Here is a 1,153,433-nt window from a genome sequence, read left to right as displayed (position 1 = left end):
TTTATTCCCCAGTTGGCACGTTGCTTTAGTTTTGTTTTCCAGTTTGTGCTTTAGTTAGTTTTGTTCTGGTATATATAATTTTAGGTTTACTTTGTTCACTGTATCAATCTATTATAGTTTATATTTGTTGGACTGTTTTGCCTTTGCTTATGGGTGTGTATCATTGGAGAAGGAAATGGCAACCCACTCCAGTGTTCTTGCCTGGAGAATCCCAGGGACAGTGGAGCCTGGTCGGCTGCCGTCCATGGGGTCGCACAGAGTCGGACACGACTGAAGCGACTTAGCAGCAGTAGCATGGGTGTGTAAATATTGGTGCATATTTAGTCACACTTTTTATTATTGTTATAAACCTATGCATCTACATTGGGCTCTTGCAGTTCTGTGGAGTTTTCCTTTTATTTCCTTTTTTCTTTCTTCTTCATTTTTTTAAAAATCTTTTCTCTTTTTTATAATTTTAACTTTTTAAAAAAATCTTATATTTTTTCTACATTTATTCCTTTGTTTGCCTTTCCTACTGTTCTTTTCCCCTTGCAGTTAATCTTTTATATATAAATCTTCTTCATCTACCTCTATTTAACTTTGTATATCTATTCTTCCTTTCTTTTCTTTCTTTCCTTTCCATTCAACATATTTGTTAGTTTTGTTTTCATTGCTTTATTCCCAGTTTGGCACCTTACTTTAGTTTTGCTTTCCAGTTTTCTGCTTTAGTTAGTTTTGTTCTTAACAGTTAAATATAATTTTTTATTTCCTTTATTTGCCAGATCAATCTATTGTACTTTATTTTGGTTGGACTGTTTTGACTTTGCTCATGGGTATATATGTATATGTGTATATTCCATTATTTTAATTATTATTTTCCTGATTTTGTAACCCCATTTCTCTGGGGTTTATCATCGGTTTGTTTTTCGATATTTGTTTCAGTCTCACTTGATGTCATAACAAACCACTTGTGGAATTTTCATTTCTGACCAGAGATCAAGCCCTAAGCCTTTGGCGTGGAAGCAATGACTCCAAGACCCTAGACTACCAGAGAAGTAATCCAAGGGGGTGTCAAATAGTGAGAACTCACACAAAGGGAACCACTGTAAAACAAGACCCTGCATCACCCAACCACCAATAGCTCCCTGTGCAGGACGCCTGATCTAAAGAACAAACAAAACAAAAATAAAAACCCAATCATCAGCAGACAGGATTACCATCTCACTTGGCCTTGCCCATCAGAGGAAAGGCAAACAAACAAAAAAACAAAACTCAACACAAATCTCACGTAAACCACTGGACTAACCTTCAGTTCAGTTCAGTACAGTCGCTCAGTCGTGTCCAACTCTTTGTGACCCCATGAATCACAGCACGCCAGGCCTCCCTGTCCATCACCAACTCCCAGAGTTCACTCAAACTCATGTCCATCGAGTCGGTGATGTCATCCAGCCATCTCATTCTCTGTTGTCCCCGTCTCCTCCCGCCCCCAATCCCTCCCAGCATCAGACTCTTTTCCAGTGAGTCAACTCATTGCATGAGGTGACCAAAGTATTGCAGTTTCAGCTTTAGCAACAGTCCTTCCAATGAACACACAGGACTGATCTCCTTTAGAATGGACTGGTTGGATCTCCTTGCAGTCCAAGGGACTCTCAAGAGTCTTCTCCACACCACAGTTCAAAATCATCAATTCTTTGGCAATCAGCTTTCTTCACAGTCCAACTCTCACATCCATACATGACCACTGGAAAAACCATAGCCTTGACTAGACGGACCTTTGTTGGCAAAGTAACGTGCCTGCTTTTTAATATGCTATCTAGGTTGGTCATGTGTAGAGTCTTCTCTTGTGTTGTTGGAAGAGGGTGTTTGCTATGACCAGTGCGTTCTCTTGGCAAAACTCTATTAGCCTTTGCCCTGCTTCATTCCGTGCTCCAAGGCCAAATTTGCCTGTTACTCCAGGTGTTTCTTGACTTCCTACTTTTGCATTCCAGTCCCCTATAATGAAAAGGACACCTTTTTTGGGTGTTAGTTTTAAAAGGTCTTGTAGATCTTCATAGAACCGTTCAACTTCGGCTTCTTCAGCATTACTGGTTGGGGTGTAGGCTTGGATTGCTGTAATATTGAATGGTTTGCCTTGGAAACAAACAGAGATCATTCTGTTTTTTTTTTTGAGATTGCATCCAAGTACAGCTTTTCAGACTCTTTTGTTGACCATGATGGCTACTCCATTTCTTCTAAGGGCTTCCTGCCCACAGTAGTAGATATAATGGTCATCTGAGTTAAATTCACCCATTCCAGTCCATTTTAGTTCACTGATTCCTAGAATGTCAACATTCACTCTTGCCATCTCCTATTTGGCCACTTCCAGTTGGGCTCCAAGCGTGCAGACACTACACCAGGCTCCACGACCAATCACATGCAGAAGCATGGCTGAGAGGAGCTAACCCACGCCCGAGGCCAGGGGCAGCAGCCGAGAGGAGCTATCCCACGTCCAAGTGGCGGTGGCTGCATGGGAACAGGAGGGCCAAGAGGAGCTACTCCACGTTCAAGATCAGGAGGGATGGCCATGAGGAGATACCCCTCGTCCAAGGTAAGATGCAGTGGCTGCACTTTGCTGGAGCAGCTGTGAAGAGATACCCCATGACCTAGGTAAGAGAAACCCAAATAAGACAGTAGGTATTGCGAGAGGGCATCAGAGGGCAGACACACTGAAACTGTAATCACAGAAAACTAGTCGATCTGATCACACAGACCACAGCCTTGTCTAACTCAATGAAACTAAGCCATGCTTTGTGGGGCCACCCAAGACAGGCGGGTCATGGTGGAGAGGTCTGACAGAATGTGGTCCACTGGAGAAGGGAATGGCAAACCACTTCAGTATACTTGCCTTGAGAACCCCATGAACAGTATGAAAAGGCAAAATGATAGGATACTGAATGAGGAACTCCCCAGGTCGGTAGGTGCCCAATATGCTACTGGAGATCAGTGGAGAAATAACTCCAGAAAGAATGAAGGGATGGAGCCAAAGCAAAAACAATACCCAGTTGTGGATGTGACTGGTGATAGAAGCAAGCCCGATGCTGCAAAGAGCAATATTGCATAGGAACCTGGAATGTTAGGTCCGTGAATCAAGGCAAATTGAAAGTGGACCAACCTTAGAGGGAAGAAACCAAAGGAAGAAAGAATTCAACCAAGAAGCCTGGGAAAAGGAGACTTCAAACACAAAAAGTTTAAAAAATAATAATAATAATGAAAAGGCAGAGAAATACTACACAAGTGAAGGAACAAACTAGAAACATGGAAATCCAAACAAATGAAGAGGAAATAGGCAATTTACCTGAAAAAGAATTCAGAATAATAGGAGTAAAGATGATCAAAAACCTTGAAAACAAAATAGATAAAATGCAAGAATCAATTTTAAAAGACCTAGAAGAATTAAAGAATAAACATACAGAGAGAACATAATTACTGAAATTAAAAATACTCTGGAAGGAATCAATAGCAGAATATCTGAAGCAGAAGAACAAATCGGTAAGTTGGAAGATAAAATGGTGGAAGTAACTTCTGAAGGGCAAAAATAAAAATAAATAAAAAGAATGAAAAGAACTGAGGATAGTCTCAGAGACCTCTGGGACAATATCAAACGCACCAATATTTGAATTATAGGGGTCCCAGAAGAAGAAAGAGAAAAAGAAAGGGTATGAAAAAATTTTTGAAGAGATTATAGTTGAAAATTTCCCCAACATGGAAAAGGAAATAGTCAATCAAGTCCAAGAAGCACACAGAGTCCCATACAGGGTAAACCCAAGGAGAAACATGCCAAGACACACACTAACCAAACTAATAAACACTAAACACAAAGAAAGAATAGTAAAAGCAGCAAGGGAGAAGCAACAAGCAACATACAAGGGAAACCCCATACGCTTAACAGCTGATCTTTCAGCAGAAACTCTTCAGGCCAGAAAGGAATGGAAGATATATTTAAAGAACTGAAAGGGAAAAATCTACAACCAAGATTACTGTACCTGGCAAGGATCTCATTCAAAATTGATGGAGAAATAAAAAGCTGTCAGACAAGCAAAAGTTAAGAGAATTCGTACCATGAAACCAGCTTTACAACAAATGTTAAAGGGACTTACATAGTCATGAAATACGAGAAGCAAAAAGACGTACAAAATCAACTCCAAACAAGAAAATGGCAGTAGGAACATATATATCAATAATTACTTAAAATGTACATGGATCAAATGCTCCAACCAAAAGACGGATTGGCTGAATGGATACAAAAACAAGACCCATATACATGCTGTCTACAAGAAACCCACTTCAGACCTCAAGACACATATAGACTGAAAGTGAGAGGATGGAATAATACATTCCTTGCAAATGGGAAGCAAAAGAAAGCTGGAGTAGCAATCCTCATATCATACAAAATAGACCTTAAAATAAAGAAGATTACAAGAGATAAGGAAGGACACTACATAATGATCAAGGGAACAACCCAAGAGGAAGACATAACAATTGTAAATATCTATGAACCCAACATTACTTTGCCAACCAAGGTCCATCTAGTCGAGGCTATGGTTTTTGAGAGTTGGACTGTGAAGAAAGCTGATTGCCGAAGAATTGATGCTTTTGAACTGTGGTGCTGGAGAAGACTCTTGAGAGTCCCTTGGACTGCAAGGAGATCCAACCAGTTCATTCTAAAGGAGATCAATCCTGGGTGTTCATTGGAAGGACTGATGCTGAAGCTGAAACTCCAATACTTTGGCCACCTCATGCGACAAGTTGACTCACTGGAAAAGAGTCTGATGCTGGGAGGGATTGGGGGTGGGAGGAGACGGGGACAACAGAGAATGAGATGGCTGGATGGCATCACCAACTCGATGGACATGAGTTTGAGTGAACTCCGGAAGTTGGTGATGGACGGGGAGGCCTGGCGTGCTGTGATTCATGGGGTCGCAAAGAGTTGGACACAACTGAGCGACTGAACTGAACTGAATGAACCCAACATAGGAGCAACTCTTACATAAGAAAAACACTAACAGACATAAAAGGAGAAATTAACACCCCACTCATACCAATGGACAGATCACCAAAACAGAAAATTAATAAGGAAATACAAGTCTTAAATGATACATTAGGTGAGATGGATCTCATTGATATTTTCAGAACATTCCATCCAAAGGCAGAAGAATATACGTTCTTCTCAAGTGCACATGGAATATTCTCCAGGATTGACCACATCTTTGGACACAAATCAAACCTCAGTAAATTTAAGAAAATTGAAATCATATCAAGCATCTTCTCCAACCACAACACTATGAGACTAGATATCAAGTACAAGAAGAAAAAAACTGTAAGAACACAAACACATGGAGATTAAGCAACATGTTTCTAAATAACCAACAGGTTACTGAAGAAATCAAAAGGGAAAACAAGGAATTTCTAGAAACAAATGACAATGAAAACCCGACAACTCAATACCTATGGGGTACAGCAAAAGCAGTCCTAAGAGGGAAGTTTATAGCAATACAGTCCTACCTGAAGAAACAATAAAAACATCAAATAGACAGCCTAACTTTACACATAAGACAACTGGAGAAAGAAAAAAACAAAAAAACAAAATTAGTAGAAGGAAAGAAATGATAAAATCCAAGCAGAAATAAATGAAAAGGAAATGAAAGAAACAATATTAAAGCTTAATAAAACTAAAAGCTAGTTCTTCGAGAAGATAAACAAAATTAAAAAAATATTTAGCCCAGACTCATCAAGAAAAAAAGAAAAAGAATCAAATCAACAAAATTAGAAATGAAAAAGAAGAGGTTACAACAGACAAAGCAGAAATACAAAGGATTATAAGAGACTATTATGAACAACTATATGGCAATAAAAAGGATAACCTGGAAGAATTGGACAGATTCTTAGGAAAGTTCAATCTTCCAAGACTGAACCAGTAAGAAACAGAAATTATGAGCAAGCCAGTAACAAGCACTGAAATTGAAGCTGTGATCAAAAATCTTCCCCAAGACAAAAGCTCAGGACCAGATGGCTTCACAGGAGAATTCTACCAAACATTTAGAGAAGAGCTAATGCCTATCCTTCTAAAACTCTTTCAAAAATTTGCAGAGGAAGGAGCACTTCCAATCTAATTCTTCAAGGCCACCATCACCCTGATACCAAAACCAGACAAAGAGACACAAAAAATAAAACTACAAGCCAACATCACTGATGAACACAGATGCAAAAATCCTCAACACAATTTAGCAAACAGAATTCAGCAACACATCAAAAAGCACATACCCCATGATCAAGTTTGGTTTATTCCAGGGATGCTTCAATATATACAAATCAATCATTGTGATACACCATATTAACAAATTGAAAGATAAAAACCATATGATAATCTCAATAGATTCAGAAAAAGTCTTTGACAAAATTCAGTACCCACTTATGATGAAAACTCTTCAAAAAATTGGTATACAAGGAACCTACCTCAACATAGTAAAGGCCATATATGATAAGCCTACAGCAAACATTATTCTCAATGGTAAAAAACTGAGATTTCCCCTAAGATCAGGGACAAGACAAGGGTGTCCACTTTCATCTCTATTATTCAACATAGTTCTGGAAGTCCTAGCTACAGCAATCAGAGAAGAAAAAATAAAAGGAATCCAGATCAGAAAAGAAAAAGTAAACCTCTCACTCTTTGCAGATGACATGATACTGTACATAGAAAACCCTAAAGATAGTATCAGAAAATCACTAGAGCTAATCAGTGAATTTAGCAAAGCTTCAGGATACAAAATCAATACACAGAAATCACTTGCATTTCTATACACTAACAATGAAAAATCAGAAAGAGAAATTAAGCAATCAATCCCATTCACCATTGCAACAAAAATAATCAAATATCTAGGAATAAACCTACCTAAGGATATGAAAGAACTGTACACAGAAAATTATAAGACACTAATGAAAGAAATCAAAGGCGACATAAACAGATGGAGAGATATTCCATGTTCCTAGGTAGGAAGAATAAATATTGTGAAAATGACTATACTACCAAATGCAATCTACAGATTCAATGCGATCCCTATCAAATTACCAGTGGCATTTTTCATAGAACTAGAACAAAAAATTTCACAGTTCATATGGAAATACAAAAGACCCAGAATAGCCAAAGCAGGCTTGAAGAAGAATGGAGCTGGAGGAATCAACCTTCCTGACTTCAGGTTATACTACAAAGCTACAGTCATCAAGACAGTATGGTATTGGCACAAAAACAGAAATATAGACCAATGGAACAAGATAGAAAGCCTGGAAATAAACCCATGCACCCATGGGTACCTATTTTTGACAAAGGAGGCAAGAATATACAATGAGGCAGACAGCCTCTTCAATAAATGGTGCTGGGAAAACTGGACAGCTACATTAAAAGAATGAAATTAGAATACTTCCTAACACTATACACAAAGATAAACTCAAAATGGGTTAAAGACCTAAATGTAAGACCAGAAACTATAAAACTCTTAGAGAAAAACATAGGCAGAACACTTGATGACATAAATCAAAGCAAGATCTTCTATGACCCACCTCCTAGAGTAATGGAAATAAAAACAAAAGTAAATACGTGGGACCTACTTAAACTTAAAAGCTTTTGTACAACCAAGGTGACTATAAGCAAGGTGAAAAGACAACCCTCAGAATGGGAGAAAATCATAGCAAATGGAACAACTGACAAAGGATCAATTTCCAAAATATTCAAGCAGCTCATACAACTCAATACCAGAAAAACAAACAGCCTAATCAAAAAGTAGGGAAAAGACCTAAACAGACATTTCTCCAAAGAAGACATACAGCTGGCTAACAAAAACATGAAAAAATGCTCAACATTGCTCATTATTAAGAAATGCAAATCAAAACCACAATGAGATATCACCTCACACCAGTCAGAATGGCCATCATCAAAAAGTCTACAAACAACAAATGCTGGAGAGGGTATGGAGAAACGGGAATGCTCTTGCACTGCTGGTGGGAATGTAAATTGATACAGCCACTATGGAAGACAGTATGCTGCTGCTGCTGCCCCTAAGTCACTTCAGTCGTGCCCGACTCTGTGTGACCCCATAGACGGAAGCCCACCAGGCTCCCCCGTCCCTGGGATTCTCCAGGCAAGAACACTGGAGTGGGTTGCCATTTCCTTCTCCAATGTGTGAAAGTGAAAAGTGAAAGTGAAGTTGCTCAGTGGTGTTCATGACCCCACGGACTGCAGCCTACTGGGCTCCTCCATCCATGGGATTTTCTAGGCAAGAGTACTTGAGTGGCTTGCCATTGCCCTCTCCGGAAGACAGTATGAAGACTCCTTAAAAAACTAAGAATAAAACCACCATATGACACAGCAATGCCACTCCTAGGCATTTACCATGAGGAAACCAGGGTTGAAAAAGACACCTGTATCCCATTGTTCATCGCAGCACTACTTACAATAGCTAGAACATGGAAGCAACCTAGATGCCCATCGACAGATGAATGGATAAAGAAGTTGTGGTACATACACACAATAGAATATTACTCAGCCATAAAAAGAAATGCATTTGAGTCAGTTCTGATGATGTGGATGAACCTAGTACAGAATGAAGTGAGTCAGAAAGAGAAAGATAAATATTGTATTCTAGTGCACATATATGGAATCTAGAAAAATGCTTCTGAAGAATTTACTTACAGGGCAGCAGTGGAGAAACAGACATAGAAAATAGACTTATGGACATGGGGAGAGGGGAGGAGAGGGTGAGATGTGTGGAAAGAGTAACATGGAAACTTGCATTACCATATGTAAAATAGATGGCCAACAGGAATTTGCTGTATGGCTCAGGAAACTCAAACAGGGGCTCTGTATCAACCTAGAGGGGTGGGATGGGGTTGGAGATGGGAGGGAGGTTCAAAAGGGAGGGGATGTATGTATACCTATGGCTGATTCATGTTGAGGTTTGACAGAAGACAACAAAATTCTGTAAAGCAATTATCCTTCAATGAAAAAATAAATTTAAAAAAAAGAAAAGAAAAAATTTAGTAAAAAAAATGGAAGAGGAAAGAGGCAGGGCAAGTTTGAAATAAAGATTATGTTAGGGTTTGTTACTTTGCCATGGAAGCCATGAATGAAGGTATTGTCTGCAAAAACTAACAAACAAAGGTGAGGAACTAGAGGGAAAGTTGGGGTCAGTGACAAAGATTCACAAAGGTGAAAGTTAATGCCCTGACATTCCCCAAGCATAGAATGTGGTTAGATCAGGTCCTTGTGGAATATTTAAGTGGTGGGGGGGAGAAGAATTGAACAAGAGAAGGGTTAAAAACCAGCATTCGACAAAGGGAACAAGCCTGGAGACCCTATGTTATGACATCTAAAGAAAAAAGTGATTCCAGGAGAGAACAAAGGGAGATGTTAGTGCAATTAGGGAGGAGAGAGCAATGGGTGAAGCCATCTAGAAGACCTTTTCTAGTGAGTTTAATATTTCATAGTGACCCCACAGAAGCAACATCATTTCCACAGGGAAATGATCAAGGACACAGAGAAAGTGTGATTCATTACTGAATGTAATGCGTTCTAAAAAAAAAAAAGGCATAAATGCACAAATAATTACCTAGTTTCTGATTCTTTTCAGGGAGCCACTGCTTTAAAAATAAATAAAATATATAAAATAAACATTTTCAACTTAGCTATACCACTTGCTCAACTCTTCAGAAATGCATACATCACGACATGATCAGCTCCTCAGTGAGACGGCGATGCCATGATCTCACTGACCTCTCAGTCTTGCCCACCACTGCACGTGCTCTTGTTCCCCAGATGAAATATGTGCGAAATTCATTTTCGAATTTAGTGAGCGAAAGAGTTCCCACCCCCAGCGCCATTGTGTGTTGGCTGATTTTGCCACGGGAAGGTGTGTGGCTTTTTGCCAGGTGAGCCAAGGATGTGGACTCAACAACTGCCTCCTCCCAAATTTCCCTGACCAGTCAAGCTGACTCAGCCCTAGTCCTCTCAGCTTTCGGCCACAAGACCCGACTTAAGCTGAACTAGTGATTAGGAATGACGTGTCCTCAGAGAAGGACACAGCACTGGAGTCTATATTAAAGGAATGTAGAACTTTATTTACAAGGACAATTTTCTCTAATTCTCAGAGGTAACCCTGACGCTTCATGAACAGTCAGTGATACCCGTAACAACCTATCTGCATTCTGTATTTACACTACTACTTCATCATTTTCTCTTTTGTTCACTTTATTAGTTTTGTTTGTTTGGGCGTCAAGAACAATGCTTATGAAGACAATGACATAAGCAACATAAAATGTTGGAAGGAAGGAGAAATGTCAATGATTAAAAGTCAAAGAGATTCGTATTTAGAAGCTGAAACAAATGCCAGTTACATAATTCCAAAGAACGGGCCCTTGATGTAAAGGCAGCCCACTTCACATCCAGAGCCTCCATTCCCTTCAGCCCTCTGTGTCTGTCCTCTGGCTGGCAGAATTCAGTGTGGGAGAAAGCATAGCTGCCATTTGACAAAACATATTTAATTTTCAGTGGGGAAAATTAACGGTCTTTACAATATGGTTCTTGATGTAAATATGTTATATATTTAATAACAAACCATGTGCTAATTTGCTTTAAATAGGCCTAATAACAACTATTGCTTAAAATTACAGCAGTGAAATAGCTTCTGCTTTTTGAAAAGCTAATTTTGACAGCAGGTGCTTTCATGCCGCCATAATTTTTCCTATAAAGATTGTTATCACTTAATTGTAAATGGCAGTTGCTTTGAGGGTATTTTGGTTCATGATGATGGTTTGATTTATTGTTGGATTTCCAATTTCACTATGTTAATAATGCTAGTCTGTTGAATTTCCAAAAGGCATCATAAAAATTCTTAATATCAGCTCACATGGGTTTACTCTGTCACAAACTGTCAGCTATGAGGTAACGTGTTCTCTTTGCAAAGCACAAAGACAATTATCTTTTCCTTTTGGTCAAGAAATTTAAAAAATAAACAAAACATTTGTGTGTGGCTTAAAATAATATGTTTCTTTAGCTTCTGATTCAACTAAATATGCTTTGAAGAAAACTAATTTAGACCAAGTGTTTTGTTTGAAGGATATTATTATATTTAAAGAAGAACAGAAGTTCTCTAGGTTTCAAGAAAACAAATATGATGATGGCAATACATCCAAGACTTTTTATGTTTTAAAAAGCAATACCTATTGTCTTTAGAAAACCAATTTTGCTATTTTCTCCCAACTGCATGATAAACATAAAAATGAGCCAGTGTGGTTACTTATCCTGGAAACTATGCAGTCCTCCGCTCAAAGGTTCTGTAGATACGTGTCAATCTACATTTGTTTTCCATCAGAGAGAGGGATGTTGAATACATCAAGTGCAGGGACATTATGTCCTATTTTGGAGTCTAACCCAAGAGAGGAAGAACGTATACAACTGCCTCTGTCCCAGTCCAACTTCTTTTCTAACTTCTTAAAGATTTGCAGCTGCATAATCTTTGGCAAGGCCCTCAGTATCCCCATGCCATGACTGCCTCATCAATAAAATGCTGCTGACAATATGATTTGATTTGGTGCAAACCAAATGATAGAACCTACCCTGAATTCTTAGGAGAATTACTGTCACAGATGAAGAATTCAAATATTATGGGATAATCTAATGTTCATTATTAAAGAGCCACCCATTTTTATCAACATCCTTCTCAAGGTCAGGCACTCTACTGGGTGACAGAATGAAATACAATCTCCCTCCTCTATGGGTAATGCCAGCAGACTGCAGCCTGTAGCAGCATGTTTTTTCTTGACTGCCTCCGACAACCAGAGAATCCGTTTTATATGTTCAAAGGATTGTAAAGAGAAATAAGTCATAATATGCAACAAAGACTTGTAAGGCCCTCAGACTCTAAAATATTTACTACCTGGCCCTTTAGAGAATAAATTTGCTAAGTGATGCTCTGGAAAGGCTCTCAGTTTAGTGAGGGTGTTAATAAGTACTATGGTAAGAGTTCCATAAGGAACAGAAATATTCTGGCAATGAAACTGCAGGCTATTAATCTCGCCAGGAACAGTGAAGACAACAGAATGCTTTACAGAAGGGGCTATATATGAACCAGGATATATGGACTTACAAAGTAAGTAAGATCTCATCAGCCCAAGAAGGTACACAAAAAACACGATCCAAACCCTAGGATGGTGTATTTTAGAAACTGTGGTTAATGGAATGTAGTAAATTATAGGGTGTCTATATGTGCAGAAGGTAGGGTAGGGAAAGGAAGAATTAACACACCAGGATGAGTGTGGAAAGAGGCATACTGTGAGGGGCCTTAGATGCTCTGTTAAGGGTTAGAACATTGATTTGAAGGTAGAAAGTTATCACTAAAGATTTTAAAGTAGGAGAATAATAAAATTAGACCAGAGACTCAAAACACTAATTCAGGCAATAGTTTAAAAAATTATTATGAAGAAACTCTGGCCTTGGGTCCAGATAGAATAACAGGAACCAGATTTAACCTTGTGCCTGAAACAACTGAAAAAACTAGACAAGATATAGGAAACAAGATTTTCAGAACTGAAAGAGACACATGTACCCCATTCATCGCAGCACTGTTTACAATAGCTAGGACATGGAAGCAACCTAAATGTCAATTGGCAGATGAATGGATAAGGAAGTTGTGGTACATATACACAATAGAATATTACTCCTATAAAAAAAAGAATGTATTTGAGTTAGTTCTAATGAGGTGGATGAAACTGGAGCCTTTTATAGTGAAGTAAGTCAGAAAGAGAAACACCAACACAGTATATTAACGCATATATATGGAATTTAGAAAGATGGTAACAACAATCCTATATGCAAGGAAGCAAAAGAAACACAGATGTAAAAAACAGAATTTTGGACTATGTGGGAGAAGGTGAGGGTGGAATGATTTGAGAGAAAACCGTTGAATACCCTTTATAAAATAGATGACCAATGCAAGTTTGATGAATGAAGCAGGGCATTCAAAGCCCGTGCTCTGAGGCAACCCAGAGGGATGGGGTGGGGAGGGAGGTGGGAAGGGGGTTCAGGATGGGGGGACACAGGTGCACTCATGGCTGATTCATGTTGATGTATGGCAAAAACCACCACAATATTATAAAGTAATTATCCTCCAATTAAAATAAATTAATTAATTTTAAAGAATGACACATGAAACAAGGTTTTCAGACATTGTCAACAAGTAGTGTCAGACATTGACTCTTGAGAAGGGGGAAAATTAGCTGAGTTTAGCTATGATTAGCTATGATTTCCAAGATTCCTGTGTGGAGAGAGATTTCTGGCTTCAGCATAGCTGGGGGGAAATACAGTCCATGATGAGTAGAGAAAATAATCAACAGAATTAAACTGAGGAATGACAGATTAAAGAACTGGCAGACGAGTACATTAAAAGTTATAACTGTATTCCAAATGTCAAAGTAACGTTTGAGCCTGTTAAGTAAAGATTTAAAAGATATATTTAAAACATCTAAATTGAACTCTAGAGACAAAACAAGTCTAAGATGAAAAATAAACTGGGTAGGATTAACAGAAGAGAAGATTAGACACTACCAAAAAAAAGTAGCAATGAATCTGAAACACAGTCTTAGAAACTATGCAGAATAACACACAGAGAGAAAAAATAATACCCTTCCCCAAAAGTAAATGAGTATTAGTGAGTCACTGGAGAACTACAGACTTCCTAATATGCATGCACTGAGTTCCTGAAGGAAAGAAAAAAGAGGCTGGACAGAAAAATTTTGAAGGGATAATGTATCAAATTACCCCACGTGGATATAAACTATAAACTCACAAATTCAAAGAGACAAACGAACCCCAAAGCATAAGAAACATGCATATAATAATACCAAGTTTCATCATAATCCAGTCAGTTAAAAACCAGTGATAAATAGAAAATCATAAACAAAGTTGAGGTCAGGGGGAAATATTACATAAAGAGAAATAAAGATAAGAACAACAGCAAGGTTTATATTGGACATAAACGTAAAGCAGAAGGCATCGAGCAACATCTTTAAAATACTGAAGGAAGAGACAAACTGGAATTTGTCAACTTAGAATTTTATACCCAGATAAAATTTCTTGCAAAACCATATTAAATACAGGCTCATAACATACAAAAATTGAAGGATTCATAGACTTAAAAAAAATTAAAGGAGGTCCTATGGGTGGAAGAGAAGTAATTCTATATGGAAATATGAATCTACCAAAAGAATGAAGAGCAATGGAAATAACTTTTTCTTTCAGTTTTTAAAATTTAGTTAAAAGAGAATTGACTAAGTCAAAAACAATAATAATATACTGTAGGGTTTATAACATATATAGAAGTAAAATGTATGTAAACAACAGCAAACTAGAAGTAGAGAATTCTTCAACCTGAATAAAGACAGCTATGCAAAACCTACAGTTAACATTATATTTGACAATCAAAGACTGGCATCAAGAACAAGACAAAGACATCCTTTCTCACCTGCTGTATTCAACACTGAACTGGAACTGCAGGAAAAGGCAATAAAGCAAGATAAATAAAAGGAATCTTAATTAGAAAGGAAGAAATAATTATGCTGGGTGAAGGAAGTCAGAAAAAGAGAGGACCTTCCACTTACATCAAATTCTAGGAAATGCAGACATCTGTAACAACAGAAAGCAGATCAGTAACTGACTTGGAATAGACTTATGTTGGTGGGGGAATGAGGGCGAGATTACAAGGGAACATAGGGAATGTTTTGAAGATGACTGTATGTTCATTATTTTCAAGCAGTGATAGTTTCCAAAGTTCTCAAATTGTATACTTTATATATGAGAAATTTATTGCCTGCCAATAATATCTCAGAAAAAAAAAAAAAAAGATGTTCCTAATAATGAGATTAGCCTTTGCCCTGCTTCATTCTGTGCTCCAAGGCCAAATTTGCCTGTTACTCCAGGTGTATCTTGACTTCCTACTTTTGCATTTCAGTCCCCTATAACGAAAAGGACATCTTTTTTGGGTGTTAGTTCTAAAACGTCTTGTAGGTCTTCATAGAACTGATCAACTTCGGATTCTTCAGCGTTACTGGTTGGGGCATAAGCTTGGATTGCTGTGATATTGAATGGTTTGCCTTGGAAACGAACAGAGATCATTCTGTCATTTTTGAGATTGCATCCAAGTACTGCATTTCAGACTCTTTTGTTGACCGTGATGGCTACTCCATTTCTTCTAAGGGATTCCTGCCCACAGTAGTAGATATAATGGTCATCTGAGTTAAATTCACCCATTCCAGTACATTTTAGTTTGCTGATTCCTAGAATGTCTATGTTCACTCTTGCCATCTCCTGTTTGACCACTTCCAATTTGCCTTGATTCATGGACCTAACATTCCATGTTCCTATGCAATATTGCTCTTTACAGCATCAGACCTTGCTTCTATCACCAGTCACACCCACAACTGGGTACTGTTTTTGATTTGGCTCCATCCCTACATTCTTTCTGGAGTTATTTCTCCACTGATCTCCAGTAGCATATTGGGCACCTACCGACCTGGGGAATTCCTCATTCAGTATCCTATCATTTTGCCATTTGATATTGTTCATGGGTTCTTAAGGCAAGTATACTGAAGTGGTTTGCCATTCCCTTCTCCAGTGGACCACATTCTGTCAGACTCTACACATGGACATCACCAGATGGTCAACACCAAAATCAGATTGATTATATTCTTTGCAGGCAAAGATGGAGAAGCTCTAAACAGTTAGCAAAAACAAGACCAGGAGCTGACTGTAGCTCAGATCATGAACTCCTTATTGCCAAATTCAGACTTAAATTGAAGAAAGTAGGGAAAACCACTAGACCATTCAGATATGACCTAAATCAAATCCCTTATGATTATACAGTGGAAATGAGAAATAGATTTAAGGGACTAGATCTGATAGACAGAGTGCCTGATGAATTATGGATGGAGGTTCGTGACATTGTACAGGAGACAGGGACCAAGACCATTCCCATGGAAAAGAAATGCAAAAAAGCAAAATGGCTGTCTGAGAGCCCTTACAAATAGCTGTGAAAAGAAGAGAAGCGAAAAGCAAAGGAGAAAAGGAAAGATATAAGCATCTGAATTCAGAGTTCCAAAGAATAGCAAGGAGAGATAAGAAAGACTTCCTCAGCAATCAATGCAAAGAAATAGAGGAAAACAACAGAATATGAATAACAAGAGATCTTTTCAAGAAAATTGGAGATATCAAGGGAACATTTCATGCAAAGATGGGCTCGATAAAGGACAAAAATGGTATGGACCTAACAGAAGCAGAAGATATTAAGAAGAGGTGACAAGAATACACACAAGAACTGAACAAAAAAGATCTTCATGACCAAGATAATCACAATGGTGTGATCACTCACCTAGAGCCAGACATCTTAGAATGTGAAGTCAAGTGGGCCTTAGAAAGCATCACTACAAACAAAGCTAGTGGAGGTGATGAAATTCCAGTGGAGCTATTTCAAATCCTGAATGATGATACTGTGAAAGTGTTGCACTCAATATGCCAGCAAAATTGGAAAACTCAGCAGTGGCCACAGGACTGGAAAAGGTCAGTCTTCATTCCAATCCCAAAGAAAGGGAATGCCAAAGAATGCTCAAACTACCGCACAATTGCACTCATCTCACACGCCTACTCAAAATTCTTCAAGCCAGGCTTCAGCAATATGTGAACCGTGAAATTCCAGATGTTCAAGCAGGTTTTAGAAAAGGCAGAGGAACCAGAGATCAAATTGCCAACATCCGCTGGATCATGGGAAAAGCAAGGGAGTTCCAGAAAAACATCTATTTCTGCTTCATTGACTATGTCAAAGCCTTTGACTGTGTGGATCACAATAAACTGTGGAAAATTCTGAAAGAGATGGGAATACTAGACCACCTGACCTGCCTCTTGAGAAACCTGTATGCAGGTCAGGAAGCAACAGTTGGAACTGGACATGGAACAACAGACTGGTTCCAAATAGGAAAAGGAGTACTTCCAGGCTGTATATTGTCACCTTGCTTATTTAACTTATATGCAGAGTACATCATGAGAAACAGTGGGCTGGAAGAAGCACAAGCTGAGATCAAGCTTGCTGGGAGAAATATCAATAACCTCAGATAAGAAGATGACACCACCCTTACGGCAGAAAGTAAAGAGGAACTAAAAAGCCTCTTGATGAAAGTGAAAGAGGAGAGTGAAAAAGTTGGCTTGAAGCTCAACACTCAGAAAACAAAGATCATGGCATCTGGTCCCATCACTTCATGGGAAATAGATAACGAAGCAGTGGAAACAGTGGCAGACTTCATTTTTTGGGCTCCAAAATCACTGCGGATGCTGATTGCAGCCATGAAATAAAAGACGCTTACTCCTTGGAAGGAAAGTTATGATCAAGCTAGATAGCATATTAAAAAGCAGAGACATTACTTTGCCAACAAGGACCATCTAGTCAAGGCTATGGTTTTTTCAGTGGTCATGTATGGATGTGAGATTTGGACTGTGAAGAAAGCTGATCGCCGAAGAATTGATGCTTTTGAACTGTAGTGTTGGAGAAGACTCTTGAGAGTCCCTTGGACTGCAAGGAAATCCAACCAGTCCATTCTAAAGGAGATCAGTCCTGGGTGTTCATTGGAAGGACTGATGCTAAAGCTGAAACTCCAATACTTTGGCCTCCTCATGTGAAAAATTGACTCACTGGAAAAGATTCTGATGCTGGGAGGGATTGGGGGCAGGAGGAGAAGGGGACGACAGAGAATAAGATGGCTGGATGGCATCACCGACTCGATGGACATGAGTTTGAGTGAACTCCGGGAGTTGGTGATGGACAGGGAGGCCTGGCGTGCTGTGATTCATGGGGTCGCAAAGAGTCGACACGACTGAGCGACTGAACTGGACTGAACTGAATAATGAGATGCAAGGGAAAGGATTACCTAGGGGATAATGACAATAGACAAGCAGAGAAAGGACTAAGATCAGAGCTAGAGAGGTGGTTTCAGGAAGGAAGAGAATAAGCAAATATGAGGTAATCTTCTGAGTTTGACTAAACAATTGAATATTTGAGTATATGCTGTAAATGTCAACAGTATAAAGGAAAACTGAAGGAGCAATCGGTTGAAGCTGAAAGGTTATGACTTGAGTCCTAGACATGTCCTATGAGGCATCTAATTACTAACTGAAGAAATATTAATAGTTGCATAGATAGTACTTGGTTTCAGGAGAGAGATCTTGGTTGCAGATACAGATTTGGGAAAAATAAGCAGATACAGTAGAAACCTGAGGCCATGGGAGTGGTTGAGAATGCCCAAGGAGAGTCCTTAGGCTAAGAGAGAAGTGATGAAGTGGAGCCTTGGGGAATAACAGTATCAAGAGGAACAACATGCTTTGCGCTCTGAGTGTCTCAGTCCTCTTTGTATCATCTTATACTCTAATCTGAATTTCTAATCAGGGCAGATTAAAAAAAAATCAGCATCTTCAGCAACAGAGAAGTATTTCTCTCGAAGAACTGATAAGATGGATGCTTAAAATTTCAGCTCAATCTTGGGCTAAATTAAAAACTATTTCTTCAGGTTTTTAAGTGCCATACAAAATACACCCCTAACACTTGTCAGGGTATACATGGTACCTACATTTTTCTATGCTTGGTAAGAGACAGTAGAGAATTGGAATACATAGGAATGAAAGAAAGCCTGGAGTGAGTTTTGGAAGACAAGGGTTCTTATCCTGCCAAGTACATCTCTAGATCCCATCACAGGTACTAAAATAAAATTTCAATAAAAAAGAAAAATAACATTTAATTATCTTTAAGATAAAGAAAAAGACATTTCCACTCTAAGTTCCTCTGTGGTTATCAGGATAAAAACAAAAGTTATTGAATTGAAAGCTGTTCTTTATTGACTAAGCAGATAGACATTATCTCCCTTCAGGTAAAATATAAGCTTTGGGCAAGAATATTAAGAAGAACTATACAAAAAGATATTCAAGACCCAGATAATCATGATGGTGTGATCACTCATTTAGAACCAGACATCCTGGAATGTGAAGTCAAGTGGGCCTTAGGAAGCATCACTATGAACAAAGCTAGTGGAGGTGATGAAATTCCAGTTGAGCTATTTAAAATCCTAAAAAAATGATGCTCTGAAAGTGCTGCACTCAATATGCCAGCAAATTTGGAAAACTCAGCAGAGGCCACAGGACTGGAAAAGGTCAGTTTTCATTCCAATCCCAAAGAAAGGCAATGCCAAGGAATGCTCAAACTACCGCACAATTGCACTCATCTCATATGCTGGCAAAATAATGCTCAAAATTCTCCAAGCCAGGCTTCAAAGGTACATGAACCATGAACTTCCAGATGTTCAAGCTGGTTTTAAAAAGGCAGAGGAACCAGAGATCAAATTACCCACATTGGTTGGATCATCAAAAAAGCAAGAGAGTTCCAGAAAAAAAACAACTATTTCTGCTTTATTGACTATGCCAAAACCTTTGACTGTGTGGATCACAACAAACTGTGGAAATTTTTTTAAGAGATGGGAATACCAGACCACCTGACCTGCCTCCTGAGAAATCTGTATGCAGGTCAGGAAGCAACAGTTAGAACCGGACATGGAACCACAGACTGGTTCCAAATTGGGAAATGAATATGTCAAGGCTGTATATTGTCACCCTGCTTATTTAACTTATATGCAGTGTACATCATGAGAAACGCTGGGCTGGAAGAAGCACAAGCTGGAATCAAGATTGCCGGGAGAAATATCAATAACCTCAGATAAGAAGATGACACCACCCTTATGGCAGAAAGTGAAGAGGAACTCAAAAGCCTCTTGATGAAAGTGAAAGAGGAGAGTGAAAAAGTTGGCTTAAAACTCAACATTCAGAAGGAGTACTTCAAGGTTGTATATTGTCACCCTGCTTATTTAACTTATATGCAGAGTACATCATGAGGAACGCTGGGCTGGAAGAAGCACAAGCTGGAATCAAGATTGCCAGGAGAAATATCAATAACCTCAGATATGCAGATGACACCACCCTTATGGCAGAAAGTGAAGAGGAACTCAAAGGCCTTTTGATGAAAGTGAAAGAGGAGAGTGAAAAGGTTGGCTTGAAGCTCAACATTCAGAAAACGAAGATCATGGCATCTGGTCCCATCACTTCTTGGGAAATAGATGGGGAAACAGTGGAAACCGTGTCAGACTTTATTTTTTTGGTCTCCAAAATCACTGCAGATGCTGATTGCAGCCATGAAATTAAAAGACGCTTGCTCCTTGGAAGGAAAGTTATGACCAACCTAGATAGCATATTAAAAAGCAGAGATATTACTTTGCCAACAAAGGTCTGTCTAGTCAAGGCTATGGTTTTTCCCGTGGTCATGTATGGATGTGAGAGTTGGACTGTGAAGAAAGCTGATCTCAGAAGAATTGATGTTTTTGAACTGTGGTGCTGGAAAAGACTCTTGAGAGTCCCTTGGACTGCAAGGAAATCCAACCAGTCCATTCTAAAGGAGATCAGTCCTGGGTGTTCATTGGAAGGACTTCTGCTAAAACTGAAACTCCAGTACTTTGGCCACCTCATGAGACGAGTTGACTCACTGGAAAAGACTGTGATGCTAGGAGGGATTGGGGGTAGGAGGAGACGGGGATGGCAGAGAATGAGATGGCTGGATGGCATCACCAATTCGATGGACATGAGTTTGAGTGAACTCCAGGAGTTGGTGATGGACAGGGAGGCCTGGCGTGCTGTGGTTCATGGGGTCGCAAAGAGTCGGACACGACTGAGCGACTGAACTGAACTGAACTGAAGATCATGGCATCTGGTCCCATCACTTCATGACAAATAGATGGGGAAACAATGGAAACTGTGACGGACTTTGTTTTGGGGCTCCAAAATCACTGCAGATGGTGACTGCAACCATGAAATTAAAAGAATTTTTAATTTTAACTTGCTCCTTGGAAGGAAAGTTTTGACCAACCTAGACAGCAAATTAAAAAGCAGAGACATTACTTTGCCAACAAAGGTCCATCTAGTTAAAGCTATGGTTTTTTGAGTAGTCATGTATGGATGTGAGAGTTGGACTATAAAGAAAACTGAGTGCCGAAGAACTGACGGTTTTGAACTGTGGTGTTGGAAAAGACTCTAGAGTCCCTTGGATTGCAAGGAGATCCAAGAAGTTCATCCTAAAAGAAATCAGTCCTGAATATTCACTGGAAGGACTGACGCTGAAGCTGAAACTCCAATACTTTGGCCACCTGATGCAAAGAACAGACTCATTTGAAAAGACCCTGATGCTTAGAAAGAAGGAAGGCAGGAGGAGAAGGTGATGACAGAGAATGAGATGGTTGGATGGCATCATCAACTCAATGGGCATGAGTTTGGGTAAACTCCAGGAGTTGGTGATGGACAGGGAGGCCTGGTGTGCTGCGGTTCATGGGGTTACAAAGAGTCGGACACGACTGAGTGACTGAACTGAACTGAACTTGGGCTACCACCACTTCCTTCCCCTTCCATCTCAGCCTCAGTTACTGCATGTGCTGAGGGAAAACAACACTGTTCACATAACCACCATCCATAATGGCAAAAAGTTCATATTTTGATTTCTAAGAAAAAAAATTCAAAGAGCCAAAGCCTCTTTATTCTTTGTACTATTCAATTAATACAAACCTCTCAGCTCTGGAGACATCAAAAATGAAATGTTCATAGCAGCACTATTAACAATTTCCAAGTTATGGGAGCAACCTAAGTATCCACCAACAGATGAATGGATAAAAGATGTGTTATATACATATAGAAACAAATATATACTTAGCCACAAAAATGAATGGTATTTTGCCTTTTGCAACAACATAGATGGACGTGGAGGGACTTATGCTAAGTGAAATAAGTCAGACAGAGAAAGACAAATACTGCATGATATCACTTATATGTGGAATCTAAAATATACAACTAATGAAAATAACAAAAAAAGTAGACTTACCAACACAGAAAACAAACTAGTGATTAACACTTGGTGGTGGGGAAGGCCAAATAAGGGGCAGAGGAGTGGAAGGTATAAACTACTGGGTGTAAGGCTACAAGGATGTATTGCAGAACATGGAATATAGAGCAAATATTATGTAATAACTGTAAATGGAGTATAACCTTTAAAAAATTGAAAATTAATTTTTTAAAAAAGAGGAAATTCGAAAACAGGGCCACATACACAAGAATAATGGGATGTGAAGGTGAAGGCAGGGATCAGGGACCACCGAGGATTGCCAGCAAACCTCCAGAAGCTAGGAGAGAGTCCTTGAAACAGATCCTCACAGCCTTCCGAGGGAACAACCCTGATGACACCTTGCTCTCAGCCTTCCAGACTCCAGGCCTGTGAGACAGTCAATTACTTAAGCAAAACAAGCAAGCAGAAACAACTGGAAGACAAGGAGCTACAGCAGAAGTACCCTTTCCTGAATATCCTTACAGAGTTTTTCGACTTCAGAAGAGAAAATAGATTGAAGGCAGACAAGGCTGTCTCTTGCTCTATGGCATTAAGTTGATCCTCTTTTTATCCCCCCACCTTCCTCCATATGTAGACCAAATTCCAACTGATTAAACTCTCAATTTATCAGATTCGTCTGTATACTTATGCATGGAGTTACCTGTTGGATAACATTGGAGGTTTTGTTTTTGTATCTGTGTTCTTGACCCACACCCTGGACCACAAAGTATCCTTTCTATGTGGTCAACTCAGAAATGTGTTTCTAGAGGAGATACAAGCAGAGATGACAATAATAAAGCTTCAGATAGGTGAAAAAGAAAAAGATCCAAGTCTTACTGCATGGAACTATAGACAGGACTCCCACAAGGACTTCCTCCCATAGCAAGATAAACAGTTGTTCTCAAGGAATTCCTCCTGTGGTGGTTGTGGCTGGTCTTACAGTAACTGTCGACTGTAATTTTGCAGGTCACAGACACAAGACATGGCATGGTAAAATCATCATCCTCATAAAAGGATATGTTTGTTACTTGCTAACACAAGCAGATACCAACGGCATTTACTTTATTTTAATCATCTGAGATACACTGTATCCAATAAAAACAATTTAACTCAACACCTTATTAACAAAGGTAGATGAAAAGAGATGAACAAGAGCAGTTAAAGGCTCGGGTCCAACCCTGAGTGCAGAAGAAATAAGTGAGTTAACCTCAAATCTCTTAAAGATTTGTTGGTCAAGGTCTTAATGTTTATCAGATCTTTCATTCAAGCAGGCTTTTTTGAGTTTTAAAGTTTTAATAGCTTTCTTTCATTGCCTCTGGCATCAAGTTATCTTTCTTATGTATCCCCTTTCCTTACGTCTAGCCTTTTATCTGTTGCTAAAGAACTAATAGTACTTAGACCTCCTACACAACAGTCCTCAAAGAGATTCTGCACAGAGTTCATTAAAAATATAATATGAAGGAGAAACAGAAGTCTAGAATAACTACTATTGTATATATGCATATAAAATATTATTTGTGTGTGTGTCAGCGCATGCTAAAAAACTATACGAGACACCAGCAGTTTTCTAAAAACCAGTGATGCCAATTCAAATAAATAATATCTTCATTTTGTTTGACTCATTCACCGCACAAAAAGACTTTGCATGTTAGTTGCATTGAAGAAAAGGAAAGATGTCATGGTGGGGAATGGAGCAAGATTTGGAATATTATACAATTTATCAATTAATGAGGAAAATATTTCTGAAAGTATTGGTACACCACTTAAAATATGTCAAGCATAAGTACTAGAGTTAACACTGGTCTTATTTGTAAAATCTTTAGTTAAAATAAATTTATCTTAAACTTAGAATCAAGTCCCATAGCTATCCAAGCAATTTTTCTCTTCTCTTTGCATAGATACCTATTACAGATACAGAAATGGGTTTTAATAGTCCACCCTGTGCCTCTGTTTAGCAATTCAAACCTAATTCTTAGAGAAAGTTCAAGTCATCATGCTTACTGGCTCCCTACAGCTTGTTTTATAATTAGCATAATTAGTCAAAGGTGGCTAAATGAGGAAATCATATCATTTGCTTCCCAGGAACAAACCCTGGGATGCCTTGCCAGTGTTTTCCATTAATGGAGAGAGCAGAGATTGTGCAAACCCTGCTCCTCAACTGGACTCAAAACAGAGAGTTAATTTCCAACATCCAAATTACTTACTCTTTAAAACTAACTCAAAGTTGATTCCTTGTTCACCAATATGTTTAATTAAGGCACACAAAATAAAACTACTGTCTAGGTGATATCTTGCCTAAGTATAAATTCTTAATAACCAGATTTAATTCAATAAACAAAGTATTCAGTGATTATTTGAAGAACAAACAATGTGTTGACTTATAAAAGTGAATCCTGCTCACAAAGAAATCAAGAAATAATAAAATAAATAATAATATTAAAATAATAAAATTTAAAAAATCACCTGAATCTCCCTAATTACCATTGATGTTTGGTTCAGTTCAGTTCAGTTCAGTTCAGTCGCTCAGTCGTGTCCGACTCTCCGCGACCCCATGAATCACAGCACGCCAGGCCTCCCTGTCCATCACCAACTCCCGGAGTTCACTCAAACTCATGTCCATCGAGTCGGTGATGCCATCCAGCCATCTCATTCTCCGTCGTCCCCTTCTCCTCCCGCCCCCAACCTTTCCCAGCATCAGAGTCTTTTCCAGTGAGTCAACTCGTCGCATGAGGTGGCCAAAGTATTGCAGTTTCAGCTTTAGCATCAGTCCCTCCAATGAACATCCAGGATTGATCTCCTCTAGAATGGACTGGTTGGATCTCCTTGCAGTATAAGGGACTCTCGATGTTTGGTAGACAACTCTATAGACATCTCTCAATGTATATGGACAAATAAAACATGGGCAGACAGATTTATGAATGCATTGCAATAATTTCATTAAAATAGATCCACATGATATATTCTACTTTTGAATAAAAATCTTCAGTTTAATTTTACCTAAATTTAACAGAAGAAAATAAAGTGAAATTAAAGTAAATTGTAAAGTGAAATTAAAGAAAGTGAAATAGCTAATTTTAGACAGACTCTTGGAAGAAAATCAATGACAAACCTAGACAGTGTATTAAAAAACAGAGACATTACATTGCCTACAAATGTCCATTTTTCCAGTAGTCATGTATGGATGTGGGACCTGGACAATGAAAAAGATTGAGGACTGAAGAATTGATGCCTTTGAACTGTGGCACTGGAGAAAACTCTTGAGGGTCCCTTGGGCTGCAAGGAGATCAAACCAGTCAATCCTAAAGGAAATCAGTCTTAAATATTCATTGGAAGGACTGGTGTGAAGGACTGACCACCTGATGTGAAGAACTGGCTCATTGGAAAAGACCCTGATGCTGGGAAAGATTGAAGGCAGGAGGAGAATGGGATGACAGAGGATGAGATGGTCAGATGGCATCCCTGATTCAATGGACATGAGTTTGAGCAAACTTTGGGAGATGGTAAAGGACAGGAAAGCCTGGTGTGCTGCAGTCCATGGGGTCACAAGAGTCAGACACAACTGAATAACAAGGACAGATTCTTCCCATATTAAAAATACAATATACAATACAATGGAATATTACTCGGCCATTAAAAAGAATGAAATAATACCATTTGCAGCAACACTAATGGACCTAGAGATTGTCATAGATTGAAATAAATCAGAGAAGGAGAAATACCATATGACATCCCATATAGGTAGAGTCTAAAAAGAAATGATACTGACAAAACAGAAAGAGATTCACAGACTTTGAGAACAAAGTTATGGTTGCTGGGGATGGGGGAAGTAAGGATGGGGAGAAGGGATAGTTAGGGAGTTTGGGATGGACATGTACGCACTGTTATATTTTAAATGGGTAACCAACAAGGACCTACCGTATAGCACATGGAACTCTTCTCAATGTTACGTAGAGTCTGGATGGGAGGGGAGTTTTGGGGAGAATGGATATATGTATATGTATGGCTGGGTCCCTTCACTGTTCACCTGAAACTATCACAGCATTGTTAATCAATTATACCTTAATATTAAATAGAAAGTTTAAAAATATACAAAACCTTTAAGAAATAAGAATAATTTTAATTTTAGGCAATATCCACTGATACCTTGTAAGAGATAAAGTATTAATCTTACATATCTTCCTACTTAACCTTCCTTCACATCTTTTTTTGTTAATCATTTTCATATGCTTGATGCTTATAATATTTAAATTTAGTTCTACAATCACAATTCTCATAGTGACTTCACGTTTTAAACTCAAAAGGATTCAAAGAGTCATATCAATTTTTTACAAGTTTTTTTCTATTTATTCATTATTTTGATTCACCTCTTGGCTGGGCTGGATTTCATAATATAATAGGTTATTCAAAAAGAAACTTATTTTCAGTCTGTTGACATTACACCTGAGAGGCAATCTGAGCTTGTTACACAGCTTTTAGCTCATATTTCCCTTAAACTTCCTAGATAATATTCAACTGTCTTATATTATTTGTTGTTGCTATGGGGAAGTTATTAAGAGTTAGGGTTCTAAGAAAACATAAAGATGTCTTACAATTTAAAAACATTTAAAACATAAAATTAACATCCTAGATGTTGCAATAATAAATAACCAGACCTTATTTATTATTAAAGAGAATAGAAAAAGGATAAGCAATGTTTCTTTTGCAGGCTTATCTTTACCAAGTTATTCTTTCAACTATATAAAATTATTTAATATTTATTAAGATTTCTCTGATGGACAGGAAAGAATCTGCTGGCAATGCAGGAGATTCAGGAGACATGGATTAGATCCTTCAGTTGGGAAGATCCCCTGGAGGACATAGCAAAAGACTCCAATATTCTTGCCAGGAAAATCCCATGGACAGAGGAACCTGGCAGGCTATAGTCCATGGGGTCACAAAGAGTCAGGCATGACTGAAGCCACTGAGCGTGAGAATGAATATTTAGTAAGTGGTAAACATGATGCATGTATGCTACATGCGATGAGAATCTGGCATTTGCAAAGCTAAGTGGAAAATAACTAAAATGAGGATAAAAATATCTATGATGTAATTATTATATTAAGTGAGATAAGTCTTAAAACAGGAAGGTGACTAACACAAGGGGTCAGTAAAAATTATATGTATGCGGATGCTGATTGCAGCCATGAAATTAAAAGACGCTTACTCCTTGGAAGTAAAGTTATGACCAACCTAGATAGTATATTAAAAAGCAGAGACATTACTTTGCCAACAAAGGTCTGTCTAGTCAAGGCTATGGTTTTTCCCGTGGTCATGTATGGTTGTGAGAGTTGAACTGTGAAGAAAGCTGATCGCCGAAGAATTGGTGCTTTTGAACTGTAGTGTTGGAGAAGACTCTTGAGAGTCCCTTGGACTGCAAGGAGATCCAACCAGTTCATTCTAAAGGAGATCAATCCTGGGTGTTCATTGGAAGGACTGATGCTAAAGCTGAAACTCCAATACTTCGGTCACCTCATGTGACGAGTTGACTCACTGGAAAAGAGTCTGATGCTGGGAGGGATTGGGGGCGGGAGGAGAAGGGGACGACAGAGAATGAGATGGCTGGATGGCATCACCGACTCTGTGGACATGAGTTTGAGTGAACTCCCGGAGTTGGTGATGGACAGGGAGGCCTGGCGTGCTGTGATTCATGGCAAAGAGGTGGACACGACTGAGCGACTGAACTGAACTGATAGATATGTGCAGTAGTTTGATGATAAATGTTTAAGAATTTGTTAGGAGGAGGGGCACCTGATTTATAACAAGTACCCATTTCCATGGGTTGCATACTATCTCATCACAACTGATTTCAAGCTACCAACATGATTTCACTAACCAGGGAGCTTGGAAGAGATGGGCATGACCCGAGCATCATCGTGTTTGTATAAACATTGGGAAAACAAAAAACAAAATCTAGAATGAGTGAAAGAAAAAATGTCAGGGCTTCAGGGATTCAGGTTTCCTGGGGAGTGTGAAATGAGAGAGATAACCTCTCAAATAAATGCAGGACAATTTCTACAGGGGAAAAATAAAGTGATTAATGACAGGTTATAACAGGGGGGGCCTGGTTAAAGAAAATTCTTGACAAGGTGATTTTAAGGCTGATTACTGAAGAATTAGTAGGTACTGCCAGGCAGAGTTGGGGGACAGTGCTCCAGGAAATGGAATGCAAAGTCAGTGAGATGAAGAAAGTCTATTTCAATAACTAGAAAGGAATGTTCCTCTAATACTCCCTGTGAGAATCTGGCTGAGATACTGGAGACACAGGGGTGGATGCTGACAGACAGGCCTTTTCAGCTGCTTACGAGCCCCTGACTCTTGTCGCTGGCCTGCCCTGTGGGGCTCAGCTGCTGCTCGCTCCTCCACTGTGCACCTGCATCTCATAGGCCCAGCTCTCCTCACCAAACACAAGTGGTGAGAGCCTACAGCCACAGGACTGCACGCTGACAAGCAGGGCTCCTGCAGCTGCGAGTGCACTGGAGCTGGCCCCTGCCACCATCTGCGTGTCCGCAACGGCCCCTGTCACTACACAGGCACCTTCCTTCCCTCTAAGATCAGGAACGGGAGAAGACAGCCCAGTCTCAACACTCCTTTTCAACATTGTCCTGTGAGCCCTAGCCAGACTAATAAAAACCAGAAATAAAGAACTTCCAGATTGGAAAGGAAGAAGTGAAATTGTGTCACGCTGATGACACGATCTTGTATATAGAAAATTATTATAAAGACCAACAGAAATGTTAGAATAAATGAATTCAGTAAAGTTTCAGGATACCAAATTGACAGACAAAAATTCGTTGTGTTTCTAGATACTAACAGTGAACTATCTGAAAAAGAAATTTAAAAACCCATACTATTTACGGGCTTCCCTGGTGTCTCAGACAGTAAATAATCCACCTGCAATGTGGGAGACCTGGGTTCGATCCCTGGGTTGGGAAAATTCCCCTGGAGGAGGGCATGGCAACCCACTCCAGTATTCCTGCCTGGAGAATCCCCATGGACAGAGGAGCCTGGCGGACTACAGTCCATGGGGTCACAAAGAGTCGTATATGACTGAGAGACTGAGCACATGCTATTTACAATAGCATCAAAGACAATAGAATAATTAGGAATAAAGTTATTCCAAAAAGTGAATGATATATACAACGAATCTATAAAATATTGATGAAAGAAACTAAAGAAAACACGCATAAATGGAAACATATTCAGTGTTAATGGACAGGGATTAGTATTGTTAAAATTTCCACATTATCCAAAGCTATCAGTATAATCTCTATCAAAATTCTAATGGCATTTTCCACAGAAATACAAAAAACAATCCTAAAATTTGTAAGGACCACAAAAGGTCCTAAATGGTCAAAGCAATTTTGAGAAAGTAAAACAAAACTGGAGGCATCATATTTCCTTGTCTCAAACTGTATTACAAAGCTATGGCATGGCACTGGCATAAAAACAGACACATGGGTCAGTGGAACAGAACCGAGAGCCTGGAAAGAATCCCATGCATATGAGATCAACTAATATTTGACAAAGGAGCCAAGAATACTCAAAGGGGAAAAGACAGTCTCTTCAATAAACTGTGCTCAGAAAAACCAGATATTCAACATGTAAAAGAATGAATTCAAACTACTATCTTCGATCATTCACAAAATAACCTCAAGATAGATTATGAACCTAAACATAAAACACGCAACCATAAAGCTCCTAGGAGAAAACATAGGGGGAAAGCTCCTAGACATTGGCAATGACACCAAAAGCACAAGCAACAAAACCAGAAAGCTTCTGCTCAGCAAAGGAAACAATCAACAAGATGAAAAAGCACCTTGGAGAATGGAAGAAAATCACATAGCTGAGAAGGTGTTAATATCCAAAACATATAAAGAACTCATACAACTCAAAAGGGGAAAAGGCAAATTATCCAATTAAAAAGTGTACAAAGGACCTGAATGAGTATTTTTCCAAAGAAGACATACAAATGCCCAACAAGTACATGAAAAGGTACTCACGTCACTAATGACCACGGAGATGCAAGTCAAAACCATAATGATAGTTTTGACCTCACCCCCGTTAGAGTGGTTATCCACAAAAACACAAGACAAATGATTATTGCCATTATTTGCCATTAACTAAAAATTATCTTTTAAATATTCACAATTGCTGGTAAGAATGTAGAGAAAAGGGAAACCTAACGCACTGTCAGTGGGTATGTAAATTCACACAGCTACTATGGAAAATAGTAAGTAGTTTCCTCAAAAAATTAAAAATAGGACTACCATATAATCAACAAACCCACTTCTTGGTATATATCCAATGAAAATTAAATCACTGTCTCAAAAAGCTATCTGCTCTCCAGTGTTCACAGCAGCGTTATTCACAACAGCCAAGACAAACAACTTAGGTATCCATACAGAGAAGAATGGATAAAGAAAATGTGAGAGATAAATATCTCACTCTTATGTTTACATATATACAATACATATTATCCAGTCATAGAAAAAGGAAATCCTACCATTTATATCAACATGAATGGACCCTGAAGGCATTATGCTGAGCAAAATAAGTCACACAGAGGAAAACAAATACTGCAAACACTGCACGATCTCATTTAACTGTGGACTCTTAAAACATTAATCTCATAGAAACAGAAAGTAAGTTGAGAGTTACCAGGAACTGAGGTGGGTGCGGGGGCAGTGGGAAATAGGGAGGGATAATAGTCGTAGGGTACAGACTTTCAGTTATAAGCTGAATAAATCCCAGGGGTTTATTTAATGTATAGCATAGTGACTATTATTGACAATACTGTATTGTATTTTTGAAAGCTGCTGTGAACGAAGATCTTAACTGTTCTCACTATAATAGGTACCAAAAAAATAATAATTATGTGATGTGAAGGATATGTTAACTGACATTATCGTGATAAACATTTCACAATATATATATATATGCATTTATCAAATCATCACACTGTACACCTTAAATGTACATGTTATATGTCAATTATACCTCAATTAAACTGGGGCAAAATGTTAACAACAAAAAAATAATAATAAATATCAATTATTTAAAAAATGCACAGCATGAGAGTTGCAAGTTAAGTTTTATTTGGGGCAAAATGAGGACTGCAGCCCAGAAGATAGCACCTCAGATAGCTCTCAGAAACTGCTCCAAAGAGGCAGGGAGGAAGGCTAATAATATATATGTGATTCTGGAATAAGTGTAATCAAGAACATACTTTTCCAGAAGGTTTCTACAAGTCTTGTAAAGTTTTGCTAGTCACGAGGAACAGCTGTCACCATGAAGGATTTTAGTGTTTTTCTAGGTAAGGGGGAGATATAAGAATTGGGCTTATAAAATTAGCTCCTGAAAATCTCTAACTATGTGAACATCCATCCTGGCAGTTTTTCCCTGAGTCCAGAATGCCTCATTTCTGCTCTCCACCCTGAACTCGTCTCGGGGGTGTTGAAAATCAGCAACAATGATTTAATCCTGTAGAGGCAGATTGCAAGTGCTAACAGCAAGAGTCAATTTTTAGTGACACAGAAAAAGAACTTATCCTAAACAAAGAAGAAAGAAGCACAACATGAGGCCAGAGAAGGAAGTGGGCAAGGGTCAGGTCCCACAGTGCCCTGTGCACCAGTCCTACTGAAAACCTTGTGTTTTATTCTAAGTTTAATAAAAAGTCAGTGTAAAGCTTCAAATGAGGGAGTAAAATTCAATTTAAAGTGTAAACCATCAATTTGGATGCAGCATGGGAAAAGGATCGTAAGGGGACAAAAGTCTGAAATCTGAAGAGTTATTAGGAAGACGAGGAAAAATTAGGAAGCTCAAGGCAGGAAGTTGTGAAAGCACTTGCAGGAAAAAAATGTGACTTTGAGTTGATCCAGGGTAGGGAAGGCAAAGATGGAGAGATGGAGATTCAAGATAGGCTAGGAAAAGGAGTCATTAAGAGGTGTGGGTAGTGAAACAGAGGCAGAAATCAAAGATGGCTTCCAGTTTCTAGCTCATACTAGTGGGCTGGTTAGAAGCACCATGCACTGAGAGGAGAAAAATTGAGGAAGAGCACCTTTGGGGAAAGACTGTTGAGACATCAATGGTGTATCAGAGTGATTTTTGGAATATCCTTTCGAATATGTGGTTCTGGTCTTCATGTGAGTCTGACACTGAAATTTTGGATTTGTCTTTTTAAAGCTAGAATTTAAACAGAAGGATGAAAATGCCAAGAAGAAGAGTGTAGAGTAAGACCAGAAAAGATCCAGGACACTTACTGGCTGGAAAGAGAAAGAATGATGGATGAATCACAAGCTGGAATAAAGATTGCCAGGAGAAATATCAATAATCTCAGATACGCAGATCAGTTCAGTTCAGTTCAGTTCAGTCGCTCAGTCGTGTCCGACTCTCCGCGAACCCATGAATCACAGCACGCCAGGCCTCCCTGTCCATCACCAAATCCCGGAGTTCACTCAAACTCATGTCCACAGAGTCGGTGATGCCATCCAGCCATCTCATTCTCCGTCGTCCCCTTCTCCTCCCGCCCCCAACCTTTCCCAGCATCAGAGTCTTTTCCAGTGAGTCAACTCGTCGCATGAGGTGGCCAAAGTATTGCAGTTTCAGCTTTAGCATCAGTCCTTCCAATGAACATCGAGGATTGATCTCCTCTAGAATGGACTGGTTGGATCTCCTTGCAGTATAAGGGACTCTCAAGAGTCTTCTCCAACACCACAGTTCAAAAGCATCGATTCTTCGGCGGTCAGCCTTCTTCACAGTCCAACTCTCACATCCATACATGACCACGGGAAAAACCATTGCCTTGACTAGACGGACCTTGGTTGGCAAAGTAATGTCTCTGCTTTTTAATATACTATCAAGGTTGGTCATAACTTTCCTTCCAAGGAGCAAGCGTCTTTTAATTTCATGGCTGCAATCAGCATCTGCAGTGATTTTAGAGCCCAAAAAAACAAAGTCTGACACTGTTTCCACTGTTTTTCCATCTATTTCCCATGAAGTGATGGGACCAGATGCCATGATCTTTGTTTTCTGAATGTTGAGCTTCAAGCCAACCTTTTCACTCTCCTCTTTCACTTTCATCAAGAGGCTTTTGAGTTCCTCTTCACTTTCTGCCATAAGGGTAGTGTCATCTGCATATCTGAGGTTATTGATATTTCTCCCAGCAATCTTGATTCCAGCTTGTGCTTCTTCCAGCCCAGCGTTCCTCATGATGTACTCTGCATATAAGTTAAATAAGCAAGGTGACAATATACAACCTTGACGTACACCTTTTCCTATTTGGAACCAGTCTGTTGTTCCATGTCCAGTTCTAACAGTTGCTTCCTGACCTGCATACAGGTTTCTCAAGAGGCAGGTCAGGTGGTCTGGGATTCCCATCTCTTTCAGAATGTTCCACAGTTTATCGTGATCGACACAGTCAAAGGCTTTGGCATAGTCAATAAAGCAGAAATAGATGTTTTTCTGAAACTCTCTTGCTTTCTCCATGATCCAGCGGATGTTGGCAATTTGATCTCTGGTGCCTCTGCCTTTTCTAAAACCTGCTTGAACATCTCGGAGTTCACGGTTTACATACTGCTGAAGCCTGGCTTGGAGAATTTTGAGCATGACTTTACTAGCGTGTGAGATGAGTGCAATTGTGCGGTAGTTTGAGCATTCTTTGGCATTGCCTTTCTTTGGGATTGGAATGAAGACTGACCTCTTCCAGTCCTGTGGCCACTGCTGAGTTTTCCAAATCTGCTGGCATATTGAGTGCAGCACTTTCACAGCATCATCTTTCAAGACTTGAAATAGCTCAACTGGAATTCCATCACCTCCACTAGCTTTGTTCGTAGTCATGCTTTCTAAGGCCCACTTGACTTCACATTCCAAGATGTCTGGCTCTAGGTCAGTGATCACATTATCGTTACTATCTTGGTCGTGAAGATCTTTTTTGTACAGTTCTTCTGTGTATTCCTGCCACCTCTTCTTAATATCTTCTGCTTCTGTTAGGTCCATACCATTTCTGTCCTTTATCGAGCCCATCTTTGCATGAAATGTTCCCTTGGAATCTCTAATTTTCTTGAAGAGCTCTCTTGTTTTTCCTATTCTGTTGTTTTCCTCTATTTCTTTGCATTGATCACTGTGGAAGTCTTTCTTATCTCTCCTTGCTATTCTTTGGAACTCTGCATTCAGATGCTTATATCTTTCCTTTTCTCCTTTGCTTTTTGCCTCTCTTCTTTTCACAGCTATTTGTAAGGCCTCCTCAGACAGCCATTTCGCTCTTTTGCATTTCTTTTCCATGGGGATGGTCTTGGTCCCTGTCTCCTGTACAATGTCACGAACCTCCGTCCAGAGTTCATCAGGCACTCTATCAATCAGATCTAGTCCCTTAAATCTATTTCTCACTTCCACTGTATAATCATAAGGGATTTGATTGAGGTCATATCTGAATGGTCTAGTGGTTTTCCCTACTTTCTTCAATTTAAGTCTGAACTTCGCAATAAGGAGTTCATGATCTGAGCCACAGTCAGCTCCTGGTCTTGTTTTCGCTAACTGTATACAGCTTCTCCATCTTTGGTTGCAAAGAATATAATCAATCTGATTTCGGTGTTGACCATCTGGTGATGTCCATGTGTAGAGTCTTCTCTTGTGCTGTTGGAAGAGGGTGTTTGCTATGACCAGTGCATTCTCTTGACAAAACTCTATTAGCCTTTGCCCTGCTTCATTCCGTGCTCCAAGGCCAAATTTGCCAGTTACTCCAGGTGTTTCTTGACTTCCTACTTTTGCATTCCAGTCCCCTAGAATGAAAAGGAACAGTAACAAAGGGCAAAATGATAGGATACTGAATGAGGAATTCCCCAGGTCAGTAGGTGCCCAGTATGCTACTGGAGCTCAGTGGAGAAATAACTATAGAAGGAATAAAGGGATGGAGCAAAAGCAAAACCAATACCCAGTTGTGGATGTGACCAGTGATAGAAGCAAGGTCCGGTGCTGTAAAGAGCAGTATTGCATAGGAACCTGGAATGTTAGGTCCATGAATCAAGGCAAATTGGAAGTGGTCAAACAGGAGATGGCAAGAGTGAACGTTGACATTCTAGGAATCAGTGAATTAAAATGGACTGAAATGGGTGAATTTAACTCAGACGACCATTATATCTACTACTGTGGGCAGGAATCCCTTAGAAGAAATGGAGTAGCCATCATGGTCAACAAAAGAGTCCGAAATGCAGTACTTGGATGCAATCTTAAAAATGACAGGATGATTTCTGTTCGTTTCCAAGGCAAACCATTCAATATTACAGTAATCCAGGCCTATGCCCCAACGAGTAATGCTGAAGAAGCCGAAGTTAATCGGTTCTATGAAGACCTACAAGACCTTTTTAGATACGCAGATAACATCACTCTAATGGCAGAAAGTGAAGAGGAACTAAAGAACCTCTTGATGAGGATGAAAGAGGAGAGTGGAAAAGCTAGCTTAAAACTCAGCTTTCAAAAAACCAAGATCATGGCTTCCAATCCCATCACTCCATGGCAAATAGTAGGGGGAAAAAATGAAAGCACTGACAGATTTTCTTTTCTCAGGCTCCAAAATTGCTGCAGATGGTAGCTGCAGCCACAAATTCAAAAACTTGCTCCTTGGAAGGAAAGCTATGATAAACCTAGACAACATGTTATAAAGCAGAGACATGACTTGCCGACAAAGGTCCATATAGTCAAAGCTATGGTTTTTTCAGTAGTCATACACAGATGTGAGAGCTGGACCATAAAAAGTGCTAAAGAATTGATGCTTTTGAACTGTGGTGTTGGAGAAGACTCTTGAGAGTCCCTTGGACTGCAAGGAGATCCAACCAGTCTGGCCTAAAGGAAATCCATCCTGAATGTTCATTGGAAGGAATGATGCTGAAGCTGAAGTTCCAATACTTTATCCACCTGATGCAAAGAGACAACTCATTGAAAAAGACTCTGATACTGGGAAAGATTGAAGGCAAAAAGAGAAAGGGGTGGCAGAGGATGAGATGATTAGTTAACATCACTGATTTAATGGACATGAATGGGAACAAACTCCAGGAGACAGTGAAGGACAGGACAGCCTGGCGTGCTGTCATCCATGGGGCTGCAAAGAGTCAGATGTGACTTCAGTGATTGAACAACAAGAGAAAAACACATCTTCAAAGGAACCTGAGAAAGAGACATCAGAGGAGAAAGAAAAATTCAAAAGAACACGGTGTCATGAAAACCAAGAGATAAAATTTTTCAAAGAAAGGGGACAGTTAACCAGGTCCTATGAGCAAAATATAAGGTGAACCCTTTGGAGGTAGCAACTTGGGAAGTCATTGGTAAAGTTACTGAAAATTATTTCTGCAGAGGAACTGGTATACAACCTAGGCAAAAGTGACTTATAGAAAAAATGATTCTACCACATGATTCCTCTGATTTTGAATGTAAATTCAGGCCACCTCAATGGCCCAGATTTCTTAAGGATTTGCTCAGTTATGTGATTCAAAGGGCCATGTGTGATATCCACTATAAAGACACAGGAATTTGCCTTCCTAGAGTAACATGAAAAATTCACAAATTCTGCATAGAAGAAGCAAATAAAATTTCCACAGGGTAAAAAAAGTAAATAATGAATCATTTTTGAAGACATATGTCCTGGAGCCTTCCCAGGGCTCCTTTCACAATGGGTGATACATGCATACAAGAGTTGGATGAAGAAAATAAGTTAGCTAAAATATAAGATGGCGTTAACTTCCCCTTTCCAGCAGCACTTGAAAACACTGGATCCAAGTTACTGTAAAAAAGGTACAGCATTTCTTGTTTGCTTGTGTGGAGTTGATGATGGGTTAAGATGTTTTGTTACTGTTCTCATTATTTGCTATTAAATAAAATGATGTTTGAAACTAAGTCTGTCTATAACTGTGTCATAGAAAAATTGTACCATTTTCTTCCCAAAGCATAAGTATCATATTTCTAGGCAAATATTTTAAAAGATACATGTGCTCTATTCCCAAATTCTTTACACTGAGAAGAGAAAGGTTAAATAAATTATGATTCTTTCCTCAGAGTAAATGACTTGAATTCTACCATGACTAAGAACCACCATTGGTCAACTTCAGGTGTTCCTGCTTTGATTTCTTTAAAAGACCATTTGGCTGACTAAATTATTTCGTTTTGAGTTTAAATATTTGCTTAAAATGGATATTTCAAAAGTCTATCTATCCTCTTTTACAGCTGAAGGTACAACTATAAATTAGAAATCTTTCAGCTACTAGGAAGATAAAGATTTTCTTACTCAGTTAAAATCTTTTTTCAAATAAAAATGTGTATTAGCAGCCCAAATTATGTTTTTTTCACATTGTGCTGCACGTGTGAAACCTGCTTATACTATCATTATCATGGAAAGAAATTGAGAAAAACCATAGAGACCCTCTTAGCCAACCAATAATCCCAGAAAATGAACACATCTGCATAACACTTTTAATGAAATCTGCACAATGTTGAAGTTCAAATTTCTAACCAGACACATATGGCAAATATTAGAAATGACCTTTTGTCCTTTCGAGAAACCAAACAAAACAGAATTTGAATGCGGTATTATGGAAATTTCTGTTCTGGGAATACAAGAGGTCTAAGGTATAGTCCCATCCTTTATGTACATATTAATCAGATGTGAAAAGAGAAAAGATAAGTGAGTGGAGGCAAAAGGGGAAATTAGTCCAGCAGTCTTCGCTACAATCCAGGCATGAGGAGAGTAGGGTTAAGGTTGGGGTGCTGGTGGTGGGAAATAACAAGTCAAAGAGGAGAAGGCTGTAGAATGGAAGAGCCAATGGGATCATCCCAAATGACTGCTACATAGGTTCGGGCTGGGAGGGAAAGGAAGACCCCAAGACAGACTAAAGTTTTCAGTTGCAGTGAGAATGGAGGTGCATTGAAAGAAATATGGAAACCTAGCGTGGGACTTAAGAGAAAGTAGAGCTTTCTCAAAAGTGGAGCTCAGTTTTAGATGTACTGACTGAAGTCAGGGTAGGACTGCCGTGTTATCAGGAAGAGAGGGAAATGGAACTGGAGCTCAGGAGAGAAGTCAGGCCCAGAGAAGTAGATCTGAGTCATCTACATAAACATGACTGTCCCATCAAAAACACATGAGCAGGGTGAGGGCAGGAATGAAGAGGAGGGAGAGCAAAGGGGTCCCCCTGATGCTCCCGAGGCAGCACGGCATTCAAGGGCAGCAAATAAAGGTTAACTGGACATAGGGACCCCTTGTCAGAGGACAGAGTCATTTGTTCTTTTCAGTACAGGTAGAAATGCTTAAATCTCCTAACTTTTTATTGAAAAGGATCTAGAAACAGATTCGACCAGGACTTTAAAAACAAAGGAGCAAAAAATGAAAATAAGTGAGACAAATTTTATTTAATTGCAAAATAAAATTTGAAAGTAATATCAGTAAATAAAAAAGGAAAGTTTGTAAAAAAAAAAAACTTTGAAGTATGGAAATAAGTGGGGGAATTAGGGATTTTGTTTTCTTAAAAGAGTTCTCCTTGTCTTTTGATTTCTATTATCCATAATACAATTTGTTGAGTTTGAATATGAGATTCGCTATGCTGACCATTTTCTCTTTCTAGAAATATTAGTTTTCCTTTTTAAGAAAACATCTAAGAGATTCTAAAATTAATTTCATATTTTAAAAGACTTACTAAATAGTGTGAGTGTGTGAGAGAGAGAGAGAGAAAGAGAGTGTGTGTGTGTGTGTGTGTGTGTGTGTGTGTAAAGTGCTTTAACCCTTTGAGACTGTTGGGTCAGCCACAGGAAAGACTGAGAGTCATTGATGGGGTAATTTCCCATGTAGCCATCTGTGGGAGAAGCGGTAAGGGTGAAAGCCACTTCCTCCCACCGCTTTCCCTAACCTAAATTAGATTTACTTTATCCTCAGGACTTTATCTGTAATTAAAAGAACTAAAATTGAATAAATATATCTTTCTCCTTTTGCAAAGTGAAGGCAGAAAATCCACCAGTTGTTAACTTCTTCTGATTTCAAAAATCCAAAAATGTGATGTAGTTAAAAAAAAAAAAAAAGGATGCTTATTAAAATGAGGTAGAAAAGAAGTAGAATGAGTAAACAGCTTAAATGCAACTGGCAACCTTGGAGTACTTCTTCAAGAAGGTACAGTATATGCTCACAATGCCAAATAGAGTTGACAGGCTATTTCTCTCCCACCATCTTTCTCAATGTAAAAGATTTCAAGAGCCCCATCCAGCATATGGGCTAGGGCCTTCTGGAGCAGACAGGTCCAAGGAGCTGGGGGAAAGGAGCCTTGGGGGAAACTCAAACTGTTTGAAAGGAAGAAGTGCAAATTAAAAAAACAGAAAGAAAAAGAATTCTTCCGAGGTGGTTGAAATTTTTTGGGTTTGCTGACTGACACATGACCCTCAGCCTCACTCTCCAGCCCTGCCCAGTTCTGGCTGCCTGCCACTGCTCAGAGTGACAGATATTTAGCCTCCTGGGGTACTCTGTCACCTGCCCCATGTTGGTCATTCATTCCAGCTAACTTACATTCACACGCTATTAATATATCAGGAAATGGAGCTGACAGTGAATATTTCAGGGCATCCAAAATACACTGTGGGTATCATTTCCCTTAAACAGAGCAAAGGCCGTGGCACTGACAACTAACATAGTGAGCTTGTGTGTGTGTGTTCTTACTTGCTCAGTCGTGTCCGACTCTGCGACCCCACGGAACGTAGCCCACCAGGCTCCTCTGTCCGTGGGGTTTTTCCAGGCAAGAATACTGGAGTGGGTTGCCATTTCCTCCTCCAGGGGATCTTCCTGACCCAGGGATCAAACCGTCATTTCTCATGCATCGCCGGTGGATTCTTTACCCGCTGAGCCATCAGGGGGAGTCCGATAGTGAGCCTATCGGTTTGCAAATGTCATCCCTCAAAGTAGCTCACTCTGGGATCGCATTAAAATTTCAGTCCATACTGCTTTCCTCTAGCTTTGCTCTCCACCGAGAGAGAGAGAGAGAAAGGAGACAAACAAGTGCAATGCTGATCTTCTGTGTGGGTGTCACCTCAACCAGAATGTGACTTCAGTGAGGACAGGTATTTCTGTTCCTGTTGCGTATTGCTGCACCCCCAAAAGTTGCAACTGTTCCTGCCTTAGAGAGGCATTAGTAGATATTTGTTAAATGAATATATTATTTTAGATAATTAGATGTATATATTTAGTTGATGGTCTTAAATGAAGTTTCTATGAGCTGAAAGAAGCCAAGGTCATCTTTTTTTCTTACCAATTACTGCTTATTATTTTGAAGGTGCAAGTTTTCTTGCTAAATGAAGAATTGTTAAACATTTATACAATTATGTCAATATTCAACATGTATAATTAAACAATAGATATTTTGGAGGGGTGGGTAAGTTCAAGATGCATTTGACTCTAAATTCCCTATTGAAGAATAAAAGATATAATTTTAATCTTCCAAATATACCCAATATAGACATGAAAGCCTCTCAAGCAGTGCTCTAAAAGTTGCTAACTTTAATAAATGCAGCCAGTGACAGGCTCTGCTCAGTGAGAAGCAGGAGGTCACTCACCTCTAGACGTTGATCCCATCTGAGATCACGGCGATGTTGGTGAGAAGAACTACAGAGACCACACCCATAACCAGCAGCTGCCAACATTTATGGTATCCTTTTTATGCACTTGTTTATTCCCCTTCTTAATAATTCTATGTCTGTGAAATTGCTCTCATTCATGATAACTAAATGAAGCAATCTGTGTAAAGAATTTACAACCATATCTCACACCAAGTAATTGCTTTAAACTCATTGGATGTCATTTAGACTATCATCTTAAAGACAAGAAAATTCAGTTAAGCAGCCATCTCCAAAATCACAGGGACAGTTAAGTGGTATAACTGGGATCTGAATCTAGAAATAAACTCTATCCTTAGAACTGAGGCCTTAGCCTCTAGACAATTCTGTCTCCCCCTGGTTCTGTGCCTCCATCCCTAATCTCATTCCTTCATGTTCCAAAACCCTGCACCTGTATATAACTTAAAAGGCTAAGTCCGAGTAATACAATCAGTTAATACTGTTTATCAAAATTACTTACTCAAAGAAAATTCAAATACTTCTGAATTCACTGCTTTTGTAAGGCGAGCACTAATTTGCAAATGCTCATATATAGAACTTTTCTCCTCAAACTCATTGTCACTGGACACAAATGAAACTGTCATCAATTCAACTGAAAATGTGAAAAACTCATCTCTTCCATGTTAGATAACCAGCTGTGTTTTAATTGCATATGGTAAAGAGAGTAGCCTCAACCTAATATTGTGAACACAACTCTGAAAAACTTTTCTAAACCCAGTTTTCATTGCAGAAGTATTTTGTTCTTATTGGATTTTATGCAAATTACATTTTATCTTCTCCTGGGGAAAAAAGTGGGTTTCTAATTGAAATAAAGTCATGTGCATACAAAATATATGTTGTCAAATCACATGAAGATGATAGTATCTATAAAAAGCTACCCATTTGAATTAGTTAAGGGACAAAATATTACTAACAAGTCCACGCTCCAAGTCATAACATGGATAAACCATACTTGCATAAACCTGCATCTGAAGGTGCAGGCTGGTTGGCCCACTGTCTGCCTAATCTGCTTTGAGAGCAGCAGGAATCTGAGTTAAACAGTATTTCTGTCCTTTTCTATTTCCCTTCTGGAATCTTCAGATAATAGCACAAAGATATAATAAGTAATTCATTTATTTATACATTTCCTACCGAGTATTTTTTATCCCTAATCCACTTTAATGAACAGCTCTTCTAGAGAAAAGAAAGCTGACCATCTGGCAGACACAACCCAAATACTTATTTTAGTCAGAGTAATTGAATATGAGGATGTGATGAGCAGAATGAGATTTTGCTGAACAGAGCTGATCCTAGTCAGCAGTTCCTAGCTAATCAGTAGCTAATCCCACTTCGGCTGCATGAAACCTGAAGCTAGGAAAAACTCTAAGCTTCTTTCAAGCACCCAAGAGTCACCTTCTAGAAATAATGACTTCAGCTAAGAGGCAACCTATGCTCTTTTTGCACCTTCCACGCCTTCTGGGTCTGTAAATTTAGTCCTAGTTTGGCTTCCCTCCCTGAGATCCCAGCCTTCTTTGCAATGCCCTTGTATGTAGCTTATATTTGCCTACCAGCAGGCCTATCTCCCACATTCCTGCAAACGTTACTTTCCACCAGACATAAATGATTTTTAAGTCCTATTTCTACAAGGATTTTTAAGTCCTATTTCTACAAGAGAATAAATCCTTTGAGAACACAGGCTGTATCTAATTCTTTTAAATGCTTTTAGAGCAAATGCATGCTTGATTGACAAAATACAGCTGACCTTTGAACAACGTGGAGGTTAGGGACTCTGACCCTTTGAACAATTAAAAATCTACATATAACTTATAGTCAGCCCTCTGAATACATGATTTCTCTATATCCATGGTTCCAACCAACTGTGGATCACGTACTACTGCAGTATTGACTACTGAAAAATAATCTGTGTATAAGTGGATGCACGCAGTCCAAATCCATGTTGCTCAAGGGTTAGCTATAATTGTTTATATGGGGTACTCACTCTGAGCTAGCACCATGCTCCAGAAATATCAACTGCCTATTAAGCCATTTCTCTAGCCTGGTTTGAAAAGTGTTTTAAATTTAAGATAGACTTGAGAAATAAATAGAATCTTCTTTTTTTTAATAGGATGAACTGATGCAGAACTAAAAAACAACACCATTTCCTTTGCTTTCCATGATGAGGACCAAGTCCAGTTATCTATTTCTAGGCTTTTTTTTTTTTTCACACTCTATTGTGCCTTTTATTTTTTATTTATTTTTATTTTTATTGGAGGCTAATTATTTTACAATATTATATTGATTGGTTTTGCCATACACTGACATGAATCCACCCTGGGTGTACATGAGTTCCCCCTCCCGAACCCCCCTCCCACCTCCGTCCTCCCCTTATCCTCCCTCTGGGTCATACCCGCACACCAGCCCCGAGCATCCTGTAACATGCATCAACCCTGAACTGGTGATTCGTTTCACATATGGTAACATACATGTTTCAATGTCATTCTCCCAAACCATCCCACCCTCACCCTCTCCCACAGAGTCCCAAAGACTGTTCTATACCTCTGTGTCTCTCTTGCTGTCTCGTATACAGGGTTATCATTTGCATCTTTCTAAATTCCATATATATGCGTTAGTATGTTGTATTGGTGTTTTTCTTTCTGGCTTACTTCACTCTGTATAATAGGCTCCAGTTTCATCCACCTCATTAGAACTGGTTCAAATGCATTCTTTTTAATGGCTGAGTAATACTCCATTGTGTATATGTACCAAGGTTTTCTTATCCATTCATCTGCAGATGGACATCTAGGTTGCTTCCATGTCCTGGCTATTATAAACAGTGCTGCAATGAACATTGGAGTACATGTGTCTCTTTCAATTCTGGTTTCCTCGGTGTGTATGCCCAGGAGTGCGATTGCTGGATCATATGGCAGTTCTATTTCCAGTTTTTTGAGGAATCTCCACACTGTTCTCCATAGTGGCTGTACTAGTTTGCATTCCCACCAACAGTGTAAGAGGGTTCCCTTCTCTCCACACCCTCTCCAGCATTTATTGCATGTAGACTTTTGGATAGCAGCCATTCTGACTGGTGTGAAATGGTATCTCATTGTGGTTTTGATTTGCATTTCTCTGATTATGAGGGATGTTGAGCATTTTTTCATGTGTTTGTTAGCCATCTTTATGTCTTCTTTGGAGAAGTGTCTCTTTAGTTCTTTGGCCCATTTTTTGATTGGGTCATTTATTTTTCTGGAATTGAGCTGCAGGAGCTGCTTGTATATTTTGGAGATTAATCCTTTATCAGTTGTTTCATTTGCTATTATTTTCTCCCATTCTGAAGGCTGTCTTTTCACCTTGCTTATAGTTTCCTTTGCTGTGCAGAACCTTTTGATTTTAATTAGGTCCCATTTGTTTATTTTTGCTTTTATTTCCAATATTCTGGGAGGTGGGTCTTGGAGGATCCTGCTGTGATTTATGTCAGAGAGTGTTTTACCTACATTCTCCTCTAGGAGTTTTATAGTTTCTGGTCTTACATTTAGCTCTCTAATCCATTTTGAGTTTATTTTTGTGTTTGGTGTTAGGAAGTGTTCTAGTTTTAAACCCTCCTACTGAAAGTGTGGTCCTTGGATTGGTCCATGGCATTGACACCACCTGGGATCTTGTAGCAGCTACAGCAAGAGAGACTCCACCCCAGAACCAGTGAATCAAAATGTGCAGTTTAACAATCCATAGGTGAACTATACACACATTCAATCTTAGACACTGATTTAGTTTGTAACTTTTCCTTTATAATACTGTATTTTGTCTTTTGTTTCATTTGATTGGATTTTTTAAAAAGTACTATGTGCCTCGTGTAACAAGTTAAACAATATAAAATTGTACCTGTAAAAAGTTAATAAACACTCCCATCCTAACCCCCCATGATTATCAGTGTTAAACATTGACTGTGTATCCTACATTTTAGTCCAGGTTCTTATATAATTGCACACACAAAAAATATATGCATGGAGGAGATGGGACAAATTTATTTCCAATCAGCTCTAGAATGTGGACATTGACACAAGGAGGTTATTAACCCAAATCAACATCAGCCACCTACATTTGCTTAAGCCATTTCTCAGATTCCCTAGGTATGAATGGGCCTTTTCACAGTAATGTGTGCATAATTGCCAACCTCTGAGCAGTCAAAAAAAAAAAAAAGATGAGTAAAGTAAACATGCAGAGTAAACCCTCAGGATACAAAGATCCAAGCCTTTGTATATGATATATTCATATAATGGCACGCACATGATGTGAACAGAACCAAATGTTTATGTTGTCAACTCAGCACAGTGTGGTATTTTCTTTATCCACTTAGTTGGAGCAGCATGGACAAGTGATGAAAATTACATGGCTTGATTAAGGGAACAAAAGACGCAAGTACAATTTACCCCTAAAGTCAAATGGCAAAGTTATTATACAAAACCAGAAAATGGCTCTGTTAAATATTCACAAGTTTTTTTTCTAGGCAAACAGCACAGATTGCTTAGGCATTCATATGGTGGATTATATAAGTAAAATGGACTATTTTGTATGAAATAAAGTTATAGATTATCCTAGGACAACTGGTAGCTGAAATCATCAAAATAAGACAAACTTGAAGAAAAATGAAGACTAATATTAACAGTAATGAAAGGCAGGGTATGAATCAAGCTATGAGCTCACCAACTCTGCTGACAGATGACTTCCTTAATGTGGGACAAGTCTAACTTGAGCCACTAATATGTACAGTTGTTAGACATAAATGTAACATAAACTAGCTCATAAAGTGTTTGGCCTGAAAGTTAGTCATACCTTTTTTTTCTACAGACAGAAGGTTTGATGGGTTCATCTAAGGCTCCATCAAAGGGTGGATCAATGAAGGGCTAAAGCCCTTTCTGATGGAGCCATTCTCTCTGATGGCACAACCCCCAGCATAGGGCACAGAGTCTGTCATCAGCAGCAGAATCAGTCCTTTTAAGTTATCCTTGAGATCTCATCCCACAGATTAGCTCTCCAAATACCCAAATACTAAAACTACAGGGTTTTCACCTTTGAACTGAGCCCTAGGGTTGGGTCTACAAAAAAATGGGAACAGAAAGAATCCTTAAGTTAATGAATAATGACTGCTGCTGCTGCTGCTGCTAAGTTGCTTCAGTCGTGTCCAACTCTGTGTGACCCCATAGATGGCAGCCCACCCGGCTTCCCCGTCCCTGGGATTCTCCAGGCAAGAACACTGGAGTGGGTTGCCATTTCCTTCTCCAATGCATGAAAGTGAAAAGTGAAAGTGAAGTTGCTCACTCGTGTCCAACTCTTAGCGATCCCATGGACAGCAGCATACCAGGCTCCTCCGTCCACGGGATTTTCCAGGCAAGAGTACTGGAGTAGGGTGCATTGCCTTCTCCAGAATAAAGACTAGGTAGGTAAGCTCAAATGGCACTATAATACACGACCACTAATCAAGCCCCTGTGCCCTCTAGTTAGTGGATACTCATCAGGATTCAACCAGCCTGGGTACAAAGAATAAAGGATCGACTTTGTTTCTCTTTTCTGTCTTGTGTATAACAGAACTTCATTACAAGAGAAAAATGCAGTAAAAACATAAGGGGGTTTGAAACATATTTTCAAAAGGGTGGTGTTTCTAAAAATTATTCCCCATGAGTTACTCTACCAAGAACATCCAAAAGTTTGACTTAAAACAGGAAACACACACAAAAAAAAGCTTGAAATCAGTACTACATAACAGAGCTAGCTATGTGCCCGGCAACATGCTAAATGTTTTACCTGATGTAATCCCTAAAACAACTCAGTCTGTTAAAAATTATCACCATGTTACAGATAAGGAAATAGAGGATTAGAGACATTAAGTGGCTTCCAAGGGTCACACAACTATAGTAGCCACAGAGATGCCTTTTGATTGCAGGTTTTCCTGCTGCCAGAGCCTATGGTCTTTTACCCTTAAAGTGAAAGTGAAAGTCGCTCAGTTGCATCCAACTCTTTGTTACTCCATGGAGTACACAGTCCACGGAATTCCCCAGGCCGAATACTGGAGTGGGTAGCCATTCCCTTCTCCAGGGGATCTTCCCAACCCAGGGACTAAATCCAGGTCTCCCGCATTGCAGGTGAATTCTTTACTAGCTGAGCCACTAGGGAAGTCTAAGAATACTGGAGTGGGTAGCCTATCCCTTCTCCAGCAGATCTTCCCAACTCAGGAACTGCACCGGGATCTCCTGCTTTGCAGGCAGATTCTTTACCAGCTGAGTTACCAGGGAAGTCCTTATCCATGGATAAATAAATTACATATAGTGGGAATAAAGCACTAGACTTAGAGTCACAATATGTGAGCCTAAAAGCTGGCTCTGCCACCTGCTGCAGGCAAGTTACTTCAATATCGTTGAGTGGCAGAATCCTCATTATTTTAACATAGGTTGCTTTAAGAATTAAATAGGTTTACACAGAAAACAGAGTGCCTGGTATGTAGTAAAACTTTACAGATAAGAAGTTCCCCAAAGTGATCTTCATACTTCCGTTCCGTTCCGTTGCTCAGTTGTGTCCGACTCTATGCGACCCGTGGACTGTAGCCTACCAGGCTTCTCCATCCATGGGATTCTCCAGGCAAGAATACTGGAGTGGGTTACTGTTTCCTTCTCCAGGGGATCTTCATACTTAGCTATTTAAAAAAAACTGTAGCGACTTATCCTTGATGTAGTACAGCCACTGTGGAGAACAGTGTGGAGATTCCTCAAAAAACTGGAAATAAAACTGCCATATGATCCAGCAATCACACTCCTGGGCATACACACTGAGGAAACCAGAATTGAAAGAGACACATGTACTCCAATGTTCATTGCAGCACTGTTTATAATAGCCAGGACATGGAGGCAACCTAGATGTCCATCTGCAGACGAATGGATAAGAAAGCCTTGGTACATATACACAATGGAGTATTACTCAGCCATTAAAAAGAATGCATTTGAACCAGTTCTAATGAGGTGGATGAAACTGGAGCCTATTATACAGAGTGAAGTAAGCCAGAAAGAAAAAAACCAATACAGTATATTAACGCATATATATGGAATTTAGAAAGATGCAAATGATAACCCTGTATACGAGACAGCAAAAGAGACACAGATGTATAGAACAGTCTTTGGGACTCTGTGGGAGAGCGTGAGGGTGGGATGATTTGAGAGCATGACATTGAAACATGTATGCTGTCATATGTGAAACGAATCACCAGTTCAGGGTCGATGCATGTTACAGGTTGCTCGGGGCTGGTGTGCGGGGATGACCCAGAGGGAGGATAAAGGGAGGAGGGAGGTGGGAGGGGGGTTCAGGAAGGGGAACTCATGTACACCCGGGGCAGATTCATGTCAATGTATGGCAAAACCAACCAATATAATATTGTAAAATAATTAGCCTCCAATAAAAAATAAAAAAATAAATTAAAAAAAAATTTAAAGGTCTTGCTGCTTGTTAGACAATGGACAAACAAGGGCCAGCAGGGTCTAAATGATTTTGTTGAAAGAAAGATGACATCATCCCTACTTAAACTGAAAAACAAAGTTGGAGAAAATGCCTGTGGTGTTTCACCTTTCTCATTAATGCATGGCTTGAAACATAAATTGACAAAGATTTTTAATCCTCCTAATATCAATCCAATCAATTCAAACAGAATTTGAAATTAACATATAGATTTCAACTCAGGGGCATTATTACTTTTAACTGGCTGTGTACATCTGGGTTAATATTTATGAAACGGTACAAATCTTATTTAGCAAAAAGTCTGCTTCTAAGCCAGGAGACGTGCAGGGCTCACTAAATCTCATCAGCACAAAAGCCGAAAAAGGTTAATCCTGATTTAGCCGCCTAGACATTAAAAGCTGATCATTTGTTTCTGTCCTTTTGTTCTACCCTACCTGCACAAATCCTCCAGGCTTTATCTAACTCTGCTCCAACTCTAACTCTGCTGGGTGTCAGGAGCGCCCCAGGCTGGTGACAAGCAGACTTTACTGAGAATGTTCCCCAGCCCATCCCTGCCCTCCCCACACGTGCCACTGGCAGAGGACTCCCGTGGTGTCCAGAAACTCTGAGGAGAAAATCATGTCTGTCCCAGCTTTGTATCATGCAGAATCTCACAACGGTTTGTATATTCTCTTTATTTTTGATTAAAAACAAACAATGAAAAAGAAAGCAATCAGATCTTTGCAGTCTCCGGGGTTATAGGTTGGGGCTGGTACATCTGCAAACTGAGACTGTCCAGGAGCTGTGGTGCTGTAGGTGCCAACCCAAGAAGGTCCAAGCACAGACAAGGTAAGAAAGACTGAGTAGAGCATTCGGCAACTCACTGAGTCTTTTTTTATCATCACCCAAACAAACAAGCAAGAAAGTGATAAGAAAGAACAGGAAATCATTTGGTCCAACACATGCTTTTTGCTGATCAAAAAAAAACAAGTGCAAAAAATGGGAAAAGAGGGAGGAACTCAAGTCTGTTTTATTAAAAAACAAAAGAAAAATCAAAGCAGGTCTTCCTTTGACCCAACCTCCTCCTCTAATTATGATCTCCTTGCTCTCCCTCTCATGCAACATTAGTTCAAATCCTGCTTTGAGAAGATTTACTATTAATACCTGTTCATGAGCAAATTATTTAAATGACCTGTACCTTACTTCCTTTTCTGGTAAGAAGAGGATACCAAAGCTCCACACCTGATGGGGCTGTTGTAAGGAATGACTGAATACCTGGAAAGAGTGCTCAGCTTATGAGGGACACTATGAATCAAGATTGCCAGGAGAAATATCAATAACCTCAGATATGCAGATGACACCACCCTTATGGCAGAAAGTGAAGAAGAACTCAAAAGCCTCTTGATGAAAGTGAAAGAGGAGAGTGAAAACGTTGGCTTGAAGCTCAACATTCAGAAAACTAAGATCATGGCATCTGGTCCCATCACTTCATGGGAAATAGATGGGGAAACAGTGGAAACAGTGTCAGACTTTATTTTGGGGGGCTCCAAAATCACTGCGGATGCTGATTGCAGCCATGAAATTACAAGACGCTTACTCCTTGGAAGGAAAGTTATGACCAACCTAGATAGCATATTAAAAAGCAGAGACATTACTTTGCCAACAAAGGTCCGTCTAGTCAAGGCTATGGTTTTTCCCGTGGTCATGTATGGATGTGAGAGTTGGACTGTGAAGAAAGCTGATCGCCGAAGAATTGATGCTTTTGAACTGTGTTGGAGAAGACTCTTGAGAGTCCCTTGGACTGCATGGAGATCCAACCAGTCCATTCTAAAGGAGATCAATCCTCGATGTTCATTGGAAGGACTGTTGCTAAAGCTGAAACTGCAATACTTTGGCCACCTCATGCGACGAGTTGACTCACTGGAAAAGACTCTGATGCTGGAAGGGATTGGGGGCGGGAGGAGAAGGGGACGACAGAGAATGAGATGGCTGGATGGCATTAGCGACTCGATGGACATGAGTTTGAGTGAACTCTGGGAGTTGGTGATGGACAGGGAGGCCTGGCGTGCTGTGATTCATGGGGTCGCAAAGAGTCGGACACGACTAAGCAACTGAACTGAACTGAACTGATGAGACCATGGCAAGTTCGAGTCTGCAAGAAAGGAGTGATCACTATGCTCAGACAATGTCCCTCAGAATGTGGAGTCCCTGAGAAGCTGAGTTCTAGAGCAGACATTTCAAGTAAGGAGATGAGGTAGTATGTAGTCTTCTGAGGAGCATGCATAGACTTTAACTCAAGGTCTGGGACATAAAAGTCTGTGCAGGGCGAGTAGGTGGTGGCAGAAAGTAAGGGAAACCAAAGGGTCTTCGTGATGTGTCCACTCCATGGAGAAGAAATGTTAGGTTGGGAGAACCGATAAGTGTTGCAGGAGGAGAGGAGGAAGATGAAGGTCAGAAGGTAGCTCACACCCAGAGCAAGTGACCAGAAACTCAGGCAGAAGGTGAGGATCACCACTGTGTTAGCTCAGGGCTTCCAAGAGGCAGAAACCAAAGCAGGTTTATACATGTAGGCCATTCACTGGAGGGGATGCCTGTGAAGGGAACAGGGAAAGGGCCCAGAGAAGGGTGGGAAGAACCTGTAGGCCATGATGCAGGTCTGCGTTCTGGGAAAGAGAGCAGGCAAGAAGGAAGATGGACAGGAAGAGTCCCAGAATGCAGTGCAGTTCCAGCAACGTCCTGGCTGGCCCAATGGGATGTCCTCAAGCCAAAGTAACCAATCAGAGGCAGGGAAGGGCCTGCATAAGCCCCATTCTGTGCCCAGTCATTGGCCAAGAGAAGCCTGTGGGAAGTGAGGCCCCAGTGGGAAATGGTGGCGGATCCAGAAGGACAGCATCTGGGGCCATCAGCCAACTAGGCCCCCACAGTATGCGATCTGAGAGTGCATCAGGGCCACCCACACTCCCCTTGTGCTGCACGGGGGTGGGTTTCTGTATGCGGGCTTAGGAGCAGCTCCTTCATCCCTTCTGGTCGGTCTGCTACTGAAGGAGGGTAGCAGGTCTCAGGCCACCACTGCTCCTCACCCTTTCCCTCCTCCACTGTCCATTCCACATTCCCGCATCCCCTGCTATCACCTCGGCAAATCTTGGTGGCTTATCTAGCAGTGGGACCCACACTTTCATTCCTTCTAGGAAATCACACCTTTCTGGGCCTCAAGTTGCTACACTTACTCATTCTCGGCTCCATAGGGGTAGGGAGTACCAGCAGATATCAAAGTGGATCAGAAAGTTTCCAGGTACATCTCTCCCCATGGCCCCCACTGTGCGAATGCAGACCTATTGCTCCCGCTGGTCAGAATGTGTTACCACTGACAGGAAGTTAATTTTTCTTCTTGGCTGCTGGGCTCTGGACACAATCTCTCCAAAACGTTTTGCCAGCAGGGGTAACCTGGACTTCACAGGACCTGATTGTGTCCTCTTCAACCCTGTGAGCATAGAATTTCAGGGAGAGGAAAATCTCCAGTAGGTCACTGGGAGTGAAGCAAATGGAGCTGCCCCTGCACCCACCCATTTCTTCCCTTACAGACTTTCCTACTGGGACACAGCATCGTAGAGAGGTCTCTGTATTAATGCATACACTGCATCTTGAAGGATGGCACTCCATCCTTTCATAATGTTGCTTCTGAGCCAGTGTTTCAGGCATGCCTTCAGATGGTCATTTGAGGGCCTTCTGAGGTCATTTCCTATAGGATAGTGGGCAGTGCACTATGTGATAGATCCTATCTTCATGCCCCACTCCCACTGCCCCTGTGCAAAGTCAGATCCCTAGTTGGATCCATGTCTGTGGATCAGGCCTTCTGCAGGTCCCTGGATAGTTGTATTGGCTGAGATTATGCAGACAGAACAGTCTAGCACATACCCAGAGCAGGATTTCTATCTCTGTGAAGATGAACCATGGACTTTCTGGGATAGACCCAACTTAGACACTTTACCATCAGTGGGACTTCCCTGTTGGTCCAGTGGTTAAGAATCCACCTGCCAATGCACAGGATCAATCCCTGGTCTGGGAAGATTTCACATGCCATAGGGCAACTAAGCGCATGTGCCACAACTATTTAGACCGTGCCCCTAGATCCTGTCCTCCACAACAAGAAAAGCCACTGCAGTGAGAAGCAAGTGCATCACAACTAGAGAAGAACCCCTGCACACTGCAAATAGAGAAAGCCCATGTGCAGCAATGAAGACCCAGCACAGCCAAAAAGAATTATTTTTAGAAAAGGGAATATGGTATATTAGGGGCTCAGACTGGCTCTTTGGAAGATAGGTAGAACACTGCACAGCAGAGGGGACTGTATCCAAGTGCTGCACCATTCATGGCCACCACTCTATCTACGCTGCCCAATGTATTGTGTAACCTTGAGCAAATCACATGGCCTTTCTGCATCTTAGTTTCCTTTTATGAATAAGGGAGGTTGGCCTAAATGCTCCCTGAAATTTCTTCTATGATCAACCCTATGAAATACTATGATAAGATATTAATAAACTGGGATGGAGGTGTTCCTCTAATCCCCAAATCCTTGAACAACAGTAAGCCCTTCCTTGAATTACTTGAATGACTATTTTCTGTAGAGAAATGTATTGGCAGAAATTCACAACAATCTGGATCGTGAAATATTTGAAGCTTTGTTCCTTTCAAGTAAACTAGGCTAATGCCTAGTAAAGAATCTACTTTAATGAAAAGAAAACACTATGTGGTTTTTATTTTCATTTCACTAATTTGCATGTGAGTGGACAGCTAAAAAAAAGAAAACCTCTCTGTCTCTTCCTCCTTCCTCAAATTCACTACACAATCAGGTTTTTAATCCCAACTCCATCAGGTTTATAATTACCACCAGCAGGGCCCTCAGTTAAAAGTACCTAGGATAAGGATATCACCAGGGTGACAGCTGTAATCAAGGCGGTAAAATCCAGATGTTTCATTATCAAGATTGAGCTTTCAGGGCGTCAACCAGGCATCTGTTTTCCTGGCTATTTTGTCGCTGCTGCTTTTCTTCCTGAGAAGTTCCGGTTACTCTGGTGCAGGCAGACCTTATACAAGATGCTTAACTTCTCTGTGAGCCTGCTCAGTTTCTTTCTCTATGAAATGGAGATCATTAGGTTTACCTCATAATGCAGTTGTGACGATTTAATGAGATAATGTACATGAAGTGATTAGCTGAGATCTTGAGTGTGGTTAAGTGTTGCATACACGATTACTTTCATTATTTTGACTTGATAATGTACTTGCCCCAGTCTTTTCTGCACCGTTGCCAACTGATAACCTCTCCACTGTTTGGTAGGTGTGGGTCTCCTTTCATCTTTCTCAGCTCTCAGAAAGACGTTATCTAAATTTCCGCTGTTCCCCTCTCTCAGACACTGGCATTTCACCTGTGTCTTGGTCTTAATACTTCTCCAACTCTCAGGACGCTGTGTTATCTTCAGAATTTCAAAATGAGGCACTTAAAAGGAGTTTGATTTCAAATATTTTAAATAGCTTCCCCTTTCTACATTCAGAAATACAGTCACCTTTCTGCTCATGATAATTGGCACAATCTGGGAAGGAAGACTTCATGTGCTCAACAACGATAAGTCACATCTCAGCCTTGACCCGTAGTACCAAGGTCTGATATTTGGGAGCATTGTCCAATATGTGCTCAAAGCAAATAATCTGATGAAAAGTGTAGTCTCCCAAATAAAGTTGCGACAAGATAAGTCCATCATTTTCCCTCCCCAAATTTAAAAGCAGTTCCATTGAAATTCTTATTTTTCAATGGAGAGAGGCCGCATGGTTTTAGATGGTACTACCTATGAATGTCTAGTTGTGTGGAATGTCTGAAAGCTTTTCAGATTTTCCCCCAATTTTCTTTTATTTGTGAGGCTGTCAGGTATAATTGGGGCTTCCCAGGTGGCTAAGTGGGTAAAGAATCTGCCTGCAGTGAAGGAGATATGGGTTCAATCCCAGGGTCAGGAAGATCCCCTAGAGAAGAGAATGGCAACCCATTCCAGTGTTCTTGCTTGGAAAATCCCATGAACAGAGGACCTGGTAGACTACAGTACATGCGGTCTCAAAGAGTCAGACACAGCTGAAGTGACTGAGCATGAATGCATGCAGGTTTAATCATCCTAAAGTCATGGACAAGGGAATAGGCCCAGAGAAGACATGCCATTTACCAGGGGTCACAGAGATGATGGATTAGCTCTAGACTTTCTTCAGTTCAGTTGCCCAGTCATGTCTGACTCTTTGCAACCCTGTGAAGCCTGCATGCCAGGCTTCCCTGTCCATCACCAACTCTTAGAGCTTGCTCAAACTCATGTCCATTGAGTCAGTGATGCCATCCAACCATTTCATCCTATGTTGTTCCCTTCTCCTCCTGCCTTCAATCTTTCCCAGCATCAGGGTCCTTTCCAGTGAGTCAGTTCTTTGCATCAGGTGGTCAAAATATTAGAGTTTCAGCATCAGTCCTTCCAATGAATATTCAGGACTGATTTCCTTTAGGATTGACTGGTTGGATCTCCTTGCAGTCCAAGGGACTCTCAAGAGTCTTCTCCAGCACTACAGTTCAAAAGCATCAATTCTTCGGTGCTTAGCTTTCTTTACAGTCCAACTCTCACATCCATACATGACCATTGGAAAAACCATAGCTTTGACTAGATGGGACTTTGTTGGCAAAGTATTGTCTCTGCTTTTTAATGTGCTATCTAGGTTTGTCACAGCTTTTCTTTCAAGGAGCAAGCACCTTTCAATTTCATGGCTGAAGTCACCATCTTCAGTGACTTTGGAGCCCAAGAAAATAAAGTCTCTCAGTGTTTCTACTGTTGCCCCATCCATTTGTCATGAAATGATGGGACCAGATGCCATGATCTTCGTTTTTTGAATGTTGAGTTTTAAGCCAGCTTTTTCACTCTCCTCTTTCACTTTCATCAAGAGGCTCTTTAGTTCCTCTTCACTCTCTGTGATAATGTTAGTATCATCTGCATATCTGAGGTTATTGATATTTCTCCCTGCAATCTTGATTCCAGCTTGTGCTTCATCCAGTCCAGCATTTTGCATAATGTACTCTGTACATCATGCAAAGTAAGTAAGACTCTTTCTTACTTAGACTATATCAGAGTTATCAAACTTTTTCTTAAAAGAGATAGTAAATATTTCAGGTTTCATGGGCAACATATGGCTAATTTTGCATATTCTTGTTATATTTAAGAATGTAAAAATCTCAGCTCACATGCTATATTAAAACAGGTGGTGGACTGATTTGACACTGCAAGCCATAATTTGTTAACCTCTGTACTAGAACAGTTTTGCATTCACAATCTGTCCCATGAACCAGATAAAATTCAAGATGCCTTAAGGTTTTGCTGCTGCTGCTGAGTCACTTCAGTCGTGTCTGACTCTGTGTGACCCCATAGACGGAAGCCCACCAGGCTCCCCCGTCCCTGGGATCCTCCAGGCCTTAAGGTTTTACACTAGTTTTTATTTTTGTTTGGGGGAGACAGTGGTGTTTGTTTGTTCCATAGCAATTATAGCGTTTTTTATTTTCTTTTCATAGTTAATTCTCTTCCAAAAGATTTTAAAAATAAATTTGGAACTTATAGATCTGTAAATGATTTTTCTGCCTAAAAGAGCTAAATAATTTGACTATATTTCTATGCAGGGTAAAAAATGTCAGTCTAAACCCTTTGATTTAAAAATACCTTATGTATTCTAAATTTGCAAGGATTTCTACATGGTGTCCTTTATTTCTAAAAATTTCTAGATATAAAAAAAGAAAATGGGGCTTCTGAGCTTCTTAGGCTAAACTTTACAATTTGTCAGCACTTTGAATTTAACCAGAGTCTTTTAGAATCTCTCTGAAAAATCTGTCAGCCCACATGAATAGCACACAAAGAAGTCAAAATGAACACAAAGAATTAAGTTCTTTCAGCAATATTCACTCGTCTGAATATTTAGTTCTCATAACATTTTTAGGGGTTAAAGATCATTTGCCATGTTGACTCAGAAAAAGCAAACAGGAAATCAATAGCATGTTAATAAACACAAAGGTTATCCCAGGTGAAAATAAGTAATTCTTCAAATGTTATTGGCCTTAATCTGTTACAGGAATTGCTTTTCTTATGACCTAGAGTTATAGGAAATGTGGAGTTGCAGTAAGCCAGATGCTAAGATGACCTTCTTCATAATCTATTCCATATGCCAGTTGTTTCACAAACCCACTCATCTCTACAACCAGGTGGGTCAAAATCTTTTTGGCATAATGTTGATGAGAAACATATCCCATATGTTATGTATTAAGCAATTGCATCTATACAATAGAGACAGAGTCCATCCTGCTTCTCCTTTCCCCCACCTTCCTTCAGGGAATTAGGGACCAGCTACAGCCAGAAGCTGACTGTTTCCTGTGCTCTATCAATTCCTGTGGGAGCACTTCTAAACCAAGCCCCGGGTTACCATCAGTCTCTGCCTGCTGCTTTATGTAACCACCTGTTTATTCTTCACAGGCCTCAGTGTCACCTTCCATTCTCCTTTGCATCTTTGTACATTCTCTTAATGTTTTCCCCATCCCTTTAAATAATTACACTTTGGGGCTTTTTCTGTGATGTTTCAAACTTGAATCTCTCATATAACTCCATTCAATGACAGTAACTAGATTGTCATTTAAAAGAAATATATAATCTACCCATAATTCATATTTTTTTATATATCTTTTATTTTGGGGGGCTCCAAATTCACTGCAGATGGTGATTGCAGCCATGAAATTAAAAGATGCTTACTCTTTGGAACGGAGAAGGCAATGGCAAGCCACTCCAGTACTCTTGCCTAGAAAATCCCATGGATGGAGGAGCCTGGTAGGCTGCAGTCCATGGAGTCGCTAAGGGTTGGACACGACTGAGCGACTTCACTTTCACTTTTCAGCTTCACACATTGGAGAAGGAAATGGCAACCCACTCCAGTGTTCTTGCCTGGAGAATCCCAGGGATGGGGGAGCCTGGTGGGCTTCCGTCTATGGGGTCACACAGAGTCGGACACAACTGAAGTGACTTAGCAGCAGCAGCAGCAGCACTCTTTGGAAAGAAAGTTATGACCAACCTAGACAGCATATTAAAAAGCAGAGGCATTACTTTGCCAACAAAAGTCTGTCTAGTCAAGGCTATGGTTTTTCAAGTAGTCATGTATGGATGTGAGAGTTGGATGATAAAGAAAGCTGAGCACCGAAGAACTGATGCTTTTGAAGTGTGGTGTTGGAGAAGACTCTTGAGAGTCCCTTGGACTGCAAGGAGATCCAACCAGTCCATCCTAAAGGAGATCAGTCCTGGGTGTTCATTGGAAGGACTGATGCTGAAACTCCAATACTTTGGCCAGCTGATGCGAAGAACTGACTCATTAGAAAAGACCCTGATGCTGGGCAAGATTGAAGGCAGGAGGTGAAGGGGACGACAGAGGTTGGATGGCATCACCAACTCAATGGACATGAGTTTGAGTAAACTCTGGGAGTTGGTGATGAACAGGGAGGCCTGGAGTGCTGCAGTCCATGGTGTTGCAAAGAGTAGGACATGACTAAGCGACTGAACTGAGTTCATATTTTAAAGAAAATGAATAGTCCATATAGAGTTTATCATCTACCATTTTCCTCACTGCTGAATCCTTCTCCAGTTACTAGTTTTGGTCTTAATTTTAATAGTCTCAGCTCCAGCAATTTCACTGTCCAAGCAAATTTAAAAACAAATACCATAGAAATCAGTTTTCATGTGCACAAGAATCCGAAGAACTAGTTAAATAAACAGACACCAAGTTCCACTCAAAGAGATTCTGATTCAATGTGCCTGAGGTGGAGCCTGGAAATGTGAATTTTAGCAAAGCTTCCTCATGACTCTGAAATAAAAAGTTCATTGGACAGGTACATAGTTTAACAAGTGAGGATTCTTTGGGCAATATTCTGAAAATCATTGGTCTGAGTTTGCTCAATGATGCCATAGGAGAAAAGTAACATACTAATAATTTATAAAATTATAGATCTTATAGGTCTGTGCATTCATCAGGGTTCTCCAGATATACAGAAACATTCATATTTCATACATATGTATACATACATACACACAGTGTGTGTGTGTGTATTCTTGCATATTTTCAAAGTCTGTTGTGGGACTCTAGCAGGATAGTAACTCAGGAAAGAGTTGCAGTTCAAGTCCCAGAGTAGTCTGCTATAGAACTAGGAAGAGCCGATTTACAGATGAAGTCTAAAGACAATCTGCTAGAGAACTAGCTGTTGCTCTGGAGAGATCATTCTTTTGTTCTATTCAAGCCTTCAGCTGATTTAATGAGGCTTGACTAGAGGGAGAGCAATCTGGTTTACTCAACGGCCACCAGTCTAAATAGAAATCTCACCCAAACATTCTCAAAGAAACATCCAGAATAATGTTTGACCTGTGCAGGAAGATCCAGCCAAGTTAACACAAAATTAAACATTATAGGGAATTCAGTACAAGGGGTTGAGATTTGGAAGTCATGAGTTATAATCCTGTAACTCTCTGATTATAAGATTCATCCATTTTCCGGTGTTAATGTTGTCTCTAAGATATAACTTCTAACATAAAAGTCCTACCTTTAATAGGCAAGCATACCTATTGACTATTTATAATGGTTTGGGGCTAATCATAACCCTCCTTTTCCTCACTTGCTCTCTCTCATCCAAATTGCCAGGAGATTGATGGCAAATAATTCTTTGTGACTGAAAATTCTGTCAGTGACATTGGGAAGTTTTTCACTTAGGAGTCAAAGATCTCAACTTCCTTAGTATCAGGCTCTAACCATTGAATAACCTGATGATTAAGGGGAAAAAGGCCTAAGAAATGGGTGTGAGGTTTTCTCACTACTTTAAATGTGTGGTTTGTAAGATGAGATGTCAGGAGGCTCTTTCACTTTCTCTGATATTTCACCATTTATTTCAAAGTGATATTTCAATCACTTTGCAATTCATACATTCAATCACTTAACCTCTCTTCAGTTGCTACCCTGCTCTAGGGTTTTGATGTGCGATCCCTGGGTCGGGAAGATCCCCTGGAGAAGGAAACGGTAACCCACTCCAGTATTCTTGCCTGGAGAATCCCATAGACGGAGAAGCCTGGTAGGCTACAGTCCACGGGGTCGCATAGAGTCGGACACGACCGAGCGACGGAACAGAACAGAACGGAGGGTTTTACTGTAAGACAGTTTCTAACCTCAAGTAGGTCAAAGCACAACGAGAAGCAAGCATACGTACAACAACAGCAATCATAACTATCTACTAAGGGTCTACCATATGATAGGAAACCACGTGTGTGTATGTTATTTAGCTACTCTCAGACACAGTTTTTTCAAAGTGGGGTGAACTACTTTGAGACCTCACAAATTTGCTGAAGTGGAGTTAATCCCACTTTGAGAAAACTGTGTCTGAGAGTGGCTAAATAACTTGTCTAATGTCATAGCCAGTTTCTAAGAGACTGAACTGTCAATCCTTTACTGCATACGTGTGACTCCAACATCCAAAATCTCACTCTACTGTAGAATTATCACACAACAGAGGCCCAATAATTGTCAATAACTGCCATGCCATAGTCACCACGGCGTCAAGAAAGAAACACAAGAATGTGTTTGGAGAACATGACACTCAAACTAGCTCAAGTGAGCAAAATTTTGCCACTGTGAAATGATAGGAAAGGGGATTCTAAATAAACACTCTAGCCCCACATGCCACAACTAGAGTCCCACACGGCAGCTCAGACCTGGTACAGCCCCCAAAGAAGATTTAAAAATGCATAGATGAGACTCAGGACCTATAAATCCTTACACACAACTTTTCCTTGCAGGTATGGGGTGCTTTAAATTCAGAGTTTGCCATCATCACAGGGATGGCTCTCCTGTCATAATGATACCACAATAGGCACAGCAGGAACTCAACTGTATTTGAATACAACAATGTGGTTGAATACAACCAAATTATTAAACTTTTCCCATCTAATCAAGGGGATTTATAAAGCTGTTAATTTTTTACAAGGGAATATATAAAACTCTTAATTTTAAAAATATAATAACATTAAAATCAACCTGTTTGTTAGTAATATGTACTTCTAATTTTAAAAACATTAGGTTATCAAACAATGTTTAAAATAATACCTGTTCCAACGGAAGAAAATCTATGAGAAACAAGAAAATTTACATTTGCATAATAAAGTGGGTTTTTTTCTTTTAGGTCTCCAATTATGAAAACAATTTTATTGTATAAATATTTTTTGTTATTGTAAGCTAAAAATAGTTGGTTGAACAAAGGCATAAATGTTTTCTTGTTAGCCCTTCAGTTCTCACACCCAGGAACTCCTCATCGCCTCTGTCATCTTTGCCTTAAACAATGTTGCTGGCAATTCCACCACTAACACCAGCAAGTAGAAAAACAAAGGCCAGCTATTCAAATAAAGCACTTCCAACTTTTGCTTTGGTTGACTTTTGTGGTGCTAATTACCAATTCCAAACAATAGGTTCACACCATTCAAATTGTGTCCTTTAATTAATTAGCATTATATTTGAATTGCAGTTTAATAACTGGCATTACAGAAACTTGAGAGAAATGCCTGTATAATACATTAAAAAAATTATTTCTAAAAGTTTAAAATAACTATCTGTATTCAATTCAAAAGTTTACTGACATCTATTTAATCTTCAGGTCTTTAAGGTGAGAAATCATTAGTTCTTTTCCATCATTTACTGAATTGAGATTCAAAACACCCAGACTTTTGGAGGGTAGAGTTCTAGAGACCTCATTTATAGTTCCACCTTTTGATCTCAACTTCCTTCATAATTTCAGTTGTAAAATTCTACCAAATGATTGTTATATATTTCCTTAATTATTAGAAGAATCATAGGTCTTTGATATTTCCTTTCAAAAGATAGTTCCATAAATTAAAACTCTGATTTCTAAATTCAATGCCAATCAAACTGAGTTCCAAAGACCTCCAAGGGAACCTTGAATTATTTTCTTTTGCTTTTAAAAGGAGCTGATATGGTTTCTTAGCTTGAGAAATACTATTTGCTTTCCAATGGCTTAGACAGTAAAGAATCTGCCCACAATGTGGGAGACCCAGGTTCAATTCATAGGTCAGGAAGACCCCCTGGAGAAGGGAATGGCTACCCACTCCAGTATTCTTGCCTGGTGAATTCCATACATAGAGGAGCCTGGCAGACTAGACTCCATGGAGTCGCAAAGAGTGGGACACGGCTGAGCGAGTAACACTTTCTCTTTTCACTTTAACTTTCCAAAGATGATAGACAGCAAAATAAATGTCCTTGGTGTCTGGGGGGGGCATGCTTTGTACCGACAGTTCAAATTTTCTTGGTATATATACATACGTTCTAATAATGAAACCTCTGCAAGGATAGAAGGAGGAGGATATCCAAATGCCAATATAACTATCATCAAAGCTATTGTTTTGGGAAACATTGCCTACAAAAGACGTTATCCTACCCTAGAGCACTAATAGTTTAAAAATTGATGAGAAAATTACAAGTCAAAAAACAGAATGACAAGCTCCATGGTCCATGTTTTTCACTTGCCCAGGAATTTTGCAGTATCAAACACTGATACAGGCAATTTAGCTATTACCTACGGAGGAGGCAATGGCAAGCCACTCCAGTACTCTTGCCTAGAGAATCCCATGGATGGAGGAGCCTGGTAGGCTGCAGTCAGTGGGGCCACTAAGGGTTGGACACGACTGAGCGACTTCACTTTCAGGGTTGAGAGGAGCATTTACTTTGTTTAGCATGGCATCAGACATCATCAGGTATCACTGAGTAAAATGCATGCATGTTTCCCCACAGAAATAGTCAGGGACCTCAGGTTTAGAAATCAGGTGTGACATAAAAAAATACACAGAACTCTATTTGGATATGCAAATTGAATCAAAAGAAGTCATTCGATCAATTAGATTTATTTTTCATAGAATGTTACAGGAGCTTGCCCCTCCGTAGGGTCTTCTGAAATAAGTTAGTTCTGTACAAATCTTGGCCCCATGTGTTCCCTCTTTTCCTACAGTTCAGTTCAGTTCAGTCGCTCAGTCATGTCCGACTCTTTGCGACCCCATGAATCACAGCACGCCAGGCCTCCCTGTCCATCACCAACTCCTGGAGTTCACTCAAACTCATGTCCATCGAGTCGGTGATGCCATCCAGCCATCTCATTCTCTGTCGTCCCCTTCTCCTCCCGCCCCCAATCCCTTCCAGCATCAGACTCTTTTCCATTGAGTGAACTCTTCGCATGAGGGGGCCAAAGTATTGGAGTTTCAGCTTTAGCATCAGTCCTTCCAATGAACACCCAGGATTGATCTCCTCTAGAATGGACTGGTTGGATCTCCTTGCAGTACAAGGGACTCTCAGGAGTCTTCTCCAGCACCACAGTTCAAAAGCATCAATTCTTCGGAGATCAGCTTTCTTCACAGTCGAACTCTCACATCCATACATGACCACAGGAAAAACCATAGCCTTGACTAGACGGCTTTTCCTTAGCATACAGCAAACTTATTACAGCATCCCCACAAACTTTTGTGGGTCTCTCAAACATGCATGTGTGTGATTTGGTTTATGTGTACATTTTCTTTCTTTCAAAATGCTAAGAGATTCAGTTTGCTCCCTTAAAAGTCTGAATAAATTCTTGGATTAAGAATTGCCAGTTCCAAGTGCTGGCTAGAACACCAGAGCAAACACATCTGTGCTTGTGGAAGTTATCCTGGGGGTTACAGGTCAGACATGTATTGGGCGTTGGCTTGGTTTGTCACATAGCACCTTGAGAAAAGGTACTTCTTATGAAAAAAAAATCCTCTTCCAAGCCATCAATTCTTGAAAAAGTTGAGCTTCATTTATATTCAGGAAATGAGTGATTGGTTTGCTAAGCATGCTGCTGCTGCTGCTAAGTTGCTTCAGTCGTGTCCGACTCTGTGACCCCATAGACGGAAGCCCACCAGTCTCCCCTGTCCCTGGGATTCTCCAGGCAAGAACACTGGAGTGGGTTGGCATAAAGTTAAAGCCTTTGTCCATCGAAATCCTCCTTGAACATCTGTGCTTAGTGATGGAGATAAACAGATGAAATGGATATATTTTCTCTCCTCTCCATGCTAAGATCTACTGGAAAAGGCAGATACATAAACAGATAATTAGATTAAGTGCTCTAAGGATATGCGAGGGGAAGACTTGCGTGTGTGTATGGGTACGTGTGTGTACGTGTGTGTTGTTATTTTTCCCCTTCCCTGGAATCTCTTTCAAGAAGCCACATGAGTCGGCAGTCAAGCAAAGACATTCGGAACGTGCATCTGGGAATATCACACAGGGATGAGGGCGTCACTGTACCACGACTGAATTAGGTGCTGATTATATAAGCATCATTACCTGCCTGTGTTGAGCTCCGACTATTTCTAGCACGTTGCTAAGAACGGAGGCTTCTCAGCGGTGGTGCCAAGGAAACTGTTGGAGGTTGCCAGTCATTTTAGAGAAATGCCACAGAACACTGCATGCCAGATGGCTACTGATGAAAGTGATGAAGGTTCACGCTTGGAAATGAAGGCCAACTCCATATTTGGTCCTTCTTTCCTTCTTTCTATTTTGAATGCATAAGAGCACAAACAGCCTTATTCTACTCTTGCCTCACAAAATCCCCATTATCCTTTCTTCTTTTAATAAGGTCCTGGAGAGATGGAGTCAAGTTAAATCTGCCTTATTCCCAAAGCCTCGGAGGCCCCAGAATCCTGTCTCTTCCTCAGCCAGGTCTTCTCTTTTTTACCTCTTCTTATCTATGACTGCCAGAAATGAATGTCAGTGGAACCCACTCAGGGTGGGCCTGCCAGGGACTAAAGTTTCTGTGAGGTAAGTTTTTCCCGTCTCAACCCCTCATGGAAGTGGGGAGGGGGGAAGAAATGCCCCACAGGCTTTCTAATGGTTCTGCTTTGGGGAAGACGTTCACCTCGTCTCTACTGGGGACATTCCCCACAACCACAGCCCCAGCAACCTTGTCTTTCTTTGACCAGTGCATAATATTAGGAATAACTGCTTCTTCCTAACTCCTTATGGCCCAGGCGGAGGGCGATCCCCCAGGATAACAGTCCTGTTCTCTATCCTCTCCTTTCTTCATCTGACCACAGGAGAGCAAAGTGGTAAAGGGAAAAATAATCTGAGCCTGCTTCTCCCAGCATCTGCCACACCGGGGCCAGGACACCACCATCCCTCCATGCTGGCTTAGGTGGCCACATCTGCTTAGTCTGGGCTCAGCATCATAGGCTGTCTTGCCTAGAGTTGTACAACCACCATCCGAACTAAGTTTTATCATAGTAAGGGTGACATTTTGGTTCTCTAGCCATTATTAGATCCTCTCAAAGACCTTCTGCAGGTGAGAAACAGTGACATGAATTCTAAGAAAACAGACTTCACTCTAATCGGATTTTTAATGGACAAAAGCATTATGTCGTTTTCTGTTCTTTGGCCTGGAGGTTGAGGATGGCTTTGTAGAAGAAATGGAAATGGTGGCAGATTTCTCAATCCATATTGAGGGGTATAAGAAAGCCCTAAGATGGCACAGAACAAGTTAGGAAAATTTTACTCTGATGACTTTAACTTGATTCTTGTCCTTTAGGGCAGGTGGGGAAAAAAAGAAACATTCAGATATTCTGGGCAGGTAACTGCCTGAGGTCTCCCCCTTCCTCCTACTATCATAACCTCATAACCATATCTCCAAAAATCCCTTCTAAAGCTTTCTAAGAAGTGTTCTCTAGTCTTTCTCTTCTAGCTTTCCACTGTACTTGCTCTAACAGCATTTGGATGAATGAATAGGTAATGATTTTCAAAAAAACATAATGGAATAGCCCTTGCTTGCCCATCTGTATGAGAGATGGAATCTTCTCTGGTCTTCTTTGGGGTTACTTTTCCTCTGTCACCGAGCCACATTGAAATGCTTTGGGAACAACAGAAGCTCAAAAGCTTTTCACCCAATAGCCAAGTATGAAGATCAAACTCAGAATATGCAACTTGATTTTCATCACACTGGACTTCACTCTGCGCTGCCTTGGACACTGGGGTCAGCATTAGGTCGTTAACATTTAGGCCTGAAGTCTTTTCATTTGGGCCAGAGAGCCAGACCGCCCAGCCTGAGACCAGGTCTCCACCAGCACGGGATGGTGAGGTAAGGGCAGTGTTCCAGGCCATTTGGAGGAACAGAGGCTGAGCTTGGCTAGAAAAGACCTGAGGAAAGCAATTTTGATGCCAGGATAATTGCCCCCATTGCTTGCAAAGCATGCCAGTGGAAACCTGTCCCAGGGGTTCCAAGCTTAGAAAGTAAAGTGATTGAAGCTCAATCCAGCATGAGGGTTAGTGAGGCAATTAAGCAGGGGAGCAAGTGGAGCCTTTGCCTGGAGCAACTTCTGTTCCATCAATTGAGAGAATTTACTTGCCCTCAAAGGGAGGTTATTTCAGCACCTAGCACCAGAATTCTCAGTATACGAGCTATGCCGTCTCCTTTGATCTGCACTTACTAGTTCCTGTATTATCAGGCAGTAACCAGGGGAAGAAACATGTTCTCCAGTTGCACTTGGCCCATGGGCTGTGACCAGTTCTGAGGGCTGAAGTCCCCACATAGCTAGCCTACTTTGTATATAAGTTTACTCACCAGAGCTCTTTTCCAAAAACCCAGTTGAGCAGAATTCAGCCACCTCTAAGGTCAGCTTACATCTATACCTGTGCCGTAGGTTACTTTTAGCTTCTCACCTTTCCATTTCCTAGCCCTACACTGATGACTACAGTGATATGATGCCATCCACAGAGGTTCAGGGCCTTTTTTTTTTTGAGGGAGAGGGCCTTTGTGTTCACTCAGTCCTAAATTCAAACCTCAGTTGAGTGACTCAGAAAATAATTGACTTCTCAATTTCCTCACCTTAAAAAAAAAAAGGAAATAGAAAAATACAATCTCATAGATTTGTTACTAGGACAAAATTAAATATTTTATGTCAAGAACCAAAACAGTGACCTGCACATACTAATTATAAAATAAGTGATCACTCCTTTCCTTAACCCTCTTCTCTAAGCAGGCTCTGGAGAACTGTCCTAAATGAGTGGTTCCATTCCAAGGGTGTGCTTCTGAGAGGCGATTGTTAAAATTTTAGGAATTTTGTGAGCCAACTGATATAGGGCTGAGAAGTTAAAATTGGCTGAGGTGGGGGTATTCACATCAGAGAAAGCAGCAGATACTTTATTCAGGCATTCCACCCGCTCTCTCAGGTATCTGATTTATCAGCACACCACCAGTGGTTTTCAAGGTGTTGTCCTGCAACACCAGCAACAAAGTCACCTGGAAACTTTCAGAAATGCAAATTAACCAATCACTACCCAGCCCTGATGAATCACAAACTCCGGAGGTGGGGCCTGGAAACCCATGTCTTAACAAACTCTCTTAGTGTGAATTGTACCTGGCATAGTCAGGACTCTCAGAGAAATAAACCAGTGTGGCTGAAGGGAAGGGAGTAACAAGAGGAGATGGGGGTCGTGGGACGCAAGCAGCAGGGAGCATTACAGACCATAGGGATTTTGACTTTTACTCCAGGAGATAAGGAAACCACCGGAGGGATTTGAGCAGAAGAACATAATGTCTTTAAACCTCATTTAGAAAGATTCCTCTGACTGCGGAGTTAGGAAAGATAGTGGAGACAAGAGTGATGGAGGAGACAGTAGTTTGAACCCAGGGGGACAGAGACAGATATGGTAAGAAGTGGTTAGCTTTTCCCAGCTATGTTTTGGACATATAGCCAAGAGCATTGTGTTGATTGTATACTTTTTTTTTTGCCCCTCTCCCCCAGTGCAGCTTACAGAATATTAGTTCCCCCAACAAAGGACCCAGACCCCCTGCAGTGGAATCACAGAGTCCTAACCACTGGACCACCAGGGAAGTCCCTGTTGATGGTTTACATGTAGAGAAGGAGAGAGAGGAGTCAAGGATGACTCAAAAGCTCTTTAGCTTAAGCAACAGGAAAGATGGAATTTCACTAAGATACAGAAAGGATGTGCTGATGGAAGATAGAAGGCTGGTGATTAGGAGATCAGTCCATTTTGGATGTAATGAGTTTAGGAAATTTATTAGACATCAAGAGGAAATGTCGAGGAGATGATTCAAAATGAGTTTGGAGTCTGGGAAGAGGTTGGGCTGACGATTTAACTTTGGAACTCATTACCTTTCAGGTGGTACTTGATGAATTCAGATAATATGGTAAATGCAGTTAGAGAAAAAATAGGACCTGGCTCTGGGAGGTAAAGAGATCTGGAAGATGCAAAGGAACCAGCAAAGGACACAGAGGAGGAACCATCAGTGGACATGATTTCTATACAAGTTATAGAAGCACTTTGTTGAAATATTACATTGCAAGTAGCTATACAACTTTAGCTGGTGTATCCCAAGGCCTCGCACATGTCCTTTCTTAACCATCAATGTGTAACATGCCTGACCTCCTAAGTTAAGGCACTGGCCTCTGAAGGTAAAGTGTGAGCTGCATGTGAAGTGTGACCCTACTAAGCCAGTCTACTCTTTCTTTACCACCACCCCTCACCATCCTGTTCGGCTGGCTTCTCCCCAGGGAGAAGAACAGTTGTTACCACAAGTTAATCATATCTGGCAACAGGCTCAGCAGACCAGTCTGAAACTACATCTGTGTTTGTGAATGTTTTTGGTTTATCAAAAGGAACATGTAATTATCTTAAAAACATAATTTTCCATCTTTAACATAAGCTGGAATGGTCAAACCTCCTTAAACCCAGAGTGCTTTTACAAGGACAGTGTTTCAATTACCTTTTTAAGCTTTTAAAAGTCTCTGACTCATTTGAGTGAGTGGGGGAAAAAAGACAAAACATCAGTATCGTGCTGGAAAAATATTGTGGTTATTGGCCCTGAAACAAAAACAATGCTATGATAAGGGCATTGTGTTCCCCAAATCAAGTGTACACCTCATCTTTTTCTTAAGAAGTCTGCCTACACTAAGGACTTCATGAACCAAGAATGTTTACAATCTACACGATGTGCCCTTGGATAAGTTCATCTCTCTAAACGTTAGTTCCATTCTGGGTAAAATGGGGATAACAGCACCTACACAAGAATATATAAGTGGGAAGCAGCCAACACAATGTCTGATACTCAGTAACTCATTTTCCAGTGGCCTTAAAACAAATATGACACATGTGGCTGGAACAAGCACTCCATACTTGAGAGAACTGCTGCTCCTGCCGTCTGTCTAGCCCACGCCTGTCCCAGAGTCCCTCTCTAAAGTCTCCAGCAATACAACATGTACTTGGGATCATCTTTGCTAGAAAGGGACACTGTTGTTTGTAGAGAATATCAGAACATGGACTCATCAAAACATTGGTGAACAGAATGTGAAATGTCTTTTTAAAAAAATTACAGTGATGTGCAAAACAGATAATCAGCTGATCTATTTCAACCATGACCTTCATCTTAAACTGAAGCCTTTGTTCAAGAGTTAGGTTCAGTTCAGTCTCTCAGTCGTGTCCAACTCTCTGCAACCCCATGAATCACAGCACGCCAGGCCTCCCTGTCCATCACCAACTCCCGGAGTTCACTCAAACTCATGTCCATCGAGGCGCTGATGTCATCCAGCCATCTCATTCTCGGTCGTCCCCTTCTCCTCCCGCCCCCAACCTTTCCCAGCATCAGAGTCTTTTCCAGTGAGTCAACTCGTCGCATGAGGTGGCCGAAGTATTGGAGTTTCAGCTTTAGCATCAGTCCTTCCAATGAACACCCAGGATTGATCTCCTTTAGAATGGACTGGTTGGATCTCCTTGCAGTCCAAGGGACTCTCAAGAGTCTTCTCCAGCACCACAGTTCAAAAGCATCAATTCTTCGGCGATCAGCTTTCTTCACAGTCCAACTCTCACATCCATACATGACCACGGGAAAAACCATAGCCTTGACTAGACGGACCTTTGTTGGCAAAGTAATGTCTCTGCTTTTTAATATACTATCATGGTTGGTCATAACTTTCCTTCCAAGGAGTAAGCGTCTTTTAATTTCATGGCTGCAGGGTTGTATATCTCCCGCATTGAGCTTTTCTGAACTAAAATTTTAGTGCTTATTTTTGCAACCTAATCAAAACCTGTTGTTCAAAAGATACATTGTTGTGTGTGTGTGTGCCCACTAAGTCACTTCAATCCTGTCTGACTTTTTTTGATCCTTTGGACTGTAGCCCAGCAGGCTCTTCTGTCCATGGGATTCTCCAGGCAAAAATCCTGGAGTGGGTTGCCATGCCCTCCTCCAGGGGATTTTCCCAACCCAAGGATCAAACCCATGTCTCTTGTGTCTCCTGCATCGGCAGGCGGATTCTTACCACTAGCACCACCTGACACATGCTAATATCATTACACAATGATCCAGTGGGGCTTCCCTAGTGGCTCAGACAGTAAAGAATCTGCCTGCAATGCCAGAGATATGGGTTTGATCCCCAAATCAGGAAGGTCCTCTAGAGATGGGACTGGCTATCCACTCCAGTATTCTGAGCTGGAGAATTCCAAGGACAGAAGAGCCTGGCAGGTTACAGTCTATGGGATCACAAAAAGTCAGACAGACAGAGCAATTAACATTTTCACTCCTTTTATAGGATGTATAACACCAAGAGTGAATCCTGATGTAAACGATGGCTTTGGGGTGATAAAGGATGTGTCAGGGCTCATCAGTTCTAACAAATGTAGCATTGTAGTGGGAGATGTTGATAACGAAGGAGACTATGCATGAACAGGGCATATGGGGAACCTCTGGAGCTTCCTCTTAATTTTGTCGAGAACACAAAACTGCTTGAAAATTTTTTTTTTTTTTATTACAGAGAAGTTTTACTAAATGTTCAAGAAACAGATTATTCTAAATGTCCAGAATGTTTTCCAGATAAATGAAAAGAAAGGAGTATTCTTCCAAAGGATGAATGTAACTTAGAATCAAAATCAAAGACTGTATAGAAAAAAATCATAGGTCAGTCTCACTCATAAACATAGATTTAAAAAAATCACAACAAAATTTTGACAGATTTAACAATGAATTTTTAAAAAAAGCATAGTATATACTTATCCCAGAAATGTAAGTTTGGCTCATCACAAATAAATAGAACCAAAAATAGCCAAGATAATTTACCACATAAATTATAGGAGAAACACCTATAGATTATAGGAGAAACATCTCAAAAGATACAGAGAAAGCATTTGATAAATTTCAATACTCATTTGTGGTAAAAAATCTCTAACAAACTAGGTATAGAAAATAAATTTCTTTATCTAATACAGAGATCAAAAATCTATAATAAAAACACATCCAAAGCTTTTGTTTGAATCACATATAAGATGTATCTGAACTGAACTGAAGGTAGGATATTTAAAGAATCAATTCAAATAATCATTTCTCTGATACCAGTAGGTGAGACCCTTTGAGATGCTGTGGAAACTCTGAATTCTGTGTCTTCAAGGGCAGTTAAGCATTTGCCATGACCTGATATTTTAGTTTCCCAGAATGTTAGAGCAGTAGTCTGAAACCTCGGTGTACCTTGGCCTGGTAGTCTGGGAGGCTTGATGGAGATGACATGACTGTTTGCACATGGTGGGGGGAAGGAACTCATTTAAGTCTATCTCCTTTCCTCAAGGTCCCCTTAGACGTCACCTTCCTGCTGTATAATACAGTGCACTTCTACTCCACACATTTCCATTTTAGCAGCTCTGCTCCATACTGTATTTGCCCTGTCCTTGTTCTAACTATGGAGGCGGGTGACAATATTTGTGAACACTATTAGTTGTCACCCGTGTTAGCCTATCTCTCATAACACAGCTGATGAACTGTCACTCAATAAGCCAATGCACTGTTTTGTTTTTTTTTTTTTAGACCTGAGCATTTCTTTTTTTTTTTTTTTGAACAGAGGAAAATTTATGCGTCGAACCTGGACTGGTCACTTATGATAATATACATGCTACAATTCCATTCTCCCCAATCATTCCACCTTCACCCTCTCCCACAGAGTCCCAAAGACTGTTCTAAATGCCTATGTCTCTTTTGCAGTTTCTTATACAGGGTTCAGGTTACCATTTTTCTAAATTCCATATATATGCGTTAATATACAGTATTGATGTTCTTCTTTCTGGCTTACTTCACTCTGTATAATTGGCTCCAATTTCATCCACCTCATCAAAACTGATTCAAATGCATTCTTTTTGATGGCTGAGAAATACTCCATTGTGTATATGTACCAAAGCTTTCTTATCCATTCATCTGCAGATGGACATCTAGGTTGCGTCCATGTCCTGGCTATTATAAACAGTGCTGCAATGAACATTGGAGTACATGTGTCTCTTTCAATTCTGGTTTCCTCGGTGTGTATGCCCAGGAGTGCGATCGCTGGATCATATGGCAGTTCTATTTCCAGTTTTCTGAGGAATCTCCACACTGTTCTCCATAGTGGCTGTACTAGTTTGCATTCCCACCAACAGTGTAAGAGGGTTCCCTTCTCTCCACACCCTCTCCAGCATTTATTGCATGTAGACTTTTGGATAGCAGCCCAAAACCTGGTAAATCCCAAAACCTGGTAAAGACCCCACAAAAAAAGAAAACTACAGGCCAATATCACTGATGAACATGGATGCAAAAATCCTTAACAAAATTCTAGCAATCAGAATCCAACAACACATTAAGAAGATCATACATCATGACCAAGTGGGCTTTATCCCGGAATGCAAGGATTCTTCAATATCCGCAAATCAATCAATGTAATACACCACATTAACAAACTGAAAAATAAAAATCATATGATTATCTCAATAGATGCAGAGAAAGCCTTCGATAAAATTCAACATCCATTTTTGATAAAAACCCTCCAGAAAGTGGGAATTGAAGGGTCATACCTCAACATAATAAAAGCTATATATGACAAACCCACAACAAACATTATCCTCAATGGTGAAAAACTGAAAGCATTTCCCCTAAAGTCAGGAACAAGACAAGGGTGCCCACTCTCACCACTACTATTCAACATAGTTCTGGAAGTTTTGGCCACAGCAATCAGAGCAGAAAAAGACATAAAAGGAATACAAATTGGAAAAGAAGAAGTAAAGCTTTCACTGTTCGCTGATGACATGATCCTCTACACAGAAAACCCTAAAGACTCTACCAGAAAACTACTAGAGCTAGTCAATGATTACAGTAAAGTTGCAGGATATAAAATCAACACACAGAAATCCCTTGCATTCCTATACAGTAATAATGAGAAAATAGAAAGAGAAATTAAGGAAACTATTCCATTCACTGTTGCAACGAAAACAATTAAATACTTAGGAATATATCTACCTAAGGAAACAAAAGACTTGTACATAGAAAACTATAAAACACTAGTGAAAGTAATCAAAGAGGACACGAATAGATGGAGAAATATACCGTGTTCGTGGATTGGAAGAATAAATATTGTAAAAATGAGTATACTACCCAAAGTAATTTATACATTCAATGCAATCCCTATCAAGCTACCAACAATATTTTTCACAGAACTAGAACAAATAATCTCACAATTTGTATGGAAATACAAAAAACCTCGAATAGCCAAAGCAATTTTGAGGAAGAAGAATGGAACTGGGGGAATTAACCTGCCGGACTTCAGGCTCTATTACAAAGCCACAGTCATCAAGACAATATGGTACTGGCATAAAGACAGAAATATAGATCAATGGAACAAAATAGAAAGCCCAGAGATAAACCCACGCTCCTATGGACACCTTATCTTCGACAAAGGAGGCAAGAATATAAAATGGAGAAAAGACAGTCTCTTTAACAAGTGGTGCTGGGAAAACTGGTCAGCCACTTGTAAAAGAATGAAACTAGAACACTTCCTAACACCATACACAAAAATAAACTCAAAATGGATTAAAGATCTAAATGTAAGACCAGAAACTATAAAGCTCCTAGAGGAGAACGTAGGCAAAACACTCTCTGACATGAATCACAGCAGGATCCTCCAAGACCCACCTCCCAGAATATTGGAAATAAAAGCAAAAATAAACAAATGGGACCTAATTAAAATCAAAAGCTTCTGCACAGCAAAGGAAACTCTAAGCAAGGTGAAAAGACAGCCTTCAGAATGGGAGAAAATAATAGCAAATGAAGCAACTGATAAAGGATTAATCTCCAAATTATACAAGCAGCTCCTGCAGCTTAATTCCAGAAAACTAAGTGACCCAATCAAAAAATGGGCCAAAGAACTAAACAGACATTTCTCCAAAGAAGACATAAAGATGGCTAACAAACACATGAAAAAATGCTCAACATCCCTCATCATCAGAGAAATGCAAATCAAAACCACAATGAGATACCATTTCACACCAGTCAGAATGAAAAATTATTTTAAAATTTTTAAAGCAAAACAAATTTTTAAAATTTAATCCTGAAGTGGCACATATCCATCCTTGTGGTCAACAGATATGAGATAGCTTCCTAAGGATGAGGGTCTGAGTCAGAGCTGGCTGAGCTTCCTGACAACAGACCGGACTTGGTATGTGACTCATTTTATATTTTCTTTCTTTTTTTTTGGCTGCACCACATGGCATGTGTGATCTTGGTTCCCTGACCAGGGATCGACCCTGTGCTCCCTGCCATGGATGCACAGGATCTTAACCACTGGACCACCAGGGAAGTCCCATATGTGACTCACTTTAAATGTAGTTTCTCGAATTAGTTTTTTGCCCTGTGAAAAAATATCATAGGAAGTAGCATGCAGTAGGGCAATTATGGTCACCATCTTGGAGAATGTATCCAAGGCAACCTGGATTTCACCAGCACTGGAGAAAATTCAGATAAGTGGTTCCTTGACCTCTGGTTCATGAAGCTCTCCTGACTTAACTTCTGTGACTGGTGTTCTCCTGGGGTTCCCTCCTGCTTTTCTGACAGATGCGTGAGTCCCCAGTGAGGTCCTCTGTCTCCACCTAACTCTGAAATGCGGGGACACCACTACTTTTCCCACTCTTCATGTTCTCACGCTAACGTTCCTTCTCCTGGATACAAAGAGTCACTTGGGTTTCCCTGAGATTGCTGGGATTTCAGAAGACAGTGCTGGAACGGGGAAGACCTAGTGGGGGAATTTGTAGTAAACGTACCAAGTGTAAGTGGGAGAGCCTTGCCTGAACTATAAGTGCAGAGAAAATGATAAGTCTTCCCATTGCACTGATTTCAGGTACTATGTATACGGTAAGGAATTCGCCAAATCTATTATCTCTAGCATAATACTCACAAGCTTCACAGCCTTGTATCTCTACCTGGATATCTTCCAGAGAACTCAAACTAAAACTGTCTAAAACCACAGTATTCACCTTCTACCTTCAAACCTACTTCTCATTCTATTTTCTACACTTTTTGTGGGACCACCATCTATCCAGTGGGCTTCCCAGATGGCACCAGTGGTAAAAATCCACCTGCCAATCCAGGAGAAAAAAGCAACACCAGGTTCAATCCCTGGGTTGGGAAGATCCCCTGAAGTAGGAAATGGCAACCCCTTCTGCACCAATATTCTTGCCCGGAAAGTTCCACTCACAGAGGAGGGCCATGGGAACACAAGAGTCAGGCACAACTGAGCACACGCGTGTACACACACACACGTCTATCCAGTTATCCAAGTTAGAAACCTACTTCCACTCTCTTTTACTCCCATTCCCAAATCCAATCAAAAACCTTATATATTCACATTTCAAATATTTTGTGGATCCATCATACCTCTTAATCCATCATTAAGTCAAAGCATCAAGGATTTCTAGGAGCTGCCTGGATCCAGCCCCACAGGCTAGCCCTAGTGACTAAATCCAAGATACACAGGTTTCTTGTAAGGAGAGCTCTAGAGACATATTATTCTTCTAGCCAAATACATTTTCTGCTGCCAGTAATACATTTTTACTTCTATAGTAAAGTCTTGTGCCTTTTTTACTTTCTTTGGCATTTTATATTCTTCTAATGCTCCCAATTTCTCTTTTGGCACGTAATTAGTTCTTAGGAATTCTAGAATTCAGGTCTCTTCTAGGCCAATGCCATCATTGTCTACTAGCTGCAGCCTTATGACTTTCCTAAGCTGCAATGCAGAGGTTTCCAACACCAAGGGTGGACACTACTTTGGCCCCTCGGAGCCCTGGAAGGACATCACAGACCAGACATGCATATAAATTAGAGCAAATGCTGGAAAAGGTTATTAGACATTTCCCAACTCCACAAAGAATCTAGAAATACAGTCCCTATTTGAGAATTTAAAAAAATAAAAATAAACAACTTGGGGATAAGCAGAGATTGGGAGAAAGGACTAACATAGCACATGGACATCTCCCTCCCAATCAACAAAGTGATAATTGGGAAAGGGCTGTCAGTTCTCTTGAAGTTAAGACAACATTTGATGATGCTGTCCCTCTGGCCAGGTGGTAGGGACAGAGATGCAAATAAGAAAACTGTTTTTTCAGCAGGTCTATAGTACAGAGGGAAAAGTGAAAGTGAAAGTGTTAGTTGCTCAATCATGTCTACTCTTTTGACCCCATGGACTGTAGCCCACCAGGTTCTTCTGTCCATGGAATTCTCCAGGCGAGAATACTGGAGTGGGTTGCCATTTCCTTCTCCAGGGGATCTTTCCAACCCAGGGATCAAACCCGGGCCTCCCGCATTGCAGGTAGATTTTTTACCATCTGAACCACCAGGGAAGTCCACAGTATAGAGGGAGGGCAGATGAAAATAATTGAAAAAAAATTGTAATGAGTGTGATGGGGGATAGACTCTTACTAGCTTTATGAAGAAATTTAGACTTTGTCTTATTTTGTGTCTTAGAAATACGACTTTTTGGTGAGGAGAATATAGGACTACAGGAAGAGTTATTTATAAAGAAGCTTATTGTAATACTTTAGATGAGAAATTTGGTGGCTTATATGAGGAGAATAACAATCGGATGTAAATAAGTGATTGTGTTTAAGAAAACATTTAGGAGTTAAAAAAGACTTGATGATTACACATGAAGATAAAGGACACAGAGCAATGAATGACAACTCCAGCTATCTGACATCAGCAACTTGGGTAAGACAGCAGTCACTACAGTTGGAAATTAGAGATAAGAAGCAGGGTTGGAAAATGAGAAGAGAGAAGAAACATAAGCTGAGTTCCTGATATGTTACATTCCACATTTCTGCAGTCTATTCAAGATGAAGCATATGATAGGCAATCAAGTATGGAAGTTAGAAAAGTGATCTTGCCAGGAGGTAAAGCTTAGAGTAAAAGAGCATACAGTAGTGAGTGGGGTTTGATGGTCTCTGCCATGGAGACAGTGGGAGCTGAGATTCAGAGACCCAAGAACAGGACTCAGGCACTGGTCCTTGCGGAGGAGACTAGAAGATGCTTACAGAGAGGAGGAGGAGCACTGTTGTGGTCTGGTGAGCAGGGTCTTTTCTGAAGGAGAGAGTTTACAACAATGTGCTGATATGTGAAAATGTTTAACACACATTACATGAAAACAGGTCACTGAAGAATGATATGTGTGGCATGATCTTGTATTTTTTCCATATTGAATCTGAATTGAATATTTCTGGAAAGACATACAAGAGACTGTCAAAAAAAGAAAAAGGTCCTTAAGAAAGTAAGGCTGGAGAGTCATAGACAAGAGAAGGGGCCTGTAAATTACCATATGGTGTACCTCCAGGATTGATATCATATTTCACCTTGAGTGTGAACTATATTTGTATATATTTTAAGTTAATTTAAAAAGGTGAAAGTGATCAATGGTTATCAATAGCACAGAGAAATAAAGTCAAAATGGAAAATATTCATTAACTTTACAACTAGAAGGTCATTAGGGAATTGATGGAAGGCTTTTCATAGGAGTGAAGACGATGCATTTGTAGGTCGCTGTTTTGAAATGGGAGAAAAATAGGAGGAAATCTGTGTAGATAACTCATTCTGAAAGATTAGTTATCTACAAGAGACCAGGAGAGAGATAAAAAGAGACAGGGCCATTACAGGAATGGGCATGAAGTTCAGGAAGGGGATTTTTTTTTATTCTGTTGTGTTTAGACTACTTTGACATCTTGATAGACTTCACCTCATTATTAAGGGAGCTTCTACAAAACCAAGAATTGGAACAGGGACTTGAGATAAATATCTTAGAGAGGTAGGAAGGGATGGGACTTGAAGAAAAGGTTTAAGAATTAACATTGCACTGGAAGAGATATCCCTCTCACTGCCCAAAAAAAAGTAGGAGAGGGGGTAGAAAAAGTAAGAAGAAAAGAGTGAAGGCAATGCAGATAAGTATGGAGTGGCTGCTAGCAGGGACATTCACCAATATCTGGGACTTTTGAAATTTCCCTCAATGCGATAAAAATATCATTAAATCCCATGTTTCAGGCCTGTAGCAGAGTAATTTAAGAATTTGAATGTTGATACCTATGATAAAAACGTATTACTCTTTAATATCTTCACCATGCAAAGCAAGTACATATGCCAATAAAAGATCTTACATACAATTGGGGGTGGGGGGTGGGGTTGTTTTTGTTGGTTTGTTTTTTCAGTTTTTATTTTATATTGGAGCACAGTTTGTATTTTTTTTTTTTTTACTGCAGTATAGTTACTTTACAATGTTATGTTATTTTCTGCTATATAGCGAAGTGAATCAGCTACATGCATACATATATCCCCTCTTTTTTGGATTTTCTTCTCATTTAGGTCACCCCAGAGTACTGAGTAGAGTTGCCTGTGCTGTATGATTGGTTCTCATTAGTGATCTATTTTATACTTATTGTGCCATTTGCAGAGACATGGATCGACCTGCTGCTGCTGCTGCTGCTAAGTCGCTTCAGTCGTGTCCAACTCTGTGCGACTCCACAGACAGCAGCCTACCAGGCTCCCCCAACCCTGGGATTCTCCAAGCAAGAACACTGGAGTGGGTTGCCATTTCCTTCTCCAATGCATGAAAGTGAAAAGTGAAAGTGAAGTCGCTCAGTCGTGTCCGACTCTTAGCGACCCCATGGACTGCAGCCTACCAGGCTCCTCCAACCATGGGATTTTCCAGGCAAGATTACTGGAGTAGGGTGGATGGACCTAGAGACTGTCATATAGAGTCAAAAAGAGAAAAACTAATATTGTCTATTAACTCATATATGTGGAATCTACAAAAATGGTACAGATGAACTTATCTGCAAAACAGAAATAGAGACACAGACACAGAAAATAAATGTATGGATACCAAGAGGGGAAGTGGAGGGAGGGGTGGGTGGATTGAGAGACTGGGATTGATGTATATATTTTGAAGGGTTATCATTTATATCTGAATACGTTTAATGAATTATAAGTTGTCTAATCATTCTTTTTTTTTTTTTTTCGGGTTTACATAAGTTCCCCCTCCTGAACCCCCCCCCACCTCCCTCCTTCCTTTATCCTCCCTCTGGGTCATCCCCGCATGCCAGCCCCGAGCATCCTATAACATGCATCGACCCTGAACTAGTGATTCGTTTCACATATGACAACATACGTGTTTCAATGCCATTCTCCCAAATCATCCCACCCTCACCCTCTCCCATAGAGTCCCAAAGACTGTTCTATACATCTGTGTCTCTTTTGCTGTCTCGTATACAGGGTTATCATTTGCATCTTTCTAAATTCCATATATATGTGTTAGTATACTGTATTGGTGTTTTTCTTTCTGGCTTACTTCACTCTGTATAATAGGCTCCAGTTTCATCCACCTCATTAGAACTGATTCAAATGTATTCTTTTTAATGGCTGAATAATACTCCATTGTGTATATGTACCAAAGCTTTCTTATCCATTCGTCTGCAGATGGACATATAGGTTGCTTCCATGTCCTGGCTATTATAAACAGTGCTGCAACGAACATTGGAGTACACGTGTCTCTTTCAATTCTGGTTTCCTCGGTGTGTATGCCCAGGAGTGCGATTGCTGGATCATATGGCAGTTCTATTTCCAGTTTTTTGATGAATCTCCACACTGTTCTCCATAGTGGCTGTACTAGTTTGCATTCCCACCAACAGTGTAAGAGGGTTCCTTTCTCTCCACATCCTCTCCAGCATTTATTGCATGTAGACTTTTGGATAGCAGCCATTCTGACTGGTGTGAAATGGTATCTCATTGTGGTTTTGATTTGCATCTCTCTGATTATGAGGGATGTTGAGCATTTTTTCATGTGTTTGTTAGCCATCTTTATGTCTTCTTTGGAGAAATGTCTGTTTAGTTCTTTGGCCCATTTTTTGATTGGGTCATTTATTTTTCTGGAATTGAGCTGCAGGAGCTGCTTGTATAATTTGGAGATTAATCCTTTATCAGTTGCTTCATTTGCTATTATTTTCTCCCATTCTGAAGGCTGTCTTTTCACCTTACTTATAGTTTCCTTTGCTGTGCAGAAGCTTTTGATTTTAATTAGGTCCCATTTGTTTATTTTTGCTTTTATTTCCAATATTCTGGGAGGTGGGTCATGGAGGATCCTGCTGTGATTTATGTCGGAGAGTGTTTTGCCTACGTTCTCCTCTAGGAGTTTTATAGTTTCTGGTCTTACATTTAGCTCTCTAATCCATTTTGAGTTTATTTTTGTGTATGGTGTTAGGAAGTGTTCTAGTTTCATTCTTTTACAAGTGGCTGACCAGTTTTCCCAGCACCACTTGTTAAAGAGACTGTCTTTTCTCCATTTTATATTCTTGCCTCCTTTGTCAAAGATGAGGTGTCCATAGATGCGTGGATTTATCTCTGGGCTTTCTATTTTGTTCCATTGATCTATATTTCTGTCTTTATGCCAGTACCATACCGTCTTGATGACTGTGGCTTTGTAGTAGAGCCTGAAGTCCGGCAGGTTAATTCCCCCAGTTCCATTTTTCTTCCTCAAGATTGCTTTGGCTATTCGAGGTTTTTTGTATTTCCATACAAATTGTGAGATTATTTGTTCTAGTTCTGTGAAAAATATCTTTGGTAGCTTGATAGGGATTGCATTGAATGTATAAATTACTTTGGGTAGTATACTCATTTTTACAATATTTATTCTTCCAATCCATGAACATGGTATATTTCTCCATCTATTAGTGTCCTCTTTGATTGCTTTCAGTAGTGTTTTATAGTTTTCTATGTACAAGTCTTTTGTTTCCTTAGGTAGATATATCCCTAAGTATTTAATTCTTTTCGTTGCAACAGTGAATGGAATAGTTTCCTTAATTTCTCTTTCTATTTTCTCATTATTAGTGTATAGGTGTCTAATCATTCTTGACTGACACCCAAGTAGTCATGCAATGAACATGGGGCCACTGATTTATTTTATGAATATTGCTGTGAGTTTCTTGAGGGCAGGGTTTATGTCTTCATCTTTATGTCCTTGTATTTAGTCAGGACCCAGCACAGAGTCACGGATCAATTAATATTTAATGAATAAATAAATCTAATTCTGGGAAAAAAGTTGATGCTTTATTCTGATCTATACCACCAACAAAAATGCTTAGTGTGTGTGTGTGTACCTCTATAAATTACTGCTAAGTTGCTAAGTCACTTCAGTCGTGTCCGACTCTGTGCGACCCCACAGACGGCAGCCAACCAGGCTCTGTCATCCCTGGGATTCTCCAGGCAAGAACACTGGAGTGGGTTGCCATTTCCTTCTCCAAATTATTATATAGATTTTATTATTTACAGCCTAAAAAGGTACTTTTATTTATTTATTTTAGCGATTGCAAGGGTGCTAACAGGAATGGAAAGGAGAGAAAGTTATAAAAACCCTTAACAGTGCTGCGTCACCTGTGGATATTTACTCCATATTGCTCACTCCAGCGTTGGTCGTGACTTCAAAATGATACCGTAAGTTAATGCATTTTCACACCTCAAAGGAAGGGCACACTCTTCATGCCAGCCTGCTGTGAACAGTCATGAAAGAGAAACCACGGGGAGTAACAAGCTGTTAACAAGCTCCTGCGGAACATCGGAGGATTTTCAGCCACACATCCCCTCACCCAAGCTGCCCAGCACAAATTCAATCAGACCTTTCATTTAGAAATTATGATTCTGAAAGCAGCCTCTTCTGAAGGACCAGATTGTTCCAAGGGATTGCAGGGAGTGGAGCTTTGCATTCCTTTTTTCCTCCTCCTTGGCTACAATTAGAATTCATTACCATCTGAGGGCTATTTACCAGGCTGTATAAAAGGAGTTAAATGTTGAGCTAACAGATTGGAAATATGTCCTTGTAATACAGTTTGCTTTCCCCACTGGTGCTTATAATGGCAGCCTAGAAAGAGGGCCAAGAATGGAAAACACATCATGTCTATTAATATTAATACTTAGCTGCATCCCTAGGTAGGTTTGCTCCAGCAGGGTTAAGGCAGACTGAGCAGAAAGCCATTAGCAATCTGCACTGTGATTTTGCACAATAGGAAGAAGAACTTTCAGAAGTACTAAACTTATTTTTTAAAGTAAATTGAGAAGCTGGCCTTCTACACAGAGCACCCCCCCATCCAAATTGTAGAGACTGCCTCACCACAGCCACACAGCAAGATGAGCCATGTTTGACGGGGGCCTCCCTTGTCAAACACCTTGTATCTTTCTGCTCTCATTTCCTACCACACAGCTAGTAACCTCCAGCAAATTTTCTTTCTTCTGCCAGGCTCAAGCGATTTGAGAGGTAAAAAAATAAAAAGGCAGGGGGAGGAAGAGGAAGAGAGCTGGGCAATGTTGCAAAATTAAGGACCAGCCAGAGGAGACAGAGCTCTGCATGTGTGTATGTGGCATCTATCTTCTGAATAGTTTAAGGCAGAATCCCGCAAACCCGACCTAAGACTTCAAGTCTTAGACATAAGCATTCATCATCTTATAACAGCAAAGAAGCATCTGAAACCATCTGATGACCATCTTATAATCTGTCCCAACTTTTAAGCCTCAACTTCTGTAGCTGCTAAATGGGAATAATGCATATATCACAAGGAAGTCATGAGAGGTAACGAGATTGCATAGCAATGTGCTTAGCACAGTCCCTATTACTGTGGAAGCACTCAATCCATTATGACCATAATTGTGATTAAGCAGAGTCAGAATCTCACCTTTGGATGACAAGATAAACTGCCAAATTTTCCCTGTTTCATTGCTTCTTTCTGAGGTTATATCTTGTTCTTCTGTTTGGAACATGCTCCTCTGTTTCCTCATTTTGCTTGACCCTCTGTGGTTGATTCTGTATATTAGAGGAAACAATTCCCTCTCTCAGTCTTGAAGGAGTGGCCTTTTATAGGAAGTGAACCTTATTGTTCAATCTTGCCCTGGCTCTTGGTTGCTTCTCAAACATTTTTGAGTGTCCAAGCAGCCTATTTCATTTTTTAATCACTCCCAGGGATTGAGGGTGTGCCAAGACCTGTCACTGTCCCAAGGAAGGGGAGGAGGGATTTCGGTCAGCACCTAGACAGAGATTGATTGGAAGCCAGACTCTCAGGAAGCAGGTTTTAAAATATGCAAATACATTCCACCCTTTATTATGCATGCAAAAGTCCCTCTGGCCAGATGATCTAGAGGGGTCGCCAGGGTGAAAGTCACAAGACTCAGAGCTCCAGACAAGTGTCTAAGTGCCTTTCTGGACAATATCAGTGAGCTGGAACCCAGCAGAGGGAGGGTGCAAAGATGGCATCCCCCACCTCTGTTCTGAGAGCCCCTAGGAAGAGGGTGCCAGCCCAGAAGCCTGCCTTTGAACCGACGCTCCAGAACAAGCGAACAGGCCCCTTTCTTGGAAAGACTGCGAGTGTCTCAGTCCACCATCTATGCAGTCCCCTGAGGGTGGCATGTTACCATCCCAGGGACCCAGGAACTCAAGGTCCCCACCTCCAGAGTCAGACCATCAGGGGTGTCCCCCGGGCAGCTGCTGCAGAAACCAAGGCACCCAATGACGTTCGCGAGTGCTCCCCCATGAGAACGCCTGACGCTGGGGAACTGGCAATGGGAGAATGGGCAAGTGGTGCCCACCGAGTGTATTTTTTTAAAGTCTAAACTAAAAATAAGAGCCCACGGGGTTTAACAAGATTCAAAATGCTGCTGGCCCTAGATCAAGATCAGCAGGTGCAGCTCTTTGACAGAAAGTCCAGGACTTTTCAAACAGTGCCTCTGAGCATGCCGTTAGCCACTTAGTCTGCACCAGCCCGTCCCCAGCTCGTTACAACCCTTTTGGTCCTGTGGACACAAGCCCTGTTGCTTTTCAAAGCCAGGTGTTTGCAGACTTGTCCTCAGGTTCAGGTCTTAAAAGCTGGGGCACCTGATAGGGCCTAAACCATTTACTCCTCAGGGAGAAACTTTAGGTGTGGAGTTCCCTCCCAGGGTGGGTTGTCATGCCAGGGGTAGTGTTTCGGGCAGGACTGCATCTCAGCCTCTCCTATCATTTGCTTCCTTGCAGACATGAAGGGGTTGCTCAGCTAGCTTTCAGGCCTCTTCCAGAGGAAATTGTTCCACACGTAGATTTGCTATGAATCAGGTGTGGCCATGGGAGGAGATGACTGCTGAATCCTCCTATGTCAGCATCGTGAAAGACCTTCCACTGGATTATACTGACCCATGAGGTACAGGGTCTCTCAGCACATCGATCTTTATTTTAGGAAAAACAAAATCCTTGGGCATTGATTCACAGCAATCACCAAAGGGATCTGGTTGTTATTAAACACAGCAAATGACTAAATTAGTCTCTAATGAACAGAGTGGAAGTAGAGCTATAAAAAGAAGATGGGCCTTCGTCACCCCCCTGGGCTTCACCCTCAGACCACAAGGGAAGGTCTGTGCCTTGGGTGAGGCCACCCAGTGGAGCAGAAGCCATTCTATGAGAACCTCACCTATACTCTCAGCACAAGCCAACTTTTCAGCGGCTTCCACCCTCATGCACCTATGGCTCTTTGCCAGGTGGCTTTCCCTGGCCCACTGAGCCAGAAGCGGGAGTGGCAGAGTACCAGGGAGTTAATAGGCTCTGGAGCCAACTTCTACCCATAACTGGTGGCAGCTGGCGGATGGCTAGCTCTTCAGGTGGGATAACCTGAGCTATTTCCACACTGTCTCCAGAATCGCCCAGCCGACCGTGTCCCACTGCACACAGCAGTCCTCTGCTTGAGAGGTTGGTTTCCTTCCCTTCTCTCACTTCTCCACTTCCTATCAGTGGTTCCTGGACCACCTCCCATTTTCTTGCCTTCAAGTTCTTCTTCTGGAAATATCCAACCTAATAAGACACCCAAGAGAGTCCTTTCTTTAGGCTCCATGAGGAGCTCCCCCAGTTCCTCATCACAGAGTTCCAATGCCATCACTGGCATTATAGCAATTGCCATTTCTGTTTGTGGATTCTAATTCAGGGACATCCAGTACAGCTTCCAAAACAACTTTTATCTTGTGGGAAACTATACCAGCCAACATTTCTTGCAAGCTCACCTTGCTGCAACCATGATAAGAATCAACTTTTGTGTATTATCATCTGTAACGATCACAAGGTATTACAGTCCCCACTTGATAGATGTGGAAATCCAAGTTCAGGGAAGTTATGTCACTTCCTAAAGTCTTACAGCAAGTGAGAGGGAGAGCTGGGTTGGAGCCATGTTGGTTTAGCATAAATGGCCGTGAAATTCTTTTTGCTCCCTGTAAGACCTGCAAGGGGCTTCCCTGGTGGCTCAGACAGTAAATAATCTGCCTGCAATGCAGGAGTCTGGGTTCAATCCCTGGGTCAGGAAGATTTGTGGAGAAGGGAATGGAAATGCACTCCAGGATTCTTGCCTGGAGAATTCCATGGACAGAGGAGCCTGGTAGTCTAGAGTCCATGGGGTCGCAAAGAGTCAGACACGACTGAGGGACTAACACTTTCACTTTTCACAACAACTGCTGAGGGGTGCTCTAGGGTCTGTATATTTATAGGGCATGATTGGGGGACGAATATATTTGGACTTACTGGAGTAGTTGAACATTTTTTCCTTCTTCTTTTCCATTAGCTACTTTGAATCTAATCTGCTTTATCATAACCCTCTTTCATTTTCCAACATGTAATTCAACAGCATGAGTGGTATTTGTCCCTTCACATCATTCTCTGCTTTCTCCTTTTGATAACAGAACCCCTTGGTTTTAGCGGAATGCTTGGCCACCAGCTAGAGACTTCCTCTCCCAATCTGTCTTGTAGCCACGATGCCAAAAGATGTAGTCAAAAGCATGTAGGTGGAAGTACTGAGGACAATTCCCAGGACCGACCAGGTGGTGCTGCATCCCTATATATTCCCTCTCCCTCTGCCTAGGTGTGAATTCAGATGTGAGGGTCGCAGAACATCAACGATGGAGAACCCAGGTAACTCCCAGGCAAGAGGGTGGGACAAGCCAGAATGAGCCCAGGTCCCTGTGATCAGCGACCAGCACATATTTTCATGTGAGATTCAAACGTTCATTAGTTTGAATCACTGTTATTTGCTCTGCTTTGAAGCAGCCAAACTCAAATCCTAACTAGTCCAAAGAGGAAAGAGGAGAAACTGAGAAGAAAGCCAGCAGGGAAAGGGTGTAGGACCATGGGGGCAGGGCAGTTGGTGCCCGGGAGACCAGGAAGGAAAGCAAAGCTCAGAAGGGACTGAGTTCTATTTTATTTGTTTGCTTGTTTTACCATTTTCTGAAACACAGAGGAGGAATAGAAAATCAAAGTCAGAGAAGAAAGGAAAAGCAACAACACTCTCTTTTATCCTGCCTCTCGGGAGGCTGTGGGTGGCAGGAAAACAGGGGGAGAGGAATCCCCAGCTGTTATCAGGGCCCATAAAAAGTTCAAGCTCAACCTTCTGCTGGGGAGCAGAAGATGTCATCAGCTCTGAAGCAGAGGGGGTTCTTGGGATTAACTGGGCATCCACAGGGTCCTTTGCATGGGCGGGGACCTCCCTCCTCCTGAAACAGAGCAAACGTCCTCATGTGAAGGCAAGGGAGCAGGTCAGTCACCAGGTTTTCACTTGATAACCACACAATGCAAATGTGTGCAAGCTTCCAGTCATTTTTCTAAGAGGACACATGACTTGAAACATTTATTTCCAGAGTCCACCCAATAGGACATTGTCAGTTATTAACAAAAAACAAATACAGCCACTCTGAATTAAGGAACACTTTTTAAAAAATCACACGCCAATGATTCTCCCATGCAATGCCTGGCCACAGCCAGCACTTTTGTGAGTGAACATCACTGCCTTTCAGGACTTGGCATAGCCCCAGTTCCACACAGGCCCCACACACAGCATTGCTCAGACTGGCTGCCAGGTTCAGCAGCTCAACCATACTCTGTCAGGGCAGTGGTGGTGATGTGGTACTTTATAAGCAAGACACAGATCAACTGAAAATTCACCATGGACACTAAATAACAATAAGAGAGAAAAATATATAACAGCAGCAGACTGCTTCCATCAGGACATATCAAAAGTTAAAAGCCAACAACTCTGGATGAAAATAAATTAGAGTGTACAATCCAGGTTTCCCATCTCCTCAACTGTCACAAATCAATGTTACCTTTAACACTCAGCAGCTTGAAAACCCATTCTGCAGAACTTTAAGAAGCCTAGTTTAGTTTGGGGAGGAATTTTCCTACCTCAAGTATTTCTGAATCTTTCTGGAGATACCTGCACATCACACAGAAATTCATCCTGACTGTCACTGCATTTCAGTCTGCCTCCTGTTTGTCAACAACTCAAGTCATCATTTGCACAGGTCATTACTTGCCAACTCACTACTGGTTGTCCAGACTGTTGCCTTTCTCCTTGAAATACTACTCCCTGAGCTGAGCTTTAATGCCCTCAAGAATGGCTGAGACCAAGATATAATATCTAACTATAGGCAGGCTGGGGGATGGATACTCAAAGGAACAACAACACAGAAAGAAAATCTTCAACAGGCTATTGGACATCGCCCATCCAAAGATCCACAGAGCGGGACCTTGCTTAGGGGGTAGCCAGCTTGTGTCTCAGTGCCCCCACAAGATGTTAGGGGAAAAGGGAAGGAGATGATGCTCTACTCTGATTGGACTTCAAGTAGTATGGCATCCCTGGTGTCTCCACCAGAACACATTTTCCTTTTTGCCTTTTCTGGTCAGTAGCCCTCAGAGATGCCATTCTGGCTAAAGAAAGGTCAATTCCATGTCATGAGGCAGGGCCTCTCCATTCCTCAGTGTCTTGAAGCTGCTTCTGGCTTTATCTTGCATGATCCAAGTTACAGACACGAGAAATCTACTTAAACCTCTAGCAGACACTGCCAACAGCTTAGAGATACTGAGGTTCCCTAAGGGCTGGATTAAACCCATTGGAGAGTGCTGAGAATATTCTAGTGCCTCCAGCATACATGAAATTCAAAAGGAAACTTAAATTACAGTATAATGAAATCCAAGTACATTCTCATTTTTCTCATCATGATGATTCTGATACTTTTTCAAAACATTTTTAAATTTGAATACTTCTTCAAGATGCTCCCATTTTCCTTGGAACCTTTCCCTGCTGGTGAACCCAGGTCATTCACTTTCCTGAGAAGCACAGCACTGGGTCCAGTGTCAGAACCCCCAATTCCATGCGAGGAACTTAATCCCAGAGCCCTGCGAATGTCACAATGGCCCCTACCTAGAAACCCACCAAGCTTTCGTAGGGAAAAAATGAAGTCTTTTCTCCAGTGTCTTTCTACTGGAGTATTCCTGAGAACACTGGGCTTTTGTCCTCAGCAGATAACATTGAACTGTCTCCTAGACTGTTTAGAATCACAGGTAGCCCCTCTGTTTCTCTCTGTCCACTCTTTCCTCTGTGACTTACACCTGAAGGTCAGTGGAAACCTCCCATGACTCATTTATTCAACAACATTTGCAGAGCACCTGTAGAGTTGAACAGTGTCCCTCAAAAATCAGTGTCTACACAGAACTTCAGAATGTGACTTTATTTGGAAAGACTGTCTTTTGTGGTTGCTCACTTGCTAAGTTGTGTCTGATTGTTTTCCACCCCATGGACTGCAGCATGCCAGGCCTCCCTGTCCTTCATGACCTTCCAGAGTCGGTGACGCTACCCAACCATCTCATCCTCTGCCACTCTTCTCCTTTTGCCTCTTTGTGGATATAATTAGTGAAGACGCAGTCATTCTGGAGAAAGGCGGAACCTAAATCCAATGACTGATGTCCTGATGAGAAGAGGAGAGGACACACATAGATACATGAGGAAGAGACCACGTGAGCATGGAGGCGGGCATCGGAGTGAGCATGCAGCTCCAAGCCAAGGAACTAGTCCCACTGGCTGCCAGCAACCCCCGGAGGCTAGAAGACAGGCAGGGAACAAGCTGTGCCTTAGAGCCTTCAGAGGGAACCAACACTGCCAACACCTTGATTTCTGATTTCTGGCCTCCTGAACCAGGAGAGTAAATTTCTGCTGTTTGAAACCACCCAGGTTGTGGTAACTTCTTATGGCAGCCACAGGAAATTAATACAGCTCCTAATGGCCTCTAGTCACACTGAACGAAGCAATGGGCAAGGCAAATAAGATCCCTGTTCTCAGGTGGCTAAAACTCCAGTGGGAAGGAAAAACAGTAAGTAATCAAATAAATAAATAGGGTTAATTCAGAGTGTGATAAATCTCATGAAGAAACACACGGCAGTTACAGGATGGAGCAGGACCACGGTGGAAGGTAGGGCAGGAGTGCCTTTTAGAGCGGGCTGTCTCCGGGATATCGTGAAGGGCAGACTGACTGCCATCCGGCCGGGACACTCCAAGGAGTGTGTGTCCGTCCACTCGCGCGTGCTTCCTCATCCCCACCACAGAGACCCGGCCTCTCCTCTCTTCCCAACCCAACGCCGCTGAGTTCCAGCAGCAATTCTGCTTCTGACATAGCCCTCTGTTTTCACTCCACACAGATTTCTCTTCCTTTACACATTCCCGAGCTTGAACATGTACAAAACTGACAAGAATTGTTTTTGTTCCCTCCCAACATCCAGCCTGTACATAATGGATGTCAGTCTATTTCCTCACCATACTAAGAGAGCAGATCCAATTTGATTTAATTACTGCCGGAGCTCTGTAAACAGCCGCGAGTTACTGCCGAGCCCTGTGGTTTATGAAGAGAACACCACAAATGACAGGAAGCTGCAGGGAGAAAAATAGCCTGAGCTGACTCTGGCGTGTTCATTTTCAAGCACAGATACTTCCATTCATCAATGGGGACATTTATGAAATCTGGGATGTCAAGACGATATTCTAGAAAGGAGTAACAGAAACCCAGAGTGTTAGCTGCTCAGTCGCATCTGACTCTTTGCGACCCCATGGGCTGTAGCCCGCCAGGCTTCTATGTCCACGGAATTCTCCAGGCAAGAATACTGGAGTGGGTATCCATTCCCTTCTCCAGGGGATCTTCCCTACCCAGGAATTGAACCCAGGTCTTTTGCATTGCAGACAGATTCTTTACTGTCTGAGCCACAAATGGGAACTCAAGGTGTTGTGGTTATGAGGCCATCCATCTCTGAGCAGAAGCCCTGTAACTAAAATGCAAGATGCCCCATGATAACCAAAATCAGCCAGACACAGAGAACCCATCCACCTGACAGTGAATTTCAGTGAATGCCCCTTGCCCCCAACCAAGCCTGGCATTAAAGAAATCAGCACAAACCCAAAAGGAAATTCATCTAACCAGAAACTTGACTTCTTAAGGGAAAGATTTAAACCCTACAAGTGCAATATTTCAAAAGATGAAAGATGCTGCACCGTCATCTCATAGACTTAAAAATACAGAATGGGCCCAGAGGGAAGAGCTGGTGAAAGGAAAGCATACATCTTCATTTTCCCAGTGGCACACAGGTGCCCTGAGCCCTGGTGGCTCATAGCAAGGAGCAGACAAAGGCAGTACTCAGAGAGGGAGTACTCAAGCATGTAAGTGGGGATCCTATTAAAATGCAGGTTCTAGTTCCTTAGGTCTGAAACAGGGGCCTAGAATCCTGCATCCAGAATAAGCTCAGGGTGATTCCAACAGGCTCTCTAGAACCTAAATTAGCAGCAGCAATGGGAGGCTGTTGTGAGGTCCAAAGGGTCCAAGAGACAAGCTCTGCCACCTTGCTTCTCATGGAGCATCCAAATTTGGACACAGACAAACTCTGGTACATATTAGATGCAGTTGATCATCAACAAAAAAATCATTTATTAATTTAATTGCATATAATAAATCTATGTGTTGAATTAAGACAATCTCAGTAAGTAGTTCTTAAAAGATGATTAATTAGCATCTCTCAAATCCATCTGCATGTGAGAGTCATCTGAGGAGCCAATCATCTGGTTAAAAATCCCAGTGCCCAGGCTCCAGCCCACAGCCACTGAATCAGGATCCCCTGGCCAAGTGTGTATACAGGGGGTTACAAGCACAGAAAGGAGGGGTAAAGAGCCATGAAGGGAGAAAAGAGACGAATCCAAAACAAGAGGGATTGGAGAGGAGACTGAATCCGTACATTTCTTACTTTTATTCTCACTTCTTTCTATTTCACTTCTCTCTCCCATGATGGACTCTTTCTCCCCAGCAGTCTTCTGATCAAAGGATGTTCCACAGATCAGCCTCACCTGGGAGCTTATTAGAAACAGACTCCGAAGCTCCTCCCCAGACCTACTGAATCAGAATCTGCATTTTAACAAGATCCCCAGGTAATTAGAGGGCACAGTACGTCTGCAAGCATTGGCTCTACATAGACGTGAGCCCAGGCTTCCTCCACAGACACACGCTAGGTACAAAGGCAGTCATTAAGCTGCTCGGGCACTGCAACTGGGGATCAGCTGCTGCCTGTACCTTGCCAGGCAACTGTAGGAGAGGGTGCCTGCAAATGTGTAATTGATTTACAACATCATCTGGCTGTAAACCAGCAAAAGCCAAGTTGTCTTTTTCTCTATATTGATATAATTACCGACTTGAGAGGAAGCAGGTTTTCTTCAGACCAAGTAACCTTGTTATTTATCAGTCTGCGCTAGCTTCGCTTCTGATGAGCAATTCATTCTGGGTAGTTACTAACTGACCCCACTTGGCTCTCCGTATTCATCCTGTCCCCACTGGCAACAATTATTCAGCTCTCGGGGTGATGGCAACATCAATGCAGTTACATATATTTGCATTTTCTGTACATTTTCCTATTTTTCTTGCCTGCTTTAATAAACAGAATACTACTTAAGGACCATAATGGCTATTTTAACTCCTCACAATATCTAGCAAAGCAGCACTTACTGAAAAACGTAATGGACGCTGCTGGGTGGTGCCAGGAACTACTCTTAACACTGTTCCTCTCAACTCTCCATCTCATGTGCTAGAAACAAAATTGGTTTAAAGCCACATTGGAACACCCTCACTTTGACAAATCTCACTTCCAGGCTCTACACACTGACTCTGTGCTGTCAGTCAGTCATAAAAAGCAGATGCTGTCACCAGCTTAGCATGAACTCTGTTTCCCAAGAGTTCATTTCAAAGTTATTTATTGGAACTTCGAGTGTATGATCCCCAAACAGTCCCTTTGGTTCTCACTGTTTCCAGGCTGGATCTCAAAAGTGGGAAGCCACACTCTTAGAAAACTACTAATCAATAGCAACAATGTTAAATTAAATCCAAATGGGTTTTTATTCAACCTAATTTTGGTGCTTAACGAATAGTTTACATCAGACCACAATCAGGAGGCAGCGACAGATGATATTGCAGAGATGGACTTTTGTATATTTTTAAGAGCTTTCCACATGGGTAGCATTGATTCTTCATGATAGTTTATTAAAACTTCTCATTTTCCCTTCTACTACAAAACATGTAGGGGTCCCTTCATTTTTGTTTATTTTCCACATGTATCACCATTCTGTGGCTCACAGATGAATTTAGAATAGGGAGAAAAAAGAAAGAGGAAAATAAAAGAGAGGAAGAAAAATGAAAATGATCTTAAGTCTCAGTTCAGTTCAGTCGCTCAGTCGTGTCCGACTCTTTGCGACCCCATGAATCACAGCACGCCAGGCCTCCCTGTCCATCACCAACTCCCGGAGTTCACTCAAACTCATATTCACAGAGTCGGTGATGCCATCCAGCCATCTCATTCTCGGTCGTCCCCTTCTCCTCCCGCCCCCAACCTTTCCCAGCATCAGAGTCTTTTCCAGGTCTAGAGAGCCTAAAATACTAGGAGGAATCAAAAAGGCTCAGTATATGCATAAGTAAAGGACAACGTACAGTAGATATCGAATAATTGAATTTTAGAACTGGCAGTAGCCTCAGTCAGAATTACATTTTCCCTTCTTGCAGTGTTTTATAAAAGGGGGGTTAGGGGCAGTTTTCCCCATGGGGAGCATCAGGCAATGTCTGGAGACACTTTTGGTTTTCACACCTAGCAGAGACATAGTGCTGCTGCTGCTAAGTCGTTTCCGCTGTGTCTGACTCTGTGTGACCCCATAGACGGCAGCCCACCAGGCTCCCCCGTCCCTGGGATTCTCCAGGCAAGAACACTGGAGTGGGTTGCCATTTCCTTCTCCATTGCGTGAAAGTGAAAAGTGAAAGTGAAGTCGCTCACTCGGGTCCGACTCCTAGCGACCCCACCGACTGCAGCCTACCAGGCTCCTCCGTCCATGGGATGTTCCAGGTGAGAGTACTGGAGTGGGGTGCCATTGCCTTCCCCAGGGACATACTACTGACATCTGATGTTTAAGGACCGGGGAACATGCTTAACATCCGACAATGCCCGAGGCAGCTCCCCATAATAAAAACTCAAAATGCTGCCCCAAATGTTAATAGTGCTGAGACTGAGAAACTGCCTTGGAGGAAAGGATCAGCGTACAAGAAGGCCACAGGCTGGCTGACTAGAGTGAGTCATTTCAGGTTGTTCTACAAGATACGGAGGTGGAGAACAGCAGTGTGATAACCCAAGGCTTAGTGCACTTGAGAAGATGGTCTGCTCCATCAGATACTCAGAGTAAGGCAAAGCAGAAAAAGAGTCAGTGGTTGGGAAAGCCATGGGCTGGGAAAGCAAGGTGCAAAGAATGAGCAAAGGAGAACAGTTCAGGGTTCCAGGCTGAGCACCCCCGATGCTGTGGAAGTAGACACTGGGAGAGCTTAGAAGAGTTGCCTCGAGCAACTCCCTTCCACTAGTCTGTCGCCTGGGCTGAGCCTCTGGGTTGGTAAACATGGAGACTGGGCCAACCTCTGTGTATTAGTCACTACTATGAACATTTGATGTTTGTAAGGAAGATCCCTGTAACTTGGAGGGCGTGCATGCATGCTAAGTCATGTCTGACTTCAGACGTGTCTGACTCTTTACAACCCTGTGGACCATAGCCTGCCAGGCTCCTTTATCCTTGAGATTCTCCAGACAAGAATACTGAAGTGGGTTGCCATACCCTCCTTGAGGGTATCTTCCTGACCCAGGGATCTAACCTAGATCTCTTACATTTCCTGCATTGGCAACCAGGTTCTTTATCTCTAGCACCACCTGGGAAGCCCAACTTGGAGGGCATCAGTATATAAAATGGTCTCTCACCTCCAGGAATTACCAATCTCATTAAGATAAAAGTTACATGTATAAGCTGATGGTTCTGCAATTTTTAACTTTAGCCAGACCTCCTCTCCTGGACTCCTAAATCATTTATCAAATGCCAATTCACCTTCTCACCTTAGATATCCAACAGACATCTCAAATTAGCATGTCTAAAAATAAACTCGTGATAATCCCCCAAACCTGTACTTCCTACCGTTTTCCTCATCTCAGCTGCTCAAAAAACAAAAAACAACTAGTCAGCAAATTCTCTCAGAGTTACTATCAAAATATATCCAGGTTGAAAACATTGTTACGTGAAAGAAGCCAGCCATAACAAAGAACTACAGATTGCTTAACTCCATGTGTATGCAATGTGTAGATGGGCCAGTCCATAGAGACAGAACATGATTGGGGTTGCTAGGGCTGAGGGCAGATTGAGGGATGATGGCTAAGGGGTGCAGAATTTCTTCTAGGAATGATGGAAAGGTTTTAAAATCAAAAGTGGTGATGGTTGCATAAATCTTTGTCTATACTAAAAGCCTTTGAGTTGTAGACTTTAAATGAATGAACTGCATGGGATATCTCAGTAAACTGCTTAGTATGAAGCACATATATACACACATGTACAATTACGTCTCTAGAATCTGCCCTCTTCTCGTCATCTGCGTCATAACCACACTGGCCCGAGTCCCCATGACCCCTCACCTGACTGCTGCAACAGCCTCCTGAACTGACTGGCCATTGGCTTCTCTTCCTGCTCTACCTGGGCCCTTCCGCACAAGCATCCAGAGCAACCCTTTGAAACATAAGTCACGTCTTAACATTCCTCTTCTCAAACCCTTCTGGCAGCTCCCATCTCACCAGAGTGGAAGCCGGCACAAGCCCCCACACAAACTGGCACTTGGGAGGGACTGGTTTTGTGGAAGAATTTTTCCATGGACCAGGGTGGGAGTGGAGGGGTGGGGAGAATGATTTGGGGATAATTTAAAACATTACACTTATTGTGCACTTTATTTCTATTATTATTACATCAGTTCCACCTCAGATCATCAAGCATTAGATCCTGGAGGTTGGGGACCCCTGCTATAGAATTTTTATGATGAAATCATTTCACATCTTTGTTTTAAAACCTTGATTTCTTTTTCTGCTCCTTTAAGTATGTTCTTTTATAGACATGGCGACCTAATTTTCAAAAGCAACAATTAGAAACATGGAAAAAATATATTATCTTTAGAGAAGGAAAACTGTAAAAAAAAAAAAAAATTTAGGAAGAATAGTATTCCTTTAATACTTTATAATGTTAGAAGGAACCCAAAAGGAGGACAACTTCTTTCCAACCTGGACATCATTCTCTAGTTCACTTGCCTTCTGTGGATTTTGGCTTCATCCCAACATGAAAAGCAGTTCTTTTATAGGTACTTAAAAAAAAAAAAAACAGACTATAAAGAAAAAAAAAAAAAACAGATTATAAGAAAGAGGAGAACTGAGGTGCCACGCATGGTTGGAAAAGAAAAGTGACCTCCAAGAGCAAATAAATCTCTTTGAGTAGACAATGGCTGCAGGGCTCTTGCACCTCCTAGGGTTACTGGAAATCCTAGAGCTTCTCATCTTTTCCTCAAAGAGCTTTTGCATCAGATAAGTGACTGCAGATGAATTACAGAAAATATTCTAATAAACCTAGCAGAAAACCATGATTCGATGAACAAATCAATAATGATTACTGAGTAACCATCTATTTCCACTTCTCTTAAGCATTTCTCTCAGCCCTGCTCTAATATACATCTTATTTAAATAGACTCTGAAAATACAATGTACTTAGCACATAGAGTGTAAAACCATGCTGAGTCCTCAGTTAAAACTTGGGGGACCCTAGAGCTGAGGACACGCAGACCCCTCATCCAGGAGCTACTGCTCATTCAAACCTGACAGTCTCGTGTTAGAACTCACTCAGAGTTCCCAGAGGAAAGGGGCAGTGACCTGAGGAAACCCACAAATCAGTAGCAATATCATATTTTTGAAGAAGGCATTTGTGGAATCAAGGAAATCTTCATGGAAAACAGTAGAAATTTAGAAAATATAGTGCTGGATAGGTGAGGAAGAGTGAGAGTCAGATGCCGGTGGATAAAGGGGATTTTAGGCAGATGAAAGCAAAGACAAGTCCTCTGTGACGACAGCAGAGAAGCCTCTCCACTCATGCCTCTCAAAGAAGTTAAACTGTGTCCTAAGGGAAGACCCCAGAGGCCCAATGCTAGCCATTTTCTGGAAGGCATGGTATTCCAGACTGCTGGAGCTGGGGAGCAGATTATAGCCAATAGCACCAACATTTTCTCATATGCAACTTTGTGCATAAGCAGGTATGCCTCAAATATTTTCAGAGCCTAGAGCAAGAGTATAAATAGAGGATCACATGCCATATATTTGAATTATCACTCACACAAGCAAGCTATTAGATATGTTCTAGTCACTACCTTAACAGATACTCTTTTTCAACAACTTGGATGGCCAGATTTCAAAGTAGAATTCTCAGAATTTGTACCAAAACATGACATCGGAGGATGGCATCTAGGGGAGAACCAACTTCAGCCTCTAACCTGTGGACTGCCCTCTTCCCAAACTCAGTCGCTCCAAATCCAGCTCTGTCTTCTATCTCTGTCCACACATGTGGACATCCAGGCTGCAAAGCCAGGCTCCATCCACAGCAGTCATTTGACCATCCTTCAGGCCTGGAAGTTTCTGCATCAGTGATCCAGGATGACTTCTGGATTCAGACGTGGAAAAGGAAGACCAAGGAAGGTCATTTGAGCAGAAAAGTCCAGGGTCCTGGGTACCAGGGGCATGATCTTAAAGGGTAATGCAGGTTTGAAGTGGGCATATGGTGAAAACATGCTTGGGAAAATGCCAAAAAAGCATTTTCCTAAAGCATGTGGTCCTATTGTCTGGGTTATGTAGAAATAACTGCCTGAGCAAACTTCTCACATATCCTAATGCTTTCAAGGAAACAGGTGGGAAGATCAAAGGTTACATTCTCCCAGACATCCAGCACTAGACCCCTCACCGTTTCAGAAGACTTCCATTACACTGACATCTCCGAAAACCATTCAGGAGAGAGGGGACAGTGCTTCATCACAGAAGAACTTCAACAGCCATGAGTAGATCAGTTCCATTCAGTTCAGTTCAGTTCAGTCGCTCAGTCGTGTCCGACTCTCTGCGAACCCATGAATCACAGCACGCCAGGCCTCCCTGTCCATCACCAACTCCCGGAGTTCACTCAAACTCATGTCCACAGAGTCGGTGATGCCATCCAGCCATCTCATTCTCAGTCGTCCCCTTCTCCTCCCGCCCCCAACCTTTCCCAGCATCAGAGTCTTTTCCAGTGAGTCAACTCGTTGCATGAGGTGGCCATGAGTAGATACCCCTCTAGAAATGGAGCATAAACCCCTCCCACTTTGAGCATGGGTTGGACTTAGTGATTTGCATCCAAAGAACAGAGTTTAGAGCATAGAAAAGGAGAACAATAACTTTACAGTGGAAGAACCTGGCTAACACTACCTTAGCCAAATCGTCAGGGTTAACCTCATCAGCGAAAACTCATGTTGATAACGTGTACCCCCAGTAACATGCACATTGGTGAGGGGGTACCTTCTCTGTGGTTTTCTTTCCAAAATCCCTTAACCGCAGTCTAACTAATGAGAAAACATCAGACATGTCCAAAACGAGAGACACTGGTACAACACCTGGCTGGATCTTTTCAAAAGACTGTCAAGATCCTAAAAAGCAAAGAGAGACTGAGAACTCACAGACAAGAGATTAAGGAGATGAAAACTGAATGCAACGTGGTGCCCTGGATTGGATCCTGGCACAGAACAAGGACATTAATGTGGAAACTTGTGAAATACAAATACAAATAAAATCTGGAATTTACTTAATAGTACTGTAACAATGTTGGCTTGTTAGTTTTGACAAATGTACTGCGGTAGTGTAAGATGTTAACAATAGGAAAAACTGGATGAGGAGTGTATGGAAGCTCTCTGTATTACTTTGGCAACTTCTCTATAAATCTAACATTGTTCCCAAATAAAAAGTTACTCAAAAAATATTCATCCACATCATCAAAGAATCACAGAATATGCCTCATTCTGTCATCGAGTGAGTGGCCCACACTCACTCGATGGGGCAATGGGATGGCATTTTCCAGGTCTGGAATGTTCATGGAGAGCCCTTTCTCATGAGATCTCCAAGATGCCAATTCTCACGGTCAAAGCCAGTGTGATCCCAGAGAGGCACGTTAAGTGACAGCTCCTCAGAACATCAAGATGTGTTTGTAAGCATTCCAAAGAAAATAAACAAGGTTTTGAAGAAGAAAAAGGGAAATTACTTGTGGCATGTTTACAATTTGGAACAGCATAAAACAGGAAACAAATGACATATATGAAACTCCTGTAATAAACTGAAGGAGGAGTCCTAAAACAGGCCACAGAGACCACAATGCTTCGGGATAGAATTTAAGCTGTAAAACCTCATATGGCAAGCACACAGTAGGATGATTTCCCACTGAGCCACGGGAGAAGCCCACAGATTTAACTCAAACTGGAATGAACTATAAACACATACCATTGCATGCACCTACTGGTTATAGAGGGGGAATGAAATTTGCATTGAACTCGATAGATCAACTATTTTTAAGAACAGCACTTGGTTTTTCCATGAGTAAACAGCACAGGACCTAGATCTTGCCAGGGACCGGGCCCCATTCAATCAAACGTCCAGAAGAAAATGTGTTGAGTCTTCTACACATAAATGTCTAGGATTTGAGACTGAAAAAAAAAAAAAAAAAACACAGGACTTCAAGTATTTCCTGTATCTTCAAGTATTTTCTCATCAAAAATAGTAATTTCTTTCCTAATTAATTTAGTTATCTTTCAATCAGTCCCACCAGGTTTAAGAGGGACAAAGCCGTGTAACTGTACCATAACCACTCCAATTTAAAAGAGAAATGTCAGGAAACCCATCAGTATCTATTTCAAAGGCCATATCTGCTCTCTCATTGAGATTCTTATTGTTGAAAAGTTGTTTTGAAAGTGATTAAATAATTATATGAAACTCTAGGCCTTATAAAATTTGGCAGCAACATCATTTACATTAGAAACATCTCTTGCATTTATATAGATTTAGTTACTTTTGAATAGATGCTTCAACATTCATCTATGACTTAATCATTAAGCCTTCCTTTGTCAGACCACCAAAGCAAGAGAAAAATTCATGAGTACCGAGCACAGACTGTGTACATAAGTTGCATGTGCTAATTTCTTCATCCCTCCCCTATCCCTGTGAAGCAGGTACTATATTTCTTTACACGCAAGGTAACCAAGTGTGTGGGGGCTTAAGTTCTAGGTAAAGTCACATTTCTGGGTGTGCTGGAAAATATGTTGCCATTCACCCACAATGACCCCAGAAATACTCTGGAAAACAGAAAGAGATTGAGAGACAGACAGACAGACAACTGGGATCAAGATTCGCTGCTGGCAAATTCTGAAGTAGAGAAAGCTTTTGTTTGGCCACACTCTGTTTGCTTTACCTTCCTCCTTTTCTCCCCTCATCCAAACTTTCCTGCCTTGGAAATCATCCTTGCAGGTTTACAATTACTTTAGTTTCATTAACAGAAACCACAGCTCAAAATGTCTTGAAACCATAGCAGAAGAAAATTTTTAGATCAATTACTAGAAAATCTAGAAACAACGTAGGTTTCAAACCCTCTCTACCCTAGGCTCTCACAAGGGGGCTGGGACCTATTTGGTCTCTCACTTCTTTTTTCCACATCTCAGAGTTATCTCCATTCACAGAGTGGCCTTTTCCAATACAGCTCCCAAGGAAAAATGTTTCCTAATTTGCATCCAAAGAGAACTATGTTAGAAATTGAGAGAAGATAGTGAAACGGAAATATGAGACAATGATACAGAAAGGTCCAAATTCTGTCTTGGCTTAGTAAGCACTGCCCCCCATCCTCCTCACCAGCATCCGCATCCCTCACCTCCAGCTTTGCGGTTTCCTGTGGGACGTGTATACATAGGACAGTGGGAACTGAGACATAAAACTCCACCTTACCACTCACCAGGTACACAGTACCCACAAAGCAGAGGTCCCTGGTAAATTTGTCAAGAATCCTTGATGAAGCGTTATGGTCACTCTTTTCCTGCCACCAAGTTAAATGCAAAGAGAATTCCCAAATACCTAAACGTTTCTGCACAAAAAGGAGAGAGATCCTACCTAGATGACAGCATGGTAATAGAAGAGAAAGAGAAAACAAATCCAGGGCCAATTTCTTGTTCTAAACATTATTCAGATGGAAGCAGAAACAAACAGCCATGCCTGCAGGTGGGGCTCCTCCCACTAGAAAATGTGACTTCATCAGTGTGTCCTGAAATCTGACCAAGTCACTTCAGTATTAATTCCTCTTAAAAGAGGAATACATTTGTCATTAGGCATTGCCTCCAAGGCTCAGAAGATATTTCTTCCTAGAAGGAGCTTTCTAGCTTCTTGGGTGAGATGAGTGATGTTTTTTATAACACAGCTAGGACAGGTAAAGTAATCCAAGGATGACCTGGGGACATTGTTTTGCATCACTGTTCTGAGCAAATGTGACCTTAAGCAGAAGACAACTCTACTTGATTTTTCCAAAGTGAAATGACAAACTCCACATAGATTTGTGGTACAGAAAGTTGCTGAAAAATGTCTGCAAGATAATCAAGACTTCATGCCCAGGTTTTTCAGCACTTAGAGACCGTCACTTACTTATTGGGTAACTAAGGAAATCACTTTCCTTCTCTCTGCTTTAGTTTTCTCATTTACGCATTTGGAGAAGGTGGGGGTTAGCCAAATCCTCGAATTTCTTCACACAGTCTCAAATATCGGGAAAAAATGGTTCAGTTCAGTTCAGTTGCTCAGTCGTGTTCGACTCTCCGCGACCCCATGAATCACAGCACGCCAGGCCTCCCTGTCCATCACCAACTCCTGGAGTACACTCAAACTCATGTCCACAGAGTCGGTGATGCCATCCAGCCATCTCATTCTCCGTCGTCCCCTTCTCCTCCCGCCCCCAACCATATATAAATGTGGATTCTAGTATTGGTTGCTAAGAAGTAACACTTATTTGTACCCTGCCTTGTTTTACAATAGACATAAGCCTATTGTAACTTTTCAAGCTTAATAGAGAAAATACTACATCTCAAAAATGTATATAGCACCGGAAGATGCTCAGATCTTGGGTGAACTGTTAGCAAGGATACCAACGAAGATAGAGTCATTCTCACTCAAGGGTCCAGTAAAGAAATAAGATCTCAGTCCCCAAATCAGATATGTAATTTATTCCTATACTGGTATAACTTAATAGACCCAAACTACAAAGTAGGTTACAAAAATTAATATATTTAAGTCTACAGAAATATTTTAATACTGTTACGCTCACCTTAGCTTTCGGCTTACCATGTAGGTGAAAATGTTCTTTCTTACTCATTTTCTCTTTCCTCAAAGAGCATATTACTCTATGGACCCTCAGTAAAAGCCAAATATTGAATTTTGTCCTTGCTTTGAGTGTTTTTTTTCTCCTTTGTTCAGTTCAGTTCAGTTCAGTTCAGTCACTCAGTCGTGTCCGAGTCTTTGCGACCCCATGAATCACAGCACGCTAGGCCTCCCTGTCCATCACCAACTCCCAGAGTTCACTCAAACTCATGTCCACAGGGTCGGTGATACCATCCAGCCACCTCATTCTCTGTCGTCCCCTTCTCCTCCTGCCCCCAACCTTTCCCTTTGTTAGTATTTTTTAAATACACCATGCAATGCAAGTGAAATAAACATGAGATCAAAAGAGCTAAGCTGAGGTTTCCGCTCTTCTACATTATAGAGGGGTGGCCTAAGCAAGTGACTTCTCTCATATAAAGAGAACAATCACACTTACAGGATTATTGCGAAAATTACTTTTATTTGACACCTTGTGCTCTTTCAGAAAAGAGTTAAGACAGCCTCCATGAATATATAAGAATATAAGATGCTCCCCCCCACCCCGAAATGGGACTAAGACAGAAAAAAAAACAACACTTGGGATATAAAATGAAGCTGGGAATAAAATTAAAACAACCCGTTACGTACGGACCTAAACATTTGCTGCAGATAAGCCAGAAATGGGAGCGCAGAGGACGGTGAGGGACATCACCAACAGAAGGGGGCTGAGGAAGGTCTCGGGTGCTACGGGACGGCTCCTTGTTCCTGTGAGAAAAGCCTGGGTTTGGTATCCTGCCAATCCCATCAGGACCACTGGCTCTGAGTGCCACTGCTACACCCTCTAAGACCTCGAATTTTCAACGAGGAGAATAAATCGTACTTTGCAGGGTTGTGGAGCTATTGGGGGGGGGCGCACAAAACGCTTGTTCAGGTTTTTCTGTAAGATGGTATGGAAAAATTCAAACAAACTTTCTGGCCAACCCTCTCCAAAGCATCCTGTGTGTGTTGGCAGCCAACGCAGAGCAGGTCCCTGCCGCTTCTTTCTCCCCTCTCCTCCCTCACGCTGGCCTCTGCTTTCCACTGAGCCCACGCAGTCAACACTCCCGTGAGATATCTTTTGTAGGTCACTAAATTACCCTCTGTTTGTCATCGTTTCATTTTTAATAATCATTAACAGCAATATGATACCCATATCTGCCTCAGAGAGTTACATGCATCTGTATTTGATAGAAAACGGTTTCCTCTCAAGGTGTTGACAGTAACAAAACAGCAAAGTACCTTTAAGAACTTGCCCTGAAATGCACAGAGCCATTAATGTTGCATGCAATACAGCAGGGCTGATTTCTTGACAGAAGGTTAATTAGTTCTCTCCCATAGGATGGCATCGCCATAATTAAACCAATAACAACAAGGAAAAAATACACTCCTGGGCAACTGAAGACATTCTTACAATAATGAGAAACGGCAACGGGCGCTGAGTACAAAGGCTACTTTCTAGTTGCTGCTGTTTAACCATCACTGGCACAAAAAGACAGTCCTCCCTATGCCAGATAGTGTCTGTTCCTGAGAGAGCCCTGGCATTACAGCTTTACAGCTTTATACTAGCTCTATACAATCCCTTGATAAATGTAAGTAGGAAGCTCCAAATGTGGAGAAAATCCCGTACCTGTGGTTATGTGGTACCATATATCATTTCCCCTAGTAATGATATGATTAATAGCATCTGCTCTGTGACCTAATTATAGCCAAATTTGTGCATATTCTTGATGGGGAGGGGAGGAGAGGGTGCTTGTTTCCCTAAGGGAGGATCCTAAATAAGACCCCTGCAGAGACTGCTGTTCTGAGCACTCAGGCACACCCGCTGCATGGCTGCCATCTTTCTTTCCTCCATCCAGGCATGGTGGACAGGCACAGTTTCCCTGGACACCCTTCTAAGAACTCAGGAGAGAGTCCAGGGAAGTGTTATACAGCAGCTTGGATTCACTGGGATGCCCCTCACAAAGGTTTGAGGGGTTCCAAATTCAAAAGAAGAAAAGCAGTACATTGTGGTTTCACATATCCCTACACCACCGCCACCCCCATGAAGGTTGACTATCTTAGAGATAATGCAGCCATCCAACCCCTGTACATCCAAGACTCCAAAGGACTGAGAGGTGACCATTGGGGTCCAATGTGAACTTGATTCAAATACACACCACTATCAAGGCTCAGCTGAGTACCTGGGCACTCATGGCTGAAAGCAACCAGGAAAAATACAACCAAATAAAGATGACTGCTCAGAATATATAAAAACTGCTCCAAAAGCCCTCAGTCAGAGATCCAAAGCACTGTCAGTCTGCTAAGCCTTGTCTCTTGGCATGATATTGGAGGGTCATGAGCATTCACAGTTTCTGGGACCTTTACCATGATCTGCCAACAGAAACTCAGGCACTGAATATGCAGGACCAAATGAATAGTAATATTTCTCAATATAAAACTTGGCTCCATGGGAATTTGGACACCTTGGTTTTCTATCCAGAAGCATCTCCGCATCCTCTCTATTTCCTGGGCTCAGTTTAGTTTTCAGAGTAGCATGAGAACCAATGTTTGCCAAGCAAATAGAGTCTTCTCCAAGGAAGCAGATATGTAGATGGTTATTATTTCTTCAAAGATCTAGGGCATTAGCAGACATAATCAACGTGATTTGCAATCAGAACACACACACACACACACACACATCCTTGGAATATATCTTCAGTGTCACTGAAAATTCATATATTGATGCTGCTCCTAGATGGTTCCTCACACATGACAGTCAAAAAAGTTCACCTGCTTGTAAATAATTTATAAGAATCCTTACTGAGATGTAAATAAATTAAAAGATGCTTAATGTAAAAGATGTAAAGAAATTAAAAGATGCTTGCTCCTTGGAAGAAAAGATATGATCAACCTAGACAGCATACTGAAAAGCAGAGAATTACTTTGCCAACAAAGTTCCATCTAGTCAAAGCTATGGTTTTTCCAGTGGTCGTGTATGGATGTGAGAGTTGGTAAAAGAAAGCTGAGCACCAAAGAATCAATGCTTTTGAACTGTGGTGTTGGAGAAGACACTGGAAAGTCCCTTGGACTGCAAGGAGATCCAACCAGTCAATCCTAAAGGAAATCAGTCCTGAATATTCATTGAAAGGACTGATGCTGAAGCTGAAACTCTAATACTTTGGCCACCTGATGTGAAGAGCTGACTCACTGGAAAAGACCCTGATGCTGGGAGGGATTGAAGGCAGGAGAAGAAGGGGATGAGAAGAAGGAGGAGAAGGGGATGACAGAGGATGAGATGGTTGGATGGCATCACCAGATCGATGGACATGAGTTTGAGCTAGCTTCAGGAGTTAGTGATGGACAGGGAAGCCTGACATGCTGCAGTCCATGGGGTCACAAAGAGTTGGACATGACTGAGTGACTGAACTGAACTGAACTTACTGAGATGTGGTTCCAGGCAACGTATCAGAATATTTCTGAAAAGCTTCAGAGTTCTCCAGCAACTGAAACACACTCTAACCTAATTTTGAATAATTTAATAGAAATTTCAGTCCTTACATCAAGACACATGAATTACTAAATTAAAACCCAATGAGGTATGCAATAGAAATTAAGATACACCCACTGACCTCTAGGAGCTTAAAACCTAAGTGGCAAAAAGTAAATGATGTAAAGGAATAGCCTTCATATGAAGGAGGATGTGAAAAATGTCATTGTATACCAACAAAAAATAGATGGTGATCCTGTCCAAGCACAGAAAAATAGGAAATCAAACTAAACTAGAAGACTGTTATTCCATCTCCATATAATGGGAAACTCCTTCTCTGCTTACAGAAACATAAATTTTCTTATTTTTCGTTGATTAGGTCCTAATTGATACTCATGTCAAATCAATTATTCATTTTGTGGCCTAATGCTATTGCCTTCTGAAGTAGTCACAACTGTAGCTCACCAAGATGATGAGGCCACTTAAACAGATTACAAATGAGATGTTCTGGTGGCATCATAAACCCAGAGGCAAACCAAGTCCTCAAGATGGAAAGCGTTTGACATATTAGAATTTAATCTTGCTATCTTATACTTAACAGATGGTGCTCCTGGGAGAAATGCCAAACACTCTAAATGGAAAGTTCATTGATTGAATCTAACCTCAAAGTTTAAAAATACATAACATCAAGGCAAAACCCCTAGTCTGAACCTAAACCAAAGCCATTTAAAACACAATTTAGTGCTTAGTAAATATTTATTGGTAACCAACTGAAAGAATACAATTGCCATTCACACTGTGTGATATTTTATTATTTGAATTTTCCATGGCCAATTATTATATGCTCCCCAGATGAGCAGGGCACATATGAACCAAGACATTAAAATGGAAGGGTATGAATCCCAGTGTTCTTGATACAGGTGTTTTTCATATGCTGCTGAAAGTTGAACAATCGGAATGCATGTGTTTCAAACACGTGCTGAGCCCTCCCAACTTAAAACATCTATTTGCATTGATTTAAGCAAAGTACTATGAAGAAAGATTTAATAATAAGTCCCCTCTCTTACTGTTCCACTATCAGCCTTCTGTCTTTGTACCTTGGCAAAGAAATTCATTCATAACTAGGTATTTGATCAAGTGGTGTGGATGACTGTAGACCTTGGATGGTTCCCTTTTCACTCAGTTGGGATATAAAAATGAGATCACTTATCTTTAAATATTCTAATTAACTGACTTCTAGTTTCCTTACCATGAATGACTGACTGTTTTCCCTTCTTGTGATAAGTCCAAGACCCCAAGATGCTGCCTCAGCAGGGAATCAGTCTTAATGATGATCACCTCATGGAAAGAGAAGCACAAAATCAAATCTTAGCATCCCCCATGGAACAGCCACCTTTTCTGCTGCTGTCACTGCCAGAACCATTACCTAGTGTTGTTGAAAATAGCAGCTCAACATAGTCCTTGCAACTGCTGCAACAGTGCAGTGAACTAGACCTGCCCCTTCCTCAACTGAGACACCCAACTGCTTGATGCTACAGACAGGCCTCAAGGGGCTGCAACCATCCAAGCCTCTGTCCACCTCTTCTGATCTAAGTTTGTGCCGCTGTGTCTTAGGTTTTACACGCACGCTTTGTCCTTTGATTCCTAGCTACAGAACTCCTACAACAGCTCCAGATGTTCCCATGGATGGAACATCTGTTGCTGGTGCTACTCCATCACCACGCCACCACTGACAAGGAGAGGCCTGTGCACAGGCTGGCGGGGTCCACAGAGGCAGTGACAGCTCCAGCTGATTCCCAGAGTGACCAGCCTCTCAGCCCAAGAGTGAGAGGGTGTGAGTGGTTCTGAGACCTCTCTTCAGAAGGCTCTGTGAGCACACCTCCCATGACTGAACACGAAGCTACACCCTGCTCTGCTCCCTTGCCTCTTTTCTCCCCTCCCATTGGTTTCCCTGACATGACACCTTCTCCATAAAGCACAGGGAAGCATATAAGCTTTTCCCTCAAGCTATTTTCTAGTAAATCTGGGCTAAGATTCCACCCCCACTGAATCAACTGGAAACTCTCTGGTTCTCAGCAAATGGAGCAAACTCTCCATGTATGTCACGTGCAACACTATTTACTCTACATCATGGCAGCCTGGGTTCCTCGTGTTACTATAGTTTGAAGCAGTGTACTTTTAGTATTATACATTCTCTCTCACTTGATCGCCAAGAACCTATCACACCTCTATCCCAGGGTCAGGGTAGGTGGGACAGAAGAGGCTTAAATTCTTAACCACAGCGTGTTCAGAAAACCATTCCTCTTGCATCCCAACCCTATGACCGTGGCGCCACCTTGGAGAGCAGAAGAGAAAGCATCTCCCTCTTCTAGTCTTAAGAGACACTTTATTTCCTGCCTTAAAAGGACTGGCTTTTTCAAGGAAAATTTCAGCTTACTATAAGAGGTTACAAGAACATCATGATCATTCAGAAAGCTACTTTGGTAAGACCCCTTGTGCAACTCTCTATTCCCCTGGTGGGAGAGGGGGGTCGCAAAAGGACATCACAATGCTAATCATGACAAGGAAAATCCATTGTTCTCTCATTATTTAGCTAGGACAAGGTCTACTGGGTGACATTTATTCAGCTACCTTTACTCTTTAGTTTGAATGGCAAATAAAGGAATTTCTCACCAATCCCTTTTCCCCTTCCTGATACATTCTTTTTAATTCCTGGCATTGAATTTCTTCAGAAACCTCTGGATACATGTGAATCTCACCTGGATAAAACCATTAAGGGGCAAGGCAGAGAGGGGAATGGTTTAATATTAACTAGTCAATACAACTTGCACAGCTCAACTGGCAGGAAGCCTTGTCCTAATGCAATTGGATGTCATTCAACAACTTTCAACCAATGTACAATGAGCCCTTGTGATGTGCCAAGCATTGTACCAGGCCCAGGGGAAAAAGAAGGCAAAACTCCCTCTCTCTGTCCCAGAGGGACACGCTGGAAAATGGTTGAGGCTTGTTTTACTTGCTTTGTTATCATCAACTTTATCATGAAACTTCACATTTTACATTAAATAAATATTGAAAGAAATCTATATCATTGTCCATCACTCTGAGTGCATTTTAGAGCATCATACAGACATATAAATGCCTTTTTACACAGAATAATTATTTACAAAACATTTTTCATTAAATATTATGTCATATGTATCATATTCATATTCTTGCATAAACCTAAATGTTAACAATAATTATATAATTCAATAACTGTATATAACATTTCAGTAATATTTTTTAATGGAAAAAAAAATTATATTCAGGGACTGGAAAACTTAGTATTGCTAAAATATCAATACTGCCCAAAGAAATCTACAGATTCAATGCTGTAGGCATCACACTACCTGATTTCAAAGTGTATAACAAAGCTACAATAACCAAAACAGTATAGTACTTGTATAAGAACAGATACATAAAACAATGGAACTTGGCCATTACCTTCTACCATACACACACCAAAAAAAAAGAAAAATCCAAAGTGAATTAAAGTCTTAAATGTAGACCTGAAACTATGAAACTACTAGAAGAAAATAAACCCAACAGTGTATAAAAACATACACCAAGACATTATGGACTGTATCCCAGTGCGCAAGGCTGGCTCACTATTCAGAAACCAACTAATGTAATGTATCACATCAACACACTAAAAAGGAAAATCACATGATCTTACCAACAGATGCAGAAACAACATTTGACAAAACCTAATACTCATTTATGAGAAAAAAAAAACTTTTAGTAAAATAACAATAGAGAGAAATTCCCTCAACTTAGAGGAAAACTGGAGAAGGAAATGGCAACCCACTCCAGTGTTCTTGCCTAGAGAATCCCAGGGACAGGGGAGCCTGGTGGGCTGCCATCTATGGGGTCTCACAGAGTCAGACACGACTGAAGCAATTTAGCAGCAGCAGCAGCAGAGGATAATATCAACAAAAACATTGATAATACAGTGGAGCAAAGATACCTTTTTCAACAAAGGTGCTGGAACAACTACTACATGCACCATTGGTGTGAATGCAAAATGGTACAGCTTTGATAGAAAACATTTTGTTTTAATTTTCAAAAAATTAACAATGGAATTACTATTTGATACAGTCATCACTCATCTGGGTAATTTAAATCAGGTTCTCAAGGAGATATGAGGACTCCCATGTCCAGTGAAGCACTATTCACAGTTGCCAAGGCGTTTTGCCAAAAGTCTTTACTTCTGTTTTAGGTTTGAAGTATTTGTTAACAAAAGAAACTATTCATGACACGCAATGTCAATTTTTTACAGAAGACTACTTGACTTAATCTCAACATACAGTCATTAAAATAAAAGAGACAGAAACATTAGAGGGAAGTAACACATCGCCAAACTGGACCAACAAGCTACCTCCAGACTGGGACAGCACTGGGAAGTACCTCATTAACAACAATCTAGAATCCCAACTGGGAAAGAGCGCTAGGCAGTCCATCTACCTCAAGGGTGAGACTTCAAATCACAACTTCGGGAGCTCCTGCGTATAATCCCAGGTCACAAACAGATATTATCATCAGTTTGCACGCAAAAGTGCAGCTCTGGTTTTTCTTTAAATTTTATAATGCTGTTTGTTTCACCTTGAATTATAAGATTTCATCAGACACTGAGTGGGGGAGGGTGTTGGCCAGGCCCCAAAGGGCTTAAGAAATCCCAAGACCCATTCCCTTTCTTATCTAAAGTGCTGCTTGACTTGCAGATAACAACTGGTGTGTTTGCAAACAGGCTTGTAGTCCAGGCAAGGTTGGAAGTTAGTTAGAGGCCTACTCCCCTACTTGAAGTCTGAATGAGGCTACCTCCGTTTTAATTTCCCTAACACTGTGTAAGAAATAAACCTAAAAGTCCACCAGTAGAAGAACGGATAAACAAAATACATTAATACATATTTATATATATTCTTTCTATTCCAATGTCCTTTATGAAGGTGATAATCACCTACCAATGGCTTGTTAGAATAGTAACAATGGCTTGTTACAAGAGTGGTCAAGGAGCCCCCTCAGTCCTAACCCCTATTCTGATCTTCACCAAAATATAACATTTCACGGTGATGAAGAACCAGAGTTTACTAAAGCATTACTCTACTGATCATCATTTTTGTGATTGTTCTCTTTCATATCTATTTATTGGTATAGCTCACTGCTGTGGACATTTTTTAATACGTCATTCTTTCTTTCTTTGGGGGGTATATTCCTCAATGAAGTGTGTAACTTTTACTGTACCATGTGAAGTCACGGTTTATAAAGGCTAGAATAATAGAGAGCCACTAATAACACAATTAATGTGTGTGTGTGCCCTGAGTCCATTAGGCTGGATCAGTTGCAATTATTTCTGCTAACTCGAGTTGTCATTTTCATTTTCTCAGTCATTTTCAAAGCTACGTATTTATCCTATGTGGTGTTTCACTTACTCTGTTTTCCTTCTGTGTAAACCATCTGTTCAAATCCTTGAACTCTTAGAAGTGAATTTTTACGTGAAATAGGAGGAGTTTCTAGAAAATTGGGACAAAGTAGGGTTTATAAGCTTTGACTGCCTGGGGTAGCATCCCAAACACGAGGTCCAGGTCCTGAGATGAAAGAGATGAGATCAGAGGAATTCTGATTACCCTTAACCTTCTGCACAGAACAACATAGACCTCCACCCAAGAAAGAGAAGTTCCCCTGACCCTGGTGCCAGTTTCCAAACCATAGATATAGCCCGTCATTCTACATGAGCAGGGATTTTCAAAGGTCTTTCAAAAATGCCTTACAGCTCTCAAATTAATCTGACCACCCCCAATTTGCAAAGAAAGGAGCTGAGTCATAGAGGGTTTGGCTGACCAACTCGGAAGGCCAAAGGGGCCAGGGCCTGTCAGTGGGAGAGTTTTAGGCAAGAGGCAAAGCTCCTGAATTCCTGTCCTGGGCTAGGAGAAAAGAGGCCGCCTTGCCTCTTTACTGTGTCCATCAAGGAACAGACAACCAATTGTGGATTCCCCAGTGCCCACAAAAGAGCAATTTGTGGCTTTGCCAACAGTAGGACCTGAATAAACTGGCTTTATGCTAAAAGTCTGCTGAGCCCAGCTCTCTGCTCCAAGCCAAGAACAGTCCTAGCTTGCTCTCTGGCCCTATCATCTGCAGGCTGAATTCCAGGGTGGTGGGAAGACCTCTCATGAAGCTACAGATAGTTTGAATATGAAAGAGGGAATCATTCTTTTCATTTTCAGGAAGAAGAAAACGAAAAATGAGTAATACATAAAAGCCAATTTTTTTTTCCAAAAAAAGGTAAATTAATCCTAATTTTTAAGTTAGACATTCAGATTCATTGACTCTCCAGAGATTTAAAGATAGTACCAATGCACCTAATCAGTTTAATTGATCCTGCCCCCTCCCTCCAAGTTGCTTAACCAGCATTTTGCCTAACATCCAGGTAGGTTGTAGGACCACTTTGATGGTACCCAATGAACCAGATGTTTGGCAATGAATAAACACTTTCTAAAAAAGTCTAGAACTCCAAAAACCAGTTTTTCAATGATCTGACTTTATATTTTGCATCACTTGGAAGTGACAGAAGAGACTTGTCTGCTTCCAAATAAGCCCTTTCTACCTTATTGCAAGGCAATTCACATGCTCCTTTAAGAGCTAGTCCCTTCTCCCATACAAAGCCAAGTGAGATTCTATTGTCAGGATTTCACTTCACTTTCTGGCTATTACTGAGTAGACATATTTATTTTTTTAAGGGAAAGTAGATCATGAAAAGAAGACCAAGATTTTATAAACCAGTGTTCAAGCACCCCCTTGGAAATTCACTACCAAGAACATACAGTGGGAGTCTCAGGAATGGAGACATCACTTTAAAAAGCTTTTCCTTCAAAGTGCTCTAATCATTCTAAGCAAATAAATAAAGCAGCATTTATGGACTCGTTTGTAACCAGAGGCAGAGAACCACAAAGCCTGCCAGTGCTCCCAGGGTCCTAGGCCTACTCTGCCTCTCTCTCCTGCTTGCTGCCCCACTAGGCACAGGCAGACAGACTGTGCAACAATTTGTTGCTGGCAAATCCTCAAATTTTACCTGGGCAGTAAAGGATCCCGTGAGTTTCATTCTCCAGTTGTAGGGGAAATGCCTCTGTTTACATTAGGCTCCCAGTAAACCAGCTCTTGCGTGCACACTCTGCCCAGAAGGGCAAGTGCATGGGCAGCAGATTGCTTCATGTGAAACCAGGGACTGCTTACATATGGCACAGGCCTCTGTTCTCTTTTGCTTCCACAGTCCCTAGCATAGAAGGCCAGAATTCAACCAATAGTTCTTAGGGTCTCGTGTCAGACTCAGTTTTAGGCTCGGAGGATACAGAAATGAACAAAATTAACGAGGTCCTTGCTCCAAAGTAGTTTACTTTCTGAAAGGGGAGACAGACAAAAAATAATTTATTTAAATATTAATAATAATTAGATGTGACCACTGCAAGCACTGCTAGCATTTTGGTGAAAATGTAATTGGGTGACATGAGACTAACATGTGTGATAGTGAGTTTCAAGGAAGTCCTCTCTGGGAGATAACAGCTGAGCTCCTTGTGGTTGAGTGATGAAAGCAGAAGGAATAAAACCCACAAAGACCTTGTAGATGGACTGGGCAGAAGCATTTGTGGTCTCTCAGAAAGATTTGTGAACGCCAAGCCCATTTTAGGCAGTCAGCCTAGCCAGAATATGTGCCTAGGAGACCAATTTACCATTGAAACATATCAGAGAGCCAACTGTGGCCATGGAGGTCATCTCATCCAGTCCCACACCTTAAAGCCAGAGAACAAAGGCTCAGACAGAGTGATTTGCCCTAAGTCACATGACTTCAGGTATGTCAAGCTCAAGGGCAGGATGGAAGGGGGTGCAGGTATGAGAAGGTGTTGATATGCTGAGGTAGAACAGTCTTTCTAGAACCAATAAATCACAGCAGACTTACTTCACAACAGGGAAAGAAGACCGTGAGTTTTCATCAGACACACACCTGCCTAAAAATCAGTCAGGATAGGCCAGGTTATGTTGCTATGACAAATAATTCCAAAATCTTAATGACTTAAAAGCAATGCAGGTTGTTTATCATGGATCAGCAGAGAGGGCATCTTTTTCAAAGTCAAGTCAACATCATGGGCATTCCCCAGAGGGAAGGGAGAGTCCTGGGAGGTGTCACATTGGCAATGAGATATTCCAACTCAGAGGTGATGACTCTCACTCTGCTCACAACTCATTTGCCGGATTTACTCAAATGATCCCTACCAACCAAGAGGTGGCTAGGACATGCAGCTTAAACATATTCCCATGGGAAGGAAGAGCTAGATATATCTGAAAATTGAACTTAAGACTCCATACCTTGTTCTTCTAAACTCTACAAGCTGCACCAGCAAATAGAAAACTCCTCCCTAGGACTAAACAATAGGCCTTTTATTTTCCACCCTAGAAAAGCCAAAGTACCACCAGGGATAAAGTAACCAGAGAGAGTGGTGAGTAGGGAAATACCCACCAGGCAGTCAGCAGGAGAAAGGGGGAAAGGATGGTTGGCTGAGGAGAAAGAATGGCATGCTGAAAGTTGATGGTCAGTTCCTTGGGCAACCTGGATCTAAGAGGTCCTATCCTATCAGGAATAGAAACCTTCAAGTATATCTTAATACCCACTTGTGACCCCATGGACTGCAGCCTACCAGGCTCCTCTGTCTGTGGGGATTCTCTAGGCAAGAATACTGGAGTGCGTTGCCATGCCCTCCTCCAGGGGATCGTCCCAACCCAGGGATCAAACCCAGGTCTCCCGTATTGCAGGCGTATTCTTTAGACTGAGCCACCAGGGAAGAGTTAGTAGGAAGTCTTAACATTATTTTAAAAGACAGCTTCAATGGTAGACTGGCTCCAGAAAAAGTCTTGGGTCTGACACAGAATCTGCTCATTTCCAATCTTGTACAGCTGTTCTCTTGAAAGGTAAGGCTGTCTAAACAGGTTAACTCAGTTCTACACATCCCCTGGGACAATAAACACTGAAATAAGACCCATTTCCATGCTCAGACCAACTAGATCTTGCCTTCAAACTAGGCATATACAGATTTATGACCTGCCTGAAGCTTGGGCATCTGCAGCTTACCTCAAGTTTTCATCTACTGCCTCTCCTGGCCTCAGTGAGCTCGTGCAACTGATGACTCTTGTATTACTGCTGCATCTTGTGTAAGACATGATCACCACAAACATACACACATGTCCACATGCTCTCAAGTGAGGGCTCACTGTTTCTAATCCGAACACAGTGTGAATTCTGAGAAACGGAATTACCTTCCGTCCTCTCTTGCCCCAGCACAAACCACGGCTGGGGTTTAGTGCTCTGTTCCCAAAGGCCACAGTGAGAGATGAGTTTGAAAATTCAGTCAAAAGACCCAGTGCTTCAAAGAAACCGCACAATAGAGCACTAGTCACATGAACCCCAAGAATGCATTTGTTATTTTTAAGTCTTCAAAATCTGCCCACTTTTCCCACATACATCACTCTCTTAGAATCTTCTTTACCAAAGCCCCCCTGCCAGAAGGAGAAGCATTCCAAAATCACATAGACTTAAAGGCTACAGAATTCTTCACCACTTTTCCATGGAAATTGTGCAAAAAGCTGGCTTTACAGCAGGATGTCAAAATTGTCTCAGCCTACCGGCCTCTCTGTATGAAACACTGGAATCCTTCTTAAGGAAATTCCACCCAATGACCTTTTTTCAGCACATAATTAAGAGTGTGAGGTTTTCTTAAGCCCCGTGCTAAGATGTTTCTGGAATAAATCCATTGGTGATCTGAAATCTCCTGTGATTACTGGAGATTGCTGTGCCACTTCTCAGAGTTCAAAAGCCAAGCAGACAAATACCACTGGGCTTTGGGGACACACAGTGCCAATGTGTTCGCCAAACTTCAATGCTTCCTCATTAGAACTACACGAAATCTGCAATTACTGGCCTGCCAAGGCTTTTGAGAGAATTCCTATACATTTTCTACACCTCACAATGAATCTGCAGGATTTCAGAAACCGCCTCGCCCCCACCCTCATCTGGCTCAACTTTGTCAAGGCTTGTTTTAATCATATTAAAATGCCACATCTGGGGGATAAACTTTTTCATGGGACTTCACATATGGTCTTTACGAGAGACTTTTACTGCTGATTCACGAGCTGTCTCCCGTCTGAGTTGAAGTTCTGGTTCAGTTCCTAGCCAATGGTTCTCTCTCCCAACACCCATCTCCTTTTTCCTCCCTCCATCGTCACCTTCACTGCTGGCACTTGGTCTGCAGTTTCATTAGTGCCACAGCTGGGAATAAAATTCCCTCCCGTCACCCACTGTGCAGCTCACATCCTCCACTGAGTCACCCAAGAGCGTTGGTTTCACCAGCTGAGAGTAATTTTTCAGGCATGGTACACCCTCCCTCCTCCAGGCAACCCACCAACACACACTCTTTATAGGGTTAATCATCACCAAAACCTGCCTACCCAGTGTCACCTCCCAGATTAGGCTGAGAAATGTGAAAATGGGAAGCAGTGGGTTACTGGTGTCAACTGTGGGGACATTATCACCATTGTGGTTGCAGCTAATATTTTTGAGGGATTACTCTATGTCAGGCACTAATCTATTGCTCTCCCTTTATCATCTCATTCAATCCTAAAAACAAATGCATGAGGGGACAACTCATTAGCTTATTTTAGAGTCTCAAGGAAAGTAAGTAACTTGTCCAAGGCCATTTGTCTGCTTAGTGACAGAGCCAGGATAAAACTTAGACCTTCTAACTCTGGAACTCCTTCTATTCTCAGCCGTCTTTCTAAGTGATATAAAGAAAAGCACCAAAAGTTCCCCAGAAAAGGGTGCTCTCATCACCTGTGACCTACCAATTTTCTTCTTTCTCCTTCTCTCCTGCTAAGGAACAAAAGAACCCATCCGCCTTGCGGGGCGGCAGGGATCTTGGTGAGGGAGAAGGCGGCCCAACCTCCTGCCCAGCACACCTCTCCTCCACTCACTGCCTGGTCGTTCACCAGGCCGTGTGAAAGGAAGGCAGACACAACCCCAGCTTTCTCACAGTCTTGAGCTCCTCTGGGGCCTGAGGGTCTCCGTTTACATCTATATAATGGATGTACCTGAAGGAAACACCAGCCAACAGTTCCTGTTCATCCAGGATGAAAATCAAAATTTCCTCCACAAGGCCAGCTCCACCTCAGTTCCCAGATGGCCCCTAAATGGACCTGAGACCAGATCCTCGCCCCAACACTGGCAGAGTCAGGATGTGTGATTTGGTGTGAGTAACCCAACCTCTCTGAGGCAGTTCCCTGGCGACAGGGCTGTTGCAGGCCTGCAACCAGCCAACGGGTGTGGAGCCTGGCACCCACTTCCAGGCCCACACGTGTTGCCCTCTCTCTGGAGATGAGTGGTCTGCCCTGATGTCCTGGCCCTGGTGAGTTCCACTTATGGACATCCAAATCCCACAAACGCCTCAGCGCCTGACCGATTCTGTGACCTTTGACCTCCTCTCTGCTTCCAGGTTTGTTTATAACCTCACCCCTGCCTGGCCTCTTCTTTGCCTCCCTCATTCTTGGAAGCTGATTGTCTCCTTGCCCTTTGCTCAGCCTTGCCAGCCCGCCATGTGGGTGTGGGGTTCCCACACGGACACCAGGGTGGGGACCACCACGTCTTTGAGGAGCAGCAAACTCATGCCAGGTCCAAGGCAAAATTACTAAGTAGGTGATATGTCTCAACACGCCCACCAAATGTGCCTGGTCTGTCCCTCTCCTGGCTTATCTCCTAGATAAATCCTGGCGGTGGCTCCCTCGCTCTCAGACTCAGAATTTGAGAATGATTTTATGGCCCACAGGATCAAGCACAAATTCTTGCTGAGGCATTCCAAACCCACCACCATCCTTTCCTTTGGCCAGCTTTCAGCTTTATTCTCACTAGACCCCTCCACGAGGCCAGCTTCAGCCAAACAGAACCATCGCCAGCCTCTGTAGAGCCAATGACCTTTAGTAAGTTCATTCCTCTCTCAGGACTTCAGATTCAACTGCACAATGCAGAGGCTCTCCAAATCCCTTCCCCTAAATTACTCAACTCTCAGACATGAGCAAATGAAGGCTCATTTGACAGCAACAGAGCTAGGAAGCCACTATATATATATATATATATATATATATATATTTTAACCTTGGCAGGAGTTGAGTCCACACTACCTTAAAAAATAAATAAATAAATAAAACCTGCCCCTTCATTGTGTCTGGCATCACCTTGACCTCTGCTGCAGGATGACCCGTCTACCTCTGGTCCCTGGAGTGGCCCCTGGAGTGTGGAATGACAAGCATCCTCAAAGGCCACCAGACCATGCCAAAAAGATGCATCAGGGTCTGGAATGATGCAGTAATAAAAACCTATGAAAGTTAAAGTTGCTACAAGTGAGGGAACTTTTATGAATGAGATTTTTCTCACTGTACTAACATCAGGAAGTGAATCATTCAACCGCCAGAAATTCCTCCCTTTAGATCAGCAGGATTCACCATCCAACAGTTTTTACATCCAGTGGGGGAACAGGAAGGCAGGTCCCCCTATGGTGGATGTTAAAATAAACAGGCTCTGGCAGCGTGAAGAACCTCCTGTTTCTCTAAGCAGGATCTGAGACAGAAGAGGAAGTGTATGGACACAACATGCAAGTTTTTATAAACTGCCCCAGTGTATAAGTCAAATTCAATTTACAAATGATGACGTGAATGCTAATATCCATTTCTAGATAAAGTCACAAACCCTTGTTTGTTTTTTTAAGAGTTTATGCCACTAATCACTACAGCCAAGAGGATAGGAACTGAGAAAAATAAAACATCTTGGAAGTTACAGATGCTTCAGAAACCTCCCAAGTTCTGTTATTAAGAGTTACATGTATTTTTGGCTCAAGGGCAAATATTAATAGGTGCTGGGCCACACCTAGCTGCTCTCAGGGACTGCTTTTCTACATGTCTCACTCTTCATTCCTGGAGGTGGACCTCAAAGGACTCATGAACCCCCCAAAACAGTATCCACATCCTCGCATTTATGTGTGTATGTGCATTCCTTTAGGAAGAAAACATAAACTTAATTGAACACCAACAGGTTTTGAAACTCCACAAAGGTCAGGGACATAATTTGAAAAGAGGTCCTTATCCATTTTTTTTTTTAATTTGAGTACAATTACTTCACAATGTTGTATTAGCTTCTGCTGTACCATGAAGTGAATCAGCTGTATGTATACATATATCCCCTCTCTCTTGGGCTCCTCTCCCACCCTCTCCCCCTCCACAAATTCCACCCATCTAAGTCATTACATAGCACTGAGCTGAGCTCCCTGTGCTTTAAAGCAGGTTCCCACTATCTATTTTACACATGGTAGTGTATATATTGGCAACCCACTCCAGCATTCTTGCCTGGGGAATCCCATGGAAAGGGGAGTTTGGTGGGCTATAGTCCGTGGGGTCGCAAAGAGTCAGACATGACTGAAGGCGACTTGCACAGCACAGCACAGCACAGCAGAGTCTATATGTCAATCCTAATCTTCCAACTCATTCCATCTTCCGCTTCCTCCTGACCCCACCAAGTGTCCACATGTCCATTCTCTACATGTGCATCTCTATTTCTGCCCTGGGAGTAGGTGCATCTGTTTCCTAGATTTCATATATACGTATTAATATATGATATTTGTTCTTCTCTGACTTAGTTCACTCTGTATGACAGACTCTAGGTCCACCCATATCTCTGCAAAAGACCCAATTTTGTTCCTTTTTATGACTGAGAAGTATTCTACTGTGTGTATGCACCATATTTTCTTCATCCATTCATCTGTCAATGGACACTTAGGTTGCTTCCATGTATGCAGTGAACATTGGGGTATATCTATCCTTTTGAATGGGTTTTCTCTGATTCATGGGGTCGCGGAGAGTCAGACACGACTGAGTGACTGAACTGAACTGAACTGAACTGAAGCCCAGTAATGGGATTTCTGGGTCATATGGTAGTTCTATTGAAACTTCATACTGTTCTCCACAGTGGATGTATCAATTTACATTGCCACCAACAGTGCAAGATTTTCCCTTTTCTCCACACCCTCTCCAGCATTTACTGTTAATAGATTATTTTGATGATGGACATTCTGACTGGTATGAGGTGATATCTCATTATAGTTCTGACTTACATTTCTCTAATAATTAGTGATGTTGACCATCTTTTCATGTGCCTCTTGGCCATCTGTATGTCTTCTTTGGAGAGATGTCTATTTAGGTCTTCCACTCACTTTTTGATTGGATTGTTTGCTTTTTTAATATTGCATTCCATGCACTGTTTGTATATTTTTTTGGAGATTAATCCTTTGTCCCTTGATTCATTAGCAAATATTTTCTCCCATTCTGAGGGTTGTCTTTTCATCTTGTTTATGGTTTCCTTTGCTGTGCAAAAGCTTTTAAGTTTGATTAGGTCCTGTCTGTTTTTGTTTTTATTTTCATTACTCTAGGAGGTGGGTCAAAAAAGAACTTGCTGTGGTTTATGTCAAAGACTGTTTTTCCTATGTTTTCTTCCAAGGGTTTTATAGTGTCCGGTCTTACATTTAGGTCTTTAATCCATTTTGAGTTTATTTTTGTGTACAGTGTTAGGTAATATTTTAGGGCAAAGAAGTAGATCAAATGGAGCCCACATGGATGTCTCTAGGTTCTGTGGACTATTTAAACTAAGAAGAACTTAAAACAGATGTCTGTAATTTGTAACCTCAAAGTTTAGTCAGGACCCTTAGTATATTATATTCAAATTACCTGTTTACAACTCAAAAAAAATTATGGGACAACTACTGTGCCATCATTGTTCTAAGCATTAGTGATACAATTGGATTACACCACTACAACTGTGTGGGCTGTCAGAATACTCGAGTTCTTCTGTACTGGCCCAGCCAGTTCCTCTCCATTTGGAATCCCTCAGCTGAGGGGCAAACACCCGGAAATGCAGAAGGTATCCAGGCCCCTACTCAGAACTTCAGTCAGCGTCCCCATACACTGGTCAGTCCCAGGGTTATAACATCTATTAAATGGTAACCCACTCCAGTATTCTTGCCTGGAAAATCCCATGGACGGAGCCTGGTAGGCTACAGCCCACGGGGTCGCAGAGAGTCGGACACGACTGAGCGACGGAACGGAACAGTTTGAATACCACCCCTCGATATAATCATGAACAAAAAAACCGGACTGGTCCTTACCCTGTTTTTACTTACACTCTGTATTAATCAGAGTAGTTAACAAAAGCCACTGTGAGAAACAACACCCCAAATCTCAACTACTTATTACAATAACATCTAGTTCTCATAGTCCCATACAGGCTGTCCAGTCTAAACGCAAGGAAAGTTGGGAAATGTAGTCTTCCTGGGTGCCCAGAAGAGTACACAAGCATCTAGCCATTACTGGCACACAGTCTGGACTTACAGCTCAGAGTGGGGTGCATGCTATTAGTCAAATAAGCATATTCGTAAATGTAAAATGGCACCTGTGATAAGCTTCTCTCTCTCTGCTACCAGAGGTCACCTGGATGGCTCTATATGTCTCAGTGCCAATCCTTCTTTGTGCAGTGCTTCTCAAAGATGCTGTGTGTTCAAAACCTGGACAGTTTGCTAAATCCTGGCTTGCTGAGCCCCACTCCAGCATTTCTGAATCAGTAGGTCTAGGAAGAAGCCTGAGCTTCTGAGTTCTAAGAAGTCCCCTAGCGATGATGATACCAAGACTGCACTTGACACCCAAGCATCCTAGCATTCCTAGGCCAGCAAAGAGGGCCTGAGCCCCGAGCAACTGTCTTCTTTCCCCTGTTTGGCTTCTCTGAAGCCCTTTCCTCCTCTCTCTGGGGTTTTCATTTCTCCCTCTGAAATATTTGTCTTTGGGTGGTGGTATCTTTTTGATGGAGGGGAGAACGGCCCTGAGTCCCTTCCAGGCTCACCGCATCTTGTTAATGGCTGCCTTTAGTGCTCCTCCCCTGTCTCGACCCAGAGTCCCTGCCCCAGATCAGACGTCTACAAACAGGGCCAGCAAGGGAAGGTCCTCTTCAATCACCCTCCTTTCCTTTCACACTCCTTTTCTTCCCCCACTCATGGGAAAACCTACTTGCAACAACCCTCAGAAGCTCTTTCAGAAGATTAACTCTGGCCAGAAGGGAAACACATACTAACAAGCTTATCGTAACCAGGAACTAGCAAACCAAACTTGATCTGAAATGTTTACTCTTCAATTTCTCTCAGAATTCTAACTCCCCAGATGTCAATGAACCCACTGCCCACTGTATCTATTAATACTTCACATTCAGATATCTTTGTTTTCATACGTTCCACAGGCAGCTGATATAGTGGACTCAGATCAGAGTTTAATCACTATCACTATCTCTACCAGCTCTGTGACCCTGAATTTTTGTTTTCCAACTTGTGAAGTAGGGATAACAATGCCAACCTCATAAAGCTCTAGTGGTGGTGAAATGAGACAAGTCTGTGGCCCAAGGTATGTTTTTCAAGTACTCCATACACAAAAATTATCAGTCACTTGAAATGCATTATCAATGTCATGGGAAGGCAGCATTAAACAGTGAGTAAGCAAATATATATATTTTTTTATGTTTCTGTACCAGATCCCATCCCTCTCTGTGTAACCCTAGGCAAATCACTTGATGTCTCTGTAATTCTAAGCCATTTGCCATATGATAGAAGGGAAATGTAGTTACTATCTTGTTTCTCCTGAGGGTATTCTGCAAATAAATAGGAGAGAGGATTAAATTCTTTGAGCTCCTTGAAAAGGAGTATACTATAAATCCAAACATACAATTAGGCTGTGTGTGTGTGTCAGTGTGTGTCTGTGTGTGTCTGTGACTCTGTGTGTCTGTGTGTTAGTTGCTTAGTCGTGTGTGAGTTCTTGTGACCCCACGGACCTAGCCCACTAGGCTCCTCTGTCCACAGGGGAGGAGCACTAAAGGCAGCCATTAAAAAGATGCGGTGAGCCTGGAAGGGACTCAGGGCCGTCCTCCCCTCCATCAAAAAGATACCACCACCCAAAGACAAATATTTCAGAGGGAGAAATGAAAATACTGGAGTGGGTTGCCATGACCTTCTCCAACATAGTATCGATAAGTGAACTATTTAGTCTATTTAGACTATTTGATGCAAACTCAAAGGAGAAAGCAAAGGAGAAAAGGAAAGATATAAGCATCTGAATGCAGAGTTCCAAAGAATAGCAAGGAGAGATAAGAAAGCCTTCCTCAGAGATCAATGCAAAGAAATAGAGGAAAAAAACAGAATGGGAAAGACTAGAGATCTCTTCAAGAAAATTAGAGATTCCAAGGGAACATTTCATGCAAAGATGGGCTCGATAAAGGACAGAAATGGTATGGACCTAACAGAAGCAGAAGATATTAAGATATTAAGCAGAAGATATTAAGAAGAGGTGGCAACAATACACAGAAGAACTGTACAAAAAAGATCTTCACGATGAAGATAATTACAATGGCATGATCACTCACCTGGAACCAGACATCTTGGAATGTGAAGTCAAGTGGGCCTTAGAGAACATCACTATGAACAAAGCTAGTGGAGGTGATGGAATTCCAATTGAGCTATTTCAAATCCTGAAAGATGATGCTGTGAAAGTGCTGCACTCAATATGCCAGCAAAATTGCAAAACTCAGCAGTGGCCACGGGACTGGAAAAGGTCAGTCTTCATGCCAATCCCAAAGAAAGGCAATGCCAAAGAATGCTCAAACTACCGCACAATTGCACTCATCTCACACGCTAGTAAAGTCATGCTCAAAATTCTCCAAGCCAGGCTTCAGCAATACATGAACTATGAACTTCCAGATGTTCAAGCAGGTTTTAGAAAAGGCAGAGGAACCAGAGATCAAACTGCCAACATCCGCTGGATCATGGAGAAAGCAAGAGAGTTCCAGAAAAACATCTATTTCTGCTTCATTGACTATGCCAAAGCCTTTGACTGTGTGGATCACAATAAACTGTGGAACATTCTGAAAGAGATGGGAATCCCAGACCACCTGACCTGCCTCTTGAGAAACCTGTATGCAGGTCAGGAAGCAACAGTCAGAACTGTACATGGAACAACAGACTGGCTCCAAATAGGAAAAGGAGTACATCAAGGTTGTATATTGTCACCCTGCTTATTTAACTTATATGAAGAGGACATCATGAGGAATGTTGGGCTGGAAGAAGCAGAAGCTGGAATCAAGATTGCTGGGAAAAATATCAATAACCTTAAATATGCAGATGACACCACCCTTATGGCAGAAACTGAAGAAGAACTCAAAAGCCTCTTGATGAAAGTGAAAGAGGAGAGTGAAAAAGTTGGCTTGAAGCTCAACATTCAGAAAACAAAGATCATGGCATCTGGTCCCATCACTTCATGGGAAATAGATGGAAAAACAGTGGAAACAGTGTCAGACTTTATTTTTGGGGGTTCCAAAATCACTGCGGATGCTGATTGCAGCCATGAAATTAAAAGACGCTTACTCCTTGGAAGGAAAGTTATGACCAACTTAGTATATTAAAAAGCAGAGACATTACTTTGCCAACCAAGGTCCGTCTAGTCAAGGCTATGGTTTTTCCAGTGGTCATGTATGGATGTGAGAGTTGGACTGTGAAGAAAGCTGATCACCGAAGAATTGATGCTTTTGAACTATGGTGTTGGAGAAGACTCTTGAGAGTCCCTTGGACTGCAAGGAGATCCAACCAGTCCATCCTAAAGGAGATCAATCTTGGATGTTCATTGGAAGAACTGATGCTAAAGCTGAAACTCCAATACTTTGGCCACCTCATGCGATGAGTTGACTCACTGGAAAAGGCTCTGATGCTGGGAAGGATTGAGGGTGGGAGAAGAAGGGGACGACAGAGAATGAGATGGCTGGATGGCATCACCGCCTCGATGGACATGAGTTTGAGTGAACGCTGGGAGTTGGTGATGGACAGGGAGGCCTGGCGTGCTGTGATTCATGGGGTCGCAAAGAGTCGGACACAACTGAGCGACTGAACTGAACTGAACTGATGCAAACTCATTTTTCTAAGAAGGGATTTCCTACAAATAATACCCACTAAGAATTGAAGTGGGAGGTTGGGTTTTGGTTTGCTTGTTTTGTTTTGACTGATTTATGCCCACATGAGCCTGAACATGAAAGTTTTAACCTGAGATCCTATACCTAAATATTTAGAAAGGTTCTACAGCAACTTGAGGATTAAACACCCATGTATCATTCAGAAGAAAGCAGGAGTCACTGTTTTAACCCAGGGCTGAGTTAGTGTCATCTCTTCTCTCCTCCACTACTTAGCACATGTTCCAACAGCGCCCAGAATCTAGAAACATCCATGAGCAGGGCTGCTGCAGAAAGGAAATTAGGAAAGCTGATGCCATCTACCAGGAAATTGAGTATTTAGGATAATGTGCTTTTCCAGCTTAAAGAACTCTGTGAAATACATCTTTCTCACTCTGTTAATGATAGGAAATGAATCATTCCCTGCTTCAGTGGGCCAGCCAATTTCCACTTTCCAGTCTTAGGGAGTTAGCCCATTAGGGAGGATGTTTCTCTCCTGACGGCAGCACTGAAAAGGTCCTCCAACACTCAGAATCTCATGAAGGACCTACACCAGGTAGAGAAGGTTGATGCAACTCAGCATGTGAGGAACACATGTCCACCAGGCTGGGAATTCAAAACCTTTGTGCCCCTCCCCTGGCATGTTCCAGAGAACAGAAAACCATCAGGGTTTTGTGCGTGTGTGGCTTCTGTTTGCCCCCTGTCCCTCTCCACCTTGCATAGACAAAATGACCTTAGGTATACCAAAATCAATCAAGATGTCTAGTAAAATGAGAGCTTGCCAGCTTAAAATCCAGCAAACAATACTACAATATTATAAGTGGATTCTAATGAGTTTGAGGCAAAACATTTTGTAATCTATCTTTTTCCCTGTGGCACTCCAAAGCACACCTTTTACCAGGGAAGCATGAGCAGGTCTTAAAATGTTTGGGAAGAAAAATGTTCAGTTCAGTTCAGTTCAGTCGCTCAGTCGTGTCCGACTCTCCGCGACCCCATGAATTACAGCACGCCAGGCCTCCCTGTCCATCACCAACTCCCGGAGTTCACTCAAACTCATGTCCACAGAGTCGGTGATGCCATCCAGCCATCTCATTCTCCGTCGTCCCCTTCTCCTCCCGCCCCCAACCTTTCCCAGCATCAGAGTCTTTTCCAGTGAGTCAACTCGTCGCATGAGGTGGCCAAAGTATTGGAGTTTCAGCTTTAGCATCAGTCCCTCCAATGAACATCCAGGATTGATCTCCTTTAGAATGGACTGGTTGGATCTCCTTGCAGTATAAGGGACTCTCAAGAGTCTTCTCCAACACCACAGTTCAAAAGCATCGATTCTTCGGCGATCAGCTTTCTTCACATCCAACTCTCACATCCATACATGACCACAGGAAAACCATTGCCTTGACTAGACGGACCTTGGTTGGCAAAGTAATGTCTCTGCTTTTTAATATACTATCAAGGTTGGTCATAACTTTCCTTCCAAGGAGTAAGCGTCTTTTAATTTCATGGCTGCAATCAGCATCTGCAGTGATTTTGGAGCCCAAAAAAATAAAGTCTGACACTGTTTCCACTTAAAAAGGGAGAGATCACTGGTTAGCGCCTAATATCCCAAAGTCTCTTCTAAGTGCTCCTTGGGGTTTCTTTCAGGTAATCTGAGCAAATCAGGCCCAGGGATGATCCAGCCTTACACATTCATGGTTTTTTTCCATCTGTGCCTTCTCCTGCTTCTCGGAAGCAGCCATCACCATAGCGTCATGGATTTTAAGCAGGGACACTTGATAGCAGGCAGAAATGCAAACCCACAGAACAAGAAAGGGCATGGGCACCCCTGAACAGAAGAAGAACCCTGAAGGGCTGTTACCACAAGCGTGCTATCGCAAGTGGGAAAACAGGACTTCCCCATCCGCAGAGAAAGCCTGTCCTCGCCAGTGCCCTGCATGCATGTCAGATGAAACCCTGCACTCTAAACGGGTCGTGTGGAGAGAAAACAAGTGGAGGCTAAGACGAAGCGGGGCCTTCCAGGTGAGGAGAAACCACACAAAAGCACATAATGCTCCAGAACAAATGCAAAAGAACAGCAAACTGATTCTTCAACAGCACTGACTAGGAAAGAATAGCAGGTCAGTTACATGTAAACAGAGGGAAGGAGTGAGGGAAGGAGTGAGGGAGGGAGGGCGAACAGAGAGGAGAGAAAAGGAGCAGAGAGAGACAAAGTAGAAGGGTAACAAAGACCTCCTCTGGGGCAGCTTATGCTATGTTTAGAGTGACATGATCCTTATTCTTCCCTCCAAAGTATAAGCAAAAGGATGGCTAACCTTGACACTGAAAGTGGATTTTATTCTTTTCCCGAACACTGCCTGCCCCTCCCCCACCCGCATATATGCACACACACACACACACACACACACACACACAGAGCAGAAAGTTCGGCAGTTTTCAGCCTGAGGGTTTGAAATGCTCACACTCCCTGGAACCACAGGTTCAAATTCTAGCCGAGAAATTAGAGCCCTCTTCCTTCAGTGGCTGCTGATTTGAGGGATGGGGCGGTGTGTGTTGGGGGGTAAGCAACAGGATTATTCACTTTATTTGCTTCTTCAAGGTCCAATACCACAAATTTCCAGTGTGTACTAACATTATCTGTTATTCATCAGGGTTTGGAGGACAAAGATAAGCGTGTTATCACAAGTGTAAAAGAGGAAAAGATCTGGTGTATAATGGGGGAACATTTTGACAAATTAATGACTCAGATTGCTTATTGCTCATCCTTGTGCGGAATAATCACTTGTTAATTGGGGTGAGTGTGAGAGGAACATCTTGATTCCAAGCACCAGTAGAAGAATGTGTTGATGAGAAAAGAGTCCCAGTTAAAAGAAGCCAGAAGCAGGAAAATCAAATATTCATATTTGCCCCTGACCATTCATGATGTTAATCAAAGTGTTATATCTTTGGTAAAACAAATAATTAACTGAGACTATAAGATGGAGATGGGTCATTGCCAGCGGTTCCAGATCATCAGTGGTCCAGATCACTTGGCTCTGGAACAAGACAGTCTGCGTTCTCTTCCTGCTTGATCGCTGATTAAGTGGTATGATCTTGGGCAAGGTGGGACTTCTCAGGTGGCTCAGTGGTAAAGAATCCATCTGAAAATGCAGGAGACAAAGGAGACCCGGGTTCGATCCCTACATCAGGAAGATCCCCGGGACGAAGAAATGGCAACTGGCTTCAGGATTCTCACCTGGAAAATTCCATGGACAGAGGAGCCTGGCGGGCTACAATTCCTGGGGTTGCAAAGAGTGGAACATGACTGAGCACGCATGCATGACAATGACTTGGGCAAGTTATTTAACCTCTCTGTGCTTTAGCATTCCTGTCTGTAAGTTGGGGAAATGGTAGTACCAAGATCACTGTTTAAATAATTAAATAAATGACTTAATACATATATACCAAAGAGGAACAAGGCCTGGCACAAAGTATTAATTTGAAACTTATAGCTTTCATCATGTCAAACATTCTGTAAGGGGACACAGCAGTATTTTTAAGGAATACCATCCCCTACCCCATAGTTTAAGAGTGAGAGTCACTACCCAAGGGATTCCCAGGTGGCGCTAGTGCTAAGAACCCTCCTGTCAATGCAGGAGCTATAAGAGACATGGGTTCCACCCCTGGGTCAGAAAGATCCCCTGGAGGAGGGCACGGCAATCCACTTCAGTATTCTTGCCTGGAGAGTCCCACGGACACAGGAGCCTGGCAGGCTACAGTCTCCATAGGGGCGTAAAGAGTCAGCCACGACTGAAGCAACTTAGCATACCTTTAAAGAAAAGTTGGTGCATGCATGTCACTCCAAAATAAGAGTTATTACAAGGAGTACATGGTGCCTATGTGAATGAAGTAAAGGTTAAAAAAAAAAACAAAACTGATACACAAGCATTCGTTAGTTTAGTATTTAACCACAAACATTCACCATGTGTAGATATATAGCTCAAAGCAGTTATTTCATTTTCAACAAAATTTATCTTGCAGGCCCTCCTAGCTGAATGGAAGCTATAAATACAAAGAAAACCATGATTCTCACAGTTTAGAGGGGCACAGCCTACAAAAGAAAAGCTGTATTACAATGCAATGCTACAAGTACTGTGTCACAGCATGTGCCATGTGCTGGAGGAGCACTGAAGAATAAATTATTCTCTCTTGGGAACCCAAGAGGAATATGTGTGCTGAGTCTTGAAAGATATACTTTAATTCTCTATGGGATAGGAAGTCCTCTGGGGACAAACTGGTTCAAGACTATGAAGAGCCTTATGTGATATTCTGAAGAGGATGGATTTTACCCTTTTCAGACTTATCAAGAGTTTGCTCAGTGAAGTGGTGTGACTTTGTCTATGTTTTGGGGGGGTACCTCCAGTAGTAGGAGGATGGGTTTCATGTGGAAGAGGGAGAATAGGCAAAGACTACTGAAACAGCCAAAGCAGGAAAGGATGAAAGCCTGATCTAGAACAGAGTCAGTAAGGATGGGGAGCAGGACAGAACTGGAGAGGGGACATATAAATAGCAGGACATAGTATACTGAAATATCAGGAGTCAAAAGTCAAAATAATCCCAAGGACTCCATGTTGCACTATGGGTTAGGTGGTCATGTCCAATTCAAAAGACTGGGATAGAAACAAATGTTCTTGTTTTGGTTCTGGTGAGCACGGGAAGATACAAATGTATGGACATGTTGAGTTTGAGGAGCCTCTGAGATGATTAGATAAAGGCATCCATTGGTAGAGGCAATAAAGTCCTAGAGTTTAGGCAAAAGACAGGAGTCTGAAACATAGGCCTAAACATCACTGGCACTCAGGCTGTCTTTCAGGATAGTCAAGGAGAGCATGTAAATTGAGGGAAAGGTCAAGGATGGACTCCAAGGGCACACAAAGGGAAGGGCAGCTCATGGAGCTGTCAGAGGGGAATGTGGCTGGAGCACTGGTCATGGATAAACGCAGGTTTTAACTTTGTGACCGCAAGTGAAATTCTGACTCCTCAAGATTTATTTTCTCGTCATATATATGAGAAGGATTTTACCTCTATTTGATCTCATGATGAAGTAAATGTTTGTGAAGAATACAGAGTCTGGGAGCTGGCATTGGATGCACCAATGATGTATGGTGGGGACGCTTTCTGTATCACTGTCCTCTTGACAGCATGGACTCTGGCACAAGACTGCACATGTTTTTTGTATGACTTGTCACTGCTGCAGGATTAGCCTTTTCACCTCCACTGCTTCTCAAGAGGCCCCATCCTACTCCTGGCCATGTACCAAATCACGTTGGCTCCACACAGCATTCTCAGCATTCCACAATGCTAAGTGTGAGACTTCGGTTGCTCTACCAGGTTTTACAATCTCCTAAAAGAATCTTACTTCAGGTGCACCCTCATGATCTGAGTATTTGCAAAAGACACAGGGAAGCTATATATTTACCTGTTTTAAGGATGTGTAATCACAGGAGTCAGATGAACCATGCATTATAATTTTTATCTCTGCACCTTGCTAGCTATAGGACATCAGACACGTTACTTAAGCTTTATGATTCCCAGTTTCCTCATCGGAAAAATAGGGATGGTCTTTAACTGGATGCTATTGGGTTCCAACCCTGCATCCATTTTCCCTTCTTAACAAGACCCCAGTTTTGCCAGGAATCCACCTCTTTCTTTGGAGGCATGACCCTCGGGACAGCTAATCCCACCCATACTCCAGGAGTAGACCTAATTGACCTAAGAATAATTACATTTGCTTTTCTAAAGACTGATTCAGAAACAGGCAAAATTCTGAACGCAGGAGGAGAAGGGGACAACAGAGAATAAGATGGCTGGATGGCATCACTGACTAGATGGACATGAGTTTGAGTGAACTCCAGGAGTTGGTGATGGACAGGGAGGCCTGGCATGCTGTCATTCATGGGGTCGCAAAGAGTGACTGAACGGAACTGAAAGTTTAATAGAAAATCTACAGCAGATAAATGAGGAAATTGTTCTCACTTTTAAGAGAGAGCCATGCAAAGAAATAATCTTACTCTGGACTTTGCTGTGTTTGGCTGTGATACCTGAAACTGCTGCCACCATCTTGCTTCTAGCTCAAGAATGAGGCCAATGTAGGGATGGCAGAAGAGAGAGAGAGAAAATAAGCTTGCACTTGACAATTTAAATCACTGAATCAACCAACTCTGCAGACTGCTCTAATTCCGGACTTCTTGTCCTGAGGGAGAATGAATTTTTCTCATCATTTAGGCTGACTTCTTTTGGAATTTCAAATATTGTAATGGACAAAGTAGTGGTATCCACTTCTTAGGATTGCAGAGAAAATTAAATGAAACCTGTGAAGGGCTTGGAATGTAGGAAGTTCTCAAGTAGCTACTGCTACAATTGTATTGCTCCATTACTTCCATTTCAACTCAACTTCCATGTCAGTTACTCTTTGGAGGAAAGTTCCACCTTGTATGGCTCACCTTGGGACAATGTCACTTGAATTCTACATATCATTTTGTTCTACAGTCTTGGAGTTGGTGAACCATGATATCCACAAATTGAGGACTCCTCGTGTGTATGGGACTACGCATATTTCCTGAGTTATCTCACTGAACCCTTAAATTAATCCAGAATCAAATGTTTACTTTTAATATCTCACTTTACAGAGGCTAAAACTTTGTCTAGAGAAATGGACCTGAATCTAGGTTTATACCTGCAAGTCTGAAGTTTATACCTACTGTTTTGCTTTTAATGCGGAAATGATCCATTTCACAGACACCTGTGAAGGAACAGGTGTCTCCTGCAGCTCAGCCATGTATAAAAACTTTTGCAAAGGGGTCCTCCTGTCTGTGATGGAACAGGAAGGCTAGGTGGGGCCAGCAGAGGTACAGAGGATTGAAGCTATTTAGATTTAATCAAAAGGTCAAGAAAGCATGCTACAAGAGGATGGGCAGAAATGAGAACGCTGAGAAGCATGTGACCGAGCTGAGCAGATTAAATGATGAGCTCACTGGAGAGGAGCACAGACGCTAAGAACACTGTAAAGATCAGAGAAGGCCATTGAATAAGTTCCCTGTGTCAGGCAAAAAAAACCACACTGATTCTAATTTAGCATAAATAGAGTTATCTATAATGAGCTGGCAGAAGGTCATTTCTGATCTGAAATATGTTACATGTGCAGCATATATGTTGGCATACAAAGACAAGTGGAAAGAAACACAGCAATCAGAGCAATGTTCTGCAGAGATTTCTCTGGATGGTGAAATTGTGGCTGTTTTTATTTATCTGCTTTGGGTTTTTTCCATATTTTCCAAATCTCCTAACCAAAATTATTTTATATGCAGTAATTATATAGTTACGAAAATAATGGCATACACATTTATGTGCGCATGTATGCATGCACACTCACACACATCTACTTCCCATTAACCACACTTCTGCTGGGCCAGCCCAGCTTCGGTCATGTCCTCTCCTCTGCCCAGGCTTTCCTCTCCTATAGCCACTCACCACCTTCTGGCTTGTCTCCCTGAGGAAGTGAGCTCCTCCCTTGAGGGGAGGGGGATGATCTAGAGCTGCACCCTGACCCTAACCAGCTGTCTTTCCCCAGAGACCACAGAGCCAGGATGGGAGACGGCACGCTGGGAAAAGCAGAGGGGACAGCATGCTTGATAACAGCTCCCCAGGGGCTCCTCGCTCCATCTGTGAGAGTGAGGAGGCGAGCGTGACCGATGAACTCTTCTAAGAGGTAATTAGGAGAAAAAGGAAGGATTCTCTGAAAATTCAGTAAACCTGGAAAGGGACAAAAGTAGCATTTCAACACACACATTGTTCTTGATATTAGAAAATACCTAACCAGTGAATTCAGTCTTTTTCCTAGATTTAGGAACAGGGGTGTTGTGCAGGCAGTGGGGAGAAAGGGAAGCTGGGGCTGGGGGGGAAGGGAGAAAAAAAGAAGAACATCATCAACCAGCAAAAAAGGCTTCTCTCCCTTAATGATTTTTAAGTCAAATGTCAGAGTCAAAAAAGAAATTACCTTAACAGTCAGCTCCAGGATTCTCTTTAGAAAACTGTTTCATCTTCATACAGTAAGTAGCATGTGAGGCTATGAGAACAGGAATTAGCAGGAGACACGGCAATAAAAGCTATGATGTGGACAACGTGGACTCTTAAGAAAAAGCGCACCCAATATTCCACTGAGATGATATGCCTTTCAATATGGAAATTCCCCTCTGAGTCCCTCGAAGCCCGTGGTAAAACCTACTTAAACACATATTCAAGGGTCTGGAGAAGTAGTGGGTTTACGGAAATCGAGAGGACTGAGTTCTATGATGAGGTTGATGCGGGAGTAAAATCCGGGAAACCAGGATGAATCCTCAGTAGACTGAATGTATTGAGCAGGAGGATCCCGAGTCCAAAAGTCACACCCATGGTAATCATCAGACCTGCGGTGTCACTGTGTGCGAGCATGAGTGGACTAGTTTAACCCTCACACTCACCTTGCGAAGGGGAGACCATTCTTATCTCCATGTTATGAATGAGGGAGGAGAGGCACAGAGGGGTCTACCGTACCTTCTCTACCCCTGCTCCTAATCGCAAAGCTGAACTGCCCCTCCCAAAAAAAGCCTACATCCCCAGGAACTCACAAGAGGCGACTGGACTCGCCTAGCATTTTTGGATGGCGGTGAGTTTCTTGTTTATTCATATTTGAACCAGCAGGAGGGGCCCAACTGACATTTGGGCCAAAGGGGTATAACGTAATAATCATTTATAGTCAGACACCCCAGTTTTCCTTTCTAATTTCTAAGTTTGTGACCTTGGAAAAGTCATGGATCTCCTCTGATCTGAAGTTTTATCTTCAATAAAGTAGTAGGCTAGTGAGAAGACCCACTTCATAAGGTCATCTAAGTAATAAAGCAGCTAATGAGCCTGAAGCACGGAACACAGGGAATAGCATATAAGTTACCAATAAATGGAGCCTTTCATTTGTTCTCTGCAGTTAAAATGCACACTGATGCTGAGAACAGCAGCTAACAGCTGGCAGCCAGCAAACCTGCTAAGGCCGTATCAGGTGCACCTTCTGGAAATGGAAAACATCTGGCTCACTTCATACAGGCCACTGGGGTTTCAGTCAAATAAAATAAATATAGGCCTGAAGAAAATTTAGGGAAAATATGCACTCAAAAGTTCACTTTAATGCACGATTGTATGAACTGAATATTAAAATGGGAAATAAAATGTTCCTGCCACTGTCTGAATATACTGCAATTAGTTGCAATCTGCAATTGACACAACGCTGTTTTTCCAAGGATTAAAGTTTCTTATTCCAAGTTCAACACATATGTTGAGGCTTTCGGTTCTTTCTCCCACCAGGGTTTTTATAGAGGAGCCTGAATTAAGACTAAATAAACATATAACAAACTCATATCACATTTTTGGTTGGAAAAAAAAAAAAATGAAAGCCTGAATCAGTCAACCCACCTCTCTCCTTCCAGCTGGGCCATAAATGTCAGTTGTTCTACTTAAACAGAAACAGAGGGCCTGTCTCATGTCTCCATGGGAGCCAAGTAAGATAGAAACCAGAGAAAAGAGACGATTGTTTCAGAAACTGCAATGCTGGGTGTACTTGGAGTTCTCAAAAAGCAGTAATTGCTGAGCATCAGATTTTGAGCTATCAAAAGACTTCTGTTCAAGAGTCAAACCTCATCCCACAGCAGGGCTTTAATGACATGTGATGTGAATAGAAAAGTTTCTATACAATTTCTTTCTTAAAACATTCTAGGGAAAATACCAAAGCTGGTAGAAGAGAATCATTTAATGGAAGGAAAATGATAAAACTCTTCCAGCTTTCAAAAACCTCTGAAAGCCATCCCGCACAGTGAGCTGAGTGGGGAGGTCACATGGATTCACATTAAGGATAACAAGTGTAAAACTGAATATCCAGAAAATAACTTTCCTTTTAAAAAGTTGTATATGGAGTATGTCTTAAATGAAGAAGAACTTCTGTTTAAAAAAAAAGAAAGAAGAAATTTGATGATTTTCAGAATTCCAAATGTCTTGGACTGAATTTATCCTCTGGAAACAAGATCAAAACACTCATGAAACACACGAAGGTCCCACTGGTACTTTCCCAAGTCGTCCAGAGCAGATACAAGCTAACCTTTAACAGCAGTGCCCTAGCAACTTCTCTGTCAGCTTTTTCAGCCTTTGTCTGAGAAATGGACAATCCCAGGTGCCATTTCTAGGATTCCCGTGTACTCCGGGAGTTGGTGATGGACAGGGAGGCCTGGCGTGCTGTGATTCACGGGGTCGCGGAGAGTCGGACACGACTGAGCGACGGAGCGGAACGAACGGAAAGCTGCTAGTGATGTCTGTTGAGTAGCTCAGTAATAAAGGCAGAAGTGTACCCCTCAACAGCCCTAAGCCCCACTCCTGTTACGATGCCCATGCTCAGTCTGTGACCACCCTTGTGTCATGTATCACACTGAGGTCACACTCAGGACAGGAGACACAGTTCTCAGAATATTCAGCAATCCCATGCTGGGCGGGGCGAAATTCTTGGAACAAGAAATCTAACAAAACAGAAATCACGTTGAAAGTGTTTTGAAACAGTGAATTTTGTGTATGTCAAACAGAGGATCTTTTGATTTCATTTTTTTTTTTAAAGCTTGTGGGCAGAATGGTCTGATGTGCCATTTCTGTGGGTGTCCTCGGCAAGTTCACCCAGTACGAAATTCCTCTGTCTCTGCCTCCTTCTGCACATGCAGAGCTTAATAATTCAGCAGAGATGTTCTTCTACCAGAGGGAGAGGGTATTCAGAGGGCACTGAAAGGTTCACCCACCCAGAGATCACTCCCCAGCAAGCTTTTCAATTAGAATCAACTGCTGGAAGGCAGGGTTGTCACATGGGCATGTCTGGGTAGAGGGCTGCGTCGAGGGTGGCAGGGACAAGATGGAGAGCAGAAAACCTGCTTGGGCTTCACAATGGGGCTGTCTGAGACCCTCAGGGGTGGGATGAACAGGCACAATCAGGAACTGGAGTGATGAGAGAAGCCAAAGACTCATATTTCTTACTTCTTAGTTACTTGTCCCCAGAAAGCCCAGCCAAGACCAGGAAACAAGACTGTACCAGAGCATGGACCTCCATTGTAACACATGTTCTCATGTTACAGTGAAACATAATAGATGGAGGGAATCATAGCCCCCTCACCTAAATAACTTTAGAATCACAGAAGTGGAACAGCATATTCAAAGAGCGTTAGTGTATTTAAGGATCCAGTTCAGGAGCTGGTAACATTTGAGAAGCCATGGACCACTTGAGGGAATAGGACCAAAGTAATGAACCTTTCCCAGAAAATTGCCCACGTGCACCAAGATATAACACGCTGCCAACTATCCTATCTTGGAGGGGTCACAAGATTCTGAAGCCCTCTGGATCATAAGCAAAAGACATCTAATCCAGCCACCTCCCACTTTTCCTACCCCATTATAAAATGAGACAGCAGAGGGCCAATGGGTAAGATAACCTCTGTTTTGAATAGCCAGAGCTGCAGCAGAGCCAAAGCTAGTTCCATCTTCCTCGACTCCTAAAGCAGAATTTTTCCACTGCTTTGTAAATCATTCAAAGATTTTTTATCCTTTATATTCTTTTATATCTCAGTTCTAAGACACTTACATAAAAATCAGTGTCTTCCACTGCCACGCAACTCTAAAGGGGCCGCAGGGCGATATGGAAGAGAAAGACAATTAAACAAGCACATCCTTCTTTTATATGCAATTTTTTTTAAAACCCTGGGAAAAGAGTGTTCTGATGAGAGCTACCTGGATAGTCTTAATTTAAGTACCCATTTTTCCCTGACAAGTCCCTCCTGGGTGTGACCTTTCATACTCAAACCATCCACCACATAACCGGCAGGATGGACATCTTTCTGAAGCACTTTCATCTCATTCTCATTAGTGTTCAGCTCAGAACTCTGTCCCTTTACTCTCTATTCAGAACGTGCGCTATCGTTCTTTCCAGATCAATGGCAAATGTTCCAAGTTGTCATGGAGCCAAATTCCCTGCTTGCCCCTGACTAATAAATCCTCTTGAAATTCAGGCCTGAAATGTCAGCTATTTTATTGTGAAGGGCCCCTTTAGATAATGAAGCAGGAGTTTGGGTGGGCTCTCACAGAACTTCAGAGCATTTGGCTAACGATGCTAACTGAAAGTTACTGTGGACCAATATTTTTTGGATCCCTTTCTCCCTTCACTTTGCAAGAGCAAGGACTAGTCCCTTAGAGAGGCAAAGATTCTAGGAAAAAGTAGAACACCAGTTGCCTAAAAAAAATTTTTAACCAAGTATGCAGAATGTAAATCTCTCCAAGACTGGTCATTATCTGCGGGTGCTATCATCATTGCTTAATGGGAGAGGCAGCATAGAGCAAAAATGCAGGTCCTTGGGGTACTGGCTGGGCCTGTCCCAGGGAGGGAAGGCCCTGGTGCCAGGTCAGATCATTCCAGGCCATCAAAGGTGACCATCCTAAGCTTTGCCGTGACCTCCTACTTGTGCTCATTTCATCTGTCCTCTCCCCTAAAGGCTTTTCACGGTCCAGAGGGTACACACAGCCAAGCTAACTTCGGGGGCCCCCACATTTGGGAAACCATATGTTAAACCCCAAAGTCTGATTTGGCTTCCAAGGGTCATTTGAATGCGTGAATCTGCAGGAAATACACCTATCCTAACCACCCCAGAACAGTTTGGAGCCCAGAACACCCTGGATCATCCCATTTCTCACATGGGAGAACCTGCAGACATCTTGGTGCTGAACATCACTGGACACAGGGCAGAGCTGCCAATGGGAGGGCCTCACCAGCAGAGAAGGGAGAAAGGCTGGCATGGTTCCTCTGTGTGCATGCCTGACGGTGTGCACTCAAGTGGCTCCTGGAGGTGCTGGCCCTGGCTTAGCTTTCCACAGCTCACTCTAAGCCGCCTACAACCTCACCAAGAAGAAGAACCTCTCAAGATCCAATTCTCAATTCGCCAATAGCTCAATCTTCTTTAAGACCAAACCCACCCTCTCACCTTCCCCTCCTTGCTGGGTGACTGCTTCCATCAATCCCACTAGGTTCAGTGTTCTGGGTCATTTACCACAGCCCCTTTTCCTCGAGTGTGTCAGTAGTGTAATTCATATGACTGCAGACTCCCCTCAGCATCTTTCCTTTCCATTTTTAAGAGTGCATTTTGGCAATTCCACTTCTGGATATATAACCCCAAACAGCTGAAAGCAGGGACTAGAACACCGATGTTTAAAGCAGCATTATTCACAAGAGCCAAAATGTAGAGGCAATCCCAGTTTGTCCACAGATGAATGGATAAACGAAGTGTGATATATATATTAATGCATACAATAGTGTATTATTTACGTATAAAAAGGGATAAAATTCTGACACATGCTACAACATGGATGACCCCGAAGACATTTTGCTAAGTGAAGTAAGCCAGTCACAAAAGGACAAATACTGTATGCTTCCACTTATGTGGGTTATCTCGAGTATAAAAATTCATACAGATAAAAGATAGAACAGTGGTTGTCAGGGACTGGGAGGAATTTCAGTTTGGAAAGATGAAAAAGATGGATGATAACGGTGGCAGAACACAGAAAGCGAACTTAATGTCTTTGAATTATACACTTTAAAAGGATAAATTTTATGTTCTATATATTTCACCACAATTATTTTTAATAAGTTTGAAGAGTCTGTATTTGGAAGCAAAGTAACACTAACAAAAAATAACTCAAAATGTCACCACTTTGGATCATATGGACTGAATGAAGTGGGCTTCCCCTCACATTTCACTTCCCCATTGTGCCTTGGCAGCTGCCCTCAAGTTGCCAGTGGCCCCTGGAGGCCTCGGAGGCATGACATGGCTCTGGGCGTGCAAATATCCCCTCCAGCCCTGGAAGATGCCATCTTTCCCATGTGTTTCTGCTGAGATGATAAGAATTCACAGTGTGACATTCTGAGAAAGAATTACATAAAAGCAATTTTCCTCAGTACTATTTCTGGAACGTGTCTGAGTCACTCCCTGCCTTCTGAAGTGCTTACATCGCTAATGAAGGCTTTCAATGCACAATACAGCAAGAATCCTTCAAAATTCTATTGAGATGGAGAATAAAAAATCTGCTGTTTCATTTTTATGTTCATCCTGAAGGGTTAGAAACAACTAGATGAAAGAATCAAACGCTTATTCACTGGGTGCTTTACTACAAAGGCAACCACCTGGGAAGTACTACCTCAATGTATCCAACCACCCCTCCCCCAGTAACAGTTAATGATTCTAAGAGCTTATTATGTCAGTAATGAGAAAAAGAGTGACTTGCTCCTTAGAGGTAGGGCCAGTTTCTGTTTTGGGCAGAACTGGAAACTGGTATTGACCATGACGTTTACAATGACCACTACTTTAACTGTTCTAAGTTTGGAGGACCTCAAAGTTGAAGGTCTCCTAAAACCTCAATTGGAAAGACACTTTACATAGACTAGAGCTCTAGCCCAAAAGCTTCTCATGGATGGACTATTCAGAGGATAGTCCATTATCAAAGGATTTGTTCAAATTAAGACCTGCTTTCCTATCTAGCTCTCCGGAGGAAAGAAATAAGCATGCATATGAGGCTATTTGGAAAAGTGTAACTCATTACCCACACAGAAAGAATTCTATCAGCCCCCTTTGTAGAGAGGAAACTGACACATGAAGACATCAAAGACACACCAAGACATCAAAGACACACCAAGACATCAAAGCAAGGCTGCTTTTAGTGGCTTCAAGAACTTCACTTTTCCTCAACTCCTCTCACATTCTAAATCCCCAAAACTCAAGAGACACCGATTCCTCAATCTGTTCAGTAAAGAAACACAGACCAAGGCAATTAGCCACAGAGAACTTCCTCCTCCCCCGGCTACAAATGACCCATGTGACAGGTAAGCTCCCTTACTTGGAAGGCAGCAATGATCCCTTTTTGAAGGGGAATCTGACTTGTAATGAACTCCCCTGACAGGGCCCTGCCTGCTTCCTCCCTGTGTCCAGGTGGTTGCTGTCTGGGTTACTGTTGCCTTACTTGTCCCTCTGGACAGCACTGTCACCAAACAGAACATCATTTCAGGAGTCCTTTCTGCCACTGATGCCTAAGCTAGCTATTCATTTCCTTCCCCCAATTTTATTGACTTCTTGAACTGTCAGAGAAAGGGCCAATACGAGAGATGCAGCCCAGGCCCTGAGAACTTTAGTGACAGGTCCAAGGTCACACAGCTATTTAGTGACATGATTAGTGGCATAGTGTTTTTCTTCTCATCACTCTTTTATCTCTAACTCAGTACCAGGCATATAGTTTGCAGTCAAGCTTTATTTGATATAATCAGTGAATGATTTTCATATCTTCCATGGAAGTGATCATTCTATTTCTTGACAGGAGGTGGGACAGGGAAGAGAAATGAAAACCACCTTTATTACTCTTCATTTGGCCAGCAGATGAGAAGACCAGGCACTTGGAGCTGAAGGATCCGAGGGTGCCCTCACTATTCTGAAGGTCACTTTTCCTGTCTTTTGCACATCGAGATGTGGTCACACTTTGTGTAGTTTGTGAATAAGCACCATGCCTTGCCCTTTGTCTTGTGTGGGAAATTATGAAATTGTGTGTGTGTGTACACACACACGTGCAATGTGTTGGAGAGAGATAGGGCAGAGGCAAAAACATAACTGCCTCTCACAGGTAGGGATGGCTGGTGGTGAAAAAGACCAGGAGTGTGAGCCGAGGGCTGCAATTCCTGAGCCACCAGGTCCCTGTGGCAGTTGTTGCAGAAGCCATCCTTCCACATTTGCTCATGAAAATGAAATTGAAGAAGAGCAAACTCTCAGTTACTGCTATGAAATTCCAAACCCAGTACATGCTTCATCAAGGCAGGGAAAAACTGTGTTGCCCTCCAGCACAGTGCTTCCCAGCCCCGAGGGCGGGCTCCGCCTGTGAATGGAGCACAGAAAAGCTGCTTCCCTTGTGTGGAGAATGGCCCTGAACAACCTTCAGCAGTAAAGACCACTCAGGGCAGGAATCTCTCTGGAGCCACTGAAGTTGCAGGCAACTCTGTTTGGCCTTGGACTCTGCTTCAATGTCTGAACTTGACAGGGTGACAGATATGGACTTGGTGGCTTGCTAAAGTTCTGTATGTGGCTGGCAAAGCTTTTGACCATTTCAGAGGCCATGTGCCATTTGAGTGAAGAATGACACTGTGATTTTCAATATAATTTACTATAAACTATACTTCAAAATCCTTTCCAAACCTTAGCCCATTTAAACGAATAAAATTATTGCCTTCTGTCTTCCTTTGCCAAAGAAAATTACAGAGGGGCCAGTTCTGGTGTGGTCCTACTCTTTCTCTGCCAGATGACAAAGTGTTGTAAGCTTGTCACCCAGCTCTTCTGTAAAGGCAGAATCAATGCAGACAGAGGGGAAAGGAGGCCATTGTGACCACTGTCACTTTTCTTATCTCTATATATTGACTTTTTATTTGAGGTCAGGGGGTCTGAAATCCTCTAAGAGGAGGTGGCAAAATTAAAAGTATGGTAAAAACTTGTTCAGACTTAAAGAAAGCAAAATTACAAGTTGTGGTTTAAATTCTTATCAGGAATGGTATCCGAAGAGCTTATTATATTTTCAAGATAGAGTCAAGTCTGACACATAGATATTCAAAAGCATTTCTTTCATCTAAAGCTTTACAAACGCAATGTATCAGAGTTAAAACAAAAAGACATCTGAGGAAAGGTTTTCTTCTACTCAGAGAAAGGGACAAGACAAAGCTTTTAAAGTGGGCTCTACTGGGTGCTCAGCCTGGCTGAAACAGCACCAGCAGAGCCTCCACAGCCTCATCAGCATGTTGATATTCAGGGGCTTTTCACACTTCAAAATCTAAGTGACAAGCTTATCTCATCAAAACTACTGCCATCCTCAAAACTAAAAGACCCCTGGCACAGGTGGCTAAGAAGGAAGAAAATGTTTCAAAACCACGATGAACATGAGAAACGATGGAAATCAAAATAAAAAGGATGTCTGAACTTGAATCCATGATTCTTTACAGGCTTTTCCATCATTCATTCATTCCTACATCAGGCTGCTAGGGGGTTTGGGGCAGCACCAGGGAGCAGATGAGAAAACCGAGGTTGAGATACCCCAGGGCAAGTCTAGGGTTTTGGACCAAATGCCAGACCTTATGGCTGAAAGGAGCACCAGAGCTGCCTTCCCTTCAGAATTCTGAGTGGCATCTGAAGATGCTCTGAGACAAGATTCAACACCCCGAGCTGTGGGCCAACTCTAGCTATGATACTGGAAAAGACTTGAGAGTCCCTTGGACTGCAAGGAGATCAAACCAGTCCATCCTAAAGGAAATCAATCCTGAATATTCATTAGAAGGACTGATGCTGAAACTCCAATATCTTCGCCACCTGATGTAAAGAGCCAACTCATTAGAAAAGTCCCTGATGCTGGGAAAGATTGAAGGCAGGAAGAGAAGGGGACGACAGAGGATGAGATGGTTCGATGGCATCACTGACTCAATGGACGTGAGTTTGAGCAAGCTCCGGGAGTTGGTGATGGACAAGGTCACAAAGAGTTGGACATAACTGAGTGACTGAACAACAAGCCAAGAATAGTTTTCATATATTTAAATCAAAAGAATATTTTACCACATGCAAAAATCACATGAAAATTAAAATGCTTTGGTGTCCATAAATAAAGTTTCATTGGAACATGGCCCCACTTGTTCCTTTACATACTGTCTGTGGCTGAGTTTTAAAACTACAACAGCAGAGTTGAGTAGATGCAACAGAGACTTTACAGCCCCCCGTGTCTAAGATATTTACTATCTGGCCCTTTGAAAAAAAAGGCTTCGCAGGTGGCATTACTGGTAAAAAACACACCTGCCAACGCAGGAGACATAAGAGACCCAGGTTCAATCTCTGGGTTAGGAAGGTCCCCTGGAGGAAGGCATGGCAACTCACTCCAGTATTCTTGCTAGGAGAACTCCATGGATAGAGGAGCCTGGCAAGCTACAGTCCAAGGGGTCACAAAGAGTCAGACACAACGAAGCGACTTAGCGTGCCTTTAAAGAAAAGTTGCCTCTCTCTCTCTAAGGTCCCTGAGGGAGACAGTAAAGGGCAGAGAGTGTTCTGGGCGCTTCTGTCTGGGATCAGGAGGAAAGAGGCTCTTTTCCCCATTAAAGATTCCTTCACCAAAGAGGAGAGCCCAGAGGCCAAACTGCTCTCGGGTGCTGAGGCCTGAGAGAAACTGCTCTGTCACGGGATTCTGATACCTCTGGCTGTGTAGCCATTAAAGTCAATGATCTGTGCATTTTCAGCTCCTGCAATCAAGTTCCTTGGGCCCCCCTATTACCTCATGGTAAACAGCAGACTGTAATCATATAAATGTGTAATTACATCAGCTAAACACTGAGGAGGGAAAAAGAGGCCAACGTGGCCCCATTTTGTGGTGGTGGACTGTGTAAGCCGTCAGACATTCCAAACACACACCCTGGGGGCCAGAACTCTGGACTTGCCTCGTTGATAAAAGGATCTGCCCTAGGTGAGCATCACTGGGATTGAAGGATTTAACGCTGTCCTATTCTTACAATGCTCAGGCTGAGTGTCGGGCAATCTGGGATCTTGGGGTAGTTGGCGTTTCTCCACTGACTGTCCCACAGAGCTTCGCACCAAAGCATGCAGTGCTTCCCAGAGCTCACAGAATGTTGCCCCACTTGCGGGAGAGAGAGAGGGAAGACAATGCAGGATTGTTTGCCAACAACAAGTTTGACTCATCCCTTTGTTAAACTGAATCTACAAAGCTGCCGCATCTGTGTAGGCTCTGGAGTCAGCACAATTGGCATTGTTCACGGCCCCATTTGTTGTGGCTGCTTCATGTGCATGGATTTAGCAGGGGTAGAGATTTCCATATTAAAGTCACTCTTCGAGTGCCTGGTGGTTGGTTCTCCAGTTCCAGAGATTTTTGCCTACCCTGCTCCTGGACTGGACAGCCCAGCCTGGGATAATCTGAGGACAGGGTAGCACACAGGACAGCCGTGTCTTGAGTCTGAGAATGAACAGGCATCTTGAGATGGAGGGAAGAAGCCAAAGAAGCACGCTGACACAGTGGACACGTGCTGACATAGTTAGCTCACAGGATTAATTTTCCAACAAAAAACATTCTAAAAATCTAAACTGCACCGTGGAAATGCTTGCATTCTAAGTCCCAAAGAGTTCTGGAACTCTTTAGAAAGGAAGGAAGGGAGGGAGGTCGGGAAGGGAGGGAAGGAAGGGTGTGATGGGTTTCGGGATGTCAGACTGACTGGGTTAAACTACAAGGTTGGAAGGAGTGGCAACAGCCATTTTGCAGTAAACACGTACCTCCGTCCAGTTACGCACACACTAGTCTAGGCACTGCTATGAAGGGGCTTTATGGCTCAAATTAAGGTCCTTAATTAACTGCCTCTAAACAAAATTGTGTTGATAGACCTGACAACCAGCGTATGCCTTTTGAATAGAGCATGGCACCCCGTGAGTCACACACCGACAGCATCTGGGTGTTCAGCTGCTCTCCCCTAACTGGCACTTCTGTCCAACAGCTTCAGCCTGTGCCTGTGGGCACCAACTTGCTCTTGATCTTCACTTCTTAGATCTATCTGCCCATGGATTCCAGCTTCAACAGTCATGCAAGCCAGTTCCTTGTAGTATCTATCTCCGACTTGTTCTGGGTCTCTGGTTGAACTTGACTCAGAGAGAGAACAAGTAAGGCTATCCATGCAAATCAGGACAAGATCACATGATGTCATCAAGTCCACCAACAAAACTGTTCTTGATTTTTTTCCGGCTGCACCCCCACCCTTACCTAAGGGATGTGACACTTTTCTGTCTAAACCACGGCTCACTTGGGCCCTGATTTTCGATAAGGGGATTAGTAGGAGACTACAGCAGAAGACTTAAGAGAGTGTCATTCACAAAGCCTCTAGAGAGTTCTGTTCCCCTCCTCCCACACCTAGGATGAGAATCTCTGCAGCCAAGAGCATCTGCGAGGTAGGCAAGGGAACTTTGGTTTCTTTTCTTTCCTAGATAATCTGTTCCTTCAAAGGTATATCCAGTTGGAAGAAAGCTAGAACCTGGCAATGACAGAGCACATACCACTAGATCTAGATTCAGCACAAGTTTTTGTCTGTTCTCCCCACTTCCAGTATCAGAGCAGGAATGATTAGGCCTAACCAGGGTGGTTTTTGGTAGTTGGCATATTCCTCACCTACTCAGTAAATCATCAAGAAAGAACACTTTGGTGATCTGGGTCCTACCACTACTACTGGCCTTAGGGCAGGGTCAGAGAAGTGTATGGTTTTGCGTGGTGGGGTAGGGGGTGTGTGGCCTTCAATACTGGCCCATCCTGGGATCCTCGGATTTCCTAGGAAAGGATGCAGAGCACCCCTCAGTGGCAGAAGAGAAAAAAGATGGGGAGGGGTGAGCAGGCATGGGCAAGAGCCCGATTTCTCTCAGCTCCCCCATTCAATTTCCAGACTGGTATTCAGGGAGTCCTCAGAATCCAGGTGGAAGTCCCTGAGGCTAGAAACTCCTGTGTTTGATTTTATGTTTATGTTGGGCACAGACATATCAACAGGCTCTTAGAAACACAACTTAGGCGGTCTCTGCTTGTTTACCTCTGAAATGACCAAGGAGAGGTTGACATGCAAGCAGTATGTTTTGAATGATGTGCTCATTTAAAATCTTATGTATGAGAAGCCACGGTATGCACAGCTCCTATCACAGTTCCTGTGGTTTGGCAGCAGAGGCCCTCGGCTGAAGTCAGCATCACCGCGCAGAGGGTCTGCTCCTCTTTCCACCATCCCTGCATGGTCGGACCTCAATGGGCTGCACTTGCTCAGTCACCGTGCAGAAATAGTATTTTCATGCTTTCTTTATGAACATGCTTTCTTTTCTAAGGAAAAGAAAATACTAGTTCTTGCTAAAGATAAAGATCTAACAAAGGTTCTGTATCTTCAGCAGGAACTATTTCTTAGTTCTTGGAATTGGACTATAGGATAATATCAATTTGGGAACAAATTTTTGGCTAAGACTCTTGTTTGGCTGGATCAAGTTTCTGGAAAGTAAAAAAAAAAAAATTAAAAAGAAACAAAAAACATTTCAGACAAAGCATTCCCTTGTGTTTAGTTGATTCAAAATCAACTTTATATCAAATGAGGGGAGAATGAAACTGATCATGTGAATACTATTCCTGAAAAGAAAGGTTTAATTTTTTACCAATTAAAAATATATTGGTTAACATATAAACACCCACATACACATACCCCTCAGGCTCATCAAAAGCCAAAGGAGTCATACACTCACACAACAAATCTTTTGCCTTTTTGAAAACTAAAACAATTATAATTATTACAGAAGTAATCCCAAATCCTGGTAGTTTCCATGAGGTTTATGAACTTTCCTGTAAGACAGGCTTTGTGTCTGTGATTAGTATATTTCTGAACCAAAAACTGAGACACAATGTCTGACACAGAATTTACAGGGGGAAGAAAGGATGGTTCCAGGAAATGCTAGACACATCGTTGCTGTAGTGATGCCATGCATATTGATAGAATAGCACCAATTTTTATAGTTCTGCAGTTATAAGAATTATATTCTATATATTCCTTACATCCCTCTTCCTCCAAAGGCCTAGAAGATTACTGGTCATGCAGCAAGGCTCAATATGCTTGGATTCTATTTTATATTTTATAAGATATTTTTACCTTTTTTTTCATTTAAAAATCATCAAAAGTATCAACATGAAAGCAAAGAAGCAATTATGACTGCACCTATTTTACTGAAAGGACTATTATAAGGACCTACCTACAGAAAACTCTACTGAATACTTGGTAATGACCTAAATGGGAAAAGTTTTAAAAAAAAGAGTAGATATATATATATATATATGTATAACTGATACACTTTGCAGTACAGCAGAAACTAAAATAATATTGTAAAATCAACTATATGCTAATAAAAAATGTTTTAAAGTATTATTAAATTCCTCATTCTGCTTTATAGTCAAAGTGACAGGATGCCAAAGGTCAAACAAATGGGAAATGGCAGAGCCAAGACTCATAAACACTCACTGATTAATGAATTGATTGATTCAAGAAAATGCTCTTTATTACCTATGTAACTGGCAAAGACAAGAACCAAACTGTATGCTTAGCTGATGTAGTTAGCTATGCATTCCCAGGTAGCTCTGCAAAGAGCATACAAGCTGGAATCCAGCAAAATTTAAAATTGCTGCCACTTCAAAGACAGCTGTGAAAATGAAACGAGAATGCATACTTTGAGAAAATATGCACAAAATGCATATCTGATAATGGACTGATACCCAGAATACATAAAGAACTCTCAAAGCTTAATAAGAAAACAAACCACCTTAATTAAAAATGGGCAAAGGATTTGAAGAAACACTTCATCAAAGAGATATGAATGGCAAACAGGAACATAAAAAAGATTCTCAAAACTATTAGTCATTAGGGAAATGTACATTAAAATTGCACTGAGATACCACAATAAACCTATTAGAATGTAAACAGACAAACAAAAAAGGTGGCATTACCATGGACTAGTGAGGATGCGGAGCACCGGGAACTTGCATACACTGCCAGTGGGCATAAAATGGTCCACTTTGGGAAACTCTTCAGCAATTTCTCAGAAAGTTAAACATAAATTTCCACACAACCCAACAATACCCATTCATCGGTACCCTTGCAAAGGAAATTAGAATTGATATTCACATTAAAAACTACAAAAAATGTTTATAGCATCTTTAATCCGGAGAAGGCAATGGCAAGCCACTCCAGTACTCTTGCCTAGAAAATCCCATGGATGGAGGAGCCTGGTAGGCTGCAGTCCATGGGATCGCTAAGGGTCGGACACGACTGAGCGACTTCACTTTCACTTTTCACTTTCACACATTGGAGAAGGAAATGGCAACCCACTCCAGTGTTCTTGCCTGGAGAATCCCAGGGACGGGGGAGCCTGGTGGGCTTCCATCTAGGGGGTCACACAGAGTCGGACACGACTGAAGTGACTCAGCAGCAGCAGCAGCAGCAGCAGCATCTTTAATCATTGTCAAAAACTGGAAACAATCCAACTAGGAGAGAGAGAAATTATGGTACGTCTATAAATTGGACTACTACTCAGAAGGAAAAAGGAACAAACTACTGACACACACAACAACACAGATGAATCTCAGTGTTTTAAGTGAAAGAAGTGAGATACAAAAGGCTAAATACTGCAGGATTCCATTTTTATGACACTGTTGACAAGAAAATGATCAATGCAAAATTTATTATAAAGAGGCATGATGGAACTTTTCCTAAGGGCTTTGAAAATATCTATAACTTGACTTTTGTGGAATTACATGACTATATATGCTTTTTAAAACTTACAGAACTATATACTTAAACTGGGAGAGTTTTTCTGTATGTAAATGATACCTCAATAAACCTTACTTTTTTAAAAAATGAGAAAAAGTATTCTTTTTTGCACCAAAAAGCAGAAAGAAAACAAAAACACAAAGTCCTATTAAGTGACAAGTCAGTTTAACATTAGTTGATGTCTGTAAAATACAAAGAAGGTAAATATCTGGCTCTTTGTATGATTTTGATCATATTTATATAAGTTTTCATATATCTGGAAGGAAACCAACTATCCTAAACTGGATTATCAACAAAGAAAATATTTATATAGATGCCAGAGAAGGTGATTTAGGATATAAACTATATATAGTGAGGCTTTCCTCGTAGGTCAGTTGGTGAAGAATCTGCCTGCAATGCAGAGACCCAGGTTTAATTCCTAGGTCAGGAAGATCTTCCAGAGAAGGAAATGGCAACCCGCTTCAGTATTCTTGCCTGGAGAATTCCATGGACAGAGGATCCTGGCGGGCTACCATCCATGAGATTGCAAGAGTTGGACACGACTGGGCGACTAAACCACCACCACCACCAGAGTAGGCTGAATGGTCACCCAACAAGATGCATCCACATCCTGATCCTCAAAACCTATGAATGTTGCCTAAGATACAAAAGAAGGAACATTACCTCATATGGGAGCAGGTGTGATTAAGTTAATCTTGAGAGGAGGATTATCTGGGTCTGCCTTAAACACAATCGCATGTGCCTTTCTAAGGAAGGAACTGTGCCACACACACAGGAGAGGCCATGTGAAGACGGAGGCCGTGTGGCGCCTGGAGCGACATAGCCGCCAGCAGCTGCAGAGGCAAGAAGTGGGTTCTCCCCATGAGCCGCTGGAAGGAACACAGCCCTGTCACCGTGATTTCAGCTTGGTGACACTGATCTTGGACTCTGGCCTCCCAAATTATAAGAGAATAAATTTCTGTTGCTTTAAGCCACCGAGTTTACTGGCTTCTTCTTTTGTTACAGGGGCTATAGGAAAAGAAAGTAAACATCATAATGATATGGTAATGTAAGGACAGGACACGAATTTGACAAACTATGGGTGATTGTAGAGTACAGAGGAGCCTGGTGTGCTGTAGTCCATAGGGTCACAAAGAGTCAGACACAGCTTACTAACTGAATGACAGCAGTATAAGGACATGAGTACATATGCCTAACTCAGCCACAAGAAGCAGGCCCGACATGAATTTTTCTTGGATTGTACTGACCAAGGTACCCTCTTCGATTGTTCCCTACCCCTCACCATCACGCCTGGCGGTGAGCATGCCCAGAGAAAGAAGTAGAACCGCAGGGACTACAGTAGAAGCTGCTGCTTGCACACCCAATGTCCATTCTCCCTCTGTCCTTAGTAAGAGACGCCTGCACAGTTAGACTCTGCAATAGACAAGCCACATTTTCAAACATCTCTTTTAGATACAGGCGGCCAATGAGATTTAAGTAGACGTTATTGGCAAAAGCTGCAGAGAAAGGTCTTCAAAAGAAGTTGATTCAGTTGAAATGCAAGTAACTTTACTCACCCTGCTTTCCTTCTTCCTGTTGACTGCAAGGCAGAAGTGATAGAATAGAGCTCCAAACAGCCATCTCTTGACGGTGAGGTGACCTTGAACATAGAAGGCATGCACTAAGGATAGAAAAGCAAAAAAGATAAAAGGAGCCTGAGTTCCTAAGGACCACGGAGCTGCTGTACTGCTTCTAGGCTGCTTGCTTCTATTTCACGTGAAAGAAATGCAAAAGGGCCTTATTTTGTAAAGCCATTGTTATTTTGAGTCTTTATTAGTAGAAGCCAGAAGCAATTCCTAACTGATTGGAATTAAATAAGGATCTAATTAGCTTTATTAAATACTAAAAAGTAGAAAGTTAAAAATGAAAAGTTGTGGATAGCTTGATTTTTCTCCCCTGATTTAGCTCTCTTGAGGACAAATGTGTCAATCTCATAAAAAAATCCCTGTTATTTTAATCTGCTAATCTTTGCTTTTTTCTTTTTCAGTTAAACTGAAAATAAATGGAAATGTACAAAAGACTTATAAGTCACATCACTCTATGTCCCCAAAACTGCATGAAGAAAGTACCCAGCCCTGTTACTTGTTCCAAATCAGGAAAAAATTACCTTAGGAGCCAAACTACTAATTCCCATCTTCTTATATTAGTACCCAGTGTGTGCAAAGAGGCTTCCCAGGTGGCACTAGTGGTAAAGAACCCACCTGCCAATGCACAAGGCATAAGAGATGCAAGTTTGACCCCTGGATGGGGAAGATCCCCTGGAGAAGGGTATAGCAACTCACTCCAGTATTCTTGCCTGGAGAATCCCATGGACAGAGGAGCTTGGCAGGCTACAGTCCGTAGGGTTGCAAAGAGTTGAACACGACAGAAGTGACTTAACACACACATAGCGTACTCAAAGAACACCAAAACACTTTCTTACTAAACAATGTAATTTTGCATTATTTAGAGGCTGGCTGACTTATATGGATTCTAAAAACTTCAGACAACTTTCTTCTGATCATTAAAAACAATAAAATCTGCAAAACAGGTAGAGAGATGTAAATTTTAAAATCTTTTAAAAAAAGTAAACTCCCAAATAAGGAGAATAGGGAAAATTGCTGAGTGAAGTGATTACAAGCAAATTTATAAAAAAAAGATACCTAGAATTAAAAAATGATTTGAATAAGAATGTTTTATAACCTCAGGAGGTTCTTTTATAAGAGGACCAGCAGCCTGTAGGACTGATCACCTGTGGGCCTGAACCTCCTCGGCCTTAGTTGTGTTTACAAGAGCCCAAGTCATACCACCTTACAAACCCTCCATTTACACCACCTCCCAAGCTGTCCTGGGGGAGCAGTTTGGGGAAACAAGGACTATAAACAGAAAGCATAATAAACAAGATCACAAGTCCTGCCAGGTACAGGACAGAAGGCAGAGCCGTTCGTCTACACTGGGCTCCTAATCTAATTTTGTGTTTCCTTCACCCCCTTTTCTTAAAAGGGAAGTTTAAACCAGTTCAGGGGAAATCAAGACTGCGAAGTTCTTTCTGGGTGCACTTCCCAATTGAAAGGAAGCCACTGTACACACACAGGGAGAAGCTCCATTGTGCACCATCCAGTGTCCAGGGGCACTTCTATTGTAACCATAAAAGCATCTGTTCTGGGTAACAAAATTGAGAGGAACAAGAAGTCACTTCAATTGCACTCTAATTTCAGCTTCCTTATCCGAGGAAAACTGCAAGATCATTCACAGCGTGGAGAGTGCTGACTTTAGTTTGATGGTGTGGAAAGAATGGAGACTTAGTCATCCACAGCCTTGCACACGCACCTGACACAATTTTGTTAAATGATCTCAGCTTTATGGTTAAATGAACTTAGCCTCCATGAGCTTCCATGTCCTCATCAGGAAAGTGAGGTTGATACTACATTTATCCCAGGATCAGGTGAAAAACAGCAGCCACAGATGTTCAGTAAATGTCAATTCATTTTCCCCTTCTTCGACACAATATCACAACCCCAGACCGGCAGCCTACAAGCCAAAGCTGGCCTATAGACATGATTTTGCTGCAAATTGTGGGTTGCTTTCATTCTGATTCTTTTTTAATTTTAAGAAGACATTACAATTAAATATTTTTCTAAAACTGCAATTTCAGTTTATCTTGAAAAACTCGGATGGCAACCAGTGGGCCTGCATTTCTGCATGGCCATATGATTGTTAGAGCTGATTGTTTAGACAAGGCATGTGCTATCCAGCTCATCATCTTCCTAACCCAGCCATATTCATTCCCTTGAGTTAAATGCCTGACATTATAGGCATCTGAATTTGCCAAATCTGCGAGCAATCACGTGGGGGGCCACTCAAATCACCATCTTTTCTTCCCTCCACCACATCACATCTTCCAGTACTAAAGCTAAACATGCCATTTGGGATAATTCTAATGTTGGAGCAAGAGACTGAAAGCGAAATTGAAAGGTTAATCAACAAGTTACAGGAAATCAAGTCATGGGGGAGGGAGGTTGGAAAGACACACATAGACACATACAAACAAACAAACAGATACACACGTACATTGAGTAAGCCCATGATTGATTGACTGTATTCAGTTAGGTTCATTTGTTTCCCTTTGAGAATTCAGTGAAATGAGTTTATGGGAATAAACAAAGTATAAATCATGCACTTTAATTTTACAAGTGTTAATGTTTAAATGTACTTTTTAATTCTAATTTGAGTCAGCTTACAGTTACACATATAATCAAACATTAATTTAATTATCAAAAAAACATAATTAGAACAAACTGTTAGGAGAGCATGGAGGAATAAGCACTCTTATATTACAGATGGGAGTATGAAATGCTACAATCCCTATAAAGGAGAATTTGGAAATATCTAACACAAGTCTAGATGAATTTACCATTTAGACCTCAAAAAAATCTACTTCCAGGAATATATACTGAAGATGCAAAATTGTATTAAGTATCTATTGCTGCATCACAAATACGCATCGTGGTTTGTCCAGGACTGGATTTTACGGAAACTCATGATTTTCAGTACTCAGACTAGAACAAGCCCAGGCAAACTCAGACTATTGGTCATCCTAGTAACAAACTGCCCTAAAATTTAGAGAACACATTCAGTAAGCTTGTCAGTGGTCTTGGCAATGATTTATCTGACACCAAAAGCAAAAATAAACAAGTGGTACTACATCAAAAAGTTTCTGCACAGCAAAGGAAATCATCGACAAAATGAAAAGACAACCTACTGAATAAGAGAAAACATCGGCAAATTATATGTCTGATGCTGCTGCTGCTGCTGCTGCTGCTAAGTCACTTCAGTCGTGTCCAACTCTGTGTGACCCCATAGACGGAAGCCCACCAGGCTCCCCCGTCCCTGGGATTCTCCAGGCAAGAACACTGGAGTGGGTTGCTATGTCTGATAAGAGGTTAATATTCAAGATATTGTATATTCAAAATATCCTCATACAATATTCAATATACTGTATGAGAAATTCATACAATTCAAAAGCAGAAAAACAATCCAATTTTAAAATAAGTAGACGATCCAAATATTAATAGATATTTTTCCAAAGATGAAATACAGATGGCCAACAGGTACATAAAAAGATACTCAACATCACTAACTATCAGGAAAATGCACGTCAAAACCTCAGTAAAATATCTATCACCTTAAACTTGTTAGAATGGTTATTATCAAAAAGACAAAAAATAATAAGTGCTGATGAGAACGCAGGAAAAAGGGAACCCTTGTGTACTGTTGGTGGGAATATAAATTGGTCGAGCCTTTTGGGGAAACAGTATGGAAATCACCAAAAAACTTAAAAATAGAAGTAGCATATGACCCAGCAATTCCACTTCTGGGTATTTATCTGAAGAAAACAAAAACACTAACTTGAAAAGATATATGCATCCTCATGTTCATTGCAACATTATTTAAAATAGGAAACAACCTAAGTGTCCATCAGTGAATAAAGGGATAAAGAAAATGTCACACACACAGAAATATTATTCAACCACAAAGAAAGAATGAAGTTTTGCTATTTGCAACGAAATGGATGGGCCTCAGGGGTATTATGCTATTTCTTTGTGAAATAAGTCAGACAAAGAAAGACAAATATTGTAAAAGCTCACTAACACATAGAATCTAGTAAACAAACATAAACCAAGCTCATAGATATAGATTGGCAACAGACTGGTGGTTGCCAGAGGTGGGAGACTGGGAAGAAGGGAGAAATGGGTAAGGGGAGCTAAAATATGCAAATTCTCAACTATAAAAATATAAGTGAGGGGATGTAAAGTCCAGCAGAGTGAATATAGTTAATAATACTGTACTGCATATTTGCAAGTTGCTAAGAGAAAAGATCTTAAAAGTCCTCGTTATGAGAATAATGACTAGGTTACCAAAACTGTTGCATTCCAATAGCCCCATGGAACTGCCTCCTGCAACAACCTTGTTACACAGAGTGATTCACTTACATGCCTATCTACTCTTTGTCAAATTCTTTTCCCATTTATGTGGTTACATGATACTGCTCAGAGTTCCCTGTACTATACAGCAGGTCCCTGTTGGTTCTTCATTTTAATATAGGAGTGTGTACCTGTTGTTACTGGGATGACAATCTGGGTTTGCCTGTTCTAGTTTTGCCCTTTTAAGATTTTAAAATTTTTTTTAGAATTGATAAATAATTGGTATATAACATTATATTAGTTTCAGGTGTGCAACATGATTTGTTATTTGTCTACATTGCCAAATAATAACCACAATAAGTCTAGTTAACATCCACTGCCACGGTCCGTCTAGTCAAGGCTATTGTTTTTCCCGTGGTCATGTATGGATGTGAGAGTTGGACTGTGAAGAAAGCTGATCGCCGAAGAATTGATGCTTTTGAACTGTGGTGCTGGAGAAGACTCTTGAGAGTCCCTTGGACTGCAAGGAGATCCAACCAGTCCATTCTAAAGGAGATCAATCCTGGGTGTTCATTGGAAGGACTGATGCTAAAGCTGAAACTCCAATACTTTGGCCGCCTCATGCGAAGAGTTGACTCACTGGAAAAGACTCTGATGCTGGGAGGGTTTGGAGGCAGGAGGAGAAGGAGAAGACAGAGAATGAGATGGCTGGATGGCATCACCGACTCGATGGACATGAGTTTGAGTGAACTCCGGGAGTTGGTGATGGACAGGGAGGCCTGGTGTGCTGTGATACATGGGGTCACAAAGAGTCAGACACGACTGAGCGACTGAACTGACCTGAACTGAGCCACACATAGTGTGTAAACCTGAAACTAATACAGCATTGTCAGTCAGCTATAGTCCAGTATAAAATAAGAGTTAAAAAATGCTGTAAAATTTGACAGCTTAAAATAATACACATTTGTTTAGCTCACAACTTCTGTGAGCCAGGAGTCCAGGCAAGGCCCCACTGAACTTGTGCTTCACAGCCTCTCACGAGGCTGCGTTCAAGTGTCAAAGAGGGCTAGGGCTTCACGTGAAAGCTCAACCAAGGGAGGCGCTGCATCCAAGCTTACTTACAAGGTTGTTGCAGGAGGCAGTTCCATGGGGCTGTTGGAACGCAACCTTCGGTTATTCTCTGTCTGTAGGTTGGAGGTCACCCTCAGTTCTTGCCATATGGGTCTCCCCAACATAGCAACTTGCTTCATCAAAGCCAAAAGAGAGAACTTTCCAGCAAGGCAGAAGTAACACTTTTGGTAACCTAGTCAAAGGAGTGATAGCCTTTCCATATCGCCATCTTCTTTGGTTAGAAGTAACTTACGCCAACCTCTGCAGAATTGCACTCATCTCACACGCTAGCAAAGTAATGCTCAAAATTTTCCAAGTCAGGCTTCAACAGTACGTGAACCGTGAACTTCTAGATGTTCATGCTGAATTTAGAAAAGGCAGAGGAACCAGATCAAACTGCCAACATCTGATGGGTCATCGAAAAAGCAAGAGAGTTCCAGAAAATCATCTACTTCTGTTTTATTGACTACACCAAAGCCTTTGACTGTGTGGATCACAACAAACTGTGGAAAATTCTTCAAGAGATGGGAATACCAGACCACCTGACCTGCCTCCTGAGAAATCTGTATACAGGTCAAGAAGCAACAGTTAGAACTGGACAAGAAACAACAGACTTGCTCCAAATCAGGAAAGAAGTACATCAAGGCTGTATATTGTCACCCTGCTTACTTAACTGATATTCAGAGTACATCATGGGAAATGCCAGGCTGGATGAAGAACCAGTTGGAATTAGATTGCCAGGAGAAATATCAATAATCTCAGATATGCAGATATGAGAGTTAGACTATAAAGAAAGCTGAGCACCAAAGAATTGATGCTTTTGGACTGTAGTGTTGGAGAAGACTCTTAAGAGTCCCCTGGACTGCAAGGAGATCCAACCAGTCCATCCTAAAGGAAATTAGTCCTGAATATTCATTGGAAGGACTGATGCTGAAGCTGAAACTCCAATATTTTGGCCACCTGATTGGAAGAACTGACTCACTGGGAAAGACCTTGACACTGGGAAAGATTGAAGGCGGGAGGAGAAGAGGACAAAAGAGGATGAGATAGTTGGATGGCATCACTGACCTGATGGACATGCGTTTCAGCAAGCTCCAGGAGTTGGTAATGGACAGGGAAGTCTGGTGTGCTGCAGTCCATGGGGTCGCAAAGAGTCAGACATGACTGAGCAATTGAACTGAACACAGCGCCAGAAGGTAGAAATCACCTGGGGCCTGCAAAGATTCTGTCTGAGCCCAGGCCTGGGCTCATCAGACACATGTATGTCCTATTTCAAATCCTCTCAACCCCCACCTCTTACACAAGCCACTGCTGCAGCAAAGCTTCAAGTCTTGATTAGCCTTACACAGGTGCCACCTGGCAGGGCTTTGCTCCTGTGATGATGTCTGATACAGACTATGGTATTCCAAGGGGTAGCATGGATGGATAGCAGTAGAGTGTTTCTTGAGCTCTATTTATAAGAAAAAATAAAAGCTTAAGAGCTAGAGGAAATAAAGCTGAAATTAGATGCTAGAATGGAAAAAAATAAGGCCCTCTGCCAGGCTCCCAGGTAAGTTCATTCATAGGCCCAGAGCCCCCTGACTGAAGGGGAGGTTGCATCTCCTTGAAGAGGAACCCTGGCAGTCCATCACAAGTATAAACAATGAGTTTTCCCTCAGTCTTTCTCCAACATGACCTAGGGACACTTACCAGAGTACTGTGTACTGGGGAAAGGGGAGCACAGAGCTGCTTCGACCTTAGGCTGCTATAAGAAATTGTAAATGCCAGTTACTACCGTTTGTCTGATTAGAGAAGAAAGTGCAGAGGACCGGTGATAAATGAAAGTCCCACTCTGGTCCAAGTCCCAGTGAAACCCGTACTTATTTCTCCAGTAACTGAGTCTATAATTGGGACAGGTAAACTTAGACAATGGAAACCCCTCATATCAGCTCCCTGAATTTTGACGTTAGAGCCTTTAGGGTCATGTAGAAGGCCAGTGTGACTTTTCACAGTTCTAACAGCTCTAGGTGATAGGCACACGCAAAGCAAAATTGATACCACCCATTTTCTTCCCAGGAGAAGGCAATGGCACCCCATTCCAGTACTCTCACCGGGAAAATCCCATGGACAGAGGAGCCTGGTAGGCTGCAGTCCATGGGGTTGCTAAGAGTTGGACACAACTGAGCGACTCCACTTTCACTTTTCACTTTCATGCATTGGAGAAGGAAATGGCAACCCACTTCTGTGTTCTTGCCTGGAGAATCCCAGGGACAGCAGAGCCTGGTGGGCTGCCATCTATGGGGTCGCACAGAGTTGGACACGACTGAAGTGATTTAGCAACAGCAGCAGCAGTATTTTCTTCCCAGGTATTATTTGAGGGGGGATGAAAAGTGCTGAAGCCAGAATGAGCCCCAGGGGGGTGATGTGTGGCACACTGGGCACCCCAGGTATGCTCTCCACCCACTAGTTTACTTTTGTAAAAGGTAATTACCCCTGAGGGGAGTCACACATTAACAGGAAGTCAGTTACACTATCTTTATCACCCATCAGAGGACCTTCTTGGCCTTCCCTGGACACTGACATGATAATCACAGGCCGTCACTGGTCTGCTCAGAGCAATGTAGGGCGGAACACAGGTTGCCAGCAGGGCAGCACCAAGGGTCTCCCTCGGTGGAAGTCTGTGCATCAGCCTGCACAGCCCTTCCACACTAACTTTTGCTCAGGTGCGAGGGTGAGAGCCACACTGGCAGGTGTGGGAGCTAACGTGGCTGAATATCCTCACTCCTGAAAGGAGCCTCTCCTGTAAAAACTCCCTCGACATGGCTTTCATTCCCTCCAGGGATACCTATAAAAGTCACCACACCCAGGGAAGGCCTCCAGAACCGCGTCCTTAGCAAGAATGCACGGTCTTTCATAGCTCCTCCCAGCCCAGATATAACTCACCAGCCACAGTCATTTTCATCATCCGCAGTGTTACTTGGAAACACAGTTTGCATTTTACCGTTAAGAGGTTGCCAGAGTAATGGCAGTGTGTGTATGTGTGTGTGTGAGCGTGCACACACACGCTCAGTCATGTCCAGCTGTTTGTGACCCTGTGACTGTGGCCCGCCAGGCTCCTCTGTAAATGGGATTTTCCAGGCAAGAATACAGGAGTGGGTTGCCATTTCCTTCTCCAGGGGATCTTCCTGACCCAGTGATCGAACCAGAGTCTCCTGAATTGGAGGTATTCTTTACCACTGAGCCACCTGGGAAGCCCAACATAGCTGTACAGCTACCCAAAGGACAAGTTCTCATGTAGAAGGGAAAGCTTTGTTTACCCCTTACTTTAGCTAGAAAGCAGACTCTACAGATTCTGTCCTTTCTTCAGGACAGAGCTACCGTAGCTGCAGGGGTGTTTCAACGTCTTTGAGGAGCTGCAGAGAAAGGCATGGGTGGACGGAGAGGAATTCCAGAACCAGCTTTATCTCCTCCTTTGTTGTTGTTTTTTTTTTTTTTAAACAAGCCCTATTTGAAGTTATGAGGCTGATGTTCTTGTCTGTTTAAAATAGGGAGGCCGTGGTGGCAACAATGCAGACAAACCCCTTAGGGTGTCATCTGATACCAGAGACTGAGGTGCTTGGACCCACTAAAGCAGAGTGTAAAGACCGCCCTCTCCACTGGGTTCTTCAAATCAGGCAGGACAGCCTTACCCAGGTGGATCAGACTATCTTCCTAGTGAAGAGTGCGGGCCTCAGGAACAAGATTCTGTTCAACTTTGCTAAAAGGGTTGCTGACTCTTTTCTCCCACTTTGAGTTACATTAAGAATAGGTCTTTTCTCCTCTTGTTTGATGGGTGCCATCCCCCAGGAGATGAGAGGAGGCCAGGAATTCACTCTGCACATACAAACTTCCAACTTTACAGGAGCCTGCCTTGTTGATTTCAAGAGACTGAATGTCCACAAGAAAAGTTTTGCCCAGAAAGAAGACCTCACCTCTTCCCCAGGCTGTGCAGCAAGCGAACTCTCAGGGGAGACTCGCGTGTTCATCTCCAGGGCCTGCTCTGTCCTCCTCATGGCCAAACTCACCCTTACAGCTTGTGGACTGGCACTAGCCCCATGGAGAAAACTCAGTTCTTTTCTCCCTCCGCAAGTCCGATATGCCTCTTTAATGAGTCTGGTGGTGCTTTGGTCAACTCTCCAGAGAGACAGACTTGGAGGGGGTCGGGGGGATGGAGAGATGAGGACAGATGAGCTGGCATCTGTGGGAGAAGGAGAGCTGTGCAGTGATTCCTTAATGAATTTATTTAAGGGTGGAGGTGCAGGGGGAGATGAAATATAGGGCAGCCTGAGAGGACAGAGGGGGCAAACGAGAGAAAGAGAGCAGATGTTGTGAAAGAGAGTCTTTCATGTTTCCTGCGCACTGGCAATCTGCAGATGTATGTTGGCAGGGCTACAGTCAGAGAACAGAGGGAGGCTGGAGTTTACACATCTGGAAATCATTTGGCAGGGGGCAGAGTTCAAGCGCTTTCTGCCTCAGCCGCTCGCAGACCTTCCTTGCCGCGTGGGCTCTGGCTGGATGACGGGCCACCGGGCACAGGGTCCCTCCAGCCTCGCTCTGGGCGGAAGCCCCACCTAAGCCGGGGGGGTTTGCCTCTGTATGGGTTCAGTCACGCGGAAAAGTTGAAATGCTGATAAAAAGAGAGATCGGGCCGGGGGGGAAGGACAGGAGCACAGCGGAGAACGCACCACAGCGGACAGCAGCCTGGCTGGAAATCAAGAAACAAAGTGTACTTGGACCAAATCCAGAGCGTGAGTTAACTGGGGAGCAAAGAACACCACTCAGTGGAGGGGAAGAAAAAAAAAGACTCCTCCGCTGCAGAGTAACACCCAGGGATCATGCTCACGCCACATTTACTTTTCTCAGAAATCCCTGTCCATGTTGCCTTCATTGGTTTCAGGAATGCGGAGGGCCCTCTTGATCCTGAGGGAATTACTCCCTTTGGAAGGATTTATGGGGTTCTGCAAGGAGACAGCAGGGTCTCCCAGGACCGGGTCATCACCCCACTGACCCAAAGCCTCTACTGCCACTGGGAGACGGGGTCCTCCCTCCCAAAGGGGGCAAGGTCAGCCCGGGTGTTTAGCTTCCCTCTGAGGAGAAACACATCCCTGGTGAACTTGTGTCCCAGCTCAAAGATCCTGCCACGCTCAACTGAGCAGACATGCTGGCTGCAGCTGCTGGCGGGCGAGGCGCGGGGAGCCACATGGCCTGTGTGGGAGGTGAACGCACAGGGAGTGGTCGTGAGTTAAAGGCACATGGGCTCACCCAGGTGGGGTGATAAGGTCCAGGAGCTCAGAAAGGTCAGAGTCCACCTGGGGAGAGAACACAGCACATGCAAAGGTGAATTACAAAATACAGCCGAACAGAATAAAAGGCCAAACGTGAGCTCACACACACTCTGATGGATCGCTTCATGACCCCACTCCATCCCAAATCTGCTTAACTTCCTGTCCCCTCCACCTTACTGGAAGCCTCTGCCTTCCCTGAGGCTGCCTGTGCCAGAAATGGTCGTTACTCCCCCTCAGCTCATGTCTGGTGTGGCCGAAGGTCCTGCTGATTTATGCCTTCACATCTTTTGCACGCGTCCATCACCCTCAGCATCTCTAGCCTGAATCACTGCTGCCACGTCTGAATCAGTCTCGCTGCTGCTGATCTGATCCCCTGAGTCTGCGCTCGGAGTTCTTGGTCTGAAGGGAAATCTGAGTGTGTCACTCCTCTAAATGGTTCAGCAGTCTTCCACAGCTTTCAGGATAAAGCTCAGCCTGTGAAGTATGACACACAAAATCATCATGACCTGGCTTTTGTCCAGGTTCCGAACCTCATCTTCAGCGGTGCGCTCAGAAGTGTTTAACACCCAAGGCCTCCAGACACACCATCTGTCACCTCACAAGACACACTCCTCCTGAGCAATGACGTCCGTCCAACCCTGGGTCATAACCACGTCTCTCCCTCACGTGGGCCTCTGCACATCTTTCTCTCTGCCCAGAGAGACCTTCCTCCTGCCTCTCCCCCATGCTCACACCCCACAACCCATCCCTGCCAACCATCATCCTTTCAGACCTGGTTTCCACCAGGAAGTCAGCCCTGAGCAGTCGTGTCCGACTCTTTGCCACCCCGTGGACTATACAGTCCATGGGATTCTCCAGGCTGGAATACTGGAGTTGGTAGCCTTTCCCTTCTCCAGGGGATCTTCCCGTCCCAGGGATCAAACCCAGGTCTCCTGCATTGCAGGTGGATTCTTTACCACCTGAGCCAAAAGGGAAGCCCCTTAGCAAGCACTGCTGCTGCTGCTAAGTCACTTCAGTCGTGTCCGACTCTGTGCGACCCCATAGACGGTAGCCCACCAGGCTCCCCCGTCCCTGGGATTCTCCGGACAAGAACACTGGAGTGGGTTGCCATTTCCTTCTCCAATGCATGAAAGGGAAAAGTGAAAGTGAAGTCGCTCAGTCGTGTCCGACTCTTAGCGACCCCATAGCAGCCCACCAGGCTCTTCCATCCATGGGATTTTCCAGGCAAGAGTACTGGAGTGGGGTGGCATTGCTTTCTCCACTTAGCAAGCACAGGGGCCACCAAATGTTGCCTTGTAACTGTGCTGGCGGGGCTGTTGCTATATCAGGCACCTTTGAGGACAGAACTATTTTTGCATCCACATTGCCTCCCACACGTTCTAGCACATAGTAGGTTTTCAGTAGTCACTGAAATACAGAATATAAACACAGATAGTTTTTAACTTACTACTTACACTCTACCCTCTATAAAAAGATTCAAGGTTGTGAACAAATGCTATAAGCCTTTTCCACAAACACAGAGCTCTGGGAAGTACAGAAGTCAGAGTGGCCAGAGAAGACTTCTTGGAGTAGGACTGCCATAATCAGCAAATTAAAATACAGGATGCCCAGTGAAATTTGACTTTTAGGTAAGCAATGATTTTTTTTTTTAGTAAGTAGTTCCTATACCACATTTGTGAAATACTTATAGTGAACAAATATTCATTCACCTGAAATGCATATTGAACTGGGCGTCCTGTATTTTATCTGGTAACCCGATCTTTGAAGAGGCTGCATTTGAGCAAGAGCTTGATGGATGACTCAGATTTAGAAAGGGCAAGAGAAGGGGGACTGGTTTTTCTCCCTGGGGACTGGTGGGAGGGGAGATGAGCCCAGTGCATGGACTCCAGGACCTGCAAGGAGTTTTCAGATCGGTCTTGTTAGAGCATGAAGCTGGCACTCACAAACGACCAGAGGCTGAGAAGGAGTAGAATGTTGAAATTGAATGGAAATGGAAGTGATCAGAGAGAGAGGACCACTGCCATTATTTAGACATTCGTTCAGTTTAAAAGTCCTGAACTGGCCCAGAGGCAATTGGAAAAAAGAACAGGAAGAAAGGGCAGATGTCTAAGTATGTTGGGGGATGGGAAGGAGATCTAGGGAATCCACAAAGACTTACGACTCAAGAGGAAAAGCCAAATGAGAAGAGGCAGGCAAAGGAGGATGAGCTTCATTTAGACCAAATGACCCTGATGTGAAAGCAGGCCCCACAAGGAGGACTGGATACCAAGTAGGAGATGAGATGCTAGGGCCTTGGTGTGACAGTGGTCATGGAGTGTCCCTGCATACCTGACAGGGGTGGTCTGCAAGGGTTCTCAGTCCCTTACATGCTCCACATACATGACAGTGGAGAATCTGTGGGACTATCATCACAAATAGCCAAGGCAGTGTGACAGACCACTAATACGCTCCTGTGTCCGATGACTCCTCCTCATTCCAGGCCTTCTCAAGAGTCCACCAGGCCACTCAAGAGACGTCTCACTCTTCCGTTTCATGAAGGAATGATCGATGCAGTACACTGCAAGACATTCAAAGATGGAAAAGGGCATTGCCCACTAAGTTACCAAAATGTATTGTAAAGTCCAAATTTAATACACTTCAAATATTTGCCTGACCAAAGCAAAGTGTTTATCTATGTGAAATTGGCAAAGGGCCAGTCTACGGATATGAAAATACTTTGAGAATTATACTGTACTATACAAACCTAAGGATATTATTCACATAAATGGAGTATCTAAAAGATAACAGACAGCAATCACCCAGATATCCAAAATTATGTTTGCGTATTGCTAGATGTTTGGATATTTCAAGATGTCAAATTCAGCCCTTTCCCTAATATTACCCATGTCCTTCTTGTCTTATTTTTACATAGTACTTAACACCATCTTTTCCAGTCCTGTGGCCACTGCTGAGTTCTCCAAATTAGCTGGCATATTGAATGCAACACTTTCACAGCATCATCTTTCAGGATTAGAAATAGCTCAACTGGAATTCCATCACCTCCACCAGCTTTGTTCATAGTGATGCTTTCTAACGCCCACTTGACTTCACATCCAAGATGTCTGGCTCTAGGTGAGTGATCACACCATCGTGATTATCTTGGTCCTGAAGATCTTTTTTGTACAGTTCTTCTGTGTATTCTTGCCACCTCTTCTTAATATCTTCTGCTTCTGTTAGGTCCATACCATTTCTGTCCTTTATCGAGCCCATCTTTGCATGAAATGTTCCCTTGCAATCTCTAATTTTCTTGAAGAGATTTCTTATTTTTCCTATTCTGTTGTTTTCCTCTATTTCTTTGCATTGATGGCTGAGGAAGGCTTTCTTATCTCTCCTTGCTATTCTTTGGAACTCTGCATTCAGATGCTTATATCTTTCCTTTTCTCCTTTGCTTTTCGCTTCTCTTCTTTTCACAGCTATTGGTAAGGCCTCAGACAGTCATTTTGCTTTTTTGAATTTCTTTTCCATGGGGATGGTCTTGGTCCCTGTCTCGTGTACAATGTCACAAACCTCCGTCCATAGTTCATCAGGCACTCTAGCTATCAGATCTAGTCCCTTAAATCTATTTCTCACTTCCACTGTATAATCATAGGGATTTGATTTAGGTCATATCTGAATGGTCTAGTGGTTTTCCCTTCTTTCTTCAATTTCAGTCTGAATTTGGCAATAAGGAGTTCATGATCTGAGCCACAGTCAGCTCCTGGTCTTGTTTTTTCTAACTGTATAGAGCTTCTCCATCTTAGGCAATGCCAAAGAATGCTCAAACTACCGCACAATTGCACTCATCTTACATGCTAGTAAAGTGATGCTCAAAATTCTCCAAGCCAGGCTTCCTCAATATGTGAACTGTGAACTTCCAGATGTTCAAGCTGGTTTTAGAAAAGGCAGAGGCACCAGAGATCAAATTGCCAACATCCGCTGGATCATGGAGAAAGCAAGAGAGTTCCAGAAAAACATCTATTTCTGCTTCATTGACTATGCCAAAGCCTTTGACTGTGTGGATCACAATAAACTGTGGAACATTCTGAAAGAGATGGGAATACCAGACCACCTGACCTGCCTCTTGAGAAACCTGTATGCAGGTCAGGAAGCAACAGTCAGAACTGTACATGGAACAACGGACTGGTTCCAAATAGGAAAAGGAGTACGTCAAGGTTGTATATTGTCACCCTGCTTATTTAATTTATATGCAGAGTACATCATGAGGAACGTTGGGCTGGAAGAAGCACAAGCTGGAATCAAGATTGCTGGGAGAAATATCAATAACTTCAGATATGCAGATGACACCACCCTTATGGCAGAAAGTGAAGAGGAACTCAAAAGCCTCTTGATGAAAGTGAAAGAGGAGAGTGAAAAGGTTGGCTTGAAGCTCAACATTCAGAAAACTAAGATCATGGCATCTGGTTCCATCACTTCATGGGAAATAGATGGGGAAACAGTGGAAACAGTGTCAGACTTTATTTTTTTGGGCTCCAAAATCACTGTGGATGCTGATTGCAGCCATGAAATTAAAAGACGCTTACTCCTTGGAAGGAATGTTATGACCAACCTAGATAGCATATTAAAAAGCAGAGACATTACTTTGCCAACAAAGGTTCGTCTAGTCAAGGCTATGGTTTTTCCCGTGGTCATGTATGGATGTGAGAGTTGGACTGTGAAGAAAGCTGATCGCCGAAGAATTGATGCTTTTGAACTGTGGTGCTGGAGAAGACTCTTGAGAGTCCCTTGGACTCAAAGGAGATCCAACTAGTCCATTCTAAGGGAGATCAATCCTGGGTGTTCATTGGAAGGACTGATGCTAAAGCCGAAACTGCAATACTTTGGCCACCTCATGCGACGAGTTGACTCACTGGAAAAGACTCTGACGCTGGGATGGTTTGGAGGCGGGAGGAGAAGGGGACGACCGAGAATGAGATGGCTGGATGGTATCACTGACTCGATGGACATGCGTTTGGGTGAACTCCAGGAAGTTGGTGATGGACAGGGAGGCCTGGCGTGCTGTGATTCATGGGGTCGCGGAGAGTCAGACACGACTGATCAACTGAACTGAACTATCACCATCTATCATACCCTATATCCAGTTCAGTTCAGATGCTCAGTCATGTCTGCCTCTTTGCGACCCCATGAACTGCACCACACCAGGCTTCCCTGTCCATCATCAACTACTGGAGCTTGCTCAAACTCATGTCTGTTGAATTAGTGATGCCATCCAACCATCTCATTGTCTGTCGTCCCCTTCTCCTCCTGCCTTTAATCTTTCCCAGCATCAGGGTCTTTTCAAATGAGTCAGTTCTTCGCATCAGGTGGCCAAAGTATTGGAGTTTCAGCTTCAGCATCAGTCCTTCCAATGAATATTCAGGAATGATTTCTTTTAGGATTGACTGGTTTGGTCTCCTTGCTGTCCAAGGGACTCTCAAGAGTTTTCTCCAACACTGCAGTTCAAAAGCATCAATTCTTTGGCTCTCAGCTTTCTTTATGGTCCAACTCTTACATCCATACATGACCACGGGAAAAACCATAGCTTTGACTACACCTGTTCCCTGTTTGGAACACCTTATTTTGTGTTTTCCCTGATTACCCACAAGACTGCGTGAGCATTAAGGGCAAGAGTTTGTATCCCTTTGTTGATGGCGACACTTCTCCACGCCCAGAGCAAAGCTTATTTCCAACTGAGTGAATTCACTTCAGTTTTCTAAGGGGTGATTAAGCTTACGTAAATACATGTTGATTGCTAGGAAGTATCCTAAAGACAAACATGAAAGAAATACCCAAAGTACAATATCCATTGTTCTACACTGGGCACTAAACAGTCATGAGAAGTCAGTAGGACACACGGCCATGCAAACTTGACTGTCCAGGAAATAAGACACAGGCAGACCAGTGCTAAGTTCTTCCTGGCAGGAGACACTACAGGCGTCTCAGGTGCCCCACAGGAGTCAACTTCCCGTAGTGTGGATCTCGCTAAGCTCAGCTCTTTGACAGCTCTTCTCATGTCCCTAGAAGCCTCAGGTCCTCGCCACACCCCTGCTGAGGACTGATTCAACAAAGGCCCCATGTGGACTGTGCCGTCCCCTCTCTTTCTAGGACAGTGTGTTTGTCTCAATCTGGAGAAGACAGCCACATTTTAATTCCAGTTCCAGAGCTCTGCATGTCTGTTTGGGCCCATGGTTCTTCTTGCACAGTTCATTCCCCTGTGTTGGCAGCAATCCTAGCTGTCTTAGAGTGATGACTGACACCACCTTGCACATGGTGTCCTTCAGAGTAAATGCAAGAAAAGCTTCCCAGCATGAACTGGCATCCCTGAAGTAGACAAACACACAAAAAAGTACACCGCAGCCGAGGCTCAGATGAGCCTTGAAAGGCATCCAGCTGCACCCTTAAACCCAGCTGGTATGTGTCCTGGTTAAATAACAGAACAGACTGGCAAGTCTCAGAGAACTCAGTGCTGAAGTCCAGAAGGCTGTCATGTCTGTGTGTGTTTGGCATCCCTGGGAGGCAGGAGGATGGCGGGGAGAAAGATTCAGTAGCAAGATGTTAAGGAAGCTGGAGGTGTCATAACTAAGAAAGACCCTACTGAATAGCTGACTCCTTCTTGGAGTCTAGTTTTAAGGAGACGGGTGGAAATCAGCAGTGAGAGGTAGGCCATGAGGCCTACAGGGGGCATACTGGAGAATCATGGATGGGGATGTCTGAATCCCAACAGGTCATGGAGGAGACCTCACGCATCGCTCACCACTCCCTCCACCCACTACTCTGTCTGCTCTCGTGTGTCCAGCAACTGACCACCCACGAAGAGACAAAGAGGAGGCACTCCTGCTGTTTCCTCCGAGCTTGGGGGACTGTCACCTGCAAGCTCTCCTCTTCCTCGGGAAAGTCATGCGCCCCACAGAGCCCAAGAACCCTCTCTCCTTTCCTCCCGTCCTCGGCAGATTCATGCAGTGTTCCTTTGGCCTCCTAATTACTGCCAGACGCGAAGCTGATGGGCCGGCCTTTATAGACACGATTACTGCCAGATCCTCTTCCCTTCACTGTCTGGAAGCCTGTCTCTATTTAAGCCCTAATCCTTTTTGCCATTTTTGACCTAGTTCCCATTATTTTATATTTTTCCATATTAAGTTAAATAAGCCACTTGTCAGCCTGCATATATCTTATTGAATCCAGCTCTTCTTTTGTGACTCAAATGAATGCCTAATGGAAAAAAAAAAAAAAAAAAACCCTGCACTGTCCAGTTCCTGGGATTTATCCACTTTCTTAACTTCCAGCATAAAGGACTAGATGGAAAGTCCCTTTAAAATGCTGGTGATATTCCTTAACTAGGCAAAGAGAGACTGTAACTCACTACCATCCTAGTGCCTGCAGTCTTCAGATGGACGAATATGTTAAAATATATCAAAAATATGTAATGAGCATGGATGAAGCACTCCTTACAACTGGGATGTCTACCCATTCCTCGATGCAAACCTGAGAGCAGTGGGTGAATGTGTTTCACGGACAAGGAGGAAGAGGAGACTGAGCAAGAGAAGCACAGGACAGTAAGGAATCCAAAGCACAACGGACAGCTGGCCGGAGGCATCGCCGATCCTCCCCCCGCATCCCGAGCCCCACGCGTGTGAAGCCCAACAAAAGCCGAAAAGGCTCCACTTTAGAAAATACTATTTCTTGAAACACGCACGCCATGACCACAGGTCTGAACACAGACACCTTTCCTCTCATGATAAACAATCCACAGACTGCCGCCCGCCCTCTTCCTAGCACGTTTCAGAAGGAATTATACACACTGTGTTTGTATCACAAACTCTTTGCACCAAACCAAGCTTTTCAAGGCTCTCTCTGTTGCTTGAATATGCTCTATCTTGTTTGTCCATCATTTAGGGAAACATTAAGACTACTTAGTGGTGTTTTCATGTGCTATTCTTAGTCTATTTTTCTCCTCCAACATCAAGGACTTTCACAGCTGACCAGCTGAAACTGAAGAGCACGTGGAACCCTGAAAGATGGCACCCAGAAACAGGAATGTCAAGCTGGTTTTATAATCTTGGCAAGGAGTGCTGACTGCCTTGCCCTGGCTGGTGGCAACCCGCCTTGCACAATCCAGAGACCTTGTCAGGGACAGGTGAAAAGTAAGAAATAAAATTCATTGGTTTTGACCCTCCAAGAAGAGGAGCTGATGCTTATTTTTTTCAATTCTCACTGAATTGTAGAATCAATCCTTTCTATTTTGAAAGAGCAGTTTTCATTATTGATAAAATACCAACTGTAAAAAATAAAGTATATTAACTCTGACAAAAATATGGTATGAACTTTTCAATGCATTACTTTAACACAATCATCTTTCAGCTTGGTATTATGATGTACATTTTATAAGAGAAAGCCTGAGATTTAATTAGCTAACCAGTATCAGTGGACACTTAGTGGATATGCACAGGTTCAATTGAACTCACAGAACATGATCTTGGCTACAGTGCTTCAAAATACTTTCATGATGGAAATGTTTTTAAATTAGATATGTAAAAAGGAGAGCAAAAACAATTTTCACCACACTCAGAGACAACTTGATAACACCTCTTGTACAAACTTTGTACATACACCCCCAATTTTAAAAAAAAATAATACAGAGATCATACTTAACATACTGCTATAAAAGCTTTATATTTTCACTTGAAATATATTGTGGAGGTCTTTTTATGTCAATAAATACACTTTGACCCTATCATATTTAACGACTGTTTTCCACTGTTATTCCTACACCATAATGTATGTAATCAATCTTCCTTTTGGACATTTTGGTTCTTATACAGAATGCTGTGATAAATAATCTAATAGATGACTTCTTCACACATCTTTAGATCTCTGAGATAAATTCTTAGACACAAGATATACAGTTTTTACATATTGCCAAACTGCCTTGGGAAATGTATGAATTTTCATTCCTGTCAAAAATGTATTAAATCATCCTCTTCCCCCACCATTACCAGCACTGAATATTTTATCATCTTCGCCAGTTTAAAAAGGGAAATAATAAGATCTCATTGATGTTTTAGTTGCTCTTCTTTAATTGGTTCTGCCAATGGAACACTCTTCTTTTTTGGTATTTGTATTAGTCCTTTTGTGAAATCTCTACTTATGTGAATAGCTAATTTTTACTTCACAGCTCACTAGATAGTAACCACTTGCCAAAATAATGTGTCAAATATATTTTCCCAATTTTTTAATTTGTCATTAATTTTTTTAGTTTTTTAATAAAAAATGTTCACAATTTTTCTTTTCTTTTTCAGTTTCTGTCATTGACATCATCCTTACAAAGAATCTCCCCCTCCTTCAAGATTATTTAAAAACTTAAATTTCCTTATTGTACTTTCAAAGGATTTTTTCACATTTAAGTGTCTAATATCTAGCATTTCTTGGTATAAAATATAGCTTATTTCTTATCATTTTTAAATCAAATGTCTAAAACACCTTTTACTAAATGATCTATAAAATCATACCTCATTTGTAATTTTTTATTTTATACCAAAACTTCATATATTTAAGTTTATGTCTAGAATTATTGTTCTACTCCATAGATTTTTTTCTTCTGATTCCTATGCCATTATTATCTGTTCTAGTCATTACAGCTTTATAAGTCACATCAATGTCTCAGAGGGCAATTTTCCCTTCATTATTACCAACTGTTTATTCATTCAAATGCATTTAAAAGGTATCCCTTCAGTTTCAGAAAAATGGGGGACTGTGGTTAGAACTGTGTTATAGCATTAGAATAACTGGAAAGAACTGAAGCCTTACAATTTGATTAAACTGTCCTTCCTGGAACAAGCAAAACATGTCTATTTAATTCAAGTTTTCTTAATCATGCATTTATTTTCTTCATATATTATAATGTATCCTATTAGATGAATGGAATCTTCTCCCAATTACATTTAACAATTGGCTATCGTGAAACTTAGACTTATACAACTGAACTCCAAGCCGTTCTCATTCTTTTAAGGGTAAAGTTGATGCCAAAAAATGCTAATTGTCATTTTTTTTAATTTATTTATTTTTTATTGGAGGCAAATTATTTTACAATTGGTTGGTTTTGCCAAACATTGAGATGAATTTGCCCTGGGTGTACATAAGTTCCCCCTCCTGACCCCCCTCCCACCTCCCTCCTCCCTTTATCCTCCCTCTGGGTCATCCCCACACGCCAGCCCCGAGCATCCTATAACATGCATCGACCCTGAACTGGTGATTCGTTTCACATATGACAACATACGTGTTTCAATGCCATTCTCCCAAATCATCCCACCCTCACCCTCTCCCACAGAGTCCCAAAGACTGTTCTATACATCTGTGTCTCTTTTGCTGTCTCGTATACAGGGTTATCATTTGCATCTTTCTAAATTCCATATACATGCGTTAGTATACTGTATTGGTGTTTTTCTTTCTGGCTTACTTCACTCTGTATAATAGGCTCCAGTTTCCAGTTAATAATTGTCATTTAAAAGTCATTCATTTCAGTGAAGGTGGTGAAAAATACAAACTTACAGCTACAAGATAAACAATTTGGGGAGACTTTGGAAGGACTGATGCTAAAGCTGAAACTCCAATACTTTGGCCGCCTCATGCGAAGAGTTGACTCACTAGAAAAGACTCTGATGCTAGGAGGGATTGGGGGCAGGAGGAAAAGGGGACGACAGAGAATGAGATGGCTGGATGACATCACCAACTAGATGGACATGAGTTTGAGTGAACTCTGGGAGTTGGTGATGGACAGGGAGGCCTGGCGTGCTGTGATTCATGGGGTCGCAAAGAGACATGACTGAGCGACTGAACTGAACTGAATGTACAGTGTGGTGACTGTAGTTAATAATATTGTATTGTATATTTGAAATTTACTAAAAGTAGATCTTAAAAGTTCTTATCACGAGAAAAAAGACACTTGTCACTATGTGTGGTGGAGACGGATATTAACTATACTGTGGTGATCGTTTCAGATCATCATGTTGTACATCTGAAAATAATGTAATTTTATGTGATCAGGATACCTGAATTTTTCTTAAGTCACCTATTTTATTTCTAACTCAACTTAGTATATAAAGGCATCAGATAGTTCCAAAGACCCTGTCTCCAGGATGCATCCCTGAACGGTCCACTTCTCCCCATCTCCACCACCACTGGTCAAGGCACCAGCAAACTTTGCCTGGGCTATTGTTATTATAAGTTTGTCACTGGCACTCCACAGTTCCTGTTCGAATTCATTCTTTGTATCTCACAAATGAACAAATCATTTCACATGCCTGCTTAAACTCACTCCTCCCACCGTACTCCGGCCCAGGCATCTTTAATCTAAGCACCTTACTGGGACCCACAAGGTCTATAGGATTTGGGCCCCGCATCCCTTTCCAACCGCACTTCCTACCTGTTCTCCTTTCTCAGCACACTCTACCACCCTTGCCTTCTTTCAGCTTCCCACGACACCATCTCCTCCTTAGGGCCTTTCTGCAAGCTCTTCCTCTGCCTGGGAGCTCTTCTTCTAGATGAACATTTCTGCTGACCATTTGAAGCTCACATTAAGTGTCAAGCTCAACAAGGTCCTCCCTGTCCATTCAATTTATTATTTTTTTTAATCATATGATATCACGTTACATGTGGAATGTGATTTTAAAAATGATACAAACGAACTTACATACAAGACAGAAACAGACTTACAGATTCTGAAAACAAATGGATGGGTTTAAGGAGAAATGTAGTTCAGTTCAGTTCAGTCACTCAGTCGTGTCCGACTCTTTGTGACCCCATGAATCACAGCACGCCAGACCTCCCTGTCCATCACCAACTCCCAGAGTTCACTCACACTCATGTCCATCGAGTCGGTGATGCCATCCAGCCATCTCATTCTTTGTCGTCCCCTTCTCCTCCCACCCCCAATCCTTCCCAGCATCAGAGTCTTTTCCAGTGAGTCAACTCTTCGCATGAGGCGGCCAAAGTATTGGAGTTTCAGCTTTAGCATCAGTCCTTCCAATGAACACCCAGGATTGATCTCCTTTAGAATGGACCGGTTGGATCTCCTTGCAGTCCAAGGGACTCTCAAGAGTCTTCTCCAGCACCACAGTTCAAAAGCATCAATTCTTCAGCGATCAGCTTTCTTCACAGTCCAACTCTTACTGTCCATTCAATTTAAAGTAGACTCCTTCACTCTCCTATCGCATCCTCCTGTTTTATTTTTCTAAAACAATTTACCATGAAATGTTGACTTATTTATTTGTGTAGTATGTATCTTCTCCCCTCAATTTGTCTCCCCACATTCCCAGCTTGAAGGCAAAGTTTCAGAAGAGTCACATCTCCTATCTTAACCACTACTGCATCTCGAAGGACTAGATGAAAACCTGGCACAGAGCAGGTGCTCAGTAAAAATGTGTGAAATGAATGAATAAATGAATAACCTAAGGCCTTGTGAATCACGGTGAACAGTTTGGTGCAAGCAACATGCACTTTATAAGCAGACAGACCTATGTTTGATTCTCAGTCTCAGTCCTTAGCTAATTTGAGACCTTGGGAAAAATACCCAAAGTCTTAGAATATTGCTTTCTTTCGTTATAAAAATGGAGTGATTAGTTACTGCCTCATATGACTGGTTTGAGAATTAAATGAGAAAATGTATACACACTAGCACAATTCCTGGTACACAAAACTCAAGATATGTCAGTTCTTTGCCCATTCCTGAGCTACTTCCACTCACCAACTAGTACCTTTATCTATGTTTCAGCAGGGGAGCTATGGACTTTAGTGCTCAGAGAGCCTTAATATTAAACAAGACTTGAAAATTGGGTAAAAAAAAAAAAAAAAGAAAGAAAGAAAGTGAATGCTACAATCTGGGATGGGTCTTTGTTCCAACTAGCTTTGTGGGATTCAGAAGCAATAGACTGTTCAGCAAATTATTCCCTGCCCTAAATTGGAACATGGAGTTAAAGACAAGGATAATTGAACAAGTCAACAAAAACTTTTATTTTGCTACAAATCAACATAGTTTGGGTCTCTAATATTACTGCCACATTAGGGGAAAATACAGTCATGAAATTAAAAGATGCTTACTCCTTGGAAGGAAAGTAATGACCAATATAGACAGTATATTAAAAAGCAGAGACCTTACTTTGCCAACAAAGGTCTGTTTAGTCAAGGCTATGGTTTTTCCCGTGGTCATGTATGGGTGTGAGAGTTGGACTGTGAAGAAAGCTGATCACCGAAGAATTGATGCTTTTGAACTGTGGTGTTGGAGAAGACTCTTGAGAGTCCCTTGGACTGCAAGGAGATCCAACCAGTCCATTCTAAAGGAGATCAGTCCTGGGTGTTCATTGGAAGTTCTGATGCTGAAGCTGAAACTCCAATACTTTGGCTACCTCATGCGAAGAGTTGACCCACTGGAAAAGACTCTGATGCTGGGAGGGATTGGGGGCAGGAAGAGAAGGGGACGACAGAGAATGAGATGGCTGGACGGCATCACCGACTCGATGGACATGAGGTTGGGTGAACTCCGGAAGCTGGTGATAGACAGGGAGGCCTGGCGTGCTGTGATTCATGGGGTCACAGAGTCGGACACGACTGAGCGACTGAACTGAACTGAACTCATTAGTAAGATGTTGCATAGTACACTGGAATTACAAAAGGAGCGTTAAACATAATCCCCAATGGAGGATCCAAAATTCAAATAAACTGGTGATTATGATTTCCTAGCGCAAGTTCACTAAGTTTCCAAGTGCCTCCAACATCAAAGGAGTACATAAATTATACAAGGCTATAAAGTCTGACACAGTAAAAGTGGTTCATTCTGAAAAAGGAAATAAATTCTTTGACCATGACTATCTAAACACCATCACTGATTTTTCTATACTTTCCTTTGGCGTTTACAATTGAAAAGTCACTTCATTTTGTTTCTCTTTCATTTATATTTTGAGGGATTAAGCCCATGGATACAAGTTTCCTAACTTAGAAAGGGTCAGCAAAAATGCCAATAATCTGTTTCTGGCACCTTCCGAATCATGAGGGCCCTGCTGAGGATTAGGGCTCACTCTACCTGAAATACTACCTGGAAAGTAATGGACCAAAATTACACATAATCTGCTATTACAAAGAGATTGTATGAGCCTGTTGTTTTGTAGTTTGGTTTCTGTTGTTTTGGGGATACGTTTTCCCAAGAGAAGGGCCAGCCAGAACCAGACAGGAGTACAAGTGAAGCTCAGGGACCCAAAACATCCACTTTGGAGCATATTACTGAGTTTGAGTCCCTATTCCACATGGAATGAAGACCCCAAAGACCCGAAAGAAAGCAATATTCTGAGACTTTGAGTATTTTTTCACATCTTGCTAGCTGTGAAACCTCAGACAAATTATTTAGCCTTTCTGTGCCTCTGTGTTCTTGTCTGTAAAACAGAATGATAAAAACATCCGCGTTGTAGGGTTGTAATGAGGAGTAACTCAGAATTTGTAAGAAACTCAGTACAGCTTGCTAAAGCCTTTATTAATTCAATCATAACTCAAAAAAGATTTTCAGTGCTTCTGTTCTGTGAATATGTGTCTTCAGTGGGAAGGGAAGGGATAATCACCCCACCATGAGTGGGGTGATGAATAGGGACTCTCCTCACCTTCTCCCACCTTGTTCCAGAAGGTTTAAGAGTAAATATGAGTTGCCACAGTTTTATTAAATGAAAAACTGATATAAATGAAATGAATTAAAAAAGCCAATCCCATGCACTTTAAAAATCAAAGGAGGGTACAGAAATGGAGCCCTAGTTCTTGGGTCTCTAGGTCTCCCTGCCTTTTTCTACAGACATCGATACAAATCATGGTCTGTTCCCAGGGCACAGATCCTGAAGGTAAGGATTGGCAAGTACAGGATATCAAAATCTCCACCTTCTGAGGCCACCATGGAGTTGAAAGAAGTCAAATAAGACAACATTATTCTAATACTCCTGAGAATATAAAGCTTCAGCATGAAAAGAACCCTTTAAACTCTTTAGAGTGTCAGTCTGACGTACCCTGCTCCTCATCGCTCACTGCCTTGCTGTGTCTTACCTTTGCCCACTAAGTGCTGGGTGGTCTCTTTGAAATCTGAAAATAATTTTCAGTATGTTCCCTGAGAGCAGCCCATCTGCTAAGAGAAAGTTTAAATAAAACTTCTGAATAGCTTTCCTTACCATGAGACGGGGATGGCTTTAAGACTAAAGTTTCTGAGGGGGAAGAAGAAGTGTAATTTGTGAACCCAACCTGGGTAACGACCACAGAGGGCTCTTCACAGATTTCGGGCCAGTCCAGATGAGCTATGGCTCTCTGGCACCCAAGGCAGGCTCTCTTAACCAGAGGATAATTCTAGAAAGTGAGAACAAAGACAAGCTCCCCCCATTCATCACGATTGTAACAATGAAGAACCATAATGACAATGGCAGGAGAAAGCAGAGAAAATAAAATGTTACCAGACAGAGAGGCAGTTCGGAAAACTGCATACTGATCGTTTTTCTTCAGGACACACCATTGAGAAAAATTAAGTCTTTAACCTCTGATGGCTTCCTGTGGCAAAGCCACAGAAATCTAATTGAGAGACTCAGGTCCACAGAAATCTGCTGTCTGGGCTGGCTATAGAATCATATTATGATAAGCCTTTGACTTGATTACTGTAAGAAACAAAGGATTGTTGCTACGACATCATTATGTAGACTGCACACCCAAACGATACTTCTCTAATCTTTATTCACTGGTCTCTCCCCCCATTATCTCTAACAAGCAGATGAAGGCAGAAACCTCAAGAGACTTTGTATTCTGTTTGATTCTGGGGGACTTCCAAATACACTTTGTATTTCCATTGTAGAAAAGACACAGAATTGAGTGGTGTGTAAAAGATAGAAGGGCAATGACTTCTGGGCCAGCACTGTAATGTTACTGGCATTGCAATACACTTTCTATCTGCGGGGTTAGTAAAGCTGTTAGAACCACAAAGACCTCTCACGATTATATGCCTGCTGCTCTTTCTATCTGCCCATTGCAGATTCTGAGACAGTTAGAAGAATATCTTTCCGTTTGCCCACAAAATGTAGCTCCAGCAGCATCCTACAGAATAAATCCTAGCCAAGGGATGGGGTCTCGGCACAATTTCATACTTTTTCTTTCTCTGGCTGTGAGCAGGTGTAAACAATTTGACAAGACCTGCAGGTTTTAAGAGAAACAAGAGGCGCCTAAGAAGTTGTCTCAAGTCTCCCTCCTGTTCTCCATTAGAGTTACTTCATTCACTGTTGCATAAACCTCCACTTCTCTTCATCCAAAAGCCTCTCCATATGAAAAATGAGCTGCTCGGGCATTCCCCAACCCTTCCAGGACACACAGCACAGCCCTCGTCCTCTTGACCAAACACAGCCTCTGTCAGAAGTATCACTTCCTGTTACAGTGTCTCTTTGCACCTCTGTCTCCCCAACTTGGCAGCTGAAACCCTAGAGGCAAACTCAGTTCTCAGCTCTCGAGAAATGATCTCCAAATAAATGAATGGATGAAGAAATGAATCAACTAAAGATGGGAACTAAACTGTTAGGAAGCCTAGGAACGTGGGATGTTGACACCTGCCAGGAGTACAATTCTCTCATTAAGTATGAAGTTGAGGTTGCAGCTGAAAACAGAGGACCCCCAGAGAAGCATGATAGCATTTGACAGATCAAAAGGATACAGATTTGGTTGCACTAGCTTAATCCTCTATGACATGCAGTTTACATAGTCTGTGGGTATAAAACTGAATAGCCAATATAGTTCTAAAATGTGTCTGCAAGTGTTGCTTAGCTCAAGAAAATTATAAGTATGATAATAATAATGAAAGCAACCAATAAAGGCAATACAGGCTACTTTACTATAAAGAGTAACCATATGAGCAGATGTTATTTGCAGGTATGTCCTTGTTCAGGGAATGGGCACTGGGTTCCTGGATGTTCATCTTATTTAAAAATATTGAACCACACATGTCTTAAACCTAAGACTATAATCAATGGTCAATAAAATTCTATGCAGCTAGGGATTAAAAAAAAACTAAAAAAAGCAAATCATCCTATAATGTATAATCCTTATTCTATTATTAGAATTATTATGTCTTTGTATGGCTCTTCAACTTAACTAGCACTCAGTGTTTTATCTTAATATGTTTGTCTAAAGCTTAATAAAATCCTTTGTTAATACTGAAAATGGTAGACAGACAGTGCTCAATATCTATAAGTGAGCTAAACACATAATTGAGCCTTTGATTTTAAGCAGATGTTCTGTTTGCAGGACATTATGGACTCATGACCTATTTGAATCTACACAATAAACTATATTAATAAAAATGAAAACAAAAACAACAGGTTCTGCTATATTCAGGCACAAAGCTTAAAAGAAAGACTTGAGAAAAACCAATTCAATCCCTATTTTCCCTCATTCATAAGCAATGTCTTTCACTGTCATAAAAACTAATCCTAGTTAAAATTCAATTCAGAGGACAGAATTGAATTAACTAATGTTCTAACAACAATAACAACAATAAAAAGAAAAATAATTGAGTGATGACTTTCCACTTGTATAAGACTTTGCTGTTTCCACAACATTAGAACCCATATTTGTTACCAACACTAGGACCCACTCAGCACACAGCCAGTGGAGCAGAGCGCCCGGGCTGAGATGGATAAATAATCATCAGTGATGGTGGCTGCATTGACGAGGCCACCCACAGTGTTCAGCATCTTTCATTCAGGAGTTAGTATGAAATCTGATCATAAACACTTCATTTTATGGCCTGCTCAGTACTTACCTACAGAGAGCAACACATTAACAGGGCTGAGATTAGAATTTAAATACAGGAAGCATTTTACCCTGTAAGGCTGTAATGATGCCTAAGAAGAGCCAGGTTGAGAGCTCACTCTGCACTTAAGAGGATTTTCAATCATGAAGTAAATGCCGTTTTGTTGCAAGTTTTTGGAAGGACCTCTGAGTCATGATTTAAACCTAGAATATGAGGACTGTCACTCATTACCTTCATGACAGCTGTCCTAAACATGGATCTCATGGATGGTGATCTGTCTGTAAGGACCTAGGAGAGAAGGGCAATGTCACAGAATATAAGCTAAAGCAAGGGCTTTGCTGAGGGAAGTGGAGGCTTGCACAGTTAGGCTCACAACACAAGAGGTGGTGTGGTCACCCTCAGTCTCCACGGAGCGGGGCCAGGGCATCCTACTAGACAAGCACTGTGGCCTACGTCCCAGTCAAGGAACCCGAGCCCCTTTCCTCTCTGCCTCTGATAAGGACACACAGAACAAGATGACACTGTTATAGGAAGAGCAGACAGATTCCTGGTGCTAGGCGGGGCAGCTTTAGATGCCAGCTGTCTACTAGAATTGTCGGGGCAAGCCAGCACCCAGCATCCAGAGATCTGAGATCCATGTAGGACTGCAGGCCACCCCACTCAGGAGAAAGGCCATGCTTCAGGTAAGAACCTGAGCAGACCTACAGCCCCTCTCCCTGGCAAGGGCAGCCCCCGGGGGCCGGTTGAATCACTGCCAAGGCCACCCAGAGAGGGCACCTAAGGTCATCTGCAGACATAAATGCCTTGCATCACAATATGACCCATGAAAGTTTGCAAAAGACTGTGAAATAAAGTCAGGCTAGCCTAAATTCTTTGCTTCCACATGCCTTGGTTTGGCTTCATTAGAATGACCCTGTTATAACTAAAGTCCAACAAATTACTCTGCAGAAAGAAGGTGTCCCTTGCCAGCTTTCTTTCTTTCCTTAGGACTAAGTGTACATATTTCTCTACCAAGCAATCCTTTGCCTCCATTTATTTTGTAATTTATTACACTAGGACCAATACTAGGAAAAAAACAAAACGAACTGTGGTGCAGGCCACAGTTGTCATGGGAGCCCCCATTCGCACACTGCTGTCACCCTCCCTGGGCCAAGATCCTTGCTTCACCCACTCTGGTCTCAGCCTCAGGGCGCTAACCTCCCAACCTGACCTCCTTTCACCAACAAAGCTGCCTGCTTCGAGCCCCATCCTCTAACAATAAATGCTGGTTTCCTACGCAGGGAAATTAACTCTATTAAGTTGTTTCACTTTCTAGGGTGCAGTGAATTGAGTGGTGATGAATATTCTATGCACTCAGAGAGGATATTTTTATCAGGGGAAGCTGCTTCTTTTCTGTCTGTGGTCCTTTCACACTTGAATTCAGCTTGGCTTGCTGCCACAGAGGAAAACAGACTGTAGCAACCAATGAGCCCTCACGTAACACGCTTGAAGTCCTTTGGTTCAGTTTGCATCAGTCTTTTGTCCTCATCGAGATCTTCCAGCTCCTCCAGTTTACTTTGTGCCATTATTTATTGTACATGTCATTGTTGCAGAACACTTAATTCCCTTTATGGAATAAGGTTGTGCATACGTAAGCTAGTGATAAATGTGCCCTCAGATGTTGCTCCCTAGTTTTTGGTGCATGTGAATCTCAAAAATGAAGCCAGAACTGCCATATGCCCCAGCAATCCCACTGCTGGGCACACACACTGAGGGAACGAGAATTGAAAGAGAAACAGCTATCTCAATGTTCATCAGAGCACTGATTACAAGAGCCAGGACATGGAAGCAACCTAGATGTCCATCAGCAGACGAATGGATAAGGAAGTTGTGGTACATATGCACAAAGGAATATTACTCAGCAATTAAAAAGAATGCATTTGAGTCAGTTCTGATGAGATGAATGAGACTAGAGCCTATTATACAGAGTGAGGTAAGTCAGAAAGAGAAACACCAATACAGTATATTAATGCATGTATATGGAATTTAGAAAGACGGTAATGACAATCCTATACGCAAGACAGCAAAAGAGACACAGATGTAAATAACAGACTTTTGGACTATGTGGGAGAGGTAAGGGTGGGATGATTTTACCATATGTGAAATAGATGAGCAGTGCAAATTCGATGCATGAAGCAGGGCACTCAAAGACAGTGCTTTGGGACAATCTGGAGGGCTGGGGTGGGGAGGAATATGGGGGAGGATTCAGGATGGGGGGAACACATGTGTACCCGTGGCTGATTCATGTCTATGTATGGCAAAAACACCACAATGCTGCTGCTACTGCTGCTAAGTCGCTTCAGTCGTGTCCGACTCTGTGCGACCCCATAGACGGCAGCCCACCAGGCTCCGCCGTCCCTGGGATTCTCCAGGCAAAAACACTGGAGTGGGCTGCCATTTCTTACCCTCCAATTAAAATAAATTAATTAATTTAAAAAAATGAAGCCACAATCTCAGGTCCTCATTGATTAACTATTCAATACTTGGTTGACTATTCATAATGCTATAACAGTGCACTGAACTTGGAATCCAAATATCTCAGTTTGACTTCTGACGCTGAATGTATTTATCCTAGATTGCCCTTTCTCCTCTGCTGTTTCTCCATACTGAGGAGAGATGGGACATCATAATAAAAGAAAAGCAGAAGGCATATTCCAGGAATTCACTGAAGACTACATTCTGCCAATGCTTTACTGTCAGGGACAAATTTTTTTTTAAGAAGAAAGGAAATATCATGTTGAAAATAATTGATTAAGTAATTAAATAGCAAGACAAGATATGCTTCTGAAGTCACATTAACAAACAAACTGCAAGCCAACCCTCTAAACATCCTTTGTGAGCCCTTTTAGCATTCCTTAAGCTAAGTTTCCTAAAGTCTAAAACAGATCACTTGACCTTGAGCCCAAATCATCGACAAAGCTTTCCCAAGATTCCCTGCAGCCCTCCAGGTGCGGGCCCAATGGCTGGGTGTGGGATGGCCCAGGAAGTTCAGCGTGTGCTGCACAACACACGCCAAGGAATGTCTGCAGCCTTGGAGAGCCAAGCAGGTACCTGCCTGTGTTTGCTGTGGTCTCCGGAGCTGGGAACCAGACCAAGTCACACCACGTTTCAACTGCAGCAAATCATTAGCAAAACAGGCAAATGGCAACAGTGCAATTGCAACAACAAGCAGGTGGCCCTTTTACCGAAGATGTTATCCTGAAAATACAACTAATCGGCTAGAATGTAAACAGCACACCTTTCTCATAAACAAAGAAGGCTGGCACCTGGCAGCTGATCTGAGTCTTCTGATTTGCATCCCTACAGTGGGCATTTGAGATCCCTTCGTAACGTATACTTGTGAACAAACGAGCAAAGAAACAATGAAATATACGGTACTCCTGTCAATGCTTCAGACCACCAGAGGACACATCAAAAACTTCAGCATAAACCCAGGTCTGCTGCTTCCATCAGAAGACTTCTTAGTTGCTCTTACTTCTATGATAATTAGCCTCCAGCTGGTTCAAGATTTGTCATCACAGAGTGAGATTCTTTGCTTTTTATATGTATAAAATTAGGAACTTGATTCCTTTGCGATGCATCTCTTTAAAATCTACAATGACTTTTCTTCTCAAATATTATGTCACATCCAATATTGATAGCCATAGGACACAGGGGATATTATCTCATTTTTAAAAAAGCATCAAAATATCTGAATATTTTAAGTAAGTCTGCATGAAAAACTGTCCTAAATAAATCTCTTAGATCCTTGATATATCATGGGACTTGACGTCAAAATCGAATATTCCACATGTACAAAAGCACTGTATATGTCAGAAATAGCCCAGCTGCTTCAAAATAAACTGAAGTGAGTGACTAAAACCCATATCTTCTACTACACTCCCTCTGCACACACCATCAGCACCTTCACACATAATATTTCCCTCCATACAACTTCCTGGATGGACCCAGAGGCACCTATGCTCAATAAAAGCTATACATTACTACCCTATAGTTCAATCATGAAATCTAATAATTGATATGCAGTTCTTCCATACACTTCAAAATAATAAGAAGCTTTTTAAAAAATATTTCTGCAGGCTAACATTCCACCAGCATGATGAGCATGTAGTATATATCACTGTCCTTGGAGTTATATATTCTCATTAACATATTTTTTCCTAAGCAGGAACCAGTTGATTTTTATATGATGAACTGAATTTCCAGTTAGGTCGATGCCTCTGTAGTAGGAATTATCTGGGAGACACCACAGCTACAATTTCCACAATCAACTTATACTATTTTCCCCAGTTATAGCAAAAATTCAGCTTCTCCAGGCCTCCTGCTTTGTGAATGGTGGAAAATATCATAGTTGTGTTGACATAGAAGTTGATGAAAATTTATATAAAAGAATCAGAAAAAATGTGTGTGTGTTACGATATATGTAATGTGTACGCATTATGATATATATACCCCTCATCTGGTTGTATGGGAAGCAGGCATTAGAACAGAATAGGTTTGCTCCTTTCAGAGAGACCTATGTCACTTTCCCAGGTTTTATCTAAACACAAATTGCAAGACAATGCAGACCCTTTTTCCCTTTCACATCCTTGCACTGTTCTCCCATGAATAATTTCTGGGCTTACCTCTAGATTCTGCCACACAGTAGCTTTGTGACTGTTGACAGGTTATTTAACTTCTTAGAGCCTCTCCTTGAGAATGAAGATATTAACATCATCTGATTCAGAGGGTTGCTGTGGAGACACAATAAAGGAGCATCAGTGTAAAGTTTTGGGTGCTTCTACTCACTTACATTAGATCACTGGCCACGCCTGCCTTTCTTCAAGAAAGATTATCTGTACCATTATATCAATACCGCACCTTCAATGTACAAACGTGAAAAACATCCGCCTTTTATCTCTCTGTCCATCAGTAAATGGATACTCCAAGCATACACTGAACATGCAAACACAAAAACGCTCACTTTTAATGACAATGGTACTGGCACCAAGGGAGTCACCTAACAGACAACATGTTCTAAAGTGAAGAATTATTTTCCGAGTATTCATTTACCGACTTTCCACACGCCAAGTTCCCAAAGCAGTCAGGAACATTTGAGACCCTGCAGGCTTCGTGTTTCCCCTAATGGGGCACTAGTTGCTTTCAAATAAATGCCTTTAGCGCGCAAGCTCTGTGTAGAATGAAAACGGATTACAGAATGGGAACTATAACCGACCATTCTGCTGTCCACAGTGCCACAGTTCAGAAGTTTCCAGGAAAGATCTGATTGGAATTAAATGTATTGGATATCTAATAAAAATATTTAATATTTGAATTACAAGAGTTCAGCTGTGAAACACTTCCCTCAAAAAAAACAAACACAATTCTATCACTGCTCCTCATAACATTTAGTCTCCCTCAAATGATTACAGCTTTAATACACACACATATACACACAAATATGCATCACATACACACTTTGCTCCTTTGATACTAAGTATTTTCTATGTGAAAGGCTCCGTGATGTCCTTTATTTGCAGCCTTCTTAGGACTTTAAAATGAGGCGTTTCAATAGCGCCACCTTGTGGTGATAAGCCATTTCACAGTCATCCCCTTCCCTCACCTTGTCTCGCTTCTGTTTTGTGAGCTGTTTTTTCATTTGTATTCATTTATCATTCCTCAGCATTTGTTACTAAGGATGAAAAAGATTTTCCCAAAACAAAGCAGGCCATTAAAGAAACTAACAAAATAGCAATAATGTGAGGAGAACAGTAGAACTTGTACCTTTAATAACAGGCCACTCTTCAGAGGAAAGGAGTGTAACGAAAAAGCAACCAGAGATTTAGTAAGAATTTCAAAGTGGGTTATAAAGGAAAAAGTAATGTGATTTAAAGCATTTTGGTTGGAGTTATCCTTTCATATCAACCACATTTTCTGCCCTGTTGCCAGTCTGAGATCCAGGCCGCTCCGCGCAGTAAGCAAATGCTTCCCAGAAACAATGGGATATTGAAGCCATTGGTATTCTCCTCACAGCAGTACGAACCAGAGCCAGGTGCGAAAGGAATTGGCTGTTTATGAATTATTCCTTCCTTTCCTCCTTCCTCTCCGTTTCTGCTTCCTCTCACAGAACTATCAGAGACCCGTTCCCCGGGGGCCAGAGCGCTACTTGGACAACTGCTAATAATACCCATTGTTTTCCTAAGTCATTTCAGGCCCAAGGATTTAGACATTCATTAGGAGCTTATGCCCAGCAGCAGTTCTGACCAGCTGATCATCAAAACAAGTGATGCATATACTCTTTTCAGGATGAGATTATTAAATCCATTGGAAGCGTCATCCCGCCTGTAAGACCACTGTATGGATTCACAGGATGAAACCTGAGAGAGAAGGAGCAAAGACAAGAATGATGGCTGGGGAACACCCACTCATGAGTCCAGCCAAGAGTACCGAAGCTACCAAAGGATCTTTCCTGCTCAGAGAGGCCCAAAGGGAAGCTGAGCTCCTGATTAAAAGGCCAAACTCAGATACACACACACAGTCACACACATGCACACGTATTAATGCACACAAACTGAAATAGTCTTCCAGTCTGCTGACAAAAGCATGGGGTTTAATCCATGCTTCTTTCATCAACCTTCTCTGGAAAGACATTTGTCCTGTAGGTCCTCAGACCTGGGACTCACAAGTCAAGCTGTCGAGTTCTGTGGAAGATGAAACCGAGAAGAGACAATCTTTGTCTATTGGAGATTTTGATGAATAGGCAGAAAAGTTTAGCACTGGCAGACAGTAAGTGTGGGAGATGGGGTGAAACAGTGGGGGGAATTATATACCGACTGTGAAGAGGACGGGGTCACTGGAGCAGTCAAAGGAAGCCGCACAGAAATCAGCCAAGCACAGTGTTTCACTGCATGAGTGCAGAGCCCTGGAGGCCTGCCGAAACCCGACGTGCATCTCACTGACCTTTCCAAGTCTGAGTGACTCCCAACCCAGACAGAGGGCTGTGACCAAGGAGTGAATTCCTTTTCCTTCCTGGTGGCCCTGTGTTACTTTCCAGTAAGTTCTCTTGTGGTACAATTGTTCCTTTATCTGCACAGGAAGGGGATTTGTGATTCCTTCTGGAAACCAGAGTGCTGCGGGTGCCAGGCTCACTCTCTCAGCTGCTGGCTCAGAGTCTGACCAGACCCTGACCTGGAAGGAAGCCCAGTCGTGTGTGGGCGCTGATGCAACAGCCCAGCTCACCAACAGGCTGGGGGGTGGCTTTAATTCTCTAGGACTCAGTATCCTTTTGGTGACCATCAGGCAGAAACCACCATGACACCAATGGTGTAAAACAGGGGACAAATCAGGCCTAGCACTGGGATTGTAACTAAAGCTGCCCTGGAACCCAGCCATGCTCATTTACGGCAGTATCCTCTACGGCTGCTCTCACATAAAAATTGAGCAGCTGTGACAGCAACCTACAAGACCTAAATTACCTACTATCTGGACCTTTACAGAAAAAGTCTGCCAACCTCCGGTTTAAAAGAAGGATCATCAAGAGAAGGCAGTGTGGTGTAACAGAAGGACCATGAGAAGGCGGCTCCCCAGGCCTAGGTTCTAGCCTGGGTTCTGATACTAACCATCTGCCCTGAGTGACTATGTTTTTTGTTGTTGTTGTAGCCGTAAAAGATCCTAAAATTCTGTGATTTAAACCTTCGAAATACACAGGGTTCTAGATGCCAATTTCACTGCCCAATACTTTTCATTTTCAAAGCATGTCATTTTTTAATATGTAATCCAAGGATTGTAATATTTAAGATCATTAGACTGGAACCCATTTGTGTGCTTTAAAAAAGAAACAAATACACATACATACATGTGTGCGTGCGCACACACACAGTCACACACATCAGAGCAAGCCATCTGGCCCGCTGGTGTAGGATTTCACACCCAGGCTCCTTGCACTGACCTTTTATGGGAAAGACATGAGTCTTCTAGGGCCTCACCACTTGCTCAGTGAAAGCTGCTGTGTCAGGGCCTCACCATCTATAAAGCAATGATCAAAACGTCACTACTCAGTTACAACCTAAGACACAGCTGTAAAATTATGGAGAATGATTTTTATAAAACTGAGCAATTGTCTGAGTCCATCTTCTGACTGATGGAATAAAAATGCCTCATTCACAAACCAGTTCATTCATTGTAGCATTATTATGTAGTGGATGTTATCCTGTTTACTTGTATTCTGTATCATCTTTATTTAGGGGCTACTTTTGGAGACTTACAAATAGTTTCCAAACACCTCTCAATCTAGAAAAATGTAAAGTGAAGCTGGTTGTAAATGAGGGCTCTGTCTCAGTTCAGTTCAGTTCATTTCAGTCGCTCAGTCGTGTCCGACTCTCTGCGACCCCATGAATCACAGCACACCAGGCCTCCCTGTCCATCAGGCTCTCCCCAAAAGCAGAGCCTGAGACAAGATCATCTACCCTGGGATGTGACTCCAAGGAACAGGAATAGAGGACCGGGCAGATTTAAACAGGGAAAGAAGGGAAGCTGAGCTGATCCAAAGCCACTTCACTGAACTAGTCACTCAAATGGGCAGCCACAGCTCCACAGCCCTGAGATGCTTTGAACCGCCTAGTAGAATGAGACCCTGATGTCCCCCTGAATAGTACGGGGTGCGGGCATTATTTATCCTCCGACTCCCATCATTGCCCCGAGGGGTTTTAGTTCACTCCCACTTCCAGTGTGTGCATGAGGCAGAATGGTAACTTGGCCTCTGGAAACCACAGCCTCAGGAAAGCCCCAGGTCAGAAAGCAAGAATTGTGTGGGGCAGCTGAAGCAAGGACCCAGTGGGTCACAACTGCACAGAACGGTCACGGCAGCGACTGGAGTCAGAAGGTCGTGGAGGAGGCTATGCGGAAGGACAGCGAAGACGCTGTCCTTGTGTTCAAGCAGAACTCCATTTTAAAGAAGGATACAGTTCTGTAAATAAACCATGTTCATGCATTCAGATCAGCATCACCGGTTAATATGTGAACACAGACAGATTCTGCTACTCGGTCAGATGGGTGGCAATGAATGGAGGCCAGCATAAAGGAAGTCTTCAGAGGGAGGGTGATACCCGAGAGATTTCAAAGGGCCACTGGGAGTTTTCCAGGAAGGAAAGCAAGATAAGTGAACAAATCACCTATGCAAAGCCATGGAAGTTGGACAAGTCAGAATGCATGCAGGAAAACACAGGGACTTCAGAAAGGTTAAAATAGAGATAACGTCTGGGGCAATGGTCAACCATGAAGAGAGAGCAGAGCCCAGACCATGAAACACTGGATCCCATCCCAGGGACCTTGAAATCCTATCTACTGACAATAAAGGAACATAGAAAGATTGTTTTACAAAAAAAAAAAACAAGGAAGAAGGGAGTTATTCAACTTGCTTTTAAGAATGATAACTCTAATAACATCAGGGAAGGGAATTCATATTATCTCAAAGGAATTTCAGAGGTAGATTAAAGTTTATGTATATTGATGATCCCAAGATTAAAATAATTCAGATCTGTCAAACATTTCAAATTATAGAATATACAATAACCTATGTTTCTGTAAATGTACAGAACATTATAACTAAATTAAACACAAGACTAAATGAAAATCATTATAAGGTTTCAACAGATTTTTGTGACAGTGCAAGTCTGTTATTTATTATTTAGCGTTCACAGCACTTTACAATCGGGTCTGGAAATAATTTAAACCCACTGGTCATTCCCCTAGCCCTTTACCTCAGGAAGACTACTGCTAGGACTCCATTCAGAAGTGTAGCTTTTTCCCACCACACCGAGAAGAAAATGAGTCATTTGGGTTTTTTATTGAGATGATGAATAATGGGCATCCAATACACAAAACTGCCTTTCTCAATTTACTAATGTGCTAAGTTGCTTGAGTCGTGCCCAGCGCTTTGCCTGCCAGGCCCCTCTGTCCATGGGATTCTCCAGGCAAGAATACTGGAGTGGGTTGCCATGCCCTCTTCCAGAGGATCTTCCCAACCCAGGAGTTGAACCCATGTCTCTTATGTCTCCTGCATTGGCAGGTAGGTTCAGTCAGTTCAGTTCAGTCGCTCAGTCGTGTCCAACTCTCCACGACCCCATGAATCACAGCACGCCAGGCCTCCTTGTCCATCACCAACTCCCAGAGTTCCTCATTCAATATCCTATCATTTTGCCCTTTGATATTGTTCATGGGGTTCTCAAGGCAAGTATACTGAAGTGGTTTGCCATTCCCTTCTCCAGTGGCAGGTTAGTGCCACCTTAATAAATTTGCCAAAATAGCAATTCTAAGGCTCCTTACATGAATTTGTGTGCCAAATACAAGAGGGGGGCTCCTGTCCATGGAGGAAGAAGAAGCTAAAGGTGTGACACTAAACATGAAGGGACAGACACAGTGACAAGAGAGACTTCAAGGAGCAACCAACCCACTGGGCCTCAGTTCCGCATCACCTAGAATGCGGAACACCCCATTTGTCCCTTTGCCAGACCATTCACAAAAACTGAAATTGATTCTGGGTGACGAGGCTGACCCATTTATGGAGAGGTAATCCAGAGCCCCTCAGCTTGTGTTCAAGCCCCTCTCCGTCATGGAGACAAGTCTGCCATCAATTTTGAGCCGTGGTCCACGCTGGCAGTCTGGTGAGACCTGGCTACCTAGAGACCTGGCTTGCTAGGAATGTAATGGACTAGCATTTTCAGTATATCCCCCAGAGGGACCAGAACCATGGAGAAAGGTAAAAACAAAAATATACCTCTAAAAAGTAGGATAGAATTGGGAATTCACTGGTGATCCAATGGATAGGACTTCATGCTTTCACTGCAGGGGGCATGGGTTTGATTCCTGGTCAGGGAACTAAGATTTTGCAAAAGAAAATAGGATCAAATTTTATTTAGCTCACTTCAAGAGATGCTTGAATACTAACGGTAACTGCTGGTCATCTGACTTCACACAAGCTATTTAACTTCTCTGGCCCTCAGCTCCCTAAATTTAACATAATAGTAGTAGCTACTTCATAGGTTTGTCACAGAATTAAATTAAGTTTCAAAAGTGCTAACTGTACCTGGCATATGGTACATGTTCAAAAATATTAACTGTTGCTACAGTTGCTATTATTATTACTACTGTACCGAGAACAGACAAATCTACAAATAGTGACCAATTTTCTACTTCCTCCCTTAGTTTCAAATAATTTTTGTCTCATTTTAATTTCTGCAGCAAAACAAAAGACTTTTTTAAAACCAAATAATAGACTGCAAACGACTTTTTCTTTAGGAAGTCCTTTATATATTATCACCTATATTTGGCTTTTCTCTGAGCTCTAAAGAGCTCTATTCTTAATAATAATAATAAGGCGTTATTTATTTGTTCTGTATATGGCTGGCAGAGGTTGTGTGTACATAAATGCTCACATCCTAACTATACACTGAAATTTAATCAGGAGATCCATAGGTGCTAAGCCCAACTTTCTGGATGCACTATTTCTTGCTTCTACATGGAAAATACCACATGGAATCAATGTGACCCATGCAAAGGCGGGGGGCTGAGCTTTCTGATATTCACAGACATATTGGCCCCTGGATTAAATCTGAGATTTAATACACCAGAACTCAATCCTCTGACAGAGCCTGGTAACCACCAGACTGGAAATAGACTTTCTGGATGACTGCTGAGTTTCTAAATCACATTAGCCTTTTGTCAACTCACACAGCAGGTAAAGAGTGGACTAATTTAGAAACTCGACATCAGGGGGAAAGTACACACTCCAGAGAGGAAATAACCTCTGCAAGGCTGCATTTCTTGTCTTCCTCTTGCCCTACAGAGTGGCTCTTAAAATTATCAGGCGTCTGCCTACCTTGCTTTGACTATGGGCCTGTTCTGTTGGGGTCTGCCAGCCCAAACGGGGTAGATGTCACCCCTCTGACATCTCACCTGAATCCCTGCGCTCTGTGTCTAAGTCTCCAGAGACAAACATTTCTGACCCAAAGCAAATAAACTGCCTGGGGGGCTGGGCAGAATCTCAAGAAAATAAATAACAGCAGCCAAAGGCAGAGTCAAAAGAAATGGTCCATAGCAGAGGGGATTTCCCCCAACTTTTTAACATGAACATTTTCTAAAATGAAAGTTGATAGTCTAGTATAACTAGTAGCTGCATACCCACCACCAAGATGGAGCAGCTGTTCATATTTTGGCATTCTGTCTGTATGTAGTATCCATTTCATTGTGGCTGTGTGTGTATGCTGAGCCATTTGAAAGTAAATTGCTGTTCTCAAAGACTCTGCACCCCTAAACAGTTCAGTATGTGTCTTTTCAGAATGAAGACATTCTCCTCTGTAACCTTAGTAGAAAAATCACACCTAAGCAAATCAAGAGCAACTGATATCACCTGATACTAGTCCACATTCCAATCATCCTCCGTATCCTAAGAATAAAAGCACGGTGTTTGATTACTGTAGCTCTTCGGGCCCTTAAACTAGAGCAGTCCTCCTACCTCTCATTTCAGCGGCATTGGCTCCTGCCTGTGTCTGCGCCAGCTGTCTATAAGACGAGCACTGGTGAGTAGTGATCGTGAGGGCAAGGGGAAGGAGGGGAGAAAGGTACACAGCACGGGAGAAACAGCAGGACTTCCCACCTCCCTGGAGTAAGGACAATGGCAGCCCTGCCAGCACACCCCTGCCCTCACCCACTTCTCCACCTCGCAGACCTCGCTGTGGCCAGGCTGGCCTCCTTGGGGCTTTCCAACAAACTAAGCACACACCCAGTTCCACACTCTGGCCCTCTCTCCTCTTCCCAGAATGCTTGTCTCCCACAGTTCCAAAGGGGTACTCCCCACCTCCAGGTCTTTGCTTCAGTTCAGTTCAGTCACTTAGTCATGTCCGACTCTTTGCGACCCCATGAATCACAGCTCGCCAGGCCTCCCTGTACATCACCAACTCCCGGAGTTCACTCAAACTCATGTCCATAGAGTCGGTGATGCCATCCAGCCATCTCATTCTCTGTCGTCCCCTTCTCCTCCTGCCCCCAATCCCTCCCAGCATCAGAGTCTTTTCCAGTGAGTCAACTCGTCACATGAGGTGGCCAAAGCATTGCAGTTTCAGCATCAGTCCTTCCAATGAACACCCAGGACTGATCTCCTTTAGAATGGACTGGTTGGATCTCCTTGCAGTCCAAGGGACTCTCAAGAGTCTTCTCCAACACCACAGTTCAAAAGCATCAATTCTTCAGCGATCAGCTTTCTTCACAGTCCAACTCTCACATGACCACTGGAAAAACCATAGCCTTGACTAGACGGACCTTGGTTGGCAAAGTCTCTCCTCTTCCTGGAATGCTTGTCTCCCACAGATCCAGAGGGGTATTACCCACCACCAGGTCTTCGCTTACCTTATTTAAAATCACACACCACATTCTCCGCCTTATTATTTCTTTACGGTGTATTTCACCGTCTAGCTTTCTATGCATTTTGTTTCTTCTGTTAATTGCTTCTCTCACCACCTGGATGGAGTTTTGGCACCCCAGCTCCTCTATTAGTACCAATATCATCAATTTGGTTCAATCACCAAGTATTAATTAAGACCCACTGCTGTGCTCCAGACACTTGCAGCGAAGCAGAACCTCAGAGGCACTCCGCGGAGCTGACACAAATCCAGGTCAGTAGTGACACTATGTCTCAGCATTGAGAATGGCCCTCAAAAGGCAGATGAGACCCTGGAGGCCCTCAGAGCCATTCCTGAGCCCTGGAGTTTGCCTGGAGCTAGAGCTGACCATACAGCCCGCTCCTGCCATCCCACCGTCCCCCTCATGAGTCCCGCCACTATCTGTGTGGGTCTCAGTTTACCTGGGCCTGGCAACTGCTCAGTGTGTCCATTCAGAACTTCCACCGCAAAAGTGCCCTCCCTTCCCCTCACAGGACCACTTCGTCCCTCCAGCCACCCCCTCCCACCTGTACCCCTCAGGGCCAAGGCCAAGACACAAATGAGGCCAAGCCAGCTCAAAAGATATCCCCAGCCTCACATACACACGAGACCCTTCTTAACCTGACTACCACCCTCCCCACCCCTTCTCCTGACCCTCCTCACATTGGACAACACCAAGTTATTCTTGGTGATTTCTGGAATAACCCAGGCTCCTCATGCCTTACTAACCTTCTCTCTAGCACGTACCTCGGCTCCTACCCCATCACACCTCCAGGCAGTCCTGAGAAACTTCTACTCTCCCTGCTCATTTCAATTCAAGTGCTATCTCTCTGGGCCCCTTTTCTGACCTGTGAGAACGTGGGCTCTCCCTTCTGTTCTTCTCACACAGGGAGTTTTGTCTAAAATGAAACTCACGTTAACAGTGCCACCTCACCGTAATCTGGGTCTGCCTGCCAGCTAGACGTCAGTGTGGTCCTGGCCCTATGAAGGGACTGGGGTCTTCCATCTTCCTATTCAGAGTCTTGGGCAAAAGACTAGGTGTTTAATAAATTTGGACCCCCTGGTCTAAGGAGCTACTTTGCCCTGGGCAGAGCTCTTTGCTGAGGGCCTTAAAGAGCAGAGTTAGTAACCCTCATCTTTCCCATTCTGAGTTCATGGCTCAGGCCTTGAGTTAATGGTAAGCGTCCTCATTGTTTCGGTTTGCTGAAACATTATGTAAACCCAGCATCAGGCGGCTGTTTGACTGGCGACAAACAACTCTGCATTCCAGAGCATGCTGACCCCGCGGCCAGTTTGTTTTGTTTGCTTTTCACTAACAAAGAGCGACTCGTTTAAACTTCTGAAAGTTAAACCACATTCTATGTTCCATTTTGCCCTCCCTCATACAAATGTCAGTGTGTGTTTGAGAGACAGAGAAGGAGAAGCCGTGGAATCAGCTAGCTGCTATGCTTCAGACTACTGCTCATGCCCTGACCCAAAAGCGGCCTGCAGAGTGCACAAGGGATTAGACACTCAGTCCAAAGAGCCACGTGCGGTGCTGCTCGACCCAGTGGGCCACCTGCTTCCGAAGCATTAACAAACATGGACAACATCCTTGCCACTGCCCCACTCCATTCTAGTTCCCTCCTGGGCTTCCCTAGTGGTCCAGACGGGAAGAATCTGTCTGCAATGCAAGAGACCCAGGTTCAATTCTTAGGTCAGGAAGATCCCCTGGAGAAGAGAATGGCTACCCACTCCAGTGTTCTTGACTGGACAGAGGAGCCTAACAGCTTATAGTCCACGGGGTCACAAAGAGTCAGACTCTTAGAGACATTATCTTTTCCACCCAAAGATTTGAGACAATTGGGTGGGCCTCACAATCTGGGCCTGGTCAACACTCAGTAAACAGCAGCATTAGGAGTTTTCCAAGGAGTTCTCTAATTTTCTACAACTAAAAATGTGAACAAGTTTCTGTTGTTTCTACCTATGACATATTGACATGGGTGCACTATCACTTAGTATAATTATTGAGAAATCTTCAGCCGTTATCCATCTCCATGAAAGCTCTTCATTTGTGGTTCTGTGCGGGGTGAGTTGGGGGGAATACAAAAGGACACTCGGGCTGCTAGAAGGCTCATGCTAAGAATACACAAACTTCAGGCTAAAGGTGAAGGAGCATTTCTTGCAAGGTCTAGACTCCTTCCCCTTACTGCTGGTATTGTTTTAGTTTGTCTGGTTTGAACCAAAGCCAGCTGAATCTCCTCCAAGTTCTAGTCATGGTCGGATCTCAGGAGACAGCCTGTCTGTTCGTTCAAAAAAAAAAATCTGCCTGGACATCCACCCCAGCCTGGAGTCATGACAGATCACTGATGCCTTGTGACCCCAGCAAGTGTCCCCATTCCATTCACGGTGAAAGGAAAGGGCAACAACATTAAGTGCTGTAATCTCCACATCTGAGGTTACTGGAGCCTGAATAAGAAGCCCTACAAGCAGACATGAGGCTGCAGGGCCAGTTTCCATCTGGCATGGTCGGTCTCTCCTGCCAGGCATCTCTGTCTTCGTTTTTCCCCTCTGTTTACTCATGGGCGCCTCCTCTCGGGGCCTCAAGGCACTTTTAATTGTCCGCCACTAATTAGTGAGCATATAATGGGCCTGACCCTGACCAACTCCCTGAAAAGATAGGAGAGAACCAGAAGAGGGGTCTCCACTCAGAAGGAGCTTATAATCTAGAGGTGGAGATAAAAATGGCAACATTAAAAATGGAATATAAATATGAAATATACTGGATGCATGTATTTGGGACTTCCCAGGAGGCGCTAGAGGTTAAAAAATTGCCACCTGCCAATGCAAGGGACATATGGGTTCAATCCCTGGGTCAGGAAGATCCCCTGGAAGAGGGCATGGCAACCCACTCTTGGCTGGAGAATCCCATGGACTGAGAAGCCTGGTGGGCTACTGTCCATAGGATCACACAGAGTCGGACACAGCTGAAGCAGCTTAGCACACACACGCAAGCACATGCTTGGGGCCTTTTGACCAATAAGCTTTTCTACAAATGGCTGAGATCATCTTCAGATCAGCATTTAAGACCTATTCTTGAGAGGGCAGAGGTGGGGTGGGATATGACTCAGTACTTTAAATAATCTACTTTTAAACACTATGGAATTGAATTATAGTGATTTCAACTAGTTTTCATTTAACTACAATCTGACTTTTTAATTTAGTGAAAAAATCCTCACCAAATTTACCATATTAAATTTGTTCAAATGTGTAAGAATATACATATTTTATTAACATAGATTTTACTTCCTCTCCCTATAGCTGTCTATATATATTATACCTGTATATACATATATACATGTTTTTCTTTTCTACCAAGAAAACTCAGAGAAAATTTTAATGTTAATCGCTACGCACTAATGTAACAGAGATATATGGTAATTAATATTATAAACAGCTTAATAGGGACTTCCCTAGCTGTCCAGTGGTTAAGATTTTGCCTTCCAATGCAGGGGGTGTGGGTTCAATCCCTGGCCAGGGTAACTAAGATCCCAAATGCCTCAAGGCCAAAAACCCAAAGCATAAAAAACAGAAGCAATATTGTAAAAAATGCAATAGACTTTAACAAGGGTCCCCACCAAAAAATCTTAAAAAAAAAAATAAACTGAGTAGTGAAAAAGAAGCTAAGTACAGCAGAAAGAGCTTAGATATTGGAGAAAAGAAGCATGAATTTAACCTGTTCCTTTCTCATGATATGAACTTGAAAGAATAATAATTCTTATCTCATGAGGTGTTATTATGGGGGGAAAGAATTAATGTACATAAAGTGTCTAGCACATAATTAAATATGCTGTTTTATATTGTCATCCTGCTTATTAAACTTATACGCAGAGTACATCATGAGGAACGCTGGGCCGGAAGAAGCACAAGCTGGAATCAAGATTGCCAGGAGAAATATCAATAACCTTAGATATGCAGATGACACCACCCTTATGGCAGAAAGTGAAGAGGAACTCAAAAGCCTCTTGATGAAAGTGAAAGAGGAGAGTGAAAAAGTTGGCTTGAAGCTCAACATTTAGAAAACTAAGATCACGGCATCTGTTCCCATCACTTCATGGGAAATAGATGGGGAAACAGTGGAAACAGTGTCAGACTTTATTTTTTTGGTCTCCAAAATCACTGCAGATGCTGATTGCAGCCATGAAATTACAAGATGCTTACTCCTTGGAAGGAAAGTTATGACCAGCCTAGATAGCATATTAAAAAGCAGAGACATTACTTTGCCAACAAAGGTCCGTCTAGTCAAGGATATGGTTTTTCCCGTGGTCATGTATGGATGTGAGAGTTGGACTGTGAAGAAAGCTGAGCGCTGAAGAATTGATGCTTTTGAACTGTGGTGCTGGAGAAGACTCTTGAGAGTCCCTTGGACTGCAAGGAGATCCAACCGGTCCATTCTAAAGGAGATCAATCCTGGGTGTTCATTGGAAGGACTGATGCTAAAGCTGAAACTGCAATACTTTGGCCACCTCATGCGACGAGTTGACTCACTGGAAAAGAATCTGATGCTGGGAGGGATTGGGGGCGGGAGGAGAAGGGGACGACAGAGAATGAGATGGCTGGATGGCATCGCCAACTCGATGGACATGAGTTTGAGTGAACTCCAGGAGTTGGTGATGGACAGGGAGGCCTGGTGTGCTGTGATTCATGGGATCGCAAAGAGTCGGACACGACTGAGCGACTGAACTGAACTGACTAAAGCTGCCTAGTATATCTTTGGCAATTATATAAACCATTAAAAACTATGATAAGTTAATTTTGTTAACAAAAATTATCCTTGTAGCCTAGAAACATCAACCAAGAAAAAAAATAGAAAGGAAAATAATAGTATAAAAAAATGTTTCAATGTATCAAAAAGAATGAGGTTTTTAGAAGGCCTGGTAGCTAAATATTAGGAAACAAGAGTTCATCAGTCACAACTTACCACTTTTAGCAATTGCAGCCACATTCCAGTGCAGAGTTGCTCAGATGGAACCATATAGAAAGAAAGCTTGGCTAAGAAGCTAGAATTACAGACAGCTGATCAAGAAATTCAGTAGGTACCTGATAGAGAGGCCCCAGATGATACCCTTTCTGTGGAGAAGACTAATACTGATTTGGGAAATGGGATTCTGGCTGCTGGAATGGGGAGGTGGAGTCAGAGATGTGTTCTTTTTGGCAGAGCTCCCCACGATGGCCTGCAGTACAACAGTTATCAACAGAAGGTCAGCAGCACTTAGAGGCTGACTGCTCCCAAACAACACGGGAAACAGGTCAAACCACCATGATGGGGGCCCGCAAAATGCCTTAAGAATGTCCCTGCAAAATTTCAGTTCTTGCAGGCGTCAGAATGGAATCATTTCAGGAAAGAGAATCTTGTTCATGGGCCTGGATGCCAGATCCTGAACAGCGCTGGCATCCCAGAACACAGGAAACAGAGGCAAAAACCATAAGCCCCAGAATCAACCAAAGTAGTAACACCATCTGGAGAAGGCAATGGCAAGCCACTCCAGTACTCTTGCCTAGAAAATCCCATGGATGGAGGAGGCTGGTAGGCTGCAGTACGTGGGGTCGCTAAGGGTCGGACACGACTGAGCGACTTCACTTTCACTTTTCACTTTCACACATTGGAGAAGGAAATGGCAACCCACTCCAGTGTTCTTGCCTGGAGAATCCCAGGGATGGGGGACTCTGATGGGCTTCTGTCTATGGGGTCACACAGAGTCGAACACGACTGAAGTGACGCAGCAGCAGCAGCAGCAGTAACACCATCTCCTAAATCCTACAAAATAAGAATACATGTATTATATGCACTGATTATACAAGGCCTCCCGGTGTTCTCTAAACAGCTCTACCATGTAGCCAAAAAATGTATATTTTATAAGGAGCTTTAAACATGTAACTGACCAATCTTAAAAAAGACAGAATGAATTCTGTTGGTTTCCAAGGCAAACCATTCAATATTACAGTAATCCAAGCCTATGCCCCAACCAGTAATGCTAAGAAGCCGAAGTTGAAAGGTTCTATGAAGACCTACAAGACCTTTTAGAACACCCAAAAAAGATGTCCTTTTCATTATAGGGGGCTGGAATGCAAAAGTAGGAAGTCAAGAAACACCTGGGTTAACAGGCAAATTTGGCCTTGGAGCACGGAATGAAGCAGGGCAAAGGCTAATAGAGTTTTGCCAAGAGAATACACTGGTCATAGCAAACACCCTCTTCCAACAACACAAGAGAAGACTCTACACATGGACATCACTAGATGGTCGACACCGAAATCAGATTGATTATATTCTTTGCAGCCAAAGATGGAGAAGCTCTAAACAGTTAGCAAAAACAAGACCAGGAGCTGACTGTGGCTCAGATCATGAACTCCTTATTGCCAAATTCAGACTGAAATTGAAGAAAGTAGGGAAAACCACTAGACCATTCAGATATCACCTAAATCAAATCCCTTATGATTACACAGTGGAAGTGAGAAATAGATTTAAGGGACTACATCTGATAGATAAAATGCCTGATGAACTCTGGACGGAGGTTCGTGACACTGTACAGGAGACAGGGACCAAGACTATCCCCATGGAAAAGAAATGCAAAAAAGCAAAATGACTGTCTGAGGAGGCCTTACAAATAGCTGTGAAAAGAAGAAAAGCAAAGGAGAAAAGGAAAGATATAAGCATCTGAATGCAGAGTTCCAAAGAATAGCAAGGAGAGACAAGAAAGCCTTCCTCAGCAATCAATGCAAAGAAATAGAGGAAAACAACAACAGGAAAAACAAGAGATCTCTTCAAGAAAATTAGAGATACCAAGGGAACATTTCATGCAAAGATAGGCTTGATAAAGGACAGAAATAGGATGGACCTAACAGAAGCAGAAGATATTAAGAAGAGGTGGCAAGAATACCCAGAAGAACTTTACAAAAAAGATCTTCAGGACCAAGATAATCACGATGGTGTGATCACTCACCTAGAGCAGAAACATCTTGGAATGTGAAGTCAAGTGGGCCTTAGAAAGCACACTACGAACAAAGCTAGTGGAGGTGATGGAATTCCAGTTGAGCTATTTCAAAACCTGAAAGATGAAGCTGTGAAAGTGCTGCACTCAATATGCCAGCAAATTTGGAAAACTCAGCAGTGGCCAAAGGACTGGAAAAGGTCAGTCTTCATTCCAATCCCAAAGAAAGGCAATGTCAAAGAATGCTCAAACTACCGCACAATTGCACTCATCTCACACGCTAGTAAAGTCATGCTCAAAATTCTCCAAGCCAGGCTTCAGCAATATGTGAACCGTGAACTCCCAGATGTTCAAGCAGGTTTTAGAAAAGGCAGAGGAACCAGAGATCAAATTGCCAACATCCGCTGGATCATGGAGAAAGCAAGAGAGTTCCAGAAAAACATCTATTTCTGCTTCATTGACTATGCCAAAGCCTTTGACTGTGTCGATCACAATAAACTGTGGAACATTCTGAAAGAGATGGGAATACCAGACCACCTGACCTGCCTCTTGAGAAACCTATATGCAGGTCAGGAAGCAACAGTTAGAACTGGACATGGAACAACGGATTGGTTCCAAATAGGAAAAGGAGTACATCAAGGTTGTATATTGTCACCCTGCTTATTTAACTTATATGCAGAGTACATCATGAGGAACACTGGGCTGGAAGAAGCACAAGCTGGAATCAAGATTGACGGGAGAAATATCAATAACCTCAGATATGCAGATGACAGCACCCTTATGGCAGAAAGTGAAAAGGAACTCAAAAGCCTCTTGATGAAAGTGAAAGAGGAGAGTGAAAAGGTTGGCTTGAAGCTCAACATTCAGAAAACTAAGATCATGGCATCTGGTCCCATCACTTCAAGGGAAATAGATGGGGAAACAGTGGAAACAGTGTCAGACTTTATTTTTGGGGGCTCCAAAATCACTTCGGATGCTGATTGCAGCCATGAAATTAAAAGATGCTTACTCCTTGGAAGGAAAGTTATGACCAACCTAGATAGCATATTAAAAAGCAGAGACATTACTTTGCCAACCAAGGTCTGTCTAGTCAAGGCTATGGTTTTTCCCGTGGTCATGTATGGATGTGAGAGTTGGACTGTGAAGAAAGCTGATCACCGAAGAATTGATGCTTTTGAACTGTGGTGTTGGAGAAGACTCTTGAGAGTCCCTTGGACTGCAAGGAGATCCAACCAGTCCATTCTAAAGGAGATCAATCCTGGGTGTTCATTGGAAGGACTGATGCTAAAGCTGAAACTCCAATATTTTGGCCGCCTCATGCGAAGAGTTGACTCACTGGAAAAGAGTCTGATGCTGGGAGAGATTGGGGGCAGGAGGAGAAGGGGACGACAGAGAATGAGATGGCTGGATGGCATCACCGACTCTGTGGACATGAGTTTGAGTGAACTCCGGGAATTGGTGATGGACAGGGAGGCCTGGCGTGCTGTGATTCATGGGGTCGCGGAGAGTCAGACACGACTGAGCGACTGAACTGAACTGACCATAACTGTCTTCTTAGAATTCAGAAGGGATTTTGAGGTAATGCTACAAACGACCTAGTTCTCCTAACGAAACTGAGACATTCATGCCACCGCCCTCTCCCTCTCATCACATTCTTTAAACTAGGTCAGCGAGGAGGCCTTTAGACTGAGGTGATCGAATGTTTGAATGCAGTGTTAATGTTTGGCACCTACAACCAAAATCTAAGCCTCACGTTCAAGAAATCGAAACCGAACAGAACCAATCACAACCAACCAACTAGACTTTCCTGCGTGAGGCAACAGTCTAAGTTATAGCCAATCATATAATTTCCTTGCTCTCCTTCCAAGTCTCTTCTGCCAAAGTCTTGCTTCTAACTCTTAACTACCTCTGGCCTGTCTCTGCCTGATCAGAGCCCATATTCGCTCAAATGAACTTTAAAACATTTTAATATGCCTCGGTTTGTCTTTCAGCATTCAAACTACCATCCTAGCTCATTGTCATGTTCTCTGACATTTAAAAGGGAAAGTGTTTTAGAGATTATCTGGCCCGTTCCACCCCCACACCCCCACTGCAGCTTAAAAGAAAGGAACCGAGACTCAGGTAGATTGAGAAACAGTCACAATCATAATGATGCCGGTGTTTACCCCTTCATGAACGCTCACCAAATCATTTTAACAACACCTAATTATATCCACACAAGTCGCCAGTGCTCAGCAATATGACTAGCGTAACTCAGCTGAGTGACAGAAAAACTAAAATGAAAAATAAAGTGATGTATCACATGCAGTCACGTAAGAAATCTATTATTTTGAAGACTGCCACAAATGCACTGCAATTTGGATTCCCAAAGACAACTGGGAAACAGAAAGTGTTCTTAGTCACACAAAGCTTATAGTGACAGTCAACTCTCCAAGCAATTCACACATCATGGAAATGAATTTTTAATTATACTTTTATAGGGCTGTATTTTTAAAAGCAACTTAAGGATACTCCAATACTTTGGCCACCTCATGCGACAAGCTGACTCACTGGAAAAGACTCTGATGCTGGGAGAGATTGGGGGCGGGAGGAGACGGGGACGACAGAGAATGAGATGGCTGGATGGCATCACCGACTCGATGGACATGAGTTTGAGTGAACTCCGGGAGTTGGTGATGGACAGGGAGGCCTGGCGTGCTGTGAGTCATGGGGTCGCAGAGAGTCGGACACAACCGAGCGACTGAACTGAACTGAAGGAGATTTCATTAAAATAAGCATTTCACTAAAATGACTAGACTTCTGAAATCCAGTTACAGTTTCCTTCACTTCCTCTGCTTCCCCACTCCCTCCAAGCCACCATCAGTCCACACTCAATGCTGACCCCACGGGCCCAACGTAAGCCCACAGGAACCATCACTGCAACCCCGCCGGCCTCCAGAAAATCACTCTGGCCTCTTTTATCTCTCAGCCACAAATTGGCAAGTCCCTCCCTAAGTCTGGGTGGTCCTTTTGTTTGCCTTGAATAGATCCACTTTCACATCCTCTATAACACTCCCCACAAACTGATTCCATATTGCAGCCTAACTCCTACCCAAATCCACAAGAAGAACCAAGGGCCTCTTACAGGTACCAATTCATCAGGAAAGTGCACTGAAGCAAAAGAAGAAGTCTGCAACACGATGCCAGTGAATTCAGCTTTCTGCATGAAACTTTTCACGTAACTGGCCAGACAGAAGCCCCCTCCTGACTCTCACCAACATACTGCTGTTGCTGTTTAATTGCTTAGTCGTGTCCGACTCCTTGCAACCCCATGGACTATAGCCTGCCAGGCTCCCACCAGGTGACCAACGGAATGCTGAAACTGCAGGATGCAAGATTGTAGCGTTTATCAGTAACAAGTGATTCACATGGTTATCTCAGTTTGAAGCACTGACCTAAGACTTCTATGAAGTTGACTGGCTCAGGAAAAAAAAAAAAATCTCAAAAGCAGGACAGAGTGAAAGAGAACTAAAGAAAAATGAGATGTGTTTTACCATCATGTAAGTCAGAAAAAGGAACCTCTATATCCATTGTGAACAATGTTTTCCTACTATTCATGTAGTTTTTCCTGTACTTAGTAAATAAAAGTACCTATCACTACAGAAAATATGTGAAGTGAGAGACAATTTCCACCAAGTGTAAATGTTATGGTACATATGGGCCTGTAATGAAATCCAATTTCTAAACATAAACATAGGCATGTAATTTTAAAAGAGAAAATCAGCTTCTCTTTGCCATTTCAAAAACATGACTACTGGACAAATATTTAAGGAATAACCACTTGAAGACTGCCGAACTGTTTCCCTGCCCTGAGAATCACCCCTCTCTGCCCCTCCAGTCCCACCCACTTGCTGGTCTGGCCCTGAACTCAGCCCAGTTTTATTAGCCCACCCACACATAATGTGAATCCCAGCTCTTCTTCCAGATTCCCTCCTCTCCTCCTTGCTATTTCTGTATGTGGCTTCTCCTATTTCAATAGTAGAGAGGTTCCTTTTCCTTCAAATCTTGCTTGTTCCTCAGTTCCCACATATAATTTTGGTTTTATCAATCACTTCCTCTCCCATCTCTTCAGTCTCTTATTCTTTACTTCAATTTCTCCTTTTCAGTTCAGTTCAGTTCAGTTCAGTAGCTCAGTCGTGTCCGACTCTCCGCGACCCCATGAATCACAGAACGCCAGGCCTCCCTGTCCATCACCAACTCCCGGAGTACACTCAAACTCTTGTCCACAGAGTCGGTGATGCCATCCAGCCATCTCATTCTCTGTCGTCCCCTTCTCCTCCCGCCCCCAACCTTTCCCAGCATCAGAGTCTTTTCCAGTGAGTCAACTTGTTGCATGAGGTGGCCAAAGTATTGCAGTTTCAGCTTCAGCATCAGTCCCTCCGATGAACATCCAGGATTGATCTCCTTTAGAATGGACTGGTTGGATCTCCTTGCAGTATAAGGGACTCTCAAGAGTCTTCTCCAACACCACAGTTCAAAAGCATCAATTCTTCGGCGATCAGCTTTCTTCACAGTCCACAGACCACCTGACCTGCCTCTTGAGAAACCTGTATGCAGGTCAGGAAGCAACAGTTAGAACTGGACATGGAACAACAGACTGGTTCCAAATAGGAAAAGGTGTACGTCAAGGTTGTATATTGTCACCTTGCTTATTTAACTTCTATGCAGAGTACATCATGAGGAACGCTGGGCTGGAAGAAGCACAAGCTGGAATCAAGATTGCTGGGAGAAATATCAATAACCTCAGATATGCAGATGACACTACCATTATGGCAGAAAGTGAAGAGGAACTCAAAAGCCTCTTGATGAAAGTGAAAGAGGAGAGTGAAAAGGTTGGCTTGAAGCTCAACATTCAGAAAACAAAGATCATGGTATCTGGTCCCATCACTTCATGGGAAATGGATGGAAAAACAGTGGAAACAGTGTCAGACTTTATTTTTGGGGGCTCCAAAATCACTGCAGATGCTGATTGCAGCCATGAAATTTCTCCTTTTGGGTAACACCAAATGGAGCATGAATCTCCATCACCCTAACACAACCATTCTTCTCCTCCTGACTACCCTGATTAACCATCCTTTCTCTTCAGCATGTCATCCCCAAGCTTTCGAAGGAGTGGTCTACTTGAAAGAGTGCTACTGCTAAGTCACTTCAGTCGTGTCCGACTCTGTGTGACTCCATAGACAGAAGCCCACCAGGCTCCCCCTTCCCTAGGATTCTCCAGGCAAGAACACTGGAGTGGGTTGCCATTTCCTTCTCCGATGTGTGAAAGTGAAAAGTGAAAGTGAAGTTGCTCAGTCGTGTCTGACCCTTAGCAACCCCACGGACTGCAGTCTACCAGGCTCCTCCATCCATGGGATTTTCTAGGCAAGAGTACTGGAGTGGCTTGCCATTGCCTAAAGAGTAAATGACACCTATTTCCTCATCAGTTTCACGTGCCTTGCATGCTAAGTCACTTCAGTCGTGTATAACTCTTTGTGACCCGATGGACTGTAGCCTGCCAGGCTCTTCTGTTCATGGGGATCCTCCATGAATCCTGGAGTTGCCATGCCCTCCTCCAGGGGATCTTCCTGACCCAAGGATCACACTTGAGTCTCTTACATCTCCTGCATTGGCAGTCTGGTTCTTTACTACCAGTGCCGTCTGGGAAGCTTTGCACACGCCTTAACCAAGTGCCAACACACTGACAGCAGAAATGTCAGAATGACCTTGGGCATAGCTGGGGCAACCTAGAGATTGCCTGGAGATTCCCACCACCCCACGGCCACCTCTCACACTCCCCATTCCACATTTCCAGACACAGGGTCAACATCCAGCCATCATCCAACCAAGAGGCATGAGGGCTCTGGTTGGCTAGATCATGTAGGTTTGGAATTTGGGATTTTTAAATGAACTTGAACAATTTCTAAATACTAGCCATTAATTTGATTTTTTAAACACTGAGAATGCAATAAAATACCTCTTCTGGATTCAACATATAGCCATGAAATTTGCAAACTATGCTTTAAATCACTGGTGGCCACAGTAAAGAATCTGCCCACAATGCAGGAGTCTTGGGTTCAATCCCTGGGTCGGGAAGATCCCCTGCAGAAGGGAATGGCAACCCACTCTGGTATTCTTGTTGGGAGAATTCCGTGGACAGAGGAGCCTGGCGGGCCCCAGTCCATGGGGTTTCAAAGAGTCAGACACGACTGAGCAACTAACAACACACACACCTTATATCTCTCTAAGAACAGTTCTCTTAAAAAGTCATCAGAGGCCACATAGCTGCTATAAACAATGGCCTTTATCATCTAATTTTCTTCACCTTTCTGTGTGTGTGTGTGTTGTTGGGGGGAGTTGGTATCACAAACCCCTGCGTTAAACTGTAATAATCAAAATTCAGTGACTCCACTCTTTTCTTATTGTTCCGCTATCACCTTTCTTTAGCTTATTTGGCTTGATCATTTTCTTCTCCTTCAAAAACCCCTAATTGCAAGATCATCTAATATCTGGGATTCAACCACTTCCACTACAAAGCTCACTCCCCACAAAAATCTCCAGCTTCCCTCCTGAGCTCCAGCCTCAGGCTCTGCACACGGGTAAAGTACCCAGAATATGCTGCGCTGACTCATCCTCTTCCTTAGCATCAGTGCCTCCAATTCCACTTATTCTATCCCTTTCCTCTTACCCAATCAGCCTCAGAACTCCACCAGTTGGGCTCCCCAATCAATCATCACTTCTTTTCTGTGTCCTTTTCAAATCGGTCATGAATGGCTCCACTTCTTCTTTCTTTCTCCTTGACTCTCATTAGCTCTCAGCTGAAGGACTAATCCCAGAGCCTACAAACCCATCTCCCAGACCTAGGTCCTTCATCTCTTTACCTTCACTCTGCTACCAGGTTCATCCTCCTGAAGGACTCAAGTTCTGGCTAATCCTGTGCTCAGAACTAAATTGGTACCTGTTGCTTACTCAGAATGAACCTCAGGACCCTCCCTGATACTTTCAGCCTGCTTCTCCTCCACTTCCTTCCCTCTACGAATATCCTAAGTGCCAAGCAAAGTCCTTTATAATTGTTGGGACTACCTCCTGGCTACTGTCATCCTCTTCCCTGAAATCCTGTAACCCTGGATCTATTCCTCTGATGGTCTTTACACAACGGAGCCTCTATTTAAGGTTCATGGGTCATGCCTTATCTCCGTAAGATGCAGGATTCCTTGGCATGGCAGGTTTGGGGTCTCATTTGTCTTGGACCCCTCACCATGATAGCAGTGACTTCTGTCTCCCTGTTTGAGGACCAGATGACTGGGCCAGTTTCCTGACTGCCTGTGAGAGTAACAACAACCACATTATCATTTCTCACCAGCTGGGAAGGAGCCTAGTAGTATGACAGGGAGGACTGCTTGTCTATCTGGCTGAGGTAACCTGGGGACTAGAATGATAATATAGTAGCATCGAGGGCAAGTTACAGATGCAACATCATATATCTTACTTTAGTTTGATACTGGTTCACGTCAGGTGAACTTTAACTGCCATTTCCAGTTCTTTCAATTTGAGATTAGAGCTGTTGTTCAGTCACCAAGATAGCAGGCTCACTTGAGCAAAATAGATCTCCTCAAAGGCCCCCTCCACCCTGTCCCTGGGCCCTCTGACCACTGTTACTCTGGACTTGTCCTCTAGGATTCAGCCCAAGGCAGTTGTCCTGGGCTACAGTGTTTTCATTTTATTCTCTTAAAAAAATATATTGTAAAAATTGAAACAGGAATATATCCCACATGGTTAAAAGAATTCAAACAGAACAAAAGTGTACTAACTGAAAAATATCTCTCCCACATCATACTTCCCGAGTTGAGGCTTCTCCCAGTCTCCTAAAGAAAACTGCTATATCATTTCTCTGGGCACCCGTTTAGAAGTTTTCTCTTGCTTGCAAATATATACAAAAGACAATCACTTTTGTACAGGAACAAAAGAACTCAATGCACACTAGTAGGCCACTTGGTTTTGTTCTTAACAATATTCGGTAATTGTAAATATACAGTAACTTGTAAGCCTCATACATGGAAAGGCTTTGGAACTGTACTTGGCCCACAGTCAATGCTAAGTAAATGACCCTTCACATGGTATCTAGCAGAGGACATTCCAAGATTCTCAAGTTCATACCAATTAGACCCTAGGAGCACACGCGCACAAAAAAGCTGCAGTTCTGCAGGAGGAGGGATCAGAAGTGCCTCTTTCCGCTCACCTTCCAAAGACAGGCTCCAGCAGCCTTGGCTGTCACCCCTCATGCTGCCGCCAGAGCTCACGCTCCCCTTAGCGAAGTCACACCCCGCTTCCTCTGATCCCACCTAGTCCAAACAACCCGTGCAAGAGTGAAGGCTTCCTAAGGTGTTTTGTTGCAACCCCTTTCAGAAAACTGAGAAAAAGCAGCTTCTTGCCCTTTCATTTGATTACATGGCAATGAAAGATAAATTCCCCCGTGTACTATGAGCTGTGTTGAATCAGCACCCCCAAGTTTTGCCCAAGCTGATTTAGTTCCGCACCTCATCACGAGGTGTTTCTAGAAGGTAACGCGGAGTCTTCGGCCTTCAGCTCCTGCCCCCAACCTCGCTTACTGAGTCCTCTAATTAGAACAGATCTCACAGGAGGTGCATATTAAGAAAATAACAGGTCCAGGGCTCGGCTGCGAGTTGGAGGGGCCTTAGGAGACCACCAGAGAAGTCTTTGCTCCCCTAGAAGCAGTTGTCGGTTTGGACAACCTTGTCGAAAAGTTCTGCTGAAACCACAGCCACCCCACCGCCCGCATTTACACCGTTTTCAGTTCCCCACGGGGAGGCCTGCAGCACTTCTGCTGTTTTGTTCCCATACTGGGGAGCCTTTCACTTCTGCCGCTGACAGCCAGCCTACCCAGCATGCACCGCGGTGGACCAGCCACCCAGCGGGGAAGGGCCGTGCGAGGGGAAGGCAGGGCCGCGAGAGGGGAAGGGCCCTGAGAGGAGAGGGAAGGGCCGCGAGAGGAGAGGGAAGGGCCGCGAGAGGGGAAGGGCCGCGAGAGGAGAGGGAAGGGCCGCGAGAGGGGAAGGGCAAGACCACTAGGATCTCCAGTTTATGTAGGCGTCTGGGGAATTTAGAGAGCTGGCTTTTAGGGAGAAGCTGGTGACTGCAACTCCTGAAGAAAGAGCTGAGAGTTCATTTACGTTCCATCCCCCAAGAAACTTTGCTTTCCAAGTACACGTAGGTTTATGGACTGGAGGGCACAATGCGCACACACGAAGCAGGTCTCCCAGCAACGGACGGCGGGGAGAAATGCCATCACCCTGGGACCCTGACTCTCAACAAGGGAAGAAACATGAGATGCCTGACCCTTTCCTGTTACTCGCTGGCAGGCTTATGTGGGGTGAGAGACTGGGTCAGAGCAGGCCAGCCGGAGACAACTGTTCTGCCACTGACTTTCCAGACATTCCCCAAAGCCCTGTAGCACCCGATACCCGTGCCGGCATAACCGCGCATGCAAGGGAGGGCGAGCCTTCTTTCATAACAGCTACAGCTTCTTGACGGAATGGCCTTTCCACTGAACCAGTCATATAGTCCAGCCCAAAGCCCCTGGCAACTAGAATATTAAAAATTCAGGAAGAAGTTGAATAAACAGCACCGTTACCTAAAGTGGCCCTTGGCCAGGCCCCCGTGGCCAAGAGAGATCCAGGGGATACTGAATGACCTCAACTTCTCTGGACTAGAATGACGAGAAATTTCTGTGAGAAAAAATAATAACCAGCCCAACTCGAGTCCGGAGTGTGAACCAAAGGCTAGGGTCGGAAGGATACCCCAAACAGCGTGCCAAGGCTCAGCCTGATCTCTAGAGGAAGGACCAGGACGTGCTGGGACTGCGGGTCATGGATGGAGTAAAGGCTGAGGGCTGACATCGAGCTGAGGGCACAGTGAGCACGTTCACAGATGTGAGAGAAAAGGCGGCGGCCATCGAGGGGAGGGATCAGACACTCTACAGGGAAGGCTGGATGACAACTCTGAGCAGCTGTCTGCAAAGTTCAGGGCTGCTGGGCCGTTCCAGCGACTTTAGGGAATTAAGATGTTTGGGGTAGGAGTCCCAGACAAAACTGAATTTAGTCTGGCTTCCAGTTGCTCTGGCCAAAAACCTGGGCATCATTCTTGACCTCTCTCTCTCTCTGGCCCCCACCCCATACCCAACCTATCAGGAAATCCTATTGGTCCTACTTTCAAAATTCCGCCCAGTTCTTACCACCTCTGCTACTATCTAGCACTCTGGTCCAAGCCACACCATGTAACACTTCAATTACTGTAACAACTTTCCCAGGGTTCTTGCTTCCGCCCTTGCTCCTGCCGTCCACACAGCAGCCAGAGAGACACTTTTAATCTGTAAGTCAGAAAGGTCCCTCCCCATCTGGAAACCCTCCCCATCTTACTCAGAGGAAAGGCCAAAGTCCTCTCACAGTCTTAGAAGATCCTGTGCGGTCTGTTTCCATGGTTCTTTAGCCCTCATCTCCTGCTCTCAGCCTCACTCACTCGCTCCAGCCACACTGGCCTCTTCATCCTCCTTGAACTGACCAAGACCACCCCTGCCTCAGAGACCTCCTTAAATGCACTTCCCTAAGTCTGGGAAGGTGTTTCCCCAGATACAGTCATGACTCACCTCTCAGCTCACTCAGATCTTTTCTCAAATGTGAAATTCTCAGAAAGCTCTACCCCGTCTAAAATCACAAAGGTGGACAAATCCCCTTTGAACTGCTCTATTTTTTTTTTCATGTCATTTAACACTGTCTAATGTGATATACAGGCACATATACATATACAGAATTCATTTGTTTTACATATATTATGCTTTCTATTTGTCTCCTCACACTAAAATGTGAAGGTCCTTAAGAGCAAGGAGTTTTATGTAGTTTGTTAATGGGTAATAATGTTAGTTCTTTGAGCCTCCTAGAACATCTGTCTTATAGATGGCTCTCAATACAAATAGCTTAAATGAGCAAGTGAAATGATTTACAGTCAAAGCCACTGAATGGCCCCTTTACCAGACTAGTAGTTCGCCATGGCAGGATAGGTACCATCCATCCATCATACATGGGATACATGTTTACTGAGCAGCTAATCAATGGGGCTTCCCTGGTGCTCAGTGGTAAACAGTTTACCTGATAATGCAGGAGACACGGGTTTGATCCCTGGGTGAGGAATATCCCCTGAAGAAGGAAATGGCAACCCACTCCAGTGTACTTGCCAGAATAATCCCATGGACAGAGAAGCCTGGCGGGCTAGAATCCATGGGGTAGCAAAGAGTAGGACACGACTGAGTGTACGCACACACATATACACACACATGCACACACACAGTGAATCTATACAAACAAAGCACTGTGCTGGGGTCTAAAATATCATGGTGATCAAAACATATATGGTCCTACCTTCAAGGATCTTTCAACTTAGTGCCTGGAGATAGATATTCAACAAATAACTCCACAATAAAGAGATAATTATAATTGACATAAGTGTACTATTAAAAGAGTTCAGAAAAGACATTCTATTTGGGATTAGGTTGGTAAAGAAGAAATGGAAAGAGCTGAACTGATTCAAGATTATTTAGAAGATGGAAAATATAGGTGTTGTCAATGGATTAAATGGGGTTGGGGAGAATTTTATTGACAAAGGTGAGTCCTGAATTTTTGGTTTAATTTCTGGAGTAAGGTGCCCTTTGCATGAGTTAGTGTAGTAGACTTAATAATGTACCCTCTAAAGACATCCATGTTTTAAACTCTGGAACCCATAAATGCTACTTTATCTGGAAAATGCATTTATGGGAATGATTATTTTAAGGATCTTGAGAACAGGAGATTATTCTGGACTGTCTGGATGGGCCCTAAATGCAATCATGTGTATCTTTAAAAGAGGGAAAAGGGAGATGAAAACATATGCACACATTTGAAGGCAATGTGAAGATGGGACAAGGGACTTGAAGATGCTGGCCTTGAAAGCTGGAATGATGTGGCCACAGCCAAGTGTGATAATTTCATGTGTCAATTTGACTGGGCCACGGGATGTCCAGACATTCAGTCGAATATCATTCTGGGTGTGTCTGTGAGGGTGTTTCCTGATGAGATTTGTTTGAATCAGTGGACTTGAGTAAAGCAGACTGTCCTCCCTAATGTGGATGTTCCTCATCCAATAAATTGGAGACCTGAATAGAACAAAAAGTCTGAGAGAGGGGAAACATCTCCTGCCTAACTGTTTGAACCGAAACAGTCATCTTCTCCTGCCCCTAGACTGGAAATTATAGCATGGACCCTCCTGAGCCTCTAGCTTGATGGCTGCAGAACTTCTCACCCTCCAATGCTACTCAAGCCAGTTCCTTATAATAAAACTACATGCACACACACAGAAACACACACACACCATTGTTTCTCTAGAGGTTGTGAGGTTGTGAAAGTCACTCAGTCGTGTCCAACTATTTGCGACCCCATGGACTATACGGTCCATGGAATTCTCCAGGCCAGAATACTGGAGGGGGTAGCCTTTCCCTTCTCCAGGGGATCTTCCCAACCCAGGGATCAAACTCCAGTCTCTTACATTGCAGGCAGATTCTTTACCAATTGAACCACAAGGGAAGCCCGTTTCTCTAGAAAACCTCATTAATATGCCAAGAAATGCTGGCAGTCACCAGAAATAGGAAGAATCAAGAAACAGATTCATCTCTGAAGCCTCCAGAGAAAGTATAGACCTGCTGACACCTTGATTCAGCCCAGAGGAACTAATTTTAGATTTCTGGCCTTCCCATTGTGAGAGTTTAAGTATGTGCTGTTCTAAGCTAATCCATTTGTAGAAATTCATTACAGAAGTCACGGGAAACTAACACAACTAGAAGCAGTGTAAGAGGATCATCTGAGGGTAGGGGGACATCAAGATTCAGTTTGGAACATGAGCTCTGAGATATCTATCACACACCTAATGGAGAGGAAGACCAAACAGGGATTTGGATGTGCTGGTAGGAGACTGATGAAATGGTCTGAGCAGGTGTTATCAGCCCCAAGGTCCCAGAGCCCGGAAAGCATCAGAAGTAGAGTAAAAAGGAAAGATGCCAAATACCATGTCCTGAGGAACTCTCAACACTGAGAGATCAGGGAGAAAGACACCCTGGCAGGGGGAGGCAGGGAGGAAACAACAGAAGAACACGGGGTCTTTGAGGCCAAGAGATGTGAATGTTTTTGAACAACAGAGTGACCAATTCTGGAGCAGAACCCAGTCTGGAGTAGATTTAAGATTGAATAGTTGATGAGAAAGCAGAGACAGCCTGTGTGGGCACCTTGTTCTTGAATTTTGTTTGACTTGGAACGTACATAAACAGAGCAAATAGTTGCTATGGATTGTGGATCCAGGGAGGATTTTTCACTCTTATTTTCAGATAGAAGAGTTTGGGGCATTGTATATGAGTTGGAAATAATCCAAAAGAATGAAAACAAATGGAAATAATATGTGAGGGTGAGGTTACCTTTGAATAAAGTTTGAGAAGGCTGAAAGGGGGAGCATGCTGCAATCAGGTCTCAAGCCTGGCTATAGGTTAGGTGTCCCTGGGGGCACTTTAAAAATCCTGATTCCCAGCTTGCACTCAAGACCAAAAGACATCAGATTTTCTCCTAGGCATCAGTCAACATTAAAGCTTCCTAGTCGATTCCTATGAGTGGTGTGGGATTCAGCACACATCTGGAAGGAGTGGCATTGGGTCCAAGGAGGATCAGATATGGATGAAAGTAAGTCTGGAGATTTAGTGGGTGTAAGTTAGAAAGTCCTTAACTTCATCTTTATAATTCTAAAATTCAAGACAAGCTCAAGTGCTAAGCATATGTGGAGTATATAAGGAGTAAGGGGGAGACTGAGAGCTGAAGAAAAAAAATGACATAGTTCATACTGAGAGTGGAAAGGGGAAGAGGCCTCAACTGGAAAAACGTGGGAAGGGTGTGGAAAGGGCTATTAATTCATAGCTATGTGTGAGTGTTAGTCGCTCAGTCTTTTCTGACTCTTTGCGACTCCATGGTCTATAGCCCGCCAGACTCCTCTGTCAATGGAATTCTCCAGGCAAGAATACTGGAGTGGGTTGCCATTCCCTTCTCCAGGGGATCTTACCAACCTAGGAATCAAGCCCAGATCTCCTGCACTGCAGGCAGATTCTTTACCGTCTGAGCCACCACGGAAGCCCTAATTTACAGCTGTACCTTCCATCCACTCACTCAAATGGCATTCATCAAACAGACTCCAAACCAGGCTGTGGGGATAAAATGCAAGCAAGACATTGTCCCCAGCCTTACAGATTTCATAATTCAATGGAGGAGAGGAGCACAGGAGTAAACAGAAGATTCAAGAGCTGCAACAGAATCAAGCACAAGGGATAGTGGGACTTGGACCTCTGTAGGGACAGAAGTCACCTCCTCCCATCACAGGACTGGGCACAGAGGACGTTCTTGAGACATTCGAGAGCACCTTATCATTGTGAGGAAGCAGAGCAGAAAACGAAGCTCAGCTCTTATTCTGCAGGTCTGACTACAGCAGCCCTAAAACAGCAATGACGAGTCAGCGGCTCAGCGCCACCCAGGGTCTCTAAGCAGGAGAAAGTCTCAGCTGTCAGGAAGGGTGGTTGCTGAGCTGAGGTGCACACAGGATGTTCCAGGTGGCAACCTCCATGTGACATTCAGAAAGTGGTCACTAGGTGGCAGGGTTAACATTTGCAAAATTACCAGCAGCAGTTAACTACTAGCTGGATTCTAGCTGGAAGCATTTTTTGTTTCTGTCCCAAAGGGAGAGTGGAGCCAAGTCCTAGGGACACAGGATAACTGGGTAGTTTCTCAAATCTGGCCCAGAGCTTCCTCTGCATACAATCCCTCATTTCTAAAGCTGGATCCATCTCTGCTCTAGGGGCACTGGGCTCAGTACACACTCTGTCCTAAGGAGCAGGTTCAGAGTGAGGTTTGGGGCGGGGAGGAGGAGGGGAAAGGCTGCCAAGTATTCTTCAAAGTTTTCAGGACAACAAGTGGCTCTTACGCTTTTTACATCTTCAACTTTCCCTGCCACTGTCCTGTTTTAGCTGGCATCACACTCCCTAGGTTCAAGCCCTACCTTTGCCACAGAACCAAATGACCTTGAGCAAATTATTTAGCTTCCTTGTGTTTCTTTACCCAGAGATGACAGAGTATAATCAAACAGATTAAATGAGTTCAAGTCTCTAACTTACATAGAATAGTACCTGGCAATAAACAGTAAGCACTATGTGCTAAATATTATTATTATTATTTTCTCTAAGTAAAAAAGAGAACTTTTTACTCTCAAAAAGAATATTTTTTTCTCAATTTCTTATGAAGATGGTTAGTTGGAATTCTAAGTTGTAATTTTAAAACAAAGACAAAAAACAACTTTGAGTTCCAAATTTTCAGATGAAATTATAAAGAAAAAAGTGACCACTCAACAAAAGGTATTTACACATCCATTCTAGAATGATGAACCATGGTCAGGCTCTTTTCCTGGTAGAATTCTGGATTGGAAATGGGCCACCTCCTGACAAGGACGCATCTAATCCTCCAAGTATCTAGCTTCCCATTCCCTTCCCTACAGAAACCCAGAGCCTGAGACCCAGAGCCAGCAGATGCTTTATGACCCATCTGTGGCCTTGATTGTGGCGGTGGTTCTCTCATTTCCCGTATGAGAAGAGAATTCTGACATCACAGCCAACTTCTCCAGACAATCCAAAACTGCACTGTCCCACCAAGGCTGAATTTTTTCCCCAAAAAAACTCATACACACACCTTCAGGTAGCTCAACTTCAACCTTGATTAGGATCTTACCAACTTATATAAAGCAAACTTTTTTCTCATTTGTTTAGTTTCTCATTGGCTCTTGAATAGTGAGTGTGCATGTATTTAAAAGCTACAGATCAGCCTCATTTTTCATAGTAGATATATGTGTAATTACATTTTGAAAAATCTGATCATAGACTGCATAAGACTTGGTTGCAGGAATTCTACAACACAGAGCAGTCACAAACTGACTTCTTGGATGAAATAAATGGTTGTATTTTTATCAGTCCTACATGGGGTTGCAAAGAGTCGGACACGACTGAGCGACTGAACTGAACTGAAAATGTAAATCTTTATGCTTGATTTGCTTAAAGTGGATTCAACCATATTTAGGAAGTAGAAAGGAAGTTTCAGAATTTCCCCTTTCTTCTCCTTCTTCGTTTTGTTCGGTATTACAGAGTACAACAGGAACATATTGGGGGCGGGAGGAGAAGGGGACAACAGAGAATGAGATGGCTGGATGGCATCACCGACTCGATGGACATGAGTTCGAGTGAACTCCGGGAGTTGGTGATGGACAGGGAGGCCTGGCGTGCTGTGATTCATGGGGTCGCAAAGAGTCGGAGATGACTGAGCGACTGAACTGAACTGATCTGAACCAGTAGTAACCAATAGTAGGTGGTTCACTTCTGAGATGGTACCAATCTAGCTTTTGCTTTTTTTTTTTGAATGAGATGCAAATATGTGGATTCCTTGGGGGAAGACAACAGGGAGCCAAGAACTGGGGTATCTTGAGATTTTCAACAAGGGAGAGAAAATCCATTTTGTATTGCTGAATATGTTATGACAAGTCTCACCATAGATTAGCGTGAAGTTAAGAGCAAAGTCTCTACACGGAGAGTCAGTGAATAGTGGCTCCGTGTGGGAACTTTTCAGATTGAAGTTACCCACAAAACAAAGTTCTAAGGGGAAAGGACAAATGCATGTTGCTTGGGCCCTTACAGAGACCAAGAAATACACTGATCCTACAGAAAACAAGTTTTGACAAGTGTGGGACAAAGGGCATGGTAAGATTATGACCAGTCATTGCTAAAGGTGAGGCTCAAAATAAAATATGAAAAGCAGAGGAGAGAAACCTTACGCAGAGACACAACTGAAGCAAGAACCAAATGCCAGCAAAAGAAAGAGACCTGACAAGAAAAAGCTTTTCAGAAAGGAAATGCAACAGAAGTGAAATGCAAGACAAGCAAGAAAAGACATGCAGCCTACAAGAGAGCAAAGAAGAAAGAAGAGGATTTTTCCTCAGCAAGGAGGCCAGTGAGATAATAAGGTTTGGACCACTTCTCCAGCTATCTCCATCTGAACAGATACATTCCTACCGCTGGGGTTGGTTTGATTTGGTGTTTAAGTCAGAAACAATAGTAACTTGGCAAACATTTATAAACACAATATTTTTACGATTTTTAAATTCAGTTCAGTTCAGTCGCTCAGTCGTGTCCGACTCTCCGCGACCCCATGAATCGCAGCACGCCAGGCCTCCCTGTCCATCACCAACTCCCGGAGTTCACTCAAACTCATGTCCACAGAGTTGGTGATGCCATCCAGCCATCTCATTCTCTGTCATCCCCTTCTCCTCCCGCCCCCAACCTTTCCCAGCATCAGAGTCTTTTCCAGTGAGTCAACTTGTCGCATGAGGTGGCCAAAGTATTGCAGTTTCAGCTTTAGCATCAGTCCTTCCAATGAACAGCCAGGACCGATCTCCTTTAGAATGGACTGGTTGGATCTCCTTGCAGTCCAAGGGACTCTCAAGAGTCTTCTCCAACACCACAGTTCAAAAGCATCAATTCTTCGGTGATCAGCTTTCTTCACAGTCCAACTCTCACATCCATACATGACCAAGGGAAAAACCATAGCCTTGACTAGACGGACCTTGGTTGGCAAAGTAATGTCTCTGCTTTTTAATATACTATCAAGGTTGGTCTCAACTTTCCTTCCAAGGAGGAAGCGTCTTTTAATTTCATGGCTGCAATCAGCATCTGCAGTGATTTTGGAGCCCAAAAAATAAAGTCTGACACTGTTTCCACTGTTTGTCCATCTATTTCCCATGAAGTGATGGGACCAGATGCCATGATCTTAGTTTTCTGAATGTTGAGCTTCAAGCCAACCTTTTCACTCTCCTCTTTCAGTTTCATCAAGAGGCTTTTTAGTTCCTCTTCACTTTCTGCCATAAGGGTGGTGTCATCTGCATATCTGAGGTTATTGATATTTCTCCCAGCAATCTTGATTCCAGCTTGTGCTTCTTCCAGCCCAGTGTTCCTCATGATGTACTCTGCATATAAATTAAATATCAGCCTTGACGTACTCCTTTTCCTATTTGGAACCAGTCTGTTATTAAAAACTCTCAAATGTCAGTTGCACCCTGACTAGCAAATCTTCCCTCCAATCCCCAAAGATTTCAGTATGTTCCAACTATATGGAGCTAAGAGAAGTATTTGGAGTAGGTTTTATTACTGCCGTTTTTGGGCATTGGGATTTCAGGAGTCTACTTGGGGCAAATGGCACCTCTATGGGGGAAGAGGAGGGAGAAGAGTTTGGTTCCAGCTGTGCTAAATTCAGCAGCTTATTGAGAGAATTGCTTCACTTTAAAACAGACATAAGCTGGTGTGTGAGAGTCAAGCTATTTCTAGAAATGTGTTTAGAAAACGTGTCCAGAGGTTGCTACATTAAAAGCTCTCTGTGCAGAACCTTAGCATTTTACTCCTTGTTCCTCAGCTCTTCCCCAAAGCCCTCTGTCCTCCACAGGTTGTTTCCAGAACTCCCAGGACTGGAGAGAGCCTCCCTCACAGGAGGAAGCAGCCTAGATGGGTATGCAAACCCAGTAAGCCACCTTAATTAGCTTCTTTGTATGTACAAACATTTCCTCTCAGCCCTGCTTAACAATCAGTGGTCATGATGGGCTCTAATTACAATGACAAATTGGGCCTGGAGCAGCCACCTCCTGCTCCATCATTAAAGGGGACTATTTACCGGGGCCTTTGCAGTCAGTCCATCTCCTTAGCACTAGAAAGACACCACGGCTCACAGGGGTTACTGGAGGTGAACAGGAGCACCCAGGGTGGCCGAGAGCATCAGGCACTGGGTGGCGCCAGCAGCAGCTCAGAGTTGTGCATTCTGCACAATTAAGAAAACATCTGCGCAACATGAGGAGTGGACCATGGGCCTGGGGACCAAGTCAGCACGTCCTTAGCGTTTACTCAGTCCAGATGTCTTTATCTTCTGGGCAGGAAGTCAGAGTCTGTCCAGATGGCATCTTGATTGCTTTCAGCTCAGCTGATTAAATTTCTAAGGCTGACATCTCTTCCAAATACCCTCTCCATTCTATGAAAATGGGGTTGTTAAACAGTGCCAGAAAGAATCCCTGAAGATGACAGACTGAGAGGGCCCGATTGCAAACCTGAGTGCCTGGGACAGAGTGCCAGGCAAATTTCCTGCCATGTGGCTGGGGCTCTGGGATTTTTTTCACTACAGCAACAGAACTTCTGGAGAGGAAGTGTTGAGGGGCGAGATCGTGACTGGACCCAAGATCTAGGTAGGAGACCTGGCTCCTCCTCTTTCTGACCTGTGACCTTGTGAATATCCTTAAGCCACTCTGACCTCAGAGTATGAACCTATAAGTCTGGGATAACAAAAAGACCTACTGCAACAAGTTGCTTTGAATATTTATGAGATCATGCACATCAAGTGCTTACAAAAGTACCAAGCACATGGTAAATGTTCTCTGTGCATGCTTAGTGACTCAGTCATGTCTGACTATTTGCGACCCCATGGACTGTAACCCACCAGGCTCCTCTGTCCATGGAATTCTCCAGACAATACTGGAGTGGGTTGCCATTCCCTTCTCCAGGGGATCTCCCCAACCCAGGGATTGAAACCCAGTCTCCTGCATTGCAGGTGGATTCTTTACCATAAAGATACCCCACCACCACCACCCAGCCCAGTATCCACAGGTATTGTATTCATGGATTCAACCAACCATGCATGGATGGAAAATATTTGGGAAAAAATTCTAGAAAGGTCCAGAAAGCAAAACTTGAATTTGCCACACACCAGCAATTGTTTACACAACATTTACGTGGAAAATTCAGCAGTAGCCACAGGACTGGAAAAAGTCAGTTTTCATCCCAATCCCAAAGAAGGGCAATGCCAAAGAATGTTCAAACTAGTGCACAATTGTACTCATTTCACATGCCAGCAAGAGAGTGAGTGAAAGTTGCTCAGTTGTGTCCAACTCTTTGCAACCCCATGGCCTGTAAACTGCCAGACTCCACTGTCCATGGAATTCTCCAGGCCTGAATACTAGAGTGGGTAGCAAGTCCCTTCTCTAGGGGATCTTCCCAAACCAGGGATCGAACCCAGGTCTCTCACATTGCAGGTGGATTCTTTACCATCTGAGTCACCAAGGTAATGTTCAAAATCCTTCAAGCTATGCTCCAACAGTATGTGAACCAAGAACTTCCAGATGTACAAGCTGGATTTAGAAAAGGAACAGGAACCAGAGATCAAATTGCCATTATCCATTGGGTCAGAGAAAAAGCAAGGGAATTCCAGAAAAACATCTTCTGCTTAATTAACTATGCTAAAGCCTTTGACTGTGTGGATCACAACAAATGATGGAAAAATCTTAAAGAGATGGGAATACCAGACCACTTTACCTGCCTCCTGAGAAACCTGTATGCATATCAAGAAGAAACAGTTAGAACCAGACTTGGAACAATGGACTAGTTCCAAATTGGGAAGGGAGTACGTCGAGGTTGTATACAGTCACCCTGCTTATTTAACTTTTATGTAGAGTACATCATGCAAAATGCCAGGCTGGATGAAGCTCAAGCTGCAATCAAGATTGCCAGGAGAAGTATCAATAACCTCAGATATGCTGACAGTACCACCCTAATAGCAGAAAGTGAAGAGGAACTAAAGAGCCTCTTGATGAAGGTGAAAGAGGAGAGTGAAAACCTGGCCTAAAACTCTACATTCAAAAAACTAAGATCATGGCATCTTGTCCCATCACTTCATGACAAATAGATGGGGAAACAATGGAAATAGTGACAAACTTTATTTTCTTGGACTCCAAAATCACTGGGGACAGTGAGTGCAGCCATGAAATTTAAAAAATGTTTGCTCCTTGGAAGAAAAGCTGACAAACATAGAGTATTAAGAAGCAGACACATCACTTTGTTGACAAAGGTCCAAATGGTCAAAGCTATGGTTAGTCATGTAAAGATGTAAGAGTTGGACCATAAAGAAGGCTGAGCACTGAAGAATTGATGCTTTCAAAGTATGGTGCTGGAAAGGACTCTTGAGAGTCCCTTGGACAGCAAGGAGATCAAACCTGTCAATACTAGAGGAAATCAACCCTGAATGTTCACTGTTAGAACTGATGCTGATGTTAAAACTTCAATACTTTGGCTACCTGATATGAAGAGCCAACTCACTGGAAAAGACCCTGATGCTGGGAAAGATTGAGGGCAGGAGGAGAAGGGGGTGACAGAGGGTGAGAGGGATTGAATGGCATCATTGACTCAATGGACATGAGTTTGAGTAAACTCCAGGACATAGTGAAGGACAGGTAGGCATGGGGTTGTAAAGAGTCAGACATGACTGAGCCACTGAGCTGAACTGACAGGCATTATAATTAATCTAGAGATGATTTAAAGTATACAGGAGGATGTCACAGGTTCTATGCAAATCTGACACCATTCTACGTGAGACTTGAGTATCTGCAGATGTTGCTTTCCCTTCGGGTCCTGGAACGAGTGACTCACAGATATTTGAGATGACTGTAGTCTTGCTAGTTTTTGTTCCTAGTTTTACTTTGCCTTCTGCGGAGGTGCTTCTTAAAAACACAAACTTTCATGAGGGCAAGGGACCATGCATAAGGTTTATATCAGAAATAATAAGTAATCCTTTATAGTCCTTTATGGGTTGCCTTTCTTTCACAAGAATTCCTTGAGAGAGAAGCAGGGCAGACAGTATTTCTCTGTTACAGAAGCTGAGGGGGGCAATGGCTGGTCCAAGGTCACATCAGGAGCTGTGTCTGAGGACAAAAAAGGCTGTCGAACTCCCCTGTGCTGCACACACTCCCACGTGCTCCTGATCCTGTGCTCACATGAGGAAGTCAGGGCCACACATGGAGCAGAGGAATGAGCACGCTCCCCTCCGACCACTGTCATCTCGCCCCCAACAAACGCTTCTGGTCAGGCTGACAGGACCTGCCGAGGACCGCCATGATGAAGAAAGGAGGCCTCAGCACTAATTTACAGAAATTGTGGCCTATCTCTTGCTGTTTTACAAACTCCTTTCCTCCCAAGCTTCACTCTAAAGGGCTGTGGGAGCTTCAACTAATTCTACACTCACAGTAAAAAGCGTCTCAAGGGACAGGATGTGGAAAATGTTCCAGAAGGCCTAAAAGTCAATGACTTAATAACAATGTGAATAATCTCAACTCTTGAGAATGCTAGACTCATGTTTTCTTTTACATTCTTAAAAGAAAAAGAAAATGGCATGGTTGGATTAAGTTATTTTAAAGCTTATTTTTAGCTTTAAATTTTTTGATGTTAATGGACCACTATTAGGACCACTTTTATTTCAGAGTGTTTATCTGAGAATTCCAATTCCCAGACCTGTGCTCTAGTCCCCACATTTCACTGACTATTAATATAATATTCATTTAAAACTTAAGAGAAAAGCTGTAAATATGCCTTTAAAATTCCTGCCTTTATAAAATACACCAGGTGAAAGAGAAGTTAGTAAATGGCACTCACTGTTAATTAGAAGTTAAAGCTGAACAGATATTCTACTATGTTACACATATTTCCAGAACTACTTGTGCATAACAGGGTGGCCACAGAACAGTGAAATCTAGTTTTAGAGAAATGTACCAAATCAGAGAGTTTTTAAATTGTTATACCGTCCCCGGGAGTAGGTATTTCCAATATTGATCATCTCTGGGAGAGAGAAATTCTGGGGCAAGAACACCCCATTTCCCTAAGTGCAAAGCCAAGAAGCCTTGGGCTCTGAGATGTGAAAAGTCTTAGAGTATTTTTTGTGATGGAGGGGAGTTAGCAATGCCATGGGAAGACACTATGCCTGCTTTCATGGTGGTGGCAATGGTAACATCAGTTTACAAGGCAGAGAAAGAGCCTGGAACAGCAGGATCAAGGCTGGCATATTGAAGCCACCAACACAACTGAGCTTGGAGTCAAGAAAGACATAAGAAGAGCCATGTCACCTCTCCGGGTGGAAGAGGCCCACGAGCATTGCCTGCTCTGTCTGGTCTGGGGACCTCCCAAGAGCCATCAACTGCAAAGGTGGCAGCCAAGCCACATGATGCACAGGCTTGCAGGCTCCGTTCACACGCTCAGAGGCAAGGGGGGCAACTTACAACCATTATGACTCTGAACCGTGTGTCCGAAGAACTCGGCAACACAAATAAATATAGAGAAATAAAACAATAAGGAGTAAAACTGACCATAAAATGCATTTAAATAGTCAAGTTAAAGGAGAATTTTATATGCAAGTAGATTTAACCATCTGGAGACAGGGGAAAGCAGGCGTGACCCAAAAAGCAGAACAAAACTAAATGTACAAGAAGGGGAAAAAAAACACAGTTTAACACCAACTGGTAGCCATAAGCTGAAACGGACATTAAACATCTAGTTCTGGGCTAAAACTGAATCACAAAAGCATATTCTGGTTTGCACACCCTTGTAAAAAAGCCCTAGTCATCACTAAGAAAGGGTAGAAAGAGCCAGACAAGGTATAGAAGAACTCCACATGGCTTCCCAGACTATAATTGCCTTGAAACACACAAAAGTGAGTACACAGGCCTCCCAGACATAAAAGTGGGGAGTCACCCATAGGGTGACAGCTGACCCAAGGGATGAACTTCATGGAAACCAGGTGGGAAACAAGACACAATACAATAACAACAAAGAATGGCTTGGGGTGTACCTGTAAATATGTAATATAAGGGTGCTTGAATTTTATGAAAATTTCTACAGTCCACAGGTCTGCTGTTTCTGCACTGACATGGGTACGAATCTGTAGAAATAAATGAGTTACCTGTGCCTGTTTTCATCTTCTCATATCGCTCGCCATGTCTCTGCAAGAGGCGGTCCTTATGACAGGTGATGGCAGTCCGTCCCTCAAAGGCACTGTGAATAAACTGAGTTTGCAGCAGTCATGATGTGCATAGCTCCAGCCAAACCTCTCTGTTTTTTATATTTTCTCACAAGGGCTAAGACCACCTACCTACATTAGTAAAGAAAGAGCAATTGTCAACAAAAAGCCAGTGTAACTCTGTTTTATTGGCTCAAGCCAATGACTGTTAAATAAGGAAAATGAAATCTTTGTTTGGAAATAGAATGATAGGATTTTTCAGATGGAGAAATGCCTTGTAAATAGTCCAGCCCCATCATTTTACTGATAAGGAAATTAAGATAGAGAGACTTTCCCAAATGCATAACTGGTTAATGGCAAAGCTAGGACCAGAATTCAAGTTAGTGCCTTTCTTGGGAGCTTTGGAAAATATTAATACATACAAACCGTTAGGCACTATAATGCATGAACTTGTGATACAGCTGAAGGAATGATATTTTTAACCCAGAAAGGGGACAGTTCAGGGACATAATGACTATATTCAAATACTTGAAGGACAGGCAAATAGTAAAAGGCCTTGAACTTGTCTTCCCCACCTGAGGAAACAAGGTCAATTATGGGAAGATAAGAGGAAAGACTTCAGGAGATCAGTATAAGATAAAATCTTACAAGCAGTCAAAATATGCCAAAACAATTTGTTGGGGGATAGTAAGCTTTCTGACACCAGAGAAACTTCAAAAAAGACAGGAAGATACTGTAGTGTGTATGTTTTGTCCAAAGAAAGGGGTGGGGTAAGGGGTGTGGAGGAGAAAATACAGGCATGAAGATCATTTGGATAGGGTGACCTTTAAGAGTGTGTGGTTCTTTACAACCTGGGACCAAATAAGGGTTTCATTCTTGCCTCCAAGCTCTAAAACCTATCTTCCCATCTGTTTGCAATAGTTTAAATTTTAATCTATTTCATATTTCAGGGTATTATGCCCTGAATATTTGATTTGAATGCTGTGGCAGAAGGTCACTCGTATTCATTTATTTTCTTTTATACGCTTGCAGAGAGTCTTTGGAATCCATTACGCAAACACATGCAAATCATATCCAAACAGCGTGGCCTCAGAAAATGATAAAATCTTATGGTCTTAACTGAGCCATCAAACCTTTCTTTAAGAAGGCAAGTATAATATGCCTTTTGAATGTCTCTGGGGCGGGAGACAATTTCCTGAGAGTGATATTTACATGATGTTGGAATTGGTTACTCAGAGGAGGTTTTGCCTCACATTCTTCACATTTATGTAGAACTTTGAGGTTAAGAAAGCATTTTCACGTAAATCGTCCCATTTGATCCTCATAATTACCCCTGTGATATTGGCAGAACAGGAATTGGAATTCTTGTTCTATTATTCAGATGGGAAATAGACTCATAAAAGTTAAACGACTTGCCCAGCTTTGCTCCACTGATGAACGATGGATCCGAGACTTTGAAGTAGACCTTCTTTCAGTCTAAGACCTCTTCATGACACGAAGATGCATATCTTCTTTAAAGCAAGGTGCTTGTCATCAGTCTGGGTTTGCTTTGTCTGCATTTTGCCAGAACCATCTTTGAAGGTGCTTCTGTTGATGAAGATGGCATTTTACAGGTGGCCAGAAAAGCCTAATTATTTGTAATAGCGCTAGCACAGAGCCAAGTGCATAGTGTCTCCAACCCTCCTCCCTTGCTTTATATTCACATCTGCTCTGAAATCTCTGGATGAAGAACTTTCCTTAACATGTCCACTTTTCAGCTTTTTCAGGAGAGAAAATTTTTTCTTAAACTATGCAGAGTAACAGCACGGTCTCTGCAATGAGCCTGTCTGGATCTGAAAGATCCACCACTGTCAATGTGTGTGTGTGTGTGTGTAGTCGCTCAGTCATGTCTGACTCTTGTGGCCCCATGGACTATAGCCCGCCAGGTGCCTCTGTCCATGGAATTTCCCAATCAAGAATACTGGAATGGGTTGCCATTTCCTCCCCTAGGGGATCTTCCCCACCCAGGGATTGAACCTGAGTCTCCTATGTCTCCTGCACTGCAGGCAGATTCTTTCCCATTGAGCCATCAGGGAAGCTCATGTGGCCTTGGAGAGGTCATTTATTCCTCTAAGTATCACTTTCTACATCTATAAAATGGGGGAAATAGCACCTCTTTGACAGAATATGTGATGAGGAGATATACACAAAAGAAAACCTGCTTAGAGTCTGACACATGTGTTCAATAAACAGTAGCTACTGTAATTATATTGGTGGTGGTAACGCAGTAACGGTGGTACCTCAAGGCGTTGTGAACTCCAGTGCTAAGGATTGGCTCTTGGAAATGGAATGGGAGGACAGTAATGCCAAGCATCTCTTATATGCCAAAGGACTGAAAACAGACAATGTTTGAGGCAGCTGAATTCAACCCAGTGAGGAACGAATGAACTTCAACTTTCTTTATTCACTGTTGTATCTTGCTTCATAATGAGGGTAGTTGCAATCCTATTTCAAGGCTATTTCTAAGAAGAAATAGAGCCAAGGCTGACATCCTTAACTCTGAGCCGGACTGCTGTGTATATGGCAGTGACCTTTACTTCCCTGGGTCACCTTGGGAGGGGATTTCAGGGCAGCCGCTTCAGCAAGCCTGAATCACTGGGTCATGGGATGGATTTGTCTTTCTCCTATACCGAGACCAGATGTGGGGACTGCGGACGAGGCTGAGGCGGCAGCTGCACCCTCTTTCTGGGATGACCCTGCTCCCTCTTGCCCTAGTTCCCAGCTCCAGCAGGTGCCACTGCAGGGCACCTCCCCTCCACCCCCACAGAGCGCTCTGCCCTTCCGGTGCACACCAGTCCCTCTCCTGGTCACTCAACCAGGCTAACTAACAAGGTGGCCTCCTCCATGAGGCCAGCTTGCTCCCACAAGCTTCTTTCATGGAGAGAGACTGGAAGCTTGCTGAGGGTCACTAGGAACCGTGGCCCTGAGTGTCCATGTGACCAGAGCAAGGGGACTGCACAACTGCTTCCTGTTTGCCAGAAGTGCCCTGGGTCATTCTGAGGTTGGGTGTTCAGCTATTTTTGGCAAGAATGAGTCCTATGCAAAAGGGACTTCCCCTTTTTTTGCAGTGCACAGCCACCAAATGCTGAGCAGTCAAGAGCATTTCTTATTTCCAGATTACCCTCTGAGCACCTCTCTGGCTGCCAGATTACCAAGGTTGTCATAGCTTGTTCGATTTCTCAGCTCTAGGCTTCAGCTAACCATACCAGGCTGGGTGGCCTCGGTCCTGGGAATGGCTCCCTGTGTCAGCTGCTTCCTGTTGGCGGTGCTGATTTCTGCCAGCTGTAAAGCCATCCCCTCCTCAGATCTGAAGTGCACTGGGGTGAGTCCAACCTATTTGTCTTTGTCCAGATTCAACTGCCTGGAAATGTTGAGATTCAGCATGCAGTCATATTTGAGCCTTGGCATTGCAATATCCATTGTCTTTAAAAGGGCAATGGGGTGTGTAGAACTTTTTCTTTGCTGTGAAAAAGGAGCCAAAGAGCTCTGCTGGGGAGGTGCACTCACCAATTGCTAGTAGGAAGAGGTGAGAGTTGTTCTCCTCTGCACACAATTTCCCCCAAATAATCCCAGTTGGGACATAAAATGTCAACAGGGTCCAAATGCAAACAGCAGAGCTCCAAACCTGCTTCCTAGCATAAAGGAGCTGTTTGTTCAACCTCCCACCACATGGCCACTTCCCCAAAGAGTCCATTAGTTTCCTGGCATTCAGGGTGGAGGTAAGTGAAGACCACCTGTAACAGGCTTTAGAGAATAGAAAGATCACTCTGAATGAACCTGGCTTTCTCCTCAAGTCAGACAGCCCTCCATCTGTTTCACTAATCCACAGGAGTAACATCTGAGAATAGAGCCAAATTGTACCTTCTGTTTTGGACCATAGCAAAGTTTATCGAACTGTGGGAAGTTCTTGGGGTTTCCCAAGTGGCTCAATGATAGAGAACCTGTCTGCCAATGCAGGAGACATAAGAGATGTGGGTTCGATCCTTGGGTTGGGAAGATCCTCTGGAGGAGGGTATGGCAACCCACTCCAGTATTCTTGCCTGGAGAAGCCCACAGACAGAGAAGCCTGCAGGCTACAGTCCATGGGTTTGCAAGAGTCGGACATGACTGGAAGTGACTTAGCAATCACACACGCATGGGAAGTTCTAGGGCAGGGTGATGAGATAGAGAAAGAAAAAGGGACCATTCTCTTACCATCTTCCTCCCTATTTACCTCTGATCCCATCAGGTATCCAGCACCATGTGGTCTGTCAGACAAGGGCTGTGGACAGGAAGGACCATCAGTCTCGGTGGCTGAGTGGGCTGCTTTCCTAATTTGGAGGTGAATGACAGCAAAGAGGCAGGAGTAGCTCAGTGGAGAAGGGCAGAGCTTAAGACCCAGGGTCAGGAGAATCAGGGAAAGTAGGGCAAGGACCTGCCAGACAAGAGCAAGAACAGAAGCCAGGACTTTAATAAGGCCTAGGAGCAGAAAGCAATATGACCTTGTTAGTCTGGTGCATGTATGATCAGAAGGTAAGTCATGTCCAACTCTTTACAACAGCATGGACTACCAACCTCCTCTGTCCGTGGAATTTTCCAGGAAAGAATACTGGAGTGGGTTGCCATTTCCTTCTCCAGGGGATATCCCTGACCCAGGGATCAAACCTACGTCTCCTGCATCGGCAGGTGGATTCTTTACCCCTGAGCCACCTGGGAAGCTTTGTTAATCTGATATTGGGATGGAATCAGGATGCACACTCGGACCAGAAGGAAGTACAGTGCCCAGGGGAAATTGTTCCATCTGCTACAACAGTGTACCACAGACCAGATGGCTCCAACAACAGAAACCTACTTTGATACAACTCTGCAGGCTAGAAGTCCAAGATCAAGATGTCAGCAAGGTTGGCTTCTTCTGAGGCCCCTTTCCTTGGCTTATTGATGGCCTTCTTCTCAGGCCCTATCCTGAAAACAAGGGTTTGGTTCTGTTCTGAGTTCAGTAAACTTTTTATTGAAGTAAAATTTACATACAGAAAAGTCTACCAGCCCTAAGGGCAGAGCTCAATGAGTTTTCACCAAGTGAACACATCCATGTGAGCAGCCTGCAGAACAAAAAGCAGAACCTTCTCAGCACCTAAGAAGCCCTCTCGTGTCTCCTCTAGATCACCAGCCCCTCACACCCTCCAGTATTCTCACTTCTATCACCAAAAATGGATTTTGCCTCTTTTTTGAGTTTTGTATACATGAGACCAGTGTATACTCTTCTGTAGCTGGTGATTTTGCTCAATATCAAGCATATGAGATTTATTGATAACGTTGTGTGCAGCCACCATGGGCTCATTTCCATCACTGAATGGTATTCTGTTGCATTGTCATTGTTGTTTGCTAGGCCAGGTCTGACTCTCTTGTGACCCCATGGGACTGTAGCCAGGCTCCTCCGTCCATGGGATTCTCCAGGCAAGCACACTGAAGTGGGTTGCCACGCCCTCCTCCAGCGGATCTTCCCAACCCAGGGACAGAACCCGCCTCCTGCATTTCCTGCACTGGCAGGCAGATTCTTTGGAAGCTCCACATTGTTATCTAGGTCTTCAGCAAACAAATGAACAAATATTTATTAGGTGTATGTCAGGGAGTAGATGTATTTAATCAATGGGGGAACATATGTTTAACTTTAGTAAATATCACCAGTTTTCAGCATCTTGGTATCCATCTATTCTCCCCAGCAGTGAATATGAGTTCTGATCGCCCCACTGCCTCACTAACATTTGCTATTGTTTGTTGAAGAACATTAGCTATTCTGATGGATGAGTAGGGGCATTTCACTGTGCCCGTGATGATTAAACTGAGTATATCTGTGTATTTCTGTGTGTGTGTGTGTAAGTGCCTTTTCCGGTCTTTGGCCCCTTTTCTCCTAGACTGTTCATGGGTTTTTGGTTGTTGCTTTTTTGTTTTTTTTGGTAGTGATTCTTTATGTATTCTGGATACAGTTGCTTTATCAGATTGCAAATATCTTCTCCTACTCTGTGGCTTGCCTTTTCATTCTAAATATTTTTTGAAGAACTGAAGTCCTTAATTTTAATAGAGCTTGATTTATCATTTTTCTTTTATTTATTTTAAGTGAATGTCTATTTTGTTTAAGCAATTTTTGCCAGCCCAAAGCAATGAAGATATTATCCTATATCTTCTTTTGGGAGTTTTATCATTTATCATTTCGTATTTATTTCTAAGTTTCACATGTAAATTTACAGTCCGTCTGGAATTGTTTTTTTTTTTTTTTGCATGTGATGTAGAGGAGGAGTGAAGATGAATTTTCAAATAAAACTTTTGTTTGAAAAAAATGTCAAACCTTGAAAAATTCTGAAATAGTCTCAAAATATTATAATGAATGCCGATAAATACTCCACACAGAATCTTCTGTGTTTAAATGGAATGTATGTATGCATGTGTGTGTATCGTAAGTAACAAAATTAGATCTATGACCAAGTTTTTGAAGGTTAATAAATATGCAAACAGTAGCTGGAATTCAGCCTTCTGTGATTTGGATTCAGGTGATATTTTAGATGTGCTCTTGAATCATTGCTTGTGAATACAGGCATGCCTCCTCCTTTCAGATGACTATTTGTCATTGTACAGTCACTAAGTCATATCCAACTTTTTGCAACACCATGTACTGCAGCACACCAAGCTTCCTGTCCTGCACTGTCTCCCAGAGTTTTCTCAAACTCATATCCATTGAGTTGGTGATGCCATCCAAACCATCTCATCCTCTGTCATCCCCTTCTCCTCCTGCCCTCAATCTTTCCCAGAATCAGGGTCTTTTCCAATGAGTCACCTCTTGGAATGAGGTGGCCAAAGTATTGGAGCTCTAGAATCAGTCCTTCCAATGAACATTCAGGGTTGATTTCTCAGATGACTATTCAGTCCCCTCAAATCCATGGTAGGAGACAATACTTCATGTCCAGGTATGGGGGAAAGTGCTTAGTAAAGCTCTGTTTTAAGAGAATTCCAAGTTCATGATACAGGGGCTTCCCAATAACACTAGACAATGACAATGATGTTTCAATGATCCAGTGACTTTACTTGTGAGCGCTTGATGTATATTACCTTGTTAATCCTCAGAGCTGGTCTACCAGGAGAGGTTATTGTCCTCAATCCATAGCTGAGCAAAACAGGAGGCTCACAGAACACAGCTTGGTAGTTGAGAGCTGGGATGTGAACCCAAGCAGTCTGCCTCAAGACACACAGAAAGTGAACTGCTTTTAATCTGAGTGCCCTTTGCCTGGAGTCAGATTGACAACAGAGTTTTAGGGATGTGACCCCTTCGGAGTCTTTTGTTTTATTTTCAAAGAGTAACTGTTACTCTGGGATTTGACTCAGTCAAACTGCTGTCTCTGGATAGAGAGAAGTGATTAGCAAGGGAAGGTTGGAGTTCAGTGTCCCAGATTCCCCATGCCTGGGGGAGCTGGCTGCTGCTGCAGGTGCCAAGAGCAGAGGAGACATCCAAACAGGTGGGAATCAGTGCGTGTGTGAAACTCAGAGAATCTGAAGTCAGAAAATGCTCTCAACACTTGTGAGGAGAGAAGTACTGTGGGGTGCGAGGGAGTCAGAGATACAGCAGGAAGAAACATAATAAGATCTTGATTGAAAAATGCAAACGAATACCTGGAGGGAAAAGGGATTGCAGACACAGACGGAGCACTTGGGAGCCCGCTCAGTGTGATGGCACCGCTCTGAGGCGGAGCTGGAGACAAAGGGACGGGCATGGGTCCCATCACAAATGCCCCTGATGGGAATAGAGGTGGGCATGGCTCAGTTGTCCTGAATACCAGGGGGCTTTGCCTCAGCCCTGCATAAATTCACATCCAGAAGGCTCCAGACTGCAGTGGAATGGCCAAAGCAGAAGAGTGAGAAAGTGACTTTGGAAACTGACCCCAGACTGAGGTCTAGCAACGAAGTCTGGGTTTATAGGAAGTGGTCACGTGGGGCTCAAAGAAACCACAGGGGCTGCAAAAGCATCTGCCTAGAAAAGCAACTGAGCATGTGGTCCTCGCAGCTGACCCAGCCCTAAGCACAGTGGCAGTGACCGCATAGCTGGACACAGGATTTCTCTTCTGCACCCCACCCTTCCAGGCTCCTTTCTATTATCTATTATCTGCTGCCCAGGAACCCTGTGCTATGCTATGGGAGCTCACTCTTGGGAAGTTTCCCTGTGAAAACTGTCAATGAGAAAGACACATCTCACTGACACAGTTTTACGAAAAGTGTATAACCTGAATCAAATCATGAGGAAACAAACCACAGAGAAGGAAAATTCTGCAAACTAGGAGCCAGGATTCCTAAAAAAATTAATCAGTGTCAGCAGAGATCAGGAAAGGCTGAAGAATCTGCTCAGATTAAAGGAGACAGAAGAGATGTGGAAACGAGAGACAATGATTGAACGGAAATGTGATGTAAAAGCCATGGCAAGGAGCCCAGAATAGTCTCTGAAATGTGCTTGGTTTTCAAATTTTCTTATGAGTTCTTATCATTTGCCTCATTCCTTAGGAATCAAGGGCAGATAATTCATTGCAGTTTACCTAACTAGAGATTATTGAATGTTACAAGCCAGGCTCCCAGTGAGCTTCTCAGTCCTCCTGGGAAGGGTTGTAGCCTGGTTCTCAGGTTTTCACTGGGTTGAAACTGAGCTATTGCTTTCCATTTGCTAGGCCAGTGGTTCAGGAGAGCTCATACTCACTTTCAACTTTTGGAATCACATTAACGCAGTGAAGTGCTTAGTGAAGCATACAAGAGGAGTAATTTAGTTGTCACAGAAATGCATATATTCTGGAAAAGGAGGGAATTGCCAATGCCGAGCCTTTTACTGAAGGGCCAGAATAGAGCAAGACAAACTGAGGAAAGGCCCCATTTCTCCATATATTTATGACGTCAGTGATGCCAGAGATCAGAAAGGAAAAGTGGGTCTCCTCAAAGCTAATCTGAACCTCAGAAGGTGCACATACATCTTCTCCCTGGGTCTTCTCTCTTCACGGGGACCAAGAGGGATCTCACAGCATGTGTTTTCCCTCACCAGTCAGTCAAATATATTTTAAAGGCCAAGTGTGCATTTCAAGGGCGTTCTGTGGATTTGTGGCAGTGCCTAAAGGACTTTGGGTCTATGAAACAATTATGGATGACAAGGGATTATAAATATGGCATTTTCATTGGTGACTTTGTAACACTGTCACAATATAGAAGAAAACTGGACTTCTCTGGTAGCTCAGACCTTAAAGAATCTGGCTGCAATGCAGGAGACCTGGGTTTGACCCCTGGGTCAGGAAGATCTCCTGCAGAAAGGTATGGCAACCCACTCCACTATTCTTGCCTCAAAACTTCCATGGACAGAGGAACCTGGTTGGCTACAGTCCATGCGGTCACAAAGAGTCAGACATGACTGAGCGACTAACACTTTCATGTAGAAGAAAACCAATGACTTCCCGTAAATGAGCGTGCTCAGTGTTGCTACAAAAAAGGGCCTGGCTAAGCAGAAGTTGGAGAGTGAGTAAGGCAAAAAGCAATTAAAATGGCGACACCTCTAAATCAAAACACTTCAGGGTAAAGGCAGATGTGTGCCATCTTCTGTGTGCAGTGAAGCAGGCCCGTTTGCAACTCAGCATGAGGAGAGCTGCTGATGCAGATTTCAATGGGGCAGACCATTCCTGATCCGGGGCAGTCTCAGCAGGGCCTCTGGTCAGGACACCACGTGGCCTGGAGAGAGCAGGGCCTGAAAGGTGCGAGGAAACCATGTGGAGCCTGAGATGAGATGAGAGATAGTCTGTGGTTCTGGGATGTCTATCTTCTTTGTGTCTCCAAGTTGTACTTCTCTTGGAGAAGCATTTCTTTTTTTCCCTGGAGCCTCCCCATGCAATATATACCCCACCAGACCTTCAGACCTGTCCCACCACCCTTTATACTAAGGCATCAGCCAGATAAATTTCAGTTCAGTTCAGTTCAGTCGCTCAGTCGTGTCCAACTCTCCGCAACCCCATGAATCACAGCACGCCAGGCCTCCCTGTCCATCACCAACTCCTGGAGTTCATGCAAACTCATGTCCACAGAGTCGGTGATGCCATCCAGCCATCTCATTCTCTGTCGTCCCCTTCTCCTCCCGCCCCCAAACTTTCCTAGCATCAGAGTCTTTTCCAATGAGTCAACTCTTCGCATGGGGTGGCCAAAGTATTGCAGTTTCAGCTTTAGCATCAGTCCTTCCAATGAACACCCAGGATTGATCTCCTTTAGAATGGACTAGTTGGATCTCCTTGCAATACAAGGGACTCTCAAGAGTCTTCTCCAACACCACAGTTCAAAAGCATCAATTCTTCGGCGATCAGCTTTCTTCACAGTCCAACTCTCACATCCATACATGACCACGGGAAAAACCATAGCCTTGACTAGACGGACCTTTGTTGGCAAAGTAATGTCTCTGCTTTTTAATATACTGTCAAGGTTGGTCATAATTTTCCTTATGAGCCCATAATTCTAAGGGCCGCTAATGAACCCCTTCACATTTTTACCTGCTTAGTCCAAGATCTGTAACTTGAGTTAGCACATCTAGCAAGCAGTAAGCAGCAGATGTCAGAACACTTGACTCTCACATCAGCATGTGGGACCCAGCACAAGGAAGTCCTCTGAATTTATGTGCAGAGCTGTGCCCTATGCTGGTATCAGCAGCCTGCAGTTTCAGAGATCCTTAACTGAGTCATACTTCAAGATTATAAGACCTTATGACCTAAGGTCTGTGCCATGCTGCTAGTTCTTTTCTTTTTTAAACATTAAGAAAATTTCTAAATATATACAAAAACGGTTAGTTATAGGGAACCTTGTGCGGATCACCCCACATTCAGCAACCACCAAAATTTTGGCCTCTAATTTCCGCCATCCACTCTCTCATTTTTTGCCAAAGTATTTCAAAGCAAATCTCCACCATCATGTCATTTGACCTCTAAAACCTTCAAAAAGTAACTCAAAATAAGAACATCTCTCCTACATAATTACAAGGTCATTATCATTAACAAAATTCTCAGTTCTTTAATATTCTATAATATCCTGTCCTCATTTGAAGTTTCCTGACACTTTCCCAAATGTCTTATTTGAATCAGAATCTAAAGAAGTGCCAGAAGTGAAGAAAGTGTTACTCAATCGTGTCATTTTAGCTCCATAGACTGTAGCCTGTCAGGCTCCTCGGTCCAGGGATTCTCCAGGCAAGAATACAGCAATGGGTTGCCAATTCCTTTTCCAGGAGATCTTCCCCACCCAGGGATTGAACCCACATCTCTTATGTCTTCTGCATTTGCAATGGGTTCTTTACCACTAGTGCCACCTGGGAGGCTCCATACTTCAAACTGCATCACATCACAAAGTATGCAATATCTGATTGTCTTCTTTTGTTGACACTAGAGTTGGTGTGTTTGTTTCAAAATGAAAAAAAAATTTTTTTTATGCACCCAAAATCAAAACTATAAAACAAATTGCGTTCAGAAAAGGCTTGGTTTTATCACCACACCTCAATCGGCTTCCTTCCCTTCCCTTAAATAAAGCCAGTTTAGGGTTCACCTCCACTGTTTCTTTTTGTAAATGCAAGAAAATGCGCACATGCTTTCCCTAGGTACCATGCAGTATACTATAGGTATACTACACATTATATGCCACAGATACTAACATGTCTACATCCTGATGTTTTCCCCTTACGATTAACCTGTAGATCATTCCATTATCAGTATATGGAGATTGTACTTAGTCCTTTTTAGCTACACAGGGTTCCATTTTGTGAATGTACATATTTCAGCTGGCCTACATGGACAGATAATCTGGTTATTGCCAATCTTTTGCTATTGTAAAAAATAGTACAATGAATAATGTTGTGCATAGTCATTTTGTGCTTTTCCAAGTATTTTATTTGGTGAAGATTCCTAGAAGTGAGACCTCTGCCCAAAGGATAAAACATGTAATTTTACTAGAGAGCCAATAAATATACTGTCTGATATTAGCTCACACTGTTTCTCTTATCAGAAAGACGACAACAGGACATACAACTGTGAAAATTTAGGTCTCAGAGAAATTCCTGACACTCTGCCAAACACAACAGAAGTTTTGGAATTCAGCTTCAACTTCTTGCCTACAATTCAAAATACAACCTTCAGCAGACTCATAAATCTTATCTTTTTGGATTTGACCAGGTTTGTATCCGAGTTTTTTGTGTGTGCTTGATGTTTTACTTACACAATGTGTATTCAAACTGTTTACAGGACCTTCCTTTGGGGAGCAGGGACAACCTGCTTATTCTGCATGTTTACCCCTTCCCATGAAATATTTTTACACAGGTAAAATATAATTTAAATAAGCACCAATCAATGGAGAGGAAAGTGGCTTATTCTCAAAATAGACTGTGTCTGCAGTGCTGTTTAAGAAGTTCAAAGGGATATCAATAACACAACTGAAAATAATCTTGTACTAAATCAGATGTCACATCATACTATATTTTAGCAGAGTTGATTATGAATGGGTGTGACATTTTAAGAAAAAACTTAGAGGAGACATATACACTATCTACTAACTTTTTTCCTGAAAATTGGTTTTAGAGGCAGCATGGAGATTCTAAATGCTGACCCAGGGCTTCTGAGCCAGCGGGCAGAAGTGCCAGAAGAAAATTAAGGGATAGAGCAAGAGACAAATGCAGCTGGTGTGTGTGTGTGTGTGTGTGTGTGTGTAAATTGGGGGAGGGCTCTGTATGTGGATGGAGACTGCTCCTCTTGCAGAAGTTCCATTTCTTCCACCTTGGTCCTTCAACTTAAGCTTCTACAGAGCAGGAGAGTATCCTTTGTTGTTGTTTAGTCACTAAGTTATGTCCAACTCTTTTGTGACCCCGTGGACTATAGCCCACCAGGCTCCTCTGTCCATGGGATTTCCCAGGCAAGAATACTGGAGTGGGTTGCCATTTCTTCCTCCAGGGGATCTTCCCCACCCAGGGATCCAAACCGTGTCTCCTGCCTCTTTTGCATTGCAGGTGGGTTCTTTACCACTCACCCACCAGGAAAGTCCTTTCACATCCATAAGACTACACAGTCACATCTGCATGACCACCACGGGGAGGCATGGTAAATACTGCCATTCCACCCTGTTGGATGGGAAAACAGGCTCAAGGAGATTTTGCGAGCTTGCTTAAATTCACACAGGAAGGAAACTGGGACTTTAGCTCTCCTGACTCCTAGTCCAGAATTTACTTTCTCTTTTAACATTTCTCATCCTCTCATGAGAAGAGTTTGACTTTTTAAGAAGTATTAGGCCAGGGAGCTTTCATAACTGGCCGACTCTCAGTTTCCTCTTCTGCTATTTTCAGAAAGTGATAGAAACAGGACCTCACACTTCTAAAGTCCTCCTCCCTCTGCTCCCCTCCCCACCCTGTATCTGGCTACAAATGAGGCACTCTTTTCATGACCTTACACAGTTGCTGTTTCCTGAGGTTTACCAGTTGGCTTTCTTTGCCCTTTGCTGATTCTTCTGTCTTGCTTTTCAGAACTTCCTCTCTGGAATTCTTTTCCTTTTTAGACATTTCATTTCTTTGGTTACTGTCTGTTAGCAGTCAACTTCCTCGGTTTTTTATTTTCTGAAAATATTGTTATTTCATTCTGATTCTTGCAAGATAACATTTTCTGGTGTATGTCATCACTTTCTGGCAAATGTCTAGGCTGACAGTTTTTTTCTCAGTCCTTCAAGACTATCATTCCAGTCTCCCATTGTTGTCACTGTTCATATGTTGAATATCTATCTTTTCTTCTCTGGATATTTTCAATAGCTTCTCTCTGTCCGTGGAATTCTATAATATCACAGTGACTCATTGTGTAGATGGTCAGGCTCCTTGAATCTGAGTTTGGTGTCTTTCATCAGTTCTAAAATACTCTAGCCACTATCCGTTTGAACTCTGGTTGGCTCCCACTCACCCTTGTATCATCTCTGGATCTCTGATTAGACTTATATTGCATCATCTTAACTGTCCTTTATATATCTTAACTTCTCTTTATTGTTTTCCAACTCATTTTTTTTTTAATTTTGGCTACATTCTAGGTAATTTCCTCATATTTACTTCTAGTCCATTAATATCCTCTTCAGCTGTGTTTAATCTCTTGTGTAAGCTATCCATTGGTTTTCTAATTTCAATTATTAACTTTTCCCATTTTAATATCATGTATTTTTTATTTTACAAATATATGAGGTCAGTTTCAATATCTTTTCTTTAATCATACTTTTGGTTCTTACTATTTCCTTTAAGCATATCAAGCATGTTTGACATAGTGTATTTATAATGATATAATACATATAAGCTTTATCATCTATTCTTCACACATCTTATACATATATTGCATACACACATACATATATATGTATACTTTATCAGATATATCTGATAACTCTGGCTTCTGCTGCCTTTTTAAATCTGATTCTGTAGAGCTTTTTTTGAGGGGGGCTGACTTTGCCTAATGTGTTTTCCTTATGTGTTCAGTTAATTTTTATTTTGAGAATTTACCATGTAGAACTTTGTATAAATCTTTGTTTAAAATGTTTCCTTGAACTAGATGACACCAATGAAAGATTGATCTTGGTATGTGTGACAATGGCATCATGGCTGTAGAAAATAAGCCTGTATTTTTTTTTTGAGATGCATACTGAAATATGTATAGACACCTAGGATTTGACTTAATTTGAAAGAGAGAAGTAGGTATAGAAGAAGAAATGACTGGCAAAATGGGGAGAAACGCTGCATCTGTGTGATATATACATGGAAATTCACTGCACTGTTCTCCTTACTTTTATGTAAATTGGAATGGTTTTTATGTAAATCTTTTCACCTGCTAGTTACCTGAAATCACTACCATTCTGGAACTGTTTCAAGCTAAGTTGTCCATTTGGGTTTCTTTGGGGAAGTCCACAGAGGCAGTGTAAACTCAGGCTGCAGTTCTCATAGGTGGAAGCTGGTGGTGGTTAGAGAGTCTCAGAGGATATTTTTCTTGTTGTTCTTCTTGTTTTTCTACCCAGAAGCAAGGTCAAGATAAACACATATCCTCAAATTCTCCCTCGGTGAGTTTTCTTTTTTTAGGTTCACCCACTGAAAGGATCCCCTGAGGGTATTGGTAGTTTGCAGGTTTTTGAAAAGATCTCCTATTCTATCCCCAAAGCTTGGTCTCCTGCCACTGGGCTGTGTGGCTCATTAAAATCTGGACTGTAGGCCAGGATCAGCAGATATTGACAGATATGGCACAACTAGCTCCAGAATTTGGCCCTATGGTTTCAAGCTTCCTTTTGACACTACATCTCTAAGCCATTCGCTTATTGACCTCCAGGGGAGCTCTGTGTGTGTTTGTGTGTGGATGTATAGTCCAGTATTTTGAGGTATAATATCAGGATGACTTTTCTCTGAACCTCTAGTTTCATATTTCTATGGAGTATTTGCATATATATCATTTGAATCACAACCATCCTACAAAGCAATTATTGTTTGCTGTACTTAATAGAAGAAAAAACAGAGGTTGAGAAAAGTTGTGACTTGCCCAGGATGGCATAGATAACATATTTTATATATCATACTATACATTATGTATTTTATGACCCATTTTATATTGCTTGTAACAGTAAATAATAGTTTGATTTTGTCTACAAACTACTAATTGTTCCAAACACACATCTCTGAGAGTTCAACTTAAAATATATAGAAAAAAATTCTAAGTCAGAGTGTTCAGATGTGAGGCCAGTCATTAACTCCACAGGCCATCTGTGGGTAGTGAATAAAGTTTATTGTCTTTCACTTTGGATAATAATGTACACTGTTTTTACTATACACAAAAGATGGCCTTGTTATTATAAGTCACTGTAATAGAATTTTTTTCTTTTCCTTAATTACTTCTTCTTAAATACTATTATCTTTTTAAGGTGCCAGATTAACTGGGTACATGAAGACACTTTTCAAAGCCATCATCAACTGAACACCATTGTGTTAACTGGAAATCCCCTGATATTCATGGCAGAAACATCACTTACTGGGCCCAAGTTGCTGAAGCATCTTTTCTTAACCCAAACAGGAATATCCAGTCTTGAGTTTATCCCAGTGCACAACCTGGAAAATTTGGAAAGTTTGCATCTTGGAAGCAACCATATTTCCTCCATTAATCTCCCAGAAAACTTCCCAACACAGAATCTGAAAGTCCTGGATTTTCAGAATAATGCTATACACTACATCTCTAGAAAAGACACCAATGCTCTGGAACAGGCTACCAACCTAAGCCTTAACTTCAACGGCAATGACATTAAAGGCATTGAACCTGGGGCTTTCCATTCAAAGATCTTTCAAAGCTTGAAATTTGGAGGGTCTTTCAACTTATCTATTATATTTAAAGGTCTACAGAACTCTACTATTCAGTCTCTTTGGCTGGGGACATTTGAGGACACTGATGACCAAGATCTCACTTCAGCCACATTTGAGGGGCTTTGTGACATGTCTGTTGAGAGCATCAACTTACAAAAGCACCGTTTCCATGACTTATCATCGTCCACATTTCGGTGCTTCACTCAACTCCAGGAGTTGGATCTAACAGCAGCTCACTTGAATGGATTGCCTTCTGGGATTGATGGTATGAACTCTCTCAAGAAATTAGTTCTCAATGCAAATAATTTTGATCAATTGTGTCAAATCAATGCTGCCAGTTTCCCGTCCCTTAGGGACCTTTATATCAAAGGCAACATGAGGAAACTTGACCTTGGCACTAGGTGTTTAGAAAAACTAGAAAATCTTCAGAAACTTGATTTAAGCCACAGTGATATCGAGGCTTCTGACTGTTGCAATCTGCAACTCAAAAACCTGCGCCACCTGCAGTACTTAAACCTCAGCTACAATGAGCCCCTTGGTCTCGAGGATCAGGCGTTCAAAGAATGCCCTCAGCTAGAACTCCTGGATTTGGCATTTACCCACCTAAGTGTTAAGGCTCCACACAGCCCTTTCCAAAACCTCCATCTCCTAAGGGTTCTGAATCTCTCTCACTGCCTCCTTGATACCAGCAATCAGCACCTTCTAGCAGGCCTGCGGGATCTCCGGCATCTGAATTTACAAGGGAATTCCTTTCAAGATGGGAGCATCTCAAAGACTAACCTACTTCAGACAGTAGGCAGCTTGGAGATTCTGATCTTATCCTCCTGCAATCTCCTCTCCATAGACCAGCAAGCGTTCCACGGCCTTGGGAATGTGAACCACTTGGACTTGAGCCACAACAGCCTGACAGGAGATAGCATGGATGCTCTTAACCATCTTAAGGGGATCTACCTCAATCTGGCCTCCAATAACATTCGCATCATCCCACCCCATCTCCTCCCTGTCTTGTCTCAGCAGAGCACAATTAATTTAAGTCACAATCCCCTGGACTGCACTTGCTCAAATATTCATTTCATAACATGGTACAAAGAAAATCTACATAAAGTTGAGCACTTGGAGGAGACTACGTGTACAAATCCCCCATCTTTAAGAGGAGTGAAACTGTCCGACGTCAAACTGCACTGTGGGATTACAGGCGTGGGCATTTTCTTTATTGTAGTATTTGTATTCTTGCTCATCCTTCTGCTCATTTTTTCAGTTAAATTTATTCTTAGGTGGAAATACCAGCACATTTAGTGCTGAAGGTTTCTGGAAATGGAAAATAAATATGCTTAGCAAAATTGCCCTTGGTAAAGGAACTGTTGTCTGTTAGTGACCAGATTTTTCTGACTAGTTTCTGGAATTGGGTAGGGAGTCACTGTACTTTTCTGAGTCCCAGAACTGATGAACCTCCCAGGAAGGTAAACTGACTAGGGCCAGAGGGTCAGATGCAGCTAGCTATGAGAGACACAGAGCCTTCTGCTCATATGGAAGCTGGGTAAAGTTGAGGGGGACCAGTGGTAGGGAGGTAGGAAAGGCCAGGAGACTATTAGGAGGTTGTCACTTCCACTCAAGAGCATCCCTGGAGGCACCTCCTCCCTTGTCCCTCCCACATCTCTCTCTCTCCTACAGCTCTGGTATCATGCTTGGGTCTGAGTTCTCAGGAATATAGGCATTTGGGAAACAAGTTGGGGATAAAGTCTCAAAGTATATTTTAAATGAAAAAGAGAAAACACAATGAATTTAAACGAAGAGACTGAGAAATGAATCTTACCATCAAATTGACTTCATTAACCTCCTTAATCCTTAAATCTGCAAGGATTCTACAGTGCTGCCATGGTACAGATAGCTCTAAGGAAAAAGAAAACAGACACTCTCACCAAGATGCCCCTGCCCCAAGGCTGAGGTGTTTTGCACAGTGACTACCCTCATTTCAGAACCAAAGAGGCTTTTTTTTTTTAACCTATCTGGTGTTCTCACTCTTATTATGTTACAGATCCTAACTTACAGGTGGGCTGTGTATTTTTCAAAAGAAAAATACTCTTTTCATTTGAATGTCTGGTCCTTGGAAGCTTCTTTCTCATAGGAACCATGAGATAAATGGTGGTTTGGTTCCCAAGACAGCTCTCAAAAGCCTACTCACCTGGGACAGCAACTGAGACAGCACATTTACAATGAAAACCAGTGGAAGAAAGCAAGCATTCAGGCACCCTCAGCACTCAGGAACTCAACAAGCTGCCTCAGTGAGTAGCAGTTTCTGTTGAGGCTCGAGAGAGCGCAAAGATGGTGCCAGCAAGAGAGAGTGGACAGGGCCAGTGACTGCAGACAGAGAGCTGGGAAGCCAGCAGTGTTACACTCAGGGCTTCCTCCCAAGGCCCAAAGGGCGACACCCACGCAGGGCTGGATCTTCTGAAGCCTGCACTGGCAGAGAAGAGAGCTGAGCTCTCGTACTCAGGTGTTGCATTTATAAGGCCTGGATTAAGTAGAATAACCAATTTTAGGTTAGAGATAGCAGAGTTATTAAATATTGATTGGATATCAAAGTAAAAATTAGTAAACTGTCGATCAGAATTGATTAACCTTGGGTTGGGGGCATAATATTGGAACAGAGTAGAAACTTGGGGACCAGCTCTTCTTTATCTCTGTACCTCCAGAAAAGTAGGAAAGACAAGGGAATAGTGAAGGAAAGCCATAAACATACACTGCAAATGCTTTACCCGTCTTAGGGTATTTGTGTGTGTGTGTGTGTGTAATGCTACACAGGAGCCTAAGTATTCCTAGAAATTCTTGGTTAAGGACACAAGACAGTGGCCAGGGAATGGGGGGTGGGGGCGGGGTGGGGAGTGAGGCATTTGCTTTGAGTGCAAAATTTAAGGGGGAACGAAAAAACTCAGTAATCAAGGCAAAAAAAAAATTCTTACTTTTTAAACTCTAAATTAACGCCAAAAATCCACAATAAGTACAAAAAATTTTTAAATATAGTCAGGATCTACACCAGTGCCATGCTGAAATGTATTAGAGCCTGAGGCAAAAGGAAAATTGCTAGTAACCATGCTGCCTTTGTTTAAAACTTTGATATTTTGTTCATTGTGGATATTTTACATTAGTTTTGATTCTTTTAATGTTGCATTAAAATAATATTTATCTTCGTTACTGAGTTTTTTTGTGCCCCCTTAAATTTGGCACCCAGGGTAGGTGCCTCACTCACCTCACCCTGTCCCTCCCCTGAGGACTGGTCAGAAGTGGGGACTCCCATCTAACTCCCAGGCCACCGTCTACTGGAGGCCTATTAGCAGGCACCGTATCTCAGTTTTCCTCCAAAATGTCCCATCTCCTTCCCTTTGGTTTCTGGAAACAGGGAGAAGTATTCAAGATCTTATACCTTGTTCTCATCCTCAGCTGTCTCCCAACTCTTGGGTGCAAAGATTTGCATCCTTCCTTTAAAACCAAGAGAGGTGGCAGAGACGAATAGGTACCAAAACCCTGTGAGGGCAAGCAGGGCACCATCCTGCTAATGAAGTGAAACCTCACATAGTTCACTGCTTTGATCATCTGAAACACCAGCGTTTGGGAAGACAGGTGTGTGGGAAAGGAATTTTCCTCAGCTTTCCTGAGGGAGTGTGGGCAAGGAAGTCATTTAAGGATACAGGTTAAAGGAGAAAGAAAGTGCCTGGAACTATGAGGGCCTGGTGACACCCCTCCTCAGCCACCATCATTCCTTCCCTGGGCCTGCAATGGTGGGGCAGCCCCCGGAGAAGGCCTGTCTGAGCCACTGCTGCACTGTTACTGTCCTGAGTCTGGCAGTGACCAAGGCCTTTTCCCCTTGAGTTTCGGGCTCAGAGGCGACCTAACGCAGAAGTGGGCATGACTACTCCAGCCTGTGCTGAGAGGGTGCTCTTCCAGGAAGCCTCCTAGCTGTGGCCACAGGAAAGGCCCCTCATTCTAGGGACCTGAAGCTGGCCAGGCAGCCAACCCTCCCAAGTCAGAGAGCAAGCCTCCCTCTGACCACCACCCACACCTCCCACTCTCGTGGGGGCAGGAAGCATTCACCTCGGGATATGGCTGGACACACAGTTATTTTGTCTTGTTGATTTTGTTCATGTGTTTGCAGCAAATTCGATGATCAGTTCTGGAAAGTTGGAGGGACATTCCTGCTGGTGACCTGAAGACGCCAAAACCACGCCCCCTGCTCCCTCCCTCCTCTCTCTTTTTCTTTCCTTGTTGCTTCTTCCCCTCCTTCATTCCTAACTCTTTCTCTCCCTCCGTACTTCCTTTCATTACTTATCTCCTGCTTTCCTTCGTCTCCTTTCCTTCTTCCTTCAGTCCTATCAGGGAGGATGAAAGTCTACACTCTAAAGAATTCAGACTGAGAGCACCAACCCACCACGCTCCCTGTGTATCCTAGCAAACTTCAGCTCCTTCCTGCCTTAAGGATTTAAGCTTCCGATAGGGCTTCCCTGAAAGCCCAGTTGGTAGAGAATCCGCCTGCAATGCAGGAGACCCTGGTTCGATTCCTGGGTTGGGAAGATCCGCTGGAGAAGGGATAGGCTACCCACTCCAGTATTCTGGCCTGGAGAAGTCCATGGACTGTATCAACCATGGGGTTGCAAAGAGTTGGACACGACTGAGTGACTTTCACTTTCAGGAAATACTACCTGCTGACCTAACCACTTCCTTGCCACACTGTCCTCCGTAACATGTACCTTGGAAAAACAAAAACATTCTGTACAGCAGGGGGTCCCCAACCTTTGAGCTCTAATGCCTGATGATCTGAGGTGGAGCTGATGCAGTAATAATTACACATATAATAAGAATTAAAGTGCACAACAAATGTAATGTCCTTGGATCATCCCCAAACCACCCCCCCCAACCCCCAATCTGTGGATAATCTTTCTCAGGAACCTGGTCCTTGGTGCCAGAAAGGTTGGGAACCACTACTGCGAACTACATCCCCTCAAAGACTGTAGGGACCCGAGCCCTAACAATCTGCAATGGCCCGGCTTTGCCGTATCAGGCCCTTCTATGCGAAGCCACGAGCTACTCTATAACTGGGCACTGATTGAGGGTTTTGTGACAGCGCCTCTGTTTTAAGCAATAGTAAATTCACCCTACAAAGTCAGAAAGGGAGCTTTTTGATGGCTGCTGTCAACTTCATTGCTTTACCCTAGTTACTAGGATAGACTCTGCAGCCGCAGTGTTTATTGGTTTTATGTATTGCATGTTGTTGCTGCTCTGACAAGCTACTCCTATAAAAATGTGTTATTATTGCATGTTGTAGCTCAGTGAGCTGACCATGCATTTCAAAGTGTACTGAAGCAAATAGTGATGAAGTCCATAAAAACTGACTGGTCTCCATCACAGAGGATGCTCTAAGTGAACTGCACTCCCACAATCTGGAAGCAAATTATACCGTTTCCCCTTGCTGGCGGCCCTGACTGCTAACTGAACACAGCACAGACCCAAATGTAGGCATTATCTATGTGTCCATGTAAAAGTTCAGGACAGGAAACTGTCATTTTACTTCTACTCATCTAATTCCCCAATAAGCGATGCTTGCAATTTTGAAGTTTGTAAAAGTATGAAATAAAAGTATGAAATAAAAAGTATGAAATAAATAAATTTCATATATTACTATAGGATGCAAGTGGGGTGGCTGACATTGCTTTCCATCTGTTGTGAATGTTGAAGAGAAAATTAACTTGAATTATAGCAAGAGAGGATGTGGTTAGTTCTAAGCAAGTCATGACTGACGGGGGTCCTGGGTGTTGAGCCAGAATCAATTGCCTGAGACATTAAGAATTAGGATGCCTAATACGATGGGAGTTAGTCTGGCTGCAGAGGAGTCAACAGCCCAGTGTGACTCCCAGAGCTCTCAGACACTGGTTTATCACCAGAATCGTTGGGGAAATTCTTTGCAGAACAGATTTCCAGGCCCCACCCTGTAGATATTGGGATTCTGTTAGATTAGGGTTGGCCTTGGACTTTTAGCCAAATTATTTCATGTAAAATCCTTCCCTTAACTTTATCAAACAGTAACAGAAATACGTGTCAGATTCCATGAGCTAAAAAATTATGCCATACCCTGTAAGAGGAAACGTCCCAACAAAATGGGAAGAAAAGGTTAAGGAGGCTTCTAGTCCAAGAGTGAGGCACCGGGCAAGCAGCTCATTAGTCTCTTCCGCCATCACCGCCAGGCCACAAGCCTCTGTTCCTCAGCTACCCTGTTCTGCCACCTATCCATCCCCACTCCATTCCAGCTACTGACAACTGGAAATCACTTATTGAATACTATGGGTCTTGAATAATGAATCTGGAATTTGGAAAACTCAGCAGTGGCCACAGGACTGGAAAAGGTCAGTTTTCATTCCAGTCCCCAAAAAGGGCAATGCCAAAGAATGTTCAAACCACCGCAAAACTGCACTCACTTCACACACTAGCAAAGCAATGCTCAAAATACTCCAAGGTAGGAGGCTGCGATCCCGGAGGTCCCGGCGCGCATGCCCGTGCCTTCCGGCGGAACCTGGTGTGAGCAGAGCCACAGCTCCGGGGCGTCCCGCGAGAGGCGGGTCTGCGGGCCTCACGCGCGCTCCCCCCGGCTTGCCTTCTCCGGGGAGGGGGCCGCGGCTGTCCGGGCCCAGGGGCGTCGTGCCGCGCCCCCCGCCGCCGGGTCTCCCGGTCCTTCTAGTTCGGCGACCAGAAGCTCGGGCCTGGGGCCGGCCCGCCCGACGCTCCTCTCCGAGTTATTCCTTTGTTCAGTGGGGCCTGAACCTCCCGCCTCGCGGAGACCGGGAGGTGAAGCGTTCGCGGGATTTGAAACCCAGACTCGAGCGGAAGGGCCCGCAGGCTGGCAGCCTGAGCAGTCCTAGGGCAGAAGATGGCCAAGGAAATATGCCTCAAAAAAGTCTTTTCAAGATAGTCTTGAAGACATAATGAAACAAACGAGAAAAGGAGTACAAATTTGACAGAGATTAAACAAAAGTCTTTGATCATGCCACGCCAAAGAATCACCAACACTTCGAAAGTGCTAAACTATGAAGACAACATTAGCCTTAGCTTTGGAAAATGAGAAGTCCAAATTGAAAGAAGCCCACGATGTCAACTTAAAGCTGAGGAGAGAATGTTACTTCCTCAGCTATCAACTATACACACTGAAAAATAAACTTATGTCACAAAATAAAGAAGAACCTGCTCAGAACCTAGAATTATGTCCCTCGAATGGACTCCAAAAGTAGAATGGACTCCAATAGTGACAACAACTCCAGAGATATATTTGTGAAGCATTTACCACAAGTTCTTGAGGATGCTGACTGTCCAGGACAAGAAGAGTCATTCCAAGTAGAAGAGCCAATACCTATTATTTCTCAAGACAGACCAGGATTTGATTTGGATTCAAGTGAAGGTGCACTACCTGAAACTCACCAGTCACCTCATTTTAGCCTGAAGGATATCACGAATGTCCCTTTGTATCCTGAGGTGGAAACCAGAAAGCTTTCTCTTTCTCCAAAAAAGAAAGCCCACCAGTGTCTCTACGTAAACGTAGGTGCAAAGCTGCCATCATGAGCTATAAGGAACCCTCTCTCGCTTAGAAATTGAGAAGAGGGGACCCTTTTACAGATTTGCGTTTCTTGAATTCACCTATTTTCAAGCAGAAATAAGATTCCATACACTGTTCTAAAAAAAAAAAAGTGTGAAGCAAGTACAATGAAGCCTGTGTTAGATGCTATTGAAATTCATCCTATACCTGCTTCTGTGGCGCCAAGAGGGAATCTGTAAAATAGTATTCAAATGGTTGAACTATTGCTGTAGAATATTCTCTTGATAAGACTGTAGATCATGAACATGTCTTCAAAACTATACTTCAAAAGTGATGTGTCGTCTTAAACCTTTGATACATTTTGTTTTTCTTCTAGCTATAAATAATTGGACTGAAGCACTATCATAGTTTAGATTTTTTTATATTGCCTAAAACAATTGATGTATCTTATACCAACATTGGGAAATTAATCATGTTTCTTCAAATTAAGATATTTTCATTATAAGGCGTCTTTTTTTCACTTAAGTGGGTAGTACTATGATTGAATGAATTTTTGAAGACAGACTGAAGATCTTTTGAAACTCTTTGTACAGTTTTTGAATAAAATGAATCCTTGTCATTCACAGTAGAGTATACGCTCAGCTGTTTGTGGGTTCCTTATCAGTTCAGTTCAGTTCAGTCGCTCAGTCGTGTCCGACTCTCCGCGACCCCATGAACCACAGCACGCCAGGCCTCCCTGTCCATCACCAACTCCCGGAGTACACTCAAACTCATGTCCACAGAGTCGGTGATGCCATCCAGCCATCTCATTCTCCGTCGTCCCCTTCTCCTCCTGCCCCCAACCTTTCCCAGCATCAGAGTCTTTTCCAGTGAGTCAACTCGTCTCATGAGGTGGCCAAAGTATTGGAGTTTCAGCTTTAGCATCAGTCCCTCCAATGAACATCCAGGATTGATCTCCTTTAGAATGGACTGGTTGGATCTCCTTGCAGTATAAGGGACTCTCAAGAGTCTTCTCCAACACCACAGTTCAAAAGCATCGATTCTTCGGCGATCAGCTTTCTTCACAGTCCAACTCTTTATACCATCGCTGTATTTGATTTTTTCAGACAAAATGTGTATGAGATCATGATTAGAGAACTGATGGTTGCTTAGGCTCAGGGACTGGGTAAGTGACTACCTCTAAACCCACAGCTCCACATGCCCGTTGTTGAAAGTGATATGTTCGCAAAATCACAAATTATTGCATCATGGCCTGTCAGAATAGTTCCTTGTTTAGTCAAAAATGCCAAATGTTAAATGTGTGAAAGCCAAGGCCTCTTTCTGTGCATTTGATCAAATTCCTAAGTCCATGGCCGAGGGACACTCCAGTGGCAGAAGTGAGGTGTGCTCAAACCTGAAGCCACAAATTCACTCGAGTCAGGTCCTCAGGTGGCATGAAGCCAGTTTGCGACCCAGCCAACCTGGGACCCCGATGTGAAGAGTAGATGGTGGCCCAAGCTGGAGTGGGTCTGGCCTGCTTTAACTGCTCCAGCCTGCCCGGGGAGGACCAGCTGATTTGGGGTCTCTGCCTCTGCCTGTAAATCCTGGTGTGACTTCATTTCCTCAAGGTTCCTAATTAAAGAATAGAATCTACCTTTCTAATAAAAAAGTAAATTCAATGAGAGTTCAGCTCTGAGAGTTTGAAGCCTGTACTTTTATATATTTCTATAAATTTTGATTCGTGTTTAGAGAGCAATAAAGTTTGTATAAGATAAAAAAATAAAAAAAAAATACTCCAAGGTAGACTTCAACAGTACATGAACCAAGAACTTCTAGATGCACAAGCTGGATTTAGAAAAGGCAGAGGAACCAGAGATCAAATTGACAACATCTGTTGGATCATAGAAAATGCAAGAGAATTTCAGAAAAACATCTACTTCTGCTTCATTGATTATGCTAAAGCCTTTGACTGTGTGGATCACAACAAACTGTGGAAAATTCTTAAAGAGATGGGAATACCAGACCACTTTATGTGCCACCTGAGAAACCTGTATGCAGGTCAAGAGGCAACAGTTAGAACCGGATGTAGAACAATGGACTGGTTCCAAATTGGGAAAGGAGTACATCAAGGCTATATATGGTCACCCCGGTTATTTAACTTATATGCAGAGTACATCATGCAAAATGCCAGGCTGGATGAAGCTCAAGCTGGAATCAAGATTGCCAGGAGAAATATGAATAACCTCAGATACGCAGATGACACCACTCTTATGGCAGAAAGCAAAGAGGAACTAAAGTGTCTCTTGATGAAAGTGGAAGAGGAGAGTGAAAAAGCTGGCTTAAAACTCAACATTCAAAAAACTAAGATCATGGCTTTTGGTCCCATCACTTCATGGCAAATAGATGGGGAAACAGCAGAAACAGTGACAGACTTTATTTTCTTGGGCTCCAAAATCATTGCAGATGGTGAGTGCAGCCATGAAATTAAAAGACGCTTGCTCCTTAGAAGAAAAGCTATGACCAACCTCGACAGCCTATTAAAAAGCAGAGACATTACTTTGCCAACAAAGGTCTGTATAGTCAAAGCTATGGTTTTTCCAGTAGTCATGTATGGATGTGAGAGCTGGACAATAAAGAAAGCTGAGCATGAATAACTGATGCTTTTGAACTGTGGTGTTGGAGAAGACTCGAGAGTCCCTTGGATGGCAAGAAGATCAAACCAGTCAATCTTAGAGGAAATCAGTCCTGACTATCCAATGGAAGGACTGATGCTGACGCTGAAACTCCAATACTTTGACCACCTGATGCGAAGAACTGACTCATTTGAAAGACCCTGATGCTGGGAAAGATTGAAGGCAGGAGGAGAAGGGGACGACAGAGGATGAGATGGTTGGATGGTATCACCAACTTGATGGATGAGTTTGAGCAAGCTCCAGGAGTTGGTGATGTGCAGGGAAGCCTGGCGTGCTGCCACCCATGGGGTCATAAAGAGTTAGACACTGAGCAACTGAACTGAATCTACCATTTTAAAATTTGGTTTTAAAAAGCCATTATTGCTCATGAAAAATTAAACAGTGAACTGCACTGAACATTCACCTCTTCCTCCATTTTTATATAATATTCTCTAAACACTTGGCTGTCCAAGACTTGATATTAGATCCTGCAAAGGGACGCAGAGGACAGGGAACCACCTGAGCATTCATCCATCTCCCCCTTCTCCATTCATGTCAGTTCATGGGCTTTCTAAACAGCTTGGGGCATTTTCTTTTCTCTTTCTACTCTTCTTGGAAACGATCTAAATATCCAAAAAGAGATAAAGGATTAAATAAGGTAAGGAAAGACATTCTATGTTCTTGGGTGGGATAAAAGCATAAGCTTGCTGATACTACCAGAAATTAAGAAACACAGATTAAAATAAGATAAGGTTTATATCTAGCAGTCTGTCAACAAAAGGAGACTGGATACTAGTGTAGGTGGGATGTGAGCTTATAGGAAACGCACACACAGCTTAGAGGTGTAGACTGGTGTAGCTATTGGAGCACCACGAGGCAAAAATTCATCAAATTAAACACATCAGCCACCAATCCAGTGCTGGGTGTGTATGACAAGAAAATTGCACAATTCCACAATGGTATTCAGTGCAGCATTGTTTCTTTAGGGGCGAGTTCAAAGCCATTTGAGGGGCCATCACTAGGGAAATGGGCTTTGAAAACATCTAAGATGCACACCATGAGGCATCATCCAGCAACTAGAAGTGGTGAGTTAGACACAGCTACAGCAGTGCAGCTGAATCTTAAGCATAGTGTTGGAGGAGGTCATGGACAGGACGTGATCACCAGTTGACCTGAAGTTGGACCCATCGATTGGAGTCTCCTCATTCCCTCCCCTCCCCTCATAAAGTGTGTGTGGTGTTCCCACAGGAGGAGTCGTTTTCAAGGACTTGGCCTTGAGAACAAGGTGCCGAGACCATCTGCATGTTGTTATACATGCCTGAATCCTGTTTAAAGCCTCTATGTTAACTTTTAAGACCCTGGCAGGTGGGTGCAGAGATCCCCTTGTCCTGCGGCCACCAAAGAGAAGCCTGGTCGGTGAGTTCCCCTGCTTATAAACCTGCCACCTACCACTCTGGGGCTGCTGTCTCTTCGGTCTCTCCTTGTCTTCCATGTATGAGAGCCAGTTTGTGAACCAACATATAGACCTTAATGGAAAAAAAAAACAAAAGCACCCAAATGACTTATTAACATGAGTTTCATAAATTAAAAATACATGTATACAGAAAAATGATACATATTTTTTTAAGAACACAAACAATTAACATAGTTGCCTATGGAGCAGGAGAGGAGGCTGGATGGGAGTGTAGTGGTGTGAATCCTGGCTCCAAGGTCGATGAGCCAAGACCTTAGAGCAGGATGACCTCAAACATCCAAGTCTGAGCTTCTCTATTTGTGCTTGTGTATGTGAGTCCAGTACTATTGCCTAGAAAATCCCATGGATGGAGGAGCCTGGTAGGCTGCAGTCCGTGGGGTCGCTAAGGGTCGGACACGACTGAGCGACTTCACTTTCACTTTTCACTTTCACACATTGGAGAAGGAAATGGCAACCCACTCCAGTGTTCTTGCCTGGAGAATCCCAGGGACGGGGGAGCCTGGTGGGCTTCCGTCTAAGGGGTCACACAGAGTCGGACACGACTGAAGTGACTTAGCAGCAGCAGCAGCAGCAGCATGTGAGTGAAATACCGTGTCACGTCTTTAACATGAAACACCATGTGGTCATTACGGAGTATTGCAGGATACTTGAAGTTGCTCAGTCGTGTCCGACTCTTTGCAACCCCATGGACTGTAGCCTACCCGGCTCCTCCATCCGTGGGATTTTCCAGGCATGAATATTGGAGTGGGTTGCCATTTCTGAAATGTATTTTTGATTTAATACTAAGCAAAAGAAGTTACCCAACATCATGCCGACTATTACTTTTTTGTTGTTGTTGTTAAAATAAAATTCCATATAAAATGAAGAACAAAAGTGTCTGGGGAAGGGCAGTGACTTAATTTTTTTTTTGCTTTTCTATATTTGTAATTTGCCTTCACTTGACCATGTATTGCACAATAAAGAAAAATAAGAATTTTTAAAGACTTTTTTGGTTTTCACAACAGCGCAAGAATAAAGAGATGGTGAGGATTTCCAGTACTGAAAAAGAAGGCGGGCTTTTTCTAAAGCTTTACAATTTCAAAGGCAAAAGCTTAAGCCCAAGTTTCCTGGATTGCTCTTTCCTTTCCCTTGAGAACAGAAGGAGCCATGGGTGTCTTAAGGGTCCCTCTGGAAAGGGACAGCAGGCCAAGGGGCTGAGAATCATCTTACCAGGTGGCACTGAGCTGACAGACATGGGAGGCCATCCACAGGAGCTGCCCTCAGTTCCCTGCACGAGAAAATCTGCCTCCAGCTGAGGAAAGTCACTTCAGCACAACACTTTTTCACACAATGTTTGTATTCCAAAGAGACAGAACTTTCAGGCAAAGGATATTTATTTAGACAGGCTACAGCAGGAGATGGCGATGCCAGCGAACATATGAAGGCTGGGTAGTGGCAACATGCTTGCTTTAGGCCTTGCAAACAGCTTCTTTCTTCACCTCCAGGTTCTGACAGCCATCTCTTCAGTGCTTCAGTGAAACAGCCGATGACTCTGGGAGATGCTTTCAGCTTTATAATATTAAGAGCCTTTTTGTAAAGCTCTGTGAAGCAGTTCCTAGAAACCCATATGCAATGGATCTTCTTCCTTTTCCCCTACATCTGAACAGACTCGATGACATGTCACAAAACATACAGGGAACTTCGGTCTTGGGAATGGAGTCCCTTTTTGATGTGTTTGCCTGCATCCAAGTATTGGGATTGACAGCCCCATCGCAGCCTATGACGTCATGAGATGGCGATCTTGTCTTTTGGAATGCATGGTCCCAGCAATTCATGAGATGCTACTGCATGTTTGTTTGTTTTTTAATGAATGGTGTTAAAGCCTCCAGTCCAGGGTCTGAGGTGTATGAACTGCCAGAGAACCTGAATCTGGGCCAAATGATTGATTTTCAGTATAAAAAAAGTAATGAAACCAAAGTTCAACAAAGCTGCGGTGATTTCCAGCTTTCCTAGATACATGAGATGCATACAATACTGAGGCAGAAGGCAGAAAGAGAGAGGAATACACAAAATGATGACACTGAGGAAAGCGCTAAGAACATACTGGTAGGAAGGAAATTAAATTGAGTGAACTGCCCTACCATTGAGTTGCTTAATGTCCAGCCTATACTGAAGCAAGCAAATTTCCACAGTGAATACAGCTATACTTTTTCATGTAACATTTGTGTTGTGAACCAAAAATCTAGAAGGGAAATTGCCTACTGATTAATTACCACTAATAAAGGACCCCTATTACAGAGAACGATTAGCTTCCTTGGCTCATGGCTTCCTACTAATCATCAAGTTTGTAATTTTGCATGATATGATTTTTCTGCATATAAACTTTAAAAGAGAAAATGAGGTGACTTAGATCATTCAGAGGGACCTGGATCTGAATCCAAGTGCATGATACCTGGTAATGTTTAGAATGGTCAAGAGCTTTAGAACCAGAAAAATCGACATCCTAAAGTAAGCTGTCTTTTACAGGGTGTGTGTTAAGCAAACCACAGAGCCTGCCCGGGCCTGTTTGCTCCTCAGTAAAATGGGGATGCCATCACCATCTGGTTTGAGGCTGGTGCTGGGGCTCAGAGAAGATGGCAGATAAAACCCATGCTGCCCAGCACTGCGTGTGCACACAGAGCCAGGCAATAAATGTAAGGTTGCTTCCGTCCAGCCTGATGTCTCACTGGTTTTTAATTATAGGAGATTGGATGGAAGGAAAAGAAAGATGAGAGGACACAGTGGGTACGGATGGGAGAACTGAAAGGAACACTGTTTCAGTTTTAAACAAATTAGCAAACCTTTCCGCTTTCCACTCACCAAAAGGGAGCTACAGAAAACCGCCCTTTCCACAACAGAGTTCTACTCAGTCATGTTTTGTAGATGCTATGCATGTGTGTAGATGGGGGAAATAAAAAACCAAAAACAACAGCCATTATCTTTTCATGCTAAATTTTTATTTCAGTGTTATGCAACTGCATAAGTATAAATATTTGTTCAATATACAACAATTATGACATCCATAGGGAATTCCTTAGAGAAAATAAGACTGCAAACACTTTATTGCACAGATCCTAACAAACTTTAAGCTGGTAAATCTACAGCTGGGAGTACTAGCGAGGAGCACATCTTACAATCACAGGAGACTGACCAAACAGAACACGAGAATCTCCACCATCCGACGGGAGAGGTTCACAGCAACAAACAGGCATTACACGGACGCGATCTCAGGGACTCTGCAGCCATCCACAACGCAAAAACATATCTGGCAAAAATGATGATACACTATACAAACTATACATTTCAAAATATCATTTGTAAACAAGCAGCTAGTTGTGCTTTAAAGAAAACTGGACAGTTAAAAAGCAAAGGCTGTAAACCATACACTGCCTCCCCGACAGACCTGCCTAGATGTCTGGGTGCAGAAGGGCTGGGTTATGACATCCGCCGAATGCAGGGATGAGTGACAAATGTTGAGGCCATTGCTGAAACCCATTCAAGTTCTTTCAAAATATTTGTTTCTTCTACAATTCACAACATAGTGACGGGGAATGGCTAAAACCGCATGGGAAAAAAATTAGGGGCAGGGAAGAGAGTTTTTCCACCACTGTCAACTCATTTTACAGTGAAGGACAACCAAGCAATTGGTTAAGTTATGCCTTTGTGTTTGGAGTGGAGTTTACAGCCTCACTAAATGATTTATAATCCACAGGGATGTGAGATGATGCTGTGCTTAGGTGAACAACTTTATAGCCTGAAGATACTAACACATCCCTGCGGGGGAGGGGGATTGGGTGCTGGACTAGTATTTACTGGAGATTTTTTTCTCTCACAAAACAAAACAAAAATGCTGCTACGGATCCCAAGCATCTTATAAACACTGATCTGTGTGTATTTTCCCTTAGCGCCTTAGTACTTATGTCAGCAAGTGCCGTCTTACGATACAAAACAAGCCACCAGGAAAACTGCAACAAAAAGCACAAAGACCCCCTCAGCACTAAAATGACTGGACAAACCCTACAGATTCCATGGTATACAAAAGTTAAATAAGGCTTAGCAAAAGTAAAAAGGACAGTCACATTCAAACACCAAATAGCTCCAGCAAGTCTTTTTGTTACAAAAATGCTGCTCTTTATTAATACAGTATATATTTATTTGCATACAAATAAAGAGACCATGTTATGAAATATATGGAGCTACTTGATGCACCAGAAATGAATGTGAAACCCAGGAACTTGCTAAAAACAGCAAGCTTCATCTACAACATAAGGCCCCAGCTATGTATTAAAATGTATCTGATGTCCTGATTATTCCTTAAAATATATGCTATGATGCCAAAATCCATACCCCCTCCACTTTTCCTTAAAAAAGCAAAGTGAAAACCTCTTCCAATGCCTAGTGCTTATTCATCAACCTAAATACGAGCAGATTTGTGTGCGGCCAGTTATTTTCTTTTTTGTTCAACAGCAGGGCAGGCGCAGAACTACTACAAAACGTGTGCTTCTTGGACTAGCGACTCATAGCATAAAGGCCTGAGTTTATTTAAGAGCATGAGAAGGAGGGAAAGCAGAACAGAAATAAAAGTCAACGAGTGTTTATAGCCCTCGCTCTACCTGTGGTGAAGAGCTGACACACATACCCACAGACAAGGACAAATGGCCTTTGAGACAGTGGGCCCAGGATCAAAATGGCCATCAGTGAAATGACAATGGCTAGCTCCATCTGTTGTGGCCATTCCTGATGGAGGAGCATTCCAGATGCAGTGATTCGAGTCATTCTTGCTTTACATCTGGAAATATAGGTAGCCAGATACAGTGCTATCAAAATTTCTGTTTAAAAATACACATACAAACTCACAATCTAGTGTATTTCAGGCTTTCTTTCACCATCAACTCTACTCAGAATGTTTTAACTTAGAAAAAAATGTAGCCTTGCAAGAGTCTTTTCAACCACAGACCAAAACACGTGGGTGGATGTGTATATACATGAATATGGGTGCATCTATATTTTAGCAAACGCCCAGTTTTAGCCATTTCGCTTCATGACTGCATCGTGATCAATGGTAGAGCAAAAATCCTACTAAAAAAAACCCAAAAGTTGTAGTAAACGACGCCATCAGCAGCAAGGTGTCGACTCTACACCCCAAACCAAACACATTGCTGGATATTTACAGAGAAAATCTTTTCCCTCAACAACCCTCAGCCTCAACCAGAAAGAAACTTTTTGTTTGTTTTTTGTTTTATTTTGTACAAACACTATCTGGTAACAGTTTACCGGTTCCAATTTGGGAAGGCATTTGGAAGAAGGTCCCCTCTTTCCTGTCTCTCGTCTCCTCGCTTCTTCAGTGAGGCTCCAGGCTCTACAGATAGCAGGGGCGGGTGCTGTCCCACGATGCTGGTTTCCAAGGTAGTCAAGACGCAGTTACACACGCAGGCTGGGTTTCCCCAGTACCGCCCAGGCCTGCCCCATCACAAGGCCTTTTTGTGGGGGCTGCCGCGCAAACTCTCTTTCCCCCGCCTCTGTCGCAGCCCGGTGTCCTTCTCAGAAGGAAGAACGATGGGGCGCTCAGTGCTTGGAGCCGGGGACGGCTTGGCCGCCTCTCTGCTCACATTCTGGTTCCTGGTCTGAGCTGGCTGGGTGGGGGCTGGCTCTTTCCCTTTGGTTTCTCCCACGGCGGCGGTTACTGAGAGGGCCCTGTCCCGGTGGCCGGTGCCCACCACCGGGCCAGGGTTGGGGTGCTGGGACTCCAGAGTGACGGCTGAGCTGCGGAAGGATGGCAAGGAGTCGCTCTTGGTCATTTGGGTTCTGCCAACCCCGCCAGGCAGGGGTTTCCGCTGGTCCCTGCTGCTGGAGGCTGGGGGTTCTGCTGCAGGCCCGCCGGCCTTGGCAGAGGAGGTGTCGCTGGAGGTGGCAGAAGTCTCTGGAACTGCTGGTCTGGCCTCGGGAAAGCCACAGGAGTAGCTCAGAGACTTCTCTGGGAGGGTGGCACAGTGCAGAGAGCTCTGCACCGTGGCTGAGGGTGACCGCTTCATGCCGCTGGGCTTGCTCACCTCGGTCAGTGGCTTCTGGGGACTGAGCCCTTTGCCCTTGGCCTCCGGCCAGCCCTTCCCAGCGGCTGCTGCCAGCTTTTCCGCGTCCTCGGGCCAGGCCTCGCTGTACCCCGAGGACAAGCCGGCCCCCGGCTTCTCACCATCTGCAGGGGTGTAAAGTGCTTCAGTGCATTTCTTGCCTTCAGATTTGCCGGCATCGGCGCTGGTGGCCAGCGGACTCAGGCTCCTGTCTGTCTGTTTGCACAGAGGGGGACAGTCTTTCACAGTGGATGGTATGGGGGCCTTTGGAGACGGGTTTTGCCTTTCCCTGATGGTGGGAAGTTTCTGGTCCACTGACTCACTGGCCCAGAGGAGCCCTCGCTCTGGTGGATGTCCGAGCATCTCCAGTGCCTCTGGGGGACACCCAGCGCTGGTGGGTCTCAGCTTTGTGTCTAGAGGACCCCCTTCTGTGGGCAGGGGGACTGAGCGCCCACTGGCTCCCTGGCCAATCACTTCACGGGCTGTGTTCTGGGGACCTGGGAGGACAGGGAACTTCTCTGACACACCCTTACCACTCCCCACCCCTGCTCTGCTGAGGGTCTGAGCACCAGGCTCTTTGCTCACTGCAGCCTCAGCACTTGGCTTCTGGGAGGAGACAGGCCAGTCTGGGAACTTGGACTTTGGAGGGCCCAGGTCGGGGTCAGCCCTGGGCTTGTGGCTGCTGCTGTCCCTGTGCACAGCAGCGGGCCTGAGAGCGTCCTGGAAGCTGGAGTCTGTGGTACAGGGCTTGCTCCCCAGCAGAGAGGTGGCAGGGTGGCTGGGCAGAATGCAGTGCTGACAAGCCAGGCCAGGGAGCTCTTTGGTAGGGGGTGGGGGCTGACAGCTACTGGCGAGGTGCTTTTGTGGGGGCTGTTCTTTCCTTTCTGGTTCCCTGGGACCCGGCTGAGAACTACTGGTGAGGTGCTTTTGTGGGGGCTGTTCTTTCCTTTCTGGTTCCCTGGGACCCGGCTGAGAACTACTGGTGAGGTGCTTTTGTGGGGGCTGTTCTTTCCTTTCTGGTTCCCTGGGACCTGGCTGAGAACTACTGGTGAGGTGCTTTTGCAGAGGCTGTTCTTTCCTTTCTGGTTCCCTGGGACCCGGCTGAGAACTACTGGTGAGGTGCTTTTGTGGGGGCTGTTCTTTCCTTTCTGGTTCCCTGGGACCCGGCTGAGAACTACTGGTGAGGTGCTTTTGCAGAGGCTGTTCTTTCCTTTCTGGTTCCCTGGGACCCAGCTGACAGCTACTGGTGACATGCTTTTGTGGAGCTTGTTCTTTCCTTTCCAGTTCCTTGGGACCCGGCTGAGAACTACTGGTGAGGTGCTTTTGCAGAGGCTGTTCTTTCCTTTCTGGTTCCCTGGGACCCAGCTGACAGCTACTGGTGACATGCTTTTGTGGAGCTTGTTCTTTCCTTTCCAGTTCCTTGGGACCCGGCTGAGAACTACTGGTGAGGTGCTTTTGCAGAGGCTGTTCTTTTGTTTCTGATTCCTTGGGACCCAGCTGAGAGCTACTGGTGAGGTGCTTCTGCAAACACTGTTCTTTCCTTTCCAGTTCCTTGGGACCCAGCTGAGAGTTACTGGTGAGGTGCTTTTGTGGGGGCTGTTCTTTCCTTTCTAGTCCCTTGGGCCCCAGCTGAGAACTATTGGTGAGGTGCTTCTGCAGAGGCTGTTCTTTCCTTTCCAGTTCCTTGGGACCCAGCTGACAGCTACTGGTGATGTGCTTTTGTGGGGGCTGTTCTTTCCTTTCTGGTTCCTTGGGACCCGGCTGAGAACTACTGGTGATGTGCTTTTGTGGGGGCTGTTCTTTCCTTTCTGGTTCCTTGGGACCCGGCTGAGAACTATTGGTGAGGTGCTTTTGCAGGGGCTGTTCTTTCCTTTCTGGTTCCTTGGGACTGTCTTTCTGTACAGATTGGAAACCAGAAGGCCTTTCACTCTTCTCACTTTCTGGCCTGGGCAGCTCCAGAGACCACCTGGTAGAAGCAGGTTCCATCTTGGATTCCAGACCATTCTCTGCGCCCAGCTCTCTCTTACAAGGAGCCCCCGCAGAGCACAAAGAGGAGTCCTCTCTGGCCAGCAACCTCACCTCCTCTCGGCCATCTCTGGGGTTTGCTCTCCTGCAAGGCCCACATGCTTTCTCCAAGGCCTGGGTCTGAGTGGAGACATCTGGGCAGGTCCTCCCCACCACAGGGAGAGTTTGGGAGCTGTCGCTGGGTTTAGCAGCTTCTGGAGGACACAGCTCCTTGGAGGGGTCTCTGCGGATGTCGGGCCTCACAGCTGACCGCTCGCTCCTGACTATGGAAGGGCCCCTTTCGGACAACTCTCTCCCACCTGGCTTCTCCCTGGGGGGAACACTTTCAGGTGAGAGTGGGCTGCGGGATCTAGATATGTTGGCACCTTGGAGGTTCTGCCCTGGGAAGGGAAGGAGCTTAACGTCGGGGCTGCGGTCTTGGTGTTGGCTGGGGTGGCCCTCTCCCCGCTGGGGATGGTTCTCTATGATGGTCGCTGGGGGTCGGGCTGCCTGGGAGACCTTCTTGTCCAGCTTCAGCTCTGGGTCAGGCGGGGCAGCCACCGGTGAACTCTGCAGACCCCGGCTGGACGGTGGGAACCGGGGCTCAAGCAGGTAGGATTTGTTCACCTTGAAGCCGGCAGGGGAGGACTCTCTCTGACCTGCAGTGTCAGCCTTCCTCCCTGTGCTGTTGGGGAGAGCCAGGGGCACGGGGGACCCTGCATCACTGCCTGGGCTGGGGCTCTGGGCAGGCTCTGGGGAAGGCAGCTCTGTCTTGGAGGCCTGCGGTCCCGACAGGAGAGCGATGTCCAAGGTGCCTTCAATGGGTTTCAGGCACGACACAGACCTCCCTTCCAGCTTATACTCAGAGGGGCTTTTCCGGACAGGCGACTCCGGGGCAGCCAAGCCTGACTTCTCTGCTCCACTGTCCACCCGGCCAGAAAGGGCCTTGAGAGGGACAAAGGAGACGGCGCTGAGCTGAGCAGCGTGGGTGCTGCTGATGAATGGTGTACGGCCCTCGGAGGCTGGCGGGGCCTCCTGCTGCCCTCCCACGGGCCGGCCCAGGCTCCCGGGCAGGCACTCCTGGGCACCAGCCGTCACCTTGGGCTTGAGCACAGAGCAGAGGCTCTCGTCTTTGTCTTCGAGGGACATCTTTTTTCGGAGGTAATCGATATTTGCCAACTTGCCGTCTAACTTCTCACACCGCAGACCCTCCTTGGCCTGGGGGGCCTTCTCCGTGGTGTCCCCCTTCCCGGAGGTGGGCCTGTGGGTGGCGTGACAGAGGCCGTCTTGGAGGGTGCTGTGAGTCGAGGCTCGTTTGAGGTCACAGGTGCCCTGGCCATGGTCCCCAGCTGCCGTTGCCCCCTCAGAAGTGACACCCTCGCTGGCCCGCACATTGGCTTGCTTGTGGAGAGCATCTTTCAGAAGGCTGCACAGGGGCTGGGCCTCCTGCACAGCTGCTTTGCTTTCAAAATGATTTGACCTCTCTGAAGTTTTCGGATAGATTTTCTTGTCTCTCTCTTCGAGCCTAAAAGCACAGAGGTTTTCCAAGTCACTGCTGAGTCCGTGTGGCTTCAGGCGCGATTCCTGTTTTTCTGGGAGCCCGTCAGGTTTCTTCACCACCACCTTGGCCTTCAGCTTCTCTCGGTCCAGCTCGTCCACAGACTCCTGGCGGCCCAGCTTCCGGGACACGGGGCGTTTCAGGCAGCCTTGTTCCACGGGCCTGGCCCGGCTGAGGGCAGGCGCGTCGCACACATTCTCCTCCAGGCTCTGCAAGGTCACCTCCCGCTGTTGCTGCTCCCGGGGCACCTCCTCCTGGGTGACCTCCAGGCTGTGCTTGCGGGAGCACAGGTGCTTCTTGTCGCCTCCATAGGAGGGCGAGAGCTTCTCCTCTGACTGCACGCGCTTGAGCAGTGGGGACCGAGGGGGTTCCGCACTCTTGGGCCTCACGACGTGCCTGACGATGGTGGGTGGGGAGTGCATTTTGCTGGGAAAGGCTTGAGCCATCTTGGAATTGCCAAGTGAGTGCCCCAGCAGAGGGGATGGGGACCGCTGTGGGGAGGTGGGCTGTGGGGTGGGAGAGGGTGTCCGGGCCAGCGGAGACAGGGGGATGCTGCCGGCTGACTTCCGCCTTCCTGACCGGTAGCGCTGCCCGCTGAGTTTGGGGGCCAGACCATGGAGTGTGCTGGGCCGGATGTGTCCTGACCCCGCTGGGGAGTTGGGAGCACTGGAGCTTGGGGAGCTGCTCTGGGAGGAGTTAGTACCTGTGGGTGGGAAACAGGACACTGTGAGCAAGAGCCACCTTCCCCTTTCTTTCCAGGCTTTCCGACCTGAGCTGTTTTAGATAAGGGCAGAGAACTGTCTCAGCATCTCAGTCTAGTGAATAAATACTTTCCAGATAAGCCTCCCCAAAGGTTAAACCAGTACTTCCTGTCTTTTCTAAGGGACCGAACAGCTATATCTTCTGACCTTCCTGTCAATCCTGTTCTCTGTAAATTACGTTCCCACCTTCTCTCTTTAAGCTGGAATAAGCTTGTCTTCCAGGATCTCAGCTGGTGGCCCCTCAACTCTTGCTAGGAGAGGAGGTTCACTCACCAGATGGGAAGTCGGGGGTGGAACGGTAGCTGGGTGTAGGGGATCGGGGAGACAAGCTGTGAGTGGGGGACCCTGGGAGGCTCTCTCCTGATGACAGGGATCGGTTCAAGCAGGAGAAACTTCGGCTGGTGTGAAGTAAAGGAGAAGGCTGCTTGGCTAGTTTTTTGAAAAGGGATCTCCTCCTAGAGTGAAAACAGGATAAAACTGATCAGATTCTACATTCAGAACCACTCCCGCCTCCCCAAAACACCAGTGTGCTGACTCAGTATACCCAGAGACAGCAACATGATGGCAGGTCCTCTTAAAGAGAAGGGTTCCACTTTTATATTAAAACTTTTCTGTGACTTAAAGAGGAAGGGGCTTTGAGGATACACAATGGAAACCCTCTTAATTTCAAGCACTTTAAGAAAAGTTGTGAAAATACGAAAATATATCTGGTGACTCAGAATCTGCCTGCAATGCAGAAGACCCAGGTTCGATCCCTGGGTCGGGAAGATCCCGAGCAGAAAATGGCAACCCACTCCAGTCTTCTTGTCTGGAAAATTTCAGGCAGAGAGGAGCCTTGCAGGGTACAGTCCATGGGGTTGCAAAGAGCTGGACAGGACTGAGCAACTAAGAATAAATGCATATTCATTTATGTGTATGTCAGGTTTTAGAGGATACTGATTTTTTCCTGAAAGCTTCCAATTATAGCTCCAATCACAATGACACAATTAAAGAGACAGTACAAAGTAAATCCCTGGAAGAAAAATTGTCATTTGGAATATCGTATTCTTTAATGGTGATCTTCTGGGTAGAGGCTTTCATCTCTGAGGGGCTGTTTGCTGTGCTTATTCCATCGTGAACTCCTGAATATTCCTATGGACAATGGAGGCTGTACATTTACACAGAAAAACTGAGGGAGGAGAACTGAAGCTTATCATATCAGCAGGGAAGCAGACACCATGCTTCAGCAGAGAGCAAATGTGTGGTGAGTGCAAACAAGCACATCTTAAAGTTAAAAGCACAGCTTCAGGTGGCTTTGAAAAGCAGGTGGCAGTATAGGGTTCCTTCACCTCCAGGGGCTGAGTCACACACTTTCCACTCTACTATCCCTTGAAGCAGTGTGTTTTATATGACCCAACACACACTCAAAATATAAAGCTCACATTTAAAAAAAAAAAAAGGATATCAATGTATGTGTGTGTGTGCATGTGTACTTTTAATCACAGTAATAAATGTACTTGGGTCAAAAAGTCAAATAGCTTTATAAGCTTATAATGAAAAACAGCTCTGTTCTGCCTTTTTCCCACTCCCCAGTGAAACTCTTTCTACTCTTTTAGCTGTCTGCAAATTGCTACGTAATGTACTTATGCTCTTTTTTCAGTTTTTCAATCCTAGAAATTATCTGTTGATTTCCTACCACAGAAGATGAAAATTTAGCCCTTATAACAACCTATCCCCCCTCTAAACAAACACATTTCCTCCCAGTTGAACTAAATTTTTTGGTTAGGAAAAAAAGGTTGATACTTTCTTTATTTTACACAATAAATACTGTTTATAGTTTGGCCATGAAAAGCATAATTCTATTTTCCTTTCTTATACAAATTTGTCTTTCTTGGAGTTAACAATCATTGCTTTTTTCGTTTGCATATTTTTCTTTTCTAGCATTGAAATCCTTATACTGTGATCCAACACACCAAATTCAAGTGGGCAGAGTCAAGATGCTGTCGCATCGTGCAGGGAGCACATCTAGACAATTGTCTGGAAGAAACATCCCCACCAGACACACACACACGCACACACACAGACACACCCCTCACCAGTGTCTGCACAGGGCACTAAATGAAAGTGCCTTTCATAGTGCAAACGTGTAACAGACTTTCAGGCAGTAAAACAGAGTCTTTTTATTTCTAGGCTTATTTGGATGCTTTGAAGATCTGGTTATCTTAGAATATCTGGCATTCAAAAATAGCAACTATATGTTTTTGGATTATTTATTATTACTCTTGTTTAGTTGCTAAGTCATATCCAACTCTTTCCTGACTCCATGGACTATAGCCCACCAGGCTCCTCTGTCCATGGGATTCTCCAGGCAGCCCAACTGGAGTGGGGTGTCATGCCCTCCTCCAGGGGATCTTCCCAACCCAGGGATCAAACCTTCATCTCCTGCATTGCAGGTAGATTCTTTACCACTGAGCTACCACAGCTTCCCTGGTGTTTTTAGATGGACAGTATTAAATATAGATTTAATGCTAAAAGCTACCTGAAGTTTTAGTTCCTCAAATCCAACTGAACTGAAGTCTGGAAACTTAAGAAAAAGCAGAGATTTTCATGGTTCTCACACATGAGAAAAAGTAATCTAAATTCTACAGTGTAACTACAAAGATCTTTTCATTATGAAACATAATGCTGTTGTGAATGAATATAAACTCTTGTGTATAAATACATGTGAACCATAGGGCAACATTTCTTACAGAGAAATAGATCTTCCTCACATGCAAGCATTTAAATTACGTGAGGAGTAATTTTTGTTCAGTGTGGGAACACACCAAACCCACGAAGAGGACAGCTCTAACTCACCTTTCCAGACTTTCCTTCTTCTTAGATTTCTTGCTCCGCCTCACCATCCGGCTCTTATAGCTGTTTTTCCTGGCTGGTCCCGTTTTGATTGATGTGTTTTCAAACGGGGTGGTCGTGATTGATACCTTATTTCCACTCTATCAAAAAAATGAGGTGGTATTAAAGGGAAATGCTGTGATGAAACAAGGCCAGAAAAGATATAGGCGATCCAAAGACAAACATCCAAAAGGACGGACATGACCACGTGTCAATGACCCTTCAGGTAGTGAAGTCCTGATAAACTCGGGGGGAAGAAAAACGTGAGGCTTCCTTACGGTGGTGGGATGTGTTGGTGTGCTCAGTTGCATCCAACTCCTCGCGAAAATCCCCATGGAATTTTCCAGGCAAGAATACTGGAGTGGTTTGTAATTTCCTACTCCAGGGGATCTTCCTGACCCAGGGATTGAACCTGTATCTTCTGTGTTTCCTGCATTGGTAGGTGGATTATTTACCACTGAGCCAACTGGGAAGCCCAGCAGAGGTGAGTTTAAATCTGGGTCTGTGACCTGAGCAGCTCTTTTCCTCTGGACCATCTTACAGCAGAGTCACACCTGTCTCCTAGGGCTTATCTGAGGATCAAGGGGAAAGAGTGTGTAAAGCTGTTAGCACCCAGAGTGACAGGGCTCTATTAATAACAGTTACACTCATGCATATGTATTAAGCGTAAACATGACCAGAGACGCTATGCTCTTGATTTATTTTTCTTCTCTCTCCTTTTTGTGTTTTCCCTTTGACCTAGAAATCATAAAGCAGCACAAATGAATGAGACTTTTATCTTTAATTATTTTTAGTTTCCTTTTCTACCACCAGAAAACCTGCCAGCCCAGCAGAGCTGGAAAGTTTATGACAGCAGGTGTAAAACAGCCTCTGCTTTGTCAGGTCAGGAGTGGTAAGGTCATTCCTGGGGGTTCTGTGCCCCTCGACCTGAACCTGGGACTGGGGCTTGCTGGACAGGCCCTAGGGATGGATTTGAGAGCAGTCAGGGTCCAGGGCGAGGGGGTGCCCCAGACAGGTGGGCAGAATCCTTCCCCTTCACTTCAGTCTCAGTGATCTCTTCCTGAATTTCTTAATAACCAAGGGATAATCATATCCTTTCAAAGTCATAGATGGTCCTGATTACCTTAAAAAGACAAGAAGTATACACAGAAGAGCTTTTAAAAGGCCTATGCCTGGAAGATGCCTAGCAACTCAGATCCAAGTGATGTAAGAGATGGGGAGTTGAGTATGGTTCGGCAGGGGACTGACAAAACAGACTGTTTAAATATCAACATCCATGCCTCCACCCAACTTGGAAAGCAATACATGCCATTATTAGAAGAAAACAATAATGTATATATATTTAAAAAAATCATTGAGAATGCTACCACTCAGCTAATGCTGGTAATACTTCTGTATATTTCGTGCTGGTCTTCTATCAGGCATGTAAAAATTTTGCATATATATACATATATATAGAGAGAGACATAATTTATAAGTAATTTTAATCTAAATCTAATAGATTTTTTTTCACTTCACATTTCATAACTTTGAAAAACTTGAACTTTAACACTGAATATTCCTTCATATAATTTTTACTGGCTATTTAAAAATGTTTCATGAGATAGGTAAATCACAATTTAACTATTTCCTTATAGCTCTTGTTCTCTATTTTCCAATTCTTGTAAAAGTTGAAATAAGTATCTTTATCTATAAATTAGTGTCCTACCTCTGAGATTTTCCTTAGATTATCTAACTAGACTCAATACACTGATTGGAGGGTCTAGCTGAACTTCTTAAAGACTGCTGGTACACACTAATGCGCTAATTTCCAGAAAGCTCATGCCAATTTAAACTCTTCCTAGCAGCACGAGTACCCATGTTAGCACACGCCTGTCAGAAATGAATACTAATATTAAATAAATTACCAATTTTATAGGAAAAAGTTACATCAAGTTTTAATCTTTGTTCTTTGGGTATTAACAAAACTGGATTTCGTCTCTTTTCATTGTTTTTATTTCTTTAGATAATGATTTGTTCACGTCTTACATCCAAAATTGTATCTAAAAATCAATAATCAACTGAAAATTAATGATTTTTGAGTTCTTTATATATTTAAGAACACAACCTTTTAGAACTAACACCCAAAAAAGATGTCCTTTTCATTATAGGAGACTGGAATGCAAAAGTAGGAAGTCAAGAAACACCTGGAGTAATAGGCAAATTTGGCCTTGGAGCATGGAATGAAGCAGGGCAAAGGCTAATAGAGTTTTGCCAAGAGAACGCACTGGTCATAGCAAACACCCTCTTCCAACAACACAAGAGAAGACTCTACACATGGACATCACTAGATGGTCGACACCAAAATCAGATAGATTATATTCTTTGCAGCCAAAGATGGAGAAGCTCTAAACAGTTAGCGAAAACAAGACCAGGAGCTGACTGTGGCTCAGATCATGAACTCCTTATTGCCAAATTCAGACTGAAATTGAAGAAAGTAGGGAAAACCATTAGACCATTCAGATATGACCTAAATCAAATCCCTTATGATTATACAGTGGAAGTGAGAAATAGATTTAAGGGACTAGATCTGATAGATAGAGTGCCTGATGAACTCTGGACGGAGGTTTGTGACATTGTACAGGAGACAGGGACCAAGACCATCCCTATGGAAAAGAAATGCAAAAAAGCAAAATGGCTGTCTGAGGAGGCCTTACAAATAGCTGTGAAAAGAAGAGAAGTGCAAAGCAAAGGAGAAAAGGAAAGATATAAGCATCTGAATGCAGAGTTCCAAAGAATAGCAAGGAGAGATAAGAAAGGCTTCCTCAGCGATCAATGCAAAGTAATAGAGGAAAACAACAACAGGAAAAACAAGAGATCTCTTCAAGAAAATTAGAGCTACCAAGGGAACATTTCATGCAAAGATGGGCTTGATAAAGGACAGAAATGGTGTGGACCTAACAGAAGAAGAAGATATTAAGAAGAGGTGGCAAGAATACACAGAAGAACTGTACAAAAAAGATCTTCACGACCAAGATAATCACGATGGCGTGATCACTCATCTAGAGCCAGACATCTAGGAATGTGAAGTCAAGTGGGCCTTAGAAAGCATCACTACGAACAAAGCTAGTGGAGGGGATGGAATTCCAGTTGAGCTATTTCTAATCCTGAAAGATGATGCTGTGAAAGTGCTGCACTCAATACGCCAGCAAATTTGGAAAACTCAGCAGTGGCCACAGGACTGGAAAAGGTCAGTCTTCATTCCAATCCCAAAGAAAGGCAATGCCAAAGAATGCTCAAACTACCACACAATTGCACTCATCTCACACGCTAGTAAAGTCATGCTCAAAATTCTCCAAGTCAGGCTTCAGCAATATGTGAACCATGAACTTCCAGATGTTCAAGCAAGTTTTAGAAAAGGCAGAGGCACCAGAGATCAAATTGCCAACATCCGCTGGATCGTGGAAAAATCAAGAGAGTTCCAGAAAAACATCTATTTCTGCTTCATTGACTATGCCAAAGCCTTTGACTGTGTGGATCACAATAAACTGTGGAACATTCTGAAAGAGATGGGAATACCAGACTACCTGACCTGCCTCTTGAGAAACCTGTATGCAGGTCAGGAAGCAACAGTTAGAACTGGACATGGAACAACAGACTGGTTCCAAATAGGAAAAGGAGTACATCAAGGTTGTATATTGTCACCCTGCTTATTTAACTTCTATGCAGAGTACATCATGAGGAACGCTGGGCTGGAAGAAGCCCAAGCTGAAATCAAGATTGCTGGGAGAAATATCAATAACCTCAGATATGCAGATGACACCACCCTTATGGCAGAAAGTGAAGAGGAACTCAAAAGCCTCTTGATGAAAGGGAAAGAGGAGAGTGAAAGGGTTGGCTTGAAGCTCAACATTCAGAAAACAAAGATCATGGCATCTGGTCCCATCACTTCATGGGAAATAGATGGCGAAACAGTGGAAACAGTGTCAGACTTTATTTTTTTGGGGCTCCAAAATCACTGCAGATGCTGAGTGCAGCCATGAAATTAAAAGACGCTTATTCCTTTGAAGGAAAGTTATGACCAACCTAGATAGTATATTAAAAAGCAGAGACATTACTTTGCCAACCAAGGTCCGTCTAGTCAAGGCTATGGTTTTCCCATGGTCATGTATGGATGTGAGAGTTGGACTGTGAAGAAAGCTGATCGCCGAAGAATTGATGCTTTTGAACTGTGGTGTTGGAGAAGACTCTTGAGAGTCCCTTGGACTGCAAGGAGATCCAACCAGTCCATTCTAAAGGAGATCAATCCTGGGTTTTCATTGGAAGGACTGATGCTAAAGCTGAAACTCCAATACTTTGGCCACCTCATGCGAAGAGCTGACTCACTGGAAAAGAGTCTGATGCTGGGAGGGATTGGGGGTGGGAGGAGAAGGGAAAGACAGAGAATGAGATGGCTGGATGGCATCACCGACTCGATGGACTTGAGTTTGAGTGAACTCCGGGAGTTGGTGATGGACAGGGAGGCCTGGCCTGCTGTTATTCATGGGGTTGCAAAGAGTCGGTCACGACTGAGCGACTGAACTGAACTGAATCCCATAATTAGTGCCATAACTGAGAAAAAAAAATATTTTAGGGAAATGGGATTTGAATTTGAACAAGGGAAAAAAAGTTTTTCGTTCTGAAAAAATAAATTACTTGTCTTATATTTATGTGCAGATGCCAAAATTTTCCAAGTAAACCTTTATCTGGTAGTAGAGAGTGGCATTCAGTTTATTCTTTAAACTGAAAACTCCACTTTTAAGTATGAAAGGGCTACCCAAATTTGTTTGGAAAGGGGTTTGTTCTTTACAGTCTGACTGAGGCCAGCCTAAAGTTTTGGTTTTTCCTATATGCCTTAGGCGGAGGAAAGGGGCAATAAGCATGACGGGAGTTCATCCGTTCCTGGGATTCTTTCCATCCTTTACTGTATTACATCAGAGAGGACACAGAGCCACAGTGATACTGGGGCTGCTGGAGCCCGTGAGGCGTCTAAGCATGAACCACTGCTATCCCCCCTAAGACAATTCAACTTTAAAAATAGAAAAATATCATAAACATTGTATGAGATAAATATTATAAAATGCTTAACATTTTGCATTACAAAAGTTATGGCTAGAGTTTGTTGAATCAGAGCGTATCATTAAGCTTTGAACAAATGTCCCTTTCCACAAGTAGTACTGACATATATAGACTGCTGCTGCTACTGCTTCTGCCAGGTCGCTTCAGTCGTGTCCAACTCTCTATGACCCCACAGACGGCAGCCCACCAGGCTCCCCCGTCCCTGGGATTCTCCAGGCAAGAACACTGGAGTGGGTTGCCACTTCCTTCTCCAATGCAGGAAAGTGAAAAGTGAAAGAAAGTGAAGTCGCTCAGTCGTCTGACCCTTAGCGATCCCACGGACTGCAGCCTACCAGGCTCCTCCATCCAAAGGCAAAAGTACTGGAGTGGGGTGCCACTTCCTTCTCAGATATATAGACTACCATGTGTAAAATACTTAGGGGGAAGTTGCTAAAGAACACAGGAAGCCCAGCCTGGCACTCTGTGATGACCTGAAGGGGTTGTGTGGGGAGGAGCGGAGGGAGGCTCAGGAGGAAAAGAACACATATATAATTATTCACATTGTTGTACGGCAGACCAATACAAGACTGTGAAGCAATTTTCCACCAATTAAAATATAAACAAAATTTTTTAAAATTTAAAGAAAAAACTCAAAAAAAACAAACCTAGTTTTGTGTTTGTTTCTACACAGGGCTGTTTCAGCGGACAGTTCAGTTGACTTATGGAAATACACAAAGAGATAACTTCCCTAAGACGAAATACAGACAGAAAAAAAATGCACAGTGCAAACATTTGGTTGACAAAGTTAATGACAAAACTGGTAAGTAAATGACTGAAAAATAATTTTCTGGGGAACAGGTGAGAATTGTGAAGCCTGCCACCTGGTGGATACAGCAGCGATAGCAAGGGCTGCCAGAACTGGCAATTTCTGTTACTGGGTCCTTTGACCTCAACAAACTCTTTTGAAGAAGGCACAATCGCTTATTAGAGAGATTCTGTGGCGCTATTTCAAAAAATAACCACAATAAAATGGGGCCAGAAGACTATCAAATGTTCTATTAAGTATTACTTTAAACTGCTTGTGTGATTAGTGCATGGTGGGGAGCAAATTATTTTAAGCTGGCTGAACTGAATACAAAAGCAGAAGTCAGGCTCCCCAGCCTCTTCTCTCAATCTGACCCCACATCAGTTTATCATTTGGCCTTGGGTATCTCCCTGAGCTACACTGCTTTCACATTTCTTCCTCTGCAAAATACCCACGGGGAATGCATTCTTCCCATACCTGTGTCCTTGCCCCATTCATACGCTCCACGATCCAGCCCTAGTCACCTTTCACACTGCATCCCAGATGCCGTGAACTCAGGCTCCAGCCACACTGGTTTACTCATGCACCTCAAGTACTTTGAGCTTCCTGTTTTTGTGGTTTAAAGCATCATTTTATTGTGCCTCTTACACTAACATCCACCCACCCTTCACAGCCCTGCACAGGAAACCCCCAACTCTCTGCCTGTCCTCCGTGGTAGAAAGTTCTGGCTCCTTCAGCGCTTGGGCCCTATTTTCAGACTGTTCCTTTGGCTTGACACCCTGCTCATAGCCTAGCACTGCCACCGTTTCTCCTGCGAGCACTGGCCTTTAAGTTTCTGGCAGTCACACCTCATGTCCGGAGCACGGTGGTATGCTAGCTGAAAACTCAGGCTCTAGAGCCGCACGGCCGGTATGCAAAGCCTCGTCTGCTCTTTTCTAGCACAGAACCTTGGCTGCTTTGCTAGCTTCTGCTTGCTTTAATGTCTTCATCTGTAGCATGGGGACATCTCTATGTATAGCACCTGTGTGCAGGCTGTGAGGATGACCTGACTTTATTCATGTAAAGTGCTCTTGACCACCTGCTCTTCATGCGCCATCTGCTATGTGACCCTTCGGCACCTTACACAACTCTGCACATTCTGGGGACCCAGTTAATATGTAAAACTGGTAACAAAGATGCTCTTTTAGCCCCCTTTTTAGTATCCAGAGGTTCCCAGAGTTTAGGGAAAGGAAATACTAAGGCAGTGGCTGGTGTTATTTCAGCTTCTCTTATGACTGGGCATTTAAACTAATGCTGTCCTAAGAAAGCAACCTGGCTGAATAGGGGGTTTCCTGCATTTGAGAGGCTCCACTAGGCAGGTAATCATGTGAGCAGGGGGTACTACTGGGTTCACGTGGCCTCCACATTCCACCATAGTGGGGAGCGAGAGATTTCGGTGCTGTGGGAAAGTTCTTTTAGCAAGCTACTTGTAGTCTGGATGGAGGTGATTAACTCTCTGTGGCGGGAGAGGTTTGAGGCAACACTGAGGAAGCGCATTTTCAGGGATTCACAGAGCCGATGGGGAACTGAACCGAGTAACTATGGCCTTGCTTCTTTGTGCACTTAAGTTAGTACTTTCACAGCAGGCTCACTTTGAAGCTGTGAGGGTAAGTGAGACCAAAAGTGAAGCCATGACACAGGGCATATGCTTAATATGTTCACAACCCAAAAGATAAATAAGTATCACACACAGTGTTAGTCGCTTAGTTGTGTCTCTCTGTGATCCCATGGACTGGAGCTTGCCAGGCTCCTCTGTCCATGGAATTCTCCAGGCAAGAATACTGGGGTGGGTTGCCCCTCCCTTCTCCAGGGGATCTTTGCCACCCAGGGATTGAACTGGGGTCTCCTGCACTGTAGGCTGGATTCTTTACCATCTGAGCCATCAGGGCAGCCCAGGATCGCACATGGATTTCTAAATATATATATAGCCCTATGTGATGGCTCTTCTACCTTTTTCTAAGGATGCCATGAGATTTTGTGAAGTAGTTTGCAAGTATAAAGCATCAGGTAAACAGCATGTGAGAATACGAAAATATAGCTACTACCCTAATGGTCTGCCACTGATGGCACAAGGGAGTGTAGGACTGGTACTAGTCACTTGATCCTTTGTCCAAGAATCAATATTCACATTTAGGAGTTGGATGCATGACAACACAGTTCCTTGGAAAGATAATTAAATCCCCTGTATCCACTCTGTTTCCTTACATGGGTTGCTCTTTTGAGAGCTTCCTTTGTGAGCCAGAGGCAGGATCCTCTGCTTAGATGTGAGACAGCACGCCACGGCCCAGGAGGATGCCAAAGCTCTCCGTTACAGCATGTTCGTGGCATTTCAGGGACATAGGTCAACCAGATCCAGGAATGCAGGCACTCCGCAACCAGATGAGGACAAATGTTATAAATGGAATTGACTGACTCTTCAGAGACCTTGCCAGAGACGTTCAGGAGAAACGTACATTCGAATTTCACAGAAGTAGCAAGAGACGTTTTAAAATCCAGAATCATACGAAAATGTTTTACAAAATAAATTATGAAAGAGATCAAATACGTCTCAGCAAAATAAACAGAAGACATATTTCCTAAAGATATGTATATTTCAGCTTATTAGTTCTTCTGATTTTATGAGCAAACGCAAGAAATAATATAAAGATATACTGTGCCATGACCCAAGATGCATGTTGCGTAATGTTGCTGCAAAGAACGGAAGCTGCTGCTGCTGCTGCTGCTGCTAAGTCACTTCAGTCGTGTCCGACTCTGTGTGACCCCATAGACGGAAGCCCACCAGGCTCCCCCTTCCCTGGGATTCTCCAGGCAAGAACACTGGAGTGGGTTGCCATTTCCTTCTCCAATGTATGAAAGTGGAAAGTGAAAAGTGAAAGTGAAGTCGCTCAGTCGTGTCCAACCCTTAGCGACTCCACAGACTGCAGCCCACCAGGTTCCTCCATCCATGGGATTGTCTAGGCAAGAGTACTGGAGTGGCTTGCCATTGCCTTCTCCGAGAGAACGGAAGAGGTCAAACCTATTACCATTTAAAATCCATCTGACCATCTTTGAACTGCTGATGCCAAAACTTGGAAAACTTCTAGTCAGGTGAGTTGACAACGAAAAGAAACTCACATATAAAACATAGCTTTATTATCTAAACAAAAGGGAGGTCCTAGGAAAGCTCAAGGAGCAGTTGAGAGAGAGAAGTACCTCTCTGCCTACCTTTGTAGCCCCTACACCACTGGAAAGACAAACAGGCTACAGTAGATAAAGCCTGGGCCCTGACTCACAAAGGGTAGATGTGAGCCAGCAATGGGGTATCCCTGGACCACTGGACCGGGTACTATGAGAGAAGAGGCTGGTCAGACTCATGAATCTTTGCTCTCTTCTTGAATTTTGTCTTGGGAAGTCTGAGGTCATTTCAGGGTACTTTCACAGCCAAGGACGCTCAGAGTCCACAATCCTGCTCTGCCTCCCATTTTGGGGGCACTTACTAGGAGACAGTTGTTCCCTGGCAGTTGGACAAGTAATATTATCAGAAACAGATGGTGAATGAAAAGAAAAAAACTCAAGTCTTACCCATGTAGGTGCCAGAAATGCTACCTGTTTTGAAATGGCAACCCACTCCAGGATTCTTGCCTGAAAAACCCCAAGGATGGAGGAGCCTGGCGGGCTATAGTCTGAAGGGTTGCAAAGAGTCGGACACAACTGAGCAGATAAGCACACATGCACTACTCAGTACGCATACTGCAAAGTGTAGAGAGACTCCAGCCATCTCGAGGTTTTACTCCCAAACTGAACAGCATGTACATGAAGACATAACACAAGTAGCTGTATGGTGCTTGGCTCCTCCCATGGTGACTTTTGAACATTAAGCGAGGGATAACCCTACTATTCACCTCAATTCTACAAACATTTTCTGAGTACCCAGATGCAAACCAGGCACTGTGTAAACGCTGGGATGGCGTGGGGAGCTTTAATAGTAGCTTCATGTCTCTCCTGCAGGGCTGTCAGTAGATCTGCCATGTTTTCAGCACGGCCATGGCTGGCTTCCCATACTGCCTATGGCTCTGCAGTGTCCTCTCAATATTTATCCTGTTCCTCCAGTGAGCAATACTATGCATTTGTGAGAAAGTTGACTAGAGTTAAGGGAACCACCCGCAGGTATGGAGGATAGCAAAGACAGTCACCTAGTCCCATGGGGCCTGAAGTCAAGACCAAAATTTCATTAATGCTGTGGACTGATCAATGGCAATAACTTCCCTACAGTCTGCTACTTCACAACGGACCTTTGAATGTACATACTATTACTACTCTCAGAACGTGGGCCAGACCCTGAATCTTTTGAAGAATACACTTGTGTTGGCTGGGGGATGACAAAAAGAAGGATAAAAGTCATTTATCAAAGGCTTACTTACTTATCAAAGGCTTTGTACACCCACCTACTTGCACTAATTCCAAATTCCCAAGTTTCTTTCAAGTTTCAGTTCAGTGTCACTTCTCGGTGACGACTCTCCCGATTCACAGAATATTCTCTGCAAAAGTATGGCATTCTTCCCCCCTGCTATGGCCCTGGCTAATCAAGCAGAACGTCATCCGCCTGCATGCATCTCCTATATCTCTCCCAGTCCTCAAGGTAAGAACTGTACCTTAATTTCCAATGTCTACCGTGTCGAGACATGTCACCACTGTCTACCATGGTACCTGCCTAGCAAGCACTCTAGAAACGATCTGAATGGATGTTGTTTAAATGACACACATGCGTTTATGTTTTGTTTCTCAATAGGCTGCAGGCTATCTGAGGCGATGGCTCACGCCTCTCTGATATCCCTTAGTAATCCCTCCCTGTGTTCACACACTGAGAAGTTATCTATACATCTGCTGGCATGTAAAATAACCCTACATACAATTGACTATTTTTTTTAAATCACAGAATTTTCTTCCTTGAAAAAAAAAATGAGACTTGGATTCATCCTTGTTTTAACCAGATCCATATCTGGAGCTATAACTTGATATTCTTTAGTTAGCAGTGGCAAAGCAAACAGCCCAACAGAAATGAGAGAATGAGTGCAGACCATCTCTCTTCACCACACTCATGCTCTTTATGATCTTCCTACTCCACTGGCTTGAATCAGCTTAATTCTAAGTACAGACTGATCTACATTCAGATCTTCTTCCATTACCACCTATTTATATCATTTATAGTTTATAGTATATAGTCACATCTCTAGCTTCCAAAGAAACTCTCAAATCAACCTTCAAATCTGACCGCACAGTTTAATACCACTGTCTTCTGCCATAACAGAATAAAATGTACTGAGAGTTGCTAAAGAAAATCGCACTGAGGATAGATGATTTCCAAACAGGTTTGACTATGCGTGATGCATAAAACAAAGAGAACTCTATTTGTAATTTAGGGTAAGAAGCGAAATTAAATTAGGACGTGACCGTGCAGATACATGAAAGTGGATTTCATGATATAAAACCAAACAATTCATGCTGTTCTTGGCTTTACCTTAAACAGGCCACTGAACACTTTCTCAACACAGAGACTCAGTGTGTATGGACAGCCCATATAGAAGAACACGAGAGTGAACACTAAAGTTCTTGAGCAAAGAACTTTTGGTGCTAGTTCTTTCTGGCTGCCGGCTTCATCTAGACGGCCCTGACATAAAAAAGACAGTACCTTTAGCAGGAGCTCTATAACTTCTGTGTGGACAAGTCCATGCACCGGTTCTCCATTGATGTGCGTGATCAGATCCCCAGCCTTCAGTCCTGCCTGGCAAGCTGGACTTCCTTCTTCTACATTCTAAAATTCAAGAGGAGAAGACATATTAGTAAGCAAACAAATGACAACCCTGACACCTACTGTTCTCTTGCAGCACAATATTCTTGAGTCCATCAACAAATGATCCTGTGATTCTAAGAGGAAACCAGTAAAATATGGTTCAGTATTTTTGTTCTGCCATCCTCCGAAAATAGGGTAATTTTTATGGCTCCTTAAGCAATATTTCAGGTGACCTGAGAAAGTATTTTAGAAAAAGAGAAGGCCAGGTGGAAAAAACTAAGAAAAGAAGGACAAAAATGGATTATTTTGTACTATTTCTACAAGCTTGGTATAAAGAGTGGATAATCAGATTTGAAGACTAACAAAATTATTGAAAAGTATTAACTTTTGCTAAATTCAGTCCTACCACAAAGATAAAGGGCAAGTGTATGAAGCAGGTCCCAAATGCCAGCTTAACAGGAAACATATTTGCTGTTAACTATGCCTCAGCTGATGTATTCATTTTCTAGTTTGCTGGGAATGAAAACTGGCCAGAAAGAGAGTCTTACCCAAACGATATGATGCACTGTGTAAATGTCGCTGTCTCCCACGTACACCCGGATGGCTCGAATGGTGAAACCATAGTTCTTCCCTAAACTGTGGATCACAATGGGCTGGTGTGGACTGGCAGAAGCTCCTGAAGAATCTCGGCTGGGAGAGGAATCCCTTGACGAAGAAGGGTCCGAGGACAGGGAATGGGGAGACATTGGACTTCCCAGTGGAGAAACAGCAAACATATCTGCAACAAAAAGGCCAGTCATCAAAGCTTTACCAACTGAGCCACCAGGGAAGCCTTACTGAGCGAGTACTGACTAAATAATCTGAATCAGGAAAACACTGTAATGTTAACTTTCCTACAAAAGAATCATTCCTTATGACTACGATTAGAACTGATTCTCTTCATATATTACTTGCAGTTCTAGCAAGGTTTCTGAGAGGATAATGCAGGTGGATAGAGAAATTTTAAGAAAATCTCACTTCATATTCTTCAACACCAATTCTCTCCTGTTTTCCTTGTTTTATGAACACACTTTTTATTTATAGTTCTTCTGTTTCATCTATGTGAATCTAAATAAATCCTAACTGGTCATATGAAATTGTGCATGCACACCTTTGTGTTGTGTATCAAAAAGAATAATCTACAAAAAGATGCTGTGGTTTAAATGGGAGCTCAGCAAGGGCCAGGCTATAAAAGGCCAGTACCAGTGAAGACTCCCAGGGTGCAGTGAGTAACACCACGGCCACAGCAAGCTGAAAGGATCCAGACTATCTTCTGCTGTAATTCTTGGGATGTGTGTGTGTTCAGTCGTGTCCGACTGTTTCCGACCCCATGAACTGCAGTCTGCCAGGCTCCTCTGTCCACAGGATTATCCAGGCAAGAATCTTACATCTGTCCAAAGGAGAACAATTAGCTACATGTGTCACTGTCCAGGCTCTTTCACTCTGACTTCATGTGGCATCCTGACACTTTTTTCCTGGCTACCTCTGTCTCATCCAAAGGCCAGGTGAACAGATCCAGGCTGATGCGCATGAAACTTCAAAACATGCAAGGGCAGACACACAGACCCAAACTGCTAAGAAAGCCATGCCCCTGACTCTTTTCCTCAGTACATCTTTCCTTATCTCCCCAAACAATAACTGACCCATGATCACCAAGATGTGGGCTATCTCACCAGCTTTCAAAGTAGACTGGACCACATTCCACTTACCGACCACACTGGAGCCATTGCCTTTTGGTTGTGAATAGTCATTAGACTAGGGTGTTTGTTTTAAGGTGCTATAAGAACATCTCCCAGAAAACAGAACATGCTACAGTGAGCACTACCCCTTCAATGAACATTTCTTTCTGCACAAATATGAATTTCAAAAATGTAAACAATCCCTTTTATACATGTTCTATATTCTTCCAACTGCAAGCCATCTGCAATATAATTTGACTGCCACTTCCATTCTCTTACTGTCTGTCATCTGAGCGATAAGTCACAACCACCAGGGTGCATATTTTCATCTCAGCCAGTGAAATTACACCAGACTCTGTGATCAGCAGAGGCAAAACTAGGTTGTCGAAAAATACTGCAATTCAACAAAATCATAATTAAGCCCAGTTTCTTAAATATAAGGCAGAAAATGACTGTGCTACCAGTAGGAGGAAGCATAACCCAACAGACAAGGCTGGCAAAACTTGTAATTTCAGTGCTGTCTGTGATATACTCTGCATCCCCAGAAATGAAAAACGTACGTTCTCTGTATTGATTTCCTCATTAATTAGAGGAGAAAAACTATACTTAGCTTTCTGACACAGATGCTGTAAACAGCTCTGTAAAGGATATAAATGATGCATGATCTAGGGAAGAAAAATTATTCAGAAGAGGGAAATTTATCACTTAACTTGGGGAGGGGAGAAAGGAAAAAGAAAGAAAACAAAAGAAATAAGCCTTTGTGGGAAGGGAGCCTGCCTCATCTCCTGCTGCCCAAAGAAGTGCAAAGGAGTAAGTCACGTTTGTCTTCTGGGAGCCCTGGAGGCCCTCCAGGGAGTCACTCAGAAGGGCTGTGCCAGGGCACCACCCGTTACTGGTTCAAGCAGTCTTGCATCTCAGCCAGCATGCCACATTGGGGGCGGGGGGGGGCACATGCACAAGTCACACAATTTCATGCGAATCGATGTCTCTCTACCTCCTGGGATCATGAGGGACAGAGCACTGGCAGAAAGGGACTTTGTGACTTTCCCCGAGATTTTCTTTTTCTCTGTGCTTTCTAATCGCTGCCGAGCCATGTGAGAAGCGGGTTCACTGGAGGGCTTTGAGGCATTATCTGTACTGTCCACACACTCGCTTCGTCCATTTATCTGATCCAAGTGCTCTGAAAAACTGCCAACTGAACAAAGAAGAAGGGAGAAACATTTCAGGAAAATTTGGGATAGGAGAAACGGGGAGGGGGGAAGAGAGAGAGGGAAGGACGAACACTGGGAAACAGAGGCCTGTGTGGTGCATGAGTCCACGCAGTGTCAGGCAAACGCGGAAATCACGCTACTGGTTCGAGAAAGGTGAGTCAGAGGAGGGAGAATGAAAGAACTGTCCATGCAGATTTCATTCTCCTTGTACACAGCCCCACTAATTCTTAGTCGACTCCATTTAACTAGAAGAACAATTGCATTTTAGAATCAATTACAACTCTAATAGAGACAATTCTTCCTCCTGACCCCACTGTGAAAGGCCATGAACCAAACATCACCTTACGAACCCCATGACTGCCCACAGCATACTGTGATCATGCTATGATACTACTGATCAGCATGAGCAAGGCAGTTGATACTGGTTTTTGCTAAGTGGACATCATTTAGTCACTTCATAGAGACTTATGCCCTTGTCATCTCCTACCATCTCTCCAAGACACACCTCACGCTAGGCTCAGGATGTAACTTACATAAAAGCGCCTAAAGTGTCACCTTTGACCTCCCACACCTCCTTTCCCTCTAAGCTCCTTGTAAATTTCACAAGCCAAGGCCAAGAGTTTCTTTCGCCACAGGCTGCATTACCCAATGGCTCGCTCTGTCTTCTTGGCTTTAGTCCTGACACAGCCATACGCTGACCTCTCCTGAAATTCTTGGACCAGTGAGAAGATCTGTCCCCTCTAAGTCAGCCACATGTCTTCTTTATCCTTAATTTTATTACCTTGAATATAAACTGGAAGGGTTTTTTTAAGTTAAAAAATTAGGACTTCGCTCAGCAGAGTAATGTTAGAGAATATGTCCCATATAGAACAATATAGAAATGGAATACCACCGATACCAGGCTGGGAAGTGCACATGCCCGGTGTGAAGACAGTTCTCTCTTGTCAGAAGTGACATAGTGAAAAACACAAGTCACATGAGCATCTCTTCCCGTTTCTCCTATTCTTTTCTTTCACGGTCTATCAGCTTTTTGGTTTTTTTTTTTTTTTCCTTTCTTTTTTATCACGGATAATACACATTTCTGTCCAGAAAAAACAATGCTTATCTCCCTTTTCTTTCTAAATATTAGAAGCCCCCTGCGCTTTAAAAATCATCAACACTACCATCACAAGAAGATATGAAATCCACAGAGAGAATTTAATACCATTATAAATGATCCTTTGGAAGACCAGCCAGCACATTTTAAAGTGCTGACCATTACATTCTTTGCCTAGAAAAGAGGCTTAATTGGATTTAACTAACATCTCTGTTACAGAGCTAGACTCACAACGGCACAGCTGGGGTTCGGTCCTAGTTCACAGAGGTGGCATGGCTCCACAGGCATGGTCCATAGCAAGGGAAGTCTAGAACCCAGGACAGCGGGGCTTGAGAACAGCACAGCTCATGGCCACACAGGCACTGGAGGCACAGAAGATTCCCAGTCTTCTGTGTGACACCCACCTGACCTACTAAAGAAGATAATCTCAAGGCAAATAACAACCCTCTTTCCACTTGTATATGCTAAACTCAACCCCATTTAACAGTGTATCTATTCTATTCACTCTAAATAAAGAAATCAACTGCTGAGGGACTAGACAAAAATTGCTTCACAAATCAAATCTCACCTCAAAAACCTTCAGCTTGCTCTGAGATAAGTTACACGCTCACTTCTTTCTAGTTTGGCTTGGATGGGATCATTGACACGTATGAACTGGAAAGCTGAATCTCTTCACAATGAATAATTTGTCGGATGCATTCAAGCACTACACCTAAATTTTCAAGACTTTTGTTTCTCACTGATTCAAATACATTGTAGTCGAGAGAAGGAAACAATACAAAGCTGGACTTCCCTAAATGCTGGAGTGTGTGTCTTTTACCATCCCCCCTGCTTGCCTCTGCCATCTCATTTCATAGCACTGTATATAAACGTGTGAGTCTTTCCTGCCAAGGGTGGATAATGTCACTTTAATGTTCTATAAATGTCAAGGGTTCTTTCTTTTTGATGGTGGAGCAATATAAAAATCAACAAATTTAATTTTACTACAGTCACGGTTTTCAGATTTCCTAATTACCCTTGGCTATGAGCAAATCAGCTCATCTCTCTATTCTGTACGGCCCCCAAGGTCTTTGATTATTTTTAGTGTGTGTCTGAGGGAGACAGACAGAAAGGTGGTTTGAATCTATTAATCAAAATGCATGGCAGGACAGAGACAGATTTTGTTTTTAATTATGAAAGTAATCAATCAAATGCTTAGACACCATTCCCCTCCCTCTACCTTGTAACTTTCTGATAGTCAGTAGGCAGAAGAGTCCAAGAGATCATAAACAATTCATCGTATTAAGAATAAATGTGAAATAGAGGCAGCTCTATTCAGAGCAAATAATACACTAAGAAACATATGAGAATTTAGTAACCAGAAATATAAAGCAATTGACATATCCACATTTGATTCGATACCAAGATGAACAGGAATCTTAGGCTACTAGCTTGTTTTTATGCACTTCTTCATTGCTATTATCTTGGCTCTATCAAGTTAGGACATGTGGAATTATCCCACATGGAAAAAGAACTGAGAGGAAAAGAGAGAAGGGAAAGAGCCAACATTATTTTTCCCCATGACCAACTACCAGATCACATGAAGCTCCACAGAACCAGACTTTTTAGTGAGGTGGAAATAAACTGTAAAATTTGTTATTTTGAAATGATTCAAAACAAAACAAAATTATACACTGAATATTCAGTTAGTTAAAAAAAATGTTCATGATAATCATTCATGGTTATCAGTATAGCATACTGGATATGGCGTAATGAAAACATTTATTATAGACCTTAAGCCATACCCATATTTTTATGTTTTGAAAGCATAAATGCACATTGCTCTGTGGAAGGATGTGCTATGCATAACATTTTTATAAACGAAATAATATCTGAAATGCGCCTCAAGGGCTTGCTCTGAGGGAAGTGCAAGTCCAATCATTTAATGAGGACACCTCTGTGATTAAGGGCTGCAAGTATCCACGATACATTGCTGCTGCTGCCGCTAAGTCGCTTCAGTCGTGTCTGACTCTGTGCGACCCCACAGACGGCAGCCCACCAGGCTCCCCCGTCCCTGGGATTCTCCAGGCAAGAACACTGGAGTGGGTTGCCATTTCCTTCTCCAATGCAGGAAAGTGAAAAGTGAAAGTGAAGTCACTTAGTTGTGTCCGACTCTTAGTGAATCCATGGACTGCAGCCCACCAGGCTCCTTAGTCCATGGGATTTTCCAGGTAAGAGTACTGGAGTGGGGTGTCATTGCCTTCTCTGCCACGATACATTAGGTATTCTAAAAACCTATGGAGACACTGCTCTTCTGGTCAGGAAGGTTTACTTCACACAAAAGTAACATCAAGAAGAGTTCTCCCAGGAAAGGCCTAAGCCCCTGGACTGCCTCCCACACACCAAACTATGTCTCAGAAGTGTCTTCACCAGTTACCCAGAGGCTGGAAACTTGTGTGCAGTGGAGTGGTTTCATAGCCACATGAGATATCAGTTTGAACTGTGTCGGTATTTCTGACTCCCCTCTCCCCTCAATCCGTGAACCTCATGGCATGAAAATTTTGCTGCGCTGACTGAGGGTTTGGAGTGGAGACTATTTGGTGACTTGGCATAATGTGGCCCCCCAACAAAAACCAGCTCCTTCAAGGAAACAACTACCCATTTGAACACCAGAGGGAAAACTGGCTTACATTATATAGGTGGTGATTTAAGACATTATTGAGGGTCCTGTTGACCATCTGACAGGGTTGCTTACTCATTACTTTGAGTTAGATGCAACTCCACAAGACCTTTGCTGTGCCTTTGCCTCCACAATGAAGAACAAGCTCCCGTACTTCTACTTCTGAAGACCATCCAAGGGCACCGCTGAAACCCATCAGAGGACGTGAAGGCTTCAGGTGAAGCAAGAAAGATTGGCCATACAGCCAATCCCCAAGGAGAGGGCTGAGATGTCAGATCTCAGCTCTGAGGAGTCCATCGCCCAAGCCTAAGGAGTGGGGCTGTGAGAGAGTCTAGCAACACGAAACGCCCATCATCACTACCTGGTCCAAAGCCAGGCCTGGGACTCCGAGCACTGCAGTCACTTGTCAACTTGGCGGGCGATGCTGGTTTGCAGGGGCCAGCCCACAGCCTTACCTTACCTGACAGAGTGGAGCTGCTGATGGTGCTGGCCGGGGTGGTAACCTCGGGCTCTTCCTGAGCACTCTCTGCAGGGGGGAGGGCTGGCTTTTCCGGCTCCTCGTGCAGCTCTCTGGGGTGGGGAGCAGCCCCATCATGTTCTGCCTCTGCTGAAATAGCCAGCTTGGGAAGCAGTCCAGAACTGAGTCTCTGTCTGTTGCTTTCAGTATCCGAAGAGTTGGATGTGGATAACTGTTGCCTTAATTAAACACAAAAACAAAGTCATATATCTATAGACACTAGGAAATTGTGTGCAAGGTGAATTTTAGGAAAAAAAAAACAGGTAAAAATGGAACTGTGATAGCCTAATCAACACATGTTGAGGGCAGTGACTTCTAAACTGTGCCAGACCAGAGGTATCCCCAGGAACTGGTCAGAAATGCACACTCTTGGGGCTTCCCTTGTGGTCCAGTGGTAAGAATCCACCTGCCAATGCGGGGGAAATGGGTTTGACCCCTGGGAAGATCTGATATGCTGTGGAGCAACTGAGCCCACGCACCACAAGTACCGAGCCCACGCAGAGCCCACGAGTCTCAGTGAGTGAGCCCACGCATGGCAACCGGAGCGCAGCCCCCTCTCAGGGCAACTAGAGGCAGCCTGTGCAGCAACAAAGACCCAGCTCAGTTAAAAACAAATAACTGACAAAAATGGAAAAGGACATAAAATTGTACTTTTAAAAAAAAAGAAAAGAAAAATATACATTCTCAGCCCTCATCTCAGACCTCCTGGATCAGCACTTTGCTTCCACAGGCCCTCCAGGAGATTCGGATGCATGCTCGCCTTTAAGAACCACTGCTCTAGTAGCTACTGTTTACAATGCTTCTTAACAAGCATTTCACATACATTTCAGAATACTCTGAACTCCAGCTTAACGTTTCTGTGGATGGCAAAGTTGTGCTTTTAGTTTTGTCCCCAGGGTCTTCCTTTTCTTCTCCTGAATTCTGAGTACCTCGATCCATACTGCTAAAAACCTGCAAGGCAAAGAATCAGTGCTTATTAATATCTTCCTGAAAGGGATTGTCAGAAGAAAAAAAAAAAAGTCCTTGGAGAACCACCTGAGCATATGACTAAGGTTGAATTGGGCCATGCATTCAGAAGGTACTTTCCAATGCTGTTTACATGAGTCCTGAGGTGAGTGGCCAATTGTACAATTTTATTTCCTTTTGGAGTGGGGAGCTATGAATTCATCACATTCTCACCATATCTCACTATAGACTTTGTATCTGCAAACAAAATCCATAGACGCGTTGGGGTTTCCAGGCCTGGGATCAATGCACGCATTAGATTACATTTAACCATGAAGTCAATCAGAAAAAGAAAATCACAGAGAAAAAGACTTAATGGCCCCCAGTCAGGTGCAGGAAATAGAAAAATGAATTGGAATTGAGAGGGAAGAGAAAAATAAATTACCTGTTTCAAGACCCGTTGTGGGGAGATGCAGTGTGTACTTGGTGAGGAGTCAAGAGGTATTTGTTTGGGTTATAAAACACATATACCAACAGGCAGCCTCATGTATTGATACTGGGATTTCTGAAGGGGATCATAGCTTAAGCAAACTGAGGTCTCTGCTGTACCACCGGCAAGATGGAAACAAAAACAGAGCTGAGAGCCAACCCAGGAAGCACTTGCTACACCCAAGCCAGCCAACTGCTGTTCTCATGGGAATGGCCATTATAGCTCCCATAATCTCCTGGGATTAGGAGGAAGGTAGCGAAAGAACCAGAGAAGACAATGGCAAGCCACTCCAGTACTCTTGCCTAGAAAATCCCATGGATGGAGGAGCCTGGTAGGCTGCAGTCCGTGGGGTCGCTAAGGGTCAGACACAACTGAGCGATTTTACTTTCAATTTTCACTTTCACACATTGGAGAAGGAAATGGCAACCCACTCCAGTGTTCTTGCCTGGAGAATCCCAGGGACGGGGGAGCCTGCTGGGCTTCCGTCTATGGGGTCACAGAGAGTCAGACACGACTGAAGTGACTTAGCAGCAGCAGCAACAAAAGAACAGAAGACAGCGAGGAAGCAGTTTAGGGGATGGCTTTGATGGGCCAGAGATCAGGTACCAGGAAAGCCTGAACTCTGTCATCAGCTTCTTTACTGGCTCTGGTCTAGACCTGGACCTCCCCTCCAGGGAAATCCCTACCTCTCTGTATCATTCCTATAACCGGGGAGGGCTGTGTCAGCCAATCTGCAGAGAGCTCTGGGTAGTCACTTAGAAAAAGCTACGGAACACTTTCAAATCACTCACTGCTATAGAAAAGCTACACAATAATGATGCAAAATGCCATGGCAACAGAAAATACATCTTGAGTGAAAATAGCAAAATGAAGGTAGGGTGCCTGGTAGGTTCATTTCTGTCTTCCGAGGGCCCTGCTCATCTCAGGACTATCGGGTGTATCTTTGGGTTGTCTTTTAAATCTTCCCACTACCGGTCAAAAAGCGCCTTTCTCCAACATTGATTTTATCTTCTACTATTTCCAAAGTTCTAGCTTGGCTGGCCTACTGCCCCTTTAATATATCTTACACTTCCTATCATTGATTAAGAGACTGTCTCATTTCACAGTCAATTGTCTCCAAGTGTCTGGGCTTATATCAAGGACTAAGCCTTCTTTGTGTTGTATCCGTGGGATACTAGCAGAGGGCTCTGCACACAGTGAGCTCAAATTCTTCTTATAAAAGCAATGGGAGGATGCCTCCATGGCCCAGCAAGAGCTAGACCAGAGTCAACACGGAGATGGTATCAGACAGTTCCCAAAGAAAAACCGTCAGTGCAAGTCTCTGCCTCCAAGAAAAAGGATATTAATCGTGGAGCTGGAAACAGAGAAATATACCACTGCATGGGGGTAGGATCGCTGGTTTATCAAAATGATGGGGTCACTCTTTACTCCCTCTAAGAGAGACTCCAAGCCCCGAAACACCACAGGTTGTTTTCACAATCTTGTAAAGGTATTTAAGGTATCAACTATCTGACCCATGGGCTTTCCTGGTGGCTCAATGGTAAAGAATCCTCCTGCCAGGGCAAGAGACGTGGGCTCGATCCCTGGGTTGGGAAGATCCCCTGGAGGAGGAAATAGTAACCCACTCCAGTATTCTTGCCTGGGAAATTCCATGGATAGAGGAGCCTCGTGGGCTACAGTTTACGAGGTCACAAAGAATTTGACACAATTTAGCAAATAAACAACAACAACAAATCTGACCAGTAGGAAATTCTCTAAGAGAGACCCTCTATGTTTATGCCATATTTCACTAACCTTAGAAAACCTATGTGAACATGAGGAAAACTGCCTTATTTCCACATTAAAGTCTTCATCATTCGTGTCATCTTCTTCCTCGGTCTCCATATGATGGTACTTCTCTGACCGAGCTGCAGGGAAAGGTTTGGAAAGCAGTTTCAATTATTCAGAATTTCAGTTTTTAACTTAGCTATTTTAATTATGAGTTTCTCTATCAAAGCAACATTATGTTTCAGAACTCATGGGTTCAGGACTGGAAGGTACCTATCAAAAACAGAGCTGATTTTCCACAAAGAAAAGGCCAAATAATGTTTTATGTCAGATAATGCACGTACTATCAAAATAACTTGTGTCGTCCTCAGATTCCAGCTGGGGAATGAATTCTGCCTTCTGTCTCAGCAAACTGTTCCAGTCTAAGCAACGGAAGAATCGATGCTGTTTGACTTCGTATGCACCACCTTAGGGTGGAGGGAAAGAACAGAGGGAAAAGTGTTCAGTTATCCTCCCAACAAAAGTAAGAATCAGTTTTTAAGAACAACAGAAAAAAAAATGTTCCATCAAGAGATAATTAAAGAAATCAGGGAAATCTTTCTCATGCTACAACCCAAAGCTCCAAAAATTTTCCCATAATTTATCAGCGGGGAACTTGATTTTACTAACAGCAGTTGCTATGGCACAGTTTTTCTTTGTTAATTTTTCCATGACTTCCTCCATTTTTCAAAGGTTAATGACATGGCCACTTAAAATCCCATTATGCTGAACCTGGGGATGTGGACACACATTGGCCCAAAGCAGACTTGCTGCTGACAACCCCCCTGAAATTCTAAGGCATAAAATGTGCTCATGACAGTAATTCCTCTGGAGGTAAGTTTTATTTTTTGGGGGGTGGGGTACCTACCACAATCAATTTCTCTTTTAAAAAAATTATATCAGTTCAGTTCAGTCGCTCAGTCATGTCTGACTCTTTGTGACCCCACGAATCACAGCACGCCAGGCCTCCCTGTCCATCACCAACTCCCGGAGTTCACTCAAACTCATGTCCACAGAGTCGGTGATGCCATCCAGCATGTCATTCTCTGTTGTCCCCGTCTCCTCCCGTCCCCAATCCCTCCCAGCATCAGAGTCTTTTCCAGTGAGTCAACACGTCGCATGGGGTGGCCAAAGTACTGGAGTTTCAGCTTTAGCATCAGTCCTTCCAATGAACGCCCAGGATTGATCTCCTTTAGAATGGACTGGTTGGATCTCCTTGCAGTACAAGGGACTCTCAAGAGTCTTCTCCAGCACCACAGTTCAAAAGCATCAATTCTTTGGCGATCAGCTTTCTTCACAGTCCAACTCTCACATCCATACATGACCACGGGAAAAACCATAGCCTCGACTAGACAGACCTTTGTTGGCAAAGTAACGTCTCTGCTTTCTAATATACTATCTAGGTTGGTCATAACTTTTCTTCCAAGGAGTAAGCGTCTTTTAATTTCCTGGCTGCAATCAGCATCCGCAGTGATTTTGGAGCCCCAAAAAAGTCTGACACTGTTTCCACTGTTTCCCCATCTATCTCCCATGAAGTGATGGGACCAGATGCCATGATCTTTGTTTTCTGAATGTTAAGCTTCAAGCCAAACTTTTCACTCTCCTCTTTCACTTTCATCAAGAGGCCTTTGAATTCCTCTTCACTTTCTGCCATAAGGATGGTGTCATCTGCATATCTGAGGTTATTGATATTTCTCCCAGCAATCTTGATTCCAGCTTGGGCTTCTTCCAGGCCAGCGTTCCTCATGATGTACTCTGCATATAAGTTAAATAAGCAGGGTGACAATATACAATCTTGATGTACTCCTTTTCCTATTTGGAACCAGTCTGTTGTTCTATGTCCAGTTCTAACTGTTGCTAATACAGGTTTCTCAAGAGGCAGGTCAGGGGTCTGGTATTTCCATCTCTTTCAGAATCTTCCACAGTTTATTGTGATCCACACAGTCAAAGGCTTTGGCATAGTCAATGAAGCAGAAATAGATGTTTTTCTGGAACTCTCTTGCTTTCTCCATGATCCAGCGGATGTTGGCAATTTGATCTCTGGTGCCTCTGCCTTTTCTAAAACCTGCTTGAACATCTGGAAGTTCACGGTTCACATATTGCTGAAGCCTGGCTTGGAGAATTTTGAGCATGACCTTACTAGCGTGTGAGATGAGTGCAACTGTGTGGTAGTTTGAGCATTCTTTGGCATTGCCTTTCTTTGGGATTGGAATGAAGACTGACCTTTTCCAGGCCTGTGGCCACTGCTGAGTTTTCCAAATTTGCTGGCATATTGAGTGCAGCACTTTCACAGCATCATCTTTCAGGGTTAGAAATAGCTCAACTGGAATTCCATCACCTCCACTAGCTTTGTTCGTCGTGATGCTTTCTAAGGCCCACTTGACTTCACATTCCAAGATGTCTGGCTCTAGGTGAGTGATCACGTTATCGTGACTATCTTGGTCGTGAAGATCTTTTTTGTACAGTTCTTCTGTGTATTCTTGCCACCTCTTCTTAATATCTTCTGCTTCTGTTAGGTCCATACCATTTCTGTCCTTTATCGAGCCCATCTTTGCATGAAATGTTCCCTTGGTATCTCTAATTTTCTTGAAGAGATCTCTTGTTTTTCCTATTCTGTTGTTTTCCTCTATTTCTTTGCATTGATTGCTGAGGAAGGCTTTCTTATCTCTCCTTGCTATTCTCTGGAACTCTGCATTCAGATGCTAATATCTTTCCTTTTCTCCTTTGCTTTTCGCTTCTCTTCTTTTCACAGCTGTTTGTAAGGCCTCCTCAGACAACCATTTCGCTTTACATAGGTTATGCTGGGTCTTTGTTGTTGCACACAGGCTTTCTCTAGTTGCAGAGAGTGGGGTTTACTCTCTAGTTGTGGCCTGTGGCCTCAAGGACATGCAGGTTCAGTTGTTGTCCCAGGCATGTGAAATATTTCCAGACCAGGAATCAAAGCCATGTGCCCTGCATTGGCAGGCAGATTCTTAACCACTGGAACTTCAAATAAGTCCAAAAATTTTATTTTTAATTGGAGAATAATTGCTTTACAATATTGTGTTGGTTTCTGCCATATATCAAGATGAATCAGCCATAGGTATATGTATGAAGGTAAGATTTTAATAAAGATGATAATATAATGGTTATCATTCAATTTTATTGGATTGTTCATTAACATTGGTAGGAATTAGATTCTATGGCTTACAGAGTCTTAAATAAGAAATTGGCAAACTTGTTTGATAGATTTATAACACATGTGATGAAAAGCAACCACAATCCTAAGTTTTAGGTTTCTTTTTGCGAAGTGAGCCTGATAGGACAATTCAGTGAATTGAATTAATATTTGTAATTCAGTTTAAGATTTTAAAGAGAGATTTTGAAGGGCAGACCCCATCAAAGTATTACACTGTCCCCCATGTAAAGGGACTTCCCTTGTGGCTCAGCTGGTAAAGAATCCACCTACAAAGTGCGAGACCTGGGTTCGATATCTGGGTTGGGAAGATCCTCTGGAGTAGGGAAAGGCCACTCACTCTAGTATTCTGGCTTGGAGAAGTCCATGGACTGTACAGTATACTTTCTTCCCTGATAGCTCAGTTGGTAAAGAATTCGCCTGCAAATCAGGAGACGCCAGTTCGATTCTTGTGTTGGGAAGATCCTCTGGAGAAGGGATAGGGTATCCACTCCAGTATTCTTGGGCTTCCTTTGTGGTTCAGCTTGTAAAGAATCTGCCTGCAGTGTGGGAGACCTGGATTCAATCCTTGGGTTGGGAAGGTCCCTCAGAGAAGGGTAAGGCTACCCACTCCAGTATTCTGCCCTAGAGAATTTCATGGACAGTAGAGTCCATGGGGTTGCACAGAGTCAGACACGACTGAGCGACTTTCACTTTCCCATGTAAAGAGAAGGTACACACGTTATAAAAATCTCACCATGAGAATCACACCCCCATCCTACCACCGACATACACACTGTTGATGGGGGAGATAAGGAAACTTCAATCTTGAAACAATTTCAGGAAGAGATCCTTCTCGCAAGACTAGTGCCAGGCTCTAACCCGTCTCCCAACCAGGAGACGCCACTTGACGTGGGCTGCAAATGCCCCTTTAATGCAGCTGTCACCCATGCTTCTCATCCTGTCCTCGCTGGGGTACGAAAGGAATAGGATGAGAGATGCAAGCTGAGTGAGAAAGTTTGGGACAGGGGAGGTATCTGTAAAGTTCCAAGTCATCGTTCTGTCCTCACTGGGCCTCCCTTGAGCACAAGGAGCAGGTTGGCAAGGGCTCCAAACCAGCCAAGGGAAACCACTGTTTTGAAAATGATGGAACGAAGAGAAAAGTGCCAAGTGAAGAAAATCACCCCCCAAAAGGGAGAATGGGTTCTTTACAAAGTGTTTAATTAGAATCTTCATCTAGAATTCAGTAAGATTTTTTCCTTGTTTATAGTCTGTATACTCAAGTCTGATGTTGAGCCCAACAGGTACAGCATCAGCAGCTGGGACTTGAGGGCCAACTTTGACAAGTATTACACTAGAGACAAGAGGCAACTTGCTTCTTTTAAACAAACCACTGAAAGTAATGCCTCATAGCAGCCACTGTCAACTCCATTTTTTGGATGGGTAAAGCAAATAAGCAGTAAACCATAATGGGTCAAGATCATCCAGTGAGTAAGGGTTAGAGGGGCTGAGCTGAGGTCTGTCTAAAAACCACCAGTCCATCCTCAGTGCCACAGCACCGCATGCCATGTAAGGGGGAGGCCTGGTATAGTTTGGATCCTACCCTGCCCTCTCTCTCGCATCAACTTTCAAATGGATTCACAATTGTGGATATTGGGGAAGGGAGCCATACACCCAGCTCCCTAGCATCTCTACCTAGTTCAACTCCAGCCCTCTGGGCATCTTGCTTCTCATCTACCCCAACAAACATCCCCAAACACAGCTGCCAGGGACATTTTCTTCCAGTGATCTTTGCTTGGAGACGATCAAAGGGCTAAAATATGTGTCAATTCAATTCCCTCACTGAGCCAGTGACACTGAGGTCCAAAGAGTCAGGCCCTACGTAGTGGCCTACCAAGCACTGTACAGCAATGATTATGACTTCAGCTGCCACTCTTAGGGCCTCATCAAATGATAGCTCTGGAACAGCCAGGTCACTCAACTTTACCCAGCAAAGCATAGTTCTCTGGACCTGAAGGCTCAAAAGACACTTCCAGACCATATCCAGAGTGTTTGCTCCCTGACCTGCACCTTGGGACACATATTGGTGAGAGCCTTCACTTGCTCTCTATAGAGAATGACAAATGGGTCCTCCCCAGGGAGCCCAGCCCACTGCTGACCCAGTGCCCAGGTCTCACCCATTGGCCTCTGTGCCCCACTGAGAAGTAGCTGCTTATCACTGAGCCCTGTTCTTTAGGCACTTTTGGAGAGAGGGGGAACAAAAGAATCAAAAGGACATACCAGAGAAAAATTAACCCTGGGCTAACAATCTCAAACCTGGGGCTTCCCGGGTAGCTCAGCTGGTAAAGAATCCACCTGCAATGCAGGAGACATTCAATTCCTGAGTTTAATTCCCCAGTTCAATTTCTGAGTCAGGAAGTTGGGAAGTCATCCCTAGAGAGGGAATGGACTACCTACTCCAGTTCTTGAGCTTCCCTGGTGGCTCAGACAAAGAATCCACCTGCAATGCGGGAGACCTGAGCGTGATCCCTGGTCTGGGAAGATCCTCTGGAAGAGGACATGGCAACCCACTCCAGTATTCTTGCTTGGAAAATCCCCATGGACATAGGAGTCTGGCAGGTTACAGTCCATGGGGTTGCAGAGTTGGCCAAATTGAGCGACTAAGCACATGGCACAACCTCAAACCTAGAGAGTGTGTTGAAAAGCAGAGACATTACTCTGTCGACGACATTACTCTGTCCCTGTAGTCAAGGCTATGGTCTTCTCAGTGGTCACATAGAGTTGCGAGAGCTGGACCATAAAGAAGGCAGAATGCCAACGAATTGATGCCTTTGAACTGTGATGCTGGAGAAGACTCCTGAAAGTCCCTTGGACAGCAAGGAGATCAAACCAGTCAATCTTAAAGGAGATCAACCATGAATATTCACTGGAAGGACTTGATGCTGAAGCTCCAGTATTTTGGTCACGTGATGAGAAAAGATGATTCATTGGAAAAGTCCCTGATGCTGGGAAAGATTGAGAGAAGGAAAAGAGGGCATCAGAGTATGAGATGGCTGGATGGCATCACCGATGCAATGAACATGAACTTGGGCAAACTCTGGGAGATGGTGAGGGACAGGGAGGCCTGGCACACTACAGTCCATGAGATCGCAAAGACACAGAGATGACTGGGTGACTGAACAACAACTTCTTGGGATAATGTAGATGGCAGCTTTATGAGCCAAATACAAATCATCAGACACAGGAACTCATGCAAATGTCACTCTCACCATAAGAATTCACCAGAAAGGGAAAGGAAGGGAAAGTGACCGTTTCTCGAGCTCCTGTTATGCACCAGGTTAATGTAACCACATATCTCCTCCAACGTGCCCGCACTCAATCCTACAATAATCCCGTGAGGTGTGTAACATGCTTATTTCCATAGATGAGACTCCGGGCAATGAAGAAATGACTTACGACCTCCCAGCTGGCTCATGGGTGGGAGTCAGTCACATCTGAGCAGGTCTCAAGTTCAATGAGCCCAGCTGCTCTCAGTATTCTACAAGTTCAAAAGTCAAGTTCAAGTATGACAAGGTCCCAAATTGCAAGTTAGGGTTTGGCACTAGTGTTCTCCCTTGAGCCTTTCTCTCCTTTCACAGAATTTTCTTAAATATCCATTATGTTCTTCACACTCCTCAGCCTCTCTAGTCTCTCGGGCAAATGTGCATTTCCACATTTCCATGGTGCATTATTTTGCCCTCTTAATATGCATCAAACCAAAACACTGTCATTGGAAGCAGCATGGCAGACTTGTGGGATTCTCAGACTCGCTCTCTGGGCCCTACTGGGACCCGTCACATTGGACCTGCCTGTTTGGCAAGCTCCCCTTGACAATGCTGAGAGCTCGGGCAGGGTCTTTTAAAATCTCTTTCAGGCTTCTGCTAGAAGATTTGTTTCTCAATCTGTCAAACCCTGGAAAGACTGAAATCAGCAGTCAAGGAGAAAACGTGCAAAGAAAACTTGCAGCATATAACGTACAGACGCGGATGTTCTGACCACCATCCATAGCCCTGTCTTGCTAAGTAAAGTCCAATTGAGAGCCCACACATTCCTAGGAGAGGGAAATGGGCAGAGTAAATAGGAAAACTCTCCAAAGTGACGTGCGAACACTGAGGAGAACTCTTTAGCGGGAGTGCTGATATGATTCCTATACACTGTTAGCTCTACCTTAGAACAATACTTCCCTGGGACAGTTGCTTAGACTATACAAACAGATATTTGTATTGTTGCAGGGCGATCTTAAAATGCCTCTGCTTCTCATATTTGACTCAAGTGAGTAAAACCACCTCTCAAACCTCTGCACCACGCAGAGCCTTGAATCCCATTCTTGGACAGCTGTGCTTATCTCTTGAACCATAAAGCAAATTCGACTGTAGATCACAGACAGAGGGAAATAACCAGTTTGCTAGTCACTTCAGACAAAAGGAAATCCAAAAAGGGTGACAAGAAAGACAAAGAATTCTGCTCAAAGAGTTCAATCAGCTAGGAGGTGGGGGCACCACCACCATTCCTAAATCTCATATGCCAAAGGGTAAAGCATGGGATTACACAGGCAGAAAAACACAAAATGACACCACCAGCAGCAGTGTCACATCTGGGCCCAACAGACAGAGCTGATGATCGTTTGTCCTCACAGCAGTCCCGGGATGTAGACCTTCTATCAGCTCCACTTTAAAGATGCGGGAGAGAGGTACAGAAAGGCAACCAGCATGCCCGTGACCACACAGTTCAGATGTAAACCCAGGCAACCTGACAACCGACTTTATGCCTTTGGCTTCTATTATACCACCTTTCCTAGTGAAAGGCCCACTTATCCACGGAAGAAAGCAAAAAGCACATGGTACTCTAGCATAAAGGCTTCCCAGGTGGCACCAGTGGTAAAGAACCTGCCCGCCAATGCAGGAGATGGAAGAAACGCAGTTCGATTCCTGGGTCGGGAAGGTCCCCTGGAGAAAGGCCTGGCAACCCACTCCAGTTGGGTTGCCTGGAGAATCCCATGGACAGAGGAGCCTGGCGGGCTACAGTCCATATGGTCACAAAGTCAGACATGACTGAAGTGACTCAGCATGCAGGCAGGCACTCTAGTACAAAACTCAACTCAAATTAGTTGAGTTCTGATTTTAAAACTTCTTGGGAATTCCCTGGTGGTAAAGTGGTTAGGACACTGGCTTTTGGTGTCATTGACCTGGGTTCAATCCCTGGTGGGGGAACTGAGATCCCACAAGCCTCGTAGTCTGGCCAAAAAAAAAAAAAAAACCCCATCAATGAAAGCTTCTTGAATTCTCTAAGGCTGGGTCTTCAAGGTTTTTCTGCCAAGAGCCAGCCAGTAAATGTTTTAGGCCTTGTGGGCCATGCAGTTCGTCATGATCACTCAACTCAACCAAGCAGCATGAAGACAGCCACAGATAATGTGCAAGTGAACAACAGCACCGCTATGATTCAATACAACTTTATTTACAAAATAAAGATTGGGTCCAGGGGTTTTAATGCATCATCAGAAACTCTGGGTAGCACAGCATTCCATACTTAAGCAGGAAAAGAGCTCTCCAACTGAGGAAGCTCTGAGCAAAAATGAAGAACAATATAAGATATATATATATTGTGTTTTTGCAAATGATTTCTGTCTAGAAAAATCTGGGTGAGAGAATGATTTCATCAGCATTGTCTTATCTTTCTAGTAAAATGGGGTAGGATGAAACAGCTCAGAATAAACAACCCAGCAAGTCAACAATTGTCATTGATGAAAATTTTCATCAATTCAGTGTGTATGTGTGATGCGTGCTGTATGTGTATATGCATATGTGTATGTTATGTGTACTTAATATTTAGTCTCATCTAGGCAAATTCACATACTGGAGTTTGTTAGATTGTATTGCAATCTCTGTCTGTCTATTAAGAATATAAGGAAGAAAAGGAAAAGGAGTTTGGAAAAACAAAAAACTGGTAGAACAGTCAGAAAAAATAATCAGCAAGAAATAAATCTACTATCTCCTTTATCTTGAAAGTTAATGTTTTTTAATCCTCTTTCTTGGGCCATGGTGCTGATCACCATGGGAGGATAGCATGGCTCAACCCAAGGCATTCGTTTCTAGTAATTAGTTCAAGTACTGATATCCTGTTTCAAAACTTGTAGATAGTAACAGATGGGTCAAATCCTTCTAGGAGAAAAAAAACTCTCCATATTCCTAATCTTCTGTTTCAAATTTTTAAGATTCTTGCTTTTCGAGACAGAAGAGTTACATGTGCCCTTTGCCCTTAAAGTTTTCTTCCGAGAAATTTTATTGACTGAAACAAAGTAAGAAAAATTTCTGCTTTCCAAAAAAGAACAACAACAAAACAACAGCCACCAACCCTCATAGTGTACATACTGCTCTGAATCAGAAAAAAAATTAAATATTGTTATACTGTATTGTAGTCAGATTCTGCATCAATCAACAGATGTTTCCCATGCAAAAAACAAAAATACAAACCTCTGAGTTCTCCACACTGACATAATTTCCTGCATATTAGCAAAATTAAAACATATGTGCTCTAACCTGTTCCCAGTCTCTCCAGGGGATTCTGCCTGAGGAGCAAGGTAATCAGATCCTGGGCATCAGGGGGTGGTGCCTCATCCTTTTCAGGCCAGTTGATCTCATCTAGAAGGAAGAAAAGTAGTTGATAGACTGTATTGCTCAAATGGTGGTCCACGTCCCAATAGTATGGATAGCATCCAGCAGTCAGAAATGCAGAACTTCAAGTCCCACTCCACCAACTGAATCGGAATCCACAGCTGATTCCTTGGATCAGTCAAGTCTGAGAAGCGCTGTTGCACAAGATATGCATAGTATTGCTTTCAACAAGGCAGCGTGAGAACATTTCAAATGAGTATCTCTCATTTACCTTTTTAATTCATTTTTCCTTGGCAGAACTGACACTGCAAATTAGTCCTCTCGATATTAAGAGGCCTCAATATAGTGGAAACTCTAAACTCCTGTGTTTAAGGCAATCACCCACCCAGGGATCATGGGGAGTCAGATTTTCTATTCCACTATCATACTTAACTGAGACTCTGGCCACAGCTCTAGAGTTATTCTGCTTTGAGGAGTGAAAAATAATTTTGTGAAAATAACTATTTCCAGAGACAAAGGAAAGGTTAAAATTCTAAAACTGAAGAAGAAAAGAACCCAAAGAAATCGTAGTAATGGAAGTATTTAAAATCTACCATAAATATTAGAATAGGTTCTACATTCTCAAGGAGTTGGCCGGAAGATAGGTGTGCATGCTTGTATGTATGGAAATGCAATAAAAACATGAGTTATTTCTGTGTGTGCCTGCCTCTAGCTTCCTCTGCTGCAGTTTAAATCTGATTTGGAAAATAAAACATGAATATGCATCTGAGCCGCAAGGCATTGAGCAAACAAAGCCAGCATTTGCTGCTTGTGTTAATTAAACAGTTGATTCCTCTTGCCACTCAGGCCTTGGTATATCAGAAGACAGCCTAGTTATAAATCCATAAAGAGCTCAGATACTGTATAAAAGGGTTATACACTGCAGGCAACTCACAAATCTACTTTGTTCAAGTTTACAAAGATGCCTGGCTTGCAAAGTCAGTGACAGAAAATAACGCTGTGATTAAAAGGCTCCTTATACCAAAAGGAATTATACCCCTATATCCACCACTGGGCCTTCTAAGTACAGTCCAGAAGGGATCAGAGGTGGGTGAAGATATGAGTGATGACTAACAAACTTAGAGTAAGAGAGGCCTTTCTGATCTCTGCTTCAGGAAAATTTCTAAAAACAGCAGGTAGGGTAGTAATAGACCTATTTAATTATCATTTAGTTTTGCCACAAGCCACATAACAATAGTTAGGGTCAGCTTGCAGGTTAAGATCTAAAGGTTATTGAATTTAAATGAAAGATGAACAGCTGTTAAGAAATAACATTACACCGTAACAACTACCAATGAAATCATTAACAATCTGTGGATTAAATTTGCTTCCTCCCCATTCTCATTATTTATTATTCGGTAGACATTTGTTTTAGGGTTTATTACATTTTTGCTAATTTCTTCACTGTGCCAATAGCCATTTACCCCATTTATGCAAATGTTACCCACATTAACCTTTTCTTCCCTGGTGCAACTTTCCTATTATGGAAAGGAAGACTGGACAGCAGTGAAATCATTTGCAAATCCCACACCAATTTCTTTTGCAGATAAAGCACGCCATAAAAATCAGTTACATCGCTAGTACATTTCTAAATTCCACGTTAACGAAACTTCTTCAGATCAGTTTCCAACACAAATGGCTCCGTTGAGATTGTGAAAGTCAGTTTCACGCTATGATGAGTGAGTTCTTTTAATTTGTTGGCTAAACCATTTGATAAAGGTTAACATTTTAGTAGTAAAAACAGTAATACTCCCCAGAATTACATTAAAAAGCCGCTTCCCAATGGTAGCTTAGAGATAACTCCTGACAATATTTACCACTGATGACTTGTCCAAATAGCTCTTCTGGAGTGTCCCCAAAGAATGGCACGCATCCAACCAGAAATTCATAGAGGATAATCCCCATGGCCCACCAGTCCACTGGCTTCCCGTAGCCCTGCCTCAGAATCACTTCTGGTGCAATGTATTCAGGTGTGCCACAGACCTAAAAGATGATTGCAGTATTAGAATAATTGGAATATTAGACACAAATTAAAATGAGCAAGATGGCTCAATATCAATTATTTTGCCTAGAGTGCACCTGCTCAACCGCATGAACAAAGAACTTAAGACCAGCGATTCTAAATCATCATCTATCACACCAAAGGCAGTGCATTAAACACCAAAAAAGAACAAAGCGTAAAATGCTGCTTTAACAGAAAACTGTGTGTAATATCTACTTTCAAATTTGAATAGCTTTACTTACTTTGCAAAAACATTTGTAATCCCTAAAATTTAAAATGATACTGCATTTTTTTCATCTGTCACTCTCAGAGAGTTTTAGTATTTATACGACCGAAATGTATTCACATCCTGGTTACTTCATAAAAGCCTGATGGTTGAGACATGTTCACCTTAAGTAACTGTACAATGAACAGATTGTGGGCACATGGTAATGAGGCATGCTTAAAGAGAAATGGTCCATGGCTCGGAGTTTAGCACCCGAGATTGTACGATGCATCATGAGATTCATGAGGACTCTACTGAGACTCTCGAATTCCTTACAAAAACAGTTTTCCATTTGTCTCTCTCACACTCTCACTTGTGAGCAATTACATCGTTCGTCTTACTAATAGAGCATAATGCTGGGGGAGGAATGTGGAGGGACCTATAGTTCAAAGAGGTCCTGGGAGAAAAATGGGAGCAATTTGCACTTTATTAAATGTAAGGCTTATCAAGACATCTAAAGCCCCAGCGCTAATATGAAGACAGCCTAGGCAAGTTTTGATTCTGAATCTCATTGGCAATGCTGTACTTTGTATTAGAAATGATAACCCACTCCAGTATTCCTGCCTGGAGAATCCCGTGGACAGAGAAGCTTGGTGGGCTATAGTCCAAGGGTTCGCAAAGAGTCAGACCCGACCAAGGGACTAACACTTACTAGAACTGAGCAGCGTGCAACCTTACCTGCTTGTCCAGGAACTCTCGGGCATCCTTTTCAATATGACCCTCATAAAGATTGGTGGTCATGCTCATGAGTCCCACCTTGGATAATCCAAAATCTGTCAGCTTTATGTGCCCCATGGAGGTGACCAACAAACTGTGAAGCAGAAGAACATGTATGACAATACTCCTTTGAAGCTCATTTTTTTGTTTTTACTTTTCTCCCTTCCACTGACAGTTTTTAAGACTATGTAGTATATAGGTATCAATCTTATCATAAAATCCAGCCTGCAAAGAGATGAAGTCACACAAAGATGTTAAATATATTAATATGTATCTGGCAGCTGAGTGAAATCCACAACGGAGGGCTGGAGATCAGGACCCGCTCATCTTCCCTGGAGCAACTACATAACAGCATCACTTACAAAGTGCAACTCTGAAAAATTCAAGTATGGAACTCTGACATCTTTGCATTTTCAGAATAAAAAAATAACTGAGAAAGGGCTACCGATAATCCTATGTTACACATCAGCAACTAAGATAAGCTACCAATCTGTGATTCAAATAAGATAAAGAACTTGGAAGAAAAATGTAGTATTGTTTCAGATTTTAACTTCTGGCTCAAACTTAAGTTTCTACTCACGAAGGACAAGATGTACATCTCTTATACATGCAAAGAATGCACATTTGAAAGCTTTATGAATTTAGAGTTTAAATTTGTTTTCATTTTAAGTGGCATAGGAAATTTTAATAATTTAAAAAATTAAAGGAGGAGTCTAAAAAATAAAGCTATCAGAAGGATATATGGTGAAATTCTAATAGCTGTGTTTGGTAATTTTGTGAATGAATTTTTTTTTTTTGTATTTCCCAAATCTTCTGGAATTAGCATGAGTTAATTTTATCATAAAGTTTTTAGCACGCTGAAAAAATACTTCTAGAGGCATCTCAAGTTAGTGGAGAAAGCATGAAACATTTAATAAACGGTGTAAAGAAGAATACCTAAACTTTGGTGGGAAAACAGTGTATCTGTTTCTCAAATCAGACCCCAAAAGGAACTCCATATAGATTAAAAATTAAATAATAAACTATGAATAAAATAGAATAGATTCTACAAGAATATCATCTTGGAAGAGAAAAGAATTATCTAAATATGATTCTAAATGCAGAAACTATCCAGAAAACAACTCATGGGATTCTATGTACCTATTATTTACATAATAAAAAACTTAAATAAATTAACCCTGGCTTTATACTCTTTTGTTTGTTTCTTATAAGCTATCATTATAAACATGATAGCCTTTAAAAAGATTATACAAAAATTATAAATGCTGCTAAAAATAACTTCAGGGAACATTATGGGAGAATTTTAAAATGTGCAAAGCAGCGTTAAAAGAAAACATTTTTTAAAGACAAAAATTTGTATTATGTGAAAAATAGACATATTGCATCAGTGTACATACTTGTCTGGTTTCAAATCCCTATGTACAATTCCATAATTATGTAGATATTCCAAGGCCAGGACCGTCTCAGCAAAGTACATCCTGGCCATATCAACGGGGAGAGGACCCATGTTCTTCATTAAGGTAGCACAGTCACCCCCTATAAAACACAAGAAAAAGACTTAGCAAGTACTACATCAGCTGGGATTAAAGACCACCAGTTTAGACTGCAGAATTTCAAAACAGAATGGCCTCTAACCACAGACAAAGTCCATCAGGCTCATAAGTGGAGACTGTGTTAGGTAATCATGTTTCTACTTAAGATGTGCTGTGAAGAAAATACAGACTTCTATTTAAGAAGCACTGCTCATGAGGGAGCAGATTTGACCTGATGAAACAAAAAGTTGAAGAACTAATGATGTGTTTTAGGAACAGTGTGACAATTTAAACTATAATAAAACCCATGGCTGATTCATGTCATTGTATGGCAAAAACCACTACAATATTGTAAAGTAATTAGCCTCCAATTAAAATAAATCAATTAAAAGACATATAATAAACCATTTTAAAACATGGATTCTGGAATAAGGCTGCCTGAATTCAAATTCCAGCTTTGATTCTTACAGGTGGGGCCATCTTAGGCAAACAGGTCTTGGTCCTTTTGTCTGTTATGTCAGGATATGAATAACGTCATCCCTTTTATTGTGAGGATTAAATGAAGTAACCTATGTAAAGAATTCAGGATGCTGTCAACACATATTAAACATGTGATAAATATTAATGATTGTTGTTCAAATAACCACAGCAAAAGTTAATAAAGTACTGGTGTGGTGAGAACACTGGGTAGAAATCATGCAAGTTATGTTTTTTATCTTGTATCTACCACTAAATATCTAGTGAAACTTGGGTTTCAGTTCATTCATCTGCAAAATAAAAATGCTATTTAATGTTTCTTCAAATTGTAAAGTTTGGGGATTCTGTTCAAATAATTACAAGGGCTTAAATCAGATGCTTTGAAAAGTGTTTTGGCCCTTGCTTACCTATTCATTTTATAGTTTTATCTATGTTAATAAGTCATGGCTACTGAAACACTCAAACATTTCATGTAAAATTGATGGAAATAACATTACTTGGAGCATTTAAAAGACAGACCATGAACTTCCAAGAGAAAAACAAGCCTTTTAAAATTAAACTGTAGTTGATTTATAGGAGAAGGCAATGGCAACCCACTCCAGTGTTATTGTCTGAAAAATCCCATGGGCGGAAGAGCCTGGTGGGCTGCAGTCCATGGGGTCGCTAAGAGTTGGACACGACTGAGCGACTTCATTTTTCACTTTCATGCATTGGAGAAGGAAAAGGCAACCCATTCCAGTGTTCTTGCCTGGAGAATCCCAGGGATGGGGGAGCCTAGTGGGCTGCCGTCCATGGGGTCACACGGAGTCGGACACAACTGAAGCGACTTAGCAGCAGCAGCAGATGACTTATAATGGTGTTAGTTTCAGGTGTACAGCTTCTGCTTCTTTCCATTGATAGGTTATTAAAAGATACTGAACACAGTTCCATGTGCTATACACTAAATCCTTGTTATCTATTTTATATATAGTGGTATATATCTGTTAACCCCATAGTCCTAATTTATTCCCCCTCCCCTTTTCCCTTTGAAAACCAGAAATTTGTTTTCTATGTCTGTGAGTATATTTCGCTTTTGTGAATAAGTTGATTTGTACTTTTTTTCATGTTAGATTTTCTTGAATGTATCTTTCTTCTAACTAACTCACTTTTAATTTCATATCATAGGCTGAAAAGGACATATTTTTAACACATTCCTTAAGAGGATCCACTATAATGAATGATTTTATGATACATGATAAAAATAAGTAGGAAAAATCCCATCACCTATATTCTAACTTTAATGAGCCATTGAGAGGAGGTACTCAGGATGAAAGGCTGTTTAAAAAGGAAAACAACCTTCTTTTCAAATAGCACTAATTTTCCCCTTGTTATAATAGAGCTGGCACTTCACAGGCAATTATCAGAAGATAATGACTGGGAAGACAGCCATCTCAGTGCCCAGCCTCGGCTCCTCTGTGGACACAACCACTGAGGAGCACAAGTACAGAGACGGTCAGCCACACAGAGACAGTGGCCTTGGGCACCAGTGTCACGTTTTCTGTGTCAGAGGCTGACTCACCTTCCACATATTCCATGACCATGCACAAGTGGCGCCTGGTCTCAAAGGAGCAATACATGCTGACAACAAAAGGGTTTTCTGCAAAAGTCAGGATATCCCGTTCCACAAAGGCCTGCTGGATCTGGTTTCGGAGGATGAGGTTCTGTTTATTAATCTTCTTCATGGCAAACCTCTGCCGGGATTCCTTATGCCGAACGAAATAGACTGCCCTGAAAAGGAGCACAAGGAGTTGGGGTTCAAAGGAAGAGGGGATGTTTCTGGGTACATGTAGGTGGATGTCATCATCCACTTTTTTTTTTTTAAGTTCAGATGACAGCTGGGATTCAGCCCACATAAGCTATGCTGGCAACTATCAACATTCAATTTCAGGTCAAAGTCCTTCAGCTAGATTGATTTTTTTTTTTATCCTTTCAATAAAGGTTACAGGTCACACATAAGACATCAAATTCATTTCACTGCTGAAGGATATGGACAGTCTCCAGAGTGAGCTATTTTCCAATAGCTAGCTGTTCTTTTCAGTTTTTTCATAAATAGAACGAAATCCAATATATAAGTTAGAACAGGAAAACAATGAAAAAAGTACATACACATTCTGAGCTAAAGCCTTTCTAGCATTAGATATCTATTAGGCATTTTTTCACAACTGACTAAAGAAATAATTTTCTATACACACGCGATCTACAAAAAGAGACCATAGATTATAGCTTCTTAAAGTAACCAACTTCCAACTTGAGAGTATTTACTTCCCATTAACTTTCATAGGGCTTCTCAGGTGGCGCTAATGGTAAAGAACCTGCCTGCCAATGCAGGAGAGAGAAGAGATGCCGGTTCGATCTCTGGGCTGGGAAGATCCCCTGGAAGAGGGCATGCCAACCCACTCCAGTATTCTTGCCTGGAGAATCCCATGGACAGAGGAGCCTGGTGGGCTACAGTCCATAGGGCTGCAAAGAATTGGACATGACTGAAGTGACTTACCACACAGACATAAACTTTCTAGATAAATATGAAGTGTGTTGCAGGTCCTAGGGGGTTGCCCACCCTGCTACAAAGAGAAGCATATTTCTTCACTGCAGACCTCGGCATGAGTTACACCTGTGCCTGTTTCAATAGGAAATGCATTTCTCAACTGAAAAGGGGTCCAGAGTATATGGCATTTTTGGTGCATCTGACGCACAGGTGAGGTGTCCAGCAAGTTTACCCTAAAATGAGCAGGTTGCACGGAATTTCTGCCAGAAACCTCACCCAAATACTCTACAGAACCAGTTCTGTCTGCGAAAAGACAATGGACTCCTTGGAGCTTTAAATGATGTACAGAAAAGAAGTAATCAGGAGGAAGATCTTTCAAAACCCACCTGGAAATGATGAGCAACAAGGAAAATGTCTTGGACAGACTCCTTTTCTCTTAAGTTACTCCTCATTTATCTCATTATTGAGGGAGAACAGGTCTGAACTCAGTTGAGGTAATGTGCAAATACTTAATAATTTACCTAAAGAGCCATCATCATTTACCTAAGAAGCCATCATCATCAGTATCATAATAGGTTATATGAGGCTGTCCTGAAACAAACACAATGATAAACTAAGGAATAATTTACCTAGAGAGCTACCAGTCACAGTAAACTCTACCCAGCAGGATGCTTCCTAAACAAAGGGTTATCTGAGATTCATTTCCCACTAGTGATTTTCATTGTCCCTGAAAGAATGAACCCGAAGGGGACTAGGACACCCCACATGCCTGCTGAACCGAAACGTCAGAGTGATCCACTGATGTAAATCTTCAGTACATTCAATCTCGGTTTAATCAATGTTCACATCTTCCTCTTAAGTGCTCAACTAGGAATTCATCTATCAAATGTGCACATCTTATCTTTGTCTTCTCATTGTATCCATATTTTCCCTTGACTCACAAAATCACACAAGCTGTCTGAACCACACTCCACACAGCCAACTGGAGGACTAACCTGGTGTTCCTATTTCCACTGTACAATAACCTGGCATAGGGGCTGGCCAGCTGGGTGCTCCCTACTTTCCATGTGGGCTTGGTGTCCTCTTCAGGATGCCCAGACACTTGGGCTTCCACCAGCTGGGTTTATTTCTACACCTGTTCTCCTCACTAGGCTTGATACCATAACTGACTAATTTAAACAAATATTTAAGCTGATGGAAACTGAGTGTGAAAAGAGAAAACATCCTTGTTTATAAGAAAACTGAATGGAATACTTGGAAAAGTACTAATAACTGTGAGTTACTAATTAAAATTCTTATCAATTCAGTATAAGTGAAAAGATTCTAAATGTTAAGAAAATAATACAAATCTAGACACAGATTGATTTCAGTTTTTGCTTCACCTATAAAGAAGCTTAATATGGGAAACAAACAATGGTTTGTAGTATGGTCAGCCCTATGTATCCCTGTCTTCTGTATATCCTTAGATTCAACCAACTGAGGACTGAAAACATCAAAAAAAATTCCAGGAACTCGATAAAGCAAAACTTGAGTGTGCCACACTGTCAACTATTTACAAAACATTTACATTGTATTGGGCTTCCCTGGTGGCTCAGCTGGTAAAGAATCTGCCTGCAATGTGGGAGACTTGGGTTTGATCCCTGGGTTGGGAAGATCCCTTGGAGAAGGGAATGGCTACCCACTCCAATATTCTGGCCTGGAGAATTCCATGGACTATTCCATCGGGTTACAAAGAGACACAACTGAGCGACTTTCACTACATTGTATTAGGTACTATAAGCAGTCTACAGATGATTTAAACTATACACGAGGATGCCATTTTATGTAAGAGACTTGAGCATCTGTGGATTTTAGTATCCAAGGGAGGTAATACCAACGAATGACTATGTGACTATGGTTTATATTAGCTATCTTATAAAGGTTACATCAAAAGGCTGGTCAATTTACATATATTTAAGTTAAAATGTTTAAAGTACATATCATTTTTTGGCAATTTTCAACTTTGACTAACTTTCATTAACCAACTTAACTCATTCTTTCTGAATCAAACACTTTGACCATTTCCCCCCTTTTTCCAATTACTAACTGGATAGAGTAGAACAAAAGATTCAAAGTCACTTGAGCTTCTCCTAATCAGAAGCTGATAGTAGAATAGACATACTCAAAGGCAGCACAGAAAAGAACTTGGCCTCGGCTTAGATATGAGACAAGCATTGGCAGATATTGTCATGAAGAGGGATTTCTGAAATACAAAATCTGCTTTTTAAAATAAGTCTCAGAACTGAAAATGTTAAAAAGAAAAAGCCAGTATCTTTATATAAGCACTTGCCTATTCTTGAGAGTCAACTGGAGTATAGCTCAGTTACTATCTCTTCTTTCAATGTTTAATATTAAGCAGGTTTAGTGCTAGGATCTGCAGACATATGATACTGAGATTTTCACTTTTAGACTTCAGTAGGTTGCCTTTTTTTTTTTTTTCCTGTTATATCTTTCTTTTCTTTTTTGGCCATGCCACAAGGCATGTGGGATCTTAGTTCCCTGACCAGGGACTGAACTCATACCCTCTGCTGTGGAAGCACAGAACCCTAACCATTGGACTGCTAGGGAATTCTCTAGGTTGCCATTTTGATTTTCAACCAAAAACCACGGTTTCTTACATAAATAACTGCAAAAAAAATTCAATATGTGTGAAGACAACAGGAAGTGAAGGAAAAAAGAATAGGATTGCACATGACTTTATGAAAGAACAAAAGAGAAAGAAGCCTCAGGCTCAATTTGACCAGCGCTTACACTAGGTACAGCGTTAATAAAGGCCTTCAATCTTTATCCTCAGAATTTCAGTTCATAAAATTTGCTTTGACTTTCTGCTTCCCCTTGCTATTTTATTTAAAACAATCAGGTAATCCTTAGGAATTAATGGAAATTAATTTCAGTTGAAATGAATCCTATAGGTAGCTTGAGATACCATTTCCTGAGGACAAACATATCTCCTTCAAGTTGCAAAAGTCAACTTAAACTTAATTAGAATCCCCTGCAGCTGGGTTTGTTTATGTTCTTACATTTCGGTACTGCTTTGGGAATATTATTTCTAATGCTGAAATTTGCTCATTTAGTAATAAGTGTTCTCTCACATACTCCTTTCCTCCCTTCCTGTTAAGTCAGTGTTCAAAATCTACTCAAGTCAGCAGAGAGAGAGGAGAGAGAGAGAGGGAGGGAGAGGCTGAAAGAGAGAGAGAAACAGACAAGCAGCACGGGACAGACAGACACCCAACACTGCGAGGCAGCTGCACACCGCCCGAGTCTAGTTATAAAACTAGGCTGAACTGATTTTGCTCCCATGTCTCTGCTTTCTGTCCCCAGGGGATGCTTTCTTTGAAAAGGCTTCTGTGTCTCTTTTCCTATACTGACCCCTCTGTGAAGCAGGAAGACTCAAGGAGCGGAGGTGATGCCGCGGGAGGGGCAACCCGCTGTGCCCAGCATCGCTCCACTCAGGCGGAACTGCGGTGGGGGCGGGGAGAGGCAGAATGGCAAGCAGGCAGGATCTAGAGCAGAGTGAACCAGTCCTATGGGGAGTGTGAATGTCTCCTGCATATACAATTACGCATGAATCTGAGAGCCTGATACACGAATCCCCGTGGGCAGAGCCTCACGTGGGAAGGAGAGTGCACGTGTTGTCGAGATGCTGAGAGGAAAGGCTATCAAGAGGGGGCATCTGTCAGCTTGCACACCTGGTCTCTCAGGTAAATGACTGTCCTTTTGAGGGTAAAACAAACAAAAATAAAAAAGAAAGGGCAGCAAGGCAAGAAAGGAATGTGAAGTGGAGAAGAGCTGTGCCTCTCAGATCCAGTTTACTTCCTTTAAAAAATTTTAGATTAGTTTTATTCTTTCACTTTGAAAACATTCAAAATTGTTATCTAAAAATCTAGGTAGAGGGAACGTCCCAGCCGTCCAGTGATCAGGACTCCATGCTCTTACTGCCAAGGGCCCGGGTTTGATTCCTGGTCAAGGAACTAGGCTCTCACAAGCCTCGTGGCCAAAAATATTTAGAAAAAAATAAATAAAAACAAAATAGAGGTGGGTGTACTCAATGGAAGAAGGATTTCTACACCCCAATTGAGATGACTAAATGTTATAAACAAAATATAAAGGGAAACAAGAACTCTGCTTGCCATCAGTGTATGTGTGACCAGGCCTGGAAGCCTCTTTCCCCACATCAACACCTCAAAGGGTCTTGTGAGAAGAGAACATATATAGAGAGACTAGTCCAATGCCTGGCACACAGTAGGTGTTTGCTTCCTACAAAGTCATAAGTTTGGCTTGAAGGAAGTTTCAGCTTCCAGGCAGGGATCTGAAACCTACTAAACAGAGAAGGAAATTCAGTGCTTATCAAATTGGTAAAATGGCTTCATGCCACGTGAAAGTGAAAATGTGAGTCACTCAGTCTTGTCTGACTCTTTCCGACCCCATGGACCGTAGCCTGCCAGGCTCCTCTGTCCATCAGATTCTCCAGGCAGGAATACTGGAATGGGTAGCCACTGTCTTCTCCAGGGGATCTTCCTGACCTAGGGATCGAACCCGGGTCTCCTGCATTGCAGGCAGATTCTTTACCATCTAAGCCAAGCCACCAGGGAAGCCCCTTCATGCCATGAACTATCACTAAGTAGGGATGCTGAGAAAATCCTGACCTGTTACAGCTCTTTCTAAGGAAAGGGTTAGCTTCCAGCATAACCAGTTTTTGAAAAGTCAAAGAACAGGTCACTGATGTGACAGGGGATTCGGCTTCAGGGATGCCCAAGAGAGCCTCGAACGGCTTCAATTCATGGCCCACAAGGGGTCCATCTGTTCAGCCAGTTCACAGAAGCCCACCATAGCATCCTGATCGGGTGGGCCAATGGGTGTGGCTTGATTCAAACTTTAAGTTCAAAATCACTAAATCTTAGAGGAAATCTGTCAGAAACACAGCAAGAGATTATCAACTTGGAGAACAGTAAAAGAGAAAAAAAATTTTGGCTGATCAGCAGAGGCTCCCGCAAGCAGCTTGTAAGCCCATTAATGACTTGGCCTGCGTCCTGGGTGTTTACGGATTCACAGCTTGTTTAACTTCTTGTATATTCCCAACCATTCCCCAAAGTGTGATATACCTCATTTACTATACAGTGGTTTAATTGCACTGCAAATGAGTTTACTCAACCAATTAGAACTCCATATACAGCTAAGATATTTGCTTCAAATTTTATAAAAGTGGTGCTTCACCATCAATCCTATGCCAGAATTTCACTTCCAATAAAATCAAGCAGTGCTCACACCCACAGATCCCTTAAATCAAAGTTCAGTCTTCTTTCTAATCAAAGAAAAAATCCTCAGAGGATCCCCAGAATGAAAAAAGACTAAAGGCCAATAATATATGAACAAAACCCACAAACTACCACATGCTAAAATGATCTTCTTAGGCAGAAGAGTTTCAGTGAGGTCCTTGAAAAAAATAAAACATTGCAAAAAAAAAAACCAAACAAACAACCATCAGAAAGCATTTATAAGCCACATCAGGAAGTATGCCATTTGACATAATCCTGAAAACAAATCAGTGAAGCATAGAAAAGACTCACAAATATTTAAGTTCTTCACTAAGTTAATGGTGTGGAAAATATTAAAGGTGGAAAAAATCGTAAGAAGAAACATCCCTTGTGGCATAACAAAAATGGTTTCTATCTCATCTGCCTGTGTGTGTGATAAATGGCAATAAATGTCTATGGGATGGTTTATTGCCCTCCACCTACAGATGGAATTGGGATTAATACTTAATTAAACTAGAGTTCTGGGCTGTCTGAAGTGGATCAGGACACAGTTTGTGTATGAGTTATCCTTCCAAATTATTAGTAACTCAAGAAGGACCTTGTCAGTATTGACCTTATGCCATGAGAAAGAAACTCTGTGTCTATAAAACTGAGTCAAGGAAGGGACACCACTAATACGATCAGACTGTAGCATAGAGGCCCCAAGAAAACAAAATCCTGGTGTAACAGAAAGCCAAAGAATTGTATTACTCTAAATTTTCAATCAGCCTTCTTATTTAAGTTCTTCTCTTCCAAGGCTGACTGCCAGCCAGGCAGGAAATATTGGTTAATTCTCAAGAAGAAATGCTATAAATGAATCTATATATATTCAAATATATATATATATATATATAAATATACAGCCAGATGTGTATATGTACCTATATATCTATACAGAAACAGGCATATGCTAAAATGTTCCCTTACTTTAGAAATTTTTGCTTTCTAAAGTCTTCCTTTGCAACCCTCTACAATAACTCCCACCCATGTCACTTGAAATATTTTCTGATGAGGTACCCAATGAAAAACGATTTGGGCTTCACCTTATACCCATTAATGAAGGGGCAGTGATCTGAAAACTAAAGTCCCCAACAATATCTATTTGGCATAAGATCAATGTGAAGAATATACTTCTTAGATGTGTTAAAACACAATAGTTTCTTGAATTACTCACCCATAGGCTCCATTGCTGATCAATTTAATCGTTTCAAAATCACTTTCCCGAGGTTTCCTTCGAAGTTTGAGGGAAGCATTAGAGCTCTTGGAGACAAAATATGGATGTTAAAAAAAAACAGTGCAGAATTTAAGTAAATGATTTTAGTAGCAAAATAACTAATATCTGAATTATATGCTCTCTTGTTTAATATGTTAAAGTGCGGTATTACAGCCAAGGAACCTGGGGGACAACTTTAAAGATCAATCTTCCAAAGCAGAGCTGATAAACTATTCCTCATGACAGTGGCTCAGTTTCACTGATGTGAACCTCATTTCCGGGAGCTAGAGGCACCGAGGTTTTGAAAATTTCTGATTTTAATTTACCTCTGTAAAGTATTCGGGTAAACCTCATCCTAGTCTTTTAAAGTCTTTAAAGTCATCTTAAAGTTTTAAGATGTAAGTCCAAAATGCCAAAGCTTAACCCTGCTTTTAGTCAATCAGAATAGAATGGGCTGGAGTGGCGCTATGCAGGCTAGTGGATCATGTGACTTCTCTGCCCCTGACCCAGAGCATGTTTATTTCACTCCTATGGCAACCTTTCCTGTCTGGAGATGGTAGCTGGCAATGAATGGGATGACCAAGCAGAGCATGCCTGTCTTTCTTTACTTCCATTCACTGTAAGTCTTACCATGGTTTGAAAGTGAAGTCGCTCAGTCATGTCTGACTCTTTGCGACCCCATGGACTGCAGCCCACCAGGTTCCTCCATCCATGGGATTTTCTAGGCAAAAGTACTGGAATGGGTTGCCATTTCCCTCTCCAGGGGATCTTCCTGACCCAGAGATCGAACCCGGGTCTCCCGCATTGCAGGCAGACTCTTTACCGTCTGAGCCACCAGGGAAGTCCTTACCATGGTTTAGATACCAATTTTCAAAAAGACAGCCCTTTTAAAAGTTCAGCTTAAAGAATAAACAGTGTTTTGTTTTTCTACAAAATTGTCTCATACTCCATGTATCTTAGCACTGAGAGGGAGTTAACATTTTGCTTCCTCTGCAGAGACTAGAATCCCCTCCTCATAATTCTGGAAGAACCTCCATGACTCTGGGGAATCCTCCCCCGCTCAGAGATGGCACCCGCTGACCTGCTGCCCACCATCCTTGGAAGCCTTAGACTGACCTTCCCACCTTCCTCAACCTGGGGTTCTCTCACCATCCTGGGTGACTTCAGTATCTACACAGAGAGCTCACCAAACAGCCTGGTCCGGGTCTACCTGGCCTCCTCAACTCAAACAGCTCCCTTCCCTACTTCTCCCTGGCCTCTGGCCACAGGAGCTGGGTCTGCTTATCACCTGCCACCACTCTACCTCAGGAAACATAATCCAAGGCTGCGACCACTTACTCGTTCAGCCACCCCACTCTGACTGCTCTCCACAGCTTGGGCTGCGAAGACCCTGAGCCAATCTCTTGTCTCATTAATCCTTCTTCACCTACTCCCGTGAATGACTCCTATGCCACCTAGACCGTCCACTAGAAACTCTCCCTCTGAGGGCTGGAAGATCCCACATGTTACATGCAACTGCCTGCTTGACGGCTCTCCTTGGATGTCTCAAAGAACTTCAGCTTTAGTGCATTCAAAATTCAGGCAGTTATAATGAAACTAATTAAAAAGTTGCCTTTATTTAGCATTTACTAAGTGAGGCTGTCCTAACCATTTCACACAGACTACCTCAGTTAATTTTTCATATATATTTTATAGATGAGGAAACTGAGGTATAGAGAGATTCCCACAGCAGTGAGAAGTGAAGCCAGGCTTGAAATCTGGCAATCTCACTCCAGAATCTGAGCTTTTCATCCCCCAGGCTACACAGCTGCCCGCCTCTCCTCAGCGCCCCTGACACTTGGGGGTGGTCCATCCTGGTTCCTCTTCCTCTGTTTACAGATAGGAAGGACGGCGTCAGCACGAGAACCTCTCCCCTGTGCCACTGCTGCAGCCTTTCAGATGGCTTCCCCAGGGTCCCCCCTGCCTGCTCCCCTCACCCCATCTACTTCCTGCACTGCGATCAGTGTGACTTTCTTCCCGCTGTAACTCTATCAGGGTCGTCTCCTTATCTACTCCTCCCCAACCCACCCCCCCACGCCACAACACACACACCTTTCCTCCACAGCTTCCCACTGTTCTTCAAAAGAAATGATTTGACACAGATGAACAGCAAGGACGTCTGTGTCCAGTTTTAACCAGAGCTGGAGAGCTTTAACATGAAGCTGAAGGCTACACAGTCACCGTCACTCTAAAGCCCTCAGAAGCAGTCTCCTATCATGTGTCTCCTGATGTTTCCTTGGCCTGGAATGCTCCCTCTGCCCCTTCTCATTCTAGGAACTCCTCACATGTCAAGCATCCCTTCCTTAGGAGATCTTTCTGGACTGGCAAGATGAAGGTAAATCTCTTTATGTTATGTTCCAGGGACACATGGCCCTTTTTCTTCATCAATCTCATTCAAGTTTCTCATTTTAATTTTTCGTGCACGATTTCCTTATATTAATTTGTTTTTCTTTGAAGAGAGGGGCTAAAGTTGTACACCGAGTGCCTCACCTATAGAAGCACAATAAATATGTGTTGAACAAATAAAGTAATTAACACAGCCAAAATCTCCAGATGCTCACAAACAGAAAAACCAACATCATGTTTCATCAAGGAAGATACTTACACTCACTGATTCATCTGTCTCTGGCGTTTCTGCTGTCCCACTATCATAGTTTCCCAGTTGAGCCATTTCTAAATTGAAAAAAAAAAAAAAAGCAACATTTAAGAGAAATAGGACTATTGCAATTGGACAAGAGAAAGACCCTGATGCTGGGAGGGATTGGGGGCAGGAGGAGAAGAGGACGACAGAGGATGACATGGCTGGAGGCATCACCGACTCGATGGACATGAGTCTGAGTGAACTCCAGGAGTTGGTGATGGACAGGGAGGCCTGGTGTGCTGTGACTCATGGGGTCGCAAAGAGTTGGATACGACTGAGCGACTGAACTATGCTATTAATAAAACTAAAGAAAAACTATTTTCTTCAATATTAAAAACAAGAAAAATTTACTCTATACACCAAGGGACACATGGGGAAATCTTAAATCCAAAATGGCAAGAACCAACAATTGATATTTTGAAACTGTTCATTACACACCCTTTTCCCAAGAACCGCATTCTTTATGAACATTGAGATATAGTCCTACGCAGAGGTGGGCATCTGCTCATGCTGGCAGGATTCACAATCACCACCACGTGGAAAGGGTTTGGAGGGCTCAATGACTATGCCTGTAAACAGATACTCAAGAGAGGCAAGTTTCCTAGGCTCTGACGGGCATCAGAGATGTACTGACTATAGCTCAGAGACTGAGTCTCCAGTTGTGATGAGCCACCCTTTGCTCCCTTCCTTCACATGCACTGAGAGCAAGCACTCCTAGTACATAAGAGTTTGCAGTTTGTCAGAAAGGAAGCAACAGTAATGGTTAAGAGTTTGGAGTTGAAATGACTTGAGCCATCACTAGGAACGCTCACTAGTGAGTTTTTAACCTTGGGCTTTTTCTCTGTAGGATGGAAACAATACTGTTTATCTCAGTTTTTTATGAGTATGACAAGTGATATGCAATAAAGCTCTTAGCATGCTAACTAACAAAAATTAAGTGCTTATTGAATGTTGTTATTTATTACTATTAATTATATCATGTAAAGTAGTCAGTTCTGGGCTGCATGCCACATGCTTGACACCAGTCTAAATTCTACCCTAGTGGTCTAGTTAAGAGACAAAGCATTTAATTGCTCAACCAATACTGGAATGCATCCCTGAGTCTATATGAGTAAATGAGAAAACCTAACTCATTTTATGGTTTGATTTTTATACTTAAGAAGAAAAAAATGAAACATGTTTTATTAAAAAAAAAAAAAGAACATGAAAGAATTTTCTCCAAAACTTTGATAGGGGGTTATCTCTAAGTGGCTGCTGCTGCTGCTGCTAAGTCACTTCAGTCGTGTCCGACTCTGTGGCAGGATCATAAATAATTTGAATTTTCTAATTTTAAAAAATTAAACAAGTGTAATAAAAAGTTACAATATTTAGTTACATATTTTTGTGTGTATCTAATATTATTTCTTATGCTCTCAGAATTTCATGTAGTCATGTTCTTATAAATATAATCATCCTTTTCTTGGGAGAGATCACACATAAAAGATAGGAAGCAAAGCAACACTAGAGTGTTGCCTTTAGAGAAAAATTAACGCCAGAAGTTAAAATAACTGGGGATTGACACTACACCAGGTTACTTATAGAGGAAATTCAGGAATTAAAAATGAGCTCAGTCAAAACTGTGTGCTTTCTTTGTGCCATTCAAATGAGTCAACATCGTATGTGGCTGGCACTGTGAATTTATGTACTAGGAGTTAAATTACTATGTATTCAGTTGGAGGGGCTCAAAGTATGCATTTGTGTGTCAAGTCTGACTCTTTGCAATCCTATGGACTGTATGCCGCCAGGCTCCTCTATCCGTGGAATTCTCCAGGCAAGAATACTGGAGTGAGTAGCTATTCCCTTCTCCAGGGGATCTTCCCAACCCAGGGATCAAACCTGGGTCTCCCACACTGCAGGCAGATTCTTTATTGCCTGAGTCACCAGAGAAGCCCCAACACAGCAACAGCAGCTAACACTTATTAAGCATTATTATACATCTTGGGTGCAGAGGTGAACTCATACAATCCTAAAACAACTGTATGAAGAGGTGCCATTATTCAGTTTTTAGGGAAAGCACTGAGGCATAAGGAAGCTCCTCACAGTGTGATCAGGGTGACACACCTACAGTGCTGACACTCTGGGCAGTCCCATACCAGACCCTCACTCCTAACCCTCAAAAGTCAAGCTTTAGGTCTGCCAGTGTCCATGATGACAAGAAGGCAAACATACGTAGATCAGACTTTGCAGTAATCATGTTTTAAGTGACTATGGCAAACAGATTAAAAATTATCCTTGGGTCTGAATCCAAAAAATTAAAAAGTTAAAAACACAACTCCTAGTGATAAATTTGTATAATTAAACATGAAACTTGTCAAAAATCAGTGTTAAACATTTTTTAAGACTATAAATGTATATAAATGGGCCTCAGATTATTCCCCTACCAAGGGTTCAGTCTACAGCGATATTTCCTGCCAGGTAAGAAAACTGTGAAGAGCTCACTCGGTCTACAATTCAAGGGCTGACACAACCTTAACTCTACCAGCGTGAAGACTCACTATAATACACTTTGACAGCCTCCCCCACTCCAATTATTTTCATAAAAAAACAAATTAAAAGATGGTTCTGTTTTAAATAGGGTTGCTGCTAAATAACTATTATCTGGGAAATACATATTATTTGTAAGCAGTGGGTAGTAATGGAATGGAACCAAGAGTCAGCTTTTGAAGCAGGAAGCTAAGGCATCATTTTGTAATGCCTGAAGAGATTTTTAAAACTCATCTAAATACCATTAAACATCTGCCCTTTTTATTTCATTGATTTAAACCATTTCTGAAGACTCATGATTCAAAAAGGTAAAGATGGTAATTTAAAAGCCGTGGGGAAAAATCTCTCCCCAGGGAACTTTTCAGAAAAGCAGCCACCAGTCTCCGATAAGTGATGAATCTGTTGTGGTATTGCTTTCAGTACAGTATAAATTTATCTGGCATTATCTCCCCGTAATGCATGCATCATTTCACTGGAAGCAAAGATTCAATGGCCATAAGAGCAGACAAAACGGGGGAAATAGGAGAGCAGGTAGAGAGCAGCAGGTTCCCTGGCTGTAGACGGGAACATATCTGTGCCAACAGTTAGCATCATCACAAACAATTTAGCAAGATAAACACTCTTTGCAAATTCAATTTAATGAACCAGGAAGACAATTTTGAATAAAGGAGTCTATGATTGTTTTTGAGTCTTTTCAGGCAGTATATAACCTAAGTGTTTTAAATGACAATCCCAAACAATAACGAACAGGAAAAGGTGGTGACAGGGGTGGTTTGCCAATATCAGATTTGGAAAAAAATAACAAAAAACAACCCACTAACAGGGTGCTTCATCTTCTCTGCATTTAATAGCAGTAGACTTTTTTTTTTTAATCAAGCAGAAACCCTTGCTTAAGTTGTAGAAAGCCTTCTCTCTCCAGCTGGCTCCCCAGTATCTATATAATAATATATATATATATATTACTTTTTCATAGTTTTCTGAGACAAGTAAAAATAGATTTACAAACACTGCACCTTACTTAAAGTTAATCACCAGTGATCAGTTACGTTACTCCTCAGTTACATTGAAATATCACTTTTAAATTAAATGTTTACCAACATTTTTAAAATGTGCGCCCCTGAGAAGAATCAAGTAGCACTTTGCAGGAGAAAAAACACCTAGAGAAGATAGAAATCTCAACCTTCCTGGAAATAAGTTTCAGGCTGAGACCTTCAGGATTTCAAGGTCTCTTCCCCACTTTAGGTAAACACAAAATTCGATTTAGAGCTCTTTCCTTTGGATCACAATTGGCTCCCAGATTTGGCCTTTTCACCAGACAGAGCCAAAACAGGAAGAAAAAGGAAAGATTTGCCACTAAGTTCTTCAATGAGGCCATGATGCATAAGCAGGTAAAAGGTCAACACAACCAGGTACTACTCACCTTCCAGAGGATCTTTATTGAGGCCAAGCTGGCTAATGATGTACCTGGGAATGTCAGTTTTAATACCCTGTCCTTCTTTAGCATGGCCTTCTGCTGCTTCCAATAGGTAGTAAAATTCTTCAGGATCAAATTCCTAACAGAAGACAAACACAGATGTATACTTCTTTGAGCCAGAATTGTCTAATGTTTTATTACATAAACCCCATTCACAGTGAAATTGCTGAATACATATGGTTGTAAGTTATTTATACTGAAAGAAGGCAAAAGAATTACTTCATTTAAAAAGCATATAATTTTCAGGTCATACTCAAAGACTAATCATATTCTAAGACATTTAAATACTTGGTAACTTAAAGATAATTTCCATTTCCAATTTCCTTATAATGTGACTTTGAAGGTACCAGGCTCCATTTAAGCTATCTATCCTACTGAAAATGAACAGGTCTGAATTTTTAATTGTGCCATTTTAGAAAAGTTTTAAAAATCCATGAATCTCTTCCAAAAAGATTCAGTTTCTCTCTCTGCACAAAGAACCTAAGAAGAAGCAATATGAGAATGCATTTTTCTGAAAAGTTTTGAAGGAAACTCCTTTAGTGTAGAGGTTTCCAAAAATATTAGAAAGAAAAAGCTCAAAATTACCACTTTTGTCATTGAATTCTAAAATTATGCTTTTAATGTTCACATGATATGAATATTAAGAAAGAAAATTACAAAACTTGTACTTCCAGTTACTTCTTTGTAAAAATTTGGTAACATTCTCTTAAGTAGTTTACCTTTGGCTGGCTGTTGATTCCAAATGAAAAAGCATTCTACAAATGGAGTAAAGCCAAACCGACATACACACTCAGCACCCTTTACAGAAACCTAAAACCAGAGGCAAGGCAAGATGGGGACTACAGGCCTAAGATGAATGGTCGGGAGAAATATTCCCTAAAATTCTCAAACTCCAGTTTCATCTGAGCTTTAAACAACTCAAAAAGCAGCTCACTTGTTTCTATCTTTGATAGGCTACATGGACCTTTACTGCTTCTCTTCTGATTAAGATTGATTACTGTAAAAAAAGTCATTTCCTCTTTGAAGGCAACATCTCTCTTAGCATGTCTGCTGCTGTCCAGAGAAGCAAATTTCAATGCTAAATGGTATTTCCCCCAAAACTGAACAACTGCAGGAAGTACAAGCCTGTGGTGCATAATTCAAAAGGTACAACACAAAAAGCAGGGGAAAAAACCAGTCTTCCTTCTGCCGGTATCTGGCAGTCACATGGTTCTCCTCCCCACAGGCATCCGGAGTATTTTGCTTTCCCTTTATTCTTCCAGAGACACTCAAATGCTGAATGGTGCTGGAAAGACTTCCTCCACCATACGCCTACCTTTCTCCCCTAGACTTACCCTCTGCCACATCTCACTATGCACTAGTATAAGTTTATGAGAATGTAAACATTTCACTGGTATTAAAAAAAATACAAATCTTAATTACAATAAGAATAAAACCAAAATAATATCACCCAGCATGTATATGTGTATGTACATGTAAAATTCTGAAAAGCTGTATTGTACACAGTGTTATAAATATCAGTACTCTAATGGCTTGTGAACTTAAAAGTGAGTTTTGATACTACTTGAAGCCCCATGAAACTATTCTTTTGTTTGAACCCTCATCTTTGTTCACAGTGTTGACTGACATTTCAATCAAAACAACATAAAATAAAGCAAAGATTTTCAAACAGGAAAATGGTCACTGACTAAAGAAAGTATAATTGAGAAAATAAACCAATTGTGGAAAGTCTCATTCCTTGAGGTCTGGATAAGGCCCTACTGTATTCTCCAAATGGGCTGCTGATAAGGCCTTATTTCAAACATGCCACATTTCAAAAGTAAGAGTTATAACTACAGGTGACCATTTATCCTAGCTCTGATTTCCCTTTCTCTGCATCTTGGCATCTCCAGAAAAGTGAGGCACAGTGAATGTCTTGAATGAGCCCGAACACAGAAATTATGCTGAGATAAAGTCAAGTGCATTATTTCGTGATCAGTTTTTTAGGTTTGATCAGAATGTGGTAACAACCATCTCTTAATGCGACACAAGTCCTAGAACTTTACTGAAAACCAGAGAAGGAAAGCACGGGTGTTGTCAACATGCATGAGTTGCTGCTCCTCTTGACCCTTCTTGGGTGGCTCAGACTGTAAAGAGTATGCCTGCAATGTGGGAGACCTGGTTTAATCCCTGGGTTTGGAAGATCCCCTGGAGAAGGAAGTGGCAACCCACTCCAGGATTCTTGCCTGGAAAATCCATGGAAGGAGGAGCCTGGCAGGCTATAGTTCATGGTGTCTCAAAGAGTCAGATACGACTGAGTGACTTCACTTTCTCTTTCTTGACCCTTTCCATTTAGCTCTGTCTCTGAAGCCAAGTGCAACTGGTGCTTTCGGGTGGCCCCTGCTTTCCCACAGTTAACAATAAATAACAAAGTCACCTCGAGGGACAACTCACCAGGCACTCTAATAAGCGAGCAGGGCGGGCGATAACAATCAGGATCTTTCGAACTAGTTGTTTAATAAACGCCAGCTCTCCACTTTCTGAACGATTGTGAGCCTATGAGGAAGCAATTAAAAGAATGATGAGAGAGTTGCTCCATTAAATAGGAAAGAAAATCAGCAAAGCATGATAATTAGGTAACTGAAAATATTCAAGAACTAAGTGACTTAGAAAATACTTCTAAATGATTGATAAGCAGACATTATCTCTACATAAACGGACACTACTAAACGTCCAGATCTACAAAATGGCTCCATTAGCTACAGTTTAATTGCAAAACGTTGATTTATTCTCTGCATTAAAAATCAAACACTAGGGTTCTTAATGTGAGCTATGAATGAAAGAGGCATTAAAGGTTTATGACACATCACGTACATGATACAAGCAGAGTGGACAGCTGATGAGGAAACTTGATTCTCCAGATATAACTGGAGAAGCCATGTGCTGCTTATGTCAAATGCTAGGTGAATAATTAAATCAAAGGCAACTTTCCAAAATGTAGGCAGAGAAACTATATACAAGCAAAAACAAAACAGTTAACATTTAAAAGAAAAACCAGAGAAAATGGCCACTGGGGAATGATTACAAAATAAAATGTGTTTAAAGACAACCAACTGGCAACTATAACTACAGATCCTGATGATGCTCTTTATGTTACATGTATATATACTCCTCTGCCCAAGAGAAAAATTTCTCTAAAAGTCAACAGTTAATCTATTATATGGTTCATTCAGATGATTTTTTGAAACCCTAAGATTTTTTTCTAACTGCCATGAAACAGCTTTCCAAGTCTATCACATAGAAACAAAATTAAGTGGGTATTTCAAGGCAAATAGCTTCGGCTATGGATTCAAGCCTTCACACAGAACGCCTATGAGGGAATGAACCACAGAACCTAACTGCTAATTATAATAATATCCTGATACAGAACTGAGAAATTAAGGAAAAAAATATCTCACAGAGGTAAATACATTTTTATCGTAATTTACAGTAGAATTGGTCTATGACACATTGAAACTGACAATAAAACCCCAGAATACAGTGTTCACACAAAAACAGTCTGAGAAAAACTGCCTCTGTGGGCTACAAAAGGTTGAAATGTGAGAAATGGGGACAGAGCACAGAACTCTGTTGGGAGGTTTAGATGGGAAAGGGAAGAAAAATAGTGGCTGCTTGTCAGAGGACTGTCTCATCTTGCCACAACTAAATTCACTATGAGCAAGGACAGATGGATCCCTAGAAAACTAGGGTGCCAATATTTTCATTCAGTTCCATGCAATTATTTACATAATCATCCTTAGAGAAAACCACCTATGGTTTTATTTGCATGGGCAAAATGGATGCCGATAGGGTACAAAAATACAATATATCCAAATATACAGGCTAAATAGGCTTTACTTGGAGGCTGTGGATGATCAATTTCAATCAGGACAGCAATATTATGCACTAATTCCATCCCACCATGCACACTCCCTTCCTGTCTGGGGTGTTATCAGGAGCTAGGCATGCAAGTGTTAGGTCTGGAAGGGGCCTGTGTTTATCTGTCATTTTAGAAATTGAATATTTTGTGAGAAGAAATATTGACACCAATGAAGATGTAAGTTGCCATTTACTACCCAATACCACATGCAGGTTAATTAACAGGACACATGGCCTGATAGAAGCCAGCAATTTTCCATTTAGCTTTTCTAGATATTAGAACTAGATAGCATCATCAAATAATACACATACATTCAGGCAATTTATAACTTTATGGTGAAGGAGGGGGAAAAAAAAAATCACTGCTTCAGAATCCTTCACAATCCACTTATCCAACAGCCATAGATTGCTGGGTCCCAAGGTTCCTGTAAAGGTTATTACATTAACTTTCTATTACTCTAAATGTTGACCGGAATAAATTTATAGCAAGCAGCAATCAATTTTTTTCTTCTCCTTTGCTTCTCTGTAATATGAACCCGATCTCATGGTTGAAACTTGTTAGGCAAATGCACTCATAAAATTTGTCTTTTTTCTGGGTAAAAGCAAAACAAATCAAAAAACTTTATAAGGTCCATACCTCCTGTAGCAACTTATCTAATTTGTGCTGTAATTCAAGGAAGTATCGTGAGGTGATGAGACCCTGGTGGGATTTATCCAAACAATCGCGAGCCAGTTCAATAATCTGATGGTGAGTGAAGCTGAGCACTCCATCTGCAAGGGGGAGAACGTGGTCTGGAGAGTAGCTGGTGATGATTTCCTTTAGGCGCTCTTCCATCTGAGCTGTAGCCTGTTCACAGCAGACATGCCCACACAGACATAATACAAGGAAACACAAATAGGGAAACAGCACAATCATCACATTTATTCAGCATTTTTGGAGACCTCTACAAGTTATCAGATGGAATTCTGGAAATTAAATTTAAAAGAAGCCTTACTTCTGTATGATACTATAAAATGCTACATATATATACGTGTCAAAACCCACATGTGTCAAAACCCACAGAATATACAATACAGGAGTGAACCCTAATGTCAACTATGGACTTTGGGTGATTACAATGTGTCAGTATTGGTCTGTCAGTGATAACAAATGGACCACTCTGGGACCAGGGATGTGTGTAGGGGGATGTTGATAAGAGAGGGCTGTGTATGTATGGGGTCAGGGAGCATTTGGGAACTCTCCGTACTTTCTGTTCAACTTTGCCATGAATCTAAAACTGCTTTAAAAATATAAAGTCTATTTGAAAAAAAAAAGAAGAAGAAGAAGAAGCCTCACCAAGTGGAAAAAGAGGTATACACGAGAAACTGTATCTCCCAGGGTGATAATTACTTATTTTCTATGCCTTATCAAATGTAAAATGGTCCATGTAAGTTTCTCCAAATAACTCAGTATCTGTGAATTGCTGCGCTGTCATTTCAGATCTTGGCTCTTTCAGATAGTTTGCTGAAAATATCAAATACTTACAGCTCTGTTTTCACCTATTCAAAAATCAGAACTGAAGTTAGAGTTCCATAGGACGGGCCGACAGTTTGCTCTCCTGGCTGTATTTTAATGTACCAGGAACAAGCATCTCACACCATCAAGATCCTTTCCTCAAAAAGCTACAACTTGGGCAAAAGGTCAAAGGGATTCCCTTGACAAAGTAAGTCTAAAATTTCCTTCTCAGTTTTTATTTCATTTTTTGGGATCCCCGATTGCCTAATCAATATTCCTTGCTTGCATTTATTGTATATCCTGGGAGATTCCCTCTGTCTCCTGTTCCTTTCTAAAATCCTAACCAGTATTAATTAGTAAAGTCAGGATCTGTTTCCCTGGTGAACAAGTGACATGTGATAAATGGCTAAAACAACCGTAATCAATGACATCAATGTTGGGTTCATTACAAATAATAAGTACTCTACTCCTGATTTATGAAGCCGAGGATTTCCTTTTGCTCTCTTGCCTCGGGTTACAAAGGTGATAAGGGGAGGAACAGGGAGAGATGGAGCGACTGTTTCTCCCAAATGTGTAGAAACATGCTGGTGGAAAAGCCGTGGAGACGAGGTGATGGGGACCGGCAGACAGCAGCTCTTTGCAGCCAGGGAAACTGGCATCAACCTGTCTCCAAAGGCTCTCTGGTTCAGTCCAAATTCTACTGGCCCATCTAATGGGGAACACTGCAACTGGACTTTACTTCTGAATAAGAGGATTAGACTTATAATTGCTAAAGAGATTGGAAGCCACAGAAAAGAAAAATTAGGTGAAAAAAGTAAAAGACTTTTGTCACATATACCAATATACAGGCTTCTGAGGAGGCTGAACAGTCTCTGCTGGCCCAGAATGGGCAGGAGTCCCAGGGGAGCCCCAGAGTCTAGAGGCCTTTCAAAGCAGACACTCATGGAGCATCTCACCAGCAACCTCACCTCCAACTTGTCACAGTGGGCAGGTGAACCAATGGGATTTACTTTACAGCCATTTCAGCCCACAGAATGTGTGGCTAATTCTCAGCAGCTTTTTAAAATGCGTAGTGATTTTATCTTTCTAAAGAAGGCTACAGTGCTATTTTATGCGAGTCATGACTGGACTAGACCATTACTTCCCTCAACAAAACCACCTTACAGACGCTAAACCTATGCCGCCTGTTCGTTTAGATGCTAGACATCTTCAATTCAATTCATTACCTTTGGGAACCTTTCTTTGTAGACATGGTTCATCATAATTATTTCATGGTCACAGCAGGCGGGAGAACGTCCAGGGCTGCAAGCAAAGCAAATTACCCTTTTAAACTTGCCACAGCATGAAATGAAAATAAGTTTTTTATTTATAAACAATGGGTTGCAACAAAAGTACTATGCAGCCTTTGTAAGAAAAGTATATTAGGTAATAAACTACAAAATCAGTCATTAGCACACACACACAAACACACACACACACACACACACTCACAAACACAGAGAAACCCTGAATACCATTCAAAAAGAAAACTCCAGAAGTAGAATGCTGAAAATTAACTATAGGTACAATATAAAAGTTCATAAAACATTCTTAAATTGCAATTACATTTTGTAAGTAGCATGTACTTGTGTGGTTCCAGAAACCAAAGAATGAACTGGGATATAAAAGAGTACAAACAGCAATGTCCAGGGCACGCTACACTGTCTTATTTCACACTGTTATCATATATCTGCACTCTGCCACGGACCACTGAAGAGTTTTCCACAGCACAGGTGTCACCACCAAAATCCATTTTCTAGCTGGGGTTTGTATGCTGAGGCAGGCACCATGTGCAGTATGAAACAGAGGCACACAACTCTGAGGTTTTTTTTTTTATTTCAATAGTAGGCTTCTGCTCCTTCCTAGTGGTAACATGGTTGGGCAACTGCAGTGTGACTTTATGTATTGAGAAGATATAGCTGCTTGCACTAGCTATCCTGTGAACTCCTTTCATAATACCAAAAATGGCACCCATGTGGTAAAATACAACGGCTCTAAATGAATTCATAACATTTTATTCCATATCTCAAAATAATCTAACACAATTACACCACGTGGCTATGTTTACTATACGGCACTAAGAAGGTACAAAGGGAGAAAAAAAAAAAAACCCTTCTCAGCAAACTCTGATGTTCAGCTGAACACCTGAGAAACTATGTTTTATAATAAACCTTCCTATCAAAGCAGGCCAGTTCTATATACCATGGAGATCTCATATTCTAGAGGACCCAGAGATGGACTACCGTGCTCCCCCTACAGAGAAGGACTTGTTGTCCCAGCTGCAGGGGCTGTAGAAGCCGGCAGCTGTCAGTCCCCTTGGACATGGTCTCAGATGCAGAGTCCCCTCAGGCTTCCCCAGTGGGTCCATGGTAAAGAATCCACCTGCAAGGCAGGAGCCACAGCAGACAGGTTCGATCCCTGGGTCGGGAAGGTCCCCAGAAGAAGGGAATGACTACCCACTCCAGGATTCTGACCTGGAGAGTTCCATGGACGGAGGAGCCTAGTGGGCTACAGTCCATGGGGGTGCAAAGAGTCAGACACCACTAAAGCAACTTGGCATGCACACAGAGCCCCCTTACCCAAGGCCAAGTCCTTCCCAGGGTACCACATCCCAGGACTGAGTGGAGATAATGAAGGAGGTCCTTCCTTTGGTCCAGAGGGACAACTCTGATGGGTCATGTTATCCCCAGAACTCCCTACGGGGTTGACTGTCGCTGTCAGGCCTGCACTGCGGCTGGACTTCTCTCCTGCTCAATCTCACTACCCACTCCTTCCCCCTGACAGGTATAATTCTCAAGCACTCCTTAATAAATATCTTCGTTTCTCTGTTAGAGTCACTCTCAGAGGAACCAAACAGGGACATCTATTATTTTCTGAGACAAGGTCAAAATAAAACCAGCTCTGCTGCTGCTAAGTTGCTTCAGTCGTGTCCAACTCTGTGCGACCCCAGAGATGGCAGTCCACCAGGCTCCCCCGTCCCTGGGATTCTCCAGGCAAGAACACTGGAGTGGCTTGCCATTTCCTTCTCCAAAACCAGCTCTACTCAATGTCAAATGGACTACATTTGGCACTGACAAAATACAAGGGACATAAACTCTTAATGGCTCACTCATAATCCTGGAGAAATTAAGACTTGTGATGAGAAGGAAAAATCCAAGCCCTGGGTGGATTTTCGTAAAAAGGAATCTGAATTCCACATGTGAACCTGAACACGCTGCCCTTCCTTTTTAGCCAAGCTTCTTTGTAAAACAGTAATTGATGTAGCGCCATAATTAGACGGTTGAAATTTCCAATGGCTAGAAGTTCCTCAGGTGGTCCTTGCAGTCCACTATGGTTTCTGTTACCACAGCAATCAGCAACTTGTAAGAATTTAAAAGAAAAACAGTAAGAGGCCTTTCAATGGCAATTCACTATATCATGCGTAGATGCAAAAAAAAAAAAAAATCACACTACATTTATAGTAATTCATAAACCAATTAACACATATATGAATTAGAGGACCAAAAGTCTTTCCCTGAAATGGTTGAAAAGAGGTTATCCAACTAACAAAACATTTAATCAGGTCTACATACCTCAGACTTCGGGAACGGGGGCGCATGGGTGTGTTTCTGCATCTGTTCTCAGTGGTGATGCTTTCGGTGGTACAAAAATGTTTTGATAAGAAGTGTAATTCGTCTGGTGTCGGTTGATACGGCAACTGATGCAACTTCTCCTGGGAGGAACAGGATGACTACAACAAACCAAAGTGAGGTTTAATGACTATCACAAGGAGAAATGCTTTAAATGAATATTAGGTCATAGCACTAAATTTTGTTACATCACCATTTTATGCTGCATCCTTTCCATGTTACAATTACAAGAGCTGGTGCCTAAATGTATACCTGGATGTGGTCTCCAGAGGTCTACATGGCTACCATATTTTATCTCGCTTGTCTACAATTTCCTCAAAAATAGTTTACCCTCTGAAGAAAAACCAGGGTCTGAAAATGGATGTTCAGTTCAGTTCAGTTCAGTCGCTCAGTCGTGTCCGACTTTTTGCGACCCCATGAATCACAGCACGCCAGGCCTCCCTGTCCATCACCAACTCCCGGAGTTCACTCAAACTCATGTCCATTGAGGTGGTGATGCCATCCAGCCATCTCATTCTCTGTCATCCCCTTCTCCTCCTGCCCCCAATCCCTCCCAGCATCAGACTCTTTTCCAGTGAGTCAACTCGTCGCATGAGGTGGCCAAAGTATTGGAGTTTCAGCTTTAGCATCAGTCCTTCCAATGAACACCCAGGACTGATCTCCTTTAGAATGGACTGGTTGGACCTCCTTGCAGTCCAAGGGACTCTCAAGAGTCTTCTCCAGCACCACAGTTCAAAAGCATCAGTTCTTCGGTGATCAGCTTTCTTGGGACCCAGTCAAAACCAGAGCAAGAAAGTGACAACTGGAGTAAGAATTTGGGTGCGATAAATGACAGATTAGTTCTCAGCTGAGTGTGACATCCTCACTTCAAACACTTGTTATTAGGGTAAGTAACATAAAATTAATTCTATGATGTATAATCATAAATGAACTCTATGATGTATAATCATAAAGTAATAAGTTAATGAGATCTGTCTTTACAAAGCATGCTGTCCTTTCGTGCAATTATCACCGATATGAGTCCTGGGTAAAAAGGGTGTGGAAAAAGAAAATATTTGTCTCACTAATGCCATTGTTTTAAAAACTGGGAATTGGAAATTTTTTCTGTGTTCTCTGACTTAACGCTATTTTTTTTTAAACAGCTTCAGTGGTGTTAAGTTTTTTAATCCCTTGAACCTAGATGTGCTTTTTGAAAATCACTCAGCACTTACAGAAAAGTAAGGTAGAAAAGGTGAATGGCTAAACAACACTGCTTTTAATCAATCTGAGAAATATAACTATTAAACAATGTGACTGCTTTTTTGTTTTTATTGAGAGGTAAACTCTTTAAGTGATTCTAACAAAAGAAATGAGAAATGTTTGAGTAATGGAAACACAGGTAGAATAAACATATTTTGAAAGATACCACTCATTTGAATAATCCATTCAAGCAGGTTTTTTTTTAAAAAAAAAACTGCCACATCAAGAGCACACTTCCTAAACACTGCAGCAACACTGCAGTAATTAGAAATTAACAAACTAAAGCTTTAAAATAGCCTTATTCCTTGAAATTATAAAATGCTTTCTAAGTACATACTAAGACTAAGAGGAATTTTTACAATGTAATGAAATTATTTAATAAACTATAAAAATGAGAACACTACTAGAAAGACTTCTGAGGTAAACCAAAGCTCTAGTCAAAAAAAACATAAGCAAAATCGTAAATACTGTCACTACAAAAAAAGAAACAAAACACACAAAGTCAGTTCAAGAAATCAGTAAAAGAATAAGAAAAATCAACGCCAGCAGGACAGAAGCAGCAGCCATAAAAGCAAAGATGATGAAATTAGCAAACAGAAAACCGGAATTAAGAATTTGTATATATGTCTCAAAGGTAAATCAATGTACACAATTCTGTAGCCAAGATTCAAAAACCCAGATGTCTATTCATAAATTCCCAGTAATAACTTTTTGGTGGCAAACCATCAATTGGACTGATGGAAAGTCATTTAAAATATGCATTTAATCCACTTGAGATGAATGTTAATTCAGCTTTGCCATAGAAATATTAATGTATTTGATTCTGAGTTGCTGGCCCAGTTGCTGCTGGGTTGTTATGTACAGTACAGGGAGGATCATGTTAACTTTGTAAAATGTGAAAATTAATTTCAGAATCACACCAGACTTAAAGAGTTTCACATAAGGCATTATGAACCTGTGCTTGCATAAGAAGGACACAAGTGACTTTAGGGAGTGACTCCCTCTGAGAAGGAGGGAAGAGAAAAGGACTGTGCGGGAAGGGCTTGATTTCTACTATTTTATTTATTAATCAAAATAAAAGTTTATGTTAAAAATAGCTGTAGCAAATGTAATAAAATGTTTACAGGTGCTAACTCCAACAGGAAAATTTTGTGGTTATACCATATACATAACCATGTGACTGAACTCACAGCAATGTGCCCAGGGCTTACTGATGGGGCATGTTAAAACGAATGATGAGGTGGGAAAAGTATTAGCAAAGTGAGAGGCAAAGGGCTTCTCTGGGGAGACAGCATCCCTCCTCTCAGTGGGGACAAACGAGGTGTGAATGGGAAAAGGGTGACACGATCCAAGTGACACCCACCGGATGAGTTTATGGAACAGGGAACAACTGGGGGCTTTCCAAATGGCTAGGGAATTCAAAAGGTATCAAACAGGGCCCCCCAGAGTGAGTCACTAATGAACAGAGGCTCAGTCCAGGAGTCAGTTCCAGCAAAGATCAGGGACTCAGAGGAGAGCTTGTGACAGGGGCTGCAAGCGCTGTCCCTAGGACCTCGCAAGCTTCCTGAAAAGACACCTCTGCTGCTCAATGCATCCTTGGAACTGCACTTTTACTAGAGTTTCAAGAATTAGTTTGGAATTCCTCAATTAATTAAGTCCCATGACTTTATATTTCTAGCATGCTCTCTAAATGTGGTGCCAGTAAGTCTCATCAGCCAACTAGTTTGCATATATAACTTCTGACTACACCATAAATCAAATCCACTTTCAAAGAGTGAAGATTTACAAAAAGAACTGTGCTTCTAGTTCTCAAGGCAATTAGAAGAGTTCCCCAAGATGTTGTGAGTAATGATATCAATCAAATAAACTAGTTTCCCAAGATAAGCACTTTGCAAAGGACAGTATTCATATGCACGTGTAGTTTTCCACTCAGAGTCATATTATTTTATAGTCAGACCTCATATTAATAAGTATTTATATTCTTTCCCCCAGCAGAAAATAATTTATCTGTCAGAAATATATGGGAGATGTCTTCTGACTACTATAATTCCATATTACTTATTTTAAAATTAAAAATTATAATCTGAATATTACTTTGGAAAAGTTTCTCAAATTAATTTTTACTACAAAACTTGAAATTAAGAGAAGCAGCAATACTAAATATTCTGAGGAAGGACTGATTAACTTCATATGATCAAATCTTTTCAATTTCAGAATGAAGCATTTTAACACGGGAATTTTGCAGTTTCTATAATACCCAAAGGACATGGTATTTACATTTCAGCATTAGCAACTTTGGAACTCAGCTAACAACAAATATCTGTAAAACTTAAGCTGTATTTTCAAAGTGTTTGTGATTTTATCCATATATATTCTGTATTTTTATTTTAAAAATAACCAAAATCATTTCTAATCAACTTAATCACAACCAGTTAACCTAGAAAATGAGACTCTAAAAGTGATTCAGGTTAGACTTAGAAAAGAAAAAAATGCAACTCCTGAGCAGTTTTGCACAATTTTTTGTCCTAACATGTAAAGGGCAAGAACATAAAGAAACTGAAGAAAATGAGAAGCAGCCTTTCAAATTTTCAGTTATCATTTTTATCAATAGCCAATAAGGAGAAAAAAATAACTGAACTTGTTAGAGCACCTACATTTCAAAAATCTATTTCAAAAGTATTTTCAAAAATACATTTCAGAAATGACTGTCATTTTGAAAGTTACAATTTGATTTTGAAGGGGAAAAGAGGAATACAAGATCCACAAGAATATGATACCACCTTCTCCAGTAAAATAAATGCCTAAGAGAAAAGCCGCCTTATCTCTGGGCAGAAGCTGTTAGAAACGCATAGTGCATGTGTGTGACTAAAAACTCTCAGAAAGCTTCCTCTTCAGGCATATGTGTAAGTCAGGGACAGCAATGAAATCATGACAGATGGTCAGGTCAGATTTATTAATTATCAAGTTTGGTTTAAGCAATACCTTGTGAATTCCTTTTTTAAAAAGTCAAGTGCCCAAGGTTGAGAAACTTACTGTATTCTTATTGCTACAACACAGGGGTTAGTAAAGAGCCCCTCAGTTCATTCTCTGTGTCTCAGAGCTTTGAGCCATAAAATGATGAAAACAATGGCAACTACATTATAAAGCATGTTTTTACAAATAAATGAGACAATGAAACAAGTCAATTAAATTTTACAATGTATAATTTTTTCATTTTTTTCATAAATTTTCATTTACAATTAAATGAGCCAATGCATTGTAAACAGTAAGACTAGTACCTAGCACATAATAAGTGTTTATAAAATATTTCTAAAGTACTTTGTACCAAATGGGGTCCACATCTATGTAGCTCACCCTTGCTTTTTAGATTCACTTTTTAAAATGACATATGATTTACTAGCTAGAGACAGAAAGAGGGAAGATTCTGCATGCTCCCCTGTTTTTCTTGCAAAGGAGAAACTTCTATATCCAAACTATAATAAGACTTGACTGCAGGGCAAAGCAAGGTGATATAGCTAAAATAAAAAGGATTTGAAGTCAAGAAAGAAGATACAAATCTGGGGCATGGGGATGATTCAGCGAGAGAATGTAGGAGAACGGAACAAGTACTCTTGTTTACTGGTGGTTCGATTCTAACTGGAGATGCTCACAAGTCTAGGGAAGAATACCACTTAAAATTCTTACTCTTTTTTGCTTTCTGGTCAGTCAGTTTCAGCAATCACTTTCACACTGTGGTAGCCAATGCTTTCAAGATCTAAGACATGGGCTAATAATAAACAATGATGCTTAACTGATGCGCAAAAAACAAGGCTGACTTTGTTTACTGTTATTTAGTGACAATTCTATCCACTGAAGCCATTCAAGAGTTTTGAATATCCTTTCCTGGATGTGAGGCTAAAGTGCCACTGAAACTATTCAAGGTTGTCAGGATGTTTCACAAAAACAATCTAAATGGACAACTAACTCACATACCACAACATAATGGAATAATGCATAGGAAAATAAGTTATTGCTCCTCAATAAAATATTATAAGAAGATGGTAAAAATAATCCAACAGATTTTAACAGGCCCATGTTTTGCTCTGGAAAACCCATGTTACATAGCATCTGGAACTCTGGAAACATAAAATATAAGGCACTGGTGATATTGATTAAAGTTTATACATTTAATCACAGTTTCTTTTCAATTCACCGATATTAAGTGTGAACCTATATGCTTAGCACAGTGCTGGGGTTCATTGGGGTGGGGAGATAGATACCCCTTTGCAATAAACCATAGATTTTGACAAAATGGAGATGAGAATGACTCAGAAGCGGCTCTAAAACCATCAGGTTCACATTCCTGGCTGGTACGGCTCCATTAAGTATTTATTGATTGACCTACACCATATCCTAGGTCCTTCTAAATGACCACCAGCTTCTAAATCTCTGTAGAAGCTCTGGAGAAGGGAAGGGAGGTAGGGGAGAGATGGACAGGGAGTCTGGGGTTTAGCAGATGCAAACTATTATATAAAGAATGGATAAACAACAAGGTCCTACAGTATAGCACAGGAAACTACATTCAGTATTCTGGAATAAATCATAATGGAAAAGAATATAAAAAAGAATGTATATATGTGTATGTGTATCACTGAATCACTTTGCTCTACGGCAGAAATTAACACAATATCGTAAATCAACTCTACTTCAATAAAAAAAAGTAAACAAATAAAGCTCTGTAGAGACAAATATCCCACAATATCACTAATTTAAATGGAGAAGGCATGTATCTAAGCCACTGAATCACTTTCAGTAATTGCTAGAGCTCTTGTTGAAATGTTGTAGTTTGCGGCAACAGCATTCTTCTTCCTCTATTCTATTTCCATGGCTTCATCTTGTCTCTGTATTGATCTTAACCTACTGCTAAGTTCTTTTAATCTCTCCTTAAAAGAAAGTTTTTATCCAGAAGGTACAAATTTAAGGCTTGCCATTTTTTTTCCTTTGAAAGAGAAAAACTAAAAAACAAAACAAAACAGAACTCTACATCTAAGCCATACAAGAAAAAAACGACCCAGGCTATCAGAGTTTAATGGCATTTTCAGTACTAATATCACTGGCATGGAACCAAAGCAATAAAACCAGATTGTGTTCCCACCCCTACCCCCAAACACCAAATGGTATTAAAACAAAAGCTCCCAGTCTCCTCCCAACTTGTGATCTGGGGACTTGCTCAATTTGTGCACCATAATTTAAAAGCTTGTGTTTGTCAGCTCATCATTTGATGTGAAGCCTACTCGGAGGGGCAGACATGCAGAATTTATCCTCTCCTCCCTATCAGGGAACACCCAGAGAAAGTACTGCCCATGCAAGAGCTCTGGGGTGTAACAGAGAAAAACTGGGCACTTACAGAGACCGTAGAGCTGGGAGTGTTTGTCCCATAGCCAGAGGAGGGGAGGGAAGCCAAGGACCAGCGGCGTCCATCAGTCCTGGTGAGAAAGTGCGATTAGCTTAGGCCAACACTGGAGTAGGGTTACACGGGAACCCCAGGGAAACCGAGTATTCTTAGTCGAACAAATGACACAAACGCAGTCAATGAGGATGTGGAAATGTTCAGCAAGGGCCAGAGTAAACAAACATTATACAGCAGGTTGACTTTTATTTAAACTGAATCAATACACCCAAACAAGTAGAAAGTGAATGGGTTGATCCATATTATTGATCTCTCACTAATACACTTTGACAAAATGAATACCAGGGATAATTACATTGGTCGGACTCAGCAGATTCAGATGAATAAAAATAGAAAGGCAGGAGGAAAAAACACTCCTATGTGGATACTGATAACTGGGGCCACAGTCTTTGGCAGGGCCTCAATTCCAGCATGGTATGAGAGCCTCTAGGGACTTCCACCTCTTCCTAAAGACTTTCAGCTTATTACTTTCAAGAGAACAATCCTACTCATCACACCAAAGGAAGGGAGGATCAGAGGGCTCGTGGCTGGCTCAAGCCTTAAGTGGCAAATAACTTTAGCACTAAGAAAGTGACTGACCTTGTGCTCAGAATCTCTTAAGAGTTATTACCTTCTGACATGACCTGGCTTTATAAAGTGTTCCAGCAAATGCCTCTTTCAGAGTTTATGAGCGTGTGGCCCTGCTCTGGCCAGTGATAGGGAACAAAGAAAGAAAATTCTCCACTAGTGGTTGAAGCTAATGCAGAGTAGAGTGACCTGCGCTAGTCACAGAGGTGAAGCTGTCAGGAGTCTTAATAGAATATGCTTTTTATCTCCAAATGGCAACAGGATGGATAGCTTCTGGGTTGAACTCTATAGTTATTAATTGGGATCATTACAAGGGTCTCAGAGGAGCTGTCAAAGCAGTGAAGACAATCCTGTTGCTAAAGTAGGATTATTTTATTAGCAATTTTGAATAGGACTATGCCTTCAAAATCACATAACGTGGTGAAGACAAATATACACACATTTGCCATGGGGAGAAAAGGAAAAACACACTTTTCTAAAGAGCTATACTGCATTCTTTGACCATATGTAGCCTTTTTGCAACTCATGATTTATATTAATTTACCAAGTGAGAGATAAGACTAGATCAAATTGACCACAGACACATTCACTATAAGGGGACATCAGGGAATTCTTCAGAATTTGACTTGAATTAGAGAAATGTCACAATCACATGTTTATGTAGAAAACTGACATCCTAGCCTAAATTATAATCAAGGGAGAATATAATCATAGGCCACCATGGATGTTATTTTTACCTCCAATAAATGCGAATGGTCCACAAAGACAAAATGAGAAATTCAAGTGGATAAATCACAGAAGTAGTACAATGTTAAGATTTTAGTAAAATTTACCTGTCAATTCTGTGACCATGATTGGAGTACAATTGAATCAAGCATTTTTTTTTTATTTTAAAGAAGCAAATTAAGATGTTTGTAAATGTATCAAATAAAAGGAATGAAAAGAAATGCCACAAGTTCTCTAGAAATAATTTTATACAATTTAAAATGTTAAAAGATTTAAGAAGAAACTAATTCTAATAACACGTTTCCAAAGACTATTGACCATCAATTAAATGGACACAGGTTGGTCCTAGATTATTTGGCTAATTATCACAGACTTAAGAACCCATGCCTGGACTCTCTATTTTAAACACTTCCAATTTTTAAAAGAATATGGCTTTCAAAGAATTATTCAGTCCATTTAATAGCAATTATCAGAAACTAGTCTCTGGAAAGAGTGAAGGACACAATTTCCCCCACCATGATTCTACTTTGTGATTCATTAACTCTCCTTTCCCTCAGGTATCAATGAACATATTTCAGATGAATGAACAACTCCAAGAGGAGACATGTTCTTATTAGTTCTGAAGCATAAATTACATTTGCTTACTCTGGAAAACACACGACTAGAAAGATGTTTAAACAAGAATGTGCTCAGTACTCTGTACAGCCACGGACCAGAAATAATTTATGTCTCATAAAGTTCCCTAAGTTGTCTGTGTCTATTTATTCAAATAGAACACAAAGGACCACTGCATTTTCATTACCATGACAACTGCACCTGAGAACTTTCTATATATGCTATATATGTGCTCTAAGAGATAGCATGCCCTTTTTTGAAGAAAGCTATCCACACAAGTACAATTTGGATCCTACTAATAACGTTCTCTTTTCTTTGTAGCAGCTCCCAGTAAAATGTTACCTGAAAACAAAACTACATTCTCGCCAAAGCCACAAGGTTTTTTTTGAAAAGAGTGTTTCCTTTGTGGGTGGAAATTTCAAAGTTATACTAAATGAAAAAGTAACACGAGAAAAACATCTGATGGGAACACAGGCTACAAAGTGACTAGCAAAAACAACAACAAAAGCAGACAAACAAAAACTACCCGCTCAAAATCCACCCCTCCCCAGAAACCTCCATCATTTCAATACTAACCACAAAAAGTTAGATTAACATGGTGTACGACAAAGGAAGAAAGAAAAGTTCCAGTATCAATCTGGCTATTACAACTGTATAAAGAGGAAGCAGATTTCATATTTGCTTGCTATAGTCATCTGGCATGATACATTTTATGGTCTAGTTGATACTGGAACAAGATGAACTATGCCAATATAATGTAACCAGAGTAACTTCAGCCCACCTGTGCTCAATGAATGTCTCATGACCTGACCTCAGCGGGCAAATCTGTTCCAGTAATTTGTCTATGGAAATACATTCTGATATTTCACCTGATAAATAACAACTAGGCAGCCAGGAGACATCCCCAGCATTTATTCAGGGCTCTCTTAATATTTCTGATGAAAGTGAAAGCAATGTATGACACGTAAGCCTCTACATAACTTCTAGGGAAGGCAGGCCAATGTTATCACCTCCACTTTACCACCAAGGAAGGCAACACTAAGTAACTCCACAAGCAGGTGGATCGTAAATCAGTATCCCAGTTACTGGTTTGGGGTGCTGCAGTCAACGGGGTCACAAAGAGTCTGACACGACTCAGTAGCTGAATACCAACAATCACAGCTACGGGCAAAATACAAATATGTTTCCTTGTTCCAGACAAAACCCACTACACTATGACATGCATTTTCATCCTAGTATTTTAACCCAGTACTAAAAAAATTAACTTGATAATTTCACTCTCAGACACACGTTAGATAGTATGGAAAGCAAGTGTGTGTGGTCTTATTTCCCAGTCTTAATTGCAACTAGTACATTACCAGGAGATGAATACTGAGGGGAAATTCACACATGTGATAAGTAGGGTCAGAAAAGATTAGTAAGTCCGACCTTTATCCCTTTACCCAAGAATAATTTTTAAAACAGGGCAATCTGTTCCATCTGTTGGAATTAATGCACAAAATAATAAAATGTGGGACTCCCAAAATGGCATTACTTCCTAAGGTCTCAGAAAAGCATACCAAATGGTAGGGAATGGGAATTCAACCCATGAGTGGAATTTCCATGTTTCGTGAATGAAAGATCAACTTTAAAATGGAAGAGAAAGATGTCAGATGTTAAAAATAGGCCAATTTGAGTTTTCAGAGAAAACACAGGTTCTGTTTACTTGGATAAAAGTTTAAAAAGATGATCACTCAAGTCCTAATCAAAATTAATACTTTTTGAAGACTGTGCAGTGAGTTCCATCTGGAAATTCCTGCAAAATGAACCAGAGGTCTCCTGTGATAATTTTCTGTTACGGTTTACGGCTTATTTGTCAAAAATTAACATGCCTGGGGGTTTGTGTATTTTTTTTTTTTATAGCACAGAAACCAGAGTCATCTGTCCTCTAGTCAGCCACTTAATTATTAGGTTCTGTTCATTTTTATAAATCTGGCAGGATTAAAAGACTGATTTCGGTCACATTTAAAAACAGGCTATGAGATGTGTATTTTCTTTTTACTTAAAGTAATTAAATGCATTCCACCACCACCTCCCCCCCACCTTTGTTTTTTCTTTTTCAAAGAAACATATTTTAAGGAATATGCTGTGTTCTTTTTTAAACCAATTTTTATAGGATTTCCCTTTTCATTTAGAATAGTAGCACCATCGTGAATTAATATTCATTGGACAAACAAACACAGGCTTTGTGGAACCAATTAATTGTCACGTTTTCTTTACAGTGCTTACAGGCTGTAAGAGGACTAAAAGAATCAAAGCTGGAATTGGGGAAAACCAGGGTGTGGGTCTCAGAAAGTTCCTTGGAGATCACATCTCAATTACTTTTTGTCCTCCCTATGGGGAAGGCCTGGTACACATAGGCATTCACCATGTGGTGGGGAATGTGTGATTAGACAGGAGAATCTTAATTAACAGGAATTGCGAATACACTGTAAGCAGATCCTTTCCTCTGGACCTAGTAACAGAAAACACATTACATGATGACAAACGGCAGTGATGGCACTGCAGGTTTGCACGTACTGTGTTAAATCTATTTTTTTAACCTACCTGAATGTCTTAATTAAATGTTATTTTAATTCATTTCAAGGTATGATTAGCTCTCTGAAGAAAATTTAATAAATATGCAGGACATTCGGACCATAAAGGCAATTCATTCCGAATATTTAGGAACCTGGCTAAAGGGGCAATTTTGTCTTCCGTGTGGTTTCCCTGGCGGGAAAAGGAATGGAGGAAAGTGAAGATTTGAATGTGACAGGGGAAGTACACTAATTTCACACACAGAAGAGGCGGCTGTGCGACATCTCTGACTTGGAGAAACCACAGTAGGTGATCCCAAGATAAAAGCTTTGGTAACAGATCGTACGCCCACTACCCTCTGAGCAGCAATACTGTCTCGTGACTCATCGACCCAGATATGAGACATATAGTCTTGATACTTGGTGTCCTATTCTAACTAAGAAAGGAAGAGAAAATACTCAGGAAGGTCACTAAATTGCGGGTTTGGTGCTCTCAAGGAAAGAGGCATCTTAAGAGTTTATACCTTGTGATCCCAAGTAAGGTCATTTTAATTTATTTATTTATTTTTGAGAATTTCAGTGACAACGACAGCTGTGCCAGGACACATGGATGAATCAAGTCCTTATAATATAAGCTCAGATAAGTCAGTAAAAAATCTGAGACACGACACGAGGGATGGGAGAAAAGGTGAAATTGGTTTTTTCTGCCCTTAGTGGGAGCCCACCATCTAGGGAAGGACCAAGGACCATCTCTAACTCTAACGGGTAGTGGAGGAACTGGGGCAGGGGGCAGGGTTTCTCCACCAAACGCTTTATCATTCTACTCACAAAAAGTTCTTACCTCCGTGCAAATGAAAAATGGGCAGAGGCACTGGGGGAGAAATTTCTTGGACTATCTTGAGGGCTATTTCCTGTAGAGAGAAAGAAGGAAAAAGAATGACATTAAGATTTTATTCCTGTATCATTAGCTACATCCAGACGCTCTTCTCTTTAGTAGTAAGCTTCTGTACACCTTTTTAAAATGTCCATCTCCTCAAAAAATGCTTCAGTTTTATTTGGAGCAGAGGAAGGGATTGGCCTGAGTTCCAGCACAACTTTCCAAGGCTGTAATATATAAATAAACAAACCCATGTCACCAAGCAGCAGACTTCCATATATTTCATAATGTAAGTATTTCAGTCCCAGAGAATAATGAATACATACATATGTCTTGGTTCCTGCTCTTCCAGATGTTAACATTTCCACAGTAGGATAGATAGAGAAGATAAGCTTCAATTGGGAGGGTGAGGCTTTCCATTTTAGGAAGGCAGCCTCGGTATTTTTATTTACTGAAACAGAACAAAAGTCTGTGTTCTCAATAAATCCTCATTCTTCAAAGCACACATTTTAAAGGCAGAAATGTCAGAACAGGGCATAAAATACTGGGGAGAACCCCAGCAGTTCAGACCTCAAATGACCCAGCCTAGAGGCCCTGAAGTATCTTCTTCAATAGTCCCTCTGCTCCTAGGCAGCTGAGGGGGTGACTGGCCAGGCTGCCTGTAAAGCCATAGCCACCCAGCGGCTGGCAAAAGGTGTCTTCCCCAGGTTCTTCCATGGTGGGTGGCACACGGATGCTTATGTAAGGTGACAGCTCATCTGGAGGCTTGCTACTTTCCCCATCAGAACATGCAACCTGTTGCTGATCACTGGGCAAGCTTGGCAGGCAGCGGGCGAGGGGAGGCACAAGGCAGGCCAGACCACCCCACTTCCCTCTGCACGGTTAATTAGGCTGGCAAAATGGCCTGAGGACCGGATGGGACTGTAGCCGGTTTAAACAAGAGGTTAGGAAAGGCTGCAAACAAATGCTGCATGTTCTGGAAACACGGAAAATAAATCAAGAAGACATGTTTAATCCTTAACAGCAAGCCAGTGTTGCCACATTGGTTTTTTTCACACCAGAAGTGACAATTTGTAATTAGGTGGAAGGAGCACGAAACGGCACCTAGCCATAAAGGTAACCAATTTATTACCCGTGTGCAAAAAGAATAGATTAACACATTGAAGGGGATAATTTCAGTGTTACCTTTACTTTTGGACTGGCTGCGCCTCTACTGAAATTTTTCAGTTAACTTAAAGTTGCAGATTTTGTAGTGATGGCATCAACAGATGCCATTAAGTTTATGACAGACAGCACAATTAAAGCCATTTAACTGGGAAGTGCTGAAAAGCACCTTTCTTTATGGATAGAGTATCAAGAAACATTTTCCCCCTGCTGCAATGAAATTTATCACGCCTTTGCATCTGTTGTTTCTTGGGCCTCTAGAGAAATGGATTCTGCTTGTGCCATCCAGGGATCCAGGACCCTTTCTGTCCTTTATCTACACAGCTAAATTAAATTCTTTGAACTTCTCCCAACAACCTTCATTCCCCCAGCCCCTCCCCTAGTTAGTTTGCGCATTGCTCTTCATATTCCTTAAAAGGTCTTGATTTCAAGATGGCCAGAAATCTTGTTTCTAAAGGGAAAGAGGTCAAATGCCAGAAATCTCTGGGTTGATTTTGTTTTTATTTGGAAAAAAAAATTTGGTTTGCTCACACCCCACACAGAGCAAACTATCAGTAAATTATGAGAAACAAAACAACTGATTGAAGCCAAGGCATTTTGAGAACAATCCCTACTACTCTAATCGCTGAGAATAAATAATAAGGCCAATAAAACTTGGCACCAAATTCTTAGCCCTGTGTTCTTTGTAAAGAGAACATTATATCTGGAGATTATATGAGATCAACCAGAACAAGTAGAGGGAGCTTATTAAATATTTTGAAGAATCTGAAGGAGGCAGAAACAGGAATTATCTTAAGAACCTTTTCACTTTTAGAGATTTTAATGAGTGGGCTCCCAGGAAACCATGTAACATCTTATAATACATGGTGGCCCGTCATACTGAGGATGAATGGGCAGAGACAGAGATATAGAGGTAGGTTAATTTAACTCCGCTCTTTAAAAAAACAAGACAAAAAATCAGGGCTACCCTTAACCATTTCTTATCTTGGGTTTTGCCTTCTCATTCTATGTGGCCTTTCCAGGCCCATACACTGAAAACATCCCTCAGCTCCAAGTTATATAGCCATTTGTATTCTCCTACTAATCAGATCTTTCTTCTTGTTTCTGGTCACACTGAAGAGCTAGTTGAGATAGAAATACACACATCCCACATCATCACAACGGCCCTTACGTACAGTAGGCTACTGGAGAAAACAAGGGCAGTATGAACTAGAATACTTGGCAATTCCTTAAGGACAAGAGACTGCAGCTTAATTTGAGGGCAGTTCAACAAGCTCAGGATTAAGAGACAGAATGGAAGGACTTCAGGAAGGGGACAGAATCAATCCAAACACAGTTAGGCAATGCGGTAGAGAGACAGACCCTACTATCAGGGAATTCAGACTCGTCAAGTCAATGAATTGTGAACGACAAGTTTTGGTACTACCTAATGGAAGGCTTAAGAGAAATTTGAACACAAGAGAGGCGCTCGATATTTTAACCTGGAATGAGTACATTGAGTGGACAGAGGAGTCACCAAGGAGAAAGAGCTGGACTAGGATGTGGAAAGCCAACAGAAGGCATGTCTGGTGACCAAACCAAGTGTAACTGGCGATGGAGCAAAAATAAGTGATGAAAAAGATTACAGACTAACTGACACTTCCCAGGTTAGCAGACTGGGAGGATGGCTGCTCCACCAACAGGGAACTTTTAGAAAGAACTGGGCGGTAGTAATAAAGGATAGATGAGTGTTCTAGAGCGTTTTGTGTCATTTGTTACAGAGAATTCCTCAATTTTCCTCAGGGAGAAATTACAAGATGAGTAGATTAGATAGGCACAAATCAATCTTTGAGGCCTTTGTTCTTCTTTGAAACAAACACTGATTTGTGTGTTGTGTTTGAAGACTTAGGGACACTGTTCTGTGATGCACAACAACACTAATTTAGAACAGATTGAAATATAAAGCACACTTTATACATTCTTCACTTGGAGATGAGGACCAGACTGCTGTGGACACTTGTAGCACTTTCCCAGGACATGAAAACAAGATGGAGTGGAACCAGAGTCCTATACTTGACCTTCACTACCCACAGCACTGTTCTCAGAATTCATCCACTCATCTGCAAAGCAATACCTGAGAGACTCTCAAATGAAAACCAGTGCCAGTTAATTCTCTGCCCATATGTGCAGCACTTGCTTATAACTCAAATCCTGCTGTTCGAAGGGATTTGCTGGCTCTTGGATGTTTGAGTGCCAGGACACGTTACAGACTGCTGCCTCTGACCTGGTAAGGAAACCTTAGTGGTGGGTGGGCAGGCGCTGGATAGGTAATTAACTCCATGATTCCCAGGGGGAACTGGCATGGCGAACACACAGGCTGTACATCAAAACAGTACTTACCTAACATAGCTACACAGGGTGCCTCATTTTGGAGGCAGTTATTGTTAAGAAAGTGATTTCCAGATTAATTAAATTGTTTGATTGCTTTGTAATTAGGTTGGAGAAGTCCTCCGTCTTCACCGCAGAGAAACAAGCTACAAATCTTTTTAAAAGGCATATGCTATACCCACTATAGATTATTAACGTGTTTTTAATAGCTGCCTGTTTACAAAATGATAGTTTCTGGGTGCCTTGATTTTCTATCAGGACTAAGGGAATCCAAGAATTAATGATAATTGCCATTTGAAACTCCTGGTGGATCAAAGAGTAAGCCCCCACTTTAATCCTTGTTGTCATTACTTGATGATCGGCTTAAATGAGTTGTGACTTTTTTATACCCTAACAAACAGCACTGTGTTTCTCACTGCTCTGCAGGAGATTCTCAGCAATAAATAGGCAGTGCTGAAAACCCTGAAGTCCAAACTTCACAGGAACAAACCGAGGACTCCCTTGCAAAATGTAATGGCAACAGATGAAGGGACAATCGAACAGTTATTCAGGGACCGCAGGCTGAGTGGACTTTGAAAAAAAACAGTTCAAATTCACCCGAGAAGTTGACATCTATTGTATCAGATCCAGCTGACGCAAGAGGAGAGTTAAAAATCCTTCTCTCACTCAGCCATTTCAGAAACTGGCTACTCTCCAGATATAATTGTGGGATATTAATTAAACCTGGGCAGCTGTTTAGACTCTAAGTGGACAGAGAAAAACCTTGATTGGCCTTCAGTAGCACTCTCTTAGCGCAAGCTGTTAAGTGTTCACAGCAGGCCAATGTAACATAGTATAGCGTGTGCATGCTCAGTCATGTCGACTTTTTGCGACTCCATGGACTGTAGCCTGCCAGGGTCCTTTGTCCATGGAATTTTCCGGGTAAGAATATTGGAGTGGGTTGCCTTTTCCTTCTCCAGAGGATCTTCCCAACCCGGGGACTGAACTCATGTCTTTTTGCGTCTCCAGCTTGGCAGGCAGGTTCTTTACCACCTAAACTACCAGGGATGCCTGTACAGTGGCCGATAAACAGACTTTTATGCCTGGGTTTTCAAGTAAAGAAAGAATTATGAACAATAAATCAAGGCTTTCTTGAAACCTGGCTTCTCTGAACCTCTTCTGGTTTTTTCATCCTTGTCACATTGACTCTCCTCACCCAGTACCACTTCTCACTGTCATCTGATTAATTCAACAAATACTTATCAATCCTTTCCTAATAGAGAAGAGTGGTACAATTTGACTTACATTTTAGAAAGAGCCCTGATGTTGTTCCATGTCCAATGGGCTCTAAGCAGGCAATGAACAGAAGCAGGGAGATCAGAAAGGAGGCTATAGCACAGACAAGGTAAGAGGTGATGGTGGTTTGGAGAGAAAGGAAGTAGAGCTCAGGTATGTTCTGATGGTAGACCCAAAAGGATTTACTGGAAAACTAGATCAAGTGGAATAATGGGGGAAAGGGAGGAAGCAAGGGTGACTCCTAGGGAATTCCCTGGTGGTCCAGAGCCTTCACTGACGGTGCCTGGATTTGATCTTTGGTCAGGGGACCGTTAAGATCCCACAAGCCACAAAGTGAGAAAAAAAAAATATATATATATATAGGATGACTCCTAGATCTTAGGATCAAGCAAGATAGGTAGATGGTGACTTTAACTGAGATGGAGAAGACTGAAGGAGGACAGGGTTGGGAATGTGAGGAGAAATTAACAGTCACCAAGACATGGAAGCAACCCAAGTGCCTATCAACAGATGACTGGCTTAAGGAACGTGGTGCACATACACAATGGAATATGACCTGGCCGTAAAGAAGAACAAAAGACGGCCACCTGTAACAACATGGATGGAGCTGGAGGGCATTATGTTCAGTGAAGTAAGTCAGACAGAGAAAGACAAGTACCATATGAAGTCACTTACACATGGAATCTAAAAAGTAATACAAATGAATTTATATAAGAAATGAAACAGACTCACAGGTTTAGAAAACTAACTTATAGTTACCAAAGGGCAAAGAAAGGGGAGGAGGGACTAATTTGGGGTATGGGATTAATAGATACAAACTAGGTACTATCTGTAAAATAGAAAAGCAACAAAGGATTGACTGTACAACACAAAGAAGTATACCTAGTACCTTGTGATAACCTAAAATGGAAATAATCTGTAAAAACAAGCAAGCAAACAAACAAAAAACAAATCACTATGCTGTATACCTGAAACACAATCTTGTAAATCAATTATACTTAGTATAAAAAATGCAAAATAAAACCCTTGAAAATTTGAGTGGGCTTTATGCTCTTTTATTTATGGAGGCACCACCTCAAATAATTTTAAATATATTGAAATGTACTTTCCAGGGGGCGCCTGTGGTAAAGAATCCACCTGCCGATGCAAGAGATGCAGGTTTGATATCTGGGGTCGGGAAGGTCTCCTGGAGAAGGAAATTACACACCATGCCAGTATTCTTGCCTGAAATATTCCATGGGTAGAGGAGCCTGGCGGGCTACAGGCCATGGTGCCACAGAGTCGGATACAACTGAGCAACGGAATGCACACACACAAAATGTACTTATGTTCCATACTCTAAGAAATTAACACTAAGAAGTTACACTTCTTATACGTAGCATTTATACTACTCAATTAAACATTTAAAGATTCTATTACAGTTTTTTTATTGTACCTGAGAGCAAATAACATTGTTCCAGCTCACATTATTTAGTGCCTAATAGATTTGATAGCTTTGGTCTGTTTAATATGGCCAAACTAGACAACAGTGCTAGTTAAAGGTTTGCAGAGAAAGATAAGTTTACAGGCTAACCACTAAAGTCTGAATATTGATAATTTCAATCATTTTATGTCCCGTCACCATAGGTAAAATGGAATGGAATATAATGATGTGTACTATATTTCATTTCTACTTCTCACTAACTTATTCTAAATGCTGGTGAAGGATAAACTCTGGTTATACATATGTATAGACACACAAAAAGCATATTTTGAACTTTCAGTGCCTAACATAGTCTGTTATACAGTAAATGAGAATTGTACTGAATTTTTTCTAATTCAACAATTATGTATTAAGTTCTTATTATATACAGAGCTTTGAGCTACCTGCTGAACAGATTAAACAGGTAAACAAGACCCAAAGTACTAGAAATCTACTAATAGAAGATCTGTACATTACCAACTTTAGACACATCTCGTGAAATCAATTCTGGATCTCAAATGTATCAAAATTACTCACTAAAAACCAACTTTCAATGATGACACCACATGGAGGATGTAGCGTGTCACAACAGATACTTAACAAATGGACATACCCTGCTTTTTAAGGAATGACTGATGAGTTTATAGGATGAAAAACATGTAGGGAGTGAAAGAGAGATCCAATAACAGGTCAATTTCTATGTCATAAGACTCTCACAGATGCCTGTTGTCTCCACTTCACGAAGCCATTCCTCTGAAATTTGTGTAGTGTACTTGAAATGCTGTGGCATTGACACAAATCCCTTGGAGATGTGTTATAATGGGTTTTCAAGAATGTTTTAGCTTTTCATTGACCCTTCCTTATTACTCTGAATTGATGTCACATCTCAAGGTGATCTCGAGTAAAGACTAGCGAATGTCAAGAGTGATGAAGAAAGTTGATTTTCAGTTGTATGTTTTCCTCCCATCTACAGTAATTCATCTTCCCAGCAATAGAGAAGCGATTACTTTTAGCCTTTGTATAAAGTTACTGAGGAGTGTCTGTAAGGTCAAGAAAGGGGAGATAAGAACATAGCTACCATACAGATACTCCTAAGTTTCATGCAGCTTTATGAAATGTGATGCAGTCTATCAATTTTAGATAATTAATTAGTCTCTGAATGTAGATCAAAGACCAAGTCAGAGAATGTAACCTCAGGTGTGCATATTTTCTTCTTACATGAAGGGATTTCAATTCTTTAACATAATTAGATACAAAGAATTTGCATTTTTACCTAGAAAAGGGGTGGATGATATCAAGAAATTGGTTCCTCTCAGACTGTTTCCTTCAATTGCTGAATAATTTCTAGTCAAAGAGGAAGTATTTAAATGAAATGCTGCACGTCCTTATAACTTGCGAAATGTAATCTAGATGTATTCTCTATTATAAATCTCCTCCTTTCAGCTCCCCTTAAAAATATAAATACTAAATTTAAGGTGGTTTAATTTAACAAATGGAAAATGTTCTTTTGGCTTCTGATAAAAAGGCATTCCATCTGAATGTGGAAAATATGTGTTATGTATTTTTTAAATAGTTACTTAATTATGTTCCGTTTCTAACTCCAAAAATATCTCGAGATTTAAAAGGATCTAATACATTCAATTCTACTGGTTCATAATAAAATAATACGTAATGTGCCAAGTATCTAATAAATCAGAATTCTGGCTTTCAGATTCCATAAACCATACCATACAAGATCTTGGAAATACCCTGGCCCTGAGACTCTCCTTGAGTATCTTTTTTTTCCCCTCACTTTCCGCTTCCATGCCCTTGGATCAATAAACAGTTCTCAAGCTCACATGCACAGAAGAATTACTTGGGAGACTTTAAAAATGCTGATACCCAGGCCCTAGTCTACCCTTTTTAAATGAAGTGACTCTAGTAAGCTGCGAGAGCTGAGAACTTTAGAATTTCCATGTAGTCTGGTAAATCAAGCTCAAGACTTCACTAGCCATTTAGATCCCTCAAGTCTTGAAGATTTTACACTGCCCGCTTTCTATAACTTAACTTCCCTGCCTTTTATTTCAGCTATACTAATTCAATGTCCCTTTTATATATTCACTTCACTCTGACCTCCAAGTATTCTCAAAACAGGACTAAGGCTGGAAATTTCTTCCCCATCAGCCTAAACAAACAGCATCCCACCATGTCAATACTCTAGAAATCCCACCTGTCCACAGGTGTTGGCACAGGTCAATCAAGTAAGTTATTATGCTTCTTACTGATGTCCTATTGTTACTCTCCTCTAAACTCAAAAATTATTTCCACAATTTCTCCTCTCTTCTAAAAGAGAAACACCCCCACCCCAGTGTATCACTCCTCTGTTCCCGGGTTAAGATTAAAAGTCTCTGTATAAGGAAATCGTAGGGAAGAATACACTCATTAACCACAACTGTGTTTATACTTTTTCTATCAACTCTAATCATTTGACTGTTTAAAGCTGAAATGCCAGCTATCTTTAAAATCCATATCTAACAGTATATGAAGAAGATATTAGCCTTAAAACTATACATCTCATTCTTTCATTTTTTAAACAAGCAGAATGCCTAATATTTGGCCTAGGTAACATTAGAACACTCTTGAGAGTCCCTTGGACTGCAAGGAGATCCTACCAGTCCATTCTGAAGGAGATCAGTCCTGGGTGTTCATTGGAAGGACTGATGCTAAAGCTGAAGCTCCAATACTTTGGCCACCTCATGAGAAGAGGTGACTCACTGGAAAAGACTCTGATGCTGGGAAGGATTGGGGGCAGGAGGAGAAGGGGATGACAGAGAATGAGATGGCTGGATGGCGTCACCGACTCGATGGAGGTGAGTTTGAGTGAACTCCAGGAGTTGGTGAGGGACAGGGAGGCCTGGAGTGCTGTGATTCATGGGGTCGCAAAGAGTTGGACATGACTGAGCAATTGAACTGAACTGAACATTAGAACATGTAAAATTATTAGAAAGGTTAAAACCAAGGCATGAGGCGGGGGGGGGACTCAACTGAACCAGTGATTATCAGAAGCAAAACTAAAATCATTCTAATTATTCTAATCATTCCTTCTTGCAGAAAACATGATCCACCCTTATCCATAATAGGGATGTGTCCATTCAGGGCCTCACTCTATTTATGGTCTATACCTGTGTCCATCTTTTCAGCATACAATCCCAGGCAACTGACGGATGATGTGAGGGGCACTTGTTTGCAACCCTGAGATTCTGAATGCACAGGTATCAACCTTCAGTGAACCACTACCTTAAGGAGCCATAGCTATTAATTCTAAAGTGTTGAACCTTTCAGGCATACTGGGGTGTGTTGAGGCAGGGGGAAAAGTTGTGATTATTCTTTTAAAAAGCACAACAGAGTCTTTAAGTTCCTCTGAATGAAAAATTAGGTACATACTTTGGCATAATAAATCATTTAACAAATACTTATCTTACTAAATGTAAGAGCTGATACAATAAAACTAATGAAACAGAGGAAAAAACTCCTTAATATTGGTTTTGGTAACAATGTTTTTTAAATTTTATTGAAAGATAGTTGATTTACAATGATGTGTTAGTTTCAGGTATAAGTGAATCAGTTACCCATATATATAAATCCACTCTTTAAAATTCTTTTCCCACATGGGCCATTACAGAGTACTGAGTTCCCTGTGGTATGCAGTAGGTCTTTATTAGTTATCTGTTTTATAAATAATAGTGTGATGTGTCAATCCTAATCTTCCAATTTATCCTGCCTCCCTATTTTCATCCTGGTAACCATAAGTTTAACCATAAGGGCTTTCCTGGTGGCTCAGATGGTAAAGCATCTGCCTACAATTCAGGAGACCCGGGTTCAACCCCTGGGTCAGGAAGATCCTCTGGAGAAGGCAATGGCACCCCACTCCAGTACTCTTGCCTGGAAAATCCCATGGATGGAGGAGCCTAGTAGGCTACAGTCCATGGGGTCGCAACTTCACTTTCATGTTCAACCATAAGTTTGTTTTCTGTACCTGTAATTCTATTTTTCTTGTGTAGATAAGTTCATTTGTACCCCTTTATAAGATTCTTCATATAAGCGATAGCATATGATATTTGTTTTTCTCTGACTTATTTCACTCAGTATGACAATCTCTGCTGCTGTTGCTTCAGTCGTCTTCGACTCTGTGCGACCCCATAGAGGCAGCCCACCAGGCTCCCCCGTCCCTGGGGTTCTCCAGGCAAGAACACTGGAGTGGGTTGCATTTCCTTCTCCAATGCATGAAAGTGAAGTCTCTCAGTCGTGTCGGACTCTTAGCAACCCCATGGACTGCAGCCTACCAGGCTCCTCTGTCCATGGGATTTTCCAGGCAAGAGTACTGGAGTGGGGTGCCACTGTGTTCTCCATATTGCTGCAATGACATTATTTCATTCTTTTTATGGCTGAGTAGTGTTCTATTGTATACACAAACCACATCTTCTTTATCCATTTCTCTACTGATGGACATTCAGGTTGCTTCTATGTCCTGGCTATAGCAAGAAAACAGTGCTGCAATGAACACTGGGGTGCATGTATCTTTTCTAATTATGATTTTCTCCAGATATACGTCCACGACTGGGATTGCTGGATCATGTGATAGCTCTATTTTTCATTTGTTAAGGAACCTCCATACTGTTCTCTGTAATAGCTGTACCAATTTACAGTCCCTCTAACAGCGGAGGACCATTCCCTTTTCTCCACACCCCCTCCAGTATCTATTATTTATAGATGTTTTTACATTCTGACTGGTGTGAGGTGATACCTCATTATAGTTCTGATTTGCATTCCTCTAATAATTAGTGATGTTGAACATCTTTTCCTGTGCTTTTTATTGGCAATAATTTTTTGGCTATGACACCAAAAGAGCCAGCAACAAAAGCAAAAATAAACAAATGAGACTAAATCAAACTAAAAAGCTTTACAACAGAAGAAACAATCAGCAGAAGGAAAAGACAATTTACTGAATGAGATAAAATACATGTAAATTTTGTCTCTGATAAGGGGTTAATATTAAAAAATAATACAATTCAATAGCAGAACATCAATCTGATTTTAAAAGGGGAAATAACTTGAGTAGACATTTTCCCAAAGAAGACAAACAAATGGCCAACAGGCACAAGAAAAGGTGTTCACCATCCCTAAGCATCAGGGAAACGCAAACCAAAACCACAGTGAGATTTCATCTCATGACTGTCAGAAAGGTTATTATCAAAAAGACAAGAGATAATAACTGCTGGTGACGATGTGGAGAAGAGAGGATCTTGATTCATCGTTGGTGAGAATGTAAACTGCTGCAGCCACCGTGGAAAACACCGTGGAGACTCCTCAAAAAATTAACAACAGAAATGCTATTTGTTCCAGCAATTCCACTTCTGGGTGTTAATCTGAAGAAAATAACATCACTATCTCAAAAAGACATCTGTACTTCCATGCTCACTGCAGCATTATTTACAATAACCAAGACACAGTTGGTGATGGACAGGGAAGGAAGCCTGGTGTGCTGCAGTCCATGGGGACGCAAAAAGTTGGACACGACTGAGTTGAACTGAAAACACATTAGCAACCTAAGTGTCCCCTGATGGATGAATGGACATGCTCACACACAATGGGATGTTATTTGGTCATGAAAAAAAGATACTCTGCCTACTGTAACAACAAGGGCTGGACCTTGATGACATTAGAGTAAGCAAAATAAGACAGAGAAAGACAAATATTGTATATTCTTTTTATATGTGGAGTCTAAAAATCTCAAGAAATAGAGAGTAGAAATTTGGTTTCCAGTTGCTAGGGGTGGAAGAAATGGGGAGATGCTTAAAAGATACAGATTTCTAGTTACAAGGTAAACAAGTTTGGGGATTTAATGTACAGTATGGTGACTATAATTAACAATACTGTATTATATATTTAAAAGTTGTTAAGAGACTAAAGCTTTAAGGTTAACACCATACAAATAAAAATTGTAATTATGTAAGGAGATATAGGAGTTAACTAACTAAATTGTGGTAATAATTTCTCAATACATACACGTATCAAATCACCATGTCATATACCTTAAACTTGCATATGTTATCGTCATTAACATCTCAATAAAGCTTAAGAGAGAAAACAAGTCAATATTTGCTGGATACCTTTCTAGATCTAGTAAGTAATTGATACTGGGAGACTCCTTCAAGTGATGTTGGCAGAGATGCTGGATGAAATGGAATACTGGTATTCTGGAGACTGTTTAAGCTAGAGTTCTGTATCCTGAGAATACTCAAAGGGTCAAAAATGGACAATCACTTTGGGTGTCAGGTCAGCGTGAATGTAACACAGACCAGCACTTAGCAGTTGGACAGGAAAGTACTCACATACTTTCCTCTTTTTTGGCTACAATGTGGTAGACTCCTAGCAGCCTTTGGAGGAAGTTAGATGAATCACACCATCCCTGATAATGCTCTCACCCACCAGGCAGGAAAGAAAGACCCAACAGAACATGACGGGATACTGCACTTGCAGTGATATGTATCCAGTGTACATAAAATGAGGAAGCCACACATTCAGAAGAGAGAAGAATGGATGGCTGCACAGGGGCAACCTTTCATCTGACTCAAAGGAAAATTGCAGGAGAAAGGAAGTGATCCTTTGAAGCAGAGGAAACTGAGCAAACAAGGGGACAGTCTCAGAAGTGAATAGCACATTTTTACATGTCTTATTTTATTATAAAAACAATTATATACATTGTAAAAAAGTTCAAATAGTTAAAGGTGGTATTTTTAAAAAGGTGGTATAGAAAACAGTTAAAGGTGGTATGTAAAATTCTCTTCCAGCCTCTGATTCTCATTCATTGATTCAATCAAACACTTATTATGAACTCATTATGGGCCAGGTACTGCAACAAGCTGTGGGCTCCATGTTGTCTCCCCAGCCCCAGTTCCACTCTTCAGATGCACGGATTTATCCAGAAATACATATAGATATATAAGTATATACAATGTATATTTTTAAAAATTCCCAAATAATGCTGTGCCATACATGGTTTCCCTTGAGCAAGCAACACAGATTTGAAGTGTGCAGGTCCACTTACATGTGGACTTTTTTCTATAGTAAATACTCTACTACCACACGTGTTCAGCAGTTGGTTGACTCTGGATATGGATCACGAATACAGAGAAATTGCCAATCAGAAGAACCTCAGATATAGAGGGCCAATTCTAAGTTATACTCAGATTTTCAGCTGCACAGAGGGTGGGCACCTCTGTTGTGTTGTTCAAGGGTCAACTGTTTATATATATATATATATATATGTTCTAAGTTCAGCTGGTAAAGAATCCACCTGCAATGCAGGAGATCCCTGTTCGATTCCTGGGTCAGGAAGATCTCCTGGAGAAGGGTTAGGCTATGCACTCACTGGAATATTCTTGGGCTTCCTTGCTGGCTCAAATGGTAAAGAATACAGGAGACCTGGGTTTTAACCCTGGGTTGGGAAGATCCCCTGGAGGAAGGCATGGCAACCCACTCCAATATTCTTGCCTGAAGAATCCCCATGGATAAGAGGAGCCTGGGGGCCTACAGTCCATGGGTTTGCAGAGAGTCAGACACGACTAAGCACAGCACAACACAGCACATTCTATAATTGATGTTTTTTGTTAATAATCTAGCTACAGCTTTCTATATCAGTCCATCTAAATCTGTCATCTCTAGTATCAAATAAAATTTCAATATGTCATATACCATAACTTACTCAGTCTTACATTAACAGATATTTAGACTGATTTCAGTGCTTTGATTATTCAATGAATATCTTCTGCATACTCAGGTGATTATACCCAGGAGCTAAATTCCTAAAAGCAGGACTACACTGGCCCCCAAAGTCAGTTCACTTTTTACTTTGGTGCATATAGCTAAACTGCTCTCCAAAGACACTGCCCTAATTTACACTCGCCCTAGTGGCATCGGGAATATCATCTCCCCTCAATCTTGTCAACACCGCATTTTTTTCAGATTTTGGTGGTATCATATTGTTTTGATATGAATTTGTTTAGGATGAGCGAAACTGAACATTTTCTAAAATCTTACCTGACCGTTTGTTCCTTTTTGTCCAAATTACCTGCTTCATACTTGACTACTCTGAGTTATTATGTTAGTCTTTTTCTGAAATTAATTTGTAGTTTTTGTTTTTGTACACTGAGGAAATTCTTGGAACACACTAAAGACATTTCTTCCATTTGTGCTTATTTTTTAATATTGCTAATATAACTCTTCTGCAGAGAAATTTTTATTTAATCAGATTTAACAATCATTTTCCTTTATGGCTTATAAGGTTTTGTACCTTGTTCAGAAAGGTCTTCCCACCCTCCCAAATTATTTTCTAAATGCAACCATATTTTCTTCTAGTACTTAATTTTTGTGATACCCTCTGTATTTTATGGGATCTTAGTTCACCCACCAGAAAGTGAACCCATGACTCCTGCAGTGGAAGCATGCAGTTCTAACCACGGACAACCAGGGAATTCCCTACGGTTGTTCTTTAATTTTTTTTTTTTTTCTGTATCTACATGGGATTTATTCAAGGAGTAAGCTATAGAAATCCAGGTAACTTCTTTTCCAAATAGCTAAACAACTGATTCAAAACCACTGACTTTAATAATCTACATTTCCCCCAATGATTTAAGTAAGGTATATTCAGGGTATGCCAAGTATCACGATGCCACCGAGGGGGTGGTTGTAGGAAGTTAGGACAGGGCAATAAATGATGCAGAGCTTAGAGAATGCATCAAGATCAAACTAGAGAAATCTGAAAGCCAGCTGGAAAAATCTTTTAGTGCAATATTCCAGGTGATTCTTGACCTGGACAGGACCATGGGCGTCTCTACTTTTATTAAGTACTCCAGGTGATATTTAGGCACACTAGAGTTTCAGCGTAGCTTTAGAACATTCATTCTTAATATTGGTTTTACATTCAAATAGACTAGGGACCTTAAAAAAAAAACCAATGACCAAGTCACACTTCAGTCCAATTAAATCAGAATGGGAATTGAGGTGAGGGAAGCATCAGTCATTTTTAAAGCTTCCCAGGTGATTCCACTGTGCACTCAAGTTGGGAGAAGCACTGTTTTCGATTCTGCTAAAGAAAGTGAATTGTATAGATTAAGCTGTTCTCTAACCTTTCGACGTATCTAATTCCCCTGGGGAGCCCTTAAAAAGATATATACTGATGCCAGGTCAGACAGATGAAGTTTCTGATTTAATTGGTCTGAGACCTGGGTATTTCTTTTTTTTTTTCTTTTTCTTTAAGCTCCACAGGTTATTATAATACGCAGCAAGGCTTTAGGACCAGCAATGCAGTCATTCTCAAACTGCAGAGTGCATCAGAATTACGTTGAGGATTTACTGGACCACAGATTACTGGGCACTATCCCCATGGTTACTCAGTGAGGATGGCTGGGAGCCTGAGAGTCTGTATTTCTAACCAGTCTTCTGGTGCCGATGATCTGCAGATCACCTGTGGCTCATATGGTAAAAAACCCATCTGCAGTGCAGGAGACCTGAGCTCAATCCCTAGATGGGGAAGATCCTCTTGAGGAGGGAATGGCTACCCACTCCAGTATTCTTGCTTGGAGAATCCCCATGGACAGAGGAGCCTGGCAGACTACAGTCCACGGCATCGCAGAGTGAGACGTGACTGAGTGGCTAACATTTTTAAAAATTTCACACTCGTGTGTGTCATGACAAACCATGGGATGTTTTTCTTTAGTTAAAAGACATAATTAAGTTCATGTCTTAAAAAATAACAGCTTCAATTAGAAGAGAGATTTGAGAGGCAATAAGAGCATGCAAAAGATGGAGCCCAGTTCTCATTTCAGCGCAAAAGCCCTGAGCAACTGGGTGGGGAGAGAAGCCAGGTTTAAAACATATTTCAGGGAAGACTCAGCAGGGAGGGTTTAAAAAAGATGATGCCGAAGCTGCTAGCTTGGGTGGACCACATGGATGATGTTGCCAATATCTGAGAATAAACAGAATTGGTGATAAAAAACTTGGTATTGAATAACAGTTGGATTTAAGGTGCTGGTGGGACATATTCATAAGGACAAAGTGTTAGTAAGTACAAACAGGCATCTGTGCTCAGAGGAAAGGCCGAGATAAAAACTGCAGGAAAACTCATCACAAACATGAATCAAAAGACAGTGGGCAAGAAGTGACTGTCACAAGCAGAAGGATGACAAAGGATGCCACCCAAGGGATCCTAAGAGTTTTTTAAAATGAATGAGAAAACTAAAAGAGCCAACGGAAAGAAAGAAATATAGAAGGAAGTATCGTAGGAGTCAAGAGAAGATAAATAGTCAAGAGTTAGAAAGTGCTTCCTACTATCAAAACCTGCAAGGGTGCTCACACTGAGTAATATTATTTTCAGTTCAGTCGCTCAGTCGTGTCCGACTCTCCGCGACCCCATGAATCACAGCACGCCAGGCCTCCCTGTCCATCACCAACTCCCGGAGTTCACGCAAACTCATGTCCACAAAGTCGGTGATGCCATCCAGCCATCTCATTCTTGGTCGTCCCCTTCTCCTCCCGCCCCCAATCTTTCCCAGCATCAGAGACTTTTCCAGTGAGTCAACTCGTCGCATGAGGTGGCCAAAGTATTGCAGTTTCAGCTTTAGCATCAGTCCTTCCAATGAACACCCAGGATCGATCTCCCTTAGAACGGACTGATTGGATCTCCTTGTGGTACAAGGGACTCTCAAGAGTCTTCTCCAACTCATTATTTTAAAAAGATATTATTGCATTAGACCAGTAGGAGGTCATGATTTTAGCAGAGCAGTAGGACAGGAGTGGTGTCGTGCTTGGGTACATCCTCGGTGAATCTTGGTCAATATCGGACCTGAACTAGTTTTCCAAGGGTACTGGAGTAGGAATATTTGGCTTTGTTTTACTGTGACATGAAACAAATATAACATCTACATTTGGTTATTAATTTAATCAAGTTATAATTTTTAAGACACTTTAAATGTTGTCATAGTTCATAATTTCACAGAATGATTTAAAACCTAATATTAAAAATGTGCTATCAGGCAGAAAATCAAATTAGGGATTGGCTTTCACATTTTCTGAAAGGAAGCTATAGCAAACCAAAACGTTTTCTCTACAGGCTAGAATATCTAATTGTTGAACCTTAGCACAGGACAATGTTACTCAAGGTATCTTTAATGAACCACAGCTCTTTTACTAGAAAAAATATGAAAAAGTTCTCCTAAATAATTTTGCAATGTCCTCCAACAGCAATTAACTCAGACCAAAGGAAAAAAGAAAGAAAAGACATTTTTATTCTGCAATGTATGTCTTAAAAAACCACTCCACTCTTCACCCAGATCAAACATGACCCTCCAGCAGTAGCAAGCTTTTCTAGGCGATGTTAGGGTAGAAAACAGGAGCATACAGCAGCATATGCCCATTACCACCGTGGGGCTGATTAAGGATAAATCAGACTGAGGGGGTAACTTCAGTAATACTACTGATACTGGCAAACGCTAAACATAAAACTGTTTAACTGCTTTAAACTGGAGGCAGATGGTGAGGGTAGAAGCAATATGCACATAGGATCCTGCTGGTGGAACATTTAAAATCCATAGAAAAGGAACTGCTCATTTTTAAAGTAAATTACAAAAATCCAGTTCTAAAGCTAACACACACTCGTTGTCAAGGACTTGAAAATACCTAAAATTACAAGCATGAAATTAGTAATTCTAAAAGCGCAATGTGGGGTTTTTCTTTGGCCTATTTTGTGATAGTGTGTACATATATACACAAACATATTTTTAAACATGATTATAAACCACATTCAGTTTTTGTATCCTGCTCTTTGTAATTAGGTTGTGATTAAAATTTTCCTATGCCATTAAATATTTTTTAAAATATGATGATTTTTTAATGGCTGCAAATCATTCATTATACAGATGGACTACAAATTAAGCATCACTCTTCTTACTATTTAATGTTTAAGCTGTTTCTATTTTTGTGATATTATAAATAATGCTGCAATTAACATCCTGAAATATGGATTTCTGAGCATTTTTCGGAGGACTTCCTTAAATTATATTTCATGAAGAGCAAATGATAGTTCAAGTGATATGAATTATTTTTAGGGTTCTTGATATAAATATCACTCTGCTTTCTAAAAAGACTGTAAATGCATATCAATGTATTGAGAATATCCATTTCACTATACCATCAACAGGAAATTATTACCACACATGCTTTTTAATATTTGCAAATCAGGTGAAAACTGGCATTTCATTATCTTGATTTGCACTCATTTGATTAGTGAGTAACTGAACTTTGCATTTGTTTCCTTGTCATTTTCATTTATTCGTTTGTGAGCTGCCCATGTATTTTGCCTATTTATTTGGTGGGATATTAGAATTTTTTTCTTTTTTTCTTATTGGAGGCTAATTATTTTACAATATTATAATGGTTGGTTTTGCCATACATTGACATGAATCTGCCCCGGGTATACATGAGTTCCCCCTCCTGAACCCCCCTCCCACCTCCCTCCTCCCCTTTTTCTCCCTCTCCTCCCTCTGGGTCATCCCCGTACACCAGCACCGAGCATCCTGTATCAGAACGTCGAACCTGGACTGGTGATTTGTTTCACATATGATAAAACACATGTTTCAATGCCATTCTCCCAAATCATGCCACCCTTGCCCTCTTCCACAGAGTCCAAAAGACTATTCTATACACCTGTGTCTCTTTTGCTGTCTCATATACAGGGTTATCATTACCATCTTTCTAAATTCCATATATATGTGTTAGTATACTGTATTGGTGTTTTTCTTTCTGGCTTACTTTACTCTGTATAATAGGCTCCAGTTTCATCCACCTCATTAGAACTGATTCAAATGCATTCTTTAGAATTTTTTCTTAAATTATTTAGAAGAGCTCTTTACTAAACTTCTGCCCATTACATTTATTGCAGGTATTTTCTGTTGCTAATTAGTGTTTTCATTTTGTTTATGGTATCTAACTCACAGAATTTTAAATTCAATATATTTATATTATCAATATTTTCCTTAGCAATTTCTTCTACATTTTTATGCTCAGAAATTATTTCACCATTCTAAATATATTAAATAGTCAACTGCATATTAATTTTACTTTTGAGGGTGTAACACTTTACAGATAATTTAAGATACATACAGACCATTTTAGCATATAATATGGAGGAAGCTCACCTCACATATTTTCATACAGATAGCCAATTTCAAATCATTTGCCAATCGAACTTTTCTTTCTCAGTGGTGTGTGATTTTTCCCTCATCATATTATCTTCAAGCTCTGTCAATTTTTATTTCATGAGTGAACGGCTGCTCGCACTGCTATTACTTTATGATGTGTATTAATCTCAGGTAGTCAGGTCTGACTCACTGAATTTACTTGGCCAACCGTATTGACTCAGTCTTCCAAATGTACTTGAGAATCCTCATGCCAAGTACCACAGTGAGCATTTGTCATGTTTATGGTCACCCAGTATCTTCTGAACAGCCTCCTTACATAAGAAAAATTTCCTATATCATGAGACCTGTCTCCCCAAAGTTGGTGCCACCACCCACTTTTCCAGCTTTCCTTGTATCTAGAGCACAAGTGAAGTCTAAACTCAACTTTAGTTCAAAAGAAGGTAGAATGAGGACAGAGGTGCTGGAGGGATCAATTTTGGTGGCAAAGTTATCACTCTTTGGGGGCGACAGTGTCAGAGTTTCTGGAATCCAGAGATCAGCGGCAGCAGCAGCCACGACCAGTGCTGAGTGCCAGGATATGGTTGGGGACCGCGGCCTTCAGTGCTCACTTGCCAGCCCTACTGACAATTCTGTAAGCTACATAATACACCTTAAAATATTCCTCTGCATTAAACTAGATAAGAGTGAGTGTGGTGCTTGCAACAAAGGAAACAGTTACACACACACAAATACGAAGACATGAAGATTTTGATGGGAATTGTCTAAGAAGTGTAATATAATTTACATTATATAAATAATTTATATTATATAAATAATTTTTAGCCTTTTCTCCAACAAATATGTTCTTTTCATTATGCAAAAATAGTTCACATTTCAAATACAGTTTTGTTGCTTCTTCACAGAAATCTCTTTCAAATCTCTTTCTAGTTATTCAAAGGCATGATATTTTATGACGCTTTTGTGGGGAAAAGGGAGTATGAGAAAAGAGAGTGGAATGCTATCATGAATTGATGCCTTTCTTTCAATATCCTCAGTTCAGTTCAGTTCAGTCGCTCAGTCATGTCAGACTCTTTGCGACCCCATGAAACACAGCACGCCAGGCCTCCCTGTCCATCACCAACTCCTGGAGTCCACCCAAACCCATGTCCATTGTGTCAGCAATGCCATCCAACCATCTAATGCTCTGTTGTCCCCTTCTCCTCCTGCCCTCAACCTTTCCCAGCATCAGGGTCTTTTCAAATGAGTCAGCTCTCTGCATCAGGTGGCCAAAGTATTGGAGTTTCAGCTTTAGCATCAGTCCTTCCAATGAACCCCCAGGACTGATCTCGTTTAGGATGGACTGGTTGGATCTCCTTGCAGTATAAGGGACTCTCAAGAGTCTTCTCCAATACCACAGTTCAAAAGCATCAATTCGTCGATGCTCAGCTTTCTTTATAGTCCAACTCTCACATCCATACATGACCACTGGAAAAACCATAGCCTTGACTAGATGGACCTTTGCTGGCAAAGTAATGTCTCTGCTTTTTAATATGCTGTCTAGGTTGGTCATAATTTTACTTCCAAGGAGTAAGCGTCTTTTAATTTCATGGTTGCAATCACCATCCGCAGTGATTTTGGAGCCCAGAAAAATAAAGTCTGACACTGTTTGCACTGTTTCCCCATCTATTTCCCATGAAGTGATGGGACTAGATGCCATGATCTTCGTTTTCTGAATGTTGAGCTTTAAGCCAACTTTTTCACTCTCTTCTTTCACTTTCATCAAGAGGCTCTTTAGTTCTTCTTCACTTTCTGCCATAAGAGTTGTGTCATCTGCATATCTGAGGTTATTGGTATTTCTTCCAGCAATTTTGATTCTAGCTTGTGCTTCTTCCAACTCTTGAGAGTCCCTTGGACTGCAAGGAGATCCAACCAGTCCATTCTAAAGGAGATCAATCCTGGGTATTCACTGGAAGGACTGATGCTAAAGCTGAAACTCCAATACTTTGGCCATCTCATGCGACGAGTTGACTCACTGGAAAAGACTCTGATGCTGGGAAAGGTTGGGGGCGGGAGGAGAAGGGGACGACAGAGAATGAGATGGCTGGATGGCATCACCGACTCTGTGGACATGAGTTTGCGTGAACTCCGGGAGTTGGTGATGGACAGGGAGGCCTGGCGCGCTGTCGCGGAGAGTCGGACACGACTGAGCGACTGAACTGACTGACTGACTGTGCTTCTTCCAGCCCAGTGTTCCTCATGATGTACTCTGCATATAAGTTAAACAAGCAGGGTGACAATATCCAGCCTTGACGTACTCCTTTTCCTATTTGGAACCAGTCTGTTGTTCCATGTCCAGTTCTAACTGTTGCTTCCTGACCTGCGTATAGGTTTCTCAAGAGGCAGGTCAGGTGGTCTGGTATGCCCATCTCTTTCAGAATTTTCCACAGTTTATTGTGATCCACACAGTCAAAGGCTTTGGCATAGTCAATGAAGCAGAAATAGATGTTTTTCTGGAACTCTCTTGCTTTTTTGATGATCCAGTGGATGTTGGCAATTTGATCTCTGGTTCCTCTGCCTTTTCTAAAACCAGCTTGAACATCTGGAAGTTCACGGTTCATATATTGCTGAAGCCTGGCTTGGAGAATTTTGAGCATTACTTTACTAGCATGTGAGATGAGTACAATTGTGTGGTAGTTTCAGCATTCTTTGGCATTATCTTTCTTTGGGATTGGAATGAAAACTGACCTTTTCCATTCCTGTGTCCACTGCTGAGTTTTCCAAATTTGCTGATATATTGAGTGCAGCACTTTCACAGCATCACCTTTTAGAATTTGAAATAGCTCAACTGGAATTCCATTGCCTCCACTAGCTTTGTTCATAGTGATCCTTCCTAAGGTCCACCTGATTTCACATTCCAGGATGTCCAGCTCTAGGTGAGTGGGAGTGATCACACCTTCATGATTATCTGGGTCATGAAGATCTTTTTTGTACAGTTCTCCTGTGTATTTTTGCCACCTCTTAGTATCTTCTGCTTCTGTTAGGTTCATACCATTTCTGTCCTTTATTGAGCCCATCTTTGCATGAAATGTTCCCTTGGTATCTCTAATTTTCTTGAAGAGATGTCCAGTCTTTCCCATTCTATTGTTTTCCTCTATTTCTTTGCACTGATCGCTGAGGAAGGCTTTCTTATCTCTCCTTGCTATTCTTTGGAACTCTGAATTCAGATGGATATATCTTTCCTTTTCACTTCTCTCCTTTTCACAGCTATTTGTAAGGCCTCGTCAGACAGCCAATTTGCTTTTTTACATTTCTTTTTCTTGGGGATGGTCTTGATTCCTGTCTCCTGTACAGTGTCATGAACCTCCGTCCAGAGTTCATCAGGCACTCTGTCTATCAAATCTAGTCTCTTAAATCTATTTCTCACTTCCACTGTATAATCATAAGGGATTTGATTTGGTTACAACTGGCAATATACAGTAAGATTGATATCTGTATATTCATCATGCATACAATCTATTTAATGAATGCTTTCATTAATTTTAACATATACCTTATCCTGTTGGATAGTCTAGGTTATTTATATCATCTGAATTTAACAAATTTTACCATCTTCGAATTATAGATTTTGTCTCAGTTTTATGTTTCTGCTTGTCTGCAAAGAACCTCTAGAGTAAAGTTAAATATTAATGGGGAGAGATTTTCACAGAATGCCTCTAGTATTTCTAAAGTAAGACTAAATTAGGTATGTCTTACTACATTACAGAATTCTTTATTCATTCTCATTCTCTAAAGAATTTTTAGCTGAAATGGATGTTTAATTTTATAGAGTGTTCTTTCACCATCTATTCTGATGAACAGCTGACCCACTATTATGATGTCTTAGTTGTGTTCATACTATTAAAACAATCAGCATTCTTGGGATAAACCTCAGGAGTTTACAGTAAATGATTCTTACAGTGTTGTATTAAATTTTAACATTTACATTTAAAAAATGAATTTGTTGGTGGTTTTCTTATTTTGTGCTATATGAGTATTTTCTTAATGTACCAGGAAATTATTGTTTTTCATGCTATTAAAGTTATCTTTAAGTTTTAAGATAAATACCTGAATGCATATTTTACTGATTAATAAATTCAAAAGGGATGTAGTATAACTCTTGTTTCCTACCCTACTTTCCAAAATCAATCAAGGAGTTCAGGCGTATACAAACTTTTGCCACACCTTCATCTCTCATTTTAGTTGATATTAGTTCCAATCTATATTGCTATTGGTGAGTCATTATTTATATTTCTGCGTTTTTAAAAAACGTTTTCAAACTTTTATTTTTCTATTAACACTTACCATTGTACACTTTTACTCCATCCTTACAATTCTTTAGTTCTTCATTTTAAATTAACTCTCAGTCACTTTCTACTTATCTTTAAGTGAGTTTTTCAGGAAAGATACAGAAAGTATATTTTATATGACCTCAAACATATGATAATGCATTAATACAAATATATTTATATACACGAATATATATGTGTATAATATCTTAGCAAATAGAAGTCTTTGATTACAACACCATTACAAAGCAATTTGTAGAAAGTCGGAGGCCAGTATCAATTTTATTCCTTTGTAAACAGTTAGTTTCCACCCCACCCCCACCCCCCGTTCAGATGTTTTCCCTTCATTACTCAAAACTTTCAAAAATTTAAATCTTGGGACTACATAGGGCACAGTTTTATTTCTCCGTTTCTTTTTGTTGTTGTTTTCACTCAATTTTTCTTCCAACTTGGAAAGTCTTCCTTAATAGTATCTTTCATGACTGCTTTTGTGCCATTTTATCTGGTCTGCCACCAAGAGGAGATACTGCTATAAATTAATTAATGAATCCCCAATTTATCTGGCATAGATGTTAATACCAGAAAGTATAGTTTCTTAAATCTAACACAGAAAACAGGGAAAGACAAATATATGATATCATTCATATGTAGAATCTAAGTTTTAAAAAAATATATAAATGAACTCATTTACAAAACAGAAATATACAGATATTGAATAAACTTAAGTTTACCAAAAGGAAAACATGGGTGGGGGAGGGATAAATCAGGAGCTTGGGATGAACACACACTATATAAGATCAATAACCATATGGCACAGGAAACTCTACTCAATAGTCTGTGAAAACCTGTATGGGTTAAAGAATCCGAAAAAGAAAAATACAGGTATAACTGAGTCACTGTGCTGTACACCTGAAACTAGCACAAAATTTTAAATCAACTATACTCCAATTTTTTAAAAAATTTTTAATTAAAAAAAGAAAAAATTCTGACACAGAAATATGAGGCTGTTGGGGCAAAGTAGGCAGTAGATGTCTCTGGTTAGCTCAAAAAGCAGCTTTCCTATTGTGGGAAGTGTCTGTCAGATGCTTTGATTGTTGGCCCAGGAATGAAGACCCTGCTGTAGGGCTAAGCAGTGCAGGAGGCTGAAATTCACCTTTGCTTCTGCCTATTTAATTATCATACTGTTTCTGAGATCTAGCCATGAACTATTTTTGAATCGTGTTGTGTTTTCCCTAAAGATGTAACCAATCATTGATATAGTCTTAATCTCCAGTATTACTGCAGTTTCACAAATTGGGGTTGGTGGGCTGTTATAAATAGTCCAATGAAAAGCATGCTGCTGCTGCTGCTGCTAAGTTGCTTCAGTCATGTCCGACTCTGTGCGTGAATAACCACTAAACACCAAATGGGTTGACCAAATGTCAACCATTCACTCTGAGGTACGTTAAAGTCAGTGACTAAAATCAGGTTTTGTAACTTCTATTTTGCTAGTTCAAATAATAACTATTATCTTGCTATTTCAGGAAACAGAATGGTAAGTAGAAGCAGGTTAGACAGAACATATTCATGACAAAAGTGGTTAAAACCTCACATCACCGGAAGAAATAAGTATCCCTCATTTGTATCAACAGTAAGAATAGGAGGGATGAAATGAAAAGTTTCACAGAACTACTGACAAAGCAGACTGCTTCTGGTTATGTGAAATTCATTGTCAGGGAAGTTGTGTACATTTCTTGATGTTACAAGTCTTCTGGGTCTCCAGAGGAGGGAGAAGAATTTGCATTGGTCTTTTTCTTTTGAAATCAAAACTGTCAAATGAAATGACTAGTGATAAGCTTAAAAGACATTTCCTGAATTCCACTGAAATAATGGCACAAAAGAAAGAAATGTGAACTAAGTCACATATTTTTTTTTTCAATTTCAAGAATGCTAGAATATGTCCATTCCTGACCCAAGTTACTGATTTCACAAAGCAGCAGGCTATTTTTTTTTAACCAGTTAAGGAACTTGCTTCATTTCCTGCTTTGGGCCTATTTAATGATTTGCATCTCTTAACATTGAAGTGGGGCATGTTCTTTGCCTGAAGATCTCATACACACACATTCACTCACACTTCCCTCCCCGCCTCCATTCCCCACCTCTCCCTCTTTCAAAACCTCCAAAACTAAATTCATTCCTTTAATGACTGGTTGGTCACTCCGGTAACTATTGTAGAGTTCCAGAATATTCCCACATGTGCAAAAGGAGGTTTTCAAGCCCAAAAGTTCCAGTTTATAGATATATTTACCACTAACTGAGATGTAACACTATACAAATTAATCAAGGGAAAAGCCTTCAAGGTGGCCTGAGATGCCCAGGCAACAGGACAACCAGTTTTCCCATCAAAAGTCCAAATGGAGCATCCATTCTCAGATGATGATGAAAAAAAGTGACCGTATCTAGAAAACGCTTGTGGGGCATTCAGTCATGTCCCCCTGCCTCCATTTAGATCTGCAGAGGCCAACCTACTATCCCAACCAACATTTTTCTTAATATTTTAGATGCTGAGAGAACATTTTCCTTCAGATCCTAAAGCATGAACCCAATAAAGAACATAAGACTAATATGAATCAATACCAAAAACACAGGGTGAAAACAACCCCTTTAAAACAAACAAACAAACAAAAAATTTAGGAATGTGGAACTAAAGCCTTAAAAGAAATACTTTAAAAGATTATTAGAAAGAAAATACATGTAATTCAGTCTCCTCTTTTAAGAGAAATTAAAGCCAAAAAAAGAGACTTAACTGACAGCAGACTACCGTAAAACTTTAAGAAAATTAACCTGAAATATCACTTCTTTTTATTTAAGGAAAAAATATGAACATAGTGCTTCTTTATCTAAGGGAAAAATAGTGCAAATAATCACACGCTGGTTTTTAGTTTACTAACATCTGATACCTTAACAGATGAACCACTTTGGAACATTCATGCTTGAGGGGAAATCCTTTAGCATACCTGTATCAGAGATTCTCCACCAATGAGGAGGATGTCAGCATGAGATTCAGCAGCAGTATAATTAGGGGGTGTACAGTTTTCATTACAATGGTAGGGATTTTCTCTCTCAGCACACTTGTTTACTTGGTAGGTACAATTTCCAGCTGACCATCCTTGATGATGTTAGTATACCATTATCCTGCTCATCTCCTGACTACCAGTTACTTTTTTCATGTATCAGAGCAATAGTTCATTCCTAAAATAATCTGGCATTTTTCTCTATCCTTAAAACACAACATGAATAACTGTAACAACAAAATGCCTGTAAACCAATGTGTTTCTTTAAAAAAAAAAAAAATTGAGCTCCCCTCCTCCACTTCAGGCGTGGGACCAAGCTCTCTGAGAGAGTAGAAGAATCAGAAATGAAGCACTCATCTACACACTGTGCCTGGCCCTAGAAAACACTGAGTCAAAGCTTACTCTGGAAGGTAGCTATGCTCACCACCACTAGGGATTAACATATATATACTGCTATATATGAAACAGGTCCAAAATCACTGCAGATGCTGACTGCAGCCAGGAAATTAAAAGACGCTTACTCCTTGGAAGGAAAGTTATGACCAATCTAGATAGCATATTAAAAAGAAGAGACATTACTTTGCCAACAAAGGTCCGTCTAGTCAAGGCTATGGTTTTTCCCGTGGTCATGTATGGATGTGAGAGTTGGACTATGAAGAAAGTTGATCGCCGAAGAATTGATGCTTTTGAACTGTGGTGCTGGAGAAGACTCTCGAGAGTCCCTTGGACTGCAAGGAGATCCAACCAGTCCATTCTAAAGGAGATCAATCCTGGGTGTTCATTGGAAGGACTGATGCTAAAGCTGAAGCTCCAATACTTTGGCCACCTCATGCAACAAGTTGACTCACTGGAAAAGAGTCTGATGCTGGGAGGGATTGGCGGTGGGAGGAGACGGGGACGACAGAGAATGAGATGGCTGGATGGCATCACCAACTCGATGGACATGAGTTTGAGTGAGCTCCGGGAGTTGGTGATGGACAGAGAGGCCTGGCATGCTGTGATTCATGGGGTCGCAAAGAGGTGGACACGACTGAGCGACTGAACTGAACTGATATATATCAAACTGCTATATATATCCTATATATCTACAAGGACAAATAGTACAGCACAGAGAACTCACTCTATAATAACCGATATAGGAGAAGAATCTGAAAAGAATAGCTATATGTATAACCAAATCACTTTGCTGTACATCTGAAAGGAATTCAACATTATAAATCAAATATCCTCCAATAAAGAAACAACAGCAAAATGAAACATAGGATTTAAGGTTAAAATATTGGGTTAGCCAAAACGTTTATTTGGGCAACCAATAATAAATGAATGAACAAAGAAATGAAATGAATAAATAAATAAATCTGAAACTGGGGGCAAGAGAAAAAGCTCACAGGGGGAATGTCCCAGGTCTTCCCGAATCCCTCCAGAAGGTATTACATATTGAGGGCCAGCTTCCACAGTCTCACTGGGAGGAGTCCAAGAGGCAGAGGTGGTAGGCAGTGATCCAGACCCGGCTCTGACACCAACAAGCCATGTGATCCTCAACCCCTGGCCGCACTGCGTCTCAATGCCCGTAGAACCGTTCAAACCCGAATGCATGTGCAAACACGTGTACATGCTAAATCTTTCACTCAAGACAAAGACTACTTTGGAGCCCAAAATGTGACAGAGTTTGATCTTCTCTGGCTGAAGCAAAGGTGGAGTGGGGGACAGCGAACCCCACTTCCAAACATCCTTCCAACTCCGTAACCCCAGGGCAGCTCCACTGTAACTGCTGTGGTTCTGAACCACTGGAAGTGGCTTTAAAAAAAAAAATGCTGTTTATTTCCCAAGTCAGCTGTAAACCAGAGTACAGTACACAGGGGAGGGATCTCCAAAGGCTGGTATGCCAAAATGAAAATATCACAGACTACTACAAACGTGTGCCAACAGAGATTGTTACAAGGGGGCCACGTTCCACCAGCAGCAATCCACCTGGAGACTGCAACAAGACTGTTCTAATTCGATCTATCTTTACACACTATATAATATTAGCATTTTAACTACACGATGAATTCAGATTGGTTATCAGTACTTTGATAGTTTCCTAAAACTCCACACTGTTTGACTCTTTATAGTATCACAATACTGTCACATTTAAGCAGTCATTTGAAGCTGCAAGGGGAAAGTTCTACTCTTTCCATTTTATAGATAAGGACATTCAGATTTACACAGTGCTTTGCCCAAATCAACACTGCTGATACATGGCAGAGCTGAGGTCCAGTGTTTATTACATATACCATTTAGTACTTCTATTAATAGTTTGCGATCTCAAATTAAAGGGTACAGGGAGCAGGATTACTGAGTTACATAGTAGCTGGAGGTTTCTGCACTAGTCTAGTCCTCAACACCTGGGACATCAGGAACACAGTGTGAAGTGGGAACAACTCTCAGCTTTATGTAAGAGCTCCTTTTCCATTTATCTCACTATTACCAAGTCACCGTGATGTCAGTGGGTACAAAGTTCCTGGAAGTTTATAGAGCTAACTATTGTTCCACCTAGAGAACACTCTTGAGATGTACATGATGGATACATGAAAGATTATTTTGGTACCTACACAACACATTCTTGATGCTTATTAAATGTCAGCTGCAGCAAACATTAAATAGTATTTCCTGTGGACCTAATCTGTAATTCTTAAGGACTCAAAAATCTCAGTCAGACAACAATGGATGGCCCAACAACACAAATACAAGACAATAGAAGCCAGCACTTTAATGAAGACCTTCCCAGATTAGGCTGAGAAACTAATCAAAGTTGATCACAAACATTCATGTTACAATATTGTTCACCACAATATTACTCATAAGAAAAAAAAACTGGAGATAACCAAAATACTCATTACGGGGAGGTAACTATGGCACATTCAAGAAATGGAATATTTTTTACTCCTGAAAACCAAATATCTGAAACAAAGAAAAGTATTTAATGGTATGTAAAAATCTCAGTACCAGAAGAAAATAGACAAACTTTTATCTGACCCCATACTTATATATATACACATATACACACACACAAACACACAGACATATACACAAAGGTATGTGTACAAGTGCAGATTTAAGTTTATAGGTGAAGTAAAAGTCACTCAGTCATGTATGACTCTTTGCGACACTGTGGACTATGTAGTCTATGAATTCTCCAGGCCAGAATACTGGAGTGGGTACCTGTTCCCTTCTCCAGGGGATTTTCCCAACCCAGGGATTGAATTCAGGTCTCCCACATTGCAGGTGGATTCTTTACCAGCTGAGCCACCAGGGAAACACATGTCTGTATGTACAAATTTACATATACATAAATGTTATAAACATTATAATAGAGGCAGATGTGCAAAATCTACATATTTAAATAAATATCGAATTAAGTGGTTAATTTTGAGTGGTGAATAAGAATATAAATGATGATTATATTCTTCTTTATACTTTCCTATATTTTCCAAATGTTCCATAATAAACATGTACAGCTTTTGTGAACAGGAAAAAAAAGGTTTTTAAAGAACTTTTTTAAAAACCTAAAAATCTATTTTTTAAGCAAAACTGATCTCTTCTTCCTAAAAGTCTATGACTCTTCTTGTATGCATGCTTTCCTAAATTATCTCCACTCTCCCTTCCCTAGTCTATAGAAACCAAATCTGCTATCAACTCTACCATCAGCGTGTGGATGGGCTCCTGTTCCACAGCTGAACCTTCCAAACTTGTGATGATTACCCATGTATGTACACCTTAACATCCATGACAACCTCTGCAATTACCCACTGCGACTCCTAATATCGAAGCTTAGAGCTTAAAAAGCCTGCAATTTGCATGGCTTTGTGGAGAAGTACTCACACATTACTGCAGTAAATACAAAAATCTGCATTAAGGCGTCATTAGGGTAGAAGTCGTAATTATGCCAGACAAAGTTCAAAGACAGAGATGGCATTGCTATATGTGGTATTTAGGGAAATGTTCCTTAGTATAGGCACTTGAATTAAAATCACAGACTTTAACTCCCCTTTACAGGCTGCCTGAGAGGGCACCCACAGCCTTCCACCAAGGGCCTGAGTGTGTAATGAAGACAGCTGGCTGACCCCCAGGCTAACAGGACCCCCGCCGCACGCTCTTTTATCTCTGGGGAAGAGGTAGTTTTCCCGTGATATGAATCCACATACTGTCACCAGCTAACAGGTTGAAGAACACTGTCTGTATTTGCATATAGCTGAGAATTTCTCACTCAAGTTCAGAGATAATTTGGGAGGAAGCTAGTGAGGACGATGCCAGAAGCATCACAGTGCCAGAAAACTGACGTCACCGCGACGGTCGCCAAAGCAGACTGTCCCGTCTGAGACCATCAGGCTGGGAGAACCTCAAGAGTGAGGAGAGAAGTGATTCTGCAAGAATTTTAAATGTACCTTTTCACTTTCTAGGTCATCATTTACTGATCATGTATCTCAGAATAAAAGGGACCCTAGCAGGGAAGGGATAGTTAGGGTGATTGGGATGGACATGTACACGCTGCTCTATTAATAATGGATAACCAACAAGGACCCACTATATAGCACAGGGAACTCTGCTCAGTGTTACATGGCAGTGTAGATAATAGAGCAGTTGAAGGGAGAATGGATACATACATACATATGTATATATGGCTGAGTTGTTTTGCTATGTACCTGAAGCTATCACAACACCGCTAATCAGTTATATGCTAATACAAAATTAAAAGTTTTCTTTAAAAAAAACAACCCTAAACAGCAGGCAATCCAATATTTTTCAACTAGCAGATAAAAAGGCTTTCTTGGGTGGCCAATCTGAATACATAAGCTTCCCAGAGACTTAGAAGACATAATAATACATGTCATTTATATATTTTAAAACAGTGAAATACATAATCATCATAGTTAGGAAATTTAAATCTGAAAATGTCTAAACTCAGAGAAGACAAAGTTGATAAGCTAATTACTTTAATCTCCAAAATTTGAAATTAAGAAGATTCTACATCTCACTAACTTTCGAGAAATTGGGCTATTTGAGACTCGAGTTTTTTACCCATCTAAAATTTATAAGAATCTCTATTCTCATAAAAAAAATAGTAACTTCAAGAATCTCCAATGTCTATTCTCTATCAGACAGACAGTAGTTTAGATCGCCTTAATTTCAGTGAAATGCTGGCTTGTTTGACTGCTCTGTGGACTTGGGAAGGGGTAAAGCACCTTAGCATTGGAACTAATGAAGAGTAAAAAAAGCAATAGCTTGCTCGGGGCTGGCATGCGGGGATGACCCAGAGGGAGGATAAAGGGAGGAGGGAGGTGGGAGGGGGGTTCAGAGAGGGAACTTATGTAAACCCGGGGCGAATTCATGTCAATGTATGGCAAAACCAACCAATATAATATTGTAAAATAATTTGCCTCCAATAAAAAATAAATTAATTACCAAAAACAAACAAACAAACAAACAAAAAAAAGCAATAGCACCATCTCGGCTTTCAGCAATGGTAGAAACAGATTATATTATGGACAAGGTAAATGTAAGACCTACTAAAATGACTTTTAAATATGGTTATTAAAATAATGCACTGTAATGTGTAAGGCTTCGCAAGTATTCAGATTGATATTTAAGAGGATTTTTCTCTTTGGGCGGGAAACAAATTTTGTCTTTGATCAGAAGTTTGGTGCATTTTTGGTCAAAAAGGAACTCTGCATTTCTTTAAAAACAGTTCATTTATATTTCAACAAATCTTTGTTATGTGCCTGAGAGAGACTGCTGGCCTCATGCTAGCACTCACCCGCCCCTCTCTGGGAGCCCTTGTCTTCTCTTGGCACCTGTGACACTGGCTCCTCTTTTCCCGCTGTCTCTCAGGTGTCCGCTTCTCAGTTGCTTTCCGGTTTCTCGTCGTCTCAGAACATCTAAATGTTGGCCTTAGAGACTCAGTTCACTGTTTCATCTTAAACACTTCTAAAACTCTTTCCCTCAATGATTTTATCCCATCCCCAGGTTTTTAATACTATCTATAAATGCAAACTGAATCTCCAATACTTTGGCCACCTCATGGGACGAGTTGACTCACTGGAAAAAGACTCTGCTACTGGGAAGGATTGGGGGCGGGAGGAGACAGGGACGACAGAGAATGAGATGGCTGGATGGCACCACCAACCCGATGGTCATGAGTTTGAGTGAACTCCGGGAGTTGGTGATGGACAGGGAGGCCTGGCGTGCGGTGATTCATGGGGTCGCAAAGAGTCCCACATGACTGAGCGACTGAACTGAACTGAACTGAACCGATAAATGCACAGTCCAGGCTGTTCTCACCAGCACAGATTCTTGAGTTTCAGCCCCCATGTAACAACTGTTAGTTTACATCACTTCAATGTCTCATGGGCATCTTAAATCCAGTAACAGCAAAGTGAACTCTTAAGCGCTACCTCAAACCTGCGCTTGTCTCCTGAACCGTGGGAAGCCGCCCTTTCACTGACGCACATTCTCAGCAAGGCATCTGGAAGCCACCTTTGATTAACTGCATCTTACCCCACAAATCCATCAGTTTGTCAGTGATGGATATTGTCAATTCTAACTTGAAAAATATGTAATTAAGATCCAACTGGTACTTCAGAAACCAAGCAGAAGAAAATCCATAGTTCAGTTCAGTTCAGTCGCTCAGTCGTGTCCGACTCTCCGCGACCCCATGAATCACAGCACGCCAGGCCTCCCTGTCCATCACCAACTCCCGGAGTTCACTCAAACTCATGTCCATCGAGTCGGTGATGCCATCCAGCCATCTCATTCTCTGTCGTCCCCTTCTCCTCCTGCCCCCAACCCTTCCCAGCATCAGAGTCTTTTCCAGTGAATCAACTCTTCGCATAAGGTGGCCAAAGTATTGGAGTTTCAGCTTTAGCATCAGTCCTTCCAATGAACACCCAGGATCGATCTCCTTCAGGATGGACTGGTTGGACCTCCTTGCAGTCCAAGGGACTCTCAAGAGTCTTCTCCAGCACCACAGTTCAAAAGCATCAATTCTTTGGCGATCAGCTTTCTTCACAGTCCAACTCTCACATCCATACATGACCACGGGAAAAACCATAGCCTTGACTAGACGGACCTTGGTTGGCAAAGTAACGTCTCTGCTTTTTAATATACTATCTAGGTTGGTCATAACTTTCCTTCCAAGGAGTGTCTTATGCATAAACACAAAAAGATTTGGATTAAAAAAAAAAGAGGAAGAGCTCTTCCCAAAGGATGGAGGAGTAATATCTTCCTAAGTGCTGCCCAAGAGACCTATATTTACAAAGACAAAACTAGGCCACATTCATTAACAAAGGGGTGCATTAAATTTAGCAGTAAGCTTTCAAAAGCTTAAATTTGTAATAAAGGAGGAACCAAAAAGCTAAATCAATGACCATTTGGGTTAAATTCTACATTTAGATTTAGAAGACTATCTAGAGATTGGGGAAAGACTGGATTGGATTGAACTGTTGTTGCTCAATCATGTCTGATTCTTTGCGATCCCATGGACTATAAGGCTTCTCTGTACCTGAGATTCTCCAGGCAAGAATATTGGATTGCCAAGATGGGTTCCCATTTCCTTCTCCAGGGGATTTTCCCAACCCAGGGGTTAAATCTTCATCTCCTGCATTGGCAGGCTAATTCTTTACCACTGAGCCACGAGGGAAGCCCATGCCAGTCATTAAATTATTATTAAGAAAATAACATATAAACATTACACTCTTCTCAAAGAAACAAAATGATAAATGCAGGTCAGAGAGCAGATGGAGCTGCATGAAGTAAGTAACAAATTCTAATGATGTTGGTTTATACCCCTGATTAGTGACTCAACACAAAGCCATACCCCAAACTAGGAAAACACAATGACGTCAGTTCATCTGATTTTATCATCCTTTTCCTTAAGCAGGAAGGGCAAGATGGGTCATTACTCAAGCCAACAATTGGTATTTACACAAAGGCTAAGGTTTAAACAAAAAAGAAAAAAACAAAACTGTGGGTACAGTATGGAATAAAAAAGATGTATTCTCTATAATTCAGAGAAACTGATTTATGAAGTACTTGAAGTCACAAACAAATGTACCATGAAATCATACACTGTGGACACTCACACTAGATGAAGAAATCTGGTCTTGAGCCCATTTAAGGTTTTAATAAAAGCAGACAAGCATATGATTCCAAGGTAATGTCTACCCAAGGATTTAGCAATATGATTTGCTAATTTGACCTACATAAAATGAAACTGTGAGGAGGACACTACAGCACTCTCAACTGAACACAATGTTTCACAAGTTTAAGTTGATTTTGTTAAGATCTGCTTAGAATTAAAAAAAAAAATAATGGGTGGCCATATCAGCAATTGCTCTTGAGTAAAACAAGAAAGTTTCTATCACTTCAAAGAAAGAGTGGTTATATGGGGCATCAGCAAGCTTAATTTCCATTAAGGCTGGCCATCAATTTGCCAAGACTCTGAAGCAATCTTGCTTTGTCCTATTCTTCAAATATAAAGAGGCAAAGGAGCCATCTGTCTTATACCATCACATCTGTGTAGACAAAGGAGGTCACTGCCCTGCTGATCAAGCATTTTTATTAAAGATCTACAAAGCATATTTAAACAACTTGGCAAATAATATTTCAAGCACAGAAAACTTGCTGAAAGCGTGAAACTCAACAAAACAAAAAAGATTAAATAAAGGCACTCTTAACGCTCAGGGTGATGTCTCTAGTCTAACCTAATCTAAAGAGAAATCTTTCACTGATACCTAAAGATCATTCACCTCTATTTTGTTCCCACCAGCAAACTAAAATACATAGTAATAACTTTCCCTCTGTGGACTGCATGCAAACTTGATGGGGCCACAAATACCTGAGCAGAAATATATATGTGTACGGTCTCCTCGAGCTGACAGAAACTGACTTAATGCCGTTTTTGGTTTTGTTTTTTTTTTTTTACTGCTATCTCCTCCCTTCATAGGCTAGCCTATAAAGTTAGGAAGAATTCAGGAAAACTCTTGCTGCTCAAAAATTGATTCAGTGCTTGGCAAAACCATCACCCTAAATGGCAGGCTAAGAACACAAGGAGGTGAAGAAGCACTTCACTGATAGTAAGCTTGTCAAGCATGAAGAGGCAGGGGAAACAGAGAGGTCAAAATAGCCCTGTTAGATTCTTAGAGGAAAATCAGTCTTATTAAAAAAAAAAAGAAAGAAACTACAACAACTAGATAAAACAAAAAAATGGAAGAAATCAGAAAGAAAAAGACAAACTAGATGACAAAATTAAAAATAAGAAAAAACTTACATTAATCAAAAAGCAACATTAAAATCAACCGTGAATCAGAAAAGAAATTCAGTGAAATGACAAAAGATTAAGAAAACATGCACACGTTAAAATGACTATATATTTAGTTTACAAGTGCTAGCTATTATCAAAGCTATTGATACTAGAATATCAAAGCTATTGATCAAAGACTAGCTATTATCAAAGAAAAAAGATAACAGGCATTGGTGAAGATGTGGAGAAAAGGGAACCCTGTGCACCAGTGATGGGAATGTAAACTGGAGTATCCACTGTGGAAAATACTATGGAGGTTCCCTAAAAAATGGAACTACCATATGATCTAGCAATTCCAGTTTAGGGTACATACTGAAAGGAAAAACAATCAGTATCTTAAAAAGACATCTGCATGTGAACCGTGAACTTCCAGATGTTCAAGCAGGTTTTAGAAAAGGCAGAGGCACCAGAGATCAAATTGCCAACATCTGCTGGATCATGGAGAAAGCAAGAGAGTTCCAGAAAAACATCTATTTCTGCTTCATTGACTATGCCAAAGCCTTTGACTGTGTGGATCACAATAAACTGTGGAACATTCTGAAAGAGATGGGAATATCAGACCACCTGACCTGCCTCTTGAGGAACTTGTATGCAGGTCAGGAAGCAACAGTCAGAACTGTACATGGAACAACAGACTGGCTCCAAATAGGAAAAGAAGTACATCAAGGTTGTATACTGTCACCCTGCTTATTTAACTTATATGCAGAGTACATTATGAGGAACGCTGGGCTGGAAGAAGCACAAGCTGGAATCAAGATTGCCGGGAGAAATATCAATCACCTCATATATGCAGATGACATCACCCTTATGGCAGAAAGTGAGGAGGAACTAAGAAGTCTCTTGATGAAAGTGAAAGAGGAGAGTGAAAAGGTTGGCTTGAAGCTCAACATTCAGAAAACAAAGATCATGGCATCTGGTCCCATCACTTCATGGGAAATAGATGGGGAAACAGTGGAACAGTGTCAGACTTTATTTTTGGGGGCTCCAAAATCACTGCAGATGCTGACTGCAGCCATGAAATTAAAAGACGCTTACTCCTTGGAAGGAAAGTTATGACCAACCTTGATAGTATATTAAAAAGCAGAGACATTACTTTGCCAACCAAGGTCCATCTAGTCAAGGCCATGGTTTTTCCCATGGTCATGTATGGATGTGAAAGTTGGACTGTGAAGAAAGCTGATCGCTGAAGAATTGATGCTTTTGAACTGTGGTGCTGGAGAAGACTCTTGAGAGTCCCTTGGACTGCAAGGAGATCCAACCAGTCCATTCTAAAGGAGATCAATCCTGGGTGTTCATTGGAAGGACTGATGCTAAAGCTGAAGCTCCAATACTTTGGCCACCTCATGCGACAAGTTGACTCACTGAAAAAGACTGATGCTGGGAGGGGTTGAGAGCAGGAGGAGACAGGGACGACAGAGAATGAGATGGCTGGATGGCATCACCGACTCGATGGACATGAGTTTGAGTGAACTCCGGGAGTTGGTGATGGACAGGGAGGCCTGGCGTGCTGTGATTCATGGGGTTGCAAAGAGTTGGACACGACTGAGTGACTGAACTGAACTCCCATTATTTACAATAGCCAAGATACGGAAACAATCTAAGTATCTGTCAACAGATGGATGTATAAAGAAAATGGGGTATGCGTCTACAACAGAATATTCTCCAGCTATAAAAAAAGAAAGAAATTCTGCCATTTGCAACCATATGGATGAATCTTGAGGGCATTATGCTAAACGAAAAAAGTCAAAGAAACATAAATATTGTATGATCTCAGGAATATATAGAATCTAAAAACAAAACAAAACAAAAAACCCAAAACAAAAAACAAACTCAGAACAACAAAATGGAAGAAATGAAAAGCCACAAAAACAGTGGTTGCCAGAAGTGGGGGGTGGGTGAAATGGGTGAAGGTGATCAAACAGGGGATGACGGGATGAGGCAGTTGGACGGCATCACCGACTCAATGGACATGAGTTTGGGTGAACTCCGGGAGTTGGTGATGGACAGGGAGGCCTGGCGTGCTGCAGTCCATGGGGTCGCAAAGAGTCGGACACGACTGAGCGACTGAGCTGACTGAACTGATCAAAAAGCACAAACTTCTAGTTATATGATAAATAAATAAGTTCTGGGGATGCAATGTATAACATGGTGACTATAGTTAGCAATACTGTATTGAATATCCAAAAGTTGCTGAAAGAGTAAATCTTAAAGGCTCTCATAAGAAAAAAAAGGTGTAACTATGTGAGGTGATAGATATTAACTAGACTTACTGTGGCAGTCATTAAAAAAAGATATACAATCACTGTGTTGTATATCTTACATACAATGTTACATGCCAATTATATATTAATAAAACTGGTACTGTGGTATTATGTTTGGCCTGTATCAATGGAACCTGAAAAACTATAACAAGTATTGACAAGAGTGGAGTAAGGATAGTTTCAACATAGGCATTTCAGCCAGATGGACAAATATATAGAGACACATACACACAATACATATAGGAAAGAAAGACAAGAGATACAGAAAAATGTCAGCGGGGTTATTCTTGGATAGTGGGTTTAAGGGGGATTTATATTTCCACATAAATTTCTCATATTTTCTACAAACTATCTGCTTTGCTGTCACAATCAGAGTATCACATTTTATTTATTAACCATATCAGCCTTGAAGATCAGTCATGGGAACAGAGGATGCAAAATTTCTTGAGATTTTATCATACCTTAAAAATGGCACAGGGTCATATGAATGTTGGTAAGTGATTCAAGGACTTGGTTGGCACACAGGGCCAACATTTCAGGTTTTACTAAACACCTTACCCCCCAGCTACAAATCTTCAGAGTTTAGGGTTCAGATTCTCAGGGCAGCAGGTTACTATGAAGTTCCTCACCGACATCAGGGATGCTCTCATGTACGTCTCTGGCACCCTGGAATGTTGACAAACCTTGTTCTATCCCAGATGCTGTTCTTTGAATTTATTATTCTGCTCTGTGTATCATTCACTATCTCCATTTCCCTGCTAGTCTAGTGACTTTCAACTCCTCGCATCAGCATGCCCGTCTGCAAAACCAGTGCCTGGTTATCCCATCTATTCAGAGTCACATCTGGTGAATGAGTACAACTGATACAGCAGAAATACCAGGACAGCAAGTTTTAAAGTGGCAAGACCAATGTGTGGCTCAAAAAGAGACTCCAGCACAAGTTCAAAAAAGGAAGGTCCTCGTAGCTTTCTGAAATAATAAACGCTTTATTGAAAACATGTACACGGTGTCTCATAGTTTCTACTTGGAAACCACATTATACTCTGGGCTGTGTTTGTTAAGACAATGCTCCAAGGGTAGAGGTGAAGAGAAGGGAAAATAATGAAGAAATACACATCAAGATGTTCACAGCATGTTTTGAACAGTGAGATTTGGGGTGTTTCATTGCTTAACCTCATATGCCTACCCTAGCACTTTTCTGAGTTTTGCAAGTTTCTACTTGGAGTTGTATTGTTCACAAAATCTCTCCAGTTCTCTGGTTATTTTCACCTGTATGGGGCCTCCTTTAGCTGAGTTATATCTTTGAAGAGAGGCCTGGTGAGCAGAACAGAAAATAATGTGGTGACTAATCCTTCAGAAACGAGGTCCATATGTACAATAGACAGACAGACAGTAATTTATTAAAGTTTTCCCAAGTAGATACTAACTTAATAGGTTATGAAAACATAGAATAGATTAAGAATATTTCTTGTCTTTAATAATTCCAGAGTTGCAATAGAAAAGTGAGACTTTCTATCTTTCCTTCAAAAAACACTCATATAAATGAATCTAAGTAGCCAGCTGCAAATTCCCAGTAAGATAATCCTTGAAGACACAAAAGGTTAGGTATTTTGACCAGTGGGGCACCGTTTGATCTTGGGGCTCTGAAAGTCTAATCGGTCTCATTTACTTATCTACATCTAGTCTGTGGATCATCCTCTGTAATCTCTTAGAGATTATACTTAGCCGTTCAAATAAAAATAAAGTATTGAAGTGATGCTGTGGTAGCCAGAATTCTAAACATGGTCTTTTCAAGACACCTGTCCCCCAGTTATTCAAGCAAACACTCCTCTAAGTACCACTATGATGGGATTTTGCAGATGTAAAGTCCCGTATCAGTTGACTTTAATACACAGAGATTATATGACGCAGCCTGACCCTATCAGATAAGCCCTTTAAAACAATTTTCTTTGATTGATAGCAGAGTAAGTTACAGATATGAACCATGAGAATGACTGGATTGCCAATGCAACCTTGAAGACGGAGGAGGACAGCCTCCTGCTAACAGTCAGGATAAAATGGGGATATTAATTCTACAACCACAAGGATCTGAATCTGTCCACAACCTGTATGAGCTTGAAGTAGATTCTTTCTCAATCTACAGATAAGAGATCAGCCCAGTCTGAAAATAAACCTTGTTTTAAATGGAATGGGGAAGTCCTAAAGGGGGAGCTCTCACACACTGCCACTCAGACCCCAGCAAAGGGAGGTAAGAATTTCTCTTAGCCTAGCAACAGCTCAGCCACTAAGAAGCCACCAAGACTCTGGACTCTCCTCCCAACTTTTTCTTTTCCTCTGTAAAGGCAAAAGCCTCTCTTCTGATTTTTGGATCTACCTTTTAAGGTAAATTTGCTTGTGCCAAATTACAACTTTCTGCCATCCCAAAATAAACTCATTTTGCTGGTAAAATAACTTTTTAATTTTTTTTAAGGTCAACAACCAACACTGACTCTGGACAAATAAAACTCTGAACAGAAAAAAAAAAGGTGAGGGTTCCTACAGAACTAGGAACTTATCTTTTCTCTTTCTTTGATTTTGCCCTTGAGATACCCTGAGAACCCGTCTGAGGTCAAACAAGTCAAGCCTACCTAGACTTGTATAGAACTATAAGATCAATTAATGGATATTCTCTTAAGCCCCTAAATTTTTGGTAATTTATTGTATAGTAATAGAGAACCAGATCAGGCATTACTTTGTTTCATTTGTATTTACAGAAACTTCTTTTATTATAAAAGCACTACACACACACTAATTTCCATACCTTCCTATTCTCCAAAGATAAAAACTGTTAAATTTATCTCTCCAAAAACTCCTTATGAATATGCATGAATATACAAGTATTTATGCATGTCTGCATGCAATCAAACACACACACACTTATATAAAATTACACAATATATTTTTTCACTGAATAGTCTATCTTGGGCAGCGTTCATATATCAGAATATAAAAGCCCCCACCTCATTCTTTGTAACAAACATGAAGTCTTGGGTTATATACCTGTATTATTTTAAATAATAAATTAATAATGAATTATAATTTATTATTAAGTTAATATAATAAATAAATTATTTAAATAATAAATAATGATAAATTAAACCAGATGCTTAATAAACAAAAGGTACACTAAATAAGCGGTCCCCTTAATAAACAAAGGGTATACTAAATAAATAAAGGGTACAATAAAAAATAAAGTGGTAACAACTTAACTTTCCATTTGCTAGTTACAAGCAAGGCTAGACTTACTCTTTTCTGTTACCGTGTGAGACATCAGTAAGATAAATTCCTAGAGATGGATTTGCCAAAGGATAAATGGAGTTGCAGTTTTAACCAATATCACAAACTAACTAAAAGTGCTGTGCCAATTCACATCAACACCTAAGTAATATAAGAGGGGATGCTTCTCCACAACCTTGCTATCGTCAATTCTATCCGTGTTAGGAAATTTTTGACAGTATGCTAGGTGAACAATACCGTTTCATTATTCCGGTTCATATTTCTCTTATAACAGAAATGAATCATCATTTCACACAATTTTTTGGCCAATTTAATTTTTTGCCTGTGACACACCTTTTTACATCTTTTGATTATTTTTCTCCTGGTGCATTCACCACTTCCATATTAATTTACACAAGCTCTTCATATATTAAGGCAATCAGATGTCTGTCAATTACGGGCTTAAAAATATTTTTCACACTTTGTTTTCGTTATATAAAACTTTTCAATTCAGGAGAGACATACTAGTCTTTTCCTTTGAGGCGTCTGCATTAAATTTCACACTTATCATTAGAAACTTATGATTTTTACCTTTCTTTTTTCTTTTAATGGGACTGTCCTGATCATAGTTCTTTTAGGAATCCCTGTCTGTCAACGAACACTATTTTGTCTCCAGAGATAAGCTCCAAAACACGATGCCAGTATCTCTTCTTCCTCAGGGCATTACTGACACATCTACAAAAATAAATTAATGTTTTCACTTCTACCGATTCATCTGACAGACATAAATTCATGTGTAAGTGATGAGTGGCCTGACACATAATCCTCACCTAAGAAAAATAGAAAGTGTATCTGCTGGGTGACTAAGCAGTGAGAGGTGGCACTTGTTTTTTTTTCATTTTTCACGGGGACAACCAGGAACTGTCCCCTGGTGTCTGTGGACCATTCATAGTAGGGAATGTAGCAACAGGATGAGGTGAGAAGGCATTTCACACTACCAAGATGTGAGGACAGGTCCTTTATTTAACCTTTTCTTCTTTTTTATAAAGAAACAGGAACCTACCAGACTGTGATAAACACCATTTCTCACAAAAAGTCTGACAGATTTCTCTACAGTTTCTGAGTGAATGACAACCTGTTGCCTCTGTAACATAAAGAAAAAGTCTCTTGGAACCTGAAAAACAGGATTTTCTTTGCCCATTATTCCTCTGATTAGATACAAAACTATGCTTTGAAGGGGAAAAAATTCTCCATAGAGAAAAGAAAAATAATTAAAAGGATCATTAAAGTCTAACTGCATATTCTTTAATATCAATATCAGAACTGAAAAGAATCAATGCAATAAAAGCCTAATCAATGGGCACAACAGCATCATGCAATCAATACAGAACACTACAAAGAGGAGTAGGACTAAATGTTTTAAATCATAGCTCAACGATATAAAAGAAATGACATTTATCATATACTTAGAACCTAGTTTATACTGGTGGCACTCTGACAGAGGAACAAAAAAGATAAAACAAAAGGATAATTTCAGCCCCTAGGTAAAGTATTTGATCTTGCTTGACCCTCTGGTCAGCTTTCACTAAAATGACAATAATGCAATATATATCTCCAAAGTATAAAAGTAACAATATAAATAGTTGTGTACTCACCATTCAGCTTTGGAAACATATTAGCAACTGCTTCCTCCTCTCCACAATTATACCTCCTCACACATTCTCAGATGTAACTGCTACCATGAGATGGGTCTTTGAAATGACCGTATTTTCCTTTAGACTCTGACTACAAATGTGTATTTGTTGCTGTTGTTATTTAGTCGCTAAGTCATGTCCTATTCTTTGTGACCCGTGGACTGTAGCCTGCCAGGCTCCTCTGTCCGTGGGATCTTCCAGGTAAGAATACTGGAGTAGGTTGCCATTTCCTGCTTCAGGGGATCTTTCTGACCCAGGGATTGAACCCAGGTCTCCTGCACTGGCAGTCAGACTCTTAACCACTGAGCCGCCTGGGAAGCCCACAAATGTATATACACAGATACATATTTATGCGTGTATGTGTGTGCGTGTGTGTAACCCTAAAGAAAACATTGCATGTAGCGTCCTGGTAACCTTACAGGTATGGGTTAAGTATGATTCTCTGCAACTAGCTTTAATGCCCAACACCATCTTTGAGTGCTAATTCATTTGTTTACTATGTACACAATGCTTTGTGGATAGCTATGCCCCAGTTCATTTACCCATTTTCTAACTGATAGGCATTTGGGTCGCATTCCTTTAAATGTTTAGCTGCTACAAGTAACATTTCTATGAGTAGTCTAGGCATGTCTTCTTGTATATGTATGTAGGAGTTTCTATAAAGTTTTGTCTAGGGGTATCATCTCACATGCTAGTAAAGTCATGCTCAAAATTCTCCAAGCCAGGCTTCAGCAATATGTGAACCGTGAACTTCCAGATGTTCAAGCAGGTTTTAGAAAAGGCAGAGGAACCAGAGATCAAATTGCCAACACCCACTGGATCATCGAAAAAGCAAGAGAGTTCCAGAAAAACATCTATTTCTGCTTTATTGACTATGCCAAAGCCTTTGACTGTGTGGATCACAATAAACTGTGGAACATTCTGAAAGAGATGGGAATACCAGACCACCTGACCTGCCTCTTGAGAAACCTATATGCAGGTCAGGAAGCAACAGTTAGAACTGGACATGGAACAACAGACTGGTTCCAAACAGGAAAAGGAGTACATCAAGGCTGTATATTGTCACCCTGCTTATTTAACTTATATGCAGAGTACATCATGAGGAACGCGGGGCTGGAAGAAGCACAAGCTGGAATCAAGATTGCCGGAGAAATATCAATCACCTCATATATGCAGATGACATCACCCTTATGGCAGAAAGTGAAGAGGAACTAAAGAGCCTCTTGATGAAAGGGAAAGAGGAGAGTGAAAAGGTTGGCTTAAAGCTCAACATTCAGAAAACTAAGATCACGGCATCTGGTCCCATCACTTCATGGGAAATAGATGGGGAAACAGTGGAAACAGTGTCAGACTTTATTTTTTTGGGCTCCAAAATCACTGCAGATGCTGACTGCAGCCATGAAATTAAAAGACGCTTACTCCTTGGAAGGAAAGTTATGACCAACCTAGATAGCATATTAAAAAGCAGAGACATTACTTTGCCAACAAAGGTCCATCTAGTCAAGGCTATGGTTTTTCCAGTGGTCATGTATGGATGTGAGAGTTGGACTGTGAAGAAAACTGATCGCTGAAGAATTGACGTTTTTGAACTGTGGTGTTGGAGAAGACTCTTGAGAGTCCCTTGGACTGCAAGGAGATCCAACCAGTCCATCCTAAAGGAGACCAGTCCTGGGTGTTCATTGGAAGGACTGATGCTAAAGCTGAAACTCCAATACTTTGGCCACCTCATGTGAAGAGTTGACTCATTAGAAAAGACTCTGATGCTGGGAGGGATTGGGGGCGGGAGGAGAAGGGGACGACAGAGAATGAGATGGCTGGATGGCATCACCGACTCGATGGACATGAGTTTGAGTGAACTCCGGGAGTTGGTGATGGACAGGGAGGCCTGGCGTGCTGTGATTCATGGGGTCGCAAAGAGTCGGACACGACTGCGCGACTGAACTGAACTATTTCTGGACGTGAGTAGTTTTACTGCATACAGTATCATAATTTTATGAACTTATCTTTTTCTTTTTTAACTTTACCATCTTTTATTTATGAGGAAAATAAGACTTCATTCCAAAGGGCCATCTACCTCCCTCTTTCTCTCTCCTGTTTCATCCCCAAACATGTTTAGATAACTTCCACTCTCAACTGGAGATCCCCACTGAGCAAAAGGACCGCTTTCTAGGGGACACTCATACTCCAGTTTAAATATAAAATCAACACCATCCAAAAACCTATATGTGAGAGTTTCCACAAGAGTATATCAGAGGTAGGGCTTAATCACTTATTCTTTTAACCCAACATCCTCCATAATCCTGAGCACATCTTCCCACAGATCCTCCACAAAATCTCTGAAAGGCACTCAAAGTCAAAACTCATTCTCCTTTTCACCTTTACATTCCCATACAATCAAGCACACACATCCCACACTCTAGCCACACACTAGGAATTCCCCCAGTCTTGCTCACCTTTCAACAACATGTGCAAGTGGCTCTTTCAATAGCTCCCAAACTCTCCTGCTTGGAATTAACCCTTTTTTTTTACCACCTTGGACAGAATTTTTAAAAAAATAAAAAGCAGTCTTCATTTTATAGTTTTTGGAGTGTGGCTCTACCATCCTTCTAATTAGCTACTGAGGCCAAAAGTCTCATCTTTTGAATCTTCTTTGTGCCTGCAATGGGTCTAGATGTAAAGGTAAGTTTTATATACCACTGGCAGGTAAGACTTTAAACTCTTGCCCACATATAAGAGGAGACATGTTCTAGACTGCTCAGAGCATCATTCTTTGTGATAATTAATGTATATAACAAGTAAGTTCAACTTTAGGGTGAAAAATGCTGAATAGTTCTGACACACATTAGGACTTGAGACCCCAAAATACAGAACACTGGCACACTGAATATTTTAAGGTGAAGGGATATGAAGAACAACGTATGGAGGAAGGGCTTTCTGTCTCGCCCCATAAGCAGGTCATAAAACCTTCATGTGAAAGGCACACTCTCCACACCTGGAGGAAAGCAGCCTTCTTATCTCTGAAGACAAGGGACACAGAAGAATCTGAACGAACATGTCTTGCTGAATTTCCCCAGCTCACTAAGATTAGCCCACCTTTGTCCTATACATCTTTGCACGACTCCCCACTCTTGATCAAAACTGTAAAAACAATCTAATTTAACTGTTTCTTTGGATTTTCATTTCCTTATGAATGCTCCATAAAATATATATTAAATAAATGTGCATGCTTTTCTTTTGCAGTTTGTCTCTGGTTACCGGGGTTCCCAGTGGAGACTTAAGGAGGGGAGAGAGAAAGCTTTTTTTCTTTCCCTACAGTTCTTAACACTAATTCACTGCATGTGAATTATCACGGCTATATGTCCAAAAGGAAATCCTAACATAGAAGCATGACTTGCATCATCCACAAATTTAGACATGGGGGGAAAAAAAACCTGAAATAAGACCTCGTGAGGAATAAAAAGGAATTCTCCCTTTCAGAGTTCATGTGCTCAAAGAAAGGATGGGTTGACTTCTCAAAAAGAACAACCGAGTGATAAAGCAATAGAGAAACCAAGAAAACAAGGTGTGGAGACACATCTGAATTTCAACAAAACTAGCAAGAAAAAAAAAACTACAAGAATAAGTAAAACAGAACTCAAAGTAATTCATTACCTGCATGAGCAGAAAGAGGTGAGTGGGGCCGAGGCAATGCTGGGGACTGTCCATTGCCTATCAAGCTTTTCCGGTTGCTGGTTCGACAACTGCCAAAAGGAAAGGAAAAACGGTTTAAAAAACAAGAGAACCTAGCATCCATAATGTTCAAGTATGTTCAAGATAGACATAGCTTAGATTGAGCAATCTATCTGCTCATGTTACTTCTAAAATTTTTGCAATATGCAGTCACTAATATTTGAAAGGTGGTTGTTTCCTGAATAGTAGAAAACATAATATATTCATATCATATATAACACAATCAATATTCTTCACCACCAGTGAAGTTATAATCAAATGCCTTCTTTTGGCTCTTGACTGAAAATAGGTAACATGCCATACACACAAGTGATAAGGATTCAAATCAGCAAACCACAGGTAGCATCTTTGTTGACATGAAATTTCTAATACAAAATTACATGCAATGAAGCGCAATGACATTAATCTTACAATGATGCACTAATTAAAAATCTAATTATTTAGACAAATTTCATACTTGTGCCTTTTGTCAATAAAACAGCTAATGCCTAAGATACATGTAAAATATTTCACTACTCATTCATTTTTCATCTTCATACCGCACTCAAATTCCTTATTAAAATAAATATTTTTGGAATCATAAAAACAGATTCCAGTTTGTATTAAAATAACAACGAAGGGCTTTTCTCATAGGCACATTACCTACTGTTCTTTATCCTGGTATCCAGTGAGTGGAAATAAATTGCTACATATATGCACAGGGCAACAACTACAGGACAACTATTTTGTTCCTGCTTCTGCTACTAGAAAGTTAGACAATGGTTAATTTGACTCCAAAGTAACTTTCACAAGCCTTAAAGCATAACACAATGGTTGATTATCTTCCTTTGGTTTTCTGCAGCACAGACTACTACATCATAACCATGGTTGCTGCTGCTGCTGCTGCTAAGTCGCTTCAGTCTTGTCCAACTCTGTGCGACCCCATAGACGGCAGCCGACCAGGCTCCGCCGTCCCTGGGATTCTCCAGGCAAGAACACTGGAGTGGGTTGCCATTTCCTTCTCCAATGTGTGAAAGTGAAAAGTGAAAGTGAAGTCGCTCAGTCGTGTTTGACTAGTAGCGACCCATGGACTGCAGCCCACCAGGCTCCTCTGTCCATGCGATTTTCTAGGCACGAGTAGTGGAGTGGCTTGCCATTGCCTTCTCCACATAACCATGGTTAGAAAAGGATAATAAAAACCAGCAGGTTACCTCATTGAATTCACTTATAAGGTTCACTGTAATTCCATCCTCCTACACTAGAGCTGCCCTTAACCACCACTACAGATTTATTGTAATTTCTTCTTAATTCAGAATATATCTGTTACAGTACTCTTCAAACAGGAATTTTCACCTACTTCTAAGTAACATATGATGGACGTATTTGAGAGTTTGTATAAAATATATGAAAGGAACATAATAAATACTTTTGAATAACACATTTCAAAACCAAACCAAATTTCTTTCCACAATATTGACTTGGGAAACCAATCCTCTCTTTTAGATGTTTGTTACCTATTATCATTTGTCAAAATTCTCATATTTATAGTTTCTTAAGGTCAGGCTACATCATTTTACTTTCCTTACTGGAGTAATCAACATCCCTCAGCATTATCTAAGTGTTTAATTAAGATCATGTTTACTCAGCCTTAAAGAAGTTGTTGCATAAGAATAGACCCTTGATACTTAATTATGAAGGTGGAATGTGGTATTATCAACTCATCAAGAATCATTATTTGACCTATTAATAAATTCATAATCAAGTTGGATCATGTGCTTGTTTTTTACAGAAATATTTTGTACACTGTATTTTATGCTAATTCAAATTAATATCTTTCATTTTAATATAGGAATATTAAATATATAAATGACAGATCTATATCCTGGAACTCTCACCAAAGTTATTTGCTAATTTGAGCAAACTGGCTGAAACACAGGCTAACTTACATAAAAATGGATTTGTGTTATTTTTTACATTTAGTATTTTACCTAAATCATTCATGTAAATTGTCTATTGACATTCAATTATTGATTTATATACATATAAATTAAATGAATAAGAAATATCTATCAATTGATATCTACTGATATCAATATAACAATAGAAACAGTAATCTAATGAATATTTACATAGGGATATTAGTGAAGTATACTGACTTAAAATTTAGAAAATGATAATTCTTTAAAACATTTTAATTCAATTTTCCTAAGACATATATAGAATACAACTAGTCCAGTACCACATCAAGAAAGTAGCCAACAATTTGTATCTAAAACAAAGAAAAACACAAAAATTCTCACAATTATATCAGTTATTTAAAGACTACCAGAATAAATGGATATTGAAAAAGTACTGATTTCAAAAATGCGATTAAAAAAAAAAAATCTCAAAAAGAAATGTCTGACTAAAATGATGGCATCTACTTGTTTCTCCTCAAACCAGTCAATACTAAGGGAAATCAACCCTGAATATTCGTTGGAAGGACTGATGCGGAAGCTGAAGCTCCAGTACTTTGGCCATCTGATGCGAAGAGCTGACTCACTGGAAAAGACCCTGATGCCGGGAAAGATTGAAGGCAAATGAGCAGGGGGTGGCAGAGGATGAGATGGTCGGATGGCGTCACTGACTCAATGGACATGAGTTTGAGCAAGCTCTGGGAGGCAGTGGAGGGCAGAGGAGCCTGGTGTGCTGCACTCCTCGGGGTTGCAAAGAGTCAGACACAATGTAACAACTGAACAATAGCAACAGTCCACTTGTGTGGTCAGTATAACAATATAAAATGCAAAAATAAGAACAGAGTTTAAATTCATCCCATGTTTGCCCATTGTCTAAAATGATCTGTAGTCTTTACAAATTAATGATTATGAATGTAATTAAGGATGAATAAAAATAGGATTCTTTACCTAATAACACAAAAGCAAATTCAGTTCAGTTCAGTCGCTCAGTCATGTCCGACTCTTTGCGACCCCATGAATCACAGCACGCCAGGCCTCCCTGTCCATCACCAACTCCCAGAGTTCACCCAAATTCATGTCCATCGAGTTGGTGATACCATCCAGCCATCTCATTCTCTGTCGTCCCCTTCTCCTCCCGCCCCCAATCCTTCCCAGCATCAGAGTCTTTCCAGTGAGTCAACTCGTTGAGGAAGTTAAAAACAAGTTGCCTCAGAATTTGAACAGTTCACCATTAAGACACTGGTGTTGTGTTACATAAATCCTTAAACAGTTGAGGCATATCTTATTGACAAATGTGATGAACAATCAAAACTGAGGTTGTCTTCTCTAACCTCTATATTGATCTTTAGCATGAAGCTAGAGAGAAGTAAAATTTTTGAATCTCTCAAAATCAAACATGAAGCTTTTAAACATGAAAAGTTCCTCAGCATGGCAAAACTAGACTTTACAAAATATGGGTCAGGGCAGAAATTTAGATATGTGCACAAATCTCTAAACTCACAAAATAGGGTCTTGGCTTCTCAAATGAACTTATTTGTTGCTAATATTTTTAAGGGTAAAGAGGCATATTTTATATTATATTTAACCTCAAAGCACCTAGATCTGGAGATTATATATATATATGTATATATACACACACATATATACATGAAAGTATAGTCGCTCAGTCATGTCTGACTCTTTGAGATCTCATGGACTATAGCCCACCAGGTTTCTCTGCCCATGGAATTTTCCAGGCAAGGACACTGGAGTGGGTTGCCGTTTCCTTCTCCAGGAGATCTTCCTGACCCAGGAATCTAACCCAGGCCCCCAGCACTGCATGCAGATTTACATTCTAAGCCACTAGGGAAACCCATATATCTCAAGTATATGTATATATTAGATGTATTTGTATGGTGGTGGTTGTTTAGTCATGTCCGACTCTTGCGACCCCACAGACTGTAGCCTGCCAGGCTCCTCTGTCCATGGGATTCTCCAGGTGTGTGTGTGTGTGTCTGTGTGTTTCTGTGTCTGTGTGCGTGTGTACTTTAAAAATACTGGACCCTATTGAGATATTCTGTACCTAACTTTTCAAAGTTGGAGAGGAGAGTGGTCATCCAATCTCACTGCCACCTACTTCTGGTATCTCTGAGAGTCACTTATCATTCTAAGCACCTGATTCCCAATAAATGAATTAAAGTCTGCCTTTAACCCAAAACAAGAGCACTCCTAGTGGACAGGACCTGAGTATTTACTACCTAGATTGCCACAGCACTAATAATGACACAGGTGCACAATGCTGAACTGACCTCTGTTGTCATTATCTATTTATCCAGGCATCACACTCTTCTCCTGATAAAAGGGAGGAGCTCATGGCTAGCAAGTGTGAGGCAGGCTGCCCTGGAGCTGGTGACCACTCCATTCTCATTTAACCCATAAAGTGATGAAGCAGTGGAGACATCACCACTTGAGCAAAATCAAGGTCCCTTTCCTTTCAGCAGCACAACCAAGTTGAACCAGCCTCGCTTTTTCTCAAGCCCTGTCAGAAGGGAAAAACAGGTGCCATCCTACTGGGTAAAATAGGATCATCATTCTTACTGTAGCAGGAATAGCTTAGCTGAAAATTTACCCTCTTCTAACCGTTTAAGCTTGTAAAGTCCAGTTCAGCCTTAGGAATCTTAAAGGTATTTGATTGCAAAAGTAAAACTAAAGAGCCATTATGAATTCAAGGTCTAGTTATTCATTCCCCAAATACAATCTCTTTGTTTCATTTTTTAAGAAGAAATGGAAGTCAACCACCCTGACAGTACTTGGTTCTTAAAGCCAAATCCAGGCATAGCCACTGCCCACAAAGTACCTGCTTCTCCTCAGGACACCCAGCTGAAAAAAACGCATGGGGCACTGCCTACGGACAACATGATCAGTTTGTCCTCTCATCTGGCAAGGTGACATGATGGCACAGATTCTTTATTTGCAAAATCTGAATTTAGCAAAAGGAGACAACCCTGTACAAGTTGAGACAACAGTAAAGGTAAACAGTGGACTGGAACAGGGGCTGATGGTGCCAAGCAAGCATTCCTTATTGCCTCACTCCTCTGGCTCCTCCCTGGAAAGACCCACCTACTGACAGACCACCCACACCCACACACACACACACACCCCCAAGGTACGATCACTATTGACCATGAACCTGGGATTTGAGAAGAACAAAAGGTGTAAAGGTGATGGCAGTATACTTCCAAGTGAGTAGGACTGTCTAGCCCCTGCGGGGTGGGAGGCAAGTCGGGTGGGGACACAACCTCCGTGAGAAGACTGTCACAGCTGGATGAGCATTCAGGTGGAGACACTTGAGTGTGACGGGAAGTGTTTCCTTTGTCAGCCTGGTGTTTTGGCTCAGGCAGGTGACCTGAGGCTCACACAGGGTGCCATCTGCTCCCTGAGCTCACCAGGGCAGTTTCACAAGGAGCTCCTCAATCTTCCTGTGCCTGCCAACAGCGCCTTCGTTTGTCAGGAACATAAACAGACAAACCACACATTCTACTGTGTAAGTCAGGCCTAACTCAGCGTGAGGGACAAAGGACCATGCGCTACCACCTGAGGGAAGGGGAAAGCGCTGCATGGACTTTCGGTCCAGAGGACCCACATTCTGTTCCTGCCCATACTGTCCTTCTGCTCAGAGCTCCCTATGAAGGGTCTGGAGGGACCTGTACACATCTCACACCTGGATCGGTCACATCTCTCCTGGCAGAGGAACCAGTTAATTATCCTCTGACAGGGCTGTAAAAGCTGTGAGGCCCACCAGGCTGTGGCCTTCTGCAACAGCTCTGAGTGGCTGAAATGATGCTTAATTTTAAATTACAATCATCTGGGGACATGAATACTGATCGTGTCTAATGGTGGCGAGACAAGCTGAGAAAGCGAAATCCCAACAGGCAGTCATTTCTAACGGTCGCCGCTGACAAGAAAGGTCAACATTCAGTAGACAGTCATTCAGCAGACAGAGGACTGACCACGACCGTGGGGCAGGGCACTGACGAGGGAGAGCCCCAGGAATCCGAACAGCTAGGCTATAATTTATTAATTCATCTTGATGAAAAATTTGATAAATTTGCACAGGAGGCCAATTATAGACCAAAGTGTACTGAATGTGAACATCTGTTAACTCTATTCTGATACCTTAATAGAATCTGACACCGAATATTCTTTAAACAAAGAGGAAGGCAGAAGTAGAGGAAAACTGGGTGTGACCAGAAGGCAGGAATTATCCAGTTAGTGTGGTATTGCTGAGAACATGTTATAAAACAGGCAAGCTTCTGTTTCCTTATCATTACAATGAAGGGGCTGGACCAGATCAGAGGAGTCATTACCTATTTTTGTTTGGTTTATGAAATTTTTAAAATATCAAAAATACAAAACAAATAACCAAACACTTCCTACCACCTAGAATATCAATGCTATCATTCTGTGATAACTATTCCCAGGATTTAGTAAATATTACATATATATACTAAAGATACAGAAGGAAATGTACATTTTGCCATCCAAAACATCCAAACGAATAAACATTTTCCACTCCCCAACCAGGCAATTCTAAAAGAATTGTGGCTGGTAGCTTTCCCATCCATTCTTGATACTTTCATGTACATATACAAATACCTATACCTAACAACATTTGTGTATGCATCTTTATTTTCACTACTGGTGCCATGCATCAGGAAAAACTGACAAAGACTTGGAATTGTGCAAAAGAGATGAATGGCTTTCTTTTCAGTAGCTGGGAACCCCCAAGAGATTACCCAGTTCTATCAGGTACACCTTTCACTGTCTTTCTAGTGAATGCTGCTGCTGCTGCTGCTAAGTCGCTCCAGTCGTGTCCGACTCTGTGCGACCCCATAGATGGCAGCCCACCAGGCTCCGCCGTCCCTGGGAATCTCCAGGCAAGAACACTGGGGTAGGTTGCCATTTCCTTCTCCAATGCATGAAAGTGAAAAGTGAAAGTGAAGTCGCTCAGTCTTGTCTGACTCTTTGCGACCCCATGGACTGCAGCCTACCAGGCTCCTCCGTCAGTGGGATTTTCCAGGCAAGAGTACTGGAGTGGGGTGCCTAGGCTACCTTAAAACTCTGTAGGGGTTGGAGTTCAGTCGGAGAAAATGAGCAGTAACACAAGTGATTCTTGTCCACATTACTAGACCATAAAAAGTCTAGTAAATTCATTTACTACACATAAATGAACTTTGTCTAGTACAAATACAGTTAATATCCACCCATAAAAAGTAACTTCAAACATTCAATTTCTTTGTCTTATAAGATATTAACTAGCTTTGTATTTGCTGTCAAATTTTATTTCATCATTTTTATTTAATATAATGTCATATATACATTAACATATTTATTCACATATATATATGTGGTTTTCAAAATCTCTTACTGTTGTCCTCATTAATAAGCAAATTAAATCCTTGACACATTGATTTTATATTTGTATGACCATCACGTTTTTGACTTTTTGGATAAACTGTACTTTAGCACAAACTATATATTATAGATATTCTATAACTTAATTTTTTCACTCAACATTATATTTTTGATATTTACCCATGGCAACATAAAGATGGGTTTAATTCATGCTTTTTTTAGATTATTCATTTGAAGCAGATTTTAGGATTCTTAAGTACACTAAAATTATATATTTCATGGACATTTCTTTTTTTCTCTGTGCAATATTAAGTATCTAGGCCTCTATGTATTTGCAAATCTGATTGCAAAAAAACCTTGAAAAGTATCTTTGAGACTAAATTTGAAAGAAAAATCATACACGCAACAGAAAGTAAATCTTCCTACAATTTTCCTTGGACATGTCTCCCTCATATCCTTAATTCCCTCAGATCATCTGAAATAACTTTTTGTCTCTCATATGTAAATCAATGTGCCCTTCCTCTGGGCTGCTTCAAGTCTACAGCTCTATGCCTTTTCCTGGACAGCACAACAAGGCCACAGCTGGTAGCCAGCTCGATAAGCTCCAGTCCCCCTGAGAAGGCAACAGGGAACAAAGAACAAATATTCCTGACTCTGTGATAGACTCTGTTATTTAGGTAAAGTTAAGTGAAAGTCACACAGACGTGTCTGACTCTTTGTGACCCCATGGACTGTAGCCTGCCACGCTCCTCTGTCCATGGAATTCTCCAGGAAAGAATACTGGAGTGGGTAGCCATTCCCTTCTCCAGGGGATCTTCCCAACCCAGGGACTGAACCTGGGTTTCCTGCATTGCAGGTGTAATCTTTACAATCTGAGCCACAAAGGAAGCCCAAGAATACTGGAGTGGGTAGCCTATCCCTTCTCCAGGGGATCATCCCAACCCAGGGGTTAAACCAAGGTCTCCTGCATTGCAGGTAGATTCTTTAACAGCTAAGCTACCAGGGAAGCCCGAGGTAAAGTTAAGACACTGTTAACATCTTCCCTATGCCCTGTGAAATTAGGGCTCCAACCAAGCTTCCATGAATTCATCCTACAAATTACTTTTTTAGTCCCTAATACATGCTAGGTACTATTCTAAATTATTTTGGGCTCCAAAATCACTGCAGATGGTGACTGCAAACACAAAACTAAAAGACGCTTGCTCTCCTTGGAAGAAAAGCTATGCCAAACCTAGACAGCATATTAAAAAGCAGAGATATTTTTCCAAAAAAGGTCCATCTAGTCAAAGCTATGGTTTTCATCCAGTAGTCATGTACGAATGTGAGAGTTGGACTGTGAAGAAAGCTGAGAGCCGAAGAATTGATGCTTTTGAACTATGGTGTTGGGGAAGGCTCTAGAGAGTCTCTTGGACTGCAAGGAGATCCAACCAGTCAATCCTAAAAGAAATCAATCCTGAATATTCACTGGAAGGACTGATGCTGAAGCTGAAGCTCCAATACTTTGGCCACATGATGCAAAGGCCAACTCTCTGGAAAAGACCCTTATGCTGGGAAAGATTGAGGGCAGGAAAAGAAGGGGGATGAGATGAGAGGATGAGATGGTTGGATGGCATCACAGACTAAAGGAACATGAGTTTTAGGTAAATTCTGGGAGACAGTGAAGCACAGGGAAGCCTGGCGTGCTGCAGTTCATGGGGTCACAAAGAGTCGGCAAGACTTAGCGATTGAACAACATCTCTTCTAAACAAACAAATATCACTGCTGTCCTCTAGAGACCTGTATTCTAGAGGAGGAAGAAGATAATAAACTCAATAAATCAGCAAAATAGGATTGGAGACGATGATGATATTTGTAGTTTGAGAGATGGCGGTGGAGAAAAATGATGCAGAAAGTAGGACACGGACAGTGGATGTGGGAAATCACGGTTTTAAACAGGTGATTAGGAAAAGCTGCACTGGGAAGGTGGTATTCGAGGAAGACCAGGAGGATGAGGGAGCGAGCATTCAGGGAGAGCAAAGGCCCTGAGGCAGCAGGGCTCCAGGACCAGCTAGCAGGCCAGAGTGGAGGAGCGGAGCTGGCCAGAGACGAGCAGCGAAGAGGTCAATGGACCGAGGATAGGGCCCACTGTGGCAGCTTGCAGGCCACAGGACTGAGATGGGTTTTACTCTGGGTGAAAAGGGAAGCTGTTGGAAGGTTTTGAATCAGCTGATCTTTGTTTTCAGAGAGTCATTCTAACCAGAGGAGGAGGGAGGGAAACCGTGAGAAAGCAGGTGGGCAGGGGTAGTAGTACATTCTCATCTCTAACAGAGCGTTTCATTTTAAAAAGCCATGCCAAAAATCACCTCCAAGATTCAATGCAAGTATGAGAGTGAGCCATACTCTTTCATACAGCCTCCGAAATGCTGGAGAAAGAACAGGCAGCCAGGACTGTGCTGATGGCTGAGCAGATAGTGCCAGGCCTCTGCACACTGGCATCAGTGTAATAACCTAGTTTATCATTTCCTGGGGTATATTATTATGAACACTTAGTGCTGATGTTATCAGCTTGATACTTGAACTTAACTTTTCCATTAGTAGAAAAAGTCCTTTTTAAAGACATTAATTATTATGGAAATGAATGACTGCTCATACAGTTTTCAGGTAGGAGCAAAAAATTTAGGCTAATTACATACCCAGAGGAAAGTACAGGTCCTGAAACTTTCAAAAATTCTTAGGAAAATCAAGAGGAATATATATATATATTACTGCATATATATATATTATATTACTATATATATTATATACATATATATTACATATACACACACATATATATTACTATATATAACATACACATTACATGTATACTATATATACATATATATTATATACACACATATAATATATATTATATATACATATATTATATATATATTATATATACATATATATTATATATATATTACTGTATGCTTTGGAACTGTGGTGCTGGAGAAGACTCTTGCGAGTCCCTTGGACTGCAAGGAGATCCAAACAGTCCATCCTAAAGGAGACCAGTCCTGGGTGTTCACTGGAAGGACTGATGCTGAGGCTGAAACTCCAATACTTTGGCCACCTGATGCAAAGAGTTGACTCATTGGAAAAGACCCTGATGCTGGGAGGGTTTGGGCGCAGGAAGAGAAGGGAATGACAAAGCATGAGATGGCTGGATGGCATCACCAACTCGATGCACATGAGTTTGAGTGAACTCTGGGAGCTGATAATGGACAGGGAGGCCTGGCATACTGCAATTCATGGGGTCGCAGAGAGTCGGACACGACTGAACGACTGAACTGATACAGTATTTCTTAGAAATATATCTAATTCATTAAGATAAGCCCTTGGTGAGATCTAGCCCAACTTTCCGTCTTTGTAGGGGAAGAGAGATGGCTAAATATATAGATATTGGCAAGATGGTATTCAATGCAACAAACATTTATGGAATGTCTATTCCTGTATACCAAGTACTATGGGAAATAAGAAAATGAAGAAAACACTCTCAAAGCGTTTAAAGTGTAAAAGAAGAGCTAAGACTGATTCACAGATAACTGTAGTCTTAGGCAGAATCTGGCAGAGATGTACAAACAAAAATATGCTGCTATCTAACGTGTGAGATAAAACCTCCATCAGTTCAGGATTTTAGACTGTACACTCAATAGGGCAAACTGTCCCTCCCTTTCATAGGTCTTCCCTATACAACCCCTTAAACTCAGTGATCTGCCTGACACAAACTTTTTAAACCTATTTTGTCTTAATTATTCCATTTTGCGGCTCCTGCAAAGCAAGATACATGAACACAGCTAACTCTCTGTGGCTGACATGGTGAGCTCCGATGTTATGTAAGCACGTGGCGGGTGGGTGGGGCTGACATGCACCATGCTGCCCCAGTGACCCCAGCAAGCAGAGTATCCACTGCCGTCACTCATTCATTCAAGAAACATAACCAGGGATCCCACCTGGAGCTGACAGTCTAGGAGATGGGGGACAAGTTCTCTGAGGTCACAGACTGTATTTTATACATAGTAAATCTCTTTGGATACTCAGAAAAAATACCAAAAATAAAAATGATTTGAATACAGATTCAGTAAATGTTTTTGAATAACTAAATATAGTTCCTGCCTTTAAGAAGTTTCTAACTTACCTTGGAGGACACACATAGTCTAATCTATAAGACTAAACTGATCCAAGATGATATTACAGTTAATTCTACTAGTTTGATCAAGGCCATGTATAACTGAGAAAACACAAAGAACTGACAGCTTTATATGATATGAAACATCTTACTGAGAAAATCTACATACACGTCACTCTGAATAAAACAAAATGGGATAATCGGTGGAGTTAAGAGAAGGGCATAACACAATGGTCAAAGTCAGGCAGGAGCTGGTGATAATGTGGGATTTATGGTAGCAACATTAAGTCCAACTGCTGAAAATTTTAGAAGTAAAAAATAATTAAAGTGAGAAGACTCTCAATACCTGTTAATTTTTGGAGTGCAATTTATCTGCAGCACATGTCACAGGACATACCTAGGAATCCTGAGACAACAGGGCGGGTCATCTATTTGAACGAAGACCCTTAAAGGCTGAAACAGTCCGTGAAGAGATGAATGCTGGACTTTTGATTAGTCACATAGAGTGTAATAGCTTAAACCTCACGAAAGACACATACTAAAGACTGTACTTGAGATGAGGGTGTGGAGAAAATGCTGCAAAGGTAAGGTCAAGAGTCAAAGAGCATATGCTGTATCTTGGTAGACTGCTCCAAAGGTTGATCTGGCCAAACATTGTCTGGAGTCATTCAACATTATGGTCTAAGCTGTGCTGCTATCACCTGGCTGGGCTGACCTCTGACTGGGCTATCCAAGAGGCAATGAGAGTCAGCAACAGGAGGGACAGAGGTGGTGGCCCCAACTTTATAACTGGGTAAAGGGTCATAAAAACAAACAGCTATAAGACTGACACATAAGCCTTTGGTTGTTCTCAGGACAGCGTTGGTCAGGGACCAAAGATAAGTCTACAGACATGTTTGAGAGTTAAGGAAAAATAAACAAAATACAAACTAATGTTCCTTTAAACTTCTTGTGTTGTGGGGGTAGGGGATGTACATGACACATTTTTTTAAAAGTTTCCATGTTTCATATTCAGCATGGACAAAAGTCACAACTTGATACACTTTATTTACTAAGCAGCAGAAAGTAGGCTGCAGTCCGTGGGGTTGCTAAGGGTCGGACACGACTGAGCGACTTCACTTTCACTTTTCACTTTCACACATTGGAGAAGGAAATGGCAACCCACTTCAGTGTTATTGCCTGGAGAATCCCAGGGACGGGGGAGCCTGGTGGGCTTCCGTCTATGGGGTCACACAGAGTCGGACACGACTGAAGTGACTTAGCAGCAGCAGCAGCAGCAGAAAGCCAAGTACAAAAATTACTTTTAATGAATTTAATAGCATTGGATTTTTCTCAGTTGGCCAGTGTCATGCAAAGATATTAAAAAAAAAAAAGTGGTGGCAACACCAAACCAGAGAAAATACAACAGCTTAAATCTAAAGTTCCATTCTCCTTTCTGGAAATACTATAATAAAAGTTTACTATTAACTTCTTTCCTCTGTACCAAGTACCTCCTTTTTTTTTTTATTTTATTGGAGGCAAATTACCTTACATTAATATATTGGTTGGTTTTGCCATACATTGACACAGATCCATCCCGGGTGTACATGTGTTCCCTTTCTTGAACCCCCCTCCCACCTCCCTCTTCCCCATATCCTCCCTCTAGGTCATCCCCGTGCACCAGCCCCAAGCATCCTGCATCATGCATCAAACCTGGACTGGTGATTCATTTCACATATGATAATATATATGCTACAATGCCATTCTCCCAAATCATCCCACCCTCACCCTCTCCCACAGAGTCCCAAAGACTGTTCAATATACCTATGTCTCTTTTGCAGTCTCGTATAAAGGGTTAAGGTTACCATCTTTCTAAATTCCATATATATGCGTTAGTATACTGTATTGATGTTTTTCTTTCTTGCTTACTTCACTCTGTATAATAGGCTTCAATTTCATCCACCTCATTAGAATTGATTCAAATGCATTCTTTTTGATGGCTGAAAAATACTCCATTGTGTATATGTACCAAAGCTTTCTTATCCATTCATCTGCAGATGGACATCTAGGTTGCTTCCATGTCCTGGCTATTATAAACAGTGCTGCAATGAACATAAAACATAACTGCTTTATGGCTTTAAATAAATGGTCACCAATTCTATAAATCTGGATTGAAAGATTTTCCTATATTCAAATCTTATTTGAACATATATGTAGCCGCTGAACTGATACAATATTATTTTACCCACTCCAGGTTCTCCATATGTAAACTGAATCTGTTCAACTCGCTACATCTAGAAACACTGAATTTGGTGGATATGTTTCACTGCGAAAGTGTTGGTCACTCAGTAGCATCCAATTCTTTCCTATCCCATGAACTACCTGCCAGGCTTCTCTGTCCATGGAATTCTCCAGGCAAGCATACTGGAGTGGGTAGCTATTCCCTTCTCCAGGAGATCTTCCTGACCCAGGGATCAAACCCAGGTCTCCTGCATTGCCGGCAGATTCTTTACCATGTGAAAAGAATGAGGGAAGCCCATGCTTCACTCTCGTAGGGCAATTTAACCACAAAGCTAAACATGACCCATACAATCAGTTCCCCCTTTTTGGTTCAGAGGATTCTGGGGCCACTCCAATCTGACCCACAAAAAGGGAGGAGGAGTTGATTTCTGTAACCACTGTATTTCCTTTTATGACACTTGACAGAAATTTATGTTAAGCCCAGAATGAACAGCATGACTGTATAACGCCCTTCCAACTGGAAAGCATTTTGCACTTACAGCAATTTGGCATAATGCTTTGCTCACAAGTGAACTGTCTCTGACTGCTGTGCCTCCACAGTCAGAACACAAACAGACACACATGGAAAGCCCACATCTGAGCTCCACTTTGTGCTTTTCTGCAAGGAAACGTCAGGTGGCAAAAAGCCAGCCGCTTTCTGTTCAGTATGTTTTGTTGCTGGCTGTGCCCAACCCAGAATCTTGCAAAATGACATTCTGCTAATGACAGGAATGTCAAAGCTGTGATAATGGGCACAAGTGGAAGAAAATGTTTCCTAAATGGAAAAACAACAGGAAAACTGCCAAATGGATATTAAAATAAGTCGCATGTTCCTTCCATCCTTAAGTGTTGAGTGCCCTACTATTCACGGCCAACGTGAAAGGAAGAGCAGGTCTCTAAGGAGGAAAGAATAGCTCAACTTGATGAAAACCACAGGAAAAAAAAAAAAAACAAGAGGTCAAGGGAATGTTTTCCCTTAATTAACTTGACAGATGTCTTTTCTTTTCCTCATTTACATCCACTGATGTCTTCTTGGTTAGTCTCTCATCTTGCAAAGATGAAATTGGCCACAAGGAACCAATTCTGTATCTAAAGACAGGAGGGCTGGGGCGATACCAGAAGATGCTGGTCTTTAAACTGCTCAGTACTCAGTCTGGGTAATGAATGAAGTCTGCTTGCTCTTGCCATTTGTGGGCTGAGCCACAGAATGTTACCTCTGGAAGATGATGTAATGACTTCCAAGGCAGCACCACCAACTTGTGGCAAGTAAGGCTTAGGAAAGGAGGTCATGTGGGCTCCCACAACCAAGGCACATTCAAAGTTAGAAATATCTGCATTAGACACAGAAATACATTTAACTACATCTTATGTATTACACATTCCACAAAGGAAAAGGTAGTGCGGTTTTAGATTTCACTGATTGTCTATTTCTTAGGAGAGTACGGTTATAAAATACAAAGACTTGCCATTGATTGGTAGAGCTGGTTTTAAATTGAGGTCATTTACTGATCTGTAGACTAGGGGTAAAAATTTGAACTACCTCTGAGGGTTAAGTAGAAATGAAATGAGAGAACGCATGTGAAGAAAGTATCACAGTGCTTGGCAAAATGAGTACTTCATAAATATTAGCTGTCAAAAGAAAACATTTTGTGACATTTAAAGTGGATAACCAACAAGGTCCTACTGTATAACACAGGGAACTCTGCTCAATGTTATGTGACAGCCTGAATGGGAGGGGAGTTTGGGAGAGAATGGTTGCAAGTACAGCTATGGCTGAGTCCCACTGCTGCCCACCTGAAATATCACAGCATTGTTGATCGGCTACACTCCAATCTAAAATACAAAGTTTTAAAAGAAAAAAAAAGACAACATTTTGGTCTTTCTTTCTTCAATACATCCTTTCATGCATATATGCTTTCCTATATAGGATGTTACACTAAGGCTTTTCCCCCAAGGATTGGGGAACAAGACCCACAAGATTGCCCATAGAATTAACTTCTAAAATCAATACAATGAATTATGCAAGAGCTAAAGAGGCTGGTTGCAAGGCAGCAGACTTGACAATAAATGTAAATATTAACACAGTTATAGAAAGACTGTAACAATAAGAAGGGCGATTGATTAGCTTTAGAAGCAAAGAAAAACAAAAACTGCAGAACCACAAGTCAACTGTGCCTCCAAGGGCTTCAAATCGGCACTCTCAAGGTGAAGGGCATGCAAGGGACTGAACCCAAAACAGACTTCATTTCAGATCAACTCTCAAAATCACGTGCATCGATCCACCCCTGCCCGATGCCATGCATCTTGTAAGCCAGCTAACTTGCCCTGCTCTGCTACCATATCCCCGAGCCACCTTCTGACTACTTCAGGGAGAGGCCTGCACGAAAGTGACTAACAGGAACGACGATGACAACTGCTAGCTGAGACTAAGTGTCTTTTAATACCCTCCAAGCAACAGTCTCATCTGCATGAGAATCCTGAGGAAAGACTTAATTTCTCCACATCTTACAGACTTGAAAGCTGAAGAACTGAGAAGTTCAGAAATTCCTCGAAGATCACACAGCTGATAAGTGGTAGGACAGGTATCCAAACCCAGGCCGTGTGCCTTCAGAGCCTGTGCTTTTAGCCATTTTGTTAAAATGTCTATAAAGCAAAGAACAAGAACTTTGAAGAGCCTAAACCCCGTACCAGGTATCTGTCTTCCCTGTAAATTAATGTCTCAGCGTTTCTGGTCCTATACAGAAATCAGCAAGCCTAAGACATGGGGCTACTCTTGGGATACCAACAAACAAGGTTTTTGAGTCTGTAGCCTGGCAGTCAGATAGATGAGGTAGATCAAGTTAATAAGCTTCATACTCAGGTTGTGAAGTCTTTCTAGGAGCAGAAAGCCTGACCCAGGTGGACAGACACCCCAGTGTCACCAAGTGGGGCATGCATTTTATCCTGTGATATATCTGTACGTGGGGGTTTCCCAGGTGGCTCAGTGGAAAGGATCTGCCTGCAATACAGGAGACACAGGTTTGATTCCTGCATCGAGAAGATCCCCTAGAGAAGGAAATGGCAACCCACTCCAGTATTCTTGCCTGGAAAATCCCATGGACAGAGGAGCCTGGCAGCCTACAGCTCATGAGGTCAAAAAGAACTAGACACAACTGAGCACACACACACACACACACACACACACATATTTGTATAGAGTTATCAGCCTGGCAGCCTACAGCTCATGAGGTCAAAAAGAACTAGACACAACTGAGCACGCACACACACACACACACACACATATTTGTATACAGAGTTATCAGGTGTAGAGAAGACAGACAAGTAAGATGTCACAATTTGGACATTCCTTTCTCCGCAGTGTATTCTTGAGGATCCAAATGCAGATGAATGAACTGGCAGGTAGATTATCCATTTCAGCAGGCACTTCCTCCTTACCCCTTCTCAAACCAGCTGGTCTAGTCGACACAACCAGGAAAGAGACTTATGTTTAAGCATGAGTGATTCACATTCTTTTGTTAAACTGTTTCTTAGTTAAGACCTTAAAATTAAATCCAAGTTTCTGGATCATCTCCTCATTAACATGGCGTGGCCTTTTTCTTCTTTTTTCCAAGTCTAGATATCTGACTCTTTAAGGATTAGAGGACACAGAAATCAAGAGTTGTGGTGTGAAGCCTCTTTGTATGCACTGGTTTCAGAGGAAAGGAGGATAGTATAATATATGTTAGGAAGTGAATTTAGCCAGCAGAAGATCTAAAACATATATATATTGACCATATTGAGATACACTTTTTTAAAAAGAAGGATTTATAAATGATGTGTCTCAAAATACAACAAACTCAACATATAAAATGTACATATTTACGACTTCTATACACCTGTGATCCCCAATCTTAGATTCTTCTCTTGTACTTATTCTTTCAGGATGTCATTCCTTTGGTCTGGCATCTTCCCTTATTTTTTAAAAGTAAAGTGTGTTAACTTCAGGTGTACAACAAAGCGATTCAACCCTATAACATCTTGTGGAAATACCCGAATGAACTCTTTGGCCAACTTTATAAATATATATTTGTTCGGATTCTTTGCCCTAATAGGTTATTACAAGATACTGACTACTGGCGCCTGTGCTACACAGTAGGTCCTTGCTGTTTACCCATTGTATTGACAGCAGTGCGCATCTGTTAGTCCCGAACTCCTGACTGCACCTCACTCCACTCTTGCTTCCCAAAGACCTCCCAGACTCTGAGAGACCATGTATGAGAATGTGACTGTGGAACGAGGTTTCACTGAACTGTGTGAATTACATTAAAACTATGGCAGGAGTTCAGACAAGGCAGAGTGCCAGGAAAGCGTCATTTCCTAAGGAAAAGTTTACTGCTGGCTCACCTACCTTCAAATCACCAGCCTGCCTCTTATGGGCATGGCCACCTACTTCTCACAGGACCAGCCTTGTGTTCAAAGAGGTGACCTCATCGTCCCAGCCTGGAATTTGGCCCTTATTAGTAAGTACCCTGAGCTCCAGAACAACACAGGCACTCCGCCTCTTCACCACATTCACCAGCCATCCCACTTCAACTCATTCTGCATTCCCTGCACGCAGTGACTCAGAGAGATCCTCTTCATTGTGTTCCTGGACTCCAGTTTATTACAGTTATGGAATCCCTGACCTTCACAGGAAAACAATTCAAAGTAGAGAGAGATGGCATCCAACTGTGTAACATTTCCATATTGAAAAGGATCCAGTGTAACCTGCCCACCTGAAATTAAATTGTGTATCATGAGTAGAATTAAGACACTTCAACTTACTGAAAACAAATCATTGACACTAAGAAAGAAATGAATGTGAACTCTCCCACTGGCTACTTTTGCTTATCTTTTTTTCTAAACAGAGCCTCAATCCTATTGAAAGGGCAACATACATATGAAAACAACAAGCTAAATCGTCAGGAAAATAAAATCTGTCTATAGCTACCAAGTGAGTCATTTCTTTGGCTTTGTGGCCACCTCATATTTTCATTTACATTATAATCATAAAATTGTAGGGTTCACTTATATAACAAAGAGTGTTTTCTGCTTCAATGTCAGATATTAGCTACACTGTTTAGTACAGCAGTTCCGAAAGTTTATGAACTCACCTAATGATATGCGTGCATGTAAGTCAATTCAGATGAGTCTGACTCTTTGCGATCCTGTGGACTGTAACCCACCAGGCTCCCCGGTCCTTTGGATTCTCCAGGCATGAATACTGGAGTGGGTTGCCGTGCCTTTCTCCAGGGGATCTTCCCAACCCAGGGATTGAACCCTAGTCAAGATAACTTGCATTGGCAGGCGAGCTCTTTACCACTAGCACCACTTGGTAAGCCCACACAATTATAAAGTAAGGAGCAAAAACACTGTGCTATTAGCAAATCAGCCTCAAGGACAGTACCTCACATCTGTATATTTGGCAGAAATCAACACAATTCTGTAAGCAATTATCCTTCAATTAAAAAATAAATGAAAACTGTGATGTTCTTCAAATGACAAAAACCGTGTCTCATTTTACTTACAAAAAAATCACACATTGAGTTATGCCTTTTGCATCTGAAAGCATCACTACAGTAAAATAATATTTAAATGGCAGATGAGTGGTAAGCAATAGGTTCTGTCACCTTTCTACAAACTGGGGACTAGATCCTGGTGATCACCAGTTTCACAAGACAAAGTCACCTCCTTCCCCTCCTCCAACAACACCACCATCCACTTGATTTTTTTGTTTTAATTCAACTTGTTTTTCTGATGCGCAGTTCGATCACATCACCAAAAATCCTAAGAGTTTTTAGAGTCTCTGACCCAGGCTGAGGGAAGACAGTTACCAGGACCCCAAAGAAGATGTGCTTATGAGTTTGTGAGTTTGCAATCAGGAAATCTGGGGAGGGAGACATTTCCCTGAGTTTTTAAATAGCTCCATTGTTTAACAAGGAGACATTGTGCATTTGAAAGAACCAAAAAAAAAAAGCCTACTCAAGGTTAGACAGAAACTAGGCAGTCATGCTTAAAAACAAAAAGAATAAAGACCAAAAAATAAACGTAAAATCCCCTAAATTAGAAACGCAATTGTTAAAGAAAGCTTTCAGTTATCCAGGTAGGCAAATTATTACTTAGTTCAAGGCATTTTCTCAAGTAAGTAGAGACAGTAAAGATGATTAACATGGCAACAACTTTATCATTGAGAAATATGAAATAGGAAATGAGTGGGTAGGGGAGGTCCCAGGAAGATTATGTCATGTGTCCATAACACACTGTTAAACCAAAGCATAATTCCATTAAAAAAAAAAATCTTCATTATTTTATTGCAGTAAAGACCAGTAGAACCAATAATAATTATTTGCATTCTAGCTGAAAAAAATATACTGGCAATGAGGCTGGCCCCAAAGTTAGGAAGAGTTACTGGTATATTAATTATAAATAACTCCATCCCCCTAATCCTCATTGTTAACCGCCTTGCTTCAGAGATTAGTCATTTTTCAACTGTTAAAACTTCCTTTCAGAAAAAGAAATTTGATTAGTTTTCTACCTTTTCATGTAACATATGATTTTAGCCCAACAAGATTAATCTCTAACTCAACCATGTGAAAGAGTTAATCAATTTGTAGAGAAATGACGAAAACTACTCCCCTAACCTTTTAAAAATGTTTTTTAAAAATTGATAAGACTCAGAAACAGAAATAGGGTTGGCCGCTTTTCTTAGGACAGCTCATTTTGGGGTCATTCCATCCTCCAAACGCTTTTTATGTACTAAATGAAATATGTATTTTAAAGAATCTACACCTCACAATAAGGACCTACTTCTGCCCTAGTCACACTAGCCTGACATCGAAAGACAAAAAGTCCAGAATCGAGGGAAGACAAGCTGGCTCAAGAAGGTCCAAGGACTGAGGCTGACAGACGACTGGGGCCTGCAGCAAAGGCTCCCTGAGCACCCACTCACCTCTCTCTTGAGATCACTAACAATCATGGGGAATTAACTGCCTCCTCTCTGTGAAAGTTCCTTTTCGTTTCTAACCAAGCCAAGACACCGCCTCCCCTCCCCCACCCCAGACACATATGTCTTTTTAGACCTTTTCCTGAGCTGGCAGAGAACAAAGGATGATGCAGTCTTAATAAGACTGATGATCAGTCGTATTCTCCTAAAAACCCCGAATGAAGAAGCTAAATAAGCTATGCGACAACCGCAAGACGGGATATTTTTCCCAAAATGCTTGCTTACAATGGTGAAAGGTGGAGGGTTCAAAGCTTGACACCAAATATGCTTAAAATACACAGAAAGCAAAGAAAATGGACTGGAAGGAAATGTACACAAATAATAACGGTGAGTACTTCTCAGTGGCGGGAATAAGGGAAAACGTGTGTGTCCTTGCACTTTGGTTTACCAAAAAATTAACTATGAACCCTGTAACCTCTTAATGTGGAAAAAATATGTATGTCTTATAAACAGAAACAGAGCCTTTTAAACACACTGCTCACCACCGTTTCCAGGTGGCCGTTCCCTAAAGATGCGAGAGCCTGTGAGTGACGCTCCTACAGGGAGAGGGCAGGGAGGAGCTGCCCAAGCCTAGAAGATAGGGGTGTGCTTCCCTGAGGCCAAGGCAGGAATGCGAGAAGGCACATGTGTCTGGTGGTGTATCTGGCCATGTGAGTGGCCAGGCCCTGTGTCCACTCCTTTTCAAAGCAGGGCTTCAAGAGGCACGTGATGATAGAGTTAGGAACAGGAGCCACGTTTGCTTTGCCAGTGCCAGTTAGAGATGTTCTTACCCTGTATAGGCATCTCATGTACCCATATCCCAGCTCAGACCAGGTCTCACCATTTCATGTGGGCTTCAACTAGAAGTGACATAGGTGAGTAGGAAGTCCCTGCTGGTTTCCACTTGACCATTTCAGAAAGGCCAAGAAGCTACAGTATGACATTGTAGAAAGAAGTGAAAGTGTCAGTTGCTCAGTCATGTCCAACTTCTGTGAGCCCCATGGACTGTATAGCCTCTGGCTATACCCCCATGGCTCCTCTGTCCATGAAATTTTCCAGGCAAAAATACTGGAGTGGGTTGCCATGCCTCCAGGGGATTTTCCCAACCAAGGGATCGAATCCAGGTCTCCTGCATTGCAGGCAGATTCCTTATCATCTGAGCCACCAGGGAAGCCCCAGTAGAAAGAATACCACAAATTAGTATTCAGTGAATGACCCTGTCATAGGTACTTTGTCATCAACTCTCTACCACTCTCCTTTCCTCCTGGGAATCATGGTGAGCAGTAGTTTTCAAAAGCATCTGTTTTTCTTTATAACACACACATATTTTTTCCAGATTTAGAGGTTGCAGGATTCACCCCTAATTTTTTTGTGGTGATGATTTCATGGGTGCATAATTCTCCAAACCCATCAAACTGTATACATCAAATACGCACAGCTTTTTGTATGTCAACTGTACCTCAATAAATGACATAAAGAAAAAAGAAAGAAAAGAAACAACTCAACAGCTATAGTAGATAAAACAGCACACCAGATCCCCTTGGTTGGGAAGTACCAGCCAGTCCTAACTCACAGCAGCCCAAAATATCAGTAAGATCTCTCTTAGGAAATCATCAGTAAATGACATTTTATTGTTTTAGCAAAGGCTCAGCCCTCCTCAAAATGTGATTTAAAACATGAAGACAGAAACAAAGCACAGAATGTTGACCACACAGTTTTCTAAGGACAGGAACTGTTTATGCCCTTTTAATTACAATCCAATGGCTGCTGGCTGCATAGTCACAGTTGGTACTAATCAAAGCTGGGCTAGGCCCAACTTTAATAGTTATTAATGATGTGGGGAAGACACAGCTAAGACTTTGGCTGGCTTGGTTGGCTCAACAAATGGCAAAGACAAAAGGAATAAGGTCTCCTTGACTTAAAATGCCAATAACAGCCCCACATATAACTCAGGAGTTGCAGAGGTTTGAAAGTAAATGCAGGTCATCACAATGGTTCCATCAAAATCAGCAAACCTTCTGAGGAATCTTTCTTTTGTTAATAAATTCACACCCCTGGGCGTTAGAGGAATACACTCATTAATGAAGATTATAATATTCACAGTGTACATGATTTCTATAGTGGTAAACATAACCAGCTACTCTAAAACAACAAAGAACTCTATAGACATCATCTTTCCCCAGCATTTATCATTAAATCTATTCACTCCTCTTAGAGATTTAATTATTGAATTTATATTCAAGTGGAATTATTACATATCGCATTGTAATATTAAGTGTCTTACATTCAATTTGCAGAAAACCTGCAAAGCTGAAGCTGCAATGCTGAACTAACTAGAATCATACTGTCACATGTTAAGAAAGCATAAAGCTTCTAGGATTGGAGTTAGTGATGTGGAACATTTCACTGGTTACTACACAGCCTGAGATCTCAGGAAGGCCACCTAGTTCTCATTGCAGAACTCGTGGCCATAGAACCAATGGAATAAAAACCTAGATTAGGAATCCAGCACCACAGGGAGGGTGGAGGGACCTGTGGTTTTGCAATCACTGTTTCATAACCCTCGAGCCCCACCCAAATGCCCACAAGTGTCACTGGGCATGGACCCCATTCACTTCCCTCCTGAGTCTTCTCCAAAGATTGCAGAAATGTCATGCTTTTGTGGTGACAGGGATCATTTTAATCAGGTTAGGAGTTCAGGGCCCAGACAGGATAATTCAATTTTCAACATCTTACATAAAAAGCAGCTTAGCAGAAAATATCTGAGTAAGCTCCAAGGAACAATGCCAAATTCTCAGGTGTGGCTTCTGATGACACCACAACAAAAGATATAAGCCTTTCAGGTAAGTGGTTTTAAATGAAGAGATTGCACAAAGCCAGATAAGACATTGTACACTTAAGTCCCTGGCCAACTGAGGCTTATGTTCTAATCTCCATTGAAAAAGTGTTCTGGTGTGAAGAATAAAATACCATGAAGGGTCTGCTTCATTGAGAACCAAATAAATAAAGAGGGTGCACCTATAATGAATGGCAAAAGAGTGCAAAACCCTGTTCTTAGATGTCATCGTTCATGTGCATCTCCAGATGAATCTGTAGGTAGATGAGGATCCACCACGTCAAATTATTTGACAACAGATACTTTTCTTTGAAACAAACTTATTTTGCTTATCATAGAAAATGGCGGCAAAAGCAAAGATAAAGGTGACAACTGTAAGGAGAAAATGAAAACAAGCAAACTGTCTTTCCATAGTAGAGTCAAAGTTAATCAATTCATCCATAGAGCAAAATCTAGATCATTCTACCGTGAGAAAACTCTCAGGGCACCACACATCTTTGCTGCAGCTCTACAACTCTGCTTAACTGTCACTCACTTAACCAATACTTTAGAATTGACTGCTTCACTCAAAACTTTAACCAGAAGCTTCTATCTCTTGATGAAAAAACACAGAACATTTTCTAGCATATAACACCATGTCTAGGCTGCAATGTATCACAGCAAACTAGCTAAGTCTGATCTTGAGTTTCTTCTCTATGAGCTTTCCCCAAGAAGGAGCGGTATCTACAACAATCTGAAAAAAGCACAGAGAAATTAAGATCCAAACAAAGCAGTGCTCACAACTCCAACAGTTAGCAGAGAACAAAACTCTACTTTATTATTTTAATGTTAATAGCTGCCACTTTTTTAAAAGTGCTATCACATCAGCATGAATTTTGTTTTTTAAGGGTGAGTTGTTCACAGTAAAAACTAAATAACTGCCAAGAACAAGCCAGGTTTCAAAAACACTATTCTACTTGTCAAATGCTGGTTTCCATTTACTACTCCATATATTAACTTTAAGTAAGACTGTTCATTCCTAATCTGAGAATATGGTTCAGTTCAGTTCAGTCGCTCAGTCAAGTCTGACTCTTTGCGACCCCATGAACTGCAGCGTGCCAGGCCTCCCTGTCCATCGCCAACTCCCGGAGTTCACTCAAACTCATGTCCATCGAGTCGGTGATGCCACCCTGCCATCTCATCCTCTGTTGTCCCCTTCTCCTTCTGCCCCCAATCCCTCCCAGCATCAGGATCTTTTTCAATGTGTCAACTGTTTGCATGAGGTGGCCGAAGTAATGGAGTTTCAGCTTTAGCATCAGTCCTTCCAATGAAAACCCAGGATTGATCTCCTTTACAATGGACTGGTTGGATCTCCTTGCAGTCCAAGGGACTCTCAAGAGTCTTCTCCAGCACCACAGTTCAAAAGCATCAATTCTTCAGCGATCAGCTTTCTTCACAGTCCAACTCTCACATCCATACATGACCACGGGAAAAACCATAGCCTTGACTAGATGGACCTTGGCTGGCAAAGTAATGTCTCTGCCTTTTAATATGCTATCTAGGTTGGTCATAACTTTCCTTCCAAGGAGTAAGTGTCTTTTAATTCCGTGACTGCAATCAGCATCTGCAGTGATTTTGGAGCCCCCCAAAATAAAAACACTGTTTTCACTGTTTCCCCATCTATTTCCCTAGAAGTGATAGGACCAGATGCCATGATCTTCGTTTTCTGAATGTTGAGCTTTAAGCCAACTTTTTCACTCTCCTCTTTCACTTTCATCAAGAGGCTTTTTTGTTCCTCTTCACTTTCTGCCATAAGAGTGGTGTCATCTGCATATCTGAGGTTATTGAAATTTCTCCCGGCAATCTTGATTCCAGCTTGTGCTTCCTCCAGCCCAGCGTTCCTCATGATGTACTCTACATATAAGTTAAACAAGCAGGGTGACAATATACAGCCTTGACGTACTCCTTTAACCTATTTGGAAACAGTCTGTTGTTTCATGTCCAGTTCTAACTGTTGCTTCCTGACCTGAATATGGTTCAGTTCAGTTCAGTTCAGTCGCTCAGTCGTGTCCAACTCTCCGCGACCCCATGAATCACAGCACGCCAGGCCTCCCTGTCCATCACCAACTCCTGGAGCTCACTCAAACTCATGTCCACAGAGTCGGTGATGCCATCCAGCCATCTCATTCTCGGTCGTCCCCTTCTTCTCCCGCCCCCCAACCTTTCCCAGCATCAGTCTTTTCCAGTGAGTCAACTCATCGCATGAGGTGGCCAAAGTATCAGGCAAAAAATATTTATATACTAAGACATACAATGATTATCTTAGATAATGCTGGACTGAAATATATCATTTGAAATTGTACATATAGTCTGTCACTTTTAATGCTTTGAAGTCTGTGCAACAGTGGACATGAAGTCAACAGCAATGAATCCGAGCTACTATGTTATTTGCAGTTGCTACACATGTGTGTTTCTGTATCTATGTTTAATAAAATATATAAGACACATCACTTTCTTTTTCTGGAGTTTAGAATCGTATTATTCTCAATAAATTCTTTCATTATTTCCATGAAGTTCAACGGTAAATACCCTATTTCACATGCTGATATATATGACTGCATAAGTGAGAGCAGCAGACTAACGCTGAAAGCAACAAAGCTAGGGAAGAAGTAATCCTAACCTGGATGTTGGCAGGGAATGTTCTGCTTCCCTGGTGGCTCAGCTGGTAAAGAATCCACCTGCAATGCGGGAGACCTGGGTTCGATCCCTGAGTTGGGAAGATCCCGTGGAGAAGGGAATGGCAACCCATTCCAGTATTCTGGCCTGGAGAATTCCATGGACTGAATAGTTTGACATACAGTGGAATGTATTATACTTCCCCATAGTTAAAATGATGTTTAAACTCATTTACTGTAAAATGACTCCATGGAGTTCCTTTCCTAGGGATTTTAAGCTTCCTGCAGGCAAGCATCTTACTGTTTTTGTGACCCTAGTACAATACTTGACAGAAAAGCTGACTAAACCTTTTTAGATAAATGAGTAATCTCTAAGAATAAGCTAATAAAACTGAGAAAAGGAAAGTTTTGCTGAAAATGGGTGAGGAGGTTGATCCTAGCAAACCCTGGCATAATAAACCTTCCTTTCTTAAATTAGTAAAAGTTACCATTTTATAGTTTCTCCTCAAAAGCCAAGAACCTTCATTAGAAAGCAGAGATGGTGGGTCAGGATGTACTGAGAGCTATACAAAGTCAGATCCTATCCCTGGCCTCTAGGACTGAATCTAAGCTGACTGCATATACAACAGATTCATCAACATATTTAGGTAACTGTAAATATTATAAAAAGAATCTATAGGCTAAGGGGTTAAAGTTCCAATGAAGCAAAGGTTTCTGGAAGGGGGACAGATGGCTTTTGACAAATTAGCACAACTTCAACGCAAGAGACAGAAGTAGGTCACAATGAGTAAGTGAATTTTCCAATGACTCATTTCCACATGTATCATGGGCAGCAAAGGGTACCAGTGATCTGAGTCTCCACCTGGAAGAGCTGTACAAATCAGAACTCTAAGGATAGAAGTTAGAATTAACAGCGACTCAGCGGGGAGAACCACCATCATGACCTAGAAACAGGTCAGTAGGCAGGAAGGCCAATAGGCCTGACAAAAACTATAAACTTAATAAAAATCCTCATGTATTCAGAGAAGCTAACAACTTAGACTGTAGGCCCAGGACAATAACGTGATTCCTGTTGTTTCTCAGGCTAAAGATGGATTCAATCAGGTTGAATGGGGTTCCACCAATGGACATATTCAGCAAATCTTCACTACATCTGCATGCACTTTTCCAGGTTTTAACTTTGAATGCAAATAACCTCTATTTTAGGTTTGATAGGAAACCAGATTGGTCAATTATTTTTAAATACAAATTCATTTATTTTAGTGCAAATGGAGCATACCACTGTAAATGTTATATAGTCACCATCCATTATGATAATAGGGTCCAGTCAATCTTACCAACTTATTCAAAGTTCACTGCATGAATGATCAGAGCTCTCAGTCCCCAGACAGACCTTAAAATATGTCCTTATTAAAAAATTCAAAAGCAATAAATCTGGTTAAAGAGGTGACAAGAGATGACCCTCATCAGCCATCTATTCCAGGAAATGCCCAGTGTTTTCTGCTGGAGCAGCCACATGCTGACAGCTTCCCTCTCCATGAAGAGGATGTAGGATGGGATATAAGCACCAGGAGACTGGTGGCTCCATCCACCAGGAACTTACATCGAAATAAGTTTGCGGAAATCACACGTAGATTTTACTCTAGTGGGAGGTTACCCACAGATGAAAGGAAATGCTTTTCTTCACACAGGAAAAAACACTATCTCGGGACATTTGGAAAAATTCCACCCAATAGACATCAGTTTTATTTTTCTCCAATACAGTTAACGAGTTAGATAGCCTCATCTACACTTGAACAAAAGTTACCAAGTATTATCAGCCAATTCTGAAACACCAGTTGAAGCTACAGGAAAATTAATTTTCACTGTAAAAGCTGACTGGCGTGGGAATCAACACTCATGACTGTGGCCTCTTTAGCACAATACTCTACTGAACCAAGATACTAAATTAAAATAGAGCTACTGAGACATCCAAGGTTCTCCAAAATGAGACACTGCAAGCAAGTGACACAAACACTACGGACAGGAAAACACTTACACATTCAGTTCAGTTCAGTTCAGTTCAGTCGCTCAGTCGTGTCCGACTCTCCACGACCCCATGAATCACAGCATGCCAGGCCTCCCTGTCCATCACCACCTCCCGGAGTTCACTCAAACCCATGTCCACAGAGTCGGTGATGCCATCCAGCCATCTCATTCTCTGTCGTCCCCGTCTCCTCCCGCCCCCAATCCCTCCCAGCATCAGAGTCTTTTCCAGTGAGTCAACTCGTCCCATGAGGTGGCCAAAGTATTGGAGTTTCAGCTTTAGCATCAGTCCTTCCAGTGAACACCCAGGATCGACCTCCTTTAGAATGGACTGGTTGGATCTCCTTGCAGTCCAAGGGTCTCTCAAGAATCTTCTCCAGCACCACAGTTCAAAAGCATCAGTTCTTCGGTGATCAGCTTTCTTCACAGTCCAACTCTCACATCCATACATGACCACGGGAAAAACCATAGCCTTGACTAGGCGGACCTTGGTTGGCAAAGTAATGTCTCTGCTTTTTAATATGCTATCTAGGTTGGTCATAACTTTCCTTCCAAGGAGTAAGTGTTAGGTACTCCAAATATATAAAGACCGCATGGTTTCAATGTTTCAAATTAAGGTCACCTGAAACTCAGAACAAAGGAGTTGAAAACTACAATCTCATTACCATACACACAACAGGTCTTATTCTAAATACTGTCTCTGGGACTCTTATAAGACTACTCTGGAATGCAGATTTACAGAAAGTATCACGTATATTTTTTGAAGTAAAATGTCACTCAAATGATGTGCTTCTGCTCCCAAGGCTATGATTACCTCATCAAGAAGCAGATGGACAAATACGTCATTTTATAACAGCCATCCAAGAACCAGGTGGTCATCTCAGGGCTTTCAATCAGTACTAGCCTGGGTCAAGCCAAGATTCAAAAAGAAAAAATTGAAACCATCAGATATTGCTCCAAAGTTAATTGAGCTTTAATACTGAATTGCTCTGGAGAATTATTTGTGAAATGAAGAACTCTAAGTAAGTGAATGATCTTTATCCACATGTACACAAAACATTTAGATAAAAATACACAGTTGACCCTTGAACATCATAGGTTTGAACTGCACGAGCCCACTTACACGGGGGTTTTACTAAATAAATATTACAGTACCACATGATTCCGGTTGGCTAAATCCAGAGATGCAAAATCTTGGATACAAATGGTTGACTCTAAGTTACAGGTAGATTTTTGACTACTCCGAGGTGAAGCACCCCTACCCCCTACCCCCGCATGGTTCAAGGGTCAACTGTATACTTAATCTGAAATTTGGATTTACAATGCTTTACTATTCCTAAACATACACAGCATTTCATGATGAATTGTGAAACTGTCATAAATTCCACTTTAAAGGTGTCTACATTAATAAAAAAATGCAGTATGTAAATTAAAAAATCTCAAAATGTATAAAAATAATGTATGTCTTATTTTCAGATTGGTGCTGCTACTAAGTCATTTCAGTCATGTCCAACTCTTTGCAACCCTATGGATGATAGCTCGTCAGGCTCCTCTGTCCATGGATTCTCCAGGCAAGAATACTGGAGTGGGTTGCCATGCCCTTCTCCAGGGTATCTTCCTGGATTAATTTTCAGATTAATTAGGAACTTTGTACAGACCCATACACAACACAAACTGTAAGGCCATTTCAATGATGTGGTCAACACCAGATTTTAAACTTAATAAGAATAAACATGCTTTTCTTACTCCTACCCTTTTCCCCATACGAGGAAACATGCTTTCCTTCTAAAATTTCTCCCATTCTGTCCACCTCATTCTTGCTCTATGTGGACCCAAAAATCATTCTGCCAACAGAGCACTTTTCAATGAAAAATGCTTTTTGTTTCTGTCAAGAAAAATACAATGAAATAGCAAAGAAAAACTGAACAATAAAAAATCATTATCACTATGCCACAGCATTTTGCAACTTCAATTTCCTACTCAACTCCTATTATCTCTTTCCATACATTTCTTTTTTCCTTAGAGACAGAATATACAGGATGGTGAGATTCCCCAATGTAGTTTTTTTCTTCCAGTTTTATTGAGCTATAACTGACACACAGCTCTAAGTGTAATGTGTACAGCATCATGCTTTGAGTTAGACACATCATGAAGTGAGTATCACAATAAGCTTCAGTGAGCATGTGAATGTCCATCATCTCATACAGATACAAATTAAAGAAATAGAAAAAAGAATATTTTTCTTGTGAAGAGAACTTTCTTAGGATTTACTCTCTTAACAGCTTTCATATATAATAAACAGCAGTTAATTAATGTATCATGTTGTATGTTAAGTCCTGAGTACATTTTGACTGCCTTCACCCAAATCACCCTCCCCTTACTCTGCACCTCTGGTAACCACAAATCTCATCTCATTTTCTGAGTTTGCTTTTGAAGTACAATTGACCTACAATGCTATGTTAGTTTCTGTTATACAACATAGTGATTAGATATTTCTATACATTTCAAACTGATCACCATGATAACTTGATTTACTATGTGTCACCATACAAAGATCTTACATAGTTACTCATTGTATTTACCACACTGGATATTTTACACCCATGACTCATTTATTTTGTAACTGGAAGTTTCTACATCTTAATCTCCCTCACCTATTTCTTTCCTCCTGCTCCCCTCCTCTCCCGCAACCACCTGTTTGCTCTCTGTATGTATAACTGTTTCTTTTTGTTCTTTTGTATTTTAGATTCAACACAAAAGTGAAATCATACACTATTTGTCCTTTGTCTTTATCTGTCTGCTTTATTTCACTTAGCATAGGAAACTATCAAAAAAAACAAAAACAAAAAACCAAACAGTCACCTACTGAATAAGAGAAGATATTTGCAAATGATATATCTAATAAGGGATTTATATCCAACATACAGAAATAACTCACACAACTCAACACCAAAAAAAAAAAAAAAAGCTTGACTGAAAAGTGGGCAGAGGATCTGAAGAGATATTTTTGCAAGAAAGACATACAGATGGTCAACAGGCAAATGAAAAGGTGTTCAACGGCACCAATCACGAGGGAAATGCAAATCAAAACCACAATGAGACAACACCTTACACCTGTCAGAATAGCTATTATCAAAAAGAAAATAAGTAAATATTGGTGAGGACGTGGAGAAAAAGGGAACCTTCATGCACTGTTGGTAGGAAGGTAAATTGGTGCAACTGCCATGGAAAAGTATGGAGATTCTTCAAAAAATTTTAAAAAGAACTATTATACAATCCAGCAATTCTACTCCTGGATATTTATCCAAAGAAAACTGAAACATTAATTTGAAAAAAATACATGCATCTCTATGTTCACTGCAGCATTATTTACAACAAACAGTCAAAGAATCTGAAAAAGAACATATGTATATCTGAATCACTGTACTGAACACCTATAAAAGTAATATAATGTTGTAAATCAACTATACTTCAATGAAAGAAAAATATGTAGAAGCAACCTTAGTGCCCATCAATAGATGATAAAGAAGACATGATCATATATATATATACATACACACACACACACACACACATGTACATATATGGAGCTTCCCAGGTAGTGCTAGTGGTAAAGAACCTGCCTACCAATGCGGAAAAACGTAAAGAGATGTGGGTTTGATCTGGTTTGAGAAGATCCCCTGGTGAAGAGCATGGCAATCCACTCCAATATTCTTGCCTGGAGAATCCCATGGACAGAAGAGCCTGGTGGGCTACAGCCCATGCGGTGGCAAAGGGTTAGACACAACTGAAGTGACTTAGCAGGCACACATACACATATATACACCATATACTATACCCCATAAAGAAGAATGAAATCTTAGCATTTGAGACAACAGAAATTGTTCCCAACATACTTTTTAACTATATGGAAAACTCCAGAATTACCATGAAACTTCAGTAGCTATGGCTTTTCCATGACCAAAGATACCTAGATTTGCAAACACCATTTCAAAGTAAATGAAAGCACATGTCTATGTACAAGAAAAGTATATGTTTCTGCAGAGAAAACACTACCTAAACCATGTACAAATCATCTCCATTTCACTCGTGAAAAGAGAAGGTCCAAAACATTAGATTCAGTCCCCGGGTCTCAGTTCAGTTCAGTTCATGCAGTCCTAAATACTTGAGACTCCTGGAAGAAAAATACTCAACACTAAGTAACTTGAGTGCCTGTCATTAGTACTGGAGCTTCCCTGGTGGCTCAGTCGGTGAAGAATCTGCCTGCAAGGCAGGAGACTGCCTGCAAAGCAGGAAACCCAGGTTTGATCCCTGGGTCAGGAAGATGCCCTGGAGAAGGAAATAGCAACCCACTCCAGTATTCTTGCCTGGAGAATCTCATGGACAAAGGAGCCTGGAAGCCTGCAGTCCATGGGGTCACAAGAGTCGGAAACTACTTAGCAACTAAACCACCACCATTAGTCTTTGGGTGGATGACTCTTAATCCCCAACCCGGAATTCTTCCCAGGTTCCAGATGCTTGTTTCCAACAGTCAGCAGCACATTTCCATGAGGGTATCTAAGGAAGCACCAATTCAGTGACTCTCCAACTGAAATGATCATCTTTACCCAAGATGCCCTGCTTCCTGAGTCTCCAGTTTCAGGGACTGGTACCATTACCCAACAGCCTAAAGCGCTATAATCACTCAGTTGGTCATCTGGTCCTATGGATTTCATCTCCCTTCACCCTCACAGCCACAGCTCTGTCCTGGAAGCCTGTTGAAGCATGCTCTAACTGGAATCCTGGCTGCCCCCCTGTCCAATGTCAACTCATCCTCCACTACCAGAAATCTTCCAAATGGGCAAACATGATCTTACCACAGCCCTGTGTAAAACCCTTTACTGGTTCCTCCCACTCGCAGAGTAAATTTCAGGCTTCCGATGATCATTCTCATATTTTTCAACTCTCACTCCAGGTCTTTTTACAGGAACTCATCTCTTTGCCTGGAAGATTCTCTTCAATCTTAAACTGAAAAACCAACCTGCTTACATTTTCTGAAAGCCCACTTTCTGGTACAAATCCCTGGGACACTCTCAAAACGTTTTATGTTCCCCCCACCGTAACATGGCTAACAGTGGGTAAGCACAGACTATAATCACACACAGGCTTGTAAATTCTTGTTAATCCTTCGTGTCTTCCTCTCCCCGTCTCCCCCCACTGCACTCCCCAAGAAACTGCAAGCTTTCAAGAGGGCTAGAACTACCTGTCTCCTTCACCACTGCCTCCTCAGCACAATCCCTGACATGAAGAAGGTGCTCAACTAATACCAACTGAATTCATGAACCAAGAGATGCAGAGGATGGGGAGCAGACTGCCCCCACCACCACGGTCCAAGCCTCATCTCCCAAGTGAGATCTCCCTTGCTTTCAAGCACATTTTAAACTCAGAAGTGGCCATGACAACAGATCGATGCTAAGGAATGGCTTCCATGAAGTAAGGATGTATCTGAATTGTTTAAAACAAACCGGGAGTCAAACAACTCCTTCATCCAACTCTTCTCAGTGACAATCCACAAACCTTCTTTAGCCTGAAAAGTCTCGAGCAGAGAAGGCTTATCCTTCTTTGGGAGTGTACAGCTTCTACTTTCCATTTTGACAAGCCAAGTTTTTATTTGGAATGATCCAAAGAAAACTAGAAAAAGGTTCCCCATCTTTCAAATGCAGGTCCATAGGTAGAGGCAACTCTGCATCCAGGCACCATATCTGAAGGCTCTATAACAGGATACAGTTTCCTTTTGGAGTTGTATCCTCAGCCCAGCCAGACTGTGTTATGTACACAACACACCCGCATTCACCTGCGGGTACGTACAGGGACATGGTTACCGCTAAAGTTGACTTTACTTCTATGGCATAGTTGGAACTCGGATGAGACTGAAGCATACATGACATGCATGCGTTACTGGTCAAGACAGATACATTTTACTTTGCTTTTGTAATAACTATATATTTTAATGAGTTCAATACTGCAAATAAATGTAAGCAGTACAAGCTATCTATCTTAGTACAACATTAAAGTAAAAAAAGTTGCTGTCTTCTGCACTAATTATCTGAATTGTATCATTAAATATGTAGATAAATACCCTTATACATCTTCAGGCAATAATTCTGATAATTTACAATAATTACATAAACATGCCATCCTGATGAAGATAACGTTTAATAATCTTATGTACAAACATTAAAATAGGATATATTATAGTTATTCTGCCTTCCATATTTAACATGATGTATTTGCATTTTCACAAATAAAGATAATTGAAACCTGATTTCTTTTCACAGAGAGTTTCATTTGCACTGGCATTCAGAATTAAAATATAAAGTGAAGTCCAAATATAAGGACAGAATGAGTCCTTACCATCCACATCTGCGTCAACTTCATGAGTCACTGAAAAATGATGGATTGTTTTTCTCATCTCTTTTGAACATAATTCTGTGGTCTCAAGTATTACAGGAGAGAAAAATGTGCCTAAGGGTCTATGATTTACAATTATTCTGTTTCATGCTGATTAGCATAAATGACCATGATAGAAAATTGCATGGAAACCCTAGAAGAGTCAATAACAGATATTGATCCACAGCAGCACCTACAGGAGGAAAAATTGCTTACTGCCTATGCTTCAAGCTTCCAGTCTAATTTGGCGGAGGATCTTTTAACCTGAAAATGAGTCCACGTTTACAAAGTATTCTTATGGTTACATGAACTACCTTTCACAAGCAAAGGGACAAATCAAATCTCAACACTTCTCCACTCCCAGATTTATCAGACTAAGAGTTTGTACCCAGATTAACATGGAGGCATTTATAATGCAACTGCAAAACTAAAAGGAATTTTGCTTTCCATTTGCAATGAATATTGTGAAGTGATGCTGAATTAGGCAAGTGTGTGACACTTAAAAGTATTTACAGTTCTCTCCAAGAAAAAAATTTTTTTCTTTCCAAAATGCAAAGTTGAGGGGGTAGGAGGGTTATGAGAAGAAATGGCTTCCATTTTCTGAAAGAATTAGGATAAATTTAGCCTGCCACTCCTCTCACATAGAACATATTAAGACCTTCATAATTAAAACGCTTAGAAAGTATAGGAAAGAAAGCAACTTTAAGTAAATGAGAAGTGCTTTATCACTATTATTCCTTAACTTCTTTTTATTTCAAAGATCTTACTTTCCAGTGAGACAATACAATTCCAGTCTGGTAAGTAGGTAGGTGCAGCACAAGATCTCTGTGTAAAATGTGTGGTTATGACAAAGACGTGGCGATGCTCTGACGGGAAGATGCTGAAAGACGCAGGCTCCTCGAACGCAAGCAAAGGACATAGCTTAATACACATAGGACGGGGACACAGTCACATTCCCACTAGCTCTGATTTTTGGGTCCCTCCCAAGGGAAATGTTACTATTCCCTGAGCTTCCTGTGTGTGTGTGAAGTTGCTTCAATCGTGTCCAATTCTTTGTGACCCGTGACCATAGCCCTCCAGGCTCCTCTGTCCATGGGATTCTCCAGGCAAAAATACTGGAGTGGGTTGCCATTTCCTCCTCCAGGGACTCTTCCTGATCCAGGGATCAAAACCACATCCCTTATGTTGCTTGCATGGCAAACAAATTCTTTACCACCGGTGCCACCTAAGAAGCCCTAGTTACAACATGCTAAATAAAAGCAATAGATGAAACCCAGGGAATTTCTCACTACTGACTGCCCAAGTAACTTCCTAGGTGAATCAAATGCTACTTTCCTGGCAAAACAGTCCTTTAATTATGCCAGGGCCCCAAATCAGTGTTGCGACAAACTCAAGAGGCCATCCGGGTCAGCCTTTCTCTATACTACTAGAATCGGAGCTGCCAGGGATGGCAGTGAACTTCTGGATCCAGCTATTCCTGATTTCCATAGAGTCCAGAGACATGGAAGGAGTCTATGAATAGAATTTAATGAGTCTACACACTGGACTATTTCATGGTTTTCACTAACCATGAACTGAACAGTATCATTTCCTCCATGCACATTCACAGCATTAGCATTCCTTTTGATTTTGTCACCAATAGAAATCACATACATTTTCATATCATCGGATAGTTGCTGCATTAACAAGTCACTTTACTCATTATCACTTCCAAATTATGGAATTAATAGTTAACTAGACATACCTCTAACTCCTGATATCTGATGTACTAGTAAAGAATCACAAAAAAAAATCATCAATTTTTAGTGTTTTAATGATGATTTCAATATAACTGGCTTTCTTCATAATTTTATATGTTTATTTCATTTTATACACTTAAAAGATACTTTTCTGAAAAGTGGTTCATAGGTTTCACCATACTGTCAGTAGAATCCAGGAGTTTAAAAACTGGTTAGCAGTAGAGGGCCAAGGAAATCGTGCTAATGTCACACAGCTTGTTAGTGGCAGAAATGTGACTAAAAACAAGATCATCTGACTTCATTGCTCATAGAGTCCTTAACAGCTGTGGCTGGGAATGACCCAAGTGTGGTCACGTGCTCCCATGTAATTACTGGCTTCTCAGAGATCCTCCTACATATGTCTAACTAGATCAAGGCCCAGAGGCTCTAGTTTGCTGGGAAAGATGAGGGATATTCCCCGAAAGTCAGATCTAGCATACGGGAAGTTTTTCTAACTCCTTCATCTCATTCTCAGAGATTGAAGTCACAGGTCTGAGTATGAATGGATTGAATCTGAGCTGTAAGAGAATATATGCACAATGGAATAATGAACACAGAATATTCACAAATTATTTAAAATATCTGTTAAACCTTTGTACTTATATGAGAATCCTCAATCTAAACACAGGATATTTCTAATTGAACAATGCCCTTGGTATATTCAGGACTTCCCTGGTAGCTCAGCTAGTAAAGAATCCACCTGCAATGCAGGAAACCCTGGTTCAATTCCTGGGTTGGGAAGATCCCCTGGAGAAGGGAACAGCTACCCACTCCAGTATTCTTGGACTTCTTATGAGGCACAGCTGGTAAAGAATCCGCCTGCAATGCGGGGGACTTGGGTTCAATCCCAGGGTTGGGAAGATCCCCTGGAAAAGGGAATGGCTACCCACTCCAGTATTCTGGCCTGGAGAATTCCATGGACTGTGTATAGTCCTTGGGGTCGCAAAGACTGAGCAACTTTCACTTCACACTTGCTGTATTCAGCTTATCCCCCATAAACTTCATATGCCATCTATGAAGTGGCATGTAGGTGACTCCAGGCGTGCACCAATAGCATACTTGTACCAAAAGGTAGAGTGGCTATTTATCAGTGCTCATTTATGAGCCTGCCAAGTACTAGATGAGGAAGGGGAAATTCAAACTCAAAAAAAGCTAGCACTGTCCAAGGTCACAGCGTAGAGACTCAATCTTATTTCACACACACAAATCAGATCAATTGAAGATGGAAATGCATAATACATTAGACAAACAATTTCAAACCTTGATAAAAGCAGATCTTGGAATGTGCATTAATAGCACTTTGCATTTAGTAATGTTTCACTTTTGAACATTAAATGTGCTGAGGGTAAAAAACAAATAAAAGAAATAGCCAATTGCTTTCATGAAATATTGATGACAGTACAGTAAAAGTTCAGAGCAGCAGTAAAACTCCAGGAGTTATTTGCTCCTATAATAGTGTCCTTAACCCTGCATCTTGCCCCTACTGCTTGCTTCCCTCTATTTCCCACGTTCCACAGGAGGAATTTTCATTCTTTGAGAAGCTTTTCATCCTAAAGCATATGCAACATTCATTCCAGACTTGAATCTGGCAATGAGGTACCCTCCTGTCATTTTTTTTTTTTTCTGCTACGGAAAATATGGAACCACCAGACTGCCAATCTAGCAATAACATAACATGTGATATAAGAGTCACAAACTTGGAAGGAACCTCAAGTAGACACAAAAGCTACCCGGCATGATGTTTCAAAATTCATAAACATGTTCATGTCACTTTGGCCTAGAAATCTCTATACTGGGAATTTATCCTAACAAAATAGCTCTGAAAGACAGAAAAAGCTATATGCACAGATACGCTCACTGTGGAGTGCTTTCATTCAATAAACCTTTATTAAGTGCCTATTATGTGCCAGGCACTATGCTGGCAGAAAGGCTCCGCTTCAAGGCAGTCACAATCAGCTGGGAATTCAGAGAAGTATATACAGAATCACAGCACGTTGGGATAAATGCTAACAAGCCTGTGTAGAATCACCAGAAACACTAAAATGTACTGGAACAGAAAGGCAGAGAGTCGAGGAGGACTTTACAAAATTTTAGGTAATGCTTTTAATAATTTCTTCCCAGTTTTATTTTTAAAGACACAATGTAATGCTGAAATGTTTAAAAAAAACAAACCACCTTTATTACTCTCAAAAAAATTCCTCAATACATCCTTTAAAATAAAAAATGACAAGCAAGTGTAAATAGCCCTTAAGAGCTCTTCAAGGCCCTCCATCTTTCTCTCCACCACGTGTGGGAGGCGGAGTGTGGTCATGTATCACTAACTCCTCACAGGCGGGAGTGTGGTCATGTATCACTAACTCCTCACCGGCGCCCGGCAGTCTATTCCCGTCTCAGTTTCTACTACACGCCAGGGGGTCCCTCATCAAAACTGCGAAAGAACTCTGAGTTCATTTTGCTTAAAACCCAAAACAAAATAAACAAACCAAAAAATGTTACTGCTCCTTTGAGAACTTTCTCTTTCGAATGGCCCACACCTGCTGCAGAAAAATCCTGCTGTAAGATTTCAGAAGGTCCTTTACTAAAGACAGTATTTATTATGTGCTATGATTTTTTAGTGTAGAAATGAAAAAATTCTACAGTCTGAGGAGTTGTGTTGGGAAGCTTCTGGAGAAGTACAGGTTGGACCCTCCTACTAATTCACCATGAGAAATAATATGAACTAAACTGGACATGTTACAAAGAGCAGAGCCTTTATTTACACTCAGATTAGCGCAAACTCTATTCCTGTCACGTGAATGACACCCAGTGCAAGTTCAGTCGTGCTCCATCCATATCAGGGCTGTGGAAGCCATGGAGACACCTCTCTCAGCGTGTTCTGGCCTGCGTCATGGCTCAAGGCTTTGGTCATACTCCAGAAGTGGGCAGGGGTTTTAGAAGAATCACTAGGGAAGGCCGTCCCACACCATCTTTTTTTAAGAGTGCCTACAGGGAAAGACTGTGCTTGAAATAATCTATGGGAAGAAGGTAAAATTAATATTTACTGAGCATCTATATTTGTGAGGCATTGCCCTAGCTCCTGGTTTGGCAAAGATTTTCTGTAGAAGACCAGATAGTACATGTTTTTGACTTTGCAAACCAGAAGCTCATGTTACAACTACAGTAAGTACCCTACATGAGAACATTCAAGTAGTGAACTTTCCAAGATCTGAACGTGCCCTGTATGCCAGCTATTGTTCTGTATTGTAAGATTTAAAATGTTTTCTTTATCTTGAGTTTATTTTTAAAGTATTATCTGTGTGAAAAGTACTATAAACCTATTACAGTATAGTACCATACAGCTGATCACATTAGTTGGATATCTAAACTAACTCTGTTGGACATACAAGCAAACTGGACTTTTGAACATAGTCTCGGAACAAAACTAGTTCGTATGCAGATTTCTGCACTGGATTATGCTACTGTATTACCAGAAGCCATAAATAATACCTAACTGGACTGGTGTGGCTGAGTTCTAATAAACCTTTATGTATAAAAACAGGTAATAGAGTGGATTTGGTCTGTAGACTGTATCTTATCTGCCCCCGATCTAAATGGTTCACAATTTATCTTATTTAAGGCACAAAAAAGATTTGTTGGCTATTTTTCCTACTTAAGATGAGAAAACCAAGTATCAGAGGTAAGGTCACCTGCCAAAATCACATGTCTAGGTTGTCACTGAGTCAGGATTCCAACCAAGGTCTCCCTGCCCCAAAGTCTGGACATTTTCTACTATATGAAGAGAGTCTATTAGGTTAAACACAGATAAGGAAGAAGAGCCAACTTGAAAGAAAAAAATAAAAAGGCAAGTCTAAATCTTTTATTTCATCTAATGTTACCCAATCTATGCCCAACTATGACAGCAAAAGTGCTTGCAAACAGAGTTATGGGTAAAACATTCCTCCCAAGGGAAGCTTCTGGAATACCCAGTACTGAACACCTTCATAAACACAAGGAAAAAATAACCAAACTCTGTATTATAACATGCCAGATTATGGCAAAGCTCTAAGATGGTCATGCTCCTAGAATTCCAACACACCCTGAAAGGATTTTGTAAACTAACCCCACTGATATTCACATACTCAGTAATTCTTTCATTCCATGCCCGGATAGCACACTTTATAAGTGCTTTAAAAAAAAAAAAAGACATGGTACTCGGTTCTTCAGGAATTTTAACAGAGTTGGAGGGAACACACAGACACTAAATAGTTAATTACCTGTCGATATCAATTGCCACTCGTGTATGAAAAGACACTATAAGGGTAATGCACACAGCTCAGTGTCTAAAACTCAAGAAAAACTAGGCAACAGACATGAATGTGCTTCTTCTCCTGGCTGAATCTTATTCAAGGTTCTCTCTCCTTTTATTGCCCTTGAGAAATGAAAGATTTTGTTTTCAACATCACTGTCCTAATTTGGGAATCTGGAGATTAGCTTCAAACTTTGGTACCTAAGCATCAACTTCCTCATCTTACAATGAGGGGGTTTGACTAGATGCTTCCGAAGCTGCTTCCAAGTTAAGGATTCTATAAATTAGCTTTTAAATATATGATTCTGTAATGTCCAACTTATGAAAAGAAAGTACCCTGGATGAAATTTAAATGTCCAGATATTTTAATCCATGACATAGGGTTGTTACATCCTCACAGTAAGAAAAAGTTTCAATTCTTAAAACCATCTCCCTTAAAAAGCAGAAAGCATCACTTAGAGAGTTGCACAATTTATTTCTGAAAATTAAATGATGATTTCCCCCAAAGGACAGAGGGGAAAGGAAGATGTGGAGCAGATGGATTCATTGTTCCCCTATGGAGAAAAAACATTTCTACACCTTGCAAAAATATATTAATTGGCCTGCCATCTGGCAAGCCTGCTCACACACATAAGGGATAAAGTTTAGATCTTGAGGTTTAACATTTAAGCCTGTGGGGAGATGGTAATTGGAATCTTTCTGAGTTAGCAGGAGTATTTTTAAAGGGAACATTTCAAAAGAGAGCTGAATACAGGTGGAGAAAAACAGAAACTAAAATGTGAGACCATCCAAGGTGACATCACGGGCATCCATGGCCTCGCCCCACCTCTGCACACCAGTGAGCCGGCGTGGACACTCCCACATCAGGTGAGACTGACTGTTCATCAGTAGGCCAGCTTTCACAGCATGATTTTGAATGCTTCCCCTCAAGTTTACAGATAACCTCCTGCCCATGCCTTCTTGTACATTATAGTTTTCAATATTTTTGGAAATCTTACCACTGTAAAGGTGGCTGTTTAAAGGAACCTCTTTAAGAGGCGCGGGAAGTAGCTCATCAAACAGGAAGCTCAATAAAATATAAGTTTTGTGGTATGTGTGTGCACACACATGCCCAGAATAAATACATGGAGGATAATACCATATTCTTCACAGTGGTTATATCTGAGCACTCAAATTTGGGGTGATTTTAACAGCTGTTCATATTTTCTCCATTTTCTGTCTTAGGCATAAGTTTACATTTTCTTCTCAAAGTTACATAGATTCCACTGAAATTAAAATATAATAAAAATCATGAAGAGACATGGTATATTATTTTACAAGGCAAATAAAATATCTTGACTTTACCTTTCTCAAAATGTATGTGTTGGTCTGTGTTTACTGGCATGGAAAAACTCCATGCTTCCTTCTGGACTTCTTTATTTTCTAACAACCATAAGCTATTACATACCTCCCAATCTTCCACCTCATGGCTTTGTTTCCTTCCCCAATAAACACCACCAAATTATTTATAACCATTTTCTACTAGTAGACTGTGTTTATCTGGTTTCTTAAAACTTCCTCACCTATGTGGCATCAAAGGGCCTATTATACGCTAATAATGGACCACACAATTTAGGTTGTTTAAGCTTCTCTTTCGATTAGCTCATTCTGATGCATTTTCCGGGTATCCACTTGACATTACCAACCATGTAATCAAACTATGTTAAGTAATGTTAACCATCTTCTTCATCAAAATGATTGTTTAAAAGGATGACACGATGTAACACAGTATCCTCGCTGGGATTCTGGGATAGAAAAAGGACCCTGGAGCACAACTAGGCAAGACATAACGAAATATGGAGGTAACTTTTTTAAGGGAGTTGGGAAGGAAGAACCAAAAAAACCTGCTATTCTAAACCTCTATTAGCATCACCAAACAATTAAGGAGTACCTAAAACTTTCTGAGGTGATGGAAATATTCTGTATCTTCACTGTGATGATTACATGAATGTATTTGTCAAAACTCAAAGCGCTGCATACCTAAAAATGATAGTTGTACCACATGTAAATTCTGTCTCAATAAACAGTGTTAAAGCAAAGCACACCTAGCTGCCTAGACATTCTTTTTCTAGTGTGAGTACATTAGAGTCGTAAACCCTGTGTCAGTAGGAATCTGGATTGGTGGCAGTGAAAAACACCTTCTTTAACATTTAAAAAAATGTGCCTGAAGGAAAGACTTCTTTCCCCTCCATCCTTGGTAAGGGACAGCCATTTCTCAAAAGCATCTCACATACTGCACCGCTGAGAATGAAGACACGGCCAATTAAGGATTTCTGTGGTTCCAAGAACTCTGGACACAATATTTGTGCCTCTTGTATGTTGTAGATTGTTCATATTTTATTCTTACACAATTGTTTTAAGCACAGGAAAGCAGTTACATCCTAGTTCTCTAAATACAATGATTTTTCAAAGAGAAAAACATGCATTCAAGTGTCATCAATTTCTCTGCTTAAGAATGTAGTTAGCATTAGCATACTTAAGAGAAATTACCATGTTTTTAAAAAGTGAAGAAGAAGCCTGTAAGCAATTCATCTCTAAAACCCCAACAGATCTTTCCTGGCATTCACAACATATTGCCATGTAAGAGGTTAGAATTTTCATTCTTTCCATGAAATGAACTACACGCTCTATTACAAGATTGGCAAAGATTTTGAGATAAGTCTATAATATATACTCATGTGAATGCACAGGATTTTATAATGCCTAGAAATCTCAGCAAAACAAGCAGGGGTGTCGTAGAGTGTTATTCATTCAAAAGACCTGTAAGACAGCAGTTGTTCAGAGCTTCACTATAAAGTAAAACCTCAATTTCAAAAGCACAAGCCCACTCAAATACCATTATAAACTGTGATACTTTACGATGGGGAAATTACAGGAGAATACATATACAATTTTCATTAATGGGAAAGAGAATCAGCAGGTGGCATTTTAAAACAAAGTAAAAGCTACTTCTATTTTTTATTCTCTTCCCTTAGACAGCAGGTGGCATTTCTATAGCAAAGATCAAAATTATCAGCACTCAGTATTCCACAAATATCTTTGAATTACCAGGAGGATGCTGTACAACAAAAATTAAGTGACTAAAATCTTTCTTTACAAATACTATTTTCAATAATTAGAACATTGTTGGATCTGTATTTCCTTTGGAGTCAGGATAGCCAGTTATATTTTTATCCGGATTTACCCTGTACTATTAGTAATTTAGGGACAATTAATTAACTTTTATAAGCCTCAATTTTTTTTCATCTGTATAAGAGATATTACAGGGAGCATTAAAGGAGACAACATACATCAACAGATACCCTTCCTCTCCCTCCTCCCAAGCTGATGTTGGTGGATATCCTACTGGCTATTACAGGTTACCGTAATTATCTGTCCACATCACTTTCTAACCCCACTAGATTGAGCTACTTGAACAGAAGGACCATGACATGCATATCTTTGTTTCCCAGGTGATAAGCATAGTCCTGGTCATATGAAAGATATTCAATAAATATTTGGTACACAAATTAATAAATAAGACAATGCAATAAATCCTCAGACTTGCCCACAGAAGTCAGACAGAGTCAAACTAGGTTATTAGGGTATCAGCTTTCAGAAGGTGATTCAGCCTCATCCATGAGCTCCAAAGCAGAAAAAGGATCATACCGAGATACATAACTCATAAATAAGTCCCTCCAAGTATCTTTAAATGTAATTATCTCCCCATCTTTCAGAGGTTAATCCCCCTTGGCTTCTGATTTTTCTATTTTTTTTGACCCAGTTTACAACATGTGAGTTTTCTTTAGTGCTTTTAAGGCAGCCAAAGACAAGAAATTGACAGAGGAGCTACACGGCCGTAAGGATGGGGAGGTTGTTCCCTCCCAATCAAATCCCTAAGACTTCTTATGACTAGAAGGCAAAAACCAAACCAAACAAAGCAAGCCAAAATCATTTCAGTCTCACATGTCTTAACAGAGTTTAAGATATATACACACCTGGAACTTCCCAACAAAATCCATAAATGTTGGGCCATGAATCCCCTCCAAACATGTTAGTTTCTTATTAAATAGATTTGAAATCAAACCTGTTAAGAGGCTGAAGGAGCAGCTACAAGCCACTGCCTGTAGGACACGCCTAAAAGAATAGAAGGTTTGAAAAGTGAAGCTTGTTTTCTCGGCTGGGCATTTCATTTACATGGGAACTAGAAAACTGGCTTAGAGTGAGAACTATAATCTTTCTTGAACAATAGGTCATGACGAGCTTCCTTAATGCCAAAATAAGTGTTCAGAAGTGACTTCTCCTAACCGAAAGAAAGTGTAAAGGGCATATATGTTTACTCTGGCTTGAATACAACACTTCTGAATATGTCTATCCGTGCCAAGAGTCAGAACCCTATTCTTCATGGATTTCAAACCTGGGATCCATGAAATGAAATGTTTGTATGCCATCAAAAAGTTGCGGTATATCTAGCCAGTTCAAGTAACTTGTATCTTTTGATCCAAATATCACCCTAGGTCTGATGTGAGAAGGTAGAATAATTATAGCATTAAATCTCGAAAGGTAAAATAAACCACAATTTCTTCTGTTTAAGGAGGGTTTTTTTTTTTCCTTTTTTTTTAAAGAAGCCATCAAATGATCAGTAATCAGTAACAATTTCAGAGAAAACCTTAAGTCAACCTATCAGGAGGGCATTTTGGCCAGGGTAATGCTGGTAAAAAATAACATCCAAAAATCACTAAGGTCTAAGGACTACATTGAAGGAAGCAGAGATCTGATCTTAAGTTTGGATTACCATGTTAAGGAGGTTTATAAAAACCACTATTTTTCATTTGGTGAAATTTTAACTGTTAATGTTTTTGGCATTGTGCTTTGTACCATTTATTAAATAAAAATTAAAAAAAAAAACACTATTGACTTTTCACCTTAAAATTCCTAGATTTCCAAGGTTAGTTTTTTTTTTTTAATTGACATGAGAAAAGTCATCCATTGAGGAAAAACACTACATACAAAGTTTATAGGTCATATCATAAAAATGGGGCAACTTTTATTCCTTACTAGCTCTGTGGTCCAAACAGTTAACCCTAAACATCAAATCCTAAAGCACACAGGAAATTATAATTCATAAACATATTAGCTCATTTTGCAGAATCCTCACCAACAACTATGACCTTAAGCACTCCTGAACTATCCTATGTGCTACCTATCCCACCATGACCATTTGAATCATAAATTTAAAATTTCCTTTACTTAGGGACCCATCTTTTATGGGGGCTTCCCTTGTGACTCAGCTGGTAAAGAATCTGCCTGCAACGCAGGAGACCTGGATTCGATCCCTGGGTTGGGAAGATCCCCTGGAGAAGGGAAAGGCTACCCACTCCAGTATTCTGGCCTGGAGAATTCCATGGACTGTAGTGTCCATGGGGTCGCAAAGAGTCAGACACGACTGAGCGACTTTCACTTCACTATGTTTTATGGAAAATGCAAATTCATAGTCATCCATTCAACCTGCCAAGACAGGTGAGTGTGCCGATCAGTTGTCCTGCCACCTGTCTGCCCTTTGGAGCAGTTAAGCAAGAGTTGGCTAATTTTACTGTGAACTATTTTTTGGATTAGCAAATAATTTGTGTTTATCTAGATGGGTCTAGAATGGAGAATATGTAAGCCTGTGCATATGCTCAGTCATGTCCCACTTTTTGCGACCCCATGGACTAAAGCCCATCAAGCTCCCGTGCCCATGGGATTACTCCAGCCAGGGATCAAACTTGCATCTCCTGCGGGTCCTACATTGGCAGGCGGACTCTTTACCACTGAGCCACATGGGAAGCCCAGAATGGAGAGTACAAAGAGGATAAAACTAACCTTCACTTGGAAAAATAATGCATTTGACATGGCTTCTGTATCTTCATATTCAGTGCCTGATGTAGATAACCTACAGGGAAAAGTCTTCAATTTTGTTTGAAAAATCTTGAGATTAGCCAAGTGAAAGGAATATTTGTACAGGAACTCTATCCCAAGTTCCAAAAGCAACAAGTCATTCCAGATCAGACTTAAGAAATAACATTACATAATAGTCACTTAATGGCCATTGTTTTACAGTAACAAAGGTTTCCATTTACCGTATTTCCTAGAGTGTTTTATTCAACTAGCAGTTTTTCCCATGACAAACATACTTTTGTCCCCTTAACCCCTTCATCTACCTGTAAAAGTAAGACATTCAATAATTATAGCTTCTAATTAAAAGATATCCATCATATTGCACTTTAAAAGATAGGTATATTAAAGGGGCACAGGAGATTTTTATGCCAGCCACAGGTTCAGATTCTTCAGATCTAGTGGCTAAGAAATCTGACAGTGGCTAGATGTTATAATAGTTACTCTCAAGAGAAATGTCATAAGGTCAAAGTCAGGGTCCTGAGACATCAACACGCACTGTAATGTTTAAAATTAGACAGAATAAAGCATGGCAAAGACAGCTTCAGCAAACACTCATATGGCAAAATGAGCCTAGTGGATCCATCAGCTTTCCTCCCTTTCTGATTCTATGACCCTAGGAGACTTCACCAAGTCTCACTAGTTCCTTCTTCCCTTGAGCCAAGTGATTCACTCTAAAACTAATATATTATCTGAAAAAGCTATCTCTTATATGAATGTCCACGTTAGGTTAGAAAGTTTCCAGAGATATGTAGCTCATTCTTCCCTGTGAAGAGATAAAAGCGTACTTCGAGAAGTACACAGAAAGACATTTACTACTACTTCACTGACTACGCTAAAGCCTTTGACTGTGTGGATCACAACAAACTGTGGAAAATTCTTAAAAAGGTGGGAATACCAAACCATCTTATCTGCCTCCTGATAAATCTGTATACAGGTCAAGAAGCAACAGTTAGAATCAGACATGGAAAAACAGGCTGGTTCAAAATTGGGAAAGGAGTACTTCAAGGCTGTATATTGTCACCCTGATTATTTAACTTATATGCAAAGTATATCATATGAAATGCCAGGCTAGATGAAGCACAAGTTGAAATCAAGACTGCCGGGAGAAATATCAATAACCTCAGATATACAGATGACACCACCCTTATGGCAAGAAGCGAAGAGGAACTACAGAGCCTCTTGATGAAAGTGAAAGAGAGTGAAAAAGTTGGCTTAAAACTCAACTTTCAAAAAGTGAAGATCATGGCATCCGGTCCCATCACTTTATGGCAAATAGATGGGGAAACAACGGAAACAGTGTCAGACTTTATTTTGGAGGGCTCTAAAATCACCGCGGATGGTGACTGCAGCCATGAAATTAAAAGACGCTTGCTCCTTGGAAGAAAAGCTATGACAAACATAGACAATGTATTAAAAAGCAGAGATATTACGTTGACCACAAAGGTACATGTAGTTAAAGCTATGGTTTTTCCAGTAGTCACATATGGATGTGAGAGTTGGACCATAAAGAAGGCTGAAGGCCAATAAATTGTCGCTTTTGAACTGTGGTGTTGGAGAAGACTCTTGAGAGTCCCTTGGACTGCAAGGAGATCAAACCAGTCAATCCTAAAGGAAATCAATCCTGAATATTCATTAGAAGGGCTGATGCTGAAGCTCCAATACTTTGGCCACCTGATGCGAAGAGCTGACTCATTAGAAAAGACACCGATGCTGGGAAAGATTGAAGGCAGAAGGAGAAGGGGACGAGAGAGGACAAGGTGGCTGGATGGCATCACTGACTTAATGGACATGAGTTTGAGCAAGCTCCAGGAGATGGTGAAGGACAGGGAAGCCTGGCATTCTGTAGTCCATGGGGTCGCAAAGAGTCAGACACAACTAAGTGGCTGAACAATAATAATATATATGGGGTCCCCTGGTGGCTCAGACAGTAAAGAATCTGCCTGTAATGCAGGAGACCTGAGTTCGATCCCTGGGTGGTGAAGATCCCCTGGCAGAGGGCATGGCAACCCAGTCTAATATTCTTGCCTAGAGAATCCCCATGGACAGAGGAGCCTGGTGGGCTACAATCCATAGGGTCACAAAGAGGAGGACACGACTGATCAACTAAGCATAAATATATATGTATATATGTGTGTGTGTGAATTTTGCCTGCAGTTAGTTTCCCAAGAAACTCCAAACTCTAACAAAATAGAAATCACTGATAAATGTGAATACCAACATCAGCAGAATATATAAAGTCCTAAAATGGGCAATGAAGATGCTTAGGATAAGATAAACATTGACTGTCTATTCTTTTCACCAATCTATTTTACCTTCAAATGCTAATCAAAGCCTAAATTCTCTGCTTGAGACTTTTTTCTTTAAAACAAAACAACATGATGTTTCAGTTTGATATTGCTATAATTACCTCCCTAACAAGCATATCCAATAACCATTAGTGTAGCTAAAATTCCCACTGGTCTTCTCATGCTATTAATAAGATTTAAGGTCAATATTTTCAGAATTTATAACCAAGTTCACAAGGGAACTTCCCTAATTACCAAGATAGAGGAAAGAAAATAAAGTATCAGAACAAGTACTAATAACCACATGAACTTTTACTTAGAGATAGTCCTCTAGTTACAAAATGTGCCATGGGTCACAAAAACCCAGTGTGTTGCTAGATATCCAAGTTTTCTACCAATAGAGCTTGGGCTTGCTTTTAATAAATGGTTTTACACACACCCTGTACCTACTTTCATCCAAGTAGCCCCAGGACCATTCTATTATCTTGGATCTCTGATAAACTTTCAAAGGGATTACTCAGTTACCATGATGTCACTCCCAAATGACTAGGTTACATGTAGTGAAGACAGCTCCGATTAAAAATAGCTTGGTGCGTGCTTACTCACACTGAGAGATGGGAGTGCTGGGGAGGTGAGCTAGGGGTTCAGAGGCTCAAATCCTGAGCTCCCTGAGAAACCAGCCTACTTCCCTTTAACCAATACAAGGAGGACTCTCCCAAATTATTCAGAATAAAGCCCTACCCCAAGCCTTCTCCTCTATGAGTCATCTTCACACTGGTGTGAAGGGGCAATCTCTCAGCCCCAACATTTGTCGTTTTTTAGCCCAGAAGGCAGGTGGTCTCTGTCTTGAGGCTTATGATCCCCTGTTTTTAAGGTATCACTTGGCCTTCTGATAACAGGATATATATGTGAAGAGAAGCAAACAGAGCCATAAAAGCACGCAACGTTCTCTCTCCTCACTGTGAACTTACTGACACAAGTGTACTCCTTCCACAGTCGACTCGTTACAGCAACCAACAGCCCACACCTCCCCCGGGAACATACGCTCCACATCTAAAGCTTTGTTTTTAATGAACTTCTGAAGTCTCATACGCTGCTCCGCTCTCATTCCCCTCCTCCTCCCTCTTTCCCCTTCCCTCTCCCCTCACAAAAGACCTACACATTCAAGGGGGAAAACAAATGATCGGTCATCTCCTGCTGTAAAGGTCCCACTGGAAGTTTCAAGCAGTATTTCTGAGGTGTGTATATTTTGGCCCACAACCTTTGCGTCTGGTCAGCTCAAAGACCCGAGAACACGCTGCTCTGGTGTGGGGCAGCTGGCGCTGCACACAAGTCACTTCGAGGAGCTCCTGGCCTGGGCTCTCGGTGGTCCCTGCTTCCCCAGGGGGGCCCCTGATCAGGCTGGGGGAAGGGTGTGGGCGTGACTGCCTCGTAGACAGTGTCCATGTCAGAACTAGAGACGAGATGAGCGGATGGAAGGGCAAGCCCTGCAATGAGGGGCAGGCCTGTCCTGCCGGCGGAAAATGCCGTCAGGAGCATGAAGAAAGGAGGATGAAAGGAAGCAGTTATGAAACAGGCCTGGGCAAAGCAAGGAGTGGGAGGGAATGGGTGCAGAGACGCAGGGAGGGGCAGGGACCGCAGGTCAGGCGTGGAGAGGACGAAAGCACGGATGTGCGCACCAGCTTTCAGCCATCTGTGGAGCAGGCGGGGGGACGAGGCAGCATGTCCTCCATCCGTCTGTACCCTCAGCTCAGGTACAGGCTCTGGCAGAATCGATGAGGGGGCCGAGGTGGGCTAGAGAACAGCTCCAGCTGCAAACACATCAGAAAGGAGACAACGCGGGAGGCTGGGGAAAGAATTTGAGCTTCCAGAGGGGCGGGGAGAGGAAGCTGTCATTGCCTATTGGGGTGATGAAGCAGGCAGTAAAGTGAGCAACAGTGAGTAAGGGGATATGATTCAGGGAAGAGGACTGACAGGCCAGCTGTGAGCACGCAGAGGCTGGGGGGCGGGGATGTGTCCCCGCTGGACATGGCTTCCCACAGAGAGTGGCTGCCACCCACGGTCGCCGACGCCTCACTTCACTTCCGTGTCCGACCGCCAGCCCGTCCCTCTGCGGCCAGGGTTCAGGGTGAAGTCACGCAGGACTCTCCAGTCTTCAGACACACGCACACCTCGGTTCGCCTCTGTGGAGCAGCAGCTGGCCGCTCCCTTGGGATCTCTGTGAGAACACTCTGCTGGCTCCCTTCCCTCTGAGGGGACTCTCCTCGGCATCTCCTTTCCATTTCCTATCTCCATCTCTGCCCTTTCCTTCAATGGGACGTCTTCAGCTCTCCCACAGATTCATCTAGCACGTTTCTCATGGTCCTAATGAGGACTTCCAAGCCTATTATTTCTGGTCCAGCCTCCCCAAGAGCCCTGGACCTACAATCCAACTTGGCCCGCCTAGGGGCTCTGCCTTCTCAGCCGCCAAGCCTTGACTGTTCCCAGATGCCTACTCCTGAAGTCTTCCCGCCCACACCTCTTTCTCATCCTTTAGATCTTCTCTTAAATATTATCTCTCCAAAGGCCTTCCCTGACCACATTATCTACAGTGGCCTCTGCACTGTCACTCTCTTCTCAGCTCTTGCTTACAGCCTCCAGGACACAGTGACCACCACATGGCATTTGGCTTACTTAGATGTTGGTTTATTTCTGAGGCCCAAGCCCTCTGTCTGGTTCACCTCTCCATCCCTGGCCTGACACAGACCACTGGCTCTGACTCAATGAGCGAGTGGCTGTTCCACAGTACAGCACAGGACAGATGCTCACTCAATGTGGATGAACTGTCCCCTATGGGGACACAAGGGGAGGCTACAAGTCCCAGCTCTTGCGTCTTATATCTACAGGTGAGTCTCCATTTTCCTAGTTCCCCAGGTTAAACCCCCCTGGGCCATTGTGGTACCCTTCTTCATTCCTCAGAGCCAACAACTCATCAACTTCTCCCAACTTTATATCCTCAATAGCTCTCAGGGGGTAATCGCACCACATTCTTTGCTCAGGCCTGCAAAACCCTCTTAAAAGGCTACTGCAATAACTTATCCATTGGTTTCGAGGTCTCACTCTCCTTTCTCAGACCTTAAACTCCCCAGCTTTGATAGATGTGCCTCTCTCCCACTGGATAAAGGCCAAGCTCCCACAAATACCTACAGCCTCAACTCTCTTCTCGGTCATCACGCACTATTCATCCCCTCGTTGTAATGACAGTAACCATAACAAGAGTTGGGGTTTATTGAAAGTTTTCATATGTGAGTCACTGCAGTCAGCATTTTACATATATGATCATATTTTAATCTTACAACAATCCTATGAAATAAGTAATGTATTTATCCCTATTTTGTAGATAGAGCAACAGAATTCCAAATAAGTTAACTGATTCAACAGACAATATCACAGAATTAAGATTCAAACTCAGGTAAACTGGCTTCAGATCAACCCTCTTAACCACTGGGCTCTATTAGATAGCCTCTTTAAACTTTATGCTTCAGCAACACCAAGTTATGCTTCTGATTCTTTATGCTCCAGCAATACTGAGCTATGTCTAATCCCTCGAACTCCGTGTTGCTGAGGCTACCATGCCTTCATACACACCATTTCTCTTGCTCCTTGGGAAGGCCTTGTCTTTCTGTCTGATAAATGCCAACCTACCCTTCAAAACTTCCCCACCATTTTCTGAGTGGTACATCTCTCAGCTCCTATGTACACAGTAAATACTTCTTGATCGCCCTGGTTTGCAATGATTCACCTGCACCCCTTCACTGAAGGCATGCCTATGACTTTCAGCTTTGAGTCACAGCGCCCAGGCACACAATAGATGCACAGTAAATACGGATTAAACTGGGCTTTCTGAAAAAGGGGTAAGCACGGGGTAACCAAGACCTGACATGCCAGGGCAGGAAGGAAGCATATTCTATCCTTCTTAAAGACATATATGCATGCTCAAAACAGAAGAAAGGCTCACCAAACACCCCAGGTGTTTCTGGAGAGAAGACAGAGAGTGCATAAACGTTCAGTGCATTCTGACAACTGCAGCAGTTAGTTTAAGATCCCTGAATGTACCTGCTGTTCATTGCAACTGCTAAGCAATGGGAATTCAGCAAAAATAAGGCAAAACCGAAACAACCTTTTATCCCAAGGGTTCTCAGAAAAGTACATTTGGAGCCTCAGTCAAAAGGATGAACTGAGTCACAAACTACCCAATGGCCTGGGTGGGACTGTACGGACTGAGGTGTCACTGAGGCTTGGAGATGATCATTTAAGCCCGAAGAAGACAAGACAGATTTCTCACCATTATGGTTAAAATTCAAGCATCATCTAGAGTCACTAGACTTCAACAAAACTAAAGGTGCACTTTAAAACCAAGCAGCAACATTTATAAATAGATGGTGTGTGTTTTTTGCAGTGTGACATATAAAGGATAGAAGTTAAAGAGATGCTTGATCCCGCCTCCCTCAAAATTTTTAGTTCAACGAGAATGGAAAAGATGTTACAAACAAATAGCAACACAGGCGAGCAGGCAAAGTAATTCCCATTCTAAGCTGTAAGGGGAATCCTCCAGTGAATGGAGACTCCAAAGATCTATGAAATTCACAGGCTCTAAAAAGCGCAATCCTTACTTCAGTTTAAAACAACACATTTTGGTTGAAATACCCTGTTTATTCAGCCTAGATTTCTGTCCCTCAAAGAAGCAGGTGAATGGCTGTATTAAGACCACCTTGAGGAAATGAGGGAGGTGGACAGGTAGGCAAAGCCAGTCATTAAAAAGGAACCATTACCAATGGAAATGTGAGGTTTACAGCAAAACTGCAAACAAAATCAGCTTGCATCCAGAAAACTCAGTGTCTGCCACATGCCAGGCAAAAAGGAATGAAGCGAACAAAATATCATCACTGGGACATAGACCAGGGAAGTTAGGCTTTCAGTGCATCAGGACCCGTTCAAGAGTTCAGGCCTGAGGGTCAGTCTGTAAGTGCCTTTCCCCAAGAATTCAGGAGTTATGAGCCAGGCAGAGCTTTGAGCCGGAAGAGAAACCTTAAAAGCATTCCCATGAGAGCGCAAACCAACAAAGTAGAGCCATGCTGAATGGCAAAGCAGATGCAATCTGGCAAAACCCCGAAGGCCTCCATGATGACAATTTCTACCACCGTGTAAACTGAGGAGAAGAGTTGGAAACCATTTAGCTTCTCTTTCTTTTGTCTAAGTGGTCAACATTCTATCCTGAGGTGCTCCAAGATACTCATTCACAGGTTCAAAACTGGATTTTATTCTTTGATAGATAGAAGAGGCTGATACTGAAAAAAAGGTTATCATGAAGTCCTCTGGATTACAACGTAATCAGAAGAAACAGTGGAAATAAAATATGCAAGCAAATGTACAGAGAAGCAGCCAGGCTTGGGCAGGAGAGCTGTTTCAAGGGCTCAGGCACGTCCAGCTGAGGAGGAGGGTAAGGCATCCTCACCCGGACACTGGGCACTCCCTCAGCAAGGCTGGCGAAAGGGGCAGGCAATCTGGGAATGGAGAGGTCCTTTTCAAAGGGCAGACTTAGGGAAGCTGATCAGTGCGGTAAGAAACAGGACTAACATGGCACATAGAGGAGAAGGACTGAGAGCCGTTAAGGGTGGTCACAGAAGGGGAAGAGTCATCCCACAACCATAGGTTTCGTGTCCTTACAAAAGGAAAAAGGACACAGAGCTAGAATTGACTGCTGTATAATAAGAGAAGGCAACAGCCACATACACTGACCCAGAGAGAGGGACACTTGCCCTTCATCTTCCTGAACCTCATAGTAAAAGAAAGCGGCTGGGGCCCCGGGAAACCTGTAAGTAGATGTATCTAGAGATGATCTTCAGGATACAAATTTCCAAACTCTGTGAATCCTGGAAATCCCCAGTTAACAAACAGGTTGTGACAACCTCTATTCTGAGAAGGGAGGGAAGAAACTGAAGGTGCAGGCCCATGACTTGGGGAGTGGACATAGCCCTCCCACACTCTCATCTGGCTGGGAAGAACCCAAGTTTCTTTAGAACCGAGGCTCTCTGCCAGGGTGAGCTGTCTCAAATGGAGTGTTCCGGGCTGAGTAGGTACTGCCCTAAGGCCGAGGTCGGACCAGCCTGAGAATCCTTTACGTGTTGGCCTCAATAATATCATCAAACAGGTAGGTACAGGAAGGAAACACTCCAGTTGCTCCTCAGTTTCAGACACACAGGCATGATGCCAGAGCAGACTTCTCTCACCCAGAAGTGGCTCCAGGTAAGAGTAGCAGCTGCATCTCAGCCCAGGCTACATCCCTTAGACATGGTTAAGACTCCTGACACACAAGTCACAGGATTTACTGCCATGAGGAGCAGAGGCCTGGTTCCGGTACAGTAGGTATCTCTTCAACTGATCCATTCTTTGGGGGCGGTGCTCTGGTGTGTGGATGACACAGCCTGTACAAAAATGACCAATGCCGAAAGAGTCTCTCCCTCTCTGAACACTGTGGCAGGATGAGAAAAGCACAGCCATCCTATTTAAAAGGTACAGCTTTAGATCATCACATGGTTAAGTAGTACCAACATCGTTCAAGTGATGTGAAAAGGTGTGACTTACAAACTGATGCAATCCCTGTCTCTCGCGCACACACACACGTGTGCGTATTTTTCTGTATGTATATATGCATGTATATATGAACAGCATATGTCAGTGTATTCCAGGACACTTCTGAAATTTAAGAAATACCATGAGAGGTCAAAAAGAAAAACTGCTAAGTTTTCCAAAGTATCACGTATCTGTACTAACGCTGCAAAAAGTTACTGATACAACCAAACAGAATGAACCATTTTCCTGTGTTCTTTAAACACTGGAGCACAGAGATTATGAATCTCCAATCTGATAGCCAAGCATCCTGTTTATTTGACTGCACCGCGACCTCGTGTGTGTTCACGTGTATTTCAAGGCAAGTTCTGAAGAAAAACAAAGAATGTGTACTTACACAACTCAGAGGGTGTGCCCCTCTAAAACCACAATCATGCCACCTGCCTGTGCTGGATACAAATGCAGAGAGAGGAGGCACACCTCCTTTAAAATCATTTTCTTTCACTCAACTGTCAGCAACTGACTCTCAACTGCCTTTCACTTGTGGCTTGAGCTTCACCTTGATTTTTAAAATCTTTTTTCTTTTCACCTACTCTAATAGATATATGTTACAAAATGAAAAGGCCAGTCCTGTACTAGAAATGCATGTCAGCAAATCAATTAAAAAAATAAAGTGCAAAGTTATGCAGACTTATCTCTTTAAACAGACAATTTGAAAAAGGCAAACTTGAGCTATCTTTGCATTGGACATGTCCATTGTATAAAGGTTAAATATTTAATAGAGCGGAGGGAGCATCTGAAAGCCTCTACACAGAGAAGCAAAAGCTCCCACAATGGAGTGAATGAAATGGACAAGCGATCAGATCAAAGAGAGTGAGCAAGTATCTCTTCCCGCTTCCCTGCTCTCCCACCACTCACAACTCCAGGTCCCGAGTCTCCACATTTCAGAAAGAGAATTCCGAAAAATCACATAGATCAGGAAGAGCCTGGAAATCCGCAAAGAGGAGGGAACACCTGAGCCAGGGCGCCCCTGGCAGAGTATAAACTTCTCAAACTGCTACCCAATCAACAACACCCCAGTTGCTAAGGGGGGCCCAGGCCGCTGGGCAGCCTCTGAAGCTGAAGCATTCATTCCCTCTGCAAGGCAAAAAGGAACCCCCGCATTTTTACCTTTGTGTTCGCCGAAGCCTGTTCCCACTCCTCAAATGAGGCAAAGTAAAGTTTGAGAGCACAGTCCAAAAATTGGGGTCAGACATATCCATTTCTTTCTCGCTTCAATTCACTGCGGGTTCGAGGCCATAAGACCAAAACGGAGAGAAGGAGAGAAAAAGGAGAGGGGAGAAAAAAAAAAAAAAAAGACAAAAAGATCCCAATGATCTACTCACTCCCTCCAGAGGAAACGTGCTGCGCACTGTGATCTCAAGAACAACTTGGTGCGTGAGTGAGAAGTACCCGTCCTAGCCTTTAATTAACACACAGCCATTTCTCCAAGGTTCAGGAAACTTATTTCCTCTTGGGTTTGCCCTCTCCTGGTCAGCCTCGGCCAGCTATAAACAGTAATTACCCGAGTTTGGCCGTGCGTTCGGCGCAAAATGCTGTCTGTGTGTGATTCAGTCCAGGGTACTTTGTCATCTGCTTGGCAGATACCATTCGCAGCTCCTGGGGGGGGCGGGGTGTGACGACTATTTTAAGTCTTTGGTTCCGGGAGGGCTGGTTGCTTATCAGCAAACCATTCAACATCCGAACATGCCCAGTGCTGAGTTTCCTCTCGGTATCTACATACAAGGAAAGGAATGTAAATGGAAAAAACTCCTCTGCTTCGCCCCTCCTCAAAAAAAAAAAGGGGAAACTTAAAAGCACTTTGCGAAAGCGGGCCGGCGGCGGACTCCGGCCGACACCTTTGTGCAGCCTCCGCGGAGGGGGCCGGCGGCGGGCGTCCCGGCGCAGACACGCCCCCGAGGGGCGGGGCCTCACGGGGAAGGCGGTGGCGGGACGGGCGTGAGCCTCCCGCAGCTCCTGCCGCCCCGCGCCCCCGGCCACCCTCACCCATCGCGGCTCCTCCCCTCCGCGTACACAAGCCCAGCGCAATCCGGAGCCGGGTGGAGAATGCCGCGCACACCTGCAGGCTGGTCCGTGATTCACCGCAAGACCGGATCGTCAGGAAAACGCTCCGAGGAAGTCAGGGATGACTCTTTGCCCAGAGACGCTGTTGGCTGCGTAGAAAAAGCACGCCAAGGGGATGCCACACTCACCTAAAACCTCAGGAAACTGAATTTACGCGTTTACATCCATTTGATGAATTGCCACAATGCACATATGTGTGGCTTCACCCAGTCTCGGGACTGGTCAACTACTACCTGTGAAGACACTGCCTGGCATTCAGTAAACCAACGCTAGAATCATTTTCCTGCCAGGAATGTTAAGAGTTTGAAAGGAAGGAATGAAGGGGAGGTTGGATCACTGTTGTTATTCTTTTCCAAGAAAGCCACAGTATTCAAATTACTCCCCAAACTCACCAATGGTTATGATTTTCTGATATAAAGAAAACATTAGAATTTAAATTATCTGCCTCAAATCTGGTGTAATATGGCAAGAAATACCAATTTTTTTTAATGTCTAAGCAAAAATAACACTTAAAAAGATGGTTTACTTCATCCAGTAAATATTGAAACAAACTTGCTTACAGAAATATACGTTGTTGTTCAGTCCAGTCGCTAAGTCGTGTCCAACTCTTAGAAAGGTGAAGAAAAAGGCAATGGGGGTGGTTAGCTGACAAGGGAGCCAGGTAAACAAAACAGGAGGCTGGTTTAGGATGTATTCTTTATCTAATTCTGGTTACCCACAGATATATTATCAGCCCAAGAACTCTAAGAACTTCTGATAATTCTCGTCCAGGGCTTTCTTATGCATTATCTCCTCAAACTCTTAGGGCCTCCTCAGATTCTTGAAATCTATAAAAGTAGACAAAGACGACAATATTTTCTCAGTTTTATGTGGCAAAATACACTTCATCAGATACTTAGGTACTTGGTCCAATACTTTTTTGCCCCATACTAAGTCATATCTTCTTTTTAAAAAATGGTTTTAAATATTCAAAAAAGTATCTTTTAAAGGCTTACACAGAGATGGTACCATACCCCAGAGTAGGTTCCCAACCTCAGCACTACTGATGTTTTAGGCTAACTGTTTTGTCTGGGGGGCTGTCTTGTGCATTGGAGGACATTTAGCAGCCTCCTTGATTGCTGCCCACTAGATTGCAGCTGTGGTGTTCAATGATATCTGCAGACATTGCCATAACTTCCTTGGATGACAAAATGGCTCCTAGTTGAGAGCCACCACTCTAGATAAAAGCTTTCTCTAATAAAGTAGTATAGAATACTGGTTAAGAGCAAAATTCCTGGGTTTGAATTCTGGATCCAACACTTCCTATGACCGTAAGCAAGTCAGTTGATGTATGCCCACTTTCCCTATTTGTATGGGGTCCATGACAGGACCAACCTCTAAGAGGTTCACACACATAAATGAGATGACATACATAAAGCCCTTCATGCAGTGTCTAGAACACAGTGCACATAAATGTTGGCAATATGCAGAAGCTAAAAGAATACCATGCTGGAGAGATGCAAGCCTGGAGCAGAGGACATGCCACAGCATACTCTATGCTTTCAAGGTGCTCTGAACATGCTTCTGCGGGGGTGCTGGTCACACTGTATTACAATTGACTGTTTACTGCTGTCTTTCCTATTAGTCTGTGAGTGTCCTCAAGGCTAAAGTCATGTTTTATTGATCTCTGTATTTCTACAGTCTGACAGTTCCTGATTTATATAAGCATTCAAGACATGCTTTTTGAATGGGGATACTTCAGATGTTCAGGTATCTATTCTTTCTCTTAAGATGCCCTGAAATTTATCCGTTTTAGCAGGTCTATTGATTTACTCAAAGAATCGTGAATTTTAAAGAAGCCCATGAGGATATTTTTAAATTCTAAAGACTTTCTCTTATTGACTCATTTTTATCTATATTCTGTAACTGGAAACAGTAGATAGAGTAACATTCTTCGGGTCTTAACATGGCTCTAAGAAATGTCACAATCAAATCCAGGGTAAACTCTCTTTGAATCCTACCCCCTACCCGATCCCCAAAGATAAGCCCCCCAAATGTTTTGTGCTCACTTTTTAGGTATCCGGATAATTACATATCAGAGGCTGCCCAGGGAAGAACAATGAAGCTGGTGGAAGGGGACCTGAAACTGCTGTATAAATTATGGGGTTGAAGGACCCTGATGAATGTGGAAAAGACTTAAGAAAGTAGCAAGAGCTGTCCTTGAATACTGAAATAATTACCGTTTGGAAGGATCTTCAAGTGCAAAGATGAAAAAGGCTGACACAATAAGGACTTGCTCTGTGGGTGTTAGAGGAGAGGCAAACTGAAGGAGATGCAGTGGGTGAGAGTCAAATTCTGAATGACTTAATGCTGGGGCAACTCTCACATCCTCCATGGTCCTTCCAGAAAAGTCTATGCATGTGGGCACCACCACACGAATGACAGCAATAAGCTGGATAACTCAGTGATATGCAACCTTAATCTCTTCCCTTGACTGACACACTCTGGTCTGTGGGCAGCAGGTGTCGTAACTCTGTCCACCTTGTACATTCTGGGGACTCCACTGTGCAGATTCTCAAAGAACTAGGCAAAGACCTGAATATGTTTAATGTTTCCTTTAAATTTTAATGTATACTTTAATGTTTTTTGCACTTCAAAGTCTTTGAGAATTGGGGTTGTATCCAAGATGAAAAGTAAAAATTGGTAAAGTGTATGAAGAGCTGGAAATGAACTAGTTAATACAGTGAAAGTGGCTAATATATTCCCACACTCCTTTAAGAGTAGGAGTAGGTGTGACACTGAAGTGTAGCTTGTCTCCTAACCCGTTTGACTTGATTTGGGAACCTATGATTCAGAAGGTGATGCAGTCAGCAAATACAAGAATTAAAATCATCAGAACCACTGACATTTTTATTCAGATAAAATAATTACATGTGTAGAAACTAAAGTATATTTTAGTTGCAAAGACAGTCAAATTCTGGCTACAGAACTAAGAAGAAACTGAGATTACTGGAAGTTCTTAAGACTACAGCTGGTCTATGGTCACTATATAAATATTCAGTAAGATTTTCTACTTATTGCACAATAACTAAGCCTATACAGCAGTGGACAAGCTTTGTGATTCAGAATACTCATTCATTTAATCAGGTTGATATTATCAGTCATTGTTTTTATGAAAAAGGTGAATGAAATTGAAAAATAAGCTTGTCACCCTCCTGAAATGCTAGTTTAAGATGAAGTAAGTAAAGAAGGGTCAAATTCTTCACTATTGACCTCTTCTAATATAAAAAATTCCAGATCCTTTTCGCAGACTTAATTCTTCTGTCTAAATCCCACCCTCTGACCAATGTTCATTCAGTAGGGTTTCCACCACTTTATACAGAACAGCATTAAGGATAATATCCCTGGGACTTCACCTTGAACTTAGACCTTACAGGAGACTGAGTTTTCTAGTGGAGGTGTGAGGCTAGGAAGCTGTTAGCTCCCTGCACTGTCACCCTTGCCACAAGGCCATGTCCAGTAAAAAGACCCTAAGGCAAGTGGAGTTCCTAGTAAGTTTCCAATTGTATTCTGATCTTGGCCTGGTCTGGGAATTCTGCTGCACATTAACTTTGACCTCTGTCCAGCGTTATCATCTGAGTACCCAGGAGTGACTGCATTCCCAAGGCTGTCCATACCCACAGTGTACTTCGGTCATCTTCTAAATGCTGTCTTCAAGAGTTTGAGTCTAGGAGTATGAGGAGCAAATTGCCCATCCTGAATGAGCCATCCTTGCAATCACTGTACCTCCTAAGAAAAAAAATTAAAAACTGGGCCAGAAATGTGAAGAAAGTTGAATCAATGGGAATGAGTTTTAAGAAAGCTCTTCTAGAACTACTAAGCAAAGGTTTTTGCTTCCATTGCTAAAATATGAAGGAAGATAAAAGGATCAATGAAAATTAAGTTGTAAGGATAGATCTGAATGCTGCAAAGCCATAAGATGAATAATAATCAGGGATATATAGTGCCAGGAATATTTTAAAAAATGTTTAAACAATATCACAAGGTAAGAGAGATTCTGATTTCTAAAAGGAATAGATAAAACAACAGATAAACCAAATAAAACTGATTTCTCTTTTCTGATAGGTTAAGTAGAGAACTACATAATCCCCAAGGGCAGGTCAAAGGACAAGATCCAGGAGGGGAAAGACAGAAAGACAGGCAGATAGGGAAGAGAATGTGATACTTTCCTCAGGTATTCCCTGGATTCCAGAAGAATTAAAGGCTCAGAAAATGTGGTAAATAACCAATAACTTCACAAAATCAAAGAGGAGAAAACAAACAGACATAGGAAATGCACTTTTCTCCCAAATGAGTGACTCCTTGATTTGTGTGAAAGAGAAGGAGATTAGAACATGCAGGACCCAAATCACTGATGGTAAGCATGTTACTCCAGCACTCTATCTACCCTTTCATCCACTCTCAGGCCAGGGAAGGTTCTGGGAGAAGCCCCATTGCTTAATGTCCCACTGGGAGAGGAGTTAGGCTGCTGGAAAATGTGTCATCTTTACAGAGCTGGAGAGGTTCATCCTGTAGGGGGGAGACTACTGGGAGAAAACCAGAAAAGTGTGTGTCTCTCCACTCAAAATCACTGGCCTCTAACAGAGCTAAGCAACCCAATTATGGAACCGAGAGGAGCTAAGCAACCCAATTATGGAACCGAGAATAGTGCTTAGAGACCAAGGCCATCATCTGACAAATAGGAAGGCTAACTCCTTGACCGCTTTATGATCAAACTTCCTTGCCACCTACTCCAGACAACCTTCCTGTAAGCCTCCTTATCCCTACTGGGTTAGGTACCCCTCTTCTGGGCTCTGCTCCTGAGAGCTCGTGCAGAAAAAGTGTTCCCCACCGTATCAGTATCTGCATGTTTGCAGATGAGTTTCCCTTAGAGTAAGAACTCCATGAGGGCAGAGGCTGTATTGCTATCTTTTAATCCTCGATACAACCATTAGAATGAATGTTAAGGGAGAAAGGGGAGAAGGATTTGCTCAGGGTAAGAAAGATACTTGATAGCAACGTTAGGTCTGGAATGCTGATATTTTGAAGACTGACCCCATCTATGTTTTAAAAAGCTTTTTTTGTCTACTCAGTTCAGTTCAGTTGCTCAGTCATGTCTGACTCTTTGTAACCCCATGAATCACAGCATGCCAGGCCTCCCTGTCTATCACTAACTCCCAGAGTTCACTCAAACTCATGTCCATCAAGTCGGTGATGCCATCCAGCCATCTCATTCTCTGTTGTCCCCTTCTCCTCCTGCCCCGAATCCCTCCCAGCATCAGAGTCTTTTCCAGTGAGTCAAATCTTCGCATGAGGTGGCCAAAGTATTGGAGTTTCACCCTTAGCATCAGTCTTTCCAATGAACACCCAAGACTACTAGTCTTTGAATTTCATGAGCCCATAATATTATCCATATATGCTGTACCTGTTAAGAAGGTCTACTGTTTCAGATTTCAAAATCTCAGAAAAGAGACCATACATATGTAGTTGTGAGTTTCCCTGGTAGCTCAGGTGGTAAAAATTTGCCTGCAGTGCAGGAAACCTGGGTTTGATCCCTGGGTCAGGAAGATCCTCTAGAGAAGGGAATGGCTACCCACTCCAGTATTCTTGCCTAGAGAATTCTATGGACAGAGAAGCCTGGCTGGCTACACTCCATGGGGTCACAAAGAGCTGGACACGACCAGGTGACTAACATATATGTAGTTGTAAATATGTGTGTAACTAGTTTGTATGAAATGCAAAATGCTTTTTGAGTAACAGTGAACCTTAGATACTAATCATTGCATTAGACTGTCAATCTGGAGTTAACTTCAAGGACACAGTGTTTCTTGATCCAGAAGCTTGGTCTAAGGTACATCATTTCTCATCCAGCTCCTAAGCATGAATTACAGTGCAATTATAAGAAGTGTCAATTAAGTGGGTCACTGTGGTTATATTTAGCCCTTTAGTAGCTGACACTAAGACCTTTCTGTAATATAAGATTAAGGTTAATTTATCAGGTCTTCTTTACTTGAACATTTTTCCAGGTCAGACATCTGAAGTTATGGAAAATTATCACATTAAAATCAAAGATAAGAATTTCCCATTCAAGTAGCATATAGGGAGCATATACAATCAGAGATGGAAATCATGAACTTCTGCCTCAATCAGAATTTTGTCCCACTGGTAAAGTTGACTCTAATTATTCCACAAGTGAGAGGATAGTATGTCAGTGAAAATACAGAATTTTAAAGAAATACTAATTCATTAGAGAATAAATATGGTGTTAAGCATAAAAAGTGGTAACCTCTTCACTTTTCATAAATCATAGAAATGCAATTAAAACATCAATCAGATACTTTTTACCTGTTTAACTTATAAATCATAGAAATGCAATTAAAACAACAATCAGATACTTTTTACCTGTTAAACGGGAAAAGACTAAAAAAAAGATAATAGGGAATGCTGGTGAGAGCACAAGGAGATAAGTATGCTTTAGCAACTTTCTGGAAAGCAATCTGGAGAATGAAAACACACACACTACAGATATGCACGTGCATTTATATATGAGCACAGGTACACAGACACAGATAATGTATATATGTGCATGTAGACACATAAATGATATACACACATTTATTTGAACTACTTCCACATCTAGAAGTTATACAAATACAACTGAACACACAAAAATCTATGCATATGAAAATTAATCTTAGAATCCCTCATAATAGTATAACATTGGAAAAAACCCAAAGTTACAAGACAAGGGCAACTGTTAATAAATATTGAAACAGTCATAAAATGAAATACTATAAGCCAATAAAGACCACTGTGGTAGAAAGAGTAATGCCTTCCAAAGATAGACAGTTCTAATTCCTTAATCTGTGAATATGTTACCTTAATAGAAATCTTACAGATGTGATTAAATTAAGGATATTGCAACAAGGAGATTATCCTATATTATCCAGGTGGGCCCTAAATGTAATCACAAATGTCTTATAAAAGAGAGGCAGGAGATTTCATTACAGAAGAATATAATATGACACTGAAGCTAGATGACATGTTTATAGTTTTGAAGACAGAGGAAGGAGCAAAGAAAACAAGGAATTCAGTTCTAGTATCTGGAAAAGGCACAGAAACAAATTGACCTCCTTGTTTCTAGAGGGATCCTGCTAACACCTTGATTTCAGCCTAGTGAAAGTGATTTTAGACTTATGATCTACAGAATTCTAAGAGACTAAATATATGTTATCCTAAGCCACTTTGTTGGAATTTATCACAGTGGCCATAGGAAGCTAAAACAATGCTTTTTAAAAATATGTAACAAATGGGAAATGCTCTCGAAATAGGTCTATTTTAAAAAAGGAAAAAACAAGAGTTCTATGAGCTAAGTTATTTACAACATAGTAAGTATGAATGTACATGAATAAAAGAGATGGAAATAAACAAAGCATTTTTAGTGGACACTTATGAGTATGGGATTATAATTGATTTTATTACTCTTTATACTTTTTAGTAAAAAGGCATTTAGTAAAATTGCCATTTTTAATAGGAACTGAAAGTTCAAGTTACTGAGAATTTACAAATACTTTGAGGTTTTACAAATTTAAGAAACACACACTTTCACTCTGAAGTTTCATAAAATTTGATTGCTATTTTTGACAGACAAAATTAATGCATTATGTAAAAGCTCTACAAGGCCTATAAATAAATACCAAAATTGCTCTTAAAAAAAGAAGTCTACTCTCAGGAATTTTATAAATAAAAATGAAAAATATCTCTTTTCCAGATATAAATCCTTACCTGTCTATGGCAACTGGGCAAATGGGTATTTGCAAAGCTGACTGGGTTATAAATCCATACAGAGCTTTGTTTTGGGTTGAATATATATGTTATTACTTGCAGATTCGTCAGGCTGTGCATTTTATGTGAACAGTTTTGAATTCCAGACCTGCTTCACTCCACTGGGCTGTAGATAAAAGCTTTCTTCTTTCATGGCTCAGAAAAATCATATACTCTTGAAAGCAAGCTCAGTTTTAATATTAGTCAAATATGTGTGCCATAAAAAATGATGTTCATAATTTTGAAGAATTATATTAGCTATAATTTGGGATCACCTCTCACCAACACATACAAACATTATTTTTAATGAGGCTTAGATAATTCAGATTTTACTGTCTTTACTTAGCTAGAGTCTAAAGACTGAAAGGCTACGACCAAGTTTCTGATGCCAACTATGGAAATATTCTTTGAACCAATGTATTGTCATACATGTCATGGAAGACAACCATATTAATGTTCATAGGGATCAACAAACTTTCAAAAGTAAGTTATTCCGGTTAATAAGAGCTATGACAAAAACCCATCACATCATCCATTATAGTGACAGATGAGAGATGGATGAACATCTATCAACATGAAACAAGAATAATCTCTACCAGCGACTCTTAGAACGCAGACTTTTAAAGAATGTTAATATATCAAGGTTAAAGAAAAGTAAGGCCAGATGACATGTACATGGCAGAAATAGAAAATTAAAGAGAAAAGAGCAAGCCCCACTTAAAATGGCAGAAAAATACACTAGTTTGGAAAATTAGAAAATGGGGGGAAGTATGTATATAACTGGTTCATGTTGTTGCACAGCAGAAACACAGCATTGTAAAGCAAATATGCATATGTGTGTGCTCAGTCACTTCAGTCATGTCTAACTCTTTGCTACCCCATGGACTGCAGCCTGCCAGGCTCCTCTGTCCATGGGATTCTCCAGGCAAGAATACTGGAGTGGGTTGCCCTGCCCATCTCCAGGGGATCTTCCTGACTCAGGGATTGAACCTGTGTTTCCTGCCTCTCCTGCATTGCAGGTGGATTCTTTACTCACTGAGCCACCTGGAAACCTATAAAGCAATTATACTCCAACCAAAAAACTAATAAAAAAAAAAGAAAATGGGAGAAAAATTAATTGGGAAAGTTTTACTGTATATAAAGTGATGAAGAATAATGGATGTTCCTGTTTTCTCCCTACTGGCCACACCCTGGTCGTGCCCTCCGTTACTTCCTGCCTGGATTAATACCCTATTCTCCCTGCTCCCCCTCCAAATTATTCTTCCAAAGCTGCCCAGCTCCAATGGATGCACACAATCATTTCACTCCCTGTGTAACAAGGTTCAGTGGCTCCCCACTCATGTAGCAACATTTCTTCAAGTTTGGTTCCTGTGCAACCTACCATCCTTGAATTACCTAGAGAGCTTGTCAGAAATTCACATTCACGGAGGCATCTTCAAACCCACTGACTCAGGATTTCAGAGCATGAAGCCCAGGAATGTGCATCCTATCAAAGTGCCCAGGGGATTCTCACATACACTGAAGTTTTAGAGATTTTTCCTCAGAAAATCAAAACGTCTTTAAATGAAAGACTTTATGGTACAGTCCCTTGTCATCTCTTCTGCCTCATCCTTTGATGTGTTCCTCTTCATGGTTTATGCTCCAATAAGACTAAAATGTGTACCTGTCAGAAATACTGAATTACTTTAAGCTCTCCAGACACAGTAGCTCTGCCATACCTCATTGCCTTGGCACATCCTGTTCCCTATTTCTAGAATTTCCACCTCCTCTGCCTGGAAAACTTGTGCTCATCTTTCAAGTGTGAGCTATAAGGTCACCTCTCCAGCACAGCCTGCCTAACGTTCTCTCGCAGGCCTAAGTGTTTTTCCTCCAATCGCCAGTGAATTTTATGCATATACACACCTCTTTTACAGCATTCATTCTACTGGGCACCATTGTCTGTATACAGGTCCAACTCTCCACCAGGCTTTAAGCTCTCCAAGTACAAGGTCAGTTTCTATTTATCTGTGTATAACTCAAAGTACACAGCAGGTATTCAGAAGAATGCGTGAATCATATATATTATTTTCTAAAGTTAGCTTAAAAAAAGACTAAACTGATTATTTTTCTTTTTCCCTAATAGAAAGCCCATCGGCTTCTACCCACAAGTGCTAGAGGGATGCTTCTAAAACCATCTTTGTCTTTGTCAACTGGTTGGATGTTTTTTTAATTCACTGCCATTACTGACAGCCTTCATGATGATTAATGAAAAGAACAATATAAATTTAAATCTCTGATTTTTAGACATATTTTAATAACTCATTAAGAAATGAATCAAAAAACACTAGTAGCTTTTTCAGTTCAGTTAAGTTGCTCAGTCATGTCCAACTCTTTGCGACCCCATGAACCGCAGCATGCCAGGCCTCCCTGTCCATCACCAACTCCTGGAGTCCACCCAAACCCATGTCTATCGAGTCGGTGATACCATCCAGCCATCTCATCCTCTGTCGTCCCCTTCTCCTCCTGCCCTCAATCTTTCCCAGCATCAGGATCTTTTCAAATGAGTCAGCTCTCCACATCAGGGGGCCAAAGTATTGTAGTTTCAGCTTCAGCATCAGTCCTTCCAATGAACACCCAGGACTGATCTCCTTTAGAATGGACTGGTTGGATCTCCTTGCAGTCCAAGGGACTCTCAAGAGTTTTCTCCAACACCACAGTTCAAAAGCATTAATTCTTCAGCACTTGGCTTTCTTTATAGTCAACTTTCAGATCCATACATGACTATTGCAAAAACCATAGCTTTGACTAGACGGACCTTTGTTGGCAAAGTGATGTCTCTGCTCTTTAATATGCTGTCTAGGTTGGTCATAACTTTTCTTCCAAGGAGTAAGCGTCTTTTAATTTCATGGCTGCAGTCACCATCTGCAGTGATTTTGGAGCCCCCCAAATTAAAGTCTGTCCAACAAGTAAAAAGTAGCTTTTTACTTCACAACAAATATGCCTGAAGTAAAGAGTTACTTTGTCTTGCTTGAAAAAATTGATTACAAACTGGAACTTGGCCAGGGTGACCTTCACCTGAGGCTGGAAACTCAGTCTTACTGGGGACAAGATCAGCATAAACAACCCACCGCTGTGATCAGAGAAGAAGTGAGAGTGCCACAGCAGGAGTGAGCAGCCTGCCGATGACCACGCACAGCCTGGGACTCCCAGCTCAGCTATGTCAGCGTCCACAGCCAAACTGTCCGTCCTGTTTAGGAGGAGCTGGAGGGGTGAACGGACACATCTGTGCAACATCTGACCATCGGCCTCCTCCGCCCATCTCCTATTCTTGCGTCTCTCTTCCTTCCTCTTTGGCAAATACCCTACATCTCAGTCCTGCTCTTCTTCCACAGTCAACCAATCCCTTCTGAGAGTTTTGCAAAGATGAAATGTTTCAGTTGATGTTTCAGTGTTGGAGATGTGACTAGTTGGGTTTACATTTAGTTGGGTTTACAAGTATAGGCGATTTATAACATTTTAGGTGTATAGCAAAGTGAATCAGTTATACGGACATATGTATATATAAATATTCCTTTTCAGGTTCTTGTCCATTACAGGTTATTACAAGATATTCAATAAGTTCCCTGAGCTATAGAGTATGTCCTTGCTGTTTACCTAATTTACATATCATAGTATATATCTGTTAATCCCAAATTCTTACTTTATCCCTACCCCTGCCCCTTCCCTTGGGGTAACCATAAGTTTTTTTCCTATGTCTGAGGGTCTCTTTCTGTTTTTCACTTGTATCAATTTTCTTAGATTTCATATATAAGTGGGATCATACGATATTTGTCTTTCTCTGACTTACCTCACTTAGTATGATAATCTCTAGGTCCATCCATATTCCTACAAATGGCATTATTTCATTGTTTTTAATGACTTATATTCTATTGTTTGTATATGGAATTCCAGTTGAGCTATTTCAAATCCTGAAAGATGACGCTGTGTAAGTGCTGACTCAATATGCCAGCAAATTTGGAAAACTGAGCAGTGACCACAAGACTGGAAAAGGTCAGTTTTCATTCCAATCCCAATGAAAGGCAATGCCAAAGAATGCTCAAACTACTGCACAATAATTTTACACGCTAGTAAAGTCATGATTAAAATACTTCAAGCCAGGCTTCAGCAATACGTGAACCGTGAACTTCCAGATGTTCAAGCTGGTTTTAGAAAAGGCAGAGGAACCAGAGATCAAATTGCCAACATCTGCTGAATCATGGAAAAAGCAAGAGAGTTCCAGAAAAACATCTATTTCTGCTTCATTGACTATGCCAAAGCCTTTGACTGTGTGGATCATAATAAACTGGAAAAGTCTGAAAGAGATGGGAATACCAGACCACCTGACCTGCCTGTTGAGAAACCTACATGCAGGTCAGGAAGCAAGAGTTAGAACTGGACATGGAACAACAGACTGGCTCCAAATAGGAAAAGGAGTACATCAAGGCTGTATATTACTTATTTAACTTATATGAAGAGTACATCATGAGGAACGCTGGGCTGGAAGAAGCACAAGCTGGAATCAAGATTGGCGGGAGAAATATCAATAACCTCAGATATGCAGATGGCATCACCCTTATGGCAGAAAGTGAAGAACTAAAGAACCTCCTGATGAAAGTGAAAGAGGAGAGTGAAAAAGTTGGCTTAAAGCTCAGCATTCAGAAAACTAAGATCATGGCATCCAGTACCATCACTTCATGGCAAATAGATGGGGAAACAGTGGCTGACTTTATTTTTCTGGGCTCCAAAATCACTGCAGATGGTGACTGCGGCCATGAAATTAAAAGACGCTTACTCCTTGGAAGGAAAATTATGACCAACCTAGACAGCATATTAAAAAGCAGAGACATTACTTTGCCAACAAAGGTCCACCTAGTCAAGGCTATGGTTTTTCCAGTGGTCATGTATGGATTGAGAGTTGGACTATGAAGAAAGCTGAGCATCGAAGAATTGATGCTTTTGAACTGTGGTGCTGGAGAACTCTTGAGAGTCCCTTGGACTGCAAGGAGATCCAACCAGTCCATCCTAAAGGAGATCAGTCCTGGGTGTTCACTGGAAGGACTGATGTTGAAGCTGAAACTCCAATACTTTGGCCACCTGATGCGAAGAGCTGACTCATTTGATAAGACCGTGATGCTGGGAAAGATTGAAGGCAGGAGGAGAAGGGGATGACAGAAGATGAGATGTTTGGATGGCATCACTGACTCAATGGACATGGGTTTGGGTAAACTCTGGGAGTTGGTGATGGACAGGGAGGCCTGGTGTGCTGAGGTTCAAGGGTTTGCAAAGAGTCGGACACGACTGAGCAACTGAACTGATACATATATGTGTATGTACACATACACATATATGTCTGTGTGTATACATATGCATATATATATATGTATCTTACATATTCTTTATCCATTCTTCTGCTGATGAACATTTAAGTTGCTTCCATGTCTTGGCTATTGTACATAGTGCTTCTATGGACACTGGGGTGCGTATATCTTTTCGAATTAGAGTCTTCATTTTTTCTGTATGTATGCCCAGGAGTGGCACTGCTGGACCATAAAGAAAGTCTACTTTTAGTTTTTTAAAGAACCTCTGTACTGTTTTTCCACAGTGGCTATGCCAATTTACAGTCCTATCAACAGTGTAGCAGGGCTGCTTTTATTCCATATAGCTGGGTTTACATTTTAAAGAGGATTGAAATTTTCAGAGTAAGGAACAAGGAGAAGGTTTGGGTCAGTCCACCCCTCACTGCAGGGGTCTGAGTTCAGTGGATGATGCTACCAGTCAGAACCCAGAGAGAAGGATCCTAAAGAGCGGCAGCCATCATCCCATCTCCCCACTGCTTTTCATTACAGAAAACCAGACATGGGGATGCAAACCCTAGGCCTGAAAGGGCTAGAAATCTCTTACGTAGATTCTACTGTCTCTTAGTTTCCACACAAGCATCAGGGTTAGAAGACTTAAGTATAATAGTTATGCCACCACCAAAAATGGTCATTATAGATTATAGAAGAGTATGTTATACGCAAGTTTAAAAAGAGAAGAAGTTTAACTATGATTATAATCATATAAAATCATATATGTGTATAGAAAAAAAGGATTTATAGGCATCATAGAAAACTGAACATAGTTCATCCCAAGCAACTTCTCTTAGTTTTTTGTTTCTGCTGTTGTGGTTTTAATACATATGAAAGCACAGTGTAAATTTTAAGTTACTTCCTGGTCTTTAGTAACTTGCTCCATGACTATATCAATCTGCCTTGCTGCCAACTCATCTTGCCCAAAGCAACACCAACCACCTTTAAATAACACTGCCAGGTACAAAACACACAGAAAAAGCAGGAACACTTGGGCAGTCTCTGATGGGGGCTCAGGGAGGGACAACCTTCTGTTGTTCACAGATACTAAATGGGGCTAAAACTGAACTAAAACTAAACATCTAAAACTAACATCTAAAACATCTGATCATCTTGAGTGGCATTGACATTATCAAAGTCCTTCCTCTCCTGTTCGAAATAGTCTTTTCCTCCTATTTATCTTTTATTAGCATCTAGCACCACAGCTTTAAAAAAAATCACTGCAGAATTCATGGCTCTCAAAGATCCATCCATTGACTCTGTCCCAGATACAGCTAGCCCTCCGTAACCACTGTCTCCCCATCCATTGATACAGAGGGCCCACTGTCCTATGCCATTTAATACAAGGAACAAGAGTGTCTACACTTGTGGTACCCACAGGGGATCCTGGACCCAATGCCCTGTGGACACCGAGGAATGACTATATGTAACTCAGTGAGTGATCAGGTATCTGTAGAGTATATCAAACATGAGGTACTGTTTGTCACTTTCAGCTTTTCTGGGAAGCAAAGCCTGCTTCATGTAATTTTCATAAATGGAAATCTCTGGCCCAGCCACACAAATCACAAAGGGCTTCTGTGTTTTGAAAATACAAGTCAAGGAACGGAAGTTCTGTATGGATCAAATACCCACCCAACAGGTGATTCATGGGTTGAGCCCACTGGTTAACATAAGCATCCAAACAAGGACAGTTTTGGAAAGGAAGAGGGAAAGAAGACTGTGAGGTCGCATAGGTGAGTGCACGCCACAGACTGTTGAATTGTTCAGTGTGGTCCTTCCAAGGGAATCAAATGAAAGAACAAGTGGGAAACAACGAACAGATCCGAGTATGCAAACCAGACAGCCAGATTTTATAAATGTACCGCAAGAATGTGTCGTGCCTGCAGTCGGTAACAGCCCTTCTCCTGCGCCACTGGCTAACTCAGAGGAGATTAGGGTGTGACGGCGTTTTTGAGTGAAGTAGGAATTGAAAGTCCTATATTTTAGAGGCATTGTGCCTCCAGAAGCTTTCACTACAACAATTCTGAATCTTGTTTATTTTTACTTTTCATTCAAAGACTCACCATTTCTGAAGGGAATAACTAAAATCATAACATGCTATTTTCTTACAAATAGCCCAGTAAATAAAACAATGACACCTTTTTCCCCAGTGATATCACATCTAATCTACCTGTCAGATTCCTGGAACTTCTAGAATAGATTCGTATCTTGAAGTTTCCAAGAGCAGTTAAGTAACTTAAAAAAAAAAAATCTCATAGAGAAATATGACCAAATAAATTTATCATCACTTGAGAGATGAAGGAATATAGCATAGTTCTGGTCATATGGTTCTTTAAAGTTGAGGATGAAAACTGAATTCATAAATATAATACACTTCTAATTAAAGTTTATTATAATCTCAAAACAAAACTAATAGTGTTTCCAAGGTGATATAAAGCTTTATTTTTCTTTGATTAAACAGAATAAGCAAAACATGAGGAACAGAAACTAATGATCCATAAATTTCACCTTATGAAATTATTTTAATTTCTTGCCACGATGGACCTCCCAGAATGGCAACCCACTCCAGTATTCTTGCCTGGAGAATCACATGGACAGAGAAGCCTGGCAGGCTACAGTCCATGGGGTCACAAAAGTTGGACATGACTCAGCGACTAAACCACCACCACAGAATGGTCAGCAACTGGCACATTTGTGAAATTATTTTAACTTCTTGCCGCAATGGACCTTCCATAGAGTGGTCAGCAACTGGCAAACTCTAAGTCTGAACTTCACTTCTTCTGCTTCTCCCTATGAAACCTGTGTAGGCTTGCCGAAGAACAGAGAAATGCCCTAAGGTAGAGATCTAGAAAAAAGCAGTGAAAGCAAAATTCTCAGCTATTTTGTCTGTGTGTGTGTGTGTGTGAAAGAGAGAGAGAGTCAGTCAGTGTGACTGTTTTGACACAGACTACAGATTAAAAAAATTAATGAAAAGGAGACATGGAATACAATCATCATTTAAAACAGATTTAAGGTAAATGGTATAAAAGTTATTTTATGTTTTAAGTAAAAAATATTGATCATATTTTACTTATTCTAGAAAAACACTTCTTTCTTTCTTGGTTGAAAAAACTTCTACTTAGGGTGAATGTGTGTGTAATTACAGACTCTTGGGAACTCCCTTAAAAAAATAATCTGAAACTGTATTTTTTCCTTAAAGAAGCTGGTTTTAATATGTCAGTGGGGAAAACAAGTAACACTTCACCACACAGAACAGCATTTTCACAGGGATGTGCTTGTGTGCCAGTGAGTTTTAACCAAACCCACACACCTGCATCGCTATCATGTACCCATTCCAAAACATCAAAGGCTCTGCCCAGTTTACTCGAATAATTCTGGGCTGACACACACTTCAGTGGGGGTGGTGAGACCCTCAAGTGATCAGTGATGGCACAATCCCTCTGAAGACAAAGTCTCCCCAGACATTCTATACTATTACTGTTGTTGAAGCCGCGATGAGCTGGCTGCCTAAAGCAAAAGTAAGTAGACTTAACCAGACTGTGTACAAATAAGGGCGGAGAGAGAGACATGGTTAAAGGGTGCTTCTAAGAATCTAAGACGAGGTCAGGTTCAGGGCCATTTAAAAAACATCACGGTCCTAAGAACTCTTACCCTGGGAAGCTCCATCTGACATACTATCAAACATATTAAAATACACCCAAATCATGAATCGAATCTTTATTTTCTCCCCTGTGAGATATGTTTTAAGTATTTCACATTTTTGCTTCATAAGCTAAACAATCATCACACACTTGAGAATGCATGAAGTGCGAAGATCTAAAACAGAAATTACTTTCAAAACTTATACTTTTATGAATGTTAAATTTAACAATTAATAAAGTCGATATGCTATGTTGGCAAGTATTCCTCTAATAAAGCTGTAAGCCCAAGTTGACTTCAGATGTTAAAATATGAAAAAAAATCTATGTTTTCATAGATAAAATATGGTATAAATTTTTATTCTTCAGTTTTCTTTTTGTGCCCTTTGAACCAAAACACTTTCCCCTTCACAACAAACTTGGCCTAATTCTATAAATGTCTCTCTGTGCTCGGGAAACTGGGTATGTATAGAGAGGCGATCTCCCATAATGGTGGAGAATGCAGATTTTTGAGCCACTGTCTGGGTTTCTAATTACAACATCAATACTTACTAGCTCTGTGATGTTGGGTAAGTGCCTTGGTTTGCTATTCTATAATGAAAATAAGAGTACTTACCTTCCAGGATTATTGCCAGGATTATGTTAGTAATTTTTTGAGCAATGAGAACAGTGCCTGATATTCTAGAAGTATTAGTCATATTACTGTTATTTCAAACCTAATGCATGAAATGGTTCTGAAAGAATCACTCACTTTCCCCCAACAAAGCTGCTCATCTACAGGATGGAAGCATAGAAAGGAAGCGGATGGATCACAAACTTCAGGCAGATATATATATCCATATGCCAAGTCTTAGACCAATGTCTTTACCTTCCTTTTCCTTCCCAGAGATTCTGCTCTGGGTTAGGAACAGGGGTGATCCCAATAATAAGGATAATTCTTTCCAGGTTAAAGGTCAAGACACAGGCTCAGGATCAGAGAAGTTAAACACCTTGTCTCTACAGAATAAATACTAGAGTCAGCTCCCTCTAGCGGCTGAGATATTCAATTACAACTCCCTCCAGTCAAGTGTAGGGTCTGTTTTCAAGAAAATAATTGAGAAGATGGTAAACTTAAGTGAGGAGCTTCCCTGATGGCTCAGGGCGTAAAGAATCCACCTGCAATGGAGGAGACCCAGTTCTATCCCTGGGTCTGGGAGATCCCCTGGAGAAGGGAATGGCAACCCACTCCAGTATTCTTCCTTGGAAAGTCCCATGGACAGAGGAGCCTGGCGAGTGACTAAACAAGCATGCATGCAAACTTAACTGAAAAGTCCATTCTAAGCCATTAAAGAGCAAGGTGCAAAATAATTAACCAAGCTGTTTTCAAACAGAACTATTGAACATTTGTACAACGTCATAACTATTAACCTTAGCATTATGAAAAGAGCAACTTTAATTACATGTAACCCCATTGTAGGTATTTAAACCTACTTCAGGGTCCTCTAAGTATAGTCAGTGTAATCCACATGATAAATAGCTTTTTCTTTCCTAAGTATTTTTTAATAGACGGGGCTCATTAGTTTACATAATCATCCCTAAAACTAGGACAGTGCTCCCACTGTTGCTCTGTAGTAAAATATTAATCCTACCAAACCAAATATTTGACATGATCTGTTGGGGTTGGAGTGTTTTCCTTAAACCATTAACTTCTCAGGGGTGTGAGGAGGCAGGGAAAAAAAGAAAAATACCACATCTTTCACTACAGTTGTTTTACATAAGGAATATATAGCAAAAGGAACCAGATTTTCTTTAAAAGTAGTGAAATTCTTTTTTAGCAATTTATGTCCTAAACCATATCAGCCACTCAAACCAGCTCTTCTGAAAGGTTCTGATTTTAAAAACACATTGCATGTGGTTCATCAGCATATGCTACGTGCTATATACTGATGAAGGAAGGTTATAGCAAATAAAATACAAAAGTGTGACTACTTTTTCATTTATAAATTCACTTAAGAAGGCTAAAAATTGTCAAGCCGCCAAAGATCTTTCTAGAACAAAGCTCTCCTGTTTTTTCATATAAACTTTATAAAGACAGTTGATTTTTAAAAACCTTATATAAAATACACCCAATTAAAGAGTATATTATTTATTTTTGTTTCCTTCCATCTCCAGAAAGTATATTTTTTTCTTTCATGCTATTAAATACACCAACATCAAGGAATATTTTTAGTATGTAAAGTACCATGAAGAATCTAGTAAATCTACATAATTTCATACTCACTTAAAATAATGAGAAGTGTGTAAGAATACATACATGTGTGTGCAAATCTGTGTGAAGCAAAATACTGTGTTGAAGAAGGAAGTTACGATTTTTAGAAAATTTTATTTACTCTGTTGGCAATTCATCTAAGTAGCAATATTCTCTCAGCATTTGGACCCACACGGCTAGAAATGAGCTGTGGAAAAGAAAAACATATGCACATTTATGTATTCTCCTTCTTGCTATAATAAAGATCAATTATCTCTCTGATTAAAAACCAGTGATCCAGAATGTTTAGGACAATGCAAATGTCATACTCTGTATGATACGATCATTAGATGGCTACATGTCATTATACATTTGCTCAGATCCATAGACTGTACACCTCCAAGAGTCAATCATAATGCACACTGTGGACTAATGGTGAGAATGATGCATCCACAGAGGTCCATCTGTGGTAACGAATTCACCACTTTGGTGAGGGCAGTGATGCAATTCCTAAAAGATGATGCTGTGAAAGTGCTGCACTCAATATGCCAGCAGATTTGGAAAACTCAGCAGTGGCCACAGGACTGGAAAAGGTCAGTGCTCATTCCAATCCAAAGAATGTTCAAACTATCATACACTGGCGCTCATTTCACATGTTAGTAAGGTTATACTCAAAATCCTTCAAGCTAGGCTTCAGTAGTGTGTGAACCAAGAACTTCCAGATGTACAAGTTGGCTTTAGAAAAGGCAGAGGAACTAGAGATCAAATTGCCAACATTCGTTGGATCATTGAGAAAGACAGGGAATTCCAAAAAAACATCTACTTCTATACTAAAGCCTTTGACTGTGTGGATTACAACAAACTGTTTAAAATTCTTAAAGACACAGAAATACCAGACTGTCTTACCTGTCTTCAGGTCAAGAAGCAATAGTTAGAACAGGACATGGAAGAGCTGACTGGATCAGAATTGGGAAAGGAGTATGTCAGTGCTATATAGTCATCCTGTTTACTCAACTTTTATACAGAGTTCAGTTCAGTTCAGCTGCTCAGTCCTGTCTGACTCTTTGCGACCCCACGGACTACAGCACGCCAGGCTTCCCTGTCCATCACCAACTCGCAGAGCTTGCTCAAACTCATGTCCATTGAGCCAGTGATGCCATCCAACCATCTCATCCTCCATCACCCCCTTCTCCTCCTGCCTTCAATCTTTCCCAGCATCAGGGTCTTTTCCAATGAGTCAGCTCTTTGCATCAGGTGGCCAAAGTATTGGAATTTCAGCATCAGTCCTTCCAATGCATATTCAGGACTGGTTTCCTTTAGGATGGACTGGTTGGATCCCCTTGCAGTCCAAGGGACTCTCAAGAGTCTTCTCCAACGCCACAGTTCTAAAGCATCAGTTCTTCGGTGCTCAGCTTTCTTTATAGTCCAACTCTCACATCCATACATGACTACTGAAAAAACCATAGCTTTGACTAGATGGACCTTTGTTGGCAAAGTAATGTCTCTGGTTTTCAATATGCTGTCTAGGTTGGTCATAGCTTTTCTTCCAAAGAGAAAGCATCTCTTAATTTCATGGCTGCAGTCACCATCTGCAGTGATTTTGGAGCCCTTCCCCACATATTTGCCAAGAATTGATGGGACTGAATGCCATGATCTTAGTTTTCTGAATGTTGAGCTTTAAGCCAACCTTTTCACTCTCCTCTTTCACTTTCATCAAGAGGCTCTTTAGTTCTTCTTCACTTTGTGCCATAAGGGTGGTGTCATCTGCATATCTGAGGTTATTGATATTTCTCCTGGCAATCTTGATTCCAGCTTGTGCTTCCTCCAGACCAGCATTCCTCATGATGTACTCTGCATACAAGTTAAACAAGCAGGGTGACAATATACAGCCTTGATGTACTCCTTTTCCTATTTGGAACCAGTCTGTTGTTCCATGTCCAGTTTTAACTGTTGCTTCTTGACTTGCAAACAGATTTCTCAGGAGGCAGGTCAGGTGGTCTGGTATTCCCATTTCTTTAAGAATTTTCCACATGGATGTGAGAGTTGAACCATAAAGAAGGCTGAATACTAAAGAACTGATGCTTTCAAACTGTGGTGTTGGAGAAGATTCCTGAGAATCCCTTGGACAGCAAGGAGTTCACACCAGTCAATCCTAAAAGAAATCAACCCTGAATATTCACTGGAAGGACTGACGCTGAAGCACCAATACTTTGGCCACCTGATGCCATGAGCCAACTTATTGGGAAAGACCCTGATGCTTTAGAAAGATTAAAGGCAACAGGAGAAGGGAACAGCAGAGGATGAGATGGTTAGATAGCATCGCTGACTCAGTGACCATGAAATCTAAGCAAACAGTGGGAGAAGACAGGGAAGGACAGAGGAGCCTAGTGTGCTGCAGTCCATGGGGTCGCAAAGAGTCAGGCACCACTTAGCAACTGAACAACAATAATCCATGTATAGGGCAAGGGGCATATGGTATATGGGAAATATCTGTACTTTCTTAATTTTGCTGTGAGCTTAAAACTCTTCTGTTTTTTAAAAAAAGTCAAAAATTTAAAAAAAAAAAAATCTTGGCCTCTATTTTAGGCCAAAGGACTAAAATAACCACCCACTCCCCCAAAAACACCCTATAATCCCTACAGCCCAGAAAAATAAAGCCCAGCTTGGTCCAGTCTCTCTCCAGGCTCAGCACTTAACATGTCTTCTGTCTTGCCTTCCGTTTTGCTCCCGGCACTGTACTCACCAGGAACCATGCTGCCGGTGTTGTAACCACAACACAGGCTCTCATCCCACTCTGCCTGCCCCTGCCGTGCCCTCTGCCCAGGTGGGCCCCCCCCGCCAACTCCTCTTCTCTTCCTGATTGATATCTTTTCATCCTTTTACCGCCAAAGAGCGTCTCCCCTGGGAGCTTCCTGCTGATATCAAGTCAGACGGAATTAATCCTCTCTCCCGCGTCTGTTATTATTTGACAGTCAAGGGTTTTCATGTTGGTCTTCCCTGAGGGAAGGTCATGGGTCACCTATCTTGGTAGCCCAGCCTCTGTTGTGGGGTCATTACTGGCAATCAATACATGTTTGCAGGATGAATGACAGGTTCTACAATGTGTGTCTACACGCCGGTGGCTTCAAATCTCTTTGAGCAGCAGGAGGTACACAAGCAAAAAGTGAGGCTCACGCTCCCCTTCCTGCTGACTGACTACTGGAGTTTTCATTACCATGTGGATACAGTGCTGAGACTTTTTTACTACCTGGAGTGTTTCTACTCCCCTCCCCATCTGCCATACCCTTATTCCATCTACCCAGATCTTATCCTTCCTCCAAGACTGGCCTCCTATCTCACTCACCCTGAAGGCCTTTCTCAGTTACACAGACTTGCCCAGGCAGGCTCCAGGCTGAAGGAAAAGAAATAATTTTAAGTTGTAAAATCACTCCAGGCCCTACTGCTCATGTAAGGCTGGCCCTAAAGAAGCCCAATTTGATAACAGGGAAGGGAAAGGTCTCAAAACAGTGCTCAGGATCTTGCCTTGACCAAGAGTCTGATCTTGGAGACTCTAATGCCCCTTGTCAACTACAAATTGGCTGTTGCCAAGAGCATCGCCTACAACTAAACAACAAGGGCATTTGCCATCTGCCTCTGCAGAGACTGAGCCCTGAGCTATTGCAGCTGCTCACCTTCAACACCCCCTGGGGGAGTTCAGCGTGAAGTGCGGCACTCTGTGCTCCAGGAAATCTGGTGGGACAGGTCTTTAGGAACAGATTTTATGATTTCAATCCTTGCATCTCCTCATATCTAGAAAAGCACTAAATCCCTTCATGGTGACATCAGATCCTCCTGACAAGCAAAAGACCTTTTGTAAAATGAGTGCCTAATAGTACTGAGCTCCACCTTCACCAAAACCTTATATACTGACCTTCCTCCCATTGCCTCTTTGGAGCAGTCTCTCCGAGCTGTCTGAGGTGCTGCCTCCCTGGCTGCAGTCCTCATTTTGGCCCAAACAAAACTTAACTGGCAACTCTCAAGTTGTGCATCTCTTTTAGCCAACACCCTCAAGTTGCTGGAATCACAAGGCCTTTGACATTTGTCAAGTGTTTCTTCTGGCCCCTGTCTTCCACTTCCCATCCGTGTGCCCTCACCCCAGACCCCTTAATTCCATGGTCTCTGCCCAGATCAGTGTGGACCCACCAGCATGACTCTACACGGGGGACCGACCACTCTGCTGCTTGAAACTGTTTCGTTTTGCTGCTGTGAAACTGCTCACCTGGTTTTCCTCCTAATCCCTGGGCACATCCCCTCCAGCTCCTCTGCTTGATCTCAGGATCTGCAGCCTCACAGGGTCTGTCCTGGAGTCCTTTCTTGCTCTCTGAACTCATCACCTCCCATGGCCTTATGGAACGCCCCCTGGCCTAGAAGTCCCCAACTGGCTTCTCCAGACCAAACAGAACCTTTCTTTGGAATTCAGACCCCACACGGGTATCACACAGGCTTCTCAAATTTCACATAAAACCTAACCCTTGTTTTGCCATAAGCTGCCCCTCCTCAAGCCTTCCTTACCTTAGTAACCAGAACCACCTTCTACTCTCTTACTCCGGCCAACAGTCTAGAAGCTGTCCTTGATTTTCCCTTGACCTGCCTCTTCCAACTCATCTGCCAACAAGTCCTACACACCCTCCTGCAGAACACGGCCTGACTTCAATCACTTTTCTCCAACCTCACCACTCACACTCTGGGCCAGCCACCATCATCTCCCCCCATACCCTCCCTGCACCCTCTCCCACACCCTCCCCCCTACCTTCCCCCTCACCCTGCTGCCCCTCACCCATGTGGCTCTTCCTTAGGTTGCTCTTGCCCTAGCTGGAGGAGGCTCTCTCTACTTGGAATTCTGGTCATTCTAGTCCAGCTAGCATGTCACACCCGCAGAGAAAAAGGAGCCATCACATCACCCTATTTAATTTCTTGGCAAATCACTCATTATTCTCCAATGGCTTCTTGGCTTGTATGTTTATACTAAGTGTTCTTCCCTGCCCCCCACCACCCCTGTCCCCAGGTGCATGCATGCTCAGTTGCTTAGTTGTGTCAGATTCTATGTGATTCCACAGATTGTAGCCTGCTAGAAAACAAAACACAACAAAAAGTCCCATGGAGTTTTCCAGGTGAGAATACTGGAGTAGGTTGTCATTTCCTACTCCAGGGGATCTTCCTGACCCAGATATCAAAACTGAATCTCTCGCGTTTCCTGCACTGGCAGGTGGATTCTTCCCCACCACGCCACCTGGGAACCCTGTCCCCATTGTTAGCTCCGTGAGAGCAGAAACCTTCTCCACTCTGTTCCCTGATGTATCCTCAGAGCTAGAACACAGCCCGGTCAGCAACTGATGCTCAAACTGCACGAGTGCTGTAAGAATGAAGGTCAGTCCATTCCAGCACTCATGTCTCCCTTGTCACCTCTCAATATTTTTGGCCAAAAGACTTTGGGATGCATAGTCCAAGATGTCTCTGTCTCCTCTCCATTTACATTTAATGATAATCTAATCTATACTCTATGTTGGAGAAGGCAATGGCAACCCACTCCAGTACTCTTGCCTGGAAAATCCCATGGGTGGAGGAGCCTGGTAGGCTGTAGTCCGTGGGGTCGCGAAGAGTCGGACACGACTGAGCGACTTCACTTTCACTTTTCACTTTCATGCATTGGAGAAGGAAATGGCAGCCCACTCCAGTGTTCTTGCCTGGAGAATCCCAGAGACGGTGGAGCCTGGTGGGCTGCTGTCTATGGGGTCGCACAGAGTCGGACACGACTGAAGTGACTTAGCAGCAGCAGCATTCTCTATGTTCCATAATCTGATGCCATGAGTTAAGTTTTATACTTCTCCAGAATTTCTATCCTTAATAAGAGTTTGAGGAAGGTATGCCACTGGAATAGACCATCTGTCAATAAGTTGCCAGTTACATTAAAAATATTACTCTAAGCTAGCCTTCCCCTCATCAGCTCGGTAGCTATTATTTGCTAATCATCTTCTCTGTGCCTGGTACTTAATCATCCCCATCATTGAAAGATAAGCATTGACTTTTTTATTATACAGATGAAGAAACTGGGCTCAGAAATACTAAATAAGTAGAACAGAGCCCTTTAAAGCAAGTGACAAAGCTGCATGAGCCTTGAAAATGGTAGGTTAAAACATCTCAGAGGGACGTCTAGATATATTAAACAATGTGTGTGTGTTAGTCACTTAGTCGTGTCACTCTTTGCGACCCCATGAACTGTAGCCCACCAGGCTCCTCTGTCCTTGGGATTTTCCAGGCAAGAATACTGGAGTGGGTTGCCATTTCTTCCTCCAGGGGGGTCTTCCTGACCCAGGGATCAAACCCAGGTCCTCTTGCATTGCAGGTAGATTCCTTACCATCTAAATCACCATAGTAAACAAAATAATTATCTATGCACCTTTAAATCAGCATCCCAAATCCCAGCTTCTGTCAAAATCATGAGAATGATCAGATCCAGAGTCACACGTTCAGATTTCTGGAACAAAGCTAAGCGGGGGCCATCTGTGATCATGAAGCAGCAGCACCACAAAAAACAAGGAATGTTAACTCATGTCTCCAGAACTAAATCCATACACTGGCTTCACTTGGGGTCTCACCCACCAACGCTGCGGTTTGTGACTGCCCTGGGGATGTTTCACATCCTCCTAATGAAAAAGCTGCACAGAGCTGTCAAGAACACGGGAAGAAGGGCTCACTGGCAGCAAAAGGTTAGAACTTCAAACTGTGTCTCTCCCGCTCCTCTGAAATGAAGTCGGCTACACGGCCACAGCAATGCACACCACTGAACTCCCTAAATAAAAATGTTAAATCAGAGCCATAACTCGTTGATGAACGGGGGAGCATTCCTTGATACATATTCTAGTGTACTGCAGATTGACTGTAAAACTAAATCTAACTAGACAATGAGCCCTGTGTCGCTGGGGAAATTAATCACCAGCAAAAGGGCACTGCAGCCCAACAGTGGTCGTAGGCTGGCAACCTCCTTCCAGCAAATTGCACATAGGCACTTTAATGAGGGAGAAAATATGAGCTAAGAGAACTGTAGTCGAATCAGTTCCTGAGGGGGGGGAAGCACATGAACTGACATGGTGCTATCTGGCGCCAAAAGGTGAGCTGGGGACAGAAGGCCGTCAAAGCCGAGACAGCCCAGGGGGTGGGCTCAAGCTGCAATATCACATTCTCAAGGGGAGCACGAGTTTTGTTCCTAATGTCAGACCTTTTAGTGATTTTTATTCATGTCATTTTATTTTCGGGACTTGCTGGTTCTTCCTGACCAGCAACAGGAGATTCCAACAGAATGTCAGGATGTCATCAGAAACACACACTTTGATAAATAATAAAAATTTCCTGTCATCCTTAAATACTCTTTTTTAGGACATGATTTTCCTACCTCTGCAGGTAATGATGTCCAGACACATTCATATCACTCTATGGCCTCTCTAATTGACCCTCACACCAAAGGCTGTTTAGAATCAACTGGTTAGAATCAACTTCAGCCTCCTCAAGACAAATGGAGAGTCTTAAGGTGAGTACACATGGGGACATGCACACACAGACACACACACAGTGACGCCCTGGTATAGAATGGGGTAAAGAAGATGCTGTGAAGAGAGAAAGAACATTTCACCTGCAGAAAGGTGAGGTGTACTGGACCGTCTCGGAAAGAGAAATAGGCCCCAGACTTGGCCATTTTTTCCGTTTCAGACACGCTGGATGGTAACCTGAGTCCTATAAAGTTAGGGATGATCTCCTCACCAGTGAAGTGGGCATACCATCACCAAAGAATCCTACCTACTTTGCCTATTTCCCACAAAGTTGCAGCCTCAAACTTTACAAAGAAATAAATGATGGGATAAAGACAAATAAACAGTAAGAGTGACCTCACTGGGCTTTTATGAGGAACCAATTAGAGTTTGTATGTGAGAAGTGTCCTTAAATTGGAGAGCTCTGTACAATTACTGAGCCAAATTGATCTTGGCAGAGACACAGAGTTTTGAATGCTTCTCCAGAAGCAATATCGCAGTACAACCCTCAGACCCAAAGTGGGTCAGAGAGTCCCTTGAAAAATGGAATTCCAAAATTAACTGGGGCAAAAAATAAGGCTGCCCTAACCTCCATTATCCTTCAACAACCCAAATCAATTCATAGGGTGATGGAATGCATGTTCCCCTAAATACAAGTTAAGAATGTTGTTTTTGTTTTGTTTTTAAGAAGCATCCAAAACCTCTGGCCAATTTCTATCAAAATAAATCCAGTGCAACTATGCCAATTTCACAGCACAATCCCCGTTGGCAAGTGCTGCTGCCACAGTTGCTCCTACCATTTGACTGATTCCTTAGTGTTTAGCCACTAAGATCACAACTGATCCTCAGAATCCATCTTAACATGGAGTTTTGAGAGCCTCTTACACAAGAGTAGTGAAAAGTGTTTATTATTAGCCATCCCTAGAATAGCTAAATGAGCAAATAACTTACAAATGGCTTTCCAAAATTAAATTTTCTACTTTGGGCTGATAATTTCCAACAAATAAAAGTATTAATATGAAATAATAATTTCATTCATCTAAACCATCTGGTCAGCTATTTTAGGTAACATTTTGCAAATCCCTCACACTAGAAGGCTTGAAAATACATAGTGCTCCTTGAGTCACACATTGTGTTATTGTATTATGTGAAAAAGGCAGCAGGTTACAAAATTCTCCCTTTAAAGTTTCTGTCCCTAAATGACATCTCCCCTACAGAACTGTACAGAACTTCACAGTCCGACACTCATTTTTCATTAGTATAGTTCCTGTTCTTTCTTGAGAAAAGAACAGTGGCCAGGCTGACAGCCACCCCTACAGTCCCACTCCTTAAGTAAGAGGCAGAAAGAAAGAACGGCTTCTGCCACTGCCAGAATTTCTCAGGTCCTCACTGAATCACAAAAGGAGCTTTTCTGCCTGTCTTCTGGGGGATGTAGAGGGAGGCTGATGACCCAAATTCAGGATATTCAGGTGTTCCTCCATTCAGAGCATTAGGCTCACGATCCAGTTAGATGGACTCAAGAAATCTCCGCTGCAGGCTGCAGCTGAACACACTTCTCAAGGCCAGTCCCTGTACTCCGAGCTGCACACAAGTCACTGTATTTCTCTCATTAAGACCCAAACCACAGGAGCACAAGTCAAGGCGGACTCTGCAGAGCATCCCCTCCCACCAGCAGCCTAACAGAGAGGCCTCGGTGTCTCGGCTGCGCCTCCCACACCTCCGCCCCATCACATCAAAGTCCTGGGAACAACGCTGAGCTCCGGGACGCTGCGCCTCCAGCAGCAGGTGGGATGTCCCACTTGGCCGTTATGCCCTCATTTTCAGATCTGACATAACTAAACACAACTAAAAGTGATATTATTATCCCCCAACTGATTGCTCTCCCAGTTCCCTGTTCTTTCTGAGCGTCCTCAGGGCCTCCGGTCTGCATCCTGCTCCTGTCTCTCAGCTTGTCCTGCTGGCTTCTTCCATAGCACCTGTCACACGCTTCCTTCTCAGCCTCATCTTTCGAGACCTATTGTTTTTCTTCCTTTTCTGTACTTTGCTTCCTCCACTCAATACATACCATGTTCCTCCTGCGCAGAAATCTTACTGAAGATTTTCCTGGTTAAAAACCTCAGACATGCCCCACCCTGAGAAGATAAAACCCAAGGCTCATAGACTGGCATGTGAGAGACACTACAGTCTGTGCCCGACCACTCTTTCCACGAAGTGCCCTCGGCCCACACTCGAGGCTCCTCGAGCTCTCAGACAAGCCGGCTCATCTCCAGGTCTGATCACGTCTTTATCCGCCCTTTCACTCCCACTCCTGTGTTCGTCCCTGGTGACCTTCCTTTACTCACTTACCTCCCCCCAATCAACCTTCACGGTCTAGTTCCGGTCATGCTCCTACATTTCTAAATCCTCTGGCTGTGCTACTCGTGTGCCTCTGTAACATAACCCATTACATTTTACTTTTTCAGATGTCCAGGCTTAACTAAATTGCTACTCAAAACCAAAACAAGTTCCAGGAAAATCAGAACTGCTCTTCTTGATACGCCTTACAGTATCAGCAGAGCAAACCAACCAAAGTTGGTTCTATTTGCTTATTCACTGATATGCTACAACTTACAAATAGGGAGATGACTTCCTAAGGACTGATTTTAGAACACAGAAAATCTAGAATGGGTGCACTTTAGGTGTTGCCTTCCTTTAATAAACTTTATTCTCATTACCACAACTCACCCTATGGCTATCCAACCTTGGAAGCTCTTAAGAAACTTCCATTTGGGGAGGGAAGAAGAAAATAGATAAGTTTATTTTCGATAAAAACAAAAGGAAAAATTATGTCTGGTTTTAATAATGTGTTAAATTGATGACAGTTATTTCAAAGTATATCCTCTCTCATGTTCATTCATAACCACACTAACAAACTTCTACAGATCATACAATAACACAGTGTCTCAGAGTAAGCAAACAATAAAAATACGTGTACGCTTTTCAGCCACCTACATAGTGGACTCCAGAGTGAAAAATAAAATCACTCGGAAGCTCCAAAGAAGCAGGGAATAGAAGTGAAAATGTCTTTGGAGACAGGACAACCATAGAGTTCAAAGTGCTGAGTTCCAACCCACTGCAGTCACTGCCGCTTCATTGGAATACACACAATTAAGCAAAAATTGACCAAATGACTACACCACCCAAAGCAATCTACAGATTCAATGCAAGCCCTATCAAACTACCAATGGCATTTTTCACAGAACTAGAAAAATCACAATTTGTGTGAAAACACAAAGAACCTCAAATAGCCAAAGCAATCTTGAGAAAGAAAAACAGAGATGGGGGAATCAACCTTCCTGACTTCAGACTATACTACAAAGCTACAGTCATCAAGACGGTATGAACAAAACAATAAAATACATTTTCTGTCAAATTCTTTCAGTTCTGCTTTCACAAAAAATGTAACATCAAATGGAATCTTACTTATTTCAATAGCTGTAATAATTTATTATCTTTCTTCCTTTAGGAAAGAGACAATGGCCATTGTAAGCTTGCAGTATAACCTGATTGGTCATTAAGGTGGAGGGCAGTGACTCATGACTGTGAAGCTATTATGAGAGACTTACGAGTCCAAATATTGCCAACAGCCTGAAAAAACAAAGCCACGCACAGAGGCCCTAGTATTTTTCCCCCGCATGTCTATAACTGTTGTTGTGATCAATAAATTAGAAAATATTAAATGTCCTGAAATTCACAGTCACTTTCTGCTTTCTAACTTGATGCTTAATCAAGAGATAATGTTCAATCAGGGGATTGTATGGGATGTTCTACACAAAGCCTGACGTTGAAAAGGATCCCCAGAATGACAAAGGTGAGACCATCTATCCCAGATCCCTGATGCTGACCCCATATGTCACCCAATGCCACACAGATCTGAGGCTTTTCAAGCTCTCCAGCTGCTGCTGGGCTCCACACAATGCCTATAAAATTCAGGTCCTTTTATAACTCCCATCACTGATAAAAAGGCAATAAATACAAATGAGTTGAGGATGGTGGTCAGTGGATGCTGAAAAGATAAATAAGTCACTAATGTATCCATACTGTATCTCACACTGAGCTAAACTGAAAGCCCATACATTCAAGGTTTCAAGACCATGCTCTAAGTTACAGAAAGGAAACCGACAATGATAAACCAAAGCACATTATAAACCACCACACACAAAATATCTGGATCTTCACTGTGGGGATGTGAACCATCCAGATGCCCCTGCCGGATCCCCCTGTGAGGATTCCCTGGACTCAGGAGTGAGCCCACGGAGCCCTCTTTATTAAACACGTGGCAAATTTCCCTAGGAAGGGAGCAGGAGGAGCAGTGTGGGATTTTCATTGCCCCATAAGTGTCACGACACTTCAGTCAAGCTGTTTCCTTGCTTGTTTCATACACGGTGGAGAGCTCCCTGAGGGGAGGGATGGAATCCCATTTACTGTCTTCTCCTCCAGACCACACCTGGCTCTCAGAAGCAAAGTGACTGGTGAGTCAAGCAGGGCACACAGAGCCCCATCAGAGGGTAAGTGGCAGGAACAGCAGTGCATGCCAAGAGGCCTAGAGCACAGTCCACAGCAGGGCCGCCAACCAGAGAACTGTAAAAGCTGCCAGGGAGAAAAAGTGAGCCAAAGCAAGCACTCAGCAGTGGGCTGTAACTGCAAGTCATTCTGTGGCTTTTATCTGGAGCCTTGCTCAAGCTTGCCCAGATCCCACAGCCTGTACCATGTCAGGAAGCCATCACATACAGGAAAACTGAAGAGGCAAAGATTCCATGAGATTGGCTAAAACGTACCATCAACCAGACAGCAAGGGGTTCTCTCCTCCAAGCAGATACAGACAGATGGACACACACGCTCAAAGGCACCCAGAGTCTGGAAGGTTAAATCAGCACTTGCCGAGGGAGTAAGTCCCCTGGGTCACGGGAAAGAGGCTGGTCATCTTCCAACTCTTTTACCCTTAAGGATGCCCTTGGGCTTGTGCCTCTCTCCTGTCTGTCCCTGATGGCTCCAGCCACAGTGGTCAGTCTCTTTTACGAACTATCTTGATCAGTGGTCTGTGCTGTTCACGGGGTTTCGTTCCTAGGAGGAGGCAGGGTGCCGGGAGTGAATGGAGCACCAGATTAAGACGCAGAAAAGCTGGTTCGAGTCATATGACTCCTTCAGCCCTTGGTCCTTCTTCTATGAAACAGAGGTAAAGGGGCCCATGTACAGGGTCATTTGAGGATCACAATAAAAGTGGGAGAATACATACAATTTACCGTTCTATTTGGCTTCTATGGCTGCTGTACCATTAACACAGACTTGGTAGTTTTAATGAGTGGAAATGGATTCTCTCATAGTTCTGGTAGTCAGAAATCCAAAATCAGTATCAATTGGCCCCAATAAAGGTATCAACAGACCATGCTCCCTCGGGAGGCACCGGGAGAACCTGCTCCTTGTCTCTTCCAGTTTCTCTGTGTGTCAAACCTCCCTCTTAGCACATTTGCTGATAGGATTTATGACCCACAGGATAATCCAGCATGATCTCTTCATCTCAAAATTATTAAAATGAACCACAGCTGCCAAGGCTCTTTTTCCAAATTAGATAACATTTGTTGGTTCCAGGGATTAGGATCTGATATCTTTGGGGCCACCATTCAGGCCTCTCCACCCATCAACTATATTCAGTGTTAAAGTACAATTCTTGTCACATATTCTTTCATTTATTTATTTAAAATTAATTAATTTTAATTGGAGGATAATTACTTTACAATATTGTGATGGCTTTCGGCATACGTCAATATGAATTGGTCACAGGTACACATGTGTCCTCCCATCCTGAATCCCCCTTCCACCTCCCTCCCCACCCCATCCCTCTGGGTTGTCCTAGAGCACCAGCTTTGGGTGTCCAGCTCCATGCATCAAACGTGCACTGGTCATATATTTTACATATGGTAATGTACATGTTTCAATGCTATTCTCTCAATTCACCCCACCCTAACCTTCTCCCTTTGTCAACAAAGGTCCATCTAGTCAAGGCTATGGTTTTTCTAGTAGTCACCTAGGGATGTGAGAGTTGGACTATAAAGAAAGTTGAGCGCTGAAGAATTGATGCTTTTGAACTGTGGTGTTGGAGAAGACTCTTGAGAGTCCCTTGGACTGCAAGGAGATCCAACCAGTTCATCCTAAAGGAGATCAGTCCCGGGTGTTCACTGGAAGGACTGATGTTGAAGCTGAAACTCTGATACTTTGGCCACCTGATGCGAAGAGCTGACTCATTTGAAAAGACCCTGATGCTGGGAAAGATTGAAGGCAGGAAGAGAAGGGGACGACAGAGAATGAGATGGCTGGATGGCATCACCGACTCAAAGGACATGGGTTTGGGTGGACTCCGGGGGTTGGTGATGGACAGGGAGGCCTGGGGTGCTGTGGTTCATGGGGTCGCAAAGAGTCAGACACAACTCAGCGACTGAACTGAACGGAACCTTCTCCCATTGAGTCCAAAAGTCTGTTCTTTACATGTCTTTCCTGCCCTGCACATAGGATCATTGGTACTGTCTTTCTAAATTCCATATATAAGTGTTAATATACAGTATTTGTCTTTCTCTTTCTGACTTATTTCACTCTGTATAATAGGCTCCAGGTTTACCTTCCTCATCAGAACTGACTCAAGTACATTCTTTTTTTATATAGCTGAGTAATAAGAATTGATGCTTTTGAACTGTGGTGTTGGAGAAGACTCTTGAGAGTCCCTTGGACTGCAAGTGCCTTGCACTGAGGGTCATGTGATGCACTGTTAGTGAAAATCATTCCAAACTATCACCTAAATAAAACGCAGGAGAACTACTAGGAGTAAAATTGCCGTATATGCCAAACAAATGAGTATGAACTCCACGCAGCCTGATTCATCTCAATGCAAAGGAAAGAAAAGCAGCAGCTAATCTGGAAGAGCTTGATGAAGCCTTAAGATGGGGTGGTAAATCCATTCACTCAATTTTTTCTACAACTATTTGCTGAGGATACAATATGAGCCAGACGCTAGGGACCCAGTCGTGAGCAAAACAGGCGAATTGTTGTTAATTTAAAAATTTTGTGCTAGTTGGGAAAATAAACTATAAGTAAACAAACAAATATTGAATGGGGATACGCTTCCCCAGTGGCTCGGACCACGAAGAATCTGCCTGCCACGTGGGAGACCTGGGTTCGATCCCTGGGTTGAGAAGATCCCCGGGAGAAGGAAATGGCAACCCACTCCAGTATTCTTGCCTGGAGAATCCCATGGACAGAGGAGCCTGGCGGACTACAGTCCATGGCATCACAAAGAGTTGGATATGACTGAGCAACTAACACACGCCAAAGGAAACAGCACGGGGCAGGTTCGGATGGAGGGGGAGGGACACACTTCTCCTCGAGGGGCAGGGAAGGCCTCTCGGCTGCAGTGACCCTTAGTTTGGACACGGAGTGAAAGAGATCAGAGGCCTGAGGGACAGGCTCTTCTAGCTGTCCTGATCAGCTGGAATAATGTGATGCGCCAGAAAATGCAGTGCTCAAAGATAGTAAGATCACGTTAAAAGGACCCAGGAGTCAGCTGGAAAGACCTCCCTCTGATGGATTTTGGGACAACGTGACCAACAAAAAGAGGAATACTGGTCACGGATCCTTATGCACCAAATACAGGTTATCTATTTTATTCCTAAAAATAGGCATGAATCAATACTAACATTCCTAAAAATGGGGAGAGAGAAGGGAGGAATATTTCTTCTGTAACAGAAAACACTAGCTAGTAACAGAATTAGAAAACTGCCACTTGACAAATAGCAACAAAATAACTGATTCAAGCCAGGTCACCAATGAATGCAAAACCCACTGGGTAAGACTCTGTTGAGAAAAGGATATTCATATGACCTCAAAAAGGTGCTCTGGAGATTACTTAATAAAGCAAAAAGCATAAAACTGCAAGGGAAAAGTTTGGCAGGCACCAGATTTGGGGCTTTGCAGTATGATGCTATGAGTAAGACATCTTCACCTGTTCTTCTCAAGTATGTTTAACCCAACAGGGAGGCCTGGCAAGCTGTGATTCATGGGGTTGCAAAGAGACACAACTGAGTGACTGAACTGAATGACCAAGAAACCATCAGATAAATTGAGATTGTGGGATAGTCAACAAAACAGTTGTCCTATATTCCTGATAAATGTTAATGTTATGAAAAAATGAAAGAAAAAACTAAAACTGTTCTAAAGGAGACTAAAGAGACATGGCAACTAAACGAAATATGTAATTTTAAACTAGATTCTGGAGTTTTTAAAAATGCAACTCTAAAGAACTTTGGGGGGATAATTGGAGAAATCTGAGATGGACTGCATATCAGATATTACTATAATCAGGTTCAACTTGGGAGTATAATGATGATGTAATGATGCTACGGTTATGAAGGAGAAAGCTCATGTCCTCAGGAGATAAATGTTGGAGTATTTGGGGGTGAAATGTCTGAATGTTTGCAAATTGCTCTCAAATGGTTCAACAAACAAACAAAAACAGCCATTTAATATTTATACGGGCTAAAAAGGAAGGAGGCAGGAAGATAAAGCAAATGTGGAAAGTGTTAATCGGTGAATCAAGGTGAACATGGGTGTTGACTGTACTATTCTTTCAACTTTTTTTGTAGATTTGGAGTTGTTTGTTTTTTTTAAGTGAAAGGGTAGGTGAGAGTATTTCAGGAACAGGAGACAAGAAGGTTGCGACACAAACATTCTTGGAGTGGTCAAGAAAAATCAGAATCCAACGTGACCAGAAGGAAAGGAGGGAGAAACAGCAGGAGCGGGTCATGGACCATGGAGGGCAGCCACTGTCAGGCTCTGGGCGGAGGACAGACGGACACAGCAGAGACCACGTTGAGCGCTGGACCAAGAAGGAGAGCAGGAGGGCGGGGGCAGACAGGAAGTGAGGCTGGCGGGGGAGGGGAGATAAGTGAGGAGGCTGCTCAGAAGTCCAGGGATATGACTTTGGACTCTGAACTGAAGATAGAGCCAAGCTGATATTTTACATAAAGAGGAGAAGAAAAACAATTCCAGTACCACTGCAGGAAAATAAATGTCCTCTCACTTTGGAGTATCCCCATACTGTTTTGTTAAATGGGTCCAGTAATAGTTCACTTGAGCATACTGTCATGGAAATAGTAGTAGAAAAGCATACGAGTCCATGAAATTTAGCTCATTTTCTCTTCACCTGAGATCATGAGTACAGCTGTCCAATTTTCATAATATCTCATCATTGTCACGTTCCATTAGCATATGCAACATCTTTGATGACAAAGGTAGGGTTTTGCAGATCATTTTGAATGCTGGGTTTCCAAGAACAATACGAAGCTAATAATAATAATAAAACAGAATGCTCAGGTTGGAACTCTTCACAAATGGCATCTAATTAATTCTTATAACACCTCCAAAAGGTATTATTATCCCCATGTTACTGCTGGAGAAACCTGATCTCTTTTTTTTTTTTTTAATTCTGCATTTGTATCACTCCTCTTGCTGAGACACCCCTGAGCTTCACATTCTCATTGCATCTTTTGCTTTCAAAGAATATCACAACTTAATTCTCTTTTCAATAGGGTGCGGCGTGTTAATGGCTGTAGCCACATTTTAAGTGTAGGAAACAAGTTTTTAAAGTGATGTGAGCCGTTTTTTCCCTAGTCTCAAAGCGATGCAGTAACAAAATGGAATACACGGTAGAACCCCATGCCGCCCTACCCCACATACACACAGCAAAGTATTTTTTTTTCATTTGTTCCAAGATGATCTAATAACTAAGAGGTAACGCTAAACGTCTGGAAAAGACTCTGATGCTGGGAAAGGTTGGGGGCGGGAGGAGAAGGGGACGACCGAGAATGAGATGGCTGGATGGCATCACCGACTCTGTGGACATGAGTTTGAGTGAACTCCGGGAGTTGGTGATGGACAGGGAGGCCTGGTGTGCTGTGATTCATGGGGTCGTGGAGAGTCGGACACGACTGAGCGACTGAACTGAACTGAACGCTAAACGTTACACAGTATAATTTTAAGATATTCCAGAACCAAAAATCAAAATTTGGTTAAGTGAAGTCACAATATTTGGTACAGAAAAACTATTTAACAATAAATACTCCTGATTGATGAAAGCCAAATGAGCCTCTCAGTGTGGGTGGTACAAAGGAAGTTTCCAGGCTCCTTGCACTTTGGGTGGAGCTCCTACTTCAGGCCTGAAGAGGCAGGTCTTCTAATAGTGCTCAAAAAGTGTGAGACCATCACAGCAATGTTGAGACACTCTCACCCCAGGGCTACAGCAAGCCAGCCCTGGCTGAGGAAACTGGGTACAGACTGCTGAGGATAGAACAGCAGCAGCCATTAGTGCCTTGGGGGCCTATGGCCTGATTTCCAAATGAAATCAGTTTAACCTTCACTGTGTCACTTGGGCTCTGTCTAAAATAAAACTTTTTTGAAAAGAGAAATATAGGGCACCACAATTCAAAACACATTCCCCAGCCCCATAACCACACTCTCAACAGAGGACTAAAAAATTCACTTGTATGGTGACCCAAAACACCAGGGAAGCCCATGTTAGTTGCTCAGTCTTGTCTGACTCTTTGCAACCCTACAAACTTTAGGCCAGCCAGGCTCCTCTATCCATGGCATTCTCCAGGCAAGAATACTGGAGTGGGTAGACATTCCCTTTTCCAGGGGATCCTCCCTACCCAGGGATCAAACCCAGGTCTCCTACATTACAAGGCAGATTTTATTTTTTACCATTTGAGCCACCAGGGAAGCCCTGAGGTCCAGACAGCGTAACAAAATCACCTCCCTGTAAATATCACACTCTGTTTAGAACGCAAAATTTGAAATGACTACGAACTGAAGTGTGTACAAGTGTAGACACTTCAACTTTAGGCCCAAAGACCTGAGTTTTAACGGGATCAAGCCACTTTCCAGACGCTGTGGGTATAATTTACTGTTCAAGCTTGGGGGGTGTGAAAGCGAAAGGGGGGCCCTTTTACTAATGACAACAGGAGAGCAGGCATCACCTAGGCAGACCGAGACGTGTGGTCACTACAGATAAGTCTGTTTCTCTGAGTCTCAGTTTTCACTTCTGTCTGTCTTCCTGGCCTCACAGGCCTGCTGTGAGACTACAGGAGTTAATGCATGGGGAGCACCAAGAATAGCCGCGGGCAGGTAGCAAGCTCTCAGTGAGGTGAAGCCACCCCACATGCAGACATCTAAGTGATTTTAGCCTCCTGCTCAAAACAGTAAGCCAAAGAGAAAAGCTAGCATGAAAAAGTGAACGCATAACAAAAAAAGGAAAATCATTATGTCAGAAACCAAGGCCCCTGAAAGGCTCTCAGGCCTGGCCACAGGGGCACCTAAGCCTGCAGGAGCAAAGGCTCTGAGAGGATAACATGTTCCCAGGACCCAGAGGGATGTAAACGCTCTGTGCCATCTGACCTCCTAAAACCTCATCCCCTAGGCCCGGCAACTGCAATAAGTTTATTCCATTCCCTTTCCCCATCACGGTCTACGCTCTGCCCCTCACCCAGCCCTCACCTGGAGTGCCACACACATCCCCTCGCTCTCCCTGCTCACAGGAAACAGAAGCCGCCTGCCGGCAGCACCTGCAGAACCCACAGTAGCCAAGAGAAGCACCAACTGGCCTGTCCACGCCTCCCTCGCCTCCGCTGACACCTGAGACCCAGCCTTCCCACTTCTGCCCGGACCACACCCACAGGGCCAGCCAAGTGTTCAGAGTCATGCTCATCTCCGCTTCCCAGAGCCAATCCGTACAGAGCTTGTACTAAACAGACTTGGGCCTACACAGCAATTCAGAAATAAAACTCAGGGATGCATAAGGCAGTTCATTAAACCATCACATTCACAAAAGCACTGGAACTGGTGTCTGCAGACTATGAAAAAATTGCCATCTGGTACCAGCTTCTTCAGATTGTTTTCTTTCAATATTCTTCAGAAAGTGAAGTGGCGGGGGGTGGGGGGGCCAGGCGCAGAAGAAACAATGGAAAAGACAAATGGTCCCACTCGTCCTACAAAGGCAGTGAAACTGAACGGGTTTATCAGTCAGGTGACTTTCCCACACTTACAGGCATCCCATGAAAAGGAGACACAAATAAGTTCGTTGTATCCTATTTTAGATTCTACAAATTAGCGATTATCATACGATACTTGTCTTTCTCTGTCTGGTTTATTTCACTTGGTATGAAAATCTCTAGGTCTATCCATGTTGCTGCAAATGGTATTGACTCATTCTTTTTATAGCTTAGTAATATTCCATTCCATATATGTACCACATTTTCTTTAACCATCATCTACTGACGGACACTTAGGTCGCTTCCATACGTTGGCTATTGTAAATAGTGCTGCTGTGAACACTGGGGTGCATGTATCTGTTCAAATTATGTTTTTCTCCAGGTATATGTCCAGGAGTGGGATTACTAGATCATATGGCAGTTCTATTTGCAATTTTTTAAAGAACCTCCATGCTGTTCTCCAGGCTTCTCAGGTGGTGCGTGATAAAGAATCTGCCTGTCAATGCAGGAGACACGAGAGACACAGGTTAGATCACTGGGTCGGGAAGATCCTCTGGAGAGGAAATGGTACCCCTCTCTGGTATTCTTGCCAGGAAAATTCCACAGGCAGAAGAGCCTGGTGGGCCACAGTCCCTGGAGCTGCAAAGAGCTGGACACGACTGAGCGACTGAGCACACACATGCACACACATACTCTTCTCTATGGCAGCTACACTAATTTATATTCCCACCCACAGTGGAGGCAGGTTCCCTTTTCTTCACAGACATAGAAAACAAACAAAGGGAGGAAGGGGAGAGGGGTAAATTGGAAGTTTGGGATTAAAATATACAGACTACTATATATAAAATAGATAATCAAGGAAGATCTACAGTATAGCACAGGATATTAAGTATAGCACTATACTCAATATCTTGTAATAACCTATAATGGTAGAGAATGTAAAAAAAAAGAATATATATATATATATCCGAAGCATTTTACTATATATGTGAAACTAACACATTGTAAATCAATTATATTTCAATAAAAATTTAAAAAGAAGACATTTTAAAAAGGAGACATATTCACAGCATACTGCCATGTATTTAGTAAATGCTTATTATCCCTGCCCCTCACCATGGCAACAAGTGGAGTGATGGGGGATTCAGGGAGCTGTGGACACCTAGTCACCTTTCTAGCAGCAGCAGGACAAATGGACAAGCTCTTGGCAAAATTGCATTAAGTAACCATTGCCCCTGATGCCCTTTTCTGCTAAAGTACTGTCTACTTGGCCTTCCCATGGCCTTTAGGACTATCACAGGTCCTGTTCTTGCTAATAGAAATATATCTCCCTAAATACCTATAAGCTATTATTCTTGGGCGAGGTAGGTGAAGATAATGAGGGTCCATGAAGTTCATGATTTATGACTTGCCCAAAGTCTCAAAGCTTGTGCGTGGTGAGCACAGTGGCCAAGATCAGGCACCACGCTGCTAGTCTATTGGGTCCCAAATCCGACTCCTCCAGGGCTGGTCAGGTAATGGGAATGAAGGGAGCCAGGTGGGGTCTGCTGCACACCAGGGAATGGGAGCCCCATTGGAAACGGGCAGCAGGGGCCAGTCTCTAGGCTAGACTCACAACACGAGTGAGTACGAACTCACTAGAGGGCTTTCGAAAGCTGCCCCCAAAGTCCCCAGTTAGAACTCTTTTGCTGCTTCAAAGTACCTTCAATGACAAAAGCTAATTGATTTTAGGGCTTCCCTGGTGGCTCAGACAATAAAGAATCTGCCTGCAACACGGGAGAATCATGTTCGATCCCTGGGTCAAGAAGATACCCCAGAGAAGGGCATGGAACCCACACCAGTATTCTTGCCTGAAGAATCCCATGGACAGAGGAGCCTGGGTGGCCACAATCCCTGGGGTTGCAAGGAGTCAGACACGACTGAGCGACTAATACTTTCAACTAACACTCACACAAATTGATTTTATGAAGTATCTGCCCTATAATAAGTGCTCTTACAGGTGCCAGGGAGATGGCAGGAGCAAATCAGACAGGCCTCCATTCCACGGAGCTTACATTTAACTCCCTTTCATCAAAGTGACTTAGCCTCTTCAGTATGTCATCTGTTGTGACCTCTAGATCATTTTCTCTGCCCCTCACCAGAGTCAGGCGCTGTCACTAATATACTCCGACGTTAACTTTTCTGTAATAAGCCCTTTCTACTCCCTCCTTGAACCTTGCTTTATTTATCATTAATACCTGGTCAGTTATTAAATTTTGAAGGTTATAATTTAATATTTATGGAATCATCAAAATGCATGCCCTACCTCTCAAAGTGTCAGCACCAATTGCAAAGCACACATGAGTAAGAGTAAGAGTGTGCTCTGTTGTGAGCACAGGTGAAAACATCAGAACAGGCTGGATTCCCCAGGAGGAACATTCATTCCATCCAAACATATTTATAGAGTCTCTACTATATATGTCAGGCGCTATTTTAGGTTCCGTGGATACATCTGTGGGGGGAAAAAATCCTCATCCTCATGAAGTTGATGGCACACGGGCAATAGTTTTCTCTGAAACTAGCACTGAATCCTACCAGCCATGGGGCATGTGTGGCTTCAGTCCCAGTTGAAACAGGGAGTGAGATTTGGGAGAGATGAGAAGAACTGGAACAGCCACTCCATTGCCATCTCCAGCTTAGCTGTGTGTCCGCCACCACCATGAGACTCCAGGAACCAAATGGGGAGGTGAACAGAAGGATGGAAGAAGTGAAATAGGAGGGATGTAGAAAGTGCAGCAGATGCCCTAAGGGTTGCCATCCACTCAGAAGTTGGACCATGCAATTAAAATGCAAAACAACATTTTCCATATCGACAGCAATGTGGTTCCTGAGTTACGGTAGCCAGCCTCCAGCTATTTACTAGTCACTATTGAGGGTGAGGTCTACCAGGAGCCAGGAAAGATCCTGAAAATGTAAAATGAGGAAATCCTGGAATCCTGCTAGCTAATAATCATGGTCCAGATTATGAGCTGGCCTCGGTCACATTCACATTACTCGTGAGGCATTGGTGTTCTCATTATATCAACTGCCACTAAATTAAGGTAAGTGAGCTAAGTGTTGGGATTGCAGAAATTCTGAGCAGCTATAGTTGCCCCAGAAGAGGGAAAGTGAAGGTATATATAAATTCCACTTAAGATTTTTTAAATGTTTTCTATCACATTGTTATAGATAAACAGATATTTGGGCCTTTTTTTTTTTTAACTTGTGGACAAATTGTGTCCTTTGCCTATCTCTTTCTAGCCCTGTGTAAGACAATAAGAGCGTCAGAATTTCAAGATGAAAGGGCCTTTGGGAATAACACGCTTGAATTCTCTGTTCTACATCTTTCCAAGTAAGTGGGAACTTGGCCTTCTGGGAGATTTCCAGCAGCATGAAACTGATGGTCTGATGAGAGGATCCATTCTACACGCTGAAGCTTTCTTGGAAAATTCTTCCCCTTATAGGGAGCCAAAGTGTGCCATGCTATAGCCTCCTGCAGCAGTGCGAGGTTACATCCCCAAGACATACTCAGCTAAACTTACATTTCATTTAGCAGCTCAGCTGCCCCAGAAGCTGTGGTTCTCTCATTTTCAGGCAACTCTCAGGAAGCACATGGAGACTAAGTCTAACTCCCGTCCCAACATAGCCTGCCTCCAGGGCTTCACCATGAAAGGAACAGCATCTTCCACCACAGCATTTAGAAACTGTGTGTGTCAGCATCCCCAAAGGGCACAGAAACAGACAATGCTCACCACCACCGCTCTCCCTGGACCTCCGACGCCCACTCATTAAAAAGGAACAAAGAAGAAATCTGATCCCTCACAATCAAGGGAAGAAAAAACAATTCTATGCACAGATACAATAAATGCTTTTCTGTGTAATAGCATGAATCTATGTGGAATCTCAGGGATTTCAGTTCAGTTACTCTGTCATGTCCAGTTCTTCGTGACCCCATGGACTGTAGCACGACAGGCCAAGTCCTGGAGCTTGCTCAAACTCATGTCCACCAAGTTGGTGATGCCATCCAACTGTCTCATCCTCTGTCGTCCCCATCTCTTCCTGCCTTCAATCTTTCCCAGCATCAGGGTCTTTTCCAATGAGTCAGTTCTTCACATCAGGTGGCCAAAGTATTGTAACTTCAGCTTTAGCATCAGTCCCTCCAATGAATATTCAGGACTGATTTCCTTTAGGATGTACTGGCTGGATCTCCTTGCAGTCCAAGGGACTCTCAAGAGTCTTCTCCAGCACCACAGTTCAAAAGCATCAATTTTTCGGCACTCAGCTTTCTTTACGGTCCAATTCTCAAATCCATACATGACCACTGGAAAAATCACAGCTTTGACTAGACAGACTCTGTGATTTACATTAGATCATAATCTGGGGGCACATTATTAGAGACAGCCAACTCCAAGCAATCAACCAGAAATCTCTACTTAGAGATGACTCAGTGTGTTCAGGACCAAACTCAATCATGACTAATTTTCCTCCCTCTCCAACTCTGCTCTCTTGGCTTCTGCTCAATTAATGCTAAAAATCTCCATGTAAATTCATTCAAAACTATTTATTGAACACCTACTGTGGGCACCTTTCATTCATCACCTTCTGTGGCAAAGACCGCTATTTCCAAAACTCCTTTCCTGTTTTCTGGATGCATGGAAGCGGCATTTTCCAGTCACCCTTGTCATTAGGCAGAGTATAACTCCGAATTCTAGGCATGGAATGGGAGTGAGAGTAATGCCTGCCACTCTCAGGTCCAGCATTGCACCATCTCCTGTGATCGTTTCATTTTCCACCACCTGGAATGACACCCAGGGCAACTCTAAAGCCCATGTGTTGAAGAACCCTCTGGATTACTAAATGACTGTGTAGAGTGGATCCTCTCCACACTCTTGGTCTGTGAGTGAAAAATACAATTCCATTTTATCTAAACCAATTGCCTGGTGGTTGATTTGTGAGCAGCACCGTAACCAATACACCTTCTATTTCCAGTTCACTCATTCATTCTTTAATAAACAGTTTGCAAATGCTTACTACGTTCCATGAATTGAGAAAGCACTGGGGAAATAAAAATCACTAAAGGAGGTCACAAAGTCCACATAAACTGGATAATTAAAACCCCATATAAGTGAGCCCATGGCAATGTGTATGTCTTAAGTTAGTCACAGTGGAAAGATTTGAGACTTCATTTTCAATCCAAGGGTAGTTAAGCCACTTAAATATCTAAATGTGTTAGCATCTTCATCTGTAAACAGAAGCAATATTCCTTCCTGCCTAGTGTTAGGTAGATTAAATTGAAAAAGATAGAAAGCATTCTGTCAACTATCAAGTACTCTGCAAATTTTAATTTAATTTACTGCAATTGTCCTAATCCAGGATCTGTTATCATACCAGCACCCTCACTGGAGCTTCTAACTTAAGTCCTATGTATTCTTAAAGAATAGATTGGTAAACAGATTGGGAGATTGATAAAGGTAAATTTTCTCAGTCATTTTTTTATTCAGAAAAAATCTTCTAATACCCTGAAATGCTTGCAAAATGAAAGTCAAATGTTTCAGCTGGGTATTTAAGACCTTTACATAGCATGCTGCTGCTGCTGCTGCTGCTAAGTCACTTCAGTAGTGCCCGACTCTGTGCGACCCCAGAGATGGCAGCCCACCAGGCTCCCCCATCCCTGGGATTCTCCAGGCAAGAACACTGGAGTGGGTTGCCATTTCCTTCTCCAATTCATGAAAATGAAAAGCAAAAGTGAAGTCGCTTGGTCGTGTCCGACTCTTAGCGACCCCATAGACTTCAGCCCACCAGGCTCCTTCCTCCATGGGATTTTCCAGGCAAGAGTATAGTCCCAAATTAATGTTTAAATCCATATCAATCTCTGTACAAGTCCATGTTTTTTTTCTACTTCATCCACCCTATCTTCTAGCCATAAACCCATCTCTTCAATGTGCCACACTCTCTTACCTCCTTGCTGTTTTATTCTTTGCTTAGTTTTGACCTTTACTGCAAACTCTCCTCATTAAAACCCTCCAGTTTTTCATGATCCAGCTCAAATATCACCAGTTCCAAAGACATATCTACGTCTCTCTCCAAAAACAGTTTTCAGAACCTCATCCTCCTCTGTACTACCCAGTGTTTTATTCGTAATTCCTCTCCTCCACTATTGATAGCAACTTTATTTCAAGTAGCCTATTGTTTCTAGGAAGGAAAAGGACATGTGGGTATTTAATAAAGGCATGCTACATTGAGGGAAAAAAGTTCAGAAGACAGTCCAGTTACTTGCGGTTGGATCATCAAAATAGACAAATTACAAGAGGAATTCTTTGGATTGTGAGAAAATCATTCCTATACTTTAGGAGCTATTATATTCAGGGGATACTTTATAAAAGTTATTACATGAAACTTTCATATTGAACGTCACTTTGACAATAATAAATATAATCCCATCAGCAGAAGAGTAGAACCAGAGTTCAAAGTCTTTTACTCATTTCTTCAGCCAATTCTTCAAATTGTGGTTCAGTCTTATTTTAGAAAAATGGGAGAAACACATTAAATTGTTCCACTGATGGGTCTTCCCTGGTGGCTCAGAAGGTAAAGAATCTGCCCGCAGTGCAGGAGACCAGGGTTTGATTCCTGGGTCAGGAAGATCCCTTGAAGAAGGGAATGGCTACCCCCTCCAGTGTTCTTGCCTGGAGAATCCCATGGAGGAGCCTGGCAGGCTACAGTCCATGGGGTCACAAAGAGTAGTATTTTTAAGGAACTGGCCATGCATGGCAAATTTTTCATTCATTTGCATATAAGAAATTAAAAGTATTCATTAATAGAAAATAGTTTGAGTCACTCTTTGCATCAACTGAGTGTATGCTTCTACCTTCTACTTTAGGATTAAAAAAATGGGTGGCAGTGGAGGGGGGCGGGGGGACTTCTCTGGTGATCCAGTGGTTAAGACTTCACAATCCCAGTACAGCAGGCACAGGTTCAATACCCGGTCAGGGAACTAAGATCCCATATGCGGCATGGAAAGAAAATTATATATATATTAAAAAAGACAAATGGGTAAGGGGAAGTTGGGTTGTGATTAGATCCGGCGAGACGAATTCTATTCACAGACACTGAAGTCACGGAAGTCCTAATAGATTGTACGTGCCATACATACAATGCTAATGACATTTTCTATTATGTACTCTGGATAAGCTGGGCTAAAATGCAAGTAGACTTCCTTGAAGATGTTTCTCTCCAGAGAAGAAAAGAATGAATTTATATCAGCCTGTGAGTGAGAGGGTGGGGGTATATACATGAGGATTCTAAAAATTCAAAAATACTAATGGTTTTAGACAAGTCAAGTACTTTGTCCTGGAAATAACATGACATAAAATAATTTATAGCATACATAAAATAATTTTTAATGTGAGTTAGAAAATGTTTCCTAGAAACTGTAATAAATAGTATTATTATAAAAGATGAATCAAAATTCATGACTTTCCGTGCAGAGCATTTCCTAAGGAAAGCCACATGTAACATACACACAGGAGTCAAACAAACTACTAATCACTGGACAGTAAGTGAAACAGGAGTAAGACACGCTCAGTGGAATAAGCAAGGTACATTTTCTCGGTGCTCCTGTAAAGTCATCAGGTAAAGCGCTCAACCAGTTTCCTCATTTCATATGTTAATATGAAGACAACAGTGAAGGAAAAAACAAAACTGTATTGCATATTGTGGTCCACAGTGTTCAGATACTCGTGGTGAGATATGCGGGTGGGAAGGCGAGACAAAGCAGCCACGGGCAGGCACTGGAGCGCGCTTACCTCCAGAAGTGAAAAGCGAAGAGAGGACTACAGGGGCTGCCTGGGCTGGATGGGGTTGGACTCAGGCTCCTTGGAGTGAGACTGAAAGTTAAAATAACATCATTCCAAGTGGGAGAAATGATGGCAGTAAAAATAGCATAGCTCAGTGAAGGGACTTCTGTTCCCTTTAGACCAGAATCATCACGGCATGCCTATCAGTACCACTAGGTAATCACCTAACCACGCGCCCCTTCGCAGCTCTGAAACAGACAACAAGCACAATGCTGCCTGCCGAAATTTACAGTCTCCAAACTGCTGCTGCCATTTTTATTTGTGCCTTTTGTCACACAGCAACTTGGCAGATATGTTCGACATGTGATTTTTTGCAAAGAAAAGTCGGTGATGTTTTTTATATTGCGTGTATTCTATTTCCAAGTAAGAATTAATGGTAAATCTGTATCAAAACCATCGAGAAGTAGTCACCAGAATAGAAATGAAAATTCAGGCTAAATACTGTCATTTTTTAAAAAAACAAAGTAACAAATATTTCCATATAGGAAGTTATATTTTAAAGCACTTTTTAGTGAAAAATAGTCAGCAATATGTTGTCTAAGTCTCATGGTAAAAAGTGTTCTTATGCTTATGTCCATAATAAGGAACTTCAAAATTCTCATATATGGTTATAAAGTATTTTATTCTCCAAGAGGTTTTTTTTTTTTTTTCCTTCAAATTCATCTATCAATGGACCATCTTAACTCCTACTCTCATCAACCCATCCAAGCCCCCAAGCACACTCAGCAGCCAATTCTCAAATATTGAGTATGGGGGCCCAAGCTTAGAGTCCCTTTACCTTTTTTTTCTTTTAGCCTCATGGCTCTTCTCTTTTAGAGAGGAAAGGGAATAAATTGTTGCTCGTTTACTTGCAACAATTCTGCCAAGAGATCTATGAAGTAAATACTAGTCGATTTCCAATTACTTTCACATGGCAAAATCAAAATAAGAATTAGCTTAGTATTCTAATACCAACTCTTAAGCTGAAGTGAGCCCTGAAAACTCCTGCTACATTACAACGAGTTTCTTCAAGAACATTCTTCCGCCCGTCCTTTGGTCCATGACTCTACACTGTACATGATCTTACCTTAGGCAAAGAGTTCTTGGAACTGAGTTACATACTGGCTAATTCAAGCTGGTTGTGCTCTTCACTGAACAGAGAAGTGGCAGCTGTGGCTAACATCAGATTCAGGCTTACCAAATTCTTAACGCATCCTACTTTCCCATTATATGGATAATTGAGACTTGGCTGTATTTGATTCAAACCAAAATGTGAGTCATTGCTCACAATGCTCCAATTTGTTTAATAAAATGTTTCAAAGAAATAACATTTTATATCTTCTAAAACCACTCTTGGGCTTGGTGCCAATACTCAGTACACTAAGGAACTGATTTCCTTATACATTCAGAGCACATTCAGAATCTGCTGCTCTTCAACATACTGTACTCTAACTTAGCAGCTCACTGGAAAGCCCTCATGAGTGCCCACTGATAGAGCCGTCATCTAGTCTAAGTACAGTCTTATCTTTTTTTCTGGTCCTAAAATAGGCATGAAAGGACAATGGAGCCACTCAGTGCCTCCAAGCAGAGACATGTTATCATATGTGCTATAAAGTGTCTATGAACCTAATTCTAAACTAAAATTGAAAAAAAAAACCACTCAATTTCTCAGAAATCAGAAAGCTATGCATAGGCTCTCTACATATGAGAAATTTCTGAATAAATTAATAACCATTAATTTCTGAAATATTAATATATTTGCTGTCTCACATCCAGGATTTCAATTTCTGAAACAGGAATCAGAAACGCCTCATGTTATTGATAAATCAGATGGGAAAATTTTGAATTGCCTCTACAGTGTGTAAAATATGCTAGTGTAAGAGTCCATGCTGCAGTATCTATGGAATAAACTTTCCTGAAGAAAAACAGAAATGTCTTATGAGAGAACATTCAAAAGCTGTTCTGCACAGTTTGTCTGTTATAAGGTCCCCAAATAAATAAAATTATATACATTAAATGTGCCTTTAATAAAATCAATGATAAGACTTTTCATTATAACCATTCTCTGCAGTGCTAAGAAACTGAATTTACTCAAAGACTGCAGAACGAGCTTTCTCCATGAATGAATATGAAATCAGCTATGTCTGCCTAAGAGTAGTTTTACATTTCAAGGTAAACAAAATGTTCAAAGTGAATTTCTATTGTCATTGTCAATGACATTGAAGAGTGATCCTCTATTCTACTGCCTCAAGCTCCTCAGGTACAAAATAAGCTATTTCAGATCCACAGTGTCATGTACCAGGGTAGAGGCTAGACTGAGGGGTTATGACCCCGGGACCAAAACAAAATGCAGGGAACCCCCTGTGTTGAGCTGACCTGTATGTCATCATCACTACTGGCAATGTCCTAAAACTGGTGGCACAGCTCAGCCTTCCCAATTATAGATGGAATAGTAGATACAACTGAGTTTGAACTTTAGAAAGCAACTTGAAGTATCTCCTGTTAATGTGGATGAGATGTCAAAAATGAGAGAAAGAAAAACTGTAGTGTGAAATGATACGCGCCAAAGCCAAAGGAGACACCAAGGAAGCCGCACAGCCAGAACGAAATGTGACGGTGAAGTTGGGGGTTAAAGCCTAAGTTTCTGGGCCTGGAACACAGAGCCACAGGCATCTGAGCTGTGCAGTTCCAGAATGCTAGAGAGAGGAGGATTAAGTAGAAAATCGTGTGGATGCCACTAAAATATTCCACACAGAGGAGGGGGGCTGAATGCCAGGGTAGAGTTGGGGACAAATCAGTAGCATTGGGCAAATACTCTTTGTATCTCTGTTGTATAAAAAGCCATGTCTAGCAAGAAGGTTGTAGGAGCCCTCTAAGTTTTCTAAGTGAGCACTTGTTAGTTAAAAAATCAGTGTGTAATTTTAGAGCAAGAACTGATGGATAAAGCACTCAAATCGCTTCAGAAATGTCATGTTTTCATTCATTTATCAACTGAGGAACCAGTTCCCCTTGTGTGACGCATCTACAGGGTTCAAGGGGAAGAGTGACTCCTCGGAACTAGGCACAGGTCTCCCCTGCAGTATCCTCCTGGAAGGAGTCCAGCATGAATGAGATGACCAAGGTTGTGCAGATTTCAATGAAAATGCAATTTTATATCTGTATGGCAAGTGAGACAACATATTTATATTTTTCTAGCAGAAATCTATGGTGCTGTTTATTATTTTAAGTGCGCCAGCACAGACTAACTCACAGCTTCTGCATCTTTGACAAACAGATTTAAAATAAAAATTTGCTGACACTTCCTGCATCACAGATGTTTAACTTCTGCGCCACAAATTAGATGTGGGCATTTTACATGGCTGCATCAAATCAGAAGGCAAGTCAGATGTGTTAATGGGTTAAAAAAAAAAGGTAAGCAAACACAGAGCTCAACTAGGTAAACACACCGCATGAGGTGGCTGGAGACTCTGCAGAAGGACGCAAAATGTACTACAGTTCATTAATATTCTGCTGCACAGATAAAGCATGGATCACATCTAATAAGTGTGACAAATAACCCTTCTCTTCCACTCTTATCCATTGTAATGTCTTCTGTTATCCAAGCCAGACAGAGGCCCTTCTTTAGAACAAGACAGCATGGGGATAAACAAACAGTAAGAGAGAAGGAAAAAAAAAAAGACACACCACGGCCTGCTGATACATTCTTTCACAATGAGCTGCTAAGATGTTTCCAGCACTGAGGTTTAGTAACTTTAAATATGCAGCAGCGCTTGCTTTTCCTCTGCCTGCAATGCAAAACGCTGGGTCGGGGCTTCCACATAGGCTGAAATCAAATGCCATACATTTCAGACAGGTTCCTTCCAGCTCACACTGCAGTGCTCTGAGGCTGTCAGTACAAACAAATGCTAAAGAGCTATTGGTCGCAGGAAAGCGAGTGCCATGCAGAAAGCATTAAAATATTAAAGAGAGACAATACTTACTCCAAGGTCAGCCCCGGAATCTGTAGCCTTTCCCGCTGGGCTTTCATGGTTGTTATATGTTCACACACTCTATTGTAACCATGACACACATTCCCTGCCAGCGTCCCGGTGATGACAGAGAGCCGAAATGAACCTCTAGAAAGGGCTGGACTAACCTTCTCTCGAGGGGGAGGGGGATCCTGCAAGTTTCGGTCCTTCCACCTCCAGCAGTAATCAAGAGATGTCAGCCGCTTTCCTCAGGTTAACGGCCGTGCACACTGCCCTGATTTCGTTAAGGGAATGAGGCTTTTGGCTCTGCATATCAAGTAATTGGTTTCTGATTTTTTTTTTTTTTTCAAAGAAAGTCGCTCCTCTCACAGACCCAGTTTTCACCTCAGTGAAATGAAAAGTCCTCTTCACCATGCAGACTGGAAAAAATAATAACAAAGCAACAGCATCATACTTATAAAAGAGTTTATTTCAGCAAACCTCAACTATTCCCTGCCTCCTGGGGATGCTCCTGAATAGAATTTGGCCACCCGCAGGAAGTTCTGCTTATTCTTTCCCTGGTGGAGTTAACAAAATCAGTCATGTTCCACAAGAAAGACACGGGGAACGGTTGCCCAATCAAAATAATTAGATTTTTTTTTCTATATATGGCAATCATCAGAAAGAGGAATAAACTAACTGCCTTAATTTGGGGGAAGTTGAACTCTGCTGTGAGGCAAAGACTTGTGTGAACAGGCAAAACCCTACAATTGGGAAAATACCAACTGGAGACACAAGAGATTGGAGCCTGTATTTTCATTTTGGAAAACTGATTTTTAAGAACAGCTCAGTGCTAAGTACATTAACAAAAGCAATCAAATATGAAAAAGGAAGGAAACAGAGAACAGATATTCTGGAAGCCTGAAAGTTTCATCCTGTATTTATTCAAGGAGCACAATTTTTCACAGTATTCATAACTTGGGACTAAGTGTACCTCCATTGCTGTGCAGGAAGAACGTATCTCACTCACTTCCTCTAATGCAAATTTTAAAATGATTTACAAATTGGCAACCATTGGTTTATTGAGAAGAAATACGAGAACAAATCAGGATTTTACTTTAGCAAGTCTGGGTATTTTACTTTAGCAAGTCATGGCTGTTTCACCACAGCAACTGTGTTCAAGCGGTTACATTTTAAAGGCCATGAAGTCAAACTCATCTTTTAACAGAAGAGGAAGCTGAGGGCTCACAGTTGGTGGTGGAACCGGGATTAGATTCGGGTGTGTTTATTCCTGTCCCAGACCTTCAGAGTAGGAATGTTACGTGCAACTGATCAGGTTGTGCCCTGCACAAGGGTGCTGGGCAGGAAGGGACGGCAAGGCTGAAATCCAGCCTGCTTCTCACTTTGCCAAGCCGGCACTCAGGCTCTGGGCTGCTTCCACCTCTTTCTTCCCCTCGCTTTTACAACGTTACACTCGGCTATGCACCATCTAGAGGATCATCTGTCTGTGTGCCTACTAAGGTGTATATGGACTAGAGGAAGTCCACATGATCTTCCCTGAAACTTTACATCCTAATCTGCCAACTTGCTCTGTGGCATTTGTTAATGTTACTTCTCCTCCTTTGTGAGCTCACAGAATTAACCAACCCTGCACCCTGTTACAGGCAACATATCCACATAGAGAATACTCACTGGTTAGTACTGCAAGGAGGCACATAAAAGTGTAAACTAATGACCATAAGTAGCATAAAAGCATAAAACAACAAGAAATAATGAAAATACAAAGGAATACAAAAGAGGAAGGATCCACGTTGCTCCCCATTCTACCCCCAGGATACTTTTTTGCAATGTAAAATATCCAGAATCTCACCATTCTTTCCACCCAAAACACCTTGATTCAAGATATATTGTGTCCTGACTAGGTCACTGTCATTTCCTTCTAACTGAATTCTCTACTTTCTCCCTGCCACCCTCCTACACTTTGTTGGCCACACAGACTCCAAGATGCTCATTTTCAGAATGTGTCATTCCTCTGCTCAAAATTCTTCACTAGTTTCCTTCTTATTCCAAGTAAAAGCCAAAAACCTGGCAAACTTGGCCACAAAATGGGACAACTGAGCATCAATAGGAGTGACAGTAGCAATATGTTAAAATGTATCCAACGTTTGAAACTGTGAGTTCAAGGAGATAGGAGAGGAAAGAAAAAAGGAAGGAAGCCAGCCAGCCAGCCAGGGTCTTCTTTGGAAGATGTTAGAAAACGATCCCATTAATTTTAAAAACTGGTAAAGGGGGAAAATCGAGCACTTATCCTGCTTTCCCTATGAATAGAACCTCATAGATGCAAAATGATTCTCTTCATAGACATATTCCAAGTGGTAAATATGGAATGAATGGCAACATGAGATTACTGCCATTTTTAAACCCCAACAAATCAACAGATCTAGGTCATAATCCATGAGAACTGCTGACATTATGAAGAGATCACTGTGCTGCTTGAGATAACACATCTGAAGTCTTCTCATCAAACCAAGCCACGTCACTGTGGGATACAACCGAGCCTCTACATCAAAATGCCACTTTACAGGAAACATAGTGACAAAGGAACATATTAATACCACAGAAATATGATCGTGAAAGCCAGAACAAATGATCCGATCCCTTAAACATTTTCAAACCAATAGTGGAAAAAAAAAAGATAGGAAAAGAATCTCAACCTTAAAAAAGACTTGAGAAATATTGACTAATTGCAACATATAAACATTTTGGGGTCCTAATATCAAACATATAATCAAACATTTAGAAAACAATTACTGTAATAGACTCCCCCCACACCCAAATATGTGCACACATTGTGGGTATTTGTTAATACTAATAATTTATCTTTAAATACAATATTGGAATCAATCATTTTTAATTTCTCACCTTCCAGAGATATACCCCCAAATATTCACAGATAAAATGTCTAGGCTTAGCTTCAGGTTAATTAACCCAGAGAGAGACAGTAAGATATATGAGAGAAAAGTAGGAACTTCCCTGGTGGTCTAATGGTTAAGAACCTGCCTTCCAATACAGAGGACGTGGGTTCAATTCCTGGTCAGGAAACTAAGGTCCTACATGCTATGGGGCAACTAAGCCCGCATGCTACAACCCAGAACTGACACAGCCAAATAAATAAAGAAAGAAATATTTTTAAAAAAAGAAGAAGAAAGAAAAAAAGAAAAGTGGCCCTGAGTAAATATTTATTAGGCCTGGGTGATAGGTAGATGGGGGTTCATTACACTGTTCTGTTTAGCACATGCCTGAAATTTTCTGTAAAAAAAATTGAAGAAGAGTTCGTACGAGGACTGCAAAGATCCATGTGACATGTACAGGCCCATCTCCCTGGCCTCCTCTCCTACAACTCCCATGCTCATTCCTGGCTGTTCCTCACATGCACCAGGAACTCCTACCCCAGGGCCTTTGCACTAACTATTTCCACTGCCTGAACTCTTTCCTCTGAGATATCCAGATATCCTGCCTATTTGAAAGGAGAAGCCTTCCCCACACCTAGTGCTTCCTTATTATCCTGATGTCTTTTTCTCCTCTGTACTTATCACCATTTGATGTTATTGTTACTTATTGACTGATTGCCTGTCTTTCCCTATGCAGGGAGGCGCCAAGAAGGTAAGTAGGTCATGTGTATCTCCAGTGCCAAGAACAGCTCACACAGGTTTCCAACACCTATCTCCTGAAAGCTGAATAAATGTCTCTCCCTATATAGCTGCAACCGCCACCCAAAGAGACTTGGCCTCTTCTTTCTCATAATTATAGATTTCCACAGCATTAATTGTTGAAATTTACATGTCAGAACCATGACCTCAGAGAGTCGTCTTCAAGAGACTGGAGAACTGGGACTTGTTCATTTATCACGTGAACACCCAGAAAAGCCCCCGCTGACTGGAAGGAACACATCAAAGACCAGCTGCTCACATGCAGGTGTGGAGAAAACCAAGGTCACACGAGCCTAGTGTGTCGCGTTTTGACGGGAGGTGCGTAGGTGGGGAAACACTGGTTTAAACTACTTAGGGGTCACTGAGAAGTCATTCACAGAGGATGGAGTTAAGCAGCCTTCTCGTCTTACGAGACAAGATCACTGTGCAATCACATTGATGGTGGCAATACGGATTTGAACAAACCCAGTGGCATGGCTTAAGACAGGGTTCTTCTATGTATTCTCTAGAGTAATAGTTCTCAACCAGGGCCAGCAATGTCTGGAGACATTTTCAGTTGTCATACCTGGGCAGAGATCAGGGATATTGCTGAGCACCCTGCAACACACTAAACAGCTCCCACAACAAAGAACTTCAGTTCAGTTCAGTCGCTCAGTCGTGTCCGACTCTTTACGACCCCATGAATCACAGCACGCCAGGCCTCCCTGTCCATCACCAACTCCTGGATTTCATGCCAACAAAGAACTACCCACCCCAAATCAACAATGCTACTCTAGGAACCCTGCTGTAAAAGCAAGTATCAGTTTTTGCAGGACCCTCGGCCTCATTAATCAGTTTCAAATATTTTGCTTCTGATTTCATTGCACTAAGCTTAGGGGGGAAAAAAAAGAGAGCAGTCTTTTTATTCTGTTTCTCAGTCAATATTTCATCTCTCAGCAATATTACTAACCTAAGTGTATGTAATTCTTCCATCCTGCTTTCAGGGGGAAGGGTTTTTTACCAACAGAATCCTAGAAGTGTCTCTAGATCACAGAGACCTAATTACCAGGGTCTCCACGCATACCGGAGCAGTAGCCTAGACATCAAAATCTGCAAACAAGACAACCCAAACTACAGGCAAATGAGCCCTATGGTGACACCGCGGCCATGAGTGAAGGGGCGGCACACGCAGCCAGCCAGGCACATTGACCAGAGGCACACAGGCAGACAGGAGTTACACAGAAGGGTTTGACTTCTTAGATGAAATTCAAGGCGCAGATCTCCTCAATCCAGTATTTTCTCATTTTTTGTCTCTCTAGACTCAAGGCTTCCTTAAGAAAGATACAAAACCCCAAGGCAAGAGTGAAAATCAGCATCACTCTCCCTGAATGTTCAATTATTTATATATTCTTAAAAGGTGGGCATGGTTGAGGGAAATGTTCAAAAAAGGTGTGTGTGTGTGTGTCTGATCTCTTCTTTTATAACTCATAATCCAATAATAGACCACACTATTAACATTTTCACTCTCTCATTAGCTGATATCATTTATAATCACTTTACTGTATACCTGAAGCACTGTAAATCAACTACATTTCAATACAAAATAAAACTTAAAAACCTTAAAATTTTTTTTCAGCAGTCCTTGTTCTAGGTATGAGAGATGTAGGAGTGGATGAGACAGAAAGATTCATCTATGGAGTCCATTTAAGTTGGGGAAACTGAATAAGGATATAACTAAGATCATTTCTGATAAGAACGGGTACTGTGTAGGGGCCCTCACAGGTGACATGATGATCAGTGACTCAGGGAGCAGACACTGCTTTCAGATTGGGGCCAGGAAGACTCAGTGATATACAAGCTTCATCTGCAGGCTGAAAGGAACGAGCTCATGAGGAGTCAGGTAAAGAGTACCACAAGCAGAGAGAATAGCAATCGCAAAGTCTCTGAAGCTGGAACAGGCTGGCTCATTTAACGGCCTTAAAGAGGGCCATGTGCCTGATTGTAGTAACACCATAAACATTCGTTGAGCATTTATATAAAGCATGGCATTGTGTGGGATGTAAGGATGAATCATATTCAAGCTTGATTCTTAAGGATTTTATCATTTAGCAAAACAGGATGAAGGCTAGAATATAAGTTAAAGGAGGAATCAGTTTATGTTGCATACACCACGGAGATGAAGAACCAGGTTTTAATTGTAATGATATCTTTAATGATGAGTATTAGCTTTTCAAGCAGGCCTTTTTGAGAAGTCAGTAAATGATTTCAAAGCGATTCTCCATCACTTCATGAACCAGGTAACATGAACTGCCATGTGTCCATTCCCTGAAGGACATATATCAAGTGCTTCCTATGGGCAAGACATTAAAGAAGTAAGATGGCTAAGCTAGGACCCCTCCCAGTGGCACAAGATGAGGAAAGATGCAAGCAGAAGCATCTTCCACTCTTTCTCCCTTCTCTCTCGTGCCTTCCCCTGTTCCTCTTCCTTCCCCTTTCTTAACAGAGAAGGCTTACAGCCAACACCTACATAGTTTGCTAAAGATACCTTAAGACATTTAAGGTATCAAAGTAACCACCAGTACACCTTTTCTCAAGAAACTGCTAGGGGATATGCTCCACCTAAATAATGAAGTAAGAGGAATGCATGAGATCAAGGAAAGCACAGGACATGGAAAGAAGTAGAGTGAATTACCAGGAGGAGGGTAATGATGATAAAAGGGAATCCCAAGAAAACAACCATGCAGAAGACCTACAGAGCATACAGACCAGTCTGCAGCAGAAAGATGGAGGTGTCCATCAATGGATGAACAGGTAAGCCAGATGCGATAGATGAATGGAATGGAATGCTATTCAGTCTTAGAAGGATATTTTGATATAAACTATAATATGGATAAACCATGAAGATACGATGCTAAGTGGCATAAGCCAGTCACAAAAGGACAAAAAAGTTGCATCTCCTGTTAAAGCAAAAATCTTTCTCAGTTTTCTCACACACTTCTCTTCTGGGCTTCCCTGGTAGCTAAGTCGGTAAAGAATCTGCTTGCAGTGCAGGAGACCTGGGTTCGATCCCTGGGTCAGGAAGATCCCCTGGAGAAGAAAATGGCAACCCAAGCCAGTATTCTTGCCTCGAAAATCCTATGGACAGAGGAGCCTGGTTGGCTACAGCCTGTGGGGTTGCAAGAGACAGACACAACTTGTTAACTAAACCACCACCACCACACACTTCTTTAATATACTCCCTCTTTTTCAAAAAGTTATTCATACTCTTCATCATTCCAGGCAGGATTTGGGGCAATATATAAGAATATACTACTCACTATTTAGTAAATTACAAATGAAGCAAAGCAAAAAAGTAGACACACACAAGTAAAAGTACATTAAGTCAGAACCAAAGAAAATAGAAAATAGAATATAAGGACAAATCCATGGGAAAATATGAAACCAAATATTCAGAAAATACAGAATGATAAAGGGGCAAATTTGATGGCATTATCTGGAACCAAAATAATTAATTACTCACCCAACATTATATAGTTAGTAAGTGACTGAGTTAGAATTCTAAATTGGATTTTTCTGACTCCAACTACTTTGTTCTTTTTTACTAAATAAAGTACACTACACTTTTCCAGATCATAAAGTATAAATATTTTTGAGTCACTGGACAAAATAATTCCAGGAACATTTTTCTAGGTAAGATATTCAACATATTTAATTCATATAAAAATTTAATTTCAACAGAATTTTGGAAAATATATTGCATAAAATCAGATATACTCTGGATAGGTAACCCAAAAGGTAAGCTAATAAACTCTCCTTTTGGACAGATAAACTCTGTCAAAAATGGTCAGTAAAAAAAAATATTAAATGACACAAGGTTTGGGGAAAAGAGTCACAAAGTACTTTCTGGAGGTGGTAACTGACAAAAGACCTCTTCTGTCCCCACACTCAGCAGCGCCATGGTTATCTCCTGTTGGGACAGATCTTCAGGGGTATGGGGTGGACAGCAGAATCCTCACTATTTTCTATTTTTGTGAACTGCTTAATCACTTGTGGCCTGACCCACTGACAGCCACACCAACATCTTTCAAGAGCTCATCTCACGTTAGCAGAGTTCCTCATTAGAGAAAGGCCTTCTTTAATAGCTTACCCTAATGGTGTCTGATTTGTAATATTAAAAAAAAAATTTCACACTGTGAATTACACAACTGAGGTATTTTCCACAGCTGGAGCTTTGTGAAAACTTTTATAAACAATAGATGCAAAATCTAGAGAGACCTAAACGAGGTAACATGAAGACTGACGAATCAAAGAAAAATCTTGCTTTTTAAATAAAAGAGGCGGAATGGTAAATTCAAAACCGTTTAAAAGAAAGAAGTGAAAATTCAGATGGTGATCAGTAAATTCTAAAGACAATGGGTCATATATAATAGTTAAGCTCTTTTAGGGGAATGTTATCATCTATATTTATGGACTTCAGGTTCTGAAACCTGGGGAAGACAATGTATAGAGACACAAATGTTTGCATTGTCACTGAAGATTTACAGTCTTCTTTAAAAAGGCTCCTCTCTCTGAAATTTCTGCTCCCAACATATCTTGCATAATTCCAAGTCAAGCATATCCTTTAGTGATTATGAAATATTATGATGATCTGACAATGCGTAACAGATGACCCAAATGCATGTGTTGCTCTGCAGTTTGAAGTCATGGTAACAAAAACACCAAAATTACATGTCTCCATCACAGGGCATACAATGGAGACAAGCAGAGCAATGGAAAAACAAACGCCACTGCTTTATAGTGCATGCTTGATGGCTATCGTTCCTTTGACAAACATATACTGAATACCTATTATATGTGCAATACTGGAAATAATAAAGAAAATTAGTATTTCAGAGTTTTATCATAAAGTGTATACTTGGTTTAAAAACAGAATTTTATGGAAAAGGTTTTGCTGGCTACATTTCAGGGGAAGAAGGGAATGAGAAAGGAAGGGGGGAAGGTAGGACAAGCTGACTCAAACTTGCTTGCCCCAACAACAGCGGTTATACTGATTTTCATTCTGATATTCCAAGTTCTACTAAATAATACAACAGCTGAAATTAAAGCCTGGAAAGACTAATGTTGGCTTTGTGGTCAAAATATCTGCTTGGACTTCAAGCATCTTATTTGAGCAAGAGAGAAAATGTCTATTTCAATTGGGCAAGCAACATAAAGAGAATTACATGTTGTTAATGTGATACTTTCCATTCTCACCGATGTGCATTTTACAAAGTTTTTAAAAGAGTATATCCTATCTTATTTCCTTTACAGTCAGTTTTTCTTTTCTTTTTTTAGCTTGTAAGAGCTGTCCCCAGGGACAAATAAGCTGGGCCTGCATGGTATCATGAATCCAAAGAAGAAAACCAAACAGAGAATACAGGCTGAAAGACAAATATCACCTTTTTTTAATCTGAAAATCCTTCTCCAATTCCCATTTTTTCCATTGAAAATTATAATCTTTCAATGCAAATATGGCACCTGTTTTAGAAAACTAGGAATTGTTTAAATAAGCATCTTATAAAATCAAAGATTAATGTATTTGGCAAGAATATATTGCTGAGGTATATACATGAAGATGAATTTCCTGAAAACACAAAATACATTCTATAGAAATATACAGAGAAACAATTCAAACTATTGATTTTCTCTTGAGCAGAACTTGAATTTTTAAATTTGCAATAGTTTGGTTGATCATTACTATTATCCTGTAAAGAATTTCTAATTGCACTTTTTATGTTTTTCTTTTAGTCAAATTTTATTTGTTGTTGTTCAGTCTCTAAGTCATGTCCAACTCTTTGCAATCCCATGGACTGCGGCATACCAGGCTTCCCTGTCCTTCACCATCTCCCAGACTTTGCTCAAATTCATGTCCATTGAATCGGTGATGCTGTTCAGCCATCTCATTCTCTGTCATCCGCTTCTCCTCCTGCCCTCAATCTTTTCCAGAATCAGAGTTTTTTTCCACCGGCTCTTTACCTCAGGTGGCCAAAATATTGGAGCTTCAGCTTCAGCATCAGTCCTTCCAAAGAATATTCAGGATTAATTTCCTTTAGGATTGAATGGTTTGATCATCTTGCTGTCCAAAGGACTCTCAAGAGTCTTCTCCAGCACCAAAATTCAAAAGCATCAATGCTTTCAGTGCTGAGCCTTCTTTATGGTCCAACATCCATACATGACTACTGGAAAGACCATAGCTTTGACTATATGAACCTTTATCGTCAAAGTGATGTCTTCTCTGTTTAACATGAGGTTTGTCATAGCTTTCTTTCCAAGATGCAAGCGTCTTCTAATTTCGTGGCTGCAGTCACCATCTGCAGTGCTTTTAGAGCCCAAGAAGAGGAAATATGTCACTGCTTCCACTTTTTCCCTTTTATTTGCCATGAAGTGACAGGATCAAATGCCATGATCTTACTTTTTTGAATGCTAAGTTTTAAATTAGCTTTTCCACTCTCCTCTTTTCTTTAACTCTCATCTAGAGGCTCTTTAGTTCCTCTTAGCTTTCTGCCATTAGAGTGGTATCATCTGCATATCTGAGGTTATTGAATTTCTCCCTGCGATCTTAATTCTAGCTTGTGCTTCATCCAGTCTGGCATTTCACATGATGTACTCTGTATATACATTAAATAGCAAGGTGACAATATACAGCCTTGACATACTCCTTCCCCAATTTTGAACCAGTTTGTTCTAACTGTTGCTTCTTGACCTGTATACAGGTTTCTGAGGAGGCAGGTGAAGTAGTCTGGTATTTCCAACTCTTTAAGAATTTTCCGCAGTTCTTGAGGTGCTAGCCTACTATGTTCTTGTTGTGTTTGGCAAAGTAATAGAGCCGCTTTTTCCTTCTCTGAATTTTATTTTGGAGAACGTTATTCTCAAAACCTTTGAAAACTGTTGTGAATTTCTAATATTATACTATAAAGTTATCTAACATGTAGTGCTCGTGTCAATTTCATAAAGTTGAGCCTATAGGCATTCTTACCCTCATTTTATGAATGAAGAAAGGAGGCCAAGAAGTAATAATTAACTTGTCCAAGGTCACCCAGCTAGGAAGAGAAGGACCTTTAACAGTCCGCTTTGCATAATTTATTGCGATTGCTTTCTGTAGCCTAATGAAGGATCGATTTGATGAATGTTCCTTAAGTATTGCAGAGCACAGTGGGAAGACAGAGTCTACATTTATAGCATATAACACTTAACAGAGATCCATTCAAATCCTAATTAACTTTTTATTTTCTTGACCTAATATTAACAACATTGTGTTAAAACATCTGCTCCCTATCCAAAAGCAAGTGCCTCTTAGACCAGTGCACTGAACGTTTTTGGGTTTTAGGATTACTTTAGGACATTGTTTCTGAACTAAATGATTTACTTGTGAAGTTTGACAAAGTACTTGTCTCCCAGCGCACACTGTGACACATCATAGTTACTGAAATTTGTTGTATGGACTCAGACCTTTATTGCCACATTCAGCTATTTCATCGCAGTACTTATTGTTTGTCCCAATCATCTTTCCCTTCATATGGATTATTTATAAACATTTTATACATTTTGAATTATTTAATTTTTTTGTGTGACATCTTAAGTGTATTACTTGGTTAGTATTGTAAGTTTAAATATATATGAAGGATCTATGATTTTAACTGCTTTAAGAACCCTATGGTAAAAAAAAAAAAATTATCATAGAAAAAAATGCCTCTCTGCTAGTGTGCTAAGTTAAAATACTCACCTCAACTTAAACACTACTTGCTCTAAAAGGTCTCCCCGGCCCTTTTGATCTAAATTAGATCCACGATTATCTTCATCTAGGTCACCCTCTTCTTTTCCTTCATAACACTTATTACAGAGTAAAATTTAAATAATAAATATTAATATAAACCCCATAAGGGCAGGGGTCCTGCCTTTTCTGTCCACTATTTCATACTAAGTATTTATTTAGCACAGTGTTCACACATAGAAGGCAATAAATATTTGACAAAACAAAGAATAGTTAACAAAGATAACTGAAAGTATAGTCACAGGCATTAAGACAATTAATTCAACTGGGAAATTATTTCTAGAAGGCTTAGCTATCATTCTTGACTAGAAATGTCAGAATTACTGTGGGGCTATCTTGAGGGTCCAGCATGCTAACTCGAACTAACCATTCAAGTTCATCCAAGCCAGTGATACAGATGGCATCAACTGTAAACAGCAACAATAGTCATGTAACCTGGAACATGCACGGGAGCCTGAGGTGGCTAGTCTGGACAAGCAGCAGTGATGGACAGAGGGAACAAAAAGGACCTGGGTATCAGAAGGTGAGAAGGTGAAAGTCACTCAGTCGTGTCCAACTCTGCAACCTCATAGACTATACAGTCCATGGAATTCTCCAGGCCAGAATACTGCAGTGTGTAGCCTTTCCCTTCTCCAGGAGATCTTCCGAGCCCAGGAACTGAACCCAGGTCTCCCACATTGCAGGCAGATTCTTTACCAGCTGAGCCATCAGGGAAGCCCAAGAATACTGGAGTGGGTAAGGAAAAGTATAAAGCCACAAATTTTTGATAATTCTGTCATGCCAAACAGCAGAGAACTCTGCTCAAGAGGAATCTCTGATTATATGACAGAATTTTTATGTGACTACCACTAATGCCTTACCCCTTTCTAGATAACCCAGAACTTGGAATCAGATGACATACCTCTCTTATTAAGCTCACATTCTAACAGAACTCAGTCTTTGGTTCTCAGACAGATAATCCAAGTCAGAACCTGACATGGGTTTTCATCCTTACCTTTCCTTTTCTATCTGCTCAGTCAACTTGGGAATTCAGTCTCTGAGCAGGTGTAAGTTCTAGAAGCCAAAAGACCCCTTCCTCACCGCAGCCCCTTCTGTACAAACGTGGTGCTCAGAACGGATGACGCCTGTGACACCTGCCTTGTGGGTGAGAGGGACAGTCACTTCATATGAGAAGTCTGTCATCTAGATGCTCTATTTTCCTATATATCTTCCATGGGAGAAAAAAAATTTTAAGTCCCCAAATAGCACAACATGGACTTACCAGGTGGCACTAGTTGTAAAGAATCCACCTGCCAATGCAGGAGACGCAAAAGATCCCTGGGTCAGGAAGATCCCCTGGAGGAGGAAATGGCACCCACTCCAGTGTTCTTGACTGGAAAACTGCATGGGCAGAGGAGTCTAGCGGGCTACAGTCCACGGGGCCGCAAGGAGTGGGGCACAGCTGAGCCCACCGCGAGCGCAGCACAATGAAACGAATGCTAATGCATCTTTGCCAATTTCAGTCCGAGCGGCCTCCTCATGCCACAGGTTGCTGCCTCTCAAAGGGTTGAATTCTTGAGAACCAATGCTAAGACACAAAATGTACCCATGAGAGACTTCCCTGGTGGTTCAGTGGCTAAGACTCTACTCCCAATGCAGGGGGCCTGGGTTTGATCCCTGGTCAGGAGACTAGACCCTCCATGCCACAGCTGAGAGTCCACATGCCACAACGAAAGATTCTGCATGTGACAGATAAGACCTGGCCCAGCCAAATAAAGAAATATATATATTTTTTAAAAAACATACCCATCCCCTCAAATCCAAATGAAAATTCAATTTTCCTCTCCTGCGGGGTATGAGTCCGGTTGGCACAGTCTTTATGGGTTATTCTGTTTCCTGCCAGAGAAAACGCCTTGCAGAATGGACCAGCATTACAGGAGGGAGGAGACTGTCCCATTCTTCTAGCAAGAGAAGACTGCAGAGAAAATGATGCTGGGAGCAAAGTGAGACGGAGGTTTGCTTCCAGTAATCTGGATGGCAAAGCAGAAAACTTAAAATACTCGAAATCCCTAAGTAATCAGAGAACAGTGTTAACCCATTCCCTTGTGATGTCCATGAATGTATAGACTGAAATTTTGTGTGTTAAAAGGCAGAAAAAAGAATCGCTCATGCATTTTTTCCTCCTCACGTGGAGATGGAATATGGTACAGGAATTAAAAAGAAAAGCTGTGTTCCCTTATTTTAATGTTCCTTTGACAGATCAGGATCAGGCTGAAACTCAGGTCTGGTTTTCAAACCCTACAGAGACCATAATAAAAGTCATCCAGAAAAAAAAAAAATATCCATTTTCCAGGGTCCTACTTCTTCTAAGGCAGAAACAACAATAAAGAAATCAGAGGTGAAAAGAATTAGTACATCATAAAAAATAGGAAAGAAAAATACTCTCACGTTGACTGTCCCTGAGAGAATTTACTCACATACTTAAATTTACGCAGCAAGTTACCATACCAGCAGCCTCATAAATACTGGCCCCATAATCAAGCTGCAATCATTCATTTTATTTACATTTCATTAGGGGGCACTAAGGTAATGATCTGTGGAAGGTTTCACTACAGCCAAATGCAAAAGCAAGTGGACATCTTAAAGGGAGAGGGCATAAAAAGGGAATGTCATTTGTCCCAACGGCATGGAATTATTAAAGAAACAATCTGCTCAAAAAGTTACTGTGTGCTTTTATGTGTTTCCTACTTGTAATTGCATTCTAAATTATTTTTACTCCACACATTACATGTGAGACAAGACCTGAATCTAACTAAAGAATGTAGACTGAACTTTGAGTATTACATGAGAAACAAACAAACTTCCATAAAAGGGACGCCGCAACCATAATTTCCAATACACCTGGAACATTTGCCATATATATTATGACTTGTCATTTACCGCTGGCAAAATCCATGACAACCTTTCAGGCACTTCCGTAGCAATTTGAATAGCTGCACCAAAGGGCAGCGCAGCAATACACTGAATAAAACATCCAATGCCTGCATTATTCCTTTGAAGGCTGTCAGCCATACATTTTGAATAACCTGAAATGAAGATCAAAAGGGAACAGAATTCATTTATTTATTTATTTTACCTGAGGCAGTGAATGAAAAGAAAGCAAAATTTAGGATTAAAAAAAAATAAAAAGTTTAAATGTAGGCAAATATCAACACTTTGTTCTGAAGATCCATATAGTCCAATAATTTCCTCTAAGTCATGAAACATGACATTGAGCCATAAAACTAAAGGCAAGGCAACAAAAAGAATTATAGAAAAATAAAACCAGATACTCCTTCCTCTCACATCTCTTTTGAGTCACCTTTGAGCTGACCTTCACTAACACGGTTCCTCCTGTATTCTGGTCATGGGCATCACTTCAGTTCTCTTCAATAATTTCAGCCTGAGAATGGTTCCTCCTTCCTGTGGGGATTCCCTGGGAATCATTCATGTTTCTCTCTCTTTCCTCAAACATGTTTTAAAGACAGGAAGAACGTGATAGAACTCAAGATGGGAAGGAGAAAGAGAGGGTGCCTTATTTTGAAATGATTCTAACATGCAAATATCAGTTTAGCATCACTATCCTAAGCCATCTTTCTATACAGATCCAAAACAAGATGGCTAAAGAAAAACAAAGAGTAAAAATGACTGTCAAGCAGTTTCACACTTAAGCTATTGCACAAGTTTAATGGCCCCATTTAAAAACCTGACATCACTAAGTAACTGATTCTATACAAAAGATAATTCAACTAACAAGATTCTATAGAGAGAGTACAACATAATTGTGTGTGTGCAGTTGTGTCCAACTCTTTGCAAACCCACGGACTATAGCCTGCCAGGCTCCTCTGTCCATGGAATACTCCAGGCAAAAATACTGGAGTGGGTTGCCATTTCCTACACCAGGGGATCTTCCCCACCCAAGGATCAAACTCCCTTTTCTTTTGTCTCCTGCATTGGCAGGCAGATTCTTTACCTCCGAGCCACCTGGGAAGCTATAACATAATTACCAAATTGACAAGCTAAATATGACCCCAATACTCAGTACTGGAGGCTTTTCCTATGACAACAGAAGCAGCTGTTACTGCTGTCCCCACCTACCTGCCAGTAGACACAGAGAGAGCTGATGGACAGCATCGTCTCCTGCCCTACCATGGTGGTCCGGCCTTGGGGACCCTTGTCACGCAAGGTAGGGACACCAGCTGCACTGCGCCAGGACCTTGGGGCCCCACAGGACTTGGTGGCCTCCATGGGGCTCAAGGATTAGGACCCGAGGGGTTCTGGACTACTAAAACAATTTGCCTGAGAGTATGTGTTGGGTCAGATTGTGTGGAGCAGCCTAAGAACTCACCCACCATTTCTGGCATAGCTTCCCTGGGGAAGTTTGTTCAGAGGTCTCAAATGAGTGATCTGAACATGAACCGTTAAAAAAGAGCTCACTTGAAAACTTGTAGCTGCTGATGAAAAAGCAACTTAAAATGAAGATTCTGACTCTAAGGGTTTTTGTTTGGTCCTTTGAGTCAGTGAGTTTCTCGTAAGTCCAAGTTTCACTTGTTCGTAAAACGGAAGTAGTCATGTTCATGTATTTCTCTCTTCAGAGAAAAGTTTAAAACACCAAGGACATGGCAGCAGAATTCTCAGAGGCCAGTAACTTACACTCATGTACACTCCTCCTCCCCGGTTCACTGCGGCCAGACCTGTCAGGATGATGGAACGTCATCCCCATGATCTGATTAACCAACAGCTGGCTCTGAGTTCATCAAAAGGAAAAGATCCTGTGTGGGCCTGACCTAACCTGGTAAATCCTTCAAAAGAAAGTAAAGCAGCAGAGAACGGCTTCACTGGCCCAGCCCAAAGAAGATGGAAAACAGGGTGAGCTCGACAATTGTAAGGAGCTGAATTCTGCTGACGACATGAGCTGGGAGGAGAACAGAGCTGAGCCCTTTCCACACTTCTGATGTCCAGAGCTAGGAGATAATAAATAAGTGTTGTCTTAAGCCACTAAGTTTACGGTAATTTATTACACAACAATAGAAAACTGGCACGGAGCAGATCTATAAATTCATGTTTTTTTCCATAACTACTGGGAAAAGAGGCATCAGAAGTAACACAGGACACACACAATACACCCAATGAAAAAGGAAGAGAGAAGGGAGAGATCTGAGATATATTGGGCCAGACACTCTGGGAGGGGCTGTACAAATGTCTCTTGTAAATAAACAGTTTTATTTAGAAAGAAGTTCCAGTGTCTTCTATTACTCTAAAATAAAGTTTCAAATTAAAGCCAAATTACCACCAACTCAACACGTTTTGACTTTCTTATCACGATACAGATCTTTTAACTAGCAAGAGGATATAATCCAAAGTTGGCTTTGAACATTTTTATTTTAAAAACTCTCAGAGCAACCAATGGGTAGGTGATTGCAACCTTGAAAACAACTATACAAAATAAACTTATGCTTACCATATAGGTAATTCAAAAACAATTTCTCTCTTAATGGGCAAACTAATCCATTATTTTAGAAATAGATGCAACATAACATACACAGCAATACAAAAAACAATTAATTACACCAAAGCTATTCAAAATAAAACATGAATTGTGACCTTTTTTTAAATAGAAAAATCAGAAAATAACCTCACAATGTTTTGAGAATAGGAATCATGCACAACCACAGAGCAGAAACTAGGAAAAGGGCTGTCTGTACCTTAAAAAACTCAACATCTATGCAAGATATGTAACGTTAAAATCACCAGAACCCTTCAGGTTCCTTGAAAACGGAAACTGACTTATCAGACAAGACTGGTGAATGCAAAGCATACCTTTGCTGCTTCAGAATCATTTTTACATTCCTACCATTCATCATGCTCTAACTTTATTCTTTAAAAAGAAATAAAGGGATTTTCCTCATGGTCCAGTGGTGAAGACTTGGTGCTCCCAATGCAGAGGGCTCAGATTTGATTCCTGGTCAGGGAACTAGATCCCACATGCCCCAATTAAGAGTGTGCATGCCTCAACTAAAGATTCTGAGTGCCTCATTGGTGTGGCCAAATAAATAAATAAATATTAAAAAGAGAAAAAGAATAAAAACATAAGAATTAAGCATAGCCTCAAAATATTTCAGCAACCACAGGGAAAAGACAACACTGTTTTCAGTAAGCACATTGTTCTCTGTACTTTAATGGTACCCGAAGAAAAGAATGGAAATACTCAAACAAGTACTAAAAAGTTTTAAATACTATTAGTAGTTTCAGCTCAGTTCAGTCACTCAGTCGTGTCCGACTCTCTGCGACCCCATGAATCACAGCACGCCAGGCCTCCCTGTCCATCACCAACTCCCGGAGTTCACTCAAACTCATGTCCACAGAGTCGGTGATGCCATTCAGCCATCTCATTCTCTGTCGTCCCCTTCTCCTCCCGCCCCCAACCTTTCCCAGCATCAGAGTCTTTTCCAGTGAGTCAACTCGTCGCATGAGGTGGCCAAAGTATTGCAGTTTCAGCTTCAGCATCAGTCCTTCCAATGAACACCCAGGATTGATCTCCTTTAGAATGGACTGGTTGGAGTTTTGCTTAAAGACAGAACTTAACAAAGTGAATTCACCATAAGCCGATATGCTTCTCAGAATGTTACTATCTTAATTTTCAGTTCAGTCGCTCAGTGTGTCCAATTCTTTGCAGCCCCACAGACTGCAGCATGCCAGGCCTCCCTGTCCATCACCAACACCCGGAGTTTACTCAAACTCATGTCCGTTGAGTCGGTCATGCCATCCAACCATATCTTCTTTTGTCATCCCCTTAATTCTATATACAATTTATATAAAATTTAATTTTATAGAAATATATTTTAGCTGTTGTTTTACAGCTTCCATGAGATAATGACATCAAGAACTATTTGGACATGTGAAACTTCCCTGCAGTCACTGCTCATTTTTAGAAGTGGTAACAACTTTAGAACATAAAGAAGAACCTTTAAACATTCTTTAATCTCAGAGAGTGATTTTTATATATCAACCAAAAAGTGAACAGGCAGGTTTTACCAGAAATGCTAACTACAGTTTCCATTCATAAGTGCCTGCTCTGGGTAAGTTCTTGACATGCATGGTGTGTGTTAGTCGCTTAGTCATGTCCGACTCTTTGCAAGCCCATGAACTGTAGCCTGCTAGGCTCCTCTGTCCACTGAATTCTCCAGGTATCACTGGAGTGGGGTGCCATTTTCTTCTCCAGGGGAATCTTCCCAACCCAGCAATCAAACCCGAGTCTCCTGCATTGCAGATTATTTAAGTTCTGAGCCACTAGGGAAGCCTCTTGACATGCATTATCACATTTAATTCCATGAGGTGATACTTTCATCAACCTTATTTCATTGGTAATGAAATTAAGACCTGGAAAGGTTACTTAACTTATTTAAGGTTAAGTGGAGTGGTAAGTGGTAGAACTAGGATGGCCAGTCTGCACAGCCAAAATAAGCAAGCAATCCCCAGATGAACCATTTTTCATGACATGATTACCCTTAATTAAACAATACAGGTGTGACATCTATTGCAGCTACTTTACCAAGACAGGATAAATCAATGGAAAATTTTTCCATAATCAAACAATTTTAGATCTATATGAGAAAAACAACACACTTGCGCTCACCCCACTCTCACACAGACACACTTTCATGCTGGAATCAGTAACAGAGTGTCATCTCAAATTGCATGAAAGTTACTAGCTATTTAATTATACCCAAATAAATGTGTAATGTGCAAATTAGACAAATTGCATTAACTTCTAAACAAAGAGTAAGCTGATGTAATTAATCCAAAACCAAAAAGAAAATCATTAAGAAACTTAATTGAGAATATAAAGTTATCTCCAACAGCTTTTATCATACCAGCTAAATTATAAGGGCAGTTATAAAGTATGTACACACACAAACTTGTATCTATGACAGTCTGGAATATAGAAAATAACCACTCTATACTTAAGAATGTAGTATGGAATCATGTTGTGAAAGCTATTTTTAATTAAAAGTACAGTTGGTATACAATGTTGTGTTAGTTCCCAGTGTACAGCAAAGTGATTCAGATATATACATATATAGCATTCTCTTTCAGATTCTTTTCTGTTATAACTTATTACAAGATATTGAGTAGAGTTCCCTGTGCTATACAGTGGATCCTTGCTGTTTACCTGTGTTATATATAGCAGTGTGTATATGTTAATCCCAAACTCCAAATTAATCCCCAACCCCTCTTCTATCCCCTTTGGTAACCATAAGATTATTTTCTATGTCTGTGAAGCTATTTCTATTTTGTAAATAAGTTCATTTGTAAGTTCATTTGCCTCTAAAGAATTCAATTTTTTTAGATTCTACATATATGTGATATCATATGATATTTGTCTTTCTCTGATTTCACTGAAAAAGCTAATTTCTATCATGCTATATACTCTTTCAATATAATTGTCAGTATTCAAATCCAGAAGTTTTGCTGCAAATTAAAACACCATATTAATTTAAAATATTCTATATACATAAAAAATATGTTTGTAATGGAGACACTGAAAAGTTATATCTCATATACAATAAAATACACAAATTGATAAGACTAGTATACACTCTCAAGAGACATAATGGCAAATATATTAATAGATATTTCTCAGAAAATAACACATAAGCAAGAAAATAAAATTAAGCATAAAATGTTTTGTTAGTAAATTAAATGCAAATGAAAGTAACAATAAAATATTACTTTACATACAAAGTGGCAAAATATAAGCAGTATTAAGACACCTATTCCTGATTGGGATATAGAAAAAGATGGTTCTCATCAAATCACTACCTAGTAGAAATACATGTACATATTATTTCTTCTCTCTAGTTCAGTGTGGATATTTTCTATTAACCTGTTTTCTGCTTCACGAATACTGTCTTCTACTGTGTCTAATCTGCTTTCAAACCTATTCACAGAGTTCCTAACTTTGGTTACTGTATTTTTCAGTGATAACATTTTCTAATAGCCTTTATTACCACAAATTTCAATTTCCTAGTGAAACTTTCCAATTTTTCTTTTCTTAAAAAAAAAAACCAAATATTAGTCATGTTATTTTTAAGTCCCTACATTCTAACCTCAATCTCTGGGATAAAATTCCAAAATTATGTTCTCTTTATTTTCTCTTCTATTTTGGTCATATGGTTTGTCTCTTAGTATACCTATAACTTTTGATTATTAGGTTTTGTGTAAAAAAAATGAAGAATCTAAATCAGTGTTTCCCTCACCCCACCCAGGGTATTATAATGACACAGATAAACTGTATATCTTTTTTTTTTTTTAGCAACTAAAATTTTTATTTAATAAATGGTACAAAGCACAGTGCCAAAAACATTAACAGTTAAAATTTCACCAAAAGAAAAAATACTATAGAATACACAGTTGTAAAAAGCTACATTAAGTTATTTTACAACTGCCACAGGCTGTAAAAAGAAAAAAACCCGATGCCATACCTAAGCTATCCCTCTCTCAAAATAATGCCATTTATGTTATAAACCATGAGCACCCCATCAAAAGACGGGAACTGCTTTTGTTAATTCATATATATATATATGACTGTATCACTTTGCTATACACCTGAAACAAACACAACACTGTAAATGAAATATAGTACAATATAAAAATAAAAATAAGTAACAGACCTTTGGGGCTTTACACAGAGTTAGAGTTCCTATCAGAGGGATAACAGCACCACAGCCGTACTGAATCCTCATGAAGGAGGCACACGAATGACTGAATTACAAGAGTTACAGGAATGAGAGCTGCTCACTTTCCAGAAACTGCAGTTCACAGAAAGCCAACAAGGCATGAGATACAGACTATTTACTTATGAATGTGTAAAACTCAAGAAAGTCCACATTATTCCCACAACATGTTCAAAGTGCTTCAGAATTCAAACAATACTAATTTTCTTCTGGTTCTGGTTAAATTATATACACCAGTTTATCACAAATGGTAAAATCTGTAACTCTGTTCAAAGTTTTAAAAGATTACTTAAGAATGGTTTCTTGTATTTCTCTGCCACCTTTATAGCTGTGGTTTCTCATTTCTTAATTAGTAAATTCAGTGTGCAGGTTCTATCCCAGGCTAATTTATACACTTCCGGAAGGAACAGCCTCTTAAATCCACAGAGTGTTGACGTGGGGAGCACCCAACCACGTCAGATTCGTTTCACATATGATAATATACATGTTTCAGTTCCATTCTCCCAAATCATCCCAGCTTCGCCCTCTCTCACAGAGTCCAAAAGACTGTTCTATACACCTGTGTCTCTTTTGCTGTCTCGTATACAGGGTTATCGTTATCTTCTTGCTATATTCCATATATATGCATTAGTATACTGTATTGGTGTTTTTCTGTCTGGCTTACTTCACTATGTATAATAGGCTCCAGTTTCATCCACCTCATTAGAACTGATTCAAATGCATTCTTTTTAATTGCAGAGTAATACTCCATTGTGTATATGTACCACAGCTTTCTTATTCATTCATCTGCAGATGGACATCTAGGTTGCTTCCATGTCCTCACTATTATAAACAGTGCTGCGATGAACAGTGGAGTACATGTGTCTCTTTCAATTCTGGTTTCCTCGGTGTGTATGCCCAGGAGTGTGATTGCTGGGTCGTATGGCAGTTCTATTTCCGCGATGAACATTGGAGTACATGAGTCTCTTTCAATTCTGGTTTCCTCGGTGTGTATGCCCAGGAGTGCGATTGCTGGGTCGTATGGCAGTTCTATTTCCAGTTTTTTAAGGAATCTCCACACTGTTCTCCATAGTGGTTGTACTAGTTTGCATTCCCACCAACAGTTTAAGAGGGTTCCCTTTTCTCCACACCCTCTCCAGCATTTATTGCATGTAGATTTTTGGATAGCAGCCATTCTGACTGGCATGAAATGGTATTATAATGACACAGATAAACTGTATATCTTTTTAATATGTTATAACTGTACATGGAACAACAGACTGGTTCCAAATAGGAAAAGGAGTATGTCAAGACTGTATATTGTCACCTTGCTTATTTAACTTATATGCAGAGTACATCATGAGGAACGCTGGGCTGGATGAAGCACAAGCTGGAATCAAGATTGCTGGGAGAAATATCAATAACCTCAGAAATGCAGATGACACTACCCTTATGGCAGAAAGTGAAGAGGAACTCAAAAGCCTCTTGATGAAAGTGAAAGAGGAGAGTGAAAAGGTTGGCTTGAAGCTCAACATTCAGAAAACAAAGATCATGGTATCTGGTCCCATCACTTCATGGGAAATAGATGGAAAAACAGTGGAAACAGTGTCAGACTTTATTTTGGGGGGCTCCAAAGTCACTGCAGATACTGATTGCAGCCAGGAAATTAAAAGACGCTTACTCCTTGGAAGGAAAGTTATGACCAACCTTGATAGTATATTAAAAAGCAGAGACATTACTTTGCCAACAAAGGTCCGTCTAGTCAAGGCTATGGTTTTTCCCGTGGTCATGTATGGATGTGAGAGTTGGACTGTGAAGAAAGCTGATCGCTGAAGAATTGATGCTTTTGAACTGTGGTGTTGGAGAAGACTCTTGAGAGTCCCTTGTACTGCAAGGAGATCCAAACAGTCCATTCTAAAGGAGATCAATCCTGGGTGTTCATTGGAAGGACTGATGCTGAGGCTGAAACTGCAATACTTTGGCCACCTCATGCGACGAGTTGACTCACTGGGAAAGACTCTGATGCTGGGAAAGGTTGGGGGCGGGAGGAGAGGGGGACGACGGAGAATGAGATGGCTGGATGGCATCACCGACTCTGCGGACATGAGTTTGAGTGAACTCCGGGAGTTGGTGATGGACAGGGAGGCCTGGCGTGCTGTGATTCATGGGGTCGCAGAGAGTCGGACACGACTGAGCGACTGAACTGAATTGAACTGAACTGAACCTTTAAAAGCCCAAACGACTGCAATAGTCAATACTTTTTTTATCACTTAAAAACCAAGGTTTAACCCCTTGGGAGAGAGATTACCCACCTTAAGAACACATACTCTAAATAGTGTTATCTTCTACCAAAAAGGGTTATTCTTCCTCTTCCAGAGAAAGGATGAATCACAGCCTGAGCTAATTCAAAGTTGTTGCTCTTTCGGTATGACTTAGACTACTTCTGTCTTGCCTCTGTTCCTACATTGCAGGCCCTCTAGGGTATTCAACTGATAGTACAGTGGATTTTGATCCAACTCCTCTCTAAACTCATGACTAGAACTCAGAAATGAGCATCCTCACTGTAGAACCAAACAAGAAACAATTCTTCTGATTAAAAGGGATCAGTCTGCTAAATTCAGGCAACTTACTCATTTCTTGAAGTTCTTTTTCTTTCTGGATGTCAAGTAACTCTTAACTAAATATGAATAGAACACATAGAAAAATTCTATGCAACTTAAGAAAAACATTCAGTTTTATATCCCTTTTAATTGTAGTATTTCTTACACTAGAGGGTATATTTCACCCTAACAGTCTTTCACTTTAGAAGGCACTAGAAGCATTCCAGGAGCAAGCCATCTACCATGATTGCTATGTAATGCTGATTTGAGAATAGGGTTCATTATGATATGACAGTTAAAAAAGAGGTAAAGATACTGAAGAATAAAAATTATTTGTACATGATACAATGTTATGTCAAGAAAGCCAAACAGAATCAATTGAAAGACTATCAGAGTTAATAAAAGAGTTAAGTAACTTGGATAGATCCCATATAAATATACAAAATCCAACACTTTTGCTACCAATAACAGAGAGAAAATGTGATTTTAAAGGTTCTATCTAAACATAAAAATAGTTAAAAATACTTCAAGGTATCTTATTGAGAAAACTATGATCTGCAAGAAAAAGGAAAAAAAAAGCACTTTACAAAGAGAAACTATTATTATTGTTGTTAAGTTGAAAATAATAAATGTTACTAGAATGAAAAAAGATAGCATAAGATGACAATTCCTTCTAAGTGAAATATTTTTAATATTCCACTTAGGGAAAACTGACATGGTGACTGAACCACAACCAGAATTCTAACATTTACCTAGAAAAAAAGATAAATGAATGAAAAATGAATAGATTTTTTTTAAAAAAAGAAGAGATGAGCCTATCACATAAAAACCTGAAGAAAAATAGACATGAAAATACATGTCTACAGTTTTTAAACAGTATGGTACTGGTTAAAGAAAACACAGAGCACAGAAACAAGCAAGAAATCACAGGGCATATATTCAATATGATGAAGTATAACAAATCATCAGGGAGAGAATGACTTACTAATGGGAGAAGGGAACAACTGGTTGGCAAAATGGGAGGAAAATGTCATCCTACTATGTACAGAACAGATTACAAATCCATTTAAAGAAACATCTTGTGCCTGTTGGTATGAGACACGACAGTATTGGAGATTCAAAAATGAAGGCAGTCTAGGAGTACAGAAAATGAAGGAGTACACCCGAAAGTGCACTGAAGCCCCCCAGTCCCTTCTGGTGGGAAATATTACGCTAATTTGAGTAGGCACTGATCAAACTTGGCCGGGGCTAAGTGTGCCCTACTCACTGCATGTCTCAATGCCTTCTCACCCACACACACAGTCCTGACATACAGGAGATGCTCCAGTATTCATGGAATAACAAATTACAGTAAGTATTTTAAAATAATACGACTACTCTCGTATGTGTGGTTATCATAGAAAAGCCTGGGCTCTCCTCATTCTTCTGCTTCCAAAGAGGGAAAGTTCATTGCAATTTGTCACTGGTAAGATGATTACAGGGAAAGAGCAAGGGGGAGATTTTATTAAAGAAAGACATCTTTTAAGCTTTTGAGTTTATGCCAGGCACTATACTCAGAAGGAGAGAGAGATTTCAAGCAAAAGGATAAAAAAAAAAAAAAAGCCAGAAAGTATCTCAGAGCAGTGAAGAAGATATTGCTAAAGTTCACAAGCATAAGACCAAAGACCCAAACACTTCAGTTTGCCACTCCAGTACCCTTGCCTAGAAAATCCCATGGACAGAGGAGCCTGGTGGGCTGCAGTCCATGGGGTCGCTACGAGTCAGACATGACTGAGCGACTTCACTTTCTCTTTTCACTTTCACACATTGGAGAAGGAAATGGCAACCCACTCCAGTATTCTTGCCTGGAGAATCCCAGGGATGGGGGAGCCTGATGGGCTGCCGTTTATGGGGTCACACAGAGTCGGACCTGACTGAAGTGACTTAGCAGCAGCAAAAGCAAAGACAGGTAGCTTAAGAGCTCAGAGATGAAGATTACATAAGAAAAAGACATTTCTATGAAAAGAAAAAATCTTTTTCATTAGCTTATATGATGAAGTCATATTAATTTATTTGTTTAACACATTTACACCATGTTTCATATATACCAGAAATTCTTCTAGGTGTTTTTACAAATATTATTTCATTTCATACTTCACTATAAGGCACTGATAAAAGACAATGAAAACACCAACAACTGGAAAGATACACTGTACTCATAGACTGGAAGAATTAATATTGTTAAAATGACCATCCCACCTAAGACGATCAATAAAATCAGTTCAGTTCAGTTCAGTCGCTCAGTCGTGTCTGACTCTCCGTGGCCCCATGAATCACAGCACGCCAGGCCTCCCTGTCCATCACCAACTCCCGGAGCTCACTCAGACTCAAGTCCACAGAGTCGGTGATGCCATCCAGCCATCTCATCCTCGGTCGTCCCCTTCTCCTCCCACCCCCAACCCTTCCCAGCATCAGAGTCTTTTCCAGTGAGTCAACTCGTCGCATGAGGTGGCCAAAGTATTGCAGTCTCAGCTTTAGCATCAGTCCTTCCAATGAACACCCAGGATCGATCTCCCTTAGAATGGACTGGTTGGATCTCCTTGCGGTACAAGGAACTCTCAAGAGTCTTCTCCAACACCACAGTTCAAAAGCATCAATTCTTCGGCGATCAGCTTTCTTCACAGTCCAACTCTCACATCCATACATGACCACGGGAAAAACCATAGCCTTGACTAGACGTACCTTTGTTGGCAAAGTAATGTGTGGGCAGGAATCCCTTAGAAGAAATGGAGTAGCCATCATGGTCAACCAAAGTGTCCGAAAGGCAGTACTTGGATGCAATCTTAAAAGCGACAGAATGATTTCTGTTCATTTCCAAGGCAAACCATTCAATATTACAGTAATCCAGGCCTATGCCCCAACCAGTAACGCTGAAGAAGCCGAAGTTGAACGGTTCTATGAAGACCTACAAGACCTTTTAGAACTAACACCCAAAAAAGATGTCCTTTTCATTATAGGGGACTGGAATGCAAAAGTAGGAAGTCAAGAAACACTTGGAGTAACAGGCAAATTTGGCCTTGGAGCACGGAATGAAGCAGGGCAAAGGCTAATAGAGTTTTGTCAAGAGAACGCACTGGTCATAGCAAACACCCTCTTCCAACAACACAAGAGAAGACTCTACATATGGACATCACCAGATGGTCAACACCGAAATCAGATTGATTATATTCTTTGCAGCCAAAGATGAAGCAGCTGTATACAGTTAGCAAAAACAAGACCAGGAGCTGACTGTGGCTCAGATCATGAACTCCTTATTGCCAAATTCAGACTGAAATTGAAGAAAGTAGGGAAAACCACTAGACCATTCAGATATGACCTCAATCAAATCCATTATGATTACACAGTGGAAGTGAGAAATAGATTTAAGGGACTAGATCTGATAGAGTGCCTGATGAACTCTGGACGGAGATTCATGACATTGTACAGGAGACAGGGACCAAGACCATCCCCATGGAAAAGAAATGCAAAAAAGCAAAATGGCTGTCTGAGGAGGCCTTACAAATAGCTGTGAAAAGAAGAGAAGCGAAAAGCAAAGGAGAAAAGGAAAGATATAAGCATCTGAATGCAGAGTTCCAAAGAATAGCAAGGAGAGATAAGAAAGATTTCCTCAATGGTCAATGCAAAGAAATAGAAGAAAACAACAGAATAGGAAAAACAAGAGATCTCTTCAAGAAAATTAGAGATTCCAAGGGAACATTTCATGCAAAGATGGGCTCGATAAAGGACAGAAATGGTATGGACCTAACAGAAGAAGAAGATATTAAGAAGAGGTGGCAAGAATACACAGAAGAACTGTACTAAAAAGATCTTCACAACCAAGATAGTCACGATAACGTGATCACTGACCTAGAGCCAGACATCTTGGAAGTCAAGTGGGCCTTAGAAAGCATGACTACGAACAAAGCTAGTGGAGGTGATGGAATTCCAGTTGAGCTATTTCAAATCTTGAAAGATGATGCTGTGAAAGTGCTGCACTCAATATGCCAGCAGATTTGGAAAACTCAGCAATGGCCACAGGACTGGAAAAGGTCAGTCTTCATTCCAATCCCAAAGAAAGGCAATGCCAAAGAATACTCAAACTACCGTACAATTGCACTCATCTCACACACTAGCAAAGTGATGCTCAAAATTCTCCAAGCCAGGCTTCAGCAATATGTGAACCGTGAACTTCCAGATGTTCAAGCAGGTTTTAGAAAGGGCAGAGGCACCAGAGATCAAATTGCCAACATCTGCTGGATCATGGAGAAAGCAAGAGAGTTCCAGAAGAGCATCTATTTCTGCTTCATTGACTATGCCAAAGCATTTGACTGTGTGGATCACAGTAAACTGTGGAACATTCTGAAAGAGATGGGAATACCAGACCACCTGACCTGCCTCTTGAGAAACCTGTATGCAGGTCAGGAAGCAACAGTCAGAACTGGACATGGAACAACAGACTGGTTCCAAATAGGAAAAGGAGAGCGTCAAGGCTGTATATTGTCCCCTTGTTTATTTAACTTATATGCAGAGTACATCATGAGGAACGCTGGGCTGGAAGAAGCACAAGCTGGAATCAAGATTGCTGGGAGAAATATCAATAACCTCAGATATGCTGATGATACTACCCTTATGGCAGAAAGTGAAGAGGAACTCAAAAGCCTCTTGATGAAAGTGAAAGAGAAGAGTGAAAATGTTGGCTTGAAGCTCAACATTCAGAAAACAAAGATCATGGCATCTGGTCCCATCACTTCATGGGAAATAGATGGAAAAACAGTGGAAACAGTGTCAGACTTTATTTTTTTGGGCTCCAAAATCACTGCAGATGCTAATTGCAGCCATGAAATCAATAAAAATACCTACCCAAAAAAGCCAATGGCATTTTTCACAGAAGTAGGACAAACAATTCTAATTTTTTAGGGAAACTTGGAAGGCCTTTAGTAGCCAAAACAATCTGGAGAAAGAAGAACAAAGCTAGAGGTATCATGAGCCCTGGTTTCAAACTATATTACAAAGCTACAATAATCAAAACAGTTTGGTACTGGTGCACACACACACACACACACACGACAGATCAATAGAATAGAAAGATGAGAGAGACCAGAAATGAACACACTTATACGGTCAATTAATCTACAACAAAGGAGGCAAGAAAATACAATGGAAAAAAGGCAGCCTCCTTAATAAATGATGCTGTGAAAATGGATAGCTATACGCAAAAGAATCAAAATAGACTTTTTCACACCACATACAAAAGTAAACTCAAAATGCATTAAATACTTAAATGCAAGACTTGAAACCATAAAACTTCTAAAAGAAAACATAGGCAATATGCTTTCTGACATAGGTCTTAGCAATTTTTTTTTTAATGTATCTTCTTAGGCAAAGGAATCAAAAGCAAAAATAAACAAATGGGACTACTCACACTAAAAAGCTTTTGCACAGCAAAGAAAACCATAAACAAAACAAAAAGTTTGCCTACTATGACATCTGCAAGCAATATATTAAATAAGGGGTTACTATACAAAAATATATAAAGAATTCATAAAACTCAACATGAAGATAACCCAATCAATCAAATTAAAAACTGGGCAGAAGACTTGAAACAACATTTTCCAAATAAGACATACAGATGGTTAACAGGCACATGAAAATATGCTCAGCATCACTAATAATCAAGGGAATGTAGACCAAACTACAATGAGATATTACCTCTCACCTGTCAGAGTGGGTTTTATCAAAAAAAACAACAAATAATGTGTTGGCGAGTCTGTGGAGAAATGGGAACCCTCACACATTTGCTGGGAATGTAAACTGATACAGCTGCTTTGGAAAACAATATGGAGATTCCTCAAAAAATTGAAAATAAAACTATCATACAGTCCAGCAAATCCACTCTTGATTTGTTCAAAAGGAAAAAAAAAAACACTGATTTGAAAAAAAAAAAGTACACCCCTGTATATTCCTCACAGCATTATTTACAATAGCTAAGATATGAAAGCAACCTAAGCTTCCACTGGCAGATGAATGGGTAAAGAAATGTGGTATATATACACATTGGAATACTATTTAGCAGTAAAACAAAGAATGATATCTTGCCATTGATGACAACATGGACAGACCTACAGAGTATTACATTAAGTAAAACAAATCAGAAAAAGAGAAATACTCTATGAGTTTGCTTATATGTGGAATCTAAAAACTAAATGAACAGACATAAGAAAAACAGAAACAGAGCTGTAGGTACAGAGAAAAAAATAGGTGGTCGCTGCCATGGGAGGCAAGGAGTAAGGAGAAGTGAGGACAATTAAAATGTGCAAACTTCTAGTTACAGAATAAATGAGTCAAGGGTATAAAATGTACAGTGTGGGGAATGTAGTTGATAATAATGTTGTATGTTTATATGGCGACAGATGGCAAGTAAACCTATTGTGGTGATCATTTTGAAATGTATTGAAATGTACATAAATACTGAATCACTATGCTGTACACCAGGAACTAACATATTGCTGTAGGCCAATTATACTTCAAAAACAAGCAAACAACTCATCAAAATAAAGATTAGATATGTGGCTACCAGAGGTGAGAGGGGGGGGAGAGGGGGACTAGATGAGAGTAGCCAAAAGGCACAAACTTTCAGTTATAAAATAATGAATGTTCACTAAACTTATCATGGTAATCATTTCCTGAAGTATATAATGCAAATCACCATGCTGTACACCTTAAATTTATATAGTGCGGTATGTCAATTAAATCTTAATGAAACTGGAAGGAAACAAATAAAACATCTCTCAAAAAGAAAAAAAAAAAATTCTAGAGGATAAACACAGTAAAAAGTTTCACAAAAATGTAAGCTCATAAGATGCATTTAATTGAAGGACAGGACAATGTAATAATATAAAAACAAATTTCATTTATGCAACACACAAAAAAATCACTAAATATTATATAATTTAATCTTTATAGTAACTCATGATTTGGATGCCATTTTGACCATGTCTGCTCGACCAAGACTATGGACCTACTAAGTGGTAAAAACAGGATTTGAATTCAGGCTACTATTAATAACTTCCCACTGATAAAGTTTATCTGAAATGCATGATCCTCAAATGAACACTTTCTCCTTTTAAGATGAGAATAACAGAAAACAAGAAATAAAGGGAGCAGTCAAAGGACAGATGAAGACCAATATTTCAATCCTCTTTCTCTCAGTGACCAGACATGAAACCCTGGGCGAGTAAAAGAAACTTTCTGGGTCTTGATTTTCACGTCAGTTAAATGGAGATGATACAGTTTAGCTTCAGAATTAGGGACTGAGAAATGTCTATGGAGTAGCACTTGGCAACTAAGCAGCACAAAGTTGGCACAAGGGCGGCAAACACAGCTATGATTGCATCAGTATTGAGCATCATGCTAAGTAGGGAGGGGGCAAGGCATGCTGGGGCGGGGGTCCCCCAGGACAGAGCTGGGAAGAGAGGACAGAACTGACAGAAAGATGGCTCGGAGAACTTCAAGAAGTTGAGGGATAACTAGGTTGGAAAAGGGCAAAAGGGCAGATTCAATGGGCAGTAAAAAGGTTAAAAGGTTGCAATATAATTGGCTCCATAGTGCCTTGGAAGATGGCACTTCCCCTCATAAAAGAAATAATGAGAAGAGTACACCAACTTTGACTCCAAAAACACTGCAGAGGATTGGAATCTAAGGAGTAAGTTGAAAAATGGAGACGCCTCTTCTGACATTTACCTGTGTAAAATGAGTCAGAAATCAGCTAGTCTGAATACTTTCTTCTCATACTAGTCTTCTGTTGCTGCTGCTGCTGCTAAGTCACTTCAGTTGTCTGACTCTGTGTGACCCCATAGACGGCCTCCCCCGTCCCTGGGATTCTCCATTCATTGCTGTCTAGCACAAGCCACACTATGCAGAGTAGTTCTGATGCACTATTTCATTGAACCCTCAATTCCATCATTCCCATTTTAACAGAAGCAAAGTCACGTAGGTGTGAGATGACAGTACTATACTGGAAGATACACTTATGTCCTGAAAAAAGCATATGGTCTTAAATACAGCAGTTATTGCTTTCAAATGCAGACTTTGGGGGAAAATCTTTAGAGAAAACAGGAAATTGCCAAGGCAAGCATACCTTGCTTCCACTCACTATAGATGGCCACCACTTTTTAACTCATTAACTCCTGGTCTGCAGATATTTTTCCCTACCCCACCATTGGGACCCTCCTGAGCTGCCAGGTTAGTTTAACTATAGTACATGAGACAACTCAAAGCAAGGCTGCATTTTGAATAAGAGATGACCGAAGCCAAGTACAAAATACAACGTTAGAAACCACAAAGCTTCAAATAATTATTTCAGTAAAGCGCATAAAGACAAGGATTAATTAAACCTGGGCTCACCAATTATAAATATTCAATTAGACTACTAAATCAAGTTATATCCATTAATGTACTAAAAGTATTTTGTACCAATTCTGGTACATATATATCCCGACATATATTGCATGCCAGTGTTCCTCAAAGCACAATCTAAAAGTGATTCTTAGGGAAATATGAATATACACTACATTAAAAATTTTATTGACATTTCATTGATGCTATATAATGACTATCCTTTAATTTCAGACTGTTCAAAATTAATTAAATATGGTTTCAGTGCCATGTTTCCATTTGTGTTAAGGATCAAGTTGGCTAAATATTACTGTCTCAATTGCCCTGAGCTAATGAGAAAATAACAGAGGCCCAAGTACACAAGTGAAGTGAGGGCCAAATAATATCATGGAGTAACATGGAACCATCATTAAAGGGTTTTTATCAGAAAAGTCATAGAACTGAGCTTTACACTCCATATGACAAACATGTCAACTCAAAACACAAATGAAGGAAGCAGGTGTCACAGTAGTCAACAGCATATTGGTATTACTAAGACTGATTTAGTTTTGACAAATCATTATATCTTTATATCCTATACATTATATATCATGTAAATCATTAATATACAGTATTGATACTGTTACATTAAAGGTGCTCTGCAGTTTAGTCATATTTGTTTAAATATGTTTTAGTTGTAGTGATAAAAACCATTAAATACAAGTTTATACCTGATTTCTCTCTGCGTTCACAATTATCATTAAAATAAATATACTGAAGTTGATACTGTGGGTGTGAAAATGTTTCACTTTTTTTTTTCTTTTTTAGGGATGCAAGATTGGGTTTATTTTATTTTATTTTTACTTTAAAATATTGTATTGGTTTTGTCATACATTGACATGAATCTGCCCTGGGTGCACATGTGTTCCCCATCTTGAACCCCCCTCCCACCGACCTCCCCATACCATCCTTCTGGGTCATCCCAGGGCACCAGCCACAAGCATCCTGTATCATGCATCGAACCTGGACTGGCGATTCGTTTCACATATAATAATATACATGTTTCAATGCCATTCTCCCAAATCATCCCGCCCTCGCCCTCTCCTACAGAGTCCAAAAGACTGTTCTATACATCTGTGTCTCTTTTGCTGTCTCGTATACAGGGTTATCATTACCATATTTCTAAATTCCATATATATGCGTTAGTATACCGTATTGGTATTTTTCTTTCTGGCTTACCTCACTCTGTATAATAGGGTCCAGTTTCATCCATCTCATTAGAACTGATTCAAATGTATTCTTTTTAATTGCTGAGTAATACTTCATTGTGTATATGTACCACAGCTTTTAAAAAAGAAATTCATCCATCATTCAATTTAGAGGAACCCTTCTAAATGCATGGTCACAAATTACATTGGTCTGGGAAGGATTGAAGGAGTCAACATTCTCCACAAGCTGCCACTCTGCTGTCTGTACTCCTTATAGAACAAGTGAGAGAACAAGTGTAAGTGCCTTCCCACAGGAAACTTAAAATTTAGGTAGAGAAAAAAGGTCTCTTTGAGAAAAAAAAATAAACTAAGTCTTCTTTTTTTTTTTGACCATGCTGCATAGCGTGTAGGATTTTAGTTCCCTGACACGAAAGCACAGAGTCCTAACCATCGTACCACCAGGGAATTTCCAAAATAAGCCTTCTTAAGGAGGTTTCTGAGGCTCTGATGAAAGCTTTAGAAAACACACACACGCACACACGTTTGTATATAACTTCAGGGAGTTGATACATTCCACAACGCTGTTCACAGCCCCTAAGATGAGAACACCTAAATAATCAGAAGATAAGAATAATCTATAAAAGGCAAAATATTCCATTTAATAAGTGGAAAAGAGATGATGACATGCAACCAGAAAAGAAAATAAGTGTGGACCAAAAAAGTTGAAAACAATTTGCTAGATCAGTAAAATGATTAGGAAAAACTGTTAGTAGGTTTGGCGGGGGAAATTTTGCTCAAACACAAGTATATACAATTCCAAATCACATGATCTCACTTTCAAGAAGTCAAAATATATAAATCTCATCATCACTGAAATATTTTATCAGAAGTTTTACTACATAAGAGGGGCATATAAGTACTATATAGGCATAAGGAGTTACCAGAAATATAAGTACTTTGTTTACTCTAATTAAAGAACTATGGAAAGAATCTATGGATGGTTAAATGTGGTAATTGTTGTTTAGTTGCTAAGTCGTGTCTGACTCTTTGCAACCCCCATGGACTGTAGCCCTTCAGGCTCCTCTGTTCAAGAGATTATCCATTATACTGTAGTGTGGTGCCATTTCCTTCTCCAAAATGTAGTAATAAATGATAATAAATTTGAGATATGCAAAGGATTGATCATATTAAGCTCTGAAAGGCCAAAGAAATCTCTGGCTTCCCAATTTAAATGATTCCTGTTTAGATGAGAATTAAAGAATGAAACTATCAGATTAGAAATGATTATGAAAAGATACATTTTCTGGTGGCAAAAGAACCGCGAAGTAACATTTTGAAAACCCCAACACAAGGCTTTGTGGAAATTTATTTTAACTAAGTGCAGACTTTGAATAAATAAAAGGATTTAATTACTAAATTTCATGGTTTGTCATAGAGAAAACATCAAATTTCACTCCATCAAAGATTAACAGAAAAATCGTAATAAAAACTGTGCAAGTTATTTACATAGCTTAAGTAGATATCAAAGATTGCAGACATGCTCTGAGGAACAGAACTAATTGTCAACCCATGACCTGCACATAGCTAATTATCAACCCCAAAACAGAGAAAGCCTTCATCCCCTATTCAGTTTGTACGGCCACTTTCAGATCAAGGTTTCATCATTTCTGGTCATAAGTAAAAACCAGCCATGCAGAGAATTTAATTCAAAGTGCCAGCACAATTTCAACACAAGTTTATTTCCTTTTTTTTTTCCTCCACATTTTCATTTTTATTTTTATGAGAAAACAAACTATTATTTCTTGAAATACACAACCTACAGGGTGGCCTAGAGTGCTTGGTCACCTCCACTTTTGAAATCATACTATTCAATTACCAGAAGATAATAAAGTCTTCTATGAAAATGCATCTTATGAAATTACTGAGTGAGCAAACTAGAGGTTTTCATTTCTAGACTTGCACTCCTCTCTCGAGCCCAAGAATTCCCAGTGAAAAGGCCAATCTCTTACAAAACTGATGGTTTCATCATCTTTCCCAGTGAGGGTGACAGAGCTTCTCCCAATGAAGACTTCTTACTTACTCATCTCCAGAAACCTCTCAGATAATTCATATTGAAGTGTGACACAAGACCAACTATAAAAAACCCTCACTGATTAAGATTTTATGCACAGCAATTCAGAAGTGACAGTTAATGCACAGCTGTCAGTATGTTCTATTTCTCACCAGATAGGTTATTATTTGAAGATAGCATCCATACCATCACCACCACTGAAAAAAGAATGCTGGATACTAATCTCATTTTATAGTGTTTTCATAATTTTCTGAAGATACCATGGATTCATGGGTTCCCTCCAAAATGTCCTTTAAATACCGGTAATATCATCGAACAGGGTCACCAGGTGTCAGTATTCCCACACTGCTTGGAATTTCAGTGGGAAGTCATAGAGTCCTGAATTTGAGAAACTGGATGTGTCCCTTTTTAACAGTATCTTCATATATGCATGCCTTCTCAGCAGCAACACTGCCTTCAATATGATCTGAATATTTTTGGTGATGGAGGCCAAGGAAAATATGAATTTATAAAACACAAATAATTTTCATACTTTCTAGATTGCTTCAGATTGACAGCTAGAAGTTAATAAATGACATCCAACATAATGTCTATTTTATCTGCAAGTGATAACTATCACTTCACTGGTAATATGTTAGAGAAAACTGTATCAGAGTTAGTGGGGTTCCTTTCATGAACTTCATCATTTCCCCATCTTTACTAGCTAGCTAAAGAAATAAAAAAATAATAATACTTATTCAAAAACAAGACTGAAATTCATCTCTCACCTCAAGAATTAGGGTGCTGATAAACACTAAGAAAGGGAAACACACAAGTGATGAAATCAATAGTTTAGGGACAAATACTGCAATGGGAATTGAGGTTAGGAGTGAACCTTTAGAAGCCTTGGGAAGGTTTCGAAACCCCATAAAAATAAAATAAGGAAAAACATACTCCGTGAGAAAATACATTTTATACACTTAAAATAAGCCATAAATGGATGGCTTTAACTGCCTTCTAAGTTCCTCAAGCAGCAGATACTTTTTAGAATCTCACACCACTTTGACATTAAATGAGACACTTAGAGAACGATGCCCCCTTGTCAGAGATAAAGTGAGTCCTAGGAAACGATGTTTCCCCTAAGTCTGGACCTCCATGAAAATCTTCATCTCTAGAGGGTAGCTGTGAATTTGGAAATGCAGAGACACAAAATAATTCAAGATGGATAAAGAAACCTTTGGGCTGACTTTTCTTTATCCTACACAGCTGTGTGGAGTGGGCCCCCTGCTCAACATAAAATATATAACCTCAGTCCAGCCCCAGAAGTTTTATAAATCTCAGCTTCTCCTTCCTTCAGGTCCACAAGTACAGTTCCAAAGTAAGCCCACTCATCCCCCTTTCCTCCCAATTCCCTGAATCATATCAGAGAATCAATGCAGATAGTGGATCCAGGTAAAAAGGCAATTTTCTTTCCTGCCTCATACATTCCTGAAAACATGCTACAGAGTCAAATATATAATCAGGGCATTTTTAAAATCCAAATTTCTTAATGATTCTTCATCAATACATGTTAAATCTGTCCACATTCTTTAATTTTGTTCTTTTCACTCACAAATACATACCTCATTGGCCAAAGAACAATGGGTGTCTGATGGAAGCTAAGTATTAGTCCCTTTGGGAGAGAAATAATTTCCTTCTGGTGTTAGCTGCATTAAATCTATGAGCGCTATACATCTTATCACTGATATCCGCATGTTCCTTGCTCTATTTTCTAGTCAACTTTCTGAAACAATGGTAAAAAGCAATGAAGCACTCAAAACAGTGTCTTGCGACCATGATGGTGATGCTGCTGAAACTACAAGCTAGTCGGTAGAAAATGGTACTGACTGACACTATCTATGGTATTAGAAAAGTGAGCTGGGAATGAATAAGGGCGCAGTTAGAAGGCATAGTTTCCGAATCTTCTCCTCCCATTCACATAAAAAATGCTTTGAGGAAAAGATGTCATGGGGCCCAGCAGACTAGTTCTTCTTAAAGTCTGAGGAGGAAATTCTCCTGTCTTCATTCTCCTTGGACCAACCTTTCCTTTCTGATACACTCTAAAGAGCAGTGATGGGGGTTCCTGGGAGAGGATTTCTGTCTCACTCAGGATTAGGGGTCATAGCCTCAGCTGCACCAATATGTGGTTTAAGCAAAAGAGCTTATTGCTTTCTCACATGAAAACAGTTCCAAAGCAGGAAATCCATGGTTGATGTGGTGACTGCCAAATCATCTGATTAAACTACTTTCACCTTTCAGTTCTATCATCCTTCTGGTAATCTACCCTCATGTTCTACCTCAGGGACCAGTGTGGCTGCCTGATCTCCAGTCAACACAAATGCATTATACACAGAAAGACAAAAACAGAAGAAAAGAAAAAGGATCCTCACCAGCTGTCTATTCCCCAAGAAATGTCTGCTTAGCTCTCATTGGCCAAAACACAATACCATAACTACATCCAGCTGTGAGGGAAAGCAGCTCTTTGGCATAGTCTTTTAATTGAGCACATTACCCTGCCCTAACAAAAATCAGTTATATCCATAAAGCAGAAGGGACCATGGATGTTGGGGATACAGCTGAAAGTCTCTGCAGGTGTCCCCAGCGGTGTTAGCTCTGGGCGTGAGCCCAGCTCCCAGGGGCACATGAAGGTCCAACCTTATTCACCAAAGTGACACCAAGTAGGTGCTAACTTTCCAGGAGGGAAGAGCAACATTGCTCAGAGTGCCCTTCTGCATCCCCCAAGCACCCTGACGTGGGAGGGAGAAAGCTGCCATGACTTCTCAACCTGGGCAGCCCTATCTCCCCAGCTCATCTCAACAATACGCCGGGCTATGCTCTGTAGGTGCATCTGTCAGGCTAAGGCGTCAGACTGCATTCTCAGAAAAACAACATTATAAACAGCGGGGGAGGTTTCCAGGCTTATCCACAAAGGCCTGTTTCACAGGTAACGTAGTAGAAACCATATTCATTGGCCGTCATCTAAAGTGGAATTGATTGGATTTTGATAGATTAGTCTTTGCTCTAATGAGGTGTGCAGAAGAGTCTGGATAGAAGGAAAAAGGAAACAGTAGCAAGGAGTAATTCATATTTCTTCCTGGCTTTGTGCTCTTGCAAATGCTCCTCTCAACTTCTCTCTCCCTAACAGGTATCTTGTCTTATCTCTGTGTTTTCCCAGTCCTTTCTCTCTCTATCAGCAGGATGATGGAGTCCATTCAGAGGAAACAAGAAGACGTTTCATAGACCACTACAAGCTTAAGCTGACAAATAGAATCTCCCTTTCAGATGTAAGCAGTGAGGATGAGAAATGGAGAGGGTGCTATGGAGTAAACTGCACCCTTCAAAACACGCTTAGGTCCACACGCCCAGCCCCTGTGAATGCGATCTGAAAACAGAATTTTTGTTGATGATCAAGTAAAAACGCGGTCATTGTGGGGTCCTATTCTGCATGACTGTGTCCGCACAGAAGGGAGAGATGTGGATGCAGGAGGGGGCATGCACACAGGGGAATGTGCGGGTGCAGGCAGATACGGGAGCCACACGTGTGCAAGTCAAGCTCGGCAACTGGTCAGCAAACCGCAGAAGCTAGCTCAGAGGCCTGGGACAGATCCTCCCTCACAGCTCTTGTGAGAAGCCAGCCCTGTCAACACCCTGGTCTTGGACTCCTAGCTTCCAAACCTAGAAGTTCCTGCTGTTTAAACCACCCAGAGCTTGTGGCACTTTGTTACAGCAGCCTTGGCAGACTAGTTTCGTGGGGTGAGCGGAGCCTCTTCACCCGCCTTCCCAGGCTGGGCACGATGCTTGTTTTCTCTCCAGTGTCCACCTCCTCTGTGGACTTCGAGTGGCCTCTCGAGGCTCTTGGTGTCTCAGACACCATCATTACATACTTGGGGCTCCAGCCCTGTGGGTTCCAGGAATACTCACTAATGGCCGGGGTGAGGGTGCGTGCTTCCCTCTAACAGGGCCTCCCCCATTAACAAGGATCATCCATCACTAAGTAAGATAAGGAGAAATCAGGCTTGTCAAACGGGGTACCTACGTTTCAGAGTCTGTACACAGAATGGAACTGCATGCATTTGCAGCTGCCCCAGGCTTACGCAGAAACAACTGAGTAAAAGCGGAGGAAGAGTAAAGGATCATGCAGAAAGAGGCACTCCACTCACTCATTTCTGAGCGTTCAACTAAGCGTCCTCTGCTTGTCAGTATCTTGTCAATATTGCTCACACACATTTCCCTGTGTCCACAACACCTTCCCGTTTTTTCGCTCTCCTGGCCTTTTTAGCCACAGGATGTGCCTGCAAGAGGCTGAGAATGGCAACGGCTGAAAAAGCTGTTAAAGAAAGCTAAATCTTTCAAAGACACAAGTGGCCTGGGGGGGATCTCCCTTCCATGCACAGCCACTCTCCATCTTTTATTGTTTTTAATTAAAAAAACTAGAAAAGGAATAATGGAATGATCATCTATAACTGAATATCAGCTACTCACTCTGATAAATCACACACTGTTGAACCCCCAGCACCCATCCTGATCTCAGCTCCCCTCTCTCCTCCCAGAGGTAATCACCAACATGAATCTGGGGTTTTACTCTCATGCAAGTCTTTTTTAAAAAATCTTTATTTATTTGGTTGTGGTACATGGGATCTTTAGTTGTAGCATGTGGGATCTTAGTTCCCTGACCAGGGATGAAACCTGTGTCCCCTGCATTGGGAGCACACAGTCTCAACCACTGGACCACCAGGGAAGTTCCCTTCATGCAAGCCATTATACCTTGACTTAAAAAAAAAAAAACCACAACGCACCTAAAGTCAGAGTGCTCCTAGGTCACAGTTCAATTGATTACTTTTGTTTTTTAACTGTCTCTTTTCCTTTCTTTCCTTCATCCAGCAAAAGAATGATTATCAGATAAATGTATTCAAACCATGGGAACTGTAACTGCAGAAAGTTTAATCTGATTCCAATCAACTAAAATCCATTTCATGTACTGCATTACCTGATCCCTCTCCTTAGTGAAACTGTGATATAGGAAATTCAAGCCAGACCAAGAGGAAATATGCTTTGAATAGTTATCTATGTCTGGCACTCCTCAATGCCAGTTGGTAAATGAAAGCCTCCATCACCTATGCTTAAAATTCTCTGACAATAAACCAAGACAAATAAATTAGAATTTAGGATAAGGTTAAATTTAAATTACACTTCTTTATACAGAGGACTGGAAAAACATAAAAACATTAATCAGTAATGAATCCATCACTGTTGCCTGTTTTCATAAAAGATATAAATGCAAACAATAAGATAAAATTGCACTAGACTCAAATACATCAAGGGGAGGGCCCAACATCTACATTCATATTTGAAGCACAGCATATTCCTATTGGAAGCTGGAATAACTTAAAAAAACAGTAAGGGAGGTACATGATTTTAAAGCACACACAGACCACATGTATAAAACAACTGTTATATGATCTAGACACAGGGGACATGGCAGGGAATGAAACTCCCTGGCTCTAGGGAACCTCTCCTCCAGCATGTGCAAAGTTACACTCATGACACATCCTGAGGAACTCTGGGAAACCCTCCCTGATCGATAAATCACTCTGCAAATCACAACTTGGCTAAGAATGGCTGCAGCGCTGGTTTCTGGGGAAATCTTACAAAGCCCCAAGTGTTAAAGCCAAACAAAGGAAAATCTGTTCTATTCCCTAAATGAATATAGCATCTCTCTGCTGACCAGTGGAACCTATTAAAATGTGTTGTTCAGAGTGATTTCCCACACATAAAAAGTAACAGCTTTTCTGAATCTAAACAAATATTGCCAACAGCTGTAGAAAAAAAAGTTATCATTTGGAACTTTCTAAAATGAGTTACTGAAAGTAAGGAAACGGGTCAGGAACCTAAACGATGATACGTGATCACTAGAAACAGCCCAAAACTCTGCTCTCCTGGTTGTTTCTGTTGGAAGACACAGCAAATTCTATGGGTAAGTAGGTCACTCAGCTCATATATGACTGGTGGGCTTCAGAAAGTACTTCCCAGCTGGAAAGAAAATGGACTCCAAGAATCGATAAGCATCAAAGAACGAGGATTTAGAAGAAAACCTGAAAAGTAATACACTAAAATGCTAGTGGGGACTGTCTCTACAAGATGGGATTATGGATGAAAACATTTCTTTATACGTCTCCATTTTTCTACAATGGAAGTAATTGTGAAAAATGATCAATGCTTTATGATCTAAGAATTTTCAAAGCAAAATAAAATGTTACCCCATTTCTTAAAAGCTATATGACTACAACACCAAAAATAACCAAAGGAGAAATTATCTAATGCATCAAAAGACACAAGTAAAAAGTAAATGCTCTGCTTTTTAAACTATCTTTTCTTCAAGTGGTAAGATATAGGGAAAATTTGAATGCATTTTTCCTGTTTCCTAGCTCTATAATGACCCCCTGTGTGACTTATAGAAGTATTGTTTAAATGATTATTTTCTACAAAGACCAATTAGTCCTAACCTACTAAGATGCTATAAATTCTACAATATTACTAAAAAAAATAGACCACAATAAGAGACCACGTATCAGTTCATTCTCTGATAACAAGTCTTGAAAATGCCTCTAGGATTGAATTATTTTCTTCTTTGAAAGGATTCTTATAAATTCAGAGAGAAAGAAAGTACAAACTTTTTGGAAGTGAGCTATTTCAAAGGGACACAGGTCCCTGGTTCTCCACTGCTGCTAATCAGCACTACAGCTGATCAATCAGTAAGAGGACACAGCCACAGGGAGAAAAGGAAGAGTGAGGGGGTTTGGCTTTCAAACGCTGCCTATGACGAACACTACAGGACTAACATATTTCCTGGTGACAGGAACTGAACTGAACCCAGGGCCAGCTACCTCTTTTACAACAGGGTTTTAAAGCTTGTCTTAAGATGAGCTTTTCCTTCCTCTGCCCCAAACACCATTTCCCAATAATCAAATGGTAGGTTATATAGCCAGAGAACAATTTGTTACATCTATGAATTCCTCTACCTGAAGGCCAGTTTCATCAGCACCCCTTCCTTTCCCCCCGTCCCTAAACAACTTGAAATATCTGACTGTGTTCTTACGGGCTGAATGATTTCTATATGGGCAACAACAAGAGCAAGAGCTTGAGTATCCTCAAAAGAGTCATGTACACTCTACAGAGAAGATGAATGAGTGAGGGTCACCCCTAGGTGAGAGGCGTTGGAAGCTTTGGGGTGCTCAGGAGGATGCAGATGTAGGACCACAACCAAAAGAAGTCAAGAATGAGAGGATAACTTGAAATATAAGAGTCACAACTTCAGGAAGTACCTACAACCCTCAAAGCACTTATTCCCCTCAGCTGGTGTTGTTCAGTCACTCGGTCGTGTTTGACTCTTTGCAACCCCATGGGCTCCAGCATGTCAGGCTTCCCTGTCCTTCACTATCTCCCAGAGCGTGCTAAAATTCATGTTCATTCAGTCGGTGATGCCATCTGACTATCTCATCCTTTGTCGCCCCCTTTTCTTTCTAAGCTCAATCTTTCCCAGCATCGAGGTCTTTTCCAATGAGTCAGCTCTCCACATCAGGTGGCCAGAGTACTGGAGCTTCAGCATCAGTCCTTCCAATGAATATTCAGGGTTGATTTCCTTTTAGGATTGACTGGTTTGATTATCTTGCTGTCCAAGGGGCTCTCAAGAGTCTTCTCTAGCACCACAATCTGAAAGCATCAATTCTTTAGCACTCAGCCTTCTTTATAGTCCAACTCTCATATCCATACATGACTACTGGGAAAGTCACAGCTTTGATTAGATGGACCTTTGTCGGCAAAATGATGTCTCTGCTTTTTAATACACTGTCTAGGTTTGTCATAGCTTTTTTCCCAAGAAGCAAGCATTTTTTAATTTCATGGCTGCAATCACCATCCATAGTGATTTTGGAGGCCAAGAAAATACAATCTGCCACTCCCATCAGTGGCCAGCTTCATTTCTTTTCGAGGAAGGTCTCCTGGTGGCTGGCTAGAGAGACTTTTTCAGCCTTCATCTGGGAGGCTTCTGCTGCCAACACCTGCCTCAGTTGTCACTGGTTGACCCCTAAAGATGGAGAGTGCGATTCCCAATATTAATGGACCGCCAGAGAACAATTCTATCTGCAAGGCTCACAATGGATAGGAAAGCCTTCAACGACACGGCATTTCTTTTAATCAGTTATACTGCTAGGGGCTCATTTTACAAAGCCATCTGGCTTTGCAGACATCAATGCAAGGATCATGAAAAACCCCACTTTTTACTATGGTCCCACAAAGCAGAGAAATTTACTTCAAAGTGTGTTATGCTCCCAGGGTTCTGGTGTAGAAATTTCTTGCTCCGATTCTTCATTGTTCAGACATCCAAAGAGCCTAGCCATCTAGGACATAAAAGGATTCTTCTGAAAGCACCATGTAAAAGAAAGCATTTGTTCAGCCCCAGTGTCCCTACACACATGATCTCATGCTACATGATGGGGTGTCTAAGAAGATGAAAATGAAGGGGCCTCAACAGAGCTGTTGGGAATCTGGTCGGATAAATGGGAGGTTGGGGGTCATGAGCCGTCCTAAATTGGAGAACGCCGAGGTGCCCTCCTTCCTGTGAATATTCTACTCATTCTCACAAAATGTTCCATGCCTCAGTGTGGCATTAAGGAGAAATGCTTTGACTCTTTTTTTCTCACTACTGAATAAAACTGCAATTATATGTAAAATATTTTTACTTTGTATTTCTTTGACAGGTTTGCTTTTGAAGTTTTCTATTCATACATTTCAATAATCCTATCCCTTGCTAAGAGACAGTGAGCTGGCTTTTAACAAATTCAATACTAGAAGAAGGGACCAATGGTATTTTTTTTTCTTTTTTTGCAAAGAGCCCTTTCATTCATCAGAATCTGAATGTTAGAAGATATTACAAAACTCAAGAAGACTGACAGATTGACATTTAGGTGTATAAAAATACTATAGGGATTAATAACTGGTCCCCACATTTAATGTACCATTTTAAAAAGCCGTCCTCTGACATTAACTAATCTGGAAATTAAATGCAGCCAGAGGCTCGTGTGACCAGCTCACAATAGATTTCTCAAAAGAGTGGTTATTCCTCTTTAAGGCACCCAGTATAAGGATCATTGACTACTGACCCAGTGGCTTCATGGAAACAAATGGAGCCGTCTCAACACATTTCTTAATGGGCAGGAGACCTGGCAGCAGAAAGGACAAGTGCTTAGGTCATAATTATAGCTGATTCATAATTCCTGCAAGGAGCCCAGGGCCAGGGTTGGACCGTCACTCTAAAGGAACCTTATCTTCCCTGGTGATAATACACTTGAACTTCTGATGCATGCTCGCTCAGGTGCTTTGGTTATGTCCAACTCTTTGCGACTCTACGGACTCTCCATGGGATTCTCTAGGCAAGAATACTGGGGTGGGTTGCCACTTTCTCCTCCAGGGGATCTTCCCAAGCCAGGGATGGAACCAGCATCTCTAACGTCTCCTGCATAGGCAGGCGAGTTCTGTACCACTAGTGTCACCAGGTCTCTACGTGAAGCAATATGGAAACCTCATCCCTGCCTTGGATCTGCTGCATCAGTATTTTGTACTCTTTCCTATGTATATGAGGCTTAACATTTCTAACAGTGGATAAAGGCAAAATAAAGATGGGAAGCTGGTAATATTTTACAGATGACCATTATATCTACTACTGAGGGCAAGAATCCCTTAGAAGAAATGGAGTAGCTATCATAGTCAACAAGAGTCCAAAATGCAGTACTTGGATGCAATCTCAAAAATGACAGAATGATCTCTGTTTCCAAGGAAAAACATTCAATATCACAGTAATTCAAGTCTATGCCCCAGTAATGCTGAAGAAGCTGAAGTTGAATGGTTCTATGAAGACCTACAAGAACTTCTAGAACTAACACCCAAAAGAGATGTCCTCTTCATTATATGGGACTGGAATGCAAAAGTAGGAAGTCAAGAAACACCTAGAGTAACTGGCAAATTTGGCGTTGGAGAAGAAAATGAAGCATGTCAAGGGCTAATAGAGTTTTGCCAAGAGAACACACTGGTCATAGCAAACACCCTCTTCCAACAACACAAGAGAAGATTCTACACATGGACATCACCAGATGGCCAATACTGAAAGCAGATTGATTATATTATTTACAGCCAAAGATGGAGAAGCTCTATACAGCAAGCAAAAACAGAACTGGGAGCTGACTATGGCTCAGATCATGAACTCCTTATTGCCAAATTCAGACTTAAATTGAAGAAAGTAGGGAAAACCACTAGACCATTCAGATATGACCTAAATCAAATCCCTTATGATTATACAGTGGAAGTGAGAAATAGATTTAAGGGACTAGATCTGATAGACAGAGTGCCTAATGAACTATGGATGGAGGTTCGTGACACTGTACAGGAGGCAGTGATCAAGACCATCTGCAAGAAAAATAAATGCAAAAAGGCAAAATGGTCGTCTGAGGAGGGCTTATTTGTAATAGCTGTGAAAAGAAGAGAAGCTAAAGGCAAAGGAGAAAAGGAAAGATATAAGCATCTGAATGCAGAGTTCCAAAGAATAGCAAGGAGAGATAAGAAAGCCTTCTTCAGTGATCACTGCAAAGAAATAGAGGAAAACAATAGAATGGGAAAGACTAGAGATCTCTTCAAGAAAATTAGAGATACCAAGGGAACATTTCATGCAAAGATGGGCCCAATAAAGCACAGAAATGGTATGGACCTAACAGAAGCAGAAGATATTAAAAAGAGGCAGCAAGAATACACAGAAAAACTATACAAAAAAGATCTTCATGACCCAGATAACCACAATGGTGTGATCACTCACTTAGAACCAGATATCCTGGAATGTAAAGTCAAGCGGGCCTTAGGAAGCATCACTACAAACAAATGTAGTGGAAGTGATGGAATCCAGTTGAGCTATTTCAAATCCAGAAAGATGATGCTGTGAAAGTGCTGCACTCAATATGCCAGCAAATCTGGAAAACTCATCAGTGGCCACAGGATTGGAAAAAGTCAGTTTTCATTCCAATCCCAAAGAAAATCAATGCCAAAGAATGCTCTAACTCCCGGACAATTGCACTCATCTCACACGCTAGCAAAGTAACGCTCAAAATTCTCCAAGATAGGTTTCAACAGTACGTGAACTGTGAACTTCCAGATGTTCAAGCTGGATTTAGAAAAGGCAGAGGAACCAGAGATCAAATTGCCAACATCCATTGGATCATCGAAAAGCAAGAGAGTTTCAGAAAAACATCTACTTTATTAACTATGTCAAAGCCTTTGACTGTGTGGGTCACAACAAACTGTGGAAAATATTTACAGAGATGGGAATACCAGACCACCTGATCTGCCTCCTGAGAAATCTGTATGCAGGTCAAGAAGCAACAACAGGACATGGAACAACAGACTGGTTCCAAATTGGGAAAAGAGTACGTCAAGGCTCTATTGTCACCCTGCTGATTTAACTTATATGCAGAGTACACCAAGTGAAATGCCGAGCTGCATGAAGCACAAGCTGGAATCAAGATTGCCAGGAGAAATATCAATAATCTCAGATATGCAGACAACACCACCCTTCTCATAGAAAGTGAAGAAGAACTAAAGAGCCTCTTGATGAAAGTGAAACAGGAGAGTGGAAAAAGTTGGCTTAAAACTCAATATTCAGAAAACTAAGATCATGGCATTCAGTCCCATAACTTCATGGAAACGGGGAAACAATGGAAACAGTGACAGACTTTATTTTTTGGTGCTCCAAAATCACTGCAGATGGTGACTGCAGCCATGAAATTAAAAGACACTTGCTCCTTGGAAGAAAAGCTATGACCAACACAAACAGCATATTAAAAAACAGACATCACTGTGCCAAAAAAGGTCCATCTAGTCAAAGCTATGGTTTTTCCGGTAGTCATATATAAAGAAAGCTGAGCACCAAAGAACTGATGCTTTTGAACTGTGGTGTTGAAGAAAACTCTTGAAAGTCCCTTGGATTACAAGGAGATCCCACATGTCAATCCTAAAGAAAATCAGTCCTTAATATTCATTAGAAGGACTGATTGCTGAAGCTGAAATTCCAATACTTTGGCCACCTGATGCAAAGAACCGACTCAATGGAAAAGACCCTAATGCTGGGAAATATTGAAGGCAGGAGGAGAAGGGGACGACAGAGGATGAGATGGCTGGATGGCATCACTGATGCAATGGACATGAGTTTGAGTAGGCTCCAGGAGTTGGTGATGGACAGCGAAGCCTGGCCTGCTCAAGTCCATGGAGTCTCAAAGAGTCAGACATGACTGAGCGACTGAACCTAACTGAAGATAGTACCAAACACATGAAGGCAGTATTTAACGAAGGTAATTTAAACAAGAACAAGAGAATAGTATTGAATTAGAACAGTGTTACTGCTCAAATTTACTGTGATCATTTGTGATCGTTTGTAGTCTTAAATTGATAACTTATGTGAGCAAAATATTTACCTTGATTCAGTTTTAATTTTTAGTTGTAAGATTTTTTTCGTCTCTTAAAAGCACAATGGTGGCTCAGAGGTTAAAGCGTCTGCCTCCAATGCGGGAGACCGGGGTTCGATCCCTGGGTCGGGAAGATCCCCTGGAGAAGGAAACGGTAACCCACTCCAGTATTCTTGCCTGGAGAATCCCATGGACGGAGAAGCCTGGTAGGCTACAGTCCACGGGGTCGCATAGAGTTGGACACGACTGAGCGATGGAATGGAACGGAACGGAAAAGCACAATGCCACATAAGTTGTTGTTGTTGTTACTTCAATTTGCTCTAGATTAAGAACACCTATGAATTAAGGAGGGTTCTGGCCCTGAGGAACATTGCTTTGAACATAATACCTGAAATATTTTTGGAGGTACATCATTGTTTTTTGGTCAACACTGTAATATCACCTGCTTTTTATCTTCACGTAAGGCAGAGACACTGAACATAACCTGAAATGATTAATTTAAATCAATATATGTGACTATTTGTACCCAAGGTTGCAGTTTTGGGGGCATTTCTTTCCTTACTCTTTAGGTTCTGTGAGCACTATTTTAATTATTCTAGTGCTTATACCTTTCTAGTCTATCACTTCACGTCCTCTAAATCACAGTTTTGGGGGGTTTTTTGGGCTATGATGGCACACTTGCAGCAGCTAGCGTTCTCCTAGCTTCAAACACAAACAACTCTGTTTCTTGCCCATGGAATCTACTACAGCCATTCCAACACTTAGTCACAAATGATTATGTATATTGGTTCTACAAAGAAAGATAGGTTCTCCATCCTAATTTAAGAATTCTATCTCAGAATCTAAGCTTAGGTAGCCCTAGAGCAAATTAAAGTCTTGGTATATTATAAAAGAAACATTCCTTTATTATTAATCTTATGATATGCTTATTCATTGCTTATTTACTGTGATTTTAAGATCCTGTGATAGTCTACATACACTTAAAAATAAGTTTATAATTAACAATAAAGAATTTACACACATGCATAATTATATTTAAAATTTATTCTTTTCTAAAAACTTGAAGTATAGTTTATCAGTTTTGATTATCTTCTCAAAGAACCAACTTTTTTTTTTAAATTAATCTTTACTATTGTTTCTTTCATTTATTTTTCATTTATTTCTGCTTGGATCTTTATGATTGTTTCCTTCTACTCATTTTGGGTTTTTTTGTTGTTCTTCTTCTTTTTCCATTTTGGTTGTCTATTCAATGCTTTCCTTGTTTCTTGAGGTAGGATTGTATTGCTATAAACTTCCCTCTTAGAACTGCTTTTTCTGTATTCCATAGGTTTTGAGTTGTCATATTTTCATTGTCATTTATTTCTATAGTTTTTTTATTTCTTCAGTAACCTGTTGTTTACTTAGAAACCTGTTGTTTAGTCTCCATGTGTTTGTGTTCTTACAGTTTTTTTCTTGTAATTGATACCTAGTCTCATAGCCTTGTGGTCAGAGAAGATTCTTGATATGATTTCAATTTTCTTAAATTTTCTGAGGTTTGATTTGTGACCCAAGATGTGGTCTATCCTGGAGAATGTTCCATGTGTACTTGAGAAGAAGGTGTATTCTTCTGCATTTGGATGGAATGTACTGAAGATATCAATGAGATCCATCTCATCTAACGTATCATTTAAGACTTATGTTTCCTTATTAATTTTCTGTTTTGATGCTCTGTCCATTGGTGTGAGTGGGTGTTAAAGTCTTCTACTATTATTTGTTATTGTCAATTTCTCCTTTTACATCTGTTAGTGTTTGTCTTATGTATTGAGGTGCTCCTACGTTGGATGCATAGATATTTACAATTGTTATGTCTTCCTCTTGGATTGGTCCCTTGATCATTATGTAGTGTCCTTCCTTATCTCTTGTAATACTCTTCAAGGTCTATTTTGTCTGATAACGAGGATTGCTACTCCAGCTTTCTTTTGCTTCCCATTTGCATGGAAAATATGTTTCCATCCTCTCACTTTCAATCTGTATGTGTTTTTAGGTCTGAAGTGGGTTTCTTTTAGACAGTATATATGGGTCTTGTTTCTGTATCCATTCAGCCAGTCTGGTCTTTTGGTTGGAGCATTTAATCCATTTACATTTAAAGTAATTATTGATATATATGTTCCTATTGCCATTTTCTTAATTGTTTGGGGTTGATTTTGTAGATCTTTTCTCTTCTCTTGTATTTCTTGACTATATAAGTCCCTTTAGCATTTGTTGTAAAGCTGGTTTGGTAGTACTGAATTCTCTTAACTTTTGTTTTTCTGAAAAGCTTTTTATTTCTCCATCAATTTTGGACTTTTATGTTTCTAGTTTGTTCCTTCATTTGTGTAGTATTTCTCTCCCTTTTCATTATTTTATTAACTTACTGTGTTTGAGGCCTCCTTTTCCCAGGCTTCAAGGTTGAATTCTTTCTTCTTTTTGGTTTCTGCTCTCCTAAGTTTGGTCCAGTGGTTTCTGTAAGCTTCATATAGGGGGAGATTTTTGCTGAATTTTTGTATGTTTGTTCGCTTTTCCTCTGATGGGCAAGGCTGAGTGAGGTGGTAATCCTGTCTGCTGATGATAGGGTTTGTCTTTTTGTTTGTTGTTTAGATGAGGCGACCTGCACAGGGTGCTACTGGTGGCTGGGTGATGCCAGGTCTTGTATTCAAGTGTTTCCTTTGCGTGAGTTCTCACTATTTGATACTCCCTAGCTTTATCCGTCTGGGAGTCTAGGGTTTTGGAGTCAGTGTTCCCACTCCAAAGGCTCAAGGCTTGATCTCTTGTCTCTCGGTCACCTTCCTGGATGAACATACCATGTCACTGCTTGACTGTTAACTTGTAAGACACGATATGGAACACACAAGCCACATCGACACCCTGGAAGTCATTCTCTACATCAGAGACAGCAGATGTCTCCTGGTATAAATTGGATGCCTTCTGGAATGGTCTGAGCAGGGTGGTTGATGTCAAACAGAACCACAAGGACTCCCTTCTGGTTCAGAGCACAGCCAAGGCTCCTCCCGTAATGAGGACCATTTCCTTTGGAGATCTGTGGGAACCCATATGTGGCAGTCAAAGACAACTGGACAGTGGCAGAAGATGATGATGCTGGGACTGCTCAAGGTGGGCAACCCATGCCCCTCCCATGAAGTAAAGTTTATTTATGATACTGTGTTAGTTTCAGGTGATTCAGTACAGTGATTCAGTATCACACATATACGAGTATATGTGTATTATATATACGTAAATTCGTTTTCAGATCCTTTTCCATTATATGTTACTATAAGATATCAAATATAGTTCCCTGTGCTATACAGTAAATCTTTGTTGATTTACATATTGTAGTATATATCTGTTAATCTCATACTCCTACTTTATCCCTCCCCTTTTCCCCTTTGGTAATCATAATTTTGTTTTCTATGTCTGTGAGTCTATTTCTGTTTTTAAAATAAGCTCATTTGTATTATTATTTAGATCCCACATAAAAGTGATATTATATTTGATAACACAAATAGGTTTTTATATTTATGGTTATCATCTTTGTCTGTTTTGATGATGATTAAAACTTAAGTGCCATAAAGAAGGCTGAAAGTGAAAGGGAAAGTCGCTTAGTCCTGTCCAACTCTTTGTGACTAGGCCAGAATATTGGAGTGGGTAGCCTTTCCCTTCTCCAGGTGATTTTCCTAACCTAGGGATTGAACCCAGGTCTCCTGCATTGTGGGCTGATTCTTTACCAGCTGAGTCACAAAGGAAGCCCAAGAATATTGGAGTGGGTAGTCTGTCCCTTCTCCAGCAGATCTTCCTGACACAGGAATTGAACCAGGGTCTCCTGCATTGCAGGTAGTAAAGAAGGCTGAGCACTGAAGAACTGATGCTTTTAAATTGTGGTGCTGGAGAAGACTCTTGAGAGTCCCTTGGATGGCAAGGAGATCAAAACATTGAATCCTAAAGGAAATCAACCCTGAATATTCATTGGAAGGACTGGTGCGAAGGACTGGCCACCTGATGCAAAGAAATGACTCATTGGAAAAGATCCTGATGCTGGGAAAGATTGAGCACAGGAGAAGAAGGGGACAGCAGAGGATGAGATGGTTGGATGGCATCACTGACTCAATGGACATGAGTCTGAGCAAACTCTGGGAGACAGTGAAGGACAGGGAAGTGTGGCTTGCTGCAGTCCATGGGGTTGCAGAGTCAGACATGACTTAGCAACTAAACAACAACAACAACACGTAAGTGCAGGAAACACAATTTGAGCCAGTTAAAATACAGCTTATTAGGAAATCTGAGAAATGTGATGCATCTTTAATACAGTACAGTTTATATCATTTGTCACCCTTTGATAAAACATGACTGCTCTCGGCTCTCGGTAGGCTCAGCTTGTTCAATGGCTTATAATTACCATTTGCTCTGTCACCTAAATTTTTACTGTTGGCCAGCAGAAGTTGCTTCAGTTGGGTTAATCTTTTTATAGCTCCACACACTACTGAAAGCATTCCTGCTCTTTGGCTAAAAAAAAAAAAAAGCTGTTCTGAAACCAACAAAATGTTCCCTTATCCCAGCTGTAGCATCCAGATATGTTTCAGAGTCTTGACATAGCAGAAAGTAGTTTTAATGATAAAACTGGGGTCCATGGGGTGCCTACTAGCTGATTTCATATGAGTAGTGGGTGGAAGCCAGACAGTGATTATTAATTACCTAATTTAGAACAAAGCAGGAAAATTATATTTGATTTTGACCCAATAAAATTATAAATTCATTTAGAAAGTTCAAAGTGAACTCTTAACTTCACTAAGTACTTTTTGGTTTTCATGTAAACAATTTAAATTAGTTTCCTTCTCTAAATTATCATCTTTAATATTTATACACATGTAAAAAATTGCCTTGCCAATCTATTTATTTGAATTATATTTTCAGTGAAAGTACTAAAAATATCATTTTTAAAAACACAATTATAATTTGTCAAGTATTTATATCATTCAATAATAATCACAATGTGTTACTTCATCATTTCCTTTTTTGGCTATAGAAGAAACTAATGTTTTTTTCCTAATTAACCAAATAAAAATGGGCAGGGACCAACATGAGGACTTCTCTTCACTTTCATAAGCAAAATACGGATCTCATGTGTATCTGCATATGTGTTCAATTTGTAAGAAAATGTAACCATTATTTTAAATCACAGGCAGCTTTATAATTTCACATGCTTTCAGAGAAATGCAGAAGTATTTATTACCTTAATACTATAACTAAAGTTTCCAAAAAAACTATCAAGAATTTCAGTGAACAAAATTAATATCACATTAGTAAAAACTTAATGTAAGAATTGTCAAAAACATAAAATATTAAAAACAACTTTACCTCAAACTTCAAATGTGATAACTTCTTAAGTCAACATTTAAATTTTAGAGAAAACAAAAGCAAAAAGATTGAAAACCCATAGTTTATTATAAACTTCAGCTACAGGTCTTTGTCATATTATCATATTTACACACCCCTCAACCAATCCAGGTATGGATATAACTTCTAGTTTGTTATATAAATAGAAATACAAATTATTTACAAGGTCACTTTAGCTTTATTATAATCTAATTTTTAGACAGGTTAAAATATATCATGCCTGCATCCCCATTTTTGCATCTTAGGATAATTGTACAATTATCACAGGAACAAAGTCATATTTAAAGAAATAAAATTCACAGACAATCCTTTAAGTTATCAGTAAATATTTTCAAATTAGTAACATCAAGTAAAGAGATTCCAAACTGCAAAGTAATTTTGCAGTTTTATTTATCATATATTATTATATTAAATTTTAAAACTTAAAAGTGGAGAATTTTATCTTAAATGTTTTAAATATAAAATTCCCCACTTTTAAGTTTTAAAATTTAATATAGCTAGATCAATATGAAACAAAAAATAAATGGCTAAAAACAACCATGAAAATATGAAAACAGACCAGTGACAGAGAACTTACCAGAGGTCACAACTCACTAGAAAGCCACTGTATTCAAAACAAATGGTGTTGGCACAGAAACAGACAGACAGGGGTCAGAATGAAGAGGCCAGAAACTGATACAAGGGTATATGGCATCTTTACATGTGACAAGGGTAACATTTCCATCCCATGAAAAATAAAGTTTCTTAGAATAACTATATTGGGGAGAAAAAAGAAAGATAGCATCCTACTTCACATCATGTACAAAATACAAAACTGGAGTAGGATTTGAATATTTTTAAAAATAGGGAAGAATATTTCTAAGAATATTTATTTGACCATGGGATGGACAACGCCATCCTGAGTAAAACAGATAACTCAGAAGCAATAAAGAAAATGATAGATCGTTGGATTAAATAATAACTAATAATTTTCTTTTAGTAAAAGACATCCTACACATAGACAAGAATCATAAAGCTATATTTGCACATATATAACATTGGTATAACACTGGATTAACATTTCTAAAACAATACATAGCTCCCAGAAATTGTGACAGAAAAACACTAGAAAAATGGGTAGTGGAAATGAATAGGAAATGAAGAAAAGAGAAATTCAAATGGATAATAAACATATGAAAATATATTCCATATCAGTGACAGTCAGTGAAGAAATGTAAATTAATGCTCAGAGGTTTAAGACTGGAAAGAATGAAAAGAAACAGTGGCATCCAATGCTGGTGAAAATGTAGAAAATGGGCATTCTTATGTGCAAATGTGATTTGCTATTTCTTTGGGGAAAGAATCTAGAAATATCTATTAAAATTAAAAATACACATACCGTTTGACCAAGCAATTCCACTTCTGGGAATCTATCCTATAGGGAAAAAAAAGGACCAGTACGTAAGGACACAGGTACAATGATATTTATTGCAGCATTGTTTGTTGTGGGGCACAGGAAGAGGGGAGTGGAAATAACATTAATGTCCATTAGTGAGGAAAGGGTTAAATGAAATGTGGAATATCCATAAGATAGAATATTATGTATTATTCAAAAGAATGGGATAAAGTTGTAGAGTGTGACTTGGTAAGGTGAGAGAAGCAAATTGAAAAGCTGTAATTCCATCATGACTAGCAACGAACACAACAAAACAATGGCCATGCAGGCACTCCCGTGTACATGGAATAAGGAATGGAAGAACGCAGACCAGACTAACAAGGGCCCCCAGGGTTAGGAGTGAAAACAAGGACTGTTAGGAATGGGGACTATTTCCTTCCTCCTAGTGTTTCTCTGTGCTGTTTCACTAGTTACTACGAGCCACATGTTTGCTCTAGAAGTTTCAAAAATATATTTAAGAAAAACTATTAACTTTTTAGTGGTAGTAGAGCAGAAGTATTTTCAAACATTCACCTGCAATAAAATAGCAGCAATTCAACAAATATTCTCTTCTCTGCTTATGCCAGTCACTGCAGTGTTCATTTCTGATTGCTTGCCCAATATCCATTCCGTCTCTCTCCCATTAAGTGTATCAGCCACGGGATTTGGATGGAGTTGACTCCAGTCTATTTGAAGGGACTCCTGAGTGGTCTTAGCCAGTTTGGCCCACCAAAAATGCAATTTGGAGCCACTAATACAATTTTAAATTTTCTAGTAGTCACATTAAAAACAAATTTAAAAGAAACAAGTGAAAGCAATTTTAATAATGGTTTTGTATTCTAACCCAATATATCCCCAAATATTACCCTTTCACCATGTAATTAGTACACAAATTATTAAATATTTCACATTTGTTTTTCACCTCTCAATTTGGACTAGTTACATTTCAAGAGCTCAACAGCCACATGTGGCCAGTGGTTACCATACTGAACAGTCTAAGCTAGTGAGGGAAATGCTATAAATATTGTCATATTCAAGGATGGATACATAATTTAAGATGGCCCAATCAAAGAGAAACCCATAATGGCAGGAGAAGAAAAATCCACTCCTGGTGAGGACAGATTTAAAGAAAACAAACCATGAGAACTGGTGGCAGTCATCTGTGAGGTAGGCAGGAAGCATGCCCTGGGATGAAGGAGAAACTGGGTCCCTGGGTCAACACTGAAACTCGTGGTTAGCCCTTGCCAGAAGTCAGGACTTTTTAGTTACATTAACTGGTAGATTTCCTTTATTTTTTTCAGTCATTTTCAGTTAGGTTTTCTTCTACTACTTGCAATCAAAAATATCCCAATTGATAAACTCATCTGTGGACAATGCCATGTCTAAACAAATACTTTCTTCTTTAGTGAATTAACTCAGATGTTCAACATTCCTTCCCTTGTAGTTAAGGCATGCTTTTTTAAACTATCCTTATTTGATAACACTTTCAGACATCTTCCGAAAACACTCCCATAAAACATTTCCAGAGACTTAATTTCTGAGCAAGCAGGGTAACTTGGCATGGTCACCACACAAGAGAGTATTTCTCCTCAAGACAATATAGACAGTAGGCATCAGAGCAATCAATTGCTCCATTCTCACTTCACCCTCTTGTCTGGCCTTCCTCTCCAGATCAGTGGTCCCCACCTCTAGCACTAGGAACGTATTGGGTTGACAAGTCTTTGTTGAGGGGGGTGTTTTCCCATACACTGCAGAATGTTTGGCAAAACTCTGTCCTCTCTATACCCACTAAATGAGAGGAGAAATCCACCTCCCAGTAATTGTGACAATCAAAAATCTCTCTAGACACTGTCACATGTCCCCGAAGGAACCTCTGGTTGAGAACCACTGTTCTAGACCAATAGTTAGTTCTAATGTACAGCTGACCTTCATTGTTTTATGACAAAGGCCTCCCCTCTCTGTTTTCTGAATCATCATCTTTACAGGCCTTGTGGCCCTCTCCTAGACCAGACATGACCGTGTAAACCTTGTCTGGTCATGCTGTATTCTCTGCCTATGCTGAGCTTGAGCTCTCCACTTCAGGTCTTCTTTCCAGAAGAAATGCACCTAGTCCTCTCTGACTTCAGCTTGAATCATTACCTGAGCTGCTCCCTGAACCACCCAACCAATCATTTCTCTTGGGCTTCTCTGAGGGGATGCTTGCTTGTCTGTGGTCACTTATTCCACAGCTCAGTCTGCCACAGCTGGGTTACTCGTCTCCTCCATCAACGTATCATGGGTGACAATTCCATCCCAGTCTCTCCACACTGCATTGACTGACTCACTATTCTCCCTAATCTATCCTTAAGACTTATAACCACTGGAAATTTGTTCATATCTTCTCAAACTGCTCTAAAGATTTAATGTATTTCAATAAAAATCTCAGCTGGCTTTTGGGGGCAGAAAATGATGACCTGATTCCAAAACTAAAGAATTTAGAATGGTCCAAACAATTAAAAAAAAAAAAGAACATAGCTGGATGACTAACACTATCTGATATCTGAACTTACTATAAAGCTACAATAATCCAATCAGTGGAGACATTGATAAAACACAAACAAGACATGAAACAGAATAGAAAGTCTGTAGATAGACACCCATATATGGACAACCAATTTTCAACCAAACTACAAAGAAATTCAGTGGAGAGGGGACAGAGAACACTCTGTTTAACAAATGGTGCTGGAACAGTTAGATACCTGTATGCAAAACTTAAAACTTCAATCCATACTTCACCCATACACAAAAATTATCTCAAAATGGGTCATAGACATAAACATCTAAAATTATAAATTTTATGGAAAAAGAGGAAAAAACTTTTGTGACCCTGAAACAGGGAAAGATGGCTTAGATGCAACACCAAAACTATAACCACTTAAAGAACAAACTGATAAATTTGACTTCATGAAAACTAAAAACTTTTGTTCTTTACTAGATGCTGTAAAGCAACTGAAACCATAAGCCAGGAGAAGATCTACCAATCATGTATAGCAGCTTTATTTTTAGTGGCCCAAAACTATACATGACCCAAATGTCTATCAGCAAGTGGATGGATAATCAAACTATGCTGTACCCACCAAAGGATATTACTTAGGAAAAAAAAAAAGCAATGAACTATTAACATACACTGCAAAAGAACTGAACTCAAAATAATTACACTGAGTGAAAGAAACCAGACAATAAAAACAGTATTGTTCCATTTATTTAAAATTTTAGGAAATGCAAACTAATCTTTAGGAATGGAAAACATTAGTAACCATCTGATTAGGCATGTTGGGGGAGGGGGAGGGAGCAATTACAAACCTGTAAGAGGAAACTTCTGGAGGAGATGGATATTTCATTACTTTGACTGTGGAGCTGGTTTCACAGGAGTGTCTGTATATATGTGTGCATGTCAATTTATGAGATTATGTACTTTAGGTATAATTTATGATATGTCAATTATGGGTCAATGAAGCTTTATTTTTAAGGGGAGGGGGAAGCACTGTTAGCTGTTAAGGAAATATTAACCCACAATTATGGGTCAATGAAGCTTTTTTTTTTTTTTTTTTTAAGGGGAGGGGGAAGCATGCTACATACTGTGAGCATGTAGGGTTATGCGGCTTTTGTTGTTGCTTAGTCACTAAGTCATGTCTGACTCTCTTGTAACCTCATGGACTGTAGCCCGCTGGGCTCATTCTGTCCAGGGGATTTCCCAGGTAAGTATACTGGAGTGGGTTGCCATTTCCTTCTCCAGGGGATCTTCCTGATCCAGGGATCAAACCCATGTCTCTTCCTTGACCATGGATTCTTCACCACTGAGCCACCGGGGAAGCCAGAGAAGCCTAAATTGGTTCATGCTACAAGGGATTTCATGACAGGAAGTGGTTTTGTCTCATTGTGGTTGCTTTAAATTCTGTTGTGGTTTAATACAATTAGAATTTACAATTCCTGGTACTTAACATAAAACAGCCACTGTGATGTTACACAGTAAATAAAAGGTCCATGGATGAAAAGACACTACACAGAGCCTTGAGGAGTAAGAATCTAAACCATGTTTGTTTTAATTCTCCTTTTAAGTATTTTCCCAGATCACCTCCATCATCACCACCCCCTGCTATGGTCTTAAGGATGTGATCTAACCAACATCTTCCAGCAAAAAAAAAAAAAAAGTGGGATAGAGCTAAGTGACTTGAATTCTCAAAGATAAAAATTAAGTAACATACTTTTTGATGACAGTATTTTTCCCTGTGATTCTACCAGAATCAACTTCATTTACATACAAATTGGTAATACCTTGGAATCTCACTAAAAAAACCACCAATGTTCCCTTCAGACATAAAACCATATACTGATCTATTAATTTCATTTCAGTATATGATGTCAAGTGCATTTAAAAAATATACTCCAGGGCTTCCAAAGGCTTCTTTAATCCACTAGGACTGGTCTTAGCATTTAATTTATCCTAGACCTAAAAAACCTTCTGCTTAATCTCCCAGATATTCGATTCTTGATTTGTTAAGATACTAAACACTATGCTTTACAACCTGAAATATCAAACCCCTGGTGAACTCACTCATGTGCCCTGCACAGAGCAAATCTTCTCAGCAAGAGGCCAAGGGGAGCCCAGGAGAGCAGACCATGCCTTCCCCTAGACCCGATGTCAGCCCAGGGGGGACGGGCCACACTGACCCTTCAGTAAACAACATTTGTCCCACATCAGTGACACAAGGATGCAGAGGATGCCATGAAAACGCCCTCCTCAGTTTTTGAAAAACATAAATAAATGCAAAAGACAACCTCTTCCTGAGTAAAAGCACATACACCACCACCAGTAACAGTAGAATGAGCGTTGAAAAATCAGGGTTTAGTAAGAGCTCAGCAATCAGGGCTAATGTCACCCCAAGGTTAATCTCACTGATGTGTAGGACACAGCAGAAGTTAAAAATCATTTCTTTCTGCACAATGCCTAGGACAAATGAATACTTTCTAACAGAGTAAGAACATTTTCACCTAAGAATCTATAAAATAGGCAAATATTTCTTGAAAGATTATAGTTCTAGGAAAGAGGCATTTAAAAATCCTTTCCTTCAATATATTAGGCCTATTTAAATTTATTATCATTAGAATTTTTATGCTTTAAAAAAACATCAAAATTTACCCTTCCAGACTAGGCACCCATTTCCACATGCCAATAAAATTTACAGAATATGCTTAATAAATCTTTCCTCTCATGCAATTGCTTTTGCAGAACTCTCTGCATACAATTTCCTTATGGTAAGAATCAAAAGCTACCTGGGTGACGTCAGAGGTAAAGCAGAGCCCAGAAGGCCACTGGAAAGAGCGATGTACAGGTCCTGGCATGTTCTGTGGGCATGTCTTAGGTTCCAAAACAGAAGCATGGAAAAGTCCTCATCCTTATCCCAGAAGAGATGGCTTTATATAAAAACATGTTGAAAGACAAGGCCTGTGTATTCAGATGAAAGAGATGACCCCCAGAAGGCTCAGAGGTTGAGGCCTTTACTGCAGAAAAGCAGAGAGGGAAATCCTAAGCCATTTCTCACCCAGCCGCTTAGGTCTGACAGTCACTTGCCACAGAGAGTCAAAGAGCAGGAAGTCTAATTCCCAGGAGTCAGAATGGCAGAGGAAAATGCAGTGACTCTAAAGAGAAATGCTATCGGAGCAAATGGATACGACCAATGGTTCCCCACAGAGGGCCCGACTTACTACAGCAACGGGGTCACGAGGACAATACAGAATCCAGCCGCCCCATCCACACAGCTCCCTGCATGATGGGCCTTCGGGGACTGCATGCCCCACCAGTGTCGCGTCACTAGTCCCATCACTAGTCTGAGTTCACTCAGTATCCTGGTAGTGCTGGTATGTGACTTAACATTTTCCCTTCGGTTGCAGTTTTAAGTATAAACGCTCTTCCTTTTAATGGAGTATAACTGCTTTACCATTTTGTGTTAGGGTCTGCTGATTCAACAAAGTGAATCAGCCATATGCACGCATATTTAAGAAGAGTTTGAGGCTACATTTTCCAAAATGTTCAAAGAAACCATGACAAGCACAGTGAAGTCAAGTGTACGCAGTCAAAAATCTGCCTTTGATGTGACGCGCACTGTGTATGAAGATGCTGTAATTCACATCTTTACAGAACAGAGTGCATCCACACCCTTGCTCGACATCTCTTTCTAACTCAAATGTTATTTCCCTAAAGAAGGAAAGGTCGCTTTCCAGTCCTGGGTGTGTGGGAACCCTAAATTCTGGCCATGGTCATGAAGCAATCTCACATGCAAATCTCATGCCTTCTGAGTTGCTGGTTCTTAGCTTATCAAACAATGGTATTTAAAACCAGTTTTCTGTTAAGGTTTCTTCCAGTTTCAAAATCCTATGATTAAACTTTTCTGCATGTACATCTATAATATCCCACTCCATTTTCCTCAATATCTGTCTCAAAACACAGGAGAAGTAACCGGTGTACCTGAGAAGGATGGGCAGGTGTCAAGTGATAGATTATTCTAGAAGATAGGCCACTCCCTGAGCACACAGCATTCCCTCACAGCTTGATGCACAGGGCCAGAACATGTGTGGTGACTGTCTCCTTCACACACCTAGAAATCTCCTGATATGAGGGGTTAACCATGGAGGGAAACAAGGAAAAAAAATCTACCCAAGAGTACAGGGCCAGCGGCCCTCTCTAATACCCTCTGTTGACAGAAGCGTTGGTATACACTGTCACCTTCTAGAAAGTTCTACTCAAATGATCTGGCTTTAAAAGAACTTCTTCAGTTTACTTGGCAGTCCTTTGCTTAACTTGACAGGACAGAAAGAAATGATGGGAGGGCTGGGGTAGAAGGTTTCATTCCCTTTATATTTTATTTAATGAAACACACAGAGCCTACTGTGTGTCAGGTACTGTTATGAACGTTTTACAAATATTTATTAATTTAATCCTCAAAACATTCCAGGATAGAATAGTATACATGCTTTTACAGATGAGGAAATAAAGACACACAGAGACGAAATAACCTTCTGCAGGTCTTAGGCTGGTTAAATGGCAGAGGTAGGATTGAATCCAGGCAGTATGGCTCTGAAATGCCTATTGAGTAACAGACCCAAGAAGGTGACTTTTAGGAAGACAGCACAGGAACCCGTACCTGCCAGTGGGCCATCTTCCGTAAGGCTTGCTGAAAAGTAAAGTGAAGTGAAAGTCACTCAGTCGTATCTGACTCTTTGCAACCCCATGGACTATATAGTCCATGGTATTCTCCAGGCCAGCATACTGGAGTGGGTAGTCTTTCCCTTCTCCAGGGGATCTTTCCAACCCAGGGATCGAACCTAGGTCTCTTGTATTGCAGGAGGATCCTTTTACCAGCTGAGCCACAAGGGAAGCCCACGCTGAAAAGAAATTGTTCCCCAAAAAAGTCTCCAAATTCCTGTCTGATTCAGGCTTGCTAAAAAATCATCCTAGTAAATTTGAAAGAGAACTCACCCTCATGCCTTTGGACATCCAGAAGCTCACTTTGCATGCCGCATACCCTGCAGCTCCCCTAAGAACAGCAGTTCTCAGCCAAGGGAGGCATTTTAGATTGACCCAGAGAATGGGCTGAAAGGTCACAAGCACCCGGCGCGCCCTTTGTCAGCGCCCAACACACACACACACAGGTCTCGATCTGCACCCCAAGTGTGTTTAGAAATGTGCACATGTATTTTGATAAACCTCCCTAGGTGACCCAACTCTCCCCCACCGGAGCAAAGCTAAGGTTTTCCTAATAATTTTGCAAAGGTGGGAAGATCAATCCTGCATTGTTTCTATTTCCCAAGTCTCCTCCCCAACCCCCTCACAGAAGATAAATGCAGGCGTGATAAAGGATGCTGCAAATACATACCAAATACCAAACTGGCTATTCGATGAATACATAAATGCAATTGACATTCTTTCACAGTCTGAAATCCTCTCTGTACTCTCAGGATATATTACACCATTCTCTTTTTATATAAACATGCCACTTTAAATGCTAATTCAGATGCAACACTCAATTTTTTCTTCATTTTGTTTCTTGGTTTCTAACATTCAAAATGACACTGGACTTCCAATCGGCTTCAACAATAGTTATTTTGAATTTTTGCTTCCATATTTGTGGGGGTGGAAGGGAAGAAAGTACTACGAGGAAAACTAAATTCATTTTAAAACTTATCCAAATACTGTTTACATGCCCTTTATTTTGCTTGAATTAAGCCCTTTTCCACTCTTTCAGAAAATCTTCCCTTCACCTTGCTGAAAATCTCATAAATCTAATTCGACTCAGTTGTAAAACCAGGGTGATTCCCTCTCCTTGCATTCTAGAAACAACCTCATTTTACTCAAACTACTTTTCCTAACAGCTCGTCAAGGCAGTATGTTCTGGCTGAAATACAACTGGCCTGAATATAAGTCTTCTTTTTAAAAAATACAGAGACCTACATATGCCAATGACATCAACCTGAGTCTATCCAATTATATAGAAGGCCACTTCCTTTCTTGTATCAAAATAAGGAATTTCAATCTAAGAAATAAAGCAAATGCCCTAAATATGAACCTTCAATTTGTGAACTTTCAGAAATGTGAAAGTGCCCCAGTGTGCCAGCTGTTGCACTACTGTACTTTTCAAGGTAGTGCACTGTAAAATTCAAAATGTACTCTTTATTTTTTGTGTTTGTTTTTTCATGTATTATTTGTGTGAAAACTATTATAAACCTATCACAGTGTGGTTCTATACAGCCAATTATGTTGGTTGGGTACCTAGGCTAACTCTGTTGGACTTAGGAACAAACTGGACTTATGAACATGCTCTCAGACTAGAATTCATTCATACACAGTGGACTTACTGTGTCCTAATCCAGTGCACCCAGTTCAACCTATCTACTGTGAGACAAGCTGTCTTCTAAGTCCAATAGGCCCAGCTCCACCCAGAGGCTTCCAGTAACTTTCAGGGTCTTTTGCCTCGGTTGTCCTCTCTCTCTGCTGCTCACTCTGGTCTTCTATCTCATACCTAAACATCCTTTCCTGCCCCTGCCCAAGAGATACAACATGGGAAAGACGTGAAATAAGCTTATCACCGTTTTCATGCACTTTTAAACACGTTGCAGAATGGCTCCTGACAGCACCTCCTCTGTCTAGTTTTGTCCCTTGTCAGTCCACCAGAAGCACCCCATTAACAACTCATCTTCTGCTGTGCTAAACGCAGCTCAGAGACACCTGCCCAAAGGTATGTGCATTTCAGTGAGACCCCTCCAGAGAAAAAACACCTTTAAGATCCAACTGAATGAATTTCAGTTCTTTCAGATCCAACTGGATGGATGTCTGGCACTATGATAAGTGCGTTTAGTACGCCTGTCTTCTTTGTGGACAGGAAAATGAATTTCCTAGCAGACCTGAAACTATATTATGCCAGGAGCACCTTGCCCTATTTACTCCATGACCAATCCTACTAGACTTCAACCATCTCAGAATAACAATGAAAGGAAAGGAGGAACGGAGAAGGGACAAAACTCTACGGAGAGAATAGTGTTGTTGCTAGATCGAGAAATTACAACTAAGCCAAGAAGACACTTAAGTTGTTTTCAGTAATTTCAATACTCCCAGCAATTCCTCAGCATGCAGGAAACATACTTTTCCAGGTCTTGTGTGCACAGGAGGAGCTGCTTTCTGCTTTGAGTTTGTCCTGCTAGATGTGTGGGGGCGAAAAGAACATAAAGCCAAGAAACTAACTCAACAAGTGTCACTTGCTGTTTCAACTAAAATAAAGTGGTAACTACAGAGAGCCTGCTCCTCTCCCCAGGGAATTACATGAAAAAAGAAGCCCTTTATCCTGTAGGGCTATTTATTTGATCAATTAACAAAACATGATGGGGTCCTTTACAATTAAAGGGGACCGTGGTTTTGCTCTGAACCATCCATCAGCTCACACCTTGGGCTTTTACCCTTTTCCCACCCTCCCTGTCTGAAAACAAACACCACACAGGGAGTTTTATCACTCAGCATTGTCGTTTTAGGACTCACATTCAAAAGACTAGTTAAGGGACCCACCAGACCTTTTATTAACCTTTAAATAAATATGGACAGTTCAGATTCGCTGTTACTGGAAATTTTACAACTTAAATGCTATTAACATCTTGAATCTGGAATTTGCTCTAGTTTAGTCATCCTGTTGGGTGTATAGTATTTCACTGAATGACTATCTCATGATAGGATATATAGCTTTTGACAAATAGTTAAAAGGAAGGGGAGCAGAGAGTACAGCAACTTCTGTTCCAAGGACAAAGAGAAGGAACGATCTAGAAGAATCTGGGAAAATGGCTACTCTTTGTAAGAAGAAAACAACTAGCTAAAATCTACCCTACAGGGAGCCAGAACAGAGATGGGATTTGGGGTCTTGAAGTCAGTGAAGGGCTGGAAGAACTTCTGGAAAACTGATCTGGGGTCCCTTGGTTAGTAAGTAACATCAGGTCTAGAAACAATTTCCCTTAACCTCTCTTTCTGATAACATTTGCACTGTTAAAAACAGAAAAATCACAATCATTGTCTTCACAATCTTTTAAAACACATGAGAAACACAGACCTCAAGTTAGTCCTGGAGAAAATGATCATGAATTACACATTATTGGCAATTTGTATTCCTTTTTTTCTAGACAGAATATAGTTTGCTTTTTTGTCCTTTTCAATTAGTAATAAAAAGAAAAGCCTACTTTCTATGTTCTTTTATTTGTAAAAGCTTTAACTTTTATATAATATATACATATGTTTTATATCACACATATGTTTTGATCACTTGATTCCAGACAAGCAATATCTATAAGCTTACTTAAAACAATACTAAACTTTTAAAAATCTGATAAATCTATGTGTCTGAATGATGAAAATGCATTTTAAAAATATTATCCTTCCAAGCACACAAATTAGAAGTTGCAGATATAACAAAACCAGGTGCCTTCTTTCAAAAGTACCGCTTTTCTGAAGGTACATCCCCTCTGAAAAGTTCAATCATATGCCCAGGCATCACAAGACAACATGGAATACATCCCGTTGCATAGTTGCTCGCTGTTGACACAGAAAGACACCTCAACAGAAGAGCAGGATGAAATCCTCAGTCTTTCTGGGAGAAGCAATAAAAGGCTTGAAAGCATTTGTGCAGTAAATAAACTGAGGAAATGTTTACAGGTGTAACGATCAGGTACCATGATGTGGGCTAGCACCAATACCCATAAAAAACACATGTGTGCTTGTCTTCATTAGATTTGTGTTGAAAACTCAGAGTGGCATTACATCCCAGAACATCGATGTCATAAGTCATTAATTCTTTGAGTTGTATTTAATAGAAAATAAAAAAATAGAATGTCTATTTCTTATTTGCTTTACTTGCAATGATTAATTTTTTCAAAGTTCATTAAAAATTGTAGATTTATGTCGAGATATATATGATGCTCTATTCACATAGTTTGATCAATAGATCAGCTGATTTTTATTAGGAGGGGATTTTTAATTGACTTATATATAATTGTATCTTTTTCTTACTAAGTATTCAAAGCATGTAATCCAAACAAACTGTCATCATTCTTTTTTTTTTTCTGTTAAAGATTCCGTTCTCTCAAGTAAAGAAATTTAAATATTTTCCTATGTATTTCTCCCACCAACTGATGGCTATCAGCTAATATAATCAGATTTGAGATTTAAACAAGTGCAAATTTGTTAATTAACATTATCATAATAATATACAGGAAACATACTAACAGAAAAAAGTACCACCTTTATAAAGGCTAAAAGGAAGATCTGACTAGATTTCTAAAGTTCTTAAATAAAGTATAAAAGACAAGCCTAAGATACTTTAAGGATTAAAAAAATTATGAGGGAAAAGAGATTTTTATCTATAAGTATATTTTATGTAGATATTTCTGTTTTTCTTGTTCCTTATTTATCATCGTGATGGGAAATATCAAAAAATTTGAACAAAAAAAAATTTGAACTTCTACCAGTCTAGACAGAAGAGTCCTAATCATTATGCAGAAGAATGGAGGTTTTTGACTCTAAGGGTATTTTCTATCATAAACTATTAGGCCATCAACCTGCAGCATTCAGAGATATAAGCTGGGAGTCAGTGAAAATTTATTCAGGCATATTCTCCAAGAATAATGATCCAGCATCCTCCTGGCAACTAAAAAAGTAGAGATCAAAATGGATAGTATTGAAATGTTCCTGGCTGATGAAACTTTGGTTCCTAGATGCAAAGACTGAAATTTTCAAAACTTAGTCAAAAGAATGAATTCTTTCAATAGTTACTACATACTTTTCTAATTCTCCAAGTTGGGATTTGTATAAAGTTATCTTAAATGTTATACTTTTTTTTAAAAAAAGGACATTGCCCCATCCACTAAATTCAACATAAACCAGACACCAAATCCAAATATTTCTAGACCAGCCCTTACACAGTACTGCTGCTGCTACTGCTGCTAAGTTGCTTCAGTCGTGTCCGACTCTGTGCGACCCCATAGACGGCAGCCCACCAGGCTCCGCCGCCCCTGGGATTCTCCAGGCAAGAACACTGGAGTGGGTTGCCATTTCCTTCTCCACTAGTTGAGAGTAAATTGACTTTAGTGCATTATTAAAGGCAGTTAATTTTATTCCACAACTTGATAATGAAAAAAACTATGATTTGTGCAAATATACTATTAGCTTTAAAAATAAAAGGTTGAAACACACAATAAAGAAGTCAAGTCAATGTTTGCGTATTTGCTATTTTAAATATAAGAGCATTACACGAATCAACTCAGTAAGGTCTAGATCCAGTAGAAAGGTTAGCGGATGCAAAGTGGTCATCAATTCAAAGGCAAAAGTATATTACTCTGCAAAAATTCACGGTATAAAGGACAATCACGGAATTCTAGACCATGTAGAAAAGCGTTAATTCTCTAGTCAGATCAGTTTAAACTATCTGCAGACCAAATAACATTTTTGCTTGATTACACAATAGAATTTTAAAATTCAAGATTATCCCATATCATTTTGGCTGACAGTATGGGTGAGGAACAAACCCTGGAAATTTTCTTCAAGTTATTTTGAAATCATTAATTCTGACATTTATAAATAAGTGCAAAGCTTTGTCTTTTCTTAATTCAGTTGATTATCATTAATCTTTTGATTGCCATTGAAAATCTAACAAGTCAGAGAATAATGACATTAGACACTGTATCCCAAAATACAAATGAACCAATAAGGAAACTAAATTATTCTACTTACAGACTTCCTCTTCTGGGGAGACTCAGCTCCTTCTGCAAAAGAAAAACCAAAACATGTTTATGAGATGCTGCTTTAACCTTAGACTACCAGGACACCAAACAGGTAACATAAAATGTATCTTCCTTGTTATGCTTGATTTGGCATTTTCTATACTGAAAAGATTTTAGTGCAATTATTTTATACTGAATCCCTTCTTACATTGCTCCTTTTATACACTGTGTTTAAGGTTCAAACACAGATTACCTAAATTCCAGAGCAGAAAAGACATCAATCCTTCCAAAGCAATGACAGTCAAATACTGAGTTGAGCTAGCTACATGACACTGTAATTGAGGGTAAGGGAAATCTGAGCAAACAAAGAACTTAACCAAAGAGGAAATAGAAGGAGGAGGGGAAATTCTGCAGGGTTATAATTAAGAGAAAGGTGAAATGAAAAGGGAGTTAAATCAGACTATTTGCCCCCAACAGAAATAAACTCACGCAAAACGTTGTATCTACATAATTTTAAAAAGAAACACAGCAAAAGGTTTCCTTCTGGTGTTATTTCTTAAAGCAAATGTGATTTATGATTTAGGGTATTTTTTAAAGTAGGTTAATGAACCTCTCAAAAGGTAACCAGACAGCAAAAATTAATAGATTGCTTTATAGTTTCAAAGGATGCTCTCACACTTATCTCAAATTAAGATCATTATCTACCTTTCTATGGAGTGTCTATGGGAAAACAAAACAAAACAACCCAGCAAACAAGCCAAACAAACCAATAAAAAGGGATACAGAAATACTTCCACCCACTAATGGAGCTTTCAGAAGCCTGGGCATTCGAGAATGATTACTTGATGACAATAACTAAGGAATAGGAAGCAATGAGTCATCTGGCTATTTTAACTCAAAATTTGAAAGGCTTGCCTAAATTTGGGCCTTCATTCCCATAATTATCATTTATTTTTTTTGCCTGCCTGGAGTTCAAGCATCATTTTCTGAAAGGTGCTTCCCCTTCAGCTTCAAACTCACCTTTCCTGCTCCCTGTTTTTATTGGATCCTTAAATGTTTGTCATGGCCTGTGGCCTCCCATCTTACTTCTAAACCATGCAATTTACTTCAGCACAGCTTACCAAAAAAAAAGAAAAAACGGACTTGAGAGTAGCAGCCTAGAGGAGGATCCTGCCTTAAACAGAACTTAAAGTTATTACTTTACTCTCTTATTAATGGGAAAATATATTTTGATATAGAGTTATAATAATCAGATGATTAATTGCAACAACAACAAAAAAAAAACAGTTTTAGAGACAGAGTATTTTCTTCCTTTTCCCAATAGCTAACCATTTTCTTTTCAAGGGCTGCAGGGTTCAGTGGCAGAATGTTTTTTGTTGTTTTGAGTTTTTCTTTAATCCTTCATTAGCCCGCCAAAATTATAGTGTTTGCTGAACTTATCCCCCTGATACTAAAACATAAATACACTTTTATTTACTAAAACCTCTAATGAGGAGAGAAGAGTCTCTAAGATAGTTTTCTTTGGAAACTGAAATGTAAATAGAAAAACCAATGAATAATTTTCTATACATGTGTCTTGGGTTATGACAAGCACTGAGATATCTATTTTTTATTTAGGTTAAAAAGAAAAAGAAAAAAGGACTCCCTAGAAGTAATCATTCACCAGAGAGTTTCTTTTAAAAAGAAATTACTGATCTGAAAAGGAATACATGCATATAACTGAGTCTCTGTGCTATACACCTGAAATTGACACACTATGGCAAAGCAATTATGCTGTCATAAATAAAGAGAAAGAAATCCCTGAGACCTACTATACAGCAAAAGGCCTAGAGCTTAATTAAACAAATAAATACTTCTGTTTAGTAAGCTCATCTGACAGCAGCTTTAAAAGAAAAGGAGGGGTACCTGAGGTGTTATCATTAATAACAGAAAAGAAGTCAGATGTTGTTTCAAGTCTGTAGATAAACAGGTAACTCAGAAGATAAGAGGAGAAGGGTCAAATAAATGATCCCCAAATAGTTCAATCAATCATATTCCACCAAATGACCCAACCGAAAGCTGGCTGCATTGCTCTGAGGAAAAAAAAAAAAAAAAAACTGCTGAAATGGCAAGATAAGGGATAAAAAGCCAACTCTGTTTTTAATCAGAAAGTCTTTCTAATAGCTCTAGAATTATGAGTTCTAAACAAGAAGAAAGGTCACAGTGGGAAACCCCGCACTGCTGCTCCCGGGACGGCGGCCGAGGTTGCAGGCAGAGGGGCAGGGGACATTTAATAGGCCACTGTCAACTGACCTGCAGGGTCCACGCTAACCAAGCTGAGGAGCTAATCCACCTGACGGCTTGAATGTCAGGCGTGGAACTGGAAACTCAATTTGGTAGCAAATTGGAATCAGATGTGACGGTAATAAAGTGAGAGAAATGAATGTGCTGTGGCCAAGACCTTGTGAACAATGGCTGCAAAAGCCTGCAAATACCAGGAAGCCTGAGATAGTGCAGATGGAGCCGGGAGGGTCTGTGGCCCGGCCTCATGGGACCACACACTGATGAACCTGAACTGGCTGGATGCAAATGAGCAACATTAGGCACTTACTGCCCCAACCAAAGTGATATTGTGTGTGTGTCCTCATCTTATTCTCTCAGTGTCAGGACAAGGTCACTAACACACACTTATACAATTAGGTAAGGCATATGGTATTGGGCTTCTCTGGTGCCTCAGACAGTAAAGAATCTGCCTGCAATGCAGGAGACCCAGGTGGATCCCTGGGCTGGGAAGATCCCCTTGGAGAATGAAACGGCAACCCACTCCAGTATTCTTGCCTGGAGAATTATGGTATGAGTGCCATGCACGTGTATGCATGCTCAGTCATTTCTGACTTCACGACTCCGTGGACAGTAGCCCACCAGGCTCCTCTGTCCATGGAATTTTTCGGGCATGAATACTGGAGTGGGTAGCCATTTCCTACTCCAGGGGATCTTCTAAGCCTAGGGATGGAAACTGCATCTCTTGAATCTCCTGCAGTGGCAGGCAGATTCTTTACCATTGTGCCACCTTTTAGCGCCAATCATAAACCAAAGCTTGTGCTGAGTATATGTGGAACACGTGCTAAAAATTTAGCATAAGAACAGAGAAGGGAAGAGGGCAGAGAGAGAAAAAAGGGCAAGAAACATCCATCTGAACTAAGAAGTGTGATTATTAACCATCATAGGTTAAAGAAATGCATATGAGTATATTTAAGAATATTAGAATTTTAAAATTATTTTCAACAATGTTGATTTTTCAGTGACTTCTAATATTTTTAGAATCACTTTATATCATTATTTGCTTAATATTATGATCTTCTTTGCCTCCTTTTCTATAAATTCTAACTGGCAAAAATATTTTCAGTGTACATACACTAAAAATAAAGATGAAGAAAAGTTAATCTGCCAAAGTACTTTGTTTTTCATCTTCTGATCTCTTGATAAGACTGAGGACATACGGGTTCCTCAAGTTCATGAGGAGAATTTCTGTGAGTCCAGAAAGAAGAGAAAGCATAACAGGTGATTCTTTTCCTTTCCTTTTCCTTTTGGCCAACCCTGGCCTCAGACAGAGAAAGTAACTTGTCTTATTCATAAAGACAACTGAGAAACAGCTGCAATGTTTACTATGTATGCGATATCCACAATGGCAACTTTAAAAGTATATACTATTTCTGAAGTATTTAATAGCTCTTCATACACAAATGAAATAACATGGTTATAACTGCCATGAAATCTTTGAACTATTCTTAACTGATAGGCCAGTTATGATTTAAAAAAGAAAGGAGATGTCCATCGATTGTGCTACAAATAAGATATCCCCTCCTTCAAGAGGTGGGGCTTAATTCTCTTCCCCTGGAAAGGGGCTGTGCTTAGTGCATGGGTGCTACGTGTCGTAGTCATGTTCAACGCTTTGTGACCCCATGGACTGCAGCCCTCCAGGTTCCTCTGTCCACGGGGATTCTCCAGGCAAGAATACTGGAGTGGGTTGCTATGCCCTCCTCCAGGGGATCGAACTAGTGTTAGTGTCTCTTACATCTCCTGCATTGGCAGGTGGGTTCTTTTACCACCACTAGCACCACCTAGGAAGCCCCTGGACTTAGTGATTCCCTTTCAAAAAGAAAGGAGGGAAAGGGAAAAGCAGCAATTTATCAGTGAATAAACCTGCCAAACACCATCTGAACCAACCAATGTTAATGATACCAATGATAAGCATAGATATCATGTGCCCCTGATAAGATGTGATGGCAAGGAATTCACCTCTGTGGCATTCTCTCCCCCAAATCCTTAGCTCCCGTTTCATTCTGGAAAAAAAAAGAAACAAAACACCAGGGAAACCAAAACTTAGGGTCATTGTATAGAACATCTTCAAAACTGTCAGGGTTGTGAAAAACGAGGAACAACCGGGAAACTGTCATAGATCAGAGAAGACTTAGGATAAACGATGACTAAATGCAATGTTGGATCCTAGACTGGATTTTGACTCATTAAAAAGGACATTAGTGGAAAACCGGGTGATAGCCAAATAAAGTGTGTAGTGAACTGAACTGAATGTATAAATGTCAATTTCATAATTTTGACAACTGTCGTAAGGTTACATAAGATGTTAACACTAGTGGAACCTGGGGGAAGGGCATGCAAAAATTCAACTATCTTGCAACTTTTCTACAAATCTCAAAGGATTTTAAAAAAGTTTTTAAAGTTCTCTAAAAGGAGGAGAGAGAAGTAGGCAGAAAGAAAAACTGTGTGTGTGTATTTTAGAGCAGTTGTCCCTAACCTTTTTGGCACCAGCAACTGATTTTGTGGAAGATAATTTTTCCATGGACTGGGTGTCGGGGGGGGATGGTTCTGGATAATCCAAGTGCATTACATTTACTGTGCACTTTATTTCTAATCTAATGCTGCTGCTTATTTAACAGGAGGTGCCAGTCTCTGGAAGTGAGGGACATCTAAGTTAGAGCATGGAATTATGAACTAATAAATACCAAAGTATTCTAAGCTTACTATAAGGTCATATTTAATCCAGTAATTTAGAAGGTTATAGAACAGTCTAGATGAGAGAAGATTGTGATTTGGATCATCAGTGAAGACGGTCAGAGTCAGGTTTGAGATATGTTTTAACAGAGGTTACGAAAGAACTGGATGTGGAAGATGGAAGAGAAAGCCAGAAAGAGTCAAAGTTCTTGGCCTGATCAAGTGGAGCTTGAGGGAAGAATTTTAGTCTGGATATGTCACATTCAAGACGTCTGTGAGAATAACAAAGAGAAACTTCCAAATAGGTGGTCAGACAAATGAACCTGGGGTTCAGGAAAGAGATCAGGGCTGGAAATAGACCTTGAAATCATTAATGTATAAGATGGTATGTAAAACCATGGCCTGGAGAGATAGGAGAAGAGAGGACAGACAGATAAAGGAGAAGTGGCACACACACATATAAGTATTCATACAGGGCCCCTTCAAGTCTACAAGTGGGGAGAAGTTTGCTACGTGGTACCTGCTGTTAAATGATGTGCTAAACTATGCAAACCCTCAAACCACACAAACTGAAAGAGGCTAGCAAGCAAAAATACTACTGGGTAGATAGCGGCTCTCACACAAGACGGCTTCACAGACAAGGTCCGAAAATGGGCAGGAACTAGGAAATGAACCCCCAGAGAACATGACCACCTCTGGGGAACAGCCCTGTTAGGACACCTCTGCTGCTCAAAGCTCAGCTCAGCTTCCCTCTGGGAAGGACCTTCCACAGGTCCCAGCACCTTCCCTTAGGCACTCCCCATGAGTGTCCCGTTCCTGGTGGGTGTCCGTGTGATACACCTGGGGCCCTGCCCTAACTGCCCAGGGAGCAGGAACAAGGAAACACTGGCTCTCTTCCTGAGCATAGTAGAAGGTGGGGCTAGCTCCACCAGGCTCCACACCCCAGGAGGTCCTCTGAAAGAAAGGGAAGAGGATTTGGAATTCGGTAACCCACCCTCCCCCACACCCCTAACAGAAAAGCAAAATCCTGCAAACAAATAGAACGCTGGTAGCCAGCAGGCACCACTTCCTCACTATTTTCCAGAAAACATTAGATTTAAAGTTCCCATAGTCCTCCACATCATCATCCCTTAATTGGTCATCAGTGGCCTCACCCCGTCATCAGGGGTGACTAAGACTGCTCTGCACTGACAGACAAACCATTAATTTAGGGAGAGAGTTTAAAGAGCCAAGATGTGCGAGGCAGCGTGTTGGGCGCTGTTAGGGACACATAAGGAGAAAACAAAACAGATTTAAAAGCTACTTGGGGAAACACACATGCACAGGACAAAAGAGATATCACCAGGTGCAAGAGTATGCAGTATAATTTGAATGAGTAAATGGTAACAGGGGAGAGAAATAAAAGGGGATGAGATAATTCAGCTCAAGCAGTGGTTCTGAATGCAGCCTGGCTACCCATCAGTGTCACCCAGGGAGCTTTGACAAATATCGATGTCGGAACACCACCCTGGAGATGGAGAGAGAGTTGTTTGTATATGTTGTTTCATGAGGCTGGCACTTCCAAGTACCCTTAAGGGCACGTTAGTTGGATTTTTTTTTTTTTTTTTAATGGAATACTACTCTTCTAGCTGTCATTATAGTTGTGAAGTTTGAGGGTTCTATTGTTATTTCCTTTCCAAGTGGGAAGCATGGTAGGGCAAGGAAGGGTGCCCCAAGTGGAACTCTTCCTACCCAGTGGGGTGAAAATTTAACTAAGGGTATAGGCTCAGCCAGGGATTGGCTCTTTTAAAGCAAGGTTTACAGCCCCATTTTCCTGACCTCCATTTTAACTTGTGAAGGCAGAAACAGAGGACAGAAGAATACACACACCACACCACAGAACCAGATCTTACAGGAAAGGTTGGTTCTGAAACTGAGTTATACTCAAAAGTGGCTCACGTTCAAACCACCCTTGAAAAATCCAGTGAACTGCCCATAAAGTACACAGCTCTCTGCATACAAACTGTAGAATAAAGCTGGAAAAGCAGCAGGTAGAAATCTACAGAGATGCCTGGACTTTTAAACCATGCAACCTGTAAAATACCACTGAAATCTCTCTCACAGTGAGAATGTGAGTTGGGTGGAGAATCTTAAAGGATTTCCCTTTCTTGCAGGTTTCATTTCATTATATTTCTGTCTGTAACCATAGTGCACTTTGACATATTTATCTGTGGCAGTAAAGTTCAATAAAATAAACCATAAAAGGCACACTAAAATGCTTGCTTGGTTTTCGTGTAAATTTTACTTGATCACAACCACATGCTTACTTTCTCTGACAAAACACAAGTAGTTACTGCCTTCCTTTCTGAGTTAGCTTTTTCTGCCTTGAACTGAAGTCAACAGTCATGGTTCTCAAGATTTGGCACTGACCTCCTATGCCTTTCCATACACAAGTTCCTCATTCACGATATGCGTGTCTGTCTCTCTGGGTTTTGTAAGATCCTATAAAAAATGGAGTCTACGAATTTCCTAACAAATTCACTTGGCTGCTTGGTGCCAACACTCCAGCCTTCCCATGAAGTGTCCAGAGGTGAGCAATTGCCCAGGGCTGCAAAGCCAGGAGATGGTGGACGCAAAATCTGAACCTGCATTATTCAGCCCCAATTTTTGCCTACATTCCAAGGGGAAAGTGCCAGAAAGCAGGTCAAAATGGTGATGTAAGCAACAGGGAGGGGGGGAGGGGTTTGACTGAGTACATAAGCAGAGAGGGTTGGCTTCAATAAAAAATAAATATTTTTTAAAAAGAAGGCAGCTTTTCCTTTTAAAAGGAAGAAAAGTATAGATAAGAACAGATACCTTTAAACAACGAAGGAAAGATGAAGTAATTTACTTAGAGTCCTGTAATTTCAGAAAGAAGGCAAAATCTTCTGTCAAAGGTGAAAACAAGGGACACATGTGGGGATTAAAGCAAGCAAAATGTTTTTTTGGTTTGTTAATCCATTGAACACTTTTTAGTAAAGGCTGATGAGGCAAGTGCTGGGGTTAAAACTTGGCGTGCTTTAGAATATAATGTGGGAAAGCCTGGAATAGAGTTTTTTCCAAAATATGCAGCAGTACAAGGGCGGGAGGCGGTCAGTTTTCTTTAAGGAGAGTCAAGATGGTTTCTTGCCCAGTGATGTTTCCCATCATTAATAAAAACAAAATCTGGTGGAACGGACACTGTTCTCGGCCAGGCTTAGCTCAGGTTAGGTTAAACTGATGACAAAGTTCAGCATTTGGGCCAAAGTAATTGGTTCAAAGATAGCATCTGATTCAATCTGGGAAAATAAAATGCGAAATAATGTGTGTTCTGGGCTCCTGAGAAAGAACTCCTTCCCTTTTCCAAGAGAGCTAGCAAGAAAGGAAGAGCGTTAATCCCAAGACACTAACAACAGCTGCAGGGTAGAAGGTGACAGAGAAGAAAGACAGGTAGAAACTGGGTCTTGGGTGATTTCTTTGAATTAATGGATCCAGTCTTGCCTCTACCTGAATTTCTCGGTTATGGGAGCCCATCAAGTCCCTTCACTGTTTAAACCAGTTTAACTTGCTGTTTCTGCTCCTGGCAAATCAAATATTCCCAAGTGATGCAATACTTAAGCCTGGCCTTTCTTCAGAGGCATCTGGGAGTTGGCTAGGCAGCCTCAGGAGTGGGCGAGGAAAGAGGCATTCCAGAAGAGGGAATGGATGCAGCAAATAGGGTGGGGTGAAACAGCATATAGCTCTTAGTGAACTTGGAAAGGACAGAACAGAAGGTAGAAAGAAAAAAACAACAGGACAGGAGTATGGAGGCAGGCACAGGGAAAGCCATAGGATTTTAGGAGAGTCTGTCTTTATCCTATAGGCAATGAGGAATTCAGAGAACATTTTAAGTAGAATAAGATGGTTAAATTTACATGTCTAAAAGGATCACTCTGGTAACAGGGTGTAAATGAGTTACACAGGAAAGTAACTCAGAGGCTTATTAATTTATCCAGGAAGCATGGCTCAGTGACAGGACCAAGAAAGAGACAGTGGGGTCAGAGAGGAGGGGCAGATTCAAGAGAGAAATGCGTGTCTAGGAGTCACGGGAGCTGAAAAGAAGTGCTTAACTTCTGGGAAAGTTCAGAACATTTAGGAGCTAAGTCAGTAAAGAATCCACCTTCAGTATTAGGAGACGCAGGAGATGTGGGTTCGATCTGTGGGTAGAAAAGATACCTTGGAGTAGGAAATGGCAACCCACTCCAGTATTCTTGCCTGGGAAATGTCATGCACAGAGAAACCTGATGGGCTACAGTCCATGGGGCCTCAAAGGGTCAGATACGTCTGGCAACTAAACCACCACCCAGGGCGCGGCACCACCCAGAGAGGAAAGAAGAGGGCCATTCAAAAGGCAAATCATGAAATCTGAATGTGGATAAGGGGATGCAAAACCACTTAATTTAGACCAGAGGGGCCCAGATGGGAGAGAATGTGAGATTTGCAAAGGTCAGGTCTTCAGAACTGTTTTTTTTTTTTTTCAAAGTGGACCATTTTTTAAGTCTTTATTGAGTTTGTTACAATATAGCTTCTGTATTCAGTTCAGTCACTCAGTCGTGTCTGACTCTTTGCAACCCCGTGAATCACAGCACGCCAGGCCTCCCTGTCCATCACCAACTCCCGGAGTTCACTCAAACTCATGTCCATCGAGTCGGTGATGCCATCCAGCCATCTCATTCTCTGTCGTCCCTGTCTCCTCCTGCCCCCAATCCCTCCCAGCATCAGAGTCTTTTCCAGTGAGTCAACTCTTCGCATGAGATGGCCAAAGTACTGGAGTTTCAGCTTCTGTATTATGCTTTGACTTTTTGGCCAAGAGGCATGTGGCATCTTAGTTTGAACCTGCAGCCCCTGCATTGGAAGAAAAGTCTTAACCACTGGACTACGAAGGCAGTCCCCCAAGTCTTTCTTGCATGAAAGTTAAATATCATTAATCACAAGCCCCTTTTCCACTTTAAATTTTTACACAATTGGTGGGAATTGTATTTCTTTCCTAAGTCCACCTTTATCCATCAAGTCACAGTTCCTAATGTGGACTGCGTGGTGATATACATTATCTTCTTTAATTATTATTTTCATTTTGCACAACTGAGGCACAGAGCAATAAGTAGTGACACAGGTCACAGAGCTGGTAAATGGCTAAGCTTGTCTTTGAATCCACATCAGTCTGAGTCCAGAACAGTTTTAATTACTTTTCATCATCAAGTAAGATTTGGTGTATTTGTACTAGCGACGCCCCCTCCCGCCAGGGACAACACTCCCCCGCCCCCAAGTAGGCTATATTGAGTTGCATTCATATTTGATAACACAGTGGCAATTACTCTTAGAAAGGAGTATTACAACACAGCTTTGCTGCTCTTTCTAAGCAAATTTCACACTTAAAGTATTTTTATAGACTCTGGTTTTATTTGAAGCAAAGCTTTGCAAATACATTACTTTTAACACAGACCTTTTAAAATAGAAAAAGCATAACAAGTCAAATTATTGGTTAACCCCAAGTAAATGAGAAAATGAAACAAGCTTCCTTTCCAGCCAATTACTAGGGTTTTGATGCTTCCTAACATGTTACACCCTTGATATCAAAAAGTCAAGCTTGAGAATCTCACATTTATATACATACCTCCTTCCAATTCAGTATGATATAAGGGAAATCTGCCTCTTGAGTTTCCACATTTCTGCAAAGTTTCCTGAGTAGCAAGGATCGAATCCTAGTAGTAGCTAGTATTAATAATATCTCCAGTTGATTGAGTGCTTACTATATACTAAGTGAGGTGAACTTATTTCCTCAAGGTTAGGAGCTTTCAGCCCACAGTCATACAGTATTTCCTGTGCTCATTTTCTTCTTAAAGAACAAAATATTGTCTCTTTCAAGCAAAAGTGTGCCATCTTTGAAATTAAAGAAATTTGTTTTGATCAAATTAGAGGAGCCACAGCCCTTTGCAACAAAAGTGAAACAAGAAAACGGATATTAGATCAACCAAACTTTGTGTTAAACAAATTCTTATTTAAGCTTATTGTATACTTCACAGTAAGTAAATGAACAGGATCTAGATTCAGATATATCTATGTTCTAATATAAGTCAATGCTGGAAAACATCCTTGAAAAACCTCTTAAACATCTCTAAGACTCAATCTTCTAAGTTATAAAATGAGGCTATTATAACTTATGTCAGTGTTCTTGCCTGGAGAATCCCAGGGAAGGGGGAGCCCAGTGGGCTTCCGTCTATGGGGTCACACAGAGTCAGACACGACTGAAGTGACGCAGCAGCAGCAGCAGCATAAGGTGCTGAGAAGACTGACCACACACATGATGCCCGTAGCACAGTTCTGAACACACCAGCATCGTAGATGTCAGCCACAACTAGTGGCTGGAGTGTGACACTCACATCAGATGTGCCACCTGGGGCACAAGTGAGAAACGGGTAAAGCCAAGGAGCAAGTGCTCAGGATGCTTATCTCCTCTCTGACTGTAGAAGCTGGGCACAGTTCTGTCAAACAACTGGAAGATTCCAGGCAAAGCAGGCTTCGGTGAAAACACACACCCTGTTACTAATCAGGACAAAAAAATTCCTTTAGCAGAAGGAGGTCACACACAAATATTGGATATTTAATATCTGAATTGCTTTAAGTCAGTACACTTCAGAGGTCCTTCAGGACTAGAAAATTAAGGACACTGTGGACAAGTTTTGTGATTCTCCTTTTTCCTTCCAAAGAGACTTATGAAGGCTTGTGATAAATACATGCATCGGCCCTGCCACTTAACTATGTTTCTTGTTACTTGGGAAGGCCCGTGACCTACAGTGAGCTTAGATAAAAAGTCAACACTGCACAGCTGTGCCCTGCAAGGCTCCACAATTTTTTCAGGTCTTCCATCCATTACCAGAAAATTACAGTAAATTCAAAATATTGATCTGCACACCCCTATATGGGAAGAAAGTTACCATCGACTTTTATTGCTTATTGTTGGGTACAATTCCCTGGAATCAATAAAAGCTACAATGTTCATAAGCTTCTAAAAGGCTAGTTAATATAGTGGATATGAGACACATCTTAGGATCACTATAAATCTATAGTATTCTTCAAGAGAATAGTGCAAACACCTTCACTGTTCAAAAGCCTTATTTGATTTTAGAATCTTCTCATTACCCAGGAAAACACCCTGGGAAAGAAATGAATATCAATGGCAGGCAATAAAAATTAAGCAACTAGGAAGGACTGTGCTTAACAGTTTTTCTCTTTTACCTGTTGGTTTCCCCTGCATTTCCAAACCAACGTTACTGTCCAATCCAGAGATGGTCTCTAAGAGTTATGATTTTTTTTTAAAGGGTGTCTTTACACAGATTTAAGATGAGTTTTCTTGACCAAGGATTCCAGGTTCCAGCAAAGGAGACTTCTTGCCCATAAACAACATTCCAACCACTCCTAATTTAAAGAATCAATATCCTTTTATGAACCAATTTTTAAAAATCAGATAATAACTCAAAGGTTCCATTAAAATTACAGACAACTTTAACACAAAAAGAAAAAGGCTTTTTATAGAACGAGGAAACGGAATTGGATGAGACTATCTGGCCTGTGATAGTGAATTTATTCAGCTGAGATTAATCATTTTTATTTACTAAAGACACTCCATAGTTTATCTAACAGTCACTATTCTGAAAGCCCATCTTAGTGTAGAAATTTACAGGCAAAACAGCTCAAGCAAGCTCTTGAAGTGCTATATGAAGCTAATACCCACAAGTCTGCTTTCTTCTAAACCACTCTTCTCCATCTAAATGCAAAAGACTACACTTAAAATGTACATATAAAATGTATGAGAGCAAGGGAAGATTAATGACACACATATTCAAATAATCAATAATGTGTCTTAAGCCTTTAATGGTATTGAAATTTATTGTAAAGAGGTCAGAGAATAAAATAAACAATTGCCTTATAAAGGATATATTTTACTTAGTAAGTAATAGGTCCTATTTGTTAAAGGGATACTGGATCTTTTCTGAAGTTAATTTGTCCAATGTGTTATTTCAAATAACATCAGTTGAAAGAACGCTGGAATAGGGAACCCTAAGACGGAACATAGAGAAGGTAGGATCCCCTATTTCCTGCTTAACACCTTCCCCTCCATCACACTATGAAAGCTAGTGCTTGGGGCTGAAGCTGTGGTACAAGTAATCAAGTGGGCGCCAGGCTTGTGCTACACATATTTTCCTACAGGATTTCATTTGAGCCTTACCCTACCCTGCAATTACAGGAAGGGTGACTGCGATTTTTTTCTGCTGGGGAAATTGAACCCTGGAAAAGTAACCCTGTGATTTTGCCAAGGTCAGATGTCTCAGGTTAAGGATAGCAGAGCAAAGACAACATAGCCTTGATGACCCCTTCCCATCCTGCACCAGCCCTGGACACCCAAACACCAACCTTTTTACATGAGAAATAATAAATCCTTATTTATTTAAGCTGCAATTTGTTGTGTTTTTGGTCGTTGGCAGCTAATGTTCCTGATATGCTCCAAAAATAGTAGTGAACTTTGCAAGTCAGCTTTGGCTCAGTGTACCCAAAAGCATCCCGGCGTTAAGACAACCCTGACACCATCTCTGAGCATCAGAAGGGCCCGTGCTTGTTACCCAGTTTAGTCCAGTTCAGTTCAGTCGCTCAGTCGTGTCCGACTCTCCGCAACCCCATGAATCACAGCACGCCAGGCCTCCCTGTCCATCACCAACTCCCGGAGTTCACTCAGACTCATCTCCATCACGTCAGTGATGCCATCCAGCGAGAATGAGATGATTCTCTGTTGTCCCCTTCTCCTCCCGCCCCCAATCCCTCCCAGCATCAGAGTCTTTTGCAGTGAGTCAACTCGTCGCATGAGGTGGCCAAAGTATTGGAGTTTCAGCTTTAGCATCAGTCCTTCCAATGAACACCCAGGACTGATCTCCTTTAGAATGGACTGGCTGGATCTCCTTGCAGTCCAAGGGACTCTCAAGAGTCTTCTCCAGCACCACAGTTCAAAAGCATCAATTCTTCAGCGATCAGCTTTCTTCACAGTCCAACAGAAATGACCAAATGTTGCTTAAATTAGGATTAAGTTATGTGCTGTGCTTGTGCTTAGTTGCTCAGTCATGTCTGACTCTTTGGGGTCAGACTCCTGGGGTCCCCAAGGGCTGTAGCCCACCAGGCTCCTCTGTCCATGAGGATTCTCTAGGCAAGAATACTGAAGTAGCCATGCCCTCCTCCAAGGGATCATCCCAACCCAGGGATCAAACCCAGGTCTCCCGCACTGCAGGCGGATTCTTTACCAGCTGAGCTATCAGGGAAGCCCCAAATTAGGATTAGGTTCTATAAGAAGCAAAATCCTTGGAAATACTGATTACAGATCTGTCAATAGGGTTCCCTTTTCCAAAATCAATTTGGGAGGTCCACACAGTGCGTGTTAATAATGACTTTGAAGTTAACCGAAGTGACTTCAAACTTAATGATATCACATTTGTGACAGTTAATTAGCAGAAAATATTATAGTGTAGCAGTTTTTGCCTTTTTTTAAGCATCAAAAGTAATGAAAGGCTTTGGGTTTTAATTGTTTCTTCCCTAAGACTGAATTCTATTCTCATTGCAAAGATAGAATCCTTTCTCTTAAAGTCAGGATGACATCTTGTATGGTTTTCGGATCACAAGGACTACGGTGGACATTTAAACTGAAGACCTAAGAAAGTTCTCATAAGGTGGCATCTTATTTTTATTAACTGAAAAAATTAAGTAATTTCCAAACAAGAAGGTTTCCCCCTTATTACATGTGAATGCTGCCATTTCTAATTCAGGATCGAGCTTAGGTGGTTTCAACTTTGGTTTCTATTTACACTAATGAAGTTCTTTCTTTTAAAAATAAAAAGCATACTAGACTTACTGTACCACCATGATTACTATATGCCACAGACGCTGTGTGTTCACACGCTGAATTACACAGTTATCACCGTGGAAACCTAAAATTGATAGTTAAATCTGGACTCACAGTCTATAAGATTAAAAACAAAACAGTATAAACTACCTATATAACAGAGTATGAACAAAAGAGGGAAATGATCAACTTTAGCACACTGAAGAACACAAAATTATAAGCAGCCTAAACTATCTTTTAAAGTCACATAATTTAGACAAGTTGCTGAATTTGCACTAATGCTTTTAAATGGTTCTGTCACTTTAAATGGTAGTTAAAAAAAAAAAGAGAACGGAAACTAAACAACAGAATTATATATCAATCAGGAAGAAAGTATTAATAGTTAAGTAAAATAGATTGTTAAAGAACTACATGTCTCTTTTTCTTCAGATATAATTGACATAACATTATATAAGTTCAAGGTATACAACATTGATGTGATACATTTGTATTGCAATATAATTGTCATTGCAGTGTCAGCCAACAGCTCTATCACCTCATATAAATAGCATTTCTTCTAGTGATGGAAAAAAGCAAAATCTGGTCTCTTGGCAAGCTTAATGCTTACAATCTAGTTTGTGGTCTGTAATCACTGTACTGTGCATTAGATCTCCGGGACTTTTACGTGCTAGCTGCACATGCATGCATGTGTGCTAAGTCACTTCAGTCATGGCCGCCTCTTTTTGACCCTATGGACCATAACCTGCCAGGCTCCTCTCTCCATGGGATTCTCCAGGCAAGAAAACTGGAGTGGGTTGCCATGCCTTCTTCCAGGGATCTTCTGGACCCAGGGATCGAACCTGCATCTCTTACCTCTCCTGCGTTGGCCGGCAGGGTCTATGCACCCTTAAACATCTCTCCCATTTCTCTACCCTGAGCCCCTGGTAACACTATTACTCTCACTTTTTCCAGTCCAGTTTTTTTTTTTTTTTAGATTCTACATGTAAAATATTACACACACACACACACATTATATATATTCTATCTTTTAAAGATAGAGTCTAAATATAAAAACCCTAAGTGCTAAGTACTCTATGCGAATTGAATTAAGTTACTAACCCATGTGCCCTTAGGCTCACCAGGATGAAAGTGCTGAGATGGCAGAGTCCTAGGAGGGCAGCCAGGCAGGGTGGCTCAGGAACCTGGCTTAGGAGGACAGCCTTGGACAAATGACATACCCTCACTGGAAGTGATTAGTCATAAGGGTAAACAGTGTCACTGTGCAGATTAAACGAAAGAATACACATGAAGTATCTAGAAAACTGACTGGCACACATTGAGCACACTAATATTAAGCTATCATTCTCTCTTAAATATTCATTCACAAATCCGACATAGCAACCCTAAGGTTTTGCAATTTGAAAGCATAAAGTGTTCATCTACATAGTAGGTAGCTATGCTGGTGTATCTTCTGTACACCAAAGCACAGGTGAATGAAAACCAGGAATACATTTAAATATTCTGCTTGAATGAGAACTTACAGAATCTATCCTTGAATTTCTTATTGATTCTCTCAGATGCTTTCCAAATGAGTTCTGCTGCATTAAAACTAAGCCAAAATAAATTACCTGGGCCTTTTAACTGCCCTTTGTCAAGCACAAAGTCCATCTCAATGAAAAACAAGCTTCTTAAAAAGCCAGATTGTATTTTACCCACACACACGCTAAACAAGCTGGCATATATTCAAAGTATTCCATAGTGTATCTTTTAAGTAGACCCTTTTTATCTCATATAGCTTTCATTAAGTTACAAGAGGAGAGAGTATTTCCTGCTGTGCCAGGAATAATGCTAGCTTTGTCATCTACTCCATTTTCATTCTATATTTCTCCCAATCCACCTTTCATCAGTAAACAACAGTGTTGCTTTAGCTAAAAAGTGTGGAAAATTCTGATTGAATTTTCCACTTCAGAGTACACAAAATCATTCCATCTAACATGCCGTGTTAGAAAATCCATGCCCCACTCTGACCTCCTGTTGCAGCCTATTTCAAGTACCGGTGATGCACCGTATCACGCTGGTGAAGGAGAGTAAACATACTGACTGAGAAATGTTTTGAAAAAACTTTATTCCACCTAGATCCTGGGTACTGTCAAAAATCACAAACATGCTTGCATTCTGTCTGTGCAAGAGCAGGACAGGGTTTCTCAGAGAAATTCCCACAGTACGTGACACCAGCTACGTGCCTAACTCTCCATCTAAGCAGGACCATGAAGGGCGGGGCTGGGGGAAGGGAGAGTAACAGTCAGCCCAAATAATATACTCAGAGGTGTACGAGAGAAGATGTTATTAACTGTGCCCTTCCTTTCACCTATTTGCAAGGTTAAAATAAAATTTAGCAGAAGAGATTACCACCGCTAGTGAGAAGGCACAACTCAGCCGGCAGGCAAGGAACACATGGAAGAAAAGGTAATATATTGATTGACCTTTCCTTCCAATTGCAGTCCAGGCAGCTAGCTGTCTTTTCTCATTTAGGGGGATATGACAGCTGACCTAGATTATTTTCTTGAACTAGCAAACTAGCAGAGTCCTTGGACCAGTGAGGTAGCAGAGACCAGTATACATCTACAAAGGCAGAACTCAACAACATTACCACTGTCCTAAGTAGGAGGCCCTAAGTATAATCCTGTAACCTGATAGGCTGCTGGATTAGAGTTCCTCCTCCTTCTAAAAATGCTAGTTATCTTACCAGAAAACAGTGGGGAAGATGTTTCCCAGGTATATAGAGTGTCAGCCAATACGAATTATTCTTGTTCCTTGAAATAAAGAAGAATAGGGTTCATTTAACTCAACATTACTCAATGAACTTTGCTAATGGGTATTGATAAGAAAAACTTAAAAGTTTCTTGGTAAAAGGTTCTATACTCAAATAAGTTTCAGAAAATATACTTAAATACAGCTCAGAGAATTTACTTACTGCAAGATTTCCCCAAGACTTTTTAAAATTACTCGCATTTTATGTAACAAGATCAAAGGGTATGATCTGCAGTGTTTCTCCAATTAATGGGACCATGAAACACTTTGGCAGAACCATCCCTGAGGCATGTACACAGAATATGCTTTGAGAAATGTACATGTCACAGAGCCTTTACTTGGGTACAATGATAGGACGGCCGTAAGAAAAGTAGACACTAAATTACTGCCATGTGATACACCAGCAACTGCATTTAGTAACTGAATTTCACAGTCTGGTATTGCACTCTGATGAAAGAGGTAGGTGCCCTACACTGTAATTCAATCAAGTGTCCTCTAGTACACCTTGAAAGATTGCACGACAAATCCAAGAGAAGACAGAAAACAACAGCTACATAAAGGACTTTGTGCACAACAGGGATCAAATCATTAAAGAAATGAACCCAAAGTATAAGAACATATGGCTACCATGCCACAGGTCTAAAGTTTATGTGAAAGATACAGCCAGGAACTAAGGACTATTACCATAGCCACGTGTTTCTAACGGTGACAGAAAGACACAACTAAGCCCGGATTTATGAATAGCTAGGCATATCGTTATGGTTTTCCAGGTGGCTCAGACGGTAAAGCATCTGCCTGCAATGTGGGAGACTCAGGTTCGATCCCTGGGTTGGGAAGATTCCCTGGAGAAGGAAAAGGCAATCCATTCTAGTACTCTTGCCTGGGAAATCTCATGGATGGAGGAAGCTGGTAGGCTACAGTCCATGGGCTCGCAAAGAGTCGGACACAACTGAGCGACTTCAGTTTCAGTGTTAAGGCTTATCTTTATTCTCTTTTCCCTATTCACAAATTCCCTGATCTCCTCAGACAAATCTATTTCTGAGACTTCCTCTTCCATTCAAGAAGTAAACATTCACAAGAGACCACTACTTTCAATTACAGGAGTAAAGATTTGGAGAAAAGCTAGGAACGAAAAGTTATGTTCTCACTTGGTCGGATTCCTCTGTTACTGATCTATGGCAGGTTTCTCCTCCTGCTGTTATCTCACCATGATAGCCATGGGCCTTTCCCTTCATGAATTTATCACTCAGGCATTCACTTTATTAAGATTTTCTTGTGCATGCACGCGAGGTCACCACAGTTGTGCCCGATTCTTTGTGACCCCCATGAACTGTAGTGCACGAAGCTCTTCTGTCCCTGGGGTCCTCCAGGCGAGAATACTAGAGTGGATTGCCATTTCCTTCTCCACAGGATCTTCCTGACCCGGGGACTGAACATGCATCTCTCACATCTCCTGCACTGGCAGCTGGGTTCTTTATCACTAGCACCACCTGGGAAGCCCCAGGTTTACTTGTGCTCTTAGCTTTTTAAGTTATTTTTTAAAGTATGGTTTTGTAGCTTACATACCTTGTTTTGATTGTGAAGGTAACAACAATGGTCTCTTGTAACTGTCTACATTCTAAGTGGAAGAGGAGGCTTGAGAAACAGGAGATGTTGCTTTATCATGTGTTTATATAAAATTTTTAAATGAGAGAACAGTAGAAATTGAGGTAAATAATATTTAGCTCCAAAAAAAGGTGTGTCTCTTCTATGTCATACCACTTGAGTCAGAGTGCTGAGTCATTCTGCTGTCTACTTGAACTGTGCTGGGTACTATTGGGATCCATACTCGATAAAAGAAATAGGCAATACAAACAGATGCAGAGATAACCAAGATTTTTATGTTGTCAGACAAAGACTCAAAAATAACTATGCAAAGGGATACAGTGGCAAAGATATCTGACATGAACAAATACATGGAAAATTTCACTAGAGAGATAGAAACTATAATAATAATGAAGAACAAAAGGAAAAGCTGGAATGAAAGATATCAGAATGAAAAGGACTTACCAGCTGACTGAGCAAAGCAGAAGAAGGAATAAAGAAAGTTTAAATCAAAATGATAGAAATTATCCAAAATGAATCACCAGGAAAATAAAGCAAAAACAAAAAACAGTGTCTAAGATCTGTGCAACAATATTCAACCGCCTAACACAGGTACAAATAGAGTGCCACAAGGAGAGGAGAGAAAATGAGGTAGAAGATATATCTGAATAGATAATGGTAAGGGCTTTCCAAAAACCAGATAAAAGGCATCAATCTACATACTCGAGAGGCTCAGTGAACTCCACGCAGAATGAATACAAGGAAAATTGCACTTGGGCATATCATAATCAAATCTTTCTTTCAGGAGAGAAGCCGAAACTTATGTGTGAGATCATGGGAAGGGAGAACTTATCCTACCCGACCTTGGAAAAAAATTAACTTATAAAAATATTAAAGGAGGCAATGAAGTTAAAGATAATCAGGTCAGTTACAAAAGATACCATGATCTCCAAGCACTGGCCAGCAAGTGTGTCTGAGGTACTCAGCCTGTTCTCATCTACTGCCAGCAAAGAGACTCCTTCCAAAACCCTATCAGACTCCTCAGAACACTAGATAAGGGCTAGATAAGGATTGCCTGGCTAAATGTTTAAACTAATCTTTTAGAGTTGCTGGCTATGTTTTGTTTTTCTTTTTGCCTTGGGGCAGAGGATTATAAGGGGCAAACAGGATGCAGGACTCCTTGAAGGCAAAGAAATGATTTCAGTAATTCTTCATAAATAAATCTAAAGCTAAACTGGATAATCTGTACTTGTCCATTGTTGCTGTTTAGTCTCTAAGTTGTGTCTGACTTTTTTCGATCCTCAGGTGCTATTTCAGAGAAGGCAATGGCAAGCCACTCCAGTACTCTTGCCTAGAAAATCCCATGGATGGAGGAGCCTGGTAGGCTGCAGTCCATGGGGTCGCTAAGGGTCAGACACGACTAAGTGACTTCACTTTCACTTTTCACTTTCACACATTGGAGAAGGAAATGGCAACCCACTCCAGTGTTCTTGCCTAGAGAATCCCAGGGATGGGGGAGCCTGGTGGGCTTCTGTCTATGGGGTCGCACAGAGTCGGACACGACTGAAGTGACTTAGCAGCAGCAGCAGCAGGTGCTATTTAACCATCTTATCCTCTGCTGCTTCCTTCTCCTTTTGCCTTTAATCTTTCTCATCATCAGAGTTCTAACCCAGCTGATGATCTTTTAACCTCTAAATTAAAAAGATTGCCTACACCCCTCCTCCAAATAAAATACGAATCTCATCTTGGCCAACTGCCTGTTACAAGTCTTTGGTAAGCACTACTCTGCGGACTATGAGAAAAGTCAACAAAAGTAACTCACCGGTTCTTTAAAGTCCTTGGGAAAAAAAATCCACCCAAGGATAAGATAGGTTGAGCTGTAAACAATTTACCTATGCCTACCCAGTTAAAACAACAAAAAACAAAGAAAGAAAAGAAAAAGGTAACTGCTAAAAAAAAAAAAAAAAATCTGTGTTAGGAAAGACAAACAGGTCAAACAGTTCTTCCCCCTCAATATTTTCAGTCACAACATTTAAACGGGCTTAAAATGGAAATTACAGCAACTAAAATATTAAAAGTCAAAATGGTTCTCACACATTCTTTACTTCCATTTTGAAACCCAGTCCCATTCTTTTCTTATAGACGAACATCATTTTACTGGACAATCAGTTAGGATGTTGACAAGCATCAGGAAAGAAATGTGACTCTGAAAACAAAAATGGAAATTTAAAACATTCTGAAAACTGCTACAAGGGTAGGACAAGGGGTCTGCTAGGGTGCTGGTAATGCACTATATTTTAAACCTTGGAGTTGTTACCTGGGCATAGTCAGTGTGAAAGTTCATTGAAATCTGCAGTTTTTGGATATGTTATTACTACAGAAAAAAAAATCAGTTACTAAGATCTTTGGGATAATAGCAAGCTTAAGATATCTGTACTTTTCTGTATATATGTTGTACCCCAATGAAAAGATTATTTTGTTGAAGATTAAGGAGTGATTCTTCAAAAGCAGCAGGCTATACCCACCTTCAAGTCTACAAAATAAATCCCGTAATGCTCGGTGACAAGACCCAGATCATTCAGTATGTACTACAGTATGGAATTCAGCTGAATTCCAAAAGTATGTTGCAGCCCTGTAATTTTGAGTGCTTCAATACTGTGTTTATGTCATACATTATAGACAGAATCATGGAAAATAAATAATTGGAACCCACTTTCTGTAGAATTACTTGTATGTGTCTGAGTAATGAGATGTTAGGTTGAAAAAATTGGGGTGCCCTTTGCCCATTTTTTCAGCTGACTTGTTAGGGCTCTAGAATTCTGTTAATGCTAACAGAGAAATAAATCCAGTAAACTGGGATAGTCACACAGAGGAATGCCAAGGAAAATGAAAGCTTTTTGGACAGTTTTGCAGCATTACATAGGTCAATAGTACTGTGGAGGCAGGTGGCCGGAGAGCAGGCTATGGGTCAAAGGAGGAATCTGGCACTGGAGGCAGAAAACGCATCACTGTGGGAATTGTGGCTGCCCTCCTTTTGAACCTTGAGAAATGCCACTCAGGACAGGTTATCCCCTGGGAAAGGGAGGCGCCCCTCCAAGACGGGGGTACAAAGGGCATGGCGTGGTGGCTATGCAGGGACTGAGCGGGCTTCACCTTGTACTAGCTCTGGGCCTCCTGCAAGGAATTTCAGTTCTCTGTGCTGTCTGCCAAAGGCAGCAAAATGTGCACAGGGGTACCAGGTGGACAGATCACATTGTAAATCTAACCCCAAAACACAACTTCAGACTCAGTCTGAACCTAAGCCAACTGTCTGGATTTGGGGAAAGCATCACCCTTAGAGCGCGATGCTGACAAATGCAGCCCACAGGAGTTGAGGCTGAACATCGAAGACAGGTGCCGTGAAGTTAAAGAACGACCAGGGGAGAAGTGAAAATTCACTTACCTGTCCACTGCAAAGCCATCTTATGATCCACACCTTGTAGGTGTTTACCTTTATTTCCGTCTAAGGCCTGCAGGTCAATCTGTTTTATCCTTTGATAATGTGAGGAGACCCTAAACTCATTGGAAACCTTCCGCTTTCCTTCAGGAGTGGTCTGTGTCCTCCACTATTTGTAACAGAAGCAACTGTGGTCAAAATCGAGAAAAGGTGGAAGGCCTTTCCTACACCTTACAAACACCCAAAACCTGCTGCTGTTTCCAGAATCTTTGATATTTCTACTGTTTTTCACGTTTAAAGGCTTAGGTTTTTCATGATGTTGCTTTCCAGCAATTGGAACTTCAAGTCCAGTAAAAGTGACAGAAGTTTTGGGTTTTCAGTGTTGCCCAACACGTTCTGTGCTGGGTGTTGCTCACAGGGGATTGGCCAGTTTGTAATTCATCAAGTTGTATAATTGTGAATGTGTATAATACACATGCATACACAGACAAGTACACACACACACCAACTGGCAGTTCAGTTCAGTTCAGTTGCTCAGTCGTGTCCGACTCTTTGCGACCCCATGAATCACAGCACGCCAGGCCTCCCTATCCATCATCACCTCCCGGAGTTCACTCAAACTCATGTCCATCGAGTCGGTGATGCCATCCAGCCATCTCATTCTCCGTCGTCCCCTTCTCCTCCTGCCCCCAACCTTTCCCAGCATCAGAGTCTTTTCCAGTGAGTCAACTCGTCCCATGAGGTGGCCAAAGTATTGCAGTTTCAGCCTCAGCATCAGTCCTTCCAATGAACACCGAGGACTGATCTCCTTTAGAATGGACTGGTTGGATCTCCTTGCAGTCCAAGGGACTCTCAAGAGTCTTCTCCAACACCACAGTTAAAAGAATCAATTCTTCGGCGATCAGCTTTCTTCACAGTCCAACTCTCACATCCATACATGACCACGGGAAAAACCATAGCCTTGACTAGACGGACCTTGGTTGGCAAAGTAATGTCTCTGCTTTTTAATATACTATCAAGGTTGGTCATAACTTTCCTTCCAAGGAGTAAGCGTCTTTTAATTTCCTGGCTGCAATCAGCATCTGCAGTGATTTTGGAGCCCCCAAAAATAAAGTCTGACACTGTTTCCACTGTTACCCCACCTATTTCCCATGAAGTGATGGGACCAGATGCCATGATCTTTGTTTTCTGAATGTTGAGCTTCAAGCCAACCTTTTCACTCTCCTGTTTCACTTTCATCAAGAGGCTTTTGAGTTCCTCTTCACTTTCTGCCATAAGGGTGGTGTCATCTGTATATCTGAGGTTATTGATATTTCTCCCAGCAATCTTGATTCCAGCTTGTGCTTCTTCCAGCCCAGCGTTCCTCATGATGTACTCTGCATAGAAGTTAAATAAGCAGGGTGACAATATACAGCCTTGATGTACTCCTTTTACTATTTGGAACCAGTCTGTTGTTCCATGTCCAGTTCTGACTGTTGCCTCCTGACCTGCATACAGGTTTCTCAAGAGGCAGGTCAGATGGTCTGGTATTTCCATCTCTTTCAGAATGTTCCACAGTTTATTGTGATCCACACAGTCAAAGGCTTTGGCATAGTCAATGAAGCAGAAATAGATGTTTTTCTGGAACTCTCTTGCTTTCTCCATGATCCAGTGGATGTTGGCAATTTGATCTCTGGTGCCTCTGCCAAAAAGAAGGTAGTCGCAACTGCTAGGCATGGTCCAAGGACACCATGGGAGAAATGGATCTGGTTCTCCCTCATCACTTCAGTTACAGCCACTGTACACAGGACAGTTAAGAACAGGGATCCCAAGAGCCCAAGAACTGTCCAGGTTCGAATCCCAGCTCTCACTTTAGTAGCTGTGTGATTCGTGCAAGCTTCCATGGCCTCATCTGCCACAAGGTGATCAACAGTACCGCCTCCTGGGGATGTTGTGAGGACTAAAGGTGTCAGTCCCGGGTGTACAGCGCCTGGAAGCAGGCGGACGCGCTTCGGGGCTGCCTAAGTGTCAGCTGCTCCATGATGCACAGGAGCATTGCTTTCACCTCTGAAGACTTCAAGTCTCCCTTATATCTTATTTCTTGGCCTATCTACTTTCTCATGGGGAAGTTCAAGGGTGCAGGAGAGGGTAAGCATACTTCTCAGACAGAGAATATTATTCCCACGCATCAGTTTATTTGGGCAGAACCTTCTCATACCTCTTATCTGCCTCCAGCCTACCCTTGCAACGTGCCCAATGGACAATCAGCTATTTGTACGAGCTCCTGGAAACTGTAAACTGTATGATGTGTGTGCATTTTTAATCGACATTATAAGCATGGTAATAAAGAAGTGAACTTTTTTAAGCTTGGTTTCACAGAGTAACACGTTTTCAGTTCCATCCACATTGCTGCGTGTCCTTTCACGGCTGCTGCTTCTAACTGCTGGGGGTTATGCGATGCCCTCTCTTTTCCCAACCACTCCTTCAGTGCACTCACAATATCCCCAAATGTTCTGGTGTAACAACAAGGCTGCGTGAAGCATCTGTGTCCTTGGACAGAAGCCACTTCTTTTCTATTGGGAATGCTGGGTCATAGGGCAGACGGTCTAATTTAGCTAGAAACTGTCATTTTTGTCCCCAAAATAGCATAATCACTCTGTGGAATGGTGACACCAGACCGTTTCATTGTAACAACATTCTCAATGAGGTAGATATTATTCTTCCTGAGCTGTATGGATGAGCAAAGAAGAGGCTTTTCCTCGGCCAGGCAAGTAGTACACAGAACTTCACTGAAGACAACGCGCCCGAGGCAAAGCCTGCCTGCATCCCACCAGGAACAGCCATTCAGGAACACATCACCTCGTTCACTCCATTCTAGTCTGGCCCATCACATTATCTCACGCATTCTCATAATGTTCATGCCCACACTGATAAGGTTTAAAAAGTCCTTTGCTTCTTTCAGGACCCAGATGAAAACCTACAAGCTTCAGAAAGACTTTTCTGACTGTGGCCACAGAGGTCCTTTGATTTGAAATTAATGCAGCTTGGATTATGTTGACCGAACAATTGATTATTGTCTCTGCGTTACTTCTTTGCCAATTACATTATATTCTTAAAGGTAAGAGCCAAATCCTATAAGCAATATTCCTCTATGCCTACCACACAGCTGAGTACACACAAGACATTCAAACATAAGGAGAACCATACACACTTTTAACAATGCAGACATTCTACCTCAAGCCCTTATTTTACATGCGAGGGAAAAAATCTTAGAGAAGTTAGATAATGATCACCTGATATCCATAATAAGAATAATCATAATTGAAAGGATAGCTACAATTTTTTGGTTCTCATTAAGTGCCTTGGAGCTTCCCTGATAGCTCAGTTGGTAAAGAATCTGCCTGCAATACAGGAGACCTGGATTCGATCCCTAGGTTGGGAAGATTCCCTGAAGAAGGGAAAGGCTACCCACTCTAGTATTCTGGCCTAGAGAATTCCATGGACTGTATATGTATAGTTCAAGGGGTCGCAAAGAGTTGGACACGATGGAGCGACTTTCACTTAAGGCCTTACTTAAAAAGTAAAAACTTTTTATACAGTCTCCCATTTAATCCTCAAAACAATCCCATGAGATGGATATTATTTTGTTCTCAGATAAAGAAACTGAGGCCCTCTTAGGGTAATTAAGTAACCACCCCAATGTTACAGCTGTTAAGTTTCAGATATGAGAGCAACACCCATTTTAGCCAGGACCAAAAGTAATTCATAGACAGTTGATGCACAAACAAAAACTATAAACTGCCTCAAAATTTTCTATCAGCAATGTACTACCCCTAAAATCTTTTGTAAAAACAAACAAAAAGTTTACATTGTAACATTTTCTATAACTAAAATATTCCCAGAATAATTATGGCAACCAATCTTCCCAGCCCCTTCCCCATCTTTCTATTAATATCTCCTTACATATAGTAACAAGTATTACAGCCTCCAAAAAAGCAGAAATTATCCTTTAACACTTGAAACTTTTGGGACTAGGAAGGTGTTAATTACCATCCAAAAATTCAATCCATAATAAGTCTCTAAAACGCAGATATTCATATTTTAAAGCCTATCCCCTTAGTGCTTAAAAAAACCCTATTTCTTTTGTTATTAAAGAAAGAAACACAATATCATGATTTCCATGACTTTTATTCTACAGCATGTTTGCAACTATGAACCCTGGTCAATGCAGCCTTTTGCCCCTCCAAACAATGGGTTTCTAAGGTCCCAGAGACATTTACTCTTCAGAGAGATAAAAATGAAAGAAAGGATCAATCCTAAAAGGTTTATATTAGTGAGAAAAGAAGACGGTCTGCTCTGAGATAGCTCAGGGCTGATTTTCCCAGCAGGAGAGCCCAGGTTTTATAAACCTTATTCTCATTAGAAAAACGTAGAGAATCACTGAGAATTAGTATAAAGGATTTTCAAGCCCTGTGGCATACTGAAATGATGTATCTTAGAATCATATGCAGGGTTTTGGCTAGCTGGAATATCTGTCCATTTAGGGAGGTTGTTTGTTTTTTTTTTTTTTTTAATAGGATAGAATATTACAACTCTTTCTGGTTTTGAAATTTAGTAGATGCTATGCCCACCACTACTTATTGCCACATGCTCAAAATTTCAATACGATCTCTATGAGTCTATTTATTCTGGACCAGCAAAGCTTCCAATGAAAAATGACAGCTCATCGAGAATAAATCTTCATCATCCTTTTGTGCTCAAATGCCAGGAGATTTGAAAACTAATCCTCTGTACACTCTCGTGTTCTTTTCTGTCCAACTCCTGCCTCCCCAGATCGTGTCCCTGATGCTCCCATATCAAACTGATTTTTATTTAACAGAATTCTTTACCAGCTCCACAAATAACTGTTCGGTGGTGTTTGAACTATTATTCCTACTGCCTGTTTTCTTCTTTGTTCATTTGCTGTGTGAAGGGTTCATACTGGGGGATAGACAGGTGAGCATATTCTCCAAATGAAATATATTTTAGAAATTCCCAGTGGACAAGTTTAGCCAATCAGAGGTACATTACTTACCTTTGATTTCTCCTTCACTCTTTAACTCTTATTCAAATAAAACAGATTTAAGAGCTTGTTTTCCTATACTCAAAGCACTTTCAAAAGCTTTCGAAGACTAAGATTAAAAAATTCAGGCTAAAAAAAAAGCCAACTCCCTAAGTAGAAAATGAGCCTCTTGTTTCTGGTCCATATTTTTCCCCACAGCTTTAAAGTAATTCTGTTTAAAAAATTAACATCCATTGAAGACACTGATAAAAGACCGCCCACAAATAATGCTTTGGAATTCATGAGGAAAGATGCTGTTTCTAGAGGAATTTTAGGACTGAGAAATGTCATTCAAAAATCTCAGACTAAATGGGAAAGTATCTAGCTATAAAAAGCCTTGATGAAAAAGAAACATAATTCCAAAATTTGGTTAAGAGAATATTTAATAAACTCTCATTTAATAGAGGGCTTCCCTTGTTGCTCACCTGGTAAAGAATTTGCTTGCAATGCGGGAGACCTGGGTTTGATCCATGGGTTGAAAAGATCCCCTGGAGAAGGGAAAGGCTACCCACTCCAGTATTCTGTCGTGGAGAATTCCATGGACTATACAGTTTATGGGATCACAAAGAGTCAGACACAACTGAGTGACTTTCACTTTATGGGCTTCCCAGGTGGCGCTAGTGGTAAAAGAACCTGCCTGTCAGTGCAGGAGATATAAAAGATGCAGGTTCGATCCCTGGGTTGGGAAGATCTCCTGGAAAAGGAAATGGCAACCCACTCTAGTATTCCTGCCTGGAGAATCCCATGGACCGACAAGCTTGGCAGGCTACAGTCCATAGGGTCGCAGAGAGTCACACACAACTAAAGCGACTTAGCACGCCCACGCATTTCATAGAAGAGAGAATCTTGAGCCATGGGGGCTCAGTGTTATGTGGCGGCCCACAGTCACAGAGCTGGCTTACGACAAAACCTAATGCACATCCCAGTCAAGGATCTTCTTCCTCACCACTCCATACTGCTAATGGGAAGCCAAGTATCTCTGCTTGATCACACTTCTCCCCAGATTGCAATGCTGACTCAACAGAATCCATATTCTCAAAAACTTTAGTAGCTGGTTTACTGTAAGTTATTACTGACCCCAGAATCTGCCAGGGTTCTTTATATCAACTCAGGTTACTGAGTTGAAGGTAATGCACCGTCAAGAGTCTAAGCACCAATGTGCTTATAACAAAAGGTCACTGGCTACACTAATGCACATTTCCATTTTATATTCATTGCCCAAGTAACCAATCCACACAGCAAATGTATTTCCTGTCATCAGTTCCTAAGGTTAGAAAAAAAATTTTAGGCCTTTCTTAAATTTCTAGCACTGCAGTATTTGGGGGAAGAAAGGATTTGACCTTTAAAGCCTATTTGTGAATATTGGCTGAACCTATTTACACAGCACATTAAGGCACCAGATATCCTCTTTTTAGCAGTTTAATGAGCTCTTCTTAGAGCGTGTCTAGAAAAAGAAGCCATGATTCTGACTCAAGACAAAACAAAACGGAACAAAGACTCAATAGAAGAAGCCTGTCTGATTCACAGTATAACAGACAACACTTTGCATGGGGAGGCACAGTAGTATTTCCGAAAATGCCAAGGCAGAATGAAATGAACACAGGAAAAAAGAAAGAGGAGGAACAAAAGCATGTGCCAACTTGAGTCCTTAACACACCACTGACCAAGAGGAACATGCTGGATATTACAGGGGATATGCTTAACCACAGGACGTGCTACTGCCTCATTGATGAAAACTCTCAGGCTGGGTCTGAGAAGGACCTGGTGTTCTCTGAGCTAGGCTCTACCTTAGCAAGATTCACCTCTTACAATGTGAAACCATCCAACTTATTCAGAGCTAGTTTATTTTTTCCCCTCACAAACTTTCATGACTTCATCGTAAGGACCCTGAGTCAAACTGAGTTGTTTAGAACTTGGGAGGGGGAGGAGACACCCCAGGTACTAACTAAATGTCACAAAATGCTATGACATTTGGGGGCCACTTCCACATAGGCAATGTAATATTATATATTGATTAAAAATTATATCCTAATCACTGACTCCCCCAGGGTGGTCAATTAGCATTACATCAGAGGTATCCATGTCTCAGTCACACCAGTGCGTGCGTATGCTCATACTGAAATGGGTTTTCATTGCTGAAATCAAAATCAGTGGTCTCCTGGTCAATATAATGGATCTTAGAAACAGGCTTTCATTGTTGACACTAGTGGTATTTAAGGTAAGTGGCCTGGCAAAGTCAGTTTACAGATACTCTCTACCCTTGCATGAACAGAGCCTAAGAATCTACGAAGGTCTGCAAATCGGACCCTGAGGTCTGGCACCGAGGCCCCGCTGTGCCATGGCCTTATGTTCAGCAGCTGGGGTAGAGGGGCTCCAGTGAACGATGCCCACCATAGAAATGAGAGCATCCTGTCTCCAGAGAGCTGTCAGCTCCTCCACCTTAAGTGGAACCCTCCAAAGAGATCTGGCTGGAGCACCCAAAAGGCTTGAGAGCAGAGCCCTTCGCCGAGTTTACAGGACAGGCTGCAGAAACATCCTGTGCCTGTTTGCCAGCAAATGTCTCTTTAATAAAAGTCTGTGTGCAGCAGAATAGACTTGTGACCTCCTCAAGCTGTGTAGGAAGAGCAAATCCTTGCTCAAAACCTCAGCCACTCTTCTGTAGACCATTAGAGCTGAACATGACGAAACTGGCTTGAGACTATTCTCAGCAAATATATCACATGTGGAACTGCTCTACTAGAGCCCACATACACCAGCTGGGTCAAATTTTCAGGAATTTTACAAGCCTGTTGTTAAAAACAGCCGTTATTGTTGATTAAAACTATCTAAACTTCCAATGAAATACATTATATTGAAAATAAAGATGAGATACCCAAAACGGTTCACTTCCTAATTATTTTGCTATATTTTAACGTGGAAGTATGTCAACTGTGTCTGGATATAACAGAGCTCTATGGGGCACCTCTGCCCAGCCCTGAGGTCACCTTTGTCACACGGCTGCTTGAAATTTGCTGTGGGGGGGGGGGGGCGGGGTGATTACAACCACGGAAACCAGCAGGTGCTACTTATCGGGGTTTTGCTGGTTTCCAGGTCTGGTGGCTCGACACCACAACTCCTTTGATGTGGACGGTCTTCAATCAGTAGAGAAGACCTTGCCTCCTCTAAGCCCATCCAAGGCACCAGCATAAACAAAGGCCCACAACCCCCATTTCCTCACAGGGACCACACTGCCATGCACCATGCCACAGGACACACTCACTTTTGAAGCAGCGGGTTCCACTAGTCTCTGGCGATGTCGGGCTGAGTTGAAATGACTCTTCGGAGGCTGCCCTTCCTGACAGGGAATGGAAGATGGGGATGAATGAGGTGGGAGAGGAGAAGGCAGGGCGTGGGATGATGGGGAAATGGTCAGAAAAGGGAGAGGGACAGCGTTTAACAGCACTGTACTTGTCTGTTTCAGCTAAAATCCAGCAATAAAAACACAAGATACAACATCCCCCCCCGCCCACAAAGGTGCAGGCCATGTGCAAGTCATTTTATTAAAAACAGCCTTGCCTACGCATGTGTGTGATAGTCATGAACACAGGCCAGTATCACATTTCCCATCAAGTCTGCATTTTCCTATTACCCGATATTGACTCTAATTATATCAAGGATATTAAGGAAAACTGAAGCATAATTTAGCTGAACATGAAGTCATTCTTCCTAGAGTAGCAGAATACATTCTTAAACCTGCCACTCATGTGGTTAACACCAAAAAGATACAGAAATTACAATCTTTCCCCTAATCATAAAAACTCTCTTGGCTTAGAAGCTCCTCTCTTCGTCATCCTGGCAGAATTCCTGGTATCTGGCAGCCATGAAAAGCTCTATCCCTGAAAGCAATTAAGTTTTACTGGCTCAGAGATTGAGAATTAAGTTTATAACCTAACCTGTGTAGAAGGGCGGTCTTCTCCTTAGATCAACCCTTGTAAACACACACACACACACACACATGATAAATGGGCCACAGAGAAAGACTTAACACCTCCCACTGCTCATTCCATGTCAAACACACACACCAAAAGAAACCCAAGCAACTGTATTTCAAAGGAAGAGTTTGGAATAGGGGCTCCCATGCATGGAATAGAGTTTCAGTTCTCCATCTTTCAAAGTTGGGCAACAGTAAACAAGAATTTAAGAAGCAAGCACAATCTACCATGGGCAGTGACTTCAGGGGCAGGGAGATGAAAGCCACAGAGAGATGGTCTCAGTAAACCCCTGGAAGTAAAGCCCCTGGTCCAAGTGAACATCTCCATAGGGAGCGAAATATCTGTCGGATGAGTGTTAGCATCTGCTCACAGAGAAGAGTGAAAAGACCTTCCACATTAGTAAAAATGCAGAGTCTGTATTACCATACTTGAGAATTCTTTTCTTTTTTTCTCCTAAGAATAACAGTGCTATTACTTTAAAGACATGGATCAATCACACCCACTTGAATTGCCAACCATCACTGCTTCGGCATCCAAAGTGTAACACTTACCTTTCAAAAAGGAAATGTCATAAGTAGCAGATTGCAAGGCAGGGTTATGTTTTTCCTACTAACTGCCCTGCCAGCATGCATTCTTTCCCTACCCTCTTCCGGAAGAAAATGCAAGGCAATAGTTTTAAATCTTAGTTGACCTAGAAAAGATAGCAAAAGCTTTGACAGCAGAAATTGTTCTCATTAAGTCACTGAATATTTGGAAAAACAAAAACAAACAAAAATTGAGTATGACTTTCTGTTCAATAGAATCAATGGATTTTACATGAGAAATAATTTTTTTAAATTACAGATTATTTAACCTGAAGTCTCCTTTAAATTTAATGGTTTATCATAAAGTGATTTTAAGGCTTTTTCTCCTTAAAAAAGTTACCAGATGTAAATAAATAAGTATCCTCATTAATATATCTATAGAACTATCTGCTCTTATCAAGCTCCCTATGGAATGATTATAACTGATTTAAGAGTTCCAGTGTGCAGTGCCAGGCTCCCACTCATCAGGAAAAAAAAAAGTTAATCTTGGCATTAAATACACAATTACAGTCAATGTGCAAATTAACTAAATCCTAAGCCTGTGGTTTATTGCTCTTCTTCTGACTTCAAGGTGAAAAATGTTATTTTTTTTTAATTAGCTAATTGCACCATGAACTCAGCAGGGGGCAGATGCTGATATTAAACTGAGAACCTCAATCTTAGACTCCCAGTTAGTGAAAGGCTGGTTTAAAGAGAGCAGGCACATTCTTCAAGGGGAATGGAGGGGGCCGGTGTGTTTTTAAAACCCGTCTCCATTTTGTCTCGTTCATTATCAGGTACTCTGTTACAATATTCTGCTTGTGGTGAACAAACAGGCCTATGAGATAATCAATATATTTACACAGACTCCAGTAATACATCTTTTTATCTCTTCCAGTAATACATCTTAATAGAAACCAAAGAACAGCCTGCAGTATTAATGTCATTTTAATGAATTGCATATGGAACAGAAATAAGGGAATTCTGAACAGCTCACAGCAAGTTTCTCTCCATATGACTCATGTGTTAACCTAATCTTAATTTTCAAAAACAGTCACACTGTATTCTATTGTTGACAAAAAGTTGGTGGTGGTCAGTAAGGCTTTGTAGAAAGGTGGCCATAGCTATGCCCTAGATAGGAACCTTTGAGAAGAACCCAATTCATTACAGACTGGACATGCTGCCTTCTTCACTTTAGGGAGACCTTAATTTAAAAGCTTTCCTTTCTTATTTTAAGCCAGATTCCTACATCCAAGACAGGTACAAACAACACATATCTGAGCAAAATCAACTTCATGAGTTCAATTATGAAATATTTTACATTCTTTAAATAGGAAACAGGGCTCTCAAAAATAGGATGTCATGAAACCAACATCCTTATACAGCATATTCATTCGTATAGCTGGCCACGTTCAAGAGAAACATTAAATTCTATCACTCAGGCAAAGATTAAAGACAAAATTTGTGTCTTTATTTTCTTTTCCTAAATTCTTAGTCCCAAGAATCCACTTCTCCTCTTAAAAGACAGCCTTTGGTCTCTGGTATCTGTCATTCCAGGCTGAGACTTCAGTCTCTTGGTACCCTTTACCTCCTGGCTAATGTCATCAACACTGGCAAAATAACAGATTGGACCTTGGATCCAAAGGGACTCTCAACTGAATGACTTATTTACATATGTAATCAGGGGCTCTTTACTGCCAGGGTAGGGGGCCAAGGAGGAGGGTTGGATTCCTCACCATTAGTTTCTAGAAACAGAAGCATCTTCTATGACTTAGGTCCACTTACTAAATCATTTTGCTGTGATAACCACCACTAATAAAAGTAGCAGCCCTCAGTTATGTAAATAAACTATTGAAAGATGACATGTGCATCTTCTGGAAATTTAATGAGACATCTATCAGCTCCATGCTAAATGTTTTTATCAAGGCTTCTCCTGTTAAGTAAGTCATTTTAGAAATATAAACATCCCTGAACGCTGCAAACTATACTTTTAGAGAAATTATTGTTCCCTAAACATTACAGATCTGATCGGGTAGTACTTTAGCCTAATTTGCATCACATAAACAAATTTACAAGAATGCTCTGTGGAAAACAGTATATCAGGTGTGAAATAATGGGTGCCCAATGAATTCAGCAGCTGACATCAGATTATTTAAACGCCTAACTCTTTAAATCAGGTATAAGTTACTCTATCTCAAAATTAGAGCCACAGGGAAAATTTAAAACTAAGTGTATGTATAATTTTGGCATTATTTTTTAAAGAAATATCTCATTAGACATTTCCAGCCTAGATATTTTATCATAGGAAAAAAAAAAAGGAAATATCACACAATTGCTACAAGGGCTCCTAGAGGACTTCTTAAAGATCCATTCAAAGGAGTTTTAATTCTGAAAAGAATCACATGCACTCTTGTATAAGAATAAACATTTTCACACAACCTTGAGACATCCTTTCCTTTGAATAAATATATATCACTTTCAATCAAAATTCTTACTCAACATTAGACTTAAGTATGTACAACAAAACTATTGCAAACAGGTCCTGGTAAAGGCACATCAATAAAGCAATCTAGGACCATGCAGTCAAAAAACTCTATGCAAATAAATCTATTGGAAGAATTCACAAGCTCCGGAGATCTAGCAATTACCAGGTGTATCAAAATAGGGATCAGAAACCCAAATGAACATGGAAGAAATGGGCTATATATTTTCAATGATGATATCATAAGCTTCTAAAACCCATGGAACTAATCTCACAGTAATTTATGAAAACCTACTATGAAATAGGAGTTATGAAATAGTTACGAAAACTACTCATGACCTTGTAAAAATGAAAGTACATCATTTTTTCTTGTCTCCTTACAAACCCAAGTTTTTCAAGTTGGCTCAAGAGGAGAGCCAAAAACAGAGTCACCAAAACAGGACAGGGGAAGTGACACTTGCAACTATGAAAGCAAACCCAGAGACTTTCTAACTTCTCACTGTGATGTTCATTGAGAAAGATATTTTGCCTCATGAAATTATGCCTCCAAATACCACCAGCAGTATGCTCTACTTTTTTATCTAGTTTAACTCTTTTTTAAACAAATGCTGGTCTCTACTGCTAAGTCTATTGATTTGACCTGCAGTTAGAACAGAACAGAACAGAACAAAGCGGTTAAGACCTGGCCCTTCCACTGCAGGGGCTCAGGTTTAATCCCTGGTCTAGGAACTAAGATCCCTGCATGGCATGTGGCCAAAAAACAAACAAAAACTGTCATGAGGTAGGAATCACCTAGTAACTCCTTACGAAGGCTTTAGACTGTGTCCCAAACTTTAGTCATTTATTTTCCCCCCATATCCACGTACAATGTATTCTATTGCATCTGCTACATATATATACTACTCATTTCTTAACTGTTGTCTTTAAAAAGATGACTCTGGTTTTTAAAACCTTACATATTCAAATTTTAATGATGGCCTAAGTAATAACATATTGAAATCATGGCTTGGTTGTGCTAGCTACATATTTTTTTTCTAGTATATATTAAGAAAAAAGAACTTCCCAGGTGATGCAGTGGTAAAGAATCCACCTGTCAATGCAGGAGACACAGGAAACGTGGGTTTAATCCCTGGTTCAGGAAGATCCCCTGGAGGAGGAAAAGGCACCTCAGTCCAGTATTCTTGCCTGGGGAAACCCATGGACAGAGGAGCCTGGTGGGCTACAGTTTATGGGGTCACAAAGAGTTGGACATGATTGAGCATACAAACATTAAGAAAAATACATTAAACCTCACATAAAGCATCTGTGGGCTGACAGGATCATCTCTGCGCACCCTGGAGTCCACAGCACCTGGAGGAGCAGCTCTCGGAAGTGAACGGGCCGGGCACTGCAGCGTTTGTGGGGGAGGGAGCGGCCACCATTTATGACTCTGCTATGACATCTCCCCCCCTCTATAATTGCCTACTCTGAGATGGCAAACAGGGACTGCAAACTCACAAGTCCCTGACCCAATTCTGGACCTCTGTCCCCCAAGACTGTCTTCCTCAGTGTTCCTAATCTCCAGGAAAGGGCACCGCCACTCACCCAATGGTCACCGGCCATCCCATCCTTAAACTCAGTTCCCACGGGCCACACATCAACCCCACCACTCCTCTCCAATCCAGCAAATCCTCCTGGTGTTAACTTCAGAAGGTATCTCAAATTCAGTCCTTCTGACCATTATCAATCTCTTCCAAGTCATTTCTCTGTATTTGGTTCCTAGGGCTCCTGTGACAAAATTCCACAAATGGGGTGATTTAAACAACAGGGTTCTACCATCTCACAGTTCTAGAGGCTAGAAATCTAAAATCAAGGCGTCAGCAAGGCTGGTTTCTCCTGAGGGCGGTGAGGGGAGGCTGTTCCAGCCTCTCTCCTTGGCCTCTAGACCGCAATCTTCGTCCCACGTCTCTTAGCCTTTCCTTTCTGCGCCTCTGTCGCTACATACAAATATCTCCTTAACTGTAAGGACATTAGTTATACTGGATTAGAGATCTCGCAAAAGATTCTTGTAAACTTGATCACTGACTGTAAAGACCCTATGTCCGAATAAGGACACATTCTCAAAAAGAGAGGGTAAGACTTCGACATATCTGCAGGGGAGATGCAATTCAACCCGATAACACCATCCAACTCATCCAGATACCAGCAATAGGCGCCTATCTGTGTTCTGCTATTTTGGGCCTCTGAAGAGTGTCCTCCGAACAGCAGACAAAGCCACCCTAATAAATATATAAATAATATCACTATTCTTCAAACCTTTCCTTTCCAGTCACCCCAAGTCCTCCTGGATCCTATAAAGCATCAGGCAACCCATGTTTTCTGAATTCCAGGGGCTCCCCCTCACTCACTTGAGCCACACTGGTCTTTGTGCTATTCCTAGAGCCCTCCAAGCCCCTTCCCAGCTCAGAGTCCTAGAGATGCCCTTCACTGAAAAAAAAAAAAAGCCTTTTTAAAAAAATGTTTTTGTAAATTACAGCCTATTCACTCCATTCTGGAAACTTCACCTGTCCCCTTTTCTAAAGGGACCCATCACTCTGTCAACTACACCTTAGCACTTGCCATCTACCTCTACAAGGAGTTAAATCACATGCTGCTGCAGCTGCTGATTTTCAACACCCCAGGAAAGGAGCTCAGAGTGGAGGTCAGAAATGAGGTACTCTATGCTCAGGGAGGGGAAGGCAATGGCACCCCACTCCAGTACTCTTGCCTGGGAAATCCCATGGACGGAGGAGCCTGGTGGGCTACAGTCCATGGGGTCGTGAAGAGTCGGACACGACTGAGCGCCTTCACTTTCACTTTTCCCTTTCATGTATTGGAGAAGGAAATGGCAACCCACTCCAGTGTTCTTGCCTGGAGAATCCCAGGGACGGGGGAGCCTGGTGGGCTTCTGTCTATGGGGTCGTACGGAGTCGGTCACGACTGAGCGACTGAACATGCGAGCAGGTACTCAGGGAAGAACTGGCAGGACAGGTCTTCCGCTAGTTAGATACTTTAAGGGGCCAATTATGAGCCCATTTCTTGTATCTCCTTGTATCTGGAAAAGCACTAAAATCCATGGTGATGACTGCCGTTTGTGACTAGCAGAAACCTGAAAAGAATATGTGCTTGACTGCATGTCTCCCCCCTTCACCAAAATCACTTACGTGCTGATCTCCCCCCTGCCTCTTCGGAGCAGGTCAGAGCTATCTGAGGTGCTGACCCCCAGGCTGCAGTCCGCCTCCTGCCTCAAATAAAACTTACCTCGCAGCCCTCACGCTGTGTATTTTTTTAAGTCGACAGCTCCCTTTCCCCTGTCCTCCTTTACTTCATAACAGTTATTACTGCTTGATGGTACCTTGTATGTGTTTGTCTTTTTTTCTGTAGGCTCTGCGATGCCAGGAACTTTGTCTTAATAGTTCTGCCCGTTGGTTGCTGCTGGATAAATAATTTTAAATAATCATCAAAATGACAAATGAAGCACACGCATTTAAATGAAGCAGCAGCTCACCCATACCCCGTGTTTCAGTCAGAGTTTCTGCAGGAAACAGAAGGCACCCTCAGAGGAGGTGGTCTGAGAAAATTCTGACACAGGAATTACTTAGGGGGAGGGTTCCTTCACCTCCCCTAGGTCAGAAGACAAAAGGGAGGAGCTGTTTCCAGAACCTGAAAAGGAGAGCTAGGTGTGGAGGGTCGTCTTCAGAAGAGCATCCCTCCAGAGAACAATGACTTCCATCACTTTTTCTATTTCTGCCTCCAATCACCACTCCTCCACTGGGCCAAACCCAACCAGACACCCCAAAGACAGAAGGGAGATGCAGGCATCCCCTAAGTAGGGGGACAGAGGTAGACAGGAAGGAGGAGTGAGGATGGAGACGGAGAGGGATAAGAGAGGAAGAGAAGTGGGGAAGGAGAGAGAGAGTGGGGGGAGGGAGGAGGAGAGGGAGGGGCACACACCGGAGGTCAGAGAAAAGACAAAAGGTACCCATTGCCTCACAGAGCGCAAGTGAACAGCTGCACCCACGGGGCAGCTTCCCTTCCCTCTCCGCTCCTCTGCCAAGTCCCAGTTTACTCCCCAGCGTGTGTTGCTCCACCTTCAAACTGGCCCTGACTGCACCCAACCTGGGCTGTGTGTTAGCCCTGGGCACGGTGGACACGCCCCTCTGAAGTCACATGGTACCCTTCTTCTCTGGCTTTCCATTCCCAGAAATGCTGAAAGGGTGAACTAGATATTATCTGTGAAGCACCACGTATCTAATGACGGGGATTTTTCTTTTGTCAAGGTTTTCCATTAATGTAATTTTGGTAGGTCCGCAGTGTCAAATCAAAAGAAAACCCTGGGATTGGATTTCTGATTAAATTCTTGCTTTGAATTCAAATTTACTTCCCAATCCCAGCACATTTCCATTTGCCTTTTAAAGTTATTCCACATTAGGAAAGTAGAAAAGCTAGTCTGCATCTAATCCGCTAGGATTCCAAGGAGAAGGGCGTTCTGGCACTCTCTGAGGGGTAGTGGAAAAAGACAAGCTGGGGGGGGCTGGTCTCGTCCCCGACAGTCACTCAGCCTCCCTGGACCAGCATTCCCATCTGTGATGAGGCATGATGCATCTGAACACTTGAAATTCCAAGACCTTCTCTGAAAGTTAGCTCTATGTTGTAAAGATCAAAAATATCCAGGACATCCTGTTTTAAAAACAAGTGAATTCAATCGCTGGCCTCATGTCACAGTTCAGAGTTCTTTCAGGCTTCATAACGTGTGTGTTCTGGGAATCACAGTGCTGACCTGCTGTTTAGAGAATGTTTACCTTCACTGCCATTAATAGAGAAACGTTTGGGTCTGAGACCATATTATATCTGTCAATGATCCTTTGTTAGAGGATTTCAGAACATTACATATTGATTCAAATTAATGAATTTTGTGTCGAAGACCAGTTAACATATTCTACCAGTGACAATAAGTTTATGGATGTAATTACTGACTTGAGATCCAAAAACACAGCACAATTATGCTGCGGCACATATGTCAACCCACTTAAGTCACTTCAATTTGGAAAAAAAAAATTTAATGATATCACATGCCATACTTTTTTTAATGAGAAAAATTACAAGATACCTAAATTAAGAGGGCCAATTTTCCTCAGGGAAATCTGTGGGGGGGGTGGATTTAAAGGTAAACCAATTTTCTGAAGGCAAAATAAAATTTTCAACTCAGCTCTGAGTTGCACCCAAAGCGAATTATTGCCGGCAAGTAATATGGCTCTGATAATTAGGCTTGATTGGGGTTTAAATTAAGCAGAGGGAAGCACTAGACTCCTCAAAGGCATTTTGATTTGTTTCATCTGTTCTAGCAGCCATGGGGAGAATGGTCAGGGGCCCAGGAAGGGGGAAGCAGCAACCTGGCTTTGTAGATGAAGGTAGGAGAGAGTTTAACTGCTTTCTCTCCCCTCATCTTGTAGCTGCTTATCTGAGATTCCTGTGTGAAAGAGATTAAATGCCTACATAGACAGCCGAACATCATGACAACACTGAACACCTGATGTAACACTGCTAACCCGTAACACAATGGCAAGCCTGTGTTTTTTTGTTTTTTTTAAACCAGAAGATGAATCACTATAAATTCTTGGGGGACAGTATATGGATGAAAGTTTATCTTGTCACTCTCATTAATAAGGTCCTGGATGCTTAGAAAACATGAACTTTTTAAACAAGTACAAAAAAAGTAAGATCCTCATGTTCAGGTCACATTGCTGTAATTCCATTTATCGAACTCTTAAACCAAAACCCACTTTCATCTGGAGAATGCAAAACACCGAATTTTGGTTTCTCCACTAGAGTTTCCACATATTAGGCTTTGCTCTTTCGGGGTACATAGCAAGTGTGAAGGCATCCAAATATAGTGGAAAAGGTTCCCCAAGACCTGCAGATGTTTGCATTTCTAAAATGGGCATAACAGCTGCGTCCACAAGACTGAAGTCTTTAGACTATGCAACAATTTTCCAAAGGGTATCTTTGTCTTGCCATCCTATTTTTATCAAATTCAACGATAATTGAAAAGTAGTACTACTAAAGAGTGAATTAAATGCAGCCACTGGTTTTGGGGAAGTCGGGGGGAACTTTCTCACCGAGTGAAATATCACGTGAAATGAATGATGTAAGTGCAAGTGGAAGAACATCTAACGGGGACAGGATGGTCCTTGAGCTTCTCACACTCTTCAGAGGGAAGGGCAGCAGCAGAGGTAGGAAGACGGCTGCTCTGCTGTGTAAGGGCTCTTTCTCTAGGAAGCCAGGACGCGACTGAGACTGTAAGTCACATGTTTATAGCTCTCTTGCTGCTGCTGCTAAGTCGCTTCAGTCGTGTCCGACTCTGTGCGACCCCATAGAAGGCAGCTGACCAGGCTCCCCCATCCCTGGGATTCTCCAGGCAAGAACACTGGAGTGGGTTGCCATTTCCTTCTCCAATGTGTGAAAGTGAAAAGTGAAAGTGAAGTCGCTCAGTCGTGTCCGACTAGTAGCAACCCCATGGACTGCAGCCCACCAGGCTCCTCCGTCCATGGGATTTTCTAGACAAGAGTACTGGAGTGGCTTGCCATTGCCTTCTCCTAGAATTGTACTAATACAAAAGTAAGGTTTTGGTTTTAGTAGGTATTTACACATCCTCTATGAAACATCTCAGCATATCTGAGGTCACAGAACTTAAAAAGCCAAACTGATAAATCAGTGCTACCTTCAATACATGGTTCAATATATTTTATTGATGGATTACAACCAGTGAGAGATCCTTTGGGGTGGTGGATAAAAGGAAACTATGACCAATCTGCTTGGATTTGAATTTCAACTTCACGTCTTACCAGCTCTGTGATGTCAGCCACATTTCAAACCCCTGTATACCTTTATTTTCTCACCTGTAAAATGGGATTGGGAAAAATGCCCACTTCATAAAGCTGTTAGGAGGATGAAAGTAGTTAATTTACGTAATATGCAAGATAATTAGGTCACAGGAAGTGCCCCCATATAACTGTTAACTATTTAAAAACGTATATTCACAACAATATTTCCTCTCCTCTAAGGACCTGACAATTTGATATAGACAGTAAAATACGTTACCCTGGTTTTCTACTGTTGCACAAGAAGACAGGTTCACACTTAGAGAAGTCTTGTTCTTAATGGAAATCACAGGGTACCCCGATTCCTCTAGGAGTGCCTTAGATTAAATATTTTTTTCAAGATTAAGTATTAAGGCCTGCGAGGTCAGTGGCCCAGTGGTGTCTGATTCTGCGTCCCCATGGACGTCTGCCAGGCTCCTCTGTCCACGGGATTCTTGAGGCAGGAATACTGGAGTAGGTTGTCATTTCCTCCTCTAGGAGATCTTCCCAACCCAGGAATCAAAGGAGCATCTCCTGTGTCTACTGCATTGGCAGGCGGATTTTTTTTTTTTTTTTAAACCACTGAGCCACCTGGGAAGCCCTAAGTATTAAGGAGTTAAACACAAAAGTCTTACAATGTTTCTTTAAATATCTGTTTCAGCTGCATAAGATTAGCACATTTTCCTTGGCAAGGAGCACCTCTTCCTTCTTCTGCTGGAGTATTTTTTCGTCAGCAGCCTTTCTTGTTTTTCTTCCCAAAAGCTTCCTCTGCTTCTGTCTTTCTGTCGTCTGCCGGCATTCTCCCCCGGCTTCAGCACTTCCCTCCTACCACTTCCCATCCTCTCACTTGAAAAAAAAAAAAACTTTGTTCATTGATTGTTTAGCATGTTTCCTTCCTGCTTTGCATTCCCCTGGGCGACTGGGACAATCAGAGTGGAAGTACCCTGACAGCATGGGAAAGTCAGTGTCACCAGCAGTGGACAAGGTTTGTATAATGCAGTCAGGATACACGATGTAACGGGTAGCAAAACACAGTGCCAGGTCTGCTCTGAGGTCAGTGATGAGGCCTTCTGCTTCTGGTCTACAGTCACTGCTCAGTTACTTTCAGAGGTTAAACTAGGATTTGCCTTGGAATGCAGTAACTGATAGCACCTATTGTATGTTAAAGGTGATTTCTTTCTGTGCAGACAGGGGATCTGAGTCATTGCTGATCCCACAAAGCCTGGAACTCTGGTGTCTAGGCTCTAAGGCTGTGTTCATTCACAAACGCGCAAATTTCTCACACAATCAACTACATGGAGTTTAAAACCGTAAGCGAAGTGGGTGGACGTTAGATGTGCAATAAATAAGCAATTCCTGAGAGCCAGTTTGATACCATTAATAGCTAATATCTATTGTCTTCCCATTCCAGGCGTATGCTGAATTTGGGGAGGAATTTCTGCTCCTTCATGTTCATTTCAGTGTAATTTACAATTGCTAAGACATGGAAAAAAATCCAAGTGTCTACCAATGGATAAATGGATAAAGAAAATGTGGTATATATCTACAATGGAATAGTATTCAGCCATAAAAAGGAAATCTTACCATCTATAATAACACAGATGGACCTGGAGGCATTATTCTAACTGAAATAAGACAGAGAAAGACAAATACTGTATAATCTCACTTCCATGTGGAATCTAAAAAATGGAACTCAAAGAAACAGAACAGCTTGATGGTTGCCAGTGGCAGAGCATGGGGGGGGTGGGCAAAATGGGTGACGGTGGTCAGATGTGCTCATTTCTAGCTATAAATCAGTCCTGGGGATATAATGCACAACATGGTGACCACAGTTATAACACTGTATTGAATACTTGCAAGTGGCTAAGAGATTAAATCTTAAAAGTTCTCATCACAGGGGGAAAAATGTGTAACTATCAGAGGTGACAAATGATAACTAAATTTTTGGTGGCAATTATTTTACAACATGCACATACATCAAATTATTATGCTGGACAACAAACTAATGCAATGTATATGCTAATTAAAAAGAGAATAAATGTGCAAAACACTGTAAAAAAGAAAAGAATGAGACCTGTACGATGAAAATTGTAAAATACTTTAATGGGCACAAGTAAATATCAGAATTATAGGAGACATACCATACACGGATGGAAGACTCAAATGCTTCCCCAATTTATCTGAAGAGCCATCAGAATTCTAATGGAAAAATTCTAAGTATATTTGGTTTGGTGGACTTACACAAATGATTTCTAAAAGTCATCCAGAAGTCTAAATAGTCAAAAAATATACATATCAACTCCGAATAAAAGAACAAGAAGAGGGGACTTGCCCTCAAGAAGTCAAGATTTATTATAAAATTGTAGTAATTAAATCATGTGGTATTCACTGGAAAATAAACAGCCTGGGGTAGCTAGAGACCCCCCAAACAGACTCTTACACAGATGGGAAGGGAGCAAAAAAACAACACGAGGAAAAGATACATTAACTCAGTATGGTGGAAAATCACTTTCCACCTGGAAAATTTAATTTAATTCACACTACACACCACACTAAGAAATAAATAAGAAGGATAATGAGAAACAATGTCAAAACGGAACTTTAAAAATTTTAGAAGAAAAAGTGAAGTATGAGATATTTTTATGACCTGTTTTTAGGAACCTATTTCCTACACAGGTTCGAAAAGCAAAACTCTCACGAAAAGACTGATAAACTAGACTGTATCAGAACTTAAGCCTTCTGAATGATGTCATAAATTTTAAAGGAAGGCTAGACTGAAACTGGACTTCCCTGGTGGCTCATATGGTAAAGAATCTGCCTGCAATTCAGTAGACCCACCCTGAGTCAGGAATATCTCCTAGAGAAGGGAATGGGTACTCACTCCAGTATTCTTGCCTGGAGAATTCCAAGGATGGAAGAGCCTGGGGTGCCATAGTCCATGGGGCCGCAAAGAGTCACACACAACTGAGCAACTTTAACTTTCAGACTGAAATTAGGTATTCCTAATATGATGCTCAGAGGGATTGGGGGTGGGAGGAGACGGGGACGACAGAGAATGAGATGGTTGGATGGCATCACTGACTCGATAGACATGAGTTTGAGTGAACTCTGGGAGTTGGTGACGGACAGGGAGGCCTGGTGTGCTGTGATTCATGGGGTCGCAAAGAGTCGGACACGACTGAGTGACTGAACTGAAGTGAATATGTAAAATATATAAATAGAAAAAAGGAAATAAAAACAATGGGCATAAGGAAAGACCCACAGATTAGAGAAGATGAGACCTAATGGCCACTAGACATAAAAAGATATACCGCCTCTTTAGTATAATTCAAAATAGAAGAGCACAACAGTCACTTTACACCAATCAGAATAGCAAAAATTTTTAAAGTTTCAAAATACCAGGTACTGGTGGGTGTGAAGGAGAATAGCAATCTGGAAGTGTACATTGATTAAAGCACTTTAGAAAAATGTCAGCAATATCTATCAGGTGGAAAACGTGTATACCATATAACCCAGCAATTTTGCTTCTAAGCTCATATCCTTAACTTCTTATACACAGGCAGCAAGAAATCCATACATGAATATCCACTGAAGCATTCTTATAATAAAAACAAACAAACGAAAAACTAGGAACAGGTAACATCTTTATGAAGGGAAAGAATAAAGGAAACTGCGGTATATCCATAAGATGGAACACTAGTCAGGATTTTAAATGAATGAATTAAATCTATTTGAATCAAGATAAATATAAGTTAAAAAAAATAATTCTGGGTGGGGGGAGCCACACAATATTTATGAGAATAAAATCCGACTGGAAATATACACACTAAAATGATAATGGGAGTCGCTTCTGGGAAGTGAGGTAAGGGAACAGGGGCCTGGGGAGGAGTTTTCAGCCATGCTTCTTTCATATTCTAAGTTTTTTGCTTGTTAAAATGTTCAATAGCTTTCATTAAAAACACTAAAGAAAAATGACAAAAGGAAAACATTGTTTAATTCTAGATATCAGGTATAGAGGTATTTGCTACGTCAGTCTCTATCCTTTTAGTTATTTTATGAACTTTTCAAATTTTTTAAAAGATCACGTTTAACAGCTGGCCATGTAACCGTGTAACCACAACTCTTGTCTAGGTCAATGCTTCAAGCAAAGACATTCCAACTTCATAAAAAGCACAATCAAAAGATCTCCCTACAACAATGTGGGCAGAAAGGCTCCCCCTGTGCAAATGCACAGTGCTGGATTCAAAATTAGATAAAAAGTAAATCAGATTTAAAATCAGGAAGACAATCAGGCAGTATGCGTCTTCCTGATAAAGACAACACACAGGAACTTCTAATCTCTTCCTCTGGACAGCACTGACATTGGCTGGCATATGTGAGGGCAATTATAACTCTTCAAAACATCAACATCTCAGTTGTCCTTTTGTTGAAGTGGAAACAGTAAAGTGAAATAGCACAAACCTTCCAGGAACCCCTGCACAAAGAGATTTATCCATTTATATCCCAGGTAGGGGCTATAAGCTTTGAGCGCCCTCCTTTTCCCACTGTGACCATCAAAGTCTATAGTCCCCATGTGTGATCAGGCCTCTGATCAGTGTAACGGACCCAGTCGCCCTCTGCCATTGTAAGGAACCCTGAGGGTGACCTGTAACCCCTTCCTCAGGGCCCAATCTGATCCCCTCCAACATCAGCCTCAGCTGCAGTGGTACCCAGAGAAAGCTCAAACCTGCTGCTAATAACGTCGTCCCATCTCAAACACATCCATTAGGCATTTTTCCATTTCTGTCCCAGGCATTCTCCAAGACCAGGGGAGCCTGGGAGGCCCAGAGTAAGGAGGAATTAATTCTTCTGCGACACAACCTTCAGCAGAGGGGGACAGAAGCCAACGGTGGATACCTCCACCTTTCAGTAGAAGTCCTTCCAATGGATGACTCTGGGGGGCGCTCTTTCCATGCGTGTCTCAGAGGTCCCATTGGAGGGATCAGGCTTGCCTTCCACATCCTGAGATCACCTCTCAAACAACTTGCCTTTAACCTTCCACATTTCCAGCTCTGCTTTCCTGTGCTGTCCTACTCTTTGAGACCCCATGCACTGTAGCCCACCAGGCTCCTCTGTCCATGGGATTTCCCAGGCAAGAATACTGGAGTGGGTTGCCATTTCACTCTCCAGGGATCTTCCCCACCCAGGGATTGAACCCATGTCTCTTACGTCTACTGCACTGGCAGGCAGATTCTTTACCGCTAGTCCCACCAATTAAGAGAACAAATGCCACCCAGTCCTGCTCTGAAGGCGAGTGTTCTAATTCACGGGTTCCATTTTAAATATTCTAGGGTCAAACAGCTTGTGCACTATAGTCACAAAATCAAACAGGACAAGACCCCTGTCATTAAGGAGCTCAGTCTCATGAGGGAGAATCCACACACACACACTTGGAAGAAGTGTGACATGAGCTGATACCAGGTGTGTAAAAGGTAACCATGTTATGAAGTATTGGCATTCCTGCTTCTGCCGGTGGAGGTGCTCCCAGGACACCACTGTTCCCTCTTCTGACTACAGACAGCATCTAAAATGACCTACAGGGATCCTCAGCTCCTGCTAGTCATTCCTTTTGTAATCTCCTCCCCTTCAGAGTGGGGCTCAGTGATTTAATGTGAATGATTAGAATATGACCAAAGTAAAGAGGGGTCACTTCCCAGACTGGGTCTCAGAAGACTGCTGTTTCTGACTGGCTCGCACTTGCTCCCTCTGATGGAAGTGAGTTGCCACGTTGTGAGCTGAGCTACAGTGAGGCCAGCGTAACAAGGAACAGAAGATGGGCTCCAGACAACACTCAGTGAGGAACAGAGGCCTTTGGTCCAATGACCTGCAAGGAGCTGAATCTTACCAACGAACACTTGAGTGACCTTGGAAGCAGTTCCTCTCCCAATCCAGCCTTGAGATGATGGCTCCAGTCAATACCTTAATAGCCTGATTTGAGCCTTGTCAGAGATCACCCTGCCAAGCTGCTCCTGGACTCCTGACCCATGAAAACTGACATAATAAATGCTTGTTGTTCAAAACAGCTATCTTTGGGACTTTTGTTTCGCAGCCATACCACCACACCAGTGCATACACTAACCATGATTAAAAATTACCATTGATATGGATACAGTCTCAACACACAACTGATGACTGATTCTTGCTCTTTCCCATATTCATTCAATAAGCATGTACTATGGTTTTTCCCATGGTCATGTATGGATGTGAGAGTTGGACTGTGAAGAAAGCTGAGCACCGAAGAATTGATGCTTTTGAACTGTGGTGCTGGAGAAGACTCTTGAGAGTCCCTTGGACTGCAAGGAGATCCAACCAGTCCATTCTAAAGGAGATCAATCCTGGGTGTACATTGGAAGGACTGATGCTAAAGCTGAAACACCAATACTTTGGCCACCTCATGTGATGAGTTGACTCACTGGAAAAGAGTCTGATGCTGGGAGGGATTGGGGGTGGGAGGAGACAGGGACGACAGAGAATGAGATGGCTGGATGGCATCACCGACTCGATGGTCATGAGTTTGAGTGAACTCCGGGAGTTGGTGATGGACAGGGAGGCCTGGCGTGCTGTGATTCATGGGGTTGCAAAGAGTCGGACATGACTGAGCGACTGAACTGAACTGAACTGAATGTCCTGGGCAGTGCAGACACAAAAGTGAACTTAAAAAAGACACTGTCAATGCATTCTTGGAAAAGGCAAGCTTGCAAGATTTGTGGCAAACCTCTTTATGCAACTTCACTAACTTGCTAAATTATGACTTTTCACAAATGTTTAACTTCTGCTGACTATAATTTACTAAATATATAATTAAATGTCTTTTTTGTGTTAATGCGCTTTGTGTTCGATGCAAGATACCCAAAGGTATGTCACATCTGCTCAGAACATAAGCTATATATTTAGAAAAGACTTCTGATTTTCTTCTGCACAAAAGTCCTTAACAGGAATTAGGCCTTTTCCTTCCATTCATTCAAAAACACTATTCCCACAGGCAGAACACCCACAAAGCAGTGTGCTGGAAACCTTATATCCAAACACTCTGTAATGTTTTCCAAATCAGCTACTTGGAGGGCTACATTCTCTGACCCTCTGATGAGGCTAGGTAGCCACTATGCAAACGCAGGTGAAACACTCAAACATTACTGAACAATGTTACTTCTGTGAGACTTCCATCTTTTGTAATAGAACTTTTCCTTCACACATGATACTAACTAGAAAAAAACAAACTGATTAAAAAAAACAGGAATTTTCTTTCTCATTCATAAAATATTTCTTTAGTCATATTTTTTTTTTTTTTTACAAAAATACCATCGACTTTCCCACAGCATCACAAACAGCTCTGGGAATCAGCAGAAAACGATAAGGGGAAGTGATTTTTCAGTGAAGAATTTAAACACACACAGACACACTTGGACCTATCAAACACATACAACTAGAATAATTCCAGGTAGATCTTTTAGAGAGCTAACTAATGATCACACAGGTTGTGCAGCCTTTTCCAACATGCTCTACTTCTTTTCCCATTTCTAAAATCCTCTTTAGCCAGCCATGGCCTGAGCAAGTTTTAACTTTCATTAGAAGCACTTCCTTGACTCTCTACCAATGGGATAAGGCCATAAACCAAGGAATTTAAAAATAGAAAACAGTGAGGGAAGGAAGGTCACAAAAGGACTCCAGATTTACTAATCACCCTCTCTTAGACTAGCTTAGGGCTTCAACCAGAGGCTGCCCCCACTATGACAGTCTAAAGGAGAGTATGTCATCCAATTTCATTTACCAGTTTCAGATGAGATGATACTGTAATCTTCCTCTTCATCTTATCACGTTTTCCACACACCTCTTTGCTTACTCATCAAAAGGAATACATTAGGAAGTCTATTTACACAGGGAAATAGTTTACACTTTGTTAGGGTATCTTTTGAAAAGAATAGTTAACCTGTATCTCCGCAACTTTTGTAAATTTGCCGCACATAATTGAGTGCTGTGAATCTTCACTGCAATATTTTCCATATAAAAGAAAACTCCTGTGTTTCTGATGTTGGGGGAAAAAAAGAGAGTACAAATTAATGTATTTCAGCTATGCAAAATATCTTTCAGTCTAGCCCCTCTCCCCAAATCACTTTGAAGTAAAAAAAAAAAAAAAGACCAGACCGTGGTTTAGGGGATAAGTATAAATTATGAAGCCAAAGAAACAGGTTTGTACCCACAAAAACAAGCCTGATTATGTTAGCACAATTTATTGAACATCTGAGCCTCACTTTCCTCTTCTAGAAAATACGGTCAATAATGCCTCAACAGGTCCTCTCAAGGATCATAGCCAATACACACAAAATGTCCAGCACAGCAGCTAATACTGAGTAGCATTCACTATATGATGGAAGGTTATTATCATGTATTTTCAAAATATTTCACCACATTGAGGATATTACTCAAAATGTTAATGGAAATTATTATTATTATTGGTTAAAAAACAGGAGATGTGTAGCTCGAGTCAGATAACCTCACTGGGCTCCCCAGGGCTCAGAATAGGTGGTCCTCCAGGACTTTTGCAGCCCTAAAATAAACAATGCAATAAAGTCAGGTACCACTTAGCAAGTTTGAAAACAGTCAAAGGAAGGTAGAGACATGAACTGTTCTTATAAAGAATCATTTCACAGTTACTAATGCCAACCTTCAGAAGGAAATCCGCACCAAAGTGAGACTGATGGAAAGAAATGCTCAACAGAGAGAGGGCAGACACATTATAATAATCCAGTGATATGTGGAGCTAATAAAAACAAAAAGGGTTTCAGATATGTAGCCCCGGTTTTTAAAACATTAAGAAAATGGTGACTCTGAAGAGTCATTTCCCCGGCAATGAAGGAGACAGCAAGCTGGAACAGTATCTTACACAAATTAAACTGTCCTTTAAGAGCAATGGCCAGCACAAAGAAGAATGCAGCTGAGGCTACTTGCAGCCTCCTTATGGCCCCAGCCATGGGGTGTTAAATTTTGCGTAACAAAAATTTGTAACTAACAGGTTGGTTCAAATTGCCTGGCAGCCTCATCAATCAGACCGCCGCCCCTGCCCCCTCTCCTATTAAACCCTAGTTAAGGAGATGCTTTACTGGGTTCTTTTTCTTGTTTCCAAGCCTTTCTGCCAAGTTTTTACGTAGATACATACAAATAGATAAATAAATAGACAGACAAGATTATGGTTCTTACACACAAAAAAGTGGGGCCAAGATGGAATACTGTGCTAAAATCCCATTTGTTTTTAGAATGATTCTACATCATTCTAAATTATAAAAGACTGAGGTTACCATCTATGGGGAAATGTTCAGCATGCACTGAGTATAAATACTGCCTAAGCAGCCTCTACTGGCAAGAGAAACTCTTTCCCCATTCCAAAAGAAGATTCTTCCCACTGGACGCAATTTTCTGATGTGTTTAAAAGAGAAAAAATAAAAATGCTTATATTAGGTTCTTTGTAAAAAAATTTTTGAGACCTTACAGTTGATAGAAATCACAAACAAAAGATTCTAAGGTTAGTTCTGGTCTACAGATATGCTCTGTTTAGGGTTTTTAAATAAAAATGGAATCTGAACGCCTTTCAGTAAGGAATAAGCTATTCATGTTGACCACAGGCCCCATCACTCCCTAGTGGCCGTCACATAGGGATCTTCTGTGTCTAATGCCTGAGGGCATTTTAGTTTGCCTTTATTCTCCTAAAATATGAACAGCAAAGAAATCATACACATTTGAAGTCTAGTAAATGAGGGGTGGCAACAACTTGGGACAGATTTTTGTTATTAAGTTATATCAGAAGCCTCACTCAAGGATATTAATAAATTTTGTGAAATGGAATCATTTCTGTTAGGCAAGCACTAGTTTTTTATTTAAAATATTATTATTTAGTCATCGCCAGAGGAAAGGATAAAGAGGAAGTGGTGTGTACATACAATGGAATATTGGTGGTGGCGGTTTAGTCGCTCAGCTGTGTCTGACTCTTGTGACCCCATGGACTGTAGCCTGCCAGGCTCCTCTGGCAGGATGATTCTGCAGGCAAGAATACTGGAGTGGGTCGCCATTTCCTTCTCAGCCATTAAAAAGAATGGAATGATGTCATTTTCAGCAACATGGATGAATCCAGAGATTATCATGCTGAGTGAAGTCAGACAGAGAAAGACCAATATCATATGATATCGCTTATATGTGGAATCTAAAAAGATGATACAAAATGAACTTATTTACAAAAGAGAAATACATCCATAGACACAGAAAAGAAACTTATGGTTACCAGAGGGGAAAGAAGGGGATAAATTAGGAACTTGGGATTAACATATATGCACTGCTATGTATATAATAGATACCCAACAAGGACCCACTGTATAGCACTGGGAACTAATTCAATATTTCATAATAACCTATAAGGGGAAAGAATCTGAAAAAGAATATATCACTTTGCTGTACACCTGAACTAATACAACATTGTAAATAAACTATACTTCCAACAAAAAAGATATTATTTAAAAGTCCAAGGAGCCCACAAAAGAACTCAAGCATCTGCCACGCACAGCATACTAGAACGAAGACTATGCATGAAAACATCTTGATTCTGATATTCACTATTTTGGTAACTTCATTTCTTTGAAAGTCAATATTATTAGCCAGAAGATGAAGAAATTAAGCTAGACTAAATCTAAGTTTTCTCTCTTGGACTTGAAATTCTAAGATCCTCTAATTCAGAGCACCTCATGCATTAGCTGTTGAACAAAAAGAAACATTTTTTTGTTTGTTTGTTTTCTTACAGAAAAGCTCTAAACCTGGACCCTGGTGAAGTGTCAGAGGCAGTGAAAGGCAAATCAGGCAAATTCTTTACTTGGAATCCTGCAGTGAGAACAGAGACAGAAATCTAGAATTTATCGTTTTTACTCAGGCTGATGTAACTACTATAAATAATTGCCTCATGCCTGTGAGGTAATATGCTTTCTGCCAAGGACCCCATTAACAAAGGAACAGACCTTGAAAGATTCTCTTTTATTTCACACATAGCTTTCATCAAATTATATTTCTTTTTTTAAACTTCCCATTCTGATGGTAAAAATGGATCAAATAGGTTCACAAAAGAATGACGCAAAAACACAAAGAGTTAAAATCGTGTGTAACCCTTGGAGATAACAGATGCAACTGATCCTTTACTGCAGTCTGAGCATGTCCTGGGGATCTAAGAGGATCAAGACAATTCGCTTAATCTCAAGAAGTTTAGGGCTTCCCTGGTGGCTCAGTGGTAAAGAATCCGCCTGCCAATGCGAGAGACACAGGTTTGATCCCTGGTCGGGAAAGATCCCACGTGCCACAAAGCAACTCAGCCCGTGGGACACAACTATGGGCCCCATGCTCTAGAGCCCAGGAGCTGCAGCTCCCGAAGCCTGCACACCCCAGAGCCGGTGCTCTGCAACGAGAGAAGCCACTGTGATGAGAAGTCCCCGTACCACGAAGGGATCCCCTCCTCGCCACCAGAGAGAAGCCCGCACAGCAACGAAGACCCAGCAAAGCCAACAAACAAAAGTTATATATATAATTTAAAAAAAGAAGTTTACAGACACTTGGGATGGAGAGAAACAATAAGGGCTGGAATAATGATGAGGTCCGACAACAGCTGAGGTAGGTGATAGGGACCTGCAGAGGCACAGATACCCTGGGCTTGGGGATTTCGAAAGGAAAGTTGCTGCTGTGGGGGGAAAAAAATTGAGTCCAAATAAACTAGAAAAACGAAGAGGTGGATTAAATGAGAAGGAGTGAAGGGAGGTGGGCAGGGAGGAGGGAGGAGGGGAACCGAGAAGGGAGGGAGGTGCAGGAAAGGGAAGGTTGGGACGGTGGGAGAAGCAGAATGCTGCAGGGAGCGAGGCCGTCAAGGCAGGGAGAGGCCGTCTGCTCCAGGCAGAGGTGATTCCTGCTGAAGCGCTGATAAATGATTTGGGCTTCTGCTGCTCCCTAGGCCTCCCCCTGTAGGCTAGGAAGCAGAATGGAGTAAACTGGGCCAAGTTAAACAGAACCCTCAAGATCTCCATCAACTCTGCTTTCGGGTCAACCTGTAGGCCACAGAGGCCCAGTATGACTACATCACAAGTCAAAGCTGCCCAAAAGAACCAAACGGGAACCTGGAACAGGAACACTCCTGTCCACCCCAATTACTTTCACTGAGTCAGAGAGGTTTCTTAGTTTGCTGGGACTATCGACCCTCCTCCAAATCTCACCACATCAACTCATGATGTGAAAAGACCACAAAGCTGGGGTGGGCAGAATGAACCTCAACCGCCTCTACTCTGCATATCTGATGCAGCTTTCTGCTAGGAACATGCCAACCACCCCAGCGGCCTGCACTATGTGCATAAACGCTGCAGCCACAGGCATACATGTGGCTTGGCAAGAGCATCTGTGGACTTGGATCTTCCGTCATGAGCACAAATCTGAGAATATTTCATAAAGTCTATGCACTAACGGAAAGAGGAAAACTGGGAAGAACTGATGGAAAAGAAATGGAGACTAAAAAACCATCATTAGGCAGGATTTCCTGTTCCACACATCCTAATCCCCTCATAACTGCATCTAATAACCAACAGATGTGAACAATTATTTACAGCAGAAATGATAAAAGGCAATAAACCTTTATGCTGACTTGCCACATCAGCTATCTATCATTGTCAAATCATTTAGGGTAAAAATTAAAATAACTTTTAGGTTAACTGATCATTGGTGAAGTCATGCCTAATAATTCTTTACTTGTTAAACAACTACAAATACCTGCCAGGTTTTAAGAGGTTATCACAGTAAGAACACAAACATACTAATCCTTCAAAGAAGAAAGTATTTCATTTTCATGGCAAATGTCACTGAAATAAATTTTCATTTCTAAAGTTTCATCTCTCATGCATTTTCAAATATATTCATAAAGAAATAATGTATTAACCCACATTTACACTGTAAAATAACAAAAGCAATACATCTTTGCAGAAGAAAGAAAGCAAGATATTTCAGGGGAGAAACAGAATAAATTTACTTTGGCATCAAAATAAAAGTTTCAAAATACTGACATGGAAAAATTGCTATCTTAAGCAAATGGCAACTAAAACTCACCAAGTAAAGCGGATGCTTTTCATTCCAAGTAACAAACTACTCGATTCAAAGCAGCGGCGAGTAATATAAAAGGGCTACCCACTGGTGTGACTGAAAAGTCCAGTGAGAGATTTTGCTTCAGACCATGTTTGATTCGGCAGCCTGAATCAAACTGTTAAGGACCAGGTTTCTTTGCATCTTTTGGTCCTACTTGCAACAATACAGCTGATTTCCTAAAGCATGCTTTGTTGACACACCCCAAATAGTTTCAAGCTACTCCTCTGGCTATGCATTTCGTAATGAACGCCCAGCAAGAAGGAGCATCTTTGCCTCACCATTAACCAATAAACGAAGAGAAGTTCACTCTGCTGGACTCGGTTTAGGTCTCATGTCATTGCTGCATTCACTACTGTCCATGCAGCAGAATATGCTGATGGGCCCAATTCACATGACACACTCTCCTAGACATGGACACACGTCAGCTGTTCCAAAACCAAATGCAAATCAGGGGATGCTAAGAAGAAGCAAGTGAGAAACGAATGTCAGGGAGGTACTCAGTATCAGGGTACATCTTCTAACTCAAGAAGACCTCAATTATCTTAACAAATAGGTTAAGTCATGCAAAGCCATAGGTTCCAACTCAAAATTATTTCTGTAATAATATTAATACCTGTTCTTAAATACCCTTTTATCTCCATGAGCTCATTGGATGTCTTTCAAACTATCTTCCAAGAACTAAAATGACCTTACATAGCAACTAAAATTTTAATCTATCGTTTTGCCTTATCCACCTCTCCCTGTTTACAAACAGATTTTTCATACATCAACTAGTTTAAGAAATCTTTCTAGGATTCCAAAGAAGGTTCTGGGGGTTTAAAACCAAAATATACCTTTCTGATACAATCATACAGTTTGTAATTATGGATTACCTCTATTTTCTTTAAGACCCAATTCACTAATCCCTAGCAACAATTTCATGGACCAAGATAGCCTGCCTCTTAGAACAATGGACATTATTTCACCCAGCTTCTCATGAATAAAACACCCAGAACCACTATCTAAGCCTACAGTTACAAAAATACAACATAATGTTAGCCCTTCACAGCCACTGGAGAGTACGGATGAATGGAACTCATTACTATGTCTATCCAGCAAAGCACCTTAACATGGACACCTGTCTCTGGGCTTCCATATTATCATGTTATTCAGTATAATTTCTACTGAACCTGTCACAGTATTCTACTGAACTTGTCACAGTAGACGATAATTATACTTGGGCTGTCTTGCCCACCTCAGAGAAGAAAAAAAAAAAAAGTCATAACCCATTAAGAGTGTGGTTGAACCACCGAGATTGAATCTAGACATTTAGATTTGAAGCCAGGGTCTGCAACTTAATAACTTTAAGAGCCAGAAAGATTAGTTAACCACCCAGTGCTGCCCTCTGAGAATTAAGGATAACAGTACCTTTCTCAAGGGGGCAATGTAGAAGTGAAATGAACTGACACATACAGAGCACTTAGAAGCTGGTAAATGTGGATAACAGTTAACATAACGCTCAGTCACCTCTGACTCTTCGTGACCCCATGGACTGGAGCCCACAGGCTTCTCTGTCCAAGGGATTTTCCCAGCAAGAATACTGGAGTGGGTTGCCCTAGCTTTGCACAAATTAAAAGTACACAGTAAATATCTTTGGATAAAGAAATCCAAAGAAACTTTCTCAAATTAAATTAGTATTCTTATACTGTATCCAAAGCGATGCTGTGTTTAAGGAAACAGGAAAGAACACTGAGTGTGTGCCTGGAGGTTTAAAAGGTCATAGTCCCTAACTGGGAAAACCTAGGGAGGAAACTGCAAAAAGCAGAATCCAATAGCCCATGACCAACACACACACACACACAGAGGACCGACAGGCCAGTTGTTAGAGACGAATGTCAGACTTCACACCAGCTTTCAGTTTAGAACAACTTAAGGAAAGCATCTGACAATGACGGGAAAGACTATTATAATGAGAGACACTCTGCTGGTGCCGAGGCAGGAAATGACGCAGCCCCTGTGCACCCTCAGCTCTGCTCACCCCAGCATATCCATTGAAACGGATCTGAGGGCCCGGGGGAAAGGGCTGAAAACTGAGATAACCCATCAAAGAAAGAGTATCCAAGCACAGTAACGTGTGCAACTCTTTTCTGTGCTAAGCATGGACACTGATAGACCCTGGCTCAATTTTGTGTCAAAATTCTCGTGAACGTTTGCTGTTTTCCCAGAACTGACCCTCCTTGCTTGGAAATGACAGAACCTTCAAGAGAACCAGCAAAGTCCATTTTCCTATGGCTCCCAAAAAATGGCAGCTTAAGTCTAACCATCACCAATATTCCTCTACGAGGACACAAGGCTTAATGAGGACTGCAAGTAAGCCTATGTGCTTTCTTGCAAACACAGTGTGAGGTAGTCAACCTTTCAAACACTGATACCAGAAAAAGTTGGAGCCAGCATCCAGAGGCAGTAGGCAGGAAGCTGGGTAGGAGGGCTCTGGATCTGCCCACAAAAATCATTCTCTCCAGTGTCACTGGTGAAGTGACCACACCTTAAGGGGGAAATAAAGGACCACCGAAAGTATTAACTGTTCCAGGAAGGCTAAGATGCAGAGCAGATCAAATGACAGAGTAACTGCCTTGCTGACACATTATATTCTTTCAAAGTACCAGACAAATGGAAAGTAGCAGATGACTGCTTTGAAAATACAGGTGAACGGACAGCACAGAAAAGAGTCTCGTTTTCAGGACCACCAGTGTGACAACTATCAAACAAAGAAAAAATGCTTTGACATCAGTGCTCTATCTCAGGGAAGCTTTGTAGGCAGCAAATACTAAAGATTCAGGCTTTGGGGGTAAAACACCAAAAGGAGTTTGTGAGTTCTTAACCCATTTACACAGAGTAGATTTAAATAAAAACAGCTGTAGATAAGGCAATGACATAGGTGCATATACACAGACACACACAAGAACTCATTTTAAGTGTTGCATTTCGAATTATTTTGATTGGGTAAAGTTGTCTAGGCTAGTGTGGCACTGGAGATGTAAAGTTTCATTCATGAAATTTTAAATAATGGTGATAAGATTTATCTAGGCACACCAGCAGAACCTAAATATATAGCACATGAATAATAGAATGTGCATGAATTTTGAATGCTTATTTTTCAGAAGAAAACAAAGAACTGCATGTGTGAATTCTTAGAGCCTCTAAGTGTAGCCTGTATTTGCATTTCAATAGCTTGCAAGGTAAGCTCTGTGAAATTGGTCAAATGTATAGACTCTCATCTCGCCTCCACCCCAAATCAGTCAATTAGCTTCTAGAGAAAGAAGCATACAGAAGCTAATACTCAGCAGCTCAAAACCTATTCCAGCTGATACAGATCAAAATAGATTCAAAGCAAGTATGTCGAGGACACAGGCTTTCTATGGAACAAATGCTGGGTAAGAAACACGCACAATGCCAGGAGCTAAGTGCTGCTGTGGTCAGACAGCACACACACAGAAATGAAACAGACAAGGCGGTACACAGCAAACAAGGGGAAACAGGCACATCTTAGAAGATGTGCAGCCAACACATCAGAACGTTTTCCAGAAGGCAAAAAAGTTAAGTTTTGCAAATTTTGTCCATTTAAAACAAAGGCATTTTTGAAGCCAGCTCTGCTACACTGATTAATACAGACATGATGTAAATGAGCCGCCCCTGTCATTCCACATTCCACCTCAATCCATGCACTCTAATCCTAAATCCCTGCTAATTAGCATTTTTCAGTCCTCCCATCCAAAGCCTTCACTGACTCCACATTAGCTACTCCTTCATCTTTATAAATTTTCTTATTTTAAAGGAGTTATTTTTTTTTAATGTTCACAAGAGCAAAAGTATAAAACACAGATATTATATATGTGAATGATGTTGTCAATATATGTCTTTTGAATTGCAGCACTTTGGTTCCTTCATTTTCTGAAAAGCTACTTGTACTAAGTCCCAACTCGCCAAGCCATGGTTCGTGCTTGGACCCCAACCCCGCACAAATTCATATGTTGGATGTTGATGCCTTAATGTGACTGTACTTGGAGGTGGAGCCTTTGGGAGGTAATTTGGGTGAGACTGGGTCATGATGGTGGGGTCCTCAAGACAGTCCCCTACAAAGAGAGGAAGAGACGTGAGATCTCTACACCGGGATGAGGGCTCTCATCAGATGTGGAATTCATGACACTTTGACCTTGGACTCCCACCCTCCAGAGCCAGAAGAAACACACGTCTACTGTCTCAGTCACCGTGTCTGTCATTTTGTTAGAGCAGCCTCAGCTGACAGGTACTTGCCTCCCTTTGCTGCAGTCCTTTAATAATTCCACCAGGTGGGTGTTGGTATCGGCACTTAGTAGGAAAGGAAACTAAGCCTCAGGAAAAATTTAACCTGCTCCAGAGTCACATGGGCTTCCCAGGTGGCATAAGTGGTAAAGAACCCACCTGGCAATGCTGGCGACATAAGAGACTCAAGTTCAACCCCTGGGTCAGGAAGATCCCCTGGAGGAGGGCAAGGCAACCCACTCCAGTATTCTTGCCTGGAGAATCCCCTGGACAGAGGAACCTGGTGTGATACAGAGCATGGGGTCTCAAAGAGTCGGACAAGTCACTGAAGTGACTTATACACAGAGTCCATAGCTAGAATGTGGTAAAGTCACGTGGAGCAAGGCAAGCAGAGGAGCAGGAAGGCTCACCTGTCTAGAAACACAGTAACTACTATCTGCTTGAAGCTGCTGAAAGTAACTGACATGCATACATCTTATTTTTATAATATTCCTGGGAGTTAAGTGATATTCTCATTTTACTGAGAAAAACCTAAATTGAGAAGCGAGAAATATGCCCAGGAGAGTCAAGCCAGCAGGTGGTGGATCAGCATTCACACAGAACTCTAGAACGCCTCTGCTTTTAACCCCACAACAGAAGCCTGCCCCCAGTAAGAGTCTTGCCACACCGTGCTCGGTAACAAGTCCCCGCACAACGAGCGACTACCAACAGTGACCATTTGCAGGTCTGTAGGTGGACTCTGGGGTTGTTGGTCTTGGCTTCTGGCTGCAGGTTTTTATAGGTCAACTCTACCAGAGTGCATTCTGGGACCCAGGCTAAGTGGGCAGTGGCTACCCAAGGCAAGGCCTCTCCTGATAGATCACTGAACAACAGTATATCTCAACCTCTCCTTGAGACACATTCCTGAAGCTCAATAAGACACAGAGCTGAGCCCAAATTCAAGAGAGGGAAGCATCTCTGCGGGCCTTGAGGCTATGAGACTGGGGCACGGGAGTTAATGTAACCTTCTGTTCCAGAGGAGTGAAAAGTTAAGAGTTTCATTGAATCTATCACACTATCCCAATTCAACTTGTATTTACCATAAAGCCTTTTGGTTTGGATAGCTAAACAGTTAATGGAAAATGAACCTATGAGCATAAAAATTTATATTTGGAATAAAGTTTTCATGGAAAAGTGTAAATAGCCAAATCAATATTATTATTCCATCTTCACCTTTATGACAATGCTAAAATTGAGAGAAGAGGCAATTAGAAAATAAAAAGCTATCAATATCTCATAATGAAAAATATCACTATGATGAAAATCCTATAAAATGAAATATTTCTAGACCAAGCTGTTATCTCACTAACTTTGAGCAATAAGCTAAAACAAATCCATTAAAAAATAGCTAACATTTTCTACAATCATTTTGAGCTCATCATACTATATTCTATTCTACCTCTAACTCCTCACCACTTTACTGAGAGCTTTCATGTCCTCAATATACTAAATAACCAGGCAGGAACTCAAAAAGTGCTGCAGTTAATAAAGTTAATCCTGGATCTTCATTTGTCGCCAAAATGAAAAAAACAGAAGTTCGGTTTTTAATCAATGTGATTTAATTTGTTTGTGTATACACACAAACTGAAAACAGTGTGTCAGAAAATTGACAAAATTGTACATCTGCCATGTGTCTTTCTTGGTTGAACCCTCATCTTCAATTACAGATATTTCATTCAAATGGAACAAAAATCTTGCTTGGATTTGATGTAATCTCACTCAGGTTTTAAATTCACTCGCTGTTTCAAGCAATATGGCACCAACCTCATCATCTTCATTTAAGAATGAATTGCTTTTTCCATTACAGCCTCCAGTGTGAGATATTTCATTTTGCCTTTTCAAAATTGTATTGGAATGAGACTAGTAGGCAAGTTGTCAAAGTTGAAAGCAATTTGCAAAAAAAAAAAAAAATACAAAAAAAGCACACACATCTTCAAAATTGGATACATTATTTTCAAGGCCTGACACTAAACCATAAAACTACTTTGCTCTGTATGTAATTTTAACCAGTCCTGCAAAGTAAGTGTTAAAATACACATTATGGTAATCCTTAAAAACTAGTCTAACAGAAACCTATGACTCTAAGAGAAACTGGCTTCTCTCTTTATTCACAGCCTAGTTCAATTAATTATTTAAAGGGGATGAATTTAGAATCTATACCTAGGCTTGACCTCTCCAGAAGTTTCAGCCCATACATCCATCTGCTTTCGAAACCTCTCTACCTAAAAGCTTCCACAGATACTGCAAACTCAAGACGCACAGAACCAACTAACCACCTTCTCACCATCCACATCATTTGCTTCTAGTTATACCTGAAACCTGGGAGTCACCTACAGCTCCTTGCATTTTTTTTCTCAACCAGGTCATCAAGTCCTGTTAACGGTACCTTCACTTGCCTTGTCTTTACATCCACTGCCAACATCTCGGCCCAGCAGTAGCATTGCTCACCTCCCATTTTTAACTTCCTAGCTGTTCTTGGCTTCTTCCCAAGCATTCTTCATTAATGCTTACAGTTGGGAAAATATTTCTGTGCCCTAGTTGAAATCTTAGTGGCTTCCTACTGTTAAGACTAAAGTCCAAATCCTCCAATATGGCATCATTCTGGGGACTCTGCTCATCACTTCCTGCTTCTCACATGCACTATTTGCAGCACCTTGAAAAGGACACACCTTGTATGACCACCACATCTTTGCACACGCTGCCATTTACCCTGCTCGGAATGCCCTTCTTGCCCAGTTGGTACCTGTTCACCCAACATCATCTGGCAGAAACAGCCCCAAATACACAGCCTTCCCAGCTTCCTGCAGCAGTGGGAGCACCAGCTACATTCAGAGTCCATGCACTGCAACTGACATCGCTTATGGCACTTGCTGTTACAGAAATTGTTGTCCGTCTCTCCTACCATACTATACACCCCTCACAGGTCAGTACCATATTCCACTCATTTCTGAACTGGTAGAGCTTGGTGATAAAGGTGCAACTGTGTACATTTAAGACACAGCACTCAGTTCTCTGACACAAACTTGTTCAATATATGCTGTTGCTGCTGTTCTGATGCATACTGTTATACATTAATTTAAAGGAAGGCAGAGAATGGAATTTTTCTTGACTGCCTGAAACAAAAGCATTCGCATTCACAATCTAAGTAAAATAGCAAATATTTTGAGAACTCAAGCATGTACCTTAAGGAAGAGTATCTGTCTATGATAAGGCCTCTGATAAATCACAAGCGTTTGCTATCTCTACATTAGAACACTTCAAGGGGCAAAGCAACTGTCTTACTATGCCCTGGAGGTAGTTTCCTATTGAAAAACCATGGAGCATGTGCCAGCAACCTAAAAAAATGTAAAACTGCACCTGGATACCACCAGCGCCCTGGGTCCTTTAAGGGTAATGATACAGGGTTGCCTCCAGCCACACCACTGTAAGAACTGTCCCCCAAGGTGGGTTAGTTAATAGTTTGAGCTCTCACATGACTACCTTTGCCATTATTTGAGAAGTCAAGGGACAAATACAATGAGTGCATACCCCCTTTATGCACCTCTCCATAAAAATAAAACCCAGCCTCACTGGAAGAAAGAAGGCAAGGCCCCGACATCTTAAAGGTTGTTAAACCTTACATTTGGGGATACAGAAGTGTTATGTGCCATGACTTAGGAGTTCCTTGAACACATGACCCCTTAGGAGCAGTGAGTCTCAAGCCTGGCTGCACACCATCAAGAGACGTTCATTCAACTGATGCAGACTGCGCCGAGGTCCTAGGGTTCAGAAAGTTCTCCAGGTCATTCAAAAGTACAGCCTAATTGAACCATGGTCCTAAGTTTTGGAGCAAAGGAACACACAGAACTGATTTACTTTTCTCAATTCCAAAAGGATGCACAAGATACAAAACAGCCTTTAAGAGCTTTTCATTGATGGTACTGAGTGGAATAAAGTTTTTTCTTAGACAATAAAGCAAAAAAATTAAAGTGACCCCAAAAGCCACTTTTTAAACTGATCATAAAAGCAATACATGCTTACTATAGAAGAGTTAAAGGTAAAAAAATTCTTATGGCATCACCATCAATATATAATGAGCTAACATTTTAGTATACTTTCTCACTACTATTTTAGGTGATGATAATAAAGAAAAAAATAGGTTCTTAATAAATGTTAGATATGATAGACATTTTTTAGCCTTTTCATACCTCATTTTAATTCACTTTCAACAATTCCACAAATAAGCGTATTTTACTTGTGAAGAATTAACTAGCCTGACTCATACAGTGAAGCGGAAAGATGGTCTTAAATACCCCAAAACCCACACATGCGCTTTTCTTCCATTCCATAGGGCTATCCTACACACACACACGTTTATAGAATTGTACATACACTATCTGCTTTGGCCCAGAGGATAACGTATGTCAATCCTCATCCCAATCCCCAAGAAGGGTAGTACCAAAGAATGTGGTAACCATCGGACAATGGCACTCGTCTCCCATGCTAGTAAGATCATGCTTAAAATCTTGCATGCTAGGCTTCAGCATTATGCAAACCGAGAACTTCCAGATGTTCAAGCTGGGTTTAGAAAAGGAAGAGGAACTAGAAATCAAATTGCCAACATTTGCTGGATTATAGAGAAAGCAAGGGAATTTCAGAAAAACATCCATCTCTGTTTCATCAACTAAGCTCTTAGAGGAATGGGAATACCAGACCATCTCACCGGTCTCCTGAGAAACCTCTATGTGGGTCAAGAAGTAACAGTTAAAACCCTGTATGGAACAACTGATTGGTTCAAGATCAAGAAAGGCGTACAACAGGGCTGTCCACTGTCACCCTGTTTGTTTAACCTATATGTGGAGCACATGCATGGTCTGGATGAGTTACAAGCTGGGAATCAAGATAGGTGGGAAAAATAACCACCTCAGATATGAGGATGATACCACGCTAATGGTAGAAAGCAAAGAGGAACTAAAGAACCTCTTGATGAGGGTGAAGTAGGAGAGTGAAAGAGCCAGCTTAAGATTAAATATTAAAAAACTAAGATCATGGCATCCGGCCCCATTGTTCCTGTACTTAGTCCCCATCACTTCATGTCAAATACAGGGGGAAAAGGTGGAAGTAGTGACAGATCTCCTCTTCTTTGGCTCCAAAATCACAGCAGACGGTGACTGCAGCCATGTAATCAGAAGACGACTGCTTCTTGACAGGAAAGTGATGACAAACCAAGGCAGTATGTTGAAAAGCAGAGACATTTACTCTGCCAACAAAGGTCCATATAGTCAACTATAGTCAAGTCAAGACCACAAGCCTTCCCAGTGGTCACGTATGGTTGTGAGAGCTGGATTGTAAAGAAGGCAGAATGTCAAAGAATTGATGCCTTCAAACTATGGTGCTGGAGAAGACTCTTGAAAGTCCCTTGGACAACAAGGAGATCAACCCTAAAGGAAATCCTAAAGGAAATCAGTCCTGAATATTCACTGGAAGGACTGATGCTGAAGCTGAAGCTCCAGTATTTTGGTCATCTGATGTGAACAGATGACTCACTGGAAAAGTCCCTGATGCTGGGAAAGATTGAGGGCAGGAGAAGAGGGTGTTGGAGGATGGGATGGCTGGACAGCATCACCAATGCAGTGAACATGAACTTGGGCAAACTCCAGGAGGTGGTGAAGGAAAGGGAAGACTGGTGTGCTGCAGTCCATGGGGTCACAAAGAGTTGGACACGATTGGGTGGGTGACTGAACAACAACATACATTATGTATGTTATAGTACATAGTATAGTAACCTCTTCTTTTCCTTGACATTATTGTCAACCTTTTGCCCATATCATTAAATATTTGTCAAAAGCATGATTTTAATGGCAATGTAGTCTTCTAACCTGTGTGTTTCACAAATTAGATGCCAATCTCCATACTTTTGGTTGCATTCAAGGCAAATGTATGATTACCAAGGCACTTAAAAAAATCTATCATTACACATAATTTATTTCAAATGTAAGCTTCAAGCAAATTCCAACACGATATTTGACTCTGGTACCAACAATAAAATGATCTCTACTTGCATACTGATATTTGTCAGTTTGTATAATTCTCAATTTTAATATTTTATCTAGCTTACTGATAATTTGGTCTTTTAGTTTTTTCTGTCTTCTTCTAAAATTATTCATTATCCATTGTGTTTTACATGCAATGTTATTACACTTTACTTTGTGAAATCTTTTCAGGCATCTTAAGATTTTCAAAAGATATGATCAATAAAACCACATAATTCTTAAAAAGAAGGAACTAAGACCTAGACAGTGAAGAAGTGGTGGCTCATGAGTATCTACAAAACCACTACAACTAAGTATGAAACCCTGTCCTGACCAGCTAAGACAAAAACGAAGACCATACTAGTTATTATTGATTTAAAGAAGCCAACTGGTCTACCTAGAGAGGAAGAGACTTTCTGACTACTGAACTCGAAGACAGTTTATCAAGTGGACCTCATATAACAGACAACACAAAACATAATCTGTGAGGCTTCAAGGGGAATTTTTTTTTTTTTAAGTACAAAGATGTTCTCTCACAACCATTTCTTTCAGCAACCCTCCATAAAAGTCAAGGACAAAACATGAAGTTGTAATTCTGTAAAGGGATTTGGAGAGGAGCAGAGATGTACAGTGTACATGTGCTAGGATCTGCCAAAGGGCAGAGCTCAGGGAATCCAAGAGATGAATGGTAAGAGGTCTCTGGAGCTACTGTTCTCCCCCATCACTTCTCAGACAGGTACTGCAGAGCAGAGCGATTCAAAATTGAGACAGCAAGACCTGAAGTGCAGGCACACTGCATGACTGATTCTAAGGAAACCCATGTGTATCAGATACTAAAGTGGAAAGGGAAGGACTAACATTTTCCCAGGAGGATTAAGAGCCTGATAGGAAAGACATCATTATTCAACAGTGGGAAACGGTTGGGGGCCATGACTTTTTGCAAAAAAAAAAAAAGCAGCTCTGAATCTGTTCAAATGCTTGAACTCAGTTCAGGCCCCAGGGACCTGTGGCTGTGAAACTTGAACATTGACTTTGATTGGCAAGTGCTAAGAGCAAGGGGCACTTAGCACAGGCTCACTGTAAGGGTGCTGCATGTACTTCAGCTGTCAATTCAGATCATCCACCCTATACTGAGCTGTGGAGTTAGATGCATGGACCACAGCCAGGGGCTCCTGTGCCCCTCTGGTTTCTCTTGGGTTTTGCTAATAAGGAGCCTCAGAAGGCACTCAGGAGGATGGAGGCAAATAAGGTTGAGCTGCCTATCTCCCTGCAGCGTCACCATGGGCCGCGCCCTTCATTCTCTCTCCAGGTTCTATAACTGCTCATTCCTTCAGATCTAGTGAAGCCAGTGGTTTCCTGTTGCTTCCAGTCCCTTAAACTTTCTCTATACCCCACCCACACCTTTTATATTGATAGCTAATATGTTCATATTATTAGCATCCCTTTTTACACTCTCCTCAAATTATCCAATTCACGCTCCCCATCTTTTTATTGCCTAAGCCCCACCTGATACTCCCATAGTTAATTATTTAAAATTAACCCAGAGGGCAGTGAACTAAGGTTAACTGAATAAGTACCACAAGTCAGCTGCTGTGCTAAAGATTTACAACCACCTTCAATCTCTAAGCATGTATTATCTCCATTTTACAGATGGGGACATCGAGGGGCGAAGAAGCTGGTCCAAAGTTACAGAGCTACTCATGGTCACTGGACACTAGTCTCGATGCGTTTGCAGTTTCGGCGTAAGACGCAGATAATTTTGAAATAATGCAATAGGATTAGGTGTGCAGATAAAACAATGACAATGATAAGATTCAGAATGGAACACAGTAATTATGGAAAATTTCAGGCAAGAATTATAATTCACTTTGGCCCCTAATGAACAGGGAGAATTGGAGGGCAGGATATTGCAGGTAAAGGAGCTATGTCAAGTCTGGACAGTGGGCGATGGGGCAGGGTTTGAAGGCAAAGAGTTAAGAAAACAATTCTTAGGGTACAAAACGAACTTTGAGTGGACATAAGATTTTGAGGGCACTCCATCCTTACTCCCTGTGGATCAGGAAACCAAAACTATAGTATTCTATCTCTATTTCAGAGGGGGAAATTCAACTGCTTCAGCGGATAAGAAACACCATTCAGATGTGCCCACAACTGGTCTCACTGATTAAGGACCCATCACTACCAACAGTTCTTTTACAGTTTTGATTCTTTCTGTCCCAAAGTCATCTCTGTGCCTTACTGGAACTTATGGATATCAGAAGTACCTTATCCCAAAGTGTAATTATCCTAGGTATTTCTATCATAATCCTCTAACTAGACTTCTTTCCTGGAACCACCCGGAGTCTTCAGATGAATAAGGACAGAGCAGCACTCCCACGTAATGATCCTCCATTAAAGTTCAGGTGGAGTATAAACACAACCACATTAACGTCGACACAGAAGAAGCCCTGAGACACTGGGACCTGAATGACCTATATTCTAGCAACAGAGGGAGTCTGATACCCAGGCAGAATGTGAGTCCACTTGCTTCTAAAGCTGAATTCCAGCCAGGGGAAAATCAGAACTGAGGCCAAGGCAAGAATGTTAGGTTTTTGTTGTTTCAAATAAGGCTGGGGGATGGGGTAAGGTATAGGGAAAAGAAAAGCAAATGAAACAAAAACCTAAACACAAATCTAGATGTCTATAAACATTTAGTTGGTAACCACACCATATTTGAAAAAAAAATGAATATTCCAGGTACACATGACAGTGGATGGAAGTGGTCAGATTTAATTGGGGATGGGGTAAATCAACAGAAGAGGTTACCAAGCAAAGCAAAGCACAAGAGAATGGCAGGAATGGGCTCCCAGGAGGCCGTTCTGGGATACCCCTGCCCCTCTTAGTGCCTGCTTTAATGATGCTCGTTGTTCATTTTTCTCCAGCCTTGGGATCTATCGCATTAGGGATAGGGACACTTTCACTAAAACAAATAAAAGGGAACCACATAACAGAAATCACTGAAACAATTTCCCTGACAGTTAAAAAATATGACCCGTGTTTGAGGGATATTAGGACCAAAAGGAGCCAGTTATCCTTTGACGAATTAGACCTGTCGAGAAATTCAAATTGCCCCAAGTCCAAGGTCTGCCCAAGCATCCATCCATCGGAATTTCCCATGTTTGGAGATGCAATCTGAAAAGTTTCCCAGATTCCAACCAGGGAAGCCACTGGGGCCTCTTTCTCTCATTCTCATTTCAAAGGCAGTGACTGAAGTGCTTTCGGTAGGACTAGAAATATTAATACAGTCCACAGCAAAGATGGCAACGTGCAGTCACTAAAGATGAATGACTAAGTTTTGTTGCCATTTTATGAAGTAGTCATGCCTTGACAAATTATACGTTCTGGTGAAAAATAATTTTTCAGAGTCCGAATTTTAAAAACACCTTAGCAGGTCTGTGTTTTAAGAGCTAGAGGTACTGAAATTCTAAAAACAGGTTCTAAACACATACTATATTGTTCTATACTAAACACATTCTGCATTATTGCAAAATTAAATTTTAGAGAATTGGAATATTCGTATACTCCAGATTTCTGACACTAGACTTTAAGTTAAAGAATGAATCTGTTCCAATTCTAAGCATCTAACACTAAGCATCTATTCATCTCTTATTATTAGGTAATATAGTCTGTCATATGCTCCCTATAAATAGTGATAACTGTCCTTACAGGTAATTCTTCTAACTTAAAAATAGATTCAAACAACAAATAAGAGAGTTGGTGACTTGCTCAAGATCACCTAGCAACACAGTCAGAATCAAGCATCCTAAAGAGTAGGTTTCAGACTAGCTTCACTACAGGTGTACCTCATTTGTGTGTTGGAATGTTTCATATAGTGTGTATTTGAAAATTAACTTAATTCCTAAATTCACTAGGTGGCGTTGCTCATAAGAACTCCACAGTGACATCTTTTGTAATACAAATGTATACTTACATCTGGTATTTTGTAAGAAGTTTCCTAATATTGGAATTTCTTAAAACAGCTACCCTATATGTGCCATGTCTTTCAAAATAAATACTGGATATAATGGGAGTAAAAGATTAACAGGCTTTCTTTTAAGCCAAAATAAAGTCGCATCTACGAGATGGCAGAACTTTTAAGCACTTTTATATTACTATTTCTCACATTGTGGAGAGTTTTATTTCATTTATAATAGAAAGCAGACATTCTTTATCTATTATATAGTAGAGTATGGCAGACACAGTAGGAGAATGTTAAGTGCCATGAAGATCTAACAGTCTAAGTACTATATTAACCAGCAATGTTTGCTTTGTTTTGCTTCAAATCTTAGGTAGGAAATAGCTTGGCTATTTTAAAGAGTCACAAAAATGTCTAAAATGAAAAGTTCTACAAAATCTATACCCTCAAAAGCACCATATATCTCAATCATATCCTCTGAAATTGTGATAACCTATATTACAGAAATTAATCATAAAAAGGAGTTTCCTATCAAAAACACACTTTGAATGATCTAAAATGAATTAAAGGAGAGAGAAAACTCTCAGGAGAATTGCCATCACCACACTAATAATCTGACCATTAGGAGTTTGATAGAGTTTATCACCTTTTTAACAAAGAGCCTTTCCATATTTAACTAGCAACTCCAAAAAGGACATGGACCCACACAAACAGCTGTGCATTACCAGAACTTTATAGATGTGATGAAAACAAAGAAAAGGAAATCCACAGCAGTGACTAACCACACTGTACATTCAAAACAATGACCACACTGAAAATCATTAGAGGCAGTCTGTTTACTTAGGTCTGGAACAATAGATGACATTTAACCCCAACTTTTTTAATCCCTCTTTTGCTTACCTACAAATAATCCTTTAGTTTATCTATAATATTATTATGGTATTAGAGTAATATGAATAATATTAGTATTAGCAATTGACATTTAAAACAAAAAGCAGACAGCTACATTGGCCGTGAGTCAAAGACCATTAAGGAATATTGAAAGGCATTTCTACATGTAAGGTATAGTGGGTTTTCCCAAGCACTTTTTGTTTTAGTTTCAAAAATAATGAATGAGAGTTTATCAATGGCTAATGATTAGATCCTTTCACAGAGAAAACTACCCCTTATATACAGGAAAAAAAAGAGTTAACAAGGAGTTAAACAAACTAATTTTGAACATACTCATATTTTGGCTTCCTGAAACTTACAAACTGCCAAGCAGATGTTTTTTCCAAGTTTTCTGATCTGCCAAGTTTTAACTTGGAATACATTTGTATACTAAAGTCAAAGTAATTTAATTAGAGAAACTTGGGCACAAAGAATCAAGGCGGTATGATACATATCTTTCCTCATCTCAACATAAACAAATTACAGGGAACTCTGATTGAACTGCTAGTAGAAACTTTCATCTCATTGACAGGAGAAACCTCTCAACAGCTGCACACATCTGCAAGGCAATCAGACAGATGCTGCTGCCGCAAGGGCTGAGTCTGACACAGAACTGAGTCTTGTGTTCCCAGAATTGAACAGAGTTGCTACCCTCAACAGACTTTCCAGACTCTTGACAGAAAGCCCAACCAGCTCATCAGCTGTCACTGCCAGCCACAATTTAACTATTCTTGAACAACCAGCAGGAAAAAAAAAAAAAAGACAACAAACAAGCAACAAAGTCTCAAACTAAAAGTCCGATCTATTGTCTCTGACAATAGAGCCTTTCTCATTGAACCCTGTGATGTGTTGCTGAGTTCTGTAAAGAGAGACTTAGCCTATCACGTTGCCAAGTGGATACTAAGAACTGTATTTGTGCCCAGAAAAAGAATGAAAAGGGAACTTTGAAATCCTCCACGGCTGGCCACCGGCAAGGCTGCGTTTGTTTCAAGGACGGAAGCATCTCCTACCTGGAGCCCTCTTCGTCTCAGAATGCTGGACTCATCCATCTGCCCCTCCGCTTTCTCTGAGCCTCTCACAACAGTCTAGCCATGCCGTACTACCGCTACTTCGGCACGCTAATTCAGAGCCGGCAGCTGCTAAACACTTACATCACGCTCTAGCTGATTGGAGCCCTGAGTCAGCTGGTCCCGCTTCGTTATTCACTCCAGCAACTTCGGGGATCACGGATGCTTGCAGTTCGGTGCGAAAGCGCAGCAAGTGGGCTTAGACACCGAAAGCATCCACCCAGGCAGAGGAGGCTCTTGCTAGCAGATAAGAAACCGTGGGAGCCCTGCTTTCACTGCTCCTTCAGAATACTGGCCCTGGCATTCCAGGCGACCAGAAAATAGCTTTCGGCGGTGGTCGCGGGTCAAGTCCCTTCGGAAGCAACTATAAGGTCAAAGTAGCTAAGTCAATCAGCGGTGACAGACACCTCTGCAAACAGCAGCTGCTGATTGGGACGGTGAGAAACTAGGGCACAGCTGGCCAGCCAAGCAGCACCACCTTCCTGCCGCTCATCTTTTCTGATGGCATCAAAGGAGAAAAAAAAAAAAAGGTAATAGAACACACAGGCAGCCGGAAAACCTGAAAACAGAGGGCTCAGGGCGGCGGCTTTCCACTTACAGGGGGAGGAACCCTTACCCCTCCCAGCGCCAAAGCCAGTTTATTTACATAAATACCTCACCACCCATTCCTAGCCCAAAGATACAGTTCAGATTTTAATGTTCCTCATGTTAACAACTTTCTCTGTTGATACCAGACCCAAATGGAAAAAGGGAGAAGAAATTCTAAGACCCATCATTAGGTGGAATATTAACCTATTTCTAGTCCATAAACATCTAAAGAGAAAAAGATACCCATCACGTGCAATTTCACAGTCTGTTTCAGCTTGTTTACTCCGCTCATCCTCATCTTATTTCAATTCAAAGCAACCAAGAGATGCATATTAAGTTTTCATTACTGGCCCAGCACAGGAGTAACAATATCTGATACTACCAATTTATAATAAATTATTCCCCCTTGATTTTTTTTTCTGAAGACATTTAAATTGGGAGCACAGTTATGGTCCTGAGAAGCAAATACTAGGGCTACCTGTAGTTTGTCTCAGAACTACCTCCTTCTTCACTTTATCCATTAGATAGACTTTTTTCTTGAAAGATAGTCAAGAAGGCAGGCATAATGCATAATTTACTTTTAAAAAATCAGTAGTTTCTAGTTTTTACCTAAGGCAGGTATCTAGCAATTTCTAAGCACGGGGGTGGGGAGGAAATGACAAGTGGTTCCTACCCAGACACCTGCTGTTACACTAGCTGTCTTCTCTTTCTGGCTGTCAACACACTCGTAGGCTTGCTATCAATTGATTAGATTATGTCATTAAAAATAGCTCAGAGATTTATGAATCTAACCACTGAGGAAAATTGATTGCATTTTATGTTCCCAAACCATCTTCTCAGACATCTCTAGACATACAAAATGAAACTCTGTCAAGAAACGCTGCCCCCCACCCATCCACCCCTCACAGAAGTATCCACGGAGAAGGGTGTCAGGGTGTTTTACCACTGAGGCATGGTCACTGGATACCACTTAAAGGAAGCAAACCCCAGAGACTTTTTAGCTCTTGCTCTTGGGTGGAGGAGTAAGGTCATCTCTAAAAGCAAAGAAAAGGCACCAAACTAGTCACTGCTCAAACCAAAATGTACCCCCAACCTTCCAGCACAATTTTTTATAGATTTTTCAAAATACTATGCATTTTTGTTTAAATCGAAGGACCAAAAAAAAAAAAAAAAGGCAGAGAAGAAATGAAAAGAAAAAATCTAGGGTCTGGAAGGGAGGAATCGGTGAGCTCTCTGTGGGAGAATCTGCAAAGGGGTTGGAAACAGATTCCCATCCTTGACAGGCCCACCTGTACTTTAATCTTTTCCTGCACAAGGAAGACCTTTCTGTTCAATGAAAACAAAAGGAATGACAGTTGTTGCCCTTTCTCCCTCAATTCACCCTCCTGAGAGAAGAGCTTAAGCAGCTCCTTGAATTTGACATGCCGGCTTTGACAAAGTACCTTGGCAGCAGGTCAGAATATATTTACCAACTTAGATGTCATTGTTATCTGCCCACAGAGGCATAAGAAAGTCCTAACTGAATTCAGAAGAAAAAAAAATCATGACCCAAGAAGCTGAACTTGGAAAAGCAAAAGCCGAGCATGGTGTCCTTCTCTGTGCTTGTGATCTGAGAGCTGTGATCGTCATTGCGCTGGTCCTTCTAGAGAGAGTGGGGTCTGATAGAGGACATCAAGTTCCCACTAAAGAAAAGGAAGGGAAAAGACTTTTCCCCTTCAAGCAGAGATCATAGGATGTCGGGAGGAAAAAAATAAAAATGTAGAGCCCAGAAGTACCTTTTCTGTGACCAATCGAGTAAGATGGTTGGAAGGGCTATCAGAAGACATTTCGAGGACACACTGACAAAAAGTCAGGTGATGTGTGTCTCAGATAAGTGGGCTCTGGGCATCGTAGGCACTCGGCAGCTAGACCTGTTTGGTGGCTGGGGTTGATAAAAAGGGATCTTGGCTAAAGGTGAAAAGTATGTTTCTTAACAAAGGAATATTTTGAGATAAAAATCTAGGATAGTATTCAACCATTAACTAAGCCTATGATGAAGATTATGACCATTGCACCATCAAATCTAGTATGAAAAAATATCGATTACCTGTCAAAATGTATCACTTTGAGAAGTGATACACGTACATTTTAAAGAAATAAAACCAGCCAGAGGCAAAAACATTTAGGACAAAAATGAAAGGCTGCTGAAAAATAACATCAAGCAATAATGGCTTAGCAGAGGGAATAGTAAAAGGAAAATTGCTACATTTACCCTTTGCTATATATTTTCTCATCAAGATAAGCCATGTGTTAAAATGCAATAAAAACTTCAAATGATGACACTATTCACAGGTAATAATTAGGAGCGAGCCTAATTTCCATTAATAAACTCATTTTTCCTGCAATTTTATACCTTCGTGGAATCTGTTCATATTATTATGAGTCAGTTCACAAAGTACCAAACTCAACATTTACAGCTTTTACATGTGTATTCAAATAAAATTTGGTAGGCTGTCATTAATTATAATCTGGAGCCAGAGGCTTTGTGGTACTTGATTTAAAAAAAATTATTTAAATGTGTACACCTTGTGTACACACAATCATAGAATACTCAAAATCTGTGGATACTGCAATAAGGACCAAATCTAGATTTTATTCATTGTTACAATAAATGGTTCACAGAAACAAAAACAAGACCAAATTCCAGGGGAGAAAAATCAGGGGGAGGGGTGGGAAGAGTTTGGTTGTACAAATTTTCACAAAGAGTGAGATTCTGTGATCACTGACATCCACAGCGATGTCACCTTGTGCTGGGACACAGGTGTGTCACGTGATTTACACAGACACGTATTTCTCACACATTTAAAACCAAGGTACACCTCACTCCTCCTGATCCACATTGGTTTCTTAAAGTAAATGTAGCTTATGATTTTACCCACTCTTCAGCAACTGACCTTGCACCAGGAAACCTTGGTAAGGAACACTGTGAGCAATTTTTTAAAAAACCAAAGCTGGGGGATGTTTCCACACCTAACTTGACCCAGTCTATTCCACCGGCTAAATCCACTCTCTGCCGACAGCTCTCAGCCTCTGGCTCCTGGACCCCTTACCCAAAAACCAAGGAGGTGATGAGTGAGGGGAGGGGAGGATCACTTCCTGGTGGAGTGGGAGGCTGCTCCCTCCAGACCAGCCTGAGGGAGGAGAGTCCGCATTCCTCATCTCACCAGAGCTCTCAGTGTGCTCAGAATGTAATTTCTAGTACCATCGCCACAATCTGTGATGGGATTTGTCCTTAGTGTTTGCTTTTGCGTGTATTTGTAGCCATTACTACTTCTTAGCAAGGTAGACAAACACCCACAAAATGCATTAGCCACAACATCTTGTTACTTTGAGACAACTGACCAAGGGTTTGTAGCCTCTGTTCACTCATGAGGAAATCCAATATAGCCAGTGGATAAATTCCGTCATTCATTCATTGATTATTTTTTCTACTCATAGATAAATGCCAGTGGCCAATGCGTATGTCATATTTTAAAAAGGTAACATAAAGGTCATAAAAAGTTGCAAATAAGAAACAGGTCATTCATGACAATGCATATAAAATATCTATTATTGTGATTATTATTATTCCTCTGGCAGTTTAAGTGGTAAAGAGAACCCTGAACACCAGTAACAAATGCAGCTGCGAGATTTACTTAAAATATACATTTCAGTGTTGACATTTATAATCCTTAATTTTAGCACTTTATTTTCCTCCATGTTTAATTTCTAATAACAGCCAACAAATACTGATCACACAGTATGTGACAATCACTGCTCGAAGTACTTTATACAAGTCATCTCATCTAATTCTTTCAACGACCCTATGAATTAGGCATATTACCATCCCCATTATACAGATAAGAGAACTGACCAGAGAAGTTAAGTTAACTTTCCAAAGATTACACAGCCAAGGAAGGGTAGAACTGGGGTACCAATCCTGACAGACTGACTCTGGAGTTTGGGTTTCTAACAACCCCACTGCCTCTTAATGTTTAAACACAGAAGAAAAACCTGTTTTCAAGGTGAAAAGAATGCATGAGAGGTGTAAAATTTTTAGCTTCAAAGTGAAAATTACCACATTCTAAGCTATCCCTGGTCAGAACACACCAGAAAGAGCTTGTGGAATCCCAGATTCATGGCCACAGGTCTCTAAAAATCAAAAGGAGGAGGGTGCGCAGAGCCAACTCATTAGGAAAGACCCTGATGCTGGTAAAGACTAAAGGCAAAAGAAGGGACGACAGAGGAGGAGATGGTTGGATGGCATTACTGACTCAATGGACATGAGTTTGGGTGGACTCCAGCAGTTGGTGAGGGACAGGGAGGCCTGGCGTGAGGCAGTCCATGGGGTCGCAAAGAGCCAGACACGACTGAGTGACTGGACAACAACAACTCAGCTACTTTAGGGCTGAAGAGAGCTCGCCGCCCCTTGGCAAGAGTTGGGTGGAGGAAGAAAGCAGCCAGGGAATAGTTCTGGGGTGTGGCCTCCGTTCCTTCTCAAATGCACCTGGGCCTCCAAAGGTTCCACTCTCACAAATCTTCACCCTTCTGGCTCCCAAAGTATACAGTTCTAAACATAACACATATTTGTTTCAGTTCAGTTCAGTTCAGTCGCTCAGTCGTGTCCGACTCTCCGCGACCCCATGAATCACAGCACGCCAGGCCTCCCTGTCCATCACCAACTCCCGGAGTTCACTCAAACTCATGTCCACAGAGTCGGTGATGCCATCCAGCCATCTCATTCTCCGTCGTCCCCTTCTCCTCCCGCCCCCAACCTTTCCCAGCATCAGAGTCTTTTCCAGTGAGTCAACTCGTCGCATGAGGTGGCCAAAGTATTGCAGTTTCAGCTTCAGCATCAGTCCCTCCAATGAACATCCAGGATTGATCTCCTCTAGAATGGACTGGTTGGATCTCCTTGCAGTATAAGGGACTCTCAAGAGTCTTCTCCAGCACCACAGTTCAAAAGCATCGATTCTTCGGCGATCAGCCTTCTTCACAGTCCAACTCTCACATCCATACATGACCACGGGAAAAACCATTGCCTTGACTAGACGGACCTTGGTTGGCAAAGTAATGTCTCTGCTTTTTAATATACTATCAAGGTTGGTCATAACTTTCCTTCCAAGGAGCAAGCGTCTTTTAATTTCATGGCTGCAATCAGCATCTGCAGTGATTTTGGAGCCCAAAAAAACGAAGTCTGACACTGTTTCCACTGTTTTTCCATCTATTTCCCATGAAGTGATGGGACCAGATGCCATGATCTTTGTTTTCTGAATGTTGAGCTTCAAGCCAACCTTTTCAGTCTCCTCTTTCACTTTCATCAAGAGGCTTTTGAGTTCCTCTTCACTTTCTGCCATAAGGGTAGTGTCATCTGCATATCTGAGGTTATTGATATTTCTCCCGGCAATCTTGATTCCAGCTTGTGCTTCTTCCAGCCCAGCGTTCCTCATGATGTACTCTGCATATAAGTTAAATAAGCAAGGTGACAATATACAACCTTGACGTACACCTTTTCCTATTTGAAACCAGTCTGTTGTTCCATGTCCAGTTCTAACAGTTGCTTCCTGACCTGCATACAGGTTTCTCAAGAGGCAGGTCAGGTGGTCTGGTATTCAAATATAGTCAATTCTACAGAACCAAGGCTCCCTTTGCAGTTTTACGGTGCCAGCATGCTACATATTCCCATGAACTCGTGGACTTTACAAAGCTTTTCAGTCTGCAGACTGACACACTTCAGTTTTCTGGAATCTGCCATCGAAGGCACTCAGTAAATCACTCTTTCCTTTCAGGTGAAATGACTCAGGGCAAGGCTGGCCTGAGCAGTGATGAGAAGCTGAAAGGGAGGGGAAATTCCAACCCTGACTTTTCCTTCCGTTTTCCAGGAGTCATGACTTCCCAGCCTCCTTGGAAGAAAGTGTCCCGCTTTGAGATTCAGTGCCCCAGGGCAGGCTCCACCAAGACAGCCAGGAAACTGGGGAAAGTCCCTCCACTTCTTGAGCTTCAGTTTGGGGAATTAAGATGTTACTACAGGCTTAGCAGTGGGAACTGGGAAGAGGAGGAGGCCACCTGCTGGGAAACTGGGTCCCAGTGGCCCCCAGGCAGGAGCAGTCTGTGCCCCTCACACTGGGCACCTGGTCCCTCCTCTACTGACTGCACAACCATGACTCAAAACTCCCCTTCCTCCTCCAGGCTCTGAGCGTCTCATCAAGCATCTGCTTCACATGCCCCTCAGCTACCTGCCTGGTCTCAGGCTCCTTCGACTGGCCAAGTATGTGCAGGGTTGAGGGTGGAACTTAGCTTCCCAGCAGTGCCTCCTCATCAGGACTCTCCCAAGTGAGAAAGCAGTGCTCCGACACCAGGGATGTGCTGAAGCGTGGGGGCTGAAAAGTGCGCTGTGGACTTCATGTTAACTGTTAAATGCTTGGCTACAGCTGACACTCATCTTCACGCATGTCCAATACCAGAATATTACAGCATTAGTCTCATCTTCAGAAACATTAAAGTAACATACAAGTGATACAGATTACCAGGGTCATCAATGCCCAAAAGGTACTCAGAAATAGGTTCTCTTCTACAAAGTCCCAGGAGCTATTATGCTCAGGAATAAAGACTGAAACTACAAATTACCTTGCCCTGTATTTTAAAACGGTCATGTAAAACTGAAAAATAAAGTTCTAATCTCAAAAGTTGAAAAAATGCTGTTCATACTGTATGTCTTTTTCTCCCCAAAGGGGGAAAAAAAAAATAAACCTGTCAAGGAGACTAAAACAAAAGGGCTTGATGCCTTCTAGGGAGAGGAGGAATTTTCTCACTTTCAAAAGAAAAGAGAGGATCCACGTCTTCCCACTGATAATACACAAAAGTCTGAATTTATCCACAGAGTGGCATTTTCTAAAACACATGTTTCATTTAGTGAAAACTGCAGGTAGGGTCAGTACCAAGCATATGCCTCTGAAATATGCTGCATCCCACGCTTCCTGCATATAGCTGCATCTTCCATCCTGCCTGTAACCCTGAAGACCGTTAGTTACAATGTATGCAATCAGTGACTTCTACAATGTAACAGGCATGAAGAAAGCTATATCGTCTTGACGTCCACATCACCTTTTAAAATCTAATTATTTCTGGCATATTAGCCACCAAATCACCACTGACAATATGACGGGAATCATGGTATTGAAAAAATTACATCCTAGGAGGGAATAATAAAATATAAATCACATACGTAATTTTCTTTTGAACATTTTAACAATGACACCCTCATATACATATGAAATATAGCAGACTATCCTCATAAATGCCCCAACATCAATCACGGCAGGAAAATATTCTCTACTTTGTGAACACACGGATCCAACAAAATATAGCATTTCTAATAAAACTGGGTAACACAACTGCATTTTTTTCATCGAGGGGCATTTATGAAGATCTGACAATGGGAAATGGCTCCAATTTTTTTTCTTCCAATTATGTCCCTTCATCTCTAAATGACACACAGCTAACACTGGGACCATAAACTAATATTTAGCAAACTCCTATACATCACATTAATACATAGATGGAGACAGGAGTAGATGAGTGGAGTCATACTGCTGTATTGCCACCACAGGCTACCTACCCACTGTATGAGCTTCAGACATGGGTGTGTCAGTGTGTTTACACGCGTGATAATATTCCTGGCATCAACTAAGTACTTTATGAGCTTCTGAAACAGAGATTTCTAAAATTATTCCTAAAGTGATGAGATCTACCTAGAGATAAAAGATGAAGAGTATTTTCAAATTTTGAACTCTATTCTGAGTTTAATGGAATCAGAGATTATATATACTGAATCAGAGATTATAAATGCACTTTTAGGCTACACATGCATTGAACTTTTCTTTTTCAGTCCTACAATGACAAGAAGTTAAGTTCTAGGCTAAATGTACTGTTACCTAACTAAACTACTCCAAAAAAGCAACTACAAGGGAAGAAAAGTTATGGAGAATCTTCTAAGAAGAAAAACCAAGCCTAGTCATCTCAGAATTTAAAAGCTGATTGACCAAAGACAGCATGCTAAACAAAATTAGGGTGGGAGTTCACGCATGAAGTAACCAGTCTTTCTTCGTCCCTGTGCTTGTATCCATATGAATTACGATATAGATCTGAAGAGCCTCAAGCAAACTGTTTTAAATCCAGCGATCACATCTGGAACCTTATTCTATCTTGAGGCTCCAGGTTCGATTAATTCTGAGGTTTTGCTGGGAACCTCATTCTGATCTTTTTTGGATTATGTTCATAGAGTCGAGCAATATTGGTGACTCTTCTGCAAAATGCTGAGGAGAGATGCAGATAGCAATGATTAAAAACAAACAAGTTGCTTTCCTTCAGGCAAGCGGGTGGCAGTCAGACATCTATCCTGAATCCTGTTTGTCATTCCACTGCTCCTCAAATTGGTTTGCCTTTCCTTCCATCATCCTGTACTAACATGGCATCCGATTTAGAAGTGAGCCAAAATGGGGCTGTGCCCACAACTCATTTTCAGTTGATGGAGAGCAAGTGCTCCTTGGGACTCTGTCATCTAACACGGTAAGCAGTGTGAGTTCCACTTCTCTGTGATATCGACTCTGTCCTCCAGCTTCCCTGAAATGTACTCTTCGGAGAAACACAAAATGTGCTCCAGATTCTACCTCATTAATCCTCATCAGCTTCTTTCAAAGGAGAAAAGGAAGAGACTGACCCAATTTACCCATGAGGAAAGCGAGGCAATGAGGTTAAAAGAAGAGCCCAAGGTCAAGGGAACAGTCAAAAGGCAGAGCCAACGAAGGCATTCAGTTCTCAGCCTGGGTCCCGGTGCCCATACAGCAGCCACTTTCCCAAAATACCTTCCCTCCCTCCTTCACTTTGGTGGTCCACTCCTGTGGTCCAAAACTGCTTCAACTGCAACTCAAGGGCAAGGGCTGCCCTGCAAAACTTTAAAATAGACAGACAAACGAAGAAAAGAAAGAAAGAAAACCAAACAAGCCCAAGCAGAGACGGAGAAACAGAAGCATTAGCTGAAGGTCAGACCAAGGAGACGAACTCACACATGAAGCTTCACCTGAGACACGGAACCTCTATCTATCTGGTTCAGTAAGAGGATACTGCAAACACAGGGCTTAAATTACAAGTGCATGGGCCACAGATGCATTGGGTTTTCGTTTCGTCTTGCAGCGACAGAGCTGCCCTCTACACTCCAAGAACATAGAGTCACGCAACACCACTCAAAACACCATGATTCTTAGGGTCCTGTTATTGAACATTTAGTCCTTGACGCTCATCTGAAACTTTGACAGGTAGTCTCTCCCAATTTTTCCTTTCTCCATCTGTTTGCTCAAGAAAAATGCTTAACTTGTCTGGGTTTCTTAATAATATTTTAAATATAAATGTAATAGATGTCTATTGGGGAACATCTGGAATAGACACCACCACAGTGTCATCTCTAATTTAATGAACAATGATTTATTACCCTGATTTTCTTAAACACCAGTGTGTGTATACACACACACACACACACACACAGGACATAGAAGTTTCCAAAAAATGGTCTTAAAAATAATTCTTAAAGTAAAATTAGGAGGTAGCTTTCACAGACTGAAATCAGTATACAACAATCTTCCTAAAAAGTATTTTAAAACTTTGATTTGCCTAGGTAGCTGATTTAATTTCTCTCTAGTCTATATGAAAATGCAGCAGGGGCTCTGGCATATTCTTCTCAAAAAATCAAGGAAATCTATCTCAAGTTTTACAGACTGTTAGAAAGTCACTCAGTTCTATTTGAAATCCCTAGTTCATTCCTTTATATTCATTAATCTTAATGACATCATTAATGCACAATGTGTTTCACAGAAACTAATTGTATCTTGCCAGAATCAAACATTAACAATTATGCCTTCCATTATCACCTAATAAAATAAAATAAAATGTTAAAAGTCTCAGGCACATCACTGAATATTTTGGCATGGTAACTGATTTTCATTTTTAATGCTACAATAAATTGACCAGATTATGATCAATTAGATAAATTAATATTCTCTAGGTAAGGAAGGCGGTAGGAAATTCTCCTGCTAGAAACTGACAACACTCTACACTTATTTCCTTGAGTTTCATTGAACCTGGCTTAGTCTTCTTTCGTCCCCTCATCTAAAGCTGGATTTTGTGACACAAGCTAATACCACACAAGAGAACATATTCCTTTCTAATTTTATGTACTTATCATCACTTTAAGAAAAGATGGGAGATTAGGAAATCTCAGCTCTTCAAGTAAAGAAGTATCTACCTGAGCAGTAAAAATGCCCTGAGTCAGAATTACATGAATCAACTTGTTTAAATTGTTGTATTACCAAACATACATACACACACACACACACACACACACAATTTTATGCACTTGATTCAAAAACCAATTTCTAAACAGCTGCTAGGGATTAGGCATTAAGATGGATGTCAAGATAGAAAGAGGGAAGAGAATCTGTTCCATTGGAACAGAGTCATGGGCTCTCAAAACACATGGAAAAAACAAAACAGAACGACAAGGGGACTGGTGGACTCTCAGGGACAAATATTTATTCAAGGTGCTGATGCTGCAAACACAGGAGGCTGGGTAGAGAATGAGAGGAGTCTGGGAAGAGGACGTAAATGATGGTGCCCAGAGCGACCTGCACGTCAGAATCACTGGAAGAGCCCTCATAGAGGGTCCAAAGACGGAAGCTACGCCCAGACCGATTAAATCCCTACCTTAGGCGGGGGTGGGGGCGGGAGGCAAACGTGAGTGATTTTTGAATCTCCCCGGTGACTCCACTGGCAGACAAGCTTGGGTGTCCGCTGCTCTGAGAGAAGCGGAACTAGCGAGTGGGGCAATGGGGAAGAGGCCGGGAGCCCAGTGGTCAAAGGTCCCCGCTGCTTACCACTAACTCCCGTCACCTACCTGGTAAGTGACGGTTCAGCCTGAGAGCAGGGCGAGGGGAGAGAGGTGACGGGAATAGCAAGGAAAGGAAGGATCGACTCCCATAGCTGTGAAAGAACATGCCTTTTAATCTCCTCATCAAAGATGAGCATTTCCATGGAAAGGCAAGGCATTTTTGTACAATCTTTCTCTAAAATTGAAGCTCAGTGAACTGAGTAAGTCCTATCTGTCTTGGTCTTACTAAAGACATTACAATGACTCAATTATTAAAAGCAAACAGGATCCTTCATCTTGTCCTTCCTGAGGTTTCCCCAATGCCACCCGAACTCGGGTGACGGTTTTATACCTCACCTGACAACCTTCAGTGGCTGTCACCACTCTCCTCTGAGACAGATAGGAAAGGGCATTTGTGAGGCGCCTATTAATTGCGTTCTTTAACTGTCCTCTGAAGAAAACTAAACACAAAAGGACGTGTGTACCCTGACCATTTTATCTACAGAAAATATAAATAGATTAACTCTGATTTCATTTTGTAAAACATTACACAGTGATTCCTTAAGTCATCAGGAAAGATATAGACTTCTTTAGGGAAAAATACACAATGCATTTGAATACTTAACTGGAAAGCAGGATTAAAAAAAAAATTCTTACTTGCCTTCTGCAGTTCACATTTTAGAAATAAGTTACCAATTTCACTACTCAGTTTTCAGAGGGGACACTTGTATTTATGGAGTGAAAATGCTGCTTCCTTTGCATGTTTCTGAAGAAGCATCTTTCTTTGTGTTATAAAGTTGTGTTTCTTTATGTTCATAAAAACCATAACAGATTCTTAGCATGAGGCTGCTGATTTGGTGTGGTGTTTAACTGCACATGCATTAAAAGTTTCTAACATTGCATTCTAGAAACATGAAGTCTATTCTTTCATGAATTACACCTAACATGATGCACTAAAATGACCTTTAAAATATTAGAGGAAGGAATTTCTCCAGCTCAAGTATTCAATATTTTCTGAACATAATTCAAATATACAAACCTGATACCCAAACATTGATCATATATTATTCTCTAAAGCTCAAAAGGTTATCAAGATTAACAGCACTGTCTTACTTATAGCAGTAATCTGCAGCCCAAATGTTGTGAAAAATCTCCATGTGATGTGAGGAAGCATTTTAATTTCAACCAGACACTAGCTTTTTATAAGCTCTTCCAACAGTTTTCTTACAGTGAGTTATTTTTACAAAGTCCAACTGTGTTTTTTTTTTCCCCCCCAGTTGACTTCACGAACCACTCTGCGCCCAGGGCATACCTTTCTCTCACATGCAATATGAATGTATCTTTTCAAAAAATCCTCTCAACGTGTTTACTTCCATCAGCTACAAATGAGATTTGCTGAGGTGCCACCTACTGGACACAACACCATTAGCATCAGTGCATTTCACCTTATTTCCTTTTTTCAGCTTTTAAAACTCTTGATTTTCTCTGAGTTAATGTAGATGAAGTGAAAATATGTTTCAAATGAAGGTGATCTAACAGAAATCACAGAGTCTGCCCCATCAAGGGTGCCCTAGGTGATGATGTTTTGAATGCTCTGATGGAAGTACTGGCTTCTTACCTATCATCACGGCTGCTCATCATGCTCGATCAGACACAAGGGAGGCAACCAAAGGTCATGAGAGACCTGTGAGAGCACTATGCTTTCTTGAGACCAGGGTGAAAGTGACTGCCTCCCACCCAGGCTGACGACCCACCCAGAGCTCCCAGCACCGACTACACGGAGTAGCGATACTCAGCTTTTCACAAATGTCTCACGTCAGAGCAGTGTGCACCCGTCAGACGCAGATATTTTGATTTCATAGTTTGTTACCAAGGGCTTCCCAGGGGGCACAGTGATAAAGGATCCTCCTGCCAAGCAAAAGGTGTGGGTTCAATCCCTGGGTTGGGAAGAGCCCCTAGAGAAAGAAATGGCAAACTGCTTCAGTTTTCTTGCCTGGAAAATTCCATGGACAAAGAGGCCTGGGCTGCAGTCCACGGGGCTGCAAAGAGTCGGACACGACTGAGCGATTAAGCACATGGTATACATGAGGTGGGGGAAAGTGCCAGGCAAATACCACCTTCTGTTCATGAAAAGTTGCCCCTGAGACTCACCTCTCCTTCCTCTTAAGCCATGTGAGCCTGGGTTCAGGCAGAGCCTGGGGTGTGTTCAACATTTCTCTCCTGAGTTGCTCTAAGCTAGAGAAAGAGGGCAAGGATCTGCTCAGACTCCACTGGTCACAATGCAGTACAAGGAAAACAGTGAAGGGATAGACTGTGTGGTTTTGATTTTGTCTCCCCTCCTATCCTAACATCCCTTCCTTCACTACCAAGTACTGCTGCCCATAGAATTCTTTTCTGTTTAACGCTGTCAGTAATGAAAATCCAAGGTTCAGAATTAGAGCCACCCACTTCTTCTCAATGGGTGAACATATTTATCTAATGCCATTCATTGAGCACTTTTATAGAGCTGAGGTCCTTATCACCTGCTTTGCCCATTTGGGTAATTTGTAAGTAGAAATACAAATGCTGCCAGACTCAGAGACATTTCCTTCAGAAGCAGTAGCCTGGAGGAAATTCCTTCCTGTACCTGTCTTTCCCTTAGGGAGGAGATAGGGCCCAGGAAGCACTAGAATGGCAACTGAGCCCAAAAACCCATTCCAGGTCCTCCCACTTAAGCCTTGATTGCCCTTGTCATTTAATAAATTGCTTTATTTGACTTGTCTCAGTTGCCTATTTTTCAGTTCAGGTAGTTAAGTCACTCAGTTGTGTCTGACTCTTTGCGACCCCATGAATCACAGCACGCCAGGCCCTTCTGTCCATCACCAACTCCTGGAGTTTACCCAAACTCATGTCCATCGAGTCAGTGATGCCATCCAGCCATCTCATCCTCTGTCATCCCCTTCTCCTCTCCTGCCCCCAACCAGATTCAGGGTCTTTTCCAATGAGTCAACTCTTCGCATGAGGTGGCCAAAGTATTGAGTTTCAGCTTCAGCATCAGTCCTTCCAATGAACACCCAGGACTGATCTCCTTTAGGATGGATTGGTTGGATCTCCTTGCAGTCTGAGGGACTCTCAAGAGTCTTCTCTAGCACCACAGTTCAAAAGCATCAATTCTTCGGCGATCAGCTTTCTTCACAGTCCAACTCTCACATCCATACATGTCCACGGGAAAAACCATAGCCTTGACTAGATGGACCTTTGTTGGCAAGTAATGTCTCTACTTTTTAATATGCTCTCTAGGTTGGTCATAACTTTCCTTCCAAGGAGTAAGCGTCTTTTAATTTCATGGCTGCAATCAGCATCCTCAGTGATTTTGGAGCCCACAAAAATAAAGTCTGACACTGTTTCCACTGTTTCCCCATCTATTTCCCTTGAATGTTGAACTTCAAGCCAACTTTTTCACTCTCCTCCTTCACTTTCATCAAGAGACTTTTTAGTTCCTCTTCACTTTCTGCGATAAGGCTGGTGTCATCTGCATATCTGAGGTTATTGATATTTCTCCCAGAAATCTTGATTCCAGCTTGTGCTTCTTGCAGCCCAGCATTTCTCATGATGTACTCTGTGTATAAGTTAAATAAGCAGGGTGACAATATAAGCCTTGACGTACTCCTTTTCCTATTTGGAACCAGTCTGTTGTTCCATGTCCAGTTCTGACTGTTGCTTCCTGACCTGCATACAGGTTTCTCAAGAGGCAGGTCAGGTGGTTTGGTATTCCCATCTCTTTCAGAATTTTCCACAGTTTATTGTGATCCACACAGTCAAAGGCTTTGGCATAGTCAATAAAGCAGAAATAGATGTTTTTCTGGAACTCTCTTGCTTTCTCCATGATCCAGCAGATGTTGGCAATTTGATCTCTGGTGCCTCTGCCTTTTCTAAAACCAGCTTGAACATTTGGAAGTTCATGGTTCATATATTGCTGAAGCCTGGTTTGGAGAATTTTGAACATCCCCATGGAAAAGAAATGCAAAAAAGCAAAATAGCTGTCTGAGGAGGCCTTACAAATAGCTGAGAAAAGAAGAGAAGTGAAAGGCAAAGGAAAGATACCCATTTGAATGCAGAGTTCCAAAGAATAGCAAGGAGAGATAAGAAAGCTTTTTTCAGTGATCAGTGCAAATAGAAGAAAACAACAGAAAAGGAAAGACAAGAGATCTCTTCAAGAAAATCAGAGATATCAAGGGAACATTTCATGCAAAGATGGGCTTGATAAAGGACAGAAATGGTATGGACCTAACAGAAGCAGAAGATATTAAGAACAGGTGGCAAGAATACACAGAGGAACTGTACAAAAAAGATCTTCACAACCCAGATAATCACAGCGGTGTGATCACTCACCTAGAGCCAGACATCCTGGAATGTGAAGTCAAGTGGGCCTTAGAAAGCATCACTATGAACAAAGCTAGTGGAGGTGATGGTATTCCAGTTGAGCTATTTCAAATCCTGAAAGATGATGCTGTGAAAGTATTGTACTCGGTATGCCAGCAAATTTGGAAAACTCAGCAGTGGCCATAAGACTGAAAAAGGCCAGTTTTCATTCCAACCCCAAAGAAAGGCAATGCCAAAGAATGTTCAAACTACCGCACAATTGCACGCATCTCACACGCTAGCAAAGTCATGCCCATTTTTAACCTCTGATATTTCATTCTGAAATTTTTCAAGCCTACAGAAAAGTTGAAAGAATACAACATTCCTCATAGTCTCCACTTTGATTCGCCAATTGTAAACAGTTCCCCTAATGTTTCTTGCTATCCATATTTGTGAAAATACAATACAGACAAAAATTGTTCTTTTTCTCAACTTAAAAAGAAAATCAAAAGATGAGAAACCTTACAAGAAGGTGGTAAGTAGTCATTAACTATATACTGAGCAAGACTTCCCAAGAACAATTTTATCAGGAATTAGACTTCTTTAAAAACTTAGGGCTGCAAAAGAGTTCTCATTAACATTTTTCAGGAAATGCTTCAATAAGGATGGTCAACCTAAGGTGAAGTCCAGAATCATCCCACTCCAGAGCAGGAAGCTACCTTTTAGAGACATTAAACCATTCCTTTTAGAAACCTGAAAACTGAGACCCAGGGAGGCTGCTTCTTATCACCAACCACCCCCTATACATTATAAATAATAGACTCATAATAGAAGTGGGAATGTGAGAAGGAAAATGAGAGAAGCAGGAAGGCAGGACGGAGGGAGTATGAGGAGGAAGCCAGGTGTAGTCAAGGCCAGGAGCTCCCCAAACCACTGCTATTCACCTGCAGCAGCACTGCCCTCCCAGGGTGCTGGAGAAGCTTCTGTTCCCAAACACCCAGAATTCCCCTTTCCTCCTCAGCCTCACACCCCCTCCTTCAAAGGTCTGACCCTGCATCACACGTTCTAAGCATTTCTATGTTTCCTTTTAGTTTCACCAAGCTGTTACTGTCTCTCTTAACAACATCATTAAATATAGGTACTATGGGAGCTTCCCTGGGGACTTCCCTGGTGGCTCAGATGGTAAACACTCTGTCTGCAATGCAGGAGACCAGGGTTCACTCCCTGGGTCGGGAAGATCCCCTGGAGAAGGGAATGGCAATCGATCCAGTATTCTTACCTGGAGAACTCCATGGACAGAGGAGCCTGGCGGGCTACAGCTCATGTGAGTTGGACATGATTGAACAACGAACAAAAGACAAATGGGAACAAAGATTCAACCAGTGCCAATGAAGCTTCACAGATGGTTTCACAAGTCAACCACCTCTCTAAGCCAACACAGGCAGGGGCCTCCGGAGGATGAACAGAAAAAGTTTTATGTCTGCTGAACCAGGTTTCTGGGTTCGGTGTTGGAAATGGGATTTCCTTGTTATTCTGGCCTTCTCAAAAAATTCATATGCTTTTGTTTCTTAAAATTATCTGTGGCTACTTTCAGAATCGCTGAATCAATAAGATTAATTCAGCAGTAGAATATTAATTTTCAGAAATACATATTCTATTGATTGTTTCTTGGCATCCTTCCTGGTCCAGTGTGGCTCCACGGTCAGGTTGGTACCACTGGCTGTGCCGTAAAGATGCTTATTGATGGTGCACTAATGCAGAAGGAAGGAAAGGAAGGAAAGCCGCTCAGTCGTGTCCGACTCTTTGCGTCCCCATGGACTGTACAGTCCGTGGGATTCTCCAGGCCAGAATACTGGAGTGGGTAGCCTTTCCCTTCTCCAGGGGATCTTCCCAACCCAGGGATCAAACCCAGGTCTCCCGCATTGTGGGCGGATTCTTTACCAGCTGAGCCACCAGGAAAGCCCAGAAGGGCGTACCATTATCCCGCTGGCCTTCTCTGATCTTTCACTCTGCTGTTTGTACTTCTCTGACTCCAGACTCAAAACAGACCTAGACTTGGAAATGTTTACAGTCGTCCATGAATTGCTTCATTTGTAAAATTAGAGCACTCCTGAATGCCTTCATAAAATACTTTGAGCAGCTTTGATAAATTACAGCTCATGTACACAATTACAGTATCGATCTCTAAAGTCACCAGGTTTTCCGACAGTCCCTGTTGCATTTGCAGCTATCTTTTTAATATCTTTTCTCATTTCTTAGAAAAATGTCCAAAAACCTGACAGGCATCGTTATTTAAGCAGTATGCAATGCCTTCATCAGTCGAAAGGAACAAAACAGGTCTTTCTATTCTTTTTAACATAACCATTTGCCTCCTTTACAAACTACTGTGCTAGGACGAAAGTGAAAGTGGCTCAGTCATGTCTGACTATTCGCAACCCTATGGACTGTAGCCTGCTAGGCCTCTCTGTCCAATGGAACTCTCCAGGCAAGAATACTGGAGTGGGTTGCCATTTCCTTCTCCAGGGGATCTTCCCAACCCAGGAATCAAACAGGTCTCCTGCTTTGCAGGCAGATTCTTTACCATCTGAGTCACCAGGGAAGTCGCTAGGACTAAATACATAACTAAATCAAGATGATGACCAGATTATCCTTTCCTGACATGACTGACTAGTAAGATGCTTAAGGTAACAGACATTAACCGATTCAGAAAGTCCTGTATGTTCTATGAAGACATCAGAAATACGCTGAGGCTTTTTCCCAAGCTCTGACATGCATCCAACTTAATTGAATAAACACAAGAAAAAATGACAAAGGAGAGGGGAACAGAAGGACAAAGCACCAATTTTGAACATTTTCTGAATCACATCTTCAGTTAAAGCTCAAACATATTTAGATGTGTCTGTGATTTAAGTCTTCATTTTTCATTTGAAAACTTGACCCATATACCAAGAACATAGTTGTTTTTTTTTTCACTCTCATCCTAAAATGATATCATTAAAAACAAACAATAAGTGTTGATACAGAGAAATATAGGATTAAGCTGTGTGTGGCCATAAACCACTGACTCTGGTGCAGCTGAGCTGGGAACCCTCAGCAGCAGAGGCAAGGGACAGCAGAACATCCCTGCCCCCTCTCTCCAAGCATTCAGGGACCACCTGGCAAGGAGCCCGGGGTGCGGAAGAGAGAAACCAATGTGTACCACCTCTGCCCAAGTCCTGCACCTGCATGCATGCGTGCTCAGGCACTTCCGTCATGTCCGATTCATTGTGACCCCCACGGACTGTAGCCCGCCAGGCTGCTCTGTCCATGGGATTCTGCAGGCAAGAATACTGGAGTGGGTTGTCATACTCTCCTTCCAGGGGATCTTCCCAACCCAGAGATAGAAACCATGTTTCCTGCGGCTCTTGCTTTGCAGGCGTTTTCTTTGCTGCTGAGCCACCAGGGAAGCCCTGCTTGGTTCTCCTCTATTCCAGAAAATCATCACTGAAGAAGCTCTCGGTGATGTTTATGAGGAAAATACACTCTAAGGACTGAGGGATGGACACAAGGCTGTTCTGCAGAGTAACAGCAGCATCCCCATAACTTCTGCTTTCACAGGAAAGTTTTTCCGGGGACTCAGCAAAACCCTTCCCATCCCATTTTGCTACTTCTCTTCAAGTTCAGTTACATATCTAAAAATTGAGATCTTGGCACACAGCCAGAAATACTACATTCATGGTCATCAAAGAACTGTGCATGTCTCGGGGGTGAATGGCAGAAAGCATTACAGAGCAGAGGAGAAAGCACCTCTTCTGAATTCACTGGCCAGTAGATGCAATACTTGGAGGAGGGCATAACAACCCACTCCAGTATTCTTGCCTGGAGAATCCCATGGGCGGAGGAGCCTAGAGGGCTCCAGCCCATAGGGTCGTAGAGAGTCAGACACGACTGAAGCAACTCAGCCTACAGGAAGACTCAGTACCAGGAACTTCAAGGGAGAAGACAGGTAGCCAGACACACCATTCGTGGTGACAACAGATGCTTAGGTATATCATCCCATTCACAAGGTTTTGGCCATGTTAACTGGCTATTTACTTGTTCAAACTATTTCCTTTTGTTCCTGGGTAGAAAGCTACAATATATCTCCCAGCCTCTCATGCACTTCAGTTCAGTTCAGTCACTCAGTCGTGTCCGACTCTTTGCGACCCCATGAATCACAGCACGCCAGGCCTCCCTGTCCATCACCAACTCCCGGAGTTCACTCAGACTCATGTCCACAGAGTTGGTGATGCCATCCAGCCATCTCCTTCTCTGTCGTCCCCTTCTCCTCCCGCCCCCAATCCTTCCCAGCATCAGGGTCTTTTTCCAGTGAGTCAACTCTTCGCATGAGGTGGCCAAAGTATTGCAGTTTCAGCTTTAGCATCAGTCCTTCCAATGAACACCCAGGATTGATCTCCTTTAGGATGGACTGGTTGGATCTCTTTGCAGTCCAAGGGACTCTCAAGAGTCTTCTCCAGCACCACAGTTCAAAAGCATCAATTCTTTGGTGCTCAGCTTTCTTCACAGTCCAACTCTCACATCCATACATGACCACGGGAAAAACCATAGCCTTGACTAGACGGACCTTTGTTGGCAGAGTAATGTCTCTGCTTTTTAATATACTATCTAGGTTGGTCATAACTTTCCTTCCAAGGAGTAAGCGTCTTTTAATTTCATGGCTGCAAAAGATCATGGCATCTGGTCCCATCACTTCATGGGAAATAGATGGAAAAACAGTGGAAACAGTGTCAGACTTTATTTTTTTGGGCTCCAAAATCACTGTGGATGCTGATTGCAGCCATGAAATTAAAAGACGCTTGCTCCTTGGAAGGAAAGTTATGACCAACCTTGATGGTATATTAAAAAGCAGAGACATTACTTTGCCAACCAAGGTCCGTCTAGTCAAGGCTATGGTTTTTCCCGTGGTCATGTATGGATGTGAGAGTTGGACTGTGAAGAAAGCTGATCGCCGAAGAATCGATGCTTTTGAACTGTGGTGTTGGAGAAGACTCTTGAGAGTCCCTTATACTGCAAGGAGATCCAACCAGTCCATTCTAAAGGAGATCAATCCTGGATGTTCATTGGAGGGACTGATGCTGAAGCTGAAACTGCAATACTTTGGCCACCTCATGCGACGAGTTGACTCACTGGAAAAGACTCTGATGCTGGGAAAGGTTGGGAGCGGGAGGAGAAGGGGACGACGGAGAATGAGATGGCTGGATGGCATCACCGACTCTGTGGACACGAGTTTGAGTGTACTCCGGGAGTTGGTGATGGACAGGGAGGCCTGGCGTGCTGTAATTCATGGGGTCGCGGAGAGTCGGACACGACTGAGCGACTGAACTGAACTGAACTGAATCAGCATCCACAGTGATTTTGGAGCCCAAAAAAATAAAGTCTGACACTGTTACACTGTTTCCACTGTTACCCCATCTATTTCCCATGAAGTGATGGGACCAGATGACATGATCTTTGTTTTCTGAATGTTGAGCTTCAAGCCAACCTTTTCACTCTCCTCTTTCACTTTCATCAAGAGGCTTTTTAGTTCCTCTTCACTTTCTGCCATAAGGGTGGTGTCATCTGCATATCTGAGGTTACTGATATTTCTCCCAGAAATCTTGATTCCAGCTTGTGCTTCTTCCAGCCCAGCGTTCCTCATGATGTACTCTGCATTTAAGTTAAATAACAAGGTGACAATATACAGCCTTGATGTACTCCTTTTCCTATTTGGAACCAGTCTGTTGGTCCATGTCCAGTTCTAACTGTTGCTTCCTGACCTGCATATAGGTTTCTCAAGAGGCAGGTCAGGTGGTCTGGTATCCCCATCTCTTTCAGAATTTTCCACAGTTTATTGTTATCCACAGTCAAAGGCTTTGGCATAGTCAATGAACCAGAAATAGAGGTTTTCCTGGAACTCTCTTGCTTTCTCCAAGATCCAGCAGAAGTTGGCAATTTGATCTCTGGTGCCTCTGCCTTTTCTAAAACCTGCTTGAACATCTGGGAGTTTACAGTTCACAAAATCTTGAAAGAAGATGCTGTCAAAGTGCTGCACTCAATATGCCAGCAAATTTGGAAAACTCAGCAGTGGCCACAGGATTGGAAAAGGTCAGTTTTCATTCCAATAACAAAGAAAAGCAATGCCAAAGAATGCTCAAACTACCACACAATTGCACTCATCTCACAGGCTAGTAAAGTCATGCTCAAAATTCTCCAAGCCAGGCTTCAGCAATATGTGAACTATGAACTCCCAGATTTTCACTTGGGTGTGGCCTAAAGACCAAGTTCCAGACGATGGATGATGGTGTAGATGTGTGCCGTTCTTTCAGATCTGACCATGTGGTGCAGTGGTTACGAATCTACCTTTCAATGCAGGGGATGCAGGTTTGACCTCCGGTTGGGGGACTAAGCCACATGTACTGGAGCAACTAAGCCCATGAACCGCAACTACTGAGCCCGTGCGCCACAACTTGAGTGCTTGTGCCATATTGCCGCATGATGCAACGAAGACTCTGCATGACACAACCAGACCCAATGCAGCTAAATAAATATTTTTTAAAAAAGATTTGTCCATGAACACTTCCCATACAATTCCTGCCCTTATACTATTTACAGTCTGGGTGTCAACAGTCTTCTGGGGGCTCAGATGGTAAAGAATCCGCCTGCAATGAGGGAAACCTGGCTTTGATCCCTGGTTCAGGAAGATGCCCTGGAGGAGGGCATGGCACCCCACTCCAGTATTCCTGCCTGGAGAATCCCATGGAGAGAGGAGCCTGGCAGGCTACAGTCTGTGGAGTCGCAATGAGTCGGACACAACTGGGTGACTAAGCACATCCGGGTGTCATCGTCCAAGGTGATCTTGGAAAGGACGTAAAGATGGCAGAACGTTCGTCAGTTAGCCCGAATGATCTCATGGCACAGAGCATATCTCTGCCAAAATGGCCTGCCGGCAAGGAAGAAAAACTACTGTTCATAGAAATAAACAATAATAATAGTAAATAAACTTCCAAGTCATTTCTTCTATAGGACGTGATACACTCCATGCCACTCTGATTAAACGCTGGGAGAAAACTTACCTCACCAACAACTACAAATCATCCTACAACTAAAAAGAATTGTGGGCAAGCATTCATACAGCAGATGTCATATAGGTCAGAGCTGGAGGGCTTTTCAACTTGTTTGAGAGTTGACCAAGGGACTGCTCGGGTAATTTATACGATGATGTAGCCGTGTGATGAAATACTGTGCCACCGTTAAAAGGGACACAGTAGAGTTGAATGCGCTAATATGAGAGATCTTCATATTATTAATAAATCAAAAAGCAAGGCTCCAACAGTATATATAGTGTTTTAATTGCTTTATTTATAGAGATAATACACATAATTTTTTTTCCTGCAACAAGTAACAAGAAACAATTACCAATGGGTTACTTTTGGGGAAAAGGACAAGAAAGAGAAGTGAATTTTTTTGTATCATTTTAATATTGTGTATGTATTAGTTTTATAAAAATGTCAACAGGGATAGCAACATACTGGGTTACTTTTCTTTTTCATGCATTCTTGTATTAACAAAAGGTTTCCATTAAAATGTCAATCAGGGCATTGAAGGAAGGATTTTATCAATAAATGGAATAAGCTCTCTTCCCTCTTGCAAGGCAGATTATCCCCCAAATGAGGACACTGTGAGGTGGCTGCTGATCAATAGCCCAGCATAACCATACGGCTGTGAATCTGTACTGATGTCATGAATGATCGTAAGGCTTTCCTATTTGCTTATTTGGGACTTAGGGCTCCCTATTTGTCTACTAGAAAAGTGACATGAGCAACGGCATTTCCCATTCGTGATCACTAGGAAATGCCTCAAGAGCCCCTTGTAAGTTCTCTCCCAGATGCGTTCATATGTTTTTCCTCCGAGTCCAGTGATATTCATCCAAATGGCACATTCTGTGGGGCAGAAAAAGCACTCAAACTCTGGAGAAAGGCACCAAGAAAGAAAAACAGGATGAAGGGGGCATTAGCTAGTGCACAAGCAGTGTCTGGAGGGTCTGGAGTTAGGAAAGTTCTCTCCTAACCCTGGGGAAATTCTGGGTGTTGTTTAAAAATTTCCTCAGAAGAGGAGGATGTCTTCAACGCACACATTTCCCAATAAAGTACAAAAAAGCAGCTTTCTGACCCTGGGCTCGTCTCTTTTGCCTGGGTTGACTTTTTGTAGCAGCAGAGAAAAGGCTGACCCGGGACACAGGTTCCGCATCTAACATAAAGTAGGCGCTCGCTGAGCTGTTTGATATTTCGTTTACATCAACTGCATGCAGTTCCACCGGAACAGAGACGCTCTGGCAGAGAGAAGCGTGGTTAAATGTTCTGAGATAAGTGGGTTATGCTATGGTCGCGGGTACCACGACCGGATGTAGGGCAGAGACAAGGCTATTAGTCTAAGCGAGGATCCCAGAGCAGCTTGTGTGTGCCTGCCCTGGCCTAGGACAACGGGAGGACACAAAGACACAGGCTTCCGAGAGTCCAAAGTTCGGGAGACAGGTGAGGGAAACAAATTACAACCAGCCAAACATTCCTACACAATACGTATTTTTAAAAATAGCGCAACACTCCTGAATTTGATTTCAACTCTGCAGTATCTTCCTCTTTATTCTGTACCAGGAAACATAATTAATTTGATTGGGGGCTGTATATTCAACATTACGTCAAACTGAGTTGCTCAGAAACAAACTGAGCTTCGCAAGCCAGAGGGTCTGCCAAGAACTAGGAGAACAGGGCCCAGCATCTAGCATTTCAGTTCCTGCATCATGCCAGCAGCACTACCCACCAGCTCTTCCGAGCCCTCCCTGGAAAAATTACTAACAGAAAACCCCAGGCTACATTTCGAAGCAATGCTCCTCACAGCAAAATTACAAAACACAGCTGAGCAATTGGATTCCTGTCTCTGGCTTAGCAAGGTGGAGACCGTTAATGAGCCCAGGGTAAGGATGTATCTGATGTTCCCACTTCACGACTGTCTGCAGTTCAGAATGCACTTGACAAGAAGAAAGGGCAAGGGCGGGCAGGGCTGTAAAGACCAGGGTGCCGCACTAAACGTCACCCTTGGGGTCAACTGTTCAGTTCTGTGCTAGCCTCAAGGCAGAGGGAGGGAAATGCTGCCATCTAGAGGCAGTTAGGGATATTGGCTTTGATGGCTGCTCAGCCAACACAAACGAGTGGAGGATGCTGGAAGTGGAGGACCTCACAGTCTTAAGGAAGCAGCAGTCCGAGGGGTGTACTTGTCCCGGGACAGGTCCTCTGCTTGTGTGAAGAGAGGGTGTGCAAGGAGGAAATGCCCAGCCAGACAGAGCCGCTTCAGTGCCACAGTTCTCACGAGAGTAAGAATGGAAACTCCTGTGACAGGGAAAGTGGGCACAAGGGATTAGAAGAATTAGAGAGAAGGGATCACCTGAATAAAATATGTGTCAGACGTGGCACCCGGGACAAAGGGCTGGCACCTCTTGAGACACAGAAATCTTTAGAGTTCCACTGCCAGAGCTATGATCTACAGATAAGGGGAAAGAATAGAAAGAAAGCCAGGGGGAGACCTTACAATCTAACAGGTAATAAGCTCAAGACTGGCTTCTTGGAAAGAAACAAGATGTGAGCGATGAGAAATACATGTGTGCTGTCATAAATTAATGGGATACACAAAAAAGAAGATCTATACTGAGAGGAACTATGTTAAGATTGGTTGTATGTTATACATGATTTCTGTCCCAACCTTCTAAGAACATTTTCTAAACTTCCTATGGGAACCTACCAGCTTACGATGGAAATATAAATTTACTTTTTAAAATGAAAAAAACCAGAATTTATCAAATCCCAAATTTCCTAAATGATTGACTGGGTCCAAGATTCCTGAGATAGAAAGCTAAATAAAGTTCTGTGTGATCAAAGATGTGGTTGTGTCTGTCCTGGTGGCAGATTCCCAATCTTTCCCTCTTAATGAAGAGTTTTCTGTGCTGACAGGTTCAGATGACGGTTACAATTCAGCTGAGGGTTTGACACATCCTTCAGCCACGTGGGACAGGTTATAAGCTTAGGACTTCGGTGAGAACTGTTGCCACCAACAACTTTAGTGGCATCTAGTTAATTTCACACCAAATTCAGATTTGCTTAAAACGCAGACAAGTGGGGGCCATTCAGTCCTGTGCAAGCTTCTCCCTGCTCCGACAGGACAAGGATTCCAAGGGTTGTCAGGCTTGATGGATGAAGAAAATCACTCCTTGTGCACTGTCAGTGCCCATCTCCTTGGGAGCACATCCTTTTCATCAGCACAGGAGGTGGAGGATGTTTTGAATAACTCAGAATACAGGCCGTACAGGGAACCAGCTCATGCCAGCAAACCGCTAGGGTCGTTAACGCTTCACTTCTTTGTGGGCTCCTGTGACACTGCCATTAAAAAAAGTTTCTACAGCACAGGACATCTCAAGAGCTAGTGTGGTGGTTGGTGACATTTATGCTTTCACAGCTGCAAGGGATAAGGAAGCCTGGTCACTCCTATCATGAACAAAGAAGCAGCCCCTGAGACTCTCTAAGGAGGCTAATCTCCACATGGAGAGGGGGTCCTGGATCTGACACTGCCAAGCCCCCATCTCTGAAAACATCCCCAGCCCTTGGAGACCCACTATCAGCAAGCTCTAGGTTCTCAGGCTCGTGGGGGCAGGAATCAGTGAGTCCGCTGCAGGCGGCAGAGAGGTCCAGGGTTAAGTGTTACACAAGTCCAGGAGAACAACCCACATTAAAGCTGGGGTGAGAGGTGCCCTGACATTGAGCAGTGCACAGCCCAGGAGGCTGAACGTGGAACCCTGACAAAAGAAGAAATGACAATCCGAAACGCCTGTGATTTTATAAAAGTCGCAGACGTTTCATAACTTCACATGGGATGATTTTTTCTTCCCTTCACTAGTTTTCAAAGAAAGTGAGGAAGTTATTTCTCACAGATAGAAAAATGTGAAAGTGAGAAGCAGTCTTTTAAATGTAACTGAAGATACATTTAACTTCAAAAGTTATGAGGCTCCCCTGCCAGCCACAATGGATGCTAAAAACAGCACGAAACTATAGGAATTAGATTATATATACTATAAATACAGAAAGACAAATCAAAGGATCACAACAGAGTCAAGGAACAGACCCAAAATACACTCGGAAATTTAGTATACACTAAAAGTGGTATCAGATATTGCAGGAAGGAGAAAGTGTTTGGTAATAGTGTTGGAATAACAGTCTAGCCACTTAGAAAAAAGAATAATAAACTGAACTGTTCTTTTACTCCTTAACAAAAATAAGCTCCAAGTAGATTAGAGGTTTAAATATTAAAAACTAACCCATAAAGAGAGAAGAAAATAAATAATATTGCTAGAATCTGAGAAGAAGAAAAATCTTTCTAAGCATGACACAAAATCCAGGAGCCACTCAAAATTAATAGGCAAGCATCTGTCCAAATTAAGCAAAAACAATAAAGAATAAGGAGGAGAAGACACAACTAATAAACAATATTAAGAACAGGAAAGGAGTCAAAGCTGCAGATGCCACACAGAATGAACATAATTTTTAAATTTAGATTAGTAAACAAATTCATGCAAAATTACAAAATACCAAACTGCCTCAAGAAGAAATAAATAATCTGAATATTTTGGTAAACATTAAACAATTAGGTCAAGAATGTCCCCACAAAGAAATTATCAGATGCAGAAGACTTTATAGGCAAAACTGAGAAGACCCAAGAAGGAGATCCATCCATTCTTACAGACACTCTTTCAGAGATGAGAAAAGGAAGGAACTTTCCCTGTGGTGGTAAAATCATTGTTTAGCAAATACTCCTTCCTTCACACTCCCTACCTCCCTGATGCTGGATTTAACCATGACATTTTCACCAATGGGCAGAAGTGATGCTGGCTCAGTTCCAAGCCTGACCCTTAAGAAATAAGTCCGTGTTCCTGCTTCCCCTTATAGGATTTTCCAATCTCCACCATCGGATAACCACACCCCAGGTAAGTGCTGCTCTTCACCTTGGACCCCAGAGTAAGATACAGAGAGTACAGAACTCAGACCTCTAGTCTGGATGGAAGCCAAGTCAATTCACAGATCCATTCCCCAAGGCAGCCACCCCAAGCCAACCCACAGATACACATCAAGAGGCAAATACTACTGAAGACTGCAGTGAGGAACTCCGCTTTATCAGACAGCATCAGAGAAGCAGTGTAGGGATGACTGAACATTCCTGTTCATTGTGCTTAACTACCATAACTTAACAAAGGCCATACAGAAGAGGGAAACTATAAGCTACCATCATTTATCAACATAGAAGGTAAAATTCTAACAAAAAGGCTAGTAAGCTGGATGCAAGACTGTATTATTTTTTCATGTTATTTGCTGTGACAATGTATTTTTTCCCCAAAAAAATGTAACATCAAAAAGCTGGGAAAACTGGACAGACACATGTCAAAGAATGAACACTCCCTAATACCATGCACAAAAATAAACTCAAAATGGATTAAAGACCTAAATATAAGGCCAGCCACTATAAAAATTCTTAGAGGAAAACACAGGCAGAACATTCTTTGACATAAATTACAGCAAGCTCTTTTCTGATCCACCTCCTAGAGTAATGAAAACAAAAAACAAACAAACACAAAAAAAAACCAAATGGGATCTAATTAAACTGAAAAGCTTTTACACAGCAAAGGAGCCCCTAAGTAAAACAAAAAGACAACCCTCAGAATGGAAAAAAACAGTTGCAAAATGAAGCAACTGACAAGGGATTAATCTCCAAAATACACAAACCATTCATGCAGCTCAATATAAAAATAAATAAATAAATAAATAACCCAATCCAAAAAACAAACCAAAAAAATGGGTGGAAGATCTAAAGAAGACATCAGTTCAGTCACTCAGTCATGTCCGACTCTCCACAACCCCATGAATCACAGCACGCCAGGCCTCCCTGTCCATCACCAACTCCCGGAGTTCACTCAAACTCATGTCCATCGAGTCGGTGATGCCATCCAGCCATCTCATCCTCTGTCGTCCCCGTCTCCTTCTGCCCCCAACCTTTCCCAGCATCAGAGTCTTTTCAAGTGAGTCAACTCTTCGCATGAGGTGGCCAAAGTATTGGAGTTTCAGCTTCAGCATCAGTCCTTCCAATGAACATCCAGGATTGATCTCCTTTAGAATGGACTGGTTGGATCTCCTTGCATACAGATGGCCAAAAAGCACATGAAAGGATTCAACATCAGTATTATAAAAGAAATGAAAACCAAAACTATAAAGAGGGATCACCTCACACTGGTCAGTATGTCCACCATCAAAAAATCTACAAACCTAAAATGCTGAAGACGGTGTGGAGAAAAGGGAATCCTCCTACACGGTCGGTGGGAATGTAAGTTGGTATAGGCATTACAGAGAAGAGTATGGAAGCTCCTTAAAAAGCTAAAAATAGAACTACCATATGACCTAGCAATCTACTCTTGGGCACAGACCCAGAGAAAACCAATTCAAAAGATACATGCACCCCAATGTTCACTACAGCACTGTTTACAATAGCCAGGTCAAGGAAGCAACCTAAATGTCCATCCACAGACGAACAGGTAAGGAAGATGTGATACATATATACAGTGGAATCTTACTCAGTCATAAGAAAGAAAAAAATAATGTCATTTGCAGCAACATGGAATGGACCTAGAGACTGTCCTACTAAGTAAAGTAAGTCAAACACAGAAAGACAAATATCATATGATATTGCCCATATGTGACTAAAAAATGGGTGCAATCATACTTACAAAACAGAAGTATAGTCTTGGATGTAGAAAACAAACTTATGATTACCAGAGGATAAGACTGGGAGGGATAAACTTAGAGACTGGGATTGACATATATACACAATTACATATAAAATAGATAACTAATAAGGACCTACTGCCCTAGAGAAGGAAATGGCAACCCACTCCAGTATTCTTGCCTGGTAAATCCCATGGACAGAGGAGCCTAGAGGGCTACAGTCTATAGGGTCACAAAGAGTCGGACACAACTAAGCAACTAAACAAGGACCTACCACATAGCACAGGGAACTCTACTCATTACTCTGTAATGACCTGACCTGTTGGGGAAAAGCATTAAAAAATAAGAGTGGGAATGTATATAAACACAAAACTGATATACTTTGCTGTAAACTTGAAACTAACACAACATTATAAATCAACTATACTCAATAAAATTTGTAAATAATAAAAAACCAACACCAAATACAGAACAAGGATTTTTCTATAAAAATGTAAAAAGAAATTTTTCACCTGATGTAGAGATCCCCCTTCAAAAAAAAAAAAAACTCAGAGTATTCATTATATTTAATATGAAATGTTCAAAATTTTCTCTCTGTGCTTAAGGACAATATGAATGCATGGTATCATTATTTCTATTCAACATAATCCTAGAAGCCATGGTAAATAAAGAAAAATTTTTTAAAAGAAAAGTTAAAAAGATTGGAAAAGGAAGAAATTAAAGCTGCATTTATTTGAAGATCATCACCGCCTAAATTGTCTACAAAAAAATCCCCATCCTTCAAATCTAAAGAAGAGAAAGAATCAATAAGAATTAACTAGGCTGATGAATTTAAAAATATACAAAACCTAATTCAATTTCCATACATTTGCAAATAGGTACACATGTTTATTTTATTAGGAATAAATCTAAAAAGGATATACAAATTCTTTCAGGAAAAAATAATAAAAAGTTATTTAAAAACATTAACAAAGTCCTAAGTAATACAGCAAAATACTATGGTCTAGAATAGTAAAACCCCATAAAAATGTCAATTTCCCAAACTCATCTCTAGATTTAACATAATTCTGATTAAAATCTCAACCAACTTTCAGAATGTCACAAGTGATTTTACAGAAAAGATAAGCCCAAAATAGCCAACAATCAATGAACAACAATGACATATGGGAGCTCTCTTGTCCAGTTATCAATAAGACATCTTACGAAGTTACAATAATTAATAAAGTATGATACTGGCACAGGAATAGCCAAATTGGTCAGTTCCAGGATTGAGAGTCCAGAAAGAGAGAAACACACAAAGAATGCCTAATACTTAGCAGTGACCTCTGACATGTGTTATGTTCTTTAACTTAATGACAATGATGTCAGCATTAACCATTCCCATTCCACAACCTCACAAGGTTCAAATTTCCTTAGCCAAGAAATGTCAGTACTAGAATAATTCATTCCTAAGTTTCCCAAACCCAAACACACCAGTCCTTTTCATCATCTGCTATGTTTAGGAGAACAGTTTGCAAATAAAGCAAGACAAAGGGCCCGTGTGCTAAGGATGATGGGAGCCCCACAAATACCGAACACAATTCTTGGCAGAAAAACAGGCAGCACACAGCAGCTGCCAGCAGAATTAGGCAGTGAAGGTGGTAAGAGGGGTTAGGAAAAATGCTCTGCCCTTCTGAGCACATCACACTGAGCACATCACACTGAGCACATCACACTGAGCACATCACACTGGAGCCAGACCATGAGTCCACTTAATTGAGAAAGGTATATTGCAAGTCCTAGAGAATTAAGGCCATGGCACTGAAAGACCTGGGCTGATTTATGTGGGTCACAATTGGGGGGAAAACACACACACACACACACACACTCAAATGAAAAGACAGGCACTCACTCTTAACTGGGAAAAACAAACAAACAACTCAAAACTCTAAAAGAAACTACAGAGAACAAAACTGTCTTCAAGTAGTTATGGCTCCCAAATCATCAGGCAGAGGCATATATTTAGCACTCCACATATATAAGAAGTTGTTAGGATTTAAAATTAATTAATAGAAAGGCTATTTTTAAATAACTATAACAGAGGGTAAATTAGGAACATCATGTCCCATGACGTTTGTTTGTGATGAGCCGTAATTCTCTGGTTGGGCTCTCAAAAACTTATTTAATTACTCCTACTGAAATTCCTATTAAAATGTTTTATGCTCTCAGCTCACTTAAAAGCTTGATATTTCTAGGAGTTTGTTTATGCCTAACTTCCATGAATACAGAGGGAATCATGCTTTAAATAAAAATGAAATACCAAAAAAAATGGCATTTTAAAGGATGAAAATCAAATTAAAATCTAAATTGCAAATCATCTAACATGTATAAGAAAGCTAAATTAGAACTCCAAGAAGTGCTGAAAGGGAATATATTTTTAAGGATCATAAACCAAACTATAATATTAATTGCAATAAGAAGGCTTATTTAAATGAAAAGCCCCCAAAGTAAGGATTTCATAAGCAATGTTTCTAATTTATATGATTCACATGCTAACATTTGTTTCTGTCTTTTACACAGCTAACCAATTATAGCATATTTCTGAAGAATTAATTTTATTTGCCGGCAATTATTTGTTATCTTAGCTGTAATTCTGCAGCTTTTCAAGCAACAAATAAACGAATGTCTTACATCTGGAGGAGAAAACACAAAAAGTGATGGTATAATATTTGAATACATACAATTACTGGTATGTCACATCCTAATTAACATAATTAGCTTTGAAGCAGTTCACACAATAACTGTTAACATTTGTGTCAATTTAGTAGCAGTTAATGACATGTGTCGCAAAGAACTGCTACTCCTTTCATTTATAAGTGAAACGTAAAAAACCTTTCCAAAAAAGAAAAGGCAACCTCAATGAATACTCAAAACTCTTTAATCAATAAAGCGCTACCCTGGCAGGCCTGGAGGCAGACCTTGTAGTTTATTCCAAGGATCTACAAACTGGAATACGGGCATCTCAGGAGGAACACAGTATAATCAAATGGGGTTTAGGAAAAAATTAGAATACCAGTTTGTTTTCTATGTCTCTTTTTGTCGGTTTTAGTCCATAAGTTGGCATTCAGGTTGACACTCAGCTGATAAGCACCAGTACTGGTGGCTAAAATACTTCCTTAAAGTGAAAGTGTTAAATGCTCAGTGGTGACCAATTCTTTGAGACCCCATGGACTGTAGCCCACCAGGCTCCTCTGTCCATGGGATTTTCCAAGCAAAAATACTGGAGTGGGTAGCCATTCCCTTCTCCTAGGGATCTTCCTAACCCAAGGATCAAACCCAGGTCTCCTGCATTGCAGGCAGATTATTTACAGTATGAGCCACCAGGGAAGCCCCAAAATCCTTTTTTACAGGACACCCCATAGCCATTGCCTCAAGCACTCCAAACACATTCCACCTCTCCCATCACCTACCCTAGGACCCCCTGGACCTCTCCATGATGTGGCAGCTACATGATTAACACCTGACAAAGGGAGCTGTCTCCCGGCCCCTGCTGAAACCCTACAGTCAATGTTCTAATGATTTCCTGGTGGAGACTCACAGATCTGTTAAAACATTTTTTAGTACCTCTTCTACCTATGTGTAAATCAATTTAAAACATAGTCACACATTAGGGGATGCATAATCAAAATGTTTTATTGATGGTGTGAGCCAGCAAAAATAGCAGAGCCCCAGCAGGCATCCTCTGACTTTGTTACACATGGAGAAACAATAGCAAAATTTGGCAATGGCAAATAAATGATTGCAACATTAGTCATATTTTCTGTAAAGTAGAAGTTATTATCCTAAAGGTCCTACACGGGACACAAAACGTCAACCCAAAAGGATGCAAACTGTATACCTGACATAAAAAGATGACTCATGAATCTTTTGTACAATCCAATGAGAAGAACGAAAGGAAAGTAGCTGGGGTTTCTTTTTCCGGACGCTTTTTTTTAAAAAATTATTTAGTGACATCATTCCTAAAAGAGTACTTCACATTTAAAACACCACACTATCCTTTCCCTACAACTTTACATTTCAAACAAGCTTCATGCCTTTCAAACTATCCTGCATAAAACATAGTAGACCTGCAATTATCTGAAAACAATCAGAGAAACTTATCTTTATGAGTCCAGCTTCATCAGTTCCTTCAACCATAAACTGTAGATAATGCATTCAATAAAACTCAAATTTCCTGGCTTAATAAACACATCAGTTTTCTACTCTTGGACAAGATGGCAATGACAGTTAACACTGTTACTCTATCCCTGTGTATTCCAAGGACCTTAACATGTACCATCTCACTTGATTCTATCAACAACCACACAAACAGCCATGAAATTAAAAGACGCTTACTCCTTGGAAGGAAAGTTATGACCAACCTAGATAGTATATTAAAAAGCAGAGACATTACTTTGCCATCCAAGGTCTGTCTAGTCAAGGCTATGGTTTTTCCCGTGGTCATGTATGGATGTAAGAGTTGGACTGTGAAGAAAGCTGATCGCCGAAGAATTGATGCTTTTGAACTGTGGTGTTGGAGAAGACTCTTGAGAGTCCCTTGGACTGCAAGGAGATCCAATCAGTCAATTCTAAAGGAGATCAATCCTGGGTGTTCATTGGAAGGACTGATGCTAAAGTTGAAACTGCAATACTTCGGCCACCTCATGTGATGAGTTGACTCACTGGAAAAGACTCTGATGCTGGGAAAGGTTGGGGGCAGGAGGAGAAGGGGACGACGGAGAATGAGATGGCTGGATGGCATCACCGACTCTGTGGACATGAGTTTGAGTGAACTCCGGGAGTTGGTGATGGACAGGGAGGCCTGGAGTGCTGTGATTCATGGGGTCACAGAGAGTCAGACACGACTAAGCGACTGAACTGAACTGAACTGAACATTCCATTTTTTCAGAGGCACAGAGAAGTGTGTTCCATGGTCAAGGTGGTACAGTCCAGATGCCAACCCAGGCAGTCTGGCTTCTAAAGCCCACGCTCTAAAACATGACACTAAACCGCCTGCAGTAATTAAGTTCTAAATCAACTGCTTGTAAAAACTGATCACAATTTAGGTAAAGGCCACTGAAGTGCACAGTCTCTCTGGGCAAGGGGAAAGGGCTGACCCAAGGTCTATTGCATCCATAAAATTCTCCAGTTTTAGGATTTATTTTCAGAAGCAAGGCTCTCAAAGGTCAATTAAAATGTAGAGAGGTCCTATGGGCAAAACCTAATATAAACCCATGATATTTTACCTGGTGTCATTTTTAATAGCCCATCGAATGAAATATTTTAGGCTCATATCTTTATCAGCTATAGATCATTTTCCTGGGCTCTTTAGGCAATCAGACCATTTGGAGATGAGGAGGGGAGTGGGAGAAAGCAAGCAGAGAGACCCTTACAGTTTCATGTGATAAATGCTTTGGTTTAGACATGCACAATGCAAAGGAGAATTAATGTGAGGATGTGGAGAGACATCAGGGAAGGCTTCCTGGAAGAGGAAGTGCATATGCTAAGGTACAACAGGTACTTCCCTGGCAGAAAGAAGGGAAGTGCATAGGTAGGTGTTTTCTTTCTAGAGCAAGGAAAGGCATGAGATGAGAATCTAATAACTTTTGGGGAATGACAGGTGGTTCACACCTGCCCTGGTTATCTAGCCAAACTTTAGAAGTACTTGAAGATGCGAAACCCCCGACCCTCCATCAGGTGACTCTCTCAAGGGGATGGATGTTCCAGCAAATGGGGAAAGTGTAGCAGTTTCTTAATGGTTTTTTGATCAGAGCTATGTACAAAGGGAGACAAAATGATATGAATGGTTCATATTATTTACATCACTGCTCGTGTATAGGAACAAAAAAGAAAAAAAAAACCAAATGAGTTACACTTAAACTAGGAAAGAAACCTACTTAACTGAGCACCTGTATAAGTTAAGCAGGAGGTATCTATAATGAAAGAAAAACAAATAGGTTTCATGTAATGAAGAGATTTCACAGGAGTTCTAGAAGAAGCGTATATACATGCCAAAAATTTCCTATACATACTAAATTTTATATACATAGAAAAAATTTACTGTTAAAGAAATATTTTGTTAATATATTAAAAAGGAAAGAACACAGGAAAAAGACAGAAGAAACAGAAGTTAGGGTTCGAAAGAAGCCAGACTGCAGAAGCACTAGGGCTTAGAATGACAATCAGTCCTCCTTTGAGGTCAGGATTCCCAAAACTGAAGCGAGAGCGTCTTTGTCTTTTCAGAGATTTGTAAAAATGCTCTCTGCTACCCAGAACCCATTCTTTCTTTTTTCAATTGAAGTATAGTTGGTTTACAATGTTGTGTCAGCCTCTGCTGTGCAGCAACATGACTCAGTTATATACACACATACATTCTTTTTTATATTCGTTTCCATTATGATTTATCATGGGGTATTGAATACAGTTCCCTGTGCTAGCCACAGTAGGACCTGGTTGTTTATCTGTTCTAAATTAACAGTTTGCATCTATCAACACCAAACTCCCAGTTTATTCCTCTCCCAGCCTCCTTAGCAACCATGAGTCTGTTCTCTGGGTCTGTGAGTCTGTTTCTGTTTTGTCGATAGATTCATTTGTGCCATATTTTAGATTACACACACAGGTGATATCATATGGCATTTGTCTTTCTCTGTCTGACTTACTTCACTTAGTATGATGATCTCTGCTGCTGTCATTCAGTCACTAAGTCACGTCCGGCTCTTTGCAACCCCATGGACTGCAACATGCCAGGCTTCCCGGTCCTTTACTGTTTCCCAGAGTTTGCTCAAATTCATGTTCAATGAATAGTCAAATTCATAGTCAATGATTCTATCGAACCATCTAATCCTCTGTCACCCCCTTCTCCTCCTGTCCTCAACCCTTCCCAGCATCAGGGTCTTTTCGAGTGAGTTAGCTCTTCACATAAGGAGGCCGAAGTATTCGAGCTTCATCTCCAGCATCAGTCCTTCCAGTGAATATTCAGGGTTGATTTCCTTTAGGATTCACTGGTTTTGATCTTGTTGCAGTGTAAGTTTGATTAGGTAACATTTGCTTAGTTTTGTTTTTATTTCTATTGCCTTGGGAGGCTGACCTAAGAAAACACTGGTACAGTTTATGTCAGAGAATGTTTTGCCTATGCACTCTTCTAGGCCTTTATGGGGTCATGTCATATGCTTAAGTCTTCAAGCCCTTTTGAGTTTATTTTTGCGCATGGTGTGAAGTGTGTTCTAACTGCATTGATTTAACGTGGTTGTCTAACTTCCCCATCATCATTTGTTGAAGAGACCATCTTTTTCTCACTGTATATTATTGCCTCCTTTGTCATAGATTAATTGACCATAGGTGTGTGGGTTTATTTCTGGGCCGTCTATTCTGTTCCATTGATTCATATGACTGATTTTGTACCAGTACCACACTGTTTTGATAACTGTAGCTTTGTAGTATTGTTTGATGTCTTGGAGAGTTTTATCTCCTGTTTCCCCCCACAACCCAGATTGCTCTGGCAAATATGGATCTTTTTTTTAAATTAATTTATTTTAATTGGAGGCTAATTACTTTACAATATTATAGTGGTTTTGGCCATACATTGACATGAAATGGTCATGGGTGTACATGTATCCCCCATCCTGAACCCCCCTCCCACCTCCCTTCCCATCTCATCCCTCTGGGTCATCCCAGTGAACCAGCCCTCAGTGCCTTGTCTCATGCATCTAACCTGGACTGGAGATCTATTTCACATATGGTAATACACATGTTTCAATGCTATATTCTCAAATCATCCTACCCTCGCAAATATGGATCTTTTATGGTTCCATGTAAATTTTTGGATTATTTGTTCTAGTTCTGTGAAAAATGTCATGGGTAATTTGATTGGGATCACATTAAATCTATGAATTGCTTTGGGTAGAACTGCCATTTTAACAACATTAATTCTTCCAACCCAAGAGTATGGGATATCTTTCCATTTCACTGAATCCTGTTTTATTTCCTTTATTAATGTTTTATAGTTCTCAGTATGTAAGTCTTTCAGTTCCTTGGTCAGGTTTATTCCTAGTTTTTTGTTTGTTTGTTTTTTCAGCACAATTTTATTGGCTGAATAAAATTCTTTAATTTTATGCCTCTTCTTTAGGTGTTTTCTTTAAATGGAGGTTGAGCTGCTCTGAACAATAATGTATTTATTATATCACAAATAGCTAAGCTGGACCTGTCACACAGCTCTACTCTTAAAAATGAAATCCCCAATAGTATGTCAAATCACAAGGAAAAGATCTCATAATCCCTTAAGCCATTACTAACATCCACTCAATGAACCTAACAAATACAAAGACTATTTCCTTATGACTAATGTGCTTGAAGGTAACAGCTTTTCCACCCAAGAAACTTCCTAAGGTAAAATGCATCACTTGATGGGGTCTTTGAAGGCTCCCCAGCTACTTCACTCAGACATTTTTCTCACTAAAAGATGGTACAAATCCTGGTGACCTCCTATAGTTCAGACTAAATTAGAAATCCTTCTATCACAGACACCCATGAGTTTCCAGGTTTTCTTGTGGTCCTTTGCCTCCCTACCCATGCTAGAAACATCACATTAAGAAGAAACCGTCCATGTTAAAAATCACTGTGCATGTCACATTGTTCACTTTATCTACCACTCCTCACCCCATTCTACTATGTACGCAGTTCCACTATGCCTTGGAGCTTGCCCAACCAGAACCTTCCAGAACCTGCAGCCCAATCATTCCTGAAAGTCTAGGAATACACTGCAAACTCTCCAGCCTGTAATCATCTTCTACTTTGTTCTCTAATTTCTCAGAAGCCTCATTTCAACTACAGTAGAAGCTGCTTAAAACTCAAGACCACGTGTCACATCTTTTCTATATAGGTTTTAACACCAGCTGTATGACAGAGACTCCACTAATAATCAATTAACTGATTAATGAGCATAATAAAGAATACACTGATTCAGAATCCAGTACCACAGATTGACACTGTGGATGCCAATAAACTAGGAATAAATATAATTATCAATACTGCTAATTCTTAGCTAACCAGCCAAGTATTCTAGAAAAATAAGGTAGGAAAGATACTGAAGTATGTTAGATTTTCCAAAGCCACAATAACCAGGACCTTCCTAAGAAGTCCATGAATTAAAATAATAATTATTCACTTCTCCCAAGAAAGGAAATGTTACATCCCAATTACCTTCCCTCCCACAAAGCACTGTCTAATCACTATGAGTTTCACACCACCCTTATGGCAGAAAGTGAAGAGGAACTCAAAAGCCTCTTGATGAAAGTGAAAGAGGAGAGTGAAAAGGTTGGCTTGAAGCTCAACGTTCAGAAAACAAAGATCATGGCATCTGGTCCCATCACTTCATGGGAAATAGATGGGGTAACAGTGGAAACAGTGTCAGACTTTATTTTTTGGGCTCCAAGATCACTGCAGATGCTGACTGCAGCCATGAAATTAAAAGACGCTTACTCCTCGGAAGGAAAGTTATGACCAACCTAGATAGTATATTAAAAAGCAGAGACATTACTTTGCCAACAAAGGTCCGTCTAGTCAAGGCTATGGTTTTTCCCGTGGTCATGTATGGATGTGAGAGTTGGACTGTGAAGAAAGCTGATCGCCGAAGAATTGATGCTTTTGAACTGTGGTGTTGGAGAAGACTCTTGAGAGTCCCTTGGACTGCAAGGAGATCCAACCAGTCCATTCTAAGGGAGATCGATCCTGGGTGTTCATTGGAAGGACTGATGCTAAAGCTGAAACTGCAATACTTTGGCCACCTCATGCGACGAGTTGACTCACTGGAAAAGACTCTGATGCTGGGAAAGGTTGGGGGCGGGAGGAGAAGGGGACGACGGAGAATGAGATGGCTGGATGATATCACCGACTCTGTGGACATGAGTTTGAGTGAACTCAGGGAGTTGGTGATGGATAGGGAGGCCTGGCGTGCTGTGATTCATGGGGTTGCAGAGAGTCGGACACGACTGAGCGACTGAACTGAACTGAATGGTAGAATTCATTCGACACACTAAGATAGCAAAAAGGTAAGTGCTGTAATTTTATCATGGGGGCAAAAGGACACCAGAAAGGTCAAGGCAAAGGGTCCACCAGAGAGGCACCTGTCCACCAGTGTACCAAGGGACACTTCTAAGATGGCAGCTATGACTACTTCACCACCTTTACCTTCACATCATCTCACCAGACACACAACCCAATCAAATTCTTGACAGCCCAACCATTCAACTAGTCTGGGTTTCAAGAAGCATAACAGGAGCATCAGTTCAGTTCAGGTCAGTCACTCAGTCATGTCCGACTCTTTGCGACCCCATGGACTGTAGCACGCCAGGCCTCCCTGTCCATCACCAACTCCCAGAGTCTAAACAAACTCATGTCCATTGAGTCGGTGATGCCATCCAAGCATCCCATTCTCTACTGTCCCCTTCTCCTCCTGTCTTCAATCTTTCCCAGCATCAGAAACTATCAAAAGTTGAATTAAGACCTCCTTACGGGAGCTTCCTGGTTGCTCAATGGTTAGGATTCTGGGCTTTCACTGCCATGGCCTGGGTTCATTCCTGGTCAGGGAACTGAGATCCTGCAAGTCATGTGGTGCATCCAAAAAAAAAAAGAGAGAAGACCTCCTCAACGTTTAAAGCTACCATTATCTAAGTACTAAACAGTACGTACCAGGAACTACCCTCAGTGCTAAAGATACAGTGAGGATAAGAAGGGTGGAGTGCCAGCACTCTCCATTCTCTGGATCATCTCATCATGCTTAATAGGCAGGTTGGTCAGGTACTGAAATAGGTATACCAGTGGGGTAAGTGGGTAGTAAGTAAAACCTATGATCTCTCTCTCCCTGTTTCACACACATGGTATTGCTGTTACAAATCTGCTTTGCTCCCCTCTATGATGGTCAGCAATTAATAGAGAGCACGCATTTCCACCCTGTAAATCCCATAGAATATTTATTGGTGCCATCCATCTCACGGACTCTCAAACGCCTTTGATAAGAAGTCCACACTTGGCCAGTCTGTTCAGGCACACCCACACAGAGAGCCGCTCCAGCAGGCATTCTGTCCTTCCCAGGAAGGACAACACACACATAATGTAATGAATATTTTTTTAACCTCTGCAAAATGTAAAGAAGAGCACACTGGGGCTGAAAGTCTTAAGTGACTATTTCTGACTGGAATTCAATCTCAGAAAAAACTCTCCCCTACCAAATAATTAGTAGTTCTTCATTAATTCATTCACTGAATCAGAATACCCTTCACCTGTTTCCTGCTAATTATTCTCATGGCACCCAGGCATGTTTAGATTAAGGATGCACATTTAGAGTATCTTTTCACAGAAGCAAGAGTTGGATTACAGCAAGGCTCCCCACTCCAGTACTCTTGCCTGGAAAATCCCATGGATGGAGGAGCCCAGTAGGCGGCAGTCCACGGGGTTGCGAAGAGTCGGACATGACTGAGCGACTTCACTTTCACTTTTCACTTTCATGCGTTGGAGAAGGCAATGGCAACCCACTCCAGTGTTCTTGCCTGGAGAATTCCAGGGACGGGGGAGCCTGGTGAGCTGCCGTCTCTGGGGTCGCACAGAGTCGGACACGACTGAAGTGACTTAGCAGCAGCAGCAGCAGCAGCAAGGATTTTATAGTTCATTTTTAAGCCGATCTTTGATTAATAGACTCCTGATAAACCAGTTACTCTGTGGATAGGCCCAGGTGAGCCCACAATGAGATTTATCTTCATGGATTAGGCCTGACCTATAAGAACCTGCTCAGGGGTCCCTACTGCTATTTCAGCCCTGAGTTACGAAAATCCATCCCTTTACTATCAATAGAACCTAGCTCAAAGGGTAATAACTAGGAGATGTATTACTCCTGGAATACAAGCACTCCTGAGACTTTGATTATAATGTCCACAGCTGAAGGCACTATTTCACAATTGAGATAACTATTTTCCAGATGAAAAAAACTCTGAGCTGTGGAATAATGCCTTCAGCTACATACATTGTAATCACACTCAGCAGTTCTTGTATCCCAAGAGCAATACAGGTTACCAGTAGTTGGGCTGGTGAGCTGATTTAGGGAATGGAAGGAAGAAGTTGGAGGAGAAAACATAGATAACCCTAATTTCATATTTGCTTTATCTGGGGGGACTTGGGCATAAGAGTTCAACATGTACAAAAACCATACCAACTTCACTAAAAAGAAAAAATAAATTTTAAAAAGTAATTATTTTTTACCTAATAAACCAGCAAATTTGTTTTCTTGGGAAGTTCAGGGTGGGTTTTTTGGGGGAATATTGACTGCTGGCCAGAATAGAAAGAGATGTAATATCTCAGCTCAGTCGCTATAATGTCTATGCTCAGTCGTATCCAACTTTGCAACCCCATGGACTGTAGCCCACCATGCTCCTTTGTGCATGAGATTTTTCAGGCAAAAATTTCCTCTTTCAGGGGATCTTTCCGACCCAGGGATTGAGCCCACATCACCTGCTTGGCAGGTGTATTCTTTACCACTGAGCCACCTGGGAAGCCATATATCGATCTCTTAACATATGGAAGCACAAAGTTGTACAGTATTCCTAGAAACAATTTAGCAAGAGTACAGAAAACCTACATCATACTCATATCCTTTGCCACATTAATCCCCTCCAAAAATCTACCCTGACAAAACAACCAGAGGTGAACAAAGACTTATTAAAAGCCTGCTCATTACCATTATTTTCAATGGGAAAAACTTGGAAATAACCTAAAGGGAAAAATAGTATAATAAATTGTGAGAAATCCATACACTGGAATATTATGCAGCCTTTAAATTGAGTCATAATGGCTAAGGAGAAATGTTAATTCACGCTGTATTCTACAACTTTTGTTAAGCAATTTATTCAAGGGCATTCAAACAGTCCCTACATCAATATTTAACAGACACTCTCTCAGAGTTAACTAATTGGACTTCGGCTCAGGTTTTTGTTTTTGAGTTATATGGCCAATGAAGTATTGATATAATATTAAATGACTGCAAATAAAGTCTGTACCCTAAATAAATGCTGACATTATGTCGGTACATTCTGCATGAATTTAAAAGGAAAAATGCACTTTTGCATACGTTCAGTGAATTTTCCCTGACTCTTCATAATGCACTTTTGCAAATGGAAAAGATGAATATTCATTAAGGCTCTCTGAATATATTACAGTTTAAATAGTTGGGCTTTAATATTTATAATACATCATGAAACATAATTTTTCCATTAAAAGAAATGGATACAGTGTCAAAAGAGGGCCACTGAAGAAACATAAAATTATACTACTTAACCTAATATTAAAAATTGAAAAACAATATTTGAAAGTCCTTCCACCCCTCAAAACAGTTAACTGTTCTTAAAAAAAAAAAGCAACTTTCAGTTTGTGGGGCTGGTGAAAATGAGGAAGAAAGAAACTATAAGCTGGTCTGTGGTGTCCTGTGTTAACTTGCTTCAGTCATGTCCAACTCTCTGAAACTCAATGTACTGTAGCCTGCCAGTCTCCTCTGTCCATGGGATTCTCCAGGCAAGAATACTGGAGTGGTTTGCCGTGTCTTTTTCCAGGGGATCTTCCCAACCCAGGGATTGAACCCACATCTCTTTTGTCTCTTGCATTGGCAGGTGGGTTTTTAACCACTAGCATCCACAAGCGTGCAAAAAGCTAAGGAACAAAAAGTTAAACTCCTACTCAAATCAAAGGATCTGATTTCCTCCCTTCTGAGAATACCACTTCAGCTAAGCCCAGCTGACAACCCCCAAGAAATATTTTTTCTACCAACCCCAGGAACGCTGACATCAGCACTTCTTGAGTCACAGATGCTGTGCAAAGCAGCGCACAAGAATTTGCTCATTTATTCCTCATTATAAACTTATGAGGCAACTAGATCCACTAGCCCCACCTCACAGATGAAGAAACAGGCTCATACAGCCAATAAGTGGAAGAAACGGGAGCTGATCTCCAAACACTCTGCTCCCCTCCCCCTTCTCACTGCCCAACTAAATAGTTCTAGTTTAATTCCTAAACACAGTTTCCAAAATGAACTACTCTCTGGCTTGAGGAATGTCTTCTTGATTAGGCTAAACAATATAAACCTAAAAAGTAAAATACAGATTAAAGACAAAAAATAAACAAGAGTCTGTTCCAGGGCACTTAAAAGGTAAAGAAAGGAAATATATTTACTTTTACATTCAACAAGCCTTCACTGAGCACCAATTATGTGCCAAGGACTGCTCTAGGCCCCAGGGAAACACTCGGTAAAACAGAAAAAAAAATAGCTGTCCTCAGGAATTTTTCATCAGAGTAATTGGAGATAAACAATAAGAAAATTATGTGGTTTATTGGAAGGAGATTAAAGTTATTGAGAAAAGTGCGGTGTGTGGCAGGCAGTGAGGGAAAGACTTTCAAACAGAGCGGTCAAAGAAGTGCTCCATAAGAAAGCATATGACAGGGATGCTCACAAGAATCAAAACAGATGAGCCACATGATTCAAATCAAACAGAAAACTGTGGAAAATACTAGCGACTATTTTTCACTGTGTTTCCGCCATCCATCTACCACTCCAAAGAACAAAAGAAGTGACTATTTCTTATGATGGTTACATATACCATTTCTAAACTTTAATCACCAAGGCTTACAACCTTATTTTCCTACGGACAAAATAAGTTACCCCGGGTCCTGCTTTGCCTCCTGAAATTTCCATCTTTCTTACCAGAAAGCAGCATCTGTATAAATCCCCTGCTTTTGACGACTATGACTTCTTTGATAAACTACCCATGTGTGTGGGGAGGGACAGAAAGATGGAGGAAGCAAATGGGGAAATGAGTTTTCCCCTCTTCAGATTAATGTATACGAGGTATACATCTGACACTTCATCAGCACTCCCGGCTGGTGCCCCAGCAGGCGGACACTGGCTGAGCATGTATTCTGCCAGCTACCAGGCTGCTTAGGATGAATTGGCAATGTGCCATTTATCAGAAATGCCCCATGTGTCTGGGAGGAGGAACACAACGACATTTAGCATTGCCAAGGAAAACTAGATACTTCCGGCTAGGAATTAATCTCCTCCTTGAGAAGGTAGTTAGCATTACCGTGAAGCTTGCCTATGGCATTTAAATCACGCTAGGTCATGCATTTACTGAAACTCATACCTCCCCAACCACGGCCTTCATTTGTATCTTACTAACATATGACTACCTCTCAGATTGAGGGTCTATACTTTCCCCACATGTTCTATTGTGCTGAACATAAAACATAGCAAGTGTAATCCTGTCATTTAGACATAAACCACGTTGATTCTGATTTTACCAACTTTTCCACACTTGAACATATGTGTTGCCTCAACTTTCCTCTTCAAAGAATCAACAAAATACTTAAACCAATGTGACTGCATGACTACTCACCAGCAAGTTAAGGAAACTTCCTTGAATCTGGACTGTGATAATTTCTTCATTTTGTCACCATATTTTGTCAGCAGCTGATATGGAACTTGCAATAGCACGCCTGTGTACTTCAGTTGTGTCTGACCCTCTACAACTCTGTGGACTGCAGCCCTCTAGGCTCCTCTGTCTGTGGGATTCTCTAGGCAAGAACACTGGAGTGGGTTGCCATACCCTACTCCAGGGGATCTTCCCAACCCAGGGATCGAACCCATGTCCCTTATGTCTCCTACACTGGCAGGCGGGTTCTTTACAACTGAATGGGATTTGGTCCATTACATGGACTTTGAGGCTAATCACGATTATAAGATGCACTAGACAGCAAAGCCAAAAATACTTTCCGTTCCATTCCGTTTCGTCGCTCAGTCGTGTCCGACTCTATGCGACCCCGTGGACTGTACCCTCCCAGGCTTCTCCGTCCATGGGATTCTCCAGGCAAGAGTACTGGAGTGGGTTGCCGTTCCCTTCTCCAGGGGATCTTCCCGACCCAGGGATTGAATCTGGGTCTCCCACATTGCAGGCAGACGCTTTACCCTCTGAGCCACCAGGGAAGGGGGCTTCTCTTGCCTGGAGAATCCCATGGGCGGAGAAGCCTGGTAGACTAGAGTCCATGGGATCGCAGAGTCGGACACGACTGAGCGACCAACCACAACAACCACAAAAATACTTTAGATAGTCTTAATTAGACACCCATTATAGCATACAGAATCACATCATCACTCTAGCCTTGCAACTAAAGGAATCACTTTCCTCTGGTGATTATCCATTCCATCATTATTATTTACTGAATGTCTCCTATATGCAAGGTGTTGTGCTAGGAACAGTGAGAAGCAGAATGGCAGATCGGACAGGAATTCTGCCCTCAAGGAACGTGCAGTCTAGCACGGGGATATTAGGCATAAACACAAAGAACTAAAACAAAGGTGGGCCTTGATAAATGCTAAGAGTCAGAAGGAAGGTCAGCTTACCGCTCTAAGATGGGGGCAATGGGGCTTATCGCGGCCAGGAGAGAAGATGAGAGTGAAGCATGTTCCATTGGTGGCTCAGACAGTAAAGAACCCTCCTGCAATGCAGGAGACTTGGTTTTGATCCCAGGGAATGGCTACCCACGCCAGAATTCTTGCCTGGAGAATTGCAAGGACAGAGGAGCCTGGTAGGCTACAGTCCATGGGGCTGCAAAAAGTCGGACACGAATGAGCAATTAACAACTCTCATGTTCTACTGTACAATGCACCTCCGGTAACATAAGGCTTATTTCAAAGACAAGAAAAAGGGGGATAGAAATGAAAAAGAAAAAGGTCTAACAGATATGCATTAATGTCATCAGCATCATTCTCTATCAAATCTGTTAGGTGTAATTGGCATAATTTAGGTATAAGACAATACAAGAAACACAGACTAACTTGAATGACTCTGCGAAGGGCACAAAAAACAGGCAAAGTCATGAAAGTATCCTGAGTGACACACTGAAATAGGTGACACGGCAGAGAAACCTGAGCAAATTGCTCCGAACAATGAGGAAATCAAGGCGGCGCTCTGGCTGGCAGCTCTCCTCTAGCTGCTCCTGCTCCTGAAACGCCAGAAGGTCGGGGACAGGAGACATGGTCAAACAGTCTGCAAATGGTTTTCCTTAGACAACAATTAGGAAGCAAGGAAACCTCTGAAGATACGATACAATGAGGGTGACATTTTAAACCTTCCCTGTCTAGCAGTAAATGGTCTGTCACCATCTGGTTGGTGCCACATGTGATTTTTACTCTGGCTAATATTTGAGGCTTGCTAGGTGCCAGGTACTATTTTAAGTTTGCTTTTCATGGTATTTTAACATTTTCTCTAGTCCTGCTCCTAAACCCTGTAAGTACTTGCAGGGTAAATAAGCTGATACGTGACTCTCTGATAAGAATGCTATTCTCCTTGGTTTTGTATCTTATTTCCAAATATCTTAGGTCACCTGACATGTGTTTTATCAATGAATCAGTTTTTAGTCTGAGTACATAACTACCAGTATTAGACACATTACTTTGTGGCAGTGTTGTTTTAATTAGAATGATTTACTTGGCAATAAACATCTCTGGGAGTTGGTGATGGACAGGGAGGCCTGGCGTGCTGTGATTCATGGGGTCGCGGAGAGTCGGACACGACTGAGCGACTGAACTGAACTGAACCATACAGGATTATCTATTTACGTGTAAGAATAATATTGTAGTGGGCCCCAAAGCACTTCTGTTTTTAAAAAAAATAGTCACTGATTATGAGGAATTTTCTTCTTTCCTTAAAAAGTAAATGCTTACAGTAAAATAAGCTTTTAATAAAATTTCTCAAGAAGGAAAAGTAACTTGGAACTTGGGGATGGGATGGGGGAAAATGCTAAAATGCATCATTTAACTGAACCTTTAAAAATAAGCCCCCGAATTTTCCTGAGAAGTAAAAGATACATTTTGATTTAAAGACCATAGTCAATTTTGAAGTCATAAAATACCCTCAAAGAAACTTTTCAGCGATAATTATCCAGTATGTTCAGAATCTTTATGATTACTACAAAATTCTAGTAAACATCATGGTTAAAAATAAAAGTCTATATTACTTTTTTTTTAAAGGAAGGTAGAAGCCCATGCTGCTAATGAATGCATAAATATTTATGCCATCTGCCAACCTGTAGGTGTAGAGAGAGTGCTGGAGCTGAAAATAATAACCATTTTCAATGATTCTAGAAGAGAAGGATCCAGGCAAGAATCACCAATGGATATGGAATCCAAAGGAAATTTTTGATGAGAAGAAACATGCTTGGATGGCCTCAAAGTGTCTCCCTGCCAAAGGCTTATTGACTGTAAGAGAAAAATTCTAACCATGTGGAGAAACCGGCCAATGCCTTGTCTGGGTGAAAAAAATTAACATCATGATGATGGGCAGATGGACATATCATCACCTGCCCATGGCATGACCTGAAAGGATACAACATCACCAATGTCACATTCTGGGCTGGAATGCAAAACCCAAAGCTCATTGTAAGAAAACGTCAGACATACCAGACATTGTAATATGAGGAATAATCCTTTAAAAAAAATGGGGTGGGAATGTCACATAGTCTTCAAAACTGTCACTGTCATAAAAGGCAAAGAAACACTGGGGAGAGTTTCCAGATTAAAGGATAATTAAATACAAAGCATGACCTCAGACTGGATCCTCTACTGAAGGAGGGAAAATACTATAGAGGACATTATTGGACCAATTGATAAAAATGAAATACAGATGGCAGAGCAGATAAAAGACTTCTTTCATGCATAAATTTAATGAAGTTACCTGCAATAACAAAAGGCCATGATATATATAACCTATTCTCCAAGTGTTCAAAACATTATATGTGAGTGTATATACATATACACGGAGAGAGAAAAGAAACAGCACAGCAATAGGCAAGAGTTAATACTTAAACCCAGGCAAAGGATCAGCTGGCGCTGTATGTATTCGTCTTATTCTTGCAACTTTCCTGTAAGTTTGAAATTATTTTCAAATAAGTTTTTTTTTAAAAAAAAGCTTAGAACCATTTTCATTTCTTTCGAGGGAAAAGTTGAGACAGAGTTAAGTTTACAAAAATATTCCAACTTAGGTTGAGGGGGAGAATCTGGTAAAAACCAAACAAAAAGTGTCAGTGTCAAACCTGTGCTTAACAGTAAATGTAGGTTTGAGTTCAAATCTAGAACAATGAACTCGGTAAGTTTAGACGTCCCTACGCTGGTGGTGAGACGGAGCAAACCTAACCAACTGCAGACAGAGCCCGCGGACACTCACCAGGCTGGCGGTGAGCGAGGGCGCCGACTGGCCCAGGGCCTGGCTGCGCATGCGCACGAGGTTGGACGTCTCTGCAGAGGGTGCCCAGGCTTGCCCCGCAGCCGGGTTTGGAAGGAGATACCTGCCTGTTGGGGATAAAAAGAAGGCAGTATGAGTAGTGGGCAGAATGGCAGTGCTTCTGTAGAAATCCTTATATACCATTTCAGCCGCACATTACAATTAAATTGTATAGCAGCATTGTAGAAATGAACATGTGCATTTAGAAATGTACTTTTAAAACATCTAATATGGAAAGTGATATAGGAATGCACTAGGAAAGCGTCTAGGAAGATCACGACCGACAAAAGGAGCAGTTGGAAGTCTTTCAAGGTGAAATGGGGCTGGTGCCCTTTTCTCCCAGCTTCTCTGTCTCTGAAGCTGCTGATGATCATCCAGCTGTGTCCACAGGACAGATGATGGTATCCATTTGCATAAAGCAGGACATTAATGTCAGTGTAGGTTCACTGAGCAATTTACATCAACCTTGAACTCATTTATATGTGTATGTCTTTAAAAGTCAAACAGCTGAACCAACTCACATTGTATTACTTCTTCAGTACACAGATTAGACTAGTTATCAACACATAAGATATACACCTTTATGTTAGGATGGGCATGAATAGTCACATAGTAATGAAGCTCAGTAAAAACAGAGACCATGTTTGATATTTTGCTGTAGCACAGTAATTGGTCATAGCAGGTACTCATTAAATATTTGTTGAATGATGAAAGAACAGGTGGGCACTTCTTTCCCAAAAAACACATGAAGACAATGAAAAGACAGTAACCAAACCGTAGATTTTCCTCTACGGGCTGCATGTGTGGGGACTCCAGCTTAATCCCTCCAAGATTCATGAGGACTGTGGCCCGTGTGGCTGGTAACCCTGCAGCAGAAGTAACATTGTGCCTGGTATTCTCCCCAGAAGGTCTGTTCCTTATAAAAGAACCCCCGTATCTTTCCTTAGGCACTCACTTCACAAGCACCCACTGGTTTGTAACTATTGATATATAATAACTATTGAAATATGTATTAATACATTGAAATATATTAACTATTGAAATAAATTGAAATATATTAACATATTAAATGGGCTTCCCAGGTGGTACAGTGGTGAAGAATCCACCTGCTAACGCAGGAGACACAGGTTCAATCCCTGGGTCAGGAAGATCCTCTGCAGGAGGAAATGGCAACCCACTCCAGTATTCTTGCCTGAAAAATTCCAGGGACAGAGGATCCTGGTGGGCTTCAACCCATGGGGTTGCAAAGAGTCAGTCACAACTGAGCATGCATGCACATACCATATTAAATATGTGAGAATTCAAATTTTATGGCAAGACAATAATTTTTTACATACAAAAATGCTGACTGCTCATTCTGACCCCCCAAACAGATTCCATCACTTATTCACGACCTTCTCCAAGCCTCGGGTTCCTCAGCTGTAAAACAGGGGTAAACTTATAGGGTGGTACTAAAATCAAAAAAAGAAAATACATCATATAATGAACATTCAATAAAAAGAAAAAAAGAAGCACAAAGAGCTATGCAACACATGAGGGATGGCAAGATGAGCAAGAAATAAAACTTTGTTAATCCACTGGAACAAATAATTAAATTAGGAAGCATTTACATGTTTATTATCCTGTCATAGGTTAGATTTTAGATGTTATTCCTAGTCTCATCCTAGGAATCATATAAATGTTACAGATTGGAGGGTCTGCTAGCACAACACATGGGGTATTTTATTCCTGCCTGGACCCCCATTAGTGTTAATAGGGAAAAGAAGACAACAGATGGATTTAAGACAGTCATTAGAAGGCATAAACACTGTGCCATAGTTGGTAGTGATTACATCAAACTTTATACAAATTTTCTTTCTGATGACTACCAAGAGCCTCTGAAAAGTGTGTTGCTGATGTATTCATGCATCATTTGCTGCCTACGATTTAAGAAAATTAGCATCTGTCAATGCATTATTCAGCTGCACAGGGTGGAAATTAATGGATAATACCATTCCCACTCTGTTGTAGGAGAGGTGAGCTTGCCTAGCAATCTGGCTGCTCTGTTTGAATGCTGCATCAAGCTTGTTATTACAACTGGAACTTTGATCAGCTTTGTGTTTTTGGAAACACATTGCTAAAATTCCAATATGCTTATTAAAACCTTCATTAGGTACTGTCTACTGACATAACTAGAAATTTGGAGGCAATAAAGAGAGGTCCATATTAAAGCTGAAATCTGTTGGCCAGAGTGAAACAAGAATTTGTCACGCTTCAACCACAGAGGTATGGGTTATTGGAATGGACTTTTTATACTGATTATTGTCACTGTTTTGGTCACAGGGTCTTTACTCAACAGAGTAGAAAGATCTGCAACCTTTTGAGGTTATGTACAAAAATAAGTACATTACTAAGACTCAGATTGTACCTTGGTTCTATCTAGGTTACATATGGTCTTTTTCCTGGCATAGTTTTGCTTTGTTTTCATCCTGAATTAAAAAAAAAAAAAAACAAGAAGCAAGACCTCCAGAAACACATGAGATGTATACTTTCAAAGATGTATGCTTGAAGTATCCCTCTGAAGTAGGAAAATATCAGGTCAGCAACAAATTCAGCAGAATGGCTATATAAAGAATTAAATATAGCCTCTGGAGACCTACTTTGGCATCAGAGCATAATGGTACCTGCCTAGATTTAAAAGCCTCCAGTAAGTTCAGTTATCACCTGAAATGCAATACAGATTTAGCAGTCAGGCCATGGTCTTACATTTTGGGTTACTTCTCTTGACTACAAATAGGACAGTAAAGGGGAAATAGACCTAGGAACTCCATATACAAAGCAGTCTTGAGAAATGGCTTCTGGTGCTCAGTTACACATAAGAATGCTGGCAAAGTTTGATTATCCCTCTAAGGTAGCCACCAGGAAGAAAAGGAAACTCAGGTGGCCAGCGTGTTGCTCTCAAGGGTTTTGGTGAGGGGCGGGGGAGCCACAGAAGGGAGGAACGGAGAATGGGGGGAGCACTACAGAGGCAAGAGCTGGGACAAGAAGAACAACGGGCAGCTGGCACGGGGCTGGGGCCACAAGCATGCAGATGGGGCTGCAGGCTCACATCTCTCTTCCGTCAGCTTTCTTTTTTGGGCTGTCACCAGGCTCTACTGTCACCAGCATCTACTGAAGCTCCACAGCAGTCCCCAGAAAGTTCACATCTACCACTTCACCGTTCCTGCTGCCTAGTGAAACCTCCCTTGCTAATTCCACTTTTGGGTCTATACACTTATAAAAAGTGAAAGGAAGGGCTCAAAACAGATGTTTGTGTTCCATGTTCAAAGCAGCATAATTCACACTAGCCCAAAGGTGAAAACAACCCTAATGTCTAAGCATGGATGGATGGATATAACCAAATGTAGCATACACAACAAAGGATTATGATTTAGCCTTTGAAAGGAGAGAAACTGACACATTCTACAACATGGAGGAACCTTAAAACATGCTAAGTAAAATAGGCCAGATACAAAAGAACACATATTGCAACATATCATATGATTCCACTTATTTGAGGTCCCTGGAATAGTCAAATTCACTGAGATACAAAGTTTAACAGTGGTTACTGGAGGGCTGAGGGAGGGGATGTATCAGGGAATGAGGCATTACTGTTTAATGAGTACACAGTTTCAATTTGATGAAACACTTCTGGAGATGGATAGTGGTGATTGTTGCACAACAACACAAAAGTACTTAATAATGCCACTGAATGGTATGCTTAATATACTGTAAAGTACGAAAGGTTAAAATAGCAAATTTCGTTACGTATATTTCCATACACATATACATACATACCCTCCCTTGCCTAGCTAAAGCTATCATACCTTATATAGGAAAAAATGAGGGAGTCCTTTTGTTGTCCAAAAGAAGGTATCTACAGTGAACTCCATTGGCACCTGCTTTCACAAATTATACTCAAATTATACTTAAGTCCTCCAAACCATTTACTAGTCAGAGGAACTAAGTTTTTCAAGACTTCTCCAAACTTTCAAAATGGAGAGAGCTCAAAGACCGTGCTAAGACACTACAGTACCTGGACAGAGTCCATGAGTCAGCAGCCGTTGCCCTACAGTGCACTCCATCATCATCAAGATATTCCTCTTTTATGCCCCATTGCCCAGCCCTAAACATCGGTCCCCGCGTCAGAGGGACTGCCGTGCTCACAGGCAATTACAGGCTCCCTTTATCCATCTTCAGCTGTGCCGCTGCAACACAGACACAGTCTCTTTCATCTTCCCTCTCACATGGGTGACTGACTTCCAATTTCTTGTCCCCACTGCAAAAGAATAACTATACCTAGACAGCATTGACAATGCTGCTAAATCATTCTTCCTAATGGCATAAATAAATATAATTTGAGAAACCAACAGACTTGTGACCAGGGAGGGCTGAAGTTCACTGACTCCTATATTGAGCTGCTATTCCAGCCTTAAAGAAAGAAAGAAAAAAAAAAAAAAGTGTGTGTTGACTCACACAAGAAAAATCCGAAGCGTAGGCATGACCCCAAGCCCTTGAAGACATCCCCGCCTACTAGCCAGGGATCTCCACTGACAGGAACTGAAAGCTGAATGAAGAGGGAACACATACCTGTGGGGAGGTTGGTTGTCACAGCACCGTGATGCCGGTGGGGTGTCAAGGTCTGATTCAAATTAATCTCCCAATGCAGCAGTCAACTCCTGTTCTGCTACTAAGACTCAACCCCACCAGAGATGCCCAATTTCACTTCTTAGAATACTATCAGCAGCATTCTATAGTAAACACGGAATGGCAAGGCAACATTACTAACCACATGGACCTGATGAGGTGCATGCATGCTAAGTTGCTTCACTCAGGTCTGACTCTTTGTGATGCTATGGACTGTAGCCTGCCAGGCTCCTCTGTCCATGGGATCCTCCAGGCAAGAGTACTGGAGTAGATTAGCCATGCCCTCCTCCAGGGGATCTTCCCGACCCAGGGATAGAACCTGTGTCCTTTACGTCTCCTGCATTGGCAGACAGGTTCTTTTCCACGAGCACCACCTGGGGAACCTGACAAAGTTAGGGGCACACTTCAAAAGGAAGCTTGTAGCAAGCAGAGCAAATAGCACATGCTAACTGATTGAGCAAGCCCAGACTGACTAGGTCCATGACAAATATGTCCAGGAGGCTCTAAAGCCTAATTCCACACCCTGAGAGAGCTAGGGACTGCAGAGAAATACCAGAACAACACACACCTACAGAAATCAAAGCCCCTGGACAATCCACAAGGCTATGGAGCAGCAGCTCAAGCTGCCACTGCCACTGTCGACTGCCGTTTTTAATCAAAAGTAACTTTGGAAAATGTGTCAAGATGACTCAACAGTACAGTGGTCTTTTCACCCCCAGTCACAGAGAGACACCCTGTTACCCTTGCCCTTGAATGCTAAAGGGCAAAAATGCCAACACATGGTCTATTTTTAAATGGAAACAATTCAGATCTACACTTAGACAGAAATACATTTGGCCTCTTTTCTTTTCCCTTAACTTGTTCTGAAAGAAGAAATATTTCTTCTCATCTACTGAGATTACCAAATTCTAATAAGGGAAGATATTTGGGTCATATGAGTTGATACATGAAACAGAGCTTAGTAAGCTTCGGTGTTCCTATTGTTTTTAGTACTTGATTGCTGCCTTTTGATGGGCCAACACCCAGCAAATCCTCCCATTCTGCAATGACAGCCAGCCCTCACCAGCGACTCCCTCTTGCACCTTTCACAGGGTGATTGTCTGGATATAAAATTCCTATCAAAAAGTACATAATGGTTTGACTCTAAGCTCTAACTGTACAGACCAAAGGCTAATGTGACAACTTAAAATTGATTTTTAAGGAAGTATTAAGTAGAGCTACCCTAATGAGAACATGGTAATAAGAATCTGACACCAAGCAGCGTTGCCTGCAGTGTCGGTGTGAGTGAGGGCACCCGGGAGCCGGGAGGGGATGGTGTCTGAGTGACGCTGGGCACAGGTCAGAGTGAACATCTGCAATCTAGCCTCCCTCCATCCGCGTATTGAAATATAATTCAGCAGAATGAATTGCTAGACATGTCTAAACCCCCTGGGAAATGACAGATATTGATGAATGCTGTTGGGAAGATATATGGAAGGAAACGGCAAATAAATAGAACCATTTTTTCTCAGAGTCATTTTGTGGATATGTGGGGCAGCTGTTAAACTACTTGTCAGCTCCCCGTGCGCTCTCCCTCTTTCTCCTTCCCCACCCTCCTCTGCATTCTCTGCACCTTTCTAAACCCTCCTGGAGGACCAGCATCTTTTTAAAACAATAATCAAATTCATAAGAGCAATCTCCTCCTCCCCTGTCATACTCTGGCTTCTCAACCAGCTAGTCCAACCCTTTCCAAAATTTCATTCCATTCGAACATGTTGGCTGCCTGCTCTGGATCCTGGAAAGACAGCTGACCCTTGAACAACAAGGCTAGAATGACACAGTTCCACTTACTTGTGGATTTTTTCCAGTGGTCAACATTAGAGCACTGTCCAAACTGTGAAGGGTTCAATCTGCAGATATGGAGCCATGACTGGAGGGAACCATGGCTAGGGACGGTTGGCTTTAAGTTGCATGAGGATTTCTGACTTCACAGAGGGCTGGCATCCTCAACCACTTCATTGTTTGAGGGTCAACTGTACTTTAAACTTTTAAACTCATGAAATGAAATGGCTGAATGCAAATCCACTAGCCTTTGGCCCCAGTCATAAAGCTCAAATCTAAAGTTCAAGGCCTGACTACAGACGTGCAGTAGATGCGTGACCTTGTTAATTTCTTAAGCCTCAATGTGCCATAAATGCTCTTTAAAATGGACATGACTGACCAACATCTTGGGGTGACTCTGAGGACACAGAATGTAAATTGAGAGCCTGTTATACCATCTGGCAAACAGAAGGCCCACAATAAACAATGGCTTATTACCCTCTCTACTTTCCATTGCTAAACAACTCTTCCTGCGAAGGGCACTCCTCCTCAGTGTCATCCTCAAACCGGATCAAATCCTCTCCAGCTCAGGGCCCTTTGGGGTACGTGGCTCTTATTTCATTCACCAAGTCAGCTCAAGAGCACAGAGCCGGAAACCAGTCAGGCGGGGATTTGCACCCTGGTTTCATCATTTATTCACTGGAAACCCTTGACAAATGACTTTCCCTCTCTGAGCTTCCCTGTCCAGCCCTCAGGTGGGGATGATTGTAGGTAACACATGTCAAGTGCCCAGTGCGGTGCTGAACACACACACTGTGTGTTCAGTGCTGGCTCGGGTCCCCTCCAAGATGCTTTACCCATTTTGGTCTTATTGGCATTGAATCCACAACCAGGGCACTTCCAGCCTTACCTTCCCCCATCAACCACCTGCTTCTATGGGGCTGCCTGTGTACAGAGTGCCCTTTATTTCTGTACACAATACGCTTCCCTCCACTGGAAACTCAGTGTCAGCTGGAACCGTATCTCATCTGTCTTTGTAGCCCCACACTGCACCAAGTACACAGAACCTACTGAACTTTTTACAGAATACTTATGTCTGTGCATATTAACTCTCCATTCTGTCTCTCATTTATATTTCTCCCAAGGTTCAGATTTTCCCATCTTTGTTTAAATCCCTATTGCCTCAAATAGGAAAAGACCCTGATGCTGGGAAAGACCGAAGGCAGGAAGAGAAGGGGATGATAGAGGTTGGCATCACCAATTCAATGGACACGAGTTTGAGCAAACTTCAGGGACAGTGAAGGACAGGGAAGCCTGGGGTGCTGAAGTCCACGGGGTTGCAAAGAATTGGACACGACTGAACAACATTGCCGCAAATATTCAAATGTGGATCAGCTGTTTGTTTTGTAACCATAACAATAGTGAAAAGGCTCAGCAGCATTAAAACGATACAAAAACATCATGTCACTTCTCCTGGCTTTGATTTTCTCTTCTAAAACCCTTTCCCAAAAGGATCTGACACCACCACAAAATATTGTCTGTTTCCAAAGCAAACTGATGAACCTGAGTACACACGAGAACAATTTGTACTCAGTAACTTACTTTTTGGAGAAATTAAGAATCCTACTCAGTAACATTCCTTTGTATGCTAAGATGCTTTGATTGACACACCCAAATGTCACTGGCATCCTGAGATGGTAAACATTCTGACAACTGCCCTACATCTAAACAGTTATGACAGAGGCCAAGGAGGAGTTGGGGATCGAGAGCTTTCCAAGAGAAACAAAAAGAACAAAGGCAGCCACAGAGACAAAATAAACTCCATATGACAATCGAAGCAAAAACTTCCAGACGAGTCCAAATTTCCTAACAAGTTCTATATTTTTACAAGGAAACATTTATATTCAATCTAATTCACTCACCAGTGTATTTCCAGATATATTTCTTTGGAACAGTTTCTAGTTTTATGATGGTTTTTGTTCCAAACAGAATTCAAATTCTTCCTCCTGAATGTCTATGTATGCTTCCTAAGGAATATACTATTCCTGTCTTAAAAAAATCTTTGTTGATACTGGTTAATGAATAAACAGAAAACCTAAGACACAACTGTAAAATTTCCCCCCAAATACTGCATAGTAGATCTCCTCCAGCACTTTCAAATGACAGTTCATTAAAACGCCCTGTTTCTGGGATGGAAGATCTCAATCAAGGGCTAATCAGTCTTCCCCAACCTTTTTGGCACCAGGGACTGATTTTGAGGAAGACAACTTTTCCACAGACTGGTGTGAGGTAGGGGGAGATGGTTTTGAGATGATTGAAGTGCATTTACTGTGTACTTCATTTCTATTATTCTCACATCAGCTCCACCTCAGATCATCAGACTTTAGATCCTGGAGGTTGGGGACCCCTGGACTCTGTAACCCCTACTAGGAAAGTTAATGTCTAGTCTAGCTGGTTTAAAAGCAATAGGATTTAGGAAACACGGTTATCCAAACTATAGCCCTGTGCCCCGAATTAAATTCTAACAAGTCACTTAGTGCCTTGCGAAACATAGCATTGCCCTTGTTTTTAAGAAGAGAGACATTTAAGCCAGGATTAGCCTCATGAATGCTTCAAGCATTGCTTGGAAATTAATGACCAGTGTAGAGCTGGAATTCAGGCTTTCTATTTCTAGTCAATAATTTAGCCTCTGACTTCTGAAAGTTCAGGTGACATTACGTTGCCCTGAATTCCAGCGTCGGTGCTTCATGTCTTAAAGTAACAGTATCATTAGGCTACTTAACATTCCTTTTTAGGGAATTCAGTCATGCTTACGAGGAAATCTGTGCTCTGGGGCTCAGGTAGCCATTTGGTTGTTCTAGTCATCCTCCAAACTGTCATCTCTCAAGACTGAGAGCCTGATCATTTATTCCAGTCATTCATTAAATGCAATTAACTTCCTACTGTTTGAGTTCACAGAGAACACTGTGACTGCTGAAAGTTTGGCAGTGGGCATATACACACAGACTTTCACACACTGATACATCACATCTACTTATGGTTGTCTACAAAGCTGGTCCTGTCTCCAAATAAAGGGAGGGAAGTGGGGCATGAGAAAGGGTAGTGCACTAATGTCCGTGTGTAAGGCCCCAGCCTCTTGTCCCTTCTACCACGCATGTACCTATGAGACACCATCTCTCATAAAAGCCTCAGGACAGACCCTTGCTGCAGTTACTGATAGAGTTACCAGATTTTAGAAACATATAGGATGCCTAAATAAACTGGAATTCAAATAAATCTGAATATGCATATTCCAAATGTTACACTGGCCACCTCTGTGCTAAAAATATTATTCCTTGTCTCTCTGAAATTAAAATTTAACTGAATGTCATGTATTTTATCTGGTGACCCTATTTCCTGAGCACTTAGGATTGGCAATGCAGGAGGCTTTTTATTAGGGTACAGGAAAAGGAATCTATTAAATAGTAAAAGGGACGATAGGTACACAAATAAAAGAAAATTAAGAGTGATCCATCCTGGAAGAAAAGAACAATGTAAGATGGTAACAGGAAAGATGCAGTGAAAGTGTGGCTGTGAAAGTGACGTGAAGGGGTTCAAAACGGAATGTGAATGTAACAAAGAATCGTGAACTTCATCTCCCTGTTTTGTACACTGGAGACGGGGTTCTCATTGCTCCGGGTCTGTGCATGTATCACCTACCATTATTTTTCTGTTATGTATACATACCAGTGCAGACAAAAGCTAGAAAAGTGGAGTGAAAACAAAACAATAAAAATACTTTGCGCTGAGATTCCTGGCAACCAAAACAAAGACACAGTAAGAAACCCAACTCTCACTACTCAGCAAAAGAAATCATTCAAATTTATCAGAGCAAGTTAACCCCCTTTTCCTTGTTCTGAGCTTAGAGCAATTTGTTTCTGAGGTTTTAATAAAAGGGCAATGGCACACGTCATTCTCACTGTTGTCTAGAGTACTTTAGGGCAAAAATGCAGGTGCATCTTACATCATGCAACTCTAAATAAAAACTAAGGATGCGATGTTGTGTGTACACATGTGCAAGTGAATGCATAAGTCTCCTTTACAGGGACTTGTAAACGGGGAGTTAAGGTACCTTAAACAAATTCTTCCTCAAAAAATTCTTCTTCAAGCTGTGGTAAGGATTTACACAGTGGTCATGACTTCACCTGTGTTCTTATTCAGAAAAAGAGAAACAGACTTTTAAATGGTACTGTTTTCTCTTTTCAAAAGTTTTACACCCCAGGGATCAAGTCAGCAAGGAGTTAAAAAAACAAGGAGGCTTACTTTCAGCTGTCCCTTCAGGCCTTGGTGGGATGCAGGGGCCTGAGACAGTACTGTCAAAAACAGAGAAATGATCTGGCTGGGCAGACACAAGAAAATAAATTTAGCCCTGACAATATGCATTGATTAAGTACTTGAATGACAACAGAACATGACAATGACAAATGCAGGCTACCACCACCAGGGTCATTAATACATCAGAAACACTAATTTTTATCAATCTTTAAACATCCCGGTTGGTGGCATTTGCATTTCTTTGCCTACTCTTGTTCCTGTGGAGATGACAAAAAGTCAGCTTCATTTTCAGTTTCCATCCAGGAAGTTAAAAATAAGTCTACATTCCTGATCTTCGATTAGCCCGTGAAAATGAGTTTCAAACAGGAGATGGATGGCCTGGTGTGCTCAGTCTCAGAGGACAGAACATAACTGCCATCCAGGGAAGGAGGTGGGCTTCCCCACTCAACAGTGGAGCCGGGATGTAAGAGTGAAGTGAGAAAATGAAGCAAACCAGTGTCTGCAAAGACTCCCGCTACTCCTCATCTGGGGAGCGAAAAGCATCTACTACTTAAACTCCAAGGGGCCTTGAAAGTATCTGGTTCAATGCACTTATTTTACAAGGAGAAGACTGGGACCCAGAAACGACGGCACAGCTACTGAGCAGTTGACATGGGACAAGAGTCTCAGCCTCAGATCCCCATTTCAGGCCCTTCTCATCACACCTGGAAACATCAGTACAGATGCTGCGGCACTCTCCCCAGCCAGACAAGTCACTTGCTTCCCCACCTTTCCACCCCGTTCGGTGTGAGTCAGGTATTCCATTCTCCTTCGTATCTGTGTCTCCCCCAGTCACTGCTGTATTATCGCCAACTACCATGACTGTGTTTTCCACAGGACTCATGTGTGGCCTAATGGACTGCTTCCCGCACAGGTGCAGTCAGCACCCACATGCACCTTTGTGCAGTGGCCCTGCAGTTAGATTGTGCACGAGAAAACATCACCGCAAGAGGTGGCTACCGATGTCCAACTTCGCAACTGGGTACCAGTGTGGTGGGCAATGGCAGCACCCACCATTTTCCTTGCCTTCCCCAACCTTACCTCCCCCTGACTAATAACTCAAAGAGTGCTGTATGTGGGATTTAATACTCAATACTAATTTTCCACTATTTAAATTCATAATTTCATATTCTTAACTGTAATACAATTCATTCAGCTTCTGTGACTTTCTCATATATCCTGAAGAGTCACAGGGGTCTAAAATCACTTCACCTCTTAAAAACGATATACATACAAAACTGTATACATATCCAAGTTTGTGTGTGTATATATATTTCAAACTTGGAATCAGCATGCTTCTCAGAACCTATAAGAACACAGAGCATGAAGGAGAGGAAAACCACGTCCAGCCATGCGCAGGTCTCAGTCTACCCTATCAGTTAAACAGATTCTCAGGGAAGCACTGAAAAAAAAGAAAAAAAAAATCCTGGGCAGAAAAAAGGGAATATGATTATGCCCCTTCAAAAAATTCAATCCCTCAATAAAAAACCTGAAATCAATTTTCTATTCTAAAAAAATTTTATGAACAAGCAACTTAAAATTTTGATATATGGATTCAATAAATTCATTTTTTCAATAAGGAATAACCAAAGTCCATCATTTACAGAATCAAACTTGACTATAAGAAATAAGGGGGAAAGGCAGACAGAGAAAACAGGGAGAGGAATTAGGAGAGAGATAAACAGCTTTGGGAAATCTAGTTCATACATCTTTGGTTAATTTCTGTTAAGTTTCATTAGTCTAACTGGTATAGAGAACTTCCTTATATAAATACATTTGGACACATACAACCTTTAAAATAACGCCAGCAAAAACTTTAAATGACCACTAGGCACTCTCTTCTTTGGGGTTACTTTGAAAAATTTCAATCACCGTTTTTGATCACATCCGACATACCCAGTAAGGCCCAGAATGACATTTTGCAGGTGATCAGAGTCTAGCTCTATCTCAGTATGCAACTGATGCTCCTACGCTAGCAGTCTTGGAATTCTATGTCACAATGATTTAAGGCCCAAGCTACTTTTTGCCTCACAGAAGGCACTTCAAGAAACTAAAGAGAAATCAGATCTTCTGGCAACAATCTGTTCTTAACACTTGGGACTAATTTTAAGTCCTTCAAACTCTATCTGGTACAGAACTGGACAAAGGACTTCTGAAGAGCTAAATTTGCTGATGGAGCAGGGCTGCCAGTCCTCTCTGGAGTTCCTGCACACATAAAAGCAAATAGCTCAGCCTCCTGTCTGACTCTCGGTATACGAGCAACACATCTGAGTCTTCAAGTCCTCACGCAGGCTCTTCCTTAGATTCTCTTCTCATGCCTGACATCACTTCCTGTGATGCGTCAATGGTGCAAAATGTCTGAGGGAGAGAACTGAGCCTCAAACAGGACTCTGTAGCCTGGCTCTGAACAAGGTGGCCGCTTGGCAATCCCCAAGTAGCAGGAACAACCAAAGTCCATTATTTATAGAGTCACACTTGAACACAAGAAGTAATGGGGATAGATAGGGAGAAAAAGAATCAGATAACTGGGAGAGAGACTGGAGGAGAGATAAATTGCTATGGGGACCCTAAGCGGGACTTGGGACCTGCCATGTGATGCTTCCCCCCCATCCCCATCACTAGGAGCAATGACTCATGGGTAGGCCATCTGCATGGATGATGAGCTGCAGCAGAAGGCCCCTGTCAGCCAGCCAGCCACTGGGAGGCAGCATCTGCCAAAGGAGTGGGCTAACAGCTGTGTGCCCCATTAAGTGGGAGTCTCAGGAGAGCTTCCTACTCTGATATGGAGAGACTGCAAACATAACATACACCGAAATCACCATCTTCCAGTTAGAACACCTAGATAGAAAAGAAAATATCCAGACAAACTGACATGGGTCAGTGAAGACAGCAAGTGATTTTTGGTTTCTTTTTTTAAAAAAGAGCATAATTGCTTTACAGTGTTAGTTTCTGCTGTACAATGCAGTGAATCAGCTATATGTATATAGCTACATGTAATCAGCTATATGTATATACATCCCCTCCCTCTTAGACCTCCCTCCCTCCTACCCACACCCCCTCCCACTCTACAGGACAGAATGGAGGCTCCTTAAGAAACCAAAAATAGAACTACCAGCACGTGATTTTTAAAGGCTACTGAAAATCATGCACCCTCACCAAAAAGAAGATGCTAATGGATTTGCCTTTTGATTGCTCAGTGGCTCAGAAAAATAGTTAGAGATACTCTCCAGCCTCATAAACCATTGCTGATGAAGTACACAATGTTATAAGCTCTAAAACAGAACAGGAAAGCAAGAAAGAAGAGAATCCCAGCCCCCAGTTATATGCCCTCTAAGTAGAAAATTTGTAAGTATTGAGAAATAGTAAAACAAATAGAAGCAGGATGTTTTTAAGCCACTATAATCTTAAGTATGAATTATCTGGGTTCCTTTTCCTGTTGGCCAACAGCCAAGAGTGCAAATCAAGTGCATCATGAGGACATAATTCACAACAACTGTAAAGACTTTTGCCCTTTAAACATTTTACAACTTGCCAGATTTCAGCATATTAACGTACCAGTCATCCTTCACAGGCTGGCTAAGTTAAACAGCCTCCACTGCTCAGTCTGCAACACTATCACACTTCCAAGCTCCCATGGGCTTTGGCTATACCCCTGGAAAATCCCATGCTGGGCAGCAAAACTCCCCTCCCTGACTCTTACACAGCTTGGCTCCCTCCACCCTCCCCATGGCTCTCCTGGGTGACCATGCCCCAGGCCTCTCTGCTATGTTGTGTGGGACTATGTTCCCAGTTCACAAATTTCCTGGTGCCTTAAACTTTCCCTCGAACATGTACACGGACTTCACTTTCATGACTGAAGACCTTATATAGGTTGCCAGTGCTTCCAAGGAACCCTACTTCATTTATAGCTCCCCTTCCTATTCTCTAAGACCATTTCAGACTTGCCTCTGTTGTCAGTTCCCATATAACCCTCCCCAAACCCACCCAGATATTTCATCAGGCACTGAGAAGTAAAGGCGCTAAATCAACTAAACTACCTGCTTTTTATGAAAAGAAAATGTATTAAAATCACTTATCTGGAAAGACCATGTTTTAAAATTTACCTATTATGAAGTAACTGTAGGTTCACATGCAGTTATGAGAAATAATGCAGAGAGATCCCAGATAGTCTTTACCCAGTTTCACTCAACAGTAACATCTCTATGCCTGCCCTGCAAATACGTGAAGTAGAGAGCAGTGAGAAGTTACTGCACAGCCCAGAGCTCAGCCCCGTGCGCTGAGATGACCTACAGGGCTGGGAGGGAGGTCCAAGGAGGGATATATGTATACACGCAGCTGATTCACTTCCTTATACAGCAGAAACTAACACACTGGATGTAAAGCATCTATACCCCAATTTAAAAAATGGTAACATCTTACAACGGAGAAGGCAATGGCAAGCCACTCCAGTACTATTGCCTAGAAAATCCCATGGATGGAGGAGCCTGGTAGGCTGCAGTCCGTGGGGTCGCTAAGGGTCGGACACGACTGAGCGACTTCACTTTCACTTTTCACTTTCCACTTCCACACATTGGAGAAGGAAATGGCAACCCACTCCAGTGTTCTTGCCTGGAGAATCCCAGGGACGGGGGAGCCTGGTGGGCTTCCGTCTATGGGGTCACACAGAGTCGGACACGACTGAAGTGACTTAGCAGCAGCAGCAGCAGCAACATCTTACAAAACTGTGGCGTACAATCACAGCCTGGATAATGACATTGATACAGTCAAGATACAGAACATCTTCACCACTGCAGAATTCCTCATGTTGCCAGTTCATAGCCACACCTACTTCCCTCCCATGACCTCCTCAAGTCTCCACAACCTCTAATTGGTAATCGGTTCTGTACTTCTACAATTTTGCGATTTCAAGAATATTGTGTAGAAATGGAATCACACAGCGTGCAGCCTCTCTTTTTTGTTGCTCTACCTCTGCTTATTGCTGCCAACCCTTCTTCCTGCGCCCCTTTCATGCGTGTGTGCTCAGTCACCTGACCCCACAGGCTGCAGCCCTCCAGGCTCTTCTGTCCATGGTATCTTCCAGGCAAGAATACAAGCGTGGACTGCCATTTCCTTCTGTTTTTTTTTTTTTTTTTTAACTCAGCAGGGTTCTCTGGAGATTCACCCAGGTGGTGACATGCATCTTGTGGATGAAGAATGTCACCTTCCATATCAGTAAACGAAGGATGTTACAGACATCAAGCCAGCTGCCACTGCAGCTGCTGCCCACCTGTGCTCCCTGAGGGAACTCAGGGTGAAGAGGGTACTGGCCCTAGACAGTTAAGGTGCATATCAAAGGAATAACTTCAATGAGCCCAGAATCTTGCATCTTCCCAGACACAGACAGGTGCCAAATGCTTGAGATGTGTGCTTTTCTGGAATTAACACTAATCTTTTGATGTCTCTGTTACCTGATTTTGTTGTTGTTTCCCAAAACTCCTCAATATCCTGGCTTCTTCGTTACCTCTTCGGAGCAGTCTGAGAGGCTGGTTTAAGTCCTCAGCAAGTCCACTGAATAAAATATCATTCTCCACTTTCAGGTTGTGTGTTTTTTTCAGTAAACAATTGGTAGTTTGTTCCTTTTTGCTGTGTAGTATTTCATGGTATGTGTGCTCTGCTTGGTTGCTCAGTTGCACAGGATTCTTTTCGACCCCATGGACTGTAGCCTGCCAGGTTCCTCTGTCCATGGGGATTCTCCAGGCAAGAATACTGGAGTGGGTTGCCATGCCCTCCTCCAGGGGATCTTCCCAACCCAGGGATCGAACCCAGGTCTCTTGTATTGCAGTCAGATTCTTTACCATCTGAACCATCAGGGAAGCCTATTTCATGGTATGGATGTACCTAAGCTACCTGCTTTGCATCCATTTTCTCCTCCTTGCTCCTACGATGATGAAGGAAGTGCCTCTCTCTCTGCAAAGGCCAACCATTTGACATGTGCTCTGGATACCCTGCCGGGTGCTTTCACAGCACCTCACCCCTCCGACTGTCATCTCTTCTGAACCGTTCTCAACACCTTACAGACACAGTTGCCTGGTTCCCACATCAAGATGGCCCCCTCAGGCCCCTCATATCCTTCCAGGCCATACCCATTTTCTCTAGGCTCTTACACTGCGCGTCCTCTCAAAAGAGCTATCTGCACTCTCGTCAACACGTCGGCTACCGCGAGGTCCTTCACTGCCATCTGCGCCTAAGCTCGTCCGCTCCAGGTTTTATCCGCGCGCCATCAAAATACGCCTCTCCCCTTCTGTTAGTGAACAGTCCTCTCCAGACACTCCAATTTAGAGTGCCTCATAGGCACTTCAGACCTAATGCACTGAAAACTAAGTTAATCACATCCAATTTCTTTATTAAAATCCATTTCTCAGTCTCCCCTGCCTCTTGTGTAGCTGGCCTCGGAGACAACAGTTCCAGCAGGGTCCATAGTTCCTAGCACTCCCCTAATTCCAGTACTAGCCTTGAATAGCCCAGGCTTCCCTGGTGGTTCAGACCATCAAGAATCTGTCTGCAATGCAGGAGACCCGGGTTCAATCCCTGGGTGGGGAAGATCCCCTAGAGGAGGGAATGGCAACCCACTCCAGTATTCTTACCTCGCGAATTTCATGGGCAAGGAGCCTGGCAGGCTACAAAGAGTCAAAGAGTCAGATATGACTGAGTGACTAATACTTAGCCTCGAATTTGGCTCTGCCTGTGCAAGGGGATCTTGTTAAATGAATGGGAATGGAAACACAGTGTGTCTCTTCCAGGATGGGACTTCTAAAAAGTCAGAAAGGTTTTTCTTCTCTTTCGTTCCACTTCCACCAGCTAGAAACAGAGTATCTCAAGGCCATAAAAGAAGAAACAAAGCAGAAGGTGGAAGGAAGGTGGGCCCCTGACTCATCAGGTGCTTCCCAGGTGGCACCATGGTAAAGAATCCACCTGCCAATGCAGGAGATGCAAAATACACGGGTTCAATCCCTGGGTCAGGAAGATCCCCTGGAGGAGGAAATAGCAACCCACACCAGTATTCTTGCCTGGAAAATCCCATGGACTGAGGAGCCTGGAGGGCTGCAGTCCACAGGGGTTGCACAGAGTCAGACACCACTGAGCATGAACTCATCCAGAGGAGAGAGCTGCCTGATAACCCAAAAGACTTATGTGAGCTGGAAATGTATGACTACTGTGTGAAGCCCCAGAAATACCTTGGTTTGCTTGCTGTAGCATGTGGTAGTATCCTAATATACACCATTTGTACACAGGCATTCTTTTGATGGCATTCCAAATATGAAGAAATTCAGAGCACATAGGAGAGTATTCAGTTGCAATAGTTGCCGAATACCAAGGCTACCTGGGCTTCCCTGGTGGCTCAGAGGTAACGAATTGGTTGCCATTGCAGGAGATGTGGGTTCAATCCCTGGGTCAGGAAGATCCCCTGGGGAAGGAAATGGCAACCCACTCCAGTATTCTTGCCTGGGAAAAACCCACAGACAAAGGAATCTGATACAATCCATGGGGCCGTGAAGAGTTGGACTGGACTTAGTGACTAAAGAACAACAGCAAGGCTACATTCAGTTCAGTTCAGTAGCTCAGTCGTGTCCGACTCTCTGCAACCCCATGAATCACAGCACGCCAGGCCTCCCTGTCCATCCCCAACTCCCGGAGTTCACTCAAACTCATGTCCATCGAGTTGGTGATGCCATCCAGCCATCTCATTCTCTGTCGTCCCCGTCTCCTCCTGCCCCTAATCCCTCCCAGCATCAGAGTCTTTTCTGGTGAGTCAACTCTTCGCATGTGGTCGAAGTATTAGAGTTTCAGCTTTAGCATCAGTCCTTCCAATACAACATAGGTATATTTTATGTAAATGTGCTTTTATCTAAATTTTCTCAGACTTGCTCACTAAGCTAAGGAGGTCTTTACGATGAGAAACCCATTAAACTCTGCTGCTGCCGCTAAGTCACTTCAGTCGTGTCCTACTCTGTGTGACACTATAGACGGCAGCCCACCAGGCTCCTCCATCCCTGGGATTCTCTAGGCAAGAATACTGGAGTGGGTTGCCTATATAGCACTTACAAGAGGATATACGTCAAGTTAATTTTACAGGAAAGAATGTTTTCTGGGATTGTATGATTTGTTTCTCCCTTCCCTCTCAAAGTAAAACTCATTCTGAAATGCCTTTTTTTGAATTATCAGATGTTACCTTCAACTGATTTCCACAGTCCAAGCAGGAAAATTCTCTCAGTTCTTCCCCCAGATAGAATACAATGATGCTAACGGTTTTAGAAGCTCTCATTTATACTGTCTACAAAGTTGATATCTTATTATAATGTGTCCATGACACACATGCAGATTCCTCTTGGTTTTATATTGCAAACAACCCAGGTTATGTTTTGAAAAACACAACTCTGCATAAGAGAGAGAAGTCTTCCCTCATTTTCTGACTGTTAAGGCTGCAACACACATACATCACAGCTGTGGAAAGCAGGACTAGGATTCAGGGCAATTATCTGCATAGCAAAAAGCCAGGAGTCAAAATTCTGAGGTTCTGCCCTTCATTCTGCGGCTTCCTTGCTGTGAACTGTCAGGCACGTTACCACTTAGTCATGCTCAGATTTAAGGATCTGTATAACGATTTGAATAATGCTTCTTTTCCTCATCAGGGAGCTCCAAAGCTCAGTCAATGTTTACATGATGCTTCTGGGTGCCTATTTAGCAAGCTGTGGGCCATGAAGATATAAAACATCATCAGTCTCAAAAAAAAAAAAAATGCAGGCAGTGATGAGCATGGTAAACTCTAGGTCTGTTGTTGAAATGCCAGCCCTGCATAAAAGGTACTGGTTGTTTTTTCTTCTGATCTACTACTCAAGTCATTCAAAGCTTTAGCTGGGGAAGAAATGTCAAAAGTTCAATCAATGGTGTCTGCATGGGAGCATTATGGCCTAAGAGTTTTTTCCTTTATATTGCTCTGTATTATCTAAACTCTACACAATGAACACATAATACTTTCTTAATTGAAAAATAGGTAAATGTAAATATTCTAAAAGATGGTGTTTAAAAAGAAAGGAAGGTTAACTATGTCAGACTGAATTACTGGTGCCAATTCTTTATTTCTCCCCAGCTGTGTTATATATCTGCATCTTTGCCAAGGTGTCATGGTGGGCAGGGCACGCTTCTGATCCTTGATGCAGGCCTTGATCGTGTGACTTGCTTTGGCCCATAGAAAGTTAGCAGACATGGCGCCAGAAGAGACTTGAAACCTGCCTGTGCAGGTGGATACACATGGCCTTGCTCTCATCTTTTAGAAGGAGAACATAGCATTTGGGTGGCTGCTGGTTCAAGGAAGAGGAGAGACATGTGGAGCAGATCTTGACCTAGGCTCTACCCGGGAAGCAATCACAGCAGAGCCCGGGCTAAATCACCCAAACTCAGCTGACCTGCAGCCATGGGAGGAAGGAAGGAATATGTGCTGCTGTTTTACAGGCAAATTTTGTGGTTATGTAGCATTGTTGTTGTCTACCAGTATACCACCTAACCCCACAGAAAACCTCAGGGGCAACAGTAAGTCATGGATCAAACTGCAGTTTGAGAAAACTTTTTAGAAGATAGGAATTATTTTATTCCCTCTCATTAAAAATATAATTATTTAATTATAATTATAGTAAGCCCTATGAAAAGATAATGAGTCCATTCAATAATGAGATTTCACATTAAAAATATATTGAATCTTTTTCAATGTTAAAATATATGTTTTGCAACATGATTTAATGTTTATGGCTGTTTTCCACTTTATGTGTATACCATATTATGTTTCACCAATATTCTTTTGCCAGATATCAGATTTTAGGTAGTTTGCAATCTTTATTATTATTAATGATGCTCTCTAAATATAACTAAGGCGAATTCTCTATATATATTCATGACTATTTCCTTGTGATGAAATCTGAGGAATAGAATGGCTGTGGGTGTTAATTGCCTACTTTTAATTTACTTTTGTAATTAATAAACCAGGATCCATACAGATTGAGTCAGCTCCAGATATAAACTGAGAAAAAAATGTCCAATTAATTGGAAAAAATTTCTTCCATCAATCCTGCTGGAACATATTAAAGACCTATTGGGTACCAGCTATGCGAGGCACAGGGTAGTGGCTACAAGCACGGACTGTAAGCCACAAAACCTGGGTTCACATCTTGGCATCATCCTTTTCATGATCTTGTGCAATTTACTCAACTTGTCTGTGCCTCAGTGTTCTCACCTGTAAAGTGGGGATAAGAGTGCCTCCCTCATAAGAGCAGAGATGTAAGTCAATAAATGTAATTCCCTAAACACTGTGCCTGCCACAGAGTAAATCCTTCATGTTAGTTGTCATTAGGGATGAACAGATGAGGAAGATCACAGATCTTCTTCTCAACAACCTAAGAGTTTAGTGAAACTTATAAAGGATAATTGGGTGGCAAAATTTTCAAACTAGATTTTCAGACTTTGTGAAAGTTAGCCTTTCATAAAGTCTTTGCTTCAAAGAAAGCAGTAGAAAACTCCCAAAAGAAAAAAAACCTTGGAATAAAACAAAGGTAAACAATAAGGTGGAGAAGGAAATGGCAACCCACTCCAGTGTTCTTGCCTGGAGAATCCCAGGGACGGGGGAGCCTGGTGGGCTGCCGTCTATGGGGTCGCACAGAGTCGGACACGACTGAAAGCGACTTAGCAGCAGCAAACAATAAGGTAAACAAAATAAAGATAAACAGTAGGAAGGTGACTGGTCTTTAAGCTACAGAAGCGGATAGTGCAAATATCTAATACCACACACTTATGATGGCAAAACCAGTTTGACTTAATTTACGTTTAGCAACAAGGTCTATCCCAAGGGAAGATCATATGTGATTATTTACAGTTGCCTAAAACTAGTAGAAACCACTTTTCTTAATGATCAGAGATGATCTTTCTTCTCTCTGCTCTACTGACACTAGTACAGTGCCTGACACAAAGTAGAAACTTGGGTGATAAAGGTTTCAAACTGATGTTCCCAAGCCCAAGTTACCCATCAACTGCGAAAATTCTAAATTCAGTTCACTATGCACACAACACTAATAGCCACCATCCCTCAGCTAAGTGCTCTGCATATGTTATTTCATTAAATCCTCAACGAAGCTGTCTAAAAGACCAACTAAGAATGTTTTTTCTTCATATTCTGAAATAATTTCCAAGTGACTGTTTTTTTAAAACATTCTGATGTTCAAGATATTTTTTTTAAAAAAAAAGCTCCCCAAGGATCACTAAACATTTTTGAAAATTATCTTAGCAAAGATTTAATTACCTAAAATGATTTTATACCAAGCTAAATTGCATAAAGCTGGAATTGCTGGAGCAGTTGAGATTTGTTATTTTAAAATTGGAATCAAGTTCAGTATTTTTTTGAAGCCTAAAGGCCAAATTTCATGTTTCAGGTCATGTATTTGCAATACTTTTGCATTATTTGAAAGTTTTAAGAAAACTGCTTTGGCAAAAATTGGAGAGAACCCTTACTCCTTCCCTCCTATTGGTCAAAAGTAGTTTAACCAAAGATGAGTAAATTTCCTAAGTGAAATTAGTAAGCAAGGGGTGAGTCTTTTAAGCTCTAAGATTCTATATCCCCCCCTAAAAAACTAAGAGTTATACTAAACTTTTAGGATATTCTACTTAAAAAAAAAAAAATCTGCATTTATAGAAATGAAAGCTGAGAAAAATGCCCTAATATGCATTAGAAGAACATCAGTAAAACTCCAGTGTGAACATTTTCTTTATGTTAGTGAAGTACAGCAATTTTCTGAATTTTTTCGCCTTGGTCTGAGGTCAGCTTCACCCTCGATCCCAGCAGTGTGCCCACACTGGGTCACATGTTCTAGACTGATCATGATATAGAAGCATTTTTGTTCCCAGAAATTTCATCTCCAAAACTCAAAATCCAAAATTTTCCAAAAAAACGACTCAACTTATTTTTAAGGTCATTTATGAACTGGCAGGCAAAACTGTCACTCATAGAGAAAACTTTGTGTCAGGGTTTCAAAAACAATAAAGTTTCCCCCAAAATATTTATATTTAGAGGAAAAAGCACTCAGAATGAATAGAAATCTAACCTTCAGTGATTTAAAATTAAGTTTAATAACATGAACATTTATATGGCAAGTTATTTTTTTAAAACATACTTTAAGTTATTTTAATGTTTAAAATTTTAATTTATCATTCAAGTCAATAAAAGTTATTTATAGATTTAGGGATTTTAGCTTTTCAATTAATTTAATAGCACAAAAACGGGGGAAAGAAAAAAAATGGGCGAAAGATCTGAACAGGCACTTAACAAAAGGAAAAATACCAATGTCCAATCAGCACATGAAAAGATGTTTGACATCATTTAGTCATCAAGAAAATACAAATTAAAACAAGAATGTGATACTTTCCCACTAACATGGCTAAAGTTAAAAAGCCTAGCAATACCACAGGTGGTTAAGAATACAGAGTAATTAGCTCACCTGTTGGTGGTGGGAAAGTAAAAATGAATCATTTTGGAAACAGCTTGGCAGTTTCTTATAAAATTCAACGTATGCTACTGATACAACTAATAACACGTGCGTGAGTGCATCCTCAGTCACTTCAGTTGTGTCTGACTCTTTGCGACCTATGGACTAGCCTGCCAGGCTCCTCTGTCCATGAGATTCTCCAAGCAAGAATAATGGAGAGGGTTGCCATTTCTTTTTCCACTAACAACATGGATGAATGTTAAAAACATACTGAGCGAAAGCAGACAGACACAAAAAAACATGTGCCACATGATTCCATTAATATGGACAAAAGCAGAGATAGAGCTGCCTGGGCCCAGGGAAGGAATGCAGGGAGCGTTTCATATCTTGATTTTGGCTGTAGTTCCAAAATCAAGATATTTTGGTTATAAATTCGCTAAACCCATCCACACGTGCCCTTAGAATGAATACATCTTATATGTAAATTACACTCCAGTAAAGCTTACTAATCTATCCTCAATTTAACTGGTCTCTGAATTGGATTAGATTTTACCATGTCTTTGGAGGGGCAGGCACCCCCTCGAGGGGCTGATGCTCACACAGGGAACTCTGCTGTCACTGGGGACCCTCTACACTCGTCTCTACCTATCCATGGGGATTGGCTACAGGGCTCCCACAGATACCTAAATCCACAGACGCTCAAGTCCCTTATATAAAATGGCACAGTATTTGTTTACCAATTATATGCATATCCTACTGGATAACGTAAGCCACATTTAGATTACTCACAATACCTGATACATTTTGTAATGTAAATAGTCATCAGCAGATGGCAAACTCAAGTTTTGCTTTAGGGAACTTTCTAGAATTATATATACATATATATATATATATATATATATAATCTACAGGTGGTTGAATCTGTGGGTTCAGAACCCAAGGATATGGAGGGCTGACTGTACTAGAAAGTCATTTAGTCCTTCAGTCATGTACAACTCTCTGCCAGGCTGCTCTATCCATGGGATTCTCCAGGCAAGAATACAGGAGTGGGCTGCCATTCCCTTTTCCAGGGAACCTTCCTGACTCAGGGATCAAACCCGGGTCTCCCACATTTCAGGCAGATTCTTTACCATCTGAGCCACCAGGGAAGCCCATACTGTCTAAACACAATTTCATCTCTTAAGCAGGCCACTCACACAACTCACCAGTCAGAGCACCTCCCAGGCTCCCCCGTCGCAGCTGTCTTCCATCCTCACTCAGCTGTCTTTTAAACTTCAGTGACTTCCCAGGGCCGGGAGCCACGTCTGGGTTGCTGCATTTCCGAAATGGCATGGGTGGAGGGGATAATATGTGGTCAAGCTGCAGAGAGAAGGACAGTGGCATCACTTGCTGGGGACACTTTCAACCTGAATGAAAGACCCCCACCACAGGCACACTTCCTTCTTTTCCTTCTCTAAATCCCTCTCTCCCAGTCCTGGTTTAGCGACTCCGAGGCTCCACTGTTGAGTCTTCCCTCTAAGTATCTGGCTGGCTGCACAATCTCCATTTTAGTGTTTTTCAAGCTGCGGGCCATGGTATATTAGTGGGTTATGAAATCAAGTTAGTAGTTTGTGACTAGTATTTTTTAGTGCAACAGAACAAAAATTATCAGAGTCCAAGGAAGGAAGGAAAAGAATCGTTACATGAAATGTATACATTATACATGGGTGTGTGTGTATCCAGAATCATTATGTAAAATATGTCCTTCCATGTGCCAAGGACTGAATGCTGAAGCTCCAATACTTTGGCCACCTGATGCAAAGAACCAACTCATAGAAAGAGACCCTGATGCTGGGAAAGATTGAAGGCAGGAGGAGAAGGGGACAATAGAGGAAGAAATGGCTGGATGGCATCACCAACTCAATGGACATGAGTTTGAGCAAGCTCTAGGAGATAGTGAAGGACAGGGAAGTCTGGCATGCTGCAGTCCAGGGGGTCGCAAAGACTTGGACATGACTTAGTGATTGAACAACAACAACATGGGCCATGACCCCCCATAAAAAATGAAGAACATTGCTCTATCGATTCCAGGGATAATCCATAGATCACGTCTCCAGTGGTTCACAAAAAACATTCACAAGCTTTTGGTGCTCACAAATACATGTAGGGAAGGGAAATTTCTAAGCACCACAGCCCTTAGAGGAAATCAATACATCCTTAGATCACTTTATAGCTTCTTAAAAGAAAATCTGTCACAAGAGTCAGAGAAACCAAAGTCACTTCAAAAGATGGCTTTCTACAAAAGAATCCCTTGTGTCACGAAACTTATTTCAAGATCTGTCCTGCTTTCACAAGAAAACCTTTCATACTTGAATAGTGCCCTGTGTTTTTAAATGGTTTCCTCCAAGTAAGTACATATGCATGTATATGTGTCTGGATAGTTATTAAAGACAAAAATATTCCTGAGCACTGAGTATTCCTGAGTCCAACATTCTCAGCGAGTTATTAAGAATGAAAAGGAATTACAAAAAATATTCATGGATATCCCAACTACCACAGAAAAGGGTCAACTTCATAGAAATTTAAAAACAAGGAAGAGTTGAGGAGCATTGCTCAAAGTCAGGCATTTTAAGAGCCTCTTCAGGAAGATGGAGAAGGATAAAGAGGCTTATGGAAACTTCCTGATGGGACAGACTGACTGAGGGGGAAACTGGGTCTTGTTCTGATGGGCGGGGCCATGCTCAGTAAATCTTTAATCCAGTTTTCTGTTGAAGGGCGGGGCTGTTTCCTCCCTGTTGTTTGACCTGAGGCCAAACTATGGTGGAGGTAATGAAGATATTGGCGACCTCCTTCAAAAGGTCTGCACACACTGCTGTGCTCAGTGCCTAGGACCCTGCAGCAGGCCACCGCCAACCCACGCGTCTGCTGGAGACTCCTGGACACTCACGGGCAAGTCTGGGTCAGTCTCTTGTGGGGCCACAATTATGAAATTAAACGATGCTTGCTCCTTGGAAGGAAAGCTATAATCAACCTAGACAGCATATTAAAAAGCAGAGACATTACTTTGCCAACAAAGGTCCGCCTAGTCAAAGCTATGGTTTTTGCAATAGTCATGTATGGATGTGAGAGCTAGACAATAAAGAAAGCTGAGCGCTGAAGAACTGATACTTTTTAATTATGGTGTTGGAGAAGACTCTTGAGAGTCCCTTGGACTGCAAGGAGATCCAACCAGTCTATCCTAAAGGAAATCAGTCCTGAATATTCATTGGAAGGGCTGATTCTGAAACTCCAATACTTTGGCCACCTGATGCAAAGAACGGACTCATTAGAAAAGACCCTGATGCTGGGAAAGAACGAAGTCAGGAGGAGAAAGGGCCAACAGATGATGAGATGGTTGGATGGCATCACTAACTTGATGGACATGAGTTTGAGCAAGCTCCGGAAGTTGGTGATGGACAGGGAAGCCTGGTGTGCTGTAGTCCTTGGAATCACAAAGAGTTGGACATGACTGAGCGACTGAACTGAACTCACTAAGATATGTCTTGTTTTCTTGGGTAGAAAGAAAGTCATCTGCTTATACCTGTAAGAGTTTTTCAGATTAAGACTCTCATGGATGAAAAATAAATCAGGGATGAAATCATCTATGTGTCTGACTATGCAATGCAGCATATTCAAAACCATGGCAAAAAAGAAAGCTGACCTTGCCTATGAGTTACTCCTCTCAAGCTGGTTGAGATGAAGTCGATTCAGTTCAGTTCAGTTGCTCAGTCGTGTCCAGCTCTTTGAGACCCCATGGACTGCAGCATGGCAGGCCTCCCTGTCCATCGCCAACTCCTGAAGTTCACTCAAATTCATGCTGATTGATTCGGTGATGCCATCCAACCATAAATTATGCTCACTCAACTATTACATGATGTCAACTCCCCCCCAAGCTCAGCTGTACTCATGGAAAACAGAACAACTGGATTTCAAGCACTTGTCAATAAGTACCATCTGAAATTCACTGCCAGTCAGTATTTTGGTACATTTTATTGCTACCTAAAGCAACAGTCAGAACTGGACATGGAACAACCAACTGGTTCCAAATAGGAAAAGGTGTACGTCAAGGTTGTATATTGTCACCTTGCTTATTTAACTTCTATGCAGAGTACATCATGAGGAACGCTGGGCTGGAAGAAGCACAAGCTGGAATCAAGATTGCAGGGAGAAATATCAATAACCTCAGATATGCAGATGACACCACCCTTATGGCAGAAAGTGAAGAGGAACTCAAAGGCCTCTTGATGAAAGTGAAAGAGGAGAGTGAAAAGGTTGGCTTGAAGCTCAACATTCAGAAAACAAAGATCATGGCATCTGGTCCCATCACTTCATGGGAAATAGATGGAAAAACAGTGGAAACAGTGTCAGACTTTGTTTTTTTGGGCTCCAAAATCACTGCAGATGCTGATTGCAGCCATGAAATTAAAAGACGCTTGCTCCTTGGAAGGAAAGTTATGACCAACCTTGATAGTATATTAAAAAGCAGAGACATTACTTTGCCAACCTTGATAGTATATTAAAAAGCAGAGACATTACTTTGCCAACCAAGGTCCGACTAGTCAAGGCAATGGTTTTTCCCGTGGTCATGTATGGATGTGAGAGTTGGACTGTGAAGAAAGCTGATCGCCGAAGAATCGATGCTTTTGAACTGTGGTGTTGGAGAAGACTCTTGAGAGTCCCTTATACTGCAAGGAGATCCAACCAGTCCACTCTAAAGGAGATCAATCCTGGGTGTTCATTGGAGGGACTGATGCTAAAGCTGAAACTCCAATACTTTGGCCACCTCATGCGACGAGTTGACTCACTGGAAAAGACTCTGATGCTGGGAAAGGTTGGGGGCGGGAGGAGAAGGGGACGACGGAGAATGAGATGGCTGGATGGCATCACCGACTCTCTGGACATGAGTTTGAGTGTACTCCGGGAGTTGGTGATGGACAGGGAGGCCTGGCGTGCTGTGATTCATGGGGTCGCGGAGAGTCGGACACGACTGAGCGACTGAACTGAACTGAACTGAACTGAGTAGTTCAGTGAGAGGTCCTCAAACTAGTGGTGCGTCCACTCCAGGATCTGCCCGGACCAGCAGGGGAAAGGAATTACAGATTGTATTTTGGGAAATTCTTGTTACTTTACTGTTCATTTCATCGGTGTCCTACTTAGAAGGGCCTCCAAGGACACTCCAATTTCTGTCTGGTCTTAGACACTTTGCCCTTAAACCTTATGGACGATGAAATGTAGCAAGGGCACCTGGAACATGGACGATGAAATGTAGCAAGGGCACCTGGAACAGCACCACGTCAGCTGCAGAAAATGCAGAGCCCAGTCTGGGCTCCAAATGCAGCCAGTCCATTACACAGTGCAGAGGCTGATTCTGCCTCCTTCCTGGCTTAGCAGGCTTATTCTACAGCCTTATCCGAGTTGTTTTTTCTTTTTTTCTGCCAACATTTTGGGGAAATTTAAGCTGAGTGAACTCCGGGAGTCGGTGATGGACAGGGAGGCCTGGCGTGCTGTGATTCATGGGGTCGCGGAGAGTCGGACACGACTGAGCGACTGAACTGAACTGAAGCAAATCTACAACAACAGAAAAGTTTAATACAATGAGCACCACATTCCCTCGACTAGTGGTGAACTGCTGACCTTGTTCTCCCTTCCTCTCTCACTTTCTCTTTCATGCACCAATCCCACAGCAGAGTTAGTTCCAGACATTCCAACAGAAGAGGCATTCTCTTAAATTCTCTTGCCTTGTATTGTATGTATTCTTATGTCGGGAGTCTTTCCTTTCTAAGGGAAGTGTAAATGCTAGGAATAAGACAAAATATCATGTAGACTTAATATTAAAAAATCTGCTTTTACACTGAAAGCAAAGCTTGCAGCCACAAGGTGGCAATGTGTCATAGACATTCAACAAAATGCTCCATAATCCCTGCTATTTGTGTAAATGCACCAGCAACCCCTCAGAATAACCAAGGAAGTTAGGTTTCCTTCCATTTTGTCATTTTCTCTTAATTACTAATGGCAGCTGCATAAAATACACATATTTATTGTTTAAGGTTAATCAACTTCTGGTACTTATTTTCCACCTGAAGTTAAATTTTTCAGCTTGTGGAATTATAATTAATTTCTCTGGGGAAGACTGTTATATCGCCAATTAACAGAGGGTGAAAAAATAGCAGAGGAAAGAAGATAATTCCTAAGGAGGAATTATGTGATTTCCTTACATGTTTCCAACAAAGCCATAAAAGACATGAAAAAATGTAGAAGAAAGAGAAGGAAATCAAGGAGAAAGTGTAGGCAAATAAAATCCATTTCATCACGTATAGAATCATAAGCTATTAGTCCATAAGCCCAAGTTTTTCATCAGAATCACAACCCCAAGAGGAGGGTATTATTTTTTTTAATCTGGCAAAATCGAGGTGATGAACGGTGAGCGCCGCAAATGTTTCCAGCACAGTATAAGCAGAAAAACCTATAAGCATTGTGCCATATTCCAGGATCCCATTTCCTTCCTCACCTCAAATCACACTCCCAACAGGGCTCTCTCTAAATACATCATTTTTCCAAACTTGCTGTGCTGTCAGTGGCTCTACTTTTCTTTCTACAATTAGTCAAAGCTTCTCAAAACGGTCCACTACAGCCTTGCAATATATTTTTCATTTTTGTCCTGTTTCAAACACTTATGATCCCTTTAAAAACAATTCATCAGACCCTGGAGCTTATGGCAGACACTCAACATATCACTTTGGACATTGCCCTCTGAATGATTTCAGCTTAATGTTTTCCAAACTCCCAAAGTCTCCAGACTACAAGGAATTCAACTGAAAACAGAGGGTGTCTTTTCAACTTTCACTGATGTTCAAGGACATCTAAGCCTGCACTTGTCACACTTGCTCCCAACATTTCTAATTTCCTCTCCAAGCAGTCAGTAGACTCCTAGAAAACCAGCCCCTTCTTTCTTGTCACATACTCACCTAACACGCTGCTAGCCACAAAGTATCCTGGTTTGAAACGCATTCTCCAGGAACAGGTTCCATTCATCTGTCAAGGGACACTTGGCCTGCTTCCCTGTTTTGGCTATTGTAAATAGTGCTGCCGTGAACATTGGGGTGCATGTATCTTTTCAATTTAAGAGTATTTTTCTTTTCTGTATATACGCCAAGAAGTAGGATTGCTGGATCATATGATAACTATTTTGTTTTTTAAGGAACCTCCATACTGTTTCCCATAGTAGCTGCACTAATTTCCATTCCACCGGCAGTTAGGAAGCCTTTTTTCCACACCTTCTCCAGTATTTATATTATTTGTAGTCTTTTTGATGATGGCCATTCTGACTGGTATGAGGTGATAGATACTTCATTGTAGTTTTGATTTGCATTTCAGTATTAATTTTGCTAATAGTTTATCATGGGACACATGGAAGTATTTTAGAGAACAAATACACAACTACTATAAGTCTGATACAGACTTGGGGGAAAGTTTCCAAAATTCCCAGTCCTATAGAAGCACTAATCACGAGAAATCTACATCAATTTTTTATATTGATCATCTCCACCCACTGCTTGCTGTTTTACAAGTATTAGGCTGAGTAAAACACAAGAGTCCACCACAATTACACTATGGTTTCTGCCATCAGCAAAGACGAATTAAAGGCAAATTATTTATAAGATTCAGTCTTACCACGTTGTTTAGTGTCTCTGCCATCACCACCACCTCCAAACACAAACCATGGATTTATTCTTCTATGGCTATATACCATAGTTTTTTATCCACTTTTTTCTCAAAAGGCATATTACAACTTTTGATGAACATTGAACTTGCAGCCTTCTTAACTGACATTTTTCTTCAAATTCATCTCCTGACACTTTCCTGCCCAAACACATGGGTTCTCTCATTTACACACGTTCATATAGCCATCATTATTTGGAAACTAAAGAGATTTTTCCAACTTCAGTAAATGGCAACTCCTTTTGTCTAGTTTCTTAAGTCACAAATCTTATACTTGCTCTAAACTTCTCTCTCTTACTCCATAGCCAATGAGCAAATCCCCTAGCTCAACCTCTGAAATATATCCAGAACCCAATCACATCACCATTTCTACTCCTGCCACTCCTCTCTCTGCCTTTCAGATCTCTCTTGTGATCGCCTCCCATAAATCTCTCTGCTTCCATCCTGCTCTCGGCACAGCAGCCACTGACCCTTGTAAAACGTAAGCCAGATGCTCCAGATCCTCTTCTTGGAGTCCTCCCCTGACTTCCCCTCAACCCAGAACAAAATCCTAAGTCTTGACAAGGTCCTGTCACCTCTTCCCTCATCACTCTGATCCCAGCTCCAACTCGTCCACTCACTCCAATTCCATCTGATGCTGGACCTGAAAAGCCCCAGGCATCTTTCCATTCATGACCTTTACACCAATCACTTTCTATATCTGGGATGCACTGCAGATACTAGCTACCATGCTCCCCCAATCCTCCAGGTCTCTATTCAAATATTACTCTTCTTTTTGGGTGGGGGTAGAAGGTTTTCTAATTGCCCTATGTAAATGTCTTACTGAATGCAAGTTGGAGTGCCCCATGTATGGTAAAGTCAAACAATTTGAAACATCAAAGTTTGGAGCAGAGAGAGGTTTATTACGGGTCCAAACAAAAAGAACGCATGGCCTGTGTTCAAAAAACCCGAACTCATTGAAGGGTTTCAGCAAAGCATTTTTAAAGGGAAGATGAGGGAGGGGCATCCCAGGGTTTATCATCAGCCCATGCACAAGTCTCTGATTGGTTGATGATGATCAATCCTTAGGCAGCAGAAGGTTGGGGGCTAGGTGCTCATGATCATTAAGCAAGAATCTCTTCCATTTCCTGCAGAAAAATTCGGGAATATACATTGGATACTACTATCTAGGTGGGGCTTCCCTGGTGGCTCAGTGGTAAAGAATCCACCTGCAATGCAGGAGATGTGAGTTCAACCCCTGGGTCAGGAAGATCCCCTGGAGAAGGAAATGGCGACCCATTCCAGTATTCTTGCCTAGAAAAACTCATGGACAGAGAAACCCGCAGGCTACAGTCCATAGGGTCACAAGAGTTGGACACAACCAAAGCGACTGAGCATACTATATAGGTACTTCAGAGAGGAGCTAAAGCAGAGAATATGGGGGAGATGTCTGTCCCAGGAAAGTCCCATAGGATCTTGTTTGGTTACAAAAGGGCATGCCCACCACTTTTTTCCCTTTTCAATTTTTCCTCCATAGCATCTACTGCCATATGGCATGTTAGATCTCTCATATTTATTCTTCTTCTCCCACTCGAAAGTAAGTTACATGAAATTATATACTACTCTTTTGTCCTCTCTCTGTCCACTGTTCTATGTAAAAGGCATCTTGTCAATACTGGTTGAAGAAACAAACTGAAAATCTCTGGTATTTGGTTTAAACAACAACAAAAACATACACAATGGAGGGTTTCAATTACTGGAAGAAAAAAAACAGGATCACCTTCGAATATTAAATGTTACTCAATGTGAAAATACTAAAGGGAGTCTCTAACATTTTGAATTTTGACAAAGTTGAACACTGTATGCATGAAAAAGACCCTCACGTTTGAGAAAACAGCATCTTGAAAAGAATCTTTTCTAAATGCAAACTAACATGCTAATTTTTGAGCACTGTTACCTCTGAAGGTAATTCCTAATAATGAATTAGTAGACCTGCTAACTCTATCCTAAATAGCATATCACTTGTGTCTATCAATTCCTCCTTTTGGTAATTCCTCATTGATTCTCAAGATGCGGGACCTGTATTTTAAAGACCCATCCAGAATGCATGTGTCCTGAGGCCAAAGTTCATTAGTTCAAAGGGATCACCAATGTTAACTGCATACATAATGGATGGGATCTCACAGTAAAGAAAGAGTGACTAGTAACATAGGGTCATGAAGACACTGTTCACTTATTCTGTTTCTTGATTTTAAACATTCCAAGAAACCATAGATATGAAAATAAATGAATAATTGTACCACTGCAGAGACTATGCTTGTAATCTTAATTAACTGCTCTGTTGCTTCCATCCAGAAAGGAATCAAACTAGAAACCTGAAATGACTTTATTGCAAAATTGGGTTTTATTTACATTTAAACCAAAGCCTATAAACAACATTTTAAAATCTGATAAGATTCTATAGTTAAGACAGGCATTGTTGTTTTCACACTAATTCCTCGGTGTCTAGGAATGCTAATACTTACTATCCTGTTTAGGACATTTAACTATTACTACGCTTGTTTCCTCATCTAAAAAATGTTAATAAGAATACTACCTATCTCCTGAGGTGGTTATGAAGTTTAAAATAATTCATATATGCACTTAAAACAATTTAGCTGTGGTGGTTATTAACATCCCTGTGCAGGAAGTCACTTCATTCGGAAACATCTCTGCAGTGCACTTCATCATAAATGGTTTGCGAGGAAATTAAACCAATTACAGTTTTACTGAGTTGTCTCTTCTTTTTCTTTATGACTCAAATGAGAACTTGGTTTGAATGAACCGCTTTAAAATTATTCCAGGCCAAAAAAGAAATAACTAGATAAATAAATAAAAATCATTTCAAGCTGTAATTTTCACGCTGGGCCCCAGAGCACAACTCCTGGGTCTTGATCATGAGGTTCTCAGCATGTGTGAAGTGAGACGCCTACTCCAAATCTGAATTCTCAGGCACAGAATCCCACTGGCATGCTACTTAACTCCTCTCTGAAGAGTGGACCTCGTGGACCTCAGGTAGTCAGGATGCAGAGGGAGGATGGATGCAAAGGACTTGCCACAGTGCTTGGCACATGTAAGCACTAAGCAGTAATAATCAACCTCCCTTCCCCCAGCACCCCAAATTCTCACTACAGATTGACTTAGACACTGAGAGAGCTACAATCTTGGACCACATTTTTCTGGGGCCCATTGAACTGAATTTGCTGGCATTCATTTTGCATTGTGCCACCCAGAATGCATGCTTCCATTTAATAATATTGTAAGAAACAGCCCTCTGTAAATCCTGCCACTTTGTTCTATAAACATAACAGCCTATATTGAACAGTATCCTCCTTGTCAAGACTCATGTCTATGAAAATATTAAGCAGCTGTGTATCAGATATTCCTCTGGGCACAAGAGTGGACAGAAACAGGAAAAATTCCTATCCACTAGGAGCTTCATTCCAGTTGGAGAGACAGAGCCCAGGAGAAAATGCTGTCAGTTCTCTGCACTAGAAACCATTCTGCTTCTGCTGGGCTATGGTCTTATTTTATCCTAGGAAGCCCATGAACCATAAAACGAATCATGTTCCTCTAATTCAGTCACTAGAAATCAGAGGGTAAAGCTGGCAGTCCATCATCAGCAAGTGTGGCTGTCCAGTTTCTATCAAGACATCATGGATCTGGTTGCCTCATAACCGTACTGGATTTCACCTTACCCTCTGCTGGACTGAACGCTTGTGTCCCCACTGCAAATTCGTATGTTGACCCCTAACCCCTCAAAGTGATTGTATTTGGAGGTAGGACCTCTGGGATGTGATTAGCTCATAAGGCCAGAGTTGTAACAAACGGGAAATCCCACAGAGTTCCCCTGCCCCTTCCACCATGCGACAACACAGCTGGAAGAGGTGAGACTATGAATTAGGAAACAGGCTCTCATTAGACTGTGACTGTGATCTCATCTGCCAGTGGCTCCGCCTTGGACTTCTCACCCCCCAGAACCATGAGAAATAAACTCTGCTTTGAAGGTACCCAGTCTACGGTATTTTGTTACAGCGGTTCAAACTAAGACACCCTCGACACCAGTGGTCTCAAGTCATGGTAATCTTGCTGCCTGGGGGACATTCGTCAATGTCTGTCTGGAACCATTTTTGGTTTGTCCAACATAAAGGGGGCAGGGCATGTGCTAGAATCAACTGGCTAGAGACCAGGGATACTGCTAAACACTCTGAAATGCACAGGACAACCCCCAACAACAGAGTTATTTCAGCATAGTGAAGTCGCTCAGTTGCGTCCGACTCTTTGCAACCCCATAGACTGTAGCCTACCAGGCTCCTCTGTCCATGGGGTTTTCCAGGCAATAGTACTGGAGTGGATCGCCATTTCCTTCTCCAGGGGATCTTCCCAACCCAGGGCTCGAACCTGGGTCTCCCGCATTGTAGACAGACGCTTTACCGTCTGAGCCACCAGGGAAGTCCTAGACTTTCAGCATAAGACATCCATAATACCACTGGTAAGACACTCTGCTCTACACTTGCTTTCATCTCTCTTCACCTATTTTTAAGTTATTCATCTTGCTGAGTTATGTGTTACTGTAGGTCATCTTAAGACCTTCTGAGAACAAGAATGCAGTGGGCAAAAAACAGAGAGCATAAATAGAATCTCACGAAGAACTGTTCATGTCAACAAAATTTGCTAAGCAAACCATTTCCTGAGATACATGAATTTACCCAGCCTATTTAGCTGTTTATTGCATTTCCCTTTCTCAATGAACATTCATGTTTTGAAAGCTGCTTCAATAGAACATATTTAAACTGAAAGATGTACTAGATACCAATATCATTTTCCATCTTCAGTTTTGTAATTAATTCTTTGAATCACAAACTTCAGTTAGCAATATAAAAGTGTTTCAGAAATATCCAAACATACATTAGTAGATCAAACTACAATGGCATTCGCCTAAACAGAGCTGCACCACTAGTTTCATCTCTTAAGAGAATTGATTTTCTTTCTTCCCTCCCGAGAGAAATATGTAAATTAGCACTTTGATACCACAATCTCACTGTTGTCTGTCAACTCAACTTCAAGAAAGTTAATTCCTTTGCTATGAACATCCCCCCGCCCCCTACACACACAGACACACACACACACACACACACACCACCAGCAACACCATCAGTCCCAAGGACAAAGCACCACACAGCAGGGACTTAATTGTGATCTGAACATGAAGCAATAAATTCAACTGTCTACAGATGAAAAAACAGAGCTAATATTATATTACAGTTTTTTGAAACATAGCACTTTTCTAAGTTTAGTTTAGAAATGACAACACTAGAGAAGAACCAGGAATATACTGATTCAACTTTGCATACACATCCCCTATTTTCCTGTCTCTTTAATATTCAGGGTGTGTCCCTGACCTTTAGCTAGGGATCTGATCTATGCCTGAAGTTGTTTACGTATCTGAAGACATTAAATTCCCCTGGTACCATCATGTCCCCATCAGCAATATAACTAAAGATTCTGACCGCAGTTAACAAAGCAGGAGGAGAATGTATTCCTCATCAGTCATCGTCTCTGCATTTAAAGTCAGAGGGGAAAGTCCCCACAATGCCATGAAACTTGACATTCTGTGCCCGCTTCCCCTCTGGTAAAGAGAGTAGACCCCCAGGCAGGTAGTGGTATTGCTCCCACTTTACCAATGGGCAGACACATTGGGAAAGAGTAACCCCTGCAAAGTTATCCGCTCAGGAGGTACAAGAGGAATCAAGCTCAAGATTCCTAACTCCAAAGCCCACGTTGCTTCCACTGTTTCAAACAGTCTCCTTAAGAGGGGTCACTGCCACGGAGCACATGGAGCCCCAGAAAGTTAACTTTCATTTCCTCTTCCATCCCTGGTCTGGGAAAGCTCCCCAGAGAAAATGGAGTCTTACACCCTGGTGTCAATCAGTGAATGGCCTAGTTCAGTCCTAACTGGCCATCTACAGAAGCGGTTTCTAGGGTTTCTTAGCCGAAACCCTCAAGTCAAAATTACAGAATTACAAAATAAAATCACCTGTAGTCTAATTCCTAGCTTTTCAGAAGACAGAGGTCGAGCCAAGTCAACCACCAAGTTTTGCAGAGATAGCTGGTGCATGAATCCCAGAATCCAGATTTCTAGGCCTACCATCTATTTATTACCTTTCACACCTTTCTCCCTTACCTACTCCTGCAATCCCACTGGTATCCATCACTCCGTTATAATTGACTTGTGTGATTTTCTAGGGGTTTTGTTCATACATGATTTGTCATCCAATGGTTGTTTTAACAACTTGACATTGTGCTAAGGCCTGAGGATGGAAAACAGAATGAACATAGGCATCTTCCTCAGGGCACTTCTACCACAGTGCAGGAGACAGACACAAAAGCAGAGTCATGAAATGACATGGCAAAGGTAACAACAAAGTTAGGTATGAGGGACTATAGTAACTTTGAGCAGAGTTGTGGTCCAGCATCTAATTAATTTCCAGTCCTTACCATTTTGGCTGAGTCATGCTGACATCACTTAATGCCTGAAATGCAGGAAGGGGTTGACTAGCATTTACTCGAAAAGATTAGGATCTTCTCACGGACCCTGAAACCAGTGCAGAAAGCAGCACAGTGTGTTCAGTTCAGTTGCTCAATTGTGTCTGACTCTTCGCGACCCCATGGACTGCAGCAGGCCAGGCTTCCCTGTCCATCACCAACTCCCAGAGCTTACTCAATCTCATGTCCATTGAGTCGATGGGTGATGACATCCAACCATCTCATCATCTGTCGCCCCCTTCTCCTCCCACCTTCAATCTTTCCCAGCATCAGGGACTTTTCCAATGAGTTGGCTCTTCACCTCAGGTGGCCAAAGTGTTGGAGTTTAAGCTTCAGCATCAGTCCCTCTAATGAATATTCAGGACTGATTTCCTTCAGGATTGACAACATTGGTTATCTTCCTTCTAGCTTGGGCTTTTCAAACTTGTCTTTAATGAATTACAGAAAAAAAAACCTGTTTTCTAAGCAGAGTGGTCTATGAAGGACTTGTGAGAGAAATCTCTCTCTGTTGAGAAGCTGCTGTGATAAACATTATATAGGGGAAATACCTGAGTCTACAGGGTCTAAGACTGAGCAGGACTATTTTGTGCTATGGCAGGAGGAAGGACTTGCTTGCTGCTTCAGAGACGGAAAGAGAAAGAACATGTAAAAATGTGAGGAAGGGGGGAAAGGGTGGTTAGGGAGTTTGGGATGCTCATGTACACACTGCTATAGTTAAAATGGATAACCAATAAGGAACTACTGTATGGCTCATGGAACTCTGCTCACTGTTATGTGGCAGCCTGGACAGGAGGGGAGTTTGGGGAGAATGGATACATGTATATGTATGGCTAAGTCCCTTCACTGTTCACCTGAAACTATCACAACATTGTTAATCGGCTACACCCCAACATAAAATAAAAAGTTTTTTAAAATACGAAATAAGCACTTAAAGACAAGGTGTTTTTTCAACTAAATGAAAACCAATGGAGGAGGAAAACTGGCAGCTAAACCATCACTGTGCTGACAAAGGTCCATCTAGTCAAAAGCTACGGTTTTTCCAGTAGTCATGTATGGATGTGAGAGTAGGACCATAAAGAAGGTTGAGTGCCAAAGAATTGATGCTTTTGAACTGTGGTGTTGGAAAAGACTCTTGGGAGTCCCTTGGACTGCAAGGAGATCAAACCAGTCAATCCTAAAGGAAATCAGTCTTGGATATTCATTGGAAAGACTGATGCTGAAGCTGAAGTTCCAGTACTTTGGCCACCTGATGTGAAGAGCTGACTCACTGGAAAAGACCCTGATGCTGGGAAAGATTGAGGGCAAGAGGAGGGGGTGACAGAGGATGAGATGGTTAGGTGGCATCATCAACATAATGGACATGAGTTTGAGCAAACTCCAGGAGATAATGAAGTAAAGTGAAGCATGGCTTGCGAAGGGGCAGACTCTACTTAGTGTCTTAGTGACAGGAAAACAACAAACCTCTGAAATGAGGTATGAGAAGTAAGATCAAAATTTCTCACACCACTGGCACTGCCACACAGCCTGACCTTAAATGTCTGTCCTTATGGAGTCACCGAGGCAGATGCTCTGGGATCAGTGTGAGCATCTCTCCCCATGTCCCAAGGGGACCAGAGAGACGAGGGAGGAGGAGGCAAAGGTCTGAGGCAAGCCGACAGCTGGGCCAATATTCAGCCACTTCCAGGGGGCAAATCATAATTTCATCTATAAAATAGGGATAATTACATCCTCCTCACAGGATTCTTGGGTTAAGTTAACTGGTCAATATCAAGTTCTAGCAAGAGACAGCACTCATATGTTTATGTTTCTTCTCTCCCCTCTTCCATTTCCGCCTAGCCTGGTTCATTTTGACAGAACCATAAAAGAAAATAATCAAGCACTAGAACTTCTGATCAGTAACATCTATTGAACCTAAAAATAAACTTTCCACAAGCGTCTAGGAAAAGAACTGAAATCTGCCCTTCTTATAAAAATAATGTGCAAGCTCTTTAACTGGAAAAACATATAAATTAATATTCATTTCATGATTTTACATTAAGAGGAAAAAAGGGCTGTTTGAGCAAGTCCGCTGTGGCTAGCGGTAGCAAACTGAACCCTGACCCAAGAGGTAAATAAACACTGTTCGGAAAAGCATTCCTGAGAAGTATGAGTCACGCGTTCTTAGCAGCTTAGGGGCCTCACCTGGTTAAAATGGAAATATTTTAGAAGGACAGGAAAAAGAGTCATTGAGAAATTTGCAAATAGAGAACTCAAAGAAGTGCCCTGGGGGGGGTCAGAGGTAGTGCCAGCCCATGCAAACTATTTTTATCAGCTTCATTTCTTCTTTAAGAGGGACAACGTAAGGGACAATGTGAAGGAAATGGAGAAGAAAGAGAAGGAGATGACTGAGGAAGAAAGGGGAGGGGGACGGGAAGAGGAGAAGAGTCTGACAAGAGCTGCTCAGGGACATTAATGCCCTGTGGCCATGCCCCTCCCCAGCTCCGACCCTACCCACCCCCTCTGACACGACCTCACATTTTCACTCTGGCTGTGTCCACCCCTACCACACAGCCTAAAAACCTTCTCTCTCAGCAAAACTGAAAAGTATGACAGTGTTAGTTGCTCAGGCATGTCTGACTCTTTGTGACCCGGTGAACTGTATGTAGCCTGCCAGGCTCCTCTGTCCATGGAATTCTCCAGACAAGCATTCTGAAGTGGGTTGCCATGCCCTCCTCCAGGGGATCTTCCCGACCCAGGGATTGAACTTTGCATTGCAGGCAGGTTTTTTACCGTCTGAGCCACCAGGGAAGCCTTAGCAAAATTAACACATAATAAAGAAACAAATATATTAAATCTATTAAATATTTATAAATGAATATAGTCCATAATTCTAAATAAATAAATTATGAGACCTTCAATCAGTATTTCCCTTGCTCAGCACCAAATCTTTCTTACCACTTGGTCTCTCTCTGACCAGAGTCTGCCCAGCTGCCTACCCTGGATCCCCAGGCTGAGTCTCTGCTCCTTAGTTACTAGAATCCCTGGTCTGGGCCCCCAGAACTCAAGGTCAGGCCTTGTTTCCAGGGTCCGGCACCAACTGACTCTCGCCTCTGAAAGGCAGCCTGCTAAGGACCAGATCCCAACATGGTGTGGGGCTTCAGTGCCTGTCTGCCCACTGCCACACATCTGCCCCACCTCCACTAGGAGCCACACCCAAGTTTTAAGGCTTGCTTTGGGCTTCCCTGGTGGCTCAGACAGTAAAGAATCTGCCTGCAACACAGGAGACGTGGGTTCGATTCTTGGGTCGGGAAGATCCCCTGTAGAAGGGAATGGCTATCCACTCCAGTATTCTTGCATGGAGAATTCTATGGACAGAGGACCCTGGAGGGCTACAGTCCAGAGGGTTGCAAAGAGCTGGACATGACTGAGCGACCTACACCTAGAACTTTAGGTTACAGTGCTAATATCCCAGCTTTCCTTTGTTCAGTCACAACATCCCAGGGCTTCTTCCCAAGCCATCTTCCACCACATGGACTCCCAGCCCTCAAGAGTCAGGTGAGCCCTAACCTATGAGCCCCCAGGGGAAGGAGAAAATTGCTTGGAAAGACATAAGAGGAGGGAGGGAGAGGGTGGGAAATGCAATGAGAAAAACTAGAAAAAGGAGAAAGACGAGCAGTGAATAGCTTGATAGACTCTCAGAAAATGAATCCATCTTAACTTTTCTTCATAGTCTACTATTCAGCTGGGCCATGAGTGCATGAGTAACTTGATCCCTCTGATCTTCTGATTACCGATTATACTATTCTTGAAAAGTCTGATCGGATGGCCAACCATTACTGGGAGCTCATATATTTTTATGTATTCTCCACAAAAGAGTCTGGCCACCAAACAGGAGCCCTCTGTTCTGAACCCCCATCCCCACCAGCCCACAGCTTCCGGGAAGAAAACTCAAAGTTTCAGGAGTGAAGGACAAGTCAAGATGTTCCCAGGAACCATCTGAAATCAAGCCAGGAAAAGACTTTGCCTTTGGGTACAGGTTCATAACTCTGCTAAAATAAGCATTCACCAGAAGCCACAGAGTAGTAAAAACAGACAGAAGATAACTCACTGTCAAGAATCCCTTGAGTTCTCAAAGCAGCCCCCAAGGACTGAGTAGAGTTGTGTAAATAAGACCAACAGAGCAACAAGAAGTGTTGAAGAGGATTGAGAGTTTGGTCCTATTCTTTTCTTAACCATTATCTATAAACAAGAACTCTAAAACTACTATTAAAAATATACTCACTTTAGTCAAGAAGAAACAATTCTGTTCCCCTTCCATGAAAGAACAAAACCAACCCAATACACAGGAATGCCAAGGAAACTCCTGACATGGTACGGAGCCAACCAGTCCTTAACTCCAAAGGCATGAACACACTGATACCTGCCAACATCTGAAAGAGATAACCCACATCTGGGGACATTTCAACAGTCAGTATTTGATCCAGCTCTGCTCCCATGCTCAGGTCTTTATTTTTCCTTTTTTGCCTGAAACTTGCTGGTGGAAGAGGCTCTATGTTGAATATGCGTGAGTGCTAAGTTGCTTCAGTTGTGTCCTATGCTTTATGACCCTATGGACCACAGCCTGCCAGGCTGCTCTGTCCATGAGATTCTCCAGGGAAGAATACTGGAGTGGGTTGCCATGCCCTTCTCCAGGGGATCAAACCCGCATCTTTTATGTTTCCTGCATTATCAGGTAGGTTCTTTTACCACTAGTGCCAGACTGGAATCAAGAAACACACTAAATTAGGGAAAGCTTCAAATCTGAGCTTGAAGTCGGCTGAGAACAGAACACTCCACTCTACATGTATAGTCTTCCTTTCACTAAATCTAGGGTTCTCATATATAAAACCTAAAAGTAGGATAAATTAGATTTCTTCTCCTTTGTGGGGATTTTAAACAATGAATTTCTCTGCCATTTAAATGTTTATTTAAAGTTTAAGAAAAATCCATTCACCAAACGTGACAGCAGAGCTCTCATCTCCAAGGCTGCGCCCACAGGACTGGTCTGGCTAGCGAAGTACACGATCCCCATCCATGTGTATCATCACAGCTACCAGAAACCAGGCTGCCTCCCCATCAGGGCTATGGGTTTTCTTTGTCCCCCAACTGGTTATAGTCACCCCCTACTGCAGAGATACACCCATTCCCATAAGCTTAAACCACCACAGCTACTAAATGTTCCTTCCTGACCTTCACCGTTCATTGACATTGCAGAGACCAGTCAACTGCAGCCAACTAAGAATGTACTGGACTACAGCCACACTTGTCTGTTCACATACCTTCCACTCTGCCCACATCGGCAGGGCTGAGCAGTTGTCCCAGAGACTGTATGGCTCGTGAAGCCCAAAATATTTAATATCTGGCCCTCTTGCCTGAACTGATTGCTTCAGTAAATGTACTGAACATCACCTATGCGCTGAGTGCAGTCTGGGCTCTGTGGAGGGAGCCGCAGGCAAAACCCAGCCCCTTTCTTCAGGCGCTAATTAGGGCTGTGAAGCAGGAGCAGGATGTGGGTGGTTAAAGACCATCTCTCTGACAGGGGACCTGGAGGGAGGAGGAGTGCAGGACGAAGAGGCTTCCAAGCAGAGAGAAAGGCAAGTTTGAGGGCCTGAAAGGGAGAGCCAGGGAAAGAGCATCACGTGAGAACAGCATCCTGGTGTCCGGGCCACGCCCCTTTCCCTAGTCTCAGCCCACCCATCCCTCCCTCTCTCACAGGCACGGCCTCATTGCGTGCCAAGCACCATCCTAAGTGCTTCAGGCAAGTGATCTATCTCATTTAATCTTTAAAACGACCCTCTGACATGGTATTATTGTCATCCCCATTTTAAAGATAAGGAAAGTGAGGTCTAGGGTGTGCAAGTGACTTGCCCCTGGCATCAGAACTAGTGACCAACAAAGACTGAGCCCACGGCTAGTTGTCAGACCCATCCTCTTCCTCTGTGCCATCTTCGTGCGGGCAGCACCAGCCCTGCCACCCAGCTACGGACCTAGCTTCTTGTGACTTTTGTACCTGGGGTACCTGGTGGAAGGTGTGGGCCACCTGGACTGATGGAAGAGGCTTCCCTGAGCCTGCTTCCTTCTGCACTCTCTGGTTTTGGACCAGATGCTCACTGAACTCTGCTCTTTCCTCCATCCCCGATGTCACATACGTCTCCTCAAATTACTTCTAAAACAAAGTCACCAAGCTATAGAAGCCTCACCAACGTAGGGAAATTACTTGCAAAAGAAGCAAAGAGGAAGGGAACTAATATTTACAGAAGGCCTTCTGTGGGCCAGGCACAGATATAAACATCGTGGCCTTTATTTCTGGGAGATGATTCTTGGTAGAAAAACACATCTTCCATTTAGGTTTCTGCATTCCGCAGTGCAGGAGTCACCAGAGGGGGATCCAGTACAGACAGATGGTAACTTTTAGGGGCCACAGGTACTGCTACGCTGTGCTCCTCATGACCACTCATTGTCCAGTGTCCTGAGACAAGACACACAGCAACATCCCACTCTCTCCTCTCTCAGCCCATGCTCTCTGATGCCCTACTCTGCCTCCTCTCTCTCCTTTAAGAGCTTATGTCAGCCTTTATGCTTTACGTGCAAGTGTGATGATGGTGTCCTGGGCACTGGTGATTAGCCCTAAAGCAACCAATTATGTATACACACATTTATCTCTTCCTAAAATGCAGAGTTCCAAAGAATAGCAAGGAGAGATAAGAAAGACTTCCTCAGTGATCAATGCAAAGAAATAGAGGAAAACAATAGAATAGGAAAAACAGAGACCTCTTCAAGAAAATTAGAGATTCCAAGGGAACATTTCATGCAAAGACGGGCTCGATAAAGGACAGAAATGGTATGGACCTAACAGAAGCAGAAGATATTAAGAAGAGGTGGCAGCAATACACAGAAGAACTGTACAAAAAAGATCTTCACGACCAAGATAGTCACGATAACGTGATCACTGACCTAGAGCCAGACATCTTGGAATGTGAAGTCAAGTGGGCCTTAGAAAGCATCACTAAGAACAAAGCTAGTGGAGGTGATGGAATTCCAGTTGAGCTATTTCAAGTCTTGAAAGATGATGCTGTGAAAGTGCTGCACTCAATATGCCAGCAAATTTGGAAAACTCAGCAGCGGCCACAGGACTGGAAAAGGTCAGTCTTCATTCCAATCCCAAAGAAAGGCAATGCCAAAGAATGCTCAAACTACCGCACAATTGCACTCATCTCACATGCTAGTAAAGTCATGCTCAAAATTCTCCAAGCCAGGCTTCAGCAGTATGTAAACCGTGAACTCCCAGATGTTCAAGCAGGTTTTAGAAAAGGCAGAGGCACCAGAGATCAAATTGCCAACATCCGCTGGATCATGGAGAAAGCAAGAGAGTTCCAGAAAAACATCTATTTCTCCTTCATTGACTATGCCAAAGCCTTTGACTGTGTGGATCACAATAAACTGTGGAACATTCTGAAAGAGATGGGAATCATAGACCACCTGACCTGCCTCTTGAGAAACCTGTATGCAGGTCAGGAAGCAACAGTTAGAACTGTACATGGAACAACAGACTGGTTCCAAATAGAAAAAGGTGTACGTCAAGGTTGTATATTGTCACCTTGCTTATTTAACTTATATGCAGAATACATCATGAGGAACGCTGGGCTGGAAGAAGCACAAGCTGGAATCAAGATTGCTGGGAGAAATATCAATAACCTCAGATATGCAGATGACACTACCCTTATGGCAGAAAGTGAAGAGGAACTCAAAAGCCTCTTGATGAAAGTGAAAGAGGAGAGTGAAAAGGTTGGCTTGAAGCTCAACATTCAGAAAACAAAGATCATGGCATCTGGTCCCATCACTTCATGGGAAATAGATGGAAAAACAGTGGAAACAGTGTCAGACTTTATTTTTTGGGGGTTCCAAAATCACTGCAGATGCTGATTGCAGCCATGAAATTAAAAGACATTTGCTCCTTGGAAGGAAAGTTATGACCAACCTTGATAGTATATTAAAAAGCAGAGACATTACTTTGCCAACCAAGGTCGGTCTAGTCAAGGCAATGGTTTTTCCCGTGGTCATGTATGGATGTGAGAGTTGGACTGTGAAGAAAGCTGATCGCCAAAGAATCGATGCTTTTGAACTGTGGTGTTGGAGAAGACTCTTGAGAGTCCCTTATACTGCAAGGAGATCCAACCAGTCCATTCTAAAGGAGATCAGTCCTTGGTGTTCATTGGAAGGACTGATACTAAAGCTGAAGCTCCAATACTTTGGCCACCTCATGCGACGAGTTGACTCACTGGAAAAGACTCTGATGCTGGGAAGGATTGGGGGCAGGAGGAGAAGGGGACGACAGAGAATGAGATGGTGGATGGCATCACCGACTCGATGGACACGAGTTTGAGTGAACTCTGGGAGTTGGTGATGGACAGGGAGGCCTGGCGTGCTGTGATTCATGGGGTCACAAAGAGTCAGACAGGACTGAGTGACTGAACTGAACTAAACTGAGGAAACCAAGGATTTTTCATTATACTATTCCAAGACAAACTATACTAGGAGAACAAGGAACACACCTCAATAAATGCTATCTATAAAAAATGGAATGGGGCGGGGAGGCTTCCCTGATGGCTCAGTGGTAAAGAATCCACCTGTCAATGTAGGAGATTTGGATTTGATTCCTGATCTGGGAAGATCCACATGCCGCAGAGCAACTAAGCCCATGTGCCACAACTATTGAGCCAGCACTGTAAGTCCCAGGAGCTGCAACTACTGAGCCCACATGTCACAACTAATGGAGCCTAAGCACCCTAGAACCCATGCTTTGCAGCAAGAGAAGCCACCACAATGAGAAGCCTGCCCACCACAACAAGGGTGTAGCCCCGCGCATCACAACTAGAGAAAACCAGTATAGCAGTGAAGACTGGGTACAGCCAAAAATAAATAAATAAAACATGGAGTGGATAAGTGCCAAGAAGGATGAAAAATAACTTTCTCTGCCCCGTAGAAAAAAATTAGAAAAATGCTTTGCCAATTCCTCCATTTTAGCATAATATGCAGGAAAACAAATTTTCTCCTTGGTTAGTATGTCTGCGGCCCCCTAAGAATCCTAATCGCTTATCTGTGCCTCCCACAACTTAGCAAAAGGCCTGAATAGTCAACACTTAGCACATGTGTTCTGTAAATAAATGTCTGCTTTGGACCTGAGAGCGTTATTAGATGATAACTACCCAGAGGAGTTGAAAGGTGCACCATTGAGAAGGAATGAACAGAAGACCGAAATAAGGTTAAAAAGTCCCCCACGTGTAAACGCAGAGGTGGATTCGCCACACACACATGTTTCCCACAGCTAGGTTAGGAGGCGGCCCAGTCACTCCTTCCACCTGCCTGCTACTCTTCTCTGATTGAGGCAAACCAGTCTTACTTGCGGAGAAGGCAATGGCAAGCCACTCCAGTACTATTGCCTAGAAAATCCCATGGATGGAGGAGCCTGGTAGGCTGCAGTCCGTGGGGTCGCTAAGGGTGGGACACAACTGAGCGACTTCACTTTCACTTTTCACTTTCCACTTTCACACATTGGATAAGGAAATGGCAACCCACTCCAGTGTTCTTGCCTGGAGAATCCCAGGGACGGGGGAGCCTGGTGGGCTTCCATCTATGGGGTCACACAGAGTCAGACACAACTGAAGTGACTTAACAGCAGCAGCAGCAGCAGTCTTACCTGTCTCCTCTTTTTCCTCCCCAGAATTCCTGCCATGGGGGTTAGTGAGGTCAAGGAAAATAAATAAGATGACCTTTCCTCCAACAACTGGAGAAAGATGTGGCTAAACAGGAGAGTGTCTTCTGTCTGGGGAGGAAGCCAGTAACAGCAGGATTATCTGCAAGTGTAAATTTATTTTACACTTTATGTTCCACAAGTAAATACTAAAAATGTGGAACTATGCAACATTTCCATATTTCCCAAATGAATACAAACAAAGGAAAAAGCTGGAAAATCAACTCTGAGAATTATTTTCAAAAGCTTAGAGACGACTATGCAAGTCACATAATCAAGGACTTTTTTATTAAATAAATCACTCATCACACCACAGCTAGTTAAAAATCAAGAAAAAAGAAAATCTACAGGAAAATGACAATGAAGGTAGCAATAATCCAAGACTTTAATAACTGCTCTAAAAGAGGGAAATGTGATACAGGATGCTCGGGGCTGGTGTACTGGGATGAACCAGAGGGATGGGATGGGGAGGGAGGTGGGAGGAGGGTTCAAGATGGGGAACACATGTACACCCGGGGCAGATTCATGTCAATGTATGGCAAAACCAATATAATAATATAAAGTAATTAGCCTCCAATTAAAATAAATAAATTAAATAAATAAATGAGAGCAATGATCTACCTAAAACTTTAAAGAATTCTTGCATTTCAGAATCTTACACAGTCACAATATCTTACAACAAGAATTTATTCATTAATAATTGTCATAATCAAGTTGAAATAAAAGGTCAAAGGGGCTATTTGAAAGGACGAAATATAGTCCCTCCAGGACTGACTTTAGACTTGAGAAGAGTCTAGAAGTAGAAGCAGGTCTAAGAAATCAAAGTGTAGGAATGAGTACCAGGCCAGGAAGGACTCTCAGTTGCTCAGATGAGGTGGTTTTATTATATGCCCAGGAATTCTTTGGTACTCCTTTCTTTAAGAGGTAGACCTTGGTAATGCTCCGTGCTTCAGAGCAGACTGTACTTAATGACCCTTTTCTAACTAACACAACAGGACAGAAATGGTGGTGTATATCTTCTAAAACTTGGCCATAAAATGCATTGTGAGTTTCTCCTTGTTCTCCCATTCTCTGCCTATCCCCACCCCCAACACCCATCCATCCAACTGTTTTTCCCCTTCCATACATCAACTATTTCATGTGGGAGAAACAAGTCATGAGGACATGCTGTCCATGTCATGAGGACATTCAAGCATCACTATGAAGAAGTCCATGTGGTAAGGAACTGAGGCTTCCTGACAACAGCCAGCAACAATGGGCCAGTAGTGTGAGGGAAACAACTGGAAAGTGGGTCTCCCTGCCACAGTCAAGTCTTCAGATGACTATAGCCCTGGCTCCAACCTCATGAATGTGCCCAGATAAGTTGCTCCTGAATTACTAACTAAAAAACTTCGGTGTATTAACTCACTGGGTTTGGTTTTGTGTTGTTTTGTTTTTAAAGTGCTGAACTTGGGGGATAATTTCTTTTTTTAAGTATAGTAGATTTACAATGCTGTGTTGGTTTCTGGTGGATGGCAAAGCGATTGTCTTATACATATATGTATATATTCTTTTTCAGATTCTCTTCCATTAGAGGTTATTACAAGATATTGAATACAGTTTCCTGTGCTATAAAGTAGGATCTTGTTTATCTATTTGATATTTAGTGCTGTATATCTTGGGGCTTCCCTGGTGGGTTAACTGGTAAAGAACCTGCCTACTAATGTAAATGTAAGAGTCATGGGTTTGATACCTGGGTTGGGAAGAGCCCCTGGAGATGGAAATGGCAACCCACTCCAGTATTCTTGCCTGGAAAATTCCATGGACAGAGCAGCGCAGCCAGCTATAGTCCACGGGGTCACAAAAAATTGGACACAACTGAGTGTGCACACACGCCTACACACTATATATCTATTAATCCCAAGCTCCTAATGTTTTCCTCCTCCCTTTCCACTTTGGTAAACATAAGTTTGTTTCCTATGGTGTGAGTCTGTTTCTGTTTTGTAAACTATTTCCTTGAACCGATCACGTTTTTAGATTCCACATAGAACTAGTATCATAGGATATCTGTCTTTCTCTGAATTACTTCACTTAATATGAAGTCGATCCATGTTACTGTAAATGGCCTTGTTTCATTCTTTTCTATGGCCAAGCAATAGTCCATCCACACCTTTACCCATTCATCTGTCAGTGGACACTTAGGTAGGTTCCATATCTTGGCTATCATAAATAGTGCTGCTATGAACACTGGGACATATGTATCTTTTTGAATTAGTTTTTGTCTTTTCAGGATATATGCCCAGGAGTAGGACTGCTGTTTCATATGGTAACTCTATTTTTGGCTTTTTAAGGAGCCTCCATACTGCTTCCCATAGTGGATGCACCAATTTACACTCCCACAGGCATTGTAGGAATTCCTTTTTCCATACCCTCTCCACCACTTATTATTGATGATAGCCATTCTGACTGGTGTGAGGTGATACTTCACTATAATGTTGATATGCATTTCTATAATAATTAGTAGTATTGAACATCTTTTCATGTGCCTGTTGGTCATTTGTCTTCTTTGGAAAAATGTCTAAGTCTTCTGCCCATTTTTTGATATTGAATTGTATGAGGCTGTTGATATATTTTGGAAATTTATCCCATGTCGGTACCTTTGTTGGCAAATATTTTTTCCCATTCTGTAGGTTTTCTTTTCAGCTTGTTTATGGTTTCTTTTGCTGTGCTTAAGCTTCCAAGTTTGATTAGGTCCCACTGGCTTATTTTTGCTTTCATTTCATCTGTCTTGGGAGACAGACCTAAGAAAACATTGCTGTGATTTATGTCAGAGAATATTTTGCCTATATTCTGTTATGAGTTTTATGGTGCCATGTCTTATATTTAAGTCTTTAAGCTATTGTAAATTTATTTTTTGTGTATAATGTGAGGAAGTGTTCTAAGTTAATTGATTTACATGCACTGTCCAGCTCTCCAAGCACCACTTGCTGAAGAAATTTTCTTTCTCCTTTATATATTCTCGCCTCCTTTATTGAAAATTAATTGTCTGTAGGTGTGTGGGTTTATTTTGGGGCTCTCTATTTTGCACCATGTGCCAATACTGTGCTGTTTCTATTACAGTAGCTTCACAGTATTATCTGCAGTCTGGGGAGGGTTATGCCTCCAGCTTTGTTCTTTGTCCTCAGAATTGCTTGGGGTCTTTTGTGCCAAATAAATTTTAGGATTATTTGCTCTAGTTCTGTGAAAAATATTACAGGTAATTTGATAGGGATTGCATTAAATCTATAGATTGATTTGGGTAGTATGGCCATTTTAACAATATTAATTCTTCCAATCTAACAGCATGGGGTATCTTTACATTTCTTTGAATTATCTTCCATTTCTTTTATCAGTATTATATATTAATAGTTCTCAGGGCATAAGTCTTCCACCTCCTTGGTCAGATGCATTCCAAAGTATTTTTTTTTTTTAGGTAATTTTAAAAGAATTTTTTTTTAACTTTCTTTTTCTGATATCTCATTTTTACTATAAAGAAATGCAACAAATTTCTGTATGTTAAACCTTGTATTCTGCTGCCCTGCTGAATTCATTTAACTGTTTTAATAGTTTTTGTATGGAGTCTTTAGGGTTTCAATAAAGAATATCTTGTCATCTGCATATAATGATAATTTTACCTCTTTCCTTCCAATTTGGATACCTTTTATTTCTTTTTCTTATATGATTGCTGTGGCTAGGACTTTCAATACCATGTTGAATAGGCTGTACAGCAGTAACACAATACTGTAAACCACCTATATGTCAACAGAAAAAATAAAAACTACTCTGCTGAATTGGTGAGAGTGGGCATCCTTGTACTGTTCCAGATTTTAGTAGCAATGCTTTCAGCTTTTCACCATTGAGTAGTATGTTAGATGTGGGTTTTGTCATAAATAGCTTTTATTATGCTGACATATGCTTCCTCGATACCCATTTTGGTGAGAGGTTATTTTTTATCATTAATAGGTATCGAATTCATTCAAATACCTTTTCTGAATCTATTGATATGATCATGTAGTCTTCATCTTTTCTTTTGTCTATGTGATGTACCACATTAATTAATTTGCATATAATGACGCATCCTTATGACCCCAGGATGAATCATGGTGCATAATTCTTTTTATGCCTTGTTAGATTCAGTTTGCAGGGGATAATATCTCACACAGCAAAAGATAAGTAATATATCAAGTGTCCTCTGGCTTTGATGTGAGCTTGTGTGTTTATTTTGTATGAATGACAAGTTCACAGTGATTTTATAGAATAGATGACACATTGACCCCAATAGCCCAGATATAGCTGAGAGGATGCAAACATGTTCAATCAAGGATAGCACTCCCCGTGGTCCCTAATCCTAATCCTTTGTCATATTCAAGCATAGAATAGTACTTTCCTTCATTGCCATCAAGATCTTCTCTGTGTGAGCATATATATCACAACATCCATCATCATGATGGACCTGTCACTTGACCAACACTCAAAAACTACTGAAGAACAGAGGGAAAAAGGACTGGGCCACCACTGACAGCACGTGAATGTAAGACTATGAAACCAGCTACTCATATCTTTTTTCATATCCTTTTTTCCAAGAAGTCAAATAATTTGATAGAATAACTCCAGGAGGAGTCTCTTCCTTTGACACTAACCAAGTGCCGTCTTCAGTTATCTAATAGTTGTTACAGCCTTCCTACCTCTCCTTGGAACTTGCATTTGATTCTCCAGGTTATTTACCATCTTATTAAACAGTAATTCAGTGAGTGGTACAGAGTAAAAATATGGCTCAAATCATGTGTGTGTCGGCAGGTTGGGAAGCACACATAAACCAATGCACACACACATTAAAGAACAGAAAGCAATAAAACACATGGTTACTGAAGTATCTTCCATCTTCTGGCATTTTGCATCTTGCGCCTCTGTCCTAACTGCAGATATAAGTAATAGCAGTGCATGCTTAGTTGCTCAGTTGTGTTCAACTCTTTGTGACCCCATGGACCGTATCCCTTCAGGCTCCTCTGTGCATGGGATTTCCCAGGCAAGAATACTGTACTGGGTAGCAATTTCCTTCTCCAGGGGAACTTCCTGACCCAGGGATCGAACCCGGCTCTCTTGCATTGCTCGCAGATTCTATACCCTCTGAACCACCTGGCAAGCCCAGAGAGATGCTCATTAAATAGTCTAAGGTTTAGTTTCTGAAAAAAATAGTTAACTGAGTCACTAACCCACCCTGGATGAAGACAGGAAAGAAAGAGGCAATGGTCTGAGAGTCAGGTAAGGTTAAAACAGGATGGTGCTAAGGTTTTCAGGGAAATCAGTCAGCTTCAACAGAGTGCAAGGGGTGGGCAATGCGGATGTTAACTTCTCCTGATCCTCCAAATGCCCGAGCTATTTCCTCTAGGATTAAGTGTTCCACATCACCATATGAGGGAGAACAGGAGAAACCTTACACCAGAAGCAAAGAAAAAATAAAAGTTATTCTGGATTCATTTTAACACTTGGATAAAAAGAAAGGCAATGCATCAACTTTGAAAGAAATGGTTTCCAATTACATTCCAAAAATGTTGATTGAATGTTAGGGTACTATAACGGAAATGGGAGGATAAAGTGGTAAGTAAACATAGCCCCTGCAATCAGGAATATCTCAGTCTAATAAATGACTTGACCTTTGAAGTTCTCAGATTTTATAAAACTTACAACTATTCTCCCCAAATAAACACAGAGGCAGAATAAATACAACACTTTGCTAACAGGCTCTCTGTAAATCCTCAAGGTCCATGGATCCTACAGTAAGTACTTCTTCATCTACTGGGAGGAAAAATCATGCAGAATTTAATAAATGTACTACATAATATATAACATTAGATATTAATCTAGCCTCTCTTCCAAGCAGTTAACAATACCGCCCTCATTCTTATCAAACACCAGATACTGTAGAGGACAAATACATGTATTCAAGTAAAAGTAACATTTACTACCATGTCTGGCATCACTTTTTGCAGGTAATAGTAATTAAAATGAAATTAAATTTGTGTGAAACCTAAATCATTTTGAACTGCATCCTTATACTCGGTGTAGTTATTCTATACAATTAATTCTGAATACAAACATTTCCTTTAGCTCCAAAATAGCAAGCTGAGCACTTCAATTGTTTCAATGGCTTAAATAATTTTTTGCTGTACATTTGGTACAAAAATTCACTTGTGTATTTGAATTCTTAGAAAAGCTCCATTTCTCTACATCACTTGTATTTATACAAGGCACAAGAGATTTTTTGAAAATCTTTTCTCGTCATTTCCGCAGTGTCTCCTAAGAAACATGTTCTCTGATACAACGCTAACAGGTTGTTCAGATGGAAGGAATGAGGAGTAAGCAGAACTAAGAGAAAAAATAATGAACTGAAAACAGGAAAGACACACGAACTGAGTTGTTTTCAAGCTTCTAGGACTGTGCTGTCCAATATGGTAGCCACCAACCATTCATGGCTATTTAAGTTCAGTTTAAATGAAAAATTTAGTTCTACAGTTGATTCAGCCTCATTTCAAGAGCTTAAAAGCTATGTGCAGCTAATGGCTACCACATTGGACACTGCAGAGTCTGGAACATTTCCATCATCTCAGAAAGTTCTGCTCGATAGCACCATTCCATTCTGGAAAGTAAAACTCCAGAAAACATTAAGAATCTAATTAGTCTTGAACATAAAGTACATAGATTCAGAAACTATTTTCAGCTAAATTCTATTTATAAAGGAACAAAGGAAGTAGAAAATCGTTCAGATAGAGAATTTTGAGAGCAACGGAAAATGGTCCTACATTACACAGTATAGCACAAAGTACCTTGGACTCCATCTAAGATCCAAGTGTCTCTGGAGCTGCCAGCCAGTGGAAGATCTGTGGATTATTCCTCTTTACCAGCTAATAACATTTCCTGAGTTCCTAATATCTATACATGCTCTGCAGAGAAAGAAAGTGCTAAAACAATAAGCCATTTTAGCATCCAGGAATTTAGTAGGGAGGGACAGAAAAAGTTATTTATACATAAGACTTATTTATTTCAACATATATTTTAGAAATGAATACATATAACCTAGACCCAATAGTAAGAAAAATGAAAGCTGTTAAAGGAAGAGAAACTGATAGAATGTCATCTCACTGGATGCTCTTGAACCAGGAATCAAGTAAACTCCCAGGAAAGGTGATGTAATTAAACTATCACGACATATTAACTGGAACACCTTGTTCTATATGCAAACATCTGACAGATACACCCCAGTGGCTCTGCAGATAACAGCTGCTCTGATCTTTGGATATTGCTAAGCTGTGTCCAATGCTGCTTTATCATAAAGCATGTCATGATGAAACTGAAGTGTTATCATGCACTCATGCATCTCTTTGGGAGCTCCAAAATGCCTCTAAACAACCACTTTTCACCTGGGGGCACATCCAAGATATCTTTCCATAAATGAAAACATAACCACTCCAGTAATTTTCAGAGGTGGACTAATGTCTGTTTTAAGGAGTATGTATAATTAGGTCACACTGCTCAAGACACACTTGATTAAAGTTCCAGATCTATTTAGGTTAGAATTTGATGTGTTTCTACCGCCAATATCTTGAAAATCTTGAAAGTCAATATTCCGACTCTAGCCCCAGTTTTAATTTCCTAAAATGTGTTTTAAAGTATTTTTTTCCTTTCTGAGAATGAATTAATATACCAGTACAGAAAGTAAAACAGCAAGTTGTTAACCCAGATCTTCTTTCATGAGAATTTGATTAAGTTGGGGAGAAACACAGCAGGTAAGCAAAAGATGTGCATACATTCAACTGATAACCAGCTTCTAAAATCTACCTTTCACTTAGAGACTTTGACAGATCTCTGTAATTTAGGCTATCCTGATCCTAACCGATTAATGCAAGAAAAATGTTCTACCTTAACCACTGCTCAGAATCCCTTTAAATTACCACTGACCGGCAATCCGTCATCAGCAAATATGCTTATGTCAAATGCCCTTATAATGAGCCATCACACTTTGCAATATTTTCCTCCATTACCTAACCAGGAGATTAACACAATGCATACAACCTATGGAGAGGAGAGGAAATGAAATACTGACTCCTGGTTTAAATGAGCAACACCCTTCCCCATCCTGAACAGTAGGGGGCGGGGGGAAGGAATGTATAAATTGAGAAAAGAATTACCTATTCATCTTCATCAATAGTTGACACCACCATCATTTGGCCTCTAGAAAAAAAGGATGTTTTAATTTGCTGGGAAGAATACATCTCTTCAGGGAGGAGATTTGGGGATCTGACCATGAATAATAATGAAGTGAGCAGAGTTTTATTCCTGTGTAAAATCTAGCTCTAGTCTTTCAATCCAAATGAGATTCTAGAAGTTGCAGGTGGAGAGCAAGGAATTCGACTTATTTATTCCAGTCCATGCAGGCATCCTTTGTCCATAACAACTAGATTTACATTTCTTCTCACTCAAATTAACGTTAAGACAAAAGAAAAATAATAAAATATTCCCATTTGTATTGGGCAGCTTGTAGCAACAATCTGAGTTTCCAAGAACCATCACTGTTCATAAGGCTGCTCACAGTGGCCCTGCCTGGAATGGTCCCCTGGTAGGGAAACCAGGAACCACTGACAGAGTCTTCTAGTTATCACCCCACTCCTTCAGTACATGCAAAACAACCTCTTGGCATCAGCAGTTTGCAATAAATCACTCAGGTTCATGCCAAAGCTGGAAACTCAGCATTTATTCATATTAAGTAAGTTCTGATAACCCACTATCAATTATGGATAATGACAACACTTCTCTAAGCCCATCATTGGTTCTTCGCACCTCAGAAAGCTGAAAGAGAGCGACAATATGGTTGACCTTTTGTGGCTTCCTGATCATGACTGCTTCCCACGGGGAAAAAATTTAACAGGGTCGCAAAGCATTATGCAAGTCAGGTAGAGAGAATGAGAATCCGAGTAAAGCAGAACAAGAGGCCCTCAGTACACAGCACTGAAGTGATGCTGTGTGATCAATAGAGCATGATTAAAACACTGCTCTATGAAGGGTCTGCATAGTTAATGTACATTTCATTATGAAAAAGAATGCTATCTTCAGACTAAATGCTTGGGCATGCTGTAGACAAGCAAAGTGTATTCCACACTGCTTAAATACATAGAATTCCAGGGAATAGAGCTAATCAATGCCATCATCTTGGTAATTTCTCTTAAACAAAGCCTCTTGAAATATTTCACTTGTAATTTAAATGTCCCCATTAACACACACACACACTCCAAAGACCTATTTCCTAATATACTTTATCATTTACCAGACACACTCCCTTCAAAACCCGGCAATAAGAAACCATACTATTCTTATTCAGACAGCATCCCAAAATCCATAACTAAAGACCAACCTTAATTGCATGATCATTGTACTCACTCAAGTAAACACATATTTATCTTATCTGTCCTATTAAATGGGTCAATTAAGTGCTGCTCCAATTCTTTCCTCTCTCCAAAAACCAAATCTAACAGCTAAATTATGTTTTTGCTTCAATTAACTTCATGGTAAATGTAGTATTGTGTTTATAAAACAGAACAAAAACTACCAAAAATAGTACTCAAAAATGAGATGGTTGGATGGCATCACTGACTCAGTGGACATGAATTTGAGCAAACTCTGGGAGATAATAAAGGACAGGGAAGCCTGGCATGCTGTGGTCCACGGAGCTGCAAAGCGTCAGACACAACTTGTCAACTGAACAACAGCAACCACTCACGGAAAGCAAGGAAACACACAGCACTCAGCAGTCCCCTCTCTTTCCTCCCCTTTTAGCTTATCCCACCAGTACCTCCAGTTCAGTTCAGTTCAGTTCAGTCGCTCAGTCGTGTCCGACTCTCCGCGACCCCATGAATCACAGCACGCCAGGCCTCCCTGTCCATCACCAACTCCCAGAGTTCACTCAAACTCATGACCACAGAGTCGGTGATGCCATCCAGCCATCTCATTCTCCGTCGTCCCCTTCTCCTCCCGCCCCCAACCTTTCCCAGCATCAGAGTCTTTTCCAGTGAGTCAACTCGTCGCATGAGGTGGCCAAAGTATTGCAGTTTCAGCTTTAGCATCAGTCCCTCCAATGAACATCCAGGATTGATCTCCTCTAGAATGGACTGGTTATCTCCTTAGTAAGACCTTAAGACCTTCCTTGACCACCTTATATAAATTTTGAACCTATGACTGCCTTCCTATCCCCATCTTGGCTCCCTCCACTGGCTTCTTTGCTCTCTTTATCACTTATCACTAACTTGAATGCACGTGTGTGTGTGTTAGGTATATGTACACAAGTTAAATGCATGCACATACATATACAGTGTACATATTTTTAACTTTAGATCTTGTTTACTATCTGTTTCCCCAATTAGGAATGCCACCTTCACTTTTATCTGTTTTAATATGGCTATACTCCAATGCCTGACACATAATATGTTCTCAATAAATTCTTGCTTAATGAATAAATGAATGAATGCCATCAAGATCAGCTATCACAACAGAGTCAACTTTGAGCCTCCAGCACATCATCACTGTGCCTACTGCAGAGCTGATACATAATAAATGCTTGCATTTTAAAAAGTACAAGCTTTTTTTTTTTTGCTTCAGACTCGTATCCTTTTAGTAGACACAAGGACACAGAAAGACAAGGCTAGACAGTTAGCAGACCAAAAGGGAAGCAGAAATTTTGAAATACCATCATATCTGGATAATGGGTAAGCAAGCTAATGTTGAGGGATCTCGTAAGCCAATACTATAAGAAGAGACATTTACTAATTTGGCATGAATACCTAAAAGGTTAAAAGCTTTTAATATTCATATTTTCAACATTCTTATTTGTTGATATTAAAATCATTAAAGCTCTGAAGGCATTTGAAGCAAATGAGTCACCAGGCATCTTATTCTTTTGGGGGAAGGAGGATCTTACTTGGTAATAAGTCATGGGCACATCCAATATTTATAATCATTTTGAAAATCAGAGTAAGAATGTAAGGAGAATGATAAAATATGCATATGTTCTTGGAGCTTAAAACTAAGTCTCACACATGTACTGTAATGATTTCTGTTAAAGCACAAATTCATGAACAATACTTAAAACTAAAAAATATGAAGCCATTTTTAAAGCATCCCTTCAGATCAAATAAAAGATTAATATAGATGTTCTAGTAAGAAAAGTATATTACTTCATCCTTAAGACATAAATTAAACACAACTGGCAGAAATTTAAAAAGAAAAGGTGAACTCATACAACCAAAAACATAGTGGCATTTCTTAAAAATGACATAAATGTTCATTAAGAGCAAGGTAGATGTAGGTGGTAAATAAGGAAAGAACCACTTTTGAATATTTTTTTTTAATGGGACATTTAAAGAGAAAAAAAAGTATGGTTACAGCCTATAGAAGAACCATTTAACTTAATATTACTTGAAAAGGTTTGACATTTCATAATGTACAAAAATAATCACTAGTTACTAAGTTATGGCAAGAATGACCCAAAATCAAATCTCTAACTCATTGCTAGCAATCAGAGTTCCAGCTGGTTGGGGAGTTTACTGCATATGAGTTTTGAACTTGCTCTGACCGGGAAATATGCTTGGTTAACCAGGGAGACAGTTCAATACACAGAACCCTGCCCTGTACCTCTGTGCTCCATGCCTTCTAGGTGTATTTAAAATCTCAACAACTAAAATCTCAAGAATAATGATAGAACTGTGGCTAAAGGGAAAAAAAGAAATGAACAAGAACTCCTTCCTTGGCCTAGAGGAAAATTAATACCTTGCTTAATAAGGTGGGCCAATATGCAATCATCATATTTGCTTCGAAATAAAATGAGAGTAATTCCACTAAAAGTGACAATCTCATACTTTATATTCTGAGTCAAACCTCCAAAATATGTTCCTTGTTTCCCTTCAGCTTGCCATCACCAGAAATATCCTGGCCACGTATTGGCAAAGGGAGATTTGGGGAGGTGTTCCTGAGACTGATTTGGAAGAAAGTGCCTGGTTTAAGATTTACCATCACCAAATGTTCTGCCTAAAGTATTCTTTAAAAAAAAAAAGAAAAACAGGAGACAAACTAAGAGAAGCCAGTTTCATAAAGCATGAGGTTTTAATAAAAATGTGATTTAGTTCTAAGTAATTTCATCTCTCCTCTTAAATGACCTAGTTAAGTGACAAAAATGTATTATGCAATAATCTGACTAAAAAGGAAAAAAGAACTAATTTGAGATCATTCCTGGGAAAAACACTCAAGCACCATCTCTGAAGATTCCCCTTTTCCTAGACAGCCACAAAGAAAACTCAAGTTTTTATAAAGGAATAAGCAATTTCTAAGCAATTTCTCTTAATGTATCAAATTCTTTATATCTCTTTGTGATATGAAAAATGAAAAATAATTAGCAATTTTCTTATCACTAAGGTTTGTGTCATTCTCAAGATTTCTAGAAGGACATCCTCTGAAAGGGCACACTCAGTAATGCAATAGCTAAAGCTCTTTTTAGCAATGTTAGTCCACAGCAGTGCCATATAGCAGGGAAGCAAACTTGGCTCTGGGCTATTTCTCAGGCCACTTAATAAACTAGGCTTAATAGGAGAGCTAGAGCCAAGAACTCTAAAAATAGACTTCATTGTGTTTAAAAAGGTTCGTTTCAATAACCAATGGAAAGAACCATCTTTCAGGAATTGGAAATGGTCAGCCAATATTCTAGACAAAGATCTCTACAGACACATCTTAAAAGAAGAGATTTCTTATTTTTTCTTTTCTGTCTTCTTTTTCTTTTTCTCCCCCACTACTGTGAATTAAGTTTTTCCTCTATGAGGCATAACCTAACAGAAATCTGTTTTAAAACTTGTTCTCATAAAAGTGGTGTCCATCTAAGTTCCTGGTGCTGCCTCTCCTAACTTCTCACCAAAATGTCACTGAAGTCTTAGAATGGAGTGAATATTCGTAGTATCTCCAAATATCAAGCTTGCTGAAAACACTAAGGACTACCAGAATCTGGCAAGTAACCATTGTAATAAGACAGAAATACCCCCATGCTTCCGCTCACAGCACACCCTCATTTCACTTCATTACTAGATTCTAGTTTTAAACGTGGGAATTGGCTTTATAACCTTTCTACCACTTGGGGGCTTCCCTGGAGTTTCAGAAGTAAAGAATCTGCCTGCCAATACAGGAGATGTGGGTTCGAACCCTGGGTCAGGAAGATCCCCTGGAGAAGGAAATGGCAACCCACTCCAGGATTCTTGCCTAGAGAATCCCATGGACAGAGAAGCCTGGCAGGCTATAGTCCATGGGATTGCAAAGAGCTGGACATGACCGAGTGACTAAGCACAGCACAGCACCACTTCCTTGACTCAAGCACATACCTTTTCAATAAAAATGACAGCAGCAGCTTCATTCTCCACTTCAAACAGTGATCTGGGAATTAAGGAGAGCACTGATTCCTGAATACATCTCTCTTGCTACTACCCCTATGACTGCCTCCCACAGTGGTCATCTCTCTCCACTCAGAAAGAGACACAAATCCCAGAGAGCTGTTTAGAAACTAAGGACAATGAGTATGTTGAGCATCAAAGTATATGGGCTGCTGCCAATATTTCTCACAGTCAAAGTGTACACTTCACTCACATGCATCTGACATACACTCATTGAGATCCCTCTCTCTGCCAAGCACCATTCCATGTGCTTTGGACACATTTATATGGGAAAAAAAAGATCCCTGCTCTCCTAGAATTTATATTCTAATGAGGGAGGCAGATAATAAACAGATATAGAAAGTTATATAATCTCGTAGAAAATTTAAAACAAACAAACAGAAAATTAGACATCATCAATGGAGTTGGAAGTGGATGGGAGGGGATTCAGTTTTAAATAGGGCGGCCAGTGTGAGTCTCAAGGAGAAGACAACATTTGGTAAAGACTCAAAGGAGCTGAGGGAATTCACCTGTTGGATATCCAGGGGAAGAATTTCTAGACAGCTTGAAACAGCCATGGCAGGGACCCTGAGGCAAAAGCATGTCTGGCACATCCAAACAACAGCAAGGAAGCCACATGTTGGACAGCAGCAAGGGAGGGGGAAAGTATCAGGTTGGCCAAGAAGTTAATTCGGATTCTTCTGTAAGCTGTTTTGGAAAAATCCAAATGGATTTTGGCCAACCCAGTAGGAGTTGGGAAGGTCTGAGAAGTAATGGCCCAAGTCATGTTTAAGGACTTTGGCTTTAATCCTCTGTACTCTGGAGTAATTGCAGAGTTTTGAGCAGGAAAGCAGGTTGATCTGACTCACATTTTGAAAGGATCACTTTGGCTGCTCCTTTGGATGTAGGTGGGCAGTGATGGAAGCAGGGACATGATTTAGGAGACCACAGAAGTACCAACAACGAGAAGACATAGTGACTCAGGCCAGGGTAGTAGCAAAAAGAAGATGAGAATTGACCAGATCCTGGCTATGTATGAAAGTAAGGCCAAGAGAAGTCTTCTGGATATGGCATGCTGCTGCTGCTGTTGCTAAGTCACTTCAGTCGTGTCCGATTCTGTGTGACCCCATAGACGGAAGCCCACGAGGCTTCCCCGTCCCTGGGATTCTCCAGGCAAGAACACTGGAGTGGGTTGCCATTTCCTTCTCCAATATGTGAAAGTGAAAAGTGAAAGTGAAGTCGCTCAGTCGTGTCTGACCCTTAGCGACTCCACAGACTGCAGTCTACCAGGCTCCTCCATCCATGGGATTTTCTAGGCAAGAGTACTGGATTGTCTTGCCATTGCCTTCTCCGGGATATGGCACGAGAGCGGATCAAAAGTTAAGGATGCTTTCAACATAGCCTGAGCAGGTAGAAAGATGAAGAAGTCATTTACTAAGATGGGAAAGACTTGTCAAACAGGATTGGGAAGCAAATGAAAAGCTCAGTGTAAGACACATTAAGTTCAAGACACCTATATGTCATTCAGGTAGAGTTACACATCAAGTAGGCAGTTGGATATGCTCATCTAGAGTCTGGGAGAAAATTCAGGGTTAGAGACTTGAAGTCGGAGGCCATATGCATACAGATGTGGTAGCCATCATATCAGGTAAGATCATAAAGGATAGAGTAAAATTAGACAAGAGAGGAAGACTAGAATATACTCTGGGCCAGGGGAGAAAGGAGGAACCAGCAAAGGAGAGCAATAAGGAACAACTAGTGATGTAGAAAGACGACCGAGATTCTGAGGTGCCCTGGAGGTCAAACAAGAACTACATATGACAAGAGAGGAAGGACTAACCATAATACATGAGGTCTGAGAACCGACCACTGTAGTTCAGCCACCAATGATGGGCATCGATAACCCAGATAAAAGTAGTCTCTATGGAGTGAGGGGATGAAAGTCTATACTGAGTTTAAGAGAAACTAGAGAAAGGTCAATTTGAGACAGTGTGTATAAATAACTCTTTGCACAAGTTTGTTCAACAGAACAATGAAATTGCAGGCATCTGGTGGGAAAGCAAGAGCAAGAGAAATTTCTTGAAAGATGGGGCTATAACAAGCAGGGTTCAGGGAAGGAAATATCTCAGGTACAACAGAGAAGGGAGAAGTGCTAGGGTGGTTTCTTTCATTCTTGAGATATAATTGACATATAACTTTGTGTGCATTTAAGGAATATATTGCATTGATTTAATACATTTATATATTGCAGCATGATTACCATAGTAGCAAGACAGAACATCTCTATCATGCACAGAATTATCATTTCCTTTTTACACAGACAAGATCCAATCATTTAGCAACTTTGAAGATTATAATACAGTATTGTTGATTACATTCACTGTGCTGTGAACTAGACCTCTGTAACTTATTTATCCATGACTTAAAAGTTTGTACCCTCAGACAACACTTCCCCAATCTCCCCATCCTTCATAGGATAGTTTCATTTGCCTAGGCAAGAGGAAATAGGATGGGGGAATTGAAGAGAAACTTCCTTTACACAGGAGCTTGAACAGTTAATTGTGACTAAAGTGAAAGTCACTCAGTCCAGTCTGCCTCTTTGCAACCCCACAGACTGTATCCTGTCAGGCTCCTCTGTCCATGGAATTTTTCAGGCAAGAAATACTGGAGTGGGTTGGCATTTCCTTCTCCAGGGGATCTTCCCAACCCAGGGATTGAAACAGGGTCTGCTGCACTGCAGGTAGATTCTTGACCATCTGAGCTACCAGGAAAGCCCTATTCAATAAGCAGGAAGACAGCCTAGCAGAGAGGATGCTGGGTGGGGGATGGGTAAGGGAATGTCTGGAACCTGTCTTCTGTCTCAGTTCTCACCAATGTAGGAATCATCAGCCTCTAGTGAAGATGGAAGGAGAGATGCTGAAGGTTTGAACAGAAACAAGGTCAGAAATAACACACACACACACACAAAAAGACACTGTCATTTTTAAATAAGAAAAAAAATTTAATTATTCAACTCAAGCTTTGAAAAAAATCAAACCTAAGGGAACCAAAAGAATCACTAAACAGATAAAAGCAGAAATTAAGGGATTAGAATACAAACAGTAGAACAGCTGGTTCTTTGAAAAGATGAATAAAATTTACAAAACTCTTGCAAAGCTCATCAAGGAAGAGAAAAAAAATACAATTACACAACCTTGGAAATAAGAAAATGGATATAACCAAAGAGACAAAGGAAATTTAATACAAGTAGAATGGAATATATACAATTCTATGCTGAAAATTTGAAACACCAGATGAAGAAGATGATTCCTAAGGAAACAAATTATCAAAATTGACTCAAGAAGTAGACGCTGAAGAATTCAATAACTATACAGAAATAAACAATGTTGGCAATGATTTAACAGGGGAGCAATACCAAACTTTTAAGACAGAATTTTTATGCTATTTAAAACATTACATATATTTTGAGTTGCGACGGGGACCTCAGGTACTCACTCGAGTTACGTCACGGAAATCAGGTCCCATTTTGTGCTGGAAAGGGAACTTCCGGATTACTCTCGAGCTCTTTAATGGAAATGGGCCTCTTCTCGTGTTGAGTCCATTAAGTGTGTTCTCCTCTCCAATGGGGACAGATGTTAGCAAACTTTCTGAGTGGCATAAAGTGTGTCAAGTACCCTTTTGCCTCTCAAGCGGGACTGTGGGATTTCTCTTGAGATTCTGCACCACTAAATTTCCTCATCTCGCATTGAGGGGATAATTTTATTGTGTTTCTCGAATTGCGTCAAAGCTGTGGGTACTTCTCGAGTTGCGACGGAGACCTCAAGAACTCACTCGAATTACTTCAGGGAGGTCAGGTCCCCTTTTTTGGTGGAAGGGGAACGTCCGGATTACTCTTGAGCCCTTTAATGGGAATAGGGACTCTTCTCGAGTTGAGTCCATAAAGTGTGTTCTCCTCTCCAATGGGGACGGATGTTAGGGAACATTCTGAGTGGCATAAATTGTGTCAAGTACCATATTGCCAGGGCCGGCGGCCGAGAGGAGCTACCCCACGTCCAACAGGCGGTGGCTGCGCGGGCGCAGGAGGGCCGAGAGGAGCAACTCCGCGTTCAAGGTCAGGAGGGGGGGCCTTGAGGAGATACCCCTCGTCCAAGGTAAGGTACAGCAGCTGCACTTTGCTGGAGCGGCTGTGAAGAGATTTTCCACGACCAAGGTAAGAGAAACCGAAATAAGACGGTAGGTATTACTAGGGGGCACCAGAGGGCAGACAAACTGAAATCATAATCACAGGAAACTAGCTGATCTAATCACATGGACCACAGCCGAATGTGGTCCCCTGGAGAAGGGAATGGCAAACCACTTCAGTATACTTGCCTTGAGAACCCCGTGAACGGTAACAAAGGGCAAAATGATAGGATACTGAATGAGGAATTCCCCAGGTCGGTAGGTGCCCAGTATGCTACTGGAGCTCAGTGGAGAAATAACTATAGAAGGAATAAAGGGATGGAGCAAAAGCAAAACCAATACCCAGTTGTGGATGTGACCAATGATAGAAACAAGGTCCGGTGCTGTAAAGAGCACTATTGCATAGGAACCTGGAATGTTAGGTCCATGAATCAAGGCAAATTGGAAGTGGTCAAACAGGAGATGGCAAGAGTGAATGTCGACATTCTAGGAATCAGTGAACTAAAATGGACTGGAATGGGTGAATTTAACTCGGATGACCATTATATCTACTACTGTGGGCAGGAATCCCTTAGAAGAAATGGAGTAGCCATCATGGTAAACAAAAGAGTCCGAAATGCAGTACTTGGATGCAATCTTAAAAATGACAGGATGATTTCTGTTCGTTTCCAAGGCAAACCATTCAATATTACAGTAATCCAGGCCTATGCCCCAACCAGTAATGCTGAAGAAGCCGAAGTTAATCGGTTTTATGAAGACCTACAAGACCTTTTAGAACTAACACCCAAAAAAGATGTCCTTTTCATTATAGGGGACTGGAATGCAAAAGTAGGAAGTCAAGAAACACCTGGAGTAACTGGCAAATTTGGCCTTGGAGCACGGAATGAAGCAGGGCAAAGGCTAATAGAGTTTTGTCAAGAGAATGCACTGGTCATAGCAAACACCCTCTTCCAACAACACAAGAGAAGACTCTACACATGGACATCACCAGATGGTCAACACCGAAATCAGATTGATTATATTCTTTGCAACCAAAGATGGAGAAGCTGTATACAGTTAGCGAAAACAAGACCAGGAGCTGACTGTGGCTCAGATCATGAACTCCTTATTGCGAAGTTCAGACTTAAATTGAAGAAAGTAGGGAAAACCACTAGACCATTCAGATATGACCTCAATCAAATCCCTTATGATTATGCAGTGGAAGTGAGAAATAGAATTAAGGGACTGGATCTGATTGATAGAGTGCCTGATGAACTCTGGATGGAGGTTCGTGACATTGTACAGGAGACAGGGACCAAGACCATCCCCATGGAAAAGAAATGCAAAAGAGCGAAATGGCTGTCTGAGGAGGCCTTACAAATAGCTGTAAAAAGAAGAGAGGCGAAAAGCAAAGGAGAAAAGGAAAGATATAAGCATCTGAATGCAGAGTTCCAAAGAATAGCAAGGAGAGATAAGAAAGACTTCCTCAGTGATCAATGCAAAGAAATAGAGGAAAACAACAGAAAAGGAAAAACAAGAGACCTCTTCAAGAAAATTAGAGATTCCAAGGGAACTTTTCATGCAAAGATGAGCTCGATAAAGGACAGAAATGGTATGGACCTAACAGAAGCAGAAGATATTAAGAAGAGGTGGCAGGAATACACAGAAGAACTGTACAAAAAAGATCTTCACGACCAAGATAGTCACGATAATGTGATCACTGACCTAGAGCCAGACATTTTGGAATGTGAAGTCAAGTGGGCCTTAGAAAGCATCACTACGAACAAAGCTAGTGGTGGTGATGGAATTCCAGTTGAGCTATTTCAAGTCTTGAAAGATGATGCTGTGAAAGTGCTGCACTCAATATGCCAGCAGATTTGGAAAACTCAGCAGTGGCCACAGGACTGGAAGAGGTCAGTCTTCATTCCAATCCCAAAGAAAGGCAATGCCAAAGAATGCTCAAACTACCGCACAATTGCACTCATCTCACACGCTAGTAAAGTCATGCTCAAAATTCTCCAAGCCAGGCTTCAGCAGTATGTAAACCGTGAACTCCCAGATGTTCAAGCAGGTTTTAGAAAAGGCAGAGGCACCAGAGATCAAATTGCCAACATCCGCTGGATCATGGAGAAAGCAAGAGAGTTTCAGAAAAACATCTATTTCTGCTTCATTGACTATGCCAAAGCCTTTGACTGTGTGGATCACAATAAACTGTGGAACATTCTGAAAGAGATGGGAATCCCAGACCACCTGACCTGCCTCTTGAGAAACCTGTATGCAGGTCAGGAAGCAACAGTTAGAACCGGTCATGGAACAACAGACTGGTTCCAAATAGGAAAAGGAGTGCGTCAAGGTTGTATATTGTCACCTTGCTTATTTAACTTATATGCAGAGTACATCATGAGGAACGCTGGGCTGGAAGAAGCACAAGCTGGAATCAAGATTGCTGGGAGAAATATCAATAACCTCAGATATGCAGATGACACTACCCTTATGGCAGAAAGTGAAGAGGAACTCAAGAGCCTCTTGATGAAAGTGAAAGAGGAGAGTGAAAAGGTTGGCTTGAAGCTCAACATTCAGAAAACAAAGATCATGGCATCTGGTCCCATCACTTCATGGGAAATAGATGGAAAAACAGTGGAAACAGTGTCAGACTTTGTTTTTTTGGGCTCCAAAATCACTGCAGATGCTGATTGCAGCCATGAAATTAAAAGACGCTTGCTCCTTGGAAGGAAAGTTATGACCAACCTTGATAGTATATTAAAAAGCAGAGACATTACTTTGCCAACCAAGGTCCGTCTAGTCAAGGCAATGGTTTTTCCCGTGGTCATGTATGGATGTGAGAGTTGGACTGTGAAGAAAGCTGATCGCCGAAGAATCGATGCTTTTGAACTGTGGTGTTGGAGAAGACTCTTGAGAGTCCCTTATACTGCAAGGAGATCCAACCAGTCCATTCTAAAGGAGATCAATCCTGGATGTTCATTGGAGGGACTGATGCTAAAGCTGAAACTGCAATACTTTGGCCACCTCATGAGACGAGTTGACTCATTGGAAAAGACTCTGATGCTGGGAAAGGTTGGGGGCGGGAGGAGAAGGGGACGACGGAGAATGAGATGGCTGGATGGCATCACCGACTCTGTGGACATGAGTTTGAGTGTACTCCGGGAGTTGGTGATGGACAGGGAGGCCTGGCGTGCTGTGATTCATGGGGTCGCGGAGAGTCGGACACGACTGAGCGACTGAACTGAACTGAACTGAACTGAAAACATTACATGATACAGAAGAATCAAATCAAATTTCACACTTCACTTTCTAAAACCCAGCATAACCTCAGCATCAAAACTTCAAAAAACTCTATCAGTTCAGTTCAGTTCAGTCGCTCAGTCGTGTCCGACTCTCCGCGACCCCATGAATCACAGCACGCCAGGCCTCCCTGTCCATCACCAACTCCCGAAGCTCACTCAAACTCATGTCCACAGAGTCGGTGATGCCATCCAGCCATCTCATTCTCGGTCGTCCCCTTCTTCTCCCGCCCCCAACCTTTCCCAGCATCAGAGTCTTTTCCAGTGAGTCAACTCGTCGCATGAGGTGGCCAAAGTATTGCAGTTTCAGCTTTAGCATCAGTCCCTCCAATGAACACCCAGGATCGATCTCCCTTAGAATGGACTGGTTGGATCTCCTTGAGGTACAAGGGACTCTCAAGAGTCTTCTCCAACACCACAGTTCAAAAGCATCAATTCTTCAGCGGTCAGCCTTCTTCACAGTCCAACTCTCACATCCATACATGACCACGGGAAAAACCATAGCCTTGACTAGACGGAACTTTGTTGGCAAAGTAATGTCTTTGCTTTTTAATATATTATCAAGGTTGGTCATAACTTTCCTTCCAAGGAGTATATCAAAAATTCTAAAATAATTACAAGTCACATGCAGCTATAATGTAATTATGTTGTTAGATGCCAAAACTGCACTTGAAAAAAAATCCAAAAAAAATCCTAATAAAAAATTTTAGTAAACTCACAATATCTATCACTAACCAACATTTGAGATCCTATTTCACAATGAACTACCAAAGGCCTTCTCATTAACTGTAGAAATACATGATAAGAGCTCAGTTAACGTTAGCTGCTATAATACAATCAGCAAAAACAATAGATTAAAACAAGAATGTCAGTTTCTACTACTGATAGTTTACATCTCTATGCAAGGCAACTCTTCCCAGTCCTCAATGAAGGTAATGGCCCAATGATGGCAGCCAAAGCTTAAAAACCCTTAAGTATAAAATCATGCGAGCAACAAGGACTTAATTTCCAAAACACACAAACAGCTCATACAACTCAATGACATAAATAAAACAATCCAAACAAAAAATGGGTAGAAGACCTAAGTAGACATTTCTCCAAAGAACACATATGGATGGCCAATAGACACATGAAAAGATGCTCAATATTGCTAATTATTAGAGGAATATAAATCAAAACTACAATGAGGTAACACCTCACACTGGTCAGAACGGCCACCATTAAAAAGCCTACAAATAACAATGCTGGCGAAGATGTGGCAAAAAAGGAATCTTCTAACACTTCCTACACTGTTCACAAGAATGTAAATTTGTGCAGCCACTATGGAAAAGAGTATGGAGGTTCCTCAAAAAACTAAAACTAGAGTTGTCATCAATCTTGCAGTCCTACTCCTTGGCACATATCCAAACGAAACTCTAATTCGAAGAGACATGTGCACTCAACGTTCATAAAAGCACTATTTAAAACAGACAAGACATGGAAACAATCTAAATGTCCATTAACAGAGTAATGGACAAAGAAGATATGGTACATATATACCATGAAATACCACTCAACCATAAAAAAGGATGAAAGCTACCATTTGCAGGAACATGAGTGGACCTAGAGATTATTACACTAAGTAAAGTAAGTCAGACAGAGCAAGACAAATACCATATGGTATCATTTAGATGTAGGGCTTCCCTGGTGGCTCAGACACAAAGAAGAATCTGCCTGCCATGGGGGAGACCCAGGTTCGATCTCTGGGTTGGGTAGATTCCCTGGAGAACGGAATGGCTACCCATTCCAGTATTCTTGCCCAGAGAATTCCACGGACAGAGGAACATGGCAGGCTGAGATGCATGACAGGCTACAGTCTATGGGGTTGCAAACAGTTGGACAGAACTGAGCGACTAATACATTGCTTGAAAGTGGAATATAAAATATGACACAAATGAACTTATGTAAGCAGCAGACACATAGACACAGAGAACAGACTTGTGGCTGCCAAGGTGGAAGGTGGGAGGCGGGATGGACTGGGAGTTTGGGATTAGCAGATGCAAACTAGTACACACAGAATGGATAAACAACAAGGTCCTACTGTGTATCATAGGAAACCATATTCAATATCCTATAATAAACCATACCTGAAAAGAATATGAAGAAAAACCTATATATATACATGTAAGGTAATCACTTTGCTATACAGTAGAAATTAATACAACATTGTAAATCAACTATACTTCAATAAATTTTTTTTTAAAAACCTGAGCATAAATCAGACAAGCTGATCACAAACCTTTCTGAAATAAAACACAAAGCACAAATACTTCAAGAAAAAAAGCCTGTTTTAATTGCATTTTGTCTTAACGTCATAGATCTTGATGTTTGCCCAAATTTCAATGAATTAGGAAAAGCAAATCTGTGAAACATTGAACAGTGAAGCTAGAATATTTTATTTCATCTCACTTTGTAAATAATTCATGATAATGTATAACCCACTAAACATTTGGTCATAATGTTTATTCAGCTGACAGTTTACAAACAGGACATTCTCAGCTTAAGGAGGAAAAGAAGACTTTAAAAATACTTGCTTTTCTTTTCCAACTTGAATTCACTGTGATTTCCCACTGGGAAGAAGGCTTATTAGGAATTGAATTAGTTTATATTTCCTCCAAAAAGGATTAGTTACATCCTCATTTGCAACTCTTGAGGTCTGAGAAAACTTTTTAAATCATCAAGCAAAAGGAAGTAAGCAAGATGATGCCTTCATCTTTTTTATTTATTTTTAATTGAAGGGAAATTGCTTTACAATATTGGTTTGGTTTCTGCCACACATCAAAGCGAATTAGCCCTAGGTATACATGTGTCCCCTCCTACTAAAATCTCCCTCCCACCTCCCACCCTTTCCCACTCCTCTAGGTTGTATCAGAGCCCGTTTGAGTCCCTGAGTCACACAGCAAATTTCCATTGGTTATCTATTTCACATGTGGTAGTGTATATGCTTCCACGCTACTTTATCCATGCCTCTCATCCTCTCCTTCCCCTCCCCGACTTGTGTCCATAAGTCTATTCTCTACCTCTGCGTCTCCATCGCTTCCCTGCAAATAGGTTCATCAATAAAAAGGTGTCTTCCTGGTAGTAGTTCACCTGACTGCAAAGCAACTCCATGCTATCCATTGCAATGGATACTTAGCTTCCTAAAAAAAAAGAACTTCCAAACACATGCACTTGACTTCTGTTAACTCACTCCAACCCCTCTGAATTTGAAAGATCTACTGCTTTTCCTCCAGATGATTCAGGAAATTCAGTGCAGTATAACTTCACTTAACTGTTAAAGACCAAAAGAAGAAGGACTTCACAGCCAGACAGTTAAACACGTGAACATACAAAGATATAACTAAGAATAGTACAAGGTCACTCTTGCAAAATGCAAAGCTTTATTGGAGAACTCAACCGGACACATCCAAGTAAGAGGCAAAGAAGAGAAACAAAATAGCACAGAGAGTAACCAAGAGAGAAACAGACTTCAAATGCAGGATACATTTGCAGAAAGAAGAAGAAAAGAGTAAAAAGGATTGCACCCACAGGGCACAATCCAAGTAAATTTGAGAAGATTTGGAATTAGCGAAAAGCTCAAAACTGGTATTTCTTGAAGCAGTTAAAACTGAATCATTTTCAAACACACACAAAAACCCTGTAATTGATATCTTCAAGGTTAACCAGCAACCCCATAGCCTTCTTCTCTTGTAACAGCCACCTGGGGGATGTGGCAGCCATGACTGTACCACGTGATCTTGCTGGAGCCTGAGGCCCTGAGGCAGGCGCATGCGCACAGTGAGACGCTCAGGCGTATCCTGACCAGCTTCTGCCTGGCACTTCAAGCGGATCCAGACCCTCACGGGCCCCTCAGGTTTAGTAGATATGCAAAAAACGGTCACTAGGAAAAGTCTCTATAAACTAACAATATACTAGCAGGAAAAAGAGGCCAGGTGTCTGATTTAATGAGTAAGAAGATGTTATATTTTAATAACCTTACTTAAGGGCAAACTTTAAGGCTGCTATAAAAAAAATACTTTCAAATATGGCCTCTTTCATTTTGCTTATGCTTTATTTCCTTAGCAAAGCTAACAAAATAATGGTTTCAAATTGTGTGTGTATGACACCATATAAACCCTATAAATACTGAAAAGAGTCTTTGAAAAAATGACGATTTTTCTAAGCACACAGGATGTAAGCTACTGTGCAGTGCCAAGAGCAAGAGTCTCTGTCACAGCTGAAGTGGAGTCCTTCGTGTCCCAGGGAGAGCTGAGGGGTGGAAGAAGGCTGACAGCTGTGCAGAGGTGGTGGGAGCTGGCCTGGACTCAGTTCTCACATGGCCTCCTCCCTTTCTTCACTCAATTGGGCTTTGCTAACTGGAAATGACTATGACACCTAATACCTGAGGAGTATCTGAAGGACAACAGGTTAAGAGATAACCTTCAAGAGAGATTTTATAAATATGAACATAAAAGCAATCACATGCAGCCTCTACAACATAAAACTGAGGCCAAGGGAGGGAAAAAAAAACACCTAAGACTGAAATGCTAGGAAGAATTTTCTGAACATGGAGATCTATTAAATGCCTAGCAACCTCCCCAGGGAAATTGTAGCAAAGTCACTCAGAGTGGAGCAAGAAATTCATTTCTGAAAGTCTCTTTTCCAACTTGGGAAATTTAACTCTATGCTTTTGTAATCCCTAGAGACAGCTTGGCTGAGGCTGCACAGGGTGTAACCATATGTCAAAACTAATACATTGGATATGGCACTTACTCATGATTTGCAAGGAAATAGTCGAAACTAAAAGTGCCAAAAGTATCTTTCCTTTTCAGATAGGAGCATAAGCTATGACTCTGTATTATTAAAAATATTTTGTCCTTTGCCCAGATCATTATTTAAAGAGAAAATGTTTAAAAGACCATAGGAAAAAATCATGGGGTGAGGAGGTGAAGAGCAGGAATGTTGACCTTCTTTCTATCTTAATAACAGTGTTTTTACTGGAAGTAAATCCTTCCTTTCCACCTTACTCACCTGACAAAACAGTCCTGATCCAATCCTGGGTCTTCATCCTCCAGGACTCAACTTAGATGGAAGTCCTAGCTCTGCTAGAAAAGCCTCCTATTAAAGACCAACCAAGGTCCGTCTGCTGCTGCTAAGTCACTTCAGTCATGTCTGACTCTGTGTGACCCCATAGACGGCAGCCCACCAGGCTCCCCCGTCCCTGGGATTCTCCAGGCAAGAACACTGGAGTGGGTTGCCCTTTCCTTCTCCAATGCATGAAAGTGAAAAGTGAAAGTGAAGTTGCTCAGTCGTGTCCGACTCTTCGCGACCCCCTGGACCACAGCCTACCAGGCTCCTCCATCCATGGGATTTTCCTGGCAAGAGGACTGGAGTGGGTTGCCATTGCCTATGGTTTTTCCCGTGGTCATGTATGGATGTGAGAGTTGGACTGTGAAGAAAGCTGATCACTGAAGAACTGATGCTTTTGAATTGTGGTGCTGGAGAAGACTCTTGAGCGTCCCTTGGACTGCAAGGAGATCCAACCAGTCCATTCTAGAGGAGATCAATCCTGGGTGTTCATTGGAAGGACTGACGCTAAAACTGAAACTCCAATACTTTGGCCATCTCATGCGACGAGTTGACTCACTGGAAAAGACTCTGATGCTGGGAGGGATTGGGGGCAGGAGGAGACGGGGACGACAGAGAATGAGATGGCTGGATGGCATCACCGACTCGATGGACATGAGTTTGAGTGAACTCCGGGATTTGGTGATGGACAGGGAGGCCTGGCGTGCTGTGATTCATGGGGTCACGAGGAGTCGGACATGACTGAGTGACTGAACTGAACTGAAAGACCAAAGCACCATGGAAGACTCTCGCTTCACTCTAGCTTAGTGCGCCTCACCTTTATCAAATGGCCAGCCTCTCTCTACAGACCCCAGCTCCTTGATGGGGCACTCTGTCCCCTCCAGCTGTGAGACACAGTCGGAGGCATGTGATTAATGAGTGAATGTTGACTTACCGGGGGTTGAGTCAAAACAGAAGAAAAGAAACAACTGATAAAGGCAACATCAGTTCTGGCCATGGGATTCCACTACGGTGATTAATGTGACCAAGGTGATGGGGCAGAAAAATAGAACAAGGAGGTCATTAGCCTTACTTGCCCAAGTCAGATTCCTTGGAGAAGTGGTCTGCAAATATTTTGGTCTTCCAAACTCATCCAAAGAAATGTGAAAAACGATATAAGTCCTAACTCAATTTAAAGTTGACATCTACGCTTGTTCAACCTAGGTTTAAATAGTGGCACAGAATCTAATTTCTAGCACTTCGTAAATATTGACATTTTTAAATGAAACTGCTTTTCTTCAAGCTTTTCAATGTGTCTATTGTTATCTAAATACTGCAGGGATTTGATACCCAAGATCCATATTAAAAATACATGAAAAACCTTTCTTTTGCTTTCCTCTATTTTTATAGTTTTTTTTTCCCCCTTAAACTTGTATTTCCATTTCATTTCTCCCACATAATGTAATACTTCTATGGAGGTTTTTATTGATCACACTATCAATATTTCTCCTCAACAAAAACTTATTAAAATTAAATTTTTTATTTCCTGTGACCAAATGGCTCTAATTTTTAAAAACTTCATCTGGATTCAATTATTAATATTAACAGAATGCAATTTACCAAAACAAATGTCCAATTGTAATAGCTAAAAATTAAAGCAAGCATAAGTCATTTTTTATTGGAAATGCATTTCTTAATGAGATGAATGGTGATAGTTTATTTTTCAAAGTAGTTCATTTATCCATGAACAAATATTCTTTATTACCAGAACAAAAAGAGTTTCAATAGCAACTCTATTCCCATTTTTTGGTGTTAGAAATACAAAGTAAAAAACCTTGTTCATATAAATTATTTTAGAGAATGAAAGTTTTACTATACCAGTGGTACTTAATTCTTTGAGTTCCTTCTGAGATTTATGTCTCCCAAACCATAGATAATTCAATATAATTTTATGATAATCACTATTCCTTGACAAACTGTTTTGAGTCATCCTCAATTTTGTTTAAAAAAAAAATAGAAGCCACTTGATTTGCAAAAGGATTAATTTCCAAGTCACTAGATTCATTTGTTTTCCTCAGTAATGTCTCTTTGACACCCCAGACAAAGCAGAGGAGGTGATTTCCTATGACAATACATCATGATGCGATTTGGGAGAGGTAAAGTCAGGCAACCCATTAGTACTGGTATGGTGGGGTTTCCCACATGGTGCAAGTGGTAAAGAGCCTGCCTGCCAATGCAGAAGACATAAGACATGCAGGTTCGATCCCTGGGTTGGGAAAATCCCCTGAAGAGGGGCATGATAACCCACTCCAGTATTCTTTCCTGGAGAATCCCATGGACAGAGGAGCCTGGCAGGCTACAGTCCATGGGGTCACAAAGAGTTGGACACGACCGAAGCAACTTTGCACACACACATGCACACAGGAAGGTTAAGGTCTGAATAGTTCCTTCACAACACTGCGTGGGCCCAGTACCTCCTACAGTCTTCATGTACCCCTAGAAGTGACACACCCGAGTCTGTTGACTTCAAGGGCCAGAATGCCAGCGGTCTATCCCGAGGTGGAGAAAATAGATACAAATACCGTGAGTCGGGAAGATCCCCTGGAACAGGAGAAAGCAACCCACTCCAGGATTCTTGCCTGGAAAATTCCATGGACAGCGGAACCTGGCAGGCTACAGTCCATAGAGCTGCAAAGAGTCAGACACGGCTGAGCCAAGGAGCACAAAAACCAGCAGGAGAAAGAAAGAATGTGGAAGACAGAAGTCAGCTCTGTAGTGGAGCAGAAGACAAAACAAGCCCCGCAGAGACAAAGGTAGGACACCCCCTCCACCACAAAGCACAGCAAGCAAACCCCAGTGCTTCTCCATTGGCCACACCTGAGCAGCGGCTCCCACTCAAAATGTAGAGAAGAAAAAATATGCCACCTAAACTGTTAAATTTAAAGAAGGAGGTGGGGGGGGGGTCCAGGTGGCTGTGGGCAAAGAACAGTGAAAACATAAACACAAGAAGCAAACGCAAAAGACTTAGGACATTATATTTAGATACAGGGTTTAAGAAAATGCAGAGGGAAAGGAAGGAAGAAATCATTGTTATTGGAGAAATATGATTTACCAGCAAAAGACAATGCTCTGCACGCCAAGGACAAGAAAGAACCAAGAAAACTTGGACTACAGTTGTGTAGTCAGAGAGGCCATCTACCAGAAGGATTAAGAACATGGACTCTGGGGCTTGATTTCCTGAATGTGAATCCTGGCCCCTCTACTTACTAGCTTGCTGAGGAATCTTAAGGCTCTGTGCCTCAATTTTCTATTTGTAAAATGGGGGTATCAAAAATACCTTCCTCATGAGCTTATCATGAGGATCAGTGAATATATATATGATGTGTGTGTGTGTGCTCAGTCATGTCCAATTCTTTGTGACCCTTTGACTGTAGTCCACCAGGCGCCTCTGTCCATGGGATTCTCCAGGCAAGAATACTGGAGTGGCTTGCCGTTTCCTCCTTCAGGGGATCTTCCTGACTCAGGGATTGAACCTGCATTTTCCAAGTATTTTACACTGGCAGGCAGATTCTTCATTGAGCCACCTAGGAAGCTCGTAAACACACACACACACATATATTTATAATATATATGGCATTAGTAGTAACAGGTATGTGGAAATAAGTTCTAGCTATCATGATTACCCTCATTTCCAAGAGAGAATTAAGCCACATCAAAAAGTGACTTAAATCATTAAACTGTACACCCTAAACTTATATAGTAATGCATATCAATTGTATCTCAATAAAACTGGGGAAAGAATTTAAAGGTCTGCAAAAAAAAAAATAATAATAATAAGAGGCCAAGTGGTCCAGGCCCCATTTCTAAGTATTCAAATCTAACACTGAGATGACCAACCTCTGATGAGAATCTCAATTCAAATTTTCTACTGGCCTCACCAGCCTCTGTGGGGAAAAGTAAATACAACTAAGCCGCTAGTAAAAGCACAACATTCCCTCAAAGGGCTATTTCTCCCATAACTGTTAGTTGCAATAAGAAATGCCAAACTAAAACATAAAAAATTCTATTGAAGATCTTGATCCAAGTGAATAAGAAATGCAAAAAAAGAGGATAAGCAATTAACCCCAAACCTAATAGTCTAAATTATTATCATTTGATCAATGTACTCTGTATCATGTCTAGCTTGGTAATTAGTATTTCCCAAGGCAGGAGGATGAAGGAATTATGGAGAGAATGTTCAACAAAAACTGATTATTTTAAATTCAAAACTAAACTTTACCCACTATAAGTGATTTCTTCTACTCATTTTCCACAGCCATGTCAGTCTCTGCCTTTCCTCTCCACCAGACCAATACCAGCAGGAGATTAATACCTAAGCAGTAAAAGAAAGGGGCTGTTTGAGGGAGGAGAGTTAAGTAGCTTCTAGGTGCCAACAGCAGGAGGGAGTCTTTGTGATGATATAAAGAAGGTGATCAGGAGATGCAAACAAGGAAAAAAACCTAGAGCCAGACCAAGAGATAACCTGGACTGATAAGCTAGATTTCATTAAAATTTAAAACTTGTTTGCCAAAGACAATGTCAAGAGAATGAGAAAATCCACATAGGGAGTAAATACTTGAAAAAGGTAACAAATACTGTTCTGATAAAGAAATGTTATCCAAAATATACAGGGAATTATTAAGGCTCAACAATAACAAAACAACCCAATTTTAAAAACTGGGGTCCAATACATGAGCCAGGGAAGATACGTAAGTGGTACACAAGCATATGGAAAGATGCTCCACATCATCTGTCATCAGGAAAATGCAAATCAAAACAAGAATAAGATGCCAGGAGAAGGGAATGGCAACCCACTCTAGTACTCTTGCTGGAGAATTCCATGGACAGCAGAGCCTGGCAGGTTACAGTCCATGGGGTAACAAGGAGTCTGACACGTCAGTGACCTTCTCTTTCATACACCTTTTAGAATGCTGACAAGGATATGGAGCCAGGAACTCTCATTTACTGTGAGGAGGGATGCAGAATGGTACAGCCACTGCAGAAAACAATTTGGAAATTTCTGACAAAACTAAACTCTTACCATATGATCCGGCAATCAAGCTCCTCGGTATAAATAGAACAAAAGGAGCTGTAAACTTACATCCACACAAAGACCCATATACAAGTGTTTATAGCAGTCTTATTCATAATTGCCAGACTTGGAAACACCCTGTCCCTGAGGAGGTAAATGGAGAAATAAACTGTGGTACATCCTGATAACGGAATATTTTTCAGTGCAAAAAGGAAATGTGCTATCAGGTTATGAAGACACAGGGCGGAACCTGAAACGCCTATTATCAAATAAAAGAAGTCAAGCACTGTGTGGTTCCAACTATCTGATATTCGAGAAAAGGCAAAACTATGGAGACAGTAAAAAGATTCATGGTTGCCACAGGTTAGGAGGGAATAATGAATAGGCAGAGCACCAAGGGTTTCCAGGGCAATGAAAATGCTCCATATGATACTATACTGATGAATACATGTCATTACAGGCACACCCTGCAGGTTTGGTTTCAGGTCACTGCCATAAAGAAGTATTGCAATAAAATGAGTCACATGAATTTTTTGGTTTCACAGTGCATATAAAAGTTATGTTTACTCTAAACTTTAGTCTATCACGTGTGCAATAGAAGTATGTCTAAAAAACAATGTACATACCTTAACTTAAAAAATACTGCTAAAAATGCTAACCATCATCTGAGCCTTTAGTGAGTTGTAATCTTTTTGCTCGTGGAGGGTCTTGCCTCAGTGTTAATACCTGCTGACTGATGAGGTTGGTAGTAGCTGAAGGTTGGGGTGGCTGTGCCAATTCCTTAAGATAAAACAACAATCAAGTTTGCCACATTGATGGACGCTTCCTTTTAAGAAGGATTTCTCTGCAGCATGCAATGCTATTTGACAGCACTTTACCCACATTGGAAGTTCCTTCAAAACTAGAGTTAATCCTCTCAATCACTTCCACTGCTTTATTAACTACATAATATTCTAAAGAAATTGCCTTTTTTAGCAATAAAATAGGTCTTAATACTACAACTCTTTATTTTTTCTAAAAAAAGAACAAAGTGCCTGTGAAGCAAAGTAAGACAAGGCATGCCTGCATACATTTGTCTAAACCCACAGAATAAACAGGGCCAAGAGTGAACCCTAAGGTAAACTATGGACTTTGAGCAACTATGATGTGTCAGAGCAGGTTCATCAGCTGTGACAAATGCACCACCTGGTGGGCAGTGTTGACGGGGTGGGGGTGAGGGTGGGGTGCTCCGCATGTGTGGGGGCAGGGAGCACATAGGAAACCTCTGTGTCTTCCTCTCAGCTTTTCCGTGAGCCTAAAAAATATCCTTAAAGACAAATAAAATCTTCTCTTTTAAAAAGAAACCACGGTTTATTTCTGAATTTTCAAAGGGTATTCCTTGGAACTCTTTTTCTTTGAGATCTCAATAGAAGGAAACTGAGTCAAAGTTAAACCCACTTGGAAGACTTAATTCAAACAAAGGTAATGCTAAGCAGGCTTAAAACATTTCACATGTTCATCCGCAAAGTAAATCTCCAAGTAGATTCCACTATTTCACCAATTCATTTGATAAAAGAAACATTTCTCCTACAGGGGTATCTCTCAGGACTCTTCACATCAACACACTTGGAGAATCCTGGATTATAAATAAAAGGTCTAAAATGTAGGTCTACAACAATCCCACTACTGGGCATATATCCTGAAGAAACAATGATTTTAAAAGACACCCCAGCATTATTTACAGGGCTTCTCTGGTGGCTCAGATGGTAAAGAATCTGCCTGCAAAGCAGAAGACCCAGGTTTGATCCCTGGGTTTGGAAGATTCCCTGGAGAAGGGAATGGCTACCCACTACAGTATTATTGCCTGGGGAATTCCATGGGCAGAGGAGCCTGGTGGGCTACAGTCTACGGGGTGGCAGAGAGTCGGACACAACTGGGCAACTAGTATGTTCACGTTCACTTTTCAGGACATGGAAGCAACCTAGATATCCATCAACAGATGAATAGATAAGTTGTGGTAAACAGATACAATGGAATATTACTTAGTTGTGAAAAGAAACACATTTGAGTTGGTTCTAATGAGGCAGATGAACCTAAAGCCTAATATACAGAATGAAGTAAATCAAGAAAGAGAAAAACAAATATCACATATTAACGCATATATACAGAATCTAGAAAGATGGTACTGATGAGTCTATCTTCAGGGCAGCAGTGGAGAAGCAGACAGAGAGAACAGACTTGTGGACACAGTGGGGAAGGGAAGAGTGGGACGGATTGAGACAGCAGCATTGAAATGTATACATCACCATATGTAAAATCAGATAGCCCATGGGAATTTGCTGTATGATGCAGGAAGCTCAAATCTGGTGCTCTGGGACACCACAGAGGAGTGGGATGGGGTGGGATGTGGGAGAAGGTTCAAGAAGGGGGGAACATACTTATACCTTTGGCTGACTCATGCTGATGTATAAAAGAAACCAACAAAATAAATAATTAAAAATAAACAAATTTTAAAAATAAAATGGGGGTCTATCAATAAGTTAAATTCTGAAGCACAACAGGTTTAAACTATGCTCTATTCTTTATGAAAGATATGTGGCATGCTATTACACTTTTGGATGGGTCTAAGTTGGTGCATATATAAGTTAAATAAGCAGGGTGACAATATACAACCTTGATGTACTCTTTTTCCTATTTGGAACCAGTCTGTTGTTCCATGTACAGTTCTGACTGTTGCTTCCTGACCTGCATACAGGTTTCTCAAGAGGCAGGTCAGGTGGTCTGGGATTCCCATCTCTTTCAGAATGTTCCACAGTTTATTGTGATCCACACAGTCAAAGGCTTTGGCATAGTCAATGAAGCAGAAATAGATGTTTTTCTGGAACTCTCTTGCTTTCTCCATGATCCAGCGGATGTTGGCAATTTGATCTCTGGTGCCTCTGCCTTTTCTAAAACCTGCTTGAACATCTGGGAGTTCACGGTTCACATATTGCTGAAGCCTGGCTTGGAGAATTTTGAGCATGACTTTACTAGCGTGTGAGATGAGTGCAATTGTGCGGTAGTTTGAGCATTCTTTGGCATTCCCTTTCTTTGGGATTGGAATGAAGACTGACCTTTTCCAGTCCTGTGGCCACTGCTGAGTTTTCCAAATTTGTTGGCATATTGAGTGCAGCACGTTCACAGCAACACCTTTCAAGATTTAAAATAGCTCAACTGGAATTCCATCACCTCCACTAGCTTTGTAGTGATGCTTTCTAAGGCCCACTTGACTTCACATTCCAAGATATCTGGCTCTAGGTCAGTGATCACTGGTTCCAAATAGGAAAAGGAGTACGTCAAGGTTGTATATTGTCACCTTGCTTATTTAACTTATATGCAGAGTACATCATGAGGAACACTGGGCTGGAAGAAGCACAAGCTGGAATCAAGATTGCTGGGAGAAATATCAATAACCTCAGATATGCAGATGACACCACCCTTATGGCAGAAAGTGAAGAGGAACTAAAAAGCCTCTTGATGAAAGTGAAAGAGGAGAGTGAAAAGGTTGGCTTGAAGCTCAACATTCAGAAAACAAAGATTATGGCATCTGGTCCCATCACTTCATGGGAAATAGATGGAGAAACAGTGGAAACAGTGTCAGACTTTATTTTTTTGGGCTCCAAAATCACTGCGGATGCTGATTTCAGCCATGAAATTAAAGGACGCTTACTCCTTGGAAGGAAAGTTATGACCAACCTAGATAGTATATTAAAAAGCAGAGACATTACTTTGCCAACCAGGGTCTGTCTAGTCAAGGCTATGGTTTTTCCAGTGGTCATGTATGGATGTGAGAGTTGGACTGTGAAGAAAGCTGAGCGCCGAAGAATTGATGCTTTTAAACTGTGGTGCTGGAGAAGACTCTTGAGAGTCCCTTGGACTGCAAGGAGACCCAACCAGTCCATTCTAAAGGAGATCAATCCTGAGTGTTCTTTGGAAGGACTGATGCTAAAGCTGAAACTCCAATACTTTGGCCACCTCATGCGACGAGTTGACTCACTGGAAAAGACTCTGATGCTGGGAAGGATTGGGGGCAGGAGGAGAGGGGGACGACAGAGGATGAGATGGCTGGATGGCATCACCAACTTGATGAACATGAGTTTGAGTGAACTCCGGGATTTGGTGATGGACAAGGAGGCCTGGCGTGCTGTGATTCATGGGGTCGCAAAGAGTCGGATACGACTGAGCGACTGAACTGAACTGAACTGAAGGTGGTGCAGCCACTTTGGAAAACTGGCATTAACTTAAAGGGTTGAACTTAAACTTACCAAAGAACTGATTATTAGATAGATAAACAAGGGAGAGGTCCTTGTGTGTGCATGCGTGTGTGCATGTGTGCAAGGAAGAGAGAGATTTGATGACAGAAGAGGTGAGGTGGCGAGGAGGCAGTTATTGCAGTGATGCACGTTGAAGGTGGAAGAAGCAGTGACAAGCCAAGGAATACACAGGGACACCGGAGCCGGGAAAGACAGAGAAATGGATTCTCCCTTCAGAGCCCACAGGAAAAAGGATCCCTGCTAACACCTTGACAAGGGCCCTGCGAAAATGACGTCATACTCTCACCAGCAGATCTCTGAAAGAATTAAGGCATGTTATTTTAAGGTACTAGCTTTGGAGAAGGAAATGGCAACCCACTCCAGTGTTCCTGCCTGGAGAATCCCAGGGACGGGGGAGCCTGGTGGGCTGCCGTCTATGGGGTCGCACAGAGTCGGACACGACTGAAGTGACTTAGCAGCAGCAGCTTTGTGATAATTTGTCACATGAGCAACAGGAAACTAATGCAATCTATACAGAAATGAGAAAGAACTGTTACATACAATAAGAAACATCATTCTCACAAAGTGTTTGGTAAGTGATACAAGATAAAATGGGACAGGACTTCCCTGGTGGTGGAGTGGATAAGAATCCATCTGCCAATGCAGGGGACACGGGTTCAATTCCTGGTCCAGGAAGATTCAACACACCCCTGCAGAGTAACTAAGCCTGTGAACCACAACGTTCTGTAACTACTGAAGCCCATGTGCCTAGAGCCCATGCTCTGCAACAAGAGAAGCCACCACACTGAGAAGCCCTTGCACTGCAATGAAGAATAGTCCCTGCTCACTGCAGGGGCTGAGTGCAAGTCTGAGAAAGTGCTCAGGCTGAGAGAAAACCTGAGTGCAGCAACGAAGATTCAGCGCAACCCCAAATAAATAAATACAACTTAAAAAAATAGACACAATGGGACACACTGCATAAGAGCATCCACAGAAAGTTGAAAAACAACCCTAATTAATGCACAGGGTTAGAGGTCAGGATAGCAGTGATTGATGGGAAGTGGCACTGACTTGAAGGCAGTTGAAGGGGCATCTGCAGTAAGAGTCTCTTCCCTCGGGTGCTGGTTACACAGGCATGTGTACTCCTGGAAAATTCAAAGTGTATACATATAATGTGCGAGCTAAGTCACTTCAATTGTGTCCAACTCTTTGTGACCCTATGGACTGTAGCCTGCCAGGCTCCTCTGTCCATGGGATTCTCCAGGCAAGAATACTGGAGTAGCTGTGCCCTCCTTCAGGGGATCTTCCCAACCCAGGGATCAAACCCAGGTCTCCTGCACTGCAGGCGGATTCTTTACCCACTGAGCCAGCTGGGAAGCCCCATATACATAAACAAAAGGGGAGTTTTCCTTTAAAAAAAAAAAACAAACTAAGTTTTAAAAAAATCATTCGGTCCCAGTGACTTACAAAATAAGTGCCTCTTGGGGAAGCACTGGCTGGGAGCGATCTGAGAGCCTGGCCGTTCTCACACAGCGAGGGAAAGGAACCAAGATAGGAGGCCACAGACTAGACTCAAACAGTCGATATGGGAACCGGAAGAAGAGGTCTCTGGGAAACAAAAATAAACCAAAGTTTCTAGCAGAAGGAAGATGATATGTTTTTGTAACTAAAAAGACTCCATACCTAAAATTCTTTTTTTTCCCAAAACTTGGTCTATTACTTCACATTAAGCACAGCAGACTAAGAATTTAGTAGAGACATTCCAGTGGATCCACTGGGCTCAGGAAGGTACACAAGAGTCTGTAGGCTCATGTCTAGGGAAGAAAGATGCAGGGGAGTGAAAATGATATCTAACAAGGTCAAGATACTGCTACAAGGTCCCCTTCTCTTTGGTTCTTACCAAGTGAAAGCAAAACAAAAGTAGTAATACGTTGACCTTGATGTGATACATATTATAAAATATAACAACACTCTATACCACAGTAGAGTTCAAAACAAACTTCTGTTTGAAAAAAAAAAAGACTACCATTGCTTCCTCTGGCAAATCAGATCAGAATGAATCAGAATGGAAAGCGGCATCATTTCCATAACTGAAATGAATAAATCTAGACAGAGGTAGAAGAAACTAAACTAGAAGCACTATCAGCTGGGGCAAAGCAGAGATGAATCACATCAACTTGAGGAGGCTTGACAGAAGAGGAAGGAGAGAGGCAGCAGAAAACTAGCCCTTTCTCCTTCCATTACATTTCTGGAGCCAAGGAGATCAAGTTATATGGTGGGCAACGATTAACAGAAAAACCAAGCTTGAAAAGCTAATCAGATGCAAGGCTGAAATAGTTCACAGTCCACATACCTGTATGGCACCAACTTTGGTGAAATGCTTCATTTTCTAAAGCTTAAAACCACTTTACTGCAACACCCGCAGGAGCAGAAGGAGGCTCCGAGAGGTTGGGAATCACAAAGCTAGCTAGCCACCAAGCGGGGATTTTTAAACACTCTGGTGATGGTTCTTTTCCACATTCAGCCTCCGGTGAAGGACAGCCAGCATTAATATGTCCATATGAGACTAGTTTTAATATTACACTAAACTATCAAATTCAGATATAATATCAACATTGCACTGAATTTCATTGAATTTTCATTGAATTCATATAATCAAATATAAGTTTGATCATTAAATCTAAAAGAGAAATAAAGAGATAAAGAGCCAAAAATGTCATTTTAGCTTTAAAAATGAATTTTGAAATGTCAGTATTTCTGAAGGTAATACTGCTGCTGCTGCTGCTAAGTCACTTCAGTTGTGTCCGACTCTGTGTGACCCCATAGACGGAAGCCCACCAGGCTCCCCCGTCCCTGGGATTCTCCAGGCAAGACAGTCAAGCCCAAAACACACAATCTCTGGTTTATAAGGTTAGCACAGTGAAAGATTTTTAAGCTTCAGAAAAATGAGATTTTTTTTTTTAATCTGAAACAAATCAAGATGTCAAAAACAGCTAAATCTGGGTAGTGTCTGTGACATTTTTTTGGTGCTTTTCTGGAAGTGTGGAATGTTTCATAATTTTAACAGAAAAAAGGATAAAAAGAATTTTATAGGAATTTTCTATAAACCAGCCACCTGCAAAAATGTTTTAGGTGCCTTTGGACAAAGTAACATATAAAAGAAGGGGAACCCTAAGTTTGAAAGTCAATCAAAGCTCAAATAAGGAAAATAATATGTTTTCCATGTGCACAGCCCATAATTACCTCTCAATATATATTCTTACTAATATCTACTCATTTTTCTCATTATTTTTAAATGTCAGCATTTTTTAATGTTGTGTTTCCCCTGGCCATTTATATTTTCTGAAACACTGCCACCACCCCAGGAAATAAATTCACTTTTGGACAAAGGGAACACATGGAAACTGAAAGAACTTTGGGGGATGTTATTGCTGTTTTAAATGATTAATTGCTAAGAAATGGGTTTGCAACAAACAGCCTAACTAAAACTTTAATGACAGCCAAATGTGCACCTCACTATCATCAAGGGAATAATGAGTGTTCCCCACTCACCAACAGAAGGCCAAGTTTACACAAAGCAGAAAGCCAACAGCAAACAGGATCCTGATAAGGAATTTGGAACACTCAACAATGGTTACCACTTGCCAGCCACTACATTTTTTTCCTTTTTACAGAAAAGGAACTAAAGTTCAGAGCTCAAGTGGCTTCCCAGAGTCAGTTAGGTAAGATGGGTTCCAATATTATATTCTTTGTGCATTATGCAATTCTGCCCTTACCAACAAAATTCAGCATGACCGAGGGCTTACTGAGATTGTGAGAGGTCTATTCACACCCTTCATTTCACCCTCCCAGCCATCTGGTGATAGAGATATTAACCCCCACACCACTTCACCTATCAGGAAACTGAAGGTCAGACAGAGCTATGCGTGACCCAAGCTGGTCAGATTGCGGTGACTGAGCCAAGACTCCAACTGTCTTCCATCTTCCATACTCTTTCTACAAATAAAAGCAAGCAGGCTGCAAAGGCCAGACAGTGTGATAAAATTAGGACAGGCTTTACAGAAATGGGTTTGAATTCCACTTAATAGTTGTATGACCAGAGAAGTCCCTTAAATATGTACACACACAGCTGATTCACTATGCTATACAGTATAAACTACAGTGTTACTACAACACTGTAAAGCAACTTGATTCCAAGAAAAAAAAATTTTTAAAGAAAAGTTGCTTCATTTCTTTGCATTTCAGTCTTCTCACCTTTAAAATAGATCTACTCGCACCACTCCCTTCCTTGGAAGAAGAGGAATCAATGTATAAAGTGTTTGGAACGTACAGGTACTCAAATGGTAGCTGTTGCTATTGTCAATAACACAGGTCCTATGCTCATAGTAAGTCTTCCATAAAGCACGCTACAGAAAGGAATCATCTTTATGAAATCAACACAAAAGGATTCCACTGACTAAAAGTGTTTGAAAGGCACTGTTCTTTATCACAGCATATGCCCTTGGTCTCCATCACTCCAGGATCTAACAGCTTTCCCACTGCTGGGGACTGATTCTTATCCCCCACAAATTCATTATGTTCAAGTCATAACTCCCACTATCTCAGAATGTGACCATATTTGGAGACAGGGTCTTTAAAAAGCTAAATCCAAAATGACTGGTGTCCTTAAAAGAAAAGGAGTTTAAAACATAAGGCACAGAGGAAAGACCATGTGAAGATAATGGAAGAGGATGCTGAGAGATCTCAGAGAAGACCAAACCTGCCGAAACCTTGGACTTGCAGCCTCTGAAAGTGTGATAAAATTAATGTCTGCTCTGTAAGCCACCCACTCCCTGACACTCTGTTAAGGCAGCCCTAGCAGACCAACACACCCACCCAGCGCCATCCTCTGCCTGTGTGCAGCTCAGCTCAGGATGGGAAATACCCATCTGTGATTCCACTGTCACTACACAAGGCGCCAGAAAATCGGCTGGCTCACCAGTGAGTGGCAACCTGTTATGCAGCCATCCTGGCATTTATAGCCCACAAAATAACCAACCTTTGTCAGCATTAGTGGCTAGTTCACAGGATTTCATGAGGAGGGATTGGAATCCAGGAACAGGAGAGCCCTGGTCTCCTCCTGGTAACTTCTTAAGAGAGACGAGGTCTACCTGAAGGGAGACAGGGATTTCCCTGATGGTTCAGATAGTAAAGAATCTGCCTGTAATACAGGAGACCCGGATTCGATCCCTGGGTTGGGAAGATCCCCTGAAGATGGAAGGCACAAAAAAATGGGGCCTCAATGTCTAAACAGCCAGGAGCACCACAGTTTCAAAGCTATGGTGGGTATGATCACAAGGAAAATTCACAGTAGCTTTGAAGGGCTAGAATTGCATTGGTCATTTCTTGACTTTTATCTGATTATGATGAAATTGTATTGTTATTACTATGATTATTAGACATTCAAATGAGGCCTTAGAGCAAAGTTTCTTGTGGCCAAAACATTTATTAAACAAGGAGTAATTCAGTTGTGGCTCTTCATAAATCTAAGTCAAACTCTGCTAGCTCATCCCCAGAGAACTAAATCCCCTTTTCACATAATGGTAATTATTCAAAATGTCTGGTTTGAAGAATAAAATGGACTACCCAAAGATGAAGAATGTTTATGAATCATTAGTTTGAGAACTTTATCTGATCATTTTAAAGAACAAAAAATTACTATTTATTTCCTCCATCATTACTCGCATAGAACACACATTTCCCTGGAAAATTCTACATCTTTTCATAGTATCATTCAGTGAAAGAAGCTATGAAGAACATTCATTATGGTAAGTCATAAACATTCCTTAAAAGAACATATAGGATAACATGTCTTATTAAGCTCAAATGCTGCCTCGTTTTACAATGAGTTTCAGTTATATTTTGAGTTATAAAGTGCCTTCCCATTTCACAGAGCATGTTGAATAAGAGGTAGGTTTGGAGCTTGGCTTTGTCCTCCAGCTCACCTCCTCTGCCCTGGGCACAGAGTACAGTCACGATCACAGAGATCAGATCATGAAGGTCTCTGTGTCCCCCTAACAGCCTCTGTGTTGGTGAAGATGGAAAGGATTCTGGGGACAGCACAGCAGTATTTCTCAGAGAAGTCCCTGGATCACAGCAGGAGGCTTGCCAAAAATGCAGATCCCTGGGCTACACCTAGATGTAATTTACTAATTTTAGGACCGCACCCAGGAATCTTCACATGAATCAAGCACCTCAGTTGATTCCTATATAGGGTACAGTTTAAGATCCAAAGCAGCAGAGAGTTAACTGCTGAGGCCACGGGGCTGTGGAATCAGCAGTCACTGCCAGCATGTGTGACCGAGGATCAGTTACTTCACCTCCTCACCCTTGATCCCTGTCTCTAATCGAGATACCACAGGAACATTATCTACTTCAGAGAAGTGCTGGAGGAATGCAGCAAATACTCTACAGAAAGCTTGCCACACACTGCCCAACCCACTGAAATATTCCAAAATGCTAAAAATTATTATTACGGTATGCAAAAGGACTTCGAATTGATTAATTTGGGTTGGGTGATGCATTAACCCTTCATTACAGCAAAGTGAATATTCTAAAGGAACCATGGAAACATGTCTTCTGATTAAAAATCCAAAAGCTTGGAGCACTCAGCTTAACTAATATTTAATGGCAAATGCCAGGCATATGGCTGTAAGAACGCATTCTGAAAATGCAGTTCTGTCATCAGCTAGGTTCTCATTTCACAGCATCTCAAATGGAGGTGTCACAGCAGACTCGGGGGAACCTGAAACTGATTCTGTGAAACATTATTTGACTTTGCTGTCCAATATCACACCACAGCATTCAACTATATAATTATGTATTTGGCTCAGATTTTTTTATCATTTCTATCTTTTGTTTTTATCTTTTTAAAAAAATCCCTATATACTAGTAAAGCAGAGATTAGAAACCCACCGGGGACTTCTGCAGAACTGAAGAAGCACATGTATTTAATTACGGTGAGGCTTCTGGCATTATCATTCTAAACATGCTCATGCTATCCCCATTAAGAACAGAAAAAAAGGAAGCTACAGGGAAATGCAGACAGCACACAGTAAGTTTAATCTTCAGATGATCTCAAATGAATTTGTGCAAGCAGAATTTCAAATTACTGCATGTAAATAAAAAGCAGGAAATCTGCTCCTCCAATATGCACTCTCCAGAGTTAGCTTCGGGAGCATTTTTTGAATGGGTTCCCATCCAAAAACTAGGACCCCAGAAGAACTGTAAAGATGATGGCAGGGCAGTGTCTGTGCCTAGGTGGGCACCAAACATTCATGGCTTATCCTACACCAGAACACTCCAGAGCCCTTGAGCTGGGCTGAGTGACACCCCTCCTCCAGGGTATCCAGCACCCTGAAACACATGAAATTTCCATTTCTCTGGAAGATGGGAGATTCTCACGCATGGAAAGACAAGATATGAAAGGAAAAAGTAGAGGAGCAGGAGGTACACACAGTAGTCTTGTGGTTTAAGACTGGACATCATACTGCAGATGGGAGTAATGATTATTAATGACAACCTATTGCTGAAAATAGGTGGCTTAGCTGGTAAAGGGTCCACCTGCAATGCCGGAGACCCCCGTTCGATTCCTAGGTCAGGAAGATCCCCTGGAGAAGGGATAGGCTATCCACTTCAGTACTCATGGGCTCCCCTGATAGCTCAGATGGTAAACAATCTGCCTGCAACGTGAGAGACCTGGGTTCGATTCCTGGCTTGGGAAGATCCCCTGGAGGAGGTCATGGCAACCCACTCCAGTATTCTTGCCTGGAGAATCCTCATGGACAGAGCCTGGTGGGCTACAGTCCATGGGGTCATAAAGAGTCAGACATGACTGAGCAACTAAGCACATTGCTGAAAAGTTATTTCTTTATTGTTATATGCGTTGCTTACACTACTTGTTAATGAATCTTTCTGCAATGCAGGAGACTGGGGTTCAATCCCCAGGTTGGGAACATCCCCTGGAGAAGGGAATGGCAATCCACTCCAGTATTCTTGCCTGGAGAATCCCATGTACAGAGGAGCCTGGCAGGCTACAGTCCATGGGGTTGCAAAGAGTCAGACACGGCTGAGCAACTAACACACACACACTTAGTAAGGCTTTTTAACAACCCTTGAGGTAGTTGTTAAGAGCCCCCTTTCACAGATGGAATACACATGGCACTTAATAAGCACACGATACACTGACAAGGTTGATCCAATGAAGGATACTTTTAGAAGGATAAATTTGGCACTCTAAACAGACATGGTAGAATAAAATGAGATATAAATGGTTACAGGAAAAAAAATCAGGTTTTCAAGAAGTATGTGTCTTAATCATAAACTCTGGAGCACACACCATAATGTTGATGAAAATTAGTCCATTTGAGCCTTCTGGCCTCTTCCACCATAATTCATCATTAAAACACACCAACCAACCTCATCTACCTACAGCATTCTTGCCCTCTATATAAAATATGGACAAGCTGACGGTGTTTGCATGTGTCCATGCTTCATGTTCCTATAAAAGTTTGTGACTCAACTTTTTTTTATCTTCGTATTTTAAGACAGCTTATATTTTCTGTTTGCCTAAGGAGTTCAAACGAGAGCATAAACACAATTTTTCTTCATTTGATCTTTTATATACAAGATGAATGGCCATTTCTGAACTCTGGACTTTTCTAAGAGTAACAAAACCATTCCTCTGGATGCAAGGGACAGGGAAAGATTGCAAACGGTCATGAAGGATCTTTGAGAAATTATCTAAAATTAGATTATGGTGATGGCTACACAGCTCTTTAAATTTATTAAATACCACTGAATTGTACACTAAAAATGGGTAAATTTTATGGTATATGAATTGTACCCCAATGCAACAACAATTCTCCTTTGCTCCATGCCTGGAGAATTCACCCTGAGAATTACTCACTGGATAAAAAAGTTCTGTTTCCGTACCACACTTCCTCACTCCCTCCAGGGATTCAACGTATAAAACCCACATATTACTCAAAATGTAAGGGGATTTTTTTATGAGAATGATTATACTTCTTTCAGAGACTGTGTAATACCTTCCAGATGAAAATGATTATGCTATGTAATACCTCCAAGATTATCCTAACTTTTTAATAACATTTTTAAAAGGCATCATTTTTAAGGTGGCTTATGCCATACATGCTGCACAAAATGAGCTTAATATTAAGAACATCTGTCATGTCAGCGCCATCTTTTTCCTGAAGATGTTTGCTGGGAATTGAACCTTCCTCAAGTCACCAAAAGAATTCCAGAAAGGCTAGGAACTTACCCTTCACTCCCTCATGACCATCAATGAGAAGACACTCCTGAAGAGTGTGAGAAATGAGGTGGTAAGTGCAATGTGACTACCCTGGGGAAGCCATGAAGCTGTGCATCTAACTCATATTGATTTCTGGCAGATTTAACCTCTATCCAGATTCTGGTCACATGTCACTACTTCTTGGTTGAAGCCATGGCTCCTTCCCCTCTCAATTGTTGCCACAGCCTCTTTACCAATCTCTCTGCGTCCGCCCACCTTCCCTGTTGTCTACTCTCAACACACGGGCCAGAGAGAGCCTCCAAAACTTAACGTCATGCCATGCTACTCCTCTGATCAAAATCCTCCAGCTGCTTCCCATCTATTCAGAATTAGAGCCCAAATCCTGACAATAGCTTCAAAGCGACACCTCATCCAGTCCCTGACACTTCTGACTTCCTTTCCGAACATCCTGTCCCTCACTCCATGCAGGTCACGTCAACCTCTCTCTTTGCACGCACACACAGTCCCACCTCAGGGCCTTTGTACCTGCCGTTCCTTTTCCTGAAGGATTCCTGCCACAGATATCCTAGAAAGCGGCCTGTTCACTTCACTCTGCCCTCCCAGACATGTGACCCTACCTGAAACGCCTTCCCCGACCAACATATCAGTATCCAACCCCCTCCACCACACACACACCCCCCAACGCGCCTTATCTTGGTGCTCATCACCATCTGCCCATGCGTAATTACTCATGTGCTGCTCACGTCTTACATTCTCTACCCCTGACTGTCAGTCATGAGAAGAGAGACAGTCTTCAGTTCTTCATAAACTCTTGGTGGCAGTGAGTGAACTTTTTAAAAAGTGGACCTTATGTCAGAAAGGTGATAGTCCACTTGGGATTAAGACGTTCTGCTTTATACAAGGGTAGTTACAAATTCCCAGCAGCCAAACACTCCCATCTCCTATGGAAGGAGAGAGGAGAGGGCCAAGAAGAAATTCAACATTAGAGACTTTTTTGATCATGGAAATTCTAAGTCTGCTCCCGGAAGAGGTACTGACTTATACTCACAATCATCTGGGCAAAAACCATCACCCTTCAAAAAGAAATATTCAGAAAGAAATATTTTTCAGTGATAGAAAAATAGATAAAATAAAAATACACATAAAAGTGAAAGAAAAGAAACATGAATACAACAGCCTTGTATATTCTGAACTATATGTGAATATTTTTTACACGTTTTTAACTTGAAAAGTCCATGTTTTTGGTACAGCAAAGTCCTCTGAGAGGTGAAAACTAATATCTATAAGGTATTTTTCACTTTTTCCCCCCAACAACAACCCTATGAGGTAGTTATGATCACCAATTTCCCTTTGGTAAAAGAGCAAACAGAAAAGTTAGGAAAGGTTAAGCAACTTGCTCAAGGCCAGCCATGAAATTCTAGCAGCAGGACTTGACTTAGTTCTTCCATTTCATATCCACTCCCCCCCACCATTATTTGTATGTTGTTTTTATTGAAAACAGAGTTCTAAAAAAGGAAAAATGATCTTTGAAGTGAAACCCTAACTGAAGAAACATCTAAATTCAAATAGTGACCAGATCAGAAAATCAAGGTCTAACCTGCCGCAAGACAGTGAAGAAGTAATGACGCAGTGACTTGTCTAGCATAAGATACAGGTGCAGGAAAACCATTAAATGAAACGGAAGATTAGATCTAAGAGGCACAGACCTCTGTAACCAGACACATAGTAACGCACCTTGCTAATTATAAAATGGAACAGAGGCCAAACAACACAAAAGGCACCAAGGCACCCCCAGACATCAGACAACAGTGTCATCATCTTCCAAAATACATTTAAGATAAATTTAGAGAAAAGCAAGTTGCATAATTTATCTCAAAGGCCATGTGAATTATTGAATGCATATCAAACCAATGCAGAAATACCCAAGTTTTAGTCACTAAAATTCAAATTTAAATTAACCACCATTTGTTGAAATGTTTAAAATATGCACCAGAAGTAACTTCAACAGAATAATCATTAGTGAGAATCAATAATCCTTTTAACAATTATTAATTACATTAATGACTATGTAATTATGATTATGATATACACAATTATGATTAGTAATAAATGTATGATTAATAATACATTGATTAATCATTAACAATAAACTGTGATTAATAATAAATGTACATTATAGTAGCAGTATAAATAGCAATGAAACTAGCATTTACAATGCAATCCCCCAAATTTAAAATATATATCCTAATCAATCTTAAATCATTCCCAAGTTCTATTTGTGAACATGTACCGACCTAAAAGGCCATAAATTAGCCAATCTGCTTTAGAAACTAAAAATATTTGAACTTGCTATCTAGAAATTCTATACAGTGTATATGTATATATGGGTGTATATATATATGTGTGTGTGAATCTGTATGTGTGTGTATATATTGGATTGGTTTTTCTGTAACACCTTATAGAAAAATACACACATATATGTGAATGTGTGTGTGAATACATTTTTTCCCCACAGCCTTATTTTCATACAGGGAAAACACTTGCTCAAAGTTTTGCTTCACATCACAACAGATGAATACTCAAAAGCAAAAGGCCCCATGGAGAAGATACACTTTGAAGCAGGAGGATCTTTAATCCAGGACAAATTAACTAGAAAGCACACTTCTCAATGATCTAAATTGCTAAATAGTCTATACAAGAAATGCACTGAGAAGTTTAAGAAGAAAAGAAATATCTTAACTATTGGCAAAGTTTTCCAATAAGCAATATTTTTCTGCTTGTATGCCTTTTTTGGCTTATAAAATTCCAATAGGCTGCCCAATTTTAACAAGTTCTAACAAGATTAACACAAGTCATTTATGTGTATCATATCACAACCTAAGGCTTAGAGGATTTTACCAAGATTAAAGACAACCTGAACACTAAAGAAGAGACAGAACAAAAATGTGTATGGGATTAGAATGGAGAGTGATAAACTTCAGAATTTCCCATTTTGAAACAGCAACAGACAAATTTCTATCAAATAGCTCAGTGCTAAGAAACACAAAGGTAATATAATTCTGCTTTTAAACTACGATTTATAGTCTCTCTGCTCCCAATAAAGCAAGTACAGAAGTATCAGTTTTCATTCAACATTCTAATACTACGTGGAAAGAAGGGAGGGAAACAGCCGTAAGGCCAACAAGTTTAAAATGAAACAAGGCTACCAGTAACCCAAAAATGACTGCAAACAGCATCCATGCAGCATCTGTCATATTCCAGTTTCACAATCACAGCTGCAGTGCCGATTGATTTCTTCGTACAGTAATATGTGTTGAACTCCTACCAGAAGACCAGCACTATGGACGGAGTGGTGGTCAAGATAAAGCGCCTTCAGAACCCCTGCTCAAATAGCAACGGATGACTATCAGCAGAGGACGTGGGTCCTCCGAAGACAAGAAGTAGGATAACATGCTCAGGAACGCCAGGGCCTGGGGTGGGGATGGATGTCCTGATTCAGCTAGGGCAATCAGAACATCTTCCTAAGAAAGTCAGTTTTTGAGAATTAAATGAGGAGAAGATACAACCACAACATCTAAGGCAGACAGCACTGAAGAGAAGAAACAAGAGTAATTTCAGAGACTGAGATGAGAACTCAGTATTAATGAGGGAGAAATAACAGCCACTGTGGTTGAAGAGACCTTGCTGGGTTGGGATGGTGGGGGTGGGGATGGGGGCAGAGTGAGAGAAGGGGCCGGATCACACAGGGCTGCCTGGAGGTGGCAAAAAGAAATTGGGCTTTATCCTGAGTGCACTGAGATGTCACTGCAGCAGATTTTAAGCAGAGGATTGATATGACTCATGCTTTGAACAAGGTATGTTTTAAACAAGATACAAGCTAAAAAGTGGAGGATGGACTGCAGGAAGGAAGAAGCCAAAGCGGGACCATTTGTAATGTACAAGGATTCAAGTGAGGCAAAGGTGGTGTCCCGGAGATCAAGGGTGGTGATACTGGAGGAGGTGACAAGGAGGCAGTTTAAAGGTAGAGACCACAGAATGTGCAGAGCTTGGATTGCAGGTTTAAACATGGGGAAATGAAGAGCCATTCACATGCTGGGGGGTGGGGGTTGAAGGTACATGGTGGTGCCACTTTTGAGATGAGAAACCAAGAACTCTATTTTGTGCTTATTGATTACTAGATTTCCAAGTGGAGACACCAGGAAGACGGTTGAATTATGAATCTGGAGCTCACGGGAGACGTCAGGACAGGAAATTCCACTTCACAGGTGTGTTCACAGGGAATTAGCTAGATCACTTCAAGCAAATGTCTAGATGGAGAAGAGAGTCAAGAACAAAGCTCTGAACTATTCCAACCCTTGCAGATGGACCCAAAGAGGAGCTCCCTGTAAGAGAGAAGAAAAACCAAGAGCATGTGCAGTGCCAGTAGACGAAAGAAGAGGGGTGGGCGAGGCACAGACAGTGCAGTGGAGAGGTGGAGAGCAGAAAGTTAGAGGAGAGAGAAGGGGAGGTGCTGTGACACGGTCATCTCAGGGAGTGGGACAGCAGCGAGAGGCCTGGCAGAGCCAAGGCCAGCCAGTGGACTTCGTCGTGTGGCTGTCTCCGGAATACTCAGCTACAGGTGCTGAGGGAGCAGATGCTTGGATTCTGCAAAGTCAGAGCTGTGTTAAGGCAGTTCACTGGGGAAGACAGAGAGAAGGGCAAGGGACTGGTGAGAGCCCAGACTATACACTCTATGTTCGGGAGGAAGCCAGGCCATGAGAGAGGGCTGATGGGTTGCAAAACAGAAGGAAAGGCAGTGAACTGGAGACTCCCAAGCAAAAATGAGGGTGTACCTATGCTAAAGGATAGGAAGTGGTGGTGTTCAGATAATGAAATATTTGAAATTCAGATTTTGGAGGTGGTGTATTATTGGTTGTTGACTTGGCCTAGGATAGCAGTTCTTAAACACTTTGGTTTCAGGCTCCCTTTGTACTCTTGAAAGTTACTATTACAAATTATTGTGGATCTACCTGTTAATAGTTACCACACTAGAAATTAAAACTGACATTTAAAAGCACTAATTCATGGGAATTCCCTGACAGTCCAGGGTTAAAGACTCAGTGCTTCCACTGCCAGCTACTGGGTTCAACCCATCTTCGGGGAACCAAGATCCCGCAAGGCACAGGGTATGGCCAAAAGAGAAAAAATAAAAATTAAATTAAAAAATACTAATTCATTTTAAACTAAATCCAAACACATAAATACAAATGCTATTCTTCCGTTCCGTTCCGTCGCTCAGTCGTGTCCGACTCTATGCGACCCCATGGACTGTAGCCTACCAGGCTTCTCCGTCCATGGGATTCTCCAGGCAAGAATACTGGAGTGGGTACCATTTCCTTCTCCAGGGGATCTTCCCGACCCAGGGATCGAACCCGGGTCTCCCGCATTGGAAGTAGACGCTTTAACCTCTGAGCCACCAGGGAAATGCTATTCTTATAAACATGTAACTGTATTTTCAAAAGACAATGGAAGAATAGCATTCTTTGTGTGTGTGTGTGTGTGTGTGTGTGAAGTCGCTCAGTCGTGTCCGACTCTATGCGACCCCGTGGACTGTAGCCCACCAGGCTCCTCCGTCCGTGGGATTCTCCAAGCAAGAGTACTGGAGTGGGTTGCCATTTCCTTCTCCAGGGATCTTCCCAACCCAGGGATCAAACCCGGGTCTCCGGCATTGGAGGCAGACGCTTTAGCCTCTGAGCCACCAGGGAAGCCAGCATTCTTTTTACCTATTTACAAATCTCTGATATAAAAAGAAGAAAGCTGCACTCCCATATCTGATTCTTCATTTAGTCTACTGCAATATATTATCTTGGCTGAAGTATATAAAGAAAATTTGACCTTGTACAGATATACATAGTTGAAAAAGGGAGAAATATTATAATAGTTTTTCAGATAATTGTGGATATTATTCCTTAATATTACACAAGGCGAGTTATGATAGTAATAAGAAACCATATTAATGAACAGTTAGGACTCTGTACCATTACACACATTGGTCTATCATGTACTTTGGTCCAAATTGCACTTCTAACGGACAGATCTTACGGATCTTTTATCCATGCAGAATTTTGTTAAGTCATGTTTCAGTCATTTGGAAAGTACAGCTTCCCTACGTTACACAGATATTTTTTTTTTTTTTAAATGACACATCAGAAAAGTCTTTAAAGTATCCAAGAAGTCTTCAATCTCAGGATGGTAGATGTTAAGTTTTCCAATATTCTAATTTTCACTTGAAGACTTAAGTTTATCACTGGTAACAAACATATCAGTTATTTTCCTGAAGAGGCAAGCTGACTTCTGTCAAGAAAATGTCTGCCAAATAACCAAGTCATGCTTTCAAACAAAAATGGTGTTCCAAGGAGAAAAAAAAATGACTAGTTCACCCCACAATTCAATCACTCAAGTGCCTTTCCTTGAGACAGCCACCACACTTCATTCTGCAGAGATGTTTCACGCTACTTCCCATTTCACCACACAGAATAATAAAAAGAAGTGCTCTAAAGGGCTGAGATATAATAAAATTAATAGTACTTTACTGTTCCATCAATAACATTCCTAAGTGCAACTGGCATTATTTATTGCAAGTGAGAGTGAAGAAAAAAGTAACAGCTTGTACCACTTAGTGTGAAGGTGCTAGAATTTTCACCCGCCATTGCTTTTGCCCACAGATGATGCAGACATCAACACAGTAAAAATAATATCTTAGTATTATTATGAAAACTGTGACCGTGCAGACCTTTGAAAATGTCCAGTGGACCCCAAGAAGTCCACAGACCATGGGTCTGTGGGTCAAGAACTATTAAGCCAGGGTATGGCCATGAACACGTGTGCATGGCTGAACTCGGAAGGAGAAGGTGTTGGACTGAGAAAACCAAAGATCTGAGAGACCCAAATGCTGACTTGACCATCATATGGGAGGTGATGTTACTGAAAAAGACAGTAACATCAAGGGAAAGGGGGGAAAAATGAGGAGATGACACTAATGAATGAACAGGTGAGTCTAGGAAGACACAAAAGCCTATAGGGGCTGCTAACGCCTGATGACAGATGCTTCAAACAAGTACAGATTTTCTAAGGAGAAAGAAGGAACAATAGCTTGGAAATGGCATCAGCCACAGTAAGAGTACTTTCCCAGCTTCCAAGTTCTGACCAGGTAAGGGAAAAGGACCACTGGCTGCATAAAGCAGTGAGAGGGTAGGTCCTTGGCACACTTTCACCAGCTTCTCTTACCTATGCCATGGGTCTCAGTTCCAAACCTTATCGTCTCCTGGGGAGCTTTTTAAAAACCACCAAGCTTAGGGCTCCACACCAAGATATTCAGACACAAGAAGTCTGGGGTGGACTCTGGGCAACTTATTCTTTCAGTGATCTCCCTGATGATTCTAATGCTTAGTCCATGTTGAAAGCCATTGGCAGGTGGTAGAAATGCCATTTGAACTTACTCTCACCTCTAAAGAGCCTCTGTTCCAGCCAACTTAAAGAGCTTGAGCTTTCCCCCAAGTATGTGCACACATCATCTCTTTTACCTAAAATATTCTGTCCCTACTTATGTAAGTCTTGTGCATACCTTCAGAGTTGGAGCAAAACCATCCCCTTGTTTACAGCTTTTTTGTAATCATCACAATCTTGGTGAAGGCCTCCTACCCCCCACTGTACTTGCTGGCTTGTTTCTCTTTCCATAGTTACACACCCATGTGTTACTGTTCAGTTCAGTTCAGTCGCTCAGTCGTGTCCGACTCTCTGCAACCCCATGAATCACAGCACGCCAGGCCTCCCTGTCCATCACCAACTCCCAGAGTTCACTCAAATTCATGTCCATAGATTCGGTGATGCCATCTAGCCATCTCATTCTCTGTCGTCCCCTTCTCCTCCTGCCCCCAATCCCTCCCAGCATCAGAGTCTTTTCCAGTGAGTCAACTCGTCGCATGAGGTGGCCAAAGTATTGCAGTTTCAGCTTTAGCATCAGTCCCTCCAATGAACACCCAGGATTGATCTCCTTTAGAATGGACTGGTTGGATCTCCTTGCAGTCCAATGGATTCTCAAGAGTCTTCTCCAGCACCACAGTTCAAAAGCATCAATTCTTTGGCGATCAGCCTTCTTCATAGTCCAACTCTCATATCCATACATGACCACGGGAAAAGCCATAGCCTTGACTAGACGGACCTTGGTTGGCAAAGTAATGTCTCTGCTTTTAATATACTATGCTATCTCTAAATACGCTATGGCCCCATTTCGAGTGAAGGCTCCTGGTGAGTTGGGGCTGTATCTTAGGAGATTTCATAGCTTCTAGCACTGTGTTTTGGAGAAGGCAATGGCAAGCCACTCCAGTACTATTGCCTAGAAAATCCCACGGACGGAGGAGCCTGGTAGGCTGCAGTCTGTGGGGTCGCTAAGGGTCGGACACAACTGAGCGACTCCACTTTCACTTTTCACTTTCACACATTGGAGCAGGAAATGGCAACCCACTCCAGTGTTCTTGCCTGGAGAATCCCAGGGACGGGGGAGCCTGGTGGGCTTCCGTCTATGGGGTCGCACAGAGTCGGACACGACTGAAGTGACTTAGCAGCAGCAGCAGCACTGTGTTTTATAATCATGGACATATAAAATACATGATCTAAAAATCACATTTTGCTCATACTGTGACTAGGGCAAGTGCATTTCTTTCATAACCTTGTGGCAAAGTGAAAAAAAACATCACATTTGGTAGTTCAGATATTTCCCTGAAATTAGGGTGTTCCTCAAAGGGTTTCCCTAAAATTAGGGTGTTCCTCAAAGGCTTTCACTTATTAAAACAATGTGAAAATGATTAATAAAGCCTTTATTTTATAACTTTCATTTCCCTGTAAAATATTCACACATTTTAAAAATATTTTAATTTTGGGTTGCTTTAAAATGTATTACAATTGTAAAATTATATTACAGGCATCAACATTTGTAAAACTCTTATACTTCATATGATTGCAATATTGATCTTTAAAGACTACTGAAAGCCATGCAAAGCACAATACGTGAGATATCAGTAAGGAGGTACCATGGGAGGCTAGCTGCTACCTCCCAACAGAGGACCTTCCAACTTTCAGTCCTAAGAACATGTTCAATGGAGCAAGAGATCTACTAGTCCCCAGGAAAAGAACCTTGTGAAATCTTGTAACCTTTACACTGTCATGGCTTATTTGTTTGGGAGCTTTCTTAATCCAATGAAAAACAATACAGTCAAGCTTTACAATAAAAAAAAAAATTCTGTATTCATGTGAGCTATAGATTTTCATTTTTTAGATTTTATACAAGACTGTCTAACCCCAACCCTTTCGTTTTTCTTCTTACCTGCCAGACACTGACCTATTTCAAAGCACATTGAGAAACTTACTGCAGAATAGTTGGGGAATCAAAAAATGAAGAATGAAATGCAAACAAGTTGATTAATTATCTTCTAGCAAAACAGTTTAATGAGCCCACTACCTGGAAGCAGTCAGTAAAAGACCCACTTGAATGTTCTTGTTGTGAACAGCTATTGCCTCTTATATACTAAAAAAAGAAAAACGCCTTCAGGGATGGAAGATGAACATGAGCTGTTCTGCAAGCTGGGTCTAGCTCATGTGATTTAAGGACAGCTCTAAAGTAAGGCAATGGCACCCCACTCCAGTACTCTTGCCTGGAAAATCCCATGGGCGGAGAAGCCTGGTAGACTGCAGTCCATGGGGTCGCTAAGAGTCGGACATGAATGAGTGACTTTACTTTCACTTTTCACTTTCACACATTGGAGAAGGAAATGGCAACCCACTTCAGTGTTCTTGCCTGGAGAATCCCAGGGACGGGGGAGCCTGGTGGACTGCCGTCTATGGGGTCGCACAGAGTCGGACACGACTGAAGTGACTTAGCAGTTAAAGTAAGGCCAGGGGCTTCCCTGGTGTCTCAGGGGTAAAGAATCCACCTGCCATTGCAGGAGACATGAGTCTGATCCCTGAGTCAGGAAGATCCTCTGGCGAAGGAAATGGCAACCCACTACAGTATGCTTGCCCGGAAATTCCATGGACAGAGGAGACTGGCGGGCCCCAGTCCACAGTATCACAGGGAGTCAGACACGACTTAGTGACTAAACAACAACAAAATAAGACCAAGCAAAACCCAATCAAAGAGAGGTGGACTTGATCAAAGAATGAATATAAGCACAAAAGCATTTATATAGGAAAAAGAGGATGTGAAAAACGAATAAGAGAAAGAAGTATGCCTGAATCTCTCATTCAATCACAGTTAAGTTAGAATTAAGGCTGAATTTTCTTTTAATTCCTTGCAAAGTTTTTTTTTTTTTAATTGTGGAATTGAACTCTCAAGAATGAGAGAAGGAAAAGCACATTTTATATAACTTATCAGAGGTTGTAGTCTAACAAGCAATTATCTTTCAAGGCTACACAAAAATAAATCAGACTCTCACTAGGGAAATCCTATGTATGTCCTTGTACTCCTATCATAATTTACAGACATACACACATAATTCCTCCCTCAGTGTAGTCAAAATAAAATTGGGTACCACTAATTAATTGTACATTATTAATAAAACCATAATTTTGGACATGAATGATCGTTACCATAAACAACTAAAAGATGGCTATTATCTAGATCATTTTCTATGTAGTCTTTTGTTATTGTCACCCACCTACTCTAAAAAAGGTTTTACTCAATTTACTGTCCACACATTAAAAATGGTCTTAATATTTTATGAGATATTTCTGTGGCTTTGGCAAGAAGCCTAGGGAAATTAAGCCACTTGGAAAAACCAGTAATTTAGAATTAAACCATCATAACCAATAGTACAAAAAGATAATGATTTCCCAAAAAAGAATTCTCCAGCAAAGGGATCTGAAATTCCCTGTTTTTGTCCCAAGGAAATTTATCTTACTGAGTCAACATTTCTTAGCATATACGTGGGGAGAGGAAATCAATTCTATTTTAATATTTGACAACAGTAATAAGTGTAGTCCCCCCTTTACCAGGTTTTGGCACCTTAGGCAAGATGCTAACCTAACTTACTATGTTACTGTCACTCTAAAAGAGATACGTGGAGAATAAAATCAGGCAATACTATATGTCCCTTAACAAAGTGTACTCAGTAACAGTCACACAATAAGTATGTTGAAATGAAAGTGCCCGTTTCTTATTTACCAACCTAAATTGAAAGCGGCTATCAGTATTCAAGATGTCCCACAGGCTTCATAATGCTGGAGAGAGTAGCCATCCTTCATAAACGTATCATCCGCAGAATCACCAGTGGACACATTCACACTTCCAGAACTACAGGAATAAGGTTATTAGAGGCAACAGCGTCACCAGCAGTTCTATGGTTCTGGTGTTCTTCAAATTCACCTCTTCAAATTGTCAACAGTGCTAGATAAAAAGTTCCTTAACTCTTTCTTCTTTGAAAATTCATGCAAGTACATAAAAAAGGCTCAAAGGGTCAGCTGCTTGAATGAAGTGATCATAACTGAGGTAAGAGAAGGGAACAACCAGGTGTCTTTCAGAACATTCTAGTATTTCAAGAAAAGGGAGTTTGAAGATTTTCTGAAAATTAACAGCTAATGACCTATGAAGTTTTAGTTCAAGACTAGAAAGCGATAGCTAGAAGAAAACTAAAGCAAATACTAACCCCAGACAATGAAAACAAACACACGATTCTTCATATGGTTACCGAAATACGAAGAACTTCTTCCCATACATACTTATGAAATAGCAGCCCTAAGTATATTACATTGACAAAATATTCCAAAACTTTTCAAATGCTCCTTCATTCATTACTTAACACTGAGATTAGCAATCCTGTGAAGTAGTAAAGGTGGGTATCATGGCTCTCTAAAAGTGAAGAAACTGAGACATTAAAAGCTAAATGGTTTGTCCAAGGCCACAAGTCCAGTTAGTGAGGGAACAGAAATAGAGTTTTCCTAAATCAGAGCTTTGAACTGTGGTGTTGGAGAAGACTCTTGAGAGTCCCTTGGACTGCAAGGAGATCCAACCAGTCCATTCTAAAGGAGATCGATCCTGGGTGTTCATTGGAAGGACTGATGCTAAAGCTGAAACTCCAATACTTTGGCCACTTCATGCGAAGAGCTGACTCACTGGAAAAGACTCTGATGCTGGGAGGGATTGGGGGCAGGAGGAAGAGGAGATGATAGAGGACGAGATGGCTGGATGGTATCACCGACTCGATGGACATGAGTTTGGGTGAACTCCGGGGGGTGGTGATGGACAGGGAGGCCTGGCGTGCTGCGATTCATGGGGTCACAAAGAGTCGGACACGACTGAGCGACTGAACTGAACTGAAATCAGAGCTATTCCTTTGCCCCATATAGGTTAATTATTGCTGATGAGACTAATGTGACTGCAAGAACTAAAAAGTTTCCACATTACATGCCTATAATACACTTCAGGAGGAGGAGGCCTCTGGAATACCAGGTATACCCAAGTCATGTGAGAAAACTAAAACCCAAATGATCTACGTTACTACTCAGTAGAATGTAGAAAATTTGAGATTCTATTGCCCTCTTGTAACATTTATGCTTTCCATAGGGACAGTACTACACAATGTATGATACTAACAGGTACTGTCCATTTCAATGATTGTTAGGATATAAAGTAAACTAATCAGAAACACAGAGCTAGTTAAGGTTACCTAGTCACCAGACATGTTATTTATCAACTTTAGGGACAAACAACCAAAGCTAACCAGCACATACTGACAAGGCTTAGAATTTACAACAATTCGGAAGCCATTGGATTTTAAGATCAAGGTAGACCAAATAAACAATAAGTGGGCTACCCAGGTGGTGCTAATGGTAAAGAATCCATCTGCCAATGCAGGAGACATAAGGAGACGTGGGTTCAATCTCTGGGTTGGGAAGATCCCCTGGAGGAGGGCATGGCAACCCACGCCAGTAGTCTTGCCTGGGGAATCCCCATGGACAGAGGAGTCTGGTGGGCTACAGTCCAAAGGGTCACAAAGAGTCGGGCATGGCTGAAGTAACTTAGCACTCACTGGGCTGAACTTTCTCAGGAAGGATGGGGTAGAGGTAGGTTTAGAAAGGAAAGCAGGGAGAAAGAGTAGCCTCTGAGAAGGGAAAATCAATTAACAGGAGAAAAATCAGCATCCAGGAAGCAGAAGAACAGACAGCCTAGAAGCACAGAGTGCTCACTGGGGGTTCAGCAGACGTGAGTACTTCAAGAAGACCCATTTCCTCCTCTCCTTGGGACTGAAGAAATCCTGATTAGGGCACAATACAGATCAAATCTGGCCCTGGAATCTCTTCTAAGTGCTCACTAGCTATTTCAGGGGAGACCTAAGATAAAATGATAACGCAGCATGGGATCAGATAGCCTGAAGAAAAGAATACTAAGTAGCAATTAATGGTCTCCACGAATATGAAGAATTTTTACAAAGATCAAAGTAACCAACTGTTTTTATTTTCACTAAAGCTTAAATTGCAAAAAGAGAAAGTGTTTAAGCAGAGCAGTTACTGACACTTAAGACACTGTTACTAGGAGACCCTCAAATCCTTCTTTAACATTTTTTTTCCTCCAAGGATAGAATAAAATGCCTGAAATAAAGTGCCTGAAATGCCTGGAAGAAGTCCTTTTGTGGTTCTATTCTGATGAGGAGAGCATCATTTTACAGGCATAAATTCACATGTAAGCCTTAAACCACATTTTCCCCAAATGCTCCTGGTATATCCCTGGTCCCCACATAACAGAAGGGCTGCCTGGCCTCAATGGTCAGTTTTGGTCTAAGAAAGGTCCTTCCCCATCTCTCCCCACCTGACCCCTATCCTAGCTAAAAGTTCAGAACATCACCCTCACTCCCATTCCATGAAATCACTGAACACTGAATGGGAATAATTTTTCTGTAAGCTAACCTTACACAATATAGCGGTCATGCTTCCTCTTTGTCTCATCCAGAACTACTAGAGAAGAGGCCATTCTATCTAAGACCCATCTAAGAGAGTACGTGGTGCTGGAGAAGACTCCTGAGAGTCCCTTGGACTGCAAGGAGATCCAACCAGTCCATTCTAAAGGAGATCAGTCCTGGGTGTTCATTGGAAGGACTGATGCTAAAGCTGAAACTCCAATACTTTGGCCACCTCATGCGAAGAGTTGACTCACTGGAAAAGAGTCTGAAGCTGGGAGGGATTGGGGGCGGGAGGAGAAGGGGACGACAGAGAATGAGATGGCTGGATGGCATCACCGACTCAATGGACACGAGTTTGAGTTGGTGATGGACAGGGAGGCCTGGCGTGCTGTGATTCATGGGGTCGCGGAGAGTTGGACATGACTGAGCGACTGAACTGAAGAGAGTCTGTGGGAAGGCTGGTTCTTTTCTCGCCCAAGGAAATAGAGTAGGGTATTAAAAGCCAGCCCCTTTTCATTCTTATCCTCACCTGAGCACAGGTCACCCCTGTAGGTTCAACCTCTGTGGAATTCAGCTCTACTGAAGGGCAACTGTGGGAACCAGCTTGGCCAGAAAGGCTTGGCACATCCAAACCTGGTCTGTAACCATGAACAGAACTGCTTCCAGATAGTGCTTCAAGAGGTATGATTGCCAGAACATTCCTAAGGTTACTTCATAGCTATTTGAGTGGGCATGTCAAAGCCGCTGGCACCCTTACCAATGTGCCCTGGCACACCTATGTTGGATAGATCACTCACCCTGATCTACTTGGCATGGATGTGCTTGAAGGTAGAAGCACCTGAGTATAGTGGGAACTGTGCTAAGAAGACAAATCTGAAGCTACCATGACCTTACATTGAGAGTGAATCGTGCTGTATGGATGTACAAACATCTGGTAAACCAAAGGCTTACTTGACAGTGGCACAGTTTGACAACTGTCATGGATCTAAGTTTTGGATATAAGGACAGTTCAACTATTTATGCAGCATTATCACAAGCTAGTGTTCTGTGCCTCATGTATGCACCTGGAGAATGACTGCATCATGTTCAAAACAAGAGAAAATAACTGAAGTTAGGACCAATGTCTTTTTAAAAATCAATTTTCTCCTTAAAAAAAAGAAATCAGCTGCTGGAAAACAAAGTCATGAAACCAAACAGTTTCGGGTAGGCAACTGAAGTTAGGATTTCCACCCAATCCACTAAGAAAGAAAAAAAAAAGTGTTTGGGTTTTTTTAAAGGAAGAACATTCTTTGCACACTTGACTTTCAGCTTTCCAAACAGCAGCCAGTTCAAACTCCTTGAAATAAAAAGTCTACTTAAGTAAGGCTCAAATATTAATATAATGGCTATGCTTTTACAATGTAAATTTTGTATAAATGTTTTCCATGCATAAGGTACCAAATTAAGTATTGACAGTACCAAAAGTGTATGTGCTATAATTCCTGCCCACAGACCTCACACACTCTTACAAGGGGGAGAGGGGTGGGGAGTGGGCAGGAAGGGGGAGAAGTTGGAGAAATGAAGTGAGGAGAAATTGGAAAGTAATTTTTTTCAAGAGCATAAAAATCTAAGGCTGACAGTAGGGAAGAAGCACAGGGAAAGAGCTGGTTATGGGCTAAGGAGGAAGTAATCCGACTTGAAGCATACAACTGGAATTCTGATACTGTGAAATATTCTGGTTTTAAGTTTCATTCTGGCAGAGGAGCTAATGAAGGAAAACTCTGGCCTAGTAGGTGTCAGCTGAGAAAGACAAAGAGGAGCCCTTCCTTTAAATCTGATTAAAATAGTCTTACTTCCATGACAGATTTTTTATCTAATTTTCAAATCTCCAAATTAGGAAATTCAAATCTTCAGATTGCTTACTTAGAATAAGACGTTTCTATAAAACCACCATATACAACTATAATAAAAACATAATAACAATAGTAGTAGTTAGTAACTACTAATGGCTGTCATTTGTTGGATGCAGATTATTAGGCCAGATACTGTTTAAGTACTGAAATATATTAACTCAGTTAATCCTGTAAGCACAGTCTGCAGTTAAGGAATGTTATCATCCCCATTTTACTGATAAAGAAACTAAGACATAGGGAGGTTACTACCACCCTAAATCACAAAACTACTGTCAGGGCCAAGACTTTAGCCTAGATGGTCCGACTCTAGTGCCCACATTCCTAACCCCCATGCTCTGATGGAATTTATTGCCACGCTTTCCTCTAAAGCAAACTCCAGTAGGAAATACATCTTCTTTCTGTAGTCACGCACACAGAGAGAAGACCTCTCTCCTACACATGGTTCCTGAAACAAAGGACAAAACTATGGTGAATCTACTCATTTCTATGAAATACATTGTTAGCTCAATGACTACCATTCTGAGGAGACTTATCCTTCCATATCTGCTGCTGCTGCTGCTAAGTCGCTTCAGTCGTGTCTGACTCTGAGGGACCCCACAGACGGCAGCCCACCAGGCTCCTCTGTTCCTGGGATTCTCCAGGCAAGAACACTGGAGTGGGTTGCCACTTCCTTCTCCAATGCATCAAAGTGAAAAGTGAAAGTGAAGTCGCTCAGTTGTGTCCGACTCTTTGTGACCCCCTGGACTGCAGCCCACCAGGCTCCTCCGTCCATGGGAGTCTCCAGGCAACAGTACTGGAGTGGGGTGCCACTGCCTTCTCCGATCCTTCCATATCTACTCTCTTATTAATGATTTTTTTTAGAAAAAAACTTCTCTAGAGAGGAAGAAAAGCAAAATGATCAACTATGTTTGCCTCTATTGAAACAACCTTTGCTGACAAAGGTCTGTATAGTCAAAACTATGGTTTTTCCAGTAGTTATGTATGGTTGTGTGAGTAGGATCATAAAGAAGGCTGAGTGCCAAAGATTGATGCTTTTGAACTGTGGTGCTGGAGAAGATTCCTGAGAGCCCCTTGGACTGCGAGGGGATCAAACCAGTCCATCCTAAAGGAAATCAGTCCCGAATATTCACTGGAAGGACTGATGCTGAAGCTGAAACTCCAATACTTTGGCCACCTGATGCGAAAAGCCAACTCATTGGAAAACACCCTCATGTTGAGAAAGATTGAAGGCAGGAAGAGAAGGGGATGGCAGAGGATGAGATGGTTGGATGGCACACAGACTCAATGGACATGAGTTTGAGTAAGCTCCAGGAGTTGGTGATGGATAGGGAGGGCTGGCGTGCTGCAGTCCATGGGGTCGTGTGACTGAACTGATTAAAACTATACAAATGTTTTATTTTTTAATTCTGTTGAAATAACTATGCTAATATGCCCTAATCTCTAGGAAATATTTTATTTCCTAATTCCTGAAATAATTATTTCTTAATTCCTAATAACATTCCTAATTTCTAGTTTTATTTCTCTGATCCTTTAGAACTTACCAGATTACCTCTGCAGAATTCCTTTGACCATGTGTGTAGCTGTTATTTTGCTCAGGACCAAGTCCAAGCCTTGGCCCGTCTGTTGCTATCCTTACACTCTAGGAACCACTAGAACCCTAGATGCCAGCGGCAGGCCTTCTACCTCCCACAAGAGCACAGAGGTGCTGACTGAGCACCAGCAAATTCTGGTTCCCTGCAGCATTTCTCAACCGTCAGGGTGACCCTTTCCATAACTCTTCCTCTCACCTACTGTAAGCCCTCAAAAATGAGAGTCCTTACTCCTTCCAGCAAGTGGGATAACAGTGAAAATCTCCCTGCTTATAACTGACAAAGCAACTGTTACAGCATCTAGGCCTAACCACAGAGAAGGCTGAGTGCCAAAGAACTGATGATTCTGAACTGTGGTGTTGGAGAACACTCTTGAGAGTCCCTTTGACTACAATTAGACCAAACCAGTCAATACTAAAGAAATCAACCCTGAACATTCATTAGAAGGAATGATATTGAAGCTCCGATACTCTGGCCACCTGATGCGAAGAGCCAACTCATCGGAAAAGACTCTAATGCTGGGAAAAGTTGAAAGCAAAAGAAGAAGGGGGTGGCAGAGGATGAGATGGTTGGATGGCATCACCAACTCCATGGACATGAATTTGAGCAAAATCCGGGAGATAGTAGAGGACAGGGAAGCCTGGCGTTCTGCAGTCCAGGGGTCACAAAGAATCGGACATGACTTGGTAACTGAACAGCAACAACAACTAGGCCTGACTAATTAGACATGTGACTGGCAACTAGCCCTTCAGGCAATTTTTTATCACTAACTCTTAGCCAAATGTATGTATAAAAAGACACATGCACCCATACCCACACCCACATTCACAGATATACACCTGAATATATATGAATATTATATATACACACATATAAAACAAACTCCTTCCAGAACAACTTATGCACCCGATTTCCAAACACATTTAATTGAACCTACTGTTGCTTCAAATGAAATTTCTACTTAATTGGTAACTGCGTGTGAATTATTAACTAGTGCTCTTGGAGAACAGAACATAAAAAAAGAAAAGAGGAAAAGAGCTTCCAGTACAGCTGCAAGACTCAATAAATGACTACACGTTTCCTCGATGGTTACACAATAGACTTCTTCCCATTTCTCCAGGTTCACTGTCAGCTTCAAGGGCTGTGGGCAGGCTGGCCTGAACGGCCATGCAGGAAAAGGGTCACTCGAATGTGTGCCCTATTTGGAAGGCAAGATGTTGAAACAGGCTCTGCAGAATAAGCAGGGCCTCAGCTTTCATCTTAAGTGTGGAATGGAACCCACAGATCTCCTTTAAACATCCACTTACCCTTTGTGCTATTTAAATTAAGCTCCCATATTAGTAGCTAAAACAGTGAAGCCTTTTCTCACAAATCTAAGAGATCAGGCTGAAAAACACATAAGACTTGTATGCTGATACTGTAATTCCTAAGGTATAATACCTGTCTTCCCAACTTAAGTCCCCACACTCCACTCTCTCTCAGCATGCTTGGATTCCAGGTCCACATGCACACTAGTTTCTACATATCAGCCCCCCTCCCATTGCTAAGGGGAACACTAATGTTTAACCTTGACCCACTGGTTATCTCAAAGCTAAAAAGGGAGCTGGATGATGTGTTCTAGGGGTCTAGTTTATCTGGGGCAAACCAAATCTCAGTCTTAGGTCATCTTCTGAGGACACACAACATTTAATGACTCCCAAAAGTAGTCATTTATGGATGTGAGAGTTGGACTATAAAGAAACTTGAGTGTTAAAGAATTGATGAGCTTGAAAGTCTCTCAAGAGACTCTTGAGATTCCCTTGGATTGGGAGGAGATCCAACCAGTCCATCCTAAAGGAAATCAGTCCTGAATATTCATTGGAGGGACTGATGCTGAAGCTGAAACTGCAATACTTTGGCCATGTGATGCGAAGAACTGACTCAATGGAAAAGACCCTGATGCTGGGAAAGACTGAAGGCCAGAGGAGAGGGGGATGACAGAGGATGAGATGGTTGGATGGCATTACCGACTCAATGGATATGAGTGTGAGTAGGCTCTAGGAGTTGGTGATGGACAGGGAAGCCTGGCATGCTGCAGTCCACGGGGTCGCAAAGAGTCAGACACGACCGAGTGACTGAACTGAACTGAAACAGGCCTTGGAACATTAATGTTACATATTCACAGATGACCAGAGAAATCTGCTCCAGAGGTGCTGGAGTGCCAGTTAAGTCCGCTTTGGGACATTCTTTCATTACTTTAAGTGGTCCTTCTGCTCTGATCCTAACTGGTAGACTTGAAGACTGGTCAACTTAGAGAACAGGCTACTATATGTAAGAACAGCAGTTTGAAGACAGATGTCTACTCCATCAGATCAGACACTAGATCTAGGTTACTGTGGGAAACGCTACTACATGTACCTTTTATATGCAGGTTGTCAACCAGCAGAAATCATCTAATGGTCCAAAGAAACAAAATAACTGCAGGACAGGGGCATCCAATGTTAGTTCCTATCCTGATGAGGGTACCCTTGCTTCAATCTACATGATGCCAAAGGGCTAATATCCATAGGTAGAGCTGAGGCTGAATTAAGGTGTTTAATCTTTTAAGTGGCAGCCAAAATGATGTTGACAAGACCCTGGAGAAAAAGGAGTTTGTGCTATACAGAGCAGTGAGGGAGCTGCTCTTCAATCAGAAGGAAGTGAATACCCATTTGTAAAACTCAGGGTCTTCCTTTCTAACGGAGATGAGCCCTGGGGCTGGGCCTCCTCTAGCGGGTACTTCTTTCTTCCAAAGACCCCACCATTCCTTTCCCATCTTTCATTCCATCTGTAGCTCCTTAATACCACCAGCCAAGGGAACAGCCAAAAACCAATGCAGAATACAACAACATAAACACAAAGGTCAACCTTTGTGGAAGAAAAACCCAGATGATTTTCTAGCTTACATATGCAATGATTTGTCCCACATCCCCTTCACCTCTTCAGATAAGTGGGTTATTACAAATGGCACTCTCCCTCTCAGGCAGTAAGAGCAATACATAACATTTATTCCCTCACTCCTGTGCCAGGCATTGTACTGAATGTAGTATCTAATTTAACAAGAGATAGGCCCCATGATTATCCTCTTTGCCCAGATGTAATGCTGTCAAATAACAGATCTAGAATTCCAACCAGTCACGACTCTAGAGCCCTAACTAAACTGAACCCACTTTTATTTTTAGCTTGTCTCTTGGTACAATTCCCTGCTCTCAGCGTCAGCACTGGCACAGCATCTTTCAAGTGTGAAAACGTTTAGAGTCTAGGTGATTTCTCACACTGCCCTTTGGGGACTCACAAGCATGTGAAGGCACTTAGGGAACTGTAACTGGGATTACTGACAATGCCAATGAACGTCACCTCCACGCCCCCAGAATTTAGGCATTGAGCACTTAAGGCCAGGAGTGCCGGACACATTCTAACCCATTTCTGGACTATGGGTCTATCCATGACTGGCTCTTGGCTCTGCTTCAGGGGGCAGCCTTGTTACTTCTGTCCACAGGAAGTGATAGCGGACCCACCCAACCAGATGACTCTATATAGGTCAGGGAACGAGTGTATTTATCATCTAAAATAAAGTCTGGATGTCTGTCTACACATTAAAGCAGTTAAAATACACACAAACACACCAGACTGTCCGGCCATCCTCTATCTACTCCCAAGTTACCCATCACCTTAACCAATGATCCATCATCTTTATCCAACCCCCAGAATGATCCTATATTGAGGAGTTTATGATGCTAAAGCTATTTGGCGGTGTGGGGACTGGAGAAGAATGCTAGTTAAAAGAAGAGGTGCGCAGGAAAGTGGTGACAACTGAAGGTAAGTTTGTTGTCGCTTCATGAATAGGCAATTCGAGAGAAGACAAAGGATGACAGACATACAGGTGGCTCAGCATTCAGCAGCCACACGGTCGCCACCACAGATGGTCCCCAAACTACCCAGACCTTCCCAGAAATTTCCTCTTGTCAGCCAGGCCATGCCCTTTAGCAAGAAAAGAAGAAATATAAAGCAATTAGGGCTAAGGAAGCATGTTCAGAATTAAGTTTGCAGTTGAACAAGGGAAGGATGGGGCCAAAGCTAAACCAGTAGGGTCTCCTCCAGCAGTTTTCACACATCTGGTGGTCAGTTGCCCAGGAAGTCTGTTCCAAATGCAGGTAGCTGAGACCCACCCCTCCTGGATGCTGATGCAGTCCTGGAGTGAGGTCCCGGAATCTGCCTTCTCGATGGGCCCCAGGGGACCTGAGGCAGGTGTTTGGGCCACACTGGGTCAAATGCTGACTTGGCCATCCCCACCCGGCACCTGGATTCTGGATAAAGAGCTGGAGGCCTGGGCTCAACTCCTGCCTCTTGTTGCTCAGGAGTGTCAGGACCCGGGCAAAGTTATCTGATGTCTCTGGATGTCTTTTTCTGTCAAATACGGAGAATGGAAATGATCTCTCAGGCTCCCTTCTATCTCTGAAATACCGTGACTGTGAAAAATGTGTGTGACCGTAAGCCTGGTAGCCTGACACATTTTTGCTTCATGAACTCTCCAAGTTAGCTCCTTCGGTGTGCCCAGGGATGGGCCTGGGTGTGAGGGGTGATACCAGACTGGTATCACCAGTCTGCGAGCATCGCTGTTCAAACCATGGAGAGTTGAACACGTCCTCTGCCACAGTCTCTCTTGTGACCAAAGGCACGTGTCCCACGACGGGGAGGTCAGAGGTGCAGGTGACACGGAAGGGTGTCAACAGCCAACCAGAGGCGAGGGAGGCCTGCCCAGCCCCTTGGGCTCTTCGGATGGAGCATCTAGCTCCCCATGTGTATCTGCTCCAAGTCAAGGGACTGCTGCTCTAAAGAAGATTAATCCCGCATCTGCCCAGGGAAAAGACCATCGCTGCGGTCTTGATTCCTTCCTAACTTTAGATTTGCCTTCTGGGGGAGGTGTGGGGGCAGAACGGCACCCTGAGGGATGGAGGGAGACCTCGGTGTCACTTCAGCACGAGCACACCTGCACCAAGGGCTTTTCTCCCCTGAGAAGAAGAGCACTTGCTCACTCTTCTCTGTGAAATCACAGCTTGTTTGTCCAGTAAATAAAGCATCTGAATTAATAGGGGATCGAAAGGAGCTGGGGGGAAAAGGCCTTGCCCTAAAATAGGATCTGTGGGCAGTGCAGACACTGAGCAAGCAGCTGCGCTGGCAGTCTCTTTCCTCTTTAATTCCTCCGGGAGGGGCCCAGCAGCAGGGACGGAGGGGACTGTCAATGAGGACGGGGGGACCCTGAAGGGGGATGAATGACAGCACAGAGACAGGCCTCGTAACTGCTGCCTGGCTCTTCCCTTATTTCCTTCTCAGACAACCAAATAGATTAGCAGCCAGGGAATCGTATAAAGAAAAAAAGTCCATGGAACTCTGCCTTGATCTGGTGTCTCTTTCCAGTATGAAAGGAGCAAGGAACTAAAAAATTAAGAGAGACCCAGGTTCACAAAGTGTATTTCCAGCCATTCCCGGCTCAACCTTCAATCTAAGAGCAGCATTTCAAGTGGAGGCCACAGACCAGATGCGAACAGTAAAGCCAGGCTCTGCTACGGATGTCACATTCTCCTTCATTCTTCAGGGTGAACAAGATCAGCCTCTATCCAAAGGGGGACAGCAGGAGACAGTTACACTCCGGGAGTTTGTACATTCATGTGCTAAAGAACGATAATATTTGAGTAATAGCAACTGTAACATGCGGAGAAGGCAATGGCACCCCACTCCAGTACTCTTGCCTAGAAACTCCCATGGACAGAGGAGCCTCGTAGGCTGCAGTCCGTGGGGTCGCTAGGGGTCGGACACGACTGAGCGACTTCTCTTTCACTTTTCACTTTCACACTTTGGAGAAGGAAATGGCAACCCACTCCAGTGTTCTTGCCTGGAGAATCCCAGGGACGGCGGAGCCTGGTGGGCTTCCGTCTATGGGGTCACACAGAGTCGGACACGACTGAAGTGACTTAGCAGCAGCAGCAGCAGCAACTGTAACATGAAGAAAAAAGTCTACACTGAGCTTCAGTTCAGTTGCTCAGTCATGACCGACTCTTTGCGACCCACTGGGCTGCAGCATGCCAGGCTTCCCTGTCCATCATCAACTCCCAGTGATTCGGAATATGGGCTTTGGAGGATGACAAATTCCACCATCAGCCCAAAGGCACTGGACAAGTGAAAGCCATGTGACAGTCCTGCACAGAGCACAGTGGAGACTGCATATGCTCAAAAGTGCAGAGGCTCAAAAGTGCCTCTCCAACAGAGGGGAAAGCTTGCAACCCCACTGAGAAGCCCACAGCTTTCATCTCACTGGTGTTCGGTCACTCAGGCATGTCTGACTCTTTGTGACCCCATGGACTGCAGCACGCCAGGCTTCCCTGTCCTCCACTATCTCCCGGAGTTTGCCCCAACTCATGTCCCTTGAGTGAGTGATGCCACCCAACCATCTCATCCTCTGTTGCCCCTTTCTCCTCCTGCCTTCAATCTTTCCCAGCATCAGGGTCTTTTCCAATGAGTTCGCTCTTCGCATCAGGTGGCCAAAGTACTGGAGTTCCAGCTTCAGCATCAATCCTTCCAATGAATATTCAGGACTGATTTCCTTTAGGATGGACTGGTTTGATCTCCTTGTAGTCCAGGGGACTCTTTAGAACTGTAGCTCTGGGTGCTTTTCATACAGCACAGTTGCTCAAGGAGTACCAAGTTTATCAAGTTTAAGCAGAAAGCAAGGAAGAGGGCTAAAAGGTTATGGCAGCTGGGAAGAATAAAATTTCACCAGGTTCCCTCTTCTGTGGGGTCTACACACAGGGCTTCTAAGTGGCTTCTCTCCTCTGTTAGGGAACCAGAGACAGCAAACACCACACACAGAAGGGGCTTGGAGCCCACGCCTGCCACCAGCACAGCTGCCACCATGGTGCTTCTAAAACAGCTTTCTGAACACAGAGTGCCCTTGAGTTCTGCCAGAAAGGGAGGGCTTGTTCACTCAGCCACATCCAGTCACCACTACATCTGGTCAATTCCATCTCCGAAATACAATTTGGATCTGCCACCTCCTGACTAACCCCCTTGACAGCTTTAATCCCTGCCCTTATCTCTCCCCTGAACTATCACCATATCCCATCTATCTTGAGTCTCACATCATTGTCATCTGTTGCCACTGTCATAGGAATCTTTCTAAAATCTAATCAGATAAAGCACTCACCAGCTCTTTATTTTTCAAATGCTCTCAATTCTCACAACAGAGGGTTTTTAGACTCTATGGGACTTCACGTTTGGGTAAACCTGGTAGCTCAGAGGTTAAAGCATCTGCCTCCAATGCGGGAGACTCGGGTTCGATCCCTGGGTTGGGAAGATCACCTGGAGAAGGAAACGGTAATCCACTCCAGTATTCTTGCCTGGAGAATCCCATGGACGGAGAAGCCTGGTAGGCTACAGTCCACAGGGTCGCATAGAGTCGGACACGACTGAGCGACGGAATGGAACGGACCCCACCTTGAGAGAATCCTAGCTGATAGGGTAGTTGGGTCCAGGAATGTACCTTTTCAACACATTCACCAGGTGATGGAGAGCTCGCCATGTTTACCTTCAGAGGAGCTTTCATTACCCCAGAACAATACATGAAGAGAGAGGTTAGAGATTGGGAAGAGAAATGCCCGAGGAATGAGTCCAGGGATCAGCACAGACTTTTACAGCGTAGTTTCTCGTGACTGTACATTTCCAACTTGGGGATCCTTTACAAGGCTATAATTTTCAAATCGTGCTGCAGGCTAACTGCTTTTATGCTAATCTCTCAATAAACACCACTGCTGAAGACACAAACAGTGGTTGGCATCATAAAAGCCAAAAATCAGGAAAACATCATTTTTCCAACTTTTAACTTCCACTCTGGGGCCAGGCCTAGAACTTGCCTCAGTTGCAATAATGAATGCAAGAGATACTCAATAAACGTTCACTGAGGCGCATGGCAATCGATGCAGCCTACACAGTGTACAAAGCCGAAAAGCTGCTCCTCCACTAAATGACCTTCCAAAAGGAGATGTTCCGGGAACAAACTCTTTAGCCCAATTCCCAATACTGGATGATGAATCAATACGTAATTTTCTTGACAGAATCATTATTTTCCAACTTGTTTATATTTTTTAAAGTATAAAAGAGACTGCTCGAAATCTCTGGCAAGTTAAACTCCCATAACAATTACCTTTAGAATTTACTTCATCAGCCAGGCAATTCTAACATACTGACATCTGAAGGATGAAAATAAGTTTAAAGGAAAACACCTTTAATGGGAAACCACGAGCCCCCTAAAGGGTGGCCACTTGGGTTATGGCAGCCTGATGCCAATTAAGAAAAACTTTCTTCTCAGCAAGTGCTCAGCTGATTGGTTTATGAGTTCATCTTCTCAAATCAAATATTGATCATCTCACGTAGTTCCCTTTTATAAGACCTTCCCTTCCAGCTTTATGATAAATTAATATTCCCAGGTCTGAAAGTTACTCTGAGTCTTTTGCTAACCTCGTACAGATATTAAAAATGTTCAATAGCCTTGTGAGGAGAGCTTTAGGGGAATTTCAACCATCGGGCAACTTTAAAACCTGTGACAGCAGTGTTTGCAAACATGCTAGTGAAATGTTTGAAATGGACCCATGACCTAGCTGGTCACCATGAGTGGCCACAAGCAAAGGGTAATCTATGACACTTCTCTTCAAGGTGGACTCACTTAGCCCTTGGTGTTAGAAACCCCCTTTTTCTTTTTTCTTTGGCTGCACTGGGTCTCGGTTGCTGTGCGTGGAGGCTTCCTTTAGTTACCGTAAGCAGGAGCTTCTCTCTGTTGCAGGACATGGGCTCTTAGGCACACAGGCTTCAATGGTTGCTCCTCAGCATGTGAGATCCTTCTGGGCCAGGGATTGAACCCGTGACCCCTGCACTGGCAGGCAGATTCTTAACCACTGGACCACCAGAGAAGTCGCTAGAAATCCACATCTTCAAGACTGAGATCCACTGGCTTCAGCTTCACCTCTGTGGTCACACCACCTACCCCTGCTTCCGGATGCTGCCTGTATGTGCAGGCAGCAGCCACATTCCCCAGGTCTCCAGGCGAACAACTCACCCCTTTAACTGCCCCTCACACGCCATGATTTTATATCTCTTTGCATTCTTGTCACTCTCTGCACCCCCACAAAAGCATTCTTAATTGTGGCCAGAATCAATGAATACTTCATATGTCACAGGATCCCAGAAAAGTAAAGGGGAAATCCCTCACTAGTGATGGACATTTTATTTTTCACAAACACTGTAAGATCACCTTAGGAGTTTTGTCTGTTTTTTTTTAAAAGACGTCAAACTATTGACTCATACAAGGCTTCCATTCAACTGGGATGTTCAAGGCAGTTCCACTTGTGATGCTGTAAAGTGCTACATCACGTAAACACTGCTGGTTTTTCAAATATCAGAATAAGACATAGTATTTATTCCCTATGAAATCTCATCCCGTTAGAGTCAGCTCTTTGTTCCAACGTACTCACTATATCCACTCCCGCTTAACTTCAAAAGCGGGTTTGATGAGCACCCCCTGATGTTCTCAGCCAAGTTGTTAAGTAGCCTGGACACCCCCTCCAGAGATACCTCAAGGCATCACTCACATTACCCAACAATCTCTGAGGTCAGATGTTCCATCAGTTATGACTTGTACATGAGACGCTGGGCTGGTGGGGGAGTTTAGCAAAGATCTTTCTGAAATTCAGAATAACCATCTTGTGCCACTGTAACTGAAGCACCCCAACAAAAAGGATGAGTCTTATGTGTTCTGAATGGCCCATAGTTAACCCTGCTGTTTCCCAAAGGCAGTCTCTGTTCCATGACTACTGGAGTGACCACACAGCTTCCTTGAAAGTGAAGTTGCTCAGTCATGTCCAACTCTTTGCGACCCCATGGACTGTAGCCTACCACACTCCTCGGTCCATGGGATTTTCCAGGCAAGAGTACTAGAGTGGGTTGCCATTTCCTTCTCCAGAAGGTCTTCCCGACTCATGGATCAAACCTGGGTCTCCCGCATTATAGGCAGATGCTTTACCGTCTGAGCTGCGGTGGCTCAGATACACCATCCCTGAATGCTCTTCAATTTTTGGACACTCTTCCTACACGTGAGGGTTCCGTTAGTGAGGGAGACTTGGTGGGGATGAGGGAGCCTCACTTTCTTCTAAAGAAAGTACAAAGGAAGCTAAATACATGCATGTCTTGCCAGAACACAGGTATTTCGAGTGTGGACAATTTACCTAAGTTCAGCAAACTGCTGTGCCTACCTGGGACTCTGAGTTTGCAGGGAATGGCTCAAAAAAGCCAGGGCAATTCACAATGCATACTGGTGGCAGAGTCAAGAGCCCAGCAGGCAGCAATGCATGTCTAAAAGCAGGGCCAGTGAGAGTTTTCTAACAATGTTCCCTCAACATAAGCTGACTGCCTTAACTCTCTGGCCTCCTTAGTTAGTGTCTGCTATTTCCTGAGACTGGTTGTCTCGTGTTCCCATCAAGATATCTAATATCCCTCTAGTAAGACCCATCTCTATTTAAGTTAATCAGAGTTAGACTCTGCTGTTCACAAGGAGGTGGATGAAACTGGAGCCTATTATACAGAGTGAAGTAAGCCAGAAAGAAAAACACCAATACAGTATACTAACGCATATATATGGAATTTAGAAAGATGCAAATGATAACCCTGTATACGAGACAGCAAAAGAGACACAGATGTATAGAACAGTCTTTGGGACGCTATGGGAGAGGGTGAGGGTGGGATGATTTGGGAAAATGGCATTGAAACACGTATGTTGTCATATGTGAAACGAATCACTAATTCAGGGTCAATGCATGTTATAGGATGCTCGGGGCTGGCATGCGGGGATGACCCAGAGGGAGGATAAAGGGAGGAGGGAGGTGGGAAGGGGTTTCAGGAGGGGGAACTTATGTAAACCCGGGGCGAATTCATGTCAATGTATGGCAAAACCAACCAATATAATATCGTAAAATAATTTGCCTCCAATAAAAAACAAATAATTACCAAAAAACAAACAAACAAAAAATAATGTAAGGTAATTTGCCTCCAATAAAATAAATTAAAAAAAAATAATGTTAAAAAAAACAACAAAAAACAACCAATGACTGTTAGCAGTATCACAATCAATCAGCCTAGAACGCTGCCCAGTGTCTACACCAACATGCAATCCACCTCTTCTCTCCTTTAGAAAGTAGACAACACCATCTCCACTTCTGGCGCCATTCTCACCCTAGGGGTTCTGAAGGTCGGGTCAGCTGTAAGTTCAGCAGTTTCATCCGTACATTTTTCTCAGTGCACTGGGATGCAACTTGTCCAAAACAAAGACTCTGAGCTCATTTAGACGGAAAGATGCTTTTTGTCCAATCTTTTCACTCATCTTAGGTTTCTTAGATGAGTGAAAACCCTCTTCCCAAGGTTTGTTCTTACCATTCCCAATCAACATTCTCCTTAAGGAGGAAGCAAAACAGAACCTTAGTATGTTTCACCTTCTCTGTCATCTATCCACAACTCCCAGAAATACTCTCATAATCTCTGTGACTTTCTTTGAATATCTAAGTGGGCACTGCCCACGAGGTCTAGAAACTCTCTGATAGCAAAGCAAGCAGGGGGCTAACCTATGGGTGGAGGATTCAAAAGGAAGCCAGGTACTCTCCCCAAACCTATTACCTATTACCTTTCCCCTTCCCTTGAAAAGTTAGTCATTACACTTTGTCCCCAGCACAAGTCAATAAAAGAATTTCATTCCCACGTCACGCTTCCCAAGGTTAGACTATAAAAATTCCCACATCACATAGTCATTCTTATTTTAAGGGAACATCAGATGCTATGATTCGATGGCTAGGCACATTCTTGTGAAACTTTAATTTCACATTATAGATCTAAGTTCTTTTCTGGGGAACAGAGCTGAAATTAATAGATTTTCCATAACATGATTTTTCAGATTTTGTGAAATCTAGAAAGCCTTACACCACATAATGCTGTTTTTAAATGTTTACCTAACATAAAAATGCAAAGTACAATTTCATGTAGATGATCAGTTTGTTATGTTAACAAAAGTTAAAGGCTCAAAAGTAATTAAAGAAGCTAAACCTTTCAACTATTTCAGTGAAGTTGAAACTGGTCTGTCAACAAAGTAGTTAAAAAATCTAGACTATTAAGAGTTCAAATAGATAAAAAACACAGCAATTTACGTTTCGGAAAGGCACAGTGATCACATAGGATGCTAAGTAAAAATGATGTTCCTTCAAAATTAAGACACAATAACTACTTTCAGAAAAATGTAACACCAAGAAACGAGCCAGGTTAGTGGCCTCAGTTCAGTTCAGTTCAGTCGCTCAGTCGTGTCCGACTCTTTCCGACCCCATAAATCACAGTACGCCAGGCCTCTCTGTCCATCACCAACTCCCGGAGTTCACTCAAACTCATGTCCATTGAGTCGGTGATGCCATCCAGCCATCTCATTCTCTGTCGTCCCTGTCTCCTCCCACCCCCAATCCCTCCTAGCATCAGACTCTTTTCCAGTGAGTCAACTCGTCGCATGAGGTGGCCAAAGTATTGCAGTTTCAGCTTTAGCATCAGTCCTTCCAATGAACACCCAGGATTGATCTCCTTTAGAATGGACTGGAATCTATAAATACAAACAACAAAAACACTGACTATGATATCATCAAAATTTAGAATTTCTGTATAGAGGATACATGAACAAAGTCAATAAATAGCTGTGGATTGTAGGGAGATACAGTTTTATACGTATACAACTGTACAGATAATTCATTTCTACAATCATATATAAAAAACTCAACAAATCGACAAAAGAAAGATAACTTCATTAGAAAAACAAGGTTGTGAGCAAGCAATCTGCTGAAAACAAAACTACACATTAAAAACATGTAGTTGACGGCATGCTCAAACACACTGGTAACCAGAGAAAAACTATGAGAGCAAGGAGTTACTACTTGACACCATTCAAGCTGGCAAACATCAGCAAAGTGCACAAGTGCTAAGACACTTGAGTCATACCTGACTCTGTGCAATCCTATGGACTCTAGCCCACCAGGCTCCTCTGTCCATGGGATTCTCCAGGTAAGACTACTGGAGTGGGTTACCGTGCCCTCCTCCAAGGGATCTTCCCAACACAGGGACTGAACCTGTGTTTCTGACGTCTCCTGCACTGGCAGGCAGGTTCTTTATCACTAGTGCCACCAGTGGAAAATACCTAGTGCAGGCAGGTATGTGGGGAAAAGGAAAAACCTCACAGAAATGCACCTGGGGTGACCACTAGAGGGCGCACTCAGGCACTGGGGACGCAAAGCAATGTATCTGAGTACCCTGTGACCCAACAGCTCTGCTCCTGTGTGAAGGTCCACCAAAGTGCTCTCACAGAACCAGGGAGTGAAAGTCGCTCAGTCGTGTTCAACTCTTTGCGACCCCATGGACTACGGGAATTCTCCAGGCCAGGATACTGGAATGGGTAGCCTTTCCCTTCTCCAGGGGATCTTCCCAACCCAGGGATCGAACCCAGGTCTCCCGCATTGCAGGTGGATTCTTTACCAGCTGAGCCACAAAGGAAGCCCAAGAATACTGGGGTGAGTAGCCTATCCCTTCTCCAGTGAATCTTCCCAACCAAGGAATTGAACCGGGGTCTCCAGCATTGCAGGTGGAATCCTTATCAACTGAGCTACCAGAGAAGCCCTACAGAACCAGAGGCAGCATCAACAGGAATGCTCACTGGAGCGTCCTTTGTGTCATCCCCTCTCCCTGGGGCCTGGGAGAGGTTGCACTCTGATAAAAGTGGCCCCTTACCCTGACAGGGCTTGCATTTCTGATGAATGAAACTCTCCCAGGGTAAAATGAGCGAACAGATAACTAGGTGTGAAGGGATGTCCATGGCCCAGGAAGTGAGACCTGGGAAATGACCGCCACGCCACTGTAGGGTTACAAATGCTGGATGATCAGGAGGCAACCTAAGCGCCAACCAGTGACAAAGTGGAGAACTAAATGTGGGAGGTCGCCCAGGAGACAGTTGGATACATGGATTTCACATCTGCACAGCAACACAGAACTGATCTGAGAATCACTGTGTGGAGCAGACAAAAGCAGAAAGCCTTTACACTACTTGCTTTTAAGATACTAGGTATCCTTGCTCTTTCTTCTACCATCATATATGGTATATGGGAATATATATAAAGAATATAAAGAGAAGCAACAAAATATATGATGATAAGAGGTAAATGCATTCAAATCCTCTGCAATAGCTCAAGTAAAAAAATGCACTTAAATTGACTGCCTCTAAGGTAATAGAAACCAAATAAGACGGTAGGTATTGCGATGGGGCATCAGAGGCAGACATGCTGAAATCATAATCACAGAAAACTAGTCGATCTGATCACATGGACCACAGATGAATGTGGTCCACTGGAGAAGGGAATGGCAAACCACTTCAGTATACTTGCCTTGAGAACCCCATGAGCAGTATCAAAAGGCAAAATGACAGGGTACTGAATGAGGAATTCCCCAGGTCGGTAGGTGCCCAGTATGCTAATGGAGATCAGTGGAGAAATAACTCCAGAAAGAAGGAAGGGATGGAGCCAAAGCAAAACCAATACCCAGTTGTGGAGGTGACTGGTGATAGAAGCAAGGTCCGATGCTGTAAAGAGCAATATTGCATAGGAACCTGGAATGTTAGGTCCATGAATCAAGGCAAATTGGAAGTGGTCAAACAGGAGATGGCAAGAGTGAACATAGACATTCTAGGAATCAGTGAATTAAAATGGACTGGAATGGGTGAATTTAACTCAGATGACCATTATATCTACTACTGTGGGTAGGAATCCCTTAGAAGAAATGGAGTAGCCATCATGGTCAACAAAAGAGCCCGAAATGCAGTACTTGGATGCAATCTTAAAAATGACAGAGTGATTTCTGTTCGTTTCCAAGGCAAACCATTCAATATTGCAGTAATCCAGGCCTATGCCCCAACCAGTAACGCTGAAGAAGCTGAAGTTGAACGGTTCTATGAAGACCTACAAGACCTTTTAGAACTAATACCCAAAAAAGACATCCTTTTCATTATAGGGGACTGGAATGCAAAAGTAGGAAGTCAAGAAACACCTGGAGTAACAGGCAAATTTGGCCTTGGAGCACGGAATGAAGCAGGGCAAAGGCTAATAGAGTTTTGCCAAGAGAATGCACTGGTCATAGCAAACACCCTCTTCCAACAACGCAAGAAAAGACTCCACATGGACATCATCAGATGGTCAACACCGAAATCAGATTGATTACATTATTTGCAGCCAAAGATGGAGAAGCTCTATACAGTTAGCAAAAACAAGACCAGGAGCTGACTGTGGCTCAGATCATGAACTCCTTATTGTGAAATTCAGACTTAAATTGAAGAAAGTAGGGAAAACCACTAGACCATTCAGATATGACTTAAATCAAATCCCTTATGATTATACAGTGGAAGTGAGAAATAGATTTAAGGGACTAGATCTGATCAACAGAGTGCCTGATGAACTATGGACGGAGGTTCATGACATTGTACAGGAGACAGGGACCAAGACCATCCCCATGGAAAAGAAATGCAAAAAAGCAAAATGGCTGTCGGAGGAGGCCTTACAAATAGCTGTGAAAAGAAGAGAAGCAAAAAGCAAAGGAGAAAAGGAAAGATATAAGCTTAAGAAAGATATAACTCTGAATGCAGAGTTCCAAAGAATAGCAAGGAGAGATAAGAAAGCCTTCCTCAGTGATCAGTGCAAAGAAATAGAGGAAAACAACAGAAAAGGAAAAACAAGAGATCTCTTCAAGAAAATTAGAGATTCCAAGGGAACATTTCATGCAAAGATGGGCTCGATAAAGGATCGAATTGGTATGGACGTAACAAAAGCAGAACATATTAAGAAGGGGTGGCAAGAATACACAGAAGTACCGTACAAAAAAGATCTTCACGACCAAGATAATCACGATGGTGTGATCACTGACCTAGAGCCAGACATCTTGGAATGTGAAGTCAAGTGGGCCTTAGAAAGCATCACTACTAACAAAGCTAGTGGAGGTGATGGAATTCCAGTGGAGCTATTTAAAATCTTGAAAAATGATGCTGTGAAAGTGCTACACTCAATATGCCAGCAAATTTGGAAAACTCAGCAGTGGCCACAGGACTGGAAAAGGTCAGTCTTCATTCCAATCCCAAAGAAAGGCAATGCCAAAGAATGCTCAAACTACCGCACAATTGTACTCATCTCACACGCTAGTAAGGTCATGCTCAAAATTCTCCAAGCCAGGCTTCAGCAATATGTGAACCGTGAACTCCCAGATGTTCAAGCAGGTTTTAGAAAAGGCAGAGGCACCAGAGATCAAATTGCCAACATCCACTGGATCATGGAGAAAGCCAGAGTTCCAGAAAAACATCTATTTCTGCTTCATTGACTATGCCAAAGCCTTTGACTGTGGGGATCACAATAAACTGTGGAACATTCTGAAAGAGATGGGAATCCCAGACCACCTGACCTGCCTCTTGAGAAACCTGTATGCAGGTCAGGAAGCAACAGTCAGAACTGGACATGGAACAACAGACTGGTTCCAAATAGGAAAAGGAGTACACCAAGGTTGTATATTGTCACCCTACTTATTTAACCTATATGCAGAGTACATCATGAGGAACGCTGGGCTAGAAGAAGCACAAGCTGGAATCAAGATTGACGGGAGAAATATCAATAACCTCAGATATGCAGATGACACCACCCTTATGGCAGAAAGTGAAGAGGAACTAAAAAGCCTCTTGATGAAAGTGAAAGAAGAGAGTGAAAGGGTTGGCTTGAAGCTCAACATTCAGAAAACAAAGATCATGGCATCTGGTCCCATCACTTCATGGGAAACAGATAGGGAAACAGTGGAAACAGTGTCAGATTTTATTTTTTTGGGCTCCAAAATCACTGCAGATGCTGATTGCAGCCATGAAATTAGAAGACGCTTACTCCTTGGAAGGAAAGTTATGACCAACCTAGACAGTATATTCGGAGAAGGCAATGGCAAGCCACTCCAGTACTCTTGCCTAGAATATCCCATGGATGGAGGAGCCTGGTAGGCTGCAGTCCGTGGGGTCGCTAAGGGTCGGACACGACTGAGCGACTTCACTTTCACTTTTCACTTTCACGCATTGGAGAAGGAAATGGCAACCCACTCCAGTGTTCTTGCCTGGAGAATCCCAGGCGGGGGAGCCTGGTGGGCTGCCGTCTATGGGGTCACACAGAGTCGGACATGACTGAAGTGACTTAGCAGACAGTATATTAAAAAGCAGAGACATTACTTTGCCAACAAAGGTACATCTAGTCAAGGCTATGGTTTTTCCAGTGGTCATGTATGGATGTGAGAGTTGGACTGTGAAGAAAGCTGAGTGCCGAAGAATTGATGCTTTTGAACTGTGGTGTTGGAGAAGACTCTTGAGAGTCCCTTGGACTGCAAGGAGATCCAACCAGTCCATTCTGAAGGAGATCAATCCTGGGTGTTCATTGGAAGGACTGATGCTAAAGCTGAAACTCCAATACTTTGGCCACTTCATGCAATGAGTTGACTCACTGGAAAAGATTCTGATGCTGGGAAGGATTGGGGGCGGGAGGAGAAGGGGACGACAGACAATGAGATGGCTGGATGGCATCACTGACTCAATGGACATGAGTTTGAATGAACTCCAGGAGTTGGTGATGGACAGGGAGGCCTGGCGTGCTGTGATTCATGGGGTCGCAAAGAGTCCTACACGACTGAGCGACTGAACTGAACTGAACTGAAGGGATGGGAGAAAAGGAGAATTGATTATGGGATAAAGGAAGGAAGAAGAAAAAAGGAAGGAATGAGACTCAACTTGCAAAAAAAACATTTCCCAGGTGTCAGTGATGAGGGGCAATTTTTCACTGGGACCAGGAAAGGAAGCTAGGGAAGCCTAGGTCAGTCTGCATAGCTGGGTGAGCCCTGCTAAAGCGTATATATACATAGGTATAATGCAGTTACATTTTGTTACTGTAACCAACACTTACATAACATGGCTTGTATTCATAGCAGCACCAGACACCATAAAACACATGGGATATTTAATTTAAACAAAATTAAGGCACTTACACAGATTTGAATGAATTAGAATATTCATGCACATCTTTGGTAAGTTTCTAGCTCAGCTAAAAATGGGAAAAATTAACGTTGGTTTGCCAACATAATACTTGACTTTATAAGATGCTTTTAAAAATTACACAGCACTTTTTCCCCAAAATTTTAATGACATTAAGTACCTTGCAGAGCTGGTCATGCTTAACACAATCTAAGCTAATGAAACACTCGATGCAGTTGGTGAATCAGTTAGATTTTTCAGAATTAAATTAGGGAAAAAATTAACTTGGACATTGTGTAAGACCTCACTCGAAGGAGCTCAATTTGACCTCTCACAGTCCTTGCTCAGTCATGATGTTTTAGGGGTTTGTGGTGGTGCATGGCTAATTCTTAAAGGGAATTATTCCCAAAACCATCACTTCTACAAACAAAAGAATATCTTATAGCTGTGACAGATGCTGTGGATTGGCTACCACTCACAGATGGTTCTTCCCAGTCCTCCTCTAAGAAAGAACTTGAAAATTTCACTCGCAGCTGAGGAAGCATGGGACCCACTTTCAACCAACATGGCATTCACAGAAATTGCTAGATCCATCTCGGGGAAAAATTTCTACCAACGGGTAGCCTGAGCTGGCAGGCCTCTTTTGCTCTTAGCCCTTCCCTTCCCACCACCAACGCCTTTGCCTCCACTGAATATAAAAACAATGCCAAGAGTGAGGCAAGGGATAAAAGTCATGCCCCCAAGATGGTGGAATGGAAAGACAGGGTCTCCATTCTTAACAACATCCTTGAGCAGCCCTAGACCACCTATTTTCAGATTGTTAAGTTACACAACATCCATATTGGGAAGCCACTATTAGTTGAGTTTCAGCTAAATGCATTCCTAACTGATAGAGCAGCAATGAAAAAAATACAGAAACCGTGCAGCAATGCAATACATGAGTAATGTTTTTAGTTCGTTCAAAAATGTTCACCTTTATCTCACCTTTTTGATTACAAAAGAGCAAAAAATTCATGTTTACTTCTCTAATGGACTTCCTAAACATAGCCTTCTACCTCCTTTGGAATGGACTCTGTGCTGTTCTTATAAAGCAGTCAGCACAAAACAGTTCTGCTGTTGTGTGCACACTCCCTGCAATCCTCAGTGAAAAGAAAATCTTAAAAGTTATTTTTCTCAGAATTTCTCCAGGCAAAACCTCCTGGAAAATTAGCGTATTTTATCCAAAATACAACTCACATTCATCAGATGACACAATTTAGTGGCTTCCAGGATCCTGATTTGTAATAAACTCTGGAAAAACTAGGGCTTTCCAGGTAGCACTAGTGGTAAAGAATCCTCTGCCAATGCAGGAGACGCGAGAGACGCAGGTTCAATCCCTGGGTTGGGAGGATTCCCTGGAGGAGGGCATGGCAGCCCACTCCAGTATTCTTGCCTGGAGAATCCCATGGACAGAGAAGCCTGGTGGGCTACAGTCCACAGGGTCCCACAGAATCGGACACGACTGAAGCGACTTAGCCCACACACACTAGAAAAATAGATCAACCAGAAGAAAAGTAAATCAAAGACTAGGTAGTGGCAAATTATTTCAAATGAGTACTTTGAAAGTTAAAATATTTGAGTTACATGTTTCCTAATACTGAGACCCACAAACAACCAAGCAGACACACCAGAGCAGAATCTACAGAGCTATGACTAATTCCAAGTAACAGTAATTTCAAGAGGTGTTTATATTTGACCTTGGAGCATTTGTTCTTATACTTCCTTTTGAATACGATCAGGACACACACAACTGTCAGCTTCTGTAATAGCCTCACAGAAATTATAACCACGTAGGGCACAAGGTTAATTGCCACACCTTCACTGGGAATCACCCCAATTCTGCAGGGTAAACCAGCAAACCCTAACAGGGCTTTACAAAGCCCTGCACATCCCAGCAGTAACCTGGCTTCCCAGGCTCATGTCCTGTCACTTTCCCCTACTCGCTGAACGCTGGGCAGACGTTCACACTTGGGAGATAAGCTTTGTCCTCCGACTCTGCCTTTGTCCCCTTTTCTCCTGGCAAACATCAATTCTTCATTCAAGGTGCAACTCAAATGTCAGTCTCTTCAAATGCTGACGCCAAGTGACCCAGGCCAAAAGTCTAATTCCTTCCCCTATGCTCCCTGTTGAACTAGCTCACTCATTCCAGAAACAGTTCCCCTAGGCACTGGCAGAGCTCCCCAGGCCCTCAGCGATCTCCTCTCTCTACTCCGGGTGCTGTGGGTAATCGCTTCACACCCCCTCTGCAGCTCACAGGATCAAGTGCACACTCTCCTTGCCTGTCTGTCTTCTAAGCCCAGTGTGCTGCCAACCCTGGCTCTGTTCTGCTCTCCTGACCTCCGTTCCCCACCCCCGCCCCACCACTGCTGAGTTCAGGGGAAAAAAATATCCCAGGGCTGCAGCAGTCTACAATCCTGTGTGTGTAGGATCCTCACCAGCTCCCTCCCAGAGCCCTCATTCCCCACACCCATCTCACCCAAACAACCCCAGGCAGCTTTAGCCCTGCAAGTCTCACAAAGAAACCGAGCTCTCTGAAGTCAGGGACTCATCACCACACCCATCATCTCTGCTCATTTTCACTAAAGCAGAAGTGGTACCCCAGCCTCTCCCCATCAGCGGCATCTTTTCTATAGAAACAGAGCATCTTTCTAGATGGCCAGGATACAAGAAGCACCCTAGCCCCAGAGCATCCTGAGCTAGAGATTATTTGAGAGCATCTCCCTTGTATCTCTCTACAACTAGCTTCTCTGAAACCTAAGCCTGGGATAGAATAAATGCTGGGTGAAAGGCAAATTCTCTCATGTTGATTCTACAGTTATCCTTGAATTGAATTCTTATACAGACACTAGACTGAGATTTTAAAAAAGGAACTTGTATCATGGACGGCTCGTTCTCGCGATAGCCACGAAGGTCTTATTCTTAGAACTTAAGGCACTTTCCGACTTTTCCCATCAAGGGTAGCTTTCAAATTTCTCCTGCACAGGATTCCTCCTCTGCCTGCAATAACAGTTAATTCCCACTGCGCCTGGTCTCCAAGCAACCAGCAGCTGGAGATCAAATTCAGCCAAGGCCAGGTTTCCTCCTACCCCTCAGCTTCTCTCTTCTACTACCTCTGATTATTAAGCAAATCGTATCTTGCAAGTGTGGACAGTTTTCTTGAGACAGTAAGTCTTATGTCCTGAAGATTCTCTGAAACAAAATTATACAAAACCAGTAATAGTGAACATAGCTGCACTTCTATGTGCCAGGCACAATGATAACAACTTTACTTGAATTCACATTTCGATCTCACAATCACCTTGTGGGGTGTGTACTATTGCTGTCCCATTTTACAGAGAAGGAAACTGACCCTCTTTGGGGATCTCACTAGGATTGGGGGTAAAGCTGCTCAGCTACTCCTAAGATTACCGCCCACCCCCCACCTTCAGGACCTCCCCATATCAGCTCAAGTCCTTTCTTAAATAGGTACAAATTACCATACTAAGTCAAAAAAGCCATCTTTCAAATCCTTTCTAAAAAGGTGGGAGCAAAGCTTGGAGACTGGATTTCAAACATCTCATGCACTTGCTACAAGCAAAAGAACTAAAATGTCAAAGCAAGTAATTAAGTAGAGGTGAAGCTAATACTCAGAAGGGCTGTAATGGAGACTCTGAGGGGATGAAAACTGTATATAAAATCAACTTAAAATTAGATTTAACTACTTAAGCTTTCTGACCATGGGTATTCATATCTAATTACAGAATATAAAGCTAAAGATAAAAATTATAACTCTAGTTCTTCCTTTGCATCTCAAATTGTGATCATCACAAAATCAAATTGTTCCAAATTCACCCAACTTTGATTGCACTCTGAGTAGTCTGGCAATCAGTGCAAAGCCATGGGCTAACTTATTAACCCCAGAGAACTACTTTCTCCTGTTGGAATTCAAGTGGATGTTTTTCCTTAATATAGAGCGAACAGTAAGTGACTCAATAAATTAATCCAAAGTTCAATGCATGAGGAAAAAATTAAGTTATCAACTATTACGACAAACTCTAAAATGCACTCCTTTTAAAAGTCAGTCTTACTACTGATAGATAGTGAAGCTGGTCCTTAACACTTTCAAATTATGATAAATAGATGAAAACAAATTGCATTTTGACAATGTAAATACCAAATCAACTCCCATTTGCTGGAGAACAAAAACTCAATCATTTCTTGGAGATGCTTTTAGCAGCAGCATTCCAGAGACCAAAAGCATCAGGCAAACAGTGTTACCAAGATTTCAGTTTGTGGGCAGCAAAATGAAGAACAGAACAAAATTCATTTATGATGATAAATGGTGGGGTGGGCAATCAACATCAACAAAGACTAACGAGGTGACAACTTGAAATAAACCATGAACTGAAGGATGCTAAAAGGGGGTTGGGCTTCCAGGTGGCACAGTGGTGAAGAATCCACCTGCCAAGCAGGAGACACAGGTTCAGTCCTTGGGTGGGGAAGACTCCCTGGAGAAGGAAATGGCTACCCACTCCTGTATTCTTACCTGGGAAATCCTATGGACAGAGGAGCATGGAGGGCTACAGTCCATGGGGGTTGCAAAGAGTCAGGCACGACTTAGCAACTCAACACCAAGAACAGCAGCAACTGGGGGTTCACTGAACTGCATAAGGCTGCCAAAAGCATTTGGCAGTCTAGCTCAGCCCACAGATGATTTTTAAAAATGAAAAGAAGAAGAGGGTACAAGGGCCAACAAAAACATGGTAAGATTATCATATATCCTAATATGGGAATAGATTTCATGAAAAAGAATGAAAAATATAAAACAAGAAATCCCAACCCTCCCCACACACACCCTGAAGAACAAGGCATTGGTGATAATATTACAGTAGTATTATTTAGGACAATCCTCTATTTTACAAGGACTAATTATCTAGGTATGAACAATAAGCCATTTGAAAGAAGAGAATCTAATGAGTTAAATGCCTCTACATTTTCTTGTGTCAATCCTTGGTATAAAGCTTAACCACAGGTAGAGGAACTATATACATCAGTTCAGTTCAGTCGCTCAGTCATGTCCGACTCTCTGCGACCCCATGAATCACAGCACGCCAGGCCTCCCTGTCCATCACCAACTCCCGGAGTTCACTCAAACTCATGTCCACAAAGTCGGTGATGCCCCAAATAATTCATTTTTGCGAGTACAAAGGATGCTATTATTATACTTTTACTTAGTAAGCATAAATACCCCATGTTATTTACCATTCAATAACCCCCACCCAAATAGGAAAAGGAGTGCGTCAAGGCTGTATATTGTCACCTTGCTTATTTAACTTATATGCAGAGTACATCATGAGGAACACTGGGCTGGAAGAAGCACAAGCTGGAATCAAGATTTCTGGGAGAAATATCAATAACCTCAGATATGCAGATGACACTACCCTTATGGCAGAAAGTGAAGAGGAACTCAAAAGCCTCCTGATGAAAGTGAAAGAGGAGAGTGAAAAGGTTGGCTTGAAGCTCAACATTCAGAAAACAAAGATCATGGCATCTGGTCCCATCATTTCATGGGAAATAGATGGAAAAACAGTGAAAACAGTGTCAGACTTTATTTTTTGGGCTCCAAAATCACTGCGGATGCTGATTGTAGCCATGAAATTAAAAGATGCTTACTCCTTGGAAGGAAAGTTATGACCAACCTAGATAGCATATTAAAAAGCAGAGACATTACTTTGCCAACCAAGGTCCGTCTAGTCAAGGCTATGGTTTTTCCTGTGGTCATGTATGGATATGAGAGTTGGACTGTGAAGAAAGCTGAGCGCCAAAGAATTGATGCTTTTGAACTGTGGTGCTGGAGAAGACTCTTGAGAGTCCCTTGGACTACAAGGAGATCCAACCAGTCCATTCTAAAGGAGATCGATCCTGGGTGTTATTGGAAGGACTGATGCTAAAGCTGAAACTGCAATACTTTGGCCACCTCATGCGACGAGTTGACTCACTGGAAAAGACTCTGATGCTGGGAAAGGTTGGGGGCGGGAGGAGAAGGGGACGACAGAGAATGAGGTGGCTGGATGGCATCACCGACTCTGTGGACATGAGTTTGAGTGAACTCCGGGAGTTGGTGATGGACAGGGAGGCCTGGCGTGCTGTGATTCATGGGGTTGCGGAGAGTCGGACACGACTGAGCGACTGAACTGAACTGAACCCCCACCCCCTCCTCTTCACATCTGGCTCCTCCTACTCAGCCTCCTGCTTTCACTGTAGACGCTGCATTTTCCCCTGGGTTGTTTCCCCCGACCCTTCAAGACGCTGGTGAATTGCCCTGCTAAGTGCCTGCTTGCACCCCAGCACCTATTCTTACCCCTATTCTTAAAAAGGAGCATTTGCTACATTTTATTATAAATATCTCTTTACTCATCTGGCTACCTTACTAGCTATGCCCAAAATTTATTCCTAAATTTCATTTGCATTTTTAAAATGGCCTCACATTTCTCAATTTTATTAATTTATGGAGAAATAAAATTTTAAATGATAAAGTCACAGCCACATGAGTCGCCGGGGTTTCTGTATCAATCTTCAGGCTTGTAACTTTTATGGAAAAACAGCAGTCCTTGAAAAGAAGAGACACTAAAGTGGTTTCATGTTTATTTCTATTAGGGGAGACACTCCAGCCAATTTCACCACTAAATTAGCTTTCTTTGCCATAATGGAGTCAATGTGATAACAACTGTCCCAAAGGCTGTACATTCTAAGTCACATAAAAAGCAAACGTGCAGGAATGAATACTCCATTTTATTTTTGGTATGCTGCACAATTCATTTGGTGTGATTTGTGCAATTTCTCCCAGAGTACAAAGTTCCATATAAGGGAAGCATACAGCAGAACAGAGATTACCAGATATGACATGGGGAACGAGAAGCATACATACTTTTTCTAGCTGGTTAGGGGTTTGTAGAGATAAACATCATTACCCTCAGAGACATTTCAAAGTCTCCCAGAATAAAAAATACAAGTCAAATTTTGAAGGCTCAACCCAAAGCACATTTGTAAACATGGTCTTGGCAAACTGAAGCCTAGTACAAAGTTTCTTGAGGGCAGGGGATGCTGAATGACAGAATCAAAAACCTAGGGCAAGTACAACCCTGGCTACAAATAGGAGTAATTGAACTATTTTTGTCTTTAAACAAAGTACTAATGATTTACAAAGTACTGATGGTCTAGGGACTTGACCCTAGGCCAATTAAATTAGAACTTCAAGGGATTAAAGCCCAGCTATGGGTATTTTTTTAAAGAGACCGACTCGATGACATGAGTTTGAGTGAACTCCGGGAGTTAGTGATGGACAGGGAGGCCTGGCATGCTGTGATTCATGGGGTCGCAGAGTCGGACACGACTGAGTGACTAAACTGAACTGAATAAACCTTTTACAATCAATGAGAACTATTCTTCCAACAGGTTTTCCCTGAATCAGAGATGATAGCAAGAAACATTTACTATTTCCTATGTGCTAGACACTACTCTAGGGAGGTGTACTAACTCATTCAACACTCACAATAACCATCCCACCACATTTTACCCACAAGGAAACTGAGGCTCCAACAGGTTAAATAACTTATCCAATTTTCCCATCTAATAAGTGAAGAAAATAGAACTCAGACCTCAGCTGTCTCCTACCCAAGTCAGCTCTCATAAGAACTCTGAAGTGGAAATATTCCCACTAAAGAACAACCCCAGAGGTCCCACGCAGAGGCCTCCATATCCAATATGACTTGGGGAGTGGGGGCTTAGGTGGATCGCAGAGTGAGACAAGAGAAGGGTTCTGCTTAAATATGCTATTACCACTAAACAGGTCAATGATGCTGAGAATTACACAATTTCAAACACTTTTTTGCTTTCTAAGAAATATTGTGATAGCTGATCTACTTTCCTATCAACACCATTTAAAGCCAAACAGGAACTTGGAGGCAGCTATGCTGACATGCTGGTAATTCCCTTGCCATTGGATCCTAGTCAATGTTACCTACTGAAGGATGTAGTACAAGCAGTGGTCCCCACTTTTCTCTACCCACTGTCTTCTGGATCATTCCTACCAACATATAAACATGTTACAATATCTAAAATGAAGCCCCCAAACCCTTGCTTCTCCCCGTGCCCTATTCAGTTCAGTTCAGTTCATTTCAGTCGCTCAGTCGTGTCCGACTCTCTGCGACCCCATGAATCACAGCACGCCAGGCCTCCCTATCTATCACCAACTCCTGGAGTTCACTCAAACTCATGTCCACAGAGTCGGTGAGGCCATCCAGCCATCTCATTCTCTGTCGTCCCCTTCTCCTCCCGCCCCCAACCTTTCCCAGCATCAGAGTCTTTTCCAGTGAGTCAACTCGTCGCATGAGGTGGCCAAAGTATTGCAGTTTCAGCTTTAGCATCAGTCCTTCCAGTGAACACCCAGGATTGATATAGCCATCACCTATTTTCCCTGTTCCCCTTGACACAAAACTCTTCAAAAGAATTATCTACATTTATCCAGAAATGCTTCTCCCATTCTGCTTTCATCAGTTTTGAAAAATTCTCAGCCACAATCTCTTCCAATATTGCTGTTTTGTACTCTCCCTTTTGTTTTTGGACCCCAGTGACTTGTACATTAAACCTTTCTACCAGACCTCATGTAGCTCTTCAGTTCTCTTCTCTGCTGCAGTCTGAAGATTTTTATATGATTTTAACTTCTTTAAAATTCTGCATAAGGCTGGCCCTACCCTTGCATTTCAGAGCAGTTTTAGGTTTCCAGGAAAATTGAGAGGAAGGTATAGAGACTCCCACATAACCCTGCCCCTGCTCATGGATAGCCTCCCCCATTATCAACATCCCTCACTGAAGTGGTACATCTGTTACCATCAGTGAACCTTCATTGACTGCATCACAAGCACCAAAGTCCATGATTTATACTATGGTTCAGTTTTGGTGTTATACCTTCTGTGTGCGCTGTGCTTAGTCTCTCAGTCGTGTTCAACTCTTTGCAACCCTGTGGACTGTAGCCCGCCAGGCTCCTCTGTCAATGGGATTTCCCAGGCAAGAACACTGCACTGGGTTGCCAGTTCGTCCTCCAGGGATCTTCCTGACCCACGGATCAAACCCGCATCTCCTGCAGTTCTTACGCTGCAGGCGGATTCTTTACCACTGAGCCACCGAGGAAGCGTCTATGGGTTTAGGCAAATGCACATTTAATGACATGTCTCTATGACTATGGGCTTCTCCGGTGACTCAGCAGTAAAGAATCTGCCTGCCAATGCAGGAAATATGGGTTCAGTCCCTGGGTCAGGAAGATCCCCTGCAGAAGGAAATGGCAAACCACTCAAGTATTCTTGCCTGGGAAATCCCATGAACAGAGGAGCCTTTACAGTCCAGGGAGTCACAAAATAGTCAGACACGACTTAGCGACTAAACAACAACATTCATCACCGGTATCATACACAGTATTTTCACTGCCCTAAAAAGCCTGTGCTTCACCTATTATTTCTCCTGCCACTGGCCTTTTTACTGACTCCAAACTTCTGTCTTAGCTGGAATCATACAGAATGTAACATTTTAACACTGACTTCTTTCAGTTAGTGATATGCATTTAAGGCTTCTCTGTGTCATTTCATAGATTGATAGCTCATTTCTTTTTAATGCTGAATAATAGTCCACATTCTGGATATACCACAGCTTATTTATCCATTATATACTAAAAGGCATTTTGGTTGCTTCCAAGTTTGGTAAATTACAAATAAAGCTGCTATAAACATCTATATACAGGTCTTTGTGCAAATATAAGTTTTTAACTCCTTTCTATAAATACCAAGGAGTATAACTGCTTGATCACATGGTAAGAATATACTTGATTAACTAACTTTTCAATGGCGCTTAATCTTCCATTAAACCCATTCATTAAGTTCATTATTTTTATTATTTTCTGGTTACACTATTTCCACTTGCTTTTCTAATTTCTAGTTCTGACAAAATTCTTCATCTCATTTTTTAATTCCTTGACATACTGAACATTATTTTAGAGTTTGTATTCATTTTCTCCATTTCCCACGAGTCAGTTTCCATTTTTTTCTTGGACAGGTCTTAACTTTTCCTTCTTATTCTCTCCTCTTCCACACTGATCTCCTTCATGACCTCATCCAGCCCCTGTGTTTAAACACCTCCTTTATGGTTATTACTCCAAATTGGTATTTTTAGCCCTAATCTCTCCCCTCAAATTCAAATTCTTATCTCTATTGCCTGCTGAATATCTGTACTTGACAATCTCATAAACATATCATCAAAGTTAACATGTCCAAAACCAAACTTTATTTTTATCCCCTCTTCTAGCAATCTTCCAGCTCTTCAGACATGGCAATTATAATTTTGTTCTTTGGATCAGAAACTATGAAGTCACCATTATCTCCTGTCTGCCTTACACCCCATATCCAAGTCCGTTAGTCAATCCTTGGGTCTACCTTCTAAACCTAGGATGCAGCCACTTCTCAATACCTTTGCTTCTGCCAACACCAGCAGCCTGGCCCATGCACCACCCTGTGCATTACTGCCTCGGCTTCCCAGCTGGGCACTTCCTGCTCCTCCCTCAGTTTCCCACAATCTATCAACGCAAGAGCCAGCATGATCTTGGCTTGAAGACTTACGAAGTATCATTCACTCCTTTCTTCAAAGCCTTCCTCTGGCCTCTCTTCTCAAGCAGCATAAGAAGCAGAGTTCTCCAAATGGTGCTTAAGCCCCTCTGTGCTCTTCCCGGCGATCTCTCTGAGCACATCCGCTTCTGTCACTTGCTCACTCCACTTCAACCACAGCAGGTCAGAAGGCAGACACCCCTTCTTTCAGGACCTGGCGCTTTGGTTCCCTCTGTCTTCAACATTCTACCCCCTGACAGCTACGGAAGAAGTAACTCCCTCACTTCCCTTAGGTCTTCATTCAAATAAATCACCTTCTCAAGGAGCAGTCACACAATTAACTGATTAAATACATAAATAACCCCTCCCATCACTTCTTCCCTTTACCCTAACTTTATTTTTCGCCACAGAAGTTTTCACTATTTAGCATTAATTGTGTGTTTTATTCCCACGGACTTCCCAGGTGGTACATGGTAAGAATCCGCCTGTCAATGCAGGAGATGCAAGAGATTCTAGGTTCAAACCCTGGGTTGGGGAGATCCCCTGGAGAAGGAAATGGTAACCCACTCCAGTATTCTTGCCTAGAGAATTCCATGGACAGAGGAGCCTAGCAGACTACCATACAGTCCATGGGGTCGCACAGAGTTGGACGTGACTGAACAACTAAGCACGAGCATGCATATGTTTTACTAGTTCTAATTGCCTCTCTTTTCTAGATTTCAAGCTCTACGAGAGCAGGAATTTATCTGTTTTGTTACTGCTGTGAAATCAGGGCCTTGCAGGTGGTAGGTACTCAACCAATGAAGAGAGTAATGATGAATAATGAAGAACCAAGTTAATGGATCGCTTTGTACCTGTCAGACTTCTATGAACAGATGAAGACCATTCCTAAAAAGGGTATCTTTTTTAAGGATTTATGACTTTCTATGTTCAATACTAGAAAATGCACAACAACCAAAGCAGCACACAGCACAAGTACCAATACTAACTTCAGCAATGAAATATCAAAATTGCTAAAGAATTTGTAACTGCATAAATAGAGAGACCAAATATTTCCCTTTTAAAAGCACATCCTGCAGCTAATGATTTTTAGTCTCCTAGATTTTTTCCCTCAGTTTCTTTTCATTATCTTTAAACAGATGGAAGCAATAAAAGGCATCCAGCAAGCTCAGCGTGCTAATTACTTGACTATAGCTCTCTTAAAATGCCACTGTCCCTTTAATTTTAAAATAAACTGTTTACACGCCCAAAGTTCAGAATATTAAGTGCTCTTGAACACATTAAGAAGTGCCTAAAGAACAAAAATCCTTGACCATATTACAATATTTAATTAGGAAAAGAAAAGAATTCTGTAATTAAGGTACTTTACATGATGGAAATGTGAAATGAAGAGCTTAAAATGAAATGATATGACAGACTCCAAAGAAATTTTTCTGCTCATGATTTTTGATTGCTTGTGTATGCTCTCTCTGAAATGGAAGACGATGGCTTAATTAATCAACCATCACATTTCAGTCAACAAAAGTTTCAAAGATAGAAAAACAAAATGGAAGGGCAATGATATTCCAAAGAGTGTTTTTCCTTAATAATCCCAATTGTTATGAAGAGCTCACTAAATATGCTAGACTGGAAGTTCTATGAGGGCAGAGGTTTCTTCCTTTGTTCTTCACGGTTATATCCCAGGAGCCGAGAACACGGTCTGATCCATGTCAAGAGCTCATGCAGCAGGCAAACAAACAAACAAACTGAAGGGTTGACTAGTACCCTGCACACCGGACACGGTCTAAGGCAAACCGACTTGTTTTGGTTACTACCACCATCAATAAAATACCACCTCTGTTGCACGGCTCCCTTTTGGTTTGGTTAGCATCTGAAAAGCATTATTTTAGAGGGGGAAAAACCAAGATTATATAAAAGATTAGTATTACATTCTGCTGAGTCTTCCAAAATAAAAACTTAGGTGGACCTAAAATTGACTCTTGGTACTCCCTCTTGCTCAATATTTGAGAATACATCCTTCAGTTAAAAATATTAAGAAATTCTTTGTGTAGCCTATTTCTCAATTTATTAGTGGCCAGTACAGGTGTCTACTTTGGCTTTTTTTTCTTCAGTTCATCCCTAGCTGGAGTGAATATTAATTCCATCTTCAAAGTGATGGGGCAAATGCATGAAGAACCCAAACTCTAACCAGGCATACCTGAAGATCCTTATATTGGGTATGGTGACATACACTATGCATGCATGCTTAATCACTCAGCAACTCTGTGACCCCATGGACTGTAGCCTGCCAGGCTCCTCTGTCCATGGGATTTTTCAGGCAAGAGTACTGAAGTGGGCTGTCATTCACTTCTCCAAGAGATCTTCCCGATCCAGGAATCAAACCTAGTACTCCTGCATTGCATGTGGATTCATTACCATCTGAGCCACCTGGAAAGCTCATACACGATAGTTGTCTATCAAGTATCCTTTTCTCGTTCTTTCTCACTAGCAGAGTCCAAGTTGGTTTCCAAATAGCAATCTGCCTACCTAAAATTAAAACGTGGTTAGGGGAGATACTGGTCAGGCACACAGCGGGAGAATGCACTTTACCGATTCCCTTTGTTCTGCTGGAAAGTAGATATACCAGAAGCACAGAAGCCGTCTGAAGACCATGAGGGGACACGCACACTCCAAGGCTGGCTTACACAACAGGGGAAGAAACACCCAGATCCCCGAGGCAACAGAGGGGCTACCACACCACCTAGGGACTGCCTACCAGAGTTCTTCCTTCGCTGAAAACAGAACCTCTCACTAGGTCAAAGCCACTGTTTCCAGGTTGCGTTTCGTGCTGCAGATTTGAATCCTCACTGACACAGATACTAATGGGGACTAGAAGACGGCAGGAAATGAAATGATAGCTTCTGGCACTACTTTGCCTAAACTGAACTTGACACATGTATAAAACTGAAAACAAACTACATACTAATATCTGATTTTCCCCATTTTAAGCAAGGCAATGGCATTAAGAGACTAATTGTTGTCTGCTGCTAACAGAAATTAAACTTTAAGAAGGCACATTCCTTTATTAAATAAAATTAACTTAAAAAATTTGCATAGGGGTTGGGAAATTTAAGCACCACTAATGAATGTCTGAATTATAGAATTGAATTTTCTCTGTTTTATCTTGATAATTAAGATAATTATTTGTATATAAAGAATATTTCAAAAATAATTGCTACCATCAAAAAAACAGTTGAATCTCAAACACTAATATCCCTCCCCAAAGTTTGCCCAAAACCATTGACTTGCGACATGAGAACAATGTTTCCTACACCACAGTCAGCAAGTCAGACCAGCCTTACTGTATTTATCTCAAATTTTGAGTTATGCAGACAACGTATTTTGTGTTTTTTAGACAAAACAATGAAGTTTTACTAAACACTCACTGACGTTCTTTAAATAGGTCTTGGTCATTGGAGGCTGGAGATGATGGGAGCCTATACAAACTCATAGCCTCTGGTTTTGGAGAAGAGAGGCTACTGCTTATAAACACCACATTTCACAGTGACTCCTGAACCCTGGGCAATGCTCAGTGGTGAACCCCATCCCTGTCCTCACTAGCACTCCGCCAAATGCCAAGGAGTCCTTCCACCACCTTCTCAGCCAGCAATCCACTACCGACCCTTAGAGACTCAGAACCATCCCTCTGCAACGGCTATCCCCTCAGTCCTCCACACTCCCACCTCTCCATCGGCATGCTCTCCACAGCAGGATGACTGTCTCTTTGTACATCTGATATTTCTTATTTGGCTGTAAACTGCTCACCAAGACTCCACTCTCTTCATCTTTGCATCCCTAGGAGTCATAAAACCCATGTACGAATAATCAAAGTTCCCTGAATGACTGAATGATTCAATGAATACATGATGGCATTTACATTGCCAGTATCATGGGGAAATGCATCAAAATTTAAGTTGTGACTTACAGGATGTACATAGGGCTAAGCTGACTTTAGATGGAAGTTTTAAAGGAAAAGAGAGTTGTTTTGTTCACCTTTTGGCCTAGGTATCTTTTAAACCTGCATATCAAAGGCCATCTTACATTTGAAAAGCACTTGAGTGTTTGTTTGCCCAGAGACTGTCTGACGAAGAGACAGCACCTAGATGAGGTGGAGACTGTGTGGCGATGTCATGTATCAGAGATAACACTGGAAATATGAGGACTCAAGATTAAGTCCCAGCCCAGCTACTTCCAGACAGTAACTACTCTCCCACCAACCCTGCAGGCTGCTGTGAGGATAAAATTTCTTATTTGCTGCCACTCTCCTGCCAAGCCAGAGCATGCTGTCTGGCTCCTAAGGAGCATGCGCATGTCACCGAATCACTGACCCAGAGAAGACACAGTGTCTGGCCTCAAAGACTAGGCCTTTGCCTACCACACCGTATAGGCTCACAATGCTTCCTTACAAAAATCCCACTTCACTTTCTCTACAAGTTCAAACTATGGGTTACTGGTTCTCTTCTTAGTGTTTCCTTTTCTTAAAACTTTATTTATTTACTTTTGGTTGTGCTGGGTCTTAGTTGCTGCATGGGCTTTTCTCTAATTCCAGCAAGCAGGGCTTCCTCTCCAGTCGGGGTGCACAGGCGTTCTCACTGTGATGGCTTCTCTTGTTGCAGCACATGGGCTCGCACGTGGGCTTCAGTAGTTGGGGCACATGGGCTCAGTAGCTGTGGCTCCCGAGCTCTAGAACCCAGGCTCAACAGTGGCGCACGGGCTCTAGAACCCAGGCTCAACAGTGGCGCACGGGCTCTAGAACCCAGGCTCAACAGTGGCACACGGGCTCTAGATCCCAGGCTCAATAGTCATGGCACACAGGCTCAATAGTCGTGGCGCACGGGCTCTAGAACACAGGCTCAATAGTTGTGGCACAGGGGCCCAGCTGCTCTGCAGCACGTGGGATCTTTCCAGACCAGGAAACAAAACCATGTCTCCTACACTGGCAGGTGGACTCTTTACCACTGAGTCACCAGGGAAGCCCTCAGTGTTTTCTGGCAAGACTGTATGCCATGTTGCCTTAACAATCCCACATGCCTGGGTTTAATTTGATATTGATTTAAAAGGAAAGAGGGCGGGGGAGGGGAGGAACCCACAACCATTCTACAATTAACAGTTTAGCTTTCATACAACTTGGTTGGAAACAGTCTGGTTTCTGTGACATTTTGTTTTCTCTATGACGGAAATGCATTCCTTTTCAGGCTAGACAGGCCAACCTCAATGTTCAGCTGGAGAATCAAGGGCATGTTCACAATTGTCCCTAAAAACCAACTTAATCTATGTGTTTTCATGATGTAAATTGAAAACGTGGAATAATGTAGCCTGTGTCCATCTATTCCTCGGCTCTCTTTCCATACCACACACATTCCAATTAGTGCTTCTCTTCAGAGGGGATCTGCTGTTCTGAAGCAGCGAGTAGCAGCTTACACTGAAAAAGGCAAACTGATAGTCCAAAGTTTACTAGTATCCAGAAAATGAATGTTTACCTGTGGACACTAAATTTGTATATAGTCCTTCTTGATCGGTTCAACACACACATATTCCTCCACACAGGAGCGCTAGAGAGGATTTTAGAAAGCAAGCTTCGCTTTTTACCTCCCTCTGTTATTTTCAGCTCCGCCATCTCCTGCATAGGCAGGTTTCCTTTAACTGTTTCCATGGTTTACCACATTTGACCAGAGCTAAATATCCCCACACACCCATCAGTAACCAAAGCACATTTTCCGGTCATCGTCATGGTTAACAAGGAAAATGATAGGCAGCAAAGTAGGAAGACAGACATATAGAAACAAGCAGAACTCAAACTGAATGGAAATTAAACTTCCCTTGCTGATAGGATTCACACACACACATCTTTCAATCAGGATGATACATTTACAAAAGCACAATTCGATTAACTGGAAACATATAGGGGGAATTATATTACAGATACCGATTTCACTTTGTTATAAGATGCTGAAGAAAACTATTGCCACTGAATTGGGGGGAGATGCAGGATGGAATATCAGAACATTAACAGAGAATATGCAATTTCTTCTCCACGCAATATTAGGGTAGTGTCCTTTTATGCTGGCACCCCACTCCAGTACTCTTGCCTGGAAAATCCCATGGACAGAGGAGCCTGGTAGGCTGTGGTCCATGGGGTCGCTGAGGGTCAGACACGACTGAGCGACTTCACTTTCACTTTTCACTTTGATGCATTGGAGAAGGAAATGGCAACCCACTCCAGTGTTCTTGCCTGGAGAATCCCAAGGACGGGGGAGCCTGGTGGGCTGCCGTCTATGGGGTTGCACACAGTCGGACACGGCTGAAGTGACTTAGCAGCAGCAGCAGTCCTTTTACGAGGATACAATTGGAGTTTTAAAGGGTCTCTGGGTGTTTTCCAACTGTCATCATATTGCAGATTGCTTAACTATTAAAAACTCTGAAGATATTCTCCTTGGTGATAAGGTAGTGTCCTCTGTTAAAACAATGATAATTTTTATCTGTGCTTGTCACCCAGTAAACTAGATAGGCTATTGATTCAGTCTGGACATCCAAAAACCTGAACAACAATGAACAGTGAATAAATTCAGTCATTAAGAGAAGGAAAAGACAGATCAGTTTTATGCAGTTGATCATCAATAAGTCTAGAAAGCAGAAATAATTTTAAAAACCTCTGGAATAAACATTTTTCAGGTAACTTCTTACCTCTACTGAATCTTACCAGAAATATGGTGAACAACATCTACTCCACAACTGTAAAAGTAAATGAATATAAGAAAGAAAGATATTGGATACTACTGGGCAAAGTAAGATATATGGGCTCTCAAAACTCAATTTTGCTTGAGAAAAATGAAACCGATATAACCAATATTTGAACTTACCTGCATTATATACCCAAGAATTATGTCTCACAGGTATAAAATGGCATTTTGCCTTTCCAAGACACTAGAGAAGGAAAACATTTCATTTAACATATGTGAACATTTATAAAACATATGTGAACCTAACACTTCAGAGTACTTTAAAACAGATAGGCATTTTTTTTTCCATAAAGTCAAATCACAGAAGCAAAAAGATGCACTTGCAATGCAAAAAGCATTCTTTTAACCAATAAAGCAAGCTATCTTAGATTCGTCTCTCCATTACATGGAAAACCCAGTGAACCTAATCAAGTGAGGTTATCAGAGTTTCTTTAATCGAATCGAGAGTCCCACCCACACTGTTTTCTCATCAATATTCCTCACGGCTTCCTCTTCCCCAATTACAAAAGACCAGATAACCCTGTGACTGATGGGAGATACGCACAAGCTTATTTTCCACTGTTAAACAGAGTTAACATACCCAGGGAAGCCATTTCAATTACTGAATAAATGGAAAAGGGTTAAATGTGGAATTTAATAGAATAGGATTTAACAACATTCCCAACCTCATCAGCAAGCAAACAGGCAATTTCTGAGGAAAATATGCTAGAGAAGATAAATCTCATGAAAGATAATGGAGAGACAGCCTTCACATTTCAAGGTTATTCCAAAACAACAACCACCACCTGAGCAGTATTTGATGGGCAGTGGCCCATTAAGACAGACCAGAAAGTTCCCAGCCCTCACAGAGTCCCCCTGCAGAGTTCCCAGCTCCCCCAAAACCTCCTTGCCTACCTCCTCTGCCCTGTGGTATGAGCCCCTTCCTTCATCACCAGGCTCGTGGTTCACCTCCTTCACGCTGCCATCCCCAACTTTCACATGCCACTCTTCAATTTTCAAAGCTATCAAGTTACTAAGGAGTTTAATTTTTGAAAATATTTTCCAAATTCAAAAGAAGGACTAAGGGTTTGTGGATGAAAACACACACACACATACACACACAGTAAAAGTTCTGAATCATGCCACTCATTTGCACTCAGGACAGGTACTACCATGCTTCAGCTGGGTTGGCCTGTATATTAATGAGCCCATTTCCACCATGCAAATGATAACACGCAGGCAGTTCACACTGCATTTCGACACATGAGTAAGTGCAGCATCACAGCAAAGTGATGCATCTTGTTTCCCAAGCTGGGGTGTAAACGCCTTGAGAGCAAAACTTCTCAGGGTGCTTTCTTTACCTTTTCTCAGAGCTCCTACGTTTGAGCATTTGCTGCAGAGCAGGCTGGACCCACCTAGGCTGGTTTCCTGAAGAAGAAACTTGGAACAAAGGCTACCCCACATCGCTGGGATTATTAGTCTTCAGCCAGTTCACTCTTAAAATTGACATCTCTTAACATCCTGATAACTGTTCTTTCCATTCAACTCCTCCTTCTAAAATGGGCTCTTTGTCTTTTACGACTGACTGGGTGCCAAATACCTGGGTTTGCACTCCAGCTCTGCCACCATCCAGCTATGTAACTGGAGTAAATCATTTCTACTTCTCTCCCTCAGCTTCAAAATGCTGAAGCCTAATTCCTCCATGGAAGTTCCATGATTCTACATTTAAAATGGTTTTTTAAAACACAGCAATCTTCTAACAAAAGCATTAATATCCTAACGTTCAAGTGAGTTTCGAAGCATTTAGCACCAAAGTTCTAGACTCTAGTCACAGCACAACATGTCTGAGCTCATTCAATGGGCTAAAAGCAGCGTCTGCCTCAGTGTTGCTGTTTGTAGTAAAGGTTCAATCAAGTAATGAACGTAAGTTTCCTTAATGCCTGGCGTTCAGTAAAGCACTCAACAAATGTCAGCTATCAATATTAAAACAAATACAACTGGAACTCGTTCTATAGGTTTCATCAAAACTCATAATCTCAATGTAAGTAAGTTGGCAGAACTGAATCTGTTTAGACAATCCTTTAAAAAAAGGGGGGGAGGTCACAATGTATTCACTTGGCCACTACACATCACATCCCAGCAATGCAGAATTTCTGTATTTTGTGTGATCCTCTCTTCTCTCACATGAATCTTGTCTCATGCTAAAAAAATCACCACCTGAACATAATTCTGAAGAAACCCATTTTATTCTATAAAACAGGTATACATATATACCTTTTTAATATATCCAGAAAAGATTAAAAACTAATTAGAAAAGATACATGCACTCCAAGTTCATAGCACTGTTTACAAGAGCCAAGACGTGGAAGCAACCTAAGTACTCGAGAGGTGAATGTATAGAGATGTGAGATACACACACACACACACTGGAATGCGATGCAGCAATAAAATAAAAAGGAAGAATGCCATTTGGAGCAACATGGATGAACCTAGAGATTATCACGCTGAATGAAGGAAATCAGACAAAGACAGATATGATATCACTCACATGTGGAATCTAAAAAATGATACAAATGAACTTACTTACAAAGCAGAAACAACTCAGACATAGAAAGCAACTAAAGGGAAAGGGGAAGTGAATGATAAATTAGGAGTTGGGATTAACAGAGATGCACTGCTATTTATAAAACAAATAAACAAGGATCTGCTGTATAGCACAGGGAATGACATTCAACACCTTATAATAACCTGTAATGGAAAAGAATCTGAAGAAGAATATATATGTGTAACTAAATCACTTTGCTACATACTTGAAACTAATGTAAAACACAGAAAATCAACTATACTTCAATAAAAGGAAAAGAAAGGTATATTGGCACAGTGCTTACTCTTTCCTCTAAACCTCCTTTCCGCCTTTGCAACATAGTTTGTACTAAAAAACGCTTCAACAACAGTTAAATGTTTTTTTCTATCTACCCTTTTCTTCTGAACGTTTCCCTCACTGCTCCATCTCTTCTCTGAATCAGTCATTGCAAGGCCCCCACACGTGCAGCACTGTCTCTATTCTCAGGTTCCCTTCCAGCATCTTCTCTGACTGCCAATTACTGCCTCTGGGTCCCCAGTTCTTTCAAGAAGCTCCTAGAGAGACTTACCGACTTCACAGCAGGTAAGACAGCTATTCCACAGCAACTCCTTCAGAACCTAACCACCTCTGTTTGCCAACTGGTAACACTTAAGACGAGCTAAGCAAGGCTGATTCCAAGAAGGAACCACTGAGAATCTATCATGGACCCAGCACAGCTCTGTCCCTGGGAACCACCATAGACTCCTATGTGAACTCCTCCCAGAATATGTGCAAAACAACAGAGCCACATGGCTGGCCTCTCCTGAAACCAGGATCCATGTTAACAAGGCAAAGTTCAAAATCACACTAATTTAAATGTTCAAGGCGGGTACTTAGAGAAGCAGACAAAGGAGTATTTGCCTCAAGTAGAACAGATAATTTGTTTTCCTTAAGTAAAAATAAAGAGAAGTTAATGCCCATATCCTCGCATGTTTCTAAGACTCTTAAGACCTAGTAGGTTGACCAAAAAGTTCCTTCAGTTTTTCCATTAGCTGTTAACAGAAAAACCCAAATGAACTTTTTGGCCAACTCAACACTATGACCAAAGAACTGTTAAAAAAAAAAGAAAGAAAGAAAAAGTAGAAAAACTATATTATCTCTCAGCTTGCATTTGAGATTGAATTCTGTTTCTTAGGCATCATGGGTACTTAGGGACATAAACGGCTACTGGTAGATAGTTATCATATTGTTCTCTACACCTCATTCTGAAATAAAGCCAAAATGGAACTGTAACTGCTTTGTTGATAAATTAGCTACATTATTTTAGTGGAGAGAAATGATCTTTAAACAGGTTGCAGCAGCATGAATAATCCAGGCTGGGGGATTAGCTTTTTCAAGCTTGAAAAGTATTTAAATGTGTTTGCTATATGGTATGGTATTTTTGTCTACAGTTAAGGAAATAAACACAAAGAAAACCAGAGCAACAGGAACAGCTAAGAAAGGCACACTATCATGATCATTTCATCATCCATCCCTCCACATGTGTATGGAATATTGACTACATTTCCAGCACACTGAGGGTAATACAGTACAAGTACCTCCTTCATCAAGTTTATGTCCAAGCATTTGCTTTGGCCTCAGCATTTCAAATGGTCTTCTGGGATGGAGAAGATTCCAATCTGAAGAACCAGTTACATTATATACCAGCATCTGAGCCTTGGAAACAAATAATTTAACCTCTCCAACCTCTCACTTCCTAATCTGAAAAACAGGAATTTTATAGGGCACCAAATACAAGAGTGTAACTGTGGTAGGCAGCCACTAGAAAAGACCCAACAACTGCTTCTTCCTCAAAATCATGCCCTTGTGTCATCCTTCCCTTTAAACGTGGACTGGACCTAGTGACTTGCTTCTCTACCACGTGATGGGAAGACTGTCACTTTGGTTTTGCTCAGCCTGTGGCGAAATCCCATGTAGCAAGGAACTGTGGAAGTTCTCTGGCCAATATCTAGTGCAAAACTGAGACCTTCAGTCCAGCAGCCATCAGGAAATGAATCCTGCCAAGTCCACGTGTGACTAGAAAGTGGCCTGTCTCCAAGATGAGGACTCAGACAAGACTTCAGACCTGGCTGACGCACTGACTGTAGTCTTATGATACTTTAGCTGTAGTCTTATGACAAACCTTGAGGCCAAGGTAGGCAGTTAAGCCATATCTAGACTCCTGATCACCAGAAGCTGGGAGATAATAGCTGCTAATTTTGGAGGAATTTGTCCACGGCAATAGATAATAATATAAATACAATCTATAAAATAAAAGTACATTATATAAAGTTTTTTAAAAAATTATACCTGGGATAATAGCAAACACAATTTTAAAGTCCTCTTAAAATCATTCTAGTCTTGAATAAAAGTAATCTATTCTTTATTCATTACTATAATATATAAGATGATGCTGTGAAAGTGCTACACTCAATATGCCAGCAAGTTTGGAAAACTCAGCAGTGGCCACAGGACTGGAAAAGGTCAGTTTTCACTCCAATCCCAAAGAATGGCAATGCCAAAGAATGTCCAAACTACCACACAATTGCACTCATTTCACATGCCATCAAGGTCATGCTCAAAATCATTCACGCTAGTCTTCAGCAGTATGTGAACTGAGAACTTCCAGATGCACAAGCTGGATACAGAAAAGACAGAGAAATGAGAGATCAAATTGCCAACATCCACTGGATCACAGAAAAAGCAAGAGAATTCCAGAAAAACACCTGCTTCCTTGACTATACTAAAGACTTTGACTGTATGGATCACAAAAAACTGTAGAAAATACTTAAAGATGGGAATACCAGACCACCTTACCTGCCTCCTGAGAAACGTGTATGCAGTTCAAGAAGCAACAGTTAGAACTGGTCATGGAAGAACAGACTGGTTCCAAATTGGGAAAGGAATACATCAACCTGTATATTGTCACTCTGTTTATTTAACTTATATGCATAGTACATCATGAAAAATGCTGGGCTAGATGAAACTCGGGCTGGAATCAAGATTGCTGGGAGAACTATCAATAACCTCAGATATGCAGATGACACCAACCTTATGGCAGAAAGTGAAGAAGAACTAAAGAGCCTCTTGATGAAAGTGAAAGAGGAGAGTGAAAAAGCTGGCTTAAAACTCAACATACCAAAAACTAAGATCATGGCATCTGGTCCCATCACTTCACGGCAAATAGATGGGGAAACAGTGGAAACAGTGACAGACTTTATTTTCTTTGGGTTCCAAAATCACTGTAGAGGGTGACTGCACCCATAAAATTAAGAGATGCTTGGTTGTTAGAAGAAAAGCTATGACAAACCTAGACAGCGTATTCAAAAGCAGAGACATCACTTTGCTGACAAAGGTCCGTCTAGTCAAAGCTATGGTTTTTCCAGTAGTCATGTATGGATGTGAGAGTTGGACCATAAAGAAGGCTGAATGCCAAAGAGCTGACGCTTTTCAATTGTGGTGCTGGTCCCTCGGACAGCAAAGATATCAAATCAGTCAATCCTAGAGGAAATCAACCCCAAATATTCATCGGAAGGACTGATTCTGAAGCTGAAGCTCCAATACTTGGGCCACCTGATGCGAAAAGATGACTCATTGGAAAAGACCCCGATGCAGGAGGAAAAGGGGATGACAGAAGATGAAATGGTTGGATGATATCACCAACTCAATGAACATGAGTTTCAGCAAACTCCGGGAGATAGTGAAGGACAGGGAAGCCTGGCATGTTGTAAAGAGTCAGATAGGACTGAGAAACTGAACAACATAACATATATGAAATCTAATTAATTCATCAATGGTGCTACCCCAAATTAGAAGTGAATCAGCCATCAAAACAAGAATTTTGACAAATTCTATGAAGATAGCTGTGTTACTTGGGACACACGGGGCCAAAACATAAATGGAGAGTAAAAATGAACATTACTATCAGACAAAAGTCTTTAGAGGGAAAATATTAGCATCAAAGAATATACTAAATGATATAGGAACAGCCTACTTTAAAAAACAAAACAAAAAAAAATCCTCAGCTATGGTTGCCTGTCACTGCCTCACAACAATACAGAGCAGAATTTCAGACTTCATTTTTTTAATCCCTAAATCTTTCCTGAATAACAGCTGTTACACTGTATGAGACATACTTTAAAAAAGAAAAGGATTACTATCTTAAGCAAATCTGCTAACTTAGAATTTATATCCAAGGCCACTTCCATAAGAAATATGATTTAAGCATTTCAGAGACAGGATTAAACTAAATTAACATAATACAGATATATTTTTTTCAGTGGTCCTGGGCATGGAGATACACTGTCTGGTATGGAATGATTACTGGACATCTAGTAACCATGTGTTATCACTGAATCACTGGCCATACCCTTTGTCAACTGACCCTGCAGCTCCTCCCTCTAAAGTACTCTTCCCCATCCATTCACTTTGATCTCTGCCACAATATTAGCTTCAATCAATGGGATGTGAACAAAAGTGACAATATGGTGGTTCTGAGCCTAGGTTTTCCTGCACACTGTGTATCTGGATTCACCCAGTGATGCACTGCAGCCAGCTTGTACCAGCTCGGGAAAACCCCTTGTTAAGTTTTCAGCAATTTACAGGCCAGTTGTTAAACACAACAAACCATTAATGAAAATTAAATTACATAAATTTAAAGATAAATATTTTAAAAGTTACTCAAAATTCACAACTGCCTGATTATTTTACTACATTTTACTATTACAAGTGCTACTGCATGTGCTTTTGAAGTAAAACGTACACATTATTCTCACTTATGAAGATACGTCCAAACTACCCAGCTAAAATAAGACATTTTCAATAGAAAAATAAAATGTAAAGTTATCCTGAAATTTAATTTTATAATTCAAATAGTTTCAATTAATACTAGATGATCATGATTTCAAACCTGAAATGAAGGTTTTTACTTTTACTTTTTACTTTAAATGAAGGTCTTACTTTAAGATTTTTACTTTAGAATTAATTCTGCAAGTACAACCATTGTGCAAATAATGTAAAAACCAACTTCATTTTAGCCACACTGGTAAATCAAGCATACAAAAGCCATTTCACTAGATGACAATTCAAATATTGGAACACAGAAGGAAAATAAAATATTTGACAAGGCTTTCATTTAGAAATATCTCAGGGTACAAGTTCAATTGACCACCAATCTCTTCTGAAATTGTTAGCCTGCAATCAAATATTAAAATTAATAAAGACATTTTCTTCAGAGATTTGGATAAAAACACAGTAGGAATGCCACAGACAGGATAGACTCATTTAAGAAAAAAGTTAAGTCAAATTGCCAGTTCATTACTGTCTTTCTCTGCTACTACTTAAATATACACTCAAGGCATTTCCGGCATAAAAACCAAAATGTAAACTGTGGAAGAGACAGTCATCCTGTTTTATTTTTCTGCTTCTGCTGGACTTTACTCCTGAGCATCCTGTACATTCTTTATTCACCAAGTATTTTTTTCTGCTCAGCTTGAATCTCTGCCATACCAAGTTAAACTTTCCCAAATCTTCTTGTTCTAATCATAGCACAGTGAACTCTGGTAAAAATAATTAAGTAAAGCTTCCTTAAAAGCAACTAGGATCTATAACAAAAAGCTGCTTCAGAATTAAGATTTTTTAAAATATTATGGTCAGAGAGACTACACTGCCACAAAGTCTGAAAGAGCGTGTAAACACTAAATGCAGTTCACACACACACACGGGCTACATTTACCACTTAAACTTAAGAATTTCCTTCAAACTGTATACACACAATATAAAAGTAACTCATTCAGTTCAGTTCAGTTCAGTCGCTCAGTCGTGTCCGACTCTCCGCGATCCCATGAATCACAGCACGCCAGGCCTCCCTATCCATCACCAACTCCCGGAGTTCACTCAAACTCATGTCCACAGAGTCGGTGATGCCATCCAGCCATCTCATTCTCGGTCGTCCCCTTCTCCTCCCACCCCCAACCTTTCCCAGCATCAGAGTCTTTTCCAGTGAGTCAACTCGTCGCATGAGGTGGCCAAAGTATTGCAGTTTCAGCTTTAGCATCAGTCCTTCCAATGAACACCCAGGATCGATCTCCCTTAGAATGGACTGGTTGGATCTCCTTGGAGTCCAAGGGACTCTCAAGAGTCTTCTCCAGCACCACAGTTCAAAAGCATCAATTCTTCGGCGCTCAGCTTTCTTCACAGTCCAACTCTCACATCCATACATGACCACGGGAAAAACCATAGCCTTGACTAGACGGACCTTGGTTGGCAAAGTAATGTCTCTGCTTTTTAATATATTATCAAGGTTGGTCATAACTTTCCTTCCAAGGAGTAAGCGTCTTTTAATTTCATGGCTGCAATCAGCATCTGCAGTGATTTTGGAGCCCAAAAAAATAAAGTCTGACACTGTTTCCACTGTTTTTCCATCTATTTCCTATGAAGTGATGGGACCAGATGCCATGATCTTTGTTTTCTGACTAGATAAAATTAAAGTACAGGTTATTAGACTTAGGCCTCATTCCTGCCTTGACCTCTGTATTTCTAAAGTTCATCCCTCAAACTTGGTCTTTCCCCCTTCATGTTTAAGGGAGTAAAGCTCAAGGCATGGAAACTGAATGGTCCAGTCAATTCTCAAGAAGCGACAATGGCCCACCAGTGGCAAAAGACACAGGCATTCCACCTGTGTGGGTATATAATGGGCCTTTACTTCCTGTACCGCACGGCGGTAGCCCAAAACCCATCGCCCCCATGTCTCTGTTTGGTTATTTAGACACTAAGGCTTCAATCAAACTACAAAGCACTTAAAGCAGAGTTAGATTAGATTTAGGACATTTTAAGTTCTCATATTTCTCCTCCTTAATAAAACAATGCAAATAATTCTAGGTATTGTTTCTCTTAAGAACTGGTTGATCTGTGCAAAACATTAGATAACTTCCAGCCTTCAGGATACAGTTAACAGGTAGCTTTTGCTTGTAATAACATTTTTTACTCAATATCTAAGTCATTTGTGGGGGTGTGTGTGGAGTCTATTAGATATTTTGAAATGAATTATTTAGCTGTTGGAATCAAGGGTAAAAGGGTAGTCACTCAGGAACGGGAGGACAGAGTGACTCAAGAGGTCTGAATAACTAGTTTTGAAGAAAGCTCTTCCAACTCACCCTTTCTTTAAAGTTTTAAAATGTTCTAGATATACAAAATATTTAAATGATGTCCCAGTCAATGATTCTGGAGCTAAACTTCTGAAAACTGTCACTTTTCAGAGGAGAACGGGGATACAGGTTAGGAGCCGCCAGCTTACTTGGCCAGATTCAGCATATGAAGGTCATTTAGAAGTCTGTTTAAGAAGCACTGACATTCATAATCTCGTCTTAGTCCTGCAATAGCAGTGATGTGCCCTGTGGAAACCAACCCATGTTCTATTATATTTGGAGGCAGAGGGCAAATCTCCAATTGTGAAATTAACAGAAATGACTTAAACAAATAGCTGAGTAGGACCACCTAAAGGTTATTTTAAAAGTCATTTAAAAGTTCAAATACATTGATAACAATAAGATTGTAGAAGTTGTAGGCTTTAAACCAAGGTGTTACAAAGAAACATGATGTCAATCTCAAGTCTGACATTGGTTTGTATCAGCCAGGGTAGCTGCTTGGGGCTAGAGCAGTCTTGCGTTATCTAGCCTATTCTTTGGTTGCAATAAGTGGTTTCATAAAGTCCTCACAGCACATCTGACATTATCCACTAAAGCTGAGAAATAAGTGAAACCTGACTTAGAATTAGACAGAAAATAAAGGGTACAATGATTTTCTAATACTTGGTATTAAAACAGATTAATAAAGAAATTAATAATATCTGTATGAACTTAGATAATAAATGTTGCATTCTTCCCCAAAATAATACTAGCTTTCTGGAAAAAAGCTGTGCAAGATTTACATTTTATCACCACGTTTTTGTTATTCCTACATAAGTTAAAAGGACAAGTTAAGTAGCAAGAGACTGTTACTTTTTCAAAGGTAGCAACTGAAGAGAATTTTTAACACTTAGAGAAGCTCAAGGCTTCAGCAAGAAGTAAAGGATTAAAATCAGAGTCTATAATTGAGATTTAAAATATGTCACTGTCACAATTCAATTTCTGATGTCTGCCTATAACCCACACCATACCGTATAAATCTGGGGTTCTAAAAGCAGTCAAAATGATTTATAACAAAACATTTTCTGTAAGTATATCCTTTATCAGTGATTAATGACCAGAAAGTTCTCTCATCTAGATATCTGACTGAATGGCAAAATGAGGAGTTTATGACGTTTACCCATTGCATGCTGTCGAGGGAAATAATGTGAAGCAATGGTTGGCGGTGGCAGAGGGTGGTGTGGACAGTGAAAGGTACAAAAAAAGGCACATGGTCTCAGGTGTCAGCAAATGCCTTATAACTTCTCATGGTACCAATCTCAATTCCAGAACATGTTAACCTGTTATAGTAAAATCAGAGCCATTGCATCATATGGAACAAAAGATACAACTATCTCACATCTTACATGAACAAAGAAGACATTTCTCTGCAAAATGTTCCAAAACTAAAAGCAGGGGTGGGGTGGGGGTGGGATTCAAATCTGGGAAGAATGCCCTACCAGGAGAAGGAGGAAAGGGGAGGAAAGGCGGACTGCACTGGAATTTGAAGGACAAAATAAGAAGGCTAACATACAAAGTTAAAATTCAAAGGAAAATCACAAAGGCTGCTAAAGAATTCCAAGCAATTTAAAGTGGTTTATTATAAAAGCACATAACTTTACAGCCAATATTCCTCTTTTTTAATAATAAAGGGGCAGCCAAGCAAATACTCTAAGAGTACTTTAAAGACATTTAGTTACTTGGGAGAAAAAACTTTGTCCAAGTCTCCCTTTACATGTAGACGGTAAGTTAGTTAAAGCAAAAAAAAAATCAGCTTGCCTAACCATCTTCCACTGGCTGGGAATGATGGACATGTGCAGTTGAAAATTATAAAGATGAAATAAACGTTCTTTAACCCCAGACTGCCCAATACCACCACCAGCTCCCAGAAGCCCTGGCTCTGTTGCACACTCTCAAAATAGAATTGCCCTGGACATGGTCTTTCCCCCTCATCTTGAGAAACTACCTGAAATCACTTTTCCCTTCCACTTCAAAGCCCGAAAGAACTAAACCTAGGATGCCACATTTCAGATAACTGTTTATGAAATCTGTGTGCCTATAAAAACACCAGACAAGAAGTAACAGAACCTTAGGTCTTAATCTAGAATTTTCTGATGACTCAGAAAAATGATATGAAGTATGGTTCTTCAACTCTCTGGGCCTTAGTTTCATCATCAGTAACACGAAAAAGGTGGGTTAACAGTGATTCTAAGCTTTCCTGGTATTTGTAATGAAATCCCCAGGACCTCCCTCTGCAAGAAAAAAAAAAGGACACATGCTCATCACTTGACATGTGATCACCGTGTGTCTTGAAGCCCACGCCTCAACCCCACTTCAATACTGCAGGACTTCTCAGGCCCAACTAGTTCTCACATCCTGACCTTGTCATCAGGGTATACCATGTCTTGATAAATCACTTTCCAAAATGGATATATTGGGCCATGCCCATTTGATAACAGGTTAGAGCCTTGCTATGACACGGTCAAGTACATTTCAGAGAGCTAAGAAATGTCCTGTAAGTGACAGCTTCTTCAACTTCAATTAAAAAAAAAAAAATCAACCACTTGAAATGTGGCTCTCTAGAACAAAGAACCCTGACTCATTAGAATTGTGCCTTTGTGCTCATGTCTTCTAGGCCCCTATTTGGGATATTACATAGTGTCAGTTTGGATCCCAGCTCCTGTAGGCTGGACCATCCCCACCTGGAGCCCTTGGAAGCCAGTCCTACCCAACAGAATGCCCCCATTCTGGAACAATAATAATTCCCAAGGCATGTGTGCCTCTCTCAGGGAGATTCGATCCATAAACTGAGCTGAGCTTATGAGCTCCCTCTCTGTCTCTCTCTCTCAATAATGTGAATTAAGAAGCAAAGCAAGTAGAGTAAGATGGTAGGAAAGTATGAACAAAGATTACCCAGAGTACAGATTTTGACTGACACAATAAACATGTAATAACCATTTTCGTGCTTTCCTCTGCCTAAATGAAAACTAGCAAAAATGCTCATAACATCTTTAATTCCTGGAGAAATGAAGGTCTGATCTGTAGCTCCTTAGTACATAAAGAATTTAAGAGCTATTGATATTGTTCACACACGTATCTAATGGAATCTTAACATTTCCTTTTAAATCTGAAAAAAAGGAAAAAGTAAGTCAAGCTGAAATTTTCCTCAACAGTTTATTAACCATCAAAATTTTATAGGCACCAAAGAATCAAAGGGCATAGTTAAAAACTTGAAAAAAGATGTGTAACAGAACACAAATTCATACTGCAAACACTATTAAACCCTTTGTCAAAATTCATTTTCTACTTGGGTCACTTGAATATGATAAAAATCAAGTCATGCTCTTCTTTCCCTTCCAATAAATCCCTTAGAAACATCAGCAACAATTTAGGAATGTAAATGGATTTTCCGTTTGCATTTATACTTAATGATGACTTAACCAGAAGGAATACAGCTTAATTTTTTGGAGGGATATTGAACCCAGAGGAATATGTTGTTTTCTTGGGGGGAAAAAAACTAATTTAGACTAGGCAAAATAAAAAGAATGTCAAAAGAAAAAGCCTGATATTAAAAAAAAGCAGCTGAAGCCAAAAAGAAATTTGAAAAAACAGCACCCTGATGCCTGGTCTGATGGTGAAAGAATATGGAGTTCCACCTTCTGCACAACATTAAGTATTGTGGAACACCTCACATTAAAAGCCTACACACACCCATCTGAATTCATTTCTGTTTCACATTCTCACCCCTTTTATTTCCTTTTGCTACCATGGACTTTACATGCAACTGTAACTAATGCTGAAAATCAAATTTTGATTTTAGAAGATATGTGTGGCTATTGTAATATGAGACACCATATGACACAGTCCATATCAATAGCTTCAAAAGATAATACCTCAATAATAAGGGAATTTCCACACAGACTTCCTTAAGTCAGCACTCTGGGAAGGCCCTTCCTAAAGGCCCCTCCTTTTGAAAAAATATACTTCCCCTGACATTTCACAGGAACCAAAAACGTATCAAGTGGATTTTGCCTAAGTCTATCCTGCAAGTACTTCTCATATTTAATTCTATAAATGTCAGATAAATGACTCAGTCAAAAATCATTCCTCTCCTAATATATCTGAGCATTAGCCTATGTTGGCTTATTAATATATACATATATTAACAATCATTAAGTCCATTGGAAGAGAAATTAACTGATACATGTTCAATAATTCACACTTATGGGATAGTTTATGTTCAAAAGCTACAGATTTAATTGTAGATTAAGAAGACAAGCAATAACATAAAATTCACAGCAAATCATAATCTAAAGTATTATTAGTGCCATGTCCATCCCAGAAAAAACACTAGACAATGTAAGAGACAGTGCAATACAATTAAGAACCAGTATTTGACAAAGTGTTCAGCTACTGAATCTCATTCCTCTCAGAACTGAGTATCTCAGCATGCATAATTATGGGTAATGACACCATAATTATATCCAGTGATTCTTGATGGGGGGTAAGATTAAGAGTCATTTTAAAAAGAAAAATTTCAAACTTTGACAAAAGGAGAGTGAAATGATCCAGCCCTTATCATCATGTCATGGTCATTCTCGTTTCCTCTGTCTCGACCCACTTCCCCACCCTCCAGGCATCATTTCATTGCACCCATTAAAACTTCTATCTATATATTTCAAGGATAACTCTTTTAATCACAACAAAAATCACATCTAAAAAAGCCAAACAGTTAATTCCTAACTACCAAATATCTGGTCACTGCAGTTTCCCTAGTTGTCTCAAAATGTTTTTAGTTTGATTGAACTGATATGCATGTGGCATTCATACATTGCCATTAATATCTTTTTAAAGTATTTTTTAATCTTTAGGTTCCTACTCTGTTCTTATCCAATTCACCCCACTTGGCAAAGCCATATGGTTTGTTCTATATATAGTTTTCCATGGTTCAGATTTTGTTGACTGTATCCCTAAGGTCTCATTTAACAGGTCTCTCTTTTCCCTGTATTTCTTGTAAGTAAGCTGACAGGTCCAGAGACTTGAACAGAATCAAGACTTGAACAAAAAACTTTTTTTTTTTTTTTTCGCTAAAATATATCCTAGGTGGTATTGTCTACTTCCATTCGGAGGTACACAATATTCAGTTATCTCTGTGTGATGTTAGTGGTTATTAATGATTGTTACCTAAATTCATTATCATTGACCCTTGAACAATAGAGGGGTTCAACTGCTAATCATCATGCTGTTGAAAATCTGCATATAACTTTGCAACTGGCCCTCTATAACCACAGTTCCACATCCACAAACAGAATTGACCACAGAATTTATAGGACCACAGTATTTATTGAAAAATATCCACATATAAGTGGACCCATGCAGGTCAAACCTGGCCCTGTTCAAGGGTTAACTGTATTTTATTAGTGTTTGCAAAACAGTAATATTCTAGATCAATTCTTCTTCATTTATTAGCCAAAAAAAAAAAAAACTTCGGTAAAGAGAAACCAAACAATTATTTGGTTATCCTGAGGAATAATTCCAATTGGACAGCCAGGATGTTTTTTTTTTTTTTCTCTTTTTTTCAGGATCTTTGTTGCTTACTGTAGCAAGAACATTTAACATGAGATTTATTCTTAACAGAGCTTTAAATGCATAATACGTAATTATTAACTATCTAGGCCTAATTCTTAACTTTAAGTTTGCTTTTTGATTACGTAAGACATTTACTTTTCCTTTTTTCCTTTTCAGTTTTTCTCTTCCACTGTTTAACGTAAGCCGCCTCTCAGCAGCAACCAACGTGCTGGCGCGCTCTCCTCTCTTGGTTTCTTCATCATACTCTGCAGATTGCCTTTGTCTCCCTGGTTTTCCCTTCTCTCTCTCCAATTGTTCCTTCTCTCGAAGCTATCACTATACTTAATGGAGCTCCTTAGGGTTCAAACCAGAATCTTTTCTCCTGTCTACACCTTCCCCCCAGCAAGTTATCTGTTCCTACGCCATTAAATAGCTCTATGCTAATGGCTGCAAATTTCTATCTCCAACCGGAAGCTCTCCTGTGAGCTCCAGACTCAGGTACCCAACTATCTATAAAACTTTGATGCTCAGGTGTCTAATAAACACCTCAAGCGCATACAAAGCAGAACCCTAAATCACTACCGTTTCTGCAACTGTGGCCTTCCTGTCCCCTCAGCTCAGTAAATGGCACCCGGTTACTCAAACTGAAAACTCAAGCATCACCCTTGATTGCTGCCTCTGCTTCATACTTCTTACCCAATCTTGCTGTAAAGTTGTGGGTCTTCTACTTCCTGTCCCCTCTTCTCCGTCTCCCGTACCACTCCCCCCACCCAGCCCTCTTCTCCCCTCAGGAACCTCTACATTCTCCTCACAGGCCTACAAGCTTCATGCCTCCCTCCACACGAGGCATCATCACCCAGCATCCAGAGTGGTCCTTTTCCAGACTAACTTGAACATACCACCTGGAAGTGTTAAAATGGACCAATGCCCTTCCTGCATACTTGAATTCTATAGTCTTTCTCAAAGCCTACAGGGTCCTGCATGATCAGCCCTGCTTTCCTTTCCACTCCCTTTTGTTACATTCTCCTGCTCTCTGCTTGCACCCAGGGGCCTCCTCTCAATCCTCCTCTCAATCCAGACTCTTCTCTCCACCTCACAATCTCTGCACAGGTGGTCGATCGGCCTGCAAGCTCTTCACTGCACTCTTCTTCCATCTTCACATGGCTGGCTCCACCTCATTCTTTAGCTCTCTGCTTAAATGTCACCTCCTCCAAGGAGCCCTCCCTGACAAGCCCTATGCCTATCACTTCAGCTTACATTTAATTATGTTATCACCACCCTATTAGCTTCTCATGGAGGGAGGGTCTGCATACTGCTCCCTGCACTGGCTGACATAATGCACTATATATATATATATATATATATATATGTATATGTACTACTTACTGAGCATCAGCAGATTTAATCCCCAAGTATTGCTTCTCTATTTCTGGCTCACTTGGTAATGGAGTCCTTCTGCTTCTTCCTCTACTCAAGAATTACAGAACATCCAGCCCATTTCTTAGTTTTATCTTATTGGACTATGTGGCAGATACACAGGCCTTAAAATGAAGCCTCCAGTGACTTTTCTATTTAGAAAAGAGACCTTTGGTACACAGATTCCCAATGAATCCAAAGATAGATTTCAGAGGGCCATGAACTGGGGTGAGAAAACAACTCCATGTTTTTGTTCAAAACCTCAAATTTACTATTCCCTGTCACTATGAAAGTTGACTACAAACTAGTTGCAATACCTGTAACTTTGTCCCCAATGGGAACCTTCAGATGTTTTCATATCTCATAATTTAAACATCGTGAAATAGCATTTAACATCATCACCACCTTGAAATTACAATTATTAAACATTTTGCTAGATCTTGTCAGTCAGGGCTTTAATAAGAGAGCAAATACTTTTATGTATTATTAATTTTTAATATTTTGATAGCTATTTCAACATAACTGATTTCCTTCGTAACCCTTGTGCTTTATGCATTTAAAGTTTTGCTTGGTCCACATACTAGAGATATAGTGAAGGACTGAGAGGTAAAAGAAATCCATCCTGATGGGGACAAGCATTCATTTACTGACTTGCTCAGAACCGCCAGTGCATGGTGACAGTGAAAAGGAGACTAGCTCTTTTGTCCGTTTTAGTATTATTTTTAAGTTCTCTGCAGGCCATGCATCCCCATTTTACCCCCTTCCAGAATGGACCACTCCCATTACCCTTCCCTTGGAACACAGTCACCTCGACTACCACAGACCTCCCCAGACATCCAACAGGTTCACGACACGTAGAAGGTTAAAGAATTCCTGAACTGGAACTTCCATATAGTGTAATAAGGAACCCTTGACAATTCATAACGGTGACTAAGTAGTTAATTTTAAAATCTTTGATACAGAAATGAAGTCAATGAAAATTTAACCAAGAAAACAAGATATGGCCAAAAAAAGTTTTAAGAGAAATTTTTAAGCCACAAAAAAAAAAATGGATAATTTAACCCATTCATATACCACTAAAACTGACAGGAAGGAACCAGTACCCTATGAATATAGAGAACTCTTACAAATAAGAAAGAAAAAGATCCAATAAAAAATGTCAAAGGACACAAATTAGTAAATTAGAGAAAAACTAAACTGTCCACAAAATACGATAATTTTCTACTTCAGTAATCAAAGAACTACAAACTGAAATAGGATATTTTCATCTATCAGACTAACAAATCTTAAAGAAAGATAATAATAATGATTAGATAACATTACCAACTTAGTGTACATGAATTTGAGTAAACTCCAGGAGATAGTGGAGGACAGAGGACCCTGGCGAGCTGCAGTCCATGGGGTCACAAAAAGTTGGACATGACTTAGAGACTGAACAACAGTACTACTTAATACAAGCAAAAAGTAAAGATAAATATTCATATACATTATATTGTTTTTCTAAAGGACAACATGGCATACACAGGCAACATCTTAAAAATGTATCAACTCTTTCTTCAAGCAATTCAACTTCTAAGAATTTATCCTAAGAGGAAGATCACACAACTGTGTAAATATTCATGTGAAAGTGTGTGATCAAAGCATGGTGTACAACTTTTTTAATGAATGAGAATAAAACACATGTGCAAAAACAGTGAAAGTGAAATTGTTAATCACTCAGTCATGTCCAACTCTTTGTGACCCCATGGACAGTAGCCTGCCAGGCTTCTGTGTCCATAAGGTTCTCCACGCAACAATACTGGAGTGACTTACAGTCCCTTCTCCAGGGGATCTTCCCAACCTAGGGATCGAACCCAAGTCTCCTGCACTGCAGGCAGATTCTTTACCAACTGCCACTAGAGAAGAAATTATGGGACACTCATACAATGTACAATCATTTAAAACAATAGTTTTTGTGATATGGAAAAATATTTAAGATGTATTAAGTAGAAGAGCTAAATTATGAATTTATACGTCTCTTATGAGCCACATCTTGATTTTATTTTTATGTACATAAAACCCTGAAGGCTATCAACATTTTCAGAGTAGTGTCACCTCTAGGTCATATACAAATGGCTTTTTATAATTTAATTTTCTGGTATTTAACAAATAACATATTACTTTTTAAATAAAAAGTATCCTTTAAAAATGAAATTACCATGTTTAAAATATTCTGAGTTGTAGAGTAAGATGAAAAGCAAATATCCTCTTAAACAAGATGACTTCTAAAGACAATCATGGTACATTCCCCATACTTTCAAGTATCTTCAAGTCAAGGTGGCATGCCCTTCTATTTACCTCATATCCTGGCCACATATGCCTTACTAAATATTCAACACAGGAAAGCAATACCCCAGGTACAGTTAGTAATTACTCTCTTACATCAGTACCACCAAATACTTATCAAAAGCTGGGTGAAGGGAAACAAGTTTGAGGAATCATGACCTGATGGATAGGAAATCCATCTTTCTTTCCTATTCTGCATCTAGAGTGAGACAAAATCAGCAGAGAAGCAGTTTTGACCTCATTTGTTCCAACCACCACCTCTGGGTATTAAATCTACCACTCCCAGTCTGTTATAGACTTGCTTCTACTGACTGAGCATCTGTGGAATTCCATCAGTCTATATCATGGAGTGTGGTACCAAACATGCCTATGAAATTCATCATTGTGTCCATTGTTAAGTGAGAGGAGAATCTGTCCCCCCTAGGAGGAATTCCTGCCTGGGATTAGCATCACAAGTCTGTAGTGTTTCTTCTGACTAAGTGGTCTCTATCTCATGGCAGTGGTTTTTAACCTTAAGTGGGGCATGGTCACATATGCTCCTGAGAATCTGATGAAAGCTGTGACTCTTCTCCATATGCACACCCTACAGTTTGCAAACAATTTCAAGGAGTGCAGAGACATCTCCCCTGTCTCCAGGTTAAGAATTCACATCTTATGGGCCAAGTTTCCTTCCCACAAGCTCTCTTTTCACACAGGCTGCTAGAAAGTTTCCTTTAATGCCCATCTGCAACAAATACACAGTTTATCTTGGGATGCATTTGCAGTAGTTGCATACCTGGTTCCAGCCCACATCCCTGTGCTAACCAACATTTAATTTACTGTTATGCTGAAGTTTACCTATTCTAGAAAACTGATTTGGAGGGAACAGAGACAGGGAAAGGATGATCAACAACAACAACATCACGCTAATTCCAAAACCTAGTCTGAGAATCATCAGTGTGGTGGCCTTGTATTTCTAGTCCTCTCCTTTTCCAGACACGTAACAGCACTGTCCTTCCTAGTTGCAGACCATGTAACAAGTTCTAGCAAATAAGCTATGAGCAGAACTAACACATGTCATTTCCAGACCAGCACATTTAACTGCTGATGGAAACCCTTCAGGGCTCTTTTCCTCTGGCACTGTTCCCAGCAAGCTTAGAAACAGAGGCTGTTCAGCGACTCTGCGTCCCCAAGTGATCATGATACACCTGTGGACCGGTGAAGAGCCTGATGCTATTCTAAGCTGGAGAGATTTGGTGGTGTTTTTATCTGCCTATGTGAATAGATATACCTGATGTACAAAAACAAGAAGGTATAGACCTCTCTCTTTTGGGAACTGAGACCCTAAGATTTTCAGTGGAAACACAAGGAGGGAAGGGCTCAGATCCTGGAGGCGGGCTCAGGTTTTCAGCAGGCCTGGTCACATTCAGAGCACTGATGGGGCAGGACCAGCAGGGTGACAGGGAGCACTCTCCTAGGACAGGAAGCAGAGGGGTCTAGGGTTTCAGCAGAGTGGGCCAGGCTGGCTTGATTGGGGTCACTGGGCAGAGCTTGGTTCCATCATTGGGCCATCCCTGGGACCTATGCCACGGCACTCACATCCAGGGTGCAGTGGCTGTTAATAGAGCAAAAGGGCTAACACCTTCCATCGAGCTCTGCTGACCTTTGCTAAGACTACAGTGAATGTGCTTCTACAGTCACTGAGGGTCACTTAGGGTTCTTTTGTCCCCGACTGTGTTCAAAATTGACTTAAAGCAGTTCATCAAATGTGTGCATATTTCTACAAAGGAAGAAATAAGAGTTCAAGGGGGAAAAGGTAAGATTATTATTCTTGTTTTTGAACAGATGAGTTTAACTTTTAAAAATCAAATGAAAGCAGAAAAAGATTTCCAGCTCTGAGCACTACGGCTCGGCCACAAATTAGACTTTTTATCATGTTCATCATGAGCATGAGAAAGAAACACAATCAGTTACATGAAAAACAAGGTCCCTAAGAACAAACAAACTAGTTACTCGGGAGCAGCACAACTCTCAGGACCAAGGCCAGGGAGAAATGTGTCCTCTGTGGCCTCATAATGAGGCGACTGTGTAACAGGATCCTTAAGGTAAATAAGGGTTTCAGGGGATTTTTCTCAGGAGTGTGCCTCAGTGTAAGCTGACAGCCTCCAACCAGCACTATTCAAGGGATGCTGAAGAGCCAATTCCAAGGGTCTAACACTAGGCTTTTAGGAACTCAGCTGCCTGGCGAGCTGACGTGATGCAGCAACAAACTTTAGACTACCTAGAAGAATTCAATGCTATGTACACATGTTAAAAATTGAAGAACACAGGCAGGCACCCTGGTTGGGAAAAAAAATAAACACTTTACCACTTTTGAATTCTCTGAAGCTATATTTTAAAGATCTTAATTACTGAAATTTCAATCTTTTCAGCTTCAGAATGCAATAGGATGCCAGAGTGATCTTGGGAACTTCTGAGAAGTTTCTGTTATGAAACTGGGTATGTGATACTTTGGACCAGATGATAGGCATGTAAGGCATGGTCATAATAAAATATCTTAATTAGAAGAACAAGGATTGACAGCATATCCTTAAGGCAATTCTTCGTAACTATTATGCTCCCGACTTAGCGTTAGATAACTGAACAGCAATAGATTCTTGTTTGGACTCCTCACAAATAACCTGGAGGAGAACAGGCACTTCCGCTGCCCTCCAGTGCAAACCCCAGTATGCTATGTTAACCAAGACGGTGGTGCTGGCTCAGAAGAAACTATCCCTGAGCAGAAGGCATTCCCACCTTTGCAGAGAAGTCAGCTGAGGAAACAGCAAGAGGCATGGCCAGATTTCCCTCAAAAAATAACTTAAAGGCCTTCTTCCACACAAGAAATGTGGGTATCCAAGGCTCCAGAATCAGGCTTCTCAAACTACAACAGCTGTACTCCAAAGTGGACATCATACGTGATGGGTGCAGGGAGGCCACAGAACGGACATGGGGCATCCGTCTAATGCATCCCTTTCATGGTGTTTAGGAGTCATTTTAAAGAAATTAACATGCTATATTTGTGGCAGAATGCAAAACGTACATGATTCTTAAAGTAAAAAGAGAAGATCTGAAAGAAAAGTCTGCTGTGATGGCCAACTGGCACATGAATAGATGCTCAACGTTGCTAACTATTAGAGAAGGGCAAATCAAAACTACAATGAGGTATCACTTCATACCAGTCAGAATGGCCATCATCAAAAAGTCTACAAGTAACAATTGCTGGAGAGTGTGTGGAGAAAAGGGAACACTCCTACACTGTTTGAGGTGACATAAATCAGTGCAGCCAATATAAAAAAACAGTATGGAGACTCCCCACAAATCTAAAAATAGAGTTGCCATATGACCCAATGGCAAACCACTCCAGTACTCTTGCCTGGAAAATCCCATGGACGAAGAAGCCTGGTATGCTGCAGTCCGTGGGGTTGCTATGAGTCCGACACGACTGAGTGAATTCACTCTCACTTTTCACTTTCACACATTGGAGAAGGAAATGGCAACCCACTCCAGTGTTCTTGCCTGGAGAATCCTAGGGACGGGGGAGTCTTGTGGGCTGCCATCTATGGGGTTGCACATAGTCGGACACGACTGAAGTGACATAGCAGTAGCAGCAGCCATATGACCCAGTAATCCCACTTCTGGGCACATACTCAGACAAAATTATAATTCAAAAAGAGAAGCCTGGTAGGCGACAGTCCACAGGGTCACAAAGAGTCGGACATGACTGAGCGACTGAACGGATGGACGGACGGACATGCACCTCTGTGTTTACAGCACCACTGTTTACAACAGCCAAGACATGGAAACAATCTAAATGTCCACCAACAGATGAATGGATAAAGATGTGGTATATACACAAAAGGAATATTACTTAGCCATAAAAAATGAAATAATGCCATTTGTAGCAACATCCGTGAACAAATACCATATAATATCACTTATACATGGAATTTAAAATACGATACAAGTCAACACATCTACAAACCGAAACAGATAAACAGGCATAGAGGACAGGGCTGTGGTTCACAGGAGAGAGGGGGGTAAAGGCAAAGACTGGGAGTTTGGGGTCAGCAAATGCAAACCATTAAGGTCCTACTGTATAGTGCAGGGAGTTATACCCAATATTCTGTGATCAAGCATAAAGGAAAAGAATATAACAAAGAATACATAATTGGGTCATTTTGCTGTATTGAAGAAACTAAATATTATAAACCATCTATAGTCTAATAAAATGTTTAAAAAGTCTGCTGTTATGAGGTATGCTGCCAAATACCTAGGAACTAGAACTTACCACTAATTCAGGAAGTCTGAAGACACACAAAATTAGGTCAATAGAAAAAAATTCAAACTCATCTATACTAAGATATATAGTTATTAAAAAGTTTATTATTTATATAGAACATATATAACATTTATGTATATATATATACATAATGTAACATTATGTATACATATTTAATACACTTGATTTTTCACTTACCAATAATACCTGAATTGTATAAGATACTCTTCTACATCTCAAGGCCAGAATGATTTTTTAGCCTAGAAAATATATTATACTGACTATGATCAAGCACCTCTTTCAGCCATTAACACACACCACACTTCACCAAGGTAAATTAGGGTAAAGAACTTTATAACAAACTCCCTGAAAAACTTTTTAAAAAAGATTGCTAGGCTGCAGACAGTGTGCACAGGGATGGTAGGTAAATTCCAGATAGATGCAAGGGAGGGTAATAGCTAATAAACTCTCTCTACCAAATACACACCATACAAGAGAGGCCTTCCCATCCCCACATCACAGCTGGGGATATCAGCACAGGTCTGCTGGCCCCTGTCCCTGCTCAGCCACCATGCTGCCCACCAATTATACTACCAATATTTACTCACAATATTAATGGCGTCATTAGGATTGCTATTTAAAAGTACTCCTGAGATCTCTTCCACCCCAGCAGAGCTACTTTACAGAAGAATAAATTAAAGACATGAAAGAAAGAAATCTACACTTCTTCCAACAGCCTTCCTCAGAAGGCAATCAACACATGACTATCAACAGCAGCGTAGCTGTGCCTCAGACCTGCCTGCAGTTTAATGTGAGCCCAAGAAGCCAGAGTTTACAACGTAAAAATATGGCAACTGTCACACATTTCCAATGGCAAAGTGAAAAAACTCTAACCGTGAGGGAACAGGGCAGTAAATCTCCCCAGGGCAGAGGAAAGCAATGGACGGTTGTCACGTTTGACTCTATGTGGGTTATATGTAAGGAATGCAGAATAAAAATTAAAAATCAAACTAAGATACACATCCAGTCAAAGCATGACACGTTTCTTTTAGATGGCATTTAACTGTTTCAGAAGTCATGTGCACCCCCCCACCCTCCACTCAGAGTCATATTTTTAAAGACTGAGGTTGTGGATGTTTATTTTCAAGATGTTCTCCAGGTGTGCTCCACCTCTGCAAAAACTGTGTTGTCCACTAGAGATTCAAGACCAGCGAGTTGCCCCCAAGACCAGGTTTTGCTGAACTCCTTTCCTACCTGTTTTCTGATTTACATAATGCAACTGGCCTGCTAGGCCTCCAGCCCTAAAGTGATGGTAATAGAGATTTTAAGTTCTTAAATATGCAATCCCTCATATAAAACAACCAGAAGTTATGTGTGCTCTCTGGATAAAAATTATAATTATCATCTTGGGGGAAGAAATTCTGTAGATCTTCCGAGTCAAATTCTCAATTTTGCAAGATAGTCACCAAGCTATTAAAATATAAACGGTTTACTAGGCTACCAAGAAAGTTAATATAAATTGTTGATTAGCAAATAACTGCTGGTAAGTTTCTGTAAAAGAGTTATGCTCAAAGTTTGTAGGATGTATTGATACATCCCTTTTAGTATCTTGGTATTACCAAAATCAGTTTGGAGCCCTAAGAATGCGTCCCAATGAAAGACAAGTCTGACAATAAAATTCTAAGAGGACCGATATAGTGAATTCAGACTCAAAACTCTCCAGAGACCAGGCTGAATTAAGGGACAGGTTCTGGAGGCTAAAGAGGGACATAGATACTATCAATCCTTCAGGCAGCCTTCTATTATGCCATTTCTCTATTTCCATCAGGGTTCGTTTGATTATAAGAAATGAAACTCACAGGAATTTAATAAATGCAAATAGTGGTATCACCCAAGTCCACATGCAATAAGGATAACTGGGCATCAAAAAAATTCAACCCCCAAATTGTACAGCATCAAGAATCGAGACAGCAGCTCTAGAATTCTCTTGTACTCTGGAGTCGATGGTCTCTGTTTGTCCCTCTTCTGCTTCCTTCTCCTGTCGCTGAAATGAGCTTTCTCTGTCCACTCGCTTACAACTCTTCCAAGACTGCTTCTGAAGGTCCACACGACCTTGATTGTTTAATTTCTTATTCAAGAATGGTTGATTTAGAATGTTGTGTTAATTACTGCTATACAACAAAGTGCCTCAGTAATACATCTACATACTCTCATGACTTTTACACTCAACTCCCTAATAACTCTCTGTATCTCAATTCCTGATAATCTGAAGAGCCAATCCAATTGTTTTTCCCAGGGTCAGGTATCCAGCTTGGTTCAAGCAGCTGTGGAGCAAGATCACCTGTAAAGAAAACAATGCACAGCAGACTGGGTAGGGACGGTTATCTAGAAAAGAAAGAAGCCAGGAAGAAATAACAGGCATCTATGCTATAATTTTTCAGAGTTTCAGAGAGTTATTGAATAGCAGTGAGTTTAAGATTACTCTTTGACCTAGGAGAACTTTTTTCCACCAATCTATGTTAGTTTCCTATGGTTGATGCAACAAAGCTCAGACAATGAAAACGTATCATCTCACAGGTATGGAGGACAGAAGTCTGAGGTCAAGGTGTCAGGAGAGCCATGCTCCCCTCGAAGGCACCAGGGATGGATCTATTCCAAGCCCCTTTCCCAGCTACTAGGAACTCCTTGCCTTGTGGCAGCAAAACTCCACTCTTTACAAGGTATCCTTCTTGTGTGCATGTCTGTATCCAAATTTCCCCTTTTAATAAGGATGCCAGTCATACTGGATAAGGGGCCTACGCTACCTCAGTATGACCTCACCTCAACTAGTTACATCAGCTGTGATGACCTCCAAATAATGTCACATTCTGAGGCATGAGGGAGGTAGGACTTCAACATCTGGCTTCTATGCAGATATAATTCAACCCATAACACCTAGGATTATGTTTATGGGACTTTTACCCCCAGGAAGTTCACTCAAAGAAGAGAATTTTATGTAAAGAAATGCTCAGTACTAGTTGTTTGTGATAAAAATCAGAACTGAGTACCCAATAGAAAGGACACCCCACTTACAGGTGGTACTAGTGGTAAAGAACCCTCCTACAGGAGGGTCTCTTACAGGAGATGTAAGAGACGTAGATTTGATCTGTGGGTCAGGAAGATTCCCTGGAGGAGGGCATGGCGACCCACTCCAGGATTCTTGACAGGAGAACTCCATGGACAGAGAAGCCTGGTGGGTTACAGTGCACAGGGTCACAAAGAGTTGGTCACAACTGATGTGACTAAGCATCAGTAGAGCACAGCTTGTTAGGATGTGGAGTCATGAGTCAGACTGCTGAGGTTCAACTCAAATCCAGACCCTGCCCATTACGACTAACTGAGCCACTCCGGGAGAGTTATCTGAATTTTCTTTGCTTCAGCTTCCTCACCTATAAAATGGAGATGGAGGTAATATCTCACCAGATAGTTCAAGAATTAATGCAATCAAATAATTGCCAGATCAGTTCAGTTCAGTCGCTCAGTCGTGTCTGACTCTTTGCGACCCCATGAATCACAGCACGCCAGGCCTCCCGGTCCATCACCAACTCCCAGAGTTCACTCAAACTCATGTCCATCAAGTCGGTGATGCCATCCAGCCATCTCATTCTCTGTCGTCCCCTTCTCCTCCCGCCCCCAACCTTTCCCAGCACAAGAGTCTTTTCCAGTGAGTCAACTCGTCGCATGAGGTGGCCAAAGTACTGGAGTTTCAGCTTTAGCATCAGTCATTCCAATGAACACCCAGGACTGATCTCCTTTAGAATGAACTGGTTGGATCTCCTTGCAGTCCAAGGGACTCTCAAGAGTCTTCTCCAGCACCACAGTTCAAAAGCATCAATTCTTCGATGATCAGCTTTCTTCACAGTCCAACTCTCACATCCATACATGACCACTGGAAAAACCATAGCCTTGACTAGACAGACCTTTGTTGGCAAGGTAATGTCTCTGCTTTTTAATATACTATCAAGGTTGGTCATAACTTTCCTTCCAAGGAGTAAGCGTCTTTTAATTTCATGGCTGCAATCAGCATCTGCAGTGATTTTGGAGCCCTAAAAAATAAAGTCTGACACTGTTTCCACTGTTTTTCCATCTATTTCCCATGAAGTGATGGGACCAGATGCCATGATCTTGGTTTTCTGAATGTTGAGCTTCAAGCCAACCTTTTCACTCTCCTCTTTCACTTTCATCAAGAGGCTTTTGAGTTCCTCTTCACTTTCTGCCATAAGGGTAGTGTCATCTGCATATCTGAGATTATTGATATTTCTCCCAGCAATCTTGACTCCAGCTTGTGCTTCTTCCAGCCCAGCGTTCCTCACGATGTACTCTGCAAATAAGTTAAATAAGCAGGGTGGCAATATACAACCTTGACGTACTCCTTCTCCTATTTGGAACCAGTCTGTTGTTCCATGTACAGTTCTAACTGTTGCTTCCTGACCTGCATACAGGTTTCTCAAGAGGCAGGTCAGGTGGTCTGGTATTTCCATCTCTTTCAGAATTTTCCACAATTTATTGTGATCCACACAGTCAAAGGCTTTGGCATAATCAATGAGGCAGAAATAGATGTTTTTCTGGAACTCTCTTGCTTTCTCCATGATCCAGCGGATGCTGGCAATTTGATCTCTGGTGCCTCTGCCTTTTCTAAAACCTGCTTGAACATCTGGGAGTTATATTGCCAAATTCAGACTGAAATTGAAGAAAGTAGGGAAAACCACTAGACCATTCAGATATGACCTAAATCAAATCCCTTATGATTATACAGTGGAAGTGAGAAATAGATTTAAGGGACTAGATCTGATAGAGTGCCTGATGAACTCTGGACAGAGGTTCGTGACATTGTACAGGAGACAGGGACCAAGACCATCCCCATGGAAAACAAATGCAAAAAAGGAAAATGGCTGTCTGAGGAGGCCTTACAAATAGCTGTGAAAAGAAGAGAAGCGAAAAGCAAAGGAGAAAAGGAAAGATATAAGCATCTGAATGCAGAGTTCCAAAGACTAGCAAGGAGAGATAAAAAAGCCTTCCTCAGCGATCAATGCAAAGAAATAGAGGAAAACAACAGAATAGGAAAAACAAGAGCTCTCTTCAAGAAAATTAGAGATTCCAAGGGAACATTTCATGCAAAGATGGGCTCGATAAAGGACAGAAATGGTATCGACCTAACAGAAGCAGAAGATATTAAGAAGAGGTGGCAAGAATACACAGAAGAACTGTACAATTGCTGGATACAAAATATTAAATCATACAAAATACAAAATCTAGTCACTGTGAGGTTATGTATAAGGCAAGCCTTTGCCAATATCCTGGCTCCATAAATGTCCAACAGTCACCAATAGCTCTATTTCCAAAATTATATTATTTTAGAGCATATTGAGGGATTTATTATAAATGTAAAGCGCTTACAGCACTGCCTACCACACAAAGGCATTAAATAAATCCTCATATGCCCTCTCCTAACTCTGGTCTCCCACAGCTCATTGTGACATGTGTTCTTATTGCAGCTTCTTTCCTTCATGTGTATCTCATCTTACCAAGATCACATGTTGAAATACAGGACTCAGAGGTGAATGTATACATGAAACATGGAAACTTCCCTCATGGCTCAGTTGGTAAAGACTCCACCTGCAATGCTGGTTCGATTCCTGGGTGGGGAAGATCCCCTGGAGAAGGGATAGGCTACCCACTCCAGTATTCTTGAACTTCCCTTGTGGCCCAGCTGGTAAAGAATGCACCTGCAGTGCAGGAGACCTGGGTTCAATCCCTGGGTTGGGAAGATCTTCTGGAGAAGGGAAAGGCTACCCACTCCAGTATTCTGGCCTGGAGAATTCCTGGACTATATAGTGCATGGGGTCGCAAAGAGTTGGACATGACTGAGTGCCTTTCACTTTCACTTCTCATTGCTTCTTTTCATATAGTATCTCCATGTTCCCATTTAGAAGTTACTCATCCAGCTCATCTTTCCAGAAAAAGAAAGGTGAAAGTGAAAGTCACTCCATCATGTCTGACTATTTATGATCCCATGGACTGCAGCCTGCCAGGCTCCTCTGTTCATGGGATTCTCCAGGCAAGAATACTGGAGTGGGTAGGCATTCCCTTCTTCAGGGATCAAACCTCGATCTCTCACACTGCAGGCAGATTCTTTACCATCTGAGCCACCAGGGAAGCCTTTCTAGAGCATAGCTAAAAGAACAGAAGTAAACCCCTAAAAGGTTTATCCACTGCAACGTACAGATTTTATTTCTTAGAAAAGGTCCTTAGATCTTTACTGACAGCCTATTGATTCTTCATTTGCCCCACAATTCTAACCAATTTGATCACATGGTTTCTAAGTCTATGGCAGAGAAACAACTAATTAAAAGGGAAAAAAGTGGGAACTACCATAGAAAACTATAGAAATAAGACAGAATACAAAGCGCAGCAGTTTCAGGGCACTTAGAGGACAAATAGCCTCCCGGTTGCTTCTCAATCCAGCACCTCCATGACCCAGCATGGTTACCATGCATGTAAGGCTACTTCTGAGTCAGTATGAAATGGTTTAATTCTTCCTCAGGAACTTAAGTAACAGTGAGGCTCCATCCCAAAAAGTCAGATTGGCCAGGGATTGTTAATTGGCCAGGGATTATTTTTCCCCTTCAAATTCAAATGACAACCAGGATGAGAACCACTGCCCTAAAATGGCCCTTTCTCATCAATAAAGATCAAATGTAATGAGCTAAGAATTGTGTTCAACCCTGCACTTTATTCTGAAAGAGCCCCTTCTTCCATCTTTATTTGCAAATCAACTGTTTTAACCCAAATATTTCAAAGTTTGAAAACAAACACAAAAGTTTCTACCCAAATGTGCATATTAACAACTCATAGACATCATTCAGATTTGGCAGATGGCGCTAGTGGTAAAGAACCCGCCTGCCAAAGCAGGAGACATAAGAGATGTGGTTTCAATCCCTGGGTTGGGAGGTTGCCCTGGCGAAGTGTATGGCAACCCACTACAGGATTCTTGCCTGGAGAATCCCACGAACAGAGGAGCCTGGCAGGATAGAGTTCATGGGGTCACAAAGAGTTGGACATGGCTGAAGCAACTTAGCAGTAACAACAACAGATATCCTTTACCATTAGATATCCGTTATCCATTACCATTATACTTAGTAAGCACTGGCTTTGTAGTAAGTTGTTTTACTGTTAGTTTGCACATTCTCAGTCATTCCTGCACCAGCATCCAGGGCAAATGAGCAGACAATTAGTGGTCTGACAATATCTCAGAGTGTTCCACTAAATACTGACTTACACCAAAGAAAGCCAGTGAGAGACAGTAGCTGCTATAAATGCTGGAAAACACACTGAAGCTTTACTTGAAAATCTTTTAGGGAGACAAATGGAGACATATATAGGCCTAGGTAGAAATGACTCATGATGTATAATATGAAATGTTCTAAAGTAATTTGCTAACATCTGACCAGTGTAAGACAGCTGGGATGGTAGAGAAAAAGTCTTTCAAAGGGAAAGGCTAGTCCACAAGTGGATCGGAGCTTGACCAAGCTAACCACACAGCTGGACTCACAGGTATCAGATGCAGGACCTCTCCGGAAATGTGTTTATAGCAATCTCTTTACCTTTTCCAGTTTTCACTAAGGCCATCAGCACCAAAACCAGAATTCACACTGGACCATCTAATGGAGTCTGAGGGCAGGAAAGGCATGTTTTTAATTGCCAAGTATGTTTTTCTTTATCTAAAGGGATTGCAGTAAGAAAGAAGTGCAGCTCTCCCTTGCCTCCCCTCCCTAGGGATGGGCAACCATGCAGGCAAACAGCCCAAAGAGGCTTAATAACCAAAGTCAGTCCCCAGCTTGCACTTCCTTCTCTTAACTGTTAAAAACATGGAGATGATTCAAACTGATAGCATCAATTATCAGTAAAGCAAGTTTCCCTAAGAAACAACAGCATTCTGTGAAAAATGGCATTGGTACATTGATAGAGTTTACACTAAATTTGTAGATTGCCTTGGGCAGTATAGTCATTTTGACAATATTGATTCCTCCAGTCCAAGAACATGGTATATCTTTCCATATGTCTGTGTCATCTTTGATTACTTTCATCAGCATTCTACAGTTTTCAGAGTACAAGTCTTTTCCCTCCTTAGAATAAAATACCTAGGGATAAACCTGCCTGTTTATGTGATGGTAAATGAGATTGTTTCTTTAATTTCTGTTTCTGATCTTTTATTGTTACTGTATAGAAATGCATGATATTTTTGTGCATTAATTTTGTATCCTGCAACTTTACTGAACTCATTAATGGAGACGCAGAAGACCTCAAATAGCCAAAGCAATCTTCACAAAGAGAAACAGAGTTGGAGGAATCACTTTCCTTGACTTCACACTATACTATAAAGCTATAGTAATCAAAACAGTATGGTACTGGCACTGGCACAAAAACAGACACATAGATCAACAGAACAGAAGAGAAAGCCGAGAAATAAACCCATGCACCTATGGTCAGTTAATCTATGACAAAGGAGACAATACTGTACAATGGGGCAAAGACAGTCTCTTAATAAATGGTGCTGGAAAAACTGGACAGTTACATGTAAAAGAACTACAACATTATTTAATCCCATACACAAAAATAAACTCCAAATGGATTAAAGACCTAAATGAAAGACCAGATCCTATAAAACTCTTAGAGGAAAACATAGGCAGAACATGCTTTGACATAAATCACAGCAATATATTTGTCTATCCATCTTCCAGAGTAATAGAAATAGAAGCAAAAATAAACAATTGGAACATAATGAAACTCAAAACCATTTACACAGCAAACCATAAACGAAACAAAAAGACAGCCCACAGAATGGGAGAAAACATTGGCAAACAATGGGGCTGACATGGAATTAGTCTCCAAAATCTATAAACAACTCCTGCAACTTAATGCCATAAAAACAAAGCAACCCAATCAAAAAATGGGCAGAAGACCTAAAGAGACATTTCTCCAAAGAAGACATACAGATGGCCAAGAGGTATATGAAAAGATACTCAGTCTTGTTAATTTTCATTGTTGTTGAGTCACTAAGTTGTGCCCAACTCTTCCTCAACCCTGTGGACTGTCGACTACCAGGCTCCTCTGTCCATGGGATCTTCCAGGCAAGAATACTGGAGTGGGTTGCCATTTCCTTCTCCAAGGGATCTTCCCAACCCAAGGATCAAACCCCCATCTTCTGTATTGGCAGATGGATTCTCTACCACTAAGCCACCAGGGAAGCCTCATTCATTATTCAGTTCAGTTCAGTTCAGTCGCTCAGTCGTGTCCGACTCTCCGCGAACCCATGAATCACAGCACGCCAGGCCTCCCTGTCCATCACCAACTCCCGGAGTTCACTCAAACTCACGACAGAAATGCAAACCAAAATTACATGATCATCTCACACCAGTCAGAATGGTCATCATTAAAAAATCTGCAAACTAAATTCTGGAGAGGAAGTGGAGAAAAGGGAGGCCTCTTACACTGTTGGCGGGAATGTAATTTGATACGTCACTATGGAGAAGAGTGTGGAGGTTCCTTTAAAAACTAAAAAGGGAACTACCATATGACCCTGCAATCTCACTCCTAGGCAGTATATCTGGAGAAAAACACGGTTCAAAATGATAGACGCACTACAATGTTCACTGCAGCACTGTTTACAACAGCCAAGACACAGAAGCAACCTAAGTGTTCACTGATAGAGGAATACATAAAAAAGAGATGGTACATACATATAATGGAATATTACTTAGCCACACAAAAGAATGAAAATGCCATTTGCAGCCACATGGATGGACATGGAGATTCACATACTAAGTGAAGTAAGTCAGAGAAAGACAAATACCATATGATATTTCACATATGTGGAATCTAAAAACACTGATACAAATGAAATTATTTACAAAACAGAAACAGACTTACAGACTTAGAGAACCAAAACAATCTTATGGTTACCAACAGGGAACGGTGGAAGGGGGATAAATGAGGACTGTGGGACTGACATATGCACACTACTATATTTAAAATAACCAACAAGGACCTACTGTATAGCACCAGGAACTCTGCTCAATATTCTGTAATAGCCCAACTGGGAAAATAATTTTAAAAAAATAGATATATGTTTATGTATAACAATCACTTTGCAGTACACCTGAAATTAACATATTGCAAACTGACTATAATCTAATATAAAATAAAAGTTTTAAAAAGCAGAATTTTTGGATCCTTATCATAAGTATGCTTTTAGCATTATCCTTCAATGTAAGATGCAATTCTAGGTAACTCTGGAATATCTACTATGGAGATGTTGTTGAGGACACTGCACTCTCATCGTTCACCATTCCCTATGATGTGGGGCCATTTCCCAGGCCTCAAGACCAAGAAAAGCTCTCCTTCACCTGAGTAACCAGTTTGTTTCCGCCTTCTTTAACACTAAACCACATAACAATGATGTTTCTTTCTTGACCTAAACTGCTATAATTCTATCAAAATCAGACTCAAATTTTGGCCCTTTTCCAGCAACTACATAGGATCTACTCTCATACATTCTTGGACGCTAACCTCTCAATGACTTTTTTACCCTCTACCCTTAATTTTCCCTTTGCTCCAATTTTCTAATCTATTAATTTTATCCTCTAAGCACAGGAAAAAGTTTCCTCTATGACTTACAAGAAATTCAACCTGACCATCTTAAATGAAGCAATTATACATAATCAACATGTGATTTTGGCAAAATAGGCTACAACTTCCCTTATACCTCTGATCTACTGACAAGAATGCACCTTGCCCCTTGTTTCATAGTACCGTGACCTAAATTTTTTTTTTAAAAAAGGAAGCACTGATAGCACTGTGCCCAAGAGGAGCTAAAGTGTATTTAATAAATACGTACAAATTTTTAGCGAATCTGAAAGAAAAGGATGTGAAACTACTGACAACAAGCAAGATTCCAATATATAGCTTAACTGAAAAAAATCCAATGAAGGTTTTGTAAAAGAATTTTGTTATAGACTTGGTTTTTCTGTAACTAGTACTACTAAAATATTAATGATGATAAATGGTAAGTGGTTAGAAGAAAATGGCAATGATTAATACAGGCCGCAACTGCCCAAACTGTATACATACTGAGTTCATTTGCAGTATTGACCTAGATGTTCCATCATAAACACACTACACTATTACTGCTCAAAAGTTGCTGATGTCTTGTATCCCGGTAAAGGCTCACTTCTCAGTCCAAGCTTCCTTGACCTTCCAACAGTATTCAACATAGCTAATCACATTCTCCTCAAACACAATCTTTACTTGACTTCCAGGACACCACTGGTCTTCCTCTTACATATCCCTTTTGGCCTTTCCTCCTAGTCTCCTTGCTTGTTGCCCCTAGGAATTTGGTTCTCTTCTATCTGTGTCAATGGCCCCAGTGATCCCACTGGTCCCACAACTCTGTCTACCACCAAAGACTCCCCAGATCTCTCTCTCTAGCCTGGCCTTTCCTCACCCAAGACTCATTTATACTACCTTCTTCACCCCTCCACCTGGATGTCCAACAGAAATCTCAACCCCCCACCACTTAATAGGATTTACTATCTTCTGTGCATTGAATCTTAAACACTGACATACAACTCCCTAACAAGATAAAGGTAAGGCCAAAGCACCTGTCTCCTTAGAAATAAGAACCACCACTTGGAGTTTTCAAATCATTATTATACTTTCAGTGTCTTAAATTTGGCAATGCCTTTGAAAAACAGTCTGCAGATGTTTTAGCAGACAATTTATAGAACCCTCTAAACAGACATGATTTCCTGAATTGCTTTTTGGCACCGAATTCTACATGTTATTTATACGCACAGCAACCGTGGAGCAGGAGAATATTACACCTTCTCTGAGAAGCACAGAGAACCATCAGTAGTGTGTAGAATCGACGATTCATTTAAGACCCTGGCTCTTGCGGATGCCAGATGTCAGCCTACATATCTCCCTGCTTTTGAGGGCCTACGTGGTGATACACTGCATATCAGGATTTCTTTCAATAACTTCATGAATTAAAATGGATTCACTCAAAGAATGTGTGTGTGGAAACATCACCTGCCCCCAAAATCTCAGGAACCTGCACCAGCAGAAGATATGAACCACAGCAAGAGGCTACATCTGCGACAAGACCTCAGCTTGAGGTCACTTAACGGCACACACACATCCAGGCGGTGGCAGGCTTGCCTTGAGTCTCAGGCTGCGTGCTCTATCAGGGCTCTGTGCGGAGAGACTGCTGGCTGTCTTACCACCTTCCCCACTCAGTGAACAGCATCCCACCCTCCCAGTCTTCTCTGGAGTCATCTTGGACTCCTCCAGTCCTCACAGCCCGCTTCCACGGTGAGCAATTCCTGTCGAGACTACAGCCAATGCACACCGCGCAGCGGCTGTTTCTCTCCGTGTCCGCCAACACAAGCCTGTCCAAAGCGCCATCATCTCTAACCTGCTTACCTGAATACCTCCTGGTTCTGTTTCCACCCCAGCTCCCCTACAGTCTGTTATCCATACAGAAAACAGGGATCCTCTTAAAAGTTACATTCTATCACCCTTCTACTCAAAATCCACCAGTGACTACCCAGCTGACTTGCAACATTAAAAAAAAAAAAAAAGGCTTACAAGGTGCTGTGATGTGACCTCCTCCTTCACCTTCAGACTCTGCCTCTGATCACTCATGCTGCTCCCAACGCCCCGACCTTCTTCCCACTCCTTGAACTCCCCACCTATGTTTGATCTCGGGACCCTTGCACGTGCTGCTCCCTCTGTATGGATCACTCTTCCCCCAGATATACACGTAGCTGAAACCAGTTTACCCAAATTTTTATGTAAGTCACCTTCTCAGTGCAGCCCTCCCTGACCACCGTGTCAAAAACTGCAACATACCTTTCCCCACACTCCATACTCCCTTTCTGTTTTCTCCTTAGGACATACTACCAGCTAACACAGGAGTCTGCAAACTATAGGCTTTAGGGCAAATCTAGCCCACCACCTGATTCTGTAAATAACATTTTGTTGGCACAGAGTCAAACCCACTCATGGACATAATGTCTATAGCTGCTTTCTTACTCCAAAGACAGAAGCCCCCTGGCCCACAAAACCTAGACTGTTTACTATCTGACCCCTTATAGAAAAAGGCTGCTGACACCCCGCTCTAACATGTGGCTTAACATATCGTCTGTCCCTCTCTAAAATAATGAGATTGGGGACTTTTACTTGTTTTTAGTCATTACTGTATTCCCAGAGCCAGGACAGGCCCTGGGGCATAGTGGGTGCTCAATCAATGCATGTTCAGTAGATGGAGGGATGAATAATGAATTTCATATGGCTGAGCTGGAAAATATAAAAGACACACTGATGACTTTTCCATAGGCCCTTTTTATTTTTAAATGAACAGAAAAATACCTACAAGTATAGTGTAAGAAATTAACACGCACATAACCACCACCCAAGGAGGGAAATATGGCTAATGCATTTTCAGTCAAAACACTGTGTTTCCCTAAAAATCCACAGCTAAGAAAAATGCAAAGTGGAGTTATACCTGACATGAAAACTCTATTCACAGCACAGCAGAGCCCTGGTTCACTCTGCATGCCCTGGTTCTTAGACACTACTCTAGTGTTTGCTGGCTCCGTCTCAGATAATAGCATACTTCAAAACAAAGAAAGGACAGGGAAAATTCTGGACCCTCACTATAAAGCCACTCTGTTAAGGCTCACGTTAAGTTGCCTCCCAGTAGGGCTTACAGCATTTTAATACAACCATCCCCTTTTATCTGGGGTCCCCGAATTTAATTCTACTCTCATATAAGCATGAATCACTGAGGCTCCCAAGTAGTTATGTGAGCCTCCAACTTCATTTTCCTTAAGCATTTGTGATCCCTCAGAACAAAGAATTAAGACAGTCACCCTCAACTTCTCTCCCTCTATATTTCTCTTCCATTTATTAACGAGACACTGCTGCTGGTGACCAGAGAATTCAGGGGGGGAAAAAAACAATCTATTTAGAAACAATTCTGGCTTAACCACCATGTCAATTCCTATCCACATCTCCCTTCCCTGGAATTAGGGGGGACATTTGCATTAAAACAGTATCTCTCTTACTTAGAATGCACCTGCTCAGGCTGATAAAGCCCCAACCGGAGTCATAATCCTCCACTTTTGAGATCACTACCATTCTAGCAAAGTGAATTAACACTTCCGGTGAGACATAAGGAAAAAAATCGAGATCTGTATAACCAGAATCGTACACAAGCAAGGTAGGAAAAAAGGATGGACAGAGAGGCAGAAGGAAAAAAAGCATTTTTATGTCCTCTTAAAAAACTCATAAGAATGTTCGGTCACAATTTATACATAACTAATATTCCATAAATGAGACTACTGCCCACAGAGCTCAATTCTTCTCTACAACCATGAATGCTACATATTGCTTTGTTTTTACAAAATAAAACATGTTTTAATTTTTCTAAAGTCCTTGAAGGCTGACTGTCGTAGTAGTATCACGGATGATCTGCCCATTCTAGTTTCACATGGTAACTTCATTTATAATACATTTTTTTAAATAAAAAACACCACACCCCATGTGGTGTGTTCAGTCACGTCTAACTCTTCGTGACCCCATAAATTATAGCCCTCCATGAGATTTATTCAGTCAGGAATACTGGAGTGGGTAGCCATTTGCTCCTCCAGGGGATCTTTCCGACGCAGGGATCAAACCCCCATATCCTGCACTAGCAGGTAGATTCCTTACCACGGTGCCACCTGGGAAGCCCATGTCCCATATAACTTGCAAAATTCAAAATTGTACTGAGCCTTTGAAACAGTTACAGGTGTGATTCTATATCGTTTTGAGGTGGAAAAGGATAGTCCTGTAGTTCCGTGTATCCTCCTACTCAGAGATACACACACACAGCATACCGTGTCATCACCTTCTAACAAAAGTGCTGGCGGAAAAAGACAAGCTATGCCTTTACTCTATATCAAGGTTTCATCTTACAGAGTTAAGCATGATGAAGTACGACGTTGCCTAGAGAATATTTTGGAAATGATGCACTATCATTCCTGAGTAACTCTTATTTTTAAATACTAACACAAAAAGTGACCTCACTAAAAATGTTCATCATAAAAAAAATTAAATCCATTAATTTTATTTATTTCTAGATACACAAGAAAGCAAAACATCATTGTGATAATAAAATAAATAGATATACTGAAAAGGTATCTGGCAAAATGTAGGCAAGTTTAACGAAATTTAAAATAGTCATTGGAATGGAGTCTTTTGAGAATACGCATAGAGATATCTTAGTCACATTGAACCAGTGGGGGGAAATTAGTTGATTTCCCTCAGCAAAGCCACTGTGGCATATACAGGAGCTTCTGTGCAGATTCACAAGCACACATCTGTACCTGTGTGCATGAGGAGAGAGATGAATCTATTAGGAGAAAAGAGGATAAGCAGCTCAACAAAATTCTACAGGATCCTGTGGGCAATGAAATCGTAACATGAATTTTTATGAGTTTCCAGGGAGGAAAAAAATATTTCTTACAAAAGGTTGGTAAGACCTGACAGCTTTGAGTAAGTGAAGTAATACACCCACATGTTCCCACTTGCCAAGTCACAGCAGTTAACTCAGCACCCAGGGAGCCCCCACTGTGTTCAGGGATCCAAGGTTCAGGACAGGAACCACATCAAGGCCCAAAGGTAAAATCCTCTACTCTAGAGACTCCAACAGAAGTAACCAAATGATGGCCAAAATCTATTAGACAAGCGAGTCGGGACTTACCTGGTGGCTCAGCAGTAAAGAATCCTCCTGCAATGCGGGAGACGAGGGTTTGATCCCTGTGTTGGGAAGATCCCCTGGAGAAGGAAATGGCAACCCACTCCAGTATTCTTCCCTGAGAAATCCCATGGACAGAGGAGCCTGTAGGCTACATTCCAAGGGGTTGCAAGAGTCAGACACGACTTTAGTTTAGCGACTAAACCACCACCAGTCTCCTCTCTGCCACTGTTTTCACCATCCACACTGCCCTCCATGTGGGTTATAGGCCTGCCCTGGGGCGACAGGCTGGCACACAGAATGTTGCATGAAGACAACACTATATTCATAATGGGGTTTCAGCTAGAACCTCCTTTGCTGGCTTAACAACCAAATATGGACACTGGCACCTCAGAGAGGGAGAGAGGGAGGCATGTTTTTCTGTTTCTTCTCTCTCACATTTCAAAATATCCAACAGTTCAGCAAAATTAAGTCAGAAAAAAAAAAAAAAACACACCTTTCCCTTTTTGTAGAAATGTGTACTAGCAATCCTCAGACTACCAAAGGAAATGAAAAGCACAATACTCCTCATAGGAACGACACTTTTTAATCACTGCCTTGAGATTTGAGGATCCACCCAAAGATAATCAGGATAAATATCTGAAGCTGCATCCAATTAATCTGAGACCTTTTAAGCTACCATGTTTGTTGCTCCTCAGTGAAGAGAAAAGCAGTGAGCTCTGTAATGAGACATTAACATTTGTCCAAAAGTTAGGCTCTGGTGAGGATATAAATTTATAAGGAGCTCCTTATTGCCAAATTCAGACTAAAATTGAAGAAAGTAGGGAAAACCACTAGACCATTCAGGTATGACCTCAATCAAATCCCTTATGATTATACAGTGGAAGTGAGAAATAGATTTAAGGGACTAGATCTCATAGATAGAGTGCCTGATGAACTCTGGACAGAGGTTCGTGACATTGTACAGGAGACAGGGACCAAGACCATCCCCATGGAAAACAAATGCAAAAGAGCAAAATGGCTGTCTGAGGAGGCCTTACAAATAACTGAAAAGAAGAGAAGCGAAAAGCAAAGGAGAAAAGGAAAGATATAAGTATTTGAATGCAGAGTTCCAAAGAATAGCAAGGAGAGATAAGAAAGCCTTCCTCAGCAATCAATGCAAAGAAATAGAGGAAAACAACAGAAAAGGAAAAATAAGAGACCTCTTTAAGAAAATTAGAGATTCCAAGGGAACAATTCATGCAAAGATGGGCTCGATAAAGGACAGAAATGGTATCGACCTAACAGAAGCAGAAGATATTAAGAAGAGGTGGCAAGAATACACAGAAGAACTGTACAAAAAAGATCTTCACGACCAAGATAGTCACGATAACGTGATCACTGACCTAGAGCCAGACATCTTGGAATGTGAAGTCAAGTGGGCCTTAGAAAGCATCACTACGAACAAAGCTAGTGGAGGTGATAGAATTCCAGTTGAGCTATTTCAAATCTTGAAAGATGATGCTGTGAAAGTGCTGCACTCAGTATGCCAGCAAATTTGGAAAACTCAGCAGTGGCCACAGGACTAGAAAAGGTCAGTCTTCATTCCAATCCCAAAGAAAGGCAATGCTAAAGAATGCTCAAACTACCGCACAATTGCACTCATCTCACACACTAGTAAAGTCATGCTCAAAATTCTCCAAGCCAGGCTTCAGCAATATGTGAATCGTGAACTCCCAGATGTTCAAGCAGGTTTTAGAAAAGGCAGAGGCACCAGAGATCAAATTGCCAATATCCTCTGAATCATGGAGAAAGCAAGAGAGTTCCAGGAAAACATCTATTTCTGCTTCATTGACTATGCCAAAGCCTTTGACTGTGTGGATCACAATAAACTGCGGAACATTCTGAAAGAGATGGGAATAGCAGACCACCTGACCTGCCTCTTGAGAAACCTGTATGCAGGTCAGGAAGCAACAGTCAGAACTGGACATGGAACAATAGACTGGTTCCAAATAGGAAAAGAAGTACATCAAGGCTTTATATTGTCACCTTGCTTATTTAACTTATATGCAGAGTACATCATGAGGAACGCTGGGCTAGAAGAAGCACAAGCTGGAATCAAGATTGCCGGGAGAAATATCAATAACCTCAGATATGCAGATGACACTACCCTTATGGCAGAAAGTGAAGAGGAACTCAAAAGCCTCTTGATGAAAGAGAAAGAGAAGAGTGAAAAGGTTGGCTTGAAGCTCAACATTCAGAAAACAAAGATCATGGCATCTGGTCCCATGATTTCATGGGAAATAGATGGAAAAACAGTGGAAACAGTGTCAGACTTTATTTTTTGGGCTTCAAAATCACTGCAGATGCTGATTGCAGCCATGAAATTAAAAGATGCTTACTCCTTGGAAGGAAAGTTATGACCAACCTTGATAATATATTAAAAAGCAGAGACATTACTTTGCCAACAAAGGTCCATCTAGTCAAGGCTGTGGTTTTTCCCGTGGTCATGTATGGATGTGAGAGTTGGACTGTGAAGAAAGCTGAGCGCCAACGAATTGATGCTTTTGAACTGTGGTGTTGGAGAAGACTCTTGAGAGTCCCTTGGACTGCAAGGAGATCCAACCAGTCCATTCTAAAGGAGATCATTCCTGGGTGTTCATTGGAAGGACTGATGCTAAAGCTGAAACTCCACTTTGGCCACCTCATGCGACGAGTTGACTCACTGGAAAAGACTCTGATGCTGGGAAAGGTTGGGGGAGGGAGGAGAAAGGGACTACAGAGAATGAGATGGCTGGATGGCATCACCGACTCAATGGACATGAGTTTGAGTGAACTCCGGGAATTGGTGATGGACAGGGAGGCCTGGCGTGCTGTGATTCATGGGGTTGCGGAGAGTCGGACATGACTGAGCGACTGAACTGAACTGATGATTTCAAACCCACACACACATATACCCCCACACACATCCTCTTCAAGTCTTCTAAAAGTTACAAAATATTCATCAACAATGCAGTAAGTAGTGCCAAGTATGCAAAACCCTTTGCCAATCTGAGGACACAGGTCAGTGTCTTTTACATAAATCCCTCAAGTCAAAACTGGAAGTCAGGAAGGACCTTCCCAGGCCAATGGTTAGAATGCCATGTTTCCACTGCATGGGGCACAGGTTCAATTCCTGGTCTAGGAACTAAGATCCTGCATGCTGCATAGTGCAGCCAAAAGAAAGAAAAGAAAAGATAATGAAGATCAGGAGAAAATCAAGTATAAAAATTCATATAGTTGAAAGACAAACCGACGAGTTCCAATCATACCCCTATTACCAACTAGAAGACTGGGCACCAATGACAGTTCTCAGACACACCTGTTCCATCACCTGTAACATGAGGATTCTCCCCTCAACCTAGTGGGCCTGCAGTGAGGATTGAAAGGATATGTGGAGAGTAACCAGCATGGCTCCTGTTCATGAAGCCCCTGGGTAAATACACCTGCAATAAACGTGACCTTTCTCCGTACGCCGCTGGGAGCCAGGCCAACATTTCTACCGTCCCTGGCCGCTCACAGAACCACCTGGCAGCCTTTACCAGACAGGCAGGCAGAGTTACAATCTCCCAGTTGGACTCTGGCATGTCAAAGCTCCAAAGGGAATTTGAATACAGTCAAAGCTGAAACCAAAAACACTGTCACACCACTTATTTCTCTATTCCACCCCGGCTGCTGGAAACACAGGCTAAAATTGTGATTATGCTTCTAGTTTTCCCAGGCATTATCTTTCCCCCTTTAATAGTCTGCTTTGGTGAACTTTTTTTTTTGGCGGGGGCACACCATAAAGCTTTGTGGGATCTTAGTTCCCTGACCAGGGATCAAACCCATTTCCCCTGCATTGGAAGCACAGGGTCTTAACCACTGGACCACCAGGGAAGTCCCTGGTGATTTATTTGCTTAACTGTCATTGGCCTTTCCACATTTGTGCTACTACAATAAGCTACCTCAAGGTGCTACTGCAGGAGAGACGGCTTATGACAGAAGAGTAAGCCTCTTCAGCCAGAGAAACAAAGAACCAAGACATGGAAGATGCTTATCTGGGATGTGGTACATTCTATCCCAACACTTAGAGGCTTAAAACAACCGTTTCATCTTACTTCACAATTTTATGAGCCAAGAATTCAGACAGGGTTCAGCAATTCTGCTCCAAATTTATATATATATATATATATATTAAATATATATATATTTAAAAGCAACTGTTACAAAAGGTTGGTCAATCTCTTCATGAACAACTTTTTAAAAAATCAGCTCCTCTCTGCTTCTACTGACCAACTGTGAGAGAAGCACTGGTTTTTACACCAAATTCAAGAGCTTCATTTTTCTTAACTGAGAGATGGAGATCTTCCTATATTCCCTGTAAGATCACAAGCAGGATTTAAAAATATATAATGCAATTCCCTGAAGGTCCAGTGGTTTAGGACTTCACCTTCCAAAACAGCGGGGTTGGGCTCATTCCCTGGTCTGGGAGCTATGATCCCCTATGCCTCTCCGCCAAAAAACCACAAAATAAAACAGAAGCAACATTGTAACAAATCCAATAAAGAGTTTTCAAATGGTCCACATCAAAATTCTTTTAAAAAATTTATGTATGTAAGCACAAGTGCCCAGCACATAGCAGGCTTCTAAAAAGGTCTGTGCAGAAATGCTTTAACATTTTCAAAAGCTAGGGAGCCACGGTCAATTCTAATATACTGCATCACAAAACTCAAATATATTAATGAGATATTGCTTCTGCTTGTATTTGAAGGTAACTTAAGTGCCCTTGTACTGCAAGGAGATCCAACCAGTTCATTCTAAAGGAGATCAATCCTGGGTGTTCATTGGAAGGACTGATGCTGAAGCTGAAACGGCAATACTTTGGCCACCTCATGCAACGAGTTGACTCACTGGAAAAGACTCTGATGCTGGGAGGGATTAGGGGTGGGAGAAGGGGACGACAGAGAATAAGATGGCTGGATGGCATCACCGACTCGATGGACATGAGTTTGAGTGAACTCCGGGAGTTGGTGATGGACAGGGAGGCCTGGCGTGCTGTGATTCATGGGGTTGCAGAGAGTCGGACACGACTGAGCGACTGAACTGAACTGAAGTGCCTCATCCTCAAATTAAGTGTTTTCTTTTACATTTTAGAAAGAAATTCAGTCCATCAAATCATTACTGACAGATCCTGTGGTTTCCTCTCAGCCCAGATGTAAATATACAAGGTGTCTATTCCCAAGGCTCAGCCTCTTTGGTTGTAATCATTTTTTTCCTGGCTTTATATATTTTTATAGCATGTTATTACACAGATAATTGAGCTTTGCAATTCAGCAACTGATTGTGGCGAAGAGCTACCAGCAAGGCTGTCGGGAAATTAATTAGCAAAAGGAAAAAAAAGGAGCAGGATTTACCAAGTATTTGCAAGAGGAAGTCCTGGACTTCTCTCTAGAATTTGCTTTTGCAAACATTTTAAAATGTTTGCCTATTCAGAGGATGGAGCACCCACACCCACTCACACAGATGCCCCTGCCAGCTGCTTACTCTAGTGGGTTGAGAAAGCAAAACCCTGGTTTCCCCAGGGCCACACAGAACTTGTCAATTCAGAATAGAAGCCCTTCACCTACAAGGGGGCTGGCCTTGGGCTTCATCCTCTCCTTGACCAGCTCTTAGCAGTCATGGGAAGAGGACCAGGAGCCCTGAGCTGTCCACTCGGATGTCCAGCAAGCCTGCACTGGCCTTACGCCAGGCAGATCTGCCTGACTGCTGACAGCTGGCCATCCAGCACTGCCAGCCTTCTAGAAACTGATTCTTACATATAACTTCGACATATACTCCTAAAAAATGTTTTAAAACCTTAAGATCTTCACAGATACAGAGAACAAACTTGTGGACACTGTGGGGGAAATAGAGAGTGGGACGAACAAAGAAAGCAGCACTGACATACACACACGATCGTGTGTAAAACAGATAGCTGGTGGGAATTTGCTATATGACACAGGGAGCCTAGCCTGGTACTCTGTGATGACCTAGAGGGGAAGGATGCAGCGAAGGGAGGGAGGCTCAAGAGGGAGAGGATGTACGTATAACTATGGCTGATTCTCATTGTTCTGCAGCAGAAACCAACACAACGTTGTAATGGAAAAAAAAATTTTTTAATAAAAAATACTTATCTGCTTTGAGCCCCATACTGAATCGCTCCCCTTTGACAAGAGGACATAGAACGAATGTGAAAACCTTACGCTCTGTACCCACCTACAGTCATCAAGCTAAAGTGAGGGGGTTCTATCCTGGAGTTCTTTTTGGATTAGTCTTTTGGGGCCAGCACCCATTTCAGAGCTTCCCTGAAGCTGCAAAGTTTTCTCCATGTGTTTATTTATTCAAAGACTTACTGCACACGGGAGGCAACTGCTGAGGCTGTGAAAATGAATAAGACAGGGTCTCTGCTCTCGTGGAGCTCAAAGTGTGTTGAGGACAGTGCAGGCCGGTGAGTGACACCCAGTACCAGAAGCCACGCACATGCCCAGAGGGCAAAGGGGATGCATGAAGGGAGTTCTCAGTGCCTTACCTGGTCTGTCTGCACAAATATCACACTTTTTTAGTAAAATCACACAGAAGAGCAGGATCAAGAAGTATATGGGGTAGGAGCTTCCCCGGTGGCTCATCGGGCTTCCCCAGTGGTTCGGTGGTAAAGAATTCACCTGCAATGCAGGAGTCACAGGAGAGAGGGGTTCATTCACTGGGTTGGGAAGATCCCCTGGAGGAGGGAATGGCAACCCACTCCAGTATTCCTGCCTGGAGAATCCCACGGACAGAGGAACCTGGCAGGCTACAGTCCATAGGGTCGCAAAGCGTTGGACACGACTGAATGAGCTTAGCACACATGCAGCATTACAATCCAGGAACCTATGTTTGGATCATGGGTACAGTGGGTCTGAGACCTCAATTTACAAAGTTAGACATACCAAAACAAACAAAACAACCACTGTTTTCTTGAAGTCAAATTAATTCCTATTCCAAAGCCCACGGTCAAGAAACTGATCCCTCAGAGTGGTTCCTGCCATGTGGCACCGAGGGGAGACTGCCACGCTTGGAGCTCATGGTCGGCCAGCACCCAAGGGCCCTGGAAACCCAGCATGCCTGTACTGCCATGCCCACAGGTGCCCCAGGATTTTTGCCGAAGCAGGAAGCTCAGGTGTCCAAGTTGTAGAGCTCCCAGGCCCCACCTAGGGGCCAGTGTGTCAAGCTGCCAAAGATCATGAACCCTAACCCTGGTACCCCACCCACCCTGCCCCTTTTCTCAGTTCAGGCAATCTGCTTCCTGTCTCCCTGTCCTCGCTGGAAAACCACCCTCCAGGCCAGGACACACAGTGTTCTCTATTTCTTAGGCGCAGACTGAGAAGAACCTGTTCTTCCAACTGCTTCAGTTTTCTATCCCCAAGGCAATGAATCACCACTGTCCCAGTTTCCACATAAAACATCAGACAAGAAGAAAAGCAAAACAAAGGTTTAAAAGCTTAAAAAAAAAAACAAAACATTTCCCTGTCATAGGTGACCCCCCTCTAACAGAGCATCACAAAGGATGACTTGTCTTCAGCTATACAGATGCACCTCCCACAAGACAGGTCCCCACGTCTCTTCCTACCTGTGGACCATGAGAGGTTCTTCTCTCCCCAAATCACCGTCCCAGCAGCCCCTTCCTGCTTGGAGGTGTGCGGAGTACCATGTCTTTTTGGCACAAAAGAAGTCTGCCAGCTCAAAGAACAGGAGGAAGTGCCTGTAAGAATAAGAAAGCTGGGGTCCCTTGCGTGGTCTTTCTTCTGCAGCACAGAAAACCTCCAACAAGATCTGCTTCATGACTTAATCTAAGATTGGGGTCTCACTGCCCTCCTCAGGAGTCAAAGAAGTCTAGACACCCAGACAGCTTTCCATTAGGGCAAACTAACTCCTTGATTTCACCGGCCAGACGATGCAAGCTTTTCAGGACTAGCTGCTACCCTCTCAATCATCTCATGCATCACCCAGGCTGTCCGCAAGCTCCGGGTGAAGAGTGAATATTTAGTTTTCAGAGTTGAGATTAATAGCATAGTTGTAACTGTAAATTTCAAAAGTCCAGAGCACACACACTGTGGTTAGAATAAAAATAACCGGGACAGAGAATCTTTGAAGAAGTCGTGGAACTGGCCAGACAGGCACCCGGGGCTCACAGGCTGCTTTCTTCCTTATTTTTCCTGGGGGAAAAGTGAAGGGGAAGATGTGCTGGGCCAGGAAACAGGGGGTGGGGCTAAAAGCTGCTTCATCTGGGAGCTTCAAGTTAATTATAAAAGCAGAACTAGCCTCATCCTCCCACCTTTGCTTGGCCATACATAAGTAACACCACCTCTAAGTTCTCCCCACTAATGCCATAAACTCATTTTCTCCGGCTCCCTGGCTGTGCAATTTTGCGGCTTTTGCCAGCAGCCCCCATGTCACACACCGCCCCCACACTGATAGACCATGTCTAGCTCACACCCATTAACTCGCAGGGGAAGGAATTTTCGCCTATGCCTGCAGATTCCTGAAAGAGACAGAAGAAGTCCCAGGGGACTTTGCAACAGTCTCTTTTGACCTCAGTAGGTTCACTTCCCTGCTGCTGCTGCTGCTGCTAAGTTGCTTCAGTCGTGTCCGACTCTGTGTGGCCCCACAGACGGCAGCCCACCAGGCTCCTCTGTCCCTGGGATTCTCCAGGCAAGAACCCTGGAGTGGGCTGCCATTTCCTTCTCCATTCACTTCCCTCCGCACCTGCAAACACAGGGACTAGTTGCCCTGGCAGCACCCTGCTGCTGCTGCTAAGTCACTTCAGTCGTGTCCAACTCTGTGTGGCCCCACAGACGGCAGCCCACCAGGCTCCTCTGTCCCTGGGATTCTCCAGGCAAGAACCCTGGAGTGGGTTGCCATTTCCTTCTCCATTCACTTCCCTCCGCACCTGCAAACACAGGGACTAGTTGCCCTGGCAGCACCCTAGGGCCCTGGAAACCCAGCACGTCAGTGTCGTCATGTCCACAGGTGTGTGAGGCTTGGAGACACCACCTTTTATTAAATCACAGGCTCCGCCTCATAAGACCAGTTGGTCTGTGGATGCCTGAGGATCTCGCTTAAGCAAGTCCACATGGCTCCAAGGACTCAGGAAGCTGCCAGGGCACAGGCTGCCATGGCCATCGGGCAAGTCCTCCACTGTGCAGGGGGCTCTGGTCCAATTAAGGCCACGATTCCTGCCAAAGATCCAGAGGGTGAGAACTTATCCTTTAAGATTTTCAAGTGTACTCTGAAGAAAAGGAGAAGAAGATCGAAGGAGTGTTTGAAATTCCAGCTGCACTCAAAACACCACTGCTCTCAAAACTTGGTAAATTTCAACTACTGAGTAACCAAAAGATACCCAAGCAAAGAAAGTGCTATTTTCAAGAGATAGCACCAAAAATGGCTTACCTGGTAAATTCGCACCCAATATGCCTTCTCCCTAAACTGCCTTCACAACAAACAAGCTTGTTAAAACAGTTATTAAAAAAGTATTAGTTGGAAATATTGCTTAGTTATCTAGGGCAATATTAAGCTTAAATAAGTACTCTTTTTTTGTTTAGTACTCTTGATTAGAAAGTTATGAAGCCATAAATAAGCTGATATTAGAGAAAAATACAACTCCGGTAGTATACGTTTACCAGTAATTTTAAATTACAGCAAGAGTAAACCATAAACAAGCGGAAAAAAAAAATCAACTGCCGATCAGCACTCCTTCTAAATATTACCACTTTTAAAGAGACAGACTTTCCTAAGACTACAACTGTATCTAATGAGCATACTGGACAGGGCAAGTCATTTAATCTGATACAAGCACTTTTTCTTTCCAACGTTTACATCTTCAAGGGCACCAGGAAAAACCGCCCCCAGATACATCCCATCACGTTGCTGATTCTGTGCTCGGTGCCCTTCCCTTTCCCACCGTCAGCCTGCTCACAGTTTCACTTGTTGAAAAGTGCACCATGCACACGCAGGGCAGCTCACTCTGCGCGCGCTTGGCCTCCTAACCCGACTGTCTGCGGCTACAGGCACTGACCAGATTTCTTTGTGCTTTAACATTTCCTGTCCCTCCCACTGCTAACCCTACAGAGCTTCAAGAACAGCAGGGCTCACTAAAACCTCCAGATTCGGCCAAGGAAAACCTGCATTTTCACACCAGCTCTACCCCACAGCAGGGAGGGTTACCTGCAGCCTGGATACCAGGGAGGAGTCCTCACCTTCAACAAGCGCATCTTCACCAGCACCTTCTGTTGCCACATCGTGCTAACATTAACGCCCTCACTTCTTCTAGGACTTGCGTCCACCCACCCGATACTTTAACAAGTCCTCTTTCTCTGCTTCTCACACGTGCAGGCCAACAGGCAAAGGAAAGAAACAAACACTGCCAAAAAAAAAAAAAAAAGAGCATGATGGAGACCCCAGAAGTGGACTTGGCTCAGCTCCCTTGCCACTCTGGACTTTAATAATACCAGATCTATAGCTCCACTGCCAGTTTGGATTAAAAGGAGACCCACACAGAAAACACACCGTATTCAAGCTCTACTCTTCTAGAATATCCTAAGTGAGCAGCTTTTTGAACCACATCAAACTGAAAGCTGTCCCTCTCTAAGTCAAATGAGTGTGATTGCCCAAGAAGACTCTGTTAATGCTTTAAAAGTCATCCATCCACATTGCAAGTTTAGAAAATTTTAAGCCCCCATGAAACTTAAAAAAACTACATCTTAATGGCAATTTCAGTATATAATCTGCCACTTTTCATTCAAGCCCACAGAGAAAGCAGCAGCAACAGTAATTAAATTTACATCCTTAGATGTCCTTAAGTGTCAAAATAAATTTCTACAAACCACAGGTAACGGTAACTGAACAATTTCACAACAGTGCCCATCTGATTACAGGTTTCTCGGGAGTATAAAGTGAGTACCCAGGATGTTTCTCAGCAGGGCTTCCATCTAGCATCATGAAATCACCTGGTAAACCTGTATTTATCATTTTTCAAAAATCCGTGTTTCATTTTCCTTTTAATTACCACAAACAATCTCTAAAGGGACATTTAGAGAGGTTCTGATGACATTATCCTCATTGCTGGAACCTGGCTATAAATTATTTGGAGGGGGGCCTTCACCCCCACTTTTTAAAAAATTGCACTAATTCTATAACTGTCTTAACCTTTGTGTGAAGGGAAGGGAGAGAAACAGGGGAGAGAAAACAAAGAAAAACAGCAGCTTGTGGCACCATGAAGAAAACCATCATACAGGTGCCGTGAAACAGCCACCACTCCTCAACTCTGGATTCGAGCTCTGGGTAAAATGGCCTTAAAATACACATTCAAATATAAAGCCCCAATGGAACAAGGATATGTGGCAATTATTTAGAGCCTCATCTACAGGATGTATCAATCCTATTATCTGAGTTAAACTAAAAGAACAAGCAAGGGAGAATGCCCACACTTGTCTTCTTGATAACAGCCATCCTAACAGGCATAAGATGATATCTACCACCTTCTGCCTTAAATTCTGAGCCTTTACAGGCTTTCTCCATTAGAACTGAGCTGAAAAGTGGCAGGAGATAATGCTTCGGGTTAAAATAATCTGCCCCAAAATGGGAAGGAGTCTTGGGCATCCATATGGGTGTCCTAAAGACAAAGAGGAATCATTACCACACCTTCAGGACGATACCCATAGCCACCAAGTGGCTGCAGCAGAGGCTGAGCATATGGATTCTCCCTCCCCCAGCTCAACTTTCACTAACACAAAAGGGAGTTAGTGAAGGGAGGGCAGGGCCCTCATCCAGGCAATCAGATGTTGAGAACTAATGTTCAGTCACTAAGTCGTGTCTGACTCTGCGACCCCATGGACTGTAGCCCGCCAGGCTCCTCTGTCCATGGAATTCTCCAGGCTAGAATACTGGAGTGGGTTGCCATTCCCTTCTCCAGGGGATCTTCCCAACCCAGGGATCGAACCTGTATCTCCTTCATTGCAGGCAGATTCTTTACTGCCTAAGACACTAGGGAAGCCCTGGAAACCAAATCACCATTTAAAACATCTCTATGGGACTTCACCAGAGAAGGCGATGGCACCCCACTCCAGTACTCTTGCCTGGAAAATCCCATGGGCAGAGGAGCCTGGTAGGCTGCAGTCCATGGGGTCGTGAAGAGTTGGACATGACTGAGCGACTTCACTTTCACTTTTCACTTTCATGCATTGGAGAAGGAAATGGCAACCCACTCCAGTGTTCTTGCCTGAAGAATCCCAGGGACAGGGAGCCTGGTGGGCTGCCATCTATGGGGTCGCACAGAGTCGGACACGACTGAAGCAATTTAGCAGCAGCAGCAGCATGGGACTTGACACTCCAAGCTCCAACTAATCCCAAAACCTCAGGCTAACAGCTTAGATTAGAAGTGCCAACCTCTGATTTGAAGAAAAAAAAAAAAAAACACTGGTAAATGTAATTTCTCCTGAAAGATTCTAACTTACCTTCGCAAACAAACTTTAGTCCACTAAAGTGGACTAAAGGGGTGGGTGGCTAAGATCCGGAACAGTACAGGAGGGCCCTGGCTGGCCTGGGGGAGCTGTGCTGAGCTGCTCAGTCGAGTCTGACTCCTTGTGACCCCATGGTCTCCTCTGTCCATGGGGATTCTCCAGGCAAGAATACTGGAGTGGATTGCCATGCCCTCCTCCAGGGATCTTCCCAACCCAGGGATGGAACACAAGTCTCCTGCATTGCAAGCAGATTCGTCACCATCTGAGCCACAGGGAAGCCCAATAATACTGGAGTGGGTAGCCTATCTGTTCTCCAGGGGATTTTCCTCACCCAGGAATTGAACCAGGGTCTCCTGCATTGCAGGTAAATTCTTTACCAGCTGAGCTACCAGGGAAGCCTGCTGGGGAAGCTAAGACCATATAAATCTTTTAAATTTAAGAATGACTGTTTTAAAAACCAAAGATTTCTGGTCTAGATAGGCTTGTGACAGGATGTATGACCCAGAATAACTCCAGAAAGGAAACCCAAGTCTTCTGTTTGGAGCCTATTGTAATAAGCAGATTCTGCTACTGAACTAAGAATCTGCAGATTCTCTTCTGCAATCAGCCTCTGAAAGTCAGCACTAAAAACCATCATTTCACCTACAACAGTAATTCCTGGTGCACACAACAGTATGCTACTTAGTGCATCAAGAAAAATACAGGACTGGCCCTGTTACCCAGAGTCCAACTCCTCTGCAGGGCTTGGGAGGTAAGAGCACCCTCAACATGTATCCATGATGACCAACAGAAACATACCAAATAATTTTAAAAGATGGGCAAAAGCAGATTTGTCAAGAGACAAATATGAATGAACAGTTCTCTAACTAATTATACACTGATGACAACTTTAAAATGTTAAATCGATGATACAGGATGCTTGGGGCTGGTGTACTGGGATGAACCAGAGGGATGGGATGGGGAGGGAGGTGGGAGGGGGGTTCAAGATGGGGAACACATGTACACCCAGGGCAGATTCATGTCAATGTATGGAAAAACCAATACAGTAATGTAAAGTAATTAGCCTCCAATTAAAATAAATAAATTTTAAAAAATGTTAAATCAAAGTTTCTGTAGTAAGAGGAAACAAAAAAAAAAAGGGGGGGAGGAGCTGGAAAGGACCACCTTTCATCCCATGTGAACTCCATGGGGTTAATATCTTGCCCAGCCAGGAGTAGAGGCACAGTTCAGAACTCCTAACTTCTCCACCGACACTCATCCAGTCCTGACAAAGTTGCCAGAATTTCTGACATTTCTACTGACAGCCGTTTATCCTGAGCACCAATGAGTACAGCCCAGTATCACTGTTAAAATTGTAAGGCTAGTTGTCAAAATGTCAACAGCAATTAAAATAATTCCTTGAAACATCTGGCCAAAAATGGCTCAGAGTTAGAAGTGTGGTTGTAATGAATAACTTGGCAGAATACAGTTTCCCAATGCTAACAGTAAAATAAGAATTGGTTTAATGTCAAAAACTTTTCATTTGTTGAAACTCAGCAAATTAAACCCATGATCTTGGGTTTTTAGGCCACACAGCATGGCTCATAGTTTCATTGAGTTAGACAAGGCTGTGGTCCATGTGATCAGATTGGTTAGTTTTTTGTGACTGTGGTTTTCATTTTGTCTGCCCTCTGATGGAGAGGGATAAGAGGCTTAAAGGGGAAGCTTCCTGATGGGAGAGACTGACTGAGGAGGAAACTGGGTCTTGTTCTGATGGGCGGGGCCATGCTCAGTAAATCTTTAATCCAGTTTTCTGTTGAAGGGCAGGGCTGTGCTCCCTCTCTGACGTTTGACCTGAGGCCAAACTATGGTGGAGGTAATGAAGATAATGGCGACCTTTAAAAGGTCCCATGCACACAGTGCTGCACTCAGTGCCCCCAACCCTGCAGCAAGCACCTGCCAACCCACGCCTCTGCCAGAGACTCCTGGACACTCACGGCCAAGTCTGGGTCAGTCTCTTGTGGGATCACTGTTCCTTTCTCCTGGGTCCTGGTGCATACAAGCATTTGTTTGTGCCTTCCAAGAGTCTGTTTCCCCAGTCCTGTGTAGGTTCTGGTGGCTCTATGGTGGGGTTAATGGCAACCTCCTCAAAGAGGGCTTATGCCACACCCAGGTCTGCTGCACCCAGAGCCTCTGCCCCTGCAGCAGTGCACTGCTAACCCGCACCTCCGTAGGAAACACTCAAACAGAGTTCTGGCTCAGTCTCGGGTCCTGGTGTGCACACGGTTTGTTTGAGCCCTCCGAGCATCTCTGGCAGGTATGGGGTTTGACTCTAAACACAATTTCACCCTTCCTACCATCTTGCTGGGGCTTCTCCTTTTCCCTGGGATGTGAATTATCCTTTTTTGGTGGGCTCCAACATTCTCCTATTGATGGTTGTTCAGCAGCAAGTTGTAATTTTGGAGTTATTGCAGGAGAGGATGAATGCACGTCCTTCTACTCCACCATCTTTATCCTTTGCCTAACTCAATGAAACTGTAAGCCATGCTGCGTACAACCACCCAAGACAGGTCATGGAGGAGAGTTCTGACAAAATGTAGTGAACTGGAGAAGGGAATGGAAAAACACTTCAGTATTCTTGTCTTGAGAACCTCATGAACAGTATGAAAAGGCTAAAAGATAGGACACTGAAAGATGAACTCTCCAAGACAATAGGTGCCCATTATGCTACTGGGGTCGCGGAGAGTCAGACACGACTGAGCGACTGAACTGAACTGATGCTACTGGAGATCAGTGGAGAAATAACTTCAGAAACAATGAAGAGATGGACCGAGAGCAAAAACAACACCCAGTTGTGGATGTGACTGGTAATGGAAGTAAAGTCTGCGGCTGTAAAGAACAATCTTGCATAGGAACCTGGAATGTCAGGTCCATGAATCAAGGCAAATTGGAAGTGGTCAAACAGGAGATGGCAAGAGTGAACATAGACATCTTAGGAATCAGCAAACTAAAATGGACTGGAATGGGTGAATTTAACTCAGATGACCATTATATCTATTACTGTGGGCAAGAATCCCTTAGAAGAAATGGAGTAGCTATCATAGTCAACAAGAGAGTCCGAAACGCAGTACTTGGATGCAGACTCCAAAACAACAGAATGATCTCTGTTCGTTTCCAAGGCAAACCATTCAATATCACAGTAATCCAAGTCTATACCCCACCAGTAATGCTGAAGAAGCTGAGGTTTAACGATTCTATGAAGACCTACAACACCTTCTAGGTCTAACACCAAAAAAGGATGTCCTTTGCATTACGGGGGACTGGAATACAAAAGTAGGAAGTGACGAGATACCTGGAGTAACAGGCAAACTTGGCATTGGAGTATGGAATGAAGCAGGGCAAAGGCTAACAGAATTTTGCCAAGAGAATGCACTGGTCATAGCAAACACCCTCTTCCAACAACACAAGAGAAGACTCTACACATGGACATCACCAGATGGTAAACTCCAAAATCAAATTGATTATATTCTTTGCAGCCAAAGATGGAGAAGCTCTATACAGTCAACAAAAATAAGACTGAGAGCTGACTGTGGCTCCAGTCGTGAACACCTTATTGCCAAATTCAGACTCAAATTGAAAAGTAGGGAAAACCACTAGATTATTCAGGTATGACCTAAATCAAATCCCTCATGATTATACAGTGGAAGTGACAAACATATTCAAGGGATCAGATCTGATAGACAGAGTGCCTGAAGAACTATGGATGGAGGTTCATGACATTGTACAGGAGGCAGTGATCAAAACCATTTCCAAGAAAAAAAATGCAAAAAGGCAAAACAGTTGTCTGAGGAGGCCTTACAAATAGCTGAGAAAAGAAGAGAAGTGAAAGGCAAAGGAGAAAAGGAAAGATATAAGCATCTGAATGCAGAGTTCCAAAGAATAGCAAGGAAATATAAGAAAGCCTTTTTCGTGATCAGTGCTAAGAAATAGAGGAAAACAATAAAATGGGAAAGACTGGAGAGCTCTTCAAGAAAATTAGAGATACCAAAGAAACATTTCATGCAAAGATGGGCTCAATAAAGGACAGAAATGGTATGGACCTAACAAAAGCATAAGTTATTAAGAGGAGGTGGAAAGAACACACAGAAGAACTATACAAAAAAGATCTTCATGATCCAGATAACCACAATGGTGTGATCACTCATTTAGAGCCAGACATCCTGGAATGCGAACTCAAGTGGGCCTGAGGAAGCATCACTATGAACAAAGTTAGTGGAGGTGATGGAATTCCAGTTGAGCTATTTCAAATCCTAAAAGATGATGCTGTGAAAGTGTTGCACTCAATATGCCAGCAAATTTGGAAAACTCAGCAGTGGCCACAGGTCTGGGAAAGGTCTGTTTTCATTCCAACCCCAAAGAAAGACAATGCCAAAGAATGCTCAAACTACCGCATGATTTCACTCATCTCACATACTAGTAAATCATGCTCAAAATTCTCCAAGCCAGGCTTCAGCAATATGTGAACCGTGAACTTCCAGATGTTCAAGCTGGATTTAGAAAAGGCAGAGGAAGCAGAGATTAAATTGCCAACGTCCACTGGATCATCAAAAAAGCAAGAGAGTTCCAGAAAAACATCTACTTCTGCTTTATTGACTATGCCAAAGCCTTTGACTCTGTGGATCACAACAAACTGTGGAAAATTCTTCAAGAGATTGGAATACCAGACCATCTGACCTGCCTCCTGAGAAATCTGTTCGCAGGTTAAGAAGCAACAGTTAGAACTGGACATGGAACAACAGACTAGTTCCAAATCATGAATTAAGTACGTAAAGGCTGTGTATTGTAACCCTGCTTATTTAACTTACATGCAGAGTACATCATGCTAAATGCTGGGCTGGATGAAGCACAAGCTGGAATCAAGATTGCAGGGAGAAATATCAGCAACCTCAGATATGCAATTGACACCACCATTATGGCAGAAAGTGAAGAAGAAATAAAGAGCCTCTTAATGAAAGTGAAAGAGAAGAGTGAAAAAGTTGGCTTAAAACTCAACATTCAGAAAACTAAGATCATGGCATCTGGTCCCAGCACTTCACGGCAAATAGATGAAGAAGCAATGGAAACAGTGAGAGACTTTATTTTGGGGGGGCTCCAAAATCACTGCAGATGGTGACTGCAGCCATGAAATTAAAAGACGCTTGCTCCTTTAAAGAAAATCTCTGACCTATCTAGACAGCATATTAAAAAGCAGAGACATCACTTTGCCAAGAAAGTTCTATCTAGTCAAAGATATGGTTTTTCCAGTAGTCATGTATGGATGTGAGAGTTGGACTACAAAGAAAGCTGAGCACCAAAGAACTAATGCTTTTGAACTGTGCTGTTGGAAAGTACCTTGGACTTGAGAGTCCCTTGGACTGCAAGGAGATCCAACAAGTCCATCCTAAAGGAAATCAGTCCTGAATATTCATTGGAAGGGCTTATGCTGAAGCTGAAACTCCAATACTTTGGCCACCGAATGCGAAGAACTGACTTATTGGAAAAGATCCTGATGCTGGGAAAGTTGAAGGCGGGAGGAGAAGGGGATGACAGAGGATGAGATGGCTGGATGGCATCACCGACTCTATGGACATGAGTTTGAGCAAGCTCTGGGAGTTGTTGATGGATCGGGAAGCCTGGCATGCTGCAGTCCATGGGGTCGCAAACAGTTGGACATGACTGAGTGACTGAACTGAACTAAATCTTCACTCTGATCTTTAAAGTTCTTCAGACACTTAAACTCTTAATGCCAAATGCACAGGACATACAGTGGGTAATAATAAAGCACTGCCTCCAAATTTCCACTGAGGCACATTGTGTGTCAAGACATCATTCTGAGTGTTTTACATGCATTTACTCAATGTTCGCAAAAGTCTTTTTAAGCTTAATTGGCAATTCAATTGGCCCACACTACCATACTGGCTAAGTGATGCTCTCAACATCACATAGTCTAGTGGGAAAGAAACAGAGAAACTATTAAGTACACGACAAGAAGACATGTCTACAAAATGAGAAGGAAAGAACAGCTGAAATAGTATCAGGAAAGGCTGTGAAAACTGCTAAGTACTGTACAAATATTAACAATATATACATGATCTGGCATAACCCAGGAGCAAAGATAATGAAGCAAAGCTGTCAGAAAAAAAAGTACTTTGCTAACTCCAACTTCTAAAGAAATCAAGATCATCTACTTTTGTTAATAGTGCACCCAATTTTATACTTTCTACTTCTTCTTATGCACTTTTTCCATCTTCAGTAGGCTTTGAAGGTGACTGATAGCCAAAGTGAGATCCCTAAAGCATTATAATATGTCTAATCACTAAAAAGAAAATCTAGCTTGTTCATCACAAAATAAGGCAGAAAATCCACATCTAGAAATTATAAGAAAAAAGGTAAACAACAAAGTGAGAACAAAAGAGCTTTTCAGTTAATTTTTAGTGAATCATAAGATTGAGTAACCAAAAAAAGTCTCTCCCCCAAATATTCTGATTAAACAAAGGTTTTACTACAGTCTTCCAACCAAAGTGATCTGTGCTGCTCTTTTTAAAATTCTGATGACTAAGTTATAGGTAGGAAGGGGCTGAAAGAAACAGGGATGAATTAGAACACAGAATGACAGGTAACCTAACACACAGAAAGTGATGACTCAAATAATTTTAAAGGAATTTAAAACAGCATGATAGTAGCAGGTTATACAACTTTCACATTGTTACTCTACTAATCTAACTCTTCCCAACAGGACTTATTCTATAACATTAAAACTATCGCCATCAGCTTTCTCCAGGTAGAAATGTTTTAATTTAAAAAATGGAATTCTTAAAAAGTCAAAGTGACACTGACATTATAATAAAGAAAACTAAGAGCGTTCACAGTTAGAATTTCCATGTTCTCTCTTGTCCTAATAGAGACCCTGCATCAGGGCTAGGACCCACCATCACCAGGGATTAAGTTCAGTTCAATTCAGTCGCTCAGTCGTGTCCGACTCTTTGCGACCCCATGAATCACAGCACGCCAGGCCTCCCAGTCCATCACCAACTCCCAGAGTTCACTCAAACTCATGTCCATCGAGTCGGTGATGCCATCCAGCCATCTCATTCTCTGTCACCCCCTTCTCCTCCCGCCCCCAATCCCTCCCAGCATCAGACTCTTTTCCAGTGAGTCAACTCGTCGCATGAGGTGGCCAAAGTACTGGAGTTTCAGCTTCAGCATCAGTCCTTCCAATGAACACCCAGGACTGATCTCCTCTAGAATGGACTGGTTGGATCTCCTTGCAGTCCAAGGGACTCTCAAGAGTCTTCTCCAGCACCACAGTTCAAAAGCATCAATTCTTCGGCCATCAGCTTTCTTCACAGTCCAACTCTCACATCCATACATGACCATGGGAAAAACCATAGCCTTGACTAGACGGACCTTGGTTGGCAAAGTAATGTCTCTGCTTTTTAAGTCCTAAAAGGTCTCAAGAGGCCATTCTAAACCATACTCCTCTTCCTAGCCAACAATGAACTGGGGTAGCTTATAGGCAAACAGTGTTTGTAGAACAACAACAACAAAAACATTTCCAAAATGGCACATGAAATAAAATATACAAAAGTAAAATTTCAACAATATATAAAGTATCAAAACGTAGCAGGGAAAGAAAATAAGTCTTTCCTTACGTGACCAGCAGTTTTTCTCTCGTTCTCCTTCACTCTCTTGTGCTCAGATATGTTCGCTGAGTCTTTAAACTAAGGCCACGCTGGCTTAACCTAGCAATCTGACTTACTTGTCTCATAAGAGCCAGAAGAACAGGAAGGTGGGCATTTTTTTGGGTCTTCCTGATTTGTACTCTACTGACTTGAGATGAGTCAGAAGTTCTCCTTAAGTAAAACTTCTCAATGGTTCTTTCCCTCCGAACAAACATTCGGGATTGCCCTTTTCTCTGGAGCTGCTCTCCCTATCTCTTCACGGCTGCATCTAGGTGAGGAGCCTGGGAGCTGCCCTTTTAAACGGAGAAGCCTGGGCTGATGACGACTTTAGTTACGACTCAGGTGCTTTCAATTAAGCACTCTCTCCATTCTAGTTGCATCTTTTAAATGAAAAAACTAAAACTAGCTAAATAAAACTAAAGGAGTGGCAAAGCAAATTCTGTGAGTTTTGAGTGTCCAGGAGCTCGACACACGCCTATGGAGCCAGTTTATTCATCAAGAACCTCTTTGTGAAATTAATCATTTAACCTTTATACATAAAATGAATTTCATCACAACTGCATTCTGTTTCAATATCTTAATGCAGTTTACCTAGCAATGATTGCCCTAAGAAGCAATTGTGAATCTGTAATTTCTGAGAATATAAGTCTCAAGGGCAGTAAACAGCGACATAAGATTTTAACCACCGATTTGAACCCAATTTTACTTTATTTCCCTATCAATGGTGAGGCACTGGGACCCTTCCTGCATTTTGAAGGTACATCCATCTCGGCATAAAGAAATGCCTGAAAAAACAGATGTTAACACTGGAACCCCAATATATGATGATCTTATTATTTTTTGTTTGTTTTTAAAACAAACTTGGAAAGGCACAAAATCATCTACCAGGAGCTACCTAACTTCTCAGCTTATTAAAAAACTAGCTGAGCAAGTCTTAAGGCAGAGGCCAAAATACCCACACCTGAGATGAGCTTCAAATGTATATTCATCTACCCACACTAAATGGGCATGCCTGTGAGTCGCTGGCCACTGAAAACACCCCCCAAACACAAAGTCAAGAACATTATAATTAAGTTTTCATTTTCCACACCATAACCTATGAAATTAGTTAAGAAAAGAAAGCCAATTTGTCAGCCTCCCCTCTACCAACCCCTGCCCCCAATATCAGTACAAAGCATTAGGGCTGAAATGTTCAGTGGAAGTAGTACCATAATCAAAAGTATATGGACTGTGTCCAACAGGAGAATTGATGGGCCAGCAAGAGTGCAGGCATAGGGTACAGATTTATCAGCTGTTTCAGAGACACATGTGCCTGGTTATGAATTCAAATCATTAAATAAGAAGTGAACTTTTTCATTAAAAGAAGTTGGAGAAGCAACCAGAAATTTCACACAAGTTCTATACACTTAAATGTATAGACCGCTGACCACGGTCCTGAACTGACGTTTCACATTTAGGGAAGGGTGGATGGGTGTTCTTTCCTACGGAGAAGGCAATGGCAAGCCACTCCAGCACTCTTGCCTAGGAAATCCCACGGATGGAGGAGCCTGGTAGGCTGCAATCCGTGGGGTCGCTAAGGGTTGGACACGACTGAGCAACTTCACTTTCACTTTCACACATTGGAGAAGGAAATGGCAACTCACTCCAGTGTTCTTGCCTGGAGAATCCCAGGGACGGGGGAGCCTGGTGGGCTTCCATCTATGGGTTCACACAGAGTCAGACACGACTGAAGTGACTTAGCAGCAGTAGCAGCAGCAGCAGTTCTTTCCTAGGGGCTTCCTCAGAGGCTCAGCAGTAAAGAAGCCAGCCTGCAACACAAGAGACCCAGGTTCCGATCCCTGGGTTGGAAAGATTCCCTGGAGAAGGGAACAGTTACCCACTTGAGTATTTTTGCCTGGAGAATCCCATGGACAGACAAGCCTGGCAAGTTGCAGCCCATAGGCTGTCGGAGACGACTGAAGCAAACTGAGCACACATGCTGCATTTCTCTCCTAAGCCTGACTTAGGACAGAAATGCATTGACACGTGACTACTGTCCAATTCTTTCCAGGAATTCTGAAGGGGTTAGAGAGAAGGGCAAAAAGGGGGAAAGAAATAAGTGCCCACAAGCTGCTGGCGAAAGAGATTTCTGCTTGACTGTATTTGATCTTATGCTCTACCCCAAAATAATAGGACCCAAAAAGAAATATCTGATTAATACCAGACTAAATGGAGGCACAAAGGGCACAATCAGCCTTGAACTGGGTGATGGAAAGCTGTGTAAATGTCAGCCTAAACAGGAACATGGGCCAGAGCACCAGGCTGGGGAAGGGAAGCCACCTGCAGTCACTGCACCCGCATTTATCTGAGTTATAGCAAAAGTGGATCCTAGGCTTTTGCAATTTTGCCTTAAAAAAATTGAAATGTTTACACTGCGCCAAAGAGATGAAAGAGACTTTTTGCTGGGCAATTCACATGAGTTCTTGCATTTTTAAAAGTTCTATCTCATTTCTAACAGAATCTCCTCTGTGAAGTTGGGGATGGGGGTGGCCCCTGGACCACCTGCCCCTCCACCCAATTCTTAAATGAACCAAAGTTGGCTTCCAGAAAATCATTTCATTTCCTTGTCACTCTCTTCTCAGCTTCCAATCATCACGAAGTACCGGGTCATGTCACCAGCCTCACCACATGGCTAACATGCTGCCTTCTGACTAACTTCCTGGGATCAGTTACTAATTTGCATGTTCACAGAGTCTTTGAGGACATCATTTAATAAGTGATCACTAACAGCAGGTTACAGGAGCAAAAGAGAGATTGTGTCTTACAGAAGAGTTAATGAACCATAGTCCATAAAGCTTTGCTATTAGTATATCGTAAGAAATGCTGTGTCCATGAAATTAAAAGTGATCACTATGTTACACATCTACCTACTCATGAATGAAAGGGCCTCCCAGAACCATGAGCAAACCATGCTGTTAGCATAATCCATCAGGGAAGGGACGTCCAGGTGCTGATTATTCCTGGCTATGGTGCTGACATTCTGCATAAACCAGCTTTTCTGTAGTCAGTCATTCTAGCAAACACCATCATGGAATGCACCCTGTATGTCAGGAATTGTGCTGGGACCTCTATATAAAATTCTCATAACAACCCTCTGCAGTAAATACTAGCATGTCCATTTTACAGAGAAGGAAACAGTCTTGGTATTAATAACTATTCCAAAGGCACACAGCCTAGAAGTGGCTGAACTGGGGTCATTAGTCTATACCCTGAGGCCCTACAACCCTGACCCCAGGGCAGGGAACACTGGCTGCTGGTCTGAAGTGATGGTGAAGGGGAGCACAAGTCCTTTCCAGGCATCACCATAAAATGTGCGACCTTGCTCATAAATGACCTGGGGTACCTTTCATCTCAAAAGGACAAGTATTTCTTCTTAGATATACAAGGGCATGTACACCAACACATACCCGCACACATACACACACAACCTCATTCAGTTTTCTCTAACACCAAGCCACCTGGTTATGGACCCTTCTCATTGTGAGAACTTTTCTACCAGGATTCTCCCCCATAGTTTACCATCTTCACAGCCTGCACGCTAATATGCATTCACACCCTTCTTCACAGGGGCAAAAACACAAAGAGCTGGGCTTAAACACTGTATCCAGTCAGTGTGAGGGAACAGATAGCCTTTGTCACTGGCTCCAAAACACTGGTGGATTGACATGTCCTAGAACACCTCAGACCTGCAGTGGAAAGGGCCAAATTCTTGTTTCCCTGACTCTGACGCTTCCTTCTCTAGGAACATGCAAGCAAACAAGCCAGACTCTCAGAACATGTGTTATTAGCTCACAGACACCGCACTTCCCACGGCCAGAGAGGCTCATGCCACCTCCGAGCAATCACCCTTTATTTTCACCTCGGGTCAATGGCCCCTGCAACTGACTGTGGAAACGAGCATTTGCAAGGCCCTCTCCTCAGTCTCCATCCATCACTAAAGGTTTTCCTTCAAGAAAATCCTAGTCCTAAGGCAACACTGCAGTGAGAAGCAACATCAACAGTCACACAAAGGTGTTCTCTCGAATAGACCTAACCTCATTTCCCGTTCCATTTCCTGTGTGTTTACATGGATTCCTGAGCCCCACTTTCCATCAACACACTGTTTTCTAAGGTGCCATCTTCTTAGGTCGTCAGCTCCCAGGTAACCTGGAACATTTCAACCAGCTACACTGCAGCATCAACAGGTGAGCTCCACACTGCCCAACCTCCGGGAATGCCAGTCTGATTGAGTCATTTCCTTGCTTCAAACCCTTCAGTGTGCTCCCAGGGCCTGAGAATAAAGTCCAAAGGCCGTGCATGACCCAGCCACTGCTTCTCTCTCCCGCATCCCCTAATGCCAGGCCCTCCTCTGCTTCATGCACACAACACAGATGTCTCTTAGCCCCCAGACCCACAAGCTCTCTCTGCTACCCACACCGCTTTATCCCATCCCTTCTCCAATAACTCCCAGGAAGGCACTTCCCACCTCCCAGGTGAGAAGAGGTATACACTCCCTCACCGCTGCCTATTCCCCATCTACCACCTTGGAAATCAATTAGTGAAGAGTCATGTGTTTCGGGAGTATCTCCCCCGTTTCACTAGAAGCTTCGTGAGGTCACGACTATCTCTGTCTTGCCCACCTTCGTATCTTCAGCACCCGGGGTGCTGCTTCTCAGGCATCAGACCCAACACACGTTGAGTGTCTGCTGTCTGACACGGTAAACCTGTGACTCTTGTTGAATCAGGGAGTCAAAGACAAGCCTCAATGATAAATATGCCAAGATTTACATACTCTTTTTTTTAAATTATGTAGCTGCTGTGCGGAGAAGGCAATGGCAAGCCACTCCAGTACTCTTGCCTAGAAAATCCCATGGACAGAGGAGCCTGGTAGGCTGCAGTCCATGGGGTCGCTACGAGTCAGACATGACTGAGCGACTTCACTTTCACTTTTCACTTTCACACATTGGAGAAGGAAATGGCAACCCACTCCAGTGTTCTTGCCTGGAGAATCCCAGGGACGGGGGAGCCTGGTAGACTGCCGTCTATGGGGTCACACAGAGTCGGACCTGACTGAAGTGACTTAGCAGCAGCAGCAGCTGCTGCTGTGATTCATAAAATATCAATTCCCTGAAAAGCTTCACTGAATTCATGGCTGCTGTTTTGCTAGTTATTCTCTTCACCAATGAAGTCTAGACATTCATTTATGAATGATATTAAAAGCAGTCTTCATTAATAGAACATTTAAATGACATCCACTAATTGAGCCTATTGTTAATCAGGGCAACTGTTTTCCCCCTCTTGCCAGTAAAGTAAGCCCATTAGGGCAGCAAAGTATGAATGAAACGCTTTATATTGAGTTGAAAATCCTTTTAGCTACTAAGCCTTTTTTCTACCATGCTAAGAATCCCTGAAAGTTTCAAGTTCTAACACACACAGTGAAAAGCAAAGTTAACGCACAAGTCCTTGCACAGGCATTGTGAGTGGATCCTCACTGATTTGACTTTCTTCAAAATTTACCTGGAAAAACTGCTCATAACATTTTCACTGGGGTCCATGAGGTCTTTTTTTTTTTTTTTTTAATAAGAGATCTAGAGGTTTAAGCATAAGTCACAACAAAAGAATACTGATATGGTCACCCTTCAGTCAAATGTGCAACTGTTTTCAAAGATGTATTTTCCTCTTTCGTTCAAAATATATGTACTGAGCCTCCACTAATGTATTAGAAGCACCAGGTTAACACACAAAGACAAGTTCCTGCCCTCAGGAGTTAACTGACACACAGCAGGCAGCACTGAGTACTTTATGAGGGTCAGCACAGGTGCCCTGAGAAGGGCCAGGGCAGAGATGTGCCTAAGAGCAAATCGCAGAAATGTGGTTAGAGGGACACTCCAATCTAGCTCATCATGACTACTCGAAACACAGCCTGTTACCCTCAACTTGCAGAGACCACAAAGTCCATAGATTTGGGGAATCAAGGGGAAAGTCAAATGCACTTTATTCAAACAAAAAACCATACATCATCTCTCTCGTGTGTTTGATTATTAAGTACATGAAAATTACAACCATTGTCATGTTAAACTATTGTTTTTTAGACACCAAAACCTTAAAGGGTTGATGTAAGTCTATGAGACTTTGTAAGTTTACACAAATACTGACAATAAGATAAAATATGAAGTAGGTCAAACACTGTTGATATTACTAGTGTATGCTGCTGCTAAGTCGCTTCAGTCGTGTCTGACTCTTCGCAACCCCATGGACTGCAGCCTACCAGGCTCCTCCATTCATGGGATTTTCCAGGCAAGAGTACTGGAGTGGGTTGCCATTGCCTTTTCCACTAGTGTATGCAAGCAGCTTTAATAAAGGTGCACCAAAAATTAGTACTGCAATCATATACTAGGAAATTTAATTTTGCTGCTTTTTAAAAATTGACGCAAGAAGTGATGGAAAAAGATTTGGAATATAGTGATTATCCCAAGCTAGATATACAATTTTTAAATCTAAATGAATCTTTTTCCATTTTATGGGTTTTACTTAAGCCTTTTAAAGGCTTTATACTCAGTACCCTGCTATTGCATAACTAACACTACACTAACAGTGCCTTACCATAATACATCTGATACAAATAAACTGTTTCCCAGCTTGTACTAATACAATGGTAATAAACAGAAAAGCCACAGCCTTCAGTCCTCTGAAAGTAGGGAGCAGATTAATTATGCATAAATAAAATAAGCCAGCCCAAAACTGTACCTGCTTTCACAACATTTTTAATCACAAATGAACCTGAAAAATTAACATTCACTTAGAATTCAATTCTAGCTACTATACTAGGATTAAATGAGGTGGCATGTATAAAATGCCAAATGACTCTATAATTATCATTCCCATTTAAGAGGGGAAAAATCAGGCCTTACATCAGTGGAGGAGTCCACATCCCACATCCAGTTAAGGTGGCAGAGCTGGAACTCAAACCCACATCTTTCCACCAAACTGAGACTGTGTAACCCAGTATTCCTCACTCAACCCGCTGCTGCTAAGTCGCTTCAGTCGTGTCTGACTCTGTGCGACCCCATAGACGGCAGCGCACCAGGCTCTGCCATCCCTGGGATTCTCCAGGCAAGAACACTGGAGTGGGTTGCCATTTCCTTCTCCAATGCGTGAAAGTGAAAATTGAAAGTGAAGTCTCTCAGTCGTGTCCGACTAGTAGCGACCCCATGGACTGCAGCCTACCAGGCTCCTCTGTCCATGGGATTTTCTAGGCAAGAGTACTGGATTGGCTTGCCATTGCCTTCTCCAACTCAACCCGCTAGAATGGTATTTATAATGATGCCTGTTTTCTGAGGAGAGGATGGAGAGCTTTCATTAGGTTCTCAAAGAGACCCACTGTACCCCCTCGAAGCGGGGAACCCCTGCACCAGTGTAAGAGCCAGAAAATGTGCACTGGACTCCAACCCCTGCCACAAAGACTACCATTTCTCTACTCGACACTTTCAGTCTTGCTTTAAAATTCTCAGAGCAAGTCAAGATTTCCACTCTTGGACAATTTCCAGCATCCCCTGTCACAGGTTAAGTTACACAATAAATTGCAATACTGTATCACTTTACATCCAATTCTGAGATTTCACAAATACTGACCAATGTTATTTAGTCATTCCACTTTTCAAAATGTGTTTCAATCAACCAATCCTCATTGCAGTGCCTATGAAATAAGCTATCATTATATCCACTTCCAAGAAAATAAAACACTGTCACCCTGAGGCCAAGCAATAAACCAGTTACAGGATCCCGATCAAAGTGAGAAGTTCCTGACTTCCTCCACCTGGGATCTGCAAGACCATGTTATGTACCATGAAGCATACTCCCAGCTTCCCAGAAAACACAGGCAACTAACTGTACCACCCTCTCTACCAATAGCAACACTATATTGGAATCTAATAGCATTAATAAATCATTAAGTTGGGTCATATCCCCAGGTAGCTCTGTGACAGGTGTGGTGCTCAGCTTAACTCTTGGTACTCTGTTCTCAGGATCAATCTGAACTTTGGATCCATCCTAAATTCCTGATCAAAAAAGGGGAGTGTTCGTGTGACAATAAACTTTACCTTGAAGTTCACTGGTCATACTCCTCACTTTACAGATTATTAAACTGACCTCAGAAGAATCAACTCATCCAAAGTCTCACAGTTCAGAAGCACAGGCAGTTCTAGAAAACAGATTTCCAGACACCTGTCCAGGATCCCCACGCTCACCAGGCATTGGGGAATGGGTCCTGGTTACTGCCAGAGGGTTGGCCAACCGCTAGGGTTTGCGCCATCTCTGCCAGGCTAGGACTTGACTCTTCTCATTCTGTACCAGATCCAGTCTTTGCCTGCAGCCTGGCGTCCCCAGGGGGTTACTGTCAGAGCACTGGCCTCAGTCTGCACGTTCTGAGGTGCAAAGACAATTACTTACTAAAGCTAACCCCATCAGAGAGGAGGAAAATATAACTCTAGCACTGAGGAACTAACTTCACAAGGAGGCGGTTCTGTTGGGATAATGTTTTATTTATGGCCCTGCCTGATCAAGATGACTTCCCCACAAGAAACGTCCAAAGCAAACAATCAAAAACACCAAGAAGCTTACGCTTCCTTAATTGTCCTCCAAAGACAGGAAAAAGCCAGAGAAAACAGACGGGAGGACACCAAGTCAGTCTCGATGTATCAGGACGCGACCTACAAGTTTCACACGAATATTCTTCCAAGAAACCAGGGTGGACGAATAAACCAGGATGGACACAGTCTCCCGAAGAAGGGCCTAACATTCCCTATTCAGTCTGGCGACCGGCACGCATCTGGACACCCGGAACGAGTCCAAATGGGAAATGCAGAAGCTCAATTCAGCACTGCCGGCCCAGAGCTAGGAGTCCCCCTCTCTGGAAGAACCGACGCGGGGGGAACAGCCAAAATCACCCTCCCGCGATCCTGGGGCGGATGCCACGGAAACCCAGCGCGCAACTTCGCGGGTACTGCTCCAACTGCCCCCCCCCCACACACACCCACTCTCCTCTCACACCCATCCCTTCACCCCATTGCCCCTGTGCCCAAGCGCGACGGCGCGAAGCAACGCCCACTTCGGAGAAGGAAGTCTTAGTTGTGGGGACAGACCAGGTGGTCGTGTCACACCCATTCACACACCCAGCGGAGCAAATCCAGACCTGAAGGAGTCTGCTGCTTTGATACTGTATAGGCACACTGTCAGGCAGCACATGTACACGAACACACACACACACACACAAGTGACAGCCACGGGGAAACCAATGACCCACTGCGAGGCTCCCAGCTGTCATCACCCGGGGCACGGCGCACCGCACCTGGGGTCCCTTCCCCGCTCCACGCCCCAGCGCACACTGCCCACCACTCGCGTGCGGGGTAGAGAGCTGGGGTCGCCTGGCAGCCCGGCCCAGAGGGGTCGAGGCGGGGAAGGCAGGGCCCACCTCCTCGTCCTGCTCCTCCTGGGACGCGCTGCTGCCCCGGGGCGCGGGGGGCGCGGCTCCTCCCGGGCGCGGCGGCGGCGCTGAGACTCCACGCTCCGGCACCGAGAGCGCGGGCGCCCAGGCGGCGGCCGGCCGAGCTCCACCCGGCGGCGGCGGCGGCTGCGGCTGCTCGCGGGAGAAGCCAGGCTCCCCTTCCTCCGACAGAGTTTCCGAGCCCGAGGAGGACTCCGCCGAGGAAGCGCCGGGAGAGGACTCGGCAGCCACCGCAGAGGCGGGAGTCGGAGCACCGTGACTGCTGCAGCCGCGGGGCACCGGCTCAGGCGCCTCCGAAACTTTCTCCCCCATTTCCCTCTCGGACCCAAAGTGCGGCCCGAGGGGCGGCGGGGACGAGGCGCGCACTCAGCGCCTCCGGGGGAAGCCGCGAGCTGCTGGGCTCCGACTTGCTCTCGCTGCTGCTCCCGGGCTGCGGGGAGCCCAGCCGGCGACTACATGGCCGCGGCCGGACCGCCGGAGCCTGCAGCCAAGTTAGCAGCCGCCCGGGACTGGCGGCTGACGGGAGCTCCCTGGCGAGGAGACATGCCAGCGCCGGTCCGCGCTCCGCTCCACAGCCCTCCGGCTCTGCTCCCGAACCGCCGGGACTGCGGCTTCTCCGGCAAAACCTGCCTCTGGGACCCAACGGGGCCGGCGAAAGAGACGGGCAGCAGGGGGAGCCAATGGCAGGGCAGGCGCGCCTGTGGGCGGAGCCTACGGCGCCCCAGGCGCACCGGCGTCAGGTAGGGGAGGCGGGGCCGACGCGCGGGCTGCGGGGCCCCGCCTGCGCTCCTTCGGCCCCGGGGACCCGAGGGAGGCCCCCGGCCCTGGAGGGTCGGAGTGGAGCCCGGAATCCGAGCCGAAGGCTGGGACTCTGACTTTAGCCAAGGAGTGGCTGGCGGTCCTGGGAACCCCGCGGGGAGAGGAGATGGCCGAGGGGGGCAGTGCAACCTTGGAGAACTGGACTTTGCTTCGAAAAAGTGGAATCCAGGAAACTGACATGAAGGAGAAGTAGCGGGGCTTTAGGGGTAAAAGGAAACACAAACAGTCACGCACACGCACGCACCCACCTGCGTGCTGGAGGAGAAAGGGGGGAAACTTCATGGTATGGTGAGTGCGTCCAAACCGAGCTGATCTCCGATCCCGGATTCTCCACCTGAGCTCCACGGGCTTCAGTATCCTCAACTGGAAATGAAGGCGTTCACACTTGTCTTGTCCCCTTGTGAGCAGAGTTAGAGCAAATATATCCACAGCTTCAGCAGACTGCCTGGCTTAGACACATGGAGGGTTTTCAAAAGACTATTTTCTCTCATTTCTGTTTGTCAATTGAATAAAGATGTATGTACCTTTTGAAAGGGAGGGAAATGACAAATTATGCCCCTGTGGTGGCTCAGTGGTAAAGAATCCACCTGCAATGCAGGAGGCCGGCGTTCCTGGGTCCGAAAGAGCCCCTGGAAAGGAAACGGCAACCCACTCCAGTATTCTTCCCTGGAAAAGTCTATGGACAGAGAAGCCCTGTGGGCTAAAGTCCCTGGGGTTGCAAAAGAGTCCGACACGAATGAGCAAGTAAACAACAATTTAATTAGGACCAAGAATATGCCCAGCTCTGTATTAGATACTAGACAAAGCTAACTTAGAGAGGAGTGCTGGCCCACTGTTGCCTGTCTTTCCACATCAGCCAAGCAGAGGATGAAAAGAGATCACATTTCCACCTTACGTTCTCCTAGCCCTGGCTTGCAAACCAACAAAATGCAGGACTAGTTGATTCATTTTCTTTACCTCTAAGAACCAGGAGAAAGAACTTCCACCAAGGATACCAATAGAATCACCTTAACAGCCTCCCCCCCCCCCGCCCCGGGTGGCCTTCAGGGTGATGGGGTGACTTGACTTTCTCAGAAGCCAGCAGGCAACTCAACAGTGGGAAGAAAAATGATTCCTCACTCACCTTCAGCTCCATTCCTATTCTGAGCTCTGGCACTGCAACCTGGGAGATAAATTCAACCAGATTCAATTTCACAGATGTTGATTGAGATGTGTGCCCAGTGCTTGCAGGGGATGCAAAGATGAATAAGGCAGGTCCCCTACCCTTGAGGAGCTTACGGTCAAGCAAGAGATTGATGCTGCATAATATAGCTCCGTTATTCATTTACAAAAGCTATGGTAGTGCTGCAGGAACAATGCACCACGGAAGAAGAAGGGAGAATGACAGAAAAACAGTTTAGGTCCTCAAGCTCGGGAGTCCTCAAGCATCTTAGATTTCTCTTTGTCAGAACAGCCTTGCCAAAGGTCCTTAAGAACTGGAGGACTCAAGCTGAAAGCCCCTTCAGCTAATGAGCCCTTTTTATGCTATCACCGTATTTAGAAGTGATGCATCATACAAAGTGCTTCATCACGTTGGACAGCAAGCTTTGTCTGGTTCAGTTTCCTCCCCCAAGATAAAGGGGAAGGAAATATGATATGACCCCACCGCCACAGACAGCCATACTGAAAAACACCCTGGGCTATCAGGCTTCCATTGTGACGCTTTGGAATTATCTGAGGGGCTGTGAAGACCCGCTGAGGCAAAAGAACAGTTCTAGGGCCTCGAATAGCTGTGAGAGCGAGGCTAAAGAGTGCACGGTGGGGCAGTCTGAATCCAATCCTGGGCCTCACAATTGCTTTTCTAGGCAGGAGTATTGGTCTTTATCTGAGCCCCTATGTGGTTGATTCACCACAGCTGAAGTAAAATGATGACTTAAGCAAGCCATTCACATGAAAGAGGAGGGCTACTTTTCAGCACATCAGAATAGAGGCAAAGACATGACCTGAATTGCCAATGGGAAGAATACTAATAGCTATTATTGCTTCTTCCCAAGCATCCATGGATGTCTCGTGTAATCCTGCAACAACCTTATGAGACAGCCTGTTAACCCCACTTTATAGGTTAAGAAACTGAGGGTCTGCAAGGTCAAATAATTTGCCAAAGGTTACACAGCCAGTCAGTAGCAGAACAGTGATTTGACAACAGCAATCTGGTCCAAGGCCCGTTCTTAAATATTCCAATATATTGCACTCCGAAGGGGGACTTGTTCAAGGACACATATATATTAAGCTACAAATATCCATAGGGCAGGGACTCTACTGTCTTGATTTAAAACATAAACGGTTATAAAAGGATACTTGCAAAACAGATTTTTCCTCCAAAACTCCTGTATAAGGCACTTAGCATGTGCCAGGCAAGGTTTCAAGCACTTGACAAGTATTAATTTTCCTAATCCTCATATCAACCCTATAAGGTAGCCACTATTATTCTCATATTTCATATGTGATATGTGTGAAAACTATGGCACAGAGAAGTCAGGTTACTTTCCTAAAACCACACAGCTAGAAAGTGATGGAGTCAGGGTTCATGCTAGAGCAATTGAATCCCACCATTCATGCTCTTACCCTTACAGATCAAAATCAAGTACTAGATCAATATTTCCTAAACTTTTTAAGCTCAAATAAGAAATATATTTTACATTGCAACTCATGACATGTGTACATGCATACAAATATAAATAAAATTTCATGAAACAATACTAACCCTTCCCATGGACACTGGAATTTTATTATATTTTATTGAAAATAAAAATGCTAGTTGTGATAAGCAAAATGGATTCCACTTTGACACATGCAGTTACAGGCAGTGTACTTAATCATCTCCATAGCTGACCTATGAGGGAAATACGACTCAGGTTCAGGCTAAGAGTTTCCACACCAGAACTATGCAACCTCAAAGGATGACTCTGTAAATAGAAGATGATCAGAAGGTCAGGATAGTTCCCCAAAGTCAACCCAATTGGACCTATAGACAAATGTTAGGATACAACCAAACCACTTGGCCAGTTTTGATTTAAATCCTACAGTTCACCTTTCTTATTAATTAAACTATAAACACCTTCCTCGGTGGCCAGGAAAGCACCTTTCCAAGAGAACATCTCATAAAACGTCTCATAAAATGGGACCAGAGATAGTTACAAGAGCATGGCTTTTGCCCTGCTGTGTCACTGTCAGCAAGGGCAAGAAAAATAAAAACAACTTAGTCATTACTCCTGAGAAGCCGATAGTGTAGCTCGAAAGGCAGAGCCAGATTAGCCTATAGAGTGGGAAGGACAGGGTCAGGCTACTCCAAGGTAATCAGGATTCACACGTTCTACTGGACATGTTCCCAAGTGTCTGGTTCTGGAACAAGCACCCCAGGCACTGCGTGTTCATTTTGTTTTGTGACTGGATACTGGCGTCGGTTCTCTGTGTTGTTCTCCCAGGTTATGGGAGATATTGCCTCTGAGAGTCTCTGTTTTCTCTGCCAATCTCTGCAATGTGAGTGGGGCCAAGTGTGACTGTCAGTGTCAAGTCCTGTCTCTAAGAGATGGAGGATTTTTGAGGACAAGTCATCACACACTTAGTCTATTCATGTGTCATGACTTTCCCCCCAAGTTTAGCACATGATAAACTTGAAGTCAGTTGTCCTTTTTCCTTACATACATAAAATGAAAACATTATAAATTAAAAACAGATATTTTTGCAAAGTTACATATTCATATTCAATACTCCACAAATCTTAAATATCATATGATCTTTGGATTATGAACATGAAATATCATCTTTACCTTTGCTAGGTTTTTTAGATTTCACCTTTGGTAGGTAGGTTTTTAAGTTTTAATTATTAATAATAAATTTGCCTGCTTCCCTGTGACCAATAAAGTACAATTTTGTGACAAAGTAAACATCTATAAAAATGTGGCCACTGAGGTGGCCTCAACTGGGGTTTTTGATTTATACCAGAGGGTGTATCATGATATGGACCATGATGGTTTCTGACCATCCAGCTGGAATAAAAATCTCTTATAGCATCTCAACTTTCTGTTTGTGTTTGAGAAGCTAGGAAAGGAAATGTTGTAGTATACAGATTTCAGAAGAGGAGTAGAGAATTTCTTAAGTGACAGTTGAAAAGGACAGGGGAGGACCAATAATATCATGATTTGCCTCTGTTGTAGTCTCTGACCTAGAGATGGAGAAGGGTGGGAAGCTGTTTTATTAGCAAATTAAAATAAGCCTCTGTGTGTGTGTGTTATTCTCAGTCATGTCTGACTCTTTTGCCACCCCATGGACTGTAGCCTCTGTCCATGGAATTTTCCAGGCAAGAATACTGGAGTGGACTGCCATTCCCTTTGCCAGGGGATCTTCCCAAACCAGGGATCAAACCTGGGTCTCCCGCTCTGTGGGCGGATTCTTTACAGTCTGAGCCACCAGTGCACCAACCAAGAGGATGCTGCAATCTGTTCTCTGAGGTCAACGCTTCTCCATGTGCTGTATGTGGAGCACTTACTTCGAATGGTCAGGATACAGACAGAGAAACAAGGTGCTTGCTTCATGGCTCCAGCCAAAGGTTTGGGGATCTGCATTTTTAAGGAACGCCCCACGCACATGTCAAGAGTATTGAAGCGTGAGGAGTACTGAAGATGATCCTAATTTGAAGATCAGAGAGCTGCTTTGTGGCACACATGTGCACGGCTCTGTAGAAAGAGACTAGAAGAGCTTGACGGATTGCAGTCTGTGTCTCTCTGGATCTCTTTGTTCTTGGAGGACAACTGTCTTGGGGAGAGGAAGGCAGCTTAGCAGCTGGACAGGAATATGCATATTCTGCAAACAGCTGGGAAAACTGAGCTAATACACAAAGAGAACCCTGGAGAATTCTGTTTAAATAAAATTCAAAATGGTGACCTATTTCCCACAGAAGACTCCACTCTTTGGCATCTGCCTTTCCAAGATAGATAAGATGGATATTCACATCTGGGATTTTTTTGTTGTTGTTATGCTTTCAGCATAAAGTGTTCTTTTATTATCATTCTTCATATTTCAAAAAGATTTATTCAGGACTCTTCGCCTGAAATAGAAGAAAAGCGAACACATTTACTCATTTTTATTCATTATAGTGGCTTACTTTTAGAGTCAAAAACTTCCATTTTCAATTCGTACAGCAATCTCCTTGACCCTGTCTACACTGCATGGCAAGTAGTTCCTTCGACCACCCACCCTAACTAATTAGAAGATAAAACAATGCTGAATAGTAACCTGCTGCTGCTGCTGCTCAGTCGCTTCAGTCGTGTCCAACTCTGTGCGACCCCATAGATGGCAGCCCATCCCTGGGATTCTCCAGGCAAGAACACTGGAGTGGGTTGCCATTTCCTTCTCCAATGCATGAAAGTGAAAAGTGAAAGTGAAGTCGCTCAGTCGTGTCCAACTCTTCGCGACCCCATGGACTGCAGCCCACCAGGCTCCTCCGCTCATGGGATTTTCCAGGCAAGAGTACTCGAGTGGGTTGGAATAGTAACCTAGCAAGTAGCAGCTCTCCTCAATCATAAGCCAGCTTGCAGCCCTAGAGGTAATGTTTAAGGGTTTTTGTACTTGAAGAAAAAAACCTTCCAGTCCCTTTCCCCTCAAAGTGTGGTTTGCCACTCAGCCAACCCAAGAACTTGTTAGAAATGCAGACTCATAGTTCCTGCCTCAGACCCACTCTATCAGAATCTTAACAAGATTCCCGGGGACTTCATATCCATATGACAGTTAGAAAAGTGTCACTTTAGTTTGGTTCTCACATGTGGTTGTCTGTTAGAACCACCTGTGGAACTTTAGAAATGACTGACCCTTTGCTCCCAGCCCTCAAGATCTTCTGATTTAACTGGTCTGGGTTGTTGTCTGGACACCAGGATTTAACAGGTTCCCCAAGTTGGAAGTGGTTTATCTTAGGGCCAAAGTGGCAAAATACAAGATAAGCCTACAACAATTCATGGTGCCACAAATTAAGAAATTGCTAAAAAAAAAAAAAAAAAAATAGGACCTTGTCAGCAGAACACAGGTACCAGTCTAAAGGGGTTCTCAATAACCAAAGCCAGAATAATCTAAGCAACAAAATAAATCATGATGATGTGGGTTTTAAACCATAGAATAAAATCAGTATTTGTGAATCCAAACTCATATAAATAATGAAATAAGAAGGTAAATGGGTGAGCAGAGATAATTCTCCCTCACAATAGAATTCCAGTTAACAGATGTAGAAAGAAAGAATTTGAAATAAGAATCACCATTAAGCAAACACTAATATTTATTGTGCATAAGAATAAATGTAGCAGCTTCTGCTGCTGCTGTTTACCTACTTAGTCATGTTTTACTTACCTTGTAAAACAGTTTACAAGCCCATGGACTGTACTCGGCCAGGCTCCTCTGCCCATGGGATTTTCCAGGCAAAAATATCAGAGTGGGTTGCCATTTCCTTCTCCAGGGAATCTTCCTGAACCAGGGATCGGACCCATGTCTCCTGCTTGGCAAGAGGATTCTTCACCACTGAGCCACTGGGGAAGCCCCAAATGCAACAGACAAGGTCCAAAAATATGTGCTCAAATCAGCAAGGCAAAAGTTTGAGAAAAAGGTTTTGTATAGACTTGAAGTACTTCCCCCACAATACTTACAAATATGAAATCTACCACCACAAAGTTAAAGCCACTTTTCAGTACAGAAACCCAACAAACACCAACCTAACCATGTAAATATCACTGGTAATAGGAAATATCAGCATCCTGAACCCCTTGCTAGGAGGTACGTCATTAATTTTCTGGCATTCTTGACCAAAAAATGTATGACTAACTCCAGTCATAAGAAAACATGACAAATCCAAATGGAGAGACATTGTTCAGAATTAGTGATTAGGACTCTTCAAACATATCAAGGTGATGAAAATAAGGAAAGTGTGAGAAAACATTAAGAGAAACTACAAAGTAATAACTAAATAAAATGTGGGCTCTTGGGTAGAATTCTGGAACCACAGAAAGGATATCAGAGGGAAAAATGGTGAAATTTGAGTTTGCAGTTTGGTTAATAATATTTTATCGATATTAATGCCTTGACAATTATACTATGGTTATGTAATATCAGAGGAATCAGAGTAAGGGATATTAAGGAACTCTCTGTACTATTTTGCAACTTTTCTGTAAATCTTAAAGTAGTTAAAAGTTAAAAAGCAAAGTCCCTAGGTGAATATAATAGTAGCCAAAGTTGAGAATTCTAGCCTCAGAGGCTCATGTCCTCCCTCCCTCCCTCCTTTCTCCTTCCACAAGAAAAGTAATTTTTTCCTATCTTGCCCTCATCAAGTAGACTAGCTTGGGATGGTTGCGACAGCGGGTAACACTGTCAGTAACAGCATCGGTGCTATACCCAGAGACACGCGTGGAGCATAAACACAATGACAGACACACATGGCACCTGGCTGCCCTGTGCCTGTTCTGTCTCCTTTTGATAAGAGCACCCCAACTCATTTTTAAGGTATTGGCTATTTCCCTTTGATGGTCTTGTCCTTTCAGGAGTAGGCCATCCTTGGATTCTGAATCCTGAGAAGAGCAACACAAGGACAGTGGTGTCTAGACAAAGCTATCAATTAACTCCTATTAACAGTGTCTAGACTTGCTGTGATCCCAGCACTCTTCCAGTCTTCGTCTCTGGCTTTTCCTCCAGTTCTCTGAGTTACCAGGAGCACGTCCTTCTGGCTCAATTATCTAAAATCAGCTATTGCCTCACACCAGGAAACTAAGAAATACAGGTCTATTGACCCAAATCCACTTGTCACCCAATCCAGATGGGAAGCAGACATCTGAAGGCCATCCAAAAGCTCTTAGTGGTCCTAAATTTAGAGATGAACTCCTGACCTCAATAAGGGTCAAATTTAAGGACACTGTTAATGTTTCAGGTAGAAGAAAGGATCTGTCTTACTGGAGATTCAAATACTTGTGAAAAAAGAATGTACTTACAGATAAAAAGACATTACAAGTTATGGCAGAAATAGATCTTAGCACACACTGTGGCAGAACTGTCTGTCTTTCTACTAGGTTATGAGAAGTCTTGGGGGCAAAAGCAAACCAAATATTATTTATTTAGCATTGGTGGTATAGTGGTGAGCATAGCTGCCTTCCAAATATTATTCATTTAGCACCTAGTACAATATCTGACATAAAATAGCTCAATAAATAACTTTTAAATGAATGGATAAAGTGATTGCCACCACATGACTTTAAATAAACTTTATTAAAACTACATTAATCTAAATTTTGCTCAGTCCAAGACTTACATAGGTCAATTAGAAGAACCCCCAAAATTGTGTAGAACAAAAAAATATGTTAATGGATTAATTGTAGCCTCATTCCCAAATAGTTCCTCACTTTAAGAAAAATAATAATTACATAAAAAGCTTCAGCTCAAATTACCACTGTTACTATCTTGCTCACCAAAGTTCCGTCCCAGCTATTTGCCTTCCTAAAACAGCCAAACTAATAAGAACTGCCTGCATGTGATGTGAATAAGGTAAAAGGATCACTTGAGGAGCATTTAACCTGTTGGCAAGACAGCTGCCGGCCAGCAGCCCAAGGACACCACTCAGGACCCTACAGGGTGGGAACAGTCTGTGCCCTTACTTATAGAAAGTCTCATTTGTACAGAAACTCCATTCTTAGAATATTAAGACCCATTATTACACTTAGCCAGTGTCTCACAGGGGCTTCCCTGGTGGCTCAGTTGCTAAAGAATCTGCCTGCAATGCAGAAGACCCAGGTTCTATCCCTGGGTTGGGAAGATCCCCAGGAGAAGGAAATGGCAACCCACTCCAGTATTCTTGCCTGGGAAATCCCATGGACAGAGGAACCTGGCGGGCTACAGTTCACGGGGTCACAAAGGGTCTGACACGGCTTAGTGACTGTGTCAGTGTTGCATAATTAAAGCAAGGAAATGGTGGTGGTGGGGAGGAAGATGAAATGAAATAATGGGATGTTTCAACATTGTACAACTCAGAGTTCTCGGTTGCCAACCACAGGATCTACTCTAAAGTGGTTAAAGTAGAAAGTGATTTGTGAAAAAATATTAGAATCCTCACAAAGTTTTTGGCAGAAATAAAGAAATAGTCTATGGAGTGAGCTTCCAGAAACAGTCCCCACAACCCCAGTGCAGAACTGGCTGAGGAAGGAATTGCTCGTCCTGGTGATTCTAGAACCACACTGCCTTTCCCACCATCTGTGCCGCAAAATAGATGCCCTGCACCCCACCTGCTCCCTCACATAAACCACCTCTGTATCCACATCTCTGTATGTGCATCTCATTAGCAGAACCTCAGTCACATGATGCTCCCTGGAGGCAAAGGAAACTGAGAAAGGTGGGGGCTCTGCATTCTATCCTGGGAAGGTTGGAATTCATACCATAGGGAACCATCACAATGTAGAAGTGTCAAAAGATTTGGCTAATAGGGTAAACTAGAATGATTTAGAATTTAAAGGCTCCAGTTCTTGATTAATTGTACTGATCTGCTCCCTGGCGTAATGTTTTCAGCCATCAGCTTGAAGTGGGCCTGAATATCAGCTTCAAGATGCTTGCCTGCAACTCAAGTCATTTCCTTGCTAAATATCTCAACAGCGGAAAGAATTGTCATATACTGGACACATTCTATGTGACAGAAAGTGAAGTCACTCAGTGTGTCCAACTCTTTGTGACCCCATGAACTGTAGCATGCCAGGCTCCTCTCTGTCCATGGAATTCTCCAGGCAAGAATCCTGGTGTGGGTTGCCATTTCCTTCTCCAGGGGATCTTCCCAACCCAGGGATCGAACCCAGGCCTCCCACACTGCAGGCAGACTCTTTACCATCTGAGCTACAAGGGAAGCCCTATGTGACTCTATGCCAAATGCTTCATATGCATTGGGTATTTAATCTCCTCCATAACCCAGTCCAATGGTACAGTCCTCATTTTATAGATAAAAATTTGGTGTTGAGAAAGTAAATAGTTTTTCTCAAAGTTCCTCAGTAACATAGGGCTAGGATTTAATCTAAAGTCTCTCTCTCTCGAGTTATGTTCTTTGTAATACAGATGGTCCTCTGCTTACAATGGTTTGACTTACAATTTTTCAGTTTCATGATGGTGCAAAAGCAATACATGTTCAGTAGAAACCATACTTCAAATTTTTATCTTTTCCCATGCTCTACTCTCTGATGAGCCTTGGCACCTCCCTCCCAGTCAGCTACGTCATCACCAGTGGAAACAACTGATGCATTCACAACCATTCTGATCTCATACAGCATTGCTGTTTTTCACTTTCAGTACAATATTCGATAAACTACTTGAGATATTTAACACTTTATTATAAGATAGGTTTCGTGTTAGATGATTTTGCCCAACTACTAACATAAGTGTTCTGAGCATGTCTGAGGTAGGCTAGGCTAAGCTCTGATGTTCAGTAGATTAAGTGTATGAAATGTACTTTCCACTTAGGATGGGTTTATCAGGGCACAACCCCACTGTAGTTCAAGGAAGATCTGTATGTTGGACTCTTATGTAGGCCATTTATGAACCCAGTGAAGGAGGTAGTGGGTTCAGGAGCCCTTGTAACCGTGAGTGTGCATCTTTCTGGGGGGAGGCATCTTTAGCTTTCATCAGATTTCCAAAGGGGCACATGACCTTCAAACAGTAATGAACCACTATACTACCCAAAGGTATAGTTCATCTGTTTGTGATCATGAACCTATTGTTGGGGATGGGGGTACACTCCAACTAATTTTTTTGATCTTATCATTTATTGACTAAGATATCATTTTGTAATATGAGATCAAAATTTTAAATTTTAATCAAGAGCCTTATCTCTTGGGGGAGGTGGGGAGGAATACATATCTATGTAGGAATGAGCAAGGGTTAAAACTGAAGAGGAAAGTTCTTTGTGCAAGATGAGAAAGGGCTGAGCAAAACAGAAACATATTTTTCATTTAACTACTGAAGTCCTAGCTGTACATCAGAAGGCCTAGCATCTATTTGTGACTTTGTCACCTACTCCATTTATCATGGCCTCCATCACCTGTATGAACGGGGTAATATAAAACCTGCCATCATTTCCTCCATCACAATGTTATGAGATTGTTTTGAAAGTACTTTCATTTCCCCAACAGGAAGGCATTATAGATCTCTATATATACCTGTTATGACTTCTTTGGGGGGAAGAAAAGCACCTTGGAGAAGGCTTGGCTTACAACTTCTAGGACTGAATGATTTCTGAGCCTCACAGGCATACATTTCAGGAAGTTCTTTGTGAAGAACTTGTTTACTTCTTAGTTTTTCATTTCTAGGGGGTTGCCTCTTCTCCTCTTTCCATTTGTTGTATTTTTTAAAAATTCCAATATAAATAAGCCACTCAAATTGTATTAGCTAGCTAGAATGTTGCTTTAGACGGTTCATTATTTATGTCTTGCTGTCAACATGTGTATTATTTTTACAGAACCCCAAAGCTTTATTCCAGAAATAGCATAACAATTGTTTTAAAGCAGAAAGATGCAAAGGAGCCCAGGAGAGTTAGCTTGGCCCACTTGTAGAAGTAGCAGTAAACCCCATAAATATAGAAGACTGTCTAAATGTGGTATTTTATGAACAGGGTCAACCATCTGGGTGTGAAATGGCCCCTTCTTTGCCATCTAGTCCCCAAGCAATCAGTTTTTTAAATGGCATTTTAGAAAGGTAATGAATATCTACTAACACCAGATGTAAACTTAATTTCAAGGCTGTGGAATAGGCCATAAATAAAAACAATGAGTGATTTCCATAGTTCAGTCTGTTCATACTCATGAAAATATGGATGATCACATGGATAGTCAAGAGCTCGTCTCAAACAGGGTAAAATGGCAGGTAGTAGGAAGTTCAATTGGTGGTTCTGGCTGTTCTTGATGTTATTGTTGTGTTGGCATTTTTTTTCCTTGAGTAGTTTTCATAAATAAAAAATATAAATAAATTAACAAATATTTGTGGTATCTAATGTAAGGATTCAGCATATGACATTCATGAAGCAGGTGGCAGGGAAAAGAGACAAAGGATAAATTTTGAAAACAGAGTACTTTTGATGTTTTCTTTCAACCATGCTATGCTAGGCTATGGTAAGTTGCTTCAGTTGTGTCCGACTCTGAGATCCTATGGACTATAGCCCGCCAGGCTCCTGTGTCCATGGGATTCTCCAGACAAGAATACTGGAGTGGGTTGCCATGCCCTTCTCCAATGCATCTTCCTGACCAGGGATCAAACCCTCATCTCTTATGTCTCCTGCATTGGTAGGTGGGTTCTTTACCACTAGTGCCACCTGGGAAGCCCTTCCTTCCAACTATTGTAGGTCATAACTTCAAACCACACTATTACATATTATATCACTTGGATGAAGCTTAATTGTACTTATTCATCTAGATGCCTAGTGCAGGAGCAGGAGGTAAGGAATTCTTCAGATCGCCACTGGCATAGGAAGGCTGAGCCACATTGTTTTGCCTCAGTAGGAAACGGATCATGCTCCAGCTCTCAGGATTCCCTCCACAACCAACTGGTTATCAAGTCTTGTTGATTTTTCCTTCACGTAACTTTCTCAGCCAGTGCCTCTTTTCCATGTTAAATTCAGCTTCCCTGCCACAGGTTTCTGTCACTGGTAAGATTACAGCACGGGCCTTCTGAATGCTTTTCTAGCTTAGAGTAATCCAGCTCTTCCAATTTATCTTATATTCCCATGCCAGGTAGATCTTCCAGAAATACTGCTTTGATCATGCCACTTCTTACAAATCAGCAAGATGAAGGCCAACATTCTTAGCCTAGCATGCAAGACCTCGTATCTTTCCAGGTTCCCCTTCCAAATTTCACTCCACAGACCTTACTACTGCTGCTAAGTCACTTCAGTCGTGTCCGACTCTGTGTGACCCCATAGATGGAAACCCACCAGGCTCCCCCATCCCTGGGATTCTCCAGGCAAGAACACTGGAGTGGGTTGCCATTTCCTTCTCCAATGCATCAAAGTGAAAAGTGAAAGTGAAGTCGCTCAGTCATGTCCGACCCTTAGCGACCCCATGGACTGCAGCCTACCAGGCTCCTCCATCCATGGGATTTTCTAGGCAAGAGTACTGGAGTGGCTTGCCATCACTCATGCCAAACTGGATAATTCATCATTTGTGACGCAGACTTTGCTCCAATCTTCTCCCCCATAAGTTTCAGTGCACCCAGAAGCCTATTTAGCCCTTTTTGCCACCCAATCACTTTCACTTTTCACTTTCATGCATTGGAGAAGGAAATGGCAACCCACTCCAGTGTTCTTGCCTGGAGAATCCCAGGGACGGGGGAGCCTGGTGAGCTGCCATCTGTGGGGTCGCACAGAGATGAACACAACTGAAGCAACTTAGCAGAAGCAACCCAATCAAATCCAGCAACTACTTAAATTCTACTTTTCTGCCAAAACTCAACTAAAATCCAGTCCCATTGGTGGCAGTTTTAAAACATATCCTCCAATTCTTTGACACTTCTCCCACTGAGAAGTGGAGTCTAGGTCCCCTTCTTTAAATGTGGGTTGATCTTTAGGGATTCTCTTTTATAGAAAACAGCAGAAGGGAGGCTGCATAATTTTCAAGGCTCCATCGGAAATGCCCATGTACCTGATGCCTGCTTGCCTTGGAATGCCTGCTCTAGGGACAATCAGGAACCATGATGGAAGGACCTCATCTAAATACTCTGATAACAGCCCGGTTGAGCTCTAGCATAAATGCCCATCAAGGAAGGAGACCTCTTTGATGTCCAGCTCACAGAGCCTTCAGGTGACTCCCCACTGAGATCCCAGCAATGAATTGCTCCACCAAGCCTTAGCCAAATTCCTGACCTCCAGATCAAATCAAAACAAATGGTTGTGTTAAGCCAAAGTTTGGAGGGTAATTTGCTATGCAACAATAGTAATTAGAACATTCCTATGAATCCTCTCCCTTACCTCCCAATTCTAGAGTTATATCTCTTTTAAATTCCATAGCAATTATTCTCTATTCTCATTCATTCTGGCAATATTAATTAAAGCATCTACTAAGTCATATGGACCCATGTGCTGGATACTGGGGAAGCAACAGATTTTGAGGAAGACACTAATGCCTGCTCACAGGTATTTAGAGTATGATGGAGAAAGATGAGAAAACAGGCAGTAATACATTATGCCTATGATAAATATTTGAGCATCTATTTTGTGCAGGGCAGTGTGCTACAAAGAGATGAGTTTGAAAATGCTAATTTTTATAGGCTATGAGACATTGATGCAGAATTATCCTGGAAATAACTGAGTATGTGAATCCAAGTTTCAGCAGAGAGAAGTGGGCTAGAGAGTTAGATTTGGGAGTCACCAACACTTGATGATAGCGAAAGCATAAGCGTGGATGAGATTCCCCAGAAACTGGGGTGGGAAGCCCCACACAGGCAAGAACTTTAACGCAAAGGAAGAGTGTCCTTCAAAGGAAAAGAAGGATCAGAGAAAAGGCAAGGGAACTGAAGTCTGTGAGTCCCTCAGATCAAGGTCAATGGGTATTTCAAGGATTAGCGTTGGGGGTAGAGGGTGGTCAACTATGCGAAATGCTGTGAGGGCCAGATAAATCAGGCCAGAGAGGCGTAATGTTGATGTAGACAATCAGAATGTCTCTGACATTCATTTCATTGTGGTGTAGGATAATTATATGAAAACACTTTCAGGTATTGTAGTCTCTCTAAAGCTTCATGGTCTCTGTGGACAGGAAGTGTTTCTGCTGCAAATTTCACACAGTTACAGGACTCGGATGCATAAAATGAAAACAGTTAATTTTTCATTAACTGAAAGGAACTATCTGGTTCCCATTCCTGCTGATGGCAGATTTAATCTTGCCATCATTCAAGCAATGTATTTATTTCTATTTTGAAACACATTCCTTTTTCTTAGTACATATTCAAATCCAAGATTATCTGGGTTCCCAGGGGTACTGATGTTTGGACCTGGCAGAGAGCCCGTTTCCCATTAGCGACCACTGCATGTGCTGGCCTCTGCTTGAGTGGGACTCCTTTGCTCAGATTTTGAACATCAACCTATGTCTTCATTTGGGGCTTTCCTGAGGCTCAGTGGTAGAGAATCCGCCTGCCAGTGCAGTAGATATGGGTTCAATCCCTGGTCAGAGAAGTTCCGCATGCTGTGGAGCAACTAAACCTGTGTGCCACAACTACTGAGCCTGTGTTCTGGAACCCCGGAGCCATGACTATTGAGCCATGGCTCTGCAGCTACTGAAGACTGCAAACCCTAGAGCCCATGCTCCACAGCAAGGGAAGCTACCTCAGTGAGAAGCCCTTGCACCGCATCTAGAGAGTAGCCCCTGCTTGCTGCAACTATATAAAAAGCCCACTCAAAGACCCAGCATAGCCAAAAATAAAAATAAAAAACATTATAGAAAAAAATAAACCTATTTCTTCATTGTATCCACTGCTAATGGCAGAGGCCCCATCATGGCCTACTTCTGTGGATCTAGGCAATCTGAATCATCTCTGTTCTCTCAAGTCTGCTACTTACCAGTTACCTTATCCTCCACTACAGTGACCTCAGTCCTGGGAGCCCTGGACATCTCCCCCAGTCATTCCTCCTCTACCTCCCAAGAACCCATGAACATGGAGCTTCCTGAGAGTTCATGGCAGACAGTCTCTAAAATTTATACCTATTTAAAAAACCCACTTCTGTTATATATTTCTTATTAATATTATGTCACAATACTAATTTAGGGCATAGAATTTCATACATGAAGCCAAGTTTTCAAAATCTCTCTCAAAACCTATTCTCTCTTAAGACCCTGAAGAGCTCTTGTAAATCAAAACTGTTTTGGCTATCAGATGACTTTCTCTGCTCTGGATTTTAACACCCTTTTTGAAAGTCAACATTGCTTTATTCTAGACTGTATTATTCACCATGTCTTGACTGATAAAAGTCATTGATACAATAGAGAGAAAATAGGACAACTAAGATTTTTCCAGGAACAAAAAAATACATCATATAATATTTTTTCAAGTATTATCCAATTCTATTGGGTATGCATATAGCAAGTGATTAAATTTTGTAATTTAAAATATTTGTTGATGGTTATTTGTTATGAGAAAGGCAACTGAATTGGCCTAACATTTTCTGTCTTTTTATAAACTTGGTGTTTTATGGTCAATCTTTAAAGGATCCTATTCAATTACTAGGACTTAAACTATAAACTTTTAATCTATAAATAGTATCAACTATCATAGTGTTGCTGGTGGTTATGGCTTTGCTGTCCCCAAAAGTGATGTCCCACAGGCATTATTAAATAAGAAATAAAGATTAGTGTGTTTTCCCCTGTAATTATCCTTCTTTGCATGAAAGTAAAACTCTTTATTAAAACAGACAAACACAAATACTTATTAATATTCCTACATAATTGCTCTGCTTAAATGGGACATATAATTAGGAGGTAATTTAAATAAATATAAGACTAAATAAATATAAAACTACATCCTCCTTTCTCATAATCGTTGCTGTTAATCATTGCTTAATTTAATCCTGGGTTTATCCTGAATTTAAAGAGAAATAACACACCCTTTATCTTCCCCCAAATCAAACCTCAATTTTCTGGACCACTTTCCCCAACTGATACCCCTTTGACTATTTCTGATTAAGGAATGTTTTTTTAACTGTTTGTTTTTCCAGGGTACTATTCAAGCAATTTCCCATAGATTCTAATTCTCTTCTTTTAAGTGCATATCCTCGTCCTTTTTCTCTTTTTTCTGGAATCTTAACAGAAATTGAGAGAGAGAAACATAGAGACATGTAGTACCTGAGGAAACCTGTTTCATCTAGTAATCAATCCTGAATCATGACTTCATATGTAAAACTGCTTTCAAAATAGGCTAGGTTTACAAAGCAAAGCTAATCAAATGTTACTTTTTCTAGTTAGAGTCTTGGATTTTTAAAAAAGAGATAAAAAATAATGTTACCCTAGTTGGGCTAACTTTCCACTAGCAGAAAAGCAAGGCAATAATTTTAGGGGTGAATACATGCCCTTGACAGTATTTTTGTTTTTGTTTAACACAAGGAAGAGAAGATAGAGAGGTGAATTAGGAGGTAAGAGTCAATCAAATCTTAGGTAGTGACCTGCAAATATAGCAAAGTTGGGGGGAAAATGTTATTGAAAATAAAACAACGGTGGGAGAAAATAAGAGAACAAAATGCTATTAAAGAAAAAGAGAAGAGAAAAAGGCTGAATCAGATTGCTTTAAGGAGAGGCTGAAGTGTTAATGTCATTAAGGGGGTTGGAGGGAAGGGATAAATCGGGAGATTGGGGCTGACATATACATGCTGCTATATATAACACAGATAACTAATCAGGACCTACTGTATAGCACAGGGAACTCTTCTCCACACTCCGTAATGACCTACAGGGGAAAAGAACCTAAAAGTGAGTGGGTATATTTATTTGTATAACAGATTCGCTTTGCTGTACACCTGAAACTAACACAATATTGCAAATCAACTATATTCCAATAAAATTTATTTTAAAAATCTGGTCACACTACTGAGCCCATGCGCCACAGCTATTGAAGCCTCAGCACCTAAAGCCCATGCTCCACAACAAGAAAAGCCATCACAATGAGAAGCCCGCACACTGCAACCAGAGTAGCCCCTCCTCGCTGCAACTAGAGAAAGGCTGTACAAAGCAATGAAGACCCAGCTCAGTTTAGTCGCTCATTCGTGTCCTACTCTTTACAACCCCATGGACTGCAGCACGCCAGTCTTCCCTGTCCATCACCAACTCCTGGAGCCTACTTAAACTCGTGTCCATAGCGTCAGTGATGCCATCCAACAGTCTCATCCTTTGTCATCCCTTTCTCCTCCTGCCTTCTACCTTTCCCAGCATCAGGGTCTTTTTGAATGAGGTGGTTCTTCGCATCTGGTAGCCAAACTATTGGAGTTTCAGCTTCAGCATCAATCCTTCCAATGAATATTCATGACTGGTTTTCTTTAAGGATGGACTGGTTGGATCTCCTTGCAGTCCAAGGGACTCTCAAGAGTCTTCTCCAACACCATAGGTCAAAAGCATCAATTCTTTGGTGCTCAGCTTTCTTTATAACCCAACTCTCACATCCATACATGACTGCTGGAAAAACCATAGTTTTGACTAGATGGACCTTTGTTGCTAAAGTAATGTCTCTGCTTAGGGCAACCAAATAAATAAAATTAATTTTTTAAAAATCTGGGAATATAAATTCTAATAAAATTCTTAACTATCTCCTCAAAAAATAAATAAAGTCAATGAGAGAAAAGGAGGAAACATACAGATGATTTCAAAAGCAGAATGAAGGAAATATTGGTCCTATGGTCGGAAAAAAAATATTTTTGTTGTAGTATATACAGTGAGTGAAGCAATTTAAAAGTAGTGTCTAATACCTCATTCGGTCCCCTGTGAATTATTTGTACATACTTGCTTGACACAAGCTAGGGTAGGAGGTTTATGGAGAAAGCTGGAGTGTGTGAGTGAGGAAGTGGCTGACAATTTTCTGTGCAGAGAAAATTCAGCTGGATTACAAAAAGGGGAACATCTGCTGCTGGTACCTGATCTATGATGTACTTAAATATTTTAGTGATGTGTTTATCACTGTGGTCTCCTTCCCATGGCTCACACTGGGTGGGTAAGTGGTGCACCCCACTCTAAAAAGCCCCTTCACTGACTTTAGAAGGACCACACTGAACAATCTGTCCCTCATATGAACCATCATCCTTTTGCTTTCTAGCTTCAGAGCTAAAGGCACAAATGAAGTTATGGAAAATTGTATATGATTTATAAAGTAAGTATGTCTCCTAGTTATTTTCAACCTTTTCTGTCTTTACCATTTGTGGAGATTAGAGGTGACATTTGTTTATCCAGGAAGGGTGGCACCTACTTCCTCTATTTCTGAGAGTCTTTGGCCAGAGAGTACCAGTGAGGACTCCTTGTTCTCAGATAACCAGGCATAACCTAAGCTTTACTTAATTTTAACTAATTCACTTAATTTTACTAATGAAAAATGATGTGTTTGAGAACCACATTTTCAACAATGTTCTTTTCTACTTCTTATGAATCTTTGAATATTTTTTCTAATAAATTAATAAGCTAAAAATGTCAGATATGTCCAACAATAAAACCATGAAATGATACCTGCCTCACAATGGTCATTTTCCTATTATGTCTTATGAGACAAAAAATGTTCTGGGCTATTTGTTTCAAAATAATTCTCTGGGGAATGGAGATTCAAAGGTTATAAGCAAAACGAGATTGGCATCTGTTGATAATTGTTGACACAGGGTAATAGGATGAGGAAGTTCATTATTCTACTCTGGTTTTGTAATTAAATGTGTACATAAAGATGTTCACAGTAACAATATCTATAACACCAAAAAGGTAGAAATAACTGGATTATTTAGGAGAATGGCTTAAAAATGATAGATGATAATATATTTTTTAAAAATTAAATTATCATAAAATTAACATATAACCACTAAAGAAAAATCATATTTTCAATGAATATTTAATGACATGGAATAATGCTCACAATCTGCTAAGTGAAAAATCTGAGTGGAAATCCATATGTGCAGTATGATATCCATTTTTTAACATATAAATGCTTGGGATGAAATTCCCCAGGCTGGCCCAATTCTAACTTTCATCCTAAAAAGGTAATAAGAAATGCATAAAAAAGAGTTGTGTATACAGGTGTTCATTATAGAGTTTATTATAATTTTTAAAATAATAGATAATTTAGAAACTGGTCAATTTAATGTGATATGCCTGTTTCAAACATTAGCTTCTCTGGTGGCTCAGTGGTAAAGAATGTGCCTGCCAATACAGGAGACATGGGTTTGATCCCTGGGTTGGAACAATCCCCTGGAGAAGACACCGCAACCCATTCCAGTATTCTTGCCTGGGAAATCCCATGGACAGGAGAGCCTGGTAGGCTACGGTCCATGGGGTCGAAAAAGAGTCAGATATGACTCAGCGACTAAACAACAACAATGTACAGTCATTAAATGACATTTTTGAAGATATTTAATGAAATTGGAAAATGATGTCAAGTTAAATAGCACAACACTAAACTCTATATAGATAGCATTATTCACATTTATTGAAAAAGCAGTAAAATCAATTTATAGCTTGGTAACAAGGAATTTTAAATATTTAAGTATAAGACCAACAATTGAAGCAGAAGGTAATTTTCTGGGTTAGACTTAGCCTTGGGTTAGAACTAAGTCACAGATAAAAACAGCACTCCTACAGATTTCCAAGTTCTTTTCTAAAACACATGAGACCAATCAAATTAGACTCTCTGGTCCAGGTTTTACAGCAAACTCTCTCTTGGGCAATAAGGTAGATGAAGCATTTCTGATAAAACCTCTTTTGTCCCTAAAAGCCCTCAACCCTAGTCTGAAGCTTTGTGTCTTGTGATAGATATTTTGATGACCAATGAAACATCCACTTCTTTCTTGAGCCCCACAGCAACTCCTCCCAGGTAAGGTACCTTCCCAACCTTCATCTCCAGGGTTGATACGAGAGACCTACAGATGTGGCCCTGGGTCTTAACCGCCACACCACTCCTCCACTGGAGATGGGAGCTACTCTCAGTGGGCATTTCCTTTCCCTGGCTTTGTGTAGTTAGGAAAAAGACCTAAACGGGTCAGTATATCAAGAGTTGCTTCATCTTAAGTCCCTATCTGCCTTCATATTTGTTCATCACAAGACTTTTGGCATTCTTTTTAGAGTGCTTTCCATGCTCATTCATTTGGAACAGGAGAACCTAAAGCAAGATTATGCCCTGAATGTTTGCCTTTTATCAACATTGCTTAGCATCTATGCTCATTCAGTAACCTTACATTCTTGTTCATAGCAAGGTATGGTGACAGGAAACAAATAATTCAAGTAATGTGATAATTCTAGAGGGAAAATCATTCCTAAAACCACCCTTCCAAATACACACACATTCATACACACCTCTCAAATAATCCCTAATATAAAAATAACTCTTAAAAATCAACTCACGAAAAATCCATTAACTTCCAAAAGAAAATTGGGTAAGAGGCATAAAGAGGTAATTTGGATGTAGTCCACTAGGCTCCTCTGCTGTGACATTTTCCAGGCAAGAATACTGGAGTGGGCTGTCATTTCCTTTTTCAGGGGATCTTCCCATCCCAGAGATTGAACCTGGGTCTCCTGCATTGCAGGCAGATTCTTAACCATCTGAGCCACCAGGGAAGCCCTTAATTATACTAAAGAAGAACCTCAAAGATCAATACATGCAAAAAAAAATATGCAGTCTCTCTGGTAATTAAATATAGATCAATTAATCCACATGTAAATATATTGTTTTCTTATCATTTTGGTATCTTTCATTAAATGATAATATTTAATAGCAAGAGAATAGCATTATGGGTACCATCATGTTCTCAGATGTTTGTTTTAAAGTTGATGTAACTGGAAAGTAATTCAGCAATATGTATCAAGAAATACCAAGAGGTTTTTTCCTTTCACCTAGTGGTTTATTGATAATTTCTAGGAATCTGATACAAGTATCAGCAATGTTGACAAAGATTTTGGTATAAGTTTGTTGATTACAATAGTATTTATAGTGGTAAGGAATCAGATACACTCTTCCTGCTCAATAACGAGACTAGTTAAATTGGGCATACTTATATGGCGTGCTGTGATTTATGGGGCTGTGACTAAGTGACTGAACTGAACTGATAATATGAAATATTATATAGCCATAAACAATCATATATTTAGGCTAGCCTCTAGTAATCTTTTGACCATCTGCTCACTTTTAGAAAATCTCTTCAGATAGGTGTTACTCTCTCATTTTTCTATTCCATGTTATACTACTTACCTCATTTCATTGTAGCTGCTTTTTAATCGCATGTCTTCTTAATCAACCACAAACTCCAAGAGGACAAGGGCCATGTCTGGTTTTTAATTAGATATATCCCAAGTGCCTGGAAAAATATCTGACACATTGTAAGCACTAAAACAAATAGCTGCTAACTAAATATTAACAATTTGAGGAAACGGTCATGATAAAACTTCTGGTAAAGAAAACAAAATACAAAAATATGTATAAAATCTGATCCAGACTCAGAAGAAGATAAAGAAGAGATATTATGTGTGTGTATATAATCATATGAAGGCTTCCCAGGTGGCTCAGTGGTAAAAAATCTGCCTGCCAATGCAGGAGACATGGCTTTGATCCCTGGGTCAGGAAGAGCCCCTGGAGAAGGAAATGGCAGCCCATTCCAGTATTCTTGCCTGAGAAGGCTCATGGACAGAGGAGCCTGGAGACGTGGTGACTAAACAATGATTATATTGTTGTTGTTTAGTCGCTAAGTCTCCAGGCTCCTCTGTTCATGAGACTTCCCAGGCAAGAACACCTACATATATACACACACACATACATACATACGTATATATACTGAAGAAGAAGCAAAATTGCTTATATTTGAGTGATATCTGGGTGGTAGGAATTTAAGTCATTGTTATTCCCCTTTTCAAACTTTCATATATACATTTTCTGCAATGGGCATATATGTATCACTTTTGTAAACAAAGAAAAAAAATTACAAATTCCCCATACAAAACTGAGTGAAATTTTTCCAGAACTAAGTTTCAGTACATAACTAATTTCTCCATCATTCGTAGTTTTTCTTTTCTACCCTTAAATTCTGTAACTCTTCTTTTTGAACAAAAAGAAAAAAAAAAATTCTATTAACATCATCTTAGAAAACAAATGCCATGTGAAAATTGTACTTTTTTCTAGTCTCCTGGGAGATGTGTGTGTGTGCGTGTGTGTGTGTGTGTGTGTGTGCATGTGTGTGTGTGTTTGCCAACAGGATTTTCTAGGTCTGAAACTAAACTGTTGTTACTGATAATGACTGTTCATGACACCTACTCAGACTGGGTGTGTTTGGAAACGTGCCTTACAAATCGGATAAGCTAACAGTTTCCCATCATGGTTTCTCACTCACGGTGCATTCCTACATGCAGAGGTAGTTATCCTAGTTACTCTGGTTACCAGTTTTTAAAATGCAACAACACAACATTTTACGAGAAGAATTAAACTTTGAAGATGGAATCACTAAATATTCATGCTATTATTTGAAAATTAAATAAAGACAACCTCTCTAACATGCTTATTTTCCTCCAAAATGATTCTGTGATGTTTAGTTTCCTACTTTTTATAGATACTGTTACCTATGATATAGGAAACTGTTAACTGTGATTTATTCGTTCTAGTATCTGGTGGGCTACAGTCCATGGGGTCACAAAGATTTGGACACAACTTAGCGACTGAACAACAATGACAATTTATACACAGCACCAAATACTTGTTCAAGTGCCACAGATGACAAAGGAAACATTCTGAAGGTAGAAAAGTACTTCAGGGACAAAGAAAGCAATGGAATGGGATAAGAGAGGAGTCTTGGGGGTAAGAGAAAGCGCATTTAGGTACAAGAGGAAGTCAGTAACAAAAAACTCCTCATCACATTCAGTCTGAGCAGCAATACCCCACCTTGCCCTTCCTCTGGGGAACTGCAGCCTCTTTCTCCTCCAGACTTCACCAGCCCTCTAGTCCCCAGTCTCCCAAGCTCTGCAGACCTGCAGGTAATCTCAGAGATGAACCAGCATAATGGAACCGAGGGCCTGGAAAATCTGTCCACACAAGCCCAGCGTGTCCTAGGAAGTACAAGAGAAGAATGTTTGGTGCCTCCCAAGAGCTCAGATTGTCAAGACAGCTGGAGCCGTGGAGCATTTTGTCTGTAGAATAAAGAAAACCCCTGTGAGCATATCTGGCTTCACTCCACAGGCCCGAGTGCCAACTTCTGAATGTGATGATGCAGTTTTGAATTATAATGATCTCTATAGTCAAGCTACATAATATTATGAGTTAAGAAAAGAGAGTATGTGAGTAAATGGGTGGAAAATAGTTCAGGCTCTTCACTCAGAGTAGTGATCCTAACAACTTATTGTGCTTTCTGTGTCACTCTCTTTAAAATTTAGTGTGTATATTGTTAAGACCTTTTGAAAGACATTGACAAAACTCTTAAAATGAAAACGAAGATTTATGAATTTGACCCAGCAAATATTCTAGAAAATTATTCTAAGGAAATAATCAGTTCACTAATACACACAGGGTTATTCATCAAAGTGTTATTATAATACCAAACTATGAGAAACAATCTATGAAGCTTGATTAAATAAATGATAAATAAATAAATAAATTATATATATATATACACACACACAATAAAATGTTATTGATCCACTAGATACTATAATGTAGTCATCTTTATTATTAACTTAGAAAGAGGTCTTCTGCTGCTGCTGATGCTAAGTTGCTTCAGTTGTGTCCAACTCTGTGCGACCCCATAGACGGCAGCCCACCAGGCTACGCCGTCCCTGGGATTCTCCAGGCAAGAACACTGGAGTGGGCTGCCATGTCATTCTCCAAGGCATGAAAGTGAAAAGTGAAAGAGGTCTAGACTTCATCAAATGAAAAGTTTAGGCTAAAAATGGGATGCATGGTATGATCCTGTTAAACATATACATAGAAAACAGTCTAGAGGGTTCTAAACCAAAATATTTGCAATATTTATTTCAGAAGTATTGTCAGTAAATATCACTCTCTTCTTTCTATACTTACTGAATGTAAAATAAAACAAGTGAAAAAAATAATCCACCCCTATTTTCTGGGACACAGAAAGATTTTTATTAGAATGATCATTTGAATAGCTTAATATCCCATTTTTCTGTGTGACGTCATGCTTGTGACTGCATGAGGATGCCTTGTGATCCTGGCTTGAGTTTGAACCAAGCAGTAGGTATACAGGTATGACATATTTTATTCTTCAACTTACAAGCATTGGGGTGTCAGGAAATCATCCTGACTATAAGTGGGACAAAATTAGTAAAACAGCATTAGCATCTTATCTCCATGCTGTCAGAAGATGCCCATAATCTTCCAACTGCAATCTGGCAACCTCATGGATGAATAGTTCTATTCATCAGAAGACACTTATTCGGGTATTAAAAATACATGGCATGGCTACCACCACCACCACATCCTCTCACAACCTTGGCAGACATCATTAATCACACTTTGTCCTGTGAACCCAGATGTGGCCTCAAAATCCTTTCCAACACAGCTGTGCTCCAGGCAGACCCTATCAATCATTTATTTCAACTCAAGTTGAAACCTATTAGCCATATCTGCTCTGATTACTCTGACTGGAACATTATTATTCCTTTGACTGGTTCCCAGACTATAGAGTTGAGAAGCATGACCACTTTCTTTCTCTAATGAGTTTTCTTCCCTTCAAATGTCTAGAACTTATAAAGGTGTTACTGACATAAGGTTAATTCACCAAGCAGCATGTTTTAAAAAGCCCTCTACCTCCAGCCCTGAATCACATAAAAGAACTATCTCTTCTCAAGAATTATAGGACAAAAATTTCCTTTCTTCCCTGTGATGACTACATTTATATTCCATATAGAACAATACAGTGTTAAGAAAAATCACAAATATTTACAGATAAAAGGAATATAATAAGCTAGAATAGCCACGGTTGACTTATATGGAATGAGAGCAATAATGGAATAATTTTTGTTTTCCACATCTACAATTCAGACTTAAACTGAAGAAAGTATAGAAAACCACTAGACCATTCAGGTATGACCTAAATCAAACCCCTTATGATTATACAGTGGAAGTAACAGATAGATTGAAGAGATTAGATCTGATAGAGTGCCTGAAGAACTATGGACAGAGGTTTGTGACATTGTATAGGAGGCAGTTATCAAAACCATCCTCAAGAAAAAGAAATGCAAAAAGGCAAAATGCCTGTCTGAGGAGGCCTTACAAATAGCTGAGAAAAGAAGAAAAGCAAAAGGCAAAGGAGAAAAGGAAAGATACACCCATCTGAATGCAGAGTTCCAAAGAATAGCCAGGAGAGATAAGAAAGCCTTCCTCAATGATCAATGCAAAGAAATAGAGGAAAACAATAGAATGGGGGAAACTAGAGATCTCTTCAAAAAAAATTAGAGATACCAGGGGAATATTTCATGCAAAGATGGGCACAATAAAGGACAGAAATAGTATGGATCTAACAGGAGTAGAAGATACAAAGAAGAGGTGGCAAGAATACACAGAAATATAAAAAAAAGATCTTCGTGACCCAGATCACTCACCTAGAGCCAGACATCTTGGAGTGCAAAGTCAAGTGGGCCTTGAGAAGCATCACTGTGAACAAAGCTAATGGAGGTGATGGAATTCCAGCTAAGCTATTTCAAATCCTGAAAGATAATGCTGTGAAAGTGCTGCACTCAATAGGCCAGCAAATTTGGAAAACTCAGCAGTGGCCACAGGGCTGGAAATGATCAGTTTTCATTCCAATCCCACAGAAGGGCAATGCCAAAGAATGTTCAAGCTACCACACAATTGTGCTCATTTCACATGCTAAGAAAGTAATGCTCAAAATTCTCCAATCAGGCTTCAAAAGTACATGAACTGAGAACTTCCAGATGTTCAAGCTGGATTTAGAAAAGGCAGAGGAACCAGAGATCAAATTGCCAAATCATAGAAATTCAACATCATAGAAAAAATCAATAGAATTCCAGAAAAACATCTGCTTCATTGACTGTGCTAAAGCCTTTGACCATGTGGATCACAACAAACTGTGGAAAATTCTTAAAGAGATGGGAATACCAGAACACCTTACCTGCCTCCTGAGAAACCTGTGTGCAGGTCAAGAAGCAACAGTTAGAACTGGACATGGAACAACGGATTGGTTACAAATTGGGAAAGGAGTATGTCAAAGCTGTATATTGTCACTCTGCTTATTTAACTTATATGAAGAGTGAAATGCCAGGCTGGCTGATGCACAAGCTGGAATCAAGATTGCCGGGAGAAATATCAATAACCTCAGATATGCAGATGACACAACCCTTATGACAGAAAGTGAAGAGGAACCAAAGAGTCTTTTGATGAAAGTGAGAGAGAAGAGTGAAAAAGCTGGCTTAAAACTCAATATACAAAAAACTAAGATCATGGCATCTGGTCCCATCACTTCATGGTAAACAAGTGAGGAAAAAATGGAAACAGTGACAGACTTCATCTTCTTGGGCTCCAAAATCATTGCGAATGGTGACTGCAGCCACGAAATTAAGACATTTGCTCCTTGGAAGAAAAACTATGACAAATCTAGATAGCATATTAAAAAGCAGAGAAATTACTTTGCTGACAAAGGTCCCTATTGTCAAACCTATGGCTTTTTCAGTAGTCATGTATGGATGTGAGTGTTGGACCATAAAGAAGGCTGAGCACTGAAGAACTGACACTTTTGAACTGTGGTGTTGGAGAAGACTCTTGAGAGTCCCTTGCACTTCAAGAACATCAACCAATCAATCTAAGAGGAAATCAATCCTGAGTATTCATTAGAAGGACTGATTATGAAACAAGCTCTAATGCTTTGGCCACCTGATATGAAGAGCCAATGCATTGGAAAAGACCCTGATTCTGGGTAAGAGTGAAGGCAGGAGGAGAAGGGGATGACAGAGGATGAGATGGTCAGATGGCATAATTAATTCATTGGACATGAGTGTAAGCAAACTCTGGGAGATGGTGAAGGACAGGAAAGCCTGGTGTGCTGCAGTCCATGGGGTCACAAATCGTCAGACATAACTGAACGACTGAAAAACAACAACAACATCCACAAAAAACATTCTTCTTCCAAAAGTTTGTCCAAGGAAAGCATTATGAAATCCTAGACTAGGAACTTCTACATGTAATATAAGCAGGATCCAGCCTCATAGAAATGATCACTTATAACCTAGATAAATATGGCAAATTCATCACAGATTTTTAACTCCAAGCCTCAGATCCCAAGAAAACAAATGAACACACACAAAATGTTAGCCCTAGAAAAGTAGAATTGTGTGTTACCATCAATCCAGGAATTTTTAAGAAATCCTGAAAAATTAAGGATAATATAATCATACTGGGTACAGGAAACCATGATCAAATCATGCAGAAAAAATACAACTAAGGGAGTGGGAATAGTTTAATAGGAACTTCAGAATGGAAGAATACTAAAACTCACAGAATAAAAAAAAAAAATCAAAGAAATTTCCCCAAACTCAACAATGACACTAGTTTTTAGATGTAAAGGTCCCATAGAATGCTAAATAGATTTAAATAGACACATCTTGATGAAATTTCCTAATATCAGAAGAAAGAGAAAGTTCCCAAAGAGAGAGATATAAAGAAAAGATTACTTGGAACAAGAATCAATATGGCATCACATTTCTCAGCAGAAACACTGGTTGTTAACTGACATTAGGAAATCTACTCAAATTTTTTAGAGAAAAGTATTCTAAACAGAATATTTTATCCTGGAAAAACTAACGCTCAAGTTAAAGAGCAACAACAAAAAAAATGACAACTTTAAGTATGAGAAACGTTGCAATAAAGAATTTATAAGGGGATTAAAGTTTTAAAATGATAAGGCAGTTGAGAAATTGTATTTCTTTTTTGAGAGGAAGCAGGATTTTGATAGTTTTTAAAATAACTCCCAAGAATACCCAGCAAAATTTGTAAAGATGTACACTGAAACAAGACAAAGAATGGAGCAAAGGTAGTCTTCTCAACAAATGGTGCAAGAACAACTGGACATCTACATGCAAGAAAACGAATCTAAAAAAGAAGAAAAGGTTTTAAAAAAGAAAATGAATCTACCCACAGACCTTATTCCCTTCACAAAAATTAACTCAAAATGGATCACAGACCTAAATGTAAAATCTAAAATTGAAACATAGGAAAAAACCCAGATGACCTTGGATATGGTGATGATTTTTAAGATACATCAAAGACATAATTCATGAAAGAAAATGAGTAGGCTCAACTTCATTAAAATTAAATTTATTGCTCCTCAAAATATGGTATCAAGAAAGTAGAAGATAGGTCACAAACTAGGGGAAAAAGACACAACTAATAAAGGACTCTTATCCAAAACATAGAAATAACTCTTAACACTCAACAATAAGAAAACAACCAACCAAAGCAAAAACTGGGCCAAAGATACCTCACTAATGAAGATACACAGATGCAAGTAAGCATTTGAAAAGTTGCGTCATCTCATACGTCATCAGGGAAGTAAAAACAAAAATAACAATAAGGCACCACTATGCACATACTAAGCATGTATCAGAATGGCCAAAATCTGGAGCACTGACAACACGGAATGCTGGTGGGAATGTGGAGGCACGGGAACTCTCATCCATTGCCAGGAGGAGTACACAATGGTACAGCCAACTTGCAAGACAGTTTGGCAGTTTTTTACAAAATTAAACATACTCCTACCATATGATCAAGTACTCATGCTCTTTGATATTTATCCAAAGGACCTGAAAACTTATGTCGAGATAAAAACCTCAGTTCAGTTCAGTTCAGTCGCTCAGTCGTGTCCGACTCTTTGCGATCCCATGAATCACAGCACGCCAGGCCTCCCTGTCCATCACCAACTCCCGGAGTACACTCAAACTCATGTCCACAGAGTCAGTGATGCCATCCAGCCATCTCATTCTCGGTCGTCCCCTTCTCCTCCCGCCCCCAACCTTTCCCAGGATCACAGTCTTTTCCAGTAGATGTTTATAAAAGTTTTATACATAATTGCCAACACCTGGAAACAACCAACACATCCTTCATTATCCTGATGAATGGATAAATAAACCTTGGTACATTCAGACGATGGAATATTCAGTTCAGTTTAGTCACTCAGTCGTGTCCAACTCTTTGCAACCCCATGAATCACAGCACGCCAGGCCTCCCTGTCTATCACCAACTCCCGGAGTTCACTCAAACTCATGTCCATCGAGTCGGTGATGCCATTCAGCCATCTCATTCTCTGTTGTCCCCTTCTCCTCCTGCCCCCAATCCCTCCCAACATCAGAGTCTTTTCCAGTGAGTCAACTCATCGCATGAGGTGGCCAAAGTATTGGAGTTTCAGCTTTAGCATCAGTCCTTCCAATGAACACCCAGGACTGAACTTTAGAATGGACTGGTTGGATCTCCTTGCAGTCCAAGGGACTCTCAAGAGTCTTCTCCAACACCACAGTTCAAAAGCATCAATTCTTCGGCGATCAGCTTTCTTCAAAGTCCAACTCTCACATCCATATATGACCAATGGAGAAACCATAGCCTCAACTAGACTGACCTTTGTTGTCAAAGTAATGTCTCTGCTCTTTAATATTCTGTCTAGGTTGGTCATAACTTTCCTTCCAAGGCATAAGTGTCTTTTAATTTCTTGGCTGCAATCAGCATCCGCAGTGATTTTGGAGCCCAAAAAATGGAGAAACAGTGGATGGAATATTATTCCCTGCTAAAAAGAAATGACCTATCAACCATGAAGAGACATGGAAGAACCTTAAATACATATGACTAAGAAGCCAATCTGAAAAGACTACATATATCATGGTTCCAGCTATATGACATTCTGGAAAAGGCAAATCTATGGAGACAGTAAAGAGATCAGGATCAGAGGGGATGAATAGTCAGAGCATAGAGGATTCTTAGGGAACGGAAAATGCTCAGTATACTATAAAGATCTTGCATGTCAGTATACATTTGTCCAAACCTACAGAATGTACACCAAAAGTAACGTAAACTGTGACTTTGGGTGATAATGACATGCTGATGTAGGTTCATCAGTTGTAACAAAAATTAGTACTGGGTGGGGGGAGGGGGGGCTGTGTGTTGGTAATGGGGGAGGCTATGCATGAGTGGGGGCAGGGAGTATATGAGAACTCTCTGAAAGTGAAAGTCACTCAGTCATGTCTGACTGTTTGCTTTCCCATGGACTATAGAGTCCATGGAATTCTCTAGGCCAGAAAACTGGAGTGGGTAGCTTTTCCCTTCTCCAAGGGATCTTCCCAACCCAGGGATCAAACCCAGGTCTCCCACATTGCAGGAAGACTCTTTACCAGCTGAGCCACAAGGGAAGCCCAAGAATATTGGAGTCCATAGCCTATCCCTTCTCCAGAGGATCTTCCAAACCCAGGAATCAAACCAGGGTCTCCTGCATTGCAGGCAGACTCTTTACCAACTGAGAACTCTCTGAACCTTCCTTTTAATCTTGTTGTGAACCTAAAACTATTCTTTAAAAAATCAAGTGTTTAAAGAAAGATTACTGCAAATGAAAGGAAGAAAGGGGGAGAGGGGAGAAAGAAAGAGGAAGGTTGGAAACAACTTTCTTCAGCAGCTTAGGTAAAGAGCCGTGAAAAGTCACTACCCTCCAACATCCATTTAGTGACTCAAGTGAAATGAGCTTGTTCTGAAGTTCAATTTCCTATATTTGGAATTTGAGGCTTTACATTCTCAGCAGACATGCCAACTGCTCTCTACTTGTCCCCTTTCCATGGCAAAGAAAAGGGCACACAGATCTACTTCCATACAGATTCCTCATCGTCACCAAAAGAATAGCTGGCTTCCTACAAGACTGTATGAGATCCTCTTTTACTTATGGAATTAGGTGCCCATAAAAAGCATCGTTTGCCCTACATAGCAATAGAGCAGTTTCCTCAAATAACCACATATATAGAATGGCTGTTTGCAAAATGTTTCCCTTAGCCTGGTATACATAAAGTGTTATTCACTTACAGTATTTTCCTGATCCTAAAATATGTAAACAGGACAATGGTCCAAGGGAATCACAAGGTAACCCTCTCATAAAATAATAAGAGTTAGGTTTGTGTCCACAGAGCTCTTACATAATTCTCCTTCAACCCTCACAAAGGGCCCTGTAAGGTGAAAAGGACAGATATAATTATTATCTGTTATTTTAGAGAAGGATAATTTTCAGCCCATAGCATTTAATGAAACGTCAAAGAACATTCAGCAAGTCACTCAGGCTGGCTTCACAAGTAACTCCAATGTGTCGGCAATTACTGTTCTGAACACTGGCCAAAAGCTGGAAAGTCTGTCAACACCGAACCTGGGGGCTAGCAGGGGGAGGCAGGTAGCAAACATGTGTCTTTTAAAAATGTAGCAGTGTGTACACACCCACCTCAAATTCCCTGTCTATCCCTTCCTCCGTCCCTCACCCTACTTCTCACCCCTGGCAATCATAGGTTTGTTCTCTGAAGTCTGTGAGTCCATATTTTGTAAGTTCCTTTGTATCATATCTTTTTAGGTTCCACATATAGCTCATGGATTTCTGCTCAATGTTATGCGGCAGCCAGGATGGGAGGGGAGTTTGGGGGAGAATGGATACTTGTACACGTATGGCTGAGTTCCTTTGCTGTCCACCTGAATCTATCACAACACTGTTAATGGTCTTTGCTGCTGCTGCTAAGTCGCTTCAGTCGTGTCCGACTCTGTGCAACTCTATAGACGGAAGCCCACCAGGCTCCCCCGTCCCTGGGATTCTCCAGGTAAGAACACTGGAGTGGGTTCCCATTTCCTTCTCCAATGCATGAAAGTGAAAAGTGAAAGTGAAGTCGCTCAGTCGTGTCCGACTCTTTGCAACCCCATGGACCACAGCCTACCAGGCTTCTCCGTCCATGGGATTTTCCAGGCAAGAGTACTGGAGTGGGGTGCCATTGCCTTCTCTGGTTAATGGGCTATATCTCAATACAAAATAAAGATTCATAAATGAAAAACAAACACATGTCTTAAGTGCGTGTCTTAGTCCTTTTGGGCTCCTATAATGAAATACCACAGACTGAGTGGCTTACAAACAACAGACATGGATTTCTCACAGTTTTGGAGGCTGGAAGTTAGGTCAGGGTGCCAGCATGGTTAGGTGAGGGAACCTCTTCCAGGTCACTGATTCCTCTCTGAATCTTCTCATGGCGGAAGGGGTGAGGGATCTCTCTGCAGCCTCTTTTGTAAAGCCAGTAGTTAAGTTTTACCTCCTAAAGTTACCATTTCTTCATACCATCACCTTTAGGGGTCAGGATTTTAACATATACATTGGGAAAGGGGCACAAACATTCAGACCACAGCAGTGCATATAATTTCAAGGTTCTGGTAATTGCCACAAGGAAAGATGATGTGGGCTATGGCAGGTAGGGGATCTCTGCTTTGGCTCTGATGGAGTTGGGGAAGTTCTCTGGACTGAATTTCCATCGTTGAGAAGGAGACAGGTGTGTGAAGATCTGAGAAAACAGTATCCCTAGCAGAGGAACAAACATCTTAAGACAGTAATGAACTTGGCATGTTAGAGGGATAAAACCAGGACTAATGGAGTTGGGATACTGTGAACCAAGAGGGGGCCAGTAAGAAACAAGATCTGAAAGGTAGGTAGGGGTGTAGAGCTCTGTGTACTATGGTAAGGAGTTTGGGTTTTATTCCAACTTCAGTAGGAAGCTATTTTTAAAACATTGTTATTAAGCTACATTTTATATATCATAGAATTCACCTATTTCAGGTGTGCAATTCAATTATTACTTTTTAAGTAGTTCAACTAAAGGGTGCACCAATCACTATAAATCAGTTTAGGATACTTTTATCCTCTCAATGAAACCTCTCATGCCCACTCACAGGTATCACCTGTTCCCACTTAGCCCCATGCAGCTGCTCATCTAATACCTGCTTTTTGAAGTGTGCCTTTTCTAGCATTTCATGTGAATGGAATCTCATAATACCTAGTATATTCTTGTGTCCAGCTTCTTTCACTTGGCACAATGTTTGTAAGTTTCCATGGCATGTGTCAGGAGTTAATGCCTTTTTATTGCTGAGCATGTTCCACTATTTGGATACACCAGGGTTTGTTTGTCCATTTACCTGCTGACGAACACGCAGGTTGTTCCAGTTTGGGGCTGATATGAATGATGTTGCTATAAACAGTTGCATGCAAGTCTTCATGTGGACAGATGTTTTCATTCCTCTTGCATAGATACCTAAAAGCGGAAATGCTGGTTTGCAGAATGGTTTTATATTTAACATTTTGAGAAACTGCCAAATTGTTTTCCAAAGTGGCTGCACCATCTTACATTCCCACCAGCAATGTACGAGGTTCCCATTTCTCAGCATATTCACCAACATTTGTTGTTATATGTCTTCTTTATGATAGCCATTCGAAATAAGTATGAAATGATATCTCACTGGGGACTTAATTTGCATTTCCTTAATGACTGATGAATCTGGGAATTTTTTCTGCCCTTATTACCAATGGACAAGTTGTAAGCAAGAAGGAGATATGATGTCGTTTATGCATTAAAGCTCAATCTGATCACTAAATGGCAGCTCGACTATAGACAGGAGACTAGTTAGGAGACAGCGACAGTGATCCAGAGGTGGCTGATAGTGTCCTGGACTCAGCTTATGATAGTCAAAGTAAAGAGGAGCTAGAATACAGATACATTATGGAGGCAGAGACAACAGAGTAGGCTGTTGGATTGGATGTAGGTTGTAAGTGTGTGGGAAAGAGAAGAACTTAGCTGAATCCCTGTATAGGCAGTGATACCATTTATTGCCTTGAGAAAGGTTTATGGGGGAGCAAATATGGTGATTATACTGGGGGTTGGTAATCAGTACTTATTTTGGTCACATTACATTTTCTGTGTTAATTATACATCCTAGAGGAAATGTTGAATATGTAGCTGGATATGACTGTCTGCAGCTCAGAGGAGAGGTCTGGGCTGGAGACAAATTTGAGTCATCAGCATAAGGCTAGTATTTAAAGTCATAGGGTCTAAGGAGAAAAAGGAAAGAAAAGGAGAATAGGGTGGAGAATGAAATCCCAGGGCCATTTCAGAGTTGCTTATAGAGATCAGAGAATAAGCCTGACAATTTGAAAACTGGGACTAGTGGGGAAGCAGGCTAAGGGAAGCATCTGGAAATATATTCAGTGCATTAGTGAGTCTATACCTACCTGTCCTGTCCTACACTGTCATCACCTACCACCTGTGGCTGGTGGAGCACTTGAAATATGGCTTATCAAATTGAGATATGTGTAAGTATAAAAGGCACAGTGGATTTCAAAAAATTAATACAAGGAAGAATGTAAGTTCTCATAATTTTTATATGATCACATATTAAAAAATATTTGGATATACTGGGTCAAATAAAACTATTATTAAAATTAATTTCATCTGTTCCTTTGTACTTTTTAAATGTGGATTCTAGAAAATTTCAAATTCCTTACGTGGTTCATATTCCATTTCTATTGGGCTGGTTTTTTACATTCTGCCCACAGTCTCATCCTGATTTTCCTTAAATGCCATTGTAGCCTATATATGTACCTATGAATTTATATGAGAATTCCATACATATTTGCTACAAGTCTTTCTAAAGGCATAGACCATGGCCACAACTTAAAAGAAAAGTGCCAATCAGTGTCTTGGGTATATTGGATACATGCTTACATTGTGCAATAGACCGACATCTTAGTTAAGATAACGCCATGTGGGTCATCTGATCCTTGTTGAACTGTGAAAGTGTTAAAATTCAGGTAACTTCCCTAGATGATTGTAAGACTTAAGATGTTCTTGCTGACTATGAAAAAATTTGATCAAATAAATCCCTTCTTCCATCTGGTGAAAGACAACTTGATTAAAGGAAAAGAAACTTAATTAAGTAAGGTCACAGTATAAGTGAGAAACTACTTGATTTTTTCTTTATCATCTCTGAGATTCCAACATACCCAAAAATCAGTTATATCAAATTCTGCTCCCATTGGTATTTTGATAAGAGTTTCTCTTTCAAAATAAAAAAAATTCTCTTTGATTTGAGATCATAAACTGTGTGGATGCAATTGGGTATAATTTCCCCACATTTTCCCCTGCCCCCAATGAATCAGATCTTTTGAACAAGGTAATACCCCCAAAGGGGTAGAGCTACATAGCTCTTTTACATTTATAAGACAGATACTGAGTGGATTTTTATACAGAATTCTGTGAGAACTTTTGTGATCTCAATATAGAGTTCTCCCTAATGCTTATTATTAAAATAGCCAACCCTACAGTAATAGATTATTCATCTAGGTCATTGAAGCACTGGTTGGCTGTTTCACAGAGATGAATTTTCTTAGTGGCTCAGCTTTGCATGGGCTTCCCTGGTGGCCCCGTGGTGAAGAACTTGCCTGCCAATGCAGGAGATGCAAGTTTGATCCCTGGGTCAGGAAGATCCCTTGAAGAAATAAAAGGCAACCCACTCCAGTATTCTTGCCTGGGAAATCTCATGGACAGAGAAGCCTGGCAAGGCTACAGTTCACGGGATCTCAAAAGAGTCATACATGACTTAGTGACTAAACAACAGTAACAAGCTTTGCACATGTTACTTCTCGTAGCACTAAATTTTCCTCCCCAAGCACACCACCCATTGCTGGCCTGGCTACACTGGCAGAACATGCTAAACACACTTTACATCCTCACCACATACCTCAGAGAAACTACTTGTTGTGTAAAGACTATTGAAATTGCATAGAGACTAGGGAGTCTGGTGCTGATATGCCATTAGCATCTCATGTGATTTAGGGAGTGAAACCCGACCTCGCTGGGCTTCAGCATCCTCACCTGCAGAATGAAGACATCATTCTAAATCAGTAGTTCTTAAAATTCAGCGTGCATCAGAGGACTTGCTAAAACACGAATTGCTCAGCACAACCCCCAGAGATTTGGATCCAGTAGGACTAAGTGGGCCCTGAAAATGTGCACTTCTGATCATCTCCAAAGGGATGCTGATACTGCTGGTTTGGGACCACTCTGAGAACTGCTGATCATCTCTGCTGTGCCCCTCATAGCTCAGCCTTGTATAATTTTGTACATGTTAAGTGGAAGTTTGTTTGTTGGTTGTCTCACTTGACACCGAAATTCCCTAAAGATCTCAGACAGTCTGATAACTCTAAAATAGGATTTCATACAGCAAACCAGTCATCAGAAATGTCAACATCTCTAATTTTGATAAATGGAAACTAGATTCTTTTATTAGCATTCTGAGGTGGTATATAAAAAATACACTTTGCAGTTTGGAAAAAGATAAGTCAGTATTAATTTCTTTTCTCAATGTACCAATTACTGCTTCTCCACCTAACCACTACATTTCAACTGAAATATAAATCTGGGAAAACATGCAGCAGACTACCTAATCACTCCCTACACAACATCTTCTGGCATGACAGCTTTTCTCCTTGGGCCACTTCCATGAAACAATCATTATTTTATTTTTTTATTTTTATTTCAGTAAAGCTGAGAATCAAAAAGACTATTTAAAATAGTGTACCATGAAACTATCCTTATTAATTTAAGTCTTTGCAGTAGGAATTAGCCAGTGCTTTAGTGTTTTAACACTAAATCAAAGATCATTCCTTTCCTATATCTGATACAGAATCTAGTTTTTGTTCCAATAACTACAAGACTTTGAAATGTCTTAAATCATGAAAACTTTAGGAATGTAAATACTAATTGTGACTCAGCTAGAGACTTGCCAGCTATAGTTGGAGATGTCATTTGCTTTCCTATTATTTCTGCTTCTTTATTTGTGAAACAAGAGTGACAGTTTCCTTTGTACAGTGTTTACTGAGTACATGTTTCATTTTAAGTAATATATTCCCCCAAGTCATTGACTGAAAAATGCTGGATTCCCTACCAGAACAGGTTTCCCCTTTCCCATGGGTACAGCTTCTGAAGGTACAAACATCCATGGGGGGGTGGGGAGGGAGGAAGGTGTCTCCAGCCCAACCAGCCAGTCGGACATGTGTGTTGCAGCCTGCTCAGCTCATATCCAAATCTCAAGCAATAATGATCACCAGCATCAGAAAACGTCGAGAAATGCCTCACTGAAAGAGCTGAAAATACAGTATTCACTGCAGGCCAAGGCCTGGTATTAGTAGGAACGAAAGTTGATACATTTCTGGAAAGCAGTTTAGCAGGAATCACCATGATCTGTAGAAATTTATTTCCTTTAACTCAGCAACCCTCTTTCTAGGAATCCATTCCCAAGAAATGTCAGAGATACTGACAAAGATTTACATGCACAGAGTTACTGCAGTGCTATTTGTATTATAGAGAAACATAAAACATTCTAAGTTACCAATAATACAGGGATGGTGAAATAAATAATGGTTTATCAGAATTTCTTACAAATTAGTTTCAGAGGAGTGTTCAGTGATACTGGAAAATGCTCTTGCTATGTTAAGTAGGAGGAGGGGGGAAGCCAGATGAAAACCTATAAACTATATGATCCTGGCTTGGAATATGCTGTGTGGACTTAGTTTAGCTGGGGGGTCCTTGAACTCTGAATTTTGTTCTCTATATGGGTCAGAGCTGGCCCAGAGAAAAACTCATGTGAGATTTAGAAGGCAAAATTGATAAAGCCACAATTGCTTTCCGAAGGCATTTGTGGCCAGATGGAGTAAAGGATAGGTCAAGAGGTGACCAGGATGGTTCCAGCTCTTCTCTGATCTCTGTCCAGTATGTCTTGCTTCCGATCTTGCTGACCAACCAACAGTGGTCTCAGTGGTGCATCTCAGAACCAGATGCATCTGCAGGTCCATAGAAGACACAGCTACATAGAGGTAAAAGCTTTAAATAGCTTTCTTTAGACCCATTCCCTTAGTGATCTCACTTAATGACTGAATGTGTGCATTTGTGTCCTCTTGCTCCTGTAATGAACCACAGACTTAGTGGCTTAAGACAACACAACTTTACTCTCTCACAATTCTGGAAGCCAGATATCCAAAATCCATTTCACTCAACTGAAGCCACAGTGTCAGCAGGATGGGTCCTTCTGGAAGCTCACTGGGAGAATCTGTTTCCTTGCCTTTTCTAGCTTCTGGGAGCCACCTGCTTTCCTTGGCTCAGGATCCTTCCTCATGTGTCTCCAGCTGTCATCACATTTCCGACTGCTGTGGTTAAACCTCCTACTTCCCCTTTTATAAGGACACATGATACTGGGCCCACCTGGATAGTCAGGATAATGTGTTTGGCTTCTTCATTTTCTGGTTAGCAACTCCACTGCGTCCCCAACATCTCCATCGTGGACTTTTACTTCTTTCCTCCTTACAACTGTGGAAGGTCCAACTCATATAATAAATCCCATAGCATAGTGACTGTGCTCCCCTGTTTGAACTGTAACAGAGAAAAATCTCAATGATGCATAAAATGTATGCTTATATATGTATAAAGAGACTAAAAGGAAATACAGCAATGTGTTAACAGTGTAATTTCTGGGTGGCAGGAATATACTGGGATTGCCAAAAGGTTCATTCAATGGCTGCAGTAGCATTTAGTTGCCTTAAACTTAATTCGAAACAATTTTGTTGGATTGTAATTGTGACAGCTGTCATAAAAAAAGTATCAAAATTGGTGAATTTTTGTGTAGCCATTTTACTATTGGAAATGGAAGAAAAATGCAACATTTGGGGCATATTCAGTTCAGTTCAGTCGCTCAGTCATGTCCGACTCTTTGCAACCCCATGAATCACAGCACGCCAGGCCTCCCTGTCCATCACCAACTCCCGGAGTACACTCAAACTCATGTCCATCAAGTCGGTGATGCCATCCAGCCATCTCATTCTCTGTCATCCCCGTCTCCTCCTGCCCCCAATCCCTCCCAGCATCAGACTCTTTTCCAGTGAGTCAACTCGTCGCACGAGGTGGCCAAAGTATTGGAGTTTCAGCTTTAGCATCAGTCCTTCCAATGAACACCCAGCGTTGATCTCCTTTAGAATGGACTGGTTGGATCTCCTTGCAGTCCAAGGCATATTATGCTTTATTATTTCAAGAAAGGTTAAATGCAACTGAAATGCTAGAAAAGATGAGTGCAGTGTATGGAGAAGGTGCTGTGACTGGTCAAACATGTCAAAAGTGGCTTGCAAAGTTTTGTGCAGGATATTTCTCACTGGACAATGCTCCATGGTTGGGTAGACCAATTGAAGTGGATAGTGATCAAATTGAGACATTAACTAGAACAATCAGTATTATACCACACAGGAAATAGCCAACATACACCAAATATTGAATCAAGCTTTCAAAATCATTTGCACCAACTTGGCTATGTTAATTGCTTTTATGTTTGGGTTCTACATAATTTAAGTGAAAATAAAACCTTCTTGACCATATTTCCACATGTGATTCTCTATATCAATGTAATGAAACCATTCTGTTTTTAAAACAAATTGTGACTGGCAATGAAAAGTGGATGCTGTACAATAATGTGGAACAGAAGAGATCATAGGACAAGTGGAAAGAACCACCAGCAACCACACCAAAGGCCAATCTTCATCCAAAGAAGGTGATGCTGTATATATGGTAGAATTTTGGGAGTCCTCTATTATGAGCTCCTTCTGGAAAACCAGATGATTAATTCCAACAAGTACTGCTCCCAATTAGACCAACTGAAAGACGCATTCAATGAAAAGCATCCAGAATTAGTCAATAGAGAACAAATGCATACTCTTTCATCAGCATAATGAAAGACTACAAGTCTCTTTACTGACCAGGCAAAAACTTACAGCTTGGCTAGAAGTTTTGATTCATCCACCATCTTCACCAGACATTGTACCTTCAGATTTCCATTTATTTCTGTCTTTCCAAAATTCTCTTAATGGAAAATTTTCAATTCCCTGAAAGACTGTAATGTGCACCTGAAATAGTTCTTTGCTCAAAAAAATTAAAAGTTTTGGGCAGACTGGATTATGAAGTTGCCTGAAAAATGACAGAAGGTAGTAGAACAAAACAGTGAATATGTTGTTCAATAAAGTTCTCAGTGAAAGTGAAAAGTGTCTTTTATTTTTACTTAAAAACAAAAGGAATGTTTTCACCAACCCCTTAATGGCAGAGAGGAGGAGGCTGAGAAGAGATGGAGGAGATGAGGGAAGAATTGAGGAACGAAAGCCAGGGCATCTGGGAAGGTCCTGGCTTAGCTAGGAGGACAGACGATGCAATAGAAGGAAGCGGATGTGAAAGAGGTACACCTGTAGGTTTGATGGTGGGCTTCTCATGGCTCCTATATTATCTGCGAATTGGAAAGTAAGTTCATAAGTTAAGATGTGGGGGAACAGGCTGGGTCTGAAGTTTGAGGAGAGAGAACGTTTGGGACTGTCCTTATGCAGAATGAGACAGTGAGCTGTCTGGAGAGGCACTGTGGTATTTGCAGGGTTGAGAGCTTGGTTGAGCAGGGTTGATTGGCCTGAGTCCCTGGTTTTCTCCAGTCATACTCAACAGCCAGGATGCAGGGAAGAGGAGCCAGATAGTAGCGCCATCTGGAGTTGGAGTTTTCCAGCCAGGCAAGAAGGAAAGACAAGGGGACAAGTGAGTTTAAGTTAAGTAGGCTTCCCTGGTGGCTCAGATGGTAAAGAATCCACCTGCAATGTGGGAAACCTGGGTTCAATCCCTAGGTTGGGAAGATCCCTTGGAGAAGGGCATGGCAATCCATTCCAGTATTCTTGCCTGGAGAATCCCCGTGGACAGAGGACCTTGGAGGGCTACAGTCCATGGGGTCACAAAGAGTAGGACACAACTGAGTGACTAAGCACGCAGCACACAGTGCAATTCTCTCTCTGCTCTCATGTGCTTTAGAGAAGGAAAGAGAAGCACCGACAGAGTGACTTATTTGAAGCCAGGCCAGGGACTGCTGGGGGTGGGTGGGCAGAGCTGAAACTAACACTGCCCCCCTTCCCTGGCAACCCTCCCCCGAGACAAATAGCACAGGGTTGTTCAAACTGTCATCTCCTCACCAAGTCAGAATCACCTAGGGTGGGAGATGGAGCTTGCTGGTTAAACTGCAGATTCCCAAGTTCAGAAACACAGGACAAGTGGCCCAGGATTTTAACAAATACCCCCAGGGATTCTGAGGCACAGCAGGGTTTAAGAACTGTAGGGACAGGGCAGAGTCTTTCTCTTGCAGAATTATGGAAGGGATAAAAAGGGAGGGAGGGAACAGTCTCAGTACAAAGTTGAGAGACCAGATACAGGAACATCTGGGGAAGGCAGTTTGGGCATAATGAAGGTTGATGGATACCAGATGCTGGGTGGGTGTGCAGGAGTGGGTGGGCTTACGTTACAAACAGAAGAAAAGCCAAGATAACCCCACCCTTTTACCATGACATTTTCTTTGTTTTTCTCTTGCTGAAGGCTTAAGGGTATTCAAGATCTAAGCAGTATCTCTGCCTCTCAGTAAGACTTGGAGAAATTCAATATCATCTCAACTTCCTTACTGACAAAATCTTAAACTCAAATGGAACTACAACAGACTCAATGGACTCTACCTGTAGACCTAGAGTTAGCATAGGAAGGACTCCCTGACTCCGAGAGTGCCAGAAATGAAATATCATTTGCCCCCAGGAGGCAGGGGGGCTATAAATGTTTCACAAGTTGCCAATGTCCAAAGCCCACACCCCTGGATAGGAAGACTAGATGTGCCTCCATGGGTAGTAAGCTACTTAGAATTTGTATTGTCAGCTCTAAGCTAGAAGCTGGTTTCTTGCAGCAGAGATTTAAAGGGAAAAGCTGTCTTGTTTCTACTGCAAATTTACCTAAAACATGTATAATTGGACACATTTATCTAAAACTCAGTTCTACCTATAAAACAGCCCAGATCCAAGAAAGACTTGTTTGTTTGTTCTGATCAACACCTGATTTTAAAAGTTCGAGCATAGACAGTCTTGAGATATTAAACATGTAATAAATGTATCTCCTCTTTCCTGCCTATGACCTGCTACCATCAAGGATCTGTCATCTGTTAGGAAGATGAGTGACTTAAGAAATACGAGGAGAAAAATGATAAAATGATCACTTAAATTTCCTATTTATTGTTACTAACAAATAGAGGCTTAGTGACTCCAAGCCTTGTTTTTGTGCTCTGGAAGTTATCTTCTCAGGAAACACAAAAATATCAGTATATCACAGCTGCGACTTTAAAGATTAATACAACTGAATAATAATAGAATGATACCATGCCAAATCAGATCATATTTTAATATGTAAACCCAAGGTATCTTCAAGAAAATTTCCTGAGTAGAGTGATCAATTTTTAAAACATACTGTTATGTATCAAACTTATAAGTGTTTTTCCTTCTGATATGTCAAAAATATTTTGACAGATACACATGCCCACATACAAAATGATGAAAATATAAGATTCCTATTTGAAGCATTTTAAAAATACCAACAGACTGGAAAGAATCTAAGTGAGGAACCAGTTTAATAAGCTCCAGTATATACACAACATGGAATATTATGCAGCAGCAAGCAAAACAAAAGGAAGCCACTATCTATAAATAATGCAAAGAAATAGAGGAAAACAATAGAATGGGAAAGACTAGTGATCTCTTCAAGAAAATTAGAGATACCAAGGGAACATTTCATGCAAAGATGGACACAATAAAGGACAGAAATGGTATGGACCTAACAGAAGCAGAAGATATTAAGAAGAGGTGGCAAGAATACACAGAAGTGAAGTGAAGTCGCTTAGTTGTGTCCTAGTCTTTGTGACCCCATGGACTACAGCCTACAAGGTTCCTCTGTCCACAGAATTTTCCAGGCAAGAGTACTGGAGTGGGTTGCCATTTCCTTCTCCAGGGGATCTTCCTGACCCAGAGATTGAACCCAGATGTCCCACATTGCAGGCAGACGCTTTATCATCTGAGCCACCAGGGAAGCCCTAAGAATACACCAAAGAACTATACAAAAAAGATCTTCATGACCCAGATAACCACGATGGTGTGATCACTCACCTAGAGCCAGACATCTGGAATGCGAAGTCAAGTGGGCCTTACGAAGCATTACTATGAACAAAGCTAGTGGAGGTAATGGAATGCCAGCTGAGCTATTTCAAATCCTAAATGATGCTGTGAAAGTGCTGCACTCAATATGCCAGCAAATTTGGAAAACTCAGCAGTGGCCACAGCACTGTAAAAGGTCAGTTTTCATTCCAATCCCAAAGAAAGGCAATGCCAAAGAATGTTCAAACTACCACACAATGCATTCATCTCACACGCTAGCAAAGTAATGCTCAAAATTCTTCAAGCCAGGCTCTAACAGTACATAAACTGTGAACTTCCAGATGTTCAAGATTTAGAAAAGGCAGAGGAGCTAGAGATCAAATCGTCAACATCCATTGGATCATCAAAAAAGCAAGAGAGTTCCAGAAAAACATATATTTCTGCTTTATTGACTATGCCAAAGCCTTTGATTATGTGGATCACAATAAACTGTGGAAAATTCTGAAAGAGATGGGAATACCAGGCCACCTTAACTCCCTCCTGAGAAATCTGTATGCAGGTCAAGAAGCAACAGTTAGAACCAGACATGGATCAACAGACTGGTTCCAAATTGGGAAAGGAGTATGTCAAGGCTGTATATTGTCACCCTGTTTATTTAACTTCTACGCAGAGATTATCATGCAAAATGTCAGGCTGGATGAAGCACAAGATGGAATCAAGATTGCCGGGAGAAATATCAATAACCTCAGATATGCAGATGACACCACCCTTATGGTAGAAAGCGAAGAGGAACTGAAGAGCCTCTTGATGAAAGTGAAAAAGGAGAGTGAAAAAGTTGGCTTAAAACTCAATATTCACAAAAAGCTCAGATCATGGTATCCAGTCCCATCACCTCATGTCAAATAGATGGGGAAACAATAAAACAGTGAGAGACGTCATTTTTTTGGAGGGCTCCAAAAATTGAACTGTGGTGCTGGAGAAGACTCTTGAGAGTCCCTTGGACTGCAAGGAGACCCAACCAGTCCATTCTAAAGGAGATCAGTCCTGGCTGTTCATTGGAAGGACTGATGCTAAAGCTGAAACTGCAATACTTTGGCCACCTCATGTGACGAGTTGACTCACTGGAAAAGACTTGATGCTGGTAAAGGTTGGGGGTGGAAGGAGAAGGGGACGACAGAGAATGAAATGGCTGGATGGCATCACCGACTCAATGGACATGAGTTTGAGTGAACTCCGGGAGTTGGTGATGGACAGGGAGGCCTGGCGTGCTGTGATTCATGGGGTCGCAGAGAGTCGGACATGACTGAGCGACTGAACTGAACTGAACTGAAAATCACTGCAGATGGTGACTGCAGCCATGAAATTAAAAGACACTTGCTCCTTGGAAGAAAAGCTATGACCAGCCTAGACAGCATATTAAAAATCTGAGACATTACTTTGCTGAAAAAGGTCTGACTAGTCAAAGCTGTGTTTTCCAGTGTTCGTGTATGGATGTGAGAGTTGGACTATAAAGAAAGCTGAGTGCTGAAGAATTGATGCCTTTGAACCCTGGTGTTGGAGAAGACTCTTGAGAATCCCTTGGACTGCAAGGAGAACAAACCAGTCCATCCTAAGGAAATCAATCCTGAATATTCATTGGAAGGACTGATGCCAAAGGTGAAACTCCAATACTTTGGCCACCTGATGCGAAGAACTGACTCACTGGAAAAGACCCAGATGCTGGGAAACAGTGAAGGCAGGAGGAGGAGGGGATGACAGAGGATGAGATGGTTGGATGGCATCACTGACTCAATGTACAGGAGTTTGAGCAAGCTCCAGGAGTTGATGATGGACAGGGAAGCTTGGCATGCTATAGTCCATGGGGTTGCAAAGAGTCAGACATGACTGAGCGACTGAACTGAACTGATGTTGATATGGAAAGTTATGCAGGATATACTATTAGGTTGAAAAAACAAAATAAAGCCAAACAAAGCAAAAAAAAAAAAAAAGATCAAGGTAAAGGTAACAGTATCAAGTAGGCTCCTGCCTTTTGTGGAAGAAAGGGATAATAGGTATTTGTATTTGCTGGTATCCGCACAAAGACCCCTGCAAGGAAACATAAGAAATTAAGTAGATGAGAGGGAAAGAGACTGCTTGATGTTTACTTTGTTAAGATGTTTTTGAAGTTTGAAACATATGAATGCATTTCTTATTCAAAACAAATAGTGAAATTTAAAAGACAGAAAATAGCACAAAAATACTTAAAATATGGTGTTGATGATAAAGGAAGGGAATAATCTATTTAGTTGGTTTGTTATAGTTTCTTTCCTTTCATTGAACACTCACTATTGGTTGAGACAGATTCGGTACCCACTGGCTGATGCCCAGGCTGCAGTTATCCCTTCCTCACCAAATCCAGTCCAAGTAATTACCTATCTAGTCCATTGTTTCTTTCTATCCTCCAGTCTTCCTTGCCTAAGTTCAGGCTACCAGCTTCACTTCCCTAATTTATTGTCTCAGCCTTTCCAGGGTCTTCTGTGTCTCCAGTCTCATCTCTCCAGTTCATGATCCAAGTACAGCCATAGTGTTCTATTTAAAATACAAATCTGATTTTGTCCCATTCCTGTTCAAAGGCTTTGGTTATCTCCCTTTCATCCACTGCCTTCATTCAAGATAAGCTTTAACTCACTCATTATTCAGCAGCTAAGGTTCTCCATGATCACACCCCTGCTGACCCTTTCAGCATCATTCCCTTGTGGTCCTAGGCACCCCTCCCCACTGCCATGGAAAGCTTAGACCTAGCTCTCCTAACCCACTGCCTCTTGTTGTCAGACCTTTCCGAGTGCTATTTCCTCTGCAAAGAAGACTGTTCCCCTTCTTGATTTTCTCTGACTTACTGTCATTTGACTTTAAACCCTAGCTCTGGTAGGATCTTAGTGGAAAATCTACCCTGACCACTCCTTAATACATCTCACAATTTAAGAGCTGATAAAATTGAACAGCAACAGAATGTTCAAACATTGCACAGGATTTACCAGTTTATATTTTCATATAGGAGAACAAAAATCTTGGAAAAAGTTCCCAGACTATTTTGGAGTGAGCAATATTCTAAAAATTGTGATACTTAGCAAAGTTGTAAATGCCTTTAGACTTTCTGGGTTAAGTCACCTTTCTGGATAATCCCACAACACGTTGCCCTCTACCTGCCCCACCCCACACACCTATACTCTTCTATCATAGCACTAATCACACCATTTTATAATTGTGTGAATCCCTCATCAGACTCTGAGGTCCATCTGGACAGGGATACTGTTCTTCAATTGTTGTATCTTCTTGCCAAGCAGTGTTGACTGTAACCTACATGATACTGAGCAATAAGAGATTTAAGGGAAACACCCCTGAGCTACTCCTTACCTACTTCTACCAGGGAGGGTGTCAAATGGAGTTGCACAGCAGCTGGTCACGATTCCCTAATTCTGAGCTATGACAAAGGTCTTTACAGTTAGACCTCCAAGCAGGAAATGACTCTTTTTGCTTCAAAGCATCTTTTAAATGGCCTACCCAAAGCCATAGGGCTGAGAAACAAAATCCCACAGAGAGAACACTTGGAGAGCTCGTGTAAACAGACCTAGAGTAGTCCTTGCCAATGTTAAGCAACAAAATCTACTTAATCACTCTCTAGGGCTAGTAATAAGAGACCTGTGGCAAGGAAGGTATCTCTAAACTCATCACAGGAGGACATCACACAGATACACAGCTACACTGGAAGAAAACAACCCGGTTCAGGACTAGAACTTTTCTCTTTGTCGTGATAGTTTAAAAAGGATTACCAATTTCTCTGGTGAGGAAAAATTAGAGGCTTGTATCATATTCACTGTTGGAACATTTATTGCCTGTATACTACAGGATGAATTAGTAAAGATACAGTTTTCATATCTAGATTCACTGATCCTTAACAAAGCTTTGTCTTAAACAACCTCTAGTTATCAATCTTATAGACACCTAGATCCAGGAGCTCTTGCCAAATAATCAGAATCAAACTTCTAGTCTTCAGAATGAGCAAAACCAGGGAAGTAGCTCCCCTATTCCCCTGCCCGCTGTGCACCCTTCCTGTCCAACATCCCTTGCAGATTCTGTCTTGTGAAGGCTTATTTTTTAGCTCAGTGAATGGCATGCACACACAATTGATGCTTAAGATTCGCTGAATGAATAAGCGAATGAACGGATGAAATACACATGCCACCTGCCAGTATTTCAGGTCCTACATCTTAACCTTTTACACCTTATACCACTTTCTCCATCACAAGCATAAATCTAGTAAATGGATTTCATGTACTTCTGCTGTGTTATATTAACAGCTAGATGTAGCTCTAATGCCAAAGACCATATTTCCTTCTACCATTAATCTTTCTCCTGCCTGAGAGCTCGAAAAGTCATAATGATGAGAGTTGTCATAATGAACCCAAACAGTAATTGTAATAAGAAAACGGAGGAAGAAAATTGAAAAAGAAAATGTCTCTCCCACAGCACCACAGATAAATGACCCTATTCTCTCCTGATTCCAAATCCACACGGTTGTATTTGTTCTTGTCAAGATCATTAGGTACCAAAAGTCCATTTGACGTTAGTGGGAATGATGTTTTTAATAGGAGTAGTATATCAATGGAAAAAAAAAGGGCATACCTCTTATTTCTGCAGGTTCTTGTCTAATTTGCAAAACATTAAAAGTTAAAGTGCATTTAAAATACTTAATATAAAGTTTGTATGAATGAGACATGAAGCGAGTAACCTGCCCTAGCCAATCCTCTTAAACCAAAGTAAGCAATTACTTCTAATAAAGCAATCAAGGACTTGAATGAGAATAGGTTTAATGCTAACTTAGTTAAATACTAACTTGGGGGTTTAAAAGATTCTTTCCATAACTCTCTTCTCTTTAAAAAAAAATGATGTTTTTAGAATCATTTTGATAAGTTACATCTTCCTGTCATTCCAAAGCATTTAACATACAGTGAGAACTACAGAAGACTATAGAGATTTATAAGACTGCTAAATCATTCTGACACCCTCTGGGCCCTGATGGATTTAGTAATGAGTTTCACAACAAGATCCCAGACAAATTAAGTAATGAAATGCTTGATCCTGAGGAAAAAGTGTGGCCTTATCCTGAAGTGCCAAGAACTTAGTTTGGAACGATGGCTAGAACCACTCAGGTCATTCAGCAGTGAGGCTATAAGAAGGCGGGCTTCCTAGGTGGTGCTAGTAGTAAAGAACCTGCCTGCCAAAGCAGGAAATGTAAAACATGAATTCAATCCCTGGGTTGGGAAGATCCCCTAGAGGAGGTCATGGCAACCCACCCCCATATTCTTGCCTGGAGAATCCCCATGGATAGAGGAGCCTGGCAGGCTACACTGCATAGCGTCACAAAGAGTCAGACATGACTGAAACAGCCTAGACTGCACACACACACACCATAAGAAGATGCTGCTTATGTTAAACTGATATTAATTTCATGTTGTCTCCTTTCACACTGCCCATGGTCTTGCCCTGATACTGACCTCCTTCCAGGTCAGTTAAGGTCAGAGAACAATAATCCTGTCCCAATATTTATGCATTATTTCAGGAGAATGGGCGTCCCTGGTGGCTCAGACAGTAAAGAATCTGCCTGCTATGCGGGAGACCCAGGTTTGATCCCTGGGTTGGGAAGATCCCCTGGAGAAGGGAATGGCTATCCACTCCAGTATTCTTACCTGGAGACTTCCATGACAGAGGAGCCTGGTGTGCTACAGCCCCGGGGGTCACAAAGAGTTGGACACAACTGAATGGCTAACACTTTCTTTGGAGAGTGGGACATTCTTAAAATAGAGAAATTACTTCTCTAATCTCTTTTTCTCTAGCCTCCTTAAAATGACTACTTTCCATTCAACTCAACTCTTAGACAAAAATAAGAAACCAGAGAAGTACTGGGTTAAATCCAGATTTTTAATCCTGGCTGCACATTGGCAGCACAGGGGAGCTCTTAAAATAGTTTCATGCCCGGTCGCCACCCCAGGTCAATTATGTCAGAAGATCTGGGGCTGTCTGTGGGACTGGATCCAGAGATCTGTTTCTAAAGTTCTCCAAGAGATTCCAGTGTGTTGCCACCATTGAGAATTTTTAGAACTGAGTCAAATTGATGAGGTGTGCTTCAAATCATCAAAAAGGCAGTCAGTTTAGTACTCTGCTCACATGCAGCACTGGGCCTGGAAATGTTCTAGCAACCTATGACGTAAAATAACCTGAAGGATGATTTATATCTAGGAAATTGTCTATGAAAAGACTTTTACTTGGTTTAATTTAAAAGACTTCAAATATATGCACTGTGCTAATATAGGGACCTTTAGCAACCTACCATGAAAGGAGTCATCCAGTACAAAAGAAAAGCATTGCTGTGTACTTAAGTTTCCCAACACCAACTTTTTAAAGTTAGCTTCTCTTTGCAGAGAGATCTGCAAAGACCCTCAGTTTAGTTCAGTTCAGTTCAGTCGCTCAGTAGTGTCCGACTCAGCGACCCCATGAACCACAGCACGCCAGGCCTCCCTGTCCATCACCAACTCCCGGAGTTCACTCAAACTCATGTCCATCGAGTTGGTGATGCCATCCAGCCACCTCATTCTCTGTCTTCCCCGTCTCCTCCTACCCCCAATTGCTCCCAGCATCAGAGTCTTTTCCAGTGAGTCAACTCGTCGCATGAGGTGGCAGACCTTATTGACTTCTAAAGATAGTCAGTGCGAGAACACAAGAACCTCCTGGGAAAATTAAGCCAGTGTCTTCTTTGAAAGGAAAAAAGGGAAAAGAAATTCTACCCAATTTGAAGGAGATGATGTTTCACTGCTATTTCACCCAAGGCTGTAACTCCCACCCAGGGTAACCTCCTGACACCTTAATATTTTAGGGTTAGAGGTCTAGTGGCAGATGACCAAGAGCAAGACAGCACTTTCAGGTATCTGGAACTGATTTCATGGAGCAATTTCTAGATGGCTTTTTCAAGAACTCTTCCTTGCACTGATGACCATTAAACTCATAATTCCAGTGCCCAGGGGGCCAAATGTATGATCATGGTGGCAGACAAAGCTACACTGTACTGTGTGGTTGGGTTGAATCCTCTCTTATAGTAATGCCTGCAGAAGTGCCCACAGTATTAAGGCCAGTTTGACTCTTGTGTCTTCCTACTTCAAGAGTATTTGCTTTGTTAGTCCTAGTCTAAGCTCAGTTTATAGGCATAAAAAAGAGTTTCTCCATGTTTATTTATCTCCTCTGTTTTATTTTTACTATAAAATATAAGCTCTTTGAAGATAGGGGCTTTGCTTGGAAATTCTCTGCAAGTATTAAAGAATAGAATTCTTTGGGTGGGGAGGTGGGAGGAGATCTTGTCTCTGTTTCTCTATTAAGTTAATAGGATCTGGCATAGGTTCTAAATTTTATAGTTTTGTTATTAACCAACACACCTGGCCAGGATTTTATTTTTAATGAAAATACCCAGGGTTAGCAGGTTAATTTGTACAGACTTTCTGAAAGACAACTTTTGCAATATTGATTAAAAAAAAAACAAAAACAAAGACTCTTAAAATAGGCATACCCTTTGACTCAGATTTTCTATTTCTAAAAAAAGTATCCAAGGAAATAAATAAATATATAAATAAGCATATGTGTCAAGATTAACTATAAAGATGTTCACTGAAGTATTGCTTACAGTAGGAAGCCTTTGGAAATAACCTAAATGAAGAGAGATGGGCTAAATACATTATGACATATTTCTTATGGCTCTTGGGTCCACGGGTGCCTTTCTTGTGCCTTAGGGCCCACAGGGTGGAGGGTAGGTATAGAAGGAAGAAAGCCAGTGGGAGCCTGAGTGAGTGGGGCCCTGGATTTCCCATTCCTGTCTTGCCCTTAAAAGCTTGAATTTTCTGTTTCATGTAGGGTGGCTTCTTTTGCAAAATTAGTTCTGCTGCCCAAAATAGTTGAATATGATGGTCTGAATATGACTGAAATACAAAGATATCTATAATATTTCATAAAGTAAAATAAAATATACTATAAAACTAGTTTCATCTCATTTTTATTACTATGCATGTATAAGATATATATATGAGAAAATATAAAAATGTGTGTATATATATACATACATATACATATGTATATATATGTATATACACAATATACATGCATATATACATATACATGCAATCACATGCACATATGTACATACATATACGTGCATAGATATATACATGCATATGTATATATGTATACACACATGCACACGTATACATATATGTATACATATATGCATGTGTATACGTATATATGTATGTATATGTGTGTACGTATATCTATCTGTGTCTTTCCTCATGGCTCAGACAGTAAAGTGTCTGCCTACAATGTGGGAGGCCCGTGTTCAATCCCCGGGTCAGGAAGATCCCCTGGAGAAGGAAATGGCAACCCACTCTAGTACTCTTGCTGGGAAAATCCCATGGACAGAGGAGCCTGGTAGGCTACAGTCCATTGGGGCTCAAAGAGTCAGACACAACTGAGCAACTTCATATATGTATGCTGCTGCTGCTGCTGCTAAGTCACTTCAGTTGTGTCCAACTCTGTGTGACCCCATAGACGGAAGCCCACCAGGCTCCCCTGTCCCTCATATATGTATATATATATACAATTATATGTGTATGTGTATATATGTGTGTATATGTATACACATATACACACATATATACATATACATATACACACATGCATACATACGTATGTATACATACATATATACATAGACACACATATACATATACATATATACACACATATACATGTGCACATGCATACATATATACACACATACATACATACATATATATGTACATACATAAATATATATGTATGTATGTATATATACCCCTGGAGAAGGGAAAAGGCTACCCACTCCAATATTCTGGCCTAGAGAATTCCATGGACTGTATAGTCCATGGAGTCACAAAGAGTCAGACACAACTGAGAGACTTTCACTTCCCTTCCCTTCATATATATATATACACACACACACACATCTTTTATATATATATTAGATAGGGCTTCCTTCATGACTCAGATGGTAAACTATCTGCCTGCAATGTAGGAGAGCTGAGTCTGATCCCTGCATCAGGAAGATCCCCTGGAGAAGAGAATGGCTACCCATGCCAGTATTCTTAAGAATGGAACTGGAGGAATCAACCTACCTGACTTTAGGCTATACTACAAAGCTACAGCCATCAAGACAGTATGGTACTGGCACAAAGACAGAAATATAGATCAATGGAACAAAATAGATAAATCCATGCACCTATGGACACCTTATCTTTGACAAGGGAGGCAAGAATATTCAATGGAGAAAAGACAATCTCTTTAACAAGTGGTGCTGGGAAAACTGGTCAACCACTTGTAAAAGAATGAAACCAGAACACTTTCTAACACCATATACAAAAATAAACTCAAAATGGATTAAAGATCTAAATGTAAGACCAGAAACTATAAAACTCCTAGAGGAAAACATAGCCAAAACACTCTCCAACATAAATCACAGCAGGAGCCTCTATGACCCACCTTCCAGAGTAATGGAAATAAAAGCAAAAATAAACAAATGGGGCCTAATTAAACTTAAAAGCTTTTGCACAACAAAGAAAACTATAAGCAAGGTGAAAAGACAGCCTTCAGAATGGGAGAAAATAATAGCAAATGAAGCAACCAACAAAGAATTAATCTCAAAAATATACAAGCAACTCCTGCGGCTCAATTCCAGAAAAATAAATGACCCAATCAAAAAATGGGCCAAAGAACTAAACAGACATTTCTCCAAGGAAGACATACAGATGGCTAACAAACACATGAAAAGATGCTCAACATCAGTCATTATCAGAGAAACGCAAATCAAAACCACAATGAGGTACCATCTCACGCCGGTCAGAATGGCTGCTATCCAAAAAATCTACAAACAATAAATGCTGGAGAGGGTGTGGAGAAAATGAAGCCCTCTTACACTGTTTGTGAGAATGCAAACTAGTACAGCCACTATGGAGAACGGTGTGGAGATTCCTTAAAAAACTGGAAACAGAACTGCCTTATGACCCAGCAATCCCACTGCCGGGCATACACACTGAGGAAGCCAGAATTGAAAGAGACACGGGTACCCCGTTCATTGCAGCACTGATTACAATAGCTAGGACATGGAAGCAACCTAGATGTCCATCTGCAGATGAATGGATAAGAAATATGGTACCGATACACAATGGAATATTATTCAGCCATTAAAAAGAATACATTTGAATCAGTTCTAATGAGGTGGATGAAACTGGAGCCTATTATACAGAGTGAAGTAAGTCAGAAGGAAAAACACCAATACAGTATACTAACGCATATATATGGAATTTAGAAAGACGGTAACGATAACCCTATATGCAGGACAGCGAAGGAGACACAGATGTATAGAACAGTATATTGGCCTCTGCGGGAGAGGGCAAGCATGGGATGATCTGAGAGAGTAGCACTGAAACATGTATATTATCATATGTGAAACGAATCACCAGTCCAGGTTCGACGCATATTATAGGATGCTCAGGGCTGGTGCATGGGGATGACCCAGAGGGAGGATATGGGGAGGAGGGAGGTGGGAGGCGGGGGTTCAAGAAGGGGAACACATGTATACCCGTGGTGGATTCATGTCAATGTATGGCAAAACCAATACAATAATGTAAAGTAATTAGCCTCCAATTAAAATAAATAAATTAACAAAAAAAGAACACACCAGGAATTTATATAGCAATGACATGTTATTCTTTCTGGTAATAGGGAAGAAATTATTTTTAACTTTAAAAGTATGCTTGCTACATGATTCTCAACATTTTAAAATTTTCAACCATTATGATGCCTAAATCAAGTTAACTACCAATCCTTCATCTTAAGACTAAACTTTAATTAGAATCTCAAGACTAATTGTTAATTATCCCTTTGAGAGGTAGAGAAAGTGAGGGATGAATTGATACTGTGAATTGCTGCAAAACTGAGAAACTACCACCGATGCTTTAAATAGTTTCCTTTTCAAATTATATTTCAAATGTTACCGCAGAGCCCTTCAGTTTTTCAAAGCTGGGAAAATGAGTTGGTAGCCAGAGGAAAACCATATGTGTCAATAGCGAAAACTTAAACTTCTTACATGTTTTGTACTCATTGAAATTATAACAGCAAAGAGATGTTAACAAAAAGGTAATATAGGGGCCTTCCCTGGGGCCCACTGGTTAAGATGTCATGCTGCCACTGCAAGGGGTGCCAGTTCAATTCCTGATTCCACAGGGAACTAAGATTCCACATAAAATTAATATAACCAGAGGCAGATGGCAAGGTAAGAGGATCAGGTGTGGTCGCTGAGGATGACAGACAGCAGCCAGGCTGGTAACTTCTTCAGGCATCAGGGGCACGGGAGGCACTTAATTCAACTCTAAATTGATGGCGATGGTAACACTAACATTTACTGAGAGATTACAATGCACCAGGGACTGTTCTAAGCACTTGACGTGTATCGGCTCTTAAGCCTCTCCACAGCTTTATGGGGTAGAAACTAGTAACCTTCCCACTTTCCTGAAGCGGAGGCTGAGGAACACAGAGACTGCACAGAGTGTGGATGCATTTGCAGTGCTTCCTTCCTTTCACTATCGGCTCTCTCGATCTAGAAACACAAAGGAGACGGCGGCCACCGGTTTTGTTTCTGAACACACATAATGGTAAATAACGATAATAATGACAAAAGACTTCGGATGCCAACAGCCTTGGTTCAAGTTCTGGCTTTGATTTTCCTCTCAGAGCCTCCGTTTTCTCGTCTGTCAAGAGAACAAATACTACTCACTGTGTCGAGTGGCTGAGGATAAGAGTTCACGTATAAAACTTTGGCCCAGAATAGGCTGCAAGTGGGTACAGATAAATGGAAGCTAATAATGATATTTCAGTGAACTAAAATGGACTGGAATTGGTGAATTTAACTCAGATGACCATTATATCTACTACTGTGGGCAGGAATACCTTAGAAGAAATAGAGTAGCCATCATGGTCAACAAAAGAGTCCAAAATGCAGTACTTGGATGCAATCTCAAAAACGACAGAATGATCTCTGTTCGTTTACAAGGCAAACCATTCAATATCACAGTAATCCAAGCCTATGCTTCAACGAGTAACGCTGAAGAAGCCAAAGTTGAATGGTTCTTTGAAGACCTACGAGACCTTTTAGAACTAACACCCAAAAAAGATGTCCTTTTCATTATAGGGGACTAAAATGCAAAAGTAGGAAGTCAAGAAACACCTGGAGTAATAGGCAAATTTGGCCTTGGAGCACGGAATGAAGCAGGGAAAAGGCTAATAGAGTTTTGCCAAGAGAATGCACTGGTCATAGCAAACACCCTCTTTCAACAACACAAGAGAAGACTCTACACATGAACATTACCATATGGTCAACAATGAAATCAGATTGATTATATTTTTTGCAGCCAAAGATGGAGAAGCTCTATACAGTTAGCAAAAACAAGACCAGGGGCTGACTGTGGCTCAGATCATGAACTCCTTATTGCCAAATTCAGACTGAAATTGAAGAAAGTAGGGAAAACCATTAGACCATTCAGATATGACCTCAATCAAATCCCTTATGATTATACAGTAGAAGTGAGAAATAGATTTAAGGGACTAGATCTGATAGATAGAGGGCCTGATGAACTATGGATGGAGGTTCGTGACATTGTACAGGAGACAGGGATCAAGACCATCCCCATGGAAAAGAAATGCAAAAGAGCAAAATGGCTGTCTGAGGAGGCCTTACAAATAGCTGTGAAAAGAAGAGAAGCGAAAAGCAACGGAGAAAAGGAAAGATATAAGCATCTGAATGCAGAGTTCCAAAGAATAGCAAGGAGAGATTAGAAAGCCTTTCTCAGCGATCAGTGGAAAGAAATAGAGGAAAACAACAGAATGGGAAAGACAAGAGATCTCTTCAAGAAAATTAGAGATACCAAGGGAACATTTCATGCAAAAATGGGCTCGATAAAGGACAGAAATGGTATGGACCTAACAGAAGCAGAAGATATTAAGAAGAGGTGGCAAGAATACACAGAAGAACTGTACAAAAAATATCTTCAAGATCAAGATAATCATGATGGTGTGATCCCTCACCTAGAGCCAGACATCTTGGAATGTGAAGTCAAGTGGGCCTTAGAGAGCATCACTACGAACAAAGATAGTGGAGGTGATGGAATTCCAGTGGAGCTATTTCAAATCCTGAAAGATGATGCTGTAAAAGTGCTGCACTCAATATGCTAGCAAATTTGGAAAACTCAGCAGTGGCCACAGGACTGGAAAAGGTCAGTTTTCATTCCAATCCTAAAGAAAGGCAATGCCAAAGAATGCTCAAACTACCGTACAATTGCACTTATCTCACACGCTAGTAAAGTCATGCTCAAAATTCTCCAAGCCAGGCTTCAGCAATACGTGAACCGTGAACTTCCAGATGTTCAAGCTGCTTTTAGAAAAGGCAGAGGAACCAGAGATCAAGTTGCCAACATCTGCTGGATCATGAAAAAAGCAAGAGAGTTCCAGGAAAACATCTATTTCCCTTCATTGACTATGCCAAAGCCTTTGACTGTGTGGATCACAATAAACTGTGGAACATTCTGAAAGAGATGGGAATCCCAGACCACCTGACCTGCCTCTTAAGAAACCTGTATGCAAGTCAGGAAGCAACAGTTAGAACTGGACATGGAACAACAGACTGGTTCCAAATAGGAAAAGGAGTAAGTCAAGGTTGTATATTGTCACCCTGCTTATTTAACTTATATACAGAGTACATCATGAGGAACGCTGGGCTGGAAGAAGCACAAGCTGCAATCAAGCTTGCCGGGAGACATATTAATAACCTCAGATATGCAGATGACACCACCCATATGGCAGAAAGTGAAGAGGAACTAAAAAGCCTCTTGATGAAAGTGAAAGAGGAGAGTGAAAAGGTTGGCTTAAAGCTCAACATTCAGAAAACTAAGATCATAGCATCTGATCCCATCACTTCATGGGAAATAGATGGAGAAACAGTGGAAACAGTGTCAGACTTTATTTTTTGGGGCTCCAAAATCACTGTGGATGCTGACTGCAGCCATGAAATTAAAAGACGCTTGCTCCTTGGAAGGAAAGTTATGACCAACCTAGATAGCATATTAAAAGGCAGAGACATTACTTTGCCAACAAAGGTCTGTCTAGTCAAGACTATTTTTTTTCCAGTGGTCATGTGTGAATGTGAGAGTTGGACTGTGAAGAAAGCTGAGCACCGAAGAATTGATGCTTTTGAAATGTGGTGCTGGAGAAGGCTCTTAAGAGTCCCTTGGACTGCAAGGAGATCCAACCAGTCCATTCGAAAGGAGATCAGTCCTGGGTGTTCATTGGAAGGACTAATGCTAAAGCTGAAACTCCAATAATTTGGCCTCCTCATGCGAAGAGTTGACTCACTGGAAAAGACTCTGATGCTGGGAGGGATTGGGGGCGGGAGGAGAAGGGGACGACAGAGAATGAGCTGGCTGGATGGCATCACTGACTCGATGGACATGAGTTTGAGTGAACTCCAGGAGTTGGTGATGGACAGGCAGGCCTGGCGTGCTGTGATTCATGGGGTCACAAAGAGTCGGACGCGACTGAACAACTGAACTGAATAATGATATTTAGGCAAGAAAATGAAGCAAGTGAAGGGACTTTACGGATAATGTTTTAAGTTACTTTACCACTTTAAAAAGTAAATGAATACATGAATCCAGGAATAAATATGCTTTTATGGTGACTATATAATTTATTATCTAAACCAAGAGACTTTGGAGAGGACAGGGGTTCTATTAGCAATTATTCTGAAATAACAGATACAAGCAGACTCTGTCCTGGGAGAACCAGGATAAAGAGTCATATGTTGGTAAACTGGGTTCTGAAGTCACAGCTGGAGGACCTTTCCTGGTCTTGCACCTGGCCTGCCAGCCCCTCCTTCAGGTTTGGTCACAAGGACGAGGAGGGAGCAGCACCGAAGGGGAACGTCTTTAGCCTGTACATTAGCCAGTGAAGGAGACTGTGGGTTTAACCTGCCTTCTGTTCAGATGAACTCTGTTCTTAAGGATTATTTATTTATTAACTATTGGGAAAACCAATCCCAGAACTCATTCTGCAGTACCCCCTCTCGCCATATGATCACCCTCCCCTCTGCGGTCTTTGAAAGGAAAGACTATACATACAAGCTCGTAGGTAGGAATGTAAAAGCAAAACCTCACATATGCGCCCTCCTTCAAGAGGTTCTGCTACCAACAGCGGTGATTTCACTGCATCTGCAATGTTCTTTCTGAACATACATAGGTCTTGAAATGACACAGTACTCGCCTTGTGAATAGCACTTCTCATCCACAGGGTCATAGAATAGCAGAGCTTGCAAGGATTCTTTAGTCTAATCCCTTCATTTCAGGCCCTGAGATCTTAAGTGACTTAACTTAGTCAAAGCCACACACCTAGCTAACTGTAGAAGCAGAACCCAAGCCCAGGATGGGGCTCAGAGCACAGTGCTCTTTCCATCGCTTTACAGCTGCTTCCCTGAAAAATAGCCCTAACAGCTCAAAGAGCAATATAGGAATTCCAAAAATAACACATGATTTCAGATGTGTCAAAGTTATCAGTAGGAACTGAATATTTTCCCATTGTAGTATATAGCATTCTTATAATTAGACATATTTTTCAGTACTTATTAAAAAATTAAAATTAGAAAATTAAAATTAGATATATGTTTAAATTCTCTGCATTGGCCAGGTAATCAGGAGGCTAAATTACACATGTTCAGCAAAGGCCAGATAATACACATAGCCTCTAAGTTAGGATGTTTATTTCCCAACACGCACATAGATGGGAATTTTTTTTGTTTAAGTCAGATATCCCAAGCCAGGGTAAGGAAGCCAGGAAAGGAAAACTGATAGTCACTAATCTGGTTATTTGAGGGTGCCAGTCCAGGTATATAAAAGAAAAGTAAACTAAATTGGTTACTTGTATGGTTTCTATTGTTTAAAGTTTACATTTGCCAACCTTTGTATCCAGTATGGTGGTATAAGATAATACAGACGGTTGGGGTGGAAGAGAACTAGATGTATGCTATTTTCTGGAACACTGGAGAATATCAAAGGATACAGTTTTATAAAAGAAAAAAAAGTACTCTGCTTCAAATACATATTCTTTTCTAAATAAGGGATCAGAGAAGAGTCTCTCTAGATGGCTTAATTGGGAATGAGGAAAAAAGAAAACCAGCAAAAGGATTTATTTGCAAGATACTGGATTCCTAGATATTTGGGGGCCTAGCCCTTCTGAACTTTTTCTCTTAGGACAAAAGAAATTCTAAATTCTCCAACTCATCTTAAATTGGATTTAAAATACTCAGTGAGTCAGGGCGATCTAGCAATAAAAAGAAATAAAAGGCATCCAGATTGGAAAGGAAGAAGTATATCTATTTCTCTTGGCAGATAACATGATCTTATCTATGGACAATCCTGAAGAATTCACTAAAAACATGATTAGAACTTATAAACAAGTTCAACAAGGTTGTAGTATTAAATACTGATATTCAAAAATCAATTGTATTTATATAAGTTAGCAGTGAACTATCCAGAAATGAAATTAAGATCACAACCATAGCTATAATAGCACCAAAATTAATTAATATACTCAGAAATAAACTTAACAAAAGGGTTTCCCTGGTGCCTCAGATGGTAAAGAATCTGCGGGCAATGCAGGAGACCCAATTTTGATCCCTGGGCCAGGAAGATCCTTGGAGAAGAGACTGGCTACCCACTTCAGTATTCTTGCTTGGAGAATTCCAAGGACAGAGGAGCCTGGAGGGCTACAGTTCATGGAGTCGCAAAGAGTCAGACATGATTGAGCAACCAACACACACACACACAAACTTGACAAAAGAAAATGTATAAAACAGTGCTGAAAAAGTTAAAGAAGACCTCAATAAACAGAAAGGTATTGTATTTATGAAGCTAAAGACTTAATGTTATTAAGGAAGTCAATACCATCTAAACTGATCTACAGATTCAATGCAATCCTTGTCAAAAATCTCAACAGACTTTTTGCAGAAATTGACATGCTATGATAAAATTAATGGGAAATGCAAGGAACCCAGAAGAACCAAATCAATCTAAAAAAAGGACAAAGTTGGAAGACTCGTGCTTCCCAATTTCAAAACTTACTACAGCTGCAGTAATTAAGACAGTGTGGTACTGGCATAAAAACAGATATATAGATCAATGGAATAGAAGTAAATGTTCATTTATGGCCACTGAAGTTTTTATAATGTGCCAGACAACTCAGTGGGGAAAAGAGTCTTTTTAACAAATGGTGCTGGGACAGCAGGACATTCACCAGGAAGAATGAAGATAGATCCCTATTTTACACCATCTATGAAACAGTGTCAGACTTTATATTTTTGGGCTCCAAAATCACTGCGGATCCTAATTGCAGCCATGAAATTAAAAGACGCTTACTCCTTGGAAGGAAAGTTATGACCAACTTAGATAGCATATTAAAAAGCAGAGACATTACTTTGCCAACAAAGGTCCGTCTAGTCAAGGCTATGATTTTTCCAGTGGTCATGTATGGATGTGAGAGTTGGACTGTGAAGAAAGCTGAGCGCTGAAGAATTGATGCTTTTGAACTCTGGTGCTGGAGAAGACTCTTGAGAGTCCCTTGGACTGCAAGGAGATTCAACCAGTCCATTCTAGAGGAGATCAATCCTGGGTGTTCATTGGAAGGACTGATGCTAAAGCTGAAACTGCAATACTTTGGCCAACTCATGTGACGAGTTGACTCACTGGAAAAGACTCTGATGCTGGGAAGGATTGGGGGCGGGAGGAGAAGGGGACGACCGAGAATGAGATGGCTGGATGGCATCACCGACTCGATGGACATGAGTTTGGGTGAACTCCGGGAGTTGGTGATGGACAGGGAGGCCTGGCGTGCTGTGATTCATGGGGTCACAGTCGGACACGACTGAGCGACTGAACTGACTGAACTGACAAAAAAGTAACCGAAAATCAGAGACTAAATGTAAGAGCTAAAACTATACAATAATGAGAAGAAAATATAGAGGCAAATCTTTGTGATCTTGGATTAGGCAATGGTTTCTTCGATATAACAAAACACAAACAACAAAAGAAAAAGTAGGTAAATGAGACAGCCAAAATTTAAAACTTCTGTGCTTTCTTCAAGAAAACAAAAGACATTCCACAGCATCAGAGAAAATATTTGCAAGTTATGCATCTAATAGTGGACTTGTATCCAGGAAATACAAATAGCTCTTATAACTCAATGATAAAAAGACAACCCAATTTAAAAACAGGCAAAGGATTTGAACAGACACATTTTCAAAGAAGACATATACATGGCCAATAAGTATATGAAAAGATGCTCAGCCATGAGAAAAACATTAGCCATTAGAAAAACACAAATCCAAACCACAATTAAGAAAGGGAGGGGAGTAGTGAGTTATTGTTTAACAGGGTGTTTGGGATGATGAAAAACTTCTGGAAGTGGATGGTGATGATGATTGCCCAATATTCAAATGTCCTTAATGTCACTGAATTATACACTTAAAGTGGTTAAAATGGTAAATGTCATGTTATTTATATTTTACATGATAAAATTAGAAACTACAAGGAAGTGCTATTTTAGGCCCACTGGATAGCTATAATCAAAATGACAAATAATAACAAGTGTTGGGAAGGACATGGAAGAATCAGAACCCTCATATACTGTTGGTGGAAGTGTAAAACAGTGCAGCCACTTTGGAAAACAGGCTAGTAATTTCTCAAACAGACAAACATAGAGTTACCATATAATCCAAAAGTTTATACCCAGGAGAATTTACAGCCCATTTCCACACAAAACCTGTATGTGAATGTTCAATGAACCATTATTCATAACAGCCAAAAAGTGGAAACAATTCAAATGTATATCAACTGATGAACTGATAAACAAAATGTTGTAAATTCATGTGATGGAATATTACTCAGCCATGAAAAGTAATGCATACTACATTGGTATGTACTACAGAATGGACAAACTTTGAAAATACTGTGCTAAGTAAAAGAAGCCAGACACAGAGAGTCACACACTGTCTGATTCTGTTTGTATGGAATGTCCAGATCAGGCAAATCCACAGAGACTAAAAGTGGATAAGCATTTCCCAGGGGCTAGGGGAGGGAGAAACAGGAAGCAAAAGCTAGCAGGCACACAGTCTCTCATCAGGTATGAAAATGTTCTGAAATTAGACATTGGTGATGGTGGTAGCACGCTCTGTACCTGCACAATCTGTATTTCAATAAAACTGCTATTTTTTTTAATGATCAAATATACTGCTGCGTAGGCATAGCTCTTCGAAGAGTTTAACACCCTATAATTATAACCCTGCTAAGTGCATTGAAAGCAAATATTTTGGGGTTGGCAAAACCACATACCTGACATACACCTTTCTCTGCCTGAGGCCATTGTTCTTCATTTCCAGTGAGTCACATCCCTTTGCTCTGATCTCTTACTCTACATAAGAAGGATCAGCTGAAAGAATGAAAACATACAAGTGTCTGTAGGATCATGCGCGTGACTCACTGCTTCACTCGTCTTTAGCTTGGCGAGGACAGACAGCTACATTCTTGGGGAAATGAAGCCAAGCAAGACATGGTTACAGGTGAGTCCATTTTGGCCAGAGAGAAGCAGTTCACTCTCAGACTTTAAACAGAGCATGCATGCTCAGCATCCCCAGAACCAATGACAGAGAACTCAGTGAAATGGATCCTTCCAAAAGAAATGTCAACAGTCCTAGAAAGACTTCAAGTGGAAGTAACGTGGCGCTCGAAAAAGCCTCCACCACACACCAAGATATAACTGCGGTCTGCTGTGTGTCCAAAAGATTCAAACCTTAGCTTATTACACTAAGCTAAACTTTGTGCAACATGAAGTAAAAAGAATTGATGAAGACTCTCTGCCACTTTGGTAGAAATTGTGATATCCTTAATGTTAAATACAATTTGGGGCATATTTTCTTAATAATATCTTGAAATAAATAGAATCCAAAAGTGACTTTAGGTTATTGGAGAGAGGTAATATAATGTACTAGTCAAGTTCAAGAGGTTGTTTTTTTTTTTTTAACTCTAGCGCCTCTTTTTCCTAGTTATAAGTTTGGCAAAATTACTTAAACCCTTTAAGCATCGATTTCCTTATTTATAATATGAGGATAAAAGAGTATTAACATCACAGAGTTGCTGAGAAAATTAAAGAAGGTGGAATGTAGCTAAAATGCTTCACATGGAGCCTGACATACAGTAAGAGCTCTATAGATGGAGCTCTCCCCAGAAACCCCATCTACAGAGCTATGTCTTTAGAGGCACCCCTTCATCCCACCATAACTCCTGATAGCCTGACTGACATTTTCCGCTTAACTGAGAAACCAACTCTTTTGGGTGACCATTCTCCTTTGGCGGAATAGAGAATATGGAGGTCTGGGAATTGCCTCCTCCCAACACTTCCTATACCAGGAAGCCCAGTCGTCCTCCCATGCTTCCTGCATCTCCTCGGGGGTACCTTGTGCTTCCTGGGAGTGTCCTTTCATTCCTCCCACAATCACCTTCTCCTTCCAGTCTCACCATTTCTCTCAGGCTCATTGTTCCTCTGTCAGATCTGAAATCCTGAAATTATCTTTGACTCTCTCCACTCCCTGTATCCAAAAAAAATGTCTTCTCTCTTGCCAGCTCTTCCATTCAGTCTGTCTTGGCTCTGACTTTCGCTGTGCGCATTGCTATTGCCATCCCTGTATTGATAATTTACAGCCATTCTTACTCCTGACTGATCTCCTAACCTGCCTGTCTTTGTAAGGCAACACACTCTGTTATGCATTGAATCAAAGCTAAATGTCAACCCTGACTTCAGGCCCAATATTTTGCCAGTTCACTTTTATCTGCCACCATTTCCCAATAAGAATTATTTGCTCTATTTTATTTTTAAAATTATATTAATATTATGCAAGTAACTGTGGTGCTGGAGAAGACTCTTGAGAGTCCCGTGGACTCCAAGGAGATCCAACCAGTCCATTCTAGAGGAGATCAATCCTGGGTGTTCATTGGAAGGACTGATGCTAAAGCTGAAACTCCAATACTTTGGCCACCTCATGCAATGAGTTGACTCACTGGAAAAGACTCTGATGCTGGGAAGGATTGGGGGTGGGAGCAGAAGGGGACGACAGAGAATGAGATGGCTGGATGGCATCACCGACTCGATGGACATGAGTTTGAGTGAACTCCGGGAGTTGGTGATGGACAGGGAGGCCTGGCGTGCTGTGATTCATGGGGTCGCAAAGAGTCGGACACGACTGAGCGACTGAACTGAACTGACTGAACTGAAAAGGCTTAATCCTTTATTTTCATCAAATTAATTTTGTATAGTCTGTCACAAATATCAAACAATTTGTCTGGCCCTAATTTTCTTTTACAGAAATTTTATTTTTTAAAATACAGTAAAATTTACTTTTTTCTTTTGATGTGTAGTTGTACACGCCATGTCAATACATGTGTAGATTCATGCAGCCACCACCATAATCAAAACATAGAACAATCAAAAATAAAATATGGATGAAAAAGATGAAAATGAGGAGCCTCAAGACTCAGACTCAGAGTTATGGTCCCATCATTACTGACACAAAAGAAGATATAGGACAATTCCACTTTCCCCAAAGCTCCATCTATAGAGCTCTGCCTTTAGTCACCCCTTCATCCCACCATAACCCCAACAGACCTTTTCTGCTCATCCTTGAGTGTCCCACCCCTCTGCTCTTTCAAGAAAACTACAAAACTCATCTGTCAAGCTATCATGCAAACTCATGTCTCTTTTAATCTCTGATTTTTCCCTATCGGGTCTATCCAGATATTCACCCATTTACTCCTTCATTCTTGTAGTTAAGAAACGTTATGAAGCAGCGGTTACATGATAGACACAACATGAGGTGCAGGGAATACAAAGATGGATGAGACCAGCCTCCTGACCTGAGGATGCCCACAGAGGGAGGTCAGAGTGAGTTCTGATCGCTGTGAGATGGGCAGCGGGAAAGGCACCTGCAGGAAGCACAGTGACGGTCCAGGAGAGGGGATGACAGCTCTGTCCGAGGGAACACCATTTACACTGTGTTGTCAGAGGAAACGAACATCCAGTGAGGAGGGAGCCTCGTGTGCTGTGGGGACAGATTCAGTTTAAGGAGCCTGAAGCAAATGCCACTGGGGGCTTTTGACCTAGATGGGGTAGGAGATGGGAGGGGGTTTCAAGAGGGAGGGGACATATGTATACCTGTGGCTGATTCATGTTGATGTATGGCAGAGGCCAACACAATATTAAAAAGCAATTATCCTCTAATTTAAAAAAAGATTTAAAAAAGAATGCAATTTTAGGACTTCCACAGTGCTCCAGTGGTTAAGACTGTAGGGGGTGCAAGTTCAATCCCTGGTTGGAAAACTATGATATTGCGTACTGAGTGGCACAATCCCCGCCAAAAACTACAGTGCAATGATGAAAGTATAATGTCAGGTGAAGTTACAGATTTTCTAAAGTTTATAAACACAAGGTTCACAAATTCCACAAGAACAACACATTCTTGTTATTTTTATTAATTACCTGCTCAAAATATTTCCATGATATTTTCCCCCTATACTTTGGCCTTCTTCCTGGCATTGATTTTTTATTATCTTTTTCAACAGAGAAACTGGGAAGACAATTCAATCTTTCCTGTGGCAAGGCGTGGAGAAATCAGGTTCTTGTTACTGATGGTTTTAGAAATTTCTCCCGGCTTTATCACTTTGTTATCAGCCATGCCTCACTGGTAACTTCCTCTGCAGTATCTTTCTGGGGGCAGAGGAAAGCCTCCAAGGCTCCCCACCCCCTGATGGCGCCCCTGGGATGGAGGTGGAAGTATGAGATGGTTGTGGAGCCTGGTGGCCCTCAAGCAGGAGCAGAGAGGCTTCCAGTTCAGATGTCTTTGACCCTTGGAGGTCAAAGACAGGCAGATGCTCTGTGAGATGGTCAGGGGCGGCTATCACTGAAATCTGGGCAGGTGGGGAGGAATGCGAGCAGCCCACTGGGCCTGCCCATCAACCCAGAACTACCCTCCAGGATGTGGCTGTGCTCCTTGGCTCAGGAACCCTCCCCGCTCCACCCCCAGCTTTTGCTTCCTCCTTGAGTCCTGAGAACATGCCAAGCCTTGGAAGCTACAGGTACAAATGATAGGCCCTGAGCATAAGGTTCATGAGCATTATCGTTCATCTGCATCTGTGCAAAACAAGGGTCTTTAAAACAGATGGGCATATTCAGGGGGACTGACCATTGTCTAGTATCCCTAGGAGATTGCTAAGAAGTTTGAACTTGATTCATGAGCCAAAGGGAAGCCAGAGATGCTTTCAAGGCATCTAAAGGAAGTGGTCAGCATTGTCCTGTAGGAAAGGCAATCAGGTGAAAGTTGTAGGATGGATGAGGGGTAGAAGTATTGAGAAAGTGATTATAATAGTCCAGGAGAGGGATAGCAAGGACTGGGAAGAAAGCAGGAGGAGTAGCGTCGGATGTGTAATGGTGTTAGTGATATTAGGAACATCACTTGAAACTAACATTTACTAATCATGGTGCCAAGTGCTTGTAAGTATCTTAACTTAATCCTCAGAGAACCTCAGAAAAAAGATGAGGAAACTGAGACTTTCAGAGGTTAAGAAATTTGTAAAATGTCAGTAGGTGATGTGGTATGCCCATGTGTGTTAGTCACTCAGTCATGCCTGACTCTTTCGCGACCCCATGGACTATAGCCCACCGGGCTCCTCTGTCCATGGTATTCTCAGCCAAGAATACTAGTGTGGGTTGCTATGCCCTTCTCCAGGGGATCTTCCCAATCCAGGGATCGAACCCGTGCCTCCCACACTGAGGTGAATTCTTTACCATCTGAGCCACCAGGGAAGCCCAGGTGATGTGGATCAGGACCCAGTGCACCTGTTTCCAGAGCCATGGAAAAAGATGCCAGATTACATTTGGGGGTTGAGGGAGACAGAAAAGTTGGAAAGGGAAGAATTTAGGTGAATTAGATATTGTAACGGAGAAGGCAATGGCACCCCACTCCAGTACTCTTGCCTGGAAAATCCCATGGGGGGAGGAACCTGGTGGGCTGCAGTCCATGGGGTCGCTAAGAGTCAGACACAGCTGAGCAACTTCACTTTCACTTTTCACTTTCATGCATTGGAAAAAGAAATGGCAACCCACTCCAGGAAATGGCAACTCCTCCAGAGGGAGGAGCCTGGTGGGCTGCCGTCTATGGGGTCGCACAGAGTCGGACACGACTGATGTGACTTAGCAGCAGCAGCAGATATTGTAAACTGAATTAGGAAATACTTTTACCTGCTCTTGTTTCACATAGCAAATAATTTATATTATTGCCTAGATGTTTCACAGGTGAATATACTATTTCTACACCCAAACCACAAACTACATTACTTATGCTATGTGTCATATACCCAGTCAGCAATGATTAGGCCTCCCCTTGGAGCCAGAGCCTGGGCCAGTCACCTAAAATACAAAGACCGAAGAAGACAAAATGCCTTCCCTGAATTTCCAAGATTTATAGGCCAGCATGAGAGATAGACAAAATATTTTTGCTGTGACATTACAGGACAACCCTAGAGTTGTGAACACTGTGATCTAAGAGTGCAAGGGTGTGAGCTCACTTAGACCCACCTGAGCAGGTCACGAAAGCATTCAACTGCAATAATATTTAAACTTGGGATCAGCATATCTGGAGGAGTTCATTCGATAAAAAAATTAATCATGTATTGACAAATATATTAATAATATATTAACATATATACTGCAGGTGGGCCCTCCAGCCTGATGCAACTACACGTATAGAGGCTAGAGATGTGAAGTGTATTTGGTAAGAGACAAAAGTAACTTAAGTGGAATAAAGTCACCCTAGAGGTGACTGGCTGGTTGTAAGACTGATAGTAAGTAATTCTGAACGTTACCATCAGCAACCAGTGATTTACTTGACTGCCTGGAATAACTGATGCACGGAATGATTTAACCAGGGTGTTGAGAGCAGGAGAAGGAAGATGTGGCTGCCTACGGTAGACTGCCATTCCTTACAGCCACACCCTTTTCAACATGACTTCACTCCTCTTCTCATCAAGAGGTGGGTGGGTCTATTTCTTCATTCCTTGAATTTGGGCATGGCGAGGTAACTAGTTTTGACAGATGGGTCATCAACAACCATGACATAAGCAGAAGCTTGAAAAGTGCTTACACACTGACCAGCTCATGCTGTTCTCTGGGAAGTCTTTCACCATCATGTGAACAAGCCCAGGCTAGCCTCCTGTAGGATGAGTGCCCTGCTGGATAGAGGCTCTATTCCAGCCATTCCTACATCATGTATACATATGAGTGACACCAATCTAAATAATCACACCTCAGCTGAGTTGGCCTAAAGAAGAAGTGCCCATAAGCAGGACTAGAGATGCAGATGTAGAGAACGGACATATGGACACAGGTGGGGGAAGGGGAGGGTGGGACAAATTGGGTGAGTGGCACTGACACTTACACACCACCATGTGTGAAACAGATTCCTAGTGGGAGCCTCCTGCATAGCACAGGGAGCTCAGCCTGGTGCTCTGTGACAAGTCAGAGGGATGGGATGTGAGGAAAGGAGGGAGGCTCAAGAAGGAGGGGATATATGTACACACAGAGCCGATTCACACAGTTTACAGCAGAAACTAACACTAACATTGTAAAGCAATCATACTCCAACAAAAAATAAAAACAAAAACCCCCAAAGAATAAGTAGAAAGTATAAGTATTTATCTGGAGAAGGCAATGGCAAGCCACTCCAGTACTCTTGCCTAGAAAATCCCATGGATGGAGGAGCCTGGTAGGCTGCAGTCCATGGGGTCGCTAAGGGTAGGACACGACTGAGCGACTTTACTTTCACTTTTCACTTTCACACATTGGAGAAGGAAATGGCAACCCACTCCAGTGTTCTTGCCTAGAGAATCCCAGGGACGGGGGAGCCTGGTGGGCTTCCGTCTATGGGGTCACACAGAGTCGGACACGACTGAAGTGACTTAGCAGTAGCAGTAGCATAAGTATTTATTGCTTTAAGCCATGGGCTTCCCTGGCAGCTTAAATGGTAAAGAATCTGCCTGCAATGCACGGGACCTGGGTTCAATCTCTAGATGTCTTGGAGTAGGAAATGGCAACCCACTCCAGTATTCTTGCCTGGAGAATTCCAAGGACAGAGGAGCCTGGTGGGCTACAGTCCATGGGCTACAGTCAGACACAACTGAGTGACTAATACTTTCATCCCCTCCACACTAGGTTCTAGAGCTGTGTGTCACACAGCAAAAGTAACTGACACTGTGGCAGTGTGCCATATTCTCACACTCGATCACATCTTGTGTGATCACTTCTTACACTTACTCTCATCTTGATCAGAATCAGGATTACGGACCTCGAACAGCAGTTATTCACTTGGATTCTTTCCTTAGACTTTGGAAAGTAAACCACTGAGTCTTTGTGATTAGAAGAAAATATATCTTCCACTGGATGCTATCACTACTTGCTTCTAGGATCCTAATGCTCTGCTTTATTGACTCAGCCAAAGCCTTTGACTGAGTGGATCACAATAAACTGTGGAAAATTCTGAAAGAGATGGGAATACCAGACCACCTGACCTGCCTCTTAAGAAACCTGTATGCAGGTCAGGAAGCAACAGTTAGAACTGGACATGGAACAACAGACTGGTTCCAAATAGGAAAAGGAGCACGTCAAGGCTGTATATTGTCACCCTGCTTATTTAATTTATATGCAGAGTACATCATGAGGAACGCTGGGCTGGAAGAAGCACAAGCTGGAATCAAGATTGCCGGGAGAAATATCAGTAACCTCAGATATGCAGATGACACCACCCTTAAAGCAGAAAGTGAAGAGGAACTAAAAAGCCTCTTGATGAAAATGAAGGAGGAGAGTGAAAAAAGTTGGATTAAAGCTCAACATTCAGAAAACTAAGATCATGGCATCTGGTCCCCATCACTTCATGGAAAATAGATGGGGAAACTGTGGAAACAGTGTCAGACTTTATTTTGGGGGGCTCCAAAATCACTGTGGATGCTGATTGCAGCCATGAAATTAAAAGACGCTTACTCCTTGGAAGGAAAGTTATGACCAACCTAGATAGTATATTAAAAAGCAGAGACATTACTTTGCCAACGAAGGTCCGTCTAGTCAAGGCTATGGTTTTTCCAGTGGTCATGTATGGATGTGAAAGTAGGACTGTGAAGAAAGCTGATCACCGAAGAATTGATGCTTTTGAACTGTGGTGTGGAGAAGACTCTTGAGAGTCCCTTGGACTGCAAGGAGATCCAACCAGTCCATCCTAAAGGAGATCAATCCTGGGTGTTCATTGGAAGGACTGATGGCAAAGCTGAAACTTCAATACTTTGGCCACCTCATGCGACGAGTTGACTCACTGGAAAAGACTCTGATGCTGGGAGGGATTGGGGGCAGGAGGAGAAGGGGACAACAGAGGATGAGATGGCTGGATGGCATCACCGACTCTATAGACATGAGTTTGAGTGAACTCTTGGAGTTGGTGATGGACAGGGAGGCCTGGTATGCTGCCATTCATGGGGTCGCAAAGAGTCGGACACGACTGAGTCAGACACGACTGAACTGAACTGAACTGAATGCTCTTATAATCTGTGAACTTGTACAAGGACTTTACTGGACTACTTACCAGCCACATCATCTCCCTGACCACACTTTTTCTGGAGATGCTAAATTGGGTTTAGGTTCAGGGTAATAAAGCTAAAGGTCCTCATGTTCTGTGAGGAAGATTGAGTCATGCTAACCCCTTGAGCTTTATTGAAAAATTGTGGAGAGAGAGTAAGTGGCTGATTTTTCCACCTCCAGGGGAAAAACACTGGGTTATTGTCATTTCATAAGCCTGCACTGCACTAGCTGTTCTACAAAAGAAACAGTCTCTTTCTTATGATCCTGATGGAGTAAAGCTTAATATTTTCTGCTTTGTTTTCTACATAGTTAAATTCATTGGTTACTTTCATGAGTTAATCTGAAATATTTTGGAATATTGCTGAAAAGGGTTTTATAGCAACAAATAAGTCTCCTGGAAGGAAATGTCAGGAACTCAGTCACAGATAAAAAAAATTATGGAATATGCCATGTCTATCTACTCCACTCCCCATTCCATCCTCTGAGAAATGAGCAGAGATAAAAGTGAAAGATAGTCATTTTTGATATCTGAATCTTCTCTATAGTAAAACTAACTTGAGGCTAAAAATAAAATGATATTTCTTAAATACATTTGCTTAAACACAGAGGGTGAAGATTGCCAGAGCTGCAGAAGAAGGAACCTAATCTGCATACCTCTCTTAGGGTTCTGAGACTTCAGGGCAGAACACCAGGAGTCCGATTTGCATGGGAGCAAAAGACACCAAGACTAAGACTCTTCAGAAAAGAGAGAAAGCATAGGTAATATTTCAGTATTCATTCTCTCAGAAAGCAGCTCTCCAACTTATCCACTGGAGAGGCCATTCATATCTCCAAATATTCTTTGGTACAGACACTAAGGAATTTGTTCCAAGTTCCTCAGTAATTAGGATAAAAAGAAGGCACTCAATAATCCAAGTCCTTGCTATCTGAAGCATGGTCCACAAGCCAGCAGCATCAGCATGATCTGAAAGCTTGTTGCAAATGCAGAATCCCAGGTCCACTCTAGAACTACTGAATCAGAACCTTGATTCTAACAAGATCCTTCAGTAATTCACATGCGCATTAATGACTGAAGTGAAAGTGAAAGTAGCTCAGTTGTGTCCAACTATTTGCGACCCCAAGGACTGTACAGGCCATGGAATTCTCCAGGCCAGAATATCAGAGTGGGTAGCTGTTCCCTTCTCCAGAGGATCTTCCCAACCCAGGTATCAAACCCACGTCTTCCGCTTTGCGGGTGGATCCTTTACCAGCTGAGCTGCAAGGGAAGCCCAAGAATACTGGAGTGGGTAACCCATCCCTTCTCCAGGGGTCTTCCCAACCCAGGAATCAACCCGGATCTCCTGCCTTAATGGCTGAGGATCACTGATCTAAGAGAATGGTTTTCATAGTTACCTGTATATTGGAATTACCTGGAAAGTTTTACAAAACACTGATGTCTGGGTCTCACCTCCATAAGCTGTAATTTGAATGGTCTGGGACTTCTTTCTAATCAAGATTGAGTCACAGAGATCTAATTTATCCTTCCTGCCTTAAACGACAGAACAAAAATAGCAGACTATGATCTTCAGACTTTATTCACTATCTATTGCTGAGTAACAAGTTACCCCCAAATTTAGCAGCTTAAAAAAACACTGTTATTTCCTCACAGTTTTTGTGGTTCAGGAAGCCAGGCATGGTTTAAGTAGTATGAAATTGTCACAAATTTTCAAGAATGATCCTTTAGCTCAGAGTCTCTTCCAAGGTTGCAGCTGAAGTGTTGGCCAGTGCCATGGTCTCACGTTTACATTAGACTGAAAAAGAATCCACTTCTAAGCTCAGTCATGCTGTCGTTGGCAAGACTCAGGTCCCCTTGGTGGTTGGACTGAAGACCTCCATTCCTCTCTGGCTGTTGACCAGATGCTACTTTTAGTTCCTTGGCATGTAGGCCTCCCTAACATGATAGTGTGCTTCATTAAAGCAAGCAAGAGAGTCTGCCAGCAAGATGGAAGTCAGAGTATTCTGTAACCTTCTGTAATCACAGAACAGACATCTACTACACTTGCTATGTATCTGTTACTTATTGGATCCTACCTTCACTCAAATTATAATACCAGAAGGTGGGTATCATTGGAGGCCACTGTAGAAGCTGCCTACCAAAGATATTAAACAACAGGTATCAAGGGTCTGTGATTTCTAACATGAGAGTAACAATCAAAGCCAGTGGAACAACCATACCAGCTTACTGTCAGAAGGCAGTTCTGAGCTGTGTTACACGAAAGGGGAAATCAGAGCTCTCTATTTATGAAGTGAAGATACAGAGAGGCCAAGGCAGTAAGAATTTATGAGTCAGACTATTATCTGCAGAGAGTAATCTCAGGAAGTCTACTGAGGGGTCCCCTTGAGTCTCTGGTTGAGTGCTAATCTGTATCTGTCTGATAAAAAACTACCTGAATACAGGGAAATAAACATCAGGAAGGAGTAAACAGAATAATTTCCAAAGTTCACACAGGGCAAGAATGATCGTAATCCACAAGACATGGAGTAGAATCCTCAGATATTTCTCAGCCTATACTAAAGGTTGCTCTGGACTTGTCATAACAAAATTTAAGAGGAAGCCTCTAAAGCTTCAACTGTTGCTGCTGCTGCTGCTAAGTCGCTTCAGTCGTGTCAGACTCTGTGCGACCCCATAGATGGCAGCCCACCAGGCTACCCCGTCCCTGGGATTCTCCAGGCAAGAACACTGGAGTGGGTTGCCATTTCCTTCTCCAATGCATGAAAGTGAAAAGTGAAACTGAAGTCGCTCAGTCGTGTCCGACTCTTAGGGACCCCATGGACTGCAGCCTACCAGGCTCCTCTGTCAATGGGAGTTTCCAGGCAAGAGTACTAGAGTGGGGTGCCATTGCCTTCTCCAAAATCTTCAGTTAATTCCAAGTAAATTAACTGTATACCAGAGCAAAACCCAACACTATTTGAAAATATACCACAAAATCCAATAAACAATAATGCAAAATTCACAATGTCTAACTTCCATTAAGAAATTAGTAGGCAGGCAAAGTAGCAGCAAATAAGGCCCCAAACCAATGAATATAACTCAATCAATAGAAACAGGTCCAAAACATGGAGAGAATGGAACTAGTACCTAAGAATCTAAAAAAAAAAAAAAAAAGTTAGAACAGCTGTTGTAAAAATTCTTCAAATGCTTAAGAAGTAAAGAAAAGCATGACCATAATGTAGAGAAAAGTAAAGATATAAAAATTACCCAAATGAATAACCAAAAAAAAAAAAAATTCAACATGTGAAATGAACAATGCACTGGGATTAAGAGAAGACTAAATGTTAAAAAGTTCAATGACTTTGAAGGCACAATAAAAAAAGTATTCAAAATGAAACTGAAAGACAACTGAAAAAATAAAAGACAAGCAATGACCTGTGGGATACCATCAGGTGGGCTAATATATGTGCAACTGAAGTTTCAGGAGAACAGGGGGAAAGGGAATAAAAAATAATTAAGGAAATAGAAGGCGGGAATAGAAGGAACATTCCTCAATGTAATAAAAGCTATATATGACAAATCCACAGCAAACATTATCCTCAATGGTGAAAAATTGAAAGCATTTCCCCTAAAGTCAGGAACAAGACAAGGGTGCCCACTCTCACCACTACTATTCAACATAGTTTTGGAAGTTTTGGCCACAGCAATCAGAGCAGAAAAAGACATAAAAGGAATTCAAATTAGAAAAGAAGTAAAACTCTCACTGTTTGCAGATGACATGATCCTCTACACAGAAAACCCTAAAGACTCTACCAGAAAACTACTAGAGCTAATCAATGAATACAGTAAAGTTGCAGGATATAAAATCAACACACAGAAATCCCTTGCATTCCTATACACTAATAATGAGAAAATAGAAAGAGAAATTAAGGAAACTATTCCATTCACTGTTGCAACAAAAAGAATAAAATACTTAGGAATATATTTACCTAAAGAAACAAAAGACCTATATATAGAAAACTATAAAACATTGGTGAAAGAAATCAGAGAGGACACTAATAGATGGAGAAATATACCATGTTCATGGATTGGAAGAATAAATATTGTGAAAATGAATATATTACCCAAAGTAATTCATAAGTTCAATGCAATCCCTATCAAGCTACCAACGGTGTTTTTCACAGAGCTAGAACAAATAATTTCACAATTTGTATGGAAACACAAAAAACCTCGCATAGCCAAAGCAATCTTGAGAAAGAAGAATGGAACTGGGGGAATCAACCTGCCGGACTTCAGGCTCTACTACAAAGCCACAGTCATCAAGACAGTATGGTACTGGCATAAAGACAGAAATATAGATCAATGGAACAAAATAGAAAGCCGAGACAAATCCATGCACCTATGGACACCTTATCTTTGACAAGGGAGGCAAGAATATTCAATGGAGAAAAGACAATCTCTTTAACAAGTGGTGCTGGGAAAACTGGTCAACCACTTGTAAAAGAATGAAACTAGAACACTCCCTAACACCATACACAAAAATAAACTCAAAATGGATTAAAGATCTAAATGTAAGACCAGAAACTATAAAACTCCTAGAGGAGAACATAGAGAAAACACTCTCCAACATAAATCACAGCAGGATCCTCCATGACCCACCTCTCAGAATATTGGAAATAAAAGCAAAAATAAACAAATGGGACCTAATTAAAATTAAAAGCTTCTGCACAGCAAAGGAAACTATAAGCAAGGTGAAAAGACAGCCTTCAGAATGGGAGAAAATAATAGCAAATGAAGCAACTGATAAAGGATTAATCTCAAAAATATACAAGCAACTCCTGCAGCTCAATTCCAGAAAAATAAACGACCCAATCAAAAAATGGGCCAAAGAACTAAACAGACATTTCTCCAAAGAAGACATAGATGGCTAACAAACACATGAAAAGATGTTCAACATCACTCATTATCAGAGAAATGCAAATCAAAACCACAATAAGGTACCATTTCACACCAGTCAGAATGGCTGCGATCCAAAAGTCTACAAGCAATAAATGCTGGAGAGGGTGTGGAAAGAAGGGAACCCTCTTACATTATTGGTGGGAATGCAAACTAGTACAACCACTATGGAGAACAGTGTGGAGATTCCTCAAAAAACTGGAAATAGAACTGCCAAATGATCCAGCAATCGCACTCCTGGGCATACACACTGAGGAAACCAGAATTGAAAGAGACACATGTACTCCAATGTTCATTGCAGCACTGTTTATTATAGCCAGGACATGGAAGCAACCTAGATGTCCATCTGCAGACAAATGGATAAGAAAGCTGTGGTACATTTACACAATAGAGTACTACTCAGCAATTAAAAAGAATACATTTGAATTAGTTCTAATGAGGTGGATGAAACTGGAGCCTATTATGCAGAGTGACGTAAGCCAGAAAGAAAAACACCAATACAGTATATTAACACATATATATGGAATATAGCAAGAGGATAACGATAACCCTGTACACAAGACAACAGCAGAGACACGGATGTGTGAGCAGTCTTTCGGACTCTGTGGGAGAGGGCGAGGGTGGGATAATTAGGAGAATGGATTGAAACATGTATATTATCATATATGAAATGAATCTGACATGGTTGGGGGTTCACCACCTCAACATTCTGTGGATTTAAGAGGCCGTTCCTTCCAGAAGTGTATAAATTAGCCTGGGATAGAACCTGCATGCTGAATTTACTAATTAAGAAATGAGAATCCAGAACTATAAAGGTGGCATAGAAATACAAGAAACTATTCTTAAGTAATCTTTTAAAACTTTGAACAGAGTTACAGATTTTACCATTTGTTATAAACTGGTATATATAATTTAACCAGAACCAAAAGAAAATTAGAATTGTGTGAATTCTGAAGCACTTTCAACAGCAATAATGTGGACTTTCTTGAGTTTGACACGTTCATAAGTAAATGGTCTGTATCTCGTGCCTTTGTTGTCTTTCTGTGAGCTGTAGTTTCTGGGAAGTGAGCAGCTCTCATTCCTATTGTAATCCAGTCATTCGTGTGCCTCCTTCATGTGGATTCAGTATGGCTGTGGTGCTGTTATCCCTCTGATAGGAACTCTAACTCGGTGTAAAGCCCCAAAGGTCTGTTACTTATTTTTATTTTATATTGTACTATATTTCATTTACAGTATTGTGTTTATTTCAGGTGTATGGCAAAGTGATACAGTCATATATATATATATATATATGAATTAACAAAAGCAGTTCCCATCTTTTGATGGGGTGTTCATGGTTTATAACATAAACGGCATTATTTTGAGAGAGGGATAACTTAGGTATGGCATTGGGTTTTTTTCCTTTTTGCAGCTTGAGGCAGTTGTAAAATAACTTAATGTAGCTTTTTACAACTGTATATTCTATAGTATTTTTTCATTTGGTGAAATTTTAACTGTTAATGTTTTTGGCACTGTGCTTTGTACCATTTATTAAATAAAAATTTAAAAAGAAAAAAAATATTTAAGGAAATGACGATTAAATTATTTCAAATTTGATGAAATCCATAAACTCACAAATTTGAGAAGCTCAATAAATTTGAGCATAAAAAGCAAAAAATTAAAAAGGCACATTATAATTAAGTGACTAAAGCCAATGATAAAGAGAAAACAATGTAAAGTGGTCAGAAGAAAAAGATATACACAGAGGAAGAATGATAAGAATTACAGTAAGCATCTTATCAGAAACTATGCAAGTCAGAATATGATGGAAAGTCATCTTTAAAGCACGAAAATAATAAAAGAGAAATTTAAAATTCTTTTCCCATTAAAAAAAGAATTTTCATACTTGAAGGCGAACTAAAGTTATTTCAGGCAAACCAAATACATTGTCAGCTTACAGGAATTATAAGCAATGTTAAAGAAAGTTCATTAGGCAGAAGGAAAATGAAATCTTCAGGTAGATGGAAATGCATAAAGGAATAGAGCCAGAAATGGTAAATACATGAATAAATAGAAAAAATTTTTTTTCTCTTTTAAAAAATCTTTTTTAAAGTAATTAAAAAAAAATAAGAATAATGAACATGCATTCTGAAAATGCAATATATAGCATACGGAGAACTGAAATTTATCACAATGTCACAAAAGATGAGCAGGCAGAAATGAAAATACTGGTTGTAAGATTCATAGGCTGCATGCTGATCTAAGTGTAATTTGTGAGGAGAGATCTCTTCTTCATCCTGTCCTGCCATAACTAGAATAACAAAAAGATAGTAATGCTATCAAGGGTTTGAGCCACATAGAACCCACTGGAAGAAAAGAGCTGGAAGGCCCTCAGGTCACAAAATGTGACAGGGTTGTGGAGGACTAAGGTAAAGAACACTGCAATTATTGCCTGTAACCTGATTTTCCCCTGGCGGGAGCCTAGAACAACAGCTTTCTCACGGCTTAAAAAGTTAAGTATTTTTATCACATACCCACGAGAGCTATCTTAACTTTTATTTCTGAAAAAAAAAATTTTTTTTAATTCTGCCTTAACAGTGAACTCCAAATAAATATGAACTTGAGGATTTGCATTCACTTATTTAACCCAATGTCAATTTCACTTTACTGTGAACTGAGTTGATTTATATAAATCTAATGGCTTCTTTGAATTCATATGTTAAAAAAATAATTATTAGACACAAAATTCTGCAACATTACCATATTCTTCAAATTTGATTTTTTTTTTAATGGATTCCTATTTTATTCCCCAAAGAGGAAAAAAAAAAGGACTGAGAAGTTCCCACTGGCTTCTCCCATCTGCCCTCCCTTCTCAGCTTTCACTTCCCACGTGGCTGGGGACATGCACGATGGAGAAGGTGAGCAGCGGTGGCGTCAGGCAACTGAGGGAGACAAACAGCAGTTCCTCTCTCCCTCCGGAAGGCCCCGGGGGGACGGAGAGTTCCTGATGGTTTTTTCTTTTTGTTGCACTGCGGACATTTCGTGCACACTCAGCGGGCTGGTGGAATACTTATACCCTCTCAACAGCGAGACACAGAAAAGAGGGCTGCCACCTGCAGGGGACTGTGTGGGTTGGTCCTGCAAACCCAGCATGCCATGGTTTATGGAGCCTTCAGTCCCAGGGTTGCCACTCTGGCCTCAGTGTGGAGGGTTCATGGTGCCTTGTCCCCGCTGCTGTTTCCCTCTTCACAGGATGGAGGTATGGCTTAACGAGGCTGGGGAAGAGCCAGGGATCACAGGCTTAGGAGCTTGCATTGCTCAGGGCCCAGGTGATGAGGGCACATCCCTTAGGAGCAGGGAGTCACAGTTTTGGTCTGGGCTTTAAAAGAAGAGCCCAGGGCTTACCTGGTGGCTCAGTGGTAGAGAGTCCACCTCCCAATGCAGGGGACACAGATTCGACACCTGGTCCGGGAAGATGCCACAGGCCACCATGGGGCAACTAAGCCTGTGTGCCACAACTATTGAGCCTATGCTCTAGGGTCCACCAGCTGCAACTACTGAACCCACGCCTGGAGATGAGCCACCTAGAGCCTGTGCTCTGCGACAAGACAAACCACCGCAATGAGAAGCTTTTGCCCTGCAAAAAAAGAGTAGCCCCTACTCACCACAACTAGAGAAAAGCCCACACAGCAATGAAGACCCAGTGCAGCCAAAAATAAATCAGTAAATAGATAAAATTATTTTTAAAAAACTAAATAACAATAAAAGAAGGGCCTGTACAAAACTGGGTCAATAAGGACAGTTATGAACAAATTAAGGAGACTTAAATTAGGATCTATGAAGGAAGCTTTAAAAAGGGTTGGAGGTAATTTTGCATGAAAAAGAAAAAGACAAAGAGTGACTAGCTGTCTTCAAATAAATTAAGACTAATTACCAATAGATAATTAACATTATTGCTCATTCCTACTACACAAGAGAGAAACAAGAAGAAATGAGTCTAGATTTCAACAATGAAATGTGGTCACCGAAAGCAGAATTTATTAACCAGGAGGGTGATTAAGCACAGAGAAAAATCTAGGTTCTCCCAACATTTCAAGTGAAGCTATGTTTTCCTGACAGCAAAACATCTGGTGATATTAAAAATCTCATCCAGCTGACCTTTCAGAGTTACGTAGATAAAACATCTGTAAGGTAACTGGATTTTTTAATGGATTGATTGAACTGAGTAAATGTTTTGAGGCTTTGGGGAAATTTCACCCAAATAATAAAAAGCAAAGGAGTCATATTCTGTCTGACCTTTTGGAGGGAATAATTTATATTATATAATTAGAATAACAATCTCCATCTGGCAGTGGACCCATTCCTCTGGGCTCATACATACAGCAGACAGAGCTCCACCTAATTAGTCAAGTGTTTTCAGTGAGATTACAGCGAGATTTACTAAAATTACTCAGTGTCCTGACTCTCCAGTGATTCACTGCTCTCTGCTACCTATAAACCAAGCTGTTCAAAAGCTTATAAAAACCCTAAACAAACTGACAATTTTTTTTAAATAGAAAAATGAAGGTATTGAGAATTCTCATCATGTTCCAAAATTATCTTCTTGGATTCAGGCAAGAAAGGTCTTTATTGATGAAAGTTTTAAAGCAAGGAAAAACTAAGATGAAGTTGGAGGATTGTCATGCATCCATGAGCTCTTTTTCCAGAAAGCTAGTCACCAGATGATCAAAGCAGTGATTCTCCAAGTGTGTCTTTAGATCAGTACCAGCATCCTCTGGGAACTTGTCAGAAATGCAGGTCCTTGGGTCCCACCCAAGACCTACTGAATCAGAAACTTTGTAGGTGGAGCCCAGCAATCTATGTTTTAATAAGCCCTCCAGGTGATTCTGATACACACTGAGGTCTAACAACTTCTAGGTTCAGGAGTGACTACTCCCAACTGAGCCAAAGCTAGGTTTCAGCATCTGGCTACTTGTGTAACCAGTGATCCTCACAGGTCTCTTGCCATGAACTGAGATGCCCAGGAGTTTCAGGTTTCCTAGATGAAGGAAAGGGACATGGAAGGTGGGAGTCCAGCAAGATGTCTGGATATTAAAGATGATAGTGTATATTAGGTATCTACTTGTGGCTCAGCAGTAAAGAATCCACCTGCAAAGCAGGAGATGCAAGAAACATGGGCTCAATCCCTGGGTGGGGAAGATTCCCTGGAGGCGGACATGGCAACCCACTCCAGTATTCTTGCCAAGAAAATCCTATGGACAGAGGAGCCTGGCAGGCTACAGTCCATGGGATTGCAAAGAGTTGAATGTGACTAAGCACACACACATTCATTTTAAAACATAAAATCTTTACACATAATAGAATCCATAATTATTTGTTGATTATCTAATTCAGCTTAATCCTTCTGCCTAATGAACTAATTTTGATCCCCAAAGGAATGGGGAGAGCCAGAAGCTGAAAGATTAGTGTTCGTTGAAACAAACCAAAACACAAAGCAGAACCTATAATGGGACTCAAAGCATAAGAGACTTGATTCAGGGCCCAGGAAGAAAAGAGGTCAACCCTAGAACCCTTTGAAGCCTGGGCCCTTGAGGGGTTTGGAGTAGCCCCAAGGAAAAGTCAGCTGCTCCTTGTTCCAGTGTTCTCTTACAAGACGGTAGCAGTGGAAACAACGGTAAGAACACCAAAGAAACCCAGAGAGGGCCTAAGGTACTACAGCTGTTGGAATCTGAATATTAGCATGACTGCATTTCTTTATCCACAGGTTGGTAAGGCCTGGCACAGACAAGTTACAAATATAATATCAAACAATGCTCAATTCAACTGGGAGAATGAAAAAGCATGTTACCCATGTTCCCTTTGGAATGTTACAGAGATGAAGCTCTGGCAGATTTGGTCTAGGTGCTTTCAGATTCAAAGCAGCACAGTGACGGTCAGGTTCAATAGCCAGCTGTCAATTGATGCCAATGGTTTTGGAATTATGCACCCCTAGAAAATCAATTCCTATAAAGTTTTTTTTATATGGAGTAAGCTGCAGTAGTGTCTATACGTGATCTATAGAACAGGAAATATTGAAGTTGTGAGGCTTCAGGTCTATCTTGAGCCAGTGATCAACTCACATTTATTGCTTTTATAATGTGTGTCATTCATTTACTCTAGAAGTATTTACTGAGTGCCTCTTATGTGTCAGGAATGGTGCTGGGCTCTGTGAGACACTGGAATCAGACAGACAGTGGTCAGGTGCTCCGCGCAGTAGTCAACATAGTAGTCACTAGTCACAGGTGACGACTGCAACTCAACTCCTTTGTCACATTTGCACATTTCAAGTACTTAACAGCCACATGTGGCTAGTGGCGACGAGACAAGACAGATGGTAAGAGCAGAGTTTCCCAATGTCTGTCCTCCCAGATTTTAACCCTGGGCTTTTCCTTGCCCACTTTCGACTCCTCCAGGTGATCAAAGCCCTCCTCCTTTTTTCCAGGTTGATGCTTCCATGACCATCCTGGACCAGGACATTGGCAGAAGGTGTCTACAGGGAATATTTGGATTAAGTCTCAGAAAAATCTTGAGGCAGATGCAGGCCTCCATCAGCTGAGTGGACCATGGCCAATATGCCACATTCTCTTTCCAATTGCATGGCTATGGCACAAACCTTGGGGATGGTGCAAAGTCTTCAGACTTCCCCTTTTGAATTTTCAAAAACTCTGTTTCGAAAGTTAAGGAAAAAAGAAGTCTGGAACATTAACAGTTTCCTGCTTTTTCTCTTATTCCCGTTTTTCTCCCCAAGGCAGTATAGAGGCCTCTGCCTAAGACGGGGGAAGTCACTTGCAAGGACAAGAGGAAAACAAAAGCACAAAGATTAATATTTCAAGATGTTATCTTGTGACATGAAAATAGTAGAAAACAGGATTCTTGCCTCCAAGCTGCCTATATAACCGAGGAAACATGAAAAATGGGGAAATTCATGAAACGTTAATAACCATAAAGAGTAAAGTAACAATATTAAACAGAGGAGATGTCACCCAGATCTACATGATTCATCACTCAGGAGTGGTACAGACCCAAAGTGTGGCTGTTCACTGAAAGGTGAGATCTGAGCTACACAACTTCTGATGGGCAGAGGCGAGAAGAGGCAGAATTTCAGGTGGGGACACACAGTAAGCAGACACGTGAATGTGGAGGGCAAGTGTTGTTTAATGTTCGAAGAAGGTAAGGGTTTGTCATGCAGGGTAAAGGGAACTAAGACTGCAAGAGAAGGCTGAGGAAATACCATGGAAGACTTTACCCATCAGGCTGAAGGATTTAGTCCTTATCCCACAGTGAGATGGGGATGTCATTGATGATTTGAATATAGAAGCGATGTAGCAATTGTGACAATGAATCTGACATTGAACCCTTGCAATAATATTTGAATATACTGAAGCTGAGGCAGGATGGAGCACAGAGGGTGGTTAGGAGGCTATTGGAGAGGGCTTTCCTGTGACTCAGATGGTAAAAGAATTCACTTTCAATACAGGAAGTCCGGTTCAACCCCTGGTTTGGGAAGATCCCCTGGAGAAGGGAATGGCTGCCCACTCCATTATTTGCCTGAAGAATCCCATGGACAGAGGAGCCTCGTGGGTTGTACTCCACAGGGTCCCAAAGAGGCAGACATGACTGAGTAACTAACACTTTTTTCACTTTCAGGCATGAAATTCTACAGGCCTTGAATAGGATAGGTAGCAGTAGAATGACAAGAGTGCAAGGAGTGAGTAGCATGTTGAAGGAAAATCAACAGGGCTTTGATTTTTGGAGCTGAGGGAGAGAAAGAAGTCAAATATACTATTCAGTTCAGTTCAGTTGCTCAGTCGTGTCCAACTCTTTGCGACCCCATGAATCACAGCACGCCAGGCCTCCCTGTCCATCACCAACTCCCGGAGTTCACTCAAACTCATGTCCATCGAGTTGGTGATGCCATCCAGCCATCTCATTCTCTATCGTCCCTCTCTCCTCCCACCCCCAATCCCTCCCAGCATCAGAGTCTTTTCCAGTGAGTCAACTTGTCGCATGAGGTGGCCAAAGTATTGGAATTTCAGCTTTAGCATCAGTCCTTCCAATGAACACCCAGGATTGATCTCCTTTAGAATGGACTGGTTGGATCTCCTTGCAGTCCAAGGGGCTCTCAAGAGTCTTCTCCAGCACCACAGTTCAAAGCATCTTGGGCAAATTACTTAGCATCTATAAAATAGTGATAATAGCTGTTTTACAGGCTTACCATGTGAATTAAAAAAAGACCTTTCTAAAATGTAAGACATCTCCAGGATACAAATGCAACTGAAATCCACCGTTTGGAACTCAGATAGCCTGGAGCCATACCCCTAACCTTCTCCCATCCCAGCAGTCAGGACCTCAGGCAAGTAGATCCAGCATCAAGGGCAAGACCAGCGGACTCTTTTCTCACAGCCCGGAAGTCATCGAGCTTGCCCACAGACCCACAATTCTGAACACTTCATCCTTGTACAGGGTTTACATCCTCTTAGAACAGCCCTCAGTGACCATCTCAGGCCAGAACCCACTGGAATATAACAGGCTTCCATAGTGCCTCAGATGGTAAAGAACCTGCCTGCAATGTAGGAGAACTGGGTTCAGTCCCTTGATCGGGAAGATCTACTCCAGTATTCTTGCCTGGGAAATCCCATGGACGGAGGAGCCTGGCGTGTCCATGGGGTGGCACAGAGTCAGACATGACTGAGTGACTAACATCTTTATTCCTTTTTTTTTTTTGCCAGAACACACTAGATCCTTCTGCTCTGTTTTCAATACCAGGTTTCCCATCTCTCTTAAAGATTTCTGAGTCCCCTCCCCTAACAAATAAAAGATGCAGCTCAAAAGCCTGATGTGCTTTTGTGTTTTATTGTCTCAAACATGTAGTCTCCTTCCATAAACCACCTCGCCACCTGCTTTCCCTTGGTTTCTAATCATTCCTAGTAAAATAGTGCTTATATTTCCACATAGTCCACAAAACCCTCTTCAACACACAATATTGTTGCATATGCCTTAGATTTATATTGAAAACTAGAAAAGGGTGCTGTTATGTTACTTTTTTTTTAAGTTAAAAAAAAAGAAAAAAATGGTAGGAAATTATTTTCTTCTATTTATGGTCCCATCACTTCATGGGAAATAGATGGAAAAACAGTGGAAACAGTGTCAGACTTTATTTTTTGGGGCTCCAAAATCACTGCAGATGCTGATTGCAGCCATGAAATTAAAAGACGCTTACTCCTTGGAAGGAAAGTTATGACCAACCTTGATAATATATTAAAAAGCAGAGACATTACTTTGCCAACAAAGGTCCGTCTAGTCAAGGCTATGGTTTTTCCCGTGGTCATGTATGGATGTGAGAGTTGGACTGTGAAGAAAGCTGATTACCAAAGAACTGATGCTTTTGAACTGTGGTGTTGGAGAAGACTCTTGAGAGTCCCTTGTACTGCAAGGAGATCCAACCAGTCCATTCTAAGGGAGATCGTTCCTGGGTGTTCATTGGAGGGACTAATGCTAAAGCTGAAACTGCAATACTTTGGCCACCTCATGCGACGAGTTGACTCACTGGAAAAGACTCTGATGCTGGGAAAGGTTGGGGGCGGGAAGAGAAGGGGACGACGGAGAATGAGATGGCTGGATGGCATCACCGACTCTGTGGACATGAGTTTGAGTGTACTCCGGGAGTTGGTGAGGGACAGGGAGGCCTGGCGTGCTGTGATTCATGGGGTCGCGGAGAGTCGGACACGACTGAGTGACTGAACTGAACTGAACTGATGCTGAATAATAGTACTTGAGGAAAGCTGGTTAAATTAGTGGACCATAGAGGGGCAGACAGAAATTTTGGTAAAAATTTTAAAGGAAATCTTCTGAGCACTTTCAAAATTATCCAGAAATTGAAGGTAAAGCTCCTGAGTCTGTATTGTGTTTAATGTAAAATCTCTGACTGTCATTTTTACTTCAGATAGGTATATATCAGCAAACTATTAAGATATAGATGAAGGGGGTGTGTACATGCACACGTCCAGAGGTGTACACACGCATGTATATTAAGATATGAATGTATATACCCATAAAAGGGACACAAGAAGGACAAGAAAGGATAAAATGTCAGAAGAGAGATTTTCCTGAGGTGCCTCTAAATAAGGGGAAAGAGGGAAAGAAGTTTAAAGAAAAGAGCTTATGTGTATAGAGAAAGGAATGATCTGTGAAAAGCAAAGCAGAAGGAAAAAGAAGATAGACATAAGTCTGGTACCAGGAGCTGTTTGCAGGTGGTCTAATGAATGAGACCCAAATGCAGAGGCCGTACATCTGTGCAGTGACAAGAGGCAAATCAGTGTCTGGTGAATCACGTGGATGTTCAAGGTCTGAGGTGGTAGCATGGAGAGCGTCTCTGCTCTGGAAAGTAAGTGAAGGCACAAATCAAAGTTGGATTATCAATAATTGGTACTTTCTTCCAAAGGACCTGGAGCCTCTTACTGCTCTGGTTTGACAGGAAGTGCACCGAGGTACTCACTACAGCACCATGCCTAGATTTCTTTATTGCCCTGGCCCCACTGAAACATTCCAATTTGCTGTCCTCTAATTTCAGAATGCTTTTCTAAGTTATGGTGTGTTAAACTTACCCATACCTATCTGAATCGGAATGCTAATTAATCTGCAGGGGCACTTATGATTTTCTAGATTTTTCTAGATGATTCTAGATTTTCTAGATGATTCTAGATGATTTTCTAGAAATATCCAGTTAGGTTCCAAAGATGTCTTGGTCAGTTGACAGGTCTGTAGGGAAGACAAGTTTGGATAGGGGAGTTACTACGGGCATAGCTTCTTAGGTCACATTTGTAGAACTTTGATTCAGCCTGGGGCGGGGAGGGGCAGGACTACCTTCCACGGGCCATTGCTAAGGGGCAGGGCCAGAAAACAAAGAGACATCCAGGGAGCTAGGGCTATTTTTGCCCTTTTTCAATTTAATTTTCAGAGAATCCAATCAAGACTGCCAGCAGCTTTTGGATGAGGGGGCCCAACTGTCCTGGTTAGTCCAGGACTGGGAGGCTCCAGGGATGTGGAACTCTCAGTTTTAAAACCTCCTGGTTTTAAACTCTCCTGAGTCCTAGACAAACTTATTCAGTTGGTCACTCTAATATTCCTTCTTACCTGGGTCAGGCCCTGACTTCAGTGAGGTGAGGAATACCAGATAAGGACATCAATCTTCCATCTGTATCCCGGCTAGCCCTTTAATAAAGAAGTGGTAGGGCTCAATATATATATACAACCAAGACTTTACTGTTTCCCAGTGTCTCCCCTCCCCAACCCCTCTTCCCAGACATTTGCTATTTCGTAGTAGCAGCAAAGGCAAGTTCTATTGCTTGGTAGCATCAGTGCAAATTAAAAGGGCAAGTCTGAGGGACTGGCATTCCAGTGGTTAGGACTCCATGCTTTCACTGCCACAGGTGTAGGTTCAATCCCTGTTCAGGGAACTAAGATGCTGCAAGTGGGGCGTCCCTCCCCAAAAAAGGCCAAGTCTGAAATTATAGAAGGTCACAAAGCATCCCATACAATAGTCTGGGATATAAAGTCTTAGGCTTTATAAACCTAAGACTGGCCCCTGGAAAAAGTATAATATTCCTATTTTGGGTGTCTCAAGTCCATTGAGTGCATCATGCCCTTTCTTCCTTGTAGTAAAACCTGTGCCCAGGACTATCTAATACCAGCAATTTACTCATTAGTGTGAATGAAGTGGTATCTCCCCCAGGCTGAATTAAATTGTGAAGTCCTATCTTTAATTATATTCTTTCATTCCTTCTCCTAAGAAGTATTCACTGAGAGCCTTCCATGACTAAGTTGGAATATGATAAGTGAAAGCAAAGCAGAGCCTGCCCCCAAGGAACTTAGAAACTTTGGCCTCCATTAATTGCAGGCATCAGCTTACTAGCAAGAAAGGAGTAGTCCGAACAGGAACCCACAGGCTGGCACTGAGAGAGGTTGTTGTGCCAGGGTGAGAGGGTTACAAACCCGCCAGAGGTATTAATATGGATATTAAAGCTTAGAGTCTCACAGTCTTGTCTCATTATTAATATGGATATTAAAGCTTAGAGTCTCACAGTCTTGTCTCATCATTAATATGGATATTAAAGCTTAGAGTCTCGCAGTCTTGTCTCATTTTTCTATTATATGTATTCAGAATTGAAAGATGATGCGAAGAGCAGCGGAAGATGGGGGAAGTGGTCCCACAAAAGTCTAGACAAGGATGGCAATGAAAAAGGAGAAAATTTTAAATAGAGAAACATAAACTCTTCATTGTGGCCCAAAACATCATTTGATTTTAGGACTTCATTAAAATCACCCCCAAAGTAACCAGTTTCTGTCCAATGATAGAACCACCTCAATGTCTGAGACAGAGAGTAGATAAGTAAATATGGTGCATCTTACTATGGAATTAACGCAGCTATATTAAAGTATAATTATAAAAAATAATACAGTAGCTTGGGAAAATGTTGTTTTGTTAGCCCTCAAAGTCAGAATATGAAAAATTATCTGGGCTATGCTGAAATGTATATAAAATTTATGTAAGCTTATGAGCAAGGGCTAGAAAAAAACTTGGACAGTTGAAAGTTGCCAAAATGGGCCTAATGAGATTCTAGGTCATTTATTTCATTTTTATATATCTTTTCATAATATTGTTTGTACAACGCAAGTTATCATGAATCAGTTTGACAAGTAACGATAAGGGGAAAACAAAAGCTTGTTTGCAAAGCACCTGGTGATTTGATTGACTGCCAGCTCAGAATAAGCCAAATGACAGTGTTATGAGGCTACTTTTTCAAAAAGCTGATGAAATCAGACTTCATTGATGAAAATATAATCCAGATTCAACAGAAAATATAAATTCCAGCATACGTACACTAATCTGACCATATCTGAAATAATTCTCTTTAGCGCTGGGCGACTCATTCTAAGGGAGGCACTGATAAACTGGAGCACAGTGAGAGAAGACGATCGGAAGATTTGGCAAGACTCGAAAAGAAAAGTAAATAATGGTTTTAGAAGAAACTTTGGAATTCTAACTTGGAAAAGACAAGACTCAGAGTGGGTGCCTCTGTAGGAATGTTATTGTAAAACTTGTATCAGGTTTTTTAAGTTTCAGTTCAGTTCAGTTGCTCAGTCATGTCCGACTCTTTGCGACCCCATGTTTAGAGGGCACAATTAGGATCAAAAGATGGAACATTTAGGGAAGCAGTTTCCTGGCTCAAAATAAGGATGAACTTTTTAATAAAAGCAGACAAAAATTCAATGACCTATTTCAAAAAGCAGTGACCCTCCCATTGTGGAAAGTGTTTAAGACAAGGTGCTGACATTTGTTAGGAGGGTGTCCTAGATGGTACCTGAAGATCCATTGAATCCTTATGGTATGTTTCTGTGAAATTTGGGAATGAGAGAAATTCTGTTGTTTCTACAATTCCTTAGATATAGATGTGAGACAGGTCAAGTCTTCCTTTCCACATCGTCATTCAATTTAGAAGACACAAAATGTAATTAGACTGAAGCCAGATTAGAAGAAACAGCTTTGTCAGTTCCCATTGGATTGTGTGGGTGTATCCTCTGATTTTAAAATTCCATTGTTCAACATCCATTTGATTACTCTCAGCCTAATTACTTTTGGCCACATTATAATTACATTCTTGACCTTTTGTCTAATCACAGAAGAAAGAGTTAAAAGTAATAACCTTTAGGAAGCATCCTCTATATGCCAGGAACCATACTAGGTATATTGTATACATAATTTAATTTAATCCTCCAATCTCATGAGGGAAGAATTATCATTCCTATTTTACAGTTAAACAAATGCATCAAAGGTCTCACAGTAAATACCAGAGCTGGACTTCAAACCCTAAGTCCAGTTTGTTTCAAAGCTCTCCTTGCCCATGCACTTACTTACCTGGTGGTTTAGTGGTTAAGACTCTGTGCAGCCAAGAAAAAAATGAAATCAATAAATGATTATCCTGGTAGAGCCAACATAACCACAAAGGTCCTTATAAGAAGAGGGTCAGAGAAGGACAAGTGACGGTATGAGCAGAGGAGGGGGCATTTGAAGATGTTGTGCTACTGGCCCTGAGGACAGGTGAAAGGACCATGGCCCATAAATGCTAGTGGCCTCCAGAAGCTGGAAACGCAAAGTTACAGATTCTCTAGGACAACTCAGTTCTGTTGACACCTTGAATGTTTAGTACTGCTTTATTTCCAGAAATAAGATAATAAATTTGTGTTGTTTTAAGCCACTGGGTTTGTGGTCATTTGTTTCAACAGTGAAGGAAACCACAGCCTTAAATATTCAATTTAAATAAAGAGAAATTGCCATATTTAAGAACATCCTAGGGCTTCCCTTGAGGCTCAACTGATAAAGAATCTGACTGCAGTGTGGGAGTCCTGGGTTTGATCCCTGCATTGGGAAGATCCCCTGGAGAAGGGAAAGGCTACCCACTCCAGTATTCAGGAATGGAGTATTCCATGGACTGTATAGTCCATGGGGTCGAAAAAAGCCGGACACAGCTAAGCGACTTTTGCTTTCACTTTCAAGAACATCTTGACAATTGTAGAGAGGCTGGGAACTTCTTTCTGTCCTGTCTGCTGGTGAGAGAACTAAGATGACTGCAGAGTCCCTGGCGGGCCAAAGACCTGGGCAGGAGAGAAGAGAAAAGGAGAGACGAAGAGAGAGGAGGAGGCCAGGAGGAAGGTGGGGTCAGTAGGAAAGGAGGGATAAAATGGGACATAGATGGGGAAAGAGTGGAAACAGTGTCAGGCTTTATTTTTTTGGGCTCCAAAATCACTGCGGATGCTGATTGCAGCCATGAAATTAAAAGACGCTTACTCCTTGGAAGGAAAGTTATGACCAACCTAGAGAGCATAGTAGAAAGCAGAGACATTACTTTGCCAACCAAGGTCCGTCTAGTCAAGGCTCTGGCTTTTCCCGTGGTCATGTATGGATGTGAGAGTTGGACTGTGAAGAAAGCTGATGGCCGAAGAATTGATGCTTTTGAACTGTGGTGCTGGAGAAGACTCTTGAGAGTCCCTTGGACTGCAAGGAGATCCAACCAGTCCATTCTAAAGGAGATCAGTCCTGGGTGTTCATTGGAAGGACTGATGCTAAAGCTGAAACTCCAATACTTTGCGCAACTCATGCAGAGTTGACTCACTGGAAAAGACTCTGATGCTGGGAGGGACTGGGGGCGGGAGGAGAAGGGGATAACAGAGAATGAGATGGCTGGGTGGCATCACTGACTCGATGGACATGAGTTTGAGTGAACTCCAGGAGTTGGTGATGGACAGGGAGGCCTGGCGTGCTGTGATTCATGGGGTTGAAAGAGTCGGACATGACTGAGCGACTGAACTGAACTGAGAGAAGAGAGAAACAGCAACATAAAGGCAACAACAAGCTATACACCTCACCACTTTCTGTACTTTTTTTTAAAATTAGAGGATAATTTCTTTACAATATTGTGATGGTTTCCACCATACATGAACATGAATCAGCCATAGGTATACAAATGTTCCATTCCCCTCCCTTTTTTTAAATTAATTCATTTATTTTAGTTGAAGGCTAATTACTTTACAATATTGTAGTGGGGTTTTGCCATATATTGACATGAATCAGCCATGGGTGTACATGTGTTCCCCATCCTGACCCCTGTCCCACCTCCCTCCCCATCCCATCCCTCAGGGTCATCCCAGTGCACCAGCCCTGAGCACCCTGTGTCATGTTCCATCCCTGTTGAAACCCCTCCTACCTCCCTCCCCATCCCACCCCTCTATGCTGTCACAGGGCATCAGCTTTCAGTTCTCCGTGTACCATTAACTTTTGTTCCACTAAGAACAATATATTTCTAAGCAGCCTATTCCTGAGTGAACTTACAATATCAAAGTTAGTATTTCCATAATACAGGTACTGCGTTAATACAGAGCATCAACTTGCTTCAAATTGTTGCAATGGTTTTAATTTGTCTCTAAACCTCTTGGAATCACTCCAGCATTTTTCTCTGTCCACAAGCACAGCCAAAGAGGAGAGGCAGTCGGAAAGCTATGCTATGGGCAAGGATCACCAGGAGCGCAGAGTCGAGAGGTATTACTCCTATTTCAGGCCTACTCGAGCGAAGTGCACTACAATTCTGCCCTGCTCCGGATCAAAAAGCAGCACTCGAGGCTTCCCTGGTGGTCCAGTGGTTAAGACTTCACTTTCCAAGGCAGGGGGTACAGGTTCAATCCCTGCTGGAGAGCTAAGATCCCACATGCCTTGTGGCCAAAATACCAAAGCAGAAAACAGAACCAGTGTCGTAAAACCCCAATTAAAAACTTTGAAAATGGTCCACATTAAAAAAACAAAATCTTAAAAAGCAGCACTCAAGCTGTCAGCCTGGTAGCAAGTCCCTGATTCTAGCTCTGCTCAGCTTTTCAAAAGACAGCCACAAAGTGGGGGTACTGAAAAGCCTTCCTTCCACTCCCCACCCCTACACCAAGGGTGATGATTTGCAAACTCACAAGGCAGTAGGCAATTCTAATTCTCCTGAAGCAGGTGGATTAGGAACTTTTGTCTTCCTTTAAGGTTTGTCTCACTCATCTAAACCAAGCCACTACCTGATTTGAGCTGATATAACCACAATCTGAACAAAATGCTGCACTTCACACGATCACTGATCGTAAAACTAGCTAAGTAACTTTTGGGATTTCCAGAAACCTTGGAAGTTTACTAGTAGTGGGGTCCCAGTAGATGTATGTTTAAGTAAATACTTCTTAAATAGTATTTAGCATATTGCATTGACAAAGGTCAGCTCTGATGTTATTTTACTCTGTGACTTTGGAGTAAATTACTTCATCTCTCTGCACCCCTGTTTCCTCACCTAGGGTTCAGCTTGTGTTGGGATTCTGTGAGTCTAAGAAAAGGTACCAGCTTCCCTGGTAGCTTAGCTGGTAAAGAATCCACCTGCAATGCAGGAGACCCTGGTTCAATTCCTGGGTTGGGAAGATCCCCTGGACAAGGGCATAGTAACCCACTCCAGTATTCTTGCCTGGTGAATCCCCATGGACAGAGGAGCCTGGTGGGCTGCAGTCCATAGGGTCACAAAGAGTCAGACATGACCTGAGCAACTCAACACACAGCATACAAAGAAAGGTAAAGTGCTATATTCCTATTTGCATCTCAGTGACTCTCTCCCTGGCCCCTCTATTAGATGGTGCATTTTTTCTAAATCATTTGTTATGAAATGCTCTCTTCAATGCCAGGAAATATATCTTCTCTAAATATGAAATTCAGCTGTTTCTCTGCTCTCCTTCATCTATTCTCCATTTAAAATGGGCTCATCATCTGTATAAACTCAAAAGTCATCAATTGTGATCTTTTACTTGGTCACTTTGAATGCAGAAAAAAAGAAAAAGATTTTCCAAGCAGAATAACTGAAGAACCAGCCCCCAATAATTAATAACAAAAATATATAGCCTTACTGAGCTCCTCCTATAAATATTATTTCTTTCATTCAATGAATACTTATTGAGGGCCTCCTGTGTGCCAGGTACTTGGGAAGCAGCAATGAACAATACAGAAAAAGTTTCTGCCTTTAAGGAAGTTACATTCTAGTGGGAGAAAGCACACACTAAACAGTAAGCACAAATCACAAAAATAATGCCTGGTGAAGGGGTAGAAAGGGGTGAGGTAGGTGGAGGTATGTAGGCATTGTACTCGCTAGCTAGGCAGGAGCTGTGAGTAGTGGCAGAAATCATAAAATATCATCCCTGTTATAAAAAGTTGACAGTCTGGATAAAGCGATCAAACACCACAGCTTGACCTTTAGGGGACCAAACAAGAAAGTTTGTGTATTGATATTTTGAGCTAAATTCAAAAAGCCTTTGGGATATGCCGAGGAATTAAACAAATTGGGAGGGAAGAAAATGCCAACAAATAGAACTCCCCCCAGAAGGTTCCCTGTATCTACTGCATGGAGCAGAAACAGGGGGTGCGCTGAGTTAGCGGAACATCTCTCCTGCTGGTTTCCCAGGAACAGAAGCCCCACCATGGACTCAGGAGCCCCTGTCTGTTTTGGAACCAGGACCCACACCTCTGAACTGAGTTCCTAAGAGACAAGCCTGATTTCTGCTTTCTCTCCGCCAGCACGCCTGACCCATCTCTCCCAAAGGACCACAGGGAGGACTGATGAGGTAATGTCTCCACAGGGGTAGGTGAGTGCTCTGCTGACTTTCTCAGTAAAACTCAAATTATAACCAGGTGAAATCACTCAGTCTAGAATGGAAATCCTGGAGTTCCAATATTCTAAACATAACATTGAATAATCTCTCCCTAATCAGACAGTTGAAAGTACATATGATGTGGCAGGTTTTCTGTCTTTCCTTACCATTTAGAACACTCTAAACTTTGGCCAGTAGTATGTGGGTTTGGGATGCAATATGGAAAAAGTACAACTGACTTTTTATGAGCCATGGAAAAATGTTCCAAAGTAAATCAGGACACGCATATATCAGGCATGTTCATTTCCTTGGCTCTGTTTGGTCAGATGATGTCAATACTTAGTTTGCTGTAACTCTAGTTCCAGCTGGCAAGCCATGCCTTGCAAGCTACAGGATTTTGAGGACTGAAGGCAGCAGCATAACCCAGAAGATGAAGTATAGGATGGTAAAACAGAAAAACTTCATTTTCAGAGACACCACAAATCAGCATATCCTAAAACTTCAATTCACCATCTAAGTGAATGCCTCTTATACAGCTGTGAAGAGTCTGATCAGAAGCTACTTTCAAAATACATCTCAGATAAGAACTCATGGCCATACTGAAGGATAATCAAACTAAATCCTTTAGCTCTCCTCTTTGAAGGTGTTGCCTTAAGAATCTAAAGTGCTATTGAAAGCGATAGGCTTATACATGGAAAAGTGACCAAATTGTGTTATTCTTTTCTAATAATATATCTTCATTTTTAAAAATTTAAGATATGTAAAAATACATATAAAAACAAATTAGTAGCTATATAATTACTCTAAGATAATTGTAGAAATAATTTGGAAAATAACTTCCCATATTTTTGAAGGCACATGTTTTTAGTAAACTTAGGATCATATCTTCAATGTTTTGAACCTGGATTTTAAAAAATAATTTTGAATTAGAATAGAAATCAGGTCATGCAACTGGTTCCTTGAAAGGCCAAAGTTCAACCTTCTCAAATGTTTTCCAATGTTCTTTTAATGAATGCCAAGGAGAAGCAGTGAAAGTCCCAAGGTAGCCACAGAACAGGCATCACATAGGGAGTGGCTGTAATATAGAACTTTCTTCTGTATAATATAGGACTGTGTGCTTAGTCACTCAGTCATGCCCGACTCTCTGTGACTCCGTGGACTGTAGCCTGCCAGGCTCCTCAGTCCATGGAATTCTCCAGGCAAGAATACTAGAATGGGTACAAATGAATAAAACGTGTTTTCGGAGTGACAAATGTCAACGTGTCTTTCTGCTCTTCCCTGGGATGATTCAGTGAGGTATGCCATAGTCTGCTTCTTCCATATACTTACTGGACTTTCTAATTGGGTTGTGTGGAATTGAATTAACCCTAAGACAGAGGTCTCCCATTGCAGATAACAATACTCATTGGAAAAGACCCTGATGTTGGTAAAGAATGAAGGCACAAAAGGAAGGGGGTGGAAGAGGATGAGATGGTTAGATAGGATCACTGGCTCAAAGGACATGAATTGAGCAAACTCCAGAGACAGGGAAAGACCGGGAAGCCTGACATGCTGCAGTCCATGGATTCACAAAGAGTGGGACACGATTTACTGACTGAACGACAACATAGGCATTTCTTTCTTAATCAAAGTAGTTCACAGGTATTTACTAACCTGTATTTCAATCTAATTTATCATAAAATGCTGTGAACTTGTGAAATGAGGTAGATGAAAGCTATTTTAACTCTTATTTTACAAGTTATCAAAGTGTGGGGGAAAATATATAGAACTTGTCTAAAGCCATTAGATAAGCTGATTAGTAGTCTTTTAATAGGAACTCAACTCCCCAGTTACTGCACTGATTCCTCTGTGCTCCTCAGTTCAGTTCAGTTCAGTTCAGTCGCTCAGTTGTGTCCGACTCTCCGCGACCCCATGAATCACAGCACGCCAGGCCTCCCTGTCCATCACCAACCCCCGGAGTACACTCAAACTCATGTCCACAGAGTCAGTGATGCCATCCAGCCATCTCATTCTCTGTCGTCCCCTTCTCCTCCCGCCCCCAACCTTTCCCAGCATCACAGTCTTTTCCAGTGAGTCAACTCGTCGCATGAGGTGGCCAAAGTATTGCAGTTTCAGCTTTAGCATCAGTCCCTCCAATGAACATCCAGGGTTGATCTCCTTTAGAATGGACTGGTTGGATCTCCTTGCAGTATAAGGGACTCTCAAGAGTCTTCTCCAACACCACAGTTCAAAAGCATCGATTCTTCGGCAATCAGCCTTCTTCACAGTCCAACTCTCACATCCATACATGACCATGGGAAAAACCATTGCCTTGACTAGACAGACCTTGGTTGGCAAAGTAATGTCTCTGCTTTTTAATATACTATCAAGGTTGGTCATAACTTTCCTTCCAAGGAGCAAGCGTCTTTTAATTTCATGGCTGCAATCAGCATCTGCAGTGATTTTGGAGTCCCAAAAAATAAAGTCTGACACTGTTTCCACTGTTTTTCCATCTATTTCCCATGAAGTGATGGGACCAGATGCCATGATCTTTGTTTTCTGAATGTTGAGCTTCAAGCCAACCTTTTCACTCTCCTCTTTCACTTTCATCAAGAGGCTTTTGAGTTCCTCTTCACTTTCTGCCATAAGGGTAGTGTCATCTGTGCTCCTAGCAAACACTAAAGATTCACTAATTCTTTAATGAAATTGTTCTTGTTCTAAATAATTTATTTTCTCTATTTTTTCTGTCCCTGAATTTAATTTCTATGAATACTTAAAATAATATATTTGTTTTCAAGAGTTCATCAGCTTCTGCTACAGACACCTCACTGCACCCATGGTTCTTTCATTGTTGGCCAATATATGATTAGAATGAGGATCATGGATAGAGAAGAAACAAGTTTATTTTAAAGCCCTATTTCCTATTTTCTTATGTAATCTTTTTTCTCTGCCACATGCTTTTATTTAATTTATTTTTAACTGAAGGACAGATGCTTTACAGTGTTGGTTTCTGCCAAACATCAACATGAATCAGCCACAGGTATACATGTGTCCCCTCCCTCTTGAACCTCCCTTCCATCTCCCGCCCCATTCCACCCCTGTAGGATGTTACAGAGCCTGGTTTGAGTTCCCTAAATCATATAACAAATTGCCATTGGCTATCTACTTTACATGTGGTAATTGCCATACCCTTTTAGATGGGCCAGTCACTATGAGATGCCTCTGGAAATGACTCCTATCCCAGCCAGAAACCATGGCAGAAACTTCTTGTTCCCACCCCTGGGTCACACAAGGGGATCTGCGTAGTCTCCTCACTGAACACTATGGTCAGAGTGGTGTACCGGTAAACCAGTTCTTTGTGGGGAAAAGCTTTGAATTGCGGCATTTGCCCATTTCCGTGGTGTCAATACCTTGAAATCAAAGGTGATTTCAAGCTACCAACATTATGTCACTAAGCATGGAGTTGAGATGATACACACGCACGCAGCTCAAGCATAAGTCTGAGTTGGTGCATCATTGCACAAAGCTCTTCGGGGAATGTGTTTGCCTTTCTCTAGGGTGGCTTTGGGGGAGCAAGCCCTTGTACTGTCTCACGGTGCAGTTCCCCTAAATGCCCATCGCCAGCAATCTTTTGCTGAACGTACATAAATTCAGGGATTGTTCTGGACCCACAGAGAGCTTTCAGAGATCCTAAAATAGCCTCTTCCACAGGGTGTTCCTGGTGAGGCTGGTGCCCAAAGTGTGGTATGAGAACCCAAAATTTTGGCCACACACAAGAACTTGCCAGAAATGCAGAATCTTAGGTCCTCCTAGACCTACTGAATCCGAATCCACATTTTAACAAGATTCCCAGTTGAAGAGGCTCTCACCTAGAAATTTCATCCAATCTCAAAGCTATGAAGCAAGTGAAGACCCAGGAACAATACTAGATATCCTATAGGTCATTCCCCAAGGTTAACATTTAGAATCAAAGACAGACCAGAGACTACAGATGAAATGATCCTCTGAAATGAACATAAGTATATTAGTAAACTTATTAGGGCAGGTGGATTTTAGGATCCCAAAATTGCTAAGGGGAGAAAGCCTTTATTAGAGTTTGAGGATCTTTTATGTACCAAGAGCCACAGACTCATAGGAAATAGATAATCGATGGTTACTTATTTCATTTTGCTTATCTGTTTTTAGGTTAGTTTTGAAATACTCTATTGCTTTATTTTGGGCTTCCCTGGTGGCTCAGATGGTAAAAAATCTGCCTGCAACGTGGGAGATCCAGGTACAATCCCTGGGTCAGGAAGATCCCCTGGAGAAGGGGACCCACTCCAGTATTCATGCCTGGAGAATCCCATGGACAAAGGAGCCTAGTGGGCTATAGTCCATGAGGTTGCAAAGAGTCAGACATAACTGAGCAGCTAACACTTTCACTTTTTTTTGTTGCTTTATTTCAACGAGTAAAAAAGGAACTAAAAGCTCTTTCCATGCTGCTTCATGTAAATTTAGTTTACTTCATATGACTGCCACATAATATTCGTTTGTATGTGTATAACATTATAGCGTTCAAGTTCTTTGGTAAAGGACATGCAGAGTGCTTCCTACTCTGTTACTACAAAAAAATGCCTCCATGGAAAACTGCATACATTCCTCTTTTGGGATCAAAGTGAGAGTTATTCTAGGTAGACATCTAGAAATGAGATCATTGGAGTTGCAAAATACATACACACTTAATTTTGTTGACTACTTTCAGATGGCTCTCCAGGATGGCTGCATCAATTTACACTCCTACCAGCAGTGCTTGGGGGTTTCCACTTTTCCACTTTCTTTTTATCATCTGACGTTTGAACTTTTGCCGATTTGACGTACATAGAACATTATATCATATTTCTTTTTATTTGTACTTTTCTGATATGAGATTAACCATATTTTCATATATTACTGGCCATTAAGACTTTCCCTTTGGGTAAGTGCCTACTCATCTCTTTTCTATGGGATTCTGCTCTTTTTCATGTCTGTTTGCAGGAGTCTGTTCACTGATTTACTTAGATTTTTATTGAGCATCTACTGTATGTCAGGGGCTGTGAACAGAGTAGGGCTAAGTGAATAGAACAGAAAAAAGTTCTGACATGACTGAGCTTAGAATTTATAGGGGGAAAAAAACAATGAATAAATAACCATATAATCTTGGGTTTTGATAGGTGTTATGAAGAAAAATAAAGTTAAGGGGATTAAAGTAAGGAAGGGGCTTCCCTGGTGCTCCTGTTGTTGAGAATCCACCTTGCAATGCTGGGGACACTGGTTCGATCCCTGGTCTGGGAAGATCCCACATGCTGCAGAGCAACAAAGCCTAAGAGCCACAGCTACTGAAGCTTGCTGGACTCTCGAACCCGTGCTCAGCAACAAGAGAAGCCACCGCACTGTGAAGCCTGCACACCACAATGAAGAGTAGCCCAACTTGCCATAATCAGAGAATGCCCAAGCCCAGTAACAAAGACCCAGCACAGTCAAAAAATAATTTTAAAATAAATAAATAATTTTTTTTTTAAAGTAAGGAGGGAGTAGCGTTTTGGATAGAAAATCAGGGAAGTCCTTTCTGAGATTGTAATGTTTGACTAGAGATCTGAAGGAGGAATTTCTTCTGTATGCTATATACTACTTCCATTGGGATCATTTGTCCATTTTTAAATGTTCTGTATATCTTTTCCCAGAAGGATATTCGTCTGTTAACTTTATCCATGGTTCCCTTTGTTACTCAGAAACCTTTAATATTGATTCAGTCAAACTCATCATTTTTCCCAAAAGGTTTGTGCTTTTTTTTTGAGTCTTGTTTAAGAGATTGTTACTCAAAGTCACAAGAATATTCTCCTCTACTTTCTGCCAGTAGCTTTATAATTTTACCTTTTACACAAAGGTTTTATTTCACTTACGGAGGATCAATTTTATTTTCTCAGACAGAAAGCCATTTGTCCCAGGATGATTTATTAACTAACCTCTTATTTCAACATTGATTTGGGATGCCACCTCATTATATTCACCAAGTCTTCAGGTACTTGTGAGTCTTTTAATGAGATTTCCTTTTTGTTTCACTGGGGCATCATCTGCCTGCTTCTGGAGAGCACCACACTTTTGTCTTATTGAACTATGGCTTTGTAATGTGTATCTTGTTATCAGGTGGGAATCTGCTCTTGATAATAGATAACTGCAAATTTCTGAAAAAAAAAAAGAAAAGTTATCAAAAGTTGTGTCCTCAGTAGAACATAGCATACTGTCTTATTACCAGATATTGCTCAATTATTATTTTTAAATTATATAGAGATAAACTTGTTCTTCAGATGTTGCTATTCACTTGGGCTTTGACCATCATAAACAGTTATCAACTATTGTCCTGTCCATTTGTGGCACTAAATTTATTTACTTTTTCTGGATTGAGAAACGGATTTTCTGCTTCTATCTTAGCATAAAAGTATATCTTGAATAACAGGCTTATATAATGATGTAAGTCAGAAGACTTAACATGGGTGAGTGACAATGGTATAGGAACTTGAATATGCCCATTTATGATTTAACAGAATGTGCTTATCTTGAATTTGTGAAAAATTTAGACCCACATATTCTATCATATTTAAAAAGTAACACAAAACTGGCATATATTTCATTATTCTTAGCATTTTTTCTGAATTAATTCAAGCTCTAGTAAGGATAAGATAAAATTCAGTTTCTTTTATAAATATTAAATTAAGTACTTTGAGAATAGGACTCCCACTTCAATTAATATTAGACTGGGTAATGTAGAACAGCCCCCCTTTTGAGAAATATTGAGACCATAGGAGAACTACTAAGATAGTGAAGAATTGTGAGGCAAAGATACAAGAAAAGAAAGAAATACCAGAGAGTTATGCTCAGCATTTAAATCAGATTTTCCCCTAGGAGGATCTGGCAATTAAAAGCGTCATCCAAGAGATCAAGTTAAACACTATTCTTTGTCAGCCTCACAGGAATGAAAGTGAGAGTCCAGGACTCACCAGGGAAGAGGAGACACCCCATGCTTTTGGTTAGAATTCCTAAGGGTTGCACCTTAGGGGAAAAAAGTGAACTAGAGTAGCCTGTCCCTCACTTAGACTAAAGCCTATCTTAAAATAACCCCAATTCCTATCTTAGTATTAGGGTAATCTGGGCCCTTGCTGTCTACTAAAAACAAATATAAATCCTGGCGTGCTGTGATTCATGGGGTCGCAAAGAGTCGGACATGACTGAGCGACTGAACTGAACTGATGCTTCAAATTATTTTCACATTTTAAAAAAGATAATGTCCAGTAAATAATAAAAAATTATCAGGCACATGAACAGATAATATGATGTAAGTTGAAAACAAGATAAACAACAAACATTAAAAGTAGGTCCATTTGGAATTTGTACACTATATTTTAAAAGAACAAGATATAAATTCTAGAACTGAAAAAATTTAATAATTGAAATGAAGAAATCATTGCAGGCTTAATTGCATATTAGATACACCTAAAGAAAGAATTCATGAACTAGAAAGGAAAATACCCCAAATAAAATACAAAAACAAAAAAAAGAATGGAAAAAAACTAGGAATGCGTATAAGAGACATGGAGCTTTCCTGATAGCTCAGTTGGTAAAGAATCTGCCTGCAATGCATAAGACCCTGGTTCAGTTCCTGGATTGGGAAGATCTGCTGGAGAAGAGATAGGCTACCCACTCTATTATTCTTGAGCTTCCCTTGTGGCTCAGCTGGTAAAGAATCCGCCCGCAATGCAAGAGACCTGGGATTGATCCCTGGGTTGGGAAGATGGATCCCTTGGAGAAGGGAAAGGCTACCCACTCCGGTATTCTAGCCAAGAGAATTCCATAGACTGTATAGTCCATGGGGTCGCAAAGAGTCAAAAATGACTGAGTGATTTTCACTATAAGAGACATAGGGGTTTAGTGAAAAAGGTCTAACATGCATGTAACGAAAGTACCAAAGGGTAAAAGAGAGATAAAGGCATAGCAGTATTTAGAGAGATAAGGATTGAGAATTTTCTCCCCAAATAATGAAATAATGAAAATCACTAAGCCTCATTTTCAAGAAGCTCTACAAATGTCAAGCATTATAATTCTGTATAAAATAACAAGGCATATCATAATGAAACTGCTGAAAGCAAGCAAATATCCATAAAACAAAAATGAAAATCTTGAAAGCAACCAGAAAAATAATATGCACTTTAAAGAAGCAATGATTAGATTGACATCACACTTCTTTCCAGAAACAATGAAAGTTAAGACAGGATAGATTGACATCCTCAAAGAAAATACCTGAAAACTAAAATTCTGTATGTAGGGAAAAACACCTTTCAAGAATAAAAGTGGAATATAGATAGTTTTAGAGCTTCCCTGATAGCTCAGAAGGAAATAGCAATCCACTCCAGTATTCTTGCCTGGAAAATCCCATGGACAGAGGAGCCTGGGAGGCTACAGTTCATGGGGTTGAAAAGAGTTGGATACAACTGAGCAACATGCAACGATGACTCAGACAGTAAAGAATCTGCATGCAATGTAGGAGACCCAAGTTCAATCCTTGGGTGGGGAAGATCCCCTGGAGAAGGGAATGGCAACCCACTCCAGTATTCTTGCTTGGAGAATTCCATGGACAGAGGGACCTGGGAGGCTACAGTCCATAGGGTTGCAAAGAGTCTGACACACTGAGCGACTTTCACTCACTCACTCTCATAGATAATTTGATATAAAAAGATAGATTGGGAGTGGGGAGAATTTGTTACTGGAAGACACATATTATAGGGCATGCAATGAAAGTGATCCTAGTTAGAAGCTCAAAGATACAGGGAAGAATCACAAGCAACCAAACAGTAAACAGGGCAAAATATCAAGGAATACTATTTAAAATGGTAATAGTAATTTCTTATGTTATTTAAACTAGATACAGAATTAAAATACATGACAACAATAGCATATATGCAAGAATGGAGGGATTTAAAGTGTTCACTGAGTTATCACCTCATATCTGTTAGAATGGTTATTCTTAAAACAAAAAGAGAAGAAATAACAAGTGTTGGTGAGGATGTGAAGAACAGGGAAGTGTTGGTGGGAATGCAAATTGGTGCAACCACTGTGGAAAACAGTATGGAGCTTCCTTAAAAAATTAAAACCAGATACCACAGCAAAGAAAACAATAAACAAAATGAAAAGACAGCCCACAAATTTGGAGAAAATATTTGCAAATGATGTGACCAATAAGGGATTAATCTCCAAAATTTACAACAGCTCATGACGCTTCAGTCAGTTCAGTCGCTTAATCATGTCCAACTCTTTATAACCCCATGGACTGCAGCACGCCAGGCTTCCTTGTCCATTAACAACTCCTGGAGCTTGCTCAAACTCATGTCCATCGAGTTGGTGATGCCATTCAACCATCTCATTCTCTGTCATCCCCTTGTCCTCCTGCCTTCAATCTTTCCCTACATCAGGGTCTTTTCAAATGAGTCAGCTCTTCACATCAGGTGGCCAAAGTATTGGAGTTTTGGCTTCAGCATCAGTCCTTCCAATGAACACCCAGGACTGAGCTCCTTTAGAATGGCCTGGTTGGATCTCCTTGCAGTCCAAGGGACTCTCAAGAGTCTTCTCTAGCACCACAGTTCAAAAGCATCAATTCTTTGGCGATCAGCTTTCTTCACAGTCCAACTCTCACATCCATACATGACCATGGGAAAAACCATAACCTTGACTAGACGGACCTTTGTTGACAAAGTAATGTCTCTGCTTTTTAATATGCTGTCTAGGTTGGTCATAACTTTCCTTCCAAGGAGTAAGCGTCTTTTAATTTCATGGCTGCAGTCAGCATCTGCAGTGATTTTGGAGCCCAAAAAATAAAGTCTGACACTATTTCCACTGTTTCTCCATCTATTTCCCATGAAGTGATGAGACCAGATACAATGATCTTAGTTTTATGAATGTTGAGTTTTAAGCCAACTTTTTCACTCTTCTCTTTCACTTTCATCAAGGGGCTCTTTAGTTCCTCTTCACTTTCTGCCATAAAGGTGGTGTCATCTGCATATCTGAGGTTATTGATATTTCTCCCGGCAAGCTTGATTCCAGCTTGTGCTTCTTCCAGCCCAGCATTCCTCATGATGTACTCTGCATATAAGTTAAATAAGCAGGGTGACAATATACAGCTTTGATGTACTCCTTTTCCTATTTGGAACCAGTCTGTTGTTCCATGTCCAGTTCTAACTGTTGCTTTCTGACCTGTACACAGGTTTCTCAAGAGGCAGGTCAGGTGGTCTGGTATTCCCATCTCTTTCAGAATTTTCCACAGTTTATTGTGATCCACACAGTCAAAGGCTTTGGCATAATCAATAAAGCAGAAATAGATGTTTTTTTCTGGAACTTTCTTGCTTTTTCAATGATCCAGCAGATGTTGGCAATTTGATCTCTGGTTCCTCTGCCTTTTCTAAAACCAGCAAAGTAAAGAGACTCTACAAAATGGCATGTTTGGAGAGAGAGAAAAAAGAGAAAGAGAGGCCAAGGAGCACCATATATCAGATATACAAGAAGCCATCCAAGAAGTTAATCCTACAGCTGTGCCATGTGACTCAGAAATGAGCTACTCAAGTAAGTCCTTCCTGAGTCTCCGACTCACAAAATCATGATAAGACTAAAGTGATTATTATAAGCTCTTAAATTTTAAGAGCATGGTTTTTTCATGCAACAATAGATAACCAGAACAGCTACCAAGCTAGGAAGTAGGGTGAGGAATGAAATAATAACTACTCGAATGAAGCTAAAGAGCATCTTGATGAAAGTTAAAGAGGAGAGTGAAAAAGCTGGCTTAAAACTCAACATTCAAAAATGAAGATCATGGCATCTGGTCCCATCACTTCATGGCAAATAGATGGGGAAAAAGTGGAAACAGTGATAGGTATTTTTTTCTTGGTTTCCAAAATCACTGCAGATGGTGACTGCAGCCATAAAATTAAAAGACACTTGCTCCTTGGAAGAAAAGCTATGACAAACCTAGACAGCATATTAAAAAACAGAGATATCACTTTGCTGACAAAAGTCTGTCTAGTCAAAGCTATCGTTTTTCCAGTAGTCATGTACGGATTTGAGAATTGGATCATAAAGAAGCCTGAGCACTGAAGAATTGATATTTTTGAACTGTTGTGCTGGTGAAGACTTTTGAGAGTCCCTTGGACAGAAAGGAGATCACATTTGCTAATAATCCTAATCCTAAAGGATTATTAGCAATAATCAATTCTAAAGGAAATCAGTCCTGAATATTCATTGGAAGGACTGATGTTGAAACTGAAACTCCAATACTTTGGGCATCTGATGTGAAAAGCTGACTCATTGGAGGGGACCCTGATGCTGGGAAAGACTGAAAGCAGAGAATAAGAGGGCGACAGGATGAGATGGTTGGATGGCATCACTGACTCAATGGACATGACATTGAGCAAACTCTGGGAGATAGTAAAGGACGGGGGAACCTGGCATGCTGCAGTTCATGGGATTGCAAAGAGCTGGACATGACTCAGTGACTGAACAGCAACAAATCAACCTGAAGAATGGCAAGAAAGATGGAAATAGAAACAATAAAATAAGAAGGTAGATTTAAATCTCAATATGCATGAAGTGAACCAAATGTCTCAGTTAAAAGACAAAAAAAATGTAACCAGCCAATATTTGCAAAAAACAAAAATATGATGCTTAAAAGAGATAATATAAAAAATAAGGATACATAAACATCGAAAGCAAAACAATGGAAAAATATATGGCATCCAAACACTAACCAAAATAAAAATACTGTGACTATTTTAATATCTGAGAAAGTAAAACTTAAGACAAAAGGCATTATTAGACTGAAGAGGAATACTTTATAATGATTAAAATATTCATCAGAGGGAAAAATTATTTTACAGTTTTATGCATATAATAATATAGTGTTTAACTATATAATGCAAAAATTTAAAGCACTTTAAGGAACAATGGGTGAATCCACAATCCAATTGAGAGGTTTGAAAATACTTTGAGAATAAATTAGCTAGCTCATTTGTTCATTTAATCTCTCTTTTGGATCCTCATTCACATGTGAGAACTGTTTTAGATGGTTGCTGTGGGTGTTATATATTTTCTACTGAAGAAATTATTCTAAGTGATGATTCACCATCCTCTTTATTCAAGCCAAAGAAATTAAGATAAAGCCCAAGTTTCATCTGAAATCTTAAGGTTTCTGCCTAGACTTTATTAACTGATAGATTTTTGGAGGGCCTGAGAAAGGACTAGCTGTTTGGAGTCTCAAGGAGATAATTTTCCACATCAACCTATTATGGACTGATAGGACTATCTCATTAAAGAAAAATCTTAATATGTATTTTTTAATTTTAATTTTGTTGGAGTACAGTTGTTTTACAATTTGTTTGTTTCAGGTACACAGCAAATTGATTCCACTATACCTTAATATGTATTTAGCAGGAGTCAGGTGCTACGTTACGATGAGCTAACCAACAGATCAGAAACTGAATGATCATCCAAAATACTTCTACCCATTCTGCAGAGCAGATGGGCCAATCTTACTCCTCTGTGGGTTAGTTTTCTCCATTACCCTATGGTGATAATAATTTACTTCCCAATAACGATCATTACAGAGCTTATACAGATATTCAATTAACAGCCAAACTATCCCATTTTCCTCTATTTGCTTGTTGATAACCAAGATATAACAGTTCTATTGCATTTGAATCATCTGTTTAATCACACTTGTTCACAATGTTTTAGCTCTGTTTATACTATTCTTTTCCTTAGGAATCACAGATTATTTTATGATTGACTGTGGGCCATCATCAGGAATATGGTCCCTTGTCTTATCTTGATAAGAGAGCACTGCTTCTTATCTTAACCAAAAAGATAAACATTCAGAAGACCTGTTACAGTCCTCCTTGGTAAAATTTTTGCTTCTCTAGGTATGCATGTCACTTGTACTGCATGAACAGTATGGTTCATTTTGAGCGTTGTTTTCAATGTTTCAGTATTGAAATGAATATAGGATTCTGGCAGCTAGACAGTACTGGCAGTCTATCACCCTCCATCTCATGCAGGTCTCTAAATAGAGTCTGGACAAATCTGTGCAGTTGCTCTTGCCAAGTCTTTCTACCATGACTGCTACCATCACTCCATGGTCCTGATTCTCAGCCAACAATACATTTATTTAAGTCTGCTAAATTAAAATGGAGGAACAGGTTTTTTGCTTATCTGCCAGATAAGCACTAAGGGTTACTCATGGAAGCAGTCAGAGGGAATCCTCCTGCAAAATACCTGTCAATGGGATCTAGATTCTGTTTAGGCAGAACAGTTTCTTTAATAGACATGATGAACTCTAGCCTCTAAAATCTCTAGGGTCTAAACTCTCTAGAACATCTTTTACAGGGCTAATATGCTTTTTCCTCAGTTTCTAATCCCAATTATGGGTGAATGTATCTGTTTTGCTCAGTTTGGTTATCTTTACTCAAAAGTCAGCCTGATCACCATAGAGAAGCAAAGTGTCTATTTCATTCTAGTAAGTAGGATGTGTCTCCCCTGATGATAGTTAATACTCTTCACTAGGCTGGGTCTTGTCTTTGATCTGCTGACACAATTGATCTTGAATTTCTATTGGTTCTGATGCATCTTGTTTTGCGATTTCTCTCTCAAGGCTTTGTTTAATTCTCTCTCGCTTGTCGTTTTATGTCTGAACTTTGAACCCCCCGAAGGGCTAGATTTCCACTCCCCATCTCTTTTTCTCTTTTTTCTTATTTTTAAAGCTGATTTAGCAAGATCATCATGTAATGTTTTAGAAATAATGTGTGTGCTGGGGGTGGGGCGTGGCAGGAGAGAGACATTGGGACCTTGGCAGTGATGTGTTCACAACTAGGTTACATTTTAAAATGTCTATCATATCCTCAGGGAATCTTTGGAGGACTTCTGCTTAGGGCAGTTGTATATCTTCCACATCTTAAGAGCAAGCTAAATAAACAGTCATTTAATATTGTGGTTTAGTTTTGCTCTCTTTATTGTTGTTTCCTGAGATCCAAAGACGTCTGCAGTCCACACAAGGTGCTACCAAAATTTTAATTCTATGGGGTAAAACAATGCCTTAACTTTATATACCACTTTAAAAAATCTACATTAACACTCAAATGATTTTCAGTACACCCTTGTATATTGGCAGAACAGGAATAGACATAGAAACACTGATAAGCCAGAGGGGTCAACGGGAATCTCTCAATCAGGCTAAACCCTCCTCCCTTTCTCTCCTCCTCAGAGAAATGGATAATAAGCTGTATTCTTTGCCTAAAAGGATCTAAGACCAACTGAAATGCAGAATCCAAAATGGAAAAAATGCCTGCCCAGAGCACCGTACACACAATCTTCAGTTTACAAACTACCCTTCCTTAATGGGGAGCAGAAAGGTGAGTCACTTCCTTTGCTTCATTATTGTAAACAAATAATGAGGAGGAGGCTGTAGTTAGATGCACATTTCCAGGGCCTTGATGGATAATTATCCAAGTGACTTATCATTAAGGTTAATGGACTTCCCTTGGTTAAATTCCTTTCCATTGTATACCGTTGGAAATACATCCTTTGGGTCACTGAAGCTCTTTTAGGGTCTCTGCTGTTATCCAAAAGGTACGATTCCAGAACCCATCTCTGGTTTGGCTTAACTGATGAATTAACAACAGCTTCTGAATTACTCAGGGATAGAGTCTATTTGCTGGACCAGACTGTGGAAATGAAGCACCGAGGAGAGTTCATCACAAGCTAAACAGATAGCCTGAAAGGAGCTACCACATGGCGGTGCGCATAAGAGCACAGCTTCTAGGAACAGCAGGTAAGAAAATGGAGCCAGCCATGGAGGGGGAAACAGCTCGTGAAGGTGCCATGAAAAATCACCTGTCTACTAAAATTACAGCAAAACAGCATGCTAGGGAATTTAAGAAAGGTTTTTATGCAGATGGGGATTTACTCTTTTTTTTTTTTTTTGCACCTGCTGTCAGTAAGCATTAGACCATAAACATCAGCAAACATTGATTAAGCATATTGCCTTGATGAAACTTCAAGCGAAAGAAGAAAGTGGTTCAGCAGCTCCAAAGCCCAGAAGACAAATTACTCTTGGTATAGCAATTAGAATGGGGAAAATTACTGTACTGTTTTGAAAAAGCACTCTGAACTTGATTCCGTAGACAATCTAATACTAGCTGATATGACTTTAGAGAAAGTACTAGCACTCCTACTATGGATTGTAATTTTTGAAATGTATTTCAGCTTTATAAAATTCCACATGACCAAAACTATAAAGGTCAGTCTATTTCTAAGATATACCTCAGACTGGATGTTTTAAACTAGCCTGCTTCAAGAAGTATGTGGTATATGAAATGAAATGTGAAAGACTTCGGGGACCCAGAATTCTGGACTTCCTGGAGTTATGTCCATTCTGAGCTGAGTTTTCTGTCAATTTCCATCCAGCAGGTCGATAACATGAATGTTTCACAAGCAAGTTTAAAATGCATTAGTCATTTTGGGATTCATTTCTTCAGTGTTCTCGCTACTTCTTTTGATCATGCAAGCTGCAGTTGGGTTACGAGCACAAAATAATAACATTCTCAATTGAGAGGACCTATGTATGCAGTGAACATAAGTAAATTCTAGTCCACTTCTAATTGGAACACACCAAGCCAAATATGAGTGTAAACAAAAGTAAGGCTGTGTAAGTTTGTGTGAGTGTTTGCGTGTATGTGTGATGCACTTCGCGAAAACTGGACACATTTATTCTTAAATCTATACCACTTCTTTCCTTGAAGTGGAAGGAAAAACAAATTCATGTTCATTGTGCATTTATTATGTGTCAGGCTTTGTACTGGTCCTAATCAGAGCAGCCTAGAGCTTAGGCATGTGGTCTATGAAGTCAGGCTGCCTCGGTTGAAAGCCCAACTCTGCCATTACTAGCCATGAATCATCAGAGAGGTACTTAACCTCTCTAAGGTTCTTTTTTATCACTTGAGAAACATGGAAATTAATAGAACTTATGGAGAAGGCACTGGTGACCCGCTCCAGTACTCTTGCTTGGAAACTTCCATGGATGGAGGAGCCGGGTAGGCTGCAGTCCATGGGGTCGCTAAGAGTCGGGTACGACTGAGCAACTTCACTTTCACTTTTCACTTTCATGCATTGGAGAAGGAAATGGCAACCCACTCCAGTGTTCTTGCCTGGAGAATCCCAGGGACGGGGGAGCCTGGTGGGCTTCCGTCTATGGGGTCGCACAGAGTCAGACACAACTGAAGTGACTTAGCAGCAGCAGCAGCAGCAGCAGCATAGCACTATTGAGGTGATTCAATGAGATAAGTTATGTGAAGTGTTTAGCACAGGGTCTGACACATGACAATGCTCAATAAATGAGATACTACAATGTCTCATTAAGAATGACAATAATCCTATGAAGTATATACCATTAGTCCCATTTTATAGATGTGACAACTGAGGCTAAGGAAAATAAATTGACATATCCACAATTTCAAAACAAGCAATGATCTCGTCTATGAAAAAAAATTAAATGAATTTTCAAATGAATGAATGACTATATTCATTAGGGGAATGCTAGCTGCTATAACAAATAAACCTTGAGTTTTTGAAAGCTCAAACACAAAAGATGTGTATTTCTTCCAGGTAACTTTTACAATGGTTGCTCCTAGTTGGCAAATGATCCTCCTCCTCGCCATGATTCAAACATGCACATTTCTTCCATCTGGGAGTTCTGCCATCCCCAAGGCCTTGAAGTCATTTATATCCAGCTGGCACAAGGGGAGAGAGACAACATAGAAAAGGCATAATGACTTCTGAAAAGTCTTGGCTCATCAGACATCACTTCCACTTTCCCACTGGTAAGAACTAGCCACATGGCCATATCTAGATGCAGAAGGTGCTGGGAAACAAAGCCCCTGGCCAGCCAGCTGCTTCCCAATGACAACTCCATTCTATCTATACAAGGGGAAATATAATATCACCATTATACAGCATTCAGTCCATGCTGTCAGTGGGTCAAATGGTAGCATCTCTAAATATGATGGACATTATTTATTTTTCTCTTGGTGCATAAAATTTCTCCAGATTAAAATTTCATTCCTCTTCTGCTTATCCTTACTTCTTGCCAAAGGAATTTCAGATCAATGTATTTCAGGTCTTGAACAACTATCTTCACGAGTCAAGGTAATTGTGCTACAATAAGTCTGATGGAGGAAAGAGCAAGAAGAATCTGGTCAATTTATAGCCTGAAGCTTGTGAGTTTGTTATGTGTGTGCTTTACTGGGCTTCAAATATTGATAAGGGCCATCATGTGAGTCCATCTTTAAAAAACAAAGTCAGAGCCTTGTGCTGATGGTGAACTAGAGGGATTCGGCATTGAATAGTTAATATAATCCATAGAAAAACATACTAAATGCCTGGAAGTGAAGTTCGCCTAAATGAATAATTAAACAGGACCACACACATAATCAATGATCCCTGTTTCAGTTATCTATTGCTGTGTAAGAAACCATTTCTAAACAGGGACCTTAAACAAAAACCATGCATTACCCTTATAATTAAGCACATTGATTGGGCTCATCTGGGAAGTTCTGCTCTACATGATATCAGCTGAGGCTGTGGTCCTCTGCAGATTTGACTGAACTGGAACAGTCCGGCCAGTTGATGATGGCTGTCTCCTATGACTGATGCCTTGGTAGAGACAACTGGAATGTTGGGTACAGCTGGGACATGGGACAGTTGGGACTTGCTGTCTCCCCATGTAACTTCCAGGCCTCTCCTCTCCATATGGCCTCTCTAGCAGGTATCTGCATGTAATTTCTCCAGCAACATAGCTGGACTTCCAATATGGCAGCTCAGGATGCCCAAAAGCACAGAAGTGAAATCTGCCAAGTCTTCCCAAGACCCAGGACCAACATAAGGTCATTTCTCCCAAATGCTATTGGTCAAATAGAAGCACAGGTATAGCCTAGGTTCAATAGTCTGGAAATATAAAAGAATATATGCTAGGAGCCGTGGCCCACTAGACACCATCTAGGAAGCTATTGCTACAACCTGAGCTCAACAATGAGAATAAGCACCATGTTATAATCAAAGTCCAGAGAAGATAACAAAGTTGACAAACCTGGCCTCTCATCTTCTTTCAGTTTACTCTTTCCTAAGAGTCAGTTTTACAGAGGAGCATTCTTGATCTCAGACAGTGGTAATCTAAGCTGTCATGATACAACTTAATTCCATTTATCTAGAGACGGTTCTCTCATTGTTCTACCTTTATATCGCTGAAAAGATGAGATTAACAAAGCTGAAGAAAGTAAAATTAGAAAATAAGAAGAGGCAGTCAAATAATCCCATAAAAAATGGGATGGCAACTCTAACAAGGGCCATGGAGTGGTGTCAGAAGCTGTGAGCATAGTTAGGGAGCACCCAGGTAATCTAGACAAGAAATGATGAATTTTGAATTTGCTGTAAGGATCTGCTGAAAGCCCTGCAGAGGGCTTTCAGAAAATGAGATGCACTGCAGGCAGAAGATGGCAGAGGAGTAGGTGAATGTGGAGCACATTTCTCTCCTTGAATGCATCGGTAATACACCTTCAGACACAGAAGATCTCATAGAGTACCAGCTAAGATTGGTCAGGAGTCCCTGACCACTGGAAAGGAATATACAGATACACACAAAACTTGGTAGGATGAAGGAAGGGAAAAAGAGTTGAGTGAGCAGGACTGGATCTGAACCCAGGGGGGTGGGGAAACTGAAGCAGGGGTCAGACCCCTACATCACAGCAATTGTTTGGGACAAAGGGGAAGAGTGTGGGGCTGTTCTAGAGTGCAGCAGCTGATCTGTGACAGTTTGAATGGAGTAAGAACCACAAATACAATCCTTGCTGCAGCCCTACATAGCCCAGACAGGGACGCAAGTCCCCTGGAACACATGGTGTCTGGGAACTGGAGCTTAGGAATTGGAGAGCAATTCAAGGGTGAGGCCTGTTGACTGTGGGGAGATGGCTGGAGGGAATGTGAGGGAGGAGATTTTGGTGCCGAATGCCTTTGGAAGAAAGCTGGGCAGCTGTGGAAGCAAGGCAATACTGTGGAGTCATGCATAGGGGTGGAGCCATCACCATAGCCTCTCTCTCACCACATGCCAGCACCAGCAGCTGACTAATACAGAAAGACCCCAGAGTGGGTGGCTCTTTAAGTGCCTGATGTGCCGAGCAATAGAGAAGGACCCCAGCCAGGGGAGGCCTTTGGACACCAGCTGCCGGAGGCTAGAAAGAGACTCTACTAGTGCCATAGCTCCTGCGCCTGAGGCTGCCGTCCTCCCTGCACACTTGGTGCCACCAAGGTCCCTGTGATCCAAGCAGCTGCGCCACCTCCATGCTCAATCCTCACTGGACCAGAGCTGCCAGAGGCTAGGAAAAAACACCCTAAGAGCACCATATCTCCTGCTCCCGTGGCCACCAGCTCCCCTGTGTATCTGGCACTACCAGGGCCCTTGCAATCCAAGCAGCTGCACCATGTCCACACATGGACCTCACTGGGGCAAACCCAAGTTTCCAGAGCAGCCTCAGGAGTAAACTGTGGATGACCCACATGCAGAAGTGTAGAAAAACCACAGTTGAACTCCAGGGGCAGTGTGGGTAAAGAAGAAGATCAAAAACCTTTCCACCAGTTGTACAAGCTACAGTTTAAATCCACACAATCAACTAGGCAGACTGTGTCTACAGAAAAGAAAATGCACTAGATCTGGCAGTTCTGGACACTGAAGGCAAGATTAATGTAGGGCCACATTAGAGTCTGAGCTGTCCCCACAACAGGTCCAGAGACCAGTCCAGTATTGGAGGATATCCTAGGAGGCAGAGGTAGACTGTGACTTATAGCAAGGGAAAGAATGCTGACAACTGAGATCTGAGAAAAACATGTATTATTATTCCTATATTTTGACTTGTTGGCTCTGGATTATTTTTTCTTTTCACTTTTGCTCTAGTTGTTGAATTTTACTGTTAACTCTATTTAAACTTTTGAGAACATTATTTTAAATCACACTTTTTCTTTCTTTTGTATACTTCTATCTCTGTGCTGGTTTTTTGTGGTTCTGTGGAATTTTTCTTTTTTAAATTTTGGTTTTGTTCTTCTATTCATTTATTTGCTTTTCTTATTGTTCTTTTCCTGCTGTAGTTATTCTTTAATATACATAAATCTTTTTTATATACTTCTATTTAACTTTACTCTTCTATTTTTCTTCTCTTTTCTTTCTTTACTTCACCACATTTTGTTTTCCTCCTTTGCTTCAGTCTTCACTTGGCACGCTGCTTTGGTTTTGTTTTTAGGTTTGTGTTTTAGTTTTGGTTTTAATTGGTTGATATTGTTTTGGTTTCCTTTGCTTGTTGGGTCACTCTCTTGTACTTTCTTTTCCTTGGACTGTTTTGGTTTTGTTTGTGTGTATGTATATATGTGTGTGTGTCTTCCTTTGTTTTCATTTGTATGATTTTGTATTAACCATTTGTCTGGGGCTTGCCTTCTTCTTGTTTTTTCTGTTTTGTTTTTGAGTGTGTGTTTTAATCCTCTTTAATGCCATTAACACATGGATTGTGGAATCCTGGTTACCTGGCTAGAGATCTGGCCTGAGCCTTTTGAGTGGAAGCACTGAGTCCAGGAAACTAGACTGCCAGAGAACTCCTGACCCCAAAGAGTATTAACTAGTGGGAACTCCCCTGAAGGCCTCCACCTGTAAGACCCAGAATCACCCAACTACCAGCAGCACTCAGTGCAGGATGCCTCACCCAAATAACAAGCAAGACTAAACACAATCCCAATCACCAGTAGACAGGATTCCCACAGACACTCCAAAACATACCACCTCACACAACCCTGCTGATAAGGGGGGGGGGGGGGCGGAACAAAGCACCTCATCCCACCAGAACACAGGCACAAGTCCCTCCCAATACGAAGCTTACTCTAACCACTGGCAACCTCACCCACCAAGGGCGAAAACCAAAAGGAAGAAGGAATACAACCCTAAAGCCTTGGGAAAGGAAACCTCAAACACAGTAAGTTAGGAAAAACTGTAAAGAGAGAAATATTGTGCAAATAAACAAGGCAAAACCCACAAGACCAAATAAATGAAGAGGAAATAAGCAAACTACCTAAAAAAAGAATTTAGAGTAATGATGGTAAAAACCTCGAAAACAGAATGGAAAAATGCAAGAATCAATTAAAACATTTAACAAGGACCTAGAAAAAATAAAGACTAGATAGAGATGAACAACACAATTACTGAAATTAAAAATACTCTAGTAGTGCACAATTGCTAAAGTTAAAAAATAGCAGAATAACTGAGGCGGAACGGATAAGTGAGCTGGAAGACAGAATGGTGGAAATAACTGCTAAAGGGCGGAATAAAGGAAAAAGAATGAAAAGAGTTAAGGATAGTCTCAGAGACCTCTGGGACAATACTAAACATACCAACATTCAAATTATAGGGGTCCCAGAAGAAGGAGTGAAAAAGAAAGGGTCTGAAAAAAATTTTTAAGAGAACATAAAAAATCTCCCAAAAAACAAAAGCCCAGGTCCAGATGGCTTCATAGGTGAATTCTATCAAACATTTAGAAAAGAGCTAATGCCTATTCTTCTGAAACTCTTCCAAAAAATTGCAGAGGAAGGAACATTTCCAAACTCATCCTACGAGCCCACCATCACCCTGACACCAAAACCAGACAAAGACAGCACAAAAAAGGAAGTTATAGGCTACTATCACTGATGAACATAAAAACACACCACAACAAATTCTAGCAAACAGAATTTAACAACGCATTAAAAAGATCATACACCATGATCAAGTCAGGTTTATCCTGGGGATGTAAGTATTCTTCAATACATGCAAATCAATCAATGTGATTAAAAACCATATGATAATCTCAATGGATGCAAAAAAATCTTTTGACAAAATTCAGCACCCACTTATGGGGAAAAAAAAAAACACCTTCAGAAATGGGCTTAGAAGGAACCTACCTCAAAGGCCATATATGATAAACCCACAGCAAACATTATTCTCAATGGTGAAAAACTGAAAACATTTCCTATAAGATCAGGAATAAGACATGGGTGCCCACTGTCTTCACTATTATTCAAAATAGTTTTGGAAGTCCTAGCTATGGTAATCAGAGAAGAAAACAAAATAAAATGAATTCTAAATTGGAAAAGAAGAAGTAAAACTATCATGTTTGCAGATGACGTGTTACTATACATAGAAAACCCTAAAGATACTTTCAGAAAATTACTAGAGCTAATCAATGAATTTAGTAAAGTCACAGGATTCAAAACTAATACACAGAAATCACTTGCATTCCTATACACTAACAATGAAATATCAGAAAGAGAAATTAAGGAATCAATCTCATTTACCATTGTAACAAAACGAATAAAATACCTAGGAACAAAGGAGACAAAAGGGCTGTATACAGAAAACTATAGGACACTGATGAAAGAAATCAAAGACAGCATAGACAGATGGCGAGATACTCCATGTTCCTGGGTTGAAAGAATCAATATTGTGGAAATGACTATTCTACCAAATGCAATGGACAGATCCAATGTGATCCTTATCAAATTACCAATGCCATTTTTCACATAATTAGAACAAAAAATTTCATAATTCATATAGAAACACAAAACACCCCAAATAGCCAAAGCAATCTTGAGAAAGAAGAATGGAGCTGGAGGAGTCAACCCTCAGACTATACTACAAAGCTAGAGTCAACAAGCCACTATGTCACTGGCACAAAAAAAGAAATATAGACCAATGGAACAAGATGGAAAGCCCAGAGATAAACCCACACACCTATGGGCACCTTATCTTTGACAAAGGAGGCAAGAATATACAATGGAAAAAAGATAGTCTCTTCAATAGTGGTGCTGGGAAAGCTGGACATCTGCAGCTAAAAGAATGAAACTAGAATATTTCCTAACACCATACATAAAGATACACTCAAAATGGATTAAAGACCTAAATGTAAGACCAGAAACTATAAAAACTCTTAAGGGAAAACATATGCAGAACACTGACGTAAATCACACAAGGTCTTCTATGACCCACCTTCTAGAGTAATGTAAATGAAAACAAAAATAAGTAAGTGGGCCTTAATTAAACCCAAAAGCTTTTGCACAGCAAAGGAAACTATAAACAAGGTGAAAAAGCAACCCTCAGGATGGGAGAAAATAATAGCAAATGAAATAACTGACAAAGGATTAATCTCCCAAACATACAAGCAACTCATGTAACTCAATACCAGAAAAAAACAAACAAACAAACAAAAAAAACTCAATCAAAAAGGGGACAGAGTAACCTAAACAGCCATTTCTCCAAGGAAGACATACAGATGGCTAATAAATACATGAAAAGACGCTCAACATTGCTTACTATTAGAGAAAAGCAAATCAAAACTACAATGAGATATCATTTCATACTGGGCAGGCTTCCCTGGTGGCTCAGAGGTTAAAGCGTCTGCCTCCAATGCGGGAGACCCGGGTTCGATCCCTGGGTCGGGAAGATCCCCTGGAGAAGGAAACGGTAACCCACTCCAGTATTCTTGCCTGGAGAATCCCATGGACGGAGAAGCCCGGTAGGCTACAGTCCACGGGGTCGCAAAGAGTCGGACACGACTGAGCGACGGAACAGAACGGAGAATAAACCTAAAGACAATAAATGCTGAAGAGAGTGTGGAGAAATGGAACACTCTTGCACTGTTGATGGGAATGTAAATTGATGCTGCCACTATGAGTACAGTTATGGAAAGTCCTTAAAAAACTAGGAATAAAATTATCATATGGTTCAATAAACCCACTACTGGACATATAGCTTGATGAAACCATAATTGAAAAAGACACAAGCATCCCAAAGTTCATTGCAGCACTATTAACAATAGCTAGGACATGGAAGCAACCTAGATGTCCATCAACAGATGAATGGATAAAGAAGCTATGGTACATATATACAATGGAATATTCAGTTCAGTTCAGTCGCTCAGTTGTGTCCGACTCTTTGCGACCCCATGAATCACAGCACACCAGGCCTCCCTGTCCATCACCAACTCCCGGAGTTCACTCAAACTCATGTCCATTGAGTCGGTGATGCCATCCAGCTATCTCATTCTCCATTGTCCCCTTCTCCTCCCGCCCCCAACCTTTCCCAGCATCACAGTCTTTTCCAGTGAGTCAACTCGTCGCATGAGGTGGCCAAAGTATTGCAGTTTCAGTTTTAGCATCAGTCCTTCCAATGAACCCCCAGGATCGATCTCCTTTAGAATGGACTGGTTGGATCTCCTTGCAGTCCAAGGGACTCTCAAGAGTCTTCTCCAACACCACAGTTCAAAAGCATCAATTCTTCGGCACTCAGCTTTCTTCACAGTCCAACTCTCACATCCATACATGACCACGGGAAAAACCATAGCCTTGACTAGACGGACCTTGGTTGGCAAAGTAATGTCTCTGCTTTTTAATATACTATCTAGGTTGGTCATAACTTTCCTTCCAAGGAGTAAGCGTCTTTTAATTTCATGGCTGAAATCAGCATCTGCAGTGATTTTGGAGCCCCAAACAATAAAGTCTGACACTGTTTCCACTGTTTTTCCGTCTATTTCCCATGAAGTGATGGGACCAGATGCCATGATCTTTGTTTTCTGAATGTTGAGCTTCAAGCCAACCTTTTCACTCTCCTCTTTCACTTTCATCAGGAGGCTTTTGAGTTCCTCTTCACTTTCTGCCATAAGGGTAGTATCATCTGCATATCTGAAGTTATTGATATTTCTCCCGGCAATCTTGATTACAGCTTGTGCTTCTTCCAGCCCAGCGTTCCTCATGATGTACTCTGCATATAAGTTAAATAAGCAGGGTGACAATATACAGCCTTGACGTACTCCTTTTCCTATTTGGAACCAGTCTGTTGTTCCATGTCCAGTTCTGACTGTTGCTTCCTGACCTGCATACAGGTTTCTCAAGAGGCAGGTCAGGTGGTCTGGTATTCCCATCTCTTTCAGAATTTTCCAGTTTATTGTGATCCACACAGTCAAAGGCTTTGGCATAGTCAATGAAGCAGACAATGGAATATTACTTGGCCATAAAAAGCAATATACTTGAGTCAGTTCTAATGAGGTGGATGAACCTAGAGGCTATTATACAGAATGAAGTAAGACAGAAATAGAAAAGTAAATATCGTATACTGACACATATATATGGACTCTAGAAAGATGGTACTGATGAACCTCTTTGCAGGGCAGTAATGGTTTTTCCCGTGGTCATGTGTGGATGTGAGAGTTGGACTGTGAAGAAAGCTGAGCACTGAAGAATTGATGCTTTTGAACTGTGGTGTTGGAGAAGACTCTTGAGAGTCCCTTGTACTGCAAGGAGATCCAACCAGTCCATTCTAAGGGAAATCAGTCCTGGGTGTTCATTGAAGGACTGATGCTAAAGCTGAAACTCCAATACTTTGGCCACCTCATGCGACGAGCTGACTCACTGGAAAAGACTGTGATGCTGGGAAAGGTTGGGGGCGGGAGGAGAAGGGGATGACAGAGAATGAGATGGCTGGATGGCATCACCGACTCAATGGACATGAGTTTGAGTGAACTCCGGGAGTTGGTAATGGACAGGGAGGCCTGGCGCGCTGTGATTCATGGGGTCGCGGAGAGTCTGAGTGATTGAACTGAACTGAATGGAGACACAGACATGGAGAACAGAGCTGTAGACACAGTGGTGGGGGTGGGAGGAGAAGAAGGTGGGATGAATGAGAGAGCAGCATGGAAACACATAAACTACCATATGTAAAACAGATAGCCAGGGGGATTTTTCTGTATGACTCAAGGAGCTCACACCAGGGCTCTGTGACAACCTGGAGGAGTGGGATGTGGTAAGAGGTAAGAGGAAGGTTCAAGAGGGAAGGGACATATGTCTACCTATGACGGATGCATGTTGAGGTATGTCAGAAACCAACAGAACATTGAAAAGCAATCATCCTTCAATCAAAAATTAATTTAAAAAATAAAAGAAAACTAAATTAAAAGGATATATATTTAAGAAACATTTATAATGTGAAAACCATAGCATTTGATGACCAGTGACTTTAAGAAGGGAGGCAGAGTAACTCTAGCTTTCCTTTCTCCCAGTCCATTTTCTGAGTCTTGTTATTCAACTTTCCAACAATTCTGAGAGCTATTAATATACAATATTTCTCTGATATTAATAATTCACGTTTCTGCTCTGTGGATTACAACTGAGATCCCTGAGGAGTCCATATTCAGAAACCTGGAGGAGGAACTGGGGGTTCATCAGAGAAAACAGACGTGGAATCCAGAGGTGAATGAGGTTGTCCAGGGAATGTATGTTGGGGTGAAAAACAGGTGAGTTGAGGACAGGAGTCTGAAGAAAAGCCACAGGTGAAGGCAGAGCAGAGCCGAACACTAACCCTGGGCCCCTGAGAACAGTCACTGAAAAGATTTTCTTCCTCTGCCACTTATCACAGTGCAATAATCCAGGATCTAGTGGATTCGGGGGTCAGTGGTGTTTAGAACTCAGAGTCCCACTGACATAGAAGACCTGCTGGTATCTCGGGACAGAGGCACCATGGAGGCCATCAAGGGGAGGAGACAGAATTGGAAGCAGGAGGCCAACCTCCTCCATGTGGAGGAAGAAGAGGCAGAACGGATGAGCTGAAAGGTGTAGGCACGGGGACGTCTGAGTCCAGAGCTGGGGAACAGCACCATAAGGGAGGGCCCCCAAGTTTAGTGCTGCACCCAGAATGAGCCACCCTGTCCTGTCACACTTTGTATGACCAGGAGGTGCCTGGTCAGGGCCTTATAGGTATGTTCTTAGAGCCAGAGAAAGAAGCACCCACAGGCACATGGAATTTATAGTTGAAGCAGGACAGGAGTGCTAAGCTTACCTGGAAGCTCTTATTCCAGGCAACACAAACAACTGAGTGGTTGGAATAATAAAAAGATTTCATCCAAATCATAACCAAATAATATATAATATTTCCAGGTGTGAGTTCATCCCTGATGTCCATCGCTAATATTAATAGTTGGCACTGCATGGTTAATTCTTGTAAAACCCACTGTCTTGGGCACTAATTGTAGTATGTCTAGGTTTTCTCACTTTGGCAGAAGCATCTCATAGCATTTAATATCTCTTTTGTCCTTCCCCAGAGTAGCTGGGAAAGCACTAACATGTGTAAGTATTCAGCAGGTACTTGACCTACCTGGCTTATATATATAGAACAAGTTTTTATGCCAAAACTTCAGATCAATTCTTACCACAGGTCATGGCATATTTTTCTTACCATAGCTTTTCCTTTTATTTGCTTTCAGTTCAGTTCAGTTCAGTCGCTCAGTCGTGTCCGACTCTTTGCGACCCCATGAATCACAGCACGCCAGGCCTTCCTGTCCATCACCAAATCCCGGAGTTCACTCAAACTCATGTCCATCGAGTTGGTGATGCCATCCAGCCATCTCATTCTCTGTCGTCCCCTTCTCCTCCTGCCCTCAATCCTTCCCTGCATCAGAGTCTTTTCCAGTGAGTCAGCTCGTCGCATGAGGTGGCCAAAGTATTGGAGTTTCAGCTTTAGCATCAATCCTTCCAATGAACACCCAGGATTGATTTCCTTTAGAATGGACTGGTTGGATCTCCGTGCAGTCCAAGGGACTCTCAAGAGTCTTCTCCAGCACCACAGTTCAAAAGGATCAATTCTTCGGCGCTCAGCTTTCCTCACAGTCCAACTGTCACATCCATACATGACCACTGGAAAAACCATAGCCTTGATTAGATCAGCTCTTACCACAGGTCATGGCGTATTTTTCTTACCATAGCTTTTCCTTTTATTTGCTTTAGTACTTCTTAAAAAAAAAAAACTCTGAAACTCGAGGACTTGACGAAGCTTAGAGACTTCAGTTATCTGATGTCTATGAAGCCTGATCTTCTAGTCAGTAAGATCATATGGGAGCTTCAGTGGCAAGTTTCTACTTTGCTAATGATTTTATGATCCTGTTACCCATTGTAATTGCTTAAATGGCATTTTAATTACCTGCTTTAAATGACTTTGCTTTTTTCCTAAAAGTAGTATGCGTTTTAGTTTAAAATATGGGCCACTGATGTTTCCTTTTCCAAGATGGTTATGTTTAGTACAAGGGGAAAGTGAAAGTGTTAGTCACTCAGTTTTGCCCAATTTTGTCTGACCTCATGGACTTTATGGCCTACTCAGCTTCTCTGTCCATGCAATTTTCCAGGCAAGAATACTGGAGTGGGTTGCCATTCCCTTCTCCAGGGGAATCTTCCCAATCCAGGGATTGAATCCTGGTCTCCTGCATTGCAGGCAGATTCTTTACCATCTGAGCCACCAGGGAAGCCCCTGAGTATATATTTGCAGAGGTTTTACTCAAGCATTTCGATAGCCCAGGTCAATTTATGGCATAAAAATGCTTCAATACTTTTGTGGGTTCAGTGATGTTATATAAAGATTTATTCCATTTTCCCTGGTTTTTAAATACTGTTAATTCATTCATGAGCTTCCCACAGTTCTAGTTTATTTCTGGTACCTGCAACAAGTCAGTCAGCTATGTTTATGATTATACACAGTTTTAGAAAGAAGTGACAGGAGAGCATGTGCCAGGGGGAAAAAAGTTGAGCCACTTATTATGGATACAGATTTGTCTTCCCTGCATTCATTGTTTCTGTCAAAACTACCATCCATGGGCTCATCTACTGTCATGGTACTGGTAAATCACTCCATAGCAGATAAAGCACAGCAATGGGCCCATACTCATGGACTTCACTGGTCTTGATATGGTTCCCACCAGCCTGAAGCAACTGGCTTGATAAAACAATGAGACAGCCTTTTGAAGACTCAGTAACAACCCCAGTTAGACAGCGGTATCTTGGACTGGAACAGGTTCTCTAGGAGGCTGTCTATGCTTCGCATCTCCAATAAATGGTGCTTTCTCTCCTACAGCCAGGATTTATGGGTCAGGGGATCAAGGGGTAGAAACAAGAAGGACACTTCTATTACCCTCTAGTGACTGAATAGCAAATTATTTGCTTCCTCTCTTTGCAACCTTATGATCTGATGCCCTAGAGTTTTTAGATCCTAATAGAAGAATGCTTCTACCAGGAGACACAATAGTGATTCCACTGAGCTAGAAGTTAGGGCTGCCACCCAGTCACTCTGGGCTCCTTATGTCTCTGAATCAACAGTTTAGGAAGGGAATCCCTGTGCTGGCTGGGGTGAGTGATGCTGACTACCTAGGAGAAATTGGACTGCTGTGCCATGGTGGAGGTAAGGAAAGATGTCTGGAATGCAGGAGATCCCTTCGGACATCTCTTAGTATTGCCATGTCCTGTGATTAAAACTGATGGAAAACTATATTGACACAATCCAAAAAGGACTACTAGTGACTGAGATCCTTCAGGAATGAAGGTTTGGGTCACCCCACCAGACTAAGAACCATGAGCAGATGAGATGCTTGCTGAGAGCAAAAGAAATACAGGATGAGTTCTGGAAGACAATAGTTATAAACACCAGTTACAACCACAACACCAGTCACAGAAACAAGGACTGTAATTATCATGAATCTGTCTTCTTTATTTTGTTTTGAATATCAGTCAGTTCAGTCCCTCAGTCATGTCCGACTCTTTGTGACCCCATGGACTGCAGCATGCTAGGCTTCCCTGTCCATCACCAACTCCCAGAGCTTTCTCAAACTCATGTCCATCAAGTTGGTGATGCCACTCAACCATCTCATCCTCTGTCATCCCCTTCTCCTCCTGCCTTCAATCTTTCCCAGTGTCAGGGTGTTTTCAAATGAGTCAGTTCTTCACATCAGTGGCCAAAGTACTAGAGTTTCAGCATCAGCATCAGTCCTTCCAATGAATATATTTGTGTGTATATGTATATATAGCAAATATATTTGTTTCTCCCCCTCTCTTACCCCCTTATCATATAACATAAAATGTATTTACTTTATATCATAGTATTTAAGTATTTTTAACTTCATATCATAGTATTTCAGTTAAAGGATATCAAGGAGAAAAGTAAAAATTACCAAGGATTTGACATCCTTTTCTGAGAGGAGAGTTAGTGTATTTTCTATTGGATATAGGATAGTTGTATCACGTTAGGCATAAGTATGACCTTATAACTATCTTTATTTAGAGATTAAGCATGGTTTAAGATGAATGTGAGTGCCAAGTTGCCAGGGGGTGGATTTGTGATGGTTAAGATTGTGTCACCTTGGTTGGACCACAGTGCCCAGATATTTTGTCAATTATTATTGTGGTTGATTCTACAGGGATGGTTTTGGATGAGATTAACTCTAAACTGGCAGACTTTGAGTAAGGCAAATTGCAAACTATAATGTGGGTAGGTCTCATCCAATGAGTTGAAGGATTGAATAGAGCAAAAGATGCCTGCACACGAATGAATTCTCCAGAAGATGAACTACATCACTGTCTCTTCCTGAAGTCTCCACTTCTGGCCCACCCTGCAGACTAGGCGTCTAACAATATGGTCTTAATATGTACAAAACAAATTTAGGCAGAAAAGGAAATGGCAACCCACTCTAGTGTTCTTGGCTAGAGAATCCCAGGGATAGGGGAGCCTGTGGGGTCGCACAGAGTCAGACACGACTGAAGTGACTTAGTAGTAGCTAGTAACCAGGAGCTGGTGCTGTGAGTGGAATGTTGTGTTCCTCTCCTTCCCTAAAGTCATCTATTCAAACTTAGCCCTCAATGGTAATTAGGTCTAGATGAGGTCATGAGTCCTGAATATTCATTGGAAGGACTGATGCTGAAGCTGAAACTCCAATACTTTGACCACCTGACTCATTGGAAAAGACCCTGATACTGGGAAAAATTGAAGGCAGGAGGAGAAGGGGATGACAAAGGATGAGATGGTTGGTTGGCTGACATCACTGACTCGATGGATATGAGTTGAGCAAGCTCTGGTAGTTGGTGATAGACAGGGAAGCCTGGCATGCTGCAGTCCATGGGGTTGCAAAGAGATGGACATGCCTGAGCCGAACTGAGGTCATGAGGGTGGAGTCTTAATGATGGGATTAGATCCCTTACAGGAAGAGACCAGAGTACCATCTAACCTCCTTCCCCTCGCCACCATGTGACAATATAACAAAAAGGCAGCCATCTGCAAACCAGGAAAAGGGCCTTCATCAGACCCTGAATCTTATGGCATCTCTGCTAGCCTCCAGAGTTGTGAGAAATAAGTATGTGTTGCTTAAACCATCCAATCTATGGTATTTTGTAATAGCAGCCTGAACTAAGACAGATGGGAAGAGCTAATTATTTCAAAAATATTTCACCAGTTGGTAGTATCTTTGTGGGATCACTGTTTGCCAAGAGTTTAATTTTCTTCAGTTCAAGAAGCATGCTAGGAAACTGATTAACTAATAATGTACAAGCAACAAAAAATGCATTACTATTCTGTGATTTGTATAGGTGTATTTGCTTTCATGCAATCACCATCTGATTACCCTATGTTTGGCTTTTATTTATATGCAAAGGGAAACTAGATAACAAAAATGGAAAAGGCCAAGATTCACGAGTAAGGAATTGATTAAAGAAGAAAATGCCACAAGGAGTCAAGGATGGGAAATGTCTCAGGTATCAAGGTTAGTCTTGAATGGGTAATGAGACAGCTTCTCCACTAAGATGTGGAAAAAGGTGTATGTGGATACAGAGAAGTCTATTTATGGAGTGGGTTGGGACAATTAGTTGAGAGGTTTTCCCCTGCCAACCTGTATTTGCATGTATGTTGTTCATAGGATATAAACTCTAAAAAGGCAAATATTTGCCTATCTTGCTGCCATTTATCTTCATATTTAAGACAGACTACCTGTACATGTAAATGCACAAATGTTTTTGCTAATGTACTAATGAGTTGCTCGATGCTGTGCTGTGAAGGAGGGTAGGAGAGGTTAGAGCAGAGAGCTTGGGGAAGTAAGCCAGTTAGCCCTCAGAGGATAATAGGGCTTTGCAAATGTGTCTGGGACCAAATACATCTGTCACATTAAATTTTTGTGTCAGGGTTGGAAGGAGGGTTTGATCCCTGTGTGCAATAGGAATCACAATCTTTGAGACAAGAACTAGAAGACACTTTCAAGGATCCTTTCAGAAATATCGTCTCAGAAAAAAAGGGGAAGTAATAACTCTTTACCTGAAAGTGGAACTATCTCAAACACCAGTTAATGCAATTATCTTATAAAGCCAAAGAAACATGAAGTAGCAGCTTAGTGGATCCTGAGGGGTCTAAAGAGGTGTATTAAGCCAGTCATGGGAACCTGGGATTTCAGGCTTAGGTAGTATCTTCATTCCAGGTACAAGTCTGGATTAGTACTCAACAACCTTCATTTTGAAATATTCTGTATTGAATTGTTAAGACTTGTCTTTATACCTCCCTGTTTGGAAGATTATAGCATATCTATACACTACAGTAGTCGTGCTTACATTGATGGCTTCCTTGTAAGGTCATCACCTAAATCCTCTTTCTGAAATTCAGAAATACCCAATTCTTAGCTGTAGCCCTAACAGATCATTTCCTATGTGGGCTGCTGCTGAGATGGTTTTCCCAGATGTCTGTCGGTACCTATCTTCAATGAGTAATTTCAGACAGTGACATTCTCATAACTTATCAGAAAGAAGTATGCTGTTTGGGACTGCAGTTTAAGATCTAAAGCGTCTTCATTTTCCCTTTTTCTCAGACTCTGAAAAATCCGGTTCAATATTGCTCTACACTGATCATATTTTAATTATTTTCCTTTAACTCAGCTCACCTTTTTACAAACTTTAGGTATTTCCCAGACAGAACACCCTAGTTATATATCAGAATAAGTTATTATGGAACTTAGACAAACCTAAAGGAAGTTGTCATTTTTGACTCACATACAATATATAATTGGTTTCCTGTTAAGAAAACTTGAATAACCAGTATTAGGCCATCCCTATTAGAAACAGATGTTCTTATCTTTCAAAATGTCACATTAGCTTTTGATTAGCAACTGTACACTTCCCAGAGGCACTATCAGTTTTAACTCCAAGATAAATGTGGGCAACTGGTATTAATCAAAATACACAGTCAATAGTACAGATCCAAATCAAAATAGCTCAAGAAAACAAAAAAAGACGTTTCCCTTATGTTAAAGTGCCCCCAAATTATACAATCACAATGACTTCAGCCTCAAACAGACCCCAAATGGTGGGAAACATGTCCCAGTTAGCTCCAGGTTTGTACCGTCTTTTGGCTTCCAGTCCCAGCAAGAAGAAAGAGAACTCCTCTTGCCAGCATCTGTATCGATCTAAGTAAATACCCTGGCCCCCTTGGTTCATATGCACTCCCACACAGTTCACTAAGCCCAGGGATATTGAGCAATCTGATTGGCCAGCCCAAACCCTGCTACTCCCTCTCATCATCCACGCCATGGGAAAGGGAAGGCTACATGATTGACAGACCATCTCCAGAGGCCAAAGATGCTGAGCAGACAGAAAAAAAGTAGTCAATCTTCATCTCATTCTTTCCAGAGACATCTCAGCATAAGGGATCTGTACTCAGACATACCTGCACCATTCACTAGCTCAAGCAAGTTACCTAACTCCCTACTTTTCCTCCTTTGTATCCAACTCAGAGAATTGTTGCCAAGTTGGAAGTCATCTATGTCAAGCACCGTTCAGCTACTTCTATTCCTCCCTTAGCTTCATCTCTGTTCTTGGCTAATAACTGTGTCCTCAGCCTGTAAAGAGGAGACAGAGTTCATCTGCTCTACCCACCCCCTACAAGCCCAGCTCCCAGAGTGTCCCTGGCTGCTGCAGTTCTCCCCAAATGTGTACTCACAACCTTCTCTGACCCTCATTAAATTTCTGGCTATAAAGAGTGCTCAGCTACATAGAATGACCCATTCCAAAAGGGTAGTAGAAAGCTGAGACTTGACTCTTCCACAAATTCCATGCAAGTGATCACCATGAAAGCTATTCAAAAGTGAAGTTTCTTTTATAAATATAGCTAACACTTGCTGGTTAACTCTTGATAGTTAATCGCCTTCAAACTGTGAAAGCACATTCTCAGTCTCTTCTCCCTCTGCCAAGTAGCATTCCAGTTTCAGTTGACCTTGGCTAGGACATTGAACAGTGTTCATCTGTAAAAGCCCTGTTGACCTGAGCATCTGATCCTCTATTTGTTATTCACACCATATCCTCCCTGCCTTTGTGTGAAGAGTTAATATACATGAGGACAGCAAGGTCCAAACCTCACTCATTACAATGAGCAAGCCAGAATTACTACAGGGACCAGTACCCAAAGCATCACACACACAAAAATAGTCCCTAGTCACTTTCCCTTGTTTATATTTAAGAGATTCTGACAGCCTTTTTCATGGGAAAGTGCTGTTCAAGAAATGCAGCTTCCACCAGTGCCAGGGGAAGGGCAGGCAGAGAAGCCAAGTGCTTGGCTAATAAGGACAGAGACATCTGCATTAGCCGTTTGAAGAAGACAAAGGGGATTGGGAACATATTTGTTTAGCCATATTCCTTACTGCTTTATTATTATCCCAGCTTAAAGTCTGCCTGTACTCGTGTACATTCAGCGCTGGAATCCACAGTTTGAGATGTTTAACTCCTTACTCCAAAACAAACATGCGAAACTGAGGAACTGGGGGATGTGATCTGAAACTCAACACCCAACCTGCACAATGCAGAGATTATTGATAAGAGAGAAAGGCATGGAGTTTTCATGCATTTTTTTTCTGCCCTAGAACCACATTGATCCTCATCTTAAAATGCAGACTGAAGAGTTAATTAATATACTTTAAGCAAAGCAATCTAAATTTAAGCTAACCAAGCAAGTGGTGGTGGGTTAGTCGCTCAGTCGTATCCAACTCTTGTGACCCCATGGACTGTAGCCCACCAGGCCCCTCTGTCCGTGGGATTTCCCAGGCAAGTATACTGGAGTGGGTTGACATTTCCTTCTCCAAAAGGATAATTCTTCCATGGGATCTTCCCAACCCAGGGTTCGAACCCAGGTCTCCCATATTGTGGACACATTATTTTACCAACTGAGACATCAGGGAAGCCCAAGAATACTGGAGTGGGTAGTCTATCCCTTCTCCACGGAATCTTCATGACCCAAGAATCAAACCGGGGTCTCCTGAATTGCAAGCAGATTCTTTAGCAGCTGAAATACCAGGGAAGCCCCTGCCCATGCAAAGTAAAATGCAAAGACCTGAGACCTTCTGGTTAGGGGAACCTGTGGTCATGGGTGTTGTATTCATTTTTTTTTTTTAATATATATATAAGCTGCTGCTGTGGGAAAGGCGAGTTGTGGAAGCGGGTAGTTCACAAATAGAGCTCATTGTGCCTTCAGCTCCCAAGCTCTGAACAGCCAGGGTGACGCCAAGCTGATCTTTGCCATCGTCAGTGTGTTTGGGCTTCCCTGTCATCAACATTCCAGCTTACCTCACTGAGGATGGTGCTGGGGTGGATGTCAGCAAGATCTCTTCTGCACGTAATATCCAGTTCTGCATAAAAGTCAGTTCACTCTTGGAAAAGTGTCACTCGTTCCTTTATTTTTAAAACTTTGCTTCAGAAATTCAGACAATTTCACCAAACAAATATACAGCTTAAGAAAATTATTATGGCAAACACTTTTATATTATAACTACACTTTTATACTATAACTACAATTCAGGTCAATAAATAGAACATTGCCCCATCATATGCCCCCATCGTAAGCTCTTCCCTTCCTCCTGAAGTAATTACCACTCTGATTTTTATTGCTGCCTTTCTTATGCTCCTGTGTAGTTTTTCACTCAAGTGATAAAGATTTACTTTAAGCCTCCTTAAACCTCCCCCCACCCAAACTCTTCTCTTTTCCTTATAATTTATTTGTTGAAGACTTCAGGTGGTTGGATGGGTAGAGTCTGCCATTGTCTGGACTTTGCCAATGGCACACTGAACTAGAAGATGGAGTTGTTATGTTGCTTGGCTTTAACAGGCCTGGTGACCAAAATTTCCTCCTCTCCCTATTTCCCCCATCTCCCCTGATAAAGGAAGGGGACTTTCCTCCTTAGTGCAGATGCAGCCTCTTTGGACACATTGCCCTGTCATGCTTTCTGCCCAGCTTCTCCCATTATCTGAAGTGCCCTCCCTGCTTTTCTACCTGAAAATCAACTCAGTTTTCAGAGCCTGAGTCAATGTTGCTCAAAACTCTGTAACATCTTCACACATTCCCTCAGCAGAATATATCACTGGGAAACTTCCCTGAAGTCCAGTGGCTAATACTCTGTGCTCCCAATGCAGAGGGTCCAGGTTCAATCCCTGGTCAGGGAACTAGATCCCACATGCAGCAACTAAAGATGCCACATGCTACAACAAAGGTCTAAGATCCCGTCTGTCACAGCTGACACCCAGCTGCTGCTGCTAAATCACTTCAGTTGTGTCCAACTCTATGTGACCCCATAGACAGCAGCCCACCAGGTTCCCTCATCCCTGGGATTCTCCAGGCAAGAACACTGGAGTGGGTTGCCATTTCCTTCTCCAAAGCAGGTAAGTGAAAAGTGAAAGTGAAGTCACTCAGTCATGCCCGACTCTTGGCGACCCCATGGACTGCAGCCTACCAGGCTCCTCCATCCATGGGATTTTCCAGGCAAGAGTACTGGAGTGAAGTTGCTATTGCCTTCTCCGCTGAGACCCAGCACAACCAAATAAATAAAAATAAATAAATAAATCACTTCGTTCCTACTGCATTCTCACTCCCCTAAATCATAGCAGTTGCCCACCATGTCTCAACTACTTGAACTCATCACTTTTTCCCATCCCCTCCCCATTCCCCTCCCCATTCCCCTCCCCCCATCTCTACCCCTTCCCCGTCCTTGACAAAAGTGACCATCTTATCTGAGTAGAAGCTGATATTCAGCCACACCCTTCCACCAAACCTCTAGGAAACACCTAGATCCCTATCAAGCCCTCACCAACCGCCCCCAGGGGTCCATAGAGGACCACTCTCCTCCAAGGGCCCTCCTTCCTTTCCCTGTGACAACAAGGTGTCTCTGCTCTTAAACTACTCTTTTGTTTCAAAAAGCACAGCATGCTTTCCTGTCCTCAATTGCCTCTTGTTTTCTTAAGAAGGATCTGTACCCTCATTTGATCTGAAGTTGGCTTGAAACCTGGCACTCAAAGAGAGGGATCGTAGAATAGTACCCCATCCCCTGCCTGTTCTGTAGCTTAGCACAACAGCATCTGCAGTGCCATGAGGCCTGGCTTCATTCATACCATTAACCAGTGCAACAATGAAAGACAAGCCCCAAGTTATAATCATCCTCAAAGGGAGATGGTCAGACAAAAAGGGAGGTATTTTCTCATACCATCCCATTAAACTCTCTCTTACCTTTCAAATCTGGCTTTAAAATCACTTCCTAAGAACTTTTCCTGATTAACTTGACCTAATTCTCTTAATTCCTCTACTCAATGAACCTTCATTAATTATGTACCTAGAGATTTTCCACTATTCATATGCTCTCACTATATATTAGTCTATGAATATGCTTTTCATATGCAGTTTCTCACATGCAGAGAGGAAAATCTGACCTTGCAATTCTTTTGAATCTCCCCCATGCCGTCAGTTCACATTTGGCATAGAGGACAGACCCAATTAATGTCACTGACCGACAAACGTATATGACTATTCGTATTCCTCGACGCTTGGAAATTTCTGGTACGAGAACTGAAACAGCTAGAAAAGAAAAGATGATAGCATTTCTAGCCCCTCTGAAGAACATTTTATCCAAACTGTCTATTTTACTTTTCCTGAATGAATCTTTTTTTTCCTCATTAATCTGCTGAAATTTGCTGAAGTGCCAATCTTTTGAAATCTTGAAATAAAGACTTGTTGAACAGATTTTTTACTTTTGAAAGAAGGGTTTCAGATCCAATTTAAAGTCCTAAATATATTAAAGCATATTACTTTGAGTATTGCTATAGCTATTTGTGTTTGTTGTAAATAGATAGCATTGACTTGGTATTTTTTTTCATCAAACTTTATACAGCACCTTCACACAGTTCCCTATAATAGTCAACATTTTTTCTGAGGCAATGAACCCTGGTAAGAGTGTTCTGAATCAAATCTAAGTTATTTACATTTTTTATTACTTATTACTTTCCAAAGAGTATTTTTCTGGTCCTCCAGATCCACAATAGTTTGGAGTAAATGTTGATACTTCCCTGAAGACAGAAGACATTTGGCCAAATATGGACTGGAGAAACTTGATATTTCTTCCAAGAGAAAGTAAAGCCTCAGAAGACTGGTTATCTCTTCATTTATCCACAGACTTATGAAAAATTAAGGAGCACATGTGTGTGTGAAAGAGAGACATGTGCAAGTTCTATAATGCAGGTCAGGACCCTGCTGCCAAGGTGAGGCGAGGAAATCAGGCATTCTAGAGCAGTGACAGGAAATTCCTTTGGATCTTTGGTCATGTTTTTTCAGTCAGTAAATTAGGGAAGCACCTTGATCATTTATAGAAAAGACGTAAGGTAAGATTTGCAGTGTACGTGCACACATGTGCCATCACACACTTTCTGGTGTTCAAATTGTTAGTACATGTCCACATTAGACTTCATCTACTAATTTTAAAAAGAATCACTGCCTTGATTATGCTAACCAAAGTGAAGCACATTTTGTTTATTCATGGTAATTTAGGTATTTAAATTGAAAGATATTATTTAAAAGAAATGAGTAGCTAATTTCGAAAAATGAATGAAAGAAGTGAGTTCACACTATTTGCAGTGTGATCTCCCAGGCTGGGCTCCCCTAACAATGGGCCGGCTGAGCACCCAGAACCAGTCATTCACCCCTGATAGGCTTTCTGAACTCCCTTCCTTCCTCCTAACCTCCATCTCCTACAAAAACTAGTTGATATCAATATTTCTGCCTTTCTTATTTTTAGATGCTCCCACAGTCTTCCCTTGAGGTTATTTCACTCCCTAAGCCTCTACTTTCCCTCTTTCCCTTCTCCCTGAAATAATTAATCTAACCCTTGTAGTTCTAGGTTATCATTTGTCTCTAAAGGAGAGGAAATAATAGGTTCAGAAAACCCTAAGAAGTTATAAACATAACTTACTGAACCAGAAACACTGACAACTTCTTTCTAGACCTGCATTGTCCAATATGGTAGCCACTAGCCAAGAATGGCTATTTAAATATAAATTTAAGTGAACTAAAGCTAAATGAAGTGAAAATTCCATTTCCTCGGTCTCATTCACTATCAAGTACTTAATAGCCACAGCTAACTTATTAGATGACCCAGAATATTTCCACCATAACAGAAAGTTCTATGGGGATGGAGCACTATGCTAGATTCCCTTCTCTGAAAGGAGAGGCCTAATGTTTTATTCTATAATTTTTTCCTTTCAGCAAACGTTCTACATTCTCGTTAAGGAGGTCATTCACCTTCAGGCCTAACCAGACCTCCCAATGGTGTGTGGAAGCAGGACAGCCATCCTATTTCTGAATTAAGTGGCTCACTGATGCCTCAGTGCAGGGGTCCAGGTTGCTTCACGTGAGTGCTCCACATGAATCAATCTTAGAAGGACTCATACCCAGAGAGCCCCAAGGAAACCAGCGAGTCTTATGGAACTTAGTCCTCTGCCAGAACATAAGCATTGAGCAGAGAAGGGACAGTGAAGTATATTTAAGGTTCAAAGACACAGGATTCTCTCTCTCTTGTAGGAGAGGAAATTTAGGATTCCAGTGATACCTCTCTTTATGCATCACTTAATGGTATGTAAACAAATAGGGAAAGAATGGAGAAGTGAAGTGAAAGTCACTTCAGTTCAGTGGCTCAGTCGTGACCGACTCTTTGCGACCCCATGAATCACAGCATGCCAGTCCTCCCTGTCCATCACCAACTCCCGAAATTCACTCAAACTCATGTCCATCGAGTCGGTGATGCCATCCAGCCATCTCATTCTCCGTCGTCCCCTTCTCCTCCCGTCCCCAATCCTTCCCAGCATCAGAGTCTTTTCCAGTGAGTCAACTCGTCTCATGAGGTGGCCGAAGTATTGGAGTTTCAGCTTTAGCACCAGTCCTTCCAATGAACATGCAGGATTGATCTCCTTTAGAATGGACTGGTTGGATCTCCTCGCAGTCCAAGGGACTCTCAAGAGTCTTCTCCAGCACCACAGTTCAAAAGCATCGATTCTTCGGCGATCAGCTTTCTTCACAGTCCAACTCTCACATCCATACATGACCACAGGAAAAACCATAGCCTTGACTACACGGACCTTTGTTGGCAAAGTAATGTCTCTGCTTTTTAATATGCTATCTAGGTTGGTCATAACTTTCCTTCCAAGGAGTAAGCGTCTTTTAATTTCATGGCTGCAATCAGCATCTGCAGTGATTTTGGAGCCCAAAAATATAAAGTCTGACACTGTTTCCCCTGTTTTTCCATCTATTTCTCATGAAGTGATGGGACCAGATGCCATGACGTTTGTTATCTGAATGTTGAGCTTCAAGCCAACCTTTTCACTCTCCTCTTTCACTTTCATCAAGAGGCTTTTGAGTTCCTCTTCACTTTCTGCCATAAGGGTGGTGTCATCTGCATATCTGAGGTTATTGATATTTCTCCCGGCAATCTTGATTCCAGCTTGTGCTTCTTCCAGCCCAGCGTTCCTCATGATGTACTCTGAAAGTCGCTTCAGTTCAGTTCAGTCACTCAGTCATGTCCAACTCTTTGCGACCCCATGAATCACAGCACACCAGGCCTCCCTGTCCATCACCAACTCCCGGAGTTCACTCAAACTCATGTCCATACAGTCGGTGATGCCATCCAGCCATCTCATTCTCTGCCGTCCCTGTCTCCTCCCACCCCCAATCCTTCCCAGCATCAGACTCTTTTCCAGTGAGTCAACTCGTCGCATGAGGTAGCCAAAGTATTGGAGTTTCAGCTTTAGCATCAATCCTTCCAATGTACACCCAGGATCGATCTCCCTTAGAATGGACTGGTTGGATCTCCTTGCAGTCCAAGGGACTCTCAAGAGTCTTCTCCAGCACCACAGTTCAAAAGCATCAATTCTTCGGTGCTCAGCTTTCTTCACAGTCCAACTCTCACATCCATACATGACCACGGGAAAAACCATAGCCTTCCGTCTAGTCAAGGCAATGGTTTTTCCCGTGGTCATGTATGGATGTGAGAGTTGGACTGTGAAGAAAGCTGATCGCCAAAGAATCGATGCTTTTGAACTGTGGTGTTGGAGAAGACTCTTGAGAGTCCCTTATACTGCAAGGAGATCCAACCAGTCCATTCTAAAGGAGATCAATCCTGGATGTTCATTGGAGGGACTGATGCTAAAGCTGAAACTCCAATACTTTGGCCACCTCATGAGACGAGTTGACTCACTGGAAAAGACTCTGATGCTGGGAAAGGTTGGGGGCGGGAGGAGAAGGGGACGACGGAGAATGAGATGGCTGGATGGCATCACCGACTCTGTGGACATGAGTTTGATTGTACTCCGGGAGTTGGTGATGGACAGGGAGGCCTGGCGTGCTGTGATTCATGGGGTCGCGGAGAGTCGGACACGACTGAGCGACTGAACTGAACTGAACTGAACTGACTAGACGGACCTTTGTTGGCAAAGTAATGTCTCTGCTTTTTAATATGCTATCTAGGCTGGTCATAACTTTCCTTCCAAGGAGTAAGCGTCTTTTAATTTCATGGCTGCAATCAGCATCTGCAGTGATTTTGGAGCCCAAAAATATAAAGTCTGACACTGTTTCCACTGTTCCCCCATCTATTTCCCATGAAGTGATGGGACCAGATGCCATGATCTTCTTTTTCTGAATGTCGCTTAGTCATGTCCAACTCTTTGTGACCCCATGGACTATACAGTTCATGGAATTCTCCAGGCCAGAATACGGAAGTGGGTAGTCTATTCCTTCTCCAGGGGATCTTCCCAACCCAAGTATCAAACCCAGGCAAATTCTCCCATATTGCAGGCAGATTCTTTATCAGCTAAGCCACTTGGGAAGCCCAAGAATAATGAAGTGGGTAGCCTATCCCTTCTCCAGCAGATCTTCCTGACCCAGGAATCAAACGGAGGTCTCCCACATTGCAGATGAATTCTTTACCAGCTAAGCTACCAGGGAAGCCCGAGCTCACAATAAAAAGAATGCTGCAGTGAAAACATCACAAATTTAAGAAATCCTTTTCAAGTGTAAATTGCTGTCCATTTAAAGGGATAGTCTTTTACAAAGGAATAGGGAACACCTGTACCAAGGCCTCAGGGAACCTGGTCCCAAGGCCACAGGCTGCCAGGTCAGTTTTCTTGGGGCTTCTCTTTCAAGGCCTCCTGGGACCCGTTAACTGGACTCTTTTCCTTTCCTGTCTAGATCTACTGTCTCGTTTTGCTAGAGAACATCTTCTAGTTGTTTCTTGAGACAGTGCTTGGAAAGAATGTAAGTATCTGAAAATGTCATTATTCAACCCTCACATTTGATGGATCATTTGACTGGGTTAAGAAGTCACTTTTACTCAGATTTTGAAGGCCTTGTTCCATTGTCTTCAAGCTATCTGTGGTGCCATTAAGAAGCCTGCTATCATTCTGATTCCTGGTCTGTAGTATTTGACCTGAGGTAAAGTTAACTTGCATGTCAGAAACCATAAAATCGAAGACTTCACAGTGGTCTGGCCCAAGTCACAAATTCAATACAATGAGCTTTCAAAAGATACTCTGACTCTATCGATTTGATTTTAAAACATGAATCATTATTGGTATCAACCCAACTGATTTCTATCTGAAGCATTTGATGTCACAGATATGAAACAGGCATCAGTTGTTTAAAAATTCTTTCTTTACTAATGGAGACGACATATTGACAGCTCTCACTTCATTTTTTCTGGTACATGTGCAAGAGAATTTAGAATTAAAAATGAGACAAATGAATTTAGAAAAAGAGTCAACCTTCAAAAAAATAATTACCTTAAATGTAAATGGGTTGGATGCCCCAACCCAAAGACAAAGGCTGGCTGAATGGATACAAAAACAAGACCCCCATATATGTTGTCTACAAGAGACCCACCTCAAAACGAGGGACACATACAGACTGAAAGTGAAGGGCTGGAAGAAGATATTCCACGCAAATAGAGACCAAAAGAAAGCAGGAGTAGCAATACTCATATCAGATAAAATAGATTTTAAAACAAAGGCTGTGAAAAGAGACAGAGAAGGATACTACATAATGATCAAAGGATCAATCCAAGAAGAAGATATAACAATTATAAATATATATGTACCAACATAGGAGCACCACAATATGTAAGACAAATGTTAACAAGTATGAAAGGGGAAATTAACAATAACACAATAATAGTGGGAGACTTTAATACCCCATTCACACCTATGAATAGACCAACTAAACAGAAAATTAACAAGGAAACACAAACGTTAAATGATACAATAGACCAGTTAGACCTAATAGATATATATAGGACATTTCACCCCCAAACAATGAATTTCACCTTCTTCTCAAGTGCACATGGAACCTTCTCCAGGATAGATCACATCCTGGGCCATAAATATAGCTTGGTAAATTCAAAAAAATTGAAATCATTCCAAGCATCTTTTCTGACCACAATGCAGTAAGATTAGATCTCAATTACAGGAGAAAAACTATTAAAAATTCCAACATATGGAGGCTGAACAACACACTGCTGAATAATGAAAAAATCATAGAAGAAATCAAAATATGCATAGAAATGAATGAAAATGAAAACAGAACAACCCAAAACCTGTGGGACACTGTAAAAGCAGTGCTAAGGGGAAGGTTCATAGCAATACAGGCATACCTCAAGAAACAAGAAAAAAGTCAACTAAATAACCTAACTCTACACCTAATACTACTAGAAAAGGAAAAAATGAAGAACCCCAGGGTTAGTAGAAGGAAAGAAATCTTGAAAATTAGGGCAGAGATAAATGCAAAAGAAACAAAAGAGACCATCACAAAAATCAACGAAGCCAAAAGCTGGTTCTTAGAGAGGGTAAATAAAATTGACAAACCACTAGCCAGACTCATCAAGAAACAAAGGGAGAAAAACCAAATCAATAAAATTAGAAATGAAAATGGAGAGACCACAACAGACAACACAGAAATACAAAGGATCATAAGAGATTGCTATCAGCAATTATACGCCAATAAAATGGACAACTTGGAAGGAATGGACAAATTCTTAGAAAAGTACAACTTTCCAAAACTGAACCAGGAAGAAATAGAAAATCTTAACAGATCCATCAGAAGCATGGAAATTGAAACTGTAATCAGAAATCTTCCAGCAAACAAAAGCCCAGGTCCAAATGGCTTCACAGCTGAATTCGACCAAAAACTTAGAGAAGAGCTAACACCTATTCTACTCAAACTCTTCCAGAAAATTGCAGAGGAAGGTAAACTTCCAAACTCATTCTATGAGGCCACCATCACCCTAATACCAAAACCTGACAAAGATGCCACAAAAAAGAAAACTACCAGCCAATATCACTGATGAACATAGATACAAAAATCCTTAACAAAATTCTAGCAATCAGAATCCAACAACACATTAAAAAGATCATACATCATGACCAAGTGGGCTTTATCCCAGGGATACAAGCATTCTTTAATATCCGCAAATCAATCAGTGTAATACACCACATTAACAAATTGAAAACTAAAAGCCATATGATTGTCTCAATAGATGCAGAGAAAGCCTTTGACAAAATTCAACATCCATTTATGATAAAAAAAAAAAAACCTCCAGAAGGTGGGAATAGAAGGAACATTCCTCAACATAATAAAAGCTATATACGACAAACCCACAGCAAACATTATCCTCAATGGTGAAAAATTGAAAGCATTTCCCTAAAAGTCAGGAACAAGACAAGGGTGCCCACTCTCACCACTACTATTCAACATAGTTTTGGAAGTTTTGGCCACAGCAATCAGAGCAGAAAAAGACATAAAAGGAATACAAATTGGAAAAGAAGAAGTAAAACTCTCACTGTTTGCAGATGACATGATCCTCTACATAGAAAACCCTAAAGACTCCACCAAAAAATTACCAGAGCTAATCAATGAATATAGTAAAGTTGCAGGATATAAAAATCAACACACAGAAATCCCTTGCATTCCTATACACTAATAATGAGAAAATAGAGAAATTAAGGAAACATTCCATTCACCATTGCAACAAAAAGAATAAAATACTTAGGAATATATCTACCTAAAGAAACAAAAGACCTACATAGAGAAAACTATAAAACATTGGTGAAAGAAATCAAAGCAGACACTAATAGATGGAGAAATATACTGTGTTCATGGATTGGAAGAATCAATATAGTGAAAATGAGTATACTACCCAAAGTAATCTATAGATTCAATGCAATCCCTATCAAGTTACCAACAGTATTTTTCACAGAGCTAGAACAAATAATTTCACAATTTATATGGAAATACAAAAAACCTCAAATAGCCAAAGCAATCTTGAGAAAGAAGAATGGAACTGGGGGAATCAACATGCTGGACTTCCCGCTCTACTATAAAGCCATAGTCATCAAGACAGTATGGTACTGGCACAAAGACAGAAATATAGATCAATGGAACAAAATAGAAAACCTAGAGATAAATCCACGCATGAGAGTCCCTTATACTGTAAGGAGATCCAACCAGTCCATTCTAAAGGAGATCAATCCTGGGTGTTCATTGGAGGGACTGATGCTAAAGCTGAAACTGCAATACTTTGGCCACCTCATGCAGTGAGTTCACTCACTGGAAAAGACTCTGATGCTGGGAAAGGTTGGGGGCGGGAGGAGAAGGGGACGACGGAGAATGAGATGGCTGGATGGCATCACTGACTCTGTGGACATGAGTTTGAGTGTACTCCGGGAGTTGGTGATGGACAGGGAGGCCTGGCGTGCTGTGATTCATGGGGTCGCGGAGAGTCGGACACGACTGAGCTACTGAACTGAACTGAACTGATGGACACCTTATCTTTGACAAAGGAGGCAAGAATATTCAATGGAGAAAAGACAATCTCTTTATAAGTGGTGCTGGGAAAACTGGTCAACCACTTGTAAAAGAATGAAACTAGAACACTCCCTAACACCATACACAAAAATAAACTCAAAATGGATTAAAGATCTAAATGTAAGACCAGAAACTATAAAACTCCTAGAGGAGAACATAGGCAAAACACCCTCCAACATAAATCACAGCAGGATCCTCCATGACCCACCACCCAGAATATTGGAAATAAAAGCAAAAATAAATAAATGGGACCTAATTAAAATTAAAAGCTTCTCCACAACAAAGGAAACTATAAGCAAGGTGAAAAGACAGCCTTCAGAATGGGAGAAAATAATAGCAAATGAAGCAATTGACAAAGAATTAATCTCAAAAATATACAAGCAACTCCTGCAGCTCAATTCCAGAAAAATAAATGACCCAATCAAAAAATGGGTCAAAGAACTAATCAGACATTTCTCCAAGGAAGACATACAGATGGCTAACAAACACATGAAAAGATGTTCAACATCACTCATTATCAGAGAAATGCAAATCAAAACCACAATAAGGTACCATTTCACACCAGTCAGAATGGCTGCTATCCAAACGTCTACAAGCAATAAATGCTGGAGAGGGTGTGGAGAAAAGGGAACCCTCTTACACTGTTGGTGGGAATGCAAACTAGTACAGCCACTATGGAGAACAGTGTGGAGATTCCTTAAAAAACTGGAAATAGAACTGCCATACGACCCAGCAATCCCACTGCTGGGCATACACACTGAGGAAACCAGAAGTGAAAGAGACACGTGTACGCCAATGTTCATCACAGCACTGTTTATAATAGCCGGGACATGGAAGCAACCTAGACGTCCATCGGCAGATGAATGGATAAGAAAGCTGCGGTACATATACACAATGGAGTATTACTCAGCCATTAAAAAGAATGCATTTCAATCCATTCTAATGAGTCCCTTATACTGCAAGGAGATCCAACCAGTCCATTCTAAAGGAGATCAATCCTGGGTGTTCATTGGAAGGACTGATGCTGAAGCTGAAACTGCAATACTTTGGCCACCTCATGCGACGAGTTGACTCACTGGAAAAGACTCTGATGCTGGGAAAGGTTGGGGGCGGGAGGAGAAGGGGACGACGGAGAATGAGATGGCTGGATGGCATCACCGACTCTGTGGACATGAGTTTGAGTGTACTCCGGGAGCTGGTGATGGACAGGGAGGCCTGGCGTGCTGTGATTCATGGGGTCGCGGAGAGTCGGACACGACTGAGCGACTGAACTGAACTGAACTGAAATGAGGTGTATGAAACTGGAACCTATTATACAGAGTGAAGTAAGCCAGAAAGAAAAACACCAATACAATATACTAACGCTGCTGCTGCTGCTGCTGCTGCTAAGTCACTTCAGTCGTGTCCGACTCTGTGTGACCCCATAGACGGAAGCCCACCAGGCTCCCCCATCCCTGGGATTCTCCAGGCAAGAACACTGGAGTGGTTTGCCATTTCCTTCTCCAATGTGTGAAAGTGAAAAGTGAAAGTGAAGTCGCCCAGTCGTGTCCGACCCTTAGAGACCCCACGTACTGCAGCCTACCAGGCTCCTCCATCCATGGGATTTTCTAGGCAATAGTACACACGTATATGGAATTTAGAAAGATTGTAATGATAACCCTGTATTTGAGACAGCAAAAGAGACACAGATGTATAGAACAGTCTTTTGGACTCTGTGGGAGAGGGTGAGGGTGGGATGATTTGGGAGAACGGCATTGAAATATGTATATTATCATCTGTGAAATAAATCGCCAGTCCAGGTTCGATGCATGATACAGGATGCTCAGGTCTGGTGCACTGGGATGACCCAGAAGGATGATATGGGGAAGGAGGTGGGAGGAGGGTTCAAGATGAGGAACACCTGACACCCGGGGCAGATTCATGTAAATGTATGGCAAAAGCAATACAATATTGTAAAGTAATTAGCTTCCAATTAAAATTTTTAAAAAATAAATAAAAATAAAAACAAACAAAAAAAAACTGAAAATGCTTAGTTGGAAATTTAAGGTTAAGTCTTCATAACATTAAAATAGGCAGTGGTTTCTTAAATAAGACTTCAAAGTCAGAAGCAGCAAAAGAAAACATAAAATTAGACGTCATCCAAATTAAAAGCATTTGTACATCAAAGGACACTACCAAGAGAGTGCAAATACAGCTGACACAATGGCAGAGAATATTTGTAAATCATGTGTCTCTTGCTGGGATAGTATCCAGACATATAATGAACACTTACAACTCAATAATAAAAAGACAAACCACACAACTGAAAAATGTACACAGAATTTGAAAATACATTTCTCCAGCGAAGATTTGTAAATGGCCACTATACATAAGAGAAGATGCTCAACATCATCCGTCATTCAGTTCAGTTCAGTTCAGTCGCTCAGTCGTGTCCAACTCTTTGCAACCCCATGAATCACAGCACACCAGGCCTCCCTGTCCATCACCAACTCCCGGAGTTCACTCAAACTCATGTCTATCGAGTCGGTGATGCCATCCAGCCATCTCATTCTCTGCCGTCCCCATCTCCTCCTGCCCCCAATCCCTCCCAACATCAGAGTCTTTTCCAGTGAGTCAACTCTTCGCATGAGGTGGCCAAAGTATTGCAGTTTCAGCTTTAGCATCAGTCCTTCCAATGAACACCAAGGATTGATCTCCTTTAGAATGGACTGGGTGGACCTCCTTGCAGTCCAAGGGACTCTCAAGAGTCTTCTCCAGCACCACAGTTCAAAAGCATCAATTCTTCGGTGCTCAGCTTTCTTCACAGTCCAACTCTCACATCATACATGACCACGGGAAAAACCATAGCCTTGACTAAACGGACCTTGGTTGGCAAAGTAATGTCTCTGTTTTTTAATATGCTATCTAGGTTGGTCATAACTTTCCTTCCAAGGAGTAAGCGTCTTTTAATTTCTTGGCTGCAATCAGCATCTGCAGTGATTTTGGAGCCCAAAAATATAAAGCCTGACACTGTTTCCCCATCTATTTCCCATGAAGTGATGGGACCAGATGCCATGATCTTTGTTTTCTGAATGTTGAGCTTCAAGCCAACCTTTTCACTCTCCTCTTTCACTTTCATCAAGAGGCTTTTGAGTTCCTTTTCACTTTCTGCCATAAGGGTGGTAAATGTAAATCAAAGCCATAATAAGATACCAACTCACATCCACTAGGATGGCTCTAATCAAATAACAGATAGTAACAAGTGTTGGCTAGGAAATAGAGAAGTGGGAACTCTCATACTTTCCTGGTGGGAATGTAAAATGATATAGCTACTTTGGAAAACAGTTTGGTAGTCTTTCAAAAAATTACCATATGATCCAACAATTCCAGTCTCAGGTATATAATCCAAGAAAATGGAAAACTTATGTCTACATAATGTCCACAGTTATTCATGGCTACATTATTCATAGTAGCTGAAAATTGGAAATAACACAAATGTCCATTAAATGAATGGAAAACAATGTGTAGTATATTTATTTAAACAACAGAATATAATTCAAAAATAAAAAGGAATGAAGTACTGATACACATTACAACGTGTAACCTGAGTAAAAGAGTCCAGATACAAAAGCCTTCACATTCTGTGACTCTATTTAAAATATCCAGAATAGGCAAAACCCTGGAGACACAAAAAAGCAGACTGACAACTGCCAGAAGAGAAGGAGAGGGAAGTTGGGAGTGGCTGCAAACAGGTACAGATTCAGAGCAGGGGGGTTCTGGAAATGTTCTAGAATTTGATAGTGGTTATGATTGCACAACACTGTGAACATACTAAAAGCCACTGAATTAGACACTTTATACTGGTTGAAATGGTGAATTTTATGCTATGTGGATTTAATCTCATCCGTAATAATAAAGCTCATGCTGACGACAGGAATTTTTTTTGTAAAATAAAAAGTGCTGCCAAGCAATAAAATAAATCAGTGTTGGTTTGCACCATATGATAAATGAGAGAGCTGTTGCAACAAAAGCATTTCAACAGTCTTCTCTGTATGCAGTATGGCAGAATTGTTCAGCCTCTGTTAACTGGACATATTCCATGGTACAACCTATAATTTCCCCAGTTTCCCACTGATCCTCATGCCAAGTGGCCTGGAGACCTTGCTTCATGCTCCTAGAGGTCCTGGCACAACTGGCTGGATGATCAGTATCCAGCTGGAGTGACAGAGTCAATCACTCCCCCCACCACTGTGGGCTGGCATGAGCAAGCTGTCCTTTACTGCTTCTGTTTCCAGCACTTGTTTTTATTAGTGAGTGTCCTGCTTGCTGTCCTTGAGATGGAAATATTAGCTGACACTGTATCTTTAAAAGGTCAGGAAAAGAGACAGGTTACTGCCGGTCGTCTTTCATTTACGTGTTAAAGTGAGAACCTTGTTCGGTGCACGTGTGCCTCACACACTCCTGGATGCCACATTGGCAGAAGAAAAAAGTGCACAATGGAGGTCCATCCAGTCCATCCTGGTTATTGCAACATCACTGTTAATAATAAGACTCTGTTTAAAACAAAACCCCCAAATCTGAGGCAAATGCTACATAAAAAAGGATACTAGGAAAGAGGTTAATCTGGGCTTCGCGGTCAAATCAGGACATATCATGCTAACTCTACTGCAAGCCATTGAAAGGTAAGTGTCAAATGCCTGGGACAGAAATTAAGTCTACAGAGATCAGAGGTAGAAATCATGTCTGGCCCCTTCAAGGCTTATGTTTTGTGTTGTAATAATACCATGTAATATTAACAGGTAAAGATGGGGGGAAAGGACAATCTGGGAGGAATGGAAAAGGGGCAGAAGGTCAAAATGTTCACTTAGAAGGGAACAGAGATGTTTCCCATGGGTTCATCTGTTACTGAGTATTGAGAGAAGTCATGTTTTAATTTGATTACCTATATTTTCCAGCTGTCTGTATACAAACTATGCCTAATGCTGCTCACATTATCTAACTTCTGGCTCAATGTCTCTTATTCAAAATAATAAGGAGGAGAACAGGAAAAAGAATGAATCAGCTTGCAAAATCAGGGGTGTTTTCTCTATCTCCTAGTAAACATGTAAAGTCCTGAAAATACTACATGAATGAATAACCACCATTAGTATGGATAATGCTTATAATTACTCTTAAAACATTGAGATTTATTTTTACAAGACTTCCTTCCATTAGGTTTAAAGACTCAGCACCACCAAAATGAAACATGATAATGAAAGAGGCTCAGACTGAGCATATGTCATGTACTTTCCACTCAGCCCAAGCTGACAGCTGCTTCTGGCTTTCTAAGCTCCTGTGCAGAGCCATGACTTCTTCCCAGAAAGCACCAAGTGCCCAGAGCCTTTCATCTCCTTCCTCCTCACAGACTGCTCCCGAGCGTGTGCTGCCAGAGACCATATGTAGCTTGATGTTTACCAGTACACTTGACACTCTTTTCAGTCTACAGTGTGGTAGTTCTTGCTGCTGTAAATTGGTGTTTCCAACGTTTTCTAGAAATGTGTGCCAACAGCTACTTTTTGTAATTTAGGTAAATATAATAGTTTCCAGGGTAAGACTAGTCACACAAAAGAGTTTTCAAATAGACATTCAATTGATCTTTTGTCCTCTAAATCATCTCCCATCCTTCTCACCCTATTAGGTGTAGATTGTTGAGAATGGCACTTTCCTGGAGATATCAAAGTGTTTCAGCAACCATCATACTTACAGGAAAAAGTTAATTGGGTACAAAGATGTTGTTTGTTTGTATCTCAATTTGTTGCTTGTATTCCCTGGATCAGGGAACTATTATGAGTCCAAAATATATTTTCATCTACTATTCAGTTGGGTTTTTATGGGGCTTCCCAGGTGGCATTAGTGGTAAAAAAAAAAAACAAAAAAAAACCCTGACAATGCAGGAGATGCAAGAGATGCAGGTTCAATCCCTGGGTCAGAAAGATTCCCTGGAGGAGGAAATGGTTCCCAACTCCAGTATTCTTGCCTGGAAAATTCCATGGGCAGAGGAACCTGGTGGGCTACAGTCCATGGGGGTACAAAGAACACAGCTGATCTACTGAGCACATTAAAAATCTTTGGAAGATAAATTTAGAATATAGGATGGGTTTCATAATTAGAAAATCTGAGCTGAATCTGTATTTTAAAATTTATTTAGGCATAAAAATGAGGTTTTTCAAGTATGAAAAAAGTAGAAGAACTATATGCTTTATCTACACAATCTTGAAACACCCATTTAAGCCATTTCTGAGGAAAAATATCTTTTGTTATTTTATTTTATTTTTTATTTTTTTTAAATTTATTTTATTGGAGGCAAATTACCTTACATTAATATATTGGTTGGTTTTGCCATACATTGACATGAATCCGCCCCGGGTGTACATGTGTTCTCTTTCTTGAACCCCCCTCCCACCTCCCTCTTCCCCATATCCTCCCTCCATGTCATCCCCGTGCACCAGCCCCAAGCATCCTGTATCATGCGTCGAACCTGGACTGGTCACTTATGATAATATACATGCTACAATGCCGTTCTCCCCAATCATCCCACCTTCACCCCATCTGCAGATGAATGGATAAGAAAGCTTTGGTACATATACACAATGGAGTATTTTTCAGTCATCAAAAAGAATGCATTTGAATCAGTTTTAATGAGGTGGATGAAATTGGAGCCAATTATACAGAGTGAAGTAAGCCAGAAAGAAAAACATCAATACAGTATACTAACGCATATATATGGAATTTAGAAAGATGGTAACCTGAACCCTGTATACGAGACTGCAAAAGAGACATAGGCATATAGAACAGTCTTTGGGACTCTGTGGGAGAGGGTGAAGGTGGGATGATTGGGGAGAACGGCATTGTAGCATGTATATTATCTTTTGTTATTTTTAAAAATTTTTTATTTTTGGCCACACAGCATAGCAGGATCCTAGTTTCACCAGACAGGGATCAAATTGGTGCCCACTGCAGTGGAAGTACCAAATCTTGACCACTGGCCCATCAGGGAAGTCTCAAAAATTCTATTAAATCAACTGCTGAGATCAGAACATGAGAGATTCTTGTCCCAGAGTGATAAGACTTGAAGTTCTATTGTCAGAAAAATTCAGATATGTCAGCGATTAAATACACAATGAAAAGTCAGATATCCATTTTAAAAGTTTAGATTTAGTAAAACTTCCTGTCTTGCTTTAGACACTTAGGACATCATGTGAGGCTTTTGCCCCATGGAGAGGCAGGCAGCTGGCTAGAGGGAAGTAGGAAACCAGTCAGCTCAGAGAGCAACAACTTTTCTATTGTTTTAAGAAAAATTAAATTTAAAAATTAGATTTATGAGAAATAGCTGTGAAAAGTTGAACAGTTTCTTCCAGGAAGAGACAGAACAGCTGTTATAAGAACAGGACTTGTTATTCTCAAGGACAGTAACCTGAAATTATGTTCAAGGTCACAGCCACAGCTGGCTGTGGGCTTAGTAACTGAGCTGTCTTGAGTCAGGGTCAGGCTAAGTAGAAGCACTCTGGATCATGCCAGGAGTTAGAGCCCTTCATCTGAGAGAAAGCTGACTGAAAAGTAGCAGAGGCCAGGGGGAGGGACATTTTTCCCAAGTGTTAAATCCAAAGGAAATATTACTCTTTATTATCTGAGGTATATTGGATATCAATAGGCCTCTCTGCTAGTGTACTTTTGGTTTTGTATCCTGTGAGCTCTTAGGAGCAGTGATGAGGTCCAACACCTGGTGATTACAGGGCTGCACTGGGATTAAAGATACCTAGTTGACTCACTGGAAAAGACTCTGATGCTGGGAAGGATTGGGGGTGGGAGGAGAAGGGGACGACAGAGAATGAGATGACTGGATGGCATCACCGACTTGATGGACATGAGTTTGAGTGAACTCTGGGAGTTGGTGATGGACAGGGAGGCCTGGAGTGCTGTGATTCATGGGGTCACAAAGAGTCGGTCACGACTGAGCGACTGAACTGAACTGAGGGACCAGTGTGGGCTTCCCTGGTGGTTCAGTGGTAAAGAATTTGCCTGCCATGCAGAAGACCTGAGTTTGATCCCTGGGTCAGGAAGATTCCCTGGAGGAGGGCATGGCAACCCACTCTAGCACTCTTGCCTAGAGAATCCCATGGACGGAGGAGCTTACTGAGTCGGACATGACTGCAGTAACGAAGCAACAGTAGGGACCTATATACTACCAAAGTGTAAGGGAGAAGGGATGCTGCTGGTCCTCTTCTTCACCAGTGAAAGGAGGGTTCATCTGATGCCACCAACTTTGAAAGAGATGATTAATACTCTCTGGCTTCCTTAAAGCCAAACAGAGCAAACTTCCTTTGGGTATGGAGATGCAGGCCTAAAAAATCCTATCTGCTTGTGCTTTGCCAAAGTTAGGTTTTTGGTTTTGCATTAGAAATGAGGAGAATTTAAGCCTCAGTTAAACCTTTGAAGTGCTCTGCCTTCAACATCTTGAGTGGGATTTCTAACCAAGGCCCTTAGACTCAACGCCATTCCATTTTGGGGTTTGCAGCTATGACTACGGATGAATTAGAGCCAGAAACATTCACTTGCCTCAAGCCCCTGTATTAATACTGAACACCCTTTCTCAAAGAAAAGGTGAGGAAGAAAATGATTCTCACTTGTGCTATCCTGTTCTCCGCCGGTACCCAGAACAGCCCATCTCGAGACAGTCACATCCATTTGAAAAGGTGAGATTACACAAGCATAATCACAAATTAGTGCCATATGTTGAAGAGCCTTTGTTATTTATGCCTGAGCCAGATGCTTCTCTCCCGTACATTATATTTGCAATCAATCATTTTTAGCTCATTTTCTTGATGCAATGTCAATTTAATAAAAGAATGGTGCTTCCTTTTTCCTTCATGACTATGAATGCCCTCATGACCAAATAACCTCACTATTTCATCTCAGAAAGGGTCCCCTTGGAATTAATTACTTTGAAATCAAAGCATCCACAGCTCCTTTTAAAAACATCATTGGCCCTTCTTCCCAACAGATTATCCACCATAATTGAACCAAATTTTCACCATGATGTCACAGAGAATTAGAAAGATAAAAATACATGATGAACCATTACAATTAACTCAACTGCTCCATGGCAGTTTTCAAATGATATTATTACTTTACATTGTAAAATGGATTTTTAAATCTCCTGCTATGGAATTAAGCCTGAAATTTAAATATAGACACATGGGATCCATGAAATTCTGCCTTGAGTGCAACATATATCATCAACATTGTGCCAATGTTTTACTTAGTTTTAAGTACTAATTGAATTATATACTTATATAGCTCTTTTCAAAGTTTAGAGAAAGTTGACTTTTAAATGAAGTGACTCTCAAATATTGACACCAATCCCACAAGCCACCCAAGAACAATTTTCCTATTATTTTGTTTTCTGTTTCTTAGTTCTTCCTTTCTCCACACAATATCCCAGTACCTACCTCTTTCACTATTTCCTAATGAAAACCTGTATCAATTTTCTTGATGCTGTGCTAATTCAGACTGAAGACCCACTCAGCTCAGGTTTTTTTCCCTATAGATGCTCTATTCATTTCATTCTCATCTGTTACTAAAAAATGGATATGGGGCTACAAGAGATGGGGATACAGGGCTGGATTCAGGTACAATTAGATTCAGAGATCAAATAACTCATTGTGACTATTTTTCACCATCCTATGGCAGAGCCTCCTGCTATACTGGTTTAATGTTTAGACTCCATGATGAACTCCTGATAGCTTGAGCTCTCTATTTGTGGTAGTTAAGACTATGCCAAAGCCTTTGACTGTGTGGATCACAATAAACTGCGGAACATTCTGAAAGAGATGGGAATACCAGACCACCTGACCTGCCTCTTGAGAAACCTGTATGCAGGTCAGGAAGCAACAGTCAGAACTGGACATGGAACAACAGACTGGTTCCAAATAGGAAAAGGAGTACGTCAAGGTTGTATATTGTCACCCTGCTTATTTAACTTATATGCAGAGTACATCATGAGGAACGCTGGGCTGGAAGAAGTACAAGCTGGAATCAAGATTGCCGGGAGAAATATCAATAACCTCAGATATGCAGATGACACCACCCTTATGGCAGAAAGTGAAGAGGAACTCAAAAGCCTCTTGATGAAAGTGAAAGAGGAGAGTGAAAAGGTTGGCTTGAAGCTCAACATTCAGAAAACAAAGATCATGGCATCTGGTCCCATCACTTCATGGGAAATTGATGGGGTAATAGTGGAAACAGTGTCAGACTTTATTTTTGGGGGCTCCAAAATCACTGTGGATGCTGATTGCAGCCATGAAATTAAAAGATGCTTACTCCTTGGAAGGAAAGTTATGACCAACCTAGATAGTATATTAAAAAGCAGAGACATTACTTTGCCAACAAAGGTCCATCTAGTCAAGGCTATGGTTTTTCCCGTGGTCATGTATGGATGTGAGAGTTGGACTGTGAAGAAAGCTGAGCACCGAAGAATTGATGCTTTTGAACTGTGGTGCTGGAGAAGACTCTTGAGAGTCCCTTGGACTGCAAGGAGATCCACCAGTCCATTCTAAAGGAGATCAATCCTGGGGGTTCATTGGAAGGACTGATGCTAAAGCTGAAACTTCAATACTTTGGCCACCTCATGCAACGAGCTGACTCACTGGAAAAGAGTCTGATGCTGGGAAGGATTGGGGGCAGAAGGAGAAGGGGACGACAGAGAATGAGATGGCTGGATGGCATCACCGACTCGATAGACATGAGTTTGAGTGAACTCCGGGAGTTGGTGATGGACAGGGAGGCCTGGTGTGCTGTGATTCATGGGGTCGCAAAGAGTCGGACACAACTGAGCGACTGAACTGAACTGAAAACCAGCCACATAGTGGCTAAACCTCTCAAGTGGGCAAAATAGCAAATGTTTTCGTAAAGTTCTCTTATAGGTCTGAGGCTCACTCTGACTGGAGTAGGTTAAGTCACATGCATCTCTTGAATCAATTATCATCGTCATAGAAATACGATCCAGTAGTTGGCTTAAACCACGATGATATGTTGCCTTTGAATTTTGGAGGTAAATTCCCCCTAACTACATCGATCCAGCATGGAGGGTTGATTCCTCATTCCCAAAGTCAGAGACCATAACCAGAAAAAGAATTGAGCTGGGGAGGGAAATGAGTAGTACAGTCTTTCTACCTAGTCTCTATAGCCTGAGCACCTAGCACAGTGCCTGGCACAGTGCAGACTGCTCACTGAAAGAGTACATGTCTAGGACATGTATGTTACTGTCCTCTCCATGTTTTTTTCCCTTGCTCCAGTCTAACAACTTTTCTGGATCAGAAGAGCATCTGGTGAATTCTTAGCTGACATTCACTAAGAGTTCCTTTAACTGCATGTCTTTCCTTTTTTACACAGCTGAGCTCTGCCCAAGAAGGTGAGAATCATTTGAATTACTCTGGAGCAATTCAATTGTTTCTGAAGAAATCGGATGCAATTGAGTTGCTTGTTGATACATCTTCAGGGGCAACTGAACAGTGTCTGATAGAGTTGGGAGCAATTCAATTGCATCTGAAAATTTCTCACTATTCAATTGGGTTTAAAAATTATTTTGACATACGTCTATGACATGTAACATGTAACAGTTGTTCCATGACATGTAACAATTGTTCTCTGCATGAAAGCCACCCTAGGAGTAAACCTTTTAAACAATTTTTGACCCATAATATTAATCTATTTTTAGTCATCAAAAAATAAATCTGAATGTTCTTCTAATGGTTATAAAGAAAGCTAGAGAGAGCTTTTCTAAACAAATAGCTATTTAAATAAGTGGCTGCTGCTGCTGCTGCTGCTAAGTCACTTCAGTCGTGTCCGACTCTGTGTGACCCCATAGATGGCAGCCCACCAGGCTCTGCCATCCCTGGGATTCTCCAGGCAAGAACACTGGAGTGGGTTGCCATTTCCTTCTCCAATGTGTGACAGTGAAAAGTGAAAGTGAAGTCGCTCAGTCTTGTCCGACTAGTAGCGACCCCATGGACTGTAGCCCACCAGGCTCCTCTGTCCATGGGATTTTCCAGGCAAGAGTACTGGAGTGGCTTGCCATTGCCTTCTCCGAAATAAGTGGTAGTAGTGGCCAAAAACATAAATCTAGTAGAAGGTACAAATTTCAATTCTAAAGTTAGAGAAAGATGCCTTCTAGAAGAGAAATGAGGACCTTACAGACGGCTTGCTCCAAGAGGCTTTTTCCCATGGATTTAATTAGGAATAAGGAATGTGATGTTCAAGACCTCTCCTCAAATACAGTTTAATGCAGAGAATTTTACTTTGATTTATTATGAGGTTGAGAATGAATGTGATATAACAAACTAGGGTAATTCACATAAGTGGATTTTTAATCCTTTGGGCTCACCTACTCTAACTTTGAAGCCCTCGTGAGTTTCATCCCAACTTTTGTATTTTCAACGAATAATTGAATAAAAGGAATAGAACATTGGGGGCAAGAGAGTCTTATTACCCTATTTAGTTACATAGGAGGCTGTCCTTCGAGAAGCTATCAAGCAGACAGTTTGTCTTTGGTAGTTAAGGTTGGCATCCCCAGGCCATGTCTCTCAGAACTCTCCACCCCTTGGTGGAGACAGTTTTTCTCTCTTAATTCCCCAGTGGCCCTGTCTTTCCTCCCCACATTTGCCAAACTGTGTTCTTAAATCATTCACACACACTTAGCGATACCTGACAGTAACCCAAAATGCTGCACCACCGTGGATATTTGAGTTTTTAGACATATTAGAGCTTTAAAGTCATTAAATATCAACAGGGGAATTTCAGACCCCATCATGGAGGAGATAAAACTCCAAGTGACACTGTACTTCTTGACCTGAGTGTGGGTCACATGGGTGTGGTCAGTTTTCATGAGGATGCGTGTACTCTTCTGTATGCATATTATACTTCAATTCAGAATTTTAAAATATCCAGGAGAGAGATAAGGAAGCCTGAATTAAAATCAGAGTGGAGAGAAGTAGTCACAATTGAGATACTTCAATGGTAAAATCAATAGGGCTTGACAATTAATAGAATGTGAGCAAGGGAACCGGAGTCATAGTGTTTGGGATGCCAGGGTGACAATTGGCATTAACAAAGATGGGGTTGATGGATGAAGAATATAGGAGAAGAATAGGTTTGGGGGGAAGATAACAAGTTTTATTTTTGGATATGTTGAGCTTGAGCCACTGAGGCTTTGAAATAAAGGTCAGTATCTTGGGAGAGAAGAAGAGCCCAGAAATAGATGTAGATCATTGATGTGTCAGTGGTAAATGAAGTGCCTGTCGGTTGAAAGTTAACCAGGAGAATGTATTTGAATGTATTCTTTGGGAAGCAGATTGAGCTTGGACCCCTAGAGAGCACCAATATATTATACGTTCTCTCTCTCAGATTGATAGGTAGATAGAGATACAGTCATATATATTACATGTGTGTGTATGTGTGTATATGTGTGTATCTAGATCAAGAAAGAGAGAGGAAATGAGGCCACACAGAAGACCAGAGAGGGGAGATCAGTAGGGCCAGGTAGAACAGTTTCAGGGAAATCAACTGTTTTGGCATTATTGCTTTGGCAGATGCTTTGATGGAAGTTGCTTTGCATACCATATAGTGAAAAATTTCTCTCCTCCTTATATAGAGAATGAAGGAAATGTATTAAAACCATCATAGAGCCAAAATTTTTAACAATCAATATGGTATGGGCACCCACCAATCAGAATGAACCTTCAACCGATCAGGAGGGATGCTGGCACATAAACCACATAGGTCTCACCTATGTCCGTGGCTGAGTGTGCACCTCCCAAGACCCTCACTGATTACGACTGACGCACAGTGTAAGGTGGAAGTTAAGAGAGTGGGCTCCAGATCCAGACTGCCTGGCTTTTATTTCTGGTTTGGCCACCTGGCGTGTAGAAAGCATTAGAAAATGTTAGTTGTTAGTATGATTTCTGAAGAATAACCTCAGCCTTGGGGGAAATCTGCCTTCCTAAACCCACAGAGCTGAGCCTTGCCCTTTCAGACGTGTTGAATCCATACGGGCAATGATGCATTCATACAGCCATGATCTCCTCTTGGACAAACTCCTAAATTCAATTAGCATCTTCAGTTCAACTAAACAAAATGCAGGAAAAAATCCCAAATGCTTCGGATACTTCAGTTAGATGAAATCAGTAAGGGAGAAAAAAATTTTTGAAATGAAACCAAAAACTCACTACAGACATTTCATGGTTGGAACTACAAGAATTTCAAAGGCATTTGCTTTCTTGGAGCAAGGTTTGGGACTTTTGACTAAAATGCTATTTAAGAAGTGGAATTTGGAAGGAAGAGACACTCTGTGGTACAACTGTTTCATGTCTATATCCTGAAATGGACTTTTGCCAGAGTTCTTGCTTAAGTTCTGTTTACAGTGGCCATTACTTTGTGGGAAAATAAAAAGAGCTCTTAAATCACAAATCAAAGAAAAAGATCTAAAAAGACATGTTTGTGGCTTTTGGAAAAATCTGCTCATCGGTACCATCTCCTACAATTTGTAAAAACCTGCATTATCAAAAGCTCTGAGAAACCACAGTGGTGGGCCAGTTTAGGAGTAGTTTCTTGTGAACTGTTGGGAAACTGATTAAAAATGAAAAATTTCAGGCTTCTTCCCAGAACAACGGGGACAGCCTGAGAGAAAGAAGAACATAGTGGGTTCACCACAGGTAAAGGAGGTGACTCAGGTGTCACCTGCAGGCTGGCTCACCCAAATCATTCAGTCACATGATCCCCTTTGCTGTTCTCCAGTCTCTTGCTTTCATTTCCTTGAGAGCACTTCTGTTAAGTCACTTGCTTAAGTAGACCGCATGCTTTCTTGCTTATTGTCTATTTCACTTCTAGACTGTTCTGTCCCTCATTGAATTTCCAGTTGCCAGAACTCTGAGAACACAGAAGGATGCTCAGCACGTGTGCTGAATGAGAGTCAGTGAGCGAGTGGATGCGGTTGCTGTAGTGACCATTTTGGATAAGCTGCTGTATAAACTCTGTGCCAGACATGTTACCAGTCAATTTGACGCCTGATCAATTTGGTAGGGATTTTTACTAAATTAAACAGTTAAACCAATTTAAAGAAATGATTAGCCCCGGAATTTCATTCAGAACCTTAGTCTAGACCCGTTCTGTCACTCTAATTTAGACAGAGGTTGAAAATTGTCCTCCTGGTACACCTCTTTCATAATTTTCCTTTCTACTTGGTTGTTTCACAGTCGTAATAATAACGAATAATAGAAAACAAATAATATAGTATATTACAGAAAAATTAGGCTGTTGAGGCAAAATGGTCGATCGAGGTAAGTCAAATCAAACCAGGGGCTTAAAGATTAAGGGCAATTGACCTGCATGTAGTCAGTATATTGACAATAGAATCACCTGATTTAGAGTCTGGTGGCTCAGACCGTAAAGAATCTGCCCACAATGCAGGAGACCTGGATTCGATCCCTGGGTTGGGAAGATCCCCTGGAGGAGGGCAGGGCAACCCACTCCAGTATTCTTGCCTGGAGAATCCCCATGGACAGAGGAGCCTGGTGGGCTACAGTCCATGGGGTGGCAAAGAGTCGGACACAACTGAGGAACTAAGCACACAGCATAGACCACACTCACTGCATCCTTACTTTAAATAACTAAAGAGAACTTTCTAGTGCTTAATAGGTGCTGAATCTATTACACTTGAAAAGCATATTGGTGTCATTCATTTGTTTGGGAAAAGAAGTCTTAGGAAAAGACAGATAAAAAGGAGGAAAGAAGGGAGGGATACTGGCAGGCAGAAATACACACACACACCTCTAAAATAAATTCAAACAAAACTCAATTCCTTAAAATCTAAAGCACTTAAATGAAAGTGAAATGGTGCCCCTTAAGCATATTACCAGAAGGAACATGTAAATGAGGGATCAGCATGGTATCCTGGATGTTTTTATTAGTAAGAAATACAAACCATCTAGCAGCTGGCTCCACTACTGGAAAAGTTGTCTCAAAAATATATTTTATCAAATGCACTGAATTAGGTGAGTGAAGTTCACTTTATATGAAGAAATGCAAACTATTTTGTTTGCTTGATATCAACGCTTTGTGATTATAAGTGTAAAAATAGAGCATTCTAAAACCATATAGATAAAGCCCTCACCAAAATCGATAAAGGAGCTTTTGTTTATATAACAATGATAACTATTATGGTTCTTCACTGGGAGAAAAAAGTTCTGTGGAGGAAAAAGGTATTTTCTTCTCGGGGTTAAGTTGTATAGAATGGATTCCACCTCTATCCAGGCTGGTCCATGTCAGTATTCAGGGCCAAAAATAAAGGCTGAGAAAAGGAGAACTGATTTGTAAATTGACGGGGTTCAAAGAGTTCACTATAAAGTGATGAAGAACTGTGCAGGGAAGACAAAGTTCTTCAGAAGTACTTTCGCATTATAAATGGAACGCCTTTCCATGCTTTGTAGGTATTTGATGACTGAAGGAATTAACTATCATTTTCATAATATATGTCAGGCTCCATACTAAATGTTTTACTTAAGTTTTTTGTTTGTTTTAGCCTCATAATCATCCCATGTGGTACATACAATCACTCCTGCTTTACAGGTGGGGATATGAAGCTCGAGGTCAAACAGCTATTGGGAAGTAGAGCCAGCTAGTGGTGAAACCTATGCTCCCACGGGGCAGCCAGCAGCCTGAGAATACTTCACCAAGAGTTCAGTTCTGGCCTACCATCAGGACTGGGCTATCCTGGCTTCTCTAGTGGTCCATTGGTTTAAGACTCTATGCTTCCACTGCGTGAGTGTGGCTTTAATCCCTGGTCAGAGGAGTTCCACAGGCCATGAGGTGGAGCCAAAGGAGAAAAAAAGACAAAAAAATATTGGGCTATCTTGCATTTGTTGTAACATGGATGTACGTAGAGATTATTATACTAAGTGAAGTAAGCCAGACAGAGAAAGACAAACATCATATCACTTATACGTGGAATCTAAAAAAAAAAAAAATACAAATGAACTTGTTTACAAGACAGAAATAGACCCACAGACATAGAAAACAAACTTACAGTTACCAAACGGGAAAGGAGGGAAAGATAAATCAGGAGTTTGGGATTAACATATACACACAATACTATATAAAATAAACAACAGTCTGCTGCATAGCACAGGGAGCTATGCTCAATACACTTAATGACCTCTAATAGAGAGTATAAAGAACATATATATATTTACATACATATATACATGTGTGGGTTTTCCAGGTGGTGCTAGTGGTAAAGAATCCACATGACAATGCAGGAGATATGAGAGACTCGGGTTCGATCCCTGGGTGGAAAAGATTCCCCTGGAGGAGGAAATGGCAACCCAATCCAGTATTCTTGCCTGGAAAATTCCATGGACAGAGGAATCTGGCAGGCTACAGTCCATGGGGCCACAGAGAGTTGGACACGACTGAGTGAGCCCACACACACACACACACACACACACACACACACACACACACACATATATGTATGACTGAATCACTTTGTTATACACCTGAAACACAACATTGTAAATCAACTATATTTCAATATGAAAATTTTAAATTAAAATAAAAATATAGAAAATCATAGATCTAAACAAAAAGCACTCAGTGTTCTATTAAAAGAAGAAAATGGGCTATCCTGAAATTTGGGATAAGCCATCTCCCCCTAGAACCTAAATTATTTCATTCCCATTGCCACGGTCAGTCGGGCAGAACCAGAAAACAGCGTGAGTACAGATGATACTTGGGCACCGGGTGAGGGGTGGTGTTTTGTTCCCATAGCATCTGAGGGAGATTTTCTTTTTATTTTTTATTTTATGGGAGATTTTCATACTTCTGCCACTATGATGGATTCAAACCTACCCAGAAAGGTGATAGTCAATTCTGACATTTAAAGATATAATTGAAAACTAAAGAGGAGAGGGGAATTGAGGGGATCATGCTGCAATTATAGAATGGATTACATCTAGGTTTACTTGGTGAGATTTATTAGAGGAAAACAATTTGGAAACCAGAGTCTCACATAAGGCAGCAAGGAAAATAGGAAATGGTTCCAGAGACAGAGTAAAGACTTGGAAGAAGAAGAAAAGAGGAAAGTGGGATGAAGGGAAGCCAAGCATACCTAGAGGAAGGGTGCACAATTTAAACTACCAATGAGGGAGGTGGACCAGAGCGACCAGCCTTGGGAGACAGTCTGTGAGAGGGGTGATGAGTTAGAATGAGGGGCACTTGGAGAACTGTGGACTCCATTTGCCATTTCATCTCTTTACATGAAAATGAAAGATAATTTATTTGGCAGGAAATAAACAAAAACAAACCCTCTGGGTCTCTGAGTGCACTTGGATTTGTGCAGCCCTTATTTCCAGCTGCTTAGAAATAATTTCTGAGTCCTCAGTCTTGCCACCAGCAATGAGAACCCCTAGCCTCCTAATGCATGCAGTGGAAGAACAAATGAAAATCAAATGGGAAAAGGCAGGAGAACTCCATGCTGCTTGCCAAGAGACGGGGGAAGCAGAAACATAACCTTGTAATGAAGTGATTGAGAGATTGTTAAGACATCCCAGGTACAAGATAAATCATCATCTCAATGACGTGATTGCCTGATTCCCTGGCAGACAATACACCAGGTGAACTTCCCCCTTTCCGAATAAAGCAATCTCGCCCTGAGACAAGAACAATTTCCCTGCATATTGCAGAGGAAGTGCGAAGTGGCACTTTGGATAAGGGATTGAAAGTGCTTGTCAGACGTGTTCTCAGAGCCTGCCATCCATCCCAAGCTCTGGACACCCACCGAGAGAATTCTCTCTTGCTGTTCTGATTAATCCAGGCCCCCGCGCGCACCCCCCCAAACTGGCGATGGGAATATGAATGTGTCGAACTCATCAATGGACTGACTGTTCTTAAGGAAGCAAAGCAACAGTTTGGATTGCACTGTAGCCCATCTGCATGTCTGTATCGACTATGTTCTATGGAGCTGCCTCATTTTTTTACTCTTTCTGTACAGAAGCCCAGCCATGCATGGCTCCAGCCTGGGTCAGAAATAAGGAATTCACTCACTAGAAATGCAGTGTCTTGGCACTTCAATGGGGTTTGACTGATGGTGAAATTGAATGTGAATTTCAAGCAGGCCATTTCCTTTGACTACTTCAGGGAAAGGTTGTCATGAAGAGAGCTTTTTAAAACCAAAGAGGAGAGCTGGTCATTAAGCCTCACAAGTGGCTGAATGCCAGAGAAGGCATTCACAGACTTTGGCCATAATGATATTATTATTTATACCTTTCCATAATAAGCACTTAGTTCCGAGGGAGCTCAAATAGTTTTACACACACACGTTTCTTAATCTTTGGAGTATTCCTCAACTATAGAATGAGGATTAGTTTTATTAGCTCCATTTACAGATAGAGAAAAGGAAGGCTTAGAAAGGTTAAGTTTCTAGCTTCCGGTCACTGAGCAGATCAAGACATAAGCCGTGGATGGAACTCCTGTTCCTGCCTTCCAGTCCAGGGCTGTTTTCCATCCCACTAGATATACACAAGAGATGCACACAAGGCTTTCTTGTTCAGAATACAAGAACAGAGCCGAGGGTAGGGGTGACAGAAGGGAAGCAACAGCTCGGAATAGCACAGCTTGTGTTCTTGCTGCTGCACACCCTTGCCCCTGGGAGCCCTGAAAACAGGAGGGAGGAGGGTGCATGGGTGGGGTTCACAGGCCTTCCCAGCAGCCTAGGGATGAGCATAACCATGGAAACTCCAGAAATCCCTTCCCCATCTCCTTCCTGGATTAACAAGGAGAGGATGGTGGCCAGGGCAGGTGTACCATGGGAAGCATGTTGTCTGGAGATGGGAGACCAGGCCCTGGGCTCTTAGTCAAATCATTTGTCTCCTGCCTGGAGGTGGCTGTAAGCCCGGAACAGCTCACCAGTGGCAGCAGCAAATGGGAGCCTATGAAAAATACAGACTTCCAGGTCTCACCTCAGACCAATGAAATCAGTTCCTGCTCCTCACAAGATCTACCATGATTCATAGGTTCATTAAACTTTGAGACTCATTTTTCCAGTGATTCAGTGTAGACACCGGATTTATAGCATCTGAATTAGCATCCCTGATTCTCCACTCAAACCATCCATGTGACCCCAGGCATGTTCCTTAACTCCCATTCACTCATCTGTGAAATTAGGGACAATAAGACTGTCAACATCAGAGGTTATTATGAGGATTAAATGAAAGAATCCATTGTATTAAGGCCAATGAGAGACAATTCACACCATATATTATGAACAATGCCCACCACATAGCAAGGACGCCCAATACATGTTACCTTCAGTCTGTCTCTTCTAATCCCTTTCAGTGTGACTGCACATGGTAAAATATTTGGAGGGGAACACATCAATTTGTTCTGGGGCCCCCATTTTTAGAACAGCTCTGTTTTATAACCCATATATCCTGCTGGATCTTTCCTCCAACCAATTGCCTGTCAATTCCCCCTTCTCTCAAATTTTTGTTTCCATGTCAAGGATGCCTGTGGGGGCACAAGACCCCCCAAGAGCTTGAGTTGGTCCCTGCCCCACGATTGAGCTACAATCTCATCCATACCAGATCCCACAAGGATACTGAATGCTATTCGGAACAATGAGTGTAAACAGAACAGTGGGACAGTCCTCTCACCCACAGCTCCCTGCAAAGCCTTGCATTGTCAGGAAGGTTTGGAGGCTAAACTGGCTTGTGACATGGGAAGGAAATAATGGGATGAAACTGGCTGCCTACTCTTCCCTTGACCTTTATTTAGCACACAGAGCTTTGTATAAAGACACACAAGCTTTCAGAATGAATTCTGCCAACCAAGTAAAAGCTAACCAAGGCTGGTCTATTCACAAAAGATCACCATTTCTTTTAACTACTAGAGAGAGGTTATAAACCTCTCCTTATAAAGGAGAGGCCCACTTCTATCCATGAACCCAGAATAACTTTACACAGGCCTTAATGAAGCAGTGGAACCAGGGCCAGTTCTTTATTCGGCCCCCAGCACCCACAACCAGGAAAATACAGTGGGGGCTTACAAGGGAGCCTCCCTGACCGCTTGCCAGCCAGAGGGAACCACGTCTCACATTTTTAAAGTTAATTTTCCAATGAGGACGTCTTCAGGACCTAATGATCAGAATTTCTGATCATAATACCTAAATTTTTTACCCTTCCCTTCCCTCTTTCCTTCCTTCAGACCACAAGAAAAAGAGCTGAGATCTCAGGGTTAAGGGCTGAAATCAGCTGGCATCAATGAAAAAAGGAACAGACTTCATTAAGCAGTTAACCATCTGTTCACCAGACCACCACCTGGAAATCTGAACCTTCAGAGCTGACAGATATTATATGTTTTTTAAGCAGGTAAGACCCAGAAGTGTTAGTGATGTATTCCCAAACAATCCGCTCAATTACGATGTGTTGCTACACAGGACTGCTGACGCGAATTCAGATCTTTCTCCTCTCCCACTCTTTCCTCCCAGCAGTTTGTTTATTTATCCTGTTTATCAACCCCATAAACACACTATGAGTTTAAATGAAGAGTGGATGGGATCAAGCTCTGCCATGGAAGGCCTACTGGGGTTTTCATTCAGGCCTCCCGAACCCCGGGGGCTCTTCCTGGAATGTGGACAACCTCTTAGCTTCCAGGTGTGGATGCTGCAAATGTTGCTTGCCATTAGTGGGCACACAGATTTACAGCAGGGGCAGGATGCAACAGGAAGACATAGGCTTCCTGCTGTTCTCCTGATATTGATTCACTTGGAGTGGGGTGCATGTTTATATCAATGTAAAACAGCTGTCACGTAAACACAGCCTGCCATAAAGAAGCAAAACAAGAACAAGTGACTAAGCAGGGGAGGGAAATAACTGGATTGAAGTATTTACTGGGTGAACAACACACACATACACAAATGAAGAATTTGTTACTTTAGTTATGAAGCATTTAATTTGGTAAAGGTCTCGTCCTAAAAGATGAATCCTATAAATGGTTGGGTTTTGGCTTTCTCAAGTAAAAGTGGAGCTGGCAAAAGTGCTGTGTTGACAGCCTCACAGGTAGAAATGTGCAGAAAGCAGCTGGTTTGGGGGTCTCGGCACGATTTGTGCAAATAGCCTCCCTGTTCATGAGTGTGCTGACATCTCTATTTTTCATTTATGAAAAATCCTGGTGCCACTTAAACCTTGGCAAGGCCTCAGAAAGCCAAACAGAAAGCATCTCAAGCATCTTCTACTTAATACTCTGTCTTCCAGGAAATCCCAGCATAACCCATAGATTCTGGATGCAGAGATGACATGGGTCAGCGTTGGCTTCTGTGAGCTCTCTCTTCTGCAGGGGAGAAGGAGGCTGGGAAGTCAAGGCTAGACTTTGAACCAACCATTAAACCCAAGCCACTCTTCCCGCTCCTGAATGTCTTCTCTTGGTCCTCAGTCTCCAGCACCAATCAGTATCACTGGCAGGGCTTGTTAAAACACTAATTGCTAAGACCCCTCCTACCCCCAGGGTTTCCCAGGTGGCTCAGTGAGTAAAGAATCTGCTGCAAAGCAGGAGACACAGGTGACGCAGGTTCAGTCTCTGGGTCGAGAAGATCCCCTGGAGGAGAAAATGGCAACCCACTCTAGTATTCTTGCCTGGAGAATCCCATGGACAGAGGAGCCTGGTGGGCTACAGTCCATAGGGTCACAAAGAGTCAGACATGACTGAAGCATCTGAGCATGCACACATGTTCCTACCCCCAGAGTTTACCATTCAGCGATTCTGAGATTCGGGGAAGAGAGTGGAAATTTGCATTTCTAACAGTTCCAGCTGTAGATCTATTAAGTACTAACAAGGGATGCAGATGCTGCTGGTCCAGAGATTGCACATTGAGAACTCCTATGATAGGAAAACTTGGGTGGCTGAGGCATTCCCTGAAAGCCCTGTTCTGTCTTCAGGATTCAAATTTATTGATATCCTGGGGAAAGGTGAGAGTGGTTATCTCTGAAACAATGCTCTCGGGCCCAGAGCTGACAGGAATAGGACCATTCCTTGAAGAGGAAGGCATGGACATCTTCGACTCGGTGGCTGTACCAGGGGACTGTATTTGGTGTTACATCAACCTGGAACATCTGAGTCACATAGAGCCAGGTCCTCCCCTGGCCTGCCTGGAAGTCACAGGACAGACAATGTGCAATTCCTTGCCTGAAAAGTAAGATTCATTATGGATCCTCTCTCTCTCTCCTTCCTCATGACCAAAGCTGTTCAAGTGACTTACAGCAAAAGATCAAGGGAGACTGGAATATAATGGTATGAGTACAGCATACCCTTGTTCTTCTTGAACATTCTCCCAACACTTCTGTGGCACATTGCCAAAACCGTGGAACATTCTGTGAAGCAATTTCACCATCTCTGATCCACGTCCCCTCCCAATTTCACATGCCAGGACACTCAAGTTTATCTGACATTTCATTTCTGATAGGAACCTTCACTTTCTAGGTTATCTCTGTATTTTTGTTCATTATTTTTTTTGCTCATTTGCCCATTAACTACTTTCCATCATGAGAAAGAAGTTGTAATATATCACCAGAATGACTGTGTCCTCTATAAGCAGAGCACTTCAAAGTCTGTTGGAGATGTGAGTATTTGCTTGCGCGCTCAGGGATTCACTCCCACACGCTAGCCTTGGAGCATGTATTTCATCAAAATTATAAATTACGACAACCATGGAGCTTTGAGGTTGAAAGAACAAAGTTAAATCATTGCATGCCAAGGGTTGACTGGCTTGGGCTGACTTGAATCTGGGTGCCAAGCCAGACCCCCTACACAAACTGGCTATGCCTTTTTATCCAGGTCATTTCATCTTTCTGGGCCCCATCTTCCTTATCTGTGCTTTGGCAGTTCCCTTGACTGGCCGGAAGATCACTGTTTTGCAAGGCAATGCATTCCATTGTTGGGCAGCTCATTCCAAAGTCAAAAGTTTCTTCTGTAACTTATGCCCAAGTCTGACACCCTTTATCATCAACTCTCTTTCCCTATTTGTGCCCTCTGGAAAAACACAGATAAGCCTCCTCCCTCGTCATACCCTTGAAAATAGCTGTCACGGCCCCTTTAAATCTTCTCTTTTGGTGGTACAGCTGAAGTTCCCTCAGCTGTTTCTCATAGCAGACAACCCCAAAATGTACTGTTGGTGAATTAAATTAAATGAACAAATAAGTGAATAGATAGATTAATGCAGGGGTGGACACAGAGGTTAACCTTCCCATACTCTCAAGTTATTATACAAATCCTCTCTAAGTAAGGTTCCTAGACTTGTACTCAGTACAGCTGACTTTTCACAGTCACCAAGATTACCTATACTAGCGCTATTTGGCTATGGCAAAAAAGAAATCCAAATTGATGCCACCAGGTTGATGTTATAGTTAAGTCATTTAGCTAGTGAGGATACTTAGCTGATGCTTCAACATCCAAATCCCAATTTGACTTTTATTATGCATGTGTTTTATAGTACAAATGATATTCTATTGTGATATCAGAAATTCTGGGAGTTTGCAAGATTCTGAGATCAGATTCCTCTCAAATTATAAAGGTGAAAGACTTTCCAAATGGACTAAAGGAATCCAGTGGGTTGACAATTACCTGGTCCCCCTGATAAACGTGGAAGCTGAGCTTTCATCAGCCTTCTTCTCTTAGCTGGGTCACCATCAAATCACACAGGGCCTTTTCATAGGGACTGCTCTGCAGTAAGCTCTCCCTCCATGCTTTGTTTGTGCTTATAACAAATAAAAAGAGGACACAAGAGATTGGCTGGCTACTCCACTGACTTAAGAAGGAGACAGGATGCTACTTCTCTGTTTTTTGTGCCAAGAGACTCATCATATCACAGTAGTCATTGCTTTTCAGGCTCTTGGACCTGAGTCATGCAAATCTAACTCCAAAAAAGATTGATATATAAACTAAAGTGTCCTTTAAAAATTTATAATGGGGGCTGTGGTTTTATAGTGACTACAATATATACGTTTAATATGAAAAGGATTGCTTGTAAAAACTTCAGTTCAGTTCAGTTCAGTTGCTCAGTCATGTCCGACTCTTTGCGACCCCATGAATCACAGCACACCAGGCCTCCCTCTCTATCACTAACTCCCGGAGTTCACTCAAACTCATGTCCATCGAGTCGGTGATGCCATCCAGCCATCTCATTCTCTGTCATCCCCTTCTTCTCCTGCCCCCAATCCCTCCCAGCATCAGAGTCTTTTCCAGTGAGTCAACTCGTCGCATGAGGTGGCCAAAGTATTGGAGTTTCAGCTTCAGCATCAGTCCTTCCAATGAACACCCAGGACTGATCTCCTTTAGAATGGACTGGTTGGATCTCCTTGCAGTCCAAGGGACTCTCAAGAGTCTTCTCCAGCACCACAGTTCAAAAGCAACTTAGGGAAGCCCAGTTAGTAATCACTGAATTGAGTACAGAATCTAAACCAAGAGAACTGAATGCTCTTGTGTTACATAAAATATTCCCTCCTGATAGGAAAGTACTCATCATCATGTCTGCTAACCACTGCCTTTCTTCCTTGGTTTGGGTAAATAATGACAAATCCATACTATCTAATTTCTCTTTTTCTAGCCTCTAAACAGACCACTCACCTCCTGTAAATCTATTCTTTCTCTAAACAGGAGAAATACAATGGTTTAGGTAATAGTCTTCTTAAGTTATGTTCCAAGCATGAAGGCATTGCAGCTATCATGATTGCAGTAGAAGGCTTTCCAGTTCACTATCAGCTACACACTTAGAAACTATCTTTTAACATGGATGACCTTTCATCTATTTTAGCTTCCCAATTACTGACATTATTGAATATGTAATGCATGCACATGGTATAAGAAATTTCTTTCAAAAGATATCCAAAAAAAGATATATACTGAACAAGTTCTCACCCACTCCTGATCCCCAATCTCCTCCCCAATCTGTTATCAGTCTCTTGCGCAAGAGACTGATCACATCATCCAAAGATAATCTATACATATTTTCTTTTGCATTACATAAATCGTAGTATATTATCCACATTATTTTGTTACTTGTTCATAGAATTATATTATTTGTTAACAACTGTATAGAATTCCACTGTTGGGGTGTATCATATTTAATTAACTAGTCCCGACATTTAACTTATATACAGAGTACAACATGTGAAATGCCAGGCTGGCTGAAGCATAAGCTGGAATCAAGATTGCCAGAAGAAATATCAATAACCTCAGATATGCAGATGACACCACCCTTATGGCAGAAAGCAAAGAGGGACTAAAGAGCCTCTTGATGGTAAAAGAAGAAGAGTGAAAAAGCTGGCTTAAAACTCAACATGCAAAAAATGAAGATCATGCCATCTGGTCCCATCATTTCATGGCAAATAGATGGGGGGGAAAAAATGGAAATAGTGACAGACTTTATTTTCTTGGGCTCCAAAATCACTACAGACAATGACTGCAGCCAGGAAATTAAAAGAAGCTTGCTCCTTGGAAGAAACGCTCTGACCAACCTAGGCAGCATGTTAAAAAGCAGAGACATCACTTTGCCAACAAAGGTCCATATAGTCAAGGCTATGGTTTTTCAAGTAGTCACATATGAATGTGAGAGTTGGACCATAAAGAAGGCTGAGAGCCGAAGAACTGATGCTTTTGAACTGGGGTACTGGAGAAGACTCTTGAGAGTCCCTTGGACTGCAAGGAAAGCCAACCAGTCCATCCTAAAGGAGCTCAGTCCTGGGTGTTCATTGGAAGGACCGATGCTGAAGCTCCAACACTTTGGCCGCCTGATGTGACGAGACACATTGGAAAAGACCCTGATGCCGGGAAAGACTGAGGGCAGGAAAAGAAGGGGATGACTAGAGGATGAGCTGGTTGGGTGGCATCATTGACTCAGTGGACATGAGGTTGAGCAAACTCCAGGAGATAGTGAAGGACAGGGAAGCCTGGCGTGCTGCAGTCCATGGGGTCACAAGAGTCAGACACAAGTGAGTGACTGAACAGCAACAACAATACACATTTAGACCATTGCCAGCCTGCCATTACACACAATACTGCAATAAACAGGGCTGTTTAATTAACATTTCACACATGTGCAAGTGTATCTTTGGAAGTGTTTATAGATGTGGAATTACATTTTTACTGTAATAGATATCACCTAACATGTCTCCCTGGCATTGATCCAGTGTATACCCTACCAGCAATTTATGAGGGTGCCTCTTTCCACAGACCTACCACAGAGCAAGTTCATTAGTTATCTATTGCTGTATAACAAATAACCACAATAATAAATAGCCAAAGACAACATGCATTATCTCACAGTTTCTGCAAGACAGGAATTTAAGAGGAGCATAGCTAGACAATCCTGCTTCAGTGTCTCTGTTGGTTAACCAATGTAGCAGTCATCCACAGGCTTACCTGGGGCTGGGTGATCCACTTCCAAAATGTCGCACTCACAGGGCTAGTAGCAGAAGATCTCAGCTCCTTGCTGACTGCTGGCAGGATGGCTCAGTTTCTCAGCACATGGATTCCTCCTCAGGTCTCCCTGAGGGTATTCATGACATAGGAACTGGCTTTCCCCAGAGCAAGTGATCCAAAAGAGAGCAAGAAGGAAACAGCAGGGCTTCCCTGGTGGCTCAGCTGGAAAATAATCTGCCTGCAATGCAGGAGACCTGGGTTTGATCCCTGGGTTGAAAAGATCCCCTGGGGAAGGGAACGGCTACTCACTCTAGTATTCTGGCCTGAAGAATTCCAGGGACTGTACAGTCCATGAGGTCACTAAGAGTTGGACACAACTGAGTGATTTTCACTTCATTTCACTTCAGGAAACAGCAGTGCCTTTCGTGATCATTCCTGACCTAGTCTCAGAAGTCACAAACCATCATGTCTACTATATTTTATAAGTGAGCCTCGTAGTCCAGTCCACACTCAGAGGAAAATTGTTTCCTCTCTTAAAGAGGTGAAGTGTCAAAGAATTTGTGGATTTTTTTTTAACAATCTGGTAAATAGAAATGGTATCTATTGCAAATTTTTATGAATATATTATAATTTATTTATGCATTCTATTATTGATGATATCTACCCTTTTATAATTGAAGTATTGCTGATTTACAATATTGTGTTAGTTTCAGGTATATGGCAAAGTGACTCAGTTATAGATAGGTAAGTAGGTAGATAGGGTTTTAATGTGCATTTCCTTAATATGAGTGAGACTGAGTATTTGTAACAGCTTCACTGTATATTAAGCACGTGCACAAAGACTGCATTAATATACACAATCTGATGAGTCTGGACGAAGTGTAAACACTCATGACACCATCACCACAGTCAAGACAACACACATATCCAACACATTCCAGATAAACAAGATTGACAAAACTTAAGCTAGAATAACTAAGAAAGAAGAAAGTTAACAAAACCAGAAATGAAGAAGACATTACTACTAACACCAGAGAAATAAAAAGGATCATAGGAGATTCGGTTCAGTTCAGTCGCTCAGTCGTGTCCGACTCTTTGCGACCCCATGAATCACAGCACGCCAGGCCTCCCTGTCCATCACCAACTCCCAGAGTTCACTCAAACTCACGTCCATCGAGTTGGTGACGCCATCCAGCCATCTCATTCTCTGTCGTCCCCGTCTCCTCCAGCCCCCAATCCCTCCCAGCATCAGAGTCTTTTCCAGTGAGTCATCTTATCACATGAGGTGGCCCAATTACATGCCAAGAAACTGGATAACATGGAAGAAAGAAAGAAATTCCTAGATACATACAACTTACTAAAACTGAATCATGAAGAAATGGAAAATCTCAACAGACTGACAAGTAGGGAGATTCAATCAGTACTCAAAACCTCCCAGCAAAGAAAAGCCCGTGACCTGATGGTTTTACTAATGAATTCTGAGTATATTTTCAAAAGAGTCATTTATATATTCTTTCTGTAAACTTTCTGTCTGGGATCTTTGTTGATTTTTCTGTTGGGGTTTTGGTATTTGTCTATGGATAGACTTTGTAAATATTTTTCCTGTTGGTTATATACATGCTGGACTTTTGCTGTTATGCCACCATTTTTATGGGATTAAATTTTTCTAATGTGTCTTATCTGGAACATCCCTGAGATTTTTTCTTAATCTACCCATGTTTTCTTCTGTATTTTTATGGTTTATTTATCTTACATTCAAATATTTGAGTCATCTAAAATGTATTTTGGTATAAACTATAAGGGAGAGAACTAAACCTTATTTCCACTCCCCCACATGCTGAATTACCTAGTTTCACCAATTATCATTTATTGAATAATTGTTATTTTCTCCTTACATTAGTTAATGTCCTGTCAGGAAATGTGAAAGCAATCTAAATTTCAAGCAGAGGGCAGTTCAATGATCTGAATTTGTGACAAAGACATTGAACCAAAGTAACAAAGGGGAAAGTGGTATTATTCAGTGATCATGAAGTCCCAGGTACCCCCAAATGGAAACCACCAGATGGTGCTCACTGATGAACTGCTGGCAGTATGGCCATGGTTTTCTTTTTTTTTTTTGAATCTCACTCTACAGTGAGATTTTACACACTGAACAGAAATTCAGGAACTTAAACTTTAATGATGATGGGCTTCCCTGATAGCTCAGTTGGTAAAGAATCCACCTGCAATACAAGAGACCCCAAATGGATTCCTGGGTTAGGATGATCCACTGGAGAAGGGATAGGCTACCCACTCCAGTATCCTGGCCTGGAGAATTCCATGGACTGTATAGTCCATAGGGTCACAAAGAGTCAGGCAAGACTGAGCAACATGGACTTTCAAAACCTCCACCTTTCTCACTAATGCTGCTGCTGCTGCTGCTGCTGCTAAGTCACTTCAGTCGTGTCTGACTCTGTGTGACCCCATAGGCGGAAGCCCACCAGGCTCCCCCGTCCCTGGGATTCTCCAGGAAAGAACACTGGAGTGGGTTGCCATTTCTCACTAATGCTAGTGGAGCCCAAATTACCAGCCATAACTAAGTACTACCATCTAGTCGAGGCTATGGTTTTTCCACAGGTCATGTATGGATGTGAGAGTTGGACTGTGGAGAAGGCTGATCGCTGAAGAATTGATGCTTTTGAACGGTGGTGCTGGAGAAGACTCTTGAGAGTCCCTTGGACTGCAAGGAGATCCAACCAGTCCATTCTAAAGGAGATCAGTCCTGGGTGTTCATTGGAAGGACTGATGCTGAAGCTGAAACTCCAATACTTTGGCCACCTCATGCGACGAGTTGACTCACTGGAAAAGACTCTGATGCTGGGGAAGATTGAGGGCAGGAGGAGAAGGGGACAACAGAGGATGAGATGGCTGGATGGCATCACCGACTCGATGGACATGAGTTTGGGTGAACTCCAGGAGTTGGTGATGGACAGGGAGGCCTGGCGTGCTGTGATTCACGGGGTCCCAAAGAGTCAGACATGACTGAGCGACTGAACTGAACTGAACCGAACTACTACTACTGCAAGAAGAGGCATTGGAGGCATAAAAATGACTCTTTCTTACTTCTTAATCCTCAACCCCAACCAATGCCTTTCATTCAAAAGAGTAAGTCACTCGTTCAGTCATGTCCAACTCTTTGTGACCCCATGGACAGTAGCCCACCAGGCTCCTCTGTCCATGGGATTCTCCAGGAAAGAATACTAGAGTGGGTAACCATTCCCTTCTCCAAGGGATCTTCTCAACCCAGGGACTGAACCCAGGTCTCCTGCATTGCAGGCAGATTCTTTACCATTTGAGCTACCAGGGAAGCCCGAATGTAACAAAACCTTCCCATTCACAGAACCTAAGCAAAGCAAACTGATGAGGGAATCTAGCAACATAGCATACTGGCTTTCAGCCAGCACCTTTGTAACACATGAGAGCACAGAAGGTTAAGATCAGAGCTGAGTGCTAACAAAAAAATTAGCCCACCCACTGATTTGAAAAGCCATGTTTACCATACAATAAATTTCCCCATGTGTGAGGGTCTACTTCCAGACAATTTTTTTCTCATTAGTCTATTTAAGTTTTAGTGTTAACACTGTTTTGAATATTATGTTTTCGTATCTAGTAAAGACAATCTCTTCTTATTTTATTCTCTTTGAACTTTCCTAGCTTTCCTGGGTTATTTATTTTTCCATATAAATTTTAGAGTTAGCTTGCACACTTCCAAAAAACTTCAGTCTGCAGCTTGTTATAAGTGTATTATAATTTTAGTATATCTTAGGGAGAAGTATTATACTATCTTGATGTAAATAAAATTACCTGTCTATGAATTCAGTATACATTTGTTCATTTCCCTTTGTGATCCTCACTAGTATTTAAAATGTTCTTTCTATAGACTTTGAACATTTCTTGTTAGGTTTACTTATAACTATTCCATACATTTTGTATTTATTCTGGGGGTATCTTGCTCTGGTTGATTATAGCTTGCATATATGAAAGATATTGATTTCCATATATGAATTTAATGAATTCCCTGACTGTAACAGTACTTCAATTTACTCTCCTTTGCATTTTTGAGACAAAAAGTTATATTATCTGATAATAATTAGAATTTTATGTCCTCTACTTCAGCTTTTAAACCATTCTCTTCTCTTCTCTAATTGTGCTAAAGAATACCAGCAGACCATGACAGTTAATAGTAGTAGTGTGTCCATTCCTTGTTCCGATTTAAATAGGAATGCTCCTGCTGCTGCTGCTGCTAAGTCACTTCAGTCGTGTCTGACTCTGTGCGACCCCATAGACGGCAGCCCACCAGACTCTGCCCTCCCTGGGATTCTCCAGGCAAGAACACTGGAGTGGGTTGCCATTTCCTTTTCCAATGCATGAAAGTGAAAAGTGAAAGTAAAGTCGTTCAGTTGTGTCCGACTCTTAGTGACCCCATGGACTGCAGCCTACCAGGCTCCTCCATCCATGGGATTTTCCAGGCAAGAGTACTGGAGTGGGTTGCCATTGCCTTCTCTGAGGAATGCTCCTACTCTTTCCCTATTTTATATAATGTTGGGCTTGGCACAAAAGAATAATATCTGATTTCCATTCTGTTAAAACTTCTCAAAAAATAAAGAATAGGCATTGAATTTTCTCAAAAACCTTTACAACATTCATAGAAATGATCACATGGTTTTTCTATTTACATCCATTAATGGGAACCACATTAATAAATATACAAATACTGAAACATCCTTGCATTTATGGAATAAATTCCTTTGGTCATGTAATATTAATCTTTTAATATGCTGTCTGTCTGCCTGTATTTTCTGTAGGATTTCTGCATTGATTATCATGAGTGAAATTGGTCTGTAGTTATGCATGTACATGGGCACTCTTTGTCCTCATTCATTTTAAATCCATTTTTACCAGCTTCGCTCTCAGAGAGTGGCCTTGCTACCAGTTTCCTCGGGGTTCCTTATAATGACCTCCTATATGCCGATTACAATGAAACTGATCTTTTAAATATAAATATTAGGTTTGATATTTATTCCTGATCAGTTCATCTCCTGTTTTTATTTTATTGCAGCAATCTATCAACATCTTTTTGGTTACTTATTTCCCTTCATATATTCTATTCTGTGATGAAAAGAAACAGTTGGCAGATGGGTCAAAATCCAGTAGTTAGACTGGCCTATAAGCTCTCACTTAACTTGTAAGGAAATACAGAAAAAATGAGAATCAGGTAATGACTCTCTACGTAGCAAAGAAAGGAAACTAGAAACACTCCTAGTGGCAGGTCAGACGAAGATCCGCCCACCAGGGCTTCCTGCAGCCAGTAAGAAGCAGGTGGTGGAGACCCTGCGCTCAGAGAATTTCTAAGGCCATTACTTTGGTTTCTAGATGTGTGCTTTTCATTAAGTCAAAAAGCAGCATGCTGTAAACTGGGATTGAGGGCAATAAGTGTAGGGTCATTTGTGATTGCTCACTCTAGGCTTGAGTTATAGCTTCAAACACTCATACCTTTTAGGGTCAGAAATCAGAAGTCAGCCTGTCAGAAGGCATTTGCCTTATTTGCTCAGGATTCCTACCCTTTATGATGGCAGAAGAATACACACTTCCAAGGGATGTTTCATTGACTGAGAAGCAACTAAGAACTCATTTTAGAAATGACTGCAGGAAACAATAAATGTGACTTCATATTTCTGATATATACTAAACTCATTTTTAGGCTCTCCCAAGGCTGTTCCCCACCCCATCCCCCGAAAAAACTAACCAACTCATTATTTTGTCAAACTGCAACAAATCCTGAATACACAATTAGAATTATTACATCTTCTTGGTGAATTGATATTTTCATCGTTGTATACTGCCTCTTTACTGCTGGTAACAGTCCTTGTTCTCAAGTCTGCTTTGTCTGATATTAATATAGTCACTCCAGCTCTCTTTTGATTTTTGTTTGCATGACATATCTTTATACTTGTATCTATATCTTTATATTTAAAGCAGCCTTCTTTGTGTGTTTAGATAACTTAAACTTTATCTAATTATTGACATGGCTGGATTTAGAACTATCATTTTCTTATTCTCTTGGGTTATTTCAATACTTTTATTTCAATATTTCAATACAAAAATATTTTTAACTTACCTACTGGCTATTTGGACATCATGTTTTTTTAATGTTTGTAGTTTACATTTACATCCATGAACCGCTTTGAGTTAAGCTTTAAGTTAGGATATGAGATTTGGGTCTGCCTTCCTCCCTTCTTCCCTCTATTTCTTCCTTTTTTTTCCTGTGAATGTCCAAGTTCCAGTGCCATTTGCTGGAAAGGTTATAACGTTCTCTATTATGCTCCACTGATTTATAGGTCTGTCCTCCCCCCAAAGCCACACAATCTTAATTACTATAGTTATATAAATAGTGAAACCATGACGACAGATTCCTCCCTCTTTATTCTTTCCCAGAATTGTTTTAGCTAGTCCAGTCCCTTTTCCGCTCCACATAAATTTTAGAATAATCTTATCTATATCTGTAAAACAAATTTCTGGGATTTTAGTGGGAATTGTGTAAAACCTGTCGATCATTTTAAGGAGAACTGACATCTTTATTGTGTTGTTTCTTCCAATCCACACACATGGTATGTTTCTCCATCCGTTTAGAGTCACAGTGTTGTGTATATGTTCAGCTTTAGTAGAAACTGCCTGTTTTCAGCGGTGGGTATACCAATTTACCCTTGAAGAAGGGAATGGCTACCCACTCCAGTATTCTTGCCTGGAGAATTCCATGGACAGAGGAGCCTGGAAGGCTACAGTCCATGGGGTCACGGAGTCAGACAGAACTGAGCAACTAACAGACACACACACACACACCAATTTATACCCCCATCAGTGACATGTGAGAGTCCCAGTTCCTCCACATCCGTATCAACACTTTTTCTTTCTGGTTATTCTGGTGGGCGTGCAGTGGTGGTGGTGCATTTTGGCTTTGCATTTCCTTGATGACTGATCTTAGTCACTCAGTTGTGTCTGACATTTTGTGACCCCATGGACTGTAGCCCAAGGCTCCTCTGTCCATGGGGATTCTCCAGGCAAGAATATGAAGTGGGTTGCCACACTCTCCTCCAGGGGATATTCCCAACCCAAGGATCCCAGGTCTCCCGCATTGCAGGTGGATTCTTTACCATCTGAGCCACCAGGGAAGCCCTCCTTGATGACTAATTACACATTATTTTTCATATACTGTTACATTTTGTGGTTATTTTTATTATTTTCTTTTTTCTAATTTTATTGAAATGCAAATAAATTTTATTTTTAATAAAATACATTATTTTATTAATTTATAGATAAGTTTTATTAATTACAAATAAAAATTTCAATTATATAATATTTTATAATTTTAAGGTATATAAATGTGATGATTTGATACACAGGTATATACTGTGAAATGATTACTCAATAAGTGTTAACATCCATCACCTCACAGTTACAATTTTTTTTCTTGAAATGAGCACTTTTAAGATCTACTCTCTTAGCAACTTTTAAATATACAATACAGTTTGATTAACTATAGTTATCATGTCCATCATCAGGATTTCCCTGTAGCTCCGATGATGAAGAATCTGCCTGTGGTGCAGGAGACCTGGGTTCGATCCCTGGGTCAGGAAGATCCTCTGGAGAAGGGAGTGGCAACCCACTCCAGTATTCTTGCTTGGACAATCCCATGGACAATCCCTGGCAGGCTATAATCCGTGGGGTCGCAAAGAATCAGATACAACTGAGTGACTAACGCTATTACTATCATGTACATCACATCCCAGAACTTACTTACGTTATTACTGGAAGTTTATACCTTTTGATCACCTTCTAATTCCTCGAGCCCCATCCCACAAATCTGATCTGTTTCTATGAATTTTTTTAGATTCTGTATATAAGTGAAATCATAGAGTATTTATCTTCCTCTAACTTACTTAATTTAGCATAACACTCTCCAGCTCCATCCATTTTGTCACAAATGATCAGATTTCCCTTTTTTTTAATGCATGAATACTGTTGCACTGTATACATAAACACTGCATTTTCTTTATCCATTCATCCTGTGATAGACACTGTTTGTTTCCATATCTTGACCATTGTTGATAATGCTGCAAGGAACATGGAAGCACAGATATCTCTTTGAGACAGTGATTTCATTTCCTTTGGATATATACCCAGACGTAGAATTGCTGGATCATAAGGTAGTTTTATTTTTAATTTTTTGAGGAATCTATGTACTGTTTTCTGTAGTACCTGTACCAATTTACATTCCCACCAACAGTGGGAAAGGGTTCCCTTTTCTCCACCTCCTTGCTGTACTTGTTATTTCTTGTCTTTTTGATAATAGCCATTCTAATAAGTGTGAGATAACACCTCATCGTAGTTTTGCTAAGTGATGTTTGTCCAGGGATTCTTGTTGTACTCGTGTGAGAGAAAAGGGAAAAGTATGTCCATTCTATCTCCTTGAAAGTAGAAGTTCTTGTTTTGATATTTTTAGTTTGTTTTGGGCTTTGCACAATTATATGCATGTTTCTGCCACTGGGCAGAGAAAGCATTAATGAAACTTTCTGGTGATAATTTATATAAATTGGCAATAGTTTTGGAAACATTAGCATCAGGGACTCTTCTCCACATTTGTTCTGGCCTTATCAGAGAATGAAAATGCATTCATACATTTCTCAATTGCTGTTTACTATGCACCAGCCACTGTGCTTCACTCCGGATGTAGACTAATGGACAAAGGATTGTCCTTGTTCCCAAGAAGTTTACGGTCTAAAAGAAGAAACAGAGAAGTGATGCTTTAATACACTGTACAGTAGTAATTACCATAATAAGAACACACCCATAGCGTATATGTATATGTGTGGCTGATTCACTTTGCCGTCCTACAGAAACTGACACAGCAGTGTAAAGCAACTGTACTCCTATAAAAAAAAAAGAAACAATATAAAAGAATATTGAGTATAGCATTCATGGTTTCAGATATCTACAAATCAATAAAAAGCAGCTAAGGGAAACCTTGAAATATAAATCTAGAAGCCTCAGATGGGCTGAGATTCATGCTTGAGAATAGCAAAGGATAAGTGAGTTTGGAGGAAAGAACATGAAAAAGAATGAATATAGGTATATGTATAAATGAATCACTTTGCTATGCACCTGAAATTGACACAGTATTGTAAATCAACTATACTCCAAAATGTAATAAAATTAATTAAAAATTTTAAAAATAACTTGCTTTAACTAGGTGAATTTTAACTTAGATCACATTAAATTAATTTAATTAAAGCATCTGACCTAACTTGTTTTAGATTCAGTGATAACACAGAGGAGGGCTAGGGAGCCATGGAATACTTTGTATATGAAAAAAGAGTAGAAACCAACTCTTTCTAACTCAAAAATAAAGAAATGTAGGGATTTCCCTGGTGGTCCAGCGCTTGGGAGTGCACCATCCAGTGCAGGGGATGCAGGTTCTATCCCAGGCTGGGGAAATAAGATCCCACATGCGGTGGGGCAGCTGAGCCAGCGCACCACAATTAACGAACCCAAGTGCCTCAACAAAAGGTCCTAAATGCCACAGCTAAGACCGGACACAGTCAGGAAGAAATAAAGAAAGTTGTGAAAGGATACTGGTCCAAGTAGAACCAACAGAATAGATGGAGAAGTAGGCTTATAAAAAGACAGAAATCAGGGCGGATTTGAAAGGTTGGAAAATCGGAACCCACGCAGGGTGTCAGCCAGAACAGTCCAATCAGAACCCTGCCCCAGGCAAGGAGGAATCCCCATTTCTTTCCTCCTGGCACTGTTTATTCAATATTCAAGTTTTAGAAAAAGGCATCTGATTGATCAGTTCAGATCACAGTTCATCTACCCAATTGTACCAAGGCCAGAGAAAGGAACTAACTCGCTTTAGGTTCAGTGATAACAGACAGACACTTGAGTTTACCATCTAGCCAAGGATACACAAAAAAGGGTTTATTCTCCAGAAGCAATCAAGATGCTAAAGGAAGGGTGAACACAGCCCAAGAAACGACCCAAGTCCGTGAGAACAGCTAAGCAGAGACTGAGGCCTGGGGAAGACTTCGCTAATCTCAGGTGAGAAAAGTGTATGTGTAGGAAGAGCATGAGCAAAGCCTGGGACAAGAGGAGGTGTGGTGAGTTTAGATGACTAAAGTAATTCGTGACAGATGGGGCCTGGGTTGGGTGGGGTAGGCAGGGGATAAAGAGGCCGAGAATGGGAGCAGACGATGCTGGACAGGAAAACAGGATCAGAGTGACCCTGCAGCTGGAAGACAAGGAAAAGCCTGGAGTTTATTCCTGAGGGTGAGCGAGATGGTAAAGTGTTTCATGGAGAGTTACGGCATTTTCATTTTTGAGAAGTGGCTTTGGCCATCACAATAATTCAGGGAGAGATCAAAGTAGCCTGAACCAGGATGATACTGAATAGATAAAGAGACTTGATTAGTTATACCAAGGAGAGGAGGAGGTGAGGGAGCAGGAAGAGACAGGATGACTCCCAGGTTTCTGACTTCAGTTACGGCGCAGACAAGAAAGCCACATACAGAGGAAGGGAATCAAGACGGGAAAATGAAATTAAGGTGACCAGTCCATTCTAAAGGAGATCAATCCTGGGTGTTCATTGGAAGGACTGATGCTAAAGCTGAAACTCCAATACTTTGGCCACCTCATGTGACAAGTTGACTCACTGGAAAAGACTCTGATTCTGGGAAGGACTGGGGGCAGGAGGAGAAGGGGACGACAGAGAATGAGATGGCTGGATGGCATCACCGACTCGATGGACATGAGTTTGAGTGAACTCCGGGAGTTGGTGATGGACAGGGAGGCCTGGTGTGCTGTGATTCATGGTGTCACAAAGAGTCGGACACGACTGAGCGACTGAACTGAACTGAGGCATGTTGAGTTTGAAGTAGATTGTTGAATGCATGGTTTTGAAAGTTAGGGAAGATAATTGAGGTTAGGTATCCATCACCAAACAGAAGCCAAAGTGATAGATGAAACATCCCAAGAATACCACACAGGGCAAGAAGAGACCAGACCCTAGGATCAAACCCTCACAGCACTGACACTCAAGAATGAGCTGAAGAAAAGCAGTAGCCAAGAAAGTCACAGAGATAATGAGGAGGTAGGAGGGAAAACAGATGAGTGTTACCTGGGAAGCCAAAGAGAGGAGCTGCTTCGGCATGAGGAAATGGCCCAGTGGTATCAAACATGGAGTAACATAAGTAGGGTGTAGTGTCCACTCAACTTGTCAACAAGAGGTGGCTGGTGTGTAAGAACAGTCCAGATATTACTGGAATAGGGAGCAGACTGCAGTGGACCAAGGGGGACAGTAGGTGTGTGGAAATGGACACGGCACAGCCCTTGGGCACTCAAACCTACTGTACAAGAATCACCTGCAGAGCCCTCTCTTCAAAGGCAAATTTACATGATGTGTTTGTTTCCTACTGCTGCTGGAACAAATGGCCACAAACTTAGTGGCTTAAAGCAATACAAATATCTCACAGTTCTGTAGGTTGGAAGTCCTCCAGGGTGTCACTGGACCAAATCAAAGTTATCAACAGAGCTCTGTTTCTTCTAGAGACTCCAGGGAAAATCTGTTTTCTTACCTTTTGCAGCTTCTAAAGGCCCCCTTCATCCATCTTCAAAGCCAGCAATGTTGCTTCTCTCTGTTCCTTCCATAGTAACATCTCCTTCTTACCCTCTTCTTCCGAGGCCTTTTCCCACTTTTAAAGACCCCCGTGATTACCTGGATAATTCAGGACAACTCCATACCATGATATCTTAATTTAATCACAGGAAAGTAACGGGTCCTAGGGATTAGGACATAGACATCTCTGGAAGGCCGGAGAAGGCAATGGCAAGCCACTCCAGTACTCTTGCCTAGAAAATCCCATGGATGGAGGAGCCTGGTAGGCTGCAGTCCATGGGGTCGCTAAGGGTCGGACACAACTGAGCGACTTCACTTTCACTTTTTACTTTCACACATTGGAGAAGGAAATGGCAACCCACTCCAGTGTTCTTGCCTGGAGAATCCCAGGGACGTGGGAGCCTGGTAGGCTTCCGTCTATGGGGTCACACAGAGTCGGACACGACTGAAGTGACTTAGCAGCAGCAGCAGCAGACAGAGGAAGAGGATGATAATGGAATTGATAGAGTTTTTATCTTTGTTTTGCCTTTTAAAATGAGGTGTGCATAGCAGAAATAAAAAAGGACAATCATTTCAACTCCTAGCTTTGTTTTTTTTCCAATGGGGTCTTAATAGTGAAATCGTGTTAGAGAAGAACAATTTTTACCTGACACTTTTTAAAGTCTGCCCAGAGCTCTTTCCTCCTTCTTCCCTTACTCAAAACATGACATATTGTGTGAAGCCTCCAAACCCATAGTTATAATTAAAAAGATGAGCAAAAGATATGCAGTTGCACACTCAAGGTGAGCCTGCAGATACCCAAACCTAAATTTACAGAAAATGAGCTTTTCAAAGACAGAAACTGAAGAGGCTAATCTGAAATGAAACTCAATTTTCTCCAAGTCAGCGGCCTGAGGTTACTTGAGACCCGCCTTTTGTCAGCTCTGGGGACTCAGAAATGAAAGCGTGCGGAGATGATCAAATGCCAAGATTGCCATATTGCACAGGGAACGCAACCATGTGTTTTGGTTGGAAGGGGGAAGAGTGTTCAATTAATCCTGAAATGTTTGCAAAAACAAATGATGGGAAAAAAGGAAACTCAACTTGAAAGGGGTGTGATTCTTTATGAAAGAGCCATCTCCACCAGTCTGGCAGCTGCAAGATAAACATGTCGGCCAGCCAGGCCGGAGCAGATAATTAGAAATGAGCAGCAGCACATGGACAGTTTTCATTAAAACCAAGGCGGGGTGGCAGATGGGCAGGCCTCAGTGGCCAGCCTCAGTAGCCCAGCACCGCGGGCTTGGGGGAGGCTCGACCATGCCTCCCCTGTTCCTCCTGGGGCCCAGGGACCAGCCACTCCTCCTCTAAACTTGGACTGGCAAGGGAAGGCACACCTCCTGCCCATGCAAGCATCTGCACTCACCTCAGCTCCTGGCCAGCAACAGGGGAGCACTGGGCCAGAATACTAATAACGAAGCCCCTGGAGCAATCCCACAGGCCTGTCAGAGTGAGGGGACTCCTTGCTGCTCTTCAGACCCTGCCCTGTGGTGGGCACTCCCAGCATTGCAAAGTACCTGAAGGTTGCCTTGCCCTTGACCCCTTACAGGCAGCAGACAAAGAGCCATCAAAAAACTATGTATTCTGTTTAAGCAATTGCCTCATCATTACATAAAAACATGAATATTTACATAAGTCAGTGAAGGCAGAGTGCTGATCCATGAAGAACGAAGGCTAGCGATTACAAGGGCACAGTTGCCACTGTCCTCACGGTCGAGTCTGGGTCACTAAATAACTGAACCTTTGTGGCCAGACCTGTGCCTACTTGACAGCGAAGCACCAGTTTGACAACAGCGATGACCCCAGTTCCCCGAGCAGGGCCCCTTCCTGACTGCTCTGCACTGACCCAATAGAATATTTGATTCGTGTTACTGGAAAAAGCACTGTTGACTGCCAGATTGAGGTGAACACGTTGGAACTGAGAGAGTCAAGTATAAGGGGAGCCAAAATATTCTGAGGCTTCCAGACTCCTTTCCCGCCTCCCCGCTGTCTGGCTCCTCCTGAGGATTTAACACACTAACAGGGGCAGGTCTGTATTCAGCCGACTCACTCCCCACCCCTTCCAGCCTGTGCTCCCAAAAAAACCCCACTCACCATTCAGCACAGCCACCTTCCCCTTCTGCTTCGGGCTTTGCCAGCATGGCCCCTGCTCCTCCTGACTGAGAGTCAGCATCAGGAGGATCACAGAAGACAGTGTCATGACCATTTGCCTGGAGGGACCAGACCCTCTCATGGTTTGCTGTGGGCTGGCTGCATCTCTGTGCTCAGAGCTGCCTCTGCTCCTGACACACAGCGGGGCCTCTCCTCGAAGGCAGGAGGTGCTCCAGGGAAGAGGTTGTCTGGAAGTGGCTGCACCCTCCTGAGAGATGCAGGCTGCTTTGTTATTGAACTCCACATTTCCAGATTTTTTTTTCCTTTATTCATATCTGCAAGAAGCCTGTGTGCAGGTCAGCTGCCTGTTTGTTCTTCCTCTGCTCTGCTCCTGTATCTGTGGTCAGCTCTGCCAATGAAGGTCCTGGTGGAAGGCTAGAGGGGAGGAGGCAGGAGGAAGCCTTCCTCGGCTTCCTATGGCATCCCCTCCATAGGAGGACCAGGCCCCCCAGGTTTGGCTATGGAGTATGACCCTGACTCTGGAGGCCTCTCCAGCTGTCTTCTCCCCTTGCTCCTCTAGCAGAGGGATGTTGCTGTTGTGCATCCCTGGATGATCTCAAGATCTTCTATTGGCTTCTCCGTTCTTCCATCTTCTGAAACCAATTTGCTGTACTAGATTCACTCATAACATCATCTTAACCATTTCTGAGTGTGCAGTTCAATAGCATAAAGCATATTCACCATACTATAGATCCGGTCTATTTTAAGTTCTAGAGAAGTTTCTCATTCTCCTGGATGATATAGCTCTTGGATTGGTTTAAAAAAAAAAAAACAGGTTTTCAAAGTAGAATTCTGGTTTGGATTGTTCACCTGTTATAGCATTAATATAATGATGATCTCCTTGCAAATGGAAGTCATATCGGGCATGCAGTGGCAACATCTTCACTTAAATTATCAGCTAAAGATTGCCTGGGATCATATTCCAGTTAAGACAAGGCTTTGAGAAATCAAATGACTCCTGCACTCAACTGGTGTAAGGTGTTAAGTGTCCAGCTTCTTCTAAAGGTGCTGAAAGCTTTCAGAAAGGAAACTATAAGGTCAGGCACAGAACCACTGAGATGCCTTGATGTCTTTAGAAATGTCTCTTATTTCTAGTAGTCACTGGGTTCAGTTCAGTTCAGTTTAGTCACTCAGTCATGTCTGACTCTTTGTGACCCCATGGACTGCAGCATGACAGGCCTCCATGTTCATCACCAATTTCCAAAGTTTTCTCAAACTCATATCCATTGAGCCAGTGATGCCATCCAACCATCTCATCCTCTGTCGTCCCCTTCTCCTCCCACCCTCAGTCTTTCCCAGCATCAGGGTCTTTTCAAATGAGTCAGCTCTTCACATCAGGTGGCCAAAGTTGGAGCTTCAGCTTCATCATCAGCCCTTCCAATGAATATTCAGGACTGATCTCCTTTAGGATGCACTGGTTGGATCTCCTTGCAGTTCAAAGGACTCTCAAGAGTCTTCTCCATCACCACAGTTCAAAAGCATCAATTCTTCGGGGCTCAGCTTTCTTTACAGGCCAACTCTCACATCCATACATGACTACTGGAAAAACCATAGCCTTGACTAGATGGAACTTTGTTGGCAAAGTAATATCTCTGCTTTTTAATATGCTGTCTAGGTTGGTCATAACTTTTCTTCCAAGAAGCAAGCGTCTTTTAATTTCATGGCTACAATCACAATCTGCAGTGATTTTGGAACCCAAAAATATAAAGTCTGCCATTGTTTCCCTATCTATTTGCCATGAAGTGATGGGACAGGATGCCATGATCTTAGTTTTCTGAATGTTGAGCTTCAAGCCAACTTTTTCACTCTCCTCTTTCACTTTCATCAAGAGGCTCTTTAGTTCTTCACTTTCTGCCATAAGGGTGGTGTCATCTGCATATCTGAGGTTATTGATATTTCTCCCAGCAATCTTGATTCCAGCTTGTGCTTCTTCCAGCCCAGCATTTCTCATGATGTACCCTGCATAGAAGTTAAATAAGCAGGGTGACAATATACAGCCTTGATGTACTCCTTTCCTGATTTGGAACCAGTCTGTTGTTCCATGTCCAGTTCTAACTGTTGGTTCCTGACCTGCAATACAGATTTCTCAAGAGGCAGTTCAGGTGGTCTGGTATTCTCATCTCTTTCAGAATGTTCCACAGTTTATTGTGATCCACACAGTCAAAGGCTTTTGGATAGTCAATGAAGCAGAAAGAGATGTTTTTCTGGAACTCTGGCTTTTCTGATGATCCAGCAGATGTTGGCAATTTGATCTCTGGTTCCACTGCCTTTTCTTAAACCACCTTGAACATCTGGAAGTTCATAGTTCATGTACTGTTGAAGCCTGGCTTGGAGAATTTTGAGCATTACTTTACTAGCATGTGAGATGAGTGCAATTGTGTGGTAGTTTGAGCATTCTTTGGCATTGCCTTTCTTCATTGGATAGATTTGTCTGAAACTTTGGTCCCAAAGCACATAGTACATGTCAGAAAATAACACTGTTACCTGAATACAAAACCTAGCTATGTGTCTTATATTAATGTCAGAACATTAGTTGTAAAGGAGTAGGATCCTGAGCCTTGAGAGGAGGACATTTGAGTATTGAATGGTTTGATGATGCTTAGAACCTTGCAGGCAGTCCATCTTCCCTTATCTCTAGAAACTATCCTTCCCTTGCTTAAAGTCATTGTAACATAAAATAATGATCTTACATTAAGCAACTTTTGCAATGGGATACTATTCTCAAGACCCATTCCTACCAGTTTTTACTGGCTCTGGACCCAAAAGTAGAATCTGATCCCACTGTAAGGGGTGAATTGCAAGGTGTGCTCTGGGAAAGACATCCTATGCACCAAAGGAATCATACACTCTTGCCCATTCTTAAGAGCAGAAACCTGGAGAACAATTGTGCAGTCAGATTCTAAGGTTAACAGCCTAAGAATAGAAAATAAAATTAGATGAGGCCAAATTTGTCAAGAAGGATACCCTTACTCAAGATTCCAGATAATGTTCTAGCTCCTGCCACTGATTGCAGCCATGAAATTAAAAGACGCTTACTCCTTGGAAGGAAAGTTATGACCAACCTAGATAGTATATTAAAAAGCAGAGACATTACTTTGCCAACCAAGATCCATCTAGTCAAGGCTATGGTTTTTCCCGGGGTCATGTATGGATGTGAGAGTTGGACTGTGAAGAAAGCTGATCGCCGAAGAATTGATGCTTTTGAATGGTGGTGCTGGAGAAGACCCTTGAGAGTCCCTTGGACTGCAAGGAGAGCCAACCAGTCCATTCTAAAGGAGATCAATCCTGGGTGTTCATTGGAAGGACTGATGCTAAAGCTGAAACTCCAATACTTTGGCCACCTCATGTGACGAGTTGACTAACTGGAAAAGACTCTGATGCTGGGAGCGATTGGGGGTAGGAGGAGACGGGGACAACAGAGAATGAGATGGCTGGATGGCATCACCGACTCGATGGACATGAGTTTGAGTGAACTCCGGGAGTTGGTGATGGACAGGGAGGCTTGGCGTGCTGTGATTCATGGGGTCGCGGAGAGTCGGACACGACTGAGCAACTGAAGTGAACTGAACTGAAAGTTTACAGTGGTTTTAGTATATATTGTTCATAAAGTTGTGTAGCCATCACCACTATCTAATTCTAGAATATTTTCATCACTGCCCTAAGAAACCCTATCTGTATTCATTAGCAGTCACCTGCTAGTACTTCCCTCTCTCCAGTCCCTGGAAACTACCAACATATTTTTCATCTCTATGAACTTGCCTCTTTTTTTGACATTTGATATGAATAGAATCATATAATCAATCCATGAACTTGTATGTCCAGCGTTTTACACTTAGCATAATATTTCCAAAGCTCAACCACCTTATAGCAAGCATCAGTACATCATTTCTGTTTACACCTGAGTCACATTCCATTGTATGGATATACCACCTTTTGCTTACCCATTCATTAGCTGATGGACATCTGGGTTGTTTCCACTTGTTGTGCGTGCGTGCTCAGGTGCTTCAGTCATGTCCAGCTCTTTGTGACCCTATGGACCATAGCCCACAGGCTCCTTTGTCCATGGGATTCTCCAGGCAAGAATACCAGAGTAGGTTGTCATGCCCTCTTCCAGGGGATTTTCCCAACCCAGGGATCGAACCCGTGTTTCCTGTATCTCCTGTACTGCAGGCAGATTCTTTACCCACTGAGCCACCTGGGAAGCCCAGTTTCCCCTTGTTGGCTATTATGAATAATGCTGCTAGAAACATTTGTGTACAAATTTTGTGGAGATGCAGGCTTTCAGTGTTATTGGTTATATCCTGCTGGGTCGTATTCTTTAACTTTTGAGGAATTGCCAAGTGCTTTCCAAAACAGCTGTATCATTTTACATTTCTAATTCATTCTTTTTAAAAAGCTATGCAAAATTCCACAAAATAGCAACATAGATTTTCCATAATTAATTCAACATTTCTTCTGTTGAAATACCTTCATGTTTTCTCCATTTTTCTTTTATAATTACAATTAATCACAATCATTCATGAACATCTAATTTTGTACACCTCCATAAATATAGGGATTCTTACACTTGAAATTACTATGTCCCTTTAATTTTTGCTTTTAATATTTTGCTATTTTTTTGCCTTTTACATTGCTTTTTAATTTTTTATTATTTCAAGTTTTGCTTTGAAATGTGTTAGATTGCCCCCCAAAAGTTGTTATCAATCCATACTCATCCAACAGTGTAGGAGAGAGACAATTTGTCCACCTCTCTGGTAACACTGAGTATGGTTCTGTTCTTGCCAGCCTGACAGAGGAAACCTTTGTTTTCTTACTTTAATTGGACTGCTCTGCTCGCTAGTGGGAGTAAGCATCTTTTCAAGTACTCATATATTTATTACCCAAATGTAAATTGCTAGATTGGGTGATTTCTGAAAGCCTTTGAAGCTCGAAAATCTGACTTGTGTGATTCATATTCTGGCAAGAGGAGATGGTCACAGCAATGCTGGCTGAAGCCAGGACTGTCTTTATGGAGCATGTGATTGTTTAATCGTGTTTCACAGGTGCTGCCACAGGCCCTCATGCTCACCGATTTCCTCCCACAGGGTGCCACTGGTAAAGCCACATCTCTTTCTATCTAGCCTAGAAAAAAGATGCCCATACCTCCAGGACAGGCACAAGTCAGCACATCCAAGGCTACCAGAGCAAGTCTGGATTGACGTTAGGAACCAAGAGGGCAGAAGTTCTTAGAAAAATGAGCCTGGAAGACTGAAGGACAGAACTGACCTTCTCCTCCTTTGGTTCAGTTCAGTCGCTCAGTCGTGTCCGACTCTTTGTGACCCCATGAATCACAGCACGCCAGGCCTCCCTGTCCATCACCAACTCCCGGAGTTCACTCAAACTCATGTCCATCGAGTCAGTGATGCCATCCAGCCATCTCATTCTCTGTCATCCGCTTCTCCTCCTGCCCCCAATCCCTCCCAGCATCAGAGTCTTTTCCAGTGAGTCAACTCATCGCATGAGGTGGCCAAAGTATTGGAGTTTCAGCTTTAGCATCAGTCCTTCCAATGAATACCCAGGATTGATCTCCTTACCTAAAGCTAACTGTTTCCCAGAGGGGAGACTGCATTATAACGCACTGGGCCTTGAATCTAGAGTCAGAGGATTAAGGGTCTAGTCCTGTCTCACTCATGAGAGAGCTTGGAGAAGTTCCATGACTCACTTTTCCAGCCTGTTAAGTGATAATATTCTCTATTATACCAAATTATTCTAAGTTCAAATAAGGGAACAAGTGAAAATCCAACAATAGCAAAATAGAAGCATTCTACCTAAAGCCAGTGCTGTGGGTTCTCGCCCACATCCAGTAGTTGGGGAAGAAGCATAAACTGGCCAGCAGTCCAGATGGAAGGGACTGGCAGCGTGACTGGCAGCGTGACTCCTCCACTCGGCCAGAATCCCAAAGCAACTCTTAGAAGCACACAGATTATGTAACATCCTAAATGGGAAAAGAACTTGAAAAAGAACAGATACATGAACAACTGTATCATTTTGCCGTACACCTGAAATTAACACAATGTTGCTAATCAACTCTCAGTTCAGTTCAGTTCAGTTCAGTCGCTCAGTCGTGTCCGACTCTCCGCGACCCCATGAATCACAGCACGCCAGGCCTCCCTGTCCATCACCAACTCCCAGAGTTCACTCAAACTCAAGTCCACAGAGTCGGTGATGCCATCCAGCCATCTCATTCTCGGTCGTCCCCTTCTCCTCCCGCCCCCAACCTTTCCCAGCATCAGAGTCTTTTCCAGTGAGTCAACTCGCTGCATGAGGTGGCCAAAGTATTGCAGTTTCAGCTTTAGCATCAGTCCTTCCAAAGAACACCCAGGATCGATCTCCCTTAGAACGGACTGGTTGGATCTCCTTGCGGTACAAGAGACTCTCAAGAGTCTTCTCCAGCACCACAGTTCAAAAGCATCAATTCTTCGGCGATCAGCTTTCTTCACAGTCCAACTCTCACATCCATACATGACCACGGGAAAAACCATAGCCTTGACTAGACGGACCTTTGTTGGCAAAGTAATGTCTCTGCTTTTTAATATGCTGTCTAGGCTGGTCATAACTTTCCTTCCAAGGAGTAAGTGTCTTTTAATTTCATGGCTGCAATCTGCAGTGATTTTGGAGCCCAGAAAAATAAAGTCAGCCACTATTTCCACTGTTTCCCCATCTATTTGCCATGAAGTGATGGGACTGGATGCCATGATCTTAGTTTTCTGAATGTTGAGCTTTAAGCCAACTTTTTCACTCTCCTCTTTTACTTTCATCAAGAGGCTTTTGAGTTCCTCTTCACTTTCTGCCATAAGGGTAGTGTCATCTGCATATCTGAGATTATTGATATTTCTCCCGGCAATCTTGATTCCAGCCTGTGCTTCTTCCAGTCCAGCGTTCCTCATGATGTACTCTGCATATCAGTTAAATAAGCAAGGTGACAATATACAGCCTTGATGCACTCCTTTTCCTATTTGGAACCAGTCTGTTGTTCCATGTACAGTTCCGACTGTTGCTTCCTGACCTGCATACAGGTACCTGGTGGCTCAGAGGTTAAAGTGTCTTTAATCAACTCTACTCCACATAAAATAAAAAGGTTAAAAATTTTTAAATAAAACAAAACACAAAGGTTTAAAAATATATTCACATAACCAAAACAAAAAAAAGTCGCCCTGTACCCATGCTTCCCCATTCCAGAAGCCAGCACACCAGAATTCCAGCATCTGTGCTAGCCTCTCTCCATCTCCTAAAAAGATGAAGACAGTCATTTAGGGACCCAGATGGGCTTTGTTTCCATTTTGCTTATTTCTTGGGTTATCTTATTCCACCATTTTCCTCTGTTGCTCCAATTATTTCTCGAGCTCTTCCACATTTCCTTGTAAATGTCAAATTAAGTGGTGGCTAAACTTGGGAGGCAGCTGGCGGGCTGACCCAGCTGTGTGCCAGAAACAGTCAACCATCCAAGTAGAGTTCACATTCTCCAATCCATAATTTCTCAAAGGGATGACATCTTCCTAGCCCCTTGACATCTAGATGTGACCACATGACCAGTTTTCACGCATGGACTTCAAGTTAGTGTCATGTATCTCATTTCCTAATCCGTTTTTTAAAAGTGGGAGTACCTGCTTCACATTCCCTTTCATCTTCTGCCAGTTGGATGCAGGTGACAACAGGGCCTAGAGAATGGCTGAGCCATACGATGAAAGGAGCCTGGACACCTGTGCTGAGGAAAGCTGACTTTCCTTGACTATTACATAAGTGGGAAATCAAACTCTATTATTTAACTTTGAAGTCTACTTACTTTAGCAGCTACCATTACTTTAACATCCTGCCTGAACACATTTCAACAACATGACCATTATAATAAACCAGGTAACAGCAAACCTCACGTAATTCCCAATAGACACCTTCCTTAGAGCCTAGAAGTTTCATCAGGCAGAAAGCTTATTAAATTATCCTCATGTCATAGGACAGCTCAATTCCATCATACCTTGAAATTCTTGGCTTATACTTTGAAAAGCTCTGAAGCATGAGAAACAGATGTTTTACAACAAAAAATTACAACATATTGATTGTGTGTTACTGAAAATTATCAGAAAGTATGAAAGAGTCAAAGAAATATTGTAAGAATAAGATTAGTCTTGTCCAGGAGCTTAGAATTTAAATGGGAATAAAAGATGCTCACAGAAATGACTTTAGGATTGTATGTCTGGTTAGTACATGATAGGTGGTCTAGGGCTTTTCTAGAGGATGAGATCACTTTTATTGGGGCGAGGGACAATAAGGTAAAGCTTCCTGAAGGATGAAATTTGAGCAGCAGCTTACACATCGAGTGGAATTAAGTTGTGGAATCATACACAACGGCCAACAGAAATTAAACAAACAAGTTAAATTGCTGTTAGATATTAGAAATCTAGAAGGTTTTGAATGCCAGGCCAAGGAAGCTGGACATCATTATAAAGGCAGCAAGGAGCTGATAATTTTAGGTCCCCCTTAATTCCTAGAATTTTCTAGCTAAATACATGACTTCCCACAGCAAAAGCCATGACAGCTCTCTATTCTTTTCAGATATATTCCAAGCCTCCTTGATTTTCCTATGGCCTATTTTCCTGGCCCCTAAATTTTAGTTGTTGCCACCTCCACATTTTTATTCCATCCCTATGTACCACTTATATATTTGTTATGTAAATTTTTTCTAAGTCTACATCTAATTGACTCCTAAGCAAAAATTATGAAATTAGAGGGTAGACGTTGATGTTGGGTAAAATTTTTTCTACTACATAGTCAAAAAACACTTGCCCATTAAAATTTTTAAAGTTTGCCATCTACATATGCTCAGTTATCATTAATGTTTACAGATTATACTTGGAAAAATATCGTTCCTCTCTGAACCATCACACATCTTCTCTCCTGGGTTCCAACTTATCACTTATCTTTCCATATTCACGTTCCCCCAAAGCAGATTTTTTTGTCCATTTTGGATTTAATAACTGATAAGTAATGTTGCCATAGACAATACTAAAATCTTAGTGGTTCAACAAAACAAGAGTTTGTTCCTTGCTCAGAACACATATGGTACAGCCTTCCTCCACGCTGTACCTAAATCATCTGGGAAAATGGACTACAGGGTCACCATGGGCAGGAAAAGAGAAAGCGATCGTAAGAATTCATTGAAGGGCCAGGCCTGGAAGTAGCCTATATCACATCTGTCTATATCCCACTGGCCATGTAGCCCTGACCCAACTTCAAGGGAGACTGAGAAAAACAGTCAGTCTCACAGATTATTGGGGAGCACTGAGGATCTCCACCACCTAGTCTCCAAACTAGGTGTTCAGTTAAGTTTCTCAGTCATGTCCAACTCTTTGTGACCCCATGGACTGCAGCATGCCAGGCCTCCCTGTCCATCACCAACTCCCAGAGTTTACTCAAACTCATGTCCATTGAGTCGGTGATGCCATTCAACCATCTCATCCTCTGTCGTCCCCTTCTCCTCCTGCCTTCAATCTTTCCCAGCATCAGGGTCTTTTCCGATGAGTCAGCTCTTTGTATCAGGTGGCCAAAGTACTGGAGTTTCAGCTTCAGTCCTTCCAATGAATATTCAGGACTGATCCCCTTTAGGATTGACTGGTTGGATCTCCTTGCAGTCCAAGGTACTCTCAAGAGTCTTCTCCAACACCACAGTTCAAAAGCATCAATTCTTCGGCACTCAACTTTATAATCCAACTCTCACATCTGGACATGACCACTGGAAAATCCTTAGCCTTGAATAGACGGACATTTGGTGGCAAAGTAATGTCTCTGCTTTTTAATATGCTATCTAGGTTGGTCATAACTTTCCTTCCAAGGAGTAAGTGTCTTTTAATTTCATGGCTGCAATCAGCATCTGCAGTGATTTTGGAGCCCAAAAATACAAAGTCTGACACTGTTTCCACTGTTTTCCCATCTATTTGCCATGAAGTGATGGGACCGGATGTCATGATCTTAGTTTTCTGAATGTTGAGCTTTAAGCCAACTTTTTCACTCTCCTCTTTCACTTTCATCAAGAGGCTCTTTAGTTCTTCTTCACTTTATACCATAAGGGTAGTGTCATCTGCATATCTGAGGTGATTGATATTTCTCCCAGCAATCTTGATTCCAGCTTGTGCTTCCTCCAGCCCAGCATTTCTCCTGATGTACTCTGCATATAAGTTAAATAAGCAGGGTGACAATATACAGCCTTGATGTACTCCTTTCCCTATTTGGAACCAGTCTGTTGTTCCATGTCCAGTTCTAACTGTTGCTTCCTGACCTGCATACAGATTTCTTAAGAGGCAGTTCAGGTGGTCTGGTATTCCCATCTCTTTCAGAATGTTCCACAGTTTATTGTGATCCACACAGTCAAAGGCTTTGGCATAGGTGTACTGACCTAGAAAGCCCCTGGATCACTGCTCCAAAACTGTCCCCAGGACAGGTCAGAGTATCTCAGAATTAAAAGATCAAATGCATTTGCATAACTGGGCAGGTATTTTTTCATCAAAATAGTCACTGAGGAATTCAAGGAACCAAGCCTAGCATTCATTCTCTCTGTCCTTCCCTCATTGTGATGAAGGGCAAATAGAGGACCACAGCATTTCTCCACTTTGACTGGACTTGCCTTTCATTCTCCATATTGGAGTTTGAAAATAGAGGCTGTATTAATTTTCTTTTCCTGCTGTAACAAATTACAAGTTTGGTGGCTTAAAGTACGCAGACTTATCACCTTACACTTCTGTAACTGAGGCATCAACATGGATCTTATTGGGCTAAAATCAAGGGTCAGCAGAACTGATTCCCTTTCCATAAGATCTACAGGAGGATCTGTTTCCTTGACTTTTCCACCTTCCAGCGGCCACCCACACTCCCTGGCTCGTGGTCCCCTTCCAACTTCAAAGCAACGACACTGCACTGACTCATTCTCATATTTATCACTCTGACACGGACTCTCTAGCCTCCTCTGTCCACTTTTAAGGACAACTGTGATTGTGTTGAGACCATGAGGATAATTCAAGCTAATCTCCCCATCTTAAAGACAGCGATTAGCAACTTGATTCCATCTGTACCTCCTTTGCGGTGGTGCCCAGTCGCTCAGTTGTGTCCAATTCTCTGTGGCCCCACAGACTATAGCCCACCAGGCTCATCTGGGCATGGAATTTTCCAAGCAAGAATACTGGAGTGGAGTACCATTTTCTGTTCCAGGTTATCTTCCCAACCCAGGGATTGAACCTCAGTCTCGTGTCTCCTGCATTGACAGGCAGATTTTTTACCACTAGCACCACCTGGGAAGCCCATTTGCCACGTAACAAAGCACATTCACAGGTCCTGGGAATTAAGAGTCAGACATCTTTGTCGAGGAGATTATTCTACTTACCATAGAGACCCACAAGCCATGGGTTTTATCAGTCTAGTGTTTTCCTCTTCTTTTCTCTTTAAAAAATGTTTTTTAGAAATTTAGGTTAAAGATTTTTAAGTTGAGAGATTTTGTGTATTTTTAACCTATCCACATCTAGAAACCTCAGGGGTTTTCCAGGTGGAGCTAGTGGTCAAGAACCCAACTGCCAAAGCAGGAGACACGAGAAATGTGGGTTTGATCCTTGGGTTGAGAAGATCCCCTGGAGGAGGGAATGGCAACCGACTCTAGTATTCTTGCCTGGAGAACCCCATGGACAGAGGAGCCTGGTGGGCTACGGTCCTTGGGGTCGCAAAGAGTGGGACATGACTGAAGCGACTTAGCATGCGTATGTGCAGAGACGTCAGCCATCTAGAAACTAGGACCTGGATTTCCTCATCAAAACAAAGGCTGGTGCCCAGAGTGACTCCCCCTTTAAATGGGACATGAAGCTCCCAGGCTGCTGTAGTCTCCACCTCTTCCCAGTGCCACCTACTCCTGGCCCACTTCAGGTTACGTGACCGGCCTCACACCTTAAATTTGCAAATTCTGACCAGTGGATCACAGACTATCATTTTACCCTCTGTTCTGGACTTCAGGGACCTTCATCAGCTGTTGGCAGCAGGTCCTCCCATTCGGAATTCTTCCATCTGCACAAAGGTGTCATGGCAGCCCTCTCTTGTGACTCCAGAAAGTAAACAAGGCCTGCTGCATGGAAGGGGGTGTGGTATGGCTCGATAATCATAGGCATTTGAAAGCCCCCCTCATGGGCCACTACATCACAAATCCCCTCAAGAAGCAGGGACCGAAGCGCATACTGGAGCAAGGGACGAAGTTTTCACCACCCCCTCTTCCTCTTTCTCTTCCGTCCTTGCTACAAGCTCTCCTCTGATGAATTCCTTTCCTCTGCAGCAGGCCGGCTTCTGGCTCGCAGCCAAGCGGCACGCCGGCTCTCATTGTCCTCGTGGGCTTAAGTGAAGGGCATCTCACTTAGTTTCACTTGCAGATGCTCACGGGTGCGGCGCTGGCGTTAATAACACTGCCGGCCCGACAATTCCATCTTCATCAGTGGCCACGCATCAGGCACTGATGATAAGCTGCCTGGGCTGCTGGGGAGATGAACTCTATTACCCGGGTCAGGCTGCAGGGTCTCTGCACCAAATACCTGAAAATCACATTAGCCCAGCAAAATCTCTTGCATCACACCGACAGTGGGTAGAAGAAAGAGACCTTAAAGATCCTGTGTTGAAATTCTTACAGAGGTCATGACAGCAAGAGACAAAGGCGGTAACTTTATCAGAGTCTAATCAGTGTTTCCCCAATCTCTGTCATTTGAACACCACTTTTGCAGTTTTTGCCATTGCTGCAGAATACCTGTAATTTTATTCATTTAATATTTCCCTTAAATCAACTCTATTGATTTGCTTTTCTTTAGCCCTATCCTAAGTAATAGTGATCATAAAATTAGAGCTTAGATGTGCTCATTTTACCTCTTTAAAATACACATTAAAGTTGGAATGTTTACTTAATTCATTAAAATTAGGATATTAATATTAAAATAAGAAATGTTGACTCACATATCATCTAAAGCTATCTTACATTCTCTTCATTGGATGCATACTGTGTTTCAGAAACCACAGATCTAATCCATCCTTCAGTTCAGAACAGAATTTCACCTGAGTTAAATGATCAGGTTACCCCTGTACTATTCTCTAGATTCTTCAGATCAAGTTCCCAAAATCCTGACAGTACTGATGCCTGAAGGTACCCACATCACTGAGAAGTACTTCCTTACATCTCATTTAAACATTTCCATCTGTCGGTGATAGTGGCAGAACCTGGAAATCTAGTGAAACTGTTAGTTGTTCAGTGATGTCCAACTCTTTGCAACCCCATGAACCATAGCCCACCAGGATCTTCTGTCCATGGGATTCTCCAGGCAAGAATACTGGAGTGGGTTGCCATTCCCTTCCCCAGGGGATCTTCCCCACCCAGGGATCAAACCTCGTCTCCTGCACTGAAGGCAGAATCTTTACCGTCTGAGCCACCAGGGAAGCACCAAATCGAGACCACTCAGCAAATGGCTCTAGAAACAGTCCATCTCCTTAAATGCAGCAGTTCCTAGATGGCATGGCAGAAACCAGCTTGGAGCTAAAGCCTCGAAGTTCAGAGATGGACATAGCACACATTTTAGAGGTGGACAATTAAGAAAAGAAGTAAGTTAAGAAAAGTAGCGTGAGTAGGTGAGGTTAACTGAACAACTACATCCTAGAGCAGAGGTCAGCAAACATTTTCCTGAAAAAGCTAGAAATGAAGTGCTTTGCACTTTGCAGGACAGATGGTCTCTGCCATAACCTGCTCACCTCCGTCAATGTAGTGTGAAGGCAGCTATGGACAGTACATAAACAAGCAGGAGTGGCTGGGTTCCAGTAAAACTTTATTTACACAAACAGACGGGGGCCATAGTTTGCTGACTCTAATTTTAGTGGATTGATAGATGAGATTCACTCAACACAGATGGAAACTTCTCCCGGAGTATTAATCAAGTTTTTTCAGAGTAACCAATAGTGCATATGTTTTTTATATTTTAGTTCAGTTCAGTTCAGTTCAGTTCTGTTCAGTCGCTCAGTCGTGTCCGACTCTCCACGACCCCATGAATCACAGCACGCCAGGCCTCCCTGTCCATCACCAACTCCCGGAGTTCACTCAAACTCATGTCCACAGAGTCAGTGATGCCATCCAGCCATCTCATTCTCTGTTGTCCCCGTCTCCTCCTGCCCCCAACATTTCCCAGCATCAGAGTCTTTTCCAGTGAGTCAACTCGTCACATGAGGCAGCCAAAATATTGGAGTTTCAGCTTTAGTATCAGTCCTTCCAATGAACACCCAGGATTGATCTCCTTTAGAATGGACTGGTTGGATCTCCTTGCAGTCCAAGGGACTCTCAAGAGTCTTCTCCAACACCACAGTTCAAAAGCATCGATTCTTCGGTGCTCAGCTTTCTTCACAGTCCAACTCTCACATCCATACATGACCATGGGAAAAACCACAGCCTTGACTAGACGGACCTTGGTTGGCAAGGTAATGTCTCTGCTTTTTAATATACCATCAAGGTTGGTCATAACTTTCCTTCCAAGGAGTAAGCGTCTTTTAATTTCATGGCTGCAATCAGCATCTGCAGTGATTTTGGAGCCCCAAAAAATAAAGTCTGACATTGTTTCCACTGTTTTTCCATCTATTTCCCATGAAGTGATGGGACCAGATGCCATGATCTTTGTTTTCTGAATGTTGAGCTTCAAGCCAACCTTTTCACTCTCCTCTTTCACTTTCATCAAGAGGCTTTTTACTTACATTATTATAAATTTCATAGGTATAATTATAAATCTAATTATATATATACATACATATTATTTATATATGTATGCAAATATGTATAATTTGGGCTTCCCTGGTGGCTCAGATGGTAACAAATTCAACTGCAATGTGGGAGACCTGGGTTCAATCCCTGGGTTGGGAAGATCCCCTGAGGAGGTCATGGCAACCCACTCCAGTATTCTTGCCTGGAGAATCCCCATAGACAGAGGAGCCTGGCGGGCTACAGTCCATGGGGTGGCAAAGACTTAGACATGAATTTTTATACATATATGATTTAGATGTATAAAAACATGTAATTTATGCATATAAAAAAACATAATGTATATATGTATAAGCCATAGAAAGTGAAAGAAAGAAAATGAAGTCGTTCAGTCATGCCCGATTCTTTGCAACCACATGGACTATAGCCTACCAGGTTCCTCTGTTCATGGGATTTTCCAGGCAAGAATACTGGGTTGCCATTTCCTTCTCCAGGAGATCTTCCCGACCCAGGGATTGAACCCGGGTCTCCCGCATTGTAGGTAGACGCTTACCTTCTGAGCCACTATATATGTAAAGTTAGAGAGAGAATTATTATAAGGAATTAACCCACATGATTATGGAAACAAGTCCCAAGATCTGCAAAGTGTCAGCAAGTTGGTGACGTAAGAGAACTATCAATTTAGTTCTATCAGAGTCTAAAGGCCTAAGAACCAGAAGAGCCAATGGTTTTCAGCCTGAAAGCTGGCAGACTGGAGACCCAGGAAGAACTAATATTCCAATTGTTGTCCAAAGACTGAGGGGGGAAAACTTCCAATATCTGAGCCCAAAGACAATTAGGCAAGAAGAATTCTTTCTAATTGAGATGAGGTCAGCCTCTTTTTTTTATTCAGACCTTGAACTAATTGGATAATGTTCACTCACATTGGTTAGGACAATCTGCTTTACTTAGTCTGCAGATTTTAATATTAGTCTCATCCAAAAACACCCTGACAATCACACCTAGAATAACATTTGACCAAATATGTGGGTACCCATGGTCCAATCAACTTGACACATAAAATTAACCATCGCCCTGGCAAGGTTCTGTCCTTGCCCCTAGGGCTGGAAGTTGTCAGACAAGGATGAAGGCCCAGATTTGCAGTGAAGGCAAAGCTGAAAAATAAGTTGGATGTGAGATATTTGTTAAACTGCTGAAAAAATCTAAGGAGGGACTTGCAGTTTCAACACAATTCAGTGGAAGAAATGTGCTCCAATTAAGGGAAATAATGCTTCTGCATTGCTTTGCCCTGGCAAACTGCTTCTGAAGTGTTGCTTCCAACTGGGGACCACACACTTTACCTTTCACAGGATTACTACTTGGGAGGATCAAGGCCCTCACTCAATGAGCATCCTCCATTGCCAGGCCAGGACGAGAGCTGGGCATTTCTAGTTGTTGTCATTGTTTAGTCACTAAATTGTGCCCAATTCTTTGCAACCCCATGGACTGTAGCCCACCAGGCTCGCTCTATTGGATTTCCAAGGCAAGAATATCAGAGTACATTGCCATTTCCTTCTCCAGGGGATATTCCCGACCCAGGGATAGAACCTACATCTCCTGCATTGGCAGGTGGATTCTTTTCCACTGAGCCACCAGGGAAGCCCAGGCATTTCTGGTACCCTCATAATAATAAACTGCTAAGACTCCAAAATCATTGCGGATGCTGATTGCAGCCATGAAATTAAAAGACGCTTACTCCTTGGAAGGAAAGTTATGACCAACCTAGATAGCATATTAAAAAGCAGAGACATTACTTTGCCAACAAAGGCCCATCTAGTCAAGGCTATGGTTTTTCCAGTGGTCATATATGTATGTGAGAGTTGGACTGTGAAGAAAGCTGATCGCCGAAGAATTGATGCTTTTGAACTGTGGTGTTGGAGAAGACTCTTGAGAGTCCCTTGGACTGCAAGGAGATCCAACCAGTCCATTCTAAAGGAGATCAGTCCTGGGTGTTCATTGGAAGGACTGATGCAGAAGCTGAAACTCCAATACTTTTGCCACCTCATGCAAAGAGTTGACTCACTGGAAAAGACTCTGATGCTGGGAGGGATTGGGGGCAGGAGGAGAAGGGGACGACAGAGAATGAGATGGCTGGATGGCATCACCGACTCGATAGACATGAGTTTGAGTGAACTCCGGGAGTTGGTGATGGACAGGGAGGCCTGGCGTGCTGTGATTCATGGGGTCGCAAAGAGTCGGACATGACTGAGTGACTGAACTGAAGACTATTTTAATATAGAGATAAAACCATCTTGTTTTTCTTCCTTTTCTTCACTGCACTAGGTAGTATAAGTTTAAGCCCCACTTCACGTCACTCTTTGAGAAAAGCTGAGCTAGTTCCAGAAGGCTGGGAACAAATTAAATAGAAGTTGTCCAAGAAGATAGGGGGTTCTCTACCAATAGCAGGTGGACAGAGCGCCATGAATGGGCACCACTTGAGGATCCAAGTGAGCAGCATCCATCACCATCCTCAGAGACTCTGCTGATCAGTCCCTGAGAAAGATTCCATGGGAACTTCACTTCACTGAAGACCACCCAGCATGTGGTCAAGATTTTTCTTGGCTTTCTTCTGATTTTCACTGGCCATCATAGGAGTGGGGTAGGGCCCACACATGCCTGCACCAATAGGGAACAATCTGAGCCAGTGGAGAATGCCCAAGCTCGCCCAATAATAACTCGCCCATTACCACATTTCATCCCCATTTTCAGATGATGATGCTGATTCAAAGTTAATGTACCAGCAGATTAGAACCCTCATTTGACTCAAAGCCTGTGCTTTGTCCACTATATGATACTCTCTTGATGGATGAAGTAAGTCCACACAAGAGCATCTAAGACACTGAAAATGCAGAGCCTAGAGGAGACTTCAGAGTAGAGGCAGACAGGGAAGAAACTGGTATCTCCCTTTGAATATTTAATTATTATCTGAAAAATAAACTGTTCTCTGTTATTCCCTGAGTGGACCTTGAATCAGCCGGAAGTCACAAGGAGATAAAGTTCAGCCCATGGCACTAGAGGGACCCAATGGGCAATGGACTTCCTCCCAGAGCAGTCAGATATCTGTCACTGGATATATACAAGCAGGTGCTGAATGAGCAGGTCAGGGATGTGGAACATTGAGTAGGAGATTGGGTTTTGTCTGTAGTCTTGCTTTGCAGTAAGATTCAACGAAGCCAAGAAGGCAGGAATCTGGCAGAAACTCTCAACTGTGACCTTATTCCTGGCTCCATGGTCCATGCTTCTGCTCACCCAAAGCCGCCAAAGTTCCTCATCACCCAGCTATCCTTGGGAGATGCCCCCTGCCTTCACTCTCTGCATTAGTGCATCAGCCCCAATCCCCACTGCTCCAAGAGCTCATAAGAATGCATCTTAGCCCAAGCTTCCACTTGAAACTTCTGCTGCCTGACCCACACACTTCAGGGGGCCCTTCACTACGAGCCTGAGGGAAAGCAGATGTCAGGGGGTAGAAGGTCAAGGCATATCCAGCAGGAAATTTCTGGCCCCAGAAGGCCCTTGTGAGGCTAACGATATTGATTCTTCATCAGACCTCACTGTCCTTTTCAAGTATGACTTGTGTGTTCCATGAAGCACGTCAGGGAGAGAGGACACACACATGAAATCTACCCGCCTGTTGAGTCAGAGTGTGGAGAATACCTTGGGAGTGGTGGAGGCTGGAGGTGATTCTTGGAGGGGCTGCTGGGAGAGGAAGGTTCCACCTCAGGGAGGACGGGGGCATGTGAGGGCAAGAGTGGAGGAGGGTGCTAGTGGCTGAAGGCTCTGGGAAATGACCTCTGACCCTGGGGTCAGAGGGTGACGGAATGTCCACACCATCAACCTTGGGCCTGACACTTCCAGGGCTCTAAAGTCACTTTAGAATGGGGGAAACTGCAAAAGAGGGCCTCTCCCCTTTCCCTGGAAAAACAGCCTCTGACACACCACATCACTGGGTCCATGTAATATGGGGATCGAGAGAAACGGTTGCAAGGATAGCTGTGGGGCATGGGACGCCCAGCTGTGCCACCTCGGAAGGCAGTTTACAACTCTGGTGCTCGACCCAAACGTGCAGGGGGTGGAGCTGGGCCTTCATGGTCCATTGCAGGGTGACAAGCAGATCCTGAGATCCTAGTACTCCTTGGATCTAGGATCCCTAGGCCCATGGTACCTAACACACATCAGCCTTTCTGAGGGCTGGTGAGAATGTCTGAACAGGAAACACAGATCAATATTTTCACTTGAGTATTTTACTTTTAAAACAAAATTAGAAAGGAAAGAAGATTCAGGAGTGGGCCAGGCTAAGGCAGAGGGGGCTAGGCATTCCTCTAGCTGTGCTAGGGCCATATTCCCCCAGTATCTGTTCTCCAGGAACTGAAAACTGCTTCCCAGTGGTGAAGGGCCATAGCAGGATGGGGTGAGTCCCTGAAGGTGCTGAGATGAGGAGAGGAAGACAGCAGGGCTCCTGGTGGTTTCATCCCCAGGAGAGGGGAGACCAAGGACCCAGCTGTGTGTCAGTGCAACTCTGGGAAACACATGGAACCGAACTCTGGATCATGCAGGTTTTACAATTTGTTCCTAAAAGGGACCACCAACATCCAAGATGCTGTTTCAGAAGGTGCCATTTAATGACCATAAATGAAACTGCTCCAAACAGCCCATCTGTCATCCAGTTTTTACAAATATCTAATTCTGTTCACATGCTATTCCCAAGGGGAATGGTGACACAGAGCTGTTTGCCCACCACGAATCTGTCCATTTGAATGATTAATGAATTTCTCACATCAAGTACATAGAGACGGCTGGGACCATGGAGACCCCTGGGAGACCTGCCTTCAGAGAAGCTGCCTAGTTAGCTCCTTCCCCTCTTCCTTCAGCAAATCCTCCCCAATGTGAGTGATGGAGCAGAACTTCTCCATGGGGAGTTTTCCGCACGAACAGGATATTCGGGAAAGAAACGACAAGGAAGTTAGAAAGAAAGGCTGCTCCCCATCTACCCTCCAGAGCACAGGATCTCTGTCTCCTAGCTTTCCACTGCCCCTCCCTGTCCCCTTCCTCACTTTGGTTTCCAAATCTGAACCTCCCTCTGCTTCCCCCGACTTGATGGACATGAGTTTGGGTAGACTCCGGGAGTTGGTGATGGACAGGGAGGCCTGGAGGGCTGCGATTCATGGGGTCGTAAAGAGTTGGACACAACTGAGCAACTGAACTGAACTGAACTGCTTTCCCCAGACCTCTTCCTGCCTCATCTGAGGAACAGCAAAGGCAGCATATGGCAGCCACCCCATCATCTCTCTGACTGCTGATCTAAGGTCCTGCTTAGCTCAGCCATGTCATGAGCATCAAACCTTTCAGCCGAACATAAATATCTTTATTATTGTAAGGAACCAGTTGTCTCTTAGACTCACATTCAGGGCATATTGTACAATTTCAGGCTTTCTCACTTAGCGCATGCTTTTCAGTAATTATGAGGAAGAAATGTTTTCTTCCATTTTTGGTTTCCTCTGTAATTTTTTCCACCCACGGGGCCACTACTGAAATACTAGCATTGTATTCATACTTCTGTTCCTTGATTTTTCTTGCTTAATGACATATGCTGGAATTGTTCCCTGTAAGATCAATAGAAGCAGATCAACAGTTCTGGCCCAGTCTTGTTCATAGCTGCAGAGTGTTCCACTTTATACTAGAATTTATTCCATCAGTTTCATATATCTCTCTATTTAGGTTGTTTCCAGGCTTTTGTTATTTGACACAATGCTACTCTTAATATGTATATATATTTCAGCACATGTTCAAGAATATCCATAAGGATACATTCCTAGAAGTGGAATTGCTCCATCAAAGGGCATATTCATTTAACATTTGTATACATGCAATTCAGGAGACCTGGATTTGATTCGTGGGTCAAGAAGATCCCCTGGAGAAGGGAATGGCTACCTACTCCAGTATTCTTGCCTGGAATATCCCATGGACAGAGGAGCCTGGCAGGGCTACAGTCCATTGGCGTCACAAAGAGTCAGACGTGACTGAGCAACTAACACTTTCTTTCATAGCTAGGTAGAGTACATCATAAATATAAATCTTATTCAATAGCTTACAGAACTAAACTTTAGATGTTAACAAGTAAAAAGTATCAATCCTTTGGGAGGAACTGCCTATACACTCTACATATCTTTTTACCTACCCGAGACATTTTAGTTGCAAGGTGTTTGCATTACAGAATGGCAGCTGAAGCTCCAGCCATTTTGTCCAGCTTCCAAGCAATAGCAAGAAGGATAGAGAGTGTTTCTCTGATGGGTCAGCTTCCTTTAAGGAGCCACTTCAGTTCTATTCAATTTTTTTGCTTACATTTCATTGTCCATAATTTAGTTCTATAGTCATATCTAGCTATAATGTAGTCTTTCGATTGGGTGATTTTCTGTCCCCAAAATAGGCTTCTCTTATTTTAGAAGACACAATGAGTGAAAATTTGGGAAATAGCCAGCCATCACTGCTGACCTTCAGGAACTTGTGCATCTATTTCATCCCGTTCAGGTTCTAGAGCTCTTGCCCAGGCTTTCTTTCTGCCTCATAGCCTGGCAGCCCCAGGTTGCGGTTCATTCTGCAAGATAGCTTTCAGGATTTCCACTTCCTTTCCGTTTCCATCCTTGACTTTCCCAGACACCCACAACACGCATCCCACAGCACTGCTTCCCTTTCCCAGATCCTACGAGGGAGGGAGTGGGCCCCAGGCACTATGCAGGAGAAAAATTTAAAGGTACCAGCTCAATATTTTGAAAACAGTATCCCTGTGTGCTCAGTCACTCAGTCCTGTGTAACTCTTTCGAAATCCATGGATTATAGTCCGCCAGGCCCCTCTGTCCATGGGATTATCCTGGCAAAAATACTGGCGTGCGTTGCCATTTCCTTCTCCAAATATTATCCCCACCACACCTATGTTCTTTTTTAATTTATTGAGCACATGGTAAGTATATAGGCCTTTTAATGAAGAACAGCACTGTCATGGGAATCAAAATGAGATAAAATACAGAAATCTTGCCATAATGCATAGCATATTGTATATGCTTAGTAAATGGTAGCCATTATTGTTATTATGTAAATAATACAACACAATCTGCCTTTGTCTTCTCTATTCCAAACTAACATGCTACCATGCACAGCTCCATTTCACAGAGACACTGTTATGCTCAATCATGGCATTTTCTGTTTTGCTTGGTTTCAAACTCCATTTTCTGGTAGCAAAAGGAATTTTTCCCAGGGAAAGGCGATACTACTTAGAGACCTAACTCCTAATTAACTTTGTTACTGGATGCCCTGTAACTGTGAGCATGTCACTTTCTTTAGGGAAGGGGGCTAATTGGAAGAGGGAAGATTGATGAAGGTCAGTGTGGACGGCGATGCGGAGTTATGGCTGGAGGCTGGGTCAGCTGAAGTCAGGCCTTTCCAAACTACACCTCGTCATGGACTCTAAATTATTTCTAACCCCCCTGACCTCCCCCACTTTGTGCTTGTGTAACAGCAGCTTGAGAGAGCGTATGAGTTAAACAAGGCAAGATGAGAATTGATCTATCAACGGTCAATCAGGGGGTTGGCTCAGGGAGACTGGGAGGGAGTTGCCAGAGGCTCTGGACTGGAATTGCATTTAAATAGGTTTGAAAAGGGGCTGGGAGGAAAACAAGGATGTACATTCAGCTGTATTTGGGCCTCAGAGTCCACCAGGCACATCGGATTTCCTAAAGTGGAGCAGGAAATCCCCAGAGATTAACAACTGTAAATAGAAGGTTGTTTTAATGTAGGGAAAATATGAATAAGCAAAATTTGTAGAGTTACAGTTCAGTTATGTTCAAGGATTGCATATAGACATCCAACAAAAATGTCAACAAATGCTTTAACTAACCTCAGAAAATGTTATCACCAGGACCCAGCCCTGACAGCAAGGACTTCTCAAACCCAGGAAATTTCTAGGTTGTAGAGGATGAGCAGGACAGTTGAGGTTGGAGGTGATGGGCAGAGTTTGGGAGGACAGGAAAGAGACTTTTAGGGGTTCAGCATAGGAATGGGTTCGCTGAAGAGTCTTGATTCATCTAGTCTCCTATACAAACAAGCTGAATTAAGTGTTGTTGTCCAAATCTGGAAGTACTTATGCTGATTTTACGTTACACAGGAGGGCAGTGCTCCTGGTGGGAAAGGACTTTCATAGTAATATCTGAAATTCACCTACCATTGAGGAAAATCTGAGGAAGGCATGAAGGTTGGTGGATCTGAAACCAGCACTCAGGACAGGTCAGGAAATGTATTGGGGAAATGTCAGATGAAGGCTTGGGTTTCCTAGCTGACACTAATGTATATTTATTATTAACTGACATGGAATGACCCCTTACACACATCATCTCATTTAATTCACATAGCAAAAAAAGGAAACAGGTAATATTGCTATTTCCATTTTATAGATGAAGAAATTTGGGCACAGAGAGGTCAAGGAGTTTACCTAAAATTACAGGTTTTTGCAGATGGTGAAGTTAAGAGCTGAATGCAAGGAGTCTGACTCCAGAGACCTGTGTTATCACAGGAATATGTGATAAAACCAATATTTGCTATACCAAAAATCCCAGCAGTAAAATTTATAAATTAAGGGAACCGATCCTTTTAACATTAGCGGTAAAGTACTAGATTAGCATAAATTTCCGTAAGGTAATTTTCAGTTAATTACTTCACAGAAGTTTTACTTCCACTCAGAGCTGTCCTTCAATAAGAGAGTTCATTTTTTTTTCTGCATTTTAAAATAATTGCCTCTGATTTGTATCTTTAGCTAAGATCTATCTTTTCATTTAAAGAGCCAATGTCCAGGAAATAAATTCAGACCTACCAAAGGGTGATGAGTTACCCTAAAGTTGCATTTTGAGCTCCAACTGTGTTTTGAGATTTCCCTTTGACAGCCTGGCCTGAAGCCCCATATCAGGCCAAGCATGGAGCCTGGCACCTTCCTAATAACTGAGAACTAAAAGACGGAATAGAATCTGAGGGAATTTCAGACTCATATTTTCATTCATTGATTCTGAGAACTACCTTCTAGTACCTGTCACTTTCTCCAGGATATTTTAACTTTATTGTCAGAAATAAAAATCGCCTAAGCTGTTTTGTGTTCATATTTTACAACTCATTTTGAGAATTAATATTTTATCAGAAAACTATTTTGATTCAAACAGAGACTTTTAAAAGGTTTATGGTATTCTTAAGTGTAACTTTTATTATGCCTTGGGGCCAGTAGCTTTTCTAGAGAAACACTGTGTAGTTATTGATGTATGGTACCCCTTGTGAATTTCCCTTCATGTTCTGAGACTGAAACGATAGAAATTATTTTCTGTACATAATTTACCACCTTCTTTCCACCTCTACCCCTCCTTTTCCCTGGCTGCCTCTTTTTCTCTCCTTTCAGTGCAAAATAAATTTAAAAAACCATTATTACCTGTAAAGGGAGAAAAAAAGCTTAACAGTCATATCTGAGCCAAGCCAAGCCAAAGTTAAATTAAAATAATTGGAAGATACTCATTAAGACCTGGGAAGGTAGATGTGAAAAACTATACTCTGAGTTCTACCCCAGTCTAATGACCTTCCCTGTTGACCATTATCTCCCTTCTCTCTTCCCTGGTCTAAGTTGAAATAATTGATCTCCTTTTCTATCTTCACATGACAGACAGGCAGGCATTAACCTTCAGCTGAAGTGGCTGCTTGATGCTCTTCTAGAGGATCTAGAATGCTAAAGCTCCGAAATTAAACCTGGAGATGATCAAATCCTTGGATCAGTTAGTTAGTGACTTGTAAAAAACCACCCTCAAATATGGCGGCTTTTAAAAAGAAAATCTATTGTTTATTTCTCATGGTTGATGGATTGGGTTGGTCGACTGGCTGACCTGAGCCAGGTTTGGCTGATCTTAGCTGGCTGGGCTCTCTCATGCATCTGTGTCAACTAATGGCTAGCTGGTCTACCTGGCCTTGTATGAGACAATTCTGCTCTCTTCCACGTGTTGCCCACTCCCTTCTTGTAGGCTATATTCTCATGATGGTGGCAGGGGTCCAAAAGGAAAGGAGGAAATGCACAGGAACTGCTAAAGCTTTTACCTGCACCAGATTTGTTAACATTCCATTGGCCAAGCCAAGTCACATGCCCAAGTCTGGAATTAATGTAGGAGGGGACCAAGAGTTACAGGACAGACAGCCTGATACTGGGAGACCAATATGGTGGCCATAAATGCAATTAATCTCTCATAGTTCCCAAATTAAAACCTGAAAAGGAGCAAAAAGGGACATTTTGAAAGCAAAATAGAGTAACTCCTCATTATCTGAAGATTCCGTATATGAGAATTTGCTTCCTTGCTAAAATTTGCTTGTAACCTCACCCTCATTAGTTGGGGACACTTTGACAATCATTGCTCTATGTGCAGAGAGCAGTGGAAATTTATACGTGCCCTGGACTGAAGTTGAACAAGGAGATGCTCTGCTCTTCTGTTTCAACTCTCATACTACAAGCAAGTGTTCTTTTAACAGTATCCATAATACCAACATTTTTGCATTTTTCGTCCTTTTTATTCGTGATTTCACTGTTTAAAATGGCCCCCAAGTGCAGTGCTGAAGTGCTATCTGGTGTTCCCAAGCACAAGAAGGCTAAGATGTGCCTTAAGGGGAAAAAACGTGGTATATAAGCTTTCTCCAAGGCATGAGTTACAGTACTGTTGACCATGACTTCAATGTTAATGAGTCAACAATATATATTTTAAAAGGTGTTTTTAAGCAGACAGACACATAAAACAAAGTTGTATGTTGATAAGCCGAAATGTTTTGACCAGAGGCTCACAGGAACCTAACCCTGCATTTCCCCCATGAGCAATGGGTCCATACTCACTCATCCAGTGTTTCAGGAGGGAATGGCAAACCACCCCAGTATACTTGCCATGAGAACCTCATGAACTATATAAAAGGACAAAAAGATTTGACACCGCAAGATGAGTCCCCCAGATCTGAAGGTGTCCAATATGCTACTGGGAAAGAGCAAAAGACAACTCCTAATAGCCCCAGAAAGAATGAAGCGGCTGGGTCAAAGTGGAAATGATGCTCAGTTGTGGATGTGTCTGGTGATGAAAGTAAAATCCGATGCTGCAAAGAACAGTATTGCATAGGAACCTGGAATGTTAAGTCCATGAATCAAGGTAAACTGGATGTGGTCAAGCAGGAGATGGCAGGAATAAACATCAACATCTTAGGAATCAGTGAACTAAAATGGACAGGAATGGGCGGATTTAATTCAGATGACCAGTGTATCTACTACTGTGGACAAGAATCTCTTAGAAGAAATGGAGTAGCCCTCATAGTTAACAAAAGAGCATGAAATACAGTACTTGGGTGCAGTCTCAAAAACGACACAGTGATCTCAGTTGGTCTCCAAGGCCAGCTATTTAACCTTCTAATAGTAATCCAAGTCTATGCCTCTACCACTGATGCCAAAGAGACTGAAGTTGATCAGTTCTATGAAGACCTAGAAGATCTCCTAGAACTAACATCAAAAAAAAAAAAAAAGATGTTCTATTCATCACCGGGAGGAAGTCAAGAGATACCTGATGTAACAGGCAAGTTTGGCCTTGGCAAACAAAATGAAGCAGGGCAAAGGCTTACTGATTCTGTCAAGAGAATAAATTGGTCATAGCATATATCCTTTTACAACAACACAAGAGACGACTTTACACATGGTCATCACCAAATGGCCAATACCAAAATCAAACTGATTACTTTCTTTGTAGCCAAAGGTGGAGAAGATGTATACAGTCAGCAAAAACAAGACCAGGAGCTGACCCTGGCTCAGATCATCAGCTTCTCATAGCAAAATTCAGGCCTAAACTAAAGAAAGTGGGGAAAACCACTAGGTCAGGTACAATTTAAATCAAATCACCTACGAATATGCAGTGGAAGTAACAAATAGATGCAAGGGGTTAGAAGTTGTAAACAGTGTGCCTGAAGAACTATGGACAGAGGTTATAATATTGTACAGGAGGAATCAAGCAAAGCAATCACAAAGGGAAAAAAAAGCAAGAAGGCAAAGTGGTTATCTGAGGATACCTTACAAATAGCTAAAGATAGAAGAGACGTGAAAGCTCAGTTCAGTCATTCAGTCATGTCCGAATCTTTGCGACAGCATGAACTGCAGCACACCAGGCCTTCCTGTCCATCACCAACTCCCGGAGTCCACCCAAACCCATGTCCATTGAGTCGGTGATGCCATCCAACCATCTCATCCTCTGTCGTCCCCTTCTCCTCCTGCCCTCAATATTTCCCAGCACCAGGGTCTTTTCAAATGAGTCAGCTCTTTGCATCAGGTGGCCAAAGTATTGGAGTTTCAGCTTCAAAATCAGTCCTACCAATGAATACCCAGGACTGATCTCCTTTGGGATGGACTGGTTGATCTCCTTGCAGTCCAAGGGACTCGCAAGAGTTTTCTCCAACACCACAGTACAAAAGCATCAATTCTTCGGCACTCAGCTTTCTTTATAGTGCAGCTCTCACAACCATGAACATGACCACAGGAAAAAACATAGCCTTGACTAGATGGACCTTTGTTGACAAAATAATGTCTCTGCTTTTTACTATGCTGTCTAGGTTGGTCATAACTTTCCTTCCAAAGAGTAAGCGTCTTTTAATTTCATGGCTGCAGTCACCATCTACAGTGATTTTGGAGCCCCAAAAAATAAAGTCTCTCACTGTTTCCACTGTTTCCCCATCTATTTCCCATGAAATGATGGGACCGGATGCCATGATCTTAGTTTTCTGAATGTTGAGCTTCAAGCCAACCTTTTCACTCTCCTCTTTCACTTTCATCAAGAGGCTTTTTAGTTCCTTTTCACTTTCTGCCATAAGGGTGATGTCATCTGCATATCTGAGGTTATTGATATTTCTCCCAGCAATCTTGATTCCAGCTTGTGCTTCCTCTAGCCCAGCGTTCCTCATGATGTACTCTACATAGAAGTTAAATAAGCAGGGGAACAATATACAACCTTGACGTACTCCTTTTCCTATTTGGAACCAATCTGTTGTTCCATGTCCAGTTCTAACTGTTGCTTCCTGACCTGCATACAGGTGTCTCAAGAGGCAGGTCAGGTGGTTTGGTATTCCCATCTCTTGAAGACTTTTCCACAGTTTATTGTGATCCACACAGTCAAAAGCTTTGGCATAGTCAATAAAACAGAAATAGATATTTTTCTGGAACTCTCTTGCTTTTTCCATGATCCAGTGGATGTTGGCAATTTGATCTCTGGTACCTCTGCCTTTTCTAAAACTTGAACATCTAGAAGTTCACGGTTCACATATTTCTGAAGCCTGGCTTGGAGAACATTGAGCATGATTTTACTAGTGTGTGAGATGAGTACAATTGTGTGGTAGTTTGAGCATTCTTTGGCATTTCCTTTCTTTGGGATTGGAATGAAGACTGACCTTTTCCAGTCCTGTGGCCACTGCTAAAGCAAGGGGAAAAGGGAAAGGTATATCCAAATAAATGCAGATTATCAAAGAATAAAAAGGAGAGACAAGAAGTACTTCAATGAACAATGTATAAAAATAGAGGAAAACAACAGAAGGGGAAAGACTAGAGCTGTCTTCAGGAAAACTGGAGATATCAAGGGAATATTTTGCCCAAAGACGGGCACAATAAAGGACATAAATGGTAGAGATCTAGTAGACATTGAAGAGATCAAGAAGAGATGGAAAGAATGCACAGAGGAACTGTATAAAAAAGATCCAAATGAACGGGATGACTACAATGGTGTGGTCAGCCACCCAGAGTCAGACATTCTAGAGAGCAAAGTCAAGTAGGTCTTAGGAAGCACTGCTGTTAATAAAGCTAGTGGATGCAATGGAATTCCAGTAGAACTATTCAAAATCCTAAAAGATGATGCCATCATGGTGTTACATTCAATACATTACCAAATCTGGAAGACCCAGAAGTGGTCACAGGACTGGAAAAGGTCAATCCTCCTCCCCATTTCCAAGAAGGGTAATACTAAAGAATGTGCTAACCATCAGACAATTGCACTCATCTCCCATGCTAGCAAGGTCATGCTTAAAATCTTACATGCTAGGCTTCAGCATTATGCGAACCAAGAACTTTCAGATATCCAAGAGGGATTTAGAAAAGAAAGAGGAACCAGAGATCAAATTGCCAACATTCTCTGGATCATAGAGAAAACTAGGGAATTCCAGTAAAACATCTACTTCTGTTCCATTGACTATGCAAAACCTTTTGACGGCGTTGATGTTGTGTTAGTCCTGTCTGACTCCTTGTGACCCCATGGACTGCAGCAGGTGAGGCTTTCCTGTCCTTCTTCACCTCCCAGAGCTCGCTCAAACTCATGTCCATTGAGTTGGTGATGACATCCAACCATCTCCTTCTGCCGTCCCCTTCTCCTGCCTCAATATTTCCCAGAATCAAGGTCTTTTCTAATGAGTCGGCTCTTTGCATTAGGTGGCCAAAGTATTGGAGTTTCAGCTTCAGCATCAGTCCTTCCAATGAATATTCAGGATTGATTTCCTTTAGGATTGACTGCTTTGATCTCCTTGCAGTCCAAGGACTCTCAAGAGTCTTCTCCAACACCACAGTTCAAAAGCATCAATTCTTCAGCACTCAGCCTTCTTTATAGTCCAACTCTCACATCCATACATGACCACTGGAAAAACCATAGCTTTGACTAGACGGGTCTCTGTTGGTAAAGTGATGTTTCTTCTTTTTAATATGCTGTCTAGGTTGGTCATAGCTTTTCTTCCAAGGAGCAAGCATCTTTTAATTTCATGGCTGCAGTTACCATCTGCAGTTATGGATCCCCAAAAAATAAAGTCTGTCACTGTTTCCACTGTTTCCCCATCTATTTGCCATGAAGTGATGGGACCAGATGCCATGATCTTCGTGTTTTTAATGTTGAGTTTTAAGCCAGCTTTTTTACTCTCCTCTTTCACCTTCATCAAGAGGCTCTTTAGTTCCTCTTCACTTTCTGCCATAAGGGTGGTGTCATCTGTATATCTGTGGTTATTGATATTTCTCCGGGCAATCTTGATTCCAGCTTGTGCTTCATCCAGCCTGGCATTTCACATGATGTACTCTGCATATATGGTAAACAAGTTGTGTGGACCATAATAAACTGTGGAAAGCTTTTAAAGAGATGGGGATACCAGATCATCTTACCTGTTTCCTGAGAAACCTGTATGCCAATCAAGAAACAATAGTCAGAACCCTGTATGGAACACAGAACAACTGATTGGCTCAAGATTTAGAAAGGAGTATGACAGGGTGGTCTCCTATTACCTTGTTTGTTTAATCTACACACTGAGCACATCATGAAAAATGCTGGGCTGGATTAGATATAAGCCGGAATCAAGATTACTGGGAGGAACATAAACAACCTCAGATATGTGGATGATACCACTCTAATGGCAGAAAGCAAAGAGGAAATATGAGCCTCTTGATGAGGGTGAAGGAGAAGAGTGAAAGAGCTGGCTTAAAACTAAATATTAAAAAAAACTAAGATGATGGCATCCAGCCCCATTCAGTTCAGTTCAGTTCAGTTCAGTCGCTCAGTCGTGTCTGACTCTTTGCGATCCCATGAATCACAGCATGCCAGGCCTCCCTGTCCATCACCAGCTCCCAGAGTTCACTCAGACTTATGTCCATCGAGTCAGTGATGCCATCCAGCCGTCTCACTCTCTGTCATCCCCTTCTTCTCCCGCCCCCAATCCCTCCCAGCATCAGACTCTTTTCCAGTAAGTCAACTCTTTGCATGAGGTGGCCAAAGTATTGGAGTTTCAGCTTTAGCATCAGTCCTTCCAATGAACACCCAGGATTGATCTCCTTTAGAATGACTGGTTAGATCTCCTTGCAGTCCAAGGGATTCTCAATAGTCTTCTCCTACATCATCACTAGGCATAGTTTAGCTGTCTCAGCCTTGCTGAGTACTTTGCAGAATTTTGCTGCTACGGAAACATAGGTGAGTGAGAACAAGAAAATAATTGGAAATGAAACATCTAGAGGAAAAATATCTTTCTCTGAAGAGAAAAAAAGGTTAAAAAATGTGAATCTATTGCCACCAAAATGAAATGAAACAGAATGAAGTCGTGCTGGAAAAAAATACAAACATTTGAAAGGCAACTCTTCCTCAGGGCAGAATACTCTGTTTACTTAGCTGCTTAGTACAGTCTTTGTCTTAAGAATATTTATTCTACCAACTTAACTTCCTGTGCCTAATTGTCTACATTCTGAAGTTTAATCAAGATTTTCTAAACCGTAGATAGATTTTTTAATTATCAGAGCTTGCTTTTTTTGATATAATTATATTTGTTTTTTCCCAGATTTATGTTGGTTCACTATCTATACACACAAAACAAGTCTGACCAATTCACTTACTCGTTGTACAGTTCTGGGTGAAATACTTAGCTGCTCTGTGCCTCAGTTTCCTTATCTGCAAAGTGTGAATATTAACAGGACCTATCTCACATGATTGTGAAGAAGATTTAATAAATGAATGTTTATAAGGTGCTTAGAATAGTGCCTGACACATATAAAATATGTATGTGTATATAAAATATATGCCATGTGTATATATATATATATGTGTCTGTAATATATATATATGTGTCTGTAATATATATATGACACATACGCTACAATATAGCATATTGCATAAAAGTGTTTTAAAATGAATGAATTAATTAAAATGAAAAAATAAAGGTTGAATTACATTGCCCCCCCCCAAAAAAAGAGTCTTCTCCAACACCACACTTCAAAAGCATCAATTCTTTGGCGATCAGCTTTCTTCACAGTCCAACTCTCACATCCATACGTGACCACTGGAAAAACCATAGCCTTGACTAGACAGACCTTTGTAGGCAAGGTAATATCTCTGCTTTTTAATATACTATCTAGGTTGGCCATAACTTTCCTTCCAAGGAGTAAGCGTCTTTTAATTTCATGGCTGCAATCAGCATCCACAGTGATTTTGGAGCCCAAAAAAATTACTTCATGCCAAATAGAGGTGAAAAGGTGGAAGTAGTGACAGATTTCCTCTTCTTGGGCTCCAAAATCACTGCATATGGTGACTGCAGTCATGAAATTTGAAGACATTTGCTTCTTGACAGGAAAGCTATGAAAAACTTACACAGTGTGTTGAAAAGCAGAGACGTTACTCTGCCGACAAAGGTCTGAAGAGTCAAGGCCATGGTTTTCCAAGTGGTCACGTACGGTTGTGAGAGCTGGACTGTAAAAGAAGGCAGAGCACCAAAGAATTGATGCCTTCAAATTGTAGTGCTGGAGAAGACTCCTGAGAGTCCCTTGGATAGCAGGGAGATTAAACCAGTCAATCTTAAGGGAACTCAACCCTGAATACTCACTGGAAGGACTGATGCTGAAGCTGAAACTCTAGTATTTTGGTCATCTAATGTGAACAGCTGATTCACTGGAAAAAGTTCCTGAGGCTGGGAAAGATTGAAGGCAGAGGTAGAAGCAGGTGTCAGAGGATGAGATGGCTGGATGGCATCACCAATGCAATGGACGTGAACTTGGGCAAACTTCAGGAGATGGTGAGAGACAGAGATGCCTGATGTGCTGCAGTTCATGGGGCTGCAAAGAGTCAGACACAACTGGGCAACACAGCAGCAACAAAAAAATATTCATAGAATATATTGAGTAGTCCAAAAAGTTCATTCATAGAATATATCAGGTTGTTCAAAAAGTTCATTTGGGTTTTCTAAACGAGATTTAAGCCAACCCAATAATTACCATAAATAATTAGAGTCAACCGTGCTTCCATTTGTTTTTGAGCTTCTAAAAAAAGATTTTATCTTCTAAAGAAGATTTTAAAATAACAAAATCTATATTCTTATCTCCACATATAATGTCACACTTGTGAAAAGTCTAACAAAAACAAGTCTCACATATAAATACCTACCTGGACTTACACAAAACAATCTTTTGTTCTAAGCAGAATATTTTAGGAATGCACACACTCATTGATGAAGGGACATGTTAGTGAGATTCCTAATGGCATTCAACAAAGGGTTATTGAGATAGTCCTATGACTAACTCTCAGTTCAGTTCAGTTCAATTGCTCAGTCATATCCGACTCTTTGCAACCCCATGAATCACAACACGCCAGGCCTCCCTGTCCATCACCAACTCCCAAAGTTCACCCAAACTCATGTGCATTGAGTCGGTGATGCCATCCAGCCATCTCATCCTCTGTCATCCCCTTCTCCTCCCACCCCCAATCCCTCCCAGCATCAGGGTCTTTTCCAATGAGTCAACATTTCGCATGAGGTGGCCAAAGTATTGGAATCTCACCTTTAGCATCAGTCCTTCCAATGAACACCCAGGACTGATCTCCTTTAGGATGGACTGGTTGGATCTCCTTGCAGTCCAAGGGACTCTCAAGAGTCTTCTCCAGCACCACAGTTCAAAAGCATCAATTCTTCAGAGCTCAGCTTTCTTCACAATCCAACTCTCACATCCATACATGACCACTGGTAAAACCATAGCCTTGACTAGACGGACCTTAGTTGGCAAAGTAATGTCTCTGCTTCTTAATATGCTATCTAGGTTGGTCATAACTTTCCTTCTAAGGAGTAAATGTCTTCTAATTTCATGGAGCTTAATTTTATAGTAAATGGATGAAAACTCTAAAAGAATACTAAAGATTCCAGAGAGTAAAGTAGGATTCAGATGTGCTTATGAGTCTCTGAGTGAAAATATTGAGCAAGAAAGGCACAATCATAAAATTATTCATGTAATGAAAGCCAAGGAAAAACAGGATTCAACATGAACATAATTTTTCAGAATACACCTATTATATATGGAAGTTCAAAGGCATTTTTTCTTGTTAGAGTACCTGGCATCCCCAAAGAGCTCTGAGCCCCACATCTGAGCTTCAGTGTTGGGTGTGATGAAGAGACCAGAGAGCATCATGTTTAAATTCCCAATCTCTACAATGGGACAGACCCAGGTCTGGATCTTGGCTCCACGTTATTGGCTGGGTGACAGGACAAAAACACTCCCTCTGTGGACCCCAGTTTCTTCATTTGTAAAATGGGAGTACTAAGAGTAATAGTATGGATATAATCAGACATTTAATGAGTGCTGACCAGGTCCCTGGCACCCTGCTTGGAACTTTCCTTGCATTATACCTCATTTAATTCATTTTATGAAAAATGGGGAGACAGAGGAGTTAAATGATCTCACCAAGAATTAGAACTGGCAGAGTCAGAATTTGATCCTAGGAAGATGACTCCACCTTCATGATGCTGTTTGTGAAAAGTAAATGAGATAATGCCCATAAAATGCTCTGCATGGTGCCAGGCACGTAAGAAGCACATATAATAAATTTTTCAAGGATCTTTTTAACTAAGAGTGCCACACCCTTTCTCCAGTCTCACTGCAAACAACAGATCAGATATGCAATATGAAGGGTTGTACAGAGGGTTTATGTGGGGACTCTGTTTATACTGGATTCTCCTCTGGTTGAAAGCACCACAGGAAAGAGTCTTACCTCACCAGGGACAGCACTCCAAATAACCCCCTGGAGAAATTCCTATTTGTCTTCATGGAGGATAATAAATACAAGTTGGGAGATCAGATCCAAGATTCGTGTTTGAACAATCTCTCTCACTGAGGTTAAACTTCCAGTGGTTTATCTCAACCCTTCTTGAATCTGTTTGTTTAATCTATCTGATATTGTTAACTTATTTTTCTGTCCCTATCTCAGATATAACTATATTGCTTTTAGGGAAAACATTTAAAGTATAGAGAGAAGACAGCTGTACAAGCCAAACTTCTGACTGGCCAAAACTAAACACACTTTGTATCTTCTGGGTTTTTGTTCCTTATAGAAAGAGGAACTAGAGAGAAAATGAAGATTCTTTCGATACCATGTTCACTTACATAACTTTCTTTCCCGTTTTAATGTCTGTATAACCAAGTTGCCACCATCCTGTTTCTCTTAGTCCTGTACTTTAAGATTGGGCAGATTGCCTGGAGAGTCCCATGGACGGAGGAGCCTGGTGGGCTACAGTCCATGGGGTCGCTAAGAGTCAGACACGACTGAGCGACTTCACTTTCACTTTTCACTTTCATGCACTGGAGAAGGAAATGGCAAACCACTCCAGTGTTCTTGCCTGGAGAATCCCAAGGATGGGGAGCCTGGTGGGCTGCCGTCTGTGGGGTTGCACAGAGTCGGACACGACTGAAGCGACTTAGCAGCAGTAGGTATAAGCAGGAATTAATGATAGTCCTTTCATCTCCAACAAGATCCCTCCTGACTCTGGAAGAAACAAAGAGGAAGGAAAATACTCCCTCATCATTATCAGAAATTATATGCAGGCTGAGAAAGCCTGAATTATTCAGTATGCCCTGAGTGTGAGTTTGAAAGAACACTCTGCAGCTATTAACAAGTCTGAAGTTGAAAGATATCTGCTAATATGGAACAACTGCCAGCATTTATTATTAAGTAAGAGAAAACAAGTATTGTGTATACTATTTTACCAAGTTGTATACACATAGGCTCTCAGTCCAGAAGACATAGAAAACCAGTAAGAGTGTTTATCTCAGGGGAAAGGGTTAAGTGTGGGGGTAGACTTATTTTTCAACCTACATCTTGTTGTACTGTTTGAATCCTTTATGAAGAATGTTTGAACAATCAACCATGAGCTGGAGGCTCTACTTGGAGCCACAGTGACCTCCCATTCAGGTGATCTACTCTCCCCAAACAGAGAAGAACAAAAAACTGAGGCAAGACAAGCCCTCAAGGTAGAAGAGAAATCTGGGAAAAGTTCTATGAAGATGTTTCCCAGATTGACATTTGTGACTTTCCCTATTTCTCTCCTCCTGTGTAGACTTGTCTCCTTCACATATTACCACAAAGAAAGCAAAAGGGGACCCATGTAGAGATAGTACCTAGCAAGTAAGAAATGAACCTACCAAATGACAGCAGATTAAAAAAAAAAAAAAAAAAACTATTCAGAAAGAGAATTACTTCAGAAAACAGAAGAAATTTTCACATACTTATCTCTACTTTGAAGGCTTCCCAAGTGGCAGTAGTGATATAAAGAATCTGCCTGCCAATGCAGGAGATCCAAGAGATGCAAGTTCAATCCCTGGGTGGGGTAGAGCCCCGGAAAAGGAAATGGCAACGCACTCCAGTATTCTTGCCTGGAGAATCCCATGGACAGAGGAGCCTGGCAGACTACAGTCCATGGGATGACAAAGAGTCAGATATGATTGAGCACACACACACACATCTCTCTCTTTTTAAAGAAAGAGAACTTAGGCTCTTTAAGGAGAGATAGAAAAGAAATCAGACAATCAAAGATTAGAGTATGAAATATTAAAAGGAAATAAAATATAACCTGAAGTAGCACTTGAAAAAAGTTTAAGATAATAAAAGCATAAGAATGAAAGTCACATCAGAAGCAGCAAGAATAGATAACACGGCTAGGTATATGGACGTAGTGAAAGTGAAATGAAAGTCGCTCAGTCGTGTCTGACTCTTTGCAACCCCATGGACTATACAGTCCATGGAATTCTCCAGGCCAGAATACTGGAGTGGGTAGCCTTTCCCTTTTCCAGGGGATCTTCCCAACCCAGAGATCGAACCCAGGTCTCCCGCATTGCAGGTGGATTCTTTACCAGCTGAGCCACTAGGGAAGCCATATGGAGGTAGAGGTATACCTTAAGAAATCTGTATAAAAAAAAATGAAAAAGAATTCTAAAAAATAAAAGAGAGTATCGAGAAGATGACAGATGGGTGAGGAAGTTCATTATACGTATAGCTAATATTCCTAAAGTGGAAAACAGAACAAATATTCAATATAACAAGGAAGAAATGTTTTCTTAAATAACAAAAATACATGAATCCACTGATTAAAATCTACAGAAAATAGACTTTTTGATCAGGGAAAAATACAGTCTCATTAGTGGAAACCATGAAGTTCGAGAATTAAAAAAGATTCCTATGGACATTCAGAAATTAAATAAAGCATGTTTCCCAAAGAGAGAAGATGGCTGACCTCAGCCTTCTCCATATCAACATTCAATACAAGCAGTAGGTGAACAACATCTACAGAATTCTGAAGGAGAAAAATGTGTGACCCGAGAATTATATGTTTTATGTCTAAAGACAGTTTTAATAATGCAATCACGTCAATGTATGGCAAAACCAACCAATATAATATTGTAAAATAATTAGCCTCCAATAAAAAAGTTAATTAATTAAAAATTTTTTTAAAAAAGAAAAGAAAAAGAATCTGAAAACATAGCACTTATGAGGCCTTCTTTAAAAAAAATAAGACACAACAAATCCAGCCAACCCAAAGATAAGTAAAAAAATGTTTGAAGTCATGTCATGATCAGGAAAGCCACGGATGAAAGGACTATTGGTGACCACTGAGTGTGTAATTACATTCTCAGAGCTCAGTTCTATGTAAGTTGTAAATCTTGGTAATGCAAAAAGTAATAATAATAAAAAGTGAGGTGAGTGAAAGAAGCTGAGAGGATGTGTAAAGTATAAACCTTCCTCTTGTTTCGTGATGGGGCATAAATCTGCCCAACATTGATCAAACAAGAAAGAGAGGTTTAACTCTCAAAGTTTCAAATGTTACTATGGGAAACGGGAAGACAAAGCAAAGCAAAGAAGGCACAGACAAAACAAAATAACCAAAATAAATTTTGCGACAACAATATAAACAGAAAATATAGATATACTATCACCAAACAAATATTGTAATATAATTAAGTATAATAAATACATGTTATAAAAAATTAATGTAAATGAGGCAGCTGTACATAACAAAAGAAAAAGACTATCAGTCTGGATTAGTAAAACTCATCTACTTACCATGCTAATAGCAAAACAACGAAGGCTTGGATAAAAAATGTATGTTACATTCATATCACAGAAAATCTGTCAATCATTCAGAAGGAACTGGGCTTCCCTGGTAGCTCGGTAAAGAATCTGCCTGCAATGCAGAAGACCCCAGTTCAATTCCTGGGTTGGGAAGATCCCCTGGAGAAGGGAACAGCAACCCACTCCAGTATTCTTGCCTGGAGAATCCCCATGGACAGAGGAGCCTGGCGGGCTACAGTCCATGGGGTGGCAAAGAGTCAGACATGACTGAGTGACTAAGAACAGCACAGCAGAAAGAACTGGATGTGTAAGAAATGATCTAGAAAGACGTCCAAAATAAATTAATAGAAAAATATTATGAGAATAATGCCTGTTAACACATCTGTATTTTGCAAAAGATATATGTTGTACAAGTATGTATTTGTACACCTGTCTGCATACATAGGTGTATCCATATGCATTTGCCATGTATGTATGTATGTTCAGAGTCACAGCATTGGAGAAGGTGAACTGGTGAGAGCAGTCCACCCCAGAAGGAGGAGTATTTCACCCCTGACATTGTTTAGAATTGCTGGTATATAGTGCTAATAAAAAACAGACTGACTTTTAGGAGTCTTCATTATTTTTTACAGTTCTTTCCTAACAATGCACCTCAGTCCGCACCTGGGGTGGATCATTCCAATCTCTCTGCTCTTGGAATGTCAGTGTGTGTGTGTGTGTGTGTGTGTGTGTGTGTGTGTGTGTACACGTGCTCATGTGCATGCTTAGTAGCCAGATGATAACAACACATAGTTAATAGTGGTCCCACCCAGGAGTGGAATTAGAGGATGTCTGAAGAGCAGATATGAAGAGCAGGAAACTTATGAACCTTTCTGTCTTATAAAAAATTTAAAATGAGAATATATCTCTTTATAATATAGCTTTAATTAATAATAAAAATGAGGAGTATAAAAGAGTTCTACTTGGAAAGAAGGAGCCAATGTATCTGAAAGCTCAGTTGAGTTTGGTGCTCCTGCCAGATCTAGCAAAACTGAATACACCGTGGGTGACTTAGTGCTTACATCAACTACAAGAAAACATCCTGGTTCATCTACGTTCCAATACATACCCCAGTGCCTGGCACACAACAGATATTCAGTAAAGGTTTGTTGGGAGAATTAATCAATTAATCTGGTCAAAAAGCTCTTTCCTCTCAATGAATTTCAGGAAATGTTGCATGAATTGTGTAATGAGTGACATTTTCAAAAAGAGATGCACAAAAGATACCAAAACACTTGCGAAAACGGATCCTTTGCTGTGCTAACTCTCAGGACTCACCAAGGCATGACTATCACTCAGTCATCTCTCCTGCTAGACCTTTCTTTAAGGGACTCAAAAGCATTTGCGTGCTGTTTCCTGGAAACCTGAACTAATGTACAGATGGAGCTTAGAGGATGGAGTGAAGGTGACGTGGAGCATGCCCCTTAGACGGTCTCTTTCAAGTGACAGATGTCTCAAGTGGTCTTCAGCAATTGCTAGGTTGCAGATACCTTCCAGCGGAGTCTCTCTCAAGGGCATGAAGTGCCATGTGTTGCTGCTGTTGTCTAAAGAGTCATCCACTCTCTTTAGACACCTGGTGATCTGGTGGCAGCATCAATGTTGCATTCAGCTGCTAAAAACTAATTTGCTCATTTCTGTGGTAGAAATAAAGCAGGTTCTTTTTCTTCTATGCTGCTAGCAGTTTGCAAAGAGAGCCAGACTCACAGAATGGCTAAAACCCAAATGGCTTTCCTTCTGCCTCCCATTCACCTCAGATCCAGTGAGGAAGAAAAGGAAGGGTCCCTGAATAAAGTGGGGAGCTCAGGGTTATAATTCCTCACCCCTCTAGGCAGAATTATGCTCATCCTCAAGGTCGGAAGGGGCACTGGTGCCATCTCAACGTTTTATAGCATCACAGTGGGAGGAAGAGCAGTGGCAGGGACCCAGTGCAGTTCCTGTTCCTTCGGCTGACCCCATGGGAGGGGCCCTGGGCTTCTTCTCAAATGGGACCAGTTTGGTCCTGCCTCTTGCAGAGGGCTACTTTCAAACATGGGCCTTACAAAGCATGTACATGACCAAAAGATAATCACACAACAAAACGTCCATCATTACACTGACACTTCTATTCTAAATCCAGTCTCCCAATCCATGTGCAAAAACAAGGCACATACCTAAGGTTATATGCTTTTCCTACTCTCTAGCACAGGCTGGCAACCAAAAAAAGTTTCTTTCATAAAGGGACATTTTCTTGGAGAGACCCATGACCTCAGAGAGGTTATTCCAGGGATTCCTATCACAATAATTTCCTCTTGTGGATAATTACAGATTTAATTCCTATTTGGATACAGAATGGAGGTTGGCCATAGAGGTGACGGCAGAAAGAACCAACATTTCTGTCCCCAAATGGAACTTTAAATCTACAAACACACTTGAAGACAATCTTACTCTTGGGAGATCTGTCTTGTTCCTCTTCCCCATGCAGGGATCACAGAGTCCTGGAAAGTCCAGGATGTGACTAGATCTTGTTTACAAAGGCTGAGGTTGCAGTGTGGTCAAAGTTCCTAGCCATGAATGGTTTTCTCTCTATATGGCAGGTACAAAACTGCACAAGGAAGTCTGGCCACCCAGCTCTCTCTCTTTTCTTCTTCCCCAAGCTCTCTCATCTGCTTCATTTTCTGTCCCCTGATGTGACTGATGAGTGATCAAACAGCCTGGGTTTCAGAGGAGGGAGAGTTTCCTTTCAGGCCTCCATCACAAGCCACAGACTTCCTCACTGGGGTTTCTGGCACATTATGTCATAGCGCATGGAACTCTGCATGCCTTTGCCATCATCCTCTGAAACTTCACAGGAAAGAAGAGCTGCTAACTGTAGGGCCAGGAGTGCCCCACCCACAGCGCCTCACAGGCACCAGGCGGCCTTAAATATTTGTTGAATGAAGAGAGCTTAGAATCTTAGTCACTGTGAAAAATTAAAGTTCCTGGTGAAAGTGACCTTGATCTCCACAACAATAAAGCATCTGGAATAGCTGCATCAAGGAGCATCCTCTGGAAATCCTATCTTGAAAGAAGGTGGATGAGTTAGATAGAATAGATTCTCACAATGTAAAGGATCTAGTCACTTAAAGCTCCTTCTAAGACTGTCCTTTACAAAGTATGATACATGGGTCCATGCAGGTGTATAAAAGGATTTCATTTGTAAGGAAGCAAATATTTTATAATAATTATTCTGAATTTGTTTAATGTTAATTAGGAAAATATAAGCAATAAACCAAAAATATTATTTCATGGATACTTGTTTAGGACAAGATTAAGATATTTATGTTTAATTGTTTGAGCTGATTTACAGAAAGAGTTAAATAAATAATAGTTTAACAAAGTCAAAATGATGAAGATGAGTATATGAAAGACTGAAATTAGAGAAACACTGAGTACACCCAAGTGCATAATATATGCTCCCTGGCAGATCTGGCAAAAGCGGAAGGTGGGAGGCCTAGTAAGGTCAATAAATACGCTAACATATACCCTGAATGGAGTTGCCCAGGTGGGGCTAGTGGTAAAGAACCTGCCTGCCAATGCCAGAGATGTAAGAGATGTGGGTTTGATCCCTGGGTCAGGAAGATCCCCTGGAGGGGGGCATGGCAACCCACTCCAGTGTTCTTTCCTCGAGAATCCCAAGGACAGATGAGCCTGGTGGGCTATAGTCTGTGGGCCCACAAGGAGTCGGACATGACTGAAGCAACTTGCACAGCACAGAAGCACATACCCTGAATGACCTCATAAACATCACCAATGTCTAATAGCTCCACTGGGCTATTTTGAGACTGAGTTTATAGTCCTCTAAATGGAATCCTCCTTCTTCAGCTCTGCAGAGTGTCCAAAGGAGCGTCACTGCATGTGGGGGAATTGTGGACCTTCTCCAAAGGGCCAGCTTTGCAACCTCGGAGGCTTTCCAGGAGTCATCTGGGAGATGCTCCAGGGCATCAGAGTGCTTATGGAGTTGGACTGCCTTGTTTGAACCTGGTCTGAACCCCTAACCCAGAGTTTCTTGTCCTCCATTTTAAAAAAGAAGAACTGGTGATATGACACAAAAGAAACACTTTTTAAAAGAATATAATCTGCACCTATAACAAGTAGAGCAATAGGAACAAAAGGAAGTCTGATGAGGCGAAAGAAAGAACTAAACAGCCAGTCAGTGCCCTGGGCACCCAAGCAGGCAGAGCTGAGCTCAGGCACCTACAGACTGCAAGTCTTTGCAGCAGGGTGGCCACTCCACAAACCCGGGAAAATAGCCCTCATGGTCCATCTTAAGGCATGCCAACCTTGTTTAATTTTTTATTATATTTTTAATTAGAGGAAAATTACAATGTTGTATTGGTTTCTGCTGTACGACAACACAAATCAGCCATAATTGTACACATATGGCCTTCCTCTTGAGCCTCCAACAACATTGTTTTAAAGCAATAATAGTTTGAGAAGGTAAAATGCTGTGATGTCAGAGTGAGGGGCGGGATCAGAATTGAGAGCACGAGGCAGATTCTTGTAGGAACCCGAGTGCCAGGCTAGACCCTGGAGCTCAGATCAGAATGCTTGGGAGCTTAGGTCTAAGCGCATGGTCAGGAATGGAAACTCACCCCCATGCCAGCCAGTTGGTGGAGACTTATGTTTCTGTCATGCCCAGGCCCTGCTCTAAGTAAAACAGACACCGAGTGGCTCCTGGCACACACACTGTCATATCTGTGTCAAGAAAAGGTGCTGCCAAAAAAAATGCCAACTAAACACAAAATTAGGAAGAAGTTTCTTGAAGATGCTTAAATGCAAGGGAGGATGCAGGCAGGAAGAAGCGGCAGGCGAGATCATCATCAGGAGGGACAGCAGACAACTCAGAGGTGAAAGAGGCTGAACATCCTGCACCACAGAGTCGCTTGAACTGGGAGCGACTCATAGTCCATGGTAGATGGAGACCATGCTGCCTACTCCGGGACCATGGTCTAGATCCCCTGGAGGCCTGACTGCACACCTGATGAGATATATTTGCCTTCTACTTCACAACTCATCCCCACTCTGGAGCATGCTTTCATCCTCATACCTGGGGAAGCCTGACTGATTACACAGGGACCCAGGACAGCAAGGCTGGGGAGCGAACCAGATAACCACAGTCAGCTGTCACAGCTGGACCACCACGGGTGGGGAAGTGGGTAGGAGCCAAAGAGACTGTGGATACTGATGGTAGTTCCAGTGGACAGGGAAGGCAGGGGTCAAAAGTGAAGGGCTAGAAGGAAAGTTTCCAAGAAGAGAGTGAAATAAAAAGAACAGACTTGAAGCATTAACTCCAAGGAAGACATTAACAGCCACAAGCAAGTAATTAACTCATTCCAGGCAGTCTGGTCTCTCTGGTGACCTTCCTCCAGGCTTGGGTAGATAACTCTCCTGTGTGTCCCATTCAAAAGCCTCTCACAACACTTACCACACTTCTCTGTCCTGCCGACTTACTCCTCTCTCTCTTATAAGGACAGAGGCTATGTCTTTTTCATATGAGTATTTTAAGATTTTTTTTTTGACGGGGACCATTTTAAAGCCTTTATTGAATCTGTTACAATATTGCCTCTGCTTTATGTTTTGGGTTTTTGGCCATGAGGCACCTTGGATCTCAGCTCCCAGACCAATACACCACCTGCCTTGGAAGGCAAAGTCTTAACCACCTGACCTCCAAGGAAGTCTTCATCTGAGTATTACTAATACCTGCTGCTGTTGCTGCTAAGTCGCTTCAGTCGTGTCCAACTCTGTGTGACCCCATAGGCGGCAGCCCACCAGGCTCCCCCATCCCTGGGATTCTCCAGGCAAGAACACTGGAGTGGGCTGCCGTTTCCTTCTCCAATGCATGAAAGTGAAAAGTGAAAGGGAAGTCGCTCAGTCGTGTCCAACTCTTAGCGATCCCATGGACTGCAGCCCACCAGGCTCCTCCGTCCATGGGATTTTCCAGGCAAGAGTACTGGAGTGGGGTGCCATGGCCTTCTCCTTACTAATACCCAGTAGAGGGGAAAGAGAGAGAGACAGGGGGCAGTTGGAGAGGGAGGGAGAGGTGGGGAGGGAAGAAGGGAGGAGAGCAAGATGGAAAGATGAAGTGAACTGAGCTGGCAAAGCTCCACCAAGTCACATCATGGGGAGCTCCTGAGGGTGCATTACCACAGGGTTTCAACTACATTTCAAAAGTCAGCTCAGACTTGCTGATGCTTGAGAGTAACTCATGGCGCAAGCAGGGTGCCTTTGCCGAATCCAGTTGCACCCCCTCAACAGCATCAGCCTGCCACATTTTTTCTCTTTCTGTGCAGCCCCACCTGCCCTTTTCCTTGGAACTATTGCCTGCTTGACACGAAAAATGTCCTGTAGAAAATGCAATCACTAATTACATCGATGAAAGAAATCCTTGTCTCGGATATGGAAAGATGAACCACAGAAAAACAATTCTTCAATAATAATTTTCCAGTCATTTATTTTCAGCTAAAGTTTATTTTCTGCCTGTGCACTGGGTTTTCCCAGAGTTCCTGAATGATTTTACCCACCATAAATTCACAGGGGAAAAAAACCTCTTGCAGAGTTGGCATTCTGTATTAGAAAAAGTCTGAATTGCCCCTCACCTAACTGAATTGTTTGCCTTGGTTTCTCTTCCAAGGAAATACATAACTGCAAAGGCCGTTTGCTTTAAGCTCCTGAGATTTCTTGACTTCTAAACCCTCCCTAGATTTTCCTCACACCCCAACCTTGTATGCTCTTATCTCTGCTTTTCTACTTCCCCAGGCACCGGCAGGCATCTGCTCAGTCATCAGTCGGGCTCATCAGCTCCCCATCCCCCAGACAGGGAGGGAGCCCCTGCCAGGAGCCCTGCCCTGTGCTTAGGCTGGGAGGTGGGCAAAGACCAATCAGATGTAGCTCATCAAGCCCCTGGGTCTCCACCGGGCAAATGCCCTTCTCTTCAAGTCCCAGCTCCAGAGTCACCTCCTCGGTGAAGGTGTTCCTGTTCAGACCTGCCTCTTTGGCCTCACAGTCCCCTCTTTATATTTCTGTGATAGTGTTTATCCTGTGTTAGGACTTAAGGAAAACAACAAACTATACCCCTGCCCTCTGATTTTAGAATCAATTGAGAAATATACACGAGTCAAAGAGATGCAGCTCATGATATCAGCTAGTTCACATATTGGATGAAGCTGGTGGGAGAGCGCAAAGAGCCTACAGCCAAATGAGATCCTAATATACCACACACCCCATACACACACCCGCTAGCGAGCCTGACCATTGACTTGGCCACACTGAGCAGCTGGAGAGCTTTGGACCTCCTGCCTCAGAGCTTAAATCTGAACCTCAGCTCTGACACTGATGAGCTCTATGATACGGGCACTTGACTTAACTTCTCTACCTCTTCCCTCCCTGAGCTACAAGGCAGAGCTACAGCGGCACCTGACTTCTGGCTTGTGGGAAGCACCAAACGAGTGAAGGCTTGTGTAGCTCCTGGCACAGTGCGTGGCACAGACTCAGGGGTCAGTCACCACACATGCCCATTCCTTTCATGCTGCCCTGCGCAGCCTACTGGGCTGTAACTGAGAACTTCTGGCCAGTAAGAGCACAGGCCCTGGAGCCAGAGCCCGAGTTCCAACCCGGGTTCAGCCCTAGCTCTGTGGCCCAGGGCCCGTCACTTAACCTCTCTGTGAAAAGTAAAAGTAATCAGTCACTCAGTCGTGTCTGACTCTTTGTGACCCCATGGACTGTAGCCTGCCAGGCTCCTCTGTCCATCGAACTCCCCAAGCAGGAATACCGGAGTGGGTTGCCATTCCTTTCTCCAGAGGATCTTCCCAACCCAGGGATCAGAACCTGGGTCTCCCCATCACAGGCAGATTCTGTACTATCTGAGCTGCCAGGGAAGCCCCAACCTCTGTGATTTCATTTTATTATCGGTAAAAAGGGTTATTCTCAGTTTCCTTGGTTGGTTGGGGACTGGTGCTCTATAATGCAGGCAAAGCACTTGGAACAGCTTTGACACAGAGTATGCAGGTTAGGCTAAATATGTTAGGGTATAAACAAATATTTGTCTACACTCTGTTGAAGAAGAGAGGGAAAGAGATGTGTGTGGAAGGCCTTCATCAAATGGCTAACATTAGATTTAGGACCTTTCAGTGTACACATCCCTTATCAGAAAATGCACTTTTCTACCATCACTTCATTTTGCTCCTAGCAAAGGACCACCTTGCACTGCTCACCAGCAGCCTGTGAAGGGCTTCATGTTCAAGGTCAGAAGACAGCATGGACAGGACCAGGCAGACCTGGTCAGACCCCTTGGGCCCCATCCTGGTCCTGCCCTTCCTGGCTGCACACACTTGGGCAAATTTTGGAAATTCTCTTTGCCTTGGTTTCCTACATCATGCTAAAAAAAAAAAAAAAATGCCATCAATTCTTACCATGGGAGCTTAATAGTAATCTAGGCTTCCCTGCTGGCTCAAGAATGGTAAAGAATCTGCCTGCAGTGCAGGAGACCCAGGTTCAATCCCTGGGTGGGGAAGATCTCCTGGAGAAGGGAATTGCAACCCACTCTAGTATTCTTGCTGGAGAATTCCATGGACAGAGAAGCCTGGCAGGCTACAGTCCATGGGGTTGCAAAGAGTCAGACACGACTTCCCTTGGCCTCGGTTTCCTCCATCTATAACAGCACCCAGCACATCATACTAAAAAATGCCATCAATTCTTACTAGCAGGAACTTAGTTAACTGCCAGTGATTTCACTAGGTTTGCTATTGTTGTCCCTATTTTACAAACAAGTGAGCCAAGGCAGCCAGTTATTGCTGGAGCCATGTCTGGAACTCGGCCTTCTGTTTCACTGCTTATTCCATTAAACTCCACTCTGAACATTAGAATGATTTTTGGTGTATATGTACTACTTGTGTGCCATTTTATTTTACCCTGGTGCATTTTAGAAACAAGGAGGCCAGTATTTCTGGCCAACTCACCTACATTTCAGACCCGCTAGACTTCATTCGGTTTCCCCCATAAAAATAAAAGTGCAGGGCTCAAAATATTTAGAATGGCACATTGGAAAATTTCGCCAACAAAGAGGGACCTCATTGTGGAAAACAGGAGCAGGCCTTCAAGTTGGCACCTACTCGGACCTAGAGACAGAAACCGGTGATGTCACCACTTCCCTACCCTTCTGAATACAACTAGTGAAATAAAGAACAGACAGATAAGAAGGCAGCGAGATCCCACTGTTTTATGACTATAATGAGAGCACATGACCAATGTTCATGGAGCGGCTTTCACCAAATCTCAAGAGGAACTCCAGGCAGGAAAACACATCCCTTTCTAGACACATCCCAAGTCTAGAATCTCCTGATCCATCTCTGCTTCTGGAACTTGAAGTTCAAATTCATTATCTGGTCCCTTCTAAGGAAAAAGAAGTGGTTTTCATGTTTCAACCACAGTAAATTTCATCCCTCTATCTGAGCACGTCAAGAGCTGCCACTGTCATGCAACCTTCCAGTTGACATTCGAGAGTCAAACCCAGGACGATCATAGCTCTCAGCTAGAGCCGGAAGTGGAGGCGTCAGTCCTGACTGCTCTCACATCCTCCTTTCCAGAGCTTTGAAAACTCAACCCACCTTCAGCCAAGTAAGGGTCTGAGACTAAGCAGGATGGGTCCCTCCTTCAAAGCTCACAGAAAGCATTCTAACTGCAAGTCTGAGGGGCTCACAGGAGCTAAAGAAAGCACAGTGATAATAAAAAGCCATTCATAGTGCACTTACTGAAGCAGCAGGAGGTAGGCTAAGTGCTTTAATATACATTATCTAATTTACACCCAATCTCAACCTGTGAAGTAGTTTCCCATCTATGTCTGAGAAACTCAGACTTACAGAGAAAAAGTCACTTGCCCAAGGTGGCCCAAGCAGCAAAGGATAGGGCTGGGACCTGAAGGAGGGTCTGCTCTGCCTCCAAAGCCCACCATTTCCCCATTGCACTGGAAGTCCTAAGGTGTGTCATCCACCAGAGGTGTCAGATACCTGGAGAATCATTCACCCAGCAGACACTTTACTGAACATCTACACCATCTCAGACACTGTGCTAACTCCAAGGGATACAAAGGTGACACAAGGCTTCTATTCTACTAAAGACACACAAGGAAATAAGACTCCAAGGACAGCGCATTCCCTGAAAACAGACAATCAAACCCTCAAACAGGTTTCGGGAAATCCGGGAATAAGAGAGGCTGCTGCTGACTTGATACCTGGAGTTCTAGAACCCTGGAAAATCATGCAGATGAATCCACGGATGACCAATCACTGTGCAAGGCATCCAGGCCACTGGTCGTGGGGTCAACCTTCTGGAGTTCTGTAGTTCCCAGCAGCTGCACGGACAGCAGACAAATCCTCCCAGGTTCCAGGGGAGGAGCTTGATGAGAACCACAGTGAGGAAGACGAGATGCAGCTAGAGATGGCAGCACGGCCCTGAGATGTGGACCCAGGCTGCTGCAGCACGTCCCAGTGGGGGTCTTCACCAGGAGCCAACAATCGAGACCAGACAGCGCTGTGGAATGCAGATGCCAGCTCAGAGTGACCACAAATCCTGCCCCATTAATGCCACATCACTATGATGTCCCCCCAAAAGGAACAGTCTTGCCTTGCCAAGGAGAGGGAGGGGGAGAGAAATACTTGGTCTAATTGAGCAAAAACTCAAGAAAACTGAGAAATCACTGAAGTTCCCTGAGTTGACCTGGGCGTGACTAGATTGAGCTTCCTGCATCAGTCACTATGGTGACTGGAGGTAGAAACTCAGTAAAGCTAAAGGAAAACTTACATCTCTGCACATACGAAGTGTGACTCCAACTCCCTGGGCTAGAGCAGGAGTCTGAGTGAGTGTTGATGGCAGCCTGGATTAAAGAGCAGAAGAAGAGCTGGAGAGAAGTGAGTGGCTTGAAGTCATATTTCACAGGCAGTACTTTGGGGACACCATAATGGGTTGAATTTCAAAAAATAGGTATTATGAGTTGAACTGTGGCTCCCCCCAAAGTTCATATGCTCAAGTCCCAACCCCTAGTACTTTAGAATGGGACTTGACTTGGAAATAGGGTTGCTGCTGCTGCTGCTAAGTCACTTCAGTCGTGTCAGACTCTGTGCAACCCCACAGACAGCAACCCACCAGGCTCCCCCGTCCCTGGGATTCTCCAGGCAAGAACAGTGGAGTGGGTTGCCATTTCTCCTGGAAATAGGGTTATGGCAGATGTAATTAGTAAGATGAAGTCATACTGGTGTAGGGTGGCCCCTCATCCAGTATGACTAGCATCTTTATAAGAAGACAACTTTGTGTAGACAGACACAGGAAGAGCACATTGAACATGAAGGCAGAGATCTGGGTGACGTACCTACACGTCAATGAACAGCAACATTGCTGGCAAATCACCACGAGCTACGAGAAGTGCGCACGACAGATTCTCCCTCACAGTCCTCATAGGGAGCCAACCCAATGGACACCTTGATCGCAGACTTCTAGCCTCCAGAACTATGAGACAAACTGCTGTTATTTAAGCCACCCAGTGCTCAGCAGTAAAGAATCCGCCTGCAATGCAGGAGACACAGATTTGATCCCAAGATCAAGAAGACCCCCTGGAGAAGGAAATGGGAACCCACTCCAGTATTCTTGCCTGGGAAATCCCATGGACAGAGGAGCCTGCTGGGCTACAGTCCATGGGTCACAAAAGAGTCAGACACAACTTAGCAACTAAACAGCAACAGCAAAGCCGCCCAGTATGGCAGTCCTAGCAAACCAAAACAATACAGACAACCGAAACCTCAAACAGGTTTCGGGACATCCGGGAATCAGAGAGGCTGGCGTCGACTTGCTACCAAAATAACGATATTTATTTATTCATTACATGTTTTCTGGGTACTTAGTATTGACTGGATAAAGCAGAAGGTACTCTGAGGGATTCAAAGCTTGACTCTGCCTGTGATCATTGTCCTTATTCTAGGGGCCACAGTCTCATAAATGTTCCTTTAGTCACAAGAAGCTGCTGGTAGGAATCCCTGCTTCTCTGGTCAAGGTTCCATCAGGAAACCTGAGTCCTTCCAGCTCCTGAAGATGGAAGCCTCACGGCCACACAAACCCACTGAGCCTCACAGTTCTGTAGTCCGGTCTCTCCCCAAGATGCAAGTGATTAGCTGATTATCTTATCTACCACCTTTAGGCTTCATTTCTCCTAACCTTATCTCCTTTCACAGGACTGACTCCCAGGGTTGCCTAGAACACACATAACACACATTCTGTGAAAAACAAATCCCCCGAGCCTCACCCTTTTCACTAAACAGTCGCTCTGCCTCTTGAATTAACTGAAACCTCACTCTGGCCTCTTCCATTTTACCCTGGATTGTGTCCTTGCGCCCCACCCTGGTACTTCAGGGTATGCTGCTGCTGCTGCTGCTGCTAAGTCACTTCAGTCGTGTCCGACTCTGTGCAACCCCAAAGACGGAAGCCCACCAGGCTCCCTTGTCCCTGGGATTCTCCAGGCAAGAATATTGGAGTGGATTGCCATTTCCTCCTCCAATGCATGAAAGTGAAAATTGAAAGGGAAGTCGCTCAGTCGTGTCCGACTCTTAGCGACCCCATGGACTGCAGCCTACCAGGCTCCTCCGTCCATGGGATTTTCCAGGCAAGAGTACTGGAGTGGGGTGCCATTGCCTTCTCCAACTCCTAGCCTAGACTCATCCTACCTGTAATTGTTCCATTTACTGGTTGTTATTGCTGTCTTTCACTTCAGTTAGTATGTAAACTCCATGAAGGTAAAACCTTCATTGCTCGTGTTTGAGCTTTCATTTCCAAATACTACCCAAGTGTCCAGCACTGAATAAGTATCTGTTAAATGAAGGAATACTGCCCAGCTTATTGCCCATGTAACTTCTTTGATGGAGCAAGAAGAGTGAAGTTTTCTCTGTTGATGTGAGTAATGCCTCCGCAACATCTGTTTAGAGTACCCTAGGGAGCATTTTGCCTTAACAAGCCTAAGAATTTACATTGGCAAAAAACACACGTGGTTACTAGTGACATTAAACCAGTGGTGAGCAACCTTTTCTGCTTTAGAGCCAACTCATGAAAAATACAAATGTTTATGATCAGCATTTAAAAATTTAATATGAAAATACCTTTACTGACTCCTATGGGGAGGAAGAAATGGTGTGTATTTTTACCACTGCAATGATGTACTTTATTGATCAGACATATATCAGTGGGCAATAGGCATTACTTTTGAACCACTAAAATGCTAATAGGAACAGTGATTCATAGATGTTTGTGACATAATAAGAAATATGTATTTGGTCTTTGCCCCTGGTTCCTGACAGAGAGCTTCTAAAACCCTCAGAATTTCCTGAGGGGTAGAGGTAATAGGAGTGTCTTTTGTTATTCATAACAAGCCCTTTTCAACCTTACCAGACTTTTACGATAATGAGGTGACTCTTGATGGGCCCCTAGATAGCTTCAGGATGGGGCTGGTTGCCAAAAGAACCAACCACATATTCAGAGGGTTGGAACTTTCGACTGCTGTGCATCCCCCACTCCCACCACCTCTGGGGAGGGAAGATGGCTGGAGACTGAATTTAATCACCAGTGGCCAATGATACAATAAATTATGCCTATGTAATGAAACCTCCACTAAAAACCCCTATCAATGGACTTTGGAGATTTTCCAGGTTGGTAAACACATCAAGGTGCTAGGAAGGTGTCATGCCTGAAGAGAGCATGGGGTTCCTGTGCCCCTTCCCCTGTACCTCAACCTCTGCAGCTCCTCCATTTGGCTATTCTTGAATTATCCTTTATAATCAACTAGTAATAGTTAAGTGGGCTTCCCTAGAGGCTCAGACAGTAAAGAATCTGCCTGCAATGCAGGAGACACGGATTCAATCCCTGGGTTGGGAAGATCCCCTGGAGAAGGGAATGGCAACCCACTCCAGTATGCTTGCCTGGAGAATTCCATGAACAGAGGAGCCTGATGGGTTACAGTCCATGGGGCTGCAAAGAATCAGACCCAACTGAGCAACTAACACAGACACACACAGTCATAGTAAATAAAGCACTTTCCTGAGTTCTGTGAGTCATTCCAACAAATCATCAAACCTAAGGAACGGGTCGTAGGAACACTTGAATTTATAGCTGATTGGTCAGAAGCGACCATATGGGATTTGTGACTGGTATCTAAAGTGGGGGCAGGCTTGTGGGACTAAGCCCTTAACTCCTAGGATCTAACACCAATTCCAGGTAGATAGTTTCAAAGTGGACTGGAACTGTGGGACTCCCAGCTGGTGTCGGCAGGTTGAAGTGGTGTTGAAAAAGGTCCATGCATTTACTGTCAGAAGTGTTGTGAATAAGAGCAGTTCACGAGCTTATCTCTTCCTCCTTAAGTATATATATATCAGATTTTAAAGTCATGTCCTCCAAAGAAGATAAACACACCCCAAGATTTCATAAGATTATTCATTAGGTTACAGGAAGAATATATTAGAAAATCAATTTATTTTTTGTTTCACCCATTAAAAACACATACTATGTAAATATGTAGCAGAACATGTCTGTCATTTATGTATATATATATAATCTAACAGGCTGCATATTTAAAATTTCCTATGAATAGGAGGTCATGCTTAAAAAATATTGGAGGCTCCTAATGTCGCATCCCCAAATGCATTAAGTTACTTTTTCCTTGAATCAACAATATGAAAAGACTATGATCCACATCTAACAGATGGGGAAATTGAGGCTCAGAGGTGAACCTACTAATTCAATGTCACATAGGGTGTGAGGGACACAACTTGGACTGGTATGTGTCTATGCCACTCCATAACAACTACTGACTGATAACCTGTTTATGGCAGGCTCTGTGGCAGGTGTTGGGGATAAGAAGACAAACAAGCTATGTTCCCCCACAACATACGCTCACACTCTTCATAGCTGGGCCACCCACTCCCAATGAGATAGAATCTTTTCTCCAGTCAGGGTGTGGGACCTAGAGCAACACTGGCTCCTGCTAGTTTCCTGGGACCTTCCTCTCTGCTTCTCTCCTGCCTTCCTATCCCTCCATCTTCATAGAACATACGGATCTGGGAACCAGTGGTTCTGCCCGCGGTGACTCTAAGGACATCCTAGATGGTAGCTGGGTCCCTCCAGGGCTCAGCAGTGTGTGACAGCAGGCACTTGCATGGGGACGAGTGAGTGGACTCAGAGGCTGGCCACGCATGGGCTAGGACAGCTCTCTGCCAGGCCCCAGCAACAAGGATGAGGGCAGAGCATCAGGGAGATGCGGTTCAGGTGCACAGAGAAGTCCGTGGGTTGAGGGCAGAACTGCCTCTTGGGCATGTGGTGAGGCCGGCAAGGAAACAGTCAAGAACCAAGGCTCATTGCAGGGTTTCTGTTCCCTGGAGCTGCCAGAGGAATGGAGCAGAGATCTGTTTATTGGAGCTGAAATCAAAGGCAGAAGCTTATCAACTAGGAAGGAAATAAGAACCAGTTACTAGAACTGAAAACGTGGTCACAGTGGGCTTGTCAACAATGCTGGCTTATTAAACCACCAGTTGCTATTCTAAATTCCTTCATCTTATAATAGGACTCTTCTAAAAGCCAAGGGGAGACAGAAACTATAGATGAAATAAAAGTATGTAACTATTGGGTTTGTAAAAATGTTCATTTGGGTTCTTCCATAGAGGTTATGGAAAAAACGAATGTTTTGGGTAACCTAATATAGCACCTTTCTTCTTTCCTTAGATCATTATTGACTGAGGGCCTACTATGTGTTGGTCGGGAGACTAGACACCAGGTGCAACAGGGAGGCAGCTCACCTCGCTCCTGCAGGGCTTTCTGGGCAGAGGGAGACAAACAGCTGAGGACCGACAGGGGCACTGACAGGGGATATGGCAGTGGCCAAAGGGGCTTTTGGGCTTCTTCAATCAAGATGCAAAGATGCAAGCATATCCATGCAAACTCAAGAATCCAAGCCTAACCACTAATGGAAAGGAGCCTAGAAGAGGCAGAGATAGAAGATGCAGGGGAGTGGAGGGTAACTAGAGGTTTCAGGACTTCAGGGATTCAGGAAGGGAGCAACATCTAGAGCCTTCTAACTGTTTGGTATTCTGTTTACCAGTAGGTATAACAGCCATGTCTCCAGAGCTGAGATAGCAGGAATAATCGATGATTAAGTGCTGATGCCTTCATAAGGAATGATATGTTTCTAGAGAGGCTGTGAACTGGCTGTACCACACGTCTAATGGAAAACCTTGGCATTTGGAATTGGATGAACCATTTTTGAGTTCTAGTTCTACCACTTTTCCAGCCAAGTGAGCTTGGGCAAATCATTTAACTTCTTTTAGCCTTGGTTGGTTTGTTTTTCCCTGGGACCTCCAACAGAAGAATTCAGTTCATCACAATCCTTGGTTCATGACACCTTCTCATCATTAATCCATCATATTACAATGATTCATTCACATTGTTGCATATAGGTGGCGTATTTTAAACTGCCATGTGATACCTCATTATGGGAATGCCTATGTGGCTCACCGATGTATGTCAGATTTAAAAGGCATATCAGTGGGGAAAAGAGAAACTCAGCTACGTAGCAATAGAAAATAAAATAATTTTCCATAGGGACTAAGATAAAACAGACTCCTTAAATGATCCCACATGTAAACATCAACTCCAGATAGCCTTATATGTCAAAAACAAAACTTTAAAACTTATAGAAGAAAATTTAGATAAATATATTTTAGGTTTTCTAATAGGGAAAGATTTCTTTAATCATTGTTTATAAATAAAAGATTAATTAATTTAAATATTTTAAAGTTAGGAATAATTTCATCAGACTATAAGAACAGTTTCAGCTTCAATTTTCTCATATAAAATGAGGATAATAATACATTACAGAATTCTAGCAAGATGAAATGAAATAACACATATGTAACACTTAAAACAGATCCTGCTGCTGCTAAGTCACATCAATCATGTCCGACTCTGTGTGACCCCATAGACGGCAGCCACCAGACTTCCCCCGTCCCTGGGATTCTCCAGGCAAGAACACTGGAGTGGGTTTCCATTTCCTTCTCCAGTGCATGAGAGTGAAACGTGAAAGTGAAGTCGCCCAGTCATGTCCGACTCTTCGCGACCCCATGGACTGCAGCCTACCAGGTTCCTCCATCCACGGGATTTTCCATTAAGAGTTCTGGAGTGGTTGCCATTGCCTTCTCCTAAAACAGATCCTAGCACTTAGTAAACAATAAATGGTAACAATTATTAATCTTCTCAAACAATGATGTTATTATTTATCAAATAATACTAAGTAGTATGACAAGGCATATTTAAGCCATATAAGAATAAGTGCTTAATTTCATGGTGATAGTTTCAAGAAAGAAATGATAATGTAATCTACATTCAGTTCAGTTCAGTTCAGTCACTCAGTCGTGTCCAACTCTTTGCAACCCCATGAACCACAGCACACCAAGCCTCGCTGTCCATCACCAACTCCCGGAGTTCACTCAAACTCATGTCCATCGAGTCGGTGATGCCATCCAGCCAGCTCATTCTCTGTCGTCCCCGTCTCCTCCTACCCCCAATCCCTCCCAGCATCAGAGTCTTTTCCAGTGAGTCAACTCGTTGCATGAGGTGGCCAAAGTATTGCAGTTTCAGCTTTAGCATCAGTCCTTCCAATGAACACCCAGGATCGATCTCCTCTAGAATGGACTGGTTGGAACTCCTTGCAGTCCAAGGGACTTTCAAGAGTCTTCTCCAGCACCACAGTTCAAAAGCATCAATTCTTTGGCGATCAGCTTTCTTCACAGTCCAACTCTCACATCCATACATGACCACGGGAAAAACCATAGCCTTGACTAGACGGACCTTGGTTGGCAAAGTAATATCTACGCTGGTCATAACTTTCCTTCCAAGGAGTAAGCGTCTTTTAATTTCATGGCTGCAATCAGCATCTGCAGTGATTTTGGAGCCCAAAAAAATAAAGTCTGACACTGTTTCCCCATCTATTTCCCAAGAAGTGATGGGACCAGATGCCATGATCTTCGTTTTCTGAATGTTGAGCTTCAAGCCAACCTTTTCACTCTCCTCTTTCACTTTCATCAAGAGGCCTTTGAGTTCCTCTTCACTTTCTGCCATAAGGGTGGTGTCATCTGCATATCTGAGGTTATTGATATTTCTCCCAGCAATCTTGATTCCAGCTTGTGCTTCTTCCAGCCCATCTTCCTCATGATGTACTCTGCATAGAAGTTAAATAAGCAAGGTGACAATATACAGCCTTGACGTACTCCTTTTCCTATTTGGAACCAGTCTGTTGTTCCATGTCCAGTTCTAACTGTTGCTTCCTGACCTGCATACAGGTTTCTCAAGAGGCAGGTCAGGTGGTCTGCTATTCCCATCTCTTTCAGAATGTTCCGCAGTTTATTGTGATCCACACAGTCAAAGGCTTTGGCATAGTCAATAAAGCAGAAATAGATGTTTTTCTGGAAATCTCTTGCTTTTTCAATGATCCAGTGGATGTTGGCAATTTGATCTCTGGTTCCTCTGCCTTTTCTAAAACCTGCTTGAACATCTGGAAGTTCACGATTCACATATTGCTGAAGCCTGGCTTGGAGAATTTTGAGCATGACTTTACTAGCGTGTGAGATGAGTGCAATTGTGCAGTAGTTTGAGCATTCTTTGGCATTCCCTTTCTTTGGGATTGGAATGAAGACTGACCTTTTCCAGTCCTGTGGCCATTGCTGAGTTTTCCAAATTTGCTGGCATATTGAGTGCAGCACTTTCACAGCATCATCTTTCAGGATTTGAAATAGCTCAATTGGAATTCCATCACCTCCACTAGCTTTGTTCATAGTGATGCTCTCTAAGGCCCACTTGACTTCACATTCCAAGATGTCTGGTTCCAGGTGAGTGATTAGTAGTCAACAAATACTTACTGAACCTATAGTGAGACAGCTGACAAATATTTATTGAGCTTTCATGCCAGGCACCAGGCCAGGGGCTGGTTACTCTATGTCAACCACCATGAATTTTTTGTCACAGTCTAACACACACACTACTTTCATACATTAATCTGTGACCAGAGCAGAGAAAGGACCTCCACATACTTTGATAACCTGTACATAGCACTATAGAACTTTGGCCCTGTTCAAACCAGAAATCCTAGAACCAGCCAACTCTCAATTATTTGTACTAATTGGAGAGTACAGAAAAACTGATAATCCGAAACAGTAGATAAATTTTCTCTCATTTGTTCTGAGTTTTATGCAAATAATCAAAAGCCTCAAATCAGTCTGGCCCAACAATAAGGAAGCAAGACCAGAAGTAAGGCAGTTTTCGGGAACTGTTTGATCAGCAGCTCAACAATGACCCAAAGATGCTCTCCGTCAGTACCTGCACACACTCTTCAGTTCGGCTGCTGGCTGTGCTGGAGTGCACAAAGCCTTGCACGCAGGAGATGAAACTGTGCTGTGGACACCTGGTTTGGAAAGTGCTGAAAAGCAACTCAGGGTCTGCTCTGCTGCCTCTGTTTTCTAGGATTCTACCACCCGGAGGGCTCTGTAGATTCATGTAACATAGCTTCCTTTTTGGGTTTCTCCTACCAGGAACAGTCAACATAAGCTTTTAAAAATAATGAATTGTGCCTAAATAGATTTTATCACATAATTTGCCTAATGTGAATTCAATAAACATTTATTGAGCTTTGGGGATGTCAACAATTATTCAGCTCTCACAAGTAACATTTGCTTAAAAATCTACCTGAGAACAGGATAACAACCTTCTCAAAATAAGAATTCATGTCTAGCTAACCCAAAAGAAACCTAATCCAAACATCTTTTAGAGAACAAACAGTTCTCCTGAAAATCACCCTGATATGATTTATGTTTTACATTTAGAGATGAAAGTTAGTCAGGCCAGGCTGAGAATAGACAATAAGAAACTAACAAGTTTCAACAGGCTTAGGATCACTTCCAAGATGAGAATGTATCCTGGGCTCTCCCCACCCGGGTTCTAATCCCTCCTCTTGGGAGTTTCTCTTCCCCAATGCATCCCATGATCGGTAAGTTTCAGGAGAATAACTGGGGTGACTCATCTCAGTGTCTCCTCTTCTTTTTCCTGGGAGTTGGTTTCCAAAGCTGATCTGCTAGGGAAGGTGATCTGTTAGGTTTCCAAAGGTAAAGCAAACGGGAAGAGGGAAAGGAGAGAGATCGGGAAGGAAAAAGAACGTGGAAGACCAAAGAAGACCACTCCAGCGAGCAGAGCCAGTGAATATGAGGATGTTCCAACAGCAGGGGATCTAATATCCAACTTTTCCTTTTGATTTTGTGAAAATCATCCTTTAAGTGTCATGGCAATGTAACCAGCTTCAGTACCTATGGTCTTTCAATAAAGCCATGGCCTTATGTGCATGGCTGCCCTGGAGAATTTAAAGAAAGGGGGCTGTGTCCATGTGGGGGAGATGATGTGCTTAAAGGATAGTGTGTACAAGAGGAAAGACGAGAAGAGATCAAGAAGGAATTCACCGGAAACAGGAACTTGGAGCTAGAGACGAAACAGAGGGCTGTCTACAATTCCTGGAGATATGGGGAAACACTGGGCTTCCCAAGAAGGAGAGGAAGGCTCAAGTCATTTTATGGAGCCACCAACTGGAAGTGTGGCCCCAAAACACTGAATAGCAACAGACAGACAGCATCTGGGTTACAGGCCTCTAAAGTCATATTGTTCTCAGCTGAAAGTACGAACAAGACCGGGGAAGAGGGAAAGGGGAAGGATAGAGTAGGGAGGCGGGCACAGAAAAGAGGTTCCTTCTTTTCTTCTCCTGTTTCAGGGGTCAGAAGGTAAAGCCAGAGAGCTGGCTATTTCTGCTCCCTGGAGGTGATACAGCCCATAACAGGCTGAGGAACCAACAGTCAAACCATTCTTCCTTCAAGTGAAAGCAGAGAATGAGGCAATTTCCCGGGAATTTGGACTTTTTAAAAAATCACCTTGGACTGAAGTAATTGTCCCACCTCTCTGACTCACCTGTGGATTCATGCTGCAGAATAATTCCCAAGTCCGGTTCCAAGATGCTTACCTAATATGGGTCAGGGAATATTTGATATCTAATAGCATCTTTAATTTGTGTGAAAAATATCTCAATGGTTTGAAAATCTTAACATCTTAAGCACCAACAGGGCAGGCTTTGTCTAGCACAATCCCATGACTCCTGTTGTTAACCTGAGCCTTCCAGGGTCAGCCTTCCACCTGCAGGAAGGAAAAACTGACCTGGACAACTCTGCTTTCTCCAAGGTCCAAGTAGAGGGGATGGTCAGGTGAGAAACTCACCTGCTGTATAGCCACCAGGTACACAGGGGCTTGAGAGAGAGTGAAGCTGCCCCTCCCAGCCTGAGTCTCAGCCTGGCCATCCCGTCTGACAGGCGGTGTAGACTGCCAGCTGCCGTGGCACATTTACTCTCCCTTGACACGGAGACAGCCTGAGAACCACAGGTGGCTTCTCTTACTCAGAGTCCCTGAGCTGCTTGCTTTGGCCCATCTCACCTCCTGCTGGTTTTGTTCAACTTTCTGTGAGCTTTTCTATCCGGCTCACTTCCCTTCCTCCCTCACAGTCATCTCCTGCTATTCCACTGACCGGAGGGGACACGTTTCCATCAGAAAACAGAACCGAGCCCCCCAGCCCCTCCTCCACTCTGCAGTCTCCCTGAGCTCAGCGGACCCACTGCCTGGCTTCTGAGGTCAGTAGGGACTTCCCAGATGGTACATCATTCTCCTTTAGCTTTTTAACTTCTGGCTGTCAGGCTTCCTCTTCTTAATCACGTGTGGGACCACATTTCACACAACAAAGCCAACCAAGGCCCTGGGTGAACTGCGGTTCTAGAGGAGAAGCCCATCATTTCCATTCCCTCATCAAAGCAGAGCTAAATGGAACCCACTGTAAACACAAGAATGAGAAGGGCGGATGAGTGCAGTGCCGGAGAAAGGTGCTCAACCAGGCACCCGGGGCTCCAGCACAGGGCCAGATGCCACTGTTTATTCCACCCCAGGATCAAGTCACCCAACTGCCTCGACTTCAAAAGATCATGCTACTGAGCACTTCTCATGATGGAAGTGGCTAACACACGCATCACTCTAAACATACCTGAGAAATGGAAAGCGCTGCTCAGTGTACTGAAGACCCCATCAAGGGCAGTGAATGAATACATCAGAGCCTTCAGAGGGAAGGCTGGGTGGCTCTCTCACTATTTACTCCCAGTGCTCAGGACAGGGAAGGGAGGAGGGGTGGAAGGAAGGAGAGGTATGAAATTTTAGGTCCTCTCCATGTCACTGGAAAAGAGTCTGACGCTGGGAAGGATTGGGGGCAGGAGGAGAAGGGGATGACAGAGAATGAGATGGCTGGATGGCATCACCGACTCAATGGACATGAGTTTGAGTGATCTCCGGGAGTTGGTGATGGACAGGGAGGCCTGGCGTGCTGTGATTCATGGGGTCACAAAGAGTCAGACACGACTGAGCGACTGAACTGAACTGAACTGAACTGATGTCTGTGATACCTGTTACCTGCTGGTGGGAGGAAGAACACATGAACCACCACCCAGGTCTCTCCTGAACATGCATCTGTGAATTAAGTCCCATCTGTGTGAAAAGTGAGAAAGTCTAGCACTAAACTAGAGATGCTTTTGTTTGAAAGTCAACAGCCAATGTCCTGAGCCAGCACAACCTCAGGGAGAATGTTCATATAGGGAAGGCAGTGTTACAACAATATCTACATGTTTATAGTGCTTTATAGTTTATTAAACATTTTCCAGGACCTGACCTTGTTCTGATCTTCAAAACACCACGCAGGTAGAGAGGAGAGATTAGTCCTATTTTCCAGATGAGGAGACTGGAGGAGACTGGAACTCACAGGAGTACAGAAACTCACAGCAAATCACAAGGCTGGTAAGTGGCAGAGCTGGTTGGACACTGTTTCCTGACCCTCTGGACCTTTCAGTCACTGGTGAGAATACTCATGAGGGTGGATCAGTAGCAAGCTGACTGCCTCTGTAGCAACCAAAACTAATATGACTTCCTCTTTATTTCAATAGAATGACTTTTATTGAATCTCTGGGCAGAATTTAGAGAGGAAATCCCATCCTGCTAAAATAAGAAAAAAAAAACCTTTCAAGCAACACATACAATTAGTAAACAAGCAATTTTAAATAGTTGACTTCTGTAATAGTCAACTGATTGCCAGCAACAACAGTGGTGTGTCATTCTTCTCATTAGAAACAGTAGAATTGAAGTTGATAAGGATGCAGTGAAACTGGTGTTTATCCTCCACACTGGTGGCCCTGTCTGCTACTACCATTTAGAAGCTGTGTAGACATACATATCGGGAGCCATGAAATTGTTCACACTCTCTGAACCAGTAACTTTACATCTGGGAATTTATCCTAAGGAAATAATATGAAATACAGAGAAAAAAATCTCTCTCCTGACCTCTGGTTGTTGAATTCTCCCTTGTGTAGCAAAGAGATAGCATGATATCTTTTCAGTGTATTTCCTTTGTTTAAATTATTTCACGTTAGGTCCTGTTACCTAGCTCTGGAACCATCATTATTATGAACACGTACACATACAAAGATAGCCAATAGAAATATTATTATCCTCCGCTTCTTTCCTTCACAGTTGATCCCAATCAACCTTTTCAATTGCATTGCCTGTTACCCCATCTCTCCATCCCACGCCCCCATTAAGCTCAGAGCTCTGGTCAAGTCCAGCTTTTCACAGTGGACCAGAGGGACCGTGAATACATATCATTCTTAACTTCCACAAGCACCAAATCACTTGGAAAGATGGTTACAATACATCCTGACACACACACTCTCCTGCCACTCTGACTCAGCAGGTCCTGTGGGAGGCCCAGGAACGTGCATTTCCAACAAGTTCTAGGTGATGCTGCTGCTGCTGCTGCTCGTAGGGGTTACACTTCGAGAACCACTGGGGTAAACAACAGTCTGCCTCAGAGGACTTCCTTCTCCCGGCAAAATCTCTCCAGTCCTTCCAGCCTCAGCTCCTCCCTTCTTTTCTGCAGCTGTCTCCAATCCCACCAAGCTCAACTAATTACTTGTCCCTTGTGCTTCTTTGGGGAGAGAAGAGCACCTATTCCACTGTATAATTAGAGTGAGTTGTATAATCGGTGTCAGCTCCCTGCTAACTGGGAGTGTCTGGAGGGCTGGCCCACAGCCTCCCCATCCCTGAACCCCCAGAGCAAGCACAACGCTGGCACACAGTGGCCACACACACATGTAAGGCTGTGCTCTTCCTCGCTGCCTCCCTCAACAGGAAGGGATGGTCAAGTCCTGCTCCCACAGGACCCATTCTCACATTGAATGGCTATTCAAAAAAAACAACCACCACCACAATTAGCTATGACAGCAAAAGAAGAAATATGAGCAGAGTTTATTAGTTTGCCAGGCTAATAAATATCATCTTGCTTTGCTCTCTAAACTCCCTAATGAAGATAGCAGCTCTCAGCCAAATAAATAAAACATTAGGTTGACAACACACAGCACATCACAAGCACAGTTCACTAATCCGCTCATTGCCGAAGGACATCAGCCACCTTTGGGATAATCTCCATAAACACACTGCTCCAGACTCCCTTTCTACTAGATAAACAGTGTCATGCTAAGGCTTTAACATTTGTCAATGTCTTATATGTATTTTATTTCAATAACTATCTTTTAATAGTAAGATACTTGTCTGAATCAAATGAAAGCTATTTTTCAGTAATTGTCCTAAAAGCCAATTCCTTTTCTGGAAAAACATCCTTTTTGAATCACAAGTGGTTGGGCTAAACTGTGTTCTCAGAATATGAATGTGAGCTTAAGCTATTAAAATGTCATGGTTAACCTTTTTAAAACCTAATTAAATTAAAATAATAATATGTGGAACAGTTTTACTGGAAGAAAAGGCTCTTTTTCAAAGAACCTGTTCCAAGTCTCAGGACTAACACCTTGAAGCCATGGTGGGAAAGAGGTTTCGCATGCAGACAAAAGAGAGCCCAGCTTTGCACGTGCTGTGATTACCTTTTGGTTATTAGTGTTAGAGTTAATTATTGCAGCATGCTGGAGGGCAGGGACAATTTACTTGCCTGATCACACCTAATAAGATGTATTTGCAGATGCCAGCATCTCCTGGACTTAATCAACAAACTATCAAAACAATCAATGCTGTTAGGCCCCATGTCCTTGTGATATTTTTTCCAAACAAAAAGATAAAAATCCAAGGACAGAGGGCTAAGGATGTAGGCAAGCTGCTCAGAAGGCATGAGGCTTATCTCCCTCCTGTTTGGCTGAAACCACTGTGCAGAAGGATTGGTTCACCCCAAGGCCTGATTCTATCAAGAACAAAGTTCAAGCCAGGCAACATAAGGAAATTAACATCTGAAAACTCCCACACTTCTTGGTAACTGGTTCTGGAAATCTCTTCTACTGACTTTATCCTGTGTGGGAAAAGGCACTGGCTCAGATTAAATCTTTTTCATACAGAGTATGAATTTGAGGGGAAAATTATATTTACATCCCCAGAACTCTGTGCATCATTTTCCACAAAACAATGTGTGGTCAAAGACTTGAGGAACATTCCAAACTCAACTGGTAAGACTTTATATTCAGTATGAGCCATTCTCTGCCTGTTGTATTCTTGCCCGGAATATATTTCTGCAAGCCTTGGGTAATCTGCCCTGGTTTTTGCTTAGTGTTATACAAGTCCCCTCAAATCTAAGAAAGTACTGAATAAAAAGTTGGAGGAGAGAGGAAAGCCACTACATTGAAAGAGGAAATCTTACAGCACACAGAGAAGCTGCGTGTCAACAACCACACTAATAGCCCGGGATTAGGAAGGAATGTTTTAAGCATCTTACATCCTAATAGGAGAGTCCTTTAGTTCCATGTAGGTGTTGTACTATGGGCTTCCCAGGTGGCGCTAGTGGTGCCTGCCAGTGCAGGAGACATAAGAGATGTGGGTTCAATTCCTGGGTTGGGAAGATCCCCTGGAGAAGGGAATGGCTACCCACTCCAGTATTCTTGCCTGGAGAATTCCATGGACAGATGAGCCTGCCTGACTAAAGTCCATAGGGTCACACAGAGTTGGACATGACTAAAGAGACTTAACACGCATGCATGTTTTACTATGTTTCCGTTATGTTTTAGGAAATTGTGTGGAGACTTAGAATTGATGTGTAACAGTGTAAATTTTCCCACTTCAAATAATAAGAAATAAGCTCTGGTTGGCATTTTTCACGTAGACCATCTGACTTTTAGAAGCAGATTACTGGTGTTACATGGGAGGAGACGGTATTTTAGAAACTGGATAGGAAGTGATGCACTGTACCTCTGTACTTACTCCACACCCATTCAGGAACACTGACTGAGTACTATGAGCCCAGCACTGTGTCACAGGCTGTGGACACAACAGTGAAGGAGCCAGCATCTGTGTCTGGAAGAGACCTGGGATGGGGTCAGAGGGCCAGCAGAGGAAGTGGGCAGGAGTGGGAGGAGCAGGTGGTGGGACCCTCATCCACCTCCCAGAGCCAAGGAGGCATGAGCCGAGGAGGAGAGGGAATGAACAGACCATGCTAAAGCCCAGAGACAGAGCGAAAGGCAGCTGAACCTGGGTGCATCACTGCGCCCAAAAGGGCAGGTCCTCCCACTGCAGCACCCTCACTGCATCCCGGGAAAGAAGAGTTCAGTTCCTCTCAGTGGCTCTGCCCACAGGCTTCTGCATCATCCTCCAGTTAAGCTACTTCAGGGACAAACTGTGAATGGACTCTAAGACTTTGTTTCCTCATCTAAATATGGGATAAAGTTCCTCCTCCTAAAGTTATTGTGAGTATCAAATGAGTTAATATATGAAAAGTGCTTAGACCAGTGCCTAGCAATATGCCAGCGATTATTTTATTTACCTATTTCTCAGTGAAATATATTCAGTTCAGTTCAGTCACTCAGTCGTGTCTGACTCTTTGAGACCCCATGAATCGCAGCATGCCAGGCCTCCCTGTCCATCACCAACTCCCAGAGTTCACCCAAACTCATGTGCATAGAGTCAGTAATGCCATCCAGCCATCTCATTATCTGTCGTCCCCTTCTCCTCCCACCCCAAATCACTCCCAGCATCAGAGTCTTTTCCAGTAAGTCAACTCGTTGCATGAGGTAGCCAAAGTATTGGACTTTCAGCTTTAGCATCAGTCCTTCCAATGAACACCCAGGACTGATCTGGTTGGACTAATTAGGATGGACTGGTTGGACCTTCTTGAAGTCCAAGGGACTCTCAAGAGTCTTCTCCAACACCATAGTTCATAAGAATCAATTCTTTGGTGCTTAGCTTTCTCCACAGCCTTGTCTAACTCAATGAAACTAAGCCATGCCATGTGGGGCCACCCAAGATGGCAGGTCATGGTGGAGAGGTCTGACAGAATGTGGTCCACTGGAGAAGGGAATGGCAAACCACTTCAGTATTCTTGCCTGAGAACCCCATGAACAGTATGAAAAGGCACAAAGATAGGATACCGAAAGAGGAACTCCCTGGGTCGGTAGGTGCCCAATATGCTACTGGAGATCAGTGGAGAAATAAATCCAGAAAGAATGAAGGGATGGAGCCAAAGCAAAAACAATACCCAGTTGTAGATGGGACTGGTGATAGAAGAAAGGTCCGATGCTGTAAAGAACAATATTGCATAGGAACCTGAAATGTTAGGTCCATGAATCAAGGCAAATTGGAAGTGGTCAAACAAGAGATGATAAGAGTGAACGTCGACATTCTAGGATTCAGTGAACTAAAATGGACTGAAATGGGTGAATTTAACTCGGATGACCATTATATCTACTACTGTGGGCAGGAATCCCTTAGAAGAAATGAAGTAGCCATCATGGTCAACAAAAGAGTCTGAAATGCAGTACTTGGATGCAATCTCAAAAACGACAGAATGATCTTGTTCGTTTCCAAGGCAAACCATTCAATATCACGGTAATCCAAGCCTATGCCCCAACTAGCAACGCTGAAGAAGCTGAAGTTGAACAGCTCTATGAAGACCTACAAGACCTTTTAGAACTAACACCCCCAAAAGATGTCCTTTTCATTATAGGGGACTGGAATGCAAAAGTAGGAAGTCAAGAAACACCTGGAGTAACAGGCAACTTTGGCCTTGGAGCACGGAATGAAGCAGGGCAAAGGCTAATAGAGTTTTGCCAAGAGAACACACTGGTTGTAGCAATACCCTATTTCAACAACACAAGAGAGGACTCTACACGTGGACATCACCAGATGGTCAACACCAAAATCAGATTGATTATATTCTTTGCAGCCAAAGATGGAGAAGCTCTATACAGTTAGCAAAAACAAGACCAGGAGCTGACTGTGGCTCAGATCATGAACTCCTTATTGCCAAATTCAGACTGAAATTGAAGAAAGTAGGGAAAACCACTAGACCTAAATCAAATCCCTTATGATTACACGGTGGAAGTGAGAAATAGATTCAAGGGACTAGATCTTATAGACAGAGTGCCTGATGAACTATGGACAGAGGTTCATGACACTGTACAGGAGACAGGGATCAAGACCATTCCCATGGAAAAGAAATGCAATATATTAGCTATTATTATTAGCTTGCTGTTGTTCAGTTGATCAGTTGTGTCCAACTCTGAGACCCCATGAGCTGCAGCACACCAGGCTTCCCTGTCCCTCACCATCTCCCAGAGTTTGCTCAAACTCCATGTCCATTGAGTTGATGATGCCATCCAACCATCTCATTTTCTGTTGCCCCCTTCTCCTCCTGCTCTCAATCCTTCCCAGCATCAGGGTCTTTTCTGAAGAGTCAGCTCTTCTAATCAGGTGGCCAAAGTATTTGAGCTTCAGCTTCAGCATCATCAGTCCTTCCAATGAATATTCAGGGTTGATTTCCTTTAGGATTGACTGGTTTAATCTCCTTGCAGTCCAAGGGACTCAAGAGCTAGAGGCCCTATAAATGTGTCACAGTGAAACCTAAGGGTCCCTGAGCTCAGGCTGGAGCTTTTAACACCTGCGTTCCCGGTCTCTCTCTCTCTTCTTTTCACTTGCCTTCTCTTTTCTTCCACACAAGCAAATGCATATTTTTGGACCACTCATTGGTGCCATGAACCTGCATACTACATGGATTTAACTTAAGAAAATCTAAGAATGCCCACCTGGCTGGATGAGCTAGGGGAGAACAATTTCAATATTGCGAGTCCTCCTTGCCTTCTCTCAGGGAGCAAACAGTGAGCTCCAGAAGAGAGGGTGACATGAGCCTGTCCCACCAACAGGGCCACTTTCCCAGCCTCACCTGTCCTGAACATTTTGCCACGTACAGGCAGGCGAGTTAGGGGGAATTCAGGCATAAATCTGACTATATGCAATGTTTACCCGCCATACAGCCTTTGGAAGCCAAAGGCTTAAAAGAGACATGCCAGCACCTCTGTCTGTTGAGCACTGACTAAATTCTAATTGAATCAGAAATGTTGAAGGCTTTCTGAGAGCTGTTTTTCACTTTGGAAGGTTTACATCCTCCCCCAAGGGTAGCCTGAGCAATGGAACAAATGCTTCCCAGACGGGAAAACAGAAGGGGCTAGGGTCTACTACCTGAGTCACCACGCCTTCCCCTCCCCCATACAACCTAAGCCACCACGCCTTCCCCTCCCCCACAGGCTCCCAAGGTAAAATCGGCTTCCTCTCCACCTAAAGTAGGGCTAAAAAGGGAAATTTGTCACATAGCAGCTACAGCAGGGCAGACACAGAGCTCCAGAGTTTGAAAAATAGATGCTCTCAACTCACAAGCCCACAAACCCCGTGCTGCTCCCGACCTTAGGCAGGTATGTTCTCCCTGCTGGGTTTAATTTCAAAATCCAGGGCAATCACTGAAAAAAAGAAGAGTGATTCACTCTTTCGGATATGCACAGTTTTCATCAACATTAGTCTCTGGTGGCTAGAGTCTCGGGCAGTCTCTTACCACCTCTCCTCATCTTCCCTATTCTAGGGAAATGGTTTTTCTAAGCGTCCAGGGATGCCTGCCTGGGTTTTGAGGCATGGTCCACACCCCAAATCAGGAGACAGAATCCTCTCCCCCCAGTCTGACATTTATAGAGTGCTGTGATCTCAGATTCCAGCTTCCTTCTCCTGTCTGAAATCTAATCATGCCTTTTGTCTTTCAGCCACAATTATACATCAAAAGAGAAACATGACGATACAACAGTTTGCCCAGACCTGTGTAACTGATTCACAGTGGCAAACAGAAGGTGTAATTACAGCTGAAAGGCGGCACCTTCTGCAGGGAGAAGAAAAAAAAGGAAAATGTTCTTTATAAAATGCTCTTGTCTTTATTTTAAGCCTGGTGTTCACGTCTAATTCTCTAACACATAGAAGCAAGTGAATAACCATGTCCACATAAAAATACTCCCATTCACCAATACTCCCATTCCCATTCCCATTACTCGCTTACAACGAGTAATATTTGAGAGACCCTTTCAGCAAATGGACAGTTCACCTCAATACTCAAATAAACATCAGAAGACGTTTTAGTCTTCCTCCACTGCTACAAAATCTGAACAGAGATGAGCAAAACAGCATGAAAGCCAAACCAGCTCATGCGGAAGACTCCAGAGATCACGATCTTCCAAATGGAAACTCCAGTTAGCTCAGCTTCTCGGAATCTCATCACTTAAATTGCGATTTCAAAGAGGAAATCCCTGAGGGCCCAGCCAGTACATATCATCAATTGTCCACATTACTTATGTAAAAACCTGTCCTGCTAAATATTCTAGACCGAGAAGTGACAGCTTCCAAATGAGATCTGCCAGCACAACCCCCTTTTCCCCAAACAGCAAGAATCAGCAGAACATACCTAGGAGGCCTCTCAATTTATTCTTCATTATAAGCCAGGGGGAAAGGAACTTGGCTAAGTGAGATCCCAAGTCTCACAAAGTGAAGTTGCTCAGTCATGTCCAACTCTTTGCGACCCCACGGACTGTAGCCTACCAGGCTCTTCCATCCATGGGATTTTCCAAGCAAGAGTACTGGAGTAGGTTGCCATTTCCTTCTCCAGGGGATCTTCCCTACCCAGGGATCGAACCCAGGTCTCCCGCATTGGAGGCACATGCTTTACCGTCTGAGCCACTGTTCGCAAGGCACACAAAGGCACTAACCTAATCCCATCCAGAGGAAAACAAGATCAAGACTCTTAGTGGGCAGACTTGGAGACTGGGAGGAACCTAGTGAGTCAGGATGCCAAACAGATCCAAGTCACAAAGAGCTGGGCTAACGAGGTGTCAGGCTATGAGGCCTGCAGGGGCGACAACAGTGTCCCGAGCAGAGGCCTTCGGGCCACACCACCTGTCCACAGTGGGTATGTGTGTCAAGTCCAGTCACGGGTGCATATGAGTCTTGCTTTAGAAGGCAGGAGGGCAACAACAAGACTTTATTCTACATGAGTCTTATAGTGTTGGCCAAATGCACCCTTCCAATTGAAAGGGCTGGTTTAACCTAAGATGAGGCCTCAGCTACACACAAAGGCCTTGTCTGGAATGTTCCTCACCTCCTGTGCCCCTCCTGCCTCGGGTGGAAAGTGGAATCACAGTAAAAACCTCTTTGCTCACATGTTCATTAGCTCTCTTTCCAGGAAAAATTATTGTGACTGGGCGTGTCCTCTGCTTGGGAAGGCTTCTGTTTGGAGTGCCCTCTGGAAGGTGGAGGGGAGTCAGGGTAAAGCCCAGGGGAAGAGAGCAAAAAGTGGCTATTCTAGTCCCACGCTGGCCGAGTCTTTGAGAAATGAGGGGAATTGCTTAACTCCCGCATTATCAGCCCACATCCCTGCCGGAGAAGAGATAAGGTCCAGGCAGATGACCCAGGAGAAAGATGCACTCGGCTGCAATGGGCTCAGTGCCTGTGAGAGGCAGAAAGACGTGCAAGTCAGGCCCAAGCTAGGGAAGCCCTAACATCTATGGGGTCCAGAATCCAGAAGGCCCCAGGGTACCACAGCGTCTTCCGCCACCCAGGTCTCTTCCACTGCGCTCAGACCAGGACAGGAGGGCACGGAAGTGTGGGAGGCAGAGAACTGCCTGGAGGTGAGACCCCTAATTCACTCTAGTTCCACATGTGACAGCTTCTCCTACCACATACCCTGGCACTCAAAAAACAAAGCAAAATATTGAGGGCCTGCAATCTACAAGGCCCTGAGGTCGTTGTTTAGTTGCTCAGTCATGACTGAGTCTTTTGCGACCCCATAGACTGTAGCCCACCAGGCTCCTCTGTCCATGGGATTTCCCAGTCAAGAATACTGGAGAGGGTTGCCATTTTCTTCTCCAGGATCTTCCTGAGCCAGGGATAGAACCCATGTCGCTTTCATTGGCAGCCAGATTCTTTACCACTGAGCCACCAGGGAAGCCACAAGACCCTGAAGATGAACAAAATTAACAAGAGACAACTGTGCCAAGACCAAGCGGTAAAAGGAAAGAGCCTGGGTTTCTGAAGCCATCCTAATCTTGGTTCGGTCTTTTATAAATTGCGTGGCCTTGGCCAAGTCACTTTGTGTCTTTGTTAAAGGGGATAAAACTACTTGCCACCAAATGTTTCTGAATAAAGATAATGTATACAAAGCTCTTCTTCCAGAGGCATGGTGACCTTACAAAATGGCACAGCATTACTAGTTGCGGAGAACCTCAGACCTGTAAGCAGCTAACAACAGAGCAAAGAAACAAGATAGAACAAATGCAGTGGATCCAGAACAAGAGCAAAGTGGACCTGATGTGACTGGGCCCAGGAGGGAGGGAAAAGGGACGCATTGCAAAGGAGCTGACTCAGCTGCTTCTGAAACAGCAAGCAATGCTTCCCAGCCCTGGAGGCTTCACAGTGCCCACACAGGGCCGTGCACTCAGAAGAGCTTGTGCTCAGTTTAGAGCCCTGCTGTCATCATCTTGAAATTCTAAATAATTTTTGAACAGGAGACTTTGCCTTTGTAGTAGGCCCTGCAAACTCCATGGCCAGTCCTGTTCCTGTTGACTGGGACTGATGGAGTTTTAATTGACCATCTCTGAGGCAGGCCACCTCCTTCTCAGGGCCTCCAGAGCTGGACAAACATCACTGCCCCTCTGTCTCCCAGTGTGTGGGCACACCAAGGCCGCCAGGTTCTCCTTCTCAGCTCCAGACTTCCTAATCCATATAACCCACCCCAGTTTCTCTGCAGGTAGCAGAGTGGGTAAAAATCTGTACCAGGCCATCACTTTCAAAATACAAGGAAACATTCCCCTCCATGAAAACCCTTTCCAGAATTCAAGACTTCAACCTGGCAGAAACCATCCCTTGTCAAGCGCCATCAGCCTTCCATTCAACCAACTTCTATTGAGCGCCTACCACAGGCTTCCCTGGTGGCTCAGATGGTAAAGAATCTGCCTGCAATGCGGGAGACTTGGGTTCAATCCCTGGGTTGGGACGATCCCCTAGAGAAGGGCATGGCAACCCACTCCAGTGTTCTTGCCTGGAGAATCCCCATGCAGTCCATGGAGTCACAAAGAGTTGGACACGACTGAGCAACTAAACATGCACACACCAGGTACCAAGTGCTCAGCTGGGCCCTACTGAACCCTGTCTTCCTGGCCACACGCAAATCCCAACTACAGCGGACAGGTGATTAGCTAAGGGAACAATCTTCTCCAGAACTTAGAGTAAGATATGTCTTTGGGCAATGTGACCCGGAGACTGTCGCCAGGAAGAAAGTGTACATTTTGGAATGGGGATGAGAACCCAGAAGTAGGGCAGTATTCTCTCCAACTCCAGCAGCCAGGAGAGGCATTTGGATGAGATATGCTGTAAAGCCTGTCATATTTCCCTGTCTGCTGTTAAGAAGTGTCCTGCCTAATTCGGTATCTTACAATAACCTAAAATGGAAAAGAATCTGAAAAGGTATGTATATATACATATATATAAACTGAATCACTTTGCTTTACACCTGAAACTAACACAGCATTGTAAATCAACTATTCTTCAATTTTTCTAAAAAAAGGTGTCCTGCCCTCTATGAACTGCATTATTGTCAGGTGTTCTCATCCCTAGGTGTGATCCTCTGGGATCTCAGATTGGCGGGGAAGTTATCTGTCACCTTTGACCTAGACTAGCTTCCCCTGTGGGAAAGTGTCGGGGTGGCCAGAGATCCCCAGCCATAGAGGCGGCAAGATTTGGGGATATCCTGGAGAAAGTGGTCTGCAAAGCAGCCAGAGAGTGGGCAGAGGGCACAGAGGCAAGATGCAGGCTCCTGCTACGAACCTCTTTCCTCTTTCTCTGTGAGAGTCCCACTTTTGAGCAGCCAGAGACCCGAAGGAGAGAAGGTCCGAGAAGTTGATCTATAGGATGTGCCAAGAAAAGGCTCCCCATTCATCAGAATCAGTGAACTGTAAGCCAGAAGCAGTGAGGGTAAAAATAGCTATATCCATCTCAGGAGGGAGAAAACAGAATAACGGGAGAGTCCACCCTTCTAAATCTGAGACGGGAGCTCTTGGCGTGATCTAAACTCCAGGCCCCAGTGTATTAAATATGAAAACCTCTCATCCTCTTTCAGAGTTGTATAAATTTCAAGTAAATTAGTGTATTGACTTCAATTAAGTAAAAGGCATAATGGTGATATAAGCATATCCTTTCTGAACTAAGCTTACTACTTCTCCCTCTCTGCAATTTTCCTACCCCCGTTCCCACCCCCACTGCCTAATACACCCTTAATTGAGAACCTTTTTTGTCCCCCAATTGGAAATACTCAATTTAAAGTTATTTGAGATTGTGACCCTTTTGAGGCACTGTCTTAATCTGCTTGGATCTTCTTAAATCTTCTTTGGATCTCTGGATGTTCAGAGAAGTGGGGTTCAAGAAGACAAAAAAAATTAGTTGGCAGGGACCCACATCTCACAGGTGCTATCCCCAAGCCTAGTAAATGGCCTGAAACAGTGCTCAATATATACTGACAAAAGATTACCTATGTGAGTGGATGGATGGATGGAGGTAAGGGATGGCAGATCATTATCCATTCTTCTTCAGGGACAAAGCTAATTTTGTGCTGTAACCCTGGGCTTTAGGAGACCATAGTCTGGAGAGGAAATGAGAAAAAATCTGGGGCATATGCAGATCCTCAAAGAGGACAAGCAAGTCCTTATCAGCCTACCTTTTCCATGCTTGTTGGGAACATCCAGTTTCCCAGGTCTCAGTATTTCCACATGAGCAAACCCCTTGCCTTTGGGCTGCTACACATGGTCCATAGGCACAGAGCAAGCCAGACTGCACCAGAAAATCTCTTAGCTATTTAGTTAGTTAGTTCAGTCGCTCAGTCGTGTCTGATTCTTCGCGACCCCATGAATCACAGCACGCCAGGCCTCCCTGTCCATCACCAAATCCCGGAGTTCACTCAAACTCATGTCCATCGAGTCGGTGATGCCATCCAGCCATCTCATTCTCTGTCATCCCCGTCTCCTCCCACCCGCAATTCTTCCCAGCATCAGATTCTTTTCCAGTGAGTCAACTCGTCGCATGAGGTGGCCAAAGTATTGGAGTTTCAGCTTTAGCATCAGTCCTTCCAATGAACACCCAGGATCGATCTCCTTTAGAATGGACTGGTTGGATCTCCTTGCAGTCCAAGGGACTCTCAAGAGTCTTCTCCAACACCACAGTTCAAAAGCATCAATTCTTCAGCAATCAGCTTTCTTCATAGTCCAACTCTCACATCCATACATGACCACGGGAAAAACCATAGCCTTGATTAGACGGACCTTGGCTGGCAAAGTAATGTCTCTGCTTTTTAATATGCTATCTAGGTTGGTCATAACTTTCCTTCCAAGGAGTAAGTGTCTTTAAATTTCATGGCTGCAATCACCATCTGCAGTGATTTTGGAGCCCAAAAAAATAAAGTCTGACACTGTTTCCACTGTTTCCCCATCTATTTCCCATGAAGTGATGGGACCAGATGCCTTCTTGGAGAGGCTCAAAAGACTCCCAGACTCCATACACAAGAAAGCCTGGTATTATGATTCTCCTGGATTGCAGAGAGAAGAGAGGAGGCAGGTCACAGGTCACACTGACAAGCCAGAGGACATTAGGTGAAACAGGAATGGGTCTAGAGTTGTGTCATCTATGATCAACAATTGAACGAACTGAAGATCATCAGCCACTTGGTTATCACTGTTTAGTCACTAAGTTGTACCTGACTCTTTTGTGACCCCATGGACTGTAGCCCAACAAAGGTCCATCTAGTCAAAGCTATGGTTTTTCCAGTAATCATGTATGGATGTGAGAGCTGGATTATAAAGAAAGCTGAGCACTAAAGAATTGATGCTTTTGAACTGTGGTGTTGGAGAAGACTCTTGAGAATTGCTAGGACTGCAAGGAGATCCAACCAGTCCATCCTAAAGGAGATCAGTCCTGAATATTCATTGGAAGGACTGATACCAAATCTGAAACTCCAATACTTTGGCCACCTGATGTGAAGAACTGACTCATTCGAAAAGACCCTGCTGCTGGGAAAGATTGAGGGCAGGAAGAGAAGGGGACGACAGAGGATGAGATGGTTAGATGGCATCAATGGACATGATTTTGAGCAAACTCCAAGAGTTGGTGATGGACAGGGAGGCCTCGCGTGCTGCAGTCCATGGGGTCGCAAAGAGCTGGACACGACTGAGTGACTGAACTGAACTAGACTGTAGGCCTGCCAGGCTCCTCTGGGTGGGATTTTCTAGGCAAGAATACTGGAGTGGGTTGCTATATATAGTTCTCTAGGACACCAACCTTGATAGTATATTAAAAAGCAGAGACATTACTTTGCCGACCAAGGTCCGTCTAGTCAAGGCAATGGTTTTTCCCGTGGTCATGTATGGATGTGAGAGTTGGACTGTGAAGAAGGCTGATCGCCGAAGAATCGATGCTTTTGAACTGTGGTGTTGGAGAAGACTCTTGAGAGTCCCTTATACTGCAAGGAGATCCAACCAGTCCATTCTAAAGGAGATCAATCCTGGATGTTCATTGGAGGGACTGATGCTAAAGCTGAAACTCCAATACTTTGGCCACCTCATGAGACGAGTTGACTCACTGGAAAAGACTCTGATGCTGGGAAAGGTTGGGGGCGGGAGGAGAAGGGGACGACGGAGAATGAGATGGCTGGATGGCATCACCGACTCTGTGGACATGAGTTTGAGTGTACTCCGGGAGTTGGTGATGGACAGGGAGGCCTGGCGTGCTGTGATTCATGGGGTCGCGGAGAGTCGGACACGACTGAGCGACTGAACTGAACTGAACTGAACTGAGGACACCATCCCAGCCCAGGGATTGAACCCGTGTCTCCTGCATTGGCAGGCAGATTCTTTACTGCGGAGTCACCAGGGAAGCCCCAGCCATTTGGTGGGGGAAGAGTAAATGTGGCTGCAGAGCGCTAACACCCTCCCTTCAGGAATTCCAACAAAAATACGCTGAAAGTCAATATACTTGAATATTTAGATCTAGAGGACAAAACTAGGACCAAGGGGAGGCTTATTTAATTTCACACAAGGAAGCAGCTTTTAATAATTAAACCTGTCCCACCACGGAATATTCAAGTCTATCATTGTTAAGAGATATGATGAGTAAGTTTCCTTTCAGCAGAAGAACTGAAACAGCAGTTGTATGCTTATCTGACTGAGCTGTCATGTGAGGGATTTCTGTGGTGGAAGCGAGGCAGGGCTGGATGACTTAAGCTCTTTTCCATGATTCATTTGTTCAGGTGAGACACTCAAGCTATTCGCAATCCTC

At 41.7% G+C, this 1,153,433-nt stretch overlaps 2 protein-coding genes, 1 long non-coding RNA gene and 1 pseudogene across 18 annotated transcripts; 2 read left to right on the top strand and 2 right to left on the bottom strand.

The window, feature by feature from the left end:
- Positions 1-146,768: 146,768 nt before the first annotated feature.
- Positions 146,769-148,931, bottom strand: LOC148775002 (uncharacterized). Its single transcript, XR_016035210.1, has 3 exons — positions 148,831-148,931; positions 148,557-148,687; positions 146,769-146,988 (listed from the first exon to the last, which is right to left on the bottom strand). It is a non-coding gene; the product is annotated as an uncharacterized LOC148775002 (long non-coding RNA).
- Positions 148,932-224,993: 76,062 nt separating this feature from the next.
- Positions 224,994-239,612, top strand: CD180 (CD180 molecule). Its single transcript, XM_055421713.2, has 3 exons — positions 224,994-225,226; positions 233,926-234,092; positions 237,838-239,612. Exons 1-3 carry the CDS (start codon positions 225,137-225,139, stop codon positions 239,564-239,566), a joined length of 1,986 nt encoding a protein of 661 aa, XP_055277688.2. The 5' UTR covers positions 224,994-225,136; the 3' UTR covers positions 239,567-239,612.
- A 5,334-nt stretch (positions 239,613-244,946) lies between these two features.
- Positions 244,947-246,014, top strand: LOC129553016 (shugoshin 1 pseudogene; annotated as a pseudogene).
- Positions 246,015-252,921: 6,907 nt separating this feature from the next.
- On the bottom strand, positions 252,922-895,356 carry MAST4 (microtubule associated serine/threonine kinase family member 4). 16 transcript variants are annotated; one of them, XM_055421944.2, is made up of 32 exons: positions 872,644-874,645; positions 871,567-871,699; positions 705,250-705,403; positions 680,667-680,791; positions 591,599-591,673; positions 560,549-560,580; positions 547,216-547,251; positions 384,113-384,201; positions 337,016-337,085; positions 331,649-331,727; positions 324,967-325,124; positions 322,582-322,657; positions 320,498-320,707; positions 318,397-318,498; positions 315,910-316,042; positions 311,931-311,998; positions 309,248-309,333; positions 301,775-301,983; positions 299,605-299,743; positions 298,169-298,301; positions 297,041-297,206; positions 295,110-295,211; positions 285,686-285,808; positions 285,369-285,481; positions 282,963-283,090; positions 282,083-282,318; positions 277,651-277,851; positions 275,487-275,716; positions 274,837-274,959; positions 263,213-263,349; positions 260,651-260,832; positions 252,922-260,319 (listed from the first exon to the last, which is right to left on the bottom strand). In XM_055421944.2, the coding sequence occupies exons 3-32, from the start codon at positions 705,374-705,376 to the stop codon at positions 255,455-255,457; spliced, it is 8,553 nt and encodes a 2,850-aa protein (XP_055277919.2). In that variant the 5' UTR covers positions 705,377-705,403; positions 871,567-871,699; positions 872,644-874,645; the 3' UTR covers positions 252,922-255,454. The 16 variants fall into 16 exon arrangements, with proteins under 16 accessions (XP_055277919.2, XP_055277912.2, XP_088683862.1 ...); XM_055421937.2 differs by lacking the exons at positions 871,567-871,699; positions 872,644-874,645 and adding an exon at positions 894,719-895,356; XM_088827736.1 differs by lacking the exon at positions 872,644-874,645 and having other exon boundaries at positions 871,567-872,262.
- Between the last annotated feature and the right edge of the window lie 258,077 nt (positions 895,357-1,153,433).

Source organism: Moschus berezovskii, chromosome 18 (assembly GCF_049115385.1).
Source record: "Moschus berezovskii isolate FMDL1 chromosome 18, NW_MosBer_1.0, whole genome shotgun sequence".
Lineage (NCBI taxonomy): Eukaryota > Metazoa > Chordata > Mammalia > Artiodactyla > Moschidae > Moschus > Moschus berezovskii.
This window is presented reverse-complemented; position numbering and strand designations above follow the sequence as displayed.

What these genes read in the sequence shown, in the direction of transcription:
- MAST4 (XM_055421937.2), bottom strand. Translation starts at nt 895,063, where the DNA reads ATGGGGGAGAAAGTTTCGGAGGCGCCTGAGCCGGTGCCCCGCGGCTGC. An exon ending in ATCAGCAATGGAGCCTATGG is followed by an intron (nt 301,984 to 309,247) that starts GTGAGTAATTCA and finishes GCTCCTTTTCAG; the next exon opens with GGCAGTCTATTTCGTTCGGC. An exon ending in CACCCCCGACTTCCCATCTG is followed by an intron (nt 260,320 to 260,650) that starts GTGAGTGAACCT and finishes TCCCACCCACAG; the next exon opens with GTACTAACTCCTCCCAGAGC.
- CD180 (XM_055421713.2), top strand. Translation starts at nt 225,137, where the DNA reads ATGGCTCCCTGTGTCAGCTGCTTCCTGTTGGCGGTGCTGATTTCTGCC. An exon ending in CAGATCTGAAGTGCACTGGG is followed by an intron (nt 225,227 to 233,925) that starts GTGAGTCCAACC and finishes TTCTCTTATCAG; the next exon opens with AAAGACGACAACAGGACATA. An exon ending in ATCTTTTTGGATTTGACCAG is followed by an intron (nt 234,093 to 237,837) that starts GTTTGTATCCGA and finishes TATCTTTTTAAG; the next exon opens with GTGCCAGATTAACTGGGTAC.